Source organism: Microcaecilia unicolor, chromosome 6 (assembly GCF_901765095.1).
Source record: "Microcaecilia unicolor chromosome 6, aMicUni1.1, whole genome shotgun sequence".
Lineage (NCBI taxonomy): Eukaryota > Metazoa > Chordata > Amphibia > Gymnophiona > Siphonopidae > Microcaecilia > Microcaecilia unicolor.
This window is the reverse complement of record NC_044036.1, coordinates 42893350-44042923: the sequence shown is the minus strand read 5'-3', so window position 1 is coordinate 44042923 and position 1149574 is coordinate 42893350. Positions and strand designations below refer to the sequence as shown.

At 42.7% G+C, this 1149574-nt stretch overlaps 2 protein-coding genes across 11 annotated transcripts; both read right to left on the bottom strand.

Moving 5' to 3' along the window:
- Positions 1 to 28732: 28732 nt before the first annotated feature.
- SGIP1 (SH3GL interacting endocytic adaptor 1) lies at positions 28733 to 275789 on the bottom strand. Of its 8 annotated transcripts, none has more exons than XM_030207461.1 (25): positions 275732 to 275789; positions 265926 to 265968; positions 265626 to 265670; positions 201467 to 201530; positions 179842 to 179866; positions 168881 to 168937; positions 162875 to 162932; positions 150726 to 150901; positions 124524 to 124535; positions 121408 to 121432; positions 121075 to 121126; positions 112006 to 112082; positions 108596 to 108688; positions 103329 to 103403; positions 96738 to 97193; positions 86353 to 86477; positions 75279 to 75405; positions 68767 to 68826; positions 57199 to 57310; positions 49161 to 49316; positions 47991 to 48123; positions 46438 to 46640; positions 39631 to 39695; positions 35179 to 35343; positions 28733 to 28809 (listed from the first exon to the last, which is right to left on the bottom strand). In XM_030207461.1, the coding sequence occupies exons 3-25, from the start codon at positions 265633 to 265635 to the stop codon at positions 28787 to 28789; spliced, it is 2349 nt and encodes a 782-aa protein (XP_030063321.1). In that variant the 5' UTR covers positions 265636 to 265670; positions 265926 to 265968; positions 275732 to 275789; the 3' UTR covers positions 28733 to 28786. The 8 variants fall into 8 exon arrangements, with proteins under 8 accessions (XP_030063321.1, XP_030063322.1, XP_030063324.1 ...); XM_030207462.1 differs by having other exon boundaries at positions 108596 to 108679; XM_030207464.1 differs by lacking the exon at positions 68767 to 68826.
- An 89376-nt stretch (positions 275790 to 365165) lies between these two features.
- PDE4B (phosphodiesterase 4B) lies at positions 365166 to 899354 on the bottom strand. Of its 3 annotated transcripts, none has more exons than XM_030205673.1 (15): positions 899143 to 899354; positions 525876 to 526070; positions 513229 to 513265; positions 513038 to 513108; positions 505421 to 505470; positions 417367 to 417479; positions 384868 to 384961; positions 377205 to 377383; positions 374735 to 374833; positions 374158 to 374322; positions 372684 to 372783; positions 370055 to 370209; positions 369842 to 369964; positions 368613 to 368795; positions 365166 to 367229 (listed from the first exon to the last, which is right to left on the bottom strand). In XM_030205673.1, the coding sequence occupies exons 1-15, from the start codon at positions 899352 to 899354 to the stop codon at positions 366867 to 366869; spliced, it is 2139 nt and encodes a 712-aa protein (XP_030061533.1). In that variant the 3' UTR covers positions 365166 to 366866. The 3 variants fall into 3 exon arrangements, with proteins under 3 accessions (XP_030061533.1, XP_030061532.1, XP_030061534.1); XM_030205672.1 differs by lacking the exon at positions 899143 to 899354 and adding an exon at positions 821260 to 821498; XM_030205674.1 differs by lacking the exons at positions 417367 to 417479; positions 505421 to 505470; positions 513038 to 513108; ... (1 more) ...; positions 525876 to 526070; positions 899143 to 899354 and adding an exon at positions 385614 to 385948.
- Positions 899355 to 1149574: the final 250220 nt, after the last annotated feature.

Below are 1149574 nucleotides of genomic sequence, written 5' to 3'. Positions count from 1 at the left end.
TCTGCTTCCTATCTTTCAACCAGTTCTTAATCCATAATAATACCCTACCTCCGATTCCATGACTCTGCAATTTCTTCAGGAGTCTTTCGTGCGGCACTTTGTCAAACGCCTTCTGAAAATCCAGATATACAATATCAACCGGCTCCCCATTGTCCACATGTTTGCTTACCCCCTCAAAAAAATGCATTAGATTGGTGAGGCAAGACTTCCCTTCACTAAATCCGTGCTGACTTTGTCTCATCAGTCCATGTTTTTGTATATGCTCTGCAATTTTATTCTTAATAATAGCCTCCACCATCTTGCCCGGCACCGACGTCAGACTCACCGGTCTATAATTTCCCGGATCTCCTCTGGAACCTTTCTTAAAAATCGGAGTAACATTGGCTACCCTCCAGTCTTCCGGTACGCTGCAGCGATCACCAGCCATAACCAAGCGCTCTATTCTACTCTTTCCGTGGCGAATCTTCAAGTAGGTTAAACCAAGGAGGTGGAAGTGAGCCTATCTAGTCCACTGTATGTAAGTAAGGAAGACATTTGATTAATCTCTGTTTCCACTCCCCCGCTCAGCCGTCATTGCCGTTCACTCAAAACACAGCAAGCAAACCTGTGAGCTGCTGCATCCACGTTCTCGTGCTTTATTGTCGGTTCACGGACTTATAAAACCACTTGCCCCTGAAACATGTTCAAAACAGAATAATCCATTTGTATATCTAAAATGTAAACTTCTACAAAATAGATGAGTATGTGATTCCATGTGCCCTAATGAAAGGAGAGTTTAATTCTACTTCCATTTAATTTCAATATATTCCATCCAGTGGTGTAGCTTGGGGGGGGGGGGGGTGCCAGGGGAGCGGCCGCTCCCCCAAACGGAGTTCTGCCGGCGGAAAATGTGCGCCGGCGGAAGTCCACTCTCACTCCCCCCCCCCCCCCCCCCCCGTGCCGTCAACCTGGCTCCGCTTCTGATTCCATTATCTTTATAAACACCAGGCTTCCCAAAGCAGATTACTACAACAGTTAAAATGAACCTATCGGGAAACAGGATATTCTAGTAATCTCACTGAAATCTGGCCATCTGAATTGTATGGAATAACAGTGAAGAAAAATGAGCACAAACTACAGAATTTACCATTGCTCTTTCTACTAGCTATAATAATTTTTGAAGTTGTTTTAGTGATATTCAATATTGTCTTTTCTCTCCCACCTTGCAAGGCACTGCCTAGCCAACAAAAACAGTGTTAGACTTGTTACAGATGGACAAACAATAAAGAACAACAACGTAGGTGAAGCAGCTCATAGTTTTGCTTGCTGTGTTTTGAGTGAATGCCAATGACGGCTGCGCAGGGGAGTGGAAACAGAGATTAATCAAATGTCTTCCTTATTTACAGTGGACTAGACAGGCTCACTTCCACTCCAGTCTATTAAACCTCCTTCAAGATTCACCAGGAAAGAGGAGAATAGAGAACCGCAGCGCTGGGTTATGGCTAATGATAGCTGCATACTGTAAGCAGCGGCGGCTGTCAAAACAATGAAGCACTCCTCCTGTCACCAAACTTTTATTACCCCAAGAACGCTAGATCCCGCTAAGTCACGCCCCCTGTGACGTAACATTACCGTCACACGACAGGGGCCTTGCAACTTTTAAGGAGGACAAGATTGCTACGTAAATACGAGGGTCCGGGAGAATAATCTTCAGCGTTGAATACATCAACAGTCTTCTTTTAAAAACAATTTTTTTTTTGGTGGATATATATAAAACGTCCCTATCTAAACGACTGGGCAAAGAAAAAATGAACTTTTAAAGGTGTTTTTAATTGAATCCAGGAGGCTCCTGCTATATCCATCTTTTACCTTTTGCCTTTCTTAGACGCACTAGTGCGCATTAAAACTATGATATAGACTAACAATCCTATTCATGGACTTCCCCTCATGTATATTTTATAGAAAGAACAGCATTTCCTTTATCTTAGGATCATTACGGCAACGTAAAAAAAATATAATTTATATTTCAGGCCCACGGCAGGCTAGCATCAGATGCCTTCCTTTTCAACTAGGGGATGGATCTTCTGTATTCGTATCCTCCGATACCTCTAGTGGGAAAGACTTTGAAAGACAGAGGAACCATGATTCTGATTGCACCATACTGGCCATGGCAGATACGTTTACCTCTTCTTCTGGAATTATTCTTCAAAGAACTGTGGAGATTAGAATGTTTTCTGACCCTCATCGTGCAGAATGAGGGGTCCCTTCTACATCCCAACCTCCAGTCTCTGGCTGTCATAGCTTGGATGTTGAGAGCCTAGAATTTACTTCCTTGTGTCTTTCGGAGGACGTCTCCCTGGTCTTGCTGGCTTCCAGGAAAGATGCCACTAAGAGGTGCTACTCTTTGAAATGGAGGAGGTTTGCTGTCTGGTATGAGAGCAAGGCCTTATATCTCCTTTCTTGCCCATCACAGACCCTGCTTGAATACCTTCTACACTTGTCAGAGTCTGGTCTCAAGACCAACTCCGTAAGGGTAAACCTTAGTGCAATTAGTGCTTATCATCAGCATGTAGAAGGTAAGCCTGTCTCTGGACAGCCTCTAGTTGTTCGCTTCATGAGAGGTTTGCTTTTGTCAATGCCCCCTGTCACCTTCACCAGTGTCACGGAATCTCAATAGCGTTCACACCCAGGTGATGAAAGCTTCCTTTGAGCCACTGAATTCTTGCCATCTGAAGTACTCTTTCAAGAAGGTCATTTTCTTGGTGGCTTTTACTTCAGCTCATAGGGTCGGCCTACTTGAGGTCAGCCTCCATTGAAGAAATTTGCAAGGCTGCGACGTGGTCTTCAGTCCACACATTCACATCTCACTATTGCCTTGAGCAGGATACCCGACACGACAGTCGGTTTGGGCAATCAGTGTTGCAGAATCTGTTTGTGGTCTAGAATCCAACTGTACTCTCCTAGGCCCGTTTTATTCTGTTCCAGGCATATCTTCATATTCTCACAGTCCCGCTCACCTCCCCTTGGAGTTGTCTCCTTGAATACTTTTACTTTTGCTTTAATATTGAACTGAGGAGACCGCATTCACGCAACGGTTTGGAAGGCACTCGCGCATGTGCAGTGGAGCATGGTTTGCGCTTCACAAAACTCTGTTTTTTTTTTACTTTGGCATAAATGCCGGACGGGGTGACGCGGATCGGCGTCTACCCACTTGTGAGAATATGAAGCCTGCTGTCCTCAAAGAATGCCTGCTACAGGTAAGTATCTTCGCTGTATGAGTGCTGTTTTCATCTAGGATGGCAATACATCTTTTATCCCACTCTTTGAGGAATTTGGTGGAGTCTGTTGGCTTTGACCATTGATTTTCATATATGGAGTGCCAAAATATTGTTATGTTGACTTTCCCTTTTGTTTTGTATGTGTTTGTATTTTCGTTTTACGAGTTCCAAATTCTTTCCAATACAGGGTCATTTCTAATTTGAAGGATCCGCAGAAGCTAGAAGAATGGTCTAATGTTTGGAAATTAAAATTCAATGCAAAGTGATGCACTTAGGGAGTAGAAATCCATGGGAGACATATATGTTAGGAGGTGAAATTCTGATATGTACAGGCAGGGAGAGGGATCTTGGGGTGATAGTATCTGAGTATCTCAAGGTGATGAAACAGTGTGACAAGGCGGTGGCCATAGCCAGAAGGATGCTAGGCTGTATAGAGAGAGGTGTGACGAGCAGAAGAAAGGAGGTGTTGATGCCCCTGTACAAGTCATTGGTGAGGCCCCACTTGGAGTATTGTGTTCAGTTTTGGAGGCCATATCTTACTAAGGATGTAAAACGAATTGAGGCGGTGCAAAGAAAAGCTACAAAAATGGTATGGGATTTGTGTTACAAGACATATAAGGAGAGACTTGCTGGCCTGAACATGTATACCCTGGTAGAAAGGAGAAACAGGGGTGATATGATACAGACGTTCAAATATTTGAAAGGTATTAATCCGCAAACAAATCTTTTCTGGAGATGGGAAGACAGTAGAACTGGAGGACATGAAATTAGGTTGAAGGGGGGAAGACTCAAGAAAAATGTCAGGAAGTGTTTTTTCATAGAGTGGTGGATACTTGGAATGCCCTCCCATGGGAAGTGTTGGAGATGAAAACGGTAATGGAATTCAAAAATGCATGGGATAAACATAAAGGAATCCTGTTCAGAAGGAATGGATCCTCAGAAGCTTAGGGGAGATTGGGTGGCAACACCAGTGGTTGGGAGGTGGGGCAAGTACTGGGCAGACTTCTACGTCTATGCCCTGAAAATGGCAAGGATAAATCAAGAATGTGCAAAAAGTGGGAGTACGACCAAGGAAACCAGACGCTGGAAGACGTTCTTAAATAAAAACTTTATTAGAGATTTGAAGACTCGACACGTCGTGTTTCGGCCGTCAAGCCTGCATCAGGAGTCTGCTGTGCAGAGTGCTGTAGAGTAATGACGGTGAAAATGCTCTGGAAATCTTACAGCAGTCTCTTACACGGAGAGTTGCTTGAAAAAGACTGTTCTGAAGAAATTCGTCATAAGCGCTTATGACGAATTTCTTCAGAACAGTCTTTTTCAAGCAACTCTCCGTGTAAGAGACTGCTGTAAGATTTCCAGAGCATTTTCACCGTCATTACTCTACAGCACTCTGCACAGCAGACTCCTGATGCAGGCTTGACGGCCGAAACACGACGTGTCGAGTCTTCAAATCTCTAATAAAGTTTTTATTTAAGAACGTCTTCCAGCGTCTGGTTTCCTTGGTCGTACTCCCACTTTTTGCACATTGTTGTTTTTACCGTGGGGTGCTTGAGTTTTCCACCTCCTGGTGGATCTTCCCTCAAGGATAAATCAAGATCAGTTATACATATAAAGTAGCACATATGAGTTTATCTTGTTGGGCAAACTGGATGTACCGTACAGGTCTTTATCTGCCGTCATCTACTTTGTTACTATATGTAAGTGGTCGGACCAGAGGATTTCCGACCATCTCTGGTTTTGGGTAGAGAAATTCTGGTCTGTAGGGAATCTGTATTCTAGGAGGTCTAGTGCGTGGCCTTTTATGTGGGCTGAGTCCACTGGTGGCTGTTGGAATTCCCATATTTGAAGAAATTCAGTGCACTCTCTGGTTACCTCTGTGCTTTGGTCTTCTGGGTGTATGTTAATGTTTCCTATTAGCATCACGTTTGAGTGAGCCACTCATGAGTTTGAGTGAAATCCATAAGTTTTGTCTGAGCTGCTCTCCAGTTTCCCGGGGGTCTATAGAATAGGATGCAGCATGGATTTGTTCTTTATCCTGATCAAGTAGTTGTGTTATGGATTCAGCTATGGTTTCCATTTCGAAGAAGGATCTGTATATTAATGAGACGCCGCCTCCCTTTTTCCTGTTTCTGGTACAGTGCAGAATTTTATAGCTTGGAGGGCAGAGGCCCGAGATTATAGGATCTTCTTTGTTGTGGATCCATGTTTTGTTGAGGAAAACTAGTCTGATGTCTTCATCCATTATCCAGTTCATTTTATTTATTTAAAAAAAATCTGTTTATTGAAGAATGGTACATGGATAACTACATAGAACATAGAGAAGGCAATAAAAAAATCCAGGGTAAGGGACACATCCCATCTGGATAACAAGAGGCTGAGAAACGAGCAAGAAACCAAGATAATGATACAAGCAGTTTGTGTGCCCCATTCCTATTTTATATGTAAAACCTCTACCTTATCCCACCCAATACCCTCTCCTCCATCCCTCCCCCCTACTCCGTGTTCTCCTGAAGATTTAGAGACTAAAATCCTGGTTGATCCTGAAATGTCATCCAAAGGGTTCCATATGGTACCAGTTTCCCCCTCCTAGACTGAGATATCCGCAAAAGCTCCCAAGAAGCCATCTGTGACATGTTAGCCTTCCAGTTAGCTAGGGACGGAGGATCTTTCCCCACCCAATGTCGGAGGATAGTCTTTAATGCCAGCACCAGCGCTAGGAGTACAAAGTGTCTTTGATGGTCCAAAAGTCCCTGGTCACGTATTGCAGCATCAGACCCCAGGAGCAGTACCCCAAAGGTCCACTCATATGCCACCCCCAGAATAGCCTCGAGTAGAGATAACCCCACACCAGAAAGGCTGTAATTTTGAGCATTCCAGAAAATTATGTACTGTTGTACTCCTCCCCACTTCACACATTGCAGATATCAGAGTCCCATAGTTCTCCCCTTACTCTTAGAAATATGTACATCATGTAAAATTTTTAAATTTAAATTGGAACTCATGAAGCCCCGCATTGGGAGTGACCCTGAAACCCAAACCAAAGCAAGCAGACAAGTCCCGCTCAGTGATTATATCCCCGAAACATACACTCCACCTTTCCGCTATCTGAACAAGAAATGAGGAAGGTTGCTGTTCCTTACTCAATTTATACCACACTGAGAGTTTATTAGAAGAAGCTGGCATCTGCATAAGAAAGGCATCTAGTTGGGTAAAAGTGGGGTAGTGACTCCCCAAGCCCCTCAAAGAAAGAAGGTAATGACGAAGTTGGAGGTAAGAAAAGAAAAAGTTTTCAGGCAATTGCCACTTCAACTGACATTCCTGAAATGAGAGAATGCTACCACCACCCAGCTCCACAAGCCGACCCACATATCTACATCCCCTCGTGCGCCAAGATTCCCAAATCGAGAAAGCCTGACCGGCAGGAAAATTAGGATTCTTCATAAGTTTCAGAAAAGGGGATGCCACCATTCCCAGTCCCTCCGCAACGGCTTCAGCAAAGGAGATAAAGTGATCCCTGCTCCTCTTGGCTAAATAAAGGCCTCATTAGACCAAACATAAGCGGGGCATAGGATCTTATCAAATGCCTTTTCAGCATCCTAGCAGGTAATAATCACACCCCCTGGTTTCCCACCTCTAGCCTAGATCGTGCTCAATGCTCGCAGAATATTTGTGGAGGCATATCTGCCATGGACGAATCCAGTCTGATCTTCATGAACTAGCGTGGGCAGAACCTTCCCCAGTCGGAGTGCCATAATGCTAGCGAACAGTTTGAGGTCCTGATTTAGGAGGGAAATGGGGTGGTAAGATCCCAAAAGTTCTTTATCTCCACCCAGTTTTGGTAAGACTACAATGGTAGAGTGTGCTAACCTGTTAGTATTCTGTCCCAGTTTAAACAAAACCTGACACAGCGCCTGAAAAGGGCCAATGATATGGTGTCCCAGAATCTTATAATATTCTGGCCCAAAACCATCAGGCCCTAGGGCCTTCACTAACTTGAGACACTTAAGCGCTTGCTGTATTTCAAGCCCTGTTACTGGGGCATTAAGAATCTGCAGTTGTTCTGGAGCTTAAGCCTGTGGAAGAACTCCCTGCCCTGGACATCACAGTGTCCTTTGTCATAAAGAGTTTGATAAAAGTCTACAGGTGGTGCTTGAATAGCATTCTCCTTAGTTGTCAGAACCCCCAAAGTATCCATTATCTTAGTGATCACCTGTTTTGTAGTTTTGCTCTGGATCAAAGTAGCCAAAAGCCTGCCCGCTTTGTTTCCCCATCTATGGAGATAATACTTGTACAACTGAATATTTCTCAGGGCCCTCTGATTCAAGATCAAATTAATCCATTTCCAAAGATCCAGGTACTCGTGCCTAGCATCAGCGGGCACTCCTCGCAACAAGGAAGTCCTGATGGAGTGAAGCCGCCTGTATATCATAAAGGCCATGAAAAGGTGCAAACCATACATATTTCTAGTTTTAATATAAGCTATTTTGCCTCTCTTGAGCTGAGCAGACTTAAAGAATTGCAAAAGAATTATAAATGTGCTTTTTTTTTTTTTTTTTTACTGAAAAGTGCCTTTCTAAGGCTGTAGAAATTTGTGGTTTGACATTTTGGCCTGTGCTAAATTGTGATAAGTTGCTGGTCAGCAACTAAGCCAGAGACTCCTATGACTAAGGACACCTGCTGTATCCAGATAAACAATCAGAAGGAGAAGTGAGTGGGTGTGGGCAAAACTATAGCCCTAGCACGAGGGTGGGGGTAGTAACTTGGTAATATACCAAATATCTAATGAAAACTTTATGCTTATATGCATGACGGGTCCTAACTGCCAATATAATAAGGGAATAAATAATAGCATTTGATGGAACATACTGGAACATGAGATGTCATAACAGGAAACAGAATATTCTGGAAAGATGCATATTCATTAGGTGGGAAGGGCAATTATAATTAAGATAATGAAGAAAGGAAGAAAAAAGTATTTAAGAGGAAAAAGAACTGAGGATGGCGAGCCTCAATGTGCCTTCACTAGCAGGTGGACATCTTGGCAGCTCCCAGGGAGAACTCTGTTTGTATTTGCTACATATTATACTGTATTGGGAGTTTATTTGTTACTATTTCAATAATTACTGATTGGCTTCTTTGACAATTTGAATAAACATTTATTATGTCTAATAGTTATTTAGTAGCCAGAGCTTTTCTTGCCTGGAGAGTAAAAGATTTACTCTTTTAGAAGGTTACTTCTGTTGCAGAGGCAAGACAGAAGTGAACACGCCGTAGCAATGTAAGCACATCCTGCTAGTTCGCTTTCCATGTTCGAATAGTGTATTCTATAATTTTTCCACGGAGAACTGCATTGCCAGCCTCCCATTACACCACAGGGGCAACATCCAATGGATTATTAATCCCAAGATTGTGGTTCCATTCTTCTACCAGAAAATTCTGAAAGTCAGAATCCAAGTAGAGCGAGGGGGGTCATCTGCCAGTCATCTGAAGGTCTCTGAGTGGAAAGGCCCGTGTCTATCCAAACCAGGCTATGATCCGACACAACACCACCTCTATATCTGTCCACTTGCCGTCAATAGAAGAGAGGAAGATAGAAGTATAGAGTCCAAGTGCACGTGCACTTGGTGTACATGGGAGAAGAAAGCGTAATTGCGATCATTAGAATGAAGCACCCTCCAAATGTCAGGAAGGTTCAGATCATTCATAAGAAAGTTTACGCCCTTTGCCTCAAAACCCCGTAAACATGCTTTGGGGGGATGGCAATCAATAAGTGGGTCAGCTGTTACTTTGAAGTCCCCACATACTACGAGCGGATACTCCTGTAGCACAGCCAATACGGCCAACAAATTAGAAAAAATGTATGAGAATTAACATTAGGAGCATACACGGAGCATACAGCAATACGTCATCCCATTATTTCCCCTACCCAGATCACTAAGAGGCATATTTTCAAAGCACTTAGCCTTCCAAAGTTCCATAGGTTTCTATGGAACTTTGGAAGGCTAAGTGCTTTGAAAATATGCCTCATAGTGCCATAGTTTTATGGCACAAAATATCTACTTTTTTGTGGAAAAGAATTGTGACCCCTTGCTGTCTGCCATTATAAGATGCAAACGCCTGCTCTCCAACCTAGTCTCCTATTAATTTAGTGTGTTCCAAATTGGTGAGGTGGGTTTCCTGCATGAGCAAGATGTCCACCCTTAAGCACTTAGCATAGCTTAAAATTTTTGTGCACTTCATAGGCGAGTGGATTCCATCCACATTCAAGATGGCAATACGCAAGTCACCCATCCCACCACCAATTAAGAAAAAAGAAAAATATTTCCATTTTGTCCAAAAAGCCGGAGACGGCATCCAAGCTAAACCATCCCAGCAGCACATGAACACGACCCACATCATATCTGAGCCCATCAAAAACAGAGTACCAGTCAAGAACACGGAGCAACCCCCTCCCCCCCCCTGAGTCTGATCATCATCGACATCCCACCCCCTCCCCAAACTACCCCTTACATACATGGTGGAAGAGTGGCCTAAAGGTTAGGATGATGGACTTTGGTCCTGAGGAACTGAGTTCGATTCCCACTTCAGGCACAGGCAGCTCCTTGTGACTCTAGGCAAGTCACTTAACCCTCCATTGCCCCATGTAAGCCGCATTGAGCCTGCCATGAGTGGGAAAGCGCGGGGTACAAATGTAACAAAAATAAAAAATAAAACTCATCCATACCCCACTGACATACTTACCAGCCACATATAACAGTAATAGATCTCCATTCACCATTCACCACCTAGAAAGCACCCTTCGCCCACAGTCCTCAATAACCCTGCCCACTCCCCCCTAAGTAAACATGCCCGCCCACCCGCCCCCTATCTATCCCCCCCTTAACGATACAAAATACCAGAAAAAGTTGGAGAAGTCCCCCACTGGAACAAAAGAAGAACCCTAATCTATAAGGCAACCACAATAAGAAGAACAAAAGCCGTAATATAGCAATAACAATTGGTGTAACGAGGCTCAAGGTATCGGCCCAGAGATATGGTGTTCCAGTTGGCATCCTCCTATCCAGAGCCCCATGTAGACATAGATTACTCCAGGAAAGGTATACTCTGAGCTCGTCAAATCAGAGGCTCACACCCTGCTACATCTCAAAGAATCAGTCTGTGTCAGGCAAACCAAAACAGGGAACCAAGCAGCTCCGGACCATTCTGCCTGTAAATGGTATCATCTAGAGTGACAGATCTATGAAGGTGGCAGCTGATCCAAGAACGAACGAAGCTCTGCAGCTGAAGTGAGCACCATCGTGTGGTTATCATGTACCAGCCACACATGTACCGGATATTGGAATACAAATTTAATACCCTTGTTAAACAGCTGTGAACAGTAAGGTGCCAGGGCCCTCCGCTGTTCAGACACCTGCACTGAATAGCCTTGGAACAGAAGCAGCTTAGAACCTCTATACTCCAAATTGCAGTTTCGTTTATAGATTTCATATAATCAAGCCTTGATGGCATAATGCAAGTAGCAGACAATGACCGGATGTGGTCGGGCTGTATCATCCTGTCTGGTTCCCACCCGGTGCGCTCGCTCCACATGCACCAGGCCTGAAGCTTCGGGGAGCCCAACCGCCTCCAGAAACCAGCGCTCAGCAATCTCCACCAGATCCAAATCTTTCAGGCTCTCCAGGATACCAACGATGCGCAGGTTGTTCCATCTCCCTTGGTTGTCTTGGTCTTTCACTCGATCTGATAGCTGCCTGCACTGAGTTTCCAATGCACCCAATCTATCTGCCAGCATGGCTATTCGATCCTCCTGGGCAGAGATGCGTTCTTCAGCTTGCTGAATGCGGGCTGCCTATCCAGCCATAGAGTCCTTTAATTTTTCCATAGCAGTGTGAAATTTGGCCAACTTATCATCCAGAAGCTGCGATAAGTGGCGCATTGAAGACCTGGACGATGTCCTCGTGACCCTGTGCTGCAGGCGCTTCTTGTTGAGCCGCCATCTTGTGCCCAGTGCTCGCGGCCTGCTCCTTGCTGAGACGTGCAGATCGAATCAGCATACCAGGTCCTTCGGACACTCTGCACTACCGCTTCAAGTCTAAAACGAACCCCGAGTCATCAAAGTAAGTCCTGCGAAAAATAACAGGTTTATTCCAGCATGAGAATTTGCAGGCAAGGCGTTTTTTCTAGCAGAGGGAGCGGAGCGGAGCTGAGCTTACAGGCATCCATTCAAGCAGCTGCCATCACGTGACCTATCCAGTCCTTTATAGTTTCCGTTTTGTTTACTGCTGATCTAGAAATACTTTTAACACATCATTTCCAGTTAAAAGTTTCAGTTTATTCTATTTAGGAGGCCAGCCAATGAAAGTCAGCAAATACAGTATACACACACTCCACAGTTCTGCAATACTGTCTTCAAAATTAAGTAAGGCTGCGGGCATTCTTATATTGTTTACAGAGAAAGAAACAACTGTAAATTTTTAATTAAAGCAGAAAGGCTAGCATCTTAGCACATTCTTTTTCAAATACATCATTTCTTATGTATTAAGTGGCTTTGAGTAAAGCCAACTTCTTTTAAACTAGAAGCAATTTTTCCTCTGTTTTCCTAATACTTAAGGCTCACAAATTAACCTTTGCTTTACCCATGAACTCTAGGCCAAAATTCACACTTACGTAGATTATCCCTAAGATTTTAATTAAATCCTTCAAAGAGATGGGGAAGAAGGCAAGGTACACAAGAAGATATATGTGTTCTGCTCAATGTGGAGTATCCCTTGTGATTTGTTTGGGTATTTTCTAAAGTTGTTTATCAAACCTCTCAAAGGCAGCAAGTAACTGTCCGGTCAATATTCAGCCAGTGACAGTCAGCATTTTGTTTTTAAGTGCTGAGTGCTGCAGGCAGAATTAGGCCTGGATATGCAATGCTTGGTTATGTCCGGCCACCAGCATTGAATATCTGTGGCCATGCTAACAAGTGCTGGCTGATAGATCTTATGTGGGTCCTGGTTGAATATCAGCTAGGACCCACATAAAGGGAAGTGAATGTCCTCACCACCCCTCTCCCCCCCCCCCCCCCCCCCCGTGATCCAGAGTTCCTCCCACCCCTAAAGATAGGAAGCCCCTGAGAAGGCTCCCCATCTCTCGCACCCTCTAAGCCCCCTGGGCATACTTTGCATACCTCTGATAGTCTAGGGGGTCCTACAGGCAGGAGCGATGCCCGCTTGCTCCTGTTAAAGCTCCAGTTTCAAGATGGCCATCACAACCACCATGATATCCAGGATAGGCCTGGGGGGAGCTACGGTGTTGGGGGAGATGAGGGGGCCTCATTGGAGGCTTCCTGTTTTGCGGGATGGGAGAAAGGGGAACCCAAATTGGGGGAAAGGGTGGGGCACCAGAGACCCCTGATGCCTATACCCAGAAACTAACCAGGCACTGGCCAATATTCAGACCAGTGCCTGGTTAGCTTGATGGCTAAAGTTACAACAGCATTTGTGCTGTTCTAATGTTAGCCACTTAACTGGGGGTGGAATTCCTCACATATTAGGAAAGGCTAAAGAGGTTAGGGCTCTTCATCCTGAGAAAGAGACAGCTGAGGGGGATTATGATCGAGGTCTACAAATCCTGAGTGGTGTAAAATGAGTAGAAGTGAATCGATGTTTCGCTCTTTCAAAATGTATAAAGACCAGAGCACACTCAATTAAATTATATGGAAATACTTTTAAAACAAATAGGAAGATACATTTTTTTCACTCAAAGAATAGTTTAAGCTCTGAAACTGGCAGAGGATGTGGAAACAGCAGTTAGCATATCTGGATTAAAAAAAAGTTTGGACAAGTTCCTGGAGGAAAAATCCATAGTCTGTTATTGAGATGGACATGGGGGAAGCCACTGCTTGCCTTGGAATTAGTAGCATGGAATGCTGCTACAATCTGGGTTTCTGTAGGCACTTGTGACCTGGATTGGCCACTGGTGGAAGAAGGATACTGGGCTAGATGGACCATTAATCTAACCCAGTATGGATATTCTTATGTTCTTAACTGGTTAGCAGTCTGACTATTGCTGTTAACCCCTCTTAAATATTGGCTCTGACCATGGATTGCCCCATCACTAACCAAAGAGTACAGGGGTGGTTAGTGCTGATATTTAGAGCCACTGTCCAGTGAAGTGCTGGTGAATATCAGTGGTTAGGCATGCACAAGTGATTTAATCAGGTGGGAGGCTCTCCCGTCCAGTTAAATCGTTTTGAATATTGACCAGTATGTATCATCTGTGTAAAGGAAAGCTGTAAAACCCAAAGTCTGAAGAAGTTTTGAAAGTGGGATCGTGAATATAGATTCTTGAGGAACTCAACATTTAGGGCTCCTTTTACAAAGTGGCGGTACACGTAAAACAGCTTTGCCGGGCGCCAATCTGGCACTACTGCAGGAACCCGGCGATAGCATCTGCCATCAACATGTGCCATACGGTACTGAAAAAATAGTTTAATTTTTGTAGTACTGGGGGCTTACCCAGTGGTAATCAGGCAGCCCCGCATGCTGCCCCGTTACCACCAGGCTAGTGCAGGATCCCTTACCGCCTCCAAAATAGGAGGTGTTATGGGCTTCCCTCGCAAATGACTAAGCAGCAAGTGTTACAGTTACCGTACCGCCATTTTCATTAAAAAAAAAAGGTCGTTTTACCCACCAAGCATGGCAAATCCATGCGCTAACGCTTTGCAGGGCCCCTTGCACCATAGCTTTGTAAAAGGGGTTCTTTGTTTTATGGGGGGCTGACGTGAAATCTTGCCAGCACCCCAAAAGGATCTATTATTTTTTGAATTAGAATTAAATATTCTGTTGATCTTTAATTCAGTCCAAAATTCAAAACTACCGCACTGCCTACTGAACTTGTTTGTTTCTGAAAAAAAATAAAAAATGAAACAACTTTAAATCACATTTTTTCATATTGTCATTTTATTTCCAAGAAAAAAGTCACACTTAAATTACATTGCCACTAGCATTTTGTTTTGTTCTTATGTGTAACACTGTTAAATTTTGTTCTGTATTGGAAACCCCTAGATATTTTGCTTTAAGCAATTGCATATTCTGGGTTTAGTGATGTGGGCCATCTGAAAGAGGTGACAGAGAAAAAGACATTTATTTAAAAAAAAAAATCCTTCATTTACAAAATATCCACAGATCTGTATTCTACTCCATAAGGCAACATTGAAAAATATATTTTTATGATTATCATTAACATTTCAGCACATTCATATTACCAGCAATCACATTTCTTCATTCTTTATTTTGCCTTTTTTTGGTACTTTAGGTAAACAGTAAGCTTTCAACACAGACTAAGCAGTAACTAGGGTGCTGGAGAACAGATTTAAATAATACCACTGCAGTTAATAGGATTAATTAAGTATATCTTATAGGCTAAAAGGCCCGATATTAACATTTGGAAGGCAAAATCAAAAAAATATACTTATTTTTTTTATCCACAAATCTGCTATATAAACATTTTATGCACAAGATATTTATAGAAAAATGGCATAGCTCACACTCTGGCATGTGTACTAAACATTAGCATATACTAATATTTGTATACATGGCTATTTAGGATTCTGTAGTGGAAAGTTCAGTTCACTTTGTATTGTATAATGTAGACATTAACAACAAGAAACAATTAAGTATGATACCTTGGAATTATCCCAAGTGGTTTAATTATAAGACCTTGAGAGAAAATGATGATCTGGGAAGCATAAGGTGCCTCTTTGATAAAAGTCCTTAAGCCTTGATGGAGCAGTAACTAGGGGCTCCGATTTCTGCCGAACACTATGCTCAGGGATCCTGCAGTAACTTGAGGGGAGGGTCTTTTACAAAGCGGTGGTAAGCCCCATGCAGGCTTACTGTACGCTAAATCTGAACTACCGCTGGCCCAACGCGGCCGCCACCGGTAGTTCCGGATTGAGCGTGTGCCATTTCAAGCACTCCGGAAACTGGGTTTTTTTCCCTATCGTAGTGGTAACCCGGCGGTAATTGGGTATCGCCGTGCGCTGACTGGTTACTGTGGTAAAGAGTTATCTTACCGCGTGGCCATTTTTTGGGGCATTTTACCGGCTATAGTAAAAAGAACCCTGGCGTGTGGGAAAAACGGCCTCCAGGTTACTGCAGGGCCATGTTTCCCACAGCTTAGTAAAAGGACCCCTTAGAAATCTTTATGCACCAACCACATGCTAAATAATTTTTCACAATTTTTTAAGGGGTTGTGTTATGGATGGAGAGTGGGCGTTCCTGCACTAACCAATTAGTGCATCTACATTGCCGTGTACTGTTGGACACACGGATACTACGTGAGCCCTTACTGCCTACAAAATGGGTGACAGTGCTCATGCGGTAATTTTCAAAAATGGCTGCATGCTAAGGGCAACATTAGTGTATGGCCATTAACGCAAAAAATAGAAAAAGGCCACTTTTATGGCCGTGGTAGGTAAAAGTGGCCTTAGCATGCAGGAAAGATCCGCGTAAGGATGTGCTAAAGCCGTTTTTTTTTTACCGTAGCTTGGTAAAAGGGCCCCTAAACCTTGAAGCAGCAGTAATTTTAAAAGTAATTGCTCCCATGGGTTGTTTTGCAGGTGTATAAATTTCTTGAAGGCAGTTGATATCTTGTGGCTCAGTATGGAAAGGATGGTGTAATCCAAACATGGTTGACCCGCTTTTTCCTTCTAGCATGATGGATTTTTAAGCCTTGATCTTGCAAAATTTCATTATGCATAGATGTAAACTTTCATGGTCTGAACTCAATAACCCCCAACTGATCCGAATGTCTTTTTGGCAGCATGAATTAAAAAAAAAAAAAGCCAGCGGTTGAGTATCTCTAGAGATTCTGTTATTTATACAGTTCAGGAATTGAATATGACTGATCTCTCAGTGATCTAACATTGATAGAGCTTCATTGGTTATAATTAAGGGACTGATGTACAAACCTGGGGGATTTCCCATGGGTTTTAGCTTTTATTGCATGGATGTTTACTACGTGTGCAAATGAGCAGGGTAGCAAACTTTTACGCAACAATTTGCTACTATCCCAACAATAAAAGAGTTGTAGGGATTTTTTTTTTGTTACAAAAACTGGCCCAAGAACATTTTCACTTGCCAGTTCTAATTAATGAACATCACTGCATATTCTGGCATTGCTTAGTTCATTATTTACAAATTTAGAGGGTCTTTTACTAAGGCACGATAGCGTTTTTAGCATACGCTAAACGCTAGAGACGCTCATAGGAATACATTGGCTCTCTAGTGTTTGGCGTGCACTAAAAATGCTAGCGTGCCTTAGTAAAAAAAAAAAAAACCCTTAAACTTTCACAAATAGCAGACTGCATGAAAGGTTACTGAAAGAAGGGGTCAGAATTTGCAAATTTGTTCATTAAATACTTTGTAAAAATGCATGAAAGCTTTGAAGTTTTACCATTTTTATATGTGGTGGGGTATTTTTGTACGTTTCAATACTTACAAAAAATTTCATGTTATTATATCAACCTCAATATAAAAACTAAAAGGAAATGTATGATACAGGAAGAAAGCCATGAAACCTACATCATTAAACAAAAATTTCACATTTTAGAGTTTTTATGCATTTTGAATACTGCTTGGCCTATAGTGAACCCTTATATTTTTATGGAAATCTTTTATTAAATTTTAAGGGTGTCCTCAATGTATCACCTTTTGTGCAACTGAGGTCTATGAACTAAGTTCTGACTGTCTGAATCAACAATGGACCTCATTGTTCTCCAGGCCTACATTTCATGTGCTGGACAGGAGGAATGTGTGATCTGATTGGGCCAAAACTGTCACCTGAGGACAGTGGACAGAAGTCTTGTATCGGACTTGGTGAACAAGGGAGAAGAGTTTTGGTGTGTGTGTGTGTGGGGGGTGGGAGGTATTGACACAGGCTGTTTTAGTAGAGGGCTAAAATACCAAGGGCCTTGTTTACTAAGGTGCGCTGGCGTTTTTAGCATGTGCTAAAAATTAGCATGTGTTAACCGTGTAGACGCCCATAGGAATATTATGGGCATCTGCATGGTTAGCACATGCTGAAAATGCTAACGCGCTTCTAGCACGGCTTAGTAAACAGGGCCCTAAGAGTAGATTCATTTGGCCAGATATTCAAAGTTATACGTTCACTGGTGACTATATAACTTCACTATCAAAGTATTTAAAAAAATGATACAAGTAGCATTGGGCTGAAAATCTGTCTGAATGTCCCTATCCCCTACACCTGTGTCCAGCATCACTCCTCTGTATCCCTATGCTCCCCCAAGCCCAGAATCTCCCTTCTGTGTTCCTATTCTCCCCCATGTCTAGTTTCTTCCCTCTGTGTCCATACACCCCCTCCCATGTCTGGCATTGCCCCTCTGTGGCTATTTATCATCCACATGCATCTCCTCTTTTTGTTCGTGTTCCAATGTTCCCCTCCATGCCCATCATATCCCCTCTGTTTTTGTACACCTCCCTGTGTCCAGCTTCTCTCCTCTTCCTCCCCCATAACAATGTATCTCCCGCCATCCCTCCCTCCGCTGGGAGAGAGGAGATGGGAGGGATGGTGTGGGGGAGATGGCGGGAAACAATTCAGTATTTCACTCCATCCCCTTGGTTCAGCATCTTTCCCTTCCCTCTGCAGGTCCAGCACCTCTTTTCCCTCCTGCAGCCGCCTAAGGTCCAGCATCTCTCTCCCTTCCCTCCAGCAGCCCCCCTCCATAGTTCCAGTGCCTCTCTCCCTCCAGCCCTCCGCCATGGGTCCAGCACCTCTTTCCCTTCCCTCCAGCCCCCTCATGGGCTTAGTGCCTCTCTCCCTTCTATCCCTCTCATGGGTTCAGTGCTGCTCTCCCTTCCCCCAAGCACCCCATGGGTCCAGTGTCTCTCTTCCCTTCAGCCCCCATTGCCTCTCTCCTTCTAAACCCCCATTGGTCCAGTGCTTCTCACCCTTCCTTTCAACCAGCACTCTCCCTGCAGTCCAGCACCTCTCTTCCTTCCCTCCAGCTCCCCATGGGTCCAGTGCCTTCCTCTCTTCCCTTCCTTCCAGCCCCCTGTGGGTCCATCAGCCCCCCTCCCACATTTCCAGCACCACTTCCCCCCTCCCTGCAGGTCCATCAGCCCCCATCATGAATTTCCAGTGCCCCCTCCCTCCCTGTGGGTCCAGCAGCCTCCTGCTGTATTTCCAGCACTTCCCCCCCTGTTGGTCTGGCACTTTTGTCTCCCTCCTCCCCCCTCAGTAGCTCTCTTATGCAGCCAGCCAACAGCACTCTCCACAGGCCTGCTCTGGGGCCTTTTCTCTGCCAGGTCCCGCCTTCTGATACAACTTCCTGTTTTCACTAAACAGGAAATTGCATCAGAAGGCAGGACCTGGCAGAGAGAAGGCCCCGGAGCTGGTCTGTGGAAATTGCTGTCAGCTGGCTGCATAAGGTAGAGCTACTGTGGGGGGCAGGCAGGAGGGAGGAAGGAAGCAGACTCGAAGATACCAGACCCACTGGAGTGGTAACCACAGTTTTGTTTTTTTACTGTGGGAACAAATTTTTTTACAGTTCCTGAGGGGTGGTAAACAGGTTTGCTCCAACACCTGTTGTAAACGTGCCACTTATTTTCTTTTAACCGCAGGTCCCCATCCCTGTGTCATTCTCTAGTTAGTACAACACAAAGCTGAGCTGCCAAATGACTCAGTTTCTAGAGATAGGTCAGTTCTGGCTGGTTATGTATTGCATTTTATGTGTGTTTTTACTTTTAAACCGCTTAGGTATGAGTGGGTATAAATTAAAACGAAGAAGTAAGGTGGATGAAGTACATAATAAAAGAAGGCCTTTTGAGCTATATGGGGGTAATATATCCAAGCACGTCCATCCAGGGCACATAAGTTTAGTGCTTAATAATTTCAATTTGTAACTTTAGTGTTGTTTTCTTGAGTATGGGAGGAGTCAGCTTTCTCATTGTATTAGAATACTCCTGATCATTTTGTGAAGAGCTCTGACAGCAACGGCTCCTTACACTTTGCTGTTTTTGCTTTTTGTTATTTGAGTGGTTTATTGTGTTACGTGTTAATTTGAAAATGGAATAAAATGATTGAAATCTAAAAACTAGAAACAAACAAACAAAAAGTCCCAAATCAAATCCGGGCATCATTTGATTATACTGGTTTAGTTTTCTAAAAATCTTCATGTGTGTATAAAACGAGGAGATCATCCCCCTGATTCTATAAATGGTGCTCAAAATTGCCTGCAGAAATTTGGGTGCGTGCCCAAATTCCGCACACAATTTAATTCAACTTTATAGTATTTAATATTTCGCCTCACCAGAGCTCAAAGTGAATTACAAATTTAAAATACATGGAACAAATCATCATATGCTACCTAAAACTACAGTACACAGCTTCAAAGAAACAAAAACGCCCCAAATAAAATCTGGGCATCATTTGATAATACTGGTTTAGTTTTTAAAAAATCATGTGTGTGTAAAAAGAGGAGGTTATCTCCTGGATTCTATAAATGGCGCTCAAAATTGCATGCAGAAATTTGGATGTGTGCCCAAATTCTGCACGCAATTTAACTTTATAGTATTTAATATTTCACCTCACCATAAGCTTGAAGCGAATTACAAATTTAGGGCCATACAGTACACAGCTTCAAAGAAACATTTCCTATAAAACCAAGCCTTTAAAAATTATTTAAATCGAACATAGCAGTGTATCTGATGTAATTCTAAAGGTAGTTCATTCTAAAGTTTGGGCCCTGGGATTGCAAAAGCTCCTTTGTAAGTAGACTGTAATTTAATATTACTTGGTGTCTACAAAAGACCTTGAAAAGTCAACCTAAGGGGCCCTTTTACTAAGTTGCTTAAGCGTCTACGTGTGCCCAACGAGCGCCAAAATGGAGTTACCGCCTGGTTACCACGTGGCTCTTGTAATTTCATTTTTGGCACGTGTCCAATACATGCGGCCGCAAAATAATTTTTATTTTCAGATGTGCACCAAGTGGCATTTGACGCGCTTAGGTCATTACCGCCTGGTTACCGCGTGAGACTTTACGGCTAGGTCAATAGCTGGCGGTAAGGTCACAGACCCAAAATGGACGTGCGGAAATTTTGATTTTGCCGTAAGTCCATTTTTGGGGGGAAAAAAGGCCTTTTTTACAGGTCCGCTGAAAAATGGATCGGTGTGCGCCCAATACCTGCGCTCACACTACCGCAAGCCATTTTTCTGCGCAACTTAGTAAAAGGACCCCTAAGATCTCTGGTTGGATTATATTTCTGCAATAGGTCAGCTAAATATACTGGACACTCTAACTACAAAGCATTAAATACTAAACACAATATCTTGAAATGGATGAGCTGTTCAATGGGTAACCAGTGTAGTTCAGCTAAAAGTAGTGTCACAAGCTCGGATTTTTTTGTTTTTCAATAGCCACACCACCGTATTTTGTACTAACTGGAGCCTTTTCAGTTGATATTTTGCTAAACCACAATCTAAGCTGTTACAATAATCAACCCTCGAGGTCACATAAGAATGAATTTGAGTAGCTGAATCTTTTTCTTCCAAACAAAAGTGAACCCTACACAGCAATTTCAAACTAGCAAAACCTGACTGGACCACACAGGAAATTTATCAAATTTTAAATCTTTATCTAACCAAATTCCCAGTTTTTGTTAGGGCTCTGTTTACTAAGCTGTGTTATAGGCATGTTAGTGTTTTTAACACGTGTTAACCATGTATGTGCCTACACGGTTAGTGCACACACTAATTGGAGGCGTGTTAAAAATGCTAACGCACCTTAGTAAACAGGGCCCTTAGTCTCTTTTTCTGTTATAATAGTGCACTCTATAAAAAAAGCTTAAAGCAAAGTGATCTTCACTTTCTTGAAAACCAAATGTAGTGGGTCTTTGTTAAATTGAATTTTAATTCACATTTTTTATACCAAGCAGAGAAGTCACTTAAACAACTATTTAAACTCTTCAGGGTTCTGGTCTGATCCAGGTCAAAACTCAGCCAAAATTGCACATCGTCTGCAAATATATGGCACTTAAGGCCATGCTTTTCCATAATGCCTACTATTGGGCTCAAGTATAAATGAAAAAGCAGAGGTGATAATACTGAGTCTTGGGGTAATCCACAAGTAAGAGTGGTAGCACCAGATACTTATTTCAGTCCAAAAAATGTGTTGTGTTCTTATAAAAAATGATTGAATCTATTTCAGTACCCCACCACTGAGTCCTACTTCAGCTAATCATTGAAGGATCGTATCAAACGCATTTGTTAGGTCAAGTAGAAGGAGCAACACATCCTATTGTCTAATGTGACCCTTATATCATTGACAAGGGAAACTAAAACGGTCTCCGTACCATGATTTTTCCAGAACCTGATTGTCTACTACTAAGGATCCAATGGAATTCAACATAATCTAAAAGTTGAGTATAAATACATTTTTCAATAAATTTACTGAAAATGGTAACTGAGAAACTGGTCTATAAGATGACAAAGCACTCTTAGCTAGGTTTCCTCCTTTAAAGACTGGTAGGACAATGGCCTGTTTCAAAATGAATGGTAACATACCTTGTGCTAGTGAATCATTTACAATCTAGTAAATATTTCCCTGTCCATTGTTTATCCTATTTGAGTAAACCTGTAGGAATAGGATCCAATTGACATGACAAGGCTTTAATACCAATTCTACATTTATCTCTTTTTCTGTAACTTCCCTAAATCTATCAAAAGCCACTACTGAGGTATCTATATCATCAGTAGATGGGGCTAACACAATTGTATTATTTCTTTCAATATCTGCCCTGAAAGTTTCAGCATCTCATCTAATCTTGCTCATTTTTTCCTTAAAAAATTCTACAAATTGATTAGTTGTGAAATTATTTGCCGATTTTACATTCAATCCCGATGCATTTGTAAAATTTTTTAAAACCTTAGGAGCCCTTTTAATAAGGCATACTGAAAAATGGCCTGTGCTGGTGTGGTGTAGGCGAGTGTATTGGATGTGCGCAGATCCATTTTTCACCATGCCTGCAAAAAAGGCTTTTTTTTGTGAACAATGGACGTGCAGCAAAATAAAAATCAGCGTGCGTCCATTTTGGGCCTGAGACCTTACCGCCACCCACTGACTTAGCGGTAAGGTCTCTTGCATTAACTGGGCGGTAATCATCAGCGCATGTACACTGCCAATTACCGCCTGGCTAGCGCCACGCGATAGACAATAAAAATTATTTTCTGAAATGCATTTTGGATGTGCGTCAAAATTAGAATTACTGCCCGGGCACACAGTAGCTGGGTGATAGTTCTAATTTGAGTGCATTGTACACGCGTAGGCCCCTACACGTCTTATTTATTTATTTGTTACATTTATATCCCACATTTTCCCACCTATTTGTAGGCTCAATGTGGCTTACATAGTACCGGAGAAGCGTTACGGACTCCGGTGTAAACAAATACAAAGTGATGTTGTGGTAAAATAAAGTTCATGTGGCATAGCCACACTAGGGAATCGTACAACGGTCTTAGTAAAAGGGCCCCACAAACAGGTGTTCACTCCTGTTTCCTTCCATTTCCAATTGTTCATTTATGAACAATTTCTTTGCCTTCTTTAAAATTCTTCAAGGATTCCTTATCTTTCCATTTTTTCCAATTCCTTTCTAACTGCCTGTATTGTTTCAACAAAGTAAGCCTCTCTACCCATCACCATGTTTTCTTTACTAAAGGCACCAAATCATCTACTGCTTTATTCAATTTAGCATCCCATTTTTCTATTTCTAGTTCTATGTTTTTTTCTTGCAGCTATTTGTTCATCTGTAACCACCCTCCAATCTCTATGCATCGTGTTCTAATTTGATCATATTAGTCTTAGTAGCTCAAATGGACCATGATCCAATGAAGTGACAATATTATTTTCAAGAACTCCTGACTCTTAACTGAATTACTGAGGTAGAAAAATTTGATCTAATGTGTGGCTATCTTTGTGTGTCAGAATATACACTAAAGGACATAACCCCAAGTCATAAAACAAACCAATTAGCACCAATTGGGCTGAAGATTAGAGTTCAAAACTTCTGTTTTATGCATAATACTTGAGCTAAAACTTTGTGGATGTGGTGGGCCAAGATTTAAAACTATTCTCTTTACCTCCTTACATCTACTTATTTATCCCTCTCTTCAGTCTCTCTTTTCAGGCAGAAGGGACTTTACTGATCTTGCCTGGAGAGCTCCTGTGATGCCTATATTGAGGGCTTGGTCAGGTAATATGTGGTCAGCTCTGTCACTTAGTAAACAAACTATGGTTAGAACAGCGGGCCAAGAATCAGGGAAGCCAGAGTTCAAATCACACTCCTACTGTTTGTGACCTTGGATAAGTCACAAAATCCTCCATGTCCCAGGTACAAACTTTGACTAAGTCTGGGAATATGGAAACATTTAGGGGGGATTTTATATATGATGCTTAAAATTACCACGTGGTAAGCAATTCCACCTAGGCATATTCTATAAAATCTGCTTGGATTTATGCGTGGTATATAGAATACACTTAGGCAGACTTCACTGCGACAAAAACTACTCACATCCGTTTACACCAACCAAAAGGTAGCGTAAATCCCTCCACAAAGATTTAGTCGCACTGGGCCAAATTTTTTTTAACGTGTAAATTTTGGAATGCCCATGAAATGTCCCTTTTTTGCTCCATGTGTTACAAGTTAGTTGCACTGCACTATAGAATGTGCTTAGCAAGCTGTGTGTGTAAATTGTAATTATTGCCAATTAGTGCTCATTATTGTTTAAGAGCTGTTAACAATGCTGATTAATTTGTTAAGCAAATTAAGTTACAAGCGTCGTTATGGAATACGCTTGGATTTTGGCATGCATCTCTAGGCGTGCTATATAGAACCCAGGGGTTAGCATACCCGACTGTAACTTACACTGAGCCACTACTTAAAAAGTGTAAGCTAAATCTTAAAAGAAAAACAATCTTTTCTACACAGTTTCCATATCTGTAAAGTTTTGAACTATTTTCCTCTGGAAACAAAAGAACATATTTTAAAAAAGGGAAAAATGATCCAAAGAAAGAAAACAAGATGCAGCATAAGCACTGGCAAGTTAGATGCAAGGCACTGATAAAGAAGACTAAGAGAAAATTTGAAAAGACTGTGAGGGGAGTCAGTAAATTAAAGGAGCACTTAGGAAGCACAGGCCATAGGGGAGAGACTAAATCAATTCTTCATTTTGGTCTTTACTGAGGAGAATGTAAGGGAGCCAGAAATGGTATTTAAGGGTAATGATATGGAAAAATGGAAAGAAATCTCAATGAACCTATGAGATGTAATAAGCCAAATGAACAAAGAGCAGCAAAACACCTGGACCGGATGGCATACACCCCAGGGTACCAAAAAGCTCAAGACCGGAAAATGTAGATCTAATATTGGTATTCTATAACTAGCCTTAAATTGTCCTAAATACCTGAAAATAGGAAGATAGTTAACATAATGCCAATTTAAAGGGTTCTGGGGTGAAACTACAGACTTGTAAGCCTGATGTCAGTGCTGGGCAAAATGGTATCCTATATAATAAAACTCACCCTCAACGTTCTGAGGACACTGACGTCACTGTCAGGTCCTCCAGGCACTTCCTTCCGGTTTGAAGCCTTCGTGGTGGTGAAGCCACCGAAAACACTGTGTTGAGGCCCCGCCCTTGCGTCAAATGTGATGACGTTGAGGGCGGAGCGATTGAAAGTGGCGTGCAAGGTCAGTAACAATGGCGGACGAATGCCGATGGAGTGAGTACGGAAGGGGGGGAGGTCCGGAAGGAAACCGTGCTAGCGCCCGTTTCATTGCCGCAAGAAATGGGCATGTTTTACTAGTAAACTTATAAAGAACAAAATTACTAAATAGATTTGGGGCAGTTCTATAAGCTGGCACCTAGATGCATGCATCACTTAGGCACACCAAAGGCACCACAGGAACCAACGTGCACTAGGTGCTATTCTATAAGGTAGCAGTTAAGCAGTGCTTAACGGCAAGGGGGGAGCATACACGTGGGAAGAGCATGGCAGGAAATGGGCGTGTCTTGCAGTTATATGCATAGTTTATAGAATACTATAAATTGTGCGCATCACTTGGTGTACTTAGGTGCACCAGCTTAAGCCTGCCATTGATGTGGTGTAAGAGGGCATGCCAGTGCTGACATATACTTTGATTGAATTTTGGTGCCAAGATGCAGTTATAGAATTGGCACTAACTGCTGGATTCTAAATATCGCGCCTAGCGTTCTGCACCTAAATCCAAGCGTATTCTATAACAATGTGCATAATTTAATTGGCTTAACAAGCCAATCAGCATTGTTAATAGCACTTAACAAGCAATAATGAGCACTAATTGGCAATAATTAGAATTTACATGCATAACTCGCCAAGCATATGCTGTAACTCACTGCTCCTAAATTCTAATGCGCACATCCAAAAAGGGGTATGGTTATGGGTGGGGAAATGGGCATTTCATGGGCATTCCCAAATTTACGCTCATTGTTATAGAATATGGCCTAGTCTGCGTAAATCTACGTGCAGGTTTTTATGCCATATTTTTGTTGGTGTAAATGGATGCGCGTAGTTTTAAGCGCTGGGATATCAACTAAATGTATTAACACAACAACAGTAGAATTCAAAATGCATAAAACACAACTCTCCCACTGTTCAACGACCTTATGTGGCTGTCCCACATGAACTTTATCTCATCTCAACATCACTCTGTATTTGTAAACACCAGAGACTGCAAACGCACCTCCGGTACGATGTAAATAAATAAATATTCCACAACTAAATCTTATAGAATACACTTAGATGAAAATGACTTCCATGCAGATTTTCCAGGCACCATATATAGAATCCCCCCTAAGTACACAGCTTTGGGGTACCTGAACTGAGGCATCAATTTATTGAATTCCCCAATAGACAAACAGGGTTTAATGGAACAGAGTCAACATGGATTCAGTCAAGGGAAGTCTTGACTCACCAATTTGCTACATTATTTCGAAGATGTGAATAAACATATGTATAGAAGTATGTAGTATATCTAGACTTTCAGAACTTTTCTGACAAAGTCCCTCATAAAAGGTCCTGAGAACATTAAAAAGCCATAGGATAGAAGACAACGTTCTGCTGTGGATTGGGAACTAGTTAAAAGAGAGAAAACAGAGTAGGGTTAAATAGACGATTCTCTCAATAGAGGAAGGGAGTGCCAAAAGGATCTGTACTGGGACTGGTGCTTTTTAATATAAGTGAGATGATTACATTTGCAGATGACACAAACTATTGTTGTTACATTGCATGAGGACTGTGTGAAATTGCAGGAGGACCTTGGGAGGCTGGAAGACTAGGCATCCAAATGGCAGATGAAATTTAATGTGGACAAGTGGAAAGTGATGCACATTGCAAAGAATAACCCAGATTATAGCTACATAAGGGGTTACCACTAAGGAAAAGGATTTAGGTGTTATCGTGAACAATATGTCGTAATCTTCCACTCAGGGTACTCTTCCAAAAAGTACAAAGACTAGAGGGACACTCCATGAAATTACATAGTAGCACATTTAAATCAGACAGGATAAAATATTTTTTCACTCGAAGTATAGTTAGGTTCTGGAACTTATTGCCAGAGCAAGTGGTAAAAGAAGTTAATGTAGTTGAGGTAAAAAAAAGAAGAAAGATTTGGACATATTCCTGGAGGAAAAGTCCATAAACTGGTATTAAGGTAGACTTGAGGAGAGCCAGTGTTTATCCCTGGGGGTAAGCAGTATGGAATCTTGCTACATTTTGGGGCTCTGCCAGGTACTTGTGACCAAGACTGGCCACTGTTGGAAACCAGGTACAGGGCTAGATGGACCTTTGGTATGACCCAGTAGAGCAACTCTTATGTTCTTTGTTACTAAAACATTTACTTATTTTCTGAGTGGAAATTTACAGTTCCAAAAAACGCACATATCTGAAGTTGGCACACAAAATTTAGTATAAAAAGAAAAAAAAAATTGTTATTTTAAGTCCTAGTTGGCTTATAGTGGGTGTTCTCAACCCAGTCAGTCAGGTTTTCAGGATATCTGCAATGAATATGCATGAGATGAGATAAATTTGCATACACTACCTCCATTCTATGCGAATATATCTCATGCAAATTTATTGTGGGTATCTTGAAAATCTGACTGACTGGGTTGAGAACCACTGGCTTACAGGGCAGCCCAATATAACTATGTCCTCTATGGACTCCACTACAATGAACAACACACTAATAAAATCATACCACTGCAGCTTTCTCAGCACTCTGTGAGAGGGAATCCTTGTACATGCAGTGAGGCCTGTGCAAGCACTTGAGGCCTAATGAATAGTGCAGTGAGCTGAGAACATGGGAACTGGGTTTGATTCCCACCATAGCTCCTTGTAACTTTGGGCAAGTCACTTAACTCTCCATTGCCCCTGGTACAGAAACAATTGTGAGCCCACTAGGGTCAAAGAAAGTACCTGTTATATAATAAATGTAAACTGCTTTGATTGTACCACCTCGACAAGAGACCGGTTTGAAAATCATGGCCCTGCAACTTTGTTGGTATATTCCTCAGCTGATTGGACTCCTACATACCTACCGGCTCTCATCACTGGCAATACCTACACACGTGATAGAAGAAACCTGAATTCCCGTGTCACATGCGCGTTTGACTACATTAAAGTTTCCATTGGCAGTGTTAAGAAGTACTTCAGAGAATTAAAACTGTTTCTTCTACTAATTTACAGCTATGTATTTGGTACAGTGTAGAGCAAAAGTGAAACCACTCTCCGAAATATGTTTATTTCACCATACATTACAACATATTTTAAAGGTCTGATTTGCAAAGCTGCATTTTTAGGACAATTAAAATTTGAACTTAGCTTAGAAAAATGTGGAAATCCTTGTTCCCATGTTGTTGGGATAAAAAGAAAAAACAAAAACGTAGTACAAGAAATTAAGATGACTTTTTTTTCTCTGGTTTTGGAATTAAACCAATAGGGTCAGCTTCTATGCTCTGCTTAATTTTCTTTCTGCGAGACACTCCCTGTACAATTCTTACTATTATTATTTTAAAATCAAATTTATTGACAAAGTGTAATCTATCTCTGTAAGCATTGTGCCATTCACCAGAACTACTATTAAGTTTATATACTGTACCATGGTTTAAATTACATTCATTTCATGAATGGTAAAATGCTAAAACTCAAGTTTCTAACTGCCAAAATACAGCCTTACTGGAATAAGTACAGTTTACAAATACAATAATTACAATTTAAAACCATTAACAATATTACATCTAGAAGTAAATACTGTAGGACTGGTCAACAGACTGTTAGTTTCTGAGGGATAAAATACTGAAAGTGATCAACACACTTCCAGCTGAAGTGTCCGAAGTGCAGAATTCAGTTCCTTTCCTTTAAACTCTAATAAAACCCTTTGTTCACACACAGCCGTCTTCCATTACAAGGGTTTACACTTATGCATAAGCTTCCATCAGTTATCAGCCAAGTATTTTCCTAAAATCAAAAGAGATCACGGTGACGTGGACTTGCTGAGAAAGCCTAAACCAATACAAGCACGGTGTTAAAAGACAGAAAGTAGTTGGAAGTGCCCACTGTCAAGCTAATGTAGGTTAACATTTCCTTAAATTATTCTGAAAGCTTACAACTTTAGGGAATCTTTTACTAAGGCGCGCTCATGTTTTTAGTGCACGTTAAAATTGTGGGTGCGCTAAACATTAGAGACGCCCATAGGAATGCATTGGCGTCTCTAACGTTTAGCGCGCCTACAATTTCAGTGTGCACCAAAAACGTGAGCGCGCCTTAGTAAAAGACTCCCTTAATCATTAATTAGTTGGATAAAGAAATGCACTCTACCAAGCTATTTTGTTGCTTTTTGTAAAGTTTATGTTCATGTGGTACTCCCTCTCTATTTTGGGAAATGTACACTTGTTGCAAGAGACAAACAAATACAAGTGCTACATTTGAATTCAAAACAGCCTGTGTGTCTTTTTCTTGTCTCGAACTAGATATCTCTTTGCTTAGCTTAGAGAGGTGTTTGGATATTAAAAACATTCTGTGACTTCTGTCAATGTTGCTTATTCTAAACCTGTGCTTTCATGTTTCAAATGTATTAGTATTTGATTTACAGCCCTCTAGAGACCTTACACAGCTGTGTAGAATTTCTAAAAGACTGTTAGAGATAGAAAGGATCTGTGATAGGATAGGGGAAAGATAGTTTTGAACTGTTCTATCAGTATTAAGCACACAACTTTCTGATAGAACAGTCAACCTAATTCTACGTGTGAAGTGTATATTGATCCTTTTTCTATAGGTGAAGTTTGCCTTTTTACTTGGAGAGGTGGACTCATATTGGCAGTGGGGGGTGAGGGGACCATCACCATTAGCACCCACAATTTCCCCAGGGATTGAGTCAAGTTCCCTTGCCAATTGAATGCATAAGGAGAACTCCCTTCCAAGAGTGACTCCTTCAGTGCCAATCTGCCAGTAGGGTTGCCTCTCTCAAACATAAGCACATCACCAACATGGGATTCTCAAGCCTTGCTGGTTCTGCTGTTCAGGACACTATGACCAGTCTCCTGTGCCATAGTATAAATGCTGAATTATAGGAATATTTATCATCTGTAGGATGAATTTAAGTTAAAGTGGTAGTGCTTTCTATGTTCTTCAACATAGCTTGCTGTTTTCTTGGCTCTTTCTTGGGGTAATTGTATAAGCAATTTCAGAGTGTAGAACAGTGTTTTATGTGCTCAAGTAGTGCACCTATTTTGTAAAGAAAATATACACGCCTTTATGAGCTAGCTTGCTCGAAAGCTCCTACACAAATTTTCAGCTGCCCCAAGACAGGAATAACTTTGTGTGCATGTATGTGTATATTTTATAAAATACATGTGGAAGTACAGATCCTACTCACAATCCCTCCACTCTACTCCCCCCAGGGATGTCTATGCTTATGTCACATAATAGTAGGTGCTATGATTTTATAAGTGCCTACTTGAGCATGTAAAACAGTGTACTTGTGCGCAAGCCACTTCTAAAATTATTTTAACCATCAAATAACTAACTAAATATATTTTCCTTACCATCCATGCCAGACCAATCCAGATAAGTGTGTTATGTTTCCCTACTAGCAGATGGAGCCAGAGAAAAAAAAGCTCAGAGCTGACTTCACTCCCCTAATAGGAAACTGATACTTCCTTCAGCTCCCCAGTATTTCCTGACTTCAGCAGAAGGTGCAGACATGTGGCCTGGTGCAACAACTACAAGTAGGCTACTCTCGGGAAGGCTGTAGGACCAGATTCCCAGAGGAGCATTGACCGAGTCCAGGGGATGTTGCAGGCAACAGTCCTTGGGGTTTGTTCCCACACCAATGGGTTCAATATTGGGTGGTGCTACTGATAGAGTAACCTCTTCTCAGGATGCCTCCTGGTTTCCTATGGTGTTTTGTTTTGTTGTATTTGAATTGGTCAGAGGACCTGAAGGTTGGGAAAGGGAGGGGAGAGGCATAATGACGTCCCCTCTCCTTGCTTCAGTATTGCTGGATAAAAAGGAAGATGACACACTGCAGGAAAATCAAGGCAGTTCAGTGTGTTAGCAGGAGCGAGCAGGAACCAGATAGGTGAATGCAATCTGTTCTCTCTCCTCTTGCTTCCAGTATGTCTGGAAGAAAAGGGGAATGGGTGATGTGTTGCGCTGCAGTTAAGTCATAGCGGTTCAATATATTAGCTGGGGCATTTGGAGAAGGGAGGCAAGCAAGCATGGACCAGGTAGGCAGGTGTAATCTGATCTCCCTCCTTGTGTTCAAAATATCAGCTGAAAAGACTGCAGTTAGGTAAAACACTGCTGCTTGACTTTTGTTGAACAAAAAAAAAAAAGCATATGATCCTATCCTAGCACAGTTGAACTGGTTGCCAATTGAGCAGTGAGTTTGTTTCAAATTGCTGTGTTTTGAATGGCCTGTGTATTGATGATATCTTTTAAAAGTGTATGAACCTTTAAGATAACTACCACCTTCCCAACAAAGTAGCTTGTCGTACCAAGTGGACTTAAACTGCAGCATATGTAATCATTCAGAGTACTGGGCCCTACGTTGTGGAATGGCAAATACAGTATTATGAGAAATTTAAAAAGCATGGTTTTACGAAAGGACGTTCCAGACTGGGAACTGATGTTTGGCTATAAATCTTATGGTGTGGGGATATAATAAGCTGGTAAATAAGGGGGAGGGAATTCTATGTTTTATATTATGTCAAATATTAATTTAATTGTAAATTGCACTGAGCAAATTTGGTGAGTGAGGTATGTCATCAAATGTTATAAAGTACAGCAAAATATCTCAAGAAAAAAGGAAAGTAATGCACTGCAGGTTAAGTCACGGCAGCTCAGTGTGCCAGCTGGTGCATTTGGTCTGGCTTGGAAACAGGCAGGCAAGCAGGCACAGTTTGTGGAGGTTTAGAACCAACCAAACCAGACGTTGGAGGGGTTCCTCAGAGTGAGCTGTGGCCTGTCCAGTGTGCACAGAATAAGACTTGGTCAACAGCCATTTTAGTGCCACTTTGCGCCAAAAATACATGTGAAGCATTCTGGGCCCTTTTCTCTCAGTTTGGCTGCAGCCAGAGTACTGCAGGTGTGGAATCCCTACACTGATGATTAGCTTGAAAAATAATTTAGCGTTTTCTAGCTTCTGGAGCTTATGGAAGCCCTCTTAATTCCTAAGAAAAAATGTGGTCTTGTGGCCTTGGATGTTAGGGGCTCAAAGCCTCACTCCCAAAACAAGGGATCTATATAACGGGAAAAACGTGACATGCCATTCCTGATTGGCCAATTTCATAAATCAGACCAGGTTGCCAATAGAGGAGGGTTTTAACAAAATCCTGAAAGGCCTACAACCAATCACCTGATTCCTCAACCCCTGCCCATCAAAAAATAGTGCAGCAAGCCAGCAGGGATCTCACAGAAGAGGCCACAAAAATAATGAACTCTCTAATGGGCAGCTACCAACAGCATTAAAAAAGGGCAGGGGTGAGTCCTCTGCTAAAGAAGAACAATCTTGACTAGAAGAAGCTAGGAAAGCTTATAAATGAAAACGGTAACGGAATTCAAACATGCGTGGGATAAGCATAAAGGAATCCTGTTCCGAAGGAATGGATCCTCAGGAGCTTAGTCAAGATCGGGAGGCGGGGCTGGTGGTAGGGAGGCGGGGATAGTGCTGGGCAGACTTGTACGGTCTGTGCCAGAGCCGGTGGTTGGGAGGCGAGGATAGAGCTGGGCAGACTTTTACGGTCTGTACCAGAGTCAGTGATTGGGAGGCGGGGATAGTGCTGGGCAGACTTATACGGTCTGTGCTCTGAAGAGCACAGGTACAAATCAAAGTAGGGTATACACAAAAAGTAGCACATATGAGTTATCTTGTTGGGCAGACTGGATGGACCATGCAGGTCTTTTTCTGCCGTCATCTACTATGTTACTATGTTATAAAACAAACAGTCTGCATTCAGTAAAATGATTGATTAGAAGAGAGAAACTGGCTAGATCCATGCCAATCTAGATTCATACTTGGTTATGGAATGGAGATGGTCCTTACATCCACACTAGATGATCTTCATTCATAGAAATTGTGACAGGGATTTGCATCTCTATTAGTACTGCTGGATTTCTCAGTTGTTCTTGACACTGTAGACCACATCATGCTAACACGACTGGTAGAAATAGTTTTCAGTGGTGCAATACTGCTAGGCAATAGTCCATATGTTCAGCAGTACCTCATTGCCACCATGGGTGCTGACCTGCAGACCACCACATGGATTGAGTATCACTTATTTTGTTTAATATCTACCTCAAGCCACTAGCTGAGCTGATTCAGTTGATGGATACTATGCAGATGATGTGCAGCTGCTCATACTCGTTGAACTAGATTTACTTATAGTCCTGAATAAACCGAGTACCTTTTTAACAAAGCTTAAAGAATGGGCTAAAAACAACAAACTTTGCCTGAACCCAAGCAAAACTGAGCTCCTATGGGTCCCCAACATAAGCGGTCGCATACCTAACATTAAAATTCCTTTTGGGAGCTATGAATTCCCCCTTAAATCACAGGTCAGGAACCTTGGATACCGCTAGACTCAACACTTATGCTTATCCCCCAAATCCAAGCAACCTTTAGAAGCTGCCTCAATCATCTGTGATAACAATGCCATCTCTCTCCACACATTGAGAAGGCAAGTCTTGTCATAGTACTTCACATTATAACATCAAAGCCAGATTACACTGCACTGGTGCGAGTACAGAGTCTGTATTAACTCCAATTGATTCAGAATGCTGCAGAATGACTGACAGAAGGTTGTAAGTGATATAATCACATCACACTATTCCTGCAAAAACTTCACTGCCTACCAATACAAAACGGCGATAAATGGATCAAGGTTCAAGGCTCAATTTATTTTTGATATGCCGCCTATCATAGTCACAGCTATGCGGTTAAACAAATGCAAAATAAAATTAGAAAGTAAGTAGAAGAGAAAGGAGAGGAAATTACATTTCATCAATCAGAAAGAAGTGAACAAAGAGAAGGAGAAAGAGTGAGTGATCCGCACGCTATGGAACATTGCATCACCAGAGTTCCAGAGCTGCTAATCGTCGTTTAGGATCTGTAGGTTCTCTCATAAAAGTATGATTTTAACTGGTTTTAAATTTCAAAAGTGATTTTTCCATGCACAAATAAGGGGGGAATATTAGTGTTGTGGGCCCCACCCTCTGGAATTGCTTACCAATCCAAATCAAAAGATCCTGTTCCTATTTTTTATTTCGTAAAAATTTAAAAACCTATTTTTTTCTCTGTAAATGATCTGGATTAATCTTCAGGAGAGATTTTGATATTTGACTGTAAATCTTGTTTTGTGGAAGCTCTTATTTTATTGTAATCCTTCAGAAATATTGTGGAATACGACAATATTAGCATATCATAGTATATCATATACTAATAATTTAAAATCTGTTTGATCTTCCAAGGCCCTTAAAGGAAATGGGCCAGAGTGCTTGAAGAACAGGATCTCCCTCCACACATATCCAATGTCACTAAAGTTCTCCCAAGGAATACCTGCTAACCACACCCTCTTCAAAGAAAATCACTCAGTGTGACACCAGGCAACAAGTCTTCTTTGGAGTAGTCCCCACACTCTGGAATGCACTCCCAGAAAGGCTTTGCTTAATGCAAGAGTATCTCTACTTCAGGAAGCAGGTGAAAGCTTGGCTGTTCTCTCAAGCCCTTAATTGAAGAAGCAACTAGCTAGTGACATACCAGCTGCAAATACAGTAGCGGGCCTTGCTTATCCACTTCCATCCTAGCAGAAATCCTTATCCTGCACCATTTCTGACTTCATGTGCTATCTTTACGTTAATCACCCATATTTCTGTCTAACTCCTGTTAATCTATCTCATCTATGTTACACCTATACTGTTTTAATATCAGTTGTGTTGACATTGTAAGTAACATACTATGCCACAATGTGTATTGTTATTTTGGGTATGTTTACTGTTGTAATTGTCTACTGCCTATGTTCTGCTTATTCTTGCTGTATATCATCTTTGGTAAATTTCTTCAAAAAGGCAGTAAATAAATCTTAACAAACAGTAAAGCAGTAAAATACATCTTTGGGTGAATCTCTTTACAAAGGTGGTTAATAAACCCAATAAATAAATAAGTCAGCTCTGAGCTTTTTTTCTCTGTCTCCACCTGCAGGCAAGGGGGAATAACTCCCTTCTATGGACTGTCTAGCAGGGCTCAAGAAAAGGAATTAACAGGTAAGTCCAAATTTCACCATTTGCTACAATGATCACTGGAAAAATACAAATTGTTGGACAGATTACCTGCCGCAAATCTCTTTTTAACGAGCGAAAACCGATACCCTGCTCCAAGAAGTTCAATGTCACAGCCAGAAAGAGTACTGCCTTCACTATTGAACTGTACCACTAATGGTGCTGGTTTGCTTGGGCCCTCGGATAATTGGAATCTTGCCAACAAAGAACCCACACCTTTTCAGGAAAGAGAAAACAAAGTATTTATAAAAGAATGTATGAAATAAAAAGTTTCTTGGGTGTTATTTATACAGTTATGTGCAAATTCTGGGTATATATTTATAGATGATCTTATGAAGGAGATGAGTTTCATCAGATGCATTGCACCAAGTCTCCACAAATAGTCCCTTTTATTTTACTATGGCCATAAATGGAGGCCTGAGGCAAAAGGATGTGGAGGCCCACCAATTCCTGTGAGAGTGTACTGCTGCAGTAGAAGAGTAGCCTAATGTTTAGTGCAGTGGACTGAGAATCAGGAAAACTTGGTTCAATTCCCACTGCCGCTCTTTGTGACCCTGGGCAAGACACCTAACCATCCATTGCCCCAGGTGGGACACTAGGGACAGAAAAAATAGAGTACCTTATGTGATATATAAACTGCTTTGATTGCACCTCAGAAGGAAGGTAATTAAAGAATCTACCAAAGTAAAACTAAATGTATGAATTAAATAATGTATCATACTGGAGGTTTATTTTATGTATGAAGTAACATCACATTTAGAATACTGAATTAATTTGTTATGGTGTATTTGTATACCACCTTCTTTGGACATAATTCAACTTGCAGTGGTTCAGAAAAAATTCTATTCCATTCTAACACTTGTAATTCCATCCAATCCCAAAGATCCAAGGCAGTTGACAAAAGAAAACAATTTCAATATTAATGAAAAAAATGATACTGAATTAATAATCTCTCAAATATTTTTTTAAATAAAAATGTTTCCAAATATTTACCACCATAAATGGTAATACATCATAATCAAAACACAATGGAAAGAGGTGGTGGCAAGGAATGCAGAATCTTTTGCACCTAGATGTCCGTCAACATAAGGCCAACCTGGTCAGCAGCACTTTGCTTGAATGTAGACTTTACATGCCAGAGTAATAATGTTTTTTGAATTTCTGTAGGAGATCATCATCACATCAGAATTTCAACAGTTTAATTGTGTAGGCTCCACAGTCATTCAAAAACCATAAAACATACAGACTGTACATAAACATACACTGTATCATCTTTGTGAAAAAGTGAATTATTTGCACATGCTCTTACCGGCATTGCATTAAAAACACACAAATGGAAAAGGGAACTAGCAGTGCAGCCTTGTGCTTAGAGCACAGAGTTGTCGTGAAACTCTTTGTTGCATTTCAACTCTTATTCTTTTCTATATTTAAACAATCTCTTTTCTACAAGAAACATTCATCTTTTTTTGTGGCAGTGATCAGTTGCAGAGCACCATAGTCACTGAGAAAGTATTATGAATAACCAAACTCAACTGGGCTCCAGTGTAATTCACAATTTTTGTATTTCAGTCTGGTGGAAAAAAGGAAGGTGTAACAGCGATTCTGCTGTTGCTCTTTCTTTACCCTCACATGGTGGCATCAGCCAACTCTGTATCTTTTCCTTCAAAGTATTGGCCACAGCACAGTCCTTACCACCTTTCCCTATAGCACCAGCAACTGGCAATGTGTCACGTGCATAGCAGCTATTTCCCCATATATTTTCTGTCTAAAGAGATGTGGATCGGCGGACTGACAGTGATCAGGGCCACCAGACAATGAAGGTCACAGGCCCCTAACCATCTATCAAAAGTGATTAAACTAAATGGAGGGTAGGATAGAGTGGGCCCTCGGGCACTGCCTATTATCCCAATAGTCAGTTTGTCCACGGGGGGTGGGGGGAGGAGAGGGAAAAACAGCACAGTCATCAGCAATGCACTGCTGAGGCCCAGGAGGGGAAAGGAACATGAATAATGGAAAGAGAAGAATATGAGGGGAAGACTGAGGGCACAGGTGAACAATCTATGGGGAAGTGGGGGAAAGAGGAGCTTGAAAATCGGAATGGGAAGGAGCATGGAAGGCCCTATATTAGGCAAACTATAGGTCCACCAAGAGCAGCAGAATCTGGGGAATGGCAGTTTGTCTTGTGAATTTCACATGGGCTCTTAGCTCAGTGGTGGGTCTTTCAGCACAGGTCCACACTCAAGCACTGCTGTGTCCTATCACCTCCAACAAGAAGTCTCACTGGAGGAGGCAGGACTTATTATCACTCATGCACAAGCCTCTAATGACAGGCCTTCTGTTGCACTAATCTTCATATAAATGTTGCCTCATACTTCAGCAGGCATGGAATGGAGAAGAAAAAAAAGGGGGGGGGGGTGATGGAAAAGGGGGAGCAGGGAGAGAGGGAAGGAGAGATAAAATGCTGGACATGGAGGGGGGAGAGGGAAGGGGAAAGAGAGATGCTGGCCACTAGTTGGGAGGAAGAAGTGGTATAGAAGGGAGATACTGGCTAAGGGGAGGGGAAAGTGTGGGGAAGGGGAGAGGAGATGCTGGACATGAGGGTGGATGGGAAGAGAAAGGGAGATTCTGGATTATGGGAGGAGGGGTGCAAGGCTAAAGGTTCGCCATAGCATAGCCTTGGACTGGCTGTGTGAAGGAGATGAATGGGGGAAAAAAAAGCAGATGGGAAAAAAAGAACATGAATGGACACAATGAGAGAAGAGGAGGAACACTAAAGGAAAAGACAAAGCTACTGAGGAAAGAGGAAGGAATGACACAGATGTATAAACAGAAGAAAACAGAGAAGAGAGAAATAATAATGAATAAGGATATTAATGGAACAGATGATCTGGAAGAAAAGAAAGGGAGAAAACAGATAAAGAGCGTGGGGTACTGAAAGGGCGAAATATTGAAAGAACCAGAAAGGAAGGAAGTATCCCCACCTTTTTTCCCTACTTCAAAACTCAAAGGCATGCAGATACAAAAATATGGAAAGATTATTTGACACTGTTAATCAACGGGGTAATTTTTGCAAATGTTTCTACCTGCATAACCTGAGCAAATTTTCAAAGAGAAATTCGCTGAGTAGTTTCTCTTTGAAAATTTTCTTAAGTAAAAAGTACCTTCCCAACTTGACTTTGTTGTTTAAGTAGTTGGGAGTTATAGGGGGTGGAATTATGTGTGTGTGTTTTAAAATTCAATCTTAGGGGCATACTTTATTCTCCTGGGACTGACTATTTCAAAAGCAGCTAAATAGAGTGATCTAGTGAACCTAGGCGGCTATACATAGCTGCTGAGAATGGATAGTTTCCAAATCCAGGGATACAGCAAGCAACAAAGGGGCCCATTTACTAAGCGTAATGCAGCTTAAATGGTGTACTGCAGGATGCGCCCAGGTGTCCTCTGTTAACTGCCAAATCTGCTCTCACTAACCACACAGTAAAAAATATTTTTAATTATTTTGAGGGAGTGTGTCAGGCGGCAGAGAGTGGGTGTTCCTACACTAAACAGCGTATCTATATTACCACAGGAATGCCCGTGAGCCCTTACCACCTACAAAATGGGTTGCAGTATGTGCTCACGCAGTAAATTTTTTTAATGTCCATACACTAATGGTAACATTAGCACACGGTCATTAATACAAAAGGCCATTTTCATGGCTGTGGCCTTATTATGTGGGAAAAATGTGTGTAAGAGCATGCTAAGGCCACTTTTTGCCACAGCTCAGTAAAATGACCCCTAAATCTTTTTTGAAGATTAAATATTGCTCCCTTAAAGAACAAACTGCATTCCAAGTCTGCAGATACATTTTACCCACAGACTACACCAGTTTCCAAAGAAAATGCATGCATGTCCTTTCACTTTGAGACTTGTACCCATGAACATTTATGCTTGCTTTTGCTGTGAGTACTATTGTTCGTGGAAGATACCACACACGGTCTACACATGTTATTTCCCCCCTCCCCCAACCTAAACATACCACTGGGCCAGTTTCCTCTCAATGCATGGACTTCTAGCCACCTTGAGGGACAGCAGTTTTCAGCATAAAACACTTGTCACATGCATAAGTGCTTTGAAAGTTTCCTCCTTATGAACTGGATTGGAGCTGATGGCATAGGCTAACAAAGTTCTGCCTATGAAGAATAATCCAGAGCTATTGATGCTTTAATTAATCTGGACATCTCAGCTACTAATGCCTGCTGCACAACAAAATTTCAAATTATGATTTTTTTAAATCTTAGGACAAAATATACTAAGGAAGTTTTCCTATTTTCTTTCAATAGGAACAATGCATAGTACGTACGTGCCTTAGTTTACTGGTATTTTACTTCTGTTTTGGAAAGACTAATGCAATGAAAACCTACAGTTAACAGAGCCTGTGTCTTTGTAAATGGTAATAGTTAACACGTGGAAACTTAAGATTTAAAATTAAGCTCAATTAAATACAGTCTATATTAAAATTACCTCCATTTTCTGATTTTTGAGAGATATCAGGGATCTTCCACAATATCCTTTGTTGTTCAGCACTCCTGAAAATAAACAGCTACTAGTTAATTGCAATCATTGTTTGATTTAATTTAACATCAGCCTTGGCTGTAATGGACTCTTCTGTAAAAAAAAACTTCAAATCTTATTGCACTGAAATGAATGAAGTTAAAAGCCTACAGGGGAGATTCTTTAGGGAGGAAATGTAACCATGTGATCATTAACTCCCCAAATCTCCTTTACTAAATTGTATCTAAATGAAACATTAAAACATCTTCTTAATTCTCTTATCAGATATCCCTCTTAAAATCTCAAGGAATGGCCCCAAATAATAGAAATTTGTATACATAACTCTGCAAGGGAATGCTTAGGGAAAGATGTTCAGTGATCTGTGTGAAATGAGAGCCACTCCATGGATACCCATGAAAAAAAAAAAGGCTAACAAGCATTTCATGTCTTCAGAAGTGCCAGCAGTAGTATATTGTGGGAATGCCAGCAAGACTGCCAGGGCCCAAGCCCATGATTTCACATTTGAAGGGTTTCGTAGTCAGACAGCAGGGTAAGAAAAAGGGGTGATCAGGATCATGTAGGAGAGCGAGAGAGAGCCAGGTCATCAACGCTCAGTGCTTTTTTTGTAGAAAAAAAGGTGCCGGTACTCATTATGGGCGGGGTCACCACACATGGCTCCACCCCTATGATAGCCACACCCACATTAACCACACCCCCTATACCAGCCATGGCGCATATAAACAGACATCATTGAAAATATTATAGTACTATAGGAGAAAAAAATAAAGTGATTTTTTTCATTATAAATAATCTCTGTAAGCTCTTACAGCTCCAGTATACCCAGTGCAAAATAAGACAGCCAATGTAAATTCTCAAATTGGACATAATTACAAACACTAAAATGAAAATAAAATGATTTTTTTCTACCTTTGTTGTCTGGTGACTGTTTTTCTTTCCATATTGGTCCCAGTCTGTGATTCTGCTTTCTTTTCTTTTCGCTTAACTCTTCTGTGCCATTTGTCATTTTTGTCTCCTTTTTCTTTGCTTTCTTCAATATTTTTCAGGCTCTCTCTCTGTCCAGATTTAATTCATTCTTACTATCCATTCTTTAATTTCCTTCATCTACCTGTGGCTTTTCATCTTTTCCTCACCCTTGTTCTCCCCATGCCCCTTCCTCTTATTCTCCAGTCTTTCTCTATTCCCCTTTCCATCCAGCAGCTCTGCTTTCTCTCCCCATCCTTCCAGTGTCTCCCCTATTTCTTTCTGCATTCTTCCATCCAGCATCTTCCCTCTCTCTCTCCCCATCCTTCCATCTGTTTTCCCCCTCTCTCTCCCCATCCTTCCATCTGTTTTCCCTCTCTCTTTCCCCAATCCTTCCATCTGTTTTCCCCTCTCTCCCCATCCTTCCATCTGTTTTTCCCTCTCTCCCCATCCTTCCATCTGTTGTTTTCCCTCTCTCCCCAATCCTTCCCTCTGTTGTTTTCCCTTTCTCTCTCTCCCCAATCCTTCCCTGTTTTCCCTCTCTCTCTATCCCCATCCTTCCATCTGTTTTCCCCTCTCTCCCCAATCCTTCCCTGTTTTCCCTCTCTCTCTATCCCCATCCTTCCATCTGTTTTCCCCTCTCTCCCCAATCCTTCCATCTGTTTTTCCCTCTCTCTCCCCATCCTTCCATCTGTTTTTCCCTCTCTCCCCAATCCTTCCCTGTTGTTTTCCCTCTTTCTCTCCCTCCCCAATCCTTCCCTCTGTTGTTTTCCCTCTTTCTCTCTCCCCAATCCTTCCCTCTGTTGTTTTCCCTCTCTCTCCCCAATCTTTCCCTCTGTTTTCCCTCTTTCCCCAATCCTTCCCTCTGTTGTTTTCCCTCTTTCTCTCTCTCCCCAATCCTTCCCTCTGTTGGTTTCCCTCTCTCCCCAATCCTTCCCTCTGTTGGTTTCCCTCTTTCTCTCTCTCCCCAATCCTTCCCTCTGTTGTTTTCCCTCTCTCTCCCAAATCCTTCCCTCTGTTGTTTTCCCTCTTTCCCCAATCCTTCCCTCTGTTGGTTTCCCTCTTTCTCTCTCTCCCCAATCCTTCCCTCTGTTGTTTTCCCTCTCTCTCCCAAATCCTTCCCTCTATTGTTTTCCCTCTCTCTCCCCAATCCTTCCCTCTGTTGTTTTCCCTCTTTCCCTCTCTCCCCAATCCTTCCCTCTGTTGTTTTCCCTCTTTCCCCAATCCTTCCCTCTGTTGGTTTCCCTCTTTCTCTCTCTCCCCAATCCTTCCCTCTGTTGGTTTCCCTCTTTCCCTCTCTCCCCAATCCTTCCCGCTGTTGTTTTCCCTCTCTCTCCCCAATCCTTCCCTCTGTTGTTTTCCCTCTTTCTCTCTCTCCCCAATCCTTCCCTCTGTTGTTTTCCCTCTTTCCCTCTCTCCCCAATCCTTCCCTCTGTTGTTTTCCCTCTTTCTCTCTCTCCCCAATCCTTCCCTCTGTTGGTTTCCCTCTTTCTCTCTCTCCCCAATCCTTCCTTCTGTTGTTTTCCCTCTTTCTCTCTCTCCCCAATCCTTCCCTCTGTTGGTTTCCCTCTTTCTCTCTCTCCCCCCAATCCTTTCCTCTGTTGGTTTCCCTCTTTCCCCAATCCTTCCCTCTGTTGTTTTCCCTCTTTCTCTCTCTCCCCAATCCTTCCCTCTGTTGGTTTCCCTCTCTCCCCAATCCTTCCCTCTGTTGGTTTCCCTCTCTCCCCAATCCTTCCCTCTGTTGGTTTCCCTCTCTCTCCCAAATCCTTCCCTCTGTTGTTTTCCCTCTCTCTCCCAAATCCTTCCCTCTGTTGTTTTCCCTCTTTCCCCAATCCTTCCCTCTGTTGGTTTCCCTCTTTCTCTCTCTCCCCAATCCTTCCCTCTGTTGTTTTCCCTCTTTCTCTCTCTCCCCAATCCTTCCCTCTGTTGTTTTCCCTCTCTCTCCCAAATCCTTCCCTCTATTGTTTTCCCTCTCTCTCCCCAATCCTTCCCTCTGTTGTTTTCCCTCTTTCCCTCTCTCCCCAATCCTTCCCTCTGTTGTTTTCCCTCTTTCCCCAATCCTTCCCTCTGTTGGTTTCCCTCTTTCTCTCTCTCCCCAATCCTTCCCTCTGTTGGTTTCCCTCTTTCCCTCTCTCCCCAATCCTTCCCGCTGTTGTTTTCCCTCTCTCTCCCCAATCCTTCCCTCTGTTGTTTTCCCTCTTTCTCTCTCTCCCCAATCCTTCCCTCTGTTGTTTTCCCTCTTTCCCTCTCTCCCCAATCCTTCCCTCTGTTGTTTTCCCTCTTTCTCTCTCTCCCCAATCCTTCCCTCTGTTGGTTTCCCTCTTTCTCTCTCTCCCCAATCCTTCCCTCTGTTGTTTTCCCTCTTTCTCTCTCTCCCCAATCCTTCCCTCTGTTGGTTTCCCTCTTTCTCTCTCTCCCCCCAATCCTTTCCTCTGTTGGTTTCCCTCTTTCTCTCTCTCCCCCCAATCCTTTCCTCTGTTGGTTTCCCTCTTTCCCCAATCCTTCCCTCTGTTGTTTTCCCTCTTTCTCTCTCTCCCCAATCCTTCCCTCTGTTGGTTTCCCTCTCTCCCCAATCCTTCCCTCTGTTGGTTTCCCTCTTTCTCTCTCTCCCCAATCCTTCCCTCTGTTGTTTTCCCTCTCTCTCCCAAATCCTTCCCTCTGTTGTTTTCCCTCTCTCTCCCAAATCCTTCCCTCTGTTGTTTTCCCTCTTTCCCCCAATCCTTCCCTCTGTTGGTTTCCCTCTTTCTCTCTCTCCCCAATCCTTCCCTCTGTTGTTTTCCCTCTTTCTCTCTCTCCCCAATCCTTCCCTCTGTTGTTTTCCCTCTCTCTCCCAAATCCTTCCCTCTATTGTTTTCCCTCTCTCTCCCCAATCCTTCCCTCTGTTGTTTTCCCTCTTTCCCTCTCTCCCCAATCCTTCCCTCTGTTGTTTTCCCTCTTTCCCCAATCCTTCCCTCTGTTGGTTTCCCTCTTTCTCTCTCTCCCCAATCCTTCCCTCTGTTGGTTTCCCTCTTTCCCTCTCTCCCCAATCCTTCCCTCTGTTGTTTTCCCTCTCTCTCCCCAATCCTTCCCTCTGTTGTTTTCCCTCTTTCTCTCTCTCCCCAATCCTTCCCTCTGTTGTTTTCCCTCTTTCCCTCTCTCCCCAATCCTTCCCTCTGTTGTTTTCCCTCTTTCTCTCTCTCCCCAATCCTTCCCTCTGTTGGTTTCCCTCTTTCTCTCTCTCCCCAATCCTTCCCTCTGTTGTTTTCCCTCTTTCTCTCTCTCCCCAATCCTTCCCTCTGTTGGTTTCCCTCTTTCTCTCTCTCCCCCCAATCCTTTCCTCTGTTGGTTTCCCTCTTTCCCCAATCCTTCCCTCTGTTGCTTTCCCTCTTTCTCTCTCTCCCCAATCCTTCCCTCTGTTGGATTCCCTCTCCCTGCCAAGTTTGGCGCGAACGGCGCGAACGGCGCGAAGACGCGATGCACGCGGCACCAGCCCCTATTTCCGGCCGCTGCTGCTTCTCCTGTTGTTGAGCAGCAGCGGCCGCTACACAAAGAAAAAGAAGATTAAAAAAAAATTGAAACCTGGCTGAAACGCGGCACCCCGGCACTGTAGACAGCCATTAGGCATTGGCTGTTGCCCCGCAACCGCTCCTCCTCTTGCCTTACGTCACTGCCCCTGGAGGAAGACCCCGGAGGAGCGCAGTGACGTAGAGGCAAGAGGAGGAGCGGCTGCGGGGCAACAGCCAATGCCTAATGGCTGTCTACAGTGCCAGGGTGCCGCGTTTCAGCCAGGTTTGAATTTTTTTAAAAATCTTTTTCTTTGTGTAGCGGCCGCTGCTGCTCAACAGGAGAAGCAGCAGCGGCCGGAAATGGGGGCTGGCACTGCGTGCGGGACATGGACTCACGGGGCGGGGGGAGCAAAAAAAAAAGGTGCCGGTACGCCGTACCGTTGCGTACCGGCACAAAAAAAGCACTGTCAACGCTACTGTCCTGCTAGCAGGAGAAAGGCCACAGGAAGGGAAGGGAGAACAGGGAGTATGAGACCGACTGAGTCACAGGAGAAAGAAAAACCCTGGGGAGGGAGGGGAGAGTGGCAATTTAGAGGGGGGGGGGCTGACAGATTGAAAGGCGAGGAGAAGAGCAGGGTCAGGAATCACTACTGCGGATTGGCAAACGGAGTCCTTAGTGTGCTTAGAAATATAGATAATATAGTCTATAAATTTTATAAATAAAAAAATCCCTATTACCATGTTTGTGTTATATTTTGCTTTAGTGTTATATATTATTGTACTGTTTTTGCATTGTTTATTTTTGGTTTTATGTTACTCATTATGTATGTCATTGTAATCCACTTTGGTCAATACTCAGCTGTATATAAGAAATATAAGTATTTAGAAATAAAATAAATAAAAAAAGCAAAGCAGCATGGGACCTGCAAGTGCTCTGGCCACATCCCCCCTTCTCCCATATATCCCGTCAGCAGGTCAGTAACAAGAAGCCTGTGAGGCACAAAAGAGATGAAGTCATAGAGTCAATAAATATGTGCCAACACACAGACCTGGTGCTGAGGTTTTGGTTTTTTGTTTTGTTTTTTTCGCCACCAGCAATGCCCATAACTCTAAAGCAAGAAGATTTTGGCACCCTTGATCAATCACTTCTCTTCATATCTCCTGGGAGACCCCTCTCCAATTTTTAGGGCTCCAGCGAGAATCCCCGCTCTAGATACTACTACTACTTAACATTTCTAGAGCGCTACTAGGGTTACGCAGAGCTGTACAATTTAACAAAGAGAGACAGTCCCTGCTCAAAGAGCTTACAATCTAATAGACAAGTGAACGGTCGGTCCGATAGGGGCAGTCAAATTGGGGCAGTCTGGATTCACTGAACGGTAAGGGTTAGGTTCCGAACGCAGCATTGAAGAGGTGGGCTTTAAGCAAAGACTTGAAGACGGGCAGGGAGGGGGCTTGGCGTAAGGGCTCAGGAAGGTTGTTCCAAGCATAGGGTGAGGCGAGGCAGAATGAGCGGAGCCTGGAGTTGGCGGTGGTGGAGAAGGGTACTAGCAAGGCTCCAGTTCTCTGCTGGTGGAGTGGAAGATCTTGTTCTGGCCACAGGACCCAAAGCCAAGTTAACATGGCACTGAATACCAGGTTTATATGGGGTCACAGTTTAGCTACAGATTGATGTTCAGGAATGCCAGAGTCAATGAAGAATTAAGACTTTTTACATATGGCCTATCCAGTCTGCTCATCTATACCATCTGCCAAGATGGAGTGGTCAGTAGGCAGCCAGTTCCTATAGAATTTCAGGGTCATTCACAGGCTGGAGAAGAAACGTTTTAGAGAAGGCTAGGACAAGTGGGGCATCTGTCTTGGTGAGTCAGAGGCAGTGTAAAATTAGTTTGAAAAACTCTAAGCCAAGTGGAAAACTGGTCTCCCAGTGACAATTGAGGCCAGAAAGTCAGGTGAAGGAGGAATCAGAACAACTGCAGTGTCAGTGTTTCTTTGCACGCCATTACTAGTTGCATTTTACTAGGATGTTGCTCTTATTGTTAGACTGCTCTTAGTACAGTGCTAATTTCTTAGAATGCTGCTAGAGTACTTTTATGCTGTTGCTACCATGTTAATTTATGAGCAATGACATTTGCCAAGTAGTACAGGATATAAAATACAGATATCTTTCTCCACCATATGGAATGCAGTCTTCCTAGCTGTATGCCATTCACTTACAACTCCTGAGCTGCTTTCTAACTATCAACACTCATATCACAATAAAAAAAAAAGATGAGATGAGCAGGAAATTCTTTGCATTACAATTTCTTACCAAACAGCAGGTGGAAGCACAGCTTGGAGTTTTGTCACTCCTCCATCAATGGGAATAAGAAACTGGACGTTGTTAAGGGCTACTGGTGCTGTCATGGCCTCAGTATTATATTTGTAGTCTATGCGCAGGTCAGTGCTCGTTGGGTCACATCGCCAGCTCACAGCAAGATTTAATGGAGTAGACTGAAGACTCTGGGTGGACACCTTACAAAATGATAACACATTCTAACTAGGTCATAACGGCAGCTAAATCTTGTTGCTTTCAAATACTTCAAAAGATAACCAGCCATTAAGGGGATAATTCTATAACATGGTGTTTATGTGGCATATACTTTCTCATATGGAATACTACCATAACTGGGTATATGTGAGCATCTGTAGTTAGGCATCAGCACTTACACCAGCCACAGAGCTGGTACAAATGCTCGCACTTAAATGCCAAAGATATGTGCGTAACTTATAGTACTCTTTAAGCTAGGTGTGTAAGTGCAAGTCCCACCCGTGCTCTGCCCAGACTCCACCTACATGTACATCCACCTGTCAAATATGCATTATGTTGTCCTTTTACAAAGGCGTGTTAGTGTTTAGTGCACGCTAATCATTAGCGCATGCTAAAAACGCTAGCGCGCCTTTGTAAAAAGAGCGCTATGTAAGATATGAACGTTTGCAGGACAGCACTTAGGCAGAATTTTGGAATTTACACACATATAAGCCATTATTCTAAACATTTACATGCATAATTGACACAAACATTATTGCTTATAGAATTGTGTCCCAGTGGAGAGGGAAAATATATGAATATCCACATGATTAAAATTTATGTATAAAACTCAAATCATAGAACTGTATATGTATGTTCAAAAGAAAGAAGAAAAATCCCTGATAAATTTAATCATTACACCCAAAAAACTGTTATAGAATAATAAAAAAAACATTATATATGAAAAAAATAACAAACACTATTAATTTTGTAGCATTCCATATTTATTGATGTTGTAGTCAGGATACTGTGAACATCTTTTGAATTAATGAATTGTTTGTACTTCCTCCCACCAAGTATGTTGATGGAATGTGAAAAATCTTTTTCTTAAAGTTAACATTTTTTAAAGAGCAGTGTAAACAAGATTTTTTTCAAGATCATCATATGACTTGTTTGCATTTGAGCTATTTGCTACAGATCAGCAAGTCATCATTGTTTGTGATAAGGCATGCTATCAGGAGCAGTGGAACACCTTTTTGGTTTGCAGCGCCAAACTAACCAATCTCTGCTTCCATCCTCCAAGCTTCCTAGTTGCTAATGTTTGGGCAGAAAGTTGATCAGACTATATACCCTTGTGGCCTATCTCGCACTAGTCTATGCATTTTATAAAGATTTCAAATAAGTAAATAAATATGTAAAATAATTAAGAAGAGTTCTTTGTAAACACAAAATGAAGAAAAACTCTCGAAGACGGAGTGATTTGGATATCTTTACAGATTATTCATTTGGTTCTACTAAATTAATTTGCCCCTTCTACAGGCTAAGCACTTGCTTTGGTTTTCTGATGACCTCACCTGGTACTTTAGCATGTCCACATTGTAGTAGGTGGCTTGTGGTTTCTGTTCTGACACTTTCTTTAGATGAGTCATTAAATTTGGCATGTTTACCCAGAATTCCTTAGCATTGGTGTCAGTTTGTGTGTTATCACTGTTCAAACAGGGGGAAAAAAAACAATGAATGAAGATGTTTGAAACAAACTATTTTTTAATGAAAGAAAGAGGTTCTAAATTGCCTATTTGCAAACAAAGCTACCCAACTAACTCTAGGTTATACTTAGCTACATGAGGCATATTTCTCTTTATTAATACACAGTGGTCCTTCCTTACTATAATTCCCTCTACAAAAAAGCTTGATATGGATACTAAATATTGACTTGTTCTGTTTACACACAATTTGTTTTTCTTTAAAGAAAAAAACCTGTAGCTGAAATGATGTTGTAAATATTAATTTACAATATTTACTACAGCTGGTTACTGCTGGAAAATGGGCAGGCCTGTAAAATAGCTTACTCTAAAATCTTTCAGCTTAATCTAATAAGTAGATCAGAATTGTCAAATTAATTCCAGTGTGTTCATGAAGTCACATTCCAGGACTGCTATTCCCTGAACAAACTGGAGCAAACTCTCCTACTGACTTGTATACACTACAGTAGAGTACATATATCATCGTAATCTCACCCTTCCAGAAGGATCTCCACTGCAGTGAATAGATGTACTGAAGCAAATGCCCTGACACTGTACTCAGTTGAGAGAGTTAACCCTCCATTGTCCCAGGTACAACAGCTTAGATTGTGAACCCACTAGGGACAGAAAAAGTACCTGCACATAATATATGTAAACCTCTTCAGTCGTACCACAGAAAGGTGGTATATCAAATCCATGATCCTTTAATCCATCTAAGTTGTTTTGTTGAAAAGACAGAGCTAGAATGGAGTCTTACACGTTCAGATCAATTAAGCCACATTACTCTCAACTATAGTCTTCAATGAACAACAAGAGGTCTGATTTTCATGGTAATTAGACTATGCAAATTAGCTTTGTTCTTAAATCAAATATATGATTAAACACATATGAAAATTGGAATGGTTCAAATAGCTCTACAGTGGCAGTCTTGCAATACTTCCTGATATTGACAAGCTGACAAGTGTTATTTGATGCAAGTAGTTGACGCAAGATGATATTTACCAGCAGAGGAGTTGGGGATTTGGCAGGACGTGCTCTAACCTGCTGTAGTTGGTTATGCGGAAGGTTAGAGCTGCTGGTGCCGGATTATTAGCAAAGTGTCTGGTGATTCCAGCTGGAAACGAGAGCACCATTTCTCCAGTTATCTTCACTATACATCTTCCCAGTAAAACAGGTGCAAGGAAGAAAAGGAGAAGATACAAAGAGGTCTTGAATTTCAGTTTTTATAGTCAGCACACTGCAGCAATTCAATTAGTCCAAAATGTTTCCATACCAAAATGTTAAAAAACAATTTGGGGGGGGGGGGGGGGGGGGGGGGGTTGAAATTCAAAGTGATTTAAATGGCCAGAAATGACTCTTGGCCATTTAAAATGCTTGTCCAGGGCTAACTAGACATATTCAGTGGCACTTAACTGGATAGTGCCTCAGAAAATGTCCGATTAGCCCCTAGGCTGAAACCAGCTACTGTGTGGACATTCCAGATTTGGATTCGGCACTTGGCCAGTTAAGTACCAATATTCAGTCCTTAATCGGCTAAGATACCGCATAAAACACAGTTCTATCTGGAGTAGAAGCTTACATAAAATTGATCATTATCAATTGTCTCCATTGTTTAAAGTATTTCCTGTGGCTTTTTTTTGTTACATTTGTACCCTGCGCTTTCCCACTCATGGCAGGCTCAATGTGGCTTACATGGGGCAGTGGAGGGTTAAGTGACTTTGCCCAGAGTCACAAGGAGCTGCCTGTGCCTAAAGTGGGAATTGAACTCAGTTCCCCAGGACCAAAGTCCACCACCCTAACCACGAGGCCACTCCTTCTCATGATAAAACTTTGAAAGAACACTTTTGGGACAAAGTACTAAAAATTGCCCTACTTCAAAAGAAGAGGCAGGGCAGATTTAAACAGAATGGATGGTACCATGGAGGACTTCTTTTAAAAAAAAGCAACTTAAGACAGCTGGAATGTTGCTGGCATAGACATCATACTCCAGATCTTCTGATTCGATGTAGGAATGCTCAGCCTATTTACAATCATGAAATAAGACTGGCTAAAAATAATTTTTATTCTACATTAGTATTAGGAAGTGACAACAGAACTCAACAATTGTTTCATTTTGTTAAGAATTTGACGGATAAATCTGATAAATCAATCTCCTTCTCAACAGTCTCATCAGCTGAATTGTTAGGGACAAAATGTTTACCTTACATAAAGCAAAGATACTTACCTGTAGCTGGTGTTGTCTGAGGACTGCAAGCCAATTATTCTCAAATCTGGGTGATGTCATCCAATGAAGCCCGGTGTGGGCACTGACTAGCAAGTACAGTAGAAAATTCTAGCAGCATCCCACCACGCATGCACTGGTGCCTTCCTGCCCGAAACATGAGCACGGGCCCTCCAGTCAGGTGAAAAAGCAAAAAAAAAAAAAAAAAAAAACCTATAACTAAATTCAACTCCTAGGGGAGGTGGGAGGGTATTTGAGAACAATTGGCCTACCGTCTTCAGAGAACACCAGCTACAGGTAAGTATCTTTGCTTTCTCTGAGGACATGCAGGACTTCTTATTCTCACATCTGGGAATCCCTAGCAACCAGGATTAATGAAAATAAGAAAGATAGGATAACTGGGTCTTGAAACATAGAGACAAATTTCAATCAACCTGAAATTGTATATATGTAAGTGTAGCCTGGAACAGAACAAAACAGGGCCTAGGAGGGTGGAGTTGGATTCTAGACACCAAACAAATTTTACAGAACTGCCTGTCTGAACCAACTGCTGCATCAGGTATCCTGATCCAGACAGTAGTGAGATGTAAATGTGTGGACTGAAGACCACGTTACAGCCTTGAAAATCTCCTCTATGGAAGCTGATCTCAAGTGGGCTACCGACACAGCCATGGCTCTGACATTGTGAGCTGTGACATGTCCCCCAAGAGCCAGCCCAGCCTGGGCATAAACAAAGGAGATACAATCTGCTATCCAATTTGAAAGTGTGCATTTGCCAATGGCCACCCTCAATCTGTTGGGGTCAAAAGAAACGAAAAGCTGCTTGGACTTTCTATGGGCTTGAGTCTGCTCACTTGCAGTCTAAGTTATAAAGTACACTTTCGCCAGGATGGGCATAAGGCTTTGGGAAATACATTGGGAGAACAACTGACTAGTTAAGATGGAACACCAACAGTACCTTAGGAAGGAACTTAGGGTGCTTGTAGAGAACTCTCTGTTGTGATGAAATTAAGTATACGGTGGGTGAGCTACCAGGGTCTGGAGCTCATTGACTCTGCATGCTGAAGTGACTGCCACCAGAAACACAACTTTCCAGTCAAGAACTTCAGATGACAGGTATTCAGAGGCTCAAAAGGAGCTTTCATCAATTGGGTGAGGACTACGTTGAGATCCCATGACATAGTTTGGTAGGGGCCTTTGTGAGCAACAAACCTCTCATGAAGTGAACTAAAAGCTGTACAGAGACAGACTCGACTCCTACATAGTGATAAGCTCCAATTGCACTAAGAGTTGATTTTCAAACCAGACTCAGAAAGGTGCAGGAGGTACTCAAGCAGTTTTTGTGTAGGGCAAGAAAAGGGATCTAAGACCTTGTCCTCACACCAGATGGCAAACCTCTTCCATTTAAAAGAGTAACATCTCGTAGTGGAACCTTTCCTGAAAGCCAGCAAGATATGGGAGACACCCTTAGGCAATCCCAGGGGTTGGAGTTCTACACTCTGAACATCCAAGCCATGAGGGCCAGGGATTGGAGGTTGGGATGCAGAAGGGAACCCTCGTTCTACGTGATGAAGAGTTAGAAAACAGTCCAATCAGAGATCTTCAGAGGATAACTCCAGAAGAAGAGGGAACCAGATATGCCATGGCCAGTAAGAAGCAATCAGAATCATGGTTCCCTGGTCCTGGCTGAGTTTCAGCAAGTCTTATTAGAGATATGGGAGGATATGCATGCAGAAGTCCTTATCCCTAATGCAGGAGAAAGGCATCTGACGCTAGTATGCCATGTGACCTAAGCCTGGAGCAGAAATGAGGGACCTTGCTGTTTAAAGGAGTGGCCAAAAGATCCACCAAGGGGTGACTCACTCTCAGAAGACCTGCCAGGCTATGCCCATGTTGACACCACTCATGTGATTGCAATATCCTGCTCAGTCTGTCTGCCAGGCAGTTGTTCTTGCCGAGCAGGTAAGTGGCACGGAGGGCCGTACCATGAAGTAGGGCTCACTGCCACATGCTGACCGCCTGCTTGTTGACATAAAAACATTGCAACCTGGTATGAGAACAAATTGGTTCTGGAATCAATCCCTGAAAGCCTTTAGAGAGTTAAGATGAACCCATCAGTAAAAAGGATATCCTCACTGAAATTTGGCCATGTATTACTGTATTGTATAGAACAGTGTAGAAAAGTGAGCATAAAATACAGCCTTTATTAGTGATGTTTCCACCATGTACAATAATTTTTGAAGCTCTTTTAGTGATATTCAGTTATGATTTCATGATATTTATATCTACATATGGGAAGCTTTCAAATAAATTAAAAAGCTGTCAAATAAGTAAAAAAAAATATCTTTTGTCCTCTACCTTTTAAGGCACTGCCTATCCAACTGGAACAGCCTTTTACAGATGGACCACGCATAGGCAGTCCGCTATTTCTAATAATCTTTTGCTATTGTTTTCAGTAGCATTTGCTATTGTTTTGGGTGAACCAGTGTGGTGGCAATCTCCGCCTACTGCCAGCAAGCTCCGCCCACTGGCTTCAACCCACATAATGGGCTAGATAGCCTTCTACCATCTCCTATTCTCATCTAACCTTCTTGGCTGCAGCCATCTCCCTCACAAAACTAGTGAAAGAGAGTGCCTCTGGTAGAGATTTTCGTCTCTCTTGAGGAGGAGAGGGGTCATCCATACCATATGTCTCCGCCTCCAAGAAGTAATGTGGATTCTCATCTGACTCCCAAGAGTGGTCCCAATCAATCAGACTCCTCAGCATACTCACAGGCAGCTGAATGAGTCTACACCTACTTTAGCCTGGTAGAATAATATCCACACCCCAAAGAGCCCCTCTGCTAGTGGTGCAAGTGCCCTCGATGCCTGAGCAGGAGGCCCCTGCAGTAACTGCACCAGCTCCTCTCTGAGCATGCTCTGGAACCACTCATCAAAAGTGGGCATTGGCAAAGGCATGGGAGCCAGGGCAAAAGCAGTCTGAGAAGACATCGGTGCTGAATTGGTGGAAGGGACTGGGCTGCTCAGTGACTTCCACACCGGCACCTCTTCCAAGGAGGGGGACCGCTCTTCCCAGTGCCGGTGCTTCTCGGGCATCAGAGAATCCAATGTACCAGTTCTCCTGGCACTGTGCGCTGAAGAGGACTGGTGCATATGCTTCTTGGGCTTCCCCCCGATCCATAGAGCCTCAATCCCCCAGGACCAAGGACGATGCTGAACCTGTGCTTGCCTTATGTGTCGGGTCCAATGCTGACCGGTCTCAGGGCCTGCTATCAGTGCCCGGTGTCGAAACAGGTGGAGACCCACTTGATGCCGAAGTTTGAACAGCCATGGAAGTCAATTCTGCTAATACAGAAGTCAATGGTCCGGTCTTTGAGGAGCCAAAAAGTTACTCTCTTTGAGCCAGTCGCACCCACTGAGTTCTCACCTGCATTTTTATACAGAGATCACAGTCAGAGGGGCATGATCTGGCCCTAGGCAACCAATGCACTAATTGTGCGGGTCTGTGACAGAAATCACACGTCTACAATTGGTGCACCTCTTGAAGCCACTGGGGGTCTTCTGAGACATCGAAAAAAGAATGTTGGCCAAATTAAAACATGTCAATCTTGAGCTGCGGCCTAAACCGGGTAGCCACATGTGAAAATAAAGAAAAATTCTAAAGGGCTGAAAAATTCTAAAGAAAAATAGTCGGGTTGGAGAAAACAAAAATAACTGAAAAAACAATGACTAAACATAAAACAATGACTAAACATAAAAGAAACCCGCACGGGAAGGCACTCTTTCTTGAGAAAAGCAGAGTGTGAGGAAAGCACACGTGAACACGTCCTCTCAGCTCCGCAGAAAAAACAAGAATGGAGGACCTGCGCTCGCATGTTGAGTGGGATGCAGCTAGAATTTTCCATTGAATTCGCTAGTCAGCATCTGCACCAGGCTCCATTGGATGATATCACCCAAGCCACCAAGAATGCGTCAGCTCCACTGCAGTAACTGATAAACCAGTGCTTAAAAATAACACAAAAGATATTGGCATTGTGTTTTTGGCACCTTGAAAACGATATGCTTAAGTTTCCTTCTTGAGTATTTTTATTGTGTTTCTATTTATTTTTAACATATTTATAAATGACCTAGAGATGGGAGTAACTAGTGAGGTAATTAAATTTGCTGATGACACAAAGTTATTCAAAGTTGTTAAATCGCGGGAGGATTGTCAAAAATGACAAGAGGACCTTACGAGACTGGGAGACTGGGCGTCTAAATGGCAGATGACGTTTAATGTGAGCAAGTGCAAAGTGATGCATGTGGGAAAGAGGAACCCGAATTATAGCTATATCATGCAAGGTTCCACGTTAGGAGTCACGGACCAAGAAAGGGATCTAGGTATATTCGTTGATGATACGTTGAAACCTTCTGCTCAGTGTGCTGCTGCGGCTAAGAAAGCAAATAGAATGTTAGGTATTATTAGGAAAGGAATGGAAAACAAAAATGAGGATGTTATAATGCCTTTGTATCGCTCCATGGTGCGACCGCACCTCAAATATTGTGTTCAATTCTGGTCGCCGCATCTCAAAGAAGATATAGTGGAATTAGAAAAGGTACAGAGAAGGGCGATGAAAATGATAAAGGACGACTTCCCTATGAGGAAAAGCTAAAGCAGCTAGGGCTCTTCAGCTTGGAGAAAAGGCGGCTGAGGGGAGATATGATAGAGGTCTATAAAATAATGAGTGAACGGGTAGATGTGAAGCATCTGTTTACGCTTTCCAAAAATACTGGAACTAGGGGGCATACGATGAAGCTACAATGTAGTAAATTTAAAACGAATCGAAGAAAATTTTTCTTCACTCAACGTGTAATTAAACTCTGGAATTCGTTGCCATAGAATGTGGTAGAGGCGGTTAGCTTAGCGGAGTTTAAAAAAGGTTTGGATGGCTTCCTAAAGAAAAAGTCCATAGACCATTATTAAATGGACTTAGAAAAAAATCCACTATTTCTGGGATAAGCAGTATAAAATGTTTTGTACTTTTTTGGGGATCTTGCCAGGTATTTGTGACCTGGATTGGCCACTGTTGGAAACAGGATGCTGGGCCTGATGGACCATTGGTCTTTCCCAGTATGGCAATACTTATGTAATTACTGATATTAATAGTGAATTCTATTAGGTGTTTTGTAAGATTTTTTTTGTTGCTGTTATCCACAGATTTGATTTCCACACTGTCTTGTCCAAGCAATATGCTCTCTTAGTTATGCACATTTCACTCTTTATGCATTTATATTGTTTATATTTATGCTCCTGTATTGTTTTTTTTAATGATTCTTAAGCATGAGGCTTGTTTATAGTTTTTTTATGACTGTACTGAGCACTGTGCTATCCATTGTAACTTTATATTGATTTTTTAATTTATTTTGCAGTTTATAGTTTTGATATATGCATTGGTATGCATGTTACTATTACATTCATTTTTTTCATTTATGCACACATATTGGGTTCACTTTTCACGTTGTGCAGTCTGCTATATTATTTCATATTTCATATGGGAAATGGAACTTGATATACCGCCTTTCTGTGATTTTTGCAACTACATTCAAAGCGGTTTACATAGTATATACAGGTACTTATTTGTACCTGGGGCAATGGAGGGTTAAGTGACTTGCCCAGAGTCACAAGGAGCTGTAGTGGGAATCAAACCAAGTCCCCCAGGATCAAAGTCCACTGCACTAATTACTAGGATACTCCTCCACTCATATGTGCATGTACTAAAGAAGACATGATGTCTTATGATTGTTTTCTGTAGTATCACAGCCCTGAGGCAGTCCATGTTTGGGGCGAAACGTGGACCACATTGGATGATTTTCTAATAAAAGTTGTTGTTTTACTGGACCTGCTGTTTGTTGTTATAACTGTAATTCAAGTTTAATTTCCTGAGAACCACCAGGGATACCGCAAATACCAGGATCTTGAAGCAATTTTAAAGCTAAAGGCTCAATGCATAATACAAATAACGTCAGCGACCGGGGGCACCCCTGGCAGGTACCATAATTTATTATGAAAGGGAGGGGGAGAGAAAGAATTCCATTCACCAAGACATGAGCCATTGGCTCCATGTATAACAGCTGAATCCAAGTCAAAATTAGACCCCTAAAACAAAAGCCTTTTTCTTTTTAAATGAGGCATTTGGGGATGCCTACATTTGCCAAGGGAAGGAAGCAGGCATGTGGATAGCTTCCTCATTGTTCCTTATTTCTGTCAGTGACCGTCCCTATTTTCCTTTTTGTGTCTGATAATTTGGCGTTCCTTTCTATTTCTTAATGTTTGATTGTAATCTACTTTGTTTTGACTTCAAGAAAGGCACTATATCAAGTGCAATAAACATAAACATAATCCCCATCATAGATCCTATTCCTTTTCCCTTATGGCTTTATTCCCATCCACTGTCACATCATACAATGTATAGCAAAGTGTTGCTTTAAAATGAAGGCTCCATTGATACGTTTATATATTTAAATCTGCAAATTACCTAGTCTATAAGTAAAATATAGCACCTTTTTTCCACTTAACAGCTAATCAAAAATAATAGCCATAGAAATTAAAATCAGGTATAACACTTAGGTTAACAAGTGAATCATGCTGCCAAAGTTAAGTCACTCTACATGACTGCTGTAGTCTTACAAGCTTTGCTGGTAGCAGCTTTTTGGAGCTTTTCAGTTGGCCTGTTAGAAGCCACTCTAAGGATAGTTTATAAAGGGGCCCTTTGTGGTTCTGTAATGGTCATATGAGCTCTATTTTAAAAAAGGGAGGGCAAGAAATGATGCAGTACTTACTTGTTTGGATCAGCCCCTTTAAAATAAGCATTGACTGTTTCTGTGAAGGCAGCTGCTACAGGAAGGGTGTCCTGTGCTCCCATAGTCAAAGGGCTGGGGCCTCGTGAAGAGCCTGAAACAGAAGAAACAGCTGTTAAGAACCTACAGTATGTCAGAATGCAAAGCATCACAGCCACTATGAATCACACACCAACAATGAAAAAAAGAAAAATGTCAAATATCCAAATGTAATCACAAAAAAAGGACAAAATTAGCTCAGATAACTGAACAGAATCATAAGCATTCTATTCTCAAAAGCGATGTGCAAGGGCTCCATGTTGAAAATCATTTTTTCTCGTTCTGAAAACAGGAGCCAGGCAGATGTGAATGATATAATGTATAAATTCAGGCAGAGAATTCTGATTATTAGTGTAAAGGTTTACTTTTTCTGATACACTGTGCAGTTTTTGCATGACAGTTTATATACATTTTCTTTTCTATACAAGAGACCTATTTTATTTAACCTCACCATTTAATCTGAAAGTTTGCTAACACTTTGTTTTTGCAACTGTTCTGGTGTATCTCATTATTGGTGTAAAAGGAATAACTGCAATATTTAGAGGCATATTTTCAAAGCACTAAAACTAGATCTCCAAGTTTGCAAGAAGTATGAAGATTTATTGAATTATTTCATGAAATGCTTCTATTAAAAAAAACTGGATGCAGATTTCTCAAAATTGTCAAATCTGTAATGAAGTTTGAGTGTATTTATCCAATTTGTGGGTTCACAGCTTGCAGATTTCATGCAAGTTTTGTGAATCCTATGAATACATGATGAATATGCATGGTATTCAGTCAAAATTTCTCCAGATTTGCTGATAAAAGTCTCATGAACTTCCCTACTGAATCCAAGGGATATTTGAAAACTCAGTGAATATACACATACATATAATGCACATACAGTGTGTTTTTTTTCTAGCAAAAAAGGGGTGATCACTGAGATACCCAATCCACAATAGCCAGGCCCCCTGCAACCATTGAATGACAAGGCAGAATTGGTGTGTGAAGCCAGAGCTCTTTCATTAAAACTTGGGGTCCATTGGTCAATTTTAGCAGACAATAGAAAAGGTGCCGGTACTCAGTACCCCCTCAAAGAAAGCCCTGTGCACATATAACCACAAAAGAAAAGGATGAAAAAAATGAAACCCTCATCTATCATTCAAAGTATCTAATAGGAAACAAATTGGGGAAATATTCAACAAACTGAATGTCTTGAAAGAAGACATCAAAACATGAAAAATTCCACCTGGTGAAAATGTCCACACCTGCAAAGTAGGCATGCATTGTGGCTTAGTATTCTGTAAAGAACACTAGACACCTACTTTTGTTTATAGAATTAGCTTCCAACTTGTGCTTGGATGGACAATTTGTGGCTGGTACCAATGCTTATTTGCATTTTAATCTTTTGAAATCCTATTGAACACATATATGAAAGACCATACCAATTCACCTGACAGTACATGAAAGAATACAATTTAATTTTCTTTTCAAGTTTTGTCCTTATTTGATTTTTTTCATGTTTGCTTGCTAAGCATGCTTTAGAGAGATGCAAGTTCTCATCTGGAACTTGCTGATCCTGGAACATAATCACCACAAGGGAGGACACACCCCTCATGAATTTGGTGAAACATTCCACCAAGGACCAAGCCCCCAGCTCTTAAAGTCTGAGTAGCCTCAGTTATTCCAGCTATTGTGGCTTGGTTGGTCTGGTTTAGAAAATCAGCGGATGGCCGGTTATATCGCCCAATATAACCGGCTATCTTTAAGCTGCTAACCAGCAATATTCAGCTGCCCAAGAGTGATATCTTTGCTTATTTACAATTACAACATTATATATAATCACTGCCGAGAGAGGCTTTGACTCTGGAAACTTGGGAATGCTTTAACGTTATGTTTGGATTGGATGCTCAGTCCCGCATACCACTGACATACTTCCATGCACATTTAAGAGAACATATCAAACAGACTGACTATACCAAAGTGGCACAACAATGGAGTACAGAGCTGGGAGTACAAGTCACTCAGGAACAATTGGAAACAAGCATTAAGAGGATTTACAAGTTAACTGAAAATGTGAGCTGGTGGGAAACTCAGTATAAATTCATATTTCGTCTTTGTATTTCACCGCACAGAGCATACCGGGCCACGCTGCGAGAGACAGATTCTTGCCCAAAATGTGGAAGGACAAATGCACATTTGGGCCACATGTTTTGGACATGTCCTAAAATACATAGGTTCTGGAATAATGTAGCTGAGCATGTATCAACAATGTGGAAAATTAAGTGGCGTTTTTTGTCTATGAGGGAAAAGTCTCAACCACTACAGCTATATTCTATACACCTGAGTGTTCATTTTATAGCCTGTAGAAAAAGTCATCATAGACTTGAAAAACCCTCGATTTTTTTCTTATATAGAATTTTTTGTTTTCTTTATCAAAAAGTAAAATCACTTATCTTGCCAAATATTCATTTGGACAGGCGCTTAGTCCAATTAGATCATGAAATTGCAATGGTTCCTACGGTCCCGTTTCGAGTCTCTTCGTCAGGGAACCTTCTTGCACCTAAAGTACTTTGTTAGTTTTCCTCTGGGGAAGATCGTATCTTCTGTAAAGAAATTTGTTCCCTGACGAAGAGACTCGAAACGGGACCGTAGGAACCATTGCAATTTCATGATCTAATTGGACTAAGCGCCTGTCCAAATGAATATTTGGCAAGATAAGTGATTTTACTTTTTGATAAAGAAAACAAAAAATTCTATATAAGAAAAAAATCGAGGGTTTTTCAAGTCTATGATGACTTTTTCTACAGGCTATAAAATGAACACTCAGGTGTATAGAATATAGCTGTAGTGGTTGAGACTTTTCCCTCATAGACAAAAAACTCTGCTTTATATGTATTTAGATTATCTGGTATTGACAGCAGAGCATCTGCGATAGCTGCATATATTTAGAAAATTAAGTGGCCCCATTCCCCAAAGCAATTATTTAATATGTTTACCATACAAGGTCAAGTGCCTTCTGGAGCGAAGGCTTTTCTGCAAAGGGCAAGCTTGATGGGGAAAAAAGCAATTTTACAAGTTTGGCTAGCAGCAGAACACCCCACGGTTAGCCAATGGCGCTCCCTAATGATTCAAATGTGCTTGTTAGAACGTAAAATTACAACGGACCTCTCTTCACAAAAAGGGGACTTATTTTGTAAAATTTGGTCTCCATATTGGGACACCCTGGTCTCAGTGGCAAGGAGCAGAGTGTTGAATTCCTGAGGGAAGAGGGGTGGGGGGAGAGAGGGGAGGGAAGTAGGAAGGGGGGAGAGGGAGGGGAGAAAATATGGATAAACTGTTGGAACATTTATCTGTACAAATGGTAATGGAAATGGACAGGCATAAAATATTGATTTGTAAGTTTCAAGTGTACTGAGAATGGATAATAAATATGATTATAAAAAAAAATCGGAGGGAGGGGGCCTGGAACTGGAAGGGAGGGAGGGAAGGAGAACGTTGGAGGAGAGTGACGTCAGGAGCTGGTTACCATCGCAGGTAGCCTCATTGGAACGTTGCAGGAGCAAATTATTATATTAGATTATTAATTGTAGTAATGTCAGGACCCTTTGGCACCTTTGATCACCATTTGTATGCAACCTGCTGTAATAGGTGCATTTAACAAACTCATGATCTTCTGCAGGTTCACATCTTAACATATATAATAAAAGAAGAATAGCAAATAGCAAACAAGAGCTCTTACATATCCACACAATGCACAGTAAGGAGGGGTGAGGGGGAGAGGAGAAATGCTGGACATGGATGGAGGGGAGGAAGGAGATGCACATTTATTGAAGGAAGAGGGAGAGAGGAAAAATGCTGGACATGGATGGCGGGCAGTGAAGAGAGAGGAAGGAGATGCATATGGTTGGAAGGGGATAGAAGAGAGAAGAACTGCTGGCCATGGATGGAGGGGGGGAAAGAGAAATGCTGGACATGGATGCAAGGGATAGCATGAATTGAGATTAGGGAAAAGGAAAAGAGGAGAAAAACTGCACATAGGTGGAGAAAATAGGCAAAAGCTGAATCCACTCTATAACTCCTCCAGTCAAGTCCATGGAGGAAGAAAGGAGGAAAGTAAAGAAATAAATGGCCAGGAAGCCCTGGAAACGGAGTTAAGAGAACAGGTAGAGAGCAGCGAAATCTGAGACTGGGACTAACATGATCAAAAAACAAAGTCACCACATAACAAAGATAGAAAAATGTATTTTATTTTCATGTCCAATTTGAGAATTTACATCTGCTGTCTTATTTTGCACTGTATAGGAGGAAACGTGTTTCTGTTTTCCTGGTATTGTGCTGCACACAGAATCTGGCTTCTTAGGATTTCACGTTAATTTTTGCCTCTATTTGAAGAGGGATGCTATCTCTGTTCTGCATGTGTGACTGCAAGGCCAAGTGTCTGAATAGGGATCTGTTTGCTAGGTTCTGAGATTTTGATAACATATTGTGTTTCAGATTTGGCAAGACTGTTCTCCTAATTCCTGGTCTGTGTGCTAATTTGGTTTGTGTCATTTTGGGTATACTGGAGCTGTAACAGCTTACAGAAATTATTCATAGTGAAAAAATAATCACAACTTATTTTTCTTCTCCTATACTGGTGTAATATTTTCAGTAATGCCTGTTTATATGTGCCATGGCTGGCAAAAAGGGTGTGACTACTGTGGGTTTGGCTACCATATGGGTGGAGCCATATTTAATGACCACGCCCGTAAGGTTACCAATAATGGGTACCAGTACCTTTTTTCCTACAAAAAAAGAACTGCAAAAAATTAAGAAATGAACAAATACATTTTTAAGACCTTTCAAAAAGTAGTTGAGTGAACTGTTGTAAATAGACTACTCCATATTTTTCTGCCTTGGAAGGCAAAAACATCAAGAGACAGATTTTTAGAACCCCTTAGATGCCCTCTATGACATAAGAAAGCAGTGGCGTACCAAGGGGAGGCAGTGGGGGCGGTCCGCCCCGAGTGCACGCCCTGGGGGGTGCCGCGGCGCGCACCTGTGGGCTCCGACTTCGCTAGTTCGCTGCAGCTCCCTCTGCCCCAGAACAGGTTACTTCCTGTTCCGGGGCAGAGGGAGCTGCAGCGAACGAGCGAAGTTAGCAAAGTCAGAGCCCACAGGCGCACGCTGCGGCACCCCCCCCAGCGGCGTGCAGTCGGGGGGGGGGGTGTCATTTCGCCGGGGGGGGGGAGGTGTCATTTTGCAGGCGGGGAGGGGGGGGGCGCTGCACCCGGGGGGGGACGCATTGGTGATCCGCCCCCGGTGCCATCCAGGCTAGGAATGCCACTGTAAGAAAGTTTTCTACCATAACTGAATTAGCACCATAAACACATTTATTTATTTGTTACATTTGATCCCACATTTTTCCACCTATTTGCAGGCTCAATGTGGCTTACATAGTACCATAAAGGCATTCGCCAAGTCCAGTAGAGAAACAGATACAAGGTGATATTGTGGTCGAATAAAGGTACACGTGTTTCAGGTACAATGGGGATCGAGGAGAGATAGATCACAGGCTATTTTAAATTCAATTTGAGGTTCTAATCTTAGCCAATGTAAGTTATTCAACAGGGGGCTAACGTCATAAAACTTGCCTAATCCAAAGATCAATCTAGCAGCTGTATTCTGCAGAAGTTGGAGTTGCCACATTTGTTGTTTACGTATGCCATAATATAAAGAATTACAATAATTCAATTGTCACAAAACACCTAGCCACCCACCTGGGGTCTACCCCATGGCCACTCAGAGGGTCTATCCCCAGCACAGCTCAGGTCTGCCTGCACCTGCCACTTGTGCTCTACACTAGCAAACTCTTGCCACCGACTGGGTCCCAACCGCCTTTGGGCAAGTCTCCTGCTCAAGGTATTCCCCAAGTTACTGGGGCCACACTCTCAGTGGTCCCACAGTTCCTGGAAAGCACTCACAGACCCAACACACAAACCACCAGGATTCTTAGTCAGTCCAGACAAGCAGAGGTAATAAACTAAAAATGTTTATTGTCATAAAAATATTGAACAGTGAACCATAAAAATAGATGGAACAAAACAGCACATAAATAACAGGTAACAGAATCTGGCTCAATTATAAAATTATCTATTCATTACCTAAATAGTGCCTGGGAAGTACAAGAAATATAGCTGCTCACTGGTTACAGAATATAACTGCTCACATGGTCTAAGTAAAGAGGTCTTTCTCTCTCTACTTGCAAGCTGAGACTGGAGAAAAATCCAGTATTTCCTAGATGAATTTGAACTCCTGGGCCAATCAGAACCCAGAACAACAAGTTTTAAAAATAGCTGGCCACATCACTGCAGGTTGCCTCTTATCTGTGTTAACTAAAGAGGGTACAGTCTTTTCTCTGTAACAGCTTTAAACATAAACATGCACCACCTGCTGGTCCAACTACAGAAATACACTTCAAGAAATAATACAGTTTACAGGCTTAAAACACACTGTTTTGTCACACCAATAATGGAATCCAAATTGAAAAAAGAATATCCTTACGAACGCATTAATCTAGTGCTCATAAGATAGCTTAGAATCTAAAATTATACCAAGTACTTTTGATTTATTATCAAATGTTAAAGAAGTACCTGAAAAAAAAATTATTATTTCAGAAGGAGAACTTCTGCTTGTCACCAAACTATACTAACTTTGTTTTCTGTGTATTCAGTTTAAGAAAGTTAGCTGAAGCCCAATCTTCAACTATTTTTATATAATGCTATACTAATGAAAAAGTATTCCCCATAGAATCTTGAACAGGGCACAAACAAAAATGTCATCTGTATACATTAATGAAAAAATATTCAAGGTTTGTAAATAATCTCCCAAATGGCTCATGTAAACATTAAAAAGTTGAGGTGACAATGGGGTGCCTTGAGACACCGCAGTTTGGCTTCCAACTCTTTGGTGCTATACCATTCTTCAAAATGCTATATTGTCTATTTCCTAAGAAGGATGAGGAGTGTGGTAGCCGTGTTAGTCCACGCTTAAGGTTATCAATAGAAATCAAACAAAATAAAACATGGAAAAGAAAATAAGATGATACCTTTTTTATTGGACATAACTTAATACATTTCTTGATTAGCTTTCGAAGGTTGCCCTTCTTCCTCAGATCGGAAATAAGCAAATGTGCTAGCTGACAGTGTATATAAGTGAAAACATTCAAGCATTACTATGACAGTAAAATAGATACCATTGGAGATTCTACATGGAATGTTGCTACTATTAGAGATTCTACATGGAATGTTGCTATTCCACTAGCAACATTCCATGTAGAAGGCTGCGCAGGCTTCTGTTTCTGTGAGTCTGACGTCCTGCACGTACATGCAGGACGTCAGACTCACAGAAGCAGAAGCCTGCGCGGCCACATTGGTGATCTACAAGGGCTGACTTCTACATGGAATGTTGCTAGTGGAATAGCAACATTCTATGTAGAATCTATAGAAATCAAACAAAATAAAACATGGAAAAGAAAATAAGATGATACCTTTTTTATTGGACATAACTTAATACATTTCTTGATTAGCTTTCGAAGGTTGCCCTTCTTCGTCAGATCGGAAATAAGCAAATGTGCTAGCTGACAGTGTATATAAGTGAAAACATTCAAGCATTACTATGACAGTCTGACAAGATGGGAGGATGGGGGTGGGTCGGAGGTATGCATGGGGACATCAAAGCATATCATTGATATTCTAACAGGATGGGTGTGGATAGGTGAGGGATCTTTCACTTGCTCATCTTCCAATGTGGTATATATCATTCAGTGTAAAAAATGTAATGAAGGATGCTATATTGGAGAAACAGGCCAGATGCTTAAGACAAGATTCAATTTACATAGACATCACATGAACAATACAGCCAGTAGGGCCCCCACCCCGGTGGGACAGCACTTCACAGAACCAGGACACTGTACCAGTGATTTCACAGTGAGAATACTGAAAGGTAACTTTAAAACCATACAAGAACGTAAGACCTTTGAAGTCAGAATGATTGAATATTTTAACACCCAACAGAAAGGACTTAACAAGGATCTGGGGTTCCTAGCCCATTACAAACCATAAAGTTGTATGTCTCTGTTGATCACCCCACCCCTCACCTATCCACACCCATCCTGTTAGAATATCAATGATATGCTTTGATGTCCCCATGCATACCTCCGACCCACCCCCATCCTCCCACCCTGTCAGACTGTCATAGTAATGCTTGAATGTTTTCACTTATATACACTGTCAGCTAGCACATTTGCTTATTTCCGATCTGACGAAGAAGGGCAACCTTCGAAAGCTAATCAAGAAATGTATTAAGTTATGTCCAATAAAAAAGGTATCATCCTAAGAAGGATGAAAACCATTTAAGAACTGATTTCCCAATACCCACTTCACATCATGATCCACGGTGTCAAATGCTACAAAAATATCAAACTACAATAGGACAGATTCCTTACCCAAGTCTATCTATCGCTTTATTTCTGTTTTAAGCACTATAAGCATTGTCTCTGTGCAATGCATTGGGCAAAACCTGTGCTGTGATAAATTAAATATATAGATTCTTCTAAAAAAAAGTGAGAATTGATAGTTCACCAGAAAGTCAAGGAGTTTCGCTATCCAAGGAATACTTGCCACTGGTCTAAAATGTTCTACTTGAGTAAGATCTCCTTTTATGTTTTTAGAAATGGGAGTAAGAGCAATCGAAGCAATTTCATTAGGCTAAATACCCTCCAGCAACACACTGTTTATAAGTGCAGTATGCCATATTAAGATTTAAGTACATAAGTATTGCCATGCTGGGACAGACCAAGGGTCCATCGAGCCCAGCACCCTGTCACCGACAGCGGCCAAAAGAACAAGCAATTTGTCCCGCCCATCCTAGAAATACTGTATTATTCCCTCGTCCATTCAATAATATTCTATGGCTTTTTCCTCCAGGAAGCCGTTCAACCCTTTTTTGAAGTCCGCTAAGTTAACCGCCTTAACCACCTTTTCCGGCAGCGAATTCCAGAGTTTAACTACATATTGAGTGAAGAAAAATTTCCTCCGATTCGTTTTAAATTTACCACACTGCAGCTTCATTGCATGCCCCCTTGTCCTAGTATTTTTGGAAAGCGTAAACAGACGCTCTACATTGACCCGTTCCATTCCACTCATTATCTTATAGACCTCTATCATATCTCCCCTCAGCCACCTTTTCTCCAAGCTGAAGAGCCCCAGCCTCTTCAGCCTATCCTGATAGGGAAGTCGTCTCATCCCCTTTATGATCTTTGTTGCCCTTCTCTGCACCTTTTCCAACTCCACTATGTCTTTTTTGAGGTCACCCTTCCCAGAATTTTTCCTATCATAGTATTAGACACAGGGGAAAATTCATTCCATAATCTATCTGCTGGTATACCAACTATCTGGTTAACCCATAGGAGTCAACTTTTCAAAATTATTGGGGATGCTAAACCCAATGAAAATGACCTCTTCTTGGACACAGTCAAGGAGTTTGTTCAATATTGGGGGTGCTCAAGCACCCGCAGAGCTGGACTTGTCATTCGAGCAATGCTAAATGAGCATCACTATTATTTAATACAAATAATTGTCTAATGTTGTTAACCTTACACTGAAAAAAATGGGTAAATTGATCTGCAGAAGGCTGAGATAATTCAGAAGTATTCCTGTACTAGTTAATTCAATATAAATTTTGAACTGTGTTTTGGAAGCATTTTCAGACTCATGTATCTTTTTATCATAAAATTGAACATTTGCTTCCTATATTGCCTTTTTATAATCCCGAATACTATATCTCCAAGCCTGATACAAATTATACTCTCTAGTTTTTCTCCACTTTTCAGATCTTGCAAAATGCAGTGCACCAGGGATTATCAGATTTTTTCTTTAATTTTCTATATAAAGGCGCTAACCTATTTAGTACTCCAAAAATAGCAGTATTCCTTACTTGAAATTATCCCTTGTGCGTTTGAAGGAGTAGATTCTGTGTTAAGACCCCATTACAAAAAAATATCTTTATCTGGAAACCTATGAGACATAATTTCCTTTTTATTCTTCCAGCCATTCTCAATAATTATCAGATTTTCAGGAATTCTTAGATAGAAAGTAGAGAGATAATGATCAGTCTATATAACAGGTTCCCAAGATATATTTCCTACCAATGACTCTAGACCATTATCTCTAGAGTAAGCTAAAAAAAATCCAGCATATGACCTCTATTATGTGTTATATTCATAGGACTGAGCTGCAAGTTTAGCAACAACAGGAAACTTGGTCAGCATCATTTTCTAGATAAAGATTTGTATCTCCTAGTAGAACCAGTTTATCAAACAGCAGACTAATGACTAAAAACCTCAGTAATTTTCTTACAAACTAAATTCCAGCAACCAGGTGGTCTATAAAAAAACAGAAATCCAATAGTGTTCCTACTCCCATTGTCTAAAAATTGGCAAACCATATATTCCAGCTTCTCCTCTATTGATTTTTCTATAAATTTAAAATTATACATATTCTTATATAACAATGCTAAACCTCCTCCCCGTTTATCCACTCTATATAACCAGATGAACAAAAAGATGGAATCAAATGAGAGTTCAAGTCAGGGAGCCATGTTTTGGAAATAAAAATCAACCCAGGTTGTCTATCACTAATTAAATCCCCTATCAACTCTGTTTTACACAGAATGGGCATTAAAATAGATACATTTAGTAACCCCAAACTTTCTTCAACAGAGTGATCTATATTAATCCTGATGAAATTTTGTTTCAAGGCGTTCCTATTTTATGAAATGATAGGTAAATGCTTGATAAGAGCATGCATTTTAATTCGTTGGAGTTTATTTTTCTTCCTAGATTGGTTTTTCATACTACCTTGAACATTAACGACCAATCTGTCAGTTCTGTTTAATGAAATCAAAACAAACAAAAGATGTAATGATCACCAAAATATTTAATTTGTGTTTTTGTCTCATCTTGCCTTAACAGTTATAAATGTTGCAAGTCCTAGTTGTCAGAAACAGTTCTCTTGGTAAAATATGCTATTTCTTTATTCCTGTGGAATAGACACACTTAAAAAGAACCCAGACTAGAATTTTTTTTCCTTTTGTCATATATAAACATGTGCACTCACACACACACATATGAAATGTCATGGTTACTATATTTGACACCAGTGGTAATTTTGATTTGGTTTCCACATTATTTATTTCCTCTACGTTTTGTGTGTAGTGTATGTATGTGTGTGTAGTGTGTGTATATACATGCGCACACACATACGCACATGTATATAGATATATAGATTGTGTGTGTGTGCGCGCATGTTCACATATACACACTACACACAAACTTTGCAGGAAGCAAATAACATGGAAACCAAATCAAAATTACCACTGGTGTCAAATATAAGTAAACCATGACATTTCATATACATTGGAAGAAGGGTTCATGGTACAGAAAAAGGGTAGGAGAATAGTTTAGGGGCTGGTATACTATGTACTGCTTACCTTCAAAAGTCAAATAAAACTTTCCTCTGTCAAACCATACGAGGGAAGGCTGCTCACTCTCTGTGGCCAGGAGTTGAAGGAGGAGTGGGGAGAGAGAAGGACACAAGGTGAGTCACAGACCAGGTTATTCATCTTAGTATGTGGCAGGGAAAGGCACTGCAAGCCTTTGATGGAAAGGATAAAGAGAACTGGAAGGGTGCAGCGTTGTTTTGGAATCATCAAACAGAAGCAGGTGGAAAAAGCACAGAGGGGAGCTTTTTGTTAAAATGCATTTCTTTTCTGACACAGAGGGAAAGAACAGGTTTTCTATCATGCAGCTAACCGGAGTAAGCTTTAACAATATGATTGTGCAAAACCAATTCTAATTTACTCACTTTTATAATGGTTAACTCCTAAGCAAATGATACTCTGACATAAAATACTAAAATTCCATATACTGTCAGAACCGAAACAAGGCGGCCCTTTTACTAAAGTGCACCAAGTATTGAATGTATAAATTAACGGTAACTGTTACCGTGCTGGCGTGATAGTGCTCCCTGATATATGTGCTAACTGCATACCATGTTATGGGGGCAGGAAAAGGGTATGGACTGCACAATACCGTTAGCACACAGTACATCAGTTCATGCTGTCACTGGTAGTGATAGCATGAATACATTTCTAAACAATAATTCTATAATTGTGCACCCACATATGTGCCCAGAGAGTGTCTGATAGGCAACTACTTACCTTTACAAAACATTAGCCTAACTGGGTATATACAGTATACGCACTGAGGCAAGAGTACTTACACCAGCTATAGAGATATGCGCATAACTTCTAGTCCCACCCTAATTCCATCTACGTGTGTGCCTACCTATAAAACATGCACTATGGACCATTATTCTAACCATTTACATAGGCAATCAGTGCATAATCATAGGGCTTGCATTATAGAATTACCCCCAAAGTCAGTGATTCTCAACCTGGTCTTTGGGACACACCTAGCCAGGCGGCTTTCAGGATACCTACAATGAATAATTATGACATAATTTGCATACAAGGGCAAGCGAATGTATCTCACGCATATTCATTGTGGGTATCCTAAAACCTGACTGGCTGGCCAAGTGTGTTCTGCAGACTGGGTTCAGAACCCCTGCCCTAAGTGCATCCACAATATCTGTATGCAGACTTACCACATGATAAATTATTTTTTAGTGCACTAACTTATGGGAACATGGTAGAAATGCTCCCAATAGTTAATCCAAAGGCTTCAAATATACAGTGTAGTAAGTGTAAAACTTTGCTGCACTTTAGTAAAAGGGTCCCCAAAATGATCTTGGTTCATTTTATTCATCCTTTAAAAAAAAAACTTTTTTTTATACTATTTAGTTGCTGATTTTCCCTCTTCTTTGACAAAACTATTGTGACAATGGAAACAAGCATGATTAACATACTTTGAGTAAGGTAATGTTGTTAACATGCATTGCTTGGGCAAAAGCAGTTGAGGACATCACCTTTGAATGCTTCAGACAGCTGCATTTTGTTTGTGTTTCACCACAAGCAGGCAGATTAATCTTTGGCGCAAGCAAAAATTTTTAATTGAAAAAAAAAATTTACTACTGAACCCCCCTGGTATACACTTATGCTCACAGTATAACATAGCCAAAGTACTTAAGTGAGCAAATACTTTGACATGTGTTACAAGTGCAAAAAGAGAGCAATTCTACAGCTGGGCACCTCCATTTAGGCCCCCAGAGGACATGCAGTAGATGCCTATTGTACAACAGCATTTGAGTGCCCTGGAATTAGTGCATCTAACATTTAGGTGTTCACAGTTACACCAGTTGTATAGCTGGCTTTAGTGCAGGAGCCTAAAGGCGGCAGGGATTCACATTAACTGGGAGCTCCATCTATGCTCTCCCCCCTTGCATTTACACACTAACAGGGGAATTCTACATATGGCACCAAATTTGCAGTGCAGAAAAGCATTCTAATGGATGCAAGGCGCCAAAACAGGGCAGAAATGGCAGATTTGTGCAAAAACACATGCTCCCATTTATACATTAGCACCTAAGTATTTCCACACAGATCTGCAAAGGGGGCGTGGCCATGGGCGTTCCCTTAAAATGTGTGCAGTGTTATAGAATAATGCAGATCCAAGCTCAATGTGGGCCAGAATTTACGCCTCATTTTAGTCAGTTGGTGTAACTTCTCGTGCCCAAAATTGAGCGTGGATCCTGGCACTAAGCACTATTCTATAAAAGGCGCTGATCCCAGAACACATTCAGTGCCAAATTTTGAGCACCATATATTGAATCCAGCCCTAAGTTAGGCATGTCATTATAGAACAGCAACCCTGCTGACACTTTCATGAGTTAAGTGTACATGTGCATGCATAAGTGCTAGTATTCTAGACATTTATGAATGCAAGGAGTATGTAAATGTGAGCACCTAGATTACAAAATTGCCCCCTGAATGCACAGTTAATATGAGCAAACTATTTTATGTATCTTAACAGTGCTTCTAATGTGCGTAAATTAGTTTGTGAGCATTTTAGCACAACAACAATGTTAATGTGATAAAGAGAACAACTCTTCATCTTTTAGTGCACTGAAAAATGACATGTGCTAATTATTTCATAGATGCATTTATGCCTCATTTGCAGGTCATTAACTTCAGCAACTAGTATTAGCGATAAACACTGTGTTAACACGCGTTGTCATTTTTAATAAACAGAAATACGCCTTATTGCAGTCGTTCCTCCTTGTTCAAATATATCATGCGTTTGCGAAACATCTATTCTTTGTTTGAGAAACTGTCACGCAATATACTGCTATTTCCCCTTTCAGTACTGTTCAGAACTGAAACACATCAATAGCGTTTTTGATGCACAAAATAAATTGAGGTATAGAATGCTGATGAATTGTTCAGGTATTCTGGCGACATGATGAGTCATACCATTACTCTAAATTTCTCGGTGCTGAGGGTTAGTACAGTACCTGTAGGTGTTTCACAATGCCTTTCAAATGAGGGCAGTTTGTCAATAAAAGTAACGTCTTCTCGTGTCATTAATAAAGGGAATATTTGAAAATAAAAACAAGAAGAATAAGAAATTTTTCAAATGAAAGCAAACCGTTAGCAAAAGCAACAAAAATTCAGTAAATAATTAAAATCAGGATGAGAGGCGCTAGAATTTAAACTGTCAAATCTTTCAAGATATATCAACAGATAAATAATGCTATGAATATATGCATTTAAACGTAAACTAGCTTCACACTTAAGCCATGAGAAATCTATCTTCCCATGATTATTTGATGTATACATTGTGCACAGTCTAGAGTTGTATAACCAACTATGCAGTTCATTTCCAGGGGGCAGAACTGAATATCCCCTGATTTTCTCAAATATCTTTCTGGTATAATACCCTCCAGATAGTCAGCATTAACATGGTTTGGAAATTTTGCAATATTGTGGCCCTTTGATACCTTTACTTTTATCAGAGTGACTTATTTGTCTCAGTGTCCATTCATATTATTGGTTTCAGTATTTCTTAAGCTGGTCCTGGAGTACACTCTAGCTAAAGGATATCCACAATAAAATGCAACAGATAGGTATGCAATGTATGTGAATCTTCCTCATGCTTGTTCACTGTGGTTATCCTTAAAATACAGACTGGTTTGGGTGGGGTGGGGGGGGGGGGGGGGGGGGAGGGTAGTGCAGAACTAGCTTGAGAAACACTAGTTTGGCTCAACAAGGTATATAAAATTACTGAGCACCATACTGGTATCTAGGATACTTTGATTAAACACACATGCTTAAACTACATATAGGGGGAAGTTATCAATACGGACTAGTTAAGATGGGTTACTTTACCACAGGTCTCATGTTATGCAAATGAGACTTAGTTACTAATAACTGGGGTTGACAGTAAAATAGCCCAGCTTAACTTGATTAACTTTCTCCCTTAAAGGGTCTTTTACTATGGCGCATTAGCATTTATAGCGTGCGCTAAAAACATGTGCGCGCTAAACACTAGAGACGCTCATAGGAATACATTGGCGTCTCTAGCGTTTAGCACCTTAGTAAAAGACCCCCTAAGTCTGGTAAAAGTGTGTTATAAATCCAATCTGAATTGACATGAAGGCAGTACAGCCTGTGCAGTGCTGGTCACTGACTTGAGATTTAGACTTTCACAGGGCTTGTCCTAACAATGAGCCTGATATCTATTCAGCAATCCTTGTTCCTGCTTGTTACACCTCTTCCTGTCTACTTTCACCCATTGCCATGATGAAATCTACACAAGGGAGTTCTCTGCTCAAGCAGTCTGTGAGTTTGCAATTTGAGCAAGGGATAAACTGTTCATGAACGGAACAATAAGAGCATTACAGATCACATACTGAGAGAATACATCCCTTTTTAATTAATCCATAGCTAATTTCAGAATGCACTGTACCCCAGCTGCCTCAACTAGAGAAAAGCCGGAGAAAGGGGGGAAAAATAACATCAAGAAGGAACAGGAGATTAAAACATTAAAAACTAAAACAAGAGAAAATTCAATAAAGCAAAGAGTGAAAATTTTATCAGACTGCTACTATGAAGTGTTACTTCTTCAGTAACAAGTTTGTGCATAGGAGTGCTTACTAAGGGGACCTTGTACTAAGGCACGCGTGGGTAGCACCTGCCAAATCGGCACTACTGCTGGGTTAGCACGTGCACTCAGCAGTAATTCTGCGTTTGGTGCGTGCCGAGTCCCATGGTAGAAAATCATTTTCTATTTTCTACCACGGGGGGCGCTCCCGGCGGTAATCAGTTAGGTCAATGGGTGGCAGTAAGGGCTCAGGCCGCAAACAGGAGCGCGCTAGTTTTAATTTCAGCGCACGCCCATTTCCTAGCCGATTAAAAAAGCCCTTTTCCCCCAGCCATGGTAAAAAAATGGTCCAGCGCATGCGCCCACACTACCACAGGTCACTTTTTTACCGTGCTTAGTAAAAGCACTTCTTAGTTTCTGGTATGGAGTTACAGGTGGAATTCCTATAGCAGATACAGTATTACTGAGGTCTTTCACACGAAGGGCCTTTTACAAAGCTGTGGCAAATAGGGGCTTGCGTCAGCACGTGCTTTTGTCATGCGCCGAGATCCCCTTTTACTGTAGCTGGAAAAAGGCAGTTGAAATGGACATGCGGCAAGTGAAGCACTTGCTGCGTACCCATTTTGAGTGGGAACACTAACCGCCACACATTGAGGTGGTGGTAACCAGGCAGTGCGTGGCACTGCCCAATTACCACTGGGTACACACTGGTGCTACAAAAATAAAAATATTTTTGTAGCGCTGGAAAAGGCGTGTGCTGGGGGTGGGAACTACCGCCGGGCTGTTGCAGTAGCCCGGTGGTACTTCCCTTTTAGCAAGCGGTAAGCCTGCGTTGAGCGTACCGCTGCTTTGTAAAAGGGCCCCTCAAAGACTTAGGGGTCCTTTTATGAAGCTGTGGCAAAAGGGGTCCTGCGCTGGCATCGGTGTGTGCCGAGGCCTCCTTTTACCGCAGCAGGTAAAAGGCAGGGTTTAAAAAATAAAGAAAAAAAGAAACATGCTGCACGCACCCATTTCGGGTCGGAGCACTTACCGTCACCCATTGAGGTGGCGGTAAGGGCTCCTGCACTACCCCAGCAGTGCCGCCAAATTACCGCTGGGTACACACTGGCACTACAAAAATAAACATTTTTTGTAGTGTCAGAAATGGCGCACGCTGGGGGTGAGAACTATCGCCGGGCTGCTGCGGTAGCCCAGCGGTACGTTCCTTTTAGCAAGTGGTAAGCCCACGTTGTGCTTACCGCCGCTTTGTTAAAGGGCCCCTTAATGAATACCCTAATTACAAAACAGTAGAATGTCTGAATGGTATCATGTGTGCTTTATGAATAATTTTGATCAAACTACAGCTACAGGGATAAATTTACATGATACAACAAACTTGCTTTCTTAATAGAAATTGTTTGTCCATAGGTAGCACCAGTGGCGTACCAAGGGGGGGGGGGGGGTAGGGGCGGTCCGCCCCAGGGCACGCCGCTGGGGGGGGTGCCGCGCGCCGGTCAGCGTCGTTCGTTTCCATGCTCCCTCTGCCCCGGAACAGGAACGACGCTGACCAGCACGCGGCACCCCCCCAGCGGCATGCACCCGGGGGGGTTCTTTCGCCGGGGTGGGGGGTGTCCTTTTGCCGGGGGGGGGGTCACGCTGCACGGGGGGGGGGGGGGTGCTGCACCCGGGGGGGGGGCAGGGCGCATCGGCAATCCGCCCCGGGTGTCAGCGCCCCTAGGAACGCCACTGGGTAGCACCCTACAGCAGTACAGTGCTGAAAATAATTTCAAACCTCCTTCCATTATATAGAGTAAATAACAGCTAGCTCCACGGCTGTAAAATTTAGTTAAGAATACAAAAATGAAGAATATGAATTACAAAAAATCACAGCAATTCTGCACTGTAAGATTTCATCAAATTCAATTCTTATAAAAGAAGAGCAAAACATTTTTTCTTTTTTTACCAACTGTGGGTGTTGTGGCTGCGCTCAGGGAATTGGTAGATGATATGGAAGATGTGCTCTCAGCACGAGCTAATGGCGCTACTGGAGGAGGGCTGGAGGAGTGGATGGGAGGGCTAAACGGCCTCGACTGTAGAGAAAGAAAGAACGCAAAGTTAAAAGCAAATTAGCTGTTTAAGTTCTGTATTACATTCATATTGGACAGCTTTTCTTAAAGAGATGCTATTTGTCAGTGTAGCAAAGCCTCCAAGGACAGCAGGCTGATTATTCTCACACGTGGGTCGACGTCTGCGTCGGCCTGGGAACTGGCTTTTTGCCATAGCCCGTGCAAGCACGTACCTCAGCTAAGTCTAAAAGTATAACAAATAATAACTCCAAGGGGAAGTGGGTGGGATTGTGAGAACAATCAGCCTGCTGTCCTTGGAGAATACCTGCTACAGGTAAGTATCTTCGCTTTCTCCGAGGACAAGCAGGCTGCATTATTCTCACACGTGGGGTAACCCTAGCATCCAGGCTCACCCAAAACAAAAAACATTGGTCAATTGGGCCTCGCAACGGTGAGGACATAACATAGGTTGACCTGAAAACTATATACAGCTAGCTGAGAGTGCAGCCTGGAACAATAAAACGGGCCTAGGGGGATGGAGTTGGATGCTAAACCCTAAACAGATTCTGCAGCGCTGACTGCCCAAACCGACTGTCGCGTCGGGTATCCTGTTCAAGACAGTAATGAGAGGTGAATGTGTGAACTGAAGACCACGTTGCAGCTTTGCAAATCTTCAGAAAACGAACAACTAAAGGCTGTCCAGAGATAGGCTTACCCTCTACACACCGAAGATAAGCACTAATTGTGCTGAGGTGAACCCTTACGGAGTTGGTCTTGAGACCAGACTCTTGACAAGTGTAGAAGGTATTCAAGCAGGGTCTGTGTAGGACAAGAGAGGATCTAGGGCCTAGCTGTCACACCAGATGGCAAACCTCCTCCATTTGAAAGAGTAACACCTCTTTGTGGAATCTTTCCTGGAAGCAAGACTTGGGAGACACCCTCTCAAAAGACCCAAGGAGGAGAATTCTAAGTTCTCAACATGCAGGCCGTGAGAGCAGGGGCGTATCTCAGTGGGGCCACAGGGGCCTGGGCCCCCCTACCGCCGCCAACCCGTCGTCGATCTTTGCTGGCGGGGGACCCCAACCCCCACCAGCCGAGGTCCTCTCTTCCGTTGCAGTAGGCTGCAAGTTGCAAAGCTTCCTGTTCTTCTGAGTCTGATGTCCTCCACGTATAACTGAGTCTGACGTCCTGCGCATTGTATCTGCAGGGTGGAGACAGTCGTTGGTGGCGGGCGGGGGGGGGTCTGGCAATGGCGGCGGGGGGGTTGGTGGTGGCGCCAGGGGGGGGGGGGTCGGTAGCGCCGGGGGGGCTAAAATGTGCCCCCTCCCTCTGGCTCTGGCCCCCCCTACCGCCGGAGTCCAGATTCGCCTCTGCGTGAGAGCCAGAGACTGGAGGTTGGGACGTAGAAGTGACCCCTCGTTCTGAGAGATGTGGGTTGGAAAACACTCCAACCTCCACGGTTCTTCGGAGGACAACTCCAGAAGAAGAGGGATCCAAATCTGATGCAGCCAGAAGGGTGCAATTAGAATCATGGTTCCACGGTCTTGCTTGAGTTTCAGCAAAGTCTTCCCTACTAGAGATATGGGAGGATACGCATACAGAAGGCCTGTTCCCCAATGTAGGAGAAAGGCATGTGACGCCAGTCTGTCGTGGGCCTAAAGCCTGGAACAGAACAGAGGGACCTTGTGATTGATTTGAGAGGCAAAAAGATCCACCGAGGGGGTGCCCCACGCTCGGAAGATCTTGCGGGCTACGCCCATATTCAGCAACTACTCGTGAGGTTGCATCACCCTGCTCAGCCTGTCGGCCAGACTGTTTACACCTGCCAGATAAATGGCTTGGAGAAACATGCCATGATGGCATGCCCAAAGCCACATCTGGACAACTTCCTGACTCAGAGGGCGAGATCCAGTGCCCCCCTGCTTGTTGGTGTTGTACATCGCAACCTGTCTGTTTGAATTAAGATGATTTGGTTGGACAGCCGATCTCTGAAAGCCTTCAGAGCGTTCCAGATGAAGCCCATCTACATGAGCTCCCTACCCCAGGAGGGATGCATCCGTCATCAGCACTTTTTGTGACTGAGGAATTTGGAATGATTATCCCATGGTCAAATTGGATTGGATTGTCCACCACCGAAGAGAATTCCGAAAGTCAGTGGACAGTTGGATCACATCCTCTAGATTTCCCGCAGCTTGATACCACTGGAAAGCTAGAGTCCATTGAGTTGATCTCATATGAAGACGTGCTATGGGTGTTACATGAACTGCGGAGGCCATGTGCCCCAAAAGTCTCAACATCTGCCGAGCTATGACCTGCTGAGAAGCTCGAACTGTGGACACCAGGGATAGGAGGTTGTCTGTCCTTGTCTCGGGGAGATATGCCCGAGCTGTCTTCGTGTCCAGTAGTGCTCCAATGAACTCCAATTTCTGAACAGGAGTGAGATGGGACTTGGAGTAATTTATTACGAACCCCAGTAACATAGTAACATAGTAAATGACAGCAGAAAAAGACCTGCATGGTCCATCCAATCTGCCCAACAAGACAAACTCATATGTGCTACTTTTTGTGTATACCCTACTTTGATTTGTACCTGTCATCTTCAGGGCACAGATTGTATAAGTCTGCCCAGCACTATCCCCGCCTCCCAACCACTGGCTCTGGCACAGACCGTATAAGTCTGCCCAGCACTATCCTCGCCTTCCACCACCGGCTGGCTCTGGCACTTGAATAGTCATCCGCATGGACTCCAGAGTGCCGTCCTCCGAGGTGCTCTTTACCAGCCAATCATCGAGATAAGGAAACACATGCACTCCCAATCTGCGTAGCGACACTGTGACTACTGCTACACACTTTGTAAACACTCTGGGTGCAGACACCTGTCCAAAGTGCAGTACACGGTACTTAAAGTGCTGTGTTTCCAGCCAAATCAAAGGTATTTCCTGTGAGTTGGAAGTATCAAGATGTGTGTGTAAGCATCCTTTAAGTCCAGAGAGCATAGCCAATCGTTTTATTGAATCATGGGAAGAAGGGTGTCCATGGAAACCATCCTGAACTTTTCTCGGACTAGGAATTTGTCCAGGGCCTTAGGTCTAGGATGGGACGCATCTCCCCTGTTTTCTTTTGCACAAGGAAGTACCTGGAATAGAATGCCAGCCCTTCTTTCCCTGGTAGAACGGGTTCGACTGCATGGGCCTTCAGAAGGGCGGATAGTTCCTCTGCAAGTACCTGCCTGTGCTGGGAGCTATAAGAATGAGCTCCTGGTGGGCAATTTGGAGGTTTGGATTCCAGATTGAGGGTGTATCCTAACCAGACTATTTGAAGAACCCACCGGTCAGTGGTTATGAGAGGCCCACCTATGTGAAAAAAAAACATTAACCTCCCTCCAACTGGCAAGTAGTCCGGCACGGACACTTTTAGTGTGGCTATGCTTTGCTGGAGCCAGTCAAAAGCCCGCCTCTTGCTTTTGCTGGGGAGCAGCAGGGGCCTTAGGTGCACACTGTTAACAAGAACGAGTGTGCTGGGGCTGAGACTGACTAGGCTGTCAGGACGCTGGAGTGTACCTATGCCTAGCATAGGAATAGGGAGCACTCCGCGCCCCCCCCCAAAATACCTCCTAGCTGAGGAAGCTGTAGCAGAAGGCGCTGTGTTTCTTGACCTGGTCAACCAGATTTTCCACCTTCTCTCCGAAAAGATTATCCCCCCGGCAAGGTACATCTGCCATCCTCTGCTGGACTGCATGATCCAGGTCACAGACATGCAGCCATGAGAGTCTGTGCATCGCTATACCCTGAGCAGCGATTCTGGATGCCATATCAAAAGTATCATAAGCGCCCCTGGCCAGGAATTTACGACATGCCTTCTTCTACCTGACCACATGGCGAAAAGGCTCAGCCTACACCGGAGGGAGGGCATCGAGCAAGGTAGACAGCTGTGTCACCGAGTTCCGCAAGTAAATGCTCATGTAGAGCTGGAAAAACTGGATATGGACAGCAAGTATAGTGGCCTGATACGTCTTCTTCCCAAGAGTCGAAGGCCCTAGTTTCTCTGCCTGGGGGTGCCGAGGCATAGTCCCTAGTATTCTTGGCTCTTTTGAGGGCGGAGTCCAACACCATGGAATTGTGTGGTAACTGAGACCTCATCAACCCAGGTTCACCGTGGATCCGATACTGGGAACCAGTCTTCTTCGGGATCACAGGAGCAGACAGAGGGAACGTCCAGTTTCGCATATAGACTTCCTTGAATACCTTATGCAAAGGAGCCGTCACAGTCTCCTTAGATGTAGAGGGATAATCCAGGACTTCGAGCATCTCAGCCCTGGGCTCATCCTCCATCTCCATAGGGAATGGAATAGCAGTAGCCATTTCCCGGACAAAAGATGTAAAAGAGAGGCTCTCAGGAGGAGACAGTCTCCTTTCAGGTGGAGGGGAAGGTTCAGAGGGAATCCCAAAAGACTCATCAGAGGAAAAGTATCTGCGATCTTCCTCTGACTCCCACGAACTTCAGTATTGGAAAGCACTTCCCTAAGGGAACTCTGAGACTGAGCCTGCTTCAACGCTGAGGACTGATGTCCTCGATGGTGATGTTGAGAGGCTGACGCCCGCATGGACTGTGGAGAAGCTTCCTCCACCGATGTCTAAGGGGAGTCGACCTGGGTGGCAGCCGACACTGGTGCCACAAGTGGCACCGAGGACGGGGACCTCACCACAGGCCAAGGGCCAGACGCCGCTGCTGCAAGCGGCGTGGAAGGCGAAAGCACCTTCGCTTGATGCCTGTCACCGAGGCTCCTCGGTGCCAATGAGGATGACGTGGAATCCTCACGTCTCCTCAGGGTCGGGACCGACCGGGCCTGCACATCAGGAGGCCTTGAGACAGGTGGAGACCCACTCGACACCTCACTGCTCCCAGTGCGACTGGGCCTCTCAGCAGTCATTACCTCTGCTCCTGACGTCGATGCTTCCCTCGATGTTGACTTTAACACCACAGACCTCGGTACCGATGCCGATGTTGAAGTACCGGACCTAGCCCCAAAAGGTTTCTCGCGTTGGGCTTCTCGAGCTACTTGGGCCCGCTTCTTCATACGAAGACACAGAGCACAAGTAGCTGGACTGTGGTCAGGACCAAGGCGCTGGATACACCAGGAGTGGGTATTGGTACCTGAGATGGTCCGGCTGCACCAAGTGCAACGTTTGAAGCCGTTGGGTGTCTTCGATGACATGGAAGGAAAAATGGCTCTGGTGAAATCAAGAGACCCAGCCGCGTCGAAAAAGAAAGGAAACTTAAGAGTGGGGGGAAAAAAACCCTGAGGATTTACTCAAAAAGGAATCCTATACTTTTTTTTTTTTTAAAGAAAACAAATTAATATAAACAGAGAAATGTGAAAAAATTTGCTCACAGAAGAAACTCTTTCCCGGGCCAGGAGGAACCTGCAAGCACCTCGTCGCGGGAAAAAAGTAACTGAGGTACACGCTCACGTGGCGGGAAGTCAGTCCACTCGCACGTGCGCGCCAGAATACTCTAGCAAAGTTTTTTTGTTTTTCCTATGGCAAAATGCCGGTTCCCGGGCCGGCGCAGACATCAACCCACGCATGAGAATAATGCAGCCTGCTTGTCCTCGGAGAACCAAGTTTTATCAGTTGTACCTGATATAAAATAAAATCTCTTTCCAAAAATCAACCTTCTTTTTCTTTACAACATTCCATTAATGAGCTCAATGCACAGTGTCTACAAAGATCAAGTGAACAAACTGTGGATATACAAAACCAGTGTTTCAAAAACAGTTTTTACATTTGCATAAAAAAAAACAAAAATGGAGGAAAAGACCTCAAAAGTCTTTAGTGCTGCAGTGAGAATTTCACAGACAGATTTTAGCTCTTAATAGACAATCACTTCATCACTGGCCAAAAACCTCCAATAATATTTTGCACTTTTTCTTATACTTTTCTCATAATATGCTTTGTGATTTAAAAATGACATATCATATAGTACAGGTCAAAACATGAAAAATATATATAAGGCACTAAGCTTCCAATTTTTTCTCTCCAATCTCCCAACGGGGACCTATTTCACACACCGCCTTTCTCAAGGGAGACTTCAAGAAAGCATGCCTTTAGGGGGCGGAGTTAAGATGGCGGTTTAGCCTTAGCGTTTGCGAGGAGCTACTGCGGACTGGAGCCTCAAATTTATAACACTGCTTTTTTTTCTTCAAAATGCCTCAAACTAAGAGGAAGGGGGTGGTAAAGGCCATACTGCCACCGGCGAGAACCGCCTCTCCCGTCCAACAGACGCTCCATCGCTACGCTACTAGCACCCCGATTAATGCTGGGCCGGTGATTCCTGCTGCGTCGGTAGTCGGAGGAGTGGCACCGTCGCCTGGGAACGAAACATCCTTATTACCGCCAAGTTCCGATTTACCTCCTTGTCCTGCGACTCTTCGGAGCGAAGTACAACGGTTTCCCGCACCGGAAGTTGGTAGTGGTATACCTTTGAGCGGCAGTTCTTCGCTACCAGTCGCAGATGATATCAACATGGAAGCTTTGACTCCCAGCGAGGTAACATTGCACTCTATTTGGTTGGCTTTACAAAATTTGACTTCTACTGTTATGAAAACAGCACAAGAGACAACTATACTAGTAAACAAGGTAGACTCCCTAGCCTTGGCTCTCGAGGAAGCTAAACAAGATACGGTGAAACAGACAACACAACTACAGAATGACTATCATACGTTGAAATGTACTACTGACCAACTGATTAAAGATAACTGGAAATTCTTTTATACCCAGAAGCTGCAATCCCACCGGTTAATAAACTATTTTACCTTCCAACACTAAAGAAATTGGATAATTAAACACCTCAAAATATTCAACAAAATCTTGAATTGAATATATCAAATATCTCAGATCTCCTTGAGGAATCCCTTACAGATATTAAAGAACACCGAACTTTGCTTATTTCCTTTGTTTTTGAACAAGATCTAAATTCTTTGATGAAATTATTCTTTAAAAAATCTTTGACTCCTTTTTGTGGACAAAGAATTTGGATCTTTCCGGACGTCACAAAGACAACTCAAGAAAGACGTAAAGAGTTTCTGGTCTTCCGAGAAGAGGTTAAGGCAATGGGAGCCTCTTTTCTTTTGACTTATCCTTGTAAATGCTGTGTGAAATATCAGGGTAACAAATATATATATTTTTTGATCCAGTTCAGTTACGGACTTTTATTGATGCTAAGAAGATCACTAAATAGACTGCAGATGGAGCAAATGATAGAATACTTTTTTTTTCCTCACTTGTATAATTCCTCTGACATACTCTGCCCCCTTAATCTTCTATGATTGTGGTCTAAGAAGGCTAATAGTTTTTCTTTGTTTTTCATTATTGATTATCTTTTAGTAGAATATTGTATCTGCCATTTTTCTGTTTATAAGAGAATCTTATAAAAAAAAAAAAAAAGAAAGCATGCCTTTAAATCAACTGACACCCAAAGTGATAATGGGTGTCAGCTGATTTAATGGCACACTTTTTTGAAGCCTCACTTGAGAAAGCTGGTGGGCGAAACGGGTCCCCATTGGGAGCTTGGAGAGAGAAAATTGGAAGCTAAGGGGCCCTTTTACTAACCCATGGTAGGCTCTATGCACGTGCGGTGCACGCCCAAATGAGACTATCACCAGGCCAGTGCGCTCCCCCGGTGGTAATTTCAGATTTGGCACACGCCCATAACGCATGGAAGAATTATTTATTTCCTTCCATGTGAACCATTTCCAGCGGTAGTTGGCAGTTGGCGCACGCCGACAGATCACTATGCGTGTAGCGCATTAGACCTTACCGCTAGATCAATGGGTGGCGTTAAGGGTTCAGCCAGTTTTGTACGCACGCTGGTTTCAGTTTTACCGCAAGCCCTTTTCCCGTCACATTAAAAAAAAACCTTTTTGCAGACGAGGCAAAAACAGGCCGGGAGCGCACCTAATACACGCGCTTATACTGCCGCAGGCCACTTTTTACTGCGGCTTAGTAAAAAGGCCCTTGAGTGCCTTATATATATTTTTTTCATGTTTTGACCTGTACTATATGATATGTCATTTTTAAATCACAAAGCATATTATGAGAAAAGTATAAGGAAAAGTGCAAAACATTATTGGAGGTTTTTGGCCAGTGATGAAGTGATTGTCCATTAAGGGCTAAAATCTGTCTGTGAAATTCTCACTGCAGCACTAAAGACTTTTGAGGTCTTTTCCTCCATTTTTGCTTTTTATGTAAATGTAAAAATACAGGGCTGCCGCCCGATTAAAATTTTTAATCGTGATTAAGCACACGGTTAAAGATTTCTAACCACAATTAATTACACGACTAAAGTTTAGTTTGGTTTTATCTATTTATTTATTTATCACTGCAGCTCCTTGTGACTACTACTACTACTACTACTTAACATTTCTAGAGCGCTACTAGCGTTACGCAGCTCTGTACAATTTAACAAAGAGAGACAGTCCCTGCTCAAAGAGCTTACAATCTAATAGACAAGTGAACGGTCGGTCCGATAGGGGCAGTCAAATTGGGGCAGTCTGGATTCACTGACTCTGGGCAAATCACATCTCCATTGCCCCAGGTACAACATAAGTAAATGTATTTAATATGTAAACTGCTTTGATTGTAACCGCAGAAAGCTGGTATATCAAATCCCATCCCCCTCCCCTTCCCCAAAGGACTGACAGTCTCCCTCCCTCCCGCCCCCCAGATCCAACATATCTCCCTTTCTCTTCCCCCAGCTCCATTATCTCTTTCTCTCTCCCTCCCTCCTATTGTTCAGCACCTCACCCTCCCTCCCCTCCACCCTAATAAGTAGCAACACAAACTTGGTGGTGAGCACCACAAAATTCGTTTGTGGCTGTTGGAGCTTACTGCTTTGCCAATAGCTTCCACTGGTGACAACTCCAGTTCTGCTTGCAGGTCAAAGCTCACTGCATTCCCCGCACTCAGGGTTCGTCATCTGCCCCCTCTCATTTTCCCTCCCCCCCCAGTCTTCTTTCAAGGTGGACTTTTGTTGGTCCATGGCAGTGGCTGCCTGCAGCCAGGTCTGAAGTTTTCCTCTGACCCAACCCGCCCATGCAAAAACAGGAAGTGATATCAAAGGAGGCAGAACAGGCCAGAGGGAAAGCTCTGGAGCAGACTGCAGGCAGCATATGTGCACCACTGCCGCTTCTGGGGACCAACAGAAGACCATTTTAAAGGTAGGCTGCCATGCTGGGGGTGGGGAGGGGGTGATGCTGAATCCCCAGTTGGAGGGAAAGATGCTGGATCATGCTGAGGACAGGGGTCAGGAGTGGAAGAGAGCAGAAGAGACATCTGGAGGAGACAGGAGATGCTGCAGCGGAATTAGATTCTTTAATCATGATACATTTTTTTAGTCGCTCTTAATAATTAGTGCATTAATCGCATAGTTAACTGTGATTAACTCGCAGCCTTAGTAAAAACTGTTTTGAAGCGCTGGTTTTGTATATTCACAGTTTGTTTGTTAGAAGTGATTCTTAAGTTCTGTGGGGAGTTTTGGTTTTACAATGATCAAGCAACAATTTAAAAAAAGAGTATTATTCTAATTTGTACTGGAGCCATGGGTTTGGATTGGACTTTTTAGTACTGATTGGATTTGAAAGGGTGAACAATCTCAAAGCAAGTTACATTCCCAGGTATTTCTCTGCCCAATCTGAGGGCCACATTTAGTAATGTGTGTTAACAATTTAATGCAAGACTCTGTTGACTGGGCCTATTTTCTATAACAACTTCTGTTAACTGCAAATTAAAAACATTAATGCAGGTTAGTAAATCGAGCCCCAAGTTTTGTACCTAAGCCAATGAAGTGTGAAGTGACTTACCCAAACTCACAAGAGAAGTCAGTAAGTGGTGGGGTTTCAACCCCGGCTGTCTCAGTTCTCACCTCCTTGCTCTAGCAATTAGGCTACTCCTCCATATCATTACATCATTTTTTAAGGGTTTCAGCAATTACATTTAGGGGCAGGTGGGGAGGAGTTAATTAATGTGGGATATGTGTTATTTTACTGTTAATCCCAGCTATTAGTAACTAGGTATCATTGATTGAATAGGACCTCTGCTAAAACAGAACGAGTTAGTGGTAAAATAACACATCTTAACTGCAGCCTAGGTTGAGTACTACACCCCCTAGGGGTGTACTTATCAATGTGTGCTACTGTTAAGCAGGGGCGTATCTGACCTTCAGCGGTAGAGGGGGCCAGAGCCGAGGTGGGGGGGGCACATTTTAGCATCCCCCCCCCGGCGCCGCCGCCAACCCCCCTGCCGCCACCATCATCATCATCGCCCGCCCACCCACACCCCCGCCATCATCATCGCCGACAACCCCCACCCCTCTTGACCCCCCCCCCCCCGCTCACTCGCCGTCGCCTACCTGGGCTGGCGGGGACCCCATCCCCTGCCAGCCGAAATCTTCTTCCTTCCTTTTAGGTTTCTGAGTCTGATGTCCTACTCTTCCTTTCAGGTTTCTGAGTCTGACATCAGACTCAGAAACCTGAAAGGAAGACTTCGGCTGGCAGGGGATGGGGTCCCCGCTAGCCCAGGTAGGCGACGGCGAGTGGGCGGGGGGGGGGTCGACGGTAGGGGGGTCCAGGGCCAAATCTACGGGGGCCCTGGCCCCCGTGGCCCCATAGCAGTGACGCCCCTGCTGTTAAGATGGGTTATTATACCATTAACTTGTGCTATTTTAGCGCAGGTCCCATTTTATAAAAGGAGACTTAGTTACTAATATCCCAGGTTAACAATAAAATAACCCCTGTTATCGGTAGCCTGTCTTGATATCTCCTCCCCCCTCCTCCGTTAACAAAAAATACATATGCACCTTCCTTCTACAGTTAAGCAGGAATATACAATTATATAGGCTGGATATGGTTCACTGCATTACGGTTAAAAATGTGAGTTCTGCGCCTACTGCAGCCTATGACAAAAGATAACTTACCACATCACCAACTGCAGGCTTCCCAGGAGGCAGCTTTGGCCGAGAAGGAGGACGCGGAGGTGGAGGAGGAGGAGTGGGACTACAACTAACCAGGGGCGTAGCTGGGCGGGCTGGTGACGATGATCCTAAAACAGAATATGTTTGTAAGTTTAAGACAGAATCAGTATGCAAACACCTCTGCCTCATGAATTCATCTGAAAAGAGTTGATCGGTATTGCTTTCATTTTACTAGATTCTATGCTAGGACTGGATACACTTAAACATTTTTCCCCATCAAGTTTGTTGTTTTTTTCCATTTAGTAACCATGCTTTGCCAGGGAGCTTTCGCTGTGCATTTAGTTAGGCACATCTAAATTTTATTCATGCCTGTTCAAGCCAATTAAGCCGATAATAAAACATTGGAATCGTTCATACTACTTTGCCTTAAACATCCGCTGTCCTTACCAGGGTTCAGATAGCACTGGTTATGATACAGACAGTGGTTAAATGATGTCAAGGTATTTTCGAAATGTAAGCTAAAAAGAAAACATAGCTTGTGCTTTATATTTAATTTTTATTATGCAGTAATTTATAATCTGCAATCTCATTTCTCTGGTATATCTTTTATCACTGAAATTTCCAGGATACAGTGATATAGATTAACATGCATCAGTTTTTAAGTTTCCAGAACTACCGGGTAGCAACACTAATTCAGTTAGTACAGACACTGAGGAAATATAAAGTGGAAAACACATGTACTCTAATTCTCAGCTCTGGGGTATATTAGTCTATTAATGAGAGGTATTGAGGGGCATTTTCAAAACAAGTGTCTAAGTCCAAAAACCCCCATCATGCTCATACTGTCCAAAAAAAGTCCAGCCATCTCACAGCCATAATCAAACTGGAAAAACGTCTAGATTTCCTGTTTGATTATAGCTGTCAGATGGAGGTTTTGCACAGAAAACATCCAAAATGAATAGCCATTTTCTAAAGTGAAACTTGGACGTGACTGAAACAGGTCTAGATAAAAACATCCATTTTTTTTTTAGACATGGACGTTTCTTCCTATTCGAAAATTCTTGTTGGACGTCCTACGTTTGGGCCCTCCCTAGTCCCGCCCACAACACACTCTCTTGCTATTTGGATGAACTGCAGTGTGAAATGTCCAAATTCTGACTTCACAAAATCAGGATTTGAACATTTTTAGCAGATGGATTTTTTAAAGGCATTTTAAGACATCCATCTGCTTTGAAAATGAACACCATTTCACTTATCGGGGTCAATGTACTAATGGGCTTACGCATTTACGCCTGTAATAAACGTTACTGTGGACATGAGCTAATGTCCATATATAATAGGTGTCAATGCACGGTCTTTTCATGTGTATTAGCGCTATTGCTGCATTGCCAAAAGTAATGATCACTACACTTGATTTACACCCTCCAGTGCTAAAGCCTGAGAAAGGGGCTGTTAGTTCAATGTCCTCTCCCCTTCCCCATAGGAACAGAAGAGATGGGATGGAAGGGGATTTTTGGACTGGGAAATCCTTTTCTCATTTTTAAGGGAGGGAGGAGATAGGGTAGAACAAAGGCCCTACACTGGTGGTTCACCTCGTTCCCGGGCCCCTAGAATCTATGGTCATTGGCACTATTTTCTGTTTGCTCTAGGGTTGAACACATTCAGTTTACCACAGCCATTATAATGCTGTGGGGATTGGTATATCATTATCTGTGTACTTAGTAACACAGGTAACATTGCAGATTACATTGAAAACCAATGAGTCCACCACTTCTGCTCAATTATTCCTCTCCACACTGTAGCTGTCTGCTATGAAGGATGACTCCTTATCCAAGGTGGTTTTTGTCATCTTACTCCTTTGAATCCCATACAAGCTTCCTATTGAGTTCACACCCAGTCAGCACCTCTCCCACCCCATGGATAATCACAGCATTTTGCATAGTTTAACTGTCCATGCATGTGGCCTTGAAGGTCTTTGAGGCCTTTCTGGTGGTACTCTGCCACCCAAAGTAGAGGGTGACTCACAACTCTCAAGACAGGAGTAGTAGATGAACAACCTTGTGGATTGTGGTACTCTGCCACCACCAACCTCGTATACAGATACACAGGTCTAGGGGCATCTGTAGCTTAATTTTTCATCCTTGCTAAAGTAGTACGTAGTTATGTTAGTTCACTTGAGTATGGAGAAATAAAGATCAACAAAACAAAAGAATGAAAATGATACATTTGTATTGAAATAATACATTTCTTTATTTTTTTTAGTCCTAACACTCTTTTCCTCAGGTCCAAACAGAATAAGTAGATCAGAATTTCCTTTATGGTGATTTTGTTTATTTTCTTTCCTTATGTTCTCATTCTGTTTGGATCCAAGAAAAAGAATGTTAATTGCTGTAAAGCAGCCAAGAAATGGATTAAGGACTGAATTCTATATATGGCACCTAAAAAATCAGAACTAAGAGCTATTCTATAAACAGTGCTTAAAGTTAGGTGCCATAAACCTTGGTGTAAATCCCCGTGACTAAATTAGGCGCGGCTCCCCTTAATTCTATAACATGTGTAAATTAAAGGAACGCCCCTGATCCACCCATGGCCTCATCCCCTCTTTCGAACCACCTTTAAATTTACAAGTGTAAATTTTAATTAAATCCAATTAGCACCAATAACTGCTTGTTAAATTCTCAATTACCGATGCTAATTGGCTTGCTATTCAATTGCGCCCACAATTTTTATTGATTTTATAGAATTCGGGGGTAAGTTAGGTTAATAAAAAAAATATCACCTTATATTATTTTTATTTGTTGACCTTTATTTCCATAAATGCAAACGTAATCATCATTAATAAAAATCATTTCACATATTACATTTCTAGGAGGCCACTGTAACTGAAGTGTGTTAGTGCTTTTATAAACATGTCCTAAAAGCACTGTAAGCACATGCAAACTAGTTTATGTGTAAGCTAGATCACAAAGAGGCCCATTTACTAAACCATGTTACGGTTTTCCATGCAACACTAGTAATAACAGCCAAAGTTAACGCACCTTAAGTGCAAAGCTTCTGTTGTGACTGATTAGGGCAATGGTTGCTTTCTTACATTAGCAGCACAGTCACTAACATAAAATACAGTTAATTACACATCTTGAGGTGCAGTTAACGGTTCCATTTAACTGCCATGTTAACGTTAATGTCATCAATGCACATTAACTGCTAACAGCACTCTTCCCTCCCCTTCCCTGACCCAAATCGGAATTGCCACATTAGGAAGGTAATTCTATAACAAGGCACTGGTTATGGTGTCTATTTGAAGCCTACTTTTCTTTATAGATTACAAGAGGGAGTGGCAGAGAACATGCATGCATCTGGGCACAACCACTTAAATCAGCCCTATAGCAGGCCTAAATGCCCATGTGTGCATGAATGCGAGTTACGTTACAGGCCATGTGCAAGCTCACTGGCAAAATACAAGCCATCATAGCATGGTGTATACTTTCCCACTACTTCAGAAGTCATTTATGTGTGTTAAGTATCTTCTTATGTGCATAAATGATTACAATACCGCCATTTATGTGCAGAATTGGCACTTAATATTAGATGTTTTCAACAAGGCTGCTAACAGTTTTTTGAGCTCCATAACCTACACGGTTTAGTAAAAAAGCCCCAAATGTTTTGACACAGAAACATATAATAATGAGGTAATGGAAAGCAAAACTATGAAAAACTGCTCTTTACCTATTGGCACATACATAAACAAGTGTGAAAATGTGCAAACAGACAGACTTGTTAATACAAAAAATCTTATCTATGCCTCTAGGAGTTGCAGTTAAGATTATCCACATTAAAGTGCTAACTTTAATGCTATTAATAGAAAATATATCATTTGCTGAATTGTTAATACAAGCTATTTAGCACAATGTAGTACACAAGCCTCCGTACGCAGTGGTTGAGATTCCCTTTATATGTTTTGTTTCCATTATTGATGCTACACAGTCAAAGTCCATCTGATTACTACTAGTTTTATTCAACTTGCCAGGCAGCCTTGGCTCACACCCAAACTTAGGGCCTCTTTTACAAAGCCGCACTAGCAATTCCCACACAGCAAATGAGAAGAAGCCCATAGAAACTGAACAGATCAGTAGGGTGGCTTTGTAAAAGAAGCCCTTGATGATTACTACTAGTCTTATACAGCCTACCAACCTGACCCAGCAGAGAGACCCAACCAATCCCCTAATTTAAAATCTGCTAATCCTACCAGGCTAGATCTGGTTCTATTTTATCTTTACTTCCATGGTTACTCTCCCATGGTTAAAAAGAGCAATGGGCACTGTTATTCTGACAGTTCTAATACGGGTTAATACATAGACCCAATTTTAATTAAAGTAGCACGAAAACTTGTCAGAAACTATGAAGCTGAACTAAATGGCATTCAAACTATATCGCGTGAGCATTGCATCTATTGCTAAAACAACTGCGGAACGATTCGCTTAAAAAATATTTTTATACCCACCTCTACACATCACCTTTGGGAAGCAAACATTTTGTACATGAAAGGGTTTTTTTTTAAACCAAAGGTTATTTATTTATTTATTTTATTTATTTGTAGCATTTGTATCCCACATTTCCCCACCTATTTCCAGGCTCAATGTGGCTTACATTTGCCGTAATGGCGATTGCCATTTCCGGGTAATAGAATTACAAAAGGTATTGCATTAGGTGCATACATACATGATAAAGAAGAATACATTATGGTATTGCATATAGGTTCCTGAGTGATAGATTGGATTGCAACATTCGTTAGGTCATCAATTATATAGAAATCATATTCGGCATAAGGATTGAGGTGTTAGTGCTTGTTCATTAGTAGCATTAAGGTTAGTCGGTCTAGTGATAAGAGTTCGGTTTTATCTAGTTCATGTTCAGGCTTATTATTTAGTATCTGGGATGGATGTTTATGGTATGCCTTCTTGAACAGGTCAGTTTTCAGTAGCCTTCGGAAGATAGATCTTGCGTTCCATATTTGCGTGCAAATGTAGGAGAAACTGGTTGCGTATGTGGATTTGTATTTTAGTCCTTTACAGTTGGGGTAGTGGAGATTGAGGAATGTGCGTGCTGATCTTTTTGCATTCCTAGTAGGCAGGTCTATAAGGTCTGACATATAGGTCGGGGCTTCCCCGTGAATAATTTTGTGGACCAGTGTGCAAACAGGTTATCTGCTGCAGGATCCATGGGAATAAAATGGGCCCTGTATAACATGTTCTAATCATTAGTAAAAAAAAGAGCCCCTAAATTTTGCTTCTACTAAATTTGGGCTCTCTTGAGATCCCAGGGAACACCAAAGAGATGCATTTATTTTTTGGTGGCTGCAAAAATAAAGAAAAAAAAAAGGAATTGTTTACAAAATACAGAAAAAAAAATCACAAAAAATGAATACTGCATAAAGCAGAGAAAGATGAAGAAGGAAATCAGGATAGCAAAAACAGGCAGAAGAACTGGCAAAAGACGTAAAACGAGGTGACAAGACTTTTTTCAGATATACTGGCAAAAGGGGGAAAGCCAGAAGTGGAATTAAAACTGAAAGAAACCGATGGTCAGGAAAAAGTGCAATTACTCAACAAGTCCCATGAGACTTCCCCAACTTTCCACATGGCGCAGCTCAAGTATCTGCAGAGCCCGGCTGTGCTGGGGAAGACAAAGACTTTGAGGCAGCGAGGAAGGAGAAAAATCCAGAACTCAGCTGTAAAGGTAAACAGGGGTGCGAGAGGCGAGGAATGTGTTAAAAAAAGTTGCGGCATTAAAATGAACTGGCACGTTAATTGCGTTATTAACAATTTAATAGCCCACTCCTACTTAATACCTTTCAAGTATTTAAATGAATTATTTTCAAGGAAGGAGAAGTGGTAGAACTAGAGGACATGAATCAAGGCTGCAAGATATAAACTTGGAGGTGTATTTTCAAAGCACTTAAGACTTACAAAAGGTTACTATGGGGCTCATTTTCGAAAGGGAAAAATATTCAAAAAGTGTCATAAAGCACCATTTGGACAGATTTCTTCTCAAAACATCCAAATTGGTATTTTTAAAACTTGTTTTGCAGATGTCTATATGTTTCGTCTGCAATGTGTCCAAATCACAAGGAAGCGTGTGGCGTTTCAAAGGAGGGATTAGCGTGTGCCTAACACTTGGATGTTTTACAGCTATAATGGAACAAAACCAAAAAGTCTAGGGCAAAATCTTCAGTGTTTTGGTCTAGACCTGTTTTTCTAATGATTAAGACACAAAATGGTGCCCTAAATGACCAGAAGACTACTGGAGGGATTCTGGGATGACATCCCCTTACTCCCCCTAGTGGTCACTGACCCCCTCCCACTCCCCAACAATGTGAATAAAAATAGTACTCATCAGCTTCTATGACAGTCTCAGATGTTATAGCCAGGTCCATTAGAGCAGCATCCAAGTCCCTGGAGTAGTCTAGTGGTGGGTGAAGTGCACTGTAGACAAGTGGACCTAGGCCCACACCCCCTCCTACCTGTTACACTTGTGGTGGAAGCTGTGAGCCCTCCAAAATGAACCAGAAATCCACTGTACCCACATATAGGTACCCCCTTCACACATAAGGGCTAGTGTAGTGTTGTACAGTTGGGCATAGTGGGTTTTTGGTGGGTTTTGGAGGGCTCAGCAGAAGAGATAAGGAAGCAACGGTGAGATGTGTACCTGGGAGCATTTATATGAAGTCCACAGCAGTGACCCCTAGGGCACCCCATTGCTCTCCTGGGATGTCTGGGTGACCAGTTTGCTAAAAATGCTGGCCACTCCTACATTCCAATAGCTCGATTTTGTGCGTTTTTAATTTGTGTGGGTTTTTTTTTTTTCAAAAATGGTCTATAAAGATAAACACACAAAGCACGAAACCTTGCTTGAAATGGTATTTAAAAAAAAAAAAAGATAGCCTTTTTCCAAAAATGGGAATATTCCTATTCGGATTTGGTTTAGCGTCCAAAGTCCAACTTAGATGCACTATCAAAAATGCCCCTCCACGTAACTTTGTGGTTCCTTGCCGCTATACACAGACAGAGTTTGACTCGTTTAAAGTAAAGGAGCATGACAGAATGTTCATAAGCAGTTGAGAGGAAGAAAATAACCACAGGTTTGAAAAAGGAACTAACAGCATGTTAAAACACTTCTGAACAGCACAGAGAGTTGCAGAAAAAAGAGAACGGCAACGGAAAAATTTATATTCTTTACACTATTGAGATAATAGAAGAAAAGTGACTTTAAAACTAACATACGGCTTGCTGGGACAAGCATACTGGCATTTCAACTGGAGATATAACAAACTCCAATATGTGGTTACTTATACAATGAGTACTCTGAACTGAAGACTGTCTATGTGTAGCAGCAAAGAACCACTAAGGGAAGGATAGTAAACAACAAACTCATTTAAGATCTGTACTGGAGAATTATCAGTAATATTGTGTGAATAGGATACCTCTGTATTTCTTCAGATAGTACATGGAAATTGAAGTGAACGGTATGAATGTGGAAGAATGCTAGAAGTGTGAAAGTTAGGGCAGTAGGAGAACTGGGCAGAATGTTTTGCAACATTATTGTGAAAAAGTTTTAAAAATTAATGTAAGAATTATTTTGATACTAATAAAGAAGAATTAATAGTCCATATTGTAGTTACTTTGAGAATATAGATTTTAAATGTAGTAACTAGAGTGAAAATGTGAAATCTCATTTGAGTAGGAGATGCATATTCATTGGGGAAATCCTGAAAACTTGACTGGTTACTGCTGAGTTAGCGCAAGAGCCCTTATCACCACCTCAATGGGTGGCGGTAAGGGCTCCCCGCCACATGGCCACCGGTAAGAGTTTTCTTACTGCATGGTCATGTGGCCTGGGGGCTTTTTTACCTGCTGCGATAAGAAGAGCCCTGGCGCACAGGAAAAATGGCCCCTGCTACCAGTGCAGGGTCCTTTTTCCCATAGCTTGGTAAAAGGACCCCTAAATTTGCTGACGACATTAAGTTATTCAAAGTTGTTAAATCACAAGAGGATTGTGAAAAATTACAAGAGGACCTTATGTGACTGGGAATCCAAATGGCAGATGACGTTTAATGTGAGCAAGTGCAAAGTGATGCATGTGGGAAAGAGGAACCCGAACTATAGCTACAAGGTTCAACATTACGAGTCACCGACCAGGAAAGGGATCTAAGCGTCATCGCTGATGATATGTTGAAACCCTGAGTGAGCGGTGGCGGTTAAGAAAGCAAACAGAATAGTAGGTATTATTAGGAAAGGAACAGAAAACAAAAATGAAGGTGTTATAATGTCTTTGTATTGCTCCATGGTGTGACCGCATCTCAAAAAAGGTACAGTGGAATTAGAAAAGGTACAGAGAAGGGCGACGAAAATGATAACGGGGATGGGACGACTTCCCTATGAGGAAAGGCTAAAGTGGCTAGGGCTCTTCAGTTTGGAGAAAGATGGCTGGAGGGGGGTGGGGGGGGGGGAATATGATAGAGGTCTATAAAATAATGAGTGGGGTGGAACGGGTAGACGTGAATCGTTTGTCTACTCTTTCCAAAAATACTAGGACTAGGGGGCATGCAATGAAGCTACAAAGTAGTAAATTTAAAATTAATCAGACAAATTAATTCTTCACTCAACGTGTAATTAAACTCTGGAATTAGTTGTCAGAGAATGTAGTAAAGGCTGTTAGCTTAGCGGGATTTTAAAAAGGTCTGGATGGCTTCCTAAAGGAAAAGTCTATAGACCATTATTAAATTGACTTGGGGAAAATCCACTGCTTATTTCTAGGATAAGCAGCATAAAATACATTGTACTGTTTTGGGATCTTGCCAGGTACTTGTAACCTGGATTGGCGACTGTTGGAAAGAGGATGCTAGGCTTGATGTACCTTCAGTCTGTCCCAGTATGGCAATACTTATATACTTATGTAGGTTTTGTTGGCATCATTTAGGGGTCCTTTTACAAAGGCGTGCTAACGTTTTTAGTGTGCACTAAATGCTAGAGACACCTATATATCAACACAGGTGTCTCTAGTGTTTAGGGCGCTAATCTTTAGCACGCACTAAAAATAGTAGTGTGTCTTTGTAAAAGACCCCTATAACTGATTGCATGGGTAACTTTTTGAGGTCTGCCAGGTCCTTATGATCTAGACTAGCCACCGCCAGAGACAGGTTGCTGGGCTCTATGGACCCTGGTCTAAACTCAGCATGGATTTATGTTCTTATTGAAAAAGACCTGTGTGCTTTAAAAATCCAGCAAAGTCTGCAAATCTATATGTGGAAGTACATATATGCTTAAATTTTGAAAATTATCCCAGGTAAAGTTCCTTTACACACTGACACCTACTATTTTTTTGCAAATCATTTTTCTGAATTGAAATATGTGCATACTTTTGAAATTCCAAAATTGTATGTGGTTGCACACCATGCCCCAAGGAATAGTCCCCCCCTACTGCATGCTGTAAATTCCACGATATGGCCCTACATGCATACTTTTACTAAAATTTCGGCTGAGTAATTTTATATACACTTTTCCACAGGCAATGCACGGTGTCATCCATATAAATGGCTTTTAAAATTGACTTTCCAATTTATGAAGAAAAACATGCCATTTTATTTCCCTGTACTGTAGTACTATCTTGGGGCCCTGTTTACTAAGCCGAGCTTCAAATATAGGAATATATGGGTGTCTTTAGCATTTAGCGCACCTTAGTAAGCAAGGCCCTTGGTGTCCCTTTCTAGGGCCTTGTTTACAAAGGCCCACTAGAGTTATTAGTGTGCGCTAACCATGTAGACACCCATAAGAATATTATGGGCATCTAGTCAGCGCGCACTAATTTTTAGTGTGGGCTGAAAATGCTAGAACGCCTTTGTAAACAGGGCCCTTAATAATGTATATCACTGGACTTGGACTTTTTCTGATGTTTGCAAAGATTTATGGTTAGCTCTTAACAGCAATGAAGAATAAATCACACTGGCTAACACTGGTTAAAAGCCACTGGTAACACACACATACACATTTATGCTCATATCTTGAAACACTGCTCAAAGAGATGCATCATGCACTGGTGTATCCCACCCTGTATTTTTAATTTTAAAAATCTTTCTATAGTTACCTTAAAACAGTTTTGAATTTCTAAGCAAATAACTAAGCACTTAATAGCAAGGTGACAGACAACATATAAATTAATTAAAGCTTTAGTTAAAGTACAAAAGCACTGGATGAAACAGTTAGCCAATGGAGACCAGCAGAAAAAAGCAAACGACAATGGGTTTCAAGTTAATGGAAGCTAAAATTGCAGTTTATGCTGCAGCAAAAGGCATACACGGGCAGACTGAAGCACACTCAATCTATAAGACCTACCACTGGTGCTGCCCGCGCCACTGCTAGCACTGGGTCCAGGTGATGACACCACTGTTCTGTAGGTTGGTGGAGGAGGGGGAGGAGGCGTAGCTCTCTGGCCCAACCCAAAATCTTTAGGAGATGCTGCTGATTCTAAGTTATCATCTCTAATGAGTGTCTGCTCAGAACTTTTCTTCTGAACCTCTTCTAAATTGAGTGGCGAAGGAATATTGCGAGAGCTTTCAGCAACTGGGGATTCACGTGCATTTTCTGATTCCACAGTTGGGGACTCAATTTTTTCCGTTGACGTCAACACTGGAGGTATATGTTCCGGGGTCTGATCAACAAAACGAACCCATTTTTCTTCTGAGTCAACATCAACTGACTTGGGAGATAATGCTGGACCAAAAATGGTGTCCAAGTCATTGATGGATGGCAGTATGTCACTTTTGACCTCTGTTGCTGTCCGTTCACTTCCTGTGGTCAAAGTAGTTGATTTAATCTTTAACATTGACTAGCACATCTAACATCATACCTAATGTGAATCTTTGAAATGAATTATGCAATTGCCATTATACTATAACATGATTTTCTTAGGTGTAAAAAGGAAAAAAAAAACTTACGCATTTATGGATATATGCACATCATGATTATAAAGTACATGTTAAAGAATCCTATCCATATTTGATCAAATTAAAACATGTTTACTGATAAATGAGCAATGTGATAGAAGTTATCTACTTAATGTATTAATATACTGCAGAGTGTGATTAACATATGTACTTTATATACTGAATGGAAGCAAAATATATTAGGGAATCTGATTTTCCAATTATACATAAGCAATAAATAAATATGTAAATAGTGACAACTAGATATGGGAGTTTTATTTTATAGTAGTTTTGTTAGACACAGAATGACAAAAAAAAATTTTTTAAGGGTCCTGTACATTATGGTCGACATATTTCACTCTGCCACACATCTGGAAACTGCATGCATTTTTGAACCCAACTTAATCTGAAAAAAAAGGTTTGGCTTAGTTTCTTTTTGAAAATTTACTGAACGTATGGGCCTTCTTTGTACCTAATTCTGCAGTTTAGGTTCTAGATCAGAAACAACATGTAAAGAATTTAAAATACAGTTCTATATACAGAGTTATATTTAGCCATTCCTCCACGGAAAACTTTCAAACCCAAGGATCTAGTTATCTAACTCCACTGATAGGTGCTTAGAATCCTTTAAAAATTGCCCTCACAATGATACATGCACACATATATAGTTATAGAAACTACTGTAAAGCAAACCTAGGATATATAACAGTGTGGATTTTTTTTAACAGCATACTGCCATGTTACATCTCCTGTCTATAGATTTATGATTTAAATTTATATATGTGGGCCTCAAGACAAAACAAAAAATAAAGCCAAAAGGTAGGGATGGACCAACAGGCTTACTGTGAGAAAACAAAATGAAAAACCACTACAAAGTATTGAAAATAGCCAATGTTTATTGTTAAAAAACAAAAAAAGGAGGGATAGACCTGCAAAGGTCTATGTAAGCTCCTAACATTGCAAATGTTCAAAGAAAGACTCAACGTGGAGCCATGTTTTGCCATAATCACCTGCATCAAGAGTCACAAACATCTAAATGTCTGAGCATGTCTAAAAACAGCAAAAGATCTGTGCAGGAAAACACAAGTAGCAGCTGATAAACAGAAACCATCTGTTTTTTTTGGATTGTTCTTTCGCTGTTTTTAGACACGCTCAGGCATTTAGATGTTTGTGACTCCAGATACAGGTGATTACGCAGAAACACAGCTCCATGTTGACTCCTTCTTTTTGAACATTTGCAATTTTAGGAGCTTACATAGGAAGGATCTTGGAGATTATTCCTCCCCTTTTTTTTTTAATACAATAAATATTAACTGTTTTCAATATTTTGTAATGATTTTTTATTTTGTTTCCTCACAATACGCCTGTTGGTCATCCCTACTTTATGGTTTTATATTTGTTCAATGGAGATTGTTTCTTCTTCATTTTGGTCTTTCTTTCTTTTTTAACAAGATAAAACTATAGTTCATGCTTTTATGCAATATTATGTGCAATGTAACCTTTAATGGTGTAGAGGATGTACAAAATTATGACTACTAATGACTCTGTTGCGGGACTAAGCTGAAACAGAAATTCATCAATTGTACGGTTCCAGTGTCACAAAGTAAAAAAGGATGGGGAGGTAAAATGATAGGTTACATGGTCTGATGTAACAAAAGACACAAATTCATATACCAAAATAACAATATGAAATTATACGCTCACCCTGCTTCCTGATGTCCTTTACTCTTAGGAAAGAAAAGATGAAAATCTCAATACAAAACAGATTTGGAGGGGGAAGTTCTCAACATGGGCTAATGTTTGTTATTTTACTGTTAATCTCAGTTATTAGTCAGTAACTAGGCCTCATTGCATAAAATGGGACCTGTGCTAAAATAGCAGAAGTTAGTGGTAAAATAACATCTTAAATGGTAGCCCATATTGTTCTTTTAACTTGCATTTAGGGTTGTAGCTATCATTAGTATCCCACTGTTTTTGAGGCATTGTTAGTTGTGTTAAAAAAAGACTAGAGGTTCAGCTCAATGCAATGTATACTGCCATGTGGCAGGGCATAGCTACGGGTGGGCCTGAGTGGGCCTAGGCCCACCCAGTCTCAGCTCAGGTCCACCCTGTCTCAGCCTCTGCACCAATCAGGGGCTTTATTTATTTATCTATTTGTTACATTTGTATCCCACATTTTCCCACCTATTTGTAGGCTCAATGTGGCTTACATAGTACCGGAGAGGCGTTTGCAGACTCCGGTGTAAACAAATACAAACTGGTAACCCTGCACATATGCACAGCCACAGAGCTCCTTGTTTCCTGCTGTTCCGGCTGCCCTGGAATCAGGAGTTTGGCTTTGGTGGGGGGAGGGGGGACACCTCCACACCAAGCTTACCTCTGCCACAAGCTTACATTTGCCAAGTCTGCTCTGCTTCAAGTTCCCCGTGGATGCTGCTGCTCTATTGCACGCAGCAATTTAGCTTCTGCTGTTGCCTCCCGCTTTCCAGCAAAATCAGCCCAGGAAGTTGTTCTGGAGCTCCAAATAAAAAACTTCCCAGGCCAATTTTGCTGCAGAGTGGGAGTGGTATGGTACCTGGTGTGAGGGGGCAGGAGCAGAGGCTAGAAGTGCTGGTAGCGGCATTCTCCCCCACCCCCCACTCAAGCCTACTTTCCCCCACGGCCTCTTCTTTAGCACACCGATTCAGGGCCTCATTGGGAGCACTGCAGTAGACTTCTGCAGGGAAGCGCTGCCAAGATATAAAAATACAAAAAAAAAAATAAGTTTTTCTGTGTAAGGTTGAATTGCTCTGGGGTGGGGGGGGGGGGGGGGGGGGGAGTTGAGTGGGGGAAGGCTTTGCACTGGTCTGGTTAAACAAAACAGTTTTATGTATAATGCTGATGGGTTCTGCATTGCCCAGATTAAAAAAGAAAGTTTTATAATTTCATGTTGGTGGGCTTCTGGATAGGGGTGGGTTCTGCAGTGCCCAGGTTTAAAAAAAAGTTTTATATTTCATGCTGACGTGTTTCTAATTGGGGGAGGGGGATTGGGAAGGGCTGATGCCAGACTACGGGGGATGGGGTAGGGCAGAGCAGATGCTGGGCTACAGGGAGTGGTGGGGGTAGCGAAGGGAAAGGCTTATGCCAGGCTACAGGGAGGGATGGGGCAGGGAGTAGGGTAGGGAAGGGTAGTGCTGATGTTGAGTTATAGGGAGGGATGGGGGGTAGGGGTAGGGAAGGGAAGGACACTGTTTATGCCAGGCTATAGGACAATTTCTAATTTTTGGTCATTTATTCTGTAATTGGTAGGGATTGTCTGTGTTTTTCATGTTACCAAGGTGAGAGATTCTTTTGGCATGTGGTTTTATGTGGTGATCTATATCAGTCTGAATTGTCTGGCTTTTCCAACGGGATGCGTATTGCTGTTATGTATATATTCACTGCTTCCTTTTTAAAGCACTAAACCTTAACGACCCTCTAACAACCCTTTAACGAAGGAAATTCCTAACCGTTGCATGCATTATAGGCTTTTTTCCTACGAAGCAAGCAGCTAACGAAAACGGAATGCAAAGGAGAAACTACCATTGAAATGTGGTATGCACTAACCATACCGATGATTGTAACAAATCATTTACCATCAGAAATTTTACGTGCGTTCAGACCTGTCGTTAAGGCCTGAGCTATCATCTCCCCGCTGACCCCTGCACCATAAAAATCCAAGCCACCATGTTTAAAAAGAAAAGTGAGAAACAAACACAAACATGTGGCTCTCCGCTTTCCCCTGCATCATTACAAAACAAAACATACTGCTTCTCCCTGCAGCTTAAAAATCCTGTCTCTCCCCTTCTCCCACAGCTTTGAAAATTAACACTCTCTGCTATCCCCTAAAGCCAATTTTCCCAGTACTGTAAACAAGCTGCAAAGAGGTCTTTTGTTACAAAAGGGGATTTACGAGGGTCGTTCTTTTTAGAGTTATCTTCAACTGCACTCATCTGCTAGATCAGACAGCTAAAAGGCTTGCAGGTCGGGATCCCCCCTCGCACACCCCAGTCTGACGTAAGCAACCTACGTAGGTTTAATACGTTTGTGGCTGCTCTGCGCATGCTTAAGGGGCAAATTAACGACGGGGATTACGAACGCTTGATACATTGTACTTTTCAATACCGCACCGAACATTTCTGAGCTGTTTTCTTTGTGCATTCTTCGTTGTTTCAAATTCGTTAAGCACTTTTACGATTTAGATTTTTTAACGTTTGGTTGATGCATCTAGCCCTGAGTTGAGTCTTGATATCATTTTATAGATCCTTATGGACTATACATTGTTTTAGTTGACCTTTGTTTTTGATATTTTTAATAAATATCCATTGGTTGGCACTTCCTTGGCTGTTGTTTATGTTGATGCAGGACAGCTGTTGGGCAGACTATTTACTCAGAAATCCATCATCAAGTGAACTTTAAGGCATTATTTAGCAGCATCCCAAGAAACACTGCTCATACCTGTATATACCCCCCCCCCCCCCCCGGATATTTAACGTTATTTAACCAGTCAGCAACGGCCACTGACCTCTTAAAGAGCATTTAACTGGCTAACTGCAAATATTCAGTGGAAGACAGCCAGTTATTTCCGCTGAATATTTGTGGCTAGTACATAGCGGCTAATCGGCTATATTCCCCTTTAGTGCCGATGGTCAGCGCTAAGTTAAGCAGTTAAATAGTACCGCATAAATAGCAGTCCTATCTTTAACCGCTAGGAACTTAACCAGTTAGCGTTGAATATCTGTTAACCGGTTTAAGTTTCAGCAGCCAAAAATGAAACCAGAAATTCAATGCTGATTGCTTAATATGGCGCAGCATTGAATTTCTGGGTTCAGCACTGGTAGCAGGCTTTAATTGCACAGCCTGCCAGCGGATGAATATCAACCCCATGGTGCCCACCCATATTAGCTTTGGCCCACCCAAAATGTCATGTCTGGCTATGCCACTGCCCTGTGGAAAGACATGCATTTGATTCCTGGCTCAGGCCTTCTACTCCACAAGTTTGCTGGAGCAGGACATGCTGCAGATGTACAGTTCACAATCATTGTACAACGGCAACACTTAGCAGCCAAATCTTGGGACCAGGGCTGCAGGGCTCTGGAAGGAGCCCTGGTGCATCATCAACTCCTGAGGAGTCTCACTATAATGATGGTGGTTGGGAGGGGATATCAAACAGGAAGGAAAAAAAAAATCTCCATGAAGTTGTGAATGAAGGTTCCAGAAGCTAGTTCCTAGCCCCGATTCTGACTGAGCTGGAAGCCCAATGGAGCAGAAAGAAACTGCCAGGCCAAAAATGAATAATTAAATACAAACATATTTTTCTTTCAGTTGCAGAAGATTTTCTCTTTAAAGGCAGGAGTCATCCAGGATTTACATTGCCTCTGCTATTTTTATGCAGAAGCCTTCTCATCCAGAAAAAATATATATATATTCTTTGAGGGAAGCTTCTTTTAAAGTTCCTATCTCTCACAATGGTTAACAGCCTACAGGACACTAATTATAGGACACTAATGGGAAATAACAGAAATTTTAATACAAGTTCTTCTTCCTCTTTGAAAGAGACAAGCTAAAGTAGAGAATAAACTTGTAAAATCAAGTACATAAGTACAGTTTTCAATCTGCAGTCACCTAGTGGGAGTTTATGCAGCAAGAAGGGAATGAGCTATGAGACAGTCGAATCTGGCAAATTGGTTATCTATTATTACATTTCAGAAGCATTCGGTATTTTAGTAACAGACAGAAAACAACCTGTTGTAATAAACCTTGCATTAGAAACTCAAATTGTATGCTTATAACAGAAAAAATTTAATCTAAAAATTCAATATTGATCACAGGATGGTTTGCATCTACAAGAAACACTAAAATAAAAAAGAAGGGCCAATGTTACATAAAGTGCATGGGATCTACCTTTACTCACACACTGCGGTATTACACAGAACTAATCACTGTGCCCTTGCATATTCCATGCAATATCACGCTTCCCTACCTAGTCCAACTGTTAAGGGAGAATCAGTTCTAGGTGGTGTTGCTGGAACATTCTTAGGTGGAAGTGGAGGAGGACCTGCAGAGACATGACAAAAAGGTAAAGTAACTTAATTAGTAAACGCAATGAACCCTATTTTCAAGGCTTTTGCCACCAATGCAAAATTGGAGATTTTTTTTTAACCTAAGCCCTTTTGAACTATAATTAAATTAAATTCAATTTTTTTTAAAAATAAGAGTGCTAGATTCATGTTTTTTTAAATACCAGTGACCCAGTTCAGCAGAGTAACAAGATTACGGGCCCTGTTTACTAAGCCATGTTTTAGGCACACTAGCATTTTTAGAACGCGCTAAAATTTAGCACATGCTAACACTAGAGATATCCATAGGAATATATGGGTGTCTAGTATTTAGCGTTCGTTAGTTTTAGCGCATGCTAAAAATGTTAGCGCACCTTTGTAAACAGGGTCTTAAGGAAAATAAAAGAATTTTACATTCATGATTCCACAAATATTGATGGTTGCAAACAGTGGTGAGGAAGGGATTACTAGTATTTCAGGGAGCCTCTACAGTAAAATTGCAGAAAACACATTTCCTGTTCCTGCCCACACCTTTTAGAATTCTACACCCTGACAGTATGAGGCATTGTTTGAATTATTTGTGATTTAGGAATATGGTGAAAATATGGCTTTTCTTACAAGCACATCACTATTGTTAAAACAATTTCAGGAAATATTGAGGGGGGTGATGTTGATGGGGCTGAGTTTGGGAAGAAATGGAATTATGTCCCATATTAAAAAGTAACTGCCCTAAACCTAATAACTGGTTGCACCACTTTTAGTAGTAATAATTGCAACCAAACACTTCCTATAGCTTGATATCAGTCTTTCATAATACCATTGAGAAAACTAAACAGATAAACATTAAAATACAACAAATTCATATAAAACTCCACATCATAACACATCAAATCTCCTCTGCCTGCCCCTATGGTGACTCATTTCATTCCTGTCACAAGCTTAAATAACCTCCCCCCCCCCCCCCGTGCCTACCTGCTACTTTAAATTTTACATTAAATGATAAGCTCTAACACCACAAATATACCCTTACCAACCAACCAATCTCATCCTGTATCAACCCCAAATGCCATTATCCCACTCTTTCTTGCAGAGCTTCTTTTTAGGTCCTACCAGAGCATCTCTGTTGGGTTCAAGTCAGAACTTTGACTAGGCCAATTCAAAATGTTAATTTTGGTTCTCCTGAGCCATTCACATGTAGACTTGTTTTAGTATTTTGGATCATTGTCTTGCTGCATAACCCAATCATGCCTCAGCTTCAGCTCATGGACAGAAGACCAGACATTCTCCTTAAGAATATTAAGGTACACTGCAGAATTCATTTTTCTTCAATAAAGACAAGTTTTCTAGATCCTGAGGCAGCAAAACATCCCCACATCAACTGTGAAATGATGTATTTGCTTTATGTCAGACATAATGGGACCGTGTCACCCGAAGAGTTCGACTCTTGACTTGTCTGTCAATAGAGCAATATCCCAGAAAGTTTGGGGATCATCTATAGTTTTTGTTTTTTTGCAAATGTGAGATGGCCATTGATGCTACTCTTGGGTAACAGTGGTTTCCAGCTTGTTACTCTCCCATGAATCCCATTTTTGCCCAGCCTTTCTTATTGTGAGCACTGAACTTAGCTGAGGCTAGAAAGGTCTGCAGTTCTTTGGATGTTCTTCTAGGATGTTTTGTGACTTCCTGGATGAGTTGTTGCTGAACCCTTTGAGTAATTTTGGCAAGCTGGCCTCTCTTAGGAAGATTCGCCACTGTTTTCTCCATTTGAAGATAATGGCTCTCACTGTGGCTCAGTGGAGTCCCAGAGTTTTAGAAATGGCTTTGTAATACTTTCCAGACTAATATATTTCAGCAATTTTTTCTCATACCTTCTGGAATGTCCTCTGATCGTAGCATAGCGCCAGTAGTGTCTCCTGACAGAAATATTTGGAGTGGCAACAGGGGGGCAAGTTAGGTATGTGAGGGGGCAAGTCAAAGCAACATTTCCATACATAAACTCCTTTTCCCTTCCACTTTTAAATTAGCAATCTTCTATTCATAAAAGAAACCCTCCCCTCCAGCCTGTTTAAACTACCCAGTAAAACCATCATTAAAATCGACAGCATCATTCAAGAAATTCTTCTATGTGGGCATGAAGTTTGGATTCTCTACAGGATTGGTCAGAATCTTAATATAAACCTTGAAGCTCCAGTTCTGTATCACAAACTCCATATTCCTCAACAAAGAATCAACCCCTTTACAACTGGCCAAACAAAAAATATTCAAATTATGATAATCAATTCAGGAACAACATACACTCCCTTCCATTGCCAGATACTTTGTTTAAAGTAGATGAGTTTCTGTTTGTGTAGTAACTCTATCGCAGTGCTTCTAAACCCAGTCCTTGGGGCACACCCAGTCAGTCGGGTTTTCGGGATATCTACAACAAAGATGCATGAGATAGGTCTGTATACCAAGGTGGCATTGTATGAAAATCTTTCTCATTCATATTGATCGTGGATATCCTCAAAACCCAATTGCCTGTGTGTACCTTTTTCAAACAGGCCAGATACTTTGAAAAATAACACAAAACCCTTCAAAAAGGCACTTATAATCTATATAGGAAACTTACCAAACTATATTAGCCCTAGCCCACCAATATACTTGCTACTGGGAAACTGGAACAAGATGGATTGTTACAGATTCCTACATAGACACTACATGCCAGCATTGTGATTTTATTTTTCTAATCATTTTGTTCCCAAATCTCTGGTTCTGCTTTCCTCTGTCTGTGCTCTTAATACTGTATCCAGGGCCTCCTTTCCATTTGCTCTATTTCTTTCCTACTATTACTACTATTTAGCATTTCTATAGCGCTACAAGGCATACACAGCGCTGCACAAACATAGAAGAAAGACAGTCCCTGCTCAAAGAGCTTACAATCTAATACTCCTTTTTTCTTCACTTCCTTCCTTGTGTGTTTGGAATTCATCTTTCACATTCATTTTTCTTCAATTTTTCTGCCAGCTTCTCAAATCTATCTAGCTTTTTCTCTTCCTTTCCCTTCATGTACAGCCTGTCTCCCCTCTTCCCTATATATGCAGCATATTTCCCTTCTTCCCTCCATAGGCAACCTTTCATCTCTCCCTTCCATTCCACCCATGTGCATTTTCCCTCTCCCTTCCCTGCCCTCCTATCCAAGTGCAGCATTTCCCCTTTTCCCTTCCCTCCTATCCAAGTGCAGCATCCCCCCTCTCCCTTCCCTTCATGTGCAGCATTTCCTCATCTACCTTCCCTTCCATTGATGTATACTTCCCCCCCTCTCTTCCATTCGATTCATATGTAGCCTTTCCCTCTCTCCTTGCCCGTGCAGCCTTTCCCCCTGCTTCCCCTAACAACCATCTGTGCCTACAAGCTGAGAAGACCAGAGATCCAGAGAGTCAGGTACAGAGTCCGGTATCTGACATCTCCATAACTGGTCTCTATTTCTGCTTCTCAGCTAGCCCCAGTGATAACTGTTGTGACCAGTCTCAAATGGAAATGCTGCAGGTCTGCTGCCATATGTTCTATTTGCTACATAATTTCCAAGTGACATATTTGCAGGGTTTTATGTTACTTTATAATATCTGGCAGTAGACGGATTTTGTGCTGCTGTTACTAAGGTGACACCAGAATTTGAAAACATGTTTTGTATGATAAGCTGTATGTCTCTAAAATGGATAAAAGTTTTATGATGTTGACCGTAAGTTTATTGTGAATTTTTACTACTAGTCAACCCCACATGGAAAAAACTGTACGCAACACATCAGTCCAAGATTTCTTACTGATAAAGTAAAGATTGAAACTTCTTCTTCTTCAAAAAAAAAAATTTAACAAGTTTAATTTTAACAATAGTTTATAAAACAAGTAAATTCTGTTTAAGAATATTTTATATTTCTTTTGATTCATTTTCAACAATGAAATATATAGGTTTTTGTATTGTTGTTGTAGGTTAGCTGTGAATTTTAGTGTTCAGTGTGTCACACACATGAAAACTGTCAGGTGTGTCACAACAGAAGAAAGGCTGAGAACCACTGCTCTAGTTTCTATGTACATATTTATTTACTTACTACGATGTATAGATCACCTCTAATCAGAGATCTAGAGGTGATGAACAACAAATACAAATAAAATTCCATGACATGACAACATTAGTAAATAACCCACAATATCAATAAAACAATTCCCCAAAATGAAAAATCATGTGGTAAAATACAAGGTAGGAGAAGAAATAAAAACACAAATTAAAATGCCAACAAATACAACAAAAACCACTTCACAAACATACCCTCACTAACCTGCTTATCTCATCCTGTGTGAGCCCCTGCTTCATAACAGGTGCAAATTTGGCACTTTACATCACCTGAAGGGATTTCAAAATAAAATTCTCTAGCGCTCACCCTGCTCCCCATCCCTTTGCAGTATGGGTATTTTTACCTGAAGAGAGGGAGAGTAATTTCAACCAATGATTTTACCCAACAAATTACTTACGGGCCCTTTTACTAAGCCGAGTGGGCGCCTACACATGCCTAACACGCGCCAATTCAAAACTACTGCCTGGCTACCGCGTGGCCCAGGCGGTAACTTCATTTTTTACGTGCACCCACTACGCGCCCCAGAAAATTTCCGGCATGCGGCGCTAACCAGGCGGTAATTGCCATTGTACGCGCAATGACAATTACCATCTGGTTAACGTGTGAGACCTTAATGCTAAGTCAATGGGTGGCGGTAAGGTCTCAGACCCAAAATGGACATGTGCCAATTTTCATTTAGCTGCACGTCCATTTTCAGCCAAAAAAAAAAAGGCCTTTTTTGCAGGCATGCTGAAAAATGGATCTGTGCGCATCCAATACACACGTCTACAACAGCGCAGGCCATTTTTTGGCGCACTTTAAAGGACCCCTTAGTTACCTGGGTAAAATCATTTCAAATATTGCCCTCACAGATTCTCCTTTTCTCAAAACAAAAAAAACCCCCAAAACCCAGACTAGATGTTCTGGGAGGTCTCTGAATGAAGAGATTACAACCATGTTCTGCTGTCACTATCTGCAGATTATAAAACAGCAACCAGATTAAATCAGACATCTCAAGGTATATAATTTTAAAATATTGTGACTAAGAAAACTTCTTTGAAAATAGAGTTCTTATTTCAATGTTTTGACAGCCAACTTACTTCCAGCTGGAAAAGATGTGGGTAGTTTTGGAGAGTCAAGACTTGAACCAGCTTGTTCAGCAAGTCCCCATATCTCTGGCTGATCTAAAGAAACTTAAAATATTGAGAAATCCATAACACAGGGCACATACAAAGGAAAGCTGATAGAGAAAACAGACTTCATTCACATTTAATACTACTGTCTTTCCCCAGTATTGATTACTAAGGGAGTCTACTGGGGTAATTCCTAACATTTTTGAGTATCTATTCAGCTTCATACAAAATAATTTTAAAAGAGAAAGAGAACAGACCAATGGCCCAGAAATAGCAGTCTATGTTGACCTGTGGGAGACAAGCCTGCTTATAATCGAAAGAGAAAAACGCCTATATTCCGACCTAAATCGGGACATGGACGTCTTTCTCACGCGGGTGCCCAAATTGGTATAATCGAAAGCCGATTTTGGGCGTTTCCAACTGCAATCCGTTGCGGGAACGAATAAAGTTGATGGGGGCGTGTCGGAGGCGTGGTGAAGGTGGGACTGAGGCGTGGTTATCAGCTGAGCAGAGATGTGCGTGCTCGGCCGATAATGGAAAAAAGAAAGGCGTTTTCAGAGAGAATTTAGGTCACTTTTGTTGGACCCGTTTTTTTCACGAACAGGTCCCAAAAAAGTGCCCTAAATGACCAGATGACCACCGGAGGGAACCAGGGATGACCTTCCCTGACTCCCCCAGTGGTCACTAACCCCCTCCCACCAAAAAAAAATGAACGTTAAACACTTTTTTTCCAACTTGTAAGCCAGCCTCAAATGTCATCCCCAGCTCCATGACAGCAGTATGCAGGTCCCCGAAGTAATTTTAGTTTAGTTGGTGCTGCGCAGGACCCATGCAGAGAGGAAAAATCGGAAGAAAAAAAAAAAAACAAGCAAGTGCAGTCAGGGACGTCTAAATTACCACGATAGTAAAAGGGGGAATCAAACCAGCAACCTTCTAATTACAAGCTCAGTGCTCTAGCCAGTGAACCACATTATTCAGGTGCTTAGATATCCTTCCCTTTCCATTAAGTCCCTCAAAGTTTCTGTCAGCCAATCACAGCTGTTTAGCTGACACCGATGTCAGCTAAATGAGCTGTGATTGGCTGACAGAAACTTGGAGGGACTTAATGGAACGGGAAGGACATCTAAGCAGTGGTGCACTGGCTAGAGCACTGAGCTTGTAATCAGAAAGTTGCTGGTTTGATTCCCCCTTTTACTATCTTTTAATTTGGACGTCCCTGACTGCACTTGCTTGCTTGTTTTTTTTTTCTTCCAATTTTTCCTCTCTGCATGGGTCCCGCGCAGCACCAACTAAACTAAAATTGCTCTGGGGACCTGCATACTGCTGTCTTGGAGCTAGGTATGATATTTGAAGCTGGCATAGAGGCATCTCAGGGGGACCAGTGCACTACGAATGCTGGCCCCTCCCACGACCAAATGCCTTGGATTTGGTCGTTTTTGAGCTGGGACGCTTCGGTTTCGATTATCGCTAAAAAACAAAAACACCCAGCTCAAAAAAACGCCCTAATCCAATGTATTAAAAAAAAAAAAGATGGACGTCCATTTTTTTCGAAAATACAGTTCGGCCTGCCCCTTCACAGACCCGTTCTCAGAGATGGACGTTCTTACACATAGGCGTTCGCATTTGATTATGCCCCTCAAGGTATCAATTACAGGACTCTACTTCTGCTCTTTGGCCCAGAAGAGGCTGGTGATATTGCTGAGTAAGTGATAAGAGCTCTTGTAAGGGAGTCCAGCTGTCATACAACAGTGACACCTACTGATCAGGCTCAGAGAGAATGGGTACTAAATTGTGAAGGGAACTACAGCGTGGAGAAGTAACTTAATGGTTAGAGTAGTGTTCAGAGAACCAGAACAGTAAGGGTTCAAGTCCCAAGATGCTCCCTATGACCTTGCACAAGCCACTTCACCCTCCATTGATTCTTATCCAAACTGTGGGATTCATCTTAGTGAATCCTGCAGTAACTTACTTTGTGTTCCTGCAGTTGGGAATATTGCAAATTTCTGATTGCAGCAACGCTAAGACTAGCTTTTTAAATTCCAGGCCATGATGTAGAAAAACTTACCCAACTCCCTTCCACCCCCCCTCAATGCCTTACAAAAACATCAGGGCGCTCTTCCTCACACCCTCCATTCCAATTTCCTTAAAAAAATAATTGTGCCCCCTCCCCAAGTACCCCTATCCTCTAATTTCTTCAAACACAAATACTATCATTCCCATTTGATACCCAATACCTTTATCCTTTTTATCAAAATTAGATTTTTCCCTAGCCCTGGCCTCATCCTTCTCCAAACATACCTATGACCCCTCATGGTATTACCACTAATGGGTAGAATGCCAATTAAGAAAATGCCCCCTTGTCTGGCAGCCTGAATCCTAGCAGCAGTATTTCAATATTACTACCAGAGGCCTGTAGTGGCCATTTTTTGAAGATAACAGTTGACAGGGCAGCAGCAACTAGGCATCATCTATCCTTATGCCCCCCACCACAACAGGGATCACTACATATGTTCTAGGTGAGGAGGCATGGGAGGGAGCAGGGGTAGGGCAGTGCCTGGGAAACCATAACTGTGATTAATAAAAGGGATCAGGGTGGAAGGATGCCAAAGAAGAGTGGCATTTATTTTAAGGAATTGCGGGGTAAGTGGTGCCAGAAGGGGGAGACTTTTTTTTTTAAAGGGATCTGTGGTAGATGATACTAGAGGACAGTGAAATAATTTTTTAAGGGATAGTGAGTGTGTGGGAAGGAGTCGTACTTGAAAGGGCACCCATATGTTTTCTAAAGCATTGACGGAGGATGAGATAGACATGTTTTCTTACTGTTCCAGCCCTTTAACATGGCTCCCCAGGAGTACTGGCTGACACATTAGTAGTTGGATGCTCCTAGAATAAAGTTATCATCATCTACTGAATAACAAGCTTCAAAGTATAACACAAGCTGCATTATTCATTTTACAAAATAAGCTGCTTTGTATATGTCGCAGCTCATTAATATTTAATGTGCGTTGTGGTAAAATATTCTCCAAATAATGGGCTCATTAAATGTTCATACTGCAATGGCTGGGGTATTGTGGGAGGGGAATGCTCCTTTGCATCCAAAGATTTGTATAACAAAAAAGCAACAACGTACAATTAACTAATATTCAGGAATGAAAAGTATTTCTGTTTTTTATTGTTGTTTTAGTCTCTTGAAAAGTTCAATTACTCTTTGGTGACTAGGTGATTAGAGTTAATTGGGTATATTCTGGTGGCAGCTAAAAGATATCTGCGCTGCCTCAAGAGAACATTTGTGCAAGCAGAACTGATAGGAAAACCGAAAAGAACAGGACTCGTTGTATATAGTACTTTTCAAATCAACGGACAACTGCTTCTCCTACCTTCATCTTTGTGTTCCTCACAGGCCGCTTCCAAGGGAGGACCAAATAGTGCTGTTGTGTCATTGAGTGCTTTTTTACTGTGGTGGAAACATTAATAAGATAAGGAGAGAAGGTAAAGATTCTGAACCACAGAAAAAAAAGGTTATAGTTGATTCTTATAAAGTCTAGATAAAGTTACACACGTACAGGCTACACACATAATTTTGGACATGCAATTTTATAAACTTATCTTTTTACACAAAAAGCATTGCTTTATACTCTGAAAACACAAGTTACTTACCTGTAGCAGGGTCCATGGACAGCAGCAGGATACAAGTCCTCACAAAAGAGGGCGATGTCATTGATGGAGCCCACGTAGAAAAGCTTCTCCAGCTTAGCAATTATTAGAAGCTTTTGAGTCATTCCAACACAATGAATACCACTTCCTGCCTGTCACTGTTGTGTGGAACCACCTCGTCTTTGAATTCAGCTACAGTAGAAAACAACTCCTAAGTGAGGTGAGGTGAGATGGGTGGGTATGTGAGGACTTGTATACTCCTGTCCACACAGAACACCTGCTACAGCTAAGTAACTTGGTTTTCTCTGAGACAAGCAGAAAAACAAGTCCTCCCAGCTTGGGAGACCCTGGCTACAGGCTGCCTTCAACAAAAAAATGTATATACAGTACTGCTTAAAAAATTGTGAACACCACTTTTCTTACCAAGAAGGTGAACATTAGGAGTAAAAATATTCTAAATTCTATTATATATTTTGCAGAAAACCAACTAAAATTTTCCTTTTTTATCAGTGTTATAAATTTTTTAATCCTTGGTGCATCTTCAGCACTTGGCTGGGCCTCCTTGAGCTTTGATGATGGCACAAAGGTGGTGTGACATTGACAAGGCCAGTCCCTCTAACAGTTTATTGTCAATGTTATGGTGTCAGATCAATATTATTTTGGCCTTCAAATCAACGTGACATGTCTGTTCTCAAACCCTTCTTTTCAGCAAAAACCATAAGTTTTCAATGGGGTTGAGGTCAGGTGACTGGTGTAGTCTTTCACCATTTTTGACCTGTGCCAGGGGGCACCATCATCCTCCGGGCACAATTCTGCTCCATGGAAGACTATTGGCAGAGCAGTGCACTTGTTGATTCAGGACTTTCAAGTACCAAGCACTATTACACGTTTCATCCTTTTCAAGGAAGCAAATTCAATCAGCTCTAGAAGCCGCAAATGCTCTCCATAACATTACTTGACGGTTAATGTCACAAAGTTGTAGTGCTCATCAATTTTTCTTCTAATACACAGCTTCAAGGAGTCATTACGAACTGCAATTTGTGTTTCATCAGTGAAAAGGACATGTTGCCAAAAATCGGAATTTTTAAAATTTATCTTTGTGAAGTTCAGTCAAATACTAGCATTTTCCTGAGTTAGCAGGAGTCTGCAGGGAGCAACTGAAAAAAAATCAACCCCATCTTCTTTAGTTACGCTTGAACTATGCTAGCTCTAATTTCTAAACCAGTTTGGTGCAGTTTTCATGGAAGGATTTGCTGACAGTGGGTGACCTACAAAAAGCAATCTCAATGGATCCAAGGTGACATGGTGTTGCTTTTGTCTGTCATCCACAGTTCAACCTACCCAAGGACACTGATCCTGTTTCACGATGTTTCTAAAATAAAAAATATAAAAGAAATAACCATACTTGTTAACCAATTACACAAGGAAAAAAAGGATATAAACATTATAATGCCTCCCCTCCCAAATAAATAGTTTTGCTTATCTTTATAATTGCCAAAATTGCTCAAACAGAAACCTTCTTTTGATATGAAATGAAGGAAAGAAGTTCCGGCCTTCTGTACAATGGCATGCTTCAAAATCTTTCAAAATGTCTTTTCTGGCACGAGCAGGAATGTTTTGGGGAAGAAACTGAATTTTTCTTTTTTTAATTTAAAAAACCCCACAATTTTAATAAAAAATTAAACAAAATACAAATTATGTTGATACTTTTACATTAGCTCAATTGCCAAACATTCATAAAAATGAAACCAAAAGATAAGAAATATTATATTACCCATGAGAGCTCAAATTCAGTGAGTAAGCAGAATTGTTTTAAAACTTGAATAAATCCAGCTACAGTGCAAAATCACCATATAGACATGAAATTAGCACTAAAGTACCACAGTCGCAATGTAGCATACTTTCATTCATGTGAAAGTTTATTATAAATAAAGTAAGTTAAGATTTAAGGACTATATAGATATAGAGGTACATTTTAAAAAAAACCATCTGTTTAAAAAAAAAAAAAACATCCTGCCTATAATGTCCAAAAAAACTGGCCATCTCACAGTCATAATCAAACACGAAAAATGTCTAGTTTTCCTGTTCGATTATGACTATGAGATGGACATTTTTTTCACTGAAAACGTCCAATATGAATAGGCATTTTCCAAAGTGATAAGTCGAACTGTTGAAAAACAAAAATCCAGGGCCATGTAAATCTGTCTGGCATAATTTTCAAAAATATGGCCATATAGACATCCCAGCAGAAACGAGGAGTGGCCTAGTACAGTGGACTGTAAACCAAGGGACACAGGTTCAAAACCCAACTATATCTTATTTTTTTTTGGTAAATGTGATCCTTCCAGGACCTGAAAAATACCTACGGTACTTGAATGTACACCGCTTCAATAGCCTTCAGGCTTGCAGGTGTCTTATATATTTAGATTCAGTAGGTATTTTTCTGTTTCTGCAAGGCTCAGAATTATTATTTAAAAAAAAAAGCTGAAATGGGACTTGAACCTTGGTTCACAGTCCACTGAACTAACTACTATGCTACACCTCTGACCTATTTGCTGTTTTGTTCAGAAAGGCCATAATACCTGCAGCTAACAGCGTGGTTTTCCTTTCCAGTTTCATTTTCAGGGGCGAGGGAAAGGGACAGCAACCACTGGGAAACTAAGAAAGGGTCATGCCTTAATCCCTCCACTGGTCAGCTGCTCAATTAGAGCAACATATTGTAACTTGGATGGGACTGAAACAATCTAGATAAAAATATCTTTTTAGACATGGACATTTCTTCCCATTTGAAAATTCCTGTTGGACGTCCTATTTTAGGGCCTTACCTAGTACTGCTCAAAACATGCTTACAACACGCTCGCTCCATTGCTATTTGGATGAACTGAAGTGAAACATCCAAATTCTGACTTTCCAAAATCAAGATCTGGATGTTTTTAGCAGATGGACTTTGTTTAGGCATTTTATATCGCCCATCTGCTTTGAAAATGAGCACCATATCTCAGAGCCTGTGAGTGGCTTGTGTCCACTACGTGCTCAAGGTCAATTGAGCTAGTCTCATCTTCAGTTGTGTCAGGAGTATTACAAGAACTGTTGAGCCCATGTGGCCCAATGCCTTCAACATGCTCTATGTGGATATCTGATAACTCTATTGGTTGCTACCACTGTGGACACTAGATTGATCATCCTTGTGATAGAGTGTCTTTTGCACGAGTCATTTCTAGCAGAGCTCCTATGAATTTACCCCTCCCCCTTCCCCAATCTTCTATATGATCAGGAAATCCCTTATCCTTTTTTCCCTGATGAAATGGACAGCAGTTCGGTCAAATCCATTACATCCAACAGGGAAGAGAGCTGTTTTGTAAGTATTTCCTGGTGATAGCTTGACCATGATGATCTTGGTGGGCAATGTGAAGCTGTTTTCAATAGATGCAGATGATATTCTAGCCAAACATCTTTAGAACTCTCTGATTGGTGGTTATAAGGGGCCCATATTTGCAAAACCCATAGCCTCCTTCCTTCAGGCTGGTTGTTTGCTATGTATACTGGGACACTGGTTATGTTCTTGTGGGGGAAAGTCTAAACCTGCCCTTGAGAACAGAAAGAGGGAGGAGGATACCTACACCTTTCAGAGTAATAGGACCTCTTTTGCCCTCCAACCTGGTACCTCCTGGAAGCGGAGGCTGAGTTAGAAGGGGGCATGGAGAGGGTCTTAAGGGTGTCACCATGCTGCTAGACAAGGATAGCAGCCTCCTGAACCTTATCTCAGGAGATTTTCTCCACAATATATCAACAGGCTTTACAGGCATATCATATCTAAGGTCTGAAGCCTGGAATTAGATGAGATTTTGGGCATCAATACCCATGGAAGAAACTATTGATACTGTATCAAAAATATCATAGGTCATTTAGACAATGTATTTTCTGCACTCTTTCCCTTTGCCCACTAGTGAATGGAATTGCTCAGCCTTCTCCTGAGGGATGGTATCTGCAGACTTCAACAATGTGCACAAAGTTTCACAAGTTCATGCCCATGAAGCATTGGTAAGATAAGCAGGAAGTGAGCATAATATTCTGAAAAATAACTTTTTCCCAAAAGATTCCAATGTCTGAATTTCTCTCCCCGGGTCTACTGAATAGTGAGTTTTGGAACTCTTGTCACTTTTGAGTGTGGATTTGACCATTAAAGAATGTTAAGGAAGCTGTACATAGAGTTGAATTTCTTATTTATAAGTGCTTAAGAGGTAGAGGGCTCTCTCACATTCAGTGAATGGGCATTGCCATGGCCTGTGAGGTGGAGATCAAGGAACTGGAGGATGCCCAATGTTTCTGCCTTGAGTTCTACCTCCATCTCTAACTTAAATGAAACCACCTCAGCCATTTACCATACAAAATTAATAAATAAAGGATCTTCAGAAGGGGATTTTCTTTGTGTAAGTGAAAGAGATGGGTCTGATGTCAAGCCAGTTCAACCTTCTTCAGAAAATATATTTGGTACATCAGAATCCTGGGAGCACTCAGAGTCAGACCTTGAAATGCTACAAAGGAGAAGTCTGGGTCTACTGATCTACTGACACTGGTATTAGGCCTGGATGTGGAGATTGAAATACCAAGGATCTCTGATGCATTGGTGAAGCTTCTTCCCTCAATATACTAGAGATCAATAACAGTGTGGCAGATATCAACACCAAGATTCTTCAAGGTGTTGATGTCCATGCTTCCCCTGCAGGTAGTGCATGAATCTCAAGGACCGATTGGCTCTCCCTCTTTCTCTGCATTAACTTTAACAGTGTCGAAGCCTCAGCATTGCACTGGGCAAAGCTGTGGTACATATGCCCACTGAGTCTCCTCATGAGCAGTTCCTTAATGGCTGCTATTGACAAAGACATGGGGAATGCAGTAGCAATTTGCACATCCTCCTGAGTAACTTGAGCAGTATCGGATGCCTGTCTTAGCTATTGTCCCCTCTCTGATACTGAGGAAGATGAGCAGTCCTCATGTTGGGAGAGCAAGGACACTGGTGACCTCAGTGCTTTTGGAACCATACTCCAATGAGGTGTAGTTTAATGTGTCCCAGTCTTCACTAGGCATTTGGCATCACAAGCCCTCGGTGTCAAGCTTTCCTCTACTTTGAGTGGGCCTTGAATGATAACCAATCTTGATGGCCTCTATCAAAGATCAGGGTTGAGGTTGAATGATGCACTGTGAGGAGTAAAGTAGTGGTTAGAGCACCAGTCTTGACATTCAGAGGTGGCTGGTTCAAATCCCACTGCTGCGCCTTGTGATCTTGGGCAAGTCACTTAACTCTCTATTACCTCAGGTACGAAATTAGATAGCGAGCCCTCCTAGGATAGAGAAATATCCAGTGAACCTGAACGTAACTCACCTTCAATTACTACTGAAAAAGGTGTGAGCAAAATCCAAATAAATAAATAAAATGCTGCTATGTCTTCAAGTCCTATGGAGACCGATTTTTGATGAAGTCAATGGACTGGACTTATCAACACCAAAAATTTGTTTTTTTGCAGCTTTGTATGAACATGAAGATTTCTTTTGGAGAAAATGACTTACAATAAGAGGCATCAAGATCAGGCTCCAGGCATGACAGGAGTAGCCTAATGGTTGGATCAGCAGGCTGAGAAGGTGGGAGGTCTAGTTCAAATCGTGCTGCAGCGCCTTGTGACCTTAGGCAACTCACTTAACCCTCCATTACTCCAAGTGCAAACTCAGATTTGTGAGCCCTCTAAAGAAAGAAAAATACACACTGTGCCTAAATGTACACTGCTTCGACAGCTTTCAGGCTTGCAGGTGGCATATAAGAAAATTAAACAACATATGAATATCAGAGACAAAAATGGCCCTCTTGCATAGGATGTACTTCTTACAGCCACTAAGGTCTTTTTTCTCCTCCGGAAAAATAGCCAAAGCAAAATCAAATGACTTGATCTTGACCACTAATATCCTGATCGAGAGCATGAGGTCCTTGTGGGGGCCCACACTGGGCTGAGTGCAAAAAATAAAGAAAACTTGAAAACAGCCAATAATCTATTTAGGATGTTACCAGGAAAAGTACTGCACGACAGCAATGTGACTAGGCAAGAAAAACTTTAAAAATTTAGAACAAAGAGGTGAGAAAATGTCTTGATGTATAACTGAATGGTTCTGAGGAAAGTCTAAGAAAGAGTTAATTCTGCATGATAGTAGAGAGTGGGAAGTGGTGTGCACGCTTGGTGGAGTGACTCAAGAACTTCAAATAATTGCTAAGCTGGGCTTTGTTGGTGATGTCACCCCCTGCTATGAAGACTTGCTATCTTGCTTGTCCTCAGAGAAACTGCTTTTACAATTGTCCTCATTGTCCTCTACTCATGGTGTGGCAGCAGCTTAAAAAATAAAAAATTGTTATATGAACTTTTAAAATATGCACCCCTTAGATTTAATAAATCTGATCCAACAACTCTTTACCCATAGAAAGCTACATGCATGTATATTTTGTTGCTACTTAAATTTTGTCCTCTTCAGATGCAATTATGTCTTATATTCTTGAGATGAAGAGGTGGATGCAGGGTTGCATGCTGGCTGGAGAAGCAGAGATTGGCAGCTAGTGCTACAGAAGAATGCTTCTCAGAGCAATACAATTAATTTATTATCTTATCAAAAACATGGAAAGGATAGGGGAATAAAGAAAATAATGAAACAGAGAAATGATGAGAAGAAAGGAGACTATAAAAGAGAAGTAGGAGAAAGAAGAGAACAGAGACAGAGACAATCTGTCTGGTTCTAATGGGGATGAGGATGGTGTCCTCCTTCAGTGTTCTTTAAACTAGTAGGGATTGATAGTGAACCTGCGTGATCACCATATTAGACTAAGCACTGGTGCTGGCACTTAATACATATATTAACACCACCAATCTTGTAAAATAGCACTGAAAGCAACGTTACTCACCTGCATCAGATGTTCTTCGAGGACAGCAGGATGAATATTCTTGCTTTTGGAGGGGAGGAGTTGAGGGAAGACCAAGGGTCCCCTCCTCTGAGAGGCCCTAACAACATTAAGAATATTATCATCCTGCTTGTCCTCTGAGAAAGAGAAGTCATTCACCCGCATCCAGTGTTTTCTGAAGACTAGCAGGATGACACTGTTCTTATTGTTGTTAGGGCCTCTCAGAGGAGGGGGTCTTCCCTCAGACCCTTCCTTTCTAACAGTAAGAGCATAAGAATAGCCACACTGGGTCAGACCGATGGTCCATCTAGCTTAGTATCCTGCTGTCACGATGGTGACTGTTTCCTTGTCTGTGCTCGTCTCGCCCTCTGGTGGCCAGAACCGGTGGCTGCTATGAACTGTCACCCATTCCAGACTTCAGCCCAGTCCGGTCCAGATCTTCCGGGCTGCCAGACTTGCTTCTCTTGTTTGTGCCTGAACAGCACCCGTAGCTGCCTTGTGATTCCTGCAGCTGAACTTCAGCAGCTGATGGGCTTTATTAATCACCTGGAAACTTCTGTGCTTGCCTTTGCATCGTCTAAGGTCCCTGGTTTGTTGGTGCTTTGTTGCACTTCTGCCTAGTCTGGTTTCTTGTTTGAGTTTCTTGTCCGGTTCTAGTTAATCTGTGTGTAGTTTAGCTTAGGTTTATTGCTTATTTCTTAGTCTTGTTTCTGGTTTGTATTCCTGGTCTAGTTTCTGTTTGTCTGTGTCTCTTGCTTAGTGGCAGCTCTGCAGCTTTCAGTCCTAACTATTGTCTGTCAGTGTTTTTCAGTGGCTGCTTGGCAGCTTTCAGTTCTTGTCCTTTAGCTTGTCCATTTCCTGCCTTGTGTAGTATTGTCTGTCTGTGAGTCTTAGCCCAGTTTCCTGCCTTGCTGCCCATGTATATTCCTTTCCCCTCTGACCCTTAGTCCCTGTTCAGCCTAGTTGGTATCCAGTTCCTGCCCTGTTCGGTAAGTCCTGCCGGCCGCTTGCACCCAGGGGCTCAACTCCTGGGGAACGGCGGTCAAGTGCAGGTGAAGTCTAGCTGTTTCTGACAGAGTTCTGCCTTGTCTCTGGTGTAGGGTGGTTTTGCCTGCCACTGCTGCTCCTCAGCAGTGGTCCAAGGGCTCACGAAACTAGTTTCTGCCTTGAAAACCTAACACCTGCTTCCAATAGTGGCCTATTCAGGTCACAAGTACCTGGCAGAATCCCAAAGAGTAGCAAGGTTACATGCTGCATAACACCAGGGATAAGCAGTGGCTTTCCCCATTTCTATCTTAATATTCATTCTGCTTGTCTTTGGAGAATATACCTATTCAGTGGTGGACACACCAGCACTATCTGTTAACTATTCAGACCTATATCTCTATAAGCCCACAAATCGCCACTAAACAAATGATTTTTGGTACCACCTCCAATCCTCCCCTAACCCAGCTCATTATTATCCATAAACAATCTGGTCATTTAGCAATTTACTTGGCCTGATTTTATACAGATAACAGTTAAAAACCTACAGATACACAAGTTATGTGTTTGGGTTCGTGGTTTTTAAAATTAATCCTTGGGCTCCTGATAGCAGGTTTAGTTTGCAGAATATTCACAATGAATATATATGAAATATATTTGTACATATTGATCTATAAATTTACTTACTTTGCATATTTGGTCATTTTGTAAATTCTGTTGGGGTGTCCTGTGAATTTGTGTGTTGAACTACAAATATTTACACCATTTCTTTCAATGGAAAACAGGGACTGAACAGTACATATTCTCACAGCTTTCCAGTTAGAGTAACCTTATTGAATTTTACCTCACATTTCACTTATTTCATACTAACCTTCCAAGCTCAGCAGTTGGTGTTGAACGCCTAGGTCTTGCAATCTCTTCACCTGTTACATATGATAACATTATTTCAGAATGTATGATCTGTTCTGTAGTTTCACTGTGCAATCTGATTTTTTTTCTTAACAGCAAATAAAAGGTCTACACTACAGGTCTTTTTGTATAATCTACTTACAGACTTTATAATAACCCAAATACTGATCTTTCACTCACTTCAATAAATCAGAATACATTCTAAAACAGGACTCCACATTTCTTTTCCTAATATTTGTAATGTAGTATGCTCATTGGCACTGAGGTTTTCTAATGTAAGTCTCAACATACTTACTAGATAAGTTCCTTTTAATTGTACCCTAGGAATAAAAATAGATATGAAGGTTTAGGATCAAATAAATGTCATTTCTGTGTAAATAGACATTTGTAATTTCTATAATACATCTAATTAGAAATGTACATCAGCTTTACTGCAGATTCAAAAATAATTGTTAGCTAAATTCCTTATTTTGCAATACACTGGCCCCTGTTTACAAAATTTCATAAGGTTTTACACTTGCCAAGCTGTAAGTACAAACATTCGTGCACATAACTACAAAAATTCAGCATTAACTGATGGGACATTTTTGTGAGGGCTGCTGTGAAGTTAATACCATACACTAACTACACCTCTTGGTGAAGAATTAACTTCTCTGCATTATCTGTTGTGTTAAACTGTGCATAGCCTCTGGGGTCTTTTACTAAAGCATCGCTCAAGTTATCTGCAGCAGGACCCATAGGAATAAAATGGCCCCTGCTGCAGATAACACGAGCTAAGCTTTAGTAAAAGACCCCACCCCCTGAGTTAACTGTAAGGTGTAGTCCCTGACATGTAGAGAAATAGGAGGACACCCCCTACGAAAAGCAGAAAATAATCAAAGGGAAGTAGTCCCTGCCCATTCCATATAACCAAATCACATGTTCCCTGTTAGATGTTCTGTTTTATTTTTCATACTTATAGAGTGCTAGTACCCAACAGACAAGGCAAACCCTCAGGAATTACAGAGACAAAGTTATCAGATAGTTTCATAAAACCACTACAGTTAAACACTTCTGTTAAAAAGAAGTGTTTTAAGATTTTTTTCTAAATAAAGGATAGTTGTTCATATTGTCAAAACATGACATTACATTTTTCCATATCTTTGGTGCTTGAAATGCCATCAATTTTTCAAACAGATTGAATCTTTTTAAACCCTTAGGTGATGGAAAAGAAAATGGTGAATAAAGATTTGTTTTGTATCTACTACTGATGTGCTCTGTTTCCACATTTGGGGGCACTTTTACTAAGCCATGTGTCTACAAACGTCCAACATGCGCCAAAATGGAGTTACCGGCCAGCTACTGCGTGGCTCCTGCGGTAACTTCATTTTTATTTTCAGATGCACGTATTGGACATGCACCAAATGGCATTTGAAACGCGTAGATTATTACCGCCCAGTTACCGTGTAAGACCTTACTGCTAGGTAGGCTGGCGGTAAGGTTGCAGACCCCAAATGGATGCATGGCAATTTTGATTTTGCTGCATGTCTATTTTCAGCAAAAAATTTAAAAAGGCCTTTTTTACAGGCGCTCTGAAAAATGGATCAGTGATCACCCAAAACCCACGCCTACACTACCACAAGCAACTTTTCAGCGCACCTTAGTAAAGGGACCCCTTGATAAACACACACATGGAATGTGGCCACTATGTGTTCCTGTTATGTGATGGTAATGACTTTCTCCCCCTAGAGGCCATGAATGCTGCCCCTGCAGGATACCCAGTCCTGGCCATTTTATGAAGAGGACGATGGCTCAGGTATTGAAGCCAGATCTTTTACATAGAAGTATACAGCACTGCCACTGAACCATCAGGGTAGCCCTTTGGTTACCATACTGAATTTATGTACCCCCATGAAAGACTCCAGAGGAAATGGGATAGGAGGTAGTGTCCTATTGTGGATTAAAAACTGGTTAAAAGATAGAAAACAGAGAGTAGGGTTAAATGGTCAGTATTCTCAATGGAGAAGGGTAGTTAATGGGGTTCCCCAGGGGTCTGTGCTAGGACCGCTGCTTTTAATATATATATAAATGATCTAGAGATGGGAGTAACTAGTGAGGTAATTAAATTTGCTGAAGACACAAAGTTATTCAAAGTTGTTAAATTGCAAGAGGATTGTGAAAAATTACAAGAGGGCCTTATGAGACAGGGAGACTGGGCATCTAAATGGCAGATGACATTTAATGTGAGGAAGTGCAAAGTGATGCATGTGGGAAAGAGGAACCCGAATTATAGCTACGTCATGCAAGGTTCCACATTAGGAGTCACTGATCAGGAAAGGGATCTAGACATCATCATTGATGATACGTTGAAAACCTCTGCTCAATGTGCGGCAGCTAAGAAAGCAAATAGAATGTTAGGTATTATTAGGAAAGGAATAGAAAACAAAAATGAGGGCACTATAATGCCTTTGTATCGCTCCATGATGTGACCGCACCTCGAATATTGCATTCAATTCTGGGCACCGTATCTCAAAAAAGATAGTGGAATTAGAAAAAGTACAGAGAAAGGTGACGAAAATGATTAAGGGAATGGGACAACTTCCCTGTGAGGAAAGGCTAAAGTGGCTAGGGCTCTTCAGCTTGCAGAAAGATGGCTATGGGGAGATATGATAGAGGTCTATAAAATAATAATTGGAGTGGAATGTGTAGACATGAATCGCTTGTTTACTCTTTCCAAAAACACTAAGACTAGGGGGCATGCAATGAAGCTACAAAGCAGTAAATTTAAAACGAATCAGATAAAAATTTCTTCACTCAACGTGTAATTAAACTCTGGAATTCGTTGCCTGAGAATGTGGTAAAAGCAGTTAGCAGGGTTTAAAAAAAGGTTTGGATGGCTTCCTAAAGGAAAAGTCCACAGGCTATTATTAAAATGGATTTGGGGAAAATCCACTGCTTATTTCTAGGATAAGTAGCATAAAACGTATTGTACTGTTTTGGGATCTTGCCAGGTACTTGTGACCTGGATTGGCGACTGATGGAAACAGGATGCTGGGTTTGATGGACCTTTGGTCTGTCCCAGTATGGTAATACTTATATGTACTATTTTGACTGGCAGAGAAGCAATAACTCCTTGAACTTTTGCTTTTATATAATCTCCAGCCCATACCTTACAGGACTGCTCCATTCTTAGAAGACTATTGTTGAAGTTAGCTATATTACTTACTCTCAAAACGGATAGGCAACAAATTGTATCATATGCAAACAGAAAGCTGTTACAGTTTTACATTAATTGCATAAAATGTGATATTCAAAATCCAGGAAGTTGCAATTAAAGTTTACAAAACATGTGCTATGTAGTTTATTTCATGCAGCAACAATTTAGCCCTTTATTTCCATATACAAATAGTACTAAAATTGTTTAGCTCTTACCAGACTGCGCCTCTATGACCAGCAAAAGAGAAGAGAGAACACACACCTAGTCAGAGAGTGACAGATCAGTAAATGAACTTTTTTTTTTAATTACCAATATTATATAACTGTATTTGTCACAATAATGCTTTCAAGTTTTGATATAGTTGGTATTTTTTGAAAATCAGATTACTATTACTGCTAATATTATTCAGGTCAATATTCAAATGCTGTAGTAGGGGAGCTCTTCTTTTTAAATTCCAGCCATGTCAATTAGATCTCTTCCAAAATATTCAGCACCATCTGCAATACGCAAGTGCTTTTCATTATCCAATCTATTATTATCAAACATTTCTATAGTTCTTCAAACACAGCAGATCAGTTTAAAGTTTTATGTGGTTTCTCTTCTTCACTGCAAGTAATAGTTGAAGTCACTGGTTTATAAGGAACCTATGTTAAATCTATTAAAAATATTTTAACAAATTCCTAAATACATGTAGGGGTCATTTTAAGCCATAGGCTGACAGCACAAAGTGAAATGGATGACATCCATTTAAGCAATACTATATTAATAGCAGATACAGGGGCCCTTTTACTAAAGTGTGTTAGGCTGTTAATATGTGGGTTTGTGTGCACTAACAGCCAATGCACAAATGTGGTGACCACTTTTGTGGTATTTTTGTCATTAATATGTGCTAAACCGTGCATTAATAGCATTTTTTGCCAAGGCGCATAACTAGGCAGGGCATGAGTAGAGAATGTGTACTTATTAGATATTCCATCGCTATTATGCTTACATCATATTATATCTTTATTTGAATTTCAGTGCTGTTAAATGTGTATATTTTTGATCCTGTTTCACGGAGTGCTGTTATTATTTATTTATTTGTTTGCTGCATTTGTATCCCACATTTTCCCAGCTTTTTGCAGGCTCAATGTGGCTTACATTATGCCGCAATGGCGATCGCCATTAACGGAATGAGAAGTACAGAGTATTATTGCAATTAAGGCACAAAAATATCAAGTAAATTAGAAGTAAATAAATAAATAAATAAATAAATAAATAAATCATATCAGGTATTAGGTTTCAATTTGCTGTTTTCAAGTTTGCCTGTTTCAATATATTTATGTTTATACTTGTTCATTTTACTATTGTTATGTTGTTAACAAAATTATAAGTTTGATGTTAAACTGTACCTATTGTATACCACCTTGGGTGAATCTCTTCATAAAGGCAGTTAATAAATCCCAATAAATAAGAATGGGTGTGAAGGGGTTTCAGCAGTTAACGAACTATATTTATCGCATGCAAACACCCAGTTACCATGGGACCACTTACTGCCTTCTAAATAGGAGATGCTAAGTGGTTCTGCGTTAAATGCTACCTCAGTACTGTGTACTAAAAGAACTTTTAATGCAGGGCCTGTATTGAAAAATGCAGGGAATGCCCCCAATAGGTGCCAAGCCTGCATGAAGCCGTGCTTAATTGAAATTTTACAGCAGTTTAGTAAAAGGGTTCCATAAAGTTCTTATTCATTTTCTTGTTACATTAGTATTCTGTAAAGAAAGGTACGTGCCGTGTTCCTTGACAGAATAGGCTTCCTGTTATAAAATTACCTCCATACTTGCTGAATTTCATTGCTTAAACAGATAACTTTTTGTCCAGACCTGAAATGCCCCAAACCATACCCCTTGTTTGAAAAATAACTTCACTTGCTTAGCAATTTAAACAACCAACGTTATCATATAATTGAGCCAGAATATTTTAAAAAAAGCATTTATGAGGTTGGCATTGACACCAGGTCTGTAATTGCTTTTAAATACCAACTTACCAGTGTTCTCATGCAGAACATTATAAACACATCCATGGTCTTAGTTTGAAATGAAAGCAAATATTTATCAGAGAGATTTGCAACCAGATTAGGGGATAGTTTTATATCTGCCCATATGAGTGAAATGTACACACACACACACACACACACACACACAAATATTTCCACTCCGTGGACTTTTCGGATTTTCAAAGTAAAAGCATGTGCAGAGTTTTACTTTTAAGTTGAAAAATATGCCACGACAGGTACCTCCATATATTTACACCTTCTAACTTATACAATACTTTTTGGAGAGAAAATTGCATGCATGCTTTTGAAGGTATGCACATAGTTCCAAACCCATCACAATCCAAGTCTCGAGAGCGGTTCTCCTGAAGTGGATAAAGATACATATGAAATAGAGGCTGATTGAAACCAGGTTTTTCGGTTTCAGCTGACATCGAATCTGCGGCTGAAATTCGCCCCTCAGGTTTTTACTGAAACCAAATTTGAAACTGGCTCGGCCCCCCCAAAGAGTACCCATTTCCTCCTCCTATGACCAGACGGAGCCCTCCTCCCCGACCTACTTAAACCCTGGTGTTTTAGTGGCCTAACGGGTAGGAGCAATCTCTGGTCTCTCCTGCCACTGCTATCAAAATGGCTGCTGAGACCTTCACCAACAGCAGTGGCATAGCCAGACTTGACATTTTGGGGAGACCAGATTTAACATGAGGGGGCACTAGGCATATAGGTGTGAGTAGTGCTTGGTATACTCCTAATAATGTCTCAGCGTGCACTTGACAGATTTCTAAGTAAATAGTCTATCCTGCACCAAACAAACCCCATACATATTTATGGAAACAAAAACTAAAATAAAAGAGATCAGAGATGCACATTTCCCAAAGCTAACATATTCCAATACATTCAAAATAAAATACTTTTTATACCTTTCTTGTATGTGCATTTTATTTTCCTAATCGCTTTGGTTCAAGAGCCTGCTTTCTGCTTTTCTCAGTTTTTTTTCCTGTCCTTGCAGGTTCTCTTATCCATTTGACATGTCTTTTCTCTCCATGTTTACCATCTATCGTCCGTCTGCATCCCTAGTCATACAGTCCAGCATCTCTCCTCTGACCCTATCCTCCCTCATGTTCAGCATCTGTTCTCTCAGGAACCTCTCTTTTCCAGTATTGCCCTCCTCCCCCCCACACCCCCCATTTCCATCTTCTCCAGCACTACCCTCCTCCTTGACCCCCATCTCCATCTTTTCCAGAACTGCCCTCCCCCTTGGCCACCATCCCTCTCTTTTCCAGCATTGCCCACCCCCCCAGGCTAATTTCACTACTTTCCCCCCATGGTCTGGCATTTCTCATATAATCTCTCCCCACCTTCCGCTTCTCCTACAGGTCCTGCATCACTCCCTTGCCTCTCCCTTTCTTCCCCTTCTCTGCAGTCTTCACTACTTCTCTTCTAGTATCGGCAGTGGCAGATATTAGAGTAGGCTGCTTCCAGGTGGCATTGGAGCTTTCTCTGTGTAGGGTCCCATATGTTCTGACGCAACTTCCTGTTCCCGTGTAGGCAGGACCCTGCAGAGAGAAAGCTCCGATGCCAGCTGAAAGTAGCCTGTTCTAATCGCTGCCACTGTCGGTACTAGAAGAGAGGTAGGGAAGACCATTTGGGGGGGGGGGGGGGAGAAGCTGAGGCGGGGGTAGGGAAGGAAGGGGAAGAGGGGGAGAAGAGAGAAAGAGAGTAGACTTGGGGTAAAACTTGCTATTTCTAAAAGCAGCCCTGCGCAATAAGTCTGTGCGCCTGACTGGGGGGCCTGGGTCCTGAGGCCCCCCATAGCTAAGCCATATTGAAAGCGGAGATGGTAGGGACAGGAGAGACAAGAGATCATTCCTGCCCTGTTAGGCCACTAGACCACCAGGGCTTCTGGGAAGGGCAGTTGTTTTGGTTGGGGAGGGGCAGAGAGTGGGCAATGGTTTGGGGGGAGAGGAGAGTTTCAGTTTCAGCCGATAATGCTTCAGCATTTTTGGCCAAAACAAAAACATGGCTGAATTGGAATTTTGGGCCAGTTTTAGTGCCGAAGTCAAAATTTGGTCAGCCTCTAATGTGAAATGACATTGTGCACATATATATATAGAGCAAGCAATTTATAAATCCCATTTTTGCAGCTAGGAATGAATGACTTTCACAACTGAGGATGCTTCTCGTGAATAATGGCTCATCCATGGAAAAATCTGTATTATGTCTAATCATTTATTAGGATGGGAACTACCCTTTCATATCCAACTAGCTTAATATATCAACAAAACAAGGATATATGTAATGACTATTAGAGAAAGACACATTTTAAATGAAACACAGAACAAAACTTGTGAATTATATTGCAAGGTAATCCTTGCAAAAGGGAAAGATGGAGAAAATGGTAGAAAAGAAAGATTTCTTAGTGCAGTCAAACTCTATCAAATCGGAATGAACCATTGTTAGTAAGGACCATACCAAATACAAGCATAGGAGGAACACAAATTAAGGAAATCACTGTTTTGCTGGGAGCATGAATGACAAATCACTTCCGGGGTATTTCATAAAGAGAACCAGTTGTGATAAAATCCAAACTTACAATGAAGATACTTACTTGTAGCAGGTATTCTCTGAGGACACCAGATCTTATATTCTCACAAGTGGGTAACATGGTGCCACGGTGCCCTGTCCGGGCTTTATTACAAGCTTTAAGAGCTTTGAGGAACACGAGACAAGCTCCCCCACCACGAGGGCACGGTTACCGCAGTTAAATACTATAGCAAGAAAAATAAAAATAGGAGACAACTCCTAGGGGAGGTGGGAGGTTTTGCAAGAATATAAGGCTTGCTGTTCTCGGAGAATACCTGCTACAGGTAAGTTATCTTCACATTCTCCAAGGACAAGCAGGCTGTTAATTCTCACAAGTGGGGTATCCCTAGCATCCAGGCTCACCCAAAACAACAAATGATTGTCAATTGGGCCTCACAAGGCAAGGACATAACTCAGATTAACCTGAAACTATATACAAACTGAGTGAGTGCAGCCTGGAACAGAATAAAACGGGCCTATGGGGGTGGAGTTGGATTCTAGACCCAAAACAGATTCTGCAACATTGTCTGTCCGAACCAACTATTGCGTCGGATATCCTGCTCGAGGCAGTAATGAGATGTGAATGTGTGGACTGAAGACCACGTCGCAGCCTTGCAAATTTCTTCAATGGAGACTGACTGCAAGTTGGCTACCGACGCAGCCATGGCTCTAACATTACGAGCCTTGACATGACTCTCCAGGGTCAGCCCAGCCTGGGCATAAGTGAAAGAAATGCAATCCGCCAACCAATTAGAGATTGTGTATTTCCCGATGGTAACCCCCATCCTGTTGGGATCAAAAGAAACAAAAAGTTGGGCGGACTGTCTGTAGGGCCTTCTCCGCTCCATGTAGTAGGCCAGTGCTCGCTTGCAGTCCAAAGTGTGCAAGGTGCTCTCACCAGGATGGGCATGAGGTCGGGGAAAGAATGTTGGCAAGACAATCAACTGGTTCAGATGGAATTCCGACACAACAATTGCAAGCCACATTGAACTCAAACTTGTTTGGGATAATGTGGAATATAAATGTCACAAATAAGTAAATAAATAAATAAATAAAACCTTTGGCAGGAGATTGAGGTGCATGCGGAGGACTACTCTGTTGTGATGAAACTTAGTATAAGGTGCATCCAATACTAGAGCTTGGAGCTTACCAACCCTACGAGCTGAAGTAACATCCACCAAGAAAGTGACCTTCCAAGTCAAGTACTTCAGATGGCAGGAATTCAGTAGCTCGAAAGGAGCTCTCATCAGCTGGGTGAGAATGACATTGAGGTCCAATGACACAGGCGGAGGTTTGACAGGGGGCTTTGACAAAAGCAAACCTCTCAAGAAGTGAACAACTAGAGGCTGTCCAGAGATGGGCTTACCCTCTACAAGGTGATGATAAACACTAATTGCACTGAGGTGAACCTTACGGAGTTGGTCTTGAGACCAGACTTGGAGAGGTACAGAAGGTATTCAAGCAGGGACTGTGTAGGACAGTAAACAGGATTTAGGGCCTTGCCCTCACATCAAATAGCAAACCTCTTCCATTTGAAAGAATAACACCTCTTAGTGGAATCTTTCCTGGAAACCAGCAAGATTCAGGAGACACCCTCTGACAGACCGAGAGAAGTAACTGCATCCTTGCGGCAGGCAGGAAGGCACCCGCACGTGTGCAATGGAGCGTGTCTCACATTTCACAAAGCTTTTAAAGCTTGTTATAAAGCCAGTACAGGGCACCACATTACCCACTTGTGAGAATTATTGGCCTTGGAGAATGCTACTTATGATTCATCTTCCTCCAGATTATTGTGTCTGTCTGCCTGTTAGAAAATGTGCTCCACTTTGAAAACCAGCACTCAAATCAAGACAGAATATATTTAAATATAGAACACAGTGGCAAAGTAATATACTAGATGAATAAGCAATCTACCTTCTCCCAGCCAGCCACCGACCACCACCATGAGTACCTATGCAGAAAAAAGTAACCTGATGTTTATCAGTTATCTACCCTCCTCTCCCTTCTGGAGCTTCTCAGTATGCAGCTTCTCTACCTGCTGGCTCTTTTGCTCTAGTGCTAATGCATCTTCTATGTGGCTCTTTGCAGCTTTGAGTCTGAGCCGTTCCGGTGCTTGAACTCTCACAATATTCTTGTGAGAACAGCACCAGAATAGAGGAATGCATGTGGCTCCAACTCACAGTCACATGAAACTCAGGAAAAGACACAGCCACAGAGCTGGTGGATGGAGGTACCAGACAGACAGTGGCATCAACAAGGCACCAGAGGCGGGAAGAGACTAAAAAGGAAAACAATAATGGGGGAAACAGGTACAGTTCCTCAAATGTTTTGTCTCTCCGATAGGCAAACAGAGGAAGTTCCATAAAACCGTCATATAGTTGTGATTTGCACACATTAGCCTATTTTACATGTGCCATATGCATAGGAGTCAACTTTTCAAAATGATTGGGGGTGCTAAACCCAATGGAAATTACCTCTTCCTGGACACAGTCAAGGAGCTTGTTCAATATTGGGGGTGCTCAAGAACCCACAACACCTGCAGAGCTGGCTCCTATGGCTATATGGGATGAGAGGACAGTGTAAGGGAACATAGCTGTAATTCTCTCTTTAATAGTTCTAGATCGATATTGCAATAACAGTTCTCTTTCAGCAAATCTTGCGCATAAATATGCTTTTTGTACTGTCTCAGGAGGATAGCCCATTCTCAAAAATCGATCTATTGGGGAACTATTGACATATAAATTGTTGGATTAGAAAGAGGAACAACCAGTAAGTAGACATCAAAACTGTGGAAGTTGTCAGTGGTGTTAAACCACAATGGAAGGCTTGAATTGGACTGAGCCACAAACGAAACAACAAATCTGGTCGCGAGCTAATACCTCTTGTACATCTGCTAATGTGATAAATGTGATCTGTTGTCCATATGATCTGGTCTATGTGGGCTGTACATCAAGGTCAGTTAAATTAAGGCTGAATGAACACAAGTCATGGGTTATAACATGATATGGACTTTGACAGCTCCTTTAGAGCTACATTGGTGGGATAAGCATGAGGTGGGGGAGATTCAGTAGTGAGTTATTGATGTGATTGTGTTGGGTTGGGAGTATAGTGATGCTGAATATCTTTTAAATTATCTCAAGCGTGCAGCCAATATTGTTACACCGATGATATCCAAATCATGTACTCTTATTCTGCTGATACAGGATTTCTCTATTCTAAATTTTTGTCGTGAACAGGTTGCTATATGGCTGCAAGATAACTAGCTTGCTGTCAATATTTCTAAAACTGAAGCTATACACTTCCACAATCCCCATTCTACCCCTTCCATATCTTCAGGGTCATACATAACATTTGTCGAAAAATTGCATATTCTAGGAGTCATCATTGACCCCATCCTCTCTTTCAAACATCACATCAACAAAACCATCCAATCTTCCTTCTTTGCAATGCAGCAGACCTGTTTGGTAAAAACTTTCCTGCTTCCCTCACGCATACGCACCCTTCTTCTTTCCCTAGTCATAACACATCTGGATTATTATAGCACTTTATTCTCCGGTCTGTCTTTATCATTATTTCAGTCCACCACCGCCAGACTTCTTCATAACGCTCGCACATTTGATTACATCACACTCCTTCTGAAGCAAGAACACTGGCTCCCCATCTCATATCGTCTCACTTAAAAACTCCTTCTCCTGGTGTACAAAGACTTATTACAATCATCTCCGGACTACACCTTGAAACTCCTCATTCCTTATTCCCCCTCCCACTCCCTTCTTTTCTCCCAGCAGTCCCTTCCTTATCTTCCACCACCTTCGGTTATTCATCTTGACAGCAGTTGTGGATCTGCCTTCATATATATAGGTCTCAAACTCTGGAACATGCTTCCCTACTACAATAAAATTGAACCCTCCTACCCCACCTTTAAAAAACTCCTTAAATCTTGGCTCTTTAACCTGGCCTTTCCATGCTAATTCTGCACCTCTGCTTAGTTTTCTGTCTCCCCTTCCCTGCCTCAATCATTTCCTGTGTCTTTCCCTCTCTTGGTTCCGATATTATTTTCCTCTATGCTCCTCTGAGCGTTTAATTGTTAACTGCCTAGATGCCTTAGGGCGACTGGCAGTATATCAAATAAATACATTATACAGTGTTGGAACTGAGATTTTTTTTGTAGCAGTTATTTTACCATAAAGCACATTAGTTTATATAGATCCCAAACACATTGGAATACATGCAAAGCGCCTAATTATTATGCAACATAAATAACACAGCTTGCATTGAACTTCATGAACTGCATTATTTCTGGAAAAAAATAATGCCAGATTTGAGCTACGATTATTTTCCTCCTTGGGAACACCTGGCTGCTAACATGCGGCCCAAAGCTCCCAGACGCAACAAAGGAGCAATATGCTATAAGAAATGGCACCAAAATCCCCCCTCACCCAGCTAAGATCCCCCTTTATAAGACACCCCTACATAAGTACACAAGTATTGCCATACTGGGAAAGACCAAAGGTCCATCAAGCCCAGCATCCTGTTTCCAATAGTGGCCAATCCAGGTCACAAATACCTGGCAAGATCCCCAAAAAGAACAAAACATTCTATACTGCTTATCCCAGAAATAGTGGATTTTCCTCAAGTCCATTTAATAATGGTCTATGGACTTTTTCTTTAGGAAGCCGTCCAAACCTTTTTTAAACTCTGCTAAGCTAACCGCCTTTACCACATTCTCTGGCAATGAATTCCAGAGTTTAATTATACATTCAATGAAAAAACATTTTCTCCAATTCATTTTAAATTTACTACATTGTAGCTTCATCGCATACCCCCTAGTCCTAGTATTTTTGGAAAGTGTAAACAGACACTTCACATCTACCCGTTCAACTCCACTCATTATTTTATAGACTTCTATCATATCTCCCCTCAGCCGTCTTTTCTCCAAGCTAAAGAGCCCTAGCTGCTTTAGCCTTTCCTCATAGGGAAGTCGTCCCATCCCCTTTATCATTTTCGTCACCCTTCTCTGTACCTTTTCTAATTCCACTATCTTTTTTGAAATGCGGCGAAACCCCTCAAATTACGTGGGGTTTCCCTGGTGTCTAGTGCCTTGGGTAGGAACAATCCCCAGTTACCACTGTCCCCTCATGCTCTGGTTTCAAAATAATGTTGGTTAAAACCCAGCATTGTCTTGGGATACTCCCGCTAGGGTCATGTTGCCAAATAAAGGGTTCAGAAGGCAACCACTGATTGCCAACTGGTGCCATTTTAAACCCAGAGTCTAACAGGACAGGAGCAACTGGAGATCATGCCTGCCCCAGCATCTAGATACTAGGGAAACCACCGACAGGCCCCATGGGGTGCCTTTGTGGATGAATGGGGAGGTCTTGCTGGGAAGTCTGAGGATGTCTTCTGGAGCAGAGGAAAATTGAGGAGTATCTTCGAGGAGGGGGAGGCAGTTCTGTTCTGAGGTGGTGATGTTTTTTTGTGGGGTAGAGAGTTTATGTGTACCAATTCCTTTAGTACTGGCTCTTTAAGTTGATCCTGGGAGCATCAGACCAGTCATTAGTGGCCCAGTGCTCTCAGGAAAAATGACACAACTTGCAAGGTTTTTACTTTATCTGGATTTATTTACCACCCTTTTGAAGAAATTCACCAGTACATATTATGGCATAGTGTGTTACTTGCAATGTGAACACAAAACAGATTATAACAGTATTTTGTGAATATCTTTTACTGTATTGATCCTGGCATTTTCAAAGCTGTATCAAAATTTTACAAGATTTATGAACAACTGAGTGAAGTGGAAATTAAGGCATTTTTGTGAGTAGCTCTGTTTCCCACAAATCTTTTTTTTTTCGGTCACCATGGTTATAAATGTTCTATTCCACTGCAACTAATAGTCAAACTTTCATAATTTTATGACTATACCCATAAGCTACAGTTGATCTACTTTATGTTGCTGACTAGACTTAAATTAAAACAATTATATGGAAATGAGACAAGTAATAGTAACGCAGTCATTTTGTCTGACTGGAAAATTTTCTCTTTAAATTCATGTATACGTAAGATAGGAAAAATCATGCCACAAAATTTATGCATACAACCAAGATGTGCATCCTCAGTAGAAATAAGCTTTACAATAAATATTTAGCTGTTTAGTTTTACATGACCACTATGCTTCACAGCAATACATCTAAATTAGCATTGGACCAAAAAAAAATACAAAATTAATACCTGTACTGTATTTGCTTATACCCATTCTTCCCACTTCATAAGCTCTCTTTCAAGATGGCCCCTCTAGTAAACTCAAACTCCCTCGCTTCTTCAGTACTGAACCTTTCAGTGCCACTTCTGGGTCAGCAGGAGTCACTCTAGTAGCCATCTTGCTCCCTCCAGAAACGTGAAAGGAATTTCTATAATCTAGGTGCCTTCATTTATGCACAAGTTACCTCCAGGATTCTATCTATGGCATACAAAAATGTGCATGCAAATTTAGGTGTACGCCCAATTTGAGTAATGAACTGACTAGTGCTGATAATTGGTCATTAAGAATCAATTATTGGCACTAATTGGCTACCCACCCAATCACTTCCTTCTTCTTCCCCTTACTTAATCTCTACATATTACTAATTGTATCTGATATCCTGGAATGACAATATCATAACTAAACTAAGTAAGCCACATTGAGCCTGCAAATAGGTGGGGAAATGTGGGATACAAATGCAATAAATAATAATCTTGCCAGATACTATTCTATAAAGATGTGTGCATAAATTCCTGTGTGTGGGTTTGAAAAGGGGGTGTGGCCATGGGAGGAGCATAGGTGGGTCACGGGCATTCCAAGAATTTGTGCGCAGTGTTACCCTATGCCTAATTTAGGGGTGGAGATTTACACCAGGTTTCAGCTGGTGTAAATTCTCATGCCTAAATGTTAGAGGCATGGATCCTGGCGCTAGTCTATAAATAGCATTGTTTATAGAATAGCACTTAGCCCTCATTTTTGTTTTTGGTGCCATATATAGAATTTGGTCCTACATGTGTAAATGTCTAGAATACTAGCCCTTACGCACGTTATGTGTGCACATACCTGTGTAAATGCTAGCAGACACTTATTATGTAGATGCCCAATTAACTTGTATAGCGCATATTTCCAAGGGGGCACACAGGGGTGGAACACAGGTTGGATATAGGTGACCGCACTTACGGAAGAGCTCTGTGGCTGATATAGCTGTGGGCACCTTAAAGGTCAGGCATGCTGGTACCGGGTTATGTTTGTGTTCTGTAATGGAACCTGGGTGGCCAGGTTTTGTTATAGAATCGGTTCTTACCGCATGGCTTCGGGGCACCTACATGGAGGTGCCAACTTACTTGAAACTACTATTCGTGAGCCTTTTGTGGCATGGTAAACTGCAATATAACTGAGTTAAGAGACTGGACAGCACTGGATCCATTATTACTATAAGCAAAGACATGTTAAAGATATATATATTTTTTACATATTCTTCATTAAGTCAAATCAGGCAAGTGTTGTGTAAAGCTTATAAAACAAGGATATGCAAACTATAGCAAACCAAACCTGGACCCAACAAAACTGAGAATGAATGAGTGTTCAATACAACATAAAAAAAACTCAAATTTTTGACCCTGGCTTTCACAGCATAAACGGTATCAAAATGTGTAACAAATAATGTCAACCATGATAATATTTACCATGTTGTGTAGGCCTCAGTTTTGACCTCTTTATTCCATAAATATCAAACACTACAAAACTGCCTAAGAATTTATCAACTCTGCTGATGTTACAGGGTAACATTCAGTATTTTGCTCCAAGCAGAAAGGTTTGATTAAGCACAATCCCCTGTGAGCTGAATTATTTTGATTGTCTACTATAGTACTGGGGGTGGGCAGAGCCATAGGACAGCACAAACGATTTGAGCTCAGATCGGAACACAGTCAGAGGTCAAGTCACTCACACTCAACAGAAAGTGATATGCTGTTTAATATTTCATTTCTAAGCAGAAAGTAAAAGACCGCAGATAAAGGAGGCAAAACAATATGGAATGTTCAGTGAAGAGTTATAGAGATCAGCACATTATCTCTTACCGGACTTTTCCTCTATGAAGCGATAGGAAAAAAAAAAACAAGAAAATGAGACACTTTTCAACAGACTTGCAACACCTGGAGAATAAGTAAAGCTGTGCAAAAAGGTTCTAAGCTGAAAAGCTATTTGAATGAAAGCACAATGAACCTTCTTTGCTCCATTACCCCAAATGCTTCTTATGTCTTGGATTATCATTTTGAAACAGTTGGTCACATTACAGAAATGTTCGTGCTCACAATTTGTATGCCCAACATCTCTATTATAAATAGATTTGATAAAGAAATGGGGTTTTTACTTAAACATGTATTGGTAGTAGCAGAATTTCAGATGCAGCCATGACATGCAGAGAAAATGGGTACACTAGTTTGAGTTTTAAGAACAGTGAAATAAAAAAAACTCAGCAAACTTGTTCTTCAGCAAATTGTACTTACAAGGAAATAGAAATCTATTACATAACTGAAAGAATCTTACACAAGAAACACAACTAGTACTTATCAAACCATTATTTGTTTTCTCAAAACCATGGAGATGGAAGTACAGGAGAGGCACTAAGACAGACCTCTGAGTCTCAACACTCTCATTACATAAGTACATAAGTAATGCCACACTGGGAAAAGACCAAGGGTCCATCGAGCCCAGCATCCTGTCCACGACAGCGGCCAATCCAGGCCAAGGGCACCTGGCGAGCTTCCCAAATGTACAAACATTCTATACATGTTATTCCTGGAATTGTGCATTTCTCCAAGTCCGTTTAGTAGTGGTTTATGGACTTGTCCTTTAGGAAACCGTCCAACCCCTTTTTAAACTCTGCCAAGCTAACCGCCTTCACCACTTTCTCCGGCAATGAATTCCAGAGTTTAATTACACGTTGGGTGAAGAAACATTTTCTCCGATTTGTTTTAAATTTACTACACTGTAGTTTCATCGCATGCCCCCTAGTCCTAGTGTTTTTGGAAAGCATGAAGAGACGCTTCACATCCACCTGTTCACACCACTCATTATTTTATATACCTCTATCATTTGCTTCTCAAAGACAGACTACTAGAAAATGTTTTGATAAAAAAGACAATGCACATTTTAAATATCAGCACCTAGACATATTCCATTCTAAATCTCTACAGATACGGGATCCGTTCACTAAGGGACTGATTCACTAAGCTTCTTTCCCATTCCTCATCTGTGGGGGAAAAATAATTAGGGGTTCCTTTACTGTTGTTGCTTTTTATCATGTTACCTGCCACAGGGCCCTGAGGCAGACAGTATGCAAAAACTGTTAGTAAATTACTTCCCTTAGTAAATGTCCTGAACTACTAATAAGTTGTCAGTCACTATAAATTACTGACAAAACTCAAAGCTCTCAATAAATCTGCAATTATGCAGCAGATTACTACTACTACTACTACTACTACTATTTAACATTTCTAAAGCGCTACCAGGGTTTCGCAGCGCTGCACAATTAACAAAGAAGGACAGTCCCTGCTCAAAGGTGCTTACAATCTAAAGGACAAAAAGTGCAGTCAATCAAGATTGAGGCAGTCTAGATTTCCTGGATAGAGGTATAATGGTTAGGTTCCGAAAGCGACATTGAAGAGGTGGGCTTTGAGCAAGGATTTGAAGATGGGTAGGGAGGGGGCTTGGCGTATGGGCTCAGGGAGTTTATTCCAAGCATAGGGTGAGGCGAGGCAGAAAGGGCGGAGTCTGGAGTTGGCGGTGGTGGAGAAGGGTACTGAGAGGAGGGATTTGTCCTGTGAGCGGAGGTTACGGGTAGGAGCGTAAGGGGAGTTGAGGGTAGAGAGGTAGTGAGGGGCTGCAGATTGAGTGCATTTGTAGGTTAGTAGGAGAAGCTTGAACTGTATGCGGTACCTGATCGGAAGCCAGTGAAGTGACTTGAGGAGAGGGGTGAGATGCCTTTGACTAGCTTATTGCACCTTAACATATTTATCCTGTCTAAAACTGCTTTTCTAAATCATAAATAAGTTGACTAAGTCCAGCTAAATATAGCAGGAAAACATATACAAAAAAACAAAAACAAAAGCTGGGCTCTGGGTATTTTATGGGGGAACTTGATCAGTGCTGTGAGGAGGGAGAGGAAACATATTGGACTTAGGGGGTCTTTTACTAAACTGTGGTATCGTTTTTAGCTTGCGGTAGAAATCAACACCCATTATATTTCCTTGAACTTTTCAGCAGTTACCGCCAGCTGATTTTTACAGTGAGCTAAAAACGCTACCTCAGCTTAGAAAAAGGACCCCTGAGACATTAGAAAGTATTAGGTAGGTGGGTGGACCTTTCAAAACAGCTTTTTTGTTTGGGGGGAGGGGACAATAGTATTATGGATGGGATCTATGCACCTCATTTCCTCTGCATCTGGTTTCTCTTCCCTCCGATGCCCCAGCCCCCCCCCCCCCCACCAAAAAAAATTTAAATTTTAAAATATCTTAACAGGTGGGAATCCCCAAGCACCCCCTGATGAAGAAATCCAGAGCCATACTGAATCTGCTAAATTTCTTCTGTAAACATGACATGCACCTCGGAGCATGTATAAATGTTAACACCCAGATTTTTAAACGCATGAGTATACTGTCATTCCAAAATCAGAAATGTAAGCATACTTATCAGGCTTACCCAAACCATACCCAGAACCCAACCCCTTTGAAAATTCTGTATGCTGAGGATGTACATGGGTAAGTGGTGCCTTTTCTAAAATACTACTTGGATGAACTAGGAAGTTCCAAAATACAAGAAAACAAAAGCTTCCACAGATAGGCCCAGCAAGGGAAACACAAGAGTGGAAGAGCACTAAGTACCAGGATGATGCAAATCAAGGGTAGTCTTCCAATATGTGCAAGTCCCAGCTAGGTGTCCTCTGCTGTAACAAAAATACCATGCATAAGATATAAATATAGATATAAAACCTACTGCACCTCATAGAATGTAAAAATAGAAATAAAATGTTCAACATATATGCCTATATAAAAGACCATTTGAACTAGAGAGCTGCACGGGAACGGGGTTCACTAGATCCCTCCACTGTTTTGTCCAGTAGATTTACAGAAGCTATCATTACAGTGATTCCTAAACCTAATAAAGATCCTCAACTAGTACAAAATTATAGACCCATCTCTCTCCTTAACTCAGATTACAAAATGTATGCAAAATTTACTAATAGATTGAAGAAAATTATCAGTAAGGTGATTTCTCCAAACCAAACTGGCTTTATGCCAAATAGATTAATATCAGACAATTCTAGATTATTCTTTCAGTTATTGCATATTGCTAAATCTCAAGATTGCCCTATCATAGCTATGTCCTTAGATGCAGAGAAGGCTTTTGATAGGGTAGAATGGCATTATTTATTCTCTGTCCTTGAATGGTTCGGTGCAACATCTGACTTTATTTCAAAAATTAAAGTACTTTATTCTAAACCCACAACCAAAATTATTGCTAATAATCACTTATCAGAAGCAGTCTATCTACAAAGAGGTACTCAACAAGGCTGCCCTCTATCACCCCACTTGTTCAATCTTGCGCTAGAACCACTCATTATTGCCATTAATTCTCAGATCAACATTACAGGAATATTATATAAAAATATACATTTCAAAATTTCTGCATATGCTGATGATATATTGTTATATATTTCCAATCCTTCGACTTCATTACCCTCATTATTCTCTTTGATACAGTCCTTCTCCGCAATATCGGGTTATAAAATCAATCAAGACTGAAGTGTTACCATTAAATAGCCATGCAGTTCCCAGTTTAATTCAACCCTGTAATCTCATTTGGTCTTCCAAAAAAATTAGATACCGCGGTATAGATTTACATTATACAGTACAAGATACCATCAAGCATAATGGTGAAAACATAATTAAGTTCCTTAAAGACCTTCTTTTGAAATGGCACCCTCTTCACATCTCCTGGTGGGGTAGAATCAAGACCATTAAAATGGTGGTCTCTCCAAAAATAAATTTCATACTGAGCATGATTCCAATATTATTCCAAAACTCATTTTATAAACAGGTAGAGAAATTGTTGGTTTCTTTCTTTGGAAGTCTAAGGTGCCTAGAATATCATTTTAAAAAGCTCAAAGCTCTAAAAGAAAAGTTTTTAATGTTCCCTGATTTTTTAATGTATCACAAAGCATTTATCACACAAAAGGTTGTTATTGGTTTCCTGTTGAAAAAGACTACTCACCCATTTGGCTTCAGTTAGAGCAGCTCATAACCTCTCCAATACCATTACATTTAATTATCTACATTACTCCTGCCTTTCTGAAGCAGACAATCCTGTTATACACAATACTAAGACTTGTCTACTAAATTTAGATAAATTATTACATCTTCCTATCCCCTCCTCTCTTCAAATACCTATATAGAATAACTCCAAATTCCGTATTAACAAAAAAACATTCTTCTGAAAGTCTTGGGCTTGTTGTTGAGTTTGGACTATTGAAGACTTATGTAAAGAGGGTCAGAATGATCTACTAACATTCCAGGAGATTCATACAAACCTGTACATTCCTAGGACACATTTCTTTCAATGGTTGCAACTGACACATTGTGTTAAGACTACAAATGTACTAAATTCTACTGGTTCTCATGAACCCTGTATCTATCAAACTGCAGCATCCTTGATTAATAATGGTCATATGGCCTCATCTATATATAAGATTCTGCTTTCCCACCACTATAAGCAGTTATTCACTCAAAGAAGTATGGGAAGCAGATACCAACCAAGTACTCCCGCTATCTGTACACTCTCAAATTTGGAGGTCTTTGATTAGGCCTCTATCTTCTGCTAACCTTATGCAATCAATGTTTTTTTCTGTATCATAGAGCTATATGGACTCCATGGAAATTACAAACTGCTAATTTGGCAGCTTCCAATATATGCTGGCATTGTCCAACACATATTGGCACACTTATTCACCTGATCTATGAATGTGAAAAAATTAAGGTATTTTGGCAAAGTATCTGGAAAATTATCTGTTGTATATTCCACATTAATGTCAATCTCAATGTCTCATTAATTATATTTAAATCCTGTTCACCTGAAGTTTGTCTAACAGAACATCAAAAAAGTCTATTTGACATTTTGATAACCATTGGACAACATATGATCTTAGCAAATTGGAAAAATGCCTCAATGCTTAATGAACACTTCTGGTGGCCGTCAGTTTTGTTATATCATAAAATGGAAACAGCCTCTGCAAGTCTCACTGGATCTCTCAGCAAAAAGACATTGATATGGTCTCCACTAATGGACTATATTCACTCATTATGATAGCACCTTCAATTAATCTCTGCATTAATGCATATATTGTCATGAACCACTTCTCTATCTATTTTGTTTTTAAATCACTGTTATATTTTATTGTTCCTCCTCTTTTGTTTGTTACCTGAAAACTTCAATAAAATTTCTGGAAAAAAAAAAAGAAATAACAACATAAACGCTGCAGAATCAACTTTTCTTAAGCAGTAGATTGTAAATCGTTGTTGATCCAAATGATTTTTCAATATTTTTTTTTGTTTGAATAGCATTGCAGTAAAAAATAAAGCTACTTAGCTTCAAACTTCAAAAACAGTCAGAACCTCTACCAACATGGCCAGGTTTTGTTTTTCTTCTTCAGGGAAGAGATTCACTAGAAAAAGAAGTATAATATTAATGCCCATCTAAAAAAAAATGTCACAAAGCAAAATATACAGCAGCAACTCACATTTAATTCTACTCACTTCATACTCAGCTTCAAAGAAGATGGCAGCAGTGTCTTTTGCTGCTGGTAAAATAGCAAACAGCTGATCAGACAGCTGCAACAATGATTGGTTGAGGCAGCAAAACAGCTGATAAGGCAAACACATGATTGGCTGAAACCAGACAGTCTCAGCCAATCGAGTTAGCAAAAAGCTGAAGAACAGTAGTAATAGGTTGGAATAACAACAGCTGATTAGACAAACATGACAATGATTGGCTGAAACTAGGCAGCCTCAGCCAATCAAGTAAGCAACCACCAATCCAACTGGCATTCAGCTTACTGTTTTGCTGCCTCAACCAATCATTGTTGCAGTTGTCTAATCAGAAGTTTGCTATTTTAGCAGCGGCAAAAGACGCTGCTGTCATTTTCTTTGAAGCTGAGTATAAAATGAAAAGAATTAAATGCTGTATATTTTGCTTTGCGACACTTTTTTAGATGGATATTAATGTGAACCTCTTCCCTGAAGAAGAAAAATGAAACCTGGTCATGTCGGCAGAGGTTCTGACTGTTTTTGAAGTTAAGTAGCTCTATTTTTTACTGCAATGCAATTCAAACAAAAAATTCTTGAAAAATCATTTCTGCTGCTTAAAATAAGTTGATTCTGCAGCATTTGTATTGTTATACTCCATACATACATATATATATATATATATATATATATATATATTCTCCAAATCCTGTGAAATGGAACATGAGGGGAACCAGAAGAGGCAGCTTCAGCTGACTTTAATAAAAAGGCCTGATGTAAAACAAGAACAAATTCAGGCAAAAACGGCAGAGCAGAGACTTCTACCCTCACAAAACCAACATCCCGGGATACGGTAGTGGGTGAGGAACCTGCTGACAAAATGGCTGTCGAAGACTCGCGGAACGCAGGAGCTGTTGGTGCTGAGCCCGCCAAAACTGCCAGATTGAACTCCCGGAGACGGAGTACTGACAGCCAAAGTAGGCAAAAGTGGCATGTCCACAGAAGTAAAGCAAAGTGTGCAGGAACTGGTAGCAGAGAGCTTACTCCCGCAGTGCACACAAAACTTAACAGGCTCAGACACAGAGAATAATAAATATACTCACAGAAAACAGCCAGTCTCATGACCTCCAAGACACTGAAGCCCCACAATCTTCTCACAATACAAGCACTCAAAAAAAAAAACGCAGTAGCTTTTTTTTTTTTTAAATAGAAGCAGGAGAAAAAGAGAAGGGAAGACTGAGATAAAGCCGTAGAAAGTGGCAACAGGGGTGCAAAGAGGGACCTAGACCACTAGGTTTACACCTGAGGCACAGGATATTCTCAACCCCAAAACTCAACTGAACCTGCAAGCAGGACAGAAGTCACCACAGCGCACAAGAGCTGCTATCCCGGCCTGCTGGAGATACTGGCTTGGTTTCTAAGCACAGGAGTTTATGAGGCACAACTCCTTAGAGTTCTCTATCTCTACCTGCTGGCACTAACCTGCCCTGTCAGAGTCTGAGTCAGAGGGGTGGAGCTCAGGACAGGAAGTGATTAAGGGGCCCTTTTACTAAGCCGCATAGGCGCCTACATGTGCCCAACATGCGCCAATTCAGAACTACTGCCTGGCTACCACATGGCCAAGGCGGTAATTTCATTTTTTATGCGCGCCGGAAATTTTCTGGAGCGCAGCACTAACCAGGCAGTAATCGGCATTGTACACGTGGTGACGATTACTGCCTGGTTAACACGTGAGACCTCACTGCTAAGTGAATGGGTGGAGGTAAGATCTCAGGCCCAAAATGCACATGTGCCAATTTTGCCGCATGTCCATGTTCGACTGTTAAAAAAAGGTCTTTTTTGCAGATGCATTGAAAAATAGACCTGCATGCATCTAATACGCGTGTCTACACCAGCGCAGGCCACTTTTCGGCACACCTTAGTAAAAGGACCCCTAAATGCCCTGGAGCAGATGAGATCAGAGAGACCTTAAGTACAGAGGTCTACTGGAGGAGGACTGGACTAGTGAAGGAATCCTTCCAAGGTGTTAGTTGGGCTGCAGAACCTGTGGGGGAGACCAGGGAAGTAAGAAGTAGCTCTATTTCCAAGGTTTGCACCTGGGGGTAAAGAGTAACTACCCAGGAGTTAAAAGAGAAGGAATAAAAGACTGCAAAGAAAAAAAGAGTGCCTTTCTTTGTAGGTGAAGACTCAGACCTGAGTGTCATGATTACAGCCAGGCCCAGAATTATGCATGAGTGACCGAACTATGCTGTAGAAGCCTGACAAGATAGGACTGCTGGAGAGAAACCACCCTTAATGTGGTTGCTGCCATGTTAAGCCCTGAGTTTGTGATACAAAACAGACACTGTTTTGTTTGTCTGTTCAGCAATAAAGTTCCTTTTGATTTATACTACATCCTGACTGTGGGGCTCCCAGTCTGTTCTCCAGCCCTGCTGCCACAGTGCATAATACAGAAAAGCAATTAAGCGCAATGGTACCATTTATACGGTATTCTATAAATTTGTGTATGCAATAGGCATGTAAATTTACCTGTTATAGAATGAGGGGGTTAACACTTAATATGAATTAAAAGTCACATTAGAAACTTTAGTATATAGGCCTCATAGATAGAAACATATAAACAAGTTGTGAAACAGAGTAATGGTGATCACTTAGGTTTTTAGTATATATAACAATTATTTTTCTGCAATCTCTAGGTTTTTTGTTAGTGTTTTTTGTTATATTTATGCACCCATCTCCTCCCTAGTGAGAGAAGGGGATGTGGTTGGCAATGGAAATTTCAGGAACTGATATTAATGGGACAAGGATGTAATTGAAATTATGCACTGATTCAGGGATATTATTTTATTTTTTAGTAACTAGTATTGTGTGCAATTCTGATCACTGCATCTCAAAAAACACAAAGTGGAATTAGAAGAGGTTTGGACAAGTTCCTGGAGGTAAAGTCCATAAACTGTTAAGAAGGTATCCTGGGCAAAGCCACTGCTTACTCCTGGTGGTATGCAGAATAGAATCTTTCTATGTCTTGGGATACAGCCAGGCACTAGACCACTGTCAGGAGGAGGATACTGGGCTTAATGGAGCTTTGGTCTGAACCAGTATGACAATTCGTATGTTCCTTAAGATATTTAATATATTTTCCTCTTCTCTTTGTTATCTCTTCAGTTTAAATCACTTCATGAAAGAAAGTGGGTCCTTCAGCGACAGCATTGCTTGTACTTGAATGTCTGTGCAACCCCAATAATGTATGTGAAGGATACTCTTGATTTCAGGTTCCTACATGGCTAAACAATCCAACACTGCTTTGTCTTCAGGCCAGCTTTGGTATTCTTGGTTGCCATGGGAACTGTGAGTCAGCTCCCCAAAATAGATCTTCACAAGCCTCCAATAAAACCAGAGCGTACCAATGCGCCAATCTGCTAACAAAGGTCAATACCTAGGAATTACTCAGCCATGCATATGTAGAAATGAAATTATCATATTGTGAAATTCAAGTTGTTCTATTTGCCTACACCAGGAAACCACAAGAAAACATTATTTTAAAATACAGTAGCTCACCTGTGGCTGGAACGGTTAACTTACATTTTGCTTGTATAGCGTACAAACGGGAGCCTGGTCTTTTTAACACGAATATTAGAGCATTCTTACAAATGTCTAGGTCCCAAACTTTCTGTACACTATCTTGATGCGTCACATATTTAAGTGCAGATTACAAGATGCAAAACTGTCTTAGATAACCTGTGACATATACTCCTCCTGTTTTTGAAAATGTTTCTTACATACTTCATAACATTGTGTAATGAGTTGCCAGTCACATTGTGGATCCCATTCACTCACTGGTGCAGAAAAATAAAAATTACAGGTGTTGCTAATGCTAACTAAAGATCTTACTAGTGAATGACAAATGCAATTGTTTTTAAACTCTACCACTTCTTTTTCTCCAATTTCTTTTTTTACAGCTTGATTCAGCAAATGGACCTTGGAGCTAATTTTTAGCTCAGGTATCCAGTAAATTTGAAACATTTCTGAATTCACTCGTATTTCAAGCTTTAAAGTCAGTAAGTAATACTAAGAGCCCTGGCTTCAGTATGTTACAAAGGAAAAAAAACTAACAGGTACAAGTACCGTATTTTTCGGACTATAAGACGCACTTTTTTCCCCCCAAATTTGGGAGGAAAATGGGGGGTGCGTCTTATAGTCCAAAGGTAGCGATTCCGGATCGCCCTCCCCCCGAGTTCGGGATCGCCCTCCCCTACTCACGTCAGCGATGTTCCCTGGTGGTCTAGTGACGTCGGGGCAGGAAAGAGCCCCCTCTTTCCTGCCCAGCGCGCTGCTCTCCGTCCTCCTCCGTCCTCCTGTATGCTGCCAAGACCGTCAGCAGCATACAGGAGGACGGAGGAGGACGGAGAGCAGCGCGCTGGGCAGGAAAGAGGGGGCTCTTTCCTGCCCCGACATCACTAGACCACTAGGGAACATCGCTGACGTGAGTAGGGGAGGGCGATCCCGAACTCGGACAAGACGCACCGGAGCACCTAGGTTTTAGAGGAGGGAAAAAGGAAAAATTTTTTTTTTCCTATTTCCCTTCTCTAAAACCTAGGTGCGTCTTATGGTCCGGTGCGTCTTATAGTCCGAAAAATACGGTATATATAGGGGATGGAGGATCCTAATTTATTTATTTATTTATTAGGATTTACTTACTGCCTTTTTAAAAATTTTGCCTAAGGCGCCTGTAGAACATTTGCTTGTCAACACTAAAAGGGCAAATTAAGTGGGGATGGATTTGCATAAAGATATCCAAATAAAACTAACTAAAAAGCTAAACTTTATACAGATAACTTAAACATACAAGTTAAGACTGTTATTTATGTAGGACACTTATATGGATACATTTATTCAGATAGTGCCTGAATATTATAGGTATATGGATAAATTTAGGTTCTGTCTCCGGAATGTTTCGTATTTACTACAAACTGTATATTCTTCTTACAACTTTGTAATTCTTTATATTGTTACTATGTAAGCCGCATTGAGCCTGCCATGTGTGGGAAAGCGCGGGCTACGAATGTGATAAATAAATAAATGAATAAATAAATGCCTGGTTGATAACACTGAGACAGTAGAAGCCATGGGTTTATTTGAAGACCTACCCTGCTGGGAAGGAACAGTAGGTACGGAGGGTGTGCTACCACGTACAGTGCCTTACAGATTAGGAACTTTAGATCTATGGAGCTCATTGGTTCAAATGGGAGTGTCATGAGTGGAGCTAGGGCTTAGTTTAAGTGCTAGAGAACTGGAGGCTTCCTGATTGGTGGTTATGTGTGCCAGAGACCCTTCAGGAATTTGGTGGCGAGTGATATAGGATTGGTTTTTTTACCAACCCGAGAGTTGTATGCTGCTATGGTGCTCAGATACATCTTCAATGATGTGGTGCTTAGTCCCAAAGAGGATAGAGGTTATCACAGGAGTCCTGACAAGGAGCACCACACTGAAAACCTCCTGATGATGTCTCTCCAGAAGGATATCTTCCATCTCTCAGAGTAGATGGTGTAAAAACACTCACCAGTGTTAAATATCCATCCTGTCGGTGCCCAGGACTAAACATTTGGGTGGAGTGTCTTTCCCTGGTTTTAGGAAATCAAGTCCCGTGACCCCCTTGATGCATAGGTTTTTCAACTGAAGTTTTAGAAGATTCAGGGGTTGATATTCAGAGCGATTTAACCGGGCAGGAAAGGCTCCTGCCCAGCCAAATTGCTTGTGCAGTACTTAACCAGATAGTACCACCATCACTAACTGCCAAACACGAAGCTGACAATTATGTGGGCGGTCCACGGGTGGAGTCCGACTTATGTGGCTAACTGTCTAAGTTAACCAGACAAATAGGACCACACAAAACACAGTCCTGTCTTTGACTGTTTTAACTTAGGTGGTTAAGTGCTGAATATTGCACTTACCTGGATAAGAGAAAACTGGCCACACAAACCCAGATATTCAATGCTGATGCCTGGACAAGGCCCAGCACTGAATATCAGGGAATGTCATTGGTGGCAGCTAAAAAACCCCTGCTCACCCCCACCAACTGAACACCCTCAGAAAACACCACCTAACAGTCATAAAGGGGCCTCTGCCTTGACTCACGTTCAGGAGGATTTTGGTGATGAGGGGCATGGGTGGGAAAACAGGCTTGTCCCCTAATCCAGATAAAACACATTTGCTGTCAATTGGTTATCTGGAACAAAAATGAGGAATCTTTGTGTTCTCTTCTACCATTAACTGCTCTTTTCAGAACTTTCCAGTGTGTGAAGATCTGATCTACAACCCAAGTGTTTGATTCCCATTTAATTTTTTATTTGCTATATCTCAAAATCATTAAAAACATCTAAGTGGTTTACATTCAGATTAAAACATTTAGGGTAAGAAATAGATTTGGAAACATAAGATAGCCTAGGTTACAATTTTCAATTTATAAGGATAGGTGTTTAGTTTGGGAATAAACTTACAACCAAGGTATATTAAGATTAGGGGTGGGGTGAAAAAGTTATAAAAAACAGTGGTGAGCTTTCAGGATCTGGCTTAGTCCATCTGTCATCCTGTTGGGGCTCCTGGTTGGTATGTCACTGCTAGATTCTCAGAGTCTCATGACAGAGTGAGAAGGAATCTGTCATTCCTTACTTGTTTATATAGAACATGGCCATTTGTTTCTCTGTCCAGACTAGGGCATTCTTCCATGACAACAGGGCAGAGAAGATTCTCAGGGCAGAGAAAATCACCCTCAAATCTATCAGTATTATCTGATATAAGGAGTCTCTCCTTTACTACTTGCCCTGTGTGTAAGGAAGAGTACACTGGCTTCCTAGCCAGTTAGGGAGGCACTGGTGGTAAACACCAGCTTTGGATACAGTGGTTGAAAAGGAAGTCCTTGTATGAGAGGTGGTCACAACTGTCCACTATTGCAGGGCCTGGGACATCCTGACCATGGAACACTTATCCCAGCCATACAGCTTGGCATAAATGTGTGAGCCTATTTTCCAGAGACACATGCATAACAAGAGAATTCCATGAGTTGCATGTGCAAGTGCGCACTCTACCTTTGTGTACGCCTATCTGTAAAATATGTGCTAGGTAAGATATGTGTGTATTTACAGAACAGTGATTAGGTGCATTTTTGGCATTTGTGTGTGTATCTGCACACATATGCACAAATATTCCATTATTCTGTTCTTGTACATGCACGATCGGTTTGTAAATGTTTGTGCTTACTTTATAGAATTACCTTCATTATATGGTTAAATTGCTATCTACCCGCAAAAATGGTTTTAAAAATTATCTTCTTAGTATGGAGCTCCATTTTTGCTTATGGTTCACTCTTGGAGTAACCTGATGAACTTGTTCTACTGAGACAATTTCAATTTTGGGATCCATATTTACTGTCTTGGTCAAGCTCAATTCTGCTGTAAAGTCCTGCTTTTGAGAATGTCTTAGTTCAGAATTGACAAGGCTACTAAACTAGCTACATCAACAAGTCTTTTTGGCTCTGTTTGCTATTCTGGATTCGTGCTGCCCATCTGCCTTGAGCTGACTATGGTACAGTTAACTGAAACACTGTTCAAAGTGTTCCATAAATCTGAGATTTAGCGAAGATGATTCTGACTCCACATGCACTACCATCATCAACATTCTTGGCAGAATTCAGTACAGTCACTAACTGGGATTCAGATTTTGATTCTGGAAATATGGTAAACCTACTCTTATTCTACTTAAGTCAGACCTGGATGGAACCACATGTCCTCAACCCTAATGTAGACATTAGTTATGGTTGACAATTTGCTCCTTTTTTCCTAGACAAGTTGATCCAATCCTTGGTTTTCCGAACTACATCAACGGACTACTAGTTTTCCTATTCTTAGCCCATGCGTGCAATCTTAACATTGATGCCAAATATTAATTTCCATAATATAGGATTAAAGGAATGAATTCAAGGACTCACCACAGGAGAAGGTGAAAGTGCAATGTTGCCTACTGATGCCCTCAGTTCATCTACTATTGCAGCACTTCTGATATTGTCTTTAGCCTGTAAAGGCTTAATTTTAATGTTAAATTTCTTGCGTACTTCTTCTTCTTCTTCTGATTCACTGGATGAATAAAAGTGCTTTCCTTTGGTAGGTATATTACAGTTAAAGATCACGCTTTAAAATTCAGCCAATAGATCTAAAATATTTTCAGTGGATTGCTATATAAAGAGATTCTAGTGAAAAACGAAGGCAACAGCACTTCTATAATGACAGAGATTCTTATAACAGGAGTATCCAATCAGACTGCATATGGCAGAGGTCTATATGGCATATCAGCCTGACTAGGGGAGTTCTTACTGGAAATTACTTCTAGAGGAAAGGGAATATTCACAGAGGATTGAAGAATTCCTGTTAACTTCCAAATGGTCAGTCCATTGTCATTTTATATTTGTCTTCTTCTAGTACTCTAAGCGTACATACAAGAGGATATCATCTATTGCTTAATTTTTGATCTTTTGCCTGTTCAGTAGTTCATTTAGTACTGTTGTCTGGTTCATTTTATAATCCCCAAAGAGGCCATAATTTGCATGCTTACAAGATGAAGCAGAGCAATTTGGAGGGTTGCTTGTATATGAGAAAACATAGGGTCTAGCATGACAATCAGCTTTTTTGGCAACTGATCTATACTCTAGTAATCTAAAATGACTGATAAGCAGAACAAGGATAACAAATCTAACATATCTATCTATCTATCTATCTATCTATCTATATGTGTGTGTGTGTATGTGTGTGTGTAAGAATTTTACAAACTGGGTCATGTAAGGATAAAATAGAGGCACTTTCAAATCCAAATTAAAATGTAAATATATAAGGAGGTCCTTCTCTGCAACTATGACAAGGGAACTGTATGGCAGGGTTCAGTGATATACAGCCAGCAGCTAGAATGCTTCATAAATGCACAGGGGGCCAAAGGTTCACAGGTACAAGGAATAGCCTGACCATATAGGAAACAAAAACGTGGTTACAAAATAAAGATACATTTCTGATGGTAGTCTGAGAGAAATGCTCAGATCAGGTAATCTGATTGACTTAAACTAATAAACCAGCAACATGTCACTAGGAATCAACTGCACAACAGGCTATGTGACCATCTGGCTCCAGGTAAGGGGGAACAAGAGAGTTCATCCTTCTCATCCGTTTCAAAATATATTGAAAACTGGAAGCTTTGAAAAGGGAATGGAATGAAACAGGACCACTTCACCTATTCTTTACCACCTGGAGCTAGGTCACAGCATCAATCCTATAAATTTATAGCTATTACTATCTGTATGTAATCAAAGAACTGATTTGTATAATGTATCAAACTCAAAGGCCTGAAGGGTATTCTTTCACAGCAACTCTTAATAGTAGTTGAATTTAAGAGGGCAAGTAGGCACCTACTTAGGCATTATTTTATAAAGACATATAAGTTAATTATGGTTTTTATTTTAGAGGCACTATTCATGTTTTAGATGTCCATAAACCGGCATTTAGATGTTCAAACTTCATGAACATCCAAATCTCGATTTTACAAAGCTGGGACATGACTGTCTAAACCTGAGGAGAACTCATACAGCAAGGGAGCATGGGTTGGGTGGTAACCAGGGGCATATCTGCATGGGGCCTCAGGGGCCTGGGCCCCGCAGATTTCGCCCTGGCCCCCCTCCCGCCGCCAACCCTCCCCCGCTAATGTTGTTTACCTTTGCTGGCGGGGGACCCCAACCCCCGCCAGCCACCGAGGTCTTCAAAGTTCTTGTTCGTCGTCCTCCGTGGCCATGCTGTACCCTGTTGATTCGGAGTCTGTCTGACGTCGCACCACGTTGTACGCGTGTACAACGTGGTGCGACGTCAGACAGACTCCGAATCAGCAGCGTACAGCATGGCCACGGAGGAGGACGATGAACAAGAACTTTGAAGATCTCGGCGGCTGGCGGGGGTTGGGGGTCCCCCGCCAGCTGAAGAATTATTTTTAAAAGCAGGCGGAAGCGAACCTCGGCTGGCGGGGGTTGGGGTCCCCACCAGCAAAGGTAAACAACGTCAGCGGGGGAGGGTTGGCGGCGGGAGAGGAGGTGGAGAGAGTCGTTGGTGGCAGGGGGGGGGGCTCTGGCAATGGCAGGGGGGGAGTCGTTGGTGGCAGGGGGGCTCTGGCAATGGCGGGGGGGGGGGGTCGGTGGTGCCGGGGGGGGCTAAATGTGCCTCCCCTCTCTGGCCCTGGCCCCCCCTACTGCCAGAGTGCAGATACGCCCCTGGGTAACAGGCTGAGACGAGTACATAGATGTACATTCCCCATTTCAGAAGGGGAGAGCATGTCTATGACCACCAAGATCAACTTTGACCTGCTCCCAGGATGTCCAGAGTTCCAAAAAACACACTGAGCAGTCATGACAGCTACTGACTGAGGTCAGAACCATGCATTGGCTGTCAGGCCTGCCAATGTCACCGCAGAACACACTGAGATGTCAGCAAGTGCAGCTGTGCTACCAGCAGCCTGGTAGTAAAGGAAAGGCTTCACTGCAGAGGACCACCAATACCCCCCACCTACATCGCTGCTCCTTGACACCCCACTTTGAGCCTTTCCCCACAGATCTCCCACCACAAAAGCCCCTGCCAAGTAGCCCAACCTGACCCCCCCCCCCCCCACCAGAAATTAATGCTTCTGCCTGTGTAGCTCTGGGTGTCAAAATGGCAGCGCTTGCCCCCCTAGCAGTATTACTGCAAAACTACTATTAGGAGTCAGTGCTGCCATTTTGACACTCAGAACCATATGGGGAGACAGCAAAGAGGACCTGTCCCACCCTGGTCCATTACATCACCATTGAGAACCCGAGTGAAACCTGGGGGTTGCTGAAGTGTTCTGGAGGAGTGGGGGGGGGGGGGTGGTCCCATTGGACTATTTAGGAGTGGCTCTTGTGGTGGAGGAAGTGCTTGGTAGACCAGCATTTGGAGACAGATAAAAGTAGTTCTGTGCAATTCACCCCTTAAGGGGACTGTGCAGCCTTAGAATGCTCAGCACTTCAAATGACCAAGCAATGGAGGTCATATTCATACTGACGGCTAACAATTTATATATACAATAGGTATAGCAACAAAGCAATATGGACTTTTCTGGAAATACAGCTCTGCAACTGCAGCAGGAGCTACTGTACTCCATTGATTTCTCCAAGTTTATCAGGAGTTATCGTACTCTGACACACAGTTCTCAGGCTGGGGTCTGGAGCTGTCTGACATCCAAAGAAATATGCTATAAGAATTTCAAAATTAGGGAGGAAGTGACATCACAACTCTGGATGGGATCCCTAAGCTCCTGCTTCCCCACTAACCTAACTTGCTTAATCCCTTGCCATCCGCCTTTGCATTAGCCTTACCTGTGCTTCTGAAGTGTTGGAGAGACAACATTATGGCTACCTGAACTAAATCTGCTAAGGAGGGTGGTAAGCTCCCCCATAAGCTGGGACCCAAACCTTCCTCGTGTCATGCATCCCCAGGCCCCGATTCCCTGTCTGAGTCCTTGCAGTCGGCGGCTGAACATACGGAGGCTGCCTCCTCACACAGTGTGTCTCGAGGTTTTAAGTGCTATTTCATAGAAAAGCGACAACAGTTGAAAAGCATGCAGGATGAAATTTTGGAGAAAACTGGGACTGTGTGTGGGGACCTTAGAGATCTGGTCATGGGAATGGAGGACTTGGAGACCTGCACTGATGAGAATACCGAGGTTCTAGAACCACTGCACACTCAGACGGGATCTCTTTGTAAGCAATATGAAGATATGTTGCTTAAACTTGATGATTTGGAGAATGAGAGCAGCAGAAAAATTTGAGATTCCATAGCGTGCCTGAGGCAACAGGAGTGGGAGATTTTCCTGCCATTGAGCAGCTGCTTTGAACTCAGCTTCTTGGCAGAAATAGGGATTCAGCCCTGGTTGAGCTTAAGTGTGTACTGGGAAAGTCCACCACCCCCCCTCAAATCACTCTAGGTACACTGTGGTGTGGTTTGCCCAGTATGCTGTAAAGGAGCACATCTATAAGCAAGCTTGTCAGAAGGGCGCTTTACATTATCAGGATCTTTCTGCACTTACTTTGTTTAAGCAGACGGATTTTAAACTGATGTTGAATTTTTACAAAAGGAAAAGATTTCCTACTGTTGGAGCTTTCCGTTTGCCTTATCTTTTGTGTTTGTGGGCAAGACTCACCGAGTGAAAACCATCTCTGAGGCTTGGTGGATCCTGCAGGGGTTGGAGGTAGTTCCTCCCTCATATTCATCAGTGGTTGCTCCAGCTACTTGCGTTAAACTTCAACAGTGGCAGCAAGTCCCAGATAAAGCACAGATGATGCGGTGGTTTCCTTCTGCTGGGACTCACTGAACTTTGCTTCTCTGTCATGTCAATACATCTTGATACCTGTTGATTGTTAAATTTGGAGCTGCTGCTTCTCTCCTTAGAAGGGGTGTACACTCTTACTGTTTCCAAAAATGGGCTTGAGATCTAGCTTCAGGGATGCTCTTTATTGTATTCAGTTACATATACTGTTGTTAAGAAGCATGAGTGGCTGTGTTATTTGAACTATATTTGCGCAAAGATTTTATTTTGCTTTGTTTTTCTTCTTGCATTGTGGGTGGGGAGGGCAGGGTCGGTTGGAATGGAGTTGTGGGTCAGAACCTCCATGTTCTTGCAATGTGTGCGTTGGCTTGCATTTGTAGGTGTTTTATTATTATTTTTGGGGGGCTTGGGTTTTTATTTTTGTTGGTTGGAGCCGTTTTTTGTTGGGGAAGGGGATGGTACTACTTTGATTCTTTCATGCTGGGGGAGGGATTCTTTTTGTATTCCAAGTGGGTTATTTTCTTCTGGGGGGGAGAGGTTTTTTTTTACCAACTGTGTAATTTCTTTTCTGTTTTGTTAATTTACTGAACATAGGGATTGACTTTAAGATTTTAACTTGGAATGTAAAGGGACTTAATTCCCCTAGAAAGAGTCATTTAGTTTGGCAAGAAATCAGATCAAATCAACCCCAGGTTGTGATACTACAAGAGACACATTTTAAAGTGGAGAATGAATCCTTGTTTCACAATGTTCAGTTTTCTAAGATGTTATTTGCTTCTGATGTTTCTGGAGCAAAAAAGAGGGGAGAAGTGCTTCTCTTTCATAATCTCTTGTCTATCCAGATTGAACGCATGAAGCGTGACCCTGAGGGATGGCACATTTTTGCTCATGTTTTAACACGGTGATTGTAATTTTACTTATGCTACTGTTTATGCTCCAAATGCAGGTCAGGCTGCTTTTTTTTTTTTTTTTTAAAAGAAGCTAACCCATTTTCTTTCTATATTTGTTACTGGTAAATCTTAGGAGATCTCAATGCTTGTTTGCAAACTGGCTTAGATCACACTGGGGTCTCTATTGGGGATGCTATCCATAACTCTAAAGCCTTCCAGCATCTTACCCATGCTCTAGGGGTGGTGGATGCTTGGAGGCTAGCCAATCCTAGGGGTCAAGACCATACATTTTATTCCCATTCTCATGGCTCCTATTCCAGAATCAATTATTTGCTTATTGATCCTGCTTCTCTCACTGCTGATTTTGTATCCTCTATAGGCATATTTGCTGTTTCCAATCACACTCCTACTTAGGTTGAATTATTTGATGTTGGGGGAGAACCTAGGACTAGATACTGGTCAATAATGCTTTGTTGGGAGATGAGTCTGATTCAAGCTTATAGAACTTTGCTGAAGGATTACCTTGAGCATAACCTGGACACTGGCCCGCCCTTACGCATTGTTTGGGATGCCCTTAAGGCAGTTTCTAAGGACTTTTAGATAGTTAATATACAGAAAAAGTGGCCAATGCCTCTGCAGGCTGAAACATTAGGCTTATGAGAAAAACAATGGGATAAGCTGTATGTTGGCCTTGCGCCTGCGTAGACAACAGGCTGATAGAAGTATATATAAAATGAAACATAGATCTGGCATTTTATTGACCTGTACCACTCAAATATGGGACCAGTTTAGCAAATATTACATTGACTTGGTGGCCATTGATTCTTATTTGTCTGAGCTTGCTCTTCCAGTTTTAACACCTGCACAATGTGTATCTCTGGATGGAGAGCTCATGGTTCAAGAAATGCTACAAGCTAATAAATCCCTACCTAATAAAAAGTTCGATATATATATTGTCTCTTCTTTGTAACTTTGACTTCCAATAAAAAAAAAAAAAAGAATTTCAAATTAGAAGGAATTCCAAAGAAAGAAGAGAACAATCAAAAGTGAAAGTCTGATGAGTAGTATTCAACCTGGGCAGGTTTCTGGACTGGTCTGGTAGTGCTAAAGGAAAGAAAGTTTTCAGGTAAGTGGTAAGATATAATTTTCCCTTATTTAACGTCCATACCAGATCAGTCCAGAACCTGTGGGATGTAGCAAAGCATTCCCCCAAATAAGGTGAAACTTCAGTTTTGTGGACAAACAAGTCCTAAACCATAAGATAGGAAGGTTGGAGGCATCACATGAATCAAACATGAATTCATGTGAAAACAATAAGGAATTCAGTGGAAAAACCAAAAGACAACAGTGGAGGGTGTCCACCAACCAAAAATTGGTAAGTGAATTATAGTATATATAGAATTGTCTAATTATGAAGAAAGATCACAAGTATGTAGAAGTAAATGGAAAAACTGGAATACCGATTGATAATGCTTCTATACAGGGAAAGAGCACTGCAGATAGATAAATTTGAACCTTATTTCTCAAACTGATGACTTAAGACACTACAGAAAGATCTTTGGAAGAAACCGTTCTCAGAGCCCTTCTAGGAAAAGAAAGTGTGCAGCGTCTGAAGTAGCGGTCAAACTACAAGGAGAATTCAACAGAGGATACAAAACAGAATACAGAATCAAGGACTGCACCTCACAGAGAAGATGCAGAATTTCCTAGACTCGTACGAGTACAATGTGAAACACACCAGGAAATACAGAGAATCCCTACCTCTGTAGCAATAAATGACACCGCTTATGTATAGACATACAAGAAACCATGGAGGGGGCAGAGAATCTACTACCAGGGTGTTCTTGGATTAGGAGAAATACACCAGCAGAAAGAGAAATCTGAAACAACTCCTATACCAAATGGCAATTTCCTGAAAAAAAATGTTACAACCTAAAAAGGGAAGCAAGAAGAGAGGACTATAAGTGAGAGACTATGTGACTGCTTAGTCTTATGCCAAGGCAAAGTAGTAGAAGATTCGCTGACGTGCTATGACTAGCCTAAAGAATGGTACTCCTTTTTCCCCCACCCTACTGTATACCAGTGTAAAAAGGGTGGGAGAATACTGGAAAGCTCCAGGATCATACTCTAACGGATGGAGCACTCCAGCTGTGTAAAAGGCAGGGAGTCTGAAAAAGGATACATTTTTTTTGTTTTTTATAAACTGCAGCCAGAACCCTTTGCAGGACCAGAGGAGTTTGGGGCGGAAGAGGTGAAGCAGGGGACGGACCCTGACCTGCAGAGTCTAAACCCCTGAGCCATGCAGAAATAGTGTGCTTTCACAGTGAGAAAAGATATAATGCTCTACACCACTGGAGGTGAGACAGAATTTCTGGGTCAGGCTCTCTGGCATTAACAGTTGTATCCGGTGACATAGCTGTAGAATCTTGCAGAGCCGAGCAAGCCCTTGTATAGTGTCTGACACAAAAGTTCAAACAGACTCGCTTTCTATAGAATTGGCGGAGGAGTGTGGTAGAATTGGCAGAAGAGACTAATGCAAATTCCTTTTACACACTGTATGTGTTCTCTGTCTTATTTGAGAACTAATAACTAGGCTAGTGCAAACCCAGTCACCTCAAGGTAAAAAGACAAGTAATTAAAGTCCGATTCAGAAACAAATTTTCCTGAAGGCACGTAAGAAAATATGTGAGGAAGACTCCAGTTCACTTAGAAGATGTAGTTTACTGTAGAAAAGGCACTTTGCTTTTTATTTGTTCCAGGGAATTAATTTTTTTGTTCTTTTCTTTTTGAAAAGATTGGGAGAGATGTACTCAAAGTAACCAAGGTCATCTGTTCCTTGCAAAGAACATTTGACAGCTGTAACCAAGGTCACCTGCTCCTTGCGGCTCTCTTGATAGCCACAAGGTGCTACCAAGATGAAACCTTCAGGGTGTAGAACAGCTGGTACCAAAAGGGTACTATAGAGATCTTCAAGATGAAAAAGAAATGAAAATGTCAGAATGCAGATAAAGCAGAGATCTCCAAGGTGAAGTATAGCTGATAGACTTTGTATGCAGTAAAGCAGAAATTTTCAGGCAGAAATGGAACTGAAACCTTGTTGCTGGAACCCAGCTGACTCTGTAGGTAGAAATACAGTTGTTTCTTTCAAGCTGCAATGTATCTGACCCTTTCAAGTTGTAATGCAGCTGACTCCTTCAGACTGGCAATATAGCTGACCTTCAGGTTGCAAAACTGGTGAATGCCATATTACAAATTAGCTGACCCTGTCTGGCAAATGATACAGCTGACTCTTTCAGGTTAAAACCACTGACTCTTCCGGCTGTCAAGACCTCTGATTTTTTCAGGCTGCCAATATAATAGACTGTCTCAGATGGGCAATACTATTGACCATGTCATATGGGAATACAACTGTCTCTGTCAGGTTGTATATACCCATGACAGGTCAACAGAGCTGAAACAGGCCACCAATACAGTGGAGTGTCTCAGCATGGCAATACAACAGATTGTACCAGCCTGTTAATATAGCTGACTATTTCATGCTGACAAAGAGTTGAGTGTCGAAGGCTAAAGATAAAGCTGATTGGCTCAGGATGTCAATATAGGTGACTGATGTAGACTGATCATACAAACAACTGTATCAAGTTGCCAATAGTGTTGAGTTTCTCAAGCTGGCTGTCTCAGAGATTCAATACAACTGATGGTCCCTGTTATAGTCTGTACAGCTGACCATCTTAGGAAGTAAATAAAGCTGACTCCCTAAGCAGGCCATATAGCCAACCATCTCTGGCAGATTAACATAGTTGACCATCGTAAACATCTATATCTGAAAGCTTGTCACAACATAGAAAATATCTGCCCAATGGAACAGAGATAAAATTCCAGGTTGGAATACCACCGAGGCTGATATCCAGAGGAAGAATGAATAAATAAGAAATAAAAGTAGAATTGCTGTGCTTAAAGGTAAATACTAGAGTCACCAGCAAAGAAGCTACCTCAAGCCATCTCAGTACGAGGACAATGCAGATAAAGGAAAACAGCAAGAGATGCCTGGTGGAATCGAAAGAATATTTACAGAGTGCTCCATAATAAAAGGATAACCACACTAAAGGAATCAAAACTACCACCACTCCCATGCTCCTATGAGAGGAAAACAGGCCAGCAAGAGAGTCCTAAAATCCTGGAAACCCAGGAAGGAAATTTGATACTTTTACTAGATATAAAAATACTGTGCCACAAGTATGACATAACAGCTGTTCAAACTGTGCAGAGTGTGCTGAGGCAACAGTTGCTTCAGGAGAATTGAATAGCCAAGGAAAATACTTATGTGAAGGAGAAATAAATCCCCCACTAGGGAAGACTAATTATTGTCCCCTAAATAAGGGCCTGTGCCGTGAGAAACAAAGAGGAGCAGAAATATCTGTCAGTGGGAGATAAGCTGGAACTGGTAGCTCTCTACATCAGGCTCACCTACAGAAGCCAATTCAGAACCCCATGCAAATCAAAACTACGCTGTCAATTTCATCTTGCTTGAAAATACAGAGGCAGAACTGGCAGCTCCATGCCCTTAACTTCTGTAGCCAAACATGGGGAAAAAGTGCAGGACTGTGAAATGAGTGTTATGATGCTGCAACTCCCCTCCCCCAGGGGTCAAAGGGGGGAAGTCCAAGGAGTGCTTTAATTCAGACATCTTCTTTAAGTCATTTCAACGCCAAGAAAACCTACTACCAGGGGCAAAACGGGGGAGTAAGAGGGAAGGGACCTGTCACTACCAAGTATTCCCTAAAGCTTCCACTGTTACTGTAGATGAAATTCAATTCTACTGAAAGCAGCTCAACTGACTCAGAAGCACATCCAGACCACTGAAATCAGGACCATCACCATACACTGTAGAAAGAGAAATACTAGGCATTCTAAACCTGCACGGGCCTCTTAAGGTGCAAATTGAACAGAACTACTTTGTTTTTCTGTTTCCATCTGCTGGTTGATAAACATAACACACAGTTTAGGTGGCAAAAATTGTGCCTACATTGCAGGAGCAGACGTTTGCATCTGCCCCAAAACAGATGTAAATGTCCACGCCTAGATTAGTTAAGTACACGCATAGATTGGGGGATATTTTGTAATATATGAGGTCAATATTCAAAGTGATTTAGGCAGGGTCCGCAGGGATAAAGGGTTATGAATTTGATAAACCGCCTTTCTGAGGTACAACCAAAGTAGTTTATGTGTGCAGGTACTTTGAGGCTCCTGCCAGTTTATATTGCACTCAGTGGGCTGGGTACCAATATTCAGCGGCACTTAACCGGCATCATAGCTGAATATCCACTCTAACCAGCCAATCTGAATCCAAGCACTAGAGGGGTATTCTGGGGCAGGAGTCAAGGAGGAGCCAGCAGTTGTGAGGGTTACAGTGATATTCAGTGGCAATACCCACATAGCTAAGTGAACAGACAGGACCACACAAAAGACAGTCCAACCTATGCCTGCTAAGCTATACGGGTGCTGGCACTGAATATCGGCCATCACTCACATAGCTTCCAGGAACCATCCTGTAGCTTTCCATGTTCCTCTCCTTCCTTGACTCCTCCCCAACATGACACAATCCCCCTGAATCAAACTCCCCCATCCTAGACACAACCCCAACCATAGAAACCTCCCTCATATGACATGACCCCCCCTAATTGTAATCCCCCCTCCTGGACCCAAACCCATCAGTGGAAGTCCCCCTCATATCTCAGTAGGTCCCCCGAACCTATCTGACCATCTCTAGTGGTCCAGTAGTTATGGTGGGTAGAAGCAAACCCCATTCACTCCTGCCAAATAATGGTGTATGTGACCTCTAGTTGTAGACTTATGGTACCACCACTAAGGTCTGATCCTAGAGATCACAGCTGCTATTTTTCAGCATGGACCACCAGGTCAGTAGGGGTGGAGTTTGCTCCTGCCTACCTTCCCACTGGACCACCAGAGATAGTCAGGCAGGCCTGGAGGGCTTACTGGAATATAGTGTGTGTGTGTGTGTGGGGGGGGGGGGGGGGTTTCTGTTGTTGGGGTCTGCTCCAGGAGAGAGTATTTATTTATTTATATTTTGCTCACACCTTTTTCAGTAGTAGCTCAAGGTGAGTTACATTCAGGTACTCTGGATATTTCACTGTCCCAGGAGTGCTCACAATCTAAGTTTGTACCTGAGGCAATGGAGGGTTAAGAATTGGAATTTTGGGGGTAGGGGAATGTATCACATCATGTTGGAGGGCTTCTATTGTTGGAGTCGGGTCTGGAAAGGGACACTGGAATTGAGGGGGAGGGCCGGAAGGACCTGAAATCCTCTTTTTCTGGTCCCAGATGTATATCAGCAGGGACCTGCATAAGTGCTGGCACTCAGCTTATGTTCTTATAGCCCTGGATATTCAATGCCGGTGCCCAGACATGTCCCGGCACTAAATATTCAGGCCTAATTTAGCCAGTGACAACGCTTAAAAAAACACCAACTGCCGCTGGCTGAATACTGGCCAGTATGTGTGCACTTGTGAACTTTGTCTGTGATTTGCCCAAACTTCACATCTACTGAAAAAGTAAGTGCTATCATGTCAACACATGGACTTTTATGCCAGCTGGAATTTGATTAACAGGCCGTTTACATGTGTATGTGGCTTTATGAAATTACCCTCTTAATGTAGCCTGCTCTCGTCCATGTTTCAGAAGTCATCAGTTTTTCTGTTATTGTTATCTGTGTGCTTATTTGCCAATTGAATTCTAGGGAATTTAAAGTTTCCCCTGATTAACTGTGTCAGTTTCCTTTCTTCTCTGTGCATGAAGCACTTCACAGGAAGGATTTGTAGAATATAATGAGCAGCAGCCCTAAAATAAAAAGGAAGGATATAGCCTGGTTCAATATCTGGTCTGATGCTGTAACCTTCTTCGTCAACCTCAGGGGAATTCTGTGGAAAGAAATTACAAAACAAGATTAATACCATAAATTACTATAGAAAGACAAGCGTAATGACAGCTTTTCTTAAGTCTTAAGGGAAACACACAGAACAGCTAAGTCTGACATGATAAACATTGGTGCATGGATCCAGTATAGGCTACATCTAATATAATAAAACGCACCCTCAACGTTCTGAGGACAACGTTCTGTGAAGCCATGAAGCCATCTGACTTCACTCCCAGGCTGAAGGGTTCGTGGATTCGTGGTGTGAAGCCTTCAAGCCAGCCAGCCGTCTCTACCCCGCCCTTGCGTCAAACGTCATGACGTCGAGGGCGGAAAAAAAACCCCAAACAAATCCGGAAGCAAAGCATCAGGGAAGGAGGCGGCGCTCCCAACGTCTAGCCTTCCCTTCAATGTGTTCCGCCTTCTTCTGACGTCAAGGATGACGTCAAAAGAAGGTGGAACATAGCGAAGGGAAAGCTAGACGTCGGGAGCGCCGCCTCTTTCCCTGACGCTTCGCTGCCGGAACCGCCACGGAGGTAAATTTAAAAAGAAGAAAAAAAAAAAAAAGGGATGCATGGATGCGAAGGGGGGGGGGGGGGACATGGATGCGAAGGGGGGGGGGGGAAGAGTGCGGGCCAGGCTGGGACATGGGAGAGAGAGGAGCATGGATGCGAGGGGGGGTCATGGAAGGGAGAGAGGGGACTTGCTGGAAAAGGATGAATGGAGGAGGCAGGGGACAGAGGAGCATGGATGGGCACGGATTGGGAGGGCAGGGCTCAGGGAGAGAGGGGAATTGCTGGAAAGGGATGAATGGAGGCGGCAGGGGACAGAGGAGCATGGATGGGCATGGATTGGGAGGGCAGGACTCAGGGAGAGAGGGAAATTGCTGGATAGGGATGAATAGAGGGGACAGATGGGCATGGATGGATATGGATTGCAGGGCAGGCCTCAGGGAGAGAGGGGAATTGCTGGATAGGGATGAATGGAGGGGCCAGGTGACAGAGGAGCATGGATGGGCATGGATTGGAAGGGCAGAACTCAGGGAGAGAGGGGAAATGCTGGATAGGGATGAATGGAGGGGGCAGGTGACAGAGTAACATGGATGGCCATGGATTGGGAGGACAGGGCTCAGGGAGAGAGGGGAATTGCTGGAAAGGGATGAATGGAGGGGGCAGGGGACAGAGGAGCATGGATGGGCATTGATTGGGAGGGCAGGGCTCACAGAGAGAGGGGAATTGCTGGAAAAGGATGAATGGAGGGGGCAGGGGACAGATGGTCATGGATTGGGAGGGCACGGCTCACACTCTCTCTCTCATATACAATGTCTTTCTGACTCTCACTCTCACACACTCTGTCTCACACTGTATCACATTCACTCTCTATGTGCCACACAGTCACTCACACACTCGCTTGGTCTCATACACTCACTCTCACAGAGAATCTGTGTCTCACACACACTCTCTCTCTCACCCACACACACACACTCTCTCTCACACTGTGTCTCACATACACACTTGCACACACTGTCATTCTCACACACACACTCTCTCACAAACACACTCACACCCAGACTCACTCTCTCTCTCACACACTCACACTTTCACTCTGACTCTCAAACAGTCACTCTCACATACACTCCCAAACATACACACTCCGAGGAAAACCTTGCTAGCGCCCGTTTCATTTGTGTCAGAAACGGGCCTTTTTTACTAGTAATTACATATTTACATAAGTATTGCCATACTGAGACAGACCATATGTCCATCAAGCCCAGTATCCTGTTTCCAACAGTGGCCAATCCAGGTCACAAGTACCTGGAAAGATCCCAAAACAAGTACAATACATTTTTATGCTTCTTATTCTAGAAATAAGCAGTGGATTTTCCCCAAGTCCATTTTAATAATGGTCTATGGATTTTTCCTTTAGGAAGCCATCCAAACCTTTTTTAAACCCCGCAAACTAATTGCTTTTACTACATTCTCTGGCAACGAATTACAGAGTTTAATTACACACTGAGTGAAGAAATATTTTCTCCGATTTGTTTTAAATGTACTACTTTGTAGCTTCATCATGTGCCCCCTAGCCCTAGTATTTTTGGAATGAGTAAACAAAAGATTCATGTCTACCCATTCCACTCCACTCATTATTTTATATCTATCATATCTCTCCTCAACTGTCTTTTCTCCAAGCTGAAGAGCCCTAGCCGCTTTAGCCTTTCCTCATAGGAACAACTTTGAATAACTTTGTGTCGTCAACAAATTTAAGTACTTCACTAGTTTCTCCCATCTCTAGATCATTTATAAATATGTTAAAATAAAAAGCAGTGGTCCCAGAACAGACCCCTGGGGAACATCAGTATCTACCCTTCTCCATTGAGAATATTACTATTTAACCCTACTCTCTGTTTTCTATCTTTTAACTAATTTTTAATCCACAATAGGACACTACCTCCTATCCCATGACTCTCCAAACTCCTCTGGAGTCTTTCATGAGGTACTTTGTCAAATGCCTTTTGAAAATCTAGATACACAATATCGACCAGCTCACCTTTATCCACATGTTTGTTCACTCCTTCAAAGAAATGTAGTAGATTAGTGAGACAAGATTTCCCATCACTAAATCCATGTTGGCTTTGTCTCATTAATCCATGCTTTTGAATATGCTCTGCAATTTTGTTTTTTTGTAATAGTCTCAACCATTTTGCCTGGCACCGACGTCAGGCTCACCGATCTATAATTTCCCGGATCTCCTCTGGAACCTTTTTTAAAAATCAGCGTTACATTGGGCATCCTCCAATCTTCCGGTACCATGCTTGATTTTAAAGATAAATTACATATTACGAACAATAGTTCCACAAGTTCATTTTTCAATTCTATCAGTATTCTGGGATGAATACCATCCGGTCCAGGAAATTTGCTACTCTCCATTTTGTCAAACTGTGCCATTACATCTTCCAGGTTTATAGAGATTTCATTCAGTTTCTCTGACTCGTCAGCTCTGCATACCATTTCTGGCACAGGTATCTCTCCCAAATCTTCCTCGGTGAAGACCGAAGCAAAGAATTAATTTAATCTCTCTGCTATGGCTTTATCTTCCCTGATTGCCCCTTTTACCCCTCAGTTATTTAGCGGTCCAACCGATTCTTTCTGATAACGTTTCTACACCCGTCTGTTCATCCTGGCCACGTGGAGGGTAGTACACTCCTATCACTATCCTTTTCCCCTCTGCACATGGATTCCAAGATGTGTTTTGTTTCCTATAGAATTTTCAAATCTATTTGATTCAATTCCCCGCTTAACATACAAAGCTACCACCAATTCAATCCACCCTATCACCACAATATAATTTGTACCCTGGTATGACAGTGTCCCACTGGTTATCCTCCTTCCACCAGGTCTCAGAGATACCTATTATACGAATTTTTCATTTAGTGCAATATATTCTAACTCTCCCATCTTATTTCTTAGGCTTCTGGCATTTGCATATAGAAATTTCAAACTTGTTGTTCCTATTTATATCTTGCTCAGTAGTTGACAGTGTTAATTTGCAATCTTTTGTCTGATTTTTATTTATGGACATCTGATCTACTATGGTCTCTATTGCAAGATACCCCTATCTTCCCTGTTTTGGTGATATATTTGAAAGATACCATTTTCTGAACCATGCGTTTTTGAACAACTGTCAGTCTTCCCCCAGGTTCTAGTTTAAAAGATGCTCTAACTCCTTTTTAAATGTCAATGCCAGAAGCCTGGTGGAACCTATCCTTCCAGAATAGGATCCTCCTTCCCCAGAATGTTGCCCAGTTCCTTACAAATCTAAAACCCTCCTCCCTGCACCATCGCCTCATCCATGCACTGAGACTCTGGAGCTCTGCCTGTCTCTTGGGACCTGCACGTGGTACGGGTAGCACTTTGAAAAATACTACCCTAGAAGTTCTGGATTTCAGCTTTCTACCTAAGAGCCTAAATATGGCTCCCAGAACCTCTCTCCCACATTTTCCTATGTCACTGGTACCCACACATACCAAGACAGCCAGCTGGCTCCTCCACAGCACTATCTAAAATCCTATCTAGGTGACACGTGAGGTCCGCCACCTTCGCACCAGGCATGCAAGTGACCAGGCAATCCTCATGTCCACCAGTCATCCAGCTATCTACATGCCTCGAATCACTAACTACAACTGCTGTCCTAACTCTTCCCTCCTGGGAAGTAGCTCCTGGAGACACATCCTCGGTGCGAGAGAGGCTAGATAAGGAAGTATCAGCATACAGGGCATCTTTCCTATGCAGCAGACTTTTTTTTTTGGGGGGGGGGCGTTTGCCACTGGATTGGTCACTGTCAGAGACAGGATGCTAGGCTTGATGGACCCTTGGTCTTTTCCCAGTATGGCAGTGCTTATGTGCTTATGAGTCAGCTCTGGTCTTCAATTCCTGTTTCTAAGCAACATGAGGGTTATAATATCTTATAAACAAGGGGTTGGAAAATGGATTGACTAACATGATCTATATGATCTTGTGCCAGGCTTCTTCTCTGATCTGTACAACAATGCTACCATACCAACATATTGTAGCATTGGTTTTATCATAGAGATGCAGCGGTATCATCACACTAATATATTCTGCAGAATCAAAGTGACAAGTATCCAGTTCGGTGAACTGTAGCAGGTGGAAAATTAAGACGCCAGGCATACAATCCCAATACAACATTTTAATACTGATCTGAGCCACCTCATTTAAAACCAACAGTAAGAAAAGAAAAACAACAACTAATATATACAAAGATATACTTCTGTTGCAGTATACTGGTGCAGCCTAGTTTTAATTTAACTTTCAATTAAATAGCAGAAAATGGTTAGCAAAATATAAGAACCACCTTGTACAAGACAGAGTGGAGGATCTGTAGAGAGCAGAGGTATTTTTAATATACAATCCAGAGGCCAATGTCCATACTGTTCTATAATTTATACCATTTATTTCCTTTTCCTCAGCTGATTGTTTTTGCCACAATCAGCGGGCTCAAAATTGCACCTAGAAGTGGGGCTGCCCCTACCATTAGGCAGACTACATGTCTGCCCAGGGTAGCAGGACAATTCTGGAGTGCAATAAAAGTCTTCCCCCTGCTAGGCCTGCTGCCCCTCCCATCTCTCATGGCAGCCCCAAGCTTAAAGGCCCATGCACAAAGTACTGCCTTGTCCTGTACTCCTCCAGTCAGACTTCCTGTTGGAGGAGGATGGCACACTGCAGTGCTCCAACTTGCACAGTAGAAAACCTTTAAGCAGGGGGACGTGGGAGGATATAGGGAGATGTCAGCAGTGACCTGGAAACAGGGAAGGAAGGGGGGTGGGGATGCAGGACACAAGGTAGGGGTAGAGAAGGGGAGATGCTAGTCACAGAGGGGAGAAACAATCAGGGAAGAGGAAATGCTGAACTACCGGGAAGGGGTGGGGGGGGGGGGGGGGTGAGGCTGAAGGTTCACTTAGGGCATCCAATACCCTGGGCCAGCCATGACTAGCAGTGCTGTTCTAAGTGACAAAGAAAAAGGAGCCTAAGGGAGCAATTTTCAAAACTGTGAAAGTGCAAAAAGTCAAAATACCCATGGACTTTGCATCGATTGACAAAAAGAAAATATTTCCCTTTGAAAAGTATCCAGGAAAAAGTAGCCACACAAATTTGCACTGACTTTATCTATGGATACTTTTTTTGTGATAAATGAAGTGTAGTGTTGAAACTGCAAAACGATGTGCATTATCACCTTCCCTGAACCCACCTTGTTTTTCCTTATGAATAAAAGTGTGTACAGTTGATCCCTGTGCATACCTTTACCTCAGGAAAGGGTATGCAGCCTATTTATCCAGGTAAATGATTTTTGAAAATTGCCCTCCCCAGATAATGGTTTTCAACTGTGTTATCTACACACTATCCTGAAGAATGTATAAAACTAGATTAAGATACTTACATATCTTTCCCAGTCAATCTCTGCATAAAATCCATTTGGTGCACCATTTGATTTCTTCTGTAATGATTTTTAAAACATTAAAAATATTAATATTCAACAGAACTTAACTATTTATATAGTGTTATCCAATACTTGAAATTCAGTAAATAAATGAAGATGTCTGACATAGAAACAGACAGACTTTTTTAAGACTGGATTGCATTATGATGAATTGTATTTTAAGAGCAGATTTATATATAAGAATTTACCACCTTTTTCAAGAAATTCACCTAAGGCAATGTACAGCAAGAATAAATCAAACATAGGAAATAGACAATTACAGCAATAAAAATATTCAAACAGCAGTGCATAGTGTGGCATATTACGCTACTTACAATGTCAACACAACATGCAATAAATCATCTTTATAAACAGCACAAGGTGTAAGTGGAACATATACACAAATAAGATGGAGGAACAGGAGTTAGATAGAAAATAAGTGGACTAATAAAGAAAGTTGCATGTGATGTCACAAAGGTATATGAATATGATCTCAGCTGGAGTAGGAGTGGGTAAGCAAGTCTAGCTACAGTACGTGCAGCCGGCGTTAGTCCTTGTGACTGTGTGACTAGCAAGTTAGTTGCTTCTTCCAATAAAGGCTTAGAAAGGGAACCAAGCTTTCACCTCCTTCCTGAAGTAAAAATTGCACTGAGTGAAGCCTTTCAGGGAGTGCATTCCAGAATGTATGGGCTCAGGGCTGCTGAGAGGGGGTGCAGGAGAGGCAAAATTCCCTGTGCCCGGTCTCCTGCTGCCTGCTTCTGGGTCTGTTCACCCCTGTTCCTGCCTGCTGCCCAAGACCCAGAGGATTGCATTAGCACAATATCGTGTTAATGCAATCATCTGGGTCCTGACTCTCACATGGACAGGAGCAGGAGAGGACAGACCGCGGGAGCAGGCACACAGTAAGCAGTTTGTTGGTTCTGGGCCCCGCTTGGAGGCAAAGACTGAAAGATAAGGGCGTGGGCATGCGGGGTGGCGCGAGTAGGGGGGAGCGGTGCGAGTGTGTATGTGGGGGGGGGGGGGGGGGCAGCTTGTGGCGGTACGGTTCTGCCCCAGGTCCGGCTATGTCTCTCGGCAGCCCTGTGTGGGTTACTCTGGAGACAGCTCATTGGCGGGTCTCACATCATCACAATATTTATAACAAAAACAGTATTTAGGGCTAGATTTACTAAAGTGTGCTATCATGTTAGCATGTACTAACACAGTTAACATGCATTAATGGTAAATAGGTCTAATTGCATAAAATAGAACCTGTGGTAAACAATGTGCTCAAGAGTATTAGTCTGTGGTAACATGACAGCATTTTTTTAATAAATCTAGCCCGTCAGTACCATAACATATTTATATTGGGCTTTTACATATTTATTTTTTGGGGATTTTGGATTCAGTGATGTAATGAGACCTAGGTTCTAGATAGTGACTTCTGGCTGTTCCTGCTTTTTGAATTTTCACCTCCTCTCCATTTGAAATCAGCACTACAGTAGCAAAATGGGGGGGGGGGGGGGGGGGGGGGAAGGAGTAAAAGACTGAGGACAGATAAAAAGTGCCCATTTCTTCTAATGTCAAGTCTCTTATTCTTTAGTTTCACACATGAAAATAAAACAATAAAACAATTAACCACGAAGAACACCAATTTCAGAACACTTTTACAATCTAATCAATATTGCTGCAAGAGCTCAAAGTTTCTTAAAATATACGTAAGGGGCTCCTAAAGGTTGTTGTCCTTTATAGAGGTTAGTTTTGTTATATACTTGATATACTGCCTTTCAAATAATAAAAAAAATAGTTTACAAAGCATCCGTCATCAAATTCACATAACTAAAAATACAAACAAGATAAACAGGATTGGCTTACAAGAAATAAGTCAAACAAAATTAAACAAGACAAATCATAAGAAACAAAACAAAATTAAAACATAAAATGCTCAATTGATTTACCCATCTAAATTACTATATAATGAGAATACCTAATCAGCAAAAGTAATACAAGTTAAAAATAAACTTTAATGAAAATTAATTAGTTCAAATAAGGAATGGAGGAGTGGCCTAGTGGTTAGGGTGGTGGACTTTGGTCCTGAGGAACTGAGTTCAATTCCCACTTCAGGCACAGGCAGCTCCTTGTGATTCTGGGCAAGTCACTTACCTCCATTGCCCCATGTAAGCCGCATTGAGCCTGCCATGAGTGGGACAGCACGGGGTACAAATGTAACAACAAAAAAAGTCATCTTATTAGCGCACATAATCATGCTGAAGACCACCTGCACAGTGAATACCACCATGTTTCTAGAGATGCCTGGGTGAAAAGAAGGGACTTGGACCACTCTTGAATTTTGTCTTATAGTTCCCCACTTGAAGACCTGTAGGCAAAGCATTCCAAAAGTATAGGAATCTGATAAACATAAATGTGCACATGTGTGTGTATCTGTTGAGTTTCTATTTGGCCCATTTTCCAACTTGTGACTTTTCACTGGGTTTTCCTCATGCCACGTTTCATCTCATTCTGTTAAATTTTTGGAGATTTATTTGCCCTCAGTCAGACCGACAGACATTCTTGACCACTATTGTATAATTCTTTCCACATCTCATTGGATTGGAAAGAATAAAAAGGCTGATTAGTGTACTAGTCTCAATACAGATGATATATGGAAAAGGGATGACAAAAAATTCTCAAACATACAGGACAATGGAGAACTGAATAGTTATGAAGGCAAGATGGAATTGAAGAAGTGAGTTCCAAAACCTGTTGAGTACGATCAGCTGTTCTCTGGATAAATTCAAGATTTTATTTTAAGGTCATGGATTTTGATATACTGCCTTTTTGTGGGTACAACCAAAGCAGTTTACATGTACTATTTGCAGGTACTTTTCTGTCCCTAGTGGGCTCACTACCTAAGTTATCTAACATAAACATTTTTACTGAATATTATATATCTTATGAACAAATGCTTTTTACTGCAAACTTACATATCCAATAGCTCACTATAAAAGCAGAGTCATGGCCCTGGCTGTGCCTCCAGCCTTGGGCGACACACTGACCTTGTGGGACCTCACAGCAGAGGTTCACAGTGTCCCTTGGTGAACCCACCCTTCAGTGGGCTGCTCTCAGCTGTCTGGTTCTGTCCAGGACCTGGCTTAACGCATGCATCAGTTGCAGAAACTTGTGCGGGTTGTTCAAGCTCTGATCGATCCCCTGGACCACCAGATGTCTGCAGCACATCAGGCTTTGGCCACTCCTCCTCCAGGCCCTAATCCTGTGCTCACATCCACAGCTCCAGGTATTCATCTCATGGCTCCCCCGAGGTATGATGGGAACCTCAAGAACTGTAGAGGGTTCATCCGTCAGTGTCGGATCATCTTTGAGCTCCAAGCTAGAGACTTCTCTTCCGATAGGGCCCAGGTGGCCTGTATTATTTCCTTGCTATCTGGCCAAGCCTTGCATGGGCATCTCCACTCTGGGAATAGAATGACCTAGTGCTTGATGACCTCCATAGCTTCTTGGGACACTTTGAGGGTTTTTCAAGAGCCTGGGAAAGTCATGTTGGCTGTATCTGGGCTTCTTAGATTGAAGCAGGGGATGCGGACCTTGGACAATTATGCTATACCAGTTCCACAACCTAGCTGCTGAACTAAATTGAAATAATGACAGTCTTGTCACAGCCTTCTGGCAGGGGTTGACACCTCAAATCAAGGATAAGCAGGTCGGGCAAGACCTCCCTACTGCACTGGATGACCTTATCGGTCTCTGTAATATGATAGATATTCGGTTCCAGAAGTGAGCTCAGGAATTGCGCTCCCAGGAGAAGACGAGTTTGAAAATGAAAATACCTAACTACTGGTACATTCCATGTACTCCCAAGTCAGAGGCAGGGTCCACCTTCTGATCTTGAAAAATCCATGCAAGTGGACCACCCTCCTATCTCAGATCAAGAAAAACAGATGTGTCAGACCTTAAATTTATGCCTCTACTGTGGGGAAAAAGGACACTATACACTTAAGTGTCCCAACAAGTTAGGATCCTCAAGCCAAGTCCTGGTTGGGGATATGGCACTGGATTCCCCCTCCCCCCCCCCCCAAACCTCCCAGGGCTTCTAGTACTCAATTTCTAAATTCCAGTAGTGCTTGATCTAGATCAAGAAGAGAAAAGTATCGCTACCTTCCTGGATTTTGGAGCAGGTGGAAACTTCGTAGATGAAGCCTTTGCCTGGCATTTCAAAATTCCTACCCAGGATTTGTCTAAGACCATTCTTGTCTCCTCAGTCTATGGGAACATTCAAGGACATCTGAAAATCCGGACAGTTCCAGTACACCTGTGCACTGGAGATCATAGGGAAGGCATTGCTCCATATATCCTCCAGATATCCATGAAGCCCATTGTCTTGGGATTACCCTGGCTACAGGAACACAATCTGACCTTATACTGGGAGAGAGGCGAAATTCCTGCCTGGAGTGATTCTTGTCACCAACATTGTTTGGATTTCAAGACATCTGCTGTCACCTTAGCCATCACTGGTATTCCACATGATCTGCCCTGGACATAAGTACATAAGTGTTGCCATACTGGGAAAGACCAAAGGTCCATCAAGCCCAGCATCCTGTCTCCAACAGTGGCCAATCCAGGTCACAAATACCTGGCAAGATCCCAAAAAAGTATAAAACATTTCATACTGCTTATCCCAGTAGGGTTTGAGCCGAGGTATACCCAAGCAGCAAGCTGCAACCTATCCTCCTCATCAGGAGAACAAGGAGGCTGTGGATCTCCTCTTGGGAGTGAGGCTTCTTCAGGATAAAACTTGGGCACGCCTAGTATCTAAGACCCAGACCATGGAAGACTCCATGTCTAGGGATGTACCGAAGGAACAGCCTATTTCCTATATCAGGCCCAAAGAACCAGACCTTGGGGACATGGTCTAGGACACCCCTGATTCTAGGAAGGCCTATGATTCTGAGCACAGTACTTGGACAACTGTTTGCCATTGTCTGGCCCCGATGACTCTGAGAAGGTTCCTTCGCTTGTGTCTTCACAGATCCTACCCTAGACTGGAGACCTTTTGTGGGGGGGTGGGTACTGTCATGGCCCTGGCCATGCTTCCAGCACTGGGCAATTCACTGGTCGATGCTCTGACCTTGCGGCAGAGGTCCGTAGCATCCCTTGGTGCCCCTGCCCTTCTGTGGGCTTCTGTCAGCAGAGCTCCAGGGTGCCTCAAGGGCGATGCAGGCCAGGGTGGGGCCTCCTAGGCGTGCACACGTGCATCAGGAGCATGCCTTTGTCATCTAACCGAGAGGAGGAACCACGGGATGCTCTGCACAAATCTCCGCTCTGGGGCTCTGTTTAAGGAAGTCCCTGCCTCAGCACTGACAGCTGTGGTCCTGGTGCCAAGCCCTGCCTTGTCTCCAGTTCCAGCCCTGCCTACCTCATTTCCAGCTCCAGCCCTACCTGCCTGTCTCTAGCTCCAGCCTGGCTTGCCTGTCTTCAGTTCCAGCCTTGCCTGACTGCCCTCAGCCTGAACCTGCCTTGCTTACTCCTGTACCTAACCTGGGTGGTTTGCCTGCTGCCAGCCGGTATCTGCTGGCAGCCTAAGGGCTCACCTTCCCTGAGTTAGTTACAGGCAGTCTGTTTCCAGTATGAATTCATTTGAAAAAATTTGTACTCAATAGATTTTGGAATTCATCATTAATTACTGTCTGAAGTTATTGTCAAGAGCTTAAACTGAATCTGGAAAGAGACCAGAAACCAGTACTGTGAAGTCAAAAGAGGGTGATCACATAATCATACTTGTTGGCATTCATTACAAGTACTACTGCATAATGATATCACAAAGAAGGCATTAACTATGTTTTTACTCCCCACTGGGAGGTGTCAGAGGTTTAGTGGCATAAATAAAACTGAACAAACCCAAAGATTTCTGTGCCCATTCTCCATGGAAACAATCCAGGACTCAAGATCAGAGTCCGCAGGCATGCAAGAGAGTGTAGTAGTCTTAACGTGATTTGCTGTCACAGAATTCTTGGCGGAAAGTCAAAAGATTTAGAGGAACCTTTCTGTGGAGACAGCCTTCCTGCATATGCAATGGGAGAGGATTCACCAGCTGGAAACCTATCCCAATAAGGAGAGCTATAAACTTGAAAGTCTGTAAAGAGTATCCTGAGAAGGGTCTTTGGGTCCTAAAAATCCCCTTGTGCTGGTGAGCTAGTTGTTGATTAGTTCTATCGTTATGAATATCTGGATCTTTGTTTCAAAACCAGAACACAAGAGCAGCACAAAACCTGGCAGGACTGCAAAAGATATTTATTCAAAATGTGAAGTAAATAAAACAAAACAAAACAGAGGCACCAATGGTGTACTTTACAGCCAGTATATTGAAAGGAAATGTATTAAAATCATTAACAGCTAATGGCTGTTAAGTACACCTTTGGTGCCCCTGTTTTAACCTTTTGTATTCCTCTTTGAGTATTCCCTAAGTGGGATTTTGTTGTTCATCCACCCAGGTAGATTTCCTATCCCTGTCTTAACCTTTTTTATTTACATTTTGAACAAATATCTTTTGGAATCTTGCCAGTTTTTGTGCTGCTTTTGTATTTTGATTCTCATTTTTTACTGACATTTTTGCTTCTTTTTTGTGTTTTGGATCTTCTCCTATATTATTCTTTTTTTCTTATGGATATAAATATTTGCTCTGTCACTCTCTGCTGGAGGGGCTGTATAGTTCCATTGGTCTGAACTGGTCTGGCATGGAGGAAGGGGACTGACATCCAGGTTATGTGCACAATGTAGATATTAAAAAGTCAGCAGACTGCTTTGGTATGGTGCTATTCATCCTCAAGGGACGAAAACACTTTATTCAGAATTTGGCATTTGTTGTAACATTTGCTCAAATATAAATTGTCTATCTGAAAATAGCCTTTATTCAGTCTAGCTAAAAGTATGTGCAGTCTTCCACAATGGGCATACTTTTAGCTAGACTACAGGCAGGTATTTCTAGATGTCTGTTTAGGTCTAGGGAGAGAAATAACATGTGCAGATTGTATTTTTAAATCTACTTTTATTTCCCGATTAATTTTCAATTGCAATAGAACTAAGTGCAATGTCTTCAGATACTATCCCCCTCTGTTTACCAAGCCATGCTAGCGGCTGCCATGTGCTAATGCCGACAAAACACTCTGAATGGGCTGTGTCGGCATTGCTGTGCGGCTTTGTAAACAAGGGGGTTTATATTCATGGACAATTTGTAAAGAGAATGTATGCACACTGACATCAGAATAAGGGTCCAATTCAAACCTTGCTATCAGGATGTGCTTTCCCACATGTAAGAAATGTTCCTCAGAAAAATCAGATCATTTGGACAAACTGACTGATTCTGGGGATTTGGCATATAGGAGGTACTCTACTGCATTAAAGAGAATCAGATCTTTATCCTTTTTTTCTGATAGATTTGTTTATTCATTGATTAGGAATTATTAACCGCCTTTATGAAGAGATTCACTCAAGGTGATGTACAGCAGGCATAGTTTAACATAAAACTTACAGTTTTATTAACAGCATAACAATAGTAAAAATGACCAAATATAAACATGAATACAATAAACGAGGTAAACTTGAGAACAGCAAATTAAAACCTAACAATAGGTCTACCACGAAACGGGATAGGATTCTCAACTGCATGCTCTTAAGAGAGGAAGAAAGTGGTTTAAAAAAATGTTTGTTACCTCCATGTCTGCTGTACATAAAGCTTACGTCTTTGGCCATGTCCAGAGCAAAGAGTATACTCTCCACCCCCCCCCCCCCCCCAAGCAGGGAGCTGAAGCTCACTACTGGAATATGATAATGTGCTCTTATTAATGTTTTATTTTTCCTTCTGTTTTTTTTGGAATGGTCTTTCAGAAAAGTGGGCTAAACCCATTTTTCACACCTGAGTTGTTGGCCCGGTTGTCCATGTGGCCAATGGGGATAGCCTGTTCAATTATGTGCAAAAATCTGCAAAATTCATTGGCTTTTAGCTTGGTTTGCTTGTTCACAGGTATATTGATTTTTTTTGATGCACTAGATCCAAAAGGCTGCAAATCGGCAAAATTGTAGGTTAGCCTACTTGTTTGTAAGACCATCCAAATAGTCTTCTTTTGATACTTCATAGCAACCATTTATATTGTATTGAGGTAAATATTCAACTGGCACAATGACTATAATAATTTAAATGCTGGTGCCAGTGTTGAAGTTAATGCGAAATTCAGCACCACTATATGTATAAGCAGTGGCGCTGAATGCATACAGAATTTAATGTATTGATTGGGATTTATTAACCACTTTTATGAACAGATTCACCCAAGGTGGTGAACAGCAGGTCCAGTTTAACACAAAACTTACAATTTTATTAACAATAAAACAATAGTAGAATGACCAAATACAAACATAAATATAACTTGGAAATATGTCAGTACAATACAAACAATATCATAAAAGAAAGCATGGAAGTATATTCAAATAACAGATATAATAATATGTCAGCATAATACCAATGAAATACCTAATAAGCAACACAGCACAACATTCAAATAGCATAGACATGATGCTAATGCTTTTCTATGTAGCTGAGGGGCCAAGTGCAGATATATAGATGGGGACAAGATGGGTAGTACAGAGTCAACTGGGCTAAATAGATGGATGGCTAAACTCAAGGCACAATCTTTGTACAATTAAACAAGGTAAGAGGAACTGGCCTAAATTACAGGGTGTGCAGCAAGCTAGTCCAGGTACGGAGCAAGTGTATAGTTAGTCTGTCACCACATGTATAAAAGGCTTGTGAGAAGTAGAGGTAGTCTTGAGTTAGATGTAGGCCCTCTGGGATTAAGTTCCAGAGTATGGGGGCTACTCCTGAGAAGGCTCGAGTATAACATCCAGAAAATGGCTGAACATTATCTCCATATAGATACAGATCATTTGAAAGCGCCTAAACCCAGCTCATAATATACAGTCAGCATCAAGCAATCCAGTCACATTGTTGGCAGAATAATAGCCATATAATTTTTCAAAACATATGTTCACCGGCCACCAGTAAACATATACCTTCATTTTGAAGACATTTTGAACAAAGCACTAAAATCTAGCCACTCACAAAAGTTGGTATTCTTTGTGAATCCAATAAATCCAGGACTCATGTAACAATTTTAATGGGAAAATTACCTAGTTACAGTGGGGGAAATAAGTATTTGATCCCTTGCTGATTTTGTAAGTTTGCCCACTGACAAAGACATGAGCAGCCCATAATTGAAGGGTAGGTTATTGGTAACAGTGAGAGATAGCACATCACAAATTAAATCCGGAAAATCACTTTGTGGAAAGTATATGAATTTATTTGCATTCTGCAGAGGGAAATAAGTATTTGATCCCTCTGGCAAACAAGACCTAATACTTGGTGGCAAAACCCTTGTTGGCAAGCACAGCGGTCAGACGTCTTCTGTAGTTGATGATGAGGTTTGCACACATGTCAGGAGGAATTTTGGTCCACTCCTCTTTGCAGATCATCTCTAAATCATTAAGAGTTCTGGGCTGTCGCTTGGCAACTCGCAGCTTCAGCTCCCTCCATAAGTTTTCAATGGGATTAAGGTCTGGTGACTGGCTAGGCCACTCCATTACCCTAATGTGCTTCTTCCTGAGCCACTCCTTTGTTGCCTTGGCTGTATGTTTTGGGTCATTGTCGTGCTGGAAGACCCAGCCACGACCCATTTTTAAGGCCCTGGCGGAGGGAAGGAGGTTGTCACTCAGAATTGTACGGTACATGGCCCCATCCATTCTCCCATTGATGCGGTGAAGTAGTCCTGTGCCCTTAGCAGAGAAACACCCCCAAAACATAACATTTCCACCTCCATGCTTGACAGTGGGGACGGTGTTCTTTGGGTCATAGGCAGCATTTCTCTTCCTCCAAACACGGCGAGTTGAGTTCATGCCAAAGAGCTCAATTTTTGTCTCATCTGACCACAGCACCTTCTCCCAATCACTCTCGGCATCATCCAGGTGTTCACTGGCAAACTTCAGACGGGCCGTCACATGTGCCTTCCGGAGCAGGGGGACCTTGCGGGCACTGCAGGATTGCAATCCGTTATGTCGTAATGTGTTACCAATGGTTTTCGTGGTGACAGTGGTCCCAGCTGCCTTGAGATCATTGACAAGTTCCCCCCTTGTAGTTGTAGGCTGATTTCTAACCTTCCTCATGATCAAGGATACCCCACGAGGTGAGATTTTGCGTGGAGCCCCAGATCTTTGTCGATTGACAGTCATTTTGTACTTCTTCCATTTTCTTACTATGGCACCAACAGTTGTCTCCTTCTCGCCCAGCGTCTTACTGATGGTTTTGTAGCCCATTCCAGCCTTGTGCAGGTGTATGATCTTGTCCCTGACATCCTTAGACAGCTCCTTGCTCTTGGCCATTTTGTAGAGGTTAGAGTCTGACTGATTCACTGAGTCTGTGGACAGGTGTCTTTCATACAGGTGACCATTGCCGACAGCTGTCTGTCATGCAGGTAACGAGTTGATTTGGAGCATCTACCTGGTCTGTAGGGGCCAGATCTCTTACTGGTTGGTGGGGGATCAAATACTTATTTCCCTCTGCAGAATGCAAATAAATTCATATACTTTCCACAATGTGATTTTCCGGATTTAATTTGTGATGTGCTATCTCTCACTGTTACCAATAACCTACCCTTCAATTATGGGCTGCTCATGTCTTTGTCAGTGGGCAAACTTACAAAATCAGCAAGGGATCAAATACTTATTTCCCCCACTGTATAAGTAATGTGTTAATAACATATTTAGTACAAAAAGAAAAATGAAACAAATATTAATTAAGGTGAACAGTTATGAAAGAATTAGCTTTTAAGCATGATTTTTTTTTGTTGTTGGAATGTTTTCTTAAGATTTCTTTTGATACTTACAATGCCGTCCCTATCTGGTGACCCACTGCAAGAAAGAGACAGATAGTATTTAATTATTTAAAAATAACTCACAGAAGCCCAAGAATACATGGCTGGTTGCTAGTGCCTATAGAATAAAAATCCTGATCGCAGACCTAATAGAATAAAAAATGAACACAACCAGTCTTAGCCCAAGAAATCCTTGAGGATAAGCTATTGCAGTTGTTGGATAGAAAATAGAATGCTCTGTCACTTTTGAGAACACAGGGAAGCTGTAACTGCAGTGTCTGTGACTCTGAGTCATACTTTGCCTAGGAGGTATCATAGACTTCTATCTCTTACGTTATTTCATTATAGCACAAGGCTCCATTTTAGACAGAATATCAAAATCAGAATTAATATGTCCAGGTCATAACATCTACAATTTTAGCAGTATTTTAAAAAAGGGTCTGCTGACAGGTAGCCTTTTCTAAAATACATGCAGGAGTGCATATGCATGTGTGATTGAAGCAGCCATTTTACAAAGACACACTGAACAATTGAACAGTGTTTGCAAGGTGCCGTTTCCCAGTTTACACATTCAAGTTATAAATATACGCCTGCTATTTTGCAAACCTACAAGTATACATGCTGCTAATTAACTACTGAGGTTACAATTCTTATTTTCATTTTGAAGCGAGAAATAAGCAATGGGAGATAAAGGAGAAGAATTGCCCAGAGCTCCCCCTGTAACAGGCTGGCCCAAACTAAGAACATATGCATATGAAGGAGCAGCTGCAAATCCCAAAGTTGAAATAGCAGGACATACACAAGCATTCCCTTTCTGAAATGGGGAATGCACATGTAGATTTTGGTTCTGCCCAAGCCCCACACAAACCATGCCTTCTTGCAATCTAGACATATTGCAGTTCTACATGTGTAAATAGTTGCTTTCTAAAATCAGATTTTGCACATAGCTATCAGGTACAATACGACTTACTTGATAACTTTCAGTCCCTGAATGCTGCCAGACCCTCTCTTCAGCATTCTAGCCCTATCCTAGTAGGTAGACTGTCAGTACTTTATTTTCAGCAAGCTGATTCCATAACCAGGCCCTTGACCATTGCTAGCTACCATTCTCTTTCCATCTTGGTCCAAAGTAGCCAGTCATTGAGATAGGGGTGTACTGTATCAACACCCTCTCTTTCCTCAAGCAGGCTGCCACCACCACCACAAATACCTTAGTGAATGTCTGTGATGCTATGGCTAACCCAAAGGGCAGCATCTAGAACCGAAAGTGGTGTTCTAGGACCACAAACTGGAGTTATTTCTGAAAGTCTGGTCTGATCAAAATGTGTAAGTAAACCTGACAGGTCATGGCAGTAAAAATCTCCCTTGGCTGTACAGCCTTTATAAATGACTCTGAGTTCTCCGTGTAAACTTCAGAATCCTGAGGGAAATATTGACTTGCCTAAGGTCCAAGATTAACCGAAAGGAGCTCTCATTTTTGGGTACTACAAACTACGGGAAATATCTCTACCTTCTTCTACCAGGCCAGGACACTAGTATTGTGGCATGCAAATCAGAAACAATGGAGGGTCACCTGTACCACTGCTGTTTTTTCTGGAGTATTGCAGAAGGAAACCAAGAACACTGGGGAGTGGGGCCAGCGGTTCAGGGCAGAGCCATGTTGGATGGCAGATAAGAACCATTTGATGTGGGCCCAGGCAGAGGCAAACTTTTATTTCGTTTTCTTTATCTGTTGCACCAGTCTCCTTACCTGCTGGAGAGAGAGAGCGAGCAAATACTGACAGAACATCTGATGCACCTGTAATATAATGGAGGAGCAGGAATTTGCTCTGTTGCTCTCTGCTGAAGCTGGCCCCAATCGAAACTGTCATTTGAGCCCTCACAATTTCATTGGGTGGACTTAAGTCCACTGGTGGAAGGAATTCTATCCAGGATCCTCATGTTGAGCCTTGAAAGGGATGTCCCCTGCCAGTGCATTTGCCCCTTTGCTCAGGGCTATATTAAAATTGCCTGGTAGCCCAAGCATCTCAAGATTGTTTTCTAGAATCCCTACCTTGTGTCCTATCCTCCATGAGGCACTGCTTGGGCCTTCAAGTCCTTGATGGATCTTACCCTGACTGTTCACAAACAAAAACTGCCCTTTAAAGAGCTATCTACTGAAAGTTGTCAACACCACTTTCACTGACCAACATGTTAGCCAACAATGTCTTTGTCCCATGACCACTGAAACCATGACTGCAGTCAATAACCAGTTTTAATCATACTCAGCACCTGTGGGAAATGCTGCTCCTAATTCCAACATGGGGCCTAATGAATCCAAAAGAACCACAGAAGTGGAAAGAACGCCAAAGTCCCATGTGAAAAACACAACCAGACTATTCTATTTGATGATAACTCAACATCTCAAAAAAGATATAGTGGAATTAGAAAAGGTACAGAGAAGGGTGACAAAAATGATAAAGGAGATAGGATAACTTCTCTATGAGGAAAGGCTGAAGCATCTAGGGCTCTTCAGCTTGGAGAGGAGACGGCTGAGGGGAGATATGATAGAGGTCTATAAAATAATGAGCGGAGTGGAATAGGTAGACGTGAATCGTTTGTTTACACTTTCCAAAAATACTAGGACTAGGGGGCAAGCGATGAAGCTACAAAGTAGTAAATTTAATACAAATCGGAGAAACTTTTTCTTCACTCAACATGTAATTAAACTCTGGAATTCGTTGCCAGAGAATGTGGTAACGGCGATTAGCTTAGCGGGGTTTAAAAAGGGTCTGGACGGCTTCCTAAAGGAAAATACACTGCTTATTTCTGAGATAAGCATCATAAAATATATTGAGCTTTTCTGGGATTTTTGCCAGGTATTTGTGACCTGGATTGGCCACTGTTGGAAACAGGATACTGGGCTTGATGGACCTTTGGTCTGTCCCAGTGTGGCAGTACTTATGTACGGTACCAGTTATGTTTGTATTTTAAAGATACATTGCCGAAAATATTTGCGATTGTCGAATATTTTTACCAAGACTCCTGAAGCAGGCATGTATGTGTCGAAATATGGTACAGTATTGAATCATCATCAAATAAAAGGTTTTAACTACATATCGAGAGTCCTTGGTCTGTTTTAAAGAGGCTGATCCTGTTCCCACTTCTTGTCGCCTTATGAATCCAGTCTTTTAAAACCAACACAGCAGAACCTAAGAAATATATCCTCCACAAATGGCTGAGCAGAGGGCAAGCTCTGCTTTCTTAAAAATCTGCTTAAAAAGTCCCTGAAGAATACCCCCCCCCCCCTCATCTTGCACAGGAATGGTCATGCCGAAACCAAAGCATCTACCCTGGGAATAGCAAACAGCTTCTACTGCTCTGCCCTAGGTAGAGGATAGACCCTAATAAAAAGCCCCCACTCCTCAAAAATTTTAAACTGGAACCTTCCAGGCCTCCGGAGTAATATTTGTTTTCCTGGTGAATAGAAATGATTCTGGTCTAGAAATGCTGGCCAAAATAAGAACTCCTACCAAAACAGGGGTTCTAAACCTCGGGATATACCAGGACAATTTGCTTTTCAAGATATCCACAATGAATATGCATAAATTTGCATTGACTGCCTCTATTGCCACCTAGAAAAAAAAAGGAGGAGGAGTTTAAACGTGCTGTTCTTTGGGTTTGAATAAATGAACATCGCGGCTGTCTGAAACATTTAAGTGCAACACTGAACTGATAAATAATCATATATTTATAGAGATTTAGGTGCTCATTTTCAAAGCACATAGACTTACAAAGTTATGTGGAGGCATATTTTCAAAGCACTTGACAGGTTACTATGTAACAGTGTAAGTCTAAATGCTTTGAAAATGAGCCTCATAGTATCCTATGTAACTTTGTAAGGATATATAAAGTTATAAAATATAAGGGAAATGAGGCATGGATAAACATACGTACGTTTCAATAAAAGAGAACATAAGAATATAAAATAAACTAAAGAGATTAGACCAAAATAGTATACAGCATAGCAGAGTGATGATGATGATGGAGCAGAAGAAATTACCACTATTATAATCGTAAGTTATAGCAGATACAAATTAAATTAAATATGTTGTGTCCACATTTACGAAGGTAAAGGAAATAAAATCCAAATCAAATCACAGAAATGTTCAATCACTTTGTCTTTATCTGTGGTTGTGGAAAAATCCAACACTAGAGACCAAATATCAGAAACTTTTTTTATAGTGTGACTTTTCTCTGCCATTCTTCTTTCATATTGCAGCAAGGTACAAATATAATTCCACCAATGAAATATTGTACAGGTGGATGTGGATTTTCAATGAAAAAGTACTGTCTTTAACCTCCGCTGCAAGTAGTATATCAAACAGAATTTTGGATCCTTTATGTCTACTGGTCCCTGACAAAGAAGTCATTGACCCCTGGGCAGAAGAAGAGGGTCACTTACCAGCAGGCACTGAGATTCATGTACCAAGGTCTTCAGGGCCAACCTGGCACCACCAACAAGACCAAATGAGGAAGACATGCAATCCTGTGCAACTAGCGGCCCACCAGAGGCCATGAAGGGAACACATAGGGTAGCTCTGTTACCAGTCAAGGCAGAATCAGAGCATCTATCCCCTTAGAAGCCAAGTCCCTCCATCTAATGAAGCAGTGCTCCTCCGCATTGGCTCAAGAAGCCATAAAGTCAAAGTGAGGAGGCCTTCAGCAGTCCACTATGAGCTGAAAGGCCTGCTGCCCCAGCTTCCACTCTCCCAAATCCAGAAGAGATCGAGAAAGTCCGCTTGCATATCATCCTTGCCTGCAATATGAACCCTTGAAAGAGCCTGCAGATGCGCTATGTTCCATCATGCCTGTTGATGTATGCCACTGCCGTTGCATTGTCCGACATCACTCTGACTGCTTTCCCTTCCAGGAGCAGCTGAAACTCTAGCAGAGCAAACCAGACTACTCTGGTCTCCAGGTGGTTGATGGAGCAGGATGCGTCCTGGCTGGACCAGATGCCCCAGACAGTGAGCTCCCCAGCTGAGACTAGCATCCATGGTGACCAGCACCCACTAAGGAAGATCCAGAGGGACCCCCCCCACAATAGGTTTACCGGACTGTCCCACCAGATCAGACTGAAACTGACCTTGGGTGGAAGTGGAAGACTGAAGTCCTGAGAGGCCGGAGTCCACAACAGGGCCCACTTCAGATGGCACATATGAGCTCTCACCCAATGCACCACCTCCAGAGACGCTGCCATGGAGCCCAGAAGCTGAAAGTAGTCTCATATCATGGGAGTGGAAGCTCGCACAACCAACGTGTCTGTACCTGCAGCTTCTCTGCCCGCTCCTCTGGGAGAAACACCATCTCCCAGCACATCTCGAAGTGAAATCCCAGGTACTCCAGAACCTGAGATGTAAACAGATGACTATTGGGACAATTCACTACTCAACCCATGGACTCCAGGAGGGAAATGACTTGATCGGTGGCCTGACTGGCCTCCGCTGCGAGTCTACCTGAATCAGCAAGTCATCCATATACAGGTAAACCCGAATGCCCTGGCGCTGAAGATGTGCTGCCACTACCACCATCACCTTGGAAAATGTGCACTGCGCCCTTGTCAGGTCAAAGGGCAAGGCCCAAAACTGAAAATGCTTGCCCAGCACACAGAAGCGCAGATGTCTTCTGTGATGATCCACAATAGGGACATGGAGATATGTGTCCAATGAAGTCAGGAACCCCCCTGGCTGCACCAAGGCTATCACTGAGCACATCATCTCCATCTGAAAGTGTTGAACCCTGATGAAACCATTGACCCCTTTGAAGTCCAAGATAGGACAGATGAAGCCACTTTTCTTCAAGACCATGAAATATATGAAGTATCATCTCAGGCTGCACTCTGCCGGAGGCACAGGCTCCACCGCCCTAAGAGTGCACAGGTGATGCAGGGTGGAAGCAACAGCCTATTTCTTCAGAGCTGAGGCAAAGCGCAAGGCCATGAAGGCATAAGACATCGGACAAGTTAATTCCAGAAAATACCCCCTGCCAACTATCTCCAGGACTTGCTAATCTGAGGTGATACGGACCCACCTGTCCCAGAAGAGAGACAGCCTGCCTCCCACTGGCACCAACAAGGAGGTTGGTGCACCTTCATTGGACAGAAGGGGGCCTCAGTTCCACTGGAGGTGCCAGTGGGACCAGATCTTTTGGGACCTCGAAAGGAACCCTGCTTGTAGAACCTGCTCTGGCCACTCCCCTGAGATAGTGCAGCGGAGGGCTGAAACCGCTCTGACCCTCTAGAATGCTGCTTTGAAACAGAGGAACACAGAGCCTTTTTGCCACAGCTCAGGAGGCCAAAGAGGCAGTGCCTCCCCTATATCCTTAAACAGCTTCTCCAGGTCCCCTCTAAAGTGCAACCACCCCCTAAAAGGCAACTGACTCAACTGCTTTTTGGAAGCCACATCCACCTTTCAGTGGCGAAGCCACAACCAACGGCATCCAACCACCGAAAAAGCCACAGCACGGGAAGCTAAACGGACCAGATCATATAGATTGCTCACCAAAAAGGCTGCTCCCGACTCCCGGCAAGTCACCTCCGGTGACTCGGGGAGCTACTGTAACTACTGCAGAATGGCCTTTGCCACATAACCACTACAAATGGTGGCCTGAATTCCTGACATCCCCACAGAAAAGGCCTGGCGGAGCTGTTGTTCCACCTTCTTTGTCATGGAGCTCCTTCACAGCACAGCCCATCTAGACCGGCACAGCAGTCACCTTAGTGACTGCAATAACCAAATACCTTTCAACCCCCTCCAGAGCGATGGTGTAAAGGTGATCCAGAGCTCTGGCACCTCTAAGGAGACCATCAGGATTTTCCCACTCTGTCATCATCATACAAATAAGAGCCTTGTGAAGAGGAAAATGCTGAAGGGGACCAGCGAGCACCTCCAGTAGTGGATCCCCCTCAACGGGGTCCATAGCCAGAGTCTGAAGCACAGAAAGGACCTTGTAAAAAAGATAGCTCCTCTCGCCAAAAGAGATGGATTACATGGGAGTGCTCTTCCTCAGCTTCTTGCGGGAGCCTCTGACTCATGAGTTCTCCATGGACTGAGTACGAAAAAGCCTCAGAGACCCCCCCCCCCCCATCTCCTCTGAGGGAATGGGCACCTCTTTAACCTTCCCCTTGGTCCTACACCACTAAGAACTCATACCGGGGCCAAATCACGTCCCAGCAAAGGGGGGGGGGGGGTCCCCTTCTGACTGCAATTGTTATCAGACCAACTGTGCTAAGCTCTAGAGCCTAAAAGCTCCAGAGGCCACATCGGAACCCCCTGAAACAGACCCGAGGGTGGTAAGGGAGGTAGGCTGTCCACTGAGCCCTGATGTGAAAGGGACAAATTCTTGCTGCTGAAAAGCAGCAGGAGATGAAATTCCCAAGGGAGACAAAATGGTCATTTTCCCGTCAAAATCAGGGGGGGGGGGGGAACGACACATCAACTTTGGAGAATCCCCCCCCCCCAATCCAGTTTACAAAATTGGAAACAGCCCATTATACTATGTGCACACAGAACCGGCAGCCATACTGAGCTATCGGTACCTGCAGACAGAGCAGCACTTCCCGGAGGACATCCCCAGGCATGTGTCAGGCAGGCACGGACCTGGCACACTGACCGAACCTGCCTTGGCCCCGGGATCCGTCTCCTGAGCCATTCAGGGCTATCTGGGGTTGAAAATTAAGGGAAATCTCCTTAATTAACAGGGAAATTCCTCAACAACGAGGTGGAGAATTTCCCTATTCAGGGCTGCTCTTTTTTTTTTTTTTCTTAAAATGAGTGAACAGAAAAATGCCTTATTCCCTAAAACAGGGGGAAAAAAGACTGCCCATGTCAATCTGGGGAGAATTTAGGCACCTGGGAGCTGTAGAGGGAGCCTGTAGGGGACACATCCAAACAGAGTAAATGGGTAAGAGGGGTATGGGGGTTGAGGACCACACCCCCCTCAGGCGAGTTCCCCCGGGACCAAAGCCTTGCCCAGTGGCACTAAGGAGTGCAACTGATGGCTGCAGAGCCAAGCTCTGAGCTCAATCAGGTACAGTCCTGAAACTGTGACCTGGGAGCGGCCAACAGGCTCAACTATGCTGTGCAGCTGGGCCAGCAGAGCAGAGAGCTAGGCCAGGGACAGAGCACCACAGCACAACCTACCACCTGCTGGAAGGTAGAGAAAAATACTGGATTGTTCCAGAGAGCACCATAGATTATAACCAGTGATGTCACTGGTGGAATTCAATTTTCTCTACCTCCATCTGCTAGTGGGAAGGGATAAAACCCGCTGGTTCAGAACAGTGTAAGCTAATGCTAATAAAATATGTTTGGATGTTCTTTTTTTTATATCAGGCCGCACAAATTTGGAACAATTTACCTTTAATTCTAAAAACAGCAATCTTCATATTCAGTATTTCATAAATAATCAAAAGCTTCTCTTTTCAGAAATATTTGGGATACTATGATTTGTTAGATAGTAATATTATTACTGTACCAATGTGTCTTATTTTGCTCTAAGTCGCTTTGAACCAATTTAATTTGGGATATAGTGAATACAAATGCTTGTGATTATGACTATGCACGCAGGGCCGTGCCAACACGGTAAGCGAGGTAAGCATGGCAGGGGGGCGCCTCCCTCTGGGGGGCGCCGCCGCACCATGCTCACCTCGCTCGCCCTCCCGCTCCCATTGTTCAACTGCCCGCCCTCTTCTCCCCCCCCCCCCAACATCCCTTTTCTTTTTTTTTCCTTTTTAAATTTACCTCCCTGGCAGTTCCGGCAGCGCAGCGTCAGTGAAGGAGGCGGCGCTCCCGACATCTCTAGCCTTCCCTTCGCTGTGTTCCGCCTTCTTCTGATGTCAGAAGAAGGCGGAACACAGCGAAGGGAAGGCTAGAGACGTCGGGAGCGCCGCCTCCTTCACTGACGCTGCGCTGCCGGAACCGCCACGGAGGTAAATTTAAAAAGAAAAAAAAAGAAAAGGGATGTTGGGGGGAGAGAAGAGGGCGGGCAGTTGAACAATGGGAGCGGGAGGGCAGGGGAGAGACGAGAGCATGGATGCGAAGGGGGAGGGGAGAAGAGGGCGGGCCAGGCCAGGCCAACTGGGACATGATGGGACAGGGGAGCGAGAGGAGAGAGAGGAGCATGGATGAGAGGGGGGTCATGGAAGGGAGAGAGGGGAATTGCTGGATAGGGATTAATGGAGGGTGAAAGAGGAGCATGGATGGGAGGGGCAGGGAGAGAGGAGAATTGCTGGAAAAGGATGAATGGAGGGGGCAGGGGACAGAGGAGCATGGATGGGCATGGATTGGGAGGGCAGGGCTCAGGGAGAGAGGGGAATTGCTGGAAAGGGATGAATGGAGGGGGCAGGGGACAGAGGAGCATGGATGGGCATGGATTGGGAGGGCAGGGCTCAGGGAGAGAGGGGAATTGCTGGAAAAGGATGAATGGAGGGGGCAGGGGACAGAGGAGCATGGATGGGCATGGATTGGGAGGGCAGGGCTCAGGGAGAGAGGGGAATTGCTGGAAAAGGATGAATGGAGGGGGCAGGGGACAGATGGGTATGGATGGATATAGATTGCAGGGCAGGGCTCAGGGAGAGAGGAGAAATTGCTGGACATAGAGGGGAGGGAAGAGAGATGAAGGAGATGAAATGAGGGAAAAGGAAGAGAGGAGAAAAACTGCACATGGATGAAGAAAATAGGCAGAAGCTGAGGACCAGAAATGAAGAAGAAAGGAGGAAAGAAATAAATGGAAAGGAAGCCCTGGAAACGGAGTTAAGAGGACAGATAGCAGCAGAATCAGATACTGGGCCAGCATGATCAGAAAAACAAAGTCACCAGACAACAAAGGTAGAAAAAAAATCATTTTATTTTCATTTTAGTGTTTGGAATATGTCCACTTTGAGAATTTACATCTGCTATCTTATTTTGCAATGTATAGCAATTTGCTTCTAAGAATATTGCTGACAATTCCTGTCAGTGTGGCAAGTGGTGAGTGATCATTTTCACAGGGGGGGGGGGGGGGGGGGGAGGGCCGCTGCCGCGAACTGATAGTCTGCAGGGGGGAGCGCGAACTGATAGTCTGCAGGGGGCGCCAGAGACCCTAGGCATGGCCCTATATGCACGAAAACCTGAATTAAAGCAGTTCTACAAAGAGGAGTGGGCTAAGATTCCTCAACAATGATGTGGAAAGACTGATATCAAATTATAGGAAGTGTTTAGTTGCAAGTATTGCTGCTAAAGGTGGCACAGCCAGTTAAGTTTAGGGGGCAGTTACTTTTTCATATGGGTGATATTAGTGTTGAACAACTTTGTTTCTTAATAAACTATATGTTATATATTACTCAGGTTCTCTTTGTCTAATATTACATTTTGATTAAAGATCTGAAACCATTCACTATGACATATATGAAGTGGCATACTAAGGGGGGGGCGGTGGGGGCGGTCCGCCCCGGGTGCACGCCGCTGGGGGGGTGCCGCGCGCCTGCCGGCTCTTCGTTTTCATGCTCCCTTTGCCCAGGAACAGGTTACTTCCTGTTCTGGGGCAGAGGGAGCATGAAAACAAAGAGCCGGCAGGCGCGCGGCACCCCCCCCCCCAGCGGCGTGCACCCGGGGGGGTTCTTTCGCCGGGGGGGGCGTCACGTTGTTCTGGGGGGGGGGCGCTGCACCCGGGTGGCGGGGCGCATCGGCGATCCGCCCCGGGTGTCAGCCCCCCTAGGAACGCCACTATATGTAATAATAGAGGAAACTGGGGGAGGGGCAAAACCTTACACATCACCGACACATTTCCCCTTCTAACTCTTCTACAGTATCACTCAAAAGACATTGACGAGGACTGGACTACTTATCCTTATGGCATCTTATTGGCCACTTCGCCTTTACCAGAACGGGCCCACTGAATGCTGATGCCTACTACTACTAATCAGTTTTCAAGGGCTAATATAGTGGGTGACTTGACTGTACAGAACAGGATTTTACTTGCTCAGTTAAGAGCATTTATAAAACTGCCCCAGTCTATACATACATAAAAGTAGGTATTCAGGAAGCATAGCCCTTACTTTTATATGAAATAACTCTATATATGGCGTTGGCAAGGCCTGCCCTATGATGCCAATATTTAAATATGAAGACGTGGAACCTGCGCACAGTGCCAGAAACAACTCTGGACACCTTGTTGGGAAGACTGGATGGACAGTGCAGGTCTTTATCTGCTGACGTTTACTATGTTACTACTTGTAGGCACTCCTAGGGGCAGGGAATAGGTTAACAGTAGTGGGATCAACACTAATGCATATATTTTACTAAATATAATCCTATTAATATATACACACAAAAATTCAAGCCTGCCTCAGAGTAGTTGTAACTTTGTAATCTACTATCCTGGTCATAAAAAGAAATCAATCAAATCTGTCAAATTTTCCCCTTGTGAAAGCATGATGCCTATGATTCAGTAACTCAATGATTTCAAGGAACTGTACTAATCAATCCTGTGCTTCAATTACCTTCCCCACCTCTGGTGATATGCTAACAGCTATGTAGTTTTCTGTTTCCTCGCTTTAACCCTTGTGATGTGCTCTTACACCTGGAGGCTTATTTTCAAAGCAATAGGTTACTATGGAACTTTGTAAGGCTGAGTGTTTTGAAAATACACCTCTTGGGTCTTCTCCAGCCTCTTGGAATCTTACCAGTTTCAATGATAACTTGAACACATCTGTGAGAGCTATAATCGGCACCTCCCTTAGTTTCATCAGATTCTGGAACGTACCCCCTCAGGTCCCATTGACTTGTCTGCTTTACATTAAACAGTATATTGAACTCCTTAGTAAATGGCAATATGCACAATACAATAATCTGTCAACAAAGGTGTAACTTACCACATTGAAACACAATATTTTATACTAGTAATAGGGAAAACTACTTAAAACTGCCACTAGTAACTGATGGCTAGCAATAATAAAGACATAGGTACAAGGTTTTAAAAACTCAGCAAAAACGAACTTGACAGCTTTTCTTTAAATAAAGGATGTCTTTTATAGGAGTGCGGGTGAAGTAGGAAGGGATCTTTTGGGAGGCACTATAGTCATCAGCGATCACATTTGTTGGCACTGATGAGCTCTTGCTTGGCACCGAGTCATTAGTATCCCTGAAAAACACTGAGGCACTGAAATAAATCGGAGGCTGTGCCTTGCTTTTTCAGCGCTTTGCCAGGATGGCTATTCCACGGCTGTTATGATGCTTCACCAGAACTACACTGAGCAGAAGTGTTGAGTTATATTAGCTCCAGCAGAAGGGGGATTATGAAAAGCTTTAGCTTGTCAAAACATATTATTATAAAGCGATTTCAAAAGCTATGTGAATGGCTATTTACATTTGGACTAATATTGAAAGGGACTTGTGTTTGCTGGTGGGTACATTTTTAGAAATTATGCAGATAATCTTGGGCTGTTTAAATCACTGAACAGCAAAAAACTATTCATATAATTATGGGCTGGATTAGGAAAGCGGCAATGGCAGCGCTACAAATTATTTGTTTAGTGATGATAGTCTCAAAACAAATAAGTTATCCATTGCAGTCAAACTAAATGGATAGTGCTGGCACGGTTACTACACAACAGGGGCGTAGCCAGACCTTGAAGTTAAGGGGGTCTGGAGTCCAAAGTGGGGAGGAGGCACATTTTGACACGCCACTACCACAATCTATAATCGGTGCCTAAATCTAGCCACCAATTATAGAATACGCTTTTTTAGGCGCCATATATATATAATCTCCTCCTAAGTGCCACGTGGCCCATAGGTATAAGATAGGATGCGCAGCATTTAGCTCATGCTGTTAGTTTGTGCTAAACTTTAGTAAAAGGGCCCAATAGTTTCCAAACGGGTACAAATACCACAGGTAAAAAAGTAACCACGTACTTTGCAAAATGTAGACGCGGGAGGTGGTGGAGATGAAAACGGTAACGGAATTCAAGCATGCGTGGGATAAACATAAAGGAATCCTCTTTGAGCAGGGACTGTCTTTCTTCTATGTTTGTGCAGCGCTGCGTATGCCTTGTAGCGCTATAGAAATGCTAAATAGTAGTAGTAGTAGTAATCCTGTGCAGAAGGAAGGGATCCTCAGGAGCTTAGCCGAGATTGGAAGGCGGGGCTGGTGTTTGGGTGGAGGGGCTAGTTCTGGGCAAGACTTCTACAGTCTGTGTCTTGAAAATGGGGCTAGTTCTGGGCAAGACTTCTACGGTCTGTGTCCTGAAAATGGCAGATTCAAATCAAGGTATACACAAGAAGTAGCACATATGAGTTTATCTTGTTGGGCAGACTAGATGGACCGTGCAGGTCTTTTTCTGTCGTCATCTACTATGTTACTATGTAGACAGGCTGCCACTGCCTGAGGCAAAAGTACGCACAGATTCCTGAACCTACTTTAGCTTCAAGGTAGTTTTTCTGACTAAAACAATGAACACAAGGGGGCTGTTTCCTAAAGAGTACTTAACAGCAATTATTAATGCACAGAAAGTGCAGACGTTGTGTGGTAATTGTTGGGGACATGGTCCAATACATCCTCTGCAGCTACTACACAGTGAACATTCTTTACTGCTCATTAATATCGTTTGATATTAGTGCAGATGTACATAGGAGATAATTTTATAACTGTGTACCTATATGCCTAAGCTCATACTTGCCTATATACTCAATTACACTAGGCACCGATTTTTCTCTACCGAATAGGCACCTTTCTATATATTCTGTAACATGTAGGTGCCTTGTGTAACTGGATAGAAAGGCACAAGCGCTCACGTCAGCCATAGAGCTATGTAAGACATGTATATATTTACAGAACAGCAGATGTGCATATCCAGCATATATTATTTTCCCAGTTTTCTTCTATGTTACGATGGTGTAAATTGTATTTATTTAGATTTTGCTCACACCTTTTTCAGTAGCAGCTCAAGGTGAGTTACATTCAGGTACACTGGGTATTTCTCTGACCCTGGAGGGCTCACAAGCTAATTTTGTACCTAAGGCAACAGGCGGTTAAGTGACTTGCCCAAGATCACAAGGAGAAGCAGTGGGATTTGAACTGGCCACCTCTATGTTGTTATAAACCACTGGCTTTCCAATTAGAAGACTATACAGCAAACTGACAATAAACATACTTGTCTCTATGCTAGTATTCTGGAAATTTATGCACATAACTGGTGTGTAAATGTTACTACTTTATGGGACGACTTTCCTATGAAGAGAGGCTGAGAAGACTAGGGCTTTTCAGCTTGGAGAAGAGACGGCTGAGGGGAGATATGATAGAAGTGTATAAAATAATGAGTGGAATGGATCGGGTGGATGTGAAGCGACTGTTCACGCTATCCAAAAATACTAGGACTAGAGGGCATGAGTTGAAGCTACAGTGTGGTAAATTTAAAACGAATCGGAGAAAATTTTTCTTCACCCAACATGTAATTAGACTCTGGAATTCGTTGCCGGAGAACGTGGTACGGGCGGTTAGCTTGACGGAGTTTAAAAAGGGGTTAGATAGATTCCTAAAGGACAAGTCCATAGACCGCTATTAAATGGACTTGGAAAAATTCCGCATTTTTAGGTATAACTTGTCTGGAATGTTTTTACGTTTGGGGAGCGTGCCAGGTGCCCTTGACCTGGATTGGCCACTGTCGGTGACAGGATGCTGGGCTAGATGGACCTTTGGTCTTTCCCAGTATGGCACTACTTATGTACTTATGTACTTATGTACCTCCTTAATGCCTCTCTAGAGAAGGTGATTAGTGCACCTGTATTAACTCACAATGATACCACATGGTAAATTCCATGTGCTAACTGCAGTGTGCTGTACACACCTATCCTCCACCCATAACTCCCCAGTTCCTGCCCTCCAAACAACATGCATAAGTACACCATCATGCCACCAAGTAACTTTTTCCACACTTGTGCAGTAACAAAGCACATTGATTCACATATTACGTGCTTAACCCACCATTGTGGAAGGATCCCATAGATTGGAAAATGCAAAATTATATGGGCTGATATGCTGGTAAATTTTAACATCAGTCTCTTGATAAAAAAAAAAAAAACACCCCAAAACACTATGTAGCTATATACGTAACTATATTATACATTCTATTGGTAGAAATGATATACACAGGCAGCAGCCAATTTACAAATAATATTAAAACATACAATATTCTTTACTGTAAATTCCAAGCGACCAATTGATTTTTGCAGAATGCTTTGGTTGATTTTTGCCACACTCTTGTTGTATCTGTAGCCAACCTATGTTTGCTATTCACCCAAGATGTTTGTTATTCATTCCAAAACTGCTAATTTCTGTTCCCAATAAATGTATTAACATTAAATCTGACATATGATTTACTGTCAGTCTATTTCTCACCCTATATACCAATATACCCAACTACTAGGAAGCTGGAACAAGCTGGGCTGTTACAGAATCCTACACTGACGCTACATGCCGGCAGAACCTCTCACCTTGGTCACTCACAGAACACAGAACAATCCTCACCAATTACCGAATAAAGGACCCAAATTAGAAAGGAAACACTGAAAAAAAATCACTTTCTCTATAAGCAGTACAGCATAGGAGAAATAAAAATAAAAAGGGATTATCTACTGTAAGGAGCAAAATACGAGATCACTTTCTACCCCAAAATAAAACCCACACATAGATGTATTTATTTAAAAATGTATATTCCGCCTATAACTAAACGGATTACAATAAAACATACACAATAAAAATCACACAAATAGATTTCAGTTTACAATAAACAAAACTAACATATCAGCCCCATGCCTGCATATGCAAATGTGTCTTCAGTAATTTGTAAAAGAAATGCCATATTGCCACACAATCTTAAAACCCCAGATAAAGCATTCCAAACCTGCAGACTAGCAAATGAGAGAACTGTATTCTAAGTACTGGCATAGTAACATAGTAGATGACGGCAGAGAAAGACCTGCACGGTCCATCCAGTCTGCCCAACAAGATAACTCATATTTGCTGCTTTTTGTGTATACCCTACTTTGATTTGTACCTATGCTCTTCAGGGCACAGACCATATAAGTCTGCCCAGCACTATCCTCACCTCCCAACCACCAGCCCTGCTTCCCAACCACCGGCTCTGGCACAGACCGTACAAGTCTGTCCAGCACTATCCCTGCCTCCCAACCACCAGCCCCGCCTCCCGATCTTGACTAAGCTCCTGAGGATCCATTCCTTCGGCACAGGATTCCTTTATGCTTATCCCACGCATGTTTGAATTCCGTTACCGTTTTCATTTCCACCACCTCCCGCGGGAGGGCATTCCAAACATCCACTACTCTCTCTGTGAAAAAATACTTCCTGACATTTTTCTTGAGTCTGCCCCCCTTCAATCTCATTTCATGTCCTCTCGTTCTACCACCTTCCCATCTCCGGAAAAGGTTCGTTTATGGATTAATACCTATTTCACAGACCTGTGACTATTGCCTGAGTTTGAGATTTGAAGTCAGCGCTCTCCTTGGTTGGGTGAAAGAAGTTTATCTCCTATCCAGTGGCAGAAGCTAAGTGACGGGGGGGGGGGGGGGGGGGGGGGGGGGGTGTTACGTACTTTGGCAGTGCACACGCTCTTTCTTGTTATTGAATTATTCCAGTTTTTTGCAAAAGTAATGTTATGGACTTAGACTTCATTATTGAATAGAAAAGGTCCTCCAACTTTTGCTACAGTTTTTTTTCTCCATTAGGGAGATTTTTTACACTGTGGCTGGTTTCAGAGGTTACAATGAAACCTATGTTGTTTGTTTATTTATTTATTAGTTGCATTTGTATCCCACATTTTCCCACCTATTTGCAGGCTCAATATGGCTTACAATTTCCGTCATGACTTATGCCATGTCAGAGTACAGATACAATTGGTAATATATATAGAAACATGGATGATATAATGAACAATCAGGTAAAAAAGGGGAGAATATGCAATTGGTAACACATATTGAACATGAATTACATGATAAATTAGGCAGTACTATATAGGGAGAAAATAATCTGATTGTTAAGTAGATGATGTTAAAGAGTATACCATCTCTGAAGGCACCCTAGACACTTGAGGGTTCTTTTGTTTAAATTGAATTAATTGTTTATAAGTTTGAAGTCCTTTATCTATAATATTGCAATGAGAGCAATTTGTTGGTGTGTAGTTTCTATATTTTGCTCTTTAGCTCTAGTTTTTGGATTTTGATATTTCACAGAATGCAATTCCCTAGTTGCCAACAACATCGCATGCTCTGACCTCAAGGTCCTTGAAGGTCGATACACTACAATAGCCTCTTTAAGGTATCTGGATACCCATGAAAATTTAAAAACTTGTGGAACAACAATAAGCTGTATTTTCAAAGAACTTAAAGATACAAAGGTATGTGGAGGGGCATTTTTGATATGATGTCTAAGTCTGATTTTGGATGTTTTGCACAAAACAGCAAAATCCGAATAGGAAAGAAGGTAATTTTCAAAAAAGAAAAATGCCTTATCTTTGTTTTTCAAAAATACTGTTTTGAGCAAGGTTTTCTGATTTGGACGTTTTGATTGTTGGTCCATTCGATCCCCCCCTCCAAAAAAAAAAACGAATAGGTGCAAAACATAGAGATTCATGCCATTGGGATGTAGAAGGAGCCAGCATTTATAGTAGACTGGTCCCCCAGACATCCCAGGAGAGCAATGGGGCACCCTAGAGGGCACTTCTGTACACTTCATAAAAATGCTCCCAGGTACACTTCTCACATTTGCTCCTTTTTTCTTGTCCCTTGAGTCCTCTAAAACCCATCCAAAATCCACTGTCCCCCATTGTACACCACTACAATAGCCCTTATAGGTGAAGGGGGCACCTGTATGTGGGTACAATAGGATTTTGGTGACCTTGGGAGGGGTCACTGTTTCCACCACAAGTGTGATAGGTAGAGGGAGATAAGGACCTGGGTCCTCCGCTGTGTACTGAACTGACCACTACACTACTCCAAGGACCTGCATGCTGCTCTAATAGACTTGACTTTAACATCTACAGCCGTCAAAGAGGCTAGTAAATCATATTTTTAATCACATTTTTGGGGGGGAGGTGGGAGGGGGTCAGTGACCACTGGGGGGTATTAGGGGGGTCACTCCTAATTCCCCCCCAGTGGTCATCTGGTCATTTAGGGAACCTTTTTGTGTCTTATTCTTTCTGAAAACAGGTCTAGACTAAAACGTCTTGGTTTTAGTCCTGGACGTTTTTGTTTTGTTCCATTATGGCTCTAAAACTTCCAAGAGTTCAGCACACCCTAACCCCACCTTTGAAACACCCCTGACACACCCCCTTGTGATTTGAATGCACTTCTGATGGACTTCATAGAAAAACATCAAAAAATAGGTTTTGAAAGTACTGATTTGTCCGTTTTTGTGAGAAAGACCTTCAAATGTTGTTTTGTGCCACTTTTTAGTCATTTTTCTCTTTTGAAAATGAGCCCCATAGTAACCTATGGAACTTTAAGTGCTTTGAGTACTTTGAAAATTAGCCCCAGTGACTCTAGCCAACTTATTCGTGGAACATAACTACAGAGGCTGGTATGGTCACGTTTTCAATATGGTAATACTAGAGCCCAGTTAAGGAATAGGTTATTTTGAGTTAGCCTTCCCTGCACCAAACTTGCTTTCCTTGTGCCATCACCATCCAGCTGGATAGGCAGTGATTAAAAGGTGGAGAATAAAGGATTTTTTAAAACATTTATATCCCACATTATCCCAAGCAAACTCGGGGTTAATGTGGCTTACATTTCAAAATACAGCGAGACAGAATAATAGAATTCAGTTATATCATGGGAGCAAGTAGATGGATATACCTGAAACATTTAACAAAGTTGAGATTAGCATATATATCCAACTGGGCATTTAAAAGTCTGTCCTTTAATGATGCTGCATGCTCAGAAATCATAGCCATATGTATAGACATGCACACACCAGAACAGGCATCAATACACACATTGCAAAAGTAAACAACAACTTCTACAGAGTGCATCCAAAACTTAATTTTTATTTTCTCATTTCCATCTTCCAAAATTCTAGACAGCAGGTGTTAGATCAGAAGGACCCAAAGCAGTCCAAAATAAGTAAAGTCAGAAACAACACAATTTATACCTAACTGTTCAACAACCATGTACATGACGGATAAATGAATTAAAATAGAGTTTAAAGCAAATGCCCTTAATATGTAATACTTGGTAGAAATAATGGAACAGTGATGGAATATTCACGTAGCAAGCAGCTTGAGCAAACAGATTTATTTTCTACTGAATATAATTAACTTTGTATGAACTTGACAGCTAATAATGTGATGAACTGGATAATGTTGCCACATTTAGGTTGACACATTATTCAATACCTCTCTGTGAAATAGTAGTAATAAAAAAAGCAAGTGCATTTTTATAATAAACCACTGCATTCCACAATCAAAAGGAGCAAGTTCCCACATGCCATCTTTTTCTTTTGATGTAGGCACAGGAAAAGAAAGATGTTAAATGCTCCCAGGTCTCAACCTAATTATTATTATTTTTTTAAAACTGTACTTATAAATAGTATGATTGTTAAGCACCTGATTCTCATAATATGATGTCTGTTTTGGTGAAAACATCTCTGCACGAATACAGGGAGTCCCTATAACCAGACCCTCGAAAAAACACAGGGGGTCCTTTTACTATGGTGTGCTGAAAAATGGCCTGCACTAGTGTAAGCGTGTGTTTTGGACGTGCACAGATCCATTTTTCAGCGTACTTGTAAAAAATGCATTTTAGTAAAAGGGCCCCACAATGATTTAAAATTTAGAACTAATTACTTGTCTAACCGATGAAACCAATACTTCCTCTGTATACATCCTTATGCTGACCAAGCTGGCATGTTTGAAAATATAAGTGAAATCAAATAAAAATGCTGCAAACAATAAAGAATGACAACATGTATAAAGCAGCTCATAGGTTTGCTTGCTTTGTTTTGGATGAATGGGGGCGATGGCTGTGCGGAGAGAGAATGGGAGATCTATCTAATTGGCTTCAGCTTTTTTGACATCTCCTGTTCCAATCTAACTTCCTTGGTCAGCTCTCTCCTTCCCGTCCCCTGGCACAGTCTGGAATTTCTCCTTCCCTTCCCCTTCCTCCTTCGTGGTCTGGCAAGGTTTTTTTTCTCTTCCCCACCCCTCTGCCCCATTGCAGGGCTTCTTGTATACTCTTTCCCTGCAGGATCCGGTACTACTCTCTCCCTTTCCGCGCCCTGAACTGCTGTCTTTCTTCAATTTTACGGGCTGCCGGCAGCATCAATGAGGTAAGCACATTGCCTTCAGCAGCCCCGGAAGCTCTCCCTCTGCCGACAGGAAACTGTAGCAGAGGGAGAGCTGACAGGGCTGCCGAAGGCAATGTGCTTACCTCACTGATGCTGATGGTGGCCCCAAAAATTGAAGGACAGCAGTGCAGGCAGTGGGAGGACAGCCAGTAATGCCCAAAACACAGGCACTTGACTGACCACCAGAGTTGGGCCTGGAATGGGGGGGATGGGCCCCCGAGGCCCCCCCATAGCTATGCCACTAGTACGGAGAGTGGAGACTGCATAGGCAGGAGCGCAGGAAGATCGCTCCTGCCCCAGCTGAACTGGCTCAACAACCAGCTCGCAAAATTTAAATAAATAACAACTGGCTCTCTTGAGCCGGTTCAAGCCAGCTCCAGCACACCACTGGCTGCAGCACTCCATGCCCCTAAACCAGGAGCGTAGCCAGACAGCAGATTTTGGGTGGGCCTAGGCAAGAAATGGGTGGGCACCAAATGTTCTCTCCCCCACCCCCACACCAAAAAATACCTCAGCTGGTGGGAAAATGCTTCTCTCCAGTGTCCACCTTGGTAGTCTGCAGCAGGCATGCGCTGAAAACTGAGCATGCGAAGGTGCCAGTATTTTGGAGAACAGCATTTTCATTACCATGTGCTACTGTTGGATGGGCCTGAGCCCTAAGTGGGTGGGCCCCGGCCCATCCAGGCCCACCTGTGGCTACGCTACTGCCATAAACCTGACCTCTGGAACACTTCCACTGAATTATGGAACAATATTTTATACTTTTATCTGCTAGGCTACCAAATTTCATTGGGGCTATTGCTGCAGGAATATATATCTGACCTGCAGCAGTCCCTCTGAAAACTACACTCGGGCTGAGCAATTTTAAATAGCCCTTGTACCCATATATATATCTATTCACAAATGGTTTTTGGAAGTGATCCCCTCTCCTTCCTTCATTCCTTGCTATTTTTCTTTTTAAACCTTAACCTTTAGTTACTGTATTTACACAGGAAAGAAAAAAAACCCAAAATAATAAAACACCTGGAATCAATCCTCGCCAGCCGTTTAAAGGGGTGCTGCAGTTCTGGAGGGGGCCTGGCCCCAAGGGGGGGACCAGGCCTCCCATGCCCCCCCCCCCCCCCCCACATAGGTACTGCCTTGGAACAAATTTCAGTTGCTAATTATCACAGCTACATTTTCTAACAGAAGGAAGCAAAGTCTACCAAGTGTTAGAGCATTTCTTTTCCTAGCAAAACTTTGAATACACTATGCGCATACTTACGTAGAATCATTGTCTTTTTCTTTCTTCCGTATTCCAAACGCCTTTCTTGTACGTTTTTTCAATCCTATTGAAAGATTAGACATTAGACAAAGCAGTATAAGCTATGAATGTCAAGAAGGCTTAGAAGGATAAAATCCTGTTCTTCTATAATCCAATCAAAACCTTCTTAAATTTGAATATAAAACAGTACTTATAACTTGTCTTGCTTTCACCATAACATATACTTGAACATCTTTTTAAGATCTGCTGTCATCTACTATGTATGATACTTTCAAATGCAGTATATTGTCTACATGTTGCCTTCCTGCCTGAGTCTTATAACATGTTTAATCACTGTAGTTTGGTATGAAATCATGGCTCACTGAAATAATTTTAATGCAAAGTACTGTATATACAGTGAGTGTATATTATCACATGGGCCCCATGCAACCTATTAAACATGATTACTATAGCATGCAGGGCCTGGTTTGCAAGGATTTTGCCCACTGAGGAAGTGTGACAGAAAATTCCTAATCATTTAGGCTCATGGTTTTCCTAAATGTTGGTTTCTGGCCTGATTTTGTGAAAGCGCTATTGCTCACCTCTAACAGTTTTCAACTTTTTTCATCTCGTGGCACACTTACAAGACACAAAAATAGTCAAAGCACTCAACTGGAATGTAAGCCATACCCACCCGTCCCCGCAAGTAATTTTCTCCATCCCCAACCATACCTACAGTGGTGGAAATAAGTATTTGATCCCTTGCTGATTTTGTAAGTTTGCCCACTGACAAAGACATGAGCAGCCCATAATTGAAGGGTAGGTTATTAGTAACAGTGAGAGATAGCACATCACAAATTAAATCCGGAAAATCACATTGTGGAAAGTATATGAATTTATTTGCATTCTGCAGAGGGAAATAAGTATTTAATCCCTCTGGCAAACAAGACCTAATACTTGGTGGCAAAACCCTTGTTGGCAAGCACAGCGGTCAGACGTCTTCTGTAGTTGATGATGAGGTTTGCACACATGTCAGGAGGAATTTTGGTCCACTCCTCTTTGCAGATCATCTCTAAATCATTAAGAGTTCTGGGCTGTCGCTTGGCAACTCGCAGCTTCAGCTCCCTCCATAAGTTTTCAATGGGATTAAGGTCTGGTGACTGGCTAGGCCACTCCATGACCCTAATGTGCTTCTTCCTGAGCCACTCCTTTGTTGCCTTGGCTGTATGTTTTGGGTCATTGTCGTGCTGGAAGACCCAGCCACGACCCATTTTTAAGGCCCTGGCGGAGGGAAGGAGGTTGTCACTCAGAATTGTACGGTACATGGCCCCATCCATTCTCCCATTGATGCGGTGAAGTAGTCCTGTGCCCTTAGCAGAGAAACACCCCCAAAACATAACATTTCCACCTCCATGCTTGACAGTGGGGACGGTGTTCTTTGGGTCATAGGCAGCATTTCTCTTCCTCCAAACACGGCGAGTTGAGTTCATGCCAAAGAGCTCAATTTTTGTCTCATCTGACCACAGCACCTTCTCCCAATCACTCTCGGCATCATCCAGGTGTTCACTGGCAAACTTCAGACGGGCCGTCACATGTGCCTTCCGGAGCAGGGGGACCTTGCGGGCACTGCAGGATTGCAATCCGTTATGTCGTAATGTGTTACCAATGGTTTTCGTGGTGACAGTGGTCCCAGCTGCCTTGAGATCATTGACAAGTTCCCCCCTTGTAGTTGTAGGCTGATTTCTAACCTTCCTCATGATCAAGGATACCCCACGAGGTGAGATTTTGCGTGGAGCCCCAGATCTTTGTCGATTGACAGTCATTTTGTACTTCTTCCATTTTCTTACTATGGCACCAACAGTTGTCTCCTTCTCGCCCAGCGTCTTACTGATGGTTTTGTAGCCCATTCCAGCCTTGTGCAGGTGTATGATCTTGTCCCTGACATCCTTAGACAGCTCCTTGCTCTTGGCCATTTTGTAGAGGTTAGAGTCTGACTGATTCACTGAGTCTGTGGACAGGTGTCTTTCATACAGGTGACCATTGCCGACAGCTGTCTGTCATGCAGGTAACGAGTTGATTTGGAGCATCTACCTGGTCTGTAGGGGCCAGATCTCTTACTGGTTGGTGGGGGATCAAATACTTATTTCCCTCTGCAGAATGCAAATAAATTCATATACTTTCCACAATGTGATTTTCCGGATTTAATTTGTGATGTGCTATCTCTCACTGTTACCAATAACCTACCCTTCAATTATGGGCTGCTCATGTCTTTGTCAGTGGGCAAACTTACAAAATCAGCAAGGGATCAAATACTTATTTCCACCACTGTATAACCTTCTGAAATAGTTATTTCATTTAATTATGCTACTGAAATACATTAGAGCACCAATATATCTGCTACTGGAAAACTGATACAAGATGGACTGTTACAAATTCTTATGCAGACATCACATGACAGCAGAATCCTTCACCTCAGTTGCAGATGCAGAACATGACTCTCACCTGATATAAAATAGAGAACCGCAAAAAACATGCAGACAAGAACGAACTCTGCGTGTCGTGCAACACTAGAACTAGAAAGAAATGTGTGTCCTCCTACACAGTGCAAAATATAGCCAACAGGTGAAAATTCTCAACTGTACTGATCTGAGGAAAGAGGTTTTAGTCTCTGAATGCTAAATGTATTAGTCCAATAAAATGGTATTATCTTATTTTCCATATTTGTTTTATTTCTATACTAGTAAAAAAGGCCCATTTCTGACACAAATGAAACGGGCGCTAGCAAGGTTTTCCTCGGAGTGTTATGTTTGAGAGAGTGTATGTGAGAGTGACTGTGTGTGTGAGAGAGAGTGAATGTGCGAGTGTGTGTGTGTGAGAGAGAGAGAGTGAGTCTGGGTGCGAGTGTGTCTGTGAGAGAGAGAGTGTGTGTGTGTGAGAATGAGAGTGTGTGCAAGTGCGTATGTGAGACACAGTGTGAGAGAGAGTGTGTTTCACACAGATACAGTGTGTGCGAGAGAGAGAGTGTGTGTGTGAGACATAGACTCTCTGTGAAACTAAGTGTATGAGACCATGAGAGTGTGAGTGACTGTGATACATAGAGAATGAATGTGATACAGTGTGAGACAGAGTGTTTGAGAGACAGTGAGTGAGTGTGAGAGACAGAAAGACATTGACTGTGAGAGAGAGTGTGTGAGAGAGATACCTCCCCCCTCTCTGCTGTCAGCCCCCCCTCTCTCTCTGTTGTCTGAGCGTTACTGTACAGGACGCTGAGCTCTGGCTGTGCTTCAAGGAACTGACCAATCCTATTTAATAGAATGCACCTCCAACATTCTGAAGCCGAGAAACCTCATGTGGTTGGTCACTTCTGCTTGTGACGAACCCGGAAGTACGTGATGTCAATTCAGGAGATGGATACAGAGAGCAGGAATGCCTCAGCCATGCAGTCAGCTTCAGAATGTTGGAGGTGCGTTTTATTATATAGGATTCTATTTGTTAATTTGTAAAGTGGTGATTGGTATTTGTTAGGTTTTTTTTTTTCAAATTTACATCTGCTATCATTATATTTTGCACAGTACTAGGGGACATGCAAACATCATTACTATCACTGTTTCTGCTTCCATGGTGTTGCAGAGTCTGGCTTCTAGAGGGCTTCAGTTTAAATTTTCTCTATATATTTCTATTTTTAGTTTGTGCTTATTCTATACTTAGTGTATGTCTATGAAAAAGAAATGGTTTTCTATTGGCATTGACTATGTCAGGAAGTATTTTTTCATGGAGAGAGTAGTGGATGCTTGGAGAATTCCTTTATTAAATAAAACGGAAAAAACCAATATTCAAGACATTACATCATGCCGTTGTAAAACCAGCCCCACTACACTTTTATACAAAAAATACAAACCCGATAAAACCCGTCCCCCCCAAATCCCCCCCACACCATACATTCAAATCAACTTCAAGCGGACATGCTTCCACCAAACCCCAAAATTATGTACCCCCCCCTCCACCTTTTCCCAGCGTGCCAATTCCTGGACGGCTCGGACAATGTCCCAGGAAACCTGCTCAGCCGACCTGCACTCCTGGCGCATAGACACCCCGCATCGAGCCACCCACAGGCAGTACCTGATAATGACTGATATGAGGAAGGCGGTACCTGGCTCCAGCCGCCCCGTCCCCTGCTGCCTCCCGTACACCCAGTCTGCATAGGTGTAGGACGTGAAGCTGGGGATGGCCAACAAGGCGGCCACTCTTCCACAAACTGCTCTGGAGAATGGACACACCATAAGGAAGTGGTCCATCGTCTCCAGCTGACCAGCACACTCCCCCCTCGGGCAGTTTCGGTCCTGCATGCTTCGGTGCATATTTGCCCTAACATATAATTTACCGTGAAGGGACAGCCAGGCAATGTCCCTGTACTTGTTCGGGAGTCGTCTAGATGAAATAAAGCGCAGGCCCTGCCTCAGCACGGGCCCTGGAGCATCCCTAAGAGTCAGGGGAGATGAGAAATGCTGGGAGCGAACCCGCTCCACCCAGCTCTCCCTCTGCCCCGCCCTTATTTCCTCCCATGTAATGTCCCACAACCGGACCAGCTTTACTAAGGATTTGTAGTAGCCTACCCCCTCCGGGAAACCCTTCCGCAACCTCCCCACCTTCCCCCCTCCCCACCAAGGGCCCCAAAATCCCTCCCACCACTGCACAACACTTTGTGCCCACCCTGGGGCCTCCGGCCCTCCCCCCCGCCCAAGGTTAAACTGGATGAACAGGGAGGAGAATAGCAGGACAGGGTTTACCATCCCCACCCCCCCTTCCTCCCGTGACCGGTAAGTAATATTGCGTTTTACCGGGTTCATCCTGTTGCCCCACAAAAGTTGAAAAAACACGCTGTACAATGAAGTGAAACAGCATTCCGGCAAAAGGCAGATGTAACTCAAGAAGAGAAACATGGGGACTATCTGGGTCTTCAACAACCGGACCCTGTCTGCCATGGACATCCGCCACCCCTTCCAACGATCCACCTTTTCCCTTGCCTCCGATATCTTTTGCTCCCAACTCTCCCGCCCGTAATCCCCCCCCCCAAAATACACTCCCAACACCCGCATTCTTTCAATCCCTGCAGGAAACCCGCCCCCTAGGTTAAATCGCCGTTCCTCTGGACCCACCCACAAGCTAGTACACTTACCCAGGTTTACCCGTGACCCCGATGCCTTGGAATATTCTTCAAGGGTCTCCCGCAGCATCCTCCCCTCCCTCTGGTCTGCCACCCAAACGGTGACATCGTCTGCATAAGCGATGACTCTCAATACGTTCCCTTTGCCAACCTCTACCCCTCTGAGCCCTCCCTCCCCCCCCCCTCCCAGCCTCCGCACCAGGGGATCTATGGCAAAAGCGTACAGCAGGGGGCTCAATGGGCACCCCTGCCGTACCCCTGCCGTGACCCCCACCTCCGCCCCCCTCCATCCATTCACCAGGGGAAAAAATCGCGCCCCAGCATACAACAGTTGCAGTTGTGCGATCCACTCCCCCGGGAAGCCATAGTGATCCAGGACCTTCCACAAGAACTCCCACTGCACTCGGTCGAAAGCCTTGTCCTGGTCCAAGGCCACGACCAACCTACCATCTCCCACCCGGCTATGTTCCAAGCCCTCCCTCACCCAGGCTACTGCCTCCAGCACCCCCCTTCCTGGGACCCCACACCTCTGCGGGACTGCTAGCACTTCACCGGAGACCTTCCTCATGCGAGCATGAAGCATGTGGGCGAAGATCTTCCGGTCGCTGTTCAATAGTGCTATTGGTCGCCAGTTCGCCACGTCTTGAGGATCCTTGCCTTTGCTAAGGAGGACCAATGCTGATCCTCCCATAGACTCTGGCAAGGATCCTCCTGTTCGCGCCTCCTCCCAGAGTTCCAGCAAGAGCGGCGCCAGCTGGTCCCTGAACCGTTGGTAAAACTCCGCCGGAAGTCCATCCGGCCCCGGCGCTGTTCTGCGCCGCAAGGCCCCAATGGCCTCCTCCACCTCACCCAGCGTCCACGGCTGCGTTAAGACCTGAAGATGGGGCCCCCAGTTACCCACCCCCGGGGTCCCCTCAATATATCTTCCCATGGCCTCTGTCCCCAACTGTAGGTCCGAGAAAACCCGCCCAAAATGCGTCCCCACCACCCGCAAAATACCTTCCCTGGATTCTTGGAGCACCCCCCCCTCATCCCTAAACCCCACCACCACCCTCCTCTCCCTTCGTTCCTTGCAGCAGTCATACGGGTCCGGACCAAGCAGCTTTCCGAAGTCCCGCTCGTAGACGAGGGAAGAGTAGCGGTTGTACTGTACTCTTTCAACCTCCTGCTGCAGTACCTCAATATCCTCCCTCCTCCCCCCCCGGGAAATTAGATTATCCCGTCGCTTTCTCAGGGCGATCCCCAACCGGGTGGCCTCCCTTCCCTCCCGCCTTGCCTGACGGAGAAAAAACCCTCTGGTGCGGTGTTTCAGTACTTCCCACCAGTCCCTGAGGGAAGGGAAGACACCCTGAATGGACACCTGGTCTGCTAGGAATTCCAGGTACTCCTGGTGCAACACCCCCTCCTTCAACCATTTGAGATTCAATCTCCACAACCCTTTCCCTAGCTTGCACGCCCCCCCTCCCCCCAACTCTATCATCACCATCCTGTGGTCAGAGAAATCTACTTCCACCACCCTAGGTGCCTGCCTACATGCCCCTTCCCGAACTAGAAACCGGTCAATTCTGCTCCTACAGGTGCCCCGTGAAAAGGTGAAACCCTGATTCCCACCACCAAGTGCAATATGTACATCCACCAGCCCTGCTCCTTTCATAATCCCCGCTAGTCGAACCCCATCATAACGTACTTGTGGTGCCCGCCCCCCACTATCCTCTTTCCGTAAGATAGTGTTGAAGTCTCCTCCCCACACCAACTGCCTTGAAGTGTATAGGTAAGGCTTAATTTTGTTGAACAGTGCAGACCTTCCCTGTTTGCTTTGCGGTCCATACACATTAATCACCCGCAAGGCCACCCCCCGCAATATTACGTCCAACACCAAACACCTACCAATACCCAGCTCCACCACCCTCTGAATCTCTACTTTATTGGTTTTAAAGAGGACGCCTATCCCCCCATACCTCTCCCCGGCCAGACCCCAAATAGAGGGTCCCCATCTCCAGGCCCTCTTTGCCCGCCGGATGTCCTCTAGCGTCTGCAACCGGGTCTCCTGGAGGAGGAAACAGTCCGCCTCCACAGCAGAGAGGCCATCAAATGCCAAGCTTCTTGCCCTCTGGGAGGCGACACTAGCAACATTAAGTGTGGCGAACACCAATAGCAGTCCCGCCATCAGTCCTCGCTACCACACCCCCCGCCTTCCTGGCTGCCTTCCCTTCTCTCCACACCATCATCCGTGGTCCCTTCCCCTCCACCCTCTTCTTCCTCCTCCGCCCAATCCCGGACCCCTAGCTTAAACATCCCTTCCCCCACCCTTGCTTTCTTCCTCCCTATCTTCTTTTTGTCTTCACCCACCTCCCTCCCTCCCTGGGGATCATCAAGCGACCTGCCCCCCTCCTCTCCTCCCTCTTCCACCCCTACTACCTCCTCTTCTTCCACCCTTCCCATCAATCCCGCCTCCGACCCTTCCTCCCTCCCCTCACGGGCCTGCATTACTACATCCTTTCTTACCTTCCTTTCCTCTCCCGCCCTCCCTGCATCAGCCGTCACCTCCCCCGATCCACCCACCTCCCCCCCTACCCTTCCCCCCTCTTTGTCCCTCAAAACCCTCCCCTCCCGTTTCTCTTTCCTCTTACCCGCTGTTCCCTTCACTCCTTCTCCCCTACCTCCCAACCCGTCCTGCCGGCTACCCCCATCCTCTACCTCCTCACCAGCCAGTTCCTCAACCCCTCCCTCCTCTTCCAAACCCCTGAATCTATTCCCTACTTCTATCCCCATTCCCACCCCCCTTCCCACCTTTCCTCTCCGCTGTTTCTTGGACACCCGCGTCCAGCCCTCATCCTCCCCTTCCTGCCGCTTCCGACCCTCCCCCAAGCCCCCCCCCTCTACCTGTCCCTGTCCTTCCCTGGACCCTTTCCCTCCCGCCCCGGGAACCTGATCATGGTCTGCTTCCCCTCCCCCCTCCCCCTGACCTGAACCATCCCTATCTATCTCCTCCTCACCCCCATTATGGGAGGCCCAAGGGCAGGCTCGAAATGCATGCCCCAGACCCCCACACAAGTTGCACCGAATAGACATACAGGACTCCGTGGGATGCTCCTTAGACCCGCACTTTCCACACTGCACAACCGGGCATGACATACTAAAATGTCTAAACGACCCGCACTTGTGACACTGCCGTGGCTGCCCCTTATAAAAGCAGAGAATCCGATCCCTGCCGATGAACGCCGAGGAGGGAATGTGCTGGGTGACATGCCCTGCCTGCCTCAGCCTAACCTGCGCACCCCAACCTCCAGCCCACACCCTACTGGGGTCCGGGAGTTTGGACAAGGGGGTACGCAATTCTGCGTACCGTTGTAGCCAGAAGGCCAGGTCCGCCCCTGATAGAGACTCATTTCGAACAAGAAGGGTTACTTGCACCAGGTCGGGTCTGCTGATCGGTACGGCCCGGTAGTTCTTCCAGTCCCCTCTCCCCCGTACCCCTTCGTATCTCTCCCAGAAGACCTCCATGCCTCGCTGGGTTAGAAAGCTGACATCGTATTCTGGTATATTCACCGGATGAATACAGGCATAGAGGTCCTCTGGGAGGAATCCTAGACCAAGGACCAATCTCAGGACCGCATCCCTGCTTGGCATCCCCCCCTCCCCCACCCATCTCAATTGTACCACATTCCTCCTTTTGGGAACCTGGCCTCCCCCCCACCCCCCTCCCCATCCTTCCCCGCTGCCCCCTACCCCCCTAGTTCCCCTGCGGCCACCTCCTCCACCCACCACCGCCGCAAAGGACGGACCCCCACCCCACCGTCCCCCCCCTTCTGCAGCGCGGGGACCCCCCCGCTCCTGATGCACCATATCCTCCTTCTCTTGCCTTCCCCGTTTCTCAGCCTCCCTCCCCTCCCTCCCTATCCCTCCCCCCAACATGCCTTGTACCCCTTCAACCAGCAAACCTTGGTCCCCTGCACCCCTCACCCCCCGAGCACTCGTATCCCCTGTAGTCACAGTGTCCATCAGTTCAATGCCTCCTGCAACAGAAACCCTGCCTGTCTCCCTATCGATTTGGTCCATAGGAACTTTGAGAGCAGGTTCCCCTATATAACTGGTCCCCTCCCAGTGCCCCTGCCCCCCTCCCGTCGAATCAACCCCTCCCCCCAGAGCCAACCACCCCGCTGCCTGGCCGGAATCAGAATCCCTAGTACCACCAGTTAAGTTTACTTCTGGTGCGCATGGCAAGGCAAGCACCCCTCCCTCCCGCCCAAAACCTGCTCTCTGGACCGGGTCCATTTTTCCTCCAACGTTCTGCTCCTTCGGATCCTCCAGCCCCGCTGTTTCGCCAAGCGGATGAGGCTTCCCACACTCCAGAAGTGCCTGCCCTCTCACACATGGGGAATCTTCTGGCGCTGCAGCTATTTCCCCTGCCAGCCTTTGTAGCTGTTCTGCAGTCTTTCCTGCTCCCACAGCCCGATTGGCTGGAGCCTCTGCTGCCAGGCTGGTTTGTTGCAAACACTCCTGATCCTCCAGTGCTTTCTTTATCGAGAACCCCTCCTTTTCACCTGCTGTTTGTCCAGCTGCAGCACTCTCTGTCACCAGGTTTTCCTCTGCTAAAACCTCACCATTCTCAGTCTTCGGCAGTGCTGCAGCCTGCCTGGCCGTGACCTCCAGCCCCTCAGTGCTGCGTGGGCGGGGCCTCCCCAGCTGCAATGGAGTCAGTGTTTGTTTGCTGCTCTCAACTCCTGCTGCAGGCAATGGGCACAAAACCTGTGGCTGCAACTGCCTCTGCTGACCTCTTGCTTCTTGCTCAAGTAAGTTTTTCAGTTCTGCTTCCACCATCACTGGTGTAGAAAAGAGTCTCTCTCCTGAACTTCCAGCCCCTGTTTCTACCAGATGAAAAGTCTGGGTTTTAAAACTTTTTTCCTGTTCAGTTTTTCCAACCTCAGGTTCCCTTAACGAGGATGCCTCTCCAGCCCCACCTCCAGTCCTGCTTGCTTCAGAAGCTGCCAGAGACTGACTAGCAAGGTACTGCATATACTGTAATGTCTTTTGGGTACTGGGCCCAGGAAGCTCATTTGGCCCCTGGGTGTTCTGGGGTCCAAGGTCTGAGCTCCTACTCTCCTTCTCTGTTTGCTGTTGTGACTTTTTGAAGGTTGTCAGGGCTTTTCCCCCCAAGGCCATTCTTTCTCTGTTGATGTAAACTTCTCTCAGAGGGTTCCCAGGGCCCTTTTTCAATGCCCCCAGCAAATGTTCTTTCTTTTGAAGAAGCTTGAGTAAACGGGTTACCTCCTTTGTATAAGTCTTGCGGTGCTCCACTGGGGCTAGTTTGCACAGGGCTTTTGCCATTTTAACCCGTTTCCCCAACTCTACCACCTCTTTTTCTGTGCTTTTTATTTTTCTCACCATTTGAATCAGGCCACTGGTCGGGTCCTCTGGATCCTGACTATAGTCTGTGAAATCTTCCTCCTCTGAGGAGTCACTGTCCTCCTCCTCTGACACCGGTAGGGCCTCCCGGCAGATCTCCATTACCTCTGCTCTCTCCTCTCTCTCCTCCGATCTGCTGTTCTCTGGGGCCTCCCCCAGCTCTCTCCCCCCCTCACCTGCTAGATGGCGTGCCACTGTGAGGGGGGTACCGGTCTGGGTTCCTCCCATGGAAGCCTGCACTCTTCGATCCACAGGGCTCCTTTCCCTCCTCTCTGGAGTCCTGCCAGAGAGGGAACTACTTCTCCTGGCCTTCTGGTCCCTGGCCCCAGGAGACCCCCTGGCCTGGGGCTTTCCTGAGGACTGCTCCCCAGGGACCTTCCTCATTTCTGGGGAAGGAGCTAGGCCTCACTCCCTTCCCCCTGGAAGCCTGCAGAGCCTCTGGCAGCACTTCCTCCTCCTTCCAAGTCTCAACAGCAACTAACTTGGAATGCCCTCCCGCGGGAGGTGGTGGAAATGAAAACGGTAACAGAATTCAAACACGCTTGGGATAAACATAAAGGAATCCTGTTCAGAAGGAACGGATCCTAAGGAGCTTAGCCGAGATTGGGTGGCAGAGCCAGTGGCGGGAGGTGGGGATAGTGCTGGGCAGACTTATACGGTCTGTGCCAGAGCCGGTGGTGGGAGGCGGGGCTGGTGGTTGGAAGGCGGGGATAGTGCTGGGCAGACTTATACGGTCTGTGCCCTGAAGAGGGCAGGTACAAATCAAAGTAGGGTATACCAGGGGCGTATCTGCGTGGGGCCACAGGGGCCTGGGCCCCCGCAGATTTCGCCCTGGACCCCCCTACTGCCGCCGTGGGTACCTTTGCTGGCGGGGGACCCCAACCCCCCCCCAGCCGAGGTCCGCTTCCTCCTGCCGCTGCAAGGTTTTTTAAGTTCATCGGGATTCGTCCTCCGTCACTCTGTGCTGCTGTTCAAAGAAGCTGCTAGCTGAATGCAGTTTCGGACTGAGTCTGACGTCGATGCTGCACGTTGTACATGAGTCTGACGTCCTGCACGTACAACATGCAGCAGCGACGTCAGACTCAGTCCGAAACTGCATTCAGCTAGCAGCTTCTTTGAACAGCAGCACAGAGTGACGGAGGACGAATCCCGATGAAGAACTTAAAAAACCTCGCAGCGGCAGGAGGAAGCGGACCTCGTCTGGTGGGGGTTGGGGTCCCCCACCAGCAAAGGTACCCACGGCGGCAGGGGGGGGTCGGAAAAGGCGGCGGCGGGGGGGCTATAATGTGCCCCCTCACTCTGGCTTCGGCCCCCGCTACCGCCGACTTTCAGATACGCCCCTGGGGTATACACAAAAAGTAGCACATATGAGTTTATCTTGTTGGGCAGACTGGATGGACCATGCAGGTCTTTTTCTGCCGTCATTTACTATGTTACTATGTAGGATCGACAAACTGTACTATTCTGACTAGTTTAGCTTTATATTGCTCACTGCAAATGTTTAAGATGCTGCCTTTTCCTAGGTACATCCTTGTTATGTGACGCATTGAAGTTAGTAGTGCTTATGGTATGGTAGAATTGCTCTGTTGGTCTTGAGTGACATTTGTTATGTTTTGTATTAATTGACAGTAGGCCTAGTACTGGATTTAACATTTTGGATTTGGATTTTGGTACAGTATGTATTTTCCTGTCTCCTGGAGCACTTACAATTTAACCTAACACATATAACTGCTACTCTTATATACCACTGTCACCAAAGCCGTTAACAATTAAAAGAAGCTAGAATATATATCTAGGAATTACATAAAATACAGATTAAATTAAAAAGGGGGAAACGTATATTCAATTAACTAACACATAGATTCAAAAAAAGTAACGTTTTTATAAAGAATTTCTAAAATCTTTGTAATTATAAGAAAGCAAAAGATGGTTAGAAATCTCCATTCCTATTTTAAGCTGCTAGAAAAGCTAGCAGTGATTCATAAATAAACCTCAGGATTTCTGTTACAGTGCTGAATTATTGTGAAACCAGCAACTGGTTCATACTTATTCTGAATTTCTTAAAGAAATTTGAGGCGGGATACCAACATGAAACGATATTGACTCAGTGGAGCACAACAAAGAAAAATTAAAACAGCAAAAGAGTAGGCGATTGAAGCAATGTCTGGATCTATGTTGAAATATGTAATGCCTTTAGATTCGCATATAGGTAATGAAAATTCAGAAGAAGTGCAAGGTGGTGAATCCAAAGCACCTATACTAGAAACAACACAAGATGATTCAGATGACATAGGGCTGAAAGATTACAATGAATAATCATCATCTATAAGCACTGATAATGAGGAAGAGAAAGGAATTGATAGCAAGAGTCAACATCAACGGGATAAAATAAATAATGGAGAAGAAAGAGGCACTAATAGTGTTTGAAGAAATGGCAACAAATGATATTTGACTTTATTGTGATATCGCTGCTTGGCCAATACCGTTTCCAGATGACTAACAAAGTTCTGAGTTTGCCACATGCCGTTTCCCACACTAGAAAATACATTTGTAAAATTTTCTAACGTGGGGGAGGGGAGTAGGTGTTTCCAGTGCTAATCGGACAGCGCAGGCACATTTCCGCGTGCTGCCCGATTACCGCCTTAGCGTGTGAGCCCTTACCACCTACTAAACAGGTGGCAGTAAGGGCTCAGGCAGTAAATGGCTGCACACTAAGAAATTATACCAACCTAACAAAAGGAGTTTGATTAATATATGTAAAGATAGTTTGGAGGTGTCCCTTTAAATTGGTGGAAAACAAAATCTTTCACCCCATGTACAATTTAAATCTTAACAAATGGAACCTCAAACCTCCTAACAAGGAACAATACCAGAGTATTACCAATCTCTTGTATAAACAGGAGTAGGTTAATATCATAGGTTCCTATTTAAGGAAGAAAAAGAGAAAAAAACCCCAACGCAAAAACTCATGCTACATGAGAAAACCATATGGGATAAAAAACTCTGTTTCCCTCTTAAAAAATGTATATAAATTATAAATTAAACGGACACCAAAAAGCCAAACTACCCAAAACTGACCCCAGCCAGTAAAAGACTACCTAAAGAAGCCCCCTTGGGAGGAAAAAAACCTGAAGTTCAATTAGAGATGACATAAAGCCTCAGATAAATATTTAACATTTAATATTTGAAGGAACCTTCTCTATCCTGCCAAAATATATAGCAAACCAGGTTTACTTAACTTAATCCAGGCGTGACAGCTTCAGGAAAATTTAAAGCGTCAGTCGTATGGATCCTGCACCATCTTTGGGATCCATACGACTGACGCTTTAGTTTTCAGTGTTAATTTGGCTTTATTTTCCTAGATGGATGTGAAGCGCTCTTCCTGAAGCAGCCACGAGGTTGGCGAAACAAGGCGCTCCTGTTGAAGGATCGGCGGTTTTTTTCGCCGCTGCAGAAATTTTGTAAGGCTCCGGAGTCCTTTTTGGGGGGATTTTTGATTGAAATTTTCCTGAAGCTGTCACGCCTGGATTAAGTTAAGTAAACCTGGTTTGCTATATATTTTGGCAGGATAGAGAAGGTTCCTTCAAATATTAAATGTTAAATATTTATCTGAGGCTTTATGTCATCTCTAATTGAACTTCAGGTTTTTTTTCCTCCCAAGGGGGCTTCTTTAGGTAGTCTTTTACTGGCTGGGGTCAGTTTTGGGTAGTTTGGCTTTTTGGTGTCCGTTTAATTTATAATTTATATACATTTTTTAAGAGGGAAAGAGAGTTTTTTTATCCCATACGGTTTTCTCATGTAGCATGAGTTTTTGCGTTGGGGTTTTTTTCTCTTTTTCTTCCTTAAATAGGAACCTATGATATTAACCTACTCCTGTTTATACAAGAGATTGGTAATACTCTGGTATTGTTCCTTGTTAGGAGGTTTGAGGTTCCATTTGTTAAGATTTAAATTGTACATGGGGTGAAAGATTTTGTTTTCCACCAATTTAAAGGGACACCTCCAAACTATCTTTACATATATTAATCAAACTCCTTTTGTTAGGTTGGTATATTTTCTACAGAGTTTGTATTCTCCTTTAGTAGTTAGAGTTTTTTTGCACACTAAAAAATGCCATTTTTCCCAGTGCAGTAAAAAGTGGCCTCAGTATGCGCCAATCCCACACATCAACACTGCCATGGACCACTTTTTACCGCCGCTCGATATAAGGGCCCCTTAATATATCCATTTTTACTAGATCGATTGAAGAGACACTCCAGCACTGGAAAAAGGTGCCAAACTTCCAGATCCGTGCAGAAACTCTCACATCCCTTCCGCCCCTGTCATAGTACCTTGCACACCCAAGGATATCCATGACTGTGATCCTTCCTGCAACACATCACTGGAGTCCGGGGGTAGAGAGGGAGCATTACCCTCAGTAACATTGAGGGAGGCATTCCCACAGCGTTGTCAGGCCCAATTCTCACTAAGTCTGCCATTAATGCAGCCTCAGCTGAGTTCCCATTCGGGTATTCAAGTTGAGAGCGGGGGGGTGGGGGGAAACGTATTTGTGAGGGGCTGAGGGAAATCTTGCCCCCAGTCCTGGCTTTCCATTGCCAGGAGCTGGAGCACTACCCACACTTTGCCCAGGAAGCTTCTGAGCATATGTCCTTGAAGAAGCTACCGAGGGGTAAATATGAATACCAGTCACTTAGGAAGTGTAGGAAACAATGTAAGAGAAAAAGTTTTCATAAAGGATACAAGCAGCTCAGGAGTCAGTCACCATCTTGACTTCACCCCCTGAGCCACAATCCTGAATACTAGAGACAGTACTGGAAGACTCAAACAAAATTTTGTTCTTTTTTTATTTTGTTTACAGCCCCCTCAACTGACATTTTTTGAAAATCCTCTCTCTCACCCTAATGCCACCACCCCAACTCCATACCCCATTGCCAGGCCAGCGCCATTTTGATGTATGGCACCAGCAAGACAAGAGCAACCATTATTTATTTTGATTTTGCTCACACCTTTTCCAGTAATAGCTCAAGGTGAGTTACATTCAGGTACACTGGGGTCTGACAAGGTCCAGTGGGTGGGAAAGGGAATTCTAAACATCATCTTCATGTAGTCAACTAGTGGGAGCCCACCAATCACTATTTTTCGATTTGTTTAAAACAAAACAAACTAAAATGAAAACTCAAAAACAAAACTAAAACCCACTACTGAGATCAGTAATATGAAACAAGCAAACCTAGGGGTCCTTTTACTAAGGCACGCTGAAAAATGGCCTGCGGTAGTTTAGGTGCGTGTTTTGGGTGCACGCAGAATCATTTTTCAGCGCACCTGTAAAAAATGCCTTTTTTAAATTTTTGCCAAAAATGGACGTGCGGCAAAATCAAAATTGCCACGTGTCCATTTTGGGTCTGAGACCTTACTTCCAGCCATTGACCTAGCAGTGAAGACTCACGTAGTAACCGGGCGGTAATCACCTACACATGTCAAATGCCACTTGGTGCGCATCCGTTACGCACACCTGAAAATAAAAAATATTTTTCGGATGCGCACCAAAAATTAAATTACCACAAGAGCCGTGCGGTAGTCGGGCGGTAACTCCATTTTGGCGAGTGTAGATGCTTACGTAGCTTAGTAAAAGGGCCCCCTAGTTTGCTTGAGCAATGTAGGCAACTGACCAATATTAATCTTGCCAAATATAATAAACAATTTCCATACTCCCTCTGGTGATTGCAAGCAAATTTTGAGAGTATGTAAAATATACAGGGTAAAGTACTTTTAGGAATTTCAAAATGAAATAGCACTTTACTATCCCCAACCCACTTCTGTCCCATTTTGACAGCACTGAAAACCATGGGAAGAGATCAAAGCACAAAAGGATCAAGTGTAGAGAGAAGAGGTGATGTCCCAAGACACTGACTATGGAACAGAGCCCTGAAATCCAAGTGAGGAAAATGTATTGAGGAGTAGGTGGGTAATCAAACATATAAATGGCAAGAGGCGTACTCACTCGCAAATGTGCAGTAGAGACCCTCTCTGTCCCGCCCCCGCGTCAATACGTGATGACGGGGGCATGATAGAAAGGGAACCTGCGCACCTGCGAGTGAGGGAACCGCCGTCGCCACCGCTCCCCCCCCAGGGTTGCCGCTACCGCTCCCCCCATCCACCCGGAGTCGCCGCCGCCACCCACCCTCCACGGGTACCTGGCTTCACTATTCAAACCGCCGGAACGCAGCACACAGCTCATCTGAGCTGCCGTTGGCCTTCCTTACCTGCCTGTGTCCCGCCCTCGCCGACGTTACGTCACACGAGGACGGAACACACGCAGAGAAGGAAGGAAGGCCGATGGCAGCTCAGATGAGCTGTGTGCTGTGTTCCGGCGGTATGAATAGTGAAGCCACGTACCCGGCCCGGGTGGAGGGGTGGCGGAGGGGACTCCGGCGATGGCGACTCCAGGGGGGGGGGGGGGCCTTTCAACCCCCCCCCCCCCCTTCCTTTACTAGCCCGTTTTTAAGGGCTCAACGGCTAGTAAACTATAAAAAGCAGATAGGTTGAGATTGAGAAGGATGAAGACGCAGAAAAGGTCCTTGGGTCTAGTCAGGAACAGGTCACTGGAGGCATTGGTAAGAGCTTATTTCTGTAGAATGTAGAGGACGAAAGTCAGATTGCAATAGCTTTGATATACCACAACCAAAACAATTTACATATTATATTCAGATACTTTCTCTGTCCCTAAAAGGCTCACAATCTAAGTAGCTTGGATGCAAAGAGAGGAGGGAGATGGGAGGATAGCTGGAAGGGGAGGTAGGGTCCAGGGAAGATTTTTTGAAAGAGTGTTGTAACATCATGTTTGAAGACGTGAGAAACAATTACAGTCGAAAGTGATCGACTGAGGATATGACAGAATAGACAACAGTAGGGGAGAAAGAGCTGAGTAGATGGGTGGGAATGGGATCAGACAGGTAGGGTGTTTGAAGGAGGAAAGAAGATGTGCAGTTTCCTCTTCCATGATTTTAGAAAGGGAAGAAAGGATGGCAGGAGAGGCTGTGAGAATGTAATAGGGGGAAAGGGAGCTGGAGGTGATCAGGTGAAGAACAGAGCTTTTGTTAGTAATATGTAATTTATCCTTAAAATCAAGCGTGGTACTGGAAGATTGGAGGGTGGCCAATATAATGCCGATTTTTAAAAAAAGTTCCAGAGGAGATCCGGAAAATTATAGACCGGTGAGTCTGACGTCGGTGCCGGGCAAAATGGTAGAGACTATTATAAAGAACAAAATTACAGAGCATATTCAAAAGCATGGATTAATGAGACAAAGCCAACATGGATTTAGTGAAGGGAAAGCTTGCCTCAGCAATCTATTACATTTCTTTGAAGGATAAAGGTGAGTCGGTTGATATTGTGTATCTGGATTTGGACATTGGAGAGTCATGGGATAGGAGGTACTGTCCTATTGTGGATTAAAACCCGGTTAAAAGATAGAAAACAAAAAGTAGGGTTAAACGGTCAGTATTCTCAATGGAGAAGGTAAAATTAGTTCTTACCTGATAATTTTCTTTCCATTAGTCCCAACAGATCAAGCCAGAGACGAGTGGGTTATGTCCCTCTACCAGCAGGTGGATATAGAGAGAACCTCAAAGGATTGCCATATATGGACATGTGTCTCCATCTTTGCCTCAGTACTGTCGATACCAAGCCAGCGGAAGAAGAAATAAATCCAACATAAACACCCTCTCCTGCCCGTACATCGGCCAAGTAAGCACCACCTCTACCACTCCCGCAGAAGGGAAATATCCAAATTGAGAAACTGTAGCTTGACGGCTCGATGAAAATCTCAAGAACCTAAACAAAAAAAAAACAGCCCCACAATCAATCAATGACAACACAGGGAGGGCCTCTGGATTGATCTTTTGGGACTAATGGAAAGAAAATTATCAGGTAAGAACTAATTTTACCTTCCATAGCGTCCCACAGATCAATCCAGAGATAACCCCATCTCACAGAATGCCAGAACCGACAGCACTCCACTAGGCCACTGCAAAGGTAGAAGAGGTGGAGAGGCTACCCCTGAAAAGGGAAAGCAAAGCTAGTGCTGAGCAGACTCACAGTCTGCATCCTGACAAAGCAAGGCAAACAAGAAAATGCAGTACCTTAAACAAGGAGCTGAACTGTATAGCAGACTTGATGGACCACACAGGTCCTATCTGCCGACATCTTATCCAGAAACTCTGATACCACGGGCCCCCAGGAAATAAATTCCGAATAAGGGCCACCCCCCACAGGAGAAGTGGAGGAGTAGGCCAGCGGTCAGTGCAGCAGACATTTATCCGACTCCCACTGCAACTTCCTGTGATTCCAACGTCACACAATCCTCCACTGCCTTAGAAACCAAAACTTAGAAATTAAGCCCTCAAGGGCCAGAGAAAAGTACCTGCAAATAAGAGTGTACAGCACCGCGTACAATAGCAGCGCAAAGGAAAGCTTAGTAGCAGTAGGGAAAAGGGAGCCGAGTGTCCTCAGGCCAAGAGCCAGAACAAACAAGGAAGCCGAGGAGAGGAAACTACAGCGCTTGAAGAAACAGCCACCAAAACCGCTCAGCCAGCGGCGCATGCTGCACTGAAGAAAATAAGGAGACACTGGGCCAGAGAAAAAAGGCTGTCCGAACCAAGAAGAAGCAAAGGCTCTTCTAACTGGGCAGTGGCGCTAGAAAAATAAACCGTGCACGAAGCAGGCTAGCTTGAACCTCCCCAAAAATTCAAGGAGGACCGAGGAAGCAAACCGCCACAGCCCGGGAAAACGGCACCACCACAGCGCCCCTGCATGAGCACAAACTGAAGGGGAGCGTCGGACAAACCGGGAAGCAAGAGGAAAGCGCTCCTGCCTGAAAACAAATATCCCGTGCCTGTGTGAAGATCAAGTCTTTTTTTTTCAAGCAGGAGCATAAGAAGCACATGCTGCCAGGAAAGGAGGGCAGAGAAGAGGGGGGAGGGAGGGACCTGGCACCACCAGGTGTACCCCAAAAAGGCAGACTCCAGCCCAAGAACCCCAGCTCAACTAAACCTCAGGGAACAGGCCGGGGAGCTAGCTCAATCAGAGAGCAGCACAGGATATGTCCTTCCACCTGCTGAGATAAAGAGAATACTGGGGTTAAGATGGAGGCACAGGTCCACATATGGCAAACCTTTGAGGTTCTATCTATCTCCACCTGCTGGTAGAGGGACCTAACCCACTCGTCTCTGGATTGATCTGTGGGACGCTATGGAAGGGCAGTTAGTGGGGTTCCCCAGGGGTCACACACAATATTTGAGGTGCGGTCACACCATGGAGCGATACAAAGGCATTATAATGTCCTCATTTTTGTTTTCCATTCCTTTCCTAATAACACCTAACATTCTATTTGCTTTCTTCGCCGCCACCGCCACACACTGAGCAAAGGGTTTCAAGGTATCCTCAACAATGATGCCTAGATCCCTTTCACTGTCGGTGACTCCTAATGTGGAACCTTGCATTACATAACTATATTTTGGGTTCCTCTTTCCCACAAGCATCATTCTTGCACTTGCTCACATTAAGCGCCATCTACCAGTCTCATGAAGACCTCTTGTAATTTTTCACAATCCTCTTGCGATTTAACAACTTTGAATAACTGTGTGTCGTGAGCAAATTCAATTACCTCACTAGTTATTCCCATCTGTAGATCATTTATAAATATGCTAAAAAAGCTGCAGTTCCAGCACAGACCCCTGGGGAACCCTACTATCTACCCTTCTCCATTGAGAATACTGACCATTTAACCCTACTCTCTGTTTGCTATCTTTTAACTAGTTTTTAATCCACAATAGGACAGTACCTCCTATCCCATGACTTTCCCATTTCCTCTGGAGTCTTTCCTGAGGTACTTTGCAAACTCCTTTTGAAAACCTAGATACACAATATTGACCCACTCACCTTTATCCACGTTTGTTCACTCCTTCAAAGAAATGTAACCTCTAACCACTCCCCCCCCCCTTTTTTTTTACAGCTATGCCACTGAATTCGATTTGGCCTGAATATGTATTTTCTTATAACAGAAAAAAGTGTTTGCTCTAATGGCATTCCTCTTTCATCACCTATTGGTCACTTAATCTTTGAAGAGAAGTGATATTGCAGATGACCTCAAATAACCTATGGATCAAAGAGTGTAAAAAAAACAAAAACCATTTACAGTGTGCTTAATAATGGAAAAACACCTATAATATGCTGAGGATCTAAATAGCTAACATGATACCTTCATGAATATTTTAGCTGTATTCATTTGCAAGTATAACAGGCTAGATGTTACACAGCAGGTAACTGAAAAAAAGGTTTTCAGAAAGGAGAACACAGCAATACAAGGATGCTGCCTATTACTTACAAATTACTTAACATCTTAGTAATGAAAAACAAACAAATTCACTCCTAAATTTAAGCACTTGATTCAGTTCAACTGCTAAAATGTGTAACATTGCATTGGTGCTAATATCAGTTCTGGAAGAGAACTGAAGTTTTCAGAGGACCAGATTTCCAGGCACAGTTAGTCCGCTGAACAAGTGTTTTAGCAAAATATTCTTTTACTTCATTATTAATCATTAAATCTATTATATACTCAGATAGCCATACTGCATAGGGATTACGGAAGTAATTGGTTTTGGTTTTCCAGCTACACTTGCACCAGTATTAAGAACAGAAAATTCCCAACAGGTTGATTTGTTGAGCTGACCACAGATGGAGAACTACCAACATAATACTACACTCCCCACCCACAGCCTAAAGACATATTCTGTATATAAATCAGTAAGCTATTCTCAACATATATTGTGTTCAACTGCCAGGAGAAGAGGCAATATCTAAAGACCCAGCATTGCTTGAGGGCCCACAGGTGCCTGAAAGTGAATTTTCAAGTTTCCCTTTGAAAATTCAGTGGTCAGACGGCACCACAGGTACCTTGTTACTCAGAGACTTTGCAGCTGTTTTGTAGCAGGCACAAAGTCAGTATTATAAAGCATGCAAAGTGATTTCAAAATGAAATCCCCACATGCTATTTGCCAGTTCCACCATACCTTCCACCCCAAAGTTCAGCAAGTAAGGGTATCCACACTATAAAACAGTGTGCGTACTTTAATCTGCAGATGAGGAAGGCAGTTTTAGATGCTGATTTTAATCAGGTAACTGCTTAGTTGGTGAAGGGGAAAACAGTAGAAGCAATTATTAAAAAGAAAATTGCTGAACATATAGACATATATAATTGAAGCGAGTCAGCATGGGTCCAACTAAAGCCAAGTATTGCCTTAGCAATTGTGACAGAACAGTATGTTTTAAATCTGTAAAACTGCTTTTATTAAACCTTGAAGTGCATTTCTCTAATTTGGCCAGCAGGTGGTGCATGTTTTATGTTAAAGCTGTTATAGAAAAGTGAATGCCCTGTTTTAGTTTCATTCAGTGAAGAGGTTAACCTACAGTACTGTGAGCAGTATATTTTTAAAACTTGTTGACTTGGCTCTATTTGGCCTGGAGTTTGAAATTACACAGCAGTTGCTGCCTGTTGCTTCAGTTTCAGCCTGGGAGAAGAGAAAGAGAGAGCTCTTTGCTGAAGCCCTGTAAAAAAAACAGTTATATGCCCTAATCTCCCCATGTACTTTCTAGGAAGTAAACAAATGTTTAGTTAGTGTTATAATTGATCCATATTTCAGTTACCTGTTATTGTGAATCCTGGTGGTCTGTGTGTTGGATCTGTGAGTGATTTCTGGGAACTGTGGGACCACTGGGAGTGTGGACCCAGTAACCTAGAAATCACTGGGGATAATTTGAGAGTGGGAGACTTACCCAGAGGTGGTTGTGGCCCAGTCATTGGGACGAGGGTGCTAGTGTAGAGCACAAGCGGCAGGTGCAGGCGGACCTGAGCTGTGCTGGGGATAGACCCTCTAAGTGGCTGCAGGGTAACCCTAGGCAGGTGGCTAGGCATTTCTTGACACCAATATCAGTCCATCCCCGTGGGATCCCCATGAACCTGGAGGGGATCCCCGTGGGATTCCCACTACCCCCATTCCCGTGCAGCTGTCTATTGAGAACCACTGCTATATGGTCAGTCTACCCCTGCCTGGTTTTAATTACAAGAATGCTTTCCAAGAGGAAGGCATATAAGAGACATGTGATAACCACAGTGATTTAGGTAATCAAAGTACCCACCCAGCAACCCCCCCCAGCTAAATTTTACCCACTAAGGGTAAAAGATTTAGTATTTTAAATTGTTGTAAATGTTTTATCATGTATATTTTATTGTGTATGTTCTAGAGAATGACAAGGGGATGAGGACGTGCAGTAAACTGTGGATGTACTGTAGTAACGGTAAAGCCTTTGATGACTTACCATGAATATGGAATGGTAAAAAATACTTGTTCCTGCAGTGAAAAAAAAGGCATCTACCGCTGTTTACTGCTGGTTCTCAGAATCTCCTCATGCAGACAGAGTCAGACTTTGTGAGATGGACTGCCTCCTAGTATGACCCTGCCTAGCCCTTGTCTTCCAGTCACTACAATAACAGTACACTGAGTGATGTACCAGTCCACATATCCCATGCACACAGTTACCGTAGACTGTCTGCCAGGCAGTTGTCCTTTCCTGGGAGGTATGTGGCTTGGAGGTCCATCCTGTGAAGAAGGGCCCACTGCCACATCCAAGGCCCACTGGTCTAGAAGAGTCTTGTTTCAAGGAAGATTTGGGTTTCTCTTCTTGCAGTCTTTATGGCAGGGAGTCTTCCAGCTCCTTCGCAACTTTTCAAGACCTTTTCCAAAGAGAAGATTACCCTTGAATGGAAGCCTAAGTCGAGTTTTTGATGCAGGATCTGCAGACCAATTCCAAAGCCATAGGAGCGTTTGACAGGAAATAGCAAGAGCCATACCACTAGATGAAGCTCTTAAGTCAGGGGTGGGCAACCACAGTCCTCGAGGGCCACTACCCGGTCAGAGTTTCAAGATTTCCACAATGAATATGCATGAGATTTATTTGCATGTACTGCTTCCATCATATGCAAATAGATCTCATACACATTCATTGTAGAAATCTTGAAAACCTGACTGGGTTATGGCCCTTGAGGACCGTGGTTGCCCACACCTGCTCTAAGTCATATCCAATATATAGGTAAGGCTTCTTGGGAAATAAGAGGAATATGCTGAACTATCCAGAAAACAGGGAAACATCCTTGTCTTTCTAACCTGAGAGGAGACAGGCTCTTGAAACATAAGCAATGCATACTGCTGCTTGAAGACTCATTGTAGTATTCCTTCAAAACCAATGGAACATTTAGAAAATGTTCCATTCAAACTGCCCCTTCTCTCTCCCCTCCCGGTCACAGGTACAAAGATACAGACTAGGTCAGTCCAATGTTTGCCACTATTTGAGTTTCTGCCAGGTACTTTTGACCTGGCTTGGTCACTGTTGGAAACAGGATACTGGGATAGATGGTCTGACCCAGTATGACTTAGTCTTATGTTCTTATGGTATCCTGCTTCCAATAATGACCAATCCAGGTCACAAGTACCTGGCAGACTCCCAAAGAGTAGCAAGATACCATGCTACCGACCCCAGGGATAAGTAGTGGCTTTTCCTATGTCTATTTTAATAGCAGTTTATGGACTCTTTCTCCAGGAACTTGTTCAAACCTTTGTTTAAACCCAGATATGCTAACTTCTGTTACCACATCCTCTGCAACGAGTACCCGGCTTAACTATTCATTGAGTGAAAAATTATTTTCTCCTATTTTTTATGTATTACCATGTAACCTCATGGAGAGTCCCCTCATCTTTGTACTTTTTGAAAGAGTAAACAATTGATTCATGTTTACTCATTTTACTCCACTCAGGATTTTGTGGACCTCTATCATATCTTACCTCAGCCATCTCTTCAAGTTGAAGAGCCATAGCCTCTTAAGCCTTTCCTCATAGTTCCTTTCCTTATATTTTTTGTTTTTAATTTGTAAACCGCTCAGTTCTGCGAGTCAGCTTGGGCGGTATAGCACGTTTTAATAAACTATCCTATATAATAAAACGCACCTCCAACATTCTGAAGCTGACTGCATGGCTGAGGCATCCCTGCTGTCTGTATCCATCTCCTGAATTGACATCATGTACTTCCGGGTTCGTCATAAGCAGAAGTGACCAACCACACGAGGTTTCTCAGCTTCAGAATGTTGGAGGTGCATTCTATTAAATAGGATTGGTCAATTCCTTGAAGCACAGCCAGAGCTCAGCGTCCTGCACAGTAACGCTCAGACACCAGAGAGAGGGGGGGGCCTGACACCAGAGAGAGGGAGGGAGGGGGGCCTGGCATCAGAGGGGGGGAGGTATCTCTGTCACACACACACTCTCTCCCTCACACACACTCTCTCTCACAGTCAATGTCTTTCTCTCTATCACTCTCACACACTCTATGTCTCACACTTATCACATTCACTCTCTATGTGTCACACAGTCACTCACAAACTCTCTTGGTCTCATACACTCAGTCTCACAGAGAGTCTGTGTCTCACACACACACTCTCTCTCTCTCGCACATACTGTATCTGTGTGAAACACACTCTCTCTCACACACACACTGTGTCTCACATACGCACTTGCACATACTCTCATTCTCACACACACACTCTTCTCTCTCACAGACACACTCGCACCCAGACTCACTCTCTCTCTCACACACTCACACATTCACTCTCTCTCTCACACACACACACACAGTCACTCTCACATACACTCTCTCAAACATACACACTCCAAGGAAAACCTTGCTAGCGCCCATTTCATTTGTGTCAGAAACGGGCCTTTTTTACTAGTAAACTATAAGAAAGGAGTTTCATCACCTTAATCATTTTGCTCTTCTTTGAACCTTTTCTAATTCCACATATATTTTTTGAGATGTGGTGACCAGCATTGCACACAGTACTTAATAATTTCTAACCTGTTTGCTTTTTTTGGCCGCCGCTGCACATTAAGCAGAAAATTTCAATGGCAAGGGATAAATCCCTTCCAAATAAAACAGCTGGGTTTTGAGCATCTCTCCAGACCTGTCAGATCTTCTATGAGCATGTAAACCTTGTTTCTCACATTAAACAATAACTCATCTTAAGACTGGGAGATAAGTGGTTCTTTGACATAAATATGCCGGGTTTCAGTACACCAGTCAAAAACTGAGGATAGGAAAGCACATTTTCTCTTTGAAGCAGCAGTGCGTTTCACTGCTAACAACAATGTACTTATTCCCTTTCTCCCCTTCTTGAGGCTCTATAATTTATCAGAGTAAGAATATAATGAAGGGGTGTTAAAGAGTTTCAACTCATTATCTTTACAATGAGTGCTGACCAAATTCCTGGAAAGCGTGAGCTGTCTCAACAGTTATGTTTAAAGAGCTTTTAAAGAAATTTTATAAAAATGTTCTGTGAGTAAAGCATGTCCTATACACAAACAAGTAGGGAAAGTATTTCTAGCATGGTTCAAGGAATTCTTTCCAACACCTATGCATGTCTGTGTGTGTGTGGGGGGGGGGGGGGGGGGGGATAATATGCTTCTGTATATGTATGTTGGTATATGTGTGTGTGCACTTTCTCTGTCTGATCAGGATTCCTTAATCGCAATGTTACAGTGAATCAGTGTATACATTCTGTAGCTATCAAAGCAGTTTCTCCTACAGAAATGTATTGTGGCCTTTTTTGGATGGGGTTCATTTCTATTTTACCTCCCACCATTCGCATAGACTTCACTTCTACAACACAGAAAAACTTCCTCCAGATCACCTCCTTGCTTCCTGTGAGTAGAACTGATTTCTAGTCTTCCTCGCACCCCCCCCCAACCTTCCCATTGACTGGCTTCTATCTAAATGGATTCTATCTACAGTCTCTGCTGCTAGTTACAAAAGAAACAGCCAGCGCAGGCTCATTCCCACGGTGGGGGGGAGCGTCCAGAGGAACTAAGGACCTGCACATGGAGGCTTTAAATTCAGAAAAATCTTCAGGCACATTACCTATTGTTCGTTCTGGACATTAATGTAAACTTCTGCAGACTTTTGCTGACTTCTGAAAAAAGGGAGTGTGAGTGAGTTGGCTATCCTAACTTCCTGAACAGCAACCCCTCCCCCCCCCCCCCAAAAAAAAGACTTATTCTGGCCTTGCCCAGGACAACAGATGTTACCTGAAAATACTCATAGCAACCAAAAAGAAAACTGATTCTTGAACCAGTGTAGAACTCACAACAAAGAAAATGAAATAAAAGGAAAGGGAAATATTAAAATTCCCTGTGTAGATGTAGATGGGTGTTGGTGCTTGCATGCATGCATGCTTCGGGGCGGGGGGGGGGTCCCTTTCTGTCCTCTGAAAGAGGTCTATTAAATCATGAGTACAGTGGAAGGAGTAAATGCAAATCGGTTTTCTACTCTTTTAAAACGTACAAAGACTAGAGACTGCACTATGAAGTTACTAAATAGACCACTTAAAATTAGAGAATTTATGTTTCACTTAATACTCAGTTAAGCTCTGGAATTCCATCATCAGAAGATGTTGTAAAATTAGCTAATGAAGTTTAGTTTAAAAAAGGAATTCCTGTGGGAAAAGTCTATAAACCATTACTAACGAGACAGACTTTGAGAAACCCTCTCCTTATCCTGGGGGTATTATATATGTATTTTTTTTAATTATATGAAAAAGTGGAAGAAAGGCTCAGACACAGTATCAGCTTTACTGAAATACCGCCATGCTGACAGCATCATTCTGTAGATGTGACCCCACTAAGTGGTACAGCAATTGATCTCAATCACTGACCCTCCTCACCTATTTTGTGCCCAAAGTGCTTTCAGTAAATGATAAAAATAATCATATAACAGTATCAAAAACTATTTTCTTATATATTATCTACTAACAGAATGCAACATTGCAAAATATCAAATTTATAAATTGTCCAGAGTCACTTCTCAATCTGAACTCGTATCAGGTTGTCCAACTTCATGCCGACATTTTGAAATATCTGTGCCACAATCTGCAATCCAACTCTTCTCCATTCAATTGACAGAGAGGAGTTATGACGCTTAAACTGCAGATCACATTACACGGCCAGAATCCAACATCCCATTTTTAGGGAAACTTACAGAACAAACAGTCTGTGATCAGCTCAGTGATGGCTAGAAGCAGTGGTGTGCTGGAGCAGGCTCTCAGAGGCTCGCAAGAACCGGTTGTTAAGTTTTTAAGAATTTTGGGAGCCGGTTGTTAAAGTAGGGCCTTCCATGGCTACTTTAACAACTGGCTCCCAAAATGTGGGCTTGGGCTGAATTCTCTTTTACTTTGCTGGTGGGGATGCTGAGCCCTACCAGCCAAGTAAATAGACTGCTGCTGCTCCCAGCTCCTTGTTTCCAGTTCTGAGCAGCAGGCTGGAACTTCTCCAGCATGTGTGAGAAGTTCCAGCATGTTGCTCAGAGCAAGACGTTGGGAATGGTGGCAGTCCATTTATTGGTTGCCAGCAAAGGTATGCCTAGCGTGCCCGCACGAAGGGAGGGAGGAGAGAGAGGCAAGTGTTGCTCCCCCCCCTCCCACCCCTGGCCCTTCCAACTGCAGAGCTGGCTACATCCGGAGAAAGAGCCTGTTGTTAAAAATTTACCAGCACACCCCTGGCTAGAAGCATAGGAGCCGACTCTGTGGGTGCTTGAGCACCCCCAATATTGAGAAAATTCCTTGTATGTGTCCAAGGAAGGGATATTTCCACTGGGCTTAGCACCCCCAATAATTTTGAAAGTTGGCTCCTATGGCTAGAAGAGAGAAACTGGCTAGATCCATGTCAATTCTGGATTTACACCCGGTTATGGAACAGACACAGTCCTTGTATCCCTACTAGATGATCTTCATAGAAACCGAGACAGTGAATTTGTTCGGTGTTAATACTGCTAGATTTCTCAGCAGCTTTTGACACTGTGGATCACGATATTATACTAGCACGACTGGCAGAAACAGATCCACAGTGTTTGGCAGCACCTCATCACCACCATGGGCGCTGACCTGTGGGATCGATAATGTCACCTATTCTATTTAATAGCTACCTCAAGCCACTAGTCAAGCTGATTTGGTCAATGGACACTCAGTTCTACATCTGTGCGGATGATGTGCAGCTACTTATACCCACTGAACCTGACTTAAGCCGAGGAGTGGCCTAGTGGTTAGGGTGGTGGACTTTGGTCCTGAGGAACTGAGTTCAATTCCCACTTCAGGCACAGGCAGCTCCTTGTGACTCTGGGCAAGTCACTTAACCCTACATTGCCCCAGGTACAAATAAGTACCTGTATACAATATGTAAGCCGCATTGAGCCTGCCATGAGTGGGAAAGCGCGGGGTACAAATGTAACAAAAAATAAATAAACTGACTACCTGTCTAACCTCAATTCAATAATGGGCTAAAACCAACAAACTTTGCCTGAACCCAAGTAAAACTGAGCTCTTTTGGATCCCTAACACAAGTGGGGACATACCTGACATCAAAATCTCTTTTTAGAAATATGAACTCCCCCTCAAATCACAAGTCAGGAACCTTGGAATACAGCTCGATTCAACACTTACTCTGATCTCCCAAATCCAAGCAACCTTAAAGAACAGCTTCTATCACTTGCAACAACTATGCTGCCTGTCTCCTTTCATTGAGAAGGCAAGCCTCGGCTCAGTTGTGCATGCCATGATTATTGCAATGCACTCTACACTGGTCTGACTACAAAGGGTTTGCACCAGCTCCAATTGATTCAGAATGCTGCAGCAAGACTAATAGAAGATTGTAAGCGACGTAACCACATCACACCATTTTTGCATAAACTTCACTGGCTACCAGTGCAATACAGAGCCAAATTTAAAACTCTTTGTTAGACCTTCAAGGCCCTTAAAAGAAATGGCCCAGAGTACTTGAAGAACAGGATCTCCCTCTACACTCCATCAAGGTCACTAAGGTCCTCCCCAAGGAGTTTCCCTAACCACACCAGGGGCGTAGCCAGACACCCAATTTTGGGTGGGCCTGGGCCCAAGATGGGTGGGCAGAAGTACTCTACAAGTGATTTGGTCTCTCCCTCTCTCACCTGCATGCCATATGGTCTCTCAAACATCACCCCCTCCACAGCATACCTTTTTAATAGCAGATTTTCACTGACAGTGAGCAGCAACTTATACACACTGCTCATGTTGGCCCCACAGCCTTCCTTCTGATGTCACTTCCTGTTTCCGCATAGGCAGGAATACATCAGAGGGAAGGCTGTGGGGCTGGTGCGAGCAGTATGTATCAGTCGCTGCTCACTGCAGGCGAAGATCTGGTATTTACAGGGTATGCAGGAGGGACAGTTGGGAGTTTTTCGGCTGGTGGGGCTTGGGGAATCCCTGCTAGCCACATCATAGATGTGCTGCTACTGGGTGGGCCTGAGCCCAAAATGGGAGGGCCTGGGCCCACCCGAGCCCACCCTTGGCTATGCCACTGAACCACACCCTCTCCAAAGGACATCACAGGATATGATACCCACAAATAGCCCCCCCCCCCCCCACACACACACACACTCTGGAATGCACTCCCTGAAAAGCTTTACTTAACACAAGACTATCTCTACTTCAGGAAACAGTAAATGACACTAGCTGCACATATTATCCACTCCTACCCTAGCCAAGATAATGTTCAAGCACCTTTCTGACCTGATTTGCAACTCTCTTTAACTAGTTCCTTATTTTCTTACTCCTGTTACTCTATTTTATCTATTTATATGTTCCATCTTTGCTTACACTTTATGCTGTCTATTAAAATGTTTTATTGTGTTGGCATTATAATGTAGCATACTATGCCATACTTTGTATTGCTGTTTGAATATTTTTACAGATGTAATTCTCTGTTGCTTATGTTTGACTTAATCTTGCCTTCAGTGAATTCCTTCAAAAAGGCGGTAAATAAATTCAAAAAAAGAAAGAAAGATGCATGGCAATATTTCACTAAAGCTGAGTGTATCTCTGAGCCTCTCTTCCACTTTTCAGTTAAGCTACTTTATCCAGGCAAATATTGATTTACTTAGGTAAATGACTTTGAAAATTGTCCTCTATGTGATACTGAAAAAAATTTAAATCTTACAGCTTATTAGATGCAACAATCATCAACATGTATATTTTTTTATTTTATTTTTATTACAATATGCCAAAGACTTTAGGCGAATGTAATTAAATCTCACAGTTTTTAAGTGCTTACAGAATAAAAGCTTAACTGGTACCCTAGGTTGTTTCCCATTCCATGCAAACTTAGATATTGTTTAAAGTTTCCACAAAGAAATAATCCTGAATATGACATTACCCCATCTGCAATTAAATTAAACCCCTGGGGAAATAATTTTGATAGTATTAATGTGGCTTATTGAACTACTTTAAAACAACCACCAACAAACTTAACAGCAGGATACGAACCAAAAAACCACTTCTTATTAAAATATCAGTAATAAGACTCAGAGCAAACAATGATGCAATAAGCACCTAAGTCAATGTTTCCTATTGTCAATCACAGAACAGAATGAAAATAGTTCGCAGTAAATTCTTGAAGTGCCATAACTCTCTTATATCTTAGGTCTTAAGCAAATATATAAAAATCAGTATTAATAATATAGTCCTGTAAATTCAGGATCCCCAATCAAACAAAAATAAAATAAAACAGGCACCCATTTCCACTGTTTCAACTCCTCAATGATATGAGAAAGCAATCTAGTAAAATTCAACCGATAAAGATCTGCAAGGTCTTCAGAGACTGAAGCACCAAGATATGGCATAAATTCGAAGAGCTAGCTAAAGCCCCAGAAACACCAGCTGGAAGAGCTTAAACTTGTTCGATGTCAGATGCAAAGCTGTGTCAGGCCTGGGTAATACCTGGATAGTGGACCACCAAGACTGGGCTGCTGTGGAATGTAGACTGCAATGGCAAACGTCTGCAGTATTCTGCATAGAAAAAGGTCACAGACAATATAGTGGGCATCATGATCGCCTAAGCCTCAACAACCAGTAATGGGTAAAAAGAGGATAAAAAGACAAAAAAAAAATCAAGTAAAAGGATACAATAATAATGCAAAGACAAGTGGGGAAAGAATCACCCTGTTTAGTAGAAATGTGCAGTTATTTAAAATATCAGCAATATTTCTAATGTAATATTATTCTGCTTTAAAATGTAATGGCAAAATAATGAATAAAATATTTTTTTCTATTTCTCTCATTTTGTACCTGTTATTTGCAAATAGAACACATTTACCCTCATACTGTCTAATCTTTGCTACTTTTTGGGATTCTGCCAAGTACTTGTGACCTGGATTGGCCACTAGTGGAAACAGGATACTAGGCCTCATTGACTCTGGTCTGATCCAGTATGGCAGGTTTTATGTTTCAAAAGGAATTTTCATGATCGAGAACCATTTACCTTTAGCCTAAAATGATTATAAATGACAGCCAACAAATTTAAAGGAGAAATAGCAAAGATACTTACCTGTAGGGTTACCATATGGCTCCAGAAAAAGGAGGACGGATTGAGCCAGCCGGGTTTTACTTCCATTGCTTTCCACTGAAAGCAATGGAAGTAAAACCCGGCTGGCTCAATTACTTCCATTGAAAGCAATGGAAGTAAAACCCGGCTGGCTCAATCCGTCCTCCTTTTTCTGGAGCCATATGGTAACCCTACTTACCTGTAGCTGGTGTTCTTCGAGGACAACAGGCCGCTTACTCCCACACGTGGGTGATGTCATCCGACAGAGCCCCAGTGCGGATGCTGAATTGCTAGCACTGGAATGTTCTAGCAGCTTCCCACCTCACATGCGCTGGTGCCTTTCCTTCTGACCGAGTGCGGGTCCCTCAGTCAGGTGAAAACCATAAAGAGTAGAACCAAAAACCACTTCTTGGGGAGGTGGGAGGGTATGTGAGAATAAAAGGCCTGCTGTCCTCAGACAACACCAGCTACAAGCCTAACTCTGACCAGTAGGTCGTCCAGAACGGATACTCTTTGCATGGCTGTGCCCTGCTGGAGCCAGTCAAAAAGTCCATGCCCTGCTTTGACAAGGGAGCCAGCTACGATTTCTGGGGACAAGACTGATGAGGCTTGGGACGGGGGCCCCTTAGTCGCCTGAGTAGACTGAGCAGAAGGCTGGTACCTATGCCTTTGAGAGTAGTAGGACCTGTGCCTCTGCCCAGTCGAAAATCTTGTTAAAGCTGCAGGTGGAGGTTGCCAAGAGAGAGTGTGGATAGTATCAGTGTGCTTTTTAATGAGGTTAGTGACCTCTTCCACTTTCTTTCCAAATAACTTGTCCCCTCGACAGGGCACATCCACCAACTTCTCCTGGACAACCTGTTCCAGGTCTGACACACAGCTATGAGAATCTGCGCATCCCTGCACACATTCCAGAGAGTCTGCCCATCCTGACACTCATTACGGAGAGTCTGGGCGCAATATCAAAACTGTCATAAGCGCCCCTAGCCAAACAATACCGACACTCCATTGGCTTACTGGCCAATTGGCGAAGCTCGGTGGCCTGCTCCACAGGGAGAGAATCCGCCAGATTAAGTGTACTATTAACTAGAGACTCCAAGTAAAGGCTCGTGTAGAGCTGGTAGGACTGGATGCGGGCAAATGAGTCTAAGGTTCTGGCCTCTTGCCCTGGGAGCGCTGAGGCATGAGACCGAGAGTTCTTAGCTTGTTTGAGAACAGATTCAATTACCAAAGAGTAATTGGTAATTACCTCGTCGTCGACATCAGCGCGGCCGGCAGATAGCAGCAGCCGTGAAAAGTGATTGAGCTGCTGGGTGGCGCTTCAGGAGCCTTCCTTTCCCTTCCCTCGTTCAGCTCTGGTCCCGCCCTCATTTTGAGGGCGGGGCCAGAGCTGAGCGAGGGAAAGGAAGGCTCCCGAAGCGCCGCCCAGCAGCTCGCACGTTTTCACGGCTGCTGCTACTACCTGCCGGTCGCTCCGACGTCGAAGACGAGGTAACTTAAAATTCAGAGGGTGGGGGGCCTTGAAGCTGGGTGGGAGCTGGGTGGGGGGCCTTGGAGCTGGTGGGTGGGAGGAAGAGAGAGAGAGACAGGCCTTGGAGCGGGGAGGGAGGGGGGTCTTGGAGCTGGGAGGGAGGGAGGGAGCTGGGGAGTCCAGCCCTGGGGCTGGGGAGCCCTGGGGATGGCCCGGGAGCTCGGAGGGAGGGGTGGCCACCCTGGAGCTCAGAGGGAGGGGTGGCCGGCCCCATCAGATTGGTCTGCATAGGGCCCCGCACTTGCTAAGACCGGCCCTGGGAAGGGTAGTGTTTTTTATGATGCTGGCGTTTCTCAGATATCAGAGAGACTGATGCCCTGGTGCTCCCAGCACCGTGTGTCAAGAAGGACCAATGCTTATGCTTGTTATAAGTCCCAGACTGGGTGACGCGGTCAACATCATCCACTTGTGAGAAAAAATAGGCCTGCTCATCGTCGGAGAATTTATGTTTTTCCTGATGTTTCCAGGGCTACTGAACTCTGACATAAGACTTTCCCAAGCTTGAAGCCTTGAGTGGTAGCCCTTGGGAGCAGTTTCTGTGTAAATGTATCATCACTTTTCAGGGGAAAGAGTTTATATTTTGGAAACCTTTGCAGTTAGAAAGCTTTTTTTAATTGTCATGAGGTATGATTGTTTTACATAGGAGAACAGTATGAATAGGATGCTTTGGGCCCTGTCTACTAAGCAGCATTAAGGGCGCGATAGCATTTTTAGCGCACACTAAACACTAAAGAGTTTTTCCAATGCCAACTCTATATAAATAAAAAAAACAGGAACAGAGTACTGTGTATAATACGTCACTATATAAATAATAATATCATGAAATAAGAGGGGCTCCCCAGACTTTTTAGTAACCCACGTGATAGTCTGGTGAGACCTTTCTCTGATGGGACAAAGCATTTCTTTCATTGGGAGCTCACTCACATAGTGATGTATATGTGCTATGAGTGTTCAAAATTAAGTGCAAACACTACAAATACTTATTTTGGTTATATTGTTTACCAGCGAATTAGGGATTTACTTTTTTCGACACTATATAAATAGCATTTTTTGTTTATGGTCTAGAACAGTAACTTCAATGATTTTTTTTATATAGTGGTTGAATTCAAGTAATTCTAACATGCCATTTGATGATCATAAGATTATGTTTTTGGATGTAGAGGTTCAGAAGCGCATGGGGTTTATTTTACCACAGAACACCTTTTTTGAATTACACCAGTTCTCATGTTTTGCGTTTAAAAAAAAATCATCTGCCGTTCTCTCAATTTCTGAGATTTGGGAGAATATGTTCTTCAGCTAAGCAACTGAAAGAGAAGCTACTTTTCAGAAGTTACCCTAAAACAAGCTTCTCCAACCTACAGTCCGTCGGCCAGAATCTGGCCCACCAAGTGCTTTTTCTGGCCCTCAGAAGCTTGGCAATTCTTATTCTTGTGGAGGAGTGGCCTAGTGGTTAGGGTGGTGGACTCTGGTCCTGGGGAACTGAGTTCAATTCCCACTTCAGGCATGGGCAGCTCCTTGTGACTCTGGGCAAGTCACTTAACCTGCCATTGCCCCAGGTACAAATAAGTACCTGTATATGTAAGCCGCATTGAGCAGCGCCCCCCCCCCCCCACCAGCGAAAAACCCCTCGATCCCATGGTGAAAGACCCTCCCCCCTGGGTGCACGCCGCTGGGGGGGGGGGTGCCGTGCGCCTGCCGGCTCTTCGTTTTCATGCTCCCTCTGCCTGGAACAGGAAGTAACCTGTTCCGGGGCAAAGGGAGCATGAAAACGAAGAGCCGACAGGCGCGTGGCACCCCCCCCCCCCCAGCGTCGTGCACCCGGGGAGAACCGCCCCCACCGCCTCCCCCCTTGGTACGCCACTGCTTATTTCAGGATTCCTGCTTCCCTGCTGCAACTCAGCTGTCTGTAAGCTTGAGTTATATAGGGCCAGAAGTTCAGGTTGGTCTTGGAGTTTCAAGTCTTGTCCAAGCTTGCAGGGACCTGTGTTGCACGCAGTGGGGAAACAGGAATCCCACTGTTTCTTCTGCAGCTGAAGCCAGGTGAGAGTAAAAAGACTGGGGGAGGGGGGTACATTTGAAAGAGAGAGAGAGAGACTGAGACCGGGTGAAGGCTGGGAAGGGGACAATGCACCATTGTATTTTGCCACTATTTGATGAAACAGGCAGCAAAATACAACAGTATGTGTCTTGGCCTTCTGAATGTTACAATATATAAAATGTGGCCACCAATAGAAAAGGGTTGAACAAGGCTGCCCTAAAACAATTACTAAGGAGGCACATACTCAGGCACTTCTACTGTAACCTGAAGACATTACCCAAGATAATATGGTTACATGTGTACTTCACTACAATCAGTGCTCACATAAATTTGCTCAAGTGATTAAAAAAAGATTGGCATGTTTTACAAAAAAAATACATTCTTTCATTTATAAAACTAAACTGTTGATAGCTGAAAAAAAATCTGCTATGTCTCACAGATGTTGGGACAGTAAATCATCCTTCTACTGGACTCACCTCTCATTAGGAGCACTTTTAAATGTTCAGGCTGTTTGGTTTGCCCTATAACAGAGTTAGTGCATGATTTTGTAAATACTTATGATGGCCACTTATATCAACTACAAGCGCCCAATACTTGCTCTGCATCACTGGTCATATATTATTTGCTGTCCTTGCAGGTTATTTTATATAGATCAGGCATCCTATTGTTTTAAAACCAGGATAACTGAACCCTGACATTGGGTCACTAAGATGAAACTACTGGAACCTCTGGTAAAACACTGCTTAGATAAGAATCACTATTTTTCTCTCTTGAGATGTTAGATTTTGGAGCATGTCCCTTTAACCACCGAAGGGGATGATATTAGAAAAATATGATGACAATGAGAATATTGGATCATAGAACTACATACAATAGACTCTATTATATTGAACAGCATCTTTTGGTTTAAACTCTGACATTGAATGGCAAGCCTTTTTTAAGTAACACTGACAAAGGCGCACTAAAAAATGGCTTGCGGTAGTGTAGGCGTGGGTTTTGGGTGCGCCCCAATCCATTTTTTTCCACCTGTAAAAAAGGCCTTTTTAAAATTTTTGTTGAAAATGGATGTGCGACAAAATGAAAACTGCCGTGAATCCATTTTGGGTCTGAGATCTTACTTACCACCAGCTATTGACCTAGCGGTAAAGACTCATGCGGTAACCGGGAAGTAATGACCTACGCGCGCCAAATGCCACTTGGCGTGTGTCCGTTACGCGCGCCAGAAAATAAAATATATTATTCAGACACGCACCAAACACAAAATTACTGCAAGAGCCACGCGGTAGTCGGGCGGTAACTCCATTTTGGCACACGTTGGGCGCGCATAGACGCTTACACGACTTAGTAAAAGGACCCCACTGTTTTTAAAGACAATTTTGTATATCTAATATTTTGGAGCCTGATTCAATCGCTTCCATTTGTAATTGTTCTGTTTGCTGATTTGTGCTTTTGAATCAGTTGTGGCTTTAAAATGCTGAGATGCCATTATTTTGGCAGAGAATGTGTTGCACCTGTAAGCAGGTTTGAAGGTAATGCAGTTAATGTAATATTGCTATGTTATACTTTGGATGTTTCTGAATGCTAATTTCTTCTTTTTCTTTTCTCCTTGTTAGTAGTTATTTTTTTCTACTACATGTATCTTTGAAATCACGAGACTTTTGATGGAACTCTAATTGATCAATCTTGAACACCTGCAACCACTACTGGAGAAAGGTGTAATCCCTTAAGATAAAATACTGTTGAATTTATTATATTTTTGGTGGCACATGGTTAAAATATACTTTGTGACAGTGGATCTTTTAAGATCAGTGATTGGGGTGTGTGTGTGGGGGGGTTCCTGTAAATGCCCAGAGGTTTTGTTATGTTCCCTGAGATCTTTTTTACCTACACTTTCACAGTTTTTGTAGTTTTGATAACTGCTCCAAACTATAAATTGATAGTGGTAGATTGTAGGGTGACTGCAACTGAAAAACACCCATTACTGCTGCACTGCCAAATATGATAGCTTCCCTTATTTTTCTTAGCATTTCATTATCTGTCCGTTCATTCTGGCCATGTGGCTGATAGCTTATACCCACTACGCGCACCCAACACATGCCAAAATGGAGTTACCACCTGACTACCACATGGCTCTTGCGGTAATTTCATTTTTGGCGCACGTCCGATACGCACGTCCAAAAAATATTTTTATTTTTGGGCGCACGTAATGGACGTGCACAAAGTGTCATTTGACGCGCGTAGGTCATTGCCACCTGGATTATTTACCGCTAGGTCAATGACTGTGGTTATGTCTGCTGCAGCCTTCCTGAACATAATCCTCCATGTGCATTTCTAGAACACAGCTGATGAGAAATGGCACTGTCAGGTAACCCAAAGATGTATGTATGCCTCTACATCTAACACTGCAAAGGCCAAGGTGTATGGTGCTCTGTGAACCTCAGAGACCAGGGTGAAACATAGCAGGCGTGCCTCTCAGCGGCTCAATGTACTTTAGTGAGCTGCTGCCAATATTGCCATCAGCATGTAGGTGTGGACCAGGATGCTGGGGGGGGGGGGGGGGGGGGGGGGGAAGTTAGGGGGTCCAGCTATGTGCAATCCGTCATTTTAGCATTGCATGGTTAGAGGAGGGGGGATGCCATAACTACTTGTCATTGGATATTTTGTACATTCTGATTTCAGCAATTTTTGTTTTCTTATTAAAAAGCAATAATATGTATTGTAACAACAAAGGGACCTCAGTGCATGTTACCCTGCCTATGCATGGTGCTTGCACATGATGGTGCTATGATCCTGGGGGGGGGGGGGGGGGGGGGGGAGCAATGCTTCACACTCACCTTTCTAGATTGCTCCTTATAGATCTCTATGCCCTCATGGAGACATTGTGCGGGGGCAGGTGATGGTGGTGGTGTTTCATTGCTCGTCTCCTGTGACTGAGGTACAGGAGGACCAATAGCTGTCTCCTTCACAGAGAAATTTGGCTCCTTTCTCAGAGATATAGCATTGCACTCTGATGAACGTTCCTCCACACGCAGAAGTATATATGCACGTTTTGCACGTGGAGGCCTCGTCCTGCCCTTGCCACAGATGTTTTTTCTATGTGGGAACCAGCACCACCATTGCACGTTTTGCATAGTGTATTTTCGATTGTCAGAAACGTTTACCTCTAAACATCTAGGAAGTTTTCTTTTAAAAATGTTTTTTTTTGGTGTGTATTTTCGCATATTGGAAAACGTTTAGCTTTTTCTTCCATTATGGACTTCAGTTTTTAAACATTTTCCGATAAACATTTATTTCACCATTTGGACATCGTATCGAAAATACCCCTCTATCATAGGCGCCCAGTATAAGAGGCTTGGGGAGGCTAAGCCTCCCCAACCAGAAGTGCAGTAAGGGTGGGGTGGGTGCAGCTCGTGAACATCTCCCTCCCGGCTCCCTCCCCCCCCCCGACTGGTGCGCGACGGTCCCGATCTTTACCCCCCCCTCCCGTCCCCCCGACTAGTATGGTGCCGCTCTCCCTCTCCGCTCCTGTCACGTCGTCTTTCAACGAGGCTTCCTGTTCCCGTAGCAGCAGCAGCAGCAGCAGCAATGACGTAAGCGCCGCTGCTTTCAGCCTGCCCCAGAAGCACTCTGAACAGCTTCCCGCGTAGGAGGGGCGCTGTCCAGAGAAGGCTTCCGGGGCAGGCTGAAAGCAACGGCGCTTACATCATTGCTGCTGCTGCTATGGGAACAGGAAGCCTCGTTGAAAGACGACGTAACAGGAGCGGAGGGGGAGAGCAATACAGTACCACACTAGTCCGGGGGGGGGGGGGGGAAGCGTTGCCAGACAGACCGACCAAAGGGAAAGGGGGGTGGAGAGAGGACGATGTGAGATGCCACATCTAAGGAGAAGAGGGAGGAAGGAAAGCAATGGCAGGGCATGGGAATGGGAAAAGGGGGTGGAGAAAGGAGTAAGAGTGATGGAAACAAGAAGGGGAGGGAAGAGAAAGGTGAGATGCATGAGAACACTGGAGGAGAGAAAGAGAAAGTGGAAAAGTGCAGGGGAGAGCCAGAGAGAGATGGGGAGAGAAAGAGGGGACATGGAAGAGAGCAGGGGAGAGCCAGAGAGAGATGGGGAGAGAAAAAGGGGACATGGAAGAGAGCAGGGGAAAGCCAGGGACATGGAAAAGAGCAGGGGAAAGCCAGAGAGAGATGGGGAGAGAAAGAGGGGCCATGGAAAAGAGCAGGGGAGAGCCAGAGAGAAGATGCTGGATGGAAGAGGGGTACAGAGAGAGAGAGATTAGTGGAAAGATGGGGGGAGAAAGAGGGGACATGGGCAGGAGAGAGAAGCTGCTGGGGAGAAACTGGGGGAGACCCTAGCTGTCAGACGGAGAAATGCTGAATGAAAGGAGGGAGAAAGAGGGAAAAGCTGGAAGGAGGGGGCAGAAAGAGGGAAGACAATGGACGTAAGGGTAGGGAGGGAAAGAGGAAAGACACTGGAAGGATGAGGATAGAGAGGACATGCTGAATGTAAAAGGGTCAAGAGAGAGAACTGTTTAGAAGGAAGGAGATATAGAGGGAGACAATGGATGGAAGGAGAGGGAGACAATAGACGGAAGGATTGGGAGAGGGTAATGGGTAGAAGGATGCAGAGAGAAAGAGGGATGACACTGGATGGAAGGGTAGGAGAGAAAGAGGGAAGGTGCTGGACATGGATGGATGGATGGAGGGGAGGGAAGAGAGGAGAAATCTGAACATGGATGGAGTGGAGGGCAGGGAACAGAGGAGAAATGTTGGACAAGGATGGAGGGTAGGAAAGACAAAGGAAGTACATGCACATGAATGGAGGGGAGGGGAGAAATGCTGGATATGGATGGGGGGGAAATTGCTGAATTTAAGGGCTGGATCGGAACACTTTGAAGGCAGATGCTGAAACTGGAGAAAGGATAGGGACAGGGCTACAGATGGTAGACAGGACGCATAAAGACACACAAGGACGCATAAGGACACAGGAGGATGATGGACATGGTGAGAGAAAAAATATCAAATGGAAAGAAGACACTGGGACCAAAGTGAATAGAAAAACTAAATGATCAGACAACAAAGGTAAAAAAAAGTATTTTATTCAGAATTTATTAACTGGAATATGTCAGCTTTTGGAAATGTGCATCTGTGATATTTTGCATGTAAGTTTCAATTTTTCTAGTATTGCTGCATGCTGAGTCTGACTTCTTGAGGTAACTTTCCAGTTTTGCCTTCATATCTGTTGTGTTGTGTGTTTTTAATGTGTAATCAAGGTGCAGTATTCTACTAGTGTGTAGTATTTAAAGCCCTTTTTGGGTTTTTTTTTTTTTTGTTTCACTAGGTTTTAGAGCCTGGTGTAATTACAGTGCTGCCTTTCCACACATAAGGTTGTAGCTCGTCCTGTCCTTGGAATTAGTGCTGATATGGTTTGCTAAGGTTATGAGTGTGTTTTTGCACAAGTTTGTGTATAGTGTTTTGCAGTGGAGAGATTGTGTATTGGCCTTACTGAGGTGGCACCAAAACATCAGAAAGGGTTTTAGAGCCTAAATCACGACACACTACCTCTTGAAGGATCTACATATAGTCGTTAATAAAAGGAGCTCATTGTGAACACTATCCACCCTAAAAGGGTGTTTTGTGGCTCTACATGAGAATTGTGATATTATGATCCCTTGTTTCATATTGTTGACGGTCTGCATTTTCCATATGGGTGGTATATTGGTGTATTAGGGTCTGCCTAGTGTTATGGTACAGTAAGGTTCTGAGTGTGTTTTTGCACAAATTTGTGCATAGTGTTTTACAGTTGAGCGATTGTGGTTAGTATATGCTTTGAGCAACCACTTTATTCTTTGACATATGATACATATCTAATATCTAAATTTAATAAAAGGTATTAATTGTGACTTTTATTTTTATTTATTTATTTTTTCTGTGTATTATCAGACAATTATGGATTTAAGCTCCACCCCTAACCCCGCCCCTTTTAGCCTCCCCAAACAGTTGGGCCACCGACCGCCTATGCCCTCTATATCTATCAGATGGTGAGGACTAACAACGATTTCTATTTTAATATACAGCATAGCGCCTTTAAATATTTTCCTTAAAAGCAAAAGCAGTTTCTCCATATAACTCCAGCTTTATTAAAAGTACTGCAACAGTTTCTACTGAAGAAATTCAATTATGCTCTACCTCACAGTAAGGAGGCTGAACTCCAGTATTCTCAAAATATTAATTGAATTCTTTTTTTTTAATTCAGTCATTGTTCTTATCACTGACAAATGTTATCAGGAAACTTCAACCATGAAGTTAAAAATATATATCCTGACATCCTATCCTTAATAGTGTGCAAGGTGTTCTTAAATTACCATCAGAACGCACTTGTCCCCTTAAACACACATCAGCGGTGTTCAACCCCTTATGTATAATTCCTTTCCAACATTCTGTTGAGTTGGAAAGAACAACAAGAGGGAAAAGTATGCAGATTGTAGCTTAAGAAATTAATTCCAACTCGTGTGTGTGTGTGTGTGTGTATGTAGCTGTGCTGAGAACATTTGTATCAGTCGATTTCTCCATCCCAGTATTTCAAAGGAAAGCTATTGTAACCCAAGGGTTAGATTATTTTATTTTATTACTCAGGAGGTTGGCAGACTTGTAGTAGTAAGCAAACAGGCTGTTGTTTTTGTGCTGGCAAATTTTCCGCTGCAGCCACGATATGGGGGCCCGAGAAAGAAACTGCTGGGCCGGGAACTGCATGCTGGCAGTAGCAAGAGTTAGGGCTTGTCTGAGTTTGCTGTGGTCAGAGCCAAAAGCCTGGAAATGTTTCATGCATGTGTGCATTTGTTTAACCCAGGTTTGCTGGTGTAGTGGAGAGGGCTTGATTCATGGAGGTAAAGCTGGCTCTTGGGCTGCAGTGAATAACAGTGCAGGGCTGGGCTGTGTTGTGTTCCAGAAGCAAGATTGTGTTACCCTGTGATTAAGTTATAAAATCCATTCTTTGAAATCTGACAGAGACATCTAATGGCTATATATATATTTAATTTTCATTTATTCAATTTTCACATTATATACAACGAAGCTTCACTTGTAAGGAAAGTAATGAAAAACAGAATATTTGAGGACAGAATGATATCAATAGGAGTAAGAAAAAAGAACTACACAAAAGAAATTAAAGTGCTGACACAGTTCAATCATAAATTATGCAGACCCTTTAAGGCGACTCTTCAGATATGGTAACATGACCTTCTCCCACAAGTGAAGAAAAGAGTACTTCATCGCTTAAAAAGAAAAAGTTGCAAAGTTTCAAAAAACACATTTCACACTTTATTGCTTATCACACATTTACAAGGAAATTTCAAATTATTGAGCCCCCAACTGTAAGATTTTTGGCTTCAACAGCAGAAACTGCCTCCGCCAAGCTTGGGTAGACCGAGTCACATCTGGAAAAACCCGTAATTTAGTATTACAAAGCAAATCCCAATGATGTTTGAAAAACCTTTTCAAAACCATATCACGGTCTGCTATATCTGCAAAAAAAAGCAATCAAAGCAGCAGCTTGAATATCAGAGTTAATACCCAAGCTATTTGAACTGTCAAACAGTTCAAAAGAAGTTTCAGATCAACCTTCCTCTTTCACAGCAGGAGATGAAACATAATAAACCCTTGTCAAGCTCAGTAATACTGTTAACTTTAAGGGCTCTTTAAAGTATCTTTCCAACATCTCCTTCGAAGAGACATTCTTCAGCTTTGGGAAGTTAATAAACCTGAAACTTAGCTCTAGTAACATTTTCAACTGCTTCCTCCTTTCTAGGTATCATACTGTCCCTTAGCTATAGCAGCCTCCAAGGATTCCAACTTTGTCACTCAAACCAATATCTTTAATTTTTTCTCCTGTTCCGCAACCTTGGCAGTAAGAGTATCTGTCATATCTGAGAATTAAAAAAATTAGGCACTCTTCTTTGAAAACGTTCTAGAAGCAATTTCTTCAAGTTCTCTATAGCAAACCATAAGGTCTCTAAAGTAAATACTTGCGGTTTTTCAGGCAATGAAACCAAGTCAGAAGAAGTTGTTAACTCCAGTCAAAAACTTCTCCTCCAAATACAACCAACATTGTTCCTCCAATTACCTGGTGCTCTGCATCTAAAAACTGCTTCCCCCCTCCACCTCCCCGTAGGAGGTTGAAACAGAAAAAGCTGTTGGAGCACCAACTTGTACCCCACTTGAAAATGTCGATGGACCCTTGGTCTTTTCCCAATATGGCATTACTTAAGTAGCTGTCTGCACTCCTCTGAGCTGGGGGTTATCTCCAAGGATTGAGGAGACACCGACTCTCCATGCACTGGGCATCTCCTAGTGGTCTGTCCACCAGAGCCTAAATTGAGTTGGGGCCCCAAACAACAAAACCATCTAGCAGTTCAGCAACCAAAAATGGTGGGGGGTACATTCCTGATGACTCAAGAATGTCTCTCTTTCCCATAACAGCTAACACCAAGTATGAAAAATTTCTACAGAGGGTGAACAAGGGTCACAAAAATCTGGACATAGGCAATATCATCGAGTTAATATGCTGCGCACAAGTAGAACAGAAGACTTTGACAGTTAGCTTCTGTGCAAAACCTTTTTCATCGTATGACCACAAAATTGTGCACAGATATCGCACTAACCCCAAGATAATGTAATTACTACTACTAAACATTTCTATAGCACTACTAGATGTATGCAGTGCTATATATATTATCCCATGGATTCTATACAGTGCGCCTAGAGGAACATAATCGAACTATGACGCCCATCTCCATGGGCGACTATCTCTGAGGACCAGTCTGCAAAGGGGCGGGACAGACCATATTTTCGAAAAAGATGGGCGTCCATCTTTTGTTTTGATAATACGGTTGGTGCCGGGCAAATGCATCGGATTTGGACGGATTTCAGCTGGGTGGTATCGGTTTTCAGCAATAATGGAAACCGAAGCCGCCCAGCTCAAAAACGAACAACTCCAAGGCATTTGGTCGTGGGAGGGCCCAGGATTCGTAGTGCACTGGTCCCCCTCACATGCCAGGACACCAACCGGGCACCCTACGGGAGACTTGTAAAAAGTAAAAAAAAAAATTTAAAATACCTCCCAAGTCCATAGCTCCCTTACCTTGGGTGCTGAGCCCCCCCAAATCCCCCCAAAACCCACTGCCCACAACTCTACACCATTACCATAGCACTTATGGGTGAAGGGGGGCACCTAAATGTGGGTACAGTGGGTTTTGGGGGCGGTTTGGAGGGGGATGGGCCTAGGTCCACCTGCCTGAAGTCCACTGCACCCACAAACAACTGCTCCAGGGACCTGCATACTGCTGTTGATGGAGCTGGGTATGACATTTGAGGCTGGCATACAGGCTGGCAAAAAAAGTTTTTAAAGTTCTTTTTTTTTTGGTGGGAGAGGGTTAGTGACCACTGGGGGAGTCAGGGGAGGTCATCCCCGATTCCCTCCGGTGGTCATCTGGGCAGTTGGGGCACTTTTTGGGGACTTGTTCGTGAAAAAAAAGCAGCCCAAATTCTCGCTACTGCCGCACTTCTTTTTTCCATTATCGGCCGAGGGCGATAAACAAGCCCCAGTCCCGCCTTCACCACGCCTCCAACACGCCCCCAGCAACTTTGTTCGTTCCAGCGACAGACTGCAGTTGGAGGCACAAAATCGGCTTTCGATTATACCGATTTGGGCGCCTATGAGAGAAAGGCGCCCATCTCCCGATTTGGGTCGAAATATGGGCGTCTTTCTCTTTCGAAAATAAGCTGGCTAGGATTCCATGCCAAAATCCAAGCATATTCAATAACAACTCACGTAACTTAATTGGCTTAACAAGCCAATCAGTGTTGTTAACAGCACTTAACAAGCAATAATGAGCACTAATTGGAAATAATTAGAATTTATGTGCACAACTCCCTAAGCATATTCTGTAACGCATTGTGCCTAAATTATAATGCTTGCAGGCAAAAAGGGGCATAGTTATGGGTGGTAAAATGGGCATTCCAAAATTTACGTGCATTGTTATAGAATATGGCCCTCTGTGCCTAAATCTATGCATCGAGATTTACACTAGAGAATGACACAGGGACAGAGACCCACGTAACCGCGGGGATGGGGATAAGGACAGAGCTCGCAGGGACAGGTTGGGGACAGATCCCACGGGAATGGGGACAAGCTTTGTCCTCCTGTCATTTTCTACTTTGAAACCTGTTAATGAGCATCACGTTGAAAATATGTACCCTAGTTCACAAAATCATTCACGGAGATGCCCCAGCCTACATGTCAGACCTGACAGACTTACCACCCAGGAATGCTAAAAAATCATCCCGCACATTCCTCAATCTTCACTTCCCTAACTGCAAAGGTCTAAAACAAACTAATGCATGCGTCAACCTTCTCCTACTTGAGCACACAATTCTGGAACGCACTGCCGTGCAACTTGAAAACGATATATGAAGTAACTAACTTCCGCAGACTGCTGAAGACCCATCTCTTTAACAAGGCATACCACAAAGATCAACAAATGTGAACTCCTCCACATATATCCAGAATTGTCTTAAAATACTTGCTTGTTATACTATTATCATGCTTTATCATTATCATGTACCCAAAATCCTTCTGTAATACTAAATGTCTATTTTCTTATATATTTCCACCATCCATGATGTATTGTAAGCCACATTGAGCCTGCAAAGCGGTGGGAAAATGTGGGATACAAATGCAATAAATAAATAAAAACGTATTTTTGTTTGAGTAATGCCTACAACGATATTTTGATTTTTGGAAATCAAACAAACATGCTGGCCACAAGTAGCAAAATTTGCATGGGGGATCCTGTACATCCTGCTACTAGCACATCTTCTAAGAAGACATCTTCTATTGAAGGAAGGACTGTGGAAGACAGGAGAGCTAGACTGAATCCTGAGATTGTTAAAGACTTCTTATTCATCCACAGACTAAAAAATCATAATAGTACTTCATAGAGCATATTTTTCCCCTCTAGGGCATACAGAACGGGTTGCATTTTGTACCCCTGGACATTTTAACAGGGTGGATTAGGATTCCTTGGGGGTAGTAGAAATCAGGTATTATTGGGGTTGGAAGGGTATAGGGTGGTGCTGGGGAGAAGGGTTATTATAGATGCTTGTTGCTATTATTGTTTTCTGTTTGTAATTTATACACAACAGTTGCACAGCATATTGTTCCTTTTTATACTTTAATAAAAAGATTTAAATATAAAATCATAAGTGTTTGAAGCTTCTGCATATGAGGACAAAACCCACAGGGAAGGGGACAAACACTGTCCCCTTGTCATTCTGCAATTTTCCATATACCTAGATGTAGGCACTGCTTACAGAATATGTTTAGGTGGAATGTTTTCTGCATGGATTTTTAAAGTGCCATATATAGAATCTAGCCCTATATGCAGGTACTTTCTCTGTCCCTAGAGGGCTCATAATGGAGGGTTAAGTGACTTGCCCAAGGTCAAAAGGAGATACAGTGGGAATCGAACCCAGGTTGCCAGGATCAAAGTCCGCTGCATTAACCATTAGGCTACTCCTCTACTCCATATCTGTACACTTTTACTGCATTGGTCCTTCCATGTGTTAAAAAAACATATTTTACACACAGAAAATGCTTTATACAATTAACCGCAAACGATGAAAGATTGGTTAATTGTGGGAAATGGCTCTGAAGGACTGGTTACTGATAGTAAGCTGACAGCTGGATACAGAGCAATGTCTCTTCAACCCAATAATTCTCAGGAGACAGTAACCGACTGGTTGGGTGAGGTAGAGCTGGTTGTACTGGTCATCCTAGTAGCCTGAATATGCTAATCAGCAGAGGTGCAGGATTGAGATTTGTGCACTGTGATAAAGATTGGTGTGCTGCTTCTGGAATTGCAAGCATCAGATACTCATAGTTTGTTTTATTTATTATTCTTACCACTGGAATGCTTAGATTCCATTTCAAACTCTCTCTCTCTCTCTCACACACACAAACACACACACACACACACACGGATTGGAAAGAATTTCATGAGCAATGTTTTGCATGCTTTTCAGCAAAACAAACTCCTACTTTAATAAATTTTGAGTTGCATTTTTTTTAGAGACTAGAATATGAAAAATGCATAAGGAAGTGAAGACTTTTACAAGGGCCTGTGGGGGGGGGGGGGGGATTTTATAAGTTTTTCTGAATGTACAGCCATTTCTGCATAAAATTTAATAAAACTGAGAGGCTGTGTGTCATATTTTCAAAGCACTTAGACTTACGAAGTTACATAAAGGAGCACTTTCACTATGACACCTAAGTCCAACTTTGGATGTTTTGCAAAAAGCGTCCAAAATCTGAACAGCAAAGAAGGTCATTTTCAAAAAAGAAAAATGTCTATCTTTTGTTTTCCAAAAAACAGGTTTTGTAATTTGGATGTTTTATTTTTTGGTCCATTTTTGGGGAAAAAACGTCCAAGTGCAAAACGCACTAAATCAAGCCACTGGGATGTAGGAGAAGCCAGCATTTTTAGTACACTGGTCCCTCTGACATCCCAGGAAAGCAATAGGGTACCCTAGGGGACACTGCAATGGACCTCATAAAATGCTCCCAGGTACACATCTGACCATTGCTTCCTTACCTTGTCTGCTGAGCCCCCCAAAACCCACTACCCCCAACTGTACACCACTACCATAGCCCTTATCGGTGGACACCAATATGTGGGACCAGTGGGTTTCTGGTGAGTTCTAGAGGGCTCACAGTTTTCTCCACAAGTGTAACAGGTAAGGGGAGGTAGAAGCCTGGGTCCACCTGTGTGCAGTGCACTGCACCTACCACTAGACTACTCCAGGGACCTACATCTGAGGCTGGCAAGTAGTTTTTCATCACATTTTTGGGGGGTAGGAGGAGGTTAGTGACCTGGGGGGGAGAAGGGGGTCATCCTTGATTCCCTGCAGTGGTCATCTGGATATTTAGGGCACCTTTTTGTGCCCTAAATATCCTTTGAGTGGAGGAGTAGCCTAGTGGTTAGTGCAGTGGACTTTGATCCTGGGGAACTGAGTTCAATTCCCACTGCAGCTCCTTGTGACCCTGGGCAAGTCACTTAACCCTCCATTGCCCCTGGTACAAAATAAGTACCTGAATATATGTAAACCGCTTTGAATGTAGTGGCAAAAACCTCAGAAAGGTGGTATATCAAGTGCCATTTCCCTTTCCCTTATTCGTTATAAAAACAGGTCTAGCTCAAAACGTCTTAGTTTTGTCCTGGACGTTTTTGTTTTCTTCCATTATGGCTGAAAAACGTCAGTCTCAGGAAAGCCCAAGTCCTGCCCTGAACACACCCTGATATGCCCCCTTGAGATTTGGATGCACTTCTGATGGACTTCAAAGAAAAACGTCTAAAAATAGGTTTCGAAAATACTGATTTGGACGTCTTTGTGAGAAAAACGTCTAAATGCTGCTTTATGCCACTTTTTAGATGTTTTTCTGTTTTGAAAATGAGCCCAATAGTAACCTATGAAACTTTGTAAATTTAAGTGCTTTGAAAATACACACATTGTTATATAATACATAAAGGCTTATAAAACTCCAGCATACTATTATAAGAAACAAGCAAAAAAGCCCATTTTGTGAAAAATGAAATGGGCCCCAGGAAGGCTATTATCTATGTGATTTCTCCTCTCCTCTCCCCTCCCCTCCATGTCCAGTGACTTGCCCCAGCCCCCACCTGCCCCCCTTTTAAACACCCAAGGTCGAGTTCCCTCCATGTCCAGTGACTTGCCCCAGCCCTCACCTGCCTGCCCTCGTCTCCCACAACAGCTCTCTTTTCCTTCCTGCCGCCCTGCCTTAAAAACTTTCCTTTTACCTTTGGTCGCAGCGGTGGCAGGCTCGGCTTGCGTCGCCTCCAGCCTTCCCTTTCCTTCCTTCAGGTCGCATCAGCGGCAGGCTCGGCTCGCGTCGCCTCCAGCCTTCCCTTTCCTTCCCTCTCAGTGTCCTCCCCTCCTCTGATGTCATTTCGTCTTTCCGCAAGGGTGGGACACTGAGAGGGAAGGGAACGCTGGAGGTGAGCTCATGCAAGCTCATTTGCATACGGTTACGAACCCAGCCAGCTAGCCACCCAGGGATGCAGATGAACAAATTATTAGAGAGAGCGATTCAGATGGCGAACAGAAAATATTTTTCTAAGTAGATAGTTACTGCACCTCACTCTGCTAAACTGTATTGTATTCTGTGTTCTTTGACTTTAGATTCAAATACTACGGATGATTCAGAATCATCTATGATGGCTGATGTTATCAGAAAATATTTTTTTGACAAAGTTACTGGACTTCATTCATCAATGCAACCATCAACACCTAGTGTAGCTTCTCCTTTGCCCCTTAGCTTTAGAATAATGAGTGAATTTTCTTCTTTTTAAATCTTCCATCAACAGAAGGTCCTGAAAACTCCGCAGCGTATTCACGACTGCTCGCACCTCCAGATAATTTATCAGCCAAGTCGCTTCGATGAAGACAATGGGCTCCCCAGCCCGCAAGGCTGGCATCCATCATGACTACCAACCAATTGGGAGACGCCAGAGAAACACCCTTCTGCAAACTGGCTGACCGGAGCCACCACGTGAGACTGTCCCTGGCTCGGCTCGACCAAGGAAGGAGCCGTTGATAATCCAGCGATGTCAGCGACCCTCTGCTCAAAAGGAAATTCTGAAGAGGCCGCATGGCAGCCCTTGCCCATGGAATGACCTCCAAGGTCGCTGTCATGGAACTGAGGAGCTGAACATAGTCCCACACTTCGGGAGCGTGACAACTCAATAAGGTCCATACCTGAGAAAGCAATTTGATCCTTTGCCCCTCGGGAAGAAACACCTTCCCCCGCTTCATATCAAATTGCACTCCAAGATACTCCAGACTCTGAGTAGGAACCAGATGACTCTTGTCCCTATTAACCACCCAACACCGCAATCACTCGGTCGGTGACCACTCGACTTTCCTCTGCTGTGGTCGCCCGAATCAGCCAGTCGTCGAGATATGGATGCACTCGAATCCCCTCCTTCCGCAGGAACGCCACCACCACCACCAAGACCTTGGAAAAAGTGTGTAGGACAGTGGCCATTCCGAAAGGAAGGGCCCAAAACTGGAAGTGCTGACCCAGAACCGCAAATCTGAGCAATCTCTGATGGGGCTGCCAAATGGGAATGTGCAGGTAAGCTTCCCTCAAATCGAGAGCCGTCAAAAACTTGCCTGGTTGAACAGCAGCAATAACTGCCCTTAATGTCTCCATGCGGAAGTGACAAACCCAAAAAAACTGGTTTACTTTTCTGAGATCGAGAATGGGCCGAAAAGCCCCTCCCTTCTTTGGAACCACAAAGAAGATGGACTACCGACCTGTGTGCCTTTCGAGAGGAGGAACAGGAACGATAGCCCCTATCCTTAGCAGGTCTCACAAACACTGTAGAACCACTGTCCTCTTGGCCCGCGATACACAGCAGGACTCCATAAAAAAGTCTGTGACGGGAGAGAAGAATTCTAGCTTGTAACCTTCTCGCACCACATCGAGGACCCACTGGTCCGAAGTAATTCTGGCCCACTCTGGAAGAAACAGAGAAAGACGACCACCGATCTGCTGTCCTCCCGAGTGGTCCTGCGCCCCATCATTGGGAGGCCCGAGAAGGAGCCCCCTGACGAGAGGGGCATTTATCCAGATGCTTCTTGTTGCGAAAGGAAGAACGGTGCCCAAAATGAGGACGCTGAAAGGCTGCGTTGGACCGCCCCAGACGATACCGTCACATCTCTCTGAAACGTGACCCCGAGGCTCCCTGCTTGGAAGTAGACTTGGGTCTATCCTCCAGAAGACGCTGAGATTTGGAATCCCCCAAATCTTTAACAGTCTTTTCTAGGTCTTCCCCAAAAAGCAATTTCCCTCGGAAAGGCAATTTAATGAGCCGTTGCTTAGAGGCCATATCTGCGGCCCAATGATGGAGCCACAGAAGACGCCGAGAGGAAACGGTCAAGGCCATGAGTTTGGCCGAAGAACGGACCAAATCATACAAGGCATCTGCCAAGTACGCCAGCCCAATATCCATCAGCAACATCTGAGGAGTTCCCGGCATATCAGACTCCGAAATCGAATCCATGACAGAATGTAGCCAACTGAGACAAGCTCTAGCGGCATAAGAACTACAAACAGAAGCTTGAAGTGTCAAAGCGGCCACCTCAAAGACACGTTTTAAAGAGGCCTCTAGCTGTCTGTCTTGCATATCCTTAAGTGCCACACCACCTTCCACTGAAGAGTAGTCTTCTTAGTGACTGCCGTCATCAGGGCATCCACCCTAGGTAGAGCAAACTGCTCTAAACGGTCCGCTGAAACTGGATACAGCCTGGCCATAGCCTTGGCTACTTTCAGCCCCCCATCCGGATCCGCCCACTGGGCCGAAATCAATTCTTCAATAGCTTCATGTACCGGAAAGGCCTTAGAAGGTTGTCTGGTACTAGCCATCTTGGGGTTGACCGCCTGAGAAGCCGCAACCTCAGGGTCCTCTATATTCAGGGCTTCCAGCGCCTGAGAGATAAAGGAGGACAACTCCTCCTTATGGAAAATCCTCACGGCGGAAGAGTCCTCTGGTTGGTCAGTGAGGACACCATCCTCCATGTCCTCTACCCCCGTCTGCTCCGAGAGAGCCACCATGGAGGAAGCTGCAGGTGACTGTATGCAGGACCCCTCCTCAGACCCCAAAGAAAGCCTAGGCTTTTTAAGGGAGGAGAAATCCTCTGGGGAAAAACCCAAAATCTCTTGGTTACCCCCAGACCCCCTGAGAGGATCAAAGGCCGAAGCTGTCGCAGCCGCATTAGAGTGGGGGTCAAGGCCCTTTTCAACAAAAACGCCTGATGGAGTAGCAAAAAAAAACTCTGGCGAAAACCCCTCCCCCGCAACAGAGGAAGTCGCAGCCATGGCACCTGCACCACCACCCAAAGTGCCTGACAGCCCCCCCCCCCCCCCCCCGACTCCCCTACCAACGGAGAAGAAGCTTTGCCCAAAACCACTACCGGAGCTGGCTCTGCAACCGATCACAAAATGACGCGAGAATCGCCAGGCTCTGGGCAGGAAAGCACGCTCTTGGGGGGGGGGGGCACCGCTCCGTCGAGTCCCACCAAATCAGCGCACCCCACACTGCAAAGGCCCACCGCCAAACACCGTCTCCCACATCGGGAACAGCGTTTTACTGCCTCCGCTGCCATTGCCCGCCCACGAACAGGAACCCAGCAGGACTTACCCCGGACCGGGAAAGCACGGGAACTGACAGCTGAGCCGAAGAAAAAAACTCTCCGACTCCACTTCGAGGCAGGCTCAGACAAGCAGGCAACAGAAAACTGGACTCGGACAGCAGTAACACACACCTGCTCTCAGCAAAAACACACTTCCCTGTGCTTCTCTGTTTCTCTTTTAAATAAATTCTATGGTTCTCTTTTTATTTTTTTTTAGTGAGGAGGCAGAAACAAACAGGGAAGGAAAGGAACAGCAAAAGCCTGTTCAGAGGGAATTTGAGGTGCAGCAGGGACCCAGCAACTGCGTATGCTGCCAAATGGACACCACCAGTCCGCCACCCCCGGCTCAAACTGGCCACCAGCCCAGGAGCACCCTCAGAGGCCTTGGGCCCAGGAGCTGGAGAAAAAGCCGTCAAGGTTGCCAGGTTGAAAAAATTTTCCCCGCCCAAAACGAGCCCAAAACCCACACAAAGTTAAACCCTGCCTCCGACTTATTTAACCCCGCCCCGGCAAAGCTGCCGACGCCACTAACCCCGCCCCTGATGTAACCGCTGACGTCACTAACCCCGCCCTCGACGTTGTTAACCCAGCCTCTGCGGGGCTTCTACTGGACCAAATTGGACCAATAGAAGCCCCAGAAAACCGCCCAATCCGCAACGCGGCTTTTTAAAAGCTGCCCAATTTCCCGCAGCCGGCAAAAATTGCCCGCAACGGGTCGGGAAAGCCGCCCAATTGGGCGGGAAACCCGCAGACCTGGCAACGCTGAAAGCCGTCCACCACCTGCTGAGATAGAGACATACTAACTGAGGAAGGAGCTGGCCGTCTGGCATCACTGCCTTTGGTTTGTTTATCTCTATCTCCACCTGCTGGTAGGCAGACTTAACCCACTAGTTCCTGGATTCATCTGCTGCAAGTGACAAGGAATAAAGAAATTAGGAACTATTCAGAAATTTTTAATTTCTCTGTTTTTAGATTGTTGGTTCAAGTTTTGATACTTTCAAAACTGGACTACTGCAACTCTATTTATATTGGTTGCACAAAGTTGCTGAAAGTCCAAATTACAACAAGTGCAGCAAGACTTATTTTTGCAGCAGACAAATATGATCCATATTACTCCTTTGCTATGTCGTTTACATTCGCTATCACTAGAAACAAGATTTCAATTTAAGGTATCTGTTTTGACCTATCAAGCATTGTATGGATTTACCCCTGCTTAGTTGGGTGTTCACCTTGCTTCTTTAAATGATTTTATTTCTAGATCTACTAGAAAACAATTTTTATTAAAGTTTCTCTCGCTTCGCCATGTAAAGGTAAAGAGAATTTTTTCAATCTACTTTTTCTTATCAGGCTGCGCAGTTTTGGAATTCTGTTCCTTCTTTTCTTTTAAGAATTTGTGGTTATTTTCAGTTTAGGAAAGCTCTTAAAGAAATTTTATTAGTTCATGGTAACTGAGGGTTTTTTTTCAGAAATTATTATATACTTTGGTTAAACATTGTAATTCCTGATGTTTGTTCAGTTTTAGTCTGTTACCCGCAGTGAACATTGTGGTACTTTGCGGGTTATAAGACCACAGTAATAATAATAATCATCAGGCAGGTTTTTGGTGTGTTTTTTTTTTTTACTTGCAGAAGTCTTCTGTAAATATCTGGGTTTCTTTCACAGAGGGAAAATTATTATTTTTCATCCTTTCCAATAAATGCTTTAATTTGGCAAAGTAAAATAAAGGATGAGATATATTATGCTCATGATATCTAATACTCTAAACTAATTCCAGAGTGAAGTGGGAAAAAGAAATGTGCATCCTTTGTATATTCTCAGAATTTTCTATGTTGAAAATTTAGAAAATCAAATGAAATTTCATAATCCTCAACCACAAAGAGAAAACAGCAACAAATACATCATCTACCCCTGCACTGTATAGACAATATTAATGAAAGGCACCATCAGAAACTAGAGCAATACATTACAGCCATCTTATCCTGAGCAAAGAGAGCACTTATTCTCATTCATCAGTCCCAGAAAAAACATATCCTTATTTTTAAGAGTTTTTCTAAATATTCTGCACACATTTCGCTCAAATATAACTTCAGCCAATTTAGTCCATGTATCCTAAGAAGCAAAAAGGCACTGGAGTGGAGAAGAAGCCTAATGTTTAATGCAGTGGACTTAGAAGCAGGGGAACTGGGTTCAATTCCCACTACAGTTCTTTGTGACCCTGGGCAAGTCACTTAACCTCCACTGCCCTAGGTACAAAACAGATTGTGAGCCCACTAGGGACAGCAAAAGTACCTGTATATCAGGCGTTGACAAATTTTTATTAAAATCTAAGAGCCAGCCCAAAAACTCAGCAGTTGAAACCTCTCTTGCTTTTCCTTTCCCACCCTTCCAATACTGTCTGCATTGAATTTCTTTTTGAGGGGGAGCAGAGCGGGAATCCTCTCCCAAATCAGTGGTAGCTCTTTAGAAACTGATTTACTAAGGCTCTTTTCTTAGCCTGTGTCTGGGGGCAAAGAAACTTGAGTAAATCACTTCCTTTGAGCACCCCCAATATTGAGCAAACTCTTTGACTATGCCAAGGGAAGGATAATTTCCGCTGGGCTTAGCACCCCAATCATTTTGAAAAGCTGGCTCCTACGCCTTTGCAAATCACTGGCAGAAGCCAATTATATAACTGTGCACCGACTTTCCTTTACAGAATACTAGCGTAACAAAGTATATTAAAAGTGCTCATTATCAAAGCATATAGACTTACAAAGGTACACAGTAACTTATGTGCTTTCAAAATGAGTATTAGGATTTATTTACCACCTTTTTGAAGAAATTCAACCGAGGCAGCAAGAAAGAACATAGGCAACAGACAATTACAGCAGTAAACCAATTTAAACAATACACATTATAGAATACTGTGCTGCTTACAATGAGAACATAATACGCATTAAAACATCTTAATGATATGTGCATATGGACTTAGTGGGACCACTTATGCTAACCATTATACCTGTGCTCTTCCATTCTTCTCTCTCCTCTTATCTATATCAAGCAATTTGGAACAAACATTTTTTTTCACTCAATGCATATTAAGCTTCTGGAATTTGTGATCAGAGGATGTGGTAAAAGCTGGACTTTAAAATGTTTCTGACAAGTTGGAATGAATGGAATGGAAAAGTCCATAAACCGTTATTAAAGTGGACTTGGGGAAATCCAGTGCTTATCACTGAAGGTAAGCAACATGGAATCCCTCTACCTTTTGGGGATCCTGCCAGGTACTTACGTTCTAGATTGGTTACTGTTGGAAACAGGGTGCTGGGCCAGATAGACCTAACCCAGTGTGGAAAATCTTATGTAATTACTCCTTTTCTCCTCACACGTACCATACCCCTCCTCCCCCAGCTCTCAGAATGTTTCACCTCTTATCTGCTCCTATTCCACATCCTCCAACGCCCACTTTTCCATCATCATTCAGAACCATCTTTCCCATCTCTCTTCTCCCTTTCATCTTTCCTCCTCTTCCTCCCACCCCTCTCTTATCTCTCTCCACCACATCCTCCCTACCAGTCCTTCATCTACTTCTCCTCCCTCACACCATTTCTTTTATCTCTTGCCCTCTTCCATTTCCCTTTATCTTCTTGTCTCTCATCTACACCTTCTCATGTTGCTCTTCTCTTTTCTGCTTCCCCCTCACCTCTCCCCTTATCATAGCGTCTAGCCCACATTTCTCCCCATTCTCTCCTGCTCACCCCCCCCCCTACATTCCACTCTTCACTTTAGCTCATCTCCCATCTCCTCTCCACCTCAATCAGCCCTCCCCATAGCAGGCAGCACAGACCACAGGGGCTCAAAGCATGTGCAGCGATTCCAATCCCCTCAGCCCCATCCTTCTACCCACAGCTTCTGATTTGTAACAGGAAGTGCTACAAGTAGAAGGAGGTGGCCCATGGGAATCAGAGGTACTGCACAGACTCTGAATCCTTACAGCCCACACTGTTATATAGCTCCTGCTTTCTGCCTGCCCTTCTCTCCTGTAGAGCCTCAGAGCAACAGCACCTGCTACTGCCTCCTCCAACTCCCATGGGCCCATTGAACCTGCTTGCTTTTTGGGTCCTATGCAGGCTGATTCCGAACTGAAGCCATTTGGGATGGTATTGGCCCCCTTGCTCTCTCCAAACTCTAGTTATGACCAAGACTTAGTCCCCAGTTCCCAAGTAGGTCAACCTCACAAATCCTCAGCTCACAGAATAGTCAAGACACCAGCTCCATAATGCCTGACTTTTTTTTTAATAGACATGATTCTATTTATAGGCATGCCTTTTTTTTATTCATTCAATTGTCAGTAAATTTACTAACACTGCTCCTGCATCTACCCCTCTTTGAGCTTCATGGTATCACCTCTTGTTCTTTTCAGCTGAAAAAGCTTTATTTCTTGTGCATCGTTTATATTTTTCAGGTATTTTCTTGGGTCTGCCAATAGGTCTTTATATTTATGGTTATTTCTTTAGTCTTATTATTAAAGCTACAACATATGGTGGTTCACGTCACCTGACATGTCTAGGAACTGATTATTTCCAAAGAAGTCTTTAAGATCTGTAAATGATGCTAAACAATGTATACTCTCAGTTGAACCACAGCTTGAGAGAATCCTGAAATAGATGTTTCTCGTCTATTGGTACCAATCTAAACAATGTCCTTCCCCTTTGAGACCTAGTTACAAACAGACTTTTACCTTTTGGGAAATTAGTTAAATCCCAATTCTGTAGCTTGTTCAGATACTGGTTCGAAAGGATTAATGCTATAGTACCCACTTTTTAGGTTAAATCCTGTATTTATGAATATACTAGTAGGGAGGTCTTTTAAAGTAGGTTTAAATGTAATTCTGCGCTTTGATCTTTTCTATTTTTTTTTTATTATTATTTTGGTCTTTTTTACATGCTTATGTATTACATACCATATTTATATTCATTGTGTGTACTATATTTACATACCAGTGTCGATATTACAAAGCATTTATCCAGATAACACCTATAGCATATCTGAACATCCTTACAGACCACCTTGGCACCGGGCCACAGCATGACCACTCCCGGAATATATCCAGATAGTGGTTAATATTCAGTCTGCTACCTGGATAACTTACAAATACATAAGCATCGCCATATTGGGACAGACCAAAGGTCAATCAAGCCCAGTATCCTATCTCCAAAAGGGGCCAAGCCAGTTCACACGTATATGGAAAGATCCCAAAAGAGTAAACAGACTTTATGCTGCTTATCCCAGGAATATGCAGTGGATGTTCCCAAGTCCATCTTAATAACGGCTTATGGACTTTTCTTTTAGGAACTTGTTCAAACCTTTTTTTAAACCCCGCTAACTGCTAACTACATTTTCTGGAAATGAATTCCAGAGTTTAATTACATGTTGAATGAAGAAATATTTTCTCTGATTTGTTTTAACATTACTACTTAGAAGCTTCACCGTGTGCCCACTAGTCCAGGGTTTTTTTAACCGGTGTGCAGCGGAGTCCGAGAATTTCATAGGTGTCACACGATTTGCCTCACTATCTTCATCTTCCCACCCTTCGGGTCTCAGTCTTCTCCGCCACATTTCTAGAAACTTCACGGTTGCTAGCAGGTATTAGAACAGGTCTGCCTCTGACAAGCCCCGGGGTTCTTCCTTCTGATGTGACTTCCTTTTGCAGCGCAGGAGAGATGCGGCAAAGGGAAAGTCTCAGGACAGCCAAAGGAAGGCCCTATCCCCTTTACCATCACCCATCTTCTGTACCTTTTTAAATTCCGCTGTAGGTTTTTTGAGATGCAGTGACCAAAATTGCACGCAATATTCTAGATGAGGTCGCAACATGGAGCAATACAAAGGCATTATAAAATTCTCCGGGCAGTGACTTCTAATGTGGAAACTTGCATCATGTAGCTATAGCTTGGGTTCCTCTTCCCTACATGCTGCACCCCTTTATTTTATTTTTTTATTTTTGTTACATTAGTACCCCGCGCTTTCCCACTCATGGAAGGCTCAGTGCGGCAGGCAATGGAGGGTTAAGTGACTTGCCCAGAGTCACAAGGAGCTGCCTGTGCCGGGAATTGAACTCAGTTCCTCAGGACCAAAGTCCACTACCCTAACCACTAGGCCACTCCTCCACTGTTGCTACTATTTGAGATTCTACATGGAATGTTGCTGCTATTCCACTAGCAACATTCCATATAGAAGTTGGCCCTTGCAGATCACCAATGTGGCCGCGCAGGCTTCTGCTTCTGTGAGTCTGACGTCCTGCACGTACGTGCAGGACGTCAGACTCACAGAAACAGAAGCCTGCGCAGCCTTCTACATGGAATGTTGCTAGTGGAATAGCAACATTCCATGTAGAATCTCTAATAGTAGCAACATTCCATGTAGAATCTCCAATAGTAGCAACATTCCATGTAGAAGTTGGCCCTTGCAGATCACCAATGTGGCCGCGCAGGCTTCTGCTTCTGTGAGTCTGACGTCCTGCACATACGTGCAGGACGTCAGACTCACAGAAACAGAAGCCTGCGCAGCCTTCTACATGGATGTTGCTAGTGGAATAGCAACATTCCATGTAGAATCTCCAATAGTATCTATTTTATTTTTGTTACATTTGTACCCCGCGCTTTCCCACTCATGGCAGGCTCAATGCTGCTTACATGGGGCAATGGAGGGTTAAGTGACTTGCCCAGAGTCACAAGGAGCTGCCTGTGCCAGGAATTGAACTCAGTTCCTCAGGACCAAAGTCCTCCACCCTAACCACTAGGCCACTCCTCCACATTTGTTCACATTAAATGTAATCTGCCATATAGATGCCCAATCTCCCACTCGTAAGGTCCTCTTGCAATTTTTCACAATCTTCTTGTGTTTTAACAACTTTGAATAACTTTGTATCATCAGCAAATTTAATTGCCTCACTAGTTATTCCCATCTCTTTGATCATTTATAAATATGTTAAAAGGCAGAAGTCCCAACAGAGATCCCAGGGGAAACCCACTATCTACCCTTCTCCTTTGAAAGTACTGACCATTCAATCCTACTGTTTTCTACCTTCTAACCAGTTCTTTATCCACACTACCTCCTATCTCATGACTTTCTAACTTCCTCAGCAGTTGTTCATAAGGTACTTTGTCATATGCCTTTTGAAAATCCAGATACACAATATTGACTGACTCACTTTTATCCACGTTTATTCACCCTCAGTCCGCAGACGTATATCAGCACTGTAAGTTTTAGAAAATCAGTGCAAATGGAAATCAAAAGTGCTGCATCTAAGACACAGAATACCATTCACGATTCCAATAAGGACTGAGGATTCTTAACCAGTGTTCACTCTTGCAAGTAACCAGCGTTGACATTACAGTGCGTGGCTATTTGACCCTTGATGCAGGCATTGCTTGTGCTGAAACACAGCTGTGTAGGGTTGTCTTGCAGATATTATTGACGCTGGTAATAAAGCCCTTTCTGGTTCTACCAGTGGACTGTGTGCGCCACTTTTGTTTTGTCCTTCCAGTTTCTGGGCACTAGCACAAAACCACTGTGGCACATCAAATTATGTCATATCAATGGCTGGTGTTAAGTTAATGTGCCTATGTTCACCATGCTACGTGTGCAACTGGAAGTACAGTATTTTAGAAGCTGCACGCGTCACTTCATAATACGCTCAAGCTCTGCCCACCCTTCCCCCTGCAGTTTTGCACTAAGGGCTTCATTCAGTAAACAGCGCTAAATCTTAGGCAGCAAAAATGTGGGTGCTGAGTGCCAGTTCTACATTTTGGTGCCTAACGCTAGGTATGAGCACTTTCATCATGTCAATGACTGTGTAAACGTTCGCACCCAAACATTGCCAGTTAGTGTACATGCATAATTGACAGCATTCTATAACTTCACATCTAATTGCTTGACATGCCCCTGACCCACTTATGCCCCTCTCATGTCGACACCTCTCTTGGAGTAGCACGCCATAGAAATTAAGTGCTAAGTTTACAGACTTGGGGCGTAAGTCATTTACGAGCATAACTGTAAATCAGTGCCAATTAGTTCTTGTTGATGCCAATTATTGGTACTTAATGCCAATTTAACAACAATTAGGTAATTTAGTTGTGCGCATAAATGATCCCCACGCAACGCACTTCGTGCCCAATTTTTAGCACCCTTTATAGAATTGTGGGGAAAGTGACTTATGGACACCTGTTACAGAATTTCACCTAGTACTTACACGCATAAATTTCAATTGTGGGCGCCAATGACACACAAACAGTAGCCTTCTGTAACATATGCACACTAATGGTGCCAGCTTATAGAATTGCCTTTCAATTGATTAGTTGATTGAGAACCAGGGAAACCAGGATTCAAATTCTGATCCTTCCCATCTTAGGCATCACCTTATTGCCCTCTGCCTCAGGTAAAAACTTATGCCCCTATTTACTAACCTGCAGTGAAGTAGCCCATTTGAGTGCTATTTTGCTACTAGTAAAATTTTGTTATGTTGCAGCAGTCAAAAATATTGCACATTCCTGGCTAAAGCAACACAAAGAGAGCAGACCCATATTAGAGAACACTATCTGAAAGGGCCAGCCTTGCAACATAGAAAAAAAATGGATTTTACCCCCCCCCCCCCCTCCCCTGATCCCTTAAAAAAGTGCTCCCACCCTCTGTTCCCAGAACCCTGATAAATTTAAAATTGCACATCCACTACTAATCCCTGATCTTTTAACAGAACTCAAAGTCCCACTCCGATTCCTCTCTCCAACACCTACCAAGATATCCATGGCGGATAATAAGGGGGGGGGGGGCAAGAGAGATCTCCAGTCATTCCTGCCCCAGTAACTGTCACTTTACTGCTGCGGTAAAAATGGCTTTAGTGTGCAGGAAAAACCCATGTAAGGGCACGCTAAGGCCTATTTACTGTGCAGCTTAGTAAAAGGACCTCATAGTTTAGTAAATAGACCTCATAGACTGTAAGCTTTCTAGGGCAGGGAAATACCTGGAATGTAATGTGCCTTGAGCTGGGCTTTGAAAGTTGAATAATTTAAAGCCAGATCCTATCATGAAAGCCAGTAGAGCCCTATTTATGGAAATGTGCCAACCTGCACTAAATGAACACAGTTTACATTAACTCTGACACTGATTAAAATGTGCACCAATTCACACAGCCCCATTTCTTTAATATAGGGCTAAATCAATAGGCAGCAGGTGTACTCAAGTTAAAATTAACACAAACTGCATTAATTTAGCATGAGTTACCATACTTTCATCACCTCCCAAGCTTGTCTAATTGCAAACTGCTCTAATAAAAATTAGTTTATTAACTGTAACTGGGACTAAACATTTGTCATCATAAATGTACCTATAGTGCTGTAGGAGTACAATCAAGGGCAGCAGAATACCTTTTTCATTGGAGGTTAACAAACAAACCAAACTCTGGCCTGGCCCCAGACTCTCTACTTGTTGATACTGTATTGGCCGAACTTTGGTGGTGCCATGGCCATCAGTGGACCATCCCATTCCACTGCCTACGAGTGCAATAACTTTAAATTATTTACTCATGCGCAGTAAAATGGATAAGCCAGGCTGGAAATGAAAAGACAAAAACAGGGAGGGAAATTTTCAAAGGCATTTCCATGGGTAAAGCAGTGGTATATGCACAGAAAGGGCCTGTCACAAAACTGGCCCACCAGTATGCACAAAAACGTCTATATGCATAACCTGCATACATCAAGGTTTACCCACTGTTTGAGCAGAAGTTGCTGAGGGCGGGGTTGTGGAGGAGCTATGCCATACTTTTGAAAATTCAAGTGAATGCTTATAATTTACCCAGAAACATTGTGCACACCAGATAGCAAGTATGAAAGTAAGCACATAGTTTTCCTGAGTCATTTTCAATGTGGAAATATGTACATACTGTGCTTTGAAAATTCAGTGAAGTCCATACAGAGAAAAAGTACAAACATACGTTTTACCTATGCATGTAATTATAAAATTATCCTCCAAAGGGGGGGGGGGGGGGGGTTATCAACATTGGCTAATGTAAAGATATGTGTGGGGGGAGGGGGGTTGCTAGTTATTAGTAACTAGCTCTCATTACATAAAATGGGACCTGTGCTAAAACAGCACGAGTTAGTGATAATAACACACATCTTAGTGATAACCCACCCACATTGATAACTATACCTCTTGATCACACAGATCATGTTATATAACATCCCCCCCCCCCCCAAGTAAATAATACATTTTTTTATTTCCATGGCAATCATTGTAGATTTTATTCTATTTTAGTTAAAATCTTGCCTCTTAAAAAAAACAACCCAGAATTGTTTTAACAGCACTGTAGCTTCACAAATCTGCAGTAAATTTACCCATCAGCATCTCTGTGGACATTTTTCCCTGTCATCACCCTGACAGTGAATTAAGGGGGATGTGTAATCTCTCACAAACATCTATATTAAAATGTATATTCTGTTAACAAGGGATTCATATGGATTAAACACTAAATAAAAAAAATGGATTTTCTCCCTAACTGCAATACATACAATTAATCCTTTTGAAAAACAAACGCAAGAAGGGTCGCCTCACTACAACTGGAATCCACTTGCTTAAAATTTTGCTGTTCGGCTTTTCATTTCCTTTCCAAATCACAAGTTAATGCTGCTGATCCTGAACACTAAAGCAACTAATGCAATGTTTTACTGATGTAGAAGACCCTATATTAAAGAAAGCATTTTGAGCTCAGATGTGGAACATCCTTCTGATCCATGCAACCCCATTATCTCTGCAATGAGATTACACTCTGCAAAATCCTGCACTGAGGAGAGCTAAAACAGAACAGCAGACCTTGGTCCACTTTCAGTGACCTCTCCACAGTAACATCTAATTCAGATAACGAGTTTCCAGTGTAACCGATTCAATAACTTAGGCTCAAAGCAGCTGAGCACTGAATGCCACAATTGATCTCCTTATGAAATTCATTCTATCCCAGAGACATTCCTGCATTCACACTAATGGTTGAGAATACACTGTAGTCCTTCCCCATTTTCCCCCCAGAGAAAAGCAGATACCAAAGATACAGGATAGGGAGTACTGAATATCCGGAAGTCCAAGAAAACAGCTCAGTTCTGTCTAAAATAGGCCAGCAACAATATCATCTTTCACAAAATGTATAGTACACAAAGATCTCTTGAGCAGCAAGTCATCAGCAGCATATTTTGCCCCCCCCCCAAATGCTGGAATACCCTGAAGCAGATTGGAATAAAGCCTACCTTCCATCATGGTTGCAGAATTTCATTCCTCAATTTCCAAGGAGCCTGAAAGATTAGCAGGAAAACAAAACAATTCTAGTTACCAGATGCTGGATGCAAAACAATAAAGGAACGCCTTTGATCCTGGTAGAACAGCTTCCAACCCAAAATTAAAGCGCACTAAGGCAAAAGCCAGGCCATGGATGCCGCTGTACGATCACTATCACCTACAGGATGATAGGAGGATGCTGAGAGACAGAGAGCGAGGAAGAGGAGAGCTTAGTTTAGCCTGCACTGCAGCCAATCCCTTCAGCTCCTTACCTTGTCACATGGTAGCCAGCTTGCATCTCCTGACACAATGCCCCTGGAAAACAGAAAGACCTAGTTCCCATTTCTATTTTCCCAGGTTCACAAAATATGCAGCCCTATCCACACTTTGTGACCTGCTTTCCCTCATTATAATCCTATTCTAGCAGCTGGGCAAACAAGGTCAGTTGCCAGTTTCTGCCCGATTGAGAATGGGGCTCTTCTGTGCAGTGTGCATCTACACTGTTCTGTAAAAATGGCTGAAAACAGGGGAGAAAAAAAAAGGCAAGCTTCAGATTGTAGCAGCAGTAGACTGCCCCTGGCCTGATGCAAGCAGATTCCAATAATGGCTATGAATATGTCATTATTTGCTCACACAGTCTTTGAACGAGAGATCCTACAGCTTGGTTTTACGTTTGTGGCTGCTGTTCTCTGTCTCTCTCTCCCTCCTCCCTCCTTCTCTTAGCCACTCAAGAGAGAATCAATTGGTCTAACGTCACATCATACACAATTATCCCCAAAAGGACTGTGCAGAGGAAATTTCACCCAGGCTGCCTTGCAGAATGCACGGAATTTAATTTTGCATGAAGAGCAGCAGAGTCAAAGGGCAGAGAATTGCCATTAAGAAAAGGACACAAAAGAAATGACCCTGAGAGGGGAGGGTACTTGGATTGGAAATGCAGGAGATCGAAAAAAAAAATCACAATAAAACAAGCATTGGAATAACACGTGCAGCCAACTAGCAACAATCATGTTGAGTGTGAAAGTTTTCTACCTCATCTCTGGAGTTCCTTTGGATAAATATATGTCCCAGGCTTGATCAGTATAATGTTTTGCCTTTACAAGGTAGACACCACTCTTAATGACACACATTTGGGAAATATTTTGATTAGAGAAGTAAGCCCCTGCTACCTGCCCTCTCTTATGCTTTTCTTCTCCCTACTCTCTATACATGTATTGTGTCTGTGCTGGCTGTCTCAAACTTTACAGGAGAAAGAAATGCACAGAATAGTGACATGCATGAAAGGGCCAGATTTACTGAAGTGCATTAAGCACCTTTATGCATAAATTACCATGCACAGTTAACTTACAGCTAAACTAAAAGTTGATGCGGTAGCTTGACGCTTAGCATGCTGAACACAAAAAGTTGTGCAATAATAATATTTTTGTTGGGACATCAAAGTTTAATGACAACCATTCAACCCTGGGAAAACCATGTGCACACACCAGTGAGAAACTGAGAAAGGGGTAAGGAAGGAAAGAGGAAGGGATCTACCCTTTCATGTCATTCGAATTCAGGAAATTAAGGCTCAAAAAATCTTAGTTTTAATACATGTTTATTTGTAATTAGTATGTTTATTTGTAATTAGTTCACAACTATTCAGAAGTAGCTCAAAGTGAGGTGAATACATTCAAGTACACAAAGTATTTCCCTGTCCACAGAAGGCTTACAATCTAAGGGCCCTGTTTACTAAGACACGTTAGCATTTTTAGCTAACCTATGGGTGTCTTTAGTGTTTAGCGTGCACTAAAAATACTAGCGTGCTCTTAGCACTGCTTAGTAAACAGGGCCCTTAGTTTGTACCTGATACAATGGAGAGTTAAGGGGCCCTTTTACTAAAGTACACCAAGTCCAAACATAGGCTTAGCGTGCGAAAAATGATAAAATATGTTCAAGCATTTTGTGGTAATATGCCCGTTTGTGCATGCTAATGCATGTGGTACGTATTTTTGAGAGATGCTTTTAACAGATGGTGTGTCAGAAGCTCAGAATGTGAGTAAGGCTCCCAGACAACAGAAGTCCTTTTTGATGGTATGAAAATGTTCTTACCAGGATGTCATCTAGGGCACATTGCATTATCCTGAATGGTCTTCAAGGTAGGAATTGACCTATACAAAGTGGGTCAAATGAGGATTCACTCTGCTAGGAAAGGTTGGGAGGGTGGGGTGAGGGGGAGAAGGTGGGAGGGTTTATAAGTTTTCCATCTGGTACGAGTTAATGAGGATGGCTTGGGGCCATAAGGGTTCAGGCCTTTGGCTATCCTAAACAATATGCATTTATCTTTACAGGAATGAGAGGGGTTAAAGGGATGGGTGGGTGACACCTTTGTTATATCACATAACGGTTGCTGAGAATAAAGGTTTTCTTTATTACAACAGAATATTGATACATGGACCTTCAACACTTTTTGATGTGGGAGTTTGAATCTGTATGGGTTCCTCTATCCCAATTTTTCTTAAACATTGGGATCATGGTATTGTACATTTGATTTTGGGGCTACTTTTTATGTGTATTATATATTGCTATATTTTCTTCATTATACCCCCACCCCCGAACACGTTTTTTAAGGTTGCTTATATTGATGCTTATGATCCTAAGTAAGGAGAAATTAGTTCTTGCCTAATAATTTTCTTTCCATTATTTCAGTTCTCTATCTCCACCTGTTGGCTGATGGTCACAACTATCCCACAGGTTCTGGAATAGTGGGAAGGACTAATGGAAAGAAGATTCAGGCAAGACCTAATTTCTCCTTCCATTATGTAGCTTTCCACTATTCCAGAACCTGTGGGATGTTCAAAAGCAATCCCTAGAGTGGGTGGAATCCTGTCACCGCCGTTCTGAGGACTGAGTCCCAAAACTGGATTCTGAGCACGCTGCAACTTCCACTCTGTAGTGCTTGGAAAAGGTATGCAGCATCAACCATGTTGTTGTCTTGCAAATATCTGCCGGAGACAGTAAGGTAGTCTCCACCCAGGATGTCGCTGTACACCTCATAGAATGAGCCCACAAGGCCTGAGAAGCCTGCTTCCCCGCAAGCAAATAAGTTGATGTGATAGTTTCCTTCAGCCATCTAGCAATTGTGGGCTTGGAAGCCATGAGGTCAAGCCTCTGTTTACCAAAAAGCACAAACAGTCTCTCTGATTTACTTAACTCATTCATGACTTCCCGATATCTAATGAGGATTCTACACACATCTAGAAGCTTCAATGAAGAATACTAAGCCTCTTCGTCCTCTCTGCGAAAGGACGGAAGCTCCACAGATTGGCCAAGATGAAATGCTGAGACCCCCACCTCCAAAAAGTGAAAGGGATCCAAACAACAGAACATGAAGCTGAAACCCTATGTGCTAACTCAACAGCCACCAAGAATGTTGTTTTTAGCATAAGATCTTTCAAGGAGGCCTTCCAAAGTAGCTCAAAAGGAGGCGTCTGAAGAGCCCAAAGTTTCTGCTCTGGACACGGCGTATGAAAGGAAGGCCACAAACGGCCTGCTTCTTTAAGAATCAAACAATATCTGTGTAAGCTGCAAGAGACGTCTTTTGGAGTCTGCCCCTGAAACAGGCCAAAGCCGCAACCTGAACTTTTACAGAACCCAACACTAATCCTTTCTGAAGATCTGCCTGGCGAAACGCTAGGATTTGCGTGATCTTAGCAGAGAAGGGAGAAAGTCTGCGCTCAGAACATCAGCCTTCGAATGGCCTCCACACCCTAACACCATGGTTGTATAGTATTTCTGAGCCTGAAGCAAAGTAGCAATGACCGAATCAGAATAACCTTTTCATCTCAACTGAACCCCTTCAATGGCCAAGCCGTAAGACCATAGGAGCACAGATCCTCCATGAACACTGGACCCTGCTTCAGTAGGTCATGTACCTGCAGAAGACGGAGAGGATCCCTCTGCGGCCAATCCAGCACAACAAGAATTATTTGACACTGGTGCAATGTGATCCTTTTCAACACATAGCCTACCATGGGTCAAGGAAAGAAGACATACGGTAGATGTGTCTCCGGCCAGGGCTGCAGTTGGGTATCAAACCCCATCAAGCCTGGTTCTTTCCAATAGCTGAACTTCATTCCTTTTCACCGCCATCAAGTCCAGAAGCAGAGAACCCCATCAGCCCACTATCAGTGGAAAATCTGGCTTGATAGTTCCTGTTCTCCCGGGTCCAAGGTGTGCCTGCAGAAGTCCGCCTCCTCATTCAAGGACCCCGCAATGTGAGCTGCTGACAAGCAGAGAAGATTTTTCTCCACTCAAACTCATGAGGGAAGCCACCTCCACCACCATCAGATTGCTACAGATTCCATCTTGCTTGTTGAAGCCACTGCCATCACAGTGCCGGAGAAAACTCAAACCAGGGCCACCACCAGAAAGGGAAGAGTCACATAAGGCATTCTGCACTGCCAACTCCTAGCGATTTATCAACCACCGAGACTCCTGTTCGTCCAGGTGCCCTGTGCCAGATGGAATTTGTAATCAGCTCCCCAACCTGACTTGCTGGCGTCCGTTGTCGTCACCACCTCCCATTGTGTTATTGAAAAGGAATCTCCAACAGTCAAATTTCTGGACAACCACCAACACTGCATACTCCGTAACTAGCGTCCAAGGAAGATGAAGGTTGTATTTCTGTGACACCGGAAATCGGCGGCTGAGAAGAGATTCCTGTAATGGTGGCATATGAACCCTTACCCATGGAACCACTTACATCGCCGCTGTCACTGACCCCAGAACCTGGACAGTCTCAGCCCCTGGGCCTGCCTTGACTGAGGAGAAGATGAATCTGGCAGGGCCAAACCAACCATAAGCAAGACTAGGCAGTCACCTAGGGCAGCAGTTTCAAGGGGGCGAGGGGAGGCACTGCAAAAAACCCAGATGCACTCAAATCAAAACAACAGATCCTCATTGCTACAAAAATTCAAAGAACCATCAATGTATAGTTTTACCTGCAAGAAGGGTGGACAATTTTCACACACACACAAACAAAATAAAAGTTAAGGTGATAATTTTCAAAGTACATAGATTTACAAATTTGCATAGTAACATATATACCTTTGTAAGTCTATGTGCTTTGAACATTAGTCTCAACATCTAACATCATGATGTCTTGGGGGAAGGGCCAGATTAGGGGCCTAAAACTTGAGCGAAGGGGATGTAAGACAGAAGGTTCGCCTAGGGTGCCCAAGTACCTTTGCACCAGCCCTGCCAACCATGTGCTTGGCACATGGTTTTGTCTGCTGCTTATTCTCAATAAGTGCTTTGTTTTAAAGTCAAGTTGGTAAGAAGTCCAGAAAGATGCCTATTTTAAGCTATTTTATAAAAGCAACAGACCCAATAGCATGCAAATGATTACACACAAATTTATACCTGCTCCAATAGAAATCAAACAAAATAAAACATGGAAAAGAAAATAAGATGATACCTTTTTTATTGGACATAACTTAATACATTTCTTGATTAGCTTTCGAAGGTTGCCCTTCTTCGTCAGATCGGAAATAAGCAAATGTGCTAGCTGACAGTGTATATAAGTGAAAACATTCAAGCATTACTATGACAGTCTGACAGGGTGGGAGGATGGGGGTGGGTAGGAGGTATGCATGGGGACATCAAAGCATATCATTGATATTCTAACAGGATGGGTGTGGATAGGTGAGGGGAGGGTGATCAAAAGAGACATACAGCTTTATGGTTTATAATGGGCTAGGAACCCCAGATCCTTGTTAAGTCCTTTCTGTTGGGTGTTAAAATATTCAATCATTCTGACTTCAAAGGTCTTACGTTCTTGTATGGTTTTAAAGTTACCTTTCAGGATTCTCACTGTGAAGTCACTGGTACAGTGTCCTGGTCCTGTAAAATGTTGACCAACAGGCGTGGGAACCCTACTGGCACCAGTATTGTTCATGTGATGTCTATGTAAATTGAATCTTGTCTTAAGCATCTGGCCTGTTTCTCCAATATAGCATCCTTCGTTACATTTTTTACACTGAATGATATATACCACATTGGAAGATGAGCAAGTGAAAGATCCCTGGATAAATTACAGGGAAGTGTGCCCTTCTGTTCCTTTTTAGTCTGTGATGGAAGTTTACTTCTGATTAGCTTGTGTTTTAAGTTGGGTGGCTGTCGGAAGGCCAGTACTGGTGGGGATGGGAATATCTCTTTCAGTAATTCATCCTCCTGGAGTATAGGTTGTAGATCTCTTATGATTTTCCTCCCTCAAAACACCCAGGGAGAATCTGCTACAGTACAAGGAGAAAAAATCCACAGGCAGAATCCCTCTTGTAGTGACATACAATCCAGAGCTGGAAAAATTGAGGAAAATCATAAGAGATCTACAACCTATACTCCAGGAGGATGAATTACTGAAAGAGATATTCCCATCCCCACCAGTACTGGCCTTCCGACAGCCACCCAACTTAAAACACAAGCTAATCAGAAGTAAACTTCCATCACAGACTGAAAAGGAACAGAAGGGCACACTTCCCTGTAATTTATCCAGTTGCAAACTATGCCAAAATATTTCACAGGACCCCAAAGTCATCCACAAAGGAAAGATATTCAACATAAAGGGATCTTTCACTTGCTCATCTTCCAATGTGGTATATATCATTCAGTGTAAAAAATGTAACGAAGGATGCTATATTGGAGAAACAGGCCAGATGCTTAAGACAAGATTCAATTTACATAGACATCACATGAACAATACTGGTGCCAGTAGGGTTCCCACGCCTGTTGGTCAACATTTTACAGGACCAGGACACTGTACCAGTGACTTCACAGTGAGAATCCTGAAAGGTAACTTTAAAACCATACAAGAACGTAAGACCTTTGAAGTCAGAATGATTGAATATTTTAACACCCAACAGAAAGGACTTGACAAGGATCTGGGGTTCCTAGCCCATTATAAACCATAAAGCTGTATGTCTCTGTTGATCACCCTCCCCTCACCTATCCACACCCATCCTGTTAGAATATCAATGATATGCTTTGATGTCCCCATGCATACCTCCTACCCACCCCCATCCTCCCACCCTGTCAGACTGTCATAGTAATGCTTGAATGTTTTCACTTATATACACTGTCAGCTAGCACATTTGCTTATTTCCGATCTGACGAAGAAGGGCAACCTTCGAAAGCTAATCAAGAAATGTATTAAGTTATGTCCAATAAAAAAGGTATCATCTTATTTTCTTTTCCATGTTTTATTTTGTTTGATTTCTATTGATAACCTTAAGAGTGGACTAACACGGCTACCACACTCCTCTACCTGCTCCAAAAAAGTGGGTGTACATGGATATTTCATATAATGGATAGAGCAGAAGCAGAGTTGCAAGTAACCTAGGCTCCCGTGTATTTTTTTTTTTTAAGCAGTTTTACAAAAAAAAAAAAAAAAAATTCCATGTGTGCAACAGGCTTCAAACCCAGAAAATGTTTTTATAAATTACCCTCTATATAGCCTATCTATGAGAGACACATGAACCCGAGAAGGATCCAGTAAGTCCTCACATATAATTAATAATCAAGGATTTTACATTGTATTGGATTTTTGTGAGCTACTTAAGATCACACAGTATCTTTATTCTAACACGATGTGTTAGGCTATGTAATCCAACAATAACTAATTTTACCTTAATTTAGAACAAATTCATGTCATCTTCTATATATGTCTCTATAAACCTGAGACAGGCAGTATTTCCAACCTTATCTACCAATGAAAAAACTAAATCCAAATAAATACGTATTTCCAGTTGTTCATCAAAATGTTTAATTTCATCTGATCCGCTGAACGTCTAGTCAACTGGAACAAGCCTATATGGGCTGTAGCCCCATGAGCCCTTATTCGTGGCTACCCAGGATTTTTCTATTTTATCAACCTATCATTTATCTCAGCCATTGCTGTGATAGTGGTTGGCCAAATACTAAAACTTCAGGGCCTTCTAGTGCAGGACTTTTAAATTGCAAGTCCACAAATTATACTAGACACAAAGACTGATTAGCGCAACGGTCTACTCCTGATTTTCCCATGCTAATCTTACTCCCAATGTAGTAAGAAATTTTAGTCTGCGAAAATGTGTGTAAAACCACAGGTTGCACAACAAAACACATGCAAGTGGGTGAATAAAAAGTTGCTGCCATTCAATGGTATACCCATAGGGGGTCTAGGGGGCTTGGGCCCCCTCCAAAATAGCAGCATCCCAAAGCCCCACCAGAATGGTCCTCCACTGGCAGCTTGGCAGTGGCTTTTTCCACAGGCCACCGCCCCAGACCATTTCCCCTTCCCATGTACAGTTTTTGTGCATGTGAAAACTAGGAAGTGGGGGGGGGGGGGGGCATGGAAAGTGCCATCGATTGCCAGGCCACCAGTGGAGCTTAAGGATCCTTGCTAGCTCATGTATTTGTAAGTCATTGGAGGGAGGGGCATTGAATGGACAGGTGAAGAGAGCAAAGCAACATTCTATGTGCCCCCCCCCCCCCCCTAAAACTGAAGGTCTAGTTTTGTGACTGCCACCAATGTAAAAACAAAACCAAACCTAATAACATCTAGCATGTTTTTTTCTCTTCTTCTAGCGCTGAAACATGGAGCCAGCCTCATTCTAATCTTTAGAACCTTCATTTAAACATTCCACATACTGCAAACTTCACAGTAATCTGTTACAGTAAAAACTTGAAAGTAAAATCTGGGTAATCACACATTATCTCCCCATCCCCCAGAAAGTGTTGCACATTGCATTGGATCATTCCAGTTTTTATTACAGTGACCCCTAGAATTTTCCAGACCCAGAAGTTGTAAGCAGAAGTGTATGAAGTACAGAAATATAGTTTTCTCCTCTCCCTTGCATAGTTTGTAGAAGGCATTTTTTCAGTGTTAGATTTCTGGATATTCCCTGAACTGAGAGGCTAGGGAGTATTTTTCTTCTTCTACTAATCATTTCTACAGTGCTACTACGCTGCACTGTACACATTATATGCAGGTACTTTCTCTGTCCCTAGAGGGCTCACAATCAAAGCTTTTGTACCTGGGGCAATGGAGGTTTAGGTGACTTGCCCAAGGTCACAAGGAGCTGCAGTGGGAATTGAACCCAGATTGCCAGGATCAAAGCCCACTGCACTAACCATTAGGCCACGCCTCCACTCAATTTTCCTTTCCATTCTACCAGTCATTGAGAAAAGTTTCCAGCTTTTGAATCACAAATCACAATCCTAAAGTCCAGCACTTGGTGAAGTAGTAAAGCACTTGGATGAAACCTTTAACGTTAAGGGTTTCTTTGTCCCCTGTGGAAATTTCTGCTTTTTATTTAGACTGGAAAAAGTTTGGTTGTTTTGTTTGTTTTTGCCGCTGAATCTTTTAGTTGCAGTGCACTCTGAACTGCACCACCAATGTGACCCAATGCCACCTAGGTAATCTGAAGAAACTAAGATTAGTATGTTCAACCAATACAGACCAGTAGCAGTAAAACAGAGAAGAAAGCGTTCATTTTGTACAGTAAGGCGAAGCACATTAATTAAAACAATTCAGAAAAATCGGGTGGGGAGGTGGGTGGGAATGGTCACAGAATGTTAAACCTTTAAAGTCTTTTGGATAAGAGAAGTTGATCTTGAGGACACCTCGGGCTCCTAAGAGAATGTTGTTTGTGAATTTATTGTATAAAAAAAAACACACACACAGATTCATTTTCAAAGATCAGTGTTTTTCGAATGAAAAAAAAATTAACCTTTTAGTTAAGTATTTGTTGGATCACAACTTCCTTGCCTAAAGAGTAATTTACTGGAGTGTGGGCGACTCCCTTAACCGTCCTTAAGGGCACTAATTGGGGGGGGGGGGAGTGGTAGAGGGATCAGGCTAGTGAATGAAGGGGTCCAAAATCCCCCACCTCCTACCGAACCGGCACTTTCCCCTGTCTTCCGACCCCTGTAGTCCCCCTCCCCTTTTTTTTTTTTATTTTTTTTACCTACACCTCCTATCCTAGAACATCTCCACCCTTTCCTCGCCTCCACACCACCGGCGATCTTCTTTTGTTTCTTTACATCCCCGACCCCTGCCCACCTTCAAAGCACGTGCCTAATCAGGACCTCCACAGAGACTAGTACGTTAGTCTTCAAACTTTACAAACAGAGATCTGCAAAACAAAAACCAAAAAACAAGATCCTCCTTCCACTTTTCCTGTTACCAAGGAAACACGTGCAAGGGGCGGGGCCTGCAAACTGAACAGGCCCTTTCCTGCTCCTCCTACTCCAACGGGGGCTTCTGTTACCTAGGAAACGGGCACGTGTAAAAAAAAAATTGTTTCGTTTTTTTCTTTTTTAATTACCTGCTTGCTTCAGGGTTATTAGGCTGGGGTGGTTGTTGCTTTCCCTTTCCGCAAATCCGATTCCGGGCTGATAAACCTAACTGAGCCGCCTGCCAAACCGGAGTCCCAGAGAGACCAGTTTTCCCAGTTCCGGCCTGGAGATTTTGGGACAGTCCTACATTTCATTTCTTTTTTCATTTATAAAATGTCAATATACTTTACAAATAACGTCTTGAAAGGAAACATAATAGTGAATACAATAGCAAATTTAACAAAGAAAAATATATCCTTTTAATACATGGACAAATTAACTCCTTTTATTTTTTTATTTTATCTCTGTCAAACTCAGAAACCAAAGTCACTATCAAAGTTGTTGGAACAGCCTATTTCTGAATAGAAGTTTCAAGGAATGTTGTTAAAACCAGTATCTTGATCCTGTAAAATAGGTTTTCAAAGAATCCTCTAAAATGTCTGGTTGTAAAGGCTTAGATTTAACAGGAAGATAGTAAACTTTCATCACAGATGTCTCTGGAATTTTGAATATCTCCACTACATATATGTGCCTGAACATCTCTTTAGCTGATATATTTTTGACCTTGAGAAAATTAATTAATTTTTTTTAAATACATTTATACCCCACATTTTCCCACTAGATGCAGGCTCAATATGGCTTACACAAAACTGTATGAAGGCTACAGTAAAGAGTATAATCAAACAGTATTAAAGAGATTAAATAGATATCTCTCTTCTTTTTTTTTTTTTTAGAGATGTTTTCCAAAGTGTCTATTTTATTATGAAGTAAATTTACATCCTTCTAATGCAGCTGTATGCTGAAAAGCAGATTCAATTGTTTGTTCCATTGAATCCACATCTTAAGCTTTCTCATTTCTGATTCTTGAGAGTCAAACCTAGTTGTTAATACTACAGACTGCTTATGAACATAGGAAAAGTTGGAGACAAAGTCTTACCAGGTTCCTCTATTGCCTGCCAGATGGAATCCAAAGATTTTGTTTTAGGTCACTGAAGGGAAAAAGTCCTAGATTTCTGACCACCCCATCCTGGTGCATTATGGGACTTGCATCACTGATTTTAATGACTACTACTACTTAACATTTCTAAAGCGCTACCAGGGTTACGCAGCGCTGATGATGCAGCGCTGATAATGAGCAGGATCAGGCACTACAAATCCCAAATTGCTCTGGATTTTGAGATCAAAACCAGGCTTGTCGCAAATCATAGTAACATAGTAGATGACGGCAGAAAAAGACCTGCATGGTCCATCCAGTCTGCCCAAGACAAACTCATATGTGTATACCTTACCTTGAATTTGTACCTGTCCTTTTCAGGGCACAGACCATATAAGTCTGCCCAGCAGTATTTCCCGCCTCCCAACCACCAGTCCCGCCTCCCATCACCGGCTCTGGTACAGACCGTATAAGTCTGCCCTCCCCTATCCTCGCCTCCCAACCACCACCCCCTCTTCCCCCCAACTGCTCCGCCACCCAATTTCAGCTAAGCTTCTGAGGATCCATTCCTTCTGCACAGGATTCCAGTCTGTCTAGAACTGGGTAACTTGTCATCTCAGCAACCCTGAAATACCCAGATTTTTTTAAAACAGTTTTTAATTCAAAGGGTTACACTAGGGACAGGACCTGCAAACCAGCCAGATGCAACCGGAACAGGGTACTTGACAGTGTCCTTAGAATCAGCTCACAATTCTCTGATTTAGGTCTAGGGACCAGTTACATAGTAACTCCACATTGAGGGGGTATTTTACAAAGCATTGCTAGCGTTTTTTAGAGATAGGAATATACGGGCATCTCTAGCATTTAGCACATGCCTATTTTTAGCACACGCTAAAAACACTAGCGCGCCTTTGTAAAAGGACCACTTAATCCCCATTGCAGTATTTTCTCTGGTCTGGGCACAGCAACGGTGAAAGCCTCGCTCTGTCCCCTCTTGGTTTAATTTCCTCAACCTGGGCAACTTCTGCGTGGAGGGTACTATACAGCTCAATGTCAAAAGAAAGATTTAAGTCCAGTATTATTATTATTGAAATTTGTTCTCTTACCCATCCTAGAACAGAACTCCCTCTCGGTACCACAGGTCATCTGTTGGGGGTGTGTTACCAAAGACCCAGTACTCCTTACACTCAGGATTTTTATTAGCTCTCTGGCCCAACTTCCATGGGATGGCCCTACAATGATTTCACCATGGGGCTGTCAGTAACAACTCCCTAACCTCAGTGACCGCCCTGAAAATCTGAGCGTTTTTGCCGGGGTGGGGGGTGTCACATATGCAATAAGAGGCCCTTTTACCAAGCTGCAGTAAAAGGGGCCCTATGGTGGCATTGATGCATGGATTTGCCACATGCCAAGGCCCCTTTTACCAGAGCGGGGTTTAAAAAGAAAATGACTGTGCGGTAAGTACAAACTTAAGGGCTCCCACACTAACCCGGCAGTAACCAGGCAGTGTGCCTCGCTGCCTGATTACCACTGGGTAAGCCCCCAATGGTAAAAATAAAAAATATTTCCAGTCATACTGGAAATGGCACGTGGTGTGAGAGGCACTACCGCCGACTCTGCAGTGGGCCAGCGGTAATGCCGGATTGGCACGTGCCAACGCCATGGTAGCTCTACCGCAGCTTTGTAAAAGGGCCCCTAAGTTAAGGAGAAAAGCATCAGGGAAAACTAATTAGCTTCCCAAGTAGAAAATTAGGAAAAACAGCCAATTGCATCCTTACTGTATGCTTGAGATGCATTGTACTCCAGTCCCTTACATTACAGTTTGGGGGTGGTCAGAAATCCAGGACTATCCTAAAATCTCCAGCCTCCAGCGTTGTCGAAAGTACTAGGTCAAAGTACTTACGTAAAAGTTAAAATAAATGTATATTTTAAGACTTAAGTAAAAGTACAATGATGAACTCATTAAAAATTTTACTTAAGTAAAAGTAAAAAAAAGTTACTGCCTAATATAATACTTTTTGAGTAAAAAGTAAAAGTACCTTAACTACAGTGAATTCAACTATTGTTAACATTTTTATCCCAACAATTTTATTGCTCTACAATTCAATCTACTTCACTTTTAGTAAAACTAAATTTTGAAAGTGACTGTCACCCATGTGTTCAACAACTGCACTTTGAAGAAGTGGATTGTTCAGTCTGATAAAAAGTTCCTTCAAATCAGGCCAGACTGTAATATTACTGATGCTTTTTAACTGGGTCTGCAGTTATTGATCAAAGGAATCTCTGTCTGAAACACTTGACTTCCTTATAGCAAAGAATGATTTATCATCATTGTTGTCATTATCTTCTGCATTAGTAGTAATGCTAATTCATCACTTGCATCTTCATCTTCATCTTCATCTTTGTTATCATTGTCAGGTTGTCTAATTACAGAGAAGGCTTTCATAGAGTTGAAATCATTGTCTGTTGTTGTCCTGCCTATTTTTCATCTGATGGCAAACTCTGAATATCTTCAAGGACAGATGCAAGAATGTCAAATGCATGGAAACTCTTCAGTTTTAAGGCCAGACAAGCAGACTATCAATCCAGTGGACTGTCACGCCAATGTAAAATTTTCCATGGGATGTTCAGTAGTCTATTATGATAGAGACATATGTCTGTTCACCAAGAATCACAACCAGCTTCAGCTTCCTCTCCGCTTCAAAGTGACCAAACTCATCACTGTTCTGTTTGGCTGGAGACTAGTAACCAATTCAGCAAGCACAGGCAACTCTTCTGTTCTCATTGGCTGTATTCCGTGAACACCAAAATTTAACACCTTGTACAATACTATCAGCTGCATGCATTGCACGGTGTACTTAGGTGTGCCCACTTACATCAACCATTACAGAACTGGCACTAAGCATGCCTCCTAAACCAAAGAGCCAATTTATGGAATTGCCTTCCTAGTTTATAAAAATTTGCTCTACCGCTGAAACTGGAAAAACAGCAAAGTGGTTTACAATCTAAAATACAGCAGGAAAGGAACTCCTTAAAATTATAGGAAAATAATACAGACACTACCAAAAGAAAAGTAAAGAAAAAAGAGGAGAAAAGAGGTAAAAGAATAGAAAAGATCCAATGAGACAATTGGGCTCATTTTCAAAAGAGAAGGGCGCCCATCTTTCAACACAAATCAGGAGATGGGTGTCCTTCTCCCAGGGTCGCCCAAATCGGCATAATCGAAAGCCGATTTTGGGCGCCCTCAACTGCTTTCCGTCACGGGGATGACCAAAGTTCCTGGGTCGCGTTGGAAGCGTAGCGAAGGCGGGACTGGGGCATGCTTAGCACTTGGGCATCCTCGGCCGATAATGGAAAAAAGAAGGGCATCCCTGATGAACACTTGGCCTATTTTACTTGGTCCTTTTTTTTTTTTAGGACCATGCCACAAAAATGTGCCCTAAATGACCAGATGACCACCGGAGGGAATCAGGGATGACCTCCCCCTACTCCCCCAGTGGTCACTAACCCCCTCCCACCCTAAACAAAATTAAAATATTTTTTCCAGCCTCTATGCCTGCCTCAAATATCATACCCAGCTCCATGACAGCAGTATGTAGGTCCCTGGAACAGTTTTAGTGGGTACTGCAGTGCACTTCAGGCAGGTGGACCCAGTCCCACCCCACCCCCACCCTTGTTAAACTTGTGGTGGTAAATGTGAGCCCTTCAAAACCCACCACAAACCCACTATACCCACATCTAGGTGCCCCCCTTCATCCCTAAGGGCTATGGTAGTGGTGTACAGTTGTGGGGAGTAGGTTTTGGGGGGGCTCAGCACACAAGGTAAGGGAGCTATGCACCTGGGAACTTTTTCTGAAGTCCACTGCAGTGCCCCCCAGGGTGCCCAGTTGGTGTCCTGGCATGTCAGGGGGACCAGTACACTATGAATGCTGGCTCCTCCCAAGACCAAAGGGCTTGGATTTGGTCTTCTGAGATGGGCGTCCTCGGTTTCCATTATCGACGAAAATCGGGGATGATCATCTCTAGGGACGACCATCTCTAAGGTCGACCTAAATGTGGAGATTTGGGCGTCCCCTACCGTATTATTGAAACATATTGGCTGCCCATCTTGTTTCGATAATACAGGTTTCCCCGCCCCTTCGCGGGGACGTCCTTCAAGGACGCCCTCAGGAAAACTTGGGTGCCCCGTTTGATTATGCCTCTCCACGTCAGACAGTCCTAAAAGTCAGTCAGAAATACCATATGCTTCTTTGAATAGCCAGGATTTAAAGTCAGCTTTACAACTTTTAATAGATAGGTTTGCATGGAGAGAAAGTGATAAGTTATTCCAAAGGAATGGGGCCAGGAAATAAAAAGCTGTACGTCAGGTGGATTCATAGTGGGCAGCTTTAGGGTTTGGCACTACAAGCCGATGATCATTAAGGGATTGCAGAACTCTATTAGGACAGTATGGAATTGTAAGATTAGACAAATAGTCGGGGATCCCTATACAGAAGGCTTTGAAGGTGAGTAGTGCAACTTTATAAATAATCCTTTGTTCCACAGATAACCAGTGATGATTTTTAACCAGTTAGCACAGAACACGCTCACTCTCCACACCCCAGAGATGCAGACAGAGGGAGAAGCTAGACTTAGGGTGCAAATTAGGCTGATGGAGAAATGCTGGATGGAGGTAGAAAGAGTTGAGATACTGGATGGAAGTGGGAGAGAGGAGATGCTGGGCAGAGAAGGGAAAAGAGAGAGAGGAGGTGCTAAACAGAGAGGAGTGTAAGCATGAAATTTGAGGAATCATAGGATGAGGAATAGGAGGGATAGGGTGAGGGAAATGGTAAGCTGCAGGTAGATGTAGTATAGAGAAGAAGACTGAAGACTAGACAGTACAAATGAATGAAGTCAGAGACAGAAAAATAAATGGAAATAACTGAAAGGAAAAGATCGAAATCAGAGATAGCTGTAGGAGAGGAAATGAAGAAGACAGAAAGGGAAGGAAGATGTGGCAGATGGATTACATAAGTACATAAGTAATGCCACACTGGGAAAAGACCAAGGGTTCATCGAGCCCAGCATCCTGTCCACGACAGCGGCCAATCCAGGCCAAGGGCACCTGGCAAGCTTCCCAAACGTACAAACATTCGATACATGTTATTCCCGGAATTGTGGATTTTTCCCAAGTCCATTTAGTAGCGGTTTATGGACTTCTCCTTTAGGAAACCGTCTAACCCCTTTTTAAACTCTGCCAAGCTAACCGCCTTCACCACGTTCTCTGGCAACGAATTCCAGAGTTTAATTACGCGTTGGGTGAAGAAAAATTTTCTCCGATTTGGAAATCCTTGAAAGAGAGTTAAGAAACGTCAGAGGAAAGCAAACTGTGACAAATATGAATAAAATGGCCAGACGACAAAGGCAGAGTAAAGCATTTTATTTTTAAATTTATTAAATGGAAACTGTCAATTTACAGTAGGAATTTATATTTGCTTTCTTTATATTTTGCGATTTGAATGATATTTTTGTACAGTGACTTGTATGGGGAAAAGTCCCAGATCTATTGTTGGGGACTGTGGTGTGTGTTAGAAAACTGGAGGTTCAAGGTTTATACTGAGCTTCTCATAGCTGCCAAGTTACCCAGTTCCAACAGGGAGATTTTAGACCATTTCTGGCTTCTGACAACCCTGTGCTGATGTGTTATGGGACATGCAGCATGGATTTCAATGAATAGACTCAGGGACTATAAATCTCACACTGATTTGAGGTATAAGTTCAAAACCAGGATTGGCTAAAAAGTCTTCTTCCTGGAACTAGGTATCTTGGCATGTCTGGTTTCTGTTCTATTTTGTATGGAATCCAGCTTTGACTTCTGCAACAGTAAGGGAAAATATGCAGTATATGACTACATGTATTTTCCCCCTTTCCAGTGGCGTGGGAAGGGGGGGAGGTCCACCCCGGGTGCACGCGCTCAGAGGGTGCCGGCCCCGCTGGTTCCCTGCTCCCTCTGCCCCGGAACAGGTTACTTCCTGTTCCGGGACAGAGACAGCAGGGAACCAGCGGGACCGACGCAGCTCCGAATGACGTGCACTCGGGGAGGATCGGCCCTCCCGCAGGTAAGAATGCGGTCTGGGGGGGGGGGTTCGGTCTGGAGGGGGGGTTGCGCCGCAGGGGGGGGGGGGGTCGCGCCGTGCAGGGGGGATGCGCAGTGGCTACCCACCCCGGGTGTCATTAGCCCTCACTACGGCACTGCCCCTTTCTGTTCCTAATAGTGCATCAGTGTCTGTATCTAGCTGGTGGTTGGCAATCTTCTTTTCTGTCAGCCCGTGAGAGTGAATGATTGGTGGGTGGGTTGCGGTGGGGGACCCTCAACACTGTTTGCCCCGGGCCCAGCTTTGTCTCTCGGTGGCCCTGTCTACTTTAGATCTAGTTCATACTAGTACAGAGGATCTGGTGCAAGGGGTGTTGGGGCCTGTAAATCATCATAATCACTTTGTGATCAAATTTGTGATTACTGAAAGGAAGATGTTAAAACTAAGTGAGTGCTGTACCACTTAGTTTTAAAAAGGGACACTATGGTAAAATGAGGAATTTAGTTAGAACCCCCCCCCCCCTAAAAGCAGCAGTTACGAGGGTCAAAAGATTGCATGGTGCATGGATATAACTTAAAAAGGAGGAGTGGCCTAGTGGTTAGGGTGGTGGACTTTGGTCCTGAGGAACTGAGTTCAATCAATTCCCACTTCAGGCACAGACAGCTCCTTGTGACTCTGGGCAAGTCACTTAACCCTCCATTGCCCCATGTAAGCCGCATTGAGCCTGCCATGAGTGGGAAAGCGCGGGGTACAAATGTACCAAAAAAAAAAAATTTGAAATCCCAGAGAAAATATATTGCACGCATTAAAAAAGGTTGGAAGAAGGCCAAATGATGGCCAGTGTGGTGTAATAAAACAGACATTGAAAGCCAAAGCGCATGTTTCAGAAAATGGAAAGCAGATGCTAATGAAGAAAATAAGGACAAGCACAAACACTGACAAGTTAGATGTAGAAAAGTAATAAGATAAGCCAAAAAAGGCTTTGAAAAGAAGCTTGTACAGGCAAGAACTAATATCACAAAAATGTTTTCAAGTACATTCAAAACAGAAAGCCCATAAGAGACTTAGCTGGATCACTAGATGACCAAAGGGCAAAAGGGAGGATAAGGTACAACTACACAATTTCTTTGCCTTGATCTGCACTGAAGAAGATGTTGAAATCATATGCACACTGGAAGCCTTCTCTGATCTTGATGATTCAGAGCAACTACAGTATATCATAATGGGTCTAGCAGTAATAGATCAACTGACAATTTCAAGAGCAACAAATCACCCGTACTGAATGGTATTCACCCCAGAGTCCCCAAAGAGCTCAAACATGAAATTGCTAACTTGTTACTAGTAATCTATTTCCTATTATTCAAAACAGCCACAAGGCCTAAGGATGGGAGGGTGGCAAATATAAAAGCAATTTTTAAAAAGGGCACCAGGAATGATCTAAATCAATATAGACCAGTCAGCCTGACATCAGTGCTAGGTAAAATGTTGATGCTATATTAAAAAAGTAAATAAATTACTGATCGTATCGATAGACTTAGCATAATGAGACTGAGTCAGCATGCCTTACCAATTTATTAGATTTTTTTTTTGTTTATTTAAATTTTCATAAATTTTTACACGATTAACATGCTTCGTAAACACATTGTAAATCTTTGAATACATAATAATAAAGAAATGTTAATACAAAGAATTTTCATATATCAAAGTATACAATTCCTTAGACCACAAAAGAAAAAGAAGAAGGGGGGGGGGGGGGGGGAGTAATTAGGACAATAGGAGATCCATAAAGAAATAAGAAAAAAATAGCTATATGGCCTGACCTTAACATTCACATAAATTCTATGATAATCAGTGTGATAACATTCATATTACTCTTTAGGTTTAGTAGTTAGCTTTTTCATTTCCAAAAAAACTTTAAGATGTTCTGGGTCATAAAATATATACTTTACCCCCATATATTTAATCAGACATTTACATGGGTATGCAAGCAAATATGTTGCCCCCAAAGCTCGGGTCTCCTCTCGAAGAGTTAGAAATTTTTTCCTTCGATTTTGAGTTGTTTTACAGACATCAGGATATACCCAAATTCTTTGACCACAGAAGATTTTCAAAGAGTTCCTAAAATATAGCTTCAACATCGAATTTAAGTCCTGCTCAAAGACAAAAGATGCTAAGAGAGTTCTACGTTGCTGTATTTCAGAAAATGATGTTTCTAATATCAAAGAAACATCCAAAGAATCTTGTATAGCTTGGTGGTCTGAGGGTAGTCTCCTCAAGTTTTTCAGTTTGTCATCGCTATCTCCAGGTTCAGCTTGCACAGGAATCGGCAAATAATATGTTTTATTTAAAGGGGGTATAGCTGAAGCCGGAAACAGCAAAATATCTTGTAAATACTTTTTAAACATTTCCGTAGAGCTCACATTTTTTACCCAGGGAAAATTTAACAGTCTCAAATTCAGTCGTCTATTAAAATTTTCAGTTTGTTCTATCTTCCTATGTTTAGTAGTTTTATCTGTAATCAAGGATTCAGTAACTGTTTTTAGAGTTTTAACTTCTTGTTGAATTTGTTCCGTTTGAGAGGCTGTCTCCTGCTTAGTCTTTTCAAAAGAACAAGATAAAGAATCGATTTTACTCACAAGCTGGGAGGTTTCCCGAGCAGATTTCAAAACAGTCTGATTTAATCCCTGTAGTGCCTTCCAAATTGCCCGAAGAGTAATCTCCGTGGGAGGATTCCCCTCCAAAGTTGTTCCCTCGGCGTTCTGGAAAGAGTCAATGTCGTGGGAGGTTTGACCCTGAACGACTTCCGTACAGGTCTGAATCTCCTGACTCTGTTCTAAGAACGCTGGACACGGAGGTCGATTATCTGGCGGTGATAATGATGTTTCTAGGTCCGAGAGGACCGAAGCTCCTCCTTCGATCCTCAGCTCGGAGTCGCACACCTTAGCAGTTGGCATGAGCGTGGTGAATCGTTCTATCGACTGCTGAAATGGGGAGGAAGTTCGGGCCATTGACGTTTGGCCTTTCACTAACCCCTTCCTCTTTGTATGGGGCATTTTAGAACCCAAAAAGGTAAAAAATCGTCAGCAGCTCCGACACGATCGATCAGCACAAACGCTCAGGTCGCCATCTTGACACGCCCCCAGGAGATCCTCAATTTATTAGATTTTTTAACAGTGTAAACAAACAAGTGGATAACAGTGAGATGGTTAATATAGTATATTTGGATTTTCAGAAGGTTTTTGGGAAAGTCCTTCTTGAGAGACGTCTTGAGAAATTAAAGAGCCATGAAGTAGGAGACAATGAGGGGCATTTTCGATATGACGTCTAAATCTGAATTTGGACGTGAACAGGAAAGAAGATCATTTTCGAAAAAGAAAAACATCTATCTTTTTTTTCGAAAATACTATGGACGTTTTGTATTTTGGACGTTTTGTGATTTAGAGGGAGTTTTTTTTGGTCCATTTTGGAAAAGAAAACGTCCAAGTGCAAAACGTATAAAATCAAGCCATTGGGATGTAGGAGGAGCCAGCATTTTTAGTAGCACAGCTATAGGGCACCCTAGGGGGCACTGCAGTGGACTTCATAAAATGCTCCTAGGTACACATCTGACCATTGCTCCCTTACTTTGTCTGCTAAGCCCCCCCCCAAAACCCCCCAAAACTCCCCAAAACCCATTACCCCCAACTGTACACCACTACCGTAGCCCTTATGGGTGAAGGGGGCACCTATATGTAGGTACAGTGGGTTTCTGGTGAGTTTTGGAGGGCTTGCAGTTTTCGCCACAATTGTAACAGGTAGGGAGAGGTAGGAGGCTGGATCCACCTGTCTGCAGTGCACTGCATCCACTACTAGACTACTCCAGGGACCTGCATGATATTCTGATGGACCTGAGTATAACATCTGAGGGTGGCACAGAGGCTGGCAAGTAATGTTTTTCATTTCATTTTGGGGGGATGGGAGGGGGTTAGTGACCACTGGGGGAATAAGGGGAGGTCATTCCTGATTCCCTCCAGTGGTCATCTGGTCATTTAGGGCACCTTTTTGTGCCTTATTCGTAATAAAAACAGGTCTAGCTCAAAACGTCTTAGTCCTAGACGTTTTTGTTTTGTTCCATTATGGCTGAAAAACGTCTAAGTCTTAGGAACGCCCAAGTCCCACCCTGAACACGCCCCTGAAATGCCCCCTTGAGATTTGGATGTACTTCATAGAAAAACGTCTAAAAATAGGTTTCGAAAATACTGATTTGGATGTTTTTTGTGAGAAAAATGTCCAAATGCAGACTTATGTCACTTTTTGGATGTTTTTCTCTTTTGAAAATGAGCCTGAATGTCCTTTACTGGATTGCAAACTGGCTAAAAGACTGGAAACAGAGAGTAGGACTAAGTGGTCAAGTGAAAAGGGGTCAGTAGTGAAGTGACCCAAGGATATGTACTGGGACCTGTTCTGTTTAACACTTGGGGCCCTGTTTACTAAGCTGTGCTAAGGGCACGTTTTTAGCGCATACTAAATGCTAAGTCACACATATTAACATAAGGGCGACTCTAGCATTTACCGCACATTAAAAACACTAGCATGCCTTGGTAAACAGGGCCCTAAGGATGTTAAGAGCCTTGAAGGGCTTCAGAGGAACTTGAGAAAAACAGTGTGGGGTTTGTGCCAAAATATGCTTGAGAAGATACTTGAAGAGCTGAAAGGGAGGAGTGGCCTAGTGGTTAGGGTGGTGGACTTTGGTCCCGAGGAACTGCGTTCAATTCCCACTTCAGGCACAGGCAGCTCCTTGTGAGTCTGGGCAAGTCACTTAACTCTCCATTGCCACATTGAGCCTGCTATGAGTGGGAAAGCATGGGATATAAATGTAACAAAAAAAAATGTATATCCTAGAGGAAAGGAAGGCCAGGTTGAAATAGACATTTAAATACTTGATTAATATACAAACAAATCTGTTTCAGAAATGGGGAAGTGGTAGAACTAGAGGACATGAATTGAGGTTGCAGGGTGGTAGACTTAGGAATACATCAAGAAATATATTTTCATGGAGACAGTGGTAGAAATTCTCTTGGTACATTTCTAATGGAATTGGAGGCTAATTTTTATATAGATGCAGATATTACCTTACTTATTCCCGTGAAATTTAAAAATATGGTATCTCATTCAAATTTGTGTGGATACAGTTGAAACTTGGACGAGAAATATTGCCTTAAATTAAATACAGAAAAGACACATGGTAAAAAAGCATTGCCACGGGCCACTCTCAGTCGTCCTGTGGTAGTTTGGCAATTAGTGCACACTACTTTCGGGTTAAAATATTTGATATTTTCTGGTGTGAGAGGTGAGTCCAGTGGCATAGCTATGGGGGGCCATGGGGCCTGGCCCCCTCCAAATTGGTCTAGGGCCACTGGTTTGGCTGTCGGGGTCCCCAACTCCCACCAGCTGAAGCATTTGTCTCGTGCTGGTCTCGCCGCGTTGCCTACCTTGCTCTTCTCAGTGGTACCGTGAATGCTTGTTTTAGTGAAACTGAGCACACACAACACTTCACGCGTGCTTAGTTTCATTAAAACGAGCGTGCACGGCACGACTGAGAACACAGCAGGGAGGTAATGCAAGACCAGTGAAGGACAAATACTTCAACGTGGGGGTTGGGGACCCCTGCCTGCCAAGGTACCATCATGCAGTGGAAGCAGGGAGGCTGGCCAAAATGTGCCTTCCCACTTTGGACTCTGCCCCCCCCCCCCCAGAGAATGTGGTAAAGGCGGTTAGCTTAGCGGAGTTTAAAAAAGGTTTGGACGGCTTCCTAAAGGAAAAGTCCATAGACCATTATTAAATGGACTTGAAGAAAATCCACTATTTCTGGGATAAGCAGTATAAAATGTTTTGTACATTTTGGGATCTTGCCGGGTATTTGTGACCTGGATTGGCCACTGTTGGAAACAGGATGCTGGGCTCGATGGACCTTTGGTCTTTCCCAGTATGGCAATACTTATGTACTTATGTAGACTGCAAAGGTAATTGCAGACATTGCAAAATACATAAACTAAGTTAATAAAGCAAAGGGGTCTTTTACAATGCCTTGCTACGTTTCTAACTCGCAGTAAAAATCAGCTGGCAGTAAACGCTCAGATGCCCATTATATTCCTTTGGGCGTTTCAGTGTTTACCACCAGCTGATTCTTACTGCGAGCTAAGAACGCTTATGCGGCTTTGTAAAAGGCCCTCCCCCAAACTAAATAAATGAGAAAGAGAAACTCCATTATGAAACAATTGCATTGATTGCCAATAGAGGCACTTTTCAAACTATTTATATTAATATTTAATATCATCCCTGTATTGGCACCAATACCATAATGATGTTATTTTCTTTTTCTTCATCTGTTAAAAAGCTTTGATCTAATTATCAACGGAACCTTAATTTTCTTAATGAAAATCTGCCAAAGCAGAGGAACACTGAAATCCCACGGAAACAGACAGACGGTGATGAGGAGTAGAAAGTAGACGAGGCTGACCAGGAACACACGTGGAGCCTTCTAGGTATGGTAAAATATTTATTGGTGAAGACTTGACACTTTTCGGAAGTTAGCCTGCTTCAGGAGTCTAAATTAAAAACAATAAACAGTTACAAAATGTTTATTACAAACAGAAGAAAGGGAGTGTTGATGCCCCTGTATAAGTCGTTGGTGAGGCCCCATCTGGAGTATTGTGTTCAGTTTTGGAGGCCGTATCTTGCTAAGGATGTAAAAAGAATTGAAGCGGTGCAAAGAAAAGCTACGAGAATGGTATGGGATTTGCGTAACAAGACTTATGAGGAGAGACTTGCTGACCTGAACATGTATACCCTGGAGGAAAGGAGAAACAGGGGTGATATGATACAGACGTTCAAATATTTGAAAGGTATTAATCCGCAAACGAACCTTTTCCGGAGATACGAAGGCGGTAGAACGAGAGGACATGAAATGAGATTGAAGGGGGGCAGACTCAAGAAAAATGTCAGGAAGTATTTCTTCATGGAGAGAGTGGTGGATGCTTGGAATGCCCTCCCGCTGGAGGTGGTGGAGATGAAAACGGTAACGGAATTCAAACATGCATGGGATAAACATAAAGGAATCCTGTTCAGAAGGAATGAATCCTCAGGAGCTTAACCGAGATTGGATAGCAGAGCCGGTAGTGGGAGGCGGGGATAGTGCGGGGCAGACTTATACGGTCTGTGCCAGAGCCAGTGGTGGGAGGCAGGACTGGACGTTGGGAGGCAGGGATAGTGCTGGGCAGACTTATATGGTCTGTGCCAGAGCCGGTGGTGGGAGGCGGGGATAATGCTGGGCAGACTTATACGGTCTGTGCCCTGAAGAGCATAGGTACAAATCAAAGTAGGGTATACACAAAAAGTAGCACACATGAGTTGTCTTGTTGGGCAGACTGGATGGACCGTGCAGGTCTTTTTCTGCCGTCATCTACTATGTTACTATGTTCTCTCCATGGTTCATACTAAATATACGCATACACATTCCCTTCTAATTTCCTATCAATCGGCAAAAGTTTGGAATTTATTATCATATACTATTGAGCAAGAAGAAGATTATGTCAGGTCAATATTTAGGTGATTAACATTTATATTTAAATTTTGTTAACATTGTAACTTGAGGCCCTGTTTACTAAGCTACGCTAGAAGCACATTAGCGTTTTTAGCCTGCGCAAACCATTAATGTGCTCTTACTGTGTAGGCGATCACAGTATTCCTAAGGGCACCTACATAGCGCATGCTAATTTTGTGCATGCGCTAAAACCCTAGCGCACCTTAGTAAACAGTGCCCTTAAATTTTTGTTAATACTGTAATATCCCAGCTTTGAGCTGATTACTCCTATTGTGATCTGCATTGAAATTATATGGTAAGGAGGGGATCCTATAAATAGTGCCAAAATAATGGGTTGAGCCCATTCATAGAATAGCACCTACAGCCCATTTCCACGCCACAAGTTGAGAGCTGGAATTTACACCTGCTAAAACAGTGGAACTAAGAAAGGTCAGCTCTCAAAAATGCTGCTAGCACATGGCATGCAAGGCACAGACTGAGCCTCTCACACCCAGCCTGGGTTAAATGGACCATTGCTCTGACCTAGTATGTCTATTCTTATGTAATGTAATTTGTATACTAACCTTCAAGAAAATTAATAATGGCAGTATACAATTAAGAATAACAATCACAATAAAATCACAACAATAATCACAGTACTGAAACAGTACTAGTTACGCTCATGACTAAATTCAAACAAATGATTGCAACCAGCAAGAACATACTACTTCTACAATTCGATATGTCAAGTGCCTTCGCACATCATGGAATTCTACTACATATCCTTGAATACTTCGGTATTGGAGGCAACGTTCTTAATTGGTTTAAGGGATTCCTTACCACACGCTCATATCAAGTGACATCAAATTTGATTACATCAGCCACATGGACACCTGAATGTGGAGCCCCACAGGGATCCCCCCCCTTTCACCGACCATATTCAACCTAATGATGATACCCTTGGCCAAGCTACTATCAAACCAAAACCTCAACCCATACATATACGCTGATGATGTAACGATCTACATCCCATTCAAACAAGACTTAAAAGAAATTTCCAACGAAATCAACCAAAGTCTACATATCATGCACTCCTGGGCAGATGCATTTCAGTTAAAACTTAATGCAGAAAAAACCCAATGCCTAATACTCACCTCTCAACACAATACGAACAAATTTACCACCATCAATACACCAAAACTAAATCTACCAATCTTGGAAACCCTAAAAATCCTTGGAGTTACCATCGATCGGAATCTAACACTTGAAAATCACGCGAAAAACACAACCAAAAAGATGTTCCATTCAATGTGGAAATTAAAAAGAGTAAGACCATTCTTCCCAAGGACCGTCTTCCGTAATCTGGTACAGTCATTAGTACTCAGTCATCTAGACTACTGCAACTCACTCTACGCAGGCTGCAAAGAGCATATACTCAAAAAACTCCAAACAGCCCAGAACACGGCAGCCAGACTCATATTCGGAAAACCAAAATACGAAAGTGCAAAACCCCTACGAGAGAAGCTACACTGGCTCCCACTCAAAGAACGCATCACGTTTAAAGTATGTACCCTAGTTCACAAAATCATTCATGGTGATGCCCCAGCCTACATGTCAGACCTGATAGACCTACCACCCAGGAATGCTAAAAAATCATCTCGTACATTCCTTAATCTTCATTTCCCCAACTGTAAAGGTCTAAAATACAAATTGATGCACGCATCAACCTTTTCCTATATGAGCACGCAATTCTGGAACGCGTTGCCACGCAACCTAAAAGCGATCTATGAACTGACCAACTTCCGAAAACAACTGAAGACCCATCTCTTTGACAAGATATACCACAGAGATCAACACATGTGAAACTCCCCACATATATCCAGAAATGTTTAATAATGCCTTCTGTTATATTACTATCATGTATTCCATTACCATGCAACCTAAAATCTATCTGTAATACCAAATATCTATTCTCTTCTTACTTCCATTATCCATGATGTATTGTAAGCCACATTGAGCCTGCAAAGAGGTGGGAAAATGTGGGATACAAATGCAATAAATAAATAAATAAACAATCGAGAATATAATCACATATTATTTTATGGTTGTTAACCCCCCTCCGCCCCCCCCCCCCCCCGTTGAGTTGCTTAATAAAGAATGAATTTTTAAAAATGCTCTAATCCCCTCATTAAAGCATTCAAATCACACTCTCCTTGTAATTCCTATGGCTATTGATTCTGTATATATTGAAACCTTTTGAAGGCTCATCAAAAGCACATTGCAGTAGTCTAGGTGAGTGGTCACAAATGGAAAAATCATCCTCTTTAATGATTCTAATTCAATAAAGAGATGGAGCTGTTGCACCATCCAAAGCTTGAAAGCTGATTTCCTGACTCAGTCATAAAGGCCTTCATACTAAGCAACAGGGGCGTAGCTATGGGTGAGGCCCATCTCAGCTCAGGCCCACCCTGTTTCAGCCTCTACACCAATCTGGTGCTTTGTAAACTGGTTACCCTGCACACACGCACATCCGCAGAACTACTTTTTTGCTGCTGTTTGGGCTGCCCTGAAGTCGAGTTGGGATTCGGGAGGGGGAGGACCCTTCACTACAAACTTACCTATGCCAAGTCTGCTCTGCTTAAAGTTCCCCGTGGAGGCTGCTGCTCTATTGCACGCAGCACTTCTAGCCTCTGCTCCTACCCCCATGCAACAGAGCTCTGGTGCTGCTTTTTAAAACATAGGACCCCCCCCCCCACCTCCCTGTGCTGTGCCATGCCGCTGAAGAAATATGGGCACTCATCAGCCCCAGACACCCTCGTGCACCGGGTAAGGCACCGCTCCCGCTCTGCAGTAAAATTGGCACGTGAAGTTTTGGAGCTCCGGCGCTGCTTTTTTAAAAACTTAGCTGCTGCTCCCTCCCCCCTCCTCTGCTGTGCCGCTGGAGAAATGCAGCAAAATCGGCCCGGGAAGTTATTTGTTTGGAGCTCCGGCACTGCTTTTTTAAACTTAGCTGCCGCCCCCCTCTCCTCATGCTGTGCCATGCCGCTGAAGAAATTTGAACACTCATCAGCCCCAGATGCCGGGTTCAGCGTCTGGGGCTGATGAGAGTCCATATTTCTCCAGCAGCATGGCACAGCACTGGGGGGGGGGGGGGGGGGGGGGGGGGGGGCGAAGCTAAGTTAAAAACAAGCAGCACCAGAGCTCCAAATAAACAACTTCCTGGGTCGAGTTTGCTGCAGAGTGGAAGCAGTGCCGTACCCGATGCGTGGGGGGCAGGAGCACAGGCTAGAAGTACGGCATTCCCCACTCCCCCCAGTCAAGTCTACTCTCCCCCGTGGCCTCCTCTTCAGCACACTGCTTCAGGGCCTCATCGGGGGTACTGCAGTAGACTCTGCAGTGAAGTGCTACCCAGGTAAAAAAAAACAAAACAAAAACAAGTTTCTGTGTAAAGTTGGATTGCTGGGGGGGGGGGGGGGTTGGTTGGGGAGGGCTCTGCACTGGTTAGGTTAAACAAAACAGTTGTAAGTATAATGATGATTTAAAAAAAAAGTTTTATAATTTCATTTTGGTGGGCTTGGCCTCTGCAATCCCCAGGTTAAAAAAAAAGTTTTATATTTCATGCTGATGTGTTTCTGGTTGGGGGTGGGAGATTGGAAAGGGCAGGGCTGATGCTGGACTACAGGGAGTGGTGTGGGGTAGGAAAGGGTAGTACTGATGCCGGGCTACAGGGAGGGATGGGGGAGTATGGAAAGGCAGTGTTGATGTTGGGTTATAGGGAGGGATGGAGGAGCAGGGAAGGGAAGACCACTGTTTATGCCAGGCTACAGGTCAATTTCTAATTTTTGGTCATTTATTCTGTAACTTGCTAGTGTTGTCAGTGTTCTTCATGCTACCAAGGTCAGAGATTCTTCTGGCATGTGGTTTGTGTGGGGATCTATATCAGTCTGAATGATCTGGCTTTTCCAATGGGATGCATATTGCTGTTATGTATATATTCATTACTTCCTTTATAAAGCTATTACTTTGGGTATTGAGTGTTCAGAATTGATGGTGTTAAGGTTTGCAGCATAGGCAAACCTTACACTCCTCTCCCTACACTCCTCCCCGTGAACTCCGTTCGCTGGGTAAATGTCTCCTGTCGTCCCCCTTCTCCCCCACTGCTAACTCCCGGCTCCGTTCCTTCTATCTCGCTGCTCCCTAAGCCTGGAATATACTCCCTGAGCCAGTACGTCAGGCTCAGTCTCTGGCTGTCTTCAAGTCTAGGCTTAAAGCCCACCTCTTTGCTACTGCTTTTGACTCCTAACCACAACTCTCTTACTCAACACCCTCACTTATCACCCCTACCACTGCAATTTCCCCACCCCTAGCTGTCTGTTCGTCTGTCCAATTTAGATTGTAAGCTCTGTTGAGCAGGGACTGTCTTTTTATGTTCATTTGTACAGCGCTGCGTAAGTCTAGTAGCGCTATAGAAATGTTTAATAGTAGTAGTAGTAGTAGGCTCTGAGAAGCTTCTTCACAGGATTTAGCGTAACTTCACAAAGCGGCTGCAGGGCTCATAGGAATAAAATTAGTTCTAAGGCAAATAACACGAGCTAATTGTTAGTAAAAGACCTCTGGCAATGAAGGGATTTTGTGCTGCTATTATTGAGGTGCTAGCAGATTTGAATAAATCTTTTCTATGGAAAGCTGTAAACTATGTCCTGTATCCTACAGATTCCACAGTAGGTGGGAAAAAAATCTTGCTGTTGACAGTGTGACAGTATATGGTTTATGCTGATGCAGAAAAATCAAAACAATAAAAAGCCAACGTAACCCCTTTGCAAAACCAAATAGAGAAGAACAACAAAACAAAAAGGGGAACAACCAAGGAAGTGCCAACCAAGGGATTTTTATTAAAAATATCAAAAACAAAGGTCAACTAAAACGACATACAGTTTATAAGGATCTATAAAAATGGTATCAGGAGGTCAGGTCCTCAGCTGTAGCTGTTGTCATGTTGCCATCACAGCCTAATAGTGTGGGTGGCTGTTTGATTGTGTTGTGTTAACAGTATAAAGGACTTACACGTCCGACTGAAGTTGAGACTCCTGAGGCAGATGCCCTATGCACCAAAACACAGGACTGCATCGAGTCTTGATACCTTCTTTAAAAAAAAAAAAAAAAAAAAAGATCCTATGGACTGTATATCATTTTAGTTGACCTTTGTTTTTGATATTTTTCATAAATATCCCTTGGTTGGTACTTCTTCCTTGGTTGTTGTTCTTCTGTTGGGCAGACTATTTACTTAGATATCCATCATCAAGAGCATTCTAAGGCATTATTTATATATACATACCACCCCCCCCCCCAATTTATATATACATACCCCCCAATATTCAGTGCTATTTAACCAGTCAGCAACATCCACTAACCATTTAAATATCATTTAACTAGCTAACCACAAATATTCAGTGGAAGATAGCCAGTAATCTCCGCTAAATATTTGCGGCTAGCACATAGTGGCTAACTGGCTAGGTCACCCGTTATAGCCAGTTAGTGCCGATGGTCAGCGCTGAGTTAAGCAGTTCAATAGTACTGCATAAATAGCAGTCCTATCTAAAGATAGGACCTTAACCATTTATCGCTGAATATCTGTTAACCGTTTTAAGTTCCAGCGGCCAAAAATAAAACCAGAAATTCAATGCCGATTGCCGGATAGGGCACAACATTGAATTTCCTGGTTCAGCACTGGCAGCAGGCTTTAACTGCACAGCCTGCCAGCAGTTGAATATCAACCCCATGGTGCCCACCCATATTAGCTCTGGGCCCACCTAAAATGTCATGTCTGGCTACGCCACTACTAAGCAAACCCTCTAATTTGACCCCAACAAATCCTGAATACTCCCACCTTCTTACAGTTCACATCACTAATTACCAAGAAATCTATGGATAACGTCAATCTTTTCTATATTCAATTCAGTTTACAGGTCTCCAAACATAAAGAAATTTTCCTGAGATGCCTGTTGATGTCATTGATAACTTTGATGAGTCCCTTTCAGCCAGAAAGAGAAGCTGAATGTCATTGTTGATTCACATTAAGGAGGTAATTGTATAAGGAACCATATAGTTTTAGATGGCAGGAAGGCATGTAAATAGCCTCACAGAATACTGACTAGCGGAAAACTATGAGCTATGATTTGCTGATGGGCAAGCACATTGGCGAGTTTGGGTACAGCAAATAAGTTCATGCATAAATTATAGAATACTATCATTTACGCATATTCATTGTAACATCTAGGCATAGGCTTTTTTACACCAGCTATAGGGCTGGTGCAAGTGATCGCACCTTAAATGTAAGCACATTTGCAGCCACTTGTGCTAGTATTCTATAAAGAAATATAGGCACCTACTTTACTGTATAGAATAAGATTAAAATAGGCACCATAACCAGTGCCTTTATTAGGTGCCCTGTTATAGAATTACTCTCTGAGGGACCCTTTTACTAAGTGGCAGTAAGACCATAGCGGGCTTACAGAGCGCCAAACAGGAACTACTGCAGGAGCCCGGCAGTAGTTCCCACCCCCAGCGGGCTCCACTTTCAGCACTACAAAAATATTTTCTACTTTTGTAGCACCAGTGTTTACCCAGCAGTAATCGGGCAGTGCCACGCACTGCCCTGTTACCACTGGGTTAGCGCAGGGGCCCTTATCACCACCTCAATGGGTGGCAGTAAGCAGGGGCATAGCCAGACTTCGGCAGGAGGGGGGTCCAGATCCTGAGGTGAGGGGTCACATTTTAGCCCCCTCCCGGCGCCTCCGACTTCCCCCCGCCGCCGCCGCCACCACCACCGACTGACCCCCCCCCCACTGATGACCCTCTCAACCCTCCTCCCGCCACCAATCCTCCCCCGCCGTTGCTGTCGCCTACCTTTGCTGGCGGGGGACCCCAACCCCCGCCAGCTGAGGTCTTCTTCTTCCTTCGTTCTGTTTCTGAGTCTGTACGTTGTATGTGCAGGACATCAGACTCAGAAACAGAACGAAGGAAGAAGAGGACCTCGGCTGGCGGGGGTTGGGGTCCCCCGCCAGCAAAGGTAGGTGACGGCAGGTTGGCGGCGGGAGGGGGGTCGAGAGGGTCGTCGGCAGGGGGGTCCAGGGCCAAATCTACGGGGGCCCAGGCCCCTGTGGCCCCACGTAGCTATGCCCCTGGCAGTAAGTGCTCCCTCTGAAATGGCTGCACAGTAAGTGGTTTGTTTACCACATGGCCATTTCTTTAAAAATAGAAGAGACAGCCCGTTACCCACTGTGGTAAAAGGGGGCCTCAGTGCGCATCAAAAACATGAGCTGATGGTAGCATAGGCCCCCTTTTACCGCAGCTTAGTAAAAGGGCCCCTGAGCGTCTGCAACCTATGGGCAAGGGCAGGGAATAATGTTGACCCCTTGGCACTACCCACTGTGCTTTCCTCAGCTCTAATAACTACAACTCTGAATTAGTGCTCGTGCCAAAATTACTGCACCCTCTTAAGGTGCAACTAGTGGTAAACAAATCTGATGGATGGTGGACACAGTTGAAACACGTTATCCCTTAATTCTATAAAAGTCGCCCAAAACTGCATGCACAGATTTGGGCATGCACCCAATTTGTGCACACAATTTAATTGAATAACAAGCCAATTAGTGCCAACCATAGGCTTTTTAACAAGCAATTATTGGTGCTAACTGAAATCAATTAACATGTATGCATGTAAATGTAGGCATGTAATCCATGGCTAAATTTTACATGTGTCCTAGAAAAGAGGGCGTGGAGATGGGAGCGTTAGGGGCATTTTGGGGTGGAGCATGGGCATGGATTTGAGTTATGCACGCAATTATAGAATGAAGGGGTTCTGCATGTAAATTTAGGTGAGGGCATTTGCACCACATTTTCGTTGGTGCAAATGGATGGACATGTCTATATTTAAGCATGATCCCTGCGCTTAAGTGCCATCTAATAAACCATGTCTAACTTTAGGTGCGGCTCGTAGAATAATGCTTAAGCATTTTTTTCCATGACAGTTTTTTTAGGCACATTTTATAGAATTCACCCCTATATGGTAGTATTATATGGTACAAACTACTGCCAGATGCCACTCAGTTGTCCTGCACCTCGATGACAATGATCTTGGACTGTTAGGGGCCCTTTTACTAAGCCACGTAAGTGTCTACGTGTGCCTAACACGTGCCAAAATGAAGTTACCGCTTGGCTACCACATGGCTCTTGCGGTAACTTCATTGTTGGCGTGCGTCTGACACACTGTTCAAAACAAAGATTTCTATAGTTTTTAAGCTCTTTAATCCCAGTTTTCATATTGTACTACATTATATCAAGATGCAAATTATATTCACATTAGGAAATCAAGCCACGCATTTGTTGCAGGTGTTTATTCAATTACAATTTGTAACAGTTGGACCAGGTTCCTCTCCCTCTGTCTGTTCTCAGTTGTAGTACCATCCCTGTTAGGATGCCTTCTGGACACTAAAATGACTATAGCACAAGGAGCTTTACAGTGCATGGGAACATCAGCTAAATAGGGCATAAGCCCACAGTGTCACTCCAAATCAGGAGGTGGCAGCAATAAATACAGAAGAATTACCAATCAATTCTGTTCACATGTTTTTATTACATTTGTACCCCATGCTTTCCCACTCATGGCAGGCTCAATGCGGCTTACATATTGTATACAGGTACTTATTTGTACCTGGGGCAATGGAGGGTTAAGTGACTTGCCCAGAGTCACAAGGAGCTGCCTGTGCCTGAAGTGGGAATCAAACTCAGTTCCGCAGTTCCCCAAGGACCAAAGTCCACCACCCTAACCACTAGGCCACTCCTCCATTCCTGTTGTATGGACATTATTCAGTTGACTCACAGTATATTCCTAGCCTGAATTCATTGCTTTCTGCTGTTCTTTATGTTGTTCATGTAAATGAGGGCTGCAAGCTGACTATGGAAATTAGCATACACTTAGACATTAAAAATAATTTAAGGAAAGAAGATTCCAAATCCATTCCAATGGATAGACCAGTGTTTTTGTATGTGAAAATGAGAGGGGAAGAAGGTTCCAAAGCCATTCCAGTGGATAAACCAATGTTTTTATCTGTGGAAATGGGAGGGAGGGAAGATGATTCCAAAGCCATTCCAGTGGATAAACCAGTGTTTTTATCTGTGGAAATGGGAGGAAAAGAAGATTCCAAAGTTATTCCAGTGCATAAACCAGTGTTTTTATTTGTGGAAAATGGGAATGAAAGAAGATTCCAACACCATTCCAGTGGCTAAATCAATGTTTTTATCTGTGGAAATGGGCTCTTTGAAAACTGCTCACCGCCGACTGAGTTACTGCCTGATTTTCAAAGCCAGGCCCTGTCCAGGCTTTGGCTTTGAATATCCAGTTATTTCTGAGTCGGCTAACACACATTTACTGAAATCTATATTCAGCACTTAAGCAGCCATGGGCTAGTACATAAAAACAGGACAGACTTTTATGTAGTCCCATTTATATGTTAAACCTGGCTGCTTACTCCTGAAGTCTATAAAAGTCGCTAAAATTACATGTGTAAATTTGGGCACATGCACAATTTGCGCACACAATTTAATTGAATAACAAGCCAGTTAGTGCCAATATTTAAAATGTACTGCGTAAATTTAGGCACGGATCAAAAAAGGGGGCACATCCATGGGCGGATCAGGGGCGTTCCTTTAGTTCACGTGTTTTATTATAGAATAAAGGGGATCTGCACCTAATTTAGGTGTGGGGATTTACACCAAGGTTTAATTGGTGTAAATGATTGTGCCTAAATTTAGTCAAGGTTCCCGGCACTAAGCGCTATTCTATAAAAGGTACCTAACTTTAAGCGCTGTTTAGAGAATAGCGCTAAAAGCTATTTTTTCAGCCCCATTTATAGAATTTAGTCTTTAAGGGCTGAATAGCATCATTTACGTGGCTAAGTGCTGATTCTACCCCCAGAATGCCCCCAACATAGCTGCAAATTTCAGCGGCACTTACCTGGTTAAGTGCGATTTAACTGGTCATGCCTCAATACATTGATTAGGGCCAAATTCTATACAGGTCATGAAAATTTGGGCACTCAGATTTGGGCGGGCTTGCATCCCAGATCCATGTGCAAACTAATAAGTTAGCTGTTAGCAATCAATAATTGGTGTTAATTGGCATTTATTTGGATTTACGCATGGATTTGCCCTGCACCCTATTCTATAAAATGCGCACCTAAATTTTATAGCGTGTAACTCAAAAGGGGATGTAGCCATGGGAGGGGCATGGGCAAGTCCAGGGTGTTCCCAGACCCTATAGAATAGGGTCGTTTACACACCTGACTGCCATTAGTTGTGCGCCAGTATTTAAACCAGGTTTCAGCAGAGTAAGTGCTGCACCCAAAATTAGGTGCAAGATGCACGCAAAGCTGGTATTCTATAAAGGGTGCTCCATGCAGAGTGTCCTTTGCAGAATATTAGTTTAGTGAGGATCTTCCCGGCACCTAACTTTGGGTGTCGTTTATAGAGCACTCTATAACAGTGGTCTCCAACCCACACCCCTGGTAGTCCATTTTTTCAGCCCCATAACTCTGGATTTCTAGTGGAAAATACATCACAATTTAGCTCCCCAACTGAGTCTGCAGCAGTGTTGACTTTCGCTTCCGGTTTGCTCCACCGGAAGTGAAAGCAGTCTAATGTTACGAATTGTTGAGGAGCAGATGCTATAAGGTTGTTTGGACATATGTCTAATTTGCAATGAGATTTGGTGAATCTTTTAAGCGTTTGGGAGATGGTATCCTCTGATAATGTCTCGAAATTGGTCTAGGTTCTATCTGCTGGGTATTCGCCAGGGTCTGGGTCTAGACAGTTAAAGATTTCCGCGTAGTCGATGGTACTGACAGGTATCTTACGTCGCAAATTTACAATTTTCTCATTGAAGTATTTCGCAAGATTGTCTGCTGCTGGTGCACTTATGCTATTAGAAATGACTGGAGTGGTATCTAGTAGTTTGTTCACGAGTTGGAAGAGTTTGTGTGTGTCCTTGTAGCTTGGTCCAATTTCAGTTTTGTAGTATGATCTTTTAGTTTGTCTTATGGTATATTTGTATTTTCTTTGGAGTTGTTTCCAGGCGTTGAGCGTGGAGTCATCTTACTTTTTATTCCATGCACGTTCTAACCTTCTAACTTGTGTTTTAAGTTTTTTCAGGTCATCATTGAACCATGGTGTTGAGTTCTGCAGGCCATTTTTCAGCGCACCCTAGCAAAAAGACCCCTTAATGTTCTAAACAGTTCTTGATTAGTGTTACCTGCCCTCCCTGATAAGGCATGCGATGGCAGCTATAGTTTCTCTGAGGGGTTAGTTATCTGTAGTCGTGACCACGCTCAGGACTCTTTGGCCACACAGGGAGAGAGGTATCAAATACACTAACCTCGTCTCCTGTTCTCAAAGAACAGGAGAGGAATAAAAACTAAATTAGGATAACTCCTGAACTGAAATGACACCAGACTTTTAAAGCGAACCCAACAACGTTTATTTAATTACAAAATGTGAACAAATAAAAAAAACTTGTAAATTCTTTTGGTTATAATGGTACCATTGGTATTAATCTTTTGTATTAACCTTTCTAATTGTTAACATTTTAATGTATTTTCATTCTAGACAAACACAGTCCTTATATATAGTAATTACCTTTCTCTTTATTTACAGAACCTCCTTATCAGCAACTACTTTCACTAAAGACATCAGATAAGTATTTGATTTTCATCTATTTTTATAGTATACCCCAGATTCAATTTATAGAATTATACTAATAAAAAAATGAATTGATTCTTTGTGTTTCCTTTTTGTTTCCCTCAGGATTTCAAAGAATTTCTATCTCTGTTCAGGTAAGTATAAGTTCTTTCCCTTTTTTTAATTTGTGTTAACTGTCACTTAGCTGAAGCTTCACTTCCAAATCGTTTCCTCTTAGTCTTTCTTGCGTCGGGGCCCTTAAACTCCTTCTGGACGCATGGCTGTCGGAATTCTTCACAGGATTGACTTCTCCCTTCACCTCTCTTAATAAACATAAAAGGGAGCAAAACCCTAGCTGCCTGTCTGAGTTAAATTTTCCCTCTTTCTTGGTGAGATTTTAATTATCACACTGTGGCCCAGCACTAACTCAAAATTAAAATAATCCAATCACCCTTTCTTTGAAGCCTAAGCTTTTCTTTTGCATTCCCTGTGCTAATGAAGGAGTGCCTTCAACGGTACAGGAACCCAACCACACAAAACACTTACATTCTTACTTCTATTCTTATTACTACTTCTTATCTTCTAATAATATCATATAATCCCTTTCTTCCCCAAAACCCACTAACACTACTCACCCCCTTCTGAAACCAATTAATCACTAATGAAATTTTAACCCCTATTTCTATGCACTATTAAAAAAAACTCTATTCCTAAAATAGCAACACAATCACTCCTTCCCCTCTTTCATTCCCTTACTTTATACTCCTTTCCAAGAAATCCTCCCCTTGTCACCCTATTTTTTCACTTATCTCTCCTCCTTTCTCTCCAATAGCACCAGCCTCTCCTACACACATCCACACTCACCGCACTCCCAACTCCTTCTGATAACTGCCAGCGACTCCGTATCCTAGGTTACGGAATTTCCGCTGGCAGTTCCAAAGACCCTGAGCCAATCCGTTACCACTTCCAAGATTCCAAGATTCACTGCTGACCAACGGAATGTTGGCCAGCAGTGCTAAATCTCCATTTTATTTAATTAAATCCCATAGGAATTAATGGAAAATTCTTCCATTCATCTAAATCCCCCCTTAACCTTAATTAATTTACACCAAAATTTCCACACTAATAAAACTTCCCGTCCCCTATCAAATCATGTTTTTAAAATTTAAAAATACCCCTTTTTACTATCCGCCTACCCTTATTCCACCTAAATCCCCTTTTAAAAATCCCAAATTCCCTAAAAACCCGATCAAAAATTAAATTAACCCTTCCTTAACATACCCCGTCAAATAAATTAAATTAACCCTTTCAGAACCCCTTAAAACAACACCCTACCAAAAACTCCCACTAAAAATATAAAAATTCAAAAATTAACCCACCAGAAAAATTCTAAAAAAATTCCCCGACCCCAAATCCAAAAACAGAATTTAAATCCATCAAACCCCTGATTTTTTAAAAATAAAAAACGCAATTCTCACATTTTAAAAATAAATAAATTAAAATTTTGAGTCAAACGACCCCTTACCTTAAAGAAGATTTTCTGCTCTCTCGACCTCTCCCTTCGTATTCGTTCCAGCTTGTCTCCCGACGAAAACGGAGCCCAAAATAAAAATAACCCCAAAAACCGGCGAATCTTCCGAAGCTCCGGCAAAAAATCGAGGCCCAGGCTTCTAGGCCTCGCCGGAGCTCCTTTTTTAAAAAAACAAAATGGGCATGCGCACGCAGGCGACGCATCCCAAACTCACCGCCCCCTTCTGCCTGCCCTCCTTCTTCGTCGGAAGCGGCCCTTGCTGCATCTTCGACTCCCGGGGACTCGGTCCTTCGCCCCGGGAGTACAAAAACTTCCACGCTGCCTTCAGCAGTGTCTACTGACACCGCACTGGCCCCCGAATGTGCCTTCACTCCCGGGGACTTGCCAAATCGTCCCCGGGAGTCAGAAAAACAGCAGTGCTGCCTCAAGCAGCGTTCCCCTTGGCCCCACATGCCTGTATTCTTTTTTTTTTTTTTTAAGCCCCTTGTTACATTAGGAAAAATGTGCCACTCAGGAGTGACATTGGGGGGGGGGGGGGGCAAACAGAGCAGCTGCCCTGGGTCCCACAGCTCCAGGGGACTCCGCGGTCCAGGCATCTCTTCCCCTTCTCCCCAGCACAGTCTGCCTCCTGTTCCCTTCCTGATCTTCTTAAAAATGTATTTCCCTTCCAGAGGGGTCCCAGCGCAGCAGCCATTCTCACAAGCTGCCTGCAGCTGCCCTGAATCTTTCCCTCTCTACTGTGATCCACACCCCCCCCCCCCAATGCTATTTCCTGTTTGCTCCTGGGTGGATCACAGCAGAGAGGGAAATCTTCGGGACAACCAGAGGCAGCTTGTGAGGATGGCTGCCGTGCTGAGGCCCCTCTACAAAGGAAAATAAAAATTTTAAAGAAGACCGCAAGGTGAGGGGAAGGGAGGGAGATGGACTATGGTGGGAAGAAGGGAAAGAGATGCTCGGACCATGTAATAGCAATGCAGGTGAGGATATCGGGGAAACGAGGGATCAGGGGCCCCCTCCTTAATTTATGCCCTGGGCCCCACTATGCCTAAAACTGGCCCTGGTGCCACTATCAAAATTATGCTGTGTTACAATTGACAGTGCACCTGCTATGATTGGAATGGATTCAGGCTTGTTGGGGCTGATGAGAAAAGATCAAGATTTTGGGAAATTCATATCATTTCACTGTATCATTCATCAGCATTCGTTATGTAGCAGGCATCTGCAGTTGGATTCCGTAATGAGTGTTGTCATAAAGATCATTAACTTTATTCATGCAAGAGCATTCATTAAATTGTCACCAGTTTTGTGTTTTTCTGGACTCTCTGGATGCTGAGTATGGAGATCTTGTTCTACATAATGACGTCAGGTGGCTTAACAGGAGAAAAGTTTTGAAATGTTTCCTTGTGCTGCTGCCACACATTTGGGACTTTCTGGCTGAGAAAAACCATCATTTTGATGAATTATCACGTTCTTCATGGTTACTGGACTTGGCCTTTCTAACTGACATAACAGATCATCTCAACCAACTAAATTTGAAATGATAGGGTTCACATTTCATTGTAAACCACTTCATTTTGCTTGCAAGGGAAGCGGTATATTAAATTTAATAAATGATTAATGATCACAGAATTGTAAAGCTCTCTGAAGATATTTGTTAAAATGCTGGAATTGTTTTGATCAGAATTCAGTGCAGGAGAGGTTAATGGCCCTGTTTACTAAGATGCGCTAGCGTTTTTAGTGTGTGCCTAAAATTAGTGTGCGCTAAACGATAGAGACACCCATATATTCCTACTGGTGTCTTTAGTGTTTAGTGCAAGCTAAAAACGCTTGCACGCCCTTAGCGTGGCTTATTAAACAGGGCCCTAAGTACTTTCCCAATTTAAAGCAAATTTCAGTGAATATATCACTTTCTCTCAAGGAAGAAGAATCAAAAAAATGTTTTGGGGCATTTTCCTGTCTTGCTGGGAAAACCACAGCAGGAATTTAAAAACAAGATAATCGATTTTTCACAATCTGAACATGTGCTGGACCTTGTCCTGAATCCATTTGTGGCAGATCCAGAGTTAATTTCTAAAGTGACAGTTGACTGTGGGCTGGTAGACAGTCATTTTGAACTGGAGATCATTGAACTGCAAGAACACATCAAACTCAAGCTGTATCACAGAATTTGTGAGAAAAATGCTGAAAGCTCATCTCTTTAAGCAAGCCTACCCTAATGCCCCAACCTAATCTCGCCAACCTCCACTCCCAATTCTGTTCTGACTTAAATACCAACCTCCCATCCTTCTCTTTCCATCTCGCCTTAATTTTATCCCTCCTTACCCCTTTTCTCCCAAATTACACTATCCTATCCTGTCTACCCTCTTTTATCCTAGTCATATATTATCTAGCTCAACTTATCATACACTACTAAGCCCGACTTTACGTTGTTTTACTACTGTTTTATTGAAAATTCTTTTTTTTTTTTTTATAATAATTTTTATTGACAAGAGGATTGTACACCAACAATAACATCCAAAAAGGAATCATGTACCAACAGTAACACTCCATGTGAGATTTACATATACAGAGAAGTACCAAAAGCCCACAGATCCAATCCAATTCACTGGTGTGCAAGCATATCTACAACGCATAGAACGTATTCTAAAATTGAACCATAACAAAACGTGTGGCACTCCCTCTTGCACTTGTTTTTAGTTTTCACCCTCATTCCTCCCCCAAACTCTCCCCACCCCTTCCACCCTGCTCCCTCCCATCCCCTTCCCATTCCCCCCCCCCCCCCCCCGGAGACTGTCGGGTACTATTTACCAATATAACCTCCCCCCCAATACTGGTGAATGCAGTGTTACGCGAATACATTACACACTCAGTGCAGCTTCATAAGACATTCATAGCTTCTTTTCCACATTTCATGGCCCGCAGACAAATGTTCCCTCTCATCCTCTATTTCCAATTTTCCTCCCCCCTCCCAGCCCGCCATTTGTTTCATAGCTGCATACCATTTAGCTAAAGGAGGGGGGGACTTGTCCACCCAGTGCTGTAGGATAACTTTTTTAGCTAACACCAGGGACAGGAGCACAAACCTGCAGTGCAAGACAGACATCCCCTGTTCAGCTAAATCTGAGTCCAATCCCATCAGCAAGATCCTGTAATTCCAAGTTATTGGTATTCCAACTACTTCTTCTAAATGTGCCAACACTCCTGCCCATAATGGCTGCAACACCCGGCATTCTAAAAAATGATGTACCAGCGTGCCTTTGTGGTTCACACATTTATCACATTCTTCTGAGTCCCATATTCCCATCACCTTCCCCCTGCATCTTGTGAGGTAGGCTAGATGCAGAAGCTTTAATTGGGTTTCATGGCAGCTCACATTTGGCGTTATCCTGTAAGCCAGATCAAAACAATGCTGAAGCTCGGATACCGAGACCTCCATTCCCGTCATTTCACTCCACTTGGTTGCTAAGAAAACTGGGGTTGCACTAGGCACCCAAGTTTTGCCTAGATAATACCAACGGGAGAGCTTGTTGCTCTCCACCGGCATCTGCTTGAAAACCACATCAAGTCCTGTAAATACCGGGAATCGCTTGTCCACCGTGCGTATGGATAATAAGTAATGTCTGAGCTGCAGGTATGAGAAAGCAAAAGCTTCAGGTATGTTCCATCTTTCCTGACATTCAGCAAAGGTCATGATTGATAACCCCCCCGCTGAACCCACCTGCCCTACATACCTACATCCCTTCTGTGCCCACCCTCGAAAAAGAGAATAACCCTGTCCTACAGGGAACTCTGGATTATCCTGCATCTCTATAAACGGGGAAGGACCCCTATCCCCTCCCACCCGGTGACGCCACCACACCCAAGCTTCCCGAAGGGGCTTCAAAAGGGGAGAAAGCTTACCCCACTTATGCCTGGCATGTATTGCATTGAAAACGGACCAGGGGAGAGCAGCAGTTTCCCATACTTCCGGGGACGCAAACACATAGTGCCCCGTGTGCACCTCGTGTACCCACCTAAGGAGTGCGGAGACATTATACAATCTCAGATCTGGTAAATTAACCCCTCCCTCACTCCTAGATCGAATAAGCTTGCGATATCCAATTTTAGCTCGACGCCCTCCCCAGATGAAAGACGAAATCACTCCCCTATAAACTGCCTCATCCTTACCGGCCACCCACAGGGGCATCATTTGTAAGGTATATAAAATTTTTGGGAATATCACCATTTTGACTAGTGCCACCCTACCCATAAACGAGACAGGCAGCTCCCTCCATTGCTTGCATATTTGCTTAATCTTTTCTAACTTATCACGAATATTGGTTTTATACATAACACTGAAGTCTAAATGTAAGTAGACTCCCAAATATTTCATCGGGCCTGTAGCCCATTTAAGAGGGAAGTCAAGACTCCTCCTGCTAGCACAAACCTCAGATATCCCCATTGCTTCCGATTTATCAAAATTTATTCTTAGCCCTGAAAAAGACCCAAACTGCTGTATGAGCTCTATGAGTATGGGTATCCCCTTGCTTGCCTGACCTAAAAATATGAGCATATCGTCCGCAAAAAGATTTATTTTGTACTCACACTTGCCAACCTGTATACCCTGCACTGCCGCTGACTGTCTGATCTTGCATGCCAGGGGCTCCAAGGCCAGCACAAACAGCATGGGTGACAAAGGACACCCCTGCCTTGTACCCCTCTGTAAGGCAAAAGACGTAGATAATTTATTATTTATCAGAATTTGTGCTGTGGGACTCCTATACAGCGCTCGTACCCCCTGGAGAAATTCCCCAAAGATCCCAAATTGCGGCAAGACCCAAAAGAGATGGTCCCATAATATTTTGTCGAACGCTTTCTCCGCGTCTAGACTTACTAACAGGCTATCTCCTTGTTTCCCTCCCTTTTCTAAAATTGCACTCAACGCTCTCAGTATGTTGGTAGAAGCGTATCGCCCTGGGACGAAACCCGTCTGGTCGGCGTGCACCAAAAATGGCAGCACCTTCCCCAGCCTAGCAGCCAAAATTCCCGCGAAGATCTTAATATCTTGATTTAATAGGGAAATAGGTCGGTAAGATCCCAGGAGCTCTTTATCACGACCCGGTTTGGGAAGGACTATAATTGCTGCATGTGTCAGGGTTCCTGTATTTTGTCCTACCTTACATAAGGTTTCACATAGATCACTGAATGGCCCTGCAATGCGCCCCCCTAAAATCTTATAAAACTCTGGACCCAACCCATCAGGTCCTGGGGCCTTGGCTAATTTCAGCCGTTTGATGGCTTGCATCACTTCACCCCCCTGTATGGGCTTATTAAGGAAGTCACGTTGTGCTTGTGTGAGAGATGGGAGATCAAGACCCCTAAAAAATGAGTCTCTATTTTCTCTGTCGTACTGCCCTGTATCATACAAGTCCTTATAAAAGTCCACAAAAGCTCGTTGAATGTCCTTCTCCTCAACTGCTGCCTGTCCCGAACCCGATTTTATACGAGTGATCACCTGTTTTGCTGACCGATTTCTAACCATGCTGGCCAATAGTTTCCCCGTCTTATTCCCCCACCTGTGTAAACGAAAACTTATAGATTTGGATATCTCGCAAGGCACGCTTGTTGAGAATATCATTGATCTCAGTTTTTAACTCCTTAAACCTAGTCTTCGCTACTCCCTCTCCCCGTGCTGCCGCTGCCCTAACAGCAGTAAGTTGACGCAGTTTGTCGAGCAGCTCTTTCTCTCTCTGCTTGTGGGTACTAGCTGAATAGGCTATTATTTTCCCTCTCATCACCACTTTTCCCGCTTCCCAAAGTACGCGCGGATCGACTTCCCCATTCTGATTCTCGGCCATATAGAGCTCCCACTCTCGAGAAAGGAACTCCTTAAATTCTTTATCACAGTATAAGGTAGGGTTCATACGCCAACCCGATTTACTCCGATCCCCCACTAGACCTATGTCCACCCTAACCAAGCCGTGGTCAGAGACAACACATGGCTCAATCTCAGCCATCTGACATACCGCAAAAAGAGATGGGGACATCAAGATGTAGTCCAGCCTCGCAGAGCATTTGTGTACATGCGAGTAATAGGTGAAATCCTTATCATCTGGGTGCAACGCCCTCCATGCATCCACTAATCCCAAATCTTGTTGCAATATACCTATGCCCCTCTTGCCCAGCCCCTTAGGCCTTGCCTTTGGCGGCTCACAATCCACCAAGGGATCCACTGTTAAGTTGAAGTCTCCCCCTACAAGCAATTGATACTCCTGTAGCTGTGCCAGGGTAGCTAATAGCCCTAAGAAAAATTTACTGGAGTAAACATTTGGAGCGTAAACCGAGCATAAGGCTACTTTTAACCCTTGGATATCACCTGTCCAAATTACAAACCTGCCCTCCGGATCTTGGATTACTCTGTGGCAGATGAGGTCTAATCCTTTGCCAAAAAGTATAGCCACGCCCCTTTGTCTGCTATTGTACGATGCAAACACTAAATCACCTACCCAACCCTGTTTCAATTTAAGGTGTTCCTGGGCAGACAAATGAGTTTCCTGTAGCATCAAAACATCAATACGTAGTTGTTTTCCATAATGCAGTATCTTTTTCCTTTTAATCGGAGAATGAATTCCGTCTGCATTTAATGAAGCCACTCTTAAACTACCCATTTTCCCATACCCAAATTAGACTCTTAACAGACCAATAAGTCTTGAGCATGCTCCGAGACAACATCCCAGCTATGCCGTCCCTCGCAGATGCCACCTGAAACTCATCCTGCACTCTGATATGCTCCCTTTTAATATTACTGCTTAACAGTCTCCTTCTCGTGCCAGCCCCCTCCCCCACTGAACCCTCCCACCTTCCCTCCCTATCCCTCCCCTCCTCCTCAAACCTCCCAGCCGCCCCCCACACTTGACGAAATTTCAGCAATCCCCGGCATTCCCACCCATTCCCTCCCACCTTATCTTCTCCCCAAGCACACTGATGCAGCCACACTTCAACACCCCAACATACCAAACCTATCTTAGCCCATAGCATCCATACCCCCCCTAACCCTCCCCCCCTTTCGGTTGAGTACCGCGACCTCTCAACCACAACCCACATAACTGCTAACACACGGCTTCCTTCCCCCCTCCTCCCCCTGGTAACTCAGATGCATTGTCGCCCCTCCCGAATTGACAAAAGTCTTCCCTGTTTGTTTCCTACTTCTCCTCTCCTGTCTCCAATCCCCACGTAACTAACAGCAACATTAAACATCCCTGAAACCCACAATGATCCGTTTACAATCCCACCCCACAGTGAACAAAAACACACCAGCAAATCATACCTCTATGTGAGACCTATCATCGTTTGTACAACAATAGAAGTATGAGGTCTTTTACCGGTTGTGGGATCCCACCCACTGCAGCTCTGCTCTTCGTAGCCCAGAGCTATTCAGTAGCAATCTAAACATACATAACTGCAAACACTATCTTGTCACTGGGTCTGTCTGTTAAGTCCCGTTCCTCTCCACCTACAGCATGGGACTCTTCCCACATAAGTCTCAATTGTTGCTTGGTCATAACTCACGAATTAGGAGGACCTCTTTCTCTCCGGTTCTGAAGGGCTTTAGCTCACGTCGCCTGTCAGCAAAGCATGCAACCATTACACAACAACAAGATCCGCATGCACATTTTAATGCTTACTAACCATAGTAACAAAGGTCCCACCACATGTCCTTGCCAAACTTGATATCCTCGCATCTAACTGACACTGTCTTTCTGCATCCCGAACCATATTTCCAGGTAACTTGTCCAAAAAGGCTTGCAACTCCTCCGCTTTTGTTAAAGTGAAGGAACTATTGTTATAAGTGATTCGCACCTTAGCCGGGTATTGAAATGCAAACTTAACACCTCTCTCAAACAACTTAGTGCAGAATGATGCCAGCAGCTTCCGCTGTTCCATGACACGTGCTGAAAAATCTTGAAAGAGCAGGATCTTAGTTCCTTCATAATCCAGACGTCGTAACTTTTTGAATTTGTCGAGAATTGTAGCTTTAGTGGTATAATTCAGGTACTTTGCGATTATCAAGCGTGGTTTCCCGCTCGCTTCTCTGCGCGGCCCAACTCGATGGACTCGTTCCACTTGCCCCTTGCACATCTCCGGATCAAGCCCCAACTGCACCGGCAACCATCTTTCAGTGAAATTTTTAAGTCTGCATCAGGAACAGATTCAGGAATTCCAACTATGCAAATGTTGTTTCTTCGGCTTCTGTTTTCCTGATCGTCCACCCTGTCTGACAACAAGCGGACCTGAGCTTCCAGGGCTCCAATCCGTCCTTCTGCCGATTCCATATGTTCCTCCTGAGAGGAAATACGATCTTCCGCTTCTCGCAGTCGAGCCGCATGGGCGGCGATACATTCTTTTATCTCGTCCATGCCTACATTAAGCTTAGCAAGCTTCTCATCCAGGAGCTGTGACATGTGTTTTATAGATAACTGTACCATATCCTCATGCGATGTTGCTGGGTTCGGGGTCTGTGCTGCCACAGGTGGTGATGACGATAATGGCGGGGACGGCGACGCCATTTTGGCTTTCAGTGAGTTGCCCTTCTCTTTACCCACTCTCTGTGGTTTTACGGGCATGCCGCTTCGCCTGTGCTACACACAAGCACCCTCCGGTTCCCCGCTCTTTCAGGCACCACCCGAACCGTTTTTTAATGTGCTGAGGCACTGTGTGCACCAGTAAGTAGGGTTACAAAGGCTGAGGGGAAGGGAGCCGAGCTCTCAGGCGTCCGATCAGTCCTCTTGCATCACGTGACCCCCGTTTTATTGAAAATTCTATTCTTAACTTTGTATTTCAAATTACTATGTAAGCCGCATTGAGCCTGCATTGTGTGGGAAAGCGCGGGGTACAAATGTAATAAATAATGATAATAATAATAATAATAATAACAATAATCACTTCTATGATTTTTGGAAGACTGTTCCTACATATCCTGTGTGTGTGAAGATCACGGGAAAATTTCTTCATTTTATGGCTCCACTTATCTGTGCGAACTGACTTTTTCAACTATGAACATTTTGAAGTCAAAACGTGAGGGACAGGCTTACTGAAAGCAGTCTCCTAAGTCTGTTACGATTGTGAAAGACAAATTATGAACCACAATTATTTTTATGCTGGTGAACAATATGCTTTCTGATGGTTTGTTGGAAGCTGTTAATGTGTACAGATGCACTTGAGTCACGTCACTGCCTACTTTTGTGCAGTGTTGCTTGAATGACCTTTTTGGATTTTATTTTGCAATTGCTGAGAGTACTAACTTGTCCCCTGAGGCAGGTGCAGTTGGCATCAAAACACAGTTCATGTCAGGTCTATTACAGGTCAGGTCTAAGGTTCATGTCAGGTCTAAGGTTTGGCAATTAAAATTCAATGCAAAGAAATGCAAAGTGATGCACGTAGGGAGTAGAAATCCACGGGAGACGTATGTGTTAGCCGGTGAGAGTCTGATAGGTACGGACGGGGAGAGGGATCTTCGGGTGATATTATCTGAGGATCTGAAGGTGATGAAACAGTATGACAAGGCGGTAGCCATAGCTAGAAGGTTGCTAGGCTGTATAGAGAGAGGTGTGACCAGCAGAAGAAAGGAGGTGTTGATGCCCCCTGTATAAGTCGTTGGTGAGGCCCCATCTGGAGTATTGTGTTCAGTTTTGGAGGCCGTATCTTGCTAAGGATGTAGAAAGAATTGAAGCGGTGCAAAGAAAAGCTACGAGAATGGTATGGGATTTGCGTTACAAGACGTATGAGGAGAGACTTGCTGACCTGAACATGTATACCCTGGAGGAAAGGAGAAACAGGGGTGATATGATACAGACGTTCAAATATTTGAAAGGTATTAATCCACAAACAAACCTTTTCCGTAGATGGGAAGGCGGTAGAACTAGAGGACATGAAATGAGATTGAAGGGGGGCAGACTCAAGAAAAATGTCAGGAAGTATTTTTTCATGGAGAGAGTGGTGGATGCTTGACGTGCCCTCCCGCGGGAGGTGATGGAGATGAAAACGGTAACGGAATTCAAACGTGTGGGATAAACATAAAGGAATCCTGTTCAGAAGAAATGGATCCTCGGAAGCTTAGTGGAGATTCGGTGGCAGAGCTGGTGGTGGGATGTGGGGCTAGTGCTTGGAAGGCGGGGCTAGTGCTGAGCAGACTTATACAGTCTGTGCCGTGAAAATGGCAGATACTAATCAAGGTCAGGTATATACAAAAAGTAGCACATATGAGTTTATCTTGTTGGGTAGACTGGATGGCCCATGCAGGTCTTTTTCTGCCATCATCTACTATGTTACTATCCAGCTTATTTTCGAAAGTGATCGCCGACCATTTCCCGACATAAATCGGGAGATGGCCGGCGATTTCTTAAAAGCAGCGAAATTGGTATAATTGAAAGCGGCATTTTTGACAACATCACCGCTTTCCCGTCGCTTCACTGGTGAAAGTTCAAGGGGGCGTGTCGGTAGCTTGGGCATGGCTACCAGATGTCCGGCTTTCGCCAATAATGGAAAAAAAAGGGGCGTTAAGCAGTATTTCGCTGGGTTTACTTGGTCCTTTTAGTTTCACGACCAAGCCTTAAAAAGGTGCCCCAACTGACCAGCTGACCACCGGAAGGAATCGGGGATGACCTCCCGGTACTCCCCCAGTGGTCACCAACCCCCTCCCACACTAAAAAAAATAAAAACCTTTTTTGCCAGCCTCTGTGCCAGCCTCAAATGCCGTACCCACCTCCGTGACAGCAGAATGTGTTCTATCCTTTGACAGCCTTTCCCTGGTTGTGATGTGGCTCTTGGGTGAGTGTGACACCTTTTCTGTTAGGTGCACTGCAGAGTCACATCAGAAATGCATTGTGGTGGGTGTAGGGTGGTGGGCTCTACTCCCATGGTGCTTTTCCCCCTGCTAACTGGGTCAGAGTGTGACCAGTTTTGTTTCCGGTAGTCCATGAGGTAGTGGCCATTTTTGTAAGCCAGTTTTAGAGCCCTTTCATGTGTTACCCACGTTAGAGAACTTAGTTATTACCTTGAATGTTGCTGAAAGAGGGCATTGTACACCATTCTGCCAGCTCTGATCTACTGCTAATCTCAGTACCAGGGAGACTCTTTGCCAGTGGGGCATAACCTCTGATCTGCAGTTAACTGTGAGTAAACGTGCTTATTCAAATAAAGGACTTTTTCAAAGAGATTAGTCTTCAGGTGTCAACTGGTGTGCCAAGGTTATACAGCAGCAACAAGTCCTAGAGGCCTGCGTGTATGCAGGTCCCTGGAGCACTTTTAGTGGGTACCGCAGTGCACTTAAGGCAGGCGCACCCATGCCCACCCCCCGACCTGTAACACTTGTGCTGGTAATGGGAGCCCTCCAAAACTCACTGTACCCACATGTAGTTGCCCCCTTCACCCCTAAGAGCTAGGGTAGTGTTGTACATGTGTGGGTAGTGCGTTTTGGGGGGGGGGGTTGGGGGGGCTCAGCACCCGTGGCAAGGGAGCTATGCATGTGGGAGCCTTTTCTGAAGTCCACCGCGCTGACCTCTAGGGTGCCCAGTTGGTGTCCTGGCATGTGAGGGGGATCAGTGCACTACAAATGCTGACTCCTCCCATGACCAAATGCCTTGGATGTTGCCGAGTTGGAGATGGCCGGCATTTTCTTTCCATTATCGCTGCAAAACAAAACCGGCAATCTCAACCCCTGCGAACTCTGGCATTTGGCCGGGCTAAACCATATTATCGAAAAAAAAGATGCCGGCCATCTTTTTCGATAATACGGTTCTGCCAGCTGTAGCGCCACCACCAAAATAGATCGCCGGCGACGTTCGATTATGCCCCTCTATGTTACAATAAAGGATTCTTCATTGCTCCAGTCTTGAGGGCTCATTTGTACTTTTTTTGTTTCTTCTTGTTTGTGTACTTTTGGACCCTCTCTTTTGCTATTTGAAACAATATGCAGATACAGGTATCTTGTTAATGATATCTCTTGAGTGTGTTACTCAGGAGTCACATTTATGGGTTTTGCAACTGTTAATAAGCCACAATAAAGTGAGTTTAAAAATATGTCCTCGTAGAATCAAAATTAGTATTTAAAATTATATGTGTAAGCCTAAAATCTTTTGGTGGCCCTCGGAGCTTTCTTGTGTCCAGTTTACAAATCTTTACATGAAAAATGTTGGAGACCACTGGTCTATAATATTCCACACCAGACTGATATGGCTGCCCCTTTAAAAATTAATGCGTAGTTTTTCTTAGTGTGTTTTACATTTGATACTTCAGTTCTACTTGGATCATCTTCAGGTTTTAGGTCCTATGCAATCAAAATGTTTATTTACCCTTCTTTGTGAACTCAGGTCACTAGTGGGTAAGGATGTACCACTTTTTCCAATGAAAATAGATCTATCACCTGCATTTGATCTAGTGGACAATGGTTTGTTTTTATTAAAAATTGGATCAAATTGGAATCATTGGTCTTGGTTTTCTAACTTTCTAAAAAATATCAACTATTCAGTTAAACAATGCAAAACAAGATCTCTACAGCCTGGTCACCAGGATGTGGAGTCCCATAAGGTTCCCCACTTTCTCTTATTCTTTTAAACATCTTTTTTAAGTTCTTTAGGAAAAGTCATTCGAGACTTGAAGATATACTATTACATTTATGCTGATGATGTCTAAATGCTGTTTCCAATATTTTCTTCTGTGCCTGAAACAGTTGAACACCTGCTTTAAACATCTAGTAGCTTGAATGAACTATCATTTACTTGAATACTGCAAAGACAACCATATTACATAAGAACAAAAGAGTAACCATACTGGGTCAGATCAATGGTCCATCTAGCCCAGTATCCTGTTTTCCAATCAGTGGCCAAGCCAGGTCACAAGTACCTGGCAGAAACCCAAATTGTGGCAACACTCCATACTACAAATCCCAGGGCAAGCAGTTGCTTCCCATGTCTGTCTCAACAGCAGACCATGGACTTTTCCTCCAGGAATTTGTCCAAACCTTTTTTAAACCCAGATACACTAACCGCTGTTACCACATCCTCCGGCAAAGAGTTCCAGAGTTTAACAATTTGTTGAGTGAAAAAATATTTCCTCCTATTTGTTTTTAAAGTATTTCCATGCAACTTCCTCGAGTATCCCCTAGTCTTTGTATTTTTGGAATGAGTAAAAAATCGATTTACTTCTACTCGTTCTACACCACTCAGGACTTTGTAGACCTCAATCATGTCTCCCTTCATCAGTCTCTTTTCCAAGCTGAAGAGTCCTAACCTCTTTAGCCTTTCCTCATATGAGAGGAGTTCCATCCCCTTTATCATTTTGGTTGCTCTTCTTTGATCCTTTTCTAATTCCGCTATATCTTTTTTGAGATATGGCGACCATAACTGAATGCAATACTCAAGGTGCGGACACACCATGGAGCGATACAAAAGCATTATAGTATTTTCGGTCATATTCACCATCCTTTATTATGAGTTGCCAGTACATCAAACCCTTTACCCTTCAATTCCATTCTGTTAAATGGCATTTCTGTCCTCCTTCCATCTAAAGTTTGCAGTCTAGGTGTTTGGATTGATTCAAATTTGGGAGGTGAATCTCAGATTCATCATGTTATGTCATCTGTATTAGAAAAAATGTATTTTCTATGCAAATTAAGCCCCCCCCCCCCCCCCCCCCCCCCAGTAGATGATTAGCAAAAACTTGTCCATTCACTTGTTTTGTCCAGTTTGGATTCACTTTGTTTAGAGAATTCTGAACTTTAATGGCAAGGCTTCAACTTTTACAGAATATAAAGGCTAGGATAATCATAAGTCAAAATTTGACAAAACAACATCACTTCAGAAGGTTTTATATTGACTACCTTATGAGGCCTGAGTGGAATTCAAGGTCCTCTGCATTGTTTTCAAATTATTATACAGCCAATGTCCATCTTATATGTTGGCTTTAAGACAGGTCATTTTTTAAAAACCTAAATGGGTGATTCATAAAAATAACTTTGAAATTCCATCTGCTTCTTTTACTAAACTAGTCTCAACTCGAAAGAATCTTTTTACTTCCATATTCCTATCTTTGTGGAACTTTTTACCTTTAGAAATAAGTTATGAGCAAAATTTTCTCAGTTGTTCACAAAATTCCTTTTGGGTTGATGTATTTGTTTTTAAATATGTTTGTAGATTGTTTTTCAATTATGTTGTAGACAGTTTCTAACTCCCTCTAGCCTGAGTGGGATTTCTGAGTTCAAATGAACTTTCACATTATTGTAAATCATACTGAGCTCATGGCAGAGACTGTCAATAGTTGATAAACAGCTGTTTGTGATTATCTTTATCCTTAATGTACATCCTAGAGATCTCTATCATATATATGGGCAGGTAGAACCATTGCAGCAATCCTAGATGGGGATGCTGTAGCAGAATGGTACATATCTTCTTTATACACTAACATAGGATGGTTCTGAAACCAGTAGTATAATGATCTAGTAAAGAAAAAGCTTTATATAATATCCCCATAATGGATAATCAAATTTGAAATACACAATAAATCATAAACCGTATTTTGTAGTATTAGACAACATATTTATCATAGGGTAACTGGTGGTTAAAATGTTTTAAATACTAGGTTAGTGTCATTTGCTCTTGAATGAATTCTTTATTTATTCAATTAATGGAATATATAGTGCAGGTGTATTAAAATTGTGTTTGTGAATTTCATTCTGAATCTTCAAGTTCTGATTGTGTTGTATGGAATAAAAAATATAAGTGAATTGAAATGATCAGAAATGGACACCTTCCCCCAAATTCTATAAATGGCGCCTTAAGTTGTGTACGCTAATTTGGCCACATGGCTAAATTACATGTACAACTTAATTGATTAACAAGCTAATCAGAGCCAATAATTGGTACTTAATAACCAATTAGCGGCACTGATTGGCTTTCATTAGAATTCACATGCATAACTTTCTAGGCGTATTATATAATGTGGTACGTGTAAATTTAAATACGTGCAGCTGAAAAGAGGGCATGGCCATGGACATGGGGCATTTCAAAAAACTATGCACACTATTATAGAATACACCTGATCTGCACCTAAGTTAGGTGCAGATATTTAGGCCTGGTTTTAGGTGGCACCTAAACTTTAGTCACAAGAACGGCTGCTAAGCATATTCTATAAACTATGTCTAACTTTAGGCGTAATTTATAGAATTTTGCTAAGCGTATGGTTTTTCGGCACCAATTTTAAGGTGCCATTTATAGAATTTGGCCCCTTGGGTTATACCTGAATATAAATGGATTGCTTATTCCTCGTATTTGTTAAGCAGAATATTCTGTGGCCCTATGTGTTTAAGTAGGTTTACTGTTTAACCTCCCTTTTTTTTACAAAGTGTGGCTTTGTAAACAGGGGGGTAAGTTAGGGCAGCCATTTAATGGTCCTATTAAACAGATAGCAGTGAATATTGACTCTATCATCTTCAGTTTTGGCCCCATCCTCTGGAATGCTTCCAGGCCTACCTCCTCCTAAATGAATAACTTTTGGCCTGAGATCAAGAAGTCTGGTCAAAAGTTATGGACTGCCCACCTCAGAAATAAAGAAAAAATAAACAAGATTTATGCAGTTAACTTCAAAGTTAGCCAATAAATCCTTTTTGATTGTCAACCCCATTTTTCAGACTTTATTTCTGATTATGTGTCTCCCACATGCAGGGCATCACATTTTAATATGTAACTTGTTCTATAATCATGCAGAGGTTCGTTAACGACGCAGTCCTGCTATTGGCCGTTTATGAAGAATCTCTTATCTTTATGTGTCTGTGTATTGATGAAAGCATTTGCTCTGAAAAGAATTAGGTGGGATCAGGTGTGCCAGCAATCAATTAGTATTCAAATAAATGGACTCTTGCCATTATACAGCTCGGACAATGTGATTGTATATGGGAGATCAATATTTTTGTATAGACGGAGGAGAATCATGAGTAAACACAGATGGAGCGCACTTATTGGGAAAGGAGGTTGTTTCTTTTGCACTCCTTGACTTAAGGCCACATATTCATGTTTATATTTATGCTTACTGAGACTTTTTAGAGCACATATACTAAGCAAATGAATATAAGCGGTGTATAATTTACCAAATAAATGATAAAACCTAAGAAAAAAGTAAAAAGAATACCATTGTAAAATAGTACAGTACAACTTTCAGACAATGGCAAACCATTCAGCTTAAATATTCTTGGTTACTCCTGTAAACAGAGCGGTCCCGTCAGGTTCCCTCCCTCACTCAAGATGAAAAGGCCAGATGAAAAAAATGAGTCTTCAATAATGATTAAAAGCTTAGTGAAGAATTCTTCATTATGGATCTGGCTAGGAAGGTCATTCCATAATCTTGGGGATAGGAAATAAAACGCACGATTCCTCGTTGATTCATAATGGGCATGCTTAGGATGGGGAAGTACTAAACTCTTGGAGCGAAGGGTGCGGGTAGGCGTATAAGGAATTGTTATAGGTGCCAAGTAAGAAGAAAATGCTAAATAGTAAGCCTTATGAGTAAGCATTAGAATTTTGAACAGGAACGATATGTTGATACCAGTGCAGATGAGTGAAGAGAGCTATAACATGGTCAAAACTCTTAGCCTTACAAAGAAACGTAGCAGCACAATTTTGAACAGTTTGAAGACATTTTAATTGGGAGGAAAGGAAACCTGCATATACAGAACTACAATAGTCAAGCCAAGGAATCAAGAGAGCATGTAGTGCAGGGTGCAAGGGGGGGAAATCAAGACAAGTGTAACTATGGTCGCAAAACCTACTTTTTTTGAAATAATTGAAATTTGTTTGGAAAAGGTACATTTAGAGTCCAACCAGATGTCTAAATAACGAAAATTACCAACTGTTGAAATGGGGAGTCTAAAGAGAACTGGAATGACCTGTGGTGGCTGAGACAAAGGACCTGTACTCCAACAAGCAACTGTCTTATTAGGATTAAGAATTAATTTGCTGGTTACAAGTCACGATGCAAAAGCAGACGGACAACGTTGAAGTGGCTGAAGATCGATATTAGATGGGGAAACAGGAAAGTGTAGAAGAATATCATCAACATAGATGAAAAATTGAATATTAAAAGATTGGATAAGTGTGGCATTTGAAGTGCTACTTGTCTTCATGCTTAATACAACAAGTAGAAATGGGTAATATCAGAATCATCTGACCTAGCTCTGAATCAACTTCTCTACATGTGATGGTAAGGAAGGCCGTTCATGTTTTACAGCATTACATTACATTAAAAAGATCTTTTAATCTGCAGTTACCATTCAGGTTCAAAGCGGCTAACAATAAGAGCAATTAGTAACTAGGAATTACAAAGAAATAAAAATTATTATAAAATCAACACAATGAGAATTAAAAGATGCTGACTAAAATGACATCAAATACCCTAAGATCATTACAGGTCTAATATTTATTTTCTAAACAAAAAAGTTTTTAATTGTTTTCTAAAGCAAAGATAATCTATAGTTCCCCTAATAGACAAAGGAAGAGTGTTCCAGATTAGTGCTTCCTGGTGGGGTAATGAATTGCCTAACCATTTATGAGATTTTATGGATTTCAGCGATTGAAATCCCAGCAGTAGTTTTCATCTTGTATTTCTTGAGGATAAACCTGACAACAGTTGGAAATGATCTGCTATATATGTAGGTAATTCTCCATACAAAAACTTGTCAGTCACTAGAAAATTAAACAGCTACCTTAAGAGATTTCGAGAGCTTATGATGGCAAAAGATGACAACTATATATAACAAATTTTGGCAAAATAATTGACTTCAAAACCAATCTAAAGCAGGCAGTTGCCCTTGAAATTCAATATTTACTACTGCAAAAAAAGCAAAAACATTTCTATGAAAAATGTGCTACTGAGCGGATTTGGTTTTGAATTACAATAATTTTAAAATAATTGGGAATACGTTCACTTCATATTCGCTCGGTTTAATAAGGGAGACATACACCATGAAATTGACTAGAAAATATGAAAGCTTTTTTCAGCAAAGGACGATGTTGGTCCACCAAAACAAATCCAGTTTACAAAAAGAAATATGGCAGTCGTTGAAGACTTGATACCATTATTAAGCTAATGAGCATTTAGCTAGGCCTATAGGACTACTTAGGTTTCTTCCTGAGGCAGTTGGAGGAAAATTGATAGGGAACGTTGGGACTAGACACAGTCACAATTCAAAACCTGTGAATATATTCAGTAATGAGAAAAATGACCTTAGAATCTTGTAAGAATGGCTGGATAAACTGCAGAGATGTATGAAAGTTTGAGCTTGTTATGCAAATGTTATTTTTTAAAAATACTAAGAGGTTTTTTGACCAATGATAGAGGCATAGTAGCATAGGAGTGGATTCCCATGCCCAACTTTGGGTGCCGGACTTATGTCAGCTGAAACCTGGTTTAAATCCTGATGCCCAAGTTGGACGCAGGTCGCCTATATTCTATAACACTGTACCTAACATTTTGGAATGCTCCTGACCCACCACCCATGCCCCCATAGTCATGCCCCCTTCTGGATTGCACGGGATGGAATTTGGGCACCCAGCCCTCTTTTGTACATTCCATCTGTGTATGAGGGGTTATCCTGTACTCTTCCTGGATTTGGGCTTCAGCTGAATCATCTTCACATTAGACTACTGGTTTTTACAGCTTCATGTGCCCTCCTTCAATATAGGCTATGTCTTTCTCCTGACTTTTAACAACACAGTGGTCTAAGTCTTTCTCCTTTCAACACCACACAGTTTCCTAATATCGCAGTGTATTGGTATAGTCTTTCATTAGCTTCTGTGGAGTCATGTTGAATGATGATGGCATGGAGTTCTATCTCGTGGCCATTTGGGGTATCTGTGAAATTGAGCAGTTGTCGAGAGCCTGGTTTCTAGTAAATAGGCATAAAAGTCACAATAAAAATCTAACATTATTGGCATTAGTCCAGTCACAGCAGAAGTGAGGGAGTGAATTGGAATGGTAACTGAATTATTTTTTCTTTGATGCCCCATATATTGTCCAATAGTTATCAAAATGTCAAATAAATTTTTTTGATGTTCTGTTAGACAAACTTCAGGTGGACAGGATTTAAATATGATTAATGAGACACTGAGATTGACATTAATGTGGAATATAAAACAGATGACTTTCCAGATATTTTGCCAAAATACCTTAATTTTTTCACATTCATAAGTGTGCCAATATGTGTTTGGCAGTATGGCAGTGCCAAAAGTGGCTGGCGCTATTTGTAGCACGTGGGCTTACCACGTGCTGCGGTCACTTTTAGTGTGACAGTTTAGTTTATTAAAAACTCACTATATTGCCCAAGCTAACTCCGAGAGCTGCATTATTTACAATCTAAAATAGCAGCAAAAAAGAAAAATTGAAAGGAACTACAATGTGTAGGTAGGACAGAGTACAGCATTCATCAGTAAAACAACCTCACTGGTAGACAGCAATAGACAAGTACAAAAGGGAGGGAGGGGATAGTCCATGATAGTCCAGAAGTGTAGGAGAAGTCTGCTGCTCCCCAGTATCTCTCCTCACTCACCCTTCCCTACACCCCTTCCCATGCATTCTGCTCCATGGATAAATCCTTCTTATCTGTTCTCTTCTCCACTACTGCCAACTCCAGACTTCGCGCCTTCTGTCTCGCTGCACCCTACGCCTGGAATAAACTTCCTGAGCCCCTACGTCTTTCCCCATCCTTGGCCACCTTTAAATCTAGACTGAAAGCCCACCTCTTTAACATTGCTTTTGACTCGTAACCACTTGTAACCACTCGCCTCCACCCACCCTCCTCTCTTCCTTCCCGTTCACATTAATTGATTTGATTTGCTTACTTTATTTATTTTTTGTCTATTAGATTGTAAGTTCTTTGAGCAGGGACTGTCTTTCTTCTATGTTTGTGCAGCGCTGCGTACGCTTTGTAGCGCTATAGAAATGCTAAATAGTAGTAGTAGTAGAAGTTGGGATTGAACGAGGGAACAGGAACAAACTGTAGAGATGGTACAGAAAACTCTCAACCCCTTTAATCCATTAAATTAAATGCACCTGACCATTAGTGCGGAAGCCCTTACAGCCACCTATTTACTAGGCGGTAAGGGCTCCCATGCTAATCCTGCGCTAAATGGGCATCATATGGCAATGAACGCACACTACCTGATTGGTGCAGGGCATGCCTACTCTCCACCCACAGACACACCTCCTGTGCTAAAAAATAGAACCTGCTTTTGACGTTTAATGTAAGCAAGTGCAAAGTGATGCATGTGGGAAAGAAGAACCCAAACTATAGCTATGTCATGCAAGGTTCTACATTAGGAGTCACTGACCAAGAAAGGGATCTAGGCATCATTGTTGATATGTTCAAACCCTCTGCTCAGTGTGTGGTAGTGGCTAAGAAAGCAAATAGAATGTTAGGTATTATTAGGAAAGGAATGGAAAACAAAAATGAGGACGTTATAATGCCTTTTGTATTGCTCCATGGTGCGACCACACCTTGAATATTGTGTTCAATTCTGTTCACCGCATCTCAAAAAAGATATAGTGGAATAAGAAAAGGTGCAGAGAATGGCGTCGAAAATGATAAAGGGGATGGGATGACTTCCTTATGAGGAAAAGCTAAAGTGGCTAGGGTTCCACTGCTTGGAGAAAAGACTTCTGAGGGGAGATATGATAGAAGTCTATAAAATAATGAGTGGAGTGGAGTGGAATGAGTAGACATGAATCGCTTGTTTACTCTTTCCAACAATACTAGGACCAGGGGGCACAAAATGAAGCTACAAAGTAGTAAATTTAAAATGAATCTGAGAATTGAGCCTGCAAATAGGTGGGGGAATGTGGGATACAAATGCAATAAATAAATAAATAAATATATTTCTTCACTGAACGTCTAATTAAATTCTGGAATTCGTTGCCAGAGAATGTAGTAAAAGCAGTTAGCTTAGTGGGGTTTAAAAAAGATTTGGATTGTTTCCTAAAAGAAAAGTCCATTAGCCATTATTAAAATGGATTTGGGGAAAATCCACTGCTTATTTCTTGGATAAGCAGCATAAAATGTATTGTACTGTTTTGGGATCTTGCCAGGTACTTGTAACCTGTATTGGCCACTGTTGGAAACAGAATGCTGGGCTTGATGGACCTTTGGTCTGTCCCAGTATAACAATGCTTAATGTACTTAAATATGAGGATCTGTTGGGGTGCATGGGCAGAAGGTGAAAACTTATTCGATAGGACTGCTATGAAATACAGATGTGAGGCTGAGTAGCTTTTTTTTTTTGCAAAAGCTAGCTATAGGATACAAATAGGCTCTTGGGCTCATTCAAAACCCTTAACTAAACTTCATGAGAAATTATTTGTGATTTGTCACAGTCAGGAACTTCTCATACTCCAGGTAATGCACAAGAGATCTTTATTTAAAATTTGTCTCCAGTTATATGATGGGGCAGCAGCTTTAAAGTTGGCCACTATCCCTGGTGTTTGAGCCCCCCCACCACCTCATGCAACGTTCCCTGTGCATGAGTCCTCCAGCTGTCAGATTTTCACTAGCAAGGGACAGGAAAGTTCTGCAGGACTCCAGAAGACCTGCCTGTCCCTAGTGATTGAAACCATGATATTGAAACATCACCCCCCACTGGCAGAAATCCAGTTGGAGGACTCCATATCCTGAAAACCTGACTGGCTGGGGTGTCTCTCTAGGACCAAGTCTGGGAACCATTGCCCTGGTGCAAGGCTGGGCAACCTTTATACACAGAGGGCCGCATGAATATCAGTACTCCTTCTAACGGGCCACACACAGAAAATTAACAAATGTATCAAATATTTCACTACCAACAAAACTCAATGGGGGCCCTTTTACTAAGCCATGGTAGGTTTTACGTGCATACAGTGCGAGCTCAAATGAAACTACCGCCAGGCCAGCGTGCCCCTTGGCGGTAATTTCAGATTTGGCACGTGTGCCCATAACGCTTGAATGAATTAATTATTTATTTCCTCTCACACGTGCCGTTTCTGGCGGTAATTGGCAGTTGGTGCATGCCAACCAGCCATCGCGTGTTTATATCATCCCTGACTGCGACAGCATTAACTTCCGTAAAATTGCTTACAAGTCATTATATTTTATTTAAATAACATGGATATTATATTAACAAACTTTTAGTCCTTAAGGGGTCCTTTTACTAAGGTGCACTGAAAATGGCCTGTGCTAGTGTAAGCGCATGTTTTGGATGCAAGCAGATCCATTTTTCAGCGCACCTGTAAAAAATACCTTTTTAAAAATTTTGGCCAAAAATGGATGTCTGGCAAAATGAAAATTGGTGCATGTTCATTTTGGGTCTGACATATGACTTAGTGGTAGGATCTCACACGTTAACCGGGTGGTAATGATCTACGTGCGTTGAATGCCTTTTACCGCCCGGCTAGCATGTAGATCATTACCACCCGGTTAACGTGTGAGATCTTACATAAAAAATGTACATGTGGACATATATAAAAAATGAAATTACTGGCTGGGCCACATGGTAGCTGGGCGGTAAATCCAAATTGACGCATGTTGGGTGCACGTGGGTGCCTACGCGGCTTAGTAAAATGGCCCCTAAATCTTATCCCTTCCTCTCCCCACATTCTTATTTGTCTTATTTTTCTGACTTGATTGTATCAGAGACTGACTTTTATGTGTATCTGTACAGCTCTGCATACATATTGTAATAGTAAAGAAATGAACAATGGTATCTTTAAATTTCTTTAAACAATATTCTTTAAGCAATACAGGAACGTAAGACCTTTGAAATCAGAATGATTAAATATTTTGACACCCACCAGACAGGACTTAACAAAGATCTGGGTTTTCTAGCCCATTATAAACCATAAAATTGTACTGCTTTGTATCCCCCTCCTGTCTCCATGCATATCTCCCTGTCCCTCATCCACCCGACTCTTCCTGTCTCTCACCTATCCACCTCCATCCTGTTAGACTGTCACTGAAATGCTTTGATGTTTCACTTATATATACTGTCATCTAAAGTACAGAGGTGTGGTACTGTCATCTACCAACATTTGCTTATTTCCAATCTGACAAAGAAGGGCAACCTTCGAAAGCTAATCAAGAAATGTATTAAGTTATGTCCAATAAAAAAGGTATCATCTTATTTTCTTTTCCATGTTTTATTTCTATTGATTACCTTTAAAAGTGGACTAACATGGCTACCACACCTCTCTACTTTAAATTTCCTGTCATTATTTGTGGTTTCTTCCACCAGAGGGCGCTAGAAGCTGTATTAACTGATAATTCTAGTAAGAAAATGATTGTAAGCAGTTCATTTTCAGGTTCCCTGCAGTGCTCTGGGTACTTTGTGGAGTTTCCTTTGGAAAATACTATGAAAACCAGTGTGGTGAGGATTTTTTGTACCCTGCATACTTTCCTTCTTGAATATAGTAGTGTGATTGTCATGTTAGTCCTCTTTAAAGGTAATAAATAGAAACAAAAGACAATTCAAACAAACAAACAAACAAAAAGGTATCTTTGCTTTTTTATTGGACTAAATACATTTTTTTACTAGCTTTTGAAGGCTAGAGTCTTCTTTCTCAAGTTGTGACAACATGAGCAAAATTGCCATTATCTAAGTAAAACAGAACATCATTCCAATGACAGTCTCGCTTAAGCACTGTTCTTCTGCAAATACCCACTTAGGACCTAAATTCTATAAATAGCGCTGAAAAATTGGTGCTAAAAAAGTGGTAAGCGCTATTCTATAAATGGTGCTAAGCACTGGGAACCTCGACTACATTTAGACGTGACCTTTTACACTAATGAAACCTTGGTGTATATTCCTATGCCTGAATTAGGCACAGATCCCTCTTATTCTATAACAATGCACCTAAATTACAGGAACGCCCCTGATCTGCCCTTGACCTTCTCACAGCTGCATCGCCTTTTTTGATCCACATGTAAAAGTTATACGATTAGATTGTAATTAATGCCAATAAGCACTGATAATTGATAGGGTCCAATTATTGTTGCTATTTGGCTCATTATTCAATTAAATTGGCTCCCTATCCGTTTCCGCATACAGTTCAAACTCCTCTTATTGACTTACAAGTGCATTCACTCTGCAGCTCCTCAGTACCTCTCCACTCTCATCTCTCTCTACACTCCTCCCCGGGAACTCTGTTCACTGGGTAAATCTCTCTTATCTGCACCCTTCTCCTCCACTGCTATCTCCAGACTCCGTTCCTTTTATCTTGCTGCACCATATGCCTGGAATAAACTTCCTGAGCCTGTACGTCAAGCTCCATCTCAGGCTGTCTTCTAAAAAGCCACCTTTTTTATGTCGCTTTTAACTCCTAACCCTTACTTACTTGTTCAACACCCATTTTTATCATTCCCACCTTTGTAATTCCCATATCTTTTATTTGTCCTGTTTGTCTGTCATAGTAAGATTGTAAGCTCTTTTGAGCAGGAACTGTCTCTTTATGTCCAGTGTACAGTGCTGCTCACATCTAGTAGTGCTATAGAAATGATAAGTAGTAGTAGTAGTAGTATCCCAAGATTCCTGACCTAGGGGGCATTAATACTTCTCAAAAGGTATTTTGAAGTCAGGTATTTGTCCACTTGTATTAGGTACCCAAAGAATCTCTGTTTTGCTTGGGTTCAAGCAGACTTAGGAACATAAGAATAGCCATACTGGGTCAGACCAATTGTCCATCTAGCCCAGTATCCTGCTTCCAACAGTGGCCAATCCAGATCACAAATAATTTGCAGAAACCAAAATAGTAGCAAGATTCCATGTTACCAATTCCTGGTCAAGCAATGACTTTCCTCATGTCTATCTCAATAACAGACTATGGAGTTTTCCTCCAAACTCCAGGAACTTGTCCAAACCTTTTTTAAACCCAGATACGCTAACTGCTGTTACTTCATCCTCTGGCAAAGAGTTCCAGAGTTTAACTATTCGTTGAGTGAAAAAAATGTTTCCTCTTATTTGTTTTAAAAGTATTTCTATGTAATTTCATTGAGTGCCTCTAGTCTTTGTACTTTCTGAAAGAGTGAAAAATCAATTCACTTTTACCTGTTCTACACCACTCACGATTGTGTAGACCTCAATCACATCTGCTCTCAGTCGTCTCTTTTCCAAGCTGAAGAGCCTTAACATTTTTAGCCTTTCCTCATATGGGAGAAGTTCTGTCCTCTTTATCATTATGGTCACTCTTTCTTGAACCTTTTCTAATTCCGCTATGCCTTTTTTGAGATACAGTGACCAGAACTGAACGCAATATTCAAGGTGAGGTCGCAGCATATAGTGATAGAGAAGCATTATAATATTCTTGGTCTTATTTTGCATTCCTTTCCTAATAATTCCTAGCATCCTGTTTGCTTTATTGGCCGCTGCCGTACACTGGGCAGATTTGAGTGTATTGTCTACAATGACACATAGATCGTTTTCTTGAGTGCTGACTTCTAAGGTGGACCCTAGAACCAGGTAACTATGATTTGTATTATTCTTCCCAATGTTTGTTGTTGAGTTTGTTGTTGTTTGCCCATTCCTGAGTTGCAGTTAGATAGGTAGTCAGTTTATTCAAGGCTGTGAGTAGATCTGATTCAATGGGTATGAACAGTTGCATACAGAAGAAGCAGGAAACAAACCTCTGCAAAGTCACACAAGCAAATCAACAGCAGAAGTGATCCAGGGAATGGAGAGCAAACGAGAGTTCACCAAAGACCAATTGCCTTTCACATGACCAGCATTATATGCAGAGCCAAACTAGTGTGTTCTGGGTATTCTGGGGACAACACTCACTTTCCCTTGGATTCTGAATTGGTCACTCAAATTTGGGCATAGATCCCAAATCCATGTCTAAACTAATTAGTCAGTTAGGTGCTAACAATCAATTATTGGAGTAAACAAGCACTTAATTGGTAATAATTAGTAATTTATCTGTCTTACACCCTATGCTATAAATTTCATAGCACAAAACTCCAAAGGGAGCATGGCCATGGGAGAGGCATAGGCCATTGGAGGCGCTCCCAGAAATTAGGCGCAATGTTATAGAATACCTGCATTTAGATGCCTAACTGCCATGAGTTGAGTGTCTATATGTAATTTTGCCAAGTGTCCCAAACATCCAAAACTTCATCACAAATTTCTTACAACTGCAATGAGATAAATGATTTTTTGTTTTTTATGGGGATCATCAGATCTAACTGCAGCTCACACCATATGAACAGTCATGTTCTTTCTTCTCCGAGAAAAATGGTTGTGGTGCAAATCTTCATAAGATCACCCTTATTTTCTAATTTTCTATTTCCTTCTTTTCTTATTTTACATCTCTCAATATACCATAGCAGTGCAGTATACCAGCATTCTTTAAATATAAGAAACGTGCATTCTAGTACAGACTTATCTTTGTAAGGCAGCAGCCTTTAACCACAGGAGATCCTCCACCGACGTGGCCAGGTTTCGCAATAAGCTTCCTCAAGGAAGAGGCTCTCATAGCATGATTCATATACTCCCGCATATATTTATTTTATTTATTTATTGCATTTGTATCCCACATTATCCCACCTCTTTGCAGGCTCAATGTGGCTTACAATTCGTTGTGGATATTGGAAGTAGAAAAGAATATACATTTGGTTTATGGAGGGTTAGGGTTACATGGTGGTGAAGTACATGGTTGTATTACAGCAAAAGACATTATAAGACATTCCTATATATATTAAAGATTGTACAGTTACATGTGTGGATCTTTGTGATAAATCTTGTCGAAGAGATAAGTTTTCAGTAGTTTGCGGAAATTAGCCAGTTCATGGACCGTTTTCAAGTTGCGTGGTAGTGCATTCCATAGCTGTGCGCTCATATAGGAAAAGGTAGATGCATGCAACAATTTGTATTTCAGACCTTTACAATTGGGAGGATGAAGATTGAGGAATGTGCGAGAAGATTTTATTGCGTTCCTGGGTGGTAGTTCTATTAGGTCTGACATGTAGGCTGGGGCGTCTCCATGGATGATCTTGTGGACTAGGGTACAAAGTTTGAACGCGATGCGTTCTTTAAGTGGGAGCCAGTGTAGTTTTTCTCGTAGGGGTTATATATATAGACGTTAGTCCCCACACTTTCTATTTTTGGTGGGTTTCAACTTGATCAGTTGAGTGTCAGCATTTACACCTTCCTTTGGCAAGCTAAAATGCTCACACCCAGAGTTAGGCGTGAAATGGATTTTTTTTTCTGGAACTGGACTAGAAATCTCAGCACTAAATATTACTATGGAGGAATGTTATGTAAACTAGTCCATCTGACATACATATAGTTACTGGAACCTAAAGTTGAGTTAGGAGTATGTGCTCAGGGCTGAAGCAGGGTATGTAAAGCTACTGCAGCAACACAGGTAACTGAATTGGGGAGGGGGGCTAAAATTGCACCCAGTTCATTGCCTCCCCTGCTTGACTAGCATCGCCCCTTTCTTTCCCTATGCCCCTCCAAGCACATCCATTCCCCTCCTGCAAGCTCTCTCCGGCACAAGCCCCCCCTCAAAGAATTCCCCGCTCTGAATAGTGTCATCCTTTCTCTAAGACTCCCTCCCACCTCCCTGAAGACCCCCAACCACAACTGTCATATTGATCCCAGAGCCACAGTGGGGATCTCTGCTGCCTGCTTTACCCCTAGACAATCAGGGTATCCTTCAGTTAGGCCTGGAGAGAAGGCTATGGGAAGATGGGGGGTCTTTTGGAGGGGGATACTTTTTGGGGTGGGGGGCTCTTTGGGAAGGGGTTGCCATTGTGGTCAAATCACACAGAACACAATTACAGCTTGCTATAGCCCTCAAAAAATATATTTTGGATTTTAAAGCTTGTTCCAGTTGTTGTGTGCCACATGGACACTGCCTGTATATGCTTCAGAAACACAACGTGCACAGCCTGGATTAATACTCACATTTGCCCAATTTATATTTTTATTTTTGTTACATTTGTACCCCACACTTTCCCACTCATGGCAGGCTCTATGTGGCAGGCAATGGAGGGTTAATTTTTATGGTCAGTGATGTGCTACCAATTTCTTAATCAAGGGGCCCTCGCCAGTCCTGCTGCACTAAGAGAAAAAAACTGTCTCTACAGAGGGCTGTTGAGAGCCCAGGAACCCACCTCTAGAACACATCACTGCCTGTGGTAATTTATAGCATCAAATTAAGTCACTGAATGACCGTTAAATAATTTAACTGCCTTCTGCCATCCTTTGATAGCATTAAATGGGTCTCAATTACAATAAATTAATTACTCGTTAGTTCACCACCAGCTTCAAGTCTTCTGCTGTTGCAACAAAAGGAAGTAAAACACAAAATAATATTATTCCATGGTCAAAAAATGAGAGTATGCACACATCCTGAATCAGAAAGATTTTTTAATGCCTGGGGACATTTTCAGAGAAATCCAGATGGCAGACCAATGGCCTAAAAATGGTGCTACTAGTTTCGAATTATTTTTCCAATTAGTGACAATAAGATGGGAAGCAACAGCTAACAATATATCGAACAATTTCTGATCTGTGTCAGAAAGAGCAATGCCAGGATGAGATGCTTGTAAAATTACAATTTCATATGTAATTGCTATATTCACAGGGAAGTGAAAATAAGAAGCATGTGAGACCAAATTACATTCCAATATGCTCTAACATTTTTACCTTTTCTAATTCCACTATCAGGCTCATTTTCGAAAGAGAAAGATGCCCATCTTTCGACACAAATCGGAAGATGGGCGTCCTTCTCACAGGGTCGCCCAAATCGGCATAATCGAAAGCCGATTTTGGGCGTCCCTAACTGCTTTCCGTCGCAGGGACAACCAAAGTTCATGGGGGCGTGTCAGAGGTGTAGTGAAGGCGGGACTTGGGCGTGCCTAACACATAGGCGTCCTCGACCCATAATGGAAAAAAATGGGCGTCCCTGACGAACACTTGGACAACTTTACCTGGTCCTTTTTTTCTTACGACCAAGCCACAAAAATGTGCCTGAACTGACCAGATGACCACCGGAGAGAATCGGGGATCACCTCCCCTTACTCCCCCAGTGGTAACTAACCCCCACCCACCCTTAAAAAAATCTTTCAAAATATTTTGTGCCAGCCTCAAATGTCATACTCAGGTCCATCGCAGCAGTATGCAGGTCCCTGGAGCAGTTTTAGTGGGTACAGCGCACTTCAGGCAGGCGGACCCAGGCCCATCCTCCCCTACCAGTTACACTTGTGGTGGTAAATGTGAGCCCTCCAAAACCCACCAGAAACCCACTGTACCTACATCTAGGTGCCCCCCTTCACCCGTAAGGGCTATGGTAGTGGTGTACAGTTGTGGGTAGTGGGTTTGGGGAGGTTTGGGGGGCTCAGGTAAGGGAGCTATGTACATGGGAACAATTTCTAAAGTGCACTGCAGTGCCCCCTAGGGTGCCCGGTTGGTGTCCTGGCATGTCAGGGGGACCAGTGCACTACAAATGCTGGCTCCTCCCACACCAAAGGGCTTGGATTTGGTCGTTTCTGAGATGGGTGTCCTTGGTTTCCATTATTGCTGAAAATCAGAAACAACCAAGTCTAGGGACAACCATCTCTAAGGACGACCTAAATTTCAAGATTTGGGTGCCCCCAACCGTATTATCGAAACAAAATATGGACGACCATCTTGTTTCAATAATATGGGTTTCCCCGATCCTCCACCGGGATGTTTTGCGAGGACGTCCTCAGCAAAACTTGGGCGTCCCTTTCGATTATGCCCCTCCACATCTTTTTTGAGATGCAGTGACCAGAATTGAACACAATATTCGAGGTGCGGTCGCACCATGGAGCAATACAAAGGCATTATAATGTCCTCATTTTTGTTTTCCATTCCTTTCCTAATAATACCTAACATTCTATTTGCTTTCTTAGCCGCTACCGCACACTGAGCAGAGGGTTTCCACGTATCATCAACGATGACACCTAGATCCATTTCCTTGTTGGTGACTCCTAAAGTGGAACCTTGCATTAAGTAACTATAGTTCGGGTTTCTATTTCCCACATTCATCACTTTGCACTTGCTCACTTTAAATGTCATCTGCCATTTAGATGCCTAGTTTCCCAGCCTCCCATTAGTGGGCTGCCTCAGGGGTATGGCAGTACAATGGTCAAAAGCACTAATGCTGGCAGACCCCCTGTGCGTTGGGTATTCTTATCAATAAAGGATTTCTGAACTGCAAGTTGGCATCTGCTCTTTCATCATCCACATCATTTGTGAATTTGTAGAGCCTCTCTTGTTCTGCTGCTTGTTTCATTTTCTGCCATTTCTAATCTGAAATAATAAAAGAAGCCCTAATCAAATTTTGTTGTGTTTTCTGTGTTATATTGTTCTGACCCTGTCCCACCTGACCCCCAGCAGACATCAGGCCCTGAACTCTCAACTTAATTTCTGGTGCCACCAGGATGAACCTAATGGGGCAGGTATGATCCCTTCTTTGCGTCTGCCCCAACAGTACCACGAATTAACAGATTTGGTACCATTTTGGATTAAAGGTCCAACAGGGCAGGAATGAAAGGTGATCACTCACATGATTTGATAAATCCGGTGGGCACGAGTGTAAGAAGGGGTTACAGACAGCAGAGGGCGTACACAGGAGGGTACAGGAAATTAGGAATTAGTATTTTGTGGTAGAGGAAGTTTTATCAGGCAGGGGCAGAACTTTTTTTTTAATATCATCTTTATTGAAACATTCAGAACATAGAAAAATATAAACTAGCAGAGCAATTTTTTAACATGATATCCAACCCCTCCCCTTCCCCATACAGTACCTGCCAAGACAGACTCATGAACTCCACCCCCCCCCCCTCTTTCCTGTTTCCTTGTCTAGACCTGGTGTACTCTTATCCAAGTCTAGATCAGGGGCAGGACTTTATTAGGGGAAATAAAGTTTTAGTAGAAGCAACATGGAAACATGATGGCATATAAAGGCCATATGGCTCATCCGTCTGCCCATCCTCCGTAACCACTAACTCTTCCTTTTCCTAAGGAATCCCACGTGCTTGTCCCATGCTTTCTTAAATTCTGACACAGTCCTCATCTCTATGACCTTCACTGGGAGGCCATTCCACGCTTCCACCACCCTTTCCATGAACGAATACTTTTTTTAGATTCCACCTAAGCCTATTTACTCTTAACTTCATCGTATGCCCCCTCATTCCAGAGTTTTTCTTCATTTGAAAAAGGCTCTCTTCCTGTACATTAATGCCCCTGAGATATTTAAACGTCTCTATCATATCTCCTCTCTCCCTCCTTTCTTCCAGCGTATACATGTTGAAGTTCATAAGCCTGTCCCTATATGTTTCATGCCCAAGAACGCTTTGTAGCCACTCTCTGGACTGACTTCATCCTGTTTATATCTTAACTTAGGTGCGGTCTCCAGAATTGCACACAGTACTCTAAATGGGGCCTCACCAGAAACTTATACAAGGGCACTATCACCTCTTTGTTCCTGCTGGTCATCCCTCTCCTTATGCACCCAAGCATCCTTCTGGCTATGACCAACACTTTTTCTATCTGTTTGGAAACTTTAAGTTCGTCAGACACATTCACCCCCAAGTCCCGCTCTTTCTTTGTACACAGAAGCACTTCATCCCCTATCTTGTACTGTTCCCTCGGATTCTTATGACCCAAATGCATGACCCTGCATTTTTTAGCATTAAATCTTAATTGCCAAATATTGGACTTTTCCTCAAGCTTCGCTAGGTCCTTCCTCATGTCATCCACACCTTGCAGAGTTTGGTATCATCCGCAAAGAGACAATCTTTACCAGAAGCCCTTCTGCAATACCACTCACAAAGATGTTAAAAAGAGCCGGCCCTAGGACCGATCCCTGCAGTACTCCACTGATAACATCCCTATCTTCAGAGCAAGCTCCATTTACCACTACTTTCTGTCTCCTTCCGTTCAACCAATTTTTAACCCAGTCAGTTACTCTAGGTCCCATACCAAGGGTAATCAGTTTATTTATGAATTGCCTTTGCGGAACTGTGTCGAAGGCTTTGCTAAAACCTAAGTACACCATATCTAGTGCCCCTCCCACGTCTAACTGTTTGGTCACCCAGTCGAAGAAATCAATCAGATTTGCTGACACGTCCTGCCTTTAGTGAAGCCATGCTACTTCGGGTCCTGCGTTCCATTCAGTTCTAGAAACCTCACAATCCTCCACTTTAGAAGCATTTCTATTAGTTTACTCACCACCAAGGTCAGACTGACAGGCCTGTAATTGGCAACCTCCTCCTTACTTCCACTCTTGTGCAAAGGGACCACATCTTCCCTTCTCCAGTCCTCCAGGACCACTCCGGACTCTAAGGAAGCATTGAAGAGGTCTGTCAGCAGAGCCACCAGAATTTCTCCGAGTAGCACCCTCGGATGTATCCCATCAGGCCCCATCGCTTTGTCTACTTTTAAGTTTAGCTAGCTCCTCACGAACACGGTCTTCCATACTGGGAGGCGGGGATAGGGCTGGGCAGACTTATACGGTCTGTGCCAGAGCCGGTGGTGGGAAGCGGGACTGGTGGTTGGGAGGCGGGGATAATGCTGGACAGACTTGTACGGTCTGTGCCAGAGCCGGTGGTTGGGAGGCAGGGCTGGTGGTGGGGAGGTGAGGATAGTGCTGGGCAGACTTATAAGGTCTGTGCCTGTGCCAGAGCCGGTGGTTGGGAGGTGGGGCTGGTGGTTGGGAGGCGGGGATAGTGCGGGGCAGACTTATACGGTCTGTGCCCTGAAGAGCACAGGTACAAATCAAAGTAGGGTATACACAAAAAGCAGCAAATATGAGTTATCTTGTTGGGCAGACTGGATGGACCATGCAGGTCTTTTTCTGCCGTCATCTACTATGTTACTATGTTACTATCCATCCATCCCCATTTGCATTTGTTTTCTGCAGTCCTACCTCCAGCTTTTCATCCATGAACACAGAACAGAAATAGTTGTTAAGCAGTTCAGCTTTATCGTTATCAGTTTCTACATATTCCTCCCCTTCAGTTTGAGCCTTACAGTGCTATTATGGCACTTCCTCCTGTCGCTTATATATCTGAAAAACGTTTTATCCCCCAATTTTACTATATTAGCTATCTTTTCTTCCATTTGCCTCTTCTCTTTCCTGACAGCTTTCCCAGCTTCTCTTAGCTATTCCAGGTATTCTCACCTGTCTTCTTCTTTCTGAGTTGTCTTATAACGTATGAAGGCTAACTTCCTTTCCCTTACCTTTTCGGCTACTACATTCGAGAACCAGAGCGGCCTTCTTATCCTCTTTTCTTTATGTAATTTATTAACATAAAGGTTAGTTGCCTTTAAAATAGCCCCTTTCAGTCTTGTCCACTGCTGTTGTACTTCCTTGAGCTGTGCCCATCCTACTTTCTTGAGAAATTCCCCCATCTTGGCAAAGTTAGTTCTTTTGAAATCCAGGGCCTTCAATCTTGAATAAGCCCTCTCCTCTGTCTTAATATTGAACCACACCATTTGGTGATCACTAGATGCCAAATGGTGTCCCACCGTGATATCAGAAATGATGTAACATGTATTAGAATGAGTAATACATGTTAAAACAGGAATGAAGCAAAATATTTATTTAAAACAGAATGAAAAGAAACAACAAAAATGAAACAAAACCCAAAGTAAATCAATCACCATCTCAGGGAAGACCTGGTGCCAGGATTAAGACATACACAAACTAGGCACATGCCTAGGCTTTTCATGATGGATTTTGTCCTGATAAGTCAGCTGTTAGCAAACAGAAGAGTGGGGGGGGGGGGGGGGGGGGGAGGATTTGGGGGAGGGAGCAGCAGCCACCGCTATCCACTACTGTCCATTCTCCCCACACTGTGAATTGTTCTTCAGTCAGTAAGAAGAGTCAGCATTTCTTCCCTGCTGCTTCCTCCTCTGACAGTTTTTTCCTTGACAGAACCATACAAAGTTCCATTTGTGGGAGTTTTAAGATATAGTTACATTACAGTGAGGGGCTCAACATGCTTGTTTGCCTAGGGCCCACCATAGGGTTAATCCTGCCCTTTTCTGAGGAGTGACTCTGTGATTTTTAAAAAGGCTCTGCATAGCCAGGAATGAGGGTGCATGGGTACCTCAGCTTTGCACCCTTCTCCTACTTGGCAGTCAGCAGAGCTGGGCTAGGTTTCAATGTGCAGAAAATCCAGGAAGTATGAGATGTTGTCTGACCACACTATAAAAAAGCCCTTGCATGTGCCTATTTAAACTAATGAAAACTTCAAGATTGCAGCAACTCCTTGATAGATTGTATTTTGGGGAAAAATCATATATGTTTACAGTGTTTTAAAGCAGAAACATTTTTTAAGACAGTGGGACAGTAAACAGGATGTGTACAGAATAAACTGATTTATTATGAGCCACGTCAGCCTCTGTGCTTGGCAGCAATAAGCAAAACTGCTTTTGGTTTCTAGGCCGGATGCAAGAAGAATTCCATATTGTGTGTTCTTGATTCAGTGCAGATGTGAAAACGCCTACCTAAAAATTAACTGGAACAGCCATTTGCATTTTCATCCAGCTAATTCAAAGATGCCAAGTTACCCAGTTCAAGGCTGGAGATTCTGGGACACTCCTGGTTTTGAACAAAGCAGTATGGGATTTGTCCTGCCTGTCGTTGCCCATTGAAATCAGTGGTGCAAGTGTCCTATAATGCACCAGGATTGGGTGCTCAGAAATCCAGGACTGTCCAAAAATGTCCAGCCTGGAACTGGGTAACTTGGGATCTTTGCTAATTCTAATTCTCTTGCTTTTCAGTTTTTTTTTTTTAATTGTACATGGCATTACTCGAACGCTCGTTTCACAAGGTACATCAAGCCCAGTATCCTGTTTCCCCAACAGTGACCAGTTCAGGTCACAAGTCCCATGCTACTACTAATGCCCAGGGCTAGAAAGAAAATGGAAACACCTTTCAGCAATGGAGGTGTCCACTCCCCCCAAGAAATAATCATAGAGTCCAAGGTAGGTGTTTCTCTCCCACAGGTTATTGGTAATATGTGGGATTCGTATCCCGACCCCTGCCAAGATCTCTCAGATTTAAATGAGGAATTTCCTTAAGTAACTGAGGGGAGGGGAGTCATCCTTCTTCTCCTCCCTCCCCCATCATCCCCTTTTCCCCCACCCTTCATCTGCTAGTATTTTAAAGAGCAACTGGCCATTGCAGCAGCTACTGAAATAACTTCATTGTGGTCCTGCCTTAGGCATGGATTTCCTTTGATCACAGGGCCTGCCAGTGAGCAAGGGCAGTCAGGTCCTGTGCTAAAGCTACTTGTTACAGAGAAATTACTGTTATGACCAATTGCAGAGCTGGGACCAGCATTTTCTGTGACCAGGGCAGACAGAATTACACCTCACCCTGCCATGCCCTGTCCCCGCTTTTGGATTTGAGTACGCTGTAGTTTTGAACAATGTGGGGTATCATGCATTCCCCGTGATGCACTGAGCTTATAATATAAATATTACTAGTTTAATGGTGGATTTTAGAAAGGATATATAAATCAGAATTGAGACGTCCAGGCAAGGATGTGTCAATTTCTGCCAGTACTTTAGAAAAGGATTTGCCAACGTACAGCTTTTTTTCTCAAACACATGCAGAAATGGAGGTGAATGTGCTGTCTATGGGGCCCGTTTTACTAATGGTTTGGCATGTGGCAACCCAGAACTACCACCGCCCCAACGCAGGTGCTGGCAGTAGTTCTACCCCCCACCCATCACACCCCATTTCCAACGCTAGTGGAAATATTGAGAAAATGTTTTCACAGGGTGTTGCCCAGCAGCGGCACTGCCCGGTTACCACCGGGTTAGCGCTGTAGCCCTTTCCTCCATCTCAGTGGGTGGCGGTAAGTGTTTCCCCTGAAATGACCATGCAGCAAGTGTGAACTTACTGCACGACCATTTCTCTTTTTGGCCTTTTTTACTTGCCGCAGCAAAATGGCCGCCGTCACTAGTGAAGGGCCCCTTTTACTACAGCTTAGTAAAAGGGACCCTAAAAAATCAGTAGGGTCAACAGGATAAGACGGCATCATAGAGTGAGGACACCTTTAGTTGAGCTCCGTTTTTCTTACTCTTTTTTCAAGTTCTTCTATATTTCCCCCTCAGTTCTAACATCCTTGAATAGACAGGAGGAAGGGGAAAATCTGGGTCTGTCTGCTACTGGCCTCTGGAGGACCTGCTGACAAGCAAGCAACAACTCTGGAGCTTCTTCACACCAAACCTCCTGTACTGCTGGAAGGAGGCCCTGGTAGGTGCCTATTTACCTCTCTGCAGTCTGGACTGTCCCCTTCTGGAGAGGCATTGAGCTTTCAACCCAACCAGAGTGCTGAGGAGTTTGAACTTGCCTCAAGGAGAGCGCCTGAGTCGGAGATGGATTAGCCTGGAACAGCATTGCTGCAACGAGCGGGAGCGCACACCAAGGTGTCTAGAACAGTTTCTGTGGTTTCCCAAGAGTAAGCAACTGGCATCAGTGGAAAGTCACCTTTGGTAATACCTCCTAATGTCACATAGGGATGGGCACCCTGAACATTTTAGTGTTATTTTCCTACACTACCCACTATATCCCAGATGACAGATATGATAGGAGACTGCCTACTGCTTATCACTTCATGGATGGCGAGATATAAACTAAAGCTGAACACAGAAAAAACAACATTTCTACTGTTGGATTATAATCCAGACCCACTAACAAAGCAGATTGCAATTGGAAACTCAGCTTATCCTCTACAGCAAACAACTAAATTGTTGGGAGTACATCTGGATCAAACTTTGTCATTCAACTTACACATTTTGAAGCTGATAAATAGCTCGTTCTCCTTGATGAGAAAGCTAAGGTGAATAAGGAAATTCTCCAAGATGGTACTGTTAGTACAATCACTGGTACTGTTGAAACTGGACCATTGTAACTTTTTATTATTTGGAGCCCTAAAAAACCAACTACGTAAACTACAATCAGTTCAAAACACAGCAGTTCGTCTAATCTATTCACTGAAAAAAGATGACCACATCGCTCATCTATATTTAGAACTGCACTGGCTTCCTGTGGAGGCAAGAATTCAATTCAAACTAGCATGCTGTGAAGAGGAGGACGAGGGGGTGGTTAAAATGGAAGTGGAAGGAGAAGAAGTGAGGAGGGTCAAGAGAAAAGGGAGACAGAAGAGAGCCTTGCCTTCACTACTTCCCCAGAGAGAGAAAAGAAAAGGGTTTCTCCCCACGGGAAAATGGAGGATGGAGAAAGACTACAATACCCCCGGGGAAAACCCTGGTACAGAAACTATCCTCCCCAGCAGCCTCCATGGGAGAACCTTGACAAGGCCAGGGAGTTGTCCCCAGGGGGCAATCAGGAGAAGGAGGAACAGCTGAAAAGTAGGTGGGACGAGGAACCCATGGAGTGGCAAGAGGCCGAGGAGAGAGGGAGAGAGGAGAGCCTGGAGGAACCAATGGACATAGCAGCATGGGCTCAATCAGTGGGGAAAAAGCTGAGAAAGCAGGTGACCTCTTGGTATGACAGCTGGGCTGAAAGGGGAAAGAAAAAGGGTCACGTGGGAGAAGGGTCAGTGATATTGAAAGTGTGACCCAGAAAGGGTGGGACCCTTGCATCTCCCCAGAGAGAGTTCAGGCTGTTTTTGAACTGTGGGTTGCTGAACCATTCAGAGTAAAAAGTGTGTTGTTTTGGGGAGGGATTATTGTTTCCCCCTGTGTGAACTGCTCACAGCGAAAGGAAGCTGTTTTTTTTTAAACTGTTTGCCCATGCACCGGGAGAAGACAGGTAACAATGGTTTCTGGGGGGGGGTTTGTGTTTTTTTAACTGCAGTCCGCAGACGCTCTCCCCCCAGAGGGGGGAGGTGATGCACTGGGCTATAGGACTGCTTAAGGTGGAACAAACTGAGTTCTGGAAGCAGTGGGGTTTGTGTTGCTTTTTACCCTGCCATGCTTATTCCCTGAGAAGGGAAAACAGTGGGGTTGTGTTTTGGATTCCTATTTTATTTTGAGCTGCTGGACTGTGAACCCCAAGGAAATAAAAACTTGCTGATTTTCTTTTGGAGTTTTTGATTACTTTAAGTCCAGCCCTGTGGATTACAGTGGGCTATGAGGCTGGGCATGAATCCTGTTCCCTAGCCGGAGTCTCCAAGGCAGAGGCAAGCTCCTGAGAACAGGTGAATGTCCTAACTATATGATCACACATGTGAAATTTAATATTAATATGAGGTTGAGAAGATCTAAAAACTGTTCCCCCTTCACATTCCCTTCTCCAAAAGGTACAAAATGGATCAGTGCCTATGCACAACTGCTGGCATACTGAGCCCCCAAAATATGGAAGGTGTTGGGGCTATGTTTAGACAACTTACACAACTATTTGCAATTCAAATGACCCTCTTTAAAAAAATTCCTATACTAATGCTATTCTGTTCTTGTGTACCGTACCTGACTGTAAATTGAAGTATGCTGTAAATGTAATGGGATTGTCTCGGTATCTCTTTCAATACTTGTAAACTGCTTAGAATGTTTTGGTACAAGTAGTCTAGAAATCCAAAAAATAAAGTCAAGTAAATATATACAGGTATAAATTGTCAAATAACCTGTTAGCATCAATCATTGGCTCAAGAAACCTCCTACATTTTTTCTTCAAAATTTTAAAAAATAAATGATCAAGCTACCTATTCTTAAAATATCTTTCAAAAATACATTATATTTCCTATTAATACTGCTACCTAGTTCAATCACCATATACTGAGCGCTTTTCAAAATGGTGGCTTGGCATTCTCAAGCTAATATTTCAACTCAATTCAGACCAGTTAAAGGTCAGATTGGATTCAATAGGCTATTGTGATTTGATTGATAACAATCGGTTTTATTTTGCAGCTTTTTGAAGAAGGTCTGTTACCTCCTGTTGCAGCAGTTTTGCACTGCAAAATTATGGCCAGCATCAGGGAGACCTATGTATCTGCAAAAAAGCTAAATAGATTGATAATTTATTTAATGATTTTTTGAATGAAAAATGTGGAAGGTTTTTTGAGCCAATGATTGATGCTAACAGATTATTTGAAAATTTATACCTATATATATCTGATAAAAATGTATTATTTCTGGTCTTTGTGCAAATTTAGATAGATTTTATTATTTATAACCTGCCCTTATCCAGGGTGAGGTACAATGTACACACATAAAATTGGACGTTTTTCTGCGATAATAGAACAAAGCAAAAACGCCCAGGGCTAAAAGTTGGACATTTTGGTCTGGATCTGTTTCAATAATGGGTAAGTCATAAAAAGGTGCACTAAATGAGCAGATGACCACTGGAGAGATTAACACATGACCCCCCCTTCCTTCCCCCAGTGGACACTGACCCGTTCCCACCCCTCCAAAGATGTAAAAGAAACAGTACATACCAGCTTCTATGAAGCTTCAGATGTTATGGGCAATCCTATTAGAGCAGCGAGCAGGTCCCTGGAGTAGCCTAGTGGTTGGTGCAGTGCACTGTAGAGAAGGGGACCCAGTCCCATATCCCACTCAACTATTGCACTTTTCTGTACAAGTTATTTAGGGCTTATTTTACAAAGCCACGCAGCAAATGAGAGGAAGTTCATAGGAATTGAATGGGCTTTCCCTTATTGGCCACATCGAGAATCGGTAGCGTGGCTTTGTAAAAGGGACCCTCACTTGGTTGTAACATTTAAAATATTATAAATGATATAAGTTTTACAGGTATTGCAGATTTCCAGTCCTACTTCCCCTGTTAGTTATCTGAGCACCAACATATTTGCCCCTTGGACCTTGAATGTTTTATTTTGATGTTATCATCTAGCAATTTGTCACAAATTTCTGTAGCTAAAGCATTATTTATAGTTTATTAAAACTTGCTATACTGCCCTAGCTGACTTACAGATCTGGGTGGTTTTCCCGTGTTTTTACAGTGACACTTTGATGGTTTGTGCACTGATATGGACATTGCCTTCAAGGTTTGCACTCTGGTCCACAGGATTATTTACGGCGTAGTTCCTGGATACATGTTGAACCTAATAAATCTGCCACCCAGAAACAGTACCAGTCTATCCCGAACTTACTTAAATTTACATTATCCAGACCACAATGGTCTTACATAAAAATCAACTTATGCATCCAGCTTCTCTTACATAAGTACACAACTGTGGAACACACTGCCTAAAACCGTGAAATCAATTCATAACCATCTTAACTTCAGGAAGTCACTGAAAACCACCTTGTTTAAGAAGGCCTACCCAACTTAATTTCTACTTCCTGTGATACAGCAAAACTATGGAGTGTATTGGACTTTTTATCATATCTTTGTTGCCTTATACTCATGTTATTTATAGGTTTACTACTATTTTGTGTATTTGTATTTTACCGAAACGGAGCCTGCCTCTATGGTATTATGTAAGCCACGTTGAGCCTGCAACTAGGTGGGAAAATGTGGGGTATAAATGTTAAATAAATAAATAAATATTATTGTAGCAGTTTTTCTGCTATATATTTTTTCTGTGGAAAGAGTGACAGTTTTACACATACTTGACTCCTGAAGCAGGCATATTGTTGCCGAAACACAGTACCATGTTGAGTCCATTGTACCTGCCCTCTGGCAATAAAGACTTTTGTTTACCTACCTCTGGAATCCTACTTGTTATTGATTGACCTATGTCCCTTTCCTACTTTGCTGGTAGGGGATCCTTCATGGTTGATTGGGTGTATAAAGCTAATAACACATATCAAAGGTAAGAAAAGGAACTACAACATTCTGATAGGAAAGAATAACAGTGCACATAACCAATCATTCAACATTCAAACTAAGAGAAGAACAAAGAATTGGAGAGAGAGAGAGAGAGAGAGAGGGAGTGAAAGGGAGAGGGAGACAAAGGGAAAGGGAAAGGGAGAAGGGAGAAGGGAAGGGTCACAATAAGAAAATAACAAATAATGGACAAAGTAGGAAGTTACTAAAGTAAGGGAAGGAGAAACTGGAGAATCTGATGCCAAGCTCATGCTTGTTTGAAAAAACAGGTTTTTAATGCTTTCTTAAAACTTTTGAATGATAGGGAGAGAGAGTTCCATTGAAAACCCTAGTGAAATAGAAGGCGTGATGATGAGTAAACTCGAACTAGGCACTTTTAGGATTGGTGAGGACTATTTGATGATTGTTAATGGCACAGAGAAGACGTGAGGTTGAATAGGGGATGGTTTTGTCATTCGTATGAATGAAATCGATAACATTTCTACTGAAAGTTTTCCATTACTGACATGCACATTTCAAATTATTTGGCAATATCTCCAAATGGGTTAGTTTTGCATATCATACAAAATTTCACAGTGGAAGGCAATTATAGAATACTGTCTTGAGAGTTAAATCCTTAAGGGAACAAGAAGACAACGGCTCAAAAGTAGGACCTGTAAGTGCGGAAAGCACAAGTTTGAGGCCCCAAGCTGGAAAGACAGCTCTGACCGGAGGATGAAGAAGACTGACTCCCTTCAAAAAATGTGAGACGTCAGGAAGACTAGCCAATTACTTACCTTGCACCCGGCCTCGGAAACAGGACAGCACCGCAACCTGCACCTTAAGGGAAGAGAGAGACAAGCCTTTATCAAAGCCCCATGCAAAAAATCCAACATCTCCGCCACTGAAGCCCGGAAGGGAGAAATACCACCCTCTGAACATGCCTCAAAAATCCTCCAGGTACGAATATAATTCAGGGAAGTAGACCGACGACACGATCGAAGCATGGTAGAAATCACTGGGGCGGAATAACCTCTCTTAGTTAATCGAGCCCGTTCAAGAGCCAGGCCATAAGACAAAATTGAGCTGGGTCTGGATGAAGGATCAGGCCTTGCGACAGGAGGTCCCTGTGAACGGGGAGATGAAAAGGAGGTGCGGACCAAAGACGCTGGAGGTCCATGTACCACGGTTGGTGAGGCCAATCCGGCGCCAATAGGACTACCGGACCCCCATGAGCCTCGATCCTTTGTAAGAGATGACCCAAGAGAGGCCACGGAGGAAACGCATACAGACCGGGAGGCCACTGTTGTAAGAGGGCATCTATCCCTGTCGCTCTTGAGTTCCTTTGACGACTGAAGAAGCGAGGAACCTTTGTGTTGAGGCTGGAGGCAAAACGTTCCAGAACTGGAACGCCCCACTGTTGCACTATCAATTGAAACGCCTGAGGGCTGAGAGACCATTCCCCTGGATCAAGGGTGTGATGGCTGAGAAAATCTGCCTGAAGGTTTTCGACTCCCGCCACATGGGAAGCCAAGATGGCAGTCAGGTGAAGCTCTGGCCATGCCATGAGGCTCGCCGCCTCCCTTTGCAAGAGACGACTCTTCGTTCCTCCCTGGCGGTTGACATAAGCCACTGCCATGGCGTTGTCTAATAGGATTCGTACCGCCTTGCCTTGCAACAGGAAACGAAACTCCACCAGAGCCAGACGAATTGCTCTGGCCTCTAACAGATTTATGGACTGGGACGCTTCCATGGGAGACCAGAAACCCTGAGCAAGTCTTCCTAAACAATGAGCTCCCCAGCCTCAGAGACTGGCATCCATCGTTAACGTTATCGACTGGGGGGACTCTAGTGGCATTCCCCAGGTAAGATTGCCCACCAGCAGCCACCACTATAAGTACAGCTCAATACTAAAATTGCCTTAAACTAACTCCCAAAACGTATTACTGCAATCCACTCCAATAAACCACAAATCAGATGAGGGACCTGGGTGTTGACTGTGTTTTGTAAAAACCCAAGAGAAAGATGACAAGGCCAGGAGCAGCTTACAGGCACAGGTGATGGAGGCCAGTACTGTAATAGAATTTAAACATTCTTTGGTCAGCTATAGAAGGCAGCAGGGAAATAGAGCTGGTATTTGCTGAGGAATGTGAATTTGTATGTTGAGACCTCTAAGGTCCTCTCAAGGAGCATCATTTACACTCATCAAAATAAATTGTATGATGTGATACCCACCAGAGTGCCTTCTCAGGAGTAGCCCCCCACACTCCGGAATTTACTCCCAGTGGAGCTACAACTAACTTGAGACTACTTCTATTTCAGGAAGCAGGTGAAAGCCTGGCTCTTCTCCCAAGCCTTTAATACATAGGGTGATTGATTATGCACCACTCTGCACCTGGACTAGCTTTCTACACATACTGTAACTTAGACCTATTCCTTCTATCTTGTTTAATTGCACAAAGAACTTGTCTAGAGTTTAGCCACCCATCTATTTATCCCAACCAACTCTGTACCACCCATCGTATCTCCATCTATATAACTGCACTTAGCCTCTCAGCTATATGGTAAACTGCATTGAAGAAAAGCATTAGCATCACATCTGTTATTGGAATGTTCTAATGCGTGCTTATTAGATGTTTCATTAGTATTATGCTGACATCATACCACATCTCTGCTATTTGGATTTCTGTGCTAGTAAATGTGTATATTTTTTAATACTTGTTTCTTATTAGTTCTATTATTAGGTTTTAATTTGTTACTCTCAAGTTTACCTCATTTATTGTATTCATGTTTACATTTGGCAATGTTTACTATTGTTATGCTGTTAACAAAATTGTAAGTTTTATGCTCATCTGTACCTGCTGTACACAGCCTTGGGTGAATCTCTTCATAATAAATCCCACGAAATAAATAAATAAATAAATAAATAAATAAATAGATAGAAGGTGACGGAGAACCAGAAAGCAATGCAGCTGGGCAAGTGTATGGGTCAAGTGGCCTTTATCTATTATTTATTTAAAAGCATTTGATGTACTGTTTTTAGTATAAAAAAGACAGCAAAGTGGTGTACAATATACATTGCGGAGGAGAACATAAGGGGTGGGCAAGCACGATCTTCGAGGGCCACAACCCAATCAAGTTTAAGATTTCCACAATGAATATGTATGAGATCTATTTGCATACAATGGAAGCAGTACAGGGAAATCAAACTCATGCATATTCATTGTGGAAATCTTGAAAACTCTACTGGGTTGCTGTCCTCGAAGAACATGGTTGCCCACCCCTGAGATAATAAAATAAAAACCACAACCTACGAAACAAAAATAATTTAAGGCAACAGAGTATAATGTGAGTTGTTTATTAGAAAAGCCTGTGTTAGCTATTCTCATTTCTGAAATCAAGATTTATTGGGGAATAAAGCTCTTGACAAAATTCTTGCATATTAGTTGTCTACTTGTAATGTTACACACACACACACACACACACACACACACACACACACACACACACACACACACACACACACACACACACACACACTCTCTCTCTCTCTCTCTCTCTCTCTCTCTCTCTCTCTCTCTCTCTCTCTCTCTCTCTCTCTCTCATCTTACTTTCCCCGATCAACTCAGTAATATTTTGATGGAGAAGTGCAGATGACCACATTCTAAAAGCAAGGCATTGACGTCATGGTGGGTCAATGACGTCAATGCCTTGCTTTTAGAATGTGGTCATCTGCACTTCTCCATCAAAATATTACTAAGAAATGGGTGAGACACAGAATTCCTCCTAGCAACTTAAAGTGATGGGAGGACCTGGAAAATTACAAGGTAGGCTGCCAGCTTAGGTGGATCCATTCATGAATTCAAGTTGCTGCCCATTTTCCATAAATGCAATTCATATTTTCTGCTGTAGCACAAAACAAAACCGATGTGTAAGCTTGAACCTTGTGCACTTTGTACAAATGGCCACACAGCCCACGATCTCATGGCACTGGTTGCATTCTAGTTTAGTTTAATTTAATTTAGATACTTATATTCTACTTGACCAGCTATGGTTGTAACTAGTTCTCCAATAAGTGGGGCTGAGGGAGGGTGACCCCTGAGATGGATATAAGGCAGTGTTTTTGGTGTTTGTGGTCAACAATCACAATCTTCTCCACCATTCTCTACTCAAACACACAAAATATAGGTAAAGGTAGGTAAAATTCTCTTGACAATCTCTGGGCAGGAGCATGCTGCTGAAATTTGGAAAACAACAAGGGAGGTTGCAACTGATTTATAGAAAAAATAACCACTAACCCTTAGAGTCTATATATGATGCACGGATTTGGGCAGGCTTCTGAGATGTTAACTATGCTAACAACCAATTATTGAAGTTAATTGACATCAATTAAGATCTGTGTGTGAATCTGGCTATGCACTATTCTATAATGCTGGGTGCCTAAATCCCATAGCATTCAACCCAAAAGAAGCATGGCCATGGGAGGGGCATTCCAAAAGGTTGTGCACTGTGTTACAGAATAATGGGTCTCTGCACCCAACCTGGGCACTAGGATTTACATCAGATTTCAGCAGTTTTACGTCTGGGTATGGGAACCAGTGGGAAGTGCTATTCTATAAAGGACGCACACCCTTGCCAGGTCAGGGGTTTCAGGATTTCCCCAATGTGCACTATCTCCCAGATTCTGTATAGGTCTCCCAAATGTGGATGTGGATTGCAGATGCACCCATTAACGAATTAATTACTTAGGTAACAATAATTGGTGTTAATTCACATACATTTGGAGTTACATGTGGATCTGCCCTGCCCATTATTCTATAACATGTGTGCCTAAATTTCATAAAGGATTGGCATGCGGCAACCCGGAACCACTGCCGGCCCAACGCGCGTGCCAGTGGTAGTTCCACCCCCAGCGTGCGCCATTTCTGGCACTAGTGGAAATATTGACAACAAATATTTCTGCAGGGGGTTACCCAGTGGTAATTGGGCAGCACCGTGCACTGCCCAGTTATCGCCAGGTTAATGGCCGCATGGCAAGCGCAAACTTACCGCATGACCATTTTTTTTGTCCGTTTTACCAACTGCACTAAAAGGGGCCCTGGTGCATGGCAAAAATGGCTGCTGAACTAGCGCAGAGCCCCTTTTCTGCAGCATAGTAAAAAGGTCCCATACATAGGAACCAACTCTGTGGGTGCTTGAGCACCTCCAATATTGTATGTGTCCAAGGAAGGGTTATTTTCATTGGGCTTAGCACCAGGGGCGTAGCCAGACTTCGACGAGAGGGGGGTCCAGAGCCCGAGGTGAGGGGGCACATTTTAGCCCCCTCTGGTGCCGCTGCCCCCCCCCGCAACCCTCTCGACCCCCCCTTCCTGCCACCAACCTTCATGTACCTTTGCTGGCGGGGGACCCCAACCCCCGCCAGCCGAAGTCCTCTTCTTGGCCGCGCAGCGTTGCCGAATGATCTGATCAAGTTTGAATCTGTTTCTGTGTGTGCATCTGACGTCCTGCACGTACAACGTGCAGGGCGTCAGACGCACACACAGAAACTTGATCAGATCATTCAGCAAGCAACGCCACGCGGCTGAGAAGAGGACTTCGGCTGGCGGGGGTCGGGGTCCCCTGCCAGCAAAGGTTCGGGATGGCGGCAGGGGAGGATTGGCGGCGAGAAGGGGGGGTCGAGAGGGTCGCAGTAGTGGGGTCCAGGGCCAAATCTACGGGGCCCCATGCTAGCTAGGCCCCTGCTTAGCACCCCCAATAATTTTGAAAAGTTGGCTCCTATGGCCCCATAGTGCGCACCTCAAAAGGGGCTGTGGCTGTGGGAAGGTCAGGAGTGTTCCCAGAAATTAGACATGATGTTATCAAATTTGTGCACCCAACAGCCATCAGTTGGGTGCAAGGATTTAAACTAGCTTTTGGCAGGTGTAAATCCTCACACCCAAAGTTAGGCGGGAGAAACACATTAAGCTAGTATTTTGTACTCGGCACAAAGCACCCTTTATAGAGTACTAGTTTAGCAAATATCTTAACGGTGTCTAACTTTGGGCACTATTTACTGAATATGGCTCTATATGTGAGGGTACACTATATCAATGTATTTTTACTAAGACACGCTAATTGCAAAATTAGTATGTTTGTTTCTAAGGCGTTTTCTTTTTAGTTTTCTTTTTTTTGCAGGTTTCATGCGCTAATAATGCCTGCAAGAAACTAAAAAGAAAAGCCTTAAAAACAAATGCATTAGTTTTGCAATTAGTGCGTTGTAGAAAACTAAACTAATATGCGTGGATGCATTATACCAGTTTATTTTTACATAGAAACTCAAATTTGCACGTGTTATATGCATGGCCTAGATATATGCGTAAAAATATGGCATTTATTTCTAAGAGTGTTTTGAGTTCATGCACTGATGCTAAAGAATCTTTTTGTTAAACTTGTCCAACAGCTCAGTGGAGTCATTTTTGACCTGCCTCTAGTGAATACTTCAGTTCGTTCAAAAGCTTCACTTCAAACTATGAAGCTCATTGCATTTTAATTTGGTCTTCCAGCCTGTGTGAAATGTTTAATGTGCACTTTGATTAGTCACTCCTGCCATTATGAATTTAGGTATGTTGAAAGCGGAGACATATCTGTTGCATCAGAAAAAGGAATGCAGTATGAGGGAAGTGAGAACGTAGTAACCTAGTATATGACGGCAGATCATGACCAAAAAATAGTAGGGATGGACAAATAGCCTTCCAAAAAAAAAAGCCCAAAGGACACACTTGGACATATAAACTATGTCAGTATTCTGCGTGCAAACAGACTTGACATGGACCCATGTTTCGGCACCATAGCACCTGTGTCAGGAGTCGTTCGATCTACATATAGATATATCAGACCTGAATATCACTTTAAAAAACACAATCAACATAACACCATCACTTTATAATACAAAGCCATTTTAATATAATATATCTGACAAAGTGCAATATGTTCATATAAATACAGATATGAATAAACTAACAAATAAAAAATTCTCATTACAAATAATAAAAAAAAAATCCATACTAAAAAGAGAAACTTAAGACATACATTAAAATGAAAATGCTAAAACATACGTTCAAACAAAAAGTAGACATAAATTGTGAACAAATATAAATAAACCAATATGGTGGATAATATCATATGAAAGAACCCATAATTAAGTAGGTAAAGCAACTGCTTGTGAAAATGAAAATAAAAAGACTATGGAAACTGACCTTATGAAAATCCTGTCGTGTCACTGTGTATTGGAAAAAGCATTGGCAAAACAGCTCCAATTGCAGCAGTTATTACACCAATGGCCTCTAATTGTTCTCATACCTCACACTAACATTATCCGCTTTTGTCTCACTTAGAATGTAAACCACACTGAACCCTGGAAAGGAGATATTAGCGGCATACATGATTTGATTTGAATAGAGAATATATAGGCACCCATTTACAATGCTTCTTCCCTTGGTTCATTAATCTCATCCCATGGCTTTTCCTACCATTTCTATGCTGATGACTCCCAAATCTACCTTTTTACCCCTGATATCTCACCTTGCATCCAAACCAAAGTTTCAGCGTGCTTGTCTGACATTGCTGCCTGGATGTCTCAACGCCACCTGAAATTAAATATGACCAAAACCGAGCTTCTCATTTTCCCCCCCCAAACCCACCTCCCCGCTCCCCCCATTTTCTATTTCTGTTGATGGCTCTCTCATTCTCCCTGTCTCCTCAGCTCGAAACCTTGGGGTCATCTTTGACTCTTCTCTCTCCTTCTCTGCTCATATCCAGTAGACCGCCAAGACCTGTCGTTTCTTTCTTTACAACATCCGTAAAATCCGCCCCTTTCTTTCCGAGCACTCTACCAAAACCCTCATCCACACCCTTGTCACCTCTCGTTTAGACTACTGCAATCTGCTTCTTGCTGGCCTCCCACTTAGTCACCTCTCCCCTCTCCAGTCGGTTCAAAACTCTGCTGCCCGTCTCATCTTCCGCCAGGGTCGCTTTACTCATACTACCCCTCTCCTCAAGACCCTTCACTGGCTCCCTATCCGTTTTCGCATCCTGTTCAAACTTCTTCTACTAACCTATAAATGTATTCACTCTGCTGCTCCCCAGTATCTCTCCACACTCATCCTTCCCTACACCCCTTCCCGTGCACTCCGCTCCATGGATAAATCCTTCTTATCTGTTCCCTTCTCCACTACTGCCAACTCCAGACTTCTGTCTCACTGCACCCTACGCTGCACCCTACGCCTGGAATAAACTTCCTGAGCCCCTACGTCTTGCCCCATCCTTGGCCACCTTTAAATCTAGACTGAAAGCCCACCTCTTTAACATTGCTTTTGACTCGTAACCACTCGCCTCCACCTACCCTCCTCTCTTCCTTCCCGTTCACATTAATTGATTTGATTTGCTTACTTTATTTATTTTTTGTCTATTAGATTGTAAGCTCTTTGAGCAGGGACTGTCTTTCTTCTATGTTTGTGCAGCGCTGCGTATGCCTTGTAGCGCTATAGAAATGCTAAATAGTAGTAGTAGTAGTAGTTACCGCGACGTTGGCATGCACCAATCAGGCAGTAGTTCCGCCACCAAGGCATGCCATTTCTGGCGCGATGGAAATTTCTTTTTCACTAGGGACTTACCCGGTGGTAATCGAGAGAGCTGTGTGCTGCCCGGTTACCATTGGGTTAGCGTGGGAGGACTTACCGCCTCCAAATTGGTGGCGTTAAGGGCTCCCCCCGGAAATGGCCGTGCAGCACGTGTGCATGTACCGCATAGCCAATTCCTTTTTTTTTTTGCCTTTTACCCACTGCGGTAAAAGGGGCTTCAGTGTGCAGCAAATCCACACGCTCATGATACTACAGCTTGGTAAAAGGGACCCATAAGCAGCTATATTTATCGGAACAATAATCACTGTCTGAATGCCAATGGAAAAACTGGCATAAAATACAACTAATCAAAAATCTGGGTGACCTATAAGAATCGGTTTCTTATGTCAAAATTGAAAAACTAGTACAGAAACCACAATTACGTTAAGAAAAATTGTGCATATTTGTTTGAGCCGTGTAGGGTGGTATTCCTCCCTGAGTTTTGCTGAACAATCAGTTCCTCTGAAGACGCCGTCACTTTGGCGAAACATAGTCCATGTAGGGAACCAGGAATCTTGAAAATTTTCGATTGAATATTCACACAGACTGATATTTAAAAAGTATAGCAGTGATTAGGAATCTGCTGAAAGAAGATTTCTTTGGACATGCACAAACCTGACCCAAGCTAAGTGGCTGTTATAAAATAATTCTCATAGGTGTTTGCAAACTACTCATCTACTTTGTACTATGGTTAGGATGGGGGATGTGCAATGATGTACATGTGGTGTTCATACATGATTTGAACTATCAGTTCACTGCTATACACCGAAAAAACTGAGCACAATCAAATATTTTATATAAAAGTTTTTATTTTTTGTTTTCACAAATATGCACAATTTTTCTTAATGTAATTGTGGTTTCTGTACTAGTTTTTCAATTATAAAATGCAACTAATCAAAGAGAGATTTTGAAAAAAATGTCTTCGTACTCTTAAAAATCCATTTATTCTTAAGGCAAAGTTACAAACACCTTCCAGAATAAAGTTTCATATTTAAAAGTCACAGCATCCCCTGGGCTGCGGCAAAACCGCAAAAGATACAGGAGGGAAAAAACCTTTTCAAAACACAAGCACAATATGGGTATTTAAAAGTGAGCTTTAAATATTTGCCAACCAATAAATGAACGTATAAATACTTTGCAGTGGAACATAATAAACCAATCACTTGATTTAAAAGCAATAGACCTTTGGTCCATTCGGTCTGTCCAACAACACGGCCAGAGACGCACATGTAACTTCATGCAGGTTATATTCCACCAACCACAAACAGGGCAGTTACACAGTCATGGAAGAGCAGCCCAATAAATGAACGTATAAATACTTTGCAGTGGAACATAATAAACCGATCACTTGATTTAAAAGCAATAGACCTTTGGTCCATTCGGTCTGTCCAACAACACGGCCAGAGACGCACATGTAACTTCATGCAGGTTATATTCCACCAACCACAAACAGGGCAGTTACACAGTCATGGAAGAGCAGCCCAATAAATGAACGTATAAATACTTTGCAGTGGAACATAATAAACCGATCACTTGATTTAAAAGCAATAGACCTTTGGTCCATTCGGTCTGTCCAACAACATGGCCAGAGACGCACATGTAACTTCATGCAGGTTATATTCCACCAACCACAAACAGGGCAGTTACACAGTCATGGAAGAGCAGCCCAATAAATGAACGTATAAATACTTTGCAGTGGAACATAATAAACCGATCACTTGATTTAAAAGCAATAGACCTTTGGTCCATTCGGTCTGTCCAACAACACGGCCAGAGACGCACATGTAACTTCATGCAGGTTATATTCCACCAACCACAAACAGGGCAGTTACACAGTCATGGAAGAGCAGCCCAATAAATGAACGTATAAATACTTTGCAGTGGAACATAATAAACCGATCACTTGATTTAAAAGCAATAGACCTTTGGTCCATTCGGTCTGTCCAACAACACGGCCAGAGACGCACATGTAACTTCATGCAGGTTATATTCCACCAACCACAAACAGGGCAGTTACACAGTCATGGAAGAGCAGCCCAATAAATGAACGTATAAATACTTTGCAGTGGAACATAATAAACCGATCACTTGATTTAAAAGCAATAGACCTTTGGTCCATTCGGTCTGTCCAACAACACGGCCAGAGACGCACATGTAACTTCATGCAGGTTATATTCCACCAACCACAAACAGGGCAGTTACACAGTCATGGAAGAGCAGCCCAATAAATGAACGTATAAATACTTTGCAGTGGAACATAATAAACCGATCACTTGATTTAAAAGCAATAGACCTTTGGTCCATTCGGTCTGTCCAACAACACGGCCAGAGACGCACATGTAACTTCATGCAGGTTATATTCCACCAACCACAAACAGGGCAGTTACACAGTCATGGAAGAGCAGCCCAATAAATGAACGTATAAATACTTTGCAGTGGAACATAATAAACCGATCACTTGATTTAAAAGCAATAGACCTTTGGTTCATTCGGTCTGTCCAACAACACGGCCAGAGACGCACATGTAACTTCATGCAGGTTATATTCCACCAACCACAAACAGGGCAGTTACACAGTCATGGAAGAGCAGCCCAATAAATGAACGTATAAATACTTTGCAGTGGAACATAATAAACCGATCACTTGATTTAAAAGCAATAGACCTTTGGTCCATTCGGTCTGTCCAACAACACGGCCAGAGACGCACATGTAACTTCATGCAGGTTATATTCCACCAACCACAAACAGGGCAGTTACACAGTCATGGAAGAGCAGCCCAATAAATGAACGTATAAATACTTTGCAGTGGAACATAATAAACCGATCACTTGATTTAAAAGCAATAGACCTTTGGTCCATTCGGTCTGTCCAACAACACGGCCAGAGACGCACATGTAACTTCATGCAGGTTATATTCCACCAACCACAAACAGGGCAGTTACACAGTCATGGAAGAGCAGCCCAATAAATGAACGTATAAATACTTTGCAGTGGAACATAATAAACCGATCACTTGATTTAAAAGCAATAGACCTTTGGTCCATTCGGTCTGTCCAACAACACGGCCAGAGACGCACATGTAACTTCATGCAGGTTATATTCCACCAACCACAAACAGGGCAGTTACACAGTCATGGAAGAGCAGTTTTATCATTTTGGTTGCAGCACATTCATTGCCAATACTTGATTAAACCAACAATCCAGCAATGTTACAAACTGACAACATTTTACTCTGGCTCCCCCCCAGCCCCCCAAGATACACTCATAGCATGTATGGAAGCAACACAAAAACCGCACACTTATTCTTGATCTGTCCCTGCTATTCTCGGGTCACAGACCATAAAAGTCTGCTTCAGTGGTGTACCAAGGGCGGGGCGGTGGGGGCGGTCTGCCCCGGGTGTAAGAACAAGGGGGGGGGGGGTGCTCCGCTCATGCTGCGCCTGACCGAAAGGCTGCTGGCACCGCAGTCAGCTCCTTCAACAGCCCCCCCCCCCCGACTCGCTGCAGTTTAAAAATCACTGAATCAGCGGCGCAGCTCTAGTGTGCAGTGAACTTGCCTCTGCCTGTAAAAGAAGCGGATCACCTCATCGGGCCTTTCCTCACAGTGTCCCGCCCTCTTCTGATGTAACTTCCTATTTCCGCGAGGGTGGGACACAGTGAGGAAAGGCCCGATGAGGCGATCCGCTTCTTTTACAGGCAGAGGCACGTTCACTGCACGCTAGAGCTGCCCCGCCGATTCAGTGATTTTTAAACTGCAGCGCAGCCAGTCGGGTGGCAGAGAGAAGGGGGCTGTCGAGTGAGCTGACAGTAGGCAGGTGGGGACTGGGTCGGGGGATGGACTCAGATGGGAAAAGGGGACTGGGTCAGGGGTGCTCAGATGAGAGAAGGGGCCTGGGGCTGGAGCTGGAACTGGGGTCTGAGAAGGGGGCAGGAGGGAGAATGGGTGTGGGGCTGAAAAGAGGAGCCCTAATGCAAGGCAGGTGGATTAAGGGGACTGGAACTGGGGGCTGAAAAGTAGGGTAGGTGGGATAAGGGGGCTAGTCCTGGAACTGGGGGCTGAAAATGGGCAGGGGATGAAACTGTGGGGACTGGGGGCTGAAAAGGGGACATGGAGAAGTGACTGGGGCTGAAGCTTGGGACTGGTGGGAGAAAAGGGCTGGGGCTGAAACTGGGGACTGGTGGGATAGTGGGGCTGGAACTGGGGGCTGAAAGAAGGGGGCAGGTGGGAGACAAGGGCTGGGGCTGGAACTAGGGACAGGTGGGATAATGGGGCTGGAACTGGGGGCTGAAAAGAGGGGGCAGAGAGAGAGAGAGGACAGACACTGGATGGATGGGAGAGGGAGGGCAAATGGTGGATCAAAGGGGCAGAGAGAAAGGGCCGACAGTGGATGGAAGGGGGAGAGAGAGAGGGCAGATGGGCAGATGGTGGATGGAAGGGGCAGAGATAGAGGGCAGATGCTAGATGGAAGGGAGAGAGAGGGCAGATAGTGGTTGGAAGGAGCAGAGGGAGAGGGAGGGCAGATGGTAGATGGAGGGGACAGGAGAGAGAGGGCAGGCAGTGGATGGCAGGGGCAGGGAGAGAGAGATGGTAGACACTGGATGGTAGGAAGAGAGCGAAGACAGATACTGGATGGAAGGGAGACAGTGAAACGAAGATGAGGAAAGCAGAAACCAGAGATAACAAACTGTAAATAATATATATATTTTTTCTTTTTTTGCTTTAGGATAAAGTAGTATTGTAGCTGTGTTAATAAATGTTTATAAATAGAACATGTAAATAAGGAAATCTTTTTATTGGACTAATTTTAATATATTTTGACTAACTTTCGGAGAACAAAACCCCCTTCCTTAGGTCAGGATAGGATACGGTAACAGCAGTATACTGTATTGACCTGAGGAAGGAGGTTTTGGCCTCTGAAAGCTAAATGTATTAGTCCAATAAAATGGTATTATTTTATTTTCTATATTTGTTTTATTTCTATTTGTTAATTTGTAAAGTAGTGATTGATAATTGTTAGTTTTTTCAAATTTACATCTGCTGTCTTTATATTTTGCACAGTACTAGGGGACATTTTCTGTTTCTGTGGTGTTGCATTGTATGCAGAGACTGGCATCAGGGGTTCAGTTTAATTTTTGTTTAAATAGAAAGTTTATGATTGCTTATTCTATAGTGGATTAGGGTGTGTCTGTGAAAAAGACAGGGCTTTTGTTGACATTGACTGTGCAGGATTGACGATCTGTGCTATTCTATCTGGTTTCATTTTACAATAGGTGAATTGATGTTCTAGTGCTCACGGTTGTGTTTAAGATGCTTTCCTTTTCCTTGTGTGACTCATAGAAATTACTGCTTATGGTATGGTAGAATTGCTCTATAGGTCCTGAGTGTTTTGTATTCTCGGTATGCCTAGTACAGGATTTTGGAGGGGGTGTTAAAAAATTACCGTCCCCGGGTGTCAAATATCCTATATACGCCACTGGTCTGCCTGGCACTATTCCTAAGGCCTGCAGAGGCAAGCTGTCTGCAAAGAGAAAGCGTGATCAGGATAAGAACAGCAGCACCCACATTGCCATCCATGGCTTGTGGTGAGCATGGCGGGTGGTGCTTCATCGTAACATTGCAGTGTCTAATGCTGAATTAATCCCCCCTCCCCACCAAATAAACAGGCAAACTATACCTATGAGCACACCATTGATTCCCCAGAAGTGGAAAAAACAAAAAATGTCAGAGGCACAGAGGTTTGACATACCTAAAGAATAAGTGAGGCCTAAGAAATAATTAGGTTGGTATTTTGGGAAAACAGCAGGGAAATGGGAACTGTCCCTTTAAGACTTTTATTATTATTAATCTGCTAAGTGAATATCGACACTTCTTTCTTTCTTTTGATCCTGAATTCAGCACAACAAAGCACTAGGGCTGGTTCTATTTTCTGGAATGAAAGTAAATTCTCATGTTATGCCGGTAACAGAGGGAAGGGCTCGATACTGGTTTAAGCCTTAGGTGCTCACGTGGCGATTGGTGTGACGAATCAGACAGCTGAAGAATTCCCATCTGTGCACATACCTGAGTCACAGGAAGGTGTGCCTCCTTTCAGCCCTTCTCTTAACCCTATTGCCACAAGAGCCAAAATAATAACTCTGCAGGCTCGAGTTTGACAGGAGAAAGGTGTTGTGGGGCTGGTAAACTCTTTCCAGACCCTGTGTTTGACTGCTGAAGATAAATAGCATGCAATAAACACAGCAATAAATACTCCTAATGTGGAACCTTGCATGACCTAGCTAGGAACTCGAATTATAGCTACGTCATGCAAGGTTCCACGTTAGGAGTCACTTACCAAGAAAGGGATCTAGGTGTCGTCGTTGATGATACGTTGAAACCTTCTGCTCAGTGTGCTGCTGCAGCTAAGAAAGCAAATAGAAGGAATGGAAAACAAAAATGAGGACATTATAATGCCTTTGTATCGCTCCATGGTGCGACCGCACCTCGAATATTGTGTTCAATTCTGGTCACCACATCTCAAAAAAGATTTAGTGGAATTAGAAAAGGTGCAGAGAAGGGTGACGAAAATGATAAAGGGGATGAGACGACTTCCCTATGAGGAAAGGCTAAAGCAGCTAGGGCTCTTCAGCTTGGAGAAAAGGCAGCTGACAGGAGATATGATAGAAGTCTATAAAATAATGAATGGAGTTGAACGGGTAGATGTGAAGCGTCTGTTTACGCTTTCCAAAAATACTAGGACTAGGGGGCATGCAATGAAGCTACAATGTAGTAAATTTAAAATGAATTGGAGAAACTTTTTCTTCACTCAACATATACTTAAACTCTGGAATTCGTTGCCGGAGAATGTGGTAAAGGCGGTTAGCTTAGCGGAGTTAAAAAAAGGTTTGGATGGCTTCCTAAAGGAAAAGTCCATAGACCATTATTAAATGGACTTGGGGAAAATCCACTATTTCTGGGATAAGCAGTATAAAATGTTTTGTACTCTTTTGGGATCTTGCCAGGTATTTGTGACCTGGATTGGCCACTGTTGGAAACAGGATGCTGGGCTTGATGGACCTTTGGTCTTTCCCAGTATGGCAATACTTATGCACTTAAACATAGCAATTCTTCTACACAGTGCATAAGAAAATAATATGCCTAGGTGAGATAGGAGAATAGGGCCTGTTATCATTACTGTTGTTCCTTTCTCAAAGATTAAAGAGCCTGTCCTTCTCCTTATCGCTGAACCATGTGCTTAGACTCCAGGAGGCAGTTACGAATTCAGAACATTATTTCTATTACGTACCAGTGCTGCATGTTTGCATATGTTCCTGCCCATAATAATTTTTTTCTGATTAAAAAGTAGGTCAGTTATAAGTAGAAAAGGAGAAAAGAAATGAGCCTTGAGGAATTCAAGAAGAAAATCCCAGCATCAATGTTCACCTCACGGCTCCTGAAATTTTGATAACAGGTTCAATAGCAAGTGAAGTACAAACCTGCTTAACATGACTACTGAATTCCAGAAAAAGAGAAATCAGTAATTATTTAGAATTAAACATAATGAACTCTAATGCCCTAAACACATTGGACATGAATGACTGGGGGTCATTTACTAGACATTAATGTGCCTTAATTGCTGCGAGACCCATTGCCACAAATTATGGGGTCCTTTTACTAAGCGGTGGTAAGCACTAACACATGCTTCCCGTGTGCCAAAATGCACTACCGTGGGGCACGCTCAAACATCACGCGCTGGGTCATTTTTTAGCATTTTTTTAAGGGGCTGGAAAATGGACGTGCGCTAAAATTGAAACCAGCATCAGAAGCAACCCCTCACCAGCACAAAACCCACCAAGTATCAACACAATGCCCCATGCCAACCCAACCCCCTGCCCAGACCACCACCTCTTCCCTGGCCTTCTCATGCCCCTTTGCCATCTGGACATACTTGGTTTCCTGACATGGGGAGGGGGCAGGTGCAGTCCGGTTGGCATGAGACAGAATATGTTTGCTGCCTGGTGGCTAGAATTGGTGCTGTTGGCAGAGGAAGCAGTGATTTTAGAAAGCTGTTCCCCCATCTATGTGGGAGGAAAGCGAGTTCTTTTCCCACATCCAGCTTTCTAGAATTGCTACTCCCTCTGGATGTGCAGAGGATGGGACATGCAGCTCTGTCCCTTTTTTAAAAGAGGCTTTATATTTGGCAAGCATCTTGGAAAATATTATGGGAATTCCACATGTCCTATCTTGGACATGTGCATTCCTCTCCACAGGGAAATGCAGTTCCACATCAACCATCTCACCATTATTTACTTTTTTGTTTATATCTTCAAAATATCTAGTAAATCGGTATGGCAAGACTTGCCTTTGCTGAGCTCATGCTGATTCATTTCCATTAAATTGCATTATTTATATGGTCAGTAATTTTGTTTTTTGTATAGTTTTAATTATTTTGCCTGGTGCCAATATTAGGTTCACTGGTATACAGTATGCTGGATCACCTCTGGAGCTCTTTTTAAATATTGATATAACATTGGCCACCCTCTAGTCCCCAAATATCCATGGCCATTTGAATGATAGGTTGCAGATTACTAGTAACAGGTTAGCAATTTCATGTGTGAGCTCTTTCAGGACTCGGGGGTGGATGGGATGCTACCTGGTCCTGGTGATATGCTGCTTTCAAGTTTATCAATTTGATCTATTACATTTTCTAAATATACTGTGATGTGGTTTAGTTGCACTGAATTATCACCATCAAAGAAGATTTCTTTGTGGATATGACCCCCAGCCTGCACTCAGTAATGTCTAAGGCAAAGAAATTGCTTAGCTTTTCTGATAATACCTTATCCTCCCTGAGCACTCCTTTTACCCTTGTTCATGCAGAGGCCCAGCTGATTCTCTCATGGGCTCTTTGCTTCAGATGTGCTTGAAAAAGATTTTGGCCTAACAGCAAGCTTCTTTTCAAAGTCTTTCTTTGCATGCCTTATCATTTTTTTTTTTTTACATCTAATTTATCAGTACTTTTGCTCATTCCTGTTTTCTTCAGTAGGATTTGCTTTCCATTTTCTTGAAAGAGCCCTTTTGGTTTTCATTGCTTCTTTGTCAGACTAGTGAGTTCTTGTGCCAAGTGGTGAGTTGTCGGGTGTGAATGATACGTGCCCGGATTCCACTCGGCGGCCGAGCAACCCCGAGGTTCACCTGCGGTGACTGCCTTTTCCCGGAGGTTGAGCCCCCAGGTGCGGGCGGCCGGCAGGACTTGCGCTGAGGGACGAGTAGAAGGGTGCTGAAGGAACCAGCCGAAGGAGAGTGGCAGAAAAGGTCCAGGTACAGGCAGAGTCTGTTGGAAGGCAGCAGACAGAAGAGTTAATCAGGTTCAGGCAGGGTCGGTAGGCAGGCAGCAGACAGAAGAGTAAATCAGAGGACGAACCGGGTTCAGCAACGAGGGTCAAGTATAACAATATACTTTGATGTTATACTTTGATACTGAGAGGAGTACACATCAGGGCTGCCCTCTTTCGCCCCTTTTATTCATCTTGATGCTGGAGCCTCTTCTTTGTTCTTTACAACAGGAGGACAGGGTTCAGGGTCTCTCTGTTGGCTCATTTTTTTCATGGCCAGTCAGAGGCAATATTCAGCAGCATTGCCTGCTGCTGAATATCAGCGGTTGGGCGACTGAGCAATTAAGCTGTCAAGATGCTCTTCTGTCCGCTTTGAATACTGAGTGGTATATTTTTAGGGTGGTGATGCCACTGTAGTGAAGTCTAAGACTCCCTAATTTGTACAACAACCTGATACAAATCTCTTCTCCTTTGTGTGTGTGTATGTAATGGGTTATTCAAGCATCCAAGGTCCTCTTCTGAATAAATTTTGGCATACTGCTCCATAGAGCTGTTAATCTCTAGATATAAACTGTAAAAACTAGTCTTCAGACACAGATCACAGGGTCCTGATGGCAATTATCAGTACCCACAACTACAACAAAGACACCACAAAAAAGTGATACCATAACCCCTAGCAAGATACAGATAATCACATCCCAAACCATCTCCTTACCTGCCACTTCCCAGCCTTGCCTGAAAGAGCTCTGCACAGGGCCAGGAGGGGTGATTGGGCACAGTCACAGAGAGCCCTTTTGCTTCATCTCTTCTCCCTATATCTAACTGACTTGAAACGTTCAGGCAGATTTGAAATCTTTCTCATCTCTAGCTTCTAACTGGCAATATCCCCCTTTGAACTCCAACTGGTTCTTAGAGTCATGTGATAAGGAGCATAGTGCAATCCCATGAGGAAATGACAGTATTAGACAGCCATGTTGAGAAGGACTGCAGGTGTCCAGAAGCCAAAATGCAACAATCTATTGGTTGTACCTTCATGATAGGCACAAAGGGATAGGATGATAATGCAAAGAGCCAGATAGGAGAGTACAACAATGGTTAAAATGTTTTAACCCACCTTGGGGACATATTGACGTGACAGGGTGAAAAAGTAATACATAGTGGAGTGGAGGAGTGGCCTAGTGGTTAGGGTGGTGAACTTTGGTCCTGGGGAACTGAGGAACTGAGTTCAATTCCCACTTCAGGCACAGGCAGCTCCTTGTGACTCTGGGCAAGTCACTTAACCCTCCATTGCCCCATGTAAGCCGCATTGAGCCTGCCATGAGTGGGAAAGCACAGGGTACAAATGTAACAAAAACAAAACATAGTAAAATCCTTTTAAAAATAAGAGACACAGAGGTAAGTTTATTTGTTTGCTCTAGTATGAAATAATCATTCTGTATTCATCAGTGAAAAGAATCTAGTATTTTGAAAGGGAAATACACTGGCAAAATTAGAGAAGTTTTTGTATTGGAACAAAAGTTTGGTAATTCTATATGAGAGATGATAACGTGTGTTGGTAATTCTATCTGAGAAAGATGCTGCCATGCTAAAGATGGTACACCTGATATATATGCTTTGGAAGAATACTTGATACGTGACTATATTTATGTATTATTTATTTATTTATTTATTTATTTATTTATTTATTTATTTATTTTATTGCATTTGTATCCCACATTTTCCCACCTATTTGCAGGCTCAATGTGGCTTACATAGTTTAATTATGATATTGTCATTCCAGGAAATCAGATACAATTAGTAATATGTAGAGATTATTTATTTATTTTGTTGCATTTGTATCCCACATTAAGTAAGGGGAAGAAGAAGGAAGTGATTGGGTGAGTAAGTTTAGAAGGTGGACTTTCATAACTGGAAGGGTTGGTGAGGTGGATTGTTGGGGCTATGGGTTCTCTTTGTAGGCTTTGTTGAAGAGATATGTTTTCAGAGATTTGCGAAAGTTAATTAATTCCTCAATTGTTTTTAGGTCTGTGGGTAATGCATTCCATAGCTGCATGCTCATGTAGGAGAAGTGGCATGCATCAGCTTGTATTTTAGACCTTTACAGCTGGGGAAGTGCAGATTGAGAAATTTGCGGGACGATTTTGTGGCGTTTCTGGGAGGTAGATCCACAAGGTTTGCATATAGATTGGGGCGTCTGCGTGAATGATTTTGTGTACAATCGTGCAGATCTTGAACGCAATGCGTTCCTTAAGTGGGAGCCAGTGAAGTTTCTCTCTTAGGGGTTTTGCACTTTCATATTTAGATTTTCCAAATATGAGTCTGGCGGCAGTGTTCTGGGCTGTTTGGAGTTTTTTTGATAGTCTGTTCTTTGCAGCCAGCATACAGTGCATTGCAGTAGTCCAGGTGGCTTATTACCATTGACTGTACCAGGGTTCGGAAGACGTGTCTCGGGAAGAAAGGTTTTACTCTTTTGAGTTTCCACATGGAGTGGAACATCTTTTTCGTCATGTTCTTCACACTTTTAAACAATTCTTTCTCCCCAATACTTTCATTTTACACTGTTGACTGCTCAGATTTTCAAAAATAAGCATCATGCCAGTGACAATTTAATCATGCTTTCATTTATTCACTTCATATAAAAAATCTCTTAAGAATGCATCTGAACACAATATACATTACTATAACATACGTTGTGTGAAACTCTTGAAAACAATAAAATATTCACCTGGAACAATGCAGTGTTCAACAGACATACAAACCCATTGGTCATGCACAACTGTGCTAATTTGATCAACTGTTTAGTAACAAGCTGGACCAGAAGATTTTTAAATCTATTTTACAAACTGAGACTGATACTTTTAGGATGCCTAACAACTTTTGTCAGAAGCTTCACATTAGCACAAGAATTACAGTACATCAGTTCACATTTTGTTAGAGATTCACACTGGATTTTAGATATATTGGGACATGACACCAGTATTGGGTGACCTTCAAAGGTTTTTTTTTTTTCTAGATTCACTCGTTTGAAGTAGGTGAACAAACTATTTTAGCTTTAGCCAAAAGAGGCAGCTATTAATGACTCCCAACCGGAAGGTAACCAACCGCCTTTTGGTTAAAATCACCTGAATGCCCTGAATGGGTTCGATATGTCTCTCAGCTACTGCTCAGGCTTCTTTATCTTACACAATACAAAAGGTTACAAGAAAAAGGCAACTCTTACCCAGAGTTTTCTGCAAAATCAACATCACCAGTGACAGGCAATGTTAATTAATATATATATATATATATATATGTATTAATAACTTACAAAACATTGCATTATGTACATTAGATAATAAATACACTGTTATAAACAGTAATGGACGTGTTATCGCTCCGGGCAGTGCAAGAGAAAGGTGGTGCAGCTAAACCGTAGAATCTACATCAAGTACAAACGAGAGAGATCAGAGGTCTGAGCGTGCAACTTTCAGCAAGTTAAGGAATTGTTCAGGGTAAATCTAAATACACATTACATCACATACTGCCTCATAATGCTTAATGTCACATGTAGTGTATGTGCGAAGACAACCTAACTACCTCTCATAAACTTTGCTGTGCAGAACAAAACTGAGGGAAAATAGTGTTGTCTGTTACGAGCAAACAAAACATGAACTGGCATGAAATGTTTTAAGTTTGACGTAAGCATTGAAAGGAAATGCCAAGTGTTGCTTTTCCTCTTCTAATCAGCCGTGAAACCTGCAACGGAATAACTGCAGTACAGTAACAGATATTGCCTACAGAAGAAGGAAGACTATTTCTTTTTAAGAAAGAATCAAAAAGTATACATCAATTTTCAAATAACTGTTAGGTTTTATACTAAACTCTGTATAATTATTAGGCTCTGAAAAGACATGACGGTGTTTACAAAAAAGGCACACATGTCCGCAGACAGGTGAACAGGTGGACAGGTTTTGAATGTATAGCTATTAACCAGTTGTTCTAACTGGTCTGAGTTCCAAAACCTTCTTAGATGAAATCTCTCAGTTTTGTGTCATTTGTTTTCAAGCTATTCAGTAACAATTCAAGCTGGTTCCAGAAAGCAACATTTTAGCTGAAACAAGGCTTAAAAACAACAAAAGTCATCTGGTAATTTCCTGAGCAATCATTCGCTTCCTGATCTGTAACCCTGTCTTCAATCTCAAGTAGATGGAAAGACCCTTGAATCAAAGCTAGACAGGGATCTAAGATCTAGCTGGCAGGCTTGACCTAAGAGACAGCCCACATGTTCATTAATTGATGGAAATTCACCTGTACAGATGCTCTATGTGTCCACAGGCGATGCATCTTCTGTAACTATTTCTATCTGAGCATCTAGGGAATCCTCATTTCCTGGGTCTATCACACAGAGTGTCTTTGTACTGCTATAACAATGGATCTGTTCTCCTTCCTTATTGGGTCCATCAGAATCTTCTTCTTCAAGTGTCAATTCGAACTGGAATTTTTCTGTAAAACCTTGGCAGTCTTTGTCTTGTTCATCCAAGAGAGGAGATGGGCTTTGAGGTATCATACTCTGGTACCAGTTCCTATTATCTTCCAATGTATCTAGAATGTCTTGGGCATCAGGCTGCACTAGATCTGCCCATGTTTCCCAAAGAGGATGAACGATGTAATCAATAAATCCAACCTGGAAAACAGACCATAATATATACGATTGACTTTCCATGAATAATAAAGACACTTTGAAAATAACAAAAATATTTAAGTAACAACTAATGTCCAGATGCAGCCTCATCTAAGACATTTCTTTTAGGCTCTTAAACCAGCTGAATCACAAAATGGCAGATGCTGACCTGAACATAGTAGATCGATTTATTAATTTACTAATCCAGTCAACAATTTTATGCTCTGAGCAGTCTACAAATTGTAAATAACATGCCTTATACATGCCTCTATAAGCGCTTCTCAAGGGACTGTGACCAGCCAGTTAGGCTTTCAGGATACCCCCAGTGAATATGCATGAAAGAGATTTGGATATAATGGAGGTGGTGGGCATGCCAATTTATCTCATGCATATGCATTGTGAATATTCCGAAAATCCAGCTGACTAGTGGTCCCCCAGGACTGGTTTGGGAGCCACAGGTTGGCTTGTTAGTTCCAAAATATTCTTAGACTCTTCTCCCGATGTTTGTTTCAGCAGTTCATTCTTCCACAGACATTTGCTTCTATCCTCAAAAGGTGTGGGCAACTCTTAATTTATTGTCCCTTCAGAAATATGACGCCATACCATCTTGTGACATTTTATCACAAGGAAGGAGTATGAACAATTTGCTTTAACCAACAATGTCTATTGTTTCAAAATGCTTAATTATAAACCACATCACATTTAAGCAACAATGAAAAACATTTAAGCAACATTCAAAACATTTTAAATGACCAGGAGAGGCTCTTGGCCGTTTACGTTGCTTGTCTGAGGCTAACCAGGCATTTTCAAGTATTGATTAACCAGGATTTACATAGGGGCCTATATGTAAAAGCGCACCAAGATTTTGCATTTTAACATGCATAAACATTGAAAGTTAACCTGTGGTAACTTTTGTGAATATTCCCAGCACTTTGGGGAAGGCAATGGTCACTACCAAACAATAGCAGCATTACAAACTTTTGCAAGTGATTTTATTAATAGTTATTGTGCATTCCTCAACTATTCCACTCCCCTTATTTGGAATTGCCATGTTAGGCTTTTAGCATGGCGGTTAATGCAGTGGTCTAAAACCAGTTAAGGCATATTCTATACGCCTACATTTAGGAGTATTCTATAATGTGTGCCTAAATTTAGGTGTACTTTCCTAGGCGTATTTCGTTTCGGTGCTGATTTTTTAGGTGTCATATATAGAATTTAGTCCTTAATGCTACATGAAGAGCCCCTTAGTGGCGTACGTGAAAGTGGGAGCTTATAGAAGGCAACTCTGTAACAACATGTCTATATTTAGGTGCCTGGATGGTGCTTCTTCTGTAAAGTTGGCACCTATGTGCACATGTTCAGGAATGCACACAATTGATATCGTACCTGTGACTTCTCAACAGAGGCAGTATGCTTGTCACACATTGGGCTGATTTCCATGCCCCTTTCTCGTTCCTTGTCTCCCTGTTGAAAAAATTCCTCCATAATCCTGTCTGTCCACTGCCGGTACAACTCCAGGGACTTTGTCGGATTACTCAAGTCTGCACAGTGCACCATGTTGCGAAGAACCTGCAATTAAAAATTTGCAGTGTTACTTAAAGGAGGAAATGAACATAAGACTATTTTTATGGGGAGGAATTTATTGGCTAATGTGCCTACTTAATCAACGATGTCTTATCGTTAAAAGGGCAGAACCAATTAAAAAAACGCTGTTATCTTTGCCAGTGGTAGCCACAATTTCTAATGCTTAGTACCAATCTTGCAAGCAGCAGTAAGAATGTTTCCATAAAAGGCCACTGTGCATTATAATGATGATAACACGTCTTATAGTGTAGGATACATAATTACAAGCAAACCAAAAAGATTTATACATGAAATCACATTGTACAACATAGGAAGAAAATGTATGGTCTGATGCATGAAACCGTTATCAGTCGGCTCATATTTCAGTATCTCCATTGTATGGAAAAAGACACAAGTATACACAATACTGAATTCACAAGAACACATTCATTAGTTTTATTTTGTTTCTCTTCTCTGAAGTTTTAATTATTGGAAAATAAGCTCCTATTTTTTATACCCAGAATTGATATAAAGAGTCAGCAGAAGCTTTCTTGTACTCCCTAAGTAATATGCTTCTGCAAAGGGTGAAAACATTAAGGCCCGATATTCAGCTGGCTGGGTTTATTTTGGCTGCTAAAAAGTTAACCAGCTATGCCAAAATTCAGTGCTAACCAGTTAGTGGTCAAAAATAGGCCTGCTATTTAAGTGGCCTGTTTTGACTGCTCAACATAGCCACTTAGGCTCTGAATAACCGGGACATTCATCTGGAGATAACTGGTCATCTCCCGCTGAATATCCAAAGAGGTGCTTAAACCCTATTTAACTGGCCCTAAGTGTCAAGTTGGGTGTGCAAGTTTATAGAATGAGAGGGACTTTGGACAAAACCTGCAACCCTAGAGCATAATTTTGTGTGTGTGTACCCCCAAGTAATTTTGTAAAAGCCTACGTATGCAAGTGGAACATGATACAAATCTGTGTACCTGTCCATAAACAAGCAGTCCAACAGCAAACACCCTCACAATGTGAAACATAACTGCAATCAAAATTTGTACCTGTATTCGATCTGTATAGTTATCCAGAAGGAGAACTCCAGAACTTGTGACTTTCTTAGTTTCCACCATAGTCTTCAGGTCTGCCAGCAGGCTCATATGTTTCGACATGTCGGTTGCCAACACCTTGGTAGAACAAATGGATATATTTAGCATGAGAGTAGTAACTAATTGTGGAAGTGGCAGCAGAACAAGCAGTCATCCCAGGAGTCTCACCATGTCTATCACCATTTTCCTGAGAGTCTGACGCTGCTTCTTGCTGAGGTTCTGAAAGATGTCACAATGCTCTTCCTGCAGTAGCTTGAACCCCACGGCGAGGTGGTGGTTTTCCAGCACAGATTCATCATTGTACATCAGAGCCAGTTCAGAATCTGACAAACACGAAGGGAGACGATGAGGTGGTGCAATGACTCACACCAGTAAACCAGCTAAAACGCTGGAACATTTTGCATGCATTTTATCTGGTTCTGTTTAGGTGCTACTAAATAAATACAATTCAGACATTGTGCATTTGCTGGACAGTGCTCTGCTCTGTGAGTTAATATCGAATTTTGATTTCATGTAATAACGTTCAGTACTACAAGATCTTAGTCAGTAAGGAAGTTATCAGTCATAACATTTCTTTTTGTACATAATAAAAAAAAAGATTGAAGGTAATAATTCTCTTTAACACAGCAGAACATGGTTGTATATTAGGAGGCTGATATTCAAAAAAAGCCGAGTGTCTAAATTTATGATTCTAAGGGCCTCTTCTATCCAGCCTTGCTAGTGGTTCCCATGCAGAAATGCCGATGAAGCTTATTCAAAGTGAGTGGGCTTTGTTGGTATTACTGCACCAGGGACCGTTAGTGTGGTTTGATAAAAGAGGTCCTAAGTTAGGTGCCAATCTGTCCCTTATTTTCAGCCAGACTTAGAAGCCTAGCTGGTCAATATTTAAAAGCACTTTTCTGTTATCCAGTTAAGTGCCTCTGATCACGATAATCAGGGGTGTAGTTATCTATGTGGACTACTGTTGTTATTTTAATACTAACTCATGCTGTTTTCAGCACAGGTCCCATTTTATGCAATGAAACCTAGTTACTAATAACTGAGGTAACAGTAAAATAACACATTTTAACTCTCCTTTAATTAAAGAAATGTCTCTAGAAGTCAAAATCACTGCTGAATGTAATAAAAGTGAGCTACATATAGGGCAATCAAGCCACTGTGACATCACTGATGGGGCTGACTCTTAGGCATTATGACATCACAATATCAGCTCTGCTACCAGAGACTGAAACTGTTCACACTAAGGGGGAAGTTATCAACGTGGGTTGCAGTTAAGGCATGATATTTTACAGCTAACTCGTGCTATTTTAGTATAGGTCCCATTTTATGCAATGAGACTTTGTTACTAATAACAGGTAACAGTAAAATATCCCATCTTAATGGCAGCCCACGCTGATAACTTCCTCCTCAGTGGAATTATCCAAATAGTGCCACTGAATAATCTTACAGACTATCTTGGCACTATGTGGACAGTGATGAAGCGGAGCATGGGTGAAACTTATCTGGACAGTGGAGATATTCAGTCTGTTATTTGCATAACTTATCTGGATAACTAGGAGAGCCTTTTTGCTGTCCTGTGTTATCCAGAGAAGTTATCCAGATAGCAGACTGAATACCGTCATTACCTGGGTAAGTTCCAGCGCTGACCACATTATCGGTATATTCAGCTCTGGTCACTATCTGGATAGTGGCACTAAATATATGGAAATGTTTTGACCGCAGTGGCCAATTTTTAAAACAATACTGACAGCAGAGGCTGTAAGTTTTCTGCTTAAAATCCACCTAAATTTAAGAGTCTAAATATTATGCTCCTATATTTAGGCCTGTCATTCATTTACGTAGTGCTGAAATCAGTGCTAAGCTCTTAACTGTTTGCCCTATCTAGGGTTACCATATGTCCGGGCAACCAGGCGGGTTTTGCAAATCTGCCCGTTTGTCTGGATTTCTGGACAAACGGGCAGGCTGGTGGGCTGTCCAGGATGGGCCGCCCGCCAGCCTGCCCTTTTGTCCAGAAATCCGGACAAACGGGCAGATTGCTAGCCTCCCCTCCCCTTACTTACTACTGCCCTGGTGGTCTAGTGACCTCTTCCGCCTTTGGGGCAGGAAAGAGCCCCCTCTTTCCTGCCCGGAGCGCTGCCCTGCATGCATCCTTCCTGTTGCTATTCTCGGTGCCGATTCAAAATGGCCACCGAAAGTTGAAGTGACCTCGCGAGACTTCAACTCTCGGCGGCCATTTTGAATCGGCGCCAAGATCACCAACAGGAAGGATGCATGCAGGGCAGCACTCCGGGCAGGAAAGAGGGGGCTCTTTCCTGCCCTGAAGAAGTCACTAGACCACCAGGGTAGTAGTAAGGTAAGGGGAGGGGGGGTGATGGGGGAGGGGAAATGTGACAGGGGGCAGAGTGAGAGCTTGAAAGGGGCAGGGTGGGATGTGAAAGGGATGGGGCGGGTGTGTGGTGGGGGCAGGGCATGTGTCCTCCTTTTTGGGGGACAAAATATGGTAACCCTAGCCCTATCTAAACTCTACCCCTGTTGCCACCCACTTTTTAGCCATCTAAATTTAAGAGTTTAGTAAAACTTTGCGCAAAAATGTAGGGACTCTCAACCCTAGTATCTTTTCAAAGAGACCAATTTAGGTGTCTAACTCTCAAAATTAGGACACAAGTGCCTGAAATGGCTAAAGACCACATAGACACAATGAGAAAATCCCGCATAACTCTGTTTCCCCATGATGTATTTCCACTCTGAATAAAGAGAAACTATTATAAAACAAACATCACTAGAAGTTATGACTTACTAGTATTGATAAGAAACTGATTGGAGACTCCAGGATGATCCACATCATGAATCGCTGCTGCAAATATTGCTGCTAAGATCTCCAGGTCTGTGAAAACCGCCTTTAAGGAAAACGGAAGACATTCAGCCTCTACAGAAAGATCATCTTTCACACATCATACTCTTCATTGCAGTCCTGTGTGCTTGAGAGGGTTGAATACCCACAGATGCTCTTCCAGAACTCACCTGCAGCCCTCACTGGTCTCTCCACTAAGACTGTCAGCTCACGTACACGAACTAGATCATAGAGCTTATTTTAGAAGTGTGACTTGGGTTTTAGACATGTATAAACTGGCATTTAGAGGTCTATAGGACTAGATTCTAAATATCATGCCTAAAAAATTGGCACTGAAATGAAAATATGTCTAGGTGTATTCTATAAAGTATGCCTAAATTTAGGCGTATTTTATAGAATAAGCCTTAATTTTCCCACAGTTTATAGAATACGCTGAATGCCCGTCTGTGTGACTAAATTTAGCAGTAGGTAGTTACGCTATGTAAAAATTGGTGTAAATGCCAACGCCTCAATTATGCATGGACCAGGTGTATTCTATAACAGTGGGCATAGATTTTAGAAATGCCCATGACCTGCCCATTCCACGCCCATGGCCATGCCCCTTTTCAACTATGTGACTTAGAATTTAGGCGCATCACGTTATAGAATACAGTTCTGTGTGTAAATTCTAATTAATGCCAATTAGTGTCAATAATTGCTTGTTAAGTGGCAATTACTGGTGCTGATTGGCTTGTTAACTAATTAACAAGAATATGACTGGATTTGCCAGTGCAACTTAATTTGCGCTATATAGAATCCAGGGGATAATACATAAACATCTAAATTCCATTTTACAAAGCCCAATATCCATGTCTAAAATTGAAAAACATGTATCTGGCAAGGGGGCATTTTTTTGGACACAACTAAGGTGGGCCTAAAACAATAGAAATCTTACTACAATGAGTTTTTTCAGGGATATCCTGACAACCTGGCCTGTTTGAGGCCCGAACTCTTGCATCCCTGTTCTATGACAACGGGGTGCTCCTTTTCTTGCTTTGCTATTCATTCTGTTTTCTTAATCTGATTTTAATGGTTTCTGATTTCGATCATCCAGATTTCTGACACAAACAACGCTCTTCATATAAATGCCCTCATGACATTTCAGTGTGCAGCTGTCTAGCAGCCATATTCACCTTAAAGGAAATAGATAGGATTGTTTACAGGTTGAATAGCTTTTATTGGCTCATCATGTTTTTACCTTATCAAAAACAACATGAAAACCCCTTCCTCAGACCCCAAAGCAAGTCAGTGTGGGTTTTGACAGCTCAAGCACTATCATCATCTCTAGATCAATCTTAAATTAGTCTGATGGAGGCCCTCACAACCTTGGGTCACAACATAGGTTATCTGAAATAGAAAGTAAAGATTTGACAAAACTCACATCTAATGCTGGAGTAGACAGTAGAACATGGGTTGATTGGGCAACATCAGCAGCATGAAGACTGTTGTGGTAGGCAACATCTGGATGATAGTGGTCTTCTAAAGTCATCATGTAGGTTATGAGTGTGTCAGCTGAGATTTTGAATGTTTTTAATAAATCTCTCTCCTGTTTAACAAATCGTAGAAGGATATGATCAGATTGATGTGAGTGAATACATTTAGTTAAGCAGTGCAATCAAATGTATGTACTAGGGATGTGCAGGAGGCAAAATTTTTTAATCTTTTTTTGTTCATTTGGGAATTTTGCATGATTTTTGCACTCTTTTGGTCCATTTCCAATGTTCTTGTTATTTACAACTTTTTAATGGGCATTAATTTGCACGTTAACATGTTAACTCAATTTAGCAAGCACTACATTTGTTTAAGGAGCACTATCAAACTGTGTACTGACAAATGAACATCCCAAGCATGCACTTGTATTGAAGAAGCTGTTAAAAAGTATCAAAGAACTACATGAAATGGAATAAGTATTTGAGTTCAGAAATTCAAAATGAACCATATCAAGGTTCATTACTAACCTGAAATATGGCATACATGATACATGTGAGAGGCCTGTTGCATGAATAAGCAGCTACTTTAAAAATATTTAGACCCCATTTATTGAGATCATCCAGTTCCTGCAAGCAAAACAAAACCACACACAAATTAATGATACAATTACATGAACATCATTTAATTTCACTTCATGTATTATGCTTAATACTCTTTTATTCTCTGGAAAGAACCAAAGACAATATAATAGAGGTTATTATAACTAAACCTTACCATTTGGAGGGTAATTTTGTAACGGGCATCTCATTTAAGGTAGAAAGCTGCATGGGAATGGGGATAGTGGGAATCCCACGGGGGCTCTGTGGGATTCCCGCAGATATGGAAAAAGTTGCCATGGGATTCCCGCAGGAATGGAAGAAATTGCTGTGGGATTTCCGTGGGAGTGTAGTCAAAATCTCTGGTGACTCCTGAATGAAGCTTGGAATGTACTGAGAGAAGCAAATGGAGTGTCAGAATGAGGCTTGGAAGATATGGAGAGATGTAGTTGAAGCATCAGAATGAGGTGTGGAATGCCCAGAGAGGAAGCTGGAACACGAGACTGGTTGAATACTGAATATCATCCAAACAGCCAAGGGGAGGCTGTTAGGGTTGGGAAGAAACAGAGGACTGCAAACAAGTTAATAATTGACTCCTGCAGGTATGGGTGGGGGTGGAAATGGATCTTAGCAGGTACGGGTGGGTATGGGTTAGATTATATTGGGGATGAGTGGGGATGGGTGAAATTTCTGTCCCTGTACAGCTCTCTAAGGTGGCAAAACTCCTATTTCAAACCTTTTCCTAAAGAAACGTAGGCATTTTCTTTATAAAATACTAGTAAAAGAGGCCCGTTTCTGGAGCAAATGAAACGAGCGCTAGCAAGGTTTTCCTCCCCAACACCCCTCTCTTCTCCCTCTCTCCCTACCTACCTACCGACCCCTTCGTCGTTCTGACGCCATTGCTCCGCACCTCCTGAACCGTACGCCATCGCTCCGCCCTCAGTGTGTGACACTATTGCTCTGCCCTCAACGTCATCACGTTTGACGCGAGGGCGGGGCCCCGAGACTTGGCGATTTCGGTGGCTTCACCACCACGAACACTTCGAACCCGTTTTGAAGGAAGTAACGTCAGTGGCTTGGCTTCACTGACGTCAGTGTCTTTAGAACGTTGAGGGTGAGTTTTATTATATAGGATTAGCTTAAGTGCTGAAAATAGACCTTCATTTAAGACAATCTCTTACAGCAGTCCTATAGATGGTGTAAATGACCACACCATTGTTTATTTTAAAAATTTCTATTCCACTTGATCTACAATCAAGAACAAGCAAAAATCAGAGCATTCTGTAACCCACATGGGCACTTGCTCACACAGCCCACATTCTGCCCATGTGCACAACCCACAGTGAAAGTTTGCACCACACTGACTTTTATACAGGTTGTCATTTTATAAGAGAGAATTTATGAGCGTACGTTACTACATATGTGTGTAAATGACTAAAATACTGACATTCATGTGCATTGTTTGTGTCTAAAACTAGGCGCCACCTTATGAAATTACCCCCAAAATGCACCCCCCATTTTTCCAAAGAGTTATCAAGCTAATCCCAAGTTAACATTAAGACTAGTGTTTATTAAGAGGGTAATTGACACTGCAATTTAAACATTTTAAGAGTCAAGCACAATGTATGCCATACGCTATAGTATTAATAGATGCTGAAAAATTCATGCTTAGGCTCAAATTGACAAATAAGGCCACAGAACTAGATAGTTTTGTTTCCTTGCCAGCCAAGGATCAGAGAGGAAGACTGTTCCAGATCTGAAACCTTCTGTCAGTAGGGGATTGTCAGATACTTCCCTCCTCCTCCTCATTTAATAACACTAACGTAAGAATATGCAAAAATCAGTGGCGTAGCGGGGGCGGCTGCCACCCGGGGCGGATCGCCGCTGCACCCCCCTCCCCGGGTGCAGACCAACACGACACCCCCCCACTGGCGTGGACCCCCTCCCCCCACCGGCATAGCGCCACCCCGATATGGTCCCCACCTGTCTACGAGCTCCATCCATCTGCAGCACTGTTGTAAAAATCGCTTCATCGGCCCTTCCCTCACTCACTGTGTCCCGCCCTCTGACGTAACTTCCTATTTCCTCAAGGGCGGGACACAGTGAATGAGGGAAGGGCCGACGAAGTGATTTTTACAGCAGCGCTGCAGATGGATGGAGCTCGTAGACAGGTGGGGACCGTGTCGGGGGGGAGGTGCTGCGCCGGGGGGGGGGGGGTGGACGGATGCACCCCCCACCCGTTGACACCCGGGGCGGACCACCCCCACCGCCCCGCCCTTGCTACGCCACTGGCAAAAATAAAACCACTTTTTGGAGTCACTACTCCATGTCTGTATCACATGAACATGTACAATACAATATGGACGTGTGATGTGTATTCAATATTGGATCATACATTTACCTTGGAAAGAAGATCCTCCTTCTCCGTTTTTACTCCAAATCGTGAGATACATGTGTTGTTTAAGCTTGAGCTGTGCATTAATTTTTTCACTCCGCTGATCTGCGTCATGAGCTGCTGTTTTTTCTTTTTTTCTCTTTCCTTCTGTGTTGGAGACGGGATCTCCACATCATTCTGCTTGTCTGCGAAGGAAAGAGGTCAAACATATTGAGTACCCAGGTTACACAGTATTAACCTTCTATGACAGGGATGCAGGAGTTCAGGCCTCAAATGCCCTAAGCAGGCCAGAATTTCACAATATTCTAGACGAGATAGACTTGCATGCAATGGAGGTAGAATTGTTTATTAGGAATTTGCTATACACTTTTTTCTGTCAAGCAGGTCAAAGCGGATCACATAATAATACAATTATATAGAAAATGAAAAGAATTCCATTTAAGACAAGAAAGAAACACGATCATGTACACATGAATAACAGGCATTTGGGAAGTAACTGCCATAGAAAAGACTGAAGGAATGAAAGGAGCTGACAGATGCATACTAACACTGGAAATAGCCTATCCAACTGAGAAAAACTGTGATATTATACATGATTCTCCTGTGACAATCAACAAAGACAGCCTATTACCAACAACGTTTTGGGCACGGCAGCAGGAGCAGTTCCTGAAATTAGGCAATATCCTGATTCTAGGACAGCCTTTCTGTAGCCAATGCTGGAGTACCCTCCTTGCTAACCTGATTTTCAGGATACCCACTTTCAAATGGATTTGTACACGTTCATTGACGTAATCCTGAAAACCTGACTGGGGTAGGTGTGTCTCCAGGAGGCAGTAGGGATACAGTACCTTAGGAAACAGGGGCCTAAGATATTTCATCCTTAGGTAACAATTTCATGATTTTTATTGGCAGGGAGACAAGTTGAAGAGGGACTGCCACGGCAGCCAGTCACTATGCAGAAGTAACGCCAGTTATGGTAATCACTTGAACTCCAGTACATAATGGCCTTCTGCTGTGCGTGCTGTATGTTGACGACCTTTTCCTTCACTTAATTAAAGCTTTTCAGAATATAAAGCATTTGGACTGAACTATGCATGTGTGTGCAGCTGTGCAGTAAAGGGCAAAGTTCTAATTCATAGACAGCCAGAGTGACATTAATGGAGGCTTTCCTGTGCAGTCACTATCAAAGGAACAATTGCGGGGCTTCCCTCTTTACAACCTTTCTGAGAAAATGCACTCCCAGTACACTAAAAGGAACACCAGAAAGACAACATCTTGGTAATCAACTCATCAGTATATACAAGCTCTAATGATTCGATAGATACCAACTTCACTAATATAACTACAGATATGTGACAATATTCACAGCTAAATAACAAGATTCAAACAGCGAATATCGCTTATGTGTCTTTATAAAACAGGTGCCTTCCTGCCCTATTATACTACATGGTCTGTTATAAAATTACCCTCCACATGACTATTAGGACCATGTAGTCTGTCCAGTTTTATTCCTTGAACAGATTCCAGATGGTCTTTGGCTTTCCCTTCACCTCATGCTGCCGGGAATCCTATTTGCTTATCCCAGGCCTTCTTAAATTCTGCTCTTATTTTTGCCTCCAGGCAATGCAATGAGCACATATAGCCAAAGGAGAAACAGTCACAAGCCAAAAAAACCCAAAACTGTATTTAACAGTTGATGACCCAATATGGCTATGTTTCAGAGAATTTGCATCAGGGGTCCAATACTCAAGCAAACATAAAATATTATAAACATATAAATAATCTTAGAAAACATAAAATACTTAATGAATTTAAAATGAAACATAAATAGAACATAACACTAAAATAATTTCAATAAAATGCATCATGATCTATACAAATGTAAATACGAAAGGGAGGAGGGTGACACTAAATAGACTTTTCATAAATATATAACATTAGTTAAAAAGATATTTTTGTAATTGTATATATTTATGAAAAGTCTAGTATCCCCCTTTTAAAATATTTTTATTGATCATGGTGCATTTTGATTAGAAGTATGTTATTGTTTATTTCTATTTAATTTTACATTCATTCAATGTTTTATCAAAGATTATTTTAACATTTATGTTTGTAATATTTTATGTTTGTCAAACTGATGGAACCCTCATGTAAGGAATTCGCTGAAACACAGCAGTGTTGGGTCATTGATGGTTCAATAAAGGTTTGTAGCTTGTGACTGCTTCTCCTTTGGTTGACTCCACTCTTTGCATTGACTGATCTGCAGGGTTTGTTCTTTTCTACATCTCTCCTCTATTGTTTTTGCCTTCACCACTTCCACTGGGAGGCTATCTCCCTCTATGAAGAAATATTTTCTGTTGTTACTCCTAAGTCTATCTCCATGGAGTTTCATGATGTCACCTCTTGTTCTAGAGTATTCTCTGATCACACAATGAGAGAAAAGCTTTTGAGACACAGCATTAAAGCCTGTTATTATTTCCAAGAAATAGAATTGTTGGACTCAAACTACGTTAAAAAAAAAAACAGCTATGTAAATGATGTTTCCCCAAAGCTATTCAAAGTACAACAAAGAGACATCTTAACACCACAGAATCTATTACTCTGGTTTAATAACATGGAAGCTTAGGAAAGGCAGCTACTTTCTATCTATCACTATCATTATTGCAGGAGGACTGCACGTTATATAAAGATTCCAGGGTCAACTAACATTTTTGAAAAAAACAGCCTGATCAAAAGGAATTAAGAAGGCTACATCTATTAAACATCTCATTTAAGAGTTGATTCATCAAAGTTCAGTAACCCATGCTACTATTACCATGGGTTACTGCATGATTTTTAGTGAATTGGCCTCAACAATGGGACTGTGACATTTAACACACGTTATAAACTGAAGTAACAGTAGTACATTACTGCACTTTAGTGAATCAGCTTATAACGTCTGTCTAGAAGCTTGTGCTCATACTTCAGTATTTTGGAGGAGTTCTGTAAATTTCATGAAGGTGTTCCCAATACCTTAAGAAAATCAAGATATTTTTAAAAGGGGCATGAGACGAAGGAAGCATATGACCAGAAACCACTGACAAGAAATGGACAACACAAAGTGGATAGAAATCATCAGGGTCAATATTCAAAATGATTTAACTGGCCAGAAATGGCCGCTGACTGGTTAAATCGCTTGTTGGCTAATTTTCAGCAGCACTTAACCAGTTATCCCCGCTGAAAATTAGCAGTTAGTGCCTATGTGAAAAACAGCTATTTTGGGGGCATTCCAGGGGTGAAGTCAGCACTTGGCTGGTGAAGTGCCGATACTCAGGATTTAGCTGGCCAGGTTAACCACATAAATGGGATCACATAAAAGTCAGTCCAGTCTTTATGCAATAACCTGAATATTGACTTAACTGACTATGAGGGGCATAATCGAACGGGACGCCCAAGTTTTCCTGAGGGACGTCCCCGCGAAGGGGCGGGGAAACCCGTATTATCGAAACATGATGGGCGTCCATCTTTGGTTTCGATAATATGGTCGGGGACACCCAAATCTCAACATTTAGGTCGACCTTAGAGATGGTCGACATAAATGTTGAGATGGTCGACCTTAGAGATGATCATCCCCAGTTTTCGGTGACAATGGAAACCAAGGACACCCATCTCAAAAACGAACAAATCCAACTCATTTGGTCATGGGAGGAGCCAGCATTCGTAGTGCACTGGTCCCCCTGATATGCCAGGACACCAACCGGGCACCCTAGGGGGCACTGCAGTGGACTAACTGATGCACTAACTGAACGGTAAAAGCCCTTTCCTTATCGATCCGTTAGCGATTCGGAAAGGAACGGGCATGCATGAAGAAAATCGCATGCAAATGAGCTGCTCGCTGTTAGCTCATTTGCACATGATTTCCTTCCTAAAGAGGGGAAGCCAGTGCAGAGCAGCCAAGTGTTATGCGTGGCTGCTCTGCGCATGCCAAAGACGGCTTCATACACGCAGACAAGCTGTGTAATAATAGCCGTCTACAACCTTAAAAAAACACAAGTCCAGGTGAAAATGTCCAAGTGCTCGTCAGGGACGTCTTTTTTTTTTTTGAGAATGGGTGAAGGACGTCCAAGTTGGGCAGTTGAGGTCCAAAATGTGGATGTTTCATGCCATTGCTATACCTCCGACACCCCCTTTATTTATTTATTTGGATTTTGGATCACAAGTAGCAGCAGTGGGATTTGAACCAGCCACTGCTGGATTGCAAGACCAGTGCTCTAACCACTAGGCCACTCCTCCACTCCATTCCACTCCCTTGAAATTTGGCTGTCCCTGTGGGGAGGGGGCAGTTCAGGACGTCCAAAATGTTTGAAAGGACGTCCACACCTTCGCTGACACACACACACCGCCCCCTCCCCCCCCCCCCCCCAGGGAACTGCATACTGCGGCGATGGACCTGTCAATCTGGCTCTAGATATTCAATGCTGAAGCCCGCACATGACCCGTCACTGAATATCCAGGAATAATGATGGCGGTGGTGGCAAAATGCTCATCAGTGCCAGCTGAATATTGACCCTGAATGAGCTATGCAGACCAATAGAGGCTTTAGCAAAGGATAAAGGAATAATGCAATCATCACATGTAGATCCAGGCATGCGTTACAATGACATTCAATACCATTTTGTTTATATGTTTTCTCTTGGCATTTTATCAAGGCCAATAGCTACAGGAAGAAAATTTACAGTGAGCAGTAAAATCACTCATGCAGATATCCATCCTTGTTACAGTTATAAATATCACTAGGGTCAATTAGGCCCAGTATAATACAGAAAGCTGCATGTTCCAGGCTGTAGCAAGCTATAAACTGTACGACTTGCCCACCATGGCACATCTGACCCTTAGACGCTTCCAAAGAACCTATCCCCCTACCGCAGCTCCCCCAGAAGATTCCCAGTTACCGCTGCCCATCCAGACCTAGACTACCAGGGCATCTTTCACGTAGGCCAGGGGGGAGGGGGCCTACAGGGAGGTAGGGAGTTTTGGGGAGGAGGGGTGGATGCTCTTCAAGATAGGGTTCTTCTAGGGAGCTTGCGGGAGGGGAATGGAGGCACTGGGGGTGCATAGGGAGAGGAAGGGGAGATGCTTGCCACCTTGAGGAGAATAGGGATGGGAAGAGATGCTGATTTTGCAGGGGAGGCAATGGATGGGGTTCAATTTTGATGTCCCTGCCTGCCTTTGGTCCTGGTATGCCCTGCTACTTAAGCAGGAAGGAAATGAATTTTTTTGATAGCCAATGCTGCTTCATCATGTTTGGTGTTAATTCCTGACTAAACATCTTTCTTTTACTTCCTTCTACAATAATGCCAATAGGATTGTTTTCATCTGCTGCCAATCAAACTGACTGTAGGGTTACATAATGATAAAAATAATTGCTTAGTAAGCATTTCCTCCTTCAAACAGGGGGTATTTTATTATGTTGTTATAAAAGCCTACAAACAGCAGGCAATGGTTTCATTTGAAAATAGAAGCAAAATAACTAGATCAAATGTGAAACTTGTGAAAGAAAACTTTTTTGTAGCATTAGTAAAGCACCAGCAAACCAATGATAATTTCTATGCAAGGATTTTTTCATTTCCTGGAAGGGAAAGGGAAAGGGAAATGGGACTTGATATACCGCTTTTCTGAGGTTTTTGCAACTACATTCAAAGGGGTTTACATTTACAGGTATTTACTTGTACCTGGGGCAATAGAGGGTTAAATGACTTGCCCAGAGTCACAAGGAGCTGCAGTGGGAATAGAACTCAGTTCCCCAGGAGTAAAGTCCACTGCACTAACCACTAGGCTACTCCTCCATACAGATAGCCAGTCTGACTTTAACTTTATAATGACTGCACATTTAACACTCTAGCAAGGGGCTGACTTGATGGCCTAGTAGTGACGACACATGATGTCATTCTGTTTCTGAGTTTGGTTTCTATTCCTTCAGCTGAGTAGGGCTGGAGATACTGTGGAAGTAGTGTTTATAGTTTCCTGGGGAAAGGAATCCCACATATCAGTTAACAGTAATGCTAGGTCTACAGTTAATAAGGGGTCCTTTTACTAAGCTGCAGTAAAAGGGGGCCTGTTTTAGCATCAGTACATGTTTTTTAAGCACGCTGAGGACCCCTTTTACTGCAGTGGGTAAAAGGCTGTGTTTTTTGGTCGAAAAGAAATGGCCGTGCGGTACGTGAACCACTTGTCATGTGGCCATTTCAGAGGGGAGCACTTAATGCCACCCATTGAGGTGGCGGTTAGGGCTCCCACACTAACTTGGTGGTAACCGGGCAGCCTGCGGCACTGCCTGATTATCACCGGGTAAGCACCGGGACTCAGTGATGATCCTAGGTCGGCTGTCCCGGGGCGGATTGCTGATGCACACCCCGCCCCTGGCGCAATGACAGCCCTTCGGCACATCAACCCCCCCCCCCAGATGCATTCTTAGCTGCTGGGAGCAGCCGTGCGGCTCTGCTGGCTCCCTGCTCCCTCTGCCCAGGAACAGGAAGTAACCTGTTCCGGGGCAGAGGGAGCAGGGAACCAGTAGAGCTGACAGGTGCACGGCTGCTCTCTGCACCCCTCCAGCAGCGTGCACCCGGGGCCGACCACCCCCACCGCCCCGCCCTTGGTACGCCGTTGCCGGGACTACAAAAATAGCACTGAAAATGGCATTCAAAGGGGGTCGGAACTATCGCTGGGCTCCTGCGGTAGTCCAGTGTTAGTTCTGGAATAGCGAGCGGTAAGCCTGCTTGGGCTTACCAAAGTTTAGTAAAAGGGCCCCCAAATACTCTACCATGTTAGTGTGCACATAACACGTATGAACATGTGTTCTGTACTGCAAGTCCCATTCTATGTGATGGACCTTATTATGCGTGTTGGCAATATTAGTCTGTGCTAACGAGGTAGCCCACTTTAGTAAATCTAGCCTCCTAATAGCCAAGTGTGGGGCATGTGGATTCCAATTTCCAGAGAAAGCCACACTCTGTGGCTCCTGAGTGAGGACTGTCGTTTCAGTGGTGGACAAGTCTGAGGAGGTTAAAAATGGAGAGAAAAACCACATTTAACTGTGAATGAAGGCCATTTCCAATTGAATTAGAAGCCCCCCAAAAGCAGGAAAGAAATGCTGGACCTAAGTAATAATAATGCCATGAGAAAATAAATTGAGACTGCAAATATACAGAGAAGAGATTCAGTTCTAATTCCCTCTCCCTATTGCAGTGTTTCCCAAGTCCAGTCCTGAAGTACCCCTTGCTAGTCAGGTTTTCAGGATAGCCACAGTGAATATGCATGAACTTGATTTGCAAACACTGTCTCCGTTATATACAAATCTCTTTTATGCATATTCATTGTGGATATCCTAAAAACCTGACTGGCAAGGGGTACTCCAGGACCGGACTTGGGAAACACTGCCCTACTGTGTGTTAATGATTACTTACTCATCACAGAAAAGCTTGTTCTTATTTTTTTCTGCAAATTTTAAGAGGGGACACACATTCCGGGATTTTGCTGCTGCATTTCAGATGAATCTATGTAGGTCAGTGACCAAAAATGGAAGAACTCTACTGGAGAATGAATGCAATGACAGAGCACAGGAACATTTTCATTTATGCTATTTTCTCCCCATGAAATCATACTGCTGGGAGATGTGAAGACTCAGTCTTACCTAAGAAGGTGTTGGAAATGTATTCAGACACCTGGTTCCCTGAACGGCTCATCTCCGAGAGGTGTGTCAGCTCCCGGTTCAGCATTCTCTTGAACTGTTGGAAGTTAAAAACACAGCCATGTCAGTCTATTAGAGATAGTTTTGAATTTCATTACATGCCAATGGAAGGAACAAAATATTTACCGGAATTAAACATACTGACACTGTAGAATGTAAGAACAGTGATATGAAGCAGATCATTTTTAACCTTGCACACAATATTTTCAAGCTGTTTATCAGTGGTTTCCATTGATATTCCCAAATGCATCACTCTGTAATGAAATTTAAACCCAACTTTTATCTTTTGATAAGAAGGCAGTAAGTGGTAATGATCTTGGAATAAGATTCTGCTTTGCTTTATAATCTACCTAATAAACATATGCAAATATTAAATGTATGAGACAGGTATTTATACTGTAGAAAATGGAGACATGAACTATATGGACCACATTACCACTTCACTGAATAATTAAATCACATTTTAGCAAACCACTGCATTGTACAAAGCACTTAACACAAAAAAAAACCTAGCTCTGAAGGTACATATGCACACATCATTTGAGTGGACTAAAATACGTTAATGCAAGACGGATCATTTAAAATTGGAAATCACAGTGTATACCTTTCAGCTACATAGACATATAGTTAAACCATGAATGGATTAACATTTAAGCACAATTTAAGAATTTTGTCATAAATTAACCCACCTTGATATAACCCCAAGAAACGGACAGCAAATAGTTTGCTTCAGGCATTTTGGAATCCTCTACCACACCGTCAAAAACCACATACAAAGAATTCACAGTTCAGATAGAGGAATTCCAAACCAAAAAAAAAAAAGAGGAAACCCTGGTTACTGCAGCACCACAATGATTAACAGTTATTCCATCCATGGTCTGCACAAAGCCTGAAACTGTCCGATGCAGGAAAAAAACAAGCTTTCCCTTCCATCTTCAATGCAGAGCTCCATGCACGCTTATTTGTTAACGGAAAAAAATAATGAAATCAAGGATTGCATGAGGAAGCTAAAGCTATCCAAATGTATGCAGAGAGCTGGTCTGCAGCTCTTAGGCATTCTGAGTAGCCTCGGAGCTCAGTTAGCTGAAGGGGGGGGGGGGGGCTACTTCAGATTAGTCTTGCTCAGATGACTATTCCATTTTGAGAAAGGGGGGGGGGGGGGTTGCCAAGCTCTGTACCACAGCCATCATTTAGAAAAGGAACATTAAAATGGAGGTAGTCCTGTGTTCAATTAAATAAATAAATAGCACATTGTAGGGAACCTCCCTATCACAATGTAGCCATTTTAACCCTCATAATGCCTTCAAGAAATGGCTTTATTATTATACTTTTCTATGGTAGGACATGCACACATATTTTAAAGAATTTGTTTTACAGCTTTTCAGCATAAGCTATACTTTTTTCTTTCTTTTCAATGCTAGCTGCACAGTGATTTATTTTCTAAGGTTTTTTTTTTTTTTTGGATTTGGATTTGACTCGCATCTTTTCAGTAGTAGATCAAAGCAATTTACATTCAGATATAGAAGGTATTTTCCTTCCCCAGGAAGGTAAAAATGAATTACCTTTCTATCTATCTATACCTACACACCATATAAGTGCTAATGAACATTATTTCATAAAGCTTACAAACATATTACATATTTACTAGTTATTATGAAGTGCTGCATACTCTATTACACTGAAAAAATTCTGAATCACAGCACATATTCTTACATGCAAAGAAGAGGATTTTTAATGGGTTTTAGCTTAAATGTCATGGTTACTCTTTATAAAGGGCAGTGTCTTAAAATATGAGGAATATCAGAAAAAGCAATTCGCAAAATGCAAATGACAGAATTTAAAGCAAATACAAAGAACATGAACGGTGATTTTTTTTTTTTAATTCACAGCAGCATTTTATTACTGGATCCTGTTTTGGATCCTTTAATATAATGGAAATTTAAATGGCGGGCACAGTTGACTCTTCGAGTCTGCTGTTAATAATTCATTTTTGGTTTAGGGTGACATCATCTGCTTTTCTTGAACTGTGCTAGAAAATATCTCTGCCTGCATGGGAAGCCTCCCTCTGCAGTGTAAAATCCCATTGAACCTATACCGAAGAAGGGAGCTCAGGTACGGCCAGTTGCCAGAAGACTGCATTACCATGGCAACAGGATCATGTGACAAAGAGCGTTCCCAACCATAAGGCTTCCCCCCTTCAGATTATATTACTCATCAACAGGGATGTTCCTTCAAAAAAATCCAACACTGTTCCTTTCAAAATTGTTTTAGTTAGTCTATGTTTTTCGAACATTGTTGTGAAATACATTACGTTATATATGGATGACATATGAAATCATTTTGGTAGAGCTTACTGACTCAGAAGCAGAGTATCCAGCAAGCACGAAGATGTATTAAGCAAGCTCGGGTACACGGCATCTTTCCACACACAGGGCATCATGCTTTATATTTCTACTTTCCAACCCCAGCCCTTTTGTCCTTACACAGCTCCAGCTTCTACTGCGTATGGTCAAGGCACGACCAGGCATAACATGAGAAGCAATTAATTATCTTGCAGAAGGGATGCATTAGCAGTGAAAGATTATCTTAAACTTTCAACTGTAAGTGCTGAGAGGTCCTGGGCACAGATTTTTTTTCCATTATAAAAAAGCTTCCATCAATGATATCGCCAAAACCTTTTGATAGCAAGAAATGTTCTCTGTCTCTAGAAAGAAATGAGTCATAGCTGCTCTGCGATGTTACCAGCACAGTGATTCCCTAGATATCACTGAAGTTACCACTAGATGTTATGTTAGAGAGCAACAGAGGCTCAGTAGGTGAAGAATTAACCATAGGTACAGGGCTTTAATGTAAAGAATGCTACACAATAGTAACTGGATCTGTGATCATCAGCGATGGAATCTGATGATTTTTCATCTGTCTGTTTAGAGGCATGTGCTTCACGGTCTCGTGTCAGTCTACTAGTTGTTAAACCAGTCTGATTCACTCACACGTGCCATGCAGTGATGAGTTCAGATAAATATTCTGTATAATGTGGCAAGAGCCACCTATTTTGCAAAGCTTCAGATCCCTCCCTTCCAGAGGTTTTTCTCAGTGCACACCCATGACCCCTGAAGGTAGGTTCAACCACAAATTAATAAAGCTCATGGACCTGAGGAGAACACCTGAATCACTTCCAGATTCAGCCCTTGAAATCAACAAGAAATCAGAGTTGGCTCAAATCAAGCATTTCACACCATGGTATAAAGTGCCTATATACTCAGCCATAGGAGCCAACTTTTCAAAATTAATGGGGGTGCTAAGCCCAATGGAAATAAACGTTCCCTGGCCAGATACAAGGAATTTTCTCAATATTGGGGGTGCTCAAGCACCCACAGCACCCACAGAGTCGGCTCCAATTTACTCAGCTATATAGGGTGAAATATAAAGATGAAAGACATTTTAAAGATAAGATATGATTTGCTTGAGACTGCCTTTCCAGTGAAATTCTGCATCACATGTGTCGACGTAGATTAATTAGCAACTCATTCTCAATAATAGTAGGAACTAATTTGGTCATGGTGAGCACAAAATAGAAGACACATGGTTCAGGGGGATCTAATACTTCATTACGGTGAGACATCTATAGTATTTAAGCATCATGGTTTGCTTGGCATGCGATCTGCTATGTTCATAATATCAGCCTCATATAATATATGGGCCAGCATGAGTTGCCCAACTTCCATACTGGACACTTGGAACAATTTTGGGAGCGAAGTTTTTGGGCCGTGAAAAAGGGGTGCAATTTCAAAGCTCGGGGTTTTCAGTTCTCTGGATACATTAACAATTAATATTTGCCAAATGAAGTACATGCAGAACCATCAGAATGGCAGCTGACATTACCTGGAAAACCAAAATTCACATTTCAAACTTTTGATATCACATGTTACAAGACAATATCTAGAAATGTATTGGGTAAAGAAAAAGTGTTATGAGTCCCCTGCTTTAGGCCTGACCTCAGTAGCTGCACAACCTTTCACTTAAAACATTAATTCTTCTAATAAAAAGTCATGTTAAACACCTACACCGAAGTTGTGCCCAATCCTGAGATCCGCGCACAAATAAATTAGATAACGAGCTGTGATCAATTATTGCTGTTAATTGGCACTAATTTGGATTGGCGTGCAGATCTAGCTGCACGTGATTCTATATAGATCTGAACCCAAAAGGGGTGTGGCCATGGGAGGGGCATGGACAGGTCAGAGCATTCGCAAAAGATGCGTGCAGTGTTACAGAATACTGGGGATCTGCGCCCAACTTGAACATCAGGATTTATAGCAGGTTTCACCCAAAGTTGGGCATGGGAATATAGGTGCTACTCTATACAAAGCACTCAGCCCAGAGCACCCTTTATAGAGTGGCGCTCAGCACGGATTTTTCCTGGTACCTAATTTTTGTCATCATTTACTGAATTCAGCCCCAAGTGCAGTTTTGTAAATAGGCCCCTTACTGAAGCATTGGGGGGGGGGGGGGGGAGGGATTCGATATATGGTGCCTAAAAAATCCGCGTGGAATACATTTTCACCTAAGCGTATTCTATAAGTGGTGCCCAGATTTAGGCATGGTATATAGAATACACTTAGTTGATATCCCAGTGCCTAAAACTACACTCATCCATTCACACCAACAAAAACATGGCATAAATCCAGGCACGTAGGTTTAGGAACAGAGGGCCATATTCTATACTACATGCACAGATTTCAGAATGCCCATGAAATGCTCACTTTCTCACCCATAACCACGCCCCTTTTTGTCTGCACACATTAGAAGTTAGGCACAGTGTGTTACAGAATACGCTTAGCACGTTGTGCGTGTAAATTCTAATTATTGTCAATTAGTGCTCATTATTGCTTGTTAAGTGCTGTTATCAATGCTAATTAGCTTGTTAAGCTTAAGTTATTCAAGCTGTTAAAGAATCCACCTGGATCTCAGCGTGGATCTCTAGGCGCATTATATAGAATACGTGGGAGAATGGCTAAAGAAACTGTTCGTCACTTTCAGATTTCAGTTTGATATCATGGGAGCCCTAAACATAGGTGCTCATATTTTTTTAAATTTTATTTTCTAATATCAGGCACTACAATCCCTTCCTTTCTCTCAGAGATCTCGTTCACCTATCTCAATAAACACACCATATCATGCAATGTGACTGTCAGCCCATGACAAAGAAGAGCAAGTTTTTCCATAGGAAACAACAGCATTGAAAAGTGGCAACTCCTATAGCCCTTATTTTGGAAAAAAACATTCATGTTATCTCTTGAAAATATGGCCAATGACGTGCAGTGGCTCACACGTTTTCTGTTTCTCTTGGCTGCGATTTCAGACTTACTTTTTTTAAATTGTATTTTCGGGCTCAGCTCTTTCCTTCTGCTTGTTTTGGACTTGAAGCTGAATCAGAACCAACCTTCTCTGGGCTGCAGTGCCACAGACTTTCATTTGCAACTATCAAGGTATTTCACCTGTTTTTGCTACCTTTCCTATTACAGTGTGAGCTCCTGGCTGGGAGCCCACAGACTGCAGATGCCTCTGAAACCCGGTACGTCTGCATCCACTTGGCTTCACTACTGAGCAACAGATGCTACTTCCTTCCATTCAAAGGTTGTGAATGTTTCCTCCTGGGCAATCTGACATCCAGCCAGTCTGGGAAGCAAAAGATGGGCCCCAAAACTGAACTTCATCTTCCGCATGACGGTGCACAACGTCAGACTGGCCCATAGGCATCCAACACATGAATGAAGAAAATCCAGTACTCTACAAGGATAAGAGGAAATGATATTCTGCAATCTTTTTTAAAGATGGGGAAAATATTGAACTAGAGGGCATGGAATGAAACCGCAAAGAAGTAAGCTTAAAAGCAACACCAGGAAATACTTTTTCACCACAAGAGAGGCAGATGCCTGGAACACCCTCCTGGTGGAGCTGGTTGGGACAAAAGCAGTGACAGGATTCAAAATGGTGTGGGATAAACACAAAGGATCCCTGTCTAACAATAGGATAGCACAGAGGGGTGTAAACTGCACAGAGCTGCAGGTAGAATCCTAAACAAAGGCACAGAGGAAGTACTACTACTACTTAACATTTCTAGAGCGCTACTAGGGTTACGCAGCGCTGTACAATTTAACAAAGAGAGACAGTCCCTGCTCAAAGAGCTTACAATCTAATAGATAAGAGTGAGACAAATATAGGACAATCAAGCCATTGTGACATCACTGATGAGGCTGGCTCTCAGGCATTGGTGGAATGAGGCATTATGACATCACAATCTCAGCTCTGGTTAAATCACTGCTATATGTAATACTACTACTACTACTACTACTACTTAACATTTCTAGAGCGCTACTAGGGTTACACAGCGCTGTACAATTTAACAAAGAGAGACAGTTCCTGGTCAAAGAGCTTACAATCTAATAGACAAGTGAACGGTCGGTCCGATAGGGGCAGTCAAATTGGGGCAGTCTGCACGTTCTGCACAGAGCAGCAGGTCTGACGCTAGCCACCTTTATGGGCAGAATAAATGGACCATGCTGGGCCTTATCTGCCGTCCGTTACAATATTCTGAATGTTACTAAGTTATATCTAGAATTCATAGAGAATTACAGAGGTTAGGATGGAAGGATTGACTCACTGGTGAAGATACATTCATGTTTGCAGCAATAACATTTTTTTTAACATGTAGGGGGTCGGGGTCATGGATCTCATATACTGACAGAAAATATGGGGTTCATTGTCTTCTTTACTTTTGCACATGCGACTAATCTTTCTCATTTAGGGCCCCTTTTACTAAGCCGCGTAAGTGTCTATACGTGCCCAACGCGTGCCAAAATGGAGTTACCGCCCGACTACCGCGTGGCTCTTGCGGTAATTTCATTTTTGGCACGCATTCGATACGCGCATCTGAAAAATATCTTTTATTTTCGGACGCATGTAACGGATACATGCCAGGTGGCATTTGACATGCGTAAGTCATTACCGCCCAGATTCTTTACCGCTAGGCCTATGGCTGGCTGTAAAGTCTCAGACCAAAAATGGATGCGCGGCAATTTTTATTTTGCCGCACATCCGCATTCATTAAAAAAAAGGTGCGCTGAAAAATGGATTGACGTGCGCCCGAAACCCGTGCCTACCGCAAGCCATTTTTCAGCACGCCTTTGTAAAAGGATCCCATAGTAAATCTGATTTACTGAAATGCACCAGCTCTGTTGACTAGAGCTGTCAGAATGTAGAAAAATAAATATTCCTCCATCCACAGCATACTAGAAAACACATGGCAATTCCTCTAGGCTAAAATCATTGCTTAACATTTGCCAGTACAGACAGGACCAACAGCTCAAAACCAGTGTAATATTAACGAGACTCCATCAACAATCCTCTGCTAGAATCTGTAATATCTATATTATACTGCACATGTTAATTTTCTGTTCATTATTCATGTATCCAGTTTGCAGACGTCTTGTGAATCCACAGTACCATCAGGAATAATTTTGTTTACTAGCCCTGCCACCATTCTAATGCTAAACCTAAGTAATGTATTTTGACACAGCTATGGTGCTTTTACACTCATACGATGATTAGAATGTTACAATCATAGAGAAACTTGGAATTTTATTCTGAAACCACACAATGAGGAAAAAGAAACTAAAAATACTGGTTAGAAAACTGAAAACCAGCAAAATAACTGGAAACATAGTATGAGGAATATTATATGTGAAAAAATTCTACTTATATACAAATCCAGAGAATGCAGAGTTAATACAGTGAAAATCTGCAATACGTGCCTTTATGTACAATGAGCAACACGAGCTGAATTTCATTCACGTGTACAAAAAAAAAAGTGTTACACCCTGAAAGGGCAGATAGGGTGGATACTATAAACAAGAGACAATGCATCAAGCACTTGGAAATGAGGCATGCCGGCTTAGAGTCTCAAAACCACTCTATGCTTATGGAAAAACCTTTATTCGATAAGGCCATTAATCTGCAAGCCTCATCATAAGAAATCATTTAATATAGATTTAACAAAAGAAAAGTGGCAATTGGATTGCAAATGAGACGATGTCTGCGGGTACGTAATGGTTAGCAAAAACAAACAAAAACTTGGATAAGATGATGCTAAAATAAATTTACTGAGAATAAAGAAAACTTAACTAGAGCCTGAACTTGTTAGATCTCAGAATTGATGCAGGATCAGGACAATACCTGTAGAGGGGACCATCACACACTAGGAGGGGCATTTTCAATATGATGTTTAAGAACAACTTTGGGTGTTTTGCTAAAAAAACGTCCAAAATTCAAGTAGGAAATATAGAGGGGCATAATCGAAAGGGGCACCCAAGTTTTCCTGAGGATGTCCTCGCAGGACGTCCCGGCGAAGGGGCGGGGAAACCAGTATTATCGAAACAAGATGGGCGTCCATCTTTTGTTTCGATAGTATGGTCGGGGACGCCCAAATCACGAAATGTAGGTCGACCTTAGAGATGGTCATCATTAGAGATGGTCATCCACGATTTTTGGCGATAATGGAAACTGAGGACGCACATCTCAGAAACGACCAAATCCAAGCCATTTGGTTGTGGGATGAGCAAGCATTCGTAGTGCACTGGTTCTCCTGACATGCCAAGACACCAACCGGGCACCCTGGGGGGCCCTGCAGTGGACTTCAGAAATTGCTCCCAGGTGCATAGCTCCCTTACCTTGTGTGCTGAGCCCCCCAACCCCCCAAAACCCCACTCCCCACAACTGTACACCACTACCATAGCCCTAAGGGATGAAGAGGGGCACCTAGATGTGGGTACAGTGGGATTGTGGTGGGTTTTGGAGGGCTCACATTAACTACCACAAGTGTAATAGTTGGGGCTGATGGGCCTGGGTCTGCCTGCCTGAAGTGCCCTGCACCCACTAAAACTGCTCCAGGGACCTGCATACTGCTGTCATGGAGCTGGGTATGATATTTGAGGCTGGCATAGAGGCTGGAAAAATATTTCTACAATTTGTTTTCAGGGTGGGATGGGGTTAGTGACCATTGGGGGAGTAAGGTGAGGTCATCCCCGATTCCCTCCAGTGGTCATCTGGTCATTTAGGGCACATTTTTGTGGCTTGGTCATAAGAAAAAAGGACCAGGTAAAGTCGTCCAAGTGTTCATCAGGGATGCCCTTCTTTTTTCCATTATGGGTCAAGGACACCCTTGGGTTAGGCACACCCCAGTCCTGGCTTCGCTACGCCTCCGACATACCCCCGTGAACTTTCGTCATCCTCGCGACGGAAAGCAGTTGAAGACGCCCAAAATCGGCTTTTGATTATGCCACTTTGGCCGACCCTGTGAAAAGGACACCCATCTTGCGATTTGTGTCGAAAGATGGGTGTCCTTCTCTTTCGAAAATAAGCCTGATAGCCATTTTCAAAACAGAAAAAGTCTGTGCATTTATCTTTTTGGTCCATTTTCGAAAAAAAAACAAAAAAAAAAAAACAACCAAAACCCGTCCAAGTGAAAAACACTCAAAATCAAGCCATTGCGATGTAGGAGGAGCCAGCATTCTTAGTAGACTGGCCACACAGACATCCCAGGAGAGCAATGGGGCACCCTAGGGGACACTGCAGTGGACTGCAAATAAATGCTCCCAGGTACACATCTCACCATTGCTCCATTATCTTGTCTGCTGAGCCCCCCCAAACCCCACTACCCCGATTGTACACCACTCTATTAGTCCTTATGGGTGAAGGAGGCACCTATATGTGGGTACAATGGGTTTTTGGTGAGTTTTGGAGGACTCACAGTTTCTACCACAAGTCTGATAGTTAGGGGGATGTATGGGCCTGGGTCTACACTGCACCCACCACTAGACTACTCCAGGGTCCCCATGCTGATCTAATGGACTCGAGTATAATATTTGAGGCTGGCATGGAGGCTGGTAAGTAATATTTTTAATCACATTTTGTGGGGGTGGGAGGGGGTTAGCGACCACTGGAGGAGTAAGGGGAGGTCATCCCTGATTCCCTCCAGTGGTCATCTGGTCATTTAGGGCACTTTTTTTGTGCCTTGTTAATAAAACAGGTCTAGACCAAAATGTCCAACTTATAGCCCTGGATGTTTTTGTTTTGTTCCATTATGGGAGAAAAATGTCCAAGTGTTAGGAACGTCCAGATCCCACCCTTAACATGCCCCTTGTGATTTGAATGCACTTCTGACAGACTTCACAGAAAAATGCCTAAAAATTGGTTTCGAAAATACCAATTTAGACGTTTTTTTGTGAGAAAAATGTGCAAATGCAGATTTATGCCACTTTTTGGACGTTTTTCCCTTTTGAAAATGAGCCCCTAGGTGCTGTGTTCTGCTGAGAAAATATATCATGAGTCTATGGTAGGGCCCTGAACATCCTACCATCAACCCTCTTAAAAATGGGTTGAAAGAAAATTAAAAATAAAGAAAAACAAAACCATAGAGATCTGCAGCTTTAAACATCTTGGTAATTTCTGCAAGTCTTTAAACCAAAGGCCTTTTAAGGTAAGTGCTGGTCTGGTTTGATTGAAATAGAGTCCACTTCAGCTTTTAGTGGAAGATTTTCTACTAGTTGCCAGACTGCTGTATGACTTTCATTATTCTTCCAACTGAAAGCTGGAAGTGAAACTTTGAAGCAAATTACATCAAACCCTCTTCCTCTCCTAAAGTATGTTTAATAAATACTAATTTGAAAGTATTTGAGGTGAAAATATCCCAGCACATAGAATATGTAGAGTTTAATTCAACCCAGTCCACTACAGTTTGAAAAATAAAAACACAAACAGCAAGAAGGTTCATTTGGTTTCAAACTTTTCATACATGGGAAATGTAGACTTTGCTTCTGAGTTATAGATATGGTGCTTAGAAAGTATTACATCTGCTGTCTTATATAAAGTATATTTTCTGCACGCTACAGTAGATCGATCAGGTGCTTCACTTGCAAGATTTCCTCCTTCTTAAAGATATGTACATGGTTAAACTACAGGAGAAAACAGGCGTGCATGGGACATCTATATTTTTGCTATACCAACTCTCTGCAGTCTTAATCGTGCACTACATTTGACAGCAAGACAAAGGGAGAGACTGAAATTGTCAACCATACGCACACAAGTGTACAGAGTCTTCATTCAAAGCTCTTTGGTGGTTCATGTGCATCTGTGCTTTTGTGGTTACTGTGGGTAGCTGGTGACGTACAAGTTGCTGCAAGTTACACAGCAATGCACGTACACAGACACCCCAGTGAGCTCTGAGAAAATGTTGCAGACAGTCCCCACCCTTGACCAAATCCTGCATCACCACCCCACCACTCCTTTCTTCAACAGCAATTTAGTTTTAGCAAAAAATACTTCTTCCTGTTTTGGCTTCTTCTTTGCCAGTCCCAAATCCAAGAGAAAGGGAGAGAGAGAATACAAGCATTCATTTCACAAAAACCTATCAACATACAGCATATCAGAGAATCCATCAGAGAACCCTAACAAAAGTAAAGCATTTTATAATATATTTGAAGAATTTCTACAAAGGTTTATTTCCTATTGTATCTTACGCCTCCTATGTCTCTTTTACTTACATTGAATAAATGTCTAAATCCCAGTTTTACAAAGCCAGGATCACTGCTCCCTCTAAATAGAGCAGGAGTCCTCCCCCTACAGTCCTACCAGTGGGTGGTGCTGTTTCACTATCACAATTTCAATAGTGAGGGACAGGCAACACTGCTGGATTCCAGGGAACCTGTCTGTCTCTAGCCATTGAAAATACAATATTGAAGCACCACCCCCTACTGGTGGCAATACAGTTGGAGGACTCCTGTTTACTTTAGAGGGAACAGTGGCTGGGGAATACATGTCTAAGATTTAAAAATGTGCCTTTGGCAAGGGGACTTTGTCTGGGCATGTTGTGGGTGGGCCTAGGGCAGACCTAATAAAAAAAATGTGTATTGCCTGTTTCAGAAGGAGAATGCACGTATATGTCCGAAGAGATCAACGTCGGAATTTACACCTGTTACCCAGGACATCTAGGGTTCAGAAAATTGCTCCTAATTGACCACTGTTATACTGAAGGGATTAGGGAAGGTCACCCTCTTAATCCCCTAGTGGCTGATGTTGTCTCCAAATGTTTCTGTTTCACAGCATAAAGGTTTGTGTGCCTGCTTTGATGGATTGATATTTTAGATGATATATGGGTCCTGTTTACAAAGGCGCGGTAGCGTTTTTATCACATGCTAAAAATGAATGTGCACTAACCATGTAGACGCCCATAGGAATATTATGAGCATCTACACGGTTAGCGTACATTTGTAAAGTGGATGCTCCTGCTGCACATAACCAGAGCATATGCCCATTTCTTTATGTATTTATGGTTTCTTTGTATTTGCTATATCGCATAATACCGACATGCAAAACATGGAGGTGTACCATTCAAACCTAAAAGAAACAAAACTACTGAAAAAGGAAAACCACTACAATTTAATTGATAGGACAGTAGAAACCACTCAAACAAGATACAGAACAAACAGAAGAGAAAGCAACGGACAGACAAAAGAAAAGGCAATGGACAATAGTCTCAAGTAACATCTTGAGGAGACACCAAAGGCTTGTGAGAATAGCCATGTTTTTAATAGAGACTTAAATTTAGGCAGGGGGAGTTCTCTTCGAATAGGCAATGGGGCACTGTTCCAGTTGAATGGGGCTATGAAAAAGAAAGCTTGGTGCCCAGTCTGTTCTTGTTGGGCTAGTTTGGGACCAGGCAGCACAAGTGGATGGTCTAAGTTGGCAGATCCTGTTTCAAAGTACTAGTGGAATTTGAGATGTTCTGACCTTGTATGTCTCAGTTCTGATTTAACACAAAGGACACAGCAAAGATGACACAAAGATATGGTCTCTAGATGATGCTTAAAAAGCTGAAATTTATTGTGTAGCTTAAAGGACTTGACACGGCCGTGTTTTGGCCAACCGGCCTGCGTCAGGAGTCTTTACAGTCTCTCAAGAATGTCTATGGAAAACCCATAAATCTGTTGATATAGCATCAAATCAAAAAATCTGGTATATTAAAACTCAATGCTCAAAGTTCAGAGCTATACACAGTCGACAGCCAAACTTCGATCAGTTCTATTTATACATCTTTTCTATAATGCCGGTCTACATGTGTGTGTAATACTGCTTATATAATAACCCTACATATACTTATTTATATATTTAATTTATGGCATTTATATCCCACATTATCCCAAACAAATTCAGGTTCTATGTGGCTCACATTGAACAGATTAATTTGATAACTGCTTCTAGTTACATTGAACATATAGTATCTAAAACTCAGTAGCAACAAAATTTACAGACAAGTAGAAAAACTTAATAAGTAATAACAGGCATGTAATAAGATGAAATCATGAGTTTTGCAGTCTGTAGATTAGATATGAGGTTTGTAGCTTCCATCGTTAATAAACGATCTAAACAGGTATGTTTTTAACAATTTGCAGAATGTCTAATATTAACTTGTGTGACTTAGTTGTTTAGGTAGTGAGTTCCATCCCTTGGTACATTGATATAAAACAACAGCAGTGCGAATTGTTTTATATTTAATTTTATTGCATTGTGGAAAGTGGAAAGTAAGGAAATCTCTGGAGAATTTCTTAATGTTGAACACTGGTAACTCAATAAGGTTCTGCATATAAGATGGAGATAAATCATAGATCATTTGATAAACAAATACACATAATTTGAATGTGATACATACATTTAGTCCTGGCACCCAAATTTGGGTACGGGAATAGCGCTGAGTGCCGATTCTTTCTGGCACTGATTTTTCAGTAAACAATTCTACATTTACAAGGGAAAACCTGTTATCAGAGTACAAACTCTACATTAGTTCAATCACAAACAGTACTTTTTATCTTTTAATGATATATTATTTTATTTAAATTATTCCCACCACAAGTGCTCAAATTTTTAAATAATAATGCAGTTACTGTGGAACTCTCATCTACGCATCAAGCATGCACATACACTCGAGCAACCCACACAACCCTATTCATAACAAATTTGTCATACAAAGGTCATAATCCTCAATCTTGTGCTCAAAATCATCGCCAAATGGCATTTGTTTAGATCTTATCATATTCGAGCTTGTCTTCGTTAAAATATAAGATGACAGTTCCAAAATGTTTCATAGGATTATCAATAGGTTTGCAATGCCCCATATCCTGTGCTTCCAGTGTATCAAAAATCCATTGTCAAATATTGTAATCAAATGAATAAATCCTTTCACAAACTGTGTGTCCGTTGCTTATGAGGAGGCACCACAAGGCAAGGAGAAGGCTACCAGAGTAACCGTGAAAGGCTTCTCAACACGTTGACTTTAAAATATCCTGGTCCTCAATGTGAGACCGCATTTCATATTTTCCTTCATCAGGAGGAACCATTTGACAAAATCATTGAGACCGTTATCCAAGTCGCGTATGCGGAGCGTGGCTCCCTAGCGTGATCATCTTATATTTTAACTAAGACAAGGTCGAATATGGTAAGATCTAAACAAATGCCATTTGGCGATGATTTTGAGCACAAGATTGAGGATTATGACCTTTGTATGACAAATTTGTTATGAATAGGGTTGTGTGGGTTGCTCGAGTGTATGTGCATGCTTGATGAGTAGATGAGAGTTCCACAGTAACTGCATTGTTATTTAAAAATTTGAGCACTTGTGGTGGGAATAATTTAAATAAAATAATATATCATTAAAAGATAAAAAGTATTGTTTGTGGTTGAACTGATTTTTGAGTGCCATTTACTGAATCCAGTCCATAGTGTGTATAAAATACTTGCGTTCACACATCTTGGATGTGTGTACAGCTCTCAAGTTAGTGTAAATGTACAAGGCTTCATTATGGTCACAATCTCTGCAATATTTTAGAGGTAATTTTATAAAGCCACATGTGACAGGTGCCTGCTTTATCTGTCAGTCTAGACAGCGTGCTCTACAATTGCTCTTACTGTTGTGTATAAAACCTTGCTTCACATTTTACAAATTAAAAATACATCTACGAGTTGGAAAGAAATGGGAAAACCTATAAACGGTCCTCTTCCTTCCTTTTAAAACAGAGAAGGCAGCTCCTACATGACAAGGAGGGGCATAATTGAACGAAAACGCCTATCTCCATGGGCGTTTATCTCCGAGAACGGGTCCGTGAAGGGGTGGACCGAACCGTATTTTGGGAAAAAATAGACGCCCATGTTTTATTCAACAATGTGTGAGCTGGGCGTTTTTGTTTTTCAGCGATAATGGAAAATGAAAGCGCCCAGCTCAAAAACGAATAAATCCAAGACATTTATTCGTGGGAGGGGCCAGGATTCGTAGTGCACTGGTCCCCCTCACATGCCAGGACATCAACCGGGCACCCTAGGGGGCACTTTTACAAAAACAAACAAACAGGTAAAAGAGCTCCCAGGTGCATAGCACCCTTCCCTTGTGTGTTGAGCCCCCCAAATCCCCCTCAAAACCCACTGCCCACAAGTCTACACCATTACTATAGCCCTAAGGGGTGAAGGGGGGCACCTACATGTGGGTACAGTGGGTTTGGGGGGGTTGGACGACTAATAAGCATTAAGCAGCACAATTGTAACAGGTAGGGGGGATGGGCCTGGGTCCACCTGCCTGAAGTCCACTGCACCCCCTAACAACTCCTCCAGTGACCTGCATACTGCTGCCAGGGAGCTGGGTATGACATTTGAGGGTGAAAATAAAAAGTTGTGAAACATCATTTTTTTGTGGTGGGAGGGGGTTAGTGACCACTTGGGGAGTCAGGGGAGGTCATCCCCGATTCCCTCCAGTGGTCATCTGGTCATTTAGGGCACTTTTTGGGGCCTTATTCGTGAAAAAACAGGGTCCAGGAAAAGTGTCCTAAATTCTAGCTAAAAACGCATACTTTTTTCCCATTATCGGTGAAATGCGCCCATCTTTGTTCGGCAGATAGCCACGCCCCAGTTCCGCCTTCGCCACACCTCTGACACGCCCCCATCAACTTTGTCCGCATCCGCGACGGAGTGCAGTTGAAAACGTCCAAAACTCGGCTTTCGATTATACCGCTTTATTCATTTTTGTGAGATAAACGTCCATCTCCCGATTTAGGTCGGAACTTGGGCGTTTTTCTCGTTCAATTATAAGCAGGTATATGACTGTAATAGGGCTATTCTTTCTGTCTATGTCTGTCTGTCTCTCTATATATATTGGGTGAAGTACTTTTGTGCAGTATAGAGGAGTGGGGCTTGGGTGTGATCATATGTGATGATCTTAAGGTGGCCAAACAGATAGATGGCAAAAGCTAGAAGGATGTTTGGGTGCACAGGGAGAGGAATGGCCAGTATGAAAAAGGAGGTGATGATGCTCCTGGTGAGACCTCATTTAGAATATTGTTTTCAATTCTAGAGGCCACACCTTCAAAAAAGATATAAATAGGATGGAGTCTTCATCATAAAGGGTATATGGACAGACTTAACAATCTCAATATGTACACTTTGGATTAAAGGCGGGAGAGGGGAGATATGATAGAGACATTTAAATACCTCCATTACATAAATGCACAGGAAGCAAGTTTCTTTCAATTGAAAGAAAGCGCTGGAATGAGGGGGCATAAGATGAAGATGAAAGGGGACAGACTCAGGAGTTATCTGAAGAAATACTTCATGGAAAGGGTGATAAAATTTCTGGAACAGCTTCACAGTGGAGGTGGAGATGAAAACTGTAACTGAATTCAAGAGAGCTTGGGACAAGTACATAGGATCTCCAAGGGACAGGAAAGGATAGTACATGGCATAGACGGGCAGATGGTCTTTATCTGCATTCACTGTCCTATGTTTCTAAGTTCTATGTAAGAATGAACCATTCTCGTGTGAGTAAATTTGTGTACATTTTATGCAAAAGAAAGTTGTGAAATCACAGGGCAGTTCTCTGAAGGAACTCTTTGCCTAAATGAACCTGTGATGCAGCACAGCTAACTCTATACTATATTCTTTCTGGTCAGTCTCATCTACAGAGCCAGAAACAAGTAATAATTTTTCTTAGAAAAAAAAAATCGGCTCTGGTATAATGACCTTGAAACCCCTTTTCATCTTTCCTATTAAAGGAAAGGTGGAGCTCAAATGGATGCGAGTCATGCCTTAAAGGTGGATATACAGGTTCTTCTCCCTTTCTACTAGAATGAAAAAAACCCAAGAACTCTAGCACAGAAGATTCACATACACAATCAAGTGACATATTGCAGAAAGACAAATACAAAAGAGAAATAGAGAGAGAGAGAGAGAGAGAATGGTCAACTCTGTAGAGTACAACAATAGTCCAGAAACGAGCCTATTAACAATATAGGTTCAGCATGAAAAAAAAATGGAAAAACGGGGGGAAAGACCTCAGAAAAACGTGACACGCAGCAAAATTGCTGAAATTCTTCCAAACTTGGATGTCACGATGCAAATTCTTTAATCATTGGTCTGAAAACCCCCCGATCCAGCCTATGTGTGAATTTAACAGCGTTACTGATTTTTGTTTGTTTTTAAATATGCTTAAATGTGCTCTAATAACATAGTTGCAAGCTCTTAAAAAAGCAAAAAAGAAAGAAAAAAAGCAACTTAGCTGGCTGGACAGCATGCAGCGTCTTAGGCAGGCATCCGCACCCGATGGACCCGTTTCTCCGTGGGGCTTCTTCAAGGGATAAGGATGCCAAAATCCTGGCTGACAGGCGCTGCTCCAGTAGTTCTGTGGAATAAGAAGTTTGCCTTTCTAAAGGCTCAAGACTCTGTTGCTGCACCTAGGCTGGATTGGGGGGTTTTCAGACCAATAATTAAAGAATTTGCATCGTGATATCCAAGTTTGGAAGAATTTCAGCAATTTTGCTGTGTGTCACGTTTTTCTGAGGTCTTTCCCCCCGTTTTTCCATTTTTTTTCATGCTGAACCTATATTGTTAATAGGCTCGTTTCTGGACTATTGTTGAGGTACACAGGCTTGAAGCGAGCCCCCCCCCCCCCCACCTTTTTGATCTTTGTCACCTCTTTAGAGTCAAACGGGAATTAACCCATATTGGAGATAATTTACTAATGGTTAGTGTGTGCTACACATAAAGAACAGCCATACTGTGTCAGACCTATGGTCCATTTAGCCCAGTATCCTGCTTCCAACAGTGGCCAATCCAGGTCACAAGTACCTGGCAGAAACCCAATTAGCAGCAACATTCTAAGTAGATACCAAAGAGTAGCAACATTTCATTCAGAATCTCAAATAGTAGCAACATTCCATGTAGAACCCCAAAGAATAGCAAGACTATGGAATCTTAGAGAAACAAGATTCCATGCAGAATCTCAAAGAGTAGCACCCTTCCATGCTACCAATCCCGCGGCAAGCAGTGGCTTCCCCCATGTCCATCTCAATAACAGACTATGGACTTTTCCTACAAGAACTTGTCCAAACCTTTTTTAAACCCAGATATGCTAACTGCTGTTACCATATCCTCTAGGAACGAGTTCCAGAGCTTAACAATGCTTACCACGGGCTACCTCACTTCAGCCCCTGTCCTACACAATCCCCTAGGACAACCCCTTTTAAATTAGGCCACCAGTATAAGGGGTCTTTTCGCTAAGCTGCATTAGGTACTAACGCACAGTATCGCAGGACGCACTCAGGTGTCATGCAGTAAATTTGAGATCTGCATGTGCTAGTCTTGCATTAAAAAATGTTCTTTTTTTTATTGAGGGGGTGTGTTAGGGGTGAAGAGTGGGCATTCCTGGGCTAACCAGTTAGTGGATCTGCATTACTGAGCATAACTGGTCAGCGCACAGTAAGGCGTGAGCTCTTACTGCCTACAATATAATTTTAAAAAAATGGTCATGTACTAATAGGAACAATTAGCTCATGGCCATTAATGAAAAAATGAGGAAAAAAGGCAATTTTATGGCTGCAGTAAAAATGCCCTTAGCACCTGGGAGTGACCTGTGTAACCGTGTGTTATGGCCACTTTTTACCACAGCTTAGTAAAAGTATCCCTAACAGGTGAATTTCGAAAGAGAGGGCGCCCATCTTCCGACACAAATTGGGAGATGGGCGTCCTTCTTGCAAGGTCACCCAAATCGGATTAATCGAAAGCCAATTTTGGGTGCCCTCAACTGCTTTCCATCGCGGGGACGACCAAAGTTCACGGGGACGTGTCGGCAGTGTAGCGAAGGCGGGACTGAGGCATCCTTAGGAGATGGCTGTCCTCGGCCGATAATGGAATAAAGACGGGCGTTCCTGATGAACACTTGGGCGACTTTACTTGGTCCATTTTTTTTCACAACCAATCATCAAAAAGGTGCCCGAACTGACCAGATGACCACTGGAGGGAATCGGGGATCACCTTACTCCCCCAGTGGTCAGTAACCTCCTCCCACCATAAAAAAGTTTAAAAATACTTTTTTGCCAGCCTCTATGCCAGCCTCAAATGCCATACTCAGGTCCATCGCAACAGTATGCAGGTACCTGCAGCAGTTGTACTTCAGTGTACTTCAGGCAGGCGGACCCAGGCCCACCCCCCCCTACCTGTTACACTTGTGGTGGTAAATGTGAGCCCTCCAAAACCCACCAGAAACCCATTGTACCCACATGTAGTTGCCCCCCTTCATCCCTAAGGGCTATGGTAGTGGTGTACAGTTGTGGGTTTTGGGGGGCGGGGGGTTGGGGTTCTTAGCACCCAAGGTAAGGGAGCTATGCACCTGGGACCTTTTTCTGAAGTCCACTGCAGTGCCCCCTAGGGCACCTGGTTGGTGTGCTGGCATGTCAGGGGGACCAGTGCACTACGAATGCTGGCTCCTCCCACAACCAAATGGCTTGGATTTGGTCGTTTTTGAGATGGGCGTCCTTGGTTTCCATTATCGCCGAAAACCGAGGGCAACCATCTAAAAAACGACCTAAGGATGACCATCTCTAAGGTCGACCTAAATTTCATGATTTGGGCGTCCCTGACCGTATTATCGAAATGAAAGATGGACGCCCATCTTATTTCGATAATACGGGTTGCCCCACCCCTTTACGGGGCCATCCTGCGAGGACGCCCTCATGAAAACTTGGGTGCCCCATTCAATTATGCCCCTCCACGTGAATTAAAAACCCGAACCTACTGTCAGCCTCTCTGATGGACACAACTTTAAAACACAGGGGCCCTTTTACTAAACTGCGGTAAAATAGACTCTGCGCTAGTGGCGGGGACTGTTTTTACTGCTCGCCAAGGCCCTTATTACTGCAATGGATAAAAAGGCCAGAAAAAGACATGGCTATGCAGTAAAACTGCTCTTACCACCTGACCATGCAGGAGGGGGGAGCAATTACAATCACCCATTGAGGTTGCGGTAAGGGCTCCCGCGCTAACCCAGCAGTAACCAGACGCTGCCAGATTACCGCCAGCTAACCCCCTGCGGAAATATTTTTGGAATATTTCTGCTAGCGCCAGATGTGCTACACGCTGGGGGTGGAACTACCACAGGTGCCCGCACTGGACCGACGGTAGCTCCAGATTGGCGCATAGTAAGCCCGTGGTGGGCTTACCACTGCTTAGTAAAAGGGCCCCAAGTGATTGACTTGGGTAAATACCTATATAAAATACAAATCATTATATGCATCCAGCTTTTCATACATGTGCACGCAACGTTGGAATGCACTACCAACTGCCTTAAAATCAACATATGATCTGACAGCCTTCCGGAAGTCGCTGAAAACTAACTTAGTCAACGAGACTTATAAAAAGAATCCTTCATAACAGACTTACTATCAAATCTGTATTAGACTAATCAACATTGAACTCCTAATTTGGCGACTTTAATTTCACTATTGTTATCTAATGCTATACTCTATTCTACATTTTACATATCTAATATGTATTAATTATTTCTTTACTTCCAATTTTCTTGATCTCTTATGTACCTTCATTGTAATAATACTCTGTTCTTCTCATTCCGTTAATGGTGATTGCCATTGCGGCATAATGTAAGCCACATTGAGCCTGAAAAGAGGTGGAAAAATGTGGGATACAAATGCTGCAAATAAATAACTAAATATACACACTAAAACCCTCTACAAATTGTCATCTAAGGTCTTTCACAAACTTTAGACTCTTTTTAAGAAGCAGCATTACCGATTAGCATGCACTGAATGCGAAGAAGCCCAATCAATTCTCACGGGCTGCTTTGCATTCAGCGCACACTAGTCAGTAACGCTGCTTTGTAAAAGGAGCTCTTTATTTGCTTAATACATACAGAACGCATTAATGCAATAACAGTTCTGAATACTAAACACATTTCTTGCATCTTCCACGATTGCAAACTATTTGCAGCTAAATCTGAACTCACTGTAAATTAGTTAATATAATTCTGGAACCTGACCAGGACTGAAAACTGTAGATCGTTAATTCCTAACTATGGTTGAAGAGCTTTTAATTGTAATAATTTAGCTGTGAGCACAGACTGTACGAAATGTGAGTAATTCACCTAAAAGAGGCGTTCAGTGATGATTTTACAACATTTCTCATGACCTGCCGAAGAAAAAGAAAGCAAAGAAGAAGAAGAAGAAAGAAGGAGACAGCTTGGATTAAGGTTCAGGCTGAACTTTATGAAGCATTTAGGATTTTCCCAATCCTTTGTCTCAGTAATTAGTTTAGAGGCTAAAAAGGAAAAAGGATGGCTAGCGGGAAATGCTGAACATATTAATCAGCGACTGATGAGAGGAGTTCCAGGCTTGATTAGCACTTTCATTTGCTTGGAAGAGAAAAAGAATGGGGATTTCTGCATGAGGGACTCTGCTGTTTAGTGGTAGATCAAACAAAGGAAGTTACAGTACAGAAGAAAATTCTAAACAGTAGGGCACCAGTTAAGGGAAACATCACGTACAAGTGGGCAAAATCTGTAGGCTGGCGGCCCCACAAAACCAATTCTGAGTCAGAAGCTGTGTGGTGAAGCACATAGTCTTTTGGCACAAGCTGGACAGAGCTGAAAGACCATTTGTGTGTCTCCTCTTTACCTTGTTCTTCAGCTTACTGTGTGTCTCCTGATTATCTTGTCTATGGGATAACATTTTAACCCCCCCCCCCCAATTCTAGAAATGGTATTGAAGGTTAGGTGCTCAAAAGGGCCAGTTAGGCAAATAACACAGGGCTCCTTTTACTAAGTGGCGGTAAGCCCAACGTGGGCTTACCGCTCACTATACAGAAAGTACCACCGGGCTACCGCAGCAGCCTGGCGGAACTTCCCACCCCTAGTCATTTCCGGTGCTACAAACATTTATTTATATTTGTAGCGCTGGAATGTACCCTGCGGTAATCGGTCAGGGTTAACGCAGGAGCCCTTACTGCCACCTCAATGGGTGGCGGTAAGGGCTCCCCCCCGAAATGGCCACGCGACAAGTGCTTTACTTGCCACCTGGCCATTTCCTGTAGGAAAGCAAGACTTCCCTTTTACCAGCTGCAGTAAAAGAGGGACTCAGCAAGCATGTAAAACGTGCGCCGACGTCAGCACCGGCCCCCTTTTGCTGCAGCTTGGTAAAAGGGGCCCATAATACATTAATTTGCACTAAATTATCAAATAATTGGTGACAAATACCAATAATTGGTGTTATCAAGCTCTAATTGGAACTAATATGCAGTTGGGTCTGTAACAGTCTTAAGCCCATATTCAATATACAGTGCACCTACTGTGCTGTTTTAACATCAGGACTGATGCAAAGGTATTAGTATTAGGTGCCTTAGGCAAACCTTCAGCCTTGTACCCCCTCTTAACTTGGCATCCCCCAGCAAATCACCCCAAAACCACCCCTCCCAGAATAATCTGGGGTAAATGGGCTATTTGAAAACTGCCCGGTACGAGTAACTCTTGTTATTTCTTTTGAGTTTGTGTGGTTGTCAGAACCTATTATTTTGTATTGACTGGAGTTGCTTTTTGGCACCCTCCAGAAGATGCTGCCCTAGGTAATCACCTAATCCTGCCTAATGGTTGGGCCAGCCCTACTTGATGAGCACATTACTGACAATGTATCATATTATTGCTATTGCTTGGATTTAATTTGTCTATTTCCAAGTTTACTTCATTGTTCTAATTGTGTTTTAAGCTGACACATGGTCAATTTACTAAAATTACAATTTTACTGCAATGTAGGGGGAAAGGGGGAAATGGGACTTGATATGCCGCCTTTGATTTGTAATTTATCTTTCAAATCAAGCATGGTACCGGAAGATTGGAGGGTGGCCAACGTAATGCTGATTTTTAAAAAAAAGTTTCCACGGAGATCCGGGATGTCGTTGCGGAGCAAAATGGTATAGACTATTATAAAGAACAAAATTACAGAGTATATTCAAAAGCATGGCTTAATGAGACAAAGCCAACATGGATTTAGTGATAGGAAATCTTGCCTCACCAATCTATTACATTTCTTTGAAGGGAAAGGGAAATGGGACTTGATATACCGCAGTTCTGAGGTTTTTGCAACTACATTCAAAGTGGTTTACATATATTCAGGTACTTATTTGTACTAGGGGCAATGGAGGGTTAAGTGACTTGCCCAGAGTCACAAGGAGTAGCAGTAGGAATTGAACTCAGCTCCCCAGGATCAAAGTCCACTGCACTAACCACTAGGCTACTCCTCCACTCCAATGTAAATTGTCTATGTCAAGTTACACCTTTTGTATACCACCTTGGATGAATCTTTTTATAAAGGTAGTTAATAAATGCACATAAATAAATAAGACAGAAAATCTGTCTATAAATGGCAGGCAAAATACAAGTCCATGATACAAAGGTATCACAGCCCGCAAAGAGTGTACAAACTTTGATAGATTTGTTTCCCTGCTTTGAGGGTAAACACAGTGGGTAGAGGGCAACCCCACAACTCCTTCAGTGTGAGATGAGAAGAGCAGAGCTGACCAACCCCCACTCCATGAAACCTCTGCTCCTTCCTACAACTTGTCAGTGAGTTTTACTGCTGCTCTTACACAGTTAGCCCTGACGCTAGTATGGTGCAGTGAGTTGGCTTCTTATCAAAATCCCTCTTGAGGTCACTTCCTCTTTTCTTTAGAGAAAAACCACACCAAATAATGAGAAGAGGCCACCTCAGAGACCTGAATGAGGTCAGAGAAGCCACAGAGGTAAATTACGAGAAAAGATGAAGAAACGAGATGGTGGGGTAGAATGGACCTAGGCTAGAAAAAGGACAATTTTAGTGGGGGAGAAAAAATCAAGAGTGAGAAATATTCTTCTGTATGGGAGCCTTTTTTCTCCAAAATTTAAAGGGGGAGGGGCCTTCTCTCCTACAACATTAGCTAGAGATCTGTAAAAAATATTCATGAGTGAAGCGAGTTAGGCTTTGTGAAAATGAAAACCTAAAAGGAATCTTTTTGAAGAAACTGGTGAAAAAAAATAAATAAATAAAAATGACTGTTTTGGTGTATTCAAAATATATCACACAGTTGATAACTAGTGAATTTTGCTTTTTTTTTTTCTGCCCTGTGTCTGGAGGTTTGATTAAGGGGATTTTAAAGTAATTTTCAGTACCAGAATATTCATAAACATATTCAAAGAATAAAATTACTTAACTTAGGGGTTCGTTTACCAAGCTGCGGTAAAGGGGGCCCTGTAGTGTTGTTGGCATGCTGATTTGCCGCATGCCAAGACCCCCTTTGTCCACAGCGGGTAAAAGGAGTTTTTTTTTTAAATTAAAAAAGGAAATGGCCATGTGGTAAGTTACGCACTTCCCACGCAGCCATTTCCTGGGGGAGCCCTTACCACCTCCTGACAGTAACTGGGCAGTGTGCGGTGCCCCTGGCGCTAAAGAAATAAAAATAATTTTTGAGCAGCAGAAATGGCGCATGGCGCGCACCCAAGTGGTAGCCCAGCGGTAGGGCCAATTTGCCACGTGACACTGCCACGGTAGCCCTACTGCAGCTTTGTAAAAGGGCCCCTCAATGTGTGAGTTTTTGTGGAAAGAAGATAAACCTTAACACTTTACTAATTATGAAACAGGTATGTTGGATACAATATTAATTTATTCAGTTTCTTTTTTCCTTTTATCTTCCCTTCCAAAAATCTGTTTCATAGTTCATTATAGGGCCCTTTTTACTAAACTGTGGTAAGTTTTTGCACTTACTGCATGTTAAGGAAAAAATTAACATACAGTAAGTGCAAATCCTGTGTGGTAAAAACGGGGGGGGGGGGGGGGCATTCCTAGAATCTGCCCTAACTGCAGGGGCAACACATTACATGCCTGAGGATAGCACAGGAGCATCCATGCTATCTGCCCAGACACGTATCTTGAGCCCCACATATAACTACAACTAACACCCATGACAGTGCTACTGCTCCCATTCTTGCTCCCTGATTCCCCCTCCTCAGCTTTCCCTCCTAATCTGATCCCTCTTTATGATCAGATTCTCCCCAAACTGCCAATTCAATCCTCCTTTAAGATCAGATTCCCCCCGACATCCTCTCCTGATTGGATCACCCTTCAAGCACTTCCCCAGTGCAAAGGCCCTCCCAAATTTCTCAAGCCAACCTCTCCCCCACCTCTGGATCCCTGGATCCTCCTACCACCCCTAGCACATATCCCAAGGATATCTCTGGTCCTCTAGTGGCACGGGGCAGGAACAGAACCCCTCTGCTCCCACCCCATCAGCTGTAGGTTCCAAAATAGCACTGATGACCCTAAGTGGTAGTAACACTACCTTTATAACACAGTAATACGCTTGGGGGGGGGGGGGGGGGTCATCAGTGTCATTTAGAAATCCAGAGCTGATGGAGTGGAAGTGGAGGGGAACCCCCTCACCCCATGCCAGTAGAGGACCAGGGATTCTCCAGGCTAAGATCCGGGTGTGGTAGGAAGGTCCAGGGGGTCTAGAGGGGGGTGGGGGGGAGGATTAGCTTGGGGAAATATAGGAGGAGGTTGAAGGGAGATTGGATCGGGATGGAGGATTTGGAAGGGTATCTAATCTTAAAAGGGGACTGGACTGGGGAGGCCAGGAAAGTTCAGGAGAGGGAATGCTATTAGGGCTGTGACTATGCTATTGGAGCGTTGGTAGCTCTTGAGGTGTCGGTAAATGAAGCCACTTTTATCAGCAATTGTGATAGCTAGCTCACAGTACTGACCTGTGTGCTAGCTGTCACAACCAGCCACTCCGCCGACCTTCCCATGCCGTGCCCGGTTCCCGCTCCTCGCTCATACCTATGTTAATCAGCTAGGAGAAACTGCTACTGCAGCAGCTACTTTTTCCAGCCGCAGTAATCAAAGCAGAACTAGCTGTGTAGATTTCATTTGCAATATTGGTACACAGTGCCTGGAGGGTCTGCAACAATGCGGGCAGTTTGGTGATGGTCCCCACAGTTGCCTAAGAAGTCACCGAGCAGCGCATCAGCGAACACAGTTGTATCAATGAAAGAGCTGACACACTCTTCCCCTATCTGAAGGAACAGGGGCCTTTTTCCTTGTACAAGTCATTGCGTTTTTAGCAAAGCAGGACCCAGACAGAGTGCTAAGTTTAGTCACAGATCACTGTGGCATGATGGCATTGTATAGGGAACAAAACACATGCAATAGAGGTGACAACTCACTGCAGTACCCACCACTTGCATGAGAAAACAAGAGGAGAACCGAAAGAAAATAAAACCTTAAAGGTGTGCAAGTATATCTTAAAAAATGATTAAATAAAGATCATCGGAAAACAAGATACAGCAATGAACAGTGACCTCATATTGAATACACTGCCAGTGCGGTGTAAAATGCAGAAATAGTAATGAAGCTAATATTACATGAACGTTTCCAAGTTTGGTTGACTGTTTTAGTAAGTTTTGAAGCAATGATTCTTAAAAATGGGGTTTCTCTGCCTTTCTTTGTCTCTACTACCCTCTTCTCTCTCTCTCTCTTGAGCCTTGAGCGTCATCCCTGTTGTTTCTGTATTTTCTAAGTCAGTCAGGATGGAGACAGGAAATCTGAGTCACATTTTTGACAGCTGTGCCAGGCCTACTATCATTCAGAAATGACGTAGTTTGGCTGGGGTGACACAGGGCCAGGAACTCAGCAATAGTAGAGGTCAGGAAGGTAGGTCACTGTTTAGAGTGCTATTGTGCTGGGGGATCAGACTGAGTCTATTTGTCCTTCTTCCTTCTTATACTGTTTTTCTTTCCGTTCCCTTCTCCTCTATATACCATGTAGCCAAAGCATCCTGTTTTCAAAACATCTGGCTGTTTTTTCTGTTAAGGAATTCATGTTGAACTACACCTGACAGACAATTCTCCATACATGGCATTACTTATTGCAATGCAACATTAGAACATTTAAAGATCGCTACTAGGTGGCTTTTAAAGAGACTTCATAAAGGTTACTGCACGTTTTCAGAAAGTTTGGGGGCCAGTTTTCAGACTGTTTACATTGTGGCAAAGTCCTTGGGTACTTTATACATTGTAGACCTTGCACTAAGTTTAAAATAGAACAGAAGATACATACTTTCACTTAAGCCAAGATGCACAAAAGTCCTCGTTATTTATTTATTTTATTGCATTTGAGAGCCGCTCTGTACCGAATTCCATAACGAATCGGTACGGAACAGCTATGCACGAAGGATAGGGAATGCAAATGAGCTGTTCTTTGCAGCTCACTTGCATTCACTAACCCTTCATTAAAAACGTCGGTAATCAGTCCATAAAGCATGCGCAGAGCCTTGCCCCTCTCGCCCCGCCCAAGGTCGCCGCTGCTCCCCGCTTCCTGCTGCATAAAAATCAAAACTTTAGCAGCCCCGGCCCCCCTCCCTTTCTCTCTTCCTTTCTCTCTTTCTCCCCAGCTCCGCCTCCCGCGCCCCACCCCCGCCACCCCCCTGAGGTCATCACCGCCACTCCCCCCCTCCACCGGGCCCCCCTCCGTCTTACCGGGCCTGCACAGTGCCTCTCACCTCTGTGTGAAGGCGCTGCATGGGCAAGAAGAACAGCTGATCGCCTCTTCGCCGAGTCTTCGGACGTCTCTCCTTTCCTCCAGGGCCCGCCATCGTCTGATGTCAGATGAGGGCGGGCTCCTGACTAGCGCCTTTGCTCCCTCCCGATCCTTTTTTTCTTTTTTTTTAATGCAGGGGGAGCGGGGAGCAGCGGCGACCTTGGGCATCAATAAAGGATGCTCCTGACGAGCGTTTTTGCCCCCTTCGCGATTTTTTTTTTGTTTTGACATTTACGTTTTTTTACATTTAAGCTAACGAGAGGTACAGACCTCTCGTTAGCTTTCCGGTAGTTTTCCAGCATTAGGGCAAGCGGAAAACTTTAGTGCATCTCATTTCAATAGGGTTTCTACACAATTTGCTCATCTGCATTCCGTTTTCGTTTGCTGCTACCGTCGTCGGAAATTGGGCTTTAGTGCATGCCAGGGTAGGAAAACTGTTCGTTAAAGGCTCGTTAAAGCCTCGTTTAGTTTAGTGCATCTTGCCCTTAGAACCTTGCCACGGATACAAAGTAACTGCAGCCTTCTGCATCTCCTTTGAATTCAGGTTATTTACTTATTTATTCACTGGGCTTTATTAACAGTCTCTATGTTTTGTATTGTGTGATTTAGATTCTGCCTTTATCCATCAGAATGCAAAGTGGATTACAAAAAAGAACAACTTCACATTAGAAGGAATTTACAATTCTCAATTTACTACTACAAAAATAAAACATAACACTGTATAGATAATAATCCCCTACAATAAATTCATCTAAGCTACTATCACTGTCTAATGAATATGTTTTAAGAACCTTATGAAAAAGTGTAAGAGGAAATTTTATGAACCTAAAGAGATTCACCCAAGGTGGTCTACTCCTGGTTGTTCTTCATGGAAAATAATGTGCAAATGTGAAAATGCAGTCCATTGGTGTTATTTTCCTCCTGTAACCCAAACACGCTCCTATCATCGCCCCCCCCCCCCCCCTTTCAATGAGGACAAAAGACTAAGCACTGTGGAACAGTGCCTGTACTTTCAGGTGCATGGAGGGAGAGCAATCTTCAGAAGGCCAGTTTATAGCGGTAAATTATTATTAACTTATGTAAATGAATTTGAAGCACGCAGATAGAGGCTCTAATCAAAATCTGCAGCTGAAAACAAACATCTAAGTATGGACTCCATACACAGGAATTTCCAGAGGTAGCCTGAGCAGAGCTGGGGTGGAGTATTTTATAAACTATATATGTGTGCACACAGGGAGAACAAGCACAGGTTTACACGTTCTTTGGAGCAGGAAAGATTTGTGCACCCCTGGTTCTGGGGACCTAGTTTAGATAGACACATAGGTGATTGAGGGGCCCTTTTACTAAAGCATAGTGAATGCTAATGGACACTAACATGCACTAAGTGCCATAAAACAGGACACACAACATTTAGTGTGTACTAATATTTATTAGTGTCCAGTAAAGTTTAGTAAAAGGACCCCTAAGTTACCTTTATAAAATAGGGCACCCAGCATTTAGCGTGCACTAATATCTATTAGTGTGCAGTAAAGTTTTGTAAAAGGATCCCTAAGTTACATTTATAAAATAGGACACTCAGCATTTACCCCTGGATCCTAAATAGGATGCCTAGCGTTCCACGCCAAAATCCAAGTGGATTCTATAAATGCGTGCATAACTTAATTGGCTTAACAAGCCTATCAGCACTTAATAGGCAATAATGAGCACTAATTGACAACAATTAGAATTTACGCACACAAATCGCTAAGTGTATTCTGTAATGCAGAGCACCTAAATTTTAATGCACGCAGGCAAAAAGGGGTATGGTTATGGGTGGGGAAATGGACCTTTCATGGGCATTCCAAGTTTTACGCTTATAGTTATAGAATATGGTCCAGTGCACAGAAATTTACACGCTGGGATTTATGCCATGTTTTCAATGGTGTAAATGGATGCGCATGGTGCTAGGATGTCAACTAAGTGCATTCTGTATACCGCGCCTAAATCTAGGCATCGCTTATAGAATACAAGCCGTTGAGCCCTTAAAACGGGCAAGAAAGCGGTCAGAGCCCCGCCAGGTGCAGCCGCCTCGGGGGATGGTGGCAGAGGAAAGCGCCCGGGTCACAACAGCAGCAGCAGCTCATCGTACCTGTCGGAGACGGAGTGTGGTCGGACAATCCCCGCTTACCCTGTGCTCGCCGGTCAACGTCGGAAGAGATTTGTGAAGTGCTTCGCATGTGCAGAACAGCTGCGCTGCTCTGCACATGCGCGGCACGTTGGTCACTCTTCATTTATATAGTAGGATGCTTAGGCGGAAATGTTTTCCACGTGCGTTTTTTTAGGCGCCATATATGGAATTCCCCCCTTAGTGTGAGTCAACTTTAGTAAAAGGATCCCTAAGTTACCATTATAAAATAGGACACACAGCACTTGCCGTGCGCCAAATCAGCCCTACCGCCGGGATCACTCAGGAGCCTATGCAAGTTCCTGTTTCCGGCATGCAGTGATTACAATGCTAAATACTTTTCTATTTTCTACTCGGGGGGGGGGGGGGGGGGGTGACCAGCAGTATTCAGCGCTGCCCGTTTACCGCCGGAGCCCCACCACCTCATAAATAGGAGGAGGTAAGAGTTCCGCCAAGGAAATGGCCACGCACTGATGCTTTTGGCTTAGCGCATGGCCATTTCCTTCCAGAAAAAAATGCCTTTTACTGGTGGCGGTAAAAGGGGGCCTCGATTTGAAGGCAACCCCCACCCCTCGCAGCGCATGCCATTTCCAGTGCTACGAAAATATTTTCAACTTTTTTAGCACTGGTGTTTACCCAGCGGTAATTGGGCAGTGCTGCGTGCTGTCTGGTTACCGCTGGGTTAGCGCAGGAGACATTACCACCAACTCAATGGGTGGCAATAAGTGCTCCCCCCTGAAATGGCTGCATGGTTACCGACGTCAGACAGGGGCGGGCCCAGCAGGAGAAAGACGCACCATCGAAGCTGGGTGAAGGCAGGCATCAGGCTTTCTTCTTGCCCGTGCAGCGCCTTCGGACAGAGGAGAGAGGCGCTGCATGGGCCCGGTAAGAGGGAGGGGGGCCCGATGGAGGAGGGGAATGGCGGCGACGACCCCAAAAGGGGGCGGGGCACAGGACGGAGGATGTCGGGAGGCGGAGCTGAGGTGAGAGAGTAGTGAGGAAGGGAGGGGGGCAGGGGCTGCTCGAATTTTGCTTTTTCGGGGTGGGGGGAGCGGCGGAAAGTGGGGAGCAGCGGGGGGGGGGGGCAAGGCCGTCCGTACAGGACGCTCCTGATGAGCGCCCTTGCCCCCTCCCGATCCTTTTTTTATTTTTATTTATTTATGTTTTTCTGACATCCTTTGGACCAATCACAGCGCTTTTAGCTCTGCTAATGCGCTGGGATTGGCTCAAAGTTTGTTTATTTTTTCACAATGATTTTTCCTGGCACAGAGCTGTCCTAACGAGTGGTCCAGACCTCTCGTTAGTTTTCCTGCCTTTTTCCTGCGTAAAGGCAATCGGAAAAGGTTAGTGCATGTCGTTTCAATGGGGTTTTCACACTAATTGCTCATCTCCATTCCGTTTTCGTTAGCTGCTGGCTTCCTCGGTAAAAGCCCTTTGATGCATGCAACGGATCAAATTTTCCTCGTTGGAGAGTCATTAAAGGCTCATTTAGCTTTAGTGCATCTGCCTCTGAATGACAATAGCCCTGTGGTCTTGCCAAGGCAATCCAATAAGTTCTTTTGATTTCAATGTTGCTAATTACAAAATACAGAAAATACAATGCTGGCACTATAATAATTTTTTTAAGAATGTAAGTTCTAAATAATACAGGAAATTGTGTTTTAATAAAAGTGAATTCTATACGCTTAATGATGCACACTTAGCTAAAGTGAAGGAAAATCTGCCCGTAAGTATACAGTGGCGATTTTGGGAGATAGGTAAGTTGGTGCTACTGTTGGTTGGGAAAAATAGAGTTGTATCAGGAAAATCTGTTGGTCATTAAGTGAAAAACAAAAAAACGTGTACATAATTGTCAATGCTACACTATAAAACATTTTGAACAAAAAGAAAAATTATTACAATCCACAAAGTTTTCATAGTATTTGACTTAATTTCAAGAAACAATGTCAACCTATGGAAGAGCAAATACCTTAATTATTTTGGTGAGAATAATGTAGATTTACCCCGACAATATTTTTTGAAATTAATATTTAACAAAAGTTCAAAAGGAAGCAGAACTAGCTGTAAAGTAGACAGAAATTCCACTTTAGTACTTACAAGCGAAAATTAACATTTCTGGGGTTTTTTTTTTTTTTTTACTTCTGCTTCACAATTCACACATTCCCAATCGTTAAAACGTGTGAATAGAAATAATGTTTGACCCCTCGTTCTGACAGGCACAGGATAACATTGTGCATTTTCAGATGACGGCATTTGAACCAGAAAACCGATGGAGCTTACCTTATTCGATGCCATCTCGCTGACCGAGCGGTACGTCTGTATGGTTTCCAGTTGGTCTAAGCACCAGTCTAATTCCTCCAAAGTTTCCATTGCTAATTTTTGATAAGAGTCGTCTGTAAATAAACACATAGACAAGTAATCAGGCTTCAGCTGCTGTAGGCTGTCCATGGCAGAGTCGGTGTCACAGGCCAGCGCAACAGAGCTGTAAGTGTTGCAGTGCTCCTTCATCCTGCGATCTCTCTCTCTCTCTCTACTTCCTACTTCTTAGCACTCTCCAGCAGCACAAGCCTCGCTTCCTTTCAGTGACTGCTGCCTGTGGCTTTTTGCTTTTTTCTCCTGCCAGCTTTGAAGACGGGATATGTGTGGTGTCAGAAGGAACTTCCTCGGAACGAGCTTATGGGCGGGACTAAGTCTGACAGCTTAATCTGCATAAGTGTGAGCTTTCACACCGAGCCTAAGAACAAAGCACTTCCTCCAAGACAGAGCCTATTGGTCATCCTGGAGTTTCTCCTCCAGCAGCGATCAAACTTTTTTTTTTAGCTGACTGTGAAACACTGCAGACGCCAAGCTGACTAAAAACTTACTTCAGGGGCTGAGGCTTTCCTAGACTTTAACGTCGAAGCTAAAGAATTCTCAGATTTCTAATGTTTGTAGTTTTTCCACTTTTGTTTGCAGAAAACACGGTTTCAGGCGTCATCTCCTCCCCCCCACACACCCCCAATACACATTCACCTTTCCGGCCCTCCTACCAGTCAGCAGGATAAAATTGAAATCCATACCAAATGAGGTCTCCCTGTTTTTGAATGAATGCACAGCTTTGCGGCCAAAAGAACCTCGTGCTCCACTCGTTTTATCAAACAATGCTCAGCTTCTCTTTATTTCATGCCAAATCCGTACAGGATGGATTCAGCAGAGGTGCCACAGTGGTTTGTAGCTGTCTTCTTTTTGGGGCTCTTCCTTACAATTTCTTTCAAAGGCAATGTGTCCAAATGGGTTAGTGTTGCACATACCATGACAGTAATAAGCCAGGGCATGTGGAGTATGACCCTGTCTCTCAAATTTACTGCTAATGCTTGCCTTAGTACTTGTATCTTGTTAAAGAGATCTTCCTTCTGTAGGTCATAGGACATAATGGGCCGGATTCAGTAGGTGTCACCAAAAAAATCCACACAGTTCTGTTCTATAAAGGGCACTCCGGGCTGAGCATTCTTTATAGAATAGCAGATTCCTTGTGGACTTTTCCTGTAGGAAAGTATCCAATCGTTTTTAAACCCTGCTACGCTAACTGCTTTTACCACATTCTCTGGCAACAAATCCCAGAGTGTAATTACACATTCAGTGAACAAATATTTTCTCTGGTTCCTTTTAAATTTACAACTTCTTCAATGCATGCTCCCTAGTATTTTTGGAAAGAGTAAACTAGCAGTTCATGTCTACCCGTTCCATTCCACTCAGTATTTTATAGTCCCCTCAGATTTCTCTTTTCCAAGCTGAAGAGCCCTAGCTGCTTTAGCCTTTCCTCAAAGGGAAGTCGTCCCATTCCCTTTACCATTTTCATTGCCCTTCTTTGTACCATTTCTAATTCTGCTGTTGGGCTCATTTTCGAAAGAGAACGACACCTATCTTTCGACATAATCAGATGATGGATGTCCTTCTCACAGAAACGTCCGAATTGGTATAATCCAAAGCCAATTTTGGACATCCCCAACTGCACTCCATCGCAGGGATGGCCAAAGTTCACAGGGGGTTAGTGAAGGCGGGACTTGGGTGTGCCTAACACTTGGACGTCCTTGACCCATAATCGAAAAAAAAGGACGTCCCTGATGAGCACTTGGATGTTTTCACCCAGACCTGTTTTTCTTAAGATTAAGGCACAAAAAGGTGCCTGAAATGATCAGATGACCACCAGAGAGAATCGGGGATGACCTCCCCTTAGTCCCCCAGTGGTCACCAACCCCCTCCCACCCTCAAAAAAATCTTTCAAAATATTTTGTGCCAGCCTCTATGTCAGCCTCAGATGTCATACTCAGGTCCCTGACAGCAGTATGCAGGTCCCTGGAGCAGTTTTAGTGGGTGCAGTGCACTTCAGACAGGTGGACAAAGCCCCATCCCCCCCTACCTGTTACATTTGTAGAGGAAACAGCGAGCCCTCCAAAACTCACCACAAACCCACTGAACCCACATCTAGGTGCCCCCCTTCACTCGTAAGGGCTATGGTAGTGGTGTACAGTTGTGGGGAGTGGGTTTGGGGAGTTTTTTTTGGGGGCGGGGGCTCAGCACACAAGGTAAGGGAGCTTTGTACCTGGGAGCATTTTATGAAGTCCACTGCAGTGCCCCCTAGGGTGCCTGGTTGGTGTCCTGGCATGTCAGGGGGACCAATGCACTACAAATGCTGGCTCCTCCCATGACCAAATGGCTTGCATTTGGTCGTTTCTGAGATGGACACCCTTGGTTTCGATTATCGCCGAAAATCAGAAACGCCCATGTCTAGGGACGACCAAATATGTCACTTTCACCCCTCAGTAGATTCACTGTCAGGGAAATCTCATAAGCCTGTTGCTCTCAATGAGCCAAGACAGGGTGCAGAGCTTCCTAAGACCCCGCCAGCCAAGCTGCTTTCTGCAGAAAGAAATGCAGCATTTTATTTCACTACTATTATTTAACATTTCTAAAGCGCTACTAGGGTTACGCAGCGCTGTACAATTTAACATAGAAGGACAGCATGTCTAGGCAATGCCGCTGTTGACTCTGCCAGTTTTGCCCTTAAAAACAGGAAGTCCACATTAGAAGGGGCAGGACTAGTAGAGCCATCAGTCGCATGGACTAGACAAAGAAGGGCAATGAAAATGATAAAGAGGATGGGACGACTCCCCTATGAGGAAAGGCTAAAGCGGCTAGGGCTCTTCAGCTTGAAGAAAAGGCGGCTGAGAGGAGATATGATAGAGGTCTATAAAATAATGAGTGGAGTTGAACGGGCAGATGTGAAGCGTCTGTTTACGCTTTCCAAAAATACTAGGACTAGGGGGCATGCGATGAAGCTACAAGGTAGTAAATTTAAAACGAATCGGAGAAAATGTTTCTTCACTCAACGTGTAATTAAACTCTGGAATTCGTTGCTAGAGAATGTGGTAAAGGCGGTTAGCTTAGCAGAGTTTAAAAGAGATTTGGACAGCTTCCTAAAGAAAAAGTCCATAGACCATTATTAAATGGACTTGGGAGAAATCCACTATTTCTGGGATAAGCAGTATAGAATGTTTTGTACTTTTTTGGGATCTTGCCAGGTATTTGTGACCTGGATTGGCCAGTGTTGGAAACAGGATGCTGGGCTTGAAGGACCTTTGGTCTTTCCTAGTATGGCAATACTTATGTAGCTCTATACCTTTATACCTCTTTCATTTTTGCTGGAAGCAACAGGGCTATGAGGGAGAGGGGAACTGGAGAACAGGAGGGGAGGGAAGGGAAGGGAAGGTAGAAGCTGGACCACAGTGCAGGGATACCAAGGGTGGCCCATCCTAAAGAGTGAAATTTAGCATCTCAATGGGTAAGATTGAAGGTCAATAAGTGAGGTTTTTCTCACAGTGCATCTGGGATATAAAGCCTAAGGAAGCATGGCTGGCTACGCTTGTTGATAGGTAATGCCTTCATGTCACCTAAAATGGATTTCTCTCTCATGGGTGACGTTGCATATTTTAAATTCAATTATTTTAAGCACTTACCAACACCAAACCACATACATATCTATGGAAACAATTCTGCTGTGTTTAAAGCTTCCTAAAGAGGTAATGTCTCATAATTTAAACTTGATCAGACACAAGTCTGCAATAAAGACAACCACCTTAAAACATCAGATCTTGCAAAATGTTCTAAAACCCCGTTTGATGGTATAATAAACTAAAATTATATTCATGTTTTGATGTCACTTCAGTAAGGCCAATACACAATCCCTCCACTGCAAAACACTATGCACAAGTTTGTGCAAAAACGCATTCAGAATCTTACCGTACCATAACAGCACTAATTCCCAGGACTCACAGCAACAACCTTATGCATGAAAAGACAGCACTGAAAATATTACACTGAGCCCCAAAATATCTAGTGAGAAAACAGAACAAACAAGAATGCTACAGATCTCTACACAGAAACTGTATGATAGCAGAATAGGACATCTTGGTCACACACGTAATACATAGACTCCACAGGACCACAGAACAGTAAAAAAGATATGAGAGCAAAGAACTGAACTGGAAACCTCAAGAAGTCAGACTCTGCATATACAGAAATACTAGGGATACAGAAGTGGAAATGCAAGGTATCAGAGACATGCATTTCCAAAAGCTGACTTATTCCAATGAATTAATTGTTATCTGAGCATTTTAATTTTCCATTTGCTTTGGCCCCAATGTTTCTTTTCTGCTTTCTCTGTTGTTGTTTTTTTACCTGTCTTTCCAGGGTCTCCTATCTATTTGACATTTCTTCTCCCTGTATGTCCACCATCTATCTTAACTCTATATCCTTATCTGTCCTGTCCAGAATATGTGTCTGTCACCCAGTGTGTTTTTTCTAGCAAAAAAGGTGCCAATACTCAAATGCCAGGCCACCCTTCAGGGTTGGGGTGATCACAGAGGGACCCACCCCACAATAGCCAGGCCCTCTGCAACCAGTCACATAATCTATGACAAGGCGGAATTGGTGTGTAGAGCCTGAGCTCTTTCATTAAAACTTGGGGACCATGGGTCAATTTTAGCAGACAATGGAAAAGGTTCCGGTACTCAGTACCCCAAAGTACCCCCTCAAAAAAGCGCTGCTGTCCCCTAACCTCCCTCCATACTCAGTATCGGCCATCTTAGTGTCTCTATCCTCCTCCTATATTCAGCATCTCCCCTCTTTGTCCCTATCTTGCCCTCTCCTGCATATCCTGTCTGTGTCCCTCTCCCATGCTATTTCAAGCATTGCCCTTCTGTGTCCCTAACCCCCATGTCCGGAATTGCCTCTTTGTGTCTCCATCCCCTCCCTGTCCTGCATTGCCTTTCTGTGTCCCTGTCCTTGCCATGTCCAGCTTCTTCCCTCTCTTCTGCAGCCCTGCTCTCCCATCCTGAGGCCAGCATCTCTCCCTCTCTCTTCTCTGCCCTCTTGCAGTCTTACATCTCTTGCTCCCTGCCTGGGTCCAGTGTCTTTTACCCTCTCTTAATCCTCAATCTTGTCTCTCTCTCTCTCGCTTCTCTTCTGTCCCCCAGGTCTAGCATCTCACCCCCTTTCTTTCCCTCCCCCAGTCTGGTCTCTCTCTATCTCACTCCCCCTCATGTTCTCCCTTGTGAATCTAGCATCTCTCTTTTATTCTCCTTCCCACCCCGTGGGTCCTGCATCTCTCCCACTTTTCTCCCCTTCCCTTCCTGTAGTCCTTCAAACTTAGGGGCCATTTTACTAAGGTGCAGTAAACGCTAACGCATGCTTACCGCACCACAAAAGTGCTTACCGTGGTAACTTTTGCACATGCGCGTGCTTCCCACATGCTAAAACAGAAACTTTATTTTTTAGCGCTGGGAGTGAGACAGAAGGCAGAGAGTAAGTGTATTCTGAGCTAATCGGTTAGTGCAGCTACCTTGATGTGCACTGACTGATTAGCGTGTGGTTAGCTCCTGAGCTCTTACTGTCTACAAAACAGGTGTAGTTAAGTGCCATTAATGCTGAAAATAGAAAAATCAGCCATTTGACCCATGCCGAAAAAATGGCTATGAGTTAGACCTAGAATTTTTTTTCACAACCAAACTGATTAATTTGTACTAGTATAACAACAGGGTGTCTGTGTTGCTTATAGTGTAATTTTTTGTCTGAGACCTTAGTTTGGGGTTTCAAGCACACCAATTATTTACGGTGAATGCTTAAAGGCACCCGACTGGTCTGTTTAATGTGCTCGTGTTTGTAATGAAACCAAGTTTTTAGAAAATTCTTTGTTTTTTTTCTTTTTTCTTATAATTTATTATTTTTCCTTTCTTTAAAGTTATATTATGCTATAAATTTACTTAGCTTTTTCAGTGAAAGCGTGGTATCGGCTTCAGAGGGATGTTGTTCCGACATGAGTCATGTTTCACCGCCTTGCGGTTTTTTCAAGGATAACCCCTGGATATAGAATAAACATTTAGTTACCATTCAGTTATGTATATGCAGTTGTTAGTAACTACTGAAAGCAAGATCACTTTTTGTTAAATGGTTATTCATATCTCTTCTTGTTGCTCTGCTAACATGCCGGCCGATCTGGGATTTAAAATATGCCAAGATGGCGGCTAAGTGTTCGGCTTCTAATTTAAAGGTCTACCTTTGGATGACATGGCCCAATAGGGAGGCTTGAGTTCTGAATAAATTAGGGCTCGTTATTTAAATGAGGATGGACCATTCTAGCTCTGCATTTAAACCCCTAGGGGTTACTGTATTAAGTGTATAAATCCAAAATTGTTCAGGGTAATTAAGCAATCTGTCTGTATGGCCTCCCTCCCACCCTATTTGTACTATATCAATTATTCGCCATCTTATATCTTGTCAGTTGTGAGAATGTTGTTGCCAGTGGATCACTAACGGGGCTTGTAGATTTTCTGTGTTAATCCTTGATTTGTTGTCGTTTAATCTCAGTTTTATAGGACGTCCACTTCTGCCTACGTATATTAAGTCACATGGGCAGAGTATTGCATAAGTGACATTTTTACTTTCACAGTTAACCTGGTCTTTTATTTTGAATTTATGAGAACTAGATGAGGCCATCCATTCTCGGCCACCCTCATTTAAATAACAAGCCCTAATTTATTCAGAACTCAAGCCTCCCTATTGGGCCACGTCATCCAAAGGTAGACCTTTAAATTAGAAGCCGAACACTTAGCCGCCATCTTGGCATATTTTAAATCCCAGATCGGCCGGCATGTTAGCAGAGCAACAAGAAGAGGTATGAATAACCATTTAACAAAAAGTGATCTTGCTTTCAGTAGTTACTAACAACTGCATATACATAACTGAATGGTAACTAAATGTTTATTCTATATCCAGGGGTTATCCTTGAAAAAACCGCAAGGCGGTGAAACATGACTCATGTCGGAACAACATCCCTCTGAAGCCGATACCACGCTTTCACTGAAAAAGCTAAGTAAATTTATAGCATAATATAACTTTAAAGAAAGGAAAAATAATAAATTATAAGAAAAAAGGAAAAAACAAAGAATTTTCTAAAAACTTGGTTTCATTACAAACATGAGCACATTAAAGGGACCAGTGACAAGTTGGATGCCTTTAAGCATTCACCGTATATAATTGGTGTGCTTGAAACCCCAAACTGAGGTCTCAGTTAGACAAAAAATTACTCTATAAGCAACGCAGACACCCTGTTGTTATACTTGAAAAAATAGCACTAGCATATGGAAATGAAGGGCTTCTTTTACAAAGCTGGGCTAGTGATTCCCGCGTGGCAAATGAGAGGAAGCCCGTAGGAACTGAATGGGCTTCCTCTCATTTGCCGCACTGGGAATCTGTAGCGTGGCTTTGTAAGAGGCCCAAAATGTGTTATCATGGATAAGCAGCCCCTTGGTGATTAAGACAGGCTGCTTCTGGCCAGCCGTAGAACCTTCCTTCTGCTAAATCCTACATTCTCTTGTGCAACTCCCTATGTCAATACAAAAAACACACTTCACTATAATTGTGCTCAGCTCTTTCAATAGCTAGATCCACTATGCAATCTGACACTCAAAATAATCTGAAAAATGGGGAGGAAAAAGCCTCAGATAATGCAGGTCGTTTCAATCACTTCAATAATCCTGCTGCATCAATGACCATGTCAAAGGCTGCTGTAAATGCAATTAGGCATCAATCCCCTACTAATCTATAACTTGAGCATGTGACTCCTAGGCACGCTGCTAACCCACCCATGCTGATCTCATGGCCACGCCCCCTAGAAGTTGCATATGGCAGAAAATGAATGTACAGCTTCTAGAATAGCGACTAAGGTCAGCTGGTGCAACTACTAATTAGTGGAAATTAATACCAATTGAAGCTGCTAACTCTAATTAACAGCCAATTATTTAATTAAGTTGCACATGCAAATAACTATATGGGCACCCGACTTTGCATGATAAGCAGAAAGTTGGGCACCCAAGTTCATAGAATTAGGGGGTTAATGTCAGCAAGAGCAGAGGCTGCACTGGGAAGGCAGCATTGTTACCTACTTAATAATTATGGAGCAGTCAGTTGTTGAGTAGCTACAGTAGGACAGATTTAAATACATGAGCTGAGGTCTGTAATAGGAAAAGCCAGGAAAACTACAAGCTGTGACTTTTTTTACTCTCTATTTGCACTGAGCAATTAAGCAGCAGTCACTGGTTGGAACGCTGACAGCTGGAAAGTTTAAAGTGCTTGTGCTGGGATCTGTAATACAGAACATCAGACAAGCTGGAAGATACAAGTTTACTGCCTATTTGAGAGGCCTGAGGATTAAACTATACAGAAAGCCTGCATTTATTTATTTGGATTTTGATCACACCTTTTTCAGTAGTAGCTCAAGGTGAGTTGCATTAAGGTAAACTGGATATTTCTCTGTCCCAGGTGGGCTCACAATCTAATTTTGTACCTTAGGCAATGGAGGGTTAAGTGACTTGCCCAAGGTCACAAAGAGCAGCAGTGGGATTTGAACCAGCCACCTCTGGATTGCAAGACTAGTACTCTAACCACTAGGCCACTCCTCCACTCCACTTTTAAATTAATGTTTTCTGTTTTCCACCCAGCCTCCTTTCTTACATATTCATCAGGAGACATGTCCATCATGCAATAGCATTAAGCCAGACGTTTTTTTTCAGGAGTGGTAAAGCTATCAACACACTCCGTCATTATTCATTTAAAAATTTGACTGTGAAAGCATCTGACTAAAAGCCTAAGGGGTTCTTTTAATAAGGTGCGCCAAAAAGTGGCCTGCACTGGTGTAGACACATGTATTGGACGCAAGAAGGTCCATTTGTCAGCGCACCTGCAAAAAAGGCCTTTTTTTTTGGCCAAAAATGGACGTGCTGCAGAATAAAAATTGGCATGCATCCATTTTGGGCGTGAGACCTTACCGCCACCCATTCACTTAGCGGTAAGGTCTCATGCGTTAACTGGGTGGTAATTGTCAGCACACATACAATGCTGATTACGCACGGTTAGTGCCGTGCGCCAGAAAATAAAATATATTTTCCTGCGTACGTAGTGGACACGCGTAATTTATGAAATTACCACCCAGGCCACGCGGGAGTTCCAAACTGGCATGCATTGGGCACACGTAGGCGTCTATGCGGCTTAGTAAAAGGGCCGCTAACTTTGCTAATAAAGTATGTAATTATTACCCTAGTGTCCCACCTCATATATAGAAAAGGGTGGACACAGTGGAGTTCATATTGACTGAAGCTAGCTACAATGTGCATTGTGGGTTGCATCAGGGGCATAGGTAGGACTGGCTGGGTCTCAGGTGGATAAACAGAGATGGGCCACCCATAACACCATCTCTCCTAAGGTGGTGGGGACTTCTCAGAGCTCCAGTAAACAAATCCTGCAAAAAGCAAACATATTGCAGACCTATATAGAAAAGTTGTCACAGTAATAGAAATTGAAATGCAGTTTATCAGAGATGCTGACAAATTACAATTAATTAATTCAGAAACAAAAACTACTTTTTTTTTAACCTTTATTGCCTGAGCATTTCTTTGATCCCAGTGTCTCCTACTTCTCTCTATTTTTCTTAACTCTCTCCAGGGTCTCCTCTACTTTTATTATATAAAGAATTTAACCACCAAATTCGTGAAAACTCCTGTACTTTTGACATTTCTTCTCTCCCATATTCATTATGCATCTTTCCATTGCATCCCTATCCTTCTTATCCAGCATCTTCCCTCTGTGTCCCTATCCTCCTCCCATGTTCAGTATCTCTTCTCTGTGTCCCTATTTTACTCTGTCCAGCATCCCCCTCTGTGTTGCTATCCCTTCCCTTGTATTCAGCATCACCCTTCTGTGTCTCTGTCCCTAAGCTCCCTCCATGCCCAGCATCTGTTCTCTATTTCCCTCCCAATGTCTACTTCTCTTTTCTCTTTTCCCTTCCTCCTGCACCCCCACCCCTGACTCCTCCCCTCCATGGTCCAGAATCTATTCTTTCTCATCCTTCCTCCTTGCTCCAGGTTGTCTATTGTTCTGCCTCCCTCCTTGGTCCAAGTTCTCTCTCCCTTCTTGGTCTAGGTGTCTCTCTCTCTCTCTTTCTCACTTTAATTGCCCAGTCCAACTTCTGCCCCCTCTCTTCCCCTCTTCTTTGGTCCAGGTCTCTCTCTCCGTCTCTCTCTTTCCTCTGCTTCCCTTGCCCTCTCCCACATCCCCCCTCCCCCTCGTCCCCCTCCCTCTCCCCCTCACCTGTCCCCCCTCCCTCCGAGTTCCAGGGTCCCCCCTCCCTCCCTCCGAGTTCCAGGGTTGTCTCCCCCCTCTGAGTTCCAGGGTCGTCGTCCCTCCCTTCGAGTTCCAGGCCCCCTCCCTCTGAATTTTAAAAGTCATCTTGACTTATCTCGTCGTTGTTACGGCGGCAGCAGTGGTAAAAAGCATGCAGGCTCGGCGCTTAGTTCAGTTTTCCCTTCTTTCTCTCTCAGCTCTGGTCCCGCCCTTGCGGAAACAGGAAATGATGGCAGGACCAGAGCTGAGAGAGAGAGAGAAGGGAAAACTAAACTAAGCGCCGAGCCTGCACGCTCTTTACCGCTGCTGCCGCCATAACCCCAACGAGGTAAGTCAAGATGACTTTTAAAATTCGGAGGGAGGGGGCCTGGAACTCGAAGGGAGGAGGGAGGGAACGAACTTCCGGTGGGTGAAATATTGGGGGTGCTCGAGCACCCACAGCACTCATGAAGTCGGTGCCTATGCAGATGAGAGACAGAAAATCTGATCAGCCCTTGCAGTAGTGTACATTCATACACAGTGAAGTCCTTACCTCTCTCTAACAAATCAAAGACAAGGAAGTTCAATTAATAGGGGGTTCTGTGGGAAGAATTAGATTTGGGCAAGGAGAGGTCTGAAGGTAAACACAAAGGACAAAAAAAAAAGAACAGAAAATGAAACAAAAGTGAGCAGCAGAACATTGTAGTGAGGAATAAGCTTCTGATTCTGGTTGTGCCTCCTATTGATTTTTGGAGATCCACTCAGAGAAATTGTTGAAGGGAAAACTTTTCATGACAGCAGACCATCAAAGAGACCCCATTTGGGAATATCTTAATTAAATTCCTGTAACTATGGGTAAGATGGGGATTAATGAAAAACAATATAACAAAGACCTGCAAGGTTTGGTTGCCTGAAAACAGCATCACGAGAATTATTTCTGCTTGAAAGATACCATAGGGAGCGTGTCTGAACATGCAGGGTCTTCAAATCAGTAAATATATTTATGTCATAATATTTTTCTTAAGGACTGCCAGTTGGCCCCCTGGCCATAGCTTTTGAACTGGCATTTGAAGCTACTGCTTGAATTCTCCACCTTTGCAAAAAAAAAAAAAAAAAAAATATATATATATATATACACACACATACAGGTCAATATTTTATTTATTTATTTATTGCATTTGTATCCCACATTATCCCACCTATTTGCAGGTTCAATGTGGCTTACATAGTTTTGTTAACATTGTCATTACAAGGTGACATATACATTTAATGTTGTGCAGAGGTTAAATGAGGGTGAAAGAAAACGGAGAGGAGTGATTTAGGTAGCTATAATAGATGAGTTATCTTAATTGAGTGGATTGTCGGGTGGATTATTGTGGCTGTTAGTTCTCATTGTATGCCTGCTGAAGAGATATGTCTTAAGAGATTTGCGAAAGATAGTTGTTTCGCCGATTGTTCTCAGGTCTGTAGGCAGTGCATTCCACATTTGCATGCCCAAGTACGAGAATGTGGTCGCATGCATCTGCTTGTACTTTAGTCCTTTACAACTGGGGAAGTGCAGGTCGAGAAATTTGCGGGATGATCTTGTGGCGTTTCTTGGACAATATTTAAACATGGCATCACATATTTGTTTTAAACGCTGGCCATGGCATTTAAAAATGCATATTCAGTGCTACCCACTGGATACGCAGTAGCTCTGATTATATGTGGACAGTGCTCGCTGCTGGGGACTGTCCTGGGGATTCTATATAGCGCGCCTAGAGATGCGCACTGAAATCCAAACAGATTCTATAACAATGCATGTAACTTAACGAGCTTAACAAGCTAATGAGCGCTGATAACAGCACTTAACAAGCAATAATGAGAACTAATTGCCGAACTTCTAATGCACGCAGGCAAAAAGGGGCGTGGTTGTGGGTGGGGGAAATGGGCATTTCATGCACATTCTGAAATTTACACGCATAGTTATAGAATATGGCCCAGTGTGCTTAAATCTATGCACCGGGATTTACGCCACATTTTTGTTGGTGTAAATATATGTGTGTATTTTTAGGCACGGAAATATCAATTACAGAATATGCTTAGTCAGCACTGATTTCAGCGCCGATTTTTTTAGGTGCTATATATAGAATCTCCTTCCTGGTTGAGTATTGTGCCTCTAGTCACTTCCATAGCTCAGGCAAACTTCAACAGACTAGGTAGGTGTCAGGGATTGCGTGGCTGATATATACCGCTATCTAAGGAGAACCTCTGTTACAGGTAAGTATCCCCTCTTTCTCCATGGACAAGCAGGATATCATCGGTCACACATGGGTGATTCCAAAGCTGAGGTTGCAAGCGTGGTCACTATGCTGAATATAATTAAACTAGTAAAAAAGCCCCGTTTCTGATGCAAATGAAACGGGGGCTTGCAATGTTTTCTTCTGTGTGCATGTGGGAGTGTGTGTGTCCCTGCCCTCTGGCCTCTCTCCCCTCCCCCCTCTGAGTCATTCACTGTTACAGAGCCAGCGATTTGATTTCGTGCTCTGCTGTTTTCCTTCACTGACTGTGTTACAGAGAGGGCGGGGCAGACACTCATAGGGAAACCGGATATCTCGCCCCCTTCACACTTCCGGCTGGAGGCTTCATAGAACGTTGGTGTTGCTTTTTATTTAGAGAGATGACTCTCTAACCCGGGTGCCAATGCTGTAGTAAGTTGAAGTTCTGGCAGCAATATGTGCCAATGACAGGATGTCAATATTAAGGCTGCATTTAAAAATGTAAGGAGGTTATTTGAGCAGAAACCCTGGCTGCTCATCGAGCAAACTGAGGTTATTACAGCTTGTTCAAAATACAGCCATTAAACCAGTGGCGATCCTAGGTCGGCTGCCACCTGGGGCGGATCGCCGCTGCGCACCCCCCCCCCCCCCCGCGTGCAGCGGTGTCCGTCCCTCCAGGGTGCAGCACGACAGCCCCCCGGCGCATCAACCCCCCCTCAGCACATCAACCCCCCCTCAGCACATCAACCCCCCCCCCCCCCCCCCGGGTGCCTTCTTGGCTGCTGGAAGCAGCCGTGCGCCTGTCGGCTCCGCTGGCTCCCTGCTCCCTCTGCCCTGGAACAGGAAGTAACCTGTTCTGGGGCAGAGAGAGCAGGGAGCCGACAGGCATGCGGCACCCCCCCCCCCCCCCCAGCAGCATGCACCTGGGGCGGACCGCCCCCCGCCCCGCCCCCCTTGGTATACCACTGCATCAAACTTATCCATGGTGAACGGAAATATGATCATTTTACGCCTCTCTTTGGTTCCTAGTCTCCTATCGCATTACATATAAAATACTGCTCCTGGTATTTAAAATACAATCTTCTGGGGATCCCTCATTTTTTTTTTATATCTGCTGTCTCACTATGGGGCTCTTTTACTAAGGTGCATAGGCACCTACATGCGTCCAACGTGTGTCAAATTGGCACTACCGCCCGGCTACCCGCATGCCCCGGGCAGAAATTCTATTTTTGGCGTGCACCCAAAACACACAGTAGAAAATATTTTTTCTATATTCTACTGTGGGGCGCTTACCCAGCAGTAATCGGCAGTTGGCGTGCGCTGGACACTTACCGCCTGGTTAGCACGTGAGACCTTACTGATAAGTCAATGGTTGGTGTTAAGGTCTCAGGCCAAAAATGGACGCGCGCTGGTTTTCATTTTGCCATACATGCATTTTCCAGCACAATAGAAAAATCCCTTTTTTCCAGGGACACTCAGGAAATTGACCAGAGCGTGTCCAAAACACATGCCTACACCAACGCAGGCCACTTTTGGCCACACCTTAGTAAAAGGGCCCCATGTCCCGGCTCGATTCCGACACTCCTCCTCTCAACACCGCATGCTTGTCCCTACTGTTCGAGATATTGCACACACTAGAATTAGACATGTTGTTTTTTTTCTGTACAAGGTCTGGCGTTCTGGTACCAACTTCCGGAACATCTCAGATCCCAATCCTCCCTGCAACAGTTTAAGACTGACCTAAAGACCCACCTTTTTTTAGAAGCCTTCAACTGTCCGTTACTATCCCATGCATAGACCCTAGCATCACAAGGCTCTGAGCGTAGCCCCCCTTCCCCCCTCTTTCTATCACAACGACATTGTGGTTCTCCCTCCTGCCCCCTACTTGATGTGTTGTCTTTTACCTCTCTCTCTTTTTTTTTCTATTTTTAGTCTGTTGGCATCGCTGATTGGCGGGATAGCAAGTACTCAATAAACTTGAAATTTGATTATCATGGAAGCCATCCTTTAAAGATTTGATTGTGAAGAAACCTATTTTTCAATTAGTTTCACTGTTTCTACTGTTTCCCAACCACTTGTTTAATTTATTGGGACAAATAGATTTCCTTTTAAAGGTAATCAGAGAGATGATTTACCATCATGGTCTCTTGGGACATCTGCTTTTGATTCTGACATTTCCGTCTTCCTATGCTGTCATTTTGCTATTAAAGCACCTTATAACTAAATTTTGTGAACTATGTTTGGCAATGAAGGCTGGTACGATGACTCTTTAAATTCCTTTGTGCATACTAAGGGGGTCTGTGATGGGGTTTATAGGACATTGCCTCTGACCCTTAAGAAAAGTCTCTCTTTAAGTAGCCTGGGCTACCTTCAGGGAGCAGGTCCCGCCCTGGGAAGTTCAAAAGATACAGCCAGGCAGAAGATAAGGAGGCCCAGGGGAGGAAGAGGAGAAGCCCCAGTGTATGCCCTGACTGAGTGCATCTAATTGCTGTGATCTGGCTGAGGTAAGCCAACCATTGTGTTTTCATTAAGACTTACAAGCTTTGCTGAGGTCAGGCAGGAGGAGACTTAAGAACCCACTACTGTGTTTGGGGTGTGGCAACCCCCGGTAGCCACAAACTATGGTAGGCCTACTGCCAGAGGTCTGTTTAATAACTGAGTTTCTGAACTGCAGAGGTTTACTTATGCTATGCCCCAGGCCCTGTGAAGTAACAGGCCCGAAAATCCTGAAAATAAATACTTATTTTGTGTTCATTCCTGTTGTCTACATAAGAACATAACATAAGAGCAGCCATACTGGGTCAGACCAGTGGTCCATCTAGCCTAGTATCCTGTTTTCCAAACAGTGGCCAAGCCAGGTCACAAGTACCTGTCAGAAACCCAAATTGTGGCAACGCTCCATACTACAAATCCCATGGCAAGCAGTTGCTTCCCATGTCTGTCTCAATAGCAGACTATGGACTTTTCCTCCAGGAATTTGTCAAAACCTTTTTGGAACCCAGATACACTAACTGCTGTTACTACATCCTCCGGCAAAGAGGGCGGGACACAGGCAGGGAAGGAAGGCCGGCGGGAGCTGATCTGCCTGCTTCGGTTTCGGCGCTGTAAATTCAGTTGAGAAGAGAGGGCCCGGCCCGGGTGGAGGGGGTCCGGCGGCGACCTCGGGGGGGGGGGGGGGGGGTTGGCGGCGGCGACCTCGGGGGGGGGGGGGAGTGGTAGCGACCTCGGCGGTTCCCTCCTCAGCATAGTTTCCCTCTCTGTTCCGTCATCACGTCTTGACGCGGGGGCGGGACAGAGAGGGAAGTCTCTACTGCGCATTTGCAAGTGAGTCGGTCACTTGCCATTTATATGTTTGATTCCTTTACTTGTCCCTTTGCATGTACTAGGCATTCAGCCAGGAAAGGGCTTTCTTGATGGAACTTTCTGTGTGGAAGTGTTTACATTGTATTTTGGTCTAGATGATTAATGGTGGGGAGAGCCTACTGTATGTTTTATTATTATTTTCTAAAAGTAAAATCTGTTGTGTATGTTTAGTAAAAAAAAACTTGATATCCCGCTATTTCTGAACGATAGGTCATAGCAACTTACAATTAAAAAAAAATATCATTAGTTAAAATAGAAAAGAAAGCAAAGGCCAGTCAACACATTCTGCACAGATCTGGGAACACACGCTGGGCCGCTGGGACAGTCAGACCAAGCCTTAAACTATATAACCTAAGTGAAAGTAGGCATGGATAACCCTTCTGTGTCCTTACAAAAGGAGACCAAAGTTGAAAGGGTTGACTTCATTTTTTCTAACAAAAAGCATTATTGTGAGAGACAGCAGCACTTTTGCCTTATGATAAAGTGAGTGAGTGAATCGGGGAAACGCCAAAGGGTGAATTCTAGCTTTCAGATATCATGCATGGTACCCCTTCATTCTGTTATCCTTCGCCTCAGGACCAACAATGTGAAACTTTATGAAAATCAGACAATATTTAGAGGTCACTCAGGACACCTGCTCTTCCTAGTAGTACTACCGATAAAGCAGTCAACAACTAGCTGCTTAGCACGTATCATATGCTGAACAAAAAGCAGCTGTCTTCACTGTTCATACAGATTTAAACAAAGGATTAGCAACTTAAGTAGTTCTTAATAATATTTATAGAATAACTTGCAGACAATAGCAATAAAGTGTATTGGTGGCGAAAGAAATGTATCAGTTATTGTCACTATCACATTCGTCCAGCCAGTGATGACTTTTTCACTAGTAGAGACATTCACTGGTGTTCTAATATAACAAAGAAAAAAATTGTTTTTGTTCCAAGGCAAGGATTGGAAGTTGCTATCTGGGGAGGAACAGAGCTACTACTACTACTTATCATTTCTAAAGCGCTACTAGACGTACGCAGCGCTGTACACTTGAACATGAAGAGACAGTCCCTGCTCGACAGAGCTTACAACCTAATTAGGACAGACAAACAGGACAAACAAGAGATAAGGGAATATTAAAGTGAGGATGATAAAATAAGGGTTTTGAACAAGTGAATAAGGGGTAGGAGTTAAAAGCAGCATCAAACAGGTGGGCTTTTAGCTTACAGCTTTGACTCTCATGGTGCTGCCTCAAGTCGGTACCGCAGGAAAGGCAGAGTTAGCAATGCGGGCACCTGCCACCCAAAGAAAATTTGAGGCAGACAAAAACCTGCTGGGATATACCTCCAAGTACTGCAGGCAGGAAGAATATGGGGGACGCAACTAACAAGTCACACACACAGGAGGAGATTCTATATCTGGCGCCTAAAAAATTGGCACTGAATATCGCTGCCTAGATTTAGGCACCCATTATAGAATATGCTTGGTTGATATTTCAGTGCCAATATCTACACACATCCACTTATGCCACAGAAAACCTGGTGAAAATCTCAGTGCGTAGATTTAAGCGCGCGCTGGACCATGTTCTATAACTAGGCACCCATGAAATGCCCAATTCCCTGCCCATACCCACGCCCCTTTTTGCCTCCGCGTGTTAGAAGTTTGTTCACACATCATTACAAAATATGCTTAGCAAGTTGTGCGCTTAAATTCTAATCAGTACCAATTAGTACTCCTTATTACTTGTTAAGTGCTGTTATCAGCACTCATTAGCTTGTTAAGCAAATTGAGTTACACACTGTTATAGAATCCATGTCAATTTCAGCTCCTAAATCTAAGCACATGATATAGAATCCGGGTGACAAGGACTAACATCCATAGCCGCCGAGAGGGGGGGGCAAAATTCCCCGGGCCAGGGCCTCCATGGGAGGCCTGGCGCAGGGGTCTCTCTCTTTCCTGCTCCTGATGGGACCCGGGTGATCGCGTCCCAACAGGAGCAGGAGAGAGAAACCTCCGGTGCTGGGTCCCCGTTGCATTGCCTGCTTAGCAGCTGCTGGGCCCTCAGGCCGCACATGCTCAGTTTTGAGACTGAGCTTGTGTGACCTGAAGAAGGCAGCCGCAGGGGCAGGCACTGCCTGCAGCTGGTGGGGCCAGCCCAGGTACTTCGGGTGGGCAGCAGCGGCGGCGGTGGCGATGAAGACCTTGGGGGGGGGGGAGGGTGGCGGCGGTGATGAGAATTCTGCCCCGGGCCCGGCTCAGTCTCTCGGCGACCCTGCTAACATCGGCTGCACTAACTGCAGCAGGAATTTCTTATGACACATAGACCTTTTTATGAATCCACGTGCAATTTTTTTTTTTACAGTTAGTTCCCTCATCTTCTATCTAAATTCCTACTACTCTATCTTATCTATTTGTTTCACCTCTGCGTACCCTTTGTGCTGTTTATCAAGATGTTTTGATATTTGTTGTGTTGACACTGGAAGTAAGGTAATAAGTTATAGTGTATACTATTATTTGAATGTTGTTGTTTTTTTTTTTTTTTACTTCTTTTGGGGCTCTTTTACCAAACAGCGGTAAAAAGTGCTGCTTCCTTACCTGGGTCATTCCCAAGTGATAAGGCCATTTTTTACCACTGGGGTAAAATGGCTATGTTTTACTTGGCATAAATCCTGATGCCTACATTAAGGCACAGAGTGGGTGTATTCTTTAACAAAGGCATAGATTTTAGAAACACTCATGCCCCGCCCATGGCCATGCCCCCTTTTCAACTATGTGACTTCGAATTTAAGCGCACCACATTACAGAATACACTTAGCGAGTTGTGCATGTTAATCTTAATTAATGCCAATTAGTGCTGATAATTGCTTTTTAACATCCAACTGACAGCACAGATTAGCTAGTTAACCAATTAAGTTACACGCACTGTTTATTTAGTTAGTAGTAGTTGTAGAATACGCTTCGATTTCCTCAAGAGATTGCACTGGAAGCAGGGCTGTGCCAACACAGTAAGCGAGGTAAGCACTGCAGGGGGGCGCCGACCTCTGGAGGGCGCCTGAGGTCCGCTCAGTTGCAAAATCTTTTACCTGAAGTTTTGATGCTCCTCTCTCCCCTGCCCTCCCCTCTTCAGGTAGTAGTGCTCACTGAGGCAGGCAGGCTCTGCTGAAGTTGTTTGAAAGAATACAAGTGCTATATATGTCTTTGGTGTGGGAAGAACTCCTTAGTCAGGGTGAGCTTGAACAACATTCAAATTAAAGAGAACAGGTGTGGAGGGAGGTGTGCAAGTGAGACTGGGGAGAAATAAAAAATAAATAGTGTAATTGTTAGAATCTGTAAGTGGTTCAAAGTTTTTCTGAGCATGTACACTGAGAGGATGGCATTATGACTGCAATGATGTGTGCATAATTATCAGGTAACCTGAGATAGCTAGAGCTAAAAGCCATTTCATTGGCTGATGGTTCCAACAGTAGTTTCAAAGAAGTTTAGCTGACTGTTTAGTGTTTGAAGAGCTGGTAAGTGAAAATCTGATTGCTTTTTTTAATGTTTGTTTTTATATAAAACATTCTCCTTGGATAGGAAGAGTAAAGAGTTTGTGATATGTGAAAATACATTTTGCTTTAATGAAATTGCTAAATTTTTAGAGTCAATGCTAGCAATAATTTTCACAATTAAAAATCATAAAAAATTATTTGCGATCAAGTATTTTGCAAGAAAGGCTTGTAAGCCTTACCATGATTGCTATTGAGAATGATATATGTGCCCAGTTAGATATCAAAGATTTAATTACCAATTTCGTGAATATGAAAGCAAGAAAAGCTAAGTGGTTGTAAACCCTTTATTTGTTCAGCAATCCCACAAAGATGCACTCCATCTTTCAGCTCCTATTTCCTTTGCATCTTGTGCCACACGGGGGGGGGGGGGGGGGGGGGCGCCAACTGATAGTCTGCAGAGGGGCGCCAGAGACCCTTGGCACGGCCCTGACTGGAAGCGTTGAATGAGGTGTTAGAAGCTAGAATGAGACCACATGAGGCTCCATTTATTATTGGGTCAACCAGAATAGAAATGAAGGAGAATTTTTTCTTCTTCAAAACACAGTTATACTGCAAATATTTGGAGTAGCAATAGGTGCCTCTTTTGCACCTTCTATAGCATGCCTCTTTATGAAGAAGTCTGAAAATGAACGGGCGTTTAAATCTCCTTTTCTTAAGAAAATTAATTCATGCTATAGACTTATTGATGATGTTTTTCTTTTATCTACAGTATGTTTATCAGGTGGTTGAACTCATCTAACACTATTATTTATTTTTTGTTACTTTATTTATTTTTTGTCTATTAGATTGTAAGCTCTTTGAGCAGGGACAGTCTTTCTTCTATGTTTGTGCAGCGCTGCGTATGCCTTGTAGCGCTATAGAAATGCTAAATAGTAGTAGTAGTAATACTAGCATCTAGTTCACACATCAATTTTCATTCACTTCCATTTCTTTTTTAGATGTAGAGATTATTCAGGGGGGGGGGGGTCTTGCTAATCTGGAACTACTGCCGGCCCAACGCGGCCACTGGCGGTAGTTTTGGCTGGAGCTCGCACCATTTCTGGTGCTTCGGAAATTTTCTTTTCTTCTGTAGCATGGCGCTAACGCAGCGGTAATCAGGCAGCATGCACCGCCGGGTTACTGTGGGAGCCCTTACCGCCACCTGAATGGGTGGCGGTAAGGGCTCCCTGCCGCATGGCCATGAAGTAAGTGTTATTTATTTATTTGTTGCATTTGTATCCCACATTTTCCCACCTGTTTGCGGGCTCAATGTGGCTTACATAATGCCGTAGTGACAATCGCCACTTCCGGATCTGAGAAATACAAAGTGGTATAGCATGTAAATGATAGGGTATATTACAAAGTGGTATTGCATTAATGTTCATGGATGATAGAGTAATTTACATTATGCCGTAGTTATCTTACCCCATGGCCATTTTTTGAGGCATTTTACCCGATGCGGTAAAAAGGGCCCTGGCACGAGGGAAACAAGGCCCCCACTGCTACCACAGGGACCCTTTTTCTCATAGCTTAGTAAAAGGACCCCTGAGAATATGGGGCTTTGTGACTAGGGTTTACAATAAAATGACCAATAGGAATACATTTTTGAAATTTGATAATTGTCACCCTAGGCATTTAAGGGAAAGTTTGCCATACTCACAATTTTTAAGGTATAGGAGGCTATGTAGTGACATGAAGGATTTTAAACAGCAGTCTAAAAAACTGACCAATGATTTGCCATCTAAAGGATATGGATTGGGAATTTTGAAAGCAGAATATAAGAAAGCTAAGTATAATAATCGTGAGTTATTATTGGAATGTAGGGAAATACAGGATAGGGATAAAGATATTTATACTTTTGTCACTTTAGGAGTCCTTTTACAAAGCTGTGGCAAAGGGGTGAAGGCCTGCGCTGGTATCAGTGTGGGTTTTTGACGTGCGCTGAGGCCCCCTTTTTACCACAGCCGGTAAAGGGGAGATTTTCTTTTTTTTAAAGAACTAGCTCTGCAGCAAGTGAAGCACTTGCCATGTGGCCCTTTGGGGGGGGGGGGGGGAGGAGCACTTACTGCCACCCATTGAGGTGGCGGTAAGGGCTCCCATGCTATCCTGGTAGTAACTGGGCAGTGTGCGGTGTTGCCCGATTACCGCCGGATACACACTGGCGCTACAAAAACAAAAATATTTTTGCAGCACTGGAAATGGCGCATGCTGGGGGAGGGAACTACTGGTGGGCTGCTGTGGGCACAATAGTGAGACAATATTGAAGAATTATTCAAACACATCCTTTGCTGAAGAAGGCAAAATTAAGGGCTGCATATGTTAGAGGATGCAATTTAAAAGAAAATGTAAGCCCTGCTGCGTTACCCATGAGGAAGGAACTAATTATTTCAGATATCGTAGTGACTTGTAATGTGTATCTGCCCCAGAGACTGAGCAGGACATCAAAAGAAAATCCAGACTGTAAGTCTCGTGATGTCATAAGACATGAGACCAACTCAGGGGTCGTGTGCAGACATGAGACCAAGATACCACAATGCTTTGCAAATGCCCAAGGGTCGTGTGGAAACCAGGACAAAGATCCACATGGCATATCCTCCTGCAGCTTGCAAGATATAAAAGCAAAAGCTGTTTCCCCAAGACTCAGATTCTCTTCAACTGCAAGCAAGATTCTCTTCAACTGCAAGCAAGATTCTCTCTTCACTGCAAGCAACTCAGATCCATATACTGCAGAAGCCCTCCTGTCCTCAACATGTGCTCATCAATCAGCTGGACCGCAGCATGCTTGTAACAAGGACTTGTAAGTTAACCTACCTGCTACTTTGTTCTATTTTATGCACAGATTACCTGTAAAGATCTCTTAAAACCTACCTCTCGTGTGCAATTGTATATTAAATCAATCTTTTTGAAGCTAAAAATACGGTCTCTTTGTGTTCTGAGTATACTTAATTTATTTAATTTATTGCAATTATCACCTTTGGTGATTGGTGGAGAAATCAATATAAATACAACACCTGCTCTTAAATTATAAGCAGTGGCGAGTTGCTCTAGAGCTATTTTCCCCAAAATAAATAATTTCTTGTAACAGTAGGACATTTTAAAAGTGTGGAGTATGTAAAAATTGTGAGATTATGGTTCCACTGAAGAAATGTATTAATCCAACAGATAGTAAACTGTATCATTTGTGACACTTCAGTAATTGCAACACTAGGTTTGTAGTCTATGCCATAAGATGTCCCTATAATAAACTGTATGTAGGGAAGACTGTAAGAAGCCTGAAGACAAGACTGAGTTTGTTGAGAGGGCAAACGGAGGCCCCTTTAGTGCAAAATTGTAAGCGTCAACAACATTGTTTTGACAATTTGAGGTGCTTTATCATTGATGTGATTTTGCAATACATGCGAGGAGGAGAAGGGCCAAGAAATTATTACAAAAGTAGCAACAGTGGATTCATAGACTGCATATTTTGGTACCATCAGGTTTAAATAACTATATTGAATGGAAAGACTTTTTTTTTAGGAAACACATAGCATTGGATCTGCTGGTCATGGACATGTGACATCATCATAATGGTAGGTTCCGTTCGAACACCGTTGAGTTGTTCACCAGGACAGCCAATCAGAGTTTGAATATCGGCTGCAGTGCTGCATGATTGGCTGTGTATAAATTGGTGCTCATGTTAAGAGCAAGTGCCATTTTGAGTTGTATAATGACTGTGGGAGAGAGAAATACCAAGTCAAGATGATTCACCAAATTGGTATTTTGGATGTTCATTGCTAGTGAATGGATTATTTTGAAATCAAAATGTGTAACTACAATTTTATTTGATGATTTGTTAAATTGCTTCCAGGATTGTGGAAGATTATTTGGCTTAAAACCTCCTTGAAGTTTGGAGGTGTGCCTATGATCGGATGTATCTGATTCCTATGTAATATCGGTGCTGATCTGTATACTGATTTTTTAATGATGATTTTATTTTGTAGGTGTTGTTTTATGTAGAAATGATTATGCATGTAATATTGTAAGCTGCCCAGAATGGTAGATGGTGCGGATTATAAATTTTATAAAGAAATAAAGAAACATCAAGACTATGCCAATGAAAACAACATCTTGGGTGCAAAGCTAAGGGCCCTGTTTAGGCACTAGTGTTTTTAGTGAGTGCTAAAAATTAGCACATGCTAACCATGTAGATGCCCATTATGGGCATCCACACGGTTAACACACGCCAATGCTTAGCGCATACTAAAAATACTTTCTCGCCTATAGTGCGGCTTAGTAAACAGGGCCCTAATTGTTTCTTTTTTTTTTTTTTGAGAAGTTCCAAGGCGTTGCAAGTACTAAATAAAAAAAAATACACAGTTAAAATTGATGTACATGAACTGTAAAATAATATATCAGCCACGAGGTTTTTGACCAATGAATGAATTAAGTACCCCAGTAACACACAGAGGTTTCAGTGTTTGGGTATCTGAGGTCTTTTTTCCTTGATTGGCATTTGTGTGTTATCACTAGCTCATTAGACTTGTCTTAGTTGGGATTTCTAGCTGATTTGTCTTAGGACATTTGGTTATTCAGGATTATTTGAAATATCAAATCAGTGAATGCATATTTTTTAAATAATCATTTTTCTGCCGATTATGTTCTTTCATATTATATATTTGATATGATGGTGGCAGAGTCGGATTTTCATGCCTCACATTACAAGGGCCTCACATTACAAGGGACTTCAAAGATCACTAAAAAGAATAAAATAAAATGAATTTGTTAATAAAGAAAATTACAATATAAAATCATCATAAATACTGTTTTTATTATCGACCATTGTTGGTTATTTCATATTTCTAAATGCTTTTTATTATACATCAAACCTAAAATCTAAAATCGACATATGTCTGCACCTGGGGAAAGATTTGTAGATGCTCCACTTGTGGGCAAGGTGCCATCTGTGTGTTGAGTAGAATGTGTTTCACAGACTTACACACTGGAAAAATACACGTGGAAAGCACCTGGTCTTTAACATGTGTGCTGCCATTTACACATGTAGGTTTCAAAATAGCAGCCCATAAACACACAGGTCCCCAGTTAACAACCCCCCTCACCCGACCCCCTCTGAATCACATCTCCTCTCCTTTGGCAAAATTACCCCCTCCATGAGCACATTTCCCTCATTACATATCCCCAAAGAGATCTTCCACTTGATCAGCAACCCCCAAGAGAGCACCTCATGATGCCAAAACCTCCCCCCAAAAATAGGTCATCACAACTCCTTAACTGGCCACCCCATGTCCACCTGATCCCTTCCAGCACTAGATCTCCCCAAATTCCCCCCTTCCTAGTAAATATACCCCCCCCCCCCAAATTCACATCCAAGGCTCTTACAGTGCCAAGGACCTGCCCAGTTGACGACATGCCAGCCTACAGGCAGTCATATCCTATGGCTGGCAGCTGGGATGTACAGTACTATCTTTGCTAGTGTACAAAGGAATAACTGGGAAGACTGGATTCATTCTATGTTTAATTGCTGCTTTAACAAGGGTGGTCACTTAAACTTCTCATTATATATATAGCGCATTAACATTTATCATCTTGAGGAAGAAAAACCCAAAATAAAGAGAAGCGATAAAACGGTATTACTCCCCTACTAATGTAGAGGAGTGTGGTAGCCGTGTTAGTCCACTCTTAAGGTTATCAATAGAAATCAAACAAAATAAAACATGGAAAAGAAAATAAGATGATACCTTTTTTATTGGACATAACTTAATACATTTCTTGATTAGCTTTCGAAGGTTGCCCTTCTTCGTCAGATCGGAAGTCCCCTACTAATGCAATGCTTAGAATGTGCAATGGGCAGACTATAAAAGATTTTAAATAAATAAATAAATGTGGGTGGGTATCATTTATAAGTTGATGAGATTTTAAAATAACAATTGACTGGAAAAAAATACCAGCAACAGTAATTAAGCTATAATTATTTTGTTTGGCTTTGACTATGCTTCTTTTTGCTTGATTAATGTAAACATGCTAGGCTGGTGCTGGTAAGCACGTACAAGCCACACAATAGATAGACTGTGTTAGATGGTATCTGTCAACCCCCTGTATACATAGTAAACAGTCATTGAAGTTTAGCGTCTTGAGGAAGGAACATGGCAGCAGTGGCTTGTTTTGTGTACAAAACATGTCATGAGAATGATGATGGGACTAATTACAGTTATCCAGGAAATAAGAGTAAACCCGTCTCACACGTACCACTTAGGAAAATACCAACAGGTCATAAAAACCATTTCCACAGAAAGGATAATGGCTTGGGGACTTTTCCAACTCAAATTCATACTTCAAAGAGACCAACTATAAAATATTGTACAGTAACTTTCAGATTGTTCATGTATTTTTGTGATTTGTGACCCGTGATCAACGGCGGTCTCTGTTGCACCCGCCGGCAAAACTGAGCGTAAATTGTTTGTCTAGTGATCCTGAAGCAGAACATGCAAATTTGAAATGCTGGCCACCATTGATCACAGTCAATGTCAACAGGATAACACAGAGATCGACTATAATTAAGCTAAGTTCACTTAATTATTGATTGGCTGAGTTTAAAAGTCCAAGACTGAAAAACTATAGCAAAGTTTTACTTTATACAGAAGTTTTCCTGGCCGATGATGAGGAAGTCCAACTCCTTATAAGACCTTTTTATGTGTCAAGGGGTTTGTGCATGATTACTAAAAAAAATACTGCGTGAGCACGTACCGCCACCCATTTTGCAGGAGGTAAGGGCTCATGAGTAATCCTGTTCTAACCAGTTAGCACGTGCTAATGTGGATGTGCTGTTTAGTGCAGGTTAAAGAGGATCCACGTACGTGGAGAACGCAATAGATCCCATGGGGCAGCAAACAGAGGTAAAAGAAGTGGGGAAAAGTAAACCAGGCTTGTCCAAAGAACTGGGACCAAACAAATAATTAATAATAAAATCAACACAGTTTATTAATGTTTCCTTAGAAACACCTTTCCCCAAAGTGAATTAACATTACCATTTTGTGGGTGGAGGTAAATTAAATTACTCCTGGACCTAGGACAGCTATACAATTTTGAATGACAGTTTGAATGACAGTTACATGTCTGAAAACTGCCTTTCAACAATGTCTGTGCCTTTTTCCATAAAAGGTGTTCTTTTAGAGGAGGGAGTCAAGGGAATATGTTTAAACCAGGGGAAGAAATTACTTATGCGGAATGCTTTATTCTATATGAACAATTCTATAACAGACACCTGCAGTTAGGATGCCTCGATAATGCAAATGAAATTGATGTGCATGTACTGCTTCCATTGTAATACAAATAGATCAAATGCATATTCATTGTGGAAATCTTGAAAATCCAACTGGGTTGTGGTCCTTGAGAACCGTGGTTGCCACCCCTCATCCCATTTGAGTTTGGTCCATGGATGAAGGCATATACTGAACAGCATCAGTGGTCTGAGAGATTGCACAACCTAACCCATTGGAATGACAAAAGTTTACTCCTTACCCTCTACCTTCTAAAAATGATGCAAACAATTTCAACACCACTGTCTATGTTGAAAGCTACTAACAGGTCCAGTAACACCATTAGAGCTTCTCTTCCTCATAAGTACATAAGCACTGCCATACTGGGAAAAAAACAATGGTCCATCAAGCCCAGCGTCCTATCTCCAAGAGCGGCCAATCCAGGCTTCAAGAACCAGGCAACCCCCCCCCCCCCAAAAAAAAAAAAGAAAAAAAGTTATAATGTTCAATGGACTTTTCCCTCAGGAATCTGTTCAAACCCCCTTTAAATTCCGTAAGGCCAGCTGCTGTCACTACATTCTCCGGCAACGAGTTCCAGAGTCCAACTACACGCTGAGTAAAGAAAAACTTCCTCCTGTTTGTTTTAAATTTACCATATTCTAGCTTCATCTTGTGACCCCTGGTTCTATTGTTGTTCGAAAGTGTAAACAAACGCTTCACATCTGTCCGCTCTACTCCGCTCATTATCTTGTAGACTTCTATCATATCACTCCTCAGCCGCCTTTTCTCCAAGCTGAAGAGCCCTAACTTGATCTAATTCCCTTTGCAAGTCATCTGTTAATGCTACTAAGGCAGTTTCAGTCTTGACTGTATCTGTAACAATGCATGAGTCTCCTCCACCCAGTCAACTAGTAGACTACACAGGTAGTTTTGAAAATACAAAACTATGTGTATTGTTGTCTACCCTAGCCTAACTCTGCCTCAGGAACACCTTCAAAAAATACAGGTAAAAGTACATGTATTGTACATGGGTATTTTTACCCACATATATGGTAGGTAATTTTCAAATAGCATTTTACCTGCTTAAGTAACCATTTACACAATTGGATGGCTTTTGAAATTGCCCTCTATGTCAAGGGTGGACAATTTTCACATTGCCCTCAGTAACATGTTCAAAAGAACCTGCCAAAGAACTGAACCTTGAGGCACACCATTAGTAACATCCCTTTCTTCAGAGTGAGCTGCATTTACCACTATACTCTGTCACTTTCCACTCAACCAGTTCCTAATCCAGTCAGTCACTCAGTTTATTTATTAGTTGTCTATGCGGAACCATGCTAAAGGCTTTGCTAAAATCTAAGGACACCATATCTAGCACTCTCCCATGATCCAACTCTCTGGTCACCCAGTCAAAGATATGCACATACTTACAGAATAGTGAACAGCTGGATTACTGTTATCTATGCACATATGAATTCACATAAGGGCCACCGAGAGGGGGAGGGGCAGGAGGGGCAAGATTCCTCAGGCCCGGCCTCCAAGGGGGCATGGCTCCGGGGTCTGTCTCTCTCCTGCTCCTGTGTGTCTGGATCTTGGTGACTGCTTTAATGTAACATAGTAACATAGTAGATGACGGCAGAAAAAGACCTGCACGGTCCATCCAGTCTGCCCAACAAGATAAACTCATATGTACTACTTTTTGTGTATACCCTACCTCGATTTGTACCTGTCCTCTTCAGGGCACAGACCGTACAACTTTGCCCAGCATATTCCCCGCCTCCCAACCACCAGCCCCGGCACAGACCGTATAAGTCTGCCCAGCCCTATGCCCGCCTCCCAACCACCAGCCCCGCCTCCCACCACTGGCTCTGCCACCCAATCTCAGCTAAGCTCCTGAGGATCCATTCCTTCTGAACAGGATTCCTTTATGTTTATCCCACACATGTTTGAATTCCGTTACCGTTTTCACCTCCACCACCTCCCGCGGGAGGGCATTCCAAGCATCCACCACTCTCTCCGTGAAGAAATACTTCCTGACATTTTTCTTGAGTCTGCCCCCTTCAATCTCATTTCATGTCCTCTCGTTCTACCACCTTCCCCTCTCCGGAAAAGGTTCATTTGCGGATTAATACCTTTCAAATATTTGAACGTCTGTATAAAGAGGGTGTCAACAATTAGGCACCAAGAGGGTGTAATGACCGGAACACCAGCACACACTTGTGTGAATGTTAGGTATAGTCTGAAAATCAGGTAGTGTTGGGGCACTGCATGGGTGGTGTGTTGAGTTATCTGGAGAGCGGTGATATTCAGTCCACTCTAAAGGCAAATCTATAAGCTGGCATCCAAATTCAGGTGCCAAGAATGTGCCTAGCTTACATGAGTGTTTACATGCATGATTGGCACCATTAATTGGCAGTTATGTACATAAGTGCTAGGTGTTATTCTATAAACAGGTGGTCTGATATTCAGACTGCGGGAGGCAGCTCTGCTAACTTCTGCAGTCAACGGTGAACCCGGAAATTCAATGCTGGGCCATATCCAGCGACTGGTACTGAACTTCCATTTTTTTCTTTTTTGGTCACTATAAACATAGCCAATTAAACCGATATTCATTGGCTGACCAGCTAAGTTATAGCGACCAAAGATAGACCTGCTATGTATGTGGGTCTATCTGGATGGTAAACTTAGCTGGTCAGCTAATGAATATTGGCATGACATAGCCAGTGACCAGGCTAGCCGCTAACTGCTGGATTCTACATAGCGCACCTAGAGTTATGAAACAAAATCCATGTGCATTCTATAAGAATGCGCATAACTTAATTGGCTTAACAAGTCAATCAGCATTTTTAACAACACTTAAGCAATAATGAGCACTAATTGGCAATAATTAAAATTTATGCACATAACTCGCTAAGCGTATTCTGTAATGCACAGCGCCTAAATCTGAATTCGTGGAGCTAAAAGGGGCGTGGTTATGAACATTGTTATAGCCAGTCAATAGAAATAGAATAAAATAAAACATAGAAAAGAAAATAAGATGATACCTTTTCTATTGGACTAACTTAATACATTTTTTGATTAGCTTTCGAAGGTAGCCCTTCTTTGTCAGATCAGAAATAAGCAAATTTTGATAAGTAACAGCATATATAAGTGAAACATCAAAGTATTTCAGTGACAGTCTGAAAGGATGAGGGAGGGGTGGGCTAGGTGAGAAACAGAGAGGGCTGAGAGAATGCAGGACAGGGAGATATGCACGGTGATATAAACATTGTTATAGAATCCACCTGCGCGCACCTGTCCTCCATTCGTTCCATGCTTCTTCTCTGCCCCGGAACAGGAAGTATGGAACGAATGGAGGACAGGCACGTGTGGCGCACCCCCCCCCCCCCAGCGGCATGCACCCGGGGCGGACCGCACCCACTGCCCCCCCCCCCCCCAGGAACGCCACTGGGCTTAGGCGTGGCTTTGTGGCACCAATTTATAGAATTATAGTTATAGTGCAGTCCGCTCTGCACGGATAGTCACTATTCAGATAGTGGCGATGAATTTTAATGATAAATTTGAACACCATGGCTGGCTTTTAAAACAAATGCTGACCATAGTGTTTAAATATTGACCTGTATATCTTTATGGATTTTTTTTCCCAACAAATGGTTAATGGTAACAGGTTCTGAAGCAGTTTCAGATTATAGAAGGAAAACAGGGGTAGATCCTTTCTTACAGAACTTCTGGGACACTCCCCTTCCCCTGGACTCTAAACTCCCTCTGGATCATTATTGGACTTTCACTCCCAAGGATCCTTATAGTATCTAAATGCCAATACTTGAATTTGTTGTTTACAAAGCTTTTTCTTCTCTCTCTTTCAGGACTCCTAGATTAAGTATTTTTTAGGTAGCTCCCTCCTTTTTTCCTTTCCACTCTCAAGGTTAGATACAGCTTCAAAAGTGAGAGGTTAGAAGTACTACCACAGGGACTCATACGTGTACAACAGGACTTAGCACCAGAGACAGGCTTCCTTCTCAGGGTTTAGTTATCTCTTGATATTATTCATTATTTTTTGCATAATGATATCTTCCAAGGTTATGTTTTATAGTTATATGTCATTTCTACTTTTTCATTTGTTTATTCATTTATATTATGTTAAGATTTCCTTTTATTTATCTATCCTGTGACAAATTTACATTTACTAATTGTTTTATTGTTTTTATTTATGTTTTTATTGATTCATTCTCTTGTACATACGTACTTTTAGACTCCTGAGGAAGGCCTTTTTAGGCCGAAACACGATTCGTTTCGAGTCTTGGATGTTACAATAAAGCTTCAACACATTGAACATCGTCCATTGTTCAATTATTTGTCACCTTTGCTGTGTTTGACTTGTTTGCGTGACAGCAAGGATTGCTGTTCTTCTATTTCTTTGCCGGATCCCTGGAAGTGGGACCATTGGGTTGCTGCCTCTTCCTATCAAAATCCCTCAGAGAGACAGGATATAGATCTCCTCCCTTTCTCACTTCCAGTCATCTCCGACACGTGACTAGAGTTTCCTTATGGACATAGTGACCAATCCCTGAGCTATACCACTTTGTTCACTCCGAGAAGGGAGTACCATAGCAAACTGGTTGAGTCTACTCTGCACTCACCTCTATCCATAAACTTATGTTCACTGGGAGCAATGCAAATGTAGTAATGGGTGAAAAAGCCCCTTTACACATTTTCTTTAAATCTATAAAGAGTATCTATATATTGCATGTCACAGTAGTATGATGTGTTATTTTACAGCCATGGTTATTATTCCATATATTTCTAGTCTTTTCCTCTGCATTTGCTGTAGATATACAGTGAAACACCATTTGTATGCACACCATTATTGTGCAGGTACAGATTATGCGTGATGGCAACATACCTCCCGATGATGCCAGGTTTGTATGCAGGACTCGTTTGTATATGATAAAACACGGTAGTCCTTGATGCCTAGAACTCTGGAGGTAGGCAGGAGGCAGCCTAAAAACCTGGTTATGTGAGTGCTTTCTGGTGACTTTTGCAAGAGAACCCTGGAGGCAGGCGGGAGGCAGCCTAAAAACCTGGTTTTGTGAGTGCTTCTTTGGTGACTTTTGTAAGACAACTCTGGATTTGCATATACGCACGTCGATAGTGCGTGGCTCCAAGGTTTTTGCCTCCCATCTATCAGTGCTCTATTGTATTACTTGACTACTCTAGAGCACTAATAAATTTAATTATAGAGAATACTGAATATTTGGATGGGTTTGATAGAACATATTTTTTTTTCTTACATGGGTGTGTTGAATACACTAGCCACTCATGTCTCAATGAGTAAGATAAACATTCGTCAAATGTCAGCAATAAACAAGTGATTATTGTCCAGTTCTTGGAAAGAAGCATTCAGGGAAACACCCTAGTTTTATTGAAACATACACCTGTATAATTACTGTATTTGGCTAAAACTTGCTCACATGCCTCTTTGAAGTTGCATAAGCTATATTGCATTAATTTTATTTCTTGCATACAGTTTTTATATTGTACCCTAATCAGGGTGTCTCACAAAAGTGGAAGCACGGTGCCCTATACACTTAAGGGATTCTTTTACTAAGCTGCGGTAAACATTAGCGCATTCTTACCGCAGCTTATAAGGGCTTACTGTGGGATGTGCTGAGGCGTTCCGTGGTAATTTGAAATCTGCACCCACAAATCGCATGCTAAATTAAAAAAAAAAAAAGGAGGTATGTCGAGGGGGGTGGAGAGTGGGCTTCTGCACTAATCACTTAGTGCTTCTGCATTACCATGCGCTGATTAGCATGCGAGCCCTTACTGCCTACGAAAATATGGCGGTAACAGCTCGTACACTAATTTTTGTTAATGGCCGTGCGCTAATGACAACATGAACAAATGAAAAAGAAAAGGAGATTCTCTATCTTCTTATATATAAGCAGTGGAGGAGGAAAAAGCCTGAAGAAGTTCTCCGCTTATAGCTGAAAGAGCAGAACTTCTTCATCACAGGCAGAAAATCTCCCTGATAAATTTCATTGCAAATAGTCAAATAGACACAAACTTATCAAAAATAACAACTTTAAAATATTTAGCTGTGAAGTCTCTTTCTTCCAACTAGATCAAAAACAGACTGTAACCTAGTATGGCCTATTTACTATTTCCACTGCTTATATGTAAGAAGACGAAGAATCCTTTTTTCTTTTTGTATGGTTGAGTATTTCTTTGATTCTCTTCCTCGCTAATTTTGTACTTTGTATCTAACATTACCACAGAGCCATTAATTTGGAGAATGGAAAATCAGCCATTTTCCGGGTGCACTGAACATGGCCTTGATGCATGGGAAAAAAACCACATAAGGGCGAACTAAGCCCACTTATTAGCGCAGCTTAGTACAAGGACCTCTAAAGATCAATATTTAAACCCCATAGTCAGTGTTTTGTTTTTAAATGCCAGCTGGATGGGATCCTCCTATGATGATGTGGCTACATGAACTTACGTTTTTGTCGTTATAATGGCAGCAGTGTTCTGGGTACCACCTAGTAACACCCCAGCTGGCCACTGCCCTTTTTGATGGGCCTGCTGGGAACTGCATCATTATACGCCTCAGTTTGCATCAGTTCAAAGAGAAAATCAGAAGGGTGTTACTTTTGTCTTCTCTTCTGGACACTACAGTGAGAATGAGCTGCAGCCTTGCTGTGGAATCAGAATGCATTAATATTTTTTTTTATCCATTATTATGTATTATTATGCATTTGAATGTATCACTTGCATTTATGATACATTTTTGTTTATAATGGGGCCCTTTTACTAAGGCTTAGTGCAAGCTTAGCATGCGCTAATGGATATTAGCTTGCACTAAGTACTAAGAAGACTATTATATAGCTGTGGGCTTCTTTGCATTTAGCGCGTCCTATTCCTGTTAGCACATGCTAAGCTTTAGTAAAAGAGCCCCTATGCATTTGATTATTTATTTTTACTTCTGTAAACCATATCGGGTGGTCCTTTGGTGGACCATAAAGGTAGTGTATAAAACCTCAGAATAGATTACGTCAGTCTGCAAGATACATAGAAAGCCACTAGTCATACGGACTAAAGGATATCGGGTAAGTCTGATTTACAAACTGAGGTCCCATTCCTGCAAGTTTGTACACAGCAGCTGCCTCCATCTTCCTCAGCTTGATACTAGAGCTTAGGGTTGACTCCCCAGGATGGAAGGCGAGTTTGTATCTGATTAAGGGCCCTGTTTACTAAGCCGCATTATAGGCGCATTAGCGTCTTTGACGTGCGTTAACCGTGTACATGCTACAATATCCCTATAGGCGCCTACATGGTTAGTGCACATGCTAATTGTAGGTGCATTAAAAATGCTAACGCACCATAGTAAACAGGGCCCTAAGCTTGTTGACTACATTGAGTTAAGTTGAGTTTTCAGAAGGCAAACTGTGGTGAGAAGGAGAGGCGTAACTAGGTGGGTCGCCAGGGGAGCAGCCGCTCCCCCAAAACGGATTTTTGATGATGCCTATTTTTCACGTGATCTGTCAAATTTAAAATATGCGCTGGCACTGTCGGCAGTCCGTTTTCCGCTCCCCTGTACCCTCAACCTGGCTATGCTTCTAGTAAGAAGAGGGGAAGTTGACCCTCAACTGACCTATCCAAATATGCTGTCCCTTTGCGACTGGTTGTCTGGCAGTAGTGCTGTGTAATAAATTTCCTGTATTGGAACCGGGATAATACGAGAGCAAATGATGAAGCCTTAGCCCTCACTTGATGTGATTCTCCTAGTCTCACAAGATCTTTTTGCAAATCCTCATAATCATCTGCTGTTTTAACAAATCTGAATAATTTTGTGTCATCCACAAATGTGATCACTTCACTAATCACACCAATCTCTACATCATTTATAAATGTTACAGAGCAGGCCCCACTACAGACCCTTGGGACATTCTATTATTGACCTTTTTCTATGTGGATAACTGACCATTTAGTCCTACTCTCTGTTTCTGCCCCCAGTCATCTAATGGTTTAACAGATTCCCTAATGGGCTTTTTGCTTCAGATGTACTTGAAAACATTTTTAGTATTAGTTCTTGCTCCTACAGAAATCTTCTTTACAAAGCCTCTCTTGGCCTGACTTATAAATTTTATACATGTAACTTGCTGATGCTTAGGCTTACTTCCATTTTCTTCATTAGGTCTGCTTTTCATTAGCTGAAAGGTGCTTTTTCGGTTTTTATTGCCTCTTCTATCTCATCAATAAACCACACTGATCATCACACTGACCTTCTTCAGGCCTTTTTTAGCGAGTAGAATATATTTTATATGAGTTTCCAAAATGGCCTCATTAAATAATGGTGTATGGTTTATTAGATATTTACTACATCACCTTTAGTGAACAAGATCAAAGCGGTTTACTATCTAAAGATAACATCTATAAGAAAAATGAAGCAGAATGCTGTAATCAGATAGAACAGAACAGAAAGATATAAGGCCAAGATCAAAAAAGGCAACTAAAAAATAGAAACATGGTAGTAAGATACGTGGAGGGGCATAATTGAACGAAAACGTCTATCTCCATGGGCGTTTATCTCCGAGAACGGATCCGTGAAGGGGCGGACCGAAACCGTATTTTTGAAAAAAATAGACGTCCATGTTTTATTCGACAATTTGTGAGTTGGGCGTTTTTGTTTTTCAGTGATAATGGAAAATGAAAGCGCCCAGCTCAAAAACGAATAAATCCAAGGCATTTGTTCGTGGGAGGGGCCAGGATTCGTAGTGCACTGGTCCCCCTCACATGCCAGGACACCAACCGGGCACCCTAGGGGGCACTTTTACAAAAAAAAAAAAAAAAGGTAAAAGAGCTCCCAGGTGCATAGCACCCTTCCCTTGTGTGTTGAGCCCCCCAAATCCCCCTCAAAACCCACTGCCCACAAGTCTACACCATTACTATAGCCCTAAGGGGTGAAGGGGGGGCACCTACATGTGGGTACAGTGGGTTTGGGGGGGTTGAACGACTAATAAGCATTAAGCAGCACAATTGTAACAGGTAGGGGGGTGGGCCTGGGTCCACCTGCCTGAAGTCCACTGCACCCCCTAACAACTGCTCCAGGGACCTGCATACTGCTGCCAGGGAGGTGGGTATGACATTTGAGGGTGAAAATAAAAAGTTGTGAAACATCATTTTTTTGTGGTGGGAGGGGGTTAGTGACCACTGGGGGAGTCAGGGGAGGTCATCCCCGATTCCCTCCGATGGTCATCTGGTCATTTAGAGCACTTTTTTGGGACCTGTTCGTGTGAAAAAAGGGTCCAACAAAAGTGTCCTAAATGTTCGCTAAAAACGCCTTTATTTTTTCGATTATCGCCCTAACGCGTACATCTCTCCTCGGCCGATAACCACGCCCTAGTTCCACCTTCGCCACACCTCTGACACGCCCCCATCAACTTTGTCCGCATCCGCGACGGAGTGCAGTTGAAAATGTCCAAAATCGGCTTTCGATTATACCGATTTATTCGTTTTTGTGAGATAAACGTCTATCTCCCGATTTGGGTCGAAATCTAGGCGTTTTTCTCTTTCGATTATAAGGTGGATAGTCCACGAACTGGCAAAACCCACTGGATCCACTATTTAGGCAGGAATGGCAAGACTGAATAAATACGTATTAAGAGCAGCTGTAAAACTTGGCTCAAGATGGTTTGATACATAAGGCACAGGGGAAAGAGTTCAGTAAAGTAGGGACCAGAAAGAAGAATGCCAAATGATAGGCAGAATCAAGATGAGCTTGAGGTACCGTGGGATGAGAAAGATGAAATTTGGTCCACCCTCATGCAAACTTCTGCCCCTGCAAAGATGTCTTTTAGTTTTTTTTTTCTCTAACTTCCTAATTTTATGACAATCTCCCTTTCTAAAATTACAGTACCTTCCTTCCAGTAATGACGCATTTGATCGCATTGTGATCACTGACTATCAGCCTTATCATTAATCCTTGCAGCAAGTCCTATATACCAGTAAGGATTGGATCTCAGGTAGTTTTCCCTCTGTCAAAATGTTCTGCTTAAAGCACACAGCTGATTGAGTAAATTACATGCTGGGAGTCAGTTAAGCGCGATATTTGGTGATTATCTGGCTATGCAGAGCTGCATAAAGTTAGAACTGCATTTTATGTGGTCGTCTTAATGCAGTTATCTTAACCAGCTAAGGGGTCCTTTTACTAAAATTCAGCGAAAAGTGGCCTGCAGAAGTGTGGGTGTGTGTTTTGGGCGCACAATGGGCCATTTTTTACTGCGGCGGGAAAAGGGCTTTTTTTAACAGGCTGGGAAATGGGCATGCGCTGAAATTAAAACTAGTGCACGCCTATTTATGGCCTGAGCCCTTACCCCCACCCATTGACTTAGTAGTAAGGAGTCGCACGCTATCCGCGTGGTAACCATGAAGTGCGCACCAACTGCTGATTACTGCCGGACCCCCCCCCCCCCCCCCCCCGTGGTAGAAAATAGAAAATTATGTTCTACTGAAGGATTCAGCACACTCCAAACTCAGACTTACCGCCAGGCACACACGCTACCTGTGCATTAGCCCTCCCACAACTTAGTAAAAGGGTCCTAAGTGCAGAATATCGGCACTTAACTGGTTAAGTACCATCTCCCTGGAAAGCCCCCAAAGTAGAAGATTTTGGCTTGAGTGATAACCAGGCATTTTCAGTGGCAATATCCAGTTAAGTGATGCTGAAAATGCCAAGTTAGCCCCAGTCAGGCAATTTAAACAGCCAGGAGCTTCGCCTGGCCTTTAAATTGTTTTGCATATCGGCTCCACAGACTTTAAGCCACACTGAGGATTACAGGGGCGTATCTGGACTTCGCCGGTAGGGGGGTCCAGAGCCAAGGTGAGGGGGCATATTTTAGCCCCCCCCCCCCGCCGCCACGCCAGAGCCACCTCCAACAACTGTCACCCGCCCACCCACCCGACAACCCTCTCAACCCCCCGCCCGCTGTCGCTTACCTGGGCTGGCGGGGGACCCTAACCCCCGCCAGCCGAAGCCGTCATCCTTCATTCGCTTGTTTTCTTCTTTCTGAGTCTAACTCTGATGTCCTGCACACATCCTGCACATTGTGTACGTGCAGGATGTCAGAGACGAGTCAGACTCAGAAAGAAGTAAACAAACGAAGGACGACGGCTTCGGCTGGCGGGGGTTGGGGTCCCCCGCCAGCAAAGGTAGGCGACGGCAGGTTGGCGGCGGGAGGGGGTTTGCGAGGGCTGTCGGTAGGGGGGTCCAGGGCCAAATCTATGGGGGCCCTGGCCCCCGTGGCCCCATTACAGGTACACCCCTGCTGAGGAAGATCAATTTTCCAACAGCAAGTAAACAACATTTTTCCTATGCACTCCACATATTGTTCTGCTCATCAGTGATCATTGATTCAGAGCTTCTAAAACACAGTTGTTATATGTTCTTTGGAATCACTTACAAAAATCAGCTTAATACCAGAAAAAAATGTTTGGTCAGATAACAAACATCAGTAAAGCAAGTACAAATTTAAATTAAAACAAACTTTATTTGTTGCATTGCTGGTTAGCTGAAAAGAAAATATGATTTTTTTTTTTGGGTGCAAAGGAATCAACGTTATTTCTTGTTACAGAATGGAAGCAAATCACAAGTCTAAAATCCCCTGAATCAAGTAGGAAAGAGAATCACAAGGATGTTTCTGAACAAAGAAAATAGAAAGCAAGAAAGAATGAGGAAAGAGCTTAATGTAAGTCAAAACTGTATTCAGCTAGTTTCTTGGCAAGTTTACAGTCAGGGAGGGACAGTCAATGATTTAATGACTACTGACGTCAATAGCATAACTGAAATACTTTAAGAGCTGCACAATTCTAGCTTTCAGGGCTGTGTGATTCAAATGAATGTGAAACTATGCAATGGATTCAGCTAGTGGAATGAACTAACCTTTAGCAGCTGACAGCTTTATGTCTGATAAGCAAGTTGCTGCAAAACTGAGACATGAGTTTTTCAGGGGCCTAAGAAAAAAAAATCTTAGTAGTTAAATAATGTATGGGTCAATTTTTGAATTCTGCAGTGAACATTTGATTAAATCACTGGCTACAATGTTTTAAAACATAGTAACATATAGTAGATGACGGCAGAAAAAGACCTGCACGGTCCACCCAGTCTGCCCAACAAGATAACTCATATGTGCTAATTTTTGTGTATACCCTACTTTGATTTGTACCTGTGGCAGCAGAATTGAATTTACATGGACAGAAACAGATAGTGATTCCAAAGATTATTTCAAAAAAATGGAGAAATACGCCTTTACATTTTTTAAATCAATATAAATATTCCTAGAACCATCCAAAAAACAATTTTAAATACTAAGTATAAGAATTGGAGCATATCACTCAAAATAAACTTTTAAATAAACTGGATGGGCTGAAGATAGGACCTAAAGTGGTGAACTGGATTAGGAACTGGTTGACGGACAGACGCCAGAGGGTGGTGGTGAATGGAGTTAGCTCGGAGGAGGGAAAGGTGAGTAGTGGAGTGCCTCAAGGATTGGTGCTGGGGCCGATTCTGTTCAATATATTTATGAGTGACCTTGCCGGAGGGTTAGAAGGTAAAGTTTGCCTATTTGTGGATGATACTAAGATCTGTGACAGAGTGGACACCCCGGAGGGAGTGGAAAACATGAAAAAGGATCTGAAGAAGCTAGAACAATGGTCTAAGGTCTGGCAATTAAAATTCAATGCGAAGAAATGCAAAGTGATGCACTTAGGGAATAGAAATCCACGGGAGACGTATGTGTTAGGTGGCGAGAGTCTGATAGGTTCGGACGGGGAGAGGGACCTTGGGGTGATAGTATCTGAGGATTTGAAGGCGACAAAACAGTGTGAGACAAGGCAGTGGCTGTATCTAGAAGGTTGTTGGGCTGTATATAGAGAGAGGTGTGACCAGCAGAAGAAAGGGAGTGTTGATGCCCCTGTATAAGTCGTTGGTGAGGCCCCATCTAGAGTATTGTGTTCAGTTTTGGAGGCCGTATCTTGCTAAGGATGTAAAAAGAATCGAAGCGGTGCAAAGAAAAGCTACGAGAATGGTATGGGATTTGCGTAACAAGACGTATGAGGAGAGACTTGCTGACCTGAACATGTATACCCTGGAGGAAAGGAGAAACAGGGGTGATATGATACAGACGTTCAAATATTTGAAAGGTATTAATCCGCAAACAAACTTTTTCCGAAGATACGAAGGAGGTAGAACGAGAGGACATGAAATGAGATTGAAGGGGGGCAGACTCAAGAAAAATGTAAGGAAGTATTTCTTCACGGAGAGAGTGGTGAATGCTTGGAGTGCCCTCCCGCGGGAGGTGGTGGAGAGGAAAACGGTAACGGAATTCAAACATGTGTGGGATAAACATAAAGGAATCCTGTTCAGAAGGAAAGGATCCTCAGGAGCTTAACCAAGATTGGATAGCAGAGCCGGTAGTGGGAGGCGGGGCTGGAGGTTGGGAGGCGGGGATAGTGCTGGGCAGACTTATACGGTCTGTGCCAGAGCCGGTGGTGGGAGGCGAGGATAGTGCTGGGCAGACTTATACGGTCTGTGCCAGAGCTGGTGGTTGGGAGGCGGGGCTGGTGGTTGGGAGGCGGGGCTAGTGCTGGGCAGACTTATACGGTCTGTGCCCTGAACTGCACAGGTACAAATCAAAGTAGGGTATACACAAAAGTAGCACACATGAGTTGTCTTGTTGGGCAGACTGGATGGACCGTGCAGGTCTTTTTCTGCCGTCATCTACTATGTTACTATGTTACTATATATAAATCCTTAAAAAAAGTGCCCTCTTTATTTTATAGTATTATTTATTACTATCAAATCAAAATAAAGTACAATGTGAAAAATATTAAAATCTCACCTTTGAAATGCCCCCAACACACCCCTTGTGATTTGGATGCACTGCAGATGAAATGCATTGATAGACGTCTGCAAAACAGGTTTTGAAAATATTGATTTGGACGATTTGAAAAGAAATCCGTCCAAATGGTGATTTATGACCATTCACTGTCATTGTCATGCCAACACATGATGTATGTTTCCACATCCCACACTGCAGGAGACAAGGGGCATGGTGCACTGTGTAACTCAGAAGCCAGGATGCCAGACAGTCACACATACAGGTTGGTAAAGGAGAAAGAAAGTGGGAATGGTCTGGAGGGCATAGCGGACTTTGTAAAATGCTCCTAGGTACACATCTCACCATTGCTCCCTTATCTTGTCTGCTGAGCCCCTCCCCCCAACCCACTACCTCCAACTGTACATCACTACCATAGCTCTTACGAGTGAAAGAGGCACCTATATGTGGGTACAGTGGGTTTCTGGTGAGTTTAGGAGGGCTCACAGTTTCCTCCACAAGTGTAACAGGGGAGGTAGGAGCCTGGGTCCACCTGTCTGCAGTGCACCTTACCCCTCCTATCTGTTCTGAATTTTTTTTTATCAGATTCAAAGTTTTGCGAAAAACTCGTTTTTTCCAGCTTGCCTTTGAAAGTCAGGAGAAAATATCCCTTTTTTAAATTGTTTGTCTGTTTAATGTCTGTTAGTCTTCTTCTCTTCCTATTTTATAATGGTGTTCCTTGTTTTATTGTCAAATGTTGTTTTATTTTATTTTGTAAACTGCTTTGATCCCCTCATGGGCAATTGCGGTATATCCAAAGTTTTAATAAACATAAAGGTAATCAATAGAAATCAAACAAAATAAAACATGGAAAAGAAAATAAGATGATATCTTTTTTATTGGACATAACTTAATACATTTCTTGATTAGCTTTCGAAGGTTGCCCTTCTTCGTCAGATCGGAAATAAGCAAATGTTGGTAGTGTAGGGGTATTTACCTGAGATCTCACCTTTGCTGGTCTTGGCCTACACAAGCCTGAACCATTCTTGTAACAATATGGATTCTACATCCTGTGACCTGAATACATCTGTAACTATCAGAATCCAGCTTTCTTGCAAAGGAAAATTACTGCTGAGCCTTGCAAGATTACTTCATCCAAGGACATATTCTTTGTTGCAAACTAGCCCAGTTATCTCCTGGGAAGAATGGAAGTGAGAGAGACACACGGCTCCAGGAGTATGGCCTCAGACAGGGAGTTTGCATGCCATTGGGAGTCTGTGACAGACGGCAAGGTGAGATAACAGGATATATTATCTATGGTCACCGGGATAATTAGTCCTTAGTTTTGTCTGAGACAGATAGGTTTATGTCAGGACTTCTGGTCTGTGTATTCAGCTGCTAACTGTATTTTGCATAAGATGTGGGGTGTAACCTCTAATGCTAATCATTAGGATATCAGTTGTGATTGGTTGTATAATCATTCATTAATTAGTTCGTTAGGATAATCATATTGTATTATCTATATTCTGGTGATGATCTATTTTTAAAGCAAGTTATTTTGTATTTTGCTTGGCACTTTGCTTCATAACTATATAAATATATATTTTTCTTTACCTAATAAATGATAATATATTCCACCTGTGGCATGGTTTCTTTTACAACAGCTAGCTTGTCATTCGGGCTATAGAGGAACTTTGAAAAAAAGATTGTGTTGGAGGCAAAACCACATAGAGGTCCTTTTATTAAGCTGCGGTAAAAGTGACCTGCGGTAGTGTAGGCATGTGTTTTGGGTGCCTGCCGGACCAGTTTTTACCGCGTCTGCAAAAAAAGGGTATTTTTTAAATGGGACAAGAAAAGGGCATGCAGTAAAACTGAAACTAGCGTGCGCCTAAAACTGGCCTGAACCCTTAACACCACCCATTAATCTAGTGGTAAGGGCTCATGCGCGGTGACCAGTCAGCCCGTGCCAACTGCCGAATGCTGCCAGAAAGGCCGCACATAGGAGGAAATAAATAAATAAATCATCCCAGCATTATGAGCATGTGGCAAATCTGAAATTACCTCCAGGGGAGCACAGTAGCCTGGTGGCAGTCTCATTTTGGTGCACGTTGCACGTGCGTAGAGCCTTACGTGCCTTTGTAAAAGGGCCCCATACTAAAAATATTTTTAGGTATATTAAAAGCAAGAAGCTGGAAAAAAAATCAGTTGGGTCGCTAGATGACCGAGGGGTAAAAGGGGCGTTCAGGGAAAACAAAGCCATAGCAGAGAGATTAAATGAATTCCTTGCTTTAGTCTTCACCGAAGATGATTTGGGAGAGATACCAGTGCCAGAAATGGTATTCAGAGCTGATGAGTCAGAAAAACTGAATGAAATCTCTATAAACCTGGAGGATGTAATGGCGCAATTTGACGAACTGAGGAGTAGAATGTCTCCTGGACCGGATGGTATTCATCTCAGAGTACTGATAGAATTGAAAAATGAACTTGTGGAACTATTGTTAGTAATATATAATTTATCTTTAAAATCAAACATGGTACCGGAAGATTGGAGGGTGGCCAGTGTAATGCCGATTTTTAAAAAATGTTCCAGAGGAGATCTGGGAAATTATAGTCCAGTGAGCCTGATGTCACTACTGGGCAAAATGGTAGAGACTATTATAAAGAACAAAATTACAGAGCATATTGAAAAGCATGGATTAATGAGACAAAGCCAACATGGATTTTGTGAAGGGAAATCTTGCCTCACTAATCTACTACATTTTTTGGCAGGGGTGAACAAATATGTGGATAAAGGTGAGCCGGTTGATATGTGTATCTGAATTTTCAAAAGTCATTTGACAAAGTACCTCACGAAAGACTCCAGAGGAAATTGGAGAGTCATGGGATAGGAGGAAGTGTTCTAATTACAACTGTCTCAGTTTGCTGAGGAGTAAAATTAATCTTGCACACTGTTAAACCCCATCATAGCGTACCTGTTCATACCCATTCCAACAAATCAGGATGACTTTTATTCTCTGTAATAATTGTGGTGCTTTAGTTTCAAGGCCAGTCATCTGGAGCCTTAAGGCTTGTCCTATCTGTCATCAGCTCACTAGTTTAAAACAGGAGCTCAGTAAAGTAAAGCAGGAACTAGATGCACTTAAAGCAACTTCTAAGACTGCACAACATCATAATGCACAGAATCAAGCCAAATTCACACCACTGCCTCAAAGGATAAAACCACCTAAGAATAGATGGTTTGCCTTAGGCTCAGGCAGACTTCGTTATGCGACACAGAGGCATCCACCCTCACAAGTTTTGCCCTACAGAATTCTTTTGCTCCATTACAGCTCTGTGATGTTCCTCAAAATAGAACTGAGGCGGAAGAAAAAGCAATGGAGGTGGAACAAAAAGATATGAAGGTACCCAGACAAAAAACACCCCCAAATCACAAATGTTGAAACACATACCAGAAATGTAGATGGAAAGCGATGACCACAAATGCTCGCAGTCTAAGCAATAAAGTTCATGACCTTCAAGCCCTGATGTTGGAGGCAGACTTAGACATTGTTGCAATCACGGAGACGTGGCTATATGGTTCTCATGAATGGGATGCAAACATACCGGGCTATAATCTATTTAGGAAGGATAGAGAGGGTCGAAAAGGTGGAGGAGTAGCTCTGTATGTGAGAAATGACATCGAGGCAACTGAAATGTCAGGGACCTGGGGAAAGGAAGAAGCGATATGGATCACCTTAAAAAGAGATGATAAAACCTCTGTACACATGGGTGTTGTCTACAGACCTCCGACACAATTGGATGATCTAGATAAAGATCTGATCGCAGATATCCATAAGTTGGGAAAGAAGAGAGAAGTTCTGTTGCTGGGAGATTTCAATCTGCCGGATGTAGATTGGAAAGTTCCATCTGCGGAATTGGAAAGAAGTAGAGAGATTGTGGATGCTTTTCAAAGTTCTCTGCTCAGACAAATAGTGACGGAACCCACGAGGGAGGGAGCGACGCTGGATCTGGTGCTCACAAATGGGAATAGTGTGTCAAATGTCCGAGTGGGTGCCCACCTGGGCAGCAGTGACCATCAAATGGTTTGGTTTGATATGACGGCTAAAGTGGAGGGCGGCCACTCAAAAATCAAAGTCCTGGATTTCAAGCATGCTGACTTTAGTAAAATGGGGGAATACCTGAGGAAGGAGCTGATGGGATGGGAGGATGAACGAGAAGTGGAAGGACAGTGGCCCAGGCTGAAAGAAGCTATAAATAGGGCCACAAACCTTTATGTAAGGAGAGTAAATAAAAGCAAGAGAAAAAGGAAATTGATATGGTTCTCCAAACAAGTGGCTGGGAAAATAAAGGCTAAAGAGTTGGCGTTCCTGAAATACAGAAAAACTCAAGAAGAGAAACACGGGGAGGAATACCAGATGAAACTGAAAGAAGCCAAGAGAGAGATACGTCTGGCGAAAGCGCATGCGGAAGAACAAATGGCTAGAAATGTAAGGAGGGGTGACAAAAATTTCTTCAGGTATATTAGTGAAAGGAGGAATTGTGAGACTGAAAGATGCTGCAAACCGCTATGTAGATAATGATGAAGAAAAAGCTAATTTGCTAAATAGATACTTTTGTTCTGTTTTCACAGAAGAAAATCCAGAAGCAGGACCGCGATGGACTAGCAAAAGTACATGAGAGAATGGAGTGGATATAAAATCGTTAACAGAAGAGAGTGTGTATGAACAACTTAAAAATCTAAAGGTGGACAAAGCAGTGGGACCGGACAGGATCCACCCCAGGATATTGAGGGAGCTCAGAGAGGTTCTGGCGGGTCCTCTAAAAGATTTGTTTAATAAATCCTTGGAGACGGGACAGGTTCCGTGGGATTGGAGAACGGCAGAGGTGGTCCCTCTTCACAAAAGTGGTGATAGGGAAGAAGCCGGAAACTACAGGCCGGTAAGCCTCACTTCGATTATTGGAAAAGTAATGGAAGCGATGCTGAAGGAAAGGATAGTGAATTTCCTAGAAGCAAATAAGTTGCAAGATCCGAGACAACATGGTTTCACCAAAGGGAAATCGTGCCAAACGAATCTCATTGAATTCTTTGACTGGGTGACCGGAGAATTAAATCAAGGACGTGCTATGGATGTAATCTACTTAGATTTCAGCAAAGCTTTTGACACGGTTCCCCACAGGAGGCTCTTGAATAAACTAGACAGGCTAAAGACAGGACCCGAAGTGGTGAACTGGATTAGGAACTGGTTGATGGGCAGACGCCAGAGGGTGGTGGTAAATGGAGTTCGCTCAGAGGAGGGAAAGGTGAGTAGTGGAGTGCCTCAGGGATCTGTGCTGGGGCCGATTCTATTCAATATATTTGTGAGTGACATTGCCGAAGGGTTACAAGGTAAAGTTTGCCTTTTTGCGGATGACACCAAGATTTGCAACAGAGTGGACACCCCGGAGGGAGTGGAAAACATGAAAAAAAATCTGCAGAAGCTAGAAGAATGGTCTAACATTTGGCAATTAAAATTCAATGTGAAGAAATGCAAAGTGATGCATTTAGGGAGTAGAAATCCAAGGGAGATGTATGTGTTAGGCGGGGAGAGTCTGATAGGTACGGACGGGGAGAGGGATCTTGGGGTGATAGTATCTGAGAACCTGAAGGCGACGAAACAGTGTGACAAAGCGGTGGCTGTAGCTAGGATTGCTAGGCTGTATAGAGAGAGGTGTGACCAGCAGAAGAAAAAAGGTTTTAAAACCCCTGTATAAGATGTTGGTAAGGCCCCATCTGGAGTATTGTGTTCAGTTTTGGAGGCCGTATCTTGCGAAGGATGTTAAAAAAATGGAAGCAGTGCAAAGAAAAGCTACGAGAATGGTATGGGATTTGCATTACAAGACGTATGAGGAGAGACTTGTTGACCTGAACATGTATACCCTGGAGGAAAGGAGAAACAGGGGTGATATGATACAGACATTCAAATATTTGAAAAGTATTAATCCGCAAACGAACCTTTTCCGGAGAGGGGAAGGCAGTAGAACGAGAGGACATGAAATGAAATTGAAGGGGGGCAGACTCAAGAAAAGTGTCAGGAAGTATTTCTTCACGGAGAGAGTGGTGGATGCTTGGAATGCCCTCCCGCGGGAGGTGGTGGAAATGAAAACGATAACGGAATTCAAACATGCGTGGGATAAACATAAAGGAATCCTGTTCAGAAGGAATGGATTCTCAGGAGCTTAGCTGAGATTAGGTGGCAGAGCCAGTGGTGGGAGGAGGGGCTGGTGGTTGGGAGGCGGGGATAGTGCTGGGCAGACTTATACGGTCTGTGCCAGAGCTGGTGGTGGGAGGCGGGGCTGGTGGTTGGGAGGCGGGGATAGTGCTGGGCAGACTTGTACGGTCTGTGCCCTGAAGAGGACAGGTACAAATCAAGGTAGGGTATACACAAAAAGTAGCACATATGAGTTTATCTTGTTGGGCAGACTGGATGGACCGTGCAGGTCTTTTTCTGCCGTCATCTACTATGTTACTATGTTACTATTGTGGAATAACAGAGAGTAGGGTTAAATGGTCAGTATTCTCAATGGAAATGGGCAGATAATGGGGTTCACCAGGGATCTGTGTTGGGATTGCTGCTATTTAATATATTTATAAATGATCCAGAGATGGGAGTAACTAGTGAGGTAATTAAATTTGCTGATGACACACAGTTATTGAAAGTTGTTAAATCGCAAGAGGATTGTGAAAAATTACAAGAGGACCTTAAAAGACTGGGAGACTGGGTACCCAAATGACAGATGACGTTTAATGTGAGCAAGTGCAAAGTGATGCATGTGGGAAAGAGAAACCCAAACTACAGCTACATGAAGCAAGGTTCCACATTAGAAGTCACCAACCAGGAAAGGGATCTAGGTGTCATCGTTGATGATGCATTGAAACCGTCTGCTCAGTGTGTGGCGATGGCTAGGAAAGCAAATAGAATGTTAGATATAATTAGGAAAGGAATGGGAAACCAAAATGAGGATGTTATAATGCCTTTGTATCGCTCCATGGTGTGACCACACCTCAAATACTGTGTGGAATTCTGGTCACCGCATCTGAAAAATGATATAGTGGAAGTAGAAAATGTACAGAGAAGGGCGACAAAAATGATAAATGGGATGGGATGACTTTCCTATGAGGAAAGGCTAAAGCGGCTAGGGCACTTCAGCTTGGAGAAAAGTCGGCTGAGGGGAGATATGATAGAGGTCTATAAAATAATGAATGGAGTAGAATGGGTAGATGTGAATTGCTTGTTTAATCTTTCCCAAAGTACTAGGACTACGGGCATGCAATGAAGCTACAAAGTAGTAAATTTAAAACAAATTGGAGAAAATATTTCTTGACTCAATGTGTATTAAACTATGGAATTCGTTGCTAGAGAATGTTGTAAAAGCAGTTAGCTTAGCAGGGTTTAAAAAAAGGTTTGGAAAGCTTCCTAAAAGCCATTATTAAGATGGACTTGGAGAAAATCCACTGCTTATTTCTAGAATAAGCACCATAAAATGTATTGTACTGTTTTGGGATCTTGCCAGGTACTTGTAACCTGGATTGGCCATTGTTGGAAACAGGATGCTGACATTGATGGACCTGCGGTCTGACCCAGTATGGCAACACTTATGTAATTAAATCTAATGTAGACTCAGAGGAACTAATTAGAAATTGGAACAAAATCAGCACTACAGTATTGGATGAGATTGCTCCTATTAAAATATGTTTCAAGAGCTCAAAAAGATTAAATTATTGATATGATGATGTGCTTTTAAAAGAGAAACAAAAATGTAGACAATTAGAAAGGGTATTGAAAAAAGCGGGTTAGAACATGATATGTTGAATTTGAGACTATCAATATAAAACTTCATTAAAAACAACTATGCTACTAATACCTCAAAAGAAAATTTTAAGATAGTAAATTTTTGATAATACAGAATTACCTCAGTCAGCTGATATTGTTCTTTCAACTGCCGATGCTTTGGCAAAATATTTTCAATATTAAGTTTATAATATTCATCAAAATTTATTATTACACTCTTCCAATGATCTCATCATTTTTCAGTTTTCTAAAGATCGATCATGTCCAGTGGATAGATTTATGTGCTCATACTGTTGAGAGATTCTTTAGGAAGTATTGTAGTAAGTATTGTCAGAAGTCCTTTTACTAAGCTGTGGTAAAAAGTGGCCTGCAGTAGTGTAGGCGTGTGTTTTGGGTGTGCGCTGGGCCAGTTTATACCATGTCTGCAAAAAATGGCTTTTTTTAATGGGACAGGAAAAGGGTATGTGGTAAAACTGAAACCAGTGCGTGCCTAAAACCATCCTGAACCCTTAATGCCACCCATTGACTTAGCAGTAAGGGCTCACATGCTACATGCGTGGTGACCAGTCAGCGCGTGCCAACTGCTGATTACCTTTGGAAAGGCTCTATGCGTGCTGCACATGTGTAGATCCTAACGCGCCTTTGAAAAAAAGGGCCTCTTAGATTCTTGTCCATCTCAGCTTATTACAACTGCACCATCTTTTTTTCTGAAGGCTTTTAGTAAATGGTTAAATCAATTATTATAGAAGGGGGAGTTTCCATCACAGTTAGGTCACGTGGAGGGGCATAATCGAACGGGGCACCCAAGTTTTCCTGAGGGTGTCCTCGAAGGACATCCCCGTGAAGGGGTGGGGAAATCCGTATTATCGAAACAAGATGGGCGGCCATCTTTTGTTTTGATAATACGGTCGGTGACACCCAAATCTCAACATTTAGGTCGATCTTAGAGATGGTCGTCCCCGGTTTTCGGCGATAATGGAAACTGAGGACGCCCATCTCAAAAACGACCAAATCCAACTCATTTGGTCATGGGAGGAGCCAGCATTCGTAGTGCACTGGTCCCCCTGACATGCCAGGACACCAACCGGGCACCCTAGGGGGCATTGCTAACTGAACAGAAAAAGCCCTTCCCTTACCGATCCCTTGGCGATTCAGAAAGGAATGGGCATGCAAATGAGCTGCTCTCTGTTAGCTCATTTGCATGCGATTTCCTTCCAAAGGAGGGGAAGCCAGTGCAGAGCAGCCAAGCGTTATGCGTGGCTGCTCTGCGCATGCCAAAGATGGCTTCATACATGCAGACAAGGTGCGTGTATAATAGACATCTACAACCTTAAATAAATTGCCTTATAACCTTAAAAAAGCACAAGTCCAGGTGAAAACGTCCAAGTGCTCGTCAGGGACGTCTTTTTTTCTTCTGAGTATGGGTGAAGGACATCCAAGTGTTAGGCGCCTTCGCTATGCCTCCGTCCCTGCGATGGGCAGTTGAGGATGTCCAAAATGTGGATGTTTCTATGAGAAGGATGTCCATGCCTTTGCTATGCCTCCAACACCCCCTTTATTTATTTATTTATTTGGATTTTTGATCACAAGTAGGAGCAGTGGGATTTGAGCTGACCACCTCTGGATTGCAAGACCAGTGCTCTAACAACTAGGCCACTCCTCTCTACTCCATTCCCTTGAAATTTGGCTGTCCCTGTGGGGGGGGGGGGGGCAGTTCAGACATCCAAAATGTTTGAAAGAAGGACGTCCACACCTTCGCTATGCCTCTGCTGACACATACATACCTCCCCCCCCTCCCCCCAGGGACCTGCATACTGCTGCGATGGACTTGAGTATGATATTTGAGGCTGGCAATCAATATTTTTAAAGTTATTTTTTTCAGGGTGGGAGGGGGTTAGTCACCGCTGGGGGAGTCAGGGGAGGTCATCCCCGATTCCCTCGGGTGGTCATCTGGTCAGTTCAGGCACCTTTTTGAGGCTTGTTCGTAACAAAAAATGGACCAAGTAAAGTCGGCCAAGTGCTCGTCAGGGACGCCATTCTTTTTTCTATTATCGCTTGAGGACGCCCATCTGTTAGGCATGCCCCAGTCCTGCCTTCGCTACGCCTCCGACACGCCCCCGGGAACTTTGGTCGTCCCCGTGACGGGAAGCAGTCGGGGACGCCCCAAATCAGCTTTCGATTATGCCGATTTGGGCGACCCTGAGAGAAGGACGCCCATCTCCCGATTTGTGTTGAAAGATGGGCGCCCTTCTCTTTCGAAAATAAGCCTGATTATGTTAACCCCAATACCAAAAAATACTAAGCATAATTTATCATAAATATCAAATTATTGTTCAGTGGCTTCAATACCTTTCTTTACAAAAATAACAGAGGGGCTAGTTACAGAACAATTACAGAAATATCTTGGTCACAATATATTACATGAAGCACAATCTGGATTTAGACAGCTTTGACTATGATCATTGCAGAAGAGTATTGCTTAGTTGAGGACACAGGGCGGTTCTGTAACAATTTGATTTGTCCTGTGCATTTGATTTGGTTAATCATAGGAAGTTGTTGTTGTTGATTTTGGAGGAGTTAAGTATCTCAGGCCGAGTACTGTCATGGATTAAGGGATTTTTTAACTTTTCGTTCTTATTATGTGAAAATGTATAATTCTGATTTGGAAAGCTGGCGCCATCTTCACGGGATCCCACAGGGCTCACCATTGTCGCCATTATTATTTAATGTGTATTACAGCTCATTAGGTTATGGTATGATCAAGCAGGATTTAAAATATACATATCTACGGAAGATGTTACAGTTTTTATACCTATTCATAGTCAGGATAATGACATTCTAAGTAAGACGGCAGACTATATTTGGCAGCTCAGAATTGGAATTCTCTTCTGCCTGAGGTTAGAACCATTCTACCTAATATGGCCTTTAGAAAACAGTTGAAAATATTTCTGTAAAAAATAGTTTTATTAATGTAGCGTTGGTTATGTATTATTGATAGCATTTTTTTTTACTTTTAGGCTTCTAAATCTGTTGGGCTTGTGTGTATATGTTATAATTGATGTAATCCACACTGAATTTCATGTTTGTGGAATATAAGTGGTATCAGTAGCCTTGACGGTTGATCTCTCTCTCCGTGAAGTTGCTGGTGTTTATTATTATAATATGTGGAAATGGAAGCCAAAAACACATAATATTCAAACATTCTCTCCTAAAATAGTTGAAGGCACTCAACTTGGAGATCTTTCCCTTAAGCCAGTTTCTCCTTAAGTTCATGAGAGAGACCCATTCCACCCCAACGTATGATCTCCATGACTGGTTCCACTGAGGTCAAGGCTAGTGAGGGGGCTAAGAATGTCTTGTTAGATACACAGATCAAACAGGCTCTTTCTCTTTCCAGTGGTTATTTTTCCTTCAGGTATTTGTATGTCACAATGGCATTACAACACTCAGGTTTCCATGTTGAATGGCTTTATTGTGGTTTCAAGAGCTACTGATTTTTTGAGGACTAATATCTCAGTTATGCACCTTTTCTAAGGCTGTGATGGCCAAATTTGAGGAGCCTCCGGCTAGGACTGTGTAATTGACTTATACTTGACTGAATATCAGCTGGGACCCGTGTAAGCTCTGGTGGCCGGTGCGGGTGCAATGACATGGCCTGGCACTGAGTATCTGGAGTTGATTTTGCCCACAGTTGTCAGCGTTTAAAAAAATGCTGACATCCAGGACTGAATATTACCTCCACTGTTATTAGTGTGTTTCAAGTACAATTTATTTTATTCTCAAAGTAGGGAACATAAAGATAGCTATATTGGATTAATCAATCAACTTTTTGCTAAACACTTTACCAGTTCTTTGGCTTCATTGTGTAGGACCACAGTCCACACAGGGTGTTATATCCCTAGTCTCTGTGGGCCCAAAATTTAGCCGGTGGCAATCAGTGTTTTGCCATGTCTGGACTCCAGCATTGAACTTCTGGGTATAAGGAACCAGCTAAAACATAGCCAGTTAAGCACAAATCTTCTCATTTTTCTTCTGGATATAATCATAGCTCATCCCAACAACATTATTAGATAATAAAGTATAATTATAAGGAGCCCTGGAAAGCCATATAGTCAGTGTTAGACTAGGCACAGTGCTTAGTAGAAACAGGTGAAATCAATAAAATTACATCATAGGTAAGTATTAAATTAAATATAAGATCTGATTACTGTTGATTCATCCATTCCCATTCCATAGGTCACACTGCAATTATAATTAAACACAGAGAGGAAATACTCCGAGTGTTAGAAAGTCTCTTGCACGGCTTCCCTTAACTCTTATTTCATTGTCTTATGATGCCATATTCAAGATATTACAGTCTTGCTTGGAAACAGAAGTTCATTTTCTAAGGTAAATCTTGCCAGCAATTCTGCTCAAAACATAATTACAAGATAAGCATATGAAATTATTAGCAATGAAATCGAGCCCTTGAGAGACGTGGAGGGGCATAATCGAAAGGGACGTTCTCGTGTCGATTTGGACGTCCTTGCAAAACGTCCCCATCAAGGGGCGGGGAAACCCGTATTTTCGAAACAAGATGGACGTCCATCTTTCGTTTTGATAATATAGTCAGGGACGCCCAAATCCTGAAAATTGGTTGTCCTTAGAGATGGTCGTCCCTAGACTTGGTCGTTTCTGATTTTTAGCGATAATGGAAACCAAGGACGTCCATCTCAGAAACGACCAAATGCAAGCCATTTGGTCATGGGAGGAGCCAGCATTTGTAGTGCACTGGTCCCCCTGACATACCAGGACACCAACCGGGTACCCTAGGGGGACACTGAAGTGGACTTCATAAATTGCTCCCAGGTACATAGCTCCCTTACCTTGTGTGCTGAGTCCCCCCAAAACCCACTACCCACAACTGTATGCCACTACAATAGCCCTTATGGGTGAAGGGGGGAACCTAGATGTGGGTACAGTGGGTTTGTGGTGGGTTTTGGAGGGCTCGCTCTTTCCTCCACAAATGTAACAGGTAGGGGGGAGGGGCCTGGGTCCGCCTGTCTGAAGTGCACTGCACCCACTAAAACTGCTCCAGGGACCTGCATACTGCTGTGATGAACCTTAGTATGACATCTGAGGCTGGCAATCAATATTTTTAGAGGAGGTTGGTGACCACTGGGGGAGTAAGGGGAGGTCATCCCCGATTCTCTCCGGTGGTCATCTGGTCATTTCGGGCACCTTTTTGTGCCTTGGTCATAAGAAAAAATGGACCAAGTAAAGTCGGCCAAGTGCTTGTCTGGGATGCCCTTCTTTTTTCCATTATCGCTCGAGGACGCCTGTTAGGCACGCCCCAGTCCCGCCTTCGCTAAGCCTACGATACGCCCCCAGGAACTTTGGCCATCCCTGCAACAGAGTGCAGTTGGGGACATCCAAAATCGGCTTTTGATTATACCGATTTGGACAACCCTGTGAGAAGGACGCCCATCTTCCGATTTATGTCAAAAGATGGGCGTCCTTCTCTTTTGAAAATGAGCCCAAAATTCTCTCTCTCTCTTTCTTTCATATATAGTAGCTACAGATATTCAAAATGCTCCCGTTCAGGATTTGTATTGTAAGCACTAAGAAGAAAACTTGTTGCTTGAACAGGTTACTAATTGCATCTGAGCAGAATAGAAGAACAGAATTTCACAGTAAATGTAAGATATTATTTTATGTGGAACCGATTGAGTATATGTTGAACGCTGAAATGTAGCCAGTTTTCTGCCGAACAAGGTAACATTCAGGACTACCTCTGTTTGCTAAATAATAAATGCATCCTGATCCACCCATACTCCTTCTATTGCTGTGCCCCTTTTGAGTTGCACACTATGAAATTTAAGTGCACGTTATAAAATAAGGCGTAAAGCAGATGCGCACATAATTCCAAGTGCCAGTCAGCTCCAATTAACTCCATTCATTGATTGTTAGCCCCTAATTGACTAATTAGGTTACACGCACATCTGGAATCTATGCCCAAATTTGGGCGACCTATATAGAATCCACAGGATACTGCATATTGCAGAGGGGCGGTCACATGATGGACCATGGAAGAGGTGTAGTCGGGTCTACCATTAACCAACTAATTCTATAAAAGTCCCCAAAAATTGAATAATGAGCCAATTAGTGCCAATATTTGACCTTATAAGAAGCAATTATTGACACTAATTAGATTTAATTGGAACGTAGACATGGGATCTGCACCTAAATTTTACGCATGAGTAAAGACAGGGGCATGGAAATGGGAGGGTCATGCACGGAATGGGGCGTTTTTAGCATTTACACACGTTCTTATAGAATAATAAGGATACACACCTAAATTAGGGCTTCTTTTACAAGGCCACACTAGTGATTCCCGCGCAGCAAATGAGAGGAAGCCCAAAGGAATTGAATGGGCTTCCTCTCATTTTCCGCACTGAGAATCGGTAGCGCGGCTTTGTAAAGCAGGCCGTTAGGCACAGAAATTAGCATCATGTTTCAGCTGATGCAAGTGGCCATGCCTAAAGTTAGGTGCAAGTCCTGGATTTGTGCTATTCTATAATCCATGCCTAACTTAACTTTAAGCACGGCTTACTGAATAGTGCTTCTTTTCTGTGATGATTTCTTAGGTGCCATATACAGAATGTAGCCCTAAATGTGTGGAATGTAGAAAATACAGTAAGTTACGTGTACCTTCGCTGCATCTACGTAACAGTTACTCCAGGTCTTTGGTAGGTGTAACTGCAGGTGCCTAAATGCAAGGCACACTGAGAGGGTTACGCCAGTATTTTATAACAGAATCCAGGCATCCAGATGCCATTATAGAACAGTCTGCCTGATTACTGCCGGGTAACACTATATGGAAATATTTTTCAAATATTTCCGCTAGCACCGGAAATGCCACGTGCTAGGGGTGGAACCACTGCCAGTGCTCGCGTTGGGCCGGCAGTAGTTCCGGATTGCCGAGCAGTAAACCTCTGTAGAGCTTACCGCCGCTTAGTAAAAGGGCCCCTGAGTGAAAACATCAGTAAAGAATATAAAATTGATATTGAAAAGCGCATTAATATCATGGAATAAACAAGTCATCAATCAGCTGGCAATTCTCATACTCTCATTCAGCTTTGGAATTAGAGAAGCCTCTTAAAGACCTTGAAAAACAGGATGAACGAAAAGAACGAAAAAGAAAACTTTTCCATTCTCACAAGGTCATTTATAAGAACCAGTGTATGTCAAGACTTTACATTCCTCAATCTGAAGGAGGAATGAGACTCATAGAAATAGACTGTACCTACAGATCTACTATCATAGGCCTCAAGGCTTACTTAACAGAGTCATCAGATTCAAATATGCAAAAGATTTTGAAATATAAAAGTAAGAGTTGTGACAAGGCAAGCCCCAGAGATTCCCCAGTGAAGCAGTTGAGCCCAGAACTACGGGTCCCAGAAGTCATTGTAAGAATGAGAGACGAGAGTAGTCCTAAAAAAAATGAAATGGATTCCCAGCCCCAGCAGGGGGAGCAATGCCTCGAGGCAGGGTGAGCCTGTTACTCCCTTCCCCACTAGAGGGAGAGGGAAGGATGAAGCTCAGTTTCCATGGCTTCGCCATCAGTATATAATTCCCCCCAGCTGTGAGAAGGGGAGGGCAGATTTCCTGGAGGCTCTTAGTCACCAGGAGAGAGGGGAGACGAATGGAGAGAGAGATTCCATGGAGTATGTGGAGGAAGGAAGTAGCCTGCCACTAGAGCTGCCTAAGGGAGAGGAGCCAGCTACCTTGGAGTGGGAGAATTCAAAGGTTGCCCTACCCAGCACTTGAAGGCAGTGGAGGAGGCCACACCGGGCGTGGTGCTAAGAGGTGGGAGAAACTGCCAACCCTGCTCCTTACAGGGTTCTCTCTGTGCTTTGAAAAGGCAGGTGATTTGTGGTATTGGTTTGATATGCAAGACTGTCCATGAAGATTTGTTCTGAACTGTTGTGCTATATTGGAAGTGTGTTGAACTCTTACTAAACCCTTCTGAAGGAGGGGGAAGGGAAAGCTAATGCCCTAATAGAAGACCTGAGGTCTTGAGGAGCTGAGTGTTTGCTGAGGGATTTTGGGACCTGGACTGTACCTTTTTTTCTTTTGAAGATTATTTATGAGGCCTGTACCTTTTTCTTTTGAAGACTATATTGAGGGCTGTATATTTTGTTTTGAAGAATATATTATGATTTTTGGTATGAAATTGCCTTGATAATAAAATACTTTGACCCTGAGTCCCAGTATCAGCAGCATTCTGTCCTGGAACCCTGGGAGCCCCGCAGGCTTGCTGGCTCCACCCAAGAGGAGGAAGCGGACCCCCCCCCCCCCCTTTACAGTGTCCAGAATTTGTCTCCATCATTAAACTTGGTATACGGGGACGGAAGCAAGCAACAGAATTTGTAAAAGAAAAATAGAATTCAAAGAATTGGATCAACAAATGAGGAAAAACAAGTGGCAAATGCAGACGAACAATGAGAAACACAAAGTGTTACTCCATCACCATTTGTTGATCAAAATCAGATATCTGAATGGCTAAGAAGAGGTAATTTGGAACCTAACACTCAGCTATTGATAACTGTAATCCAGGACAGTGGATTATGGATAAGGGGGTAATTTATATAAATGGTGCCTTAAAAATAGGCATCGTAAAATCATGTGGTTTGTGATTCTGTAAACGACACCTAAAGTTAGGTGTAGTGTACAGAATACGCTCATGTGCCGTGCTTCTGCCTAAAATATAGACACAACCATTTAGGCCACCAAAGACCAAGCCTAAATGCCTGCGACTAAGATAGGCGCAAATCAGCAGTATTCTATAATAGTACACATAGTTTTTGAAACACCCACAACCCACCCATTCCATGCCCACGGTCATGCCCCATTTTCAACTGTGCGCATTAGAATTTACATGCACCTTGTTGTCGAATACGCCTAAAACATCTACTATAATAAAACTCACCCTCAACGTTCTGAAGACAACGTTCTGAAGTCACTCAGTCACTCCCTGAAGGGTTCATGGATTCATGGTTGTGAAGCCAGAACACTGACCATGTCTCTCTGCCCCGCCCTCGAATGACGGACCAATCAGAAAAAACACCCTCAACATTCTGAAACACAAAGGACCATCACAACACCGTTCCCAGGCAACACTAGGCAATGTAAGACAGACCAATCAGAGGAAACTACATGACAATAAGGGAGGAGCATTCCCCAGCAGAATGGCTCATTATCTGTGCAGCACGTAGAGCACAGAACCACCGCTGGAACGAGAGAAGAATATTCCTGCTGTGGGTATGTGCAAAAATAGACCGGGGGGGGGGGGGGGGAATTTTTAAATGCCTAATGCCAGTACTGAAGAGTGCCAGAGGGCCCATAGCAAAGACTATATTTGGGATTGCTTGACATGGAGTCAGAGAAGCCGGAAAACAACGTGCCTGTCACCATCTGGGATGTGGGCGAACAGGACAAGCTGCGGCCCAGCTGGAAGAATTACCCGCGACCCAGCCAGCAGCAAACAACGACCAAGGAAGGGGGAGGAGTAGGGAAACACGAGGAGCATGTTTCCCTACTCCTTCCCTGCCTAGGAATCGCTGGAGACTGGCTGCCAAACTAACGAAACAACCGCACAGCGACGCACCACCTCCATCATTCAAAAGGCATCCACTCTTTCTTCAACAGAAATGCAAACTAATAATACAAAACAAAGAATACCCGTTTTCGCACGCAACTACGGGTAACTCCCCACCCCTTCCTCTTCCCCTTTTGCCAAAGCGGCCGTGCCCAACCATCCCCAGCCTCAGGCAAGCCGTCTCCCACCTCGGGGATTCCCCGAGGACCCGGAAAAAGACAGCGCAGCTTCCCGCAGCGCATGTTCCAGCATTCCCCTGCAGCCGGCCTGAAATGGACTGAACATACTGGATCACCACCCGATGGCCTGAGACCATGCTCCTCTTCCTTCCACCAACTTAAAACAACCATCCCCATCCTCAGGCAAGCCGTCTCCCACCTCCAGGATGCCCAGAACCCCAGCCCAACGGAAAAAGATGGCGCTGCTTCCCACAGCACATTTCTCTTCCAGTGTTCCCCTACAGCAGCCCTGAAATGGCCAAAAAATACCGACAGACCAAGAACGTGCTCCTCTATCTTCCGCCCATCTAAAACAACACTGCTGCCTCAGCACAACACACAAAAAAAAAAAAACGGAAAAAACAATCCACCACTCAGCAAAGGCTGACCCCCCTACAACCACATTTACATTTCACCAACAGAAAGACCCCCCTCCACAAACCTCCTTGACAGACAAAACCGCACACACACAATACAACAGACACACACCCTCAAAGCCACACACCAATCCATCCCACTTTGCCAGCATAGCACAGCACATCCCCCAACCCCCCCCAAGCAAAAAAACAAAACAAAACAAAAAGATACACATCAACAACCTGCACACACACCGCACCCTCACACACTCACACATACACACACACACACACACACAAAATAACTCTGTGACACATACACACACAAAAAAAACCACATGCTAGCGCCCGTTTCATTGGTTTTGGAAACGGGCCTTTTTTACTAGTTGTGTATATAAATTCTAATTTAAGCCATTTAATGCTGCTAATTGGTTATTAAATACCAATTATTGGTGCTGAATGGCTTGTCAATTAATGTTCGGCACACAATTTGGCCATGTGGCCAAATTAGCATGCACAACTTAAGGCACCATATATAGAATTTGGGGGGAGATGCATAATAAGCACAGAAAAATCTAGTACAACAGACATCTGTAAGAAAGACATCTGTAAGAAAAAGCTGGAAATGGTTACACATCTTGTAGCTGGCTGTCAAGTTCTGATGACAGAAAATGTCTCTGTTTTTAAAAATTCTTTATAATTTTACCAACAATATCACAAGAAAAATCTTGTTACAGCAACACAGAGCATATATATATATATATATATATTGTGAGAGTGCAGGTGAAAGGGGATCCGGGAAGGCGCGAAGAAAGGGGGTATAGGGAGCCGGGGAATCCCAACGGGGAAGATGTCATATGCACAACACCCACATTCAGAAAGCTGGGCTACCGGAGGCAGAGAGGTTGGCTAGGTTAAGGAAGAAGGGGAGGAACTACCAGTCCCAGAATCCTTCTCTTCCCCACCCGGCTGTGCAAGAGTTAGGGGAGGAGATAGAAGATTGGGAAATGGTCTCTGAGGAAGGTGATGAGGGCCAGCTGGAGAGATTGGGGGCGGGGGAAGTTGGAGAGGAGGATAAAATGGAGATTACTGAAGGACTAGGGGAGGAACAGATGGAGATTGGAGCCCTGGCTCAAACCCAAAAAGCTGCTGTAAGAGGGTGGCTAGCTGTACCTTGGAGAGACTGGTGGAAGACCGGAGAAGAGAGGCTGAGGCACTGGGGGAACTCTCTACTAAAGAGGAAACAGGTGCAGTCTGTGGGAGAGAAAGAGAGCTGGGCACAATTGAAACCCCAGCCTGAACCAGGTGGGAATAAAGCTGTGTAACCATGCTGTAAGAAGGTGCAAGAAAGACTGTGTAGACTGTTGCATACTAAAAAGGTCTGGGCTGCAGCCTACTAAGCTATTGGGTTTTTCCCTCTGATAATGTACTGTTCCCTAAGTGACGTAATCTGAGCTAAAGTGAAGTTATATGGACTGCTTTTGAACCTGAATTTGAATTTATATGGACTGTGTTGAACCTGAATTGTGCTCTGGGCTGCTGGCCTAAACAACCTGGAGTGAAGGATGTTTTGTTTGATTTGAAGCAAGAAAATAAAAGCTCTTACTTATAAACATTGGGCTTTGAATGTGCCTTTGTGAAAGGAACGGAGGGAGGAGGAAGTCCTGGGAGTTCGCAGGGCCTGGAGCCAAGGCTCAGAGGAGCCAGATTGCTGTGGAGTGAAGGCAACAGTCGTGTGGAGGAAGAGGCAGCTAAGCAGGGTTGAGCCTGGCTGGGTCCTGGATGGGTGACCCAGTTACAATATATATATATATAAAGGTATAACCAATAATTGGAAAAAAGCCCATCTCTTTTTTAGACCACAATAGGTGGGAGTAGAGACAAATAATTTAAAAGAATACACAATGAAAAAAAGAGAGAAAAAGGAAAGGATATTAACACATAAAATACCCTCATATTATCCTAAATTACTGCATACCACATCAAACTGGAGGCAAAGATAACTTTTAAGCGGGAACAGGAAATGAGGGCGGGACCAGAGCCGAGAGACAGAAGGGAAGGCTGAAGCGCTGATGAGCCTGCAGTGCACGCTTTTCACTGATGCGAGGTAAGAAGAAGGCTTTTAAAATTCGGACGGACGGAGGGAAGGGGGCCTTGGAACTCGGAGGGAGGGGGGCCTTGGAACTCGGACTCGGAAGGAGGGGTGGCCTTGGAACTCGGAGGGTAGTAGTAGTTTTAAAATTCTGGCTGGGCTGGAAGAGAACTTCCGGTCCGTAAAATATTGGGGGTGCTCGAGCACCCACAGCACCCACGGAGTTGGCGCCTATGCCTCACCGGTATTTTCGAAACGAAAGATAGACGTCCATCTTGTTTCGAAAATACGGGTTTCCCTGCCCCTGGATTTTGCCATTTTGCAAGGATGTCCAAATTGCAACTTGGATGTCCCTTTTGAAAATGCCCCTCTATGTGGCTTAGTGAAAGGGCCCCACAGTCTCTAGACTTCCACCTGATATTTCTGCACCATGTGACTTAAATGAGAGTTACAATGGATGCAAGAAGCCCCTATACTGAAGAATAGATACGGTGGAATAGATAGTGGAGCAGCAAATTTAATGGCAAGCAGGTAAAATGTATAAGTGAAAGCAATTCTATCTGCTAAAGTTGTAGCATCTTTTTATAGATTGTTTTCTAGACGCTATTAAAGTATTTTCAATTTTCCGAGAAAGATGGAAAGATCCTATTAATGAGCGCTCAACAGTCATGTAGTATATGCTAGTGAATCTTCTCTTCATCTTGTGATCACCTGTTACCAGAGAAAGAAATTCCTACAGATGAATTGGTGTCTTGACTGATAGCTGATATATGCAAGGAAACCAGATTCAATGAGACCATGACAAGAACATGAAGATTACAGAAGGCCTGATCTGCATTATCTTTCATAAAGCCCCAGATATTAGCAGAATGGGAAGGGGAGGGAGTATACATAAAAAAGTGTATGGTGAAAGCATTTACTTGTTATTTTGGAGCAGCAACATGAAAATTTCTTGTTTTCTTTCAATGCAGAAGAAATCTATTTCTGGGACTTCCCACTGTATTGTAGTAAGATTCCTTTCGCTATATCCTGGTTCAAGAGCTACTTGTTAAGTTCCAGGCAAGGACTTTTTTTTTGCAATTACATTCTACACTCCATGAAGGTAGGTTGCTATAAGGTGCATCTGTCATGAGAAAGCCTCATGACAGATGCATTACTGCTATCAACACACCTAAACTAAACTTGCCAATTTCAGAAAATTTAAAAATCCTTGGAGTAACAATCGACCGCTACCTTACACTAGAGACCCACGCGAACAACACAACAAAAAAGATGTTCTTCTCCATGTGGAAGCTGAAAAGAATAAAACCATTCTTTCCAAGATCTGTCTTCCGCAACCTGGTACAATCACTCATATTAAGCCATCTAGATTACTGCAACTCATTATACGCAGGCTGCAAAGAACAAATAATGAGAAAACTTCAGACTGCCCAAAATACAGCAGCCAGACTCATTTTCGGAAAACCAAAATACGAAAGCGCAGCACCATTGCGTGAGAAACTAACTGGCTCCCACTCAGGGAACGTATCACCTTTAAAATATGCACGTTAGTGCACAAAATCATTCACGGTGAAGCCCCTGCATACATGTCTGACTTGGTAGACCTGCCACCCAGAAACGCCAAAAAATCATCCAGAACTTTCCTCAACCTCCACTTCCCTAAGTGCAAAGGCATAAAGTATAAAGTACTACATGCATCAACCTTCTCATACAAGAGCACGCAACTCTGGAACGCACTGCCACGCGGCCTGAGAGCGGTCTATGAGCTGACAGACTTCTGCAAACGATTGAAGACCTATCTCTTTGACAAAACATACCGCAAGGATCAAAACATATAAATCCCATATGCACCATAACAAAGCCTCAAGATATTACCCCATGTACTCCACTTCCCCGTACTCTCCCCCATTCAACAATCTACCCACAGATAAAAAATGTCTACCCCATCGCCCTCTTGCTATTACTCGATCAGTGTAGTAATTCCCCAACGTCATATCCTTAAGCTTCTATGCCCCAAAGGTGATTGATCTGACTCTGTCTTCCTTAACTATTCACAATGTAAACCATAATCGTAATGTAACAAATTGTACTTCCATCATTTACAATGTATTGTAAGCCACACTGAGCCCGCAAATAGGTGGGAAAATGTGGGATACAAATGCAATTAAATAAATAGGTCTTTGACATTTCTTTGCAGAAGATGCAAGATCCAGGTTCTTATTATTTATATAAATACATTGCCCTCTGGTTGTTCATCAAGATCAATATTCTCTTTCCTGACAACATACTTGCAAAAGCTCAGACAGCACTGAAGATATGATTTGTCTGCTCTTGACCATGTTTCCCTGGGTGCAAAATGATAGCATCAAACTCCTCATCAAATACTAGATATATCATTATCTAGTAGTGATGCACACAACCAAGAACATTTCAGTTCATTGTTAGATTTTCTCCATTTTTTTACACACTTTTAACAAAATGCTTTTAATGCATATCAGACAATGCATGGAAATCTACTGTATGCATGTTTACTTGTAGGTTTACACTTGATCATGCGTGTACTAAAATTTTGAAGATGCCCAAACAATCAAAATGTATGCTTTTAGGGGTCCTTTCACTAAGGCACCCTAACGAACTAGTGTGTATTAAGTGCCAATATAGCCCATAGGTATACAACAGATTGTGTGGCTTTTAGTGTGCCTTAGTGAAAGGACCCCTTAGTTAAAAACAACTGGTGCTGAGGCGGAATAGAAGTCTCTGTATCATGCTGTTGTAGACTTTACACTTTTCATCACTGAAGGGAAAGAAGAATCCAAAGGCTGATTCATATTTAGTGAGATAATGGAATATATCCACTAAAGTGTGCTAGTAAATGGGATTACGCCTAGATTCTATATAACGCGCCTAATGTTCCGTGCCAAAATCCAAGCATATTCTATAACAACGCGCGTAACAAACCAATCAGCATTGTTAACAGCACTTAACAGGCACTAATGAGCACTAATTCACAATAATTAGAATTTATGCACACAAATCGCTACGTGTATTCTGTAATTCACAGCGCCTAAATTTTAATGTGTAGAGACAAAAAGGTTGTGGTTATGGGCAGGGAAATGGGAATTTCATGGGTTTTTCCAAAATTTACCTGTACTGTTATAGAATATGGCCCTCTGTGCCTCTCTCTGTGACTCTAAAAATACTAGGAGTAATTGTTGATAGAAACTTAACACTAGAGCAACAAACAGACTCCACCACCAAAAGAGTATTCTTCTCGCTTTGGAAACTAAAACGTATAAAGCCTTATTTCCCTAGAGAACTGTTTCGCAATTTAGTTCAATCACTAGTTTTAAGCCACCTTGATTACTGCAATGGAATATACGCAGGGTGCAAAGAAATGCTTCAAAAAAATTACAAACTGCCCAGAATACAGCTGCTAGACTTCTCTATGGAAAATCGAGGTTCGAAAGTTCCAGACCACTATGTGAGAAACTGCACTGGCTTCCTGTCAAGGACCAAATAACTTTTAAAATTTGCACCCTGGTGCATAAAATCCTCTATAGTGAAGCTCCAGTTTATATGGATACCCTTATCAACTTGCCACCAAGGAATTCTCACAAATCATCTCGTTCGTACTTAAATCTCCATTACCCAACATGTTGTGGCCTCAAATATAAAACCACTTACGCATCCACCTTTCCCTATATTAGCGCACATTTGTGGAATGGATTACCTAAATCTGTAAAAACTACTCACGATCATCCGCCTTTCAGAAAATCACTCAAGACCAACTTATTTGGAACAGCTTACGCCAAAGTCCCTCCTTGTATCCATAACTCCTGAACTGTAGCTATCGTAACAGCATATTGAACTCTATTACCCTTTATCCTTTTCTTCTCCTCTGTAATTACTCACTAACCTCTTCAACTTTATTGTACTTGTTTGTTACCGGATTGATATATGCCTTTTCAGACTGATGTAAGCCACATTGAGCCTGCCCGTGGGTGGGAAAATGTGGGATATAAATGCTATAAATAAATAAATAAGTAAATCTATGTGCTGGGATTTATGCCAAGTTTTCATTGGTGTTAATGGAGGTGCATAGATTTAGGTGATAGGGTGTCAACTAAGCATATTCTATAAACCAAGCCTAAATTTACACTCTGTTTATGCAATACACTTAGGCAGAAATGTTTTCCATATGGATTTTTTAGGCACCATATATAGAATCTCCCCTTTAGTGCTCTAAACCCATTTCTAGCGTGCCCAGGAAATAGGACAATTTCCAGTATTTCTCTTTCAGGTTAAGCATGCTAATGTTCAGATTAGCATGCACAACCTGAAAAAACACTGACGGAGGAGTACTTATCACCTCCTATTTAGTAGATGTCGAGGGCTATCGTGTGATAGAAGTGCTAACCAGTTAGCATGCGGTAATCGGAACACACTAGCTGGAGATAGCATGTCCATGCCCATTCTCCACCCTTGACACAAACCTTCCAGAAAATATTAAAAAATTAAATACAGCCTGCTTAGCATATGCAAACAGGTTACTTACCCAGTGGCGTAGGAGGGTGGGGCGGTGGGGGCGGTCCACCCCGGGTGCATGCTGCTGGGGGGTGCAGAGAGCAGCCGCGCGCCTCTCAGCTCCGCTGGTTCCCTGCTCCCTCTGTCCCGGAACAGGTTACTTCCTGTTGCGGGGCAGAGGGACAGGGAGCCAGCAGAGCTGACATGTGCGCGGCTGCTATCTGCACCCTCCAACAGCCAAGAATGCACCCGGGAAGTGGGGGGCTTGATGCGCCAGGGAGGTGGGGTGTCATTGCGCCAGGGGGGTGGCTTGATGCGCCGGGGGAGGGGTGTCGTGCTGCACCCTGGGACGGACGGACACCGCTGCACCCGGGGGGGGGGGGGGTGTGTGTGCGCAGCGGCAATCCGCCCCAGCTGGCAGCCGACTTTGCTACACCACTGTACTTACCGTATAACTCTTCAATGCACTTTGTGGTAAGTGTTTTCACACACTAGGCTTAACACCCTTTAGTAGACATACCCAAATTGCAGGGCATATGTGCTTTGGCTGACAAAGGGCCAAGCAACACCAAGAACGAGTGAGCTAATTATTCCCTTCTGCACCAGCCCTTGCCGTGTCATATATTAATGTTCTCTACAATAATACTGTTAATTTATTTTTCTCATTTGATCCTATTCTGAAATAAAAATGCAGTTACCACGAAATGTGATTAATGATACAGACAACATATCCTCATACATGCTATAGTAAAAGACTTTAGAAGAAAGAGTGTTGTTTGTGCCCTAACAGATGAACTAATAAAAGTATGATTGCACTCTTGTCTGTGGAGTGAATAATTATGATGCGAATGAACAATAGCTCCGATTGTGTTGCCAGCTGTCTCTTCTTGGTTCTTCTTTGCATATTTATTTTAAAGCTTTTATCATTAGAATTAAAGATAAAATATTTAGCTCTTCACATTACACTATAAAGTACACATGTCAAAGACAACCCCCCCCTCCCCCAATATTCAGCCATATTTGACCGGCCAGGATCGGCACCTGGCCGATTAAATGCAGGATAACCAGCTATCCACTGATTCAGTGGTATATGGCCGGCCATGTATCGCTGAATATTGCTGGTTTGCGGCTAGCTGGTTATATCAGGCGATATAACTGGCTATCCACCGATTTTTAAAGTCAGACTGGCCAAGTTTGGCGGCTATATTTGGAATATCTTTGGTCGGTCTGACTTTAACTGGCCAACGCTGAATATCGGTTTGGCTGGTTAAAGTTTGACCGGTCAAAGTTAAACTGGATATTTAATGCTGGTCAACAGAAACAGCCTTGCATCGAATATCGGCTCTCATTATCGACCACGGGAGTCAGCCGGTCTAACACCCACGGTCTGAAAACTGGCCTCAAAGAACTTACATTATATTAAAGTGTTTAAATTCTGCAGTTACCTACACAGCTTGCTGTGGATCAAAGATAAGCACTAGTAGAATTCCAATAGCAACAATTAAGAATTCTCTAGTACAAAGATTTTAAATAGATATGTTTTGAATACTTTCTGAAACATCATGGGGCCTATATCCAGACCACGGGAGCAGCTCAGCTAAATCCTACAGTCAGCGGTGAGTTTGGATATTCGATGCCATTTCCGTTGAATAACCAGTTTATTTTCGGCTGGTTTAAACTTAACCAGCCAAGCCAATTTTCAGAGTTGGCCGGTGAAGTTTATAATGGCCACAGATAGGCCCTGCTATTTGGGCAGCTGATTTGGCCACCAAACTTATTATTATTAGCATTTGTAAAGCGCTACCAGATGCATGCAGCGCTGAACACATGACACAGAGAGAGACAGTCCCTGCTCAAAAGAGCTTACAATCTAAAAAATACAGACAGACAACACAATTAAGGGCGAGGGAAGTACTGGGTGAGAAGGAACAAGGGGAGGGCAATTGAGTAGTGGCTAGGAGCCAAAAGCAGTGGTGAAAAGGTGGGTTTTCAGCATAGATTTGAAAACAGGTAGAGATGGAGCTAGACGTACAGGCTCAGGAAGTCTATTCCAGGCATAAGGTGCCGCGAGGGAAAAGGAACGAAGCCTGGAATTAGCAGCAGAGGAGAAGGGGGACGACAAGAGAGATTTGTCCAGTCAGCGGAGTTCACAGGGAGGAATGTAGGGAGAGATGAGAGTGGAGAGGTAATGGGGGGCTACAGAATGGATGCATTTAAAGGTCAGTAAGAGAAGTTTGAACTGTATGTGGAAGCGGACAGGGAGCCAGTGAAGTGACTTAAGAAGTGGGCTAGTGTGGCAATGCACTAAATATTTGTGGAAGCCAGCTATATCGCGAGACATAACCGGTTAGCAACTGTTGGAGATATTCTATAACCCCATGTACAATTTTTCAGAATGTTGCAGCCCTTCCCCTGGCCACACCCCTTTTAGTTGCGCATTAGGGTATTTAGGCACACAGGGTGATAGAATAGCATGCAGGCAGATTCGTGTGCAAATCCCAATTTTTCCAAATTAACTACAATATTTGATCACTACCAGTGGCATAGGAAGGGGGGGCGGTGGGACGGTCCGCCCCCGGTGCACGCCGCTGGGGGGGGTGTCGGCTCCGCTGGTTCTCTGCTCTCTGTGCCCCGGAACAGGTTACTTCCTGTTCCGGGGCAGAGGGAACAGGGAACCAGCGGAGCCGACGCAGCTCCCAGCGAAGTGCACTCGGGGCGGAGCGGCCCTCCCGCCCGTCCTCTTTGGTAAGAATGCGCTCAGGGGGGGAGGGTGCACACCGGGGGGGGGGGGGGGGGGTGCGTGCATGCGCCGAGGGGGGTGCGAAGTGCAGCGGCGAACCACCCCGGGTGTCAGCCGCCCTCGCTATGGCACTGATCACTACCATCAATTAATTGCCAGTTAATGGCTCATTACTTAATTAAGAAGCATGCTCAATTTTCAGCGCCAAATATAGAATTCAGGAGATAATATATTCTCTTGCTCTGGAATATGTCTTTTGTTTGGTTTCAGTTTTTGTTTTTCATAAATTGTTGTCACATGTTTCATATTAAAACAGAGGTTACACAAAAATAAACCTCACTGTATTACTGGAAGTGTTGTTACACAATATTCTTGACAGTGCCTTCAGCTGTGGTCTTCATCTCTGAGAAATGTTTCACACCAGGATACAGCAAACTGACTTTGAAACACATTTTCTGTTGCACCCTTTTGGATTACTGAATGTAGTTTGGAAACACTAGTGGTATTTGCATTGTTTGCACATCAGTAAGGTTAGGTATTCAAGTTACTGTCTACTGCCAGTGGCTGCAATACTTTGATTCAAGGATTTATCATCCTGAATTGACGTCAATTTGGCAGGAAGCAGAGTGCTCAAGTCTTTGTTTACATGTCATTGATAGAATGACTTATATCCTGTTATGAAAAGTGTGAAATACTTTGTCTCAAATGAACTGCTGTAAATTAATACATTACTTTCATCAAAACATGATCTTTACAATACTTTACTTTATGTCAAACCTGATAGTCCATTTCAAATAAATGCCTCAAAATGGATAGTTTTTGTTTCTTTCTTTATCAACATTTAATATTCCATGTTATGTTAAAAAAAACATGGATGTCATTAAAAATATTATCACACCAAAGATACAAATTTAATATCACTACATCAATGATTGATGATTAAAAACAATAAAATGTATAAAAATCTAAGCGTAAATAGTCAGCAGGCTAAAACATAAAATCCATCACCTATTCCCCTATCCAGACACACCCTCTTCTGATCTCTCCCCTTCTATTCCATAAACAGGTTTGATAAGGGCTCGAAAAATAACACATTATGTAATTTCAGGGGCATAAAAGTTAGCCAACCGTTATTTTTACAAAACAGCTGAACCCTACTATCATATAATTGTAGGCTTAGCTATTTTCTTTATTTTTCTACTACAGCCAAACGAGGAAGAGAGAGATATCCTGTGTTTTGTCCTGAGTATTACTTTGAATAACTCTGTGTAACAGGGATAAGAATGACAGATTTTTCCTATTATTTTGTTCTGATGGCAAATTGTTGGAACAAACATAACTGTTTTATGAATTAAATTGTTTTATGAATTAAATTTCGAGCATTACCTGGTGGAGATACACTTTTACTAGCTGGGCTCTGTGTATTTGTCATCTATGCTGCTTCTTCTCCACTGAATTACCAGGTTTGAATCGGAACAGATGCCACCGACAGTCGTGTCCAGGATGACATCACTCGGACTGCTGTTATAAGACGCCTGTTCCTGAGGTGTTGCACCTCAGGCGTTGCAACAAAGGGGCACGCCAAAGGGCCAGGTCATGCCCCTTTGTGCGCTATCCTGTTTTATTTTAGATACTTTGGTTCAATTTTTATGCTGTTCTTACTTAATTATTAGGCCATTATTGTGGAGCAGGTTTTTTTTTCTGTAGTGTTCTGAAGGTGGGATTTAAGCCATTACAATGTGTTGGCTTTCAGTGTATATTTTTTATATATTGATTTCTGGGGGGTGTGGGTGACTGGGTCCCAAATAAGGTTTTATTAGTGTCAGTGAGGAGTAGGTTACAGTAGTCAAGGTGAGAGGACTCCGCTCACAGGACAAATCCCTCCTCTCAGTACCCTTCTCCACCACCGCCAACTCCAGGCTCCGCCCTTTCTGCCTCGCCTCACCCTATGCTTGGAATAAACTTCCTGAGCCCTTATGCCAAGCCCCCTCCCTGCCCATCTTCAAATCCTTGCTCAAAGCCCACCTCTTTAATGTCGCCTTCGGCACCTAACCTCTATTCAGGAAATGTAGACTGCCTAATTTGACTGCCCCTATTTGACTGACTGTACATTTGTCCTTTAGATTGTAAGCTCCTTGAACAGGGACTGTCCTTCTATGTTAAACAGTACAGCGCTGCGTAACCCTAGTAGCGCTTTAGAAATGTTAAGTAGTAGTAGTAGTAGTACTCACCTCACAGCTTTGATTGGGGGATTGCTGCAAAGCATCTTCCCCCTCTCAACCTGACTCTCTTTCTTGAAGCCAGTAAAAGTACAGATTTCTCTATCTGACTCATGGAGTGTGGAATGTGGCATCCTACAAGTTTCACCACTTTCCTCAATTCTGTTCAATCTTATGATGCAGTCCTTGGGTGCTGAATTTGCCTCTTCTTATTTTATTTTATTATTACATTTGTATCCCGCGTTTTCCCACTCAAAGCAGGTTCAATGCGGCTTACATAGTAATAGGGAATACAGAATATTGTTAGAGAAAGTAAAAGTTAAATATACCAGAATAATAGAAGAGATGAGTAGGTAGAGATAGGCAATGGAGAAGGGAGTAAGGTGGGAGATATAGTCTGGGTCAATGTCGTTGTCACATGGATATATGTTAGGTAGATGGGTTCATAAGATTAGTCTGGGTCATTTGAGTAGGTTTGCTTGAATAAATGGGTTTTTAGTGCTTTCCGGAAAGGTAGATAGTCACAGATTGATCGGATAGGTCTGGGGAAGGCATTCCAGAGTTGGCTGCCTAGGAAGGAGAAGTTGGGTCCATAATAGGTTTTGTACTTGAGTCCTTTGCAATTGGAGTAATGCAGGTTGAGGTAGTTTCGCGAAGATTCAGACATGTTTCTGGTTGGAAGGTCAATCAAATTGAGCATATAGCCTGGAGATTCGCCGTGGATAATCTTGTGGATTAATGTGTGGACCTTGAAGTTGATTCGCTCTTAGATAGGGAGCCATTGAAGTTTTGCACGAAGAGGAGTTGCACACTCGTAACGTGATTTGCCAAAAATGAGTCTCGCTGCTGTATTTTGGGCAGTCTGAAGTTTTTTCAGGATATGGGCCTTGCAGCCTAAGAAAATACTATTACAGTAGTCGACATGGGTAAGCACCGTGGATTGCACCAAAATTCCGGAAAGTTTTCAGGAGAAGATAGGGTTTTACGCGTTTCAGTAACCAAATCATATTGAACATTTTCTTTGTAGTGGATTAAGCGTGATTTCCAAGCGAAAGGTGGTTGTCTAGTGTCACTCCAAGGATTTTCAGGTTGTCGGAAATGGGGATTGTGATGTCGGAGGTTTTAAGATTAGATGGGAGGGGCACAGAGTGTTGAGCTGAGAGGATTAGGCATTGTGTTTTTTCTTTGTTCAATTTCATCATAAAGGCGTTGGCCCAAGAGGTTAAGATGTTCATGACCGTGAAAATTTTTTTTCTTATATATATATATATATATACTGATGATATTTCAGTCATTCTTCCTTTACCACAGAATAATATTAATAATTTGTCAGGGATTAAGCAATGTCTGTCTATTGTTGAGAACTGAAATTAAACAAAGATAAAACAAAATTTCTCTGGATAGGTTCACCAGCAGAGGTAATAAAACCCCCCATCTTTTATGCTTGACAATCTAGATTATAAATTTTAGATTTCAGTCTGAGTATTAGGAGTTCAGGTAGTCAGCTCACTTACTATGGCTAATCAGATTAGTTAATTAATAAAAAAATCTTTTTTAGTATAGCAGAAGTTAAGAAATATTTGAAAATTCTTTGACCTATTTTTCATCTCATTGTACAAGTCCTTATTTTATCTAGGATGGATTATTGTAACATAGCATATCCGGGATGTTCTGCTTCTCTTATAAGAAAATACAGACTGTGCAAAACACTGCTGTTCACTTGATCGATACAGTTCCAAGATTTGATAGTGTGTTTTCACTTTACTGTAATCTTCACTGGCTGAATTAAATTAAAATTACTTACAATAATCCATAAGGTTCTATATGGTCATGCACCATCTACTTGTTGACCCACATTTGATTATCACATGACTTGAGAGTTTACTCCCTACAGCAGTTAGTTTTGCTTTAATTCTTGAACGTTAAAAATGTGAAGCTTTTTTAAACAACTAACATCATCCTTGGACGATCAAGCTCCTACAGTTTGGAATGCCTTGCCTCAAGACATTAGGATGAATTAAACGTTGCTGCATTAGGGAGTTCTTTTACTAAGGTGCGTTGAAAAATGGCCTGCGGTAGTGTAGGCGTGTGTTTTTGGCGCGCGCGCAGATCCATTTTTCAGTACGCCGGCAAAAAATGCCTTTTTAAAATTTTTACCGAAAATGGTTGTGTGGCACAATCAAAATTGGCACACATCCATTTTTGGTCTGAGACCTTACCACCAGCCATTGACCTAGTGGTAAAGTCTCATGCAATATCCGGATGGTAATGACCTACACCCGTCAAATGCCACTTGGTGCACGTCTGATACGTACGTCCGAAAATAAAAACGATTTTTCGGATGCACATATTGGACTCACGCCAAAAATGAAATTATCACGACAGCCACGTGGTAGCTGGGCGGTAATTCCATTTTGGCATGCCTTAGGCGCACGTTGATGCTTACGCAGCTTAGTAAAAGGGCACCTGGATGGTCTAAACAGGGTGGTCGATCTTAAAGTCCTTTTGTGTTGGTCAAGCACACTGGTTATGTAGTCCTTGGATAATGTTAGAATAGTATATGTTTTATTTATTTATTTATTTTTGGATTTTGCTGACACCTTTTCTGTAGTAGCTCAGGGTGCGTTACACTCAGGTACACTGGGTATTTTGTAGTCCAATTAGCTTTTAGAATATTGTTTGAACTATGTTTGATATTTTTCTGTATCTCATATTTCTTATCAGAATGAGCTATGAGCACTCATAACACCAGAATCAATATATGGCACCTAAAAAATTGGTGCCAAAAAACCCCTTGCTTAGCGCTACCAAAACCTATCTGATTAATTAACGACTTCTTGCCCTTTAGAAAAATGCTGAAAGCTCATTTCTTCAAGCAAGCCTACTCTATTATCCCAACCTAATCTTACCAACCTCCACTCCCAATTCTGTTCTGACTTAGATACCGACCTCATCATTAGTTTTACTTATCCCACCTCCCCATTCCCCCTCTACTCATCCCATCCTTCTCTTCTCCATCTCTCCTTTATTATATCCCTCCTTACCCCTTTTCTCCCAACTTATACTATCCTATCCTGTCTACCCTCTCTTATCCTAATCATACATCAAGCTCAACTTTATAATGTTTCATTACCATTTTGAAATTTCTATTATAAGACTTTTATTTTGAATTACTATGTAAGCCGCATTGAACCTGCATTGTGTGGGAAAGCGCGGGGTACAAATGTAATAAATAACCCTTATCTAAAGTTAGGTGTGGTTTATAGAATATACGTAGTGCCCGTTCTCATGACTAAAATTTAGGTGCAACCATTTACGCCAACTACAACCTGGTGTGAATGCCCACACCTAACTTATGGACCCTTTTACCAAGCAGTGGCAAAAGAGGGCCTGTGCTGGCGTCGGCGTGTGCTTTTGACGAGCATCAACGCCCCCTTTTACCACAGCAAGTAAAAGATAGGTCTTGCTTTTCTGCAGGAAATGGCCACGTGGCAAGTAAAGCACTTGCCACATGGCCATTTCAGACAGAGCCCTTACCACCACCCATTGAGGTGGCGGTAAGGGCTCCCACACTAACCCAGCAGTAACCAGGCAGTGCGTGGCATTGTCCGATTACCGCCAGGTACACACCGGTGCTACAAAAATAAATATATTTTCGTAGCACTAGAAATGAGGATGCACTGGGGGTGGGAAGTACTGCGGGGCTACCCGGCAGTACTTCCTTTTTAGCGAGCGGTAAGCCCATGTTGGGTTTGCTGCCGCTTCGTAAAAGGGGCCCTCAGTCACAGATCAGGCATATTCTACAACAGTACACATCATTTTTAGGAATGCCCATGACCCGCCCAGGCCACTCCCATGGCCACACCCCTTTTGAGATCCACATATTAGAATTTTCGTGAACCACTTTACAGAATATGCTTAGAAAGTTATGTGCACAAATTCTAATTAGTGCCAAATAGTGCCGATAAGTGCTTGTTAGTGGCCAGTTATTGCTGCTGATTGGCTTGTTAGACAATAAAGTTGGGTGTACAACTTTAGTCGCCATATATAGAATGTTTGGAATAATGTGTCTATTTATGCACCTATCACCGGTGATTATATCTAATCCTTTTCATGTATTTATACATCAGGAATTTAAAACGAATCGGAGAAAATTTTTCTTCACTCAACGTGTAATTAAACTCTGGAATTCGTTGCCAGAGAATGTGGTAAAGGCGGTTAGCTTAGCGGAGTTTAAAAAAGGTTTGGACGGCTTCCTGAAGGAAAAGTCCATAGACTGTTATTAAATGGACTTGGGGAAAATCCACTATTTCTGGGATAAGCAGTATAAAATGTTTTGTACTTTTTTGGGATCTTGCCAGGTATTTGTGATCTGGATTGGCCACTGCTGGAAACAGGATGCTGGGCTTGATGGACCTTTGGTCTTTCCCAGTATGGCAATACTTATGTACTTATGTAATTTTAATTGAGAATGTTTTTATATTTTTTTCATTTGGATGTTTTTTCAAACAAAAGCATTAGTTCCTATATGTGGTTTGCATATGGAGTTGAGTTAGTGATCACTTTTTATGAGATCACCCGACCTTTATATAGTCAAGCACTGAGCATGTGTGACGTTTATCCCTAACAACAGTTAATGAGAGATAGTGCTCCAAACTTGGCAGTAAGCACATGTAGCTTTATTTCATTTATTTTTCTAATGTTTTTATCATTTCTTCTATAAGAGATGCATTCGGCTCCCTCTGTTGCACCTTTAGTGGAACGGAAAAGTTTTGTAAAATCGGATGTGAGAGATTGTGTTACACATACTTTGTAGAGAATATGCGATGCACATTTGGTTTAAATGTACATTTTAGGTTTGGAGTATGTGGGAGGTTGACTTTTGACATAATATTAATTATGCAGCTTATCCTTTTTTGATGATTGCATTGCATGCCATACTATGGGTAAGCCTGGTGCATTCTTCTTATAGTAAGTAAAACAGTCTCTCTGTTCTAAGCATACATTTATTCGATGTCTTTGGGACAGACAATTTTGAGCTTTTATACATATTTTTTTAGTAATGCTGGTATGTTGAGCATTTGCTTGGCTTTTCTTTATAGCTGACAATGAGATGAGCACTTTGTTTACTATTATAAAATGTGTTTTCAGTACCAGCATATACACGGATATGATGTTTCTTTAATTGCTGACAAGTTAGTGAATACCGAACACATCAGTTTGCTGTTTATTCACATGTTTTGAAATGTTTTTTTGTCATTTTAGTTGTAGGTGGTTTTTATTGATACTCGATATTGAATATTTGGTAACTCCCCCACATATATATGCAATGTCCGTTCACTTGGGTGTTGAGAAAGTACATGTAGCCATTTTTTTTTCTAGTTTACATTCGTAGTTCATAACCTCGGGCTCCTCCCCAGTGACGCCCCCCAGCACCGCCCCTGACCTGCCCACTTTTTGGCAGCACTCTCTGGTTAAGTGCCATTGAATATCCCCACTTAGGCAGTGGGAAGCTTATACCCTTTAAATTGCTTTGAAAATCGGCCGGAGTAAGTTGCACGCCTAGGGACCAACATTTAGGTACCCACATAATCTAAGTAAATGCAAACATAGGCTCTATTCTATAATGGAATCTGGATGCCCAGATGGTTCTAGAATATTATCCCACTGCACAGATTTTGGGCACCTAACCTTTAATGCCCTTTAAGGAATTGCTCCCTTAATCTGGGCATTAAAACTAATGCCTTTTAATACATAAACCAGACAGTGGCAGAAGAATACAGCGGAGGTGTTGATAAACATTGATAGCATGAGATATAACATCTTTGTTCTTCAGGGGATTTTATTGGATCCCCAGATCCACATGCTCCAGTGTGACTGCAAAGAGAACAACTTGCTTTCCAGCTATCAAACATTTCAGAACAAATTCCAGTACGTTCCTTCATAGTGATCAGAGGCACACAAATCTACCATGGGTTTCATTTTTCCTCTTTTCAAAACCATACTAGCATCGGTTTTATATTCAACCAATAAATTAAAGGTTGAAAAATATTTTAGGTGGGTTTCCTCAGAGAATCATCTTAACTAGGACTAGAAGGGGGTCTCAAAAAGTCATCTTGTTTAGTCTTTTGCCTCCAGGTAGCATCCATAGTTATTTGGATGATCTGAAACAAAGGTTTTATGTTACCTCTCTAGGTACTCAAGGGAAAAGCAGTCTCTCTAGAGAAATTAACCAAAGCAATATTCTATGTTCTTTGCCCCTAGAATATCACTCCATCAACATCTCCTTCTATAAGATCAGTATTTACCTCTATTGTATTCCATATTCACTATAAATGTACATTAAAACAATGCCTTAATATGCACGCCTCTTATTAAAAGTCATGATGTATGCTGTCATGAAATACCTACTGTACCGAACTCTAACTTGCCTTGAGCTACTACTGAAAAGGTATGAGCTAAATCCAAAAGAGACACAAGAACTCCACGGGGTTCAATGACAAACCAAGACAAGACAGATTTTGCTGCCTCTTTGTTACACCCGTGCCACATGCAGCGAAATATTAGCCCTAATGGGTCTCATTGTCATGATTCAAAGCTATTGAATGCCTAGTACTGGAGCACAGATAAGGGATAAGACAAAAAAATGTGCTAGCTTTTAGGGCTGGCTTGATATAAACATGTTTATCTGTCAGCTGAGGGAAATTTCCTCTGTGTATCAATGTCACCTTCTCTTCCACTCATGTTCAGATGATTCCTTTCCACTCTTATCACTGCACGTCACCTTCCATATAAGGGCCTGTTGAAAGTGCAGTAGGACTTGTTATTCAGCTTCAGTCAGGGTGTTACTGGCAAAGTTGTGCTCTGCGGGAACTGTGTTGAGCAACTTTTCATAAGTTTTGCAATCTTTCAAAATACAAACAAAGGATTAAATGGCACGTTCATGCTTTCCTTACCTGCAAAACTTATTCATCGCACTGTGTGTTTCAGTTATTGTTTGAATTATTTACAGGAATATGACTAAGCCAACACATGCAGAGGCAGACAAAGAAATATATGCATGGTCCATCCAGTCTGCCCAACAAGATGGCCAAAGCTGTGCCCATCACTCTGTGTGGGCCCCCCGCCAGCAAAGGTACCTTGTGGCGGCAGGGGGGGGGGGGGGTCGAAAGTGGAGGGGGCCCGGACTAAATATGTGGGCGCCCATGCCCCTGTGGCCCCACCTAGCTACGCCCCTGGCTTAAACACTGGTTGTGAAGTCTCCATCATGCTAACCATATAGGCAGCCAAACATGATGGGAGTCTTGGTTAACTTAACAGTCAAGATGTCTTCCGCTCCCCTCTGAGTTACACCATACCCGCACTCGCAGTACATGACAAAGTGATCTACAATACTGGAGTTCACCAGTCTTTCGCCATTGGAGGAACACAGACCATAGAAGCCTGTCCGGCTTTGGCAATGGTACTCCCTAGCAGCGGTGTACTGAGTGCAGGGCGGTGGGGGCAGTCCGCCCCAACTGCATGCTGCATGGGGGGTGGGGGGGTGTAGGGAGCTCTGCCAGTTCCCGGCTCCCTCTGTCGTTACTTCCTGTTCTGGGACAGAGGGAGCAGGAAACCGCTGGAGCTGATGACTGCGCCCAGCATTCCAGGAGGTTAAGAGCAATGCAGCTGGACGAGGGGTGTTTGGAGGTGATGCGCCAGGGGGGGTAATGCTGCACCTGGGGGGATGACGCTGTACTCGGGGGGGGGGGGAACAATGCTGCAACCGTCGGGGGGGGGGGGGGTGCGCAGTGGTGATCCACCCCATGTGGCAGCCGACCAAGGAACACACCATTGCTCCCTAGGCCTATTTTTCTTCAGTGCCCATTTTTGAGCGCTGTTTACTGAATCTGTAGCATAGAGCATCTAATATAATAATTTGCTATGTGAACATTCTGAAGTGTCTCTCTGGGATTGTAACCACCTGCTGACGTCACTGACCAGCAGTAGAACCCTGCTTGCCTGACGTCAGCAGGGGGTTACGATCCCAGTGAGAGACGCGCACTGAAGAACAGCGGGAGCGGGCAGAGACATCCCTAAGTGCACATCGCCCCCCCTCCAAAAACACCAACCCCCTCCCTCCCCCCCCTTTCTGGAGTCCCGGCGGCAGCAGTAAAGAGCCTCGCGAGTCTGCTGCCTTCCCTTCTCTTCGCTCTCAGCTCTGACTCTGGTCCCGCCCTTGCGGAAACAGGAAATGAGGGCGGGACCAGAGTCAGAGCTGAGAACAAAGAGAAGGGAAGGCAGCAGACTCGCGAGGCTCTTCACTGCTGCAGCCGGGACCCTGGTAAGAGGGGGGAGGGGAGGGTAGCAGAGGGGGGTTGGCGATTTTGGAGGGGGGGCGGTGTGCACATAGGGGGATGAGCGGGGCCAGTGTCGGGGAGGGCCACGGGTGGAGGCATCGCAAGGACGTGTCTGTGAGACAGAGAGGAGGGGGGACTGGAACTCGGGGGAGGGACAGAGGGAAGGAGAGAGAGGCAGGGAGAGAGAGCGAGAGAGGGAGGGAGGGCCTGGAAATCGGAAGGGAAGAAAGGGGTCCGTGGGACTTGGAGGGGACAGAGGGAGAGAGCGAGGGAGGGAGAGAGAGGGGGATAACCTTGCTAGCGCCCGTTTCATTTCATACAGAAACGGGCCTTTTTTACTAGTAAGGACATATTTACACCTTCTTTGGCACAGCTGCAGTTTTGTACTGTTGGGGGTCACTTTACGAGCCTATTTTATGAAGACATATACCTGTAGGTGCCTATGTTGTCTTTATTAGATAAGAACCTTTGAAACGCTTCATATAGTTGCTCTGTTATCAAATTTGCCCCTTATTGTTTCATGCTTACTGCACTGTGCCTCAGTTTAAGCTGCTCCTCAGTGGAATGTCCATGTGCCAAATTAGTTGTTGTGTGAATTCTCAATCATCGAACCAACACTATGCACATTTTGCTGGCATTTCTGACCATGAAAAGCTCAGTGTGTGGAAATGAGCTTGCTTGTTAAACATGTTGTTGCCTGTATATGACCCAGTGGGTGCTGGGTGTCTATTTAAAAGTTTGTTGCTACAGTGTGTTTACTGTTCTGCCCACACAGTTGTGTGTGTATATTTACATTCTGTTTTGTATATGTAGTTGTAGCGTGTAAACCAAAGCTCGCAATAACCTCTTGCTAGAGCTTGTAATCTGTGTTCTCATAGGTCAAATGTTGCATGTGACTCTTTTTTCCAGTCACTGGGAGACCTGTCAGGTTCATGCTTGAACCCATGATATATCCTCTGACCCTACGGGTCAATCTTCAGCTCCCTAGCCTTCTGGGTATTCTTTGCAGTCCTTCCTGCAGTGCAGAATTCTCCGTCTTGGGCTCAGGAGGAAGCAGTCCACGGCCTTTCTCTCTCTCCCTCTGCACCCCTGGAACCCCCATCTCTGCAGTATTCGACATCTATCCACTGCGAAATCCAACACCCATCTCTTCAATCTGCCAGTCAGTTAACTCAGTACCCATTACAAAGATTCAGGATCCAATGCAAAGACTCATCCTGCCTGGGCAGAACTCTTGTTTCAGCTTTTGCAGTAATTTACTTGTTTACTCATTTGTATTAAACAGTTGGAAACCAAGAAAAGCGAGTCTTCCTTTTGGACGCTGGGCTGGTTTAGCTAACTGTTTACTAATAGTAACATAGTAACATAGTAGATGACGGCAGAAAAAGACCTGCACGGTCCATCCAGTCTGCCCAACAAGATAAACTCATATGTGTATACCTTACCTTGATTTGTACCTGCCTTTTTCAGGGCACAGACCGTACAAGTCTGGCCAGCAGTATTTCCCGCCTCCCAAGCACCAGTCCCGCCTCCCATCTCCGGCTCTGGCAGACCGTATAAGTCTGCCCTCCACTATCCTTGCCTCCCAAGGTTAGCTTAGCAGAGTTTAAAAAGGGGTTGGACGGTTTCCTAAAGGACAAGTCCATAAACCGCTACTAAACGGACTTGGAAAACTCCAAAATTCCAGGAATAACATGTATAGAATGTTTGTACGTTTGGGAAGCTTGCCAGGTGCCCTTGCCTGGATTGGCCGCTGTCGTGGACAGGATGCTGGGCTCGATGGACCCTTGGTCTTTTCCCAGTATGGCATTACTTATGTACTTATGTAACCTCTCTTCCCCCACCTGCTCCGCCACCCAATTTTGGCTAAGCTTCTGAGGATCCATTCCTACTGCACAGGATTCCTTTATGCACATCCCACGCATGTTTGAATTCCGTTACCGTTTTCATCTCCACCACCTCCCGCGGGAGGGCATTCCAAGCATCCACCACCCTCTCCGTGAAAAAATACTTCCTGACATCTTTTTTGAGTCTGCCCCCCTTCAATCTCATTTCATGTCCTCTCGTTCTACCGCCTTTCCATCTCCGGAAAAGATTTTTTTGCGGATTAATACCTTTCAAGTATTTGAACATCTGTATCATATCACCCCTGTTCCTCCTTTCCTCCAGGGTATACATGTTCAGGTCAGCCAGTCTCTGCTCATACGTCTTGGAACGCAAATCCCATACCATTCTCGTAGCTTTTCTTTGCACCGCTTCCATTTTTTTAACATCCTTCGCGAGGTACGGCCTCCAAAACTGAACACAATACTCCAGGTGGGGCCTCACCAACGACTTGTACAGGGGCATCAACACTTCCTTTCTTCTGCTGATCACACCTCTCTCTATACAGCCTAGCAACCTTCTCGCTACGGCCACCGCCTTGTCACACTGTTTCATCGCCTTCAGATCCTCGGATACTATCACCCCAAGATCCCTCTCCCCCTCAGTACCTATCAGACTCTCCCCGCCTAACACATAAGGCTCTCGTGGGTTTCTACTCCCTAAATGCATCACTTTGCATTTCTTCGCATTGAATTTTAATTGCCAAACCTTAGACCATTCTTCTAGCTTCCTCAGATCCCTTTTCATGCTTTCCACTCCCTCCCGGGTGTCCACTCTGTTGCAAATCTTAGTATCATCCGCAAATAGGCAAACTTTACCTTCTAACCCTTTGGCAATGTCACTCACAAATATATTGAACAGAATCGGCCCCAGCACCGATCCCTGAGGCACTCCGCTACTCACCTTTCCCTCCTCCGAGCGAACTCCATTTACCACCACCCTCTATCGTCTGTCCGTCAACCAGTTCCTAATCCAGTTCACCACTTCGGGACCTATCTTCAGCCCATCTAGTTTATTTAAGAGCCTCCTGTGGGGAACCGTGTCAAAAGCTTTGCTAAAATCTAAGTAGATTACGTCTATAGCACGTTGATGATTCAATTCTCCAGTTACCCAATCAAAGAATTCAATGAGATTCGTTTGGCACGATTTCCCTCTGGTAAAACCATGTTGTCTCGGATCTTGCAACTTATGGGCTTCTAGGAAATTCACTATCCTTTCCTTCAGCATGGCTTCCATTACTTTTCCAATAACCGAAGTGAGGCTTACCGGCCTGTAGTTTCCAGCTTCTTCCCTATCACCACTTTTGTGAAGAGGGACCACCTCCGCCATTCTCCAGTCCCTCGGAACCTCTCCCGTCTCCAAGGATTTATTAAACAAATCTTTAAGAGGACCCGCCAGAACCTCTCTGAGCTCCCTCAATATTCTGGGGTGGATCCCGTCCAGTCCCATGGCTTTGTCCACCTTTAGCTTTCCAAGTTGTTGATACACACTCTCTTCCATGAACGGTGCTATATCCATTCCATTCTCAGGTGTACGTTTGCCAGTCCCTCGTGGTCCTTCTCCAGGATTTTCTTCAGTGAAAACCGAACAAAAGTATCTATTTAGCAAATTGGCTTTTTCTTCATCATTATCTACATAGCGGTTCGCTGTATCTTTTAGTCTCACAATTCCCTTTTTAGTCCTTCTTCTTTCACTAATATATCTGAAGAAATTTTTGTCGCCCCTCCTTACATTTCTAGCCATTTGTTCTTCCGCTTGCGCCTTCGCCAGACGTACCTCTCTCTTGGCTTCTTTCAGTTTCATCCGGTATTCCTCCCCGTGTTCTGTTCCTCTTCTTGAGATTTTCTATATTTCTGGAACGCTAACTCTTTAGCCTTTATTTTCTCAGCCACTTGCTTGGAGAACCATATCAGTTTCCTTTTTCTCTTGGTTTTATTTACATATGCATAGAATATGTGTTATGAGAACAGTATATTTACTGCAGACGTTCAAAAAGATTTTATTCCCTCTCTTGGGATCCTGCAATCTATAACAAATTATAGTCTTACCAAGAGCCCTTAGCAAACAGGGACCATAATTTCCAATTTGCAGGTAGTGAATCTCAAGGTAAATTTCTTTCTGCTGCTGACACAGGGAATATCATATGTTTCCAGCTGTAGCAATACAAAGACAGAGACCTCTATCTTTTAAAGGAACTGGTGATTTAAAACTAACCCATCCTTCCCCCTAGCTAATGACTTTCCTGGTGCTCTAAATGTCATAAAATATTAAGTCTGACTTTTCATCAGCAGACTTGAAAATATGTGAGGGCCAGTGACATTCAGGGCCAGTGTCCTCCCCTTGCTCCTTCCTTCCTTCTCACCCAGTACTTCCCTCACACGCAACTGTCTTGTCTGTCTGTATTATTTAGATTGTAAGCTCTTTTGAGCAGGGACTGTCTCTTTGTGTCAGGTGTTCAGCGCTGCGTGCGTCTGGTAGCGCTATACAAATGCTAATAATAATAGTGTCCGCATACCTAACCAGGCAAAGACTGCATTTTACGTGGCCCCATCTGCCCAGTTAGGCATGTGACCAAACAGTTTGATTTAGGGGGAGCGCTAGATATGGTGTAATTAGATTTTAGTTCTTAGATTTTAGTAAAGCCACTGACATGGTTCCACATACCTGGCATTGAATATCATTAACGCCTGCATCTCTTCCAGCTCCACCCTGACTCCGCTCCACTACTGCCCAGATTGTGCCGGGGTGCTCAGAGCCAATGTTCAGCAATAACATCTAATTAAGGGGGGGCCTGTTATTTATTTATTTGTTACATTTGTACCCCACATTTTCCCACCTATTTGCAGGCTCAATGTGGCTTACATAGCGCCGTGGGGCAAAGCCTCCTCCGGAGAAGAAGCAAATATAGAGTGATGTTATTATAAATGAAATAGATATGCACAGACACATTAGGGAAACATAGAGAGGGAAGTTAATATAAAGTTCATTAAGTTCATAACAAAATTGGGTTTCTTTGAGTTACTGGATTCAGGTAATTAAATTGGGTCCTTAGGATATGCCTTTTTGAACAGGTAAGTCTTTAGTGATTTCCGGAGGTTGAGGTGGTCATACGTAGTTTTCACGGTTTTTGGCAGTGCATTCCAGAGTTGTGTACTTATATATGAGAAGCTGGATCCATGAACTGATTTGTATTTGATTTGTTATTACTACTACTACTACTTAACATTTCTAAAGCGCTACCAGGGTTACGCAGCGCTGTACAATTTAACATAGAGGGACGGTCCCTGCTCAAGGAGCTTACAATCTAAGAGACAAGTGAACGGACAGTTCGATAGGGGCGGTCAAATTGTGGCAGTCTGGATTTAGTGAACGGTAAGAGTTAGGTGCCGAATGCAGCATTGAAGAGGTGGGTTTTAAGCAAAGACTTGAAGATGGGCAGGGAGGGGGCTTGGCGTAAGGGCTCAGGAAGGTTGTTCCAAGCATAGGGTGAGGCGAGGCAGAATGAGCGGAGCCTGGAGTTGGCGGTGTTGGAGAAGGGTACAGAGAGGAGGGATTTGTCCTGTGAACGGAGGTTACGGGCGGGAACATAGGGGGAGATGAGGAAGGAGAGGTAGTGAGGGGCAGCAGACTGAGTGCATTTGTAGGTAAGAAGGAGAAGCTTGAATTGAATGCGGTATCTGATTGGAAGCCAGTGAAGTGACCTGAGGAGAGGGGTGATATGAGTAAATCGGTTTTGGCGGAATATGAGACATGCCGCAGAGTTCTGAACAGATTGAAGGGGGGATAGATGGCTAAGTGGGAGGCGTGAGGAGTAAGTTGCAGTAGTCAAGGTGAGAGGTAGAGCATGGACGAGAGTTCGGGTGGTGTGTTCAGAGAGGAAAGGGCGAATTTTGTTGATGTTAAAGAGGAAGAAGCGGCAGGTCTTGGCAGTCTGCTGGATATGCGCAGAGAAGGAGGAGGAGGAGTCAAAGATGACTCCGAGGTTGCAGGCAGATGAGACGGGGAGGATGAGGGTGTTATCAACTGAGATAGAAAGTGGAGGAAGAGGAGACATGGGTTTTGGTGGAAAGACGATGAGCTCGGTCTTGGACATGTTCAGTTTCAGGTGGCGGTTGGACATCCAGGCTATGTGGGCTATCGTTAAGACGGGTAATTTTACCACAAGTCGTGCTACTTTAGCATAGGGTTCCACTTTGGACTAAATTCTATAAATAGCACGAAAAAAAATCAGTGCTGAAAAAAAGCACTGTAAATAGTGCTCAAATGGGCCCTTTTAATAAGGTGTGCCAAAAAAAAGGCCTGCGCTAGTGTAGGCAATGTTTTGGATGAACGCAGGTCTATTTTTCAGAGTGCTTGTAAAAAAATGGTCTTTTGGGGGGGGGGGGGGGCGAAAATGGACATGTGGCAAAATTAAAAGCAGCGCGCGTCCATTTTGGGCTTGAGATCTTACTGGCACCCATTGACTTAGCGGTAAGGGCTCATGCGTTAACCGGGTGGTAATGGTCAGCGCACGTACACTGCCGATTACCTCAGGGTAAGCGCCACGTGGTAGAAACTTTCTACCGAGTGTTTCGGACATGTGTCAAAAATGGAATTATCGCCCGAGGCGAGCGGTAGCTGGGCAGTAGTTCCAATCTGACACACGTCGGATGCGCGTAGGTGCCTATGTACCTTAGTAAAAAGACCTCAAAGTTAAGTGCAGTTACAGAATAGTATTAAGAACCAGGAATCACGACTATACTTTGGCACATCCTTTTACACCACCTTGTCACACTGTTTCATCACCTTCAGATCCTCAGATACTATCACCCCAAGATCCCTCTCCCCATCCGTACCTAGCAGAACTGTTGTCTTCGGTTACAGAGCGACAGGGGATCTGCTGTGATGAGACCCTGTGCTAAAATATCATGATTTGTGGTAAAGTAACCCATCTTAACAGTGGCCCATGTTGATAACTTTCCCCCTTAATGGTAGCCCACATTGGTAACTTCCCCCTCTAAGTGCTGCTGAATACTGGTAGATGGCCGCTCAGCATGGTTTAATTGGCAGAAGCCTCTCCTGCCTGTTTAAATCACGTTGAATATCGATCCCTTGGTGTTTGGCTGAGTCTAAGTCTACTGAAATGTTTTGGCAAGAACTGCTGCAAGCAATTCAAATAAGTAAACCCTCAAATGTCACAGAGCTGAAACAGTTCTGTATGGAAGAGTGATGCTAAAATGTATTTTGTTTTCTTTATTTCTATTTGATTACTCTCTCTCTCTTTCTCTGAAATATCCTTCATAAAAATCTCAACTAGACTCAGTCCCTGGAATAATTCATGTCCACTGTTCACCTTCTTCTCTTTCGTGAATTCTATCAACTAATGTTTTCTGTTGCCCCAGTTTCCTTTTTTTTTTTAAATTTCAAAACACATTTCATTTACCACAGTTTCTCAAATGAAATAGTTATACAATAAAACAACATTTCCAGTATTAGAAAAATAAACAAAGGGAACAATCCTCCACACCAGGAAACAGTAACCATATCCACAATTAATCTCCGCTTCAGACACAATGCTCCATCTTTTATAACTAGCTGACGCCAGCTGTACAGTAACCAAGTTAAAAAAAAAAAAGCTAAAACAAAACCCTCTTCAATCTACCCTCCCCCCTTCCCCCCCAAGAGGGAAACATCTCTGACAATACAGACGTGCTTAGAGAACTCTGGGTTGTGTACCATCCTGTCTGCCACTGCACAGAAACAACTAATTATGTTTCCCCTCGTGCTCATTTACTGCATAAAGTCCAAAAGCAATGCTCAGTTTGTCATGCAGTGTACCACTTCCGGATCCAGCTCCAGCCTGTCTAGCCTTTTTATGAGACTTTTTTCTGTAGGACAGTGTCAAAAGGTTGCTATTTATAGATAGTACATCACCCTACTGAGGTCTCACTATCCAGCAATATAAAGTACTACCATCAAAACTTAGGGGTCCTTTTATTAAGTGGTCGGAAAATGCACTACTGCAGGGCGTGCTCAGCAGGGGCATAGCCAGACATCGGTGAGAGGGGGGTCCAGAGCCTGAGGTAGGGGACACAGTTTAGCCTGTTGCTGACCTCCCGCCACTTTTGACCCCCCCCCCCTCCGCCGCCGACATTCCCCCACCACACTTTTGACCCCCCCCCCCCCCCGCCGCCCCTCCCCTGCTGCCAGGTACCTTTGCTGGCAGGGATTGGGGACCTGGCGGCAGGGGAGGGTCGGCGGCGTTGGGGGTAGAAAGTGGCGGGGGAATATCGGCGGGCGGGGGGTTCGAAAGTAGAGGGGGCCAGGGCTAAATCTGTGGGGGCCCATGTCCCCGGAGCCCCACCTAGCTATGCCCCTGGTGCTCAGGCATCTGGTGTGTTTGGGGGGGGGAAGGGCAAAGAGTAGGCGTGCCCAGCACTAATTGGTTAGCACAGCTACATTGCCACACATTGCCACACATCTACTGATTAGTGCATGGTTAGTGCATGAGCCCTTTCTGCCTACTGCTACCGTGACGCCTGGGCAGTTATTCCATTTTTTACGAGTGTCCGATACATGTGTCAGAAAATAATTTTTATTTTCCAACACGTGGCGCTAACTGGGCAGTAATCGGCAATGTACGTGTGCTGACGATTACCGCCTTGTTAATGCACGAGACCTTACCGCTAGGTCAACGGGTGGTGGTAAGGTGCACACCTAAAATGGACGTATTTTGCCGCACATTCATTTTCGGCCCCCCCCCCCAAAAAAAAAGGCCTTTTTTCAGGTGCTCTGGCACAGACCGTATAAGTTTGCCCAGCACTATCCCTGCCCTGCTTGTACCGCCTGACTCTCACTCGTGCAGTGCACTGCTTGTTCCGCCTGAGTCTCACTCGTGCAGTGCACTGCTTGTACCGCCTGAGTCTCACTCGTGCAGTGCACTGCTTGTTCCGCCTGACTCTCACTCGTGCAGTGCACTGCTTGTTCCGCCTGAGTCTCACTCGTGCAGTGCACTGCTTGTTCCGCCTGATGTTTTCCTTCAACAAGAGCGCCTTGATTTGTGAAATGCACTGCACGAGTGAGATCCCTTATTTTCTCCGTCACCTTAGACTGCCACCAATATCACTTCTCCTTATCTATCTGTACACCATTCCCATACCTCATGAGTGCCCACCACTTCAGGGAATACCTGTTCAAAATGTAGCTGAGCGAATTCGTATTTTATGTTCTCTACTCTCTACCATCCTTCATCTTCCCAGAGCTGCCACCAACATCACTCTTCATTTCCCCCTTCTTTGGCACGGCTGCAGTCACCCCTCTTATCCACTGTCCCCTCCAACCTCTCTTGCCCTTCCCAGGCCCCTGCCACACTGAAATCTGAATCACAGACTTTTTATAAAAAATGGATTTATTATTTAAAAGTTGAGAATTTTTGGAACAGCTATAGATCATGACCTTTAAACTGTTGGTTGTCAATCGTAGGATATACGCTTTCTATATACATACATATTACAATATAGATTACATGCACTTTATAAAATGATTGTTTGGTACAAACCTTGAAGACTGAGTCGAGACACTTGTGGCTGGTTTGCAACTGGGGATCTTCTATGGAAAAAGAAAGAATTGAAAAAGTAGCTATTATATTTTCATAATTACTTATTCCAAAAGTTTTATATAAAGGCAACATTTATGCTTTCATTAAAAATGGTTATGTTTACTACTACTACTTATCTTTTCTATAGCGCTACTAGACGTACACAGCGCTGTACACTTGAACATGAAGAGACAGTCCCTGCTCGACAGAGCTTACAATCTAATTATGACAGACAAACAGGACAAACAAGAGATAAGGGGATATTAAAGTGAGGATGATAAAATAAGGGTTCTGAACAAGTGAATAAGGGTTAGGAGTTAAAAGCAGCATCAAAAAGGTGGGCTTTTAGCTTAGATTTGAAGACGGCCAGAGATGGAGCTTAACTAGATTACCATGGTATTGGCCAGTCCAGTAGTTTTAAAGTTATTCACATATAGGGACCCTTTTAAAGTAAGCTGTCCTAAAAGGTTGCTTGCGAAAGGTCACTTTTAGTGCGGCTGTAAAATGGATGATTTTTCAATTCTTCAGTTAATGGCCAAGTGCTAATTCACAAGCCATCAACTTGTAAAGGAGTACAAGAGGTTCTGGAGAGGAGAAGAAAGAGAACACCACAGAGGAGATCAAGGACCGCAAATACTTTGAACATATTTGATCATTTTTGCCATCACTTTAGTTTTATGGATTATGGGGGCAATTCTATAAGGGGCCCTTTTAATAAGCAGAGGTAAAAAGGGCCCTGTGCTAGCGGCAGGGGCTATTTTTGCCACTTGCTGAGGCCCTTTTTACCGCATCAGGTACAAAGGCTGAAAAAAGACATGGCCATGCAGTAAGATTGTTCTTACCACGTGGCCATGCAGGGGGTGGGGGAGCACTTACCACCATCCATTGAAGTGGTGGTAAGGGCTCCCGCGCTAACCCGGCAGTAACCGGGCAGTGTGTGGCACTGACCGATTACCACCATTTTTCAAATATTTCTGCTAGCGCCGGAAATGTTGCACACTGGGGGTTGAACTACTGCTGGCACATGCGTTGGGCTGGTGACAGCTTTGGATTGCTGAGCGGAAAGCCTGCATTGGACTTACTGACGCTTAGTAAAAGGGCCCCTAAGTATGGCGAAGTACATCAGTGGAAGGAGGATAGACAGAGAGGTCTGATCCTGAGAGAAACAGATGGTGAGCAGAGACATCAGGAGCAGCCTCGGATTATAAAGCCTGAAGGGTTGGGTGATAGACTGGAGGAGGTGTACAGAGTTTTGGATCTTGGAAAAGAGAAGTGTTTAGTAGTGGACATAGGAGCCAACTTTTCAAAATTATTGGGGGTGCTAAGCCCAATGGAAATAACCCCTCCCTGGACACATACAAGGAATTTTCTCAATATTGGGGGTGCTCAAGCACCCACAGCACCCACAGAGTCGGCTCCAATGGCAGTGGATAAGACTATACCACATAGTCTTGGCTGGAGTTGAAACAAGAAACCTCTTAAACCAAATGCAGACTGTATATAAAGAGTTTGAAGTTTTAACCTATTATTGTTTTGTATTTTTGTCATAGTTCTCTTATTGTAATTTGCTTTAAAATTTTGATGTAAGCCATATTGTTTGGGATAATGTGGGATATAAATGCCATAAATAAATAAATAAATAAGTTTGGATTTATTGCCATTGCAGAGTTCATTGAAGTTTGCATAAATCACAACTCCTTGGTGTGCTGGGCACTCCTTTGATAAAGATTAAAGAGCTAGTCCTGAACTGTGAGACGGTACACAGAAATAAGTCAAGCTTAACTTTCCAACAGCCTTTCAGATCTTTATCCAGCCCTGGCCTGCACCCAAGCTCAAATCTGGAGGATTGAAAGAGGAAAAAGGAATTGAGTGACCAAGAAAAATCTGTTTTCTGTGACCTGGGCCGGTCGGGTTACGCAAAGTGGCACTTGTAACGTGGGGTGATGGGATTTAAGCTGGAGAGACTTTTATTTTGACCAAGGATTTCCGGTGAAGGTGAAGTGTGGCATGGGGCGATAAAAAGCCCACAGCGAATGTAGAAACAGACCTGGGACTTACCTGTACCGGAGAAAGACTACTAGTATTGCCTGTACCGGAGAAAGACTACTTGATTGAAAACTGTGCATTTTTAAAATTTTCCACCCAGAAAGAACCGTGCAAACTAGCCATACCATCTGAACTGCGAGTACCTGAGGGTGGGAAAGATCTGTGAAAACATCATGGCTGCTGCTCCTGCACTTGCAGTGGGGAGATGGAGGACAGCACATCAAATAGTAAACTACTGTCTGGAATACTGGCAGTGAGTTTCCATTGGACTTTTAGCCTGCCTGATGTCACATGCAATGTTTGAGTGTGGAGGTCGAGCACGCATACCCAGAGTATTACTCGCGGAGATAAAAACTGGAGAGGAGCACATGGATTGTGTAAAGGAGTTAGAGTTCATGTTGGTTTGCCACATAGATCGAGTGGAGGAGATGGCGCATCGTCTGTGTGCAGTTGTCGAGCTGGCAGTGGAGGATGGAACAAGCGTGAGCTGAGTTGACTGCCCAGGGGTGCACCTACCAGAGTGACCCGACTCTGGTGCAATTGTGCTGCCAAGCATGTGGTATGGGGTTCTACAAGAAGGAGGAGAGCATGGTGACCCCTGCCATGGAGGCCCTGGTTCCAAGGGAGATCAAGGAGGACAACCCTGCAGGAAAGGACCGGAGCTATATCTGGACGAGGATCTGGGAGCAGAGAGAGGTAGAATCCACTGCTGTCAGTTCCTTGGGGGAAGGCCCCGAGACGGTGGAGATGGAAAGGTCGGATCTACCAAAACCAGTGAGCCCGCATACCAGCTCGGGAACGGGAGGCCCAGTCACAGCAGTATTTATTGGACTTGAGAGAATACAAAAGTCTCCCAAGCCTGTCCAATCTAACAGCCAGCCCTGTTTTCCACAGTTCACATTGGGGCTTGTTTTTTGGGGTTTCCAGGGGGAGAAGAGGGTAATCCCACCGCTAACATCTCTTTCACCAGGTGGATGCACTGAGTGCCAAGAGAGTAAGGGACTGACGGAGACTGCCTTCGGGAGGCTCCAACCGAGTTGGACCCCGAATCTAGGAGCGCCCAGGTCAGGGGTGTTACATTAAATTCCTGAGGCACTGCTGGCATCCGGAAAAGTTTTTTTGTGAGAAAATTCTGTTGTTTTAAACTGTGGAAATGACTGGCATCGAGGGAACAAACTACATTTTGTGGATTACAAATATTGTGTCTTGTAGATTACAAATACCAGTACTGCAAGGATTACACAATTTGGTGCCCGAGAATACCGGACAGACTGTTGGTGCAGAACCCGTTAAAAATTCGAAAGTTTCAGCCCTGTAAAAGCCCGCGCTAACGGATGCAGTGAAGTGTGCCAAAACTGCGAGTATCTGGTTAAAGGGCGTTAAGAATCTGCTGAATCATCATGGTGGAAGTCCCTGCGCCTGCCAGGGATGAGGAGAATAGAGTGCTCCAGCACTAGCATGTAGCAGAGACTGTGGGAATGAACTGCCATTGGACAGTGAGAGGGTGTGATGTCATCCTCATGTTCCAGAGGGCACAGGATGGACAGGCAGGCTGAAAGTGCAATGCCATCCCATCAAAGGGGAGGAGGATCTGCCCAATCAAGAGGGAGTTTGGAGAACCTGGCGATCGGAGCAGAGAGAATCGAGGAAGAAGGATGGCACACCGGCTGCAGGCTGTGGTGCAGTTGAGTACGGAGGAGAGCACAGAGACTGTTGAGTTGAGACTCAGGTCTAAAGAGAACAATGTTGAACTGTTGGACACTATGAGTTGAGTTGTTAAATAAAGATGAGAGCAGTGTTAAAAATGTTTGGGTTATGGGAAAGAACTGACGGGTTGGACCCAGGTCCCAGAAGTGGGAGGGCGGTCAGAACCATGATATACTGCTATGGTAAAGTGAGTATGGGGAGATAAATGTGTTGTGTACTGGGAAAGGGGTGTGGTGGTAAATAAAAGAAGTTATTGCGATTGAATAAAAGAGTTTCACAGTTATGTGGGGGAAACTGGTAAGAGAAATGTTGATGTCTGAAGAAGAAAATGATGTGTTCAATAAAATTTGCTTGGTTGTTGTGGGGTTATAAAAAAATTTGTTGGAGTATATTGATGGGTTATGCAAGGTGATGTAACTATCCAAGGCTGAGTAGGCTGCCACCCCTGCAGTACCTGGGTGTCCTAACTAATGTTGGGAGGGGTTGAGATAGTTACAGCTTTGAACAGGTTGCTACCCTTGAAGTTCCTAGGTGTCCTGTTTAAAGCTGATGGGGGGAGAGGAGGGAAAACCCCACAATTGATAATGTGTCCAATGGGTGGGGAAGGAGAGAGGAAATAGTAGTCTCTCCAGGGGTAGATAACAGTGGCGTAGCTAGGTGGGCCAGGGCCCCCGTAGATTTGGCCCTGGACACCCCTGCCGACGACCCTCTCGACCCCCCCTCCAGCTGCCAACCCACCGTCGCCTGCCTTTGCTGGCGGGGGACCCCAACCCCCGCCAGCCGAGATCCTCTTCTTCTCGCAAAAGGCTTTCTTCTGTTTTTGACGTCCTGCACGTACAATGTGCAGGACGTCAGAAACAAAGGAAGCCTTTTGCGAGGAGAGGACCTTGGCTGGCGGGGGTTGGGGTCCCCCGCCAGCAAAAGGTAGGTGACGGCGGGTTGGCGGCGGGAGGGGGGTCAAGAGGGTCGGCGGCGGGGGAGGGGAGCTAAAATGTGCCCCCTCTCCTCAGGCTCTGGACCCCCCTCCCGCCGGTCTGGCTACACCCCTGGTAGATAAAGGTTGGAAGCAGGCCGGACCCTGATGAAAAGGAATCTCCCTGTAGGAGAGATTGTGGAAAGATAAAAGTGTATTTCTTTACAAAATGTGAAGTAACGTGAGGAAGTTGTTGTGAGTAGACTGGTTATATAATGGGAGTTATGTGACGATAAATATCACTATGAGATGTGATAAAGGAAATGATGTTATGTGTTAAATAAAGCTGAAATGATGTTGTGTGAGGTTTGTGTCACTCCAGAGGGGAGAGCAAAACCTAGAGTATCCCTTGGGGGCAAGGGATTGGTGAACTTGGGGGAAAAGTGTAATCCCCTGTTAGGCTGGGATTCTTTGGAGAGTAAGTCCCTGTAAAGAGTCACTGGGGGGGAGTGATTGGGAGGTCCCTGGGTGGGAGGAAGCCCAGCTCAAGGGGAGAAGTTTTGAAATTAAATGCAGAGAAAGTTTTCCCTAAGACTGAAGAGTGGCGGGGTGGGGATTGGAAAGAGATAAAGAGGAGTGTTTGCCCTTTAGAGGGGGTCTTTGGTTGCCTGATGGTCCCCTGCTACTGACCTGGAGGAGTAAGGGGAATCCCACAGAAGAAATAACACCACTGGCTGTAAAGGGCAGTTGTGGCTCAGCAAAGCAACAACTGAGACAGAGGAGAGCTATGGGTGGGCAGAGGAGAGACCCAGCCCAGGAGTGTGGGATTGGAGCCAGGGAGTACCCATCCCAGAACCAGGGTGGACCAATGCACAGGTCACCTTGGAGGGAGGTCAGGTCACAGGAGATCTGGATCTCTACAAGTAAGAGGAGCACAGCCTTTGGGACACTATTCTCTGGGATAGGCATGAACAGGAGTCTGTAAAAAAATGTACACAGTCCTGCCAATGACCAGATATAAAAGACATAACAAACACAACCATTTTTTCTTCTTAGCTTTCCCGCACTTTAAGCGATATTCTTGGGCTGTGCTTTTTGAGCCATTACTGGACGTTTTAGTAAAAGTAGCTTTCCAGCTACAAGATTGCACAACTGAAAATATATCAACAATTGACATAGTTCAAATCCTTCTTCAGCTTTCTTTTTTTTTGTAATTGTGAGCCCTTCAGAAACAGAAAAATATCTGCTGTACCTAAATATATAAGCCACCTGAAAGCCTGAAGGCTATCGAAGTGGTGTACATTCAAGTATAGTAGACAGTGAGTTTCCATTGAACTTTTAGCCTGCCTGACGTCACATTCAATGTTTGAGTGCGGAGGTCGAGCACTGAAGAGTGACGGGGTGGGGATTGGAAAGAGATAAAGAGGAGTGTTTGCCCTTTAGAGGGGGTCTTTGGTTGCCTGATGGTCCCCTGCTACTGACCTGGAGGAGTAAGGGGAATCCCAAACAGAAGAAATAACACCACTGGCTGTAAAGGGCAGTTCTGGCTCAGCAAAGCAACAACTGAGACAGAGGAGAGCTATGGGTGGGCAGAGGAGAGACCCAGCCCAGGAGTGTGGGATTGGAGCCAGGGAGTACCCATCCCAGAACCAGGGTGGACCAATGCAAAGGTCACCTTGGAGGGAGGTCAGGTCACAGGAGATCTGGATCTCTACAAGTAATTGTGAGCCCTTCAGAAACAGAAAAATATCTGCTGTACCTAAATATATAAGACACCTGAAAGCCTGAAGGCTATCGAAGTGGTGTACATTCAAGTATAGTAGGCAGTGAGTTTCCATTGGACTTTTAGCCTGCCTGACGTCACATTCAATGTTTGAGTGCGGAGGTCGAGCACGCGTACCCAGAGTGTTGCTCACGGAGATAAAAACTGGAGAGGAGCACATGAATTGTGTAAAGGAGTTAGAGTTCATGTTGGTTTGCCTGGAGGCATGTTGCTGTTCCTGTAGGGCTCAGGATTACAAAATAAGGGGGTCTTTTACTAAGCGCAAGTAGCGAGTTTAGTGTGCGCTAAAAATAAGCATGCACTAAATGCTAGAGATGTCCATATATTCCTAAGGGCGCCTCTAGTGTTTAGCCCACGCCAATGAGCATGCGCTAAAAATGATACAGGAGCTTAGTAAAAGACCCCCATACAGACGTCCATGTCCCTTCTTTTCTCCCAGTCATAATTTGGATGTTCCAGTTTGTAAAATAGATGTTCATGCTGGAAATTTCCAGCCTATAGATGTCCATCTCACATTTTTTCAAACAGGAAATCTTGATGTATTTCCTGTTCGAAAATACATGTGAGATGGATGTCCATTTGGGACATTCTGACTTGGACGTCCTTTTGAAAATGCCCCTCCACATCATATATACCAATTAACTATTTCACAGCAGAAAATATAAAAGGCTGCAACCATACCATCTTAGGCTTTGACCCTCGGAGACATCAGCCTATTGATAAATTTGCTTACTTTAGTTCAGTTCAGCTCATGGAAAGAAAAACATGGATGTTGTCGGAACTGGCAGCACAAGTTCAGGGACAGGCCACTCACCCCCCTCGGCCAGTAGACAACCAGTGTCTCACCATAGCAGTCATTTCACTACAAAAGGTTTTATCTTTCTGAAAAGATGTTCAACTGAAATTCTGTCTAATTTGTGAACATTGAAGATCTCATGGCATTCTTCACAAGAACAAGGATATTAATGCCAAGCTCATGGCAAAACTATGACATAAGCTATACAGGTAGTCTACTAAAATTAGTCTTAACAAAGTTTTCATACATTCTAACGTTACTACTTTTTTGGAATGTTTTTATAATTATTTCACCAAGCTTTGTAGAAAATGTTACAGTATGCCAAAAACTTACTTGTTTGGTGCTGCATGTAGATTCGTCAGTACGGTAAAGTTATTTCTCACACTGCGTAAACTTGCAAGTACCTAAAATAAATATAAATATACCAGAAATTTGCATAAGATGGCAGTTTAAAATTTCAGCAACACACCATTTTACTTTATTTAATCAGCTCATAATGAAAGAAAGGATACTTGACATCATACCTGTGCAAATGGTGTTACTATTAAGTCATCTCCATGCCTAGAAAGATTAAAAAAGAAATAGTTTGTAAATCCAGCATATTCACTTAATTGTTAAGTACCATATCTTAGTTTTGTAGATATTGGTTTGTGAAGGTCTTATTTTGTCAGTTTGTTTCTAAAAAAAGTTTGTCTCAAAGAAAGAGAGTAAAGAAGGACAGAACTGATGGCTCAATAGCAGTGCTGGATGTAGCCAGATTGGGATGTCTGGGTTACATTTCTAAACCTGGACTTTGTTGGGGTAAGGGATGCTGTGAAAGCAGTGTGCACAGGATCTGGCACAGAATACCAAACATCACAAACGTGAAATGGTGACATCTAGTGGTCAAACCTAGGGTACATGCATAGCAAATTGTATGGTCAGTGGCCGCTGGCCAAGGACTTTCAGTGTAATGGCTGAGTAAGATGGGAGAACAGGTGGGGAAGACATGGAACATGCCCAGGCAGTTGCTAATAAAGAGTCATGGCACTATAGGCCAATAGTGGCTGGTTCATTTGAGCTGGGAGCTAAAAACAGCAGGGTGAACTGTAAGGCCAAAAAAGAAAGATCTATGTGCAGGGGAAATAGCTCATTTAAAAAGTATGATTAAAAAAATGAAACAATCTCAGAAAAGGGGATATGTTGGTACTCCTGTGTTTAACCTTGAGCAGCAAGAGATTTCTTGGGGGTGGGGGGAGCCCGCCTGGACTATCAGAATCCAAGTCCAGGGGGCAAAGAAGGGGAGGGGTGTGTAGAGGGGACGGAAGGGAAGGAAAAAGGGGTTAGGTGGGAGGGAAGGTGGGGGGGGGGGAGAGAAGGTCTTATAAAATGGGGGGGGGGGAGATGGAAGGGGAGGGGTAAAATGTCAAAATCCTGATGACAAAATGCATTGTACTGTAATTTCTGGAATTATCCTGTGATACCAAGTTATTGTTTGTTAAGTTTTGTCAATCAATAAAAAAGGTAAAATCTAAAAAAATGAAACAAAAGAAAATGAAGTAGTTTACCTGTAACGGAAGTCAAATACAAGAGTGGGTGATGTCATTTGATGGCATCAAATCGGGGTAGTTCTCTAGGAGTTAAGAATTAACTAGTAAAAGCTTTTGAGCATGTGTGATCATTCCTACCCTAAGCCTGCATCTCAGTTGGTATGTAGCTAAGAGTCAACTCATGAAGGGGTAGGCGGGAGTATGTGTCTGATTTATCCTGCTCTCTATACAGAACTCCCAATACAGGTAAGCAGTGCCACTTTATAGACATGCAAGAGTGGAGGAGTAGCCTAGTGGTTAGTGTAGTGGACTTTGATTCTGGGGAACTGAGTTCAATTCCCACTGCAGCTCCTTGTGACTCTGGGGTAAGTCACTTAACCCTCCATTGCCCCTGGTACAAAATAAGTACCTGAATATATGTAAACCGCTTTGAATGTAGTTGCAAAAACCTCAGAAAGGCGGTATATCAAGTCCCATTTCCCTTCCCTAATCAGCCACACAGCTGGAGTCTGCATAACTAAGGATTGCATCAGCATTATATGATATGCCACGGGAAGTGCCAACATGAATTACTGGGAGTTGATATAAATGTGTGATTCTTGGTTTGTCATTTTTTTCTGAGTAACATACGCCATTAATTTTTTGCGATAGTTGAATATATGCAAAAATATTTCTTATTACTAGTTGCACTGTCCCTTCTGGATATACGATCCAGGCAGTGAAGGGCTATAAAGAATGCAGAGAAGAGCAAGTTTTTGAATGGCAGATTAGCTATATACAGTGGGGGAAATAAGTATTTGATCCCTTGCTGATTTTGTAAGTTTGCCCACTGACAAAGACATGAGCAGCCCATAATTGAAGGGTAGGTTATTGGTAACAGTGAGAGATAGCACATCACAAATTAAATCCGGAAAATCACATTGTGGAAAGTATATGAATTTATTTGCATTCTGCAGAGGGAAATAAGTATTTGATCCCCCACCAACCAGTAAGAGATCTGGCCCCTACAGACCAGGTAGATGCTCCAAATCAACTCGTTACCTGCATGACAGACAGCTGTCGGCAATGGTCACCTGTATGAAAGACACCTGTCCACAGACTCAGTGAATCAGTCAGACTCTAACCTCTACAAAATGGCCAAGAGCAAGGAGCTGTCTAAGGATGTCAGGGACAAGATCATACACCTGCACAAGGCTGGAATGGGCTACAAAACCATCAGTAAGACGCTGGGCGAGAAGGAGACAACTGTTGGTGCCATAGTAAGAAAATGGAAGAAGTACAAAATGACTGTCAATCGACAAAGATCTGGGGCTCCACGCAAAATCTCACCTCGTGGGGTATCCTTGATCATGAGGAAGGTTAGAAATCAGCCTACAACTACAAGGGGGGAACTTGTCAATGATCTCAAGGCAGCTGGGACCACTGTCACCACGAAAACCATTGGTAACACATTACGACATAACGGATTGCAATCCTGCAGTGCCCGCAAGGTCCCCCTGCTCCGGAAGGCACATGTGACGGCCCGTCTGAAGTTTGCCAGTGAACACCTGGATGATGCCGAGAGTGATTGGGAGAAGGTGCTGTGGTCAGATGAGACAAAAATTGAGCTCTTTGGCATGAACTCAACTCGCCGTGTTTGGAGGAAGAGAAATGCTGCCTATGACCCAAAGAACACCGTCCCCACTGTCAAGCATGGAGGTGGAAATGTTATGTTTTGGGGGTGTTTCTCTGCTAAGGGCACAGGACTACTTCACCGCATCAATGGGAGAATGGATGGGGCCATGTACCGTACAATTCTGAGTGACAACCTCCTTCCCTCCGCCAGGGCCTTAAAAATGGGTCGTGGCTGGGTCTTCCAGCACGACAATGACCCAAAACATACAGCCAAGGCAACAAAGGAGTGGCTCAGGAAGAAGCACATTAGGGTCATGGAGTGGCCTAGCCAGTCACCAGACCTTAATCCCATTGAAAACTTATGGAGGGAGCTGAAGCTGCGAGTTGCCATGCGACAGCCCAGAACTCTTAATGATTTAGAGATGATCTGCAAAGAGGAGTGGACCAAAATTCCTGACATGTGTGCAAACCTCATCATCAACTACAGAAGACGTCTGACCGCTGTGCTTGCCAACAAGGGTTTTGCCACCAAGTATTAGGTCTTGTTTGCCAGAGGGATTAAATACTTATTTCCCTCTGCAGAATGCAAATAAATTCATATACTTTCCACAATGTGATTTTCCGGATTTAATTTGTGATGTGCTATCTCTCACTGTTACCAATAACCTACCCTTCAATTATGGGCTGCTCATGTCTTTGTCAGTGGGCAAACTTACAAAATCAGCAAGGGATCAAATACTTATTTCCCCCACTGTAGATGTTGATCTTCAATGAACCACTGATGCTGCCATGGTTTGATGATCATTTACTTTATCCTGGATGTAAAGGCTGGCTTGATTGTAGTTAGATATTGCTCTTTTAGAGCTGGAAACACCAAGTCGTTTGGGTCACAAGATATAAACAACTCTCTTTACTTGCACTGTTTTTCTGTCCTCCACAGGTAGAATGTGAGACTTTTTTGTTTGTTTGTTATAGTTCGGACACTTACCCCCGATTTATGCTCACCTAGAATCAAGAGTGAGGATGCATGGATCCGAGGGCTGGTAATGGCGGTATTCTGGTAGTCGGCATCATAGTCGGCCATGTTGCCCGTCTGCCATCCCTGCAGTTGAGCCCCCGACCATCATTAATAGCCATCCGTGGTTTCTTCGATTCGGGCACTCGACCTCTCACTCCCTGTCCATCCTGGCAGGGCAAAGAACGGGACGACAGCGTGAATGTAGGAATCCGGGATCTCATTCCTCTTTGCTTTGGTCTCACTCAGATGATGGTCACACTGCCTCAGTGAAAGAGGGATTAATCAGGTACCTTCCTGCTTGCATCAAACTAAAGAAGCTCACAGTGTTTATACAGCAGCCCAGACTCTCACTCGTTCTGTACTGTACATTCTTGGATGACGTCTACAGAGCCTTGTAATAGAAAGACCAACCTATTACTTACCTGCTTGTAAAGATATTGTTAATTACTAATTTCTAGCAGCGACCACGGTTCTGCTCTGCTCTGCTGATCACAGATTGCTCTTGCTGCAATATACGGCGGACTATTGTTTTCCATCAATGCCTAGGGTTCTGTACTGCTGGTCTTTGATCTCCATCTACTCCTACTGCATTATACGACCGACCACTGGCTTTTACAATTCCTATTGCTCTGTACAGCTGACCTATGGTTCTGTACTGCTGGTCACTGATTTCCATCAACTCAGCTTCAGCTCCTGTCCTGCATCCTCAGCTCCAGTCCTGCAACTCAGCTTTTACAGTTCCTATTGCTCTGTACAGCTGACCTACGGGTCTGTACTGCTGGTCACTAATTTCCATCAACTCAGCTTCAGCTCCTGTCCTGAATCCTCTGCTCCAGCCTGCAGCTTCAACTCCAGTCCTGCAACCTCTGCTCCTCTGTTCCAACCTTTAGCCTCAGCTCCAGCCTGCTGCCTCACCTTTGTTTGTGACTATTACCTAGCGCTTGGGACTGCCTGAGTCACTACATATGGCTCCATTTCACATTCTCCTCCTAGTACTGTCCCTTCCCAATCTACTCTTCCACCCGAAGCCACTGTGCACTACAGTTATACATTGCCCTTTCGTTGATTTTATTACCTCACCATCTCTCTTGTCCTCTTCCTCCCTCCTTGCTTTCTGCCTTCAACATTTCATTCCTTCCATTGTACCCTCCCCATTCTATCTGAGTTCATCTCGCTTTCATCGCCACTCCTCTCCTACTCTCCTCCGCACTCTCTTACTCCTTCTTCTTCTCTCTGCTGGAGACATCAATCCCAATCCTGGTCCCCCTTACCCAGTGGTGTGCTGGTAAATGTTTAACAACAGGCTCTCTCCCCGGTCCCTGCGCCCCCCCCCATCCACCTCTGCGCCCCCCATCCACCTCTGCGCCCCCCCCCAAATTGCAGAGCTGGCTATAGCCGGGTAGAGAGCCTGGGGGGGGGGGGGGGGGGGACAATGCATTACTCCAGGAAAAAAAATTAAATGATCCCAGGTTCCAATCTAATTCATGCTGAATGTAGGATAAAATGCCATAAATAAATAAATATAAACTTTTAATGTTGAGCACCTGATTCTCAAAGTGGACATATTCAAAACACTATAATGAAAATAAAATGATATTTTTCTACCTTTGTTGTCTGGTGACTTTGTTTTTCTGATCATGCTGGCCCAGTATCCGATTCTGCTGCTATCTGTCCTCTTAACTCCGTTTCCAGGGCTTCCTTTCCATTTATTTCTTTACTTTACTTTTCCAGGATCTCCCCTTCCACCTTCTTCTGTGGCCAGTATATCCTCCATCTACTTTTCCAGCATATCCAGTGTCTCCCCCTGATCTCCCCTTCCACTTGGCCTCCTCTCCAGCATCTTCTCTTGATGTCTCTTTTCACATGGCTGATGGCCTCCTCTCCAGCATCTTCTGCCAATCTCTCCTTCCATCCACCTCTCTCTAGTATCTACCCACCTCCTCTCCAGCATTTCCCCAATGTTTCCTTCCACCCGCTATCCCATTTGGGTAGAGGGTGGAATGGGGGAGGGAAGGAGGTGTTAGATGCTTGTATCCTACATGCCGGGGTGGGGTGGACATGGTGGCAGCTGTGAAGGGGCAATCCAGTGCAGCAAGCTTTAGGTGCCCCTACACTTGAGCCCTCTAAGCCCAGTTTCCCTATTCTTTTCCCCCAGAGTCCAGCATATCCCCTTTCCCAAGCCAAGAAGGTCTGTCATTTTTCTTCTCCCTCCCCTTTCCCATGTATTACTACATTTCCCTTCTCTGTCTGTCTTTCTCTCCTCCTTCCCCATCCAGCATTGCCCCTTCTTACCCCCTCCCTATTCCCTTCTTCCTGGTGTCCAGCAATGCATATCCCAACCCACAATTGTGTGCCATCTTTCTTCTCCCTCCCTTGCCCCACATATTCCAGCATCCTCCCTCACTCCTTCCATGTCCAGCTTTATCTATTTCCCTCTTCCCTCAAGCCTGTTCTCGTCCCGTTGCTGGACTGCCCCTGCCCAACATGTTGCAGGGTCAATCTCTCTCTTCTTCTCCCCCCCCCCCCCCCCCCGTTCTGCTTTGTCCCTTCATGCACTCTTCCCCCACTCCCTCACCTCAAATGCTAGTCTCATGGATGGATCTTCATCTTTCCCAGTGCAAACAACGGGTGCGGAGCCTCATGCTGTTGTGAATGCAACCGGAACGAAGTTTATTTATTTATGAACATTTATACCCCACTTTTTTTCCACATAACGCAGACTCAAAGTGGCTTACAATGTACAGATTAATCAAGTACAATTACATTGGATAGGGGGGAAGGAACAGGGTAAGAATGAAAAGGGAAAGGGAAGAGAGACTAAGATGGACGGTGGAAATCCAGATGCAGAGATGGCCCAGAGTGGTTCGAACAATTCATGGCAAGGTGATCCACAATTGGGAGCTGTAGCAGTACCCAGTAAGCGCAGACGAAGCGCAGAAGAAACAGCAATATGCGGCCAGGAGAGTGGTAGTGGTCACCAGAGGCAGACAACAGCAGCTGGAGGCGGACAATGCTGGCGGGGCCCAGGATGACAACGCTTCCACTTCGTATGACATAGTAGCATTCCAAAACCACTTGCTTCTTCCAACTGCTTCTCTCTGGCTTTCCTTTTAACCTTCTTTCCCTGTGTGTTGGCCAGACGAGCTCTTGCCTCTGAAAGCATCTCAAGTTCATCTTCATCCATATCAACTGGATCAGGCCTGGCTGGTTTTGTTTCTGGGTTTGGATCAATTTCTCCAGGTTTAAGTTTCCGAGGATCATCTGCTGTTTCTTCTTCATTATCTCTCTGTGCAGCTTTATCTAGTAGGAATTCATAATGTTCTAAACACTGTGCCGCTGTTCTTCCGATGATTGGTGCTATGGTTCTCCACTGGGTTGGCATTAGATTGGCTAGATGTAATAATTTTTCCTCTTCTTCACGTGACTATTCTGTCTTTTTGATGCTTGGATCCAGCCATTCATACCATCGAGCTTTACACTTTTTTGCTGATTTTCTGTGTGACAAGGAAGCTATTCGAGACCACTGGTTTTTGCCATATTTCATAACAGCTGCTGTAAGAATTTCATCCTCGGTGTTGCGCCACACCCCGTCCTTTATCATAATCCGCGGCATGATTGCAGCTAATTCAGCGCTTCAGCGTCCACTTGAAGAGTTCCAGTCAGCCAACGGTTGCCGTTAGAGAAACGGAACATGCGATGACTCAAGTTAGAAGAACTGCCCCCTTCTTGGCAGCAGGAAGTGTGTGGGAGGGAGGGTGCATCCGGCAGACAGATCTCCCCACTGGAAGTAACACAACACAGTACTAGGGAGAGTAACGCATTACCGCCATGTTGCGCCGCCCCTGGGAACCGGCTTGCCTGCAGGAACAACCGGCTCGCAAGAGCTTTAAAAATTTAACAACCGGCTGTTGCGAGCCGGTGCCAGCACACCACTGCCCTTACTAACCCTCATCCTATTTCTGCAGGTCGCACCATGACCTCTCCAATCTCATCTCTATTCCTCTTCTCCAAGCCAAGTCCCTTTCAGTATTCTATTCCAGCCAAGCCAAGCCAAGCCAAGTCCCTTTCAGTATCTTGTTCCAGCCAAGCCAAGCACCTTTCAGTGTCTTGTTCCAGCCAAGCCAAGCCCCTTTCAATATCCGGTTCCAGCCAAGCCAAGCCAAGTCCCTTTCAGTATCAGGTTCCAGCCAAGCCAAGTCCCTTTCAGTATCCGGTTCCAGCCAAGCCTGTTGGGAGAATCCTGAATCCTGTTCCAGCCAAGCCTGTTTGAGAATCCTGAATCCTGTTTGAGAATCCTGAATCCTGTTCCTGCCTTGTTTATTGTCTTGCTTCTGTTATTCTTGTTGCCCAGCTCCTACCCTGTTCTTTCCTGTCTAGGTGTGCTTTGTCTTGTCTCTTTCAGTCTAGTCCTATCCGGATCCAGTCCTTGCCTTGCCCTTTTCTGGACCCAGTTTTAATCTACTTCCGTGTTTTGCCTTGTCTTGCATTTCTGGGTCCCAGTCCCAGTTTTAATCCAGTTCCGAGTCTTGCCTTGTCCTGTCTGGGTTCCAGTTCTGGCCCTTGCCTTCTTTTCCTTGCCTCATCTGGATCCGGTTTTTGTGTTGTCCATTGTGTTTAGTTACCTCTGTCCTGCCTTGTTGAGTCTGTTAGTTAATCCTGGTCCAGTCTGTTCTGATTCCTGCCTGTGCCAGCCCAGGTGATTTGTCTTCCAAAGCTCCAGCTTTGGTCCAAGGGCTCACTATTACTGACAGTTGTGACACTTGCTCGTGTGGATGATTGTTATTTATCTCTACAAATGCCAGATACAAGAAAAGCAGTGATGACTGGAGTCCACCATAGTCGAAAAGGTTTATTGTAGTGTCCAAGATAACAGGCGATTCACATGGACTCTTCTCTTCCTTCCCTCTCTTTGGTTCTCACTGCCTTTTTTGTATCATATCATCTATTATTTATCTCTTACAGGAAAATTAAACTCTGCATATTCTAAACTCCACACAATAGAAATCTGAGCATTAAAACATATTAGAATGCCAGTAGATGGCAGTAGAGCATTTGCTAAAATTATAGGATGATGTGGTTTCAGGTTAAGAATTTTTTTCACATATACAAAAACGAGCAATTCCTTAATCCACCTGTCCCTTGATTATCTTAATTTACAGGATGAACAAAGCATAAGCAAAATCTGACAAAAGCTTTCAGGAACCAGGATAAAGATAAGGAAAGAAACACTAATAATATAAAAGGAACACGGAACGGAAGAACATCTTTTGAACAAACTACTCAAATCTGTGCAATTTTTCACCAATTTCTTCATGAGCATGAGGTAGGGATGTGTGTTTGTAGGATGCATTTGACTCTAGTGTGACTTACAAAGTGTTGTACATACTAAATAAGTTTGACTATTAACCTATGAATTAGGGGTCCTTTTGCTAAGCTGCGCTAGTAAATGGGTTTAGCATGTCCTAACCCGGGCCTTTCCTGTGCACTAAGGGCTGGATTCAGTAAATGGTGCTCATAATTTGGTGCAAAAAAAAAAATCACCACTGAACGGTATTCTGTAATGCGCATTTTGGGATTGGTGCCCTTTACAGAACAGCACGTAGCACAGGGATCTGCACCCAACTTTGGATGCGAGGATTTACACCAACTGAAACCTGGTGTAAATCATGGCGTGTAAGTTAGGTCCAGATCCCTGGTATTAACACTGCGCACCTTTAGTGAACACCCCTGACCTGCCCATTCTCCTCCCATGGCCACGCCCCCTTTTCAGTTGTGCACAATAAGATTTGCACGTGGGTCTTTATAGAATAGTGCTTAGCAAGATGCATGTGCAAATCAAAAATGTTGCCAACTAATGCCAATAATTGATTATCACCCAATTACTAGCACTAATTGGCTTGTTAGCCAATTTAGTTGAACATACATCTCAGGATAGTGTGCAATTTTGTATGCAGAAATTTGAATGCCATTTACAGCCCATTTCTAGTCTGCCTGTAAAATTGATATTTTTCTATTTCTAGAATTTCTGGTCATAAGCAAATGCTAGCATTAGCACATGGCCATTAAAAAAAATTAACATGGGAGCACTTACCGGCTCCTATTTAGGTAATGTCAGCGTGCCAGCTGAATAGCACTTCCATACCCAATTTTTGCTCCTTATACACCCCTCCAAAAAAGATTTTAAAAAGTACTGTGCTCATAGGGGATAAGATTTGATATACTACCTTTCTGTGGCTACAATCAACGTGGTTTACACATAATATATTCAGGCACCTATTTTGTACCTGGGGCAATGGAGGGTTAAATAATTTGCCCAGAATCACAAGGAGCTGCAGTGGGAATTGAACCCACTTCCCCTGGTTCTCAAGCTACTATACTAACCATTGGGCTGCTTCTCCACTGATTAACTGGGGGGTTGCTCCCTTCCCTGAGCTCTATTGCAATAAGACCCTCCCTTCCCTGAGAGAGGAAAGAAACCCCTTTACTGTAGACCAACTGACCTCTCCATGTGCAATAAGAATTCCCCATCCAAGCAACCGATTAAATAACTTCCACTGGAGTTCCTCAAAGCCCAGATTCCACTCCCCCCACCCCCACCGATCATTTTACTCCCTACACATTACCTCCAGGCACCTCCTCTACCCTGAGCTCCCTCTATATCACTGTGGAAGATGAACTTACCCTTTGGAAGGGTCCAGGTCTTCATGGGGAGGAAAGAATGCAAAACATTGCTACCCATGCTGCTGATCTTTAATGAAATGCCACTAGAGGGGCAATGAGTGCTGCTGTGGCTTACTTGATCTGCTGCAGGAGGATTCCCTCTTTTCTATGGGGGTGGGGTGGAGGGGGAGGGATAATTCTTATGGGGGGTGGATGGGGGAGGGATAAGTGTTCTTATCTGTACAGAAGTGGGAATGGGGTAAGAAATCCCCCTTGATAAGTGTCTTGTTTACTTTGGGATGGTTAGCATGGGGGATTTCTCTTCTTACTATGCATGGTAACACTAGGTCCTAGCGTAGGTTAATTTGTTAAATAGAGGGCATTTACTGAGTGCGTAGGAAGTAGTATGGAAGGTGAAACTATTTACTCAGCACTTGGCAACCCCTCATTTGCAAAAGACAACTCTTCATACACTTTGGGGTATGTCTACTAAATTGCTCTAGTAAATGGGCTTAGCTTGTGCTAACACAGAACTTTCCAGCGCCTTAAGCCCATTTCTAGCATGCCCAGGAAAGAGGGCATTTTCAAGTGTTTCTTTTTCAGGTCGTGCGCTAATGTTCACATTAGCGCATGTAATCTAGAAACAAAAATGGATGCAGGCACTCTTAAGGGCCCACGCATTATGGATGTGCTAGCCAGTAAGTGTGTACGAATGTCAAACAGTTGATAAGCATGTCCATGCCTATTCTCCACCCCTGACATGCCCCCTCCAAAAAATAAATACAGAAATATAAATAACACACGCATAGTGCATGCAAAAATCTTAGAGGCCCTTTTACCAAGTTGTGTTAGGCACTAATGCACCCCTAACTCAGCTTATTGTGGGATACAATCAGGCATCCTGCAGTAAGTTTGACATCTGTATGTGCAAACCATGCACAAAAGTTATTTTTTCTGCAGAGGAGGCGTGTCAGGGGGGCAGAGAGTGGATGTTTCTGTGCTAATCAGCGACTGAACCTACGTTACTGTGATGATTAGTGCAGAATGATGGGTCCGAGAGCTGGTCTCGACGGGCCCGGTTAAACATGGGCCGGGCCCGGGCGAGCGAGGGCTTCGAGGCGGTGGGGGGGGGGGAGCAGGGTCCACAGAGAACGTGCAGAAGGATCCCGCGTGGGATAGGAGGATTCGAAAGAGGCAGGATGCCTGGATGATGCTATTGGAGGAGCTGACAGGGGAGGGCGGGGCATAGGAGAGGGTTTACAGAGGGGGTAGTGACGTCAAGAGGGCATTCCAGTGATCCGCAGAGGCGTTACCCACCCTCCCACCCTCAAGTAGGGGGGGGAGAATGGAGTATGGTTTTGTGTTTTTCATGTGAAGGACAAAGGCTGTCGCAGCGGCAAAAAGAACACAACCAACCTGAGCTACAGGAAGAATGGCTCATGGGGGGGGGGGGCCGAGCCAGGGCTTGAAAGGCGGGTCAGGCGACCCGGGAGACACATGGAGGTCCATGCGGAGCAGGGTTCTTGCTGAGAAGGCGGAACCTGGACAATTGCCGTTTTGCTGACAAGGCGAACGGTGGAGGGGAGGGGGGGCATTGTTGGCGTTAAGGCTGGGCATATGTAGCTCAAAAAAGGTGGCTAGTGGTTGTTCAAGTGCATTATAGTTGAATTGTTAATAAAGAAAGCTGCGGCCTATGTTACCCCATACTGGTTATCAAGAGAAGTATTGCAAAGGGGGAAAAGGGGGGGGGCAGGTGGAGATGTGGGGGTGGGGTGATTGGGGTCGAACGGGTCCCGGCTCCATGGTTTATTAGCACATGGGCCCTTACACCTACAAAATGGGTGGAAGCAAGTGCTCACATGTTAATTCTTGTTAATGACTGCTGCTAATGACATTAGCACATGGCCTTAGCGTGTGGGGAAAACCCACATAAGGGCATGCTAAGGCCAACTTTTCCCACAGCTTAGTAAAAAGACCCCTTAGTTACTAAAAACTGCTTTAACATGCGTTGTGGTAAGCAATTTCACATGCACTAAGCACGTTAGGGTTTAATGCCCTTTAGGAGACATACCTCTGTGTATTCATGTTCATGTTTTTCTAGGAGTTCTAGAAAACGTCCATGTTAAGGCCTTCCTGCATAGCTTATTCTTTTCAGGATACACACGAGGGCCTTAACATGCAAGATAATGTTTATTATTTAGGCCACTATATAGTATATTCATTATCTAGGTTTCAATCCAATAGAAACAACTAACAGATAAAAAGTTAGATATCAATATGAAAATTACATTACAGTACGTTACATTTAAATTTCTCTGTTTCCCTCCTCCAAAATATATCTTGCACTTACTGTTCACTTGCAACAGATGAATTCCTGGACATGGTCTTTGGTGATAAGTCATATTCACTGTCGGATCGGTACAGGAATGATTCTCTGCGTTGGTTGTGAGTTGGAAAGTTGTTGTGCAGCACAAGTCCTGAGCCAGGGCTGGCTTGGGGATCCAATGGACTACGACCAGGTGATGGGCCATTTTCCACATCAAAGCTTTAATACAAAAATGAAAGATAAATGATTAGCAATCATAATTATTTGAACATCTCATAAGAACATAAGAGCATAAGAATAGCCATTCTGGGTCAGACTAATGGTCCATCTAGCCCAGTAACCTGCTTCCAACAGTGGCCAATTCAGGTCACATGTACCTAGCAAAACCTCAATTAGCAACAACATTTCATGCTACCAATCCCTGGGCAAGCAGTGGCTTCCCCATGTCTGTCTCAAAAGCAGATTATGGACTTTTCCTCCAGGAATTGTCCAAACCTTTTTTAAACCCAGATGTGCTAACTACTGTTACCATATCTTCTGGCAATGAGTTCCAGAGCTTAACTATTCTTTGATTGAAAAAATATTTCCTCCTATTTATTTTAAAAGTATTTCCATGTAATTTCATTGAGTGTCCCCTAGTCTTTGTACTTTTTGAAAGAGTGAAAAATCGATTCACGTTTACCTGTTCTATACCACTCAGGATTTTGTAGAGCTCAATCATCTCTCCCAGCCATCTCTTTTCCAAGCTGAAGGGCCCTAACCTCTGTATCCTTTCCTCATATGAGAGGAGTTCCATCCTCTTTATCATTTCAGTTGTTCTTCTCTCTTCTATATCATTTTTCAGTCCTGGCCTTCAGACAAGGCGGTTACCATTTAAAGTTAAACACTGGAGCTGGTGCTTACTATATATATTCAGTGACAAAATCTATTTAATTAGTGACACTGAATATATGTGCAACTGTAAGCGGTGACTCCACTGGCACTATAGGGGCAATTCTATAAGCTGGTATCTGCAGGTACACACCACTTAAGCATATCATAGGCACCATTAATTGACAGATAGGCACCTATGTGCATTAGATATTATTGTATACAGTAGTGTCTAAGTGTCATAGTGCCTATTTGCAAGAGGGGCAGAAACCTAGGTGGTACATGGGTGAACCAAAGGTGTGCCTCCCAATTATGCACATAGAGGTCAATAATCAAAGCAATTTAACCAGCCAGAAATGGCTCCTGAATGGTTAAATCACTTCTTCGAGGCTAACCGGTCATTTTCAGTGGCATTTAACTGGTTAATGCTGCTCAAAAATGACCGGTTAGTGCCTAATGCAAAACCAGCTATTTTGGGGTGTATTTCATTTGGAGGGGCTGGTTTTAGGGACTCCCTATATTCGTGTACAGATTTTTTCACCCAGTAAAGAGCCACTAAACAGACAGGTGCTCGACATTGAGAGTTTCTGATTAGAAGTATAAAAGGTTTTTTAAAACCTTAATTAGGTTGAAACTGAGAGCATCTTTTTTTTTTTTTTTACTGTGCATATATCAAAAGAAAAAGATGGTGTGTGGGAAATTGCTGCTTTTGTTTTGTGGAATGCAGTGGTATATTATAAAAATGAACTTAGGGCTCTGTTTACTAAGCTGTGCTAGATGCATGCTAGCATTTTTAGAGCATGCTAAAAATTAACAATTGCTAACGCTAGATATGCCCATAGCAATATATGGGCATTTCTAGCATTTAGAGTGCTAATTTTAGCGCATGCTAAAAACACTGTCACACCTTAGTAAACGGGGCCATTAATTTTTTTTATTACTACTATTTCAAAGACAGGTATTGAATAATGGGGGAAGAGTTTCTTTTATGCAGATGTTCAGTCCAAAGTCAGTCTAAATGTGCCAACATTGTCCAGTTCTGTTGTATAAATTTATTTCTTCTTCAATGCTGTGTGTTTGTATATAGATGAGTATTATGAAGGCAAACAATACATCCCCAAAATACAGTAGCCAGCAGCACACTATTAGTCACCAAGTGCTTGCAAAGTTAATTATGTTCAGTGGAAAATAAATCTGCTGGCTGCCAGCTATGCGAATATTCCTCACTTTTTCAATATTGCTACCAAGTATTACATATTTTAGGCATTTTCTTTAAATTTTGATTGTTTTAATTAGTTTATCCAGTCCTTTCATGTACATGGTATTGCTTGTTAAACCAAAAGGTGAAACCTAAAGGTGGTTAAGCAATTTGGAACAAAGCATGATGTGCTGAAGTTGTTGTTTACTTTTGCAATGTGTGTATGGATGCCTGTTCTGGTACAGTATGTGCATGTGATAATGTTTGAATAACTGTCTATACTTATGGTTATGATTTCTGAACATGCAGCATCATTAAAGGACATGCTGAGTATATATGCTAATCTCATCTTTGTTAAATGTTTCGGACATATCCATCAACTTGCTCCCATGATGCTACTGAATTCTATTATTCTATCTCACTGTATTTTCAAATATAAGTCACATTGAACCCAGTTTGCTTGGGATAATGTGGGCTATAAATGTCAATTTTAAAAAAATCTTTATTCTCCCACCTTTTAAGGCACTACCTATCTAACTGGATTGTGATGGCACAAGAAACGCAAGTTTGGTCCAGTGAAGACTAACTCAAAATAACCTATTCTTTAGCTGGGGCTCCAGTATTACCATATTGAAAATGCGACCATACAATGCCTCTGTGGTTATGTTCCACTAAGAAGTGAAATGATTAACTGACTTTCTTAAAAGGATTATATAACATTTGGATGCATGTCTAGCAACAAAATATACACATATATACAATATCATAATTCCTCATGTACAACCACAAAACAACCTTTTAGGGTGGATAGTGTTCATAATGAGCTCCTTTTATTATCAACCAGATAGAAGAAATAAGAGTTTTCAATTTTGGCACAGTATAAGTCATCACAAGAACAAAATAAAGTTTATAGTTTATTTGTTCTTACTATCCAGCTCATTTTCGAAAGTGATCGCCGGCCATCTTCCGACATAAATCGGGAGATGGCCGGCGATCTTGGACAAGCAGCGAAATCGGTATAATCGAAAGCTGCTTTTTTGACAGCATCGTCGCTTTCCCATCGCCTCTCCGGCGAAAGTTCAAAGGGGCATGTTGCCGGCGGAGTGAAGGAGGGACATGGGAATGGCTAGCAGATGGCCGGCTTTCACGGATAATGGAAAAAAAAGCGGTGTTAAGCAGTATTTCGCCGGGTTTACTTGGTCCTTTTATTTTCACGACCAAGCCTCAAAAAGGTGCCCCAACTGACCAGATGACCACTGGAGGGAATGGGGATTACCTCCCCGTACTCCCCCAGTGGTCACCAACCCCCTTCCCACATGAAAAAAATAAAGCACTTTTTTGCCAGCCTCTATGTCAGCCTCAAATGTCATACCCAGGTCCCTGACAGCAGTATGCAAGTTCATGGAGCAGTTTTTAATGGGTGCAGTGCACTTCAGGCAGGCAGACCCAGGTCCATTCTCCCCCCCCCCACCCCACACCTGCTACACTTGTGGTGCTAAGTGTTGAGCCCCCCAAAACCCACTGTACCCACATGTAAGTGCCCCCCTTCACCCATAAGGGCTATGGTAATGGAGTAGAGGTGTGGGGAGTGGGTTTGGGGAGGATTTGGGGGGCTCAGCACCCAAGGTAAGAGAGCTATTCACCTGGGAGCTTTTTTTGTATTTTTTAAGCCTTTTTAGACGTGCCCCTAGGGTGCCCTGGCATGTGAGGGGGACCAGTGCACTAAAAATGCTGGCTCCTCCCACGACCAAATGCCTTGGATTTCGCCGGGTTTGAGATGGCCGGCATTTTTTTCCATTATTGCTGAAAAACAAAACCAGCGATCTCAAACCCGGCGAACTCTGGTATTTGGCTGGGCTAAACCGTATTATCGAAAAAAAAGATGGCCAGCCATTTTTTTCGATAATACAGTTCCGGTCAGCTGGTGTGCCGCCACCAAAATAGATCGCCAGCGATCTATTTTGCCGGCGACATTCGATTATGCCCCTCTATGCCACCCAAACTAACTTGTGGACCTGGGCAGTTTACAGTTTCAGAAAAGAGCTACAATATTTGATAGGATATACAGTATCACTCAGCAGTAGCACAATTGTCAAAGATGAAAGATAAATAGAGGAGATAGGGGGAAGGTTAGGAGGACGATATATAGTGTAAGGACCAGGGAGAGGGAGGATTTAACAGTGATATATGACAGCCCAACTCTTCTAATCTTTAAGTAATTAATTGAAAGCCTGTTCGAAAAGCCAGGTTTTCAGAGCTTTATAAAGTTCTAAAAAGTAAAGTTCAGACCATATAAGTAATGGGAGGGAATTCCATTGAGCAGGGATTGCAAAAAAGAATGCACGATGGTGTGTGGATTCAAGTTAAGCTGCTTTAGGGAGTGGAAGGACAAGATGATGGCTGTTTATTAAGTGAAGGAGTCGTGCTGGGGAATAGGGAATTGTGAGAGCAATGAGGAAGACCAACTCTATGAGCCTTTAAAACAAGGCTCATAGAGTTGAATGAAATGCGATGTTCTATTGGAAGCCAGTGGAACTTTTGAAACAGGGGAGAAACATGGTCAAACCTTTGTGCGTGACATATGAGTTTAATAAACACACTTAAACCTCTAAAGTCAGCACAAGACCAAACAATAGTAACATTCACAGTATATATGGGCTTGTGATGTTGTGTTTGAATAGATTTTGAAGATCTCAGGTACCGGAGTCATGGGGCACTTTATAGTTTTAGCTGCCACTTCTCCAATCGTCACTGGTCTCCGTAATATATTTTTTATTTTGTTTATTTTTTTTGTTCTCTCTCTTTTTTGGGGGGGGGGGGGGGGAATCGGTTGGTGGCATAGATTTCTTCAAAGCTAAGTACTCTTATTTGAAATATAAGCTTATTGACTGAAGGTCATGCATTCTATATGTTTTCTATAGGGGAGATATCCTTGAAAAAGCAGCAATTGCGAAACATGAAATTGTGTCGGACAACAGATCCCCCAGAGAACAGACTTACTTAAGTGCTTGTACAGCATAAACATGATATAAATACAAATATAAAAGTTATAGAGAGATACCAATAGGTCTAACATAAAAACAAAATAAAAAATATATTATGGAGACCAGTGACGATTGGAGAAGTGGCGGATAAAATTGTAAAGTGCCCCATGACTCCGGTACCTGAGAGCTTCAAAAATTATTCAAACACATCACAAGCCCATATATACTGTGAACATAACTATATGAGTTTAATAGCCATATTTTGTACCAACTGAAGCTTCTTCAAATTTGCATGAGAGCAACCTAAGTAGGCAATGGTGCATTACTTGAGCCTAGTTATCAATGTAACAACCAATGGATTGTATTAGGGCCTTACAGCCCATTTAGTTATGTTTCAACAAATGAGAGACCTGAGTGAAATCAAATATTTATTTTTATTATTTTGACTTATAAAACCACTTGTTCCTGAAACAAGCTCAAAACATAACAATCTACAAAAGAGATGAGGTGAAGATGTGATTCCATGTGCCCCAATAAAAGGAGAGTTTAATTTTACTTCCATTTAATTTCAATATATTCCATCTTTAGTACACCAGGCTGCACAAAGCAGATTACAACAACAGTTAACATGAACCCACCAGGAAACAGGATATCCTCACCGAGATTTGGCCATGTATTACTGCATTCTATAGAACAGTGTAGAAAAATGAGCACTAAATACAGAGTTTATTACTGCTATTTCTACCAGATACAATAATTTTTAAGCTGATTTAGTGATATTCAATTTTGTTTCATGATATTTAATTCTAGATATGGGAAGCTTTCAAATAAATATAAAAAGCTGTCAAATAAAAAAACAAATCCCTTATCCTCCACTATTTAAGGCACTGCCTATCCAACTGGAACAGCTTTAGACTTTGTGCAGATGAACCACAGATAGGCAGTCCGTCATTTTTTAATAAGCTTTTGCTATTGTTTTCAATAGTGTTTGCCATTGTTTTTGGTGAACTAAAACAGCGGCAAGCTCTGCCTTACTCGCTTCAGTCCCCATAATGAGCTAGATAAGCTCATGCCATCGCCTGTTCTCAATTTAACCTCCTTGGATTCAACAGCTGAACCAGTTTACAGGCGGGGCAAAAAAACCTCAACTTTCTGGGCTTGCTCAAGCATGGTCCATCAAGACAAGACAGATAAAGCACAGGAAAAACCAGGGACAGATCAAGACAGAAGGCACCAGACCACATACTATACCAGTTCCCTGCTGACCCTGACAGCTATTTACAATGTAAACAACTGAGCTCCAAACTGCTTAGTTATTTTGAGTATGCTGGACTTATATATTTTAATTTTTAAGAAGTCTTTATTGAAAACCAAAAGGCAGAAGTAGTTATAAACAGCACATATATTTTACTATACTTTGCTGCCCTACTTTCCTTTATGAGAGGTGGCAGAAAAGTAGAAAAGTAGAAAATGCAATACGAGCTTCACAGTAGGGAGTGTTCAATACAAACTTCAACGCAGGATCAATAAAGCACCTTTAATTGCACCAAACAGCAACTGACACCAAGGGGCCTTGTTTTGGCAAGGCAAATTGCCTGCCTCAGGGATCAAAGGAAACACTGCTGGTGAGATAAGGAGATGGTGTCTGTAGTAAAGTAGTCCTGGTTTGGTAGCATGTAGTTGGTTCACACAGATCCAAAACACTCTAGCAGAAAAAAAAAAGCTTTGGCACCAAAAATGCTACTGCTGCAATTTAAAGAAGGGTGTTTTCTTTTTTTTTTTTTTTTGCAGTTGTTCAAGCGTCTTCACATCAGTAGGAGACTGCAAGTGTAATTTCTCTCAGCAACGAATTTCACATCCCAGATCATTTATTTCCTTGTTTGTTTTTTTTCAGATTAGTAGTGAAGGCAATAATCACACCTCTTATGAAAGCTTTAAAGGCATCCCAGGTGGTGAACCGATCAGTATCTTCAACTTATTTAACTCAAAATAATCAGTGATGGTTTTTGCAACATGTTCAGGGAAACTAGACTTATTCAATAAAGATGAATTGAAGTGCCAGGTAGGATGTTTATTTGGTGCAGTGACAACTGTCAGTTGCATCGTAATAAGGGCGTGATCTGAAATGGTTATAGCTTCAATGTCTGTATGAGTAACAAACTGTAGTAGGCGGCTGGTTACAAGGAAAAAATTGATATGTGTATAAGAAGCATGTGGCGGAGAAAAGAAGGTATAGGCTTGCTTAGTATGATGTTATAAGCGCTAAGGGTCCACAATGCTGAACTGAGTGATGACATCTGAAAGATTAAGAGGCCTGCTTAAGGAGTCTTTTGATAATGAGTTGATTGAAAAATTCCAATATCGTATCTTTTCAAACTTGTGATGCAAAATTGGGTCTTAAGAAAGACCTTTGTAGTAATACTATGGAAAGTAGAAGATGAATGTTTTCCAAGTTACACGATTGGGAGATACATTCATCCTCCAATTTCACCTCCAAGTTATCATCACATAAAGACTCCTGAGGCAGGCATTGTTTGCCAAAACACAGTGCCGTGTCAAGTCTTATCTACTATTAAAGAACATTTCTCTACCCTCTGGCTCCTTGGCTTTTTGGAAGTGTCTTGTAGATCACGTTACTCTTCCTCTGCAGCATACAGGGAGAAAGGCCATGAGTCAATGTGATAAATAGGATCAGGGTATGCGAAATGCTCAATTCACAGTAAACTATAAAACTAACAAGGATAATGGGAATACTGATCTGCCAACACTTATAATACCGAATCAATAGTGAGTATCCGTTTGTCACTGGTAAATCGACTAAATATAGTACACTACTAGAACCAGGATATGAAAACCTGTATCAAATATAATTGTACAAAGTTGCCACAAAATATATATTTATTTTATGAAGCGTGATTATTTGTTTAGAGCACCCTCAGATAATCCCACTGTACAAAGCACACAAAACGTTTCTGGTGCCTAGTGGTGTAGCACTTCTTTCATACAATTATATTTGATACAGGTTTTCATATCCTGGTTCTAGTAGTGTGCGATTTGGGCGTCCCCGACCGTATTATCGAAAAGAAAGATGGACATCCATCTTGTTTCAATAATACAGGTTTCTCTACCCCTTCGCCGGGATGTCCTGCGAGGACGTCCTCAAGAAAACTTGGGCTTCTCTTTCGATTATGCCGCTCAACGCCATATAATTTATATGTTTACTAATGATTGTGATGTATGTATGGTGGGTGTGAGCATGAGATAGGTGAGTATTGATTTGTATGCAGCAGTGTGAGTGGTGTGGGCATATATTAGTAGTGTAGTAGTATTTTAATTTATTGGTTATTGTGATATTTAATAAAGAAATGTTTTGATACATTGTATAGTTGTTTATAGTAATGTGTATGTTACAGACAATACCCTCCCTTACCCACCTTACTTACCCACATCTAACTGACCACCTCTTTATACACTATATTACAATTATTATCCATTCTATGTTACTTTGTAAACCTGTTATACCACGTAAGCCGCATTGAACCTGCTAATAAGTGGGAAAGCACGGGGTATAAGTGTTACAAATAAATAAATAAATATTGCTGGAGCCCACAAGAAAAACCTCACTCATTGGCCTTCAATCTCCAGAATAGTGGTGGTAAATCTCCAGCTTTGAGATGGGTCACCGTTGGCATCTCTGAACTCCTTTGCTTTTGCTGGTAGGGATGTTGAGCCCTGCCCGCCTAATAAATGATCTGTCACTGCTCCCCGCTGCTTGATTCTGGCTTTGAGCAGAATGCCAGGACTTCTTGTCCAAGTAGACATGAGAATTCCTGGCATGCTGCTCGGACCCAGAGGATAGAGACAGGTACCTTGAAACCCTGACTGCATCCTTCAAACAGAAAGGCTACAACCCCAAAATAATCTCCAAGAATATTGCCTCCTCCCTCAAAACACCCAGGGAAAATCTGCTACAGTACAAAGAAAAAAAAAAGCCACAGACAGAATTCCCCTTGTAGTGACATACAACCCAGATCTAGAGAAACTGAGGAAAATCATAAGAGACCTACAGCCCTTACTCCAGGAGGATGAATTACTGAAAGAAATATTCCCATCCCCACCAGTGCTGGCCTTCCGACAGCCACCAAACTTAAAACACAAGCTGATCAGAAGTAAACTCTCAACACAGACTGAAAAAGAAAAGGGCACGTTTCCCTGTAACACATCCAGCTGCAAGCTATGCCAAAACATTTCACAAGACCACACAGTCATTCACAAGGGAAAAATATTCAACATAAAGGACTATTTTACATGCTCATCTTCCAATGTGGTATATATCATTCAGTGCAAAAAATGTAACGAAGGATGCTATATCGGAGAAACAGGCCAGATCATTAAGACAAGATTCAATCTGCACAGACATCACATGAAAATAGCCGGTGCCAGTCAAGCCCCCACTTTACAAGACCAGAACACTGCACCAGTGATTTCACAGTAAGAATACTGAAAGGTAATTTTAAAACAATACAGGAACATAAGACCTTTGAAATAAGAATGATTGAATATTTTAACACCCAACAGACAGGACTTAATAAGGATCTGGGTTTTCTAATCCATTATAAACCATAAAGTTGCATTTCTCTGTTTATTGCCCTCCTCTCACCTACCAACACTCATCCTGTTAGAATATCAATGAAATGCTTTGATGTCCCCATGCATACCCCCACCCTCCCACTCTGTCAGACTGTCAAATTAATGCTTTGATGTTTCTCTTATATATACTATCTGCTACCACATTTGCTTATTTCCGATCTGACGAAGAAGGGCAACCTTCGAAAGCTAATCAAGAAATGTATTAAGTTATGTCCAATAAAAAAGGTATCATCTTATTTTCTTTTCCATGCTTTATTTTGTTTTATTTCTATTGATAACCTTTAAGAGTGGACTAACACGGCTACCACACCTCTCTGCTCAGAGCCAGAAACAAACAACGGGGAGTGGCAGTAGTCCATTTATTTGGCTGGTGGGGCTCAGCATCCCTGCCAGGAAAGGTATGCCTAGCATGCGCGCATAGGGGGAGGGAGGAGAGAGAGGAATGTGTTGCTCCCTTAGTCCACCTGGGGACCCCCCCCCCCCAAATTGCAGGCTGGCTATGCCCAGAGAGAGAGAGAGAGCCTGTTGATAAAAATTTCCCAGCACACTACTGCATAAGCATATATGTTGCCTTTTATAAAACAGCAGCAACATAGGGACCTTTGTACCTTGACAGCCTTGGTGACCTGTTACAAAACTACCCTGCGTGTGAGGTAGTAGCGTTGCAGTAGAAAGAGGATGTGAGCAGACCAGAACGCCTTTTTGGTGACTCAGCATAGTGTGAAAAAAAAAACAAACAAATCATGAAGTGCAGCGCAGTCTCACCAGTAAATTTCATTTTGTTTTTTTGCATGCTTTAATTGCTCTTTTAGGCATCCCAAAGTAATTTACAACATATTAAAACTAAAATTTTAATAAAAACAAACAAAATAAACACACAGACAAATGCGAAAAACACTGTAAACTCTGTGGGCGTTTGTCCTCAGGCTTACAAATTATCCTCTGGGGAAGCACTTTACTTTTCAGTACAATCTGGACTTAGGTACAATATCTTATTAGTATATAAAAAGCAAAAAAGAAAAAAGACCGTTATGCACAATCTAAAACAGTCTGGTTACTACATAAGTACATAAGCACCGCCATACTGGGAAAGACCAAGGGTCCATCAAGTCCAGCAATCCTGTCTCTGACAGCGGCCAATCCGGGCTTCAAAAACCCGGCAACCCCCCCCCCCCCCAAAAAAAAAAAAAAAATTAATAATGTTCAATGGACGTTTCCCTCAGGAATCTGTCCAAACCCCCTTTAAATTCCGTAAGGCCAGCTGCTGTCACTACATTCTCCGGCAACGAGTTCCAGAGTCTAACTACACGCTGAGTAAAGAAAAACTTTCTCCTATTTGTTTTAAATCTACCATATTCTAGCTTCATCTTGTGTCCCCTGGTTTTGTTGTTGTTTGAAAGTGTAAACAGTCGCTTCACTGAAAGCGTTATTTTTATTTTCCGAATGGGCTGTATTCAAGAAATGTATGTGGTGTTTATGTAGGTCCAGTCAATATCCAGCCAGCGTCAGTCAGTGTTTGTAAACGCTGCTGGCTGCCCGCTGAATACTGACTGGACCCAGTGGAATTACAAGAGGTACCAGCAGCCATTTTTAAGCCGGAGCTGCGACAGGCAGGAGCGAGGGTACCCCCTATACCAGTGGTTCCCAAACTTGGTCCTGGAGGCACCCCAGCCAGTCAGGTTTTCCTAAGTATCCACAATGAATATTCATGCGAGAGATTTGCATGCACTGCCTCCACAGTTTGAATATTGGCTGGTGCCCTGGTTAACTTTCGGGTTGCAACAGGAAAACAGAGTGAGGTAATCAAAGATGAGGAAACCAAGCTTCCTAGACAGAGGCTCGTTTGTACTGCATTCGATGCACTTTGTGTGTCCATTTATTGCTTTGTTTCTCCTGTATTGCCAGTTGCTAAGGAATCAAGGCTCCTGATGAACGCACTCTAGCTGAAACATGACCAGGTTGAGTCTTCCTGCAATAGGCCTTCAGAATCGGTAAGCAATAACGACTTTTTACATTACAGGCTTGTTTTCTTCATCTTTGATTACCTCACTCCTTTTTCCTGTTGCTGTTCTCCTTTTTTTTGTTGTTGCTTGCTTAACTTCTAGGTTGCTGCACTCATTTTGAAATTCAATGCTGGAGACCAGACATGCTCCAGCATTGAATATCTTAACTGTTCACTCAGTCCATGGTTGCGGGCAGCTTAACTGGAAACTGCCACTATTCAGCAGCACTTAATGGGTAGAACTACTGAACATCTCTGCTAACCAGTCATTCCCCAACTGGTGAAGTTAGGGGAAGTCCAGGGCTGAGGTTTGGCTGGAGCCACAACTTAGCTGGTTAGTTAACAAGACACTGGTCTGAATATTGGCCAGAATGCCTTGACTCTGAGTATTGGGGGTTAGTTGTCAGCAGCTAACTGCCACAGGGTGAATTTTACCCTCTTTGGACTAGATTCTATATCAGCACCGAAACGAAATACATCTAGGCGTATTCTATAAAGTATGCACAAATTTAGGCATACTTATAGAATTATCCCCGGAAATATGACTCCCAGTTGACAAACGGATTATTTTCAAGACTATCGTTCTTGCTTTTAAAGCGTATTGTTTAGGTCATCTCTTATACCTATCTAATCTCACTATTACTTATTCCCCTGTTCATCTGCTTTGTTTCATTAACGATCACCATTTATGTCTCCCCAGCCCCCATTTTGCCCAGCTGGAATCTACCCAGCATCGGGCTTTCTTTTTTGCAGCCCCTTTCCTTTGGTATTCAATGCCACTCTCCATTCATGCAGAACTGTCATTTAAAAAATGTAAAGTAGCCCTTAAAACCTGGTTGTTTCATCAAGCATCTACTTGAGGCTTTAGCTATCTTCCACCTTGTTCCTGCAATAGCCTCTCTCCCCTCCCTTCCCCTTTCTATTCCTCATGTTCAGTTTTTATCTTGAGTGACTGAGTTCTTTGAATCTGTCCTATTAATACTGTAGTTCCTTTCTGTCTTTCATTTGTGTTTAGAAATGTACACCACTGTGATCTACGAGTTAAATGGCAGTCTAGCCAGTGGCGTAGCTATGTGGGGCCCTGGCCCTGGCCCCCCCATGCCGACGACCCTCTCGACCCCCTCCCCCGCCACCGTCGGGTACCTTTGCTGGCGGGGGACCCCAACCCTCGCCAGCCAAGGTCCTCTTCTCCAGCGCGGCCACGTTACTGATCTGCAAGGCTTCGTTCTGTTTCTGTGAGTCTGACGTCCTGCACATACAACGTGCAGGACGTCAAACTCACAGAAACAGAACGAAGCCTTGCAGATCAGCCAGCAACACGGCTGCACCGGAGAAGAGGACTTCGGCTGGCGGGAGTTAGGGTCCCCCACCAGCAAAGGTACCCGACGGTGACGGCGGCGGGGGGAAGGGTCGAAAGGGTTGGCGCCGGGGGGAGGGGGGTGAAATTTGGCAGGGGTGTCAAAATGGTGGTGGGGGGGGGGGGGGTCAGCAGCACCGGGTGGGGGAGGCTAAAATGTGCCCCCTCCCACCGAAGTCTGGCTACGCCCCTGAGTATAGCAAACCCAAATAAACTATAAGCCTAAATTTCCATGCAGTTTATAGTATAAGCTGAGCACCCATCCGAGCAACTAAATTTAGTCACGGGCATCTACGCCAAATAAAACTCAGTACAAATGCCAACGCCTAAATTACGTGTGGACCGGGTGTTTCTATAACAATGCGCATGGATTTTAGAAAATGACCATGAACCTTCCATTCAGCACCTACGGCCATGTTCCCTTTTCAACTATGCGACTTAGAATTTACACGCATCACGTTACAGAATACACTTAGTGGCCATTTTCCAAAGGCGCAAAGGCACCTAAGCACATCCAATGTGCATCAAATTGGTGCTACTGCGTGCCTCGAGCAGTAATTCCATTTTTGACGTGCGCCCAAAATGAGTGGTAGAAAATATTCTCTATTTTCTATCGCGTGGCGCTTCCCGGTGGTAATCGGCAGTTTACGCGCACTGGCCACTTACCGCCCGGTTAGTGTGTGAGACCTTACCGCTAAGTCAATGGGTGGCAGTAAGGTCTCAGCCCAAAAATGGATGCGCGCTGATTTTAATTTTGCTGAGGAAATGGACCTGCACGCGTCCAAAACATGTGCCTACACCAGCGCAGGCCACTTTTAGGCGTACCTTAGTAAAAGGGCCCGATAAGACAGTTCTGCAAGCTAATTCTAATTAATGCCAATTAATGTCAATAATTGCTTGTTAACTGGAAATTATCGGCGCTGATTGACTTGTTAAGAAATTAAGTTGCACGCATAAATACAGAATACAACTGGATTTGCGCGTGCAACTTAAGCCACGCTATACAGCATCCAGCAGTTTATGGCTCAAGGTGAAGTCACTCATGATCCTTAGAGAACCCTGTGTATACTGAAACCAATTGGAAATAATATACAGAAGATTAGAAAGAGACATAGCATAATTTATTACTGGCAACAAAATAGTCAAGCTACCGTAAATTGGCATTCATTGTTCTGCACTACTGGAATTTTAAGAAAGCAACTGTAACATAAAATGTGATTTGCCAAAATGACAATGCCTAGCTGCATTTTAAATACAATTTAATATTCTGTAGGTACTTTAGTATTCCAAAATACAATATACATATTGATACATTACTACACCGGTTGTGAGGTATAATTCATAGTAATGTATGGTATTATGCAAGAAGCATCCATATTCATTTCAAGAAGGTGTCTTGCACACCACAAGAAATACACTGCTGCACAGCAGCATTCTGTCCTAAGGGTGGAACTCAAAACCCTCATTATATAGTTTTATAAAGACATCACATGCTAGGAATATGCATTCCTTAGCATGCATTCGAGTTATTAGCACACCTTTTGTAAAATGTTCTGCAAACTATGAATAGCCAGTCTTGGATATCATTAAAACTAGGCTTTAAATCCCTCAATGCAATGAATCCTTTAAAGGTCAGAGTTTTCTATCTGTGTCGGAACTCAATTTTGACACAAAAAGGTGGAATACAGAAACTGGCATTGCTATGTCAAAGTCAGGACATGCGCTCTATTCAAAATAAGCTTCACTCTGTTAAATTTAGGACAGAAACAGGAAACATAATCATTGTTATCATTTTAAGTGGTGCAAACCTTATAGGCTCTTTAAATTGTGCACAGGTGATGTAATATCATTGGCTTAAAAAAAACAACAACCCTAAAATCTGTGCTCAAATTGCTGTTGCAAACTATTAAAGAAGCAAAAGGCTTAACTTTAGGATGTTCAGCTCAGCTTTCTTAATACGCTTGATCGATTATTGCAGGTCAGGACATGTACAGTTCTGGAAATCTTTCAGAGAAAGGATCTGCAGATGTGTAAGCCTTTTCTAAAATACACGCAAAAATGTCTTTTTTACAATTATAAATGGGGGAAAAATCAATAGAGAAAACTTGGCAACCTACGATGTAAGTTCCTATGAAGAGAGGCTGAGAAGACTAGGGCTTTTCAGCTTGGAGAAGAGACGGCTGAGGGGAGATATGATAGAAGTGTATAAAATAATGAGTGGAATGGATCGGGTGGATGTGAAGCGACTGTTCACGCTATCCAAAAATACTAGGACTAGAGGGCATGAGTTGAAGCTACAGTGTGGTAAATTTAAAACGAATCGGAGAAAATTTTTCTTCACCCAACGTGTAATTAGACTCTGGAATTCGTTGCCGGAGAACGTGGTACGGGCGGTTAGCTTGAGAGGAGTTTAAAAAGGGGTTAGATAGATTCCTAAAGGACAAGTCCATAGACCGCTATTAAATGGACTTGGAAAAATTCCGCATTTTTAGGTATAACTTGTCTGGAATGTTTTTACGTTTGGGGAGCGTGCCAGGTGCCCTTGACCTGGATTGGCCACTGTCGGTGACAGGATGCTGGGCTAGATGGACCTTTGGTCTTTCCCAGTATGGCACTACTTATGTACTTATGTAATGTACACTTGTATGTCTGCCATTTTGCAAACTTACACATGTCCATGTAGCTGATTACAGAGCGGTCGATGCAGAAAGCTGTTGTTGACTGCATGAGTTCTAGTATGAGCTTTCTGCAAAACATTACCACCAGGATGTAGTACAATTACATTTTCTTAAATTTTCTATACCGCCTGGCTCTCTACCACCAATCAGTATGAAAATTACTACAATGTTAAGACTGCAGCAGTAATTCTCAACTCATTGCATAAATGCCCCCTTCCTGTCAGTGACTGGCTCATGCACTGACAAGAAGGGGGATATTTAAAAATAAGAGTCAGTAGGTCTGCATCCCCTCCAAAACCACAAATCCATGCTAGTCTAGTGGCCCCCCGAATTGACCCCCCTCCCATGATTTACAAATTAAAAAAAAATACCCTGGTGTCTACTGGTACCCCTATCCCCCTGCCCAACCCCCTCCCCCAGATTTAAAACAATTCTGGGGTGTAGTTCTTCAGGGTGTATTTTGAAGAAGCAGGAGCGGCACCCATTCACTCCTATCTTCACACCGCCACTTTGGAAAAAGGGAATTTTCACATATTTGCAGACAGGTGGCAGGAGTGAGTGGGCATTGCTTCTGTGTCTTCAAGGTATGTCCTGGGAGGAGGGAGCAACAATATTTTCTTTTTTATTTACTATTTGGAGGAGGAAATCACCAATGGAGAATTAAGGAGAATAGCTCCATTAATCCTTCCAGTAAAGAGCTAGCTGCTTTTAAGAAGGTGTAAATCCTAAAGTGTGATTTTTAACATACACTTGTTTTGAAATAGAGAATACACGTGTAGGTTTTAGTCCCACTCAAGCCCTGCTCACACTACACCCAAACCATGTCTCCTTGAAATATATATGCACATGGAAATATGCACTTTCTAAAATTGGGTTTTACACGTGTATATAATACACACATGTAAATGTCAGCACTTACATAGGCAAATTGTGAATAAGCCTTCTTTATTTCCATTAGAGCATAATTCACAGAAGCCTTCTTCCCGTTCAGAGGATAATTTTGTAACAGGGTTCTTGACCTAAGAGTGCAAGTAGATACTTCTTCAGCACTATTTTATATGACACTCAGGGGCTGATACTGAAAAGTTGTCATTAACAGCTGCATGCACTTATATATGCGGTTGAACTAACTGAACGAGGAACAGTGATCGATGCTCAAAGGAAATCGCATTGGAAATGGGATGCATGGAAAGTCTCGATGCAGTTTGGTACGGAAAGCACCTAGCACATGTGCAGAACAGTCTTGCGGTAAGCATCAATGTTCTGCATGTGCCCCGGTTAAAAATGCAGAAATAGCAACAACCACGCATCATAGGCATGCGTCATAGGCATCTATTGTAAAATCGCACCATATGGCACTCAAGTGCAGTAAAGTGTTGCAAATCATAACATATTTTGCATATTAAAATAAGCAAAGAGGTCTGGTAGCCGTGTTAGTTCCCTTTAAAGGTTATCAGTAGAAATCAAACAAAATAAAACATGGAAAAGAAAATAAGATGATACCTTTTTTATTGGACATAACTTAATATATTTCTTGATTAGCTTTCGAAGGTTGCCCTTCTTTCATCAGATCGGAAATAAGCAAATACTATCAGCTACCACATTTGCTTTTTTCCAATCTGATGAAAGAAGGGCAACCTTCGAAAGCTAATCAAGAAATATATTAAGTTATGTCCAATAAAAAGGTATCATCTTATTTTCTTTTCCATGTTTTATTTTGTTTGATTTCTATTGATAAAATAAGCAAAAAACCACAACTAATATAATATTCATTTGATATTGGAATATCACATGAATTAAGCCTACAGTTTGCCGAAAACCATTGATAGCTGCCCAGAAAATTTCCAGCAGATAACAGAAATGTTTCATGTTGTGAACATTCCAATCAACAATAAATCTTTTCCCTTAAGTATACTAATGTTTAATGTCTGTGGGCCCGACATTTAGCTGGCGGTGGGCAGAATATTTGCTCTCCGACACTGGCATTAAACCTGGAAATTCAATGCCCGGTCATATCAGTGATCAGCATTGAATATCTAGGTTTATTTTACTTGCTAAAAAGTTAACCGGCTAAGCCAATATTCTGTGCTAACCGGTTAACCTTTTAGTGGACAAAGATTTAAGTGGCCTATTTTGACCACACAACATAACCAGTTAGGCACTGAGGGGCCCTTTTACTAAGCCACGTAGGCGCCTACTCGCGCCCAACGCGGGCCAACTTGGAACTACTGCCCGGCTATTGCATGGCCCAGGTAATTTAATTTTGTACGTGCGTCCAGTAGGCGCACTGGAAATTTTCCAGTGCGTGGCACTAACTGGGCGGTAATCGGCATTGTACGCGTGCTGACGATTACTGTCAGGTTAATGCGTCAGACCTTACTTCTAAACCAATGGGTGGCAGCACTTCATGCTGTGGCCACTCCGAGTTCCAGTACCAGTCAAGATGCTGAGTCCAAGCTGAGTTCCATTTCTAGCCAAGATAGCTAGCTGCTAACCGAGAAATTCAGTGGGAGATGACCAGTTATCTCCTGCTGAATATCCATGGTTAGGTGCTTAAACCATATTTAATTGGCCAGGAGCTGTTTCTGGCTGGTTAAATGGTTTTGAATATCAAGGGGTATATGTAAAAAATATGTCCAAATATATAACACTAAATACTTAACACCATATTCCCAGCTCTAATTAGCAACAGATAGCCATTGAGTAGAATAGAAATAATGTTAAGCCCATAATTACTAGTTTATTACAAATATAATGATTCACAATATAAGAACATAGCTGAAAGTAGCCTCTAAAAAGTGAAGCATGTTTGAGTAATGTTAATTGTTAGAACTGCAAAATATAAAAGGAGTGATTAATGGCCATGAAACAGTATGTGATACATAACTGAAAATAGTGACAATCACTCAGTGTTATTAGCAAAAACCATAGGAGTTTACCCAGTTATCAAGTAGCGTCTATGTTGCTTGGTATAAAAAAAGAAGCAAGAGCCTCAGGATCAGTAAAACCCTTTGAACGATTACTTATCGTTCTAGTGGGATAAAACATTCTGAATCGTGCATTCACTTCTTTTAGCTTAGGCCTATAGGCCACAAGTTGTTTCCGCAGACGACCGGTAGTTTTGTTCAAGTCAGGAACAAAATGTATGGTATTACCTTCAGATTTGGTAGGAGCAGGGGCTTTGGCTTTTTGCATAATCTCTACCTTAGATTGTGAGCCCATTAGGACCAGAAAAGTACCTGCAAAATTAGTATATGTAAACCACTTTGACTGTATCTACAGAAAGGTGGTATATCAAGTGTGTAATCTACTATAATAAAACACAGCCTCAACGTTCTGAGGACACTGACGTCACTGAAGTCACTCACACACCGGTTCGTGGTTTCATGGTGGTGAAGCCACCACAACATCTTCATGCCCCGCCCTCGCGTCACACGTGATGACGTCGAGGGCGGAACACAAAAACAAATTAACGCACGGGGAGCAGTAGCGTGTTTCCCTACTCCTCCCCTTCCAACAAATCCCAGCCGCTGCTGACGTGCACATGAACCCCGCCCCTTTCGCCACATAGCCCCGCCCACGGTAGCACACGCTTAACCTCACCAACCTCCCTCCCTCCCTGTCACCTCCCCTCCCCTTACGCTTGTCTCCCTGGTGGTCTAGAGATACCTGTTCCGTCGGCCCAGGAAAGAAAGAGCCCCCTCTTTCCTCCCGTAACGGTGGCTTTCTTGCTGCATGGTGTGGGAGTCCGGCTCTCGGCATTTCAAAATGGCCGCCGAGAGTTCAAGCTGCCTCGCGAGACTTCAACTCTCGGTGGCCATTTTGAAACACCGAGAGCCGGACTCCCACACCATGCAGCAAGGAAGCCACCGCTACGGGAGGAAAGAGGGGGCTCTTTCTTTCCTGGGCCGACAGAACAGGTACCGTAAGGGGAGGGGAAGGGAGTCCCGTGCCCACTAGAGCCCGTTTCATCAGCGCCAGAAACGGGCCATTTTTACTAGTAATAATAATAATACCTGGCTGTAACAAAGATGTTTGACCACAACTGGCCGTGGGAAGTGACCATTCCAATCACGCTGGGAGGGGATGCGAAGCGCCCTTTTTATTTTAAATTGTTGTTGAATTTTGGCTCAAGCAATGAAAAATGTAAGCATATTCTGACTGTTATATACGACTCATTCGGATTAAAGAAGAATCTTGAAGAAACTGTAGCTGAAGCTATGAGTAAACTAGTCAAACAAAAGAAGATTAAAATGTTTAGTGTCTACTGTTTAATAGCAAAATTTGCATTAAATTGGTTCAATGCAAAGTCCTACGCAAAATGTAATTTTTTGAACTTTGAAATTATTTCAAACTGTGACAAGTTTTAATCATCATGTTTAAATACAAAGTACAAGGCATTAACTTGACAAACTAAATTAATAAGCAAGGTTGCACAGATAAAGAGAAATACTGGAGCACTTTCTTATTAACATTAATTAAAATGTTACCAACCAGAGTTCCAGTTCATAACATTGTGTGACAGTATTGTTATCCCAAGAATCTATTTTTTGTTTAAATCCTTTATTTATACAGATTTTAAGCAATCTGTCCAGTAATTACACTCAAACGCGAAATGAAAAACATTACTTCCAAATCAAACTGAAAATGAAGGAGAAAAGAACAATTAGAAATTAGAAATCTAGATGAGATGTATGCATGCAAAATGCAACAATAAAAGAGGGGGCGGTATTTCTGAAGCAAATGCAAAAAACAATAAGAAGCATAGATAATTAGATGAAGTGACATCTGACTTCACCTCGGAAGAGGATGAAACAGATTGAACATACATGTTACCCTATAGTAAGGAGTGAGGTTCATTCCTGTCATGGTATGCATAAAATCAACCCACTTGGAGAAATTGCCCCCTTAAAGAGATCACCTGGAACAACCCCATCCCTACTGACAAAAAGCTGGAAGCCAGAAAACTGGATATAGTGGTAAAAGAGAAACATCAAAACGGCACTGATTATAGAGGTGTCAGTCCCAAGCAATTGCTTGATGAATCGCATGGAGAGAAGGAAGACCCTCAAGTATCAAGAAATGCAGCCAGAGTCTATGAAATAGAGAATATTTTTTGGTACATTTGTACCCCGTGCACGGCAGGCTCAATGCGGCTTACATGGGGCAATGGAGGGTTAAGTGACTTGCCCAGAGTCACAAGGAGCTGCCTTTGCCGGGAACTGAACTCAGTTTCTCAGGACCAAAGTCCACCACCCTAACCACTAGGCCACTCCTCCTTGCATGGGGACATGGACTTATGGTTAACCAAAGGGATGGGGACACAGCTTGCAGGGACAGGGCAGTGGCAGAGGCTGTGGGGACAGGGATAGAGCCCACAGGGATGAGGCGGGAATGGGGACAGAGGCCGTGGGGATGTGGACAAACTTTGTTCCCGTGTCATTCTCTAATGCAGATGATGATGTTTTGATTTTTTGGAAATACAAGCAAATGTTCTGGCTACAACTGGCAGAACTTGCATGGGAGCTCCTGTGCATTCCTGCTACCAGCATGTCTTCCGAGAGGACATTTTCTAGGTAGGACGGGACTGTGGAAGACAGGAGAGCTAGAGTGAATCCTGAGATTGTTGGTGACTTATTATCCATCCACAGATTTAAAAATCATAATAGTGCTTCATAGGGCTTATTTCTTCCCCGCTAGGGCACACAGAGCAGGTTGTATTTTGTATCTCTGGACATTTTAACAAGGTAGATTAGGATTCCTTGGGGTAGTAGAAGTCAACTATTGTTGGAGTTGGAAGGGTAGAGGATGATGGGGGGGAGGGTTTTTATAGTTGCTTGTTATTATTCTTCTTTTCTATTTGAGATTTATAAACAACAGTTGTACAGAATACTGTTCCTTTTTATACTTGTGCAGATGAGGACAGAGCCTGCCGTGACAGGGGAGGAGGAGATAGAACTCACGGGACATGGCAGGGATAGGGACAGAGCTTGCAGGGATGGGACGGGGACAGAGACAGAGCCCACAGGGATGGGGAGAAACTTTGTCCCTGTGTCATTCTCATCATTTTGGGTGTCACAGCCTTCATCAAAAGAACTTCCAAGTGCATCTAGATAAATTGCCTATATATCTTATGAACTCCAGAAGGACGTTCTCTTTGGCCCAAGTGGAGGAGGAGGCCTAGTGGTTAGGGTGGTGGACTTTGGTCCTGGGGAACTGAGGAACTGAGTTCAATTCCCACTTCAGGCACAGGCAGCTCCTTGTGACTCTGGACAAGTCACTTAACCCTCCATTGCCCCATGTAAGCCGCATTGAGCCTGCCATGAGTGGGAAAGCGCAGGGTACAAATGTAACAACAAAAAAAAAGTACTATAGTGAGCATTAGCAGTAGATTTACAAGACTGAAATTATACTCCACATGCCCTGGTTTAGGAGTGATGTTCATTTCTAATGGTAGCCTACTGCTAGGGATCAGGTTTCCATATAAGGGCCTGATTTCTGTTGATGATTAGGTTCAAAATGGTCTACTACATGGTCTACTACAAATCAAAAATGGATCTCAAGAGGAAAATAATTTGTACCAAAAAAAGACACTAAATCCTCATGTCAAAACAAGGATATAATCCTTGTAAATAACAATATGCCAGGAACAGAACAGCCATTAGATTGGAATTCCTAATCCATGTGCCCTGAAGCACCAGAGTGAAACGCAGGTCATCGCTGGTCGTGGGCATTTAATAGAAGGCAACTGGCACATTCAGTTAAGTGTTGGTTACATTTTCACTGTAAAAATTGCATTAAATTGAATCAAAGGAAGCTTTTTTTTCTGCTAATGATGACAAGTTAAGCTCCGTTGCCATTATATGACAGTTTAATGCTGGAGCTTGTTGAGGCTTTTCCCTTCTTTATTTTTATTCTTGTTTACAAGGATTATATCATACCCTATATTCACTGTTTTGACATGAGGATTTATTGTCTTTTGTTGGTTCAAAATGATGCCAGCATGCAGCAAACTATCACAAATTAATTAATTAATTTTATTTATTTGTTTCATTTGTATCCCACATTTTCCCACCTATTTGTAGGCTTAATGTGGCTTACATAGTACCGTAAAGGCGTTAACCAGTTCCGGTATGAACAAATACAAGGTGATATTATGGTAGAATGAGGTTCATGTATGGTAAACTTAGAGAGGAAGAGTTAGGATATGTCCATTATGGTCTTTGGTTACGTTATTTCGCAGGTGGCCAGGCTTTTTATGTTGGGTTGGTGGGGTATGCCTTTCTGAACAGGTTTGTTTTTAGTGCTTTCCGGAAATTTAGGTGGTTGAGCGTAGTTTTTACTACTTTTGGCAGTGTGTTCCATAGTTGTGCGCTTAAGTAGGAAAAGTTGGATGCATAAATAGATTTGTATTTGAGTCCTTTGCTGCTTGGGTAGTGGAGGTTTAGGTATGATTGTGCTGATTTTGTAGTGTTTCTGGTTGGCAGGTCGATGAGGTCTGTCATGTATCCCGGGGCTTCGCCATAAATAATTTTATGAACTGTCGTGCAGAGTAGCTCTGAATTCTTCTTTAAAAAAAAAAAAAAATTCTAGTGGAATATTTTATTGAGCATGTCATACCAATAACTGTATTAAAGTGTGGCTTATGGAAATCATGCAGAAATGGTTTAAAGAGGTGATTGTATAGAAGATTATTACATGCAGATTAATATTGAACCCATAACACAGATACTGCTATTCCAAAGGGGTTTACTGAGCTGTTGAATTAATTTATCTTATATACCTGTTTGAAATACCTGTTTTCTGGGCTATTTTTGTCACTTCAAGGAATTCCCCCAAATTCTATATATGGCACCTTAAGTTGTGCATGCTAATTTGGCTGCATGGCTAAATTGCACACACAACTTAATTTGTTAACAAGCCAATCAGCGCCGCTAATTGGTAACATCCAATTAGCAGCACCAATTGGCTTTAATTAGAATTTATGTTCACAACTTTTCTAGGTGTATTCTATAACGCAGTGCACGTAAATTCTGAAGCATGCAGTTGAAAAGTGGGCGTGGCCTGGGCATGGAATGGGCAGGTCATGGGCGTTTAAAAAAAACTATGCGCATTATTATGGAATACACCTGATCTGCACCTAACTTAGGCACAGGTATTTAGGCCTGGTTTTAGGTGGGATTTGAATAAGGCTCCCCTGGTTCTCAGCCTGCTGTGCTAACCATTAGGCTACTCCTCCAATCCTAATATATAATAAAATATAATACAATATATTATAAAATACTGACACTATCTTTACCTTTAAAAATAGCACATAAAAATTATGGCAAAATCTCTTGGAGTAAACAATGAGTGCAAATAACTAGAAGAAAGTAAAGAAAAGCAATGTATCAGGCAATATTTGAGAATAAGATTTATTCACTGCTAATCCAGTAGATGGCTCTCCTACTTCATATTTTGCCAGTGGTTAAGAAGAGTTGACTCATTAGAAATGAATCATTCCAATTGGAAAATAAATGAAACCAGTCGAAGGTAAGGTGCGTTTGCATGTTTGACAATAAGGATTAAAAAAATTACAAATTCACATGCAGTGAAAAGACATGGCCTAGTGCCAGAAAACAGCAGTGACAAATCAAATGTCCTGCAACAGTATGACAAACGCTTTATTTTATATCGTTGCACACATAGAGAGGTCTCATTTAACAATATGATTATAAATAATTATTTTTCTGCATTTTTGTTTAAGACCACATGTAAGTTATGATTTATGAACTGAGGATGGCCCTTTTTTGGGCTTTTGACCAAAACTGAGAGATCCCACAGTTCACACAAGGCTGTCTTGATGCAGGCCACATAGAGAAGATTAAGGGGCTCATTTTCAAAACAGAAAAGTGTCCATAAAGCAACACAAAGCAGCAGGTGGCTGTGTTTTTTGCCAAAACGTGCAAATTGCTATTTTCAAAACTCATTATTGAGACGTTTTTCTATGCAGTTCGTCTGCAGTATATGCAAATCACAAGGGGGCATATCAGGGGCGTGTTGGGGTGGGATTTGGGCATTATTTTTTGCCATAATGGAACAAAGTAAAAATGTCCAGGGCTAAAAGTTAGACATTTTGGTCTAGACCTGTTTCAATCACAGCTAAGTCACAAAAAGGTGCCCTAAGGGAACCCCATATCCCACTCTCTTACACTTGTTGTGAAAAGTGTGAGCCCTGCAAAACCCACCAAAAACCTCCTATACCCAACTGTACACTGCTACAATATCCCCTTATGGCTGCAGATGTCACCTATATATGGGGTACAGGAGGTTTTTGGTGGGTCTTAGAGGGTTCGCCATACAATATAAGGGGGTAACAGTGAGATGTGTTCCTGGGACCTTTTATGTGAAGTCCACTGCAATGCCCCCTAGGGTGCCTCACTGTTCTACTGGGATGTCTGTGTGGCCAGTCTACTAAGAATGTTGCCTCCCCTCCCCCCCAATACATCCCAATGCCTTGTTTTGTGTGTTTTTCCCTTGGACTTTTTTTTTGCAAAAATGGTGAAAAAAAAAACCCAGATGCACTGTGCACAAAAATATCCAGCAAATGGCCATTTTCTAAACTTTTTCTGGTTTGAAAATCAAATTGGATTTAGACATCATATCGAAAATGCCCCTCCATCCTTTCTCTTATAAATTTAAAACAATTACAAGTCACCTCTTTCCTTTTTTTGTTATTAAGTATTCACTTCTGGACAACCTACAGTGGATTGGTTTGTCAATTAATTATATACTGTATTAGAAATGTGCATATAATCTCAATGGTTAAAAAAAAACTAGCTAGAAATGTTAGTACAGAAAGGAGAATGACAAAGGCTAAATTCATTACTACTCAATTCCATTTGGGCACACAGATACACAGGAAAATGGAATGCTTTGCCTAAGCCTGGGACAGAGAAAAACATCCAGTGTACCTGAATGTAACTCACCTTGAGCTACTACTGAAAAAGGTGTGAGCAAAATCTAAATAAAATAAATGGAATGTTGAAGATTCTAGATGGAATGTTGCTACTATTTGAGATTATACATGGAATGTTAATGTTGCTATTCCACTAGCAACATTCCATGTAGAAGCCTGCCCTTGCAGATCAGCAACACAGCTGCGCAGGCTTCTGTTTCTGTGAGTCTGACGTCCTGCACATAAGTGCAGGACGTCAGACTCACAGAAACAGAAGCCTGCGTAGCAAGGGCAGGCTTCTACATGGAATGTTGCTAGTGGAGGAGTAGCCCAGCCCAGTGGTTAGTGCAGTGCAACATGGAATGTTGCTACTATTGGAGATTCTACATGGAATGTTGCTACTGGAGGAGTGACCTAGTGGTTAGAGCACTGGTCTTGCAATCCAGAGGTGGCCAGTTGAAATCCCACTGCTACTCCTTGTGATCTTGGGCAAATCACTTAACCCTCCATTGCCTCAGGTACAAAGTTAGATTGTGAGCCCTCCTGGGACAGAGAAATATCCAGTGTACCTGAATGTAACTCACCTTGAGCTACTACTGAAAAAGGTGTGAGCAAAATCTAAAAATCTAAATAAATAAATAAGCTCATGATGACAGTGGCTAAGCAGGATCTGCATTCATGAATCCTTGGTATGTTCCTGCATCACAGTTCATGGCTCAGTTTGAACACACAATCATTGTATGTTTTTAGTTTACTGATAAAGATAAACCAACACTACTTGGTAATGCTTTCAGTGTGATTAACAACATATTTTCCCTCATAAGCACAAAATATAAGAAATATTTTATGTATTGTACTTTCGGATATATCCAAAGTGAGTTATTACATTTGACAATAAACTAAAGGAGGTGGCTCTAGAAGGGAAAGAAAAGGAACAGCTGGGAGTAGAGTTAGTTTGCAAAGCCAGGCCCAGCTATCTGCATCCTGTATAGGACCCTGCTGAGACCTCATTCTGGAGACTACATCTTGAAAAAGATATAAACAGGATGGAGTTGGTCCAGAAGGCGACTACTAAAATGGTTCGTGGTCTTTGTCATAAAGCCTATAGGGACAGACTTAAAAATCTCAATATATATAGAGAGGGGCATAATTGAACGAAAACGTCTATCTCCATGGGCGTTTATCTCCGAGAACGGGTCCGTGAAGGGGCGGACCGAACCGTATTTTCGAAAAAAAAAATTTGTGAGCTGGGAGTTTTTGTTTTTCAGTGACAATGGAAAATGAAAGCGCCCAGCTCAAAAACGAATAAATCCAAGGCATTTGTTCGTGGGAGGGGCCAGGAGTTGTAGTGCACTGGTCCCCCTCACATGCCAGGACACCAACCGGGCACCCTAGGGGGCACTTTTACAAAAACAAAAAAAAAGGTAAAAGAGCTCCCAGGTGCATAGCACCCTTCCCTTGGGTGTTGAGCCCCCCAAATCCTCCTCAAAACCCACTGCCCACAAGTCTACACCATTACTATAGCCCTAAGGGGTGAAGGGGGGCACCTACATGTGGGTACAGTGGGTTTGGGGGGGTTGGACGACTAAGCATTAAGCAGCACAATTGTAACAGGTAGGGGGGATGGGCCTGGGTCCACCTGCCTGAAGTCCACTGCACCCCTAACAACTGCTCCAGGGACCTGCATACTGCTGCCAGGGAGGTGGGTATGACATTTGAGGGTGAAAATAAAAAGTTGTGAAACATCATTTTTTGTGGTGGGAGGGGGTTAGTGACCACTGGGGGAGTCAGGGGAGGTCATCCCCGATTCCCTCTGGTGGTAATCTGGTCATTTAGGGCACTTTTTGGGGCCTTATTCGTGAAAAAACAGGGTCCAGGAAAAGTGCCCTAAATTCTAGCTACAAACGCATACTTTTTTCACTTATTGGCGAAAGGCGCCCATCTCTGTTCGGGTGATAACCACGCCCCAGTCCCGCCTTCACCACGCCTCTGACACGCCCCCGTCAACTTTGTCCGCTTCCGCGATGGAGTGCAGTTGAAAATGTCCAGGTTCGGCTTTTGATTATACCGCGTTATTTGTTTTTGGGAGATAAACGCCTATCTCCCGATTTAGGTCGCAATATAGGCGTTTTTGTCTTTCGATCATAAGCTGGATAGTCGCCTTCTGGACCAACTCCATCCTGTTTATATCTTTTTCAAGATGTAGTCTCCAGAATGAGGTCTTAGCAGGGAAGAAAAGCAGGAGAGGGGAGATATGATAGAAATGTTTAAATACCTTCATGGAATAAATGCACAGGAGGAGAGTCTCCTCAATTGAAAGGAAGCTCTGGAATGAGGGGGCACAGGATGATGGCAAAAGGGAACAGACTCAGGAGTAACCTGAGGAAATACTTCTTCGTGAAAAGGGTGGTGAATTCGTGGAATGGCCTCCTGGTGGAGGTGGTAGAGATGAAAACTGTATCTGAATTCAAGAAAGTTTGGGATAACTATACAGGATCTCTAAGGGAGAGGAAAGGATGGGCAGATAGGATAGGCCATATGGTCTGTATATGCCTTCATTTTTCTCTGTTTCTATGCATTCTGTCAATGAATCCCCACACTCCAGGGGTTCATGGCTAGAAGCTAGGGACGAGAAGGATTTTTGGCTACATATGTGCTCTGAAAGAGTTATGCTGGTTTTTCTTGTCGCTGCAAGATGCTGAGAGCAAAGTCCAGGAGCTGGTTTGCACCTGAGCGTCAGGCAGTGGTGACTCAGAGGCATAGCTGGGGGGGGGGGGGGGGGAGGGTGACAGGGGAGCAGCTGGTGCCGGCGCCTATTTTTGTCGAAACACACACCGGCACCGGTGGAAGTCCGCTCTCCGCTTCCCCCGCGCCTTCAACCTGGCTACACTTCTGTGGTGACTTTATTGTTTTCCACCAAAGTAAGTTTGAGAAACCCTGCTCTACATCAATCATATCACAGAAAGAATCCAGCTTAGAATACTTTCACCATTTACCTTGAATCTTTCGAAAGACAACTCTTATACCTAGCTAAGAACACTTACATTTTAGAATCTGCTAATCTGTTTTCAGGTCATAATTTCATATTTATCTTTCAGAATGGGAAGTAGTCTGGCCAGTTAAGGTACTGCCAATTATCTTTTCCGTCCCTGGCTCTAATCAAATAGAACTGAAGCATTTTGCTAGTTTGAGCTCAGTCCCCATGTGAGCATGTAGGTATTATAAAACAACTTAATTAACGATTAGCTGTAATGATTGTACACTGCTAATCAGGGGATCTGCAGCAAGGAGCAGTTGTATGTTGTACATTTGCATCTTGTAACACAGTTCAACAATCCTCTGTGCCTGTTGCCTTTCATGCTTATTACACTGATATGTTTGGGTTGATTTTGTAACAGGGAATGTCAAAAAATGTGCTTATGTTATATTTATTTTATAAAGATAGCAAATTAGGCGATATAAATCTTTAGAAAGAGCTCAGACATAAACATCAACAAACAATATTGCTCCTTTTTCTCATAAATTTAACAAACGTCAGCAGTGTCACTCACAGGTTCAAAGATGTTCTTTACCTCGCGGAATCACACACCTACCTTGTCACTAATCCATAGATGTTTATTTAACTTATTATATTCTCAAAATATTAATTTAAGTAATTGTATTAAATAAATATTTATCTTAAACACTCAACAGAGTAATAATTCTCCCAGTTGGTCAGGGGATCTTGTCCAACCCTTTCAAGGATTAAGCATTAGCAATCAGGATGGTGTGGTTGGAAGTTAAGGGCAAGTTCCTTGATACAGCCTTTGGGTGAAATATGTTGTTCTTTTCTTAAAAGCCATAAACGGGCCTCTTCTCCCTGTACACGCCTATCCAATGGATTAACAACAATGGATTTTTCGACTAAATTCAATGAGCCCAGTGGGTTTGAACGGAAAGATTGAATGGATGCATTTTCTTTGATAAGCAAATGAACGTGAAATAGATGTTCTTCCTTAAAAAAGTGGGTTGGCTTTTTAAAATTTGAAGCCCTGTGATTGGACACTGACGAGAGCGTGTGACGTCACATTTTGTATTTAGAGGACCGCCATGTTTTTTGAAATCTCTGCCCTTCATGCTACCGTCGGCAAGAATGAACGGATTGTAAGCAGAGGTAAAATTAAACAGATTGTTTTATTAGGAAGTATATGAGGATTAAAAATGTTTCCTCCTTTCGCACAGGAAATGTGACCGGAGAACCGGGTGATTATACGGCTGTGGTCCTGAAGCAGCGGAATGTGAAACGGGACCGTTGACCACAGTTAAACCACGGTCTGAAAGGAGAAAGCCTACAGCCAGCCAGAGTTAAGTTGAATTGTTATATATAGTGCATTTGGCAGAGTGGCTTTTTTTGAGCATTTAGAAAAACAACTTTCAAAAAAAACGTTAAAAGGTTTATTGAAACGCCCATGATGATGAAGTCGTAGCCTTTATCCCATGTTGTAATTTTTGGGAGGGGCTCATTCTTGAGGCGATTTCCTCCTCGAATAAGTTAAAATCGGACTTACCTTTTGAAAAACTGTGTTCTGTATTTATAAGTTTATGCTGGGTATGTGCCATTTATAAACCACCATTTAAATAGTGGGATGGTCCAGTGCCAGGATGTTTAGGAAACAGGACATTTAGGTGCCAAAAGGCAGTGCCTAAATGTCACACACCCCTTTGAGAACCAACATCAGGCCTTTATAACTAAAGGAGATCAGACTTGCATACACTACATGACTTATATTACAACCTAGACCATTTAATGTACACATCAGGTGTTGTGTGACCATAGCCGGTCCCTGCAGCAAGTGCACAGAGAGCGGCAGTCAGAGAGGCAGAAGAAGACCTCTTACATGCTCAGAAGGCCACATCATATCACGCTGTTTACTGCCTAAAAGTTCTGGCACCGAGCTGTCCTGGGCCTAAATGTCCTGCTTCGGATTATGCACCTTCATAAAATATACATCCAGAACCGGACCCAGTGGCACATGAATTCTATCACACAATTACACATGCTCTGAAGCAGGGTGTGTGTGTGTGTGTGTGTGTGTGTGTGTGTGTGTGTGTGTGTGTGTGACTTTAGAAATGCACATGGGCACCCTTTCCCTGTGCGTACCTTTTAGGCACATGCTTAATTTCATTTACATATGTAAAACAAAAAAAGCTTTATAAAATTACCCCCCTTCTCCCCAAATTCTATATATCGCGCCTTAATTTCCACACCATAGGCGTAGACTGGGGGGGGGGGCGAGGGGGGGCAATGCCCCCCAAACGATGACGAGGCGCCGCCGCGCCATTAGTTAAAAAAAAAAAACACATGCAGGCACGCGCTCCTCTCCATCCGCTTGGCTTCCCTGCCCTCTCTATCTGCGTCCCGCCTTCCTCTGACGTCATTTCCTTTCGGGCGGGACGCAGACAGAGAGGGCAGGGAAGCCAAGCGGACGGAGAGGAGCGTGTCCGTCTACCCCTCTCTCTTCCTCCCTCCCTCCGGCGCAGGCAGCAGTCTTTTTCAGCGTTCCTGGCAGCGGTAGCAATGTACACGCTGCCTTCAGCTCTGCCCCAAAGCCTTCTCTTCAAGTTCCTGTTCCCGCATAGGTGGGAACAGGAACGAAGAGAAGGCTTCCTGGGCAGACCGAAGGCAGCGTGTACATCGCTACCGCTGCCAGGAACGCTGGAAAAGACTGCTGCCTGCGCTGGAGGGAGGGAGGGAGGAAGAGAGGGGGGTAGACGGAGTCACGATCTTGGACCTTGCGGGGGGGGGGGGAGCAGAGGGAATATGGATGGTACTGGGAGGGGTGGGGAGCAGAGGGAAGGAGCAAGAGATGGATGGGACTGGGAGGGGTGGGGGAGCAGAGGGAAGGAGCAAGAGATGGATGGGACTGGGAGGAGGGAAGGAGCAGGAGATGGATGGGACTGGGAGGGGTGGGGAGCAGAGGAATGGACCAGGAGATGGATGGGATTGGGAGAGGTCAGGCACAGCAGAGGAAAGGAGCAGAAGATGGATGGGACGGAGGGATGGTGAGCAGAGGGAAGGAACAGAAGATGGATGGGACTGGGAAGGGTGGGGAGCAGAGGGAAGGAGCAAGAGATGGATGGGACTGGGAGGGTGGGGAGCAGAGGGAAGCCTACTGGAAAGAAGACACTGCATAAAACAGAAGACACTGGGACCAAAGCGAATAGAAAAACTAAATGATCAGACAACAAAGGTAGATAAAAGTATTTTATTCATAATTTATTAATTGAAATGTGTCAGCTTTTTGAAATGTGCATCTGTGATATTTTGCCTGTAAATTTCAATTCCGTCCTCCATATTAGCATATTCATTTGCATATGTATATATGCAAATGATATGCTAATATGCCCCGCCCATTTTTTGCCCCCCCCAAATGAAACAGTCAAACTACGCCTATGTTCCACACAGATACCGAAGCATATTCTACAACAATGCGCATAACTTAATTGGTTAACAAGCTGATCAGCGCTGTTAATTGGATATTAACAAGCAATTATCAGCACTAATTAACATTTATGCGCACAATTTGCTGTGTATTCTGTAATGTGATGTGCGTAAATTCAAAGTCGAATAGTTAAAAGGGGGCGTGGCCATGTGCGGGGCATGGGCATGTTGAAAATCTATGCACGTGATTTCAGAAGACACCCGCTCTCCCCGGAGATCCGCACTGAAATCGGCACAGATTCTATAACAATGCCGGTAACTTAACAAGCTGATGAGTTCTGATAACAGCACTTAACAAGCAATAGTGAGCACTAATTGACACTGATTAGAATGTAGGCACACAAGTCACTAAGCGTGTTCTGTAACGATGTGCGCTGAAGTTCTAATGCACGCAGGCAAAAAGGGGCATGGTTATGGGCGTTTCGTGGGTGTTCTGAAATGTACGCGCCTACTTATACAATATGGCTCAGTGCACCTAAATCCACACGCTGGGATTTATGCCATGTTTTCACTGGTATAAATGGATACGCGTAGATTTAGGCGCTGAAATATCAACTAAACATTTTCTATACTCGGCACCTAAATCTAGGCACAGATTATAGAATACACTTAGTCGTGCCGATTTTGTAGGCACCCTATATAGGATCTCCCCCTCTGTGCCTAATTTAGATGTCAGGATTTAGGCCTAGTAAAAACATGGCCTAAATGGACGTGACCAAATTTGGTTGTGTGGACAGCTGCTCGGCGTATTCTATATTCTGTGTGGAAATTTAAGCCAATTCTGTAAAATTTAGGTATACTTTTAGAGAATATGCTTAGGTGTATTTTTTTTTTACTGTGTGGGTTTTTCGGGCACCATGTACAGAATCTCACCATTTGTGTGTCTATACTCAGTAGATATGTAGAGCATTGGGTTCAGACAGCTTTCCAGAAACTTGGGAAGAGGCTCAAGTCCTTGGTTTGGAGAGGAGCTTTTTCTGAAGTATTACCTACTTATTGAAAGAAAGGGGAAATATTAATAAAACAGAGGAGTTCAATAATTGGCTCAAAGCCTGATGGAAAGAAGTTTATGAAACATTGGAGGAGGGGCAATATATGGAAAAACAAAAGGCTGTACTGTAATGATGGGCTACATCTTTCTGTGGCAGGATAAAGGATCCTTGGGAAGAAATTCAGACAGTGTCCAGCCGATATTCAAAATGATTAAAGCAGATAGGAAAGGCTCCTGCCAGCTTAAATCGTTTGTGGCCAACCACCAATATTCAGTGGCACTGAACCAGTTAACGCAGCTGACTGTTCATGGATAGTGGATGTGCCGAAACCGGCTAACTCGTGGGCGTTCCAAATCAGCCTCAGACATCAGTCAGGGCTTGCAGATCCTGATTTTTTAAATTTAAGCTGTGAGCATTTGTGCTTATTGCTTTCCATGTGTTGCTAATAAGGATAAGCAGCATAAAATCTGTTTTACACTTTTGGGATCTTGCCAGGTACTTGTGACCTGGATTGGCCACTGTTGGAAACAGGATGCTGAGCTTGATAGACCTTCAGTCTGTCCCAGTATGGCAATGCTTATGTTCCTATGAGTTGTTTAGATGGATTTCTATATTATTAACTTTAGCTTCCACACTGCTGTCATGCTTTTGCTGGGGGTGACGTACTGAATTCCCTTGTTTCCTTTTGTCACCCCCATTTTTCTAACTTGATTGCTAGAAATATACCAGATGATATTCAGCCAGTGGTGGTCATCGTTTTCTTGTCCGCTGCCGGCTGTATTCCCGGTTTTAGATTGGCCACTAAAGCTTATACTAATATATTCAGCCCTTGACTACATAAGATAACCGCTTTGAGTGGTTCAGCTCTGGATATTCAATGCCAGGCTGACCCTAGTGGTAGTAACACGCGATAACCGCTAGAGGCCGTGGCTGCCATTTTTAAGCAGGAGCCACCAGAAGCAAGAGCGAGTGGGATTCGTTCCTGCCCTGCTTAGCCACTGGACCATCACTCAATATTTGTAGACCTCTCTCATATTTCCACTCAGCTGTCTCTTTTCCAAGCTGAAGAGTCCTAACCTCTTAAGTCTCTCCTTATATGAAAGGAGTTCCATCCCCTTTATCATTCTGGTTGCTCTTCTTTGAACCTTTTCTAAATCTGCTATATCTTTTTTGAGATACGGTGACCAGAATTGCACACAATACTCAAGGTGTGGTCGTACCATAGAGCAATATTCTTTGACTTACTTTCTATCCCTTACCTAATAATTCCTAGCATTCTGTTTGCTTTTTTGGCTGCCACCACATACTGGGCAAAAGATTTCAGCATATTGTCCACGATGACACCTAGATCTTTTTCTTGGGTGCTAACTCCTAGGGTATAACTAATATCAAATAACTATGATTCAGATTATTCTTCCCAATGTTCATCACTTTGCATTTGTCCACAATAAATCCCATCTGCCATTTGGATGCCCAGTCTTCCAACTTCCTAATGTCTTCCTGCAATTTTTCACAATCTGTATGTGTTTTAACAACTTTGAATAGTTTTGTGTCATCTGCAAATGTAATTACCTCACTCATCATTCTCATTTCCAGATAATTAATAAATATGTTAAATAGCACCAATCCCAGTACAAATTCCTGGGGCTCCACTATTCACCCTAGTCCTCTGAGACAATTGGCCATTTAACCCTACCTTCTGTTTTCTATCAATTAACCAATTCCTAATCCACAAGGATGCTATTCAAACAGATCATTATCAGCTCAATAACTACCACTCTTAGTTCTGAGCAGAGAACTGTGACTGCTGTGTTAGTCCATAGAAACTAGAAAACCTAAGGAAAATGATCAAAGATCTATTTCTGGAGGATGAATTAGTAAAATAAATATTCTCCCTCTCCCTTTTCCATTCTAGCTTTTCCCCAACCACCTAACCTGAAAAAAAAATTATAAGGAGCAAATGTCAAACAGAATCCCAAATCTATTCTAATCTAATCTGGTTGTTTCTAACCCGCTTAATCCCTGGTGTAAATCCAAATCAGTTTAAATACTAAAAAAGTTAGAATGGAGAAACTATGAATAAGAGTTACTGATCCAATCATGTTTTTCAAAAAGGTGCGTTTTCAAAAGCTTCTTGAAACATATATAGGATGTTTGGAATTTTACATATGGTGGTAAATTGTTCCAAACCTGTACTGCATGAAAGGGAAAAGAAGTCTCCAAAATCTTTTTCATGCACACTGACGCCCATATTTCAACATAAATCGGAAGATGGGTGTCCTTCTCACAGGGTCATCCAAATCAGTATAATCGAAAGCTGATTTTGGATGTCCCCAACTGCTTTCCGTTGCAGGGACGGCAAACACTGGACTAGCAAGCTGTTAATTTAAACATATATTTTGCATCCACAGAAACCCTCATGGCTCCTCTTCTAAGAATGGATGCAAAGCAGAAAAAGGGCATTTCCCCAGGAATACTCCATACAAAAAAAAAAGTTGATTTTGGTGTAATCTCATTAAAGCAATAGCAAGACAAGGAGGCATACTCTGCAGAACACTGAAACTCAGACAACCCCCCCCCCCCCCAGCAAGTTTGGCGGGAGAATCATTTGGCAACATTCACGCTAGATACTTTTCTGTTGAGCAAGTTTACGTTTTGAACTCTGCACGGCGTTGTAGACAGACTGTACCGTTAGTGTGTGGATTTTGTGCCTTTGGCAGTGTGAGTAATACTTTGCACCTGCATTTGATCAGATATCAATTGACTCCTGACGCAGGCCTTTGGCCAAAACACGGTCCGTATTGATCATTTGCATGTTTCAATAAAGAAACTTCAGCTATCTATCATTCAATTCACTGTTTTGGTTTTTTTTTGTCCGAGTAATCTCAGTAAAAATATAGACCCTCTCCAGTCCAAAGCATATTGTGAAGTACCTGTAATACAAAGCCTACAAAAATCACTCAGTATCTACAGAGCTAATCTACTTTCCCATAACACCACTAACTTACAGAAGTAACAAAACAAGGACCCTGCCTAGGAAAATGCAAAACAGTAAATATTGCGGACAGACCTAGAACATCAATATGCCTATTGGGAAAGTGAACTGAATAATTACAAATAGAAACTCTATGCAAACACAGTACCTGGCCTTGATCACAGAACAGAAATAGACCCTTGCAAGATACAGAATAACCCACCTGTTCACTATGCCATGCTAGCAGTTGGTGATGCACCAATGCTGACACAACCAATTCACCGGGGGGGGGGGGGGGGGGGGGGGGTAAATGTGCACAAAGTTAAAATATGAATGCATAGACAAAAATTAAATTTAAACCCAAAGAAGCCACACTCTGCAGGCGGTGGAACACTAGAAAAAAAAAAAGAAATAGAAACGGCAAGAAAGAAGTGTAAATTTACTGTAAATCTGACATTTTCCGTTCACTGAATAAAGAATAAAATTCTTTCTAACTTTGTTGTCTGCTTGTTTTGTATTTTTACCAATTATATTTGTCCCCGTCTCCAATTTCTACTTTCCGCTGTCTTTTCTTAACTTTCATTAGCTTTCTAGTCCATCTGCCACTTTTTCTCTCCCTTCCTGTGTCTTCTCTGTGTTTATATTTGCCCATTTAAATTTTACCCTCATTCTCCCTTTCTCTCACCTCTAGTCATTAGTCTCCTCCTTTTCATGTTTCATTTATCTACTGGCTTTTCCCATTTCTGTCTCTAGCACTCTCACTGGTCCCTCTCTCTCATTTCACAGTCTCTTACCCCTCCCCATCTTTCACCCACTCCATAGTCCCCCATTTCCATCCGCTGTACTTAACCTCTCATCCCTCACCTACCCTTCATTGCCTCTCATCAGCCCCAGCTCCATCCCTGTCTCTCCTTCCTTCTCTTGCCTCCAGACCATTCTTCTGTTGCCCTATAACCCATCTTCAACTGTATCTTTTGCCATCTTTTTAGCCACATTTATGCCATCCCATGATTCAACTGAATTCTGTTATTCTGTCTCACTGTATTTTCAAATGTAAGCCACATTGAACCAGACTTTGCTTGGGATAATGTGGGATATAAATGTTTTAAAAAAATCCTTTATCCTCCACCTTTTTAAGACACTGTCTGTCCAGCTGGATGGTGATGGCACAAGGAAAGCAAGTTTGGTCTAGTGAAGACTAACTCAAAATAACCTGTTCCTTAGCTGGGCCCTAGTATTTCCCGTTCAAACATGACCTTAAGGAAATCAGCAACAAAATCAACCAAAGCTTCCAAATCATGCACTCATGGGCAGATGCATTTCAGCTAAAACTCAATGCGGAAAAAACACAATGTCTTATACTCACCTCACAACACAACACAAATAAATTCACCACCATAACCACTCCAAACTTTTCTCTCCCCGTCTCAAACAATCTGAAAATTCTGGGAGTTACCATTGATCAAAATCTCACACTTGAAAATCACGTGAAGAATACAACTAAGAAAATGTTCTACTCCATGTGAAAACTCAAAAGAGTAAAACCTTTCTTCCCAAGGGCCATTTTTTGGAACCTGGTACAGTCAATGGTATTAATCACCTGGACTATTGCAATGCACTCTACGCTGGCTGTAAAGAAGAGCAATCAAGAAACTTCAAACAGCCCAGAATACCGCAGCAAGACTCATATTTGGAAAAACAAAATACGAAAGTGCAAAACCCCTAAGAAAGAAATTACACTGGCTCCCACTGAAAGAACGTATCGCATTCAAGATCTGCACGATTGTTCATAAAATCATCTATGGAGATGCCCCGATCTATATGCTAGACCTCGTGGAGCTGCCACCTTTCTCAACCTACACTTCCCCAGCTGTAAGGGATTAAAATACAAACTAACACACTAACCAGCTTTTCCTACATGAGCACGCAGCTGTGGAATGCACTTGAAAACGATCAACGAATTAACGAACTTCCGCAAATCCCTGAAAACCTCCCTGAAAACCTCTCTCTTTAATAAGGCCTACCACGATAACTCATAACTAACTATAACATAACACCCACCCATCTTTACTCAGAATGTCTCTTTCTATAATTGCTTGACCAAATCCTCTTGTTTTCCTTGATTTCTTTGTAACACCAATGTACTCCTTACCCTGGTATGGCGATGTCATAACAGGTCTTTGTAAGCCACATTGAGCCTGCAAATAGGTGGGAAAATGTGGGATACAAGTGCAATAAATAATAATAATAATATTACCATATTGAAAATGCAACCATAACATGTCTCTGTGGTTATGTTCCACTAATAAGTTAAACGATTAACTGACTTTCATGAAAGGATTATATAACCTTTGGATGCATGACTAGGAACAAAAACACATGCTTATTTATGCAGCATCACAATTCCTCATGTACAGCCAGAAAACAACCTTTTAGGGTGGATAGTGTTCACAATGAGCTCCTTTTATTATCGACCAGATAGAAGAGATAAGAATTTTCAGTTTTGGCACAGTAAAAGTCAGCAGAAGAAAAACAAAATATAAGAAAACCAATGGACTGCATTAAGGGCTTTTAGCCCTTTTAGTTACGTTTAAACAAAAGAGATATGCATGAAACAAAATATTTATTTTTATTTTGACTTACAAAACCACTTGTCCCTGAAACATGCCTAAAAACAGAATAATCTATTTGTGTATTTAAAATGTAAACTTCTACAAAATAGATAAAGATGTGATTCCATGTGCCCCAATGAAAGGAGAGTTTAATTCTACCTCAATTTAATTTCAATATATTCCATCTTTATAACACCAGGCTACCCAAGTCAGATTACAACAGTAAGATGAACCCATCAGGAAGCAGGATATCCTCACTGAAATTTTGCCATCTGTATTGTATAGAACAATGTAGAAAAATGAGCACAAAATACAGAGTTTATAATTGTTGTTTCTACCAGCTACAATAATGTTTTAACTGTTTTAGTGATATTCAGTTTTTATTTCATGATATTTATAACTACATATATGAAGATTACAAATAAGTTAAAAACTGTCAAATAAGTTAAAAATAAATCTTTTGTCCTCCACCTTTTAAGGCACTGCCTGTCCAAATGGAACAGCTTTTGACTTATTTCTAATAATCTTTTGCTACTGTTGTGGGTGAGTGAAAATGGTGGCAATCTCTGCCTACTGGCTTCAGCCCATTGCTAGACAGGCTCATGCTGTCTCCTGTTCTCAATCTAACCTCCTTGCTCCCATCTCTCTCTCTCTTTGCCCTCCCCCTTGCTGGGAGTCTTGACCCTGCACCCAGCATTTTTTATTTTTGTTACATTTGTACCCCGTGCTTTACCACTCATGGCAGGCTCAATGTGGCAATGGAGGGTTAAGTGACGCCCAGAGTCACAAGGAGCTGCCTGTGCCTGAAGTGGGAATTGAACTCAGTTCCTCAGGACCAAAGTCCACCACCCTAACCACTAGGCCACTCCTCCACTCCATTGCTTTTCTCTCTCTCTTTTTCTCTCTCTCTCTCCTAAATTTCTCCCATCTCTCTCCCTGCCCCTCGCATTGCTCCTGTCTCTCTCCCTCTTTCAACCCCCCAGCATGCAACAATTTTCTATCCTTCCCTCCAACTGCCATCAATGCCGGCTGCGGTAAGAATTACAAAACACACAGCCACAGGGCACTGCTGCTCTCTGCACGCTACGACTACTTCCTGCAGGATGACCCCGCCTCCTCTGATATAACTTCTTCTTTCAGAGTAAGTAGGGTTGGTTGGAAGGAAGAAGCTGCAGTGTGGAGAGAGACACAAACTCCTGTGGCTTTCAGCTTTGTAATCATCATCAGGGCATTGGTGACAGCTGGAAGAAAAGAAGGAAAACTTCTGTATGCTGGCTAGAAAGCTTAGGGTGAGGGGAGAGAGAGGGGAAGGCAGCAGGCGAGCAAAGTTGTATACCAGGCGCCTATGCTGTGCCTGATACAAGACTGGGGGCCTGGGCCCCCAAGGCCCCCTGACGTACAGTAGCTATGCCCCTGGTTTGTACTATTTATTCTAGGGTAAATGCATTGTCTCTTCACTGACCTGATGAAGACAGGATAACTCGCAAAAGCTTGCCAGAGATACATTAAGGAGCCCTTTTTCTATGCCGTGGCAAAATCAGGGCATAGCATGTGCTAAAGTGGGACTTTCCTATGCGCTAAGCCCAGATTTATTGTGGCAATATATTAAGGTTTTTGGGTTTTTTGTAGATTCATTTTTCCATTAGTGTGTGGGACTTGCAAAAGCTAACAGGGGAGTACTTTCCACTTCCTATTTAAGAGGTGCTAAGTGATCACATTAACCCACTCCCATTCCCTGCTCATGCCATGCCCCTCCCCCCAAATTTAAAAAAATAGGTGCCACACGATTAGCACGCACTAAGAGGCAAACCACCACAAAACGCTTTAACACATTTTGCGGTAGGCCTTAAACTCATGTTAGCGCTTAATGCAGCTTAGTACAGGGGCCCTAAGCTAGACCAATAAAAATGTATCACCTAAAACTTAGTTGTTGACTCTTATTTCCATGAAATTTAGTCTTTGTCAGAAAAAAATTCCTGGACCAAATGTCCTGGTCAACTCTTACTCACCACTTCTCTAACTCTGCTTCATTGGTGCATTACATATAAAAATATGTTTCGATCAAGATGTACCAAGATTACTGAAGACAACGTGATGTTCCTGTTTCAGTCCTCAAAAAGCTCTATTGTTGCTTGGTACAATGAATTGCAATGAATATGAATAAGAGTAAATTAAATCTCACAGTTCTGAGTGCAAATCTGAGGACTTAAATTCAGCATACAGAACTGCATAAAGAATATTTTGTCACTATAAACAAATCAGAAAAGGTCATCCAAGAACACTAATAATTTCTAGAAGAACTCACTGTGAGATGCTTAGATGAAACGTAATAAATAGATCCACATATCATTAATATTCTAGCTGATGATTCACCAGTACCACAGGGACTGGATCCCAGAATAGTTCATGCCACTTTATGCATCACTTAAAAAAGTTAAACTTAAAATTAACCAGTTTACTCTTTATCTACTTTGGACTTTGTTCACTCCTTTTCAGTAGCAGCTCAAGGTGAGTTACATTATGATACACTGGGCACTTCTCTGTCAGGCTCACAATCTACTTATATTCCTGAGGCAACAGAGGGTTAAGGGGTCCTTTCACTAAGGTGCACTCAAAAATGGCCTGTGCTGGTGCAGATGCATGTATTGGACATGCGCAGGTCCATTTTTCAGCGCACCTGCAAAAAAGGCCTTTTTTGGGGCCGAAAATGTAAGTGCGGCAAAATAAAAATTGGCACACGTCCATTTTGGGCCTGAGACCTTACCACCACCAATTGACTTAGCAGTAAGGGTCTGACGCATTAACCGGGCGGTAATGGTCTACACACGTAGAATGACGATTACCACCTGGTTTCCGCCGTGTGCCAGGAAATAAACATTATTTTCCGGCACATGTAGCGGACGCGTGTAATAATCAAAATTACCGCCCGGGTCACGCGGTAACTCTGAATTGATGCACGTCGGCTGCACAGGTGCCTACGCAGCTTAGTAAAAGGACCCTAAAGTGACTTTGCCCAAGATCACAAGGAGCAGTAGTGGGATTTGAACCAGGAACCTCTGGATGCCAACACCAGTGCGCTACCCACTAGGCCACTCATCCACTCTCAAAATACTTCTGCTGAAACACAGCATCTAAGATCCTACCTAAACCTACACTACCCAAATTGCAAAGGACTGAAATACAAAACAACTTATGCAGCCGGCTTCTCTTACATTAGCGCACAACTATGGAATGGGCTCCCAAAAGCTGTGAAAACAATCCACGACCACTTGAACTTCAGGAAATCACTAAAAACCAACCTCTTCAAAAAGGCCTACCCTAAGGACCCAACGTAACTCTCTTCACCTACCAACACAGCATGACTATGATCGCAATCCTCATCCATTCCGACCCTCCACTTATACCTCATACGATCACTATACAACTTTGCATTTGTTATCCACCGACTGGGCAAATGCCTTTGACGGTACTATGTAAGCCACATTGAGCCTGCAAATAGGTGGGAAAATGTGGGATACAAATGCAATAAATAAATAAATAAATAAAATGGTTAATATACAGTAGCAGCTGCAACTATAAAAATAAACACTGGTGCTTAAATTAAATTTGTACATTCAGCACCACTACATATATCATCATCAGAACTGAATATATGTGAAATGCAGTCACAACCAGCACTGCTAACCATTCCGTTTAGGTTCTTCTAACAGTAATCAAGAAAGCCTCTGCCCCCTTTCAGCCTGATACTATTTTTATGAGGACTGAAAATATCTAGATAGCAGACTTATAAGTTCATTGGTTTCTGGTGAATGCATAACTCTATTTGAATATTTGTCCAAATGTGTTTTTTTAATTGGTTTAAAATTCACATCAATGCATAATACCTAATTGACACAATAACGGTACCTTTGGAAATTTAATTCACACTTCTAGATCTTTTGAGGGATCCAAGATGGCGATCGGGTAGGACGCATGGATGGAACGCTTTCTTCTTATACAAACTAAATTACTTATTACCTGCTGAAATGCCTAAGAGAAAAGGTAAACCAAAGGGACCTCCCCTCCTAAGGCAACAACCTGTCTCTGCTGGTCAACTTTCCATCGCAGCGTATATGGTGTCCACACCGACGGGCGAATCCTTAGCCGCGACCGGGAAGAGTCCTGGCTTGGAGGGCGAGACTTCGCTCAGCCCATTAGGCCCAACTACTCCCCCACCGCCACAACCCGACGGTGTCAGAGTTCCGAGTGCGGAAAGCGATAACTCGAAGGGGCGGCAGACCCCGTCGAGGGAAGTGGCGTCAGCTGCTATCGAAGAGGTGGGGGAAAGATCACCTAGCATGGCGGGAAGAGAAACATCAATGGAGGGGAGCCAGAATGCTGACTCCGGTGAGGAAACTTCATTGCAAGCCATGAAAATACAACCTTTGGTGAAACCCCAAGAGGTAACTCTGGAATCTATATGGTCAGCGCTTGAGGCAATGCATAAGGTTTGTACTGTGTTTATTTCTGCCTCTCTGAACTTTATAACGCAAGTAAAAGAAATAAAAGATAAATTTGAAATTATTTCCTCTAAACATGTAACTTTGGAAGGAGATTTGGCCAAAATAAAGGAGCAACAATCACAGATGGTAGGAGATCGAATGTTATATAATAGAAAAATTGAAAACTTGGAGAACTCAGTGAGGAATTTAAATATCCGGATGTTAAACTTTCCTCAGACAAATTATATGTCTGCTAGAGAAATGTTTAATAAATTCCTGAAAGATATATTCAAATATCCAGAACAATCTCTTCCTCCATTACAAAAAATATATTACCTAGGAGTTAAAAAGAAGTCACAGTTGACCTCTCCACAAGGAGTATTGGACCAACGGGAGGTTTCTTCTGAGACCTTGGATTTGTCAGGTTTTTTAGAGCAAACTACAGAAGAAATTAAAACACGAGCAACTGTAATTGTTACATTTGTATTTTTGCAAGATAAAGAAGCGATGCTCCATTTATACTTCAAAAATATTAAACCTGAATTTCTGGGAAGTAAAGTACTAATCTTTCCCGATATTTCCCGTTTGACACAATATAGAAGGAAGAAATTTTTGGAAATGAGACAAAGAACTCTGTTGATTAGTGCTTCCTTTCAGCTGAGATTTCCCTGCAAGTGTTTGATAACTTTTAAAGAAAATAGATATATATTCTATGAGCCAGAACAGTTGTGTGCCTTTCTGGATATGCAAGATACCAAGAAGACTGACCGATAGAATTAGTTGGACTATAAGATATAGGATAACCACCTACTCATATTTCCTTGTTATAATTTTGTTGTTAAAAATTCAACTTCCAGTGTTGAAACCTTGGATCCCTCATTTTTGTGGACTATAAAGACCCAATATTTTTTCTTGTATAAATATGATTTCTTTGTGTTTTAAAACATAGTAGGCTTATGTAAATATTGGTATATCCATCAAAGATTTATGTCTTTGTAATTATGGAAAAATTAATAAAGAAATTAAACAAAAAAAACATAATTCACACTTCTAACTACGAATTAGTAAACAATATATGAGAGCATTATCACTACCAAACCTGGAAGCCATTCAATTTTTTTGGTAATATGGTGTACAAGTTATATGAATATTTATGACTGAAGTATTCACATAATTTTAATTGGGAAATCATATATATATTTTTCAATTCCATGTTTTCAAAATCAACTCTATTACTTTCAGATCTTTCATCTCCACCTTCATGCTGTATTCTCCTCATTCACCCACATTATTATTATGAGTCTAGGTTGGAGTGTGTGAGAGCAATATCTTAACATTACGGAGTTCTTTTCCTCTCTGTCCTGGCCCTCTAGCATCTGCCAGCAGGTGCTGATAGAATTTTCAAAGACTAAGAGGCAGATGCACCAAAGTCCCAGTAAAGCATTGATTGGTATTTTCACCTCGAGAAAAATTACTGAGTTGGAAATAGCGAAGGATGCTCAAAAGAAGCGGGATGCAAATGAGCTACTCATAAAAACAGCGAGCAGCTCAGCAGGGGGGAAGCCAATCGGTCACTCGTGCATACGCAGAACAGCCAATTGCTAAGCGTGGCTGCTCTGTGCATGTTACAAACGCCTTTCATACATGCATACAAGCTGCATGTATGAAAGTAGTGTGTAGCTTTTTTTTGTTTTCAAACTTTTTTATTGCAGCCGTCTCCTTTGGTGTAAGCAGCACTCACTTTCCTGCAGCCAGACCTGCTCGATCTGATCTGACCCTGGGCAGTGGTACAGCCAGGGAGCCAGTGTCAACTCTGCAAACAGGCAGGAGGGAAGCAAGGGAGAGCGAGGCAAAGGGCTATATCCGTGCATGCTTAGCGAGAGCGCGCTCGGATGTACCCGTGCAAGCTTGGCGGGCAACTGGATCTTTGCACGCTTGACAAGCAAGGAGGATGGGCTCTAGAGATGCCGTAGCTCTCCTCAGCCATCCAGCGGCTCCTATTTCAGCGGTAATGGGAAGGAAACAGCAGTACCGACAGCTCCTGACCACCCCGATAAATTTTATCCTAAAGATAGGTGGTCCTTTCTGGCATTGCTAGGATAATGGCTGTGCATCACTTGGAATCCACATTTGAATAGGAATTAGCTCATTAAAATAACTTTGCATACAATTACTGTTAGCTGCTACCGTGACAAGAAAAGAACCCACAGAATCCCTTTGTACATGTCTCGATGAACTCTGTGCTTGCTAAACTGGCTACAACCAGTATAAAAAGCATATTGCTGGCTCATTAAGTTTTGTGCATCTGGGCCCAAGAGGGTTGGCCATGACAACATTGAGGAAAATTAACACAGACATAGAAGGTACTGTTCTTTTATTGAAACAAAAGGCTCCTAATATCAGGGTTGGTCTTAGCAGATGCGACAGAGGCGGTCGCAAAGCCTCGCACTCCCAGGGACCCTGTGCCAGCCTCGGCATGTCCCTCTCTCTCCTTCTCCCCACCTGAAATCCAACCTCCCCACCTCACATCCTGCCTATCAACCTCCCTTCCTGTGGGATCTGGTACTATTCTCTTCCTTCCCTCCTGCAGCGTCGGTGAAGTAAGCAGTCTGCCTTCTGCGACCCCGAAAGCTTTCCCTCTGCTAAATGCGTCCCACCTATGTGGGACAGGAAATTGTAGCAGAGGGAAAGCTTCTAGGGCAATAATCATCAAATGTACGTACGTGTCAATTTTTACAGGCGGGGTAGGGCTGGGCTGGGGGGCCCCATCGAACTGGTCTGCTAAGACTAGCCCTGCATAAGATTCCCAAGACAGAAGCAGTCATTTCCTAAGTCAGCATGGCAGCAGCCCCCATCCAGGTTGTACAGTACACCCAAATATGAAATACATAACACAGATTTATAAAACAAGTAGCTTACATGAGCACACAGTCTTCCAGATTTTCATACTTTACTCCCCTCCCCCAATCATCTTTTTTCTGTCTAGATTTTCCATCCATTCATGTAAGTTCCCTTTTATTCTTCTTAGGTTCCTGCCTTCCATTCTGCCTTGGAATGCATCCAATCAAGGACCTATTTATATTTCAATCCTTCTTCTATGCTTTCTCCATTTTTCAGTCTTAGCCAGCTCCTCCTCCAAATTTCATGATGTCACACTGTCACTATAATTCCCTGCTGCTCATAGGCTTTGTTAAGCTAAATGCCAAAGCAATTAAAGTAAATAATCATAAAACAAATTTGCCCACATTTTAACAATCAAATGGGCCTTACTTGATTGCTATTAGCAAGCTTATAACAGCAATCAAGCAAAGTTGATTTTTGAGTGTTGGAAACATATAAATCATTTTAACATTTCAGTCTGTGGGCCTTGCTCAATAAAGACTTGTATTCAGAGGCACAGTATGAAAAAAGTTCCTTTTGAATAAGGCCTCATAAGCCGCAGGAATGGTGAAATAGAAAAGTGTGGTCCACATTTAGATGTAACTGCAGGTATGGCTTACAAAGGAAACTTTTTCAATCACTCTGTCCTTTGTATAACTAACATGCAGCAGTCTGTGTAGTCTGGAACACCTGGGTTCATTCCTAGGAATGATGCTATGGAATACTAAATTGAAGAACGGACACCTAAAAATGCCTTCCCTTTGGTACCAGATGCTGTAAGCAAACCATGTTTTCAAATCAACTATTTACAGATATTGATCTCATTGCCATTATGTGTAGGGTTAGCACAATATCTAGACAATTAGGAGATTCTAAACACATAGCATAGGTCTGTCCCAACCAAATATGCAATTTTAGGATAAAGACATCATTAATATAAAGAGGAAAGGCCTCGAGAAGCCCCCAGCATAAATTTTAACTTCGGGGGCTGGACTTCTTCATCATCAGCCGAAAACCTCTTAAAGCTCTTTAATTCGTATGGCTCTTTCAATTCTTGAACTTTAATTCTTATAGATCTCTTAATTCATGGGCTTCATAGCAAAATGCAGGTACTTAGCTTGCCTGCTGTTTCCTGCTGTGTGGGTCCTTCCTACACCCCGATATCTGACCACGGCCTATGATGGCCAGCGTTTCGGTGACCTGCTTCAGGGTCCTGTGGTCCGTGTGTTATCTACATTCTCTTGGATTTTTGCTGATGGGTTACTTTTGTCTTGAATTAATTCTTCTGCCACCCCTTCGACCTTGTCCTTAAAAATTGTATCTCTCATGATTCACTACCTGAATCTGGTTGTCTCTCAAAATCAGCACTTTACTTCTGTGACTCCTTATCTTTATTTTGCCAAATATACACTCTAACTAAATGGTGGTCCTCTTCATGATGCTTGAATTTTTTAAGTTTCTGTTTTCATAATTCCAATCTGAACGATTCTAGTTTCTTTTGCCATTCTATATGCATTTTATCAAATTCTTTCATACTTGACTTATCCTTGAGACCTTTCAGTTGCTAGTCAATCTGTCCTTTCAGATGTGTTACTGTTTTAAATAGAGGATTGAGGATTCAAGATGGCAGTACAGAGCAGACGTGCGTTTGGTGTGCTCTCCTGCCCAAGACTGGGATTGGAAATCTGGCGCGCTCCCCATAGTAATATGGGGAAAAGAAAGGGCAAAACCGGAGCCCCAACCTCCTCGGGCCCGGCGGTAAACCCCACCACACGCCAACCTACCTTAGAGGCATTTGGTATCCGAACTCCGGCGAATCCAGTGGTAACCTCGGAAGTAACTGCAATTCCAACGGCAAACAGCAGCTCGGAGGGAGTGTCTCTCAGCCCTCCTGTAAGTGTAACCCCGCCGCGACCCGGAAGCTCGACGGAGCTGGTGTGCAGGGCCCCGGAGACTCCGAAGCGGGCTTTGTTTCCTTCTTTCCCTGGAGGAGGTCAGCTTATGGACAGTCCCCCTGGAGGTACATCAACTGGAGTTGGGATGGTGACATCTACTCCCACGCTGACCAGAGGGAACGCTTCCAGTGGACAAAGCGGTTTGGTAAGACCTCATAAAGTCACACTTGACAATCTTTGGGACGCTATCCAAGGGCTCAACTCTTCCCTTCTTCAAATAACAGCCTCTCTTCGAGGGGAGACAGTGGAAATGAAAAATAATATTGTACAATTGTCTAATAAAATGGAAGAACATACAAAAGGGATTGAGACTATAGAAGAGGAGGTTAAAAATGTTAAAGTGGTGGTGGAGTCAGTAATTAAGGATAATGCCGCCAAATCCAGGAAACTGGAATATTTTGAAAACCAGCTCAGAAGGAAAAATTTGAGATTTTTGAATTTTCCCGTCTCACCTTTTATCTCTCCATCTGAACTATTAAAGAAATATTTCCAGGATATTTTAGGTTTGGCAGTAGAAAATCACCCACCAGTGACAAAAGCTTATTATATAAAAAGAAAAGTAAGAAATTCTGACCAGCCACCTCAAGAGGATCTGAATCTCACAGAATTTTTGGAAACATCTATTGAGAAAGAGCGTGCAACTTTACTGGTTTCTTTTGTTCTTGAATTAGACAAGATAAATGTGTTGCGGTTATATTTTCATCATATAAATTACCTTTTCATGGGGCAGAAAATTAGTATCTTTCCAGACTTGGCCAAGGAGACCCAATTGAGAAGGAAGGAGCTCTTGACATTTCGGTCAAGGGTATTAGCCCTAGGGGCTACCTTCTTCATAAAGATTCCTAGCAGATGTTGAATTTCCTTCGAATCTAATAATTACATTTTTTCTGACCCCAAGAAATTGCAAGAATTTGTGGTTAGTAGGGAACAGATGAAAAGCCCTGTTGGTGTAGCTTCCCAAATTAGAACTGCTGCCTGATTGTTACCGCTGAAGGAACTTCTGCTCTTGATTTAATTATGTTTTGCATGTTATGATATTAGATTTTATAGTTCCTTGATCTTGAATCCAGTATTGTGGGTGGAGAAGGAAAGTATAATTTCTTTATGTTATCTTGTAATTCTGTTTGATTGGAATATTTCTACGATTTCTATAATGTTTCTATATGGTTTTGTAATATGGAAATAAATAAAGAGAATTAAATATAAATAGAGGATTGAAGATGCTGGGCCGCCATATTTGATTGTGCTCAGAGAGTCTTCTGCAGAGCACACTTTGCAGAAAGGTCTTTTTCCCCCCTGTGAAGTTGTATACTGGGAAACGGTGGCCAGTATCAGGGAGAGCTTGATCTGCTCAAAAGCTAAGTAGTTTCCAAAAGTTTTTAATAAAAATGAAAATCTAAAAAATTAAGTATATTTGAATAAATGAAGGAAGGTGGAAAGCTTTTTTGTTATTGCTGCCTATGAGAGATAAGAAGCAAGTTAAATAAGTTTATTACCTGTGATAAAATCTGAGGTTTTCCTTCTGATAATAATTTTTGACTTTGAAAGTATTATGGTTCTAAGAACTATTTAAACAGTGAACACATAGGATTTTTGTGATTATTGTATACACTTCACCATAGTTTGGTTTGTGGTAACTCTGGAAGGTGCCAACTCTTCTCTAACTTGTGATGCTGGCATATTTGGTATAGATCTATCTCTTTTGGTCTTGTTATAAAGGTCTAGATCTTGCAAAAGGATACAGTTGACCCTGTTTATAGTCTTGTTCATCTTTCTTAAACTTATTCTGCCCGATATTAAAACCGAAAAATGGCTGCGAAAACGGCACTTAAGAGGCTATCCAGGACTGAATATCACTGTTTAGCGGCTTAAAGATAGCTGGTTATAACGTGCGATATAACCGTCTATGCACTTATCTTGACAAATTCTTGCCTCCCTGGCAGAACTATCTTGCCTCGCTGAAACATTCATCAATTGCCTTCCCCTGAAACCGCCCGACTCTGCGGGGTTTCAATCACTTTCCTCAGGGACAAGGGTTAAGGCTGCATAATTCTTTTCTTCCTCTAAAACTGGCTTACAAAGAATGAGGAAGAAAAGAATTATGCAGCCTTAACCCTTGTCCCTGAGGAAAGTGATTGAAACCCCGCGAAATCGGGCGGTTTCAGGGGAAGGTAATTGATGAATGTTTCAGCGAGGCAAGATAGTTCTGCCAGGGAGGCAAGAATTTGTCAAGATAAGTGCACAGTTTTCACCTAGTATATACATTTTTAAAAGTGATAAGCGATTTTATAGCACTGAGGTGATTGGGAAGCATGAAAAAATGAGCATATGTTGCTCCTCCCAAAAAATTTGTTAGAGTTACCCGATGAAAGAAGTACTATGCCACCTTGTAGCAGCATTATTGACTGCAGTAATAGTGGTAAATATCTGAGGGTATTCTACATACAAAAAAATTTCTATTATATTATACTGGTGTGAACTGTTTCAAGCACTCTCTTTGAGTTGGTGGCTACAAGTCCTGGTTTGTGTGTATATGTTATCATGGAGGAGCATAATCAAACGTCGCCGGCCAAATAGTTCGCCAGCGATCTATTGTGGCGGCGGCGCTACAGCTGGATGGAACTGTATTTTTGAAAAAGATGGCCGACCATCTTTTCTTTCGATAATACAGTTTAGCCCGGCCAAATGCCAGAGTTCGCCAGGTTTGAGATCGCCGGTTTTGTTTTTCAGCGATAATGGAAAAAAATGCTGGCCATCTCAAACCCGGCGAAATCCAAGGCATTTGGTCATGGGAGGAGCCAGCATTTGTAGTGCACTGGTCCCCCTCACATGCCAGGACACCAACTGGGCACCCTAGGTGTCAGTGCGGTGGACTTCAGAAAAAGCTCCCGCATGCATAGCTCCCTTATTTTGGCTGCTGAGCCCCCCAACCTCCCCCCAAAACCCACTACCCACAAATGTACAACACTACCGTAGCTCTTAGGGGTGAAGGGGGGCAACTACATGTGGGTACAGTGGGTTTTGGAGGGCTCCCATTTACCAGCACAAGTGTAACAGGTAGGAGGGGGAATGGGACTGGGTCCGCCTGCCTGTAGTGCACTGCGGTACCCACTAAAAGTGCTCCAGGGACCTGCATACACGCAGGCCTCTAGGACTTGTTGCTGCTATATAACCTTGGCACACCAGTTGAGACCTGAAGACTAATCTCTTTGAAAAAGTCCTTTATTTGAATAAGCACGTTTACTCACAGTTAACTGCAGATCAGAGGTTGTGCCCCACTAGCAAAGAGTCTCCCTGGTACTGAGATTAGCAGTAGGTCAGAGCTGGCAGAATGTTGTACAATGCCCTCTTTCAGCAACATTCAAGGTAATAACTAAGTTCTCTAACGTGGGTAACACATGAAAGGGATCTAAAACTGGCTTACAAAAATGGCCACTACCTCATGGACTACCGGAAACAAAACTGGACACACTCTGACCCAGTTAGCAGGGGGAAAAGCACCATGGGAGTAGAGCCCACTACCCTACACCCACCACAATGCATTGCTGATGTGACTCTGCAGTGCACCTAACAGAAAAGGTGTCACACTCATCCGAGAGCCATATCACAACCAGGGAAAGGCTGTCAGAGGATAGAACACATTCTGCAGTCATGGAGGTGGGTATGGCATTTGAGGCTGGCATAGAGGCTGGCAAAATATGTTTATAATTGTGTTTTTTAGTGTGGGAGGGGGTTGGTGACCACTGGGGGAGTACGGGGAGGTCATCCCCGATTCCTTCTGGTGGGCATCTGGTCAATTGGGGCACCTTTTTGAGGCTTGGTCGTGAAAATAAAAGGACCAAGTAAACCCAGCGAAATACTGCTTAACGACGCTTTTTTTTCTCCATTATCCACGAAAGCCGGCCATCTGTTAGCCACGCTCATGCCCCCCATGTCCCGCCTTTGCTACACCACCGACATGCCCCCTTGAACTTTCGCCGGCGAGGCGACAGGAAAGCGGCGATGCTGTAAAAAAAGCTGCTTTCGATTATACCGATTTGGCCGCTTTTGAGAGATTGCCGGCCATCTCCCGATTTACGTTGGAAGATGGCTGGCGATCACTTTCGAAAATAAGCCTGATGGATTACTAAATAAAAATTGACACCATCCTCTTCAATACTGAGTTTATCCTCTTAAGTAGTACACATTTCTTCACTTTTTTTCTTGGAGGTCTCTACTATCAGAATCAAAAGGTCTAGAGAACATTTATTGAGAAAGGCACACCACTTATCGAGGAAATCCTGGTCATCTAAAAATATATTTAGAGCCTTTAAAATCCTAAGACCTCTGGGAATCCTCTTTCCATGGTAATAATTAAGAATGGCTGCAAGATGCAACTCATTATGTATTATATTTTTCTTTAACTGAACTGCTTCAGACCATTTATCTGTCAAAGATAAATGGTTTGTAGTGAACTCTCAAATAACATCTTTGCATGAGATAGTCTTTCAGTTTGGTCAAAGTGCATTTCTGTATAGCAGGATCTGGGGATGTCATATGGTATTATATTTTTTCTTTTATTTCTCTTTTTCCAGTTTTTTTTTCTAACATAACTTGGATTGATTTTCTTTACGATACTGTTTTATAGAATTTCTGAACAGGTTTGTTTTATATCATTTCATGATATTTCACCATTGGTTTAGTTTGTCCTTTCCATCTTCACTATTTGGTTCCTTTATCCACCTCTTAAAAATTATGAGAAAGCTGATATATGTATACGCTTTTTTGGGTGGTTTTTTTTTTTTACCTCCTCTTCAATATTTTTTTATTAAGTTAATGGAGATCTAAATATGTTTGTTTTTATACCTATACAAACAAATGTACTATTATTTGATTTTGTAATGTGTTATTTTATGTATATATTATAGATATTTGACTCCTGATGCAGGCACCATTGTTGCTGAAACACAGTCCATGTCGAGTCTACTGTATCTGGTCTTTTAATAAACTATGCTACAATCAACCTCTGGAAATTCCTTTTTGCTGAATATCTGGAAAAAGCAACACTGGGCCTTCAGGAAAGAGATAACAGCTGTCCTTTATTATAAAAAGACCCGACACGGCCTGTGTCGGGTCTTTTTATAATAAAGTACGGCTGTTATCTCTTTCCTGAATGCCCAGTGTTGCTTTTTTTGTTTGTGGTGTATGCTTGTATGCTGTAATACCCTCTCTTTTGTGGCTGAATATCTGGAAACATTTTTGTCATCCGCAGCTGATGTTTAAAAAAATAAATGACCACGGTGACTGAATATTGACCCAGATGTGATTTTCTCAATCTTGTTTTGACGGTCAAGAAATCAAAATAATAGATCACTAATAGATGTTCAGACATCAATAATTGCAAAACTCTTTTCATTCTATTCCCTCAGTTTTCTGTTTGTGTTGAGCCTAGACTGCTCCAGATTGCTTTATTCTGCAATGCCCACTCAATGCATGTCTCTAAACTAAGTATAAGCATGTGCTTTGCCAAGTCTTCTCCTGTGTAGGCACTAAGTTAAACAGAATAAACTGGAGATGAGTCAAGAAATGAGCTACATTTAGAAGCTGGAGATTCTGAGGCGAGAGGAGTTCCCTGTACAAGCTGCTGTTGATATTCCCACACATTACTATATTTGAAAATGCCCTCATCTACCAAAATTCAGTGCACATAAAATGGGAATTTTGCTTAAGATCGCTTCTTGTAGCATTCAGGACTGGTGGATGCTGCTGCTCAGGAAATGCAACCAGCAGCTGCAAAGTGGAAGCTGCTCCATAGCATTTTCCATTATGTCTTGTCCTACAGTGGCCCTCTCTTCCCAGTCCAGACACTTCTCAAGGCCCAGATGATCTGAAATGTGCATCATAAAAGTGTTATTTGATCTGCCTGTTCTGCAGTCAGATAGTCCTACAGAGGCAGGTTCATATCTAAACATTCATGGCAGGACCAGTTCTGGGCTGTTGCAGGAGTTAACAGAACAGGAACTGATGATAAAAATAAAATCCATTCTATTACACTCCCCAGGTCTTCATGACCTTTAAGACATGGATGTGTTTCTTAAACTTTTTCTGGAAGCATCCCCAGTCAGTTAGGTAGAGGGAGGAGTGGCCTAATGGTTAGTGCAGTGGACTGAGCTCCTGGGAAATTGGGTTCAATTCCCACTGCACCTCCTTGAGACCTCAGGCAAGTCATTTAACCATCCATTGCCCCAGGTGTAAAACTTGAATTGTGAGCACACTATTAACAGAGAAAGTACCTACATATAGAGCTAGATTCTTTACATGAGCTGTGCTTAAAGTTAGGCATGGTTTATAGAATATAGCTTATGCCTAACTTTAGGCACAGTAATTTGAACCAACTGAAATGTGGTATAAATGTACACACCTACATTAGGTGCGTATCCCTGTTATTCTATAACAATGAATGTTAATTTTCGGAATGCCCATGACCCTCCCATTTCCGAACCCCCTTTCTCAGATCATGCGTAGATTTTAAGTATGCATCCCACACCTAAATTTATGAATGTACATGCCAATTAAATCTAATTAGTGCCAATAATTGCTTGCTAAAAAGCCAAGTATTGGCAGTAATTAGCTCGCTATTCAATTAAATTGCATGCACAAACCCAAATTTGAGCATGCAATTTTTGGCAGCTTTACAGAATTAGAGGGATAATGTGCACAGCACTGACTACATCTAGTAGTGCTACAGAAATTATTAGAAGTAGTAGGTATTCAGAATTGCTGCAAAGAATATATATATGCAAATCTCATACATATTTATTATAGATATCCAGAAAACCAGACTGGTTAAGGGTGCCTCCCGGACAGGGTTGGAGAATAGTACCTCATAGGGTGAGATCCACAGGACCTTGAAAAACCAAGTGCTGCATAGAATGATGCCCATTTACATAAGTACATAAGTATTGCCATACTGTGAAAGACCAAAGGTCCATCGAGTCCAGCATCCTGTTTCCAACAGTGGCCAATCCAGGTCACAAATACCTGGCAAGATCCAAAAAAAGTACAAAACATTCTATACTGGTTATCCCATAAATAGTGGATTTCCCACAAGTGCATTTAATAATGGTCTATGGACTTTTTCTTTAGGAAGCCATCAAAACCTTTTTTAAACTCGGCAAAGCTAACGGGCTTTACCATGTTCTCTGGCAACAAATTCCAGAGTTTAATTACACGTTGAGTGAAGAAACATTTTCTCTGATTTGTTTTAAATTTACTACATTGTAGCTTCATCGCATGCCCCCTAGTCCTATTTTTGGAAAGCGTAAACAGACGCTTCACATCTACCCGTTCCACTCCACTCATTATTTTATAGACTCTATCATATCTCCCCTCAGCCTTTGTTCACTCTTAAGCCACTGCTTTTGCATATCTCTTCCATGAAAGCAAAATCCTTCTCTTCCTACAGAGCAGAGACTGTTCTAGTTAAATGTGCTCAGAGGAAACTAAGCAGTTCTATAAACTTATTTGTGTAACTCGGTAATCCAAAATTAATCCATTTCAGGATGGAAATTTAAAATGAGACACGAAGTCAAATAATTGTTTAAATTTCTTGAAGAATGAATGATTTTCCAGGTCATACTTTAAGGGCCTCAAGCCCTCTTCAGATTCAGAATGAAGTTTTCATTCTTTAGAATTCTTAACCTTTTGAACACAGAGTGGGTAAACATTTCTTGATTAATGTGAAACGGAAAATGAATATGAAAAAAAAAAAAAAACTTGTAAGGCCGAGGAATGAGCTTTGAATTCACTCATTTTCCTGACTGAGCAAACTGCACTTTGACAATTGGAAAATAAAGTTGAACACGTAGGTACAAATGGAAGCTCCATGCATTGCTCTAACTCCATGTAGATGTGTATCCCAGTGATATGAAACTCTGAAAAGTCACCATTTACAATTTCATCAAGTTGGGTAGCTTTACTAGCTGGTAGCTCCATAACATTGGAGTAGTGCTTTGAAAACAGTCCAATGGAACACTATGGAACACTACATATACAATGTAGCTAGACAAGAATTTTGATGCTAAAGTGGTGAGGCTGAAGTATTCCCCCCCCCAAAACCCCCCTTTTGCTACCCCAAGCTCAGACCCCCCCCCCCCCCCCCGTGATAGTGTGACTGGCGGTTGGCTACAACATTTCACAGACAGTCAGTTTCCAATGTAAAAATCAAATGGAAACTTTATTGGCAGAAAATAATTGAAGGGAAAGGGGACTTGATATACTGCCTTTCTGTGGTTTTTGCAACTACATTCAAAGCAGTTTACGTGGAGGGGCATAATCGAACGCAAACACCTATCTCCATGGGCGTTTATCTCCGAGAATGGGTCCGTGAAGGGGCGGGCCGAACCGTATTTTCGAAAAAATGGACGTTTTTGAGCTGGGCGTTTGTTTTTTTTAGCGATAATGGAAACTAAAAACGCCCAGCTCAAAAACATCCTAATCCGAGCCATTTGGTCGTGGGAGGGGCCACAATTCATAGTACACTCGCCCCCCTGATATGCCAGGACACCAACTGGGCACCCTAGGTCAGTGCGGTGGACTTCAGAAAAAGCTCCCACATGCATAGCTCCCTTACCACGGGTGCTGAGCTCCCAACCCCCTCCCCAAAACCCACTACCCACAAATGTACAACACTACCATAGCTCTTAGGGGTGAAGGGGGCACCTACATGTGGGTACAGTGGGTTTTGGAGGCCAACCAATTACCAGCACAAGTGTTACAGGTGGGGGGGGGATGGGCCTGGGGCCACCTGCCTGAAGTGCACTGCGGTACCCACTAAAAGTGCTCCAGTGACCTGCATACACGCAGGCCTCTAGGACTTGTTGCTGCTGTATAACATTGGCACACCAGTTGACACCTGAAGACTAATCTCTCCGAAAACATCCTTTATTGGAATAACCGCGTTTACTCACAGTTAACTGCAGATCAGAGGTTGTGCCCCACTGGCAACGAGTCTCCCTGGTACTGAGATTAGCAGTAGGTCAGAGCTGGCAGAATGCTGTACAATGCCCTCTTTCAGCCACATTCAAGGTAAGAAGTAAGTTGTCTAACGTGGCTAACACAGGAAAGGGAACTAAAACTGGCTTACAAAAATGGCCACTACCGCATGGACTACAACAGGAAACACAACAGGGCACATTCTGCTGTCATGGAGGTGGGTACGGCATTTGAGGCTGGCATACAGGCTGGGAAAAAAGTTTTTCAAGTGGGTTTTTTTTTGGTGGGAGGGGGTTAGTGACCACTGGGGGAGTCCGGGGAGGTCATCCCCGATTCCCTCCAGTGGTCATCTGGGCAGTTGGGGCACTTTTTTGGGACTTGTTCGTGAGAAAAAAGGGTCCAAAAAAGTGACCCAAAATCGCGGTCAAAATGCCTTTTTTTTCGATTATTAGCTAAAGACGCCCATCTCTCCTCAGCTGATAACCACGCCCCAGTCCCGCCTCCACCATGCCTCCTACACGCCCCCATCAACTTTATTCGTTTCCGCGACGGAGTGCAGTTGGAATTGCCCAAAATCGGCTTTCAATTATACCGATTTGGGCGCCTTTGCGAGAAAAACGCCTATCTCCCGATTTGGGTCGAAATATAGGCGTTTTTCTTTTTCGATTATAAGCTGGATTGTCAGTTTGCAATGTAAAAATCAAATGAAAACTTTATTGGCAGAAAATAATTGAAGGGAAAGGGGACTTGATATACTGCCTTTCTGTGGTTTTTGCAACTACATTCAAAGCAGTTTACATAGTGTATACCTGGGGCAACAGAGGATTAAGTGACTTGCCCAGAGTCACAAAGAGCTGAAGTGGGAATCAAACCCAGTTTCCTAGGATCAAAGCCCACTGCATTAACCACTGGGCTACTTTTCCACTCCACACCACTCCCATACAATCTGTTCTCCCGTCACAGATTCTTTCTAACCTTGGTCTAACCTTGGCCAGCAACCCCAATAACATTCTTTTGCTTCTTTCTTAGCAGTTCTACCTTCTCCAGTACTCAAACATATGTCAAGGCCTGGCTCCAACTACTACTACTATTAAACATTTCTATAGCGCTACTAGACTTACGCAGCGCTGTACAAATTAACATGAAAAAGACAGTCCCTGCTCAACAGAGCTTACAATCTAAATTGGACAGACGAACAGACAGCTAGGGGTGGGGGAAATTGCAGTGGTAGGGTGTTGAGTAAGAGAGTCATGGTTAGGAGTCGAAAGCAGTAGCAAAGAGGTGGGCTTTAAGCCTAGACTTGAAGACAGCCAGAGACTGAGCCTGACGTACTGGCTCAGGGAGTCTATTCCAGGCATAGGGAACAGCGAGATAGAAGGAACGGAGCCGGGAGTTAGCAGTGGGGGAGAACACTAAGGACCTGGGTCTTCACAGAAAATAAAGGTACTCCTTTTCCTTTGCAGTCTTCTGTCCCTTCTCATGCAAACATCTGAGCTAGTGTCACTCTTTGCTTCCTTGGGACTCCCCCCACAGGTACTGCAGCCCAGCCAACTCTTTAGGAAGAATTTCTTCACCTGGATTCTCTCTCCGGGAGATCTCTGCACTCGGGATCTCTCTCCTGGAGACCTCTTGAGTCTGGGCATCTCTGTCCTGTACTGCCAGAGAGCTTTTGATTCCAGCCTGGTCTGAACCCCACCCCTCTGATTCAGCCTCTGACATGGCAAGTTTAGCACCACCTGCCGTAAGGTGGTTAAACTGCAACCTCAGTGAAGGAGTGTTCCTAGGGACACCTGCCGCTATACCATTCACTCCCTCACAACCCCATGTGGCATCCCAACTCAGATTCTCCCCTGAATTCCCCTTTTCTCTCCAACTCCCCACAACCCCTGAAGGTGCATCCCTCGGACCTACCTGGCAAATCCCAGAGGATTTAAAAGTGTCACGGCAGGAGCAATCCCCAGTCACTCCTGCTCTTTGGGTACCAGGTTCAAAATGGAACTAGCAATCTCTAGCAGTACTCTTGTGGTGGCTTGACTCCTATTGTTAGTACCATGAGACTATTATTAGGGGTCAACGACAGCATTTTGAACCTGGTTCGAGAAGTGGCAGGAGCAACTGAGAAGAAGCAATTCCTTCTGCCCTGACTCCAATAGACCCCTGGACCCTGGGATTCTCCTGGTAGGCCTGGGGGGGGGGGGGGGGCTTAGCAAAAGGGAGAACTTTTTGAGGTATGTGGGGAGGGAAATACTTCAGCCCAGTCCCTATAGGAAAGGGCCTGGAGTATTGGGTCAAGACTTTGTGACCCAGTGCTTCTAAGATGGAAAACTAATGTTGCTTGCAAGTTTTATCAGAAGCAACATTATTTTTGTCGCACAGGAAAGACTAGCCTGTGGTACTGCAGGAAATTAAGGTATGTGGTAAAAACCTAACTTTTCCATACCCTAATAATTACCCCCCTAAGTTTCCAAAACCATAGGAGCCTAAAATGTAGGATTACAATTCATTTGCTGCTAATCTCTTTTTCCTAATCTCCTTTTTTCTATTTTTAGATCCCTAGTTAAACTAAGGGACTAAATTTAGGCGCTGAACCCTAGTCAGTTTTCAAAGCAGTCAATTTAAGTTTTTAACTTCAAAAGTTAGATTCCTAATCCATTTGAAAATCAGCCAGTGCCTACAATTTAGGATTGAAAACCTAGACAAACAGCTTAAACCCAAATTTACGATTGTAAGAGATCATGTATTTAGGAATATATTCAGCTGAAAACTGAGATTCTTATGTTTGGTTGAAAATAAGCACCTAATTTTGGCTTCTATCCTCGTAGTACATTAATGAATAGAATATGAAGAAGAAATATTTGTTACTTCTTGCAAAAATGTACAATTTCAGGTGATTTCTCGTGGCACATCACAAGATGTACTAGCAGGATGTGAGGAGAGAGCAGATACTGAAATTATAAATCATGTGATTTCAGTCAACTGAATTCTTTGTTGGTTGTGATTCTTACAAATAGGGCTAATAAACAGAAATTAATCAAAACATAGCAAAGAAAATAAGATGATACCTTTTTTATTGGACTAACTTAATACATCTTTTGATTAGCTTTCGAAGGTAACCCTTCTTCATATGGGAAATAAGCAAATGTTGACAAACATCAGAATATATAAGTGAAACACAAGGGTACAGAAGCATTCCAATGACAGTTTCACAGGAAGAGGGGTGGGGTAGGTTAGAAGAGAAACAGGGAGAGCTGCATGGATGAGAGTCAGGGAGAGATGGAAAGCAGATAAGAAGATGACAAAGCAGTAGAATTTTATTGTTTATAATGGGATAGAAAACTCAGATCTTTGTTGTCCTGTCTGGTGGGTGTCAAAATATTTCATCATTTTGACTTCACAGGTCTTATGCTCCTGGATTGACTTAAAGTTTCCTTTTAGTATTCTTACACTGATGCAGTGTTCTGGTTCTGTGAAGTGCTGTTTCAAAGAGGTGGCATCCTGGTTGGCATTGGAATATTTAATATTGTAAATTGAGCCTCGTCTTTAGCATCGGGCTTGTTTCTCCACTGTAGCACCCTTCTTAAATAGGGCCAACCTGGCTTCAGAAAATTATAGACATCGCTGTAATATGGAGTTCTGAAGAGAATCTGTGACTTCCATGCTGTTGGGAAGCTTGAGTAAGGCATAAAAGGGAGAATAAAATTAAATATGAGGTGCCTACATTTTTTTCCAACAATGGCCCACATGGTCATAAATCCATGTGTGAATGGGCTGCCTGAATATTTTAGACTGTTATAGCCTTATACTCGGTCGTGGTCAGAGTATAAGAAGGACCTGCACGCTAGACCACCTGAAAAAGCTAAGTACTATCGGGTGTGGATTTAAATGTACTAAGCGACTCAGTGAAAAATGAAAAACAGAAATTAAATACAAATACATCCACAGAGGTTTTATGGCCAATGATGAAGAAGCCCAGCCACCGAAGCTTTAAGTGAATGCTGGGGGCTTCTCGAGGCCTTTCCTCTGTAAGCAGTTCTGACTGTTTCAGTAAGTGTTTCTATAGTCAGACATTTTGATGCTTTCTCCTGTGAGATCTCCTTATTTTTCTAGATAGATAGCCTTATATATACCCATCAAAATACCCATCAAAATGTGCATGGTAATGTCATATCCACTAAATAGCTCTGCAATGCTCTGAAATAAATGTGCGGTACCTAATTAGTAAAATCTCTCTCTCTCTCTCTCTCTCTCTCTCTCTGTATATATATATATATATGTATATCTATATATCTATATCTATAGAATATATTGAATTTAAGTGAATATGCAGTGGCGAGCTCATAACATACTTGACACGTTGAGCAGAAGGCTTTACACAGTATGAGGAAAGTGCTGTACAAGTTTATATAGTAATTTCTATACAGTGTTTATATATATTGCTTATGTGGAGGAATTTCACGTAGTGTATATGTGGAATGAATGTGAGTGTGAGCATGTGGTAGGATGATAGACTGTATTGTAATATGATTACTTAAGATATTTAATAAAGATTCAAAATGTTTGATAATATTTTAATGGTTGTTTAATAATTCACATTGTATGTTACTTGCAACCATTATCTATCTATCTATCTATCTATCTATCTATCTATCTATCTATCTATCTATTTTCTTTTTACTAAAAATCTCAAGTGAGCTGCATCCCAAAGTCAGGTGGGCTGCTTACGGCCTGTGGACTGCAAGTTGGATACCCCTAGATTAGAGTAAACAAGATGAAAAAAAGATCAGCCCAATGCAAAACATTTTAATGTATTCATGACGATAATTACTTTAGTCCCTGCACAGATACCAGCAAAATGAGATGTTATTAAATTCCTAATGTACAGCTCTGAAATTATTTTTTGCTTCTTATTTTAAGATCTCTAATTGAAGCATGTATCTTTTTGTGTTAGGCTAATATGTTAAAACTAAATGAACAGACTAATGTATAGTTTCAATAGGCATGGATGACTTTTACATGAGCTACCAACAGAATAAGTTACATGCATAAATGCTGCATTTACCCCTAATTCTATAAAAGCCACCCAAAATTCTGCATGCATATCTGGACGCACCTAAATTTATGCGTGACCCCTGCACTGCACCATTCTATTATTTCTATAAACTGTGTCTAACTTTATAAACTGTTCTATAAACTGTGTCTAACTTTAGGCATGGCTTATAGAACAGAGCTTAAGCATTTTTTCCCATGTCAATTTTTTAGTTGCGATTTATAGAATTTACCCCTTAGTGCACCCATTTATGCTAGCACACCTACATTTAAGAACATAATAATAACCATACTGGGTCAGAACATTGTAGCTACCATTACCATTATGTACCTACATTGTAGCTAGCCCAGTATCCTGTTTTCAACATTGGCTAATCCAGGTCACAAGTACCTGGCAGAAACCCAAATAGTAGCAACATTCCAGAACCCCAAAAAGTAGCAAGATTCTGGAATCCCAAGGAGTAGCAACATTCCTTGCTACCCATCCCAGGAAAGCAGTGGCTTCCCTATGTCTATCTCAATAACAGACTATGGACTTTTCCTCCAGGAAACCTTTTTGTAAACCCAGACACACTAACTGTTGTTAACACATCCTCTGGCAACAAGTTCCAGAGCTTAATTATTTGTTGAGTGAAAAAAATATTTAATTGAGTGTCTGTACTTTTTGAAAGAGTACAAAATTGATTCACTTCTTCTCGTTCTACACCACTCAGCATTATGTAGACCTCAATCATATCTCCACTCAGCCATCTCTTTTCCAACCTGAAGAGCCCTAACCCCTTTAGTCATTGCTCATAAGGGAGGAGTTCCATCCCCTTTATCATTTTGGTTACCGTTCTTTGAACTTTTTCTAATTCCACTGTATCTTTTTTGAGATACGGTAACCAGAACCGCATGCAATACTCATGGTGAGGTTGCACCATGGAGCGATACAGAAGCATTATAATATTCCTAGTCTTATTTACCATCCCTTTCATAATAAATCCTAGCTTTCTGTTTGCCACTCACTGGGCAGAAGATTTCAGTGTATAGTCCACAATGACACCTAGATCTTTTTCTTGGGTGCTGAACCCCAAGGCGAACCCTAGCAACAGGTAACTATGATTTGGGTTATTCTGCCCATGTACATCACTTTGCATTTGTCCACATTAAATTTCATCTGCCATTTGGATGTCTAGTCTTCCAATTACTTAAGGTGTTCCAGTTTCCAAAGGTCTTCCTGCAATTTTTCACAGTCCACATGTGTTTAATATTCTCAAATAGTTTTGTGACATCTGCAAATTTAATCACCACACTTGTGATTCCAATTTCCATAACATTTATAAATATGATCCCAGTACGGATCCCTGCGGCACTCTACTAGTCACCCTCCTCCATTGAGAGAAATGGCCATTTAACTCTCTGTTTTCTGACAATAACTAATTCCTAATCCACAACAGAACATTGCCTCCTATCCCATGACTCTAATTTTCTCAGGAGTCTCTCATGATGAACTTTGTTAAAAGCATTCTGAAAATCAAGAAATACTCAACTTTATCGACATATTTATTCATGCCTTCAAAGAAATGCAGGAAATTGGTGGGGCATAACTTCCCTTGGCTGAATCCATGCTGACTTTGTTCCATTAAACTACATTTTTCTATGGGTTCTGTAATTTTATTCTTTATAATTGTTTCCACTATTTTAGCTGGCACTGATGCTGATTTACACTAGTATTCTACATTACTGCTTTGTAAATGTTCTTACAGAACAGGCTCCTTACCAACATTGTGTTTAGCAAATATTATAATTCCATTTTGTAAGATAATCTGTTGACTTTTGCATTTTGGCTACTGCTTTTAGGAAGTTAGTTATTATGTAACCCAATTTGATTCCAAAGCTGATATAAGCGGGATGTAAATGACGGAATATTATTGTTTTGGTGCCACCGCCAGAACTGCCTCCTATAGGGGGTTCTTTTACTAAGCTGCGGTAAGCACTAGCTTACGCTTACCACAGCAGAAAAGTGCTTACCGAAGGGTCAGGGCCGCTGACAGAGCCGGGCCCAGGACAAGGCCACCCCCCCCCCCCCCCACTCAGGACACAACTGCCGCCTCACGCTTGGGATGCAGCTGCCACCGCCACCCCTCTGTCGCTCAGGCCACCAATGCCCCCCTGCCTCCTACCTTCCTGCATCCGTGCATCTGCTCCTCCCTGGCCTCCAAGGGAGGACTGGCGCCGGGATCTGTCTCTCTCCTGCTCCTGTGTGCCGGGAGTGGGTAATTGCATTAACGCAATCACCTGAGTCCCGACAGGAGCAGGAGGGAGACAGACCCTGGTGCCAGCCCCCCCCCCCCTTTGAGGTTTGGCCTGGGGAATTTTGCCCCCCCCCCAACTCACCTCTTGGCGGCCCTGACAAAGGGCACACTGACACATCCTGTGGTAATTTTGCAACGTGCATTAAAGAAGGTTTATATTTTTGCTGAGGGGGATGTCTGGGTGCAAAATGCGAGTGTTTCTATGCTAATCAGTTAGTGTGACTCCATTCCCTTTGTGCTGATTAGCACAGGATTAGCACATGAGCCCTTACCACCTCCACAACAGGTGGCGGTAAGGGCTCGAACGCTAATCTTTTCCGATGGCAATGTGCTAATGGAAACAGCGCATGTCCATTCATTTTGAAAATGGGAAATCAGCTGCGAGGAAAAGAGTCACGTAAGGGCATGCTAAGGCCATTTTCTACCACAGCTTTTGTAAAAGGATCCTATAGTGATTTCATAAGCCTCCTTTTTCTTCAGAAAAGCAGACATATAAGTACTAGCTGTTTAAATGCAGGCACCCTTCACGCAGCACTGCGGTTACCTTCACCTTTCTTTTTCTTTAGGTGCCTAACTTCTTAAGAAGCCAAATCTTTTCACAAAGCAAATCCAGCTGGTGAAGTGTTAAGGTTTCTACACTGGGGGGGGGGCCTTTTACAGAGCGGTGGTAAGCCCAACACGGGCTTACTGCTTGCTCTTCCGGAACTACCGCCCACCCAACACAGCCGCTTGGTGGTAGTCCTGCCCAAAGCAGGCACCATTTCCGTGGGAAAAAGAAAACCTCCAGAAACGGCTTGCACAGCGGTACCCGCTGGTAATCACCATGTGCTGCCCGGTTACAACTGGGTTAGCACGGGAGCCCTTATCACCACCTCCTCGCCGTATGGCCACAAGGTAAGAGTTCTCTTACCGCATGGCCATGTGTGTCTGGGGGGGGGGGGGGCTTTTTACCCACTGTGGTAAAAAGGGCCCTGGCTAGTCCAGGCACTTTATCCTGCAGCTTGGTAAAAGGACCCCATGTTAGCAAACATGAAAGACAAATATACCAATTTTTTTCTCAAATATTAGACCCCTGTTGATTTAAAATTGCTAAGATTATGCTGATGCTTTACTATGGCATAGCAGAAGTGCTAAAAGAAAACAAAATAGCATTCTGTGAGGTTAAATGCTCTTGGTATGCATAATACAATCTTCTGTTTTACAGGTTTCCTTGTGATCTGCTCTACCCGTATGTGCCCCAATGAAAATTGTGTGTGTGTGTGTGTGTGTAGAGGAGGGGGGGGGGGGGGGGGTTCCTTATTTTCCATACAAATAGTCCAAAAGATACACAATTACAAACACAATCCCTCCAGATAGCAGGGATGCAAGCTGTCATCATATGTAAATGTCTTGAACTTTAACATTTTATAAAGTCTTGATTTCTGGGTAAGGGTGGGTATTTGCAAACCTTGGAAAATATCAGTCATTAGCACGTAATGTATTTGGCAGTGTGATAACTTTCTTTCAAATACTGTATTTTTATAGAGCTACCTAATCACCTTTTTAGTACTTAATGACATTTTAATACATTTAAAAAGGGGCAGAATTTGCCTGTTATTGAACAGAGAAAATACCACCCTCCATTTTCTGTGAACTACAGGTTATGAATCTGTGGCTTTCTGTTCCTTCCTTTCATTTCTATGCAAGCTTACTAGACACACTGGACTGGTTTGAAACCTCACAATGACGTCAATGGGGCAGAGAAATTAGAGCTATGCTAGACAGCTGCATTGCACCGAGTCTACTGAGGTTTTATTCTTTTCTCTCAGGGTGACATCCGAGACAGATATTATCAATCATGCTTTCCTGGCACAGCACAAGAACAGTGGCACTTTTATCCTTGCAAATGGTAAAAACCTGCAATTAGAAGGCCTGTTCGGTTTATTCCTGAATGTTTTTTTTTTCTCAGCGTACAACCAATAATGTAATTGAAAATGTTACTAGGATTCAAACTGTTCAGAAACACCATTTAAACATTATTATTGTGGGGAGGGTGGGGGGAGGGAGGGCTGTAAGCTGCAATCTTACAGTTCTTTTGATGTTTATGAAAAACCAAAATTGCAATCACAAGCAATTTATTCGCCATCCCTTGAAGTTTACAAGCAGCACGAAAAAGATGGGAAAAGCAAAACTGCAGATGCAGTAGTGGAATTCTAAACAGAGTTTACAAAAAATAAAATCCATCTTCTTGTAATAAACAGTTCTGAGCACTATATATCGAATATGCCAGTTGAAAAAAAAACAGTTTCTTAGGGTAGAACTGACATTTCAGATTTAAAAAAAATATATATATTTTGGTAGAGATTTAATCTATTACTGCACGCCCAGTAATCAGAATACCCAATGCGTGTTCATACGTCAAGTTAAAAACAACTGTATTACAATAAATTGTACATGTGAAGGGTAATTCTAGAACTGGACGCTTGCATTTAAATGCTTCTTGTGGGTATAAATGTACAGAATATTAACACATGTACCAGTGCCAACAGAGTACCTAAGTACTACTCGGGCACACATAACTGGTATGGTGCTTAACGGTCAGCAGTGGGTTAAGATCCTGGGGAGCCAAGTTCAATTCTCTCTGCAGCTCCGTGTGACCCTGGGCAAGTCACTTAGCTCTCCATTGCCCCAGGTACAATATACCTAGATTGTGAGCCCATCTGGGACACTGCAAGTACTTGAATAGTTATATATGTAAAGCGCCTTGATTTGTGCTTCAATAGAAGGCGGTATATCAAAAATTGATAGACTATTTGCTAGGGGGTATACACATGGACAGAGATCGGGCAGGGCATGGGCGGGGCTCTTTTCAAGTGCTCAGACGAACATCATCTTTAAAACATGAAACTATTAGCCATCTAAACAAAGAAGAAACGAGCAGACCAATAGTCTGAAGTTTTCATTTTATTATATCAGTCATCCGACATGGCCATGTTTTACCCCAAAGGCTGCGTTTGGGAGAAAAACTAATACATAAAAAACATTTAATAACATCATAAAAATTATAAACTTATAAATTATTTCAAAACAAGATTAAAATATCTATAACAAAGAGATACAAGCATATCTGTATATGAGAACTCACAACATGCATATCAGGTAACAAAAGTGTTGAAACACAGATACATTGCTCATGTACACACACCTTGTTTATATTTGAATACATTACATGCATGAAAAGCTTCAAAGCAGTGATCCAGCAAGTGTATATCAGCTGTGTCTATATGAACCATAACAAAATGCACTAAATCATTATGTAGTATAACAGAAGCCAAAACCAATAGAGATTAAACATAAGCCAGTGAAAATGTAATTCTAAAAGATGCAATCAAACTGGTTACTATATATCAAAACCAAGTCAGAAAAGGACACACACCTATGGGAGATAAAGCAAAGCTTTCTCCAAATAGTTAAAATCAATCACAAAAACCTAAAATACAGCACTTAGCCATCCATACTTAATCTGTGGGTCAGATAAATATTTCTAAAAATCAGAGACAAAAACATCTACCAGCACCTTCTCCAGCACACAGCATGTGAACATAGTGAATCTGCACATGCTATCTCACGCACACATTTATCTCAGCTGCCAGAGGGGTTAGAGGTCACTAGGGGCTTCTTTTACAAAGCCGTGCTAGCGATTCCCTTGTGGCAAATGAGAGGAAGCTCATAGGAATTGAATAGACTTTTTCTCATTTGCTGTGCAGGAATTGCAAGCGCAGCTTAGTACAAGGGGCCCTAAATTAAAACAATCTAAAAGCCTGAAACACAAGCATAACAGCTAAAAACTAAAAGATTCTTATGCAGAAAGCATTTAAATATTAGAGGTGCTAAAAAAAAAAATCAATTTTGAGGAGTAAAAGTGCCCATGCTGACTTGAAAATGGAAAAAAAAAAAAAAAAGGTAAACCTGCACCAATTGCAAAACTGAAGCCTCATATGGGAGAGATTCTCATGCTGAGCAAAATTGCATCAAAAATACAATTTTTCCTATACTCATCACCCAAAAAACACTATAAACACTAAGAACACATGCGTTCCAATGACATCATCACACATTGATGACATCTTTTTATTTATTTATTTATTCATTTCAATTAAATATCAAGCAGAGCTTGTACAGAAAAGAAAGTTATTACAATATATGTACATAGGAAAACAAATTTAAGGCAAAAAAGAAAAATTAGTAATATCTTACTCAAGTCAACAATTGCGAGTTCAAGATTACCAAGTGGATACTATTATATGAGATATTACAGGAAATAATAAACCTGATCAGACTAGTACTAACAAGGGTTTACATTATTAAGGGTATATTAATCAAAACATTAACATTGATGTTTTATTAATCTACCGCTTCAGATCTCCTAGAAACTAAAAATTCAGTAAGTTGCAATGGCTCATAAAATACATATTTCATAGATTGGTACCGAACTGTGCATTTACAAGGATAGCGAAGGAAAAAGGTAGCTCCCAACTGAAGTACCCCTGGTTTACTTAATAAGAACTGTCTTCTATGTTTTTGGGTCTCTCTTGACACATCAGGGAAGATCCTAATTTTTAATCCCAAAAATTCTTTATCTTTATTTTTGAAGAACAGTTTCAACAGCCATATTTTGTCTGGAGATAAAACCACCGAGGCTATCAAAGTCGCAGAGTTAATTATTTCAGAATCTGAAGACTCTAAAATTGCAGAAACATCTAAAGGTGAATCTGAATGAAGAGGTACTTCGAGACCTCTGGTTGGTTTCATCGGTATATAATAAACATAGGAAAACGGAGGCATAGATTCTTCTGGAATTTCTAAGATTTCTTTTAAATATCTTTTTAACATTTCTTTAGGAGAAACTAATTTCATCTTAGGAAAATTTAGAAAACGTAAATTATTGCTTCTCTGGCTGTTTTCCAGTGATTCTATCTTCCTTCGCATGTTCATATTATCTTTAACCAATACTGTTTGTGTTTCTTGTATTTTTTCCTCTGTTTTCTTTCATATTTCCACTTTTTCAGAAAGTTTTTTAAAGTCCGTATTAAGAGTAATCAAATTTTCTTTCAAAGTCTGTGTCTGTCCTTCCAGTGCTTGTATCTGCGGACATAGGGCCTTTCCCAGATTAGCAATCAAAGCCCATAAAGAGTCTAAGGTAACCTCAGGTGGTTTCTCCTGTAAAAAGGTAAAAGCATGCATAGTCTGTACCTTTTGAGTCTCTGAGGTTAATGCCCTTGTCTTACCGACCATAACCAGGAGGTCCCCCGAAGATGTATTCCCAGTACCACGGAGGTCCGAATCCAGCGGACTCCTCGAGTCATCGAAATGTTGGTTCCTGTGCCTCTCGTTCAGCCGTCTCAGGGCGAAACACTGCCTGGGGCGGAAAAAATGCCGTCAGTGGAGAACTCGTGCTCTGTGGCTGCGGGGGTGGTGCCCTATGGTCGGGGTTCAATGAGACTTCCAGCACTTGTGCTGCCTCCGTGCTTCCACTTGCAGGGTGCAGCGACCGCATGCTGCCTTCCGACCTATTGACCCCTTCTACTCTCTGTACGAACATGTCCAAGGGTCCGGTTGTCGGGACGGGGAGCCGACCAGAGGCCATAGCGGAAGATGACTTCCCCCTTCGCTTCGGCATTGCTAAGCCAAGGACAGGATAACAGAGGTCTAGCCTGCATCAGGTTCAAACCGCCATCTTGAAAATCCTTCCGATCATTGATGACATCTTTAGATGTTCTGGGCACAGGAAAAGGTAGATGATGGCTAAGATACCCCTAAAACTTCTCAAAACCACAGGAAGCTATAGAGATGATCAGACAGACAGTATAACAGAGAGATGTCTCGTTAAGAATTCCTAATCAGTGCATAGTGGAGATAGCAACATTAGCATTAACTAAAAATGTTTTGGGTTTTGAAGGTACCTTTTACTAGAAAATAAAGAGGACAGCAGTGGGGGCCACTATGGCCCCTTCTGTAGCTAATTTGTACATTCAGAAGAGAATCTACAGATGTGGAGTACTCAACCAAGTCCCACGGATGAACACAATACAGCAAGGCAGTGGGTAAAGAACCAGGAGTACCAGAGTAAAGATGAAACAAACTTTATTAATCAATATATCAACTCAACACAACGTTGTGTTTCGGCCAAAAGGCCTACATCAGGAGTCTGAATGTTGAAGTGAAGAAGAATAATGATGTTCCAGATTGAAATAATGCTGGAAAATGCAGTCTGCTTTACAATGGTCTGAAAAAAGACCTTGGTTCTAAAATGTTAGCCTGATCACTCGCGTGAGCATCTTGGCTGTAAAACTGAAGAAAACAGTTTTACAGCCAAGACACTCACGTGAGTGATCCAGCTAACATTTTAGAACCAAGGTCTTTTTTAAGACCATTGTAAAGCAGACTGCATTTTCCAGCATTATTTCAATCTGGAACATCGTTATTCTTCTTCACTTCAACATTCAGACTCCTGATGTAGGCCTTTTGGCCGAAACACAACGTTGTGTCGAGTCGATATATTGATTAATAAAGTTTGTTTCATCTTCACCCTGGTACTCCTGGTTCTTTACCCACTGCCTTGCTATATTGGCTAATTTGTACATTGCCTCCTTTGATTGCTTCCTTTAAAGAGCATTACTTGTCAGAATATAAATACAAGTCTAATGTGATGCTTTGGAAATGATACATTGATGACATCTTTGTCATCTGGAAGGGAACAGTAAGTGAACTGAATGTTTTTTATGTATGGATAAATGATTTAGACAAGAACCTTAAATTTCAGATGCATTTTGATACACAGACTGTTCCTTTCCTAGACATTCAAATTAGTGTGCATAATGGAGTGTTTTGCATTGACTGATATCTATAGGAAACCAGCAAATGTAAGCAAGTTACTAGACTACCAGAGCTGCCACTGCAAATCCCTAAAATCAAACTTGCCCTATAGTCAATTTCTAAGACTTAAAGGACTCTGCTCAGACGATAAAATGTGCAATGTAAGATCTAAGAATATGAAGTAGAGGTTTAACAAAAGGGAGTATCCAGAGAAATGTATATGTGAATATTTTAGAAGAGCAGCTGCTATAGAGAAGGAAAAACCTACTCAAACCTGTAAATAGGTTTAAAAAAAGAAAAGAAAAGAAAACATAATATGCACCATGCCGTCTACTCACATGTCCAAAGGCTTAGTTAAGGTTCTAAGAAAGCACTGGCATATGATCCAGAATCTTGGGTGTTTCTCAGAGAAGGAATTGATGGTTGTGTACAAAAGAGAATGTAATCTGAGAGATCTGCTTGTACCTTCAGCTTTGCCTCAGATTAAAAGCAGGAGCTTTCTTCGGACAATATTTGTTTGTTAACAGTTTCAGATATTCGTTTGTTTCATTTGGAACAGACAAGGAGGTGTATTTTTTCTGTTTTTGGACTGCAAGAGTGGAATAAGTTGCTAGAACATCTCAGTACACAGAAGAATCCAGGATTATGAAACTGTTGAAAAAGCACTTGTTGGCACTGGCTAAACAGTGACATAGGCAGCTGATGGACCTTATGAATGTGCTGATTGTGCTTTTGTTATGTTTTGTTGAGTTGTTGTTGTAGATGCTTTTTTTTGTAATATTTTATTATGAATGTTTGATATGTACACCGTTCTGGATAAGGGCAGTATATAATGAGAATAATTTTGTTTTAAAAATGAGAAAATTAAAAATAGTAAGAAGAATGAACTCCCCACTGGTCGCTATCAATGTGGTAGTTGTTCTGTTTGCACAGTCAATATGAACACCAAATGTTTTATCCATCCAACTATTCCTCAACCACTCCTCAGAATGGATTTTTTAGCACTTCTAGAGCTAGATTCTATATATGGGGCCTGAAAAATCCATGTGGAATAAATTTCTGCCTAAATGTAGTCTATAAGTGGCACCTAGATTTAGGTGGAGTATACAGAATACATTTAGTTGATATCCCAGCGCCTAGAACTAGGTGCATCTATTTACACCAAGGAAAATGTGGCGAACATACCGGCACGTAGATTCAGGTGCAGAGGGGCATATTCTATAACAGTGAACGTAAATTTTGGAACACCCATGAAATGCCCATTTCCCTGCCCATAACCAGGCCCCTTTTTAGCTCCGCACATTAGAATGTATGCGCTATTCCCTGGATTATAAATAGCACGCCTAAAGATCGGAGCTGAAATCATATAACAATGCGCGCAATTTAACAAGATTAACAAGCTACTGAGCACTGATAACAGCACTTAACAAGCAATAATGTGCACTAATTGGCACTGATTAGAATTTAGGCATTTGCAGCACCAGAATCGCTAGCGTGGCTTTGTGAAAGAAGCCCTAAGTATGGAAGGCTAATGGTTTCATGTTTTAAAGATGATGTTCATCTGAGCACTTGAGTATGGCTTACTGTTACTGTCATTGATTTAATTTATTATTTTATGATTTTATTATTTTGTTAACTTGTGTTGATGTATTTATTAACAGTTATTATTGAACCTCTGACACAGCTCAGAAGTGGGCAAAACACGGCCATGTTGGGCTTTTAATGTTTTATTTATGTGGCAAATAAATGTTTCTGGTAATGGACAATCTTCTGGGCCCTGCTACATTTTGGTGACAGATATCTTGTATTGATAGGCTTTCTTCTGCTTTCGCACTGGATTTTGTAGATCGTCTGTCTTGCTGTTTTCTAGGCCAGAAAGAAAAAGGCAAATTATTTTGTGGATTCATACTGGGCAGTCTTAACAGAGGGAATAAATGGGCGGCCATCATGAAGTGCTCATAACGTTCTCGTGAGTGTTTGGGGGATAAGAAGTGAGGAAAGATAGCAAGGTATGCCAGTATATAAGGCTTTGTGAACAAGTGTTAGTAATTTAAATTGAATATGAAGGTGTATTGGGAACCAGTGTTGCTGGGCAAGTAGGGGGGTGATATGGTCAAATTTTGTAGCACTACAATGAATTCTAATGGTGGTATTTTGTATGGACTGTAAATGCCTAAGCAAAGTAAGATGGTAGGCTGGTGTAGACTGACTTATAATAATCTAAACATGAAGCCACTAAGGTGTAAAGTAGGCTCTACTTAGAGACATCATCCAAAAAAGAGGTGACTGTCCTGAATTGACAAAGGGTGTAAAATGACTTGTTAACTGTATGAGAAATCTGTATTTCAAATGATGCCTTTTGATCAAGGAAAACTCCCAGATATCTGAAATGACTTACTATAGTGACTGGTTTTCCATGTATGGTTATTCAGATGGAGGGACAAGCTAATCCTCTGGTAGGCCATGAGGCTATAGTTTTTGAGTGATTGAGGATAAGGCGATTGTCAACAAGACAGAAGAAAACTAAATCAAGGCAAGACTATAAAGAAGTGATAGATTAAAGATAATCAGTGTATAAAATTAGGAGGATGTCATCTGCATAGTACAAAGCATTATCACCAGTGTTTTGTATAATAGATGCAAGTAGGTTCAAGAAAATATTAAAAGCAGTGGGGTCAAAATGGAACCCTATGGGACCAGGGGTGAGTATGTATAGAAGAAAAAGAAGTAGGAATAGTAATAGAAAAGTTCCTACTATCTAGAAAGGACGAGAACCACTTGAGAGCAGTATCTGAGAGACCGATTGCTTGTAAGCAAGACAGTAAAATTTGATGATCAACTAAGTCAAATGCCACAGAGACTACTATGGCTATGTTTCCTTGTTTGAAAGAGGAATGAAGATCACTCAAAAGAGATACGAGAATGGTTTCTGTACTATGACCAGGGCGAAAACCTGCTTGTCTGGGGTGTAGAACCTAGGCCTGAGTAATGTGCTGTAAAAATTGTTTCTAGTGAAACTAGTGAAAACTAGTTTCTTTGCGAGCTTAGAAATATAGCAAAGTTTAGAAACAGGCTGGTAGATAGTGACATCCAGTGGTTTTGATAAGGAACAGAAGTGGGCATACAATCGCATGTTGCCATTGTGAAAGAACAAGACCTTGTGCAAGACTATAGTTAACAATTGCAAAAACAAAGGAGGAGTTTGGGCAGAGCATGGGCGGGACTAACACATACATGAAGAACTTATAGAGTACCTTAAGTTACATGTATATTTTCAATATTTAGGTACTAGATCTTACACAGCTCTATGACCGGCGTAACTGCTTGTGCCTAAATTATAGGCACATTATCTAACTTGATATATTAGTAATATATCTAGATCAGTAGCCCCTGGATTCTATATAGGTCACCCGAAGTTGGTCGTGCAAATTTGGGCACGGATCCCAGATTCACGTGAAAACTAATTAGTTAATGAGCCATTAACAATCAATAATTGGTGCTAATTAGCATTCATTTGGATTTGTGGGCAGATCTGCCCTGTGCCCTATTCTATAAAATGTGTGCCTAAATTTTATAGCACCAACTGAAAAGGGGGTAGGGAGAGGCAAGGACGAGTGAGGGGCATTCCCAGAAATTAGGCGTGATGTTATAGAATAGGGTCATTTATGTGCTCTACTGCCATTAGTCAGGCACTTACACTACGTTTCAACAGGTGCAAGTGCCATGCCAAAAGTTAAGCACGAGATCTGTGCTAAGCTACAATTATGCAAAGGACACTGCGCAGAATACTACCTCAATTTACACCTTCCCAACTGCAAAGGTATTAAATACAGGCCCTCCTAAGCATCCAGTTTCTCCTTTTTGGGCAGCCAGCTTTGGAACGCTCTTCCAAGATCCATCCGAACAATCAACGACCATCTACCATTCAGAAAAATGTTGAACACCCATCTCTTCAAGAAAGCTTACCCTAATGACCCAACTGAACATGATTTCTGCCCCGACGATTATTATACCTTTGACCATGTCTCACAATCTCCTTATGCTCATTCCTCAATCTCTTCCTCTCCATCCTTCCTACTCCTTACCCCTCCCAATCTCTTCTCCTTTTGCTCATCCTATCTTTGTTTACCTCTCCATGCTCAATTTACATATCCTCAAAACCCCACTATGTTTACTACAACTTGTAACATTCTCCTTCAAGACTTTGTAATTCTATTTACTATGTAAGCCGTATTGAACCTATGTGTGGGAAAGCGCGGGGTACAAATGTAATTAATAATAGCAATAATAATAATAATACTTTTGCACGGATCCACTCGGTGCCTGACTTTTGGCACCATCTATTGAATTCTGCCCTAGCCCCTGGATTCTATACATGGCGGTTTGAGTTGCATGCATAAACTGGGGTGCGCACCCAATTTGAGTGTGCAACTTAATTGAATAATGAGCCAATCAGCGACGATAATTGGATGATAGCAAGCAGTTATCTGCACTAATAGGCAATAATTAGAATTTATGCATGCATCTTTTTTTTTTTTGCATGAACCCAAAAAGGGGCCGTGGCCATGGGAGGCACATGGGTGGGTTAGGAGCATTCCTGCAATTTATGTGTGGTTAAAGAATTAGAGGAATCACACCTAATGTACATGTGGGGATTTACACCGTGCTTTCATTGATGTAAATGTGTCACACCTAAATGTAGTCACGGTTCCTGGCGCTAAGTTGCTATTCTATAAACCGTGCCTAACTTTAAGCCTGGTTTATAGAACAGCCCTAAGCACTATTTTTTTTGGTGACGATGTTTTAGGCGCCATTTATAGAATCTAGCCCTTTATAGAACTGGACCCACTTAGGTGTTCCTTGGGGTTCAAGTTATTTATTTATTACATTTATAACCTGCCTATCCAAATATAGATCTGCCCTCTTTAAACATAGTGGAAGCAAATGAAAAAGCAAGAATAAATGTTGTGGATTATGAGCCCTTAAAATACAAGAAAACTTGCTTTGATTTGCTTTGTAGTTTCCCCAGAAGCAGACAGAAAAACAGCAGCAATAAAAGACCCTATGGTTTCCAGTAATACAATGATGATACTTTACATATGTAACAAAGGCCAGTATTACAGTCCCACAACTGTAATCTACTAGAAAGGAAACAGATATTTTCAAGATAGAGCATGCAATAGTGCCAATCGTTAACTGAAAAGTTACTGTACAACACACACTGTGACATTTTTTTCAGTAAATTGCCCCAGTCTTGTTACTCTTCGGAGTAAAATGGTGTTACTGCAGGATATTTTTAGTAGATTAAGGCTTATAAATGGTTGACAAGAATCACACTTCCCGGGTCCCTGAGGTTTCTCAGCTTGTCAGCCAACAGCATTTTCCCAATGCACACACTGTTGTGCATTATTTCTGGAATTTCTTTATGGAAGCCTGAAAGTAGCATTAGCAAAATCAACCATGTGTCGTATTTTTAAACAAATGCCTAATTTGTTTAGGTTTGAAATTAAATGTGTGTTAATCTGGTTTTACGTAAACAAATTACATTATACACTACAGTAGCATTTACATTTTGCAGTCTTCTACAATTCTCAGGCAGAGATGCATCAAAACCAGATTCCTATTTGTGTGATCTGTAGTAGAAAATTACAAAAAGCTTCCGACATGCAACTCCATCAGTATAATTAGGGAGAGATCATCTCTACAACATTCGTTGAATTAGACTGCTGAGGCTTGGGGTACACCCCCATGAACCGAAGGGAAAGTGAAGCAATATCCTATGCCTGTGGATCCCAAACCTGATCCTGGAGGCACCACAGCCAGTCAGGTTTTTGAGATATCAACAATAAATATTCATGAGAGCAATTTGCATACAGTGGAAGCAGTGCATGCAAATATCTCTTATGAATATTCATTGTGCAGAGAAGGGTGACGAAAATGATAAAGCGGATCGGACGACTTCCCTATGAAAAAGCTAAAGCAGCTGGGGCTCTTCAGCTTGGAGAAAAGACGGCTGAGGGGAGATATGATAGAGGTCTATAAAATAATGAGTGGAGAGGAACGGGTAGATGTGAAGTGTCTGTTCACGCTTTCCAAAAATACTAGGACTAGGGGGCATATGATTAAGCTACAAAGTAGTAAATTTAAAACAAATCGGAGAAAGTTCTTATTCACTCAACATGTAATTCAACTCTGGAATTCATTGCTAGAAAATGTGGTAAAGGCGGTTAGCTTAGCAGAGTTTTAAAAAGGTTTGGACGGCTTCCTAAAGGAAAAGTCCATAAACCATTATTAAATTGGACTTGGGGAAAATATTTCTGGGACAAGCAAAATAAAATGTTTTGTACTTTTTTGGGGATCTTGCCAGGTATTTGTGACCTGGATTGGCCACTGTTGGAAACAGGATGCTGGGCATGATAGATCTTTGGTCTGTCCCAGTATGGCAATACTTATGTACTTATTGTGGATATCCTGAAAACCTGACTGTCTGGGGTGCCTCCAGGATCAGGTTTGGAAACCACCGCTCTATGCGATACGCTAACTGAAAGAATTTTTGCATTTATGACCTAATTGTTGGATACACTTTGAATGCCAGGTAAAAGGGATGCACATTCATAAATGTGCCTTTAAAAATGTTGTGCATGCCAGTGGCGTAACTACAGGGAGCCTTGGAGGCCTGGGTCACCCCCAAATGGATCTGGGGCCCCTGGTTTGGCTGGCGGGGGTTCCCCACCCCTGCCAGCTGAAGCCTTTCTCCAGCGCTGTTCTCTGCGCATGCTCAGTTTCACTAAAACCGAATATGCACGTGACGTAAGGGAAGCAGGGCAAGCAATGTGCAGCGAACAGGGCTGGAGAAAGGCTTAAGCTGGTTGGGGCTAGAGATCCCGCCAGCCAAAATATGTGGAGTGGTGGGGTGGGGGTTACAGCAGGGAGGTGGGCCAAACTGTGCCCCCCCTCCCGCTTTGGGCTCTGGACCCCCCAAATGTTGAGGTCTGGCTACACCCATGGTGCATGCTATATTCATTAGTATTTTAACCTATGCATTTTAGCACACACATGGAAGGGCATTTTAGAAAGGATGTCCAGCTCAGAATATGGACGTCCAAGTCTGTATGCCACATATAGATGTCCATTTCTCATGTATATTAGAACATTCAGGAGGAAATTCAATAAATGACACTGAAACTTAGTGCCGAAAAAATTCAGTACTAAGCGCTATTCTGTAAAGGGTGTGGATCCCGCACCTAACGTTTGGGTGCCAGACTTATTATCTGCTAAAACCTGGTGTAAATGCCAGCACCCAAGTTGGGAGCAGATAGACAGTATTCTGTAATTCTGGGTGCAACGTTTCTGAATGCTCTCAGCACACCCACAACCATGCCCTCTTTTGAGATATGTGCCATGGGAGTTAGGCACTGTGTTTTATAGAATGGTTCACATTCAGATGCATGAACAAATTTTAATGAGTACCAGCAGAGCTCATTATCCAATTTATTTGTGCTCGCATCTCAGAAGCACACCCAAAATTGGGCATGTAACTTTGGGTGCCATATATAGAAGTCAGGGGATAGCGTGTTCGAAAACACATCCAGTTACATCCAGCATGAACATCCATTATACAAACGGAAACATCCAAACTGTGAATAGGGAAAAACAAGGGACTTGGATGTCTTTGTGGCAGCAGAGGAACATCCATATTATAAAATGGCCACATAGATGTCAATGTAGAGCAAATGCCTAATGGCTAGAGCACTTGGGAGAGAGCCAATGGTTTCTGGTTCAAATCCCACTATGTCTCTTTGTAATTGTTTTCCCCCTTTTTTTTTAATTGTGAGCCCCCCAGGGACATAAAAATACCTACTGTGACTTCCCTTACTCCATCCAGTGGAGAATTGCTCAATTGGAGCACCTCTTAGTAACCTGGAAATGCCAAGTTCTAGGTCTAAATAGACATGTCCCTTCTGCAATAGGAGTTGAATGTCTATATATGGTCCCTCCCTAGTCCCACCCAAAACATGGCCAGACCACACCCTCTTGCCATATGGATGTATTGCAATTTTAGATGGCTATATCCTGGCTTTATAAAATAGAGATTTGGACACCCATTTAACATGGATGTCTAAATGCCAGTTTTCTGAAGTCCAAAACATGAATAGAGCTTCTAAAATAACCACCGTCAATGAACCCATGTTAAAAACATCTAAAACAGAATTGTTTTAATTAAAATGAATGAATGAAACCAACCAAAAAAAACATCTGAAAATAGGGGAAAAAATCCAAATAAACAGAAAGCAAATCTAATATTTTTGTCCTGTGTGAATATCCCTGCATTGCAAAGACAATAATACCTTAAATCTTCTCACTCATGGCCTTGATATCTTAGCCATAAGCCTCATTTTGGTTGCCTTTGTTGACTACACTTTAAGCTCCACAGAGTAGGGGGTAATTCTGTAACTGGGCACCTGGGCAGAGAAGACACATTAACCCCCAGATTCTATATACAGTGCACACATTTGGGCATGTTACCAAGATGTGCATGCAAATTAATTGGATAATGAGCTCTTAATCATCAATAATTGGGTGCTAATTATTCATGTTAATTGGCACTCATTAAAACTTGCACATGCATCTAAGGCATTGCGCCTAATTCTGATAGTGCATAACTCAAAAGGGGGTATAAGAATAACTATAATGGGTCAGTTCAATGGTTTATCTAGCCCAGTATCCTGCTTCTAACAGTGGCCAATCCAGGTTACAAGTACCTAACAAAAATCCAAAGAGTAGCACCATTCCAGAACCCCAAAGAGTTGCAAGATTCCGGAATCCCAAAGAGCAGCAACATTCCAGAACCCCCCAAAGCAGCAAAATTCCAGAACCCCAAAGAGTAGCAAGATTCTGGAATTCCAATGAGTAGCAATATTCCATGCTACCAATCCTAGGGCAAACACTGGCTTCCCCCATGTCTATCTCAACAGTACACCAGGGGCGAGCCACGGGCATTCCGAAATGTTGTGCGTGTAGTTATAGAATACGGATTCAGAGTGTTTAACTTGAGGTCGGCATTTACACCAGGTTTCAGAAGTTAGGCCTATAGTTAGGTGCAGCAGTGGCACTAAGCGCTATTCTCTAAAACATGACCTTTATAAACCAGAACTTGGTGCCTATTCTTTTGGCATCCATTTTTAAGGTCCATTTACTGAACCTGCTCCTGTTTCTAGGGCAGCAGTAGGCAGTGGTTCGCAAACCTGGTCCTGGAGGCACCCCAGTCAGTCAGGTTTTCAGTAAATCCACAATGAATAGTCATGAGATACTGTAGATTTGCATGCAGTGGAGGCAGTGCATGCAAATCTCTCTCATGAAGATGTGGGACAGATACCGGTACCAGAAATGGTATTCAATACTGATGAGTCAGAAAAACTGAATCAAATCTCTGTAAATCTGGAAGATGTAATGGGGCAATTTTACAAATTGAACATTAGCAAATCGCCAGAACCAGATGGCATACATTTCAGAGTATTGATAGAATTGAAAAATGAACTTGCAGAACTATTGTTAGTAATATGTAATTTATCTTTAAAATCAAGCATGGTACCAGAAGATTGGAGGGTATAGCCAATGTAAGGCTGATTTTTAAAAAGGGTTCCAGTGGTGATCCAGGAAATTACAGACCGGTGAGCCTGATGTCAGAGCCGGGCAAAATGATAGAGAATATTATAAAGAACAAAATTACAAAGCATATTCAAAAGCATGGATTAATGAGACAAAGTCAACATGGATTTAGTGAAGGAAAATCTTGCCTCACCAATGTATTACATTTCTTTGAAGAGGCGAACAAAATGTAGATAAAGGTGAGCGATATTGTGTATCTGGATTTTCAAAAGGCATTTGACAAAGTACCTCATGAAAGACTCCAGCGGACATTGGAAAGTCATGGGATAGGATGTAGTGTTCTATTGTGGATTAAAAACTGGTTAAAGGATAGAAAACAGAGATTATGAGAAAAGGCTGAAATGGCTTGAGCTCTTCAGCTTGGAGAAAAGACGGCTGAGGGAAGATATGATAGAGGTATATAAAATACTGTGTGGAGTGGAACAGGTAGACGTGAATCGCTTGTTTACTCTTTCCAAAAAGACTAGGACTAGGGGGTGTACAATGAAGCTACAAAGTAGTAAATTTAAAACGAATCGTAGAAAATATTTCTTCACTCAGTGTGTAATTAAACTCTGGAATTTGTTGCCAGAGAATATAGTAAAAGCAGTTAGCTTAGTGAGGTTTAAAAAAAGATTTGGATGAGTTCCTAAAAGAAAAGTTCATAAGCCATTATTAAAATGGACTTGGGAAAATCCACCGCTTATTTTTGGGATAAGCAGCATAAAATGTATTGTACTGTTTTGAGATCTTGCCAGGTAATTGTGACCTGGATTGGCCACTGTTGGAAACAGGATACAGGGCTTGATGGACTTTCAGTCTGTCCCAGTATGGCAACACGTATGTGCTTATGATAACTACACCTATTGCAGATTTTGGTATCATCCATAAAGTGGCAAAACCAACCAGACAACCTTCTGCAATATTATGTACAAATATTGTTGAAAAGAACCAGATCAAGGACCGATCCCTACAGCACACCATTGGTAATGCTCTTATTCTCAGAATGAACACCATTTACCACAAGTCTTTGTCACCTCCAATCAACCAGTTTCTAACCCACTCACTCGCTTAAGGGCCCACATCAAGGACACTCATTTTATTTATAAGAAGCTTTGATGAAATCTGAGTACACAGCATGCATCATTCTCCCTCAATCTCTTTCATCATCCAGTCTAAAAAAATCAGATTCCTTCATTCTTACTCTTGGTACTAATGTGTATATTGTTCATGCCAGCCCTATATTACTACCCTGTTGCTGTTTACCCAAGTGCTGATTCAGTATCCAGATTATGTACCAAAGTTAGATATATATATAGGTTTAATAGATTGTAAACTCTTATGTATTCTGTGTACAGTGCTGTGCCTATCTAGTGATTCCTATCATGTGCCTCTGCCTGCAGATGTAGCTGCCCACTGCCAATTGCTCGGAGCCATTCCTGATCCACTCTAGTGTGTGAACTGTTGCCACGAGCTGGCTCTGTATATAGTGTAACCCCGAGTACACGTCCGGCTCAGCTCCACCCCGGGGTTTCACTCCACCTCACGCGGGACCAGAGTTACACAAACAGAATACTTATGCACACACACAGCTCCCACTTGCTGGATCACTGGAGCTCGGCACAAGCCAGGGTCACAATAAATCTGGTAGGCAGAGGGTACTTTCACTCAAAAAGAAAAAGTTAGCAGTCTCAGTTGCAATGACTTCAACTTGCTTTATTAACAGTAACTTGAAAACAGTTCACAGATTTGTCAACTTGGTCTATACAATTCAGGGTGTTTTTCCTTCAGACGGTCAGCACAGCGCAAAACATAGTCTCCACATGATATCAGGGCTTTCAAACTCACAGTTCAGTTCTATCTCAAATCTCCTCTATTTGCAACCAGAACAAAGTACGTATCAATCTCTTCCATTTGCAATTTGAGTATCAGCATGTGGTAACTATCACACTGATCCCCCATCAGTCCTCAATCATCTCCACATAATCTCTCCAGTTCTCTGACCTATCCCGGCACAGGGGTCATTGACACGTGCAATGAAAGTCCTGCCAGAAGTAAGGCATGCCCGCTCCCACATCGCCTACCTGGGGTGTATTTATTTATTTATTTTCAAATATATATATCCTGCTTTAAACTCAAGCACACCTTCTTATTCTCAGTTTGGAAACTACCTGCAGGCACCCCGCTGCCCTGTAGCACAGGCTTCCAATCACAACACACTGAAAACTTTTCCTGCTTTGGTTCCCAGGACTCCTCCCATGATGCTATCGGTCTCGGCAGGAGTGGACTACCAAAAACCAGAATTTTCTCCAAGCAATCTCTTTTATCAGCTCCAGGCCCTGCCCCCTTGGGCTGAGCTTTGTTCTGATTCTCCCACCAGGCTGCCAGTGTCAGCTCTGTTTCCTTAGTGACCTTCCTGAAACTCCTCCCACCGTCTGCCTGCAGCAGAGGCAATTTTCAGGGAGGGTCACACTAGTGTAACCTGGGTGTCGCCACTACCAGCACCAGCTCAGCTCTTTCCAATCCAACCCGGGTCACAGGGATGTTCTCCCTACTTCCACTATGCTACACTCTCACTCACTCTGCAGTCTCCGTTCAGCTTAATTCTCTCAGTTCGAACTTGGGAGTGGGTAAAGGGTTTGGAATAGAGATCCGGGGATTGGGAAAATTAAGTGGGGCTTCTGTACAGTGTCTCACCAGTCCAGCAGCAAGTGTCTTCGCTTTCGCGTCAAAGAAATCACACAACACTCCAATAGTGTCTTTTTGATGCAAACTCAACTTTTATTGAACTTTCCGCAACCAGCAGGTAAATCAATGTCTTATAACTCCACATATACAATGCAACTCCCCCTATCCATCTGTGTATTACAATCTCACCCCTTTGTTCCAAACTTGATCTTCTTAGCAATTTCAGTATTTACACATTTACAGATACTCCTGTCCTTTTACCTACCCCAAGGGCTGGTAATATTCCAAGGCTTTTATCAATTCCTCTGATTCCAATCTGCTTCCCTCAGGCACAGACCCTTTAGGCTGTCCTCCTTCCAGCGATACACTTCTGGAAATGTACCCTGGCCTTCAGGTTCCTGCTTGGGGCTGGGTTCCCTTTATCCACCCTCTGCTCTGACACTTTTACAGTTGCCACTTAGTGGGTACAGCAATTACTCCTCAATTCAACCTGAGTTTATTTAGCCACTTTGGTATCCCCCTCTCCTTCAAGGATCCCAACGGGGGTACAGGCAACCAAAGACCCACTCTTTCCCCAAACAGGAGCCTTTATCACCTTCAGCTCCACCTCCCTTATCAATCAACTCATCAAAACCATTTTCTTTCTGCAACTTATTTATTTAGATTTTGCTCACACCTTTTTCAGTAGTAGGTTAAGGTGAGTTACATTCAGGTACACTGGGAGCAGCAGTGGGATTTGAACCGGCCACCTCTGGATTGCAAGACTGGTGCTCTAACCTCTAGGCCACTTCTCCACTCCCCTTGGCCTAGACCTTCCTTCCACCCAGGGACAACCCAACTCTCCCCACCAGTGACTCCAGAGAGCTGACACCACAGTCTAGTAACCCCCATATAATGGGAGATTATGCTAGCAAAGAGTTGGAAGGGCCCCCTGTCTGGCTGTTGGTCGCTCTCTGAAGAATGGGCTGGTCCTCTATATATTCTCTGGAGTGGATGTTGCCTGTAGAGGATATAGAAAAGAGTGCAGTTCTATGCTCATTGCTTGGGCCATGCTGATAACGGTCACCCCCATCCCATAGGAATGTAAAAGGGGCAAATTTGAGGTAAAAATCCTTTTGTCCTGCTCCTGAAGTTATGCATGAAGAGAAACCATGGACCTGTTTGTCTCTGCTTCTTTCCTGAAACTTCCTGGGATGGATCAGCTTGTTGGTAACCCAGTTGCTTGTGCACCACAAATCCATTCCCAGTAGTATTGTCAGAGCTCCAGGTTACGGATCCAGCTGATGAGAGATTGATTTGTATGCCTTTATTTCCCCTTCTCTGGTCTGTGCTTGTGCTGCTTCTTCTCTGCTAATGATCGTGTAGCCTGCTGATCTGTTCTGTCCCTCCGGCTGTCATCCTCCTGAAAGGAAAGGGATGTTGACACTTTCTCTAGAGCTTTACAGTGCTTCCTGGCTTATGTATACTCTTTGCTGCTGCTACACTTGCTGTCATTGGTTTGAAATAAAGTAGAGGCAAGTTTTTGACAGGTAGGAGGCAGGGTGACAAGAAAAGAACAATGACCCAGATGTATAGGCAGTCAGATACACAAACGGGCGGCAGCCCTGCACAGCCAGGAAGGGTGGTCCTGGGAGGGATCAGGGGAGGGGTCAGACAAGGGAAGGGATTGAGAGTAGGTTGAAGCAGTTATATAGCAGGGGGAGGGGAGGCATGGGGAAAAGTCAGGTGAGCTGGGGAAGTACTAGGGAGCGGGGAAAGGGATGACATTCGAGGCATAGGTGTGGTGTTTGCCAAGGTGAAATCACCATTTTCCATGCTGCTCCAACAGGTTAGGGAGGATAGTGTCTTGTAGCGGCATTCAGCGGTGGGTTCTAGCCTGATAGAGTACACAGCAATATGTCTTACACCAAATAAACATCAAATGTGATGTGGTTTTGTCCCATGCTAGCAGTGGCCTTGGTGATGTCTAAGACCAGGAGGGCTAGTGTCAGAGTGACAGATGATCAGCGGTGCCTACCTCTGACGGAATGGGGAGGCTGAAGGCTTCAAGAAAGAGAGTCAGGTTGAGAAGGGGAAGATGCTTTGCAGCAATCCCCCAATCAAGGCTGTGAGGTGAGTACCTAGGCATGTCTTCGGTTTATGCCCCAGGCAGTGCTGAGAATCAGCTTTGTGAGTAAAGCTGGAAGTAGAGGGAGTTATGACTCAAAATCTAGACCCCTGGCCATAAAATGCTCTAGATAGAAGGGCAAGTCAGGTATTTAATTGCTTGTTACTATAAACTATTCATGTATGTAATTCTCGGTATTGTGAATGTCTTTGGAATTTATTATGGCCACAGCATTCTACAATCTTCAGAGGAAGGGGAGACTCATCCTGGTGAAGGAACAAAATGGAGAGGAGCAAGTCACAGGTGCACAGACACCATATTATCCCTCTAATTCTATATATAACGCTCAAAATTGCATGCGCATATTTGAGAGTATGCCCAAATTGTGCACCCAATTTATGTGTTTAATAAAACAATTACCGCTGATAATTGGGCACTAACAATCAATTATTGGCGCTAATTGGAATTTATGTGCACATCTTTATATCACTATGCTTTAAAAATGTGCGCATACATTGTTATTTTTGTATACAGGCAATCTACATGTTTAAAAGCTGCTATTTACAAGGGGGGGGGGGTGCTTCAAAAATAAGACCCTTGGTACCTCTGTTAAAGGAGCAGTGCTTGGGCTGCCTCCTTGTCCCCAGTACAGATTCTTACTGGGCTACAAGACTGATTTCTTATAGATTTCCTCACTAGATTATTTATTTATTTACCAGCTTTAATCTTACTACTACTACTACTTGGGTTACGCAGCGCTGTACAGTTTAACAAAGAAGGCCAGTCCCTGCTCAAAGGAGCTTACAATCTAAAGGACGAAATGTCAAGTTAGGGCAGTCTAGATTTCCTGAATGGAGGTATAATGGTTATCTTAAACATGGCTTCCCCTAAATACTTAAATTTCACCGGCCAGTCTGATGCGACTAGACTGAGTGCCATGGACTAATGGCTAGCTCTCTTATCTTACATCAGTTCAGCACCTACATGCATCTGGAAGAGCTACACAAAAGAATATTAATAAAATAATACAAATATAGTTTTTTAAATATGCAAATGAGTCACAGCTTATACAACAGATTACAGTAGCTGCCAGGATCTATCAATTCTGTACAGAAAAGAAAAGCCAAATTAGCTTGGTAGCAAAATCTGTGTTCTTCTAAAAATAGTTCAGTTTCAGCTCTCTATATCACCTAGGGGTATAGCCCTAATGACTGTTTTTAGCAGAACTCCAACAATACCAATTCTGAAGGAATAAAACAATGGAGCTATGTTTCTATTTAAAATGTAAAAGACATTCGGTCTCCAAAGCCTTCTTAGCAACCATTATCCTGTCAACTCAGGAATCATGCACAGGCATATAGGCCCAACGTTAAAAAGTGTTATGTATCTCTTCAACATAGTTACACACTGCTTGCCACAGAAATACTGTGATGCGTTCCAGTGTGTATCTACACAATTTTTTCATACAGCATTATTTCAATACAAGAAATAAATATATTGCCATACTCAGGGGACAACTTGTAGACTACTTGCACATCTCCTACGACTTTCACCAATTTTCAAGTGAAAGCACAGGTATACTCTCACTTTGAAAATTACGTACAGACACACCTGTGACTCCTTTTTTTCTGAGGGTACTTCTTCCGACCGCTAGCGTCAGTCGGTGTGTTCTTGGCCTTCGTTGCCGTCATGCCCTGAAATTCAGTACCAGGCCATGTTCAGGCATCGGTGCTGAATATTCAGGTGTGTGCGACCAGCTATTCCTTATCTGGGTAAGTGCAGTGAAACCAGACAAAGACAGGACTTTGTTTTATGCAGTCTGATTTGTCCATTAACTTAGGCAGTTAAGTGCTAAATATTGACACTTAACCACATAAGCATAATTCCACCAGAGGCGTGTTGCTCCACACAAGACATTTTCTGAAACAGAGATACCTTGAGCAGGTATAAATCCTGGCATTGATCTACTTGAACTGAGATGGGCATTGTTTACTTTTTTCGCCTGCCCTAGTCCACTCAAAACACACCCAGATCTCTCCCCCTTGCCATATGGATGTTTTAGAGTTTTATATGTGTATATCTCGGCATTCTACAATTGGGTTTTAGATGTTTATACAATATAAACATCTAAATGCCAGTTTATGCACATCCATATTCATAATAGTTATTCGTGCTGGCATTTATTCCACACACTTCTCTGGGTCTTCTTTGATCCTCTGTTACATAGAAAGATAGAAAATGACAGCAATAAAGGCCATATGCCCGATTCATCCTGCCCATCCATATCACCCAAAATCTCTTCCTCCCCCTAACAGATTCCACATGCTTGTCTCATGATTTCTTGGATTCAGATACAATCCCCGTTTTCACCACCTCCACTAGAAGGTTGTTCCCTGTATCCATTTTGAGTCCACCTTTTTTAAACTTTATCTTATGCCTCATGTTCCAAAGCAAACTGTCAACCTTGTCTTGAGACCATGTGTGACTCAGCATTTCACATTCTTGTCCCTTTACTCTGGAATTCTGTTCCTGAATTGAAATATCTCTGTCTAGATTTAAGGCAGGCCTTAAGGCCTACTTCTTTCAACTGGCCGTTGACAACTTATGGGATTGAGGGACCTTTGGGTGCTATATCATGCACTGTTCTGCCTTTCTGCCTTATGGTTTTGGGGGTGGGGGAGAAGAGGCTGTCTTGTGCAGGGGCAGTCAGGTGTCATCAGGGGATTGGGATCTTGTGTGAGTAGTCCGAGTGTCAATGGGTAGCTGAAGTGATGATATGGGGGTTGGGGATTCAGATTGAGATTTGGAGTAATGATTGGGGGGTGGGAGGGACAGTGCTATGGCTCCTTTAAGATGTAGCCCCAGAGCATTGGGCCATGGGTCTTAGTTCCAACCTGCAGTACTGTGATACCGCAGGTTGGTGACTCCCATTGTAATTCAAGGAAAGGCAGAAGCTCACCTTTTACCACATCTTCATAACTTACTCCTTTAGATTTGATAAGCGCTTGAAATAATTGAGTTTAAAATGTATAACTTGTCACCTATGATACAGAAATCCATTTTTAGGTGCACATGAAAGCATTACTTCCTCAGGCCTCAGTCTCTTCACCACCATGTCAAATATATACCCTGAACACACCCTGAGAAAAACATCACTCATGGGCCTTCAGTTTTACTCACTGGAGTGGCAAATCTCGATGCCTGGAATGAGTCACCCTTGGCATCTCTGTACTCTGTTCCAGCATCTTCTTTTTCCTATACACCCCGAGTCCAGCAGCTTCCTTATCACTCCCCAGCCTTGCTGCTTCCAACAAAACAAAAAAAAAAACATTTTTAAAGTGGTATAAAGATGTGGAGCTGCTGTCTAGGCTCTACCAGTCCTGCCCTTCTGATGTGGACTTCCTATTTTTGAGCAACAGAACCAGCGGAGCCATTAGTGGAGTAGCCTATACAGAAGTTTTTATTTGGCAGGAAGCAGCATGGCCGATAGGGGGCTAAGGAAGCTGTGCTGCTGAACCAGGGCTGGAGGCAGGGGGTTTTACCATGGCCCCCACAGGTGATTAAAGTGGTCCTGATGACAAGCACATTTATTTTCAGGTGTTTTTCTTTCTTTCCGATTACCTGTCAACTTCAATTTATGAGAAATGTCACTTGAGATATGATTGCAAATTAAGTATGCTGCAATCCAAATGTAAGTATACATTTTAAGATTCATCTACTGCCTTCCAGACTTCTTCATATGTGCATAAGGGAAAAGGTTCCTGGCAAAATCTCAAATGTAGCTTCACATTGACTGTAACATAACAGAAAATAGGGAAGAGGCTTTTCGTGCAAACAGAACTTCTTGGTTTATTTCTCAGTGTGCATTTCTCAGCTTAGAGGAATGACAAAGAAAGTAATTTTTAGGCTACCTTCAGCCAAAGTCCATATCTCCCAGATGAATCAAATTAAATTCTACTCCTATGTTTCACATCATGTTTGAGGCAGCATTACTTCCTATTTGGTTAGCTCCACATTGTCTAATCTATTCAGTGAAGACTTGAAGAACACCAAATGCACGAGATCGAATTTCTTGAACGACATCAAATACACCACAATAAAGAGGAAAAACCCAGTTAAATTAGAAGGCTCTTCCGTACTTCCCTGAGAGCTTATGAAATTATAGTATACCTTGCTAAATGAACACATGAAGGAAAGATTCTGGATAGAATTATAACATTGGAAACAACAGACAGGATCAATTTTTGGACATCCCAAAATCATACTTTGTAAAATTCTAAAAAGTCTAAGGGGGTCTTTTACTAAGTCACTGTAGCATTTTTAGCTCACGGCAGAAATCATTTGGCAGTAAACGCTGAGACACCCATAGGAATATAATGGGTGTCTCAGCTTCTACCACCAGCTGATTTCTACCACAAGCTAAAAACACTACTATGGCTTAAGTAAAAGATCGCCTAAATGTTTCTGCAATACTAAAAATCCTATTCCTAAAAACTGGTTCATTTGGATGATTTTTTTGTTGGCTTGCAGAACCGTTCCAAAAGTTTCTCACTTATGACAAATGTATCTATAGCTGCCTGAGAACTGAACTATGAAAGTACTCTATGTCCTGTTGATAAATTCTCTTCTATATTGTCTATTTTTAGAATCTTTAAGGAGGGAAATGACAAAGAAAATACTCTCTTAATAAGTAAGTGAAACTTGTATCTGTATTCCTAGTGTAATGCCTTTCTTGAAAAACGTTTTTTTAAGGACCTCAGCAGGGATTAGAAATGACATATGAGTTCTTGTCGCTCTAAACAAAGGATACCTATATCGTCAGTGGTCCAACAATAAATGTTTATGATTTTTATAGTTTTTTTGTAGTTTTATCAGTAATATTTTATAAATCCTTTCACTTCAAATGGTTCATTTTTAAGAACTACCAAAACCTATAAAGCACATATGTTTCAAGAAATACTTAGCTTGATAAACATCGACTGTGGAGAGCTATTTGGACCAAATAGCTCTCCACTTCTAGACGTTTGCCCAATATATAGACGATCACATGGGCAACATATTACGTATATAACTCCATCTGATTCACAAGTAGTAGAAGCACGTCTTCCCAGATTTTTAATGCACAAACTCATTGGCATTCAACATTTTTTGTGGCTACCCTCTCCAGGACGTCTGGCTCAGTTTTAAGTCCATACATCATTTGGACTTAATAAATCTCCTAAATTACAGCTACATTGGTAAGAAAACAGAAGTTTAGCATTTGCAAAAATATCATGCACCTTCAATAACTCAAAGTGTTTCCTAATAGCTTTAATTAATCTGCTTGATGTGACAGAAATAAAGCCTTAAATTACGGAAATTATATTAAAAACACAATGGAAATTCTTATAACAGTAAAGCAAATAAGGTAGCAGCAATATCCACATCCAAATGGAGGGTACATCCACGTCATACTGTTTTATATGAGTATCTGCAGGGAAATGGGGAATGGGAAAGCAGGGGAGTGGTGGGAAGGGAAGGGGAAATGGGATGATAAACTGCCTTTCTGTGGTATTTTGTAACTACACTCAAGGTGGTTTACATATATACAGGTACTTATTTTGTACCTGGGGCAATGGAGGGTTAAGTGACTTGCCCACAGTCACAAGGAGCTGCAGTGGGAATTGAACCCAGTTCCCCAGGATCAAAGTCTGCTGCACTAACCACTTGCCTACTCCTCCTCCAGGCAGGGAAGACCTGAGGCTCCAGCTGGACGAGGTTCAAATTATTTATATAGCTTACAATATGGTCTGTTTACCTTAAACAGCAATTTTCTTCTTCTGGCATTCTATAATTTGCTCTTTATTTTATCTCATATGATACAAAATAAACTGTTTTATTTCAATAATGCAATATGATTCTCCATTTTACAGTTCTCTTAATATTTTGGGCTTCATCTATATTAAAATGTTCTAAATTATGAGATGGTGTCAGTATTTGCTTCTTAGATTACATTTTTATTAAAATAGTTATTTCATTTACCCATTTTTTTTAAATATACAGATAGCATCTGTACTAAATATAATACTTGAGATAGAAGACTATTTTAAGGGACATTTCTGCACTGAAAGCAATTCTTTATGTGTAGAAATGGGCACCTATAGAGCTGCATGTCCATTGTGGGGCAAATTCAATAAATGGTAACCAAAGTCAGGTGTACACACCAACAAAAGGGACAATTCCTACGAAATCAAATCTGCAGAAGCCGAATAAGTAAGGATGGGACATTGGCCAGCCAAATAACTGATGTAGGCCTGAGGTAGCTTGGAATAATTTTATTAACCAGATATCAAAGACCATACAGACTCGACATGGGACCGTGTTTTAGTGACAAGATGCCTGCTTCAGGAGTCGGTATATCTGATGTGAGATATTGGTCTCTCATATAAAAGCAAAAGCATTAAAAAGAGCAAATTGACCTTTTTTGTGAGTAGTGTAGAATTCGCACTGCAAAGTTAGGTGCCAGCATGATCTGCACTAAGCTAGAATTCCGCAAAGGGCAGTCTGCAGAAAACGCCCTTTATAGAATACTAGTAAAAAAGGCCCGTTTCTGACACAAATGAAACGGGCGCTAGCAAGGTTTTCCTCGGAGTGTGTATGTTTGGGAGAGTGTATGTGAGAGTGTCTGTTTGAGAGTCAGAGTGAAAGTGTGATTGTGTGAGAGAGAGCGTGAGTCTGGGTGTGAGTGTGTTTGTGAGAGAGTGTGTGTGTGAGAATGAGAGTGTGTGCAAGTGTATATGTGAGACACAGTGTGAGTGAGAGTGTGTGTGTGTGGGCGAGAGAGAGAGTGTGTGTGAGACACAGATTCTCTGTTTGAGTGAGTGTATGAGACCAAGCGAGTGTGTGAGTGACTGTGTGGCACATAGAGAGTGAATGTGATACAGTGTGAGACAGAGTGTGTGAGAGTGAGAGTCAGAAAGACATTGTATATGAGAGAGAGAGTGTGAGCCGTGCCCTCCCAATCCATGGCCATCTGTCCCCTGCCCCCTCCATTCATCCTTTTCCAGCAATTCCCCTCTGTCCCTGAGCCCTGCCCTCCCAATCCATGGCCATCCATGTTTGTCTGTCACCTGCCCCCTCCATTCATCCCTATCCTGCATTTCCCCTCTCTGCCTGAGGCCTGCTCTGCAATCCATATCCATCCATGCCCATCTGTCCCCTCCATTCATCCCTATCCAGCAATTCCCCTCTCCCTGAGTCCTGCCCTTCCAATCCATGCCCATCCATGCTCATCTGTCACCTGGCCCCTCCATTTTTCCCTATCCAGCATTTCCCCTCTCTGCCTGAGGCCTGCTCTGCAATCCATATCCATCCATGCCCATCTGTCCCCTCCATTCATCCCTATCCAGCAATTCCCCTCTCCCTGAGTCCTGCCCTTCCAATCCATGCTCATCCATGCTCCTCTGTCACCTGGCCCCTCCATTTTTCCCTATCCAGCATTTTCCCTCTCTGCCTGAGGCCTGCTCTGCAATCCATATCCATCCATGCCCATCTGTCCCCTCCATTCATCCCTATCCAGCAATTCCCCTCTCCCTGAGTCCTGCCCTTCCAATCCATGCCCATCCATGCTCATCTGTCACCTGGCCCCTCCATTTTTCCCTATCCAGCATTTCCCCTCTCTGCCTGAGGCCTGCTCTGCAATCCATATCCATCCATGCCCATCTGTCCCCTCCATTCATCCCTATCCAGCAATTCCCCTCTCCCTGAGTCCTGCCCTTGCAATCCATGCCCATCCATGCTCATCTGTCACCTGGCCCCTCCATTTTTCCCTATCCAGCAATTTCCCTCTCTCCCTGAGTCCTGCCCTCCCAATCCATGCCCATCCATGCTCCTCTGTCCCCTGCCGCCTCCATTCATCCTTTTCCAGCAAGTCCCCTCTCGCCCTTCCATGTTCCCCCCCCCCCTCGCATCCATGCTACGCTCTCTCCCATGTCCCAGCCTGGCCCGCCCTCTTCTCCCCCCCCCCCCCTTCGCATCCATGCCCCCCCCCCTTCGCATCCATGCATCCTTTTTTTTTTTTAATTCTTTTTAACTTTACCTCCGTGGCGGTTCGTGCAGCGAAGCGTCAGGGAAGGAGGCGGCGCTCCCGACGTCTAGCTTTCCCTTCGCTGTGTTCCGCCAAGGCGGAACACAGCGAAGGGAAGGCTAGACGTCGGGAGCGCCGCCTCCTTCCCTGACGTTTCGCTTCCGGATTTGTTTGTTTTGTCGCGAGGGCGGGGCAGAGACGGCAGGCTGAACCCTTCAGCCTCAGCCTGGGAGTGACGTCAGATGGCTTCAAGGCTTCAGGCTTCAAGGCTTCAGGCTTCCGGCTTCAAGTTTCCGGCTTCACAGAACTCAGGCTTCCGGCTTCAAGTTTCCGGCTTCACAGAACGTGGCTTCAGAACGTTGAGGGTGCGTTTTATTATATTAGATTAGCTTAGCATGCATTTGACGCTCAACTTTGGGCATGAGCCCTCACATCTGCCAAAACCTGGGTGGTGTAAATGTTGGTGCCGAATAAATGCTAGTTAGGTGTGCAAATGCAGGTATTCTGCAACATAGCGCCTGATTTCTGGGAACGCCCCTGACCTGTCCGATCCCTCCCATTGCCCTGCCTCCTTTGGAGTTGCATGCTATAAATTTAGGCACATATGTTATAAAAAAGGGTGTAGGGTAGATCAACACATAGTTCCTAATTACTGCCAATTAAGTGCTTGTTAACTCTAATTGATCGTTAGTACCTAATAGATTAAATAGTTTAAGCACAGGTCTAGGATCTGCACCCAACCAAGAAATGGCTTCTGAGTCATCTAAATGAAATACCATTAGTTGTTTCTGAAATTTGCATGGAGGACAATCATTTATTATGTGATTAGTGGTTTGATCTTTATAACCAGTGTCACAAGCAAATTGCTTTCAAGCTTCTATTTCCGAAGATGGAGGGTTATCCTAACCATGGCCATGTGAATCTGGTTGAGTCTGCATCATTATTTTCTTGGCAGGTCAAAACCAGGATCATTATTTAAACATCAATGGATCATTATTTAAACATTTGTTGGGGAATTTAAAAACATTGGATCATTTAAAAACATTAACATTGCTAAACATTTTAAAACGTTGGATCATTATTTAAACATTTGTTGGGGAATTGTAATCTACCAAATAGCAAAAAAAAAAGAAGGCAGTGGAATTAAACAAGTCAACAGACACACAAACAATTCTGCCAACAATCTACTTATAACTTCATGGCCAAGGACTTAAACATCGATATAACTATAATCAAAAGTATTAGGGATTCAACAGGACCTCAGTAGTTCAGTCAGTAGTCACTGATCACCGCTATATTGAAGCTTAAAAGTAGCCATGGGAGATATTTAGCACTAGCAACTGCTAATCTTTTCATGGCTGAATTTGAATGGCAGTGGACATATGCCTAGCCAAAATTTTTCTATTATGGGCTGGTTCGGTGGCTCAGCTTCAAGTATTTGTCTTGCTATGTAGATTGCATTTTTTGGAAGTGGATGCTGTACATCATGAAAGTGTGTTTTTGACTTCAGTGCACACTAAGGGCCCTGTTTTCTAAGGTGTGCTAGCAAAAATTAGCATGCATTAACGATAGAGATACCTATATATTCCTACGGTGTCTTTAGCGTTAGCTTGTGTTAATTTTTAGCACGCCTATAATGCAGCTTAGTAAACAGGGCCCTAAGTTTGTAGACTGAAATACTTTTTTTTTTAGTTCAATTATTTTTATTGATTTTATCACAAAGTAATAAGCAATATTATGACATAATAATAAGTTAACATGTTAAGATTATGTACTCAAGCTTGTATGATACAATATAAACTACAGCTCAAGAGTCTATGATTATGGTATAATGCGAGTGAGTATAAAACCATATGTGATATGACATTATAGAATCTGACTGAAATAGTTTTTTGTGTTTTGATAGCATGCTCCCCTATACCTTTAAAAATGAGCCTACCTTTTTCTAAATGTTTATAATTCCAAAATATTTGTCTTTCTACTACAGAATATAAATCTTCATCTAAATAGTTAGTGGAGAAATTGACTTCCCATGGATACCCTATGAAACTAATTAAAAATGCCAGAACATGGACTTTATTAATGACAGGGAAGCTTTGCTATCCCCTAGGAACAATCGACATAAGGAAGACTCTTACTTGTGTGATGAAATTTAATCAAATGTCAGAAAAAGTAGCTAAAATCATTGAAAAACATTGGTTCCTATTAAAGAGCCATCCTTATTTTTGGTCAGTTCATTGTATGATGGATTTTAATAGGAATAAAAACTCGGGAGACTTTTTGTGTAAATCTGGTCAGAAAGTGGACCATCCTTGAAATAAAGCATGCGGTTCATGCTCGATTTGTCCTGTTACAATGGAATGTACACAGCTTCAGAATCCCATGTGATTTATTTGATTACCTGCCCTGTATTTTATGGTACATAAGACAGACATCACATTCATGCAAGACATTCCATGGCACCTTGAGTATTGTTTACAGTTCTGGTCACTATATCTCAAAAAAGATGTGGAGGGGCATTTTCGATATGACATCTAAAAAAAGAAGGTCATTTTCAAAAAAGAAAAACGTCTATCTTTTGTTTTCAAAAATACAAGGTTTTATGATTTGGACGTTTTGTTTTTTGGTCCATTTTCAAACAAAAAACGTCCAAGTGCAAAACGCACAAAATCAAGCCATTGGGATGTAGGAGGAGCCAGCATTTTTAGTAGACTGGTCCCCCTGACTTCCTAGGACAGCAACAGGGCACCCTAGGGGGCACTGCAGTGGACTTCATAAAATGCACCCAGGTACACATCTCACCATTGCTCCCTTATCTTGTCTGTTGAGCCCCTCAAAACCTACCCCAAACCCGCTACCCCCAACTGTACACCACTCCCATAAACCCTACAGGTAAAGGGGGCACCTATATGTGAGAACAGTGGGTTTCTGGTGAGTTTTGGAGAGCTCACAGTTTCCTCCACAAGTGTAACAGGTAGGGGGAGGTATGGGCCTGGGTCTACCTGTCTGCAGTGCACTGCACCCAGCACTAGACTATTCCAGGGACCTGCATGCTGTTCTAATGGACCTGAGTATAACATCTGAGGTTGGCATAGAGGCTGGCAAATAAGGTTTTTAATCACATTTTTTGGGGGTGGGAGGGAGTTAGTGACCACTGGGGGAGTAAGGGGAAGTCACTCCTGATTCCCTCCAGTGGTCATCTGGTCATTTAGAGCACCTTTTTGTGCCTTATTTGCTATAAAAAGAGGTCTAGCTCAAAATGTCTTAGTGTTTGATTTGGACGGTTTTGTTTTGTTCCATTATGGCTGAAAAACGGTGTTAGGAACGCCTAAATCCCACCCTTAACACACCCCCTTGTGATTTGAACGCAGTTCTGGTGGACTTGATAGAAAAACATCTAAAAATTGGTTTTGAAAATGCCAATTTGGATGTTTTTATGAGGAAAAATGTCCAAATGCAGACTTATGCCACTCTTTGGACGTTTTTTTTTCTTTTGAAAATGAGCCCAATAGCAGAATTAGAAAAGGTTCAAAGAAAGGCCACCGAAATGATTAAGGGGATGGAATTGACAGCTGAGGGGGGGGATATGATAGAGATCTACAAAATCCTGAGTGGTGTAGAATGGGCACATGGCAAATTGATTTTTTGTTCTTTCAAAAAGTGCTAAGACTAGGGAACACTCAATTAAGCTACATGGTAATACTTTTAAACTAAATAGGAGGAAATATTTTTTCACTCAATGAATAGTTAAGCTCTGGAATTAATTACCAGAGAGTGTGATAACAGCAGTTAACGTAGCCAAGTTTTAAAAAATGGTTTGGACTAGATCCTGGAGGGAAAGTCCATTATTAAGATAAAAATGGGAAAAGCCACTGCTGTCCCTGGGATTGGTAGCGTGGAATCTTGTTATTGTTTGTGATTCTGCCAGGTACTTGCCAGCTGAATTGGCCACTGCTGGATGCAGGATACTGGGCTAGCAAGATACTGCCCCAGTATGGCTATTCTTAAGTTATACTCTTAAGAGTTATTGAACATGGGCATTGTGTTAATCAGATGAAAATTGAGGAACCCCTGGTTCACCATTGTATAGAAAAACAGCACAAGTTTGAAGACCTGTGATACACAGAAACTTATTTTATTTTACTTTCAAGGGGTGGTAATTTATATAAAGTGCTACATCAATGTGATCAAAGATAGATTTTTATCTTTGATGTAGTTGAACCAAATGGTTAGAATTCACAGACAGAGTGCACTTTTTTCACATGTGGCATTCATATCATTCTTTTGTTTCAAAGATTGCTGTTTCCTGATTGTTTGAAATTGAGAATTCTGGATATAATAGAGTCACTATCTTGAGTGGAGTTAAACCTGGTGAATAATATAATCCTTCCCCTAATGCAACATGGTGGCGAAACAAGAGCTCATGGTGGGAACTTTGTATTTGAGATTGAATTCATAAGTACATAAGTAATGCCACACTGGGAAAAGACCAAGGGTCCATCGAGCCCAGCATCCTGTCCATGACAGTGGCCAATCCAGGCCAAGGGTACCTGGCAAGCTTCCCAAACGTACAAACATTCTATACATGTTATTCCAGGAATTGTGGATTTTTCCCAAGTCCATTTAGTAGCGGTTTATGGACTTGTCCTTTAGGAAATCGTCTAACCCCTTTTAAACTGTGCCAAGCTAACCGCCTTCACCACATTCTCTGGCAAAGAATTCCAGAGTTTAATTACGCGTTGGGTGAAGAAAGATTTTCTTCGATTTGTTTTAAATTTACTACACTGTAGTTTCATCGCATGCCCCCTAGTCCTAGTATTTTTGGAAAGTGTGAACAGACGCTTCACATCCACCTGTTCCACTCCACTCATTATTTTAAATACCTCTATCATGTCTCCCCTCAGCTGTCTCTTTCCAAGCTGAAAAGCCCTAACCTACTTAGTCTTTCTTCATAGGGAAGTCGTCCCATCCCCACTATCATTTTAGTCGCCCTTCATTGCACCTTTTCCAATTCTACTATATCTTTCTTGAGATGCGGCGACCAGAATTGAACACAATACTCAAGGTGCGGTCGCACCATGGAGCGATATAACAGCATTATAACATCCTCACACCTGTTTTCCATACCTTTCCTAATAATACCCAACATTCTATTCGCTTTCCGAGCCGCAGCAGCACACTGAGCAGAAGGTTTCAGTGTATTATCGACGACGACACCCAGATCCCTTTCTTGGTCCATAACTCCTAACGTGGAACCTTGCATGACGTAGCTATAATTCGGGTTCTTTTTTCCCACATACATCACCTTGCACTAGCTCACATTAAACGTCATCTGCCATTTAGCCGCCCAGTCTCCCAGTCTCGTAAGGTCCTTCTGTAAATTTTCACAGGAGAAAAACACCAGATAAAGGAAAATGCTTTGATTGAACTGACTTTATTTGACCAACACTGCAAGTGCTTCATTGAAAACATCTTTTATAGCGCAAGATTAGCTTTAGCATATTTAATCCTGTATGGCTTCAACTACATATTGACTCTGAGATTTTTTTGAAAAGGAGTGATTTTGGTAGTTTTTTGGCCACTAGTTTGATGTGGTCTTTTTCTCCCAGGATGTGTGTATTAGGACCAGTGATTGAATTTTATTATCATTATTTCTTTAGATTTTGCTCACACCTTTTTTCAGTAGTAGCTCAAAGTGAGTTACATTCAGGTATTCTAGATATTTCTCTGTCCCAGAAGGGCTCACAATCTAAGTTTGTACCTAAGGCAATGGAGGGTTAAGTGACTTGCCTAAGATCACAAGGAGCAGCAATGGGATTTGAACTGGCCACCTCTTGCAAGACCACTAGGCCACTCCTCCACTCCACTGCTTCTCTCCAAACTATTTTAAGATCAGGATCTTGACTTACCCTCCATTTACGCTCTAATCACCTATATTCCCTTTTGATACTAAGAAGTGTTTTATCAAACTACGGTATAATTGTTCTCTTTGAAACTGGACAAAGGGTAAGTTGAGTAATTTGATCTAGGTAATCAGTGATCAAAGAGTTCCAATTCTTTGCAATAGTTCATCAGTGTCTAAGTTAGAAAGCAAAGGAACCACTCCTTGCCAAAAAAATATCATATAATATCAGTAGATGATGACTATTGGCTGAGCTACTGAGGTTCTGTTAAATTCATAATACTTTTGATCATAATTGTCATATTAACTTTTAAATCCTTGGTCATCTGATTTTAAGTAGATTCTTAGCATAACTTTTTTTGTGTGTTGAACTTGTAAGTGGTCCATTCCTATTTCTGTCATACCTTTGCAGTAATGAGTTATAGTATATAGTAATAGTTTATTTCATTTGCTATATTGGTTAATTACATAAGATCACAGCAGTTTACTATATATATATATATATACATATATATATATATATATATATATACACACACACACACATACACAGGGCTTTTTTTGAGGGGGTACTTGGGGGTACTGAGTACCAGCACCTTTTCCACTGTCTGCTAAAATTGACCCATGGAACCCAAGTTTTAATGAAAGAGCTCAGGCTCTGCACACTAATTCTGCCTTGTCATAGATTCTGTGACTAGTTGCAGGGGGCATGGCTATTGTGGGGTGGGTCCATCAGTGATCACCTCACCCCTGAAGGGTGGCTTAGTGTTTGAGTACCGGCACCTAATCACCAGGAAGTGTTACATTAAATGCTGAGTCAAAAAAAAAACATACCAACGACTGAGTTCCTCTTGATGTGAATGGAAGGGCATTGCACAATGAAGGCACCAAATAAAAATCAGACTTTCGTCTTGTAGAGATAAGATGTGTATCATTCACTGCAGGAATATTTAGCAGGAGAGAATCCACTGAACACAAAGGTCGAAGCGGAACATATTTACAAAGCAAACTCGATAAAGGGGACCTTCTCTGCTTATAAAAAGCCCTATGAGTTAACCCAAATAACTTAAACTGAATACGATAAAAAAACAGGCAACAAATGATAACGCAAATATAAAGGCATTACATGATCAAACTGAGCTCTTGTGCTGTTGAATACAATGATTTATAACAACACAGTCTCTTCTCAGATAGATTTTGATTTATTGGCAGATCTAAGATCATTTGAATCTGCTAGTATTCCTTCGTACATTGCTTCGGATGACAAATAATGGGGGAGGAGGAGGGGCGCACTCTATTCACAGCACAATAAGCCAAAGCAAAGGCATAGGCTTCAGGGTACAAATTATAGCACACTTTGTGTTTTTGAGGATGACATCTAAGTGCTTTGTATGACTGCTGTTAGTTATTACTAGCGTACTAATTCTTCAGTAAGATACACAAAAGCAATTGTTACAGTTCAGAGCATTCTAACATCTGACCCACATATCATGCCAACTTGCAGAGGATGTTTAAACGTGATTTTGTTTTATCATTAGTATTTCATAGAAAATTATAGTAAGTCATGCTATGGTTCAAGGTGACACATAATACTTTTCATTCTTTACTTGACTACTGACTGCAGTAGATCATGTGTCTTGCATTTACAATTAAGTTGTAAAGTTGTAAAGCAGTGAAAAGGGTCTTCTTTTTGTTAAGATGAAGACACTAGGCATGGAGGTACCCTTTCAGTCCTTTCAGACCCCGAATGAGTGACCATCTAGTTCTGTTGAGATCAGTTTGCAATGTGAAAATGATGTCATCCACATATACAAACTTCCTAGAAAGACTGAGGCATATCAAAGAACAAAACCTTTCCCTGTAGGATATCATTATTCCATTTTCATTTACTCCCTAAGCCTTTTCCAAAATACCAGTGGAACTAAGCCTGTCCCAACCTGGATGGCTTAATTTCAGTCTTTATGTTTCAAGTAATGTGAGACTCTCTATATATTAGTGGGTAGGTGAAGAAGTAGGTAGCTTCTAATTTCTGGACTTGCATTTCTTGGAGATAATTCGATCATATCTTGCAATATAGGTGCCATTCCAAACAATATAATGAAAATGAGGGTGCTAGCTTTGAAGAGTAGTCATGCCTTGATTGGCAGCCAGTGTAGTGTTTCGAGTGGTGGGGCAGCTCTTTTGTATCTCGACTATTTGAATATTAGCCTTGTAACTGGTCTATAATTAGTTACTAGGTGACTGGGTTCCTTAATCCTTAATAATGGGAGTAATAATAATTTCTCCCTTGTGGGAAGGAAAGATCCCAAAATCTAAAGAAGATTGTAATCATTCAAATAATAACAATTTACTGGATGCCAATTCCATAACACATGGTGGACATGAATCTAGGCTACAGAATTTTGCTGTGTATTTTGAAAATAAATTCTCTACCATATGCCAAGGTGAAATGCATTCAGATACAGTACAGTGGGCTATTAATGCTGGTCAGCGGCAAAGAGTTTGATTCTAAAACCAAGAAATCCTGTATTGGTTAGCTACTATCAAAAAGGTTTCTTATTGTATGATCTTATCTCTAAAATGTTCTGCCAACTGAACAGCTGATGGTTCATTATCTACTGGTAGAGAGGTACATGTTTCAGTATTAATAAGACTGTGAAGAATATTAAAGATCATATTAGAGTCTACTGGATGTCCCATAATCAGTTTTGAGTAAGTCTTTTGCTTTCAGTTTCAGTATTATCTTATATTCCTTATTGGCTATTCTCCATAGCATCTTATTTTCCTTTGAAGGAGATTTATGCCATCTTTTTTCCAGTTTTCTACATTTACGCTTCAGTTCTAATAATTCAGAAACAAACCATCTATCTGAAGGTCTAAATATCTTTTCTTAGTTTTCAATGGAGCTAGAGTGTCTAATAATTCCGTACTGTCTTTGCCATTCTGAGGCAAAATTCAAAGGTTCTAAAGATAGTTATCATCAAATTTTGTCCAGAATGCAACAGAATCAATGTTTCCCCTTGAATCTTTAATGATCTCTTAATTTTAGACCTTTTATCAAGCTGGAGGAGTGGCCTAGTGGTTAGGGTGGTGGACTTTGAGGAACTGAGTTTGATTCCCACTTCAGGCACAGGCAGCTCCTTGTGACTCTGGGCAAGTCACTTAACCCTCCATTGCCCCATGTAAGCCGCATTGAGCCTGCCATGAGTGGGAAAGCACGGGGCACAAATGTAACAAAAACCCCCCCAAAAAATATTAAATTAATATAATAAATGGTCAGACCAATGTATTTCTTTCCATTAACCTTCAGACAGTAAAGGTCCTCAACAGCTTTAAAGCCTGGAGATGCAACTAAATCCAATTGGTGCCCTTTAATATGAGTGATTCTAGGGGTTAATATATGATAATTCTGAGCTCTTAAATAAGAGAGAAAATCTGCTCCCATACACCTGACAGATTTCTTTTTCTTTTCACTTCATTTCTCTGTCTACCCTGGCCCCAATCATCCTGTTTCATCATCCTTCCCTTCCAATCATCTCTTCACTACCTGTTAATCTCGCCTTCTATCTCGCCACATATTTGTCTTGCACAGGGCTTTTATTGAGGGGGTACTTGGGGGTACTGAGTACCGGCACCTTTTCCATTGCCTGCTAAAATTGACCCATGGTCCACAAGTTTTAATGAAAGAGATCAGGCTCTACACACTAATTCTGCCTTGTCATAGATTCTGTGACTGGTTTGCAGGGGGCCTGGCTATTGTGGGGTGGGTTCCTCAGTGATCACCCCATCCCTGAAGGGTGATCTGGCATTTCAGTACCGGCACCTTTTTTGCTAGAAAGAATGCACTGGTCTTGCACTGTCCTTTACTCCTTCCTATCTTTTAGTTTTACTGATCCACATCCCCACCACTTCATATCTTACTCCATGTTTCACCCTCACAGTCTGCAATCTTCCATTGTAAACTTCTTGTCTTCTGTCTTTCCATCTTCTACTCTATTACCCTACCCAGCCCATCATTCAGTTATGTCCCCACGCTCCCCTCCTCCTCAGGCATGAGTATTCACTCTCCACATTCCCACTGCAATCACAGAGTCCCTCCTCTACCCACTACCCAAAAGCTGAATTCCTAAATTCTCCTCCCCCCCTCAAGTTGCTGGATTCTCCCTCTCCCCTCCCCAGGTACCCAATAGTGAAGGTACTACTCTCCATCCCCTTCCCCCACATAGCCAATATTCAACTTGCCCCTCCCCTCATTCTTCCATCCCCCAAATACCTAACATTCCTGCTCATTCCCAGCAAGAGAGCCCTGATCCCAATCTTTCCCTCCTGGGAAAGGCCATTCTCTTCCCCCACCCATCATCTAGCATTTTCTCTCTCCCTCTCTGTTTTATTCTTCCCTCTCATCCAGCATCTACCCTCTTTCTTTCTTTTCTCCCTCTTTCTTCTTTCTCCGTTCTCACCCTCTTTACCATCCAGTATATGCCCTCAGCACTGTTCAGGACTCTGAGCTCGGTATACCTAATATTTCTAAATTGTCAGGGCCTCAGCTGTTCCACCGCAGCATCTGACATTTCTTTATAGTCATGGTGCACTAGCAGAAGCTCAAGGCTATGAGCTTGTCCTATATTCTTCATCTGAATGGCTCTTCTGCTAAAGCACACTCACAAACAAATGGCATTGAATTCCGTTTTCCAGCCCTGCAGCAACAAGGAAGCGAATAAAACCTGGGCATTTGAACAGCTGCACACAATAGGACCACAGCAAGGTTGCAGCTCAAAGGGGATAAGAGGGGAGGGATTGCCAAAATTGCACCCCATCCATTGCCTCCCCTGATTGGCCACAATGTAGTGGACAGGGTGGAAGTGCTTGGGAGGGGGGGGGGGGGGTGGTCACACAGTGCATGTTTCCAGCTCATTCCTGCTTCTGCGTTCTCCTCCCTCCTTTGGCACTGACTTCCTGTTACTAACAGGAAACTTGTATCAAAGCAGGAGGGGTAGGGGATGCGACAGAGCCTTGAGCTCATGCAGCCATTCAGAGGCTTGATGTATATTCACTTCATTGTTGCTGCTTTTTCTGCTTCAGCACAGACTCCTTTTCTTGTTTCATTCACTTGCTCACCTGTCCCGACTCCAGGCAACGCTGCCACTGACCAGCATTAATAGCCCACTGTACTGTATCTGAATGCAATTCGCCTTGAACTACCACTGGAAAGGCATGAGCTAAATTGAAATAGGAACCAGCAGCTCTCCAAAAAGGGCACTGCAAGCAAATAAAATTAATTATTGCCTTCGAAGAATTTCTGGTTGCCTCAACCGTTCTCCTGGAGCAAGACTTAGAATGCCTTTGGACTGTTGAACCACATCAAGGACAATGCTGTCCGACAAGATCATACTAATCTGTAGGAACATATGGAACAGCCCTTTATTAAAGAAAATAAAACTACCATGCTTTATACATTGTGCAATGTATAACAATGTTTTAAAGGAATTCAGAGGCAGTGAATCAGTTGGCAAGGAGGGTAACACAAGGCTTTATAATGAAGAAGTCCATTCTCGGTATATTTCAGACTCAAACGTATTCTTCTCCCTTTCCTCAAGGAGGAACTAACAAATATGGTTAAAGTCTTATTCGGCGTGCATTCATAGGCCTTTATAAATAATGAGGGGCACGAATTCAGCACTCAGGTGGTGGGCAGCAATGTACATTAACAGAGTCCAAGCTGAAGCCTGAGAATACCTGCAGTTGTCTTTGGAGTGACTAACCACCTCAGTGATAATAAAGAACATCAAAAAATGCCAGCAAGGCAAGCTTAGACACCACCACCACCATATATGTCATTTCCAGAAGCTACTTGCTCCTACACTTCCATGATCCACCAGAATGGCCATCTCAGAAGGCCATAGGTCAGAGGCAGAAAGGCTGAAGAGAGGTGCCACTGCCAGTCTTGGGTGGGAAGAGGCTGCTTTGCCTAAGACTCTCCTCGTTTTTGCCTTCTGTGAAGGAACTAAGACTGAACTGCTGCATCCCTATTTCTGCTGAAGTACCTGTCTTACAGACTGTTCATACAATTTGACATCATGCAGAACATAAAAAAACACATACAGTGCAATGTTTCAGCGCAATCATGGCATTTGTTTGGAACTTCTGGACAGCCCTTATAAACAAGTGCTGCAGTATTGTGGCTTGGACATTGTATAGTGTACAGAGATATTTGAAACATTTGACATCGGTGAAACTTTGGTTTCAATACACATTTTTTTGTGTAAATAAATGTGGAAGGGTTTTGTTTTTTTTTTAAAAGAAGTGCTCAAGTGTATGTTGCCCTCATTCCTCTCTGGCTTCCTTCTTTCTTTCTTTTCCTCTCTTCCCCTCCTCGGTCTCTCCTCTGTTCTCCATCTCTGACAACATCTAGCTCTAATAACCCCTTCTCCTATATCAGTACCCCTGTCCCCCACATTGCATCCTGTCAGCTGAACCTTTGAAATAGACTGCACATAGAAGAACTTTTTTATCTCTGAGGTTCCAGTGTGAGTTACTACTACTACTACTACTTAACATTTCTAGAGTGCTACTAGGGTTACGCAGCGCTGTACAATTTAGCAAAGAAGGACAGTCCCTGCTCAAAGGAGCTTACAATCTAAAGGATGAGGGACTATAGTGATCCTGTTGGTTGAATGATAGATGTCAGAAAAGTGGGTAGGACAAGTGATTAGATTCTCATCCGTTTGTCTATGTTCTTACCCCTGATGCACCCTGATTGATGAAACGTGACTACGCAGAGGTTTTAAATAAAACTAGACTTTTTTTTTATATAGTTGTCATTTCTTTGGTCTACTTTTTCTGGTTTATTTTTTAACCTCAACAACAAAAAAGTAGGGAAGGGACGATGGCTGATCAAATAACAAATGTAGGGGCCATTTTACCAAGCTGCGGCAAAAGGGGGCCGGCGCTGGCATCGGCATATGTTTTACACGCGCGCCGAGGTCCCCTTTTACCGCAGCTGATAAAGGGAAGTCTCATTTTCTGACAGGAAATGGCCAGGCAGCACGTAAAGCACTTGCCGCGCAGTCATTTTGGGGGGCGGGGGGGGAGCCCTTAACGCCACCCATTGAGGTGGAGGTATGGGCTCTCATGTTAACTCGGTGGTAACTGATTACCATCGGGTTCACTCCGGTGCTACAAAATAAATACATTTTTGTAGCACCAGAAATGACGGCACGCTAGGAGAGGGAAGTACCACTGGGCTGCTTCGGTAGCCCGGCAGTACTTCCTGTATAGCGAGTGGTAAGCCCGCGTTGGGCTTACCGCCGCTTAGTAAAAGGAGCCCTGAAATAACACAGCCGTGCTAGCGATTCCCGTGTGGCAAATGAGAGGGAAGCCCACGGGTCCTTTTACTGTGGTGTGCCGAAAAGTGGCCTGCACTGGTGTAGGTTCATTTTTCCGCGCACCTGCAAAAAAGGCCTTTTTTTGGCAGAAAATGGACGTGCGGTAAAATGAAAATTATTGCGTGTCCATTTTGGGCCTAAGACCTTACTGCCTCCCATTGACTTAGAGGTAAGGTCTCATACGTTAACTGGGCGGTAATCATCAGCATGTGTACAATACTGATTACCTCCTGGTTAGCGCCATGCACCAGAAATTTTCCAGCACGCGTAGTGGGCGTGTGCGTAAAAAATGAAATTACCTCCCGGGCCGTGTGATAGGCCGGCGTTAGTTCCAAATTAGCACGCGTAGGCGCCTATGCAGCTTAGTAAAAGGGCCCCTAAATGAGCTTCCTCTCATTTGCTTTACCAGGAATCGGTAGCGTGGCTTTATAAAAGAGGCCCAACTCCCATATATGTGCATATGAATCAGGATGTATAGACATACACTAAAAGCACTGTGCTTTGTGCATCAATATGATTCCACATTTCAAATAATTAAAAAGCAAAGCTAATGCAATTAACAACATAAAAATATATAAATGGCATCAAAGCAGTAATTCATATAATCATATTTATATATGGATGTCATGTACTGTCACGAAGCCCTTGATGTGCAAAAGTAAAGACGTAGATAGATGGAGAGAGGAAACAGATGCTGTTGCATAATCTAAACCAAAATGTCCACCGCATAAATGAACAGCAGAAAAACAAAAACAAAAAAACCCCAACAAAACATGTTGCAACTTAATGAAAACGCAAAAGCTTTGGGATTGCATCAGCAGGAAGGCAGGTTAAGGAAATGTTATGAGCCTACCCAAAACCCACATAGGCAGAGGACACTAATATCACATATCAGGTTAGTTTATATTTACGTCTTCTAAGTCTATCGATGTTTGTTATACACTGTATGGAACAGTCTCTTATGCAAGTACTCACATTTGGTTTAGTTTTGTGAAATTTTTTAAATATATCAAACTGATTTATATGCAGTTGAGTAGGTTCATTTGAATATTCATATCTAGATACAAGAGCTCTTGGTGGGAACTTTGTATTAGACTTGAGATTGAATTCAGAAGAAAAGCAGATAAGCGAAACTGTTTTGACTGAACCGACTTTGTTTGACCATCACTGCAAGTGTTTCATTGAAAAGTTCTTTTATAGCACTAGATTAGCTTCAGCATATTTATTTATTTGTTGCATTTGTAGCCCACATTATCCCACCTATTTGCAGGCTCAATGTGGCTTACAATATTCCGCATGGCAATCGTCATAACAGAGTAAAGATACAATACTAATTAGTTAAGAACATGAGTAACTTTGAGGGGCATAATCAAACAGCGCCGGCGAAATCGATCGCCGGCAATCTATTTTGGCGGCGCCGCAACAGCTGGCCGGAACCGTATTATCGAAAAAGATGGCCGAATGTTTGTTTCGATAATATGGTTGGGGCCGGCCAAATGCCATAGATCACCGGGTTTGAGATGGCTGACTTTGTTTTTCAGCGATAATGGAAACTGGAACCGGCTATCTCAAACCCGGCCAAATCCAAGGCATTTGGCCATGGGAGGGGCCAGCATTCGTAGTGCACTGGTACTTCTGGATGTTTAGATCTTGCTGATCAGTTATGTTATGACTTACTTGTTCTGGAGTGCTGTATTTTGTGATACTGTTTTGAGAAATGTTCAAGAAAGACTTGATACAAATTAAAAATGTCCCTGCCGTGCATTTTCACTTGATGGCCGTCCCTGACGTGCACTTCCCTTAATAGCCATCTTTCTCTCCGAAAGTGCACTTCTCTTAATGGCTGTCTTTCTCCCTGAACAGAGAAATCAAAAGTTTTTGTACACTGCTTTTTTTTTTTTGTGGTAACAGTGGGATTTGAACCAGCCACCTCTGCATTACAAGACCAGTGATGTAACCACTTGGCCACAGCTCCACTTACTTGGTTGCCCCTCCCTTTTGATTATGCCCCTCCAGGTCTCTCTCATCCACTCATAGACAGCTTAACACACTGTGATTGGCTGAGAGAGACCTGAAGGGGTATAAACAAAAGGGAGGGACAGCCAAGTCAGTGGAGCTATGGCCAAGTGGTTACATCATGGCTCTTGTAATGCAGAGGTAGCTGGTTCAAATCCCACTGTTACTACTAAAAAAACTGTGAGCAAAAACTGTTTTGATTTCCCTGTTTGGGGAGAAAGCCTGCAATTAAGAGAAGTGCACTTTCAGAGAGAAAGACGGCTATTAAGGGAAGTGCACCGGCCATCAAGGGAAATGAACAGCAGGGACTTTTTTAATTTGTATCACAAAATACAGCACTCCAGAACAAGTAAGTCATAACATAACTGATCAGCAAGATCCTTTTTTTTTTTTTTTTTACGAGCTGGCCGACTGGCTTCCCCTCCTAGGAAGGAAATGTTTTAAAGTTTTTTTGGGGGGTGGGAGGGGGTTGGTGACCACTGGAGAAGTATGGGGAGGTCATCCCCGATTCCTTCCAGTGGTCATCTGGTCAGTTTGGGCATCTTTTTAAGACTTGGTCGTGAAAATAAATAGACCAAGTAAAACCGGCCAAATGCTCGTCATCGCCGCTTTTCTTTTTTCCATTATCAGCTGAAGCCGGCCATCTCGTAAGCACGCCCACATCCCGCCTTCACTACCCTGCCGACACGCCCCCTTGAAGTTTAGCCGCCTCTGCGACGGAATGCCGGCGAGTGTGTCCAAAAATCGGCTTTCGATTATACCGATTTGGCCGGTTTTAGGAGATGGCCGGCCATCTCCCGATTTGTGTCGAAAATAAGCAGGATAGTGGGAAAAAAGCATTAGGTATAAAAAGATCATATACGGAGTAACAGTTGAAGCATTAATGCACTAAACTTCAAATAATGGATTGTTGTGGTATGCTCTGTAAGGCTTCAACTACATATCGACTCTGAGATTTTTTTGAAAAGACTGATTTTGGTAGTTTTTTGGCCACTAATTTGGGGGCCTTTTTACTAAGCAGCAGTAAGTCCACCACAGGCTTACCACGTGCCAACCTGGACTACGAAGGAGCCCAGCGGTAGTTCCCACCCCTAGTATGTGCCATTTCCGACAATACAAAAAAAAGTCCTATTTTTGTAGCACCGGACATTAACCGGCGGCAATCTGGCGCTGCCGGTTACCTCCGGGTTAACACAAGAGCCTTTGCTATCTCATTGGATGGCAGGAAGAGATCCACCTGAAATGGCCGCACGGTTAAGTGTTTCACTTACTGCACTAACATTTCTTTTCCTTAAAAAAAAAGACAGCCTTTTACCTGCTGTGGTAAAAAGGGGCCTCAACGTACATCAAAAAAGTGCGCTGACACTAGTGTATGTCCCCTTTTACCACAGCTTAGTAAAAGGGCCCCTTGAAGTGGTCTTTTTTTCTCCCAGGATGTATGTATTAGAACCAGTGATTGAATTTTAAGCTGTAATATAATATCAGTAGTTGGTGACTATTGGATGAGCTACTGAGGTCCTGTTGAATCATATAAACATGTTTATTTATATGACTCATTGCTTTGATACCATTTATATATTTATATGTCGTTAATTGCATTAGTTTTGCTTTTTAATTATTTGAAATGTGGGATCATATTTATATACGAAGCACAATATTTGTAGTGTATGTCTATACATCCTGATTATTTTAAAGTATATGTTTGCTTTGGTTTTGTACTCACATTTTTGTTAAGTATTTTAAGTATGCACTGGATTCATATTATTTATATATTTTTATATACGTTTCGGTATATGAGAGTTCTATGTCCCCCCCCCCCTTTTAAATATTATGTTATTTATGTTTTATGTAATGTTTATGTGGTAGCTATACCATTTTTGACCTTCATTCTTAATTTTTGCTTTTATTTTTTATTTTCTGTCTCTATGTTTTCAGATAAGGCAGGCATTTATTTATTTATAAAATGTATAGCATGCCATCTACTATACTGGGCGGCTTACAGAAGTCACACACATAATTTCAACATTAAGGGCCCTGTTTACTAAGCTGCGCTATAGGCACGCTAGCATTTTTAGCATGCGCTAAGGCTACAGACAGCTATAGGAATACATGGGTGTGTCTAGCGTTTAGCATGTGTTAATTTTAACATGCGCTAAAAATGCTAGCTCACCTTAATAAACAGGGCCATAAAACTCATAGGACCCTGTTTACTAAACCTCGCTACGGGTGTGCTAGTGTTTTTAGCACATGCTAACACTAAAGACACCCATAGGAATATATGGGTATCTCTAGAATTAGCACGCGCTAAAAACGGTAGCACACCTTAGTAATCAGGGCCCTAAAACTCATATTTGTAATTTGGTTGGCCATCATCCCTTCCCTACTTTTTTTGTACGTAAGTACATAAGTATTGCCATACTGGGACAGTCGAAAGTACATCAAGCTCAACATCCTGTTTCCAACAGTGGCCAATCCAGGTCACAAATACCTAGCAAGACCCCAAAAAAGTACAAAACATTTTATACTGCTTTATCCCAGAAATAGTGCATCTTCCCAAGTCCATTTAAAAATGGTCTATGGACTTTTCCTCTAGGAAGCCGTCCAAACCTTTTTTAAACTTCGCTAAGCTAATCGCCTTTACCACATTCTCTGGCAACAAATTCCAGAGTTTAATTACAAGTTCAGTGAAGAAACATTTACTACATTGTAGCTTCATCGCATGCCCCCTAGTCCTAGTACTTTTGGAAAGCGTAAACAGACGCTTCACATCTACCCATTCCACTCCACTCATTATTTTATAGACCTCTATCATATCTCCCCTTAGCCACTTTTTCTGAAGAGCCTTAGCCGTTTTAGCCTTTCCTCATAGGTAAGTCATCCCATCCCCTTTATCATTTTCATCGCCCTTCTCTGCACTTTTCTAATTCCACTATATCTTTTTTGAGATGCGGCAACCAGAACTGAACACAATATTTGAGGTGCGGTCGCACCATGAACCGATACAAAGACATTATAACATCCTCATTTTTGTTTTCCAAACCTTTCCTAATAATACCTAACAATCTATTTGCTTTCTTAACCGCAGCAGCACACTGAGCAGAAGGTTTCCACGTATCATCAACGACGACACCTAGCCCTTGGTCTGTGACTCCTAACTTGGAACCTTGCATGACGTAGCTATAATTAGGGTTCCTCTTTCCCACATGCATCACTTTGCACTTGCTCACATTAAACACCATCTGCCATTTAGATGCCCAGTCTCCCAGTCTCGCAAGGTCTTCTTGTAATTCTTCACAATCCTCCTGTGATTTAACAACTTTGAATATCTTTGTGTCATCAGCAAATTTAATTACCTCACTAGTTACTCCCATCTCTAGGTCAATTATAAATATGTTAAAAAGCAGCGGTCCCAGCACAGACCCCTGGGGAATCCCACTAACTATCCTTCTCCATTGAGAATACTGACCATTTAACCCTACTCTCTGTTTTCTATCTTTTAACCAGTTTTTAGTCCACAATAGAACACTACCTCCTATCCCATGACTCTCCAATTTCCTATGGAGTCTTTCATGAGGTACTTTGTCAAACGCCTTCTGAAAATCCAGATACACAATATCAACCGGCTCACCTTTTTACACATGTTTGTTCACCCCTTTAAAGAAATGTAGTAGATTGGTGAGGCAAGATTTCCCTTCACTAAATCATATTGATTTTGTCTCATTAATCTATGCTTTTGGATATGCTCTGTAATTTTGTTGTTGTGGACTTTTTCTCATAGGGAACTCAACTTTTTGTTGCTTATCTTACCAGGGTCACCTTACCCCAACATGGCCTTGGCTGCAGTGATGACACTTTCTTTTTTCATTTTCCTTACTGCTTCTCCCATAAGCGAACTGCACCCCATCCCTGGTCTGCTGCTAGTAGGTTGGAGTCATAAGCTATAATGGATTAGTACCTCCAAAGGCCTCTGCTCTGTCTAGAAGTACATTCTTTCACTATGTTCTGTATTTTATTTATTTGTAGCATTTGTATCCCACATTTTCCCACCAATTTGCAGGCTCAATGTGGCTTACATTTCCGGGTAACAGAATTGCAAATGTTATTGCGTTACGGTGCATACATACATGATATATATATATATATATATATATATATACATATATACCATGTGCGTACATACATGGTAGAGAAGAATAATTATGGTATTGCATGAAGGTTTTTGAGTGATAAATTGCATTATAATCTACATTAGGTTATTTACTGTCTCTCTAGGCTTCTTTTCCCTGTGTGGGACCTTGTTTCTGCTCTGGGACTGTAGTTAAATGCTCAAATGCCAACCCTCTGTAGCAGTGCTTGTCAACTGTCTCCTGGAGGCACATATAACCAGTCAGGTTTTCAGGATTCCCACAGTGAATGGATGAGATAAATGTGCATATACTGGAAACCCATCGCACATAAATCTATCTTAAATCAATAAATCTTCATTATGGTGGTAAGAAACCAGAAAATGTAAGATTTGTAGTGAACACACACTATGGGGTAAATATCCGAAGTGATTTAAATGGCCAGAAATTGCATCTGGCCATTTAAATCACTTGTCTGGAGCTAAATGGGCATATTTAGTGGCACTGAACCAAAACGTGCCACTGGAAATGCTGGATAGTGCTTAATCAGGAATCAGCTATTTTGTGCTGAAAGGGGCTAGGATACCCACATAAATAGGACCACATAAAACACAGTCCTGTCTTTATGCGCTTCACCATAGCTGCTTAAGTGCTGAGTATCACACTCAACTATGTTTCCACTGCCTGCATATACCTAGAAATTTAATGCTGGAGCCTGTGGAGAATGCCGGCGGTGGTCAGTATAACGCTAGGCGCTGTTGACTGAATATCTGGACTAAAATAAGTGCATTGGAGTGCAACATGGTCAACTTGTTTAGTCTAACTTATTAATAAAGTCTATTTTGGTGACAGCTATCACGTTTCCTGGTTTCTGCTTCTTGGTGTGATATTTGACCTCTTGGGTATTTGGTATTCAATATAGTAATCCCTGCCTTCCACTCCCATCAATGTCTGGCAATTCTCTCTTCCCTGCCCTCCCCTCCCATGATGTCCAGTGATTCTCCTCTCTCCCCTGCCCTCCCCTCCCCTTGATGTCCAGTGATTCTCCTCTCTCCCCAGCCCTCCCCTCTCCCATGTCCAGCAATTCTTCTTCACCCAGCCCATCCTCCTTCTCCACTGCCAGCCAGCATCGGACTCAGCAGCACGAACGGTGCAGGCAGCGATTGAGAGAGGCTGGCAGTGTCGGAGATTCCTTCTGCGAGTCCCGCCTATGCGGAAACAGCAGTTGAAACAACGTAGGCGGGACTCGCAGAGGGAAGTTCCAACGCTGCCAGCCTCTCTCAATCGCTGCCTGCACTGTTTGCGCTGCCGAGTCTGACGTAGTAGTAAGTAGGGGAGTGAGAGGAAGGGTGCAGGACTTGCCGGGGGGAAAAAAGGTGCCGGTACGCTGTACCAGTACGTACCAGCACAAAAAAAGCACTGGGTAATTCTGAAAACTGGACTAGCTAGCTGTGCCTCCTGGACAGGGTTGAGAAGCACTACTGTACAGAATGGTCAGCATATTAGAATTTAACCAGGGAGGGGAAGGCATTGTTCCACACACCACAGAAAAGATTCCCTCCCTATTTCTTCTCCCTTTCCCCAACATAAGATCAAACCCTGACAGGATACCAGTTCCCCTGCAATTCCTCCTGACAGAAGTATGAATCTCAACAAGACCCCTCATTATATTGAATAGGCTTTTTGTCTTCTTTCATTCCTTTTGACACAAGTAAGAACCCTGTGGGAGCCCCTGTCCCATTCCCATCTCTCTCCATCCATCAGCATAAGATTGATCCCTGAATAGATCAACCTCCTTCTACCAAACTAAACCCTGATGGAATTTCCCAACCTCCATATCTCCTCAACATGTCCTGCAAGAGGTAAGTCTTTTACCTCCTGTCAGCTCAGCCTTCCATCTTTGAATGGTGCCCTGAAATCATATATAGACAAGTTTGCATATTTTCTGCTTATAAGACGCAGCTCAAACTCATCTAGATTCATATGTATATTGATTCTTCTTTCTCATGTGTGTAATTTTTGATTCAGTTTTTTTTTTATTTGTATGCATTTTGAATAACAGCAATCAAAATATCAAAACACCAACCTTTGTCGTAATAATAAAATAATTATAGCTCTGGCAAACATTTACATGCTTAAAGTACATTTTAGATATTTATGTAACATTATTCCTTCCATCCTCTTCTATTTAAAGTTGTCATACAATATTGATGTACTGAGATGCTTCCATAGCAATCATCCTACCAGTTTCTACAAGCATAAAATTCTACCACTGGAAATGGTACAGGTATTATAGCTCTCATCAAAGGTTATATATAAATGATAATCACACTATATAGTAGGGGTTGATATTCAGAGTGGTTTAAGTGGGCAGGAGAGAATACCATTAGGGATCATCACTGACATTTTAAAACCTGAAGCCAGACTGCCAGGAATCACCCAAGGTAAGTCCAAAGGGTAGTAGAGGGTCTGGAGGTTTGGTGGAGTGGAGGGGGAGGGGAGAGGTAGGTTGGGGACAGGTGAGGGGGGGCTTGGAAGGAGGACTGGATGGGGAAAGATTGGAAACAGGGGAGAGGCATGGAAGGGGGATGAGAACCAGAATTAACAGACCCTGTTATCCGTGTCCCAACCAATATTCAGCCAGGGCCCAGAAAAGTGCCGGCAGCCCATGCATACCTGAATATTCAATGCTTGTGACCAGATATGACCCGGCATTGAATGTCCGGCATAAATCGGTCCACAGTTGTCAGCATTTAAAAACACACTGACTGCCATGGGCTGAGTATCGGGGATTTTATATAGAAACTCACTGAAACATCACAACTTAAGTTTCAGTTCTAACAATTAAACTACATAAAATGGGCAATTTTCAACGCTATTTATGCAGCTGAAAGCAGGCATGGCCTTTCACAATGCCCAGAGCTGTTTTAGAGGCTATGCTTAGGTTAGTTAAGAAAAACAGCAGCCATACATGGAATTTTCAAAAGTATGTGCACTATTCTGCTCCCTCTCAGAAAAGCATCAGGACCTTACATTACAAAACACAAGCACTAGAAGGTCCTATGTATGCTGCAACTAGCCAGTCTGTTGTAAAATTACCCCCTGGGGAATATGTACTCCCAGCTCTCCAAAAGTAGAGGGTTGCTTGATAGTAAATCCTAGCAAATGCATAATGCTTTCGTTTTAATTCTAATCTGCTCAATGCATTTTATATTTACAGTGCAATCCGCTTAAGTGCAAGGGTCTGGGACCAAAGAAATATATGCAGTTAACCGAAGCGTGAACTTAACCGTTGTGACCCAAAGAAGCTTGACATCTGATAAACATATGTACAGTACTGTTTATTATACGTACAGTATACAGTCTCCGTTAACGTTCGGCTTACTTGAAGTAATCAGTCATAGCCCTCTGTACACTCTTGTGTCTGAGAGTTCCATAGACTACGTCTGCCAGACAGTAAAAACTGTCATAGCACTGACATCCAGTGGCCTCCAGATAGGCCCGCACGGTGTTGAGACTCTCCAGTGCTCTTGCAAAAGTGACAGGAGGTTGTTGAATTTCGTCAGCATGTGCCTCGCTGCTCATTTCATCATCTGTTTCATCATCAGCCGTTGCCTGCGTGTTGGTGCATATCTCGACATCAGTGCTGTCATCAGCTGTTTGTAGATCATAATCAACAGCTACGTAGTGATGAAACTCCTCTTCAGTAACACCGGTTGGGATGTCAATAGCCTGTTAATCTGACGCGTTTGCAACAGCTGCATCTGTTTCGTCCCTCTCCACATTCCTAACAAAGCTTGCCCGCTTGTAGCAGTTCACAATGGTTGCCTGTGTAACATGATTCCAGGCTTCTTTCTGCATATGTAGGGAATCCAACAGTGATAGATTATGAGCCAGTTCAACAGCACGTTTATCCTTGCCAGTCTAGTCATCCATAACACTCATGAGACAACATAGCATAAGAGCCCGATAATATTGTTTGAAATTGGCTATTATGCCCTGACAATAGATTGGATCAGAGAGGTAGTGTTTGGTGGCAGGAAGACCACCTTGATATGACAGCCTGACATGATCACTGTGTGCAGCACAATTATCACAAAGCAACAAAATCTGACGCTTTTGTGCCCGCATTCTAGTGTCTAACTTCTTTAGCCACTGCTTCCAAATTTCCTCAGTCATCCATGAATTTGTGTTAGCCTCGTATGACACAGGAAGTCACTTAACATTCTTGAAGCAACAGGGCTGTTTGCACTTTCCAACTTCTCACTCCCATCCATATTGCAGCAAAGGAGGATTGTCAGTCAGTCCTTCAACGTTTTACTTCCTGTAGTTTCGGCTTGTTTGAATGCAAGTGTTCCATCAGGAATCGCTCGCCAGTAGAGACCGTTTTCGTCAGCATTGAAAATGTCACGAGGTGCAAACTCGTTCAAGATGGTAGGAAGAACTGAAACAACCCAATTTTCAGCACCAAAGTCATCAGCGTCTTGTTTTTCACCATGCTGTTTCTTGAATTTTATGTTGTTCCTCTCCTTCCATCTTTCCAACCATCCAACAGTGGCTTTGAATTCAGTTAGTTTAAGACTTTCGGCTAGCTGATTAGCTTTCTCCATAAGCAGTGGACCACTGACAGGAAACTGTCTGCTCCTGACTTGAGAAAACCACCGAAGAAGAGCATCTTCTACATCCTCAGCTTTTCCCGCCCGTTTTCGTTTCCTGTGTGGATTTGTATTGTTTTGTCAGTCTTCCAGAAGCTGATCTTTCTGCTTCAAGATACGTGAAATTTGACTGGGATTGACACCATATTCTTTAGCAATAGATGCTTGACTTTGTTTGTTTTCTAATTTTTTAAGAATTTCTATTCGTTCAGCCAGTGTTAAAGTCTTACAGTTGTGCGACAACGACTCCTCCAGTGTACACTCTAAGAACATTCGTTCACTTATTCTGCCTGTGGCAGTTAACCAACGAGATTTCAAATTTACCGCCCCTTTGTTACGTGCCAATCGGCTTCCATATTCTGTGTGCGCTTATGCAGTCTTTCCTGCAGAGCAGCAGTCTTAAACCATGCATATAAGCAAATCTTGCACTTATCAGTGGTGTGCTAAACCGAAGTTTGTCCCCATAGAAATTGATGGTGCCAAAAACGGGACCAAAGTACAGCATGCAGTTAAACAGAACATGTGCTTATCCGACATGCACTTAAATGGAGTGCACTGTATTTATTTATTCATTCATGACAGTTATACCCCACATTAGCCCAAAACAGACTCAATTTCAATGTGGCTTACAATCAAACAATACAGTGAATAAAACATAATAATGTAGAGAATATAACACAAATTACAATAACTTCAAAAATCAAATTAATACATGTGCAGTAAGTAACCAGGGATTTAGACTATCTCAAGGACAAATAAATAATTAAGGGTGGATAGGTGAGAGCATAATTAGGCAGGACTAGTTGGGAAATGAGATTAAGAAAAGGGTGTGGGTAAAATTCAAATAGAGTTCTTTGTATTCAGAAAGACCAGACTGAAGAAATGCGTTTTTAGAAGACTTATAAAAGTTAAGTAATCATCTGTAAACTTGATTGATTTAGGAAGAGAATTCCAAATTTTGGTGCCTTGATAGGAGAAATTAGCAGAGTGAATTGTTTTATATATCACAATCTTACAGATAGGGAAATGTAAGACAAGATATTCTCTAGATGATGAAACAACATTACAAGGGGGTAATTCAATAAGATTATTCATATATGATGGGGCTTGACTAAACAGAATTTGGTGAATGAAAATGCATAATTTGAAAGATATTCTATCTCTTATTGGTAACCAATGTAGTTCAAATAAAAGAGGAGTGGCTTTGGCGAAGCAAGGAGATCTACATATACGATGAGCAGCAGTATTTTGAGCTGTTTGTTATTTTTTTAGAAGACCACCACCAAATTCAACTACTGCATAGATGGAATTGCAGTAGTTGAATTTGGTGAGGACAAGGGATTGAACCAAAGTACAAAAGACAGATTTAGAGAAAAATGGCCTCAATCTCTTTAGCTTCCAAAGTGAGTGAAAGACACTCAAGGTCAACCTAGAGACTTGGTTTTCAAGAGTGAAGAAACAATCTATTGTGACAATATTTTCATGATGACTCAAGGGAATAGGTTTTCTTCTTAATAGTAAAGTTACTAAGATTCATAGGATGGTGAGGGTTAGTTATAATTAGAAATTTAGCTTTATCCATGTTAAGTTTTAGTTTAAATATATCATTGCTGTTGCACATGATTTCAATTGCTCAACCAATCCACATAGCAGCTTTTCTGTGCTTTTGCACTTGCACACTTAAGAACAAGAAAGCTATTCTCTATGGTCTTGACCTTCACCTTCTTTCCCAACTAGTAAGGTCTTCCGGATACCCCTCATGAATATGTATGAGAGGGATGTGCATATGATAGATGTAGTAGGCATTCAAATCTTTGTCATGCATATTCGTTAGGAATACCCTGAAAACCTGACCTGCTGGTGGCCTTCAAGGACTGGGAATGAAGATCAAGGCTTTGTGGTCTGGGTTCTCCTTTCCCAGAATCCACATGTGAATAAGGCTATGTTCCCAAATCATAATTTCCTTAGAAGGATGAATTTAAATCACATTAAAATAATGGAATAAAGATGCAGTCCGAGAAAAACTCTGTAAATCTTACCTGCAAGGCCACTGTGTCATATGTGTTGAACTCTCAGCCAGCCCAACCATGGAAAGTAATTGTCAAAAGCATTATCAGAATATATATGTGAGTAAACATTGTGAATCAATCCAGTCCCCCAGTCTAGTTTTACAGTCATCATATACTGGGTTACATTTACCAAAGCGTGTTACTGTTTTACTGTGTACTACTGATATGAATGCATATTGGGTCCAATGTTCAAAAGAGTTTGTGTAGGAGATGCTCCTGCCTGGTTAAACTCTGCTCAGCAACCGGCACCTGAAATTCAGCGAAACGTAACGCCAGGTTAAGGGCGGGATGAGGCAGAGCGTCAATTTAGTGGTGATTTTCATTCTGCTAAAAGTTAGGACTGCAAAACAGTTGCAGGTCAGTGAGCCTCAAGTTTCACCAGAACAGAATCTGTCAAACTAGACTCTGTTCTAAAATACAGGAGAAATGCATGTTTATGCATTGGGTGTATATAGCATAAACATCGATTTTAGAAAAATAAACGTATATAATATCATCGGGTTCAAAGCTAGCACATGACCAGCTATGTACTGACACATAACACAACTGGTTATTATTTATTTATTTATTGCATTTGTATCCCACATTTTCCCACCTCTTTGCGGGCTCAGTGTGGCTTACAATAAGATATGAATAGTAGAAATACATTTGTAACAACTGTTACAACACTGTCATAGTGACCAGTTTATCTTGCCAGTTTGGCATTTCGGGAGGGAGCAAAAACCACTGGAGGATTAAGGGGAGCAACCCCCAATCCCTCCAGTGCAGTGCTGCTAAATAGCATCTGTTTGGTAGCAAGTGTAACTCTCAACATTGATCTTTTAGAACACAGACATTTAGGGGTGAATTCTACAAAAAAAAATCAGCGCTAAACTATAAGCCATACCTAAAGTTAGGCATAGTGCTTAATTCTCGGGAGTTGTGCTTAAATTTAGGCACATCCATTTACACCAACGAAAACGTGGTGCAAATGCCCCTGCCTAAATTTACACGCAGAACCCCCTTATTCCATAATTGTATGCGTAGCCCAAAACCACACCCACAATCCTCCCTGAACCACCCTTGACCCTCCCATTTCCATATCCCCTTTTTCGGAACATGCATAAAATTTAGGTGCGAATCACGTGCTAAATGTACGTTTGTACATCTTAATTGATTCCAATTAGCACCAGTAATTGCTTGTTAAATTTTGGCTCTAATTGGCTCATTATTCAATCGAACTGAATGCACAATTTGGGCACGAGCGATGTTTGTCATTTTTGGCAACTTTGATAGAATTAGGGGGCTAGTCCCCGTCTAAAATGAATAAATGTCTACAAATTTGCTACACCCTTGCCCTGCCCAAAACACACCCAGACCACACCCTCTTGTAATTTGCACACACGTGGGTTTGATACATGCATATCCCGGCTTTGCAAAACAGAAATGACCGTGCGGTAAGTGAACCACTTCTCACGTGGCCATTTCAGGGGACAGCACATCACCACCCACAGAGGTGACGGTAAGAGCTCCCGCACTAACCCGGCAATAACTGGGCATTGCTGATTACTGTCGGGTAACTACCAGCACTACAAAATTGAAAATATTTTTGTAGCATCAGAAATGGTGTGCGCTGGGGGTGGAAAACTACTGCCGGGCTCCTGTAGTAGCCTAGTGGTAGTTCTGGATTGATGTATGGCAAGCCTGTTGCTGCGCACCAACCCTTTAGTAAAAGGCTCCTTAGGCATTTATGGAAGATAAACAAGTGCTGGTTTATTCACATATTGAATGTGAATGGGGCTTGTAAAATGAGAGCCTTACTATAACTAATTTCCATGCCTGCTTGGCACATGTTCTGAGGTACGCCAGCTAACTGATCCTTTTTTCCTGGAGTCTATCAATAGAAATCAAACAAAATAAAACATGGAAAATAAAATAAAATGATACCTTTTTTATTGGACATAACTTAATACATTTCTTGATTAGCTTTCGAAGGTTGCCCTTCGTCAGATCGGAAATAAGCAAATGTGGTAGCAGATAGTATATATAAGAGAAACCTCAAAGCATTACTTTGACAGTCTGACAGAGTGGGAGGGTGGGGGTATGCTTGGGGACATCAAAGCATTTCACTGATATTCTAACAGAATGGGTGTTGGTAGGTGAGAGGAGGGTAATAAACAGAGAAATAAACAGAGAGATAAAGCTTTATGTTTTATAATGGGTTAGAAAACCCAGATCCTTATTAAGTCCTGTTTGTTGGGTGTCAAAATATTCAATCATTCTTATTTCAAAGGTCTTACGTTCCTGTATTGTTTTAAAATTACCTTTCAGTATTCTTACTTGAACCATCAATGGTTCAAGGGGCAATGGTGCCAACCACTATGGTGTCTAACAGGAAAAAAATGTTGTTGTTTTTTACCCAGATCCTTATTCGATTCCTCTTGTACGTGCTTTTTTTTTTTTTAAACCAGCACACACGTGTTTAAGCACCAGCAAATACAAGTACAAGCTGTGAAGTTGGTGCCTACACATTTTACATGCTATCCAGCTTCTCCTACATAAGCGCACAACTATGGAATGGACTCCCAAAAGCTGTGAAAACAATCCATAACCACCTAACCTTCAGGAAATCACTGAAAACTAATCTCTTCAAAAAGGCTTACCCCACCGATCCAGCATAAATCCCCACACCCAGCAATACTGCATAACCAATGATTGTACCGGACAATCTGCAACCTTCATTCCTTTGACCCTCATGGAGCCTGACACACACTCACATCATTTGTCCACAATATAACCTTGTATTTGTTACCAACCGACTTGGCGAACACCTTTACGGTACTATGTAAGCCATATTGAGCCTGCAAATAGGTGGGTAAAATGTGGGGTACAAATGTAACAAATAAATAAATAAATTTCATATATGGAGTTCCTAGTGATACTGCTGTTTTTCGGCAATTGAAAGTTCATAAAATGAATGTTCTGGCAGTAAATGGTGGCAAATACCTGTGCACTCCTGCATGTCTTGTGTGTATTTTACAAAAGGTTCTGCATCTGACAGAGCCTTTTGTAAAATACCTAGAGGAAATTCGAATCTCTCAACTTGGAAGTCCAATTTCCCCTGTGGAGCCTGTAAGTAAAACGGGGCTTAAAGCTTTTCAGTGGGAGAAGCAGGATTTGAACACCTGCTGTGCAGATTTTCTGCCCACTGTAACACTAGGCCGCTCCTCCTCTCAGGAAATACAGCCCATTGTTAAAATCAGAGGGAATTAGAATATTTGTTAAATCTTCTGCTCAGCTTCCCTGTAATACACTTCAATCACAGGTTTTGCATGTTTTAGTGAGTGAAGCAGCTATGGATGTAGCAGTGGCATTCCTAGCCTGCATGACACCAGGGGCGGATCGCCGATGCGCCCCCCCGGGTACAGCGCGGCCCCCTCCTACGAAATGACAACTTCCCCCCGGCGAAATGACACCCCCCTGGTGCACGCCGCTGGGGGGGGGGGGTGCTGCGGCGCGCGCCTGTCGGCTGAGTCCGAGTTCGCTAACTTCGTTCGTTCGCTGCAGCTCCCTCTGCCCCAGAACAGGAAGTAACCTGTTCGGGGGCAGAGGGAGCTGCAGCGAACGAATGAACGAAGTTAGTGAAGTTAACAAACTCGGACTCAGCCGACAGGCGCGCACCGCAGCACCCCCCAGCAGCGTGCACCTGAGGCGGACCGCCCCCACCGCCCCCCTTGGTACGCCACTAGGATGTAGTCTGAGAAGTGTTTTCATCTGGTTTTATGGAGGCATTTTTACTTTTCAGATTGACAGACACAAGTCTTCAAAATAATTCATGCCTCATCGAAAGACACCTATATACCTGTTTAATGACAAGTAGAAAAAATAATTGCAGTCACAGACAGAACAGACTTTGAGGCTTATTTTCGAAAGAGAAAAACGCCCAAATTCCGACCTAAATCGGGAGATGGATGTCTTTCTCTTGTGGGTGCCCAAATCGGTATAATCGAAAGCCGATTTTGGGCGTTTCCAACTGCACTCCGTCACGGGAACACATAAAGTTGACGGGGGCGTGTCGGAGGCGTGGTGAAGGCGGGACTGAGGCGTGGTTATCGGCTGAGCAGAGATGTGCGTGCTCTGCCGATAATGGAAAAAAAGAAAGGCGTTTTCAGAGAGAATTTAGGTCACTTTTGTTGGACCCGTTTTTTTCACGAACAGGTCCCCAAAAAGTGCCCTAAATGACCAGATGACCACCGGAGGGAACCGGGGATGACCTCCCCTGACTCCCCCAGTGGTCACTAACCCCCTCCCACCAATAAAAAACGAATGTTAAACACTTTTTTTCCAGCTTGTAAGCCAGCCTCAAATGTCATCCCCAGCTCCATGACAGCAGTATGCAGGTCCCCGAAGTAATTTTAGTTTAGTTAGTGCTGTGCGGGACCCATGCAGAGAGGAAAAATCGGAAGAAAAAAAAACAAAAAACAAGCAAGTGCAGTCAGGGACGTCTAAATTACCAGGATAGTAAAAGGGGGAATCGAACCTGCAACCTTCTGATTACAAGCTCAGTGCTCTAGCCAGTGAGCCACATTAGTCAGGTGCTTAGATGTCCTTCCCTAGGTGCTTAGATGTCCTTCCCTTTCCATTAAGTCCCTCCAAGTTTCTGTCAGCCAATCACCGCTGTTTAGCTGACACAGATGTCAGCTAAATGAGCTGTGATTGGCTGACAGAAACTTGGAGAGACTTAATAGAAAGGGAAGGACATCTAATCAGTGGTGCACTGGTTAGAGCACTAAGCTTGTAATCAAAAGGTTGCTGGTTCAATTCCCCTTTTTACTATCTTTTAATTTGGACATCCCTGACTGCACTTGCTTGCTTGTTTTTTTTTTCTTCCAATTTTTCCTCTCTGCATGAGTCCCGCGCAGCACCAACTAAAGTAAAATTGCTCTGGGGACCTGCATACTACTGTCATGGAGCTAGGTATGATATTTGAGGCTGGCATAGAGGCATCTCAGGGGGACCAGTGCACTACGAATGCTGGACCCTCCCACGACCAAATGCCTTGGATTTGGTCGTTTTTGAGCTGGGACGCTTCGGTTTCGATTATCGCTAAAAAACAAAAACGCCCAGCTCAAAAAATGCACTAATCCAATGTATTTTCAAAAAAAAAGATGGACGTCCATTTTTTTTCGAAAATACAGTTCAGCCCGCCCCTTCACGGACCCGTTCTCGGAGATGGACGTTTTTACAAATGGGCGTTCGCGTTCGATTATGCCCCTCCAAGTGCAGCTGAACTTTTGTGAAAGTGAATTAGAAACCTGTCAGATATAAAATATATATTTTATCAGTACTGACTTTGTCCATGTTTTGAAATCATTTGTATTGCACAAATGCCAACTAAATGCAGAAAAACACACTGCCTTCATCCTCTCATCCCGCTACAACTTAAATATTCCCTTGAACCTAATCACCCCAGACTATACTCTTCCTATTTCAGATTATTTGAAAATCCTTGGTGTTACTATTGATAGGAACCTTACATTTGATAGCCAAGTTAACTCTACAATCAAGAAAATGTTCCACTCAATATGGAAACTTAAAAGAGTGAAACCGTTCTTCTCGAGGGCAATATTTTGCAATCTGGTACAATCAACGGTCCATAGCCATGCCGACTACTGTAATGGAATTTATGCCGGATGCAAAGAAAATCTTATAAAGAAGCTTCAGACTGCTCAAAATATGGCAGCAAGGCTTGTATTTGGAAGACCGCGATTTGATAGGGCCAAACCCCTTCGTGAAAAATTACATTGGTTATTAATTAGAGAACGCATTACTTTTAAAATTTGTACCCTGGTCCATAAAATTATATACGGTGATACCCCAGGATATATGTCTGACCTCATAGACCTACCAACCAGAAACTCAATCAGATCATCACGCTCTTATTTAAGTCTCCGCCACCCTAGTTGCAAAGGACTCAAATACAAATCAGTTCATGGATCCAGCTTCTCATATATAAGTACACAACTCTGGAATGCACTCCCAAAAACCGTGAAAACTACGTAAGACCACCTCAACCTCCGGATCACTAAAGACTTACCTGTTCAAAAAGGCATATCCTAAGGACCCAACTTAATTACCTGAATCCAGTAACTCAAAGAAACCCAATTTTGTTATGAACTCAATGAACTTTATATTAACTTCCCTCTCTATGTTTCCCTAATGTGTCTGTACATATCTATTTCATTTAAAATAACATCACTCTATATTTGTGTTCTTCACCGGAGGAGGCTTTCGCCCCACGGCACTATGTAAGCCACACTGAGCCTGCAAATAGGTGGGAAAATGTGGGGTACAAATGTAACAAATAAATAAATAAATAAATAAATAAAAATAGGTATTTTTAAACTAGAAATGAAGGAGCCCTTTTACAGAGCTGCACTAAAAAGTGGCCTGTGTTATTTTTACCACCTGGATTTCCCAAGCGCTGAGGCCATTTTTAGCACTGCTGTAAAATGGCCTCATTTTCTTTTTTTTCTCATTAACAGGAACGTGCTAATTTCTCAATTATGTGGCCATGACTTCATAAGCCCTTACTGCCACCTATTTTGTAGACGGTAAGGGCTCACATGCTAACCCCATGCTAATCAGCAGCAGGCACCCCAACATAATAGCCCTGACAAAACAGCCTTGTAACAAAATAGCCCTTGATAAAATGGCCCCTCCCACAAAATAACCCTTGACAAAATAGCCCCCTAGAAAAAAATAACACATCGCAAAAAAAGATGATAAACTACAAGTGAAATCTTCACTGATAAAGGCAGCTACCAGCATTACATTGTATAAAACACACAATTCTATAGCTACCAACTGGTATTCATGATCTGTTCTGCTATTTAAGGAAACTATTCTTCCTTCAACATGCTAATTTTAAAAAAACCACAATATTGTCATCATTTCATAGTCTTACCAACCTTATCCTGTTTGGCAAGGTAAGATTATTAAGAAAAAAAAGGCAGTGCCATATTCTTAGTAGCCTGATTGGGTACTTTTGTCGGGGTGGGGGGGGGGGGCTAATTTGTCAAGGGCTATATTGTGGGCAGGCTATTTTGACAGTGGCTGCTTTGTCGGGGGCTATTATGTCAGGAGCTTTTTTTGTTGGGAGCTTTTTCTCGGGGGTCATTTTGTCGGGGCTATTTTGACTGGGTACCTCAGCGGCATGCAGCAATTTGCCTCCACTGACTAGTACACAGCACGCCTAATCTCTGCCCCTAAACACGCCCCCCAAGCTAAAAAATATTTTATATTTTTAGCGTGGGATTGTTGCACACTGATTATCAGAACTACTGTGGAACGCCTGAACACATCCTGCGTTAGTGCTTACCACCCCTAAGTAAAAGGGCCACGAAGTTAAAACCTTTACACCTTTTTGGTCTAATCATATTAGCCTCTCCTCAAGTCACTTCACTGGCTTCCTATCCGTTTCCGCATACAGTTCAAACTCCTCTTATTGACCTATAAGTGCATTCACTCTGCTGCTCCTCAGTACCTCTCCACTCTCATCCCTCCCTACATTCCTCCCCGGGAACTCCGTTCACTGGGTAAATCTCTCTTATCTGCACCCTTCTCCCCCACTGCTAACTTAAGACTCCGTTCCTTTTATCTTGCTGTACCATATGCCTGGAATAGACTTCCTGAGCCGGTACGGCAAGCTCCATCTCTGGCCGTCTTCAAATCTAAGCTAAAAGCCTACCTTTTTGATGCTGCTTTTAACTCCTAACCCTTATTCACTTGTTCAGAACCCTTATGTTATCATCCTCACCCTAATATTCCCTTAACTTTTGTTTGTCCTGTTTGTCTGTCCTAATTAGATTGTAAGCTCTGTCGAGCAGGGACTGTCTCTTCATGTTCAAGTGTACAGCGCTGCGTACGTCTAGTAGTGCTTTAGAAATGATAAGTAGTAGTAGTAGTATTATGTTGAAAGTAGTTTCAAATGTATTGTTAATCCATAAGGTTTTCCTTAGTTGGTCATTTGATAGACAAGCTAATTTAAATAAGACATTAATAGAGGTTGTGTTTAAAGTCATATGCTAAGGTCTGATACATGTCAGTTTTGACTAATTAGATTCTACTGACTGGAATCGTATACTTGAAATGCTTCCGTATCCGCAAAATGTCAAAATACTCACAAAGAAGGACATTTTGATATGTTTAACATTAAAAAAAAAAAATAGCATAGCTGTTTAATAAAAACAATGGTGTGATTTAGATACTGTCCAGATACAGCAGGGATAATGGTTTCTGGTAAACTCTTAACTGGATCTAGTTTAGTAGGAATTAAATGCATCCTTCTTTAAAAAAAAAAAAAAAAAAGAACTAACACAGCATCACTGAAAGGAACTGAATGCAGTAACTAAATAACTACGCTTCCTGCAACCTATCAGTCATGGATGAAAACCTCCGGAAGGACCTCTTAATTACACACAGCTGTCGGTAGAGAAAGTTGGTTTGTGGAAGTCTTCAGTCCTACCCGTGGGATCGTTTCATAAAGGAGGTTTTTTACTAAAACACATTAAGTTTTTGCATCTAGAGTGCCCTAACAGCAGAGTGTGTTAATTGTTGGGGGCCTGCCCAGCAGGTCCTCTGGAATGCATTAGCACGCATGAAACCTGGTTGCAATTAGCGTGGCTGCACTCAGCGACTTCCTACTGAGGAGGCGCTAAATGAAGCTGTACTGATTGTACAAAAGAAAGCACGCATTAAGTACTGTGCACACACCACATTATGCAATCCACACCCATTTTCTGCCCCATGACCCACCTAGTTCCTGCCCCCAACACAATATGTAGTTAGGTCTAGATTCTATATATGGTACAAAAAAACACTATTCTATAAGCTGCGCTTTAAGGGGACCTTTTACAAAGGCGTAGTGGCCTGCGGTAGTGTGGTCCTATGTATTGGACACGTGCTGGACCATTTCTCCAGTACGTCTAGAAAAAAAGTTTTTTGGGGGGCCAGGAAATGGATGTGCGGCAAAATGAAAACCAGCTCGCATCTATTTATTTATCACATTTATACCCCAAATTTTCCCACGTTTGCAGGCTCAATGTGGCTTACAATAAACCGAAAAAGCTATCGCCAATCCAGTAGTGAAACAAATTCAATAGATTGTAGTAGTCTGTGAGGACAGAAAGAATAGGGTGTAAAGAGAAGCGGGTAAAGGTAAGAGAGTCCACAGTGGTCCATTTATGTGCAATTTTGCAGTACTTTAGGTTTTATGTTGGATCCAGAGGGTAGGCCTTCTGGAATAGGTTGGTCTTAAGTAACTTCGTAAAGTTGAGATGGATTTGAGTAGTTTTGACACATTTTGGCAACGCATTCCATAACTGGGTGCTGATAAATGAGAAAGAGGAAGCGTAAGTGGATTTATATTTGAGGCCGTTACAGGTAGGGGTAATGGAGATTTAGGAATGAACGGCATGTGCTTGATGTATTCCTGGGTGGAAGATTGATTAGGTTGTTCATGTAACCTGAGCCTGTAATGCCACCCATTGACTTAGCGGTAAGGGCTCAAGCGTTACCCATGTGATAACCATCCAGCATGCGCCAACTGCTGATTACTGCCGGGAACACCCCAGCCATAGAAAATTATTTTCAACCACTTGTTTTCAGCGCATGCCAAATTGGGCAGTAATGCCGATTTGAAGCAAGCTGCACACGTGTAAATCCTTATGCACCTTTATGAAAGGGCTCCTAAGTTAGGTGTGGTTTATAGAACAGTGCTTACGCCCGGGAATCATGCCTAACTTTAGGCGCGGCCATTTGCACCAACTGAAATGTGGTGAAAATGTATGCACCTGCATCTACAATAGGTGCACATCCCAGTTATTTTATAACAACTCACACTAATGTTAGGAATGCCCCTGTTCCGCCCATGACCCTCCCATTTCCACACCCTCTTTTTCAAATTGTGCATAAATTTTAGGCGCGGATCCCTTGCCTAAATTTATGCATATAAATTTCAATTAAATGTAATTAGTGCCAATAATTGCTTGTTAAAAAGCCAATTATTGGCACTAATTAGCTTGTTATTTAATTACACTGCGCAAGCAAATTGGAAGTGCAGTTAAATTTGCATGCACAATTAAATTTTTGGCCGCTTTTACAGAATTAGGGGGTTAATGTGTGAATTAGAGCATGCAAACCATCATGCCACTGCAGTTGCTGTGAGCGTGCTCCTGCAGTAGCGGTTAATGCGACTTAATTCACACGTTCACGTCTTAATGAACTTTAGTAGAAGACCCCAGAAGTCTCTTTCTGTTTTTCTCTAGTGGGGAAAACATGTACAATTCCATCCACTTAAGACTAGTAGGAGGTTGTAGTTACAGTAGCAGAAAGCTACAGGCGGTCCCTATTGTTTTTGGTGACATTATCCATAAATGCTTGCTATCCATCATGGACAGCGCTGTAGCTAACCATTGTCTTATTCTGTACTAATAGAATAATCATAGCTGAGTCATTCCCTTAAATATTCAATCTCTATTAATTCACTAATAAACAAGTTAAGAAAGAGAAACAGGTATTTATGGCTCTCAAGCCTTTTCCTTCTCTCTCAGTTTGAACACTTCAGTGTGATGGATGTTACAGGAGGATAGTCCTTTAAAACAGCATGTTTAAAATGCATACAGTAGCATGAATATTCAAATGTCAATATACAAAGAGGGTAGGGGGTACACTGCATGTTCTGAATGCAAATATTATACAACAAATGCCCTCATTCACTTTCTATAACTATGTAGCCTTTGCAGGCTAATTTTAATTGAACTCAGTCGTGCTGACAATTTGCAGTTTAAAAAATAATAATTCAATGTACTATGAAAAAACTCCCCAAATATTCTGGAAAATAAAAAAGCAGACCTAGCTGTGCCTAAAAATGGAATCTTTCCAGATTTGATATAAATTTTCCACTTGGAATGATTTAATTTATATAACTTCTTCTGTGTTTCTTACTCTGAACATATTTAAATATATAAATATCAAACACAACATCACAAAAAATTGAATTGAAGAGAAAGCTTGAATTTTGACATTTAAGTTTATGTTTTTAAGGAATAATAGTCGGTAATTACAAGACAAACTCTGTACATTTTCATATAATTTTAAAATTATTTTATGCTACTTTGCAAGGTGGTTATACGGAAATGTGACCTAATAGCTTTTTAAAATTTTTATAATTTCTCATTAAAACATGCTTGACTGATAAAGTAAATATTAACACATCAAAGAAAAACAAAAGTCTAAAACACGTTATATTAGCCTTTCTATAAGCCCATAATAAGAGGGAGCTTCCAGTTAAAGAGGGCTGATAATATATAAATAGCTGATTTGTATGTGCAAAATTGCATATACGTATAAGCAACAAGTTTAAAAAAGGATCTACTTAAAGATTTTACTACAGTGGGCCAGATGATCAGAAATCCATGAGTGTGTGAGCTGAATGATATTTTTGCCTGTTGTAGGTGGATATATAAAAAGGCACGTCCAAAAAAGTAGGGAATGACACATTGACTTCCATACAAGAATAAACAATAAGACTGATCAGGAACGTGACAGAACCGATCTCTAATCACCTGATTGGCTAGCCTCACTGCTTTTAATGTACAAACGTTACCACTTCTACCCTAATGTCGAAAATGATCTTTCTATAAATGATGACCCAACATATGTTACAATCTAATCTATTACTTAAGAATCTATTTGCAATACCTTAATGTATTCCTCTATCATGTATGTAAGCACTTGAACGAAATACCATTTGTAATTCTACTGACCGGAAATGGCAATCGCCATTACGGCAAATGTAAGCCACATTGAGCCTGCAAATTGGTGGGAAAATGTGAGATACAAATGCTACAAATAAATAAATAAATAAATAAAAAGTGGCAAATCAAGAAGTCGTTCTGCATCTGATTGCTGTGTTCTATTGAGCATTTACTTGTTTGAATACACTGCTTACCTGTTGGCAGTGCTCCTGTTGTCTGTACAAAACACTGAGTTTATACATCTGGCACCAAAAACACGGTGCTGCCGCCTGAAAGTGTTTTTGTGACCCCTGGGTTTGTCCGCTGAAACACGTGTTGGGTCTCATCTTGTTGCTTTAATAAGGCCTTCTTGATTTACCACTGCTTGTGTAGAAGTCAATGTGTCATTCATAGGGGTTGTTTCCTGCTTTTATTGTTGACGTAGGTTGATGTATACTCATCAAAATGTGTGAGTCTTCTGAAATTCTGGTATCATATCCACCAAATAGCTTTGTAATGCTTCCAAATCATATGTATAATATAAAACAAAAAGTGAGGAGAGTGAATAAGGATACCAAATAATATGTTTATTCACATAAAAAATAAAAATTAAAAAATAACGTAATTTGCATTAAAAATGACCCGACACGGGGGTGTTTCGGCCCAAAGGCCTGCCTCAGGGGTCTTTGTAACCTCGGAGAATATGACTTGGCATGTGTACTCCAAGGAAAATAATAAGACAAAACTCTCTTGGGTCTCCTCTCTTCTAAAAAATGTTAAAAAACAAAGCGAACTTGTTATACTCCTCTCTGAAGAGAGTTTTGTCTTATTATTTTCCTTGGAGTACACATTCCAAGTCATATTCTCCGAGGTTACAAAGACCCCTGAGGCAGGCCTTTGGGCCGAAACACGGCCGTGTCGGGTCATTTTTAATGCAAATTACGTTATTTTTTAATTTTTATTTTTTATGTGAATAAACATATTATTTGGTATCCTTATTCACTCTCCTCACTTTTTGTTTTATATCTCACGGTTTCGTGAGGGTTTTTACCTCCTTTTTTGTTTTAGCTCCAAATCATATGTACCAGCTAATTTGGTAAATAGATATTCACCTGTTCAATACCCATGTTCTCTTAATCTTTCCCATCATAAATGTAACTCCCTAATCCCTTGGTTGTCCTGTTTGACTGTCTTGAATTCATGCTGAATTATCTCTACCCAACTTTAAAATTAAACTTAAAAACCACGTTCCCCACAGCAGGTGTAGAGAAAGTATGTTCACTATTATGGCACGCTATTGTAACGGGTTTATTTTTGTTTTTAATGCTGTTATTCTTTTCTTTCTTTAATTGGCATTCTTTTATAATGATACCTTATTGTTTATTTTGTGTTTTATAGTATACTATTATAGACCGCTTTGACCTTGTTTGAAGTAATTAAAGTGCATCAAGTCTGAATAAACATAAACTTAACTGGCCAAAAACAGTTCTTGGCTGGTTAAACAGTGCTTAGCTGGCTAAGAACTAATATTCAGAATGAGATAATCAGTCATCCCTGCTGAATATTAGCGCTTAGGGGTGAGTTCTATATATGGCACTGAAAAAACTAGTGCTGAGAAAAGCATTATTCTATAAGCCGGGTTACCGGGGGAGCCCTTACTGCCACCTCAATGCGTGCCAGTAAGTGCTCCCCGCCACATAGTAACATAGTAGATGACGGCAGAAAAAAGACCTGCACGGTCCATCCAGTCTGTAAACCTTACCTTGATTTGTATCTGCTATTTTCAGGGCACAGACCATAGAAGTCTGCCCAGCACTATCCCCGCCTCCCAACCACCAGCCCCGCCTCCCACCACCGGTTCTGGCACAGACCGTATAAGTCTGCCTAGCACTATCTGATTCATTTGTGTCCTGAAACAAGATGTAAAGAAATATTAGTATTGCTATTCTTAAAATTACGGTACTGCTAATTAGATCTTGGTTCTTAATTGTAAATTGTATTTTGACTGTAATTCCTGTATTTAAAAGGTATTAATCCACAAATGAACCTTTTTCAGAGACAGGAAGGCGGTAGAACTAGAAGACATGAATTGAGGTTGAAGGGGGGCAGACTCAGGACTGTCAGGAAGTATTTTTTCATGGAGAGGGTGGTGGATATATGGAATGCCCTCCCGCGGGAGGTGGTGGAGATGAAAACGGTAATGGAATTCAAACATGCGTGGGATAAGCACAAAGGAATCCAGTTTAGAAGGAATGGTACTATGGAATCTTAGCAGAGATTGTGTGGCGACGTCGGTAATTGGGGAAAGAAAATGAGAGCTGGGCAAATTTCTACGGTCTACGCCCTGATCGTGACTGGATAGATAGGGATGGGCTGGAGTGTAAATTTTAAGGGACTTCAACATTAGCTTCAGAACTTAGTACAAGAACAGTACTGGGCAGACTTCTATGGTCTGTGCCCCGAGAAAGGAAAGGACAAATCAAACTCAGCCATTGACTTAGCAGTATGGTCTCACGCGTTAACTGGGCAGTAATGGTCTACGTGTGTAGAATGCCAATTACTTCTTGGTTTTTGCCTTGCGTCCGAAAATAAAAATTATTTGCGGACGCACGTAAAAAATGAAATTACCGCCCGGGCCACACAGTAGGCGGGCGGTAACTCCAAGTTGGCATGCATTGGGTGTGTATAGGTGCCTATCCTGCTTATTTTCAAAAGAGAAGGCCGGCCATCTCCTGACACAAATCGGGAGATGGCCGGCCATCTCCTGAACCCGGCCAAATCGGTATAATCGAAAGCCGATTTTGGCCGGCTTCAACTGCTTTCCATCGCACAGTTGGCCAAAGTTAAAAGGGGCGTTTTGGCAAGGTATGGAAGGCGGGATGGGGCGTGGTTACGAGATGGCCGGCTTCGGCTGATAATGGAAAAAAGAAGACCGGCTCTGTCGAGCACTTGGCCGGCTTTACCTGGTCCATTTATTTTTAGGACCAAGCCTCCAAAAAGTGCCCCAACTCACCAGATGACCACCGGAGGGTAACGGGGATGACCTCCCCATACTCCCCCAGTGGTCACCAACTCCTTCCCACCCTAAAAAAGAAAACATTTTTTGCCAGCCTCTATGCCAGCTTAAAATGTCATACCCAGCTCCATGACAGCAGTATGCAGGTCCCTGGAGCAGTTTTTAGTGGGTGCAGTGCACTTCAGGCAGGTGGACCCAGGCCCATCCCCCCTACCTGTTACACTTGTGTTGGTAAATGGGAGCCCTCCAAACCCCACCCAAAACCCACTGTACCCACATGAAGGTGCCCCCCTTCATCCCTAAGGGCTATGGTAGTGGTGCACAGTTGTGGGGAGTGGGTTTTGGGGGGGGATTTGGGGGGATCAGTACACAAGGTAAGGGAGGTATGCACCTGGGAACAATTTTTGAAGTCCACTGCAGTGCCCCCTAGGGTGCCTGGTTGGTGTCCTGGCATGTCAGGGGGACCAGTGCACTACGAATGCTGGCCCCTCCCATGACCAAATGCCTTGGATTTGGCCGGGTTTGAGATGGCCGGCATCGGTTTCCACTATCGGCGAAAACCGATGCTGGCCATCTCAAACCCGGCCATCTCTGACATTTGGCCTGCCCCAACCGTATTATCGACATGAAAGATGGCCGGCCATCTTGTTTCGATAATACCATTCGGGACACCTGGCCGCCCATTTAGATGGCCAGCTCCGTTCGATTATGCCCCTCCACGCGCCTTAGTAAAAGGGCCCCATAGAGAGGTAATAGAGTAAGAGGAGTTAGAAAATAAGGGGTCTAATTTAAAGAAAGTTACACATGAAGTCAGACGGTGATTAAATATTAAATATAGTAGGGGGGCCTGTGGGCATGTTCGCACTATTCAGCGCAGCTACATTGTCGCATTTATAACTCACATTATCCCAAACAAGTTGAGGATCAATGTGGCTAACATTAACGATAATGCAATACAAGTAAGTTGACCCCACATGGCTTGAATGATGTGGCAAGAAATTGTGGACTGCCCTGTAGGGCAATGGGAAAATGGAAGGCCAGGGAGGATAATGAAAGGTAGAGGAATGTAGTGGCAGCTAACATGTCCACCCCACCTTCTTATTTGTGGTTTAAATTTTATTTACTTGTATGTTGCAGTTTTGAGAACAGGGTGGCAAATTATGAGAGCTAGTTCGTGGTAGTGTTCATATGACGTGTCTATTAAAGTGTTTTTGTTTCATGCAGCAAACAGCAGTGGATTTGGAGACTGTCGGGGTAGGAAACAGATGGCAATGGAACTTTAAGGAAATAGGCTGGTTTATGTGGGATATAGTGTGTTAAATTCCAACCCTCTTCTGCATTTCATCTTTTGAACACACACTGTGTAATGGTGCTACTGTAATTACGGGTTTGTCTAACATTCTGTGAATTCTGTGCATCCTAATTTCTGCTCTACCATTTTCAAGCTGTTCTTAAGCCACCGTGGATTCAAAGCAAAAATCCCTGCAGTACTGAAAGCTCTGGCACTAGATAATTGTCTATTTCTTGTTAGCAGTCTTGAGCCAAAGTCAAGGACATTTATATTAGTCATCAATCCCCTTCACCAATTGTATAAAAGGTATAAATTTATTTATGATATATATATATATCCCACATTATCCCAAGACATCTCGAGCTCAATGTGGCTAACAATAAAAGGCTGAGTAAAAGTTAGCATTAATAGATAAATTGATAACTTGAAAACCATTCAGACTGATTAGAGTTACAGAGTGGTACAGAACACAATACATTCAACTCTTATTGTGTATAACATAATGATATTGTGTAGAGCACACTTTTTTTACTTGCAGTCCACTGGAGTAGTTCAGAAGTGAAATCTGGGCAGAGTCAGAGGATTAAGCAGCAATATCAGATGGTGGTTGGTACTAAATGTTTGGGTATATGCAGTGTGTTTTATCTAGCAAAAAAGGTGCCAGTACTCAAATGCCAGGCCACCCTTCATGTGTGGGGTGATCCTTGAGGGACCCACCCTACAATAGCCAGGCCCCCTGCAACCAGTCACAGAATCTATGACAAGGCAGAATTGGTGTGTAGAGCCTGAGCTCTTTCATTAAAACTTGGGGATCATCGGTCAATTTTAGCAGACAATGGAAAAGGTGCCGGTACTCAGTACCCCCAAGTACCCCCTCAAAAAAAGCCTTGGGTATATGTTTAAATTCCTAGGAAGTATTTAAAAGAAACACCAATTTTACAGCACATGACTCTTATCAGTTCAGAAATTCTGTCACTTGGAATGAAAATGTTACATGGCTATAATACCATATAAATTCTATGGTTTACTTCACACAGGGGCCCTTTTACTAAGCTGCGCAGCCGCCTATGTACGCCCAACGCATGCCAATTTGGAACTACCGTCCAGCTACTGAGAGGCCTGGGTGGTAATTTCATTTTTTTTACGCATGCCCACTCCGGCGTGCGATGCTAACCGGCGGTAATCAGCAGTGTACGCACATATGCATGCTGATGATTAATGCGTGAGACTACCACTAGGTCAATGTGTGGCGGTAAGGTCTCAGGCCCAAAATGGACACGTGCCAATTTTTATTTTGCTGCACGTCCTTTTTTGCAGGCATCCTGACAAATGGACCTGCGCGTGTCCAATACACACGCCTACACCAGCGCAGGCCATTTTTCAGCTCACCTTAATAAAAGGACCCCATAGTTCTTTCTAGCAGTGAGCTCAATATAGAAAGGCAGCATCTTAGAAGAACCACCTGGGTCATAGGGAGGGATCTCTACGACAACCTAGTTTTCTTTATGCAAGGCTGTTAGAATATATATAGCTACGTTATAATTACAGTAGCTGAGAAGTAAATTATTTTCATTAATTAGTTATTTGGAATCTGCTTAAGTTTTCAAAGTAAATAATGTTCAGTGGCAGATTACTTATGGTTGAGGCATCCTAATTAAGTAAAACAAAGTTACCTTTAGTTATAGTATATCAATTTTTCAATCAGTACTTAGAACATTACACTAGCACTCCACCTCTCTGCACAAGCAGTGAAAGCTGAGCACATGTTACAAAACAAGAGTTTCAACTATGTTTACTGCAAATCTGTTCTAATAACTTCAAACTCATTATCCTGTAGTCTCTAAGGTGTTACTCCCATTCATTTCTGTGACACAAACCTTTCAAAATAATGATCCAGATATGATCGCTGCTGTGAATTTAAAATCACTTTGGGGTTTAACACGTGCCTACGGCAGCAAAAATGGACTAACACAGCTTATGCTAAAGCACACTAAATATTACTGTTTTTTTGAGGGGGAATGTCAGGGGCGGAGAGTGGACATTCTCGCGCCAATCAGTTAGTGCATCTACAGTACTGTGTGCTAATTGGTTGATGCAAGGATAACGGAAGTCCATACCGCCTGCAAAATAGGTGGCGGTAAGTGTTCCTGCGGTAATTTTTTAAATGGTCATGTGCTAGTGGCAACATTGGCACACGGCCTCTAATGAAATAAATGCAAAATTGGGAATTTGTATGGTTGTGGTAAAAATAGCCTTACTCAGTGGTGGCCCTACCATTAGGCCACCTGAGGTGGGGGCTTCAGGCAGCACTCTTTTGGAGTGACATTCACCCCCCCCCCCCCCCACACACACACCCGCTGCGCTCTGAAATTGAATCCCGCCCTTATTCTCCGAATTTACCTTCTTTTCTTGCTTTCCAAGAGTCAGGGCGGTAGCGATTCCCATACACTGCCCTGCTGCTGACTCCTTCTCTCTTACGGCCCCGCCTCTCTGAAGTATTTCCTGTTTCCTCGGAGGCGGGGTGGGCCACAGTACAGACAAGGGGCTGCCCCGTTGTTTGGAAAGCCACACAAGAAAGTAAATTCGGGAAAGGAAGGAAGGAAGGAAGGAAGGAAGGAAGGGGGAGATGTGAGACTGGAGGGGGTGCAGCAGAGCTGGGTCAGCAGACCATCCTCTCACCTCAGGCAGCAGACTGTCTTGGGCCACCCCTGGCCTCACTGCATAGGAAAGACCCACAGAAGGGTGAATTAAAGCCAATATTTTACCACAGTTTTCTAAAATGATGCGATGGTTCTTTTAGCTCCTCAAAATAAGTTCCCTTTATTTTGGCATCAAGAGGAGCGCAGTCTTTAAGGTGCCCTCTTGCTAAAATGCGTAAAAACAAAATTGGATTAGTACATTTTTACCAGGGACTTTTCCATGTACTAAGCCCATTTTGAATGTGGCTGTAAAATAGGGCCTTTTCATTGTTCCACTAGTGCGTGAAACCTGCAAAAACTCTACATTAACCAGTCAGCTCACATTACTTGAAACACACTAGCTGGTTAATGCACACATGCATTCTGTATAATTATGGTACAGCCAGAGACCCCCCCCCCCCCCCCACTGGAATGGTGGAGGGCCCAGTCATAGAGCTCAGGCCATTACAGACCTTGGCTGAATCAGAAATCTGATGGCTGACATAACTGGGAGCTTACTGGAAAAGTATGGCCTAGTTTGTAGCCCGGATTGAGGCCTAAATAAGCTAAATTAGGAAAAGTTAAGTCAATAGATATGGAAACAAAATGGAGGATTTCAGCACAAAATGGAAGCCCGTATCTGTTACAAAGTGGAATTTTCTCTAATGTAAGTTAGAAAAACAAGTTGAGAAATGAGTGAGTCATGCCAGGTGCAAAGAAAATAGGGAACTAGCTGCCCAAGAGAGGAGGGAGACTTTCCTGTGAGCAGGATTGTGGCCAGCTATGGTGTGAGAAAGGAAAGGCGTAGCTGGATGCAGGGTCTTGCTTAAGATTTGTGGTCAAGCGAGCTAAAGACAAAACCATGTTAGCAAGATAGAAGCTACTCATTAGCATGAGCCAATCAGTGACAACCATGACATTAGCATAGATCCAATCAGGTATATCTACTGTCATATTATCCATATCCTGAGGGCACCTATAAAAATCAGGGTATTTCCTAGTTTAAGTTAGAGAGAGAAGGGTTGCCACTCTCTCTCCAAGGGAAACCAATGTGTCCAGCAAAATTGACAAACTACCTAATTGCTTTCCCTTGTAAAACCTCTAATTGGTAAAAGAAATTATAAAAGATTAGGAACTAATTAATACCTGTTTGCAGCTGGATTATTATATTCCTATAACTAATTGATTGTACGTGCCTGTTGTCAATCACTTATTTGACTTGTACCTTGGCAAATAAACTCATTCCAAATGATGATTTGTGGGCCTCACTTAATGATGAAAGGCTGTAAGTATAAATCCTTTTGCTGTATCAGGCTTTCACTGCATTGTATAACCTGTGACATAAATCCAGTTTGTCATAAGGCTGGTATCTTTTCCTTAGACCTAACATCTCTCTTAGTGGCAATTCCTTTTAGAACTTCACAACTCCTTGATTACCCCAGTACTAATGCTATTTAGAGATGGAGTCAGATTTAAGGTCACTCCAGCCTTCTTGGGGGGCTCGGGACCCCTAAATTCACAACAATTCCCTGCCCAAAAAGTAATTGAAAAATATTCATTAATGAGCTTAGTTCTCGGAAAATGCAAAATTACTGTAAAATGCTTTAAAGCATTTAGCAGTAAGTGTTTCCCTGTGCGTTAAGGACATGTTACAGCTTAACACCTTTTAGTAAAAGGGCCCTTAAGTTACTTCCTTGATAGCATAAAACACACTGTTTCAGATATTTTAGATAATTCCCTTTTGAAACTTAATTAACCCCAAACAACAAAACACTTGTGTTTAGAATCATCCAGGTATGTGCATTAATGATTTATACATCATGTAAGGTATTAATTTTAATAGTTTTATCTTGTATTATCTTGTAATATTTTAGTGCAATTGCCATGGGTATATATTTTTTTGTTTACTTAATGTGAACAATTGATTACATTTTTATTGATAGCTACTTCGAAGTACAATGTAGTTTAATTTTTACTGCTGTAATTGTCTGTTGCTTATGTTTGACTTATTCTTGTTGTACACCGCCTTGGGTGAATTCCTTTAAAAAGGAGGTAAATAAATCCTAATAAATAAATAAAATGTTTCGATAATCAGCTTGTGTAATAACACATTCAGTATGATTAGGCTTAAAACTTTTGTAGTTTTAAAGGTAACGGGTCTGATATTCAGACCGTGGGAGGTAGCCGATTTGCCTCCCGCGGTCGGCGCTGAGCCTGAACATTCAATGCCGGGCCATTGAATATCTGGTTTATTTTTGGCTGGTTTGAACTTAACTGGCCAAGCCAATATACAGAGCTGGCCGATTAAGTTGGAACCGTCCAAAGATATTCCACCTATCGATGTGCCACATTTGGCTGCCAAACATAGCCGGCCAGACACTGAATATCGGCGTTGACCAGCTATGTCATGCAACATAGCCAGCCATCTGGCTAGCCTCTAAGGACTGGATTCTATATATTGCACCTTGATTTCCGGCCAGAAATCGCAGTGTATTCTATAAACTGCACGTTAATTTAGGTGTACGTTATACAATACGACAAGTGCTGGTCCATGTGGCAAAATTTAGTTGCGGTCAATGATGCCAACTAAAACCTGGTGTAAATCCAGACACCTAAATTAGGCGTGGAGCAAGTGTATTCTATAACAATGCACATAGATTTTAGAAGTTCATTCCATGCCCACTTTTCAACTATGCAACTTAGAATTTACACACAGCACATTACATAATATGATTAGCAAGTAGTGCGTGTAAATTCTAATTAATGCTAATTAGTGCTGATAATTGCTTGTTAACATCCAATTATCAGCACTGATTATCTTAACTGCCCTGTTTATTAAGCCGTGCTATAGACATGCAAACATTTTAGCGCGCGCTAATGTTGAGACACCCATAGGAATATAATGGGTGTCTCTATTGTTAACGTACACTAATTTTACTACACGCTAAAAAGTTAGCGCGCCTACAGCATGGCTTAGTAAACAGGGCCCTAAGTTATGCGCATTTCTATGGAATACACTTCGATTTCCAAGTGGAACTTGAGGCATATATAGAATCCCGGGGTAAGCAGCGCTAATAGCTAATATTCAGCTGAGATAGCAGGCTATCTCGTGCTGAACATTAGCGTTTGGCTGACTAAGTACCATTTAACCCACCAGGTGCCGTTCCTGGCCAGTTAAATGGTTTTCAATTTCGGGGGGGGGGGGGGGGAAGGGGGAATATGTATATCCACTTGAAATTGTACAGCTTATCGGGTTTCATACAATTACAGATTTGTAAGTTTTTTGTGTTTTGTTTCTTTTTATCTGTGGCTGTAGATTGTTGAGACTCCTGATGCAGAGTTGCATAGAAACACGGCACCATGTTGAGTCCTTCTGAACTCCTACTGTCTTTGGGGATTTGGCTTCGTTTTTATTTTTTTTTATTATAATAAACTTTGTATTTGCTATTCTTTGACTCAAAGGTTTCCTTTTTCTACTTTTTGTTGGTCCTCCCCTACTTACTTTACTTCTGTATTTTTAAAAACATATACATACATAATTCATCTGCCCAAGAGATACCTTGACTGAATTTTCAAATGAACTTTTAGTACAGAAAAGATTTTTTTTACGGCTTACGAAGCATGTAAATCTTTTAATTGGAAAGTAAATAAGTTTAACGGTCGTTCTTTAGCATTATAGCAAATAATTACTTTGACAATATACTCAAAAGTACTCATATTTGTAACATTTCTTTCATGACAGTGATATTTCTACTACTGAAAGCTTCATTTCTGAAAAGAAAACACTGGGAGACTCTTACTATAAGCTGTTAAATAGTACTTGTTAAAGACTGGTAGCAGAGTTAGAATGGTGTCTTGTACAATAAACTCCTACAGTACATACCATAGTTGCATTAATTTGTACAATGAATAAATGGAAGGATAAAATTTAATTGCTATTTACATGTGGATCTGGTAGTGCAGATTACTTAACCTGCTATATCCCTCAAATATTTCCTTGTTCCTTGAACTTTTCAGCTACAAAATTCTCAATGATAAAAGCAACAAATTTATGTTTATTTTTGTCTTTATCAAATTAGCTGAAGAACTGAGGTTTTCTTTTAATACAAACATAGGGAAGACAGCATCTGAATGCAACACTTAAGGAAACATTGAAAAATGATGACAGACAAAAACCATATGGTCCATCCAGTTTGCCCCCTATATTATCTGCTAGTTTCTCCTCCCCTTAAGAGATCCCACATGTTTGCCCCATGCTTTCTTGAATTCAGAATAAAACAAAAGAAGAAAAAAAACCTTTCCATAAAAGGAACAAGAAAAACAAAGAAACAAGCAAAAAAAACCAAGAGTGGAAGTCACCAAAAAAACACAAGTTCCCAAGGCAAGCAATAAAAATGTCCAGAGTTGTTTATTCTTCAGTTACAACAATTAGAAGCATGTCTTTCAATACTGCATACAGGCAAAACCCAACATGGGCTGTGTTTTGGCTCATCGGCGTTCATCAGGGGTCCTCATGGAAAAGCAAAATTTAAATAAATCAATATTTATGAAACATTCACATATTCAAAATAACTGTACAAAACAATTGCACAAAAAATAGTGAAAGAGTATGTTTCACAAAAACATGAACAGTGAATGTGTATGTGATGATGAGAAGAAAGATTAAATTGTGCAGAGTTTTGCTTCTTGAATTCAGATACAGTCCTCATCTCCACCACCTGCACTGTGAGGTCATTCCATGCATCCGCCATCCTTTCCATAAATAAGTATAACCTAGATTTTAATGAGGCTTCATTTATCACTATGCAGTCAGAATGGAATAAAACTGTGGAAGATGCTTTGAATCAATTCCCAGAGGAAGGTATTAAAAAACATAAAAGAGTATTCAAATGTCCCTGGTTCACAGATTTACTAAGAGACCTGAAAAGATCTTGCCGTAAGTTAGAGAGGGCTTGGAGAAAAGACTCTAGATGCACAGAGGAAGAAATTATGGTGTAAAATGATTGAAGAATATCGAAAGGGCAGTATCTGAGGCAAAAAATTTGTATTATAAAACTTTAATAGAAAAGGGTAATTTGAATTCAAAGATGTTTTTTTTTTTAGAATTTTTAATAATCTTACCAGAACTTCATCAGTAACTGATGTTTCTGAAATATACCATCCCTCTGCTGATGAATTGGCTAACTAATGTAGGTCATAGAGATAACATACCAGTAGATAGAGTTTGGTCCACTTTTCAAGAGGTTTCAGAAACTGCAATTTCAATTAAATTGAATGAATTAGCAAACAAATCATATTTATTAGATTTATGCCCATCTTTTTTGTTAAAACACATTCCCAAAGATATAGTACACTGGATTACTAATTTTGTAAATGTGTCACTGTTTACTAAGCAGCATTGTAGGCCTGTTAACATATTTAACTCACGTTAACCATGCATGTGCCTTCAATATTCCTACATGGTTAGCATGCTCACTAAGGGCCTTGTTTACTAAGGCACATTAGCATTTTTAACATGCCTACAATTAACACGCACACTAACCATGTAGGCGCCTATAGGGATATTGTAGGCACATACACGGTTAACGGACATTAACAATGCTAATGCGCCTATAACACGGCTTAGTAAACAGGGCCCTTAAGTGTAGGTGTGCTAAAAACACTAACGCACCTTAGTAAACAGGGCCCTTAAGAGGGAATTTTTCTTGCTGATTTGGGAAATATAAACACCCATACCCAAATCTGCAGGTGTTGATCTGTTGTTACCTTCTAATTTTCACCCAGTGGCTAGTATACGTGGAGGGGCATAATCGAATGTGAACGCCCATCTCCATGGGCGTCTATCTCCGAGAACGGGTACGTGAAGGGGCGGGACAAACCGTATTTTCGGAAAAAATGGGCGTCCATCTTTTTCCGATAATACGGTTTGTGCCAGTCAAATGCATCGGATTTGTGCAGATTTGAGCTGGGCGGTTTTGTTTTTCAGCGATAATGGAAACTGAAGGCATCCAGCTCAAAAACGATCAAATCCAAGGCATTGGGTCATGGGAGGGGCCAGGATTTGTAGTGCACTGGTCCCCCTCACATGCCAGGACACCAATCGGGCACCCTATGGGGCACTTGTAACAAGTAAAACAAAAAGTTAACTACCTCTGAAGTCCATAGCTCATTTCCCTTGGGTGCTGAGCCCCCCAAATCCCCCCCAAAATCCACTGCCCACAACTCTACACTATTACCATAGCACTTATGGCTGAAGGGGGCACCTAGATGTGGGTACAGTGGGTTTTGGGGGCAGTTTAGAGGGCTCCCATTTACCACCACAAGTGTAACAGGTGGGGGGTGGGGGGGGTGGGCCTGGGTCTGCCTGCCTGAAGTGCATGCACCCACTAAAACTGCTCCAGGGACCTGCATACTGCTGTGATGGAGCTGGGTATGACATTTGAGGCTGGCATACAGGCTGGAAAAAAAAATTTTAAGTTGTTTTTTTTTGGGTGGAAGAGAAAAATTTGTTTTCATAATATTTTATATCAAAGAAGCAGTCTGAAAAGGAAATACAGCAATGCATCTTGCAACAGAGAAAACAAAGAAATATTACTACTAAAAGATAAACTTCATCTTATGCCCTCTTGTTCCAAAGCTTCCTTTTAGTTGAAAGAGACCTGCCTCCTGTGCATTTATGCCACAGAGATATTTAAATACCTTAATCATATCTCCTCTCATTTTTCTTCCAAAGTATACATATTGAAGTCCATGAGTTGGTCTCTATATGCTTTATTATGAAGATCACTGACCATTTTAGTAGTCACCCTCTGGACCGACTCCATCCTGGTCATATCTTTTTGAAGATGCAGTCTCCAGAACTGTACACAGTGAACTAAATGGGGCCTACTTGAACAGAGGTATCATCACCTCCTTTTTCCTACTGGTCATTCCTCTTCCTATGCACCCAAGTCTTGCTCTTATTTCAAGGTTTTATTTTGAGCATATGGACATTTCCATTATTTATGTTCTGTTCTGTTCTTTTTACTAAAAATTTCGAGGAAAGTCTTATACCAGGCTGCCTAACTTGTGTGGCTGGAATCCACATAACTTATTGTGATTTCTTATGGAAAAGTAGGCACATACCATGTACAAGCATGCATTTGCACCTGCTCTTTGGTGTCTACAAATTCACAGTTTACTTTGAATGCACTTGTACACATTTTATAAAGTGTATGTAAGTCCATCCTAAACCCACACCCAGTAGCACCTCTGCTCAGGGTGGATAAACTTGTGTTTAAACTGGTTTTGGGCTAGATTCTATATTTCACACCTGAAAAATCCAAGCAGAAAAAAATATGCCTAGGCATATTCTCTAAAGTATACCTAAATTTAGGCTTACTTTATAGAATAGGCTTAAATTTCCACGTGGTTTATAGAAAACACCGAGAACCCATCCGCATAACTACATTTAGTCGCTGGCAATAATGCCAAGTAAAGCTTGGTGTAAATCTGATACCTAAATCAGACGCGGACCAGTTGTATTCTATAACCATGTTATAAGAAACAGCATAAGGAATGGCAAGTCAAATGCAAAGTGCTGATAAGGAAGGCAAAGAGAGACTTTGAAAAAAAGATTGCAGTGGAGGCAAAAACACGTAGTAAAATTTGTTTTTAGGTATATTAAAGCAAGAAGCCAGCAAAAGAATCAGTTGGACCGCTAGATGACCGAGGGGTAAAAGGGGCACTCAGGGAAGACAAAGCCATAGTGGCCAGACTAAATGAATTCTTTGCTTTGGTTTTCACCAAGGAAGATTTGGGAGAGATACTGATGCCAGAAATGATATTCAAGCTGATGAGTCAGAGAAACTGAATGAAATCTCTATAAACCTGGAGGTTGTAATGGTGCAATTTGACAAATTAAAGAGTAGCAAATCACCTGAACCGGATGGTATTCATCCCAAAGTACTGATAGAATTGAAAAATGAACTTGTGGAACTATTGTTAGTAATATGTAATTTATCTTTAAAATCAAGCATGGTACCAGAAGATTGCAGGGTGGCCAATGTAAACCCTATTTTTTTAAAAAAGGTTCCAGAGGAGATCCGGGAAATTACAGATTGGTAAGCCTGATGTTGGTGCTGGGCAAAATGGTAGAGACTATTATAAAGAACAAAATTACAGAGCATATTCAAAAGCATGGATTAAAGAAAGAAAGCCAACATGAATTTAGTGAAGGGAAATTTTACCTACCAATCTACTACATTTCTTTGAAGGGGTGAACAAACATGTGGATAAAGGTGAGCCAGTCGATACTGAATGTCTGGATTTTCAAAAAGCATTTGACAAAGTAACTCATGAAAGACTCCAGAGGAAATTGATTAAAAGATAGAAAACAGAGAGTAGGGTTAAATGTTCAGTATTCTCAATGGAGAAGGGTAGATTCTTGGGTTCCCTAGGGGTCTGTGCTGGGACCGCTGCTTTTTAACATATTTATAAATGATATAGAGATAGGAGTAACTAATGAGGTAATTAATTTTGCTAATGACACATAGTTATTTAAAGTTGTTAAATCGCAAGACGTTTGTGAAAAATTACAAGAGGACCTTACAAGACTGGGAGACTGGGCATCTAAATTGCAGATTATGTTTAATGTGAGCAAGTGCAGGAACCTGAATTATAGCTACGTCATGCAAGGTTGCACATTAGGAGTCAATAACCGGGAAAGGGATCTAGGTGTCATTGATGATATGTTAAAACCCTCTGCTCAGTGTTTTGGTGGTGGCTAGGAAAGCAAATAGAATGTTAGGTATTATTAGGAAAGGAAAGTAAAACAAAAATGATGTTATAATGCCTTCGTATCGCTCCATGGTGTGACCACACCTCAAATATTGTGTTCAATTCTGGTCACCGCATCTCAAAAAAGGTATAGTGGAATTAGAAAAGGTAAAGATAAGGGCAATGAAAATGATAAAGGGGATTGGACGACTTCCCCATGACAAAAGGCTAAAGTGACTAGGGATCTTCAGCTTGGAGAAAAGAAGGCTGAGGGGAGATATGATAGAGGTTCATAAAATAATGAGTGGAGTGGAATGGGTAGACATGAATTGCTTGTTTACTCTTTCCAAAAATACTAGGACTAGGGGGCATGCAATGAAGCTACAAAGTAGTAAATTTAAAACGAATCAGAGAAATTATTTCTTCACTCAACGTGTAATTAAACTCTGGAATTCGTTGCCAGAGAAAGTAGTAAAAGCAGTTAGCTTAGCGTGGTTTAAAAAAGGTTTGGATGGCTTCCTAATAGATCATTATTAAAATGAACTTGGGGAAAATCCACTGCTTATTTCTAGAATAAGCAGTATAAAATGTATTGTACTGCTTTGGGATCTTGTCAAGGTACTTGTGAACTGGATTGGCCACTGTTGGAAACAGGATGCTGGACTTGATGGACCTTCGGTCTGTCCCAGTATGGCAATACTTATGTACTTATGTGTAATTTAAAGAAGCTCCTACTGATCATAGTAGATATGTGGGCCTGAAAAGATAGTTTAGAGTCAGTCAGTATTCCTAGTACTTTAATTGTCTCACTAACTGGAATTTATAAATCATCGAGCAATAGAGACTGCAGATTAAGTGGTTATTGTCCTTTGCAAAAGAACTGGACCTTTGTTTTTTGCAGGTTAAGTTGCATTTCGATATTCTTCAGCCAATCCGCAATTTTAGATAGCTTGGAATTTAATAGCGACAGGGCTTGTTCGTCATGAGTATCTTGACTAAGATTTAGTCATCTTCAGCATAGATATCTGGAGTCAACTATAAGGATTGTATTAATATAGCTAATGGTGCCATAAAGATATTCACACTCAGCCATCCCAGAGAGTGTCTTCAGTCAGTCTTCTTGTTTAACCTGGTACATACTCTCACTGAGTCTGGCCACTAGGTGTCACCACTGCATGACAGCTGAGACACCTTTTGTAAATTATGCATTCATTGCATCCTCAGCTTGTAGAACAGAAGGTGGGTCTTGGAACCAAATCCAAATCATCTACTTGGTAATGGTAAATCTACTGAGATATTGTGCTAGCCCAGCGCTCTATAATCTTTAGTAAGGGATCCTGAACCTTTTTTTGTTCCACACCCCTTTAACTAATCAAGGAAACTCTCGCACCCCCTCCCTAAACCACATATTGACTAGTGACTGACACCTACATATGTTGCTGTTAGCCGCTAACAGTGCTAACTGCTAATATGTCGCTACAATTAGAGTAGTGCACAATTATACCACCAAAGAAGTCACACTTAAAGTCACAGAGCTACATAAAGTGCCTATAATGTTGTTAATAAAATGACAGTTTACAAATGCTACATACAAGATTTCCAGACTTATGTGTAACCTCTTTGGAGCCAATATTGAGACCGTGGGAGGCAACCCAGCTAACTCACGCAGTTGTCGGTGAACCCGGAAATTCAATGCTGGGCCGTATCTGCCGACTGCCATTGAATTTCCAGAGGGGTTTTTGTTTTTTTTTGGCCGCTATGCAAATAGCCGGTTAAGGCAATATTTATCCGCTGATGGGCTACGTTATAGTGGCCAGAGATAGAACTGCTATTTATGTGGGTATATCTGGCCGCTAAACTTAGCTAAAAATTGGCTACCCATTGAGTACTGCTAAACTTATCTGATGACCGGGCTAGTTGCTAAGCGCTAATATTTAGCCAAGACAGCTGGCTATCTCACGCTAAATATTAGTGCTTAGCTGGCTTAAGGCTATTCAACCAGCCAGGAGCTGTTCCTGGCCGGAAAAATTGTGAATATTGGGCAGTTGACTTCTTCTCTCACCCCTTTGGGGGGTGCAGGCACCACTGGTTAAGAACCTTAGTATTAGTATTTTAAAAAATACCCAACATGTTTGCACAAGAGTTGTGGGCATGACATTCATAGTCCTTTTGTGGCATCTGGACTGCATCAAAGTTTCCAAAATAGGATCGAGGAGAAAGAAGTGTCATTACAACAGTGGGTGAAAATGAGGTACAGGAAGTATAAATGACTTGTACAGAGTCAGATGGACTAAGTTGCCAAGGGAAGACTTGAATTCATATTCTTGGACTTCTACTTATTTCAATGCTTTTATCACTAAAAACAACAACAAAAAATTCTGCTAGGCATAAATTTAATGTTATTACATATTCTGATTAAGTTAAAAGTATTGCTTATGTATGAAAATAATTAGCACTGTCAATGTATATGTTGACTTGACTTTGAATAATACACTAAGGGATACATTCTCAAAAGGTTGCCGAAATTTAGGCGCAAAGAAGATGCACACTAAGGGGGTCTTTTACTAAGGCACACTAGCATTTTTAGTGCATGCTAATATTTAGGATGCGCTAAACGTTAATGACATCCATGGATGTTGCTAGTATTTAACGCACCTTAACTATTAGCATGAACTAAAAAAGCTAGCGTGCCTTAGTAAAAGAGGCCCTAAATGCGAATTCTACAATGGCAGTTGTAGGCACAACTGCTGTTATAGAATACTAGCATAAGTTCGCATGTACACCCCTAACTTTAGCCACGAGCACTTACGTTAGTTCAATGACTGGTGTAAATGCTCGCACCTCCTTTAACTGTAGGCAGCTAGGTGCTTAAACGAGAGAATTCTAACTGCCTGACATGCCCCTGACCCACCCATGCCCCTCCCAGGTCCATATCACCTTGACATTGTGTGCTCTGGAATTTGAGTGTGCAACTTATAGAACAATGACTAAAGGCAGGTACACACCTAACCGCTGATTGGCGCCAATTAGTACCATTAAAGCCAATTAAAGCCTAAATTGGCTAACACCAATTAACAGCAAATTATTGAATTCAGTTACTCAGGCAACTGATCTTAATTTATAACTTGCATGTGCAGATTTGTGCATTAGAAATTTGAGTGAGAAAGTTTATGGAATTACGGGGCAATAATGTACTACTAATAATAATATTCATTTAAGGATATAACATTGTTAACCTTGACTCAATAAAACAGAAAGGCATACCAGATAGGGGAATATCTCTGTGTGCGCCACCAAACTGCCTGTGGGGGAATGTCTCTGTGTGCCATCTGATTCTTCCATTTTTTTTTAAACTGGTGAGATTTTTTTTTTTCTTTTGGGAAGGGAGGTGAGTTACACAACAGGGGCCATTTTGCAGTTTTCTCATAAATTGTATGCAGTTGATGTGTTTGCCCTCTTCTTATTTATTTATTTGTAGCATTTATACCCTGCTCTTTCCCGCTCAATAACAGGTTCAGTGCGGCTTACAATAAATGGGAACAATGTGTAACAGAGATAACACCATGTATGGATACATCAAATTACAGAAATAACAAGTTGTAAAGAGAATGAGAAGATGAAGGGATATGGGGGCAAGAAAAGGTGTGGATAGTGTTAGTGGTTTGGATTAGTGATGTAGTTTGGGTACTTAGATTAAGTTGGTTCATTCGAATAGGCTCGTTTGAAGAGGTATGTTTTCAACAACTTTCGGAAGGGTAGAAGTTCGTTGGTTGTTCTAATGTATCTTGGTATGGCATTCCAGAGTTGACTGCCTATCACGGAAAAGTTGGAAGCGTAGTAGGTTTTGTATTTGAGGCCTTTGCAATTAGGAAGGTGAAGACTGAGATATGTTTGGGAGGATTTGGTTCTGTTCCTGTCTGGGAGGTCGATTAGTTTGGTCATGTAGCTTGGAGATTCTCCTTGGAGGATCTTGTGAATCAGTGTGTGTATTTTGAAGTTTATTTGCTCTTTGATGGGGAGCCAGTGTAATTTTTTGCAGAGTGGTGTTGCACTTTCAAATCGTGATTTACAAAAAATTAGTCTGACTGCCGTGTTTTGGGCGGTTTGGAGTTTTTTCAGGATTTGGCTAGTGCAACCAATGAAGATGCTATTGCAGTAGTCAGCGTGGGTGAGTACTGTGGATTGTACCAAGTTGCGGAAAGTTTTTTGAGGGCGGAATGGTTTTACTCTTTTCAGTACCCACATCATGTTGAACATCTTTTTCGTTATTGTTTTTGCGTGAGATTCCAGAGTCAGATGGTTGTCCAACGTTACTCCTAGAATTTTTAGATTGTCAGATATTGGGATTGTAACATCGGGAGTGATTGTAACATCGGTTGGGAGTAGAGTGGAGTGTTTTGATGATAGGATTAAGCATTGAGTTTTTTCTTTATTCCTTTAAAATGATGGATCTACCTGCACCAAATTTTGTATACAGATAGACATCCTCAGGGGACATTACACTGTTCCACTTTTCAAAGCAGGTGGGTGCTTTTGGGGGGAGGCACAGGAAAGGGCCAAAGTTGGCAACTTTGAAAAAGGAATGCATAGGGTGTTGAACCAAGCCTATTTATAAGTACATAAGCATCTGTAATGGGACAGACCAAAGGTCCATCAAACCCAGTATCCTGTCACAAGAAACTGAGAATCCCAAAAGTAGATAAACAGTAGATTTTCCCTTAATTGTTTATGGCTTTTTCTTTTAGGAAATTGTCCAAACCTTTTAAAACTCTGTTACACTAAGTGCTTTTATCACATTCCCTGGCAATGAATTCCAGAGCTTAATTACACACTGAGTGAAGAAATATATTCTCTGATTTGTTCTAAATGAACTACTTAGCAACTTCATTGTGTGCCTCCTAGTCCTTGTTCCTTTGGAAAGAGTAAACATAATTGTTCCTACTAACAGTGGCATTCAAATACTATGTTATCTTTTAGAAAGCTCACTTATCTACCTGCTTTACTAATATACGTGTAACCAAGTTGATAATCCATGAAATTCACAGTTTGTCTTATTGCTTTGGCTCAGTGGTAAGCTGACATGGGGTCTCAATCAATAATCAAACTAAGAGCCTGATTCATTGAGGTCTCTTCCCATAAACCTGAAGCCTTTGCTGAATCAGGCTCTTGATTTTGAATGCTGCTCTGTATATAATTACTGTGTACATTCCTCACGATTTGATGCTAAGATTAAATGGTCATGACTTTGAGGAAAATAACTTGGTAAAACCTCTGAGCCATTTGACTGTGACAATTCTAATGGGATAGAACATCAAACAAACATTGAATAATCCCTGTTCTCCATTAAGAGTACATACACATAAGGGGAATGCTACAAAAGAGGAGCTAACATGTATATTATACCTGTTAAGTGCATAAATGTTCAGAATAAGGCATTGTCTACTGGATTCTGTAGAGCACACCTAGTGTTCTGTACTGAAATCTGAGTGTATTCCATAAAAATGCATATAACTTAATAGGCTTAACAAGCTAATCAACATTATTATTATTATTTATTACATTTGTACCCCGCACTTTCCCACACATTGCAGGCTCAGTGCGGCTTACATAGTATTTATAATTACAATTACAAAGTCTTGAAGGAGAATATTATGAGCAGTGAGTGGGGTTTTGAGGGTAAAAAAGTTTAACATGTAGAGGCAAATAAAGGAAAGAATAATCAAAAGGAAAAAATAGATTGGGAGAGGTGAGGAGAGGAGGGATGGAGAGGAGAAGATAAAGGGTAAAGCATAGGCGCCCCGTATAAGAGGCTTGGGGAGGCTAAGCCTCCCCAGCCCGCCACTGCCCCGCCGCCCCTTTAAATATTATATTTTTGCTGGAGTCGCGGGCAGCGCCGGCATTGAAGGCATCAGCAGGCTCATCGCGGTTCCAGCAGCCTTCCCTCGCAAGTCGGATGATGGCCCCGCCCTCTTCTGACGTATTTCCTGTTTCTACGAGGGCGGAGCCATCATCCGACTTGCGTGGGAAGGCTGCTGGAACCGCGATGAGCCTGCTGATGCCTTCAATGCCGGCGCTGCCCGCGACTCCAGCAAAAATATAATATTTAAAGATACGGCGGGGGGGGGGGCAGGAAGGAAACGAGGGCAGACGGGAGAGGAGAGGAGGGTTGCTGCACATGGTGGATGAAGGGGAGAGGAGAGGGCAGGGGAGAGGAGGGTTGATGGACATGGGTGGATGGAGGGAAGGGGAGAGGAGGGTTGCTGCACATGGTGGAAGAAGGGGAGAGGAGAGGGCAGAGGAGAGGAGGGTTGCTGGACATGGGGAGAGGAGGGTTGCTGGACATGGGTGGATGGAGGGGAGAGGAGGGTTGCTGCACATGGTGGATGAAGGGGAGAGGAGAGGGCAGGGGAGAGGAGGGTTGCTGGACATGGGTGGATGGAGGGAAGGGGAGAGGAGGGTTGCTGCACATGGTGGAAGAAGGGGAGAGGAGAGGGCAGGGGAGAGGAGAGGAGGGTTGCTGGACATGGGGAGAAGAGGGTTGCTGGACATGGGTGAATGGAGGGGAGGGGAGAGGAGGGTTGCTGCACATGGTGGATGAAGGGGAGAGGAGAGGGCAGGGGAGAGGAGGGTTGCTGGACATGGGTGGATGGAGGGGAGGGGAGGGGAGAGGAGGGTTGCTGCACATGGTGGATGAAGGGGAGAGGAGAGGGCAGGGGAGAGGAGAGTTGCTGGACATGGGTGGATGGAGGGGAGGGTGGAGTGAGGAAGGAGATAAGATGACGGAAAAGGAAGAGAGTAGAAAAACTGCACATGGATGAAGAAAATAGGTAAAAGCTGGATCCACTGGACAGTCAAGTTTGCGGAGGACCCAGCTTTTACTTACAGATGTAGGACAAGAAATGAAGAAGAAAGGCGGAAAGTAAACAAATAAATGGAAAGGAAGCCCTGGAAACGAAGTTAAGAGGACAGATAGCAGCAGAATCGGATACTGGGCCAGCACAATCAGAAAAACAAAGTCACCAGACAACAAAGGTAGAAAAGATCATTTTATTTTCATTATAGTGTTTGGAATATGTCCACTTTGAGAATTAGGTGTTCAACATTAAAAGTTTATTTACTTATTTATGACATTTTATCCCACATTAAACATGAATTAGGATGTTTTGTGGCTCTACATGAGAATTGTGATATTATGATCCCTTGTTTCAATATTGTTGACGGTATGCATTTTCCGTATGGGTGGTATATTGGTGTATTAGGTTCTGCCCAGTGTAATATTTATGGTACAGTAAGGTTCTGTGTGTGTTTTTGCACAAAGTTGTGCATAGTGTTTTGCAGTTGAGCGATTGTGGTTAGTATATGCTTTGAGCAACCACTTTATTCTTTGACATATGGTACATAACTAATATCTAAATTTAATAAAAGGTATTAATTGTGACATTTATTTATTTTTTTTCTGTGTGTGATCAGATAATTATGGATTTAAGCTCCACCCCTGGCCCCACCCCTAACCCCGCCCCCTTTAACCTCCCCAAACAGTTGGGCCACCGACCGCCTATGGGGTAAAGGATGGAGGGGGAAAGATAACCATGTTCCCCATTATCCTTCTTGCTACCCCATATCCATCCTCTTTCCATCTCTTTACGCTTACCTCCTAATGCTCATTTCCTTCTGAACCCAATTCCTCCTATGTTTTACTTACGTTCCGCTAACCCCATTAGTTTTGCGTTTACCACAAACTGTATATTCTTATTACGACTTTGTATTATTTATATTGTTGCTATGTAAGCCGCATTGAGCCTGCCACGTGTGGGAAAGCACGGGGTACAAATGTAATAAATAAATAAATAAATAAATAAATAAAGGTATAAGGAGATTGGGATATATAGACTAAGGTATAATAATCATCAGGACCGGGATTAATAACAGCATGTAACAAACAATAATGAACACTAATTGGCAGTAATTAAAATTTACGCGCACAACTCACAAGCATATTCTACAATGAACTTCACCTAAATTTTAATTTGTGTAGTTTCAAAAGTGGCGTGGTGATAAGCAGGGAAATGGGCATTTTATGGGCATTCCTAAATTTACAAGCATAGTTACAGAATATGATCCAGTGCATGTAAATCCCAGTTAAGGAACGTTCTGTGTTCAAAGTTTGCACTCTGGTTCATAAAGAGGCATATTTTCAAAGCACTTTGGGAGGCTAAGTTCCATAGGTTTCTATGGAACTTTGGGAGGCTAAGTGCTTTCATGGAAATGCTCTGGCACACATGTCAGACCTTATTGATTTACCACTCAGGAACGCTAAAAGATCAGCACGCGCATTCTTGGGACTTCACTTCCCTAGCTGTAAAGGTCTAAAATACAAACTAGTACATGCGTCTTGCTTTTCTTACATTGGCATGCAGCTGTGGAATGCATTACCACTTGATTTGAAAAATATTCATGACCTTATCAACTTTAGAAAATCATTAAAGACTTTCCTTTTTAACAAGACTTACCATAATAATTATTAATAGGAACTCCAACACATCACTATTCACTTGATAATCTGTCTGTTTTCTGATTTATTGAATTCATTATATCCATTATGTTACACTTGTTATTTATGTAATCAATTGTTTATTTACTCTTGATTGGTGCTTGTTAGCCACATTGAGTCTGCAAATAGGTTGGAAAATGTGGGATACAAATGCAACAAATAAATAAATAAAATCTACGTGCTGTGATTTACGCCACATTTTCATTGGTGTAAATGGAGGCACATAGTTTTAGGCACTGGGATATCAACTAAGCATATTCTATATATTGCACCTAAATCTAGATGCCACTTATAGAATACGTTTTGTAGGTGCCTTATATAGAATCTGGCCTTATGCTTGTAAATGCCAAATTTAAGGCTGTTACATGATAACAGTTGACAAAATATATCTTTATTTTTTATTATATTTGTACCCTGCGCTTTCCCACTCATAGCAGGTTCAATGTGGCTTACATATTATATACAGGTACTTATTTGTACCTGGGGAAATGGAGGGTTAAGTGACTTGCCCAGAGTCACAAGGAGCTGCAGTGGGAATCGAACCCAGTTCCCTAGGACCAAAGTCCACCACGCCAACCACTAGGCCACTCCTCCACTACTTGAAAACTGTTTTAAATGCAAACAATAGAACATTTTATATCAATTTTTATTGTATAATTGCAAAACGTAAGATATCAAGCATTGCGTTTTTGCAACGTCAGCAGGATTCATAATACTGAAATGTCTGCAACAAAGTCATTTGTCTTCAACAAAGTTTTGCACTTATTATCTATATTTTAATATGATAATCCCTGAAACATTTAGCGTGAATGCCAGTCCTGCATCTACTACTTGTTGTGCTCTTGCATGCGTGACAGCGCAGCCTTTGTTCATCTGGATTTTTGATTACGTGATGATCAGAAAAATGTTGCTGAGGATCAGACAAATTCTGCAGTTGTGAAGCTTGACCTTGCATTTCATGGTTGGTCGATGAAATGTCAGCATTTTCCAGATCTTTATAAGCTAACAGCATAATAGAAACTCAATGACAAAACTTGAGGAGACTGATCTCTTTCCCATGAACCCTCCAAGTGCTGCACAGAGCAACATCTAAGTAGCTACTGAATTTGGCCACCACCATTTCTTTCCTTTTACAAAGTTGTCCACCAGAGCATTGTATGCAACTATAAGATTAGGCTAACATTGACAACTTTACTGGTTGCAGTTTTACCGATAAAAACAACAAAAGCCAAAAGCAAAGACTACAATTATAATAGAGCTATATTTTGAAATGAGTAAGTAAGAAATGCAAATCAATATTAAAGCACTGCAACAACCCTGCAAAGTTTTGGCCACCCTGGAAACTTCATGTTGCATTAACATAATGTCAGCTGTATATAGGTTAAGCACATGAATGCTTGTAAATGCCAAAACTTGGCCTAAGTGCCATTATGCAAATATCCACTTAACTTATATAACATGTATTTGCAAGGGGGACTGCATATAGAATACTATTCTTTACACATGCATCTCCAGCATTTAGGTGCTTTATACTTACGGCAGCTCTAAGGCTGGCATACATTCTTGTGCCTATATGGTAAGTGTGTAAATACCTGGTTAGCAGGGTCCCGCCCCTGCCCCTCCCCCTCCACCCCCCCCCCCCCCCGAGGTTGCCACTGCTCCCTCCCAAGATCGCCGCAGCCACTGCTCCCCCTCCACCCCCCTCGTGGTCACCTCTGCTCCCCCCAAGATTGCCGCAGCCACTGCTCCCCCTTCCACTCTCTCCCGCCGCTCCCCCCCCTCCATCCGCCACCGGGCCAGGACCCCTGCATTGAAATCGCAGTCTCACCTTCGTGAAAGCAGCGCTGCAGGCAGCAGAACGCCTCCCTTTGGCCCTCCTTCCCTCCTTGTGTCCCGCCCTCACGGAAGTTACGTTAGACGAGGGTGGGACACAGAGAGGTAAGGAGGGCCGAAGGGAGACGTTCTTCTGCCTGCAGCGCTACTTTCACCGAGGTGAGACTGCGATTTCAATGCAGGGGCCAGACGGTCGATGACGGAGGGCGGGTGGGACTGCGGCGCCGAGCCCCCCCTTGGAGGCCCGGGGAATTTTGTCCCTCCTGCCCCTCCCCCCTCTCGGCAGCTATGCTGGTTAGACTAGTATTCTATACAGGAAAGTAGATGCCAGTGTTCCTTTATAGAACAGGCTCTTACCAGATGTCCTGTAAATAGAATTGCCCTCAGTAGTGCATTTAACCTTGTGGTTGCCCTTTATGGCATACTGGCCACACCTCTTCAAAATCGGAGCCTGTACTGGGGTCACAGCTAAGATGATATTAGAAATGACTGCTAGCACAAATCAAATCGGCATGGAATTCAGGTTCTGCAAATGTTGCAGAATGTGATGATGCCTAATGTCAGTGCTGATTTCCGCAGGTGCTATATGCCATTTTGTCTTTAGGGCTCAGAGAGAGTGTTCATGTGTTTTACTGTCCTTCTGGTGATATTTTGTGATCTTGGTGTGCGCTCTGACCCAACCCCATACCCATTTCATTTAAAATCCAAAGGAGATGTACCAGATAGGAAGAGAGAGATTGATCAGCTCAGCTCAGGAGAGGGACCTTGGGGTGATGGTGTCTGAGGGTGTCTGACGAAACAATGCGACAAGACAGTGGCCACAGTCAGAAGGATGCTGGGCTGGATAGAGAGGGGTATAACCAGCAGAAGAAAGAAGGTGTTGATGCTCCTGTACAAGTCATTGATGAGGCCCCACCTGGAGTATTTATTCAGTTTTGGAGACTATCCAGCTTATAATCGAACGAGAAAAACGCCCAAGTTTCGACCTAAATCGGGAGATGGACGTTTATCTCACAAAAACGAATAAAGCGGTATAATTGAAAGCCGATTTTTGGGCGTTTTCAACTGCACTCCGTCGCGGATGCGGACAAAGTTTATGGGGGCGTGTCAGAGGTGTGGCGAAGGTGGAACTGGGGCGTGGTTATCTGCCGAACAAAGATGGGCGCATTTCAGCGATAATGGGAAGAAAGTATGCGTTTTTAGCTAGAATTTAGGACACTTTTCCTGGACCCTGTTTTTTCACGAATAAGGCCCCAAAAAGTGCCCTAAATGACCAGATGACCACTGGAGGGAATCGGGGATGACCTCCCCTGACTCCCCCAGTGGTACCTAACCCCCTCCCACCACAAAAAAATGATGTTTCACACATTTTTATTTTCACCCTCAAATGTCATACCCAGCTCCCTGGCAGCAGTATGCAGGTCACTGGAGGAGTTGTTAGGGGGTGCAGTGGACTTCAGGCAGGTGGACCCAGGCCCATCCCCCCTACCTGTTACAATTGTGCTGCTTAATGCTTATTAGTCGTCCAACCCCCCCAAACCCACTGTACCCACATGTAGGTGCCCCCCTTCACCCCTTAGGGCTATAGTAATGGTGTAGACTTGTGGGCAGTGGGTTTTGAGGGGGATTTGGGGGGCTCAACACACAAGGGAAGGGTGCTATGCACCTGGGAGCTCTTTGACCTTTTTTTTTGTTTTTGTAAAAGTGCCCCCTAGGGTGCCCGGTTGATGTCCTGGCATGTGAGGGGGACCAGTGCACTACGAATCCTGGCCCCTCCCACGAATAAATGTCTTGAATTTATTCATTTTTGAGCTGGGCGCTTTCATTTTCTATTATCGCTGAAAAACAAAAACGCCCAGCTCACACATTGTTGAATAAAACATGGGCGTCTATTTTTTTCGAAAATACGGTTCGGTCCGCCCCTTCACTGACCCGTTCTCGGAGATAAACGCCCATGGAGATAGGCGTTTTCGTTCAATTATGCCCCTCTATATCTTGCTAAAGACATAAAAAGTTTTGAAGCGGTTCAGAGAAAAATGATGAAAATGCTATAGGGTTTGCATTACAAGATGTATGAGGAGAGATGTGATGACTTGATCATGTATACCCTGGAAGAAAGGAGAGACAGGGATGATACATTCAAATATTTGAAAGGAATTAATCTACAAATAAACCTTTTCCAGAGTCGGGAAGGTGGTAGAACTAGAGAACATGAAATGAGGTTGCAGGGGGGGCTGACTCAGGAATAATGTCAGGAAGCACTTCTTCACAAAGTGGGTGGTAGATACCTGGAGTGCCCTCCTGCGGGAGGTGGTGGAGATGAAAACGGTAACGAAATTCAAAAATTTGTGGGATAAGCACAAAGGAATCCTGTTTTGAAGGAATAGATCCAAAGAAGCTTAGCAGTGATTAGATGGCAACAACAGTACTTGGGAAGCAAAGCCAGTTCTGGGAAGACTTCTACAGTCTCTGCCTGGATCATGGTTGGACAGATTTGGATGGGCTGGAGTGGAGTTTGATGACAACTTCAGAAATTGGAGAACAAGGACAGTGCCAGGCAGACTTCTAGAAAAATCCAAGATCAGGTACTGTATACATATGAAGTATCACATGATACCTTATGCTATGAGTTTATCTTGTTGAGTAGACTGGACGGACCATACAGGTCTTTATCTGCCATCATCTACTATGCAAATTCTATCCTTGCTGCTCCTGCTTACTCCCTTCTCACATATACCTGCTCCACTTCTGTCTGTCCCTCCTTTCTCACTACCTGCTGTTCTTATTCCCTCCCTTGTTCCACCCCCCACCCTGTATACCATCCCTGTATGCAAGTTGGTGTGTATGTCTGTAAGTGAATGTCTCAGTATTAGTGTGCTTGTGGTGTTGTGTGTGGGGGAGAGGGTTTGCGACAGCCACTTGTGTTTGACTTTGGTGTGTCCCTGTCAGTGTTGCTGTCCCATTGTTTGTGTGTGTGTGTGTGTGTGTGTGTGTTTGTGACTGCAGCACAGAGAGATGGCTGAGCTCTCTTCATGGGCTGGTTGATGGCACGTCAGGGGCAGGGGTGACAGAGGAGAGGGAGAGGGCGAGGGCAGGTGAGAGGGTGTACAGGCCGAGGACAAGGTTCCTGCTTCTGACGGATGACTAATGTGTAGCTAGGTACTAGTTTAATAAAGAGACAATGCACCTGTGTGAACAGCTGCAAGAGGACCTGGAGCCTATTGCTTGGAGGGGGACATGCTCTGCCAGTCTACGTCAGAGAGACCACAGCCCTGGCCTTTCTGGCAACTGCACCTTCCAAGCACCTTTAGGAGCTGCAGCAGGAATCAACCAGCCAGCTGCCTCACCCATCATCACCCACTTTCTTAAGGCCTTTTTGAAAAGGGATACCCTTTATATTTGGTTCCCTATGCGTGAGGCAGAACAGCAAAAAAAAAAAAGACAGCATTTTATGAGATTGCCCAATTCCCCTCTGTGCTAGGTGCCATAGATTATACACATATGGCCCTCAAGTCACCAGCAGTGAGGCAGAATACAGAAATCAAATGTCCTATCACTCTCTCAACATGTAGATTACCTGTAATGCAGAGCTGTAGATAACAGAGGCGTGCCAACTTTCCTGGATCCTGTCACAATGCCTATGTCCTTTCATGCTCTGGCATCCACGATGCCTTTCAGAGTGGAAAAATCGGAGGGAGTTGGCTACTAGGTGAGGAGCATCCTACAACCTGTACACCCTTCTAATCATCGACTACATCTCTCTCTTTGCTCCACAGGTGTGTGGTCAATGTGGTCCCAGTACTATGGAGGTTGACATAGAACACACCTGTACAAACTGCCAACAAAAGGAGTGTGTACCTTCTCTAACATCTTTTCTCCTCTCCTCAATACAGGTGGCCATGGCTATCCTCTCGGGAGCTGGCTGATAACCCCTATTGTGAACCCCCAGAGGCCAGAGGAGGTCAGATACAACATGGCCCAAAGTACTACCTGGGCAGTAATCGAGAGGACATTTGGCCTTCTGAAGACCAGTTTTTGGTGCCTAGACTGCTCTAGGGACAAGCTTTTGTACAAACCAGCAAAAATCTGTGAAATCTTCACTGCAAGCTACACAATCTGGTGTATGCCAGAACCAAAGGAACAGGCCAGGGAGGAGAGTGACAGCGAGGATGAGTGACCAGAGGCACACCAGGAGGATCTGCCACCTCACCAGGCACATCAGAGAGGCCAGGTAGTCTGGAATAACATAATCCAGACATATTTTTTTGTGAATAATGTGAGAATGTTAATTACATACATGTTCACAGATGTCAGTCCCCCTCCCCCCACAGTTTATCATTTATCGTTATCATTTATTAAACTTGATATACCGCTAAAGTTGCAAAACAAATCAAAGCGGTTTATATAAGTAAAAAGAACTAAAAACATAAAGATGCAGTACAGTGGTAAGAAAACAATACATGGCCCTAGCATTTCCCCTCCCCCTTTGGAAATGAACAGAAAGCTGACAGAGCCCTGTACGCTCTCTCACTTGTACCCCTCACCTACCATCCCTGACACTATTACTCCTTTTTTTTTTTTTTTACATTCGTTCTTCCCATCCCACTGTTGCAGAATCTGAAAAAAGGTGGTTGTGGTTATGGTAGAAGAAGGTGCAACAGCTTTATTCCCCAACACCCCCCCCCCCCCTCCCCATAGTGTTGTTCCTTCTCTCCTGGCATTCCTGCAATGATGTGTAAAGTGCTACTGATTATGGCCATCAGGGACTTCAGACTTTGTGTGATCAGTCCCTGGGGAGCCCAATCCCTTTTCCCCACGTGAACTCAATCTGACGTTTTCAACAGCTATAATCACTGTCATGCAGCTTGCAAGTGGTATTTGTAGGGTTGAGTTAATTACTATACTATGGGCTTGTTTTGCTAAGATCTTTTTCCTTAGTAAATCAAACCCTATGATATGTCATTGTCCATTCACTTGCAAAGCAAAGTAGTTATTAGACCCAACATTAAACTATGGACCTGATTCACAAATCAATCTCACCCTCACGCCCACAGGTAAAATATGGGAGAAAAGACAGCACATCAGTAGAGATATAATACATAGGCAAAGAACAATATAAATAAATATCAATACTTAAATCCTACAACGATCAAAAACAGACATAAATCCGTTAGATATTGTAAACAAAAAGCTGAATTGATAGAACACATGAAAGAAATGTAGAAAAGCATTGTAGCTATGATATTTGAATGTTCTAACTGTGTGCAGAGATGGGTAATACTTTGTTACAGAACTTAAGTACAATCGGCAGTACTTTTACTTGTAATGAGATACATTTTTTTGCAATACTTTTTACTTGTAACCAGTTTCATTTAAGCTGTACTTTTGTACTTCGTAACAAAGTACAAATTTGGAAAGTAGTTTTTTTTTAAGTATTTTTTTATCCTTCTGCTTCTTCCCCTCTATAAGCTTTCCAAGCGTTGTCAAACGTGGCTTGCTGTTAATTGGGTCCACACTTCTGGTCCCAAAAACAGCTGAGCTGGGACCAGAAGTTCAGGCGCAATCAGATGCAAGCCAGAGTCTGACATAAACTGGAAACCCTAGTCCCCGCCCTCTACACCTGCCCAGAACAGCTGTTGATTGGCTATTACTTTGTTGTTGTCAGGCTAAGCTGCCTTCCCAGCCTGAACCACATCTTCACTGCATGCAGGGCCCACTCCCTTTCCCCTCCCATCCACCATGGTCCTTAAGCACAGTCTTTCTCCCTACCTCCTGTTGCACCGCTGCCGGGCTCGCACTAATAAACTACCATAGGAGAATCGCGGGACCCAGCTCTCAGCAGCACTGGTAGTGCTTCCTGTGCCAAGCCCACCTCCTCTGATGTAAACTTACAGGACAGGAGCAGGGTCAGTTAGACAAGCCCTGATGGACACTGAGTATTAAAACACTTATTTGAAGGTAGCTGGTTAAGATTATCTAGACTGAACAAAGAGTGATTTTTGGCTTGTGTCCCTGGGGATCACAGGCAATACTCTATCGTCCAGGTCTCAGTAATGACAACATTGTCATATGCCAGTTTCAAAATAGGAGTACTACACTGGCTTCCATATCTAGTCATTTTGGGATAGGACTACCCAGGGCCATGCCAAGGGTCTGTGGTGCCCCCCTGCAGAAGATCAGTTGGCGCCCCCAGCAGATGAACAGTTGGAGCGCGTGCCCCCTCCCCCCCCCCCCCGTGAAAATGATCGCTGCCCATCCACGCTCCTCTCTCCCCTGCCCTCCCGCTCCTGGGAGGGCGAGGTAAGCATGGTGCGGTGGGGCGCCCCCAGAGGACGGTGCCCTCCTGCCGTGCTTACCTCGCTTACCGTGTTGGCACGGCCCTGGGACTACCTGGACTTAAAGAAATCTGTGGGCTGGCTGGCTCTGAATAAGAGTCATGGGTCTTCTCCCTGAATGACCTATTGACTCACACATTAAGAACCCCCAAGATACCTAAGCCCCATTGGCAATACTAACTAGAGAAATCCCAGTATGCCATGAATTTAGGGGCTGCAATAGAAAGGAGCCTGGAGATAGACAAAGATTCCCAAATGCCCCAAGAACCCTTAACCATTATGCCCAAATGTGTGGGAGGAGGCAATCCAGGAAACTTTAGGAGAGCCCTGGTGGGAACAAGGTCATCTGATAGATGGGAGGCCAGTCCTTAGTTTAGCAATTCAATGTCAGCATTAACATCTGCTCCCAGACACACATAACAGGAGGAACAGCCTCTCCTGCCAGGTTAAATGCCTTTGAATATTGTCCCCAGTATTTCTACATTTCAAATAAAAAAGCTTCAAGGTCCAATTCTTTATCTGTTTCAAGAATATAAAATAACCAACAAATGTCCCCTTTTAGAGATATCTTCAGTTGATTACCACCAACAGAGCAGGTACCTCCAGTGAAACAGTAGAAATCTCAACAGCCAACCCCCTTCTTCCTGTAGCCCCTTTGGAGCTCCAAATGGAATATAATAAGCTTTAGTAATAAGGGGGATTGAATCTGCTGAAACCTTTAAGACTTCCCTATAAATTGTTTTAAACATCACCATTGGTGATACAGAATCAGTAACCGGAAAACTCAAGAACCAATCTCCTAGTCAAATTATCTAAACTTTCAAGTTTTCTATAGATAATTTTATTTATTTATTTATTTATAGCATTTGTATCCCACATTATCCCAACTTTTTGCAGGCTCAATGTGGCTTACAATACATCAGGGGTATTGGAAATAGAAGTGAATATACATTAGGTTTACAGAGGGTTTGTGTTACATGGTGGTGAATTACATGATGGTGTTAAAGCAAAATACATTATAAGACAGTACTAAAAGTTCAGAAGATTATACAATTACATATGTTGATCTTTGTGATATATCTAGTCGAAGAGATAGGTTTTTAATAATTTGCGGAAATTGGTCAGTTCATAGACCATTTTCAAGTTACGTGGCAGTGCATTCCAGAGCTGCGTGCTCGTATAGGAAAAGGTAGATGCGTGCATTGATTTGTATTTCAAACCCTTACACTTGGGAGGATGAAGAATGAGGGGGTGTGCGGGAAGATTTTTTTGTGTTCCTGGGTGGTAGTTCTATTAAATCTGACATTATCCTTGATAAGATTCATATCCCGTAGCTTGCAAATTGGCAATCTGCTGCTTCATTTGTCCCACTTTAGAAGAGGCTTCCTTCAACTCTGCTTGAGAGTCTTGACCCCTGTAACTTCTCATAACACACTATCCAGTCTAAGAGAAAGGGTTTTCTCCATAGAGTTAATTGCCCCCAATAGAGAGGCCACCAACACAGATTTCTTTATTTATTTATTGCATTTGTATCCCACATTTTCCCACCTTTTTGCGGGCTCAGTGTGGCTTACAATTATGAATGATGGAAATACAGTTTATTACAATTCGGTTATGGATTACATTGTGAAGAAAGGGAAGTACAAGAGAGGACAGACAGAAGAAGAAAGAAAAGAAGAAAGGGAGAATTTGTCTGGTTCTACTGGAAGAAGGGTAGCTGAAAAGAAGACCAGCGAGACCTGAAGTGGTCCACAACCTTGTGAACTGACCATCTGAAGAAAGTACCTGTTGGTACAGAGAAGGGTGATGAAAATTATAAAGGGGATGGGATAACTTCCCTATGAAGAAAGGCTAAAGCAGCTAAGGCTCTTCAGCTTGGAGAAAAGAAGGCTGAGGGGAGATATGTTAGAGGTCTATAAAATAATGAGTAGAGTGGAATGTGTAGACATGAATCGACTGTTTACTCTTTCCAAAAATACTAGAACTAGGGGGCACGCAATGAAGCTACAAAGTAGTAAATTTAAAATGAATCAGAGAAAATGTTTCTTCACTCACTGTATAATTAAACTCTGGAATTCGTTGCCAGAGAATATAGTAAAAAGCAATTAGCTTAGCAGGGTTTTAAAAAAGGTTTGGATGGCTTCCTAAAGGAAAAGTCCATAAGTCATTATTATAATGGACTTGGGGAAAAGCCACTGCTTATTTCTAGGTTAAGCAGCAGAAAATGTATTGTGCTGTTTTGGGATCTTGCCAGATACTTGTGACCAGGATTGTCCACTGATGGAAACAGGATGTTGGGCTTGATGGACCTTCAGTCTATCCCGCTACGGCAATACTTATGTACTTATATACTGGAAGCTACAGAGGGGAATCAGAAGGTGCTGGGTTAGTTGGGATGGGGGGGGGGGGGAATTGGGAACCAGTACCACCACACCTCCTGTGACAGTGTGCTGCGCTACCAGACTGCCAGAAGTACAGCTGCACTTATCGCTTCATCTTGAGGTGGCGGTAAGTTTGGCTGCACTACAGACAGGACAGCTAGTGCAGGGTAACGAACCACACAACAGCTGTCACAGCAGGCCACACCTCTGCCTGCCCCTGTCACATCCGACCCACTCCCATGTTAGGCAGCTAATGTGGTGTTTTTCCTGCAGAGGTTCCCATTTTATTGTAGTTGACAGTAGTGTGGGCCTGCATTTCTGTCTACCGTGCTAAAATGCTACATTAATTGCTTAACGTAGCTTAATAAAGAGGCTCCTAAATTACATTAAATTAAATTGTTTGCCATTCGAATTAGGCCATCACTCTGCTATGCAGCTTTATGTTTGTTGGCTTAAATTGTTACAAGTGTATCCCATTGAAAGCAAGTCTGTTGAAGAGAAAAATTAATGCATTCGATATAGCATGCAAATAAACAAACAACCCCCCCCTCCCCCCTCCTCACTATGCAATGCAATTATATTTTGTTTCGGGTTTATGACTAAACATGTATTACTTCACCAATCCTCGTGGTTCAGGATGAGTCAAACGATTTCAAAGACCCTTATTTAATCAAAGAAAGAATTTCAACAGCTTCTTTTTTTTTTTTTTACACATAAAGGACTAGATTCTATATATCACGCCTACAAAATCGGTGCCGAAATGAAATTTGCCTAAGCATATGTTATAAAGAATGCTTTAATTTAGGCTTACTTTATAGAATAAGCCTAAATTTCTTTGCGGTATATAGAATATGGTGAGCGCTGCTCCATGCGACTAAATTTAGTCACGGGCAGTTATGCCAAGTAAAATTTGGCATAAATCCCTACGTCTAAATTATGAGCAGATTGGGCGTATTCTATAACAACATGCATAGATTTCAGAAACACCCACGACCTGCACATGCACTCTTCAACTACGCGACATAGAATTTATGCGAAATGTTACAAAATACACTTAGACAGTTCTGCGCATACATAGTTGGTTGTTAACATCCAATTATCAGCGCCGATTACCTTGTTAACCAATTAGCTTATGTGCATTGTTATGGAATATGCTTTGATTTCCACGTGGAAATCTCCGCACAATATACAGCATCGCGGGGAAAGGGCCAGATTCTATATTTGGCACTGAAAAATTGGCATGAAATAATTTAAGCATAAAGCACTATTCTGTAAAGTCCAACTGCCTTTTACAGAATTGTGATCAGCACTAAATTCTGCACCATTTACAGAATCCACGTAAATTTCTGCAGGATTTTATAGAATATGCCTAAGTAGTTTGTGCACCATTTATAGAATTTGCCTAAGTATCTTTGGCCAGATCTGCGCTGATTTTTTCAGACACTGGAAATCATGGTGTTCATTGGGTGACAACCCAACTTTTCTGACTAGGACACCCGGATCCTGGTCAAGCTCTTTCTCTGGAAAGAAAAAAAAAGATATTTTATACTCCCAGGCCAGAGAAGATAATACCTGCACTGCAGGAGGGCCTGGGAGACATAGGCGCCCGGTATAAGAGGCTTGGGGAGGCTAAGTCTCCCATGCTGCAGCAGGATGGATCAGCTGTGGAGTCCCGCTGCTCTGGGAGGTTTAAATTGTTGATTTACCTCCATCCTCACAGCAGGAGCTGCAGTGAAAGCCCAGTTGTAGAAATTGGTTTATGGTATAATTTGTTTACCTTACTGCTGGGAGAGCAGGGGGGGGGGGGGTTGGCTGGAGGTGTCCTGGGTTGCCAGGGAGATATTTAACGAGGATGACTTCCTGACCTGCACATGAGCAGTTCATACCAAAGAGACTTGCACTGACACCTGAGGACAGATAGCAGCAGAATCGGATACTGGGCCAGCATGATCAGAAAAAGTCACAAGACAACAAAGGTAGAAAAGATCATTTTATTTTCATTATAGTGTTTGGAATATGTCCACTTTGAGAATCAGGTGCTCAACATTAAAAGTTTATATTTATTTACTTATTTATGGCATTTTATCCCACATTCAACATGTTAGGGTGTTTTGTGGCTCTACATGAGAATTGTGATGATATGATCCCTTGTTTCATATTGTTGACGGTCTGCATTTTCCGTATGGGTGGTACATTCAAATTAAAGAGAACAGGTTTGGAGGGAGGTGTGCAAGTGAGACTGGGGAGAAATAAAAAATAAATAGTGTAATTGTTTGTTAAAATCTGTAAGTGGTACAAAGTTTTTGTTTTTTTTTACTGAGCATGTGCACTGAGAGGAGGGCATGACTGCAATGATGTGTGCATAATTATCAGGTAACCTGAGATATCTACAGCTAAAAGCCATTTCACTGGCTGATGGTTCAAACAGTAGGTTCAAAGAGGAAGTTTAGCTGTGTTGAAGAGCTGGTAAGTGAAAATCTGATTGCTTTTTTTATGTGTAATTACTAAATGTTTTGTGTGTAATTACTAAATGTTTATTTCTTATATATCTCCACCATTCATGATGTATTGTAAGCCACATTGAGCCTGCAAAGAGGTGGGAAAATGTGGGATACAAATGCAATAAATAAAATATTGGTGTATTAGGTTCTGCTCAGAGTAATATTTATGGTACAGTAAAGTTCTGAGTGTGTTTTTGCACAAAGTTGTGCATAGTGTTTTGCAGTTGAGCGATGGTGGTTATAATATGCTTTGAGCAACCACTTTATTCTTTGACATATGATACATATCTAATATCTAAATGTAATAAAAGGTATTAATTGCGACTTTTATTTTTATTTATTTATTTATTTGTTTCTATGTGTTATCAGACAATTATGGATCTAAGCTCCACCCCTGGCCCTACCCTTAACCCCTGGCCCCACCCCCTAACCCCACCCCCTTTAGCCTCCCCAAACAGTTGGGCCACCGACCGCATATGCTTGGAGAGGTTAACTGTAGCATATAATTCTCAAGCGTCCTTCCTCAGAGATGCAAGTACAAAAACTAGGCAAAGTCAGCTGTCCCTGGAAAAGTGCAGGAAGGGGTAAACAGCTTAGGAATCAGTGCAGGGATCTGAACTAATCACCCCTGCATGATAAATCAACTGTTTTAACCATTAGGCTACCTGCTTCTCTGCAGGATGGAAGCAGGTCAGATGGGCAACCATGGGTCCCAGCTGCTATTGCTGGAGTTTGAGCTGGTCACCTTGGAATGAGAGGCCAAGCCTTTTAACCAGTAGCCACCTGCTCCCCTGTAAGCCTGCCTCCCTGAGGAGGCAAGTGCAAACTGCAGGCAAGTCAGGACTTTCCTGGAGGAGGGGGAGTGCAAAATGGAAGCAGGCCACATAAGAAGCTCTGGGTCTTGGCTGCTAGTGCTGGGATTTGAACTGGCTACCTCAGAATTAGAGGTCAAGCCTTCTAACCACTAGGCTACTTGCTCCCCTGCAAAGCTATGCCTCTGAGGTGGCAAGTGCAAACTACTGAGGTCGCAGTTACTGAGAAAGGGGGAGTTATTCCAGGCAGCCATCACTACAGGTGAAAAAGGATTTAAAAATAAAATTAATTGTGCTGCTGAATACTTGTGTAGTGACACTGTAGATTTCATGGGGAATTTATTTCACCATTGGATAGCTGACAAGGTTTAGGTAGTAGGCTGCTCTGGAAGAAGGTTTGGGTTAAATTTTAATTTGTTACATTTGTTAACGTTTGAAAAACTAAACCTACAGCCAAAATGTTTTTGCCAAGCATTAAATAATGCCTGATAATTTGTATGCATTGCTGATGTTGAGTGTTGTTATGCCTGTGAATGGAGGCGGTGCAAATGCAAATGTTATGTCTGGGCACAGTTTGTACAGGATTTGTGCTAGTGGGATGGTAGGTGGAGGACTCCTGCTCAGCTTAGAGGGAACAATGGCCCCTAATTCTATAAATTTGCAAGCACATTTTCATGCTCAGTGCTCAAAATTGTGGGCCCCTTTTACTAAGCGGTGGTAAGCCGAAAGCGGGCTTATCGCTTGCTAAACAAGAAGTACCACTGGCTACTGCAGAAGCCCCCCGGTACTTTCCACCCCTAGCGTGCCATCATATCTAGCACTACAAGAATATATTTATTTTTGTAGCGCTGGAGTGTACCCAGTGGTAATCAGGCAGTGCCACACGCTGCTCCGGTTAACGCGGGAGCCCCTACCGCCACCTCAATGGGTGGTGGTAAGGGCTCCCCCCACAAATGGCCATGCGGCAAGTGCTTTACTTGCTGCTTGGCCATTTTCTGCATGAAAGAGAGACTTCCCTTTTACCTGCTGCAGTAATAGGGGGCCTCAGTGTGCGTGAAAAACACACGCCAACACCAGCGCAGGCCCCATTTTGCCTCAGTTTGGTAAAAGGGGCCCTGTGTGTGATACGTTCCAAAATACTGGCAATGATTTGATAAATTGGAGGTAACTGTTAATCACTAAATTGTAGTTAATTGTCGCTAATTGGCACTAATTTGCAGTTACAAGCATAACTGCATTTAATGGCTATTAAGGGGGGGAATTCATCAAGCCATGTTAGGGACTGTGCATGGGGATTAGGGCCTTAATGCATGTTAAAGGAATTAATGTGCACTAAATGCTAAGAAGCAATTGTAATTTTTCTGTATTCGGTATCCATTTATTTTTTATTAAGGTATGTCTGTTCTTGAATTGCCTGACCCTTTCCTATCAGCAATGGAAGTCTAGTCTGATTTCAGGTTTTATGTTTTTTTAGCCTGCAATGTAAATCGCCCTGACCTGCTTGTTCAGAAAGGGTGGTATAACAAATTTTAATGCACATAAACACAAAACAAGAAAGCTTTAATCTTTCTTTGAAACTTGCCTTCTTGTCAATGCGTGTATGTTTTTATTTTTTTCCTGACCTGTGAAAGAAGTCACCCTCTTCCTTGAACATAAAGAAATTGATTTGTTTCACCTTTAAAATCTCTGTGTGTCTGTGTTTTCAAGATGGCATCCTCCCCCCTCCACCCCACCTCCAGTCATGTTCTACACCTTAATTTTGTGGTAGGACAAACACTTGCTGAAAACCTAGTCAAGTGGATAAATCTTGAAGGAAGGTAGGTTGGGTTTCTTTGGGGGGCACAGGGGGAGCACTTTTGAGGAGAGTCTTGACTGGAGCAATTTTGGTTGTGGGGTTGTTCTGTCAGTGGGGGTGACTCCTTCATGACACATCTGCACAGTACAGTGTACATCTGGAAGAGCTATAGACATATTTAGTAGCAATAGGGAGAGTTCAGGGATATGTCTTATGTTAGAGCAGTCCATGGGATGCACCCAAGCAGTCAGCTTTTCAGGATATCAATCATGAACATGTTTGTCTTCAATATGAGCTGTATAGCAAATGTTTAATAAATGATAAACGATTAGATCAATATACATATAAGGCAGGCAATGCATACAGATCAATCTGATACATATATAGAAACATAGAAACATGACGGCAGATAAGGGCCGAATGGCCCATCCAGCCTGCCCTTCCTCAGTAACCACTAACTCCTCCTTTTTCTAAGGGATCCCACATGCCCGTCCCACACTTCCTTAAATTCTGACACAGTTTTCGTCTCCACTACCTCCACAGGGAGGCCATTCCACATATCCACCACCTTTTCCATGAAGGAGTGTTTTCTTAGATTTCTCCTAAGCATATTTCCTCTCAACTTCTTCCTATGCCCTCTCATTCCAGGGTTTTCCTTCCTTTGAAAAAGGCTCACCATCTGTACATTCATGCCACTGAGGTATTTAAACACTTATATCATATGCCCTCTCTGCCTGCATATACATGTTAAGGTTCATAAGCCTTTCCCCATATGTTTTATGATGGAGACTGCATACCGATTCTGTAGCCGCCCTCTGGACCAACTCCATCCTGTTTATATCTTTCCGTAGGTGCGGCTTCTAGAATTGCACCCAGTACTCACCAGAGACTTATACAGAGGTGGATATTCCGAAGCTTGGACTGGCTGGATGTGTCCTAAGGACTGGATTTAGAACCACTGTGTTACAGGATGTCCAGGGGGAGGGAATTGTCACTATGGTGCGTTTCTCAGAATAGGGATTGGCCTTCAATCGATAGCAAATTGATTGGAAGGGGACTGAAATTTCTGTGCCAACCAGCCCTTTCACTTTGGTTCAGTTAGCACAGCGACTTCAAAATGCACTGTGTACATGCTGCACTTTGCACTTTTTGGATGCTCACTCTGTGCATTTGCAAAAAGAAGAAAACACCCATGTTTAAAGGTTACAAATTTTAACATGAGGTTTTAATGCACGGAAACTTGAATGTTTACTGTACACAACATTTAAATTTCAAATATTTTTTATTGTTTTTAGAAACATAAAGAAATAAAGAGTACAGCAGAGTATTGAAACAGGAATCAAATAGCCTGTAATCCTTACTATATTTATTATGCACACTCTTTCCTTAATGTGCTATATATAAACAGCTTGAACATTGGGAGGTGAATGGATTGAGATAACACATCCCTCCCTGGTCTACTGGAAACTCTGGGATTTGTATCTTTTTGTCACTGGTTCATTTTTTTTTCTTGATATTCTCATTGTTGGCTCATTTAAATATGGCAATGTTTGCTTTTTATAATCGCAGACTTATTGCTTGACTTGCGTATATGACATATACAAGACTAATTCCTATACACAAATTATAATCCCCTCGCTCTTTAAACCCCCGCAATGGCTATTGCTTTAAAATGCTGATTGCATCGTTTAAACTTAGCCCCAATATTTAGCGCTGGGCCATACTCGGATACAGAAGCTGAATATCGGAGTATAAAGCAGCAACCGGAAGTTATCTTGTTATATTTCTGTCCTAACTTGTCCAGATAGATATGCAAGAGCAGTGCTGAATAATGGCAGCACCCAAATCACTTCTAGTTCCTCCTTGGCTCCGCCCTGAGAATGCCTGCAACTATCTAGATAATGCCGGGCACTCAGGAAAAACTTTCAACATCATTATCTGGATAACACTGCTGAAAATCAGTGACTGGCTTCAGTGAGAGGCCCTTATCTATCAGGAGCCGCTTCTACCCAAGTAAGTACCATTGTATATCGATCTGAATATGTCTAATGAAAGCACATCTCATATAGCGCTCCAGGGTCAACTTAAATAATGTCACTATAAATATTTTAGTAACCTTTTTAATCTTATTTATAATCTTTAATAACAATTAAAATGACACAGATTTTTTTTCCACAAAACATTATGAACAACAAAGCTTTCTTATTATAGCACCTCTTTCCTGTCTAAGCTCGCTTATGGAATTTTCTTTTGGAAAACATTTTCAGCAACGTAAGTGGAATGCATTTGTTTCCTTGGAAACAAACCCTTTCACCTTCACTGAGCAAAATCTTGATCGAAAGAAAATTCTGTAATTAAGTCCGAAGTCTATCTATTTTAAGCTGGTTACATGTTCAGCATCAGAATTCAACAAGTAGAGAGACCATTTTGAAAAATCCAAAGCAGAGGTACCACCTTTTCATATAAAGGCAGAAGAAAATGCCCAACAGAACAAGCAAAGAAACAGAATTCTTATCAGACCTGTTATTTTAGATATTTCCCAAGCACTAATATAAAGAACAAAAATGTAACCTTATATACTTGATAACTAGCATACAGATATATTTAATAAGACAGAAGATTACATAGTATATTTTAAAGTAACTTCTGCAGCCCTAAGTACCTGACCTAAATACATGCTTTACAAGGATAATTCTATAACAGGGTGCTTAAGTTGTAAAGGTACAAAGGGCACATATGTAGTGCCTGTTTTATAAAGACACAGTACTGTGTACATCTGGTAGCACTATAGAAATATCTACTAGTAGTAGGGAGTGTTCAGGGATGTGTCTTACATAACATTAGACCTCAACGGTGCTACTTGTTGAATTAGTTTTCGCAACTTCAGCAAGATTTATGCACCCACCGCCTCATCAGTCTAAGGTATCATTGTTCATGTGATGCTTTATTGATCTAACTTTTGTTCAACCTTCTGGAAATGCCAACGCCGTTGAGAATGGTGGTGGTGGTGGTGGTGGGGGAGGGGGGTTCCTTGAGACAGCTCCATGCCAAAACATAGGCTACGTTGGACCAAACAATCCCCTAATTGAAGTACAGCCTAAGATGAGTATTACTTCAACAATGTAAATAATTATAGCATTGAAGAGGGATCAAAAAATATTTGAGAAGTTATAAAGACAAGAAAGAAAGGTTGAACGAAAGTTAGATCGATGAAGCATCACATGAACAATGATACCGTAGACTGCTGAGGAGGTGGGTGCATAAATTTTGCTGAAGTTGAGAAAACTAATTCAACAAGTAGCACCGCTGAGGTCTTTGGTAAAATATAATTTAACAGGAGATAAATGGTGAAACATTAGACATTATAGGTCTCCTGATTAAGGATTGTGGACCATTGAAGTATTTACATAATATTAGAACATGAGAATAGCTATACCGAGTCAGACCAATGGTCCATCTAGCCCAGTATCCTGCTTCCAACAGTGGCAGAAACACAAATAGCAGCAGCATTCTATGCTATCAATCCCAAGGCAAGCAGTGACTTCCCCATGTCTGTCTCAATAGCAGACTATGGACTTTTTCTCCAGAAACTTGACCAAACCTTTTTTAAAGCGAATGCTACATACCTGTAGAAGGTATTCTCCGAGGACAGCAGGCTGATTGTTCTCACTGATGGGTGACGTCCACGGCAGCCCCTCCAATCGGAAACTTCTCTAGCAAAGTCCTTTGCTAGTCCTCGCGCGCCCGCGCGCACCGCGCATGCGCGGCCGTCTTCCCGCCCGAAACCGGCTCGAGCCAGCCAGTCCAGTATGTAGCAAGACAATACACTTCAAGGTAAGACACAACTCCAAAGGGGAGGCGGGCGGGTTTGTGAGAACAATCAGCCTGCTGTCCTCGGAGAATACCTTCTACAGGTATGTAGCATTCGCTTTCTCCGAGGACAAGCAGGCTGCTTGTTCTCACTGATGGTGTATCCCTAGCCCCCAGGCTCACTCAAAACAACAACCATGGTCAATTGGGCCTCGCAACGGCGAGGACATAACTGAGATTGACCTAAAAAATTTACCAACTAACTGAGAGTGCAGCCTGGAACAGAACAAACAGGGCCCTCGGGGGGTGGAGTTGGATCCTAAAGCCCAAACAGGTTCTGAAGAACTGACTGCCCGAACCGACTGTCGCGTCGGGTATCCTGCTGCAGGCAGTAATGAGATGTGAATGTGTGGACAGATGACCACGTCGCAGCTTTGCAAATTTCTTCAATAGAGGCTGACTTCAAGTGGGCTACCGACGCAGCCATGGCTCTAACATTATGAGCCGTGACATGACCCTCAAGAGCCAGCCCCGCCTGGGCGTAAGTGAAGGAAATGCAATCTGCTAGCCAATTTGAAATGGTGCGTTTCCCTACAGCCACTCCCCTCCTACTGGGATCAAAAGAAACAAACAATTGGGCGGACTGTCTGTGGGGCTGTGTCCGCTCCAGATAGAAGGCCAATGCTCTTTTGCAGTCCAATGTGTGCAGCTGACGTTCAGCAGGGCAGGAATGAGGACGGGGAAAGAATGTTGGCAAGACAATTGACTGGTTCAGATGGAACTCCGACACAACCTTTGGCAGGAACTTAGGGTGAGTGCGGAGGACTACTCTGTTATGATGAAATTTGGTGTAAGGGGCCTGGGCTACCAGGGCCTGAAGCTCACTGACTCTACGAGCTGAAGTAACTGCCACCAAGAAAATGACCTTCCAGGTCAAGTACTTCAGATGGCAGGAGTCCAGTGGCTCAAAAGGAGGTTTCATCAGCTGGGTGAGAACGACATTGAGATCCCATGACACTGTAGGAGGCTTGACAGGGGGCTTTGACAAAAGCAAGCCTCTCATGAAGCGAACAACTAAAGGCTGTCCTGAGATCGGCTTACCTTCCACATGGCAATGGTATGCACTAATCGCACTAAGGTGAACCCTTACCGAGTTGGTCTTGAGACCAGACTCAGACAAGTGCAGAAGGTATTCAAGCAGGGTCTGTGTAGGACAAGAACGAGGATCTAGGGCCTTGCTGTCACACCAGACGGCAAACCTCCTCCATTGAAAGAAATAACTCCTCTTAGTGGAATCTTTCCTGGACGCAAGCAAGACGCGGGAGACACCCTCTGACAGACCCAAAGAGGCAAAGTCTACGCCCTCAACATCCAGGCCGTGAGAGCCAGAGACTGGAGGTTGGGATGCAGAAGTGCCCCTTCGTCCTGCGTGATGAGGGTCGGAAAACACTCCAATCTCCACGGTTCTTCGGAGGACAACTCCAGAAGAAGAGGGAACCAGATCTGACGCGGCCAAAAGGGAGCAATCAGAATCATGGTGCCTCGGTCTTGCCTGAGTTTCAACAAAGTCTTCCCCACCAGAGGTATGGGAGGATAAGCATACAGCAGACCCTCCCCCCAGTGCAGGAGGAAGGCATCCAATGCCAGTCTGCCGTGGGCCTGAAGCCTGGAACAGAACTGAGGGACTTTGTGGTTGGCTCGAGATGCGAAGAGATCCACCAAGGGGGTGCCCCACACCTGGAAGATCTGTCGCACCACGCGAGAATTGAGCGACCACTCGTGAGGTTGCATAATCCTGCTCAACCTGTCGGCCAGACTGTTGTTTACGCCTGCCAGGTATGTGGCTTGGAGCACCATGCCGTGACGGCGAGCCCAGAGCCACATGCTGACGGCTTCCTGACACAGGGGGCGAGATCCGGTGCCCCCCTGCTTGTTGACGTAATACATGGCAACCTGGTTGTCTGTCTGAATTTGGATAATTTGGTGGGACAGCCGATCTCTGAAAGCCTTCAGAGCGTTCCAGATCGCTCGCAACTCCAGAAGATTGATCTGCAGATCGCGTTCCTGGAGGGACCAACTTCCTTGGGTGTGAAGCCCATCCACATGAGCTCCCCACCCCAGGAGAGACGCATCCGTTGTCAGCACTTTTTGTGGCTGAGGGATTTGGAAAGGACGTCCCAGAGTCAAATTGGACCAGATTGTCCACCAATACAGGGATTCGAGAAAACTCGTGGACAGGTGGATCACGTCTTCTAGACCCCCAGCAGCCTGATACCACTGGGAGGCTAGGGTCCATTGAGCAGATCTCATGTGAAGGCGGGCCATGGGAGTCACATGAACTGTGGAGGCCATGTGGCCCAGCAATCTCAACATCTGCCGAGCTGTGATCTGCTGAGACGCTCGCACCCGCGAGACGAGGGACAACAAATTGTTGGCTCTCGTCTCTGGGAGGTAGGCGCGAGCCATCCGAGAATCCAGCAGAGCTCCTATGAATTCGAGTTTCTGCACTGGGAGAAGATGGGACTTTGGATAATTTATCACAAACCCCAGTAGCTCCAGGAGGCGAATAGTCATCTGCATGGACTGCAGGGCTCCTGCCTCGGATGTGTTCTTCACCAGCCAATCGTCGAGATATGGGAACACGTGCACCCCCAGCCTGCGAAGCGTCGCTGCTACCACAGCTAGGCACTTTGTGAACACCCTGGGCGCAGAGGCGAGCCCAAAGGGTAGCACACAGTACTGGAAGTGGCGTGTGCCCAACTGAAATCGCAGATACTGTCTGTGAGCTGGCAGTATCGGGATGTGTGTATAGGCATCCTTCAAGTCCAGAGAGCATAGCCAATCGTTTTGCTGAATCATGGGGAGAAGGGTGCCCAGGGAAAGCATCCTGAACTTTTCTTTTATGAGATATTTGTTCAGGGCCCTTAGGTCTAGGATGGGACGCATCCCCCCTGTTTTCTTTTCCACAAGGAAGTACCTGGAATAGAATCCCAGCCCTTCTTGCCCGGATGGCACAGGCTCGACCGCATTGGCGCTGAGAAGGGCGGAGAGTTCCTCTGCAAGTACCTGCCTGTGCTGGAAGCTGTAAGATTGAGCTCCCGGTGGACAATTTGGAGGTTTTGAGGCCAAATTGAGGGTGTATCCTTGCCGGACTATTTGAAGAACCCACTGGTCGGAGGTTATGAGAGGCCACCTTTGGTGAAAAGCTTTCAACCTCCCCCCGACTGGCAGGTCGCCCGGCACTGACACTTGGATGTCGGCTATGCTCTGCTGGAGCCAGTCAAAAGCTCGCCCCTTGCTTTTGCTGGGGAGCCGCGGGGCCTTGCTGAGGCGCACGCTGCTGACGAGAGCGAGCGCGCTGGGGCTTAGCCTGGGCCGCAGGCTGTCTAGAAGGAGGATTGTACCTACGCTTACTAGAAGCATAGGGAACAGTCTTCCTTCCCCCAAAAAATCTTCTACCTGTAGAGGTAGATGCTGAAGGCTGCCGGCGGGAGAACTTGTCGAATGCGGTGTCCCGCTGGTGGAGATGCTCTACCACCTGTTCGACCTTCTCTCCAAAAATGTTATCCGCACGGCAAGGCGAGTCCGCAATCCGCTGCTGGAGTCTATTCTCCAGGTCGGCGGCACGCAGCCATGAGAGCCTGCGCATCACCACACCTTGAGCAGCGGCCCTGGACGCAACATCAAAGGTGTCATACACCCCTCTGGCCAGGAATTTTCTGCACGCCTTCAGCTGCCTGACCGACCACCTCCTGAAAAGGCTTGGCCTGCTCAGGGGGAAGAGCATCAACCAAGCCCGCCAACTGCCGCACATTGTTCCGCATATGTATGCTCGTGTAGAGCTGGTACGACTGAATTTTGGCCACGAGCATAGAAGAATGGTAGGCCTTCCTCCCAAAGGAGTCTAAGGTTCTAGGGTCTTTGCCCGGGGGCGCCGAAGCATGCTCCCTAGAACTCTTAGCCTTCTTTAGGGCCAAATCCACAACTCCAGAGTCATGAGGCAACTGGGTGCGCATCAGCTCTGGGTCCCCATGGATCCGGTACTGGGACTCGATCTTCTTGGGAATGTGGGGATTACTTAGTGGCTTGGTCCAGTTCGCAAGCAATGTCTTTTTGAGGACATGGTGCAAGGGAACAGTGGACGCTTCCTTAGGTGGAGAAGGATAGTCCAGGAGCTCAAACATTTCAGCCCTGGGCTCGTCCTCCACAACCACCGGGAAGGGGATGGCCGTAGACATCTCCCGGACAAAGGAAGCGAAAGACAGACTCTCAGGAGGAGAAAGCTGCCTTTCAGGAGAGGGAGTAGGATCAGAAGGAAGACCCTCAGACTCCTCGTCCGAGAAATATCTGGGGTCTTCCTCTTCCTCCCACGAGGCCTCACCCTCGGTGTCAGACACAAGTTCACGAACCTGTGTCTGCAACCTCGCCCGGCTCGACTCCGTGGAGCCACGTCCACGATGGGGGCGTCGAGAGGTAGACTCCCTCGCCCGCATCGGCGAAGCTCCCTCCGCCGACGTAGTCGGGGAGCCCTCCTGGGAGGTGGCCGCAGTCGGCACCGCACGCAGTACCGACGTCGGGGACCTCACCCCGGGCGATGGACCAGCCGGCGCCACGCTCGACGGTACCGGAGGCGCAAGCACCGCCGGTACCGGAGGGGTAGGGCGCAACAGCTCTCCCAGAATCTCTGGGAGAACGGCCCGGAGGCTCTCGTTCAGAGCGGCTGCAGAGAAAGGCAAAGAGGTCGATGCAGGTGTCGACGTCAGAACCTGTTCCGGGCGAGGAGGCTGTTCCGGGCTGTCCAGAGTGGAGCGCATCGACACCTCCTGAACAGAGGGTGAGCGGTCCTCTCGGTGCCGATGCCTGCTGGGTGCCGACTCCCTCGGCGACTCAGAGCTCTCGGTGCCGACGCGGGGAGGCGACCGGTGCCGATGCTTCTTCGACTTCTTCCGAAGCATGTCACAGGAGCTCCCCGGCACCGACGAGGAGGACGTAGAATCCAGCCGTCGCTTCCTCGGGGCCGAGACCGAAGGAGGTCGGTCTCGGGGGGGCTGTACCGCAGGAGCCCTCAGGGTAGGAGGAGACCCACCCGAAGGCTCACCGCCACCAGCAGGGGAATGGACAGCCCTCACCTGCACTCCTGACGATGCACCACCGTCCGACGACATCAGCAGACGAGGTCCCGGTACCACCGACGTCGATGCAGTCGCCCGATACCTTGGCGCCGATGCAGAGGCCCGATGCCTCAATGCACTCGATGCAGTGGCGGCCGAGGAAGATGGTCTGGACGCTGACGACGTCGATGCACTCGAAGATCCCGGTGCCGATGCCGACGAAGAGCCCGAGAACAACACGTTCCACTGGGCTAATCTCGCTACCTGAGTCCGCCTTTGAAGCAGGGAACACAGACTACAGTTCTGAGGGCGGTGCTCGGCCCCCAGACACTGAAGACACGACGAGTGTCTATCAGTGAGCGAGATTACCCGGGCGCACTGGGTGCACTTCTTGAAGGCGCTGGAAGGCTTCGATGTCATGGGCGGAAAAATCACGCCGGCGAAATCAAAATCCGAAATGACAGAAAAAGAGCACCAAAAATTTTTTAGGGAGAAAATCTCGACCGAGGCCGAAAAGAGGCCTACCCCGACGACGAAAGAAAACTTATCGGGGCAAAAAGCTGGACGTACGGGAAGGGGTTGGCCCGAAACCCGGGAGGGGGTTTCCGGAGCACTTCCCAACACTTTTAAAGACTTTTCCGAAGAAAAAGAACACGTCAAAATAAATTTGGACGCGCGAGGTCGACTTTCCGGGGCTCGACACGGCGAAACACGACCGTACCGAGTGCGGACAAAAGAAGACTGGCCGGCTCGAGCCGGTTTCGGGCGGGAAGACGGCCGCGCATGCGCGGTGCGCGCGGGCGCGCGAGGACTAGCAAAGGACTTTGCTAGAGAAGTTTCCGATTGGAGGGGCTGCCGTGGACGTCACCCATCAGTGAGAACAAGCAGCCTGCTTGTCCTCGGAGAAACCCAGCTACACTAACCGCTGTTACCACACCCTCAGGCAACGAGTTCCAGAGCTTATTTGTTGAGTGAAAAAGGATTTCCTCCTATTTGTTCTAAATTTATTTCCATGTAACTTCATTGAGTGTTTCCTAGTCTTTATACTTTTTAAAAGTGTAAAAAATTGATTCCATTTTACCCATTCTACACCACTCAGGATTTTGTAGACCTCTCACTTCGGCCATCTCTTTTCCAAGCTGAAGAGCCTTAACCTCTTTAGCCTTTCCTCATTTGAGAGGAGTTCCAACCCCTTTATCATTTTGGTTACTCTCTTTGAACCTTTTCTAATTTCGCTATATCTTTTTCAGATATGACGACCAGAATTGAATGCAGTACTCAAGGTGAGATCACACCATGAAGAGATACAGAAGCATTATAATATCCTTGGTCTTATTTACCATCCTTTTCTTGGCCACTGGTGCACACTGGGCAGAAGATTTAAGCCTATTGTCTACAATGACACCTAGATCTTTTTCTTGAGTGCTGACTCTTAAGGTGGACCCTAGCCTCAGGTAATTATGATTCAGATTAGTCTTCCCAAAGTGCATCTTACATTTGCCCATATTAAATTTCATCTGCCATTTGGATGCCCAGTCTTCCAATTTTTCACAGTCCTTGAATAGTTTTCTATCATCTGAAAATTTAATCATCTCACTTGTCATTCCAATTTCCAGATCATTTATAAATATGTTAAATAGCACTGGTTCCAGTACAGATCCCTGTGGAACTCCACTATTCACTCTCCTCCATTTAGAAAAATAGCCATTTAAATCTACCATCTGTTTTCTGTTCAATAACCAATTCCTATTCCACAACAGAACATTGCCTCCTATCCCATGACTCTGAAAATCTAGATATGCTACATCAACCAGCTCATGAACATCCAGTCCATCCCCTGTCAGACGCTAAAACCCTTCCTTGTGCAGCAAATCCCAGGCCTCTTCCACTGTTAAATTTTCTTGTGGACCCCATTAATCGTCACCAGCTGACCAAAGGGAAAGGTCCAGCGATTAGGTCATGACCCTAGTGGCATCTCGGATTGTACAACGATGAAATTATGTTATCTGGATAATGCTGCTGAAAATCCAGCAATGGCCCCAGTTATCACTACTTATCTGACCAGCAGAACCTGCTACCCAGATCAGTAGAACTGAACATTGGGCTGGATATTACACATACTTTGCTGAAGTTAGTACATTTCCTTTTCTCCTATTCTCTTTAGCAATTGCTCCATTCAAGAGGAAAATTAGAACAAGATTTAAAAATATTTGCATCTATAAGAAGTATAACTACCAGTGCTCTGTTTTATAATTGTATTTATAATAATACATTTTGAAATGGTTTTACAATTTCAAAGGCAGCTAGTACTGATAACCATCTCACTTCAAAGCAATGTGAAATATAAAGGGGTCAGGGGCATTCCCAGAAATTAGGTACCATGTTATAGTCTGCCAAAGATATTTATCTCATGAACTAAAAATCTGGTGGTCTACATATTGTGACAGAGGCAGGAGATTCCAGTTGAAGTACAGGAAGGTGACAAGTCTGCCTGCCACAAAATCCCCAGACCACATAGAGAGGCCTGGCCAAACACAACAGGCCTAGGAAATATAATGCTCTAGAGTAGGGGAGGAGCCCATATAACCCGTGGGAAGTAGTAAAAGAGAATAAAGTTTTTTTCACAGTGGAGGAATGGCAGGAGGAAAAACTTCTTTCAGAACAGACCAAAGAAAAACATATGGGAGGTCCCATGGAACTCAGGGAGGGGCAAGTACAAGGCATTCCTGGTCAATGGAAGACTCAGAGAACTCAGAAAGGGGGACTCAGGAAGAGGTAGGTTAGGAAGTAGGGCTTTTAAGGGTTCTTTCCTCAAGTTGGAGGCAGAATGGAATGAGCTTCAAGAAGACGAAGAAGAAGAACCTATGGATATCACTGAATGGGACAAACACGAATAAATGGACATAGAGCCTCATGAAGTATATAGTAGGTTTTGTTGTTGTTGTTTGGAAGTGTTCTGCTTACTTATTTTCAATTATCTACAAAGAGACTATGGAATTTTGTTTGTGTGTGTGTATTCTAAACAGAACTTTGAGTGACTGTTTTGAATTATAATAGATCGTTCTCTCTGCACCTCACCCTGAGTGTATGACCATAGGGCGAGAGAGACCATACTGAATAACCTCCTTTTGGGGATTAGCAGTGGTGGAGTTCTTTCTGAACCCTCTTTCCAGGATAAGACCAGAGAGAATATCTTTGGGTTGAGGCAATTCTCAAACCTGGACCCTATACCTTGCTGGAGTGGCAGCATGACAATATAAATAAGTTTTCCACCTGTGTCATGAGAAAAGATTGTGACGTCTGTTGTTTTGATAACTGTTATTTGCTTTGCATAAGCATTAAGGCAAGATTATATAGGGCAAGCAGTGTTCAAACCATTTGCTTTATCCAGAGAAAAAGGCTACTTGAAAACTTCATGCTCTGCACTTTTCCCAATAAGCTATAGAATCCAAATGGCAGATGAAATTTAATGTGGACAAATGCGAGGTGATGCACATTGGAAAGAATAATCTGAATCACAGTTACCTGATGCTAGAGTCCACCTTGGGGGTCAGCACTCAAGAAAAATATCTGGGTGTCATTGTAGATAATACGCTGAAATCTTCTGTTCAGTGTGCAGCGGCGGCTAGAAAAGCAAACAGGGTGCTAGGAATTATTAGGAAAGGGATAATGAATAAGACCAAAAATACTATAATGCTTTTGTATCGCTCCATTGTGTGTCCGCACCTTGAGTATTGCGTTCAGTTCTGGTCACTGTGTCTCAAAAAAGGTATAGTGGAATTAGAAAAGGTTCAAAGAAGAGTGACTAAAATGATAAAGGGGATGGAACTCCTTTCGTATGAGGAAAGGCTAAAGAGGTTAGGGCTCTTCAGCTTGGAACAGAGATGGATGAGGGGAGATATGATTGAGGTCTACAAAATCCTGAGTGGTGTAGAACGAGTAGTAAATCGATTTTTTACTCATTCCAAAAGTACAAAGACTAGGGCACTCAAGGAAATTACACAAATACCTTTAAAACAAATAGGTGGAAATATTTTTTCCACTCAACGGATAGTTAAGCTCTGGAACTCTTTGCCGGAGGAGGTGGTAACAGCAATTATTATTATTATTATTTATTGCATTTGTATCCCACATTATCCCACCTATTTGCAGGCTCAATGTGGCTTACATTGTTTTGTTATGACATTGTCATTCCAGAATATCAGATACAGTTAGTAGTATGCAGAGATTAAATAGGGAAGAAAGAGGAAGTGATTAGGCGGGTGATTGTAGAAGTGGATTTTCATGGCTGGTTGGGTTGGGAAATTGGATCAGTGAAGCTATTGGTTCTCATTGTAGGCCTTGTTAAAGAAGTATGTCTTCAGAGATTTGCGAAAGTTATTTGTTTCGACAATTGATTTCAGGTCTGTGGGTAGAGCATTCCATATCTGCGTGCTTGTGTAAGAGAAGGTAGTGGCATGCATCAGCTTGCATTTTAGTCCTTTACAGCTGGGGAAGTGCAAATTGAGAAATTTGCGGGATGTTCTTGTGGTGTTTATCTGGGTTTACAAAAGGTTTGGACAAATTCCTGGAGGAAAAGTCCATAGTCTGCTATTGAGACAGACATGGGAAGCAACTGCTTGCCATGGGATTTGTAGTATGGAATGTTGCCACAATTTTGGTCTCTTCCAGGGACTTGTGACCTGGCTCAGCCACTATTTGGAAAACAGGATACTGGGCTAGATGGACCATTGGTCTGACCCAGTATAGCTACTCTTATGTTCTTCTGTAATACTAGCATAAGGTTGACATTGGTGCGCCCATGTGTAGGTGTGTTCTCTTATGCTATGTCAATGATGCTACACCTAAATGCACTAAGTGACATGTGATGAATATAAGAGCATAAGAATAGCCATACAGTGCAGACCAGTGGTCTATCTTACCCAGTATCCTGCTTCCAACAGTTGCCAATCCAGATCACAAGTACCTGGCAGGATCCCAAAGAGTAATAAGACATAAGGGAAAAAGAAATGACCATGCTCCATAAAAATTAATGTACAGAAAAAAGGACATTCCTAAAGAAACTTAGAAAACTTTTGAAAAAGAGAGGAAAAGAGCATGGAAGCATCAGATAAGCACCAGAGGTCAGGCTATTCGATCTCCTGTAGCACACAGCTGTTTCAAATCCTTGCGCCTACTGCATATGATCAATCACCTGCATCCATGACCAAAAACCTCTATTCTACAGTCAATAAACTTTTTTAGTTGCAATTCTTATTCATCAAAAAAACTCTCAGATATTAGACAATACAAACCTATCTCATAAATACATGGCATGAATGTATAGAAAATATATGGAAAAAGTGACTACTTAGCTGCATAAGCTGGCACAGCGCTGGCTGAAAACTTGAACACAAGACGCCCACATTCACTATGGCATTTCAGTCAACCGACCTGTTTCCGGGGTCAGTAAAACCAATTGCAAAGTTAACCTGTGGTAAATGCTGTCCACAGTATCAGACTCAAAGCCCAAAGAGTAGCAACATTCCATGCTACCAACCTCAGTTTACGGACTTTTCCGCCAGCCAAACTTTTTTAAATCCAGCTACAATAACCGCTATTACCACATCCTCCAGCAAGGAATTCCAGAGCTTAACTATTCATTGAGTGAAAAATATTACCTCCTATTCATTTTAAAAGTATTACCATATAACTTTATGCAGTGTCCCCTCACCTTTGTACTTTCTGAAAGAGTAAACAATTGATTTACATTCACTCACTCTTCTCCACTCAGACCTCTATCATAGTATTCTACAAACTATGCATGTCACTGGGAGACGCGTCCATGGCCCGCACATGCTCCACCCATGTGTATATGTCCCCCTTGCACTTAGGCACTACCTTTCAGGACAGCTCTTAGGGATCGTTTTACCAAGCTGCGGTAAAAAGGACCCTGCGGTAGCAGTGGTGCTCTTTTTGCCGCACGTCAGGGTCCTTTTTACCGCAGCAGGTAAAAAGTCAGAAAACACACAAGGTCATGTGATAAGCTTGCACTTACCATGTGGTCATGTGGGGGGGGGGGGAGCACTTACCACCACCCATTAAGGTGGTGATAAGGACTCCCATGCTACCCCGGTGGTAAACCCCTGTGGTATATTTTGTTTAAAAATGGAGCAGCGCCAGAAATAGTGCATGCTGGAGGTGGAACTACTGCCGGCGGCCATGTTGGGCCTGCGGTACCTCTAGGTTGCCATGCGGCAAGCCTGTTGCCTGTTGGGGGGGAATGGGGGCCTGCCAGCATGCAAATGCATGCTGGACAGGGCACACCATTCCTCCCCAATGATCTGCAAACCCTAACGCCAGCTCGGAGCTGGCGTAGGGCTTGTCGCAGCCAGTTATCTTTCCATGTGGCTAATTTATTTTTTTGGGGGGGGGGCATTTTACCAGCTGAAAAAGGGCCCTGGCATTTGGGAAAAACAGCCCCCACCGCTACCATAGAGCCCTTTTTTCTGCAGCTTAGTAAAAAGACCCCTGAAATTTCAAATTGGATTTACATGGGTAAATATCAAATGACATAGATACAATCTCCCAAATTCTATATAAGGTGGCCACATTGGGGCATCGATATTTGCGCATGGATTGAAGATGTGTGCACAAATTAATTACATAACAAGCCAACAACTATCAATACATTAATGTAAAAATCAATTATTGCAGTTAATTGCCATTAATTAGATTTATATTGTGCATCTTCCTGCGCGCTATTCTATAATCCTGTGTGCTTAAATCCCCTAGTGTGCAACTCTAAAGATGATATGATCAAGGCATGGTAGGAACATTCCAAAAATTTGCATGTGGATTTATAGAATACTGGCATTCCTGTGCTCAAATCTGTACAGTTGGGTACCAGCATTTACATCAGGTTTCAGCTATGTAAATACCAGCGCAGGAATGGACTATAAGTACTGTTCTATAAAGACTGCTCAACTTGGAGCGCTCTTTATAGAATAGACCCTTTTACCAATTTTTTCCAGTACCCAAATTTGGTCACCATTACTGAATCTGGGCCAATGAAACTGAAAGCCTAAAATTTTATAGATAGCACAAACACATTATAGGTGACCATTTTTATTGGACTAATTTTGTACATTTATGAGTAGGTCAGTCCAAGGCAAGCTAATGTCAGCACAATGATGATGTCTGAATTTGCAAGTGAACTGTAGGTTAGAATACAAGGATTGAAGCATGGAGGAGTTTGCAGGACGTTGAATGGATGTTTCTGGCCATCTTTCCAGCTACCAAATTCATTCAATTCTATTTATTTAAATAGGAAGAGTGTTTAGAGAGGGGTATAACAAGACTATAGGCTTTACCTATTGAGGGCTCAGCTCATTATATAAGATCTCTATTGAATAAGGCTTTCTAGTCTAGGTAATAAGTGGGGAAATTGATGTTTCTGTTAAGCCTCCATGTGTTTGTATCACTTCAAATGCTTTACATTTCTGGATAGTTTACAGTTCTTTGCTTGCATTCTTATCATAAGACCATTGATTGACTGGTCTGGGCTGGGAAAATGTCTCTTTCTTCTCTGTTTCACCAATATATCAAGCCTTTTCATATTTCTTGAGTTGGATGATATGCATCGTTTTATCAGTGGAGAATGACTATGATTCTCTTATGCTAAATACATTTTCCATGTGGGTAGTGATATAGTGCTGAGATATATGCTGGCACAGTTTTAACATGCTGTCTTGCAGAATTTCATGCTTTTTCCTGATTCTTACATTTTTGGGTGAAGCTTATTTCTCATGAATTGGCACCAAGAAAGCTACGGCTGGATAACAGATACTGGATAATATCTGGATAACATCTGGATCTGCTGCACGACTAATATTCCACCAGTGTTGTTATGCTCATATTAGCCCTCTCCTCAAGTCACTTCACTGGCTTCCTATCCGTTTCCGCATACAGTTCAAACTCCACGTATTGACCTATAAGTGCATTCACTCTGCAGCTCCTCAGTACCTCTTCACTCTCATCTCTCCCTACATTCCTCCCCGGGAACTCCGTTCACTGGGTAAATCTCTCTTATCTGCACCCTTCTCCTCCACCACTAACTCCAGACTCCGTTCCTATTATCTTGCTGCACCATATGCCTGGAATAGACTTCCTGAGCCAGTACGTCAAGCTCCATCTCTGGCCATCTTCAAATCTAAGCTAAAAGCCCACCTTTTTGATGCTGCTGTTAACTCCTAACCCTTATTCACTTGTTCAGAACCCTTATTTTATCATCCTCACTTTAATATTCCCTTATCTCTTGTTTGTCCTGTTTGTCTGTCCTAATTAGATTGTAAGCTCTGTCAAGCAGGGGCTGTCTCTTCATGTTCAAGTGTACAGCACTGCGTATGTCTAGTAGCTCTATAAAAATGATAAGTAGTAGTAGTATAACAGAGAAAATTTCTTTCAGTGTCTTTTTCAAAAGAAGCTTCAGAAAGCGTTGGTATTGGTTGGATATTATATAGAATACAAAAGATAAGAAGTCCAAAATGCTACAGTCCAAATACGTCACAGGCACAAAGCAGCAATGAGGAGCCATTAATTACTTTTCAAATGTCTTTAATAAATCCAAGACAACCTTGTATTCCGTGGAATTATTAAATCCAAAATACTTTTTCATTAGTCCATTAGCCCAACATGTTTTGGCTACTGCCTGTTTCAGGGCAAATTTATAAAGGTAAAATGGATCAACACTTCACCTAGGCAGCTGCCTATAATTTCTCATAAGGTTATATTCAACAGGGATCTTCAGCACAAAATGTGAAGTTCAGAACAGGTCCCCAGTGAAATAGAAATAGAAATGACATGGAAACATGTTGGGCTAATGGAATAATGAAAACGTATTTTGGATTTAATAATTCCACTGAATACAAAGTTGCCTTGGATTTATTAAAGACATTTGAAAATTACTGGCTCATCACTGCTGCTTTGTGCTTATGACGTTGGTTGGATATTAAACATGCTATGCAGCCTCAGATCTCATCTGTAATCAGTACAATATTTAGATATTGGTGAAAAAACAAGGTTACCTGCTTAGGAAAGAGATGGTAGCAGTAGTCCATGAGTTAATAACATGCAGATTAGACTACTGCAATACTCTTTATTAGGGAACACTACTGGGTTCAGGAAACCATTTGCAACTCCTCCAGAGCACAGTTGCTAGAATACTGGTGAAAGCAAAAGGCCAGGGAACATATTCCCGTTCATTCTACAATCTTGCATGCAAATTTACAAGCATTTGTATATATAGGTTATAGGACAGTAGCAGTTACGTGCATAAGTTAATTGTTTGATAAGGTGCGAATTGGCACTAATAACCAATTGGTGATAATTGGATTTAATTGGCACTAATTTGAAGTTGTGTGTGTAACTGCACTTAGATGAGAGAGGCATGGATGTGGGAGGGTCTGGGGTGTACCAAGCACTTAAACCCTAACCCGCCAATATTCAAAGTCAGTTAACTGGCCAGGAATGGCCACCGACTTGTTACCTTGCTTATATGTGCCCATCTGGTCATTTTCAGCAGTACATAACTGGATAGTGGCACTGAAAATGACCAGTTAGCGCTGAAGTGGAAGTCGGATATGTTAGTAGCATTTCAGGGGCAGAGTCTGTCCGGTTAGCTCCCAATATCCAGAGCTAACCATCAATGTTTAACACATAAATAGGTACAGTGTGAGTCTGCCTGAGCAGAGGAATACTGAGAGCCCACAGTACACAAGTCAGAGTAGAAAGAAGAGTGGGAAAATGACCAGGCTGACCAGGGACAAACGAGGAGACTTCTAAGAACGATAGACGTTTGTTGGTGAAGACTCGACACAGTACTGTGTTTCGGCGGTTTGCCTGCTTCAGGAGTCTGAACCAATAACAATGTACAATAAAAGAATGTTAATCACAAGTAAAAATGCAAAAGAGACACATTGCATATATATATATATATATATATTGTAAAGAGTATGTAGGAAAGGCCCCAAAGGAACCCTGGGTTAGGCCAGAATACCCCCCGTATAGGCAGGCGTTCCCCAGGAAAAAACTAGAAGTAAAGAACTACAACGCCCAGCATGCCCCACGGGAGACCGGGGATAAGAGAAACTATGTGCATTCCCATGAGTCACCAGAGGAGGGCCGCAGGGGAAGGAATAAGGCTGATTCTCCAACCTGGTGGAAGAGGTGGTGGAACAAATGGGTGGAGAAAGAAGAGACACCAAAGGGCTTTAATGAAGAAAAGGGTGAGCAGCTGGGAGAAGGGCGGGGCGAGGAGAATATGGATTGGGCTCCTGAGGAGAGAGAGGCAGAGAGTGAAGCTTGCCCTATGGAGTTGACCGAACCGGAGAACACCCTGGAAGAGCCGATGGACTTTTCAGCTCTGGCTCAGCGAAAGCAAAGGAAGTAGCGGGGCCAAGCCGGGTCAAGCGGGAGGAGGTCAGGTAGGAGTTTGGCTGACCAAGAGGGTGGGACCCTAGGCTTTGAGCCCGCGCAAAGCCATTACTGAACTGTGTTTTTTTGAAAGCCGAGCTGAACTGAGCTGTGTTTTAAAGCTTGGCTAAAAGTGAACTGTGTTTTGAAAGCCTAGCTGAACTGAGTTGTGTTTAAAAGCTTGGCTCAAATTGAACTGTGTTTTGAAAGCCTGGCTGGACGGAGCTGTGTTTAAAGCCTGGCTCAAATTGAACTATGTTTTTTTGAAAGCCTGGCTGGACTGAGTTGTGTTTAAAAGCTTGGCTAAAATTGAACTGTGATTTGAAAGCCTGACTTGACTGAGCTGGGGTTAAAGAAACAAGGCTGAATTGCGCAGTGTGTTTTTTTTTTCTTTTTCCTGCTACTCTCCAGGGGACCGGGAGAGAAAGCAGCGGTTGAAGCCTACCCTGTGTAGCATTATTTGGTGTTTTGGGAGAAGCAATTGAGAGAAGGAGGGACGTTCCTCCTATTCAATAAGAAGCTTCATTATATTTGTTTTTGAGAAAAAGGGGAGCCCTACAGGAGTGGGTTTTTCTTTTGGTTGGTTTGTTTTTTTTGTTGAAGAGCTGCATCCCCCAGGAGAAAAGAGGATTCGCTTTACAATATATATATATATATATATATATATATATATATATATATACACACAATCAAAAAGGAATAAAATGTTCATAAAAGGTAGCCTGGTCATTTTTCCACTCTCTTTCTACTCTAACACATGAATAGGACCACATAAATAGCTGTCCTATCTTTATGCACTAGGCCATGGCTGATTAAGTCTGAATATTGACTTAATTAGGCATGTGTTAGCCAGAATTAAAAAAACAAAAAAACAGAAATTCAATGCCGAAGCCCACATAGGGGCCAGCATTTAATTTCTGGTTTTGGTACTGGTGGTGGACAAAAAAATGTTGTCCGCCGCCGGTTCAATATCAGCCAGTAAGTTTTTAGAATACTGTCAGTTACATGCGTAATTGATAGCATTTAGGCTGGAGCATTTACATCAGCCTTTGACATGGTATAATTGGTCACTCATAAACTTTACTTTTCAATTAAGGTTTATGTGATCTTTAGTATTATTCATTTGTATCTTTGGATTTTTATGATTTTTTATTATTTGTTTTATGGATTTTGTTTAACTTTTTGATCCTTTCTGTTTTTTGTAACCTGTTCTGGGCATTGTACAGAAGACAGGGTAAATATCAAAATAAATAAATAAATCAATAAAGTTATACGAGTTATACGAGTAAATGCAGACTTATGCTAGTATTTTATAATGATGATTACACATATGATTGTCATTATAGAACATGCACAGTGCACATACTGTAGGCGACCTGTAAATAATTGCACTTATGATACCCATGTGTTCTATCAAGTGATGAAGAAAATTTAGGATCTTGCAGATTATGTGTTATCCAGATGGCACCACTCTTTTTTCAGGAGTTATTGGTCCATTACAAAGCACCACAAAGTTATGATCTTGTAGCAGACACTGATAAGGAAGGCAAAGAGGGACTCTGAAAATAAAAGATTGCATTGGAGGTAAAAAAAAAAAAACACATAGCAAAAATGTTTTTAGGTATATTAAAAGCAAGAAGCCATCAAAAGAATCATTTGGACCGCTATATGATTGAGGGGTAAAAGAGGCACTGGGGGAAGACAAAGTCATAGCGGAGAGATTAAATGAATTCATTGCTTTGGTCTTCACCGAAGATTTGGGAGAGATACCGATGCCAGAAATGGTATTCAAAGGTAACGAACCAGAAAAACTGAATGAAATCTCTATAAACCTGGAAGATGTAATGGTGCAATTTGACAAACTGAAGAGTAGCAAATTGCCTGGACCGGGTTGTATTCATCCCAGCATACTGATACAATTGATATGTAATTTATCTTTAAAAATCAAGCATGGTACCGGAAGATTGGAGGGTGGCCAAGGTAATGCCGATTTTAAAAAAAAGTTTCCACGGAGATCCGGGATGTCGTTGCCGAGCAAAATGGTAGAGGCTATTATAAAGAACAAAATTACAGAGTATATTCAAAGAAGAACCACACGGAGTGCGGAGGTGCACGGATTAATGAGACAAAGCCAACATGGATTTAGTAATAGGAAATCTTGCCTCACCAATCTATTACATTTCTTTGAAGGGAAAGGGAAATGGGACTTGATATACCGCCTTTCTGAGGTTTTTGCAACTACATTCAAAGTGGTTTACATATAGTCTGGTACTTATTTTGTACCAAGAGCAATGGAGGGTTAAATGACTTGCCCAGAGTCACAAGGAGCTGGATAGGTTCCTTTAAAAAGTACATAAAACATTATTAAAATGGATTTGGGGAAAATCCACTACTTATTTCTAGGATAAGCAGCATAAAATGTATTGTACTGTTTTGGAATCTTGCCAGGTACTTGTAACCTGGATTGGCCACTGTTGGACACAGGATGCTGGGCTTGATGGACCTTCAGTCTGTCTCAGTATGGCATTCCTTATACACTTTCATAGGTAAAGCTAAAAATCACTTGCAAAACTGCATTCATCTATATGGCTCAAGAGTTATGAAAATTGGTCCATGAGAAGTGCAGTATTTTGGGTTCAGGGAGAAACTGAATTCTTTGTTTTTTCAGAACACATTTTCGAGTCCCTTGGTTAGGCTTGATTAGTTTATTATATAGTGCTGGAATAATTAAGCAGCTTGATCAGTGTAGACCAGCCATTTATGGTAGGTTTAGTACTAGATGGGGATGGGCTAGAGATTGGTATGTTGTTTTCAAGAGAACAGAAGCCAACCAGGCAGGTTTTCTACCCAACTCCTTCCCATATTGTGTGTACTACTTTAGGTTGGACCATGTCTAATGAAAGCAGTATCTAAATACAACATAAGAATATAATAATAATAATAATAATAATAATAAAATAATAATAATAATACATCAACATACAATATAAAAGCTCAATTCTAATAAGCAAATTACTATTCATAAAAAATGCAAATCAATGCATTTCCCAATAAAATAAACACTCATTATCTGTCTGACTTCAGCCGGATTTCCCAGAACATATTTTCAAAAAACAAGACCAATGTGGATCCAAATTAACAGTAAAAGGACACGAGCTTCACACCTTGTCAATAACACGTGCATGACTGCTTTTTTGCTTTTTTCCCATGGGCATCAAAGGCGGGTGCCCCTACAGAACGGGGGAGGGGGGGGGCTAAAATTAGGGTTACCATATGGCTCCAGAAAAAAAGACAACAAATTGAGCCAGTCTGGATTTTATTTCCATTGCTTTCAATGAAGCAAAACCCAGACTGGATCAATGTGTCCTCCTTTTTCTGGAGCCATATGTTAACCCTACCTAAAATGCAAGGTCCTTAACTCACTACCTAGAGAAAAAAACTAGACAAATACAATATCATCTGGCTTTATAGATACTACAAATCCAAGAAGACAGGAGGAGCCTCCACAGAAAGTCAAAGCAAAACAGCAAAAGTAGAGGTTGTCAAATGCGCAAACCAATAGGGAGATAATATAAAAAAACCAGTTTATTCAGAATATTCATATCAAGGACCCGACACGGTCCATGTTTCGGCGCAAAAGCGCCTGCCTCAGGGGTCACAATCAACTTTCTCTGAGAAGAAGCTGATAGGCTTGAATAATTCCTTTATGTATGCAAGTTAATCCACAGAGAGAACAAAAGAACAGCCCTAACCGATCAGCAAACACGGACTTGATATGAATATTCTGAATAAACTGTTTTTTGATATTATCTCCCTATTGGTTTGCGCATTTGTCAGTCTCTACTTTTATAGATACTACAACCATATACTTGATATCAATAAAAAGATCTACTCACCATACTTTACTAATATCTCTTATCAGTGGCTAAAACAGCCCTGAACTGAGGAGATAATATGAGAGAGAGGTCAAGATTCAATATACCTTATAATCAATAACATGAATGATAATGTATATGATGAAGAAATAGAAGCTAATAGAGCAGTAAATATATGACATTCTCCTCATTCCTACCACCAACAATAGTGCAACCCCAGGACCATGTTTTCAGAAAAAGAAATGAATGAAAATACAGACACAAGCAACTTTGAAAGGGGAACATATACAACCAGGTGCTCAAAAGTCAACAACCTTTAAGTTATATTAACTTTGACAAATGTCATTAATGAGTCATGTGCTTAACTGCCAAACTGAAACATTCTGCATCTTGTTTTTCTAAGTAACATCACTTCCACTGTTGCCTTATGTGTTAACATCTAGGATTTAGATCTGTATGAAGAAGTGGAGCTGCATGGCTATACATAACCCAAGGAATGATAGGAAAACAGGTTGCTAGGTAACCCTGGTTGCCTTGGCTGCAAGAAACGTCTGCAAAATGACTGCACAGACGTGTAGTCATGAAAGATGATGAGTTAGTGAAGTTGTGACTAGATGATTACCGCGGCTGACTTTCTATACTAACTGCGAGTTCAAAATTTCACAGCTAACAGGGAGCTGGTTGAACAGCAAAAATCACCAGAAAGAATCCAGTGTAGCTCAGAGACGAGACATTAGCGAAGCAGAACATTCACTTCAGTCTTCCACTTCATTGCATGTCACCTATTTAAGTAATTTTCTTCCTTGTCTTCAGCACCAATAACTTCAAATTGCTAAGATTTTAAAGGTTCTTTTACTGATGGCACAAGTACATTATGAGTGTACTATTCTGCCCCCTTTTGCATGTATCTTGCCTGTATCTTTAAATAAGGTTGTTCCCTTGAACTACAAATCCCTGTAATCCTGTAGTTCTCTGTGATGGGCTCTTCCACATCACATGTTCCAGATCCCTGTTTCTTATAGGACTCTGTCTATTGGCTTGCCTTGTTCTCTGTCATGCTGAGCTAGTTGCCCCCCTTTCTCTTTCCATCAGGTCTGTAAGAGTTAGTCTGCAGTATATCTCCTCTGTGAAATGAAACTACCTATGCTGTGTTTTGCTGTGTGCCCTCCTTTCAAGCTACTGTGATGCTATCAAGATTTTATCAGTGTAAAAGTATAAACTGTATCACTACTCAGTGTGTTATTGAAATACTCCCAGCTTTTCTCTTGCATGGAGAGAGAGCTGGTGGCGAATAAACTCCCAGTTTGCAAGGCAAAAACTCTTATCTAGCACATCTGAACTGTAAGTTATTTTTCCTTGTTTGATTACTGCATTAAAAAAAAGATTTTAGTTCAAGAGTTCTGAGTCTTCTCACAGTGATATTCTATACTCTGGTTTAAACTGCATGCCAATCACCGCAGTGAAAGGGCAGAACATTCACAACAGTGGAACTGAAGTCTTTGCGGTGGGTCTGTTTGTATACTGGTAACTACAATGCTCTGGCCACACTGCCTTTCCTTTGAAATTATCTTCTGGTTATTGAAAGTGTACCCCGTTATCCATTAAAAATGCTCTGTGCAGTTCACCCATGAGTACTGTCATGAGACTTTTTAATTTTGTCTTCTCCAGATTTGAAATTTCCAGATTGTCATGATTTAATTCAATTCAATTTAGGTCTTATATACCACTAATATCCTTTGTTTAGGGTTCAGTGTGGTTTACAACATTAGTGGTTTGACAGTTACAGTTTTAAAAAACTGACTGTGGGTGAATGTGTTTTTTGTTGGTTAGCATTAGGCGGTATATTTATAGACTGTCTTAAAATTGGTATTTCTATAGCCCGTTAGGGAATCCGTGATCAGTGAGTGTTATGTAGCAGTCTTTGGGAAGAAGTAGGTTTTTAGCTTCTTCCGGAAGCTAAGGTAGTTTTATTCTGTTCTGATAATCAGGGGGCGAGAGTTCCATAATGTAATCTCTGCTGCTGAGAAGGCCGAGTTGAAAATATTCTGAGATCATATTTCCTTGGAATGGAGTTGTTAGGATCATTTGTTCTTTAAGTCTATTGGTGTGCACTAGGCAAACAGCTGAGATGCGGATTAGGAGTGCAGAGGTAGTGTCATGAAGAATCTGAAAGAGTAAGCAGGTTGCTTTGAACTTCAATCTTTCCGTTGTGAGATACTAGTTTATCTATTCAGCTTGTAGAATAGTCTTGCCGCTGTGGTCTGTATGATTTGCAGGGCTTTTTTGATATTTGCTCTTAATGCCCAAGAATAGGGCATTACAGTAGTCCAGGTGTGGTAAGAAAAGCATTTGTACCAGTAGCGCAAAGGCTTTTTGATCAAAGAGTGACCTGATCAGGTGAAGTTGACGTGCTTCAGCAACAGGTTTTTATAGAAACAAGTTATGCTGTCATACAAAAACATGGTTACATAAGTACATAAGTAATGCCATACTGGGAAAAGACCAAGGGTCCATCGAGCCCAGCATCCTGTCCACGACAGCGGCCAATTCAGGCCAAGGGCACCTGGCAAGCTTCCCAAACGTACAAACATTCTATACATGTTATTCCTGGAATTTTGGAGTTTTCCAAGTCCGTTTAGTAGCGGTTTATGGACTTGTCCTTTAGGAAACCGTCCAACCCCTTTTTAAACTCTGCCAAGCTAACCGCCTTCACCACTTTCTCTGGCAACGAATTCCAGAGTTTAATTACACGTTGGGTGAAGAAAAATTTTCTCCGATTTGTTTTAAATTTACTACACTGTAGTTTCATCGCATGGTTAGAACTACCGAAATTGTGAAAAATGAATTAAATAAAAAATTTATAGTGAAAATTTTACAATTCAATAGAACATCCACGGGTATAACATAGATAGCATTGTAACTTAATCATTAACTCATATAATATTACCCAATCCTTAAAGCTATCCTATAAAATCGAACAAAAATAGTAAAACATCAAGTATCATCTTTTCCCCAAGCAGTTCCCTTAATTCAACCAGCTATATATTTTTAGCACAACATGGTCATAAGGTTTTCAGTGGAAGGGTATGTATTTGTCAACTATCTTCACGCTTGTAGGCAAGGGGTTGCACATTTCTGGGACAACACCTGCAAACGTTTGATGTTTCATCTTCCCTAACTTAAATGTGTTGACTTCTGGGATTGTGAAATTGTCAGTGTGGCTTGAGTGTAAGGTTCAAGTCAGCTCATAGCTGCGTACCTTGTCTCTGAGACGTACTGAGAGGAGGGGAACAAGTTGTAATAGGCATGATAACCAAGTCACAAGACATGCAAATTTGACAGAAAACCAGTGTATTAAAAGAGGGGTTGCCCTATCATATTTTGAACTATGGGTCACCACTTTGTGGCTGTGGTGTGGGTGTGAATGTGCAGTTCTGCTGAAATTAGTCCACGACCTATAAGCTAGTCGGGGAAATACAGTTCTAGATAAATAGAAACTAGCTGGTAAGAAAAATCATTTTAATTTTATTTTGAAAACAGTAAATTCAATACTGTAAATTGGGTATTGTGTGCTGAGGCAGGAACACTCTGAGGGATAGGGTGCACACACTTGTTGTGATAGGGAGACAGTTTTCTTCCTTTTTATTTATGGTTCTGAGAATAGGTAGTAGATTCCACTGCTGCTATGCCTCATTCTACAACGCTGGAGAAAAAGAAGCAGGACTCCACCGTTTTCAAGCAAGGCAAAGGTAGAAGATCCAAGAAATTTGGAAAATCTTCAGATAAGTCTATTGGAACTGCACCTACCACACTTAGGAAGCAGGATCAATTCTATCTATACTCTCCCTGAGTTTTAAGAGACTTAAACAGACTCTGATACAAGAGGGTGGGGAGAAGACGGGACTAGAGAAAATACTCACCTGGTTGGGTTCTAGACCAATGTGGGGAGTTATCTCTACAAAGAAAATCCAAGTAGGGGAGAGGACCCATTTCCTAAAAAGTATGTGCATTCCTAAGAGAACAAATTCAAGGTGGAAACAAACATAATTTTTACAGAACTCACAAATCTGACATAATAGTAGCTGAATTTATATTTATTGCATTTGTATCCCACATTTTCCCACCTATTTGCAGGCTCAATGTGGCTTACAGAGTTTTGTTATGACATTGTCATTCCAGGATATCAGATACAATTAGTAATGCACAGAGATTAAGTATGGGAAGAGAAAAAGGAGAGTGTTAGGCGGGTAAGTATAGAAGGTAACCTTTCGTAACTGGGTGTTTTGGCGTGGTAGTTTAGTAAGGCTATAGGTTCTCTTTGTAGGCCTTGTTGAATAGATATGTCTTCAGAGATTTGTGAAAGTTAGTTATTTTGTCAATGGTTTTCAGGACTGTAGTTAATGCATTCCACAACTGCGTGCTTATGTAAGAGAAGGTAGTGGCATGCATCAGTTTGTATTTTAGTCCTTTACAGCTGGGGAAGTGCAGATTGAGAAATTTGCAGGATGATCTTATGGCGTTTCTGGGAGGTAGGTCCCCGAGGTTTAGCATGTAGATTGGGGCGTCTGCATGAATGATTTTGTGTACAATCGTGCAGATCTTGAACGCAATGCGTTCCTTAAGTAGGAGCCAGTGAAGTTTCTCTCTTAGGGGTTTTGCACTTTCATATTTAGTTTTTCCAAATATGAGTCTTGCGGCAGTATTCTGGGCTGTTTGGAGTTTTTTGATAGTCTGTTCTTTGCAGCCAGCGTACAGTGCGTTGCAGCAATCCAGATGACTTATTACCATTGACTGTACCAGGGTTCGGAAGATGTATCTCGGGAAGAAAGATTTTACTCTTTTGAGTTTCCACATGGAGTAGAACATCTTTTTCATCGTGTTTTTCACGTGGGCATCGAGCGTGAGTTTTCGATCAATGGTAACTCCAAGAATTTTCAAGTTTTGTGAGACGGGAAGAGAGCAGTATGGTGTGGATATGGTGGAGAAGTTGTTTGTGTTATGTTGTGAGGTGAGTACAAGACATTGTGTTTTTTCTGCGTTAAGTTTTAGCTGAAATGCATCCGCCCAGGAGTGCATGATTTGGAGGCTTTGGTTGATCTCGTTGGTGATTTCGTTTAAGTCATGTTTGAATGGGATGTAAATCGTAGCATCGTCTGCATATATGTAGGGGTTGAGGTTTTGATTGGCTAGATGTTTGGCTAAAGGTATCATCATTAGGTTAAACAGGGTAGGTGAGAGGGGGGATCCTTGGGGAACTCCACATTCAGGTATCTATAGGGGTGATATGTCCGCGTTGGTTGTCACTTGGTATGATCTTGTGGTCAGGAATCCTTTGAACCATTTGAGAACTGTGCCTCCTACTCCGAAGTATTCTAGTATATGTAATAGTATTCCATGATTAACCATGTCAAAGGCACTGGACATGTCAAATTGTAAGAGGAGTATGTTATTGCCAGTTGCAATTGCTTGTTTGAATGAGTTCATTGCGGACACTAGGACAGTTTCGGTGCTGTGATTTGACCGAAATCCTGATTGAGACTTGTGCAGAATTGAGTGTTTATTTAGGTATTCATTGAGTTGTTTCGTCACTATGCCTTCATTAATAACTGAGTTTTGCTTTTTGTTGAGCAAGTATGCTTGTAAATGAAAATTCTACTGCTACCTTAGTCTTAAATACTACAAAGTTCAATTACATTAAACGCAGTTCCTTGAGTACTCCTGGGTCATTCTCCATTTTCTTTATATCAGGCTACAGAGGAAATTGGAGGGTCATGGGATAGGAGGAAATGTCCTATTGTAGATTAAAAACTGGTTGAAGGATAGGAAACAGAGAGTGGGGTTAAATGGGCAGTATTCACAATGGAGAAGGGTAGTTAGTGGGGTTCCTCAGGGGTCTGTGCTAGGACCGCTGCTTTTTAATATATTTATAAATGATTTAGAGATGGGAGTAACTAGCGAGGTAATTAAATTTGCTGATGACACAAAGTTATTCAAAGTCTTTAACTCGCGACAGGATTGTGAAAAATTACAGAAGGACCTTACGAGACTGAGAGACTGGGCGGCTAAATGGCAGATGATGTTTAATGTGAGCAAGTGCAAGATGATGCATGTGGGGAAAAAAGAACCCGAATTATAGCTACGTCATGCAAGGTTCCACGTTAGGAGTTACGGACCAAGAAAGGGATCTGGATGTCATCATCGATAATACATTGAAACCTTCTGCTCAGTGTGCTGCTGCGGCTAGGAAAGTGAATAGAATGTTGTGTATTATTAGGAAAGGTATGGAAAACAGGTGTGAGGATGTTATAATGCCGTTGTATCGCTCCATGGTGCGACCGCACCTTGAGTATTGTATTCAATTCTGGTCGCCACATCTCAAGAAAGATATAGTGGAATTGGAAAAGGTGCAGCGAAGGGCGACTAAAATGATAGCGGGGATGGGACGACTTCCCTATGAAGAAAGACTAAGGAGGCTAGAAGAGACGGCTGAGGGGAGACATGATAGAGGTATATAAAATAATGAGTGGAGTGGAACAGGTGGATGTGAAGCGTCTGTTCACGCTTTCCAAAAATACTAGGACTAGGGGGCATGCAATGAAACTACAGTGTAGTAAATTTAAAACAAATCGGAGAAAAGGTTTCTTCACCCAACGCATAATTAAACTCTGGAATTCGTTGCCGGAGAACGTGGTGAAGGCGGTTAGCTTGGCAGAGTTTAAAAAGGGGTTAGACGGTTTCCTAAAGGACAAGTCCATAAACCACTACTAAATGGACTTGGGAAAAATCCACAATTCCAGGAATAACATGTATAGAATGTTTGTACGTTTGGGAAGCTTGCCAGGTGCCCTTGGCCTGGATTGGCCGCTGTCGTGGACAGGATGCTGGGCTCGATGGACCCTCGGTCTTTTCCCAGTGTGGCATTACTTATGTACTTAATAATTATATGCTTTTATTGAGTGTAACATCTTTTCTCTGAGGGTATGAATTTACTTATTTTTCCTCTCAAGTTTCTCCAGAGAACTTGAGACGAGGTTAGTGTTTTGATGAGCTTTCCCCTTATCTTCCAAGAACACTGTCTGAGGTAACGTTAACAGGCCACCGGTGACACATTCAAGTTTTATTCGGGTACAAGTAGGACAGAGTCTGTTCTTGAGAGAGGGTTTGGAGGAGGGGTTATAACATCAACATAACCAGTTAACTTTTTAGCGGTTAACCCCCCCCCCCCCCCCCCGAATATTTAATGCTGGTTGCTGGAAATGACCTGGCATTGAATATCCGGGTTTAACTCTGGCAGTGGACAGCAAGAGCCCTGCACAGTGCTGGCTGAATATTAGGCCCTAAATATTCTAACCACATTTTACAAAGCACTGAAAACAGGACAGTTTTATCTTAAAATAGCACAGTAGGAAAAAAAAAACCTACTGCATATGGATGCTCATCAAATTTCTTTTAACTGTTTAGGGCCCTGTTTACTAAATTACATTAAGATTTTGCAGCTAATGTGCATTAATTACCATGGTAATTCCCGGAGGCATTCCTGGCACTGTGGAATAAGTGGCAGTGTAGCTAACATGAGGTAATGGTTACTAACACTACATTATCAGTTGCATTAATACAAGTATCAGTTAATATGGGTATCAATAATTTAAATTAATGATAGCAGTATTAACTGACACCCATATTAACTGCAAGGTACACTTCCTGCCTCAACCCTGTTCCCTAACATGAATTTCTGTGTGAAGTGTTTAAGCGTCCAGTTTCTTCTACATTAGCACACAACTGTGGAACACTTTACCAAAAGCCTTGAAAAATACGAATGACCACCTAAACTTCCGGAAAAACCTAAAAACTCACCTGTTCAAAAAGACATACCCCACCAATCCAACATGAATGCCCGATCTCTGCAACACAACGTAACTAAATCACGGTACAGACTGGACACATCTTCCGTTGCACGATCCCCAATATGGTTGCGCCATATTAGCTCTATCGAACTACTTAACCACAACATCACTTTGTATTTGTCTACACCGGAGTCTGCAAGTGCTGCTCCAGAACTATGTAAGCCACATTGAGCCTACAAATAGGTGGGAAAATGTGGGATACAAATGTAACAAATAAAAAAACTACAGGAGTTAATGCACACTGTTGGCATTGTGTGTCATCTGTCTTTTGAGCTCCGCGTTAACAGCTGATGAACATCAAACTACATTTTAAATACCTAATGCATTTAGTAAGCGGGTCTCTTTGTGAGTTCTGGTGCATAAAACGGAACTGATTCGGTGAAAACCTGTCAGCAACATGGGCAGCAATGACCTTGTCTGGTCCCCTCATTTTTATCCTTTCCACCGTATTTTCATTCTGTTGATTGACTACCTTCAATGGAACCAAATGAGTAATCTCTGCTCTGCTCGACACATTATCCAAAGAAGCAGCTTGGCTGTCTTTTCTGTTTTGCCACTTGTGCCCTTGCTATGTTACTAACTAGGTTGCCTTCTTCCAGGTAAGTTGAACCCATTCACCTCCATATGGTCCCCAGGGTCCCTGGAGCTGCATCTAAGCCAGTCAGGTAGGCAGCAACAGCATAACCCTTAGTTGCTTGCTCTTGGTTGCGAGGAACCTCTTGCTCCATGGGCACCCTTTCAGTGGGTAAGATTCTTTTTCATCATTGGTATCAGACCCTAAGCTCCCCTTTTTGACTCAGGTATCCTGCAACAGGTATCAAGTTTGTCCTAGGCACCTCCACTAATGCTGTTGCTTTGAGACTCTTAGAAGGCATTGCTGAATAAGCCATGCCTTCTCTCTTAAACAGAAACATAGCCATGGATGGGCCTGGAAGATAGGGAAAGGGAGCAACCAAAAAGAAGCACAAACTCACGTGAAGAAATCAAACAGAATGTATTCAGCACAGATAAGTAACTGCCTATTAGAGGAAAATTGTATGTTGGCTTTTACTTATCTGCGTTGAATACATTTTGTTTGATTTCTTCACGTGGGTTTGCTCTCCTTTTTGCTGTTCTGAATCTTGCAGACCATCTGCCTGTGGGTGTTTTTTTAGGTAGGGAAGGGGGAAAGCTGCACTTACTGTCTCCTCTTGAAATGGCAGTAAGTTCGGCTGCGCTATTGGCAGTCAGGCCAACTAACACAACATTTTTAATGCAAAGGTCCCTGTTTCAGTGCAGTAGACAGTAGCGTGGTCCATACTACTGTCTACGGCACTGAAAATGCTGCAATAGCTGCTTAATGCAGATTTGTAAAAGGTTACCTTAGGTTCTTTACTAAAAATAACAGGATAAGTTTAGAAGTCTAACTACAGATGGGTATCTAAGGAGGTCATTTTAAAAAAAGCTTTTCCATGTGTTAGGCCTCTTTAACATGCAGAAAAGGACCTTACTAAATTCCTTACAGTAAATAAATTGCAGTGCGTTGGCTTTCCTAGCAGTGGAGTGGAGTGGAGGCGGAGTTGTAATCTATGAAAATACACATATACACCTGCTATATTTCCATGGCCCTTTCACTTTGGAGCATGAGGGACAACTATACCATGTTGTCTTCTCAAAATGGGGACAGAGCTCATATCATTTGGTTTGAAAAAGGACTCTGTTGCCTCCCTTATTCGGACATCTATGTGCTGTCTGTTTGGGGGAGCACATACAGAGATGCCATGAGTGAGCTACCCCAAAATGTGAGATTGAAGGTCAACGAATGCGATTTTTTTAGATGTACCCAAGGTATAAAACAGCATGAAATGATTTTTGCTTTTCTTTTGTGCCTCTGAAAGGATGCAGAGTGGAGGCAATATGGGTACATTCTCTGGGCTGGAAATTGCTCTCTGCTCACTGGTTATAAGTATCTGCACAGGTTTTTATACCATGTGTACTTTTAGCTACTGTGGAAAGGGATGGGAGCAAGGGTTTAAGGTTTATTGTATTTAATTGACTGCCTTCCATTAGCAATAACAAGGTGGTCTTATGTACTTATGTCTACCAGGGGCGGACTAAGGGTGGTCTGGGCCTCCTGCCCGGCCGCTGCCCGACACCCTCCCTGCTGCCCTTGCCGTCGCAGCTGCAAATCCTTGGTTGTCCAGTGGACCCAGACACCTCCACATGTCCTCCCACGCCCCCCCCCCCCCCCCACACCCCTACACACAAATCTCTGGTGGTCCAGTGGACCCTGACACTTCCAACAGCATAAATCTCCCTGGTGGTTTAGTTTTTCCCCCTCCCCTCCTCCTCCTCATACCTTAAAACACAGGAGGCAGGAGGGCAGGAGCAACACCTTCTCCCTCCTGCCTCTGGGCCCATCTTCTCAAAATGGTAGCAATCCTAGGATGCACTGGGAGGGGCTAAGCACCATATAAGCAGTTTTCTTCCTTATATGGTGTTTAACCCCTTCCAGTGCATCCCAAGATGCACCGGGCAGAGACTGGGTGACACCATTTTGAGATGGCGGGTCCAGAAGCAGGAGGGAGGAGGTGTTGCTCCTGTCTCTTGCATTTTAAGGTACAGGGAGGGGGGGGGTCACTAGACCACCAAGGAGATTTTTGATGGTGGAGAGGTTGGGGTTGGATTTGTTGCATGGGGAGGGCCAGGGAGTGTGGGGGGTATCGGGGTCCACTATACCACCATGGATTTCTGCTTGGGGGTGTGGGGGGGGGGCTGGAAGGGTGTGTTGGGGTCCACCAGACTACCATGGATTTGTGCTTGGGGTGCGGGGGGGGGGGCGGGGGGGGGTGCGAGGCCAGCGGATCACCAGGGATTTGTGCTTGGGCAAGATATCAAATGCATTTGAGAGCTTCGAGTTGCAAACAGCAACCGATGCACAAAGGGGGATCCATGCATCTCATCTGCACGCAATCCCCTTTGTGTATCAGTCACTAAGTTTTACTGTATCACCCGGAATTAATGGGTGCCTTTCTTCATCGGGGCCTGAGTGAATTAGCAATAGAATCTTGAACTGGATTCCGAAAAAGATGGTCAGCCAGTGCTGCTCATAAAGTAAGGCAGTGATGTGTGTGAACCTACGTGCCTCATATAACATTCTAACAGCTCTATTTTTGGACTGACTGTAGTCTTTTAATCAATGAGGATCCTGTCCTGGACAGTAGGAAATTATAACAATCCAGGCATTTAAGAATCAGTCGAGTATGATCATATTTTTCCCACAGATTGGGCTACCTGGCCTTGCTCTTCTGGGCTTGCCTCTCATAAAAGCAGTGATCACAATCAGTGCTTGGGTCATTTCTAACAACGTCAAATCAGATGTAAAAGTCTAGATACATGATTTTGTGGTCAGACACACATCAGGCTTGGAATTTCATCTTTTTTTAATGAATATGTGAGAAATTATACAGCACTTGGGAATGGCATGACTGGGTACTTAAAGCTAAAGATATTAGATTTGACATACTGCCTTTCTGTGGTACAAAGCAAATTAAATTTATTATATGCAGGTACATTCTCTGGGCTAAAGGGCTAATGACTTACCCAGAGTCATAGGGAGCTGTAGTGGGACTTAAACCCAGTTCTCAGGGTTCGCAGCCATCTGCACTGACCATTAGGTTACTCCTCCACTTCACTACTTAACCCATCTCAGTTCCCAACTGATTCAGATAATATCACTCGAGTACACTATGACCTGAAAGTATTAATATCTGAATGAACTAACATTATGTCTAAAGTGATTGTTATCATATGGCAAAAGTTAAAAATAAAGAGCAAAAAAAAAATCTCTATTTGTACAGCATCATCAGTGCCAGATAATTCACATGTAGCAGTTAAACTGTTCCTTGCTCCAAAGAATAATTAAGGGGCCCTTTTTCTAAGCTGCAGTAAAATATACAGTTACTGTGGTTTAACACTGGACTTTATCCTGCAATAGCAGCAAATTTAAGGCATCAACTAATGGAAAGGGCATGCTCACCATGCCTTTTAAAGGTCCTGCATGAAACTGCCCATTAGCACGGGTAATTGATATTTAGGAGGTGGTAAGTGGTCCTATGTTAACTCCAAGTTAGTCAGTTAGTTTCCGGTAATGCATCACATGCCTTCCATGCCCACTCTCTGCCCATGCCACGCCCTCTCACGCAAAAGCACTAAAGGCTGGATGATATAAAGGGCAATTCTATAAAGGGCAAGCAAGCTTCGTAGAATTATCCTTAGCTAATGTTGTATGCCAGACTTATGCCTGCTGAAACCTGATATAAATCTGGTGCCCAAGTTGGGCATGCGGAACCATTATTTGTAACAACTCATGCAACTTTTCAGTATGCCCCTTGCACGCCCATGCCCCTCCCATGGCCAACACCCTGTTGAGTTGTGCGCTATAGGATTTAGGCGTCAAGCATTATAGAGTAACGCGCAACCAGATGCATGTGCCAGGGGTGTAGCTAGGTGGGGCCATGGGGGCATGGGTCCCCACAGATTTAGCTACTGTCAACCCCCCCCCCCCTGCCGCCGACCCTCCCCTGCCATTTTCCCCATCTCCCGCCAGCTGAAGTCTTCTTCAGCGCCGGTCTCTGGCGCGTTTGCAGATCTGTTTCTGTGAGTCCTGACTCCTGACATCCTGCAGGTCAAAAGAGGCGGGGGGGGGGGGGGGGTTTGGCGGCAGGCTAAACTGTGCTCCCCTACCTCAAGCTCTGGACCCCCCTTCCGCCAAGGTCTGGCTACGCCCCTGGCACGTACAAATCCAAATTGGTGCCAATTAACATCAATAATTGATTGTTAGCAGCCAGTTATTGCTCGTTATCCAATTAAGTAGCGCATGTATCTTGGGATCAAACCCAAATCTGGATGCCATATATAGAATCCAGGGGTTAATGCATGGCTTACCATGTGGTATCTGATAATTAGTGCTTAATGTGGCTCTGTGCAAGCAGTTACCTCGTGGTAATCTGCACATTAAGCACTAAATTCTATACATGGCACTGACAAAAACAAGCCGCTCTCCGAGTTGGACTTCAGTGGTAGGGGGGGGCCAGAGCTGAGGTGAGGGGGCACATTTTAGCCCCCCCCCCCCGGCACCGCTGACCCCCCTGTCACCATTGCTGACACCCCCACCGCCATCGCAGACACCCCCTGCTGCCACCAGCACCACCTCCAACAAGTTTGAGCCCCTCCTCTCGACCCGCCTGCCATCCGTCGCCGTCTGTACGTTTGCTGGCGGGGGACCCAACCCCCGCCAGCCGAAGTCTTCTTCCTGCGTTTGGTTTCTTCTGAGTCTGATGTCCTGCTGCACGTACAACGTGCAGGACATCAGACTCACAGAAACAGAACGAAGCCTGCAAGAGAGGGGGTCGGCAGGGGGGTCCAGGGCCAAATTTACGGGTGCGTGGCTCCATAGCAGCTACGCCCCTGGTTGGACGCTATTTATAGAATAGTGTTTGGCACCAGGATCCACACCCAATTTTGGGCAAGAGGATTTACACCAACTAAAACTTGGTGTGAATCCTTGCATGTAAATTAGCCATGGATCTGCCTAATTCTGCAACAAGCTATATATCTGCTATCATATTGATGAAATGGTTAAATTAATTTAAATATCTGATTATTCTATTTGTCTACATTCACAGTTTTCTGTCAGGTATATTAAGTTGTATTTTAGTTATTTATTTGTTGCATTTGTATCCCACATATTTGTAGGCTCAATGTGGCTTACGATAGTTACCGAGAGGCATTTGCCGGCTCTGGTGAGAACAAATACAAAGTGATATTGTGGTAGGATAAAGTTCATGTGGCGCAGTCACATTCAGGGAAATGTACAACGGAGGAGTTGAATTATGTCCATTACGTGCTTTAATTTTGATGTGCTGCTAAGGTCAGGCATTTAGGTTGGATCAGCAGGGTATGCCTTTTTGAATAGGTTAGTTTTTAGTGATTTCCAGAAGGTTAGGTGGCCGTGCGTCATTTTCAAGGCTTTTGGTAATGTGTTCCACAGTTGTGTGCTTATGTAGGAAAAATTGGATGCGTAAGTTGATTTGTATTTGAGGCCTTTGCAGCTTGGGTAGTGCAGGTTTAGATATATTCAGGTTGATTTTGATGTGTTTCTCGTGGGTAAGTCGATCAAGTCTGTCATGCATCCAGGGGCTTCACCGTAGATTATCTTGTGAACAATGGTGCAGATTTTAGCCCCTTGTATTTACGCACTATCCCCTGAACTCTATATATCGCAACAAGATTTCCGAACGAAAATCGAAGCATATTCCATAACCATGTGATAAACTAATTGGTTAACAAGCTAATCAGTGCTACCACACTACTGCTATGATAACGGTGTGCTGAATGGTATAGAAGAGTGTTGTTTAATGCAGTATAACTGGCTGAGGTACAAGTCAGATGCCCCAATGCAACTGTAACCTATGTGTTAGTTTTTTTAGGTTTCTATTTTCATGTATTCTTGGTTCTCGTTTTCATGTTAACAGCTACATTCACATTTTTTTTGAAAGCTGGAATTATATAAATTTAATCTCTATTTTGTTTTCAGAAATTTTGAAAATCCTGCTCAGCGTGATACAATTAAACGTAACTGCCTGGAATTACCACCTAAAATATGTTTTGTATAAAAAAAAGAAATGGCAAACTAAAAATTGCAGTCTTGTTCCGTTACTTGTACAAAAAGATGCAGATGGATTAAATTCGCACTTTAAAAGAACGATTTGTAGCAATTAAATTTGTTTTCTACATGAAGCATTTTACATAACTTCCAGAGTATTTTTTTCTATAAAATCATTAGAGATAATTATCCTATTTGCGGAATAATATAATGAGCTCAAAGACGCAATTCATAAACACTTGATTTACTTCAACACAGATGGGCAAATCCCACTAGAAGACATGGCAGGATTAAGCTTTCGTTATGCTTAAATCTGGACAGAAAGATGCTATTTTTTTTAACAGGTTATCAAGGACGAAAGGCAGATGCCTTTTTTGAGGCTATTCTAGAGAGGAAAACATGCTTCTTTTAGATGCACTACGGTATGTGCATTTTATATGTGCCTAAACTAGCATTTAGACCTGTATACACATCTAAATCCCAATTTTACAAAGCTGGGATATCCAGATCTAAAATTAAAAAATATGCATATGGCAACTAGCCATGGCATGAGAGTTGTTCGGATAGGACTAGGGAGGCGGGCACAGGCAAGAAAAGAGGCAAGTGATAGTACCAGCCCTGGAAACCAGAAACTAGCACCAAACACATGAAAATCCAAATGTTTCCAAACAGTTTATTCTGTAATACAAAACCCCTTAGCTGAAATCCGACACCCGACGTGGCCACGTTTCACAAATACATGCTGCATCAGGGGTCACCATTGGCCTTATTTTCAAAGTGATGGGCGCCCAGATTTCGACCCAAATCCGGAGATGGGCGCCCATCTCGCAAAGGCGCCCAAATCGGTATAATCGAAAGCCGATTTTAAGCGCCTGCAACTGCACTCCGTCGCGGGAACGAACAAAGTTGACGAGGGCGTGTCGGAGGCGTGGTGAAGGCGGGACTGGGGTGTGATTATTGCCAAGCAGAGGTGGGTGCCTTCGGCCGATAATCGAAAAAAATGGCCGTTTTTAGCGAGAATTTAGGTCACTTTTTTTGGACCCAAAAAGTGCCCTAAATGACCAGATGACCACCGGAGGGAATCGGGGATGACCACCCCTGACTCCCCCAGTGCTCACTAACCCCCTCCTACCAAAAAAAAAAAGAACTTTAACAACTTTTTTTCCAGCCTGTATCCCAGCCTCAATTGTTAGTGGGTGCAGTGGACTTCAGGCAGGTGGACCCAGGCCCATCCCCCCTACCTGTTATACTTGTGGTGGTTAATGTTGAGCCCTCCAGAACCCCCCAAAACCCACTGTACCCACATCTAGGTGCCCCCTTCAGCCATAAGTGCTATGGTAATGGTGTAGAGTTGTGGGCAGTGGGTTTTGGGGGGGGCATTTGGGGGGCTCAGCACCCAAGGGAAGGGAGCTATGGACTTGGGAGGTATTTAACTTTTTTTTTTACTTGTTACAAGTGCCCCCTAGAGTGCCCGGTTGCTGTCCTGGCATGTGAGGGGGGCCAGTGCACTACGAATCCTGGCCCCTCCCATGACCCAATGCCTTGGATTTGTTTGTTTTTGAGCTGGGCGCCTTCGGTTTCCATTATCGCTGAAAAACGAAACTGCCCAGCTCAAATCCACACATATCCGATGCATTTGCCCGGCACAAATTGTATTATCGAAAAAAATGATGGGAGCCCATTTTTTTTCAAAAATACGGTCTGTCCCGGCCCTTCACATACCCATTCTCGGACATAGACGCCCATGGAGATGGGCGTTCGCGTTCGATTATGCCCCTCCATATGTTGTAGGGTATTACCACAATGATGACAGAATCTTGTAGTATTTCTAATAAAACGCACACCAAAGGGGAAAATAAGTAACTGCCTTGTGAAAGTGGTGAACTCACCATTGCTCCAAATATTCAATCAAGGGGGATGCACGTCTGTGTCCAAAAAAATTTTAATTTCAGGATTTACACCAGCTGCCCAGGGCATCTAGGTGTTAACAAAGTGCTTCTTTTGTGCACTGCTCCACTGAAGGGATTAGTGGTGGTTGCCCCCTTAATCTTTCAGAGTTTCTTGCCCACTCCCTGAAAGCAATAATATTGTCAAAGGATATTAGGCTCTGTGACAGCATGTATGTTTGCAAACGTGGTTAACATACACCTGTATGTTCTGAAATACTGGTACATACACATTTGTGTTGCCATATTGCCATATTGTACCAGTTGATATTTTGGATACTGATGCTTGTGAAATGGATGATTTCATAGCACATCGCCGGTGCATACTTGTCAGACCCTGCTCTAAAATGCTAATAAACTTAAGACGTCTTGATCTGGATGTCTCAGTACTGCTATGTACATCCTAAAATGCAACTTCATGTGTCTTTATAAAATAATCTCACAAATGCAGCAGAAATCACAGTTTATATGCACCTGCAAATACTTATAACTGCTTCAAATTTTCAGAGCTAATGGGCATACATACACTTGAATTTTCAAAACATGACCATAGTGAAAACCAATTTCCAACTCTTTCCCTGAAAACTGCTTCACTCACTTATCAGGTTGGCACTGTAATAAAAGCTCATTTCTGCAAGAAAGACAGTATTTTACCTGCAGAAATGGTTTTTGAAATTACTTTCTCTACAGATAAACTCAGAAAGATATGGAAACTGTCGTACCTCCTTTCTAACACTGGTCTAAGCAAACAAAATTTCAATATCTACATTTGGCACCCAAGCTTAAAAACATCCTATATAATAATTCTCACCTCCAACAGGATGTGCCTGGGACCGTGCCTGCCGGAAGTGGTCTGCTAGACCTCAGTGACATCAGTGACAGACAATTTGGCAAAGCAAAACAATCTGAGTGCTGGCCATTAGGACACAGGGTCTTTTAAAAGGCTGAAGGAAGGGAAAGTGTTAAATGGGGGGAGGGGGGAGTTCTGAAAGACTGAAAGACATGAACATTTGGAAAAGGAAAACAATCTGAATGCTGGCCATTAGGACACAGGGTAGATAGGAGAGTTTTAAAAGACTGAAGGAAACGAAAGTGTTAAATGGGGGGAGGGGGGAGTTCTGAAAGACATGAACATTTGGGAAAGGAAAACAATCTGAATGCTGGCCATTAGGACACAGGGTAGATAGGAGAGTTTTAAAAGACTGAAGGAAACGAAAGTGTTAAACCGAGAAGGGGGGGGGGGGGAGTTGTGAATGACTGAAAGACATGCAAATTTAGGACAGGAAAACAATCTCAATGCTGGCCAGGGTACATAGGAGAGTTTTAAAAGACTAAAGGAACCAAAACTGTTCGGGGGGGGGGGGGGGGGGGCAAGTTCTGAATGAATGAAAGAAATGAAAATTTACGAGAGGAACACAATCTGAATGCTGGGCATTTGTACACAGGGTAGATAGGACACTTAAAAAAAAAAAGAAGGACGTGAAAGTATTACATCTTGGGGGAGGGGTGAGGAGGAAAGCGGTGGGGTATCCGGATACTGGGCGTTAGGGCCACGGGGGTACATAGACTATTGAAAGCCTTAAGGAACCCAAAGTGTGGGAAGGAGGAGGAAAAGGAGGGGAGGGAATGGGGTGAGGGGCATTAGGAACAGGGGAGGGGGCCCTGTCACACACTCTCATTCTCACACACACACTGTCACACAGACAGTCTCACTCTGTCACACACTCGCACATTCACTCTGGCTCTCTCTCTCAAACATACACACTCCCAGGAAAACCTTGCTAGCGCCCGTTTCATTCGTTCCAGAAACCGGCCTATTTTACTAGTAAGAACATAAACGCTGACATACTGGGACAGACCAAAGGTCCATCAAGCCCAGTATCCTGCTTCTAACAGTGGCCAATCCAGGTGCCAAGTACCTGGCAAGATCCCAGAACAGTAAAACAGATTTTATGTTGTTTATCCTAGAAATAAGCAGTCGATTTTCCCAAGTCCACCTTATAATGGTTTATGGACTTTTAGGAAATTAGCCAAACCTTTTTTAAACCCTGCTAAGCTAACTGCTTTTATCACATTTTCTGGCAAAAAAATCCAGAGTTTAATTACACGTTGAGTGAAGAAATATTTTCTCCACTTTGTGTTAAATTTACTACTAGTAGCTTCATTGCATGCCCCCTTGTCCTATTTTTGGAAACAGTAAACAAGCAATTCACGTTTGATAGCAAAGTGCAAAGCCTATGCTTTGATTAATGGAATGAATGGACAATAGGAGCCAGATTCAGTAAATGGTGTTCAAATTTAGGCACCGGGAAAAATCTATGCTAAGCACTATTCTATAAAGGGTACTCCATGCTAAGAGCCCTTTATAGAATAGTGCTTAGTGTGAATTCGCATGCTCAGCTTTGGGCATGAGGATTTACGCCTCCTAAAACATGGTGTAAATCCTGGTGCGCAAGTTGGGCGCTTAGCTGCCTGAAAAATCCATGTGGAATAAATTTCCACCTTACCATATTCTGTAAGTGGCGCCTAGATTTAGTCGCGATATATAGAATATGTTTGGTTGATATCCTTGTACCTAAAACTATGCACATCAATTTATACCAAGGAAAACATGGTGTAAATATTGGTGCATAGATTCAGGCACAGAGGGGCATATTCTATAACAGTGCACATAAATTTTGGAATGGCCACGAAATTCTCATTTCCTCGCCTATAACCATGCCCCTTTTTGACTGCGCACATTAGAATTTAGGCTCTGTACACTGCAGAATATGCTTAGTGAGTTGTGCGTGCAAATTCTAATTATTGCCAATTAGTGCTCATTATTGCTTGTTAAGTGCTGTTAAAAACGCTGATTGACTTGTTAAGCCAATTATGTTATGCGCGATGTTATAGAATATGCTTGGATTTCCGCACAGAACACTAGCAGTGATATACAGAATCCGGCAGTTAACCCCGGTTATTCCATAACACTGCACCTAAAGTTTGGGAACACCCCTGATCTGCCAATGCCTCTGCCCTGGCCATGTCCCCTTTGAGGTTGTATATGAAACAATTTACAGAATATTGTGTAGACAGATGTGCGCAAATTCAACTAACATCAATAATAACAATACTAATATCAATGAAGGATTACTGACACCTCGTTAACTCATTAATTTGCATGCACATTTGCCCTGCGTGCACAAACTTTGGGCGGCCTATATAGATTTCGGGGGTAGAAGTCCAATGAAAAGCACAGCAGATACAAATGCCTAAGCAAACCCTACTGTGAAACTAATGTTAGAGAAACTGTTTGACATTAATTCATTCTTATGTCAGAATTAACCCAAATAATTCTGTCAATGTTAGTGTCCACAAGGAACACCTGTCATAGAAAGGACAGTACAAGTGAAAGCTATCCTAGAAAAGCTTTACTCTGCATGTTTAACTTAATTAAATATCTTTAAGTGTGTCTTATTTATGAATGGATAGTTTCTGTTCATTTATATCATATTGTTTTCTCTCATTTTATATTTTTTTTATTCTGTTCATTTATATCACATCTTGTTTTCCCTCATTTTATACTTTTTAAAAATTTTCTTCCTTCCTCCTACTTTCTGAGTGCATATTCAGGGGCTAATTCTCCAAAGGTCACCTACATTTGACACTGAGATGATACATGCTACCCCCCCCCCCCCCCCCACAGATTCTATAGTGCAACTTATATTGTGTGTGCAAACACAGTTGTATTCTGTATTTGCATGCACAACTTAATTAGTTAACATGCCAATCAGCCCCAATAATTGCTGATTAACAAGCAATTATTGACACTAATTAGAATTTATGCGCAGAACTAAGCGTATTCTATAACATGTAGTGTGTAACTTCTAAGTCACATAGTTGAAAAGTGGAATGGGCAGGTCATGGGCATTTCTAAAATCTATGCACATTGTTATAGAATACACCCGGTCCACGCCTAAATTAGGTTTCAAGATTTACACCAAGTTTTACTTGGCGTAACTTCCTGTGACTAAATTTAGTCGTGTGAACCGGCGCTCGGCGTATTCTATATACTGGGTGGAAATTTAGGCTTATTCTATAAAGTACGCCTAAATTAAGGCGTACTTTATAGAATACGCTTAGGCGAATTTCATTTCTAAGCAGATTTTTTAGGCATGATATATCAAATCTAGTCCTAAACGTGAATTCTATCTCAGCAATTAAGTGCATTAATTGCTTTTATGGAATACTAGTGTAAATTCACATTTACACGCCTAACTTGATAGCTCAATAGCTTGTGTAAATACTCACACCTGTTTTCAGTTAGGCACATAACTGTTAGTATTCTATAACCTGAGTGCATAAGTGCTAGGTATATTCCTCACCTGACCAGGGCCCTCCAAGGTCCACACTCCCTAACATTTGCATGCTGAAGAAATTATGCGCTAAGGTTACAGAATACCAGCTAGGTGTAGTTATGCAACGTAACTACAATTAGTGCCAATTAAGGATACACCTGTCTACTTTGTCGATGAGAAAATTTACATATCATTAGTACCCAAGAGTTCTTTCTGGAAATGTTTCAATATTTTAAAATCCTTTCCAGTGCAATTATTAAGTACAGATTTATTTTTTTTGCATTACTGCTCTTCCTCTTATGACAGGGGAACTCCAGAGTTCATGTGCATGGGACCTTACTTTAAGGTTACCAAGAATTCCCTACTTAATAGGAGGCGATAGATCATTGCGCTCTCTGGAATCTGGGACATATGCATTAGGGAAGTGCACAGGATAAAAACTGTTGGTTCGTTTTCAGTTGATTTGGCTTTTTTCCTAGTTTTGGGGACTTTTTGTGTCACTCATTTGATTTAATAACTAATGCATGCTAAAGATTTTTAATGGAAGCAAATTAATTGCATGCATGTTAATTCATAAGTTAATATATGCTAAATCAATTTTAAGCCCTTCTTAACAAACGCACATCCCTATTATGCACTCTGCATCCCAGCTGTATTTCCTTCCCACTGCTGCCCCAGCCATTCATGATTAAATATGCAGAAGTCAGTTTGGGAATTGAGCCAAGGCCTTGTGCAAGGTAGCCCAAGCCATTAGGTCAGCCCCACTGAAACCAAAAATTGGTTGCATCCACAAAAATATTCAAAACAGAATAAACTTTATCCAAGTATTTTACTAGTACTAGTCATCATTTCTGTACTGCTAATCTCTAGATGTATGTGGTGCTGTACAAAAAGTATGTAAGGGACAATCCATGCTCAACAAAAGCTTACAATCTGTTCAAACAAACAGGACAAATAAAATGTTAGGCAGTTCCATTTATTATGGAGAAGGTTAAAAACAATATGGGTAGTAAACAGGAAAATAAGGGGCTAAGATTTAAATGCAGTCTTAAGAAGGAGGGTTTCCAGCCTGAATTTAAATAGGACTAGAGAGAGAGACAGACAGCTTGAAGTCTGTTCCAGGTAATTCTCTGTAGATCGCCTAAAGCGAGGCACCAGAATGACATCCACTAAGCAGAGGCGTAGCCAGGTTTTTAGGTTAAGGGGAGCAGACGTTTGTAAAATAGGCGCCATTTGGTGTTGGCTACGCATCAGTGCCGATGTTGTCGCTTTGGTGCCATGGCTGTGACCAGCAATGATTTAATACAGACTGCCTCTGCTGTGTCCTGCCTATGAAGAAAACAAGAAGTTACATCAGGAGGCCAGACACAGCAGATGTCCCAGGATTGGTGGGAGCAGGCAGCCTATCTTCTTAACTAAAAGTAAAAATATTTCAAATTGTGACCATCACCTCAGGGACAGCACACACACTCCTTCCACTGCTTGACACTTTTTTAAATCTTTTTTAAATCAGATGGGCTTTTGTTTGTATGGTGACTCTACAGGATGTGGAGACCACTAGTCCTGAGCATTTTACTTTGGGTGACAAGGGCCGCCAAAACCACTTTTTCTACCTTTGTAGTCTTGGAATTTTAATTTTCTAATTAAGCTGGTTTCCATCTCTTTTCCATGAGTCAGTCTTCTCCTGAATTCTTTTCCAGGTTGATCTTTCGATTTCTTCTCTCTCTTGTCTTCTACCTTTCCTTCTGTCTGGTACTGATCTTTTGTTTTGTTTTATTCCCCCCCCCCCCCCCCCCCCCCCCCCACACACACACTTTTCTCTTCTCTGTGATTATATCCACCCATTTGATTTTACTCTCATTCTCTCACCTTCTAGTCCTTAGTCTCCTTTTCACAGATTTGTCTCATCTACCAACTGGCTTTTCCCCAGCTCCCTCATTCCCTCTCCAGCACTTCCTTTGCCCCTCTGTATCTTTCCTTCCTCAGTCTCCTACTCTCCTCATCTTTCACTCACTTCCTTACTCCCCCATTCCTAACCCCTGTAGTCACCCTCTTAGCCCTCATGTACCTGCCATTGCCTCTTATTCTCTCATCAGCCCCAGCTCCATCCCTGTCTCTCCTTCCTTCCCCTTGTCTCCAGGCCATGCTTCCATCTGTTACTCTATACCCTATGTCCTACTGCTTCTCTTTCTCTGTCTTTATTAACCTCATTTCCACCCTCACTTAACCCTTTAGAGACCCATCCCCGTATACGTGCAACTATAAAATGATTTGGCTACCAATGTTTTTAGTAGGTTGCCAAATGGCTACAAGGTTTCAGAGTTGCAGGTTTTTAGTTTATCTCCTCTCTCTCTCTCTCTCTCTCCATCTGCCATGCAGGACTCCTCCCTCTCTTTTTTTTCTCTACTGCCCCATCTGCCATTCAGGACCCTCTCTCAGCCTTGGCCCTCATAGATTTGGTCCTGGACCCCCCTGCCGACGACCCTCTCGACCCCCCTCCCGCCGCCAACCCTCCCCCGCCGTCGCCTACCTTTGCTGGCAGGGGACCCCAACCCCCAGCAGCCGAGGTCCTCTTCTTCCGGCGCAAGGCTTCGTTCTGTTTCTGTGAGTCTGACGTCCTGCACGTACAATGTGCAGGACATCAGACTCACAGAAACAGAACGAAGCCTTGCAGATCAGCCAGCGGCCGTGTTGCTGGCTGATCTGCAAGGCTTCGTTCTGTTTCTGACTCACAGAAACAGAATGAAGCCTTGCGCCGGAAGGAAGGGAAAAAGAGATGGCTTTTTTGGGGAATAACCATAATGAACATGTATGAGATATCAAGCCAGCTCTTTCTCCCTTCCTTCCTTCTTTCCTCCTTACCCATGCTAAAAACGCTAGTGCGCCTTTATGAAAGGACCCCTTACTTATTTATTGAGATATTTAACCCATCCCTCCAATAAACAAGCATAGTGTAGTAAATAGATTGTAAGCCAATTGGGGATAGGGAAATCCCTACTGTAGCTGAATGTAACTCACTCTCAGACATCAGTGAAAAGTGAATAAATCCTCCCATCCCTTCCCCTGTTTTCTGTATCACTCCATTCGCATCACTGATTACCTATGGTTCCTTTGCCCTCCTCCCCCACCCCAAAAAAAGAGCAAATAAAATTATCTACACCATCAGAAAATGACTTTTAATAAAATAGAAAAGTCACATTAATATGGAAACACATGTAAACATTCCTCTCATACACTCAAGAGTACATTTTTCTAACTTACCAGTTGTTTAAAGAAAACTTTAGCTCAAGCTGCAGCGGTGAACGGGCGGGCGGGAAAGCAGCAAGCAAGCAGCCACGCTGAACTCCGTCCTTCACTTCCTGAATCCTGCCCTCTCTCTGTGTCCCGCCTTCCTCTGATGTCATTTCCTTTGGGGCGGGAGGGCGGGACGCTGAGAGGGCAGGATTCAGGAAGCGAAGGACGGAGTTCAGTGTGGCTGCTTGCTTGCTGCTTTCCCACCCGCCCATTTGCCGCTGCGGGAAAGAACTCATCTTCGTCGTTTGGGGAGGCACTGCCCCCCTTCGCTCCCCCCCCCCCAGTCTACGCCCATGCTTCTACCTTCATCCTCCCCCGCAACTTAGCCCAGAACCCATTAAGCCTGATCCGGGGCTGGTAACAGCACCCCACTGAAAACGTCCAAAATGAATAGCCATTTTCCAACATGAAACATCCAACTTTTGAACAAAAAACCAGGGACATGAATGTCTATCTGGCCACACAGACATCCTTACAGAATAGAGGAGCAGCCTAATGTTGAGTGCAGTGGACTGTAAATCAAGGGACACAGGTTCACACCCCACTGTAACTTTTTTTGTAAATGTGATCACTCCAGGACTTAAAAAAAATACCTACTGTACCTGAATGTACACCACTTTAATAGCCTTCAGGCCTTGCAGGTGTCTTATATATTTAGGTACAGTAAGTATTTCACTGTTTCTGGAAGGCTCAAAATTATTTAAAAAAAAAAAAGAGTTGAAATGGGATTTGAACCTGAACTCCTAAGTTTACACTCCACTGCGTTAACCACTAGGCTACTCCTCTAACCTGCTTCCTGTTTTATTCAGAATGACCATAATACCTGCAGCTGACATACAGCCTGGTTTTCCTTTACAGTTTCAGTTTCAGGGGAGAGAGAGAGAGGAAGGGGGACATGCCTTAATCCCTCCATTGGTCAACCACTCAATTAGAGCAACTTTTTGTAACTTAGACATGACTGAAATAGGTCTAGATAAAAAAAAGTCCTTCTTTTAGTCATGAACGTTTCTTCCCATTCAAAAATCCCTATTTGATGTCCTAAATAGGTTACAACTAACACACAAAAAAACAAAACACATAACATACAATATAACATACTACATGAAAACAGCATTAAAAAAAATCAAACAAAAGCTTCAACCAAAAGCCTCACGAAACATTTTGTATTAGATTTACTGCACCTCCTTGTAACTAAATAAATGCACCTTCACAGTCAACTGCAGTTATATGCAAATCTCTTTCATGTATATTCATTGTGGACAGTGCATCTTTTCTAGCAAAAAAAAGGTGCCAGTACTCAAATACTAGGCCACCCTTCAAGGGTGGGGTGATCACTGAAGGATCCACCCCACAATAGCCAGGCCCCCCTGCAACCAGTCACAGAACCTATGACAAGGCAGAATTGGTGTGTAGAGCCTGAGCTCTTTCATTAAAGCTTGGGGTCCTTGGGTCAATTTTAGCAGACAATGGAAAAGGTGCCAGTACTCAGTACCCCCCACAAAAAAAGCCCTGATTGTGGATATCCTGAAAACCTGACTGGCAAGGGGTACTGCAGGACCGGACTTGGGAAACACTTCTGTAAAGGATTCCCTCTTCTTTTTTTATCTGCCTTTTCTGAGGACTGCCATTGTCAAAATTTCTATGTGGCCATATAAGGAAATTGAAGATCTCAGAAGTGAACAGCGTGTTGTGCATCAGTTAATCCCAAATGATTTTCTTCCCAGCATGCTAGGCTATTTTCGTAAGATTTATAATGAAAAAAAGGATAAATGAAAGGAAAAATATGAAAGATTAAAAGCATGAACCAAAAAACATGATAGGTACTAAACGTGCCAAGGAAGAATAGATATATAGCACTAATTTTCACTAAACACTGGGGTCACAATTATTTGAAATTTTTTAGGTACAGCATGATTCAGAAAAATATAGCACATTGAGTATCTCAGTTCACTAGATTGACCTATTTTCTATAGAAGTTGAGTATCACAGTTCATTAAGCTGACCTGTTTTCTATATGTCTGCCCAATTTCACAATCTACAGAGCTTTTTTTAAAGACAATTTATTCTGAGGTTCTTCTAAGCATTGATTACACCATGGAATTATTATGTAGCTACTTTTATCCACAGAAAATAATATTTGATTGGCCGTAGTACAGATGCGTAACATTTGTACTCAACAGAGTCCTAAGTGTACCAAAACACTTCATTTAATACGAAAAGGAACAAATAAAGGGGCACTTTTCTAAGCTGAAATAAAAAGTGGCCAGTGCTATCTCCAGTGTGGGGCTTTCCCGAGTGTTGAGGCCTCTTTTACCACAGTGATAAAATTGCCCCGTTTTCCATTATGTCTATTAATGGCCAAGCACTAATTTCCCCATTAGCACCTGAGCCCTTTCCTGATACCTACTGGTCTGTTTATGAAGTCAAGCTTGCGGCTGTCCATGTGCTAGTGCTGACATGGTCTGCGGAAAAACACGGGCTACAGGAGGAAAGAACAACCACATGTGCTATCCTGAAAAATCTGGAAAGGGAAATATAAATGTAAACGTGAATAAATGATTGAAAATAAAATGCGAAAGAAATGGAATTTTGTTTAAAGAGAATAAATGATGCTGTGTTTACAGATAAAAAAAAACGATTGGAAATAAAATGTGACCTTCTGTAAAACGATAAGCAACTGATACCTGCACGGCTGTGAAAAACCACGGGTTGCACTAGAAGCCAACAAATACCTCTGCTATCTTGAAAATCCGAAAAAGTGGAAATAATAAATAAAAGCACCCTATTGCATTGGAGCCGACTATGTGGGTTGTTTCCACAGGGCTTTGCACCACCAATAATTTTGAACAGCTGGCTCCAATACACGATTGTAAATTATATTGTGAAGTACAGAAAAGAACCAAAAAATGCATACCCACCTCGATCAACGGACAACCAATGTTTTACTGCACCATGTCCATACGGTTAAAAACACTAACGACAAAACGACAGGCACCCCTATGCACATGCGTGCTGTTCGTAACTAGCGCGTCTGATTAACGCGTCTGATTAGTGCACATGCATCCCAGCGGCTTACTTCATTTGACTACGCTGTCTACAGGGATTAGCTCCGCTACACCGCTGCATATTTTGGCCTATATTAACTTCTGATCATGCCATTACGCTATTCTGTTCTACTACGGCGTTGGAACAGCACTATTTTCAGAGCGCTATCTAAAACAGCGCCGGGGTTTGATGATGAAGGCATGAATCGGTTAGCACAGGGCCTACTCTCAGCCCCCAGCACTAAAAAATATTTTCTATTTTTAGTGCATGGGTAGTACGCGCTGAACACAAAACTACCATGGGATGCCTAAGCATGCCCCTCAGTAGTGCCTTTTACCCTGCATTAGTGCTTACCGCAGATTAGTAAAAGGGCCCCAAAATATGAAATAGAGAATATTTTGGATTTCCATTTTAAAACAAAGCTATTTAAATAGATGACAAAAAGAGAAATAATGACCTTTATAAACTGTTCATTGTTATTTTTAAGTAGAAATTGTGAGGAGAATGTAGAACAGTTTTGCCTTAACACTGTTATTAATGAAACAAAAACAAAAGGACATCTCTGTCACCATATATTAGGGGTTTTTCGTTTGTTTGTTAACCTTTATTTTGGTGTCATACAAATCACGTTATGTCCATGTTTCCATAGAGACAACCTCTATTCTTTGTGCCTACTCATCTTTGTTGATCAATACATTATAGTAATTGTTGCCATGGGAATTCTATTTAATTCACCTAATTTTTAGTTCAAGAAAATAGCTGTAAAGGAACTAAGTAGAAATTAAGATAAATTAAGATTTCTTAGGATCAACACAAAAGAAACCTCAAGAAAACAAACAAAACCAGGATGAGGATATTTGAAATCACGCCAAATCTAGCACTCCGGTGGGGAAACTTTTTGATGCTAGCAGTATCTTAATACGAGCAGATCACTTTTTAAATTGATCAGCAATGATTGATTTTTAGTTTTTTCACATATGTTGTTCAGTAAACTTATGAAGAACATGAGTTCATTTGTCCTGAATTCGGAACTGTGATGGTGGCTGAAACACAGAGAGCAGTGGTTCTGTGCTACTATGAATGTTAATGGGAAAGGAGAGTCAGTTTTAAGTCATAAGGATTACCCATGGGTAAGGAAGAGATAGATCTCCATGCCATGGTAAGTGCAGACTGAAAGTGGGAACTGTGACAGGGCTTCTTCCTCAGGGAAAGGAGGTTTTTTGAAGTACAATTTCATTTTGTAAAATTTTTGTTGTCATGATTTCAGGTTGCTTCTCTTGTACCTGTCCTCGGTCCTTGGGTCGGAACTTTAGAATGTGGGGTCTTTTATTTGCTATAAAGAGTTATGACTGCTGCGATCTTCCTCCAAAGAAGAGAGCAGAAATCCTGATATACTATCATGTAAAAACTAATGCTATGGTGCGAAACACAAAGAAAATGCAATTCATAAAGAAACATTTCCTATTATGTAAATTAATTATTGGATTACATTTACTATAATGCACATTTCTTGTTCAAAGGACTGCTTACTATATTGTCCCAAGGAATGAAACACTAAACAGCACACATTCTGTACATTGGTTGAGGATCTATCCAGTTATAGTAAAGATAGGGATTCCATTCTTGAAGTTAGGGCAGTTTGACTCAAGAGGGAGCTTGAGAGGGCATTATAAAAGCCAGGCAGGAAGTGAGGTCACATTTGAAAAGAACCTTCTGAGATAAGTAGTCTTCAGGAGTTCTTAACTGGGAAAGACAGCTAATGGCACTGCAACTGGGTTTAAAAAAAAGGGGGGGGGGAAGCCCAACTGCCACAGCTAGAAATGGAGAGAAGAACCCAGTAGTCTCAGAAAATGAGACCTTGAATATGGCTGGAAGTTTTTTTCCCCCACTGACAGAGACTGGAAGAAAAACCTTGGTAAATCAGACTCTGTTTTAGAAATCAGGGGGTAGCCAGCTGCTGGGAGGCTGGCATGGGACAGATTAAAGCATGAAAGCTGAGTTCTGCAGCACAGAGAGTCAGATTTTCTTATAATTGTGTGTTTAATTGCCTGTTTAAAATGCCCTGCTGCGTTAAGCCACAAATAGAGATCTAGTCAGGACATTGAAAGAACGATGGATTATGTGAGGGAAGACAAAAAGGCCAGAGAACTCAACAGGGCTAAGGGGGAATGAAGGGACTGTGGATTGCATATACACTGAAAGTAAAAACCTTTAGAAATGTTATGTGCTACATGCATTACACTTTTCCAGTAGAAAGGGAATGGATTACACCATGAAAACTTGAGTTCTCAAATCCTGTCATTTCTGATAAGCATTCATCTAGTACATTTTTCCATTGTATTACTAGTCAAAATTCTTTTTCTCCGGTCAGTTCAATAGGAGATGACAACGTATCTTACTTTCTCTTACAAAACTTTCAAATGTTACCGTATCTTCTGTATGCAACAGCAAAGATTTATCTCAAGTAATTTTTTAAGAAACTGAGTGGCCAATATTCAAACTAAGAAGAATTCCTAAATTGAGGCAGCTAAATAAAGTCCCTATTGTTCCTATTTTTTAACCAAACTTAACATTTAAAGGAGGGGGTGGGGGAAGTTATAACTGCAACCTGAATCCTGCATTTACCCTTTAACACATGTTAAAGGGCTCTAACACAGGTTACAGTGCTGTAATGCAGCATTATTTAGGTCATCGTAGGGTGCATACTAATGAGATGCAACGCATCTCATTACCATATAATTTTTATAATACAGCTTGCAACCTATCTGGAAAAATAACCCCCACAAAGGTGTGACCATTAGCATCAACACCTGACATTCCACTTGCACCATACTGAGTCCCAAACAGTAAAGGTTGGATTCTCTTGCAGGTGGACAATTTCCTTTATAAAGGAAATTGTCCACCTGCAAGAGAATCCAACCTTCACTGTTTGGGACTCAGTATGGTGCATGTGGAATGTCAGGTGTCAAAGCTGTTGTGAATGGGATACCTGCTAAAAAGTCTCTAAAACTGGAGTGGCCTTCTTCTTCATTTGGGTGAGTAATAGTAGCAAATCACTAAGCTAGATTTGCATAAAATCTTCAAAACAAAACTGAAGGATATATTTTCAAAGACTTGTGGAAGCACACAAGGACCTTGATGATGTGTTGTTTTTTTCTGGTACCAAGACTCCTTCCCATGCTCTGCCCCAACATTGCCCATGTGAATGCCCATCTGTAAAGTATATACCATCAAAGATTGGTGCATACTTATAGAATAGCTTTTTTTAGCCAGAATATTGTCATTTAGATGTGAGGATTTACACCAGGGTTTACTTAGTGTAAATCCTTACATCTAAAGTTAGATGCCGATCCCAGCGCTAAGCGTATTCTATAAATAGTACATGTCAGCAAGAAGAACAAACCTTTGTGTGGAACACATAAGGTAGAAACAACACCAAAGGTGACGGGAAAGGTGATTTTTGTTAAGGTTGGTTGGTTGCAGTGGCGTAGGAAGGGGGGGGGGGGGCGGGGGGGCCGATCCGCCCCGACTGCACGTTGCTGGGGAGTGTCAGCTCCGTGCTGGTGCACTGCCCTTTCTGCCCCGGAACAGGTTACTTCCTGTTCTGGGACAGAGAGAGCAGTGAACCAGCGCGGAGCCGACACACCCCAGCAACGTGCAGTCGGGGCAGATCGGCCCTCCCGCCCATCCCTCACCACAGGTATGCACTCCGGGGGGTGCGCTCCAGCAGGGTGCACCATGCTGCACCCGGGGGGGGGGGGGGTGCGCAGCGGCGACCCGCCCTGGGTGTCAGCTCCCCTCGCTACGGCTCTGGTTGGTTGCTTTTTCTTTTTTTCTTATTTTGTTAAATCTGAATTTCAAATTCATTTTGGCATGAACTATGATGTCAAGCCTCACTTTAAAAGCAAGCTCAGTCATATTCCGCTCTTCTTTTTCATTTTCTAGAGCCATTTAAGGTGCTACAGAAGTGGTGAGACTCTGGATCCCTTAATTCCTTTTACTCACAGTGTTTTTTATTGAATATCTTTTCCCTATGTTTTAAAGGCAAGTTTGTTTACATATTGTGTGCAACACCCCAGTGTGCTGTTTATTTTCATCTCTCGGTATGTGACGCAAAGCATAGAACATAAGAGTAGCCATACTGGGTCAGACCACTGGTCCATCTAGCCCTGTATCCTGTTATCCAAATAGTCGCCAAGCCAGGTCACTAATACCTGGCAGAAACCCAAATTGTGGCAACACTCCATACTACAAATTTACTTCCCATGTCTGTCTCAACAGCACCTCTTGATGTTTCTTGTTCCTGCTTTTTAAGTATCTGCTCACTGTTACTTAATGGGTTTACCGACAGCTACTTTCTGTTATTCATATCAACTTCATGAGTCCACATATAGCCATTGTTAATTTAACATGTACAATTCCACATAATTTACATTTTTCAACCACTATAGTCCAGCTATCAGAAACATTACTTTTGGTTCCTGCATGCAAACCAGTATTTATTGCCTGTAAATATATCTAATGTTGGGAACAGGTATGTTCTAAAAAGAAAAATTTTATATATATACTGGTAAAAAAAGCCCCGTTTCTGATGCAAATGAAACGGGGGCTAGCAAGGTTTTCTTCTGTGTGCATGTGGGAGTGTGTGTATCCCTGCCCTCTGCCCTCTCTCCCTTCCCCTGTGCTGTCTGTCCTCTCTGTCCCCTCCCCCCTCGGAGTCAAGTCCTTCAGTGTTAACTTTCCTGCTGTGCTGTGTTTGTGTTACAGAGATAGTGAGGGCTTCTGCCCTCTCTCCCCTCCCCCCTCTGAGTCCTTCACTGTTACAGAGAGAGCGATTTGATTTCGTGCTTTGCTGTGTTTTCCTTCACTGTTTGTGTTACAGAGAGAGCGAGGGCGGGGCAGACACTCATGGGGAAACTGGATATCTCTCCCCCTTCACACTTCCGGCTGGAGGCTTCATTTAGAACGTTGGTGGTGCCTTTTATATATATATGAACATATCACATAATTTGCATATATGCATCCTTTATGTTCTTCCTTTTCCTCCAATGTACCCTATATGATGTTAACATGTTGATTGTGATCATAACATGTTTTATTATCACTGTGTCTCCCAGAGTTTTATTCAGCTCTCTCTTTATCTTTTATTGCCCTGGTTAGCATTATTCTTTTTATGTCTCTTTTTGGACGTTTGTTTGATGTTTACATATATTCCTTATATATTTATATTTTTACAACTATTGTATGTTTAAATTTGAGTTTGTATATAGTTTATGTATTTTAATTTTATTTTGTTTCTAGACTCCTGATGAAGGCTTAGCAGCCAAAACACAATTCGTGTTGAGTCTTTTTCACCAGCTAATAAAGGTTTTATATTACACCACTTGGTTCTGGGACTTTTGCTTGTCACCTTTGCTGTTGTTTCTTCTTGCCTAACTATCAACTAATCTTAAGGAAACTTCAGACTGCTCAAAACACGGCAGCAAGACTCATCTTCGGGAAAAACGCGATTTGAAAGCGAAATACCCCTTCGCAAAAAACTACACTGGGATAAGCAGTATAAAATGTTTTGTACATTTTTGGGATCTTGCCGGGTATTTGTGACCTGGATTGGCCACTGCTGGAAAAAGGATGCTGGGCTCGATGGACCTTTGGTCTTTCCCAGTATGGCAATACTTATGTACTTATTAGACAACAAAGGAAGAGAAAACATATTTTTCCCTAAATTTGTTATAATATGTCATCTTTGGGAAAGGTGCATGTCTAATATCTTGCATTTTAGTTTCTATTTCTATTACTGTGACAGGTTTTCTATATAGGTCTAGAATGTGTTGGGTTTTAGCAGGGCATTTCCTGGAGGTCTTAAGGGGCTCCCCTCTCCCCTCGTTCCCACTACATTGGAAGAAATGGCAATATAAGAAGGCCCATCTTAATTTTAATGCCAGGGGCTCATTTAGTCTTAGCTATGCCACTGGCCTGCACTATCCCCAGCATCAGTCTTTCCTGCACGCTAAGGCCACTTTTAGCACTGCCGGGAAATGGATGATTTTTTTTTTATATTGCCAATAATGGCCACTAGTGCTTGGCCATTAGCATGTGAGGACTTAATTTTGTAGGCAGTAAGGGCTCACATTCTAACCACGCACTAATCGGTTAGGGCATGGCAACGTACCTGCGCTAACCAATTGGCATACAACATTCCTACTCTCCACCCCCCCCCCCCCCCCCAGACTCATTGCAACACTAAAAAATAAAAACTATTTTTTAGCGCATGGGTAGCGCATGCACATGAAAAAACTACTGTGAGATGCCTAAGCATGCCTTGCAGTAGTGCATTTTAACCTGCAATAAGCATGCATTTGTGCTTACTACCTCAATGAAAAGGGGGTTCGCTGGGTGTTCCCTTATAAATACACACATATATATATACAGACACATTTCAAGCAGTGTGCTCTTAATTTATCAGTGCTACTTTATGTTTTCAAATAAACTGCAAAGCAGTTGTGATATTTAATTCTTGTAATTAAGCAGCCCTGGAGATGTGTAAATATATGCAAATATTGCCCAACTCTATTCCTCATTAAAAATAACAGCTACATATTATAAAAGCAGTGCAACAGTTAATATTTCTTTTTTTTTTTCCTTACTGTAGTGGAAGAAACCCTGCAGAATGGCTAGATAGATTGTTGCTGGTTTGTTGACTTGATGGTATTTGACAGCTGACCATAGAATAGGCCTATATCACGATACACAAAATACAGCAGAACATTATGCACAGTATAAGTACATAAGTATTGCCATACTGGGACAGCCCTACTACTACTATTTAGCATTTCTATAGTGCTACAAGGCGTACGCAGCGCTGCACAAACATAGAAGAAAGACAGTCCCTGCTCAAAGAGCTTACAATCTAATAGACAAAAAATAAAGTAAGCAAATCAAATCGGTCTATCAATCCCAGCATCCTGTTTCCAACAGTGGCCAATCCAGGTCACAGATACATGGCAAGATCCCAAAAAAGTACAAAACATTTTATGCTTCCTATCCCAGAAATAAGCAGTGGAGTTTCCCCAAGTCAATTTTAATAATAGTCTATGGACGTTTCCTTTAAGAAGTCACCCAAACCTTTTTAAAACCCCGCTAAGCTAACCGCCTTTACTAGATTCTCTGGCAACAAATTTTAGAGTTTAATTACACGTTGAGTGAAGAAACATTTTCTCCGATTCGTTTTAAATTTACTACTTTGCAGCTTCATTGCATGCCCCCTAGTCCTAGTATTTTTGGAAAGAGTAAACAGACGCTTCACATCTACCCTTTCCACTCCACTCATTATTTTATAGACCTCTATCATATCTCCCCTCAGCTGTCTTTTCTCCAAGTTGAAGAGCCCTAGCCACTTTAGCCTTTTTCATAGGGAAGTTGTCCCATCCCCTTGATCCTTCTCTGCACCTTTTCTAATTCCACTATATCTTTTTTGAGATGCGGTGACCAGAATTGAACACAATATTCGAGGTGCCCTTTTACTAAGCTGCGGTAAACAAAAACCCAAGGGGTCCTTTTACTAAGGTGCACTGAAAAATGGCCTGCGCTGGTGTAGATGCATGTATTGGGCGTGCGCAGGTCCATTTTTCAGCGCACCTGCAAAAAAAAGAGACCTTTTGGGAGGGCCAAAAATGGATGTGCGGCAAAATAAAAATTGGCGCGTGTCCATTTTGGGCCTGAGACCTTACCGCCACCCACTGACCTAGCAGTAAAGTCTCACGCATTAACGCGCGGTAATGGTCTACACGCGTACAATGGTGATTACCACCCGGTTAGCGCCGCACACCAGAAATTCTCCAGCACCCCTAGTGGACACGCATAGAAAATTAAAATTACCACCTGGGCCTGCAGTAGCCGGGTGGTAGTTCAAAATTGATGCGCATAGGACATGCATACGCACCTTCGCAGCTTAGTAAAAGGGCCTCCCAAGATGGTTAAAGTAGTAAAGTTTCCAAGTCAGTAGAAGCATTTAGTCATTGCCAATTTGACATCCATTTGGCAGGGTAATGTGAAATCAGTTGGTAGTCTCATTTACTTTCTGGCAAATAGGTTTACATATCATTAAAACATATATTACAATGATACTATAAAAGGTACCTTACTCAGTAATCTCAGCTGAGCAGACAATGATTGAATTGTCATGGAAAGAGAATTATGGCTACTGCCTAAAGGTGGTCCCTTAATTTAGGCATGTAATGGCATCACGATTTAGTGTGGTGTGTGGCATGCTCATTCTGTGTTTGTTCTATAGATGAAAGAAGAATTTCAGCTTCCAGCATTGTCACTCTAACCTCTTGTAGAAGCAGAAAGCTAATCTATAGATAATCTATTTCATTACTCTAGCAAACCTTTTGTAACACAGTAATATTTCTCAATAAGATGAAATAGAATCCCTTTCACAGCTGGCAAAATAACTCCTGGTATCTGACTTTACTATCAATGATAATAAGAGGAAATAAGGCACTTAAATGCATGTCATTATCAGTGTTTATTCATAAGGACAGTAATTTAGTAGGTGGCTACAAGGAATCCTTTATCATCAAATGATTATTATGATGCTCAACAAATTGTATGTTTGCTGATTATACGCTGCTGCCCAATACTGATCATTTTTAGTATATCTGATTTTACATTTTGGGGCCATTACATTGTTAAGTGTTATCACACAACGTTGTCACAGTTCTTATGTTTTGTTTCTTACAATGTCTATGATAGGTGAGGCATTTTCATAAAACAAAGCGAAATCAATTTTTATTCTACTTTTTTTTTTTCTTTTTTTAGAAACAACAGGTAATGAGTCTTTTCTCCATAACTTATAATGCCAGCATAGAAAAGTTTCCTCCATTCTCAAAAAGGAATTACTTAAGAAGTCAGTTCATACAATGTATTTATATATTATTTATTTAACAGGCTCGATATTCTGCCTATGGTTTAAAAAAAAAGCTTAAGATAATTCCAAATACATAATTACCTTAAAAACATGAAAATGAAAATACACCTAATAAAAGATGAGAATATTATTATTATTTATAAAACAAAGAAAAAAATGATCTGGGCCTTTTCAAGATGGTCGTCATGGGGCAGAAGCAAGTGGGGAATGCCCCTAAACTGTATTTAAATGATAATCCTTATTAACACAGATGACAACATACAAGATATATTTTTTGCCAATCCATTTCAATAATATTTTTTATTGTAACATGCCAACAATCACTGCTGCTATGGAAGGGAAAGTTAGCTATGGTGCATTATACTACAATTATACAAAACAAACAGTGGCTACCACCCAGGGGTGTACTCCTAACTCACTTACCCTGTCCGAGTTTATCTTGTTGGGCAGACTGGATGGACCGTGCAAGTCTTTTTCTGCCGTCATCTACTATGTTACTCATGTGTGGGCCTTGGGAGCCTGCACCCTTTCACATTTGGCTCAGGCCCCTACCCAAAGCACACCCCACAAGAGGGACCACCTAAAGTGATACTCTAGCTGGTGCGAATCCCCGGGCCTTTCTAGAAAATGAGATGAAAAGCTGCCCTAAAACAGTAGCCTGTCCCTCTGCATGCTCTACTGCACCCCCCCCCCCCCAATTCCACTGGGTGCTGGTGCCATAATCAGGCTGAAAACTCATGGGAGACACTACCCATTGTTGACCTTGTAAGTTTTAAACATGCTTGTCCTGCCAGCCCCCTAGAAGGAACAAATCTCCATATATGATCTGCTGCTAGGGGTTATCAACATCATTTTGAAATCAGCATTGATCTGGGCAGCAGCAAAGGAGGGTTGCTGCTGCCAGGGACTCACTGTCCACAAATGCTGACACCTGGGTAAATCCTGGGGAGTGGACTGAGTGCTGGGTTGGACTCTGGGGGAAGATTCTTTGGTTGGAGGGGTGGGGGGGGGGTCTCATAAAGTGGGTGGGGTCTATGTCCAATAGGAGGTACTAGATACCTGATTGGGGGGTCAGGTTGGTATCAAGTGGACACTGGATGCCTGAGCAGGGATCAGGTTGGAGTTGAGAGGCCTGGATACCTGAAAGAGGGGGGATGGGGATTGGGGTATGCGCTATTTCATCACTGACAGCAAGCTGAACTAGACTGCTGGCAGTTAAGTTCAGCTGAGCCATCAGTATTCCTGACAGCTTGTGCGCAGTAATGATCTGTACACTAGGTGTCACTGCCAACCACTCCTCCACCCGCCCATGTCACACCCAGATCCCACCCACTCCTGCATTAGGCAGCTAGTGTGGGGATTTTAAGGCAGTGGCTGCCTTTTTAATGCAGGAGACAGTAGTGTGGGTCTGTACTGTTGTCTACTGCATGGTAAACTTCTCACTAGCTGCTTAATGCAGCTCAGTAAAGGGGCCAGTTAGTTTCATCCACAGTGCATGACAGCTGATGCAGACTACATAGAAATCCATTGTCAGGTGTGCTCTAAGATAAAATTTGTTGATTAGAATGTAACTAGCATGGCTCAGACCTGCATGCTTAATGCTCATCCATGGAGATATGATTGAGGTCTACAAAATAGTATAGAAGGAGTAGAAGTAAATCGATTTTTTTATTCGGTCCAAAAGTACAAAGACTAGGGGGCACTCGAGGAAGTTACATGGAAATAACTTTTAAAACAAATAGGAGGAAATATTTTTTCACTCAACAAATAGTTAAGCTCTGGAACTCTTTGCCGGAGGAGGTGGTAACAGCGGTTATTTTTTATTTGTTACATTTGTATCCTACATTTTCCCACCTATTTGTAGGCTCAATGTGGCTTACATAGTACCGGAGAGGCGTTTGCAGACTCCAGTGTAAACAAATACAAAGTGATATTGTGGTAAGATAAAGTTCATGTGGCACAGCCACATTAGGGAATCGTACAACAGAAGAGTTGTGTTTTGTTCATTACGTACTTTAGTTTTGTTGTGTTGCAGAGATCAGGCATTTATGTTGGATTGGTAGGGTATGCCTTTTTAAACAGGTTAGTGTTTATTTTTTTCCGGAAATTTAGATGGTCGTACGTAGCTTTCAAGGCTTTTGGTAATGCATTCCACAGTTGTGTGCTAATGTAGGAGAAACTGGATGCGTAAGTTGATTTGTATTTGAGTCCTTTGCAGCTTGGGTAGTGCAGATTTAGGTACGTTCGTGTTGTTTCGGATGTGTTTCTAGTTGGTAGGTCGATCAGGTCTGTCATGTTTCCCAGGTCTTCATCGTAGATAATTTTGTGAACCAGAGTGCAGATTTTGAAAGCAATGCGTTCTTTGATTGGGAGCCAGTGTAGTTTTGTGCAGAGGGGTTTTGCGCTTTCAAATCACGTTTTTCCAAAGGTAAGTCTAGCTGCCGTGTTTTGAGCAGTCTGAAGTTTCTTTAATGTTTGTTCTTTGCATCCTGCATAAATTCCATTGCAGTAGTCTAAATGGCTTAGTACCATTGATTGTATCAGGCTGCAAAATGTTTCCTTCGGGAAGAATTGTTTCATGCGTTTGAGTTTCCACATTGAGTGGAACATTTTCTTTGTTGTGGATGTTGTGGTTAGCATATCTGGGTTTAAAAAAAGTTTGGACAACTTCCTGGAGGAAAAGTCCATAGTCTGCTATTGAGCCAGACATGGGAAGCAACTGCTTGCCCTGGGATTTTTTAGTATGGAGTGTTGCCATGATTTGGGTTTCTGCCAGGTACTTGTGACCTGGCTTGGCCACTTTTGGGAAAACAGTATACTGGGCTAGACGGACCATTGGTCTGACCCAGTATAGCTACTCTTATGTTCTGATGTAATCTCAGAATCCCTCAAAAATCACTTCTGCCTATGCCACTGTTACCATCAGATGAGCACAACACTAATTTCCAATCTTATGCAAATACTTAAAAGAGAATTCTAGAGAGATCTGCAGATTCTTGGTGAATGTACATTTTACTTCAATAAATCTAACTAAATTGTAACATAAAATACCTATGGGTTTTTTGTTTTACAGACTATTCTAACATGTTTAAGACAGGAAATGTCTGAGTTATATTTGTCTATGAATGTAAACAACTTTATTCCTTTTAAACAGAGCTCAAAGCATAGATCAGTAGTAAATCTCTTCTGTGTATTTTTCATAGAAAAAAAATGTGCTCTTCAATATTAGTTCAGCTCTCTGTAAACCATTCATCTTAAAGACTTAACCATTCCTATTTTCTTTATCATCTGGCTCCTTTAGTGTTTGCTCCCACATAACACGTCTTTCCGAGCACAGCGGGTTTCTTTTTAGTTATTTATTATTTTGTTTGCAAACCAATTAAAACCTAAGGAAGGGATTTCAATAAGTCCTGTTCATATCATATTTGAGCATATTTCTTATACAGCCTGATGTAGCCAATTTTCACGCAACACACAAAGCACAACATTTCATTCAGGCTTGTGGAATCAGCTAATTACACAAAGAAACATTCAGGGGCCTGCTCGCTCTTCCAGGACTACAATCAACGCAACGCGGCTGCCAGTGGTAGTCCCTCCCCGAGCATGTGCCATTTCCGGGGGGGGGGTGGCTTGTGTGGCAGTAACCCAGCTGTAATTGGTTACCACCGGGGTATTGCAGGAGTCCTTATCGCTACCTCAATAGGTGGCGGTAAGGGCTCCATGTTGCATGGCCACGTGGTAAGAACTCTCTTACCACATGGCCATTTGTGTCTGGGAGTATTTACCCGCTGCGGTAAAAAGGGCTGTGGTGTGCAGGAAAAACACCCCCCCCCCCAACCGCTAGTGCAGGGCCCTTTTTCCCACAGCTTGGTAAAAGGACCCCTTAATTTGGGGGCACATCTTTTCCAGACGTAGTACAAAGTGAGAGCCATCAGCCACGCCCCTTCTGCACATAATTCGCTATCTCAACGTTCTAATGAAGTGCTGCAACTTCCGGTTTTTGAGGTGGCAGAGATAGGAATGTTCCCTGAGGTGGCAGAGATAGGAATGTTCCCTGAGGTGGCAGAGATCGGAATTTCTCCCCATGCCTGTTTGCCCCGCCCTCGCGACAAACGTGATGACGTCGAGGGCGGAGCAATGACAGTTAACCAATCACATCGCTCCGACCTCGACGTCATCACGTTTGACGTGAAGGCGGGGCACACATCGATCTGCAACACTACGTGAGGCACCCAGGCAGCAAGGGAGCCAATGAGCCACCCAGCCCCGACCAACGGAGGGAGTGAGGCAGGCAGGCAGAAGGTCGGAGGCAGCGAGGGAGCCAGCCAGCCACTCTCTATGTGGCACTGCGGGGGGGGGGGGGGGGGGAGCCCACGACCCTGAAGCACGGAGGGTAAGTCCACGAAAAAGGGGAGGGGGATGGGAAGGAAAGGGCCTTGCTAGCGCCCATTTCATTGGCCTCAGAAACGGGCCTTTCTTACTAGTATTCTATAAATGTAACCACTCAACAGGAGGTTAAATTTTGGTGACTGGTTATAGAAAGAGGAGTAAGGGACCTGATGTCATAAATCTTACTAAGAAAAAATGTGTTGTTGCTGGCAAAATCTATACATACATTATTATTAAAACTGAAGGAATACTAAACCATTTCATCTGCTGGTCTGTCATATATAAGCATCCCTAATAAGGAACATACATTTTCTTTTTTTAGACAATATGCAATGATTCTTACACAGAGAAGGCAATGCAGGCTCCGCTTTGTTTCATGAATGTTCCAAATCTTATTTTCATTGGTGATGTCATTAATGCCATGGTTACAACTATAATATGGTTTCTGCCTCTGGTTGCTCTTACTGTACAACAGATAATTTTTCAGTAAATGCAAAATATAAAATGGTAGAAACAAACATATTAATTCTTCAGACATATCCTTTGCCGTTTTTATTGATCAGTAAAGTGTATGCATCATAAATTGTTCATTTGTAAAATAAATAACTGCATATTGAAGACATATAAAAATGCTTTTTAAAAATCTATACTTCATATTATTACAATATATACATTATTTCATATTATGTGGGACTTTAACAAGAGAAGATGTCCAGCTTAATGCAGCATTTGTTTTTCAATTTGTCTCTTTTGATTACTAAGGTCCCTTTTGGGCAAAGAGGAAGATGAGTACCAAGAGAAGAGCTGGCCATGAACGTTGGCTGCCATTTGAAAAGCAAGATATGGAATGGGAATGAGAAGGGAAACAAAGGGCAAAAGGCAGAGTTTTGTCTCTCCTGCTCCTGTCGGGACGTGATCATCCGGGTCCCATCAGGAGCAGGAGACAGACAGACCCCGGCGCCGGGCCCCCAATGGAGCCTGCAAAGAGGTGGGAAAATGTGGGATACAAATGCAACAAATAATTAAATAAAATAAATAAATCTTGCCCCTCTGCCCCCCAACCCTCTTGGTGGCCCTGACTGTCTGGTGCCTATCCAGAGGTGAAAACCACATGAAAAGAAAAGAGCTGGTCCAGGATTCTAAAGGAGTCCAGAATAAGAGCATTGAAAGAGTCCTGCATCTGAAGTAAAAGGTATAGAAAGGGATCTCAGGAAATCAGGGAGCCTAGCACCAGTTAAAGGGAGCATAAAGTCTAGAAGGAAATTGAGGGTGTGTCAAGGACACATGGCCAGCCCTTGACCCTGCTAACACATAGCCAAGTTAATAAATAATAGATAAATAAAAAAGCACCTTGAGGCAGTGACATGAGTGTAGCATAAAATGGCAATGTATACAGGGAAGCAGTACAAAGAGGGAAACAAAGCACAAAACAAACAATACAAAGGAAAAAAAGCACCAAGAGCCTTGAAAACTGGAACTGGCCCTTTATTTAGTGGTATAAATCGACGCTGTATATCAGTGACCCTACATGGGCCCTGTTTCGGCACTCAGTGACTGCATTGGGGGGTCGTACAACAAAAAAATGTTTCCCAAATGAGCCAGCCCACCATTAGGCTCCCAGCAAATGATAATCAACCTATTACAAAGTCAATTCTCCAGCAATTTTATGGACGACAATATACATCATTGATTTGCACCACTAATTAAAGGACCTGTTCCAGTTTTGAAGGCTCTTGGTGCTTTTTTCCTTTGTAATGTATAGAGGGAGCAATTTTTCAAGTACGGGAAGTACCCATGGACCTTGTACCTAATTTTCACAGTGAAACTAGACAAGTGGTGTTGGCAATTTATTTATTTTGATTTTGCTAACACCTTTTTCAGAAGTAGCTCAAGGTGAGTTACATTCAGGTACACTGGATATTTCTCTGTCCCAGGAGGGCTCACAATCTAAGTTTGTACCTGAGGCAATGGAGGGTTAAGTGACTTGCCCAAGGAACAGCAGTGGAGCTTGAACCGGCCACCTCTGGATTGCAAGACTGGTGCTCTAACCACTAGGCCACTCCTCCACTCCCAAGATTCCATTCAGAATCTCAAAGAGTAGCAACATTCCATGTAGATCCCCAAAGAATATTTATTTAGATTTTGCTCACACCTTTTTCAGTAGGTAGCTCAAGGTGAGTTACATTCAGGTACACTGGATATTCCTCTGTCCCAGGAGGGCTCACAATCTAAGTTTGTATCTGAGGCAATGGAGGGTTAAGTGACTTGCCCAACCCTTCGCAAATTTGCAGCCACTAAGTATATGTGCTAAAAGTGGCCATGGACTTTGGGTCTACTATTTGTATAAACAGCCAGGGTTGGGGGTTACAAACTAATACAACTGTTTTCCTCTCCTGAGCTCAACAATGTCTCATTTTAAGCCAGTTACAAATAGCTGTGGTAACCCACATTTATTTTTAGCAGGGCAGATGAGAGCCATTTTCAGTCAGCCATGTACCAGTTTGGTTTTCACTACGCGTTCTTCTTGTGGTCACAAAGGACCTTGGGACAGTTTCAAAACATGGCTTAATAAATCAGAATTTTTAAAAGTAATCCACATCAGCTTCAAACTGAATAAATGTGATTTAATTGCTTAAGGCTCACCTCGAATTCAACCTTGCTTAAAAGATGTTCACCGATATTGTAAGAAAACCCACAGTACCGAAAAGATCACAGTAGATCAGTCCAAAGTATTCTTTATTGCAGAATCTTAATCAAAAAAACGCCTGACACAGGCCGTGTTTTGCCCAAAAAGGGCTGCATCAGGGGCTATGTGGTAAACTTCAAAATCAAACACCCTGAGTGGTGTATAATGGTTTCAATCATATATAATTAGCAGTTACAGTGGTGGAAATAAGTATTTGATCCCTTGCTGATTTTGTAAGTTTGCCCACTGACAAAGACATGAGCAGCCCATAATTGAAGGGTAGGTTATTGGTAACAGTGAGAGATAGCACATCACAAATTAAATCCGGAAAATCACATTGTGGAAAGTATATGAATTTATTTGCATTCTGCAGAGGGAAATAAGTATTTGATCCCTCTGGCAAACAAGACCTAATACTTGGTGGCAAAACCCTTGTTGGCAAGCACAGCGGTCAGACGTCTTCTGTAGTTGATGATGAGGTTTGCACACATGTCAGGAGGAATTTTGGTCCACTCCTCTTTGCAGATCATCTCTAAATCATTAAGAGTTCTGGGCTGTCGCTTGGCAACTCGCAGCTTCAGCTCCCTCCATAAGTTTTCAATGGGATTAAGGTCTGGTGACTGGCTAGGCCACTCCATGACCCTAATGTGCTTCTTCCTGAGCCACTCCTTTGTTGCCTTGGCTGTATGTTTTGGGTCATTGTCGTGCTGGAAGACCCAGCCACGACCCATTTTTAAGGCCCTGGCGGAGGGAAGGAGGTTGTCACTCAGAATTGTACGGTACATGGCCCCATCCATTCTCCCATTGATGCGGTGAAGTAGTCCTGTGCCCTTAGCAAAGAAACACCCCCAAAACATAACATTTCCACCTCCATGCTTGACAGTGTGGACGGTGTTCTTTGGGTCATAGGCAGCATTTCTCTTCCTCCAAACACGGCGAGTTGAGTTCATGCCAAAGAGCTCAATTTTTGTCTCATCTGACCACAGCACCTTCTCCCAATCACTCTCGGCATCATCCAGGTGTTCACTGGCAAACTTCAGACGGGCCGTCACATGTGCCTTCCGGAGCAGGGGGACCTTGCGGGCACTGCAGGATTGCAATCCGTTATGTCGTAATGTGTTACCAATGGTTTTCGTGGTGACAGTGGTCCCAGCTGCCTTGAGATCATTGACAAGTTCCCCCCTTGTAGTTGTAGGCTGATTTCTAACCTTCCTCATGATCAAGGATACCCCACGAGGTGAGATTTTGCGTGGAGCCCCAGATCTTTGTCGATTGACAGTCATTTTGTACTTCTTCCATTTTCTTACTATGGCACCAACAGTTGTCTCCTTCTCGCCCAGCGTCTTACTGATGGTTTTGTAGCCCATTCCAGCCTTGTGCAGGTGTATGATCTTGTCCCTGACATCCTTAGACAGCTCCTTGCTCTTGGCCATTTTGTAGAGGTTAGAGTCTGACTGATTCACTGAGTCTGTGGACAGGTGTCTTTCATACAGGTGACCATTGCCGACAGCTGTCTGTCATGCAGGTAACGAGTTGATTTGGAGCATCTACCTGGTCTGTAGGGGCCAGATCTCTTACTGGTTGGTGGGGGATCAAATACTTATTTCCCTCTGCAGAATGCAAATAAATTCATATACTTTCCACAATGTGATTTTCCGGATTTAATTTGTGATGTGCTATCTCTCACTGTTACCAATAACCTACCCTTCAATTATGGGCTGCTCATGTCTTTGTCAGTGGGCAAACTTACAAAATCAGCAAGGGATCAAATACTTATTTCCACCACTGTAGTAGAAAATGGTGCCAAGGACATAAAAACGAAAAACCAGCCCCCTCTCTACTTCCTAGTGAAGGTTTTCCAAATAAAATGGCAGCGTGCTCACATGCATAATAGTAACCAGCGGCGTAGCTATGTGGGGCCACGGGGGCCTGGGCCCCCATAGATTTGGCCCTGGACCCCCTGCTGACGACCCTCTCGACCCCCCTCCCGCCACCAACCCGCCGTCACCTACCTTTGCTGGCGGGGGACCCCAACCCCCGTCAGCCGAGGTCCTCTTCTTCCGGCGCAAGGCTTCGTTCAGTTTCTGAGTCTGACGTTGTACGTGCAAGACGTCAGACTCACAGAAACAGAACGAAGCCTTGCGCTGGAAGAAGAGGACCTTTGCTGGCGGGGTTGGGGTCCCCTGCCAGCAAAGGTAGGCGACAGTGGCGGCGGGGGAGGGTTAGCGGCAGGAGGGGGGGCCGAGAGGGTCATCGGCGGGGGGGGGGGGTCAAAGTTGTTGTTGGTGGTGGTGGTGGCAGCACCAGGGGGGTCAGCAATGTTGGAGGGGAGTCGGCAGCTTGGGGGGGGGCTAAAGCGTGCCCCCTCACCTTGGGCTCTGGATCCCCCTCCCGCCAAGTCTGGCTACGCCCCTGATAGTAACATTACTATTACACATGTAAGCACGCTGTCATTTCATTGAAACCATTCTACACCACTCAGGGTGTTTGATGTTGAAGTTTACCACATAGCCCTTGACGCAGCCCTTTTTCGACGAAACACGGCCTGTGTCGGGCGTCTTATTTGATTAAGATTCTGCAATAAAGAATACTTTGGACTGATCACTGATCTGCTGTGTTCTTTTCCGCATTGGAGTTTGCAGATCATCTGCCTTGTTGTTTCCTGAGAAAACCCTCAGTATACAAAGTCACATGCATTATTAGGTATGACTGAGTGGCCTTTGATGTAGGTGGTACTTGTGTTATCCACTGTTACAGTTCACGAAGTATTGTTAACAAATAAGAATGAAATATTCAGTCTTGAACAGATCCTTTTATATTTTCTATGCATGGAATATATTGAGTAGCACTATATGAATGCCAAGTAGGAGCAGCTGTAATTTTTGGAGCATGTAACTGCTCTGAAGCCCTAGAGTTAGCCACTTTTTGAAATCCTTTTAAATTAATCTAAATTAGGGTTGTACATCGATTAAAACTTTTAGTCACATGGCTTACAGTGATTAAACATATTTATTTGCAAACTTGGTTGCATACAGTGTCCTCCTCGCATTTTCACCTGTATAGTGCAAAATATAGACTGCAGATGTAAATTCTCAAAACTGGCATACTGTACTTCAGTTACTAAACTGAAAAAAATCATTTCTCATACATTTGTGGTCCAGTGATTTTATTTTTCTAATCATCTTATTCCCTTGTCTCTGGTTCTGTTCCTCTGTCTGTGCTCTGAACTCTATTTTCAGGGCCTCCTCTCTCCTCACTATTTCTTTTCTCGTCTCCTCTCTTCTTCACTTCTTCCCCTGCAACTTTTTCTCCAGCTGCCCCATGTTCTCTCCTACCCATCCCCCTCCCAGCACCGACAGCCTTTTCTTTCCTACTACCTCGTGACTCTCTCCCAGACTCTTCCTCCCTCCTGCATATATTTTTCTCTCCTACCACTGCCCCCTTCCTCTCCGATGCTCCTGCAGCTTGTTCTCTCCTACCACCACCCCGCTACGGCCGCCGCACAACAGCAGCCTTTTCTCTCCTGCCACCCCCATGTTCTCTGGGGTTTTATCCCCCACTCCTCGCAGCCCTCTGAAATTGCCTTGCACACAGGGCAACATTAAGCACACTCCTCTGTAACCGGAGGCCTCTCTCTCTAGCTTCCAGTTCCAACTCCTGCAGCATGAAACAGGAAGTTTCATCAGAGGAGGCAAGATGCTAGAGAGGGAGGGCTTTGGTTACAGATGAGCGTAGCAGTGTGTGCTTAATGCTGCCGTGTGTACAAGACAAGTTCAGAGGGCCACATGCGGAGGCGTAGGGATGAGAAGCCAGAGAGTGGGCTAGCAGGAACAAAAGGCTGCCGGTGTGCGGTAATGGTGGCAGGTGTAGGAGAGCACAAGCTGCAGGAGGAAGGGGCAGCGGTAGAAGAGAAAAATATGCTGGAGGGAGGAAGAGTCTGGGAGAGGGGAAAGGGAAATGGGACTTGATATACTGCCTTTCTGAGGTTTTTGCAACTACATTCAAAGCGGTTTACATATATTCAGGTACTTATTTTTGTACCAGGGGCAATGGAGGGTTAAGTGATTTGCCCAGAGTCACGAGGAGCTGCAGTGGGAATCGAACTCAGTTCCCCAGGATCAAAGTCCACTGCACTAACCACTAGGAGGAAAGAGAGAAAGATAGGTAGCAGAACCAGGAGCAAGCAGCTTGACATGATTAATGTGTTCAAATTATTAATGCAAGTTAAAATTTTAATGCGTTAATCATGTCAAAATACATTATATGTACAGCCCTAATCTAAATATATTATAATTACATGCATATATTTTAAAACATAAGAAACCTGTCCTAGAAAGCAATCTACTATAGTATACAATCAATCGACTGCCATTTTAGCAACTGAATTCAATTTGAAAGTTTACACAGTAAAAGACTTAATTTATAATACTTAAAAAGTAGTCCTTCCTAGTGACCTTAAAAATTAAATAAGTATATATCTGCTGCAAAGCATGGTAGATTTATCATTGAATTTAACAATATCAGCCTTACAGAATGGATCAGTGCTCTTGCCTGAAGCACTCCTCCACTGTGATCTATGTTAAAAGCTGTTCTGGTGTTCTTTTTTTTGTTTGGTGTTTACCTCCAGTTGGATTCTGACATCTTGAGCCTTAATTCACAACTACCTTGGGATTTTCCCTCTGTTTTAAATCTTCTCCTGACTTTTTTTTCCCGGGTTGTTCTTTAAGGCAGCTCCCTCATATTTTCTCTATAAACATATTCCCCCCAATATTCAGTCAGCAGTGATAAGTGTTTTTTTAAATGCCTACTGTTGCCGGCTTTTTTAGCCCTCCAATATTCAGTGCCGGGCTATGTCTGGGCACCAGCACTCAATATCGGGGAAAAAAAGAGGGAAGGTTGACCGCCAAAGTTTATACAGGCCCTGGCTGATTATCAGGCCATGGCCTACATTAAAAAAAAAAATTTACCCTTTCCACCACCCTCCCAACCCCCCAATGTGCGGCCCACAACAATAACCCAGCCCCCCCCCCAGGCAGCATACCCCGTCAGCACCCCCCTCCTGGGCAGCCCCCCACCTCCCGGGTCAGGACAGAAACCCCCTGGTGGTCCATAGGGGCGTCAGGGACAGGAGCAAATCCCTCTTGATCCTGCAAGTATCACAAGAGGTCACAGTACCCATTTTGAAAAAAGCTTCTGCTAAGGTCAGGAGTGACTGGGGCTCATTCCTAGACCTGACACCTGGTTGGACCACCAGGGAGGTCAGATAGGCCCCAGGGGGTCCTATTCTGACTGTGAGGTGGGAGTGGGGCAAAAGCATAGCCAGGTTTTGATGTTTGGGAGCAGACCTTTTGTAAAATAGGCGCTGCTGCAAGGCTGAAGGGCTGAGCTGCATAGGCACCATTTAATTCAAAATTCATTTGGGGGAGTGGCTGCTCCCCTTGAAACCCACCTAGTTACGCCTCTGGGGTAGTGCTGTTGTCAGGGGGTGCCACAGTCGCACATGGGGGGGGGGGGCGGGAAGGGGAAAAAGTCTTTCTTTTAGTGTGGGTCCCAGCCCGATATTCATCCGGCATTAAAAAAGCAGGTGAATTTAGGACAGCTTTTGAGCTATCCTAAGTTCAACCGTGTAACTTATGTGGGCCTGAATATTGACAGCACTGCATAAGCCCTGGCTCCTTTGCAGCGCCGCTCCCTGGCATGCCTCTGATGGCCCTCTTTTTTGGGGCCGGTAAGAGGTGATATTCAGCCAGCCAGCCCAAAGCCTAAAGTGGGGCAGTGCACAGCATCATCTCTGAGCCGACAGCAACTCTGATGTTTTGTATGCGTACTGCTGTAAGCATGTGTATTTTGCTCATCTTCCATAAGTTAAATTACCACTAGTATATCCAGGGCCAGCTCAACAGTTTGTGATGCCCTGAGCCAACCTCTGCTTTGGCGCTCCCACCTTGCAGCCCACATCATCTCCCTTTCAACCAGCATCTTCCCTCGCCTGCCTGCTGGCATAAGCTCCCTTCCAGCCAGCTCTTGACAGCCCACAGGCATCAGCTCTTTGTTGTATCCTTTACACAGTGGTGAGACTGTGTTGCTTTGCGCTCACCACTGTGCTTTCTTCCCTGCACTGCTGCTGGCATCGCTGAGGGTTTAACACGAGACTAGGTACTTCCCGTTTCTCACAAGGATTTGATCAGATGAATGCAATAGTTATCAGGGTATGTAATGTTACAAAATGACACAGGTAAGCTAGTAACTACAAAATAATTCAGGGAACAAGTTTCCAATAAAGGAAAATCCTATAAATATAAACACTTGGAAACAGATTATAAAGTAAGCTAATGCACAAGTGTGTCAGGAGGAGCACCTTCTCCCATAAAACAAACGGATGGAAGGGCTAGGTCTTCTTCATTATCGGAAAAAAACATCCTGGAAATTTTAGCTTCAAAACATAGTAACATAGTAGATGACGGCAGAAAAAGACCTGCACGGTCCATCCATCGAAACAGTATAAATTTACTGCACTGTTGAGCTTTTTAGATGTTGAAAAAATAGAGAAGGTACTTAGCTTGACTGCAACAACCTTAAGCTAGTGCCAGATAAGATCATAAAAGATTTTAAAATCAAACATGGGTTTAACCATACCATGCACCCTCATCAGTAACCAAGTGGTAGCCCTATCCATTTGCATTCCACCCAACAATTTAGTGCTGCATTTTGTAGCACCTGTAGTCTACATAATAGCTGATCAGGTAAACCCAGTAAAGAAATATTCCAATAAAAGTCAGGTGAGATAGAGTGGCTTGAAAAATTAGCTCCAAATGATTCTTTTCTAACTATGTTTTAATTCACCAAATTATTTTCAAATTATAGAAGCACAGATCTGTTTTTCGAGCTGTTGAAAATATGTAAATTAAGCTAAATCATAGATCTAGTATACATAAATACAAAAGTCAATGTAACATTTTGCTATATTTTTATATGGAAAATATTATAGTTAAAAAAAAAAAAATTAAGGACGTTAAATACTCATTGTAGCTCCCCTGAAAGTCAGTCTTGTTTGTGGTCCCTGAGGGCCACCACGATGATACCAAAGGTTTACACTCTCTCTAAGGCAGAAATGCACAATCCTGATCTTCAAGGGCTGCAAACAGGCTACAATGCATATTCATCAAGCAGATTTGCATAGATATGGTCTCAGAATCAGAATGCAGAGCTTGGTTACCCAGAAAACCAATGGCAGCCCTCAAGGACCAAGTCTGTGCATTTCTCCGCTTCTCTGTTATACATTGGCAGGAGCTGCAGCACAATTGAACTGTATATTTGGCTGTTCCCGTGGCCCAGGCAGATTTTATTCTGTCTCTTTTTTTCTTGTTATCATGGTTACATGTGTCTCTGGTGAGCTGATTAAGCATTTCCACATTTGTTATATTAATAGATAGATATAGATAATCATCCATAAACCCCTAACCTGCCAAATCAATTGACAAATTTTGTTTTGTTCTTTTTATAATTTTGTGGATCGATGAAGCATCATTTTCTGTTTTCTATATTTTCAAACTCTTTGTATTATCCAGGCTGAATGCTTGCCACTAGATTAGAGTATTATCAAAAATCTCTTATGTTAACAATATCATCCTTAGCTATCATTAAAATCTAACAGTCTGAAGCTATGGCTTTATTGTTCTTTACTCATGAACAATATCAGACTGAAAGGGCAGATTAAATATAGCATACTCCATTATTATTCTGCAGGTGAATATCATCTTTAAATTATTATAATTGATCCAAGAATATGAAATAATGCTGATGGTTCCGCTCTGTGTTATTACATTTGCAGTAAATAATCATGGGATTGATGTCTGAACTGAGTTAACTGGTTAAGGGGCCCTTTGAATAAGCAGCACTAAAAAGTGGGCTGAACTATCCCCAGCGCGGGTCTTTTCCGCATGCTATGGCCCCTTTTAGCACTAACGGGAAATGGCTGATTTTCCTATTTCTTCAATAATGGCCATGCGGTAATTTTCCCATTAGCATGTGGCCATTAGTGTGTGAGAACTTACCGACACCTATATTGTAAGTGATAGGGGCCCACGTGCTAAACCTGTGCTAATCAGGCAGCATGTGGTCACGCCTACTCTCTACCCCTAAACATTTTTTAGCATTTTAGCGCGCACACATACAAAAACTATCATGGGATATGTGAGCGTGCCCCACGGCAGTGCATTTTAACTACTACTACTACTACTAATCATTTCTATAGCGCTACCAGATGTATGCAGTGCTGTACACTTGAACAAGAAGAGACAGTCCCTGCTCGACAGAGCTTACAATCTAATTAGGACAGACAAACAGGGCAAATAAGAGATAAGGGAAATACTAAGGTGGGGAGGATAAAATAAGGGCACTGAGCAAGTGAGTAAGAGTTAGGAGTTAAAAGCAGCATCAAAAAGGTGTGCTTTTAGCCTAGATTTGAAGACGGCCAGAGATGGAGCTTGACGGACCGGCTCAGGAAGTTTATTCCAGGCATATGGTGCAGCAAGATAAAAGGAACGGAGTCTGGAGTCAGCGGTGGAGGTGCTTACCATAGCTTAAGAACCCAAAGGGTTCCTTTTACTCAAGGGTTGCCATATGGCAACCCAAAACTGCCACCACATCAACGTGGCTACCGACAGTAGTTCCACCTGAAGTGCTCGCCATTTCCGGCGCTACAGAAATCAATTCCATAATTTCTAGTGTGGCGCTAACCTGGTGGTAATCGGGCAGCGCAGCATGCTGCCCGCTTACCTCCGGGTTACCATGGAAGCCCTTACTGCCACCTCAGTGGATGGCTGTAAGGGCTCCCCCTTCCCCCGCATGGCCACACGGTAAGAATAATCTTATTGCATGGCTATGTCTTTTTTAGGGTTTATTTTTACCCGCTACGGTAAAAAGGGCCCTGACTTCGCTCTGTCCCACTATGGCAATGCTTAAGTTCTTATGCTTACTTTCTAATAAAGTGGAATACAAATAGCTTTTACTAAGCATTCTGCGGTAGTGTGCCGCTCAGCGCTCGCTATTCCCATGCTAAAAAATATTTGTATCTTTCAGCGCAGGAAGCGTGCCCACGGGTGGAGAGTAGGCGTGCCCTGCGCTAATCAGGTAGTGCAGGCACATTGCTGCGTGCTGTCCGGTTACCGGAAGAGCCCTTAGCGCCAATAAATATGTGTCGGTAAGGGCTCCTGTGGTAATGGCTATGCAGTAAATGGGAAATTACTGCAGCATGTGGCCATTCATGGGGGATATAGCAAATGCAGCCATTTTACTGCCATACTAAAAGTGGTCATAGCGTGTGGTAAACCCATGCGATGACAGACGTGCCATTCAATTTTAAGTGCTGCTTAGTAAAAGGACCCCTACGTAAATAGTTTATAAAATATATACCTATCTGCATAATTCAGTCACATGCATTCTGTGATTTCCTCCTTCCACCCACCTACCTTCATTTAAAACATATCATTGGGCGATAGAGGTAATACACAGCTAATGGTAAGTCCTGGACCACACCACTTCAAAATCTCATATACTGTACTATAAGTACAGAATTATATTTTTCCATTAAAACAGAGGCGCTGGACTTTATTAAGTAATATATTATAAGGATGGAAATAGTTGTTATACAAGTCATCACAAAAACAATAAACTTACTTGGGTAATAACAGGTAAAATGAAGCTTCAAGTTATTACATGCAATGTTTCTAATCTAGTTGCTAAAAAAAAAATGTGATGTCTGGAGATAGACTTTCCAAATAAAGGCCAGCGCTTAAGCACGATATTTCCTATTGGGGAACATGAGTGGGAAGCTAAAGAGAGATGAGGCTGATATTGCTGAAAGCTTGAATATATTACTTTTGCCTTCATACACACAAAAGAACTGAAGGTCACATCAAAGTGACTGGGAGGCACGTCCCTTTGGGAAAAATGGAAGAGGGAGGAGATGAAATTGCAAAAGTCTTGTACTCTGTGATTATGCCAGAGCATACTCTGACAACTGAATCTATTAATAATACTGTAGTCCTTTATGATAAGACAATGTAAACAAGCACTGTGTGGAACATTAAGATTTTTTTAAAGAATGCTAAGCTCATCAAAAAAACGGACAATTATTAGTTCACAAGACAAATTTAAGAGCTAATTTTTAAGTAAAATATTATATAAAATAATTTGACAGCAGTAACATTGAACTATAATTGTTGCAAAATATGATGGGGCCAACATTCAAAGGTACTAAGGGGTCTTTCACTATTAGCACGTTATCTGCAGCAAAGCCCATGGTTTTACTGTGGTCTGAATATCGGCCCCTGAGAATAAAGGAATACTCAGGGAGGACAAGGCCATACCAGAGACTATATTAATGTTTTCCTTCAGTCTTTATGTTGAAAATTAGGAAGAACTTAAACAAACCTTAGTGATCCTGGAAAATGTTGATAGGCCAAGCTGGCAAACCTGGACAAGATGGTATACACCTGAGAACACTGAAAGAACTCAAAAATAAAATTGCAGATCTACTATTAGTAATCTAAGTACATATAAGTACATAAGTAATGCCACACTGGGAAAAGACCAAGGGTCCATCAAGCCCAGCATCCTGTCCACGACAGCGGCCAATCCAGGCCAAGGGCACCTGGCAAGCTTCCCAAACGTACAAAACATTCTATATATGTTATTCCTGGAATTGTGGATTTTTCCCAAGTCCATTTAGTAGCAGTTTATGGACTTGTCCTTTAGGAAACCGTCTAACCCCTTTTTAAACTCTGTCAAGCTAACCGCCTTCACCACGTTCTCCAGCAACGAATTCCAGAGTTTAATTATGCGTTGGGTGAAGAAGAATTTTCTCCGATTTGTTTTAAATTTACTACACTGTAGTTTCATCGAATGCCCCCTAGTCCTAGTATTTTTGGAAAGCGTGAACAGACACTTCACATCCACCTGTTCCACTCCACTCATTATTTTATATACCTCTATCATGTCTCCCCTCAGCCATCTCTTCTCCCTAGCCTCCTTAGTCTTTCTTCATAGGGAAGTCGTCCCATCCCCGCTATCATTTTAGTCGCCCTTCGCTGCACCTTTTCCAATTCCACTATATCTTTCTTGAGATGTGGCGACCAGAACTGAACACAATGCTCAAGGTGCGGTCGCACCATGGAGCGATATAACGGCATTATAACATCTTCACACCTGTTTTCCATACCTTTCCTAATAATATCCAACATTCTATTTGCTTTCCGAGCCGCAGCAGCACACTGAGCAGAAGGTTTCAGTGTATTATCGACGACGACACCCAGATCCCTTTCTTGGTCCGTAACTCCTAACGTGGAACCTTGCATGACGTAGCTATAATTCGGGTTCTTTTTTCCCACATGCATCACCTTGCACTTGCTCACATTAAACATCATCTGCCATCTAGCCGCCCAGTCTCCCAGTCTCGTAACCTATCATTAAAATTGTCTATGGTACATGAAAGCTGGAGGGTGGCCAATGTAACACCAATATTTATAAAGGATTGCAGGAGTGATCTGGGAAACCACAGATCAGTGAGCCGGATGTCAGTGCCAGGCAAAATGGTAGAAACGTATGAAGAACTAAGGGCTCCTTTTACTAAGCGACTGTAAGCCCAACACAGGCTTACCACTCACTATAATGGAGGTACCGCCAGGTTACCACAGCAGCCCGCCAGTACATCCCACCCCTACCACGCCATCATTACCGGTGCTACAAATATTTATTTATTTTTATAGCGCTAGACTGTACCCGGCAGTAATCGGGCAGTGCCGCACGTTACCTGGTTACTGCCGGGTTAGCGTGGGAGCCCTTACTGCCACCTCAATGGGTGGCAGTAAGGGCTCCCCCTCGAAATGGCCGCGCGGCAAGTACTTTACTTGTCGCACAGCCAGTTCCTGCAGGAAGGCGAGACCTTCCCTTTTACCAGCTGCGGTGGGCCAGAGCCTCTACTGCCTGCTTAAATCGCTTCCTGCTGTAAATATGGAGATATTCAGGGGCATTTAATTGGAGAGTGTCACTGAATATCCCTCAGACTGCCCAATTAAAAAGTGGGCAGGACAGGGGCAGCACTGGGGAGGAGCCTCAGGTAATGCAGGTGAGGCAATATTCAATGCCGGCACCCACCTAGCTAAACGGCTTAATATAGGACAGCTGCTAAATAAGGCCATTTAGCTATGTGGTTAATAAATCCCAATAAATAAATAAAACCTTAAAATTTAATGCTGGCTCAGAGGTGATATAAAATATTAGGAACCCAAAAGAGAGGGTAAAACAGCATACAAGAGTACAGAGCAAAAAAGAAGCAACACTTTGCCTTCAGGGTTGAGATAATCGATGTCCTTTTTATTATGGAAATGACCCGACGCGGGCCGTGTTTCGGTGTACAAACATGACATAACATGTTTCGGGGGTCTAACATGAAATAACATATAACTATATTAGTCGCAATTAAACATAAATAAAAGTAAACACATATACAGGAACAATTCTAATATACAAATTATCTACTAGACGTGAATAGCGATAAATCAGAACAAACACATTTAAAACAGTATTAAAAATATATTAACTGCACACTATAAAAATATATAATAAAATAATAGTGTGTGTATATATATATATATATACACACACACTAAACAAGTATATGTGTATATATTTGAGAAAATATATATGTACATATGTAAAGTTGTAAATGAAAAGGACCGGTATAAAATAGTAAATGAGAGGGACCAGTAATCATTCATAACTGAATAATTGAGTGTGTCAATGGACATTTTTGTAAATTATATCGTTGAGGACTGCAGATGTAAACCCAATATTGTGCAAAAGGAAGACCAAATCCTAAGAAGTTGTAGTTTGGGTCGAGACCACTAATTTATCATTAGAAATAGAAAAATCCAAAAAAACAATCTTGTACATAATGAGGACAGGAGTCTTGAAATAGGTAATATAATATGATCTACCATAAGCATTATAAAAGAAAATCTTACCAGAAAATCCTAGTTATGGTTTTCATAGAAATATAGCCTTGACCAAACGGTCAGGATGTAGTGCCTAGCAAAAAATAGTGATTCTTTATTATGAGCAGGGGTAAAAGGTAGGTCTATTTTTTTTTTTTTCAGGAAATGGCCGTGCGCCATTTTGGAGGGGAGCCCTTACTGCCACCCATTGAGGTGGCAGTAAGGGCTCCCGCTCTAAGCCGGTGGTATCCGGGCAGCACACAGCACCGACCGATTACTGCCGGGTACACACCGGCATTACAAAAATAAAAATATTTTGTAGTGCCAGATATGACAGTGCGCTGGGGGTGGGAACTACTGCCAGGCTACCACAGCAGCCCGGTGGTATTTCCTTTTTAGCGAGCGGTGAGCCCTCATTGGGTTTACTGTCGCTTTATAAAAGGGGCCCTCTATTTACTAAATTGTACTGCCATTTTAGTAACCTGCATTATTTACCTCAGGTTCCACTTTATGCAACTGGAATGATTTACTAATAATGCAGGTCAATGGCATTGGTATGGGCTAATACAGTTCTGCATTTTAGTAAATCTAGCCTTAAGTGTTTGTTCCTTGTGAAATACTTAGGGGTCCTTTTACAAAGCCGTGGTATAAAAGTGGCATGTGGTAATGTTGGTGCCTGTTTTAGGCATGCTCCGGGCCATGTTTTTATTGCGGCCGGGAAAAGGGCTTTTTTAATGGGCCGGGAAATGGGTGTGAACTGAAATTAAAACTAGCCTATTTATGGCCTGAGCCCTTACTGCCACCCATTGACCTAGCAGTAAGGGCTCACACACTACCCACACGGTAACCATGCAGCAAGTGCCAACTGCTCATTACTGCCGGGAACGCCCCTGCACAAGAAAATAGAAAATTATTTCCTACTGCGGAATTCAGTGCGCGCCTAACTTAGAATTATCGCCGAGCACAAGCGCTAGCCTGGCAGTAGTGCCAATTTGGCACACGCTACTCGTGCGTTAGCCCTCCTGCACCTTAGTTAAAAGAGCCCCTTAATGGCACATCCTTATGCTTTTAGTATTCATACATGTCTACGTATTGACTATATATTTGTACCTAGCATCTTTTCTCCTCCTCAGTCGCAGTATGTTGCCATGGATATGGTTATAATAATACAAAGCTATGTTTCAGATGCATGTACATTATTATTATTATTATTATTATTATTTTATTATTTAGTAGGATTTATTTACCGCCTTTTTGAAGGAATTCACTCAAGGCGGTGTACAGTAAGAATATATCAAACATGAGCAGTAGGCAATTACAGCAGTAAAAATATTCAAATAACAATACAAAGTATAGTATAGTATACTACTTACAATGTCAACACTGTACGTAATAGAACATTATAACTGATAGTGAAGAGTAAAGCAAAGATGGAACATACAGATAGGTATGAGAGTAAGTAGAGTTAGAAAGTAAGACGATTGATTTAAAGAAAGTTGCACATGAGGTCAGAGAGATGGTTAAATATTATCTCAACTAGGGTATGTTGTGTAGATGGAAAGGGGTGGGTGCCCAACACTAGATTTTACCCCTCACATACAGACCAGCTTATAATCGAAATAGAAAAACGCCTATATTGTGACCCAAATCGGGAGATAGACGTTTATCTCACAAAAACGAATAAAGCGGTATAATCGAAAGCCGAATTTGGACGTTTTCAACTGCACTCCGTCGCGGATGCGGACAAAGTTGACGGGGCGTGTCGAAGGCGTGGTGAAGGCGGAACTGGGGCGTGGTTATCGGGCGATCAGAGATGGGCGCCTTTCACCGATAATGGAAAAAAAATATGCGTTTTTAGCGAGACTTTAGGGCACTTTTCCTAGACCCTGTTTTTCCATGAATAAGACCCCAAAAAGTGCCCTAAATGACCAGATGACCACTGGAGGGAATCAGGAATGACCTCCCCTGACTCCCCCAGTGGTCACAAACCCCCTCCCACCACAGAATATGCCGTTTCACAACTTTTTATTTTCACCCTCAAATGTCATACCCACCTCCCTGGCAGCAGTATGCAGGTCACTGGAGCAATTATTAGGGGGTGCAGTGGACTTCAGGCAGGTGTACCCAGGCCCATCCCCCCCACCTGTTACACTTGTGCTGGTAAATGGGAGCCCTCCAAACCGCCCCCCAAACCCACTGTACCCACATGTAGGTGCCCCCCTTCACCCCTTAGGGCTATAGTAATGGTGTAGACTTGTGGACAGTGGGTTTTGAGGGGGATTTGGGGGGCTCAACACCCAAGGGAAGGGTGCTATGCACCTGGGAGCTGTTTTACCTTGTTTTTTTTTTTTGTAAAAGTGCCCCCTAGGGTGCCCGGATGGTGTCCTGGCATGTGAGGGGGACTAGTGCACTACGAATCCTGGCCCCTCCCATGAACAAATGCCTTGGATTTATTCATTTTTGAGCTGGGCACTTTCGGTTTCCATTATCGCTGAAAAACAAAAACGCCCAGCTCAAAAAAAGATAAACGTCAATGTTTTTCGAAAATACGGTTCGGTCTGCCCCTTCACGGACCCGTTCTCGGAGATAAACGCCCATGGAGATAGACATTTTCCTTCTATTATGCCCCTCAGAGTAAACTTAGGGTGAAATGGGCTGGGCCAAGTTGGAATCAACATGCTATTTCAGTAACAGGCAAACAAAAAGCGAAGGGATGCAGTTCTTCTAAACTGAGAAGGGAGTTATTTATCTCATCATCTATGGAAAGGATCTAATTGTTGCACAAGTAAAACAGATGTTGTTCATAGTGAGACAGCTTTTCTTTTAAAAAGCAGTTCCTTCTGCTATTCACCAAGATCAGCAGTATTATTATTAGGGGTAAATGAATGCTGCTGGAAACCTTCCAAGGTAAACATTTCTGCTTCAACACTAAACATTTCTCAGCACACAAAATTAAGACCTGGATTATATTGAGGAATCCTAAAATAAAAGGCAATGAATTCCTTATAGAAATGGTTAAAACATTTTCCTTGAAAGACTGAAGCTCAATATGTGGAGAAGATTAAGGGATGAAGTTATCGATGTGGGCTACCATAAAGATGAGTTATCTTACCACTAGATTGCGCTATTTTAGAACAGGTCCCATTCTATGCCATGAGACCTAGGGCTCTGTTTACTAAGGTGTGTTAGTGCTTTTAGCGCGCCTAAAAACTTAGCGCATGCGCTAACCATGTAGGCGCGTTTAGTGGATATTGTAGGCACGTACGTGGTTAACGCGCCTATAACGCTGCTTAGTAAACAGGGCCCTTAGTTACTAATAAATGAGGTTAACAGTAAAATAACACGTCTTAATAGAAGCCCACATTGATAACTTCCCCATATGGTGATTATTTTAAAAGCATATCCATATGTAAACAGCAACTTTTTGCACATGTAAAATAAATAAATATTTGACCAAAGCTATATAAATACCCAGTATTTAAATACCATTTATAGGAGAATAAATAATTATGTGGCATATTCTTAGCAAAGCACACAATAGTTTTACAACATAAAGCATGAACAACTTAAGGGCCCTTTTTACCAAGCTGCTGTAGAGCTACCGCGAGCTTGGCGAGTGGCGATTTAGCCCTACCACCGGGTTACTGTGGGAGTCTGGCAGTAGTGCCAACTCCTACCACATGGCATTTCCAGCGCCAATTTTTTTTTTCAGTTCCAGGTTAGCATGGGAGCCCTTACCGCCTCTAAAATAGGAGGCGGTAAGAGTTCCCTCCGGAAATGGCCCTGCAGTAAATGTTACACTTTCCTCACTCAACGCCAACAGAAGGTAAGCGCTCCACTGAAGATCAAACGCCAAGTGAAAAAATGGAGCCAAAAGACCTCTATCAGATGGTGTCCACAGCAAAGTCTTCATTCAAATCGATAAAATCAGCGACCCGACAGGAGTCGTGTTTCGGCCCTATCGGTCTGCCTCAGGGGTCTAGGAATTTGTTAGACAGTATATATGCCTAGAGCAGTTGGATTACAGCTAAATCTCACACAAAAACCTCATAAAAGAAATAGAGATCTCTCTGTAACACACTTGCTACTGTAGAAAAATACAACTAGTGTATCACCTACTCAATTATTTAGACTCTCCTTCTGAATGTAGATTCTGGTGCTAATTTTCAAAACACATATGCCCCCCCCCCCCCCCCTGATATTCAGCCAATGGTAGTCAATGTTTTTTTAAATGCTGATCGTCACCTGCCAAATTATCCCCTGATATTCTGTGCCGGGCCGTGTACGGGCACCAGCACTGAATACTGGGGATAAAATTGGGTGGCCTGGCCACCCAGAGCTTATGCAGCTCTGGCCGATATTCAGATGGGGCTGCATAAGAGTTATGCAACCATGGCTGAATACTGGTCTGGGACTCTCATATCAATGTTTAAATATAAATATATAGATAGAAAGTTAGATATAGATATATATATATTTTTTTTAACATTCCCCTGCGTCCCCAAGCTCCCTCTCGACAATGGAATCCTTCTCACCACCCTTTTCCACAAGCCCACAGAACAAAGCCCCCCTTGGAACCCCCCCCCCCCTCAACCATCCAGGTAACCCAAAGGCTATCAAACTGATGTACATTCAGATACAGTGGATATTTTTCTGTCCCTGGAGGGCTCATAATCTATGGGGCTCTTTTACAAGGCAGCAGTAAGCCCAACATGAGCTACTGCAGAAGCTCAGCAGTAGTTCCCTCCCCCAGTAAGCACCATTTCCGGCACTGCAAAAATATTTCAATTTTTGTAGCGCCAATGTGTACCCAGCGGTAATCTCTGCCCGGTTACCACCACATCAACGGATGGCGGTAAGTGCTCCCCCCCCCCCCCCAAAATGGCCGCACGCCAAGTGCTTCACTTGCCACACGGTCACTTCTTGAAAAAAAACAAAGACATACCTTTTACCCGCTGTAGTAAAAGGGGGCCTTGGTGCGCATCTACCTGAGGCAATAGAATGTTAAGTGACTTACTCAAGATCACAAGGACCTACAGTGGGATCTGAATTAGGCTCCCCTGAGTCTCAGCCTGCTGCTTTAACCATTATCCTAGTGTCAAAAGTTAGATTTTATCACACTAAATTTATGATATATACATTGGACATCAAATCTTCTTAAATAAATTATTATTTAGAGAAGAAAATTAACAGCCTTTAACCTGATGTTTGCTACCCTGTGTTAATGCTGTATCGCAGATCAGAAAAATTCTCTTTCGGAGTGCATGTGTTTCTGTGTGTGGGGGTGGGGGTGGGATAATATTACTGAAAAAATTAATTGAATACCCTGTAGGATTTTTCTTTTTATGAGGTCAATATTTTTATTGGATATACAAAAGTAATACTGGAAAGCATATGCCGTGTTTCTTTCTCTTTCATTGATAATATGTTTGTGGCCAGATCCAAAGGTCTCTATTCTATCCTCATCCTTCTCGATCTATCTGCTGCTTTTGACACTGTTGATCACAGCCTACTCCTTGATACGCTGTCCTCACTTGGATTTCAGGGCTCTGATCTTTTCTGGTTTTCTTCCTATCTTTCCCAGCGTACCTTTAGTGTATACTCTAGTGGATCCTCCTCCACTTCTATCCCACTGTCAGTTGGTGTACCTCAGGGATCTGTCCTGGGACCTCTTCTTTTCTCCATCTATACTTCTTCCCTTGGTACTCTGATCTCATCCCATGGTTTTCAGTATCATCTTTATGCTGATGACTCCCAGATCTACCTCTCCATACCAGAAATCTCAGCCGAAATCCAGGCCAAAGTATCAGCCTGCCTGTCTGACATTGCTGCCTGGATGTCTCAGCGCCATCTGAAACTAAACATGACCAAGACTGAGCTTCTCATCTTTCCCCCTAAACCAACCCCTCCTCCTCCCCCATTCTCTATTTCTGTGGATAACACTCATCCTTCCTGTCTCATCAGCGCGGAACCTTGGGATCATCTTCAACTCCTCCCTCTCCTTCTCTGCACATATTCAACAGACTGCTAAAACCTGTCATTTATTTCTCTATAATATCAGCAAAATTCGCCCTTTCCTTTCTGAGCACACTACCAGAACCCTCATCCATACTCTTATCACCTCTCGCTTAGACTATTGCAATTTGCTTCTCACAGGTCTCCCACTTAGCCATCTCTCTCCTCTTCAATCTGTTCAAAATTCTGATGCATGACTAATATTCCGCCAGTGTCATTATGCTCATATTAGCCCTCTCCTCAAGTCACTTCACTGGCTTCCTATCCGTTTCCGCATACAGTTCAAACTCCTCTTATTGACCTATAAGTGCATTCACTCTGCAGCTCCTCAGTACTTCTCCACTCTCATCTCTCCCTACACTCCTCCCCGGGAACTCCGTTCACTGGGTAAATCTCTCTTATCTGCACCCTTCTCCTCCACTGCTAACTCCAGACTCTGTTCCTTTTATCTTGCTGCACCATATGCCTGGAATAGACTTCCTGAGCCGGTACGTCAAGCTCCATCTCTGGCCGTCTTCAAATCTAAGCTAAAAGCCCACCTTTTTTATGCTGCTTTTAACTCCTAACCCTTGTTCACTTGTTCAGAACCCTTATTTTATCATCCTCAGTTTAATATTCCCTTTTCTCTTGTTTGTCCTGTTTGTCTGTCCTAATTAGATTGTAAGCTCTGTCGAGCAGGGACTGTCTCTTCATGTTCAAGTGTATAGCGCTGCGTACGTCTAGTAGCGCTTTAGAAATGATAAGTAGTAGTAGTAGTAGTAGTAGTAGTAGTAAAGAGGAAGAAGAGTTAAAAGTGTTTTTATTGAGACTTTTAGGGGGTCTTTTACTAAGGAACGCTAACATTTTTAGTGCATGCTAAAAACAGGCACACGCGAGACGCTAGAGATGCCAATGTATTCCTATGGGTGTCTCTAGCATTTAGCACATGCCTATTTTTAGCGTGCACTAAAAACACTACCGTGCCTTAGTAAAAGACCCCCTTAGTTTACTTACATAACTGTCACAGGTCTCAGACTTTGACTAGGAGTTGTCTGGTTGGAACTATCAAGGAGCGTAAAATCCATTAACCAGTCAAGTTTTCAGGATATCACCATTAAATATGTGGTGGAGGAGTGGCCTAGTGGTTAGGGTGGTGGACTTTGGTCCTGAGGAACTGAGTTCAATTCCCACTTCAGGCACAGGCAGCTCCCTGTGACTCTGGGCAAGTCACTTAGCCCTCCATTGCCCCATGTAAGCCGCATTGAGCCTGCCATGAGTGGGAAAGTGCAGGGTACAAATGTAACAAAAAAAAATATGCATGAGGTAAATTTGCATGCAATATAAGTAGTGTTCCTGCAAATCTATTTCATACATATTTATTAGGAATAGTTTAAAAACCCAATCAGTTTGCAGAAAATAAAATACATGAATAAATGTCTGGAGGGCTATAAAACTCCGAGCCATGATTGGTTCATGAGGAAAGTTGGGGGATGAGAGGTAATGTAGGATTGAAATTGTTGGAAAAATTAAACCATACATGTAAAAGATTGTTGTCCTGTATTTTATTCATTTGTTCAATAAAAACTTTTTAAAGTAAAATTTAAAAAAAACCACAAAAAGTGGAAAGAACGCAAAAGTCCCACAGAGTGAACAAAATCAGAGAACAAGGAGTGGGAACTGGATCAAGCACTTAAAAAAACAGATTCAGGACTCCAAAATGAAATTATAGGTGTTTATTTCAGTTGACTTGACACATGCATGCCTGCCTCAGGAGTCTTGATACGTAGACTTGACAATCACTTAAGTCCTTGGCAATGCGTCTGGTGAAATAAACATAAGCTGGTCTTTAAAAAGACCATTGGTATAAAGTGATGAATAGCATGTAAAATACATACCAAAACTCCTGAGGCAGGCACGCATGTGCCGAAACATGGTACAGTGTCTCGTCAACTGAAATAAACACCTATAATTTCATTTAGGAGTCCTGAGTCTATTTTTTTGAAGTGCCTCATCCAGTTCCCACTCCTTGTTCTCTGACTAAAGTAAAATGCATGCATATGTGCCAATTTAACACCCACCTGGCCATCCTCTATAGTGCTACTAGATGTATGCAGTGCTGTACACTTTATATGCAGGTACTTTCTCTGGCCCTAGAGGGTTCACAATCTATGTTTTTGTACCTGGGGCAATGGAGGGTTAAGTGCAGGGCTTTTTTTGAGGGGGTACTTGGGGGTACTGAGTACCGGCACCGTTTCTATTATCTGGTAAAATTGACCCAAGGTCCTCAAGTTTTAATGAAAGAGCTCAGGCTCTACACACCAATTCTGCCTTGCTATCGATTCTGTGACTGGTTGCGGGGGGCCTGGCTATTGTGGGGTGGGTCCCTCAGTGATCACCCCACCCCTGAAGGGTGGCCTGGCATTTGAGTACCGGCACCTTTTTTGCTAGATAAAACACACTGTTTAAGTGACTTGCCCAAGGAGCTGCAGTGGGAATCGTACCCATTTAGCCAGGCTCAAAACCTGGTACACTAACCATTAGGCTCTCCCTGTGACCACCTAAATGTGCTTTTTTTATTTTTTTTAAACACTATCTACTCTATCATTTATGTACTTAATGCAATACCACTTTGTATCTCTCATTTTGGAAATGGCGATCACCACTACGGAATACTGTAAGCCACATTGAGCCTGAAAAAAGGTGGGAAAATGTAGGATACAAATGCAACAAATAAACAAACACAAGTGCATATCAGGGATAATTTATAAGTGCCTAATTTTTTACTACGCTGCGGTAAAAAGGGCCCCGCTCTAGCAGTTGTGGCATTTTTTGCCACTCGCTGCTGCCCTTTTTACCACAGCAGGTTAAAAAAAAGGCTGAAAATAGCCATGGCCATGTGGTAAAATTGCTCTTACCAAGTGGCCATGCGAGGAGGAGCTAAAAATTAGAGCCTTATTTTGCACGGTGCGGGAAATGGCACACGCTGAGGCTGGAACTACTCACAAAAATCAATCTTTACATTTAATATGCCCAACAATTTCTAAGTGGTGTAGCAGAATCAAAAATAAGAAGTAATGCCCATACACTCTGTCCCCACTTTCTGCATTTCACCTGGAGAGACTCATAGAATTCTAGAAATGTATTGCCAAGAAACAAAACTATATACCAGCAAAATTCTATCAACCTTAATGATGTTCATTCATTCTTTAAGTGATATCTTGTTGCTATGAGACTTGCCAAAGCATTAATAGCAACAATAGTGCAATCAACAAAGCCCAAGCCTTTTTTTTATAGTGTTCTCAGCATCTTTCAATAATTTTTTATATAGAATGGGTTGCCATGGTATTTGACATGGTGTTTAACAGGAGGTGCAATTGGATTTCCTAGACTATTATTTGCTTTTGCTTAAAATTTTCATCTCTCTGATAGTGGTACACTCTCTCAGTATGCCACTATGCAGTAAAACACCATCAAACAGAAGTCTTGTTCCTTAAAAATCCCATGGGCGCTGTTATCTAGAAAAATTTCTATAATCTGAAAATCAGTCAGCTTTATCTGCTTAGATTCAGGAGGCATACATTTCATTATCTGGAAAATTGGTTGGATCATATTTTCCATTATCTGTAAACTTCTCTATCTGAAAATTCCCTTAGTTGGAAAAATCCTTTTTGAACAAGTTTTATCCCACCCATTCTAGACAAAAGGTGCTCTACTGGAAAATGCATTGGCAAAATATAATATTTTCCTACTTATTTCATTTTCATATCATGACAATGAATGAAGAAGTGTACAATGTAAACAATGGTCAACAAGCTATGAGGTCGTTTTAAAGGGGCCCTGTGCTCTGATTAGAGTTTAGGTTTAGGTACGTGCCTTTGTAAAGGGGCCCTTAAAAGCAGATCAGCAATTTCATATTTGTGTTCCTTTAGTACCCTGGGGTGTATACTATCCAGTCCAAGTGATTTATCACTCTTTAATTTGTTGATTTGGCTCAGTACGTCTTCCAGATTCAGTTCCTCTGCATCATCATCGTTGAAAACTATTTCTGGTACAGGTAGATCTCTTACATATTCTTACATAAAGACCAAAGCAAAAAATTAATTCAATCTCTCCACTGTGGCCTTGTCCTCCCTGAGTGCCCCTTGTGCTCCTTCATGATCCTACAGTTCCATGGATTCCCACACAGGCTTTCTGCTTTATGATGTACCTGAAAAAAGTGTTATTAGGAGTTTCTGTCTCTGCGGCAAGTTTTTCTTCATATTCTCTTTTAGTTTTCTTTATCAATGTTTTCTATCTAGCTTGATAGTGCTTATGTTGCTTCTTATTTTCTTCATTTGGATCTTTTCTTTCCCATTTTTGAAGGATGTTCTTTTGGCTCTAATAGTCTCTTTCATTTCACCTTTTAACCATGCTGGCTGTCATTTATACTCTTCTTTCCAGCTTTGTTAATACATGGAATACATCTGATCTGGGCTTCCACGATAATATTTTTCAACAACGTCCATGCCTGGTTTAAAATCCTAACCTTTGTGGCTGATCCTTTTAGCTTCTTTTTAACCAATTTCCTCATTTTATCATAGTCACCCTTTCAAAAATTAATGCTGCAGTAGATTTCCTTAGTGACCACTCCAGATATCAACTCAAACTTTATCATGTTATGATCACTGTTTCCTAGTGAACTCAACATCATTACCTCTAGTACTATGCCCTGCATTCCATTCAGGACTAGATCTAAACAGCTTCCCCTCTTGTTGGCTCTTGGACCAGTTGCTCCAAGAACTAGTCATTTGTTATGTCTAAGAATTTTATCCTTCCTAGTGCTTGCTCCCTGATGTAACATTTATCCAGTCACTATTGGGGTAACTGAAATCACCCATTATTATTCTTCATCTGTCTGTTCATTCTGTCTTGGTGGTCAGCAGTACATCCCTGCCAGTATACTCCTTCCCTTCACACACGGAATTCCAATCAATAAGGTTCCACGCTGCTATCTGTTTCATATAGAATGTTTATTTTGTTTGACTCAATTCCCTCCAATTTGATCCACTCTATCATTGCAATATAATTTATACCCTGGTAACACAGTGTCCCACTGATTGTCCTCCTTCTATCAGGTCTCTGAAATGCCTATTATGTCTACCTCTTCATTAAGTGCTATATAATCTAACACTCCCATCTTATTTTTAGGCTTCTAGCATTTGTATTTAGACACTTCAAATTCAGCTTTTTCCTTGCATCTACAAGCTGCTTTGAAGTTGACAGGGATAATTTGAATCCTTTACTCTGTTCTCCCATTAAACACTCCTGGCTGTCTTTCACCATTATTGAAACCTTTCTTTTGAGAGAAGGATGCTGAATGTATAACTGTTAATATTTCTGTTGAATGTGTTTAACCTTATTAGAATATATAAGGGATTGTTTATAGTTGTTTAAGACATCACCCCAAATTGTATTAAATCCTTTATAGTTTGAAGCCACCCTTACTTCTCTTACACATAATAGCAGGAACTAAGTCATATCTAGGCGGTAGGTCTGACTATCTTGGATATCTTCCCAGGGCCGTGCCAAGGGTCTCTGGCGCCCCCCTGTAGACTACCAGTTGGCGCCACCCCCCCCCCCCCGCACCTGCCTGGCTCCAAGGCAGCAATTCCCCTCTCTCCCTGAGCCCTACCCTCCCACCCATCCATGCCCATCTGTCCCCTGCCCCCGCCATTCATCCCGATCAAGCAATTCCCCTCTCTCCCTTCCATGAACCCTGCCCTCCCATCTATGCTCCTCTCTCCCCTGCCCTCCCGCTCCCATGTAGGAACTGCCCGCCCTCTTCTCCCCCCCAAGATCCCTTTCCTTTTTTTTTTTTTTTTTTAAATTTACCTTCCTCCGGCAGCGCAGCGTCAGTGAAGGAGGCGGCGCTCCCAGTCCCGACGTCTCTAGCCTTCCATTGGTTCGCGCAGTGTTCCGCCGTCTTCTGACGTCAAGGATGACGTCAGAAGAAGGCGGGATACTGAGCGAACGAATGGAAGGCTGGAGACGTCGGGACTGGGAGCGCCGCCTCCTTCACTGACGCTGCGCTGCCGGAGGAAGGTAAATTTAAAAGAAAAAAAAAAGGAAAGGGATCTTGGGGGGGAGAAGAGGGTGGGCAGTTCCTACATGGGAGTGGGAGGGGCAAGGTAAGCACGCAGCGGCGGCGCCCCCCCCAGAGGATGGCGCCCCCTGCGGCGCTTACCCGGCTTACCGCATCAGCACGGCCCTGTATCTTCCAGCCCAGAGAACTCCACTTTGAAAAGTATTTTCTTCAATTAACCACTTCATCTCAAGCTCAAAGCAGATACTAATGTGTAAGATAAACAATAATTTCAACATAAACAATAATATACATAAATCAAAACATAAGAAATGAAATAGTTAAACTGATTAGTAAAAATTGTCAGATTTCACAGTTTTTTTTTAATTTTAACTGGATTCAATACAGCATATTAAAAAGTCCTACAAGATTATTACATAGCAGGCTGCCAAAATGTTCTAATTTCCCAGATACAGAAGAAACATCCTAGTCCCCTGCTCCACACAGAGGTCAATCCAAAAGTAAAGGTAAGGATGTTCTGCATTATACCTTGGCCCGATAACAATGCAGTCTGAACAGTTGTGGTAGTGGTGGTGGTGGTGGGGATACTGTGTACAAGGGGATGGCCAGGCTTTTCTTCCCTGGGAACATCCTGCATTAAAGATGTAGAGCCAGAGGGCCCCGGGAATCGCCCCCCTTTTTAGGGACTATGGGAGACGAGAGAAGAAAATATAGGCCTAGTAGTTGCCAGTCTGTTAATCAGCTGTCCCCTGGAGCTAACAAGGAACAGAGAGAAATAGTTCCCAATTAACATGACTCATCAGTGAGTTACGCCAGATTCATAGTTGCCTTGCTAAAGAACAGGGTGCCACAGAGTAGGTGACCTGGTCATGGGGAGACGGGGCTGAGTCCCTAGCCAGAGAGAGCATGAGAGAATCTGCAACCACCAACAGTCCAAACTGGAGAAAGGTTTGGAGGTTGGAGGCAGAGAAGCCAGTGAGTGCCTACCACCTTAAAGGGTCTATCCTTACCTTTTCCACAAGGGAGAACACAAAGCACCCCAAGAAGACATTTTCACCTCTGAACGACTAGTTACTGGAATACCACTGGGATAAGAGCACATGAGCCCTGTTAATACTGAGTGAATAACAATGAAGGGAGGAACTAGGGAGAACACCTCCTTCACCCTAAAGGGAGATTGCAGTTCAGCAAAATCTACAGAGTATCTGGAGAGATTAATAGATACCGATGCTAAGAGTAAAAAGCTGTTTGTCTAGCTATATACAAAAGTGGCCACGATACAGGATTGCGATTGCGATTCCTAGTGCGATTCCTTAGCGAATCAGGGGCTACCTGTTGGGCATCTGGGAGTGTTACAGTTCGGCAGAGGGCCGGATCGAAAGATTGAGAACACCACGAAGGTCTGAAGTATTACTGCGGAGTGTTAGACTTTGCTGCCCTGCCCATACCGCTTTTGGATTTTCCTGTGAACGTTAGTGGGCTTCATTGACTTTGGGACAAAGAGTGATAATGTTCCTATACTGCGGTAAGTGGATTTTTTCACTATGAAGGTGAGCTGTGCCCATACCTTAGAAGCATTGCAGGTGGGGTCGCTTTACTGAGGTTTTTCTGAATTTTTGAGATTTTCTTGTCTATCTTTATAGCCAGTCAAAGAAGTGAGAATGTTGTTGGAACTGGAAACGAATGAACATACCTTCAGAAGACCCAGCATGTTTTCTTTACTGAAGTGTTATGATTCATGTTGCAACCAATATACTTTGATATTGTGGACACTTTGTTTAGTACACTTCATTAACCCTATAGGACCAACTTCTATATATGATGTTGAAAAATCAGCACAGAAAAAAAATAAGTGCTAAGTGGTATTCTATAAATTGTGCTCTGAGCTGGGTGCCATTTATAGAATAGTGCCTAGCACTGGGATCCACGCCTAACTTTTAGGCGCAAAGATTTACACCAACTGAAACCTTGTGTATATCCCCGCATCTATTAAACATGGCTCAGGTGTAACCTGTGCGTGCAAGTTCTTGGAATGCCCATGAGCCGCCCATGCCTCCCCCCCCCCCCCATGACCACTCTCCCATTTCAGATCTGCGCACTAGAATTTACACGTGCATCTTTACAGAATACTCCTAGCGAGATGCGCATGTAAATTCTAATTGTTGCCAATTAGCATTGATTATTAGTACCCAGTTATTGGTGTAAATTGATTTGTTATTCGATTAGATTGTCATGTGCCTAAATTTCCACTGCAATTTTGAGCGGCACATATAGAATCCAGGAGCTAATGTATATAATTGTTAAATTCTGGAGCGTCCAGTAAAGGTTTTTTTTTTTTATTTAAAACACACAGCAAAGGTGGAAGTGGGACAGTACCAAGTAACAAAGGCAGATCATGGGTAAAAAGTGTACAAAAGTTTATTTGCCGGTGGTAAACCTGACCCGATAAAAGACCCAACACGGGCCGTGTTTCAGCTGGAGAGCCTTCCTCAGAGGTCAAATCCTTCAAATCAATAACTCCGCAGAGTTGTATAAACATGTAGTATAACATACTCCTGTAGTGATGAGATCACCCTAGCAGGAACACTCACTCTAAAGTGATATCATCACGATATTATTACACTGTTACTGTAAGACATAGGGAATTCTAGGTTCTGAAGTGCCATGGTTGTTGCAGTTTATGATCATTGAGGTCTCCATAATTGGGACTCCGGAAAGGGTCCTAGACAGTTCTCATAGATATAGGTATAGAAGTTGTTCATACACGTTATAATGTTCAAGGAGACGTAGGGATGGATATAGGAGAATGAAACGCTGTTTATGTGTTAGTCCTACTTATATATTCTTGGTATAGCCAAAATATATACTGTATACAGGAATGCTTTACTGGGACCGGTTATACTAATCTGGTTGACACAGCGGGAATCACAAATAAGGGGGTAGGGGGAGGGTTAGAGGGGAAGGATGGCAATATATTAAAAAAGGATGGTGATGGCTTTTATTATAAAGTTATGTTTTGAATGTTCTGCAGGTGATCATTATTTTTCAAAAAGATACTGATGTATTACTATAATCTGTCATCAATAAAAATGTTGAAATATATAGTGATATCATGACTGCAGGAGTACATTGTTCCATATGTTTATACAACTCTGTGGAGTTATTGATTTGAAGGATTTGACCCCTGAGGAAGGCTATCCAGCCGAAATACGGCCACGTTGGGTCTTTTTATTGGGTCAGATTTACCACCGGCAAATAAACTTTTGGACACTTTTTTCCCATGGTCTGCCTTGGTTACTAGTACAGTCCCACTTCCATCTTTGCGTGTGTTTTTTGCTCTTCACTGTGAAAAGTGCATGGACTCCTTTTTTATTTTTTTCTTCTTTTAATTTAAAGTCATTCTGGCTTTGTTGCTCCACTGTGCCCGACTCTTGCTATTTGCTAATTGAAAAGAAACATTTCACTAGTTGCTATGCATTGTGAAATAAGCAAAGCAGTATTTAAGTACAGTTGTTATTATTATTATTTGTAGCATTTGTATCCCACATTTTCCCACCAATTTGCAGGCTCAATGTGGCTTACATTTGCCGTAGTGGCGATTGCCATTTCCGGTCAGTAGAATTACAAATGGTATTTCATTCAAGTACGTACAAACATGATAGAGGAATACATTAAGTTACAGCCATAGATCCCACAAATTGATTATCAGGCTCATTTTTGAGAGATGGACGTCCAAAAAGTGACATAAATTGGCACTTGGACGTCCATCTCACAGAGATGTCCAAATCTGTATAATCAAAAGCCGATTTTGGACATCTTTGTCAGAAGTCCGTCGCAAGGACGTCCAAATCTCAAGGGGGTGTATCGGAGGCGTGTTTGAGGCAGGACTTGGGCATTCCTAAGACTTGGACGTCCTTGAACCATAATGGAAAAAAAAGCAAAGACGTCCATGACTAAAAACTTGGACATTTTCACCCGGACCTGTTTTAATTACAAATAAGGCACAAAAAGGTAGCCGAAATGACCAGATGACCACTGAAGGGAATCAGGGATGACCTTCCCTTACTCCCCCAGTGGCAACTAACCCCCTCCCACCCTCAAGAAACATGATTAAAAATATTACTTGCCAGCCTCAAATGTCATATTCAGGTCCATGACAGCGCATGTAGGTCCCTGGAGTAGTTTTGTAGTAGGTGCAGTGCACTTCAGACAGGTGAACCCAGGACCATACCCCCCCTACCCTATTTGCTACATGTATGGAGGAAACAGCGAGCCCTCCAAAACCCACCAGAAACCCTCTGTACCCACATATAGGTGCCCCCCCCTTCACCCATAAGGGCTATGGTAGTGGTGTGCAGTTGGGGTAGTGGGTTTTAGGAGGCTCAACACACAAGGTAAGGGAGCTGTGTACCTAGGAGCATTTTATGAAGCCCACTGCAGTGCCCCCTAGGGTGCCCGATTGCTGTCCTGGCATGTCAGGGGGACCAGTGTACTACAAATGCTGGCTCCTCCCACATCCAAATGGCATGAATTTGGACATTATAGACTTGTACGTTTGGTTTTGAAAATGGGCGAAAATCAAAGACGTCCAAATCCAAGGACATCCATGGTATTTTCAAACACAAAGATGGACATCCATCTTTTTTCGAAAATTACCTTTTCCCCGCCTCCGAATTTGAACGTTTTACAAAGACGTCCAAATTCCAACTTAGACGTTTCTTTCGAAAATGCCCCTCTATGTAACCTTCTCATGGGTGACCCTCAGCCCCAACCAATGACAGGCTGCTTACAATTGGAACACAATATTAAATAAAGGATCTAATATGAACACATACACTTTGCACCACGGTGTTGTGAAAATTTCATTATATTTGTATGACTTCTAATGAAGGAACCTATAGTATGTGGTCTCGAAAGCTCATTCATTAACATCACCTTTGGATATTTCTTATGTTGGTCTGATACAAGGTATCACATCTCTCAAAGAAACTTATACATATATGTACAGTTTGCTTGAACTAACTACTATCATGCCATCCTACAATGAAAAGGAAATACAAGTCTCCTCCTTTTTCATACTTTATGAAGTATGTTTTCATATTATTTACTAAATCAACATAAATGTTATAACTGGATTATGATGGGAAGTAAATTTCCTTAAGAGATTATACAGTACTTATTCATTACTTCAACGGTTTATTTTCATATTGAACAAATGGTTTGGAAATTAAATTAATCTACAAGATGCCTAAAAACCAGTACATAAAGGCAAAATGTAATTAGTGACACACTAATGCAAGAACATTTACAATATTCTATGATGTGCTATTTGAGGATGAGATAAATAGAAAATAATGACTTCAAGAAACCTTTAGCTTGCACGCCTCGCTCAGGTGGGACTGGCTTCATTTTACTTGTCTGTGAAGAAAGCAGAGCTGCTTATCTATAAATCAATGTTCTCCATGGACTGCAGGATAAATCTGTCACACACACCTTTCCATCTCATCTGGGAATTTAAAATAATTTTTTTTTAATTATAAGACTGATGGGGCTTCATGGCATATACTCACGAGAAGTACATGTAAAGGGGCTTTATAGCTTTCTCGTAGACCCAGGGCATATTTCTCATAATCAGTGCTATTCAACCCTATCCCATTCCCCTTTCCCTTATCCCCTCTTCAATCAAATTCCAGGCCCCCTAATCTGTCCCACCCTCAATACATCATGCCTACCACCGTAGCTGCAAGGGTTGGATTACCCCCACCAGCCAATGATTCATATACTGCCACAGGAAAGCTTCCTCCACTGAAGGCACCAGGGTTTGAATCCTCCCACCCAACTTTGTGTTTCTGCCTATACAGAGTTTAGGATTCCTGCAGAACCACCAGATCTCCTCATCATTAACTTCTCACTCATCTCTTTATTAGATATGCATGGTTTTATTTGCACATGTGAAAGCAAACCTATACCTACAGATTTATGAACAAACAGAGAGTCTGATGGACTCCCCCTAACAGGCATTATTGCTAGCAAAATGCTCTTAAAACAGCTCCAAGGGTGATCTAGCAAACTATAGACTGCTGAGCTTCATGATGGTGCCATGCAAGATATTAGATGCAATTCCAAAACTTAAAATTACTAACCTTATAGACAGACACAGCTTAATGGGAGTAAAAACATTCCAGACAAGTTATACCTAAAAATGCGGAATTTTTCCAAGTCCATTTAATAGCGGTCTATGGACTTGTCCTATAGGACAAGTCCATAGACCGCTATTAAATGGACTTGGAAAAATTCCGCATTTTTAGGTATAACTTGTCTGGAATGTTTTTACGTTTGGGGAGCGTGCCAGGTGCCCTTGACCTGGATTGGCCACTGTCGGTGACAGGATGCTGGGCTAGATGGACCTTTGGTCTTTCCCAGTATGGCACTACTTATGTACTTATGTACTTATGTAATCACAATGACCTTTTAGAAAAGGGAAGTTTTTCCTTACTATTTTGTTAGATTTTTTTGAAGGTTTAAAAACACATTTGAATAAAGGTGAACCATTGATCTGGAATCCCATTTTACACTGAAAACACATTGATTGGAATTGAGACATCCAGATCTGGATGGTATTTTAGAAAAGGGTATGCTGATCCTTTACTAAAATACCTGCTGCAGTGCACATGTGCTTGCTGGGAGCATCCATTTTACAAACATACTTATATTAAAAAATCAACTAGTTACACGTTGATACATACACCCCTGTAAGTGGTATTTTCCAATATACACATCTATGTCAGCCATTTTGTAAAACCTATACCTGTGAATGCAGCTAATTACCTAAAGAGACTGCAATCTTAACTTTCAATTTATAGAAACAGAGAAAAATGACGTCAAATAAAGACCATATTCCCTATCCAGCCTGTCCATCCATGACATCTACCCTCCCATTCACTTCCTTAGATATCTTATGTACTTGTCCCAAACTTTCTTAAATTCAGATACAATTTTCAACTCCACCACTTCCACTGGGAGGCTGTTCCACAAATTCACCACCTCTTCTGTGGTGAATTCCTCTGAGCATTTCCTCAAGTTATTTCTGGGTCTCTCCCCTTTCACCTTCATCTTATGCCCCATCTTATTTCAGAATTTCCTTTCAACTGACCGAGACTCATCTCCTGTGCATTCATACCACGTAGGTAGTTAAACGTAGGGTTACCATATGGCTCCAGAAAAAGGAGGACGGATTGAGCCAGCCGGGTTTTACTTCCATTGCTTTGAAAGCAATGGAAGTAAAACCCGGCTGGCTCAATTACTTCCATTGAAAGCAATTGCTTTTCATTGAAAGCAATGGAAGTAAAACCCGGGTGGCTCAATCCGTCCTCCTTTTTCTGGAGCCATATGGTAACCCTAGTTAAACGTCTCTATCGTATCTCCCCTCTCCTGCTTTTTCTTCCAAAGTATACATATTCCCCATACGCTTTATTTGGAGTGGGGGAGGGGGGAATAAACAATTTGAGATTAGGGAAGATACTTCCGTTAATCCCTCTTGTAAAGCGCTGGCCAACAAAAGCAAATTTTTTTTTTAAATTACATGTGCCAAGGAACAACTGTAAATTTCCACCTAGAAAGGTATTAATCCGCAAACAAACATTTTCCGGAGATGGGAAGGCGGTAGAACTAGAGGGCATGATATGAGATTGAAGGGGGGCAGACTCAGGAAAAATGTCAGGAAGTATTTTTTCACGGAGAGAGTGGTGGATGCTTGGAATGCTCTCCCACGGGAGGTGGTGGAGAGGAAAACGGTAACGGAATTCAAACATGCGTGGGATAAACATAAAGGAATCCTGTTCCAAGGGAATGGATCCTCAGAAGCTTAGCCGAGATTGGGTGGCAGAGCCGGTGGTGGGAGAAGGGGCTGGTGGTTGGGAGGTGGGGATAGTGCTGGGCAGACTTATACGGTCTGTGCCCTGAAAATGACAGATACAAATCAAGGTAAGGTATACACAAAAAGTAGCACATATGAGTTTATCTTGTTGGGCAGACCGGATGGACTGTACAGGTCTTTTTCTGCCATCATCTACTATGTTACTATGTTATTAAATCATACATACACATTCCCTTTCTGAGATGGAGAGTACAAATGTAGATTTTGACCCGCCCAGGCCAAGCCCAAACCATACTCTCAACATATCCCCTTACAGGTTCTCTTTATTATGGGCATCCATGTGTAAACTGAGCCCTTTATACAATTGCTAATTGCACAGTGGCGTTCCTAGCCTGGATGGCACCCGGGGCGGATCGCAGATGCCCCCCCCCCCCCACCTGCGAAATGACACCCTCCCCCCGCCTGCGAAATGACACCCCCCTGGGTGCACGCCGCTGGGGGGGGGGTGCCGCGGCGCGTGCCTGTGGGCTCGACTTCGCTTACTTTGCTCGTTCGCTGCAGCTCCCTCTGCCCCGGAACAGGAAGTAACCTGTTCCGGGGCAGAGGGAGCTGCAGCGAACGAGCGAAGTTAGCGAAGTTGGAGCCCACAGGCACGTGCCGCGGCACCCCCCAGCGGCGTGCAACCGGGGCGGACCGCCCCCACTGCCCCCCTTGGTACGCCACTGTATTTACATGAATTTCATTTACATGCGTAAACATCAGAATTTCCACATATACGTCCTGACTAAGCCTTCTAAAATAAGGGTCATTCTGTATTTGGATTTTCAGAAGGTATTTGAAAAGCCTCAGGCAATTAAAAGAGACAATGCCCTACTGTGAAAACAGAGTAGGACTAAATGATCAGTTTTCCAAACGGAAAAATAGGTCAATAGTGAATGCCCCAAGGGGCTGCACTGGGACATGTGCTGTTTAACATTCATAGAAGGTCTGGAGAAAGGAGCAGTGAGTGAAGTGATCAAATTTACAGATGACAGGAGGACCTTGTGAGACTAGGAGACTGGCTACCTAAATATCTGATGACATGACATTTAATGCAGAAAAGCGATACATATAAGGAAAAATAATCTCAACTACAGGTACAAAATGCTAAGTTAGGAGTCACCACCCAAGAAAGAGATCTTGGAGTCACTGGACATTGTGTTGAAATTTTCAACCTTGTGTGCTGTGACTACTAAAAAAGCAAATGGGGAATGTTAAAGGTTATTTGAAAAGGAACAGAAAATTAAATTGACAATATCATTATGCCTATGTATGTCCACAGTGTAATCACACTTCTATACTGCGCTGTATTCTTCTCAAAAAGAATATAACAGTACCAGAGAAGATCCAGAGAAGGGTGCAAAAAATTATAAAGGGGATGGAACACTCCCATATGAAGAAAAGCTAAGAGGGAAGTTATCAAGGTGAGGTAAAAGATGAGCTTTTATTGCACCTTGATTTACCACAGGATTTCACAGCCTGTGGTATCTTAGTAATGCAGGTTGTTGAATCCCATGGTAAATGAATAACGCTGCTTGCGAGCCCCCTCGTAAGCAGCTTTATTCTATGCACCTAGGAGCATCAGCCCTCAAAGATGTGGCCGGATGCTCCTGGGCCCGAGGCCATGGGACTGCTGTAAACCAACCCCACCCCCCCATCAGTTTCATCCCCAAACCAAGGTCATCCCCTTCAACAAGGCCTCTGGACCTTGCCTGGTGGTTCAGTGGATGACAGGCAGGAGCAATCTGCCTTCCCTCCTGCCTGGCTGGTGATGTCTCCAAAAAATGGCACCCCTAGGGGTAGTCTTGCGCTACTACCGCTAAGGGTCATATTTCCATATAAGCATATTCAATGCAGGATCTGTGCATGCCCTAGCATTGAATATCCCGCTTAGATCAGCCTGAAGACCACGGCAGGCTGAATATTACCCCCAGCACTGCTATCTGGGTAGTGCCTACAGCCGATCACCGGGTATAAGTTTAAATGTCACAGTTGGTGTTTTAAAGCATTGCTGACCCTGGAGTTTAAACATTGGAGGGTTTAAATGAAAGCCAACAATGCTGCTTTACTCCATGAATGCAATGACTTTTCAGTTCCATATAGTGTATAGAATTCTACAAATGTGAAATTACCATGCAATTCAACACAATTTACAAAATAAAATGTCATTTTGCAGCCCAAAGTCACCACTACTCAGTGGTTAACTTGATAACAATGTCTTACAGCAACTCCTCAACTCTGAAAAGTACTTTTTCTTACCTTGAAAGCTGCCTTGCAACAACACTATGGATATTGGGCTAGCTTTCTAGGGGCCCTTTTTACTAAGTTGCGCTGTAGACTATAGCATTTTAGGGCTCACTAATGATAGAGATACCCATTATATTCCAACGGGTGTCTCTATTGTTAGCACGGGCTAACTTTTAGCACACGCTAAAAAGTTTGCACGCCTACAGTGCGGCATAGTAAACAGGGCCCTAGGCCTCCTATATGTCTGTGTTATATGTGGGAAAGTGCTGTTTTCCCACCAATCTCAAAGCAGCATAGCAGAGATGGATGCTAGATGCTAGCACTATTTATAGTGTTATCATTGAACCCAGCCCTTTATTAAATAGCACATGAATTGCACTGTGATTCATTACCTCGCTGACAAATTGTAAATACATCCATCATTAACGATGGATGTATTTACAATTTGTCAGTGAGGTAATGAATCACAGTGCAATTCATGTGCTATTTAAAAAAGGGCTGGGTTCCATTGCAGTGCAGGGCAATTTATCCCTAGTCCTGGCATGAATGGTGCTACACTTTATAAGTGAAGCCCCTTATGTGGGCAATCAAATGTGATTAATGTCAGAGTCAGCTGTTTGCGCAGTGGTACACAACATCCTAACAGCCATAGCTAAAACAAAACAGAGGTTAAATTAACAAGTTTTAAGCACAATTCCTATCCCATGTGGTATAAACAAAATATATAATAGTTGTCCATTAGATGCTCTGCATAATATCAAAACGCAAAAGACAATGAGGGGCATAATCGAACGCGAACGCCCATTTGTAAAAACGTCCATCTCCGAGAACGGGTCCGTGAAGGGGCGGGCCGAACTGTATTTTCGAAAAAAAATGGACGTCCATCTTTTTTTTCGAAAATACATTGGATTAGGGCGGTTTTTGAGCTGGGCGTTTTTGTTTTTTAGCGATAATTGAAACCGAAGCATCCCAGCTCAAAAACGACCAAATCCAAGGCATTTGGTCGTGGGAGGGGCCAGCATTCGTAATGCACTGGTCCCCCTGAGATGCCTCTATGCCAGCCTCAAATATCATACCTAGCTCCATGACAGTAGTATGCAGGTCCCCAGAGCAATTTTACTTTAGTTGGTGCTGCGTGGGACCCATGCAGAGAGGAAAAATCGGAAGAAAAAAAAAACAAGCAAGCAAGTGCAGTCAGGGACGTCCAAATTAAAAGATAGTAAAAGGGGGAATTGAACCAGCAACCTTTTGATTACAAGCTCAGTGCTCTAGCTAGTGCACCACTGACTAGACGTCCTTCCCTTTCCATTAAGTCTCTCCAAGTTTCTGTCAGCCAATCACAGCTCATTTAGCTGACATCTGTGTCAGCTAAACAGCGGTGATTGGCTGACAGAAACTTGGAGGGACTTAATGGAAAGGGAAGGACATCTAAGCATCTGAATAATGTGGCTCACTGGCTAGAGCACTGAGCTTGTAATCAGAAGGTTGCAGGTTTGATTACCCCTGGTAATTTAGACGTCCCTGACTGCACTTGCTTGTTTTTTTTTTTTCTTCCGATTTTTCCTCTCTGCATGGGTCCCGCACAGCACTAACTAAACTAAAATTACTTCGGGGACCTGCATACTGCTGTCATGGAGCTGGGGATGACATTTGAGGCTGGCTTACAAGTTGGAAAAAAAGTGTTTAACATTCGTTTTTTTTTGGTGGGAGGGGGTTAGTGACCACTGGGGGAGTCAGGGGAGGTCATCCCCGGTTCCCTCCGGTGGTCATCTGGTCATATAGGGCACTTTTTTGGGACCTGTTCGTGAAAAAAACGGGTCCAAGAAAAGTGACCTAAATTCTCTCTGAAAACGCCTTTCTTTTTTCCATTATCGGCCGAGCACGCACATCTCTGCTCAGCCGATAACCACGCCTCAGTCCCGCCTTCACCACGCCTCCGACACGCCCCTGTCAACTTTATGCGTTCCCGCGACGGAGTGCAGTTGGAAACGCCCAAAATCGGCTTTCGATTATACCGATTTGGGCACCCACAAGAGAAAGACGTCCATCTCCCGATTTAGGTCGGAATTTGGGCGTTTTTCTCTTTCGAAAATAAGCCTCAATATAATCCAGATGCATAGAAAACTCACAAGAAAACTATTTATTTTGGTTTTGAAAAAAACATTTTTAATGTAGCTAAAAAAAAAAGCAAAACAACAACAACCAAACACAAAACACCTCAGAAAGCTAATGGATGCTTCTGCATCCAAAATCTGTCTCCAAAGTATTCAGTCTCAGGGTCCACCAATGGGTCAGGTTGTCAGGCTGTCCCTAATAATATGCATGAGAGAATTTTTTTTTTAATTTTACAAAGCATTTTATATAATTCCAAGATATAATCTTGTAACATAAAACAGGCAGACCAATACATCAAAAATCATAAATCAAACATAATAGCATGGTAAAATTATAGAATTATATTCAAACTAAAAGGAAAATACTCCATTTATCCACCATTTTCATCCACAAAAGAAGAGGCGATAAAGTAATACATCATGAAATATATCTAGTCGGAAAAGAAAGGAGAGAAATTATCCATTATATATATATATATATATATATATTTTTTTTTTTTTTACAGAGTTGGCTTAGGCAAGGTAAGAGGAGGAACAGTTACCATAGGAAAAAAGCACAAGAGAGATTTCAAAGCCTATTATCTCAACTGTATGTAATTCTCTCTCAATATATTCCATCAAGGACAGCCTGAAAACCTGAGTAGTTGGCAGCCCTCAAGGACTGGGAGCCAGATGCATCAACCATGCCCCGCCTCCGCCGCCCTCCCTGAAGTCATCGCCGCCGTTCCCCCCTTCCACCGGTGTCCCCCTCCTGGAGGGTGGGCTCAGGAGTGAGGAGGGATGTCGGAGACTGCAGAGGAGACGATCAGCTGTTCTTCCCCGTGCAGCGCCCTCACACAGAGGTGAGAGGCGCTGCACGGCCCGGTAACAAGGAGGGGGGCACCGGTGGAAGGGGGAACGGCGGCGACGACTTCAGGGAGGGCGGCGGGGGCAGAGCACAGGGTGGAGAATAGCGGGAGGCGGAACTGGGAAGAAAGAGAAGAGAGGAAGGGAGGGGCGAGCCGGGGCAGCTTAAACTTTGGATTTTTGGCAAGCGGGGAGCAGCGGCGACCTCGGGCGGGGGGGGGGGGGGGGGCAAGGACGCTCATAAAGGACGCTCCTGACGAGCGCCTTTGCCCCATCCCGATTCTTTTTTTCCCCCTCTTTTTTTAAAATGCAGGGGGAGCGGGGAGCAGCAGGGACCGTTTTTTCCCCCTCCCTCCCGATTTTATTTTTCATTACGTTTTGGCAGCTGGGCAGCTCTAACGAGAGGTACAGACATCCGTTAGATTTCCTGCGTTTTTCCTGCGTTAAGGCAATCGGACAATGTTAGTGCATCTTGTTACAATGGGGTTGGTACACGAATTGCTCATCTGCATTCCGTCCTCATTAGCTGCTACCTACGTCAGAAAAAGGCCTTTAATGCATGTCACGGTTTAAAACTTGTTCGTCAAAGGGTTGTAAAAGGGTTGTTAAAGTTTAGTGCATCTGGGCCTGGGAGTGAATACTGCTGATCAAGGGTAGGGCAGTGAATAAAGTCCACCCCAGGTGCAGGCAGTAAGGAGGTGCATCCAGCAGTCACAGAGCTCAGTCTACATGCGTGCAGCTGTTGGCTCTGCCTGTCCTGTGCCCTGGAGCAGGAAGTTGAGGTCAGAAGGGACAAAGAACCAGCAGAGCTTGCAGCTGCGTGCATGTAGACTTTGGTTCCGCGACTGCTCGATGCACCCCCTTACTGCCTAGAGGTGGGGAGGAGGGAGTGCTGCACTACAGGTTGCCAGACAATGTGGAAGAAGCAGTTAGCTTAGTGGAGGTTAAAAAAGGTTTGAATAGCTTCATAAAAGAAAAGTCCATAAGCCATTATTAAGATGGGCTTGGGGGGGGGGGGGGGGGGGGGGAATCCACTGCTTATTTCTAGGATAAACAGCATAAAATGTATTGTACTGTTTTGGGATCTAGTGCTTGTAACCTGGAATGGCCACTGTTGGAAACAGCAAGCTGGGCTTGATGAACCTTTGGTCTGTCCCAGTATGGCAACGCTTACGTGCTTAAGCTAGAAATGCCACAGCTGCTGATCTCTTTGCTTTAACTCTGAATAGTGAACATCTTGGACTAGATACAAGAATATGCATACAGGTTTGAAAGATGTGTGCACACACAAAATCACTCCACAGAGAGGAGAAAAATAAGAAGGAACATTATTTCTTATATACCACTAGTCAAGCTATGCATATGCAAGCTGTTGGTGCCCATAATTGAATGTAAGTAAGGAACAATAATTGGTGGCCTTTATCTGGTAAGAAACAATATTTCCACAATATTTACTACTACAAAGAATCAACCTTACTTTATTTTTCATGGAATGGTTCTACAGTAGCTAACACTACAGTAAGAAATTAGGGCATTGTTGCCCTGTTTTACTGCAGAGAAGTCTACTGCAAAATTCACTAATTTTTCGCTACCTCATTACTGCAGGTTAGTGAAGTCCATGGTAAATTTATTTTTCATATTGCTATAGCTGGCAATATTCACACTTTCCCAGCTGCAGTAGCGGAAACTAGTCTGAAGTCAGGTCTACTTTCTCTTATAAGTGGAGGAGTAGCCTAGCGGTTGGTTGCAGTGGACTTTGACCCTGGGGAACTGAGTTCCATTCCCACTGCAGCTCCTTGTGACTCTGGGCCAGTCACTTAACCCTCCATTGTCCCAGGTACAAATAAGTACCTGTATATAATACATAAACCACATTGAATGTAGTTGCAAAAACCTCAGAAAGGCAGTATATCAAGTCTCTTTTCCCTTTAGGCCAGCAGTTTAATAAAAAGATTTCTCCCGATCCCTTTTCCAATATCAGCTTTCTCCACAAAGCCACCCCCAGCCTAATTTCTTTTCCAACAACAGCCCCCCCCCCCCCCAAAGCCCATCTCCTCATTGTGATCCATTTTCTGATAACAGTGCTTCCCAGAGCCCACCCTATACCATTTTCCAAAAACATCCTCCCATAATCTCCCAACCTTATTCGGCAGCCTGATCACTAATGGTAGTTCCACGAGGCTGCTGCTAAGGGGGTTAAGGCTGCCATTTAATGCCAGAATCCACTGGGACAGCAGTACCCAGGGAGTGCTCCTGCCCTCACACTACCCCCTAGAGACCCCTGTAAGTGCAAGAGGGCTGCTGGGGTGGAGCTCATTGAAAAATGGAGTAGGGTGGGAAATGGGTTCTGGGGATCATTATTTTAGAGGGTGGTTTTTAATCATTGACCCCTTTAAGTTGCTCCCAAGATGAAAGCTAACACCACCTCTTGAGATGTTAACTTTCCATAAATAACACAGCTTGCGAGTTTTAATGCAAACTGTTCTCTGTTATTGGTAAACAATGCACTTTAATGGCAAGTAACACATATTAATTGACAAATAATGAATAGCTTTGCCTTAACACAGCTTAGGGGGTCTTTTACAAAGCGGCGGTAAGCCCAACGCGGGCTAACTAAACACTAAAATGGAACTACCACTGGCCCAACATGGCTGCCGGCAATAGTGCTGGTTGGAGCATGGGAAATATTTTCCCTAGCATAGCGCTAACCCAGCGGTAATCAGGCATTGCTGCATTCTGCCAGGTTACCACCGGAGCCCTTACCGCCACCTCAATGGATGAAGGTAAGTACTCCTCACCGCATGGCCACATGGTAAGAGCTATCTTACCACGTAGCCATTTTTGGGGGGCCATTTTACTGGCTGCAGTAAAAAGGGTCCTGGCACGTGGGGAAAAAAATCCCCCACCGCTACTGCAGGGCCCTTTTTCTTGCCAGCTTAGTAAAAGTATCCCTTACAGCCTCTTTCAACAAGCTGCGGCAAGAGAGGGCCTACGCTGGCATCGGCATGTGGTTTTCACGCGTGCCGATGCCCCCTTTTACTGCAGCGGGTAAAAGGGAAGTCTCTCCTTCCTGAAGGAAATGCCCATGCGGCAAGTAAATCACTTGCCGTGCAACCATTTCGGGGGGGGGGGGCTTACCATCACCCACTGAGGTGGCAGTAAGGCCTCCCTTGCTAATCCGGCGGTAACTAGGTATCGCGCACTGCCTGATTACTGACGGGTACACTCTGGCACTAGAAAAATAAATATATTTTTGTAGCGCCGGATATGACAGTGCACTAGGGGTGGGAAGTACCGCAGGGCTGCTGCAGTAGCCCGACAGTACTGTTTAGCGAGAGGTAAGCCCGCGTTGAGCTTACCACCGTTTAGTAAAAGAGGCCCTTAGTTCGGCTTACTACATGCAATGGACAATAATAATTAGATTACCTACATCAGTGTAAGCTCCATGGGTGGCTTTTATCTGCAGAGTTTGTTCTAATGAAGCAAAACTACCAGAATAGTTTTGATTTGGTTCTTATTTCATGGAAAAGTTACCTTCTCTGTAGGAACTTTTTCTAATCAAAACAGGCATAGCTTTGAAAAAATGACCTAACCCCACCTAAGGGATCATCTCCAAACAGTTCCAAGTAAACCTCCACACAGCTTTAGCCATTTCACAATGAAAATAATGCACTCTAAGGGGCTAATTTCTGTACTACCGCTGATGCTAAGGGGTTAATTCAAACATTCAAGTTTCTTAAAGTCCAAGCTAGAGAGATACCACTATTTCTTACTTACAAAGTAGTACCCCCAATATTCAGCAAATGGAGGTCGGCATTGTCACCAGCTGAATTTGACCTAGGTATTCAATGATGGGTCTAATCTGGCACAGGTACTGAATATCCAGGTCACAAGTGGCCCCCGAAAGTTATCTGTGTACTAGTATAGCCTTTTTGCTGCCCTAACGTTATCCAGAGAGCAGTAGCGATCCTAGGTCAGCTGCCACCCGGGGCGGATCGCCACTGCGCACCCCCCCCCCCCCGGGTGCAGCACGACATCCCCCTCCCCGGTGCATCAAGCCCCCCCCCCCAGCACAATGACACCCCCCCCCTCGGGTGCATTCTTGGCTGCTGGAGGGTGCAGAGAGCAGCCGCGCACCTGTCGGCTCCACTGGCTCCCTGCTCCCTCTGCCCCGGAACAGGAAGTAACCTGTTTCGGGGAAGAGGGAGCAGGGAACCAGCAGAGCCGACAGGTGTGCGGCTGATCTCTGCACCCTCCAGCAGCGTGCACCCGGGTCGGACGGCCCCACTGCCCCGCCCTTGGTATGCCACTGCCAGGGAGCGGAGTAACCTAATGGATAGATCAGCGAGTTGGGAACTAGAAGGCCCAGGTTCATATCTCATGGCGGCTCCTTGTGGCCTTGGGCAAGTCACTTAATTTGGGAGAAGGCAATGGCAAACCACTCCTGTGTCATGCCAACAACACCACGGGGGTGGGGGCTGGGGTGGGGAATCATGCATTGTGTGCTCATCAGGAGTCAACTCTGACTCGAAGGCACATTTGGATCTGGAACTTTATCCAGGCAACTACCTGGTTAGCAGACTAAATATCTCCGCTAACCGGGTATATCCTTGCACTAGCCCTGGACTGCCCTGGCAATAACCAGAGAGCGTCGCAGTAGTCACACTAGATTTTCAGTGGCACTGTGCAGTTGAGTGCCACTGAAAATCCAGAAATGGCCCACTCACCACAGTTTAACTGGGCTGGAGTCTGTCCTGCCTAGTTAAATCATTATGAATATCTACCTCTTACTTTTTGGGGGGGGGGGGGGAGGGGGGTTGTGGGGAGATGTAAGCAATTATTTAGGAAGAGACTGTATTGAAAGAAATGCAAAAGAGAGTTTATACACCACAATGCATAAAGTAAAATGTTCACAACTATACTGTGCATTCCCTAGGTATTTTAACTTCGCTTCCAATTTTCTGTTGGCTGCTCTCTTTAAAAAATCAAGATCATACTTATGAAGCAGTACTATAGCCTTTGGCACTGAAAACCATGATGTCTTTTGAAGTGAAGCCTAATAGCTGGTGTTTTATCTCTTGAATCCCATGCTCCTTCATTTCTATAAAGTGAACAAAAATTCTAAAAACATAAAAATATATTTCAAGAGCAGGGCAGATTTTCCCAAGCAGTGCAATCCCTCCCTTAATGCCCTAGTACTTGATGTCCCCCCCCCCCCCCCCAAAAAAAAAAACACTGTAATTTAGGAAGCTTTGGGTGGCTTCCTAAAGGAAAAGTCCATAGACCATTATTAAAATGGACTTGGGGAAAATCCACTGCTTATTTCTAGAATAAGCAGCATAAGATGTACTGTACTGTTGTGGGATCTTGCCAGGTACTTGTGACCTGGATTGGCCACTGTTGGAAACAGGATGCCGGGCTTGATGGACCTTCGGTCTGTCCCAGTATGGCAATACTTACGTACTTATGGCAACGATTCAGTAAAGAAAAAAACAGCACAAAGGGCCTTTAAAAACAGAAGGGAACGCAGTTCATTCATTAAAAAATCCTTTAATAATGAACTTTGATTGAAGAAAGACCCGACACAGGCCGTGTTTCGGTGCTACCGTACCTGCGTCAGGGGTCACACCAATGACAAAGGAGACTTCAAAAAACTAAGTTCAAAAGGCTGATGCTTTCCAAACTTTTTTGTGATATGTTCCTCCGAATAAAATGCAATGCTAAGCTGACACACAGCAGCAGTGTAAGTCGCAATAGAATAGAAGCATCAGCCTTTTGAACTTAGTTTGTTGAAGCCTCCTTTGTCATTGGTGTGACCCCTGACGCAGGTGCAGTAGCACCGAAACACGGCCCGTGTCGGGTCTTTCTTCAATCAAAGTTCATTATTAAAGGATTTTTTAATGAATGAACTGCGTTCCCTTCTGTTTTTAAAGGCCCTTTGTGCTGCTTTTTGATTGGTCTTTTTCTGTACTTGGTTCCCTCTCTTTGTCACATTAAGGATTCAGTAAAAACAAACACCTGTGTTTCTAAGGGTTGTAGTTATCAATGTGGGCTACCATTAAGACATGTTATTTTACCACTAACTTGTGCTATTTCAGCACAGGTCCCATTTATGCAGTGAGACCTAGTTACTAATAACTGGGGTATTCAGCAAACGTCTTAATGGTAGCCCCCCCCCCCCCCCCAACTGACTAAGATACACATTTAGGTTTAGGAACAAAAACCATTTATGTTGCTATTCCACAACAGTAATGTTTAATGTAATTATTAGGATTTATTTATCGCCATTTTGATGGAATTCACTCAAGGTGGTGTACAGCAAGAATAAGCCAAACATAAACAATAGACAATTACAGCAGTAAAAATATTCAAACAACAATACAAAGTATGGCATAGTATACTATATTACGTCAACACAATACGTAATAAAACATTTTCATAGACAGCCTAGAGTATAAGCCAAGATGGAACATATAGATAGCTAAGATAGAGTAATATGAAAATAAGGGGATTAATTTAAAGTAAGTTGCATAATGTCCATTTTGACCTGTTGCTGTTTTAGACATTTACTTCTTAATTCTACAAAAAGTACTAAAAATTGCACACACGAATTTGTGCATGTACCCAAATTGTGCATGCACTTTATTTGAATAATGAGCCAATTAGCACCAATAATTGGCTTTTTAACATGCAGTTATGGGTGCTAATTGAAATCAATATATGCATGTAAATTTACGCCCATGATCTACGCCTAAATTTTACTAATGTCCTGGAAAAGTGGGCACAGAAATGGGAGGGTGGGTTTAGATTCCAATTATACATGCAATTATAGAATAAGGGGATTCCATGCATAAATTTAGGTGCAGGCATTTGCACCACGTTTTTATTGATGCAAATGGACATACATAAATTTAGGTGTGACTCCTGCACCTTAGCGCTATTATATAAACTACGCCTAACTTTAGGTGCAGCTTATAGAATAGCGCTTAAGCAGGTTTTTTTGTCATCGATTTTTTAAGCACCATTTATAGAATTCACCCCTTAATTTTTTTAATGGACGTTCATGCTGCACATAACCAGAACATAAATGTCTATTTCTTTATGTATTTTAGAACAGACTCTGTCAGCAGATTCTGTTCTAAAATAATCCTTAACTAAATGCGATAATATGAGTAAAATGATCTTAGATGAGATCATTCATGTTACAACTAAATGACATCCACTTACTAAATATTTCCCCTTGGTTCAATCAGGAATTATGGTATGCCAAACAACTGAGTAGAAAACTAGAATGAAAATGGAATAAGGACCATTTAGGCGTAATAAAGGGGCTTGGAAGAGAACAATGTAAGATTATAAATGTAAAATTAGACTAGTTAAAAAAGGACTTTCTGGACACCAACCCCCGATTTCTATATAGTGCGGCTTAAGTTGTACACGCTAATCCGGTCATATTCTGGATTTGCGAACATAACTTAATTTAACAAGCCAATCAGTGCCAATAATTGCACTTAATAAGCAATTATTGACACTAATTGGCATTAATTAGAATTTATGCTCATAACTAAGCGTATTCTACAAAGTGATGCACGCAAATTCTAAGACAAGGATTTGAAAAGGGGGCGTGGTCATGGGATGGGGATGGGCGGGTGGTGGGCACTCTTAGAATGTATGCACAATGTTATAGAATATGTCGCTCCATGTGTAATTTAAGTGTTGGCATTTACACCAGGTTTTAAATATAGTCACAGAAAATGGGCACTGGGCATATCCTATAAAATACACCTAGATTTAGGCATATTCTATAAACCACACATACCTTTAGGTGTACAATATAGACTACACCTAGGTGTATTTTTTCTGCACTGATATTTAGGGATGATATATAGAATCTACCCCAAAGCGATTATTTTCAATTGGTAAATAATCTAATGAATACATAAGAGTTGTTAACAATAAATGGATCTTCTCCATCAGCTGAAAAATTAGCTCAATATTTTAGAAAGAAAATAGTTAATATTAGACATTCTTCACCACAGTTTTGTTGTGATCCATTAGCTTTCGTAGATAAATCAATTTTTAACAGAAGAACGTAAAACAGGGGACAAATCTTGGCCAACTTTTACAACCCCTCACTTCCTACAGTAAAGTCTTGTTTATCAAGATATTCTTCAGCTTCTTGTCAATTGGATGTTCACCCAAGTAATTTTTTTTAAAGAAGCCCCATTAGAATTTATAGAATATCTTACTCAGTATTATCTCAAGGACTCCTCCCATGTGAGAAAGGTGGGATTGTGCTTACACCTAGTCTAAAAACCCAGCAGCTAAGGGGAGCGAGGTAGCTAATTATTGACCCGTTGCCTCCATACCCCTCCTAGTCAAGATGACAGAATAGTAATGCAGTAGCTAATGGAAGTTCTTGATGATCATGAAGTTCTCCATGATTCTCAATCAGCAGAGAAACCATGGTAGCAATGCTTATATCTGAGTTAGTTATGGTTAAAAAAAAAAGTTATTACCCTACAGTTTGACATATGTTTTGACATAGTGGAGCATAATATATTGTTACATCTTCTTGACTTTATTTGTATTAGTGATATGGTTTACAACTGGTTTAAAGGATTTTTGGATCCTATCGAGTGAAAATGTCTGGGTCTTTTTCATCGAAGTGAAGGACAGAATGTGGTGTACCACACGGCTTGTCAATTTACTGTTTTATTTAATATAATGATGGCTCCCTTAGGTAAAAAATTGGCTGCCCTGGGGTTTTGCCCATTTATCTTCGCTAACAATGTCAGTATATGTATTCCTTTTGAAAATCACATTAGTAATATATTGGCAGTTATTAAACAGGGGCTAGATATATTGGAATTATGGGCTGCAACATTTAAATTTAAATTAAATAGGGATAAAATAAAATTTATGATAGTAATCAGCCATTATCAATCTGTTAGGAATGACAGTTTTATGATTGATAATATTACCTATATATATTGGAGTCTGAAAGTTCTGGGAGTCATAATTGATAATCATTGAACATATGAACTTCAAGTAGCAACCATGACAAGCAAAATATTTAGAATAGGGTCTATTTTTCTACTGAAACGTTCTGTATATTAGCTCAGGCATTAGTATTGTCTAACCCCGATTACCTGTAATGTCATATATGATGGCTACAAAGAGGAAATGTTAAAGAAGCTCCAGACAGAAGCTCAAAACATTGTGACACATTTAATCTTCAGAGTGTCTAGATATGGGAAAGCAACACCTTCTTTCTATTGAGGCCTGCCTCTCTGAACTATCTTCCTGTTTTCTCTGAGGGAGGCCAAGTAGAGAGAAGGGGATAAGACCGGCAGCAGGGCAGCCTATGGGAATCACTGCTGCCTATGTTGCTGCCACAACAACAAAAAAAAACAAGGTAAGTTCGAGGAAGGGGGTTGGGGGAGGAACGGAAGGGGGGAGATGCCACCTTAGAAGAGTGCCACCTGAGGCCCCCACCTCAGGTGGCCTAATGGTAGGGCTGCCACTGCTAACAGACATTAGCATATGATAAGGGCTAAACAGCCCATTATATACCTATGGATTTAGCATGCTCTAAGCTTTAGTAAAAGGGCCCCTAAATATCCTTTCTAAAATGCTACTCCATGTCATCAAAATATATAACTGCAAGGGACATGAGCTGCATATACATGCATTGCACCACCAAAGAAATAAGGAAATTTTCTTTATAGAATAAAGGATCAGTTAATGCAGTCTAAAAATAAGAGGTAAATCTTTTATACAAAATTCAGAAAATGGAAATATAACCAGGAAAAAAATGTCGAAACATTTTAAAATCTACTTTAGTAGAGAAGGGGAGATTTCTTATAATTTTTATTAGACTTATTTTCTGCATGTGTAAATAAGGGGCCCTTTTACTACACTGCAGTAAGCACTAACACGTGCTCAGGCATCCCGTGGCAGTTTTTACATATGCGCCCACTACCCACGCACTAAAAAATAGTTTTTAATTATTAGCTTTGGTAGTGGAGAGTAGGCGTGTTATGTGCTGATCACTGTCACAAACTAAGGGGCCCTTTTACTAAGGTGCGCCGAAAAATGGCCTGCACTGGTGTAGGCACGTGTATTGGACGTGCGCAGGTCCATTTTTTAGAACGCCTGCAAAAAAAGGTCTTTTTCATTTTTGGCCAAAAATGGACGTGCGACAAAATAAAAATTGGCACACGTCCATTTTGGGCCTGAGTCCTTAACAAAACCCATGGACTACATGGTAAAGTCTCACGCATTAAACAGACAGTAATCATTAGCGCACGTACACTGCCAATTACCACCACGCCGTAGAAAATAGAAATTATTTTCTGCCACGCGTTTTGGACACGTAGCAAAATTAGAATTACCACCCAGGGCATGTGGTAGCCGGGCGGTAGTTCTAATTTGACGCATGTCGTATGTGCGTAAGCATCTACGCATCTTAGTAAAAAGGCACCTAACTGATTAGCACATGATTAGCACCTGAGTCCTTATCACCTAGAAAATAGGTGTAGTTAAGGGCTCACAAGCTAATAGCTATACATTAATGGGAAAATTAGCACGTGGCCATTATTGGAAAAAATAGAAAAATCGGCCATTTTCCGGCAGTGCTATAAGTGGCCTTAGCAAATGGTAAAGACCCGAGCTGGGGATAGCGTTGGCCACTTTTTAGCACTGCTTAGTAAAAGGACCGCTAAATCTGTAAGCTTAAATACTCTTTTGAACTGAAATACTTTTCATTCATATTTCTAGAAAATGCTGCTAACTCTACTCAACCTTGATGCTAAGACTTCTAGTGTCCATGTACTAAATTCTAAATATGTCTTGTCATCCTTGCCAAATTATTGTTTGTGAAGCAAAGATAACAATGAAGAGAAATTAGTCCTGTAATATAAATAGTGCAAATTACTGGTCTATTAAGAGTAAAATCAATATTTACAACACTAATCCACCCCAACACAAAACAACTTCTGAATGAACTTACAGAAAGCAAAAAATTTAAAAAGCAAAAGATCATTATAAATCATTATCATTCAGTTGAAAGGCGTGGAGGGGCGTAATCGAAAGGGACACCCAAATTTTATTGGGGACGTCCTCACAGGACGGCCCCCGTGAAGGGGCGGAGAAACCCTTATTACCAAAACAAGATGGGCGTCCATCTTTCGTTTCGATAATCCTGAAATTTAGGTTGACCTAAATAAAGAGGTGATGCACCTTCTCAAAACACACAAAGCACAATCCATAGAAACTAGGAGATCTTCTGACACATTCAGAAATGTATTTGCAACACTACCTAGTAGATAAAGGATGAAAAACTACCCCCCTGTTTACTAAGCCAAACTAACGGCTGTCATGCGCTAATGCTGACATGGCCCATTCACTTTCCTCCCTGTTTACTATGCCTGACACAGCCCATTCAAAGTGAATGGGCTGTCGCCATTAGTGCATGGCAGCAGCTAGAACGGATAGTGGGGGGTTTAAATGGGTTGTGTTGGCATTGCCGTGTGGCAGTCGCTAGCATGACTTTGTAAATCGGGAGGGGGGACTGCCAAAGCACAAGTATGTAGGAGCTGTGTACTGTTTGCAGAGGCAGAGATTTGCAAAAGTAAAATAATGTGCATATTTTTATTTCTCTGAGACCAACACTGTGCTACAGACTACATTTAATAAAGTAGTATATCCAATTTCTAGTTTTGCTCTTTTAGGGAGTCTTTTATTAAGGTGCACTAGCGTTTTTAGCCTCTGCTAAAAATCAGCTGGCACTAAACGCTGAGACGCCGATAGGAATATAACGGGCATGAGCTAAAAACACCTTAGTAAAAGGTCCCCCTTACTTTGCATCACAGGGACTTCGAGGGGTACTTTACCCACTACATATTGTTATTTTATTGGAAGGATAGACAATGGAATCAATGCTCTTGTACCTGGAGAATTAGGATTTATTTACAGAAGCCTCTGAATTAATGTCTGGTCATTAGTTACATAGTAACATAGTAAATGAGGGCAGATAAAGACCTGTACGGTCCATCCAGTCTGCCTAACAAGATAAACTCATTTTACATGGTATGTGATACTTTATATGTATACCTAAGTTTGATTTGTCCTTGCCTTTCTCAGGGCACAGACCGTAAAAGTCTGCCCAGCACTGTTCTTGAAATTTTCCATAACTATTCAGTTACGATCAGGGCGTAGACCGTAGAAGTCTGCCCAGCACCAGTTTTGCTTCCTAATTAGCGGAATTGCCACCCAATCTCCGCTAAGATTCCATAGATCCATTCCTTCTAAATAGGATTTCTTTGTGTTTGTCCCCATTCTAAAGTCATGCCTCTGAACTCTAATATGACATATTCTCATTTTAAAATTGTACAACAGCATTGAAATTCTGTGTTCGCTATAAAAATGCTCATCTTCAGCCAAATGTATTGTGGCATCCAAAAATAAATCTTCTAGCATTCTGGCACTTATTTTGCATAATCTGCTAAAGAGAAATCATTGAACTTTATTCAATGCTAATTTGCATATGTAACATCAAAGCACCACGCCACCAAGTCCCTACTTTCGATGGCTTTTCCCCCTACATGCACAGAATAGAGTTCCTTCTTTAATAAAACGGGGCCTGGAGAGTTCTTTCCCACTATGGGGATATGGTCTTAATTTTCACAACTCAAGACAGATCTACTCGGCAAGGATGCAGCAGTCCTTATGAAACCGATTAATCATATGGACCACATATGGGAGGGGAGATTCTATATATGGTGCCTAAAAAAATCCAAGTGGAAAACATCGCCGACTAAGTGTATTCTATATGCAGCGGCACCTAAATTTAGGTACAGCATATAGAATACACTTAATTGATATCACAGTGCCTAAAACTATGTGCCTCCATTTACACCAATGAAAATGTGGTTTAAATCCCGGTGCTTACATTTATGCGCACTGCGCCATATTCTATAAATATGCATGTAAATTTCGTAACCCATGAAACTCCCATTTCTCCACCCATAATCACGACCCTTTTTGCCTGCGTGCATTAAAATTTAGGCGCAGTGCATTATAGAATACACTTAGGGCCCTTTTTACTAAGCGGCAGTAAGCCCAACATGGGCTTACTCACTAAACAGGAAGTACTGCCGGGCTACCGCAGCAGCCCAGCGGTGCTTCCAACCCCTAGCTCACCGTCACACATCCGCTGCTACAAAAATATATTTTTGTAGCACTGGATTGTAGCTGACAGTAATTGGGCAGCATATGCAGCCTGGTTACCGCTGTATTAGTGCAGGAGCCCCTACCGCCACCTCAATGGGTGGCGGTAAGGGCTCCAACAGCAGCACAGGCCCCCCCTTTGCCGCAGCTTGGTAAAAGGAACCCTTAGGGAATTGTGCATGTAAATTCTAATTATTGCCAATTAGTGCTCATTATTACTTGTTAAGTACTGTTAACAATGCTGATTGGCTTAAGCCAATTAACTTACACGTGCTGTTAACAGAATATGCTCGGATTTTGGCACAGATCTCTAGGCACGCTATATAGAATCCAGGGAATGACCTCCATAATGTGGAGGAGTAGCCTATAGTGGGCTAAAACCCAGGGGAATCAGGTTCAATTGCTACTGCAGCTTGTTGAGACCCTGGCCAAGTCACTTAGGCTCTCTTATCAAGCCGCGCTAGCAGTTCCCACGTCAATGCCAATGGAACTCATTCAAAGTGAATGGGCTTTGTTGGCACACTGCTGCACTAGGGACCTCTAGTGTGGCTTGATAAAAAAAAGGCCCTTAACCCTCCATTGCCCCAGGTACAAAATAAGTACCTATATATAATATGTAAACCAGTTTCATTGTAACTATAGAAAGGTGGTATATCAAATTCCCACCCAATATATATATATTGGAGGAGTGGCCTAGTGGTTAGGGTGGTGGACTTTGGTCCTGGGAAACTGAGGAACTGAGTTCGATTCCCACTTCAGGCACAGGCAGCTCCTTGTGACTCTGGGCAAGTCACTTAACCCTCCATTCCCCATGTAAGCTGCATTGAGCCTGCCATGAGTGGGTACAAATGTAACAAAAAAAATATATATATTGCATATATATCCACCTTTGAATGGCATTATATACATACTAGTAAATAAGGCCCGTTTCTGACACAAATGAAACAGGCGCTAGCAAGGTTTTCCTGGGAGTGTGTGTGTGTGTGTGTGTGTGAGAGTGACTGTGTGAGAGAGAGTGAATGTGCGAGTGTGTGTGTGTGACAGAGAGAGTGTGTGTGTGTGACAGAGAGAGAGCGAGTCTGGGTGCGAGTGTTTGTGTGAGAATGAGAGCGTGTGTGTGAGAATGAGAGTGTGTGCGAGTGCATATGTGAGACGCAGTGACTGTGAGAGAGAGAAAGACACTGACTGTGAGAGAGTGTGTGTGTGACAGAGATACCTTCCCCCTCCCTCTGTGGTCTCAGGACCCCCTTCCTCCTCCCCCTGTGGTCTGAGGACCCCCTCCCCCCTGATCTCAGGATCCCCTCCCCTCTGGTCTCAGGATCCCCTCCCCCCCCTCAGGTCTAAGGACTCCCCCCTCTGAGGTCTGAGGACCCCCTCCCTCTTCCCCCCCCTGTGGTCTCAGGACTCCCTGCCTCTCCCCCCTCTGTGTGGTTGGCAGCACCGTGCGAGTGTGTGTGTGTGACAGAGAGTGAGACTGGGTGCGAGTGTGTCTGTGAGAGAGCGCGAGTGTGTGTGATTGTCCTCTCTCCCCTGCCCCCCTCCAGCCACCCAGCAATTCTCCTCTCTCCCCTGGCCCCTCCTCCAGCCACCCAGTGATTCTCGTCTCCCCTGCCCCCCCTCCAGCCACCCAGCTATTCCCCTGGCCCGCCCTCCAGCCATCCAGCGATTCTGCTCTCTCCCCTGCCCCCCTCCAGCCACCAAGCGATTGTCCTGTGTCCCCTGCCCCCCCTCCAGCCACCCTGCGATTCTCCTGTATCCCTAGCCCCCCCTCAAGCCATGCAGTGATTCTCCTCTCTCCCCTGCCCCCCTCCATCCTCCCAGCGATTCTGCTCTCTCCACTGGCCCCCCCTTCAGCCACCCAGCAATAAGTTCCTCATACCTTTGCCAAACTTTGAACACGTCTACTATAATAAAAAGCACCTCCAACGTACTGAAGCTGACTCCGTGGCTTCACTGAAGGGTTTGTTGACTCCTGGCGTCTGATTACCCGCCCTCGACGTCATGACGTTTTGACATGAGGGCGGGCCTCGACGTCATCACGTTTAGACATGAGGGCGGGGCAGAGAGACATGGGCAGAGAGAGTTGTCTACACCCTTACAAACCAACGAACCCTTCAGTGAAGCCACGGAGTCAGCTTCAGAAAGTTGGAGGTGATTTTTATTATAGTAGATGTAGATTGTATTCTCATTTAAATGGTGATTTCAGAACACCATTATTTACATGTGGAGGTGGCCCAAAATACACAGATTTAAAGGGTGTTTGTTTTCATGGGTCAAAACATTCTACAGTGTCAAGCTACTTGTTTAGCTCAATTTATATGTGTAGGGGTCTAGAACGTGGCCATTACAAATGTCACCTCTTATATGTGAAAGTAGCGAAAATTAGTACTGCTATGAATAAGTGCTGGCAATTATTCATGGAAGATGCTGAGTGATGCTTCTCTTTTCCTGCACGTGTAGGTTCTAAATATCACTTCTCTGGCTTATGTGCCACAAATTCTGCATGTATTTGCTAGTATCTTTACATGTATTTGATAAAAGACCACATTCACCAAAGCCTTTGGTAAAACACTGTGGCGACGTGGGTAATTGAGAAGCAAAACCGGTGTTGGGTAGACTTCTATGGTCTACGCTCTGATCTTGACTGAATAGATATGGATGGGCTGGAGTGTAAACTTTTAAGGGGTTTCGACGATAGCTTTAGAACTTAGTTGAAGAACAGTGCTGGGCAGACTTCTACGGTCTGTGCCCTGAGAATGGCATGGACAAATCAAACTCGTGTATAAAGTATCACATACCATGTAAAATGAGTTTATCTGTTGGGCAGACTGGATGGACAATACAGGTCTTTATCTGTCGTCATTTACTATGCTACTATCTTACTATTTCATCAAGCTTTAGCAAAAGGGGACCTGCGCTGGCATCAGCACGTGTTTCTGACGCGCGCTGAGGCCCCCTTTTACCACAGCAGGTAAAAGGTAGGTCTTTCTTTTTTTGAGGACATGGTCGTGCAGCAAGTGAAGCATTTTCCGCACGGCCATTTTATGAGGAGCCCTTATCGCCACCTATTGAGGTGGCGGTAAGGGCTCCCGCACTAACCTGGTGGTAACCGGGCAGTGATTACTGCCGGGTACATACCGGCATTACAAAAATAAATATATTCTTGTAGCACCGGATATGACGGCGTGCTGGGGGTGGGAACTACTGCTGGGCTGCTGCGGTAGCCCAGCGGTACTTCTTTTTTAGCAAGCAGTAAGCCTGCGATGGGCTTACTGCCGCTTTGTAAAAGAGGCCCTGAGGGAATTGTGAACATCCCGACCCAGCCACCCAACTCCTATCTTAATATCCTATGCAACATGTGGCCCAGCTCTCCTGGGAGCCATCTTAAAGGAGCAGGATATAACATAAACCCTGCCCCCATTCCTGATCCTCCAAGCGAAGCTCCTCCCCTGATGAAAGGCTTCACAAGACAAATTCTCCATTCCTGAAGATACCTCTCCCCCAAAATCTATCAGGGCTATCTCTGTTGACTGAAGAGGTTCTGGCCAGGAGCAATCCCCACTCTAGAAGTCAATGGTACCTTTTTGATGCTGCCTGGTGCCATTTTGATGCCCACAACTGAAGGGCAGGAATGACTGGGCATCCCTCCTGCCCCCTATCAATAGAAACCAAGGTCCAGGGGTGTCTATGGGGGGGGTTCAACTTGGGAAGGAGGGTCTTTGCTGGGGGACATCAGGGGTGGATGTGGAATTTAAATTACCTCAGGCCTCTTTAAGATGGCCCCCAGGAAGAGGGAAAAATAAACACACCTCAAGAGTTGACTGTAAGCTGTACTATTCATTTACCATATAAGTTACTAATATGCCATATTAAGTTACCATATATCAGTGGCTTCCACAGTAAATTATGTGCAGTAAAATGCAGCTTAGTAACTAACTCTCTAAACCATAAAATGATAAAATATGTAGTTGTACAATATCAGCCAAAAATAAGTAAACCACTTCATTTTCAGTTTAAACCAAGCCACTTTTTTAACGAAAAAATGGCCTAGGCATTACAAACTTTACTAGTCATTTTGTACATATTTTACCCCAGATTTGCAATATTCAGCATATCACATTTGTGATTGGCATGAACTTCTCCTCACCTCCTCTGGGTATTAGGTACTGCACAATCTCTCCTCCTTGTGTGTGTGTGTGTGTGTGTGTGTGTGTGTGTGTGTGTGTGTGTGTGTGTGTGTGTGTGTGTGTGTGTGTGTGTGTGTGTGTGGTGTGTGTGTGTGTGTGTGTGTGTGTGTGTGTGTGTGTGTGTGTGTGTGTGTGTGTGTGTGTGTGTGTGTGTGTGTGTAGGGGGGGGGGGGGTGAGGAGAACAGTAGACAGAAGAAAGAAAGACCAGGTTGGGATAGGAATACTTACTATCATAATATAACTCAACATTTACCCAGAAAACAAATGAGCTGATTATGCATGAGGTTTTCTGTATTTGTAATAAATTCACAAAAACATACAGTAAAAAATTAACATGAAGGACTTTCAGCTGCTGCACCTAATGATCAAAACAGTACCAGAAGCAAAATACTATATCATTCTGAACCTAACAAACAATAATAGTCTTATTAAAGTGCTATGTTGCTTCTTTGTACTCTGTTTAGCACACACCAGCCAGCATTATTGTCCACTCCCCTTTCTGAATCCCTTTACTTGCATCCCATATGCTTCTGTTTTAAACTGAAGCTTCTCCTCTATCTTGAGAATAATGCAACGTAGGTCTCCATCCTCTCACATTCACATCTCAATCTATCTTTCCCTATTTTCAAGTCCCTCATGAGGATGCACTTTATGAAAGAGGAATTTTCTTAGCGTCCCTAAAACCCAACACTTCCTCTATGATGTACTCATGAAGCCTTCATGAAACCAACCTCCTTGTTATAATGTTTTTCTACTGTGAACACACACAGCAGAGAATCCCCTTATCTAATGGTTTGTTTTATCTTAACTCTTGCAATCAGAAACCTATCTTTTCCTTCTACAGAGTAGCACCCTATCAGAAAAAAGTAAAGTATTTCATTGAATAATGGTAACAAACATGAGGTGACAAAATACTGAGTACGATCCTCAGTCAAGTGCAACTTTATTGCAACTTTATTGTTGGTCTATAATACTTTCGTTATTCTCTCTCCCAGTTTTTTTGCTCATTGTCCCAGATAGATTCCTCCTGCAAACTTCTGGGATTCTGTAACTACAATACACAGTTTCTCTCCCTCTATGGCTCTTTATGAAAAACAGCAAAGGTGTATACTAGAAAGACATTACAAATCATCATTTGAGCCCAATGCATTCTCTTTTAATGTTATATGAGAAGCAGGCTTGAAATGTAAGGAACATTTTTTTAAACATATACCTATTGACATAAGAAACACTATAACCTGAAATTCAGAAGGGAGCAGGCTAATGAACAATGAATACTTAGAGTAATTAAGACCTGTGTCTTATTATATCTGGCTAAGATGCCTAAGGTAAGAAATAATATTTTTAAACACACAACTCTCTGATAGAAGGTTTACCATTTACCAATATTTAAATCTGAAAATGGAAACCAGAAATAACACCATTCTATCTATTTTGACAAGGCTTCATGTGCATATTCTCACAAAAATTAACATATTTATTGTGTTGTGTATGCATTTGCTAATGAGTAAGATATTACATGCATTATAGTTTATTGAAAACTGATAATGTAGAAGCTGTATGACATTACTCTCAGACACTGCAGTATACAAATTTTAATTGCTGTCTCCATAAGCCAATATCCTTTCAGTTCACTTAATGCCTCTAAAAAAAAATATTATGAATGAATTCTCTGTTATTTCATTTGTTATTCAAATGCCTAGTTCTATGTCCTTTTTTTTTTTTACTGTATAAATTGGTATTGAACCAGTCTTACCACGTATGTGCCACTGTAAAGCGACGACGCTGACGAATGCTTTTATTTACCAGCAACTTTCTGAAAAAGCATGGTGAGTTCCTTGGAGAACTGCGTGGAGAAATTTTGGGAGATGTAGTGGTCCTCTTCCCTGGCAATTTCGGAAGCTCAAGTTCTAGGTGCATATGTTCTTTAAAAGTCCTTATGTAAATATCTGACTCTGGGGCAGAAAGTTCCTTAGAAGAATCTTTTGCTGTCATATCTTTGATGTTGTGTTAGCATTCAGCATCCAAAAGACATAAGAAAAACATAGCAGAGGTGCTGCTGCTAGTGAAAATGCTTATTAAATCTGCAAAAAAAAAAACCAAAAAGTAGACCAGTGATTCGTCAGAATGAATCCAGAATGCAATTTCTGCTAAAGGAATAGCAGCATATTTGAAGAGCAAGAAGGCAGAGCCGTAAGGAAGAGCTTCATCAGCCCTGCTTTTCTTCCAAAAATGCGCCAAAGCACTTTCTGTGTCAGTAGCCTCCTGGTGGATGTGGTTTTGTCTGTAAGCTACACAGTGACACTCACTGAATTCATTCAGCTGAATACCCCAAGCTCATGAAATATTCATAAGATCTCCTCACCAACCCTTTCCATAGATAGATTTAATTGAGACACGCTCCAGAAAAATAAAGGCTTCTATGTATCCTAATAAATATAAAATGATATCTGAGTTCTGCAAAATACAGCATGCACCAGTAATAACCTTGTGCGTTTAATCTAAAAAAAAAAAAATCTTCATTCAGAATTCCTCTTAGTGGAATCCGCACAACAGTAGCTCCACCTACTGCATGTTTATTGGATCACAATTATTTTGACAACTTAGGTTTTCCTTTGATGCTCTTCTTTCAGCTTCCAAGAATGCTTTTACATGATGAATCATTTCTAAGCAATGATTTTCAAAAAAAAATCATAAAACATTGTGGTTTTTATAACAATAATAAAAAAATAAATAAATACAAGGCCGCTCCTTAAGGGGTCCTTTTACTAAGGCATCGTAAAAAGTGTACTGCAGTAATGTGGGTGCATGTATCCGGCACGTGCCGGGCCAGTTTTTACTGTGTCTGGGAAAAAGGTCTTTTTTTTTTTCAATGGGCCGGAAAGAGGGTCTGCGGTAAAACTGAAACCAGTGCGTGTCTATCTACGGCCTGAGCCCTTAACGCCACCTGTTCATCTAGCACTAAGGGCTTACATGCTACACACGTGGTGACCAGTCAGCGTGCGCCAACTGCCAATTAATGCTGGAAACGCTGTGCGCGATAGGAAATAAAGAAAATAATTTGTAACAGCATTATGGGAGTGCACCATATCCAAAATTACCGCTTGGCGGGCATGCTAGCCTGGCAGTAGTCTCATTTTGGCATGTGCTACACGCACGTACAGCCTACCGCGCCTTTGTAAAAGGATCCCTAAGGGCCCTGTTTACTAAGGTGCACTAGCATTTTTAGCCTGTGTTAAAAATTAGCGCACAATACCACTAGACACACCCATATGGGTGTCTCTAGCATTACCACGCGCAAATTTTTCATGCGCAAAAAATGCTAGCATGCCTACAGCACAAGTCTCTTCTTACCTACATTTTTTTCAAATATTTAATTTATTTATTTATATTGATTACAACTCAAATGAGAAATAACACAGAAAATGGTAATTCAAAATAGTAAAAATAACAATGTGTCAAAATTGACTACAAATGAAAATTATACAAACCTCTTCCAAAATATATTTAGTAATTTGGATCCAAGATGATAAGAAAATAAACAAGAAATCAAAGAAATATTAAACTAAAAATCTAAGTTATTGCAACCCATCAGGCTCTCTCCTGCCTATCACTACAGTGCACTCCTGCTACTTAAACAGTGATATTTACCTCCTCTTTAGCTACCAAAAATTCTTCCAGTTGCTTAGAATCAAAGAACTGAAATTGTTTAGTTTGAAATAATACACAACATATACAAGGAAATTTAAGTACAAAATTGGCGCCCAAGGCCAAAGTCCTTGGACGAAAGGCCAAAAAGGCCTTACGCCTTTTCTGTGTTTCTCTAGAGAGATCAGGAAATATTGTAACTTTAGATCCCAGAAACTGTGTATCTAAATGTCGAAATGAAAAAGTCTCAATACCATGTCTCGATCCATCTCCAAAGCAATGGATACTACCACAGTTCTCTGTGTAATCACTTCTAGTGACGACTCCAAAACAGATGTTAGGTTCATACCGTCTCCTGCTTGGCCTTGAAAATTCTCACCCACATGTTTTTTTTAATAATCTGCAAATACTGTGCACGAGTTATTGGAGGCAGTAAATCACCCGACATTCCCAAAATTTCAATCAAATATTTCTTTACCATGTCTATAGGCGCTATTAGAGATGACCTGGGAAAATTAGTTAGTCTCAAATTAAGCCTCCTAGCCTGATTTTCCAAATATTCCAAACTACGATAAGTGAAATTCTTCTCCTTAATTGAGACTAATCCCAGTGATTCCAAAGTCTGAACTTTTGTTTCCAGAAGTTTTAATTCAGTGGACTGTTGAGCAGTCACCTGTGCTTGAAGGAGGGCAGCTTCAGACTAAACCTTTATATCACTATTGTTTTTAAATGTCAGTGTTTGTCAAGAGGAGTGCATATCAAATATTAAGTCCCAGAGTGACTCCATTGCCACTACGGCTGGTTTCTTCAAAACCCCTAAAGATATGCCAGGAGGTGGGGGGGAATTAGAAGTCTGGTTAAGAGTACTCACTATCCGTTGAGGCAAAACTTGTGCTGCAATATAAACTTCATCCGAACTGGTCTTCACATTCTCCCTCGCTGTGGGCATATTCCCTCCCTGCACATTCAGTGTCACAACATAAGGAGCTCCAAAGGCAGGACTTCCCGAAACAGCATTCTCTGCTGGCCGTGGGGGAGCCGCATGCAAGACAGGGCTCAAAGAAACCCCCATCGACACTGCGGGCTGACGTTGATGCATCAGCACCGATAGAGGGAGAGGAAGCCTGTATGGGTCCAGACATCAACCCAGAGTCGTCTGCTTTGAAAGCTGGGTCCCGGTGGGGGTTGAGGGAATCTCCCGCACCTTCCCTCTCCTTTTCCCCATAATCAGGGGAGTGAAGAGCTGCTTCAAACAATGAGTCAAGGTACAGTTTGAGTGCGTCTGTTGCAGTAAATCATTACGACGCCATCTTGGATCCTGTTCCTTACCTACATTATTATGATACCATCATTTATTACACCAAATCAATATGTCATCATCCTAAAAGGCTTCTGCAGATATCACAAACTACGAACATTATATAGAAATAATATAAAGGAGATCCGTCCAGCAGAAAGCTTAGATAACATAGAACAAAATGGCCTTTCTACATAGGTAATGCAGAGTGGAATGGCATCACAAACAATGAAGATATAACAACGTATTTTTTTCATTCTTGCCAAGAAGACTAATCTTTTAAAGATTCGTAGCTTTCTGTCAGGTAATTCTTTTGCTTATTCAGAACCAAAATGCCACCACAAATAATTCTGCTAAGTGCTGAAGGATTTTTTTTTTTTGGCGGATCTTTCTCCTTCCTAATGCTTTCTACCAGCTGCAGTGTAATTGAGTATTGTTTCCATAAGGCACACTTTCTGAAAGCAGATTTAGATAAAAATAGCATGGAAACTTCTGTCGCTTTCTTCCTTACACAGATCACCGTTGAGCCATGTACATTTGCAAGGATATGATGAACATACTAGGGGGGGTGGGAAATCTGTGCAATGCATTTCATGTAAAAAAATGTTTCAAATGTTGTATTTTCTTTACATTGCCCCCAAACTGCAGAAATAATGATGTGACCCTCTCATGGGACTAGCAGGTAAGTAAGTATTGCCATACTGGGACAGACCAAAGGTGCCTCAAGCCCAGCATCCTGTTTCCAACAGTGGCCAATCCAGGTCACAAATACCTGGCAAGATCCCCCAAAAAAGTACAAAACATTTTATGCTGCTTATCCCAGAAATACGCAGTGGATTTTCCCCAAGTCCACTTTAATAATGGTCTATGGACTTTTCTTTTAGGAAGCTGTCCAAACCTTTTTTAAACCCCTTTAGCTAACTGCCTTTACCACATTCTCTGGCAATGAATTCCAGAGTTTAATTACATGTTGAGTGAAAAAACATTTTCTCCGATTCATTTTAAATTTACTACTTTGTAGCTTCATCGAATGCCCCCTAGTCCTAGTATTTTGGGAAAGAGTAAACAGATGCTTCACGTCTACGCTTTCCACTCCACTCATTATTTTATAGACCTCTATCATATCTCCCCTCAGTGTATCACTGAAATGAAAATACAGAGGCTGAAATACTAACCTATCCCCTCCCACCCCAAAAAAAAGTACAGGTTATCAGCTGTTTTGTAAAATTTAGCTATGTAATACAAATGAGCTACTGACTTACATAAATGTCATAGCTAATTTTCCCTCAAAATTTCTTACACATTCCTGTTTGTGACAAGAGTTTCTTTTTTAAGTGCCTAAGGGGTTGCTGGCCTCTGTGACTGAGGTCCTCCCCCCTGAGAATACATGAATCCCTGGATGGGCTGCTGGTCTTCATTCTTCTTCCACTCATGTTAAAGGGATCCCTGCAGGAGAGGCCTCATATCCCTGGTAAGCTGGTAGCCCCTGGACATCTTTTATTCTTCTCTCTCCAGCCCTGGTCTGCAGCTGAGAATGAAAGGTATGGTGGCTCCTGCTTTCAAAGCCCTCTTCCCACATGAAGAACCAACTCATTCCAAAATAAAATAGCTTCTACCCTGGGGCCTCACTCACTACAAAGTTTCATTTCTAGAAGAGGGCATCTTCCAAAATGGTGGTGACTGACATTCAGTGCATACCACTAATAGTCAGCGTTCCTTGTTTGGAAGTGTTCCTTAATTGGAACAGTGACCCTCACAGGTGAGTTCTAATTTACTGCTAGAAGTCAGGCACCAATATTTTGGAAGATGGTGACCCCAGGGCAGGAGTAAGTATGGATCACTCCTGATGACTTTCTGGAGATTGAGATCCGGGGTCAGTTGGTGCTTAAGGGGACATGGGATAGAGAAAAAACCCTAAGCGAGGCATCACCTGTTTTGGACACAAGGGTCAGCAACCCTTTGAAATACCATGGCTACCATGCAAAATCCTGCCCTAGGCCTCCCCCCCCCCAAAAAAAAAGCATCCACACATAGCTATACCTTAGACCACTGTTCAATGCAAGGCTCAGGAGCCAGCAGCAGTCCCCGCTAGTCCTAGGTGTGGCTTTCTAACTCTTTTCTCTGAATACACACTTTTCCTTCCCCATCTCATCCAGAGCCTTGCTACTGAAACTGCCTTGACAATAACTGCTCTGTTTTCCTTCAGAATTATATGGTCCTCAGTGAGTTTAACTTATATGGCATACAAAATCCAATGCTGATCTTTACAGACTGTGTGAAATGTGAAGTTTAGACACAATGCAGATCAACTTTATTAAGAGACATATGATGTTAGAAGAAAACAGAACAGCTGCCCCATAGGTAAGGCCAGTGGGAAGACTCTGGGAAAGATCAGGGGGCATTAAAAAAAACCAGAAGGAGACCCAGTTTGGAGGGACTGGGGACAGGATGATGGCAGCTGACTGGGAGGAGAAGCTGATGGGAGTTGATTGGGATAGGATTGGTGGGGAGTGTGTATTAGGGAACAAGAGCTTTTAAATATTTTTTTTTATCTGTGTTATGTGGGTGGGGAGGCAGCCTGCATTGCCACTAGGCGGTCACCTAGTATGTAGCAAGAGTATGGTAACTCCTGTAAATAAATAATATTTACTGGTTTGAGACCAAGGCTGGGACCAGAATCCTCCAGGAACAATAAACAGCTTGACCACCTGTCACTTTACTCCATCCTCACAATAAGTCAGGCAACTTCAACACTAATACTCTGAAGCAACTGCTTACTCAGATAAAGTCCCATTAGGCAAACACAGTGAGGCAGGTGAAATGCAGTAGCAACAACAGCTATTTACAATGCAGGGGCGTAGCTACGTGGGGCTACGGGGGCATGGGCCCCCACAGATTATGCCCGGCCCCCTCTACATCTGACCCCCCCACCACCACCACTGCATCAGGTGCCTTGTTTGCTGGCAGGGGTCCCCAAACCCTGCCAGCCAAAGAGTTTTCTTCAGCGCCGGTCGACTCCGGCGTCTTTGTTGTGGGATCATCTGTTTCTGATGCCTTACGTCCTGCACAGTGCATGTAGCCCCGCGCAGGACGTAAGGCATCAGAAACAGATAGTCCCACAACGAAGGCGCTGAAGAAGACTCTTCAGCTGTCGGGGATTGGGGACCCCCATCAGCAAACAAGGTACCTGATGCGGCAGGGCGGGGTGGTTTGGGTTTGTGGTTGCGGCGGCGGACCAAAGTGGTAGTGGTGGCGGCAGCGGGGGGGGGGGTTGGGTTTGCGGCGGCGGGGGGGTGGTCCAAAGTGGCAGCGGGGGAGGCAGATAAACAGTGCCCCCCACCTCGGGCTCTGCCCCCCCCCTCCCGCCGAGGTCTGGCTACGCCCCTGTTATAATGGGGTCCTTTTACTAAGGTACGTTGAAAAATGGTCTGTGGTAATATAAGGCACAGGTTTTGGGCGCGCACAGAATCATTTTTCAGCGTACCTGTAAAAAAGGCCTTTTTAAAATTTTTGACGAAAATGGACATGTGGCAAAATGAAAATTGCCGCACATCCACTTTGGGTCTGAGACCTTAACGACAGTCATTGACCTAGCAGTAAAGTCTCATGTGGTAACTGGGCGGTAATGACCCACATGCACCAAATGCCACTTGGCGTGTGGCACAAAACAAAAATTATTTTTTGGCCGCACGTATCGGACACATGCCAAAAATAAAATTACCGCAAGAGCCACGCGGTAGCTGTGCAGTAACTCCATTTTGGTGCGCGTAGACGCTTACGCGGCTTAGTAAAAGGGCCCCAATGTTTCTGATGCTTACTACCCTTAACTCTAAAGCCCAGCAAAAGTCCAAACCTCTTTCCTTTAAGCCAGTGGTTCCCAAACCTGGTCCTAGAGGAATCCCAGCCAGTCAGGTTTTCAGGATATCCACAATAAATATTCATGAGAGATTTGCATGCAATGCCTCCACTCCATGCAAATCTCTCTCACGAATATTCATTGTGGGTATCCTGAAAACCATACTGGCTGGGATGCCTTCAGGACCAGGTTTGGGAACCACTGCTTTAGGCAATTGCCTACTATTGTGGGTAGAAGGGTGGCACAGTTCAATACAATAAGCACTTTCAGTTCCAGCTGCAACTATGCTATGATCTCAAAGCCAGTCCAAGTAGCAAGAGCATGCATTAGCACAGCGTGGTCACCAGAAGAAGCCATTGGCAAATTGGTTCCTTGTCAGCACCGGCACTCTTTGGACCAGGCTTTGCTGCACTGAGGGTCACAGTATTGCTTGAACGCTCTGATGTCCACAACTAAAACGACTGCCTATTGCTTGAAAGCTTCACTCAGAAAAATTGCTTCTGTTGTACAATTTCACATAAGTACATAAGTACATAAGTATTGCCATACTGGGAAAGACCAAAGGTCCATCGAGCCCAGCATCCTGTTTCCAACAGTGGCCAATCCAGGTCACAAATACCCGGCAAGATCCCCAAAATGTACAAAACATTTTATACTGCTTATCCCTGAAATGGTGGATTTTCCCCAAGTCCATTTAATAACGGTCTATGGACTTTTCCTGTAGGAAGCCGTCCAAACCTTTTTTAAACTCCGCTAAGCTAACCGCCTTTATCACATTCTCTGGCAACGAATTCCAGGGTTTAATTACACGAGTGAAGAAAATTTTTCTCCGATTCGTTTTAAATTTACGACATTGTAGCTTCATCGCATGTCCCCTAGTCCTAGTATTTTTGTAAAGCGTGAACAGACGCTTCACATCTACCCGTTCAACTCCACTCATTAATTTATAGACCTCTATCATAACACGGAGGAATAAGACTTCTATAAAGCTAAGTGTGCTTTTGATATATATTTTTTTTCCTTATATTTTTCTTGATTGCAGTTACAGCATGTTTAGACTGATTTTGATTTAAGTAGCAGCATATTAAGGGGATCTTTTACTAAAGCTTAGCTCGAGTTATCTGCAGCAGGACCCATAGGAATAAAATGGGCCCTGCTGCAAATAACTCAAGCTAAGCTTTAATAAAAGACCTCCTCAGTTTGTTTTGTTTTTTGAATTTTGAACTTTGGAGGTTTTTCTGACTGTTGATTACTTTTTCACATGTAGCAGACTTATTTGATTACTCTAAGGTTTCACGTGATTATAATATTGTTTGCACCAGTTTAATGAGGTCTTGTACTCTGATTTTTTGAAAGATTTTTCAAAATACTTGTTCCATGAGTTTTTGAAGGTTTCACAATCAATCACCATTTCTTTGGAGGTAACTACTGAGATCAGCCAGAAAATAAATTACACTGTTTCTCTTTTTGTAGAAGCTCCGGAAATCTATACAGGCACACATACTGCAAGATATTCCACTGGCCCTATATCTGCATTTACAGAATTTAACCAAGCCAATATACTTGTACAGAAAAGGTGATAAGAAAACAATAAAAAAGGGGAAATTTTTCCTCCGAGAGGTAACAAATCACTGATACCCCAAAGTCCATGAGAACCTTTAGATTGTAAGCTCTTTGAGCAGGGACTGTCCTTTTATGTTTAATTGTACAGCGCTGCGTAACCCTAGTAGCGCTTTAGAAATGTTAAGTAGTAGTAGTAGTAAAATTATGGGATTCTAAGCAAGTAGTGATTTGAAGGTCATTCGAACAGCCTTCAACTTCAGCTGGGGGTCCCAGTATCCCAAAGCATTTTTTTCAGAAGTCCTTTATGGAAAGAGTATAAGATTTTTTTACTGGAGGATACGGAGATACATCTGCTTGATATCACAGTTTTGGGATTTAGCTGTTATATTGACAAGAATAATTGATGAGAAGGCAGTATAATGCTGACTGGCTGAACTGAATGTAGTGTTTGTATAAGTCTAGCTACAATTATTATGAAAATGAGGAAACAAGTTCTTTAACAGTGAGTATGTAATGATAAGATTTTGGACTGAAGTTAGTTTGAGTGAAGAGAAATTAATTTAAGATATTTGGTACTTTTAGAAATGTTTAGGTGGTCTATGGCATTTCCCTGATGCAGGAGTTTGAAAACTGCAAAATGCTGCCTAATGTCAGGGATGGACCGATTTGTCCCAGATAAGTGGGATTAAAGTTTTTGCTGTAAGGGCCGTACTTCTCACTATTTAAAACAAAGGTTGTTTAGCCAATGACTGGATGAGACAAGCACAAGATTTTCATCTGCTGAAAAACAGTTCTGCACTTTTCTCCTTCTATATAAAACTTCTACTTAATGCACACTGGTATCTCACAGGTGACTGCTTTAATTGGAGACTGTTTTGAAACTTGTTTGCTATGAAAGAACTCCAAACTTTGCACCTATTCTATCTGCAGCTTGGATTAGGTAGAGGAAGCTATGCATGCATATTTGAAAATTCTGAGGATACTATTAGCCACATACAGGGTGAGGCAAAAAAAAAGGAACCCTCTAGAGTTTTTTGCTGTTTTTTCAGCAACTGCTTGGAATTTCAACCTGAAATTGTACAGCTTTATTTGTTGCTACAATCTACATTTATGTACCAAGTGAAACAAGATTACCTTTAAACATGGCAAAGTTACAGACAGTTCCTTTTTACTAAACTGCAGTAAAATGTGGACTGCAGTAGTGTGGGCGCATATTTTTGGCATGCACCGGGCCATTTTTTACCACGTCTGGGAGAAAGGGCATTTTTTTTTTTTTTAATGGGCCAGGAAATGGGCATGCATTAAAATTAAAACTAGTGCGTGCCTATTTATGGCCTGAGCCCTTACTAACACCCATTGATCTAGTGGTAGGGGCTCACGCGCTACACGTGCAGGTACCGTTCAGCACGTGCCAACTGCCGATTACTGCCAAAAACACTCTGTGCAGTAGAAAATAAAAAAATAATAATTTCTACTGCCAGAATGGGCATGCACCAAATCTAAAATTACCACCGGGGCACACTAGGCCTGGCAGTAGTCTTGATTTGGCATGCACTGCATGTGCATAGGCACTACCCACAGCTTAGTAAAAGGGCCCCAGAATTTTTAGCATGACCACCCGGCGATTTTTGCGTATTCAAAAATGTTTGCACTGTAAAACTAAACGACACTACAGCAGCCGCGATCCAGGGAAAGAAGAGTGGGAAGAGTCCATCCAAACAAGATTTTACTGGAAATAAGACATGACCTGGCCTAGTTCCGGACTGACCTTCATCTGGGGGGGGGGGGGGGGTGTCACACAGGTTTCCACACCAAATCAAAGCGTCTTAAAGTAGGTGCTTCAATTCCTGCGTGAACAGTTGTTCAGTGCAAATGCAGCTGTTTTTTGACATTTACACTGAAGAACTGTTCACGCAGGAATTGAAGCACCTGCTTTAAGCCTCATTGATTTGGTTTGGAAACCTGTGTGACCCCTGATGAAGGTCAGTCCGGAACTAGGCCAGGTCGGATCTTGTTTCCAATAAAATCTTGTTTGGATGAACTCTTGTCCACTCTTCTTTCCCTGGTGTCATTTGTAGTGTCATTTGCTTCTATTCTGCAGCGGGCTGTCTCCTGTTGGTTTTCATTTTGCACTGTAAAACTGCCATGATTTGGAAAAAAAAAAAAAAAGAGGTTCTAGCTTGCTGTTATGACATCACAGTGACATAGACTTCTGTGTATGGAGCAATGTTGGAGACCAATCACAAGCTCCACCCAAAGAAGCAAATAATCCTGGAACTCAAGGAAGATGATCTGGGGCAGCTTACCATAGGGAACCTATCAACAAGGCTGTTAAAACACTCTCCAAAACAACAAAAGGCCTGTGTTAAAGCTGGGGGTGGACACTTTGGGCATTCACAATGACTGCAAAATTCTGACTCATAGTTAATTGTATCATTTGAATGACATCATTTTACTGTGTTTTAGGTTCGTGCAAAAATCGCTAGGTAGAAATGCTAAAATGTCAGTAACAACAACATAGTTAAGATAAATAAGTGCTGTTTAATAGTAATATTTAAGTATGATGACTAAATAAGTACACAGACTTTCTCACTGAAATTCAAAGACGTTGCTGAGAAATCAGCAAAAAAATCTAGGGGGTTACTTTTTTTTTTTTTGCCTCACCCTATAAATATCATTATACAGATGACCTACTATTGTGCAATATATTCAATTTACTCCCCTGATCCAATCCAGTCTCCCATAATATCCACTTTTTGAGTAGGGTAATTTTCATATTCTCTGCTCTAGTCCAATAACTTCTTAATTAGCTGGTTAGATAACATTGAAAACTACCCTGTAATGAAGAGTAATGTGAGGTTCAGGGAGGGAGGGAAAACTGCCTGCCCATGCTGCCTGAAAAATGCCAAGAGGAAGAAATGCCAAGACCAGAAAACGAATAATGAAAGATCATTGTATCTCATGCAAGAAAAAAAAAAAAAAACTACTTGTCATCAAGCTACTGACACACAGAGAACCCTTTGTTTTTCAAAGCTTTTAGATGTTCTAATTTCAGGTGATTTTACAACTTTTTTTAAAATTTCAGTTCTGTAGTGCAATAGTATGATTTGTATTAGAACAGTCAAGGTCACTGAGGCAGGCAAGCCTAACTTGTAACCAGATCCTCAGATTTGCAGAAGGGAAAGGCGGGCTACAGTGGAGAAAGAGATACAGAAACAGAAAGCGCAGTAGTCCAGAACGGTAGTGAGTGAGAAAACAGTAACCCATGAATTTCAGGCCCCAGAGAAGCCGATGCAGAAAGCACAGATGGTAGCATGCAGCTGGTGAGACATCTGCTCACAGTTATCTGGGTGCATGATGCAGAAAAGAGTTTTGCGCCGAAGCTAACCCTGCACGAAACCTTGCGTTAAAACACCATCGCACAGCGTATTAAAATCAATGGTAATGCTGGTAACTCTTCTGCCCCACAGCGGAGAAGTGCATAGAAAACTCCAAGGCAAACCTAATGCAGGAATTTGAACACCAGGCCTGAGGAAATATAGAAAGAAACTACAACGTACACAAAATACAGCAGCTAGATCGATATTTAGATCCAAAAAATTTGATTAGGTTTAAACCTCTGCTGCTAAAGCTTCACTGGCTCCCGGTTCAGGCTTATAAAATTTTTAAAGTTTCATGTCTTATTTTTAAAGCTGTTCATGGGTCAGACATCAGAGCATGTGATTGATTTGCTAATAAGGCCAATTCCAGGTTGAACTTTTTGCTCACAAGATCATGGCCTATTGAACTTCCCTTCGGTTGGGGGGGGGGGGGTGTTATAAATGAATTGGAGAGTTCATCTGTGTTTCAAGCAGCACATATTTGGAGCAGTTTACTCTTTTGTTTATCAATAGAAATCAAACAAAATAAAACATGGAAAAGAAAATAAGATGATACATTTTTTATTTAATACATTTCTTGATTATCATTGATATTCTAACAGGATGGGTGTGGATAGGTGAAGTCAGAATGATTGAATATTTTAACACCCAACAGAAAGGACTTAACAAGGATCTGGGGTTCCTAGCCCATTATAAACCATAAAGCTGTATGTCTCTGTTGACCACCCCACCCCTCACCTATCCACACCCATCCTGTTAGAATATCAATGATATGCTTTGATGTCCCCATGCATACCTCCTACCTACCCCCATCCTCCCACCCTGTCAGACTGTCATAGTAATGCTTGAATGTTTTCACTTATATACACTGTCAGCTAGCACATTTGCTTATTTCCGATCTGACGAAGAAGGGCAACCTTCGAAAGCTAATCAAGAAATGTGTTAAGTTATGTCCAATAAAAAAGGTATCATCTTATTTTCTTTTCCATGTTTTATTTTGTTTGATTTCTATTGATAACCTTAAGAGTGGACTAACATGGCTACCACACTCCTCTTTTGTTTATTAAACAGGAATAGTCTTATTTTTCTTTTTCACAAAAATATTTCTTTTAAAGTTTCATAAATGTCTAACTATGGAATATTGGTAAAAATTGAGATTGTAGCATTACGATGTAACTTCCCAATGATTGTATTGGCCGTTTCGCCGTCAACTGCTTTGGATCCTTTCTGGGATTAAGTGTCACGTTTTCAAAACAGGGAACTAGGTTGTGAGCCCTTGGGCCACTGCCGAGGTGCGGCAGTGGCAGGCAAAACCACCCCACACCAGGGGCAAGGCAGAACTCTGACAACAGTTAGGCTTCACCTGTACCTGGCCACTTTCCACCAGGAGTTGAGCTCCCAGCTTCAGGTGGCCGACAGGACTTTGCAGGACAGGGCAGGAGCTGGATAACAGCTAGGCAGCACAGGGACTGAGTGTCAGAGGGGAAAGGAAGGAACATGGGCAGCAAGGCAGAAAACTGGGCTAGACAATACAACACAAGGCAGGGACAGGACAAGCTAGGGGACAGAAACTGGAAGCTGCAAGCAGCCACTGAAACAGGGAACAAAACACTGACTAACAAGACACAGAACTAAAAGCTGCAAGCAGCCACAAAGCCAGCACACAAACAGAAACTAAACACTGAGATACACAAGAAACAAGGCTAGGAAAACAAGTAAACCCTAAACTAAACCAAACACAGACTAACTAGAAACAGGCAAGAATCAAGGCAAGAATCTCAGACAAATCACTGGACTAGCAGAAGTGCAACAAGCACCAACATACCAGGGCCTTAGACCCAATGCAAAGGCAAAGGCAGAGAGGTTCCAAATGGCTAATAAGCCCAGCAGGCAGCTCAGACTCAGGTGCAACAATCACCAGACAACTAAGGGTCGGGCAGCCTGGAAGATCCGGACTGGACTAAGCTGAAATCTGGAATGGGTGACAGCACACCGACAATCTAATACAGCCAGCACACAGAGACAGAGACAGAACTAACTCACAAAGAACAGACAGAAGCCAGCTCAGAAGCTGACCACAGGAAATAAGGTGAGTCTGAGAGGGGTCACGGCCACAGACGTGACATTAAGTGGTTAATAAATGCCCCAGATTAGGATACAAGGCTTAGCTGGGTTTTTTTTGTTTTTGTTTCGGTAATGTATGAAAGGATTTAGGTCTCCTTTTACAAAGTTGCGCTACCATTTGTAATGTAATGTAACATTCATACCCCGCGCTTTCCCACTTATTAGCAGGCTCAATGCGGCTTACATAATATAACAGGTATACAAGATAACACAAAAAGGATAATACAGCTAAATATAGTATATAAAGAAGTGGACAATAAAAGTGGGAAGGTGGTAGAAGAGGGAGTGGGAAGAATGTGTAAATTGGGATAGCGTGTTGTAAATTAAGAAAGAATGAATAATGATGGTTGGGAGAGGGTCAAATTCAAAAGGATAAATGAGGAAGCATATTTCAAGTTCAGTCAAATAGTCAGATCTGGATAACTCAGATGGATTCCTAATTTAAGTTAAGTCATTTGTGTAGGCTTGTTTGAAAAGGTGAGTTTTTAGCAGTTTCCGGAAGGGTAAATGGTTATTGACTATTCGGATCGATCTTGGTAAGGCGTTCCAGAGCTTGCTGCCCAATACTGAGAAATTGGATGTATAATATGTTTTGTACTTGATTCCTTTACAGTTGGGAAGATGTAAGTTTAGATAAGTTCGCGAAGATCTAGAGCGATTCCTGGATGGAAGGTCGATCAGATTGTATATGTAGGCTGGGGATTCTTCGTAGATAATTTTATGAATCATCTGTGGACTTTGAAATGTATACGTTCCATAACAGGGAGCCAATGAAGTTTTAAACGGATAGGTGTTGCGCTCTCAAACCGCGACTTCCCAAAAATAAGTCTGGCTGCTGTGTGGTGCAATGATTGTGAAGAAGTCCATGGGAAAAATATTACTACTACTACTACTATTTATCATTTCTATAGTGCTACAAGGCATACGCAGCGCTGTACACCATACACAAAAAAAGACAGTCCCTGCTCAAAAAGCTTACAATCTAGATAAGACAGGTTTCTTTGCATTAGGGCCCCTTTTAGAAAGGTATGATAGCATTTTTAGCATGCGTTAAATGCTAGAGACATCCATATATTCCTTTGCTTGTCTCTATTGTTTATCATGTTGGAATCATGCTAGCGTGCCTTTGTAAAAGATGCCCTTAGTGGACTGCTAATCGGTAGCACAGCTTTGTAAAAGAAGCCCTTAATGACTGCTCTTCTTTCTCCTGCAAACACATGGAACCCGCCAACTCTTTTGTGGCCTTTGTGGATTTTTAAAAAAGACAGAACAAAGGGAGATGAAAGTTCTGTGCACAGATCTATTCTAAGCAGATAAAAATTGTATCTGCATACATCTAGGCATGTGCTTCCCTATGAAGAAAGACTAAGGAGGCTAGGGCTTTTCAGCTTGGAGAAGAGATGGCTGAGGGGAGACACGATAGAGGTATATAAAATAATGAGTGGAGTGGAACAGGTGGATGTGAAGCATCTATTCACGCTTTTCAAAAATACTAGGACTAGGGGGCATGCGATGAAACTACAGTGTAGTAAATTTAAAACAAATCGGAGAAACGTTTTCTTCACCCAACGCATAATTAAACTCTGGAATTCATTGCCACAGAACGTGGTGAAGGCGCTTAGCTTGGCAGAGTTTAAAAAGGGGTTGGACGGTTTCCTAAAGGACAAGTCCACAGACTGCTACTAAATGAACTTGGGAAAAATCCACAATTTCGGGAATAACTTGTATAAAATATTTGTACGTTTCGGGTAGCTTGCCAGGTGCCCTTGACATGGATTGGCTGCTGTCGGGGACAGGATGCTGGGTTCGATGGACCTTTGGTCTTTTCCCAGTATGGCATTACTTATGTACTTATGTTATTATGCGCATCAATATCAGCACTGCAAATATACTATGCATAGAATAGCATTCCAGCACATTCATAGATGAGTACCAATGCGCTTTTCTGCTCACAACCATCTCATCCCCATCACATTCCCCGCCTCCCTGAACACCCCCCACCCCCCTAAAGGGCTCCCTACTATTTCTTTGGACCCTACCAGCATTTCTCCTGGTGGTTCAGTAGTCTTCAGGCAGCAAAAGTCCTCAGTCACTCCTGTCCTGCTAGTGCCAGTTCCAAAATGGTGCCCCTAGTGGTAGTCTCACATTACTATCCCAAAAGTAGTACCATGAGACTATCATTAGAGGGCAGAGGCACCATTTTGGATGAAAGTGCCATCCTGGGCAGCAGTAGAGGGTGAGAGTTGCTGTAAGGACCCCCCTGAACTAGCAATGCAGACCACTGGGTAAATCCCAGAGTACAGATGGGGGTGGGGAAGATTTCTTGTTGGGAGCAGTGCTGGGAGGGTTGACATGGGGATCAGGTTGTGTCAGTGGGAGAAATGCAGATGGGGCTTGCACCACCATGGCAGTTCTTATTTACTGAATTATTTTAAATGGGCCTGTACCACATTACACTGTCACTGCATGTAACGTGATGCTTGTCCACTGTCTGCCCTATGTGTTCAGAGCACTAGCTGCCCTTAGTGCAGAACCTTGTGTGCATGCATCCAGTGTGCTCTCCCTGATTAGCATACATGTTTTACACAGACCCTATTTGCATATGATAAAAATGGGTGCTACATTTATGAGAGGCGCTGTATGCTGAGTCATCAGTGCCAGGCTCTAATGGAAGCTTTCTCCATTGCCCCTAGAGTACAAGCAGCAAAATCCAGTACCCTAATGAATAAGGAAGGACTATGGAACCACATGCAGTGGGGTAACAAGGGGAGGAATCAGCTCTTACTGAACAGTGATGCCAGCCCTCGAAATGGGCACTAAGACATGCATAGCAATAAGGAAAGAGCTGTGCCATCCCTTCTTCCTCCTCTTTTCCTTGCAAGCTTCCTATTACAGCAGGGGAAGGAAAGGTAGCTACAGGGGCAGTGACCACGGTTGTCTCCCTCTGTCTATGCTGCTCCTGCAGTCTGGGTTTAAGCAAGCGGGAAAGTCAGAGATAGCAAAAGAAGTGTGAGAGGCAGGACAGATGAAGAAGTACAAGAGGACATTCAGACCACTCAACCAGAGGCAGACAGAGGGGCAGCAAAGGACATACGAGCTATTAGATAAACTGAGGAATAGTAATTGAAAGTGCCAATAATAGAAAAATATGGACATGTAAAAGGAAGCGAAAAAGGGTGACAGCAACAATGAGAGAGAGACGAGGCAATGGAAGGGGAATGAAAGTAGTTGAAAAGTAAATATAGCTCTTATAGTTTATTGAATATAGGCTCTTAAAATTGAACTTGGCCCAATCTTACTGGTGGACAGAGAAATTACTGGCTGTATATAATACATATATTCCATAAAATACTTTTCTTTTTCTATAGTTTAGAGGACCTTCTTTAGAAATTTCGGTAGGTTTTTCTCCCACACTTCTGTGCATTGTGCTTAAAGCTCCAGTTCCCTAACTATCAAGAGGATGCTGATTCTCTCTCTGTAAATTCTGCTTCCCTTGTATATATGAATTCTTCATATGTTTTGTAAGTGCTCTTGTAACTCAATAGCAATCCAATGAACAAAAAGGAAGCAGGCTCACGAAAAGCTTTCCATTCAGGCAACAGAAGCGTTTAGTGTTCAGATAATGTATGATCATGGGGCTAACCTAACAGCCTAAATGAAAAGGAGTTCAGTACACCCAAGGAAGTGTGTCATCACCATGTTTGGGTCCTTCACTTAGAAATCCTTTTATTAAGCTTCGATAAGCACTAATGTGCGCTTAGTGCAGCTTAAAAGGGCTTACTGCAGGGGTGCTGAGGCATCCTGCAGGAAATTTCAAATGTACACATGCTACCCACGGGCTAAAAAATATTTTCTATTTTTTTTTTTTTTGGCCAAGGGGCATATCTGGGAGCAGAGAGTGAGCATTTCTGCGCTAATCAGTGTGTTGGCATTGCCGCACACTAATAAATTAGCACAGGATTAGCGTGTGAGCCTCTACCACCTCACGCGCTAATTTTTTTAATGGCCATGTTTACTGGTTAAAAGGAAGAAAGTTATCAGGCTGCCTTAGTGCTTTGATTTGCATAAAGTGACTTCAAGGGCTCAAACACAGTTTGTCTTGTCCTACTGCAGTAATATTTAGGCCACAATGGGTTACATGGTAATAAGATGCAAAACATGCAAATACATTTAAAGAAGGTCATTACCGTAAAACCCAGCTTGCCAGTGTACACCGTAAGTCACGTTATGGGCAAAATGATAGTAAAATTATTTTACCATGCTGGGAGCATTGGACCTCAAAGCTCCCCTAACCCCAGTCACAACCACCTCACCCTCATCACATGCTCTACCTCCCTGAACACATCCCCCACCCCCCTAAAGGGCCCCCTGCCATTTCTGTGGACCTTAGCAGCATTTTTCCTAGTGGCTCAGTAGTCTTCGGGCAGCAGTAGTCCTTAGTCACTCCTGTCCTGCCAGTGTCAACTCCAAAACTGTACCACTAGTGGTAGACTCGCATTACTATCCTAACAGTAATACCATGAGACTATCACTAGAGGGCAGAGACACCATTTTGGATGATGGCGCCATCCTGAGCAGCCATAGAGGATGAGTGTTGATGTAAGGACCCACTAAACTAGCAATGTAGACCACGGGGTAAATCCCAGGGTAGAGTTTGGGGTGGGTGAAAATTTCCGGTTGGGAGGGTTGGCATGGGGATCAGGTTGTGTCAGTGGGAGAGATGCAGATTAGGGCTTGTACCTCCACGGCAGTTTTTTTTATTTATTTGTTTTAAATGGGTTTGTAGCACGTTACATGCATTGTGCAGTTACTGCATGTAATGTGATGCTTATCCACTGTCTGTGCTACGTGTTAAATGTAGGACAGATGCTGGGCATGCCCTCTGCATTAATCACAGGCCTTGCACTTATCACAATGTTACTTTTTACTGTTAATCAGTGCTTTTTTGCAGGAAGAATATACTAGTACTCATACACTATAGCTCCACCCCTACAGTAGCCACACCCGTTTACCAGCCATGGAGGATATGAAAAGGCATCATTGAAAATATTACACTAGTACAGCAGACAAAAATAACTTGTGATTTTTTTCATTATAATTTCTGTAAACTGTTAAGTAGAGAGGTGTGGTAGCCGTGTTAGTCCACTTTTAAAGGTAATCAATAGAAATCAAACAAAATTAAAACATGGAAAAGAAAATAAGATGATACCTTTTTTATTGGACATAACTTAATACATTTCTTGATTAGCTTTCGAAGGTTGCCCTTCTTCGTCAGATCGGAAATAAGCAAATGTGCTAGCTGACAGTGTATATAAATAACAGTCTCTCATAGACAGTCTAGCAGGGTGGGTAGGAGATGTGTATGGGGACTCCCCTCCCCACAAACATCCTGCTAGACTATCTATGGAATGCTTTGAAGTCCCCATACACATCTCCTACCCACCCTGCTAGACTGTCTATGAGAGACTGTTATATACACTGTCAGCTACCACATTTGCTTATTTCTGATCTGACGAAGAAGGGCAACCTTCGAAAGCTAATCAAGAAATGTATTATGTCCAATAAAAAAGGTATCATCTTATTTTCTTTTCCGTTTTAATTTTGTTTGATTTCTATTGATTACCTGTAAACTGTTACAACTCCAGTACACCCAAAATGACACCAACGAGATTAGAACACAGTCCAGGAATTAGGAGAACAGTCTTGCCAAATCCGAAACATAATGGGCTCTTTTTACTAAGCCGAAATAGTGATTCCCCTGTGGATAATGCAACGAAGGCCATAGGAATTGAATGAGCTTTTTCACATTTGCCATGCAGAAATCACTAATGTAGCTTAGTAAAGGAGTCCAATATGTTATCAAATCTCAGAACCTAACAAAAAGATCCCTATTCAGACACTAGACTTGCAGTCACATATGCAGAACAGAGATAGCCCCCTCTTCAAATACAGGCAAAAATTAACCTGAAATCCCAAGAAGCCAGACTCTGCATGCAACAAAATATCAGGAAAACAGAAAGAAACACATTTCCTCCTGTACAGTGCAAAATAAGAAAGCAGATGTAAATTCTCAAATTAGACATATTTCAAACACTAAAATGAAAATAAAATGATTTTTTTTCTACATTTGTGGTCTGGTGACTGCTTTTCTGATCATGTTGGTTCCAGTCTCTGGTTCTGCTGCTCTCTAAACTCCATTTCTAGGGTCTCCTGTGCATTTATTTCTTTACTCTCCTCCTTTCTTCTCCACTTCCTGCTCTACGTCCATAAATAAAAGTTGGGTCCTTCATGGACTTAACTGGAGGAGGTATAGAGTGGATCCAGCTTTTGCCTATTTTCTCCATCCACATGCAGTTTTTCCATCTCTTCCCTTTACCTCCTCTCCATCCATGTGCATCTACTTCCTCTTTCCTTCCATTCCCCTCCATCCACATGCACCTCCTTCCTCTCTCTTCCTTTCCCTCCATCTATGTCCAGTATATCTCCCCTCTTCCCTCCCCTCCATCCATGCCCAGCATTTCTCTTCTCTCCGCCTCTCCATCCATGTCTAGCATTTCTCCTGTCTCCCCTCCCCTCCATCCATGCCCAGCATTTCTCCTGTCTCCCCTCCCCTCCATGTCAAGAATTTCTCCTCTCTTCCCTCCCCTTCATCCATGTCCAGCATTTCTCCTCTACCTCTCCCCTCCATCCATGCCCAGCCATTTCTTCTGCCTCCCCTCCATGTCCAGCATTTCTCCTCTCTCCCCCTATCCCCTCCCATCCATGTCCAGTATTTCTCCTTGCTCACCTCCCCTCCATTCATGTCTGGCATTTCTCCTTTCCCCCTCCCCTCCATCCATGTCCAGCATTTCTCCTCTCCCTCTCCCCTTCTCGCGATCCATGTCCAGCATTTCTCCTCCATCTATGTCAGCATTTCTCCTCTTTCCCCCCTCCCACCAAACCTTACCCACTTTCTCTTTTCACCTCCCTCAATGCAACTTCCCCCCCACCCCATATTTCTCCTCAAACCTGCCTCCCTCTCCCGCTGCCTGCCTCTGAGAGACCAGGCCCCTGGCAGTAATTAGACAGTGACAGTACTAGACCTGGCACCAGAACTAACTTCAGCAGTGAGGAGCCTTTGATCCACATGCTTAGAAAGGCCCGGTTGGTTCCACCCTCTCTAACACATATGCATCAGAGGGATGGTAACAACAGGGCTTCCAGAAGCCATAGCCAAACCCTGCTCTTGGTTTCTGTTATAGTTTGACTCTACCTCTGGCTTCTGCTTTAGTCTAGCCCTACTCTTGACTCTTGCTACAGTTATACCCTGTTTCTGCTATATCCAAGCTCTGTTCCTGTTGCCAAGCCAAGTTATGGAGCAATTCTGCAGGCCTTACCTGAGAGTACAAAGGTGTTGGTGGTGAGAAGGGGGGGGGGGTGTAGCAGACATAGCAGGAAGAAGGAGGCAGAGCAAATGTCACCACTGAATGTTACTCCAAACTGTACACAAGTGTACGTAGAAGGCCACAGTGGATGGTCATGCACAAAATATGTGTAGTTGGATGTGTATATCCAAAAGAGCAACCAGAAAAGGCAGTAAAGATGTATGTCATCATAGATGAGCAGAGTAACCAGTCCCTGGCAAGGAAAGAGTACTTTGACCTATTTGACATCCAAGGAGCTCTCTATCCCTACCACCTCAACACCAGTATAGGAATGAGAAAGAGGATGGGGAGAAGAGCAAGTGGATAAGTGATAGAAGAAATGGATGGTAGCAAAAAGACCCATTTACCGACTCTTATTGAATATAATCAGATACCTGATAACCGAGAAGAAATTCCCACACTAAAGGTTGTGTAACACTATCATCATCTCCAATCTACATAAGTATTGACATACTGGGACAGACCAAAGGTCCATCAAGCCCAGTATCCTGTTTCCAACAGTGGCCAATCCAGGTCACAAATACCTGGCAAGCTCTTATAGTGGAGTATCTGCAGCCTTTGGATCCAAATGCCAAGATCTTGCTCTTGTTAGGGAACAGATGCACCAACATTGACTGAAAATAAATTGAAAAATATAGAGATACCTTTTTATATTTATGCAGATAATATTACTGTTTTGATTTCCTTTTGTTCCTCTCTAGAAGAAACTAATGCCTCGTATCAGCGATGTTTGGATATTATTGATAGCTGAACCATCAGTACTTGTTTAAAACTGAATATGGAAAAGGCCAAATGTATTCTGTTAGCTCCACCTCCCTTATCCTTCCCTACAGAGATCAAAATTGACAATATTGAATTTGATATTGTATCTTCTTTGCAAGTTCTAGGAGTAATTTTGGACTCTGTCTATGAAAGATCAAATAAAGAAGGAAGTCTTTTTAAAACTTAAGCTACTAAAACATGTTAGAAATTATTTATCCTTTGATCATTTAAAACTGCTTAGTCAAGCTTTGGTTTTGTCCACTTTTGGACTATTGAAATTTACTTTATCTGGGCTGTTCTGAAGCATCTCTCACTCCAGACGCACAACTGAGACTTTTGATTGAAAAAAAACAATCTGCTAATTCCTATGTTGAAACAGTACCTTCTATTGATGATTTTGTTGCAAGAATGGACTTCACTTGTGTGATATCAGAGAAAATTTTAAAGAGCTTCTTTGGATCAGGAGAAGCCTTACTTATTAAATGACAAAAATACTGTTTTTTGGCTAGGACAGTTCAGGTCTTATAGATGTCAACTGCTTCTCTCCAAACTATTTTAAGATCAGGGTCTTGACTTATCCTCCATTTACGCTCTAATCACCTATATTCCCCTTTTCATACTAAGAAGTGTTTTATCAAACCACGGCATAGTTGTTCTCTTTGAAACTGGACAAAGGGTAAGTTGAGTAATTTGATCTAGGTAATCAGTGATCAAAGAGTTCCAATTCTTTGCAATAGTTCATCAGTGTCTAAGTTAGAAAGCAAAGGAACCACTCCTTGCCAAAAAATATCAGAAGAGGGTCTACCTCTAGTTAGACTCAATGTATTAGAGCGCCTTCTATTTGATTCTAATTCCAACTTCCATTTGAGAGTAAACTCCAATACATAGTGATCCGTCCAAACTACTGGATACCATTAAACTCCTGTGGGACAAAATGTTGATTGGGGGGGGGGGTTATAATAAAAGTAAATGAGATATAAATTAACATCTCCAAGTATAAAACAAGGTTGAAATTTTAGTACAGTAAGAGAAATATAAATATGGGCATGCAAAGGTACAGGGTAAAGAAGGAAGTGAGAAGGAGACAAATGAAGATGGAAGATCTACAGGAGATCAAGACGGAGATAATCACCTACATCACCTCCTGTGACAAGCCTGCTGCACTACCCATTACCATCGTGGAGAAGAAGATTTTAAACAATATTTTAAGTTCTGTGATCTCAATTGCAGATGGATTGTCAGGTGGCTTTTTCCAGTAGGGACTGTGTGTTGAAAAACCGTTTGATATTTGGTGGGGCTGCAGATGGGGAGGACTTGTGCCATAGCAGATATGGGGGGGGGGGATCTTAAGTTGCTGCAGAGGGGAGGGCAGAGAGGATTGGACAGTGCAGGTATGATGGGGGTGGGGGGGTGGGGAGGGAAACTAGAGCAAGCATGTATGCATACCTGGGGCCAGGTGTAAATGCCGACATGTAGAATTTTTTTTTTTCAAAGTCTATCTCCCCTCCCCTAGCACATCTAGCAAGGTAAACACGGTGAGCATCAGCATGTATAAATAGCCCCCTTTCTAAAATTGTTTTTACATGTGTATGCAAATCTACACATGTAAAAGCTGCTATTTACACATAGGGATTGTTCTGAAATAGCGCCCAAAATGCATCCGCTTGTTAGTGAAAAATTTTAAATGCAAAGGATTTACACAGCACCAGATGCAGACAACATGTGCTTTCAATACCGACCCATAAATTATTATGTTACTAATAGTGGTTTATGGTTTATTAGATTTAATATACCACTTTGAGTAAAAATGCATCAGTGTATAGCAGCACTTATCTAGGTAGCAGCGGCTCCTTCCCAGATACATGCAACTCACTGGGGCAAAGCATGCATATTCAGCTTCATTATCCAGAAAATGCCAGTGAAATTTACCACTGATGCCCCCAGCATGATGCAGATAGTTCCGGGGCAGTCTAGGGATGGAGCTACGGCAGAGGTGAGAATTACCCAATTTGCGGTGATATTCCATCTGCTAACCAGGCAAATGTCCGGATAAGGCTGTACTAACTTTAGCTGGGTAGGTATCCTGTGTATATTATTATTATAACTAAGAGCTTTGGCAAAAGCCTGACTTTGATTCAAGATCTAAAAATGACAGAAAAGCTTACAGGCCTGTAACTGTAATTTGAACCCTGGAAGTTCCAGTAAAGCTCCTGAGCTGTGGGACATACCATGCAGCAAAATAAGGAAGGGGCTAGGGTGCAAAAACCTCATAAACAGGATGGTGGGGTTTACCAACAGGGCAGAATCAGTTACACCCAGGAAGATATGGTCAGCTAAGTGGTCTTGTAAGATGATGACCAAACTTTCCGATCAATGCTGAAAAAAACAAGCACGTATGGTAAATGGTCACTAAGGTATTAACCACAATATTAACATATATCCAATAAGGTGTGAATACGTCAATTTACCTGTATCCTGTATAGGCATATAAAAAGGAGTGTATTTCCTGCTTTAATGGAGTACTTGGACTGCCAGTATTTTTGTATGAGCAGCTAGTCTCCCAAAAGCAATTTTCAATTGTATTGTACTTGGTGAGTAGAAAATAAAGATATCTAATTGCTTTTCTAGCCAAATGCAGCCTTGCGTGATTTATTTATTCCTAGATATTGGTGGGTGGACCACTATATTGGAAGCAGAGGCGTAGCCACGGGAGGGCCTGGGTGGGCCCAGGCCCACCCACTTTTGCCCAAGGCCCACCCAGGAATGGTGCATGCCACTGACTCGCTGTTGCATCCCTAGCTGGCTGGCTCGCTCCCTTCCCTCCGCTCCCACGACGAGTCCTTCAATTGTTTGTTTTGTTTTTTCTTGTGCAGCGGTGCGTCCAACTGAAGCCCCCCCCCCCCCCCCTGCCCGGAAGGTAATCTCTGTCTTTTCCTCCCTTCTGCTGCTCCTTTCCCTGTGCTCTCACCTCAATCTGCGAGTCCGGCACTTCAGTTTTTTTACTCCCTGCTTCTGCCACGGTGCTTCTTAGTACTGGCGTGCACTGCGCAGCGATTCACACACACAGGCCGGCTTCAGGGTTCGCTCTTCCGCATCCCGCCCTCTCCGATGCAGCTTCCTGTTAGGGCAGGACGCACGTGGCAGAGGGAACCTCGGAGCCGGCCCGTGTCTGTGAATCGCTGCGCAGTGCATGCCAGTACTAAGAAGCACCGTGGCAGAAGCAGGGAGAAAAAAAACTGAAGTGCCGGACTCGCAGATCGAGGTGACAGCACAGGGAAAGGAGCAGCAGAAGGGAGGAAAAAGACAGAGATTACCTTCCGGGGGGGGCGGGGGTCTGGCAGGAAGGGAGGGGCAGGCTGAGTGGCTGGCTGGGTGCTGGACATATGGGGGGGGCTGTAGGGACAGAGGGGCTAAAGCTGTGGGGGGAGGGACTGGAGGGAAAGAGATGCTGGATCCATGGGGGTAGGCTGGAGAGAAGGGAGAGTGGTATTGGACTTGTGGGGGGGGGGGGTCTGGAGGGAAGGGAGAGAAGTGCTGCCCTGTGGGAGTGGCTGGCTGGCTGAGTCCTGGACATATGGGGGGGGGCTGTAGGGAGAAAGGGGCTAGAGCTGTGGGGGGAGGGGCTGGAGGGAAAGAGATGCTGGACCCATGGGGGTAGGCTGGAGAGAAGGGAGAGGGGTACTGAACTTGTGGGGTGGGGGGTCTGGAGGGAAGGGAGAAAGGTGTTGGACCCTTAGGGGGGCGGGGGGGAGGGAGAAAGGTGTTGTACTCATGGGAGGCGGCGGCTGATTGGCTGGAAGGAAGAGAGGTGCTAAACCTGGGAGAAGGGAAGGGAAAGAGGTACTGAAGCCAAGGGATGAAAGAACAGGGAGTCAAATACTAAACACACAGAACAAGTGAGAAAAGGAGGGAGGGCAGGCAAGCCAAATGCGGGCAGGCGGGGGGAAAGAGGGAGGGGAGAGAAGCTGGATGGGGAAAGATAGTGGCACAAAGATGGATGGTGAGCATGAAGAGAGAAGAAATGTCAAATGGACAGAAGACCCTAGCGAGAGAGTTAAGAGAAGGCAGTGGGTAGTAGAAACCAAAGCCTGGGATGAACATTATTTGGAGAAAAAAAAATGACTAAACAACAAAAGGTAGAAAAAATATTTTTATTTTCTATTTTGTGATTAGAATATGTCAGATTTGAAATGTACATCCTGCCAGATGTGGTGTTAGATATGGCTGGGGCCCAGGGCAGAAATCTAGGAGGGACCCCAAAGCACATTACCAGGCTGCACCTTCTTCGAGTTCTGGCAGGCTTGGGGCTCTCTCTGGCCAGGAGGCCAAGGGCAGTTGCCCTAGCTGCACTCCTCTAACACCATCCCTGGCATGTGTCATCTTTCTTTTTGCATAGTATAGGAGGAAATGCATCCCTGGCATGTGTCATCTTTCTTTTTGCATAGTATAGGAGGAAATGCATCTCTTTCTATTTCTCTGATATTGTACTACATGAAAAGGCTGGCTTCTTGGGTTTTCGGTTTAATTGATGTTTATATTTGTGGTCACCTATTCTGATTTTTGGCATTTGTGTTCTGTGTGTGTGACCAAGGTATTCTTTTAGTATGAATTTTCTATGTAGCATTCTGTAGTAATTTGGCTTGTTCAGTTTTCCTAATAGATGTTGATATTTTAGGGCATCACTGTAATATTTAGGGCCCTAAAATATCATAGGTAGAATCCTTGTTTTGGGAGCTAGTGCTGGAATGATAGATTTGATCTAGGTTCTGAGTAGCTTGAATTACTTCACACATCTGTTATTGAGATTACACAAGAGACAAATATGTATTTGGTGAGTTTTATGGGGAAGTGTACTAGCCCTGCTCTGCATCCACTGTTGGGGAAGGGCCAAGGGGTTCTGTGGATGCAGAATGTATTTGGCTTCAATATCATATAAGACAGAGCTTCCGAAACTGTGGGTTGGGATACCAAATGGAGTCACAAAACCTACATTTGGGGTCACAACTTGAGTGGGCTCTCTATGGTACATTGTTCTGCACCTCCGGGGGGGGGGGGGGGGTCACATAATTTTATTTGGCCACTATTATGGGGTTGTGGCCACAAAAGAATTGACAAACCCTGATACAGGAGAAGCATAAATGTGTTGGGGGACCATGGCTCAATGGGGACTGAAGAGTGCAGTCTTTTGGACTTCCCTCTAGCTTCAGTGTGGCCTGCACTGCTACCCTCATTGAATTTATTGGGAGCAAAGTAGGGGTGGAGCATGGGGTGAGGCAGGGCAGGGGTGCATCAGATGGTGGGTTTTTCTCTTTCAGAAAGTTGGCAACCCTAGTGCCCACCCATCCAACCTGTTGGCCCACCCAAAAATTGCCTTCTGGCTACGCCACTGATTGGAAGGGATAAATATACCCAGAAAATTCACCTGGTACCAGTTTGCATATCACAAGTACCTAGGTGGTCACTCTATACCCAAATATTCAGTGCAAGTGTCCTGGTATGGCCCAGTGGTAAACAGCCAAACACAAGACACTTGCAGCAGCTGGCATTAAAAAAAAAAAAAAAAAAACACCAGCACTTCTAGGGAAGGAGGGGGAAGGCATTGAATTAAAGACACCTGTTGCTAAAAGGTGCCTATCTACTAAGACCACATATGAATTGTGTCAGGTTGAACACAAGCTCAAACATAATCATTGCCTGAAATCTGTGTAATGAGATCACTGTTCATCTGTTCTCTCTTTATTCATTTCTCCTTGTATCGCTGCTTGAGCAGCTGATCTCACACAAAGGGAAGCTGAGCCTGGATAGAACCATGGCACCATAGTCTTTTGTGTCAAAGACAGCACTTGATGAATAATTTGGTTCCACCCTTTGCTTTTTAGCATAAAAGATGAGGGCAAAAAAAAATCCTCTATTTACTTTTCTCTGACTTTGCTCCTCATCATCCTGTGGCCTGATTTACCTTTGCCTCTGTTCTGCAGAAACTGGGAGATGTAAAAATTGCGTGCAGGAATATATCTGTGTAAGAGCACAATACCCCCAAGCCAGTGTTAAAAGTGGAGTTAACTGATACATTTACATAATGGTAGTTTTAATGAAAAGCAGTGTTCCAATAAACACATTTGCGGTCCTGTATTATGAGAAAATATGAATATATGTGCAGTTAGTGCACAATTCAAAAAGCACATGCACCGGCTGAAGGTACACTTTTCCGAAGTGAATGGTTAAAGCCTATGAAACCGCCAAAAAAAAAAAAAAAACCTGCCCCTCTAATTTGAAGTTCTTGAATCACTGGGTGTAAAAACAGATTCTCTTGGTTACTGTTACCAAGAAAAACAGAGATTCTGAAAGGCAATCAGCTTATGATTAATCATGGGCTCCTACATTTGTTTCTACATATCAATGCTTCTGAAAAAAAAAATTCATTATTCACAACAGGGTATTTTTTTTTCTCTTAATTCCTATGTTGTTAGACTTTGCTGTGTTATTGTTATTTGATTTGCTGTTTACTGTTATGCAGATTTAGACAAAGGATGTTTTAATATTCTATATATTTTTTTCATATCTGCAGTTCATTTTGATTATGTTTCCTGCATTCCTTATAACTCTGATAGGATAATTTGCTTCTTTTCACTTTCTCAGTGGAACTGATGCATTTATTTTGCTTCACAATAAACCCCAAACTGCCCTCTTTCACTAAACCAAGTATACAAAACTGTATGGCAATTTATTAACCTTCTCATTACTATTTCCTTCTTCCTCTCCACACAGGCTTTTTTGTGAGCTACTATGTTGAGTCTTCATAATTGTTTTTCCTTTCTGATTCCCAGTTATTCATTAAAGGGCTGTCAACTCTCCCTTATCACATTTCTATCCCCAGTTGACCCAAAACAATGGAACATAGATTAAAAAAAAAAAAGATTTAAATATGTATACTTTTGAAGAAAGGCAGGAGGGGGTGACATGATACATTTAATACATCCATGTTATAAGTGCCTAGGAGTGAGATTCTATCAAATGGACGGTGGCTCTGGAATAAGAGGGTCGTAGGATGAAGGTGAAAGGAAATAGACTCGGGAGTAAATATTTCTTTACAGAAAGATTGTGGATAGAAGGAACAACCTCACACAAGAGGTTGTAGAAAAAGGACTGTTGTTCCTGGCCCTCTTAGATCATACAAAAAAAAGACCACAACAAGTGGAAAGAACGCAGTAGTCCCTGATCCAGTTCCCTCTCCTTGCTTTTTGACTTCTGACGCATGATCTAATATCCAGACAGTATAGCCTCTTGCACATTAGCACACACAAGAAATCTCTGCTTTTTTCTGAAATTTACTTTACTGAATAAACGTAGCTAATTTACTCTCAGTTTCTAGGAAGGAACTCAGAAGGCTGCCTCATTGGGGAAAGAGACTTCATAGTTCTGAAGGCCTGCAGCTGGAGGTAGAGGCAGAGTTCTCAAGAGAAAAAGACAATGATTTATGTCAGAGGTGGGAGAATTGGCAGGTAGATGGAAGTAGTTCAGTGGTGAGATGCAGCAGGAGGAGGAGAAGGTAAAAAGACGAGTTCATTTCAGGGAGCAGAGAAACACATGCTCCTGAGACAAGATGGACATGGCTGGCTTGCAGGGTCAGAAGGGAGTAAGAAGAACAGCCCACAAGGCCAGGGGACAAGGCAAAGGGACCAATAAAAGCAAAGCTTTATACCGAGTCACAGAGAAGGTCATACCCTGGCTGACCCATCAGAAGAAAGATAGTGTAACACCGCCCCCCCCCCCCCCCCCCCCCCGGTAAAAGACTTTTTTGAATATTAGGTCCTTAGTTTTGAAGTCCTCTGGGGCAGAGACCTTTCCACAATACCTGGATATGTAATTTGCCTTTAGCACAGGTTTGGAAAGAGGAGTAATTTAAATCTAGACCAGATGGGTGATGTCATCTAACAGCACAGATACAGAACACGTTTTCTTAGGCTTTCCACTGAAGGCAACATGTCTGAGCATCTACAGCAATTCTCTTAAGGGCACTCCGAGCCTCCTTTCTGTAATTAAGCTAATAAGCTCAGCACCACAAGGGGAAATGGGAGAATATATGTGTGACTGGTGAGGAACACTTGCTTAAAGTAAGCAAGATTGCTTTCTCAAAAGACAAAAAAGTTCATCTTAGTCACACAGATGAGACTGCCTAGCTAAGAGTTATGTTCAGATAAAATGGGAAACAACAACTTGCCAACAGTGCAACAAAAACATGCTGAATTTCAAAAGGACAAATCACAGGACAAATCCCTCCTCTCAGTACCCTTCTCCACCACCGCCAACTCCAGGTTCTCCGCTCATTCTGCCTCGCCTCACCCTATGCTTGGAATAAACTTCCTGAGCCCTTACGCCAAGCCCCTCCCTACCCATCTTCAAATCCTTGCTCAAAGCCCACCTCTTCAATGTTGCTTTTGGCACCTAACCTTTATACCTTTCAGGAAATCTAGACTGCCCCTATTTGACTGACTGTACATTTGTCCTTTAGATTGTAAGCTCCTTTGAGCAGGGACTGTCCTTCTATGTTAAATTGTACAGCGCTGCGTAACCCTAGTAGCGCTTTAGAAATGTCAAGTAGTAGTAGTAGTGAATTTCAAAAGCATTTATGCCATCAGCCCTCGATACTAACTGCGTCCGTGCTCTTTTCTGGCGAATAAACTTTGGATGGACATCTTGATATCCAAGCAAAATTTATCTGTTTATATTTTGGAGTGGGGCTAAGGCATTTGGGGATGGAGACAGGGACAAAAATTTATCCAGACAGCAGCAATATTCAGATTATTTAATTTAGAATTTTATAACTCACCAATTTCAGCCAAAAGGCCATACACAGTAGAAATACAGAATAAAATGCCAGCCCTCCCCCAATAAAAAAAAAAAAAATCATCTCCTAATCCTCAAAAAATCCTTCCCCTACATAAACCCCTTCCCAGACTCAATAACAAATGTAAGATGTTATTCATTTATATCCATTTAGGAGGAGCATGCAAAAATAGCAGTGTTACCTGCACAGGTCTGTTGAATATCAGGCAAGTTATTCACTTATCTTTGTGTAATATATTTAAAAAATGGATAGATTAAAATACTTTACTAAATACAGAAACACACTGTGAGGGCAGCCATTTTATACATACTTCCGGATTTTAGTTTGACTGAGTCTGAGCCCCAGTGTACTTATCAAAAGAACAGATATCCCTCAACAACTATGGCTAGCTTCTGAGATATGTGAAAATCTTTGCATGACATATGCTTAAAGTTGTGATGCAGGAACAAAATTCCTTTGACAGATTCAACCAGCTGGGAAACAGAGGAGAGATCAGCAATGCCTTTCTCTCTCCTTAGCACCCCCATGTGTCCAGACTGACTAATAAGCCAGAGATGGTTTTTCTTGTTATGTGGTTAGTTGTGTTGGTCCTGGGCACCTAAAAGAAAGAGGATATTATCCTAAAAATTAAAAAACCTGGAGGGCATATCTGAAGAAATCCATAAGGAGGACATGTCCTCTTAAAAGAGAATGTATGCTAATCCTACTCTCATCTCCCCAGGCTTCCTACCCAATCAGGGGCGTATCTGTGTGGGGCCACAGGGGCCTGGGCCCCCGCAGATTTTGCCCTGGATCCCCCTACAGTCGTCAACCCTCCCCCGCCTACCGCCGTCACCTACCCCCGCCAAGGTCCGCTTCCTCCTGCCGGTGCCTTTAAAAATATTACTTCAGCTGGCGGGGGACCCCAACCCCCCGCCAGCCCAGCCGAGGTCTTGTTTTAAGTTCGTCTTCAATGTGCTGTTGAAAGCTGCATCCCTTCCAGTTTCGGACGGAGTCTGACGTCACAGCACATTGTAGGACGTCAACGTGCTGCAACGTCAGACTCCGTCCGAAACTGGAAGGGATGCAGTTTTCAACAGCACGAGGAAGAAGAACTTAAAACAAGACCTCGGCTGGGCTGGCGGGGGTTGGGGTCCCCTGCCAGCTGAAGTAAAATTTTTAAAGGCACCGGCAGCAGGAAGCGGACCTCGGCGGGGGTAGGTGACGGCGGTAGGCGGGGGAGGGTTGACGGCGGTAGGAGGGGGAGGGTTGAATGCGGTGGGGGGGAGGGTTGACGGCGGTAGGGGGGGCGGCGGCCGGGGGGGCTATAATGTGTCCCCTCACTCTAGCCCCTGACCCCCCTACCGCCGAACCTCAGATATGCCCCCAATTATGTCATGGAATTTGTAATCCAAAATCTCTTAAAGGAAAACTTTCTATTCTAGTTCAACTTCTTCAAATAGGGTCAATTGTGATATTATTCCAACCCCTTTCCCTGCACATGAATCCTCCTAGTCACAGTGCAAATAATCATTAGCAAATTACCCTTTTAGTGGCAGGCACAAGAATGAGCTGCATCCATGCCTGTCAGCCTACCCTATGGGACAGAGACTAAAAATGTTAAAAGCTCAAGTAGTTGGGGATGAAGGCTCAGGACAGAGCAGATTCTGATTTAGCTGGAAGGCAAAGGAACTGGAAGAAGCTGCCATAAAAGAGAGAGAGAGAGAGAGAGAGAGAGGAAAAGATATGAGAGAGGAGCCAGAGGGAGATTAACATTATACAATAAGTTATTTTTATAACTGAAAAATGTGCAAATAACTGTCTTGTTTTGACTGTGCAGCTTCTCTTAGATACAGAAAAACTGTTGTCAGAATGTTAGCTTCTTGGATTTTTGTTACTGGGAAGACTCTCTTGGTTATGATTGCTGTGAAAAATACTCAGAAATAAAACTCAATGCTCTGTTGTCATAATTACCTACAAATTGAGGCTCTGAAAGCTCTTATTTTAGAAGTATCTCCACATGTCAATAGGAGCATTTGCATGTGTAGATTGCATACCCATGTAAATGACAATTTCCAAAAACCACCATTTATATATGGAGATTCACATCATGCATGTTTGGGGCATAGCTTGGGTAAGGAATATTCCCTAATATTTCCTAATTCATAAAGGGAACACATATCTGTGGGGAAAAATATCTCTGTTAGATTTTACACCAGCTCAGAGCCATTGACCAATTTTTAAAGAGTTATTTTTTAGCCAGTTGAATCAGAATCTAGTGTTAAAAGTGGATTGCTTCAAACCAGTGGCGTTCCTAGGGGGGGGCGGTAGGTGCAGTCCGCCCCGGGTGCACGCCGCGGGGGGGGGGGGGGTGCCGCGAACGCCTGTCCTTCGTTGTTCCATGCTTCTTCTCTGCCCCGGAACAGGTTACTTCCTGTTCCGGGGCAGAGAAGAAGCACGGAACAACGAAGGACAGGCGCGTGCGGCGCGCGGCACCCCCCCCCCCCCCAGCGGCGTGCACCCGGGGGGGTTCCTTCACGGGGGGGCGTCCTTTCGCCGGGGGGGGGGGTCCGCGCTGCATCCGGGGGGGCGCTGCACCCGGGGGGGCAGGGCGCATCGGCGATCCGCCCCGGGTGTCAGCCCCCCTAGGAACACCACTGCTTCAAATACTTAAAATGGATCCAGTCCCAAGACTTGCTTTGCTCCGGACAGACATTCTTGATCCCTTATGAATGATTTATTTCCAATATTTGTTGGATTAGAAAGAATAAAAATATTTCCATTTACAATAAAATATAGATATATGAGTGAACTTTGGGTAGCATTGTTTATATATGAGCCTTTTTTCACATTTTTATGTTTTTTTTTTTTTGCTTTATTTTGATTTTTATATTATGTTAAAGATCCATTTTTATACCTTTGTTCATATTGATATTTTTTTTACATGTTATAATAGCATTATGAAATTCCCTATTCTTGTTTTTGACTGTTATGGGACATTATGGTTCCCTCCCATACTAACCCAGGTCTTCAAGGTCAATTTATTCTTTACATCAGGGGTTCTCAACCCAGTTCTCAACCCAGTCTTCAGGGACAGTCAGGTTTTCAGGATACCTACGATGAATATGCATGAGATAGATTTGCATGCCCTACCTCCATTGTATGCAAATCTATCTCATGCATATTTATTGTGGGTATCCTGAAAATCCTACTGACTAGGTGTGTCCTGAGGACTGGGTTGAGAACCCCTGCTTTACATGTTGTCTACAATATTTTTCTTCAGCTGGTAATTCTGTTCCACTAACCTTAATGCTTATTAATGCCATATCTTAAAGGGGCTGAGGTGTGTCCCTCCCAAACCCCCCCAGTCATCATCAGAACCCATCAATTCGATCACCCCAACCCCTAATGACATTTAATCTCCCCCTACCCACGCACACACAAGGTTCCAATCTCCCAGTCAAGAGCCACATTCACCAAATGAACCCTCCACCTACTCTCTTGGGCTTACCTGGTGGTGTAGTGGGTTCCCAGGCAGGCAGGAGTAATCCTCAGTCACTCGCCCTTCCAGGGATCTTCTGACAAAATGGTGCCTTTCGTGGTAGTCTTCTTCCATTGTATGCATATATTGTATATGCCAATCAATATCATACATATTTATTGTAGATACCATGAAAACCAGTCAAATTAGGATTTCTCAAAAGATTAGGCTAAGAACCACTGGACAGCATAGGGAAATATCGCCACAGTGATCAAAATTTATAGCATGCAAATTTATGCACGCTATTAGTTTTGATCATTGGGCTACATCTGCAGGAGAATTGTGCCTGGGTATGTGTCCAAAGCACAATCCTACAGAAGTTGTTTGATAGGTCCAGGCTGTCAAAAAAACAAGCCCAGACTTGTCAAACATACCGATGCAGGATAGAGGTCAGTCAGACCTCCAGAACTCCCCAGACAGAGGCCTGGTGGTCTAGAATAGAGAGTTGCACGGGGACAGAACTCTTACCCATCCCCGCCCGTCCCTGCTGGAATCTTACCCGTCCCCACCCGTCCCCACTGGAATCTTACCCATCCCCATCCATTCCCGCAAAAATATAACCCATCCCAACCCATCCCCACCCGTCCCCGCAAGAATTTAACCCATCCCCACCCGTCCCCGTAAGAATTTAACCCATCCCCACCCATCACTGTAAGAATTTAATGGTACATAAAAGAAAATTCCAGTCAGCTCCCTCAGTCTCTCTCTGGATTTGAGCCACAGCCCTGTAGGCAAGGAAGGAATGGAAGCTGAAACTTGGAACACTCTGGTGTGCACATGTAAGATTTGTCTCTGAGAGGTCACCACATGCACGCGCCACTAGGTCAGGTGACATCTGATGCTCATGCCTGTGTCAGAGCTGAGGTCTGCTCATCAGCCCGGGAGCAAAGAGGATTAATTGTAGCATAGTAAGTGACAGCAAATAAAGTCCTGAATGGTCCATCCTGTCTGCCCAATAGTCACACTCATTATCAATTCATGATTAAATCAACGAGTGTGATATTATAGACTTGATTATGGTCTTTCTTTTGTGTTTCTGGAACATAGACCATAGAAGTCTATCTGGCCCTATCCTTATGTTCCAACTGCTGTAGTTGTCGTTGAAGCCCACTCCAGTCTATGCGTCTTCTCATTTGTGGGACACAGATCGTAAAAATCTGTCCAGAACTGTCCTTATGTTCCAGCCACTGAAGTTGCTGTCTAAGCCCTTTCCAGCCCATCCTAAACCAAACTTCCATATATTAGACACAGACCATACAAGTCTGCCCGGTATTGGCCCTAGTTAATCACAGCCAGAGTCGCCATCTAAGTATTACTTCACACATGCACACACATGCAGCCATTTAAGGTTAGGTTTTTTATAACTTCCATTTTCTAATTAGAGATCCTCTGTGTTCATTCCACGTCTTTTTGAATTCCATCATCATTTGTGCCTCTACCACCTCCTTAATGGAAGACTTCCCACATTTGTGCTGTTAAAGCAAGGAGGAAGAGGAGGAGGAGGAGGAGACAGCACTCAAAGAACTTGGTACTCGGTAGATGAGAGGCTGGTGCAGGTGTAGCTTACACTTCCACGGGAACCCCACAGGGACTGCTTCCGTCCCCGCGGGAACCCCACAGGGACTGCTTCCTTCCCCGCGGGAACCCCGCAGAACTGCTTCCGTCCCTGCGGGAATCCCGCGGGTTCCGCGGGATTCCCGCAAACCCCGTTCCCGTGCAGCTCTCTAGTCTAGAATCCCCCTGAAACATGACCTAACTGATCTCCCCCCCCCCCCCCCTTATATGGTATGGAAGACCTGCCCAGCGCATCCCAGCACAGGGAAACAATGCCACGATGATCAAAACTAATAAGCATGCAAATTTATGCATGCTATTAGTTTTGATCATTGGGCTACATCTGCAAGAAAACTGTGCCTGGGCATGTGCCCAAGGCACAATCCTAAAGTTGTTGGTTGACAGCTCCAGGCTGTCAAAAAAAAAAAAAAGCCCGGCCTTGTCAAACATACCGATGCAGGCTAGAGGTCCGGCAGACCTCCAGGACCCCCTCCCCAGACAGAGGCCCAGGTGGTCTAGAGCTCCCTTGAACCCTGACCTGACCGACCCCCCCCCCCCCCCCCGATGCGCTGGGCAGGGCTCCCATACCATATAAGGGCGTTTCTCCCTTATATGGTATGAAGCCCTGCCCAGCGCATCCCTGGATGCGCCACCATTTTGGAGGCAGCGCTGGAAGGAGAAGTGAGTGCTACTCCCTCCTCAATCATCTTAAGGAACGGGGGGGGGTTGGGGTGGCTAGACCACCAGGGGGGCTGCTAGTCAACCAGGTGGGGGCTTGAGGTCCACTGGACCTCCAGCCCTCTCTTCTGTCAGGGGGGTAGGGGGGCTATAGGTCCACCAGACATCCAAGCCCCCCGTGCCCTTGTGTCGGGGGGCAGGAGGCTGGAGGTCCAGTGGACTTCCAGCTACCCTGTGTCGGTGTCCAGGGGCCCGGCAGGCCTTTGCCACTGGGGGGGGGGGATCAGGGGGTCCACTGACCCTCAGGACTGACAGTGACAGCCCAGGCTGCCTGGCGTGGACTGTGGGGGGGAGGAGGAAGACAGCCTTAACCCTAACTCCAGCTCCGAGCAGGTATAGAGTTAAGGAGCTATTTTGTCTGATCACATCGGCAGAATACCACTCAGTTCATTTAAATACAATTTAAATGATCTCTGCAGTATTCCATGGCACATTTGCGCCAGACCCGTCCGATCATCCCGCACTGGCAAACGCCGGTCCTAGTCCAACGCTAATGGCCTCTATCACCTGCATTTGCTTTTGATCATCCAGGCCTAAGAGAATATGACGGTAAATGTCAATTATCACTGAAACAATGACACATACTGGTAAAATTCAAGTTGTCTGCATACCAGGTCTCAAAAACAGCAGCAGCTGTAAACCATTATTGAGGACTGTTGCTGTAATGGCTGGGTTATAGAGGAAGGTAAGGAAACCCCAGGTAACTGGGAATGGATTCAAGCTGTCACTGTTCTAATTAGGCAGGGTCTGAATGAACTGAAATTGCCAAAAAGTTGTTAACAACAACAACAAAACAAGAGGAAACAAAAAAAAAAGATAAAAATTGCTATGGATAAATGTTTACATTTATTCATTCTCAAGGATTTGAAATATCTAAGGTGCCACAGAGCTATTTCAAGATTCGCAGTTTTTTTAAAAGATAATTGTCAGGTTCTCAGGTTCAGAGCCCGCGGGGCCGGGCTCTGGAGCAAACGTGAGCCCTTGGGCTGCTGCCGAGGAGCGACAGCAGCAGGCAAAACCCACCAACCAAAACTGGGTAAGCACACCAGCAGGGACTGCAGGCACTGCCCAGCGAACCGGAACACCTGGACTGGAATCCCCCGGACTGGAGGACACAGGACTGGAACACTGGACTGCAATCCCCCGGACTGGAACACACACCGGACCGGAACACACTGGACTGGAGCACACCAGACTGGAGCACACTGGACTGGTCCCCCGGACTGGAGGACACAGGACTGGAACACGGGACTGGGGCACGCTGGACTGGTCCGCACAGCTTCACCTGTGCTTAGCTACTAAGCCCCCCAGGAGTTGAGCTTCTGGGTTCGAGTAGCCGACAGGACTTACTGGATACCGGGTGACATAGGGACCAGGACTGGAAACAGAAGTGCTCCTAACCCTAAACTGATCTACGTGCTCCCAAGCCCTAAACCAGCAGGAGTGTTCCTAACAGTAAACTGACAAAAGGACTTCCTAAGCCCTATACTAAACAGGAGCTCCTAATCCCTGCTCAAGAAAGGAACTAAACACAAAGCTAACACAGGTGCTACTAAGCACCAAGCTACAAGCAGAGCTTTACACTAATAAGCTGAACACAGAACTAACCAGCTACCTAAGCACTGCTCTAGCAAGCTAGATACAACTCACAAGGTGCTTCCCAAGCACTACTCTGGCAAGCAACCAGAAGAGCTCCTAGCACTAAAAGGGAAGACAGGGGAGCCACAAGGAAAAAGAAGGGAAGCTAACACATAAGCCAAAAGTGATTCTAAATCACCAAACACCAACAGCAAAGACTGCAATGCTCCCAATAGCACAATCCCAGAAGTACTTCTAACAGCAAACTCTGCAGTGTTCCTAACAACACCAAACCCTGAAGTACTTCTATCAACAACAGAGCTTCCAAAGCCCTACACACAGCAATGCTTCCATAACCAAGAGGGAAAAGCAGGGGGACCAAACACACAAACACCAGTGCACACTGCACTAACACTAACCTGGACCTTAGCAAAAGCAAGCAGGGAAACTAGACACAGAGTCAGAAGTGCACACTGCACCACCCTACCTACAGCAAACACCACTGTTGCAAAGGCCCTGAAGGAAACAACACCACTTCCTTATCAAGGCCCTCCTTGATGATGTCACACTCCCTAGACCTAGGCAAAAGCACACTGACCCAGAGAGGCCCAACCCACACCAATGCAAAACCGTGAAACACTTGAAGCCAGTACACCCAAAGAGAGTTAGAGCAACTCAGGCAACACACACACAGCTGTAGTGAAGTGAGACAATTAACCCCATGCTGCTGGAAGCTGCCAGCACAGAGAGACAGAGCCAGCTCAGAAAGGAAAGAGAAAAGAAACAGAAGCCAGCTAAGAAGCTGACCCCCAGGAAAGAGGTAAGTTTGAGAGGGGTTCAGACCCCAATCATAACAGCACCTCCCCCTCAAGGCTCCCGTGTCCCCACGGGAGCTCCAGGTCTCAAAAGACAATTTAGGTCTCCATGGGTAGCTGTGATGAAATCTCCCAATGGGTTTCACAACATAAATCTGGGCGGCTGGGCAGGACATGACAAGTACATCTGGAACTAGGAAACCAGAATGGCTTTGGCCGCCACGAGGCTCTTTAGAACGGCTGCTAGGCAGGATCAGAGTCTTGGATGCAACAAGCGGAGTTCTATTCAACAGGAACCATCTCCTGAAGGAGTCCACAACTTCCTTGACTTCTTGGCACTCCACTGTAGCAGCCAGAACTGGGCTAGAGCCAACACCCATCCTGGAATCTGAAGCCAGACAGGAACTCGAACTGGACTTCAGACTAGACCTTGCCCCTTGGCTGGAGCTGGAACTCAGGAGGAGTTCAACATCTTGGTTGAAGTGGGAACTCAGAATAGACTCAGCATCTTGCCTGAGACTGCAATCTGATCCGGCCTCAGCATCTTGGCCGGAACTGCCACTCAATTCTGACTCAGCCTCTTGGCTGGACTTGGCTGGACTCAGCGTAGACTCAGCATCTCGGCTGGCACGGGAACTCGCTCCAGACTCAGTATCTTGGCCGGAACTGCAACTTGACCCGGACTCAGCCTCTGGACCGGGACTGCAACTTGACCCAGACTCAGCATCTTGCCTGGGACTGGAAATCCAACTTGACCCGGACTCAGCATCTTGGCTAGGACTGCAACTTGACCCGGACTCAGCATCTTGCCTGGAACTGGAACTCCAACTCTCACCGGACTCAACATCTTGACCGGAGTTGCAACTTGACCCGGACTCAGCATCTTGCCTGGAACTGGAACTCCAACTTGGCCCGGACTCGGCATCTTGGCCGGGACTGCAACTTGACCCAGACTCAGCATCTTGCCTGGGACTGGAACTCCATTCTGATTCGGCATCTCGGCTGAACTCTGCACTCGGTGCAGACTCAGCACTCATCGTGGACTCGTCATCTTGGCTGGGCTCTGCACTCGGTGTAGACTCAGCACTCATCGTGGACTCATTATTTTGGCTGGACTCTGTACTCAGTGCAGACTCAGCACTCATCGTGGACTCATTGTCTCGGCTGGACTCTGTACTCAGTGCAGACCCAGCATCTTGACTGGAACTGCAACTTGATCCAGACTCAGCATCTTGACTGGAACTACAACTCAATCCAGACTCAGCATCTTGACTGGAACTGCAACTCGATCCAGACTCAGCATCTTGACTGGAACTGCAACTCGATCCAGACTCAGCATCTTGACTGGAACTGCAACTCTATCCAGACTCAGCATCTTGACTGGAACTGCAACTCACTCCAGACTCAGCATCTTGACTGCCAATGCTGCAACTCACTCCAGACTCAGCATCTTGACTGGAACTACAACTCGATCCAGACTCAGCATCTTGACTGGAACTACAACTCGATCCAGACTCAGCATCTTGACTGGAACTGCAACTCGATCCAGACTCAGCATCTTGACTGGAACTCCAACTCGATCCAGACTCAGCATCTTGACTTGAACTGCAACTCGATCCAGACTCAGCATCTTGGCAGGCAAAGCCCTTCAAGCTGGACTCAGAAGTTTGGCGGGAAAAATCAGGAAGCCACCTTCTTTCAGCTTGGGCTTCAGGAGTATCCCGCAGGGCTGGATCCGAGAGAAGCTGGAAGCGATAAAAGAAGAGCTTGGTAGCAGGGTCAATAGCAGAAACTGGGTTTTCTTCGAACCCAAGCCAGGAGACACGCCTTCTCTCTGCTGCAGCTTCAGGAGTATTCTTCAAGGCTGGATCAGACAAAAGTGCAACCCGGTAATCCTGGAGTGTCAGAAACGGATCCAGATCAAAAATGGGGTTGGAACTGGGATCCAAACTTGTACTAGGAGGCTTGGTTTGAAGCGCCACTTGAACTGGACTCCGAGGCTTGCGTGGAGGCTGGACTGGCACCGGAGGCTCGGTGAGAAGCCCCTCTCGGACTGGAATCGGAGGCTCGGCCAGCAGCGTCCCACGGACTGCACTCTGAAGCTTGAGTGGAAGCGCCACTTGAACTGGCATCGGAGGCTCGGTCAGAAGCGTCCCTCGGACCGGACTCTGAAGCTTCGCTGGACGTGCTGCTCGGACTGGATTCAGAGGCTTGTCTGGGCGCACTGCTTGAACTGGATTCAGAGGTTTGACTGGGCGCGCTGCTGGGACTGGACTGGACTCCAGCTGAGCCCATAGCGTAGAATTCCCCAGACGTCTCCTCTCAGCGACCGCTTCAGGAGTATCCCACAAAGCTGGATTCAAGACAAGGCTGCGGCGATACTCAGCGAGCGTGATAAAAGGGTCCATATCTGAAACTGGGTTTTCAGTGATTCCAAGCCACCGGACACGTTTTCTCTCAGCTGCCGCTTCAGGGGTCTTCTTCAAAACAGGATGAGACAAAAGTTTCCCACGATACTGACGAAGAGTCATAGAAGGATCAAGAACAATGACGGAGCTGGACCCCAGCTGGGTCAGCTGGGCGGGGGTTCTTGCCGGGCTCATGGCCTTTGCAATCTGTCAGGTTCTCAGGTTCAGAGCCCGCGGGGCCGGGCTCTGGAGCAAACGTGAGCCCTTGGGCTGCTGCCGAGGAGCGACAGCAGCAGGCAAAACCCACCAACCAAAACTGGGTAAGCACACCAGCAGGGACTGCAGGCACTGCCCAGCGAACCGGAACACCTGGACTGGAATCCCCCGGACTGGAGGACACAGGACTGGAACACTGGACTGCAATCCCCCGGACTGGAACACACACCGGACCGGAACACACTGGACTGGAGCACACCAGACTGGAGCACACTGGACTGGTCCCCCGGACTGGAGGACACAGGACTGGAACACGGGACTGGGGCACGCTGGACTGGTCCGCACAGCTTCACCTGTGCTTAGCTACTAAGCCCCCCAGGAGTTGAGCTTCTGGGTTCGAGTAGCCGACAGGACTTACTGGATACCGGGTGACATAGGGACCAGGACTGGAAACAGAAGTGCTCCTAACCCTAAACTGATCTACGTGCTCCCAAGCCCTAAACCAGCAGGAGTGTTCCTAACAGTAAACTGACAAAAGGACTTCCTAAGCCCTATACTAAACAGGAGCTCCTAATCCCTGCTCAAGAAAGGAACTAAACACAAAGCTAACACAGGTGCTACTAAGCACCAAGCTACAAGCAGAGCTTTACACTAATAAGCTGAACACAGAACTAACCAGCTACCTAAGCACTGCTCTAGCAAGCTAGATACAATTCACAAGGTGCTTCCCAAGCACTACTCTGGCAAGCAACCAGAAGAGCTCCTAGCACTAAAAGGGAAGACAGGGGAGCCACAAGGAAAAAGCAGTGAAGCTAACACATAAGCCAAAAGTGATTCTAAATCACCAAACACCAACAGCAAAGACTGCAATGCTCCCAATAGCACAATCCCAGAAGTACTTCTAACAGCAAACTCTGCAGTGTTCCTAACAACACCAAACCCTGAAGTACTTCTATCAACAACAGAGCTTCCAAAGCCCTACACACAGCAATGCTTCCATAACCAAGAGGGAAAAGCAGGGGGACCAAACACACAAAAACCAGTGCACACTGCACTAACACTAACCTGGACCTTAGCAAAAGCAAGCAGGGAAACTAGACACAGAGTCAGAAGTGCACACTGCACCACCCTACCTACAGCAAACACCACTGTTGCAAAGGCCCTGAAGGAAACAACACCACTTCCTTATCAAGGCCCTCCCTGATGATGTCACACTCCCTAGACCTAGGCAAAAGCACACTGACCCAGAGAGGCCCAACCCACACCAATGCAAAACCGTGAAACACTTGAAGCCAGTACACCCAAAGAGAGTTAGAGCAACTCAGGCAACACACACACAGCTGTAGTGAAGTGAGACAATTAACCCCATGCTGCTGGAAGCTGCCAGCACAGAGAGACAGAGCCAGCTCAGAAAGGAAAGAGAAAAGAAACAGAAGCCAGCTAAGAAGCTGACCCCCAGGAAAGAGGTAAGTTTGAGAGGGGTTCAGACCCCAATCATAACAATAATGTTCAAGGATTTTCTTGAACAATCAGCAAAATCTCTGCTGTACATTAAGAGCTAGATTCTATATATGGCACCTAAAAAATTCAGCGCTGAACAATACCCACTTAAACGGTATTCTACAAGCCGTGCTTAAAGTTCAGCATGGTTTATAGAATACACGCTTAAGCAGAGAGTCGCGCATAAATTTAGGCAAGATCATTTGCACAATGAAAATGTGGCGCAAATGTCTGCACCTAAATTTATGCACAGAGCACCATTACTCTGTAATTACGTACATAACTCAAAACCATGAACCCCAAAATGCCCAGGACTCTCTCATTTCCACACCCCCTTTTTTGGACCACATATAAATTTCAGGCATGGCTCTCCTACCTAACTCTACGCGCAGTGGTCCCAATTAAATCTAATTCATGCCAATAATTGATTGTTAAAAAGCCAATTATTGGCACTAATTGGCTTGTTATTCAATTAAATTGGGCATGCAAATCAGGAATTCACATGAATTTGCGTGCACAATTTTTGGCGACCTTTACAGAATTGGGAGTAAACGCGGGATATGAAATATGAAGAAGTATTTCAAGGCCTACCAATGAGTCATATTTTTTTTAATATAATGCTTACCTAAACTCCACGTTAAAGATAATATACTTGTTACTAAGGGGCCTATTTGCTAAATTGTGCTAAGGTTTTAGGTGTAATCCATGTTAAACAGCTAAAGTTAAGACAAGTGTAGTGTAAAATCTCTGTGTTAATTGTCTGAGGTGTTCTTAGTACTATGGGAAAAGCAGTGTGCAATGGATGCAGAGCAATGTTACCGGTTGCATTAGAAGTTAATGCACGGTAATAGAGCCAGTGTTAACTGTAAGGCACAGGGTCTGTTCTTCCCCTGCCTATAGAACGCCCTTAATATAAATTTCTGTTCAAGGTGCTTAACGGAATTCAAACATGCGTGGGATAAACATAAAGGAATCCTGTTCAGAAGGAAGGGATCCTCAGGAGCTTAGCCTAGAATGGGTGGCAGAGCCGGTGGTTGGGAGGCGGGGCTAGTACTGGGCGGATTTATACGGTCTGTGCCCTGAAAAATACAGGTACAAATCAAGGTACGGTATACACAAAAACTAGCACATATGAGTTTATCTTGTTGGGCAGACTGGATGGACCGTGCAGGTCTTTTTCTGCCGTCATCTACTATGTTACTATCCAGCTTATAATTGAAAGACAAAAACGCCTATATTGCGACCTAAATCGGGAGATAGGCGTTTATCTCCCAAAAACGAATAACGCGGTATAATCGAAAGCCGAACTTGGACGTTTTCTACTGCACTCCATCACGGAAGCGTACAAAGTTGACGGGGGCGTGTCGGAGGCGTGGTGAAGGCGGGACTGGGGCGTGGTTATCACCCGAACAAAGATGGGCGCCTTTCACCGATAATGGAAAAAAAGTATGCGTTTGTAGCTAGAATTTAGGGCACTTTTCCTGGACCCTGTTTTTTCACAAATAAGGCCCCAAAAAGTGCCCTAAATGACAAGATTACCCCCCAGTGGTCACTAACCCCCTCCCACCACAAAAAATTATGTTTCACAACTTTTTATTTTCACCCTCAAATATCATACCCACCTCCCTGGCAGCAGTATGCAGGTCCCTGGAGCAGTTGTTAGGGGGTGCAGTGGATTTCAGGCAGGTGGACCCAGGCCCATCCCCCCCCTACCTGTTACAATTGTGCTGCTTAATGCTTAGTCATCCAACCCCCCCAAACCCACTGTACCCACATGTAGGTGCCTCCCTTCACCCCTTAGGGCTATAGTAATGGTGTAGACTTGTGGGCAGTGGGTTTTGAGGGGGATTTGGGGGGCTCAACACACAAGGGAAGGGTGCTATGCACCTGGGAGCTCTTTTACCTTTTTTTTGTTTTTGTAAAAGTGCCCCCTAGGGTGCCCGGTTGGTGTTCTGGCATGTGAGGGGGACCAGTGCACTACGAATCCTGCCCCTCCCACGAACAAATGCCTTGGATTTATTCGTTTTTGAGCTGGGCGCTTTCATTTTCCATTATCACTGAAAAACAAAAACGCCCAGCTCACAAATTGTCGAATAAAACATGGACGTCTATTTTTTTCGAAAATACGGTTCGGTCCGCCCCTTCACGGTCCCGTTCTCGGAGATAAACGCCCATGGAGATAGACGTTTTCGTTCAATTATGCCCCTCTAAGTTACTTAATGCGCCAATTAACACGGCACGGCACCAACTATTAAAAATGCATATTAAAACTTGTATGAAACATCTATCGCTGCTTGGTAAATAGGTCCCTAGGTTTGGCAAATCTTATCAATCATGACAAAGGAAAAGCAGCAGTAAAATCAGCAGGTAGTTTTATTTCAATTTTCATTTTGTGAAAACTCTTGATATTTTTATATGAGGTCATAAATGGTAGAAACTGTAGCTGTGAGATTCTACACTAAGATTCTAAAAACAGTTTAGGGGAACTGCATGTGCCTACAAAGAAAAAAAAATGAGCCATGTTCAGAAGCTAGGATGAATGATTTTTCATTTTATTTTCCACTGAGAGACCTAGAAATTTTCAAACTGAGTTGAGATACTACACTAAACTCTGCCACCATAACCAAATCTATCTACCACTGTGAGCCACACAGAAAGATGCTATATCTTTGGTGTCCTTTTACAAAGGCGTGCTGAAAAATGGCTTGCGGTAGTGTAGACACGGGTTTTGGACGCACGCCAATACATCTTTTTAGTGTGCTTGTAAAAAAGGCCTTTTTTTTTGTTTGTTTGTTTGCCGAAAATGTACATGCAGCAAAATGAAAATTGCCGCGCGTCCATTTTGGGTCTGAGACCTTACTGCCAGCCATTGACCTAATGGTAAAGACTCACGTGGTAACCGGGCGGTAATGACCTAAGCGCGCCCAATGCCACTTGGTGCATCCATTACGCACACCCGAAAATAAAAAATATTTTTCAGACACGCGTATCGGACACATGGTAACTGGGTAGTAGCTCCATTTTGGCATCCGTTGGGCACGCGTAGGCACCTGCATGGCTTTGTAAAAGGGCCCCTTAATGGGCTCTGGGACTATTAAAAAAAACCCAGTGGTGACTTTGGGTTTTATGTTTTTTTGTGTTTTGTTCTTGTGTTTGTTTTTTGGTGGAATTGCCTTTTTTAGTGTTGGTCACAATTCATCCAAACAGTTTTGCCTCAGGGGAGCAAACACCTGAAATACTCCAAATAACAAATGAAGGTGAGTGTGTATGTGAATGGGTTGTTGTCTGAGGCCTTCTCTGTATCCTTGTTGACAATTATAGATCAGTTTGGCAAATTTTCGAGTCATAGGTTGAACTGGGATAAAACAGAGTGCTTCCCTTTATCAAACTTGCAGGCCTATATTCAAAGCTTCCCGCCACATAACGGGGGATATTCAGTGACACTTAACCTGAGACCGCCACTGAATATCCCCTGAGACCGCCCATACAAAATGTGGGCAGGTCATGGGTTCTGCATAACTATTTTTTTCTTTTTTTTAAAGCCCCTTAGCACCCTCAACCCCCCCCCCCCCCCATGTCCCCTCTTTCCCTCCTCCCTCCCAGCCCACATCAAGAAACCCCCTCCGGAAGACCCCTGCCCCCCAGCCATGCAGGCAGGCCCTCCCCACCAGGCCTACCTGTATCTCTGGTGGTCCAATGGGGTCATTGGGGACAGGAGCAAAGCCCCCTCACTCTTGTCCCTTGCGGTGCTTCTCTAAAATGGCTGCACGACCTCTCAATGCACCTCGAGGTACTACACAAAATACCGCAAGCTGCTACGAGAGGTCGCAGCAGCCATTTCAGACCAGCCTGGCCCATATAAGAGCCAGGCACCCAGCCCACCCAAAATTATACCCCGATATTCAGTGCTGGGTGAATATCGGGAGGGGGGGTTGGTTTCTACAATTAATATTGCGCATTCCAATGGAAGCCATTGTATTTTAAATATCTAGGAATCTAGTATGAAAACACCTTGGAGGATACTTTCAGCAAAAAATTACAATTTTGCCGACATCATTGAAACAGTTGGCGAGAGCTTGGTCTCCACTGAGTCTGTCCTGGTGGAGTAGAACGGAGACTTTCAAGTTGGTGTTAATGCCAAAAATTAATTATGTTTTAAGTATGTTACCATTACTTTTCCCAGCAGCTTTCTGTAAGACTCTGGAAAGTATTATTTCTAAATTTCTCTGGCTAAATCATCCTTCAAGGTTTGTGTTGTGGAAGTTGCAACAAGTTAGGGAATTGGACCGGGGGGGGGGGGGAGGGAGTTTGAATGTACCAAATTTTGAACATTATCATTTTGCCTACAAGCTGGGAAAGGTGGCTATTGGTTTCTAGTGCACTGCTTGCAGAATTAACCAGTTTGGCTAGTGCTAGAGGAGTCTATGGTGTCACACACTCCCTTGTCCTATCTGGTGGGGATGAACACCTGTTCCTGTTCTAAGGGAAGGATTCCCTGTTATGATGGTTACTATGGCTTCTTTCCAGAGGCTTATGGAAGTTGTGGGGTAAAAATATTGACTAGAATATGCATTGCTTATTAGGAATAATCCAAGGTACAAGCAGCAGGTAAGCCAGTTCACTGGCTGGTTTGACAGAGAGAGAGATAGCTGTTACATGATGGGAACTTTCAAATGTTGCAGAAAGTTAGGTCTGCCAGACTCCCAGTATTTTGCCTGGATGCAGTTGCAAAGTGCACTTCATGCTTGCAAGCTGGATTTGGGAAGGGTCTCTAATTATTAGGTGGCTTCCAGCTATAGTTGAAGAATTTATGGCTTCAACTGGTGCAGCATCTGCAGTTTATAAATGTATATAATGTATGGCCAGGAAAGTTTGTACTGGGACACAGCAAGTGTTGGAATATGATTTATAAGACATTAATTGAAACTGTATGGTGCATAATTACAGTCACTTTTTTCATTTTTCATCGTTCCTTGTGGATGCCACTTAAATTAGAAAAAATGTAGAAAAGAAAACTAATGACTTGTTGGTCTTGTAAGGGGTCAGTTGGAACTTTGACTCACTTGATATATGAGCGTCCTAATTGGCAAGTCTATTGGAAGTATGTGTGGCAAAGGGTAACAGCTATTTTGGGAAAAGACATTAGGTTATTGCTGAATGTCATTATTTGGAGGTCCTTAATTCTTTCAGCTGTTATTCCAAAGTCATCAGTGTCTGATTTTTTAGTTATAGTTGCACTAAATGTTATTGTAAATCATTGGGAGGATAATAGGGATGTGCATGTTATTTTATGGTGGCAATGATCAGTTTATGTAGAAAGTATGAGAAGATATTAAAGGAGCGGGTACCTGAACGAAAGAGCAAGTGGGAGTTCCTGGATTGCCATATGTTAATTGAAGTTTGAGAGGTTTTATGGTTTATCTTCTTGTTAATAGTTATTGATATTGTTTGTAAATTTGATTCAGTTGATTTTGTAATTCAGCTTTGGAATTAAAAATATTCAGTCACAAATTGCAAATGATATAAAAGCCAATACAAAGGACCTAACTGGAAAAGAAAACTTGTCACTTCAAAATCCACCATTAATGCCTTCCCTTTTGTCCACGACACCCATTCACATAGGTACATACACACCATGGTTTTTGTGTCTGGGTTTTTTGGCTTGGGTTGTTTTTTTTTTTTTTGCCTCTGGCAACTCTGAGACCTAGATACATTTTAACAGATATGTCCAGGTTTGAGCTTACAGTATGCCAACCTACGAGAAAGAACAAACTTTGTGGGGCCAATATTCAGAGCTATAGAATGACACAGGGACAACTGTGCCCTGTCTCCGTCCCTGCCCCGTCTCCACAGGCCCTTTCCCATCCTCATCCCATCCCCGCAGATTCTGTCCCTATCCTCACCCCATCCTTGTGGGCTCTGTCCTCATCTGCAGAAGCCTCGAACACTTTATATTTAAATCTTTTTATTAAAGTATAAAGAGGAACAATTTGCTGTGCAACTGTTATTTATAAATTAGAAATAGAAAACAATAACAGCGAGCAACTATAACAACACCCACCTTCACCCTCTACCCTTCCAACCTCAAGAATAACTGACTTCTACTACCCCAAGGAATCTTAATCTAACCTGTTAAAATGTCCAGGGGTACAAAATACAACTCGTTCTGTCTGCCCTAGAGGGCAGAAATATGCCCTATGAAGCACTGTTATAATTTTTTAATCTGTGGATGAATAAATCATCAATAATCTCAGGAATCAGACTAGATCTCCTTCGCAACGCTACATTTTGGATGGTAAGAAGTTTCTTCAGCACGCGTTTAGAAGCTCCTAAATAGATTATATTACAATAATCTAATAAACTCAAAATCAAAGATTACACTATAAGTAAAAAAAAATGACCATGATCAAAATATTTCCATACACGTGGAGGGGAATAATCGAACGTCGCCGGCGAAATAGGTCGCCGGCGATCTATTTTGGCGGCGGCGCAACAGCTGGCCGGAACCGTATTTTCAAAAAAGATGGCCGGCCATCTTTTTTTTCGATAATACGGTGTGGGCCGGCGAAATGCCCTGGATTTCGCCGGGTTTGACATCGCCAGTTTTGTTTTTCCGCGATAATGGAAAAAACTGCAGGCGATCTCAAACCCGCCGAAATCCAAGGCATTTGGCCGTGGGAGGAGCCAGCATTTGTAGTGCAATGGTCCCCCTCACATGCCAGGACACCAACCGAGCACCCTAGGGGGCACTTCAAACATCTTTTATAAACAACCAAATTAGCTTCCAGGTGCATAGCACCCTTCCCTTGTGTGCTGAGTCCCCCAAATCCCCCCCCAAAACCCACTGCCCACAAGTGTGCACCATTACCCTAGCCCTAAGGGCTGAAGGGAGGCACCAACATGTGGGTACAGTGGGCTTTGGGGGGGGGGTTTGGGAGGGCTCAACATTACCCACCACATGTGGAACAGGTAGGGGGGGGATGGGCCTGGCTCTGCCTTTCTGCAGTCCACTGCAACCAACAACAACTGTTCCAGGGACCTGCATACTGCTGTCAGGATGCTGGGTATGACATTTGAGGCTGGCATACAGGCTGGCAAAAAAGGTTTGTATTTTAATAATTTTAGTGTGGGAGGGGGTTGGCGACCACTGGGGGAGTAAGGGGAGGTCATCCCCCATTCCCTCCGGTGGTCATCTGCTCCATTGGGGCACCTTTTTGAGGCTTGGTCGTGAAAATAAAAGGACCAAGTAAACCCGGCGAAATACTGCTTATTGCCGGGTTTTATTTTTCCATTATCCGCGAAAGCCGGCCATCTGGTAGCCACGCCCAAGCCTGCCCATGTCCCGCCTTCGCTTCGCCGCCAACACGCCCCTTTGAACTTTCGCCGGCGAGGCGAAGGGAAAGCGGCGAAGCTATCACAAATGTAGCTTTCGATTATACGCTTTTCGCCGCTTTTGTGAAATCGCCGGCCATATCCCGATTTGTGTCGGGAAATAGCCGGCTATTACTTTTGATTATAAGCTGGATAGTAACATAGTAGATGACGGCAGAAAAAGACCTGCACGGTCCATCCAGTCTGCCCAACAAGATAAACTCATATGTGCTACTTTTTGTGTTTACCTTACCTTGATTTGTACCTGTCCTTTTCAGGGCACAGACCGTATAAGTCTGCACAGCACCATCCCCGCCTCCCGCCACCGGCTCTGCCACCCAATCTCGGCTAAGCTCCTTAGGATCCATTCCTTCTGAACAGGATTCCTTTATGTTTATCCCACGCATGTTTGAATTCCGTTACCGTTTTCATTTCCACCACCTCCCGCGGGAGTGCATTCCAAGCATCCACTACTCTCTCTGTGAAAAAATACTTCCTGACATTTTTCTTGAGTCTGCCCCCCCTTCAATCTTAGATTACTCATCAAGAAGAATGATCTTTGAGTAATTTTGTTAATTTGAAAATCTAAATTCAACTTGCTATCTAGCAGAATCCCTAGTACACTTATAAAAGGAGAAAATCAGTACACGGTCTGATTTATCATCACACTTATTTCATTTACATCCTTAGAGTGATTAACTAACAGGAATTTCATTTTTTTTTCAGAACTTAGTTTAAGTGTATGCTTTTTCATCTACAATTCTAAGGTATTAACAATATTACAGATTAAATCTAAGTGGGATGAGACCACAGAAGTAAAGGGAACCATGACTGTTATATCATCCACATAGCTATACAAATAAACACCTAACTTCTCCAAAGCATGACCCAAAGAATGCATACCTCTCTATATAAAAGGCAACACCAACGTTCTATGAAGCCTCCAGCCGGAAGTGTGAAGGGGGCGAGATATCCGGTTTCCCTATGAGTGTCTGCCCCGCCCTCTCTGTAACACAGTCAGTGAAGGAAAACAGCAGAGCACGAAATCAAATCGCTGGCTCTGTAACAGTGAAGGACTCAGAGGAGGGAGGGGAGAGAGGGCAGAGGGCAGGGACACACACACTCCCACATGCACACAGAAGAAAACATTGCTAGCCCCCGTTTCATTTGCATCAGAAATGGGGCTTTTTTACTAGTATACATTAAAGAGAATGGGAGAGAGCGGGGAATCCTGTCGCACACCACTTCAAATACTCCATTTATCTGAGGGATTACCGTCTATTTTCACTCTGTATGAACGGTCTTTCAAAAAGCCTAGGTACCATTTATAAAAATTTCTAGTTAATCCTATATTATCCAGTATTTGAAAAAGAATATCATGATCAACCAGATCAAATGAACTGCAAAGATCAAACTGTAGCACCAATGCTTTTTTTGCCTTCAGACAAAAGCCTACGAACGTTATCAATGAGTGAACCAATAACTGTCTCGGAGCTACAGTTTGACCTGAACCCTGATTGTGACAAATGTAATATGTTATGTTGATCCAAATAATCCGTAAACTGAGAATCCCCCACTCCCTCCATAAGTTTACCAAATAGAGGAATGGAAGCAACAGGTTTATAATTTGTTAACAAGTGACTTGGGTGTGGTAAGCCCAACCAGCAACAGATACAAAATATGCAAAAGTGTAAGATGAACAGACCATTAAAAAAGCGGAAAGAAAATGAACTATATGTTTTTCGAAGTCAGTTTCACAACAGATCTAATGCGATGTCATCAGTATTTAGATAACATCTGGCTTTAGATTAAATCTGTTAGTCGGTTTCTAATGCTAGAACAATTCACTATGTCTAGATGGTTGCTAGGCAACCCTACAGTAATCATAGTAATTTTCTTTTCAAATCTAGGCTATTATTTCTACTGTCCAGGAACTGAGCATTGCAATTAACAACATTTTCCCATACAGTACATTAGATTCCATTAAGAGTATCCTTAAGTTGCTTTTTTAAAGAAACTGGCATGACCAAAGAAATGCAACACAGCCTCTAAGGTATATGAAGAAAACATATTTTTCCAAACAACATTGTATTTATCAAAACAAATCTTCAACTATGCACACTGCATTTTGTTAAATTTTGTTATGTTATGTTGTTATTATTAAAATTCTAAAAAAAAGACATGCAAGGGCTGGCTCCATGGTTTAAAAAAAAAAATAATTCTTTGATTTTCATTTCAAATATTACATAACTTAACGACCTAAAAAAAGAAAACAAACAGCAAATTGAAACAACGCCTCAAGTGTCAGTTTTTTTTTTAATAGTGTGCTGGTAAGTTTTGAGATGACATTCCATACAACTTGTTATGGTTTTAACACTGTCTCAAAATTTATGAGACAGTTTTTTAAAGTGAATTTTCTATTTTGATGACTGAGGGGTTGTTTCAATTTATCTTTTTTTCCCCTTCAGGAAGAGTACGTTTTACAGAATAGCGTTGAGTTCTGAATTCAGCACTCAACTTTGGAGGCAAGAACTTACATCAGCTGAAGACTGGTGTAATGCCTGGCACGCAACTTGGGATCCCCGCTATTCTGCAGCACTGCGTTCACTGTTTGTGAACGCCCCTGACCTTCCCATACCCCATTCTAAGTTGCACATAATCCAATTTAAGTACCAATTGTTACAAAATACAGTGTAGCCAGATCGGTGCCCAAATCATAATTAGTGCCAATTACGAGGGGGGGGTCTTTTACAAAGAGGCAGTAGCGTTTTTAGTGTGCACTAATCATTAGCGTGTGCTAAATGCTAAAGACACCCATATGAATATATCGGCATCGCTAGTGTTTAACGCATCCTTATTTTTAGTGTACGCTAAAAATTCTAGCACACCTTTGTAAAAGACCCACTAAGAGGGGCATAATCAAAAGGGACACCCAAGTTTTGTTGAGGACGTCCTCGCAAATGGAGGGGGGGGGGAAACCCATATTAACGAAACAAGATGGATGTTCATCTTTCGTTTCAATAATACGGTCGGGGACGCCCAAATCTTGAAATTTAGGTCGTCCTTAGACTTGGTCGTTTCTGATTTTCGGCGATAATCGAAACCAAGGACGTCCATCTCAGAAATGACCAAATGCAAGCCCTTTGGTCGTGGGAGGAGCCAGCATTTCTAGTGCACTGCTCCCCCTGACATGCCAGGACACCAACCGGGCACCCTAGGGGCACTGCAGGGGACTTCATAAAATGCTCCCAGGAATATAGCTCCCTTACTTTGTGTGCTGAGCCCCCCAAAACCCACTACCCACAATTGTACACCACTACTACTACTGTTACTATTTAGCATTTCTATAGCGCTACAAGGCGTACGCAGCACTGCACAAACATAGAAGAAAGACAGTCCCTGCTCAAAGAGCTTACAATCTAATAGACAAAAAAAATAATAAAGTAAGCAAATCAAATCAATTAATGTGAACGGGAAGGAAGAGAGGAGGGTAGGTGGAGGCGAGTGGTTACAAGTGGTTATGAGTCAAAAGCAATGTTAAAGAGGTGGGCTTTCAGTCTAGATTTAAAGGTGGCCAAGGATGGGGCAAGACGTAGGGGCTCAGGAAGTTTATTCCAGGCGTAGGGTGCAGCAGACAGAAGGCGCGAAGTCTGGAGTTGGCAGTAGTGGAGAAGGGAACAGATAAGAAGGATTTATCCATGGAGCGGAGTGCACGGGAAGGGGTGTAGGGAAGGACAAGTGTGGAGAGATACTGGGGAGCAGCAGAGTGAGTACATTATAGGTTAGTAGAAGAAGTTTGAACAGGATGCGAAAACGGATAGGGAGCCAGTGAAGGGTCTTGAGGAGAGGGGTAGTATGAGTAAAGCGACCCTGGCGGAAGACGAGACGGGCAGCAGAGTTTTGAACCGACTGGAGGGGGGAGAGGTGACTAAGTAGGAGGCCAGCAAGAAGCAGATTGCAGTAGTCCTAAACGAGAGGTGACAAGGGTGTGGATGAGGGTTTGGTAGAGTGCTCGGAAAGAAAGGGGCGGATTTTACGGATGTTGTAAAGAAAGAAACGACAGGTCTTGGCAATCTGCTGGATATGAGCAGAGAAGGAGAGAGAAGAGTCAAAGATGACCCTAAGATTTTGAGCTGAGGAGACAGGGAGAATGAGAGAGCCATCAACAGAAATAGAAAACGGGGGGAGCGGGGAGGTGGGTTTGGGGGGGGAAAATGAGAAGCTCGGTTTTGGTTATATTTAATTTCAGGTGGCGTTGAGACATCCAGACAGCAATGTCAGACAAGCACGCTGGTGAAGGGGGGCACCTAGATGTGGGTACAGTGGGTTTCTGGTGGGTTTTGGAGGGCTCGCTGTTTCCTCCAACATAACAGGTAGGGAGGGGGATGGGCTGGGTCTGCCTGCCTGAAGTGCATGGCACTAAAATGCTCCAAAGACCTGCATACTGCTGTGATGGACCTGAGTATGACATCTGAGGCTGGCAAAAAATATTTTGAAAGATATTTTTTGAGGGTGGGAGGGGGTTATTGACCACTGGGTGAGTAAGGGGAGGTCATCCATGATTCTCTCCGGTGATCATCTGGTCATTTTGGCCACCTTTTTCTGCCTTGGTCGTAAAAAAAAACAGGACCAGGTAAAGTCGTCCAAGTGCTCCGACGCTGCCAGCCTCTCTTAATCGCTGTACCGTTCGCGCTGCTGAGTCCGACGCTTGGACATGGGAGAGGGGAGGGCAGGGGAGAGAGGAGAAATGGTGGACATCGATGGGAGGGGAGGGCAGGGATGAGAGAATTGCTGGACATGGAGGGGAGAGAGGAGAATCACTGGCCATGGATGGGAGGGGAGGGCAGGGGAGAGAGGAGAATCGCTGGACATGGATGGGAGGGGAGGGCAGGGGAGAATCACTGGACATGGATGGCAGGGGAGGGCAGGAGAGAGAGGAGAATCGCTGGACATGGATGGCAGGGGAGGACAGGGGGCAGAGAAGAATCATTGGACATGGATGGGAGGGGAGGGCAGGAGAAGGAGGAGACATACTGGACATGGATGGGAGGGGAGGTCAGGGAAGAGAGATTCGCTGGACATGGATGGAAGGAGAGGGCAGGGGAAAGAGGAGAATCACTGGACATGGATGGCAGGGAAAGACAGGGGACAGAGGAGAATTGCTGGACATGGGAGGGGAGGGCAGGGGAGAGAGGAGACACGCTGAACATGGATGGAGGAGAGGGAAGAGACATGGATGGAGGGGAGGGAAGAGAGGAGAAATGCTAGAAATGGATGGAGCGGAGAGCAGGAGATAGAGGAGAATTGCAGGACATGGATGGATGGATGGAGGGGTTGGTGGAAAGAGAGAAAAAATGCTGGACTTGGATGGAGGAGAGGGGAGAGGAGAAATGCTGGACATGGATGGAGGGAAAGAGAAAGGAGAAGTGCTGGACATGGATGGAGGGAAAGAGAAAGGAGAAGTGCTGGACATGGATGGAAAGAAAAAAGAAGAAGATGCACATGGATGGAGATGAGGGAAAGGGAAGAGAGGAGAAAAACTGCACATGGATGGAGAAAATAGGCAAAAGCTGAATCCACGTTATACCTCCTCCAGTCAATTCCACGGAGGAGGACCCAGCTTTTACTTATGGATGTATGGCAAGAAATGAAGAAGAAAGGACGAAAGTAAAGAAATAAATGGAAAGGAAGCCCTGGAAACGGAGTTAAGGGAACAGATAGAGGGCAGCAAAATCAGAAACTGGGACCAATATGGATAGAAAAACAAAGTCACCAGACAACAAAGGTAGAAAAAAATCATTTTATTTTCATTTTAGTGTTTGGAATATGTCAAATTTGAGAATTTACATCTGCTGTCTTATTTTCCACTGGGTATACTGGAGCTGTAACAGCTTACAGAAATTATTTATAATGAAAAAAATCACGTTATTTTTTCTCCTATACTAGTATATTTTCAATGATGTCTGTTTATATGCGCCATGGCTGGTATAAGGGGTGTGGCTAATGTGGGTGTGGCTATCATAGGGGTGGAGCCATATGTGGTGACCCTGCCCATAATGAGTACTGGCACCTTTTCTCTATAATAAAAAGCACTGCTTAGATGCAATTCACAATCGGAGAATTACTTTCACCTCTACTTGTAGTAAACATTCAATCTGCACAATGGTGGAATGATCATATATCCTCACTGTGAGGAATCAATACATATATAATTTTATGAAATTATTTTAATTAATTGGAGAAAAAGGCCTCAGGTCTAGCTGGAGATGTATTTTCTGAATTTGGGAACTCTTTCATTCAGGAACTCTTCAATATCCCGATTAGACTACATTCAGCCTCTTTTTTTCAATCATTGGCCAAAAAGCCTAACAATTTGATTTCAAGAAATCTTTTTTTTTTTCCAATAAATCTATTTTTAATGCTTTTCTCTTTTTTCATAACATTATTTGTATTGATCCCTCACAATGAGGATATATGATCATTCCACTGTTATGCAGATTCAGCATAGTTTTTTCAGAATTACCTAGTTAGCACGATATTCAGTGCAAACCATCAAGAAGAGATGCTTCTGGAACAAACAGTGAATCTTTGCAATCTCTAAACTGAGCATAAGAATGCTGATTTTGGAGAAGGAGGGGGTAATGAGTCACTCAGAATCTGAGGAAAGGATGCTACTGCATCTTCAGAAGAATGTAGCTCTCTCTTGGCAGGACTTATTCCTAGTATTTTTTTAGGCTGAGAAGCCTTATGTTCACTCAGATCCTGAAATGACTTTGACAAAGGGATTGAACATACCCTGAAGAACGTCGGTTCCACTTACTGAGACCTGGACAACTGCAACAATGATTGAACATTTTCTGCAGGAAGTGTGGGGTTGCTCCAACAGATGCAGGGAAACAAAGGGATGATTCATCTACCAAAGTGGCCTGAAATGGGGTTGATGACAGTGGTTTTAATCCTACATCTTGAGCAGTGCACTCTATTTCCAGCCTAGAGGGATAGCATTGAACAGGAAATGACAGCCCAGAACCCTGCACTTGAATTGGCAAACAAGATGGCATCTGTGCTGGCTGTACGCTAGAAGTTACACCTGCACCAGAATACTGATGAACCTTCTGCTTCAGTACTGATGTTGCCAGAGGGACATCTGCACCAGAAGTTTGCCAGGATTTTTCAGCCAGCAGTAATAGCACAAAAGACACTTGCAACTGTTTGTGCATAGAGGTGGCATCATGAGCATGGTTTTCCACACCAAGACCATATCATTTAGCAGCCACTTTGGAGCTGTAGTAACTTGGAGCTGCCCTGTGTAACTGCTCCAAACATATTTATTTTGGATTTTGGCTCACACCTTTTCTGTTGTATCTCAAAGCAAGTTGCATGCGAATACAGTAGGCATTTCCCTATTCCAAAGGACTCAGTCTAATTTTGTACCTGAGGCAATGAAGAGTTAAGGGGCCCTTTAAGTAAAGTCTGTCATGGTTTGGGCTTAACGCGCTTTAATGCAGGATTTTAATGCATGGCAAGCTCAAAACTAACGCTGCATCAAGAAGGGGCATTCCTAGTATTTTTTATTGCAGGCCATGCATCAATGTTCCCATTAGCATGAGGCACCTGAGAGTTAATGCAAGACCACTTACCACCTCCTAAGTGCTCCTATATTAACTCTGTGTTAGCCAGTTAGTGCACGGTAAGGGGGTGACAAAAATGGGTGACAAAAACAAATCTGTGCTAAGTGCTATTCTGTAAAAGGTACACACTCTTTATAGAATAGCTCTTAGTGCTGATACTTGTGTCCAACTCTAGGTGCCAGACTTTTGCCTGCTCAAACCTGGTGTAAATCCTGGTCCCAAGTTGGGTGTGGACAGTTTGTAGAGAACAAGAGATATGTAGGAAGCTACATGCAAGGTGATAGTTGTTACTTGACCCATTACTTCAAAATGTCTAAACATCTCAGAAATTTTGGGTGGGTTCTGGAATAGTGGGAAGGACTAATGGAGAGAAAATTACCAGGTAAGTCCTAATTTCTCCTTCCATTATGTAGCTTCCCACTATTCCAGAAACTGTGTGATGTTTAAAAGCAATCCCTAGAGTGGGTGGGATCCTGGCATCGCTGCCCTGAGGACCAAAGCCCAAAACTGGCTTCCGAGAGTGCCACAACGTCCACCCTGTAGTGCTTGGCAAAGCTATGCAGTGTCGACCACGTCACTACCTTGCAAATATCCACAGTAAGGTAGTCTCCGCTCAGGATGTCGCTGTACACCTCATAGAATGAGACTGAAAGGTTTGAGGAGCCTGTTTTCCTGCAAGCAAATAAGCTGACATGACAGCCATCTAGCAATTAGGGACCTGGAAGCCATGAGGCCAGGCCCCTGCTTCCCAAAAAGCACAAAGTCTGTCTGATTTGACAAACTCAATCGTGACTTCCAGATATCTAATGAGGACTCTACACAAATTGAGAAACTTCAAGGAAGAATACTGAGTCTCTTCATCCTCTCCGTGAAAGGATGGAAGCTCCACAGATTAGTTAAGATGAAATACTGATACCACTTTCAGAAGAAAAGAAGGAACCGTGCACAGGGAGACCCCCGCCTCTGAAAAATGGCGAAAGGGATCTTGAAAAGATATAGCCTGAAGCTCTGAAACTCAAGTGTCTGCAGTGGAGCTAGTCTGCTCTTCTCGAAATTGATCTCCCAACCCAATGACTGCAGAAGACAGACAACTTTCTTCATCGCACTACGCTGTCCAAATAGGACTTCACACGAATGAACCAGTCAAGATATGGGTGAACTCTGAATCCCTGGTGCTGATGGAAGGATACCACCACCACCATAACCTTGGTAAACATTCTTAGTGCTGTGGAGAGACCAAAGGGCAAAGCCCTGAACTGGAAGTGATGGCCCAGCACCGTAAAATGTAGAAACCTCTGAAGCAGGTGCCATATGGGTATATGTAAGTATCCAGCTTACAATCGAAAGTGATCGCCGGCCATCTTCCGACACAAATCGGGAGATGGCCGGCGATTTCTTAAAAGCGGCGAAATCGGTATAATCAAAAGCGGCATTTTTGACAGCATCGCTGCTTTCCCGTCGCTTCGCCAGCGAAAGTTCAAGGGGGTGTGTCGGTAGATTAGCGAAGGCGGAACATGGGCGGGCATGGGCGTGGCTACCAGATGGCCGGCTTTCGCCAATAATGGGGAAAAAAAGCGGCGTTAAGTAGTGTTTTGCTGGCTTTACTTGGTCCTTTTATTTTCACGACCAAGCCTCAAAATGGTGCCCCAACTGACCAGATGACCACTGGAGGGAATGGGGTATGACCTCCCCATACTCTCCCAGTGATCACCAATCCCCTTCCAAACTAAAAAAATAAAACTAAAAACCTTTTTTGCCAGCCTGTATGCCAGCCTCAAATGCCGTACCCACCTCCATGACAGCAGAATGTGTTGTATCCTCTGACAGCCTTTCCCTGGTTGCGATGTGGCTCTCGGGTGAGTGTGACATCTTTTCTGTTAGGTGCCCTGCAGAGTCACATTAGCAATGCATTGTGGTGGGTGTAGGGTACTGGGCTCTACTCCCATGGTGCTTTTCCCCCCTGCTAACTGGGTCAGAGTGTGCCCTGTTTTGTTTCCTGTTGTAGTCCATGTGGTAGTGGCCATTTTTGTAAGCCAGTTTTAGTTCCCTTTCCTGTGTTACCCACGTTAGAGAACATAGTTCTTACCTTGAATGATGCTGAAAGAGGGCATTGTACACCATTGTGCCAGCTCTGACCTACTGCTAATCTTTGTACCAGGGGACTCTTTGCCAGTGGGGCACAACCTCTAATCTGCAGTTAACTGTGAGTAAACGTGGTTATTTCAAGAAAGGACTTTTTCAGAGAGATTAGTCTTCAGGTGTGAACTGGTGTGCCAAAGTTATAAAGCAACAATAAGTCCTAGAGGCTGTATGCAGGTCTCTGGAGCAATTTTAGTGGGTACAGTACATTTGTGGGTAGTGGGTTTGGGGGGAGGGGTTGGGGGGTTGGGGGGCTCAGCTCCCAAAGTAAGGGAGCTATGCATGTGGGAGCTTTTCTGAAGTCCACCGCAGTGACCCCTAGGGTGGCTGGTTGGTGTCCTGGCATGTCAAGGGGGCCAGTGCACTAAAAATGCTGGCTCCTCCCACGGCTAAATGCCTTGAATTTGGCCGGGGTTTGAGATGGCCGACATAACTTTCCATTATCGCTGAAAAACAAACCCGGCCATCTCAAACCCGGCGAACTCCACGTCATTTGGCTGGGCTAAACCGTATTATAAAAAAAAAAAGATGGCTGGCCATCTTTTTCGATAATACGGTTCCAGCCAGCTGTAGCTCCGCCGCCAACATAGATCGCCGGCGATCTATTTGGCCGGCGATGTTCGATTATGCCCCTCCACGTCTCCTTGACCAACTGGACCAGGTGCAAATCATTCAGAAACAGAGACTGAAAAGTTTATCCATCCACCTGCTGGAGATAGAAAATACTGAGGAGCTGGACGGATGCCAAGAGAGATGCGTCTCAGTTCAGTTTTCTATTTCTACCTGCTGGCTGATCGACAACTATCCCACAGGTTCTGGAATAGTGGGAAGCTACGTAATAAAAAAAAAAGTTTTCAACTTTTTACAAAATGATAAATAATTTGGATCTATTCTAATGAGTAAAGACAAACACCAAACAGGCTGATTTAAAAAAACATATTTGAGCTTGTACAGGAAGCCAATATAATTTTACCAAAAAAGGTGAGACTATCAAAATTCTTAATCCTGTAAATTAATCGGACTTTAGTATTCTGAATAAGTTGAAGTTTGTTTAGTAATCTAGTAGACAGGCCCAAATAAAGAACATTGCTGTAATCAAGTTCAGCATCTCAGCCAGCAAGGTAAAAGATGTTTCATCACAATAAGATCGAATTAGAAGCAGTTGTCTCATTTTTAAAAAGTTTTTTTGACAAAGATGATATATCTGAGGCTCTAAAGACCATGATGAGTCTAAAATTTGTCTTCTACTGGTAAAGATTTGCCAGAGGATAGTAAAACAGCTTTGGGTACATTTATCTTAGATCCTTAAACCAAAAGGACGTTGGTCTTGCTAGCATTCAGCTTCAACATATTAGTAAGAGCCCAATGTTAGATCCTATCTATACAGAAAGATAATCTATTAAAAGTATCACCCAGATTATCAAAAACAAGGGCCAGCATGAGTATAGCATCTGCATAAGAGATACATGCTCATCGTCATTCAGTTTAATAGAGCCTAAGGTAGACATAAAAGGATTAAAAAGCAGTGGAGACAATGGAAAACCTTGGGGAACTCCTCAAACCAGAGGCCAGAACTGAGAAAATGAACCACTTTTCCAGACATAATAACTACAATTAGTTTAAAAAATCTTGTAAAAGGGGTCCTATGTTTATTCACATAAAAAGGATTTTAAAAATTTGTTCCTTCCCCCCACCCCTCCATATGCTGGTAAAAATATGCACGCTGTGAAGCAACATATGTACCTTTACTTGTGTAAAACAAAGGGAGGGCAGAATTAGGTTGAAGGAATGAAAGCACATAAAAAGATTTCTTTTTCAGATTTCCACACATTTTCACTGCATATGTTGAAATTCCTGTCACGGAGGTGCAAAATATATTGGTATAAAGGGTACTCATGTCCATGCAGCCTGAATTTTCAAAGAGAAATTGTATAAGTTAAAAATTCACTTACTGGCCAACAGGTTTTCAAAAGTGCTCTGTCCCTTGACCCCCCCCCCCCCCCTTCCCTCCATGTTTGTTATTTATTTATTTAGGGGTACTTTTACAAAGGCGTGCTGAAAAATGGCTTGCGGTAGTGTAGACGTGGGTTTTGGGTCTGAGACCTTACCGCCAGCCATTGACCTAGCAGTAAAGACTCACGTGGTAACCAGGCGGTAATGATCTACGCGCGCCAAATGCCACTTGGTGTGCATCCATGACGTGTGCCTGAAAATAAAAAAATATTTTTCAGACGCGCATATCGGACGTGCACCAAAAATGAAATTACCACAAGAGCCACGTGGTAGTCGGGCATTAACTCCATTTTGGCACGCATTGGGCGCACGTAGACTCTTAGGCAGCTTAGTAAAAGGACCCCTTAGTTAGTTATTGGGATTTATTAACCGCCTTTATGAAGAAGATTCACCCAAGAAGGTATATAGCAGGTACAGTTTAACATAAAACTTACAATTTTGTTAACAGCGTAACAATAGTAAAATAACCAAGAATAAACATAAATACAATAAAAGAGTTAAACTTGAGACCAGTAAATTTAAACCTAATAATAGAACTACCGTGAAACAGTATCAAAAATATACACATTTATCAGCACTGAAATTCAAATACCAGAGATATAATACAATGTTAGAATAATACTAATGATACAAATAATAAGCATGCATTAGAACATTCAACTAACAGCGATATGATGCTAAAGATTTTCTACAATATGGCTTATCATATAACTGAGGGACCAAGAGCAGATTTATGATGGGAACAAGATGCGAGGTACAGGGTCAGTTGATTTCTACCCAGTGGCGTTCCTAGGGGGGCTGACACCCGGGGCAGATCGCCGATGCACCCCGCCCCCCCGGGTGCAGTGCGCCCCACCGGTGCAGCGTGACCCCCCCCCCCGGCAAAAGGACCCCCCTACCCCGGCGAAAGAACACCCCAGGTGCACGCCGCTGGGGGGGGTGCCGCGCGCCGGTCAGCTTCCTTCGTTTCCATGCTCCCTCTGCCCCGGAACAGGTCCTGTTCCGGGGCAGAGGGAGCATGGAAACAAAGAAAGCTGACCGGCGCACGACACCCCCCCCTAGCGGCGTGCACCCAGGGTGGACCGCCCCCACCCCCATCCCCCTTGGTACGCCACTGTTTCTACCCAATCATACCAGATCAGCAACCTGGAATTTTTTTTTTTAACTTCCTTCCTTTTCCCCACTGTATTGCCCTGATCAGGAATTTTTATTTATTTTATTTTAACTACTGACTCTCCCCATTGTTTCACTTGTCGTAAGGAATCAGTATTGCTAGCAATATGTGCCAGTAACTTTGACTCCATGGCAACAATCTTTTCTTTTTTTTTTTTAAACCTAATGTCCTAGCACAAAAAATCAGCCATATATGTAATCTCAGCTAACAATAGCAAGTAAAAAAATACCTAATTCTCTGTGTAAAGCCAACACACCAATTTCTTGTTCTGATCAATATTTAGAGAAAAAAAAATAATCCCTGTATTTTTGTATTTTCAGCTAAGCATGCTTTCCACAAAAATAGATTTAGGCCTACAAAACAGAAAATAAAGTCTTAATAAGGAGCCACAGTACATGAATGGCAATACAGCAACAAATTGTTTCCTCTAAGGATGTTGTTTTCCTATAACCTTTTCCAGCCAGGGGACTGCTGCAGACAGCATGCTGTGCGCAATCAGTTTGAATGGCTCACATTGTTTTCTGGTTCAGAGATTCAAGCCAGACCATGGCTCCTCTTCTATTTGTTGGTTCCTGCACACGCTCTTGTTTGTCTTCAAAAATATGTTCTGCAAACCTGCAGCTGCATACTCGACTATTTTCCTCATGTAATAATTCTTAGGCTTTTTTTAACAGGGTGGATAGAATAGACAATGTTTTAAATCAATAACATTAGAACTTTTTTTAACTTTTTTAATTTTGCTAAGAAAACTGTTTAACAAAATAAAGCTATATATTGTTAAATTTAACTTAAGATGTATTAAAGGGAAGATATTTTACTTCTACATTTTTTTTCAGTGTAACTCGGTGGTTCCCAAACTTTGAGCCTGAAGTCGGTCCCAGGCAAAATGGTACAGACTATTATAAAGAACAAAATTACTGAGCATATTCAAAAGCATGGATTAATCAGACAAAGCCAACATAGATTTAGTGAAGGGAAATCTTGTCTCACCAATCTATTACATTTCTTCAGGGACGCCGAGACTGGGCTGGGCCCGGGGCAAGGCCGCCCCTGGGGACCTGCCCCTGCCTCCGCCCCCCCCCTCCACCTGCCCCCTCTGTCCGCCACCGGGCCCCCTGCATTGAAATCAAAGCGCCTCTCACCTCCCTGTGAAAGAGCTGCAGGCAGCAGGGCAGCAGATCGCTTCCCATCAGGCCTCATTCCTTCCCTGTGTCCCGCCCTCGCAGACGTTACGTCAGACGAGGGCGGGACACAGGGAGAGAGTAAATTTAAAACGAATTGGAGAAAATATTTCTTCACTCAATATGAAACTAAACTCTGGAATTCATTGCCAGAGAATGTAGTAAAAGTAGTTAGCTTAGCAGGGTTTAAAAAAGGTTTTGGTTGTTTCCTAAAGGAAAAGTCCACTGACCATTATTAAAATGGACTTGGGGAAAATTCACTGTTCATTACTAGGATAACTAGCATAAAATGTATTGTACTTTTTTGGGATCTTGCAGGTACTTGTGACCTGGATTGGCCACTGTAAAAAACAGAATGCTGGGCTTGATGGACCTTCGGTCTATCCCAGTATGGCAATTCTTATGTACTTAACTTTCTTGGGTCAGGGCACTCTAGGCTACACATTTCTTCTCTGGTCTCCTTCCCCACCCTCAACCCAACAGTATCAAGTCCAACCTTTGCCAGTGGGGATGTCTGAGGTCCAACATCCATGCTGCCTACGCAGCGAGCAAATCAGTGGCATGCTCAGCCAATGATGCTGCTCTTCCATCCAACCTCTGCACCTCTCCCCCTTCCAGCCATGTTCTGCCCTTTTTTTTCTCCCATCCAGCCTAAGCCCCCCCTCTTCCCCCCTCCCCAATCCAGCGTCTGCCTCCTCTGGTCCATCCTCCACACACCCACCCACATCCACCCCTGCAGCTGTTGCTTCTCTAGACCAGCAGCAAAGCAAGCTACAGCCACCGCAAGGCAAGACTCTTCATTCATGCGGCTGCCGACGGTGTCTTGGAACAGGAAGTGACATCCAAGGAAGCAGGACTTTCAGCTGCGTGTATACAGAGTCTGGCCCCGCGACAGCTGCAGCTTGTTTTGCCAATGCTGCTGCTCATCTAGGGAAGCATAGTGGCAGCTTTGATGGTTGCTGGAGGAAGGTGGGTAAAATGCCACAGTGCACAGTTTGGGAACCACTGGTGTAACTCAAGGTGAATTACATTCAGTTCCAATGGGTATTTTCCTGTTCCTGGAGAGATCTACCTGAAGCAATGGAGGGTTAAAAGGGCAATTCTATGAACAGGTGTTTCAGTCGAGGTGCCCCAATGACGTGCGCTTAGCGCCAATTCTAAAACAGCATCACAGTGCCAAGATTCCATTATAGAATAGTAGTATAAGGTTGGCATAGGCACGCCCTTTTATGCCATGTCAATGGCAGGAGTAAGTTCTGACAAGTGTATGGAGACTAATGTACTGTTGGAGCATTGTTAAATAGTACTGTGGAGTACGCATTTGATAGTATAATCTACGAAGAAATGATCAGGAATGAACACCAAGAATTGATATTTTATGTTGTTTTATGTATTATTGTCTGTATTAATTTTTGTTTTTTATCACTATGTATGTTTTGGATATTGCAGGTTATAAGTATTTTAAATAATTGGCAGTAGTTAAGAGTTATGCAGACCTACCCTATATCCCATTCTATAATATGTGCACCTAAATGTCATAAGCATGCAACTCCAAAGGCAGTGTGGCCATTTGAGGGGCATGGTGGGTCAGGGGCTTTCCCAGAATTTAGGTGCGATGTTACAGAATACCTGCGTTTGTGTGCCTAACTGCTTTTGGCAGGCTTAAATGCTCGCACCCATAGCTAAGTGCGAAATGCACTTTAAGCTAGTATTCTGTAAAGGTTGTTCAGTGCAGAGCACCAGTGGTGGCCCTACTATTAAGTGAACTGAAGTGGGGGCCTCAGACGGCACTCTTCACAGAGCAGCGTCTCACTCCTTTCCACCTTCCACACCAGTCACAATCTGGCATTTCCTCCCGCCCTTCATTCTTCAACCCCCTTCCCCGAATCTACCTTCTTTTCTTGTTTTCCAAAAGTCGGCAGTGACAGTTCCCATAGGCTGCCCTGCCACCGGCACTGGCCTCTTCTCTCTACTGTGACCCACATCTTTAACGTAATTTCCTGTTTCCCCAGAGGTGGGCCACAGCAGAGAGAAGAGACCGGTGCCGGTGGCAGGGCAGCCTATGGGAATCACTGCTAACGATGACTTTTAGAAAACAAAAAAAAGAAGGTAGATTTGGGGAAGAGGTTGAGGAAGGAAGGGGGAGATGCCAGACCATGGATGGCGGGGTGGGAGGGGGAGGGAGTTGAGAAAGAAAGAGTGTGAACTGAGAGATGTTGGATTCAGTGGGGGGCTGGGGGCAGCATCTCATCCCATGCCTCAGGTGGAAGACTGCCTTGGGCCACCCCTGCACAGAAGCCTTTATAGAATACTGTCTTAGAGCAGATCAAAATGGTATCAGGCTTAGGCACCATTTATTGAATTCCCCCCATTAATACACTTTAGTAACTGGAATAGCTGGAAGTGCACTGGCTAGTAGTTACTGAAGAACCACTGTGCCTGGCCCTGAGCTCAGCTGATATAGTTACCCCGAGGATTTAGAGGAACCAGCAGAGCTAAGTGTAACCTGGGTCCATGGACCAGCTCAGTCCTTCGACTGACCCGGGTCACCACAAACAGATATTTTTTCTCCTTTTTACGTACTCAGTTCTCGCACTTCATCCAGTCCTTAAGGTTCGAGCTTGGATGCAGGCCGGGGCTGGATAAGAATATCCTACAGCCTTCCGGATTAAGATGGGCTTATTCTTGAGTATTCTCTAGTAGACCAGGAACAGATTTTTTGCTCACTCTCCCAAAAGGAATGCTCACATACCAAAGAATTGTGATTTTATGCACAACTTTACTGAACTCTGCAATGGCACTAAATCAAAACTTCAGACTCGTTATATACAGTCAGCATTTGGTTCAAGAGGTTTTTTGTTTGTTTGTTTTAAACCAGCCATGACTATTTTATACAGTCTTATCCACCACTCCAGCAACTTCAGATGATAACTTGAGATATATATAAAATATACACTCCTCCTGTCCATCACCAATCCCTTCAAGCTTTATAATCCAAGGCTGCTCCTGGTATCGCTGATCACCATCCATTTCCCTCAGGATCAAACCTCCCTGTCTGTCCTCCTTCTAGTGTTGTACCTCTCAGGGTCACACCCTGGCCTTGAACAGGCTTCTCCTGCTCCACCCCTTGCCTACCTGGAGCTCTTTCACTCTCACAGTTTCTTCTCTTAGTTTATTCTGCCTTTCCTGGATACCCCCTCGCTTCCTAGACCATGTGCTTAAGCAAACAAGAACTTTTATTACCTTCAAACTCCACCTACATTGTCAATCATTTAACAAACCCACTTTCTCTTTGCAAGTTATTTCACAACACACTCCCCTTGGACTAGGCTTCCTTCCCAGTGACTCCAGGGAAGAACCACACCACTCAGTAATTCCCATATAATGGGGGATTACATAAGCAGGAGCCTGTGCAAGGCCATAACACTTGAATCTGACCGAAAAGAAGCTACTGCAGTCTGGGGCTTTCCCCAGCCACCACAACACATGGGAGGGAGGCTGTAGAAAGGAGGAGCAGCAGATAAAAGGCTGGAGGGAAAACAGGTGAGGTAAGACAGGCAAAATAAGGACAAGAGACAAAAACAAGCAACATGAGTTTAAAAATAAAGCAAAAAGGCAAAAGAGAAAAGATGTTCCCTGGCTTCTATATATTTTGGATGGTGTCCAAGTTTTCAAAATATTTCTCCATCGCTAACATCCTACAGAATGGGCATGGAACAGTAACATGTTATCTCAACATATACAGAGATGGCTATTAACTTTAGACACTGTGTACCAGGGGCGGCCCAAGGCAATCTGCTGCCTAAGGCAGGGATGAGATATGGCCCCCGCTCCCACCCGTACCCGTGCTGGCATCTCCCCCTTCCCTTCTCAACCCTCTTTCTCACGTTTACCGTATTTATTTTCTTTTCCAAAAGGCAGCAGCCCACGGTGCCACTGGCACCGGCCTCTTCGCTGTACTGCATCCCGCCTCTGAGGAAACAGGAAGTTACATCAAGAGGCAGGTCACATTAGGGAGAAGAGGCTAGTGCCGGCGGCAGGGCAGCCTATGGGAATTGCTGCCAATGTCCCCTTTTGGAAATGAAAAAAAAATAAGGTAAACGTGGGGAAGAGGGTTAAGGAGGGAAGGGGAGAGTGCTGCTCTTGGAGAGTGCTGCCTGAGGCCCCCACCTCAGTTGGCCTAATGGTAGGACCGCCACTGCTGTGTATAGCCTGGCATTGTAAATTGCATTTTAACATATTTTACAATCATACTGCTCCCATGGCCTGACACTGGAATGAAAGTTCAGTGCATGGAAGATAGAACATTATTAAAAATGCAGTGTAATGTTCAACTTAATGACAGATACAAGGACATTTATTAAGCCAAAAACACATGGCTATATCTCAGATAGAAACCTACAACAAAAGAAGTCTTTACTGCTCATACAAGATTTGTTGGCCTACAGGATAATGTGACAGTACTTTGAGCCAAATTCACTAGCTTTTTTTTTTTTTTCCTACCATAATGATAGAATGAGAGAAAACTTTAGTCTTTTTTTTTTTCCTTCTTTGTATGTTTGTCTCACTTACATGCACTGAAAGGAAGCTCAGATGGGCCCTATTCATAAAGACTTGAAACGACTGAAGTAGAATAAAGATGTAATCCCAACCTCCAAGGTAATGCAACTGAGCAGTCAAAGTGTGTGATAGCTCTATGCAGGTGAGTAGACTAGGATTTCAATTATGCCCCCTCTGAAAAAGGGCTCTGTGTGGTCTCAAATCACGTAGTGGAATCTCTTCGGTTGATCCTTTAAGAAGTATCACAATCTACAAAGACTACAGTCAGCTGATTCTGCAAATTCTCTCCCATTTTTCCTTATTTTGCATTAACTTTTCTACCTACTCTTCCTACAGATTCTACTGGTCATCATCTGGACCTTCTCTTTTTCAAGTTCTGCTCAGTTTATTTTCTCAGCTGTACCTTACCCAATCAGTCTTAGCCTTCCGCAGTCTTCATGATTTGGATTCTTCAGCCCCTGCCTCTACTATTCCCCTCGTTGGTGCCCCATTACGCTACTGAAATTATCCCTCCCCTTCCCCCATCCAGGTGCAATCCTTTATTTATTTTTTCCTCTCCAGTAAGAATCCCAACCATTCCCATTCCATAGACCACAAGGCTCCATAAAATATTCTTGTGTAACTCAGCATCTCCTTCTTTGTCTGGCTCTGCCTATTGTTGGATTCCCTCATTTCTATCGAGTAAAGTGGTGTGGTAGCCATGGTTGTCTACTTTTAAAGCGAATCAAAAGATGTATTGAGTTAGTCCAACAAAAAAGGTATTATCTTGTTTTCTTTTCTCTGGTTTGATTTGTTTCTATTTATTACCTCATTTCTGTCCCCTCTTTTGCTTTATGTTCCAAGACGTATGAGCAGAGACTTGCTGACCTGAACATGTATACCCTGGAGGAAAGGAGGAACATGGGTGATATGATACAGATGTTCAAATACTTGAAAGGTATTAATCCGCAAAAAAATCTTTTCCGGAGATGGGAAGGCGGTAGAACGAGAGGACATGAAATGAGATTGAAGGGGGGCAGACTCAAAAAAGATGTCAGGAAGTATTTTTTCACAGAGAGGGTGGTGGATGCTTGGAATGCCCTCCCGCGGGAGGTGGTGGAGATGAAAACGGTAACGGAATTCAAACATGCGTGGGATGTGCATAAAGGAATCCTGTGCAATAGGAATGGATCCTCAGAAGCTTAGCCAAAATTGGGTGGCGGAGCAGGTGGGGGAAGAGAGGTTGGTAGTTGGGAGGCAAGGATAGTGGAGGGCAGACTTATACGGTCTGCCAGAGCCGGAGATGGGAGGCGGGACTGGTGCTTGGGAGGCGGGAAATACTGCTGGGCAGACTTGTACGGTCTATGCCCTGAAAAAGGCAGGTACAAATCAAGGTAAGGTATACACATATGAGTTTATCTTGTTGGGCAGACTGGATGGACCATGCAGGTCTTTTTCTGCGTCATCTACTATGTTACTATGTATGTTCCTCGAGGTTCAGTCCTCAGGATCTTGCTTTTAGCTATTTATACTCATTTTCTGGGTGGCTTAATTTTTTCTTTTGAGTATCTGAACCAACGAAACTTCTTTCCTTTCCCCAACCCATTTCTGCTGCCTCCACTCTTCTTTCTTCTTCTTCTTCTGTAGCCTCCTGGACTGCTATGTTTCACTGTATGTAAGTTATTATATTACAGCAACTGGAACTCTTTTTTTTCACAGAAATGTACAGGGCCATTTTTTTTCATCCCATTCTGTTAAAATTTTGGAGAGTTATTTAGGCCCCAGGCAGACAGACATTCTCAACCCCTTTTGTACATTTCTCTTCAACTTCTGTTGGGTTGGAAAAAATACAGAAACAGCAAAAGCAGAGATGGCCAAGCGGATAATGATGTCACTGGAGCCACACTCAGGTTAATAATTTATTGATGGCCTATCACAGCCATGTTTCAGAAAGTGCCTGCACCAGGGTCCTCGATTTTAAGTAGGAGTTAAACTCAGTGGGGTCCTTTTACTAAGCGGCAGTAAGCATTAACACATGTTTACTATGTGGGAAAATGTACTACTGTGGGGTGCGCTCAGGCGTCCCATGGTAGCGTTGGCATCTGCATATGCTTCCCAGGTGTTATAAAATACTTTTTATTTTTTAGAACTGGGAGCATGTTTTGGTGGCAGACAGTAGTTGTGCCCAGAGCTAATTGGCTAACACAGCTACATTGCCGCATGCCTAATGATTAACGCATGAGCCCTTTCCACCTACTAAATAGATGTCGGTAAGGGCTCACATGCTAATGACCACACGCTAATTGGGAAATTAGCACATGGCCATTAACTGTGGAAATGAAACTTGGCCATTTTACAGCTACACTAAAGGTGGTCTCAGAGAGCGGTGAAACCCACGCGCTAGTCATAGCGCAGGCCACCTTTTGGCACAGCTTAGTAAAAAGGCCCCAGTATGTTTTTACAACACCTAAGCCTCTCTATCAAGCTCAAATGTTCATTTTGTTTAACTTTGCATCAACTTTCCAGTGTTATTGGGGAGTGAAAAAATTTCTTGGATACCATGTTTCACTTCTGTAATATGTAGGACTGATATATGATTATTAAGGAAATTTACTTTAATTAAATATGGAACACATGATTGCAGAGTAGCAAATGGTGTGGACTCATTTTCCTGAACTGTTTTAGATTTACTGTTTTAGTTTTCTTAAACATTTCTAATCGTTCCTTACCTAGGATTCAAAAGATAAGTTAATAAAAATAAATAAAAATTGAAAAGTACAAATATGATCATTCAATTTGTGTGATTTTTCTATGCGTAAATCTAACAGTAACAATGTTTGACTACATTACACGCACTTAAATTTTGAGTAATAGATAAAAAGCTATTGTACTCATTCTGTACTTCTTGACTACTGGAAACAGAACTTCCTCTCTGTTGAAATAATTTGTAATATACTCTATTCATTGTAAGATTATCTATCATTTATTGCAGATACTGCTTATTGTTCAAGAATGAATAATATGGTCTACATTTTATATATTGTTGCATTAAAAGATAAGGACAGCAATGCCCCCTTGTGTTGTAAATACCTAAACACTATTCAGCTTTTTTCAACCAATATTGCATTATGTGATAAAACGATATAAAATCATGCTAACAAAAACATTGACACTGCAGTCCAAATGTCATAAAGAATATATAGAAAGCTACACTTAGCATAGGGGCTCTGTGTGGGAAATGGAAACATCCACATTTCCAGAAGCAAAAACTATTATAATTTAAACTGCAAAAATCACTTAAAAAAACAAAAATCAAACAAACCCACAACTCTGAGTGTTGTAGGGTTACCTCTGTACAAATATTTAAAACAAGAAAACTGGGGGTGGGGGGAAGACTTCAATTAAACAAGAGAGATATATGTCTGGCAAAAGCAGAGGAACAAATGGCTAGAAGGGAGACAAGAAATTTCAGGTATATTAGTGAAAGGAGGAATGCTAAAAATGGAATTGAGAGACTGAAAGATGCTATGGACTGTTATGTGGAGAATGATGAGGAAAAAGCGAACGTGCTACACAAATACTTCTGTTTTGTGTTCACAAAAATACTGGAAGATGACCACGATCGGCCGGCTGGCATAGGTACATATGAGACTGGAGTAGATATCGCACCATTCATGGAAGAAAATATTTATGAACAACTTGTAAAAGTGAAGGTGGACAAAGCCATGGGACAGGGCAGGATCCATCCCAGATATTGAGGGAACTCAGAGAGGTTGGGTCCTCTTAAAAATTTGTTTACTAAATTCTTGGAGACGGGAGAGGTTATGTGAAATTGAAAAGCGGATGTGGTCCCTTGTCACAAAAGTAGTGACAGAGAAGCTGGAAACTACAGGCCAGTAAGCCTCACTTCGGTTACTGGAAAAGTAATGGAAGCATTGCTGAAAGAAAAGATAGTGAATTTCCTGGAATTCAATAGGTTCCAAAATCCAAAGTAATGTGGTTTTACCAAAGGTAAATCATGCCAAACGAATTTGATTGAATTCTTCAATTGGGCGACCAGAGAATGGGATAGAGGACGTATGCTAGATGTAATTTCTATGGGAGGGGCATGGGCAGAACCACCACTTACACGTGCAACTTACAGAATACTATCAGTTACCCATGCCCTTGCCAGACTTATGTGACTGCAGTTATGCCAGGTCTATGGCTGATGAAATTACCAGCAGTTAAATGTAAGTCCCAATGCACATCATCGGGGCACTTAAAAGAGGGTGCTCAGTTACAGACTTGAATGAGTAGTCCCTACTCCTGGGAAGTCCAGAGGTTCACCTGTAACCAGTTAAAAAAAAAAACTGCCCTAGCCAGCCTTATTAAAAGCAATACTATGGTCTCATTCATATCAAAAGACACCTGGGCACTTAAGAGGAGCTCAAGCCCAGCCTTTTTAGTTTACATTTTCTGGGAAAAGAAAGGCACCTTACACAACAGGTAACAGAATTCAAGCATTTAAAGAAACTGCCAGTCAATAACAATAGCCAAAATACTTGCCCCTGCTTTTAGCCCTCAAGGACTTGCCAGAGTGCAGACAGCCTTGCAAAGAGACAACACTGTGCTACTAGTATAGACTCAAGAAATGCTCTGCGAAATAAAAGGTGCTTAAGCAGAAGTAGAAATTACTGCACCCCTCTAAACCACTATCTTGACAAACAAGCAAGAAGCATTCAGTACACATTTTGTTCTTTATCTTATTTTTTCACGGAGAGAGTGGTAGATACTTGGAATGCCCTCCCGCAGGAGGTGGTGGAGATGAAAACGGTAGCGGAATTCAAGCATGCGTGGGATAAACATAAAGGAATCCACTCTGGTGGATCCTCTTCTACTTCTATCCCTCTGCCTGTCGGTGTACCTCAGGGTTCTGTTCTTGGCCCCCTCCTCTTTTCTATCTACACTTCTTCCCTTGCATTAATCTCATCCCATGGCTTTTCCTACCATCTCTATGCTGATGACTCCCAAATCTACCTTTCTACCCCTGATATCTCACCTTGCATCCAAACCAAAGTTTCAGCGTGCTTGTCTGACATTGCTGTCTGGATGTCTCAACGCCACCTGAAATTAAATATGACCAAAACCGAGCTTCTCATTTTCCCCCCCCAAACCCACCTCCCTGCTCCCCTCGTTTTCTATTTCTGTTGATGGCTCTCTCATTCTCCCTGTCTCCTCAGCTCGAAACCTTGGGGTCATCTTTGACTCTTCTCTCTCCTTCTCTGCTCATATCCAGCAGATTGCCAAGACCTGTCGTTTCTTTCTTTACAACATCCGTAAAATCTGCCCCTTTCTTTCCGAGCACTCTACCAAAACCCTCATCCACACCCTTGTCACCTCTCGTTTAGACTACTGCAATCTGCTTCTTGCTGGCCTCCCACTTAGTCACCTCTCCCCTCTCCAGTCGGTTCAAAACTCTGCTGCCCGTCTCATCTTCCGCCAGGGTCGCTTTACTCATACTACCCCTCTCCTCAAGACCCTTCACTGGCTCCCTATCCGTTTTCGCATCCTGTTCAAACTTCTTCTACTAACCTATAAATGTACTCACTCTGCTGCTCCCCAGTATCTCTCCACACTCGTCCATCCCTACACCCCTTCCCGTGCACTCCGCTCCATGGATTTATTTTATTTTTGTTACATTTGTACCCCGCGCTTTCCCACTCATGGCAGGCTCAATGCGGCTTACATGGATAAATCCTTCTTATCTGTTCCCTTCTCCACTACTGCCAACTCCAGACTCCGCGCCTTTTGTCTCGCTGCACCCTACGCCTGGAATAAACTTCCTGAGCCCCTACGTCTTGCCCCATCCTTGACCACCTTTAAATCTAGACTGAAAGCCCACCTCTTTAACATTGCTTTTGACTCGTAACCACTTGCCTCCACCTACCCTCCTCTCTTCCTTCCCGTTCACATTGATTGATTTGATTACTTTATTTATTTTTTAGATTGTAAGCTCTTTGAGCAGGGACTGTCTTTCTTCTATGTTTGTACAGTGCTGCGTATGCTTTGTAGCGCTATAGAAATGCTAAATAGTAGTAGTAGTAGTAGAAGGAATGGATCCTCAGAAGCTTAGCCGAGATTGGGAGGCGGGGCTGGTGTTTGGGTGGTGGGGCTAGTTCTGGGCAAGACTTCTACAGTCTGTGTCCTGAAAATGGCAGATACAAATCAAGGTAAGGTATACACAAGAAGTAGCACATATGAGTTTATCTTGTTGGGCAGACTAGATGGACAGTGCAGGTCTTTTTCTGCCGTCATCTACTATACTCCAAACTTATCTATGTAAACTTAGAATATGCAAATCTCTCTCACACACATTCATCACTCAAAAGTGAAGAATTTAGACTTTTAAAAAAACCCAAACAAACCTAACTTTGTCCAGATGGGGGATTACCTCAAGGAGTTGTTAGCTAGAAGGGAACATCTGGAAGAAGTAGGAAAGCAGTGGGCAAAATTGAAAGAAGTTATTGTAAGGAAACAAACCTTTTTGTAAGGAAAGTAAATAAAAATAAGAGGAAAAGAGGGCCATTTTGGTTCTCAAAAGTAGTAGCCGAAAAGGTAAGGGAAAAAAAAAAAGAGGTTAGCCTTCATAAACTACAAGAGATTGCAGAAAAAGGAAGGCAGACGACAATTATCTGTAAAAACTGAGGGGCCCTTTTTACAATGCCACAGTAGAGCTACCGCGGCATTGGAATACACCAATCCGGCACTACTGCCAGCCTACTGTGAGAGAGCGGGCAGTAATGCTGCTCCCACCATGCGCCATTTCCGGCATAATAGCAAATTGTTTTTATTTTTAGTGCCGGGGCCTTACCCGGTGGTAATTGGGCAGCGCCAAGCGCAGCCCAGTTACCTCTGGGTTAGCACAGGAGCCCTTACCGCTTCCTAAATAGGAGGCGGTAAGATCTCCTCCCCAGGAAATGGCCACGTGGCAAGTGTGTACTTACCACACAGCTACTTCTTTTTTTCTGCCTTTTACCCGCTACGGTATAAGGGGCCTCAGTGCACAGCAGATCCACAAGCTGATGCTACTGAAGCCCCTTTTTTCAAAGCTTGGTAAAATGAGCCCTAAGAGAAGCTGGTAAATTAGTCAGACAAGCAAAGATGCAAATGGAAATAAAAATAGCCAATAGGGTAAATAGGCGGACACTGTGCCTTTAGTAATACTATAGGCTGGGATCTGAGATCAATACTGAGAGAGACACGGCAAACACTCTGCCAAATAAAAGGTGCTTAAGCAGAAGTAGAAATTAGTTCACCCCTTTAAATCGGTATCTTGATAGATAAGCAAGAATCATTCAGTACACATTTTGGGGTCCTTTTACTAAGCTGCGGTAAAAGGTGGCCTTAGCGTGCTTTTACACGTATGTTTCCTCCATGCTAAGGCCATTTTACCACAGCTGGAAAACGGACAATTTTCTATTTTTTTTCTATTATAGTAACATAGTAGATGACGGCAAAGAAAGACCTGCACGGTCCATCCAGTCTGCCCAACAAGATAAACTCATATGTGCTACTTTTTGTGTATACCTGACCTTGATTTGTATCTGCCATTTTCAGGGCACAGACCGTAGAAGTCTGCCCAGCGCTAGCCCCACCTCCCAACCACTAGCTCCGCCTCCCACTACTGGCTCTGGCCACCCACCACCGGCTCTGGCTATATGCTAATGTTGCCATTAGCATGCAGCCATTAAGAAAAAACCTACTGCGTGAGCACTTACTAACACCAATTTTGTAAGCAGCAAGGGATCACATGGTAATCCTGCACTAACCAGATAGCATGCGATAATGTAGCTGCGCTAACTGATTAGAACAGGGACACCCACTCTCTGACCCTGACACGCCCCCTCCAACAAAAGAAATGCAAAAAATTATTACCGCCCGGATTAGAGCGCACCAGTTTGGCACTTACCGTGGGACACCAGAGCATATCTTGTGGTAAGCCATTTTAAGCTGCAGTAAAGGCATGCTAGCGCTTACTGCAGCGGCCCATTTGTTCTGTATGTACTATACTCCAAATGTATCTGGAAGATAACAAGCTCCATGTTCATCTAGAAAATACTTGTCCAAGTTCAGACGTCCATTGTATGCAAATCTCTCTCAGGCATATTCATCAGGGATATACTGAAAATCTGGCCTGACTGAGATCCTCAAGGACTGAACTTTGACAAGCCTGATTTGGTCTGCAGGGGATGTGTATTTCAATATAAGGAAGTTCTACCATAATTACTCACAGAGCTGTACAGTTATTACAATCATCTAAATTACTGAAAACATGCAATGCAATACAGTTTTTAACATCAGTCTGAAAACGTGCTTACCAGTCCTGGTCTACCGGCGTAATAGCAATTTTTGGAGGCACTTTCAGAGGCAGTGTGGTAGGCCGCAGTATGCTGTTTTCTTCTGGTGTTCTAGCTTTTTCTGACTGTCTTTGGTACAGTGGAGGTAACTGCAAACTACCTGAGCAGCATCTTCTTCCTCTCCACAGGTCTATTCCCAGTGTATTGCCAGATGAACTGCAAGACTTGCTCATGCCGCGTTCCACGTAGCTCCTAGCAGGCTAGAAGAAAGTAATGAATGGAAGACAGCAATGATATTAGACAGTATTTGAACATTTCCAGATAGAAAATGAGCTCAGTTAAGACGTCAGCAAATTATCCATGCAGAAATAAATAAAACTATAAAAGCCTGCACATTCTGCCATGCATGTCATAGCAGCACAAAAGGATCTACTTGATATTCATCTTAAATAACAACTCTGCAAATGTAATTCAATCAGATGAGATCAAACATTTGAAAGCTCAGCAAAAGCATACTAAGAGTATTTTATACCTACTGTGAGAGAGTCTATAGGAAGCTACCACTCCCCCTTAATGACATTCCTTCACAGTGGTAGAACCACCATAAAAAACTCACCGCCCCCCCCGGGGGGGGGGGGGGGGAGTGAGATAGGAGGATCGGAGCCAGGAAGGCCTAGTCCAGGAAGTACAAGAAGCAGGGATGCCCGACTGCATATACTTTCACCACATATCTGTGAACTGCAAATGTGACAGTCAGGTGGGCCAAGTTCAATTTGGGACCTTGCAGACTTGTATTTTGACCTGCCCAGTCTCAGGCTAGGCTGAGGGGCCCTTTTACAAAGGAGTGTTAGGCTCTACGCGCATGCAGCCTGCGCCAAAATGAGACTTCTGCCAAGCTAGATTCCCACGCACCCATAATGCATGGATGATTTATTTATTTCTTCCCACGCACGGCATTTATGGTGGTAATCGGCAGTCGGCACAAGCCAACCGGTCACCGTGTGTGTAGCGTGTGAGCCCTTACCACTACATCAATGGGTGGTGCCAAGGGCTCAGGCCGGTTTTAGGCCTGCGTCGAGTTCAGCTTTATCACAAGCCCTTTTCCTGTCCCATTAAAAAAAAAAAGCCCTTTTGTGCAGACGCGGTAAAAACTGGCCCAGCATGCGCCCAAGACACTCGCCTACACTACCGCAGGCCATTTTTTTACCGAGGCTTAGTAAAAGGATTCCGTATGTTATTTGCTAAAGACTGTACTGGGGATCCAGATCAGAATCAGCCAGAGTAGGCTGCCTTGCTGAGAGCCAGTAGTGCACACCGTGGCCCTGCAGGAGCAGACCACGAGAGGACATTCTTACATCTAAGGACTAGTTTTGTATTCACTTTCTCCACCACCTGTGACTTGAACAAGACCCTTACCTGACATCTTTAGTACATATTTCTGTTCACTTTAATCTGCTGTGTGGCTCAGTTGTATCTGGGCTTCGGGCCCATCCTCATTCATGTTACCACATATACAAAATAAAAGTGCACAATTTATATATATATATATATATATATATATATATATATATATATATATATATATATGGGGGGAGAAGCCATGGCCTAGGTAGGGAATAAGCATGGACACACTAACCATCTAGCACATTCACATTAATGCAGGGTCAACGCGGGAACACTTAGCAAGTCCTGTGTGCAGGACCTGCAAAAAGAAAAAAGCCCTTTTGTGGGTCGTGGGTTTTTTTTGCGTGCGAGAAAGTCCCGTGTAAGAGCATGCTAAGGCCAGATTTTGTTACGGCTTAGTATTAGAGTCCCATAAAGAAGCACATACAAGATGTTCTATACTATAACTTACCTCCTCCACAAAGCTATTTTCAGTATAGATTAGGGTAAATGACCAGCTAATTCTATTGTGTTAAGTTTTTATGTAATCTTGCCAGGTATATTGTGACCTGGATTGGCCACTGTTGGAAACAGGATGCTGGGCTTGATGGACCTACTACTACTACTTAACATTTCTAGAGCGCTACTAGGGTTACACAGCGCTGTACAGTTTAACAAAGAAGGACAGTCCCTGCTCAATGGAGCTTACAATCTAAAGGACGAAATGTCAAATTGGGGCAGTCTAGATTTCCTTAGATGCTGAAGGCGACATTGAAGAGGTGGGCTTTGAGCAAGGATTTGAAGATGGGCAGGGAGGGGGCCTGGCGAATGGGCTCGGGGAGTTTATTCCAAGCACGGGGTGAGACCTTTGGTATTTCCCAGTATGGCAATACTTATGTACTTATGTTCAATAGAAGGGGACAGACATGGAGACAACAGGGATCTGCACTGGTTTGATACAATGTTTCCCATGTCATTTCATGTCACTTTTCAGCCAAAACTGACAGGAAAATATCTGAAATTTCATTTTTCTCTGTCATCAGTAGTGTACACTAATGCACAACAGTGCATCCTATTACTCAGTAGTGCACACTATTGATCAAAAGACACTCTAGTGTGCAATAATAAATATTAAATATTATTGAATAATTGTGCATAACATTTGAGTAACAGAGTGCACACCATTGATGACTTTGACCTTGAACCAAAGTTCTTTTTACCCATGATGTGGACTATTTTTAGTATAGTTTAGTCCTGTTTATTTGGTATTTGATATACCGCCTTTGAAGAAAAATCAAAGCAGTTTACAATAAAAAAGAAAAAGAAAGGAAACTACATAAAATCAATAAGACAGGGGAAACATGAGGAAAAAAAGACATTAATATAATTTATGAACTGCCTGCTAGCTATCCAAGGGGTCCTTTCACCAATCTGTGGTAAGCACTAGTGCAAGTTTACTCCAAATTAAAAAAGGGCTTACCGATAAGTTCCAAGTTAACAATGCGAACACCAGAAAAATTATTTTTATTTTTACTAAGGGGCAGAGAGTGGGCGCATCTGCGGTAATCAGCGCAGCTACACATTGCCGTGTGCTGATTAGTGCGTGAACCTTTACCACCTACAAAATAGGTGGCGGTAAGGGTTTGCAAGCTAATCTTTTATAATAGCCATGCGCTAATGACAATATTATACTGCTGCAGTAAAAATGGCCTTAGTTCACAAGAATAACCCATATAAGGGCACGCTATGGCCACTTTTAGAGCTGCCTTGTTAAAGGACCTCCGTCTATTTTGTATTCTTGGAAAAACATTTGATTTACTGCTAGAATTTCTTTAATTGTACTTGACAATTATTAAATAAAGCTTTAAAAATGTATGCTCAGAAAGAAACAAAAAACAAAAATCCTATAAATAACATAATAAACTAAATAGAATTGAAAAGTTTTGGCTTGCAAACTCCTAGGAGATACTACATGGGTTTCAAGCAAAACATGAGAGTGGTAGGGGATGAGTGTAAGATAAAATTTAGAGAGATAGTAAGTTGATTTGCAAAACCAATTTAAATGTTTATAATAAAATATAGGGAAAATGACTGCACAAAAACAATGAAATGGACAAAATCTCTCATGAGAGACTCCCTGGGAAATTAAAGATGTGCAGATCAATCATTTAAAAAAAGGGTAATAAAATGCTCATAACTTAAATTCTAAAGGTCTCTATGTGGCCATTTTCAGCCAATTGCTTGCATCACAGAACAAAATGGGGCTTTTTTTTTTTTATTTGGGAGGCGGCGGTAAGGGCTCCCATGCTAGACCAATTACCATGCTGCCCGATTACTGCCAGGTAAGCCTCCAGAGCCAAAAAAATGTAAATAATTTCAGAACACTGGTAATGGTGCACGGCACACAATGGAACCACCGCCGGGCCCCTTGATTTGTAAATCTCTCACAACTGTAATTTTAATCTTGTCTAGGTGGAACAGTGCAAAAACAGTGGAAACCTTTAGAAAACCCAAGATTCTCAAACCTAGAGGCCACTGTAAGGATTTCTTCAGAAAGGAGTTATTTTTATTTTTTTTTTAAATGCCCAATGTCAGCATCGTTGTACACATTTTTCATGTGAATGCCCCTTCTGTGAAAAAAATTGTAAATTTAGGCCCATCCTTATAGTAGACTTTTAGGCGTGGAGGGGCATTTTCAATATGACGTCTATTTCTGACTTTGGATATTTTGCAAAAAAACATCCAAAATCTGAATAGGAAAGAAGGCTCCTTGTGCTCTTTGTGACTTTTCACTCTTTCACAGAGCAATAAAGCAATCTTTGACACATCCAGAGGATATCTAGCATTTGTGCCAATATGAATGGTAAGTATCACATAATAGTCAGTAGGCTTGATGAGTCTTGGCAAATGCTCCCTAATGTCTCACAATCTTGGCACCACTCAGACATCACATCTACCTGGACAACATGTCTGATAGAAAGACGAATGCCTCTGTATTCCTCAGGAGGGAGTCACCGATCACCACTACCCTTTGCATCCTAGTGGTCATTGATCGTGCAAATTTAGGTTTTAAGCTCCAATTCCTCCAGTTCCTGGGATGTTCTTGCCTCCTTCATCTCTGGAGCTGGTTCTTCAGTTCCAGTGATGGTGGAATCGAGGTGTTAATTCTGCGGGCTCTATGTCCAGTTGTCCTCCCCTCTGCTGGAGATCATAGTTGCCTGGAGAAGAATTTCACCAATCTACTTCTTGTAGTCACAGATGCTTCTCAGCCTTGCAACCTCTTCTGTCAGTTCCTCCTCTTATTTCAGGAGGCGTTCGATCTGCAGGTATCTTGCATATGGAACCAATCCCTTGCCTTGTACTATGCTACCCATCTGGATGGAGCAACAGCTTTGTTAACACGATACCAATGTCTACTACTACTACTACTACTTATATTTAGCATTTCTATAGCGCTACAAGGCATAAGCAGTGCTGCACAAACATAGAAGAAAGACAGTTCCTGCTCAAAGAGCTTACAATCTACTTCACTGCACAACAGGAGATAGATTGGCCTTGAAGGGGGAGACAAACCAATTGTGTTTGAAATTTTTCCAGGTTATTGGACCCCTGCACACTAAAGTAAATTCTGACTTTAAAATAAAGTCCAAACTTCTCAACTTTCAGGCTAGAGGTGAGATACCTGATTCTTCTCTTAAATTTAATGCTTATTGCTTAATTAATTAATTAATTAGCCCTGTGAAACCTTTTCTTTCTTTCTATCTTGTCCTGCCAAGCTCTGATTGATAGGAAGAGAGAGGAGAGGCTGTTAAAACAGCATTGAATTCATTTGAGACTCAAAAGTAACATTTTACACAGCTGTAATTATTGGGAATATTTAGATTAAAAAGTTATATTCTTAGACAATTTTAAAGGTTAATTCAATTGGAAATTCTTTGGTCCTGGTCCCACCCAGCTACAGAATTCCCTTGATAAAACAGCAGTTAGCTGACACTTGGGGACTTATAATCCCACCCACCCTTGGGTTTGCCACTCATTTATAGACAAACCAGTCCTCATTAACTTTACCCAATCATACACAGGCAGTCTTGCAGGCTATTACTCCAACATAGTACACCTGTTCATACCCATTTCAACCAATCAGGATGACTTTTATTCTCTGCAATAATTGTGATGCTTTAGTTTCAAGGCCAATCATCTGGAGACTTAAAGCTTGTCCTATCTGTCTTCAGCTATCTACTTTAAAACAAGAGCTCTGTAAAGTAATGCAAGAATTAGAAGCAATTAAAGCAACTTATAGGACTGTGCAGAATCATAACTTCTCACCACTGCCTCAAAGAATAAAACCACATAAGAACAGATGGTTCACAGTAGGCTCGGGCAGAATTCATCATGTGACACAGAAGCATCCGCCCGCACAAGTGTTGCCACTACAAAATTCTTTTGCTCCACTACAGCACTCTGATATTCCTGAAAATAAAACTGAAGCAGAAAAAGAAGAAAAAGCAAGGAAGGGGGAACAAAAATATGAGAAGGTACCCAAAGAAAAAACACCCTCACAAATCACTAAAACCAAAACACATACTAGGAAATGTATATGGAAAGCGATGACCACAAATGCTCGCAGTCTAAGCAATAAAATTCCTGACCTTCAAGCCCTGATTTTGGAGTCTGACTTGGACATAGTTGCAGTCACAGAGACATGGCTCAATGGTTCCCATGAATGGGATGTAAACATACCAGGCTATAATCTTTTTAGGAAGGATAGAGAGGGACGTACAGGTGGAGGAGTAGCTCTGTATGTGAGAAATGATATCCCAGCGACTGAAATGACAGGGAACTGGGGAAAGGAAGAAGCGATATGGATCACCTTAAAAAGAGAGGATAGAACCTTGGTCCACGTGGGTGTTGTCTATAGACCCCCGACACAATTGGAAGAACTAGATAAAGATCTGATCGCTGATATTCAAAAGTTGGGGAATAAAAGAGAGGTACTGTTGTTGGGAGATTTTAATCTGCCAGATGTAGATTGGAGGGTTCCGTCAGCAAAATCGGAAAGAAGTAGAGAGATTGTGGATGCTTTCCAAAGTGCTCTGCTCAGACAAATGGTGAACGAACCCACGAGGGAGGCAGCCACGTTGGATCTGGTGCTCACGAATGGGGATAGTGTGTCAAATGTCCAAGTAGCTGCGCACCTTGGAAACAGTGACCATCAAACGGTTTGTTTTGATGTAACGGCTCATGTGGACAGCGGCCACTCTAAACTCAAAGTCCTCGATTTCAAGCGAGCTGACTTTAACAAAATGGGAGAATACCTGAGGAAGGAACTGATGGGCTGGGAGGACATATGAGAAGTGGAAGGACAGTGGTCCAGGCTAAAAGAAGTAATAAACAGGGCCACAGACCTTTATGTAAGGAGAGTAAATAAAAGCAGGAGAAAAAGGAAACCGGTATGGTTCTCAAAGCAAGTGGCTGAGAAAATAAAGATTAAAGAGTTAGCATTCCAGAAATATAGAAAATCTCAAGAGGAGGAACACGGGGAGGAATACTGGATGAAACTGAAAGAAGCCAAGAGAGAGGTACGTCTGGCGAAGGCGCAAGCGGAAGAACAAATGGCTAGAAATGTAAGGAGGGGAGACAAAAACTTCTTCAGGTATATTAGTGAAAGGAGAAAGACTATAAAGGGAATTGTGAGACTAAAAGATACAACAAAACACTATGTAGAAAATGATGAAGAAAAAGCCAATTTGCTAAATAGATACTTTTGTTCTGTTTTCACTGAAGAAAACCCTGGGGAAGGACCGAGAGAGACTGGCAAAAGTACACCTGAAAATGAGGTGGATAGAGCGCCGTTCACGGAAGAGAGTGTGTATCAACAACTTGGAAAGCTAAAGGTGGACAAAGCCATGGGGCCGGACGGGATCCACCCCAGAATACTGAGGGAGCTCAGAGAGGTTCTGGCGGGTCCTCTCAAAGACTTGTTTAATAAATCCTTGGAGACGGGATAGGTTCCGAGGGATTGGAGAATGGCGGAGGTGGTCCCTCTTCACAAAAGTGGGGATAGGGAAGAGGCTGGAAACTACAGGCCGGTAAGCCTCACTTCGGTTATTGGAAAAGTAATGGAAGCCATGCTGAAGGAAAGGATAGTGAATTTCCTGGAAGCCAATAAGTTGCAAGATCCGAGACAACATGGTTTCACCAAAGGGAAATCGTGCCAAACGAATCTCATTGAATTCTTTGACTGGGTGACGGGAGAATTAAATCAAGGACGTGCTATGGACGTCATCTACTTAGATTTCAGCAAGGCTTTCGACACGGTTCCCAACAGGAGGCTCTTAAATAAACTAGACGGCCTGAAAATAAGACCTGAAGTGGTGAACTGGATTAGGAACTGGTTGACGGACAGACGCCAGAGGGTGGTGGTGAATGGAGTTCGCTCGGAGGAAGGAAAGGTGAGTAGTGGAGTGCCTCAGGGATCGGTGCTGGGGCAGATTATGTTCAATATATTTGTGAGTGACATTGCCGAAGGGTTACGAGGTAAAGTTTGCCTTTTTGCGGATAACACCAAGATTTCCAACAGAGTAGACACCCCGGAGGGTGTGGAAAACATGAAAAAAGATCTGAAGAAGCTAGAAGAATGGTCTAACGTTTGGCAATTAAAATTCAATGCGAAGAAATGCAAAGTGATGCACTTAGGGAGTAGAAATCCAAGGGAGACGTATGTGTTAGGCGGGGAGAGTCTGATAGGCACGGACGGGAGAGGGATCTTGGGGTGATAGTATCTGAGGACCTGAAGGCGACGAAACAGTGCGACAAGGCGGTGGCAGTAGCTAGAAGATTGCTAGGCTGTATAGAGAGAGGAGTGACCAGCAGAAGAAAGGAGGTTTTAATGCCCCTGTATAAGACGTTGGTGAGGCCCCACCTGGAGTATTGTGTTCAGTTTTGGAGGCCGTATCTTGCGAAGGATGTTAAAAAATGGAAGCGGTGCAAAGAAAAGCTACGAGGATGGTATGGGATTTACGTTCCAAGACGTATGAAGAGAGGCTTGCTGACCTGAACATGTACACCCTGGAGGAAAGGAGGAACAGGGGTGATATGATATAGACGTTCAAATATTTGAAAGGTATTAATCCGCAAACGAATCTTTTCCGGAGATGGGAAGGCGGTAGAACGAGAGGACATGAAATGAGATTGAAGGGGGGCAGACTCAGGAAAGATGTCAGGAAGTATTTTTTCACAGAGAGGGTGGTGGACGCTTGGAATGCCCTCCCGCGGGAGGTGGTGGAGATGAAAACGGTAACGGAGTTCAAACATGCGTGGGATATGCATAGAGGAATCCTGTGCAGAAGGAATGGATCCTCAGAAGCTTAGCTGAAATTGGGTGGCGGAGCAATTGGGGGGAAGAGGGGGTGGTGGTTGGGAGGCGAGGATAGGGGAGGGCAGACTTATACGGTCTGTAACAGAGCCGGTGATGGGAGGCGGGACTGGTGGTTGGGAGGCGGGAAATACTGCTGGGCAGACTTATATGGTCTGTGCCCTGAAAAGGACAGGTACAAATTCAAGGTAAGGTATACACATATGAGTTTGTCATGGGCAGACTGGATGGACCATGCAGGTCTTTTTCTGCCGTCATCTACTATGTAACTATGTAACTATGTAAAGTAAGCAAATCAAATCAATTAATGTGTACAGGAAGGAGGAGAGGAGGGTAGGTGGAGGCGAGTGCTTACAAGTGGTTACAAGTCAAAAGCAATGTTAAAGAGGTGTCCCTACCTTTTCATCACCTGCCTACGAGTCAAAATAAGCAGCTATAGTCTCTTTAATGTGAGATCTAACACTTGATTCCCTGTGTGCAGTCTCATTGCTTGCTCATCTCTTTTGGGGTATGCAGCAATACATCTTATCCATTCAGTCTAGTGAGTTTCCTTTTTAGGCTTACATCAAAAGTCCTCTGAAATATAATTATTTGTTCTCATTTTAACATAACTAAAATCTGACCTATTTACTTCCTTGATTTTCCTTTCCAACCAATACCAATCACTTCTACATAATTCAATAGAACAAATTGGTGAGTGGTTCTATATAGCAAAATTTGGAAGAAGAGGTGAGTGGGGGGTGAGCTGGGGGAGAATTAATACCTCAGAAGTGCTATGACTAAGCTAGGGCAGGGGAGTTGAAAGACTTGTAACATCATAAGAAATTCAGCAGTTTAAAGCTGTCTGAATTCTCACTGCTGTTCCCTAACTCATGCCTGTGTCAGTGTTTCCATTGCTGGCTTCTTTGATGTAAACCAGCCAACAGTAAAAAGCTCTCTGCTTTTTTCAGCAGCAGTATCCCTGAGGCCCATCCTAACTGTGGCCTCTTGATGAACCTTGGTGTATGTGTGTGTGTATATATATATATATATATATATATATATCCTATATAATAAAACGCACCTCCAACATTCTGAAGCTGACTGCAAGGCTGAGGCATTCCTGCTCTCTGTATCCATCTCCTGAATTGACATCATGTACTTCTGGGTTCGTCACAAGCAGAAGTGACCTACCACACAAGGATTCTCGGCTTCAGAATGTTGGAGGTGCATTCTATTAAATAGGATTGGTCAGTTCCTTGAAGCACAGCCAGAGCTCAGCGTCCTGCATAGTAACGCTCAGACACCAGAGAGAGAGGGGGGGGGGAGGTGGCCTGACACCAGAGAGAGGGAGGGAGGGGGGCCTGACACCAGAGGGGGGGGGGAGGTATCTCTGTCACACACACACACTCTCTCACATACTCTCTCTCTCCAAGTCAATGTCTTTCTCTCTCACACACTCTATGTATCACACTGTATCGCATTCACTCTCTATGTGTCACACAGTCACTCACACACTCTCTTGGTCTCATACACTCAGTCTCACAGAGAGTCTGTGTCTCACACACACTCTCTCTCTCGCACACACTGTATCTGTGTGAAACACACTCTCTCTCACACTGTGTCTCACATACGCACTTGCACACACTCTCATTCTCACACACACACTCTCTCTCTCACAGACACACTCGCTCCCAGACTCACTCTCTCTCACACATACACACACTCGCACATTCACTCTCTCTCTCTCACACACAGTCACTCTCATATACACTCTCTCAAACATACACACTCCGAGGAAAACCTTGCTAGCGCCCGTTTCATTTGTGTCAGAAACGGGCCTTTTTTACTAGTATATATCTATCTATATATATATATAGATAGATATATACATAGATATATATAGATAGATAGATAGATAATGTAGTTCACTTCTTTTCAATGATTTTTCTTTTGTACTATTTACTGTAAACCACTATGATGGCTTGTACCCTTGGATGTATATCAAGAAATACAGAAACTTGAAAGCAGAATCAGGGGGACAGCTCTGGAGGCAGCAGTACCCCCCCCCCCCCCCGAGTATATTAGTCCACTCCACGCCACCCTAAATTGTCTTAGTTCCCATCTCCTGCTTCTGACAATATCCTACAGGGCCTTCCTGCAAATGCCTGCAACAGCTATTTGAGAAAAGAATCAGCCTGTCATACCTTCACAGGCTGACACCATAAAAGGCACTTGTTAAACAGGAAGGATTCCCAAAGGAATCAGGGACAAGAAACAACTAACAGTTGCTGCCTTGTGCAGTGTAGTGGTATGGGAAACCACTATACCCTCTAGAAGATCCAGATAGAGGAGGAGGACGTTTTCTCAGGGAACTTGCTATATCACCCAGGCATCCTTATCCACACCTTATAAGGGGAATAAAAATCTAAACAGAGCAGAAGGGCATTTGTCATCTGATAACAGAAAGATAACATCCTCTTTACAGAGCCTTGGTGTCTGCCATCCAACAGGCTGCTAAAATCTGTAAGTGTTTGACATGAGTAAAAAGCACTGATGACAGTTAACATCTGTGTAATGAGAACAGTAAAAGACTTCTGGTTCAGATAAAAATAAATAGTGTGGACAGTCATTGTGTGGAGTGTAAAGTCTGGTGCACTCTTGCACAGCCTACCAGGGAAATCCTGATCCTGGCTCTGATCCACAATACATAAGAACTTGTGCCCCCTTCTCCCAACTTTCCCAGGCACAATCCAGGCAGCCACCTAGGGTGTACAACAAGAGAGGTTACAACATATTGGAGGGATAGCCTAATAGTTATAGCAACTGGCTGAGAACCATGGAAACCCAGTTCAAATCCCACTGCTGCTCCTTGTGATCTTGGGCAAAGTCACTTAACCCTCCATTGCCTCAGGTACAAACTTAGATTGTGAGCTCTCCTGGGACAGAGAAATATCCAGTGTGCCTGAATGTAACTCACCTTGAGCTACTACTGAAAAAGGTGTGAGCAAAATCTAAATAAATAAAATTCATTACTTCAAGTACAAGCTTAGATTGTCAGCCCTCCAGGGACAAGGAAATACCTACTGTACTTGAATGTAACTTGTCTTGAGCTACAACTACTACTACTTATCATTTCTATAGCGCTACTAGACGTACGCAACGCTGTACACTTGAACATTAAGACAGTCCCTGCTCGACAGAGCTTACAATCTAATTCGGACAGACAAACAGGACAAACAAGAGATAAGGGAATATTAAAGTGAGGATGATAAAATAAGGGTTCTGAACAAGTATAAAAGTTAAAAGCAGCATCAAAAAGGTGGGCTTTTAGCTTAGATTTGAAGACGGTCAGAGATGGAGCTTGACGTACCGGCTCAGGAAGTCTATTCCAGGCATATGGTGCAGCAAGATAAAAGGAACAGAGTCTGGAGTTAGCGGTGGAGGAGAAGGGTGCAGATAAGAGAGATTTACCCAGTGAACGGAGTTCTGGGGAGGAATGTAGGGAGAGATGAGAGTGGAGAGGTACTGAGGAGCTGCAGAGTGAATGCACTTATAGGTCAATAAGAGGAGTTTGAGCTGTATGCGGAAAATAGCTGTGAGTCAAATCCAAATAAATACATTTGCCTTGCTGGGTCAGACCAAATGTCCATCATGCCCAGTATCTTGTTCCAACAACGGCCAATCCAAATCACAACTACCTGCAGAATCACTGACAGTTTTATTCTCCAGGAAAGTAGTCAATTTCCCCAGGGTCTATCTTAATTTATGTATTTTTCCTCCAGGAACTTGTCCAAGCCTATTTAAACCCAGCCATATTAATATCTTCTAACAATACATTCCAGATGCAATGAGTAAAAAAAATATTTCCTGATTTGTTTTAAATGTACTACTTAGTAACTTTATGGTGTGTCCTCTAGTCTTTGTACTTTTTTTTAAAAGAGTAAACAACTAATTTGTGTTTACCTGTTCCACTATATCTCCCCTCAACCATCTCTCTTCTTCTAAGCTGAAGAGCTCTAACCTCTGTAGCCTTCCCTCATAGGGGTGTTGTTCCATCCCCTTTATTATGTTGATCATGCTTCTCCATACCTTTTCTGATTCCAACACAGAAGAGCCTTACAGCCCTTAGCTAGGTCTAATGCTGAATCCCAGTGCGCTCTTCTGTGTTGAAGTGTTGTTGTGGTTCCTTGGCGAGATCTGTTTTCGGGCAAGAACAGTTTATGGTTATGTAACTCCTGAGGCAGGTCAAATAGGCCGAAACACAACTCATGTCGAGTCTTTGGATGTTAATGAACAAACTTTAATGCTTTTAGAACATTGTCTCATTATTCTTTGAGTCATCGAGTCATCGTCACTGTGTTTGGTGTGTCTTTTGTGATTGTGAGGGCTTCTGTTCTTCTGCATTCACATCACCTTCAAACTGGAAAGCACACAGCATCTGAGTTCCTGAATTCCTCTTCCCCCCCCCCCCCCCCCCCCCCCCATTGCTAAGTCCTCTCCTCTCCTCTCCAGGGCCTCCAATTCTATTATAAGGCATCAGTGGCCACTTTTATGCAGATGATATCGAACTGACTGCATGCTTTGATGCAATATTTCCTGATCCCACTAATCTAAATGCATATCTGTCAGCAGTGGCAAATTAGTTGTCAACTAATAGCCTTAAGTTCAATTTAATTAAATCGCAGGCAATGTGGATAACTAATTATACTTCAGCTCCAATAATAGTGCAAGTTATACTTTGCCATAAGCCTCTCTGATCTCATCGTATTACAGCATCCGGCCTACGTCGACTTCAGGCAGGAAAAAGTGAGTAACTCACCATAATAACTTGGGTTCAAAATAATTTATTATTATAGTGATAAATTATTTTGAACCCAAGTTTATTATAGTGAGTTTATGGTTTAACTTGGTTTGTTGGATTTGTTCTTCCTGATTTTTTGTAATTTGTTAGAAAAAGTGAGTAGACTGAAGCAACAAACAAGGGTTCAAAAGAAAGGTCCAAAAATTATTTGGTATGAAAATGGCTCTCTTGGCAATACTACCGTATTTTTGCTATGGTCTGACACTCAATTTCACAACATCAGCACCATTGAGCAAGTACCTCAGGCCCCTGATACAGCCCAAATAGGGTGAAACTTGGCCAAGTTGGGCACAGTTTTACCCCTCTGCTATTCCTAATAAATTATTTTGGACCTTCTTTTGAACTAGAAAGGCATGTATATCAGTTTCAAAATAATAGATAATGCTAGTGTTTCAACTATATGATGAAGTTACATTAGTTACTGGTACAAGAGCACATTTTCTTCAACACGCTATCCTGCTTATAATTGAAATAGAAAAATGCCTATATTGTGACCCAAATCGGGAGATAGACGTTTATCTCACAAAAACGAATAAAGCGGTATAATCGAAAGCCGAATTTGGACGTTTTCAACTGCACTCCGTCGCGGATGCGGACAAAGTTGATGGGGGCGTGTCGAAGGCGTGGTGAAGCCGGAACTGGGGCGTGGTTATCGGCCGATCAGAGATGGGCGCCTTTCGCCGATAATGGAAAAAAACTATGCGTTTGTAGCGAGAATTTAGGGCACTTTTCCTGGACCCTGTTTTTCCACGAATAAGGCCCCAATAAGTGCCCTAAATGACCAAATGACCACTGGAGGGAATCGGGGATGACCTCCCCTGACTCCCCAGTGGTCACAAACCCCCTCCCACCACAAAATATGCCGTTTCACAACTTTTTATTTTCACCATCAAATGTCATACCCACCTCCCTGGCAGCAGTATGCAGGTCACTGGAGCAGTTATTAGGGGGTGCAGTGGACTTCAGGCAGGTGGACCCAGGCTCATCCCCCCCCCCACCTGTTACACTTGTGCTAGGTAAATGGGAGCCCTCCAAACCGCCCCCTCAAAACCCACTGCACCCACATGTAGGTGCCCCCCTTCACCCCTTAGGGCTATAGTAATGGTGTAGACTTGTGGGCAGTGGGTTTTGAGGGGGATTTGGGGGGCTCAACACACAAGGGAAGGGTGCTATGCACCTGGGAGCCTTTTACCTTTTTTTTTGTTTTTGTAGAAGTGCCCCCTAGGGTGCCCGGTTGGTGTCCTGGCATGTGAGGGGGACCAGTGCACTACGAATCCCTGGCCCCTCCCACGAATAAATGTCTTGGAGTTATTCGTTTTTGAGCTGGGCGCTTTCCATTTTCCGTTATCGCTGAAAAACCAAAAACGCCAACCTCACAAATTGTCGAATAAAACATGGACGTCTATTTTTAGCGAAAATACAGTTCGGTCCGCCCCTTCACGGACCCGTTCTCGGAGATAAACGCCCATAGAGATAGACGTTTCCGTTCGATTATGCCCCTTCATGTATACTGTATCAAATTCTTACAGCATTACTTCCTGTCTTTTGGTAAGTACAGTTTCAAATTCTTGAAACTGACAAGATATACATTCTTTATTTGGTTCTTCTTCAAGATTGTTAATCAATTGATTCTTCACCCAGTATCTCTTTGTAAGATACAATTTGAAAGTTATTTAATACAATTTATGGTCATTGTTTTTTCCTTTATGGAATTCTCTTCCACAGTGTATTCAACTGAGAGAAATTACTTAAAGTTTTGCAAGATGTTAACATAGGATAGATGCTATGTATTTTGAGGATGCAAGTCATGTTGATGTTACTATTCTGCATATTTCTTGCCAATAAAAATTATTTTAAAAAAACATCTCTCTTTGAATGCTGTTATTAATTTAATCTTGTTTTAGGTACTTTTGTTAAGATGACACTTAGATTGTCTTTTGTTTTTCTATTGTACATTGCATTGAACCCATATTAACATTAACATCATGTTTTTCAATAAACAAACAAGTTACTTCTCCACTCTCTCATCACCAACAGCCAATCTTCAGCTTCAATCCTCTGATTTATCCAGTCCCCATTCTTCTACAGTCCTCCACCCAAACACCTACATTTCTTCTCCTCTACAAGTTGTTCAAAATGCTGCAGCACAACTTTTTACCAATTTAAAAAAAATCAGAACACCACACCAACCTTGAAGAGCCTTCAATGGCTACCAATAAAATTTTGAATATTATTCAAAACTATGGTATTGATTCATCAACGAATATATGATGTTGTACCTCAATATTTCAGTACAAGTTTGATTATGTATCAACCAAATTGAGGAATAAGGATAAAAAGACAGTGGGAAGTGGACAGTGGCTTTCCAAGGACAAATTAACAAGACTTTGAAGATTCAAAGAAGCAATATTTACTGATAGTTGAAGACTCGATATATCACTGTGTTTCACAAAGATGCCTTGTTCTGGAGTCTTGGGGCTAAGTCTGGAGACTAAAAATGGTCTTGAAAAAGACATTTAATGTTTCCTACTGAAGACAAGCACAGTTGTGCTCTCAGAGTAAACGGCAAAATGCACTTCAATCTGAAGCAGCAAAACAATTATGTGTTAATACTTGCCATTACTCTGATACACAGGCGCGGTCTTTTTCCATTGCTGGGGCAGATTTGTGGAATCATCTCCCTAGTTATTTGCAATTGTGTTCTGGCAAATCTCAATTTAAGAAACTTTTTTATTTTATGAAGTCTTTTATGGAGGATTGATCTTCAATTTGTCCTACAGCTCTTCCTGCAGTACACAGTATTGATTTAGATTGTATAAAAGTTTTGTATTGTCTGTTATGTTTTTATGAATGTTTTTATCTTGTAACCCACTTGTTATTCAAGTGGGATATAAAGCGAATGCTACATACCTGTAGAAGGTATTCTCCGAGGACAGCAGGCTGATTGTTCTCACTGATGGGTGACGTCCACGGCAGCCCCTCCAATCGGAATCTTCACTAGCAAAAGCCTTTGCTAGCCCTCGCGCGCCGATGCGCACTGCGCATGCGCGGCCGTCTTCCCGCCCGAAACCGGCCCAGTCTCATATGTAGCAAGACAAAGACTAGGGAAGACACAACTCCAAAGGGGAGGCGGGCGGGTTTGTGAGAACAATCAGCCTGCTGTCCTCGGAGAATACCTTCTACAGGTATGTAGCATTCGCTTTCTCCGAGGACAAGCAGGCTGCTTGTTCTCACTGATGGGGTATCCCTAGCCCCCAGGCTCACTCAAAACAACAACCATGGTCAATTGGGCCTCGCAACGGCGAGGACATAACTGAGATTGACCTAAAACATTTACCAACTAACTGAGAGTGCAGCCTGGAACAGAACAAACATGGGCCTAGGGGGGTGGAGTTGGATTCTAAACCCCGAACAGATTCTGAAGCACTGACTGCCCGAACCGACTGTCGTGTCGGGTATCCTGCTGCAGGCAGTAATGAGATGTGAATGTGTGGACAGATGACCACGTCGCAGCTTTGCAAATCTCTTCAATAGTGGCTGACTTCAAGTGGGCTACCGACGCTGCCATGGCTCTAACATTATGAGCCGTGACATGACCCTCAAGAGCCAGCCCAGCCTGGGCATAAGTGAAGGAAATGCAATCTGCTAGCCAATTGGATATGGTGCATTTTCCTACAGCCACTCCCCTCCTGTTGGGATCAAAAGAAACAAACAATTGGGCGGACTGTCTGTTGGGCTGTGTCCGCTCCAGATAGAAGGCCAATGCTCTCTTGCAGTCCAATGTGTGCAGCTGACGTTCAGCAGGGCAGGAATGAGGACGGGGAAAGAATGTTGGCAAGACAATTGACTGGTTCAGATGGAACTCCGACACAACCTTTGGCAAGAACTTAGGGTGAGTGCGGAGGACTACTCTGTTATGATGAAATTTGGTGTAAGGGGCCTGGGGGCTACCAGGGCCTGAAGCTCACTGACTCTACGAGCTGAAGTAACTGCCACCAAGAAAATGACCTTCCAGGTCAAGTACTTCAGATGGCAGGAATTCAGTGGCTCAAAAGGAGGTTTCATCAGCTGGGTGAGAACGACATTGAGATCCCATGACACTGTCGGAGGCTTGACAGGGGGCTTTGACAAAAGCAAACCTCTCATGAAGCTAACAACTAAAGGCTGTCCTGAGATCGGCTTACCTTCCACACGGTAATGGTATGCACTAATCGCACTAAGGTGAACCCTTACCGAGTTGGTCTTGAGGCCAGACTCAGACAAGTGCAGAAGGTATTCAAGCAGGGTCTGTGTAGGACAAGAACGAGGATCTAGGGCCTTGCTGTCACACCAGACGGCAAACCTCCTCCATAGAAAGAAGTAACTCCTCTTAGTGGAATCTTTCCTGGAAGCAAGCAAGATGCGGGAGACACCCTCTGACAGACCCAAAGAGGCAAAATCTACGCTCTCAACATCCAGGCCGTGAGAGCCAGGGACCGGAGGTTGGGATGCAGAAGCGCCCCTTCGTCCTGCGTGATGAGGGTCGGAAAACACTCCAATCTCCACAGTTCTTCGGAGGACAACTCCAGAAGAAGAGGGAACCAGATCTGACGTGGCCAAAAAGGAGCAATCAGAATCATGGTGCCTCGGTCTTGCTTGAGTTTCAACAAAGTCTTCCCCACCAGAGGTATGGGAGGATAAGCATACAGCAGACCCTCCCCCCAGTCCAGGAGGAAGGCATCCGATGCCAGTCTGCCGTGGGCCTGAAGCCTGGAACAGAACTGAGGGCCTTTGTGGTTGGCTCGAGATGCGAAGAGATCTACCAAGGGGGTGCCCCACACCTGGAAGATCTGTCGCACTACACGGGAATTGAGCGACCACTCGTGAGGTTGCATAATCCTGCTCAACCTGTCGGCCAGACTGTTGTTTACGCCTGCCAGATATGTGGCTTGGAGCACCATGCCGTGACGGCGAGCCCAGAGCCACATGCTGACGGCTTCCTGACACAGGGGGCGAGATCCGGTGCCCCCCTGCTTGTTGATGTAGTACATGGCAACCTGGTTGTCTGTCTGAATTTGGATAATTTGGTGGGACAGCCGATCTCTGAAAGCCTTCAGAGCATTCCAGATCGCTCGCAACTCCAGAAGATTGATCTGCAGATCGCGTTCCTGGAGGGACCAGCTTCCTTGGGTGTGAAACCCATCGACATGAGCTCCCCATCCCAGGAGAGACGCATCCGTGGTCAGCACTTTTTGTGGTTGAGGAATTTGGAAAGGACGTCCCAGAGTCAAATTGGACCAAATCGTCCACCAATACAGGGATTTGAGAAAACTCGTGGACAGGTGGATCACGTCTTCTAGATCCCCAGCAGCCTGAAACCACTGGGAAGCTAGGGTCCATTGAGCAGATCTCATGTGAAGGCGGGCCATGGGAGTCACATGGACTGTGGAGGCCATGTGGCCCAGCAATCTCAACATCTGCCGAGCTGTGATCTGCTGTGACGCTCGCACCCGCGAGACGAGGGACAACAAGTTGTTGGCCCTCGCCTCTGGGAGATAGGCGCGAGCCGTCCGAGAATCCAGCAGAGCTCCTATGAATTCGAGTTTCTGCACTGGGAGAAGATGGGACTTTGGATAATTTATCACAAACCCCAGTAGCTCCAGGAGGCGAATAGTCATCTGCATGGACTGCAGGGCTCCTGCCTCGGATGTGTTCTTCACCAGCCAATCGTCGAGATATGGGAACACGTGCACCCCCAGCCTGCGAAGTGCCGCTGCTACTACAGCCAAGCACTTTGTGAACACTCTGGGTGCAGAGGCGAGCCCAAAGGGTAGCACACAGTACTGGAAGTGACGTGTGCCCAGCTGAAATCGCAGATACTGTCTGTGAGCTGGCAGTATCGGGATGTGAGTGTAGGCGTCCTTCAAGTCCAGAGAGCATAGCCAATCGTCTTCTATTACTACTACTACTACTACTATTTAGCATTTCTATAGCGCTACAAGGCATACGCAGCGCTGCACAAACATAGAAGAAAGACAGTCCCTGCTCAAAGAGCTTACAATCTAATAGACAAAAAATAAATAAAGTAAGCAAATCAAATCAATTAATGTGAACAGGAAGGAAGAGAGGAGGGTAAGTGGAGGCGAGTGGTTACAAGTGGTTACGAGTCAAAAGCAATGTTAAAGAGGTGGGTTTTCAGTCTAGACTTAAAGGTGGCCAAGGATGGGGCAAGACGTAGGGGCTCAGGAAGTTTATTCCAGGCGTAGGGTGCAGCGAGACAGAAGGCGCGAAGTCTGGAGTTGGCAGTAGTGGAGAAGGGAACAGATAAGAAGGATTTATCCATGGAGCGGAGTGCACGGGAAGGGGTGTAGGGAAGGACGAGTGTGGAGAGATACTGGGGAGCAGCAGAGTGAATACATTTATAGGTTAGTAGAAGAAGTTTGAACAGGATGCGAAATCGGATAGGGAGCCAGTGAAGGGTCTTGAGGAGAGGGGTAGTATGAGTAAAGCGACCCTGGCGGAAGATGAGACGGGCAGCAGAGTTTTGAACCGACTGGAGAGGGGAGAGGTGACTAAGTGGGAGGCCAGCAAGAAGCAGATTGCAGTAGTCTAAACGAGAGGTGACAAGGGTGTGGATGAGGGTTTTGGTAGAGTGCTCGGAAAGAAAGGGGCGGATTTTACGGATGTTGTAAAGAAAGAAACGACAGGTCTTGGCGGTCTGCTGGATATGAGCAGAGAAGGAGAGAGAAGAGTCAAAGATGACCCCAAGGTTTCGAGCTGAGGAGACAGGGAGAATGAGAGAGCCATCAACAGAAATAGAAAACGGGGGGAGCGGGGAGGTGGGTTTGGGGGGGAAAATGAGAAGCTCGGTTTTGGTCATATTTAATTTCAGGTGGCGTTGAGACATCCAGGCAGCAATGTCAGACAAGCACGCTGAAACTTTGGTTTGGATGCAAGGTGAGATATCAGGGGTAGAAAGGTAGATTTGGGAGTCATCAGCATAGAGATGGTAGGAAAAGCCATGGGATGAGATTAATGAACCAAGGGAAGAAGTGTAGATAGAAAAGAGGAGGGGACCAAGAACAGAACCCTGAGGTACGCCGACAGGCAGAGGGATAGAAGTAGAAGAGGATCCACCAGAGTGAACACTAAAGGTGCGGAGGGAGAGGTAGGAAGAGAACCAGGAAAGGACAGAGCCCTGGAATCCAAGTGAGGACAGGGTATCGAGAAGTATGTTGTGATCGACAGTGTCAAAAGCAGCGGAAAGATCAAGAAGAATGAGGATGGAATATTGACCTCTGGATTTAGCCAGTAATAGGTCATTGGAGACTTTAGTAAGCGCAGTTTCGGTTGAGTGGAGAGGGCGAAAACCAGATTGTAATGGGTCAAGAATAGCATGTGAGGAGAGAAAATCAAGGCAGCGGCGGTGAACAGCACGCTCAAGTAATTTGGAGAGAAAAGGAAGGAGGGAGATGGGTCGGTAATTAGAGGGACAAGTAGGGTCGCGTGAAGGCTTCTTAAGGAGAGGTGTGACCACAGCATGTTTAAAGGCAGCAGGGACAGTTGCAGTGGAAAGTGAGAGGTTGAGAATGTGACAGATAAAAGGAATAAGAGTAGGAGAGATGGCATTAAGAAGGTGGGTGGGAATGGGATCAGAGGAACAGGTGGTACATTTTGAGGAAGAAAGGAGAAGTGTAGTTTCCTCAATAGTAACTTCAGGAAAGGAGGAAAGGGAATGAGGGGAAGGAGAGAGAGGGGAACGGACTAGTGGAGGGAGAGCTGGTGAGGTAGAGAAAGCAAGGTTTATCTTTTGAACCTTGTTGTGAAAGAATTCAGCAAGGGTCTGAGGAGATAATGAAGGGGGAGTTGGGGGAGGGGGCACCTTGAGGAGAGAGTTCAATGTGGTGAAGAGAAGTCGAGGATTAGAGCCAAGAGAGTTGGTCAGTTGGATATAATAATCCTGTTTGGCACGTAAAAGAGCAGATTGGAAGGAGGTCAGCATGAACTTAAAGTGTAAGAAATCAGCAAGGGCCCGAGATTTCCGCCAGAGGCGTTCGGCGGAGCGGGTACAGGAACGTAGGTAGCGGATATTAGAATTCAGCCAAGGTTGGGGTTTTGTACGCCTTACAGGGCGGGTCATCAAAGGTGCAAGAGTGTCTAAGGCAGAGGATAGAGTATTGTTGTAAGAAGAAACAGCCTCGTTGACAGACGTGGATGGTGCCACAGTAGAGAGGAAGTTTGAAACATGGGAGGATAGAGATGAAAGGTCAATATCGTGAAGATTCCTAGATAAATTAGATAGGATAGGACGGGACTGGGAGGGAGGAGATTTAAGTGTGAAAGTAATAAGATGGTGATCAGAGGAGGGATGATCAGAGGCAAGGAAACTAGAAGGTGAACAGTTGGAGGAGAAGATGAGATCAAGACAGTGACCATTTTGATGAGTGGGGGAGGTGGAGCATAGTTGGAGATTAAAGGACGACGTTAAAGCGAGTAACTTGGAAATAGAAGAGTTGGAAGGATCATTAGCAGGAATATTAAAGTCACCAAGGATGAGAGAGGGGGAGGAAGGATCATGGAAGAAGGCAAGCCAGGCGTCAAAGTCACTGAGAAAGGATGAAAGGGACTTATCAGGGGGACGATAAATGACCGCTATTCGAAGAGGCAGAGGAGAGAAAAGGCGGATAGAGTGGACTTCAAAGGAGGAAAAACAGTGAGATTGAGGTGGAAGAAGGGGTTGAAATCTGGAGGAGGGAGAGAGAAGTAGTCCAACACCGCCCCCACGGCCAGCAGGGCGAGGAGTATGTGAAAATAGATAACCGCCATGGCACAGGGCTGCGACTGAAGCAGAGTCATCAGGGCAGAGCCAGGTTTCTGTTATGGCGAGCAGATGGAGGTGACGCGAGATAAAGAGGTCCTGGATATAGGGGAGTTTGTTACAGATAGAGCGGGCATTCCATAGGGCGCAAGAGAAGGGCAGAGAAGAGGAGGGGAGTAGAGGAATAGAGATGAGGTTAGAGAGGTCACGGTGAGATCTGTAGAGTTTGGATAATAGTTGGTGAGGAGGGCCAGGATTGGGATTGATGTCACCAGCTGAGAGTAAGAGAAGGAGTAAAAGAGAGCGGAGGAGAGTAGGAGAGGTGTGGCCACGAAGGCGTCGAAGGCGAGAGGTATTTAGGTGGAATGGGGAAGGCAAAATGGAGGGAAGAAAGAGACGGAGATTAAAAGCCAAGAGGGAGGAAGAGGGTAGGAGAGAAGGTGAGGTGATGAAGTCAATGGATGGGAAGTGAGTTCCTGTAGCGGAGAGAGGTAGGGGGTGAGGGAAAAGATTAGGAAGGGACAGAGCTAGGAAGAGAATGTGAATAGGGGCCATAAACGATTAAGGTGCTTTAGCAACTGGAAAAAGATTAGATACAAAGAGAAAAATAACGGCGCGCGGCACCTAGAGCAGAGGCCCTGAGTGGATCGGGATGGACCTGGGTGTCACCCCGGAGAAGGCTGTAGGGATATGCAAATGAGCTGCAAGTCCTCCACAGCACCTGAAAGGCAGCCGGTGGTAGAGGCGGGCACCTCTCAGCTGAGGAAAGGCTTACCAGGGGTTAGGCCGAAGCCAGCATTCCTCCCCCTGAGGGTCGCCTGAATCATGGGAAGAAGGGTGCCCAGGGAAAGCATCCTGAACTTTTCTTTGACCAGATGTTTGTTCAGGGCCCTTAGGTCTAGGATGGGACGCATCCCCCCTGTTTTCTTTTCCACAAGGAAGTACCTGGAATAGAATCCCAGCCCTTCTTGCCCGGATGGCACGGGCTCGACCGCATTGGCGCTGAGAAGGGCGGAGAGTTCCTCTGCAAGTACCTGCTTGTGCTGGAAGCTGTAAGACTGAGCTCCCGGAGGACAATTTGGAGGTTTTGAGGCCAAATTGAGGGTGTATCCTTGCCGGACTATTTGAAGAACCCACTGGTCGGAGGTTATGAGAGGCCACCTTTGGTGAAAAGCTTTCAACCTCCCCCCGACTGGCAGGTCGCCCGGCACTGACACTTGGATGTCGGCTATGCTCTGCTGGAGCCAGTCAAAAGCTCGCCCCTTGCTTTTGCTGGGGAGCCGCGGGGCCTTGCTGAGGCGCACGCTGCTGACGAGAGCGAGCGCGCTGGGGCTTAGCCTGGGCCGCAGGCTGTCGAGAAGGAGGATTGTACCTACGCTTACCAGAAGCATAGGGAACAGTCTTCCTTCCCCCAAAAAATCTTCTACCTGTAGAGGTAGATGCTGAAGGCTGCCGGCGGGAGAACTTGTCGAATGCGGTGTCCCGCTGGTGGAGATGCTCTACCACCTGTTCGACCTTCTCTCCAAAAATGTTATCCGCACGGCAAGGCGAGTCCACAATCCGCTGCTGGAGTCTATTCTCCAGGTCAGCGGCACGCAGCCATGAGAGCCTGCGCATCACCACACCTTGAGCAGCGGCCCTGGACGCAACATCAAAGGTGTCATACACCCCTCTGGCCAGGAATTTTCTGCATGCCTTCAGCTGCCTGACCACCTCCTGAAATGGCTTGGCTTGCTCAGGGGGGAGCGCATCCACCAAGCCCGCCAACTGCCGCACATTGTTCCGCATGTGTATGCTCGTGTAGAGCTGGTAAGACTGAATTTTGGCCACGAGCATAGAAGAATGGTAGGCCTTCCTCCCAAAGGAGTCCAAGGTTCTAGAGTCCTTGCCCGGGGGCGCCAAAGCATGCTCCCTAGAACTCTTGGCCTTCTTTAGGGCCAAATCCACAACTCCAGAGTCGTGAGGCAACTGAGTGCGCCTCAGCTCTGGGTCCCCATGGATCCGGTACTGGGACTCAATCTTCTTGGGAATGTGGGGGTTAGTTAAAGGCTTGGTCCAGTTCGCCAGCAATGTCTTTTTTAGGACATGATGCATGGATACTGTGGACGCTTCCTTAGGTGGAGAAGGATAGTCCAGGAGCTCAAACATTTCGTCCCTGGGCTCGTCCTCCACAACCACCGGGAAGGGGATGGCCGTAGACATCTCCCGGACAAAGGAAGCGAAAGACAGACTCTCGGGAGGAGAAAGCTGTCTTTCAGGAGAGGGAGTGGGATCGGAAGGAAGACCCTCAGACTCCTCATCAGATGTCTCCTTCGTCTTCCCACGAGGCCTCACCCTCGGTGTCAGACAAGTTCACGAACCTGTGTCTGCAACCGTGCCCGGCTCGACTCCGTGGAACCACGGCCACGGTGGGGGCGTCGAGAGGTAGACTCCCTCGCCCGCACCGGCGAAGCTCCCTCCGCCGACGTAGTCGGGGAGCCTTCCTGGGAGGCGACCGCAGTCGGTACCGCACGCGGCACCGACGCCGGAGACCTCACCCCGGGCGATGGACCAGCCGGCGCCACGCTCGACGGTACCGGTGGCGCAAGCACCCCCGGTACCGGAGGGGTAGGGCGCAACAGCTCTCCCAGGATCTCTGGGAGAACGGCCCGGAGGCTCTCGTTCAGAGCGGCTGCAGAGAAAGGCATGGAGGTCGATGCAGGCGTCGACGTCAGAACCTGTTCCGGGCGTGGAGGCTGTTCCGGGCTGTCCAGAGCGGAGCGCATCGACACCTCCTGGACAGAGGGTGAGCGGTCTTCTCGGTGCCGATGCCTGCTGGGTGCCGACTCCCTCGGCGACCCAGAGCTCTCGGTGCCGACACGGGAAGGGGACCGGTGTCGATGCTTCTTCGACTTCTTGCGAAGCATGTCACCGGAGCTTCCCAGCACCGACGAGGAGGACGTAGAATCCAGCCGTCTCTTCCTCGGGGCCGAGGCCGAAGAAGGTCGGTCTCGTGGGGGCTGTACCGCAGGAGCCCTCAGGGTAGGGGGAGACCCACCCGAAGGCTCACCGCCACCAGCAGGGGAATGGACAGCCCTCACCTGCACTCCAGACGAAGCACCACCGTCCGACGACATCAGCAGACAAGGTCCCGGTACCACCGACGTCGATACAGTCGTCCGATGTCTCAGCGCCGATGCAGAGGGCCGATGCCTCGATGCACTCGATGCACTGGCAGCCGAGGATGAAGGTCTGGACGCTGAAGACGTCGATGCACTCGATACCCCCGGTGCCGATGCCGACGAAGAGCCCGAGAACAAAATGTTCCACTGGGCTAACCTCGCTACCTGAGTCCGCTTTTGTAAAAGGGAACACAGACTACAGGCCTGAGGGCGGTGCCCAGCCCCCAGACACTGAAGACACGACGCGTGCCTGTCAGTGAGCGAGATTACCCGGGCGCACTGGGTGCACTTCTTGAAGCCGCTGGAAGGCTTCGATGTCATGGGCGGAAAAATCACGCCGGCGAGATCAAAACTCAAATGACGAAAATTGGCACCACAAAAATAGGGAGAAGAAAATTTCGACCGAGGCCTAACTGAGGCCTACCCCGACGACGAAAGAAAACTTACCGGGGCGAAAAGCTCGAAATACGGGAAGGAAAAAAACCAAACAGGCTCTTCCTGAACACTTTTTAAACTTTCTGAGAAGAAACGAGTCGAAAACGACACGCGAGGTCAACTTTCCGGGGCACGAACGGCGAAACACGACCGTACCGAGTGCGGACAAAAGAAGACTGGCTTGCACGAGCCGGTTTCGGGCGGGAAGACGGCCGCGCATGCGCGGTGCGCATCGGCGCGCGAGGACTAGCAAAGGCTTTTGCTAGTGAAGATTCCGATTGGAGGGGCTGCCGTGGACGTCACCCATCAGTGAGAACAAGCAGCCTGCTTGTCCTCGGAGAAATTATATAATGAGAAAACCTAATTAAAGCAGCAGTAGCAATTATTGTTTTTTTGTGTGGACTTTTAGAGAACTGTTTTTTTTTTCCACAGGACTGAGAACATTATTTGGATTAGAAGATCTCGATTAGTTATGGGAGCTTTACGTTTGATACCGTATTCGCACAGCATTCTGTGTGTTTGGAGTAAGAAGGCAACTATTTGCGTCAAAAGGTTTCTATAATTGGACATTAATTATTCTGACCCCTGACGCAGGTGCTTGGTCACTGAAACATGGCCCATGTCAGATCCTTTCAATAAAGCATTCTCTTTGTCCCGTTTCTGGAGGTCTACTTGTGCTTTTTGCTTCCTGTGCCCTGGTGTACTTTTAACCCTCTCTTTTGTACCTGTGGATCTTTCTAAAACAGCTATTTACATGCATATGTATTTACACATGGAAATGCTTTTATTTACAAGTGCAAATGCCTCTCATGCCTCTGAAATGATCTCCACGGTTTTGATTGTTCACATTACTTTTGTATGCCACACAACAATATTTGCTTGACCACAATATTTATTTAGACTTCTAGCATATGAAATTCAAAAGGTGAAAATGATTACATACGGGAGGAAACTTCTGCAGGTCAGGGGCAAATATCCCATGCCCAGCCATATATCCTTGTTGCAGTATGAAAAGAATTTCTCGGGAATTTTGCAAAACAGTGGAAACAAATAAATATACACCTTTCACTACATTTTTATAGGGCAAGAATTTCAGTTAAGAATATGAACATATTAATAAATTAGGCAGCAATCTACAGAGGAATTCAAAAGTAAACAGATACCTGTGGAGAAGGGTCCCTTGAAAACTGCCCTCTTCCCCCCTCCCTGTACGGGAAAAGACAGGGTTCCAGTCAGGTTTGCAGATTTATCTCACAAACAAGTACATATGCTAATCAATCTCTGTGGCACTTTCATCCTGACTTTTAAAGGGAAACTCTGTGAAGAAACTCCGCTTTCAGGCTAACAGGGTCTAAAAATTGTCCTCCCTATTTCTGCAGTCCTCCAGAGGCTATAAAGGTTCTATGTAGTAATAAAGTAAAATGTTTTAATGGCTATGTCTACCAATGAAAATGCATTGTTTTTCAGAAAATAACCGAAGCACTACTGAAAAAGTTCGTTAAGATCAATTATTCTATCAAGGCTTTCTGCTAGGTGATGTAAATAAGGATTTAATTATATGATTCAAAATTGCCTTGCTTTAAGCTAATCTACCCTGATGGTAATAATGCCAATTGCTGCTGACATTAACTGGTGTTTTCATTATTGCTCCTACAACTCTGATCACAAATACATAACACTGTGCTGAAGTCTGTCACCTTTTACTGGAAGACAGCATGTGTTATATGCAACTCTACAGACTTCCCATGGGGTGGCGCTAGCACTGAATCTACTGCCATATTGTCAGCATTCAGGGCACCTTTTACCAAGCTGCAGCAAAAGGGGGCTTGTGCCGGCATCGGCGTGTGTTTTTGACGTGCGCCAAGGCCCCCTTTTACCACAGCGGGTAAAAGGTAGGTCTTTCTTTTCTCAAGGAAATGGTCGCATTGCAAGTGAAGTACTTGCTGCACGGCCATCTCGGGGTGGGGGGAGCCTTTACCGCCACACTGAGTTGGCAGTAAGGGTTCCCACGCTAACCCTGCGCACTGCCCAATTACCGCCGGTTACACATCAGCACTATAAAATTAAAATATTTTTTCTAGAGCCTGATATGACGGCACGCTGGATGTAGGAACTACCACCGGGCTGCTGCAGTAGCCCAGCAGAACTTCCTTTTTAGTGAGCAGTAAGCCCGTGCTGGGCTTACTGCCGCTTTACTACTACTACTACTCATAATTTCTATAGCGCTACTAGACGTACGCAGCGCTGGACACTTGAACAAGAAGAGACAGTCCCTGCTCGACAGAGCTTACAATCTAATTAGGACAGACAAACAGGACAAACAAGAGTTAAGGGAATATTTTATTTATTTATTTATTTATTTATTGCATTTGTATCCCACATTTTCCCACCTTTTTGCGGGTTCAGTGTGGCTTACAATATGAGTTGAATGTTGGAAATACAATTTGTTACAGATAGTTAGGGATTATATTATGCAGGGTTAAGCGAAACAATTGAGGTGTCGTTAAGGGATGTAATAATGGAACATAGGCATTGCAACTTTGGAAGGAAACAATGGTAGCTTAGGGGCGATAAAAGACATGACGTCATATGGTATATAACTTTCTGTGAGTAAAGGTATGAGTGATGTGATGATACGGGAGTGGGAGTTCTGAGATGAATGTACGATGCATTAGTGAACAGTAAGTATGGACTTTATGTGTTTTGTTTTTTTCCGTGGACTTGTTCGAAAAGATGGGTCTTCAATAATCTGCGGAAGGAAGCTTGTTCGTTGGTTGTTCTTAGGTTGCACGGCAGTGTATTCCAAAACTGCGTGTAACGTTTTGTATTTCACGCCTTTGCTATTGGGGAAGTGGAGGTTAAGGAAGGTTCGAGATGATCTTTTGGCATTTCTGGATGGTAAGCCTATCAACTCTGACATGTAGGCTGGGGCTTCACCGTGAACGATTTTGTGGACTAATGTGCATACTTTAAAAGTTATGCGTTCCTTGAGTGGAAGCCAGTGCAGTTTTTCTCTTAATGGTTTTGCACTTTCATATTTTGGCTTTCCAAAGATAAGTCTGGCTGCCGTATTCTGGGCTGTTTGAAGTTTCCTCAGTGTTTGTTCTTTGCAACCTGCGTATAGTGATTTGCAATAATCCAAATGGCTGAGTACAAGGGATTGCACTAGGCTGCGAAAGACGGATCTTGGGAAGTATGGTCTTATCCTTTTTAGTTTCCACATGCTGTAAAACATCTTTTTGTTGTGTTGTTAGCATGAGTTTCAAGCGTTAGGTGGCGGTCGATGGTGATTCCAAGGATCTTTAGCATTTCTGAGACTTGAAGGTTCAGGTTTGGAGTGTTTATGGTTGTGAATTCTTTTGTGTTGTATTGAGAGGTGAGAATCAGGCATTGAGTTTTTTCTGCATTTAATTTCAGTCGAAATGCATCCGCCCATGTGTTCATGATGTGTAGGCTTTGATCAATTTCGTTGACGATTTCGTTAATGTCCTGTTTGAAGGGGATGTATATTGTCACATCATCAGCGTAGATGTATGGGTTAAGGTTCTGGTTTGATAGAAGTTTTGCCGAAGGGATCATCATTAAGTTGAAAATGGTTGGTAAGAAGGGTGATCCTTGTGGTACTCCACATTCAGGTATCCATGTCTTAGATGTGGTCGAATTTGATGTGACTTGATATGAACGTTGGGTTAGGAACCCTTCGAACCAATTCAGGACATTACCTCCAATGCCAAAGTATTCGAGTATGTGTAATAGGATTCCGTGGTCAACCATGTCAAAGGCACTTGACAAGTCGAATTGAAGGAGGAGTATGTTGTTGCCAGTTGCAATTGTCTGTGTGAATTTGGTCATAAGGGTGACTAATACTGTTTCTGTGCTATGATTCGATCGGAATCCTGATTGGGCGTCATGTAGTATTGAGTGTTTGTTTAGATAGTTTGTGAGTTGTTTGGTTACCATTCCTTCTGTTACTTTGGTTATTAAAGGTATGGATGCTACTGGCCTGTAGTTGGTTATTTCACTTGTGCTTTTCTTTGTGTCTTTAGGGATTGGGGTGAGTAAGATTTTTCCTTTTTCTTTTGGGAAAAGTCCATTTTGTAGCAAGAAGTTTACGTGGCTCGTTAGGTCTGTTATGAATTGTTGAGGAGCAGATTTCATGAGGTTGTTTGGGCACGTGTCTAGTTTGCAGTAGGATTTTGCATATCTTTTGAGAGTTTCAGAGATGAGGTCTTCAGATAGTATTTCGAATTCGGTCCAAGTTCTGTCTGCAGGGTATGTTCCTTCTTCTGGGTCTAGACAGTCTAAAATTGTGGCGTACTCAATAGGGCTGGCAGGTATTTTGAATCGTAGTTGTATAATTTTCTTCTTGAAGTATTTCGCAAGGTTGTCCACATCTGGTACATCTTTGACGTTGTTTGTAACTGGTGTGGTATCTAACAGTTTGTTCACAAGGTTGAAGAGTTTATGTGTGTCTTTGTAGCTTGGTCCTATTATTGTTTTGTAATGTAGTCTTTTGGTCTGTTTTATGGTGTATTTGTATTTTCTCCGAATTAGTTTCCATGCGTTCAGTGTTTGTTTGTTTTTTTTTTTTTTGTTCCATTCTCGTTCTAGTTTTCTGACTTGTGTTTTAAGTTTTTTCAGCTCTTCGTTGAACCATGGATTTGTTTTCTTCCTGCGTGATGTTCTAGTTTGGATTGGGGCGATTTTGTCTAATGTTGTTGTACATAGATCGTCCCATTCTTGGAGGAATTGGATGGTGTCAGCGTTTGTTGGCCATTCGTTCTGGTAGATCTTTTGCCAGAATATTGTGGGATCTATTTTTCCTCTCGCTGTGTATGTTGTTCGCTCATGTTTATTGATTGTGTTAGGGTGAGGATGATAAAATAAGGGTTCTGAACAAGTGAACAAGGGTTAGGAGTTAAAAACAGCATCAAAAAGGTGGGCTTTTAGCTTAAATTTGAAGACTGCCAGAGATGGAGCTTGAGGTACCGGCTCAGGAAGTGTATTCCAGGCATATGGTGCAGCAAGATAAAAGGAACGGAGTCTGGAGTTAGCAGTGGAGGAGAAGGGTGCAGATAAGAGAGATTTACCCAGTGAACAGAGTTCCCGGGGAGGAATGTAGGGAGAGATGTAAAAAGGCCCCTCAATAAGAAGAAAACCTGATTATAGCAGCAGTAGCAATTAGGTATGCAACCCTGAAATTCTGTGAGGGTTAAAAAGTTTGGAAGACAGTTAGAAATCCAGGAATTGTTTACCTGCAGCTAGCTAACAGACAAATTATAGATCAGTAGTGTATAAGTACATAAGTACATAAGTAGTGCCATACTGGGAAAGACCAAAGGTCCATCTAGCCCAGCATCCTGTCACCGACAGTGGCCAATCCAGGTCAAGGGCACCTGGCACGCTCCCCAAACGTAAAAACATTCCAGACAAGTTATACCTAAAAATGCGGAATTTTTCCAAGTCCATTTAATAGCGGTCTATGGACTTGTCCTTTAGGAATCTATCTAACCCCTTTTTAAACTCCGTCAAGCTAACCGCCCGTACCACGTTCTCCGGCAACGAATTCCAGAGTCTAATTACACGTTGGGTGAAGAAAAATTTTCTCCGATTCGTTTTAAATTTACCACACTGTAGCTTCAACTCATGCCCTCTAGTCCTATTATTTTTGGATAGCGTGAACAGTCGCTTCACATCCACCCGATCCATTCCACTCATTATTTTATACACTTCTATCATATCTCCCCTCAGCCGTCTCTTCTCCAAGCTGAAAAGCCCTAGCCTTCTCAGCCTCTCTTCATAGGAAAGTCGTCCCATCCCCACTATCATTTTCGTCGCCCTTCGCTGTACCTTTTCCAATTCTACTATATCTTTTTTGAGATACGGAGACCAGTACTGAACACAATACTCCAGGTGCGGTCGCACCATGGAGCGATACAACGGCATTATAACATCCGCACACCTGGACTCCATACCCTTCCTAATAACACCCAACATTCTATTTGCTTTCCTAGCCGCAGCAGCACACTGAGCAGAAGGTTTCAGCGTATCATCGACGACGACACCCAGATCCCTTTCTTGATCCATAACTCCTAACGCGGAACCTTGCAAGACGTAGCTATAATTCGGGTTCCTCTTACCCACATGCATCACTTTGCACTTGTCAACACTGAACTTCATCTGCCACTTGCACGCCCATTCTCCCAGTCTCGCAAGGTCCTCCTGTAATCGTTCACATTCCTCCTGCGACTTGACGACCCTGAATAATTTTGTGTCATCGGCGAATTTAATTACCTCACTAGTTATTCCCATCTCTAGGTCATTTATAAATACATTAAAAAGCAACGGACCCAGCACAGACCCCTGCGGGACCCCACTAACTACCCTCCTCCACTGAGAATACTGGCCACGCAATCCTACTCTCTGCTTCCTATCTTTCAACCAGTTCTTAATCCATAATAATACCCTACCTCCGATTCCATGACTCTGCAATTTCTTCAGGAGTCTTTCGTGCGGCACTTTGTCAAACGCCTTCTGAAAATCCAGATATACAATATCAACCGGCTCCCCATTGTCCACATGTTTGCTTACCCCCTCAAAAAAATGCATTAGATTGGTGAGGCAAGACTTCCCTTCACTAAATCCGTGCTGACTTTGTCTCATCAGTCCATGTTTTTGTATATGCTCTGCAATTTTATTCTTAATAATAGCCTCCACCATCTTGCCCGGCACCGACGTCAGACTCACCGGTCTATAATTTCCCGGATCTCCTCTGGAACCCTTCTTAAAAATCGGAGTAACATTGGCTACCCTCCAGTCTTCCGGTACTACACTCGATTTTAGGGACAGATTGCATATTTCTAACAGTAGCTCCGCAAGTTCATTTTTTAGTTCTATTAATACTCTGGGATGAATACCATCAGGTCCCGGTGATTTACTACTCTTCAGCTTGCTGAACTGACCCATTACATCCTCCAAGGTTACAGAGAATTTGTTTAGTTTCTCCGACTCCCCCGCTTCAAATATTCTTTCCGGCACTGGTGTCCCCCCCCCAAATCCTCCTCGGTGAAGACCGAAGCAAAGAATTCATTTAATTTCTCCGCTACGGCTTTGTCCTCCTTGATCGCCCCTTTAACACCATTTTCGTCCAGCGGCCCAACCGACTCTTTGGCCGGTTTCCTGCTTTTAATGTATCTAAAAAAATTTTTACTATGTATTTTTGCTTCCAACGCTAATTTCTTCTCAAAGTCCTTTTTTGCCCTCCTTATCTCCGCTTTGCATTTGGCTTGGCATTCCTTATGATCTATCCTGTTACTTTCAGTTGGTTCTCTTCTCCACTTTCTGAAGGATTGTTTTTTGGCTCTAATGATTTCCTTTATCTTACTGTTTAGCCACGCCGGCTGACGTTTAGTCTTTTTTCCCTTTTTTCTAATACGTGGAATATATTTGTCCTGAACCTCCAGGATGGTGTTTTTAAACAGCATCCACGCCTGATGCAAGTTTTTTACTCTGCGAGCTGCTCCTTTCAGTCTTTTTTTCACCATTTTTCTCATTTTGTCGTAATCACCTTTTCTATAGTTAAACGCTAGCGTACTTGATTTCCTAGTTTCACTTCCTTCAATGCCAATATCAAAACCGATCATATTATGATCACTGTTATCAAGCGGCCCTCGTATCGTTACCCCCTGCACCAGATGTAAATGCTGAGCATTTCTATGATACCCTTATTACCTCTCTATAGTTTGGGCCAGAGGTTCTAAGTGAGAACACCAGATAAGTCTGACTTTTCAGAATATCCATGAGTATTCATCTGTATTTGCATTCATATTCGTACAGATAACTTATCTGCATAAAGGCATACTAAGGCTGACAACTGGATCCAGATTTGCAGGACAGGGTTGATCCAGTCCTGGATTTACCTCATTGCATGCAGAGGCTTGCAGTTCTGATTTCCCCACTGCAGTCTCCTAAGAAAAGCAAGACTACAAGTCCCAGCATGTACTGGGGGTAAACCCAGGACTGGATCAACCCTGTCTTTAGTCACTAAGTACTGGTCTGAATATCCAATGAAGACTCGTTAACTTCTGGGTAGTGGCTTGAGAGGTTTCTGAAGTCCCTCCCCACTATCCTGATCCTCCCTCCCTCCCCCCCCCCTCCAAAAAAAAACAGCAGAGCCCCTGATCATGTCCTCACCCCTACATACACACTTGGTAGGCCCCCAGGCCTACCTTTGATATACCTGATGGTCTAGGGGATCCTAAGGGCAGGAGCAATGCCCAGTCGTTCCTGCCCATGATGCCTCCACCCTCAAAATGGCTGCCACAACCTCTAGCCATTTTGAGGGCAAGCCGCAAACAGCAGGAGCAAGTGGGCATTGCCCCTGCCCTTAGGACCCCCTAGATCACCAGGTATATCAAAGGTAGGCTTGTGGGGGGAGCTACAGGAGGTAAGGGTGGGGGCCTGGTTAGGGGAGTGGAGGAGTAGCTTAATGGTTAGCACAGTGGACTGAGAACCAGGGGAAATGGGTTTGATTCTAACTGCAGCTCCTTGTGACTCTGGGCAAGTCACTTAACTCTCCATTGCCCCAGGTACAAAACAAAGTATTTGTATATAATATGTAAACTGCTTTGAATGTGACCACTGAAGGCAATATATCAAATCCCATCCCCTTTCTTCTTGGGGGGGGGAGGGGGATCGGGAGAATGAGGAGAGACTGTCACACTAACTGAAGAAGTACAGTACAAAGTTATTGTTGTATCTACATAATGAATTATACTTTGTTATAGGTTTATATATTAGCACTTTGAGAATGCTGAATAGCTTTTAGGTACCATCACTGTTTATTTACTGCAATTGTTTTTAAAATGAATTAACAGTTATCTAATGATCTGCACTGTCAATTTTGACACTTCAAACTCACATCATCTGCTGTTACTGTCATTACACTCCTGCTCTTCTTCATGGTAGAGATGAGATTTACCAGCTACTTCCAGATAACTATGCAATTCAGTTTTGCTCAAGTCTTTGAACCTACAGAGAGAAACAAGAAAAGCTCTATTCAATTGTGTGTCAGCTAAGGACTAAGATATGAAAGTGCTTTACAGTAATAGCACTGCTTGCTCAGAACAAAGCAATACCATCATCATGAAGGTATATTATCATAGGTAAGATGACACTAACATTACAGAAGATGCAGTTGTGCACATATAGAATCCTGTGTTCAAAATTCCTTTTATCTGCAACTCGCCATAATGTAAAAGATTTTTGCAGTTCTGCATTAATATGTTTATGAAAATCATCTGAAAATATTTTAATCAAAAGTAGCAGTCATTCCACTTTTCCAACGGACAAATCAAGTGGCTTACCATTATTTATTTATTTATTACATTATCCACGCTTGTTTAAAAAAAAAAAAGAGAGAGAAAAATCTAATAGGTTGGTTAGGCAAGATATATCTTTGCTGAACCCATGCAGAGTCATTCCCATTAAATCATCTATGTGATCAGTAATTTTGTATTTTTTTTTAACATACAGTAGGTCCAACCATTTTGGGCATCAGGTTCACTAGTCTATAGTTTCCTTGATCATGCCTAAAGTTCTTTTTACAAATTGATATTACATTGGCCACCTTCCAATTCGTGTGTATTACAGCTGTTTTGAATGATAGGTTACAGATTACTAGTGACAGGTTAGCAATTCCATGTCTGAGCTTTTTTAGGACTCTAGGGTGTATACCATATGGTCCTGGTAATTTGTTGCTGTTTAGTTTGTCAATTTGATCTATTACATTTTTTAGATTTAGTGATGTGCTTTAGCTGCTCAAAATCATCACCATCAAAGGCTTCCATTGTGGGTATGATGCCCACACCCTCCTCAGTAACAACAGAGGCAAAGAAATTGTTCAGATGTTCTGCTATTACCTTATCCTCCCTGAGCATTTTTATTTATTTTATTTTTGTTACATTTGTACCCCGCGCTTTCCCACTCATGGCAGGCTCAATGCGGCTTACATGTAAAGTGACTTACCCAGAGTCACAAGGAGCTGTCCAGTGGTTCAACTGACTTCTTTATGGGCTTTTTACCTGGGATGCACTTAAAGATTTGGGGGTCAATATTCAAAAAGATATAACCAGCCAGAATTGGTCCCAACTGGTTAAATTGCCTGTATGGGGTTAAATAGCCACATTGAGCCTGCATATAGGTGGGAAAATGTGGGATACAAGTGCAATAAATAAATAAATGGTCATTTTCAGTGGCACTAAATGAGGCTTATTTTCAAAGCACATAGACTTATAAAGTTACATAGGTTGCTATGTAAATTTGTAAGTCTATGTGCTTTGAAAATGAGCAAGTTACCCAGTTAGTGCTGCTGAAATGAATGGTTAGTGCTTAAAGTATAACCAGCTCTTTTGGGGGTGTTCTGAGGGCGGAGTCAGCATTTGCTTGGTTAAGTGTCAATATTCAGCACATAACCAGCTATGGGGCACTGCATAAAGACAGGACTGACTTTTATTCGGTCCTGTTTATGCAGTGAGCTTAGCTGGTTAAGTGCTGAATATTACACTTAATAGGATATGGTGTAGGTGACTCCAGAAACCTAGAAATTCAATACCAAAGCCGATACATTGCCCGGCATTGAATTTTCAGGCACAACGCCGGAGGTAGTCAGCAAAACACTGAGCGCCATTGGCTGAATATCGACCCCTTTATTATTAGTTCTTGCCTCTACAGCAAGTTTATATTTATGTTTATTCAGATTTGATATACCGCTGTTACTTCAAAACAAGGTCAAAGCGGTTTACAATAATGCAATAAAAACATAGATTAAAATACCACAAAATATCATTATAGAAGAACACCAGTTATATATTTTTTATAAAAACAGCATTTAAAAACAAAGAAAAGCACATTACAACAGTGTGCCATAATAGTAAACACACACTTTCTGAAACTGCCGCAGGAATGCGTCTGCGGTACCAGCACCCGAAAGCTAACTGAAAAAATGGGTTTTGAGTTTGATTTTTAAAATGGATAAAAACAATTCAAAGCGACTATCCAGGGAAGGATCATTCTAAAGCTTGGGTGATAAAAAGACAAAAAAGCTAAGGATATGGTTGATTCCAAATAAGCAAATTTAGGTCAGGTAAGGTAAGACGGTTGTAGTCTAGAGATTTGAGGTTACGAGAGGGGGTATATGGAACAACCATTCTAGACAAATAAGAGGGCTCTCCAGAATGAAGAATTTTATGGGTCAAAAGAAGAACTTTTATTTATTTGTTACATTTGTATCCCACATTTTCCCACCTAATTGCAGGCTCAATGTGGCTTACATAGTATCGTTAACGGCGTTAGCCAATTCCGGTCTGAAACAAATACAAGATATGAACAATACAAGGTGATATTGTGGTAGAATAAGGTACATGTATGGTAGGTACAATTGGGGGGAACTTAGAGGGGAGAGGAAGAGTCAGGTAATGTCCATATCGGTCTTTGGTTACATTGTGTCGCAGGTATCCAGGTATTTTTATGTTGGGTTGGTGGGGTATGCTCTTCTGAACAGGTCTGTCTTTAGTGCTTTCCGGAAATTTAGATGGTCGAACTTTGAACCGAATGCAATAGAAAACAGGTAGCCAATGAAGTTTAGAAAGCAGAGGGGTAACTGAATCGAAACGGCCAGCCCTAAGAAGCATTCTTACAGCCAAACTTTGAAGAGTTTGTAAACGTCGTAATTGAAATTTAGGAAGACCAGCATAAATAGTGTTACAGTAATCAATGCGGGATAGGACAAAAGCACTGAGAAGAGTGTGAACCGAAGCCAAATCCAGATAACATCTCACTGAGCAAATCTGACACAACCAAGAGAATCCTTTTTTTACCACTTGAGAAACGTGTTTGTCAAAGGACAACTTAGAATCAATGATAATCCAGAGATAATGGAAAGAGGAAACTGGAACAGCTGAGAGATTCCCCAACGGCAACAGTGAATAAGGGAGAGCTAAGGAGCCAGATATCCAAAAAGCAGCTGTTTTGAGGGGTTCATAAGCAAGTTATGACCCTCTAACCATTAAGAAAGAGCAAGTAGTGCATTCTGAAGCGGGGCCAGATTAGGAGAGAGTAGCGAGGTAGGATTTCATCAGTATAAATACGAGAACTGAACACTGAAATCCTCTAAAAGCAAAGCCCGTCTTTTTACATCTAACTTGCCAGTGCTCATCCCTATCTTCTTCATTAGAGTCTATTTTCCACTTACTGAAAGATGCCCTTTTGGCTTTCACTGCCTCTTCGACCTTACCATTCATCCACACTGGCAGTCATTTGGCTTTCATTCAACCTTTAATGTATGGAATACATATTATCTGAGCTTCCAAAATAGTCTTTTTAAATATTGTACACACCTCACACAAACTTTTAACCCTCACCACCACTTCTTTGTTTTCTAATTACCTTATTTTATCATATTCTCCCTTTTTAAAATTATGTGCAAGAGCAGAAGGGATTTGTTTTAGAGTCTTCCTCCCAGTGATGACAAGTTTGATTGCATTATGATTTATACTGCCTAGCACTCCACCACCACCATTATCCTTTACACCAGGCCCTGTGTACCAGTAAGAACTAGATCTAAAGTCTCCCCTCTGGTCAGTTCTTAGATAAACTGCTTCCATATAGTAGTCATTTATGGCATCTAGCATGCCCCAGTGAGACATTTACCTTAAATACTCCTGCTCTTGATGGAATGCTAAAGCCAATATATTTCACATCATAGGCATAGAAACTGAAGCTGTCTCAGTTGGAAGCTGTGAAAATTCCTGAATTACAAACCTCAGATTCTGCAATGGACAGTGATGTTGAAAGCCATGTTAATAAAGATAATAAATAGAAATAAAAAACAAAGTAAAATTCAATGATACCTTTTTTTATTAGACTAACAATACGTTTTTATTAGCTTTTGAAGACAATATCTTCTCTTCTCTGATCTGAAGCTGGAATTGCTGCTTTTCTATGTTTGAAATTGCACTACATCAAATAGTTCCATTCTGAGAACAGCGTAGAGGATTATAAAACAAAGAAATTAAATGTTCTTTTCTCTCTTTCTGCAGGGCTTCACTTTCCCTCCAAAGAGATGCCACTTAGGGCAGAAGGCTGGAAGCCAGGGTTCAGATCCTACTTTTCCCAGTGATGAAGTCACTTCACCTTCATTGCCTCTGGTGCAGACATGAACTGAAAGCTTTCTAAGGCAGGGACTAACTACTTATTTGAGCCTGAATTTGAAAGGTGCATGTTCTGCTTCCACAGCTGCATGTGCATGTTTGCATTTTGTTTTGTATTATATTGACAGCGTGTAAGCCAAACCAGTATGTAGGCCAAAGCAAGCAACAACTTCCTGCAAGAGTTTATAATCTCTGTTCTTATAGTCAAATGTTGTATACCACCCATTCCCTCCAGACTCCTTGAGACCTCTCTGGCTTTATACTTCAGCCCAAGGTATGTCCTCTGAAGTCTCGCAAGGCCGATGCTTGAAGTCTCGGCAGCCATTTTAAACAAGCGGCGGCAGCGAAAGGATCAGCGGCATCAGGCAGGAAAGAGTGGGGATCTTTCCTGCCCTGAAGCAAGGCACTAGACCACCAGGGTGACTTGAGGTACAGTGGGGGAAATAAGTATTTGATCCCTTGCTGATTTTGTAAGTTTGCCCACTGACAAAGACATGAGCAGCCCATAATTGAAGGGTAGGTTATTGGTAACAGTGAGAGATAGCACATCACAAATTAAATCCGGAAAATCACATTGTGGAAAGTATATGAATTTATTTGCATTCTGCAGAGGGAAATAAGTATTTGATCCCCCACCAACCAGTAAGAGATCTGGCCCCTACAGACCAGGTAGATGCTCCAAATCAACTCGTTACCTGCATGACAGACAGCTGTCGGCAATGGTCACCTGTATGAAAGACACCTGTCCACAGACTCAGTGAATCAGTCAGACTCTAACCTCTACAAAATGGCCAAGAGCAAGGAGCTGTCTAAGGATGTCAGGGACAAGATCATACACCTGCACAAGGCTGGAATGGGCTACAAAACCATCAGTAAGACGCTGGGCGAGAAGGAGACAACTGTTGGTGCCATAGTAAGAAAATGGAAGAAGTACAAAATGACTGTCAATCGACAAAGATCTGGGGCTCCACGCAAAATCTCACCTCGTGGGGTATCCTTGATCATGAGGAAGGTTAGAAATCAGCCTACAACTACAAGGGGGGAACTTGTCAATGATCTCAAGGCAGCTGGGACCACTGTCACCACGAAAACCATTGGTAACACATTACGACATAACGGATTGCAATCCTGCAGTGCCCGCAAGGTCCCCCTGCTCCGGAAGGCACATGTGACGGCCCGTCTGAAGTTTGCCAGTGAACACCTGGATGATGCCGAGAGTGATTGGGAGAAGGTGCTGTGGTCAGATGAGACAAAATTGAGCTCTTTGGCATGAACTCAACTCGCCGTGTTTGGAGGAAGAGAAATGCTGCCTATGACCCAAAGAACACCGTCCCCACTGTCAAGCATGGAGGTGGAAATGTTATGTTTTGGGGGTGTTTCTCTGCTAAGGGCACAGGACTACTTCACCGCATCAATGGGAGAATGGATGGGGCCATGTACCGTACAATTCTGAGTGACAACCTCCTTCCCTCCGCCAGGGCCTTAAAAATGGGTCGTGGCTGGGTCTTCCAGCACGACAATGACCCAAAACATACAGCCAAGGCAACAAAGGAGTGGCTCAGGAAGAAGCACATTAGGGTCATGGAGTGGCCTAGCCAGTCACCAGACCTTAATCCCATTGAAAACTTATGGAGGGAGCTGAAGCTGCGAGTTGCCAAGCGACAGCCCAGAACTCTTAATGATTTAGAGATGATCTGCAAAGAGGAGTGGACCAAAATTCCTCCTGACATGTGTGCAAACCTCATCATCAACTACAGAAGACGTCTGACCGCTGTGCTTGCCAACAAGGGTTTTGCCACCAAGTATTAGGTCTTGTTTGCCAGAGGGATCAAATACTTATTTCCCTCTGCAGAATGCAAATAAATTCATATACTTTCCACAATGTGATTTTCCGGATTTAATTTGTGATGTGCTATCTCTCACTGTTACCAATAACCTACCCTTCAATTATGGGCTGCTCATGTCTTTGTCAGTGGGCAAACTTACAAAATCAGCAAGGGATCAAATACTTATTTCCCCCACTGTATGTGCAGGGAGGGAAAGCAAATCTCGGTTTGACGGTTCCATAGGAACCCCACAGGACCCGGGTCCATCTCCGCAGGATCCACGTGACCCTGGTCCATCCCCATGGGAACCCTGCGGGATTCCCACTATCCCCGTTCCCGTGCAGCTCTTCACATCCTTCATATAGGTATTCAACATCAAGTTTCAAGTATCAAGGGGGAGAAAGAACAAATAGGGACTCCCACTGAGACTGCCAATAAAAGCATAAAGCCATTATTGGAATGCTGTAATAAAGAGGTGAGTCCTTGGGTCAGTTTTAAATTTTTTTCCAAGGATGTCTGCAAACGAAGAGAAGTAGGAAGACTGTTCTAGAGTTGGGGACCCTGCACATCAAAAATAGCATATCTAGCATTCTCATGGATTATATCAGGGTACTTGGGAATTACTAGTTGACTGAGTTGTGTAGATCTAAATATTCTCACCGGGCAATAAGGAATGAAGTAACAAAAAAGACAGATGGGTTACTCGGATTGTAAAGTTTTAAAAACAAGAAGCAGTATTTTATAAGTAACGTGATAGGTGACAGGAAGCTAGTGGGCTTCCTTAAGATATGGCATGATATGATCATATTTGCGAATAGCAGTGTTTTGGATATTTTGTAAGCATCGAATGTCTTTAATCCTAAGGCCATGGTAAAGGGAGTTACAATAACCTAATTGTGAGATAATCAGTAAATGGATTAGTATATTTAACGCTGCAGGAAAAATCAAATAACCAATAGAGTGAATAAGCCTGAGTTTGAAGAAAAATCATTTAACAACCTGAGGAGGTCTTTTACTAAAGCATAGCTCGAGCTATCTGCAGCAGGACCCATAGGAATAAAATGGGCCCTGCTGCAGATAACTCGAGCTACGCTTTAGTAAAAGACCACTTGAGAGATTTGTGGAAGAAATGAAATATTTGAATCTATAAGTACTTCAAGCTGAAGAACCCTAACATCTTTATCCTTTCCTCATATTAAAGGAGTTTCATCCCCTTCATTTTGGTCAGCCTTCTTTGAACCTTTTCTAATTCTGTTATAACTTTTTTTGAGATACAGTGACCAGAATTGCACATAATACTCAAGGTGAGGTTGCACCATGAAGCAATACAGAGGCATTATAATATTCTTCATCTTATTTTCCATCCATTTCCTAATAATTCCTAGCATCTTGCTTGATTATTTGGCTGCTGCAGCGTATTATCTGCAATGACACATAGATCTTTTTCTTAAGTGTTGACCCTAGCATCAAGTAACTATGGGGCCCTTTTACTAAGCTGCGTAAGCATCTACGCACACCCAACACGCACCAAAATGGAGTTATCACCTGGCTACCGCATGGCTCTTGCGGTAATTTCAATTTTGGTGCGTGTCCGATACGCGCATCCGAAAAATTATTTTAGACGCGCATATCGGACACACCCCAAGTGGCATTTGACGCGGTAGGTCATTACCGCACAGTTACCATGTAAGACTTTACCACTAGGTCAATGGCTGGTAGTAAGGTCTCAGACCCAAAATGGATGCGTGCCAATTTTCATTTTGCCGCACGTCTATTTTCGGCAAAAATTTTTAAAATGGCTTTTTTTTTTAAAGGCGCACTGAAAGATGGACCTGCGGCACCCAAAACCCACGCCTATACTACCACAAGCCGTTTTCAGCGCACCCTATAAGGACCCCTATGATTCTGATTAGTCTTCCAAATGTGCATCACTTTGCATTTATCCACATTAAATTTCAACTGCCATTTGGAAGCCCAGTCTTCCAATTTCCAAAGGCCCTGTTTACTAAGCCACGTTATAGGCGTGTTAGCATCTTTAACGCACGTTAACCATGTACGTGCCTACAATATCCCTACAGGCGCCTACACGGTTAGCGTGCAAGCTAATTGCAGGCACGTTAAAAACTGTAACACGCCTTAGTAAACAGGGCCCTAAATCACTTCACTGAATGTTTCCATTTCCAGATCATTAAATAGCACCAGTCCCAGTACCAATCCCTGTGTATCTGTAGCACTTACATTCTACCTTATAGAATAGAATGTAGTACACTTGTACACGGAAGTGCCAATCAAGGCACCAATTATGCACACAAAATGCGTGCAAATTCACGTACCCATTTATAGAATTGCCCTGTATAAGCACCACTGTTTACATTCTAGTTTTTGAATAGCAGCTGCAACATGCACTGTTTTAATCAATACAGTGATTAAATGGCTAAGTAAGTGTTCTAAAAACATTTACATAGAATCATGAATAATGCCATAAGGATGTCTGAATGCCTTGTGGACCACTGTATACATTTTATTTGTCCCAGCAGGAAGAAAGGAGACATTATGCATCCCATTGGGCTAATTAATGATAGTACATGCTCGAAAGCAATGCACTTGCCAAAGGTGTGGTTTCCAGGTAAGGATCCGAAGAGAAATATCCATGAAGAAATATGCATAGAATGGAATATAAATTTACTACATGGGACGGATTGAAATGGAATTAAAGACCCTCTAGGAGAGTCAGTTTCAGAGCTAATTCCTACTCACCAGCAGTTCACTTCTGGAAAGTGCTCTAATGAAAATTATGCCCTAAAATGGGGGAGGGGGGGGTAACTTTATAACCAGCTGCATATGTGGATATAGTTGGGATTTGTACAACAAGAAGCAGATTTATAAGAGACTTACATGTGCGTACTTTCCCTTATAAAATTGCCATTTATACACACAACCAGTTGCAGAAAAATACACACATTTACACATGCTTTAGAGCAGATATAAATAAACACGTGGATTACTACCAGTTATTCAGTATGGCAGTCATTTTACAAATGTTGTTAGAGCATAAGAACATAAAACTTGCCATGCTGGGTCAGACCAATAACCCAAATAAAAGCAGCATTTCATGCTACCAATCCCAGGGCAAGCAGTGGCTTTCCCAAGCCTGTCTCAATAGCAGACTATGGACTTTTCCTTCAGGAACTTGTCCAAACTTTTTTAAAACCCAGATATGCTAACTGCTGTTACCACATCCTCTGGCAACGAGTTCCAGAGCTTAACTATTCATTGAGTAAAAAAATATTTCCTCCTATTCGTTTTAAAAATATTTCCATGTAATTTCATTGTGTCCATCATTGTACTTTTTGAAAGAACAATCAATTCAATTCTACTCGTTCTGCACCACTCAGGAATTTGTAGACCTCAATCATATCTCCCCCTCAGCCATCTCTTTTCCAAGCTGAAGCATCTTAACCTCTTTAGCCTTTCCTCAAATGAGAGTCCCATCATTTTGGTCACTCTTCTTTGAACTTTTTCTAATTCCACTATATCTTTTTTGAGATACAGCGACTAGAACTGAACATAACACTCAAGGTAAGGTCACACCATGGAGAAATACAGAGGCATGTGTTTTAAGAACTTTGAATAGTTTTGTGTCATCTGCAAATTTAGTGGCCCTTTCACAAAGGTGTGTAGGCACCTACATGTATCCAACGCGCATCAAATTGGCACTACCGCACAGCTACTGTGTGCCCCGGGTGGTAATTCCATTTTTGACGTGCACCCAAAACACGCTGTAGAAAATATTTTATTTCCTACGTCAGTGGGTGGTGGTAAGGTCGCAGGACGAAAAAGGCCAAGCACTGGTTTTAATTTTGCTCGACGTCCATTTTCCAACACACAAAGAATGCCTTTTTTCTAGGCACGCTGACAAAATGGACCAGCACACGTCCAAAACACATGTCTACACCAGCGCAGGCTACTTTTAGGTGCACCTTATTTATGTATTGCATTTGTATCCCACATTTTCCCACCTATTTGCAGGCTTAATGTGGCTTACAATTTTCCGCCATTTCAGAATACAGATACAATTGGTAATGCATATAGAACATGAATGATAAAATGAACAGTCAGGTAGCACATATTTAACATGGATTACATACAATTGGTATCACATATTGAACGTGGATTACATAATGAAATTAAACAATATGATATAGGGAGAAAATAATCTGATTATTAAATAAATGATGGTGAATTACGGTTCCAATTATGAGTCATTATGGTATGTCATGTTAAAGAGATATGTCTTCAGTGACTTACGGAAGTTAATTAGATTGTGAACTATTTTCAGGTCTACTGGTAGAGCATTCCACATTTGCAAACTCTATGAAATGCTAGATGTATGTATTAATCTATATTTTAGACCTTTACAACTGGGAAAGTGAAGATTTAGAAATGTGCATGCTGATCTTTTAGCATTCCTGGGTGGCAGGTCAATAAGGTCTAACATGTAGGTTGGGGCATCACCGTGAATTTTTTTTTGCACCAGAGTACATATTTTAAAAGTTATACGTTCTTTCAGAGGAAGCCAGTGTAAGTTTTCTCTTAGGGGCTTAGAGCTTTCGTATTTTGTTTTTCCAAATATAAGTCTGGCTGCAGTGTTTTGGGCAGTTTGAAGTTTTCTGATGATTTGTTCTTTACAGCCAGCAAGAAGACCATTGCAATAGTCTAAATGACTCAGTACCATTGATTGTACCAGATTACGAAAAATTCCCCTGGGGAAGAAAGGTTTAATTCTCTTAAGTTTCCACATTGAGTGAAACATCTTCCTTGTTGTATTCTTCACATGACTTTCCAGTGTGAGATTCCGATCAATGGTTACTCCTTAGTAAAAGGGCTCCTTAATCACCTCACTTGTTGTTCCGAATTCCAAATCATTTATAAATATTTTAAATAGTACCAGTCCCAGTACAGATACCTGCAGCACTCCACTATTCACCCTCCTCCATTGAGAAAAATGGCCATTTAACCCTACCCTCCATTTTCTGTCCAATAACCAATTCCTAATCCACCACAGAACATTGTCTCCTATCCCATGACTAAATTTTCTCAAGAGTCTCTCATGAGGAACTTTGTCAAAAGTGTTCTGAAGACTGAACTAGGCTCTGCTGTGCCTTCTAGATGCTATCTGTTAATGCTGTAGGCTATGACAGTTTAGATTCTGCCTCTGGCAGAAAGTTCAAATTTAAAACTATGGGGAAAAGGCTTTTTACACTATGGAAACTAGTTAATAAAGTTTGCTTTTCTAAATTCAAATTATCTTTATCAATAAACCTACAATTTTTCTTTTATCCCCAATCTTTAAATCACCAAAGCACAGAGCAAAAATAATATTCACTTACCCATAGAAATGTCCTCTTTTCACAGAACTTCTCACTCCTGGCACATATGTTTTTGTGGCCAAATCGTAGGGCTGGCAGAAGCATGTCAGTGGCAGTACTGGGGAGTGTCAAGGGCAACACTGTGCCAGTGATGACTATCCCTATTCCAAATAGCATGCTGATGTTTATCTAACGCCAGTTGAACCTCGGGACTTAGACCACCTTTAAATCATGAATAAGTGCCGCTGCCGAATATCTCTGTGACTGTGTTGGTGCTTCTTTTTTCTTAGACAATTGTGATTAGTTAGACATTATTTCAATCCTGAATCTTTCCACTCCATTATCCTCTCTTCTTAATCACCAGACTTGACTACTGCAACATGGAGGGGCATAATCGAAAGGGGCGCCCAAGTTTTCCTAAGGACGTCCTCGCAGGACATCCCGGCGAAGGGGTGGGGAAACCCGTATTATCAAAAGATGGGTGTCCATCTTTTGTTTCGATAATACGGTCAGGGACGCACAAATCGCGAAATTTAGGTCAACCTTAGATATGGTCATCCCCGATTTTTGGCGATAATGGAAACCGAGGACGCCCATTTCAGAAACGACCAAATCCAAGCCATTTGGTCATGGGAGGAGCCAGCATTCGTAGTGCACTGGCCCCCCTCACATGCCAAGACACCAACCGGGCACTCTAGGGGGCACTGCAGTGGACTTCAGAAATTGCTCCCAGGTACATAGCTCTCTTACCTTGTGTGCTGAGACCCCCAAAACCCACTCCCCACAATTGTACACCACTACCATAGCCCTAATGGGGTGAAGGGGGGCACCTACATGTGGGTACAGTGGGTTTCGGTTGGGTTTTGAAGTGCTCACATTTACCTCCACAAGTGTAACAGGTGGGGGGGGGGCCTGGGTCCGCATGCCTGAAGTGCACTGCACCCACTAAAAATGCTCCAGGGACCTGAATACTGCTGTCATGGAGCTGGGTATGATATTTGAGGCTGGCATAGACGCTGGAAAAAATATTTTTTAAAATTTTTTTGAGGGTGGGAAGGGTTGTGACCACTGGGGGAGTAAGGGGAGGTCATCCCCGATTCTCTCCGGTGGTCATTTAGGGCACATTTTTGTGACTTGGTAGTAAGAAAAAAAGGACCAGGTAAAGTTGTCCAAGTGTTCGTCAGGGACGCCCTTCTTTTTTCCATTATCGGTCAAGGATGCTCATGTGTTAGGCACGCCCCAGTCCCATCTTCACTACGCCTCCAACACGCCCCCATGAACTTTGGTCTTCCCCGTGATGGAAAGCAGGTGAAGACGCCCAAAATTGGCTTTCGATTATGCCAATTTGGGCGACCCTGTGAGAAGGACGCCCATCTTGCGATGTGTCAAAAGATGGGCGTCCTTCTCTTTCGAAAATAAGCCTGATAGTTTATTTAAGCTGCCTCTGTTCTCAGGTAAAAAAAAGTTGCAGTCTCTATAAAATACAACAATCAGACTTCTTTGCCATATTCACCATTCTGACCGTACTTCCCCCCTCCTCCAGTCATATCACTGGCTTCCTGTAGAACAAATAATTATATCTAAACTTCTCACACTCACCTTAAAATCCATCAGGGTATGTCTCCCTTCGTACCTATCATCTCTCACCATCCCTACTCTCCTGTCTGCTTACTTTGATCTATTAATGACCACCGTTTGGTACCCCCAGGCCCAAGCAGTTTGGAATCTACCTATCAATAGACATTTTTCTTTGCTGCCCCTTTTACTTAGAACTCACTCCTGTTAGACCACCAGGCTGAAGCATCTTTTGATAAGTTTAAACTAGCCCTTAAAACCTGGCTTTTAAGCCTTGCTTTTGTCCCTACCTGAGAAGACTCTGAAGTACCTCATTTTCCCCTACTTTTTCCCTATCCCTTTAATCTTTCCTCCTCACGCTCCTTGCCTTGTTCTCCCTCCCTTGACTTTTCCCTTCTCTTATTTTATTTTTCCTTACTAAACTGTCATGGTGAATCTGTTCTTGCTTGCGTGACTGTCCTTTCCTGTTTCAAATTTGTAGTTCCTTTCCATTTACTAAGGGGCCCTTTTACTAAGCTGTGTAAGCGTCTATGCGTGCCCAACATGCGCCAAAATGGAGTTACCACCCAGCTACCATGTGGCTCTTGCAGTAATTTCATTTTTGGTGCACGTCCGATACGAACATCTTCTGAAAATAATTTTATTTTCGGACGCGCGTATTGGACTTGTGCCAAGTAGCATTTGATGCGCATAGGTCATTACCGCTCCGGTTACCAAGTGAGACTTTACCGCTAGGTCAATGGCTGCCGGTAAGGTCTCAGACCTAAAATGGATGTGTGGCAATTTTCATTTTGCCACACATCCATTTTCGGCAAAATTTTAAAAAAGGCATTTTTTTACAGGTGCACTGAAAAATGGATCTGCACGCGCCCAAAACCCACACCTACACTACCACAGGCCATTTTTCAGCGCATCTTAGTATAAGGACCCCTAAGTGTTATTAGATTGTAAACCACTTTGACCTCCTAGCTACCAAAGGCAGTATAGCAAATACAAATAAACTAACAGACTGTGAGAGAGCTGAGAGACAGTCTGTCAAGCCTGATTGCCGTTTCTGTCCACCCAGGTCTGTCATCTGAAACTCCTCTGTCTCCACATGTGCTACCACCCTCACCTTTCAATACCATGCCAAATACATCTTGCCCCTCGCATATCTCCTTCCCTTCTGCCTCCCTCTATGGGGTACAGTAGGTCCTTTCTGTGATCCTGTCTGGTTTTCAGCATGTTCATCATTCTGCCCTTTGTATTGTCTGAGGTGAGGTTTCCCTTGTGGACCACATCTTCCCATACAGTCTCTTCCAGAGATTGTAAAATGATAGGCATGATGTTTACACATGCCTTAAAAAACTCATCTAGGTGGGAAGGCTGTAAACATCACTATTTGGTATATCCAAGTTTCTGAATTGCTGGTAGCTCTTAAGGGGTCTTTTACTAAGCCATGGTAACGTTTTTAGCCTGCGGTAGAAATCAGCTGGCGGTAAACACCAAGATGCCCACTATATTCCTATGGGCATCTCAGCGTTGAATCGCCAGCTGATGATGCCCATGTATAACACATCAACAATGATGTCTCATATTTTAAGACACCATCGTTGATGTGCTATACATTTTTGAATGCCTTTAGGATGCCTTGCTCAGGGGGCGGAGATATGGCAATATAATAAGGGAATAAAATGATAGACTTTGATGGAACATGAGACGTCATAACAAGAAACAGAATATTCTGGAAAGATGCATATTCATTAGGTAGGAAGGGTAATTATAATTAAGATAATAAAGAAAGGAAGAAAAATGTATTTACTGAGGATGGCGAGCCTCAGTGTGTCCACTAGAAGGTGGACATATTGACAGCTCCCAAGAAAAACTCTTTTTTTATTTACTACAAATTATACTGTATTGGGAGTTTATTTGTTACTATTTCAATAATTACTTATTTAGTAGTCTGAGTTTTTCTTGCCTGGGGTTCAGCCTGGGGGAGTAATGATTTACTTGAGGATCCAACCCCCCCCCCCCCAGGAGATCTTCAGAAGGTTATTTCTCTCCCAGAGGCAAGTCAGAAGTATACACTTCCTAAAAGAAAAATCCATAAGCCATTATTAAAATGGACTTGGGAAAATGCGTTGCTTATTTCTAGGATAAGCAGTATAAAATGTATTGTACTGTTTTGGGATCTTGCCAGGTACTTGTGACCTGGATTGGCCACTGTTAGAAACAGGATGTTGGGCTTGACAGACCTTCGATCTGTCCCAGTATGGCAAAACGTATGTACTTATGCATGTACTCATGGAGATAACCAAGGACCAGTGTGGAGCCAAAGGAGTCTCTTGAAAAACTCAAATTAATAAATATAAGTGACTAGAGTGCCTGCGTCAAGAGTCCACAATACATAGGTTAAAATAGCTCTGTTTGGTGAAACTAGAAGCACAACCTACTGGCTATTTGTCAATTTCTTTTACTAGAGGGAAGCGAGTGTGATTTGATTTCACTCTAGGTTTACTGCTATGCTTTGTGAGCTAAACACAACCTCATGCATATGACACAAGCACCTTGTGACCTATGTATTGTGGACTCCTGATGTAGGCATTCTAGCCAAAACATGGCTTGTGTCGAGTCCCTGTTGGTTGCCACTTATTTTTATTAATGAAAGTTTGTCATAAGACTTCTTTGGCTCCGCACTGCTCCTTGGTTATCTTCGCTGTGTTTTGCTTTTGCTTCCCACTTGTGGAGATAGACCCCTCTTTTGGTTTTCTTTCTGCCCATGCTCAACCCATTTACATGCCCCTGTATAGTTATGTGCTAAAGAACTTAACACGCTATTTTATAGAATAGTGCACTGGATATTGATGCATGCAGTAATGGAATTATCTTTCATGTGTATTAGCCAGAACACTGCAGCAATGATCTTAGGGTAAGAAAACTAAAAGGACTTTTTAAGACCATCCAGGAATGTAAGAGCTTTGAAGACAACATGATGAAACATTTTGACAACCACCAGACAGGACTCAACAAAGATCTGGGTTTTCTAGCCCATTATAAACCATAAAATTCAACTGCTTTGTCACCTTATCAACCATCCATCTCTCCCTGAGTCTCATCCACCCAGCTCTCCCTGTTTCTAACCTAACCTACTCCTCCCACTTCCTGTGAGACTGTCATTGGAATGCTTTTGTGTTTCACTTATATATTCTGATATTTGTCGATATTTGCTTATTTCGATCTGAAGAAGAAGAAGGGTTAACTTCGAAAGCCAATCAAAAGATGTATTCAGCTAGTCTAATAAAAAAAGCTGTCATCTTATTTTATTTATTTATTACATTTGTATCCTGCGCTTTCCCACCCACAGCAGGATCAATGTGACTTACAGAGTAAAAAAAAACATTACAAAAATCCTGTAAGAAGAATATTACAACTGTAATAAACATAATAATAGTAAGGTTTAAGAATATATGAATTGAATTGGATACAGGGAGGTAAACAAGGATAGGATAGGTAAGAGGAAAGGAGATTGGGAGGGGTACGGTATAGAAAGATGGAGAAGAAAAGATAGGAGGGTGAGTATAAGGAGATTAGGAGATAAGGCCAAAGGTATAATCAATGTTAGAGTCAGTGTCAATGTCAAAGCAAGAGTAGTGTAGATGGGCTAGTAGGATTAAGTTAGATCATTAGTGTAGGCTTGCTTGAAAAGATGTGTCTTCAACATTTTTCTGAAGGGTAGATAGTCATTTTCTTTTCTCTGTTTTGATTTATTTCAATTTATTAAATGTATCCGTGAAATTCTGCCCAAACTCTACCCCAGGAATGTCCACTTATGTGACCAGTTATAAAACTACCCCCATTGTGAAAATGCTATTTCTATACAGTGTATGGCTACATCATAGACATAAACGTGAGAATATTTACAAAATTATCTGTGTTCTGCTGTAGAACCTCTGCTACAGTTATGTATACACAGCTGTGTGCAAAGTTTAGACACTCGTGCTCAAACTGTATATTTCAACAAATTCCAAAGTGAAGAGAAGCTGATACGATCTTTATAGACTAGAATGCTAAATGCGGCATTTTTCTGCAAATCTGAATGCATAATTGCTATTTACTTGCTGATTAAAATAAGTGAATATGGAAGATGCAAAGGTTTAGACACCCTTCAGTTTGATTCATTACTATTTTAATAAGGTCCAAAATGTCTAGTAACTTGTTAGGACTTCAGTTAGTCAAGTGAAGAAAATTTTATGGATGAACAAATATTCTGACCCTTCTAATCTCTCAGAGTGTGACCGTCTACTTTCAACAAGCAAGGGCTGCTTTAAGCATCTATCTGAGTATTTGAAAATGAAGATAATTCACTCCTACAAAGCAGGAGAAAGCTATAAGAAAAGCTCCAAATGCTACCAGCTAGCAGTTTCAGCTGTCAGAAAAATTGTTAAGAAATAGAAGATTGAAGCTTAAGGCAAAAACTCAAATATAGAACTACCTGAAAACTGCAGAAGAGAACCCAAAGATCGCTGTAAATGACCTACTGAGAAGAGCATAAGAATAGCCATACTGGGTCAGCATAGTGGTCCATCTAGCCCAGTATCCTGCTTCTAACAGTGGGCAATACAGGTCACAATTACCTGGCAGAAACCCAAATAGTGGCATCATTCCATGCTATCAATCCCAGGGCAAGCAGTGGCTTCCCCCATGTCTATCTCAATAGCAGACTATGGACTTTTCCTCCAGGAACTTGTCCAAACTTTTTAAAACCCAGATATGCTAACTGCTGTTACCACAATCTCTGGCAATGAGTTCCAAAACTTAACTATTTATTGAAAGAAAAAATATTTCCTCCTATTTGTTTTAAAAGTATTTCAATGTAACTTCATTGAGTGTCCCCTGGTCTTCGTACTTTTTGAAAAAGTAAAAAATCGATTCACTTCTACTCGTTCTACATTAATCAGGATTTTGTAGACCTCAATCATATCTCCCCTCAACCATCTCTTTTCCAAGCTGAAGAGCCCTAACCTCTAGCCTTTCCTCATACGAGCGGAGTTCCATCCCCTTTATCATTTTGGTTGCTCTTCTTTGAACCTTTTCTAATTCCACTATTTCCTTTTTGAGATATGGTGACCAGAACATAATGCAGTACTCAAGGTGAGGTCACACCATGGAGCAATACAGATGCATTATAGTATTCTCAGTCTTATTTACCATCCCTTTCCTAATAATTCCTAACATCCTGTTTGCTTTTTTGGCCACTTCTGGACACTGGATAGAAGATTTCAGGGTATTGTCTACAATGACTCCTGGATTTTATTCTTGGGTGCTGATCCCCAAGGTGGACCCTAGCATCAGGTTGCTATGATTGGATTATTCTTCTCAATGGGCAGCACTTTGCAATTGTCCACATTAAATTTCATATGCCATTTGGATGCTCAGTTTTCCAGTTTCCTAAGATCTTCCTACAATTTTTCAGTCTGCCTCTGTTTTAACAACTTTGAATAGTTCTGTGTCATCTGCAAATTTAATCACCACACTTGTTGTTCCAATTTTCAGATCAGTACAGCATTACTTACACAAAAATGATGTGCATGGGAGAGTTGTCAAAAGGAAAGGTATTACTACACCCTCATCACAAAAGTCATCATCTAAAGCAGTGGTTCCCAAACTATGCACCACAGCACCCTGGGGCACCAACCACAGCAAACTCACATGAGAGCAGTGAGAATTTTAAGGCCCTCTCCAAAATGCCTGGCGGGAATGGCCATGCCCTTCCAGCTGAACAGATCTGCTACCCAAGCTCCTCTTCCATGCTGCCTGAGGAAAGGAAGTTGGCAGCATTCTTTAGCCACCAGTGCTGGAACTCTTGTGCATGCTCAGTTCATAAACTTGAGCTAAGCTTAAGTAAAAGACCCCCCCTCCCCTTAGTATCTAACAGCATGCCTTAAGAGACTTTGATTTCTATCTGCCATTTTCAGGCACAGACCGTAGAAGTCTGCCCAGCACTAGCCCCGCCTCCCACCCACTAATCCTGCCTCCCAACACCGGCTCTGCCACCCAATCTCCGCTAAGCTTCTGAGGAACCATTCCTTCTGACCAGGATTCCTTTATGTTTATCCCTTGCATTTTTGAATTCCGTTACCGTTTTCATCTCCACTACCTCCCGCGGGAGGGCATTCCAAGTATCCACCATTCTCTCCGTGAAAAATTAATTCCTGGCACAAGAGCCCAATAATGTTTGAAATTGGCTATTATGCCCTGATCCATAGGTTGGATCAGAGAGGTAGTGTTTGGTGGCAGGAAGACCACCTTGACATTAGACAGCCTGACATCATCACTGTGTGCAGCACAATTATCACAAAGCAACAAAATCGGACGCTTTTGTGCCCGCATTCTAGTAACATACATAGTAGGTGACGGCAGAAAAAAACCTGTACGGTCCATCCAGTCTGCCCAACAAGATAAACTCATATGTGCTACTTTATATGTATACCTGACCTTGATTTGTATCTACTATTTTCAGGGCACAGACCGCAGACGTCTGCCCAGTACTAGCCCTGCCTGTCTAACTTCTTTAGCCACTGCTTCCAAATTTCCCCAGTCATCCATGAAATTGGGTTAGCCTCGTATGACACAGGAAGTCGCTTAACATTTTTGAAGCATCGGGGCTGTTTGCTCTTTCCAATGACGAGTGGTTCCAACTTCTCAATCCCATCCATATTGCAGCAAAGGAGGATCGTCAGTTGGTCCGTCGACATTTTACCTCCTGTAGTTTCGGCTTGTTTGAATGCAAGTGTTCCATCAGGAATTGCTCGCCAGTAGACACCGTTTTCGTCAGCACTGAAAATGTCACAAGGTGCAAACTCGTTCAAGATGGTAGGAAGAACTGAAACAACCCAATTTTCAGCACCAAAGTCATCAGCGTCTTGTTTTTCACCATGCTGTTTCTTGAATTTTATGTTGTTCCTCTCCTTCCATCTTTCCAAGCATCCAACAGTGGCTTTGAATTTGTATTATCGACACGAAAGATGGCCGCCCATCTTGTTTCGATAATATGGGTTTCCCATCCCTTCACGGGGACGTCCTGCGAGGACACCATCAGGAAAACTTGGGTGCTCCGTTCGATTATGCCCCTCCTTGAAAGAGACTGTAAACTAATTTGCATAACCTAGGAACTCGAGCATTGTGTTTTGTTTTCCTCTGCCAGAAGGAGCTTCAGTTGTACTGAATAATACTGGTGTTATCTTTGCTCCAAGAAGTAGTAGTACTGACTGATGGAAGCAGCAGTTTGAACAATGTTAAGAAATTCGACCTGATTGATCAAGCTACTATGAACATGGACTATTGTTGCTAACAAAACAACAGCTGTGGACTGTCTCTAATCTTCTTTGGGAGACTGTAGGGAAGGTTCAGGGGTTTAAACATCCTGCCGGACTACCCCGGGAGAGAACTTTTGAACAAGTTGTGTTTTTTTATTCTAGTGCAGAGAAACATGGTTTTATGTTGAGAGTAACACCAGCAGAGAGTTACGGAAAGCAGCTGTTATGTTCATGTATTTCATCAAGGAGGTCCAGATTTAACGACTGACTGATTTGAAAGGCCGTACACAATTGGAAGGTAAAATTATGTCTTACCTGATCATTTTCTTTCCTCTAGCTGCAGCAGATGAATCCAGCAACAACCCAGCGCAGGCCCACTGCCAGAGAGGCACCATGGTCCAGAGAAACACATGGGAGTCCCATTCCTGCCAGACTGCTTCTCTTTGATGCTTCGATGGCCCCCCCCCCAACTGTTTTTTTTTGTTTGTTTTTGTTTTTTGCTGGTCAGGAAGGCAGAGAAACAGCCAATACACAATGCTGGGAGACAGGGGATCATGGGATGAAACACAGACCCGAAGCTACAGGTATGCCTTCAAAGAGGACCTCAAGTGGTCAAGCTCCCCCCCCCCCCCAAATCTCAACTGGCCACAGCCCAGGAGACACCCCAGATGAAGTATCCAAGAGCTGGTGAGAAGTCATCCACCACCTGCTGGAGATAGAGATATAGTGGCTAATGAAGGGGCTGGTCATCCAGGATCACTCACTTCAGTTTTAAGTAATCTCTATTTCCACCTGCTGGTGGATAGACACAACCCACCAGCTGCTGGATTCATCTGCTGCATGCACCAAGGAAACATTATTTTAGGAAGTACTTTCAAACATCACAATATCTTGCTGACACAGTAAGCCTGTATAAATGGTGGAAACTGAAAGATCACCCATTGTCTGTGAATTTCATATCATCACTTATAAGAGTCAAGTCCTAAGTGATTTATCAGCATTGATTGATAGTGAGACATTGTAGTTAAGCATATCTCATCAGTTTATGATTTGCTTATTGTTTTGTAGAAGTTGTAATTTAACATCACATAGGGTAAGGACAACTTGTTGAATTAGATTGATCTCAGCTGTTGGTCAACAGAAGTATTTGGATATTGTTTTAAGCAACTTTGTACATTTAAATTAAATAAATAAAATTGTTATAGGATATATTTAGAAATGATCTTAGGTGGAATATTTGTTAATTTTTAGGATCATTTTTATTGGATGATTAGCCCAGGTTATAAATTTTGAATAATCCCTTTATTACAGAAAAAGTTCCTCCTTTTAGCACTGAAGGGGCCTGAGACTAATGCATGTTCCATAAGCCAAGGGAGGTAGATCCTTAAACCTTTCCCCTAAAGGACTGCAGACCAGGGCCGTGCTGACAGGGTAAGTGAGGTAAGCAATGCAGGGGGGCGCCGACCTCTAGAGGGCGCCACTCACTTGCAAAATCTTTTACCTTGTGATTCTCCTCTCTCCGCTGCCCGCTGCCCTTCCCGCATCAGGAAGTGAAGGTAGCCCAGCAGTGCTGAGCCAGACATCTGCTAAAGCTGCTTTGAAGAGTACAACCAGCAGCTATTTATGGCCTTGGTGTGTGAACAACTTTCATTCAGGGTGAGCTGGAACAACATTCAAATTAAAGAGAACAGGTTTGAAGGGAGGTGTGCAAGTGAAACTGGGGAGAAATAAAAAATAAATAGTGTAATTGTTATCTGTAAGTGGTTCAAAGTTTTTGTTTTTTGAGCATATACACTGAGAGGAGGGCATGACTGCAATGATGTGTACATAATTATCATAGCTACAGCTAAAATCCATTTAATTGGCTGAGGAAGTTTAGCTGACGTATAGTGTAGAATAGCTGGTAAGTAAAAATCTGATTGCTTTTTTTGTGTGTTTGTTTTTATATAAAACATTCTGCTTGGATAGGGAGAGTTTGTGATATTTGAAAATACATTTTGCTTTAATGAAATTGCTAAACTTTAGAGTCAGAGACTTATCAATGAGGGATACATACAGTGGAAAGGAAGCCCTGGAAACAGAGTTAAGAGGACAGATACCAGCAACAGAATCAGATACTGGGCCAGCATGATCAGAAAAAGAAAGTCACCAGCCAACAAAGGTAGAAAAAAATCGTTTTATTTTCATTTTAGTGTTTGGAATATGTCCACTTTGAGAATTTACATCTGCTATCTTATTTTGCAATGTATAGCAGTCTCCAAGAGACTGGGCTCCCAGTGAGCCAGGGAGGTCAGACTGTGTAAATGAGATGAAGAGACCCCCCCCCCCCCCACTGTAACAAAGACAGGAACATGCATAATCAAAGCTTAGGTCTCTGCAGTTACAAGGGCTGGCCATTCCTAATTATGCTAATAGTTTTTAACAGGCTAAGTCCCACTGAAAAGCCTCTTTATAAAGCAGTGCTTTCTCTGGAGAGCAGTGTTAAGAAACAGCAGGAATTGTGTTTATTTTTTTAAACTGCTTTCCTGTGTAAGCTAATTTACAGTTTTCTAGTATATGCTTGACATTGAAGAGTGTGGTAGACCTTTTTGTCAGGTCTGGCTGGGCCTGTAGTTTTCAGTCTAAAGGAAAGACAGGTAGCAATGGAGAAACATCTAATGAAGAAGCGAGACGGGGGGGGGGGGGGGGGGGGGGGCACCAACTGATAGTCTGCAGGGGGGCACCAGAGACCCTTGGCACGGCCCTGCTGCAGACTTTGTGATAGCCCATCTTACAGAATGCTAGTAGTTAGGCAGAAACATTTACACCAGCAATTGAACTAGTTAGGCATGTAAATGCTGACATATCATCCTGGTGCCTTATCTTAGGTGATCTATAAAGAATTACCTCATTACTGCATAAATGAACAACACAGTATTATGTTGACCTCCAAAAGTTAGACCAAAACACATGAAAGATGGAGGTGGATTCAATATGATGCTGGATGGAGCTGCTATGAATGACTCATGAAAATGCTGAGATCATACTCCTCTCTCAAATTATAAATAGCATTTCTTAGGTGTTTATAAATTGTAAGGTTAGGTATTTCTTTTTACAGCTAATCAGAAGTTTTGGGGGAGTGGAAAAAATCAGAGGCTAATATTAAACCTGTGACAGACAGCATTTTTTAAATTACAGCCACCATGGGTAGAATATCACTGGATATTTAGCACTGGTAATTGGATATTGGTCGGTGCTAAATATCCAGGATTCAGCACTGACCAGCAGTACTATTTGGTTAGTGGCTAGTGGCAATATTCAAACTATTAAATGGATAAAGTTAGGACAACCAATCAGTGGACCCCTACAGGCATTTCCAAAGGAGCAACCTCCGACCTAAAGCTCCTCCAACCCAATGACTTCCCTTGCCCTGCCCCCAGACTCATTTGGGAGCTTCCTTGGTAGTCTAGTGAGCCAGGAAAGGAGTGGTCTCCTCTGCTCCCAACCCAGTGCTCTTCCAAGTTCAAAATGGTAATGCTAACACCTAGTGGTAGTTTCATAGTACTGATGCAATGGGTCAATCTGCCATAGATGCTGATGCTTGGAATTGAAAGGCTTGATCCTTTGGAGGTGCAGATGTTAGGAGGTGACATCAGCATTGGGGAGTGCTTAAATGGGGAAGTTTAGTGGGGGGGGGGGGGGAATTTTGATGAGGGGGAAACATTTCAGGGGTGCTGAGTGGGAAGACTGCATTTTTACTATGCCACCTGCACTATCTGCTGGGGCATGTAATGTAATGTAGGGCTCATGAGTTAAGTAGGCAATTCTATTTTTATTTTTTTGTTACATTTGTACCCCGCGCTTTCACACTCATGGCGGGCTCAATGCGGCGGGCAATGGAGGGTTAAGTGACTTGCCCAGAGTCACAAGGAGCTGCCTGTGCCGGGAATTGAACTCAGTTCCTCAGTTCCCCAGGACCAAAGTCCACCACCCTAACCACTAGGCCACAATTCTATAATTGGGTGCCTCCAATTAGACATTCAGAGAGGAACCTGGTGCCTAGGTTCTATTACAGAATACTACAATTTAGGCACTTGCACTTATGGTAGCCATACAGCTGATGTAAGTGCATGTACCTTACCACTGGAGTTCCTTGGTCAGCTGCCACCTGGGGTGAATCGCAGCAGTGCACTCCCCCCCCCCCCCCCCCCCGTCACAGACCATTGCTTTTACCTCCTGCTCCTGAGGATGCTGGGAGCAGTCGAATGGCTGTCAGCTCTGCTGGTTCCCTGCCCTGGAAGAGGAAGTAACAGCAAAGGGAGCAGGGAACCGGCGGAAACGACAGCTGCACAGCTGCTCCATTCACCCACCTGTAGCGAACACCTGGGATGAACCGCCCCACCCTCGGTATGCCACTGCACTTAACTGTGGCAAGGAAGCGTGTAACTTAATGTATTCTGTAAGTTACACATGTAAGTGGAAGCTCCACCTATGCTCCACTCATGTGTATGCCCCCTTGCAAATATGCACTATGTAAGTTTAGCCAGCATTTGCAGAATAGCACTTAGGTAGAGAATGACATGGGGACGAAGTTTGTTCCTCATCCCCATCCTCAACTGTCCCCACTAGAGTACAAAATATTATTCATACAAAGAGTGACTGTCATATCAAAAATGATGGAACTGATGCGGTGAAGTTTGAGTTTATTTATTTTTTATTTATTGCATTTGTATCCCACATTTTCCCACCTCTTTGCAGGCTCAATGTGGCTTACCATACATCATGAATAGTGGAAATATACTAAAAAATAGACATTTAGTTTTACAGAAGGATCTTGGGCAACATGATAATGATGAAACATGATAGTAGTATAACAGCAGATATTGTAAGACAGTTCTGAATATATGTGGAGAAGTTGTGTATGTTCACGTTGGTTGATCTTTGTGGTATGCCTTGTTAAAGAGATGGGTCTTAGGGTTGGGGTCAAAGTTTGTGGGGACAGGATGGGACAAACTTTGTCCCCATGTCAATCTGTACACTTAGGCACTGCACTAGCAATTATGTGCAAAGCTGTGCACATGTTCACCTAAATGCTAGTGCGATAAACATTTACTTACAGAATGCACATGTAAATGTGAGCACCTTGATCAGATGTTTTCAACCCAGACCTCGGGGCATACCCAGCCAGTTGGGTTTTTCAGGATAGGAAACCCCGACTGGCTGGGTGTGCCCCAAGGACTGGGTTGAAAGCCCCTGGCCTACATTATAGAATTACCCTATGAAGAAAGGCTAAAGTGACTAGGGCTCTTCAGCTTGGAGAAGAGATGGCTGAGGGGAGATATGATAAAGGTCTATAAAATACTGAGTGGAGTGTAACAGGTAGATGTGGATCGCTTGTTTACTCTTTCCAGAAATACTAGGACTAGGGGGGTGGGGGCAGACAATGAACCTATTAAGTAGTAAATTTAAAACAAATTGAAGAAAATATTTCCATTTCCATCTATTGGTTCTTATATCCAGTGGTGTGCTGGAGCTGGCTTGCACCGGCTCACAAGAGCCGGTTGTTAAATTTTGCAAGATCTTACGAGCCAGTTGTTCTCCAGGACGAGCCGGCTCCTGTGAACGGGTAAGCATGACAGGAGGGCGCCACCACAGGCCATGGTTACCTCCCCTCCCACTCCCATCCATGTCCAGCGAGTCTCCGTCGCCCCCATCCTCCCCTCCCGCTCCCATCCATCTTTTTTTATTACCTCCGTTGAAGCAGCCGCGTTATTTAAAGCCCTGCTGCCCATCTCTAGCCTTCCCTGTTTGCTTCGTGATGAGTTTGTTCCCTTAGTCCTGCCTCCTGTCATTCTGACATCATTTCCTTTTTCCGCGAAGGCGGGACTGAGGGAACGAACTCATCATGATTGAAGCAAGTCATACAGTAGAGCCCAGAAAGACAGCAGCAGACAATAGGCCTCATCGGAAATACGAGCTGCAGACTTTTCTACCATTACAACACAAAACGCAATCCGCATTCAAAAACTGAGGAAGGAAGGGGTCTGTCTCTAAAAATGATGCTTCAGAACCCCCCCCCCCCCAAGTAATCTTTAACACAGGGACATCAGAAAGTACTATTAAATATAGTATAACATTTATAGATAACCTACTTAGGGTGTTGGATAAAACAAGGCAGTTCATTTGTATCTGCTACAATTTTCCATAGACTGCTGGTCACATCCTACGCTGTGAGAGTCTGTGAATCATAACTACTGTAATTAGTCATGAGATTCTGATCTCAACATTCAAGGAAAACAAGATCACTTCTAATCATCTGTGGAAAAAAAGAAGACCAAATGAAAGAAATCAATCAGGGTGACTGCTTTATCAAGCCAACACACAATACTAGATTAATGCTTAGCATCATTAGGGGTTCTGCAGCAGGCTTGAAAGCACCATTACAATTTTGCTATAACCAGAAGTCACAAGTGTCTGTACTGACAAGCATACCCAAGGGGAAAAGGTAAAAATTATCTCATGCAAATGCAAACTACATAAAAATAAAAGGTACCTGTGAAATGTATGCTTCCAGAAAATGAAAATGTCATTCATTCCCTATGGAAAGTTATGCATAAAATTTATGTCACACGCATTTCACTTCATTGCTGCCAAGCTCCATCATAAAATCAAGAAGTTTTACACGAATATATTAACATGCACCAGTTTGATGATGGGATATTTAAAGAAACAACAAATCCGGTAGACTATTTAATGTTAATTGAAAATGAGCCTGGGAAGAAAAACCTGTGTACTGGGAATAGAAAGATATGCAATCGATCATTTCTGATGTTTAGGAGGTAAGAGGAGTAATTAGTGACAATGACACAGACAATGCTGAGGGCATTGTTTACGATAATTTCTTAAACAAGGAGTGATTCTGCATGCACAGAGTGAACAGAAATTTGACAGTATGAATAAGATATCTTTAGTGGTAATGAGGACAGGTATGGGGGCAATGTGAATGTGGCAGATCTATTTCCCAATGTGCTAGACAATAAAATAAGGCAAAAGCAATAATACTTGGTGTAGCCAATCCCCTGGCAAACCATGTGTCTGTAGCTCTAGAGACCTCTCCTTCCTTCCGTTTCTGGAATGCAAGGGGCAGAAGGAAGAATTATCTTCAAGGCTCTAGTTCAAAAGTACCTGGCAGCAATGTCCGTCAGCCTTTCACCCAGGTGCTCCTCCTATGAAAATGTTGCAATCCATACCGGTCCCCTCAGCTTATGATCTTGGCATCATCTTTGAATCCTCTCACTCTCTCTCTCTACTCATATCTAATACATTGCTAATTCATGTTGGTGGTAGGAAAAATAATGGAGTCGCTGCTGAAAGAAAGGATAGTTAACTTTCTAGAAGCCGACGGGTTACAGGACCCGAGGCAACATGGCTTTACCAAAGGAAAATCCTGCCAAACAAATCTTATTGACTTCTTTAACTGGGTGACCAAAGAACTGGATGAGGGACGTGAGCTAGATGAAATCTACTTGGACTTCAGCAAAGCCTTTGATACGGTCCCCCACAGAAGACTCGTGAATAAGCTGAAAGGGTTGAACTTAGGACCGAAAGTAGTGAACTGGATAAGAAACTGGTTGACCGACAGGTGGCAGAGGGTGGTGGTAAATGGAATCTGCTCAGAGGAAAGGAAGGTGAGCAGTGGAGTTCCTCAGGGGTCGGTGCTGGGGCCTATTCTGTTTAATATATTTGTGGGAGATATTGCTGAAGGGTTGGAAGGAAAGGTGTGCCTTTTTGCAGATGACACGAAAATAGCCAATAGAGTAGATACCCTGGAGGGAGTAGAAACGATGAGAAGGGATCTCCGAATGTTAGAAGAATGGTCGAGGGTCTGGCAGTTAAACTTTAATCTTCCATCAAATAATGTACTCCTAATTATAGATCAATTAATTTTTATTTCTACATACCTCCAACACCATACATACATTTAGAAATTATCTAGCAAGAGTCTAGGGAACTCACTCACTCAACCTTTCACTCCACTATCCTATCGCGGCTCTATGTAAATCATTAATTACACATCTCTACTTAAATCTGCCAGCATGAAATCACAAAAGTTCTTAATAATGTCCATGCATTTTCATGTTATACTCCCATTATTGATCTTCATGCAGTGTTCAATAACCTATACCATCAGTTTGATTGATTCAATAATTCATCGATGTGTAGCAGTAAATACTCCACTGCTTATAATGAAGAAAAAGTTCATAGAAACTCAGTATCTTCATAGGCTCATTCATATAGCAAAGCGCGGCTTGAAGAGGGCTTCCGTCAGACTCCAGACAAAGTTAGTACAGCTGACCACATTTTAGCTCCCCTATGCGAGACCGCATTTCGTGTTGCTCTTTGTCAGGAGGAGCAACTTCCATCCCCTTCGTTGGTGAGGCCCCACTTTGAGTATTGTGTTCAGTTTTGGAGAACGTATCTTGCTAAAGATAATAAAAAGCCTGGAAGTGGTGCAAAGAAAAGCTACAAAAATGGTATGGGATTTGCATTGCAAACCGTACGAGGAGAGACTTGCTGACCATAACATGTATACCTTGGAGGAAAGGAAAAACATGGGTGACATGATACAGACGTTCAAATATTTGAAAGGTATTAATCCGCAAATGAACCTTTTTTGGAGACGAGAAGGCGGTAGAACTAGAGGACATGAATTGAGGTTGAAGGGGGGCAGACTCAGGACTAATGTCAGGAAGTATTTTTCATGGAGAGGGTGGTGGATATGTGGAATGCCCTCCCGCGGGAGGTGATGGAGATGAAAATGGTAATAGAATTCAAACATGCGTGGGATAAACACAAAGGAATCCGGTTTAGAAGGAATGGTTCCATGGACTCTTAGCAGAGATTGGGTGGCAACGCCGGTAACTGGGGAAACAAAATGGGAGCTGGGCAGACTTCTACGGTCTACACCCTGATCATGATTGAATAGATAGGGATGGGCTGGAGTGTAAATTTTAAGGGGCTTCGACGTTAGCTTCAGAACTTAGTACAAGAACAGTACTGGGCAGACGTCTACGGTCTGTGCCCTGAGAAAGGCAAGGACAAATCAAACTCGGGTATACATATAAAGTAACACATACCACGTAAAATGAGTTTATCTTGTTGGGCAGACTGGATGAACCGTACAGGTCTTTATCTGTCATTTACTATGTTACTATGTTATATTGCTAAAACCTGTTGTCTCTAAAAGATCATCAAAATTCATCTTTTCCTTTTGAATACATTACCAAAAACCTTATCCATAATAATCACCTCACACTTGACCTCATCTTTACATTTCTTCCACTGAACCTACTCTCCACTTCAATCTCTTCAAAGCTCAGTTGCACAACTAATGTTCCAGAAGTATTACTACTCTTCTCAAGTTACTTCACTACCTTACTATCCATTTCTGCACACAATTCAAAATTCTCTTACTCACCTACACGTGCAACTTCTCATGACCTCTCCACGCTTATCTTTCCCTGCACCCCTCCTCGAGAACACCATATATCAGATAAGTCACTCTTCCCCTCCACTGATAACTCCAGACTCCAGTCTTTTCACTTTGCTGTGCTGTACTTCTAAAATAAACTTCCTCAATTAGGGATACATTTTAGATGGTAATTTAATAACAGGGCACCCAAACAATAGAGTCATGTGAGTGCATGCTCCCTTTTTGGTCCTAATCAAATCCAGCCTAAAAGTCCACCTTTTTGAGACTTCTTTTAAATCTTAACCCCTTATTCTTCTGCTCATACTCATGTTCTTTTAACCACTTCCCATAATAAATTAAATTCCCTAAGTTTCTTATTTATCTTGTTTGTCTTGAATAAATTGTAAGCTCCAGGGAGCAAGGACCATCTCCTATGGTATCTGTACAAAGCTGAGTACATCTAGTAATGCTATAGAAATGATAAGCAGTAACAGTTGTAGAAATTAGGTTTAAAAAAATGTTACTTACTATAGGAGTCTTTTAGTAAAGTGAAATAAACTTTTGCATTTACCATACATGGGGTGAATTCTACATATGGCGCTGAAAAAAAATCAGTGTTGAAAAAAAAGTGCTATTCTATAAGTTAGGGTTTATAGAATAGCGCTTAAGCCCGGGACTCATGCCTAACTTTAGGCACAGCCATTTGCATTAAATGAAGCATAGTGCAAATGTGCATGCCTAAATTGGGTGCATATCTTCTGTATTCTATAACAACACGTGTAAATACTAGGAATGCGCCCGTTCCACCCATGACCCTCCTATTTCTGCACTCCTTTTTCTACTTGCTCATAAAATTTAGACATGGATCCCACACCTAAATTTATGCACCTAAGATCCAATCAAATCTAATTAGTGCCAATAATTGCTTGTTATAAAGCCAATTATTGGCACTAATTAGCTCATCATCATTCAATTAAATTGCACATGCAAATTGAGTGCTTGCCCAAATTTGTGCGTGCAATTTTTGGTGACTTTTATACAGTTAGTGGAATTAAGTGCAAAAACTAGTGCACAGTAAGTGAAAAGGCAGTGCGGTAACTGTTGGGTGTGTGTCCAGCATTCCCCTGGAGGTACTGTACAATTTTCCTACCACAATTTAATGTGAACCACGAATAGCACAGATGCACCTAAAAGCACCACTTCAAGTGGCTTAAAGTGCACCCATGCTAACTGCACATTTGACAATTAGCACACGATAATTACTATGCACCCAAGTTTGATGTGAAGTCCATGCCCAATCCCCATTCCATCCCACACTAAGCAGTTAGTGCAGAATTTTTATCACGTCAGCTGTTTTAGTGTAGCCGATAGTGTGGGCCTGTGCTAACGCTTAGTGCATGCTAAAATGTGCACTAATTGCTTAGTGCACTTTAGTTAAAGTTTCCCTGTGTGACTTCAAATTTCAGGAAAGTTAGGGGGAAAAAAAACCCCTCTGAAAATACAAATAGATACATCAGAGTAATTTCTTGAACTCTACCTCATCTGAAACATCTCTCTCACACAAACACATTCATTCTCTCTCTCCCTCCCCTCCCCCCAGCAGCTTAGCTGACAAATCTAAACCCACTTTTTTTTATTATTTTTTGGTTTTAGTTTCTGGGTCCCTGTCCTTCAAGGTTTGGAATCTGAGCAGGTCGAGCTTCTTGCCTGTCATAGGTCAGTATTCAATAGAAAAACAAAAACTCCACTGGAGAGCAGTTCTTCCCAATCTTGTAACCCCATGATTGCAGCCAAATAAAATTCTGTGACCCCCCTGAAGGTACAGAATAATGATATACCTATAGAGAGCCCACCTAGGTTGTGACCCTGAAGGCAGGTTTTGTGACTCCATTTGGGGTCCTTATCCACAGTTTGGGAAGCTCTGCTCTAGGGTAATAGATCCTCATTTTCATTTATACAAGAATGAGTTAGTGCCTTTTGACACACCCTCCAGAAGGTTTGAGTCTCCAGGCTACTGAATTATCAGTCTGCTTCTGGGAGGTAGAAAAGGGCAAAAAAAAGTCAAGCTTCCTCTGACATCTCCCTATTTGTTAGCATGCCTTAAAAATGTATGTGCACTAAATTCATTTAACAATTATTAACTTACTAATTAATGTGCATTATGTTGATTAGCACATATTGAATTTTTTTTACTAAAACAAATGTATTGGAAAAAACTAAGAACAGGACAAAAAATCAGGGGGAAAAATGGCCAAACAAATTGAAAAATGTTCCTCTATGCATATCCTTATTTAATAATTTTGTTGTCCACGTAACTCCTCCCATGACATTCCATATTGGAAAGTCAGCTTGAAAATGTCTCATATCTTACACTTTTATTGTAGGGCTGGAACAAAAAGTATCCCTGTCTGCTGTAAGGTCTGAACTGGTTGAAGATGTGATTTGGGGTAATCTATCACAAAACCGAGGAATTCCATGAGATGTATGGACTGGTGGATAGAATTGAGGTCTGTGCCAACTCTCAGGAGGCTGCCTTGATTACCAGTCATCGAGGTATGCCCCACTTGCGAAGCATTGCAGCTACCATTATCAGGAATTTTGTGAATACTCAAGGAGCCAAAGCCAAGCCATATGCATCACTTTGCACTTGCTAACATTAAACATCATCTGCCATTTGGATTACCAGTCCTCCAGTCTCATTAAGGTCCTCTTGCAATTTTTCACAATCCTCTTGTGATTTTAACTACTTTGAATAACTTTGTGTCATCAGCAAATGTAATTACCTCACTAGTTATTCCCATCTCAATATCATTTATAAATATGTTAAAAAGCAGCAGCCCCAGCATAAAACCCTGGGGACCCCACTATCTACCCTTCTCCATTGAGAATACTGACCATTTACCCTACTCTCTGTTATCTTTTAACCAGTTTAAAATCCACAATAGATATTACATCCAATCCCATGAATTTCTAATTTCCTCAGGAGTCTTTCATGAGGTACTCTGTCAAATGCCTTTTGAAAACCCAGATACACAATATCGACCAGCTTACCTTATCACATGTTATTCTCCCCTTCAAAGAAATGTAGTAGATTGGTGAGGCAAGATTGCCTTGACTAAATCTATGTTGGTTTTGTCTCATTAATCCATGGTCTATAATTTTGTTTTTATTATAGTCTCTACCATTTTGCCCCGCACCGTCAGGCTCACTGGTCTATAATTTCCTGAATCACCTCAGGAACCCTTTTAAAAATTGCATTAGATTGGCCACCGTCCAATCTTCCAGTACCGTGCTTGATTTTAAAGATAAATTACATATTACTAACAATAGCTCTGCAATTCATTTTTCAATTCTGTCAGTACTCTGGGATGTATACCATCCAGTCCAGTAATTTGTTATTCTTCAATTTGTCAAATTACCCCATTACATCTTCCATGTTTACAGAGATTTGTTTCAGTTCTATGACTCATCTTTCTCAGTGAAGACTGAAGCAAAGAATTCATTTAATCTCGCCACTATGGCCTTGTCTTCCTTGAGTGCCCTTTTTATCCTTTGGTCACCTAGCGTCCAACTGATTCTTTTACTTGAAAGGTATTAATATAGAAACCAATCTTTTCCAGAGAATGGGAAACAGAGGACATAAATTGAGGTTGCGGGATGGTAGACTTAGAAGTAATGTCAGGAAATTCTTTTCACAGAGAGAGTGGTCTATGCTTGGAATGCCCTCTCGAGGAAGGTAGTGGAGACAAAACTGTGACTGAATTAAAAAGGCATGGGAGGAATACAGAGGATCCCTAATTAGAAATGGATGGTACTAAAAAAAAAAATTGTCTTCATGTGTGTTGTGTCAAGTGATGCTTAGAGGGCGACTCCAACAATGAAAAACTAAGGCCAGTGCTGGGCAGACTTCTACAGTATGTGTCCTGTTTTATGTCAAGACAGTTTAGGATGGGCTGGAGAGAGCTCTGATGGCAACTCCAGGAGCTGGAATGTAAAAACAGTACGGGACAGGCTTTTACGGTCTATGTCCCAGAAATGGCAAAGAAATTGATAAAAGAATGGACTGTTGGGTAGACTGATGGACTGTTCAGGTCTTTATCTGCCATCATCTATTAAGTTACTGTTACCATGGCATTTTTACTGACAGAAAGTGCAACTAGTCAAAATAGCTAATTCTAATCAAACCCCAATTCGGTTCACAGAAACTCACAATATAAAATGTTGCTTTACTTATCTATTTAGATAAGAAAAATGAATCAAAAATGAAAAACAATACAGTAACGTAACAACATAGATTTATTTATTTATTTATTTATTGCATTTGTATCCCACATTATCCCACCTATTTGCAGGCTCAATGTGGCTTACATAGTTTTGTTATGACATTGTCATTCCAGAATATCAGATACAGTTAGTAGTGTGAAGAGATTAAGTAGGGAAGAAAGAGGAAGTGATTAGGCGGGTGATTGTAGAAGCGGATTTTCATAGCTGGTTGGGTTTGGAAAGTGGATCAGTGAAGCTATTCACTCTGCTGAGTTCTACTAGGATCAGGAATATTTTCTTGGGGAATGATACATACAAGTAGCAGTCTTCTAGGGAATATTGCCAAACCAAAAATAGTAAGTGCACACAAAACTGGGAGTCGACAAAAGTCTTGATGAGAATAACAAAGGGCTATGAAGTCTGTTCACATCAACTGTTATTTAACTAATTTCAAACTTAAGCAAGCATGGTCAATACAGATTGGTTAGAGCAGTGTTTCCCAAGTCCAGTCCTGGAGTACCCCTTGCCAGTCAGGTTTTCAGGATATCCAGAATGAATATGCATGAAAAGAGATTTTGCATATAATGGAGACAGTGTATGCAAATCAGGTTCATGCATATTCATTCTGGATATCCTGAAAACCTGACTGGCAAGAGGTACTCCAGGACTGGACTTGGGAAACACTGGGTTAGAGTCACTGAAGTTCCTACTAAAGCCGGTTAGCCAATCTGTAGCATTAAGCCCACATTAAATATATATTAACAAGGACATTAGCTAGTGTCCATGTAATACTCCCAGGACATTGTTGAGGGTTGTGCAGGTGGTGCAGCCACACAGGGTACAAAGGAAACAGAGAGACAAAAATCATTCCCCATCTACTGTCTCCCCTACCTTGGCCATAGTGCAATAGTTAGGGTGGAGGGTTGGCAAGAGGCATGTTGCACAGAGCACAATGCCAGCTTGGTATGCCCCTGAATACTCCATATTTTCATGCTTGATATCATGACCACTATTGCTCCAATTATATGTTAACATATACGAACAACCTACTCAAAATACACATGGAAATGTTCCCATTACATACAATAAAACCCCATTATTTGACATGTATGGGGAATAGGCTATACTGATGAACCAATATGCTGGTTGTTTGAAAGCCCTCTCCTTCCTGCTCCAATCTTCCTCTTCCAAGCAGCAGCCTGCAGGGAACCGGAGGAGAGGAGATGACATTAGAATAGACAAGACATAGCAGAGCAAAGCAAAGGTACTCTATTTCCTAATCCAACTCTTATGTTCTATCATCTCCTCCACTGAAGGTGTTGCCTGAGAGGGATGCCAGTTAATAAGGTTTTTATTAACAATGGATAATGCTAATCCAAGATTACTATAGCACATACACAGTCATGGGTTTCTTGGCAGAATATAGAAGTGGTTTGCCGTTGCCTTCCCCTGAGGCATGGGAGGATGAAGGACACAAGGAGCCACCCTGGGATTTGAACCTGGGCCTTCTCATTCCCAACCTGCTGCTCTAACCATAAGGCTACTCCTCTACTCCATGAGGCTTAATACAAAAACACCTCATGCTACAATTACTTTTCAAGTCTTAGTAGTTTGAACCACACCCTGTCCCCTTCCCCATCCCCTGAAATAAAGCATAGAGCCTCCAGGGCCCCAGCACCCTACAACAAGCCATGGGCCTTCTGGCCCACTCCTGAAAAGAGTTCTACAATCTGCCCTTATATGCCATTTGGTGCCCTTGCCAACTAGCTTATGTTGGCAAATCGTTACGGACTCTGAAGACAAGACTTTTGGAGACCAAGAGCCGACTTTGGCAACAAGAGTTAGCAAGCTCCATTAGTAGAACATTGTGTGGTTACGAGCCATTCTTTTGCACAGTTGAAAAGCAACGACCTTGGAACAAGTTTTTCCCTCCCCAAGGGGGGGGGGGGGGGGTAATTTAAATGCTGGATTGTTACTCAAAGAGCGCTGTTGGATATATTTTCTCTCAATAATTATGCCCCGGGCCTGAATAGAACATTTGATGTATAATGTTCCCTTTGTTTGGATGTGGGAATTTTTACGTGTGATGTCATTGCGTTTTAGCAATCTTCAAATTGTGCCGTGATCTGTGGCATTTTTGCCCCAATATTAGATGGCATAGTTTGCCGGTTAAAAACGAGTACATGTTTTTACAGTTACTCTTTGCTTGTGAGTTAGTGGCAGTGTTAGGAGGTTATAGACTTTTCTCATAGTTTCAGCAATCCTTTTTGATAACCCGGGATGCAGGTCATTTGACCGAAATGTCGACGGTGGACCTTGTAGGCATCGGGTGCTTTATTGCTGCTAAGGTGCAGTTGTGCAGTAGCAGATAAGTGATCACTTTATTTCTGCTTTAGATAAAGTTTTGTTCCTTCATGATTTTTTAAAAAAATATGTGTGATTACTATGTAATAAAGTTCCTTTAACCTGTTAAGTATTACTGTGTTGAGATTAAACAGTTGGGGCAATTGATTGACTCCTTATAGAGGCTGGGATCTGAAATGGCTGGGGCTATAACAGGTCCAATAGCCTGGCTTGAATATTAGTCTGATGCCCCTCTTGTGTTTTTTTTTCCTTTCTTTTATTGGTTTGTATTTATTTTTGAATATTGAGGTATTGCCATGAGAGTACTTCTCCCTATTGCACTGTAATATTGACTTTTTTGGGAGTAAATTCCTTTCCCTTTGATTGGTGTGCTATAAAGTAGATGTTAGCCACCCCTGTGTGTGTTAAAAACACTATTACGTGAGAAACCTATTGCTTGACTATTAATATTTTAATGTAGCTTTAATATAGTCACGTGGTCTTTTGTGCAGAAATATTATTCCTTGGATGCTCTTTCATCTTTATTACATACTTCCTTTTATGGAAAGATGCAATAAAATTATATTCCATAAGGTTTAATTCTCAGTATCTCAGCAGCTGTTAAATCTTTAGATGGAATGTATTTGCACACACTGGAGTTGGTACCCAAAGTAAAAACAGTCTCTTCAATTAATATATGACTTTGCAATCCATGAGAATTGAACTCTCTCTCTCTCTTTCTGTATCTCTCTCTGTTTTGATGCAAATCTATTCTTACCTGTGATCGCTCTCCCCATTTCTAAAAGCATTATATTCCATAGGCAGCAGAACAGGGTAGGCCACAGGGGCTATGACCCCACCAATATTTTCCCCAACGCAGAATCAGCAACTAGAGAGCTTCCGGTGGGGCTGGAGAATAGTTTGTTTGGCCCCTCCAAACAAATAGATGTTCTGCTGGCCCTGTATTCCCAGTAAACTTCTCTCTACTGATAAACCTTACCTATAAAGTCTTTTTTTTTTCTCTTGTCCCTCAACCCTTCCTTCATAAAAAAAATTCAGTAGATCTTAGTATCAAAATCCAGTAAAAGGGCAATCTATAAAGGGGCATCACTGTAATGGGGAGAGCCCAAACTGCAGCATCAAAATGTGCACATGCGTTGCATAAGGATGCAGAGGTGGGAACACCCTTAAGTGCTCAGATGCAGTGGGGTATCTAGTGATGAGCATGTGCTGTCGCATGTGCAAGAGTGCATATATGCAAACATTGATTTCATAAGCATGAGGAAGCAACAAAAATGATGCCACCCTTTGCCTGGCCAGCTGTTCCTGGGAAAGAAACACAAAATGTTCCCTGTGACTGGCAGAAGGAGGGAACATATAAAGATGAGGGGGGACTGGGAGAAACTGCAGATGTGGTTCAACAGGACCGTGCTTTCATTTCCCAGAGAGGTAAATGACAGCAGAAGGACAGAGCTGGGAAGGAGTACCTGACCGGATACGCTGGGGAAACATACATGTCTGAATCTGTATCCATGCATAAAATAGGTACACATGGTTACCTTAGCAGAGGCCAGAGGACATATCACCAGCACTTAGGAAGGGGGCTGTGAAAGGGATAGAGAGAGGACCTCACATGTGGAACAGGCATTAATAAACCAGGAGCACTCACAAGGTCATATCACACCCAAACACAAGTCCCCAAATGCAGTCACTGTATAACTGCTGCAGCCTGACAGCCATGCAGGCCCTACACAAGGGGGAAAGCAAGATCCTAGGATGTAACACTCATATGTCTGCCATCTGCCAGCTCGACTGGTATGCCCTATGCCCACACATCCCTCCAAATGAACAGAACAAGGAAATACTGAACAGGTCCAATACCACACAAGGGTGACAGAAGGCAATGTCAAAGTAGAAGTGAGAAAAAGGTTCACAACCTGCAAGGAAAACCTGCAAAGTGAACTAATACCTTGCCACAGAGATACAAGGGGAGCTCACAGAAACAGCAAACGTGAACAGGGCCACACACGCACAATTTTCCATGTAGGGCATGGCTGCATACACCTCTGCCTCCTCCGTCATTTTATCAGTGTTCACAGAGCCCTACATAAGCGCAGAACATACTGAGGAAGAAGGGACTATGAAGGATGAGTGGGAGGAATGTAGCAAGTCACTTTGCCACATCAATGCTCTAAGGGCAATCTAGCAGAACCATTCCTTGCCACATATGCACCTATGAAGCTCCAGAAGACAGCACTAGGAGGCTGAGGCAATACACATGCTATGGTAGGACGCACCTCCCAGGCCCGGTACGGTAGCAGAAAGGAACCTCAGTGTAGCAATAATGACTCATCCTCTCTCTCTCTCTCTCCCTTCCATACAGAATGAGGATCTGAAGAGGGCCAGGTAAACTGTACCACATGAAACCTGCTCACCTCTAGTGGGTCTGTGCCAAGATGCAGGAGGAAGCAGGTAAGTACCAAGTACAGCTGTACCAAACATTCATGTTCAATTCGATTTGGCCCTAAATAGTGCCCCGAATACATTATTCGTATTCAGCCGAATAGTGATTAAACTCAAATACGAATAAACCAGGGCTCTACTGTGCTAATCCGACTGAAATAAACACTTGATCTCTAATTTCACCGTTGCTTCTTTTATTATTTGTTATATTAAAGCTCAATGCTCATTATTCATATTTGGTACTCAGCCGAATAATATTTTCATATTCGTATTCGGCTACGAATAGTAAAATAAGTATCCGTTACAGCCTAGTACCAAGCACCCATATGCTGGCACATTTAGGACAACCACAATGAATGCTGTCACCACAGCAGACCCAGCCTTCATGCCACCTGTTACACCTACATTGACCAGTGACCTGACAGTATAACAGCCCACATCCAGAGGATGCAATTTGAAAGGACATGCACACAGCAAGCACAACACACCCACCTCATGTTGCCACCTCACCCCACAATCCCCCTAGGGTTCCCTCAACAAAGTTCTCCTCATTGCTCTCAGGGGCAGGGAACCTGCTGATTATTTGGAAGGGCTACACATCCTGTTCCCTCTCTGGCCCAATGCACTGCTGATCTCTGAAGATGGTGTACCGAAATCCTGAAAGAGCCATAGTCCCCTGTGGCCATCCCCATTCCGTGCTATGCCTTTTTTCAAACCATCAGTGCCTCCACACAGCAAAACACTATGCAAAGCCCATCTGCTGATCCAGTTTATCATAGGATCCACAGCAGCTGGGAGTATTATACTGCTGCACCTCATCCCACCCCTATCCCCAGACCCCATACTCTAAGCCCTCTAGGAACACCTCGGTTCAAGTATTCTGAGTGTCCTAGGGATATCTGTCCAGTGAGTGCAAATAACACAACAGGCATTCACATTTCTTTCCCTGAAATGCACCCTAAAATGGTGAGAAAATTATGCCATTTTAATTGCATTTCCCATCAAGTTCATTTAACAGCTACCTTGCAGGAGCCTTTGGAGAAGGAGGCATAGGCATGGCCCCAACCCTCCAACCCACTGAGGCAGATGAAGGGGAGAGGAGAAGGAAGATGAAGAAGAGGAGGAGGAGGAAGCAGGAAGCAGAGGCAGCTGGAGCTCCTCCAACTCCTCCACCACCTCTGACACCAACATCCATCACAGCTCCTTCCAAACTTCCAACACTCCATCGCAACCATCTCTCATAGCCCCCTCCATCCAGCCACCTAGACCTGGCTGCAACACTCCAGGAAGGGTAGGATGAGGAAGTGGTAATATCTGATTGCAAGGAGGTCCAAGCCTTCCAGCATCCCCTATCCTCTGCCCCTCATGCAGCCAATGAACCATCCTCTGGCATCTGGGGGGCAGCTCTGTCAGCAATCACAGATGCAACAGAAGATGGGGCATTATCTGCATTGGCAGCAAAAGGCTCTGGACCAGAGGTTAAGGGTCACTGTGAAATACACCGAGAGAATGGAGCACACTCTAAGGAACATGCTGAGCACTCTTGAGGACCTGGCATTAGCCCTAGAATGAACTATCATCCAGATGCCCTCCTTTTGTATTGCTTAGCCCACTCAGCTCCTGATATTTATCCCCCTCCTCTCACTGGGGTGACCCCCCTCCCTCTTCCTGTGACATTTCATTTAACCTTCATTTAATCATTAAAGTGCTAATCACTGTCATCACGTATGTTTATTGCTAGCTCAGGTTTCCCTACTTCCACATGCACTCACAGTGGAACACAACCCATATTCCAAAGATATATTGATCAAGAGGGACCCATGGGACATGAATCAACATTAATATTCTGAATGCCCGGCCTCACAAAAGTGGTTACTAAGACCCCATGTGCCATCCCTTTATGGAGCTCATCTTTGCCCAGATTCAGAGACACTGTGCATAAGGAGAGTAACAAAGAGGTCAATCTCTAATAACTGTATGGTAGAAGTATTACACAGCTAATACCCATCGCCCAGATACAGAGACTTATTATTCATATGTTGCTAAACTCCTACAGCAGGCATACGCCACATTTACCCAGGGTGCAGAATAGGTCTACTGTTTGTCAAGAGAGCAAGCATAACTGACACTAGTAGGACATAAGATGTTGTGAAATAATGTGTCCACACCACATACAAAATATAAATACAAAATAATCTTGTAATCCGAAAATACCACAAAGTTCTATGCAGATCACACTTAAATTGATTATAATTGGGAACTACAAAATTTAAAATTGTGTATTAAGAAAGAATCAGCAGAGAGAGCATTATAATTACAAATCTAGATATTTCTAAAATAAAACCAACTTCAGCCATTTCTGAAACTGAAGATATAAACCAATTCTTCTAATATGAATGGGTAAAGAATTCCAGTTAAAAGCAGACTGATACGAAATGGTATTGTTAAAATTTCTTTTCAAATGACAGCTTCTAGGATTAGGAAATGAAGCATCCAAATATCTCGAAGAGATATAGAAGACTCTAGGGCTCATTTTTGAAAGAGTAAAACGTCCAAAAAGTGTCACAAAGCACCATTTGCATGTTTTTCTTCTCAAAACGCCCAAATTGGTATTTTTGAAACCTATTTTGAAAATGTTTATCTATATGTAATTCATCTGCAGTCCATCCAAATCACAAGGGGGCATTTCGAAGGTGGGATTAGGGCATGCCTAACACCTGGACGTTTTACAGCCATAATGGAACCAAACAAAAATGTCCAGGACTAAAACCGAGACGTTTTGGTCTACACCTGTTTTCAGAACAAACAAGGCACAAAAAGATGTCCTAAATGAGCACTGGAGGAAATCAGGGGTGAACTCTCAATAACCCCTCAGAGGTCACTGACCTCCTCCCATCCCCCAAAAATGTGAATAAAAATATGACTTACCAGCCTCTATGACAATCTCAGATGTAAAAGTCAAGTCTATTGGAGCAGTATGCAGGTCCTTGGAGTAGTGTAATGGTCGGTGCAGTACACAGTGGGGAACCCAGGTCCCCATCTTCCTCTACCTGTTACACTCATGGTGGAAACTGTGACCCCTCCTAAAGTCACCAAAACCCTACTGTACCCACATATAGGTGCCCCCTTCACTCATAAGGGCTATTGCAGTGGTGTACAGCAGGGGGAGGGGGCAGTGGGTTTTGGAGGGCTCAAGGAACAAGATAAAGGAACAAAGGTGAGATGTGCACCTGGGAGCATTTTAATGAAGTGCACAGAAGTGCCCTCTAGGGTGCCCCACTGCTCTCCTAAGATGTCTGGGGGACCAGTCTACTAAAAATGCTGGCTCCTCCTACATCCCAATGGCATGAATCTCTACGTTTTGCACTTATTTGTTTTTTTGTTTGTTTGTTTTTTTAAATGGACCAAAAAACAAAACGTCAAAAAGATAGATGTTTTTCGTTTTCTGAAATGATCTCCTTTCCTATTCAGATTTTGGACATTTTGTGCAAACGTCAAAACTCGGACTTAGACATCATATCGAAAATGCCCCTCCGCAGTTCCTTATCAAAACCTGAATCTGCTCATGTACTGCTCCTCTGTCATGTCCATGAACTGGGTTCTGAGCCTGTATACCTTCAACACAGAAGTCCTTCTTCTGCGTCTCTTCTGCAAGCAAGGCCCAAAGGAGTAACACTCTGCTTCCACTCATGCTTATGTTCACCACCACAACATACAATGAAACCCATCAATGATGAGCAGTGAGCACCACCAACTACAGTATATGACCTACACACACAGAGTTGCACTGACCAGCTAGTTACAGAACACAAACAGTGGTAGATAGCCATACCCAAAAAACAAAAGGCACACAAACTGCTTACAAAACAGTAGTATAAAAAACAACAAAGCAGTGGAATCAAATGCATTTATTTGGAATAATACCCGACTGCCACGTTTCGCCCCTCTGTGCGGTCAGGGGTACAAACTATAAAAACAACACAAATATAAAAACATATATAACCATTTAACAATGTCATAAGCATGATTCAACTAATAAAAAGCAATTATTTAAAATGCAATTATTTAAAAAAGATTTCAACATATATAAAACAATCCTTCAAAAGTTCTAAAAAAACCTGTTATGGGCCTACATGATATCATCTATAAAACAAATAATTATAATTATCATTAAAATCACTACATCATGTAAATTTTTAATCTACATTACTCACATCCACATTTATACCTCTCGATAAAAAATGTTAAGATCATACAGTTAGAATCAAAACAATTCAATGAAGAGGGGAAGAATTTCTTTATACATACCTATCAAAAGTGTATATAAGTATATCATATACACTAGTAGTGAGATGAGAACAGTTATTCCAAAAATCTAGTTCTACACAGATGTGGTCCCTCAAGGGCGGGACCACAGAAATAGCTGAAACAGAAGCGAAAGAAGAGGCTGTGTGAAGCGGCGTCCCTGCGTGCAGGAGGTAAAACTTTTAAGCAGACGGCTGTTTACGAAGGGGAGGGCCAGAGAGGGATGGAGTGGGAGGGGGTCCTGAAATGACATAGTGGGGGAATGGGGGTCCTGGAATGACAGAAGGGGGGAGGGAGGTGTTTGCAAGCACCATTATGCTGGACTCACACGGTTGACATTTTCGTTCAGCAGCAGAAACTTCTCACCTCCAACGTTCTGTGTTGGCTGGGACCACGTCATAATGCAGCAGTGGCGTGTCAGTCTGATCTACGGAGCCTTCCTGACCACCAACTCCGAGGGAGCCACGGTCCCAGGCAGTACAAACGTTGAGGTGAGAATTATTATATAGGATTCCCTAAATACTTGAAACTATATGATAAACTTAAGTATAAGAAACACAATTATCTTATCTCTCAGAGACATTATGGTGGCAATTCTATAAGCTGGTACCTCCTTATGTGCTCTAATACTGCACCGTGAGCACCAATTCTATAATGGCACCTGTGCATTCAGATTCCATTATAGAATACAAGCAAAACTTGGAATTGGCCATAGACCTGGTGTAACTGCAGATGCCTACATTCAGTAAGGGCATGCATAACTTAAAGTGTTCTGGAAGTATGCATGCAACTTGGAGTCTCTTCCATGCTCTGTCCATACTTCACCCATGTGTATGCCCCCTTCCAACTGCCCATTATAGCACTTATGTATGCCTTTATAGAATAGTGCTTAGGGCGTTTCATGTATGTGCTAATTTTCTCAGAATTTACACATGCCTTTCATGGCACCTAGTTATAGAATTGTCTTTCATATTTCTGTGTACAAGAAACAGGAGACCAATAGTGACAGTATGGCCTTTGTCTATCACCATATTCTGTTTCATGTTTCCATGAAAAATGCCAAAAACCTGGTTTTTGCCTGGATCTGTTTCACTATCATTGAGTCCTGATGGCCTTCAAAGAGGCTTTAGAATAAGCTATTTCAAGTGAAGGAGCGTAATTGTTGGCAGAAATGATAAGAAAGTATGCCAAGGTCTTGTCGCCACACAGTCAAGTGATAGCTCGCGTAGCTACTGTTACAATGGATTCCATGCTTAGTGGTTCCTGAAGAGCATGCTTTCATGGCATTTCCCTGGCCAAGGGACAGGACAGTGCTGGCCACATCACAGTCCACAACACTAGAGTGCCATTATCAATCTGGAACTCTTTATTTTGGGTGGCATATTTGAACATATTAAAGACAATAACGAAAGTCAAGAGACTCGAGGTAAGAAGCAATTTTGAAGGACAGAGTTAAAAAGGTAGAGGCTACAAAGGTTATGTGCCTTTTCCAATTACCAGCTCTTCAACTATTAATGCTAATGCTATCCATTATAATAAAATTGAAGAGATGGAGAATTATACAAGCAAGCACAGGTTTCTCATTAGGTACTGCAAAACAGCTTTGTATAGATGCCAGGCTAAATGGGGCACCTTTTCCTTTGTCCAAGTACCACTTCTTTTTAAGTGTTGCTCAACCTCAACAGCAGCTGCTTATCATTCTTGCTCCCTTAAAGCTACAGGAGCAGGCTGGCAACCCTCATAGTAATGTAGGAAAAGGGAGAGTTAGGGGTTACACAGAATGGGCAGACTGGATGGGCCATTATCTGCCATCATGTTTCTATGTTTAAAAGACTGAGTAGTGCTACCTCACTGAAATCTGGGACAGGGAAAAATAGCAATACAAATCATTAAATATTAACTGCCGCTTCCAACTCCAAAATCACTCTCTTTTTCACAAACTATAGTTGTAAAGATACTCCATGCTCCTTATCCTGGTGCCCTTGTTCTCTTCTCAGTTCCTCTGTAGCCTTTATCTCTTTAGTTAGTTAACGTATGTCCTTGGGGCAAAGATTAAGTCCAGTGATCCTCCTTATCTCTACCTGGGCAGGGCTTCTGTGCTCTTTCCCTTTATGTTCACTCTGTCGCTCTAGTTGTGGTTCTGTGTTCTCAGTGTTGTATGTCTCCTTGCAGAACAGGTTAAGCTTGCATAAAATAACAAGTTTATTGTTTTATTTTATTTTATCATTTTACTTAAATTACATTCACATTCATCACATAAATGTAAGGAATACAGAAACTAATATAAAAAGGAAAACAATTTCTCTCAACAATATATATTTACATAATTGTCCACAATTGGAAGATCCAAGATCAGGAAAACAATCTTAAAGAAAATAAGAAAAACTCAAATGGTTAATCTTACACTTCACATTTTCTAAGGGAGGAAGGTTAATTGGTTATTGCAGCCGGTACAGTGGTAACTGAAAGAAGTTGCTGCAGAGGATTCTTCATCTGTTCCCACAAACTCTTATAATTTCTTAGGTTCAAACAAATAAGTAATAAGGAAATAAAACACTTACAAGGGAATCGCACTAGAAGATCCCACCTAGGGCAATGATTCCTGGCTTAAAAGCCAAGACCTCACACCTCCCAGTCTGCGATTCCCTTGATGTGTCAGGAAATATATGCATCTTTGAACCCAAAAAACTATCAACCATGTATCGGAAATACAATTTCAAAACATTGTTCCTATCTAAATCAAAGACGAAAGTCACTAATAATAACTCTATCTATAACTTCTGAATTTTCCAAAATGTCAGTTAAACTTACATCTCTTTTCTCTGATAAGAAGATTTAAAGGAAATATAATTTTAGTCACCAAAAGGTGGCTATCAGAAGGTATTAGCAAAGTATCAGAGAAATATTTCTTCAAGAATTCAGTAGCTGATATATAGGATATTATAGGTAAATTTATCATTCTCAAGTTATTTTCCCTTAATTGGTTCTCCAGAAATTCCAATTTTTACAAAAAAGATAACTATTCTTCATTACCAAATTATCTGATTTTCATAGAGAAGCCATTTCCGTAATCAAAGTCTCTATTTTATATCTTGGACTTCCACTTTGTTAGATAAGTATTAATATAAATTATTTAACTCACATAGTGAAAAATTTTAAACATCTGAAGAAGAGAATTATTCACATTCTGCTGCAGGTCCTATAGTACGTCCATTATGACATTATTGGTTTCACCAAGTCCAATTTCTCCACAGAAACCGCTCCAGATATCTTCGGGGGGGAAGAGCTCACTCTCCAATCCCCCAGTTGGTTTATTATCTGGTCGATGCTGCGCCAGGACCTCCTCGGGTCACATGAAAATCCTAACCCACTTCGGGCGTTTCCATTATTGACCTCCATAGCGAAGCATTACTATTTCTGGGTCTTGGAGGGGTCGTGCCAACAGGGGGACTCAAAGTCATTTCCCTCCACTGAGATTCGGCAATAAAGCCTTGCTGTTCCCCGAAGCAAGAACCGATATCCCTGACGTTATGACCCCGAATCTCTCAAAAAAATAGACTGAGAAGTGGTGGGAACCCCAGCCGTGTTCGAGGAGGACAGCACCACGGCTTTGCCTTTTCTCTTCCCCATTCTCTGGGGAGCGCGCCCTCTTCTTCAGGCATTCTGGTGTAAAACGGGAACTCAACTAGCGTACGTCCTCCCTCAACGCCATCTTGGATCCACCAGGTTGGGACACTCTTTGTCTGGTTTCTCCTCAGAGGCCTGTCTGATATGGGTAACCCTACGGCATAGCCCTCTGAGTCATTGAAACACGGAGCCCCTCCACCACTTACAAGGTGGTGTCCCTTCAGAGGGGGAACAAGTGGAGGAGTGGCCTAGTGGTTAGGGTGGGGGACTCTGGTCCTGAGGAAGTGAGTTCGATTCCCACTTCAGGCACAGGCAGCTCCTTGTGACTCTGGGCAAGTCACTTAACCCGCCATTGCCCCATGTAAGCCGCATTGAGCCTGCCATGAGTGGGAAAGCGTGGGGTACAAATGTAACAAAAATAAATAATTAAAATAAATATTGTTATTATTATTATTTGTAGCATTTGTATCCCACATTTTCCCACCAATTTGCAGGCTCAATGTGGCTTACATTTGCCGTAATGGCGGTTGCCATTTCCGGATAACAGAAATTACAAATAGTATTGCGTTAAGGTGCTTACATTCATGGTAATCGAACATGGTGCTTACATACATGGTAAACAAACATGGAATATAACATGAATGGAACAGATTATGGTGTATATATACATCACGTGGTTACATATATGGTAGAGAAGAATACGTTATGGTATTTCAAGTAGGTACTGAGTAATAAATAGGGTTGTAACATTCCTTGGGTCTAAGAAAATAAGAATAGCCATACTGGGCCAGGCCAATGGTCTATCCAGCCCAGTATCTTGCTTCAACAGTGGCCAATCCAGGTCACAAGTACCTGGCAGAAACCTAAATAGTAGCAACATTCCATGCTACCAACCCCACCCTGAATTTCTTAAGTGATGTCTGCCCTTCAGTCACGTCTCTCTGCATTATCACATTGGCTTGCCACACAAAAAATTAGTACTAAACCCTCTAAAAACAACAGCTTGTTGGATTTACAGGCTTTCATCCCAAACCTGTTCGTACACCAGTTCTTTTCAATTTGTCTATTGTGCCTGTTGATTCATTTCATAGTTGGCTTTTGACAAGGACATTGCCATAGTGGTCAAAGTCAGGTTTTTATTGGCTATGTTGTTTGCATTCAATTAAGTTACTAGACTCGTGCTGGTGTGGCTGGCCTGTACATTGATACAATGAACAGCTTCTCTAAATAGTGTTGTTTCTATGATCTGTGTGCTAGTTTAAGTGTACGCTTAAACTGTATTGTATTGGATTGGAATCCTGTTTCTCTCTTTAAGGAGTTCTTTTACCAAGCTGTGGAAAAAGGACCCTGCACTAGCTGCGAGGGCCCTTTTTACCGCAGCAGGTAAAAAAGCCCCCAGCACACATGGCCATACAGTGAGAGAACTCTTACTGCATGGCCATGCGGCAGGGAGCCCTTACTGCCACCTACTGAGGTGGCGATAAGGGCTCCCAAGCTAACCTGTCAGTAACCGGGCAGCGCACGGCGATGCCGGATTGCTGCCGATCAAGCCATTTCCGAGGGTTTTCTTTTTCCCCCAGAAATGGTGCACGCTTGGGGTGGGACTACCGCCAGCGGCCGCACTGGGCTGGCGGTAGTCCCGGAAAAGTGAGCAGTAAGCCTGCGTTGGGCTTACTGCCGCTCTGTAAAAGGGCCTCTTAATGTTTTATTTTGATTATTTTATTGTAAACTGCCACGACTTATGGTTTAGAAATGGTGGTATATCAAGTTTTTAATAAACATAACATAAGCATGTATGTCAAGAGGCAAACCATTCCGGAAGGAGATCATGATGATGCCATAAAGGAGGTTGCACCACCAGAGCTCTGATTTCCTTAACTCTGAAGGGGAAACTCGGTAACTCTGTAGGGAAGGTGCCAATGGCTTCTTCCCCTAGCACTGAGACTTTTGCAGTCAACTTCGTCCAGAGCAGCTCTGTTGCAGCTGTTGGGAGCAGTAGCAATGCCTTCACCAGCTATGCAGAACAGCATTTCACTGTCCCTTGATGAGAGGATCTCTCCTGAGAATCCAGTCAATGCACAGGGGAACCATGCTGGACCTAGTGAGTCCAGCCACAATGATGGCATAGACGTAGAAGACTGCCCAGCACTAGCCTTGTTCTCCAACTACTGAAGCTGAATCTGTCCAGCCATGATCAAGGCACAGACCATAGAAGTCTGCCCAGGACTGGCATTGCTTCTCAACTACTGTTGCTGCCATCTGATCACCACTAAGCTTTGTTTGGTTACATGCCCTCCATATAGGATTCCTTTGTGTTTATCCCATGCATTTTTTAAATTTATTACCGTTTTCATCCTCCACCACATCCTGGGGGAGAGCATTCCAGGCATCTACCACCCTCTCTGTGAAAAAGTACTTCCCGACATTATTCATGCCTCCCTGAAATCTAAATTCATGTCCTCTAGTTCCACCACCTTACCCCTCTGGAAAAGGTTTGTATAATAATACTTTTCAAATATTTGAATGTTTGTATCGTTATCACCCCTGTCTCTCCATTCCTCCAGGGTATACATCTTCAGGTCATCAAGTCTCTCTTCATACATCTTGTCGCACAAATCCCATACCATTTTCGTCATTTTTCTCTGAACTGCTTCAAATCTTTTACGTTCTTAGCAAGATATGGCCTTCAAAATTGAACATAATACTCCAAGTATGGCCTCACCAATGACTGTACAGAGGCTTCAACACCTCCTTTCTTCTGGTGGTTATACCCCTCTCTATGCAGCTTTGCATCCTTTTGGCTGTGGCCACCACCTTGTCGCACTGTTTGTCACTTTGAGATCCTAAGACACCATCACCCCAATTTCTCTCTCCTGAGTGCTACTTATCAATATCTGTCACCCTATCTCATACATCTCCTTTGGATTTCTGCACCCCAAGTGCCTCACTCTGCACTTCTTCACATTTAAATTTTAACTGCCATACCTTTGACCATTTTTCCAATTTTGGAGATCTCTTCTTATAGTTTCTAGTACTCCCGGGGTATCCACTCTATGGCTATCTACGTGTCATCCACACAGAGGCAAACATTTTTTTCTAATTCTAACCCTTCAGCGTGTCTCTTACAAATATATAAACAGAATTGGCCCCAGTACCGACCCTTGAGGCACTCCATTACTCACCTTCTTTCCTACGAGCAAATTCCATTTTCCACCGCCCTCTGTTATTTGTTTGGTCAACCAGTTTCCAATCCAATTCACCGCTTTGGGTCCTAAGTTCAGCCCCCTTACTTATTAAAGAATCTTCTGTGAGGAAGTGTATCAAATTCCTTGCTGAATCCAAGTAGATTGCATCTAGTGCACATCCTTCATCCAGTTCTTGATGATTTGCTGAAATCCAAGTAGATTACATCTAGTGCACATCCTTTATCCATTTCTTTGGTTATCCAGTTAAAGAAATCAATCAGATTAATTTAGAAGGATTTTCTTTTGATAAAGCCATGTTGACTCAGATCCTGCAACACACTGAATTCTAGAAAGTTAACTATCTTTTCCTTCAGCAGAGACTCCATTACTTTTCCTACCACCAATGTGAGACTTATCAGCCTGTACTTTCTCACTTCTTCTCTGAACAGGGACTACATCTGCTCATCTCCAATCCTGCAGAACCACTCCCATCTAAAGATCTATGAAATACATTCTTAAGAGGTCCCACCAGGATTTCTCTGAGCTCCCTCAGTGTGCTGCTGCGGCTAGGAAAGCGAATAGAATGTTGGGTGTTATTAAGAAGGGTATGGAGTCCAGGTGTGCGGATGTTATAATGCCGTTGTATCGCTCCATGGTGCGACCGCACCTGGAGTATTGTGTTCAGTACTGGTCTCCGTATCTCAAAAAAGATATAGTAGAATTGGAAAAGGTACAGCGAAGGGCGACGAAAATGATAGTGGGGATGGGACGACTTTCCTATGAAGAGAGGCTGAGAAGGCTAGGGCTTTTCAGCTTGGAGAAGAGACGGCTGAGGTGAGATATGATAGAAGTGTATAAATAATGAGTGGAATGGATCGGGTGGATGTGAAGCGACTGTTCACGCTATCCAAAAATACTAGGACCTAGAGGGCATGAGTTGAAGCTACAGTGTGGTAAATTTAAACGAATCGGAGAAAATTTTTCTTCACCCAACGTGTAATTAGACTCTGGAATTCATTGCCGGAGAACGTGGTCACGGGCGGTTAGCTTGACGGAGTTTAAAAAGGGGTTAGATAGATTCCTAAAGGACAAGTCCATAGACCGCTATTAAATGGACTGGAAAAATTCCTCATTTTTAGGTATAACTTGTCTGGAATGTTTTTACGTTTGGGGAGCGTGCCAGGTGCCCTTGACCTGGATGGCCACTGTCGGTGACAGGATGCTGGGCTAGATGGACCTTTGGTCTTTCCCAGTATGGCACTACTTATGTACTTATGTACTTATGTACTGGGATGTATCCCATCCAGCCCCATATGTTTATCCACTTTCAGATTTTCAAGCTGTTTATAAATGCTTTCTTCCATGAACAGTACAATATCCATTCCCAGACATACCCTCAACAGCAGACTACGGTCCTTCTCCAGGATTTTCTTCTGTGAACACTGAAGAGAAGTATTTGTTTAGCACATTTGCTTTATCCTCATCACTTTTCACATAGCGCCTTACAATTCAAGTCCTAGCTGTTCTCCTTTCCCCAACATATCAGAAAAAGGTCTTGTCACCTCTCTTTACATCATTAGCCATTTTTTCCTCGACCTGTACATTCACTAGCCGTATCTACCTCTTCACTTCTTGGAGTTTAATCTAACAATCTTTCCGTGATCCTCTTGTTGTGTTCTGTATTTATTGAATGCAGCCTCTTTTGCCCTTATTTTTTCAGCCACTTGTTTGGAGAACCTGCTTCTCTTATTTATGTTTACTTTCTTGTATAAAGTTGTGTTGCCATATTTATAGCAGCTTTCAGCTTGGACCACTGTGCTTCCACTTCTCCTATGCCTACCCATGCCATCAGTGTGCCGGATGTGAGGGGAAGAGCGAACAGGGCAGGCCAAGACCGGCGCTGGATGAAGGCTTCAGCTGGTGGGGGTTGGGGTCCCCCGCCAGCAAAACCAGGGGCCCAGAAGAAATTGGGGGGGGGGGGGGCCGGGCCCCCGTGGCCCCACGTAGCTACGCCACTCATATAAATATGAATAAAAGTCCATCAGCTTAATATAGTAGCTACTGAAATATCTTATATATAATTAGTAATTGGTATGTAATCTATATATTTTAGTGGATTTCTTGTTTCTATTTTTATTTTTGTACCTCGGTTTACTGTAAAATCACTTTGCTGTTTGTTTGCAAGTGGCAATCTAGAAAGCATTATAAATAAAGACCTTTTTACTAAAGGGCATTATGCCCTTAGGGATGGATCAGTAAATGGCGCTCAATGCTATTTTTATAATGAGCACTCAAGGATGAGCACCCATTATAGAATAGCACTGAGGGCCTTTTTACTAAGCTGTGGTAAAAGGGCCCCTGCGCTAGCAGCGGTGTCTGTTTTTGCTGCGCCACTCAAGCCCTTTTTACCCGCAGTGGGTAAAAAAGGCCGAAAAAAAAGAAATGGCCTGACCCGACCCATACATTTCCCATGCCCACGCCCCTTTTTGGGTTTCATGCACGTTGCTATAGAATAGCGTGTAGAAAGAAGTACGCTCAAATTCAAACTGGTGCAAATTAGCACCCAATTATATTGACACTAATTGGCTTATTAGCCAATTTAGTTGGGTGCACATCTTGGATCAGTGACCTGATATCAGCGCCCAATTTTGGGTGCCATATACTGTATATATAGAATCCAGGGGTCCATGTGCAGTTAGCATGCAGTAAAAGCATTAAAGCATTTTGTGGTAGTTTTGGTTGTTACCGCGTGTTAAACTAATATATTGTATTTTTCAGCCTTTTTGTCTGAAGGGGCCTGGCATAGGCAGAGAGTGATGTGGAAGCATTAGCCAGTTAGTGCAAAGTTAATGTTGGGAGCACTTAGCAACTCCTAATCGCTCCTACATTAATTCTCTGCAGTAATGAGCACTAATGATAACATTAGCACACAGCCTGGGAAAACAAAACCTGGGAAAACCCTCAAAAAGCGCCCTAATAACATTTGCGTTATTGCACAGTAAAATGCGTTCTACAATGTGTTAACTGCAAATTTTGGTGCAGTTTAGTAAAATGGCCCCTTAATATTTAACTTAATATTTATTTTAAAGGACAATTTTGAAGGCTCCATAGAGAACCTACAGACCTTTCAAGGACCTGCAAGCAAGATGCAGGGCCAGTTACCACCAAAGGAACTTTGTACCTAATTATAATAAGTATCAAATTCACACCCCCATAAACCACATACAGGGATTTAAAATTTTTTCTTTAAACTTGCAAAGTTATTTTAATTTTTGACGAACACTTCAGCAGTGTATACTTCATCTCTTAACACACGGTAACCACCTGCCATATTGTCATGCCAGTACTGAGACATATCCCCTTTCATGGTGGTAGATACAGAAACACTCTGCTCTTCCTATTTCTCCTTTTGCTGAACTGTTGTCTTCTGAAGGCAATGATATCATCCACAAATTCTCATATAATCTGTTTTTTTTTAGTTGTTTTGACTCCGTAGCTGCCACTACCTTTAAGAATTACGAGCACTTCCTTTTGCACTAAATAATAAAACAGTCAACACCTGTTTCTTACACCTCTGCAAACGTGTTTTTCACCCTAGAGGTTACTAATTTCCATGTATGAGTCAGCTACACAATGACAAAATGGTAAGCATACATAATGTAAGGCTACATATTTTAGAATATGTTAAACCAATCCTGGTTTTTACCCAATACATATATAACCATAAAGGTCTATATACATTAATGAATGGATCATCCCATCCTTAATAATTCAGGGGCCCCTTTACTAAGGCGCGTAGGCACCTACGAATGTCCAATGCATGCCCATTTGGAACTACCACCCGGCTACCGTGAGTCCCAAGCAGTATTCTATTTTTTACACGTCCTGATATGCACAGCAGAAAATATTTTTTTATTTTCTACCACTTGGGCTAACCGGGCAGTAATTGGCAGTGTACGCGCACTGATGAATACTGCCTGGTGAACGCGCAAGACCTTACTGCTAAGTCAATGGGCGGCGGTTATGGTCTCAGGCCCAAATGGACGTGTGCCAATTTTTATTTCGCTGCACGTCCATTTTCAGCAAAAAAAGCGGCCTTTTTGCAAGCACGATGAAAATGGACCTGCGCGCGTACCAAGTCACGTGCCTACAACAATGCAGGCCATTTTTCAGTGTACCTTAGTAAAGGACCCCCTAGGTTAACTGGTAACATGAGGAGGGTCATTTTATAAAAGGCACTTGGGATAACAAAGCAAGTAGGAGTACAAACCCCTGGATTCTATATATGGCTCGCAAATTGTGCATGCAAATTGAGAACACAATTAATTGAATGAGTCAATCAGCACGATTAACTGGGTGCTATCAACTATCACTGCTAACTGGCAATAATTAGAGGGGCCCTTTCACTAACCGCACATTGGCATCTAGGTGTACAACACGCATCAAATTAGAACTACTGCCCGGCTAACGCGTTACCCCAGGCGCAAATTCCAATTTTTACACATGTCCAAAATTGTGCGGCAGAAAATAATTTTTTTTCTACTGCGTGACACTAACAGGCAGCAATCGGCATTGTATGCATGCTGAAGTTTACCGCCTGATTAATGCGCGAGGACCTTTCTGCCAAGTCAATGGGTGGCCGGGTAAGGTCTCAGGCCCAAAATGGACGTGCGCCAATTTTTATTTTGTTGCGCAGATCCCGGCACTAAGCACTATTCTATAAATGGTGCCCAACTTGGAGCGGCCATTCATAGAACAGCGCTTCATGATTTTTTTTTGCGCTATATATAGAATTTGGTCATATTGTGCCCATTTTGTAAAAGGCAACATATGTGCCTTTACAAAATTGCCCAAGGAATTTGGCACACACATTTACACTAGAGGCGTGCAGCCCCAAAATTTTTATTTTGTTTCGTTTTCCCAGTCAATTACATTTTGTTCAGTTTAAAAAAAATCCACTTTTTTCACAGTGTCCCTAATGCCAACAATATTGAAATTTTCATCTTAAGATGAGTATATTGATCATTTGAAAAGTTAAAAAAAATTGTAAAATTTCATTCACAAGTTAAATTGAATACTTAAGGGTATACTGGAGGTGGTTTGAACGATGAGATGTGAGCGCATAAGACTCTGCTAAAAGTTGTGAAGGCAATACGGTGTGTGGCTGAGGTTCATTGCCTATCACTAAATCTATAAGGGTTATGTTGAAGCTCTCATCATGTTTGATATTCAATAAAGACATTGGATATCTAGTAGATGGATTATGTCATTCATGTCATTAAAATGGCCTTTCCTCTGTAAAAACACCCTGACTATTTCAGCGATTGTGTTCTCAGTCAGATATTTTTGATGCTTGTTTTTGCAATATCTCCTTACCTTCTAGATAAATAATCTAAACTGGAATGGCCCGAACTAAAAGTAAATACTCACAAAAGTCCGGGCAAACATTTGGGAAAAGTAGATCACACCACCTCCTCTTTTACCTATGCCTGGGCAATGCAAGGCTTTGTAATCATTACAACAAAGTGTGAAAAAAACATGGGCCATCCTTATCTGTTAACCCAGGATTCAATAATAAAAATAATATTTAATTGTGAATCCTCAATTGCGTGAAACAGCAACGGACCTTGTGACTGAGCAAAGCAGTAGCATAAACATTTTTGAGGGAATCCCAAATTCTTTACAATTCCATGTCTTCTGAGATTACTAAAATATCAAGCTAATATCCAAGCTTTTTTATATACATACCACCAAATTCTATATATAGTTCCCAAGATGCGCGTTGTAAATCTGTGCGCCATGCTGGTTTGTGTGTGCATCTTAATTGGTTAACAAGCCAATCAGCACTGCAAATGATCAGCATTAATTGGCACTAATTAGGATTTGTGTGCACATCTTCTAGGTGCATTTAGAAAGTGCTCTGCGCAGTTTGTGAGTCGCACAACTGAAAAGGGAGTGTGCGACGAGGGGGGCATGTCTATTAGCTATGCATGATATTATAGATCAGAACCTATCCACGTGTAAAAATTGCTGCCGATCATATGCTGCTCTAGCAGGACCTAACTGCTGGTGCATACAACGTTCACATTGTTCAGCGCTAAGGGCAATTTGTACAGCTCAGTTTTTGGAGTGATTTTCTCTGGGTCAATGGTGGTTTAAAATCAGCATGAATTGTGTTGAGGAACTTAGTCACACTTCCACTGACATTCTTTAGGTGGAGGGTCTACAGTGCTGCTAGCATCAGGTGTGATTGGGTCATAGTATAATGGAACCTGTATTGTATCTCACATCCCTTGTTAGGGTATTGTTGCATTCAGGCTTATTCTCCTGCTTTTTTTTGAGGCATCTGCTATGTTCTGTATCATATTTCCTAAAATATTAATCTTACCCTGTTATCTCTAGGGATTTCTATCCAAAGCATTGCATTTCCCCTCTTAATCTATCTTTGAACCTATTCTGTTTCATTTTTTCCTTTTATGTTTGAGTTCAGCCATTTTTCAGCTCTAACATTTATCAGTGAATAATATTGTGTTGCAGTATGTGGGAGCCGTCCTTCTCCTTAACAGAATTATTAAAAATGGAAATTACTCTGTTGCTGTGGCAGTGAATTTTTCAGTTATAGAGCTGTTTATGCAGTCTTTCACAATATTTCCACTAAAGGTGGGGATCTTAGGCGGTCTGCTTCTTCCTGGAGCTACTCAAGGATTTGTAGATTTGTTCTTTTGGAAGACACTTTTCAAACTTGTCTACATTGCAGTGCCTTTTTTTCTAGCAAAAAAGGTGTTGTACCTCAAATGCCAGGTCACCCTTCACGGGTGGGGTTATCACGGAGGGACCCACCCCACAATTGCCAGGCCCCCTGCAACCAGTCACAGAATCTATGACAAGGCAGAATTGTTGTGTAGAACCTCTGCTCTTTCATCAAAACTTGGGGACCATGGATCAATTTTAGCAGACAATGGAAAAAGTGCTGGTACTCAGTACCCCCAAATACCTCCTCAAAAAAAGCCCTGCTATATTGAGACAAAGACTATGCTTACTGTTTACTCTTGGGCAGTTCTCAAAATGTTTTATCTTGAAAGTTTTGCTTTGCAACTTGCTTCCAGTACAAAATCCCTCATACAATATTTTACTGCAGGTAGACTTTTACTGGTAGAGTGCATATGTCTAGATGAAAAGAGAAAAAAATGAAAGCAGTAAAAACCATATGGTCTATCCAGTCTGCTTATCCATGCCATCTACCATCCCTTCTTTCTCCCTTAGAGATCCCATATACTTGTCCTAAGGTTTCTTGATTCCGATATAGTTTTCGTCTCCACCATCTTTACTGGGAGGCTGTCCCACGAATTCACCACCCTTTCCATGAAGACGTATTTCCTCAGGTTACTTCCGAGTCTATTCCCTTTCACCTTCATTCTATGACTTCTCATTCCAGAGGTCCCTTTCAATCCATACACATTTTGTAGCCAAATCCAAATGTGTCCCTGGGATTGTCTGTTCTCAATGCAACTATGAGTGAACTTTTAATGCATTCAACAAAAACAAAATTATCCTCTTTTATAGTTCTGTAAGATACTTTGAGGCCCATATTCAGCGGTATATCTTCCAGATCATTTTAAGTGGGTATTTTATAAAGGATTTTTAAAAATAAAATTATTGTAGGGGTTATGCACCGTGAGAAGGGAACATGTACTTTTACACAACCTGTATGTAGGGATGTTCAGAGGTGGAGTTTAGGCACAGCATGGATAGAATCATGATTTTATGTCCATTATTTATAAAATATGAGCAGTCATGTCCGTGACTTCAATCTGTGCCTGATTTACGTGGAATCCTACAAAGTGACAGCAGACCAAGACGATATGGCCTATCAAGTGTGTCCATCCATACTAACCTACAGGCTCTACATTCCATTCCTCTTCCTTGGAGATCCCCTGTGCTATCCCATACTTTCATGATTTCAGATACAGTCCTCATCTCCATCACCTTCATTGGGAAGCCGTTCCATGCATCTTTCCCTAAAGAAATATTTCCTTTAGTTACTCCTTTCAGTTTCATTTTATGCCCCCTTGTTCCAGGGCGTCCTCTCAATTGAAAGAGGACCGCTGTGTTGCATTTATGCCATGGAGGCATGTAAATATCTGTCAAATCTTCCCTCTGGTGCCTTTCTTCCAGAGTACACCACAACACAGATCAACTTCACTGAAATCTGTTACAGATGCTCATCCAAACCCAACCAGTGAAGAAAAATATATTGCAAGGAGGAAAAAAGATCTCATACAATTGTGGCAATTAATTGAAAATCCTTCTGCACAGAGTGCAAAAAGTAATCATGGATCAAAAACCCCCAAAATGTTTTTAATTATTCTTTTGTTTTTTTACGTTTTTTTTTATCTCGCACTATAAAAATCTTTCCATCTCATATGATATAATGTCATTCAGGCACATCCTACGCACTGCTGCATAACTTTAATAGTAAAAAAAACTAATCTTAGTGGCGCCTGTGCAATTCATGTGAAGTGTGGTACACCCCAGCTGGCTGATTTGAACTTATGTGCAATCCCAATGGTCCCGTTTCGCGTCCGCTTCTTCAGGAAACCACACCAGTTTCTGGCTCGCTGGAGGGTAGACTTCCCACTGCCCAGTGTTTGCCTATTCATTTCAAACTATCCATGCACTGGCTCCCAATCAAAGAACGTATCATCTTCAAAATATGCACCTTTGTCCACAAAATTATCTATGGCGTAGTCCCAGGATACACGACACACCTCACAGATCTACCAACCAGAAACAGAATCGGATCATCACGATCATACCTAAACTTACATTACCCAAATTGCAAAGGACTTTTAAATAACAAAACAACTATACCCCACCTCTCCTACTTAAGCACCACAATTATGGAATGGACTCCCAAAAGCTGTAATAAAACAATCCATAACTACCTAAACTTCAGAAAATCACTAACAAACCAAGCTCTTCAAAACGGCCTTTTTACCTCACCAATCCAACGTAATCCCCACGTCCAGCAACACAGCTCAACCAATGATCGTACTGGACAATATACAATCTTCATTCCATACGACATTCACGGTGCCGACACACACCTACCTCATTTGACCACCAATACAACCTTGCTATTGTTATCAACAGACTGGGGAACACGTTTTACAGTACTATGTACAGCCACATTGAGCCTGCAAATAGGTGGGAAATGTGGGGTACAAATGTAACAACATAAATAAATGCCTGTGTTGGCTGCTATTATCTTTTTTTTTTTTTAATTTTGCCAAGTTACTTCCCCATTTTGTCAGCCTACTCCACTTACTGTGATCACAGCTTGAAAAATAAATACCAAACCAGACCCAAGACTGAATTGTGTTTTCTACATGTATTGAGCCATGATCCAGTCCAATCAGATCAAGACTGCTGCATTTCAGTGCATTCTGAAAACTTTCTGCCTTAAGGACCAGACCTCCTCTTATGCTGTTATACACTGCCGTTATATAAGATCAAGTTTGAAATCCCCTGTCCATCAGACCCAGTCAGTATTAGACATACAGAGGGCAGATTTTAGAAAGGACACCCAACTCAGAATAAGGGTCAGTATATCGCATATGGACATCCATTTCTCATTCATTTAGAACAGGATCTGCTGACCTACAGCCTGTTCTAAAAATGTTGTCTATGTGCAGCATGAACACCCATTTTACAAACTGAAACGTCCAAAACAAGGAATGTGGACGTCTTTGTGGCAGCAGAGAAATATCCACATTATATAATAGCCATATAGACCTCCATGTGGAGGAGTTGCCTAATGGTTAGAGCAGCCAGCTGAGAATCATGGCAGAGAACCAGAAGATGCTAGTTCAAATGGACATCCTTTCCCCTTCTGAAATAGGAGTTGGATGTCCATTATTTTGACCTCCTTAGTCCTGCTCAAACCATGCCCCCTTGCCATATGGACATATTGCAGTTTTAGATGTCCATATCCTGTTTTTGTAAAACTGGGATTTGAACATCCATGCAATATAGATGTCTATGCTGGTTTTCAGATGTCCAAAACATGAATACAGCTTTTAAAATAAGTGCGACAGTGTCACTTGTTGTGGAACTTCCTGGGCATACCATCTTGGCAGTGGGAATAGCAGAGACTACCAAAGGAAAAAAATTAAAGTTAGACCAGAAAAAAAGCCTGCCTCAAAAGTATGTGTTTTGATATGCGAGTACATACGTTATCCAGGAGATGTGCTAAATGCGTGAAGATTGCAATATAGCTGCACTGAACCAATTCAGCTGACATTGTCCTTTGAGCCTGTTCCTGTTCAACTAGAAGGGCCCCAGGGCCTTCACGGAGAACATTCGAGCACTGGAGATCCTTGGTATTAAGACTGCCAAGCCTTTTGGCATGAAACGATCCATTCTGTTTGCCTCAATGAGAACACAGTATGCAGCATACTTGCCCTCTCGAGTCCAAGAATCAAATACAAGAGCATTAACTGGAACCAGGAGAATGAAAGATTTAATAGATTTTAATTATGCTCTGATACTGCAGAAATGTATCTTTTTAAGTGTCAGTACTGTTTTCATATCCATGAAACATAAAATCCCAAATGCCGTATTGTGATACTTGCAGGCAAAGGACTCGGATTTCAATTTTTAACAGAAGCAGGGAGAACACAGTGCAAAGAGCCTACCAGATATTTTTTCAGTTTTGAAATAGCACATATTTATTTATTTGTTGCATTTGTATCCCACATTTTCCCACCTATTTGCAGGCTCAATGTGGCTTACATAGTACCGTGAGGTGTTAGCCACCTCCAGTGATGAAACAAATAGAGTGATGTTGCTACAGTCACATTAGAGAATCAAGAGAAGAAGAGTTATGTAATGTTCATTGCAAGTTTTGGTTTCGTTGCGTTGCTGAGTTCAGGCACTTATGTTGGATCAGTAGGATATGCCTTCTCGAACAGATCGGTCTTTAGTGATTTCCGGAAGTTGAGGTGATCCTGCGTTGTCTTTATGGCTTTCGGTAATGTGCCCCATAGTTGCATGCTTATATAGGAGAAGCTGGATCCATGAATTGATTTGTACTTGAGTCCCTTGCAGCAAGGGTGTGGAAGATTTAGGTATGTTCGTGATGTTCTAATTGTGTTTCTGGTTGATAGGTCTATGAGATCAGTCATATAACCCGGACCTTCGCCATAGATAATCTTGTGGACCAATTTCTTGCACCTTCAGGAAAGGATAAAACATCCAAAGAAAGCATTGCATAAGCAAAATCTTTTGTGTACAGCAGCATAAGCCTTTCACTTGAAAGTGCTAAATTTTAAAATGTTAGCTAACATTCCTTGCAATGTATCACACTCCAAGTCTATGCTGATAGTTAAAGCCTTGTTCAACTTCATCTACAGGAGGCAGGCTGGTTCTTAAACTCAAATATCCAAGTCAAAAGGTTTCCATAGTTATTTCCCATAGGAGCACCAATGGGTATCTGCGTGGATGCCCTTAAAGAAGGACCCCATGGTCTCGTAAGAATAGCCATACTGGGTCAGACCAATAATTCATCTAGCCCAGTATCACTGCACACATCTATAAATATAAAACTCACCCTCAACGTTCTATTGTCTGATGACGTCACTGAAGCCAAGGTTCGTAAGCTCGAAGTTCTGAAGCCAAGAAAATCACAGTCTCGGGGCCCCGCCCTCCCGTCAAACGTTATGACGTTGAGGGCGAAGGCGGAGCAATTCACTCACATCGACGACGGCCAGAGCGCCGCAATGGGCCACCCACTGACGGTGTGTTGGGTGGGGGGGGCCACAGTCACACATCGACGGCGCAACGTTAGGACGTTGAGGGCGGAGGCGAAGCAATTCACTCACATCGACGACGGCCAAAGCGCCGCAATGGGCCACCCACTGACCACAAAGGTGCGTTGGGTGGGGGGGCCGCAGTCACACATCGACGGCGCCCAGGGCGGCGCAATGCCCTCACTAACAACCAAGGTGCGTTCGGTGGGGGGGGGGGCCACAGGAAAGCCTTGCTAGCGCCCGTTTCATTGGCTCCAGAAACGAGCCTTTTTTTACTAGTATTTTAATAAAACATGCAAATAAATGCACACATGAAAATTATAACAAAACAATATAAAATACTCAAGTTATACAGCTTCAAAATTTGTTTTATACTGCTCAAAACAGATTTTGGCCAAGTGATGCAGGACTTATGAACACTGTTGTACATCAACTTCAGAGCAAGTGTTACCGTATAAATCAGATCTACATGCAGTGGCATTCCTAGGGGGGGCGGTGGGGGCGGTCCGCCCCGGGTGCACAATGCTGGGGGGGGGGTGCTGCGCGCGCCTGTCCGTCGTTCGTTCCATGCTCCCTCTGCCCCGGAACAGGTTACTTCCTGTTCCGGGGCAGAAGGAGCATGGAACGAACGACGGACAGGCGCGTGCAGCACCCCCCCCCCCCCCAGCGTCGTGCACCCGGGCGGGGGGTTCCTTCGCGGGGGAAGGTGTCCTTTCACCGGGAGGGGGGGTCATGCTGCATCCGGGGGGGGGCGCTGCACCCGGGGGGGCGGGGCGCATCGGCGATCTGCCCCGGATGTCAGCCCCCCCTAGGAACGCCACTGTCTACATGCTACAGTGGCTGGTACTAGATGACTATTTTAGGCATCTATGTTGCCTTTATTAAAAAAAAAAAAAAAGCTTAAAAATAGGTGCCTTTTTGGACTCCTGACAAAGGCATCTTGTTATAAAAATCAGACCCTTTCTTTTTATCAAGTACAGCTGGGGTTAATATTTTTAATGCTAGTGAAAGAGTCAGAATCATGCTCCATGGTTACATCTCTGTTTTATAGCATTAATCATGTGCACTTAAATGAAATGGTAAACAATAGCTGAAATAACCAATATACATGTTTCAGAATTGCATAATATTTTGTTAAATGTTTGTGAACTGTACTTGAGGCAAATAATAATTTTCTCTAAAGTCAGATCCTGTATGATTTGCGCTAATAATGTACTTAACAAGGTGTATCATTAATGTAAATATAAGAACATAAGAATAGCCATACTGGGTCTGACCAAAGGTCCATGTAGCTCAGTATCCTGCTTCCAGCAGTGGCCAATTCAGGTCACAAGTACCTGACAGAATCCCAAACATTAGCAAGATTCATGCTACTGATCCCAGGGAAAAGCAGTGGCTTTCTCCATGTCTATCTCAATAGCAGACTATGGACTTTTTCTCCAGGAACTTGTCCAAACCTTTTTTTAAACCCAGAGACTCTAACCGCTAATACCACATCCCCTAGCAATGAGATCCAGAGCTTAACTATTCATTGAGTGAAAAAATATTTCTTCCTGTTCATTTTAAAAGTATGTCCATGTAACTTCCTTGAGTGTCCCCTAGTCTTTGTACTTTATGAAAGAGTAAAAAAAAAAAATTGATTAACGTTTACCCATTTTACACCACAAAGTATTTTGTAGACCTCTATCATATCCACCTCAGCCATCTCTTTTCCAAGCTGCAGAGTGTCTAACCTCTTCAGCCTTTTCTCATATGAAAGGAGTTCCATCCCCTTAATCATTCTGGTCGCCCTTCTTTGAATCTTTTCTAATTCTGCTATATCTTTTTTAGCACAATGCTCAAGGTATGGTCACATCATGGAACGATACAAAGATATTATAATAATCTTTGTCTTACTTTCTATCCCTTTCCTAATAATTCCTAGAATCCTGTTTGCTTTTTTGGCAGCCACCACATACTGGGTAGAATATTTTAGCACATTGTCTAAAATGACAACTAGATCTTCACCTAGAATTCAACAGTGGAAGCTGGGGCTGGAGTTTGGTTGGTTTGCTAGCATCTTCACCAATTAAGAAGGCATTCTGCTGTCCCTGCTTCACTTCAGCAATTCCTCTGTCAGGTTTGGATGTGCTGAAGTAACTCTGAACAATGTATATGCATTGCCAATTGTTTTTCCTTGTTTGCTGGTCCAGCTCTTTCAAGATTTTTTTTTCACTCTTGTTTTGCAAATTCTACTGTTTTTTTTTTTTCCTCCATGTGCGCTGGTGTATTCTCACATGTTCCTTCTGTTTGCTGAAACACTTGTCCAAGTTTAAACAGAGAGAGTTTGGCTGTTCATTTTCATATTTCAGCACTTTTTGAGTATTTGGATCTGCCTGTTAAGCATGTCTGTAGGCCTACAGCTATTCTATATGTGTACTCTATTTCTATAAGCCCTATGGTTTGCACTTTATTTTATGTAAGACAGCATTATATCTGTCTAATGCTTTACTAATCTATATAGTTTGCTGATTTTTGCTATCATATTCTGCCTTATTTAGTTTTTCTGGAAAGATGGTCAATAAATCATTAAATAGTACATAAGTACATAAGTATTGCCATACTGGAAAAGACCAAAGGTCCATCAAGCCCAGTATCCTGTTTCCAACAGTGGCCAATCCAGATCACAAATACCTGGCAAGATCCCAAAAAAGTACAAAACATTTTATACTGCTTATCCCAGAAATAGTGGGTTTTCCCCAAGTCCATTTAATAACGGTCTATGGACTTTTCCTTTAGGAAGCCGTCCAACCCTTTTTTAAACTCCGCTAAAGTAACCGCCTTTACCACATTCTCTGGCATCGAATTCCAGAGTTTAATTACACGTTGAGTGAAGAAACATTTTCTCTGATTCATTTTAAATTTACTACATTGTAGCTTCATCGCATGCCCCCTAGTCCCAGTATTTTTGGAAAGCGTAAACAGACGCATCACATCTACCCGTTCAACTCCACTCATTATTTTATAGACCTCTATCATATCTCCCCTCAGCCACCTTTTCTCCAAGCTGAAGAGCCCTAGCCACTTTAGCCTTTCCTCATAGGGAAGTCGTCCCATCCCCTTTATCATTTTCGTCGCCCTTCTCTGCACCTTTTCTAATTCCACTATATCTTTTTTGAGATGCGGCAACCAGAATTGAGCACAATATTCGAGGTGTGGTCGCACCATGGAGCGATATAAAGGCATTATAACATCCTCATTTTTGTTTTCCATTCCTTTCTTAATAATACCTAACATTCTATTTGCTTTCTTAGCCGCAGCAGCACACTGAGCATAAGGTTTCAACGTATCATCGACGACACCTAGATCCCTTTCTTGGTCCGTGACTCCTAACGTGGAACCTTGCATGACGTAGCTATAATTCAAGTTCCTCTTTCCCACATGCATTACTTTGCACTTGCTCACATTTAACGTCATCTGCCATTTAGACGCCCAGTCTCCCAGTCTCATAAGGTCCTCTTGTAATTTTCACAATCCTCCCGCGATTTAATGACTTTGAATAACTTTCTGTCATCAGCAAATTTAAATACCTCACTAGTTACTCCCATCTCTAGGTCATTTATAAATATGTTAAAAAGTAGCGGTCTAAGCACAGACCCCTGGGGAACCCCACTAACTACCCTTCTCCATTGAGAATACTGACCATTTAACCCTACTCTCCGTTTTCTATCTTTTAACCAGTTTTTAATCCACAATAGAACACTACCTCCTATCCCATGACTCTCCAATTTCCTCTGGAGTCTTTCATGAGGTACTTTGTCAAACGCCTTCTGAAAATCCAGATACACAATATCAACCGGCTCACCTTTTTCCACATGTTTGTTCATCCCTTCAAAGAAATGTAGTAGATTGGTGAGGCAAGATTTCCCTTCACTAAATCCATGTTGACTTTGTCTTATTAATCCATGCTTTTGAATATGCTCTGTAATTTTGTTCTTAATAATAGTCTCTACCATTTCGCCCGGCACTGACATCAGACTCACAGGTCTATAATTTCCCGGATCTCCCCTGGAACCTTTTTTAAAAATCGGCGTTACATTGGCCACCCTCCAATCTTCCAGTACCACGCTCAATTTAAAGGATAAATTACATATTTCTAACAATAGCTCTGGAAGCTTATTTTTCAGTTCTATCAGTACTCTGGGATGAATACCATACGGTACAGGAGATTTGCCACTTTTCAGTTTGTAGAACTGCACCATTACATCCTCCAGGTTTACAGAGAATTCATTAAGTTTCTCCGACTCGTCAGCTTCAAATACCACCCAAATCTTCCTCGGTGAAGACCGAAGCAAAGAATTCATTTAATCTCTCCGCTACGGCTTTGTCTTCCCTGATCGCCCCTTTTACTGCTCGGTCATCTAGCGGTCCAACCGATTCTTTTGCCGGCTTCCTGCTTTTAATATACCTTAAAAAAAATTTACTATGAGGTTATTTTCGAAAGAGAAAAACGCCCAATTCAGACCCTAAATCGGGAGATGGACGTCTTTCTCTTGTGGGTGCCCCAAATCGGTATAATCGAAAGCCGATTTTGGGCGTTTCCAACTGCACTCCGTCGTGGGAACGCATAAAGTTGACGGGGGGCGTGTCGGAGGCGTGGTGAAGGCGGGACTGAGGCGTGGTTATCGGCTGAGCAGAGATGTGCGTGCTCGGCCGATAATGGAAAAAAAGAAGGGCGTTTTCAGAGTAGAATTTAGGTCACTTTTGTTGGACCCGTTTTTTTCACGAACAGGTCCCAAAAAAGTGCCCTAAATGACCAGGATGACCACCGGAGGGAACCGGGGATGACCTCCCCTGACTCCCCCCAGGGTCACTAACCCCCTCCCACCAAAAAAACCGAATGTTAAACACTTTTTCCCAACTTGTAAGCCAGCCTCAAATGTCATCCCCAGCTCCATGACAGCAGTATGCAGGTCCCCGAAGTAATTTTAGTTTAGTTAGTGCTGTGCGGGACCCATGCAGAGAGGAAAAATCGGAAGATAAAAAAAAAAAACAAGCAAGTGCAGTCAGGGACGTCTAAAATTACCAGGATAGTAAAAGGGGAATCGAACCAGCAACCTTCTGATTACAAGCTCAGGCTCTAGCCAGTGAGCCACATTATTCAGATGCTTAGATGTCCTTCCCTTTCCATTAAGTCCCTCCAAGTTTCTGTCAGCCAATCACCGCTGTTTTAGCTGACACAGATGTCAGCTAAATGAGCTGTGATTGGCTGACAGAAACTTGGAGGGACTAATGGAAAGGGACGGATGTCTAATCAATGGTGCACTGGCTAGAGCACTGAGTTTGTAATCAAAAGGTTGCTGGGTTCAATTCCCCCTTTTACTATCTTTTAATTGGAGTCCCTGACTGCACTTGCTTGCTTGTTTTTTTTTTCTTCCGATTTTTCCTCTCTGCATGGGTCCCGCGCAGCACCAACTAAAGTAAAATTGCTCTGGGGACCTGCATACTACTGTCATGGAGCTAGGTATGATATTTGAGGCTGGCATAGAGGCATCTCAGGGGGACCAGTGCACTACGAATGCTGGCCCCTCCCACGACCAAATGCTTGGATTTGGTCGTTTTTGAGCTGGGACGCTTCGGTTTCGATTATCGCTAAAAACAAAAACGCCCAGCTCAAAAAACGCCCTAATCCAATGTATTTTCGAAAAAAAGATGGACGTCCATTTTTTTCGAAAATACAGTTCGGCCCGCCCCTTCACGGACCCGTTCTCGGAGATGGACGTTTTTACAAATGGGTGTTCGCGTTCGATTATGCCCCCTCTATGTGTTTTTGCCTCCAAGGCAATCTTTTTTTCAAAGTCCCTCTTAGCCTTCCTTATCAGTGCTTTGCATTTGACTTGACATTCCTTATGCTGTTCTTATTATTTTCAGTAGGCTCCTTCTTCCATTTTCTGAAGGATTTTCTTTTAGCTCTAATAGCTTCCTTCACCTCACTTTTTAACCACGCCGGCTGTCGTTTGGTCTTTCGTCCTTCTTTTTTAATACGCAGAATATATTTGGCCTGGGCTTCCAGGTAGATGTTTTGAACAGCATCCATGCCTGATGTAAATTTTTGACCCTCACAGTCGTTCCTCTAAGTTTTTTTTTCACTGTTCTTCTCATTTTATCATAGTCTCCTTTTTTAAAGTTAAACGCTAACGTATTTGATTTCCTATGTATACTTACTTCAAAGCTAATATTAAATCTGATCATATTATGATTCATTGTTATCAAGCGGCCCCAGCACCATTACCTCCCGCACCAGATCATGCGCTCCACTAAGGACTAGGTCTAGAATGTTTCCTTCTCTCGCAGCTCTTGTACCAGCTGCTCCATAAAGCTGTCCTTGATTTCATCAAGGAATTTTACCTCCCTAGCGTGCCCCAATTGTTACATTACCCAGTCAATATCGGGGTAATTGAAATCACCCATTTTTATTGTGTTGCCCCAGTTTGTTTGCGTCCCTAATTTCCTTTAACATTTCCCGCATCCGTCTGTCATCCTGGCCAGGCGGACGGTAGTACACCCCCTATCATAAGTACATAAGTAGTGCCATACTGGGAAAGACCAAAGGTCCATCTAGCCCAGCATCCTGTCACCGACAGGGGCCAATCAGGTCAAGGGCACCTGGCACGCTCCCCAAACGTAAAAACATTCCAGACAAGTTATACCTAAAAATGCGGGAATTTTTCCAAGTCCATTTAATAGCGGTCTATGGACTTGTCCTTTAGGAATCTATCTAACCCCGTTTTAAACTCCGTCAAGCTAACCGCCCGTACCACGTTCTTCCGGCAACGAATTCCAGAGTCTAATTACACGTTGGGTGAAGAAAAATTTTCTCCGATTCGTTTAAAATTTACCACACGTAGCTTCAACTCATGCCCTCTAGTCCTGTATTTTTGGATAGCGTGAACAGTCGCTTCACATCACCCGATCCATTCCACTCATTATTTTATACACTTCTATCATATCTCCCCTCAGCCGTCTCTTCTCCAAGCTGAAAAAGCCCTAGCCTCTCAGCCTCTCTTCATAGGAAAGTCGTCCCATCCCCACTATCATTTTCGTCGGCCCTTCGCTGTACCTTTTCCAATTCTACTATATCTTTTTTGAGATACGGAGACCAGTACTGAACACAATACTCCAGGTGCGGTCGCACCATGGAGCGATACAACGGCATTATAACATCCGCACACCTGGACTCCATACCCTTCCTAATAACACCCAACATTCTATTCGCTTTCCTAGCCGCAGCCAGCACACTGAGCAGAAGGTTTCAGCGTATCATCGACGACGACACCCAGATCCCTTTCTTGATCCGTAACTCCTAACGCGGAACCTTGCAAGACGTAGCTATAATTCGGGTTCCCTCTTACCCACATGCATCACTTTGCACTTGTCAACAATTGAACTTCATCTGCCACTTGCACGCCCATTCTCCAGTCTCGCAAGGTCCTCACTATCCTTTCCTCCCCTTACACAGGGAATTTCAATCCACAGTGATTCCAAGAAGTGTTTTGTTCCTGCAGAATTTTTCAATCTATTTGATTCAAGGCTCTCGTTAATCATACAATGCTACCCCCTCCACCAATTCGTCTACCCTATCACTACAATAGAATTTGTACCCCAGTATGACAGTGTCCCACTGGTTATCCTCCTTCCACCAGGTCTCAGAGATGCCTATTATATCTATTTTTCATTTAGTGCAATATATTCTAACTTTCCCATCTTATTCTTAGGCTCCTGGCATTTGCATATAGACATTTCAAACTATGTTTGTTGTTCCTATTTACATCATACTTAGTAATTGACAGTATTAATTTGCAATCTTTTGTCTGATTTTTATTTTTATTTAAGGACACCTGATCTACTACGGTCTCTTTTGCAACTCACTATCAGGTAGTGTAGAGGTGGATCTTAGAAGGGTTAAGCGGAGACAGTTTTAGAATCAGTTTTGAGTGGGGTAAGAATGGCTGCAGATGGGGTTAGGATGCATTAATTGTTTTCCTGGGCCTATGACCATCATTCAGTACTATTTATCATGAACATTTTTGCAGCATGTTTATTCAAATAGGCATTCAGGTGAAAGCTTGGCATTGGATACAAACTTATTTTTAAAGGACATCACAAATGTTTCAGTAGAAGGTGGAAAAGTTAGATCCCAGTCCACTCTCACATGGTTCTGTTCTTATGCCCTCATTTCAACCCCCCCCCCCCCCCTTTCTTTGGCACGTGGAGGAGTAGCCTAATAGTCAGTGCAGTGAGCTGAGAACCTGGGGAACAGGGTTCAATTCTCACTACAGCTCCTTATGACTCTGGGTAAGTCACCTAACCCTCCATTGCTCCTGGTACAAAAACTTAAATTGTAAGCCCACTAGGGATAGAGAAACTACCTGCTTATAATAAATATAAACCACTTTGATTGGACCACAAAAAGGCAATATTCTAAACATGTACATGCATAATATGCATATAAATGTGAAACCTCAGTTATAGAATTGCCTTGTTCATGCTACAGCTGGTGTCATATAAGGCAAACTATCAGGAGTCAATCTTGGGGCATTTGAATGCTTGTTTAGCAGCTGTTTCAGACTAGTTCTTAAATAGGGAGGAGTCTAGATGGCATCACATTAACATGTGAGTCAGCAAGTTCCAGCTGTGGTGTTTTGTTATCTTAAATACTTCTTCAGACTCTTTGCTATTGCGTATCGGCAATCAGAAACCTGAAAAACTGTGGTGAAGCAAGTGTCTCAGGAACCCATGCATTCTCATGCGATCCCCACATCAAGCTTCACTGCTAATGGAAGCCAAGGAGCTAACACTCCAGAGGAGCTGCAAACTTCACTCAGGTTGGGTGGTCCTTCTTCCCTGCTGTGACCGATGCTATTGACTCACCTCATTAGAATTCAAGTTGAAGAATCATCTGGCTCCCTTACACTGCCCTTAAATCTGTGTGGGTAGCTCATTGCTGGAAGTGAAATCTGCTCCAAGGGAAAGTGTCTACAGCACAGAAGTGGCAGCAAAGTCTAGATCTATTTCAGCTATTTCCTTGGTTTCTCTCCTTATGGTCTTGCCTGAGTTCCAGGGCCTTGGTCTTGGACCTAAAGATAAGAAGGTGTCCCTTGAGGATCTTTGGGATGATGTACAGAATTGAGGTAATTGTTCAAATTTGTGTTCAACCTATGACTGAGTTCTCAAAGCAAACTGTTTTGAGGTTAGAACATCAGGATGAAAAGATGGAGGCAATGAAACAGCACTTGAATGTGTTGGAGAAACAGTCCACCTCAGTTCAAAATTCTAGTGTTTTGTAAGGGACAATCTACCCTTGCATATGAGTATGGAAGCCACAGAAAAAGCATCTCAGAGTAAAAATGTTAAGGCTGCTCAACTTTTCCAAGACTAGACTGTTGTCACTTAAGAGCTTGTGGGATGTGTATTTGAAGAATGTTTTGAAGATGGGATCATCGGAGACAGCTGAAGTATCTCAGTTACACTATTTATCAGGGAGGAAACAGGCTGAGGAAAGTGGAATGGAAATTATTTCAATGGACAGTCTAGAGTTAACTAAGAAGTAGAGTCTTCTTGTGATGATATCCACCAGAGCAATACTAGTAGTTGTTTTGAAATCAGAATGTGATAAATTTATATTTAAAAATGTAAAGAGATTTCTTTCTGTAGTTACAAGGTATCTATGTTTCTTGATGTGGTCAGGATGACTCAGGCAAGGCGAAAGCTATATTTTACAGCTTAAGCCAAGGCTGTTGGCCATAGGGGTGACTTTCTTTTTGTTTCCCCTATAAATGCCTGGTTAAATATCAAGGTAATAGTTACACCTTTTTTTATCCAAATCATTTAGAAACTTTTCTTCAGGATAAGAATTCTTCTCAAGTGTTCTTCTAGATGATCAATCTAATATAATAATTTGCTCCTCCAACATTCCAATGTCTCACTGAGATCGTAACCCCCTGCTGGCATCACTCCTCCAACGTTCTCCTCCAACATTCCGATGTGTGTCACTGGGATTGTAACCACCTGCTGACGTCACTCCACCAACGTTCTCCGTCCCCCCTCCCTCCCAGTTCCATGGGACCCTGGAACTGGGAGGGAGGGACGGAGGGCCAGAGGGAGAGGGGACCCTGGAAATGGGAGGGAGGGAGAGAGGGGGACACTGGAACTCGGAGGGGGGAGGGAGGGAGGGAGAGGGGGGCCTGGAACTCGGAGGGAAGTGGAGGGGGCAGGGGTGAGATGCTGCACATGGATGGATGGAGGGGGCAGGGCACAGAGGACGTTGCCTGCATATGGATGAATGCAAGGGAGAGAGCATAATGTAGGGGAGGGAGGGGACCCTGAAAAATGGAGGGAGGCAGGGAGGGGACGACCCTGGAACTGGGAGGGAGGGAGGCCCTGGCACACACTCTCATGCTCACACACACACTCTCTCTCTCTCTCTCTCACAGACACACTCGCACCCAGTCTCACTCTCTGTCACACACACACACTCGCACAGTCACTCTCACACACACTCTCTCAAACATACACACTCCGAGAAAACCCTTGCTAGTGCCCGCTTCATTTGTGTCAGAAACGGGCCTTTTTTACTAGTTTTGATAATGGGAAGATTCTAATTAATGTTAGCAAAGCATGATCATATTGCCTTAAGCTTGTAATAGCGGTTTTGTTTGCCTTTTTTTTCTTTGCTCCTCCCTCCTTAATGTGGACTACAGGAAGCAATTTCTATGATTATACACAGTTACATTTCATTTCCCTTGTTATTGTTGTAATTGTTTCCTCTTTCCTGTATTTTCCTGTATTTTTTAAATTTCAATAAAATAAAAACATGGTTCTTGAATAAGTCAAAGCTGGACCCAGAAAATTAGAATTTTTGTCAATGAGTAGGACTCATCTAATGTTCAGGGTGCTGTTCTTGGAGAAAATAAGGTGATTCCTAGCTTGGGAGGACATAGGATCTGTTTATCCAAAGATAACCCTATCAGTGGTACATGCTTTTTTCTAGAGTCTTCGCTACACTGAGTGCCATCAATAGTGAATTTAAAATGTGACAACTTCAATATTTGTGCTGGCACCTGCATGGACTACTATAATAGTCTATGTTATGCTTATGATCATGTAACACACGTGTAGATTATTTAAATCACTGGTGCTTTGGCTTTAGTTCAGAGTATTGTGCTTAATTGAGAGACCTACATATTTGTGTATTCTATTATTGAAAAATAGAAAAACTAATTTGGAAAGCAAGTGTCAAACTACTAAAGGAGTCTTTTACTAAGATGTGCTATTGTTTTTAGCTCACACTAAAACTCAGCTGGTGCTGAACGCCGAGATGCCCATTATATTCCTATGGATGTCTCCGCATTTAGTGCCAGCTGATTTTTAGAATAAGCTAAAAACGTTAGTGTACCTTAGTATAAGCCCCCTAAATATTATTACTAGATTGTTAGTGAGAGGAATTCAGCCAGATTAAATCCTCCAAATATTTAATCAAATGAATCCTCAACGGCCGGAGAGGCAAACAAGCACTGCCTATTCCCAACTTGGCTTACTATTATAGGTTTCCTATATTCACACTCGGCAAAAAAGAGGCAGCGAAAAAAGTCCCTAACAAAATAGTGGAGAAAAAAAAATGTTTCCAAAAAAGCCAGGTCTAGAGTTTGATAAATAAGTCAAAGTTAAATTCCTCTCAAATAACAATCTGTAAAGTGAAAGAGGCTTACATACTCAAAAGAGCAATTACTGACTCTGAACAGCAGGTTGCGGACAATAATTTTCTGGATGAATGATATTTTGAGAAGAAGATTCGTTCTCTTTCCAAAGACTGCTTTTACCTCCTACAGTGTTTTTAGTCTCATGCATTACACCAATGGTTTCTAATTGTTCTCATATCTCACAATAACATTATCGGCTTTTGTCTCACCTTAGAATGTAAACAGCACTGAACCCTGGAAGGGGATATTAGCAGTATACAAGAATTGACTTGATTTGGTCATATAAGTAAGTCCTTTTTTTTCAGTTGGAATATTTTCAAACTTAATAAATCCCAATAAATAAATAAATGAACTGCCTTATGAAGAGATTCACCTAAGGCAGTATTCAGCAGGTATAGTTTAACCAATAGAATAGGTATGTTTTACCTGGTAACTGTTCTTCCTCGAGTCCTGCAAGCATAATTCTGACCAGTGGGATTTACCCTCTTCCCAATAGTAGGAGAGAGAGCAAATCTGCTTGTTTTCCTTATATATACAGCCAGGAAGACAATCAGTATGCTATTACCACAGCTTCCTTTCTCCATAATAATACATCACTAATACAATAGAACATGCACTGCATCACGATCTCCAGATTTCTTCTGCTCTCCTTAATTATCTTCTTATGCAATCCAAAAAGAGATTGAGTCCATGCTCTACTCTCTGTCTGTCTGTCATATAGAGTAGGATCCTTGGACTGGTCTAGAAGGACCAGTTAAGGCATAACCATACTCACCTCTTTTTCCATGCAGACTAGTCAACACCAGTGGGATCTAACAAAGCTTCCCCTAAGACAGGCAGAAAATCACGACAACCTTTTTCTATAGTACTGAACCAAGTGCAGCCCTTCTGTGCTGCCTATGAACTGTGGTCATTATGTCAATCCCAGATGCTGTGATGAGTGAAAGAACACCTTATAGGTATGTATTGGCAGGACACTTTTCCAAGACATCCATGCCACTGTTGCTTCTGTCCAGCAGTCTCCTATGGTAATGCAGGATCAACAACTACTCTAATATCTCTGGAGATAGAGATCTGAGGCACCTCCTCTTGGAGAATCCAGACTGACAAGGATCATCTGCCTAGTCCACTAGATGCAGAACTACTAGCTCCATGCATAATCTTTGGCCCGAGTGGAGCAGCCCCCTCCTCAAGTGGTGAAATAAGCTACTCAGAATGACACAGAACCTATTGCAAGAAAAATCTGAAAGCAGTCTCGGGACATCTCTTTCGAGTTTCTCCATAGGGTGCCACAGAGGCCATCATCATTCGTCCAAGAAACCCTGGCCAAACCTACAGTCACAACCAAGGAGCCCATTGAAGAGTACTTACTTATTATGTATTTATTTATTTATTTATTTATTTATGCTATTTCTAGCCTGCCTACAACTAACCAGGTTACAAAGTTACATACCCAGTAATAAAATCATAACACAATTAAACAGACAACACATAACGCCTGAGCCAAATTCCACTATTAACCAAGAACCCATCTGGACACATTTATGCCAAGAATGCATGTACATGCAAATGAGCCTTCAATCATTTTCTAATTGACTTCTTTATAAGACCACAATGGCAGTAATGAGTCTCTTTAGTCCACAGATTCCAGCTTTATGTCACTTTTGTGGATACAGAGGTAAGTACTGTGTATGCTTCATGAGAAGATGAAAAAACCACTTCAGAAGAGCAGTTCTACATCTATGATACTGAGTGTTACTGTCATTGCTGGGTTTTGCTTAGTGGACCTGACCTGGGAAAGCAACCAGTAGGTCTCAGAGAACAACTCAGGGATCACCTCTGACCCAGTTGCAAATTTTTTTCACCCCTACCTCTGGCAAAAGGAGATAATGCTGGGCTTCATGCAGATCAGCCCCTGCTGCTTTTGAATAGAGCAGCAAGAAGGGAAGGCTCAGAGCACCTATGGCCCCAGAAGGCCTCCAAATTACCCATAACACTCTTTCCACATCTGTGCAAAAATGCCTGGGCTCAAAAAAAAAAAAAAAGATTCCTGAGTAACAAAAGGGTGGATAACTTTATGTCAGAAGTGAGTTGAACAAAGAAGCCACAGACACTGAAAGTCCTGATCGTCTGTCAAGTTGGCCTCAAAGTAGATCCATGGGTGCCCTTTGTAGACCATAACATGAGGCTGTTATCCCCTGCGAGATCACCACTGGCAATGAGCAATACCCCCAACAGGTATTGTCCTTGTCAACAGTGCTAGTCAACAGCGAGGTGGTTAGTGCAGTGGACTTTGATCCTGGGGGAACTGAGTTCAATTCCCATTGCAGCTCCTTGTGACTCTGGGCAAGTCACTTAACCCTCCATTGCCCCTAGTACAAAAATAAGTACCTGAATATATGTAAACCGCTTTGAATGTATTTGCAAAAACCTCAGAAAGGCTGGTATATCAAGTCCCCATTTCCTTTCCCCTTTCACTCAGTGCTCCTACCTAGCAGCACTACTCTTGATGGTGACTGATTTTTCAAAAGAAGAATCACCCCCCTACCGCGTTAGGAGTTACGGATCAAGAAAGGGATCTGGGTGTCGTCGTCGATGATACGCTGAAACCTTCTGCTCAGTGTGCTGCTGCGGCTAGGAAAGCGAATAGAATGTTGGTGTTATTAGGAAGGGTATGGAGTCCAGGTGTGCGGATGTTATAATGCCGTTGTATCGCTCCATGGTGCGACCGCACCTGGAGTATTGTGTTCAGTACTGGTCTCCGTATCTCAAAAAGATATAGTAGAATTGGAAAAGGTTACAGCGAAGGGCGACGAAATGTAGTGGGGATGGGACGACTTTCCTATGAAGAGAGGCTGAGAAGGCTAGGGCTTTTCAGCTTGGAGAAGAGACGGCTGAGGGGAGATATGATAGAAGTGTATAAAATAATGAGTGGAATGGATCGGGTGGATGTGAAGCGACTGTTCACGCTATCCAAAAATACTAGGACTAGAGGGCATGAGTTGAAGCTACAGTGTGGTAAATTTAAAACGAATCGGAGAAAAGTTTTTCTTCACCCCAACGTGTAATTAGACTCTGGAATTCATTACCGGAGAACGTAGGTACGGGCGGTTAGCTTGACGGAGTTTAAAAAGGGGTTTAGATAGATTCCTAAAGGACAAGTCCATAGACCGCTATTAAATGGACTTGGAAAAATTCCGCATTTTTAGGTATAACTTGTCTGGAATGTTTTTACGTTTGGGGAGCGTGCCAGGTGCCCTTGACCTGGATTGGCCACTGTCGGTGACAGGATGCTGGGCTAGATGGACCTTTGGTCTTTCCCAGTATGGCACTACTTATGTACTTATGTACTTATGTACTGGGTATGGAGCCAGCACCAGTACACATAGATCTTTATGAAGCATCACCTTCAAAAGAATCTGTATCAGTCAGCATTGGCCCCCTGATCTGATGAACAGTGAGTCATCCGCCATCCACCTCTGTGATCATAAGCTCATCCATGCCAGTCATAAAAAGCACGGTGTCAACTACTGCAAGCTGGCCTGTGTCTAGCGCAGACTGTCCTGACTAAAGCTAACCTGAGCTGACCAAGTGAAAAGCACCAGTTGTAGCGCAGACCCTCAGTGATAAAGTTTAAGTCTCATTCTGATGTCAACAGTATTATTATTATTATTATTATTTGTTGCATTTGTATCCCACATTTTCCCACCTCTTTGCAGACTCAATGTGGCTTACAATACATCATGAATAGTGAGAATACATGAGAAAGTATACCTTTAGTAATAGAACAGAATTTTTGGTAACATGATAATAATAGAACATTGAATATTTTAACAAACAAACATCTTAAGAGATATTTAAGAAATATATAAGAATTATAAACAAAATGTACATTTAGTAATAAAAGAGATCTTGGTAACATGATAATGAAGAAAACATGTTAGCACAGAAGGGTGCTAGTTTCACTATATCACAGAACACAGCAAAGGGCAGTAGATTCATTGAGATGGGTACTGATTTTTCCACAGCAACAGTAAGCACTAGCTGAGGTGCAGCAGTGAACACTGGTTCCACTCTAGCTCGGACAGCAGTGATCAGTGCAGATTTCACTCTAACACAGACAGCAGCACATGAATGATGACATCACTCTATGGGAGCTGGCCTCCACCCCTTGCAAAGAGAAATATTAAGTGCTGCTATTAACTTTAACCTGCCCCTTAATCACTTTGAGCAAGACCACCAGAAACCCCTTAAGAAACAACTGCAACTAACAACTAAACAAGGTCAACGTAGGTCACAAGTACATAGGGAAGGGAAATGGGACTTGATATACCACCTTTCTGAGGTCTTTACAACTACATTCAATGCAGTTTACATATATTCAGGTACTTATTTTGTACCAGGGGCAATGGAGGGTTAAGTGACTTGCCCAGAGTCACAAGGAGCTGCAGTGGGAATCAAACTCAGTTCCCCAGGATCAATGTCCACTGCACTAACCACTAGGCTACTCCTCCACTAGCAACATTCCATGTAGAAGCCTGCCCTTGCAGATCAGCAACGTAGCCGCGCAGGCTTCTGTTTCTGTGAGTCTGACATCCTGCACGTACGTGCAGGACGTCAGACTCACAGAAACAGAAGCCTGCACGGCTACGTTGCTGATCTGCAAGGGCAGGCTTCTACATGGAATGTTGCTAGTGGAATAGCAACATTCCATGTAGAATCTCAAATAGGGAAAGGGAAATGGGACTTGAAATACCGCCTTTCTGAGGTTTTTGCAACTACATTCAAAGCAGTTTACATATATTCAGGTACTTATTTTGTACCAGGGGCAATGGAGGGTTAAGTGACTTGACTTGACCAGAGTCACAAGGAGCTGCAGTGGGAATTGAACTCAGTTGCCCAGGATCAAAGTCCACTGCACTAACCACTAGGCTACTCCTCCACTCCTCCATAGGACAGCAAAACCTTAGAAACCACCTCTACAAATGCTGGACTTCTGAGCTCAGTGAGCCACCTCCCTCCAACAACAACATTCTCCACACAGACCTGAAGGGACCTCTGCGCTGACACGCAATAACCCTGGAGGGACCAACATCATACTGATCCCCCAAGCCTTTATTATTCCAGAGATACACAGCCAGTCCCTGTAATCGCTCAACCCAGAAAGTGATGAAAATCTACACAGGAGATGAAGTAAAACCATGCCAATTACAGTTCCTCTAACTCAGTCAGAAGAAACGACCCCTCAATAAAACCAAGGTAATAGGAAAACAGAAGATCCCAGAACAAGCCACAGATGGCTGCAATCAATGAATTAGCTAAAATAACATCTAGAACCCACAGAGGAGGAATGCTATCTACCCCACCCTATAGATTACATTAATGCAGATCGGTGCTAAACAGAGTAGAAAATCATCAAAGACTAGATTGAAGAAGAAAATTTAGGACTAATATTTATCACGGAAACATGGATCTGCCTCCAAAGAGGATCACAATCATTTTTCATATTTCTGTTACATGTCAGTACAAGACAACAATACTATAACAGATAGCATGGCAAGAACATTTCAAATAACATAGATATAATATGCTGTCAGCATAATACCATCAAACACCTAATAAGCACACATTAGAGCATTCAAATAACAGATATGATGTTAATCCTTTTCTACAATACAGCTTACTATGTAGTTGTTTTTGTTACATTTGTACCCCACACTTTCCCACTCATGGCAGGCTCCAATGTGGCTTACATGGGGCAATGGAGGGTTAAGTGACTTGACCCAGAGTCACAAGGAGCTGCCTGTGCCTGAAGTGGGACTTGAACTCAGTTCCTCAGGACCAAAGTCCACCACCCTAACCACTAGGCCACTCCTCCACTCCAGTTGATGGGGGGGGGGGGGGGGGGGTCAAGTGCAGATATATAGATGCAGACAAAATGGGTAGTATAAAGTTGATTGGGAGAAATAGATGGTTATTAGTGTGAGGCTCATTAGGAATCAAACCCATGGCCCTAGAGGGAGGGGCTAGAAACCTGCAGCTGTTAACAAATTCTATGGTCATCCCACTGAGAAGAAGCCCTAAGGCTCAAGGGTTACTGCCTGGTTTCCAGGACTCCCCACTGAAAGCAACTGGGTGAGGAAGAACAGCCAGCTGACACATGCTTTACGTTTATTACTTCAAAGTCCATCCTCGGGGGAAGTTATCAAGCTGCATTAGGGCTTTAAGTCACGTTATTTGCCCCTTAATATGACTTAAGGGGCCTAAATGCAGTTCATCTTAAACTACTTTGGTGAAATTTAGGTCACTACAGTTGCACAGTAATGAGATGCAAAACCTTGATGGATCTATCACATCGAGCCACAACAGATAAGTGATGAACTGTTGTTTAAAGCCATTTTATTAGTTTTCTCATCCAGTGGAACATTAGTATAGTGACAGAAGGATCGAACAAGAATACTACACACTGGATTTATTGTGTTATTTTGAACACATAAGTTTTGTTTTATATTTGATAATAATTCACAAGAGGGTAAGACTGATGATAGATTAAGGAGCCATAATTGATAGGTCACATATATAGCGACTAGTTTATTAACATATGGGTCACTGTGTAAATGTTTAATCTCCTATCAAGCCGTGAAATATGTTTATTTTGATCCTGACCAATTGTCATCTTTTTTTAACATCTAAGAGAGCTCCTAGTTAAGTAAAGTTGAATAGAAACTCGTCTGTATCTCAAAATTTGATTTATAAAGTTTATTTCCTGTTTTCTCCCATTAGGAATCTTGGACTCCTGTTGGTGGACTTTAATGAAGCTATAATATTTAATTTGTGTTATGAATAATACCTTTAGATTTAATTGTAATAGTGGATTTTTCTTTACAAGTTTATACTTGTTTACTATGTATAAAAACGATAAATAAAATATATAAAAAAAATAAAACATACGGGTCACTGTTATTACTGGGTGATCAGGAATTCTGAAAGTCTATATCTCTCTTTACTTAATAAATTTAATAATGTAGGGAACACACTCAGGGTCTTGTTTACTAAGATGTACTGTAGGCCTGCTAGCATTTTTAGCGCGCACTAATGCTACAGACACCCATAGGTGTTAATTTGTGTCATTTTGAATGACATTATTTTACTGTATTTTCACTCAAACATTTTTACACGCAAAATTCTCTAGGTAATAATGCTAAAATGTCAGTAATATCAACATAGCTTAAGATAATAGAGAGGGGCATTTTCGATATGACATCTAAACCCGATTTTGGACGTTTACAAGCATAATTGGCAACTTTTTATAGACTTTTTTTTTATTGAGAACTATAGAGAAGCATACTGTTTGAGTTCAGAGCCCCTTTGTTGATCATACTGCAGTTTATCGAGAGCCTATAGGTGGCACTTGCAGGGGAAAAAGGTACTCACCCTAAAGACCCTATATATTACAATATTAAATTGTCTCCAGGCCTCTAAGAGCCAGTTAGATGCCAGTGGCCTATGCTGCTCAGGGCAAAGTCACAGAGCTTGACATCTTGCTGAGTTTTGAAGCAATTAAAGATAATTTCTCTCTAGCAGGTGGAAACGATTACACTTTCTTGCAACATATGCATTTTACTGGCAAGAGAGATGTTAAAGCAAATCTGTTTAAGGAGAGGACTCTTTTTGAGCTTTTTATCATTAAGTGGTTAGATATCAAGGAAGTAATCTCAAAACTGTATAACTGATATTTTACAAACCCTTGCAAGGCGATGCCTCCACATAAAAGCTTGGAAAAGAGCTGAGGAGGATGATCAGTGACCTGGAGTACTTATAAGCAGTAAACTATGGGTCCCTTTGATCAAACTGCAGTAAAAAATGGCCTTAGCGCATGCTTACGCAGATCATTCCCACATGTTAAGGGCCATTTTTCCTCATGGGGTAAAGGCCACTTTTTCTATTTCTTGAATTGATGGCCACACACTATTTTCCCATGACATATAACTACTTAACGACACCTATTTCGCAGGCAATAAGGGCTCACACGCTAATCATGCATTAATCAATTAGCGCGTGGCAATGTAGATGTGCTGATTAGCGCAGAACACGCCTACTCTCTGCCCCAGCGCTAAAAATAATCTTTTAACGAACCTGGGAAGCACACACCAATGCCAAATTACCACAAGGCACCCGAGCGTCATGAGCGTGCCCTACAGTAAAGCATTTTAAGCTGCGGTAACCATGCATTAGTGCTTACCGCAGCTTAGTAAAAGGACCCTAGATTTACTCTCCCAGTCAGGTTCGACAGAAGAATGGATACCAAATTTTGTACCGATGGTTTCTCACTGCATACATATTAAATAAGATATGTCAGTGTTGATAGAGTATATATAACAGCTGACATGACTAGAGAGATAGTACTGGCATTGAAGACATGAAACCCTTCCCTTCCTGACTGCAGTACAAGGTGTCTATGGTCTTACTTTCTTAATAAACTCACTGTGATTAAACCATTTTAGCTCAATAAGACTGAGTAGGAATGGGAAACACCATGTCTTGTAGGCTAACAGCTAATAGCCCTAGGACAGGAACTACTGTAGGCCATTTAGATATAATACCTTTCCCTTCTCTGAATAATGCAACTCCACCCAGACTGTTTATGGAAGATTTTCTCCCATTTGTGTTTATGGGAAAAGTGTTTATTAAATTGGGTCCTACTGGCAGAGTAAGATGGCAGCAACACTGACAGAGTGAGCTGCAGCGCTTTGCTTGCTACTGTTATACCTGGACCCCCCACTATGGGGAAGAAGAGAGAGAGTTTTTCTCGGCCCACTTCAGCCACTCTTCAGATGCTGCGATGGTTGGTCCAATTGATAATATGTGCGCTGCGGCCAGGCTCTGGATCAATGCTGAGCTGGGCAGCCGCTCCAAGACACTATTTGATATCGGAGAGTTGGCATTTCTCTTGGCTCTTGAAACCTCATTGACCCTTGAGTGGCTACATATAAGTCGAGACGACCTCTACATCAGGAAGCAAGTGAAAGCCTGGCTCTTCTCCCAAGCCTTTAATACATAGGATGACTGATTATACACTCCTAGCTTGCTACAAACACTGTAACTTAGATCAGTTCCTAATCTCTTGCTTAACTATACAACAAACTTGCCTTGAGTTTAGCTAACCATCAAATTATCCCAACTGTACCATGAATCTAGTTCCAATCACATATCTGCTCTTGGGCCCTCAGCTACATGGTAAGCTGTATTGTAGAAAATCTTTACCATCATATCTATGTTAGTTGAATGTTCTAATGCATGCTTATTAGGTGTATCATTACTATTATGCTAACATTGTATTATATCTCTGGTATTTGAATTCCAGAGATGTTAAATGTGTATATTTTTTATACTGTTTCACGATAGTTCTATCATTAGGTTTCAATCTACTATTTTCAAGTTTACCTCATTTATTGTATTTATGTTTATTCTTGCTTATTTTACTAAAGTTATACCGTTAACAAAATTGTAAGTTTTATGTTAAATTGTACCTGCAGTACACCACCATGGGTGAATCTCTTCATAAAGGCAGTTAATCGATCCCAATAAGTTTAAAAAATAATAATAATAGAAGACTTATTACAGGGCAGGTTGCTGAGCTTCTGAAGTCTTTTTCCTCCTTTTTTGGAAATAGCTGGACTTAGTATTATTTAGACTACTTGTATTAGAATATATTGGATCATTTCATCGAACAAGTTTAGTGCCATTAAATATTATTTAATCGTGCACTAATATTAAAATTAGCACATGGCTATTTACTGCCTGAGCCCCCACCATCACCTATTAGTAGGTGGTAAGGCTCACACGCTAACCCTGCAGTAACTGGGCAAAATGCGACAATGTGCTGCGCTGCCGATAACCGCCGGGAACGCCTCCCACGGTAAGAAATAGAAAAATTATTTTCTACCAAGAGAAACTGTGCACATCAACTTTCAGAACTACCACTGGACTCCTGCATTACCCCGGCGGTATGGCCAATTTGGAGCACGCTACCCTCGTGGTAGCCCTACCCGCGCCTTTGTAAAAAGGCCCGTCAGCAAAATACACAGAACAACTGGAAATGGGCTAATTAAATCCCAGTATAGTAATTATCGATACAGTGTCAGTAATGTATGTGGCAGACTGCATTTCATAAGTATATAATAATGCCACACTGGGAAAAGACCAAGGTCCATCGAGCCCAGCATCCTGTCCACGACAGTGGCCAATCCAGGCCAAGGGCACCTGGCAAGCTTCCCACACGTACAAACATTCTATACATGTTATTCCTGGAATTGGGGATTTTTCCCAAGTCTCCATTTAGCAATGGTTTTATGGACTTGTTCTTTAGGAAACCGTCTAACCCCTTTTAAAACTCTGCCAAGCTAACCGCCTTCACCACGTTCTCCGGCAAAATGCCTCACCAACTCACCAATTATTACAGTCCACCCTTATATCTTGCCTAACACCTTCCTTCTCTCTTCCCTCACCTAATCTTTATACATTACTAATTGTATCTGATATCATGGAATGATTATGCCACAACCAAACTCTGTAAGCCACATTGAGCCTGCAAATAGGTGGGAAAATGTGGGATACAAATGCAATAAATAAATGTATTACAATGGCACAGTAGAACATTTATATAACAGAAAAATTATACACCAAAACAGGCAACAGGGTAGAATAGCCTATTATAGAGGAGAAGCAGCCTAGTGGTTAGTGCAGTGGCCTTTGATCCTGGGGAACTGAGTTTGATTCCCACTGCAGCTCCTTGTGACTCTGGGCAAGTCACTTCACCCTCCATTGCCCCTGGTACAAAATAAGTACCTGAATATATGTAAACTGCTTTGAATGTAGTTGCAAAACCTCAGAAAGGCGGTATATCAAGTCCCATTTCCCTTTCCCGTTAGCATAGATATGATATTCACAATGCCAGCACAATACAATGAAACATCTTAACAAGCAGATGAGGGAATAAGTGCAATTGGGGACATATAGAGGGGCATAATCGAATGCAAAACGCCTATCTCCATGGGTGTTTATCTCCGAGAACAGGTCCATGAAGGGTGGGCCGAACCGTATTTTCGAAAAAATGGACGTTTTTGAGCTGGGCGTTTGTTTTTTTTAGCGATAATGGAAACTAAAAACGCCCAGCTCAAAAACGTCCTAATCCGAGCCATTTGGTCGTGGGAGGGGCCAGGATTGGTAGTACACTGGCCCCTCTGATATGCCAGGACACCAACTGGGCACCCTAGGTCAGTGCGGTGGACTTCAGAAAATGCTACCACATGCATAGCTCCCTTACCACGGGTGCTGAGCACCCAACCCCTCTCCCCCAAAACCCACTACCCACAAATGTACAACACTACCATAGCTCTTAGGGGTGAAGGGGGCACCTACATGTGGGTACAGTAGGTTTTGGAGGCCTCTCACTTACCAGCACAAGTGTTGCAGGTGGGGGGGATGGGCCTGGTCCACCTGCCTGAAGTGCACTGTGGTGCCCACTAAAAGTGCTCCAGGGACCTGCATACACGCAGGCCTCTACGACTTGTTGCTGCTGTATAACATTGGCACACCAGTTGACATCTGAAGACTAATCTCTCCGAAAATGTCCTTTATTGGAATAAGCACGTTTACTCACAGTTAACTGCAGAAGTTGTGCCCCACTGGCAACGAGTCTCTCTGATACTGAGATTAGCAGTAGGTCAGAGCTGGCAGAATACTGTACAATGCCCTCTTTCAGCCACATTCAAGGTAAGAACTAAGTTGTCTAACGTGGCTAACACAGGAAAGGGAACTAAAACTGGCTCACAAAAATGGCCACTACCGCATGGACTACAACAGGAAACAAAACAGGGCACACTCTGACCCAGTAGGCAGGGGGAAAAGCACCATGGGAGAAGAGCCTACCAACTACCAACATCGTGAGACTGTAACACAAGCTAATGAAATCAAGGAGCCCAATACCCTACACCCACCACAATGCAATGCTGATGTGACCCTGTAGTGCACCCGAGAGCCACATCTGACCCAGGGAAAGGCTGTGAGAGGATCGAACACATTCTGCTGTCATGGAGGTGGGTATGGCATTTGAGGCTGGCATACAGGCTGGGAAAAAAGTTTTTAAAGTGGGTTTTATTTGGTGGGAGGGGTTAGTGACCACTGGGGGAGTCCGGGGACGTCATCCTCGATTCCCTCCAGTGGTCATCTGGGCAGTTGGGGCACTTTTTTGGGACTTATTCGTGAAAAAAAGGGTCCAAAAAAAGTGACCCAAAATCACGGTAAAAATGCCTTTTTTTCGATTATCAGCTGCAGACACCCATCTCTCCTCGGCTGATAACCATGCCCCAGTCCCACCTCCGAAACGCCCCCGTCAACTTTATTCGTTTCCGCAACGGAGTGCAGTTGGAAACGCCCAAAATCGGCTTTCGGTTATACCGATTTGGGCGCCTTTGTGAGAAAAATGCCCATCTCCCGATTTGGGTCGAAATATAGGCGTTTTTCTCTTTCGATTATAAGCTGGATAGGCAGACAGAGAAACGAGTGGATGGTTAGAAGAATGGAAAAATTATAGGTACAGTTGAATAAGGTATGTGAAACTGGTCTCAGTTATAGACTAAGCTGCAGCTAGTCCAGATGTGGAGTAAGTGGGTAGTCAATCACCACAGCCACTTTCGTGAGACTCAATACAGTAGATTCTGTTTTCACCTTTTCTCTTCCCTAATCTGCAAGCTGATTCTCAAAAACTATCGCCAGTGGCAAGGTCAGTTAGCACAGGAATAGCGCACATATAAATCTGAGAAGGGGTGCTCAGAGGGCTTTAGCACAGGAAACAATGTGTGTGGCAGAGAAGGCCACAAATTATATTTAAATATAGTCAAACGTATGCTATTGGACTGGTCTATTCCCCCCCACACTCTTCTCGATCAATAGTCCCGCCTCCTCACCCCTGTATCTGTTATGCCCCTTTCCCCTTTCTGCCCTATTCTTGTCTCTTACCATTTTCTCTTATTGTATTGTCATTTTTACTTCTCCTATGTTAGCCACATTGTGCCTGCGTGTGTGGGAAAATGTGGGGTAGAAATGTACTATAAATAAATAAATAATTATGTCGTTTGCTATGCCTTCCCAATGCTCAGAGAACACGAACAAACCAACCCTGCTCTTACAGCTCAGAGCTGGTGGTAGAAGGTTTGAAGAAAGGATTTCTTTTGATTTCCAGTTTAAAATTAGTTGGGTTCGATTTCTTTTGGAAAAGAAAGCCTATAGAAGTCTGTAAGTGCCAGTACTAAGAAACAAATGTGCACAAGTTCAGACAAATCCAAAAGTGAAAACACACACTGGCACCTGTTTTCTATACTTAAATATAAGCCATCCAAACAACAACAAAAATTGAAAAGCTTATATTTAAGGGCGCAGAAGAGCGGTGCCAATGTGTGCTGCATGGTCAGGTTTGCCTGGTGCATGTACACAACGGCCTAGAGGTTAGCGCAGCAGACTTTGATCCTTGGGAACTGGGTTCGATTCCCACTGCAGCTCCATGTGACTCTGTGCAAGTCACTTAACCCTCCATTGCCCCAGATAAACCGCTTTGAATGTAGTTGCAAAAACCATAGAAAGGCGGTATATCAAGTGCCATTCCCTTTCCCCTTCTGTGCACGTGCCAAGCACGTTCCTCTCCCTTGCTTTCATTTTTACAGAATGGATATAATTTGAATATAATTTATTTTGAGCATTGGAGAGCTATTTGTCTGCGCTGTTTCGGCAGTACGGGGTGTACGTTGTTGGCCCAGCTGCAGACGTTCTGAGAACTGGCCTGCTGGTTTGGACTCTGCTCCAAAAAAGAAAGCTGTTATTCTGGAGAACACATCAACAATGCTACCACTCCAAATGAACAAAAATATGCCAAAATACAGAAGAGATGCAAAAGCATTGGTAAGTCACATAGCAGAGGTGTCCAAGTTTTTCATTAATGGACCACAAAATCAGAAATCCAGACATGTGGCCACAGAAAGTAGTCTGTGGAGATACCGGACCCAGGTTGGCAGCTTCTCTGTAAACGCTGCCTGTGCAACTTTGACTCCTGTCTTAATCTGCTGAAAGACTCTGCACAAGGTAGTAAAAAACTAGGGATGGACTGTTATTTGCAACAACATAGGAAATGTAAAAAAAAACAACATTTTCCATATCCTTAAGAAGCAAAAGTGAGCAGAAAAAAAAGGCATTTTATATTTTTTCGTTTGCCCACAGTAGTGCACACTATTCACAAAGATTGTGCCCTCTTTGCAAATATAGCACTCGGTTTGCAACGAGGGCGCACTTTTTCACTATCTGGAATGAATGTGCCCTCTTTGCAAAGATGATGCGCTCTAAGCAACATTGTTCCTAAAATAAAAATGAAGACTAACCAAAACAAAATGAACACTGCTGTAAACAGCATGCAAAATTAAATTAAATGAACATTTGGGGGGGGGGGGGCTGTCTACCCCTAGTAAAATCATGGGACTGTGCTAAAACTCCACAGTTCAACAAATATAGAACAGGAGGTAGAGGTCGCTTCCACTTGCAGCAGTGTGTCAGTTTGTCCTTATGTCATATGGTTTGATGACCAGGTTTAACTGTGCATTGCTCTGTAGCAGTATTGAGCACACGAGGTTCCATCGTATCACTGAACCACACAGGAACAGGGAGCACCAGTGTGTGCAGAAACAATAAAATGAAGTCGAAGAATGCAATGGCACTAGATTGGGAAGTAGGAGAGGTCTACACAGTCCTGAGTGGTGTGGAATGAGTAGAAGTGAATCAATTTTTTACTCTTTCATGAAGTACAAAGACAAGGGGGCACCCAATGAAGTTACATGGAAATACTTTTAAAACAAATAGGAGGGAATATTTTTTTCACTCCAAGAATAGTTCTTTGAACTGGAAATTGCTGCCAGAGGATGTGGTAACAGCGTTTAGCGTATCTGGATTTTAAAAAAAGGTTTGGACAAGTTCCTGGAGGAAAAGTCCATTGCTATTGAGGCAGACATGGGGAAGCCACTGCTTGCTCTAGGATTGGTAGCATGGAATGTTGCTACTATTTGGGTTTCCGCCAGGTACCTGCCACCTGAATTGGCCACTGTTGGAAACAGAATACTGGTCTAGATGGACCACTGGTGACCCTTTATGGTTATTTTTATGTTCTTATGTAAAATTCTCAGCTATAGGAGCAGTGGAACACCTTTTTGGCTGGAGAGACCAAATAAACTAGTCTCCATCCCCAAGGTCCACTGCTGGTGTTGTGCTGGACAAAAGGTTGATCAGGTCATGGCCCCAGTGGCCCACCCCATTCTGCTGCCTATACTTAAACCAGACTGCATTTTGCTTCTATCCTACATTTTGGACACCCAGCTTATATACTGTTTCAATACATTTTAGAGATATTACCTCTGTAACAAATGAACCAAAACAGATGTGTATTATCCTGAGCTGCACAAGTGCCTTGCAACTTCAAAAACAAAACAAAACACCACTTCAACACTCTTAATCATATGGTCCTCCCTCACAGAAATGCTACATTCCATGGGTGCTCTAGTGTCATAAAATTATCTAACCCTTCTTTAAAATGCAAAGGTGTACCAAACATATTTTCTAAAATATGCAGTCACATCATACCAATACAAAGTGTACAGAAATTCAAACATGGCTTGTAAACATAAGACCAGAGCTGCTGAGAATCTGTGTCTAGCAAAAGTGTGACCGACTCTGGGCTTACAAGGATTTACTTAAAGGGGGGGGGGGGGGTCCCACATCTGTAATAACATTTCTTAGTATGTCTGGAACCACAGTATGTTAAAACATTTTTAAAGTCTATTAGAAATCATGTTCGCCTGCCCCCATAAATAAAACAATGTTTGTACAGCCGTGGAGGGGCATAATCGAACGCAAACGCCCATGTGTAAGAACGTCCATCTCCGAGAACTGGTCCGTGAAGGGGGTGGGCCGAATCGTATTTTCGAAAAAGATGGACGTTTATCTTTAGTTTCGCAAATACGGTTTGTGCCAGGCAAATGCATTGGATGTGGGCGTTTTTTAGATGTGGGCGTTTGTTTGAGCTGGGCGTTTTCGTTTTTTCAGCGATAATCGAAACCGAAGCGTCCCAGCTCAAAAACAACCAAATCTAAGGCGTTGGGTCGTGGAAGGGGCCAGGATTCGTAGTGCACTGGTCCCCCTCACATGCCAGGACACCAACCGGGCACACTAGGAGGCACTTCTAAAAAATAGGAAAAAACATTAAATTACCTCCCAGGTGCATAGCTCCTTTACCTTGGGTGCTGAGACCCCCAAATCCCCCCCCCCCCAAAATCCACTCCCCACAACTCAACACCATTACCATAGCACTTAATGGTGAAGGGGCACCTACATGTGGGTACATTGGGGTTTGGGGGGGTTAGAGGGCTCCCATTTACTACCACAAGTGGTACAGGTAGGGGGGGATGGGCCTGGGTCCGCCTGCCTGAAGTGCACTGCATTACCCACTAAAACTGCTCCAGGGACAGGACTTGTTGCTGCTGTATAACCTTGGCACAGCAGTTCACACTGTAAGACTAATCTCGTTGAAAACGTCCTTTATTTCAATAACCACGTTTACTCACAGTTAACTGCAGATCAGAGGTTGTGCCCCACTGGCAACGAGTCTCCCTGGTACTAAGATTAGCAGTAGCTCAGAGCTGGCAGAACGGTGTACAATGCCCTCTTTCAGCAACATTCAAGATAAGAACTAAGTTCTGTAACATGGCTAACACACAAAAGGGATCTAAAACGGACTTACAAAAATGGCCACTACCTCTTGTACTACCGGAAACAAAACAGGGCACACTCTGACCCAGTAGGCAGGGGGAAAAGCACCATGGGAAAAGAGCCTACCAACTACCAACATCGTGAGACTGTAACACAAGCTAGTGAAATCACGGAGCCCAATACCCTACACCCACCACAATGCAATGCTGATGTGACCCTGCAGTGCACCCGAGAGCCACATCTGACCCAGGGAAAGGCTGTGAGAGGATCGAACACATTCTGCTGTCATGGAGGTGGGTACGGAATTTGAGGGTGGCATAGAGGCTGGGAAATAAGGTTTTTGCAAGTGGGGTTTTTTTTGGTGGGAGGGGGTTAATGACCACTGGGGGAGTCAGGGGAGGTGATTCCCGATTCCCTCCAGTGGTCATCTGGTCATTTAGGGCACTTTTTTGGGCCTGTTCGTGAGAAAAAAGGGTCCAAAATTCTCGCTAAAAACGCCTTTCTTTTTTCCATTATCGGCCGAGCGCGCCCATCTCTGCTCGGCCGATAACCACGCCCCAGCCCCGCCTTCACCACACCTCCGACACGCCCCGTCAACTTTATTCGTTCCCGCGACGGAGTGCAGTTGAAGACGCCCAAAATCGGCTTTTGATTATACCAATTTGGCCGCCCACGGGAAACGGACGCCCATTTCACGAACATGGGCATTTTTCTCCTTTCGAAAATAATAAGCAGGATAGTTTAACTGCTACTAGACGCCTGTGTGTATCAACTGCCAACCTCAAATCATTTTCCAGTGCCAAGGTTTAAAACAGCCCGAAACCATGAACAAATGTTAATTTAACTGAAGTACTCTCTCGCCATTCGGCAATAAACAAGCAAAGAATAATAAAGGCACAATATATTTATTTTCTTATTAAATAGGGACTGTTCTGGCCGGTTTTACGATTCAGATGGTCACCAACAAAACACATCACCAAATAACATCTGGCAGTAAATCAGTAGGGGGGGGGGAATAATTACACCACCAACCAAAAAAGTTCAAGCCTTTGGCTAAGTGTAAATAAATACATAATAATCCGAAACGTGTTGGAGATCACCGGTTATGTGACGACCCTGTCAGACGAGCAGCTCAAGTTCAATAAAAGTAGAAACGAACAGCGGGGAGACACTGGCCTGGTTTCAGTGCACTGGTTACTGATGTACACCCCAGGGATGTTTGCAAAATGAGCATGCACTTCCCCGACAAGATCCCTATTTCCCCAACAGCACCCCCCCCCCCCCCATGACTTTCGCCATTGTCTACTTTGGGCTTTGTCTCTGGTTCCTTCCATCCCCTGCGCCCTACCTCTCGCTTAGAGAAGAAACAACAGAATGTTTGCGGACACTTCCTGCTCACAGGAGAAAAAAAAGAGTTAAAAAAAAATAACAAAATAAAACACGAACGTGTCGGGGAAAGACGGCCGGCCGCGTGCTTGGGGTGCTGCTGCTGAGCTTCTCGTGTCTTGGCGGCAGAGGAGTGGGATTGGGAAGCGAAGCCCTTACCTGTGTGTCTTCCACGCAGAGGCTGAGGAGAGCGCAGCTGTCCGTCCTGTGGCGCGAGACGCTTCAGGGCTGCATCTCTATAGCCTCGTTCGACACGCGCGCTCTGCTCCCTCTAAACAGTAGAACGTGCGCTTCGGTGTTTGCGCGAGACAGTACGGCCGCGAGGCGAGACGCCTGCAGCAGCTGTTGAAGTTTTGCCGTCGGCTGCCGCGGGCTGAGCGGCTGTTTCGTCCGAGGAAGCCGCGCGCGCGGCAGGGCAGGGCGCGGGGCTGCGCTGATTCCGAGTCGACGATGTCCTTAGGGGAAAACACGATCCATTCATAACAATCCTGGTTGCCTCTCTCTCTCTCTCTCTCTCTCTCTCTCTCTCTCTCTCCAGTCACACGCGTCCCCGCTTTGCAATTCGCCTGCTCAAAACGTGTCATTCCTTTTCCATCCTCCGTTGAGTGCAGTTTTCTCGCCCTAGGAGTTTGTTCACTTGTGAATGAGAAGTCCAATGAGTCAATGGAGAGAGGCAGAAGGAATCCGATTTTTCTCTTTCATAATGGCAGTAGTTTCTGCCACGGCTGCTATCCCTAATACCAGTTTTTAATCGTGTTATGAATCAGATGATAACTTAAGGTGCGTGCCTGGTACCACTTCTTCTTGTGTACGCTGACGATGACAATATCTTAAAGAGACATCCATCCTTCTCAAATTGGTCTACTGAGGACAATACATCGTTTGCCAAATAGTGACTAATTAGAAACCTCACCTACCTTCAGGGTGTTTTTTTTCCCAACCGTCCCATCCCACCCCACCTTTTTATGTTGGTTTGTACCAATTCCTGTGTTTGCAGTTTGTAAAATAGGCATTAGAACTTTGTAGTGCATTTTTTGAAATGGTTCTAGACTGGATTATATTGTTTTTATTATTTTATTAATGTTCAATGCTGTTATTGTATGTATTTTTTATTGTGACCCACTTAGAAATGTTATTGATAGGCAGGCTATAAGTATTTTAAATAAATAAACAATTTACAGGTTTACACAATACATTGATTTTGCACACATTAAAGTTTTGAAGCACATTAATGAATCCAATGCGCACTAACTAATGCAAATTCCATGTCTTCTTAAAATACCAACCTTGGCAATGTGGTGTAAGGCAGCCCCAAGCACTTGCTTGCTTTGCTAGTGTCTAGATCCAGCCCTGTTTACCATTAAACACCATGGGCCTGATGCAGAAAACTACCATGGGCAGAAGTGCATGGTTATTGAGGGCTCAATACATGCATTAGCAGGCAAATGATGCAGAAAGGGGTTCAGCTCCTGAATTAACTCCAGTCACGTGGTAGACATCAGCACACAGCTGATTAAAATACACACAAAGGAGGCTATTGACTAATTGGCCGCAATGCAGAGAGGATTCCAAAGAAGAACAATGTGAAAAATTCACCGCCATGTCTGAGGCAGTGAAAGGGGGTCAGAGGAGACCCTGCTGACCTGAACCCCCTGCTGCCAACATAGCTTTCTGCATTGGCCCCCCTTGGTCTAGTGGACCCTCCTCCACCCCTTCCAGGAGAGAGCCTCCCATTACCATGGTGTTAGCCCCACCTCCTGACTGACATGGTGTTTGTTCCCAGTCCTTACTGTGCTGCCAGAGAGAGCCTCCCCTGATTGCAGCATTAGCCCTGCCTCCTGATCTCACCAGGATGTGACAATGACCGCGGTACTAGCACTGTCTCCTAATGTCACCAGAAAGTGACATTAGTACTGGGATTTGTATCTGCAAAAAACTCCCTGTGCCGATTTAGCGGCATGTGGTGAAGAAGCATGACAAAGGAGATGCTTGTTCAGAACCCTTATTTTATCATCCCCACTTTATTATTCTCTTATCTCTTGTTTGTCCTGTTTGTCTGTCCTAATTAGATTGTAGGCTCTGTCTCTTCATGTTCAAGTGTACAGCGCTGTGTACGTCTAGTAGCGCTATAGAAATGATAAGTAGTAGTAGTATGCCATGCTCCTTTGTGCTCCTCCTTTGGATGCTTATTTCATTCTTTAATGTGTTTGACATTTTTATTTTCATTTTTACAACCCTGATTTCATTCTTTCATATTCCAATTCACTGGGGACATCATCCATTTGTATCAGCCGCATTAGTACCTTTTCCTCTAAGGTGAGATCACCTTTGTGTCATAGACTTATCTCGTTATAATATTTCTTTTACCTCCACTTCATCTGGTCCTAACCTATCATCTTTTTTGTATTGGGCGTGAATATACGTTCTCTTCACCGAAAGACGCATTTGTTTTATGATCTCATTGATGATCATAAACTGGATGTATTATGTCTTACCAACACGTGGCCTTCTGACTTGGATCTTTACTTTCTTCAACAAGCTAGTCCACCGAGCTGTAGCTTTCTTTATGCTAATCATTTCTCTAAATTTGGTGGCGGTGTGGCAGTCATATTCTCAACAAAATTAGATGTTAGATCCTCAGGTTCCCATTCTTCCTCTGTCTTTGAAGATGTAACCTTTCAACTGTTTAATTCACACCCTATTCTCTTTCTTTCTTTCTTTCTTTCTTATTTATTTTATTCATTTGGATTTTGCTCACACCTTTTCAGTAGTAGCTCAAGGTGAGTTTCATTCAGGTACACTGTGTATTCTTGACGTATTTGCCGCCTCCTTTTAGTTATTCTTCACTACAGGCTTTTTATGATGTCTTTCTCCCAATCTTATTTACTCAAAACCTTTTTTTCTTCTACATTTTAATCTTCATGTTGCCAATCCTCACAGCTTGTTGGCTCGGGGCTCTCTAGAGTGTTTTAGCATCTGAATATACCTATGCGTTCTGCTGGCTATACTTTAAATTTATTAATAGCATCAATAAGTCATATCTTTACTATATAGAATGTTTGTTCTGTATCAGTTCTATAGTCTGATCACAGCTTTATTTCTTTTCTTTGTAACCTTTCTTATTCCCCCTACATGTTATGATTCTCCTCAATCAAAGCAATTCTGTAACATTGAAGATCTTGACACAGACACATTTCTGTCTGGTTGTGATTCATTTCCTGCTAACTTTCATTCATTATCGCTTCTTGAGCAGGTTTCCCTTTGGGATTATATTCTGAGTTCAGTTTTGTATAAAACAGCCCCAGTGCGGAAGGTAACACTTGGGCCTCATCGGTCTCATCAATGGTATCACCAAGGTCTTCATATCTTAAAAAGACAGCGTCATCATTTTGAAAGACAGCGGTGCAAGTCTCAAACGCTAGCTCATTTTTGCAATAATGGCCATGCGCTAATTTTCCCATTAGTGTGTGGCAATTAGCATGCGAGCACTTACTGGCACCTATTTTGTAGGTAGCGAGGGCTCACGCGCTAATCAGTTAACATGCAACAATACCCATGCACTAACCGATTAGCATAGCTGCCCCCAAACACAACTCCATCAATTAGTTTTTAGCATGTGGGTAGTGCGCATGCAAAAACTACTGTGGGACACCCAAGTACACCCCATAGTAGTGCATTTTAACCTGTGGTAAGCAAGCGTTAGTGCTTACCGCAGCTTAGTAAATGGGTCCCTATATATATATGCTGATGTATTATCTATTATTTCCTTTGAAGCCACAGTTCTCTCTCATTATTTCTGCTAAACTTGATCAGAATACAAAAATGAGGATGTTATAATGCCTTTGTATCGTTCCATGGTGTAACTGCACCTCGAATACTGTGTGCAATTCTGGTCACCGCATCTCAAAAAAGATATAGTGGAACTAGAAAAGGTACAGAGAAGGGTGATGAAAAAGGGTATGGGACGACTTCCCTATGAAGAAAGGCTAAAACGGCTAGGGCTCTTCAGCTTGGAGAAAAGACGGCTGAGGGGAGATATGAGAGAGGTCTATAAAATAATGAGTGGAATGGAACGGGTAGACGTGAATTGCTTGTTTACTTTTTCCAAAAATTCTAGGACTATGGGGGCATGCAATGAAGCTACAAAGTAGTAAATTTAAAACAAATCAGAGAAAATATTTCTTCACTTAACATGTAATTAAACTCTAGAATTTGTTGCCAGAGAATGTGGTAAAAGCAATTAGCATAGCGGGGTTTAAAAAAAAGGTTTGGATGGCTTCCTAAAAGAAAAGTCCATAAGCCATGATTAAGATGGATTTGGGGAAAATCCACAGCTTATTTCTGGGAAAAGCTGCATAAAATGTTTTGTACTGTTTTAGGATCGTGCCAGATACTTGTAACCTGGATCGGCCACTGTTGGAAACAGGATGCTAGGCTTGATGGACCCAAAGTTCAGCACGAAATGCATACTAAGTTAGTATTCTATAAATGCCGTACAGAACAGCCATTATAGAATTTGTGCATCATCCTGATGCCTAGCTTTGGTTGATCTTTACTGAATTCCCTTCTTATCACTCAGCATCCCAGTGCCTATCTTTAGATGATCTATTTAGAATTATCCGCTATGGGCTTGATAATATATGGTGGCAAAAGAATCAGCACTGAAAAAAGTGCTATTCTATAAACCGAGTTTAAAGTTATGCGCAGTTTATAAAATAGCACTTACGCCCAGGGTCGTGCGGAAATGTAGATGCTTCCATTTGCACCAACAAAAATGTGGTGCGAATTCCCATGCCTATATTTACACGTGGATCCCCCATATGCAAGTAACTCAGAACCATGTCTCTGATCTGCGCTGTATGTTAAAGAGGGAATTGAGTCAAACAAAATAAATATTCTACATGAAACAGATAGCAGCGTGGAATCCTTGTGGACAGAAATTCCATGTGTGAAGGGAAAGAGTATACTGATAGGACTGTACTACCATCTGCCAGGACAGAATGAAGAGACAGATGAACAAATGTTTACAGAAATTATGAAAGCTGGCAAACTGGGCAACATTATAATAATGGGTGATTTCAGTGATCCCAATATTGACTAGATTAATGCTATATCAGGGAGCACTAGGGAGGTAAAATTCTTAGATGCAATAAATGACTGCTTCTTGGAACAATTGGTCCAAGAACTGACAAAACAGGGAGCTATTTTAGATCTAGTCCTTAGTGGAATGCAGGGCATGATACGAGAGGTAAGAGTGTTGGATCTACTGGGAAACAGTGATCATAACATGATGAAATTTGAGCTGATATCTGGAGTGAAGTCCCTAAAGAAAGCTACTGTAGCAGGAAAGGGTGACTATGACAAAATGAGGAAAATGGTTAAAAGAAAACTGAAAGGGTCAGCTGCAAAGTTTAGGACTTTAAATCAGGTGTGGGCGTTGTTTGTACTTCAGAGAGTCCAAGCGCTCTACGAGGTATTCTAAAAGACGAATAGCAAAACATTGAACATTACCTACATCATTTTGAGTTCAGCCTAATATCAACATACATCCAATCAAAGAGACTCCTGTGGAAGGCCCTTGTGGGCCAAAACACAACTTGTGTCAAGTCCTGGATGTTTAATAAAGGTGCTAGTTTGTACATAGCCTGCTGCCCCCGCCTTTTTTGTCACCCTTGTTGTGACTGATTCATTATTTTAAAATACCATTGTGGAAGCCCAGACTAGATGTATTCCATGTATTAAAAAAGGTGTAAAGAAGATCACATGACTGCCAGCATGGCTAAAAGGTGAAATGCAAGAGGTTATTAGAGTCAAAAGATCATCCTTCAAAGAATGGGAAAAGGATCTGAATGAAGAAATAATATGCAACATAAGATGCAAAGCATTGATAAAGAAGTCTAAAAAACAATATGAAGAAAAACTTACTGTGGAGACAAAAACTCATATCACTTTTTCAGGTATATCAGAAGCAGAAAGCCTGCGAGGGAGTCTGTGGGACTGTTAGATCATGAAGGAGCAAAAGGGGCACTCAGGGAGAACAAGGCCATAGCGGAGAGTCTAAATGAATTCTTTGCTTCGGTCTTTAAGGAAGAAAATGTAAGAGATCTACATGTACTGGAAAGGGTGATGATGCAGAGGAATTGGAAGAAGTCTTGGTGAACCTGGAAGACAAACTGAGCCAAATTGTCAAATTAAAGAGTGATAAATCACCTGGACCAGATGGCATGTAACCCAGGATACTGAAAGAACTCAAACATGAAACTGTTGATCTGTTGTTAATGATCTATAACCTGGCGATAAAATCATCCATAGTACCTGAAGATTAGAGGGTGGCCAATGTAACACTGATTAGAAAGGGTTCCAGGGGTGATCTGGGAAATTACAGACTGGTAAGCCTGACTTCAGTGTCGAGGAAAATAATTGAAAGAATAAATAAATTATGGAACACGTGGAGGGGCATAATCGAACGGGGCGCCCAAGTTTTCCTGAGGGCGTCCTCGCGAAGGGGCAGGGAAACCCGTATTATCGAAACAAGATGGGCGGCCATCTTTTGTTTCGATAATACGGTCAGGGTCGCCCAAATCTCAACATTTAGGTTGACCTTAGAGATGGTCGACCTAAATGTTGAGATGGTCAACCTTAGAGATGGTCATCCCCAGTTTTTGGCGATATTGAATGGTCTGGCTACATGCTGTCATTCACTGGAGTGCGGTTTTGTCCTTGACGTTGCCTGTATGCTGTTTTTTTTTTGCCTGTAGTTGTGCCTTAGTTTTTTGTCCATCTATCATATTTGGTGGCAACGAAGATATATAATTTCCCTGTTATTGTGTATAAACACACTTGTATAGAGCCCCTGATGCAGCCCCTTTGGGGCGAAACACAGCCTGTGTTGGGAACTTTTTATTGAGGTGTTTACCTTATCAATAAAGTTTGCTGGTCTGATCTGCTCTGTTTTGTTTCCACGTTGAATTTTGCGGATCATCTGCTTATTTGTTTTCTTGGCCACTGTTGGAAACAGGATGCAGGGCTTGATGGACCGTTGGTCTATGTCAGTATGGCAATATTTATGTACATATTTACTTATGGATTGTGAAAATTGCAGGAAGACCTTAAGAAACTGGAAGACTGGGCATCTAACTGGCAGATGAAATTTCATGTGGACAAATGCAAAGTGATGCACATTGGGAAGAATAATTTGAATCATAGCTACCTGATGCTAGGGTCCACCTTAGGAGTCAGCACTCACGAAAAAGATCTAGATGTCATTGTAGACAATATGCTGAAATCTTCTGCGCATACTGGGTCAGACCAATGGTCCATCAAGCCCAGTATCCTGTTTCCAACAGTGGGCAATGCAGGTCACAAATACCTGGCAGAAACCCATTTAGTAGGAATATGCCATGCTACCAATCCCATGGCAAGCAGTGGCTTCCCCCATGTCCATCTCAATAACAGACTATGGATTTTTTCCTCCAGGAACTCGTCCACACCATTATTTAAACCCAGACACGTTAACCACTGTTACCACATCCTCCGGCAACAAGTTCCAGAACTTAACTATTCTTTAAGTGAAAAAGTATTTCCTCCTGTTTGTTTTAAAAGTATTTCCATGTAATTTCATTGAGTGTCCCCTGCCTTTGTACTTTTTGAAAGAGTGAAAAATCGATTCACTTTTATCCGTTCTACTCCACTCAGGGTTTTGTAGAGATAAAATAAAATGCCTGATATTCAAGAATAATGTAAGAATAAAAATTTAAGAATTCCTAAACAAAAAAGTTTAAAATAATTCACTTTGACTCTAATACAACACGGCAAAGAATTTCAAAATGGTATCGTAGCTAGCGAGAATAGAGTATTAGCCAATCTGGTGAAATGTACCCGCTTAAAAAAAAGGGGGTTGAAGCAACAGATAGCTTCATAAAAAAAAGAAGAGAATAATGGTAGGGAAAGAGAAACAAAATCAATCAGCATTTCAGACGTGACTCCGTAAAAAAAGAAGAGAATAATGGAAGGGAAAGAGAAACAAAATCAATCAGCATTTCAGATGTGGCTCTGTATAAAATTTGACATATCAGACATTCTGTTTTAAACAAAATTTATTCGCTTATTGGGAGCCAGAGCAACTTTGCAATATAAGAAGAAATGCTGCTAAACATGCTAAACCTGATTAATATAACTGAAGTGTTCTGGGTAAGCTGCAATTTCTTCAAATGTTTGGATGATAAACCCAGGTAGAGGACCTTGCAGTAATCTGGACTGGCAAAGCAAAAGCACATTGATCAAAATCCAGACAGATTAACTGCAAATTTTTTTAGCCTATATATAGTTTTTCCCCACAATTTATTAACATTTGGTTCATACATCAGTGATGAATTAAAAACAATGCCCAAAATCCTGGATTTATCTTCCACTGGTAAGATTTTATCATCTAGCAGCCTAATAGAAGAGGGCATACCAGTACCTAGATTGGTGTCTCTCTCAGGAAAAAGGGAAAAAGCTGAACCAGGAACTTACATTACACAGAAACCTCATGGTTCTTATCTGGGAGAAGGTGTTTCCAACAGTGGAAAGGAAGCTCTAGGGGGCGAGACAGGGCAGGAAGGAGTACTAGGCAAGCTGAATGGAAACAGTCTTCTGGGAATTGTAGGCACAAACCATTCCAAGCTGCAGAGAAGGGATGGAGCTGAGTGTTCCAAAAAGGTGGTTAATTAGCAGCCCTCTCCAGCTGTAGAAATGGGTGGGGCTGGGAGCTTTAACCCATAGAACAGTCAGTATATTAAGGGACAGAGAGCTCCCCAAGTAAGGGGGGGGGAAGAGAGAGAGAATAAGGCTGGCTGTTATGAAGCCATTGATGCAGGGTAGAAGGGAAGTTCTGGAGAATGGTGGTGCTGTTGAAGTAAGGGAGAAGTGACAAGCAGTCAATGTTCCCAGGGGGTAGGCTGTTTGCATGGGAGTAAGGGAAACTGGAATAAGAGCCAGCTCTTTAGCAATGCAAAGGATGCAGCTGCCTGCATAGGAAAGGAAACTTTATAGAGTAAGGGAGAGGTGGCAAGAAGCCAGTCTTCTAACTGGTGCACTGCAAGGGGGAAGGGAACCTAACTTGGAATCAGTCCCCTTAGTAATGGAAAAGGGTGCACTGGAAGGCTTGAGTGAGAATCAGCCTTAAAGAGGATAATACTGTGTGTTTGAAGCGTTGTGCCACTGAGAAAGTGGAAATCTCTATAAGAAGTAAAAAAAAAAAAAAAGGGGCATGAGCACTATGGTTTGTGTTGAAGGAAAATCCCCAAGGAAGTGGGAGAGGGGCAGGAGCCCTATCATTGTATGGGAGAAAAGAGTTCCATTGTTGAATGAAGGAACAGTGTCTTATGTTTCCTCTGATAGAACAAAAATACATTGCTGAACCAGGATTAATTAGAATCTATGTTTGAAAAGGAAGACAGAGAACCTTTTGGTGCCATTGAATAAAGAGCATTCTATGGAACATTCTAGAGCCTGACAATCCATCGGGGCACAAAGAGTAGGATCCGAGGGACTAGATAAACTAAGCAGAAAGGCCTATAAAGAAGAAGGATCCCACTAGCCTGCAGCCAAAAACCTCAAAGCAAACTTCTTTTAAAAACTTCCTCTCAATCAGAGAAGCTGGCCAGAGATGGGTGCTTCCACCAGGGGATGCCACATCACAGTAACCTCTCAAAATTTTAATTCTTCTTTTGACTGAAAGAATTATATATCTAAAGCTTCTGATAGGGCCCCACATTTTCATCCTTTATTGTATATTTAAAGTTATCAATTTTTCTATTTTAACCCATGCATTTTTCTACTTTATGATAAAAAGTATTAGGAAAGGAATGGAGAATAAAACAAAGAACATTATAATGCCTCTGTATTGCTCCATTGTACAACTGCACCTTGAGAATGGTGTGCAATTCTGGTCACTATGTCTCAGAAGAGATATAGTGGAAAATGAATGATACAGAGAAGGATGACCAAAATTATAAAGAGGATGGGATGACCCTCCTATGAAGAAAGGCTACAGAGAATAGGAGGAGAGATCAACTTGGAGAAGAAACAGCTAGGACTAGGGGGCATGGAACGAAGCTACAAAGTAGTAAATTTAAAATGAATCAGAGAAAATATTTCTTCACTCAACGTGTAATTAAACTCTGGAATTTGTTGCCAGAGAATGTGGTAAAGGCGGTTAGCTTAGCGGGGTTTAAAAAAGGTTTGGACAGCTTCCTAAAGGAAAAGTCCATAGACCATTATTAAAATGGACTTGGGAAAAATCCACTGCTTAGTTCTGGAATAAACAACATAAAATGCTTTGTACTTTTTTGGGATCATGTCAGATATTTGTGACCTGGATTGACCACTGTTGAAAACAGGATGCTGGGCTTGATGGACCTTTGGTCTGTCCCAGTATGGCAATACTTATGTATTTATGAGATCTACTGATGATTTTATAAATCTCTATTAGTAAATGCAAATCAGTTGTTTATTCTCAAAAAGTAAAAAGACTAGGGGAAATGCTGCAAAGTTACCACGTAGTATATTTAACACAAATCAGGGAAAATATTTTTTCACTTAACCCATAGTTAAGCTCTGGAATTCATTGCTGGAGGATGTGATAAAAGCAGTTAGCGAAGCTGGATTAAAAAAAAAAAGCATATGACAGTTCATAGAGACAAAGCCCATAAACTGTAATTAGTAAGGCAAAGCTGGGAAAAGCCTACAGGCCCCAATGCTCAGAACTGCCGCATTAAGCCAACAGTGCTGAAACTATACCACCAGAACAGTGCAGTAAATTAGCACACCATTGCTCAAAGGAACTGGTATGCAAATGATATGTGTACATAAGTAATGCCACACTGGGAAAAGACCAAGGCTCCATCGAGCCCAGCATCCTGTCCACGACAGCAGCCAATCCAGGCCAAGGGCACATGGCGAGCTTCCCAAACGTACAAACATTCTATACATGTTATTCCTGGAATTGTGGATTTTTCCCAAGTCCATTTAGTAGTGGTTTATGGACTTGTCCTTTAGGAAACCGTCTAACCCCTTTTTAAACTCTGCCAAGCTAACCGCCTTCGCCACATTCTCCGGCAACAAATTCCAGAGTTTAATTATGCATTGGGTGAAGAAATATTTTCTACGATTTGTTTTAAATTTACTACACTATAGTTTCATCGCATGCCCCCTAGTCCTAGTATTTTTGGAAAGCGTGAAGAGACGCTTCACATCCACCTGTTCCACTCCACTCATTATTTTATATACCTCTATCATGTCTCCCCTCAGCCATCTCTTCTCCAAGCTGAAAAGCCCTAGCCTCCTTAGTCTTTCTTCATAGGGAAGTCATCCCATCCCCGCTATCATTTTAGTCGCCCTTCGCTGCACCTTTTCCAATTCTACTATATCTTTCTTGAGATGTGGCGACCAAAAGTGAACACAATACTCAAGGTGCGGTCGCACCATGAAATGATACAACGGCATTATAACATCCTCACACCTGTTTTCCATACCTTTCCTAATAATACCCAACATTCTATTCGCTTTCTGAGCCGCAGCAACACACTGAGCAGAAGGTTTCAGTGTATTATCAACGACGACACCCAGATCCCTTTCTTGGTCCATAACTCCTAACGTGGAACCTTGCATGACGTAGCTATAATTCGGGTTCTTTTTTCCCACATGCATCACCTTGCACTTGATCACATTAAACGTCATCTGCCACAATCCTTTCGCGAGTTAACGACTTTGAATAACTTTGTGTCATCAGCAAATTTAATTACCTTGCTAGTTATTCCCATCTCTAAATCATTTATAAATATATTAAAAAGCAGCGGTCCTAGCACAGACCCCTGAGGAACCCCACTAACTACCCTTCTCCATTGTGAATACTGCCCATTTAACCCCACTCTCTGTTTCCTATCCTTCAACCAGTTTTTAATCCACAATAGGACATTTCCTCCTATCCCATGACCCTCCAATTTCCTCTGTAGCCTTTCATGAGGTACCTTGTCAAACGCCTTTTGAAAATCCAGATACACAATATCAACCGGCTCCCCTTTGTCCACATGTTTGTTTACTCCTTCAAAGAAGTAAATTGGTCAGGCAAGATTTCCCCACACAAAAGCCATGCTGACTCGGTCTCAGTAATCCATGTCCTCGGATGTGCTCTGTAATTTTGTTTTTAATAATAGCCTCTACCATTTTCCCCGGCACCAACATCAGACTCACCGGTCTATAATTTCCCTGATCTCCCCTGGAACCTTTTTTAAAAAATTGGCGTTACATAGGCCACCCTCCAGTCTTCCGGTACCACGCTCGATTTTAAGGATAAAGTTTGCTGTTAAAGTGAAAGCAAGGCGCGGGGATGTGCTTGGCACATGTGCAGAACAGTTTTGCTGTAAGATCAGCTCCTGTGCACAGGCGCCTGGCAAACCTGAACATGAAACACACTTTGGTATCTGTTTTCTGCACCTTTAAATATAAGCTTTTCAAAAAAAAATTTAAATTGAAAGGCTTAAATTTAAATGCTGGAAACTGGTGCCAATCTGTGCTTTCACTTTTGGGTTTGCTTGAACTAGTACATGTTGTTTCTCACTACTGGTGCTTAGGGGCTTGCACGGGCTTCCCCTCTGCTTCAAAATTAAAGAAAAAACAGATTTTGTTTATTTGGATTTTGCTCACACCTTTTTCAGTAGTAGCCCAAGGTGAGTTACATTCAGGTACACTGGATATTTCTCTGTCCTGGGAGGGTTCACAATCTAAGTTTGTACCTGAGGTAATGGAGGGTTAAGTGACTTGCCCAAGATCAGAAGGAGCAACAGTGGGATTTGAACTGGCTGGTACTCTAACCACTAGGCTATCCTCCATGCCTTAGAAATGTTTTCTTCAAACACCCTAATGCCTGCTCTGAGCTGGCGACAATTTTTCCGCAGTAAGAGAGGCTTTGTTTTGTGCGCTGTTCTCTGAGCATTGGGAGGGAATAGGAAATGACCTCATTAACATCCATTTGACTACATGAGCAAGCTACTTGTGCTAAGCTTTGGCACACTCATTTCCTGTGTTAGAGCATTTGTAACTGACATAGATATATATAGCACACTAATAGGCCAAAACTATCTTAGTGGTGGAGGAGTATATAGTAATTAGAGAAAGCCCATAGCAAAGTATTTCATGTGTTGCTTAGTATAGCCTAATTTTTTTTTTTTTTTGGGGGGGGACCATCAGAAGTGGCTCATTTCTTCAATGGTGCAGCATGTCATGGGGTGTCTATTTAGGCACCTTTGAAGAAATGAGTCACTTCTGATGGTCCCCCCCCAAAAAAAAAAATCTTTAGAAATTGTTAAAAGAATGCTGATGAATAGGTTATACTGAGTGATATATGAAATATGGGCTTTCTCTGATTGACATATATATTATTGCATAAAATGGACATCTTTTTTATGTGTGTCTGTATATTTACCAACTTTTTGAAGGAGTTCACTCAAGAATAGATCAAACATGAGCAATAGGCAATTACATCAGTAAAAATATTCGAAAACAATGCAAAGTATGGCATGATATACTAGAGATGTCAACACAATACGTAATAGAACATTATAATTGGTAGTGAAGGGTAAGGCAAAGTTGTAACATATAGATGGGTAAGAAAGTAGGAAGAATTAGAAAGTATATTTTGAAAGCTCTGGTAAAATTTAAACAAACCGCCCTGTGATGGGGGAAAAAAATAGATTAAAACTAATGAACTTGGATGTCCAAACTGACGGGCTCTTGCTGAAAACCTAACGCCGGCACTAGAGGTGATTAGCGCTGGACTAGTGCTAGCGTTCATTAGAGCAAAATGCTCAGAAGGCTCTAGCACAGGAAAAAAATGTGCACACCAAAGATTAGCGCAAATTGCATTTAAATGTAGGCAAATAGATGTAAATTGGGTTTCGTTTATTAAACATTTTGCTATACTACTCATATTAAACACAAATCAAAATGGTTTACAAAAATAGCAATACAATTAACAAGAAGTGAAAGGAACTCCAAACTTTTAGGGATTTTAAATGGGAAAAAATGCACGCACACAAGTCATTCGGGGACCCCAGAAAATGGAGAAGAAGGGGGTAAGAAAGGGACGTTCCAAGGTCTTATTGAGGGGTTAGTAGAGAAGAGTTCTCATGATTTTCCTTTTAAAATCTGCTGGTTCATATTTTATTTGAACCAGAAAAGAAGCTCGTGTAAGCCTCTGAGTTCCGGTAGTGAGGAACAAATGTGTGGGAGTCTGAGCACAACTGAAAGTGGAAGCACACATTGACGCCTGTTTTCTGCACTTAAATATAAGCTTTTCAAGTGAAAGATTTTTTTGAAAAGCTTATAGTTCAGGAGCAGAAGAATGGCGCTGATGTGTGCCTGCACTTCCGGGTTTAAATGGTCATGTGCACAAGAGCTCTGCTTACCACAAAATGTTTGTGGACACGTGCCAGGCACGTTCCTCCCCCTTGCATAACATGCATATAATTTGCATGCTGCTAACATTGAACATTGGGAAGTTATTTTTGTGTACTGGTTCCATGATATTTTCCGATGCTTTCCCTTTAGCACCAGAATTCTGCGCATCGGCCCATCAAGACAGTGGGAAGGAGCATAGGCGAACAGGAGTAACATGTAGGTTCATTATCTCTTATTCTCTTGAATGGTAAATCAGAAGTATGGAACATACAGAGTAAAAAATGGCTTTGTGAATTAATGCAATTAGGAGTCTAATTTAATTAAAATAGAACAAAATTGCACTTGCTTTGTCACCTTCAAATATGCAAAAGCGGGACCAACATGATGGCATCAAGCAATGTTATGCATTGCCAGGTGGGAGACCAGAGTTCCATTTCTCAGCCTGTCTGTATTCTGCTGTTTGGGCTGCTGTGGAAGCTCATACACTGTGCAATGATAACATTCAATAAGGGTGAACATGCACTGTGATCTGAAAAGAGCTGAAGCTTCTTGAACCATTGCACTGGTAGCAGTCAGTTGCAATTGAGCTGGTAAACCAGAGAAGAGGAAGGAAAACTGCCAGATAATTAAATACAATATGAGAGTGCAAGAAAACAATACTACTGTTTTCTCAAATAGATTTGTCTCCATAATTCTTTAAGATATGAAGTTGTGGCTTGGTGATTAGACTAATAACCTGGAAACCTGAAGTCATGGATTTAAAGCTTGCTTCTATCATTGACGTTTCTTGTATCCTTGGATGTCACTACATTGCCTCAGTTGTCTTGCTAAGGGTCTATTGATCCTATGAAGGTGGCACACATGATGCAGGACATATGTTAGATGCTATTAGAACATCATTCTACTCCCCTCAAAGCACCTTAATAGCCTGTTCACAAGTCTTTATGGTCCGATCATTGTTTTCCATGAATTTATTTTATATTTACAAGTAAATACATCATTTTGTAGGACTAGGTCTACAGCCCTTTCGAGGGGTAGGGTAGATTGTTCTCAATTATGGTTAGATGATGAAAACAATTCTGAGTCACTAATTTCTCTCACAAGCATCTCACTGAACAAAACTATTCAATCTGCAATAGATAGTGTGGCTCCTTTGCATCAGTTTCCACATCCAAGGTCTTTGATAGACCCATGGTATATCGAGGAGTTGAAGCAAAGAAAGAGAAAATTGGAGAGAGCTTGGACAGAAATGCAGACAGATAAGCTGAAATCTCTCTGGAGACAGCAGATCAGTCTTTCTAAAAAAGAAATTCAGCTGCAGAAGAAGAGGTATTTTACAAATAGGATTGTGGACAGTTATAATTCTCCTAAGGAACTTTTTAATATAGTGAGAAATTTGTCAACACCTGCTGAGAAGTTAGTTTCATAATCAGATATTACTCAGGAAGATTTGCCTCTGTGCAGAGATAAATGTGTCCAGGAGATTTGCTACTCTAATTGGATTGTAAGCTCTGTCGAGCAGGGACTGTCTCTTCATGTTCAAGTGTACAGTGCTGCTTACGTCTAGTAGCGCTATAGAAATGATAAGTAGTAGTATATTTTCAGGAGAAAATTCTAAAAATTCAAAGAGAACTGGATAAAGAGTGACATTCCAAAGGAAAGATAGTTAGGGATCAGACCATTGTGGTCCCTACGGGAATCCCTATAAATCAGGTTTGGAACTCCTTTTCCATTGTAGATAAGGTGTGAACAGCAAAATTACTCAAAAGGTTTGCAAAGGGATCCTGTCAATTAAATCCCTGCCCAGCCAAAATTTTGAAATCCTTGCCTTCTCATCTGGTGCCTATATTCACTCAGTTGATCAATCAATTCTTGAGGGAAGGGGATATACCAGCCCAGTTGGGGTATATTTTGTTGACTCCATTGATAAGGGCTCAAATGTCAAAATCAAAATCTTTGTTCAAATTATAGACCAGTGACTAACATTCCATTTCTAGCTAAAATGGTGGGACTACAATTACAGGACTACTTTCCTCAGTTGTAAGTACTGAACCCCAGACAATTGAGATTTTATCTTAATTACAGCACTGAAACTGTCTTACTGGCCTTGATGACAAATTTGAGGAACAACTTAGATAAAGGCATACCAACTTTGGTCATGCAGTTAGATCTGTCAGCCGCCTTTGATGTAGTCAATCATGATATCTTGTTAGGTAGATTATCTGAAACTGAAATTTCAATATTCTAAAAACCTAGATGGCCAAGGCCTTAGACAGTACGTTTTGTGCAGCAGAAACTCATTGTATCCAAATGCAATATGTTGTAACTTGTAAAGTGATCTAGTATGGGGTGCTGTGCTATGGTGGGGGAGGGGGGGTGCTAAACACAATACAAATTACCCCCTGGACAAAACAATGACACTTGTTCAATATTGTGGGTGCCCTGCACACCCTGGTCTTACAGAGCTGCCCCTTTTGTACTATGCAAATGCTAAAATAATTCTGTGTATAAGATCTCATTATATACAAATACAATCTGAGGATTTTTTTTGTTTGATTTCAAGAAAGTGTAAGTACAGAGAGGTGTTGAATTAAAATGCAGTTCCATGGCCATTATTTCTGATTGTATGATTTAACATCTCAACTGCTTACAAATCCCAAAAGTTATACTAGCAGGGGGGTTTTCTTGGTAGCTGTCACTCTCCTGATACAACACTGTAAGAACATCTATCTGATAGATTGATATGAGGAATAGAAAACATGCCCTTGCACTGGCATTCCTTCCACTTATGTCAATCAAAATGTTGGTTGTTGCAGCAAGGTACTGACCTTTAAATTGTTTCTGATAGAAATAACTTCCAAGGGCCACTTCTCATCAGGAAACAAATCACTGCCATACTGCATTGGTCCAAGATAGTTAGTAGAGACTACAGTCATTTCATATTGTGAGAGTAGACAAATCTCTTTGGGAGTCATTTTCTAAAAGCACAAATAAATATCATAAATCTCAATAAATAATGACTCCCAATATATAATAATAATGGAAGCAGATGAAAGCTTGGCTCTTCAACCAGGCCTTTAATGGAAAAAGTAACTAACTTGCTAGTCACAGGGAGTGACACAGGCTACACATACTATAGCAGGACATGTTTATCCTATGACAAGTCAAGGTTAAAAGTACCTGACAGAGTCCCCAAAAGTGGCAAGATTCCATGTTACTTAATTCCAAGGATAAGCAGTGGCTTTCCCCAGGCCTACCTTAACAATGGTTTATGGACTTTGCCTCCAGGAATTTGTTCAAACCTTTTTTTAAACCCAGCTGCATTAATTGCTTTTACCACTTGCTCCGGCAAAAAGTTCTAGAGCTTAACTATATGCGGAGTGAAAAAATATTCTCTCCTATTAGTTTCAAATGTGCCATGTGTAGCTTCATGGAGTGTCTCCTTTTATAGACCTCTATCATATCTCCCTTAAGACTGAAGAGCCCTAACCTCTTTAACCTTTCGTCATATGAGAGTCCTTCCATCTCCTTAAATATTTTGGTCTCTGTTCTCTGTACCTTTTCCCGTCCCATTATATATTTTTGAGATGCAGTGACCAGAACTGTAACAATACTGAAGATGCAGTCTCATCATGGAGCAATAGAGAGGTATTATGCTATTCCTTTCCCAATAATTCCAAACATCCTGTTTGCTTTTTCTGGCCACCGCCACACATTGAGCCACAGATTTTAATGGATTGTCCACAATGACTCCTAAATTCTTTTCTTCAGTGGTCACATTTAACAGATCATGTTGAGGCAGCCTCTGTTCTTCATCCGAATCAGACAGGGTTTTGATCCTTCCATAGCAGTGAGTCAGCCCTGATAGCTCTCCTTAATACAGTGTGTGATTCTCTATCTCGTAAATGGGCTGTTTTGTTGCTGTGAGTTGATCTTTTTGTGGCATTTATTTATTGGGATTTATTAACCGCCTTTATGAAGAGATTCGCCCAAGGCGGTGTTAAGCTCATGGATCATGTCCTATTATTGGAGAGGTTGTGGCATGCAGGTATCACTGGCATGGCGTAGTTTTGGTTTCAGTCCTACCTGAGTAACTGCTCAGTGTCCTATGCTATTCCTGTGTATTGTGGGATCCTTGTTGGCACCATTGCTTTTTAATATTTTTTGGCCCTGTTAGCAACCCTCATAACAAAACTTGGTTTTACTCCATTTATATATGCTGATGATGTTCAGATTTTAGCTTCATTTGATCCTCAGGATCCATTGGCTCAGCCTGCCATGTTCTCTAAACTAGATAACATGTCAGGTTTTCAGATAATAGGATGAATTCAAAATTTTCTAAAACCAAGGCAATTTTCTTTTCCTGTGACTCAGTGCTAATTAGTATGAACCATCTGAATCTTCTTGGCAACTCTATTGTTATATCAGATTATCTTAAGATTTTAGGAGTTACTCTTGATACAGGCTTAAGCTTTTCAGCACATATTTCCACTGTAGGTCTTCAAATGTTTCTATAGTTTCTATAGATCTCTTCATCTATTTCTGGAGACTGATGTACTTCTTATTTTGACTCATGCATTAGTTTTGACTAGTATTGACTACTGCAATGCATTGTTTATTGGATTACCCCACAGAGAACTGCAGCGACTGCAGCTTATTCAAAACACGGCAGTTAAATTGATCTTAGGTGGTCAGAAATATAACCACGTTACCCCCTCTGTTATGGCAGGAACACTGGCTTCCCATACAGATGCAGATTAATTATAAAATGCTATTTTTGATCTATAAGACCCTCATTTTTGGTCAACCCCCTATCCTGTCACAATATCTGCTGCCTTAGCATCCTGCCTGAGAGTTGCGCTCTGAAACTCAGCGTCTTCTCATTGTCCCCTAGTATTTGTACTTTTTGAAAGAGTAAAAAATTGATTCACTTCTACTCATTCTACATCACTCAGGATTTTGTAGACCTCAATCATATCTCCCCTCTCTTTTCCAAGCTGAAGATTTTATTTATTTAATACATTTTTAACCCGCTTATCCAAACATCTAAGCAGAGTACAGTAAAACACTCATAAAATAATATACAAAGCATTACAAAGTACGCAGCAATAAAACATATATAGATGTCCAATGCCCCACAAAACCTGAGAACCTTTCCCTCAAGAAAACGCTGTACAAAACAACCAGGTTTTCAATTGCTTCTTGAACTGGGACACAGAAGTAAGCTGGAACATAGACACAGGAAGAGAATTCCACAAGCACGGGCCAGCCACCACAAAGACTTGGTTTGGATTCCTAACCTCTTTATCCTGCTCCCTGATGTAATATTCATCCAGTCAATATTGGAGTATTGGAAATCACAAATCACTAAAAAACTTCTACAATATAATTCTGTATCTCCATGATATCTGTTGCCCAATTTACCAGATTTCCTAATTTCTTTAAACATTTCTTTATCTGTCTGTTTGTTCTGTCCTGGTTGACTATAGTAAAGCACAGCCCTACCAGAATACTTCTTCCATTCACACATGGAATTTCTATACATATTGATTCCATGCTGCTATGGAGTAGCCTAGTGGTTAGCGTGGTGGACTTTGGTCCTGGGGAACTGGGTTCAATTCCCACTGCAGGCACAGGCAGCTCCTTGTGACTCTGGGCAAGTCACAACCCTCCATTGCCCCAGGTACAAATAAGTACCTGTATACTACTTCTACTACTTAACATTTCTAAAGTGCTACTAGGGTTACGCAGCGCTGTACAGTTTAACAGAGAAGGACGGTCCCTGCTCAAAGGAGCTTACAATCTAATGGACAACATGTGCAGTCAGCTTACAATCTAATTGACAACATGTGCAGACAGTCAAATTGGGGCAGTCCAGATTTCCTGGATAGAAGTGAAATGGTTAGGTGCCGAAGGTGACATTGAAGAGGTGGGCTTTGAGCAAGGATTTGAAGATGGGCAGGGAGGGGGCTTGGCATATGGGCTCAGGAAGTTTGTTCCAAGCATATGGAGAGGCAAGGTAGAAAGGGCGGAGCCTGGAGTTGGCGATGGTGGAGAAGGGGACAGAGAGGAGGGATTTGTCCTGTGAGCGGAGGTTTCGGGTAGGAGCGTACGGGGAGATAAGGGTAGAGAGGTATTGAGGGGCTGCAGATTGAGTGCATTTGTAGGCTAGTAGGAGAAGCTTGAACTGTATGCGGTACCTGATCGGAAGCCAGTGAAGTGACTTGAGGAGAGGGGTGATATGAGCATATCGGTCCAGGCGGAAGATAAGACGTGCAGCAGAGTTCTGAATGGACTGAAGGGGGGATAGATGGCTAAGTGGGAAGCCAGTGAGGAGTAGGTTGCAATATGTAATATGCAATATGTAAGCCACATTGAACCTGCTATGAGTGGGAAAGCGCTGGGTACAAATGTAACAAAAAATAAAAAAAATGTAGAATGTTTATTTTGTTTGACTCAATTCTTTCTTTAACATATAGCACAACCCCCCCCCCCCCCCCCAATTTGATCCACTCTATCATTATAGTGTAATTTGTACCCTGTTAACACAGTGATTTTCTTCCTTCCACCAGGTCTCTGAGATGCTTATTATATCTACCTCTTTATTTAGTGCTATATACTCTAACTCTCCCATCTTATTTTTTAGGTGTCTAACATTTGGATACAAACACTTAAATTGTGTTTTCTCCTTGCATCTACAAGCTGCTTAAAAGGTGACGGGGATAATGTGTATCCTTAACCCTTCTCTCCCCTTAAACACTCTTTCACTATTGTTGAAACCACTCTATTGAGATTCCCTAAATGTCCTGTTTCAATAGTATCCTTCAAGGATGCTCCTGGGCAGCTGTTGATTCCCCCCTCCCCCCCCCCCCTTTTTTTTTTTAGTTTAAGAGCTCCTCTAACTCAGTTTAATTGCAGCCTGGTTCCATCCTGATTAAGGTGGAGTTCATCCTTTTGGAATAGGCTGCCCCCCCCCCCTTCCCCAGAATGTTGCCAAGTTCCTAACAAATCTAAAGCTCTCATCCCTGCAGCATCGTCTCAACCACGTATTGAGACTCCAGAGCTCTGCCTGCTTGGGTCTTGTGCATGGAATGGGGAGCACTTGAAAATGCTACCCTGGAGGATCTGGATTTCATCTTTGTACTTAACAGACTAAATTTTTCTTCCAGAACCTCCCACCCACATTTTCCTATGTCATTCATGCCCCCATGTACCAAGACAGCCAGCTACTCCCCAGCACTATCTAAAATGCTATCTAGTTGATGCATGAGGTCTGCCACTTTTGCACCAGACAGGGAAGTGACCAGGTGATCCTTATGTCCACCAGCCACCCAACTATCTATGGGGCCCTTTTAGAAAGGTGGCGTTAGGCATTACACATATGCAGCATGCACCTAAACAACACTAACACCAGGGTACTGTGCCCCCTGGTAGTAATTTTAGATTTGGTGCACGTTCATAATGCCTGGATGATTTATTTATTAATTTCCTCCAATGAATGTTGTTTCCTGCGGTAATCGGCAGTTGGCACGCGCCAACCAGTCACCATGTCTGTAGAACGTGAGGCCTTACTGCTAGAAGAATGGGTGATGTTAAGGGTTCAGGCTGGTTTTGGACATATGCCGGTTTCAGTTTTACTGAATGCCCTTTTCTTGTCCCATTAAAAAATCCCTTTTCTGCAGATGAGGTAAAAACTGGCCCAACATACACCCAATACATGTGCCTACTCTACCGCAGGCCACCTTTTACTGTGGCTTAGTAATAGGACCCCTACATGCCTAATGATCAAATCACCAACTACAACAGCTGTCCTAACTCTTCTGTCCTGGACAGAAGCTCTTGGAGACACATTCTCGGTGTGAGAGAATATCCTGGTACAGGATTACTTTCCACTCCACCAGGGTGATGCTATCCTTTTAGGAGACCTCCCTCTTCCAAGGCAGCACAGGGGCTACCAGAGTACTGAAGGTGGGACTTCTCTACAACATTTCTGTGGGTCTCCTCTATGTACCTCTCTGTCTCCCTCAGCTCTTCCAAGTCTGATATTCTATTCTCAAGAGAATGGACTCTTTTTCTGAGAGCTAGAAGCTCTTTGCATCAAGCACACACATTTAACCTCTCACCAACTGGGAGATAATCATTCATGTGACACTCAATCATAGAGAGGATTCATATCTAATCTTGCTTTTGATAAAGGAACAAATAAATGTTTATCATAAACAAAGAAACAATGCTTGACAGAAATACATCAAAATAATTGATTATAAAAAGATTTATTGATTTTAAAAGAATTATTGAAAGATTCAAATATTAATACTGTAGGTTGTGGTGCATATTTATATTTTATACATTTTACCTGGATTCTATATAGCATGACCAAAATTACATATGAAATCCAGTCGTATTCTGGATTTGCGCACACAATATAAGTACTTAACAAGCCAATCAGCGCTGATAATTGCCACTTAACAAGCAATTATTGACAATTAGCATTAATTAGAATTTACACACCCAACTTGTTAGGCGTATTCTGTAAAGTTGTATGCATAAATTCTAATGTGTGCTGGCAAAAGGGAGCATGGCCATGGGCATGGAATGGGTGGGCTGTGGGTATTCTGAAAAACTACACGCAGGGTTATAGAATGCACCTGCTCCGTGCCTAACTTAGGCGCTGACATTTACACCAAGTTTTACTTAGCATAAATGGACATTCCTAGAGTTAGTCATGGATGTGGCTGCTAGGCGAATTCTATAAACCCGCTAGATGTATTCTATAAACCGCACATAAACCTAGGGGTGGCTTACAGAATGCGCCTACGATGAAATATTTTTGGCATCGATTTTTCCGGCCCCATGTATAGAATCTAGTCTTTGATTTTTGTTATTTATTAATGTCCACTTTTGATGACTTTATTGATGTATTACTGAATTCTTATTTATGTGTTTTTATGTATATATTCAGATCCCTGACGCAGGCTAAGGCTGAAACACATGTTGGGTCATCCAATAAAGTCTGCTTGTGATTTTATGACATCTAATGAGGTTCATCCTTTGTGCTATGGCCATCTCCTTGTCTTCTCTACTTCTTGCATTGTCTGATGGTATTTGTCCCTTTCCACTGCTGACACATAAATGGTGGCCACATGATTGCAACTCATTTAGTGAAAGAGTAGTTAACATAGCCTTTCCAGAATATCTGAAAAGAATGGGCAGGCTAATCAGCATAGGCCATTGGTGACTCAGATGTTTGGGGAAGCTAAAGTGGGATGGGACTGGAGCTGGGCTAGGGTGGAGTGCTGTTGAGCTGAGGCTAGGACAGAGTGGAATAGAGCATGGCAGGGGTGAAGCTGCAGCAGCTGCCCCCCCCCCCCCCCCCAACTCAAACTCTGTTACTGATGGTAATATAAACACTGAATACATTCAGGGAATTATGAACCAAACACACGCACACTAAACAATGCACCAAAATAATACAACATATTAAACAGAACAATATTTGCAGTATTCTTGAAGTATATGCAGTTAGTTTAACACTTGGGTTCCAGTCAGCCCTATCATCCCAGTTCATCACCTTCCTGTTAGTCATATGAATAGAATCTGACCAGATCTGTTGGCCTTTAGTTTATTGTTAAGTTACCAAATACATTTGGAATATGTATTATCTCTATTAGCTTACCTATTATTTAGAGCAGCAGGCGTCGATAGTGCACTCATGTAACCACTTGTATTTTGGGACCTCTGAATGGAGCCCTGGGGGGGGGGGGGGGGGGGGGGGGAGGGGGAGCCCAGCAAGGAAAAGTCATGAGTCTATCCAGCACTTGAGATTGCCCTGATATGTGTAATCTCAGTGTAGGGTGGAGCTGGTAATTAGTATATAAGGAAGGACGATATTGTAGAATTTGTCCTTGGTATCCTGTGTTTGAGAACTTCTATACCCCTGCCAAGTGACCTGGTGGAAAGAGAGAAGGGGGTACCTGTTAAGCCAACTCTGACAGTAGAGCAGGGTCAAGGTCATTGCTATTAATCTCCTTAGCCAACAGAGGAGAAGAACTTCGGGCTGAGATTGGGGAGTCTTGCTGCGAACCGGGCTTAAGAGTAGTACGCTGTCTGCCCACCGCTGGTGATTTCTTTCAGGGTAATGCTGGAGCCAAGTAACCAGCGGTAATGGTGTTACATCAGAGAAAATAACTGTGGGGTGTTGTTGGGCGTAAGGGTTTTCCACATGTGCATAACCCAAGAAGGAAAAGTTATCTGCTCTTGTGACTCTGTAAGATCAAGCCTGAGATGCCATCATAACTGTATGCTGAGGATTATCATGTCAACCGTTACTTGGTTCTAATTTCTTAAATATAGTTCAGTTGATTTTCTTGACTCTCCTGACTACCGTATAGTTCCTGGTTTGGAATCAGAAGGAACCTGAAGAGAATTATTCATACCCAGTCTCCCGAACCCCAAGGTAAGCTCTCAGAGAAAACCAGAGAGCCTAACCCGGCAAAGTGACAGAAGCGGGTTACACTCAGGTTTATAGAATAGTAGTGCTTATGTACATGATTGGTGCCAATAATTGGCAGTTTTGCACATAAGCACCAGCCCCCCGATCCTATAAACCTGGATTAGCTCACAAACTTGTTCGTACAAGTTATAGAATAGCGTTTAACTTAATTGTTTAAGAGGGCACTAATTGGCTTTAACTGCCAATAATGACCCTTAAGTGCCATTAATTGGCACCAATTTGCACATAACTGCACTTATGCCCCGATGCTCAGAACCAAATGCGGGTGCTGGAGGCCATTAGCACCAAACTTGTGCCCATGTTAGTGAGCATAGAATGCTCAGTCTCTAGTGCAGGAGACAATGAGTGCACCAAAAGATTAGCACAAATAGCATGTTAGTGCAGTCAAATGGATGTTAAGGAGGTCATTTTGTATTCCCTCCCAATGCTCAGAGAACAGTGCCCAAAACAAAGCCACCTTACCACTGAAAAAATAACACCACCTCAGAGCAGGCATTAGGGTGTTTGAAGAGAGGATTTCTCATGATTCTATAAAAATCTGCCATTTTTTATATAATTTGGAAACAGTTCTCTAAGTACAGGAGAGGGCTTGACTGAAAGTCATATTGACAATAAAACATGCTGCTGCATTTTGAATAATCTGTATTATTCATAACAGAGAGGTCAAGAGGTTATTATTGCATGAATCAATTTCCCACAGTCTGAAGACAAACAAATATAATATTCATGGCATCATCCGGATTAGACCCTAATAAGGCCAAGAAGAGTTGGTTATCATCTGCAGAAACTTTGTATGTGCCAAGCTTCTTATCTGACCAATACTCGTGTCTCAATGGCCACATTAACTCACGCAAATTGTGTTACACTTAAATGCACTAGTTATCATAAATATGCATATTAGTCAACTCATTTAAATATTGATGTAAAATTCTGTTCTAATCCCTCTTTAGGTGGGGTGAAGTTTTTCCAACCAGAGGGTACACAAAGAATTTATAAAACTGCAGTTTATCAATAGAAATCAAACAAAATAAAACATGGAAAAGTAAATAAGATGATACCTTTTTTATTGGACATAACTTAATACATTTCTTGATTAGCTTTTGAAGATTGCCCTTCTTCGTCAGATCGGAAATAAGCAAATGTGCTAGCTTATTTCCGATCTGACGAAGAAGGGCAACCTTCGAAAGCTAATCAAGAAATGTATTAAGTTATGTCCAATAAAAAAGGTATCATCTTATTTTCTTTTCCATGTTTTATTTTGTTTGATTTCTATTGATAACCTTAAGAGTGGACTAACACGGCTACCACACTCCTCTACTTAAAACTGCAGTAAAAGAGCATTCTGATGGGTAGCAGGGAAGTGGATGCTTTAAGACCTTCACTGCTTGATTCACCAAAATACATTAAAAAAAAAATCACTTCCAAGCACTCCAAAGAAACAATTTTCTGAAGTTCAGAAAAAGAAAATTGGGTCAAGGAAAAGAGAACAGCTCAGTTCATTTCACCCAAAGTCCTACTTAATTTTATTGCAAAATAAGTAGATGGTTCTTCTCCTTCTTCTGAATCCTCACTGGCTTTGCCATCCCTATCAGAAAGGAGGATCCTGGAACAGTGAGCAGCTGAGGTCCTTTAAAAGAGAGAAGAAGATTTTGGTGTCCTGCTACATTGCATTGTTTGAAAAACCCATGTTAAAATTAAAATGAATAATTCATGCTACATGTTAACCTATTAACCTTATACAGGAAAGAGGACACATAATGCCTTCTTCAACAGAAAGAAAAACATCATTGGTGTTACTAAAACTTAAGTGCCCATCATTATATTGGGCCAGCCCTTTTTTTTCTAGTCTGATGTTTGTCATCCTGCAGAATGCAGTGGGATGAGTATAATAAGACAAGCAAGGCAGGACTTTTATTTAAGGCCGAAATGAAGTTAAATGATCAACAGTGAATGGGGATTCCACATGGCCTGTTGATTCAATAAGTATTAAGAAGCTGGCAGAGGCACTTATTTTCATTTGATTTTCCACGCTACAAGAAGTGAATGTTGGTTCGTTATTGGGTCCTCTTCTGGAGAAAGATGGAATATAAATCTGAAAATTAAATTAAAGCTGCTGTATGATCTCATACTGGGGACCATAACATGATACCTCCATTACTTGGGAATACCAAGTGTGAATGATTTTGATGAACTGTATATTGGAAAAAAGTTAAAAGTTCTGATATATAAAAATGGATATTCAAAGATTTACTATTTGGGAGTAATTCCGTAAGGAGCCACCTAGTTTTAGATGGCAGGAAGGTACATAGATAGCAGTATGCTTGTCATTTATGCATATATGTGCTACTACTTTTAAAAGAACAGGAGGAAATATTTTTTCACTCAATTAAGCTCTGGAACTCTTTGCCAGAAGATGTGGTATCAAGGTTAGTGTTTCTGGGTTTAATAAAGGTTTGGACAAGTTCCTGGATGAAAATTCCATAGTCTGCTATTGAGACAGACATGGAAGCCACTGCTTACCCTGGGATTGGTAGCAAGGAATGAGAAGAAACAATGTGTTTTAAGCCTGTAAAATGTATTGGATATTTTCCTGCATTGTGTTCTGAAGTGCACTTCTCCTATTTGGCCAGCAGGTGGTGTTTCTTTGCTGTAAAGCTGTTACAGAGAACTGAGTGTTTTTTCTTTAGTTTGACACAAACAGGAAGGAAGAAGCAGTATATATTTGAAATCTTTTTGACTGGGCTCTGTTTGGCCCAGAAGCTCATCTCATTTGGACTTGTACTGGTTTTGAGTTCAGTCTTAACCTAGGAGAAGAGAGAGATAGATCTCTTTGCTGAGGCTCGGTGAATCATATGCCCTGATCTCCCCAGGTACTTTCTAGGAAGTAAGCAAATGTTTAGTTAGTTTTGTAATTGATCCATAATTCAGTTACCTATTATTGTTTGCTGATTGCACTTTTTTTGTTCATTGTTCCAGTGTGACAATAAATCTGTTTGGTTTGTTGACTCTGCCTGTCTGGACTGATAAAGAATCCTGGTAGTTTGTGTGTTAGGTCTGTGAGTGCTTTCTTGGAATTGTGGGACCACTAATAGTGTGGCCCCAGTAACCTAGAAATCACTGGGGATAATTTGAGAGTGGTTGACTCACCCAGAGGTGGTTGAGACCCAGTCGGTGGGAGGAGGTCACTAGTTTACAGCACATGCGACAGGTGCAGACAGACCTGAGCTGTGCTGGGGGGTAATCCCAGGTGGATGGCTAGGTGTTTTGTGACACTGCTATTGAGACAGACATGGGGAGGCCACTGCTTGCCCTGGGATTGGTAGCATGGAGTGTTGATACTATTTAGGTTTCTGCCAGGTAATTGTGATATGGCTTGGCCACTGTTGGAAACAGGATACCGGACTGGATAGATACTTATGTTCTTATGTCCCTAGTGAGCTCATGATCTAAGTTTTGTACCTGGAGCAATTGAGGATTAAGGACTTGCCCAGGGCCATAAGCAGCTGCAGTGGGAATCAAATTCAGTTCCCCTGGTTCTCAGTCCACTACACTAACCATTAAGCTATTCTTTCCCTTAATTGTTGTGCTCTTATTTCATACATATGGACTAATCAACCAGAATCCTCAATGTCCTTGGATTCCAAACACGTACAACAACTATGCAAAACCTGGTACAGCAGCATTTTTCAGTATGAGGGATAGAGTCTTTAAACTTAGTGACAGAATATAGCAGTGCTTCCCAAACTGTGGGTCGCAACCCCAAATGGGGTCTCTTCCTGGCCTGTACCTCCTCTGAAACCTGCGCTATAACTAGATCTGTGTGAGTTTATAGGAGAGCCAGAAGCAATTGTACAGATCCAAGATAGACTTCAGGGTTTGCATACTTTCTGTGCCTGCAAAAATGGGGTTGAAAAAGTTTGATAAACAGTGGCATTCAGGATTACCTTTTGTAAGAGATGAGTTTAAATACATCTGATATGCACTATACAGATGATGATAATAGTTTCAATTTTAAGTTGTTGTGATTCTGTTGTTTCCCTGAACATGGAAAATGTTTTATAAATAACTAGTAAAAGAGGCCCGTTTCAGAGCAAATGAAACGGGCGCTAGCAAGGTTTTCGTCGCCAACACCCCCCCCCCCCCTCCCTGGCCAACCCCTTCGTTTTTCTGCCATTGCTCAGCCCCCAACGTCATGACGTTTGACGCAAGGGCAGGGCCCGGAGCGATTTCCCACCCACCCCCCGCCTCCCTGCCTCCCTCCCTGCCAACCCATTCGTTGTTCTGCCATTGCTCCGCCCTCGAGGGCGGGGCCCGGAGCGGTTTTGGTGGCTTCACCACCACGAACCTTCGAACCTTTTTGAAGGAAGTCAGGGCTTGGCTTCACTGACGTCAGTGTCCTCAGAACGTTGAGGGTGAGTTTTGTTATAGTAGATGAGTTCTGTATTCAGAAGATTTCTCTGGCTTACTTTAGGAGATACTCAAAACACGTTTTTGACAATACTACCTAGTAGTAGTAGTACCTACACAAAAGGAGTACAGATACAGTACAGAAGGAGAGCAGAAGGAGTGCTTCCTCCCTTCCGGGAGTATAACGTTTCAATTGGTGGCATAGTGGCTGGCCGGATCACAGTTCCTGCCCACACCGGATCCTCGGTCAAAATGGCTGCTAGGATCTCTGACAGCAGTCTGAATCTCTTTTCCTTCCATTTTGTCCTGCATCTTTCTCCTCCTCTTGTACCCCCAGATCCAGCATCTGCTTCTCCCCTGCCCTCGGTCCAGCAACTCACCCTCTCTCTGAACCTGCCCCTCCTCAGAATCATCGCCAGTGGCAGCAACGATTTATTTATATAGTCTGTGCTGGTCCCACAGTCTCTCTGCTGCGTCCTGCCCTTCCTGGTGTTACTTTCTGTTTCCTCATTGGTGGGATGCAGCAGAGGGAAGCCTGAGAGGTCTGCGCAGATAGTGTATATGAATCACTGCTGCCATCAGCAATGATTCTGAAGTAGAGGGGGGAGGAGGTTCAGAAAGGGGGGAAGGTGATGGGCTGTAGGCTGGGAAGGGGCAGATGCCAGATCCAGGGGTGGAGAAGGAGGAAGAGAATCAAAGCGGCCACTGCTCAGGTGTTTAGGGGGCCTCATTTGCAACCAGATTAGGTGGGACCTTACCCACCCAGGCCCACCTGTAGCTACACCACTGCCTTACACAGGGTAGGGATGTGCATTTGTTTGAAGCACATTGCAAATGTCACATTTTTCCTCTGTTGTAAATAGTGTACACTGTTCAGAAAGAGTATGCACTATTCATATGCACACGCCATTGAAAATAGTGTGCACTTTCGGAAGTGTGCACTATTCATATGCACACTCTATTGAAAATAGTATGCGCTATTCATATGCATACTCTATTGAAAATAGTGTGCACTTTCCAAAGAGCGTACACTATTCATATGCACACTCTATTGGAAATAGTGGGCATGTTCTGAAGTGGGCATTATTCATATGCACACTCTATTGAAAATAGTGTGCGCTATTCATATGCACACTCTATTGAAAATAGTATGTGCTATTCATATGCATACTCTATTGAAAATAGTGTGCACTTTCCAAAGAGCGTACACTATTCTTATGTACACTCTACTGGAAATAGTGTGCACGTTCTGAAGTGGGCACTATTCATATGCACACTCTATTGAAAATAGTGTGCGCTATTCATATGCATACACCATTGAAAATAGTGTGCACTTTCTGAGGAGTACGCACCATTTACGATATTGCCTCCAAATTAAAAATTCAAAATTAAACACAAATTGAAAATTTTAATAAATGAGAAACTAACCATACGGTAACTACTACTACTACTATTTAGCATTTCTATAGCGCTTCAATAGAGTATGAATGCATACTCTATTGAAAATAGAGTGCACTTTCCGAAGAGCGTACACTATTCATATGCATACTCTATTGAAAATAGTGTGCGCTATTCATATGCACACTCTATTGAAAATAGTATGCGCTATTCATATGCATACTCTATTGAAAATAGTGTGCACTTTCCGAAGAGCGTACACTATTCATATGCACACTCTATTGGAAATAGTGTGCACGTTCTGAAGTGGGAACTATTCATATGCACACTCTATTGAAAATAGTGTGCACTTTCGGAGGAGTGCGCACCATTTACGATATTGCCTCCAAAATAAAAATTCAAAATTAAACACAAATTGAAAATTCCAAGTAAATGAGAAACTAACCATACGGTAACAAAAATGTGTTAGCTGCATACTCCTAACACAGGGTTTTATGCTATTCAGTCTCAGTGTTCTGTGGATGTATTCAGGACCTTAGAAGGAGGTTTGTGACTAATAACCAAATAAGTCCTTAAACCACTCTAACCTAACATGATACCCAAGAGAAAAGCAAGCTCTGCAGTACTAAAAGCTTCATCACACAACAAATCAAATGCTTTCTATGAGTGTGTCAGGTAAGTGTAAAGCTTTTAGAAGTGGTTGTGGGTGTACTGCTAAAAACTTACAAAAAGAAAATTGTTTTATGAAGGTTATATGAAATCTAAGTTGTAATATACACTAAAATGGTCTGAATGGGTGAAAATAATGAGTATTATTGTGCCTATAATTTATGGTTATTCCTACTCTCTATTGGACAAATAAAACTATTACTATTTAGTGGTTAATTGAACCTGAATGAAAACGTGAATATAATTGCAACTCTACGACATATATTTAATATAATTAAGAATTGCATTTCACTGTAAATACTGATTTTTCTGTCATTTTTATACTTTATTATTTGTCCCCCTAGTGGTAGTAGCAGAGGACCAGCAATAGAGATTCATGATCACCATTTTTAAGCAGGAGCCGCCAGGGGCAGGAGCAAGTGGAATTTGCACTGCAGAGGCCACCCCCACCCAGGAACCTGCCTACATTAAATATAAAGGTTTTTAAAATTTAAACCTGGGCACTGCAGAGACCATACCCACCCCCAAACCCACCAACATATTTTTTTTTAAAAGGTTATATATATTTTTTTAACCTGTGCACTGAGCCTACCCAAACATTATTGATGGGTTTCTGGGTGGGGGTCTTTTTCTGCCGTCATCTACTATGTTACTATGTTACTATCCACCTTATAATCGAAAGAGAAAAACGCCTAGATTTCGACTCAAATCGGGAGATAGACGTTTATCTCACAAAAACGAATAAATCGGTACAATCGAAAGCCGATTTTGGACGTTTTCAACTGCACTCCGTCGCGGATGCGGACAAAGTTGATGGGGGCGTGTCAGAGGTGTGGCGAAGGTGGAACTGGGGCGTGGTTATCGGCCGAGGAGAGATGTACGCGTTAGGGCGATAATCGAAAAAATAAAGGCGTTTTTAGCGAACATTTAGGACACTTTTGTTGGACCCTTTTTTCACACGAACAGGTCCCAAAAAAGTGCTCTAAATGACCAGATGACCATCGGAGGGAATCGGGGATGACCTCCCCTGACTCCCCCAGTGGTCACTAACTCCCTCCCACCACAAAAAAATGATGTTTCACAACTTTTTATTTTCACCATCAAATGTCATACCCACCTCCCTGGCAGCAGTATGCAGGTCCCTGGAGCAGTTGTTAGGGGGTGCAGTGGACTTCAGGCAGGTGGACCCAGGCCCATCCCCCCCTACCTGTTACAATTGTGCTGCTTAATGCTTATTAGTCGTCCAACCCCCCCCCCCCCCAAACCCACTGTACCCACATGTAGGTGCCCCCCTTCACCCCTTAGGGCTATAATAATGGTGTAGACTTGTGGCAGTGGGTTTTGAGGGGGATTTGGGGGGCTCAACACACAAGGGAAGGGTGCTATGCACCTGGGAGCTCTTTAACTTTTTTTGTTTTTTTTTGTAAAAGTGCCCCCTAGGGTGCCCGGTTGGTGTCCTGGCATGTGAGGGGGACCAGTGCACTACGAATCCTGGCCCCTCCCACGAACAAATGCCTTGGATTTATTCGTTTTTGAGCTGGGTGCTTACATTTTCCATTATCGCTGAAAAACAAAAATGCCCAGCTCACAAATTGTCGAATAAAACATGGACGTCTATTTTTTGCGAAAATATGGTTCGGTCCGCCCCTTCACGGACCCGTTCTTGGAGATAAACGCCCATGGAGATAGACGTTTTCGTTCGATTATGCCCCTCCACGTATATGATATCTTCTGCTCCTTCTCGTACTCCCCCCCACAATCTCTTTTTTTTTTTTTTTTTTTTTAAATCCTTCGCCACCCAGGCTCGCCCCTATCTCTCTTACAATCCTTCCAGCCCCACCCCCCCACCGCCGCCACAGCACTGGAGTCTTCCAGTTCTTTCTCTCCTTCCAGCCCCATGGTGCCCGTTATCTCTCCCGTCCCCCCAGTCTCCAAATCCCTTGAGTCGCTGGCAGGCTCAGCAAGAAAGCAGTATGCACACTGCTTTAGACCTGCCCCGGAAGCCCTTCTCTCTCCTACAGCTTCCCGCCTATGCGGAAACAGGAAGTTGAAGGAGAAAGAAAGCAGCGTGTGTACTGCTTTCTTCCTGAGGCTGCAGGCGGCTCGGGGGATTGGAGGACTTGTGGGGGGGGGGGGGAGCGATACAAGGTGCCGCGATGCTGGAAGTAGAGAAGCATAGATGCTGCTGCAGTTTGTTTTGGGGGGCATTCCCCCCTCCAAAAAAAAAAAACTATGCCCATGCATCCTGAAGAGCTGCTCTTTTTCCTGCCGGCTGCCTAAAAGCACGTGGCTTAAGCTGCCATGGCAGAACTCAAAGGCTGTGCACTGATTGGAGGAGCAGGGAAAACTGGGTGGGCCTGAGCTGAGATTGGGGCCCAGGTCTACTCATAGCTACGCCCCTGGCAAGACTGTCTCAGTCCAGGAATAAAGTCCAAGGTCTAGATTCTACATACTGATTACATAGCCTTTTGGGTAAGGCCTCAGTGCTGCAGGGGAATTGACCTTGTCAGCTTTATCACAAGGAAAGTTCAGTGCCCTAGTATGTTTAGGAAAATCAGTCTCTCTCTCTCTCTCTCTTCTTAGAGCCATCTATCCACCAATAAGTGCTCTGTTCTTCTCCCTTCTCCTCTTCCTCTTCAGTCCAACATTGGCATCTTTCAGATGGACCAATCACAAACAGTGTAATCTGTCTCACAGAATTCATGGTCATGAAGAGAGGCCTTGTTGTTAGCAAAGAAACTCTTATCAGACGAGGCAGATGGTAGCAACCTCCCTCTTGATTCATATTTACTCCCGGAGACTCTGTCTCTGTGAGGTAAGCCCCTCCGCTCTTTCCAGGAGATAACTGCAGACTAGTTTGCAGTAAACAATGTGTCCTTCGATGAAGTCATCATGGGTACGCCAAGCAGTGATTTTCCTTTGTAGAAAAGCTGGTTTCTGATGGTTTCAGGCCACAGGCAGTAGAATCCATATTAATTATAAAAGAATGGTTCAGGCTTGTATACTACTACTACTACTACTACTTAGCATTTCTATAGCGCTGCCAGGGTTACGCAGCGCTGTACAAGTTTAGACAAGGGGAAGGACAGTCCCTGCTCAAGAGAGCTTACAATCTAAAGGTAATAAGCTATGTATAGACCCCAGACCAGCAAAGGTGAGACAGCAGGAAAATACCCCTATAAGACAGCATAATCAACTTTCTGCTTGGAATTTCTGCTTCTCCTACATAAGCACACAATTATGGAACGCACTACCAAAAGCCATGAAAACAATGTATAACTATCTAAACTTCTGAAAACTATTAAAAACCAACATGTTCAAAAAGGCATACCCTACCGACCCAACATAAATGCCTGAACCCTGCAACACAATGAAACCAAAGCTTGTAACAGTCTTAAACTAACTCATCCTCTTCATGATTCCTTAATGTGTCTGTACACATGAACCTTATTGGACCACAACACCTTATTGTATTTGTTTCTCTACTGGTGTTGGCGAACACCTTCACAGTATTATGTAAGTCACATTGAACCTGCAAAAAGGTGGGAAAATGTGGGATACAAATGTAACAAATAAATAAATAAACCTGGAAGATGTAATGGCGCAATTTGACAAATTGAAGAGTAGCAAATCGCCTGGACTGGATGGTATTCATCTCAGAGTACTGATAGAATTGAAAAATGAACTTGCAGAACCATTGTTAGTAATATGTAATTTATCTTTAAAATCAAGCATGGTACCGGAAGATTGGAGGGTGACCATCATGATGCCGATTAAAAAAAAAAAAGATTCTGGAGGTGATCCTGGAAATTGTAGACTGGTGACCCTCAGGTCAGTGCCAGGCAAAATGGTAGAGACCATTACAAAGCATATTCAAAAGCATGGATTAATGAGACAAAGCCAACATAGATTTAGTGAAGGGAAATCTTGCCTCACCAGTCTATTACATTTCTTTGAAGGGGTGAACAAACATGTGGATAAAGGTGAGCCGGTTGATATTGTGTATCTGGATTTTCAGAAGGCATTTGACAAAGTACCTCATGAAAGACTCCAGAAGAAATTGGAGAGTCATAGGATAGGAGGTAGTGTTCTACTGTGGATTTAAAACTGGTTAAAAGAAAACAGAGAGTAAGTTTATATGGTTAGTATGCACAATGCAGAAGGGTAGATAGTGGGGTTCTGCAGGAGTCTGTGCTGGGTCTGCTGCTTTTTAACATATTTATAAATGATCTAGAGATGAGAGTAACTAGTGAGGTAATTAAATTTGCTGACGACACAAAGTTATTCAAAGTTGTTAAATTGCAAGAGGATTCTGAAAAATTACAAGAGGACCTTACGAGACTGGGCATCCAAATGGCAGATGAGGTTTAATGTGAGCAAGTGCAAAGTGAAGTATGTGGGAAAGAGGAACCTGAACTATAGCTACATGATGCAAGGTTCCACATTAGGAATCACTGACCAGGAAAGGGATCTAGGTGTCATTGTTGATGATACGTTGAAACCCTCTGCTCAGTATTTTGGCGGCGGCTAAGAAAGCAAATAGAACATTAGGTATTATTAGGAAAGGAATGGAAAACAAAAATGAGGACATTATAATGCCTTTGTATCGCTCCATGGGAATATTGTGTTCAATTCTGGTCGCCGCATCTCAAAAAAGATATAGTGGAATTAGAAAAAGTACAGAGAAGGGCAACGAAAATGATATAGGGAATGGGATGGTTTCCCTATGAGGAAATGCTAAATTGGCTAGGGCTGTTCAGCTTGGAGAAAAGATGGCTGGAGTGGAACGGGAATAAGTGAATCACTTGTTTATTCTTTCAAAAATACTAGGTCTAGGGGACACGCAATGAAGGTACAAAGTAGTAAATTTAAAACGAATCAGAGAAAATATTTCTTCACTCAACATGTAATTAAACTCTGGAATTCATTGCCAGAGAATGTAGCAAAAGCAATTAGCTTAGCGGGGTTTAAAAAAAGGTTTGGATGACTTCCTAAAAGAAAAGTTCATAAACCATTATTAAAATGGACTTGGGGAAAATCCACTGCTTATTTCTAGGATAAGGAGCATAAAATGTATTGTACTGTTTTGGGATCTTGCCAGGTACTTGTAGCCTGGATTGGCCGCTGTTGGAAACAGGATGCTGGGCTTGATGGACCTTCAGTCTGTCCCAGTATGGAAATACTTATGTTACTTATGAGGTAACCGTTATCCTGTTGACAGCATGTGCTAATATAATCTAATCCTGGCATTTCTAGACTGCTGAATTCCCACAAAGGATCCAAAGCGATTTACAATAGGATAGGATATAAAATAAAATCAAACAGGACTAGTTAACAGAATTTAAATAGGCATTAAACAATCCTTACTGTAGTCTAAATTGACAAATACTCATCAAAGAAAAATGTCTATAAGAATTTTCAAGTTAGTTGTTAGTAACCTGATTGAAGTATGATCTTTCACGCACTAACTCCGAGATTTTATATATCGCGCCTTAATTTCCGCACCGAAATTGAAGTGTATTCTATAACAATGCATACAACTTCATTGGTTAACTAGCTAATCAGCACTGCTAATTGGATGTTAACAAGCAATTACCAGTACTAATTGGCATTAAGATGTGCAGAACTCACTAAGTGTATTCTGTAAAGTGGTGGCCTAAATTCTAAGTTATTTAGTTGAAAAGGGGGCGTGGCCATGGGCGGGACATGGGTGTTTCTACAATCTATGCGCATTATTATAGAATACACCTGCTCTGCACCTAATTTAGGTATCGGGATTTACGCCAAGTAAAATATTGCCTAAATGGACGTGACCAAATTTGGAGAGGCACTCACTGAATTCTATATACTTGTGTGGAAATGTAAGCCAATTCTATAAACTTTAGGCGTACTTTGGAGAATACACCTAGGCATATTTTTTTACTGTGCAGATTTTTCAAGCGTCATATATAGAGTCTAGCCCTAACTGCATACACTGGAATGGGACAAGAAATGGTCACTTTATTGGCAGAGAATGGGCATAGATTGTACTTAGAGTTACCGAGCACTGTCACCAAAGCAATTAGGAAGTGGCAAGTGTGTCCACGCTGTCACTGTACTTCCTGCTAAAGATATTTTCTGTAAGAGAAGATGCTGAAAGTGCCCATAACACTTACTGTACACGTTTTTGTGCTTACTGGGGGTTTTTACTAAGCCACGATAGTGTTTTTAGCTTGCGGTAGAAATCAGCTGGCGGTAAACACCGAGACACCCATTAAATTCCTACGGAAGTCTACAAGATAATGAGCGGAGTAGAGTGGACAGATGTGAAGCGTTTGTTTACACTTTCAAACAACAATAGAACCAGGAGACATCAGATGAAGCTAGAATTTGGCAGATTTAAAACAAACAGGAGAAAGTTTTTCTTTACTCAGCGTGTAGTTGGACTCTGGAACTCGTTGCCGGAAAATGTAGTGACAGCAGCTGGCCTTACGGAGTTTAAAGGGGGTTTGGACAGATTCCTGAAGGAAAAGTCCTTTGAGCAATATTAGATTTTTTTAAAATGGGTTTTGCCGGGTTCTTGAAGCCTGGATTGGCCGCTGTCGGAGACAGGATGCTGGGCTTGATGGACCCTTGGTCTTTTCCCAGTATGGCGGTGCTTGTGTTCTTATGCTTATGTTCTTATGACGTCTCGCCTTTTACCACTAGCTGATTTCTACTGTGAGCTAAAAATGTTACTGTGGCTTAGTAAAAGACCCCCATTGTTTGGTATGTGCAAAAACGGCCCCAAGTGTTGCTACTCTGCTGACTTAGAAATTGTAAAACAAAAAAAATTGTTCTTTGAAGGAATTCTGTTCAATATATTTGTGAGTGACCTTGCCGAAGGGTTAGAAGGTAAAGTTTGCCTATTTGCGGATGATACTAAGATCTGTAACAGAGTGGACACCCCGGAGGGAGTGGAAAACATGAAAAAGGATCTGAAGAAGCTAGAACGATGGTCTAAGGTCTGGCAATTAAAATTCAATGCCAAGAAATGCAAAGTGATGCACTTAGGGAATAGAAATCCACGGGAGACATATGTGTTAGGTGGCGAAAGTCTGATAGGTACGGACGGGGAGAGGGATCTTGGGGTGATAGTATCTGAGGATTTGAAGGCGACGAAACAGTGTGACAAGGCGGTGGCTGTATCTAGAAGGTTGTTGGGCTGTATAGAGAGAGGTGTGACCAGCAGAAGAAAGGAGGTGTTGATGCCCCTGTATAAGTCATTGGTGAGGCCCCATCTGGAGTATTGTGTTCAGTTTTGGAGGCCGTATCTTGCTAAGGATGTAAAAAGAATCGAAGCGGTGCAAAGAAAAGCTACGAGAATGGTATGGGATTTGCGTAACAAGACGTATGAGGAGAGACTTGCTGACCTGAACATGTATACCCTGGAGGAAAGGAGAAACAGGGGTGATATGATACAGACGTTCAAATATTTGAAAGGTATTAATCCGCAAACGAACCTTTTCCGGAGATATGAAGGCGGTAGAACGAGAGGACATGAAATGAGATTGAAGGGGGGCAGACTCAAGAAAAATGTCAGGAAGTATTTCTTCACGGAGAGAGTGGTGGATGCTTGGAATGCCCTCCCGCGGGAGGTGGTGAAGATGAAAACGGTAACGGAATTCAAACATGCGTGGGATAAACATAAAGGAATCCTGTTCAGAAGGAATGGATCCTCAGGAGCTTAACCGAGATTGGATAGCAGAGCCGGTAGTGAGAGGCGGGGCTGGAGGTTGGGAGGCGGGGATAGTGCGGGGCAGACTTATACTGTCTGTGCCAGAGCCAGTGGTGGGAGGCGGGCATAGGCGTAGTTTGACTGTTTCATTTGGGGGGGCAAAGGATGGGGCGGAGCATATTAGCATATTCATTTGCATATATACATATGCAAATGAATATGCTAATACGGAGGAAGGAAGGAAGGGAAAAAAAGCTGGCTTTTTTTGGGAATAACCATAATGAATATGTATGAGATATCAAGCCAGCTCTTTCTCCCTTCCTTCTTTCCTTCTTCCACTCCAGTAGTATTTCCCCACCCCTTTTCCCATACCATGCCAGTGTTGACCTTAGAAATGCATAAGCTCTATATGTAGATCCTTCAAGAGGTAGTGTGTCATGATTTACGCTCTACACCCTTTCTGATGTTTTGGTGCCACCTCAGTAAAGCCAACACACAATCTCTCCACTGCAACACACTATACACAAACTTGTGCAAAAACACACTCATAACCTTACTAAACCATAACAGCACTAATTCCAAGGACAGGACGAGCTGCAACCTTATGCGTGAAAAGGCAGAACTGTAATTACACCAGGCTCTAAAACACCAATACACTACCTCGTGAAAAACACATGACACAACAGACATGACACAAGGAGCTAGAAAGCAGAAAATATGAAGGCAAAATACTGAACTGGAAAGTTAACTCAAGAAGTCAGACTCAGCATGCAGCAATACCAGAAAAATTGAAACTTACATGCAAAATTTCACAGAAAGCTGACATATTCCAATTAATAAATTCTGAATAAAATACTTTTTTCTACCTTTGTTGTCTGATCATTTAGTTTTTCTATTTGCTTTGGTCCCAGTGTCTTCTGTTTTATGCAGTGTCTTCTTTCCATTTGATATTCCATTTAATAGATTCAAAATAAAATACTTTTTTGTACCTTTGTTGTCTGGACATTTTACTGTTCAATCATGCTGGTTCCAGTTTCCTCTTTTCCTGTCTTTCTGCTAATTCTCCTTCAACTGCTTGCTGTCCATTTGTCTTTTCTCTTCTCTCCTGTCTTATTCCATTTCTTCACTACACCTACCTTTGACACATTATTTCTTTTTTAGCTCTTTCCTCTCTGTTTTGTTTCTTTACTGCCTCTCTGATCACTTAAATTTCACCCTCGTCCTCATCCTTCTCCTTTATAGTTTTCAGCTATCAAATTCCATTTCTTTCTCTCACCCACTAGCTGCCCCATTCCTCTTCTCAGTCCTTCCTCCAACCTTTCATTTCCTTTCATCTTTAATCAACTCTCCCTTACCACATTTCTGCCCCCCCCATCACTATCATCCTCTCATTTGTTTCCTTCCCACCTCCCCATTGGCCTCTCCCAAATAGTTCCACCATTTGCAGCATCTTCCTCCCTTCAACCTTCTAGCCCAGCACGCCTGCTCCCTTTCTCCCCTTGTAGCCTAATATCTCCCTGTACCTTCCACACACACACACACACCCCAGCATCTTCCAGCCCCCACTTCCCTGTGGTCCAGCATTTCTTCCTCTCTCTCTTCCCTCCCTCCAATTGTCCAGCATTTCTCCCTCACTCCCTTCTGTCCCTGGATCCACAATCTCCCTCTTTTTCTCTTTCCCCTCTAGTGTATATCTATCCCTCCCTCTCATCCATCCCCATGTACAACCTCTCTTCCCTCCTTCTTCTCTCTCACTGCCCACATCACTCTCAGTATCTCCCTTCCTTGCACCCTGGGCCCAACATCTATCTCTTTCGTTCTCTTCCTTCCCCTTTTAGCATCTCTCCCATCCCCATACAGCATCTCTCTCTGTCTCCCTCCCTCCCACTTCCATGTTCCAACATTTCCCCTTTTCTCTTGCTGTCCCTCCCTCCTCCTCCACATCCAGTATTATTTCTCCCTCTCTCTCCCCCATGCATCTCCCCCCACCAACATTCCCCACCTCTCTCGCTCACCTCTACCTAGCATTACCCCATCACCTCAACAGTGCTCCTGTGACTGTCTCTCCCTGTCTCCCTGCCACCAGCCAGCATGCTGCCTCGCTCTTCCCCGCCGGCGCTGCCTCGGTCTCTGACTCCCTGCAGCATTTTTGTCCGTCGCCGTCAGCGCTGCCATTCATTCTCACAGGCAGCCTCGTTCCCGCTCCCCTTTGCCGCGTCCACTCCTCCGACCGGCTCTCTCTGATGCACTTCCTGTTTAACAGGAAGTGCATCAGACAGAGCCGGAGGACGTGGCAAAGGGGAGCGGGAACGAGGCTGCCTGTGAGAATGAATGGCAGCGCTGACGGCGATGGACAAAAATGCTGCAGGGAGTCAGAGACCGAGGCAGCGCCGGCGGGGAAGACACAATTAAGCCCCGCCAGTTCGCCGGTGCGACTCGTTTGGGGGGGGCAATGCCCCCCCCTCGCCCCCCCCCAATCTACGCCCATGGCGGGACTGGAGGTTGGGAGGCAGGGATAGTGCTGGGCAGACTTATACGGTCTGTGCCCTGAAGAGCATAGGTACAAATCAAAGTAGGGTATACACAAAAAGTAGCACACATGAGTTGTCTTGTTGGGCAGACTGGATGGACCGTGCATGTCTTTTTCTGCCATCATCTACTATGTTACTATGTTAAAAAAAAAATATATATATATATCTTTATTGGTATTTTCATGCATGGAACAAAGAAATAACAGTTTTTGTGCATGCAAGGTTATCAATAGAAATCAAACAAAATAAAACATGGAAAAGAAAATAAGATGATACCTTTTTTATTGGACATAACTTAATACATTTCTTGATTAGCTTTCGAAGGTTGCCCTTCTTCGTCAGAGGGCAACCTTCGAGAGCTAATCAAGAAATGTATTAAGTTATGTCCAATAAAAAAGGTATCATCTTATTTTCTTTTCCATGTTTTATTTTGTTTGATTTCTATTGATAACCTTAAGAGTGGACTAACACGGCTACCACACTCCTCTACTTAAGATGGAAGATGTGCATGCAAGTAAACTGTACAAACAAAAATATGAATTATAAAATAGCAAGAGCTACAATATATATTCCAAGTAGAGACCATTTCAGGAATTGATTTTGATATGATTATTAGTTGTGGGTCTAATATTTAAAGGCTTTTACCTGGAAAATGGCTGCCATTATCAGGATTAAAGGCTTAGCTGGATGTATTCGGATAGTGCTGCTGAATCACTACAAACCCTTTGAGCACTGTTCTGATAGAGTGAATCGGGGCAGATGGAGCTGGAAGTTTTCTGGTTAGATTTTGATTTATTATTTATAATCCACCCTTATCCTGAATGGAGAACAATCAAAACATACACAATCACGAATATAAATAACATCAACAATAAAAGACAATCTTCACAAAAACTAAAACTGCAGATACTATAAATCAAAAATGGCAGCTGTCAGCCCAATCAGGAAAAACCGTATGCTAAACAGAATAAAAGCTTGAAAGCTGTCGGGTTTCTCTCATGTTGTAGTGCCGACAGCAATGCATTGCACTCCAGTGGGCCAACAGCCAGATATTCAGTCTGCTAACCAGATAACTGTAAAGATAATATTAGGACAGTAAAAATGCTGCTTTGGCTTTATCCAATTAGTGATCTGGAGAGCGGACTGAATATTTAGTCACCACTGAATCCATAGATTCAACTCTGGCCACTATCTAGATACCATTGCTAAACATACAGTAGCCAGCATTTAAAATGCTATGGTTGAATATCAGCTTGTATGTTATTTATGCCTACTTTTGACAATCTACAATGACCTTTTTTTATTTCTTCACAGAGTGTTTTCTTTTTTTTTTTTAATGTAACCCCCAGGACCCTGGTCTGTTTGCCAAGATCACTCCACTGAAGGCAGCTGAACTCTGGTATACCTTCAGGCTTCTGGCTCTCCTCAGTGGTGTAACACCAGGTCCTGGAATCAAGGTTCAGGGACTGAGGTCGCAATGCTCAAAAGTCGCCATTAAAGTCCAAGTGCGACTGTATCCATAGTTGAAATTAGTGATTTTGAAACGCCGATTGATGATCAAAGGAAATTGCATGCAAATGAGATGCACAAACATTCTGCAAGCGGCTTAGTAGGGAAGCACCTAGCACATGCGCAGAACAGCTTCACGGTAAGCGCTGATGTTCTACGCATGCCCAGGAAAAAAAAGGCGGCAACCACATCGTAGTCGTCCATCCAGTGATGTCACATGGAGTTTCCTTTTTTTTTTTTTCCACAACAACTTTTTAACACTGCTGTTACGTATGTGCGGGACACCTATGCATATAATACATGCACACGGCTCATTTCACACACACGTGCAGATACTATTAAAAAATGCAAGCAAACTGTTCCACCGAGAAGTTGCCCGCAGGCAGCAAGAGCTCCAGACCTGCCAGAAATGTTTGAAGGTTAAAGGTAGGTGCTCCTTTCTGTGCTTTGCATGGAATGCTTATTTTAATACTAATGAGCTTGTTGTAATACATTTGCATAGGATTATCGGTAGCTGTTACCACAAATAGTAAAAGCGACTTAGAACCCCTTTGTGCGTTAGATGCTGAATAACACGTGCACTAGACTTATTACAATTAATCTAAATCAAATGTTGCAAGCATGGTAAGCTTTGAGCTTCGGGGCCTGAGTGCTCAATGGAGTTAGGGAGCTTGGTATGTTTTGGGTGTGTGAATATAGATTTAGGCTCTTTCTTTGACAATAGCAGCTCCCCAGCCATAGTATTTTTTTAATATTGTTTAACAAGTGCTTGCTATACCACCTAACGAGGGAGCACACAAGGTGGTTTATATACTAAGGAAAGAGAAAGAAAAGTAGGTCAAATAGCAGGAAAGAAAAAAGAAGGAAACAGGATGGAGAAGAGGAGAGAGGAGACGAACTACAGACACAGCCACAGAAACCACTCACGAGGATGACTCCAGAGACCCAAAAGCCTTCTGGAAGAGAGAGGTTTTTAGGCTGGATCTAAATCTTAAATAAGAGGGCTCTGAATGCAAGGAAAAAGGAAAGGCATTCCATAATACTGGGGTCAAATCGAAGAAAGCAGAGCCTCTGGTGAACTCAAACTGAGAACGGTAGACTGAGGGGATGGATAGGTGGGATTTGACGATAAGGAAAGAGATGTAAGCAGAATCGGTTGAAAAGAGGATTTTAAACTTGATCTGGAATTGAACTGGGAGCCAATAGTGCTGGGTTAAAAGAAGGAAGACATGGTCAAATTTCTTGGTCTGAAAGTGGATATGGACAGCTGTGTTCTGTATTGATTGTAGACGCTTTGTTAGACCAGCAATGAGTCCAGTATAAGCGATGTTACGATAATCCAAGTGTGATAAGACAAAAGCATAAAGAATCATAATGGAAGCAGAGATATCAAGGTATTTCTGTACAGTACAAAACTGCTGGAGAGCAAAACACACCAAGATTTAGCAACTGCAGCAATCTGGGAGTCAAAGCCTAGCACTTACCTGCGTGAATGATAATTATTGATATCACTTACACACATAAGTGCACCTATTATATAAATTGGTGCACGTAAATGGTACCTAAATTTAGGAGCACCTTATTGAATTGTCCTTTACAATTTTAATGGCAAAAATAATCATACTACTTAGGAATTAGGCACTGATGTTTAGGTACATGTGAGTCAGAAAAAGAACTAGCTTCCAAACAGACAAACTAAAGAAGACAATGCAGTGTAGGCGTCTTCCAAAGTAAATGTCATTTTATTTAGGTAAAAAAATTCAGAGCAAGAATTTAAAGAAAAAAGGTTCACTTATAAATATATATATATATATATATATATATATATATATATATATATATATATATATATATAAAATAAATGTGGATAAAGGTGAGCCGGTTGATATTATGTATCTGGATTTTCAAAAGGTGTTTGACAAAGTACCTCATGAAAGACTCCAGAGGAAATTGGAGAGTCATGGGATAGGAGAAAACTGGTTAAAGGATAGAAAACAGAGAGAGTAGGGTTAAATGGTCAGTATTCTCAGTGGAGAAGGGTAGATAGTGGGGTTCCCCAGGGGTCTATGCTGGGACCACTGCTTTTTAACATATTTATAAATGTTCTAGAGATGAGAGTAACTAATGAAGTAATTAAATTTAATGACGACGCAAAGTTATTCAAAGTTGTTAAATCACAAGAGGATTGTGAACAATTACAAGAGGACCTTACGAGACTGGGAGACTGGTCGTCTAAATGGAAGATGACGTTTAATGTGAGCAAGTGCAAAGTGATGCATGTGGGAAAGAGGAACCCGAACTATAGCTACGTAATGCAAGGTTCCACGTTAGGAGTCACTGACCAAGAAAGGGATCTCGGCGTCGTTGTTGATGATAACTTTAAAACCCTCTGCTCAGTGTGCTGCGGCGGCTAAGAAAGCAAATACAATATTAGGTATTATTAAGAAAGGAATGGAAAATAAAAGTGAAGATGTTATAATGCCTTTGTATCGGTCCATGGTGCGACTGCATCTCAAATATTATGTTCAATTCTGGTCACCGCATTTCAAAAAAGATAGTGGAATTAGAAAATGTACAGAGAAGGGCGACGAAAATGATAAAGGGGATGGGACGACTTCCTTATGAGAAAAGGCTGAAGTGAGAGGTATTGTGTGGTCATGTCTCCATACATGACACAAAACACTAGTGACTGTATTCTGCAAAGTCTGAAGTCTCTTCAGAGTAGTACAAGGTATATACAATATTACAATAGTCTAACTATGAAATGAGAAGTGCATGAAAGAGACTGTGTAAAGCAGCAGTCTCAAATCAAGAATGCATAGATCATAATATGTGCAAAATAAAGAAACCAGACTTTATAACAGATACTATCTGTTGGGTAAAAGAAAGTTGACAGTCAACGATAACATCTACATATTTAAAGCAGGGTGTGACACCTCGGCCCTCACCAGGTTGGGTTTTCAGAAATTTCCCCAATAAATATGCATGAGATTTATTTGCATACAATGGAGGCAATGCATGCAAATAGATCTCATGCATATTCATTGGGGAAATCCTGAAAAGTTCACTGAATTGTGGCCCTCGAGGACTGAAGTTGGGCATCCCTGATTTAAAGGATCCCACAAGTTGAACAGGAGAATAGCGCCTTTATAGAATGGCGCTTAGTGTTGATTCCCATGCCTAACTTTAGACACTAGACACTAGACTGCTAAAACCTGGTTTAAATGCTGGCGCCCAAGTTAGGCCTGCTGAAGCCATATTCTATACTACACATGCAGAATACCCCTGACATGCCTGTGGTCACGTTCCCTTTTGAGTTTTACGCTAATAGAATTAGGCAGCATGCCTTATAGAATAGTGCGCAGTCTGATGCATGCAAATCTTATGAGCATCAATTAACATCAATAATTGTTAGCACCCAATTATTAGTAGTCAAGGGCTTGTTATTCAATTAATTTGCATGCCCATCTCTGGTGTGCACACAAATTTGGGCATGCAAATCTAGGCGCCTTATATAGAATCCAGGGGTAAGCACGCAGTATTTATTTCTTTTTGGAAGGGGCGTGTCAGGGGCAGAGAATGGGCGTGGATGCATTAATCAGCTGGGCCACTGACATTACCGCTGTGCCAACTGGTTAGCATGTCCATAATGCAGAAGCCCTTAGCACCTCCTACATAGGAGGTGGTGCGTGTTCCCATGGTAATATTTTTGAATGAACGCGCAGTAATGCTAAGATTAGCATTCAGCCATATATTTGGAACTAGAAAAGGGCTGAATTTAAAGCCATGCTGGAACTGGGCTTAGCGCATGCGAAGGTCACGCGTAAGAATGTGTTAAGCCTATTTCTTAGTGCAGCTTAGTAAAAGAGCCTCTTTTTTGTCATCTGCAAATTTGATCACTTCACTTATTGTTCCCATTTCCAGACAACTACTTTCTGTATTTTAGTATTGATGAGCTGTTTAGTTTTTTTTTTTTTTTTAAAGTTGCTAAGGGATTAGAGATACCTAAACTAAAATGAAAGACCTTCAGACTATTTTGCATATTTTATGTTTGTGTGTGTGTTTGCTTTTTACTGATCTGCAAATAATTTTGGTATAAGGATGAATGACTTGCTGAGGAAAATACCCTATGGTGACAAATTTCCCTCTTACCCACTTTTCTTCATTACTTCTTCTAGGTTCACTGTAATTGGCTTCAGTTCCTCTGAGTCATCACCGTAACAGAGTATTTCCAGCATGGGTCTCCCTTGTTCCTCTTCAGTAAACAGTGAAACAAACAATTCATTTAGGGTCCAATATTAAAAAACAAATTAAGTGGGCAGGAGAAACTCCTGCCAACTTAAATCATGCTCAGTGGTCCAGCTACTGATATTCAGCTGCACATATGTGGATAGTGGCACTGAACATCACGAGTTACCGGCCAGCTTAAATCTGGGCAGGAGAGGGGCATTATGGGGGCAGAGTTAGGGAGGGGATGGCAGTTATATAGGTGCTGACAATATTCAGCGCTAGGGGCATATAGGACCGTACAAAAAGCAGTCGAAATTATGCTCACTTGGCTATGCAGGAACCAGCGCTGAATATCCGCTGGCACCCAGGGCCACCAAGAAGGGGGGCAGAGGGGGCAAAATTCCTCAGGCCTGGGCCTCCAAGAGGGGCCCAGCGCCAGGGTCTCTCTCTCTCTCTCCTGCTCCTGACGGGACCCGGGTGATCATGTTTCGACAGGAGCAGGAGAGAGAAAACTCCGACTCTGGGTCCCCCTTGGAGACTGGGGAGGACATGGAGGAGCAGACACTGCAGGTCTTCCTCCAGCACTGCTCTTCACTCTGCCCATTGCTTGCCAAGTGGCTGCTTTTCCTCTCAGGCCACGCATGCTCGGTTTTGAAACCAAGAATGCGCTGAGAGAAGAAGTAGCCACAGGGACAGGCAAACGGCAGAGTGAAGAGCAGCGCTGGAGGAAGACCTCTTCTGCTGGTGGGGCCTCAAGATGTCCGCCAGCCAAGGTATTTACATTGCAGTTGCAGCACTGGCAGCAACCCAGGGGGGGGGGGGGGACAGCAGCGACGACGATCTTGTGGGTGGGTGGCAGTGGCAATGATCATGGGGGGCAGCAATCATGGGGGGGGCAGCGGCCCTGCCCTGGCCTCTGTGGTCCTGCTGGCACCCACAACGTCCAGGTACTGGCCTGAAGATTGGAGCTGATTTCATCTCCCTCCCTCCTCCCCTGACAAGGTCCAAACCCCATCCCATCCCCAACATTGTTTGATGCCCCTCTCCTGTGCCTCCAGCATGCTCAGATGATCAGGGAAGAAGCAAACCCCATTCGATTGTCCCTTGCGGCTCCTGATTAAAAATGGCAACTGCAACCTGCTGTCCTACCACTAGAGGCTGACTTCTACCAGAAGTATCATGAGACTACTTCTAGAGTTTGCGGCAGCCATTTTTAAATGGAAGCTACAAGGGGCAGGATTGAGTGAGGTTCACTCCTATCCTGATCACCACTAGACCACCTGGCCTTTTAATTCTTTACTTTTAACTTGGCAGTGTTTATGCTCTTTTTTACTTTTTTTTATACATTTTTCATTTTTTATTAGCCTCTTTTCTATTACTCTTTAACCATATTGGCAGAGGTTTGGTCTTCTATCAGCCTTTTCTGTTACATGGAAAGCATTTGGTCTGGGCTTCTATGATAGTTTTTTAAAACTGTATTCATGCCACATGCAAGATATTAGCCATTGCAACCCCTTCTAGTAGTTTCTTTATAATTTCCTTATTTTATCATTTTGCGCCATCCCACCAAGTACAAGAGCAAGTGAAAAATAAAACTGGTGGTAAAAAAGCCTTTGTGTAGAAACACATCCCCACACTTTCTCGTCTTTCCACATTTCCTAAACATAAAGTCTTTGTTCCTGAGTTACTATCCTGCTTATAATCGAATGAGAAAAACGCCCAAGTTCCGACCTAAATCGGGAGATGGACGTTTATCTCACAAAAACGAATAACGCGGTATAATCGAAAGCCGAACTTGGATATTTTCAACTGCACTCCATCGCGGAAGCGTACAAAGTTGATGGGGGCGTGTCGGAGGCGTGGTGAAGGCGGGACTGGGGCATGGTTATCACCCGAACAGAGATGGGCGCCTTTCACCGATAATGGAAAAAAAGTATGCGTTTGTAGCTAGAATTTAGGGCACTTTTCCTGGACCCTGTTTTTTCACAAATAAGGCCCCAAAAAGTGCCCTAAATGACCAGATTACTACTGGAGGGAATCGGGGATGACCTCCCCTGACTCCCCCAGTGGTCACTAACCCCCTCCCACCACAAAAAATGATGTTTCACAACTTTTTATTTTCACCCTCAAATGTCATACCCACCTCCCTGGCAGCAGTATGCAGGTCCCTGGAGCAGTTGTTAGGGGGTGCAGTGGACTTCAGGCAGGTGGACCCAGGCCCATCCCCCCTTACCTGTTACAATTGTGCTGCTTAATGCTTAGTCGTGCAACCCCCCCAAACCCACTGTACCCACATGTAGGTGCCCCCCTTCACCCCTTAGGGCTATAGTAATGGTGTAGACTTGTGGGCAGTGGATTTTGAGGGGGATTTGGGGGCTCAACACACAAGGGAAGGGTGCTATGCACCTGGGAGCTCTTTAACTTTTTTTGTTTTTTTTGTAAAAGTGCCCCCTAGGGTGCCCGGTTGGTGTCCTGGCATGTGAGGGGGACCAGTGCACTACGAATCCTGGCCCCTCCCACGAACAAATGTCTTGGATTTGTTCGTTTTTGAGCTAGGCGCTTTCATTTTCCATTATCGCTGAAAAACAAAAACGCCCAGCTCACAAATTGTCGAATAAAACATGGACATCTATTTTTTTCGAAAATACGGTTCAGTCCGCCCCTTCACGGACCCGTTCTCGGAGATAAACGCCCATGGAGATAGACGTTTTCGTTCGATTATGCCCCTCCACGGCTTCTCTGAAGGGTCATGCAGGATGGTGCAGACAGCAGCTACACCAGACCTGAACAGGTACCAAGCTATGAAACAATAATGTTTGTATCCTGCTATGGAAGAAGCCGACACCCAGTAAAAAGGGGTATGCTCATACTGTTCTGTCTTTTGACAGCCTTGCCTAAGTTACAGTGGAACCCTGGAATGGGTTAATGTTTGTTATTATTTCACTGCTAGGTCGTGTGAGCTAGGCATTGTGTGTAGTGTAGTTTATGGTAATGTAACCACTCTTGCCACCTCATTGACAAGCTTTGTTTCTCTTGGTCTTTACCTTCTCCTCTGGGCTTGTGTGTGCCCTACTTTCTGGCCCTCTCTCTTTCTCCCTCTCTATGATTCTGTCTCCATTTTACTTTCAGTCAGCTCATGTCCTGTTAACCGCTCTGAAGAGAACTTGTTTTTTTTTTACCTTAGACATATCTTTATGTTAAGATATAACATTTCCAGCAGACCAGCTCTGATCCTCAACTGTAAACCTAGCTGTGTTTTTTCACCTGTTCAGCAAAGCTGGGTTTCTCAGATTTCTGTCTCCATCCACTGAAGCAACTGTCAAAATCATGAAGTCTCTGTGCCATGAGGCAATCCTTCTGAGCTGCTGTGAGTACATTGTAGTGTTATTCAATAAAGAAAATATCAGAAAAGAAAGAGACTTCAGGTGTGCTGGTATGTCAAGGGTTACTGAAGATACTGAGACTTTCAGGTAACAGGTCTTAGGAGACTTGTACACATACAACCCAAATACTGTTGTTATAAATGGGATACACAGAAGTAAAATGTAAGAATGCAATGCACACTCTGGACCAGATTCAGTAAATGGCACCGGAAATAATTGACATGGAGCGCTATTCTATAAAGAATGCTTCGAGTTCAGAGCTCTTTATAGAATAGTGCTTAAAGCCCATTCCTGTGCCCAAATTTGGGCACCGGTATTTATACCAGCTAAAACCTGGTGTAAATGTCAGTGCCCAAGTCTTACTAACCCAAAATAATGACTCTACTTCAGTCTCAATAAAGTAGATTGTGCATTCACTTTCAAAGAACTGAATATGTACATTGTAAGGGGAAAAGTCTCATATGGTCACAAGGACATATTTAACAATCTGTACCTATGTACTGGGTGGAGTCCTTTATGTGACAATTATAATCATTGACCAAAACCTCCACCTCCTAATAATATTGTATTTACAGTGCAAATGTCTATTTTTTTGTGTGTGTTTTGATAATTTCAAATATTTTTCTTAAGTTTATTCAATGATTCTATGCATCAAAGACAGGCAAAAAGCAGGTACTTATCTGCACACTCCGCAGCTCACTAGACCCCAACAGGCTCCTGCTTCGCTAGAGCTTTCTCAAGGGATCCGAGCTGTTGCAGGCGCAGTGTTGACCCCTCGCTCTATGATTCTGCTGCCCTTGGGCAGAAACGTGTAGCACTGGAACATTCCAGAAACATTTGGGCACTAGAATGACAGTACTCTGTAACTGGGAGGGCAAGTTAATGGAATGTCTCTTAACCCACCCTGGTTGTGCCTCCTTTTGAGTTGTACACTAGAGGGACCTTTTACTAAAGGGTTGGTGCGGTGGTAGTTCCCACCCCCAGTGTGCACCATTTCTGTCAGTACAAAAATATTTTAGATTTTTGTAGCACCAGTGCTTACCTGGCAGTAATCGGGCAGTGCCGTCCTTAGTGCAGCAGCCCTTACTGCCACTTCAGTGGGTGCTGGTAAGTGCTCGCTACCAAATTGGCTATGCGGTAAGTGGTTCACATATCACTCTGCCAAAGACAGCCTTTTATCCACTGCGGTAAAAGGGGGCCTCAGCATGCATCAAAAACATGCGCTGATGCTAGTGCAGCCCCCTTTTATTGCAGCTTAATAAAAGGACTTCTAGCAGGGGCATTTTTGAAAGAGAATGGCGCCCATCTTTCCACACCAATCGGGAGATGGGCATCCTTCTCTAAGGGTCGCCGAAATCGGCATAATCAAAAGCCGATTTTGGGCATCCTCAACTGCAGTCCATCGCGGGGATGACCAAAGTTTACGGGGGGGTGTCGGAGGCGTAGCGAAGGTGGGACTGGGGCATGCTTAACACATTGGCGTCCTCGGCCGATAATGGAAAAAAGAAGGGCATCCCTGACGAGCATTTGGTCGACTTTACTTGGTCCATTTTTTTTCACAACTAAGCCTCAAAAAGGTGCCCAAACTGACCAGATGACCACCAAAGGGAATCGGGGATGACCTCCCCTTACTCCCCCAGTGGTCACCAACCCCCTCCCACCCTGAAAAAAAAATTAAATTTTTTTTTGCCAGCCTCTAATGTCATACCCAGCTCCATGACAGCAGTATGCAGGTCCCTGGAGCAGTTTTCGTGGTTCAGTGCACTTCAGGCAGGCAGGCCCATCCCCCCCTACCTGTTACACTTGTGGTGGTAAATGTGAGCCCTTCAAAACCTACCCGAAACCCACTGTACCCACATGTAGGTGCCCCCTTTCACCCCTTAGGGCTATGGTAGTGGTGTACAGTTGTGGGGAGTGGGGTTTGGGGGGGGGCTCAGCAGTGAAGGTAAGGGAGCTATGCACCTGGGAGCAATTTGTGAAGTCCACTGCAGTGCCCCCTAGGGTGCCCGGTTGGTGTCTTGGCATGTGAGGGGGACCAGTGCACTATGAATGCTGGCTCCTCCCACAACCAAATGCCTTGGATTTGGTCGTTTTTGAGGTGGGCGTCCTCGGTTTCCATTATCGCCGAAAACCGGGGACAACCATCTCTAAGGACGACCTAAGGATGACCATCTCTAAGGTCGACCTAAATGTTGAGATTTGGGCGTCCCCGACCATATTATTGAAACGAAAGATGGACGCCCATCTTGTTTTGATAATAGCGGTTTCCCCGCCCCTTCGCCGGGACGTTCCTAGAGATGGGCGCCCTTAGAGATGGTCGTCCCCTTTTGATTATGCCCCTCCACGGGATTTAGGTGTGCAGGGTTATAAAATAGCACAAAATCTAATTACTGCCCAATTAACTGCAATAATTGTTGTTAGTGGCTTGTTAGCTAATTAATTTGTGCATGCATCTTCAATCCATGTGCAAATTTCAGCAGCTAAATTTGTGTACCATATATTTATTTTATTTATTTATGACATATATAGCCCACATTATCCCAAACAAGTTTGAGTTCAATGTGGCTTACAATAAACAGTATTAGATACATAACAAAGAATAATGCATAAGAAAGTAATTTGTTGTAAGAATCCAATTTCACATCTATTTAAACACTAGCCTTGTGACACAGAGCAGAGAACCCTGGACATTCAGCTGAGATAAGGAAATGACAGGAAGGATATCTATCTCAGTTAAAGGAAAACAAAACATTCTGCACATGATAACAAAGAAATGGATAATATATGACTTTACAATATGCAATCAAGGCTTGCTCTGCTTCCATTAAGCTACCTAATTTAGTTTTATTTGAAATTAGGTACTTAAAAATAAATGCGCATCTGAGTGGTCTATCAGTTCTTACCAGTAGAGGCATAAATAAAAAAAAATGAAGTAAAGAAAATTGGATGTTTATATCTTGTGAAGACTTATGCCAGAACTCCAGGGTTCATGTCTGAAAGCTCTTTGCCAGAAAGTGACTTTGTTATAAGCAGCATGTATCTTGATCCAGATTTTATATTGTAAGTAGAATCCCTACTGTTCCAGCTGTGAGAAACCTTCTGTCAGAAAAGAGAAAGTGTATCATTCTGAAAAATCTACAAGATTTTGGTGTGTATGGGATTAATTAATGCAATGTTTCTCAATCCAGTCCTCAGGAATCAACCAGGCTATCTACATTAAATATGCGTTGTACTCCTGTCTTTGCCTCTGAGACAGGAGTAACCTTCTGGAGGTCTCCTGGAGGGTGGACCCTTGTCCCAGGCAGAACCCCAGGCAAGAAAAACTCTGGCTACTAAATAAGTATTAGACACAATAAATGTTTATTCAAATAGTCAAAGAAGCCAATCGGTAATTATTGAAATATCAACAAATAAAATCCCAATAGAGTATTCACATGTAGCAAATAAAATTAGAGTTTTCCCTGGGAGCTGTCAATATGTCTACCTGCTAGTGGACACAATGAGGCTTGCCATCCTCAGTTCTGTTTCCTCTTAAATACTTTTTTCTTCCTTTCTTCATTATCTTAATTATTTATTTATTTATTTATTTATTGCATTTGTATCACACATTATCCTACCTCTTTGCAGGCTCAATGTGGCTTACAATTCTTCATGGATGCTGGAGGTAGAAGAGAACATACAATTGGTATTACTGAGGGTTTTGGGTTACATGGTGGTGAAATACATGATAGTTTGAAAGCAAAAGACATTAAAGAACATTTCTGGATATATTAGAGATAGTGCAGTTATACGTGTTAATCTTTATGGTATATTTTGTCAAAGAGATACGTTTTCAGTAGTTTGCGGAAGCTGGTCAATTCATAGACTGTTTTCAGGTTGCGTGGCAGCGCGTTCCAGAGCTGTGTGCTTGTATATGAAAAGGTTGATGCATGCATTGATTTGTATTTCAAGCCTTTGCACTTGGGAGGATGAAGGTTAAGGAATGTGCAAGAACATTTTTTTGCGTTTCTGGGTGGTAGTTCTATTAGGTCTGACATATATATATATATATATATATATATATATATATATATATATATATATATATATATATATATATATATATATATATACCCTTCCTACTTAATGAATATGCATCTTTCCAGAATATTCTATTTCCTTTTATGGTGAATCCTGTTCCAGCACTTTCTACCATCTTCCAACTACTATCATTTATTCCCTCATTGCATGGACAGTTTTAAGGCCTGTCATTTAAACATAAGTTTTTATTAGATAAATGTTTGGCCTATGTCCTTGTTATGCATAGTAATTATGCTAGTCCTCCCACCCTCTACAATTTCACCCACACCCACTTACTTCTCCTTTTGATTGTTTATCTGGATAATGCAGGTATCCTTAGTCATAGGAGTCTCTGGTTCCTCGGTTGCTGACCAGCAGCTTATCACAAGTTAGCATAGGCCAAATGTCAAACCACAAATATCTACTGCCTTAGAAGGGTAATTACCAGGAAAAAAACCAAAACAGTTTTATAGCTGCCTTGCAATTTCAGATCTGCTCCCAGCTCAAGAAAAACAAAATAGCTATATTAAAATAAAAAGTAGAAATATGGATGGTTTGCACCTTTCCATGGCCCTCTATGATATACAGCGTGCACTTCCTCCATTGTATGCAAATCTATCTTATACTCATTTATTGTGGATAATCTGAGAAACAGACTACCTGAGTGTGCCCAGGAAGGGGTTTAACATTATACTCATAGGGGTCAATTCTATAAAGGGCTTCACTAGATAGGCACCAAGATGCAATGTGCTAAGTGCAAATTCTATAATGGCGTCTGGGCAGCATAGGCTGGCATTTACATGCCAAAATCTAGGCAAACTTATTTATACTGCCCAATATTCAGCCCACGGCAGGCAGGCCAGCTAAGTAGATAATATCAATCTTAAAGCAATTGACAATAATATTCTTAACAGTCTAGAAGTATTGTCTGGCAAAACATTATTTAATCCAAATTGACCCATAATGACCATGCAATACGTCAGAGGCTCACTGATATGCAGAACTGTACTAATAGTCTCCCAGACTGAAGAATAATAATCCTCCAATAGGGGGCAATAATATAGTAGATGTGACAAAGTCCCCACTTCTCGTTTACAGGACTAATATTTATCAGTCACCACTTTTGAATATAGATAAAGCATATGGAGTCCAAGTCGTTCTATGCGGTAAAAAGTACATGGATTGAACTGAAGTTGCTGAATGATTAGATAGAGTAATAGCCAAAACAGCTCCCATTGTTTGTCAGACAGATGAATAGATAAGTCAGGTTCTTGCACACATGGAAATCAACAAAACAGATCAGTAGGAGATAAACACAAATTTATTGAATGAAAACCAAATGATATAATGAGCCCGACACAGGCCATGTTTCGCCCAGCAGGGCTGCGTCAGGGGCTACACATTGATCCTTAGTTGTCAATATCTGTAGACATATGTACTAATGCGGAGCCCATGGAGAGATGGTGCCGCCTGAAAAGCAACCTGCTATTTCTGATGAAAAATCAGAATGAGGTTATCACCCTTTAGGATCATTCAGTTTGTGCTGGTTTTTACCTTATATTTGAGAAGATCTATGATCTCAGTTTCCTGTACATTCATTTCCATTAGTACATATGTCTACAGATATTGACAACTAAGGATCAATGTGTAGCCCCTGATGCAGCCCTGCTGGGCGAAACACGGTCTGTGTCGGGCTCATTATATCATTTGGTTTTCATTCAATAAATTTGTGTTTATCTCCTACTGATCTGCTTCGTTGATTTCCATCTTGGAGTTTGCAGATTGTATGCCTTGCTGTTTTCTTAGGTTCTCACACACATGCATTACCTTTAGATCTAGGGAATTTTGCACTTTGCAGAATTTTATACCATTTGAAGGCAGCTCCTTTAGTTGAAGAAATGGATGCAAACAAGCCAAGAATGGTAGGCTCAGGCTGAAAGAATAATAAGGTATTAGAGCACATAGTTAAGCAGTGAATTAGCTGTAGCCACCTGAAGTGTTGAGATGGAAGAAGGCCATAAGTACATTGCAGATCAACAAAAAGAAGCCAGGAGTTCTGAGACTTTAGTTGATGTAAATACCAAATACCAGAACTTTCACAGAGTCTTCAATAAAGTGACCCACCTTGTATCCGAATGTAAGGATTATTCCATAGCGTAGCTTGTGTAGTTTGTAAGCATTTAATTTCCAAATGAGCTTCAATCTCTCTAAATGCTATGGTAGCACCAGTTGTAATTATGTCCACATGATCAGCATTTGAGAAGGAAGAGATAGGTAGAATTCGTAAAGGATAAGCATTCCATTTTTTCTGTTCCACTACAAGTCTTATAGGCATGAAGTCTTGTTTGGAGCCATTAATCCAAGAATTACATTGCTTCAAAATGAAGGCTGTATGATATGTATAAAAACAGGGGAAATTCACACCTCCATTTGCTTTAGTAGCTTTAAGTTTTTTTCAGTACTATTCAAGGAGGTTTATGTTGCCATAAGATGGTTGTAAGTAACTTTTCAACTTTTGTATAAGTGATAATATCCAAGTAAAAGGAAACATACTCAAGATATAATTGATCTTTGGTATGATCATAATTTTGATGGTGTCCAAATGACCCCACCAGCTGAGGCGCAGAGGAGACCATTTTGTGGTGAGCTCTTTGTCCATTTTGAGTAACAGAGTGCTATTGATCTGTTTAATTTCCTCAATGGTGGGGCCAAAAGAAATACCAAGATACTATAGTTTGCAAGGGGTCCATATGAAATTAAACTGCAAAACCTCATAACGAATGGCAGGACGGTTTAAAGCATGATTTCAGCCTTAGTCTGATTCAATTTATATCTAAAGAATGCAGCATAATCAGTGATGGTATCGAGAAGAGAAAAGATGGAATCAGGAGTAGAGTATATCAAGATGTCATCCATATAAGCAGATAATTTCACTGTAGATTCACCAATTGAAACTACCTGTATTAGCGAGTTATTTTTATTGTTAATAAAAGCAGCTCAAGGGCAATATTGAAGAGAAGTAGTGACAAAGGGCAGCCTTGCCTTGTGCCTCTTGAGGGTTGAAATTTTCTGGATAGTTTGTTGTTAATTTGGATAGCTGTAGTTGGAGCATGATATAGGACTTTGAAGATGTTGATTGCGGCTTGATTAAATCCAAACCAAGCCATAGTGCAGTGGTTTCCAAACTTGGTCCTGGAGGCACCCCAGCCAGTCAGGTTTTCAGGATATCCACATTGGATATTCATAAGAGAGATTGGCATTCACTGGCAGTGCATGCAAATCTCTCTCATGAATATCCATTGTGGATATTCTGAAAACCTGACTGACAGAGATGCCTCCAGGCCCAGGTTTAGGAACCACTGCCATTGTGTTGAATGGCCATTTTTGTTTCACAGTATCGAACGCTTTTTCAGCGTCTAGTGCAATGACCACATAAGGTGTTGTTGATCGTGCTGACTCCAATAGAACATGACCAAATAATCTAGAGTTATCTGAAGATGATCTGCAGTTCATAAATCCATTCTGATCACGTGATAATATTTTGGGCAAAATGTTTTGAAGACGAGTGGCTAAACGTTTTGCAAATATTTAAGCATCCACATTAATCATTGAAAGAGGTCTATAACTTTGATCTTGTTGCGGATCTTTTCCCGGTTTGGGTAAAACAATTAGTGTCACCTCTGTAAATGTAACTGTAATAGTATGAGATTGAATAAGATAATTATAAAAAGATGGATAATTTAGGTATTAACACAGAACCCTATAGGCAGTCCATCAGGTCCTGGAATTTTCCTTTTGGCCATATGCAGTAGAACTTCCAAAACCTCCTAATCAGTTACATGTTGCATAATATTATCATTATCGTGTTCATCAATGATTGGATGTGGTATACCAGCAAGAAAGGAAAGAGAAGATGCATCATTAGTAAACTGAATAGTATATAACTCATTGTAGAAGTTATAGAAACATTCAAGTATACTCGTATCTTCAGTGACTATGAGGGGCATTTTTGATATAACATCTAAGTCCAATTTTGGACGTTTTGCATAAAATGTCCAAAATCCAAATAGAAAAGAAGGTCATTTTCAAAAAAGAAAAATGTCTATCTTTTTTTCCCAAAAATACTGTTTTGAACAAGGTTTTGTGATTTGGACGTTTTGTTTTTTGGTCCATTTTCGCAACCCCCCCCCCCCCCCCCCCAAAAAAAAAACCCCAATTAGGTGCAAAATGGAGATTCATGCCATTGGGATGTAGGAGGAGCCAGCATTTTTAGTAGACTGGTCCACCAGACATCCCAGAAGAGCAATGGGGAACCCTAGAGGGCACTTCTGTACACTTCATAAAAATGCTCCCAGGTACACATCTCATCTTTGCTCAGTTATCTTATCCCCTCAGCTCTCCAAAGCCAACCCAAAATCCACTGTCCCCCACTGTACACAACTACGATAGCCCTTGTGGGTGAATGGGGTACCTATATGTGGGTACAGCATGATTTTGGTGACCTTGGGAGGGGTCACAGTTTCCACAACAAGTGTGAAAGGTAGAGGGAAATGGGGGCCTGGTTCCCCCGCTGTGTACTGCATCGACCACTGCACTACTCCAGAGACCTGTATGCTGCTCTAATAGGCTACTACTATAAATCATTTCTATAGCGCTACCAGTCGTACGCAGTGCTTCACAATTAAACATGATGAAAAGACAGTCCCTGCTCAAAAGAGCTTACAAACATTTGCAGATGTCATAGAGGCTGGTAAGTCTTATTTTTATTCACATTGTTTGGAGGGATGGGGTTGGGAGGAGGTCAGTGACCACTGGGGGATATTGGGGGGGTCACGTCTGATTTCCTCTAGTGGTCATCTGGTCATTTAGCACACTTTTTTTGTGTCTTATTCATTATGAAAACAAATGTAGACCAAAATGTCTTTCTTTTAGCTCTGGACATTTTTGTTTTGTTCTATTATGGCTGTAAAACATCCAAGTGTTAGGCACGCCCTAATCCCACCTTAGAAATGCCTCTGACACACACCCTTATGATTTGAATGCACTTCTGACAGACTTCCTAGAAAAACCCCTAAAAATAATTTTCGAAAATACTGATTTGGACATTTTTGTGAGAAAAACGTCCAAATGCGTGGCTAAACAGTAAGATAAAGGAAATCATTAGAGCCAAAAAACAATCCTTCAGAAAGTGGAGAAGAGAACCAACTGAAAGTAACAGGATAGATCATAAGGAATGCCAAGCCAAATGCAAAGCGGAGATAAGGAGGGCAAAAAAGGACTTTGAGAAGAAATTAGCGTTGGAAGCAAAAATACATAGTAAAAACTTTTTTAGATACATTAAAAGCAGGAAACCGGCCAAAGAGTCGGTTGGGCCGCTGGACGAAAATGGTGTTAAAGGGGCGATCAAGGAGGACAAAGCCGTAGCGGAGAAATTAAATGAATTCTTTGCTTCGGTCTTCACCGAGGAGGATTTGGGGGGGACACCGGTGCCGGAAAGAATATTTGAAGCGGGGGAGTCGGAGAAACTAAACAAATTCTCTGTAACCTTGGAGGATGTAATGGGTCAGTTCAGCAAGCTGAAGAGTAGTAAATCACCGGGACCTGATGGTATTCATCCCAGAGTATTAATAGAACTAAAAAATGAACTTGCGGAGCTACTGTTAGAAATATGCAATCTGTCCCTAAAATCGAGTGTAATACCGGAAGACTGGAGGGTAGCCAATGTTACTCCGATTTTAAGAAAGGTTCCAGAGGAGATCCGGGAAATTATAGACCGGTGAGTCTGACGTCGGTGCCGGGCAAGATGGTGGAGGCTATTATTAAGAATAAAATTGCAGAGCATATACAAAAACATGGACTGATGAGACAAAGTCAGCACGGATTTAGTGAAGGGAAGTCTTGCCTCACCAATCTAATGCATTTTTTTGAGGGGGTAAGCAAACATGTGGACAATGGGGAGCCGGTTGATATTGTATATCTGGATTTTCAGAAGGCGTTTGACAAAGTGCCGCACGAAAGACTCCTGAAGAAATTGCAGAGTCATGGAATCGGAGGTAGGGTATTATTATGGATTAAGAACTGGTTGAAAGATAGGAAGCAGAGAGTAGGATTGCGTGGCCAGTATTCTCAGTGGAGGAGGGTAGTTAGTGGGGTCCCGCAGGGGTCTGTGCTGGGTCCGTTGCTTTTTAATGTATTTATAATGACCTAGAGATGGGAATAACTAGTGAGGTAATTAAATTCGCCGATGACACAAAATTATTCAGGGTCGTCAAGTCGCAGGAGGAATGTGAACGATTACAGGAGGACCTTGCGAGACTGGGAGAATGGGCGTGCAAGTGGCAGATGAAGTTCAATGTTGACAAGTGCAAAGTGATGCATGTGGGTAAGAGGAACCCGAATTATAGCTACGTCTTGCAAGGTTCCGCGTTAGGAGTTACGGATCAAGAAAGGGATCTGGGTGTCGTCGTCGATGATACGCTGAAACCTTCTGCTCAGTGTGCTGCTGCGGCTAGGAAAGCAAATAGAATGTTGGGTGTTATTAGGAAGGGTATGGAGTCCAGGTGTGCGGATGTTATAATGCCGTTGTATCGCTCCATGGTGCGACCGCACCTGGAGTATTGTGTTCAGTACTGGTCTCCGTATCTCAAAAAAGATATAGTAGAATTGGAAAAGGTACAGCGAAGGGCGACGAAAATGATAATGGGGATGGGACGACTTTCCTATGAAGAGAGGCTGAGAAGGCTAGGGCTTTTCAGCTTGGAGAAGAGACGGCTGAGGGGAGATATGATAGAAGTGTATAAAATAATGAGTGGAATGGATCGGGTGGATGTGAAGCGACTGTTCACGCTATCCAAAAATAATAGGACTAGAGGGCATGAGTTGAAGCTACAGTGTGGTAAATTTAAAACGAATCGGAGAAAATTTTTCTTCACCCAACGTGTAATTAGACTCTGGAATTCGTTGCCGGAGAACGTGGTACGGGCGGTTAGCTTGACGGAGTTTAAAAAGGGGTTAGATAGATTCCTAAAGGACAAGTCCATAGACCGCTATTAAATGGACTTGGAAAAATTCCGCATTTTTAGGTATAACTTGTCTGGAATGTTTTTACGTTTGGGGAGCGTGCCAGGTGCCCTTGACCTGGATTGGCCACTGTCGGTGACAGGATGCTGGGCTAGATGGACCTTTGGTCTTTCCCAGTATGGCACTACTTATGTACTTATGCTGCTTTATGCCACTTTTTAGCCTTTTTTATCTTTTGAAAATGAGCCCCCACATCACCATTAGGGGTACGAATACCGGAAATATTAGTTCTCTCTGTTTTAGTTTTTATGTAGTTGGCTAGTGGATGCCCAGATTTATCATGTTCAGTATAACATGTAACTGCTTGTTGGAAACTGCTTTGCCAGCCCATTTACTTAACATACTATTGTAAGAGATCTTCAGTTTGCACTGCTTCTCATATATCACAGTATTTGAAGGAGAGGCATGATGTAAAGCCTCTGTTACTTTGATTTCTGTTTCTAAGTCATTAATTGTTTTGCTCAGCTTGTTGTTTAAGGAAGCGGAAAAGGAGATAATGACTCCCCTAATATAAGATTTGACCCATTCTGTATCTTCCAGTCTGTTAAACTCAAAAAAGTCATTAATTGCTGATAATATATATAAATGAAAGGCCTCCTCATTAAGCAAAGATAAATTAAAGCGCCATAAAGGTTTCTTATTTGTCTGTGTAATACCAGACAATTGTATTGATATAAGAGCGTCATCTGAGATTGTGATTGAAGAAATATCTGCAGAATTAACAAATTGTAGTACTGTGCTAGAGATGAAGAAATAATCAATTCTTGTATAAGAAGCACGTGGTGGTGAAAAGAAGGTAAAAAAATGTTATCTTGAGGATGCAGGGATCTCTAAGGATCAATCAGGTTTAATTGTTCCATTATGTCATGAAGTTTATGCCAAGATTTACCCTTAACATAGGTGGCAGAGGATTTTCTGTCAAAATCTGGATTGAAAAACAAATTAATGTCACCTCCTACAACACAAGGAGTATCACCTTCTTTAAGAATTAAATCTGCAAAAAAAGAAGGTCAGTCAATATTAGGTGCATAAACAATAATAGCAGTTAGCTTAGTATTATTAACTTGTAATGATGCCATAATCTAACAACCATGTCATGGGTGGCCCAAGGCAATCTGCTCCCTGAGGTGAAGGTTGAGATGGTGTTCCCACCCCCAGGGCCGTGCCTAGGGTCTCTGGCGCCCCCCTGCAGACTATCAGTTGGCGCCCCTACCCCCCGTGAAAATGATCACGTCCCCCCCCCCCCCCCCCCCGGTGAAAATGATCGCTCACCACTTGCCACACTGACAGGAATTGTCAGCAATATTCTTAGAAACAAATTGCTATACATTGCAAAATAAGATAGCAGATGTAAATTCTCAAAGTGGACATATTCCAAACGCTAGACAAAAATTAAACTGAACCCCCAAGATGCCAGACTCTGCATACAATGCAACACCACAGAAACAGAAAATGTCCCCTAGTACTGTGCAAAATATAAAGACTGCAGATGTAAATTTGAAAAAAACTAACAAGAACCAATCACCACTTTACAAATTAACAAATAGAAATAAAACAAATATAGAAAATAAAATAATACCATTTTATTGGACTAATACATTTAGCTTTCAGAGGCCAAAACATCCTTCCTCAGGTCAATACAGTATAGTGCTGTTACAGTATCCTATCCTGACCTGAGGAAGGGGGTTTTGTTCTCCGAAAGTTAGTCAAAATGTATTAAAATTAGTCCAATAAAAAGATTACCTATTATAAACATTTATTAACACAGCTACAATACTACTATATCCTAAAGCAAAAAAATAAAAGTAAATATTTTATTTACAGTTTGTTGTCTCTGGTTTCTGCTTTCCTCATCTTCTTTTCACTGTCTTCCTTCCTTCCATCCAGCATCTGTCTTTGTTCTCTCTCTACCATCCAGTGTCTGCCCTCTCTGCTGTCCCCTTCATCCAATGTCTGCCCTCTCTCCCTGCCCCTTCCATCTACATCTGCCCTCTATCTCAGCACCTTCCATCCACCATCTGCCCCTGTCTGCCCTCTCTCTCCCCCTTCCATTCACTGTCTGCCCTTTCTATCGCTTCCATCCACTGTCTGCCCTTTCTCTCTGTCCGCTCAATCCACCATTTGCCCTCCCTCTCCCATCCATCTAAGGTCTGCCCTCCCTCTGACTCCCCCTTCCATCTAGGATCTGTCCCCTCTCTCTGCCCCTTTTTTTCAGCCCCCAGTTCCAGCCCCACTATCCCACCAGTCCCCAGTTTCAGCCCTAGCCCTTTTCTCCCACCAGTCTTGAGCTTTGGCCCCCAGCCACTTCTCCCTGTCCCCTTTTCAGCCCCCAGTTTCAAACCCAGCCATTTTCTCTCACTAGTCCCAAGCTTCAGCCCCAGCCACTTCTCCCTGTCTTCTTTTCAGCCCCCAGTCCCCACAGTTTCAGCTCTTGTCCCTTTTCAGCCCCCAGTCCCAGTACTAGCCCCCTTATCCCACCTACCCTCCTTTTCAGCCCCAGTTCCAGCTCCAGCTCCCTTCATCGACATGCCTTGCATTAGGGCCTCCCCTTTCAGCCCCAGACCCCATCTGGGCTCCCCTCCCCATCCCCTTCTCCCATCTGGGCACCCCATCCCCTTCTCCCATCTGGGCACCCCAACCCCTTCTCCATCTGGGCTCCCCACCCCATCCCCTTCTGTCATCTGGGCACCCCACCCCATCCCCTTCTGCCATCTGGGCTCCCCTCCCCTTCTGTCATCTGGGCACCCCACCCAATCCCCTTCTGTCATCTGGGCTCCCCACCCCATCCCCTTCTGCCATCTGGGCTCCCCTCCCCTTCTGTCATCTGGGCTCCCCACCCCATCCCCTTCTGCCATCTGGGCTCCCCTCCCCTTCTGTCATCTGGGCACCCCAACCCCTTCTCCCATCTGGGCTCCCCACCCCATCCCCTTCTGCCATCTGGGCTCCCCACCCCATCCCCTTCTGCCATCTGGGCTCCCCTCCCCTTCTGTCATCTTGGCACCCCACCCAATCCCCTTCTGTCATCTGGGCTCCCCTCCCCATCCCCTTTTCCCATCTGGGCTCCCCACCCCATCCCCTTCTCCCATCTGGGCTCCCCTCCCCATCCCCATCTGCCATCTGGGCACCCCTGATCCGAACCCACTACCAGCTCTGTCCAGATGACAGCGGGTGGGGGGGGGGGGGTGCTCCGCTCCCGCTGCTCCCACCCTACCTTCTTTAAAAAAGAAATCAGTAAAGCAGCGTGGCAGGCAGCACAGCTTCGCGTCTGCCCTGCTTGTAAAACAAGTAGATCTCCTTGTCGGGCCTTCGCTCACTGGGTCCCGCCCTCCTCTGAGGTAACTTCCTATTTCCTCGAGGGCGGGGACCCAGTGAGCGAAGGCCCCGACAAGGAGATCTACTTGTTTTACAAGCAGGGCAGACGCGAAGCTGTGCTGCCTGCCACGCCGCTTTACTGATTTCTTTTTTAAAAGAAGGTAGGGTGGGAGCCGCGGGAGCGGCGCACCCCCCACCCGCTGACACCCGGGGCGCATCGCCCCCACCGCGCTCTTGGTTCCCTCAGTGTCCGCCTTCTTCTGACATCAGAAGAAGGCGGGACACTGAGGGAACCAATGAGTGCAAGGGAAGGGAGACGTCGGCAGCGCTTTCACCGACGCTGCTGCAGCGGCTGCGACCGAGGTAATTTAAAGTCCTCGGGGGCGCGGGGCGAGGGTAAGCACCGCGGTGGCGCCCTCCAGAGGTGGGCGCCCCCCTGCGGCGCTTACCTCGCTTACCGCATCGGCACGGCCCTGCCCACCCCCCCCCCCCCACTGCTCCCAGCTCCTCCTCAAAACTACAATCAGGGAGTAAGGGGGCTGGGAGTCATAGAAAACAATTAAGTAATTAAGTTTATTATGAAATCATGAAAATACATATTTGAGTCATATATTTCTATATTATATGCACATAAAGCGAAATTCAAACAGCCTGATGCATCGAATCACACACAAAAGAAAAACGTCCAGTCCATTCTACTAGGGTTGAGCCCTCTGCTGCTGGCGATTGCCACAGCCTAGCTGGAGGTGCAGGGAGGGGGGTGTCTTTTTATTAAGGAGAGGAGGTTCAGGGGCTCTTTTCCAGCTGGAAAAGATAGACTGCTTCAGATTCCTATATGGAACCTATATATCAACAGAATCCCTCATCTCTTTTATAGAAGGAAACAAAGGCCATCACTTAGTGAAAATTAATAATAATAATAATAATAGCCTGCAAACTGGAAAACAAATATGTAGACATAAAATGAAATAGAAAACAAAACAAAACGGAGTGGAAGTAGTTGAACCCCAAAGAAGTAGAAACAGAGATAAATTTGCTGCCGGGACAGGACCCATGTGCGCCACCCACCCATCCATCCATTGTGAATGAATACAAAACCTGAAGAAAATTCAAACTCAATATACATTTACCACCCCCACCCCACCCCCGTTTACTAAGCTGCACATGTCAGCTTAGAAAATAGGGGGGTTAGCAAACAAGTCATATAACAGTCGCACCAATGGTATGATAGAGACAGCAAGAACTGTATTTATTACTCCTGGGGGAATTCAGTGCAAAATAAAAATTTCTGCATAAAGCATTTTGGGAAATTCTCCCCCCTGTTTACTAAGCTACACTAGCGGCTGCCACACGGCAATGCTGACACAGCCCATTCAAAGTGAAACCCCCACCAAAAACCTACTCTAGGTGACACCTGCAACCATAAGGAATATGGTAGTGGTGTACAGTTGGGTACAGTAGGTTTTTGGTGGGTTTTGAAGGGTTCCCCATACAATATATGAGGGTAATGGTGAGATGTGTACCCAGGACCTTTTACTGTATGTGACATCCACTGCTCTGCTGGGATGTCTGTGTGGCCCCCCATATATCCCATCGGCTTGTTTTTGTGTGTTTTCTTCCTTGGACTTTTTTTTTTCTGAAAATGGTCACAAAAGAAAAACGCACTGAGCATAAAATGTCTAGGAAATGGTCATTTTCAAAACAAAAAGATAGACATTTTTCTGGTTTGAAAATCGCTATGTTTGCCACTTGATTTTCGGACGATTTCAGCAAAATGTCCAAAACCAGAATTAGACGTCATATTGAAAATGCTCCACTAAGTAAATCGTAGTAATTTCATACAGCTTTAGGCTGAGAGAAAAGACTGCTGACATGGCAGGATTAAGGCATAGGCAAGCTAAGACATGTACCTAGGTTCCACATATTTAGGAGGGGCCTTCTCAGATATGATACAGTACCGCTAAATATCTCCACTGCTGTGGCGCTGTGGCACTGTGAGGTTAGTGCAGAGGCGGTACAGAGAAGTCAAGGAAGAACCAGCACTTGTGTAGCAACTGGCCACTTTCAGTTCCAGTGTCTGCATTGCTAAGGGATGGGGGAAGAGAGAGAGAGAAGCTGGGTTGGGTTGGGTTGGAGAGGAGGGGGGGGGGGAGAAGCTGGACACAGGGAGGTAAAAGGCAGAGGAGTCTGTTATTGAGATGGACATGAGGGAAGCCACTGCTTGCTCTGGGATTGGTAGCATGGAATGTTGCTACTATTTGGGTTTCTGTCAGGTACTTGTGACCTGGATTGGTCACTGTTGGAAGCAGGATACTGGGCTAGATGGGCCACTGGTCTGACCCAGTATGACTATTCTTATGTTCTTAACAGAAAAGACAATCCTGTCTTTGCTCACTCAGGGGCCGTTTCACACACAGTAGGGCTACTGCATGGGTAGCGTGCGCCAAACCCGGTGGTAGTTCCAAAGTTGGTATGTTCAGTTTCCCACGGTAGGAAATAATTTTCTATTTGTATCACAGGGAGCATTCCTCTCAGTAATCAGCAGCATGGCCACATTGTCGTGTGCTGCCTAATTACCACAGGGTTAGCGCAGGAGCCCTTACCACTTCCTAAATAGGTGGTAGTAAATAGCCACAAGCTAATTTTAATATTAGATTATGGCCATTTACTGCCCCGTTTTTTAAAAAAAAGTTCTTTTTCCCGCCGCAGTAAAAAGTGGCCCAGTGCGCACCAAACCTAGTGCAGGCCACTTATTACCAAAGCTTAGTAAAAGTGCCCCTCAGCTATGTGAGTGCTGGCACTGAATATTGGCAGCACCCCACATAACCTCAGAGTCAGCAGCTGACCTAGATACTCAACGCCAGTGCCTGGACATGACCCCAAGAGCTAAATATCCAGCTTATATTCGGTGACTTTAAAAGCATTGACACTGTGGGCTGAATACTGGGGAGATTCTTTCAGGATCAAGTTGGGATATAGTCAGGCAGTTCATTTTTCCAGCTTTGTAGTCATCCGTCTCCTAAATTACAAAACAATTATATCTGTGGTTACAGAAAAGGGATGAGGAGGGAGCAGGGCTGCCGAGAGACACAGCTGGGCCAAGGCAGGGCCCCCCCCCCCCCCACACACACACACTTGGGCTGCCACTGCCCCTACCCCTTTCCTTCCTGTGTCTGCTCCTCCCTTGGTCTGCCACTCTCCTGCTCCTGTGTGCCAGGACCCGAGTTATAGCGTTAGCACAATAACCCGGGTCTCGACACACAGGAGCAGGAAAGGACAAACCAAGGGAGCAGAACCTTCTAGCACCGGGCCTGGGGAATCTTGCCCCCCCCCCTTCCCAGTGGCCCTGGGAGGGAGATAGAAAAAAAAACAATGAACCATAACAGCTATTGAACCGTGCAAGCCTGAAATAGTAAAGAAAGACATGCTAAAATTAAAAGAGAGCAAAGAAAGAAAGAGAAATAAAACCAGAAGAGCAGAAATGTTGAAAAAAAATAAGTTTCAGGAGTGAGGCAATACCATTTTGGCTTTCTTTCTTCACAAGCATGCTGGTTAAGTTAGAACTTAGCAACTCATATCAAAATTCAGTATGTCACTTGAAAGTCTCCTGGGGGCCATTACAGCTTTAATCCAAACCCTGCTGATTTGTAGGCAGACAGGACTATACTGACACAAGTTCAGCTGCCGCATATTTGGTATAAGAACAAGACTGGCATGCATAGTACAAAGGCTGATATACTGTATAGAATTGCTAGCAATCAACTGGACCCAGACTGTGTAGCATGTACGCCTATGAACCACAAGAGTTTCATACCGGAACTGTGGTAGAGGTTTAGTAAGTTCTTAACAGGAGAAAATCCATTTTTCATTCACTGGATTCTTTTCTACAAAAGATAGCTCTGTTTTCAAAAAAAAATGACAGCCTAGCCCTGGAAATGTTGTACCCCACAGACTTTCTTGCACAATGTATTCATTTCTGCAAAGCAGGTTCTGTCATTTTTTTGCTATCTGGTAACTCGTAACTCCAGATAATTGGAAATTCACAGAAAGCACCACATCAGTGGCTATCAATCCTCCATTTTGTTTGAGCACTTCAGGAAAAATCTGAGGACAATCACATTTTCAATCAGAAAAAAATGGGCCTTCACTGTACAGTGATCAACTTCACATACTGTATACCAAATATACAATTAGTGAAGAATAATTTGCATAGATAGTAACATATATAATAGATAATGGCAGAAGAAGGCCAGCTGTCCTATTGAGTCTGCCTAGTTATTCCTGTTATCCCAGTTGCTAGTCATACTGCATGACTGTAAGATATCTCTTCTTATCCTTCTTTGTTTTCTACCATTTTGGGATGGCAAGCTACTACTACTACTACTATTTAGCATTTCTATAGCGCTACAAGGCGTACGCAGCGCTGCACAAACATAGAAGAAAGACAGTCCCTGCTCAAAGAGCTTACAATCTAATAGACAAAAATAAAGTAAGCATATCAAATCAATTAATGTGTACAGGAAGGAGGAGAGGAGGGTAGGTGGAGGCGAGTGGTTACAAGTGGTTACGAGTCAAAAGCAATGTTAAAGAGGTGGGCTTTCAGTCTAGATTTAAAGGTGGCCAAGGATGGGGCAAGACGTAGGGGCTCAGGAAGTTTATTCCAAGCGTAGGGTGCAGTGAGACAGAAGGCGCGAAGTCTGGAGTTGGCAGTAGTGGAGAAGGGAACAGATAAGAAGGATTTATCCATGGAGCGGAGTGCACGGGAAGGGGTGTAGGGAAGGACGAGTGTGGAGAGATACTGGGGAGCAGCAGAGTGAGCATAAATAACCTTTATTTAGGCCACACCTATAGTAGTAACACTCTCTGCCTTCCCATGTCTAATCACAAACTAATAATTTAAGTAAGTACTAATACTAATATAGCTGTTATCTGAATATGGAGCTTCCTGGGACCTTTTGGTTGCCACCAATCTCACTGATTCAGCTCTGGGCAACTGTATATTTAGTTACAAAACTGTAAAATTAAAAATTGTCTATAATACTACTAATACCAGTAATAATGATATCACACATCAAAGCAGCTGGGTAGCCTCTCTTATGCTTCATTATTGGTTTAACATAGTTTAGTCAACTACTACTAGGGATGGGTAGTCATTCGTGATGAAATGTTGTTTTGCTAATAATTGTATGCAGTGTTCTTAAAGAGTGTACACTATGGTAGCAATTCTATAAAATGGGGCATCTAAATCTTGGTGCCAATTCTATAACAGCATATGGTCACCAAGATTCCATTACAGAATACAAGCCTAAAGTTAGGCACCAACTGTTACGCCAAGTCAATAGCAACCATAACTGTTGGCGTCTAAGGATACTCTGAAGTGTGCATAACTTACCGTCTTCTATGTTACTTGTGTATCTTAGAGACATGCCCAAGACCTAGCTGCAGTAGCATTTTTAACTCGTGGTAGAAATCAGCTGGCGGTAAACACCAAGACACCCATAGGAATGTATTAGGCGTCTTGGCATTTACTACCAGCTGATTTCTACCGCGAGCTAAAAATGATACCGTGGCTCAGTAAAAGATACCCTAAGGTAAGTTAAGCACTTGTTGCCAGATTCTAAAAAGGTTGATCAAATTTGGGCAAGGATCCCAGATGCATGTGCAAACTAGTTAGCTAATGAGCAGGTTAATTGGCACTAATTAGGACTTATGTACGGATCTGCCCATGTGCTATTCTATATCACTGTGTGCCCAAAAGGTCTCACATGGAACTCAAAAAGGGGAATAGCCAAGGGAGAGGCATGGGCAGGTCAGGGGCATTCCCAAAATTTAGGTGCAGTGTTATAGAATAGAGTCATTTATCAGTCCAACTGCCATTATGTTGCATGTCAGCATTTGTATCAGGTTTCAGCAGGTATAAGACTTTGTACCCAAGTCAGGTGCAAGAATCTGTGCTATACACTATTCTATAAAGGTTACTTATCTTATAGAATTGGTCCTTAACTTTGCCTATCTTATAGAATTGGTGCTTAACGTGGATCTTAACATCACCTAGCATTGGGTGCAATTTACTGAATCTGGCCCTTAATGTGCAAATTAGCACACTAACCACTGCCGCACATACTAATTCACGCATTACCTGTTTTTTGAATTAGGGGTGGGAACTTGGCACAGCATGAGCTGAAAATAAGTATTAATAACATATTGCAGTTGGTGCAGAAAACATACTGCATGCTGTCAATTGTACTGTTAATGTGGGATCACTTAGCACCTCCTCAACAGAAGGTGGTAAGTTTTTGTGATCATTGTGAGAAGTGTTAACATGCAGGAATGACATAGTAATTGCAGAGGATGTGCTGGGCATGACCTCAACAATTAGCAGGCAGCCTTTGCTCTTAAAGCACATTAGTAGTAAGGTTCACTGGCTTTTGTCAAACCAAATTTGCATATTCTTGATAGGTGGCCATGCCCACTTCCAGTTGCATCAGCTAATCGGAATTGAGGATCCACTCAAGCCATGCCTACTTTCTGCAAAGCCATGTCTATTATCTACCCAAACCCTGCCCCACCCTGTGATGTCATAGCTCCACACAAATCCCACCTAGTTTTGGTGATGTCACAGGAAGTGACATCATACATCTACCTGGGTCATGCCCCTTTTTAAAGATGGTGGTGACTATAGTTCACACAAACCCAAAATGGCAGCACTCATAGGGTCACTTCCTAGTTTAAATACACACTGCCCTCTTGGATTAGTCATGTGACAGGAAGTGACATCCACCAGCCCCTACAGCCTCTGAGGAGCATGCTCAGTTTTGCAAAGACACTACAGACAATGATCATGCACAGTCATGTTCCTTTTATTTTTTCCTGCCCTTAAACTGTTTCTTCTTTTTTTCTTTAACTTTAATTTTTTCAATCATGGGTATGATATTACTGTTTTATGAAACTGCCAGATCTGCAAGCCACTAACTGCCCTTTTTAAAACAGATCTTCTGTTGTTACAATTGTGCTGTCAGACAGATGTTTTTGGTTTACAAATGTAGACAGATCAACACAGCTCTCTATCATGCACTATGTGAATAATAGTTGCTGATTTTTTTTCTGTGTGTGGTTGTCTCTCTCATTATTGCTTAATCTTATAGCCCCTAAAAGCATCTTCTTCTGCAAAGTCTGAATTTATTTTTTCATTCTGGATCTCTGATGTTGTGTTTTTACAGTGCTAGCACACAGACATAGAACAGTAACCAATTTCTCAGTATCTTTAGTATAAAATGTTGCACAGACAGACAGATGTAGTGTGGTTTTAAGCTAGCTCCAACAGAGCCCGGAAGATTCCCCTCCCCTCACACACAAAAAAAAAGCTAGCAGCAAAAACAGAGCTCCCTCAGACCCCCCCCCCCCCCCATTCCCTTTCATGGCTTAAGTCTTCAACATGAGGGCATGTCTGCCTGAAGGATCCTCTCTTCCCCCCCCCCCCCCCCCTCCCCTTACACATCTTCCTGTTGAAAAAAAAAAGCTGCCAGCCTGGAAAAAGGTGAAAATAAACATTTATTTATTAATTAGGATTTTTTTTTACCGCCTTTTTGAAGAATTCACTCAAGCGGTGTACAGTAAGAATAGATCAAACATGAGCAGTAGGCAATTAGAGCAGAAGATATTCAAACAACAATACAAAGTATGGGCATGGTATACTACTTGCAATGACAACACAATATGTACTAGAACATTATAATTGGTAGTGAGGGGTAAGGCAAAGTTGTAACATATAGATAAGTAACATGTTTTGTAGAACTCTGTAAAAAACGACAGTTATGTTTTTCAACTACTATTATGCTTTCCCTGTAGAATAACCTTTTTATTTTGTGAGTCTGTGTGAGGAACAGATAGACAATATAATCCTGTCCATGAGAAAAAATATGTTTAAGTGTGACTGATTAGAGTGATTTGAAATGTGAACCCTTGAAATGTCTCAGCTTAAGCCTGAATAGGTGCAAGCCCTCATTTTAATAGATCGAGACAATTAGTCCCCTTCTGAAGAGATCTCAGGTTTTGGCCATTGTTAAAACAGGATATTATTCCTGTACCTGTTTGTTATGTAAATACCAGATCAGTCCTGAATAAATCAGACATCCTTTGGGATTTGATTATGGGTAAATTTTTGGGTCTTATCATAATCACAGAAACATGGTTGTCTGACAAAGATGGTAAAATTCAAAATATGATTTGCCCACCTGGTTATGCTATTCATTCAGTGGTTAGAACCAGTTAAAAAGGGGGGGGGGGGGATATCAGTGATTTTTAATACTATCGTTTAAGTTGTTTTAGTGGAAACTTTTATTCAGGAGGGTTTGGAGGGGCCTTGTTGGGGCTTTGTTTAAAGGTAAAGTTTGATGAAACAGAAGACCCAGTGGGTTTTTTAGTGTTTTATAGAAGTCCAGGGAAATGGGATGATATAGAAGTAGATTTATTTTCATTTATTCTATGATGTACTGCTATGTTTAAGTCTGTGTAGTGAATGGAGATTTTAATCTTCACCTGGAACAAAGTGATGATAGGAGGGTATTCTTTTTATTAAGTTTATAGAACATTTAGATTTAGACTAATTAATTTTGGGAATACCCATCAGGCAGGTCATCTGTTAGATGGAATATTTTCCACTTCTAGGATTGAAGGGAGTAGATTAGTGGCCAACTGGAAGTCTGACTAAGTACTCTGGCCAGATCATAATTACAGGTAGCTAGGAAGAAACATTATTCATCTCAGATAAATGGAAGTACTCATTCCTCCACAGAGGTTATTTTGTTTAGTTCAATTTCTGAAAGTACCTCCAACTTAAAAATCAATGGTAGACATACTGCCCAGGATTTTCTGATTTTTTTTTCCAAGAGAAAATTAGGAAAATAACACAGTATTCCGAATATTGACAGACGGAATTAGATAATGCTTACTCATTACAGAGTTTAAAATGGAGGGTATTCCCGTGGATATGATTTGGAATTTGTTTACCTTGGTTTCAGAGGAACAGCTGAAGGTTTTCATATTGTGTTTTGCAAAGGGTAATTGTTTATTGGGTCCATGCAATATTATTGAAAAGTTTGTCTAATTGTGTGGTGGGATAGTTACTTTTTATAGTAAACCAATTATTACATAAAGATGTTTTTACTAAACAGACAGACAGGATTATCACGTCACCATTACTAAAATAAACTCTTGCCCTGAATAGTCAGGAGAACTGTAACTATCACCCTGTGGGAAACCTTCCCACTATTACAAAAATTGTGGAAACAATAATCACTGACCGATGACAGGAATATTTAGATCATCGTCAGTTGTTAGATCCAATGCAGTCTGGCTTTAGACCACAATTTAGTATGGAAACAGTTTTGAACTGAACTGATTCTGGACACTGGTTGGGGAGTTTGGCTCAGGTAATTGGCAAGATGAATGGTCAAATGGAATGGAACCTGAACCAAGGTGTCCCCCAGGGATCTCCCCTCTCTCCTTTCTTATTCAATGTATACTTTGGTGGTCTGGGGAAGGTTCTTCAACTTTCAGTATTCAATACTTTTCATATGCTGATGATATTGTTCTTCTATTCCCCATGCTATCTACACTTGGATGTCTTTGAATCATCTTAAAATCAACCCTGACAAGACTAATATTTTATAGGTAGGAAAATCACAAGAGCTGATGCCTCAAGCTAATCCAAAATTGGCTGGAGTGGAAGTACTATTGAAATCTGATATTAAACTGTTCGGTGTTATTTGGACTCCTGATTGTCGATAGAGTTTATATGTCATTCAGTGATTCAGAATTTTTTTTTTTCAAATTAAAATTGTTAAGGTTGACTCAAGTGTTATTTAAAACAACATCAGTTTCAATGAATTATCCAATCTCTGGTTCTTTCTACATTAGACTATTGTAATGTAGTTTATATTGGTCTTCCTCAAAACCAGTTATGTAGACTGCAAGCAGTCCAAAATGCTGCAGTGAAATTGATTTTGGGTGGGAGGAGGTTTTGAGCATGTGACTCCATATTTGATTCGATTGCATGGCTTACCACTGCAAGCCAGAATTTAATTTAAGATCTTAATTTTTGTTTTTAAAATTCTGTATGGCTTTTCCCCTAGTTATTTACATGGTTTTGTAATGTTATATATTCCTTCCAGATGCCTCTGTTAAGGAAAATGATATCAACTTGCAATGTAGCCTTGTTATTTCCAAAACCAGGCACGGCTTCTTTAGGGTAATCTCTGTACACACAATAAATAAAATAAAGTACCTTCCTTTTCACATATTGTGACAAGGCTACATCCACGATGTATAGAGTGAAGCAGCAGAAACCATGAACTACATATTCCAGAATGCATTTCCAGTCCTAGCAGTGAGATCCCAGGGGATAGGCAAGCTGGCCATATACCGTCTCTGACCACAAGAGGGAGGGTGAATGAAGGAGCCAGTTCCCGGGACCAGCAATCTGTATATCATGCTGCCCACCTGTAATAGGGAGGGGTGGGCTGAGAAGCAGGAGGAGGATTGGATGGAAGAGGGAATTAATCAGCCTGAGCAGGGGAAGAAAGCAGAATGAAATGGGAGCTTGAGAGCTGAGTCAGGCAGCCCCTGAAGGTTTGGAAACCTACATGGTTTTGGAATTTATTTTGGTTTAAACCCTGCTTAAGTGGAGAAGCCTGTTTTTCTTTTGTGAAACCTGATTATTTTGAGAACCTCTGAAGTTGGAAGGCTTGTTTATGAAGGAGGGTTGTCTGGTGGGAAGAGGGGTTCAGTTCAGGAGGGGAGGAGCAGTGCAGGCTGAAATACCTTGGGTTGAGGAAGTCCCAAAAGTATTGCACCTCCTGGAAGTAAAGGCTGCTTGGTGAAGCTGTATGTCTCTGTTGATCACCCTCCCCTCACCTGTCCACACCCACCCTGTTAGAATACCAAAGATATACTTTGATGTCCCCATGCATACTTCCTACCCACCCCCATCCTCCCACCCTGTCAGACTGTCATAGCAATGCTTGAATGTTTTTCACTTATATACACTGTCAGCTAGCACATTTGCTTATTTCCGATCTGACGAAGAAGGGCAACCTTCGAAAGCTAATCAAGAAATGTATTAAGTTATGTCCAATAAAAAAGGTATCATCTTATTTTCTTTTCCATGTTTTATTTTGTTTGATTTCTATTGATAACCTTAAGAGTGGACTAACACGGCTACCACACTCCTCTACTGTCTTGAGGGGAAATCCTGCTTGTGGGACAAGTACTATTTGTTTGTTACTGGCTGGGACAAAAAGCAGGGATTTCCAAAGGGCTCTTGCATTCCCCTCAGGGAAGGGGGCGAAGTCTTTGTGTAATTGGCTGATGTACTAAGCAAGGCAGAACAGCCCTGCCTAAGAAGCAAGTCTTTACTCTGGAGTGAAGTTTTTGTTTATGAATCTGGAAAATAAAGGAATGTTTTTGAAGTATTTCCTGGTGGCAGTTTTGTGAAGTTCTGGCTATTCAGGGGAGGCAGCTTCCTTCCCCATACTGGAGCAGCGGGCACGTTTACAATATGCTTTCTAGTGTTGAAGCATGCAGCCCTTATGAGGCCATATACAAGAGAAAGCTAAGCAGAATCTACTTCAATCCAGAGACCATAGGAGTTTAGGCAGAGTCAGTGCCTAATAAGCATAATAAGAATCTGAAAAGAAAATAGAGGAATGGCTCAGGGGGCAAGGCACTTGTACATTACATTGACCCACCCACACTTGTTTTCAAAGAAACAAAACCGTAGCTTTAGAGGTGGATGCGCAGTGGCAAGCAGACTTGGTTGATCTGTCAGCACTGTCTTGTTATAATCACAGCTATAAATACATATTAATGATTAAGATACACATGGGCTATTAGTCTAAAAGCAAAAACTGGTCAAGAAGTGGCTGAAGCCTTTGAAAAAGTATTTAGTTAGTCCGCATGCCTAAAAAAAATACAGACGGGCAAGAATAAAGAGTTTTTTTAAACAAACCTCTGCAGCCATTACTGAAAAAAAAATCTATCATTTTGTTACCAACAGCTACATAAAATGGCTGTGGTGGAGAGGTTTATCTGCACCCTAAAGTCTAAAATATGGCAGTTATTCATGTTTTGCAATACTTTTCACTATGTAGATTTATTACAGGCCTTGCTATGCAGCTATAAATTGGAGTTTTCATAGAACCAGACAAGGCAGAGTGATCGACGTGTCACTTCTGAATTTTTTAGGAGCTGTAAGAAGCAAGATGATCAGACAGGCAATCACACAGAAAAAAAAAATCAGTACTTGCATAGTTTATTAACACAATGCACAATAGAGAGGTCTGTGTTGATCTGTTGACATTTGTAAAACAAAAACATCTGTCTGACAGCACAATTGTAAAAACAGAAGATCTGTTAAGCCACATTGAGCCTGCAAATAGGTGGAGAAATGTGGGATACAATTGCAACAAATAAAACAAATAAAACAAATAAATAAAAAAAGGCAGTGAGTGGCTTCCAGATTTGGCAGATTCATAAAGCAGTAATGCAGTGCCCATGACTGAAAAAAAATAGGAACAGTTTAACAGCAGGGAAAAATAAAAGGAAATGAACTGCACATGCTCACTGCCTGTATGATCTGTCAAAACTGCATATGCTCCTCTGAGATTATAGGGGGTTTCTGGTGATGGATGGAACTTCTGTTCATGTGACTAATCCAAGATGGTGGCGAGTATGTAAAACAGGAAGAGACCCTATGAGCACTACCATCTTGCATTTGTGCAACCCATAGTGGCCATCATCTTGAAAAAGGGGTATGATTGGCAGAGTTAAGATATAACTTCCTGTGATATCATCAAAATGGTAGGATTTTGGGTGGAGTTATGTAGTCACTTCCAATTATGTCATCAAAAAGGGGTGGGGCTGGAAGAAGGGGCATTTTTTGAGTGGAGAGTGGGCATGGCTTGGGCAGAGGCTGGGTGTGGCTTGGGTGGATCAGTTCTGATTGACTCAACCAATAGTGGGTGTGGCCAACTGTAAAAAACATGCATATAAGGTTTGACAAAAGTTGGTGAACCTTACTATTCACTTTAATTTTAGGTGTTCAAGTTAAAGTGCAAAACTTAATGCACTTTTATATAAGAACCTCTATGCTTAAAGAGAGCACACATCAAAGAGTGCACACTATCCCCCAGGTTCTGTATAGGTAGCCAAAATTTAGGTACCCAAATATGGGCATGGATCTCAGATCCACATGTAAACTAGTTAGTTTATGAGCCATTAACGATTAATTGGTCTTAATTTGCACTCATTTGGGTTTATATGTGGATCTGCCCTGCACCTATAAAATGCATGCCTAAATTTTATAGTGCACAACTCAAAAGGGGCCTGGGAGGGTTGAGGTGTTCCCAGAAATTAGGTGCAATATAATAGACTAGGGATATTTTTACATACCCAACGCCAGCATTTACATCAGGTTTCAGCTGGTATAAGTGCTGTCCACAAAGTTAGGCATAATATCCACAGTAAATTAGTATTTTATAAAGGGCAGTCTTGCCCAGAGCAGCCCTTGCGAAATACCAGTTTAGTGTGGATCTTCCCAGCACCTAACATTGGGGGCCATTTATAGAATTCCCTGATTTCGAACCTATACATGATGGTTCTGGAAAAGCCTCTAGCATACCAAAGGCAGGGCGATATGCCCCAGGTGCAGGCAGCAAGGGGGTGCACGAAGCAGACACACAGCTGTCAGCTCTGCCAGACCCCCGCACCTATGTCAACTTCGTGTTCTAGGGCAGGGGACCGGCAGAGCCGACAGCCGCTTGCCTGCTCTGCACACCCTCTTGCTCGGAGGAGGAGGGTATGTTCCACTCCATGTGGCAACTAATATAGGTATGCCACTGAGAAAAGCACACACTATTTGCCAAGACTATGCACTTTTTATGAAAACTGTACACCCTTTTGGAAGAGAGCATATTTTTTTCTGATAGTCTGTGCATGTGCGCACTATTTACACATGTATGATCTTTTGGAAAAGAATGCACGCTACCAATGACAAACACACAAAAAATGAAATGTCAGGGTTTTTCTTGTTTCAGGATAAAACAACATGAAAAGACACGGGGAAATGTCATTGACATTTTCCATGTTGTTTCAAATGAATTCACAATCTAATTATTCAATAACAGCAGTAAACTGAGTCATAGATGCACTTAAATGCATATTATAAATTTGACAGAAGGAAATGTAAGTGCGTGAAACTTAAGCTGGTATGACGCATGTAAAGGAACACTGAGAATGTTGAGAATGAGTGATCCTTGAGTTCCAAGTCAGAGAAGGTCTGCTGTGCTCTGCTCTGCTCTGTCTAACGCCGAAGTTATTTTCTGTTGTAATTAAAGGAAATTACTTCTGGGGGAATTCTGTTCAACAGTACAACCAGCATAAAATTTGCCCAGAATTCCCCACTCCCACGAACATGCAGAATTCTGCACTTGCGCAGAATTTGGTGAACGAGCTGCAATCAGGTCTGTCTTCAGTATCTCTCCCCCTTTCCCACAGAGATTATGTGGCACCCCTCCTCCTCTTCCAGCTACATCTGACCATTTAGGTGAAACCACTGAAGCTGTAGGGAGACCTGCGCGGTTCACCAAAACAGTCAGGTATAAGCCAGCAGAGAAGGAGGAATTGACCAGATGTGCAGCGGTTCACTTTTCCTTCTCCTCCCTGTGCGAAAAGAGAGGGGGACAGAAAGCAGCTGATGCTCCGTATGCCATGATAAAGGAGGGAGTACCAAGAGCAAGGTGAGTGTGCCATAGAAGGGGAGGCCACAGCAAGTGAGGTGTGCCATGGAGCGGGGAAGGGCAGAGCAAGTTAGTGTGCAATAAAGGGGGGGGGGCCAGAGCAAGATGAGTGTGCCATGGAGGGAGGGGTACGAAGCAAGGTGGGTGTGCCTTGGAGGGGGAGGTCAGATCAAGTTGAGTATGTCATGGAGGGGGTGCAGAACAAGGTAAATGTGCCATGGAAGGGGGAGGGAAGGGACAACACAAGGTACAGTGGTCATGGGGATGGCGGGAAGAGGGACAGAGCAAGATGTGTGTGCCATGATGATAGAAGAAGGGGAGGCCAGAGCAAGGGGAGAGAGTGCCATGGGGGGGGGGGGGGGGTGAGTGGAGAGGGGAAGATAAAGATGAGAGTGTGCCATAAAGAGAGGAGAACAAAACAACAGAGTATATCTGTGGTTTTGGAGGGCTATAGCGAAAGCTGAGAATGTACCTTGGTGATTTGGGGGGGGGGGGCAGATAAAGAAAGATCTAGATAAATCTGAGAGTGTACCATGGGGATGAGAGAGGGCAGAAAAAGCCGAGAGTGTGTCAGTGGTGTGGGGAGAAATAAAGTTTGAGGGTAGGAGAGAGATACAATGATAGCTGAGGTGGAGGTGTGTGCCTGGAGGAGAAAGAATAAGAGGAATTGGTGGTTGCTTGGGAGGAGAGGATGAGAGGTGGGGGGTATGTGGCTAGGGCGAAGGAGGATAAGAGGTGGGGGTATGTGCTTCAGGTAAGGGAAAATGAGAAGTGAAGGTATTGCATGCAGGGGAAGACTTTGCAGGCAGACAGAATTAGGGTTTTCCTGGGAGTTTAGATGTAGAGAAAACTGTAGTTGGAGTGTGAGATGGAATGGGGAGGCTGGAACCTGAGGAGGGAAAAGGCAGGAGGGAATTTCAGGCCTTGGGGATGTGGAAAACAGTGCAAAAAACACTACAAATAAGCAATGCAGAATTTTAAAATAGTTTCCACAGAATTCCTCCAGGAGTTAGAAAACGCATGGTAAGGACAAGTTGCTGTGTACCAGTGAAGCAGGAAATTCCTTTTTCTGTAATCAGCAATAGAACTCTTCAGAAAGCTCAACAACAACCTGCATCATTACTTTGTACTTCTGAGCAGAAGCACAGCAGGCAAAGCAAATTTGTTTTAGCACAAGGAGTTGTTCCAGTATATTATAGCAGAGCCTCTCAGCATATCTTGCAGAATGCAAGTAAAATCAGTTGCATAAATCTGGAATGATTTTCTTATGTGTTATTGTGAGTAAATTTGCCACCATTGCCATTGTTAGCAAAAATTGAATGTTTTTCACATAGTATTGAGTGTTTTAGCTTCATTACTGATGTTGGATGGAGCCTAGAAAAAGGAGAAAAGACTATAATCTTGAACAGTATACAATCAAACCCTTTGTCATAGCACTTGCTTATTGTTCTGCAAGGGTACATTGATACTGTGCTCCATAACAGGGTTGGGCTGTCAGTAGAAATAGCATGGGAAATGTCAAACGACATAACCCATGTTGTTTCAGGTCAATAAAACCTGAAAATAGCCAGGAGAAATCTGAAAATTCATCCCGTGTCGTCTGTGTCTTGATAAGAGTGTATACTATGGAGGCAATTCTATAACTTGGTACCCTCGATTTAGGTACTGCAATGGGGCGTGCTTAGCGTCAATTCTATCATGGCACTTGAGTGCACCTAAGCCTTAATAGAATACTAGCATAAAGACTTGTTAGTGAGCCAAGCTTGCCCACTTTTAGCAGGTCAATAGTTGTTGTAAGATGGTGCACCTAAGTGTGTCATGCATTGCACGCAACTAATGGTATTCTATAAGTGTTTATATCATGCAGCAACACACCATGCTTGGTCATGCTCCACTCACTTGAACGCCTCCCTTGCAGTTACATATTGAGGGTGTCTAAAAAATCGGCATTAAAACAAAATGCGCTTGGTGCTATTCTATCAATCCAGCTCATTTTTGAAAGAGATCGCCGGCGATCTCCCGACACAAATCGGAAGATGGCCGGCGATCCTTCTGAAACTGGCCAAACTGGTATAATCGAAACCTGATTTTGGCTGGCTTCAACTGCTTTCCGTCATGGAGCCGGTGAATTTAAAGGGGGCGTGTCGGTAGGGTAGTGAAGGCTGGATGGGGGCGGGATGAGAGCGTGCTCAAGAGATGGCCGGCTTTGCCTGATAATGGAACAAAAGAAAGCCGGCCTTGACAGCATTTCGCCGGTTTTACTTGGTCCCTTTTTTCACAACCAAGCTTCAAAAAGTAGCCCCCAACTGACCCAAATGACCACTGGAGGGAATCGGGGATGACCTCCCCTTACTCCCCCAGTGGTCACTAACCTCCTCTCACCCCAAAAAAAAATCGAAGTGCTCGTCAGGGACATCCTAAATCAAAACTATTTTTGCTTGGCTTTTTCAGTAGTACCAGTGGGAGTTGAACTTGCCACCTCTGGATTAAAAGACTGGTGTTCTAACCACTTGGCCACAGATCCACTTACTTGGATACCCCTCCCTTTTAATTATGCCCCTTCAGGTCTCTCTCAGCCAATCACAGACAGGGGTCTCTCTCAGCCATTCACAGCGCATTTAGCTGTCTGTGATTGGCTGAGAGAGACCTGAAGGGGCATAATCAAAAGGGAGGGACAGCCAAGTAAGTAGAGCTGTGGCCAAGTGGTTAGAGCACTGATTGTGTAATCTAGAGGTGGCTGGTTCAAATCCCACTGATGCTACTGAAAAAGCTGAGCAAAATAGTTTTGATTTAGGTCCCAATTTCTTTTCCACTTTTTTTGAAGCCGGCCATCTGTAAACCCAGCGATCTCAACATTTGACCTAAATGTTGAGATTTAGCTGGCCCCAACCATATTATCAAAAGAAAAGATAGCTGGCCATCTTTTTCAATAATACGGGTGGTACCGCCCCTTTGCGGAGCTGGCCCCAAAGATGGCTGGCCATATAGATGGCCGGCACCGTTCAATTATGCCTCTCAGTGTCACCTAACATTAGGCGTGGTTTATAGAATGTGTGTAGCGGACATCCCATGACAAAAACTTAGGCACAGGCATTTATGCCAACTACAACCTGGTGTAAATGCCCACACCTTATTTAGGCGTGGATCAGACATATTCTGTAATAGTGCTCATAAGTATATAAGTAATGCCATACTCGGAAAAGACCAAAGGTCCATCGAGCCCAGCATCCTGTCTCCGACAGCGGCCAATCCAGGTGAAGGGCACCTGGCAAGCTACCCAAACGTACAAACATTTTATACATGTTATTCCCAAAATTGTGGATTTTTCCCAAGTCCATTTAGTAGCATTCCAACCCCTTTTTGAACTCTGCCAAGCCAACTGCCTTCATACGTTCTCCGGCAACGAATTCCAGAGTTTAATTATGCGTTGGGTGAAGAAACATTTTCTCTATTTGCTGTAAATTTACTACACTGTAGTTTCATCGCATGCCCCTAGTCCTAGTATTTTTGGAAAGTGTGAACAGACGCTTCACATCCACCTGTTCCACTCCACTCATTATTTTTATATACCTCTATCATGTCTTCCCTCAGCCATCTCTTCTCCAAGCTGAAAAGCCCAGCCTCCTTAGTCTTTCTCATAGGGAAGTCGACCCATCCCTGCTATCATTTTGTTGGCCTTCGCTCATGAATTCCGAACGCCATAACCTGCCCCCTTTGAGATCCATGTGGTCCAATTTAAGCACATCACTTTATAGAATACACTTAGCGAGTTATGCTCATAAATCCTAATTAGTCCCAATTAGTACCTATAATTGCTTGTTAACATCCAATTATCAGTGCTGATCGCCTTGGCTAAGCGTGCTGATTTGCACATTGAACTTTAGTTGTGGTTATAGAATCTGGGGGTAAGTGGGCAATTCTATAAAGGACTGTAAAAATTAGCCCTCTGATATTCAGCCAGTGAGAGCTGGTTAGGGCAGGCAAGAAAGCTCCAGTTGTGTTTAGCTTGGATTTGGCCCGAAGATGTGGTGGGGCACATGCGGGGAGTCAGGGATGTGCAGTGATGTCAGTAATGACATCATGCGTACATACACATTAGAATAAATAGCCTGTTGGGCTCCGGAGGTGTCCAGGAGCCTCTGGAATGCGCACCACCAATATTATTTAATAAATTTAAGCGGGAATTAATTTCAGACCCTGGAGGGGTCTTGGTATATGTTGCCAGCGTTTGTGGGATGGCAGTAGTGATTGCACAATTGCACATGCACAAATATGCGTATATGGCACATTTTAAATTAAGACAAAGTCATCCAAGACAGATGAAGCAATGAATTCAAGAGAGCCTGAAAATAAAGATAGTTAGGAAGACAGTCACAAAGGACTCTATGACTTTTAAAAGAAATAGCACATATACACTTACAATATACTTACATATACTTACCTCTAACAATCTTAGACCTGAAAAAGGTGTGTGTGGGGGGGGGGGGGGGGGTGGGGGGGGGGAAATATTAGAATTTAATTCTGATCTGAAGACAAATTGGGAAAATATACTTACATGTTTATACACCTTGTAAGAAAAAGGGAAAAGAATATATCTTAGAGTGAAGGTATTTGGTTGGTTTACTTAACTTAATTAAAATACTTCATGTACTATATTCACCTGAATGTTGTGTGTGGATGTACACCTGTGGAGGAAAGAAAATTAAAATGGTAATACCTGGATCCAGTAAGCGAAATTGTAATTATTTATTGTGCACTTTTAAGACATTTAAACAGTTTTTTAAACATTTTTAATTAGTTATATTTGATAAGTACAATGAATTTACTGTTTGAACTTTATTGGTGTAACTATTTATTCTTACCTGAGTGAGGTATGAGAGACATGTAACATCGATTGATTCTCTTAACAGCATTATGAGACCTGTTATATATTCAGGGGTCCTTTTACTAAGCTACAGGAAAAAGGCCCCTGCGCTAGCGGTGTAGGTAATTTTTTTCCCATGTGCCTTGAATACTTAACAGGTCTCATAAACGAGAGCAAACTCTGTCCTTAAAATAGTCATGGCTGTGATACAATTTCTCATTCAAACCTCCACAGAACTGGAATTATCTAGAATTAGAAAACGCTCCTATTGCATCACAAGGTTAAAGAACATAGTACAAAAGCTCATCATGCCCAAGCTTCAAATCACACATTCTTAATAGAAGATGAGTTGTGAAACTTTCTAGTTGAACAAATTAGCCTAATTAAATCTTCCAGTCTCTGAGCAGAATCAGTTCTAAACTGTATAGTAACCAGCTTGACAATCAGTCAATTCACTGAATGTATGACATGCCTCATAAACAAAAGAAATTTTATTTTCAAATTGAAGCATTCCTATAGTCAACAAGATTATGTTTTGAATATTCATTCAAGTTCAACATAACTTTACCCAGTCCTCATTTAGGAAACATAAGGTATTGTCTAAGGAAATCAGAAATTTCAAACTTCATCAGTACGATTCATATATATCTGTTTGTTCCAAAAGGGCTATAGGAATCTTCCCTGCACCCTGGTCTCACATATCATGAACCAGATAGATGAAATTATAGCCGTTTTAAGTATAAGCATAAGAGATCAAACACTGGTCATTAATCACAGACTCTTCTGCCTTGGTCTTCCATATTTCAAACCATTACACACAGAACAGGTCATCTCACTCCCTTAAACCGATCATTGTAAGCTCTTCCTTTGAATGAGTCTGTGATCTTACTGCAATTCTTCTGCAGAATCAATTCAATCCTCCTCTCACAACCACCTTCTGGACTCCACCAGGAAGGAGGTGAAAAACTAACAAGAAGTATAAAATTAAATCAATCAAACAAACAAGGAAAGGCACACCATTCATACGATTGGCATCTGAACATTTGGAACCTTAATCCAGCAAAATCTTACCAAGGTATGATCCCGGTGAAGGCTAAAGTAACAGGCTGGAAAAGATAACTGATTCAAATGAGAATATGCTGTAATAAATATTATGACTAACGAGGTCCACACAATGTCAATATCTGACACGACAATGGCAATCACGTAGCTGGTTCCTCAGTTGGCATTTGCCGCACATGCTGTAATCCCTCTGCCGCTGAACCAAAATGTTATGTGGTACCTCCATAAAGAATCTGGAGGTGAGCCAGATAAAGTAAGGCAAACTGTATCTTACATTTATGAAGTAGTGTGCATACCCCCATAAACTGTTGGCGCTTAGCCGCTAGCTGCACAGAAAAACCTTGAAAACACATTACCTTTTCATTTTCATAATGTAAGGGCCTCTTTGCTTGAATTGCACGTAGGCTCTCCAGTTTGGGCATAATTTAAAAGTTTGAAGATGACTGCATGTGCTTGTGCAGCCTCTGGTCTGTGTTGACCCAGTCATTGTGCCCGTTCAGTACGTAAAGGCCCCATTACAGATTTCAATCGAAGCGACTGTACAATCCAGGATTCCAAGAACCCTTGTAAATTGGCCTCTGCTATAGTCTCCAGTAGCCCTACTAATCATAAATTGCTGCAGTGAGACTGATTTTCAAGATCATCTATTTTTTGGGTTTTCATATTAGTTTGCACTGCTGCCATTTGGTTCACCTGGTCTCCCAACTCAGACACCCGTTGTTGATAGGCACAAAAGTCAGGATATCAAATTATCTAATACAGGCAGGAACAGAGAGGGTGCTGGGTCTGTTAACAGCTTAGCTGCACTTTATTTATTGGGGTGTGGCATGCACTGTACACCCGAACCAGTGAGATAGAAAATTTGGTTGCATATGAGAGGAAAACTAACTAGTCCAGTGATGGGCAACCTTTTGAGCTTGGTGTGTCAAAATTCGCCAAAAAACCGAGCATAACTCGGGTGGTGTGTCACTTCGAGAAAAAAAAACATAATTTTGCGATATTTATAGTTTAAATAACAAAAATGTATAATTGTAATATATAACTGTATTTAATAAACCAAAAACTAATTATTTAACTTACCTGCTTAGTGACTTCTTTGTTCATCTGTCAGTCGGTTTCTTTTGTTGGTCTTGATATTATTTAACTTGTGTGGGGTGCCGTGAACTAAGATAAGTGAGGGGGAGGGGGAATTCTTTAACTAATCTGCCTATTAGCGACTTTTTTGTTGCTGAATTTCATTGGCTAAATCTTCAATTGATATTTCTACTGAGTGGTAACTCAGATATTCTCTTAATAATTGCATCTTTATTCTGCATATTGTGAAATAGAACTGGTGCACATCTTAGGAGAGTTTCTTTAATAAATCCTCCCTCACTGAGTGCTTTTCCATGCTGAGCTATGGAGTGAGCAATGCTCAAACTTGCAGATGTTAAATTTGTAGAACCTTTTACAAATGTAAGGATGGAATTAGATTGGCTCTTATAAAAGTGTAGCTGCCTGGAAATGTATTCCTTCCTTTCATCCTCACTTTTTTTCAAGAGCTGGGAATGATTAGTTTCAAAATGTCTATTTATATTCCACGTTCTGCTTACTACCATTTCAGTACATAGAACGCAAAATGATCTGCCATTTGTTTCTATAATGCCATACATCTCGGTCCATGTCTCTTGAAAGGGTCGGCTACTGCTACTACCACTTCCTTTACTTAACCTTGGTTTTTTATTTTTTGGGTTCTCCATCAGGGGGGCAGTGACAGAAGATAGAATTATAGATAGCCTGTTAGCCCTGCAGGCAATTAGGGGTTAACTAGCCTAACTGACCACCTTATGTAAATTAAGATGGCTGCCGCTATTTCTAATGGCGGGAAACGGCACCCATAGCACATGCCCTCGCCTCTCCCAGCCTCCCCTCACCTATCTCAGTAATGATGGTCAATTAGAAATCCACAACACCCCAGAACAGTAGATTGGATGATGGTTGCTGTGGTTATGTGGTTGCTGGTAATGGCGATCACAGAGATGCGTCCCCCACGGCATTCCGCTGCTCTCTGCTCCGCCGGCCGGAAGTGAGGTCAAAGATCCCTTAACGGCCGTGCAGGAGGCGGGGCAGAGGGAGCAGCAGGGAGGGAACGAGCGAAGGACTCGGAGGGAGCCAATAGAAGCGCACATGGCACCCCCCTCAGCGGGTAAACATGCACCGGGGGGGGTGATTTCACCGGGGGGGGGGGGGGGGAAGGTCGCACGATCCGCCCCGGGTGTCAGCAAGGAACACCGCTGCTTCTCTGTATGAGGCCACATGCGGCCGCGTGTCACCGAAAATGGCTGCGCATGTCAGTACTGACACGCGTGTCATAGGTTCGCCATCAGGGAACTAGTCCAAGAGTACCAGTAGTGCTGCAGGGGTGCAACCAGATTGGTGAGCATGTCATCCCTTGGGACCCTCTGAAATGATGGAAGGATTTAGATAGGGGGTGAGGGAGAGCTGTCAGTAGACAATGTTGAGGTCCTAGTGGAGCTCGGGGGTTAGACAAGATATCAAAGAACAAGTGAATATGTGTAGCATGTCAGTGCTGCCATCTTTTGATGAATTATGGAGGTGAAGACATTATTTTTCATTCAACCCTTTTAGATTTGCCCTTAACACCAAGACAACAGAAATGCTGAGCTGGTGACTGGCTTGGTCTCTCACTCCATGTTTATCAAGCTGGGGGTTTTGGTGCAAGATACTAATGTCTTCATTTAAAAATTACTCATAAAATTTCAAAATAGAAATAAACTGGAAGGGCCTTTAAACGCCAAGTTAAAATGGAGGAATAGGGATTGAGGAATACGTTGAAAATTGAAATCTGGAAGATTAGAAGTCTTGGACTAAAAGAAAATGAGTTCACAAAAGGCCTTGAAGAAAAACAAATTATCTTAGCCATGATTGCATAGACTGAGAAAAGAATTCCAAGCTGCAGCAGAAAATAGGGATTACACAGTGGTGTTTAGAGAAGTGAATCAAAATATTGCTGCATGCTGTGAAGTATCTATCTTAATAGGTGAGAAATGAAGATAAAAGAATAAAACATTATGCTTTCATAAGCCATACAAGTGTCATCATTGAAATGAAATCGCTGTGAGGAAACTGAACATTTTTATGAAACATTACAGGAACAGATGAATAAATACAACAAAAGTTGATTATTTAATTATAGCTGGAGATCTTTTAATGTTAGGTTTGGAAATCTACCTATCCTCCATGCACTAGGATCATTTGATGATGATTGTATGCATAGGAATAGTTATTCACTAAGGGAATTTGCAAGAAGAAAGGCATGCATAGCTCATTTTGGAATGTGAGAGAATTAAGATCATTCTGATTAGATTATAACTGATAAAAAATATCTTCTGAGGTCTTAAGTTTCTTACTTATTTGTTCATTCATTTTTGCCCTGGCAGGTTCCCTCTGTTCTTTGGGTTTTCAGCTAAATTATAACCACAAGCTTTCATTGGCAATAACCCAGAGTTTTTTGTTCCTCCTTTCTACCCTCTCTTACCCTCTTACTCTGTAGTGACAGTCTTTAGCCAGGGGCCATGTACCAGAGTGCCTTTTCAGAACTTTGCAGTTGTGGAGCCTAAATCTGACCACTAGGTGTCACCATTGCACAATGGCTATGACTCCTTCCCTTGTAGTATCCTCAGCCCTGGCTGACACTGGGAGCAGAAGATCTAAGCTGTGAATCAAATCCAAGTACGTACCTCTGGCATGGCAGTGCACAACACTGCACTGAGGGGTCCTTTTACAAAGCCACAGTAAAAAGTGGTCTGCGGTAGTGTGGGCGTGTCTTTTAGGCTTGCGCTGGGCCATTTTTTACCGCGATTAGGAAAAAGGCTATTTTTAATGGGCCTGCACTAATAGTAAAACTAGTAAGTGCCTGTTTACTGCCTGAGCCCTTCTCATCACCCATTGACCTAGTGGTAAGGGCTTATGTACTACCCATGTGCTAACCATGCAGTGTGTGCCAACATGGGAGCACTGCCGGTTACTGCCAGGAATGCTTCCCTTGATAGAAAATAGAAAAATATTTTCTACCGCGGGATTTAGCTTATGCCAAAATCAGAATTACCACTGGGTGCACTTTATCCTGGCGGTAGTGCCGATTGGGCATGCACTACCCACACGTTAGCCCTTTCACACCGTTGTAAAAGGGCCCCTGAGTCACCTGGCTATCTCAGCTATTCTTATTCGTCAAGGCTTACTCCACTGGCAACTCCAATGCTTAGCCTCTCCAACTTGCCATCGCTTCACCCCTGTCATCTACCTTGTGTTATCCCCTGTTCCTACCCCTCCTGTCACTTTCTGTTTCTGGGCCATCATTGTCCTGTTTTGTATCCTGATTTATTGTAAGCCACATTGCGCCTGCTCATGTGGGTAAATGTGGGGTAGAAATGTACTAAAATAAATACATTCTAAAAATAGATGTGGAGAATAATTTCAGAAAGGCTTTCTGCTTGTAAACCCTGAGCTTTTTACACATAGAAAGCATGTTATGCAAACTTTGCTGCCATATCCATGTAGAAAAGTCTACACAGGGATCGATCTTTCAAATATTTTGTGATCTTGATATTCAACACATAATTTAAGTGATGATAATACAATTCTTCTTTTCATTATATCATCGATGCGATTAGGAATGTGCATGGTTGTCTGACAAAAATTTCCTCTTGAATGTTTGTAAATACAAGGGTTGAATGAAAACTATTACGTCCGCCTCCAGAGCTTTTCTTTCATTGAAGATATTGTAAAGAATAAGAAATGGAAACCATGCTTGAAACTTGCTCTTTTATTACATGTATGCGCTTTTCTTCACAGTGGCCACCATTCACCACATATTTCTGCCAATGATGGACAAGTTTTTGAAAGACATCGCAAAGGAAGTGCACATCTTGTCTCTTCAGCTAGTTGCTCACTGTCCTTTCCATGTCTTCATTCAAGTTGAACAGATACCCCCTAAAGGTATTGCTTCAATTTTGGAAAAAAATGGAAATCTCATAGTGCTAGGTCTGGGCTGTATGGCAGATGGGGCAAGATTGTGAGAACCTCAGAAGCAAATGGTGGAGAAAAAAGACCTCAGATTTCTTAAGAACCACATACTCAACTTTAGGGGCATACCAAGCCATCTTAGGTCATTAAAAAACACTACTTATTGGGGTTGATATTCAAAGTGATTTAAGTGGGTAGGAGAGGCTCCTGCCTGTTTAAATTGCTTGTCACCGCCTACCCTGGATATTCAGCAGCACTAAAGTGGGCAGTGCTACTGAATATTGCCTCTGACTGCTGCCAAAAAAAGGGCAGGTCAGGGGCAGTACAGAGGCAGCTTTAGCGAGGAGCCCATTGTTATGTGGATGCCAGTATTATTCAGTGTCAGTACCCATATAGCTAAGTGGCTAAATTTATTTATTTGTTACATTTGTATCCCACATTTTCCCACCTATTTGCAGGCTCAATGTGGCTTACATAATACCGTTACGGTATTTGCCAGTTGCGGTATGAACAAATACAAGGTGATATTGTGGTAGAATAGGTTTATGTATGGTAAGTGTAGTGGGGGAACTTAGGGAAGGAAAAGGAAGAGATAGAAATGTCCATTTCGGTCTTTGGTTTCATTGTGTCACAGGTGTCCAGGTTTTTATGTTGGGTCGGTGGGGTATGCCTTTCTGAACAGGTTGGTTTTTAGTAGTTTACAGAAATGTAGGTGGTCAAATGTAGTTCTTACTGCTTTTGGCAGTGTGTTCCATAGTTGTGCACTTACATAAGAAAAGCTGGATTCGTAAGTCGATTTATATTTGAGTCCTTTGGTGCTTGGGTAATGGAGATTTAAGTATGATCGTGCTGATCTTGTAGTGTTTCTGGTTGGCAGGTCTGTGAGGTCTGTCATGTATCCTGGGGCTTCGCCGTAAATTATTTTATGGACTATTGTACAGGTTTTGAAAGCAATGCGTTCTTTAATTGGGAGCCAGTGTAGTTTTTCACGGAGGGGTTTAGCACTTTCAAAACGCGCTTCGGACAGCTCAGGACCTAGCTTTGCAGGTCACAGCACTGAATATCGGGCCAGGCCCGCATCACGTTTTTAATTTAAAAAAGCCCCCTCCCATCCCCTGACAATGACCCTCTTTCCTTCCCCCCTGTCCCCACAGCCATCCAGTTAGGCCCTCCCTCCAGGCCTACTTGTAGCCCTGGGTGGTCCATGGTGGTCATTGGGGGCAGAAGCGCAGGGCCCTCTCTCCTGCCCCTTGCAGCTGTACTGTAGTACCATGAGCTGCTGTGAGAGGCTGCAGCAGTAGTGGCCACAAGGGGTAGGATCGAGGGGCCAGCGCTTCTGCCCCCGATGATCACCATAGACCACCAGGGCTACAGGTAGGCCTGGGGGAGGGTCTACTTGGATGGCTTGGGAGTGGGGGACGCTCTGGGGGAGTTCATGCCACAGGCTTGGGGAGGGGGAAGGAAAGAAGGTCATTGTCAGGGGGCATGAGGGGGCGCAAAGTGGATTTATTTTTAATTTTAAAAAAAGTTTTGCAACCCCGGCCTGATATTCAGCCAGGGTCGCATAACTCTTATGCGGCCCCGGCTGAATATCGGCCAGGCCTGTATAAGTTCCGGCAGGCTCCACGGCCCAAATTATCCCTCGATATTCAGTGCCAGTACCGGGACATAACCCGGCACTGAATATCAGGGGATAAATTAGCCGGCAACAATCAGTGTTTAATAAAATGCTCACTGTCACCAGCTGAATATTGGGGGGATTAAATGTATTTATACAAATCTACTCAAACTCAACCAATGTGGCTTAATTATATGAAACAGGAACAGTTCAAAATAAAAAATGGCAATAAAATACAATCAATTATACTAAACTTAATTTAATCTCTCCTCATGGGCATTTAACAATCTCAATGTACTTGATTCTCCACAGAAGATTCTTCATAATTTGACAATGGCTGACTCCCAACATGAATCCCTGTTTCGCAAAACTTGCTGTGTTAGGGGAGAAAATTCCACTGTTCCTCCAGCACTGCATTTATCAAAATGGTGATGAGCTATCAAAAACACCAGCATTTAAAGACCTGTTGATGCCAAACTCCTCACCCCCAAAACAGATCTAACCAATCAATACATCATAAGGTGAAGAAACCATATAAATGCCGCATTCATAAAAACACACACACAAAAAATAAAAAACACTGCACATTCAATTTTATTATTCAAACCCCGAGGCTCAACAGAGTTAAAAAAATAAATCCATCTCTGTTTTCACTTCTGCAGTCAATATGCAAGGAACCCATCTTGCACAATTCTTTTGATAGCCAAGAATATCAATAATATTACCCACAGGTTCCTGTGAAATATCAAGTGTGTCAGAAATTTCCCTTTGTGTGATCCTCCGATTGTTCTTTATAAGTCAATCAACCTTTCTCCTGTGATACTCACCTGTTGTTGTCATGGGTCATCCACTTTATTTTTGAGCACAGTCTTTACATGTTTTGGCCCAGCAATGCACAGTACTCACATAAACACAGTCATTATCATAAACAGCCTGCATGCAGTGGTGAATTTCGATTGGAGAGACTTCTTTAACAGTCATGAAATTCTATCACAGTATGTTGCTTAAAATGCACTGACTGTATGCTTCCAATAGCAAAACATCCTCTTCACAAAGTCACTTCCTGCTGAGATAATATTTAACTATCTCTCTGACCTCATGTGCACCTTTCTTTAAATTAGTCACCCTACTTTCTTTTGTTATATTTGTACCCCGTGCTTTCCCACTCATGGCAGGCTCAATGCTGCTTACATGGGGCAATGGAGGGTTAAGTGACTTGACCAGAGTCACAAGGAGCTGCCTCTGCCTGAAGTGGGAATTGAACTCAGTTCCTCAGGACCAAAGTCCACCACCCTAACCACTAGGCCACTCCTCCACTCCTAACTCCGCTTACTCTCTAAATTATTATTATTATTATTATTATTATTATTATTATTATTATTATTATTATTATTATTATTATTATTATTATCATCATCATCTGCATAGTGCTACCAGATGCATGCAGCGCTGAACACCTGACACAGAGAGACAGTCCCTGCTCAATAGAATTTACAATCTAAAATAACACAGACAGACAAGACAATTAAGGGCGAGGGAAGTACTAGGTGAGAAGGAACAAGTGGGAGGGCAAATGAGTAGTGGCTAAGATCCAAAAGCAGCAGTGAAAAGGTGGGTTTTCAGCATAGATTTGAAAACAGGTAGAGATGGAGCAAAACGTACAGGCTCAGGAAGTCTATTCCAGGCATAAGGTGCTGCGAGAGAAAAGGAAACCTATCTACATGTTAACCACCTCTCTGTCCTCATGTGCAATGTTCTTTAAATTAGTCACCTTATTTTCTAACTCCTCTTACTCTCTCACCAGTGAATTCTTTCAAAAAGGCAGTAAATAAATCCGAATAAAATAAATAAATAAATATGCAATGTGTAGGAGGCAAGTCAAGGGCTGTAGGGTAGAAAGAGGTATGTTCTATTGATATAGTGATAAAGAGTCCTATGGATGACATGGATCGGGAGGTGTTTGGGGTAAACACACAGTGAATGTTATCTCTAGGCATTTTAAAGGGACAGTGGTCAAATGCTCTGCATCCAACCCCACAGGACCAGAGTATAGAGTATGAGGATTCTGGTTCCTCTCCTTTGTTCCTCCGGAGGGAACTGTTCCTTAGTTTGGGTCATGATCAGCACACTGTTTCAGGGTCTGCTGCCTTAACAGTAGTTGTGCTGGATTGTCACACTCAATCAGATATCTATGTTAGCAAAGGAACACAAGCAAGATGTAAATTCAGCCTCTACCTTTAAGGAGGGAAACACTGAGTGTGTTCTCACAGGAGAAGCAGAGTTAAGAGTGTTGTGGACCAGAGAAGCGTACTGTATTAGATTATGTTTCCAAGCAAGAAGACAGTGACCCTGAGTCTGTCTTCCTATTAGTGGACAGAAGAACTAGCTCCAAGCCATTTGCTAAGTGACAAGGGCCTAGCGAAAATTGCTGTTGCAAAATGCAGAAAGTCTTCGGTTATCGTCAGTTTCGGCTTTCGTCGATTTTTTTTGTGAAAAATTTGTCTCGGATTCCGTCGGCGTGCCCATGTGACCTCGCTGCTAATTTTGCGAAAACAAAGGGCAACCCACGTGTTCTCCTGCTCAGTGTGGCGTTGTTTCTTGTTGTGTGAGCATCACCCCGCTACTCTAGCCAAACATTTCCATTGCTTTCCAGTGTTTTTTGCTTTTTTTATTGATTGCGAGTGCTAATACTAATTGCCTTGGTTTTCGTCGGTTTCTGATTTTGCCGATTGTTTTCGGATGGATTATCGACGAAAACCGAGGTATTACTGTATTTATAAGCTCTCAATTGAACTCTACTATAATGTAGTATATCTTGACACCTCAAAATCAAACTTTAAGCGATTACAGACATTGCAGAACACTGCCACACTTGTACTATGTAGAGCCTCATGTAGAGATCAAATTACCCCACTGCTTAAACAATTATATTGGTTACCAGTTGAGTACAGAATTAAATTTAAGATATTAACATTAAATCATGAGGCCTTGCATGAAAATACATTTGGCTACTTAGCTTCATCTACCATTGCCTATGTTCCCACATGTTACCTTCAATCTCTAAATGATCACCAACTTGTGTTACCAAAACCAGCATGGGTGAGCTGAGGATTGACTAGGGCCAGTGCTTTTTTGATCATAGCCCCTTCTTTTTGGAATGCATTACCATTGTATTTACATTCAGAAAATTCTTATAGTAGGTTTTCAACTCCTTATAAAATGTATCTCATCAAATATGCATTGAAGTAGATTAAATCACATAGATAACTGGAGTGTTGCCACAACAGCGGAAATGATGCTATGATTGAAAGCCATTAAATGAATGCATTCTTCTTACCTTGGATGATTTATATCTTTACTTTTTATTTATGGAGTTCTCTTCACCTTGATGATTTATTTTGATTGTAAACCGCTTTGACTGTAGTGCAGCAGATTTTAATACGTGCTAAATAATAAATCTGAATAACTCCATCTGTGCATGCTACTGTCCTTGGTTTCCCATCCCCTGTATCATCCAAGTAGGTAGGCAGGTGTAATCACTTTAATCTTGATGTTTGCCAAAGGAAAAGGTACAAAGTGTTGGAAGTATGTATTGCTCTCCACATATCTAGACAATCTGGTGCTATGAATGGAATTGCTGTTCCATTCACTAAAGTGATAAGTGTGGCCCCCTCCCCCCCAATGGTCTGAATGAATTTGAAAAGCATCCTTTTTTTATCACATTCTCCTTTATTTTGCTACCTGAAAGAGAAGGAAATGATGGAGAGCATTAAGATGATAAACAAAAGAAATTTGTATTTCTTTTGTTTACTCTTGTATGGCACTTAGGGCTAAAAGCAACCTGAGCAGCCAGTGATTTTTAAAGGACTTTGGGCATCTCCTCTTTAATGGGACCATGTTGTAAATGAACGTTCCTCATCCCTTCCAATGATGCTATAGATATCGCATCCCTCTTTAATGGCATGTAAATCCTCTTAAGAATGTTACTATTGAGGAATGAAAAATTTGCTACAAGAATGATCCTGAAATCATAGGTACAATAACCGCCTTATTTTCGAAAGAGAAAGACACCCATATTTCGACCCAAATCGGGAGATGGGCGTCTTTCCCCCCTGGGCGCCCAAATCGGTATAATCAAAAGCCGATTTTGGGCGACTTCAACTGCTATTTGTCACGGAATTGGCCAAAGTTGATGGGGGCGTGTCGGAGGCATGGTGAAGGCGGGACTGGGGCGTGTTTATCGGCCAAAGAGAGATGGGCGTCTTCGGCCGATAATCGAAAAAAGAAAGGCATTTTTAGCGCAAATTTGGGTCACTCTTTTTGGACCCTTATTTTTCACGAACAAGTCCCAAAATAGTGCCCTAAATGACCAGATGACCACTGGAGGGAATCAGGGATGACCACCCCTGACTCCCCCAGTGGTCACTAACCCCCTCCCACCCAAACAAAAAACAACTTTGAAAACTTTTTTTCCAGCCTATATGCCAGCCTCAAATGTCATACCCAGCTCCATCACAGCAGTAGTATGCAGGTCCCTGGAGCAGTTGTTAGTGGGTGCAGTGGACTTCAGCCAGGTGGACCCAGGCCCATCCCCCCCACCTGTTACACTTGTGGTGGTAAATGGGAGCCCTCCAAACCGCCCCCAAAACCCACTGTACCCACATCTAGGTGCCCCCCTTCAGCCATAAGTACTATGGTAATGGTGTAGAGTTGTGGGGAGTGGGTTTTGGGGGGGATTTGGGGGGGCTCAGCACCCAAGGGAAGGGAGCTATGAACTTCAGAGGTAGTTAACTTTTTATTTAATTGTTACAAGTGCCCCCTAGGATGCCCGGTTGGTGTTCTGGCATGTGAGGGGAACCAGTGCACTACGAATTCTGGCTCCTCCCACGACCTAATGCCTTGGATTTGTTCGTTTTTGAGCTGGGCGCCTTTGGTTTCCATTATCGCTGAAAAACGATACTCGCCCAGCTCAAATCCGCACAAATCCGATGCATTTGGGTGGCACAAACCGCATTATTGGAAAAAAGATGGACGCCCATTTTTTTCCAAAATACAGTTTCTCTCGCCCCTTCACATACCCGTTCTCGGAGATAGACGCCATGGGCATTCGGGTTTGATTATGCCCCTCTAAGTGGGCAGACATGGTTGGCCAAAGATCATTATTTGCTCATAGCTGTTATGTATATCTGAGGAGCCTCCAGTTCCTGGGATATAAACCTGGGGTCATGTTATTTCTCTTCTATATGAGTCCCATTGGCTCATTTATTTGCAGGTGACCTTTAAAATACTATTATTGGCCTGGGACCAATAATACTTATCTAAGCTTTTGAGTTAATTATGTCCCAAGTAGATCCTTAAATTCATTTTAGCAAGCATTGCAGATTATTCAAGAGCTCTATGGAGCAAAATTGGTTTCAACCTAAGACACGGGAATATACACTTGTTATACTGCCTTTCTGTGGTTTTTGCAACCACGTTCAAAGCAGTTTACATATTATATACAGGTACTTATTTGTACCTGGGACAATGGATGGTTAAATGACTTGCCCAGAGTCACAAGGAGCTGCAGTGGGAATTGAACACAGTTCTCCAGGATCAAAGTCTGCTGCAGTAATCACTAGGCTACTCCTTCGGGATTTATGTGCTACTTCTAGGGAATAAATTCTCTTTACAGCTCCAGCTAGAGGAGCACTACATCTGTTTTAGGACATTTGTGAAGATCTGACTATTCACTGTAGTTTTTTAATGTATTGTTTAAAAATGTTTTTACATTTTGTTATTATAATTATTGATGTATGATCGTTTTAAAATAGTTTTTATGTAACATTTAGTTTTATGTTATGAGTTGTTTTCAGATGTATGGAGTATTTTTACTTTTATTTTTGATATAAATTACCATCATATTACATGGATTAGGAAATTTCTGTTTAGAAGAGCATGTTTATCTAGGAATAAAGGAAGACTGAAATATACAGCTTGGACGCTCTTACCTTATGCATTCTGATGAGGCACTGGCTCCCTAGTCCGCCTCTGCTATTCCTGTGAACATATTGTTTACCCATTGTCTTGGTAACATCTCAGATAGATGTTGATTAATTTCACAAAGCACAGCAAGCTCAAATAGTAATTATTGCTTATTAAGCACTGTGCTAAAGAGCATTCATCTTCTATATGCAGAAAAAATTCCATGCTATTCTGTTTAAAATCTGGCTGTTGGATCTTGACACTCCATTCCCACAAATTGATTTCTATTCAGGCTGAATTCCTGCACAATTCTTTCATGCTTCCCCCCTCCCCTTTCTCTGTCTTTCATAGTCTTGTTATCTGTTGATATATCTATATAAGGAAAGTCAATAAATAAGGTAAATTTTAACTTCATATATACATACATACATACATACATACATACATACATACATACTTCCAGGATGACCCTCTGGACTAGTAGCTCAGCATTAAAGTCTTTACTATCCATGAGCAGGACATTGTTTTACTCTTAACAGGACACTAGAGTCATAGAGGTAGCCAAAAGGAAGAACAACTAAAAGATACCAAAGGTCTTTATTATAGAGATGAATCAACTTGGCCAGATTTCAGCAGAAATACCTACCAGTGTCCTATACATAAGAAACCTCATCCTCTCAAGAAATAAGTACATAAGTACATAAGTATTGCCATACTGGGACAGACCAAAGGTCCATCAAGATCCCCCAAAAAGTACAAAACATTTTATGCTGTTTATCCCCAAAATAGTGGATTTTCTTCTAGTTCAATTTAATAATGGTCTATGGACTTTTCCTTTAGGAAGCCATCCAAAGTTTTTTAAAACTCTGCTAACCGCCTTTACCACATTTTCTGGCAATGAATTCCAGAGTTGAATTACATGTTGAGTGAAGAAATATTTTCTCCGATTCATTTTAAATTCACTACTTTGTAGCTTCATCGCATGCCTCCTAGTCCTAGTATTTTTGGAAAGCGTAAACAGATGCTTCATGTCAACCTGTTTGACTCCACTCATTATTTAATAGACATCTATCATATCTCCCCTCAGCCGTCTTTTCTCCAAGCTGAAGAGCCCTAGCCGCTTTAGCCTTTCCTCATAAGGAAGTTGTCCCATCCCCTTTATCATTTTCGTTGCCCTTCTCTGCACCTTTCCTAATTCCACTATATTTTTTTTGAGATGCGGCAACCAGAATTGAACACAATATTTGAGGTTTAGGGAGAAACCCATGAGAGAACATAAGGAACAAGTACAGAATTAGTTACAAATGTTTCTCTTCATCCACGCATATGGCTAAATATTGAAAAGGAGGATTTGCTCAAACAAAAAAGATTTCTGTCGTCAAGCACGAAATTTACAAGAATGCCTCATGGAAAGAGGGTATCCTAAAAAAGTAGTGAGGTCGGCCTATAAGAGGGCGAAGTACATTGACAGACAGTTGTTACTACAGCCTATTGAGAGAGAAGATAACCAAGAAGAAAGGGTGTATACATATGTGTTAAAGCATACCTTGCAAGCAAGTAGTGTTTCTAACATCATCAGGAGGCACTGGAATATTGTTCAAACTTTACCTGTATTTACTAACTCAGTCGTAAGGATGGCTTATAGTAGGGGCAATAACTTAAAGGAATTGTTGTGCTTAACAAAATCGAATCTCCAGACAGACACTGTTTATAATGGGCATAAAAGCTGTGGTAATTGCCAGATGTGCTCCATCATGATAGAGACAAAGGAATTTATGAACCCCAGCACAGGACAGAAATTTACTCTCTATACGAATACTACATGCAAGTCTAAGGGAGTTGTATATTGCATTAAATGTCCTTGTGACAGGATTTATGTTGGACAAACCACTCGACAACTGTATTAGGCTTATAGAACATAGAAGTGTTATTTCAACAAATAAGACGACGTCCCCATTGGCTATACACTGTACTGAATTCTCTCATAGTTTTAATTCCCTCAGTTGTTTGGTTCTACAGCAGGTAGATTGGCGTCTAAAGAATGATGAAGCCCGATTGTGGCTATTAAGAAAAGAACAACAGTGGATTTTTCGGTTAAAATCAATGACTCCTCTGGGATTAAACAGGAAGATTGAATGGATGCATTTTTTCTGAATATGTAAAAATTTATTGAAAATGTTTTTGAAATTTTGAGATTTTGTAATTCAGAAGAATTGATTTTCACATAGCACAGGGGCGGAGCCTCATTGTGTTGAGAGAATGTGATTGGATACTGCTCATAGCGTGTGACATCACATTCTTTATATAGAGGGCCGCCATGTTTAATTTGAGTTGCCTGCCATGCTGCCGTCGGCATAATGAACGGAGTGTAAGGAGAGTCAACATTTAAGAGAACGATTAAAAAGATAAAATTTTTATGCTTATTCCTCTCCTTTCTCTTTCTTTCTTCTTTTTTTAGGAAAGATGACCATTGAAGTGCATAGTTGAATAGCTGTGGTCCTGAAGCAGCGTAATGTGAAACGGGACCTGTTGACCACAGTTTGATTACGGTCAATGAGGAGAGAGCTTTGAGCCTGCCTAAGCTAAGTAAAACGTTTTAGTCCATTTGGCAGAGCGATTTTTGTTTAGTAAAAGAAATATTTTCTTAAAAAATAACAAAAAATAGGAGGTTTTTTGCATCGCCTATGATGATGGAATAGTAGCTTTTGTCTCATTTACAGCTGTGGGAGAAGCTTTCTCTTGAGGCGTTTTTCCTCCTCTTTTTGAATGACTTTTGCTTACAGTTTTATAACTGAGTTCTGTATTTATACATGAAAAGTTATTGGATTGAACCAGTTCCCTATTGATATCTTTAGTTTAAATATTGAAAAGTAGCCATCAAGTGAACAGAGTGCAACAACAATGATCAGCATGTCAGTGCCTTGCACCCTGACAAGAGAAAGCCTACTTCTCCAGGAACTCCAGACTCAGAGTCAAGCTATGGTGAGGAGAAGGAAGCAGAGCAAGTGTCACCACTGAATATTACTTTAATCTGTACACAAGTGTGCGGAGGAGGCCACAGTGGATGGCCATGCACCAAGATATGTGTAGCTAAAGTATATCCAAAAGAGCAACCAGAAAAGGCAGTAAAGATTTATGTCATCATAGATGAGCAGAATAATCAGTTCCTGGCAAGAACAGAATTCTTTGACTTATTTGACATCTAAGGAGATCGCTATCCCTACAACCTCAAGACCTGTACAGGCATGACAAAGAGGGATGAGACTATGGAATATGTTACCACCAGATCTAACATGCATATCCTCCTACTTCTCCTTCAGGAAGGCCTTGAAGACTTATCTATTTGACAAATGGGTATTATGTCAACACTTTCAGACAATGCAACTGATTTCTTCTTCCTATAGTCATTCATCGAGATGTCACTTCACTGTATATGAAGAGCTTCACTTTCCTTATTGTAAACTGCTGTGAATCCTTCATGGAAAATGGGCGGTATATAAGATTCCAATAAAATAGCAAGTGGATATGAAATAGAAGTAATGGATGACAGCAACAAGACCCATCTACCGACTCTTATTGAGTGTAATCATATACCTGATAACAGAGAAGAAATTCCCATGCCAGAGGTTGTGCAACACCACCCTCATTTGCAACCTATAGCAGAGTATCTGCAACCTTTGGACCCAAATGCCGAGGTCTTTCTCTTACTGATCAGAGTTTGTGAGTTACATGCAGGTCCACCCAATGCTCCATATGCTTGCCAAGTCACCTTAGGATGGGTAATAGTAGGTGATGTCTGCCTTAACAGATTGAGAAGACCAAGTGTAGATGCATACAAATTGTGTGTCTTGGAGAACAGGTCCACTGCCATGTTCAAGCCTTGTCATCACCATCTTCATGCAAAGGTGGTTTTCAGTTTGGTAGAACCAGGCCCTGTCTCAACCATATATCAGAACACCTCTCCACCAGATTTAGGAGAACATCTGGGGACCCAAGAAAACAATAGGGCAGATGATCTGAAAGATCCAATATGATAAAAGTAGATCTAATGAAAATTGTATATTTAAAAGAATTTTATTCACTACAATAGTAAAAAGAAAGAGATGCCCAATAGAAAAAAAGAAGAGATTCCTGACAGAAGCCATGTTTCACCTTTTGCAGGGCAGCATTAGTGTCATGTCTGTGCTCACCTCGCCCTCTGGTGGCCAGAACCGGTGGCTGCTATGAACTGCCATAGACTGTCTTGCTGTTCCTACCCGGTCCAGACTTCAGCCCAGTCCGGTCTAGATCTTCCAGACTGCCAGACTTGCTTGGTTTGAACCTACACAGCACCCGTAGTTGCCTGGTGATTGCTGCACCTGAGCTTCAGCTGCTGCTGGGCTTATTAGCCATTTTGAAACTCTGGCTTTGCCTTTGCATTGCTTCTAAGGCCCTGGTATGTTGGTGCTTGTTGCACTTCTGCTAGTCCGGTTTGCCTGAGATTCTTGCCTGTTTCTAGTTAGTCTGTGTTTAGTTTAGTTTAGGCTTTACTTACTTTCCTTGCCTGGTTTCTTGTTTGTAATTCTGTGTTTAGTTTCTGTTTGTCTGTGTTCTGGCTTTGGGGCTGCTTGCAGCTCTTAGTTCTGTGTCTTGTTAGTCAGTGTTTGTTCCCTGTTTAGTGGCTGTTCTGCAGCTTTCTGTTCTGCCCTTTAGCTTTCCCTTCCTTGCCCAGTCTCCTGCCTTGCTGCCCATGTTCCTCCCTTTCCCCTCTGACCCTCAGTCCCTGTGCTGCCTTGCTGTTATCCAGTCCTGCCCTGTCCAGCAAGTCCTGCCGGCCACCTGAAGCCCAGAGCTCAACTCTTGGTGAAAAGTGGCCAAGTGCAGGTGAAGCCTAACTGCTTGCCTGAGATTTGCCCTGTTTCTAGCGTGGGATGGTTTTGCCTGCCACTGCCGCTCCTCGGCAGTGGCCCAAGGGCTCACAACCTAGTTTCCAGTTTTGAGACTGTGACAATCAGGGGCAAAAAACTCACTAGGTGAAAAACATAGGTATGACCTATATGATAAACTAGTAGTTCTCTCTCCAGCACACTCTGCAGCTCAACTATCCACTCTAGAGAATCAGATTTTCTTTACAGCATCTATGGAATTCAGTGTTCCAAGTCACCAAGGATGATGACAAACTGACTCTTTCAGTAGAAGACAGAGAGTTCTTGAGTATCATGGATTCAGAATTCTCCAAAGATGATTCAAACAGTTAAGTAGCTCCAGATGCCCATAACATGGCTCCTTAATAACAGAGAGCAAGCTCTCTCTTGACTCACTTTGTTGCATAGGACTCTAAGAAGAAAATCAGAGGCAAAACAGCACGTTATAACATTCATGCAAAACATGCTAGATAATGGTCATGCAGGGCCAGCTCTATCATTAAAAGACAATGAAGAATGTTGGTACTCATCTGTTTTTGGTGTGTATCATCTACAAAACCTTGGCCAGATCAGGACTGTATTTGATTCCAGTGCTCAACTTCAAGGAATCTCACTCAACAATGTGTTGTTTTCTGGGCCTGACATGATCAACAGCTTATTAGGAGTCTTGATTCACTTCAGAAAGGAACCCATCATCATAACAGCAGATATCCAGCAAATGTTCTACTGCTTTCTCGTACACCCAGATTACACAAACTACACGAGATTCCTGTGGTACCATGATAATGATATCAACCAGGAGATTGTGGAACAAAGAATGAGAGTTCACATCTTTGGTAACAGACCATCACCTGCAGTAGCAAACTACGGGTTTAGAAGGACAGCCCGAGAAAGTTTATGAAAGTATGGCATGGATGCCAGATGCATCATTGAAAGAGACTTTTACATTAACAATGATTTGAAGTCCTTACCTACCATAGGAGAAGCCATTGACTTGTTAAAGAGAACAAAGCAATGTTGGCAGAGGCCAATCTGAGACTTTATAAAGTCGCCTCCAACACTCCATAAGTAATGAGAGCATTTCCTGCCAACTATCATGTCAAAGATTTAAACAATTTAGATCTAAGAGTAGATGCCCCTCCGCTTCAGAGAAGCCTTGGATAACATTGGGACCTAAAAAGAGATGTTTATACCTTTCAAGTTTCCACCAAAGAGAAACCATATACACTCAGAGGTATCTTGTCCATAGTCAATAGTTTGTAAGATCTACTGGGGTTTGTGGCTCCAATCACCTTTTATGGAAGATCCCTATTGAAGTTTTTCCAAAGTACTGAGTGGGATGTCCCACTGCCACCAGAAATGTGACAAGAATGGGAGAAATGGAAAGATTCTTTAAAGACTCTAACAACTGTACATCCCATGCACTTAAATCCCTGCAGCACTCAGTATGCCTGTCACAAAGAGATCTGCATCTTCTCAGCTACTTCTGAAAAAGTCTATAGTTGCAGTGGTCTACTTGAAAGCTACAGGTGCAGATGGGCTATCTCATGTGGGATTCACCTTTGGCAAAAAGCCAAGTTAGCACCATAACCCAATCATACCATTCCACGCTTAGAATTGTGTGGAACAGTGCTGGCAGTTGAGATAGCAGAGATGATACTAAGTGAAATGAACATTCAAATAGACACAGTCAATTTTGACACCAGCCATGTATCTGACGCAAAAGACTAATGCCGTTCCTACTCCACCAGAAGAGTTCAAAGGTAGCATAAGCTACAAGCATCAATAGAAGCAGGTTCAAAACCTCACATAGATCTTTTGGAAATGTTGGAAGAGGGAACACTTTCCTACACTGCAGTATCAAAAGAAGTGGCAGAATAACCAGCCTAACCTACAAGAAGGAGACCTTGTATTGCTGAAAGACAGCCAAGCACAACAGTTGGCCTTTGGGGCTCATCACTAAAACCTTTCAGCAAGGTTGGAAATTAAGACCATGAATCAAGGGACATCACAGACCATCTGACTGGTCTCTGAAGTGGTACTTCTCTTACCTCATGAAGAGAGGTAAACTCTGTGAACCATTGTCCACTCTACAGTCTCAGAGATTTTTCTCTTTATATGTGGTTTGCTGTTTGTGTTGTCTTTCTCTCATTTTAGCTCCTGCAAGACTGCAAGAGAGAAGTCACTTGAAAGACAGAAAACTTGAGATGCCAACCTTCAAGAACCAGCTTTATTAATGGACTTTGCATGCCTATAATGTTGATAGTTTGGAAAATGAAATAGTGGTATCTTTCGATACCAGGCAAGGAGTGTCTGCCCCCACTTGCATGGAGGCAGGAAATAGGGTTGTGCCCTTGAACTACAAGTCCCTTGTAGTTAACCTGTAATAGACTCTTTCTGAAGGCATGTCCAACTTACTGGGTCTTATGGGGCTCTTTCTATTGGCTTGCCTTGTTCTCTAAGCATGCTAGGCAAGTTGCCCCCCCTTCTCTCTGCTGCATATTTCCTATGAGAACTGAAAGTGCTTATGCTGTATTTTGCTGTAAGATCCCTTCAAGCCATTGTGACTCTATCAAGATTTCACCAGTGTATAAGTATAAACAGCATTACTACTCAGCATGTTGCTGAAATCTCCTGGCTTCTCTTGCATGGAGTGAATGCTGTTTGAGAACAGACTCCTAGTTTGCAAGCAAAACTCTTGTCCTGCACATCCGAACTGTAAGTTATTTTTCCTTGTTAATTACTGCATTAAAGAAGATTTAGGTTCAATATATCTCAGTCTTCTCACCGTAATGCTCTATACTCTGGTTTAAGCATGCAGTGAGAAGGTAGAATATTTGTAGTAACTTATTTTGGAACAAGTGGCACTTAAAAGTCAGAAACAAGAAAGAGAACCCAGAGTGTTATAAAATGTTGACTGAGTTTGCCAAGAAAGTTCTGGAGTGCTGTGTTAATCAAGCCAGGATCATGAGGTTTGGTTAATAGAGTACAGTCTAGTCAGTTACTTCAGAGACTGAACAGGGAGGGAACGTTGTACCTGACAATTCCTCAACCAGCTCTGTACAGAGTTTCTTGATGTGAAAGAAAAATATTTTATAAAGCTCAGGTTATGTCTTTTCTATCGCATGATGCCATCTGCTGGCCTGTCATCCTAGCACTCTTGCACTCTGGTGAATAACAAAAGGGTTAATAGACTTGGAAATGTGATTCATTAGACAAGCTGGGGTCTTTATATAATATATACATCTAATTTATATTTTGTCTGCCCACGTTCTTTGTTCCTTTCTGTCTTTGGCTCTCTCTGTTTTCCTTTTCAGTCTGTCTGATATTTAGGAGCTTTACACTTTTTCCTTTCTCTTTAAACTTCATTTCTTTTCTAGCATTTTATCTTTTTATAACTCCCTTCTCGCCTTATCCAGTGCTATTTGTCTCTCTGTAAAAGGACAAACTGACTTGCTTCACTGCATTTAAATGTAATGCTTTTTTTTTTATAGGTTTGTTATTTTCCCCCCTCATTTCTCTGAATACCTGCCAGCCTCTTTCCCTGCAGTCCCTTCTTCTGTCTCATTTTCTTTTCCTCTGGGTACCCTTCCCTCTAGTCCCTGCCTGCTTCCATATTCTCCTGACATTCTTTTAGCAGCTGCTTCTTCCCAGGCTAAGCCTGAAAGCAGGTGTTCCACCCTGCTTTGTGTTTCTTTTACCATGCAAGTCCCAGTGCCGCTCTCTTTTTATGTATAATCCTCATATCTCTTTCCTCATACATGATCTTTATGTCTCTTTCTTACCACACATAACCTGTGCCTTGTGTCTGTCTCACTTAGTGAATTTCCTCTTGTATCTTTTCTGTTACATATGACTATGTATCTCTCTCAGCCCTGAATTGGCTCCAGTGTCTGTGACTCTACCATGCTGCCTGCTTCAGGAGTCTAAAACCTGTTTTCCCATGCATTTGTAGTGACGGTTTTCTTTTTCTTGTGGTGATAAAGATCAACTATTGCAGCAGGTGGTTTTATGCTCTATTTGTTTTTTGACTAAATGTTCAGACATTTTGTCAGATATTTAGACTCCTGAAGCAGGCAATTCGATGCTGAAACACAGGACCGTGTCGAGTCCATTACACCTGTTCTCTTTGAAAATAAAGACTTTGACTGTGTATTATATTTGCCCTCTGGGTTTGAAGACTTTCTCTGGAGTCCCACTTGTTTTCTGGTTGACCTATGTCCCTTCCTTACTTTGTTTGCTGACATTTTTCTCCATAGGGAACTCTTCCTTGTTTATCAGGTGCTGGTTTTACACAAATAGACAGCAGAACTTAGCACTGAAAAACTGCAGTCAACACTGACTTCAAATGATAGGTGCAGCGTTTAAATTTATGCCCAGAGAATAGTTTGTTTAATATTTTTAATTCTTGTATCATTTACCTAATCTGTGGACGATAACAGTTTGTTAATTTCTTATTACTTTTTTCCTGATGCTTTTTCAGTATTGTGTATTATTATTCTTGATTGAATATTATTATGTATATTAAAATGTTATAAAGAAATAAAAAAAGAAAAAAAAATTATGCCCAGATACTCAGTGCCAGGCTGTACCCATATTCTGGTGCTGACTGTGCAAGTATAAGGTGGTTGCTGGTGGTTATTTTGCTGTCCTATTGTGAACCCCCTGGTGGCAGAGCAAGGTATTAAAATGATGGTACCAAATATGTCACAGTGTTTCCCCAAAATGACTGAACACCAACCAGGGAGTTTAACAATAAAAAGAAAATATTTTTTATTAGTTGAATTATAATTAAATGCTAATGAAATCTTATCAACTTGCAAATTTAACATATATATTTCAATTACAGGTTTGCAACACAAATCAGTTTAGTCTCTAGAAACATTGAGAGCATTTTCAGATAAGTATAAATATTAGTTACATAAATCATTTAAGTACATTCAATTTTGCAACACACTAGACTCTTCAAAGACTCCCCTCTCCTGTCCCTCAGACCCCCGGAGACCCCCAAGGATCCCAACATGTAAGTTTTCCTCTACTCTTTTTTTTTTTCTTCTTTTAGTTATCTCTCACTTATTGTTCGGATTTCCTTTACTATTTTCTCTTATGTGCTCTTCACTTAGCTGCTCTCTTTGTTTTCTCTGTCTGGCTCTCTTGAACGGTGGGCGCCTTTTCTTTCAGGTGATGATCTTCAGCATCAACTTTCTTCCAGTCTTTCCCTAGTAACATGTTCTCACCAATAGAGCTCTCTCCCAACTGCCAGCCTGAGCAGTTTGTCACTCTCCTGAGAGTTCCATCAGCATGCGAAACACTCAGCGCATGCACACAGACCACTCAGTTTCACTGCACTGCTATCTCTACACCAGATCTAGAAGGAAACAGGTAATCTTTTAACATTTAACCCATAGGGCTACACTAACTTATCTGTATAGTTATCTGGATATTGGCAGAGTATTGTGTTCGGTTTTGGAGGCCATTTCTTGCTAGGAATGTAAAAAGACTTGAAGCAGTGCAAAGAAATGCTACAAAAATGGTATGGGATTTGCGTTGCGAGACGTACAAGGAGAGACTTACTGACCTGAATATGTATACCCTGGAGGAAAGGAGAAACAGAGGTGATATGATATAGATGTTCAAATATTTGAAAGGTATTAATCCACAAACAAACATTTTCCAGAGACGGGAAGGAGGTAGAACTAGACAACATGAATTGAGGTTGAAGGGGAGCAGACTCAAGAATAATGTCAGGAAGTATTTCTTCACAGAGAGGGTGGTAGATACTTGGAATGCCCTCCTGCAGGAGATGGTGGAGATGAAAATGGTAACAGAACTCCAAAACTGCTTGGGATAAACACAAAGGAATCATGTTCAGAAGGAATGGATCCACAGTAGCTTGGCCAAGATTGGGTGGCAACACCAGTAATTGGGAAGCACAGCCAGTGCTAGGCAGACTTCTATGGTCTGTGCCCTGAAAATGGCAAGGACAAATCGAGGTCTGGCATACATATAAAATATCACATACAATGAGTTTATCTTGTTGGGCAGACTGGATGGACTGTACAGGTCTTTATCTGCCATCATCTACTATGTTATATCAGAATTGTGCTCACATTGTTTTGCTTCACAAACCAGGTAAGGATCCCGAGCTGTGGGGTCTTATCAACCCATCTCCCTTATTAATCAGGACCTTAAATTGTTAGCATCTGTGTTGGCATCCAGGCTGAATTAGACCCTTCCCTTATTGATTCATGTAGACCAAACTGGGTTTGTTCTGCCTCCACTAATATTCTCCTTGCTTTGTTGGCACTGAAAGGTATGACTGGTGAGGGGGCAGGAGGGCTCTGATCATTTTGGATGCTGAGAAGGTTTTTCATCGGGACGCATTGAATTTTATGTATTGCGTGTTAGAGAGATATGGGATTGGAGAGACTTTTTTGCAATGGATTCGGGCATTGTATGCAGCCACTGTAGCACGGTTGCTGATGAATGGAACCCTTACGGAGCATTTCTGGTTGTGTCAGGGACCTCAACAGACATGCCCTTTGCCCCCCCCCTTTCTTTTTATATTGACTTTGAGCTCCTGACGATTAAATCAAGTGCGGGTACTTCCATTTCTGGCATATGACTTGGTGATGCAGAGCAAAAAATCCATCTTTTTGCTGATGATATGCTGCTTTTCGGGGGCAACTTGGTTCATAACCTGAAAGAGGTGATGCAAACCATAGATCATTTTTGCAAATTTTCTGGTCTCAAAATAAATTATGATGTCAGACATTTTATATAAGGGCTCTTTTGATAGAAGATGGTTGCCAACAGTGTTAAGATGGGTCCCGAGGATTATCAGGTATCTATGGACTTATCTCTTTGCTGATGCCAGGTGCTTACATAAGATGAACATTTTTGATCAGCTGGATAAGATTAAGAATCTCTGCGACCGTTGGAACGATCTTCCTCTGTTCTTCTTGGGCCGTAGTGCTTTATTTAAGATGGTGGCATTGCCTAAACTCCTTTACCCATTTCAGATGGTTCTTTTCTGGCTTACTTACAAGGATGAGGGCTGGTTTAAGAGTATATTGTGACAGTTTCTGTGGCAGGGTAAAGCAGCTCGGATTAGTCTTGCTAAATTAGCACTTCCTCAGGATAAGGGGGGGTTTGGGCACCCCTGACATTTGCTTATGTAGCACATTTGCTCATGTGCTAGGTCCACAGGTTATATAGTAGCAGTCAGAAGTTTTTCCCTTCTAATATCCACAGTGTCCTGACTACTGGATGTGACCCCCCTGACCTTGCTTCATTGCAGTGGTGGGGGCCAGTAGCACCTGGGTGTTTCTTTTTTTTTTTTTGTCATCCCTCTTTGCAAGGTGTGGTGCTTTCAGTGTCATTCCCCCAAATTGTCCCCCTTTTTAGCCCTTACTGGGAACCCGAGTTTTGAGCCGGGACTTGGTCCAGGGAGTTTCAGGTTTGGGAGTCATGTGGGTGTGTCCAGCTAGGTGACCTTCTCCAGTTAGATCTACAGACCTTACCCTCTTTTGCTCAAATTAGTGAAAAATGGCATGTTCTGAAGACACATTTTTTTCTTATATTTGCAGGTATGTCATTATTTTTCTACCTTGCAGATTAGGCAGGAGAAGGTGGATGATCTCCAAGTAGCATAGGAGGATGGGGACTTTCAGGCTTTCAACACATGAAAAAATTGCAGTAAAACTGGTGCTAGGTTACGGCAAATCTATACAAAACAGAAAAGACACCAGAGAAGATTATTATTATTATTTATTGCATTTGTACTAGAGAGCTGCACGGGAACGGGGTTTGCGGGAATCCCGCGGAACCCGCGGGATTCCCGCAGGGACGGAAGCAGTTCTGCGGGGTTCCCGCGGGGACGGAAGCAGTCCCTGTGGGGTTCCCGCGGGGACGGAAGCAGTCCCTGTGGGGTTCCCGTGGAAGTGTAAGCTACACCTGCACCAGCCTCTCATCTACCGAGTACCAAGTTCTTTGAGTGCTGTCTCCTCCTCCTCCTCCTCTTCCTCCTTGCTTTAACAGCACAAATGTGGGAAGTCTTCCATTAAGGAGGTGGTAGAGGCACAAATGATGATGGAATTCAAAAAGACGTGGAATGAACACAGAGGATCTCTAATTAGAAAATGGAAGTTATAAAAAACCTAACCTTAAATGGCTGCATGTGTGTGCATGTGTGAAGTAATACTTAGATGGCGACTCTGGCTGTGATTAACTAGGGCCAATACCGGGCAGACTTGTATGGTCTGTGTCTAATATATGGAAGTTTGGTTTAGGATGGGCTGGAAAGGGCTTAGACAGCAACTTCAGTGGCTGGAACATAAGGACAGTTCTGGACAGATTTTTACGATCTGTGTCCCACAAATGAGAAGACGCATAGACTGGAGTGGGCTTCAACGACAACTACAGCAGTTGGAACATAAGGATAGGGCCAGATAGACTTCTATGGTCTATGTTCCAGAAACACAAAAGAAAGACCATAATCAAGTCTATAATATCACACTCGTTGATTTAATCATGAATTGATAATGAGTGTGACTATTGGGCAGACAGGATGGACCATTCAGGACTTTATTTGCTGTCACTTACTATGCTACAATTAATCCTCTTTGCTCCCGGGCTGATGAGCAGACCTCAGCTCTGACACAGGCATGAGCATCAGATGTCACCTGACCTAGTGGCGCGTGCATGTGGTGACCTCTCAGAGACAAATCTTACATGTGCACACCAGAGTGTTCCAAGTTTCAGCTTCCATTCCTTCCTTGCCTACAGGGCTGTGGCTCAAATCCAGAGAGAGACTGAGGGAGCTGACTGGAATTTTCTTTTATGTACCATTAAATTCTTACAGTGATGGGTGGGGATGGGTTAAATTCTTACGGGGACGGGTGGGGATGGGTTAAATTCTTGCGGGGACGGGTGGGGATGGGTTGGGATGGGTTATATTTTTGCGGGAATGGATGGGGATGGGTAAGATTCCAGTGGGGACGGGTGGGGACGGGTAAGATTCCAGCAGGGACGGGCGGGGATGGGTAAGATTTCTGTCCCCGTGCAACTCTCTAATTTGTACCCCACATTTTCCCACCTTTTTGCAGGCTCAATGTGGCTTAGAGAGTAAGGTTATGATAAAGTCAATACATGATTTAAATACAGTTGATGAAAAGCTGGGGTAGAAGAGGATTTAGATGTTGAGTAGGTTGTGTGAGAGGTGATTTTTGGTGTGCTTGGGTAGATTAAGGGATGATATGTATCATTGAGGTTGACTTTTGTAAGCTTTGTTGAAGAGGTGTGTTTTCAAAGCTTTGCGGAAGCTGGTTAGATTGTTCATGGTTTTCAGGGTCTTGGGTAACGCATTCCAGAGCTGTGTACTTTTGTACGCAAAGGTTGTAGCATAAGCCTGTTTGTATTTCACTCCTTTACAGCTGGGGAAATTCAGATTGAGGAATTTGCGGGCCGATCTTTTGGCGTTTCTGGGCGGTAGGTCCACTAGGTTTAGCATATAGAGTGGGGCATCTGCGTGAATGATTTTATGTACTGTTGTGCAGACCTTGAACTCAATTCGTTCCTTGAGCTTATCCAATCTAATTTTCTATTGTATATTTTTATAAAAGGAGAAAAACCCCTCAGAACCTATCGGACCTGACGTCCTAGGTATACAACATGCCAAGTAATGGCCGTTGATAGTTTCTATCATGGGGGTTTAAGATTTCTCCTTGTTTTTTTTTTTTTTACATGCTCAATGCTGTGTTTCCAGGTGGTATGGGGAGGGGCAATTTTATAAGTCAGACACCCTTCTGGATGGGGTGGCTCGGGACTAGTTTGAAGATTTGGCCTTGGAAATTACAGGGACTGAATTGGCTCTAAACTGCTTGCTAATGCCTACTTGCAAGATACACTCTTTAAGATTATTCATACAGCTTATATTACTAGTGTGCATGGATGCTGACTGCAACTGTGGATGGATGAGTGTTGTCTGCGGTGTAAGGTGGGGTAGAGAACTTGGATTCATACCTTCTTGGAGTTCCCTCATCTTCATGAACTTTGGTGAAAGGGTTTTGTTCTTTTGGGGCAATTGGTGGGCACTCATATGGACTGGACTTATGATTTGTTGATGCTAGGCAGTCGGGTGCCCACCATAAAAAAACGCATTGTTATGTGTGCCATTTTTATTTTGCAACATTGGACCAATGAACTGCCCAAACTTATGAAGACTGGCAGCATCAACTACATCAGGTGGCTCAATTTGAACTTTGGTATCTTTCTCATCAAGGCAAGTTATCTATGGCATCCAAGAAGTGGCTGTGGAATAAACTATTGTCCCTTACAGCATCTGGTGTACGGGATCCTGTTGACACTGATTCCTGAGGGTTTTATCCCCCCTTAGTTTTCACTCACTTGAGGAGGGAAGAGGTTTGGTATGGGAGGGGGAGATGTGTGTGTGCTTGGTTTCTTGGAGCTACAAATAGGGGTAAAATTGATGGCAGGAGGCCTAGGTCTAAACTCTATCTTAGATAAGAATCAACCAAGAGGAAGTTGAGTTTTGAGTTTATTTTTTATGTCACTTTTTGCCCTGGAGTATTGTTGTTTTGCTTGTGCCTGTTACTTCTAAATCTTTCTGTCTACTGTTTGGCCTTTTGCTGTTAGTATAAAATTTGGAAAAAAAAAAAGAAAAGAAACAAAATACTAGCAGATGCATACAATAAGAAGCCAAGAATAGTTTTTATTGAACTACACTACAAGTACCCTTCAGAAGTACTAAAGTCTCCAATGACCTATTACTGGCTAAATCCAGAAGTCTCTATTCCATCCTCATTCTTCTTGATCTTTCCGCTGCTTTTGACACTGTCAATCATAGCATACTCCTTGATACCCTGTCCTCACTTGGATTCCAGGGCTCTGTCCTTTCCTGGTTCTCTTCCTACCTCTCCCTCCGCACCTTCAGTGTTCACTCTGGTGGATCCTCTTCTACTTCTATCCCTCTGCCTGTCGGCATACCTCAAGGTTCTGTTCTTGGTCCCCTCCTCTTTTCTATCTACACTTCTTTTCTTGGTTCATTAATCTCATCCCATGGCTTTTCCTACCATCTCTATGCTGATGACTCCCAAATCTACCTTTCTACCCCTGATATCTCACCTTGCATCCAAACCAAAGTTTCAGCGTGCTTGTCTGACATTGCTGTCTGGATGTCTCAACGCCACCTGAAATTAAACATGACCAAAACCGAGCTTCTCATTTTTCCCCCCAAACCCACCTCCCCACTCCCCCCGTTTTCTATTTCTGTTGATGGCTCTCTCATTCTGTCTCCTCAGCTCGAACCCTTGGGGTCATCTTTGACTCTTCTCTCTCCTTCTCTGATCATATCCAGCAGATCGCCAAGACCTGTTGTTTCTTTCTTTACAACATCCGTAAAATCCGCCCCTTTCTTTCCGAGCACTCTACCAAAACCCTCATCCACACCCTTGTCACCTCTCGTTTAGACTACTGCAATCTGCTTCTTGCTGGCCTCCCACTTAGTCACCTCTCCCCTCTCCAATCGGTTCAAAACTCTGCTGCCCGTCTCGTCTTCCGCCAGGGTCGCTTTACTCATACTACCCCTCTCCTCAAGTCGCTTCACTGGCTCCCTATCCGTTTTCGTATCCTGTTCAAACTTCTTCTACTAACCTATAAATGTACTCACTCTGCTGCTCCCCAGTATCTCTCCACACTCGTCCTTCCCTATACCCCTTCCCGTGCACTCCGCTCCATGGATAAATCCTTATCTGTTCCCTTCTCCACTACTGCCAACTCCAGACTTTGCGCCTTCTGTCTCGCTGCACCCTACGCATTGGAATAAACTTCCTGAGCCCCTACATCTTGCCCCATCCTTGGCCACCTTTAAATCTAGACTGAAAGCCCACCTCTTTAACATTGCTTTTGACTCGTAACCACCTGTAACCACTCACCTCCACCTACCCTCCTCTCCTCCTTCCTGTACACATTAATTGATTTGATTTGCTTACTTTATTTTTTGTCTATTAGATTGTAAGCTCTTTGAGCAGGGACTGTCTTTCTTCTATGTTTGTGCAGCGCTGCGTACGCCTTGTAGCGCTATAGAAATGCTAAATAGTAGTAGTAGTAAGTACACCAGAAACACAAATGTGACTCACTGAGCAAAAACGTACCAAACGTGGGTTACCAATAACAGAGTATAAAAGTTTGGAGGTGTCCATTTGGCAAACTTTCATTTTTGTGTACTATAAGGTCAGTAGAAAGGGACCATGGAAACGTTTATCCATAACTCCCTATTGATTACAGAGTTAGATGTTTTAAGTTTGCTATCTTCCAAATGCACTTTTTAAAAATTGATAAACGTTTCTCATTTTTTTAAAGGCATAATTAGTCCATACCTGAGGCTGAAATTTTGCAGGATTATGCAGTTGATATCCCTCTATCTTGTGGTATAAATAAGTCACGTACCCCACTTTTGGTACCTTTTCACTCAGGGTGTCACAAACAAGTGGAGGAGTGGCCTAGTGGTTAGAGCACTGGTCTTGCAATCCAGAGGTGGCTGGTTCAATTCCCACTGCTGGTCCTTGTGATCTTGGGCAAGTCATTTAAATCCTCCATTGCCTCAGGTACAAACTTAGATTGTGAGCCCTCCTGGGACAGAGAAATATCCAGTGTACCTGAATGTAACTCACCTTGAACTACTACTGAAAAAGGTGTGAGCAAAATCTAAATAAATAAGGACTACAATGAATAGTTCTCCCGTATAAACCCTAACACAAGCTGTGATTATTTGTATATATGAATGTGTGTGTGGTTTATTGTACTTTAAAGTCATACTTTTATAGAGTTTTGAAAATGTCAGTGCGACAATTTTTTTTCGTATGTATGACCCTATAGTGGTTCTTTTAGGAGCTCCATTCTTATTTTGGATGACTGAAAACTGGCATTTAGATATCCATATTGCATGGACATCTAAATCCCAATTTTACAAAGGCAGGATATGAATGTCTAACACTTCAGTACGTCCATACGAGAAGGGGGCATGGTATGGGTGTGTTTTAGGCAGGACTAGTGAGGGCCCAAAATGCGGACATCCAGCTCAGATTACAGAAGGAGAAGGGATGTCCATGTCCAAAAAGATGGATATTGTTAATAGACCTGGTACTTGTTATGTCCAGGTTGCAGAAAGGTGCTCTGATTGAGCAGATATCCACTGGAGGGATTAAGGCACGACACCTCCTTAATTCTCCAGTGGTTGCTGTTCTCCTCCCTTTCCACTGAATGTGAAACCGGCAAGGGATTACCAGGCTTTATGACAGCTTTAGGTATTATGGACATTCTTAACAAAATATCAGGCAGACCTGTGGAGTAGCCTAATGGTTAGTACAGTGGACTGGGAACTGAGGGATCCAGGTTAAAATCCCATTTCTGTTTTTTTTTCTTTTGAAATAAAAGCCCTCTAGGGGCAGAAAAATGCCCAGTGTAGCTGAATATAAAAGACACCTGCAAGCCTGAAGTCTATTGAAGTAGTGTACATTCAGGTGCACTGGGTATTTTTCTGTTCCTAAAGGGCTCACATTTAAAAAAAAAAAAAAAAAAAAAACAGTCACAAACAGTTAACATAGGAGTTGAACCTTGGTCCCCAACTCAAACCACTGCTCTAAACTTTATGCTACTTCTCTGCTCTGAATGAGTGTCTCTGTGGCCATTTTTTAAGATGGTCGCTCCTATACTGCTACACAGACATCCATGTCCCTTGTTTTGCCCCGTTCATAATTTGTACGTTCCAGTTTGTAAAATGGATGTTCATGCTGGATGTTTCCAGCACATGGATGTCCATCTCTCATGTATTTTGGAACAGTCTGTTCTAAAATACATGTTGGATGGACGTCCATTTGTGTCATCCTGACTTGGGCATCCATATTTTGAGTCGGACGTCCATTCTAAAGTGCCATTCCACACTTTCATAGATAAGGGGCTGAAGAAAGTGAAAAGAAAGATTGTTGACAGAACGCGCCAGTAGGTGGTGATGGTGTATAAGCTTTGAAAACACAACTCTTCAACAGAGCCTACAAAAGTCACCCTCAATGAAACAAATCATTCCTTAAACCACCCAAGTACACCAAAACACCTCTCACAGGACCTTACCTAACACCTTCTACCTAAATCCCTCTTTCACCTCAGCTTATGATTGACTGTTTTCTTAAATCATGTAATGACGTTCTCATTTCCATACTCTGTAAGCCACATTGAGCCTGCAAAAAGGTGGGAAAATGTGGGGTACAAATACAATAAATAAATAAATAAACAAACAAACAAACAACACATATCTGTGAAGCACGCAACAGAACTAATATGTATGGAAATTATAGTACATTTAAAGCAACAATGTCCGTTACCCATTCCTTTTCATTACTTCATTTCAATTATATTACAACATATAGCACATACGGAGGCTCATTTTCAAAGCACATAGACTTACAAAGTTACGTAGGTTACTATTACATAGTAACATAGTAACATAGTAGATGACGGCAGAAAAAGACCTGCACGGTCCATCTAGTCTGCCCACGATAAACTCATGTGTATACCTTACCTTGATTTGTACCTGTCTTTTTCAGGGCACAGACCATATAAGTCTGTGCAGCAGTATTTCCCGCCTCCCAACCACCAGTCCCGCCTCCCATCACCGGCTCCGGCACAGACCCCGTATAAGTCTGCCCTCCCCCATCCTAGCCTCTCAACCACCAACCCCTCTTCCCCCCGCCACCCAATTTCAGCTAAGCTTCTGTGGATCCATTCCTTCTGCACAGGATTCCTTTATGCCTGTCCCACGCATGCTTGAATTCCGTTACCGTTTTCATCTCCACCACCTCCCGCGGGAGGGCATTCCAAGCGTTCACCACCCTCTCTGTGAAGAAATACTTCCTGACATCTTTCCTGAGTCTGCCCCCCTTCAATCTCATTTCATGTCCTCTCGTACTACCGCCTTCCCCTCTCCGGAAAAGATTCGTTTGCGGATTAATACCTTTCAAATATTTGAACGTCTGTATCATATCACCCCTGTTCCTCCTTTCCTCCAGAGTATACATGTTCAGGTCAGCAAGTCTCTCTTCATACGTCTTGGAACGCAACTCCCATACCATCCTTGTAGCTTTTCTTTGTACCGCTTCCATTTTTTAACATCCTTCGCAAGGTATGGCCTCCAAAACTGAACACAATACTCCAGGTGGGGCCTCACCAACGTCTTATACAGGGGCATTAAAACCTCCTTTTTTCTGCTGGTCACACCTCTCTCTATACAGCCTAGCAACCTTCTCGCTACGGCCACCGCCTTGTTGCACTGTTTCATAGGCTTTAGGTCCTCAGATACTATCACCCCAAGATCCCTCTCCCCGTCCGTGACTATCAGGCTCTCCCCACCTAACACATACGCCTCCCTTGGATTTCTACTCCCTAAGTGCATCACTTTGCATTTCTTCGCATTGAATTTTAATTGCCAAACGTTAGACCATTCTTCCAGCTTCTTCAGATCTTTTTTCATGTTTTCCACTCCCTCCGGGGTGTCCACTCTGTTGCAAATCTTGGTGTCATCCGCAAAAAGGCAAACTTTACCTTGTAACCCTTCGGCAATGTCACTCACAAATATATTGAACAGAATGGGCCCCAGCACCGATCCCTGAGGCACTCCACTACTCACCTTTCCGTCCTCCGAGCGAACTCCATTCACTACCACCCTCTGGCGTCTGCCCGTCAACCAGTTCCTAATCCAGTTCACCACTTCGGGTCCTATCTTCAGCCCTTCTAGTTTATTCAAGAGCCTCCTGTGGGGAACCGTGTCAAAAGCCTTGCTGAAATCTAAGTAGATGACGTCCATAGCACGTCCTTGATTTAATTCTCCCGTCACCCAGTCAAAGAATTCAATGAGATTCGTTTGGCACGACTTCCCTTTGGTGAAACCATGTTGTCTCGGATCTTGCAACTTATTGGCTTCCAGGAAATTCACTATCCTTTCCTTCAGCATGGCTTCCATTACTTTTCCAATAACCGAAGTGAGGCTTACTGGCCTGTAGTTTCCAGCTTCTTCCCTATCCCCACTTTTGTGAAGAGGGACCACCTCCGCCATTCTCCAATCCCTCGGAACCTCTCCCGTCTCCAAGGATTTATTAAACAAATCTTTAAGAGGACCCGCCAGAACCTCTCTGAGCTCCCTCAGTATTCTGGGGTGGATCCCGTCCGGCCCCATGGCTTTGTCCACCTTTAGCTTTCCAAGTTGTTCATATACACTCTCTTCCGTGAACGGTGCTCTATCCACTTCGTTTTCAGGTGTACTTTTGCCAGTCCCTCTCGGTCCTTCCCCAGGATTTTCTTCAGTAAAAACAGAACAAAAGTATCTATTTAGCAAATTGGCTTTTTCTTCATCATTTTCTACATAGCGTTTTGCTGTATCTTTTAGTCTCACAATCCCCTTTTTAGTCTTTCTCCTTTCACTAATATACCTGAAGAAGTTTTTGTCTCCCCTCCGTACATTTCTAGCCATTTGTTCTTCCGCTTGCGCCTTCGCCAGACGTACCTCTCTTGGCTTCTTTCAGTTTCATCCGGTATTCCTCCCCGTGTTCCTCTACTTGAGATTTTTTGTATTTCTGGAACGCTAACTCTTTAGCCTTTATTTTCTCAGCCACTTGCTTTGAAAACCATATCGGTTTCCTTTTTCTCTTGCTTTTATTTACCCTCCTTACATAAAGGTCTGTGGCCCTGTTTATTACTTCTTTTAGCCTGGACCACTGTCCTTCCACTTCTCTTATGTCCTCCCAGCCCATCAGCTCCTTCCTCAGGTATTCTTCCATTTTGTTAAAGTCAGCTCGCTTGAAATCCAGGACTTTGAGTTTGGAGTGGCCGCCATCCACATGAGCTGTTACATCAAAACAAACCGTTTGATGGTCACTGTTTCCCAGGTGTGCAGCCACTCGGACATTTGACACACTATCCCCATTCGTGAGCACCAGATCCAACGTGGCTCCCTCCCTCGTGGGTTCGTTCACCATTTGTCTGAGCAGAGCACTTTGGAAAGCATCCACAATCTCTCTACTTCTTTCCGATTTTGCAGACGGAACCTTCCAATCTACATCCGGCAGATTAAAATCTCCCAACAGCAGCACCTCTCTTTTCTTCCCCAACTTTTGAATATCAGCGATCAGATCTTTATCTAGTTCTTCCAATTGTGTCGGGGGTCTATAGACAACACCCACGTGGACCAAGGTTCTATCCTCTCTTTTTAAGGTGATCCATATTGCTTCTTCCTTTCCCCACTTCCCTGTCATTTCAGTTGCTGCGATATCATCTCTCACATACAGAGCTACTCCTCCACCTTTACGTCCCTCTCTATCCTTCCTAAAAAGATTATAGCCTGGTATGTTTACATCCCATTCATGGGAACAATGGAGCCATGTCTCTGTGACTGCAACTATGTCCAAGTCAGTCTCCAACATCAGGGCTTGAAGGTCATGAATTTTATTGCTTAGACTGTGAGCATTTGTGGTCATTGCTTTCCAACTACATTTCCTAGTATGTGTTTTGGGTTTAGTGATTTGTGAGTGTCTTTTGTCTTTGGGTACCTTCTCGCTCTTTTTGTTCCCTCTTCTTTGCTTTTTCTTTTTTTTCTTATGTATTTATGTATTTATTATGTATCTTTGTAAGTCTAAGTGCTTTGAAAATTAGCACTATGATCTGTTTTTAAACCCTTTCTATTCTAAATGGATGTATATCATTCAAAAAGAGAATTTTTCATACTTGTTTTACCATGTCAGGTAGTATTCAGGTTTTTGAAGGTAAGATATGGAGCTGGTAATCATGATTGCGTTACTGTAGTGTTATGTGATATATAAGTTTGTAAAGGGTTTTGCTATGAGTGTGTGTTACCATTATTTTATATGCAAGTTTTTATATGTTTCCATATTTATGGGTTTTATATTTGTACCTATCACAGTTATACCCCTGATGAAGGTAATTTGAAACAAGCTATATTGGGTGTTTGTTATTTATGAATCAATACAGTTTTAATAACTTTTGTCTCATCCACCTTTTCTTGGTTCCACTTCTTGCTGTATGTCTGGTGAGGATCTTCTGCCTCTTTGATCTGCTAAGATATGTTTATCTCAATAATGAAGGGAACAAATTAAATAGGGCAAAACAAAAAAGAGAACTTCTTAGTTTAAAACCTAGTTCACCCCCCTACTGTATCCCTTAATCACCCCATTTCTTGCTTTTCCTATATAGATTTTTTTTGGGGGGGACAGAGATCTAACTTCTCATAGATGCCCAGATGATCAAAACCCTGTGCTATTCCAAATAGCGCTTTAAAAATAGCGCTACAACAGCACGGGGCTTTACTGCCCCTATGATCAGAGATAATAGCATGCAAATTTATGCACTCTATTATCTCTGATCATAGGGTAAAACTGCATGAGGATTGTGCCTGAGAAACTGTGTGACGATTGTGCCTGAGCAGGTGCTTAACCCCAAATGCTAAACCAAACATAAGATTCCACTGATGAGGAAAAATAGCACCTTACTCAAACATACAAACATTTTTAACATTTTATTTGTATGTTTATATGTGTATGTGGCTTTAAATGTTTTTGAACCTTAGAGATGGTTGACCTAAATGTTGAGATCACCGGACTTAGGCCCAGATGCATGAAAGACATTGGTAATTCCCGTTCCCTACCGATTCCATAGCGAATCGGTAGGGAACGGGAATGCATCAACGATAGGGAATGCAAATGAGCTACTCGTTGTAGCTCACTTGCATTCTCTAGTCCTTCGGTACCTGAGTCGGAGAATCGGGACGTCCCTTTAGATTAGGCTCCTCTTCCTGGTCTCTTCAGCCAATCAAAGCGGGCTTAGCTGGCTGTTGTCAGCGAAACGCGCTCTGATTGGCTGAAGAGACCAGGAAGAGCCTAATCTAAAGGGACGTCCCGATTCTCCGGCAACCAGGAAAATAGAAAAATTTCGCTGTTGGAGGGGTAAGTGGCACGGCGAAGACTCAGAAGGGGGAAAAAAAACACAAGCGCCGGCAGAAAAAACTGCAAAAAAAAAAAAAAAAGACATCTCTCAGAAGCGCAGGGAGAGTACGTCCTTAAAGGACGCCCCTCACCTGCGCTCCCTGTTTTTTTGTTTTCTTTTTTACCTTTTTTGGGGGCCCTTTTCCTTTCCGATTCCCTCACAGGAGCCCTAACAAGAGGTCAGACATCTTGTTAGGGTTCCTATGGTAAGGGAATCGGAAAAACGGTAGTGCATCTGATTATAATAGGCTGCAACGGTACTGCAGCTCATTATAATAGCTTTTCAAAGATTTGCATTCCGTTTTCGTTGCCTGCTACCGTGGCAGGGAAAATGCCCTTAGTGCATGCCCGGGGTGAACTACTTGCGTTTTAAACTGGCTGGAACCAGTTTAAAACGCAAGTTGTGGGCTCGTTAGGTTTTGTGCATCTGGGCCTTAGAGATGGCTGGCCTCAGTTTTCGCCGATAATGGAAACCAAGGCCGACCATCTCAAATCCAGCCAAATCCAAGCCAGTTGGTCATGGGAGGAGCCAGCATTTGTAGTGCACTGGTCCCCCTCACATGCCAGGACACCAGCCGGGCACCCTAGGGGCCTCTGCAGTGGACTTCATTAATTGCTTCCAGGTTCATAGCTCCCTTACCTTGGGTGCTGAGCCCCCCAAATCCCACCCAAACCCACTCCCCACAACTATACACCACTACCACAGCCATTATGAGTGAAGGGGGGCACCTACATGTGGGTACAGTGGGTTTCGGGTGGGTTTTAGAGGGCTCACATTTACCACCACTTGTGTAACAGGTGGGGGGGGGGGGGGGGGAATGGGCCTGGGTCCACCTGTCTATTGTGCACTGCACCCAATAAAACTGCTCCAGAAACCTGCATACTGCTGTCATGGAGCTGGGCATGACATTGCAGGCTGGCATAGAAGCTGACAAAAAAAAGTTGTTAAATTTTTTTGGGGGGTGGGAGGGGGTTGGTGACCATTGGGGGAGTACGGGGAGGTCATCCCCAATTTCCTCCGGTGGTCATCTGGTCAGTTTGGACACCTTTTTGAGGCTTGGTCCTGAAAATAAATGGACCAAGTGAAGTCGGCCAAATGCTCGTCAGGGCTGCCCTTCTTTGTTCCATTATCGGCCAAGGGCACCCATGTGTTAACCACGCCCCATCCCGCCTTTGCTACGCCTCTGACACGCACCCTTAAACTTTTGCCGCTCCTGTGACGGACTGCAGTTGAGGGCGGCCAAAATTGGCTTTCGATTATGCCAATTTGGCCGCACCTGAGAGAAGGGC

Bases quoted from the DNA above. Each gene is read 5' to 3' on its own strand.
- SGIP1 (XM_030207461.1), bottom strand. The intron at 168,938-179,841 runs GTAAGTATCAAA...AAATCATTACAG, and splicing joins CACCAGATAGGGACGGCATT to AAGAAATCAAATGGTGCACC. The intron at 35,344-39,630 runs GTAATTTTAATA...TTTCCTGAAAAG, and splicing joins TCAAAAATCAGAAAATGGAG to GTGTGGGTTCTTTGTTGGCA.
- PDE4B (XM_030205672.1), bottom strand. From the start codon at position 821,498: ATGACAGCAAAAGATTCTTCTAAGGAACTTTCTGCCCCAGAGTCAGAT. The intron at 417,480-505,420 runs GTTTGTACCAAA...GTTTATTTACAG, and splicing joins GTCTCGACTCAGTCTTCAAG to ACGACTCTTATCAAAAATTA. The intron at 377,384-384,867 runs GTAAGACTGAGT...TTTCCTTCGCAG, and splicing joins CATTTCCAACACCTTCTTAG to ACAAGCAGAATGATGTGGAG.